The sequence below is a fragment of the Pteronotus mesoamericanus genome, unplaced genomic scaffold (genome assembly GCF_021234165.1).
Source record: "Pteronotus mesoamericanus isolate MK-2021 breed Mesoamerican mustached bat unplaced genomic scaffold, CSHL_Meso_final contig_27, whole genome shotgun sequence".
Classification (NCBI taxonomy): domain Eukaryota; kingdom Metazoa; phylum Chordata; class Mammalia; order Chiroptera; family Mormoopidae; genus Pteronotus; species Pteronotus mesoamericanus.
Genome location: NW_026555115.1, coordinates 23,418,835 through 24,448,410, shown reverse-complemented (window position 1 = coordinate 24,448,410; position 1,029,576 = coordinate 23,418,835). Strand labels below are relative to the sequence as shown.

General features: G+C 41.3%; 4 protein-coding genes and 1 pseudogene across 14 annotated transcripts; 2 read left to right on the top strand and 3 right to left on the bottom strand.

Moving 5' to 3' along the window:
• Positions 1-141,606: 141,606 nt before the first annotated feature.
• Positions 141,607-194,702, bottom strand: CCDC14 (coiled-coil domain containing 14). The gene is made up of 13 exons (XM_054575199.1): positions 194,607-194,702; positions 188,854-188,909; positions 188,462-188,534; positions 188,141-188,210; positions 187,930-188,052; positions 180,612-180,848; positions 180,404-180,498; positions 179,014-179,512; positions 176,880-177,021; positions 155,802-155,884; positions 150,993-151,211; positions 150,784-150,916; positions 141,607-142,540 (listed from the first exon to the last, which is right to left on the bottom strand). Exons 1-13 carry the CDS (start codon positions 194,634-194,636, stop codon positions 141,607-141,609), a joined length of 2,694 nt encoding a protein of 897 aa, XP_054431174.1. The 5' UTR covers positions 194,637-194,702.
• A 6,004-nt stretch (positions 194,703-200,706) lies between these two features.
• On the bottom strand, positions 200,707-210,552 carry ROPN1 (rhophilin associated tail protein 1). The gene is made up of 5 exons (XM_054574965.1): positions 210,437-210,552; positions 207,907-208,024; positions 206,511-206,672; positions 201,290-201,465; positions 200,707-200,773 (listed from the first exon to the last, which is right to left on the bottom strand). The coding sequence occupies exons 1-5, from the start codon at positions 210,550-210,552 to the stop codon at positions 200,707-200,709; spliced, it is 639 nt and encodes a 212-aa protein (XP_054430940.1).
• Positions 210,553-253,135: 42,583 nt separating this feature from the next.
• LOC129071703 (heterogeneous nuclear ribonucleoprotein A1-like) lies at positions 253,136-254,092 on the bottom strand (annotated as a pseudogene).
• A 16,553-nt stretch (positions 254,093-270,645) lies between these two features.
• KALRN (kalirin RhoGEF kinase) lies at positions 270,646-991,978 on the top strand. 9 transcript variants are annotated; one of them, XM_054575198.1, is made up of 60 exons: positions 338,668-338,881; positions 482,320-482,394; positions 492,664-492,778; positions 528,907-529,099; positions 531,464-531,976; positions 558,958-559,080; positions 594,566-594,757; positions 597,246-597,377; positions 600,393-600,623; positions 612,608-612,730; positions 658,106-658,297; positions 669,352-669,560; positions 672,881-673,055; positions 692,473-692,668; positions 700,844-701,010; positions 707,580-707,699; positions 713,816-714,034; positions 717,026-717,175; positions 720,033-720,147; positions 726,266-726,381; positions 726,861-726,983; positions 734,335-734,517; positions 735,748-735,866; positions 738,684-738,750; positions 739,287-739,396; positions 757,868-757,937; positions 760,385-760,474; positions 764,499-764,591; positions 769,478-769,589; positions 771,396-771,586; positions 772,021-772,122; positions 773,422-773,564; positions 776,508-776,610; positions 851,362-851,608; positions 918,139-918,422; positions 919,641-919,745; positions 923,176-923,271; positions 932,686-932,816; positions 934,541-934,607; positions 936,234-936,337; positions 936,527-936,596; positions 936,904-936,990; positions 937,878-937,970; positions 938,958-939,008; positions 939,849-939,926; positions 943,071-943,256; positions 943,620-943,791; positions 946,832-947,070; positions 948,939-949,195; positions 953,038-953,161; positions 954,282-954,341; positions 967,188-967,215; positions 967,531-967,702; positions 969,344-969,465; positions 970,207-970,338; positions 971,877-972,041; positions 973,979-974,057; positions 986,636-986,836; positions 990,573-990,711; positions 991,433-991,978. In XM_054575198.1, the coding sequence occupies exons 1-60, from the start codon at positions 338,815-338,817 to the stop codon at positions 991,976-991,978; spliced, it is 8,964 nt and encodes a 2,987-aa protein (XP_054431173.1). In that variant the 5' UTR covers positions 338,668-338,814. The 9 variants fall into 9 exon arrangements, with proteins under 9 accessions (XP_054431165.1, XP_054431164.1, XP_054431173.1 ...); XM_054575190.1 differs by lacking the exons at positions 338,668-338,881; positions 851,362-851,608; positions 918,139-918,422; ... (23 more) ...; positions 990,573-990,711; positions 991,433-991,978 and adding exons at positions 270,646-271,013; positions 800,852-801,883 and having other exon boundaries at positions 713,843-714,034; XM_054575189.1 differs by lacking the exons at positions 338,668-338,881; positions 851,362-851,608; positions 918,139-918,422; ... (23 more) ...; positions 990,573-990,711; positions 991,433-991,978 and adding exons at positions 270,646-271,013; positions 800,852-801,883.
• A 7,748-nt stretch (positions 991,979-999,726) lies between these two features.
• UMPS (uridine monophosphate synthetase) lies at positions 999,727-1,026,722 on the top strand. 3 transcript variants are annotated; one of them, XM_054575186.1, is made up of 6 exons: positions 999,727-999,917; positions 1,012,529-1,012,682; positions 1,014,406-1,015,077; positions 1,016,655-1,016,830; positions 1,018,368-1,018,482; positions 1,026,199-1,026,722. In XM_054575186.1, the coding sequence occupies exons 1-6, from the start codon at positions 999,762-999,764 to the stop codon at positions 1,026,366-1,026,368; spliced, it is 1,443 nt and encodes a 480-aa protein (XP_054431161.1). In that variant the 5' UTR covers positions 999,727-999,761; the 3' UTR covers positions 1,026,369-1,026,722. The 3 variants fall into 3 exon arrangements, with proteins under 3 accessions (XP_054431161.1, XP_054431163.1, XP_054431162.1); XM_054575188.1 differs by lacking the exon at positions 999,727-999,917 and adding an exon at positions 1,002,840-1,002,907; XM_054575187.1 differs by lacking the exons at positions 999,727-999,917; positions 1,012,529-1,012,682 and adding an exon at positions 1,013,021-1,013,094.
• Positions 1,026,723-1,029,576: the final 2,854 nt, after the last annotated feature.

Here is a 1,029,576-nt window from a genome sequence, read left to right as displayed (position 1 = left end):
TGTTTTTCACCTGACTTGTGAGAACTCATAGGCTAAAGAGAAATGGGATCCATACTCTAATAAAGAAAGTAGTTTGGGATTAATATGACAAAGATCCTGCATGAGGTGGGCATGAGTGGTTGAATGAAGGGAAGGAGGGAAGGCTAGGGAAGACATCTTATGCTGGGGACTAAATTGTGAAAAATTCTCAAAGGTCACAAAACATCAGTGTGTTCTGTGTTTTAAGATTATCTAGGTGAACTCCTTCATTTATAACTGAGGTCCAGAAGGGTAAAAGTCACTTGCCCAAAGAGACAAAGCAAAACAATGGTATCATGGGCCATAATACCTCAGGTTCCCGACTCCTGGTCCAGGGCCTAGTTGGGGTAGACAAGATGTGTATAGACAGGGACTGGCACAGATAGCTAGAATGAAGAAACAGGATTGATTCCAGGAGCGGAATTAGTAACAGGTATGAATCTGAGTTATTGATTGCAAACTACAGAAACTGACCCTGGCTCTCATAAACAGAGAAGGGATCTGTTAGAAAGGTGGAGTTTGGTGGGGAGCTCCCTAAGTTTATAGGAAAAGTAGTAGAACTAGGCTGGGCAAACAGACAACAATCACAGAAGCTGAGTGGTGAGATCCCAGCCAAGGTCACTGGACATCGCAACCACCAGTTAGAATACATCCTAAGTATCCCTGCTCCAGGTTCCAAGTCCACATGGAAGCCTCACCAGGCTGGAATGGCTCCAGGTTGGGGACCATGTCTTATTCTCTACAGAATCCATGGCTCCTTGCCTGTTGCAGGCATATGACAAACATCTGGTAAACTGAAGAGAAACAATGTTCCTAGCTTTTATTTTCTGTTCATTTTCTTGGGATCTTTAGTCACACATTTAAATCCCATGCTGTGAGGTGGATGAGCATGTAATTAGTTTGTTTAAATTTAATAACATCTAACAAAAATAAAATGGAGATAATATTTTGACTTTAAAGTTGAAATAACAAGCTCTGGCTGTTATTTTAGGTCAGTAGGTTGGAACGTTGCCCTGATATGCCAAGGCTACAGGTTCAATCTCCAGTTAGGGAACATACAAGCAGCAACCAATGAATGCATAAGTTGAATAACACAAATTGATGTTTCTTTTTCCCCTTCCCCCTTTCTTGCTCTCTCTAAAAATCTATAAATAAAATTTTTTTTTACAGTTAAAATAACAACCTAGGTTTGATTATTAACAGAGCACATCTCTGCTTGACAAATCCAGCTTTCTCATTCACTAATAAGATTATAGCTTTGCAAACAAACTTCCTTCCAAATGATAAGACTCACAGGTTCACTGCAGTAGGTAATAATGAAAGCAAACCTTATGTAGCACTTACTGTACACCAGGGACTATTCTAAGCACTTTATAAATAATAGCTCATTTGCTCCTCACAACAATACTATGACGCAGATGATTCCATCATCCTCATTTTATGGATCTGAACCCAAGGTGCAGAGAGATTAAGAAATTTGCCTAAGGTCAAATTAGTCGGTGGCAGAACTGGCATTGGAACCCAGGTGTCTGGCATCAGAGCCTCTAGGCTTAACCAGTGGGACCTCTCACCTCTTGTAAGCAGTTAGAGTTGGCTGGTGGGAAGGGGGCATGATGTAGGAGTAACAAGAGAGAAAGTTAAAAGCTGCTACCACATACATAAAAATTAAGATTTTCTGTATGTCAAAACATACTATCGACAACATTAAAAGGTGGATGATGATCAGGAATAAAATGTTTTCAACAAAAACAAAGGACTAGGACACTTCATGTATAAGAGCCTGACAAATAAATGGAAAGAGGCTATGCCTTGGACAGTTCATGGAAGACAGACAAATGACCACTATGAGCAGACACTGCCTAGTCACAATAAGAACCCAAGAGTGTAGGCTCAAATTAAGGACCAGCTAATTATCTTAAAAAAACTAACCAAATTGATATTTAAAAGAGAAGATAAAATGCCAGTGAGACAGTGGTGAGTTGGCTGAAAGGAATATAACCCACCCAGAGGAATATAAATTGGTGTGATCTTTCTGAAAAGCAGTTAGGCAACAAGATTCTGAATTAAGTATCCATCCCTCTCCCCAGTAATCCTACATTTAGAAATGTGTAATTGGGAAATAAGCAGAGATGCAGCCCAAAATTTATATATGAAAGTGCTAATCACATTATTTATAGCAAAAGAAACAATAATAATCTAGTTAAATAGAAATAGAAAAAATACTTAGTTTAATAGATAGCAATGAGAATGGGTTAAACACAGTGGAATATCAAGCAGTTATATGACTGTATACTTATAAGGAAAATAATGATAGAAATTTAATATAGAAATTTTAAACTAAAAATAAGTTTTACTACAGAAAATTTCAAAGATACAGAAAAATAGAAGGATAAAATGAGCACCTCAAATACCCATCTCCTATATTCACCAATTAGTATATTGTCATATTTATTTCATTATGTTTGTAAATGTGTTTGCAGAACCATTTCAGAGTAACTGTGATATAATTGTAATGAGAGGAATCATGATATATTCATTCACTCAATTAAAACATATTTATTGATTCCCAGACAAGAAAAAAGCTAAAGAAGTTCATCACAATGAAACCAGTATTATAAGAAATGATAAAGGAACTTCTTTAAGAAGGAGAAAGAGATAAAAAATATGAATAATAAAATGGCAAAAACTATACACCTATCAATAATGACTTTAAATGTAAATGGATTAAATGCTCCAATCAAAAGACATATAGTGGCTGAATGAAGAAAACAAGACCCATACATGGGCTGCTGCCTACAAAAGACGCACTTCAGATCGAAAGACACACACAGACTGAAAGTAAAGGAATGAAAAAAGATATTTCAGGCAAATGGAAATGGGGAAAAAGAAAGCCAGGGTAGCAATACTTGTATCAGACAAAATAGACTTTAAAGCAAAGTCTATAACAAGAGACAAAGAGGACATTTCCTACACAGTAGCCAAGATATGGAAGCAACCTAAAGTGTCCATTGACAGAGGACTGGATAAAGAAGATATGGTACATATATACAGCAGAGTATTACTTGGCCATGAAAAAGATTGAAATCATACCATTTGCAACAACACAAATGGACCTAGAGGGTATTATGCTAAATGAAATGAGTCAGACACAAAAACACAAATACCACATGATTTCACTTACTTGTGGAATCTTAAGAACAAAATAAACAATGAAAACAGAAATAAACTCATAGTTACAGAGAATAAAACTGATAGTTACCAGACCAGAAGGGTATTGGGGAACTGGGTGAAAAAGGCAAAGGGATTAAGAAGTAGTTAAAAAATAGTCATGGGAATTAAAGTACAGTATAGGGAATATAGTCAATAATATTGTAATAAATATGTATGGTGCCAGGTGGGTACTAGACTTATAGGAGGATCACTGTAAGTTATATAAATGTCTACCCACTATACTATACACCTGAAATAATGTTGAATGTCAACTGTAATTGAAAAATTTTTTAAAATATTAAAGACCTATTTGTTGAACGCCTACCACATGTCATACCAAGTGCCAGGGATATAGAGTGAACAATTACACATGTGTGTGGTGAATGGGGTAACATGGATAGGGAAGGAATGGGGTTCTCATATCTTGCAGAGCTACCTAGGACTATATCCCAGAAGAGACACTACTCCCCTCGTCCTCCTCCACTGCCACCTCCTCCACTAAGGGGAGGTGACAGATATACTCTGTGCTGTCCGCACAGGTGGCTGGGAGTGTGGGGTGGAGGTGGGGATCGGTATCCTGAGGGCCACACCTGACATAAATCCAGGAGCATGGCTAGTTTCTAACTGTGAGCTGGGCACGGTACTTCAACTCTCTTGGCATCAGTTTCCTTTTCCTTAAAATGGGAATGATAATATCAACCTCACAAGGTTCAAGGGAGGATTTCAATATAGTGTATATAAAACACATATTATAGCATAAAAGGGATTCAATAAGTAGGAGCTGTCAACATCATCATCCAGCTCCCAAAGGAAACCCAGATTCCCCAGCTTACAGAACACAGACCCTTTTCACCAAGGAGAGCAAGATGCCCAGGCCAGCCCAATTATTATCTTCAGGCAGCTGAGTGGGATTGCTATACAACAGTAGGAGGACGCAGATGGCAGAGCCCTGTGAAAAGATTGGGAAGAAGGATTGTCGTGTCTGCTCTAGCAGCAACGTTTAATGGGTAGAGTTTATGCCTCTGACATTGTTCTGGGCACCAATCTTAGTCTCCACAGTCCTGCAAAGCATTCTGACTATGCTTTTACAAATGAGGACACAGGGGCTCAGAGAGCCAACCCTACTTGTCCAAGGCCACATAGCTAAGAAGTAGAAACCGAGCCAAAATCTGACAGCAGTCATACCCTAGGCCCCATGACCCAGATGAGGCATTTCCTGATATTTTCAGCAAAGGGAGATGTAATAGGCAGAGGCTATTGCAGAGAGGAAGGGAGCAGGCAATGTGCCTTCCCTTCTGCTCTCAGGCCTAGCTTTGGAAGTCACAAGACTCTTCTGCCTCTGCTCTCAGAGGAGCTGGAAACCAGGAATGGAGACATTAAGCTCAGGACCCTCTCTACAAATCCTCTTGATCCAAGACCTTCTGAGGTCCACCTAAATCTCCCGAAAGCCCTGGATACTATCATCAGAAGGAACATGCTCGGTCTCAAGAACGCAGAAGAAAGAAGTCATCCAGCCTTAGGAAAGGTCTGGCTTCATGGTTAGAAACAGAACAGGTAGGTCAATACAACCAGAGAGCATCCAGTCCCCTGAAAGGCAGTTGTGGGGGGGCAGTTACTGAACTAGGACCAGAGCCTAATCCCAGGGTGGCCAGATACACCAAACAGCTCCACTCAGCCCATCGCCCCACCCACTGCCATCAACAGCATAAACAGATTCTGTCCACACTGTCAAATAATGGCTACTGACATTTTTGGAATGCTCTATCAGAAAAATAAATAAATAAAACCCAACCAACCATTCTTGTTCCCTTCTAATCCCTCACCCAGCCTGGTGACCACATTCCCATAGAGAATACCACCATTAACTTCTCTACTGGCATAGCAGTGCTCAGTGGTTGGAATTAAACATACCAACTAGAGGGTTTTATTCAATAATAATCAAAGGATGGAGAAGTAAGAAGAGAAAAAATGGGGTGAGAGGAGTACAAAAAAAAAACAAAACAGTGGTGCCCTGGTCGGGTAGCTCAGTTGGTGAGAGCATCATCCTGATGCACCAAGGATGCAAGTTCTATACCCAGTCAGGGCACATACAAAAAGCAACTGATGAATGCATAAATAAGTGGAACAACGAATCGATCTCTCTCTCTCTCTCTCTCTCTACCTCCCCCCACTCCCCATCCTTTCCTCTCTCTCTCTCTAAAAAGTAAAAGCAAAAAAATCAATTAAAAAAACAGCAGGGGCGTGAGAGCTGAAATCAACCCCCTATACTCCTCCAACACACACACATACTCTCTCTCTCTCTCTCTCTCTCTCTCTCTCTCTGCCTGGGCCAAAGCTTATGTCCAAATAAGGTTTTCACAAGTAACAGAATGTATTAATCATTCAAAGCAACACTAAGTTAACTTGACTTTAATTTGATCAAAAGCCCCATAAATTGTCTCTTGAATTCAGAAAGGAATACTTTCAACTATGGCCAAAACAGAGTGCAACTTTGAGGCAAAAAGATTTAGAATAAAAGTTAAAAATCGGGGATCAAGTTATACAGTAGAACAGGTTTAGAGAAAACTGCTGTGCCCTTCCTTAGTGAAAGTGCATGCATTTTAAATGATTGTTGTCTTTAAGCACCTGATCAGTCAGCAGGGCATCCTGGAAATACCGTGCTTTTCCTACAGAGAAGGGCTGCCAGCAGGCTCTGCACTGGAAGCCTGGCTGTCAGAGGTGAATCCAACCACAAGCCACAGCACAGGTCAGAGGCAGCAAACCACCCAGGTGCAAATGCCCCAGGCAATAACAGCTCCACTCTCCCCACCTTAATCTTCTCTCTGCAGGACTCAAATCCTGACAAATTTCCTAATTGCTCCTAATCCTTGAGTGGGTTGCTGCTCTGCTATGGGCTGTGCCAAAATGACTTGCTGTGACCCCTGGGAGCAAATAATGGAGCAGGGCCACACACCAAAGAACGGACACGCCTTACCATGGCCTCTTCCCTGGGCAGCTCTCACATGAGCTGGGACGTGTGGGCAGCCATGCTGTACCACTGTACCGCAGAGATTCCTGTCCAAGGTCTGTCTGAGAAGGAAGAGAGGACGGAGAGCCAGGGACACCGCAGAGCCCAAGGCCAGGTTGAAAAAGTTAAGTGGGGGTTGACTTTGCTCACAGATGTTGCAACTTGCCTTCTGCTGGGCAGCCAGCTTAACCCAGTCAGGGAGATCTGTTGTTCTAATACACCCCGCTGGGGTGACCTTTGAAACCTCTGGCTGTCAGCTGCAGAGGCTCTCAGTTGAGTCCTGGAGAAACCAGGGGTGGAACTCATGGGTTTTTACAGAGCTGCAGATTCCAGTCTGAGCGTGGAGCAAAGGCAGGATGCTGTCAAACAGAGCTGAGCCCTTGGAGGGGCTGGGCATGCCCCAACTCTACATCTGGCCTGGAATACCAGTCACCCCTTGGCACATCTGGCCTAGAATTACCACCCAAAACTCGTCAGACATTGCCTCCTGAGACCCAGCTCCTTCCTCCTTAAATTGAGAAAGCCCCGTTTATGGTCCCCTGAGTAGAAGGCAAGCCCAGAGAGCAGGTGGATGGGGAAACTCCAGGCTGTAATTGTCTTAGGGAATCTGGGCTGGGATTTCAACCAGGCTGTTCACATTGTGCAGAGGACCCAACAGCACTGGTCTGACCCTTGGGGAGCTTCGGGAGCAGTCCCTGAAGCACACCTCTAAAATGGCAGCAACGTGATGCTTAGACCAGTACTTCTCCTCCAGGGGCCAGAAGGATTTCCACAATTCCAGAGCAATCTCATCCTATGCAACTCACACCTTGGGACAGACTGTGAACATCTGAATTGGCAATGACATGAATTTGAGCTTTTTGGGGGGAAGGCAGAGACAAATGCATTTGGAAAAATTAATTAATTAATAAAATAAATAAATATGGAGTGGGAAATTTGAGCTTTTCTATTGGCTCATGTCTGATTCTTAAGTAACTGGTATTCTTGTAACACCTGGGTGACCCCTTACCCTCTAGCTCAGTGGTTCTCAAACTTCTTGATCCCAGGGCCCTTCATGCTCCTAGAAAGTATTGAGGATCCCAAAGAGCTTTTGTTTGTGAGTTACTGCTATCAACATTTACTGTATTAGAAATTAAAAGTAAATAATACTAGTTCATTTAAAAGCATCAATAACCCCATTATATGTTAACATAACATTTTTAGAAGAAATATATATTTTCTGAAACAAAAAAAAGTAAGAAGAGATGTAGATTTTTGCAAACTTTTTAACGTCTGGCTTAATAGAAGACAGCTACATTTTCACATCTGTTTCTGTATCTAGTCTGTTGTGACATCACAGTATTTGTAGCTGCTGGAAAACTCCACTGTACACTGAAGAGAGAAGGTGAGTGAAAAAGCCAAACATTATATTATGAAAATGATTTCGATCTCATGGCCTCTGAAAAAGTCTCAAGAACCCCAAGGGTCCTTAGGGAACACTGTAAGAACTGTTGCTTTAGTCTAGCACTCTGCTCTCCTTGTCACTATCTGCTCTCACTTCTGCCCCTCCTTAAAATACACAAATGGGCCCTGGCCACTTTTGGCTAAGGTGGTTGGAGCATTGTCCCATAGACTAAAAAGGTCGTGGATTCAATTCCTGGTCCAGGCATATACCCAGGTTCGATCCCTAGTTGGGGTGCATATGAGAAGACACCAATATGATTTTCTCTCACATTGATGTTTCTCTCTCTCCCACCCCTTTTCTCCCTCCCTCCCTCCCTCAAAGCAATACAAACATGTCCTCAAATAAGGATTAAATAAATAAAATATAAGTAGTAGTGTGCAGCTTTGAGGGACAGGTTGGGAAGAGGGTAAATCAATATCTAATTTGCTCCCATCATTTCTTCCACACACCGAAAAACCCCTGAATAAATGCGGACCAGAGCTATGTGAAGCATGAAACAGACACTGATGAAGAGAATACCTTTAAGTCAATTAAGTTCTTGGCCAAGAACTAAATATACCCAGCTTCTAAAAGACCTTGAATATAGTAGATATTTGAATATTTTATGGCTAATAAAGGAGATATGAATACAAAAAACAATGCTGTTCACCACTGAGGAGTGGAGGTAAATCAGTTCTAAGTCTTAGACAGAGGTCTCTGGTATGGGCAACAGCACTAGGAAAGTCATCTGATTTGGGCAGAAACAAGGACAATGATTTGGACAAAATCATGGAAAGTATGTTTATCAAATATGTGGGTTACACTAAGCAAGTAGGAACAGCTGCCATACTGGATGTTAAATACACCCCTGAAAGATCAGCAAAAGGGACCAGCGCTTGAGGGATGTAAAAGAACAATTTTTAAGTTCTTACACTTAAGCTCAGAAACAAAAACTAAACAACTGGCAAGTATGAAATGTCTGACTGGAAATACTCAACTCAGACTCTGATCCAACTGAGGTTAGGTCAGGTCCCATGCTAGGGGAGTGCATCAAGTTCCACACATCACATTTGGTGGCCATGTAGTCGTGTGGTTATATGATTAGCCTGTCTCCCCCACTGGAACACAAGCTTCATCAGGTTATAGGTCCTGTTGTTTTGCTCACTGCTGTATCCCCAACAACCAGAATATTGATAAGCAAAATTACTGATGAGTAAGTTTTCAACACACACTTGTAGAATACATGAATGAATAGAAACTTGTGCTAAAAAAATTTAAAAATCACCTCCAAACTATGACCCCACTTAATTTTATTGTATCAGGAATCCTGTGAATGTTTGAGAGAGGACATACGGAAAGCAGTGGGTGACCAGGTCACAACAATATATCTACCCTTCTAGGGCCTACAGGTATTTGGTTCTAGTCACATGCCAGTCTAGGCCTAAACCTGGCATGTAACTCATGCATTCTTTCTATTCTTTGCTTCTCAGTCTTCCTGTGTGTAAAATGGGCATAATGGCACTCTGCCTGGCACACACTCTGGGTTTCCTGCTTGCATCCCCAAGCAACTCAGGTCCACATCCCTGAGTTCCCAAGTGAAATCACACAAAGCCAGCCTGCTCTGTCCCCCATGGCTGAGTTCTTCTCTGAGCATCAGGCAGTCTCTTCCTCCCCTCCCCCAGCTTTCTTGGCCTTCCCTCTTGGAAAAGACATTAAAGGAGGGGCTGGGCTTCTACAGGCAGATGAGCTGCCCACGTCAGCCCGGCCACATCAGCAGAGCAGCAGACCACGGGTGGGAGGAGGGTGTCTGCTCAGCAGCACAACGCTGAGTGCCCACGTCTTCGGCAGAAAGTTATTTTTAACTTTTCTCAAAAGCGGACACACATACACACACACACAGATCAAATCAAACAAACACACTCAACTGCATACACAGTGTGAATGAGAAAGGCCTGGTCTCCTGGAGCTGCTCTCTTCCTGTGAGGGTTCTTGTTAATTGGGGATTTAATGAGAACAGGCTGAGAGAAGCTTTCTGCAATAAAAGTCACATGCAAAAGAAATCAAAGCCAGAAACGCTGCTTATAACTAAATTAGCAAAATGCACATTCCTATCACAATCTAGCAACAATCCTAAAGTTCACGCATGTTATTATCAGGTATCATCCTTGCAGAGGGAAGTTTGGGGTCACAAGTGTGTTTATCCACCTATACCCTTCTCAGATGTCAGACCTCCTCCCTCCAGTCTGCTCATTCATAGGGAATGCGCCCAGTTTTTAAATGCTATGAAATGAGCACTGTGAGTGCTCAGGTAGGGGCAGCCCCATCACCTCAGTCTGTGGGAGCATGGAAATCAACTCAGGGAACAGGAACAGAGCTCCTGGCTTCCACCCCCATGATGCTCCATAGCAGGGAGCAGACTGCTCTGCTGTCAGAATGTGTTCTGCACTGCTTAACTGTGGCCTGAGGCAAGTGACAATCTTTGAAAGCCTTAGTTTACTCATCTGTAAAATGGGGCTGCTACTAATAACCCCCACCTGCAGGGTTGCGATGAGGGTCAACAGTGTGTATAAAAAGTATCCCTAGGCCAGTCCCTGGCACAAAATAAGTGCTCAGTCTGTGGTGGCTACTATTGTTAACATCGTCATTGTTTTCAGATTTCTGTCAAAAGCTCATAGGATAGCCCTGACCAGTGTGGCTCAGTTTTTTGAGTGTCATCCACAAAGCAAAAAGTCGTCAGTTTGATTCTCAGTCAGGGCACATGCCTGGATTGCATGCCTGGTCCCCGGTTGTAGTGCGTGTGAGAGGCAACCAATTGATGCTTCTCTCACACATCAATGGTTCTCTCCCTCTCTTTCTCCCTCCCTTCCCCCTCTCTAAAAATAAAATCTTTTTTTTATTTAAATCAGAGGACAGAAGAGGCTTGGTCAAGGAGGGAGCCAGCACAGGAGAAAACAGGACAGCGTGGGAGGGTAAGCAGCACAGAAGGGAGTCAGTGACTCCAGTGCTTACTATGGCTGCATCCCAAACAGCTGTGTGGCCTTAAGAGAGTCGATTTCCTCCTTCAGTCTTCTCTATATGGCCTGAAGGGCCTCTCTGGACCCTTTCTGCCCTAGGGCATCTGTGTCTCCAGGATTGGGACCAGCTATCCATAGGACACCTGGGCAGGGAGGAAAAGTTTCAGCAGAGGAAGCCAAGCCCTGACCTGAAACAAGATGCTGTGGGTCACCAGGAAGGAGGCAAAGCCTTCCCTACCAGAGGCTTCTGTTTGGAGTCCACCATGCAAGGCTTCCCAGGCCCAGAATCCAAATCAGACAGGCGCACCTGGTCTCAAGGCACACCTGTGAGATACCAGCATGAAGACTCTGAAGACTGGGTCGGTGCTAGTAACAGGCATCTATGCAGTTATTCCAGCTTCTCTGGCAAGCTCCCAGGTCTGTCCAGGGAGTGGCTGGGGGTAAAAGAGCTGAGTGGAAACCCCAGGGAAAAGAATGAAAAGAGAGATAACCAGTAATAACTACTGCTTAGTGAGCACTATGTGCCAAGCTTTGGAGTAAGTACTTAAGGTGACTTACCTCATTTCATCCCTTAGCAGAGTGGCAAATATTAACAGCAAAATTAATGGGCGAGTATTATTTAGTAAATGGAAGATATTCCTTTTCTTTCTACTACTTCATTCTTCCTCTCCCTCCCCCAATTCAGCGAACATTTAGTAATTTGAGTTATTTAGAAACATGAGTCTTGAGCAGGGGGAGTAGGTAGGAGGGCTAGTGGGTGGGCTTAGGCAGCCCACAGTCATATGGCTGCTCTGTTGGTACTGGAATTTTACAGGGTTGAGGAGAGATCTAGAAAGAGGAGGGAGGGGGAGTGGAGAGAAGGGTCACCAGTCTATGCCATGAGTCTGCCCTGCCCCTCCTCTCCTAGTCTCTGGAGAAGCCTAGGAAAGCTTTGGAAAAGAAGGTCAAGTGAGCCTCGCGATTCCACTGATCACACCCCACCCTGAAGGGGGCTCTGAGCAGCTTCTCCAGCTCCAGACTGGAATGCCCCATCCTTCTTTCTGAGCCTCCTGAAGCACGCACAGCCCCTCACTTTTGGTGGGGGTTGGGGGGGATGGGGTCCTATGTTGATGATCTGAAGGGACAGGCCCAGAGGCTCCTGTGTTAGGAGGGCCCTTGGACTCTGAGAACATGGACGAAGGTGAACTGCTGGCAGAGCCCATGTGGCCCTTGCTTCTTTCCACACGGTTTAGAGGAGATGCCAGCTTCCCCTGGTCTGCTTCTCCTGGGAAAACATTAGCACTGTGGCTGGACTAACTCCTGGATGAGTTGAGGAGAGAGAATGAGGAAGACGCTTCTGTGGGAGTCCTGCCTTTCCACATGAGAGCCGCAGGCATCAGGCTGGAAGAGTGTCTTTCAAGAAGGGGAGCAGGAAGCAGTGCTGACAGGAAGGACTGCAGAGATGAGGAACGCTGATAAGAACCAAGGCTGAGTTTGAAGACTATCTCCAGCCACAAGCATCCACAGCTGCTGCTCGACCTCCTCGGGCCCCCAGCAGTTGCCAGTACGCGCCTGGCTCTGGCATGCTCATGGCTCACTTGAGCTTCCCTTTTTAAGAGACCTGGAGATACCTTCCCCACTGTGTCACTGCACAAGAAAACACACACAGCCAACCTGAGGTACCAACTCCTACATGCTCCCCAATTTGAAAATTGAGTTTGCAGTTGTTTTCTAATTACTCCCACCAACACAATCTGCCTCCTCTGGCTGAAGCCAAAGGCCTGCAAACAGTGCAACGGATTTCTAGTTTTCTTTCCCCTCTTGCTTAGCACTGGGATGAGAGGGTAGGTGCACAGGGAAGGTGAATGAGGAGGCAGCTGAGAATGAGTGTCTCTGACATGCTGGAGGAGGGGGGATCCTAAATACAGGTGGGTTTTTATAATGTAATTTTCCCAGGTGAGTTTTTCCCATACAATTTTTAGGTTGGCCACCTCAATTAGAGAGAGAACCAATCACTACTTTAGGGTCAAGCCCGGACTTGTATCAAGAACAAGAACTAGGTGGGGTCACCACTAGTTCTAGCACACTAGTGACAATAACTGACAATCTAAGGGTAAGCTAGGTGGTAGCAGTCAGCCAGTGGATTTCAGTGAATGATCTCATCACAGGCTTTGTACATGCCTGGATGTGAACCTGCTTCTGCCACTTAGTAGCCAGATGACCCTGGATGATTTACGTAACCTCTCTAAACCTCAATTTTCTCACCTGTAAATCTACCTTGTAGGGCTCTGTGGAAATTAGAGGTAACTTCAAGTATCTAACACAAAGAAGATACTCAAAATACCCAATACATTGTAATACGCAATTTCTAACAATGTCTGGCATGTAACAAGCACTCAACAAATGGTAACTCTCTAATAATAGTCAATTATGATGAAGAATCAGAGGTATCATCTTTCACTTAGATGTTCTAGTCCATTTAAATATTGCTGCAGATATAGCCCTATCTATCTCTAAGAGATTACTAATTCATGCTCTTAAGGTGACTTCTTTTCATCAGTTACTTACTCATCGAGGGCTAGACAATAAGCATTGCTCTTACCCTCCCAAATTGTGATTGACTGTTAGCACAGTGGGATATGGGTGGATCATAGAGTGTGAGGGCTGGAAGGAGACCAGTATCATCTAATCCAACCCCCTTAATGTACAGATGAGGAAATGGGCTCAGAGCAAGTCTACATATCCTCAAAGATGGGAACAGGGACCTCTAAAGTTTGCAAGACACAGAAAAATGGCCAGTTCCATCTAAGAGGTGCTGACCTGGGGTGTGCAGATAGTGCTGCATGTCTAAGAGCAAAGGAGCTAATATGGGGAAGAGTGGGGCCAAGAGGAGTTTCGAGAGGTATAGTCATCAAATTGATTGAAGTTAGGCTGTGGAGGACCTAGAGGATAGCAACGCTCTCAGATAATGCTGCCAAAAGGGCTTCTATTTAACATAGAGCTATTGACAATGTATGAAATGCTTTCCCAATCAAGATCTCACTTCAACTAGACTACATACTGAGATTTGTTATAACCACATTTTATTGATAGGAAATCGGAGGCTCAAAGACCAAGTGACTTGCCTAAAGTCACCTAGCTAATAAAGCAGAACTAGAATCTAGTCTTTCTTACTCCAAATCCTGGCTTAATTTGGTAACATGCTCAGGAAAGATTTAGCAAGATATGTTAAATCTTATTATAATAAATACCATGCCCAACAGGAAATTCGCAGCATAACAACTGTGTTTATAGTCTCTTAGATTTTACTGGAATGAAATCTAATGGGTACAAATTTGACTAATGTAGTAAATCCCTAGCCCAGGGAAAGTCCCTTATATTTGTTGTAAACAAATAGATGACTTAGTTTCAATCCCTCAGGCCTGAGGGGGAGACCAGGCATAGTGGCTAATCTCCAGGAAATTTATGTACCACCATCAGTAGACATTCCTCTCTCCCCACACAGAGATGCTTTCTCTTCCCATTCACAGGACAGAAATCCCTGTGTTCTCCCCCTTGTTGCTCTTCTCTAGGCTCCCTTCAGCTCTCCTCCCACTGGCTGGGCATAACTTCAACCTTGGCCTTGGGTGCTATATCAGAACTGCCAGCAGACGTCTTGGCCATGTGACAAGCCTTGTGTTTCCACATGCAGTTCACCCCTTGCCCTTATCTACCCTCCCATGATATGAGGGTCTGTTCCCAGGGCAACTTGCAGCTATGGATGAGAAACAATGGCTTAGTGTTTTCTGGAATTTACCTGGGGTGGTGGAGAGCTGCCAACCCATCCCAGCCAGATTTATCAGCCCAACGGCCAAAAGTCAGGCTCAGACACAGCCCTACTCCCCCTCCAGACTTCTTCATTGTTTACTCCAAGGGATGTGTCATCTCCCTCACCTCTCCCTTTCACTTTCCAGTCCCACTAGGGGCAAGAGCACAGGGGTTCCTGGGTACCAACCTCAGGTCCTGTGCAGAGGAGACTCACTCACCCTAGGAAGTTGGAATGTCAGGGCTGGGAGGGACCTTAGAAATAGTGGGACCCCACCTGCAACCTCAGAGGGGTGCATCTATGTGCACTTTGGCGATAGTTGTAGCCACCTTATCCTGGAGGATCAATTATACTCAAAGGTTTGGGGGAAGCATTTTTATATTAAAACCAATGCATTCACATTACTGTATAGAATGACAATGATAAGTAGATTTCACAAATAACTACAGGACTTCAAAGGAATGCAATGCTTTCTGTAAGCTGCTTCAGGCTATATCTCAAGCTCCTACCCCCATAATACATGTTCTTTCTCCACTTCCCTTGGGGATGAAAAAGTCAGAGAAGCCCTGCTCCCATCAAGCCCTCCTGTTTCACAGAAAGGAAACCTCAGATCCAGAGGAATGAAGGTGCTACGAACCAGAATATCTACTGTTAGTAATAAAAATAACCCATTTATTGAATGCTTACTAGGAGTCAGGTACTGTACTGAGGGTTTTACCTAAGTTACCGTAACATTTCTTTTCAAAGTAACTCTATAAGATGGGTATTATTTTCATTTTAAAAATGAAGAGAAGACTCAGAAATTGAGAAATACATCCAAGTCACAGAGTTAACAATAACAGCTACTTCTTAATAGCTAGATTTGAACCCAGGTCTCTGACTCCAACATTCAGATGGTGAAGAGCTGGGAGTGGGTCAGAATCCAAGGTCCTGCTATCTCATCTTGGCTCTGTCACTAGATTACACATAGCCACAGAACCCAAGGAGAGTTTAGCTCAACTTCTTTGTCTACAGATAAGAAAAACAAGGCCCAGAGAGAAGTCTTAGAGCCAGAGCCACCGAATTTTGGGAACAGAATCTGCCTACAGTGGGTCCTGGGGAAATGTCCTAACCTCTCTGGGGTTAGAAAACCTCTAACATCCCTCTTGGATGTATCAATTTGTAATCTGACGTGCATACCTGGTCAGTCTCTGTGAGCCTGAACACCTGTGGGGGGCCTCACGCATTTTGGTCTGCAGACAGCAGCTCAAAGAAGCTACCTTTACCTTCTTGCCAAGTAGCTGGACAAGTGTACTAAGAAAACTCATCTGATAATTGTCAGTCACTTCTGTTTCTGAAATGATTAGCTGGTCTGCTATTAATTAGCTAAGCCTTGCACACCAGGAAGCAAACCGTTTACAATAGTAGCCAAAAACCACTGCCACAAGGATGCACACCCTCCCAACTAGGAAATTCCCGAAGTTCATTCATCCTTTGGTTCCCATCTATAAGAAGCTTCTTCTATACCCCAACTTCTTAGGCCATTGATGTTTGTCTAAAAAGCTTACTCCATGGCTGAAAGAAAGGGAGGAAACATCAATTGGTTGCCTCTTGTTTGCCTCCAAATGGTGATCCAGCCTGCAACCCAGGCATGCTCCCTGACAAGGAATCGAACCCGCAACCTTCAGTTTGCAGGTCAGCACTCAATGCACTGAGCCAGGTCAACATTAGGGAATCTTAAGCCAGAAGCTCTTAAGTGCTGGAGGCAACTAGCAGAGAACTGTCCTCAACCTAGAATGTCTTCCTCCTTCCTTTCCAACAACTAAAGTGACCACATGATGTATTATCCAAACTAGGACTCTTCTGAGAGTGAAGAGGGGCACTATTAATATTTATGCTGGGACTGCCCAGGGAAACCAGAATGTATGTATGGCCATCCTAATCACTTCCTAAGTCTAGACGTGAAGGTGACTTCAAAGACGTCTTTCCCAGACACATTCACCCTATTATGGCCAAGCTCATGCTTCACATGCCCTCAGTCCAGGAAACTGTTATATTATTTCACACAGGGTTATATTTGGAGATGTTCTCATATGTGTCATTTCTCCTTTTCTAAACAGTGTCTTGGTTGCTGATTTTTTTTGCATGAACTTTAAATTCACTCCAGTTCCCCTTGTTCCATCTTCTTTTGTCATTGTTCATAAACAATATTTGCTGAAAGTCTGGTCATGAGTAGAATTACAAGTGACTTTTTTTCCCCTAAAAAATACTATTACACACGCGCGCGCGCGCACACACACACCACACGAGGTCTGTCTGGAAAAAGTCCAGCCATTGTTACTATAGCGAGAAGAATTTACACAACATCGATGTAACCTGGCAGCCAAGGAGAGTGGACTGGAATGCACATGTATGAACAATGACGACTTGACTGTACTAGTCATGGGGGTGGTAGATGCCTCTGGGTGAGCATGTGTACTTTATGGCCATCATATTCAAAATGACTGAGTAGAGCAATGAATCTGCATCAAATTTTGCATTAAGCTTGAACATTCCCCTGCAGAAACGATTTGGTTGATTAAGAATGTTTTTGGGGATGAGTCAATGAGTACAGTGCACATAAAAGTGTGGCACAAACACTTGAAAAATAGTCGAGAATCTGTTGAAAGTGACCCATGTTCTGGAAGGCCTGCAACAAGCAGAACATCTGAGAATGTTGAACGTGTACAGGCAACAATTAACAAAGTTTGGCGACTGACAGTGTGAGAACTAAAAGCTGATCTGGGGATTCCAAAGACTACTGTGTCCAAGATTTTGACACAGGATCTTAACATGAATCGTGTTGTGGCAAAATTTGTTCTGCAGCTTCTGCTACCAGAACAGAAGGAACGTCATGCTACAGTTGAGAGAATGTGTGAGGTCTCAAGGTGCCTACATTGAAGGGGACTGAGACATCATTGTCCTATGTACAATGTTTCTTGCATCTTCTATCTTCTTCAGTAAATGCCTCTATTTTTCATAGTACATGCAGGATACTTTCTGGACAAATCTCATATTTCTAGTCTTTTTTCTAAATATGTACCTTTTAAAACAAAATTAGATATACACATTATCATTGCTTTTATTTTAATACTTTTCTTCAAGCAAAACCACAGACTTTTTCCTGGTTATGGCATACTCTTCATAATCTCATTTTTAATGATTCTATAATATTCCATCAAATGGATGCACCATAATTTACTCAATTGTGCCTTCTTATTTACTGTTTAGGTTGCTTTCAATTGTATCAAAACAACATCACAAGTTACAATTTCATGAACATAATTTCTCCTTCATTCTAGATTATTTCTCCAAAATATATTTCAAGGATACCGATTGCTGAGTCAAAGTACATGAAATTTTTATGGCTCTTAAATTTGGGTCCTCTTGATTTCTGTCAACCTACTGCCTAGGGCCAACTCATGGCTCCCCAAATATTTTACTTTTTCCTCAGCCCCAGTTTGAGCTTCAACTTGATGATCTAGGGCCTGGTCTCACACAAGGGCCAGGTTTAGGATTCCTGCCCAGTTTGAAGAGATGTGCACTTAAATATCAAATAGGTTAGGCAAGGTTTGGGAAGTAAGGCAAGTACTGAGCAAGACAGGAAAGGATCCAACTCCAAGGAGGAGTGAAGTTCAAAACAACTGTTATCCTCAAGGAAAATACAAGGCCTCTGTCCTCTCCTATATAATCCTGCCAGTGGGGCAACTCTGGAATGCCTTTGGTAGTCTTTTCCACCCAGCTGAGTCCTGCCCTAACCGAACTCAGCATCCCCTCTTCTCTAAGGCCTTTCCATTGGATCTATAAAATGGGCTCATGAGAGCCCATCCAGTACAAAGTTCCAATCAACCCACAATAAAATACAAAAAATTGAGGATGATGCGTGAAGTTTTCCATACAGTTCAATATATATACTTTAAGAGGTTTTCCTTTAATCTCAGTTTGTGTTCTTCATATTTTTTTTGGAATTAATGTATTTTTTCACTTATTTGTAAAAATTTCATGGTTTTATTTAATGACTTGTTTGTTCACTTATCACGTATTTTTTGAGAGCTCACTACCAGCCAGGTGCTATGCTAGACCCTGGGAGACACAGCAGTGAACACAACAAAGTTACCCATAGTGTAAACCCTGACAATGAGCTTTTTTATTGTAACTTAAGTGCCTGATGTTAAGCTTTTGATTGTCAAGGCACCCACTTCAAAGACAATCATCTGGAATAAATACATTGTCAGTCTCAGGAAAAGCTAAAGACTAGATGACGTCCTCTTGTCTTTAGAGAGCTCGGTTGACTTAGATACTGACCAGTTGACAGCATGCTTTTCCCTTCCTGTAGTATAATTCCTGCTCTTATGTTTTAAATTCATCAATAAAGAGTGAACCTGTGAAACCCTATGCACCCCACCCTCGATCCCAGTAAAAACAGAACCCCAGATCCATGCTTGAAATAGTTTTCTCTCTCTCTCCTTCCTCTTCTCCCCACCTCTCCACCCAAGACCTCTTGCTACGTGGCCCGTGGTGTGCAATGAACCCTCCAGGACTTGTGAGTAATAAACCTTGTATTTTCTAAGTTCCCTGAGGGTGGTTGCTTAGATGGATGGTTGGTGATGGATGGTGCAATCTTAATAAGAAACTAAAGGGCCAGGCCAGCCACAACAGTGGCTCAAATCGGGGAAATGTCTCTGAGGGCTCACCAGAAGGAGTACCAGTGGGCCCAGGTGAGTGTCCCCATACATTTCTAGCCAATAGCACCACTATCAATAGGCTGACACAAACAGGAAACAGTGCCCCTGCCCCGAGCTTGAGCCCTGACTATGGTGGCTTTGTCTTCGCACTGGTAGTGCCCTCCAGGGGGGCTAGGGTTTGTACATTTTCATATCACCATGGCAGAGTGTCCAGAACAGTCAGTTCTCATTGCATATTTTCTGAAGACAGGCTTTCATAAAGACACCAATACTTGTCAGAGAAATCAGTGGCAGCATTTGCTGCATGCACAGCAGAGGCCAGTGGACAGTATGGAGGGGCATGAAGTTAGCCATGCTGCCGGGCTTCCAATTCTGGCTCTGTTGTGAAGCCTTCAGCAAATTCTTTCATCTCTCTTAGACTGATCCTCATTTTTCAAATGGGGAGGATGGTAACAGTACTTGCCTCAAGAGGCTCTGAGGACTGAAGGCCTCAGCGCAATGCTTGGCACATCAGAAGCCTCCAATAAATGAACCCAGTTGTAGCAATGACAACAGTATCAATTGGGTGCTAAATAAATCAGCTAAGAGGTGACTGTGTCTACATTAAACCAGGTGAAAGGTCACAGTCCAGAGAACCCAACTGAAATTAAAGATTCATTTGACTGGCCAGAAAGACTAAGGCTATATAACTGGCAAATTTAAATCTGTATAGAAAGGAAGAAAAAAAAACCTAGCAAGTCTTTCTCTTCCTTCTCCACTGATATCAATGATAGAAACTAATAGGATTTCATTTATGTCAATTATGAAAATATGGCAAAATGCTCCTGCCAAGCCCAGGATACTGCAATGCTGGGCACATGCCAGAATTCAACCGTAAATGGTCAAATGAGTTAAGAGGAACAGAACTGGGGATAAACACAGTTCAGGGACTTCTCTGAAGTATGAATATTCCACTGACAGGTACCTTTGGGTGTCATAGAGAGCTGTGGAATTGAAGAAGTCTGAGGGAGGGTGGGGCAGGGTAGAAAACAGAGCACTGGCTACAATCAGGAGGACAAAGGTCAAATTTAGAAGGGTTGCTCCTAGCTCTATGATTGAAGCGGAATGATGTAGAGGTTTAATATCAGTGGTGTAGATAAAATAATGTCAGCAGACTGGATAATTAAAGATTTTTGGCTCAATTATTCACTCTTTCACTTTCTGGAGGGAGGTTGAGAGAAAAAGGAGATGGGTCCAATAAACCAAGAATTCCTCAGAGTTTTAAGTGTATTTTTAGTACTCCTGACATCTGGGATAGCAGAGACATTATTTCAGGATCAGATCCTAATCATGCCCTTTACTTTGGGCTAAACATCTCTCTCTAAAACCCTTTGAGAAGAATGTAATTACTTTAAAGATATGCACAGGCTAATTGAGACCACATTTAGGGAGTCTTTAGCGTCCAACAGAAGATGTTTCTGGTGAAGTGGAACAGATGTCATTAAACCAGTTTCCACCATCTCCTGTTCCTAACCATCTCCCCAAATTCTTTTCCCCACCTGCTCAGAGTTCCTTCCTGGACCTGGACTTGAACCAGACCTGCTCTGCTCAGGACTGGAGCTGCCAAAGACAGGGGAATGATCATGGGTCCATAGCCAGGTCTTACAGAGCAGTGCTGGACCCAGCCACCTGTTCCCTGTTGCTTTGTAAAGTGTGGGCTATTGACAAAGAAACAGTGAACCACAGAACCACAGATACAATAAGAAGCCTCGGAGATCTAATTCAACCTTCTGCCCAGTAGAGGAGTTCTGTTCGGTCCCACAATAGGCAAAAGAGGACCTGGTATATGTGTGTACACAACTGCCACGGCCTTGCAAGCCATGAAGCTGGTGATTACAGGCTGGCAGCAGGGAGGAACCCAGCCCATCAGGGTTAGAGGCAGGACTTAGCCATGGTCTTAGTGGGTCCCTTCATGAAACGGAGCAGACCTGCACACGCCAGGAGCTGCAGGCCTCGGGATGCAGCTGAGGTGAATTCCTGCAGCCCACTTAGGGTGGGCTGGGATGCCCCAGAGTTAAGACATCCTCATCACTCATGTGGGAATACTCTCTGGGGATGTCTGACAGTAAAGAATTCTCAAAAAGGGGACAGGAAGGAATGGCAGGGGAGGGAGTTAGGGTAACGGTGTTCCACAGAGTCTGCTCTCTTAGGAAAAGTCTATGGTACTTCATTAGGGTCATCCTTTTCCATCATATGGCTTCTGTAGAGTAAAAACAGAGGGTTTTTTTTTGTTTTGTTTTTTTTGTTTTTTTGTTTTTTTTTTTGTGAGGCCCTTGACAGATCCCAGTCAGGGCATCCCAAAAGGTGGTCACCCAGAAAATCCTGCAGAAGATAGCTCCCCTCCTCACAAGCAGCCCATTCTGCCATGAGCTGAGCCACGATATACCTCCCCATCTCTGGACCCAATTCTGCTCCCTGGGATCACATAGATTAAACTCCATTTTCCTACAAGACATGCCTACAAATATTTGAAGGCAGTCATCCTTTATCCTTTATCTTTCTACAGACAAAACACACTTGGTGCTTTCAACTATTTCTACTTGGCACATTTCCAAACCCTTCCACAGGTTCTAGTCACACACTGATTTCACCATGACCCCCTTAGTATGACCCTGAGGACTGAAGAAAGAAAACAGGAGCACAGTGGTTAAATGCACAGGTTTGGATCCCAGCCTTATCACTTACTGTGCCTCAGTTTCCTCCACAGCACCTGATAATCTTAGTTATGAGAATTACGTAAGTCAACTCATTAACAACTCTTAGATCTGGCATCTGATAAGGATCTAATTAAGTTTTAACTATGTTTTTAGCACAATGCTTAGCACATAAGAGGTATGTAATACCTACACAGATCCTGCATCTGGGTATTCCAGTGTCATTACTCACCAGCTTCCTTTCTGATAAAACAATACCACCTCTGAACTTTGATGAGGTAAGGCTTATCCTGGTCAGTCGCTGGTGCATAACAAGGAGGTGATAAACATTAGCTTCGTTGATCTTTGTATTGATGCTGCAGCTGGGAGCCATTCTCCCTGGGTCTCACAGTCTGCACATCTTGCAGGTAGAAGGACTGACTGCTTTTTTTCCAACCTATCTTTTCAAGATTCTCTGTATCATAAACAACTATGGAAGAGAGAGGTCGTGTCAATCTTTGGAGCAAAGTGCAGGCACATTTACTATTCATTAGAAAAGATTTGAGTTCCCCAAGCTCAGTATTTCTCTCCACTGTGTGTTCAGGTAGCACCTGGTCTTCTTCATCACCCTATGGGGACTGGAGCTCATAGAACCAAGGCAAGAAAATGCTGACACCTGGTCACTGTTGTTGTGAATCAAAGTCCTTTGTCCCCAACCCATGGATCTCATCTTCCATGAGTAGTCATGAAACTGTAGCAGGATAATTTGTGAGCTTTCAAGTAGGTGAAATCTCAGATCTTCTGTAGTTATTAACAACAACCTAGAGACGAGACAGTAGCAAAATAAACTCCCCCAACCCTCTGTAGTCTTTATTTTAAGCTACCGTCAACCCCATTATATTCTTTCTATGGCAAACTGATTTTTTTAAATTGTAAGTGAAGGATTTCTCCTTATTTACTTATTTATTCATGTTGATTTTTCATCATCTTGATTTTAATCAGAAGTTTCCTTCATTTGAGGTCTTTCTAAAGCTTTTATTTTATTTTTTATTTTTATTTTTTAGTGGGGGAAGACATCTTTTGAACTAAACTTGATGTTCCCCCTTTCAAGTTCCCTTGTCTGAAGCACACAGACCTGGGTCTCTCCTCCCATTCCACTCACTTTTGCCATACCAGGTAGACTGTCTGTATAAATCTAGATTCTCATCCATAGTATCAGACACAGACACTGGGTTTGTACAGGGGTGGGCAAAAGTAGGTTTATAGTCATGATTACACAAAACAGAGTTTATTCTTGTATTATTCTTTATTAATTATTATAATATTTACTTGTATTATGACTGTAAACTTACTTTTGCCAATGAAACTGATGACCAGCTTTTATCTTCATTGGATTTGTTGGTAAAAGAATTATAAGTTCTGCCATCATCCTAGAACACTCTTCATTCTCTCTTCACCCTTTACTGAGAGCACTAAGCACACCTTTCATACTAACTACTCCCACTCCCCAAAAGGTAGGAATGTGCGACCTCATAGATATGACATGGCTGAAGGCAGGCCTCCAGCTGGGGTAGTTAGGAAAAAGAGATAAGTACACCATCATCCTTCTGGGAAATCTGGCCTAGAACTGCTAAAGTTGTAACCCAGGGCAAGCTGAGATCTGAATGGGGACAGAAAAGCGTAAATACTGCCATGTACGTGCTCTGGACTCACTCAGGCATTAAGAAAGGAAGGAACACAGTTAGGGAAAACGTTACAAAATACAGTTTCAACTTATCCAGTACAATTTCAGTTCACACCAGGCAGCTTAGTGGGAGGCTGTTAGATATGGAAGCTGCTAGTGGTTCTAAACCTTCCATGAGTTATTGGGATGTAGCCTTTTTTTTTATCCTCATCTGAAGACATTTTTTTTCCATTCCTTTTATTTTTTTAAAGCATATTTTATTGACTATGTTATTACAGTTGTCCCATTTTTTCCCTCCCCTTTATCCCTCCTTTGCTGTTTTTCATTGCTTTTAGAGAGAGAGGGAGGGTGACAGAAAGAGATACATCGATGTGAGAGAGAAACATTGATTGGTTGCCTTCTCATACATTCCCCAACCAGGGATCAAACCTGCAGCCTGGGTGTTGAACCTGACTGGAAATTGAACCCATGAACTTTCGGTCTATAAAATGATGCTCCAACAAACTGAGCCACACTGGCCATGGCAGAAATGCAGTCTTTACCACTGCCCCCTGCTATAGCCACTACTACCTTCACTCATTTTCAGATCAAGGATTCATGTGCATGACAAACTCTAGCTTGTAGATGCTCAGTGACTATACAACTAAGCTATGAGTGATTTTCATAGTTTTCTCCCTTGCGTTTTATAATTATTCTCCCTTTCCACTATAAAACTGGGTAAATCTAGGTCTCAACATCTGGTATTAAGTTATAACTTATGATTCTTTTCAAAAAGAAATAAAAATAAATAAGCCAATAATTCTCTTGAACTACAATGCTTTTCTGTTATTCATCTTTTTAATTTGGGGGTTTTATTTTTAGAGTTATTTAAAATAAATCTTACTGTCTAAAGATTTCTTAAAATATTTTTAAGAATGACAGGGTATCCCAAGACCTCAACATCTGGTCATAAGTTACTTGCAGAACTGTGGCACAGTTTTCTTTCTTTTGAAAAATAATTAATCTGTGATGGTTTTAATGAATATAAAGTGAATAAAAACAGCTTTTATCTTAACATAGTTTATGCAGTAAGCTTGAGCTTTATGATCAGGGATCACCTGGCAAAGTTTAGTAATAAGGTTTCCAGGATAACTCCAGGGCATGGACCCTTGGCTTGCAGGCTTATTACCAGGTTAAACTCTTCAGGGACAGGACTCCAACCATGCCCCACACCCAGTACCTCCTTTGCATTGTATAGGGCTCTCAGCTTCTGGTCCTGCCTCCTCAAGGTGACCTCTCATCTTTTCAAGGCTCTCACAGTGCCCCAACCAGAGACTATTCCTATAATCCTATGGGTCCTCTTGTTTCAACATGTCTATGTAAGAGCAAGGACAAGATCCAAACCCTATACTAGACTCCCAATTGCCAGGAAGCTCATCTCTTTCCCAATATGGATTAACGCCCAGTATACCCAGCCCTGAATGGTCTTCTAAGCTGTTCCTTCACAGATACGTTCTCCAGTCAGAGTTGGCCAGACCTTCAAGGCCAGGTCCCCTCCCTGACTAGATACAGATCAGTGGGGGCACTTGTCAAGTACCCAGTCAAGGTAAGAGGCCGTGACTGTCCTGAAGCACTGCCCATAGACATCCTCCACAGACATGGATCCCATGGCTCTTTGTCAGGACCTGACCTGGTGTTTATGAGTCAGATACCTCCAAGGAAAGTTGTGAGGGGCTCCCCGATCCTTCTTCAGCCTGGCAGGAATCATATTACACTTGGCAGAGGTGGAAGGTAGAGAATCCAAATGGTGCATCAACAATGACCATTCAAAGAGCTCATACTGCCTGTCAGTGCCCCGTTCCTCAGGTTGACACTGTATTACTGGCTATACTCAAGGGGCTAGTAGTTCCCTAAATCTAGAATCTAATACTTCTGTGTTTCCTTTCTGCTCCTTCCATGTCTTCTCTGCCACCCGATCCTTTCTACTCAGAGTTGGGATATCACTAACCTCTTTGCCAAGAGCGGGACTGGTCCTACTCCTTCCTCATCAACACTGTTCCCACAGTCCCAAAGATCACAGCTCCTGAAGTAGCCCATACAAGGAAGTGTCCACTTGCACCTCAACCTCCACATAGCACAACTTGGCCAGTAGGCAGGTAAGTCACAGCTCTGAATGGCTTCAAGTGCCCCCAGAACACTGACATAATCCCTGGCTTCAGTGAGTCTCTGGACAAATGGGAGAATACAAGCCCCATGAGTACATGAGAAACCAGGAAATCATCAAGAGGGCAGTACTCCCAGCTTGATGATGCACTTCAATGCTATTGGCGGCACTGGCACAGTTAATCACCTCCTCTTTATGGAAAGACTGTCTTCTCTTGGTTTCTGGGATGCTGTACTCTACTCTTTTTCTTTCTACTCCCTCTTCCTGGTCTCTAAATGATGGGTGTGCTTACTCCCAAGGTGATCAAATCCAGGTTGAAAACTCCCAAACACATTTCTTCTCCCAACCTCTCTGCCACCCTCCAGGATATCACATCCAACTGCCCACTCCACATCAGGGATGTATTTAACAAGGTATCTTAGTATTCTCCAGCTGAATGTACTTCTCCTACAGCATTTCCCAGCCAGGCAAAAGGCTCCATCACCCATCTAAATGCTCAGGGCTATGAGCCACCCCTTGCCCACTTGTTGCCCACTTGCTCTGTCACTTCACTCCAATCTATCAGCAACTTCTGCTGGCTCTACCTTTAATATGATCACTCCTCACTACCTCCATGCCAGCAGCCATCCAAGCCACCAGCATCTTGCTCTTAAACTAGGCAACAATCTGCAAACTGCCTCCCTTTTTCCACATTTGTTTCCCTATAGTCAGTTCTCTACACAGCAGTCATATCACGACACTCCCTGACAAAACACCCTCCAATGAATGCCTACCCGACATAAAATAAAATCCAAACTCTTTACCATAGCCTATAAGGCCCTACCTCACCCAGCCATGCCTATTTCTCCAAACTCACCTGCTATCATGCTGTGCCTCACCGCCCACTTTAGTGCTTGCTGTTCCAACCATGCCAAGTGTACTCCTGCCTCAGAGCTTTTGTGGTGGCCAGTTTTTCTGCCTTGAATAGAATTCTTCCTCCAGACCTTCTCAAGACTCACTCTGTTACTTCCTTCTGTTCTCTGCTCACATCTCATGTCCACAGAGGCCTCCCTTGACTCTTTGATGATCCTATATAAATAACCCTCTACCTCAATCCTTACATCCCCTTCCCCCGCTCTATTTTATTTCTGCACATTAAAACCAATGCCAGACTGTTGGGAACTGTTCTACCTGGTTTCAGAGACTGTAGCCTTGCCAACAGGTGAGAGGGCCCCAAAGCTGGAGCTGAACAAGGAGGCCTTAGGAAAATAGGCCCCTGAAGAGACAAAACTTGTCCCCCTGGCACGGGCTGTGCCCCTGCCTCCCTCACATCACCCTGCTTGGCCCCAGAGGAGGGCTGGCTAGTCAATGATGGGTAAGACCCCTCAATGGTAGGGGCAACATAAGACAGACACAGTCACATAGGGGCCATCAGGGAAGGACTTGGGGACACGGAGAATGGGCAAAAGACCCTCACCCCTCAGGTGTGTCATGGCCAGAGTCCTCATTCTATCCGAAAGAAGTCTCATCTCTTGGCTGCTCTGCTCCACCCGCCTGACTCAGGCTTGAGATAATACTAGAGGCAGGTACAGTCCTGATCTGGATCAGGCAGTTCCACGGGGCAATTAGGCCTAGAAAAGGAATGCATTAAATCCTACAAAACCTGCTTTGCTAAGAATGCCCTCGAGTTAATGAGTACTGGTGTTTGGGGTCCAAGCATAGGATGAGTTTATTTTCCCAGGTTTTAGGGCTGAATGGGTGTCACTCTGTTTACCTGACCCTGACTCAGAAAGACTCTTGTAATCCCTTTACTGTTATCCTTGAACCACATCTCCTTCCTTTAATCACTATTGTTTAACGTTGATTGATAAGCTTTGCATTCCTGTATGCTGTGTACCCCTATGCATATCACGTATCATTCTAAATAAAAGCCATTTCAAGAGAAGGGATCAGGCATTCTTCACTGGAGGGAATACCACCCCCTCTCCTGACAGGCAAATTGTGTCTGGTACGGTTTACATCTTCATCCGCAGTGGCGGCAGTGGATGACAGAGCCTCCCTCACCAGACATTACTGTCTTCCTTTCTCATAAGAAGGGAAATTACACAAGAGTGAAGAGTATATGGTGAACCTCTGATACATTAATCAGATCAATGTTAACTACATTGACACGGATTACATTCTTTTCTTGGAAAGGCGATTGAATTTCTCATAGAAACAGTAATATAAGGGATGGTCACAATGTTGATCAAGGCTCTAATCCCAACTTTTAAAGAAATATAGTAATGCCCCCTTACCCAAGGGGTATCTGTTCCAAGACCCCCATTATGAAACCACAGATAGTACTGAACCCCATTTATAGTGTTTTTTCCTACACATGCATACATTTTCACTTAAAGGAAGCACTTTACAGCTTCTCATGGGCATATCTGAATGGCCAACATCAAGACTCTTGAGCTTTGGGTCATTATTAAGTAAAATAGGGTTACTTGAACACAAGAACTGCAATACCACAGCAGTGGATCTGATAAACCAGACAGCTACTAACTGACTAACGGGCAGAGAGCATATACAGTGTGGAGATGCTGGACAAAGGGATGATTCATGTTGCAGGCCAGATGGGGTGGGATGGCGTGAGATTTCATCAGAATGATGCACAATTTAAAACTCATGTATTGTTTATTTCTGGAATTCTCCATTTAATATTTTCAGACTACAGCTGACCATCAGTAACTGAAACCACAGAAAGCAAAACTGTGGATAAGCAGGGGACTACTGTATGATTAAACCCCATATTTAATTATAAGTTACATATGAAGCAACATAAAGCTCTTAAAATACATGTGTTTTTATTAGAAAAGAAGAATCATAATGAAGCCTATGTGAATATAATCTAATGTGATACAGTATCACACTTCACCATCCAAAGTTATTTTATCAAAAGCAGAATGAACATCTTCACTGAAGTCATGGAATTCCGATAAGGGATTTTCCACAGGCATCCTGAAAAAATGTGTGGAGGAAACAAAAGATTACTTGCCCTTTTGAGAAGTCTATCAAGAAATGTGTCCTGTTAAAGGTTCCTGCATCATCTGTGGGTGGCCCATCAGCTTTTAACGGACTCCAGAGAAGGGCACCAAGCTCTACACCACCTCCACACTGACAGGTGTGTTGCTACAGCTTTACTCAAGAGGTCTGGTTTCCTCATCAAGCAGGGAAAGAAGCACTGGGTGATTTCTGCAGACCTATCAGCAAGTCTGACTATCTTCTCTTTCTCATTGCAAATTTCCCTGTCATTAGTATACAGTTGGTAACTACACAGAAAGAGCTTCTTGCACAGCCTACTCCTCAGCACCAGAGGTTCTGCCTTCATCCTGATTTCAGCCATGGCAAACCTGCCTTTTAAAAAATGGACTTACATTAATGTTTCCATCCTTCGATCTGCTTCTGTTGCTTCACAATGTGTCATAAGGCTTTGCCTTTCGAGGGAGCCGTGCTCACATGTACATGTGCTCACCTTGATCCAGCCTCCCTTGGATCCTAAAATAATGTCTCTCATGTTAGCCACAGGTTTGGTATTTTCTTTCAGGCACCATTTGACAACTGCTTTTTCCCTTTATCAGCCACTTTAGAGTCCAACCTTATAGTCACTTTTTAAAAATTCTTTTAAAGTTACAGGATTTATTTTCTTAACAAAAGAGTAGAACCCACATACTCACTTTTGTTTTTCCAAGTAGTCCAAGGAGCTATTCTCTCACTTCAGTGATGGAGCTATAGTTCAAAGCAGCTTTATAACCATGTGAGAAATAACCAGTGTTATAAAATCTCAGGCCATGCTTCCTTTCACAAATTTCTCTTTCCCCTCCTCTTCTTCACTTTCTTTATTTAGAACTGGGTGCAACCTTGTTAGCCTCCTTTGCCAGGAGACTGAGCATGGTGGCCCCCTGCTGATGCTGGCTGCTGACCCCTGAAGTGCTGTAACTGTGAGACCACAAGGACACAGGTGATGGTTGAGGATGGCACAGGGAAACCTTGCTCATGAGCCTAAGCTTCAGAAAGCAATGGACCCCTGCCCTCAAATTAGACATAGGAAGTCCCAAAAGATCACTCATAGTTTTGAAATATTCCTGAGAATATTTACCATTACAGAGCAGCCCAAAGAAGCCACCCTCTTTGTTAAAAACACTCAATGAATGTTAGATTCAGATGGGACTTCTCACCGAACAAAGTGAAGATGACCACATTTGTGGAGCAGGTCTTGGGAAATCTTGGTCTGGGTCTGTAATAGCTCTGTCCCACAATGAACACAGAATTCTACCTGTGCTCCAACCACAATGATGTCTGTTTGCTAAAGAACCACACAGTCAAAAGAAAATCAAAACCAAACACAGTTCATCAGGGCAGCCTCCTAGAGCAGCAGGAGGAGGAAGTTTTTGGTAATTTGGAGGGATGGAGTGCCAGAGTTTGGCAGCGTGAACTGTTTCCAACAGGGGCCAGGACACCCAGCAGGCACTTTATCAACCTGGTTTCCTGGCGGGCTCCAATGGCAGTTCCCACTGCCACCCATTCCGGAATTCTGCAGCTAAGCCAAGGTCAACAGGTAATGCTAAAGTGCGCTGATTTCACCCCCACCTGTCTGGGCACCTGGCCAGGTGTCATCTCACCTTAGTGGCACCATTCTCTCCTAGCCCAGAAAGATACACAGTACCCCTCCCTGCAGCCTCCTCAGGGTGAACTGAGGAGGAATGTTCGACAGCATAGTTTAAACTGCTCACTCACCGTCCCCCCTGTTGTTTGTTGTAGCAACTGGGAGAGGAGGACAAGGAAAGAGGTCTGTTTCCCCCTGGGCTCAGGAAGCCCTCAGCCGAGTACCTCCTGAAGTTGTTCTGAACTGCAGCAGAGGCAGGAGATTTGGGAGCCTGGTGGAAAGGGGAACAGGAGAGCCAAGTCAGGGACAGACGTGCAAAAGGGAGTGGGAACAGCTGGGAGGAGCACATCACTCAGAGAGGCTGCGTGGAAATGTGGAAACATCCCAGAGACAACAGATGCTTCTATTGCTGAGTGTAAGGGGTTGTGGGTTTAGAGTTTAGAACAATAGTTACAAGGAGAACAAGAAACAAGTGCTTTCTTCCTCCACAGAGGACAGATGTGGGAGAACTGAGGAGGGTGGAGCGGGGATGAGATGCAGGGTCTCTGGAAAGTCCCTGGCAGGGGTGAGGGAGGAAGGTCGATGGCCATTGGAGCCTCTGGAGGGTGCTGGCTCCTGGGCAATCTGAGCCCCAGCTCAGTGACGGGGCCAGGGGAAGGAGGGTCTGACAGGACAGTAGGAAAATACCCACATCTGGGAGAGGACTGTCCATAGAAGTGGGTAACCGGTCCTCACTGTCCCAGGGCCCCGGCCACACCCCCTGCTCCCCCAGAATCCCACTCAGGTAGCCCACAGTGCCCAGCTCTCTGCCTGGCCTGGGCTCCTGGAATTTACCCCTTCTCCTCCTTCAGAAACTTCCACAGCAGATTTTACATACTTCTTCAGAGGGAAACACATGTTTATAGAAAGTAGTAAGTTCATTTTCTCAAAGGTGCAAATAACTTGTCTCTGAGCCATTTATGTGCTATCCTTCCAGGAGATCTATTATGGTGATTTGTAAAGGTTAGTATAAAAACGTGGAATAAATCAAGCTATCGTGGTGGAATTTGAGCAGAGACATTCATACCAAAAGGTCTTTACATTGCTACATCCCCCAAATTACATAGGAGACCCTAGGACTAAGGTGGTGGTTCCCCAACACCTTGAGGCATACTTTGAAGAGGAAATAGAAGTGGCTGGGCCATCAAAGGAAGGGTGGAATCCCCACCCTTTTGAAGTCCCCCAGCTAGGTGTTCTTTTCCATCTGGATCTTCAGCAGATAGCTGATCCCAAGAGTGCCAGCCTATCTGCACCTGGTTGCTTCTGGGAATCTGTGCTGTCACAGGACCAGGCAGATGGAGTTTCTGTAAGTAATGGTTTCTGTATCCCTCATGGGCTAAGCCAGTCAGTCCCAGCAGAATTTCTCTCAGCCCAGCAAGCCTGACCCATGTGCTGCTTGGGATTCTCCGCCCTTGGTAAGGGCTCAGGCATACCAGTGGATATTAGTTCCTTGAACTCAACTCTCCACCCAGCTTGAGCACACCTGGCACCTTATTTTCACCAGCCTTCCTTCCACTTCCCACCAGCATGAGGCACCTCCTTGCCTACTGCTACCCCTGTGCCTCAGGCCCACCACCTGTCCTGTGCCCACACGAGAGGCCCTGGTTGCTCCACCACATCCATTTTTTTTTTTTTTTTTTTTTTTGCCTGGCTGATTAGGCCACTCCTGACTATAATCCTTTCATAAGTCAACCTGTACCAAAGACTGCTTCTCTAAAGACTTGAAGTTACAAGAAAAATGCAAAAGTAAGCTACTGGTTATTTAAAAATAAAAACTGAAAAAAGGTTGATAATATATGCCAAATGGTTTTCTAAGCTAATTTTGCAACCCTATCAAGCATTACATCTATCCCCCAAAATACAAAGCCACTACATCCAGAAACAAGGCCCTCCAGCAGTGCTAATCTCTATCGTGAAGAAGCTAAACATCACAATGGACAATTCCACCCTAGAGTTTTCACAAAGAAGTATTCACCATTAGGTCACTTTTTAATACCAACATTTGACGAAAGCAAAAGAAATACAGTGGTACCTTGGTACTCGAGAATTCATTCCAACCAGTGGTGAGCAAGTGATGATTGACAAAGTATTTTCTCTTGCAGGGCTGCATCGTGACTCATAGAAGTTCTAGCAAGTGCAACAAGTGGAGAGCAAGTGCCAGGTGCTGAAACATTTTTCTTGTCAAAATATGACGAGTACCAGAGTTCTGAAGCTGATGAGTACCGAGTACCAAGGTATCACTGTATTAAGATATGACTGGGAACATCAACACCCTAGGGGCATGTGCATCTTCCTTACAGAGAAGGAGCATCTTCTAGGCGATCATGTAATTCTTGTGGATTTCTTACTAAATCCCCTAGAGGGAAATGGTCCTGAAATTCTCAGTTTGGAGAATTCTCCATAGGCCCTACATGAATGTTGTTTTATAATAAAAAGAGATTCTGAAGTCATTAAAGTCTAACAGTAACACAACTAGATAGCACCAGCACCTAGTGGGTCAGGCATTCTAGGCAGTATAAACAGTAGAGGAGAATGAACACTGGAGAGAATTCAAAGCAACAAGAGGACTTGAGATGTTTTTATCTATAAGATGAATAATCATAAACCACATCTGATTTATAGGAATTAACAAAATACATACATCCTTTTACATAAAGGATGATGACAGGAACTAGTTAAAAACACTTAGTAGAGGTCAGTTTTCAACACTTAGAATCAGATACAGAACACAGAATACAATAATACATATAATCATTCTATCAGCTTCAGTTATAGTAGCATTTCCTTCAGAGTTACATCTTATTCTGTCTATCCCTCAGCACAGTTAGTAAGATGTTCTGTCTGTCAGTGGTACCTGACAAATTTTTACCAATGTAGCCTATGAACCTAAAAGCATGAGGGTTTCTTTTAAATAACAGCTTTATTGTGATATAATTCAGATACTATATAATTTACCTTCTTAAACCGTTTGTTTTTTTAGTATAGTCACAAAGTTGTACAACCATCACCTCAATGCATTTTAGAACATTTTCAGCACCCCTCACATAAAACGTTGTACTTATTCACAGTCACTGCCCATAACTTCCTAAGTCCCCTAGCCGTAGGCAACCACTAATCTACTTTCTGTTTCCATGGATAAAAGATGCTTCAACAGACTCATCAGCAGACTCAACATAACTGAGAAAACAAAATCAGTGATCTTGAATATATGTCAACAGAATTGATCCACATTAAGATACAAATAAAAGAGTGTGAGGAGTGAGAGGAACAAAGAATCTAAGAGCTATGGAATAATATCAAATGGTGTAGCATATGTGTAACTGGAACTCTAGAAAAAGGAGAAATAGGAATTGGAGAAAAAGAAATAATGGCCAAGAATTTTCCAGAACTTATATTAAACTACAGGTCTAAGAAGCTCAGAGCATTCCAAGCAATATAAGTTTAAAACAAACAATCACAGTCAAACCCTCTTAGACACATCATATTCAAAATGCTAAAAATAAAAGATAAGAGAAAATCTTAAAGGCAGTAAGAGACAGAGGGGGAAACGTTACATACAGAGGAAGAAAACTAAGTATTCAAGCACATTTCTCATCTAAAATCATGCAAATCAGAAAATATCAAAATGACACCTTAAAAATACTTTGAGAAAAAAACTGTCAACCAAGAATTCCACACCTACAAATCTCTCTTGAAAATAAAGGAGAAATAAAAACTTTTAAAAATAAACAAGGAGACTCAAGATGACAGCAGAGTAGGTGGGAAGTACATTCACCTTCTCCCAGGACCAAACTGGAATTACAACTGAATTATAGAATAATCAACCTGAATAACCAACTGAAAATTAGCTTAACAGAAGTCTTATAAGCAAATATTTACAGAAGAAGCCATATAGAGACTGGTAGGAAGGGTGGAGACATGAAAGGGGTAGTCCTGTACCCATGTGTGATGGTTGAATATTGGAAAAAATCTATCAGCTGCAAAGGTCCACCCTGAAGAACAAGATGTCTCAACTCCATGCCAGGCTCCCCAGCCCAAAGCATCAGTACTGGGAAGAGGTGCCCACATAACATCTGGCTGTGAAAAAGCAATAGGAATTGTATCTAACAGGGAGAGGCAGGAGTCTCCCAGAGACCCAGGCACCCTCTTAAAGGGTCAGTGTACAAAGTCTTGTTCAAGGACACTCACCCTGGGCTCTGGTAGTGGGATGATGGCTCAGAGCATACTGGAGTCATACAGAAAGAAGTTGGGTTGTCCAATTTTGAGGAGAGAGTTATATGAGCTGCTGCCATTCTCCCTGTGCTGAGTCCTCCTCCCACACTTCCCACAGATACCATTTTTCCTGGGTAAAGCACTCCACACATCATGCTTCATTAGCTTGACAGGGGATGTGAGGATGCACTAGCTTCAACTACCCAATTCCCTGTGGCTCTGCCTTGCTGAGCTCACACCCTGCAAAGAAGTCTGCTGGCTCTGGCCAGCCTGGACCTGCCATGCAGACTTTCTCAGAAGCCTCTCAAAGAGGTCCATTTCCCACCCCCACCCCCTGCATGCCTCAATGGGTGTCACTATTTCTGTGCAGAGACCTCCCTCCACACAGCCAAATCTTAATCTGTTTTAATTTGATGAACTCTACTGTCCTCACCCTGACAACTCCATGAGACCCTCCCCCATCACAAAGGCCCCAGGGAGGTAGTGGCTGGTTTTAGTGTGCCATGAGAGTTTGGTGAGCAATCTGAGATCCAACACTGGCACTAACTTTGAATCTCTATCAGCCTGGTGAACACCACTTGCACCTACCTGGTGACTCACTGAGAACTTAACACATGTAACTCATGTACAATTAGAGGCTCTTTAAGTGACTGAGCCTAACAGGCAACTGGCAAGTGAAGGCAGATCTCAGGGTATCTTGGTCCTATTGATGACAAGCCTCCTAGGTTCAGTGCTGATGGAAGCAAGCCTTATGCAACTTTGTCCCTCTCATGTACACCCAGGCCGAGCTGCAAATTGTGGATCACTTTGTAGCTCCTAAAAGGTAATCCAGGGCAGCATCTAACATTGACTTGTACCAAAATCCCTCCCAAAAAGTCCCAGAAGTGACACACCTGGTGGACAGCTTCAGACAACATTAGAGCATGACCCACTTAGTTCCACAAGTGGCATGCCCAATGGGAGTTCTTGGCAAATACCATACCCTGCTGGGGTGAATTCCACTTTGTGGGGTCAGCCCTCACACAGCAGCTCATACACTGTCGGTGTCAATCCTTCTATTCAGCCAGCCTGAAAGTCAACGTCACCCATACATGGGCCAGTAGCAATCAAGACACAACTGCAACAGGAGAGCTCACATAACTCACACAAGGAACATTGTAGAGGCACCTAACTCGGGTGATGAGGAGACTATGCATTTAGCCACATAAGACACCTATTACATAAGGTTACCCTACCAAGACTGGGAGACCTACTATACAGAAACTAAAATAGGGGTACGGCCAAAGTGAGAAGACAAGGAAATATGCCCCAAATAAAAGAACAGGAGAAATTCCCAGAGAAAAACACTAAATAAAATGAAAGCAAGAAATTTATGAAAAACGTTCAAAACCAGGTTATAAGGATGTTCAAGGAACATAAGAGAAGAATGGATAAACTCAGAGATAACTTAGACAAAGAGATACTAAGCATATAAAAGAACATAGAAAACATTAAGAAAAACAGTGAGAAATATCTGAAATGAAGAATATACTACAAGGAATAAAGAACAGGTTAGATGAAGTAGAGGATCAAATCAGTGATTTGGAAGTCAAGGTAATAGAGAATACCAAATCAGAACAGCAAAAATATAAAAAAAAAAAATTAAACATAAGGATAGTTTAAGGGACCTCTGTGACAAGATAAAACATAACAACATCACACCATGGTATCAAAAGGAGAAGAGGAATAGAGAAAGAAATTGAAAATCTATTTGAAGAAATTGGACTAAAAACTTCCCTACCTTGGAGAAGGAAAAAGGCACACAAGCCCAGGAAGTGCAAAGAATCCCAAACAAGATAAATCCATAGAGGCCCACACCAAGACACATCATAATTAAAATAGCAAAAGTTAATAAAGTTCTGATTTGCGTGATTTTAGATGAGAAATGTGCTTGAATACTTAGTTTTCTTCCTCTGTATGTAACAGACAATCTTAAAAGCAGCAAAAAACAGTTACCTATAAGGGGGCTCACATGAGACTGTCAGCAGATTTCTCAACAGGAATACTTCAGGCCACAAAAGACTGACACAAAATATTCAAAGTATTGAAGGGCAAGGACTTAAAACCAAGATTATTTTACCCAGCAAATTTATCATTTAAAATTGAAGGAGAGAGTCAGGAAAGAGATAAGATGATGGAGGAGTCAATGGAAGTCACACTGACCTTCTCCCATGACCAATCTGGAATTATAACTAAATTGTGGAGAAATCACCAGGAACAAACAAATGAACAACAGTGCGAGAGGAGCTTTATAACCTTGGACAGGCAGAAGAATCAGCTTTAGCACAATGTGACCGGTAAGAAGTGCAGTAGAGACTCGAGAAGGCTGGCTAGGCACCCATGGGCAGCAGCACCAAAGGGATATTTAAACGGCCAGTTACATCCCCCTGAGAACAGTGGGGACTAAACCATAAGCAGGGACCTCTAGCCTACAGCACCAGAGCGCAAAAACTACACAGATAACAGCCAGCTGTGAAAAGTGGCAGGGATGCTCTCTGCCAGAGATGGGGGGCTGGAGACACAAAAGGCCGTTTAAAGAGCCAACGCATAAATTTTTATTTTCAGCCACTTACCCTGGTCTCTGGCAAAGGCAGGGACAGAGTGGGACAGAGACTCCTGAGGAGAGACTGGGGAAGGAGTCCTTGGGGACAGAACTGATGGAAGAGCCAGCAGGATCCTGGTGCTGACTCCTCCCCCATACAGCAGCAGCCATCTCGCTCAGGCAGATCACTCCCCTGAGCATGAGAGGATACAATAGCCACACCCTCTGAAGGGACTCCACCCCACCCTCTGGTACCTAAGCCTGACTGTTAAGTGCAGAGTGACTAGATTAACAACTGAAGCAGACAGGTGCAGACAGTAGATTTCTGGAAGTCTTGAAGAGACTGCCTAAGGTCAGACAGAGTCAACATCTGACATCATCAGATGCAGATCCAGAAAGAAAAAAACAGCAGGTAAATACTAGAGGCTACTGAGGAAATCCACTGTGGTCTTCTCCATGATTTGCAACATTTTCTTGACTACACAGTGTTTTAACATTCATTTCCGGTACATCAAGTTTGTGCATATTAAGTCATTAGATTTTATACTAATAGTTTATTTCTCTCCTTTCTTATAAGAGTTTTAATCTCTTTATAGCCTTATTGATACTGGTTCATTTGCTGTTGATACTGGTATTACGGGGGGGGAGTTATTTTTTGGGATGTGGTTTTCCTCAGCTTTGTAATTTTGTTCTGGCAGTGCCTGCAAAAAAACACGCAAGATGTGATGGGCAGAGTGACCCTCAGTCAACCAACTGGAGGTTACAACCCACGAAAGAGTGACCAAACAACAATCAACCCAATTATTTCCATAGAGTCAACATAAATGGCATAAAAAGAATACATGGAACAGAAAGTACAGGAGACCAAGAAGACTGAACCACTGAATCTCAGTTCTTCTATCATAAAAGTTCACACCACAAAGTAAGGAAATCAAGGCAGATCAATTTAAGAAGGAAGCCAAAAAGAAGAGTCTCACAAATAATGGGAAGACAAAGAAATATGCCCCCACTCGAAGGGAAAGGGGGAATCCCTGCAAAGAGAACTAAATGAAATAGGGACAAATAACTATCAGATTCTGATTTCAAAACAATGGTTCTAAGGAAGTTCAGTGAGCTCAATGAACTCAAAGAGAATTACCAAACACTACAAGGAAACTATGAGGAAATTATTGCAAACTATATCAGCATGAAAAAAAAAAAAAGACATAGAAACTGTCAATAAGAGGCAAGAGGAAATGAAGAATACAATTTCTGAATTGAAGAACACAGTAGAAGGAATCAAAAGCAGGCTAGATGAAGCAGAGGATCGAATCAGCAAGCTGGAGGACAAGATAGAAAAAGCTCCCATAAAGAGGAAGAAAATGAAAAAAGACTCAAAAAGAATGAAGATGCAGTAGGGGAATGCAGGACAACCTGAAATGTAGTAATATCCATATAATAGGATTACCAGAAGGAGAAGAGGAGGAGGAAGGGATAGAGAACCTGTTTGAAAAAGTAGTGATGGAAAACTTCCCTAATTTCAGGAAAGAAAAAGTCACAGAAATCCAGGAAGCACAGAGGGTCCCATTCCAGAGGAACCCAAAGAATCCCACTCCAAGACACATCATCATTAAAATGGCAAATATCAAACACAAAGAAAGAATCCTAAAGGTAGCAGGGAGAAAGAGATAGTAACATATAAGGGAGCCCCGATATGGCTAGCAGCTGACTTCTCAACAGAAACACTGCAAGCCAGAAAGGAATGGCAAGAAATACTCCAAGTAATGAAAAGCAAAGGCCTGCAACCAAGACTACTCTACCCAACATGTTCTCAATTAACATGGAAGGTGAAAAAAGGAGTTTCTGAGAAAAAAGAAAGCTAAAAGAATACACCTCTGCCACACCAGCATTGCAAGATATGCTAAAGGGACTGCTTTAAGAAGATGAAGGAAAAGAGTGAGAAAGAGAGGAGCACAGGTACAAAGGGAAAACACGAATAAGTACCTATCAATAATAACTTTAAAAGTAAATGGACTAAATGCTCCAATCAAAAGACATAGAGTAGTTGAATGGATAAGAAAACATGACCCACACATATGCTGCCTACAAGAGACTCACCTCAGAACAAAGGACCTACACAGACTGAAAGTAAGGGGTTGGAAGAAAATATTCAAAGTAAATGGATAGGAAGAAAATGCAGGGGTAGCAATATTTATATCAGACAAAATAGATTTCAAAACAAAGACCATAAAAAGAGGCCCAGAAGGACGCTTCATAATACTCAAAGGAAGAATCCATCAAGGAGAGATAAACGTTGTAAACTAATATGCACCCAACATAGGAGCACCCAAATATATAAGGAAAATCTTGGAGGGCTTCAAGAAAGATATAGACAGCAACACACTTATAATAGGAGATTCTAACAACCCACTGTCAACAATGGACAGATCTTCCCAACAAATCATAAACAAGGATATTGTGGCACCAAACGGCACACTAGATCAAATACACTGAATTAATATATACAGAACCTTTCACTCCAAAAAAGCCCAATACACATTATTTTCAATGCACATAGAACATTTTCAAAGATAGGCCACATGCTAGGACATGAAACAAGCCTCAATAAAATCAAGAAAATTGAAATCATAACAAGCATTTTCTTGGACCACAAGGGCTTGAAACTAGAAACCAACCTCAAGAAAAAACTCAATAAACATTCAAACTCATGTAGACTGAATAGCATGCTAATAAACAATGAGTGGGTCCATAATGAGATCAAAGAAGACATCAAAAATTTTCTGGAAACAAATGAAAATGAACACACAACAGTCCAAAACCTATGGGACACAGCAAATACAGTCCTGAGAGAGAAGTTCATAGCAATATAGAATAGCATAGCAAAAAACATAGACACATTTCAAATAAATAACCTAACCCTACAGCTTCAAGAACTGGAGAAACAACAACAAACAAAGCTCAGAGCCAGTAGGAGGAAGGAAATAATCAAGTTCAGAGCAGAACTGAATGACATAGAGACAAAAAGAACAATTCAAAGGATCAACAAATCTAGGAGCTGGTTCTCTGAAAAGATAAAAAAACCAAAAAGCCTGTAAGCAGACTCATCAAGTAAGAAAGGGAGAGGACCCAAATAATAATATCGGAAATGAAAGAGGAGAAATCGCAACCGATACCATAGAAACACAAAGGATTGTAAGAAATTACTATGAACAATTATATGTCAAGAAATTTGAAAACCTCGATGAAATAGACAGATTTTGAGAAAAATATAACCTTCGCACACTGAATGAAGAAGCAGCAGAAAGACTGAACAGACCAATAACAGCTGGGGAAATTGAAGTAGTAATTAAAAAACTCCTGGCACACAAAAGCCCTGGACAGGATGGTTTCACAGGAGAATTTTACAAAACATTTCAGGAAGACCTAACCTCTGTCCTTCTCAGACCATTCCAAAAAGTTGAAGAAGAGGGAAGACTCCCAAACTCTTTTTATGAGGTCAGCATCATCCTAATCCCAAAATCAGATAAAGACACAACAAAGAAGGAAAACTATAGACCAATTTTGCCGATGAACATAGATGCTAAAATCCTCAACAAAATATTGGCAAACTGCATCCAGCAATACATTGAAAAGATCATCCACCATGATCAAGTGGGATTCATCACAAGGATGCAAGGGTGGTTCAGTATTTTCAAATCAATAAACATGATACATCACATAAACAAAAGGAAAGACATAAATGACATAATCACTTCAATAGATGAGTAGAAAACATTTGATAAGATATAGCATCCATTTATGATAAAAGCACTCAGCAAAGTGGAAGTAGAGGGAGTATACCTCAACATAATAAAGACCATATATGGAAAACCTACAGCCAATATCTTAGTCAATGAGAAAAACTAAAATCTTTCCCACTAAAATCGGTAACAAGACAACGCTATTTTCTTTCACCACTTCTATTTGATATCATATTGGAAGTCCTAGCCACAGCAATCAGAGAAGAAAAAATAAATAAAAGGCATCCAAATTGGAAAGGAGGAAGTAAAACTGTCATTGTTTGAAGATGACATAATGGCGTACATAGAATACCCCATAGACTCCACCAAAAAACTACTCAACCTAATAAGTATATTTGGCAAAACAGCAGGATACAAAATCAATATTCAGAAATCTAAGGCATTTTTGTACACCAGCAATGAAATATCAGAAACAGAAATCAGGGGGGAGAGTCCCATTTAGTATAGCAAATACTAATATTAGAATCAGAAATCAAGAAAAAAAATCCCATTTGCTAAAGCAACAAGAAAAAGTACCTAGGAATAAACTTAACCAAGGAGGTAAAGACCTGTATGCAGAAAACTACACAACAGTGAAGAAAGAAATTAAAGAAGACACAAATAAAAGGAAGCATATACCATGTTCTGTTCATGGATTGGAAGAATTAGCATCATCAAAATGTCCATACTACCCAGAGCAATTTATAGATTCAACACAATTCCTATTAAGATACCAATGACGCATTTCATGGACATAGAACAAACGTTTCAAAAATTTATATGGAACCTAAACGACCCCAAATAGCTGCAGCAATTTTGAGAAAGAAGAACAAAGTAAGAGGGATTACAATACCTGACCTCAAACTATATTACAAAGCCACTGTAGTCAAAACAGTCTGGTACTGGCAGAATAAGAGACACAGATCAATGGAACAGAATACAGAGCCCAGAAATAAACCCATGTCTCCATGGTCAATAATATTCAACAAAGCGGGCAGAAGCATAAGATGGAGTAAAAATAGACTCCTCGACAAATGATGTTGGGAGAGCTGGACAACTACATGCAAAAAAATTGAAATTCAACCACCAACTTACACCATACACGAAAATGAACTCAAGATGGATAAAAGACTTAAATATAAGTTGCAACACCATAAAAGTCCTAGATGAGAACATAGGTAGGAAACTCTCAGATATCCCATGCAGCAATATTTTCACTGATATGTCCTCTAGAGCAAGGAACATAAAGGAAAAAATAAACAATTGGGAGTTCATCAAAATAAGAAGCCTCTGCACAGCTAAAGAAAACTTCAGCAAAGCGAAAAGGGAAACAACTGTATGAGAAAATATATTTGCTGATGATATCTTAGACAGTGGTTTGATCTCCAAAATATATAAAGAACTCACATGACCCTACTCCAGAAAGACTAACAATCCAATTAAAAAATGGGCAAAGGACCTGAACAGACACTTCTCCAAGGAGGACATATACAGGGCCCAGAGACATGAAAAAATGCTCAACATCACTAGCCATCAGAGAAATGCAAATTAAAACCACAATAACATACACTTCACACTGGTCAGAATGGTCTTCATAAACAAATCAACAAACAAGTGTTGGAGAGGTTGTGGAGAAAAGGGGACCCTAGTACATTGTTGCTGGAAATGCAGACTGGTGCAGCCACTGTGGAAAACTGTGGAATTTACTCAAAAAGCTAAAAATGGAACTGCTTTTTGACCCAGTGACTCTACTGCTGGGATTATACCCTAAGAATCCCAAAACACCAATTCAAAAGAACCTATGTACCTCAACGTTCATAGCAGCACAATTTGCAGTAGCCAAGTGCTAGAAGCAACCTAAACACCAATCAGTAAATGAGTGGATAAAAAAACTATGGTACATTTACATAATGAAATACTACACAGCAGAAAGAACGAAAGAGCTACTACTCTTAACAACAGCATAGATGGAACTGGAGAGGATTATGCTAAGTGAAATAAGCCAGGAGGTGAAAGACAAATACCATATGATCTCACCTATAAGTGGAACCTAATCCACAAAACAAACAAGCAATAATAATATAACCAGCAACACTGAAAGAAAAAATAACTGACAGTAACGAGAGGAAGGGGGGATAAGGGTAACAGGGAAAAGAAGGGGAACATTCAAATCAAGGAACATGTATAAAGGACCCATGAACAAAGCCAAAGTGGGGAAGGACTGAGGGAGGGATGTAGGGGTGGATGGGGCAGGGAAAAGCGGTGGCAGAAAAATGGAGACTAATGTATTTGAATAATAAAAAAATAATAAATTAAATAAAATTAAAGGATAAATAAAGACCCCCCAGACAAGAAAAAGCTAAAGTAGTTCATTACCACCCAACAAATAAATGTTCAAGTAACTGTGAGGAATAACAAGAAGAAAAAGAAAAGAGGAACATAATTATAAAGAATAAAATTGCATAAATACATACCTATCAATAAACATTTTAAATATAAATGGCTTAACTGTACCAATCAATACAAAGGGTAGCTGAATAGATTAATAAAAGAAACAGTAAGATCCATATTTATGCTTTCTACAAGGGATGTATTTCAGATCAAAAGACACACACAGACTGAAAATAAATACATGGAATAACATATTTCATGCAAATGAGAAAAAAAAGCTGGGGTAGCAATACTTATTATGTCAGTCAATAGAGACTTTAAAACAACAAAAAAAGCCCAAGTGAATACAAGGTATAAAATAATAAAGATCAGAGTGGAAATAAAATAGACCTTTAACCAGACTCATCAAGAACAAAAGAGGACCAAATAAATAATATCAGAAATTAAAGAGAAGTAACAAGTGGCATCACAAATTACAAAGAATTGTAAAAAAAAAATTATGAACAAACTATCATATTTTGCTGTGTATAATGCATGCTTTCTCTCCAAATTTTTGAGGGAAAAAATAAGGATGTGCATTATACATAAGTAGTATTAATTCTGTACCTATATAAATGTTTTTATTTCTTTTTTTAAGAGTCTTTCTCTTTTTTGTTAGTTTATTTTTTATTTATACATCATGTTTATTCTATTACAATTGTCTCAATTTTTACCCCTTTACCCCCCTGCACTCATCCCAGCCCCACCCCCACTCCCACAGTCAATTTCCACCCTGCTGTCCAGGTCCATGGGTCATTCATACATGTTCTTTGTCTAGTCCCTTCCCCTTCTTTCCACCATTGTCCTCTTTCCCCCTCCCCTCTGGTCGCTTTTAGTCTCCTCCATGTTTCCATGCCTGTGGTTTATTTTGTTCATTAGTGTATTTTGTTGAATAGAGTCCACTAATAGGTGAGATCATATGGTATTTGTCTTTCATCAACTGGCTTATTTCACTTAGCATAATATTCTCCAGTTCCACCCATGTTGTCGCAAAAGGTAGGAGTTCCATATCTCTCTATTTCTTTCTTCCTTCCTTCCTTCCTTCCTTCCTTCCTTCCTTTTCTTTCTTTCTTTCTTTCTTTCTTTCTTTCTTTCTTTCTTTCTTTCTTTCTTTCTTTCTTTCTCTCTCTCTTTCTTTCTTTCTTTCAGATTGATTTTATTTATTTTTTAAATGTGAAAGTTAATTATAAAATATTAAAAAAATTAAAACCTTTATAAAGTCTCAGCAATTAAACCAATATGTCACCTGCACAGAGGTAATCAAGTAGATCAATGAAATATAATGAGCATTCTAGAGACAAATGTAAATATCTAACAATGTAATATATGATTAAGTTGATATTTCAAATCAATGGGGAAAATAAGGCTTATTCCACAAATAAGATGCATGGACCATTATTACTTGAAATAAAACAAATATAGAGCCTTATTTCATGCATTATACAAGAAATATTCAGGTGAGTTAAAAATCAATATGTAGAATCAAAGGAGTTTTAGAAGAAAATAGAATTAATATTTTTCATGACCTGAAGTAAAATATTCAACCCCAGAAGCTATAAAGTAAATATTGACAATATGACTATATTAAACATTTAATACATAGTAATATACATATAAAAAAGTTAAAGGACAAGGAATAGAATAGAAAAGTATTTGCAACACATCTAAAACATGGTTAATAGGTGTTTTTTGTATTTTGGGTTTTTTTAGGGAAAAAAGTTCTACAAACCTTTAATCAATAAATGGATAAAACAAAAAAGTCATTTAAAGCTCTTTTTTTTAAATAATAGAAACAGGCAAGAAATATACTAAAACAGGTTTAGTTTCAACAAATAGTAAAGGAACAATTAGCATAACATCATTGTCACAATCAGATTAATGAGTATTAAAAATATTGGTAATATCAAGTATTGGCAATTCTGAAAGAAACTGGGTATTAATAGAAACTTTTCCTTCATCTTAAAGCAGTCCCTTTAGCATATTTTGCAGTGCTGGTTTGGTTGAGGTACATTTTTTTAGCCTTCTTTTGTCTGGGAAACTCCTTATTTCTCCTTCCATTTTAATTGAGAACCTTGCTGGGTAGAGCAGTCTTGGTTGCAGGCCTTTGCTTTTCACGACTTGGAATATTTCTTGCCATTCCCTTCTGGCTTGCAGGGTTTCTGTTGAGAAGTCAGCTGCTAGCCTGACATATTGGGGCTCCCTTATATGTTACTACCTCTTTCTCCCTTGCTTGCTTTCGGATTCTCTGTTTGTCTTTAATATTTGCCATTTTAATGATGATGTGTCTTGGAGTGGGCCTCCTTGAGTTCCTCTGGAATGGGACCCTCTGTGCATCCTGGACTTCTGTGACTTTTTCTCTCCTCCAATTAGGGAAGTTTTCCATCACTACTTTTTCAAACAGGTTCTCTATCCCTTCCTCATGCTCTTCTCCTTCTCGTGTCCTTATTATACGGATATTATTACGTTTCAGGTTGTCCTGCATTTCTCTCAATGCCTTTTCATTCTTTTTGAGTCTTTTTTCATTTTCTTTCTCTTTCTAGGAGCTTTTTTCTACAGTGTCCTCCAGCTCACTGATTCAGTCTTCAGCTTTATTGAGCCTGCTTTTGATTCCTTCCACTGTGTTCTTCAATTCAGAAATGGTATTGTTCATTTCCTCTTGTCTCTTATTGATAGTATCTATGTCCTTTTTCATGCTGATATAGTTTGCAGTAAGTTCCTCATAGTTTCCCTGTTGTTTTTGGTAATTCTCTCTGAGCTCACTGAGCTCATTGACCCTCCTTAGAACTGTTGTTCGGAGCTCAATATCTGATAGTATACTTGCCTCTATTTCATTTAGTTTTCTTTCTGGGGATTCCTCCTTTCCCTTCGAGTGGGGGTATATTTCTTTGTCTTCCCATTATTTGTGAGACTCTTCTCTTTTGCTTCTGAGTCTTAAATTGATCTGTCTTGATCTCCTGACTTTGTGGTGTGGACTTCTATGGTTGGAGATGCTGTTTTTACTTTCTGGATCTGCTTCTGATGATGTCAGATGTTGACCCTGTCTGACCTTAGACAGTCTGTTTGAGACTTCCAGGAATCTACTGTTTGTGGCTGTCTCCTTCAGCTGTTAATCTATTCACTCTGCACTCAGCAGGCAGCTTAGACAGCACACAGCGGGGTGCAATCCCACCTGGGGGCAGGGCTATTGGGTCCTTTGATGCTGGTGCCACTCAGGGGGAGTGGTCCCTGCCTGAGCAAGGTGGCGGCTGCCACATGGGGAATGAGTCAGCACTGAGATCCCACCGGCTACTCTCTCAGTTCTCTTCCCATAGCCTCCTTCCCCAGTCTCTCCTCAGGTGTCTCCAGCCCACTCTCCCCCACCTTTGCCAGAGACCAGGGTAAGTGGCTGCAATTAAAAATTTATGCGTTGGCCCTTTAAACAGTTCTTTGCGTCTCCAGCCGCCTTTCTCTGGCAGAGAGCAATCCTGCCGCTTTTCTCAGCTGGCTGTTTTCTGTGTATCTTTTGGGCTCTGGTGCTGTGGGCTAGAGATCCCCACTTTTGGTTTAGAACCCGCTCTTCTCGGAGGAGATCCAACTGGCCGTTTCAATATCCTTCTGGTGCTGCCGCCTGTGGGCGCCCCACCCGCCTTCTCAGGTCTGTACCGCACTCCTTACCAGTTAGATTGCGCTAAAGCCAATTCTTCTGCTTCCGAGGTTACAAGGCTCCTCTCTCGCCATTGTTCAGTTGTTTGTTCCAGGTGATTTCTCCACAATTTAGTTGTAATTCCAGGTTGGTCCTGGGAGGAGGTCAGTGCGACTTCCACTCACTCCTCCCTGTTTTTATTTCTTTTATTTATGCTTATGCGTTAAAAGTGTAACACAAGAAAGCAATAATGATATCCATATCCAAAATAATATACTGAAATATGATAACCAGTTTTGTTTCTGAATATAAATAAATAAATAATTTAATTTAAAAATTTGAAAAAGATTTTTTTTTCTTGAAAGTTTGGGCTAAAATGTGGGTGTACATTATACACAGGAGCACATTATACATGGCAAAATACAGTATATGTCAAAAACTAGACAATCTGGATGAAATGAAAAAATCCCTAGAAACACACAATCTCCCAAAACTGAATCAGGAGGAATCAGAAAATCTGAATACACAGATTACAACAAATGAAATTGAAGTATTAATCAAAAAACTTTCAACAAACAAAAGTCCTGAACTGAATGGCTTCACAGGTGAATCTTACCAAACATTCAAAGAAGAATACCTATACTTCTCAAACTATTCTAAAAAAATTCAAGAGGAGGGAGGATTCCCAAGTCATTTGACAAGATCAGCATTATTCTAATTCCAAAAACAGATAAAGACACTCTGAAGAAAGAAAATTATAGGCCAATATCCCCGATGGACATAGATACTAAAATCCTCAACAAAATACTAGCAAGCTGAATCTAGCAATATATTAAAATGATCATACACCATGATCAAGTGGGAATTATTCCAGGGATGCAAGGTTGGTATAATATCCAGAAATCGATAAACATGATATACCACATAAACAAAATGAAGAATGAAAATCACATGATCATATCAATAAATGCAAAGAATATTTGATAAAAATCCAGCACCCATGTATGATAAAAACTCTCAGCAAAGTGGGAGCAGAAGGAACATACCTCTATGTAATAAAGGGCATATATGACAAATGCACAGCCAAAATCATATACAACAAGCGTTTCTCTTAAGATCAGGAACAAGACAGGTATGTCTGCTTTTACTACTCTTATTGAACACAGTACTGGAAGTCTTAGCTAGAGCATTCAGGCAAAAAGAAGAAATAAAAGGCATTCATATTGGAAAGGGAGAAGTAAAACTGCCATTAGTATTTGCACATGACATGAAACTTTATTTAGAAGACCCTAAAGATTTACCAAAAACTATTACAGCTGATAAATGAATTCAGTAAAGTATCAGAATACAAAATAAATATCCAAAAATCAGTTGCATTTTCATACACGAATAATAAATTATCAGAAATGTAAAGTAGGAAAGCAATTCCATTTGCAAGTGCTTCAAAAAATACATAGAAATAGAGCTGGGTCAATATGGGGAGGCACAGGTAGATAACTTTGCCTCCTCGCACAACTAAAACAAGGATGTCAGCAAATTTAAAAACAAAAATAACCAGAACTGCCAGAAATTTGAACTGTATGGAAGTCTAACAACCAAGGAGTTAAAGAAGAAACATTCATCCAGACCAGTAGGAGGGGTACAGATGGACAGCCAGGGTGGAGAGGATGCGTGGCAAGGCAGCAGGGGTCCCACATTTGTGTGTGGATAAACCAAGAGGAACAGCGGGGGAGCAAGGCAGATCACACAAACCAGGGTTCCAGTGGGGGAAAAGAAAACTTCAAAACCTCTTGCTGTAAAAACCTGTAGGGGATACGGCAGCAGGAAAAACTCCCAGCCTTGCAGGAGAGTTTGTTGGAGAGACCCACAGGGTCCTAGAATGTACACAAATCCACCCACCCAGGAATCAGCACCAGAAGGGCCCAATTTGCTTGTGGGTACCCAGGGAAGTTGACTGAAAGCTGGCCGAGAGCCAAGCAAGCAGCATTGTTTCTCTCAGACCACTCCCCAACATACAGCGCCACCATGCCCCTGGTGAATATCTAAGGCTCCACCCCTTACAATGTAGAACAGATCAGAGCTCCAAAAATAGAACTAAGTGATGAAGAGGCAGCCAACCTGTCAGATGCAGAGTTCAAAACACTGGTATCAGGATGCTCACAGAACTGATTGAGTGTGGTCGCAAAATAGAGGAAAAAGTGGAGGCTATGCAAAATGAAATAAAGAAAAATATACAGGGAACCCACACTAAAGGGAAGGAAACCAGGACTCAAATCAATAATTGGGAGCAGAAGGAAGAGATGAACATTCAACTGGAACAGAATGAAGAAACATGAATTCAAAAAAATGTGGAGATGCTTAGGAACCTCTGGGACAACTTTAAACATTCCAACATCTGAATCATAGGGGTGCCAGAAGGAGAAGAGGAAGAGCAAGAAATTGAAACCTTATTTAAAAAAAAAATAATGAAGGAGAACTTCCCCAATTTGGGAAAGGAAATAGACTTCCAGATGTCCAGAAAGCTCAGAGTCCCAAGAAGTTGGACCCAAGGAAGCACATATCAAGGCACATTATAATTAAGCTAGTAAACATTAAAGGTAAGGAGAGAATCTTAAAAGCAGCAAGAGAAAAGGAGACAGTTACCTACAAAGGAGTTCCTATAAGACTATCAGCTGATTTCTCAAAAGAAACTTTGCAGGCAAGAAGGGAAAGTATTCAAAGTTATGAAAGGCAAAGACCTACATTCAGGATTACTCTATCCAGCAAAGCTATCATGTAGAATGGAAGGCAGATGAAGTGCTTCCCAGATAAGGCCAAGTTAAAGCAGTTCATCATCACCAAGCCCTTCTTATATGAAATGTTACAGGGACTTATCTAAGAAAAAAGAAGACAATCAAAAACTATGAACAGTAAATTCAAAACAAACAACTATCAACAACTGAACATAAAAAGACAAAAAAAAAAACTAAGCAAACAACTAGAACAAGAACAGAATCACAGAAATGAAGATCAAAGGGGAGGGGGAGGGGGGATGAAGGGGAGAAAGGTACAGGGATAAGAAGCATAAACAATAGGTACAAAATAGACAGGAGGAGGTTAAGAATAGTATAGGAAATGGAGAAGCCAAAGAACTTATATGTACTCCCCATGGACATGAACTAAAGGGGGCAGGGAATGCTGGTGTAAGGGGGGCTGCAGGCTAGAGGGGAATAAAGGGGAGAAAAAAATGGGACAACTGTAATAGTATAATTAATAAAATATATATAAAAATAAATTAAAAATAACTTTTTACAAAAAGCATAACTGGTAGATATAAAATAGACAGGTGGATGTTAAGAATAGTAGAAGAAATGGAGAGGCCAAAGAACTTATATGCATGACCCATGGACATGAACTAAGCGGAGAGATTGTTGGAGGGAAGAGGGGTACCAGGTGGAGGGGGAAAAGGGGAAAAATTTGTAATAGCATAATCAATAAAATATACTTAAAAATACATAGGAATAAATTTAACCAAGGATGTAAAAAAAACTGCACTTGAAAAATTATAAGACACTGAAGAAAGAAATTGAGAAATATACAAGTGGAAGTATATGCCATGTTCACAGATTGTAAGAATTAACATCATTTTTTTTATATAAATCAAAATCATAACTTTTTAATTCACTTGTCTCTTTTTTTTTAGAGTAGAACAGTTTTTTTTACTGTTATTCAATTACAGTTGTCCCCATTTTCCCCCCATTACTCTCCCCTGCCCTACCCACCCAACTACTCTCACATTCAACCCTCCCCCCAGTTGTCTTTGTCCATGGGTCCCTTATACGTTCCTTGACTTCCCGTCTCCCTTTATGCCCCATGATCCCCCTCTCCCCTCCCCTCTGGTCACTGTCAGTTTGTTCTTTTTTTTTTTTTAATTTATTTATTTTTTAAATACATTTGTCTCTGCCTCCCCGCCCCCACCTCTTTCCCTTGCCCCCTCCCACCTTCCCTCCCTCAGCTCTTCCCCTTTGGTTTTGTCCATGAGTCCTTGCTATATGTTCCTTGACTTTCCCCTTCCCTTCCCTTTCCCTGCCCCCCCCCCTTCCCTCTTGTCTCTGTTGATTTCTTTTCCTTTCAGTGTTGCTGGTCTTATTTTCCTTGCATCTTTGCATTGTTGGTTAGGTTCCACTTATAGGTGAGATCACATGGTATTTGTCTTTCGCCCCCTGGCTTATTTCGCTTAGCATGATGCTCTCCAGTTCCATCCATGCTGTCGCAAAGTTTAGTACTTCTTTTTTTCTTTCTGCTGCGTAGTATTCCACTGTGTATATGTACCATAGTTTTTTGATCCAATCATCTACTGATGGGCATTTAGGTTGCTTCCAAGACTTGGCTATTGTAAATTGTGCTGCTATGAACATTGGGGTGCATAGGTTCTTTTGTATTGGCGTTTTGGTGTTCTCAGGGTATAGTCCCAGCAGAGGAATCGCTGAATCAAAAGGCAGTTCCATTTTCAGCTTTTTGAGGAAATTCCACACTGCTTTCCACAATGGCTGCACCAGTCTGCATTCCCACCAACAGTGTACTAGGGTTCCCTTTTCTCCACAGCCTCGCCAGCACCTGTTGTTTGTGGATCTGTTTATGATGGCCATTCTGACCGGTGTGAGGTGGTACCTCATGGTGGTTTTGATCTGCATTTCTCTGATGGCTAGTGATGCCGAGCATCCTTTCAAATGTCTCTGGGCCCTCTGTATCTCCTCCTTGGAAAAGCGTCTGCCCAGGTCCTTTGCCCATTTTTTGATTGGGTCGTTTGTCTTCTTGGAGTGGAGTTGAGTGAGTTCTTTATATATCTTGGAGATCGAACCTCTAGCTGATGTATCATTAGCAAATATATTTTCCCATACGGTTGGCTCCCTTTTCATTTTGCTGATGTTTTCTTTCGCCATGCAGAACCTTCTTATTTTTATGAGGTCCCACTTGTTTATTCTTTCCTTTATGTCCCTTGCTTTAGGAGACATATCAGTGAAAAAATTGCTGCGTGGGATATCTGAGAATTTCCTGCCAATGTTCTCCTCGAGGACTTTGATGGTGTTGCGACTTATATTTAAGTCTTTGATCCATCTTGAGTTTATTTTGGTGTATGGTGTCAGCTGATGACCCAATTTCAATTTTTTGCATGTAGCCGTCCAGCTCTCCCAACACCATTTGTTGAAGAGGCTGTTATTGCTCCATTTTATGCTTCTGCCCCCTTTGTCGAATATTAGATGTCCATAGAGACCTGGGCTTATTTCTGGGCTTTCTATTCTGTTCCACTGGTCTATGGGTCTGTTCTTGTGCCAGTACCAGATTGTTTTGAGTATAGTGGCTTTGTAGTAGAGTTTGATGTCCGGTATTGTGATCCCTCCTACTTTGTTTTTCTTTCTCAAAATTGCTGCAGCTATCCAGGGTCATTTATGGTTCGATATAAATTTTTGAAATGTCTGTTCTATTTCTGTGAAATATGTCATTGGTATCTTAATAGGGATTGCGTTGAATCTATAAATCGCTTTGGGTGGTATGGACATTTTGATGATATTAATTCTTCCAATCCATGAGCACGGTATATGACCATTTATTTGTGTCTTCCTTAATTTCTTTCTTCAATGTTGTATAGTTTTCTGCATACAGGTCTTTTACCTCTTTGGTTAAATTTATGCCTAGGTACTTTATTTTTCTTCTTGCTATATCAAATGGTATTTTTTTTTCTGATTTCTTCTTCTATTTCATTGCTGGTGTACAAAAATGCCTTTGATTTCTGAATGTTGACTTTGTATCCTGCTCTTTTGCCAAATTCACTTGTTAGGTTGAGGAGTTTTTTTGTAGAGTCTACAGGGTTTTCTATGTACACTATCATGTCATCTGCAAACAATGATGGCTTTACTTCCTCCTTTCCTATTTGGATGCCTTTTATCTCTTTTTCTTGTCTGACCGCTGTGGCTAGGACTTCCAATACCATGTTGAAAAGAAGTGGTGAAAGCAGACATCCTTGTCTTGTTCCCGATCTTAGTGGGAAAGCTTTCAGTTTTTGCCCGTTGAGTGTGATGTTGTCTGTAGGTTTTTCATATATGGCCTTTATTATGTTGAGGAATGCCCCATTTATTCCCATTTTGCTGAGTGTTTTGATCATAAGTGGGTGCTGTACATTATCGAATGCTTTTTCTGCATCTATCGAGATGATCATGTGGTTTTTGTCTTTTCTTTTATTGATGTGATGTATCACGTTTACTGATTTGCGTATATTGAACCATTGCTGCATCCCTGGGATGAATCCCACTTGATCGTGGTGGATAATCTTTTTAATGTATTGCTGGATGCGGTTTGCCAATATTTTGTTGAGGATTTTAGCATCTATGTTCATCAGCGAAATTCGCCTGTAGTTTTCTTTCTTTGTAGGGTCTTTATCTGGTTTTGGGATCAGGGTGATGCTGGCCTCATAGAAGGAGTCTGGGAGTCTTCCCTCCTCTTGGATTTTTTGGAATAGTCTGAGAAGGACAGGGGTTAGCTCTTCCTTAAATGTTTTGTAAAATTCTCCTGAGAAACCGTCTGGCCCTGGGCTTTTGTGTGCTGGGAGTTTCTTGATTACTGCTTCAATTTCCCCAACTGTTATCGGTCTGTTCAAGCTTTCTGTTTCTTCCTCCTTCAGTGTTGGAAGATTATACTTTTCTAAAAATTGTCTATTTCATCAAGATTTTCAAATTTCTTGGCACATAATTGTTCATAATAGTTTCTGATGATCCTTTGTATTTCTGTGGTATCAGTTGTTATTTCTCCTCTTTCATTTCTGATATTATTAATTTGGGTCCTCTCCCTTTTATTCTTGATGAGTCTGCTTAATGGCTTGTCAATTTTATCAATCTTTCAAAGAACCAGCTTCTGGATTGGTTGACCCTCTGAATTGTTCTTTTTGTCTCTATGTCATTCAGTTCTGCTCTAATCTTGACTATTTCCTTCCTTCTACTTGCTCTGGGATTTATTTGTTGTTGTTTCTCCAGTTCTTGAAGTTGTAGTGTTAAGTCTTTTATTTGAAATGTTTCTGTATTTTTTAGGTAAGCCTGTATTGCTATGAACTTCCCTCTCAGGACCACTTTTGCTGTGTCCCATAGGTTTTGGACAGTTGTCTGTTCATTTTCATTTGTTTCCAGAAATTTTTTGATTTCTTCTCTTATCTCATTATTGACCCATTCATTGTTTAATAGTGTACTGTTCAGTCTCCATGAGTTTCCAAGTTTTTGAAGTTTCTCTTTGAGTTTGATTTCGAGTTTCAAGGCCTTGTGGTCTGAGAAAAAGTTTGGTATTATTTCAATTGTCCTGAATTTGCTGAGGCTTGCTTTGTGTCCTATCATGTGGTCTATCTTTGAAAAACTGCCATGAGCATTTGAAAAGAATGTGTATTTTTCTTCTTTGGGATGTAAGGTTCTATATATGTCAGTTAAGTCTCTTTGATTCAGTGTTTCATTCAGCGCCACGATATGTTTATTAATGTTTTGTTTGGAAGATCTGTCCATTTTTGACAGTGGGGTGTTGAAATCCCCTACTATCAGTGTGTTGCTGTCTATATCTTTTTTGAAGTCATCCAACAATTTCCTTATAAACTTGGGGGCTCCTATATTGGGAGCATATAAGTTTACAATGTTGATGTCTTCTTGATAGATTCTTCCTTTCAGTATGATAAAGTGCCCCTCTGGGTCTCTCTTTATGGCCTTTGCTTTGAAATCTACTTTGTCTGATACAAGTATGGCAACGCCAGCCTTTTTCTCATGTCCATTTGCTTAGAATATTATTTTCCATCCCTTTACTTTCAATCTGTGTAGGTTTTGCTCTGAGGTGGGTCTCTTGTGGGCAGCATATGTGTGGGTCATGTTTTCTTATCCATTCAGCTACCCTGTGTCTTTTTATTGGGGCATTTAGTCCATTCACATTGAGAGATATTACTGATAGAAACTTACTCATCTTTTCTCTTTGTACTTGTGTTCCTCTCTGTCTCATTCTTTTCCTTCATTTGCTTAAATCAGTCCCCTTAGCATATCTTGGAGTGCTGGTTTGGTAGAGATGTATTCTTTTAGCTTTCTTTTGTCTGGGAAACTCCGTATTTCTCCTTCTATTTTAATGGAGAGCCTAGCTGGGTAGAGCAGCCTTGGCTGTAGGCCCTTGCTTTTCATGGCTTGGAATATTTGTTGCCATTCCCTTCTGGCTTGTAGTGAGAATTAACATCATTAAAATGACCATAATAACCTAGCAATCTATAGATTCAATGAAATTTCTACCAAGATACCAAAGGAGTATTTTAGAGAACTAAAACAAATTTTCCAAAAGTTTATATGGAACCACAAAACACCCAAATAGCCACAGCGATCTTGAGAAGAAGAGTGAGGTTGGAGGAATCATACCACATGATATCAAACCCTACAAGGCCTTGATATACTACAAGGCCATAGTAATCAAAACAGCATGGTACTGGCACAAAAACATACATATACATCAATGGAACAGAATAGAGAACCCAGAAATAAACCCATGCCTTTATGGTCAATTAATATTTGTCAAAGGAGGCAAGAACATACAATGGGGTAAAGACAACCTATTCATTAAATAGTGTTGGAAAATGGACAGATACATGCAAAAAAAAAAACCCCAAAACTGGACCACCTACTCACACCATACACAAGAATAAACTCAAAACAGATTGAAGACTTAAATGTAAGACTCAAACCCATAACAATACTAGAAGAAAACAGAGGCAATAATATCTCAGACATTTCTCAGCACTATTTTTTTCTGATATATCTCCTCAGGCAAGGGAAACAAAAGAATAAAATAAACAAATGGAATTACATCAAACTAAAAAGTCTTTGCAGAGCAAAGAACACCATCTACAAAATGAGAAGACAACCCACTGAATGGGAGAACATATTCTCCATTGATACATTGGATAGAGGGTTAATATCCAAAATTGACAAAGAATATATACAACTCAACACCAGAAAAAGAAGACCCAAATAATCCAATTAAAAATGAGCAAAGGACCTGAATTGACACTTCACAAAAAGAACATACAGATGGCCAATAGACATATGAAAAGACGTTGAATGTCACTAATCATCACAAAAACTCAAATTAAAACCACAATGAAATATCAACTCATGTCTGTCAGTATGGCTATCATCAGTTAATAAACAGGGGGTGGTGGAAGATGGAAGAGGGTATGGCGGGATAAATGGTGTCAGAAGAAGACTTCTGACTTGGGATGGTGAATACACAATAGGGTACAAATGATGTGTTGTGAACTGTGCACCTGAAACCTGTGTACTTGTTAACAGTGTCATCCCAATAAATTCAATTTTAAAAATTTAAGTGAACTCAGTGTACTGCATTAAAAAAATTAAGCAAAAAAGCAAAGTCAACAAACAACAACATGGAGATGTAGAGAAATGGGAACCCTTGTGCACTGTTGGTAAGAACGCAGACTAGTGCAGCCAAAATGAAAAACAGTATGGAGTTTCCTCAAAAAATTAAAAGTGGAACTGCCGTATGAGTCAGAGATTCCAATTCTGGGAATATATCCAAAGAAACCCAAAAAACTAATTTGGAAGAATATATTCACCCTATGTTCACTGCAGTGTTATATATAATAGCCAAGGTTTGGAAGCAGCCCAAGTGCCCATCAGTAGATGATGGGATAAAAAAGCTGCAGTACATTTACACAATGGAATACTGCTTGACTGTAAAAAACAATGAAATATTACCTTCTGTGACAGCATGGATGTACCTGGAGAGTATTATGCTAAGTGAAATAAGCCAGAGAAAAGACAAATACCATATAATTTCATTTATATGTGGAATCTAATGAAAAGATTAACTAATAAACAAAATAGAAACAGACTCTTAGGTACAGAAAACAGATTGACAATGTCAGAGGGGAGGGATGTGGGGGGCTGGGTGAAAAGGTGAGGGAATTAAGGGAAAAAAAAAAAAGAGCCTCACAGACACAAACAACAGTATGGTGATTACCAGAGGAAAAGAGGGCTGGAGAAGTTAGGAGAGAGTAAAAGGGGAATAAATGGTGATGGAGAGAGACTTGGCTTTGGATGGTGCACACACAATGCAATGTATAGATGATGTATTTATAGGGCTGTCCACTTGAAACCAATATACTTGTATTAATCAATGTCACTCAAATAAATTTAATTTAAAAATCTCCATAATGAACAAAAACAAGATAATTTAAAAAGCTAATCATCTCGGCCCTGGCTGTGCAGCTCAGTTGGTTAGAGGACTGTCCCAATGTGCCAAGGTTGTGGGTTCAACCTTTGGTCAGGGAACATACAGGAAACAAGCAATTAATGCATAAATAAGTGGAACAACAATTGATTTTTTTCCCTTCTTTCTCATCTCTCTCTCTCTCCCCCACTTTCTGTTTCTTTAAAATCAATTTTTTAAGAAAAGCTGGTTATTTTACTATATCGAAAAAAAAATGATAAATCCTATAATCACTTATGATTTTTAAAAAGCCCTCTTGGTAAACTCAAAATAAAAACTTTATTAATCTGACAAAATATTTAGAAAAAGTAGAGTCAAGATAGAGGTATAGGCAGACATATAGGAAATGGGAGAGCAGGCCCGGTCCCACACCAGGCCCCCCAGCACAGGGTTCCAATGCCAGGAAGATAAGTTGCCAAAATTTCTGCATGCAAAAACCAGTGGGGATTGAGTTGGTGGAAGAAACTTCTGGACCCCCAAGCAGTTCCTCTTAAAAAAAAACCACACACACACACACACTCACCTACCCAGACTCACTCCCTCTGAGCTCCTGCACTAGGGTAGCAGCTTGAAAGGCACCAGTGGCATACAGGGAGGAACTGAAGTATCTGGCATCAAAGCGAGCAGAGGCCATTGTCCCTTTTCAAAACCATCCTACCACAGAGCTGGCAAGCTGATGCCATATCGGAGATACCATCAACCTGGCTAATACTGTTTCACCAACCTTGGAGATCCCCAGAGACTCCACTCCACCCAATTTATGGGCCCACCCAAGATGCTTTCCCATATGAATGGTTAGCCTTGGCTCATGCTGCACAACTTCCTAAACCCTATAAACAAGGAACAGCTGGCCTCAGTGAGCCCCAGGCCTGATACTAGCAGCAGTCAGCCAAGGTTCATGCCTTAGCTTTGCCTAGGAATCTCCAACCCCGGCACAAGTAGCAGCCATCTCAGATTGCTTTATAGCTCAGTAAGGATGGCCCTGAGCAAAACACAGGTTGGGGCTGACCTTGACCTGAACCACATGGGAAACCCCAAGACCACTGTACCCAGTGGGCAGCTACAAGCCATGTCAGAACACCGCCACCCTGCCCCTGCACAGCTGATCGTCCATGTACGGTGGAGGTTGGTGGTCAGTGGTCACAACCAACCCTTGAAGCTGACTGGCCTGGGTAAACTGATATGCCAACAGCAACCAAGTCTCAACTACAAGAGGAGGGTGTACTCAGCCCACACAAAGGGCCCACCTTGAGACCCAGCTTGGTGATAGAAGAGGCTGTGCCATGGAACCCTACAGACACTACTACATTAGGTCATACTACCAAGATAAGGAGTCAAAGCAGCTCTACCTAATATATAGAAACAAACACAATGAGGCTGCCAAAATGAAGAGAGAAGGACACATAGCCCAAATGAAAGAACAGAACAAAACTCCAGAAAAAGAAGTAAACAAAATAAGCAATCTGTCAGATGCAGTTAAAAACACTGGTTATAAGGATGCTCAAGGAACTTGGTGAGGACCTTATCATCATAAAAAAGACCCAATCAGAAACAAAGGATACACTAATTGAAATAAAGAACAATTTACAGGGAAAGAGGATGGATGAAGCTGAGAATCAAATAAATGAAATGGAACATAAAGAAGCAAAAACAACCAATAGAACAACAAGAAGAAAAATGAATCCAAAGAAGGTAGTATAAGCAGCCTCTGGGACAACTTCAACATACCAATATTTGCATCATAGGGGTGCCAGAAGGAGTAGAAAAAGAGCAAGACACTGGAAATCTATTTGAAATAATAATGAAAGAAAACTTCCCTAATTTGATGAAGAGATAGACATGCAAGTCCAAGAAGCACAGAGAGTCCCAAACAAGATGGATGCAAAGAGGCCCACTCCGACACACATCATAATTGAAATGCCAAAGGTTAAAGATAAAGAAAGAATCTTAAAAGCAGCAAGAGCAAAGAAGTTAGTTACCTATTGGGGAGTTCCCATGATAAGAGAATGTCAGCTGATTTCTCAAAAGAAACTTTGCAGGCAAGAAGGGACTGGCAAGAAACATTCAAAACATTCAAAAGTCACGAAAAGCAGGGACCCAGAGCCACGACTGTTCTACCCAGCAAAGCTATCATTTAGAACTAAGGGCTGATAAGGAGCTTCCCAGACAAAACTAAAGCACTTCATCATCACCAAACCATTATTACATAAAATGTTAAAGGGACTTATCTAAGAAAAAGATCAAAACTATGTACAACAAAATGTCAAAAAATACAAACCTATCAACAATTTAATCTAAAAAACAAAGTAAGCAAACAAGAAGAACAGAGACAGAATCATGAATACGGAGAGTATTTTGATGGATGCTAGATGGAAGGGGGGTGTCAAGGAATGGGTGAAGAAGTGAGGGTATTACGAAGCACAAATAGGTAGTTACAGAATAACCATGGGGATGTAAAGTACAGTATAGGAATTGGAGTAACCAAAGAATTTATACACATGCCATGGACATGAACAATGTTGGGGAGATTGCCTGAAGGAGTGGGGTTTGCTGGGTGGAGGGGTGGCAATGGGGGGAAATTAGGACAACTGTAATAGCATGATAAATAAAATATAACTTAAAAAACAAAATAAAAAATAAAAATAAAAGTATCTAAGATAGCATTACACTTAATGTTATAATACTAAAAGTTTCACCATGAAATTGGAAATAAGTTCATCACTGTTCAACATTGTACTGGAGGCCCTAGCAATACAATAAAGAAAAATAAATAGAAAATTAAAAAAAGAAGTAAAATACAAATTAAAATTGTGAGGATTAAAAGAGGAGATATTACTAATGTCCTACAGACATTAAAATGATAAGTAAATATTATTGCATGTGTATTTGCATTTGTATGCCAGTAAATTTGGTTGCTTTATGGTTATTGTAATTTCTGATACAGTTGGAGTTGAGTGACATGAGTACAGCAATGGAAGAATTGTTGATGGCCATCATGGAAGACAATGTACCATAACAGTGTACTTTGTAAATGTCAGTTCTAACAAGTGTGAGGTAATATCTCATTGTAGTTTTAATTTGCATTTACTTGATTATTAGTGACATTGAGCACCTTTTCATATACCCATTTGCCATTTAAATGTCTTCTTTGAGAAAATGTTTATTCAGATCCTTTGCTCATTTTTCAATCACATTATTTTTTTTAAATACTAAGTTGTATGAGTTCCTTATATATCTTTGATATTAATCCCTTATTAGATATATGGTTTAGAAATATTTTCTCTAATTCTGTAGGTTTCCTTTTAATTTTGTTGATGTACTTTGCCTCACTTTGTTTCACTTTGCTTCACTTTGTTTGCTTCACTTTGCTTGCTTCACTTTGCTGTGCAAAAGCTTTTTAGTTTGATGTAATCCCACTTGTTTATTTTCGCTTTTGTTGCTTGAGTTTTTGGTGTCCTATCCAAAAAAATCATTGCCAAGACATATCAAGAAGCTTTTTTCCTCTGTTCCCTTTTAGTAGTTTTACAGTTTCAGGTCTTATTTTAAGTCTTTAATACATTTTGATTATTAAATGTAAAAATACATTTAATACATTTTTGTGTGTGGTGTAAGAGTCCAATTTCATTCTTTTGCATGTGGATATCTTGTTTTCCCAAGACTATTTATCAAAGAGACTCTCTTTTGCCCCATTGTGTATTCTTGGACCCCTGGCCAAAGACTACTTGACTGTATATGTGTAGGTGTATTTCTAGGCTCTCTATTCTGTTCCACTTACCCGTTGGTACCATACTGTTTTGATTACTGTAGCTTTGTAGTATAGTTTGAAATCAGGAATTGTGATGACTCCACCTTCTCTCTTCTTTCTCATGATTACTTTGGCTATCACAGGTGTTTTGTGATTCCATATGAATTTTAGGATTGTTCTTCCTATTTCTGTGAAAAATGCCATTAGAATTTTGATAGGAATTGTACTGAATCTGTAGAACACTTTGGATAATATAAACATTTAAACAATATTAATTTTTCTAATCCACAAACACTATATATCTTTTCATGTATCTGTGTCTTCTTTAATTTCTTCCATTAATGTCTTACAGATTTCAGGGTACAGGTCTGATACTGGTTAAATTTATTCCTAAGGACTATATTCTCTTTGATGCTATTATAAATGGATTTGTTTTCTTAATTTCTTTTTTTTGGATAATTCATTGTTAGTGCCTCCAACTCCTGACACAGGTTTTAATGAAGACTAGTTCCTTCTACAGAGAGGTACCGCTTTCCAAAAGCCACATCAATCCGAGAGAGAAAAACCCAAACAAAAGCCCCACAGCAAGACACAGGAAGGAAGAGAAACTATTCAAATTCCCTGCCTGCTCTCCTCCATAGCACACAATAGCTGTGTCCTTTATTGGAGAATTGGAACTCCAAAGGAATCCCTCTGACCTGGCATTTTCTGATTTTTAAGCCTCTGTTTGAGCACAGTCACTATGGTGACAAGTCTGGGATGCTCTGCTCTAAGTGAGGGGGCTTATCCCTTCAAATATGCTTCTTGAGTTACCAACAAAGGAATTCATTGAACCTCAACTAATCTCATATTCTCCTGGGAGACCTCTCTCACGGGGCACTTTCCCCCTTTGCCCCCACAAACCTCCCAGGTTTACACTCTGTTCAGTCAACAACCACGTTTATATAGTGATTTACAGTTTACTTTTACTAACATCACTTCAATTAAGCCCTGAGGAGTCCCCTTCAGTCACATGAGCCTCTTCCACACCAACTAAACAGAGACAAAATGAGGACCTTGGTTTTAAGGAGGCCTCCCCTGGAAGGGTAGCTGGCATGGTTCCGATAGCAGGATTGGGACAGAGAAATGAGGGGTGGGAGGAGCAGAGAGCCAGCCTATATAACTTTTTCCAGAAGGAAGAATCCACAATGGCTCTTAGCCCTGTCAGGCCTGCCCCTGACCCTGCCCCCACCACTCAAGCTCTTCTCAGCCTATTCTAGGCTGCTGTTCTATCTGGGCTCATGCAGGGGTGTCCAACCTTTTGGTTTCTCTGAGCCACACTGGAAGAAGAGTTGTCTTGGGCCACACATTAAATACATTGTGACATGTAATCACAAAAATTCTCATAATGTTTTAAGTAAATTTACGATTCTGTACTGTATTGAGAGCAGCAGTCAACTCTGGGGAATTTCTCCTCATGCCTTCAGAAGGGTCTTCCTTAATCATAAGTTCTTAGAGTCAGCTTCCTATAAAATAGTTGAAAAGGGAAAAACTCTCCATTTTTCTTCTCTGCTCTGCTTCTATGCTACTCTGGTTGCCAAACTGTGTAGGCTTTCCTCACACCAAGCAATTCTCAAACACCAGCTAGGTGTTCTGCAATTCAACTGAATTCTTATACTTTCCACTTGGAGATGGCGTCAGATCCAGCAAGACTGTCTGACCTCAGATGCCATTTATAAGTTCAGGTTGCCACTTGTGTTTCTAAGTAACCAGCTGTAAATCAGAGGTTCCCATGACCCACTTGTTGAGTTTACTTACTTGCTATGACAGCTCACAGAACTCAGGAATATAGTTTATTTACTAGATTGGCAGTTTATTACAAAGGATACCAAAGAACACAAAGGAACATCAGATGAAGCGATACATAAGATGAGGTCCAGAAAACTCTCAGTCACAGAAGCTTGGGGTGCACCACCCTCCAAGCACGTGGATACATTCTTGTTTACTGGCCCAGAAGCTCTCCAAATTCTGTCCTTCTGGGTTTTTATTGAGGCTTCATTACATAGGCATTACTGAATACATCATTGGACATTGGTGATTACATGAATCTCTAGCCCCTGTCCATTCCCAGGAGGTAAAGAGGTGACACTGAAAGTTCCAACTCTCTAATCACCTGGTTGGTTCCCCTGGCAATCAGCCTTTATTCCGTAGTTATCTAAGGGCTTTCCAAAAATCACCTAACTCTTATAAACTCAGATGTGGTTGAAAGTGGTAAAAACAAAACAAAACAAAACCTTACCCATTTCATCTTTATACTCTAGAGCTCAGAATGAAAGATGCCTTGTAGTTGTTATCACATAAGAAATTACAAAGGATTTAGGCACTACTGCTAGGAACCGTGGACAAATTTATTTTATCACAAAATCACAATAGGCCTAGCCCTTGTTAGTTTCATGGCCTTGGGGAAGTCATTTAATCTTTCTAAGCCCATGACCTGATCTGTACGTTGGGAGCAATTGTATCTATCCAGAGGGTTGTGGTAAGGATTGAGGGACAAGACACATTTTTACAACTCTGATTCTCTTCCCACACCAGCCCACTCTGCTGTTAGCAGTAGGCAGTCTCTAATCCTAAGAAGATTCATAACAAAGAAACAAAAAATGCACCAGCCCCACCTTGACCTCTTCAGCTCCAGTGCCTCTGTCACCTAAGCCATTCCTAGGTAATATATAACTCTTCTGCTCAAACAAATAAGGTAGGCTATTCAACATCACCTGTCTTTATTATGAGAGGCAATGAAGTGAGAACAAAGATCATCCTAGGAGATAAAACTTCTGGGGTCCAGTCCTCACTGAGTTTCTTAGCCCCTCTGGCCTGCAGGTGTTTCTTTTGAAATAACTCCTCTGCCTTACCTCCCAGTGGAAGGGGGTTGGACAGGGTACTCTGTTAAGGTCTTTTCCCACTCTAAGATCTCTGAGTACTAAACAACCCATAAAGTTAGGATAAAAAAATCAGGTTTTGCAGAGACCAATCTTGTCCTCTAGGAGTGTTCTGAAGCAGGGCAGAGAGGTGTGCAGGACATAAGCAGACCAGAAGCATTAAATCCAAGAAGTACTGACCACAAGTACCTGTCAGAAGTGAATCCACACAGGGACAGAGCTTAGGTTAGACAGTGGGGAGGATGGGGATCAGGGAAAACAGCTCTGAGGGCCATTTAAAAAAATTAATTCCAATCCCCCACTTTTTAAAATAAACATTTTATTTGGGAATAACTAGATTTTTAGAAAAGTTGCTAAGATGATATAGAGATCTCCTTTATCCAGTTTCCCCTAATGTTAACATCTTACATTACCACAGTACATTTGTCAAAACTAAGAAACCAACATCAGCAGATTACTATTTACTAAATTCCAGGCTTTTATTTGGATTTCACCAGTTTTTCCACTATGTCCTTTTTGTGTTCCAGGATCAAATCCAGAACACCTCATTACATTTAGGATAAAACATCTTTTAATGGTGAAAAATTTCTAAACTAGAGACAAACAGGTCTTTATTAAAAAGAATAGCAGATATAGTTGAAGCTCTTTGTGAACCCCCTCTTCCCATTTTCATGCCCTTTCCTTTCTCCCTAGAGATAACCACAATCATAAACTCATTGCTTATCACTCCCAGGCATGTTTACATGGGTTCCTTAAAGGACAATCTAAGCATAAACACTATATACAGGGTGGGGCAAAGTAGGTGTACAGTTTTTCCATACATATGTATGGAAAATAGTACAATAATTAATACATAATAATACAAGAATAAACTCTGTGTTTCACATACTCACAACTTTAAGCCTATTGTTGCCTCACCCTATAGTATTATTTTCAAGGCTTTAAAATTTATATACATACTATTCCTTTTATATCCTTCCATAAATTGCTTCTTTCATTCAACATGGTTTCTGAGATTAATCTGTTAAGAAATATAGTTTTTTTAATGCAATACATAATATGTATAGTATTTCTTTTTATGAGTACATCACTATTATCCATTCTCCTACTAATGGATATTTAGACTGTTTCCTATATTTTGCTGCAATAAACATTTTAATGCATGTTTGCTGATGTATACAAGAAAGGTTCTTCATCTAGGTCTTGAATTTCTGGGTTAAAAGGTGTAACCACATTGTTTCCTAAAGCTATGGTGCTGATTGACACTTCTTTCAGTAGTAAATGATTCTGTTGCCCCACATCCTCATCTACACTTGGAAGTCTATTTATTTTACAAGTTAATTGGAGAGAATAGGTATCTTTATAATGAGTCTTCCAGTTCAATAACACAGCCTTTTTTTCCCACTTATTTAGGGTTTCTTTCAATAATTTTAATTTTCTCCAAAAATATTTATACATGTTTTAGTGAAAAGTACTCCTAGGTATCTTTAGGCTTTTATCACTATTAAAAATAGATTCCTTATTAATTTTTCTAATAGGTTATTATTGGTAAACAGGATTTTTATTTAGTTTCTAGGGAAATTTGCAAGCTCTTACTTTATGTTCTCCACTAAAAAACTCCAAGAAAACCATACTGTATGCAAATAAGGACATTTTCATCTTTCTTTCCAATATTCACATAATTTTTCTCTTATTGCATTGTCTAGAACCTCCCGTACAATACTGAATATAAATCATGAGAGAGTACATCATTATCTTTTTCATGACGTCACTGAAAGGGAGTCTAGAATCTTAGTGTTAAGAATAGTTTTTGTTGTAATATTTTGATAGATACTCTTTAGGAAGTTAAGGAAATTCCCTTTTGTTCTCAGTTTCCTAAGAAGTTTGTTTCAATCATGAATGAGTACTAAATTCTGACAAATGTTTCTTCTATATATTGTAGGCTATAGGTATTATTAATCTGTTAAAATGGCTTGTTACATTAATATATTTCCTGTGTTGTATTATCCTTAATTCCTTGCATACACTCTGATTCAGAATGTAAATTTTTCAAATATATTTGCAAACATTTCATAAGCACGTATTTTATACATGAGGCTGACCTATAATTTACTGTCTCGTATTTTTCTCATCTGATTGGGGTATTTAGGTTATATTATCATTATAAAAGTAGACAGCATTTCATCATTTTCTATTCTCTTCAATAGTTTGTGATATATTATCTAATTCTTAGAAGTTAAACGAACTATAGGTATAAATCATCTAAGCCTGATACTTTTGGGGGGAGAAAGTCTTTTGGCTATCAGTTTAATTCCTTTAATGATTGTTAATGATTGATGTTTTTATTGAAGTTTTATGTTGATTTTGAAGTAGTTATGGCAAATTATATTTGCCTAGAAAACTCCATGTCTTTTCCCAATCCAAATTTTAGCATAAACTTTTTTAGAGTATGGTTTTATGGTTTTTATTATCTATTTCATATGTTTAGTTATATTTCCTTTTTAAAATATTTGTGGCTTTTTGAGAAAAAGGTATTACTAGAAATTTACCTATTTTATAACATTTTAGTCTTCCAAATTGTTTCCTATTTCATTTCATTCGCCTCCTTATTTTTGTTTCCTTCCTACTACTTCTCTAAAAGCTTTTGTTCTTTTTCTAGTTTATTTTTTCTCTTTTTTTTTTCCTTTTTTAATTTTTGCCTTCTGTTCTTTTTTTAGCTTCTCTACAGGGACGTGTATAGCGGACAATAATAGCTGCGTACATAATATTTATTCTCCCTTTGTTCCTTACTAATATAACCCCTATTCGATTTGGGAAGGCAATGTGCCAAGCTAAGAAACAAACTACCCTTTCCAGACTCTCTTGCAGCTAGGAACTACCATACAATACAGTTCTTAACAATGACATGTAAGTGGAAGTTACTGGGCAGGGCTTCAGGAAAGTCCTTTACATAAAAATAGCTGACTTAGCTAGTACATGCCTCTTTTATCATCTGTCCTCTTCTCCATCATGCTTGGAATATGGATACAAAGCTGGAGGTAAAGCAGTCACCTTGAGGCAGCAAGCACATGTTTGAGAGCTAAGTGTAAGTGACTGGAAACTAGAAGAGCCTGGGATCTTGATGGCAAAATGGAGTCTCCCCATCTGGCTTGGGCTGTTTACCTCTACATTTCTGGTTATATGGCAAATGTTAAACCTCTAGCTCATTTAGATTCTCTTTTACACATATCCAAATACAACTTAACATAATACAACATTTAACATGTTTTTTTCATATTTTAAATTTTTAATTAATACATTTAAGGACATAAATTTTCCTCAAAGAACAGCTTTATTGACTCTACCAAGAGGTCAACTGTGCTGGCCCAGATCAGAAAGACCACCAGGGTAACCCAAAGAATTGCAATGTAAGTAAAAATGGCTACGATTTATGTCTCTAAATTTGAGGTGCTTTTTAATGCAGAAAAAGCTAATTAATACAGATATTGGTTCAGCCATAACAAAAATCCAAAATATGTCATGGTGGCTTTAGATTTGGAGGACAGTGGCTAGAAAAAGCATTAAGGAAACAGGTTGGAAAGACTGAAAAAATGGAATGAAAACTGCTATGGTGCCCTAGAAAATTATGACTTGTGTTATGTAGGGATAGAACAATTGGCAGAACTGAAGCCTGCAGTTAACTTGAAGAAAAAAATGAACCTAATGAACTTCCAGTTACAGCTAAGTAGGTCTCCAGACAGAATATGGAAAGAGTTAGTTGGGTGTTCTTAATTAATACCAAACTTGTAAAACTTGCAAGACAAAGTTGCATGTGATAAAGTACAGCAAGGCAAAGATGAGCTAAAAAAAGTAAATGTTCCATTTGCAACCAGAATTTAGATTAAACGCATAAGGCCCAGGACCTGCTGTGTTGGAAAGTAAAACTGTCTCTCATTCCTAGTCTCACCATATTTGATAATCTTTGAGTATAAGATTCTCAAAGTAATAGAGAACTTTTGGACAAAGGCAAATCAAGGGTATGGCCATTTGTTAAGACCTCTGAAAGATTTAAGGAAGTGCCTAGTATATCTTAGCTAGACAAGAAAGAATCTTAAGAGCATGAGAGAAGCCTAATCCCAAATCACTGTGAATAAATCTAGAGAGGAAAAAAAACCAACAAACCAGTGGCTTTTGTCGAATCAGGTGGACAACAACCTGTTACATAGAAATTGCAAAATGTTTTAAAGAAAATTGTACTAGCAGAAGCACCATCAACTTGGACTAGATTGATTAAACTGCAGAAAGGTCTCTGAGTTCTCAACTATCATTGAGCAGGGGACTAGAGGAGAAAGGTACTAGACTGTTAATGTGGGCCATTTCTTATGGAAATAAAGGAAAGACGTCTTTGGGTGGTGAGGCCAAGAGACTAGAGAATGGAATAAAGAGTCCTGAAGGACAATAGACTGGGAGGACACTCCTAAGTAGAACTGAACCCTGATGAAGGGCTATTCTTTGCTCTGGAGTAGGATGATGTAGCTATATTAACCCACAGGGAATTTAAGACCTGTAATTGCTATGAATCTCTTGTTCTGCTCTTTTTTGAAGTGAAGGATCTATTCATATAAACTGTCCCTGTCTCACCATTGTCTTCAATATGTCGGATGTAAAAGGAACAGGTATCATTTTTAATTAACAAGTCTCTTAAAAGGAGCCTTACCCAAAGAACTACATCTGAGGAGCCTCATTCACATCCTGATCATGCAAAAGGCTTCTAACCTGTTGCTATATGAAGAATGAAACAGATAGCCTGGGAGGAGAATTAGCAAATTTTGCATGTGGGAGAAGAAATGCAGATCAAAACCACCATGAGGTACCACCTCACGCCGGTCAGAATGGCCATCATAAACAGATCCACAAACAACAGGTGCTGGCAAGGCTGTGGAGAAAAGGGAACCCTAGTCCACTGTTGGTGGGAATGCAGACTGGTGCAGCCACTGTGGAAAGCAGTGTGGAATTTCCTCAAAAAGCTGAAAATGGAACTGCCTTTTGATCCAGCGATTCCCCTGCTGGGACTATACCCTAAGAATCCCCAAACACCAATTCAAAAGAACCTATGCACCCCAATGTTCATAGCAGCACAATTTACAATAGCCCAGTGTTGGAAGCAACCTAAATGCCCATCAGTAGATGATTGGATCAAAAAACTATGGTACATATACACAATGGAATACTACACAGCAGAAAGAAAAAAAGAACTACTACACTTCGCGACATCATGGATGGAACTGGAGAGCATTATGCTAAGCAAAATAAGCCAGGGGGTGAAAGACAAATACCATATGATCTCACCTATAAGTGGAACCTAACCAACAATACAAAGATGCAAGGAAAATAAGACCAGCAACACTGAAAGGAAAAGAAATCAACAGAGACAAGAGGGAAGGGGGCGGGCAGGGAAAAGGAAGGGAAGGGGAAAGTCAAGGAACATATAGCAAGAACTCATGGAGAAAACCAAAGGGGTAGAGTTGAGGGAAAATGGGAGGGAGGGAGGGACAAGGGAAAGTGGTGGGGGGTAGGCAGAGACAAATGTATTTGAAAAAATAAATTAAAATAAATAAATTTTAAAAAAAAGAAACAGGAATAATTTGTGGCCAAGGAGCAGACTGTAGTAGATTCTAAAAAACAGTCCCAAATTCTCTTCCTCTAACCTAGGGATGGAGTCTATTTCTCCACTCCTTGAATATGGTCTTGATCATGGGACTTGCTTTGGCTACAGGACATTAGTAAATGTAACACAATCAGAAGTTTGAAAAGTATTTGTACAGCAAGACTTGTTCTGTGGCTGCATTTGGAAACCTGGACTACCATGTGAACAGCCCCAGCAGACAATTTGGAAGATGAGAGGCAATTTGGAAAAGAACTACGGCAACCCAGCAGGCAGGCAATCAACTTCCTGACATATGAGTGAAACTAACCTAGATCATCTAACCAGCCACCAGCCAATTGCAGATGCATGACAGAGTCTTGTCAAGACCAGCTGAGCTGGCCCAGATTTTAAAAACTGCCTGGTTAACCCAAAGACTTGAGCGCTAAATAAGATAATGTTTGTTTTAAGCCATTAAGCTTGTAGTGGTTTGTTATGCAGCAAAATTCAACTGATAAAATTATAATTTTTTCTTACAAAATCAATAATGATAATTTTTCTGACCATGAGTATGGTTTTAACATTTTTCCCCCTAAAGAGCCTGCCCCATCTTTCTATTGTTGCCTAGTTTTCATTTTAATCATGTTTTCTAAACCGCACACTTAATATTTTTTCAAAGCTAACAATAAAAGGAATTAAACATAAATATATTTTATCATTTTCTGTGTTCACTCTTGTTTCTTATATTGTGCATCTTTTCTTAGTTTAATATTTTATTTCTAAAGTGTATCTTTTAATAGTTCTTTTAGTGAGAGTCTGTGCATTTATACTGTTGGTCTTTGTTTTGTTCTCATTCTTGTGGGATAGCTTTCCAGCTACAGTATTCTAAATCCTACACTTAGAAGTTGTTACTCCTCCATCTTCCTACCGCTCCTGCTGCTGCTGTACCATCTATCAGTCTGTCATTTCCCTATACATAATGTATTTTTAACTCTGATTTTTAGTTGGTTGCTATGGACAGAATGTTTATGTCCCCCCAAAATTCTTCTGTTGGAGCCTCAACCACCAATGTGACTGTATTTGGAGTTTGGGCCTTTACGGAGGTAATTAGGGGTAAATGAAGTTATAAGAGTGTGGCCATGATCATATAGGGTTAGTGTCCTTTTAAGAAGAGACAGGAGAGAGTATGTGTAGACACATACATATATCTTTTCTCTTTCATTCCCTGTTTCCTCTGTAACTTTTATTAAAGAATGATGAAGTCTATCAATTCACCTTTCATATTCCTAACTCTTCCTTTATATTTTTTTATTGATGATGTCTATTCTGACAAGTGTGAAGTGGTATCTCATAGTGGTTTTAATTTGTACCTCTCTGATGACTAGTGATGTTGAGCATCTTTTCATGTCTAGGGGCCATCTGTATGTCCTCCATAGAGAAGTGTCTATTCAGGTCCTTTGCCCATTTGTAATTGGATTACTTGTTTTCCTGGTGTTGAGTCATATAAATTCTTCATATTTTAGAGTCCAAACTCTTCTTGGAGGTACCTTTGGCAAATATGTCCTCCCATATGGTCAGTTCCCTTTTCATTTTGATGATAGTTTCTTTAGTCATGCAGAAGCTTTTTAATTTGATATAGTCCCATTTGTTCTTTTCCTTTATTTCCCTTGTTCTAGGAGATATATCAGTAAAAATATTCCTGCAATGGGAAATATGAAATTTCGCTGCCTATGTTTTCCTCTAGACTTTTATGGTGTCATGACTTATAATTAAGTCTTTTATCCATTTTGAATTTATTTTGGTGTATGGTGTAAGTTGATGGTCTAGGTTCACTTTTTTGCATATACCAGTCCAGTCTTCCCAAAACCATTTATTGAAGAGGTTATTTTTACTCCACTGTATGCTCCTGCCCCCTTTGTCAAATATTAATTGATCAGAGAGACCTGGCTTTATTTCTGGGTTCTCTATTCTATTCCTTTGATCTATGTGTGTGTGTTCTTATGCCAGTACCAGACTGTTTTGATTACAGTGGCCTTGTAGTAGAGTTTGATGTCAGGTCTGTGATCCCTCCTACTTTTATCTTCTTTCTCAAGATTGCTGAGGCTATTCAGGTCTTTTTTGGTTCCATATAAATTTTTCAAATATTTGTTCTAGATCTGCAAAATATGTCATCAGTATTTTAATAGGGATTACATTGAATATTTTACTTATTTTTTTACAATTATTTTTTTAATGAAAGTTATTTCTTCCTTTTTCTTTAGGATAGAGGCACTCCTCTACCTACTTATTATGAAGCCTTTTTAGACTATTATATAAAATAAACTTTATTGGGGATAATTTCTTATTCTTACAGTTAATGCTTACCTGTATTTTGTGATTTATTTACAATTTTAGATTTTCAAGCTCCTGCTGAGTCTGTTCTTCTCATTTTTCCTATTTTGTTCCTCTGTCCTCACTTCATTTCTCCTTGACTCTCCAAGCCTCCAATGCAAAAGCTGGTTGGGTATTACAGCCCCACAGAACATGGATTGTTCCTGGTAGAAAGGCTATGTGCTTGTCCTTGCTTCTCTTGGCTCACAATTCTGTCACAATCAGCAGGCTAACAGTCCTCCTTCCCTCTTGCATGAGGCTTCTTTCATGACTAAGTGAGCTCTCCTTCAGCCTCTGGCTTCAAGCCTTACCCTGGTTTCTCAACTTCTGCAAAGCATTTTTGGTTCCATTATTTCACAGGAGCCAAACTCCTTGCAGCCACTGCCTCCTTCCACTCAGAGAACAACAAGCCTTCAGTTCTTGATCACCTTTTAGCAATTCTCTTCTTTTATGATCCACAGAGATGGTTACTTCATGTCTGAGGTTGCTTATGTCTATTTTTTGTTTTCTCTTTCTTTTTGTTTATCAGAGGTGAGATGGGAGCAGAGGCAGTTTTAAAAATGTGAACGAAATATAAATTAACAATCTGATCCTCCTTCCCAAAGTTGTATATACCCCCAAAATGAAACTTAAAAAACAAAGAAGGGAATCATTTGTGAATGGCAGTATTTCTCTCTGGAACCAGAGAAGCATTGCCACCTGACTAAAGCCTTTCTGTCAAAAAACAAGTAGGTGATGAAGGCAAATAGATCCACTAGTCTCTGCTACCACCCACCCTGGAGATTTGGGAACTTGTCCTTTTACATCTAAGCTATTCACTGATCAAACCAACTAGAACAGAGGATTTTGGCAAGAACTTAAAAGATTAACACAATCTCATCCATTCATTCAAGGCTAAAACCTTCAGACAGAAAGAATTATTTTGTCTTTTAAGACAAAAAATGAAAGAGTAAATATTTTGATGTGGCATATCTCAAAATGACAAGCCAAATCATTTCAAAACAGAATTTGATACATTGGGGCATCATTACCTGAGTCTCCAGTGTTCATGATGTCCTTACACAGTTAACTAGACAAATAAAGGGACATGATCTAGTCTAAAACAAATAACTGAAAAACCACAATACTAAAGTAGCTTTCATTCCCCATGACCTGGAAAAAGACTCTTACTTGCCTATAAACACACAGGAAGAAATTTAGCTTTCAATTGGAATAATTCAATTTAGTTTTCCTCTGTAGCATGGCACTATATCTCTGTCGCTTGAGAAAAGAGGAAGAAACAAAACGAAGTTACTAACAAAAATCAGAATAGGCTGAAATGTGAGGAAAACAATTTATTTAACTAGGCTGGGAACTTTAACTTTTAAACTTTTCAGTTGTGCCAATGCCTGGAGATATGTACACCCTATAGGTAACCCTCTGAAAAACTTAGGAAAGAATGTTCATGTGTCCAAATCACTGGACACCTAGGAGATCACCATACAAACTCTCAACCTTTGTTTTTCTTTGGAACACTTTGTGTATTGCCTGGTAGTGTTTCCAGAATTACAATGCACTTACTTACGACCCTCGAATAAAACTTCATCATTTAATTCTAGTGATGCCTCCTGATTCATTTATGTTGGGTTGGCATATCTGTGTATCTGCTGAGACCTTCCCAGAACTGGTCTAAGCACCAAGTGAGACAAGAAAAGGCACAACCATCTTGGCATTAACCACCAGGAGGTTACTTTATATGTGTGTTTATTTTTGTTTTGCTTTTGCCAAGCCTATCCTAACAGAGCCAGTTTTCCATTTAGCCACACTACCCACTGAAATATTTATTGATAGTGATAATGACAATAACAGCTCCTTTTTAATGGGGACTATTGATAGGTACAATGCATTTTACATACCCACTTAATCTTCACAACAGCTAGTCATCCAAAATAGGCAATGTTATCCTCATTGTTCAATAAAAGAAACAAATTTAGAGAAATTCAGTGCTTTCTCAAAGTCACACAGGCTGGAGTTGCATTTGGATATGACTCTAAAACCCACACTGTTTTTGTTTTGTAATCTGAGGATACCTATTTTTTGGTATAAAGAAATTGGGTGTGAACAGGCTAAGTTTTCAAACTGAGGCAATGCCAGCATAAAACAACCCATGCTAGAGTTGTCACTTGGCTTGTATGTATTAATTTCCCCCTCCACCATAATTTTTCCATTTGTGCTTCTGGGGCCTAAGGCCAAACCACTTTCAGCCACAGGCAGAATGCAGAGGTTCCAAGTACCTTTGGGTCCCTACCGTTATTAGATTCTGGGCCCTTCTCAGTTGTGCCTTGAAGTTTGGTAGTTTTCTTGCTGCTGCTGCTGAAGCTCTGGGGATCTGTCTGATTGTCAAGCTTATTTTTATCACTTGTTATGGTGCCCAGATCCTGTGGTATTGGCCTTGGCCCTGAAGATGGTATAATAGGCAGAAAAATGCAGAGTGGAACTTGAAAGGACCGAGAGGTTCCAGAGTAGGAAAGGCCTCAAACTACTAAGGAAAGGAAAATTGGTTCCCCAGAAATGTGAACAGGCTTTAACCTTTCACTCACTCCTTTGGCCCCTTTGGTCATTCCCTGGATAGCCTGAAATAACCATAGGCATCAGCTCACCAAAATGCTTCTCCCCATCCCATACTGAAACCAAATGTCCCAAGTGCTTGGTGTGCACTGTTTCATTTAATTCTTACAACATCCTATGAGGTGTAGGTACTAGTACCTCCATTTTACAGAGGAGAAAAATGAGGAAAAGAAAGTTTTGTAATTTCAAAAATCACGTGACTTATAGATGGCAGAGCAAGGATTTGAAACTAAGCAGTTTGATACAGAGGCTGTACTCTACACTACTACAGAAATAGCCTCACAGCATAGACCAGAAAGGACGGATATAAAATCTGTGCGTGTGCAGAGTTAGTTATAAGAATTTGGGGGGATTGGGTTATGAAAACCCCTATTTTTGACTGGTGAAAGGGCTGTACTCTTTGACCTTTCCATACACTATCTTCTAACGGATGCCTGCTCAATTGGAGGGGACAGAAGGGTCCTTGGCACACAGTACATTTTACTCATAAGACTCATTTAGTAAGTGTTAGCTGGTGTAGAAGCCCTTTTAAATAACCTCCACTTGCTAGAATCACCCTTTTAGCCAACACTTCCTGTTCCTTCTATACATGATACTGACTGATGCCACATCATGCTGAATGTTCAGCACTAGTAAGTTTTTCTCAAGTTTCCTAGTCCACCTGCACCCTTCTACTCCCTCCATATAAGCTATTGGCTAGCCTGTCCCCAAAACCACTTGTGCCTGTTGGACTCATTAAATTATATAACCAACTTTACATATAATTCAGCCTGACTCAATCATGCCACATGTTAGCCATTTCCAAAAATCTAATCCACATTCAAAAGATGAAGCTGTATTGTAACACAAGATATTAAAAAGACTGCCCAAATATCACTATCATATAAAGAGCTTCTGTAACTCAAGAAGAAAAAGACAAATAGTTTCATAGAAAATTCAGCCAAGAAGTAAAACAGACAATTCACAAAAAGCCAAAAAACAAGGAAACATGCCCAATATTACTAGAGGTAAGTAAAAATTAAATTAACAATGAGTTAGCATTTATGACCCATTAGACTGACAAACATTTAAATGACTGATGTCATTTCTGGTTTAAGTAAGGTGTAGGTATCAAATTGTTACCAGTAATTTCTTATAGGTAGTAGAAACAAAAAGTTCATATACAGAAATAAATTTTCAAAGGATGGGATTATTAATGTTTTCAGATTCATCTTAATAAAAAGAGAAAGTCTCCCTCAGAAGGAAGGACGAACTATACCAAGCCTTAAACACTATTGTAGACTTAAAATTTCAAAAACATTTTGAGCAATGGCAGCATCACCGGAATAAGAGGTGGTATTACATACTCTCTGAAGAGGACTATTTTGAAGGACATCAATGATACAGATAATGACTTCTGGTATGTTGATTAGAAAACCCTTCTTCCACCCTGCCTGGTGTGTTTCAGTGGATTGAGCATTGGCCTGCAAACCAAAAGGTTGCCACTTTGATTCCCAGTCAGGGCATTCCTGAGTTGCAGGCCAGGTCCCCAGTTGGGGTGTGCGAGAGGCAAATAATTGTATCTCTTGCACATTGATGTTTCTCTCCCCCTCTTTTTCCCTCCCTTCCCCCCTAAAAACAAATCAATAAGTCCTTTAAAAAAAAACACACCTCCTTCCAACTCCACAGTCCCATCTTAGACAGCACGGCAGAGCTCATGCACAGGGCTCCTGATCAGAGACTTGGTGGAAGCCACACTGCCGAGCTGCAGCTCTGCTGTCTTATCAACTGTATTGAATGTGGCTCTTCCTCTCATGCTTGGGCTGCACTGGGGTGGACAATTTGCCTCTCACATTCTTGATCAGAGCCCTGATCTGCTCTGTCTCCCACCTTTCATGCTTGAAACAGGCTTGCTGGGATTTGAGGCCATAAAACACCCAGTGCCTGCAGTGAAAGAGAGACCCAGCTTCTCTTGGAGACCCACTGAGCCAAGGACATATCGTTCTATCTATACAATGAAATGGAAATTTCCCAATAACAAGCAAAATTCTTGACTTCGGGAGGTTGAATAGGATGGAAAAGAATCCAGCTGGTTAAATTTATGGCACTGGAAAAAGCCCTGTCTGAGAATAATTCTTGTGTTTGAGCCCAAGATGCTGTCATCTTGCCATGGATTGTTAAAATACTCCCATCATGTTCTGATTCTCAAAGCAGTACCCTGAAACTGTCTGAATTGGTCAGCAAACACGGTGGTTCAGTCTTGCTCCCTCCTCTTCTGAAATTAAGAATATTTTAGCTGAACTAGTGGCAAAGCAAAATGTACAAGAGGTCATATTTAGTTAAAAACTGGTTGGACTCTTTGTGATTACATGTTAAGTTCATGAAAGAAATGTCAATAATCCTCTTTCCTGCTCTATATTTGAAAGAGGACAGCCATAAAATACTAGCCAGCCTGGCCCTGTGGGCCTAATGGGGTACGCTCTGGAGCAAGCCTGCTGCTTTACACCCTGGTACTGTCGCCTCCAGCTATGGTTGTGTGTAAGTCTCCTGGAGTCTCTGTCCCTCTCTTTCCTCAGCTGAAATACAAGGATACTTAGGAACTCACCTCATAGGCCCATCATAAGGGGCAAATGAGTTAATCCAATTAAAGTGCTGCCCTCCCAGTAAGCATTTGAATGTTAGTTATCACCTCTCAAAGGGAGGAGGTGGTGGGGTTGGAGGCAATGCTAAAGGGCTTGAATGTCTGTTATTGGTTTGACAACACAGGTAGAAGGCATGTATTCATACGCTCTGCCCAAGCCATCTTCTGGTCATCACATGTGTTTGGCCATCTACATCTGGCACTTACCACATGCTTCTTTGTGTCTGTGTCATCTCCCTGATAGATCATGAGCTCCTAGAGGGCAGGAAGTACCCTAATCTAGCACAGAGTCTGGTCCCCAGTAAACAGTCACCAAATGGTTACTTGACTGACTCTGTGGGCTGTTCATATGTGGAGCGGACTGGACTCAAAAATATTAACAATACAGACTCCATTTAAACAGGTTTTTCTAGAAGTGCAGTTAGATATTGCCAGGCAAACTAATCAAAACCAGAGAGAGATACCGATGTCTGTGAGTCATTGGACAACAACACACTAGAAGGTACCATCCCATCCACAGGCAGGGGTGCTCTCCTACTGTCTGGGAGCTCTCTGTTGCCCTCCACAGGAGCAGCCTCCCTGCTTGCTGCAGAGCAACAGGCCTGTGGGGACCCCATGCAGAATCTGGGCCAGCAGTTTGTGTCCTTCCCAAGGAAGTCTTTAGGGCCAGGTTGGCTCAGCACCAGCCATCTGGACTGCCTCCTGTGCCACCTTGGGTATTTAGAGACCAGCTCCTGTTCAGGATCCTAGCCTCCTACCCTGACTTCCTGGCTATATGCTCTAAAACTGCCCAGCCATGCAATTTAAGTTGGAGAACTCTGTGTCTTTGGAGGTCATTTGTTCATTCAGCAAGCTTCCTTGAGGGCCTCCTCTGTTCCAGCTACTAACCAAATTCTTAAAATACTGAATATTAATAAAAATGTCTTAAGCTGCCATTTTCTGCTTCTTTAGTGTGTGTCAGATACCATGCTGACTTAAATTCATTGTCTAATTTAATTCAGTAAGTTTGGTGTTATCTTCATTTTACAGATGATGAAAATGAGGCAGAGAAATGAACTGACTTGCTTGAGCTCACATAGTTAGTGAACTGCAAGGCTGGAATTAAGGCTTACAGTCAAGTTTCTCTGGCACAGAGTAGGCACTGTAATCACAATGCTGCTAACTCTCTCTGCCCCAGTTATAGTCTATCTCCCTTTTGTAGCTTCATGACTCATGTCACCCTTACCAACTCAATTCCAAAGATCTAGACAAACTATATCTTGCCTATTCTACAGGCTCTTCTTAGCCAGGGTTTATGTGACATGGTACAAATCCCCTGACACTAAACAAAAAAGGTAAAGCTCCCCACTCTCTACTTGTTCTCCATTCTTTTTCTCTCTTCTTAGGAGCACAGCATATGACCAGTGCTTTACACTGAGTGGGGTGTAGTTCAGAAAACATCACCCTTGATAGATACATTTCAAGATAGACACTTAGCAGTGCTAGGTCAACACATAAAGCACCAACAGCTTTGTTCATTTGTTCATTCATTCGTTCACTCTAGCTTACTTGCTAAGCACTTACTATGTGCCAGATTATCTGCTAGGAGCTGCAAAAAAAATGACAGGGCCCTGCCTTGAAGAAACTCAATTAGTAAAAGAAGAATAGCCATAACCATGGTAAGTCCTGATCTGAAGGTGGCAATGCAAGAAATTTCACTCAAGTTTCATTCCAGATTGAGGCTGGTGAGTGCATAGTAGGATCCTTGCAGCATTTTTCAAACATGGCCCCAAAGTCTTTGACTCTCCTTCGCTCAAAGTACAGGGGACTCTATGCTCCTTCCCCATTGAATCTGGCCTGCTTTTGACAGCCTTTCACACTGAAAGTGACACTCTGTGACTTCTGAGGTCAGGTAATAAAAGACAAGACAGGTTCCACCTCGCTCTAATGGAATACTCATTCTCCAATTGCTCCTTCCGGGGACACTCTGTCTTTGCCTAAATCAAATGATGTCATTTTCCTTCTTGATACCATCCAATGGCTCTCTATCACCAAGTCTAAAGGCCTAATATGGTCCCAAGTTACCTGCCTCTCCAGATGTATCCCCACCCCACATTCACTCACTCTGCTCTGGCCCTGACAACTCTCTTGCTGTTTCTCGTTCCTAACTATGGCTACAAAAAAAAAAAAAAAAAAAACTCACAACTTTTTGTGTGGGGCTTTATTTCTGGTCTTAGAAGAAGACTTGGGTCATAGTCAGGGCCAGCCAGAGGGATGGAGAGTTAATGTCTCAGGAAGAAGCAAGCCCTCAAGTAATGACACTGAGATATGATGGATAAACATCTCAGCTCCCTTGCCCCAACTAACCCTAAATTCCTAGGCTTACCCTTCTCCCTTAAATCCCACAACATGGGGTAGCTCTATTTTCTGGTGTCACATTCTAGGTGGACTGTCACATGGCCCTCTCTCTCATGCATGGTCAGGGAGCACTTAAGCCTACTAAAAATGTTGTATTTGTTACTTATTTATAGTGTCTCTTTCTCAGTAGAAAGTCAACTCCAAGAATGCAGGGACCCTGTCTGAACTGCTCTACCTCCCATGCCCAAGACAGAGAGGAATGGAGCAGTGAAGAGAGCCATGGAGGGAAGGAGTCACTCTCTACTCCCAGGAGACACTCTAGGAAGAGGGAACCTGTCTTTGTTTTTTGGCAGGAACAAAAGTGGGCAGCCAAAACCTGTCACCTAGGGGGTGGAAGCTAGGGAAAGAACTCCACTGGCATAGAGACAGAGGAGGAAGAATTTGCATGAAGGATAGGGTGCCTAATAGAGAGAGAAGCAGCAGTAACGGCCAAGGCTAGATCCAGAAAAAGGGAAGGAAACAGGTTTTGCCCATCCTATTTATTTATTTCAAAGAAAATTCCCCAAGAGGAGGAAGCTCCTAGCCACATCTACTCCCCAGCAAATATATATTCATCATTGTTAAAGTTTTTCTTTTAAAATATTATTTAATCTAAAATTAAAATATTATTTATTCATATGCAGAGCAGTTAATGCCTCGGAATTTATTTTTCAGAAATGAAAATAAACTTTACTTACTTCCTCTGAAACGACAGCTCTTCCTACTCCTCTTCCCCTAGAATAATCCTTTCCTTCTCAGCACCACCTTTAAAGCTTCACTGACTGCTTGGTGCACCAGACATGTCAATCATGGCTAGGGTAACCATGTACTAATTTGTATCCAAACGGGGACTCTTTAATTTTAATTTTTTTTATTTAAAAAATATTTTATTGTTCTTCAGTTACAATTGTTCCCCTTTCTCCTCCTTTGCTCTCCTCTGCCCTGCCTACCCGCCCTCTCCCACATTCAATCCTACCCCACCCCACCATGGTCCTTATCCATGGGTCCTTTATATACATGTTCCCTGACTTGACCCTTCTGCTCTTCCCTCATTATCCTCCTCTCCCCTCCCCTCTGGCCACTATCAGTTTGTTCTTTATTTCCATGTCTCTGGTTCCATTTTGCTTGCTGTTTGTTCTGTTGATTAAGTTCCATTTATAGGTGAGATCACATGGTATTTGTCTTTCACATCCTCGCTTATTTCACTTAGCATAATACTGTCGAGTTCCACCCATGTTGTTGCAAACGATGGGACTTCTTCCTTTCTTTTTGCTGTGTAGTATTCCACTGTGTAAATGTACCATTGTTTTTTAATCCACTCATTTACTGATGGGCATTTAGGCTGTTTCAAGCACTTGACTATTGTAAATAACGCTGCTATGAGCATTGGGGTGCATAGGTTCTTTTGAATTGGTGTTTTGGGATTCTTAGAGTATAAACCCCAGCAGTGTGATCACTAGATGAAAAGGCAGTTCCATCTTTAGTTGTTTTTTTTTTTCAGGAAATTTCATATTGTTTTCCACAGTGGCTGCACGAGTCTGCATTCCCACCAAAAGTGTGCCAGGATTCCCTTCTCACCACAATCTCGCCAACACATGTTTGTTGATTTGTTTATGATGGCCATTTTGACCGGTGTAAGCTGTTATCTTATTGAAGTTTTAATGTGCATCTCTTTGATGGATAGTGATGTTGAACATCCTTTCATATGCCTATGGGCCCTCTGTATGTCCTCCTTGGAGAAGTGTCTGTTCAGGTCCTTTACCCATTTTTTAATTGGATTGTCTGTCTTCCTGGTGTGGAGTTGTGTGAGTTCTTTGTATATTTTGCAGATCAAACCCTTGTCCGAGGTACCATTGGCAAATATATTTTCTCATATGGTTGGCTCCCTTTTAATTTTGCTGATGTTTTCTTTAGCTGTGCAGAAGCTTTTTAACTTGATGTAGTCCCATTTGTTTATTCTTTCCTTTTTATCCCTTGCTCTAGACGACATATCAGTGAAAATATTGCTGTGTGGAATATCTGAGATTTTTCTGCCTATGTTCTCCTCTGGGCCTTTTATGGTGTCATGACTTATATTTAAGTCTGGTATCCATCTTGAGTTTATTCCAGTGTATAGTATAAGTTGGTGGTCTAGTTCATTTTTTGCATGTACCTGTCCAGATCGCCCAACACCATTTGTTGGAGAGGCTATTTTTCTTCCATTTTATGCTCCTGCCCCCTTTGTAGAATATTAATTAACCAAAGAAACATAGGTTTATTTCTGGGCTTTTATTCTGTTCCATTGATCTATATGTCTGTTCTTATGCCAGCACCAGACTGTTTTGATTACAGTGGCCTTGTAACATAGTTCGATGCCAGGCAGTGTTGTCTCCTCCTTTGTTCTTCTTTCTCAAAATTGCTGAGGCTATTCATGGTCATTTATGGTTCCATATAAATTTTTGAATTATTTGTTGTACATCTGTGAAATATGTCATTGGTATTTTAATAGAGATTGCATTTAATCTATAAATTGCTTTGGGTAGTAAGGTCATTTTAATGATGTTAATTCTTCCAATCCATGAACATGGTATATGCTTCCATTTATTTCTGTCTTCTTTAATTTCTTTCTTTAGTGTTCTGTAGTTTTCTGAGAGCAGGTCTTTTACCTCCACGGTTAGGTGTATTCCTTGGTACTTTATTTTTCTTGTTGCTATACTGAATGGGACTTTCCCCCCTAATTTCTGTTTCTGATATTTCATTATTGATGTGCAAAAATGCCTTCAATTTCTGAATATTGTCTTTGTAACAGGCTCTTTTGCCAAATTCACTTATTAGGCCAAGTAGTTTTTTGGTGGAGTCTATAGGGTTTTTTATGTACACTATCATGTCATCTGCATACAATGGCAGTTTTACTTCCTCCTTTCCAATCTGGATGCCTTTCATTTCTTTTTCTTGTCTGATTATTGTGGCTAGAACTTCCAATACTATGTTAAATAGAAGTGGTGAAAGCAGACAACCTTTTCTTGTGCCTGATCTTAGGGGGAAAGCTTTCAGTTCTTGCCTTTTGAGTATGATGTTGGCTGTAGGTTTCTCACATAGGGCCTTTATTATGTTGAGATATGCTCCCTCTACTTCCACTCTGCTGAGCGTGGTTTTTTTTTTAAATCATAAGTGGGTGCTATACTTTATCAAATGCTTTCTTAGCATCTATTGATATGATTGTATAATTTCTGTCTTTCCTTTTATGTGATGTATTACGTTTATTGATTTGTGAATATCGAACCATCCTTGCATCCGTGGGATGAATCCCACTTGTTCATGGTGGATGATCTTTTTAATGTATTGCTGGATGTGATTTGCCAATATTTTGTTGAGGACTTTAACATTTATGTTTATCAGTGATATTGGTCTGCAGTTTTATTTCTTTGTTGTGTGTTAACTGGTTTGGGGATTAGGACTATGCTGGCCTCATAAAAAGAGTTTGGGAGTCTTCCTTCATCTTGGATTTTTTGGAATAGTTTGAGAAAGATAGGGGTCAGCTCTTCCTTAAATGTTTTGTAAAATTCTCCTGTGAAACCATGTGGTCCAGGGCTTTTGTGTGCTGGGAGGTTTTTGATTACTGCTTCAATTTCACTAGCTTTTATCAGTCTATTTAGGGTTTCTGCTTCTTACTGTTTCAGTTTTGTAGGTTTATGTTTCTAGAAATTTGTCCATTTCACCCAGGTTTTCAAATTTCTGGCATGTAGTTGTTCATAGAAATTTCTTACAACCCTCTCTATTTCTGTGGTGTGGGTTGTGATTTCACCTCTTTTGTTTCTGATTTTATTTGAGTATTCTCCCTTTTTTTTCTTGATGAGTCTGCTTAAAGGTTTATTAATTTTGTTTATCTTTTCAAAGACCAGCTCCTGGATTTGTTGATCCTTTGAATTGTTCTTTTAATCTCTGTCATTCAATTCTGCTCTGATCTTGATTATTTCCTTTCTTCTACTCACTCTGGGCTTTCTTTGTTGTTGTTTCTCCAGATCTTGAAGCTGGAGAGTTAGGTCATTTATTTGAAATGTTTCTATCTTTTTTAGGTAGGCCTGTATTGCTATGAACTTCCCTCTCAGGACTGCCTTCGCTGTGTCCCATAGGTTTTGGACTATTGTGTGTTCATTTTCATTTGCTTCCAGAAACTTTTTGATTTCTTCTTTGATCTCATTATTGACCCATTCATTGTTTAACAGTGTAGTATTCACTCTCCATGAGTTTGAATGTTTTTGAGTTCTTTCCTTGAGGTTGGTTTCTAGTTTCAAGCCCTTGTGGTCCGAGAAAATGCTTGTTATGATTTCGATTTTCCTGAATTTGTTGAGGCGTGTTTTGTGGTCTATCATGTGATCTATCTTTGAAAATGTTCCACGTGCATTTGAAAAGAATGTGTATTTTGCTTCTTTGGGACGAAAGGTTCTATGTATGCCAGTCAAGTACATTTGATCTAATGCATCGTTCAGTTCCACAATATCCTTGTGCATGATTTGTTTGGAAGATCTATCCATTATTGACAGTGGGGTGTTAAAATCCCCTACTATCAGTGTGTTACTGTTTAGATCTTTCTTGAAGTCCTCCAAGATTTTCCTTATATATTGGGGTGCTCCTATGTTGGTTTACAATGTTTATGTCTTCCTGATGGATTCTTCCTTTGAGTATTATAAAGTGTTCTTCTGGGTCTCTTTTTTGACCTTTGTTTTGAAATCTCTTTTGTCTGATATAAGTATTGCTACCCCTCTTTTTTCCCTGTCCATTTGCTTGTAATATTTTTTCCATCCATTTACTTTCAGCCTGCATAGGTCCTATATTCTGAGGTGGGTCTCTTGTTGGCAGTACATGGGTAGGTCATGTTTTCTTATCCATTCAGCTACATGATATCTTTTGATAGGGGCATTTTACCCATTTACTTTTAGAGTTATTATTGATAGGTACTTATTCATTTTTTCATTTCATATCTTTGTTCCTCTCTTTCTTACTCTTTTCCTTCATCTTCTTAAAGCAGTCCCTTTAGCATATCTCGCAATGCTGATGTGGCAGAGGTATATTCTTTTAGCCTTCTTTTGTCTGGGAAACTCCTTACTTCGCCTTCCATGTTAATTGTGAAGCTTGCTGGGTAGAGTAGTCTTGGTTGCAGGCCTTTGCTTTTCATTACTTGGAGTATTTCTTGCCATTCCCTTCTGGCTTGCAGTGCTTCTGTTACGGAGTTAGCTGCTAGCTGTTATGGGGCTCCCTTATATGTTATTACCTGTTTCTCCCTTGCTGCCTTTAGGATTCTTTGTCTTTAATATTTGCCATTTTAATGATGATGTGTCTTGGAGTGGGATTCTTTGGGTTCCTCTGGAATGGGACCCTCTGTGCTTCCTGGATTTCTGTGACTTTTTCTTTCCTGAAATTAGGGAAGTTTTCCATCACTACTTTTTCAAACAGGTTCTCTATCCCTTCCTCCTCCTCTTCTCCTTCTGGTAATCCTATTATATGGATATTACTACATTTCAGGTTGTCCCGCATTCCCCTACTGCATCTTCATTCTTTTTGAGTCTTTTTTCATTTTCTTCCTCTTTATGGGAGCTTTTTCTATCTTGTCCTCCAGCTTGCTGATTCGATCCTCTGCTTCATCTAGCCTGCTTTTGATTCCTTCTACTGTGTTCTTCAATTCAGAAATTGTATTCTTCATTTCCTCTTGCCTCTTATTGACAGTTTCTATGTCTTTTTTTTTTTTCATGCTGATATAGTTTGCAATAATTTCCTCATAGTTTCCTTGAAGTGTTTGGTAATTCTCTTTGAGTTCATTGAGCTCACTGAACTTCCTTAGAACAATCAGTATCTGATAGTTATTTGTCCCTATTTCATTTAGTTCTCTTTGCAGGGATTCCCCCTTTCCCTTCGAGTGGGGGCATATTTCTTTGTCTTCCCATTATTTGTGAGACTCTTCTTTTTGGCTTCCTTCTTAAATTTATCTGTCTTGACTTCCTTACTTTGTGGTGTGAACTTTTATGGTAGGAGACCACTTTTTTTCCTCCTGGATCTGCCTCTGATGATGTCAGCTGTTGACCCTTCTGACCGTAGGCAGTCTTTAAGAGACCTCCCGGAATCTACTGTCTGTGCCTGTCTCTTGAGTTGTTAAACTAGTCACAGCTGGGCAGAGTCCCTCCTGTGGATGGGGCTATTGTGTCCTTTCACAATGCTGCCACCCAGGAGAGTGGTCTGCCTGAGCAAGATGGCTGCTGTTCTAAGGGAAAGGAGTCAGCACCTGAATCTCCCTGGTTACTCCCTGAGTTCTCTCCCCAATTCCTCTGTCTCCAGACTTTCCTCAAGCATCTCTAGACTACTCTGCATCCCCTTTATCCAGGGATCTATTATCTGTGACTGCTGCTCTGTACTCAGTACCTGGGCCTGTGCAACACTGGGCCAGGGCTGAGCCTCCTGGGAGCGTGGTTATTGTGTCCTGTCATGCTGCTGCTGCTCAGGGGAGTGGTCTGCCTGATCAAGATGGCTGGTGCCATATGGGGGGCTGAGTCAGCACCGGGACCCTGCTGGCCACTTTCTCAGTCCTCTCCCCAATACCTCCCTCCCCAGTCCCTTCTCAGGCGGCTCCAGCCCACTCTGCTCCTGCCTCTACTGGAGCCCAGGTAAGTGGCTGCCACTACAAATTTTTGCTTTGGCCCTTTAAATGGCTCCTTGTGTCTCCAGCCTCCCACCTCTGACAGACAGCACCGCAAAGCTTTTCACAGCTGGCTGTTGTCCTTGTGCTTTTGGGGCTCTAGTGCTGTAGGCTGGAGATCCCCATTTATGGTTTAGACCCTGCTCTTCTCAGAGGGGTCCAACTGGCCATTTTGATATCCTTCTGGCCCTGCCACCTGTGGGTGCCTAGTCCACCTTCTCGAGCCTCTACTGCACTCCTTACAAATTAGGTTCTGCTAAAGCTGATTCTTCTGTCTCTGAGGTTTTAAGACTCTTCTTTCACATTGTTCAGTTGTTTTCCAGGTGGTTTCTCCACAATTTAATTGTAATTCCAGATTGGTCCTGGGAGGAGGTCAGTGTGACTTCCACTCACTCCTCCACCATCTTGAATCTCTATTTGTTTTGTTTTAAGCAACCCAGTTTGTGCTACTTTTGTTACAGCCACCCTACGAAATTAGAACACCCTCACACATAAAGTCTGGAGCCACCCATGGTCCCCATATGCAGTCTTTCTCCCTGCAGTCCCAGTTCTCAGAAGCAGTTGCTGCCTCCCCCAATATCGCTGCTTATTATCTACCTACAGTGCACATGCAAAGACCTCCCCACCCCCACAGAGCCCTGCAGAAAGCAGTCTTCTGTCCAGCTATGACTTGCTGTAGGCTCAACAGATTTTATAAGGTTTGGCTCCAACCAGCCTAGGATCTGTTCATCTTTTTACCTTCATTAAGAATAACTGATGGACCCACTGACAGGCTGAGAGGTCACATGGAAGTACTGCCTACAGATCACTCTCATGGGTCCAGCAGTGGCCTGCTAAATGGGAATCAGCACACTAAAAAGCTACTTGGCAATATGGAACAAAATCAAGAAAAGAGAATCATACTTTTCAACCTGGTAATGCTGTTCTTAGAATATAATTCAAGGAAATGACACAACAGAAAAAGTAAACCATTTGGACAAAGATAATACAGCAGTGTTACTCATTATAGTGGAATTAAATCTGGAAACATTAATTATGGAACCTTTAAAAGAGAGCATCATAATAATACCTACCACTTCCTGAGCCCTTACTATATGGCAGGCACTACACCAAGTGCTTTGTTTGGATTACTCTCTTTAACCCTCACCAAAACCAATGGCATAGCTGTATTATCCCAGTTTTAGAGATAAAGAAACCTGTTCAAGGTCACAAAGAGGCAAATGACCTCTATTCTATGCCCTCTGCTTAGAGTAGTGACTCTACTGTGGCCATGTTAAGTTGGGCAAGTTTTTCTTAACTTCCCTAAGCCTTAGGCCATCGACTATAAAAGAACAAGAATAACATCATAAGACTGACAAAGATTAAATGAAAAATGTGTGAAAACACTAAGTAAACTATAAAGCATTAATTAAATGAAAAGTACAGCCACTTACTGATAACTCTGACTACTTTATGTGGCAGGATTCTGACTGTAGTCTATTTTGCATGCCAAGTTGAACAGCTAGAATTTTACCTTTTATGTATAGAGGATTGAGATTGTGTTACAAGCATATCTGTGTTATAATGTTTATTTTTTATTGTTGTTCTATTACAGTTGTCCTAATTTTCCCTCATTGCTCTCCCTTGCCCTCTCCTCCCCACCACTCCCACAGTCAATCCCCACCCTGTTGTCCATGTCCATGGGTCATTCATACATGTTCCTTGCTTAGTCCCCTCCCCTTCTTTCCACCCTTATCCCCCTCCCCCACTTCCTTCTGGTCACTGTCCGCCTGTTCCTTGTTTCCATGCCTTTGGTTCTATTTTGCTCATTTGTTTGTTTTGTTCATTAGGTTCCTTTTATAGGTGAGATCATATGGTATTTGTCTTTTGCTGCCTGGCTTATTTCACTTAGCAAAATGCTTTCCAGTTCCATCCATGCTGTCACAAAAGGTAGGGGTTCCTTCTTTCTTTCTGCTGCATAGTACTCCATTGTGTAAATGTACCACAGCTTTTTGAGCCACTTGTTTAGTGATGTTTTAAGGTACAATACTTTTGTCTCAGGGTGACAAAATTAGAATTATATCTAATTCTTGATCCTCACCAAGTTTTATGAGCTCTCTAGTAAAACCTGTTTCAGTTTCTTCAGAGGGTGTACAGGGTGGGCCTGGAAGCAGCACTTTCCTTAACTCACTGACTTTCAACAAGAAAGGCAGAGGCTTCATCCCGTAAAAGCTGTACCCAGGGGTCGTGAACCTCGGCAAGAGGAAAGCAGAGGCCCTAGAGTACACCAAGAAGTGGGGGCATTCTGATGGCATATGAAGGGACTCTCTGAACACTTCCCTCACTGGAGAGTTGTAAGGATTGTGTACACATATTCTGCCAGCAGTGAAGGCCAGTACACATATAAAGGAGGGTCACTATGGTCACCAGTTCCTAAGAACTGGACACCATCAAATCCCAGCAATTATGCAATTAGTTCCACTAACCAGGGTCTGGCACAGGCCCCCATTTTCATCCCAGTGAACCACACTGAATAACAAAAGACAAAAGAGCCAAACAATCCAAGGCATCACCCAGACCTGTCAGTCAGCCCTTCCTTCCAGAGCAAAATCAGAGACTCACCCTGAGATTCTGCTCACTCTTCAGTCCAGAATTATCTGAGGAAGGAGAAGGTGATCAATGCCATCTCTCCACACCCTTGTCTTCCAGTAGATTTTCCGATCACGTTATTGCTATTTGTTTTGCATTTCTCTATAGACTTACCCACTTCTCCTTGCTTTATATCCTTCAAAGTCCCTTTTCTCCCCTTGCCAGGAGAGAGAGTATGGACTTAACATAACCATCACATGTTGGGATGTTGTACACACCTCTGTTTTAGAAATGAGTTGAGAGTAGTTAAATAATTTCCCAGGACCACCCGTCTAAGTAAGTTGCTGAGCCGCAATTCAAATCCAAGTCTGTTAGCAGCAAAGACCTGATACTTCCCATCAACTACGTATCCAGCTCTCCCAATCAACAAGGAAAAGTAGCTGAGATGGACTCTGCAACCTTCCTGTACAAAATGTCTCTGGCGTACCATGTCACCATAGCATTATGTGGTCAGCAATTGGCTGACCACAGACATGAAGGTCAAGAGTGCTCACACACTGGCTGGCGTGGCTCAGCTGGTTGAAGCATTGTCTCCTAACCCAAAGGTTGTAGGTTCAATTCCTAGTCAGAGCACATACCTAGGTTGAGGGTTCAGTCCCCGGCCCAGGCATATAGGAGGCAACCAATAGACACTTCTCTCTCGCATCTCTGTTTCTCTCTCTTCCTTCCTCTCTCCCTTCCTCTCTCTCTAAAACACAATGAAAATATGTCCTTGGGCGAGGATTGAAAAATAAAAATAAAAAACTTTAAAAAAGAGTGCTCACATTCAGGAGCCAGCTGGGCTGGCCCCTCCTGCTGCACCTCTTCCACACACAGTCACATGCCTCTGTAAAAGGAAACCATGGCCCTGGAAAGCCATCAGTCAAGTCCTTTCAGAACACCAGCACTGGGCTGGCATCTGGATGCCTAAGTTCCTGGGTCTGGCTGCCACTGTGCCAACCACAACCCTCAGGAAAAGTACAAAGTAATTAGAAAGCAGTGCCTCACAGACCAAATGTAAGTCATGTTTCCAAAATGGTCTCCAAAATGAAAGATCAGCCTGTGTCTGCAGTTGACAGCACTTGGGCCCAACTTTTCCACACAACCCCCACTTCCTCTGGGCCCCAAAGGGGACCATGAAGGCAATTCAGCAGAGGCACCATGGACACGCACAGTTGTTTCCATACAGTACTAATGTTTCCTAGCCATCAACTACATGCTTGCTTGGAGAAAAGAGGTGGTACTGTTGTGGTCCTGCTCCTGAGAAGCTCACAGCTTGGTGTCAACACAAGCTGGGAAACAAAGACAGGGCCAGGTATAGAACAGATGCTCTAAAACTAAATGGAGTTTATACAGGGATTGCAAGGCTGGTTCAGCATTTGAAAGCCAATCAATATAAGTCCCACATTAGCAGATTAAAGTAGGAGTGGGAAAACTATGTTCAAATCCAGCCTATTGTGTATTTTGTAAATAAAATTTTACTGAAACAGCCATATCCATTCATTTACATATTATTTATGGCTGCTTTATGCTACAATGGCAGAGTTGAATACTTTTAACATAGATAGTATAGCTTGCAAAGTTGAAAATAATTTACTATGGCTCTTTTCATAAAAAATTTGCCCACCCTTGCTCTAAACTATTGGGAGAGAGCACTTTCACCCATAAACTGCAGCAATTCCAACTCCCTCTACTCTTTGTTCTACATTCCAGAATGGGAAGCAGATGAGCATTAGGGTACCAGGCTATTATAGCTGGAAGACCAGGCCACTGACTTCAATGAGAAAAGCAGTCCAAGGTATGACTTCTGCTCTTCCCTCCCACTGGTCCCATTCCCAGGTAGAAGCTTCAGGGATCTCTGGAAGAATCTGGCACAAGCTTTTACTAGAGCTTTCATAATAAATGCTGGGCAGTGGAAATACTGGTTCTATACCTCTATGTACCCCTTCCCAATCCAAATGTCCCAGAAAAGGAGGTCTTGAATCAATGATCTAAGCTGCTCCCATCCAAGTACTAACCAGGAGGGGTCAAGGGAAAGAGGTGGGGGGAAGGCAGAGACAAATGTATTTAAAAAGTAAATAAATTAATTTAAAAAAAATGATCTAAGCTGCTACTTTAGCAAACTAGGCAAAGGAAGAGAAACTAAAGCAAGAAAGCATAAGAAAAATAATAAAGAAAAATTAAGAAACCAATGAAATTGAAAACAGAAAAATAGCAGAGAAAAATCAACGAAACCAAAAGTTGGTCCTTTGAAAAAAATCAGTGAAATTGACAAACCTCTAGACTGACCTCCAGACCTCTAGAGAACAAAAAAGATGCAAACTGTACATCAGGAATAAAAAAAGAGACATCACTACACTCTCTAAAGACATTTAAAGGTTAATCAGTAAATATTATAAATAATATTTTCCCATTAATTCCACATGTTAGATGAAATAGACAAATTACCCAAAAAATACAAACTATAAAAAATCAAGAAGAAACAGTCTGACTAACCCTAAATTTATTAAAGAGTTTAATTTCTAGCTAAAACCCATACTATTAAAAAAAAAAAAGAAGAAGAAGAACAACTCTGTGTTCAAATGACTTCACTGGCAAATTCTACCAAAAATACAAGGAATAAATAACAATCTTATATAAACTGTTCCAGAAAATAGAGGAGAAGGGAACACTTCCCAACTCGTTTTATGAGGCAACTTATATCTTAACACCAAAATAAAACGAAGGCGTTACAGGAAAAAAGATCAATATCATTCATGAGCATAAAAACAAAAACCTCAACAAAATGTTAGCAAATTGAATCCAGCAATATATAAAAAGATTAATAATATCATCCAATTGGAGTTTATTCCTGGGACATAAGGCTTGTTAAACATTTGAAAATCAATTACTGTAATTCAGCATATCAATAGGCTAAAGCAGAGTTTGGCAAACTATGCAGCTTATTTTTGTAAATAATAATTAACTGGAACACAGCAATGTCCATTCATTTACGTATTGTCTGTGGGTGCTTTCATGGTACAATGGCAGAGTTGAGTCAGAGCAGAGACTGTATGAGAGTTTAGAGAGTTGAAGAGTGGCATCTAGGCCATAAAGCTTAAAATATTTACTATCTGGCTGCTATGTTTTAAATGTTTGTGTCCTTCCAAAATTCACATGTTGAAATCCTAATCCCCAAAGATAATGGTATTAGGAGAGACCTTTGAGAAGGGCTTAAGTCATGAGGACAGAGCCCTCATGAATGAAAATACTGCCTTATAACAGAGGCTCCAGAGAGATCCCTAACCACCGTCCACCATGTGAGGACACAATGAGAAGATGCTGGCTACGAACAGAAAGAGGGCTTTCATCAAACTGCAAGCATGTTAGTGCCTTGATCTTGGACTTCCCAGCCTTCAGAACTGTAGCAATAAACTTCTGTTGTTTATAAGCTACCCAGTCTATGGTATTTTATTATAGTGGCCTGAACAGACTAAGAAACTTAGTCTTTAAGAAGAAGTTTGCTGCCCTGGGCAGGTGGCTCAGTTGGTTGGAGCATCTCCCCATACATCAAAAGGCTGAGGGTTAGATTTCCAATCAGGGTACATACCTAGGTTGCAGGTCCAATACTTGGTCACAGCATGTATGGGAAGCACCTGATTGATGTTTCTCTCTCTCTCCCCCTTTCTCTCTCTCTAAAATCAAACACATATCCTCAAGTGAAAATTTTTTTAAAAAGTTTGCCAACCCGCAAACAGAAGAAAAAAATATGATCATATCTATACATCAAGAAAAAATCCCTTGAAAACATCATTATCTGTTCATGACAGAAAAAAAACTCAGCAAACCAAGGGTAGAAGGGAATTTCTTCAACCTGATAAGGGACAACTACAAAAACTTCACAGCTAACATCAATCATAATTGTATGAGGCTGACTACTTGCCTCCTAAGATTAAAAATAAGTCAATGATGTCTATTTTCACCACTGCTATTTAACATCATACTGAAGATCCTAACCAGCACAATAAGACAAGAAACATAAAAATCAAATAAATTTGATTGAAAGAAAAACTGTCTTTATTCACAGATGACATGATTACTGATGTAAAAAATTCCAAAGAATCCACAAAGAAGTTGCTAGAACCAATAAGTGAGTTTAGGAAGCTCACAAGATATAAGAACAATATATAAAAATCAATTTTTAGATAAGAAAAACTCAGGGAAATAGTTAAGAGGTAGACAAGGGCTGAAAATGAGTTCTATATCCCAGCCTCCTAAATTTTAAAAATTATACATTTTTATTTGTTGGTTAACTACCAATAATTATATATTATTTTTATATTATATATTGTTATATTAATTTACAAATTCTGTAGTACATATTTTGCTTTACTTTATTCTAATTTCAAAAATATTTAATCCATTAAAATAACAAATAAATTATATTGACACATACTGGCAATGAATGATTAGCTGAAAAACAGAATTTGAATAATGGTATCATTTACAATTGTACCAAAAATATGAAATACATAGCTATATGTCTAGCAAAATATGTTCAATATTTATATGCTAAAAAACATAAAACATTAATGAGGAAATCAAAGAAGACATAAGTGAACAGACATAGTTTATTATATATTAGAAGACCCAGAATTGTTAAGAGTCAATTATCCCCAAATGGATCTATAGATTCAATACAGCGCCAATCGAACTTCCAGGAGGATTTAACAAAGAAACCGATAAGATGATTCTTAAATATATGTAAAAGGCAAAGATCTAGAATAGCTAAAACAATTTTGAAAAGGAAGAACTAAGTTGAAGGACTCATACCAACTGATTTTGAAATTTACAATAAAGTTTTAATAAACAACCTTAGCTAGGTAGTTCAGTTGGTTAGAGCATCATTCCAATACACCAAGCTCACAGGTTTGACCCCACAGTCAGGGCATAAGATAAGAATCAACCAAAGAATGCATAAATAACAAATTGATGTCTCTCTCTACCTCTCTCAAATCAATTAAAAAAAAGTTACAAGAATCAAGATGGCATGGTATTGCTGAAAGGATAAACACAAACTAGTGGAACAAAATATTCAGAAATAGACCCACATATACATGCTCAATTGATTTTCAATAAAGATACAAAAGCAATTCCATAAAGGAAGGATATGCAAAAAAGAACTTCTATCTATACCTTGTACCATGTACAAAAAACAAAACAAAACAAAAAAACCTCAAAATGGATCAGATCTAAATACAAAGCCTAAAACTATAAAACATTGCAAAGAAAGTACTGGAGCAAAACTTAATGACATCATATTAAGTAAATATTTCTTAGAAACAAAACCAAAAAAATAAATTTTTTAAATGTGATAAACAGCACTTCATTAAAATTGAAAACTTCTCTGCAATAATTGACATTTTAAGAGCATGAAAAGATAAGAACTAGACAATGAGAAAATATTTGCCAACAAATATATTTTGTAACCAATAAAGGACTAATGTCCAGAATATAAAAAGAATTGTATCTCAAATCCCAATCGTTAGGACCAATAAAACTTAGGCAAAAGACTTAAAGATACTTCACCAAAGACAACACACAGATTGCAAATAAGCCAAATAACAAAGATGCTCAGCATTATTAGTCACTATTGAAATGCAAATTAAAATCACAATGACAAAACTATACCTATTAGAATATCTAAAATTTAAAAATCTGATAAACAGTAAATGCCAACAAGGATGTGAAAACTATAATCCTCATGTATTGCTAGTGAGAATGCATAATAGTACAGCCACTTTGGAAACCAGTTTGGTATTTTATTATAATATACTTAACCATAACACCCAGCAATCCCACTCCTAGGTATTTACCCAAGTGAAATGAAAATATATGTCCACATTAAAACATGTACACTAAATTCTTATAATCAATTATTCAGTATCACCCTAAATTGGAAACAACCCAAATGTCCTTCAGTTGGTGAATAAACCCATTGTGGTACTCCCACATGGTGAAATAATACTCAGCAACAAAAGGGAACAACCTACTGATACACCCAATTACATTGATGAACCTCAAGAACACTGTTCTAAATGAAAGAAGGAAAACTAAAAAGACTGAATAAGACTCCATTTTACATGGCATTCTGAAAAAGGCAGAATCATAGGGTGGTTCCCACAGTCTTTAATTGGTAAAGAGTTAACTACATAAATGTGCAAGACAATTTCTGTGGGTGATGGAACTGTTTTGTAACTTGAACAGTGGTGGTGCTTGTTTGACTATATATGAATGTCAGAACTCAGAACTGTGTACTAAAATGGGGAATTTTTTGTATGTCAATTACACCTTAATTTTTTTTTTTTTAATGAGAAAGAAAAATGTCTTCAAAAAGATTCCATTGTGCCCTAGCTGGTGTGGCTCAGTGGACTGAGCACCAGCCTAGAAATCAAAGGGTCGTGGGTTTGATTCCTAGTGTAGGGCACATGCCTGGGTTGCAGGCCAGGTCCCCAGCAGGGGGCATGTGAAATGCAACCACACATTGGTGTTTCTCTCCCTCTCTTTCTCCCTCCCTTCCCCTCTCTAAAAAGAAATACATAAAACCTTAAATTAAAAAAAAAAAAGACTCCATTGTAACACAGCATTGAAAACAAAACTTACTATGAACCTAAAACAATGCCTGCCACTCAACAAGCAATGGAATCAAAAGGTGGCAGAAACTACCAAATTTATCAGAATAAAGCACAAACTCTTCAGCTAGAAAAAATTGGTGTGCTTGATTCACGTGCAACAGATCATCACTAGGTACCGAACAATAGTTTTTTCAAAGCCTGCAGTTAACTTTCAGGAGAAGATATTTAACTTTTAGCAATATTATGATATTTACTTATAAGGAAAAAAAGAACTCTTAAGTTTAACCTAAAGGTAATGTAGATAAAATCCGGGTATACTTTAACATTCTTCTGAATTATTCTGTCAATCCTAAAGATGATAAAGGTAGCAATCAAAATCGTGGGCACATACAAAATTGGCCAAGGAAGGCAAAGATAGTTAGTAGTTCAACCTCACTGATGACCATTAATTAAAAAAATCCAATAAACTATTAGAAAATCAAAGCCAATGGGGTATTTTTCTAAAAACTACATGTCATGACCAAATATTTATCCCAGAAAGTCAAGGATGAATTCAAGGAATTAAAAAATCATGAACAGAGCCCTAACTGATGTGGCTCAGTTGGCTGGGTGTCATCCCACAATATGAAAGGTCACCCATTGACTCCCAGTCAGGGCACACGCCTGGCTTGCAGGCCAGGTCCCCAGTTGGGTGCATGAGAGAGGTAACTGATTGATGTATCTCTTGCACATTGATGTTTCTCTCCCACTCTTTCTCCCTCCCTTCTTCTCTTTTTCTAAAATTAAATAAATAAAATCTTTTTTTTTAATTGTGAATGCCGATTATGAAAACCAGCATTTCATCTTGAAATCTTGTATAACTCTGATAGACAACTGCAGTTCAGAAGGATCTAAAATTTTGACTTTGATAATAATAAAGTGGTACACAATTTTGTGAATAAAATTATAATTTAGAAATTTTTCCTAAGTTTGTATATTTAAAAGAATTGCTTCTTCCTTGAAAAACAATAAAGTGATATGAATCTTACAGTCTATGGTAACTTGGAATCAAGAAAATGCTGAATATCATCTCCTACCTTTCTTTTCCTCTTCAGCTAGCCTGAGTTGACTCCTGTTAATTTTGAATAATCCTTCCTAATACACAAATAAAAGAGATAATTACATAGTGAAAAAGCAACCAAGATTGATTCCCAAATCTGATTGACATTGGAAACACCTGCAGAGCTTTGCAAAAACAGAAATTCCCTGAGTCCACTCAGGTGCTGGGATAGGGACTAGGAAGGCATGGATTATTTTATAAATGAGGCTCCGAGAAGGATCTTATTATCATCCAGCTCTGGAGCCACTGCTATGAGGAAATAGAGGCATTAGGCATGTCCTTCCCATGAAGTTTTTCTCAATATGGTTATAGATATAAAAATTTTAGCATGAAAAGAACTAAATAAAAGATATAAACATTTGATAGTAATACATGACTTATCACATTAAAAATAATTTTATAGGGAATAATTGTTACAAACACTCAAATAAGGAAGAGAACTTGAAGCTGAAGAAGTTAGAGATCCATTTAGAGAGCAGTGCCTGACAGGTATTAGGAACATAATTCATCCCCTGAACAAATACAGGACTGTCAGTCAAAGAAGCAAGTGATGAACATTCCAGGAAAGGATAAACTAACAGTCAAAGACTGAGAGACAGGAACGTGGAATTTGGGTACAGGGACAATAAGTTAACAAGTCTTGTTGGTTTGGAGGTCAAATTATGGAGGCCTTTGAACTTCAGGTTAAAGTTGCCGTCTGAGAAGTTGGGAGCCACTGAAGGTTTCTGAAGATGGAGCAACACTGTTAGCCCATGTTTTAAGATTAACAAAGCAATCAAGTGTAAAATGTGTTTGTGCCAGAGAAGTCATAGTTAAGAGTCCAAGTGTGAGCCAGTGAAGGCCTGGTCAGGAGCCATAGCAATATGAAAGTAAAACCAAGGCTTTCTCTGACTGGAATAACCACGCTGTCCACAGGAGGAATGGCTGAGCCCCTGTGGTCATCTACTACCAGCCAGTGCCCTAGGTGACTGCTCAATCACTAAAAAAGGCCTGGAACTCCCTAAAATACCACTGGTTAAAACGCAAAAGGGTAAAATCAGCAGCCATTGCATTAATTGGACCATGCCCACCATGAGGCTCCACTATGAAGACAGAGGCTTTTGGAAGTAACAAGAGGCAAATTACCGGGTAAGGACTGTGTTCCTACAGGTATACTCTGAAACAACTGGTGGCCTCCTCATTAATATACTGATTTCCACAAGGTTGGAAACCAAGGGGTTATGAAAATGATCGCTAACACCAAAATATCAAATGGGAACTTAACGTGGAGAACGGGAAAAGGAAGAATAAGTTCATTTTAGGCATGATCTATGAACAGGCTTAGTACTTAGCAGGAAAAATACATAAAGTTCAGGAGAAACATTAGAATGGTTATATTTAAGCACAAAGAAGACATTGGAGAAGTGAGATAGATGAGTATAAGTGCCTTCTTATGCAGCAGTAGAGGGCAAATCCTTTAAAATCTTTTTGTGAGCTCTTCCATCCACCTCATTAGCCAATCCTTCAACCCAGATGTCCAAGCACCTGTGGTGTGTAAGGCACTGAGTTAAGTGTAGGACACAAAGATAAACCATGACCTTTGCACTCAGGAGCTCGTAGCCTAGTGGGACACCAAGCCTTATAGCTATATCACAAGAAGAGGTAACTAAGCACCTGTTTATCTTCTCCCAGCCTCCTCAGGTAAGCAAAGAAGGTGTTCTTCTCTCCATTTATAGATGCACACAGAGACCTGGACAGCACTGGAGCTAACCTGAAACTGTGTCCTCTTCCTGGTCTTTCACACAGCCTTGGAGAACACTCCATCTAGTCTAGCCCTAGAAAAGGAGAAGGGCACTCCTGCCAGAGTCAGTGGAGATGGCCCGAGCCTTGAACTGCTCATAAGAGTGAAAATCCCTATGAAGGATGGTACATTCCAGAGTCAAGGCAGACCCAGAACACAGTGCCAGCAACAGGTTTGTTGGCTGATATATAGGGCATACCGTATTGAGTCTGAATCTTAGGCGGGATCAGAGCTAGGACTTTAGAGTAGGGACAATTTGTGTGGACAGATAGATACAAGGCACCTGGAGGCAAACAGATGGCAGTAATCACAGAGTCGGGCCAGATAAAGTAACATTCACCCCTGCTCCCCAGACACCCTCAGACTAACGAGAAGAAACTTCAAGGACTCTGGAGAGCCAGGCAGAGCACATGTTGGAACAAATTAGTATCCATTCCTCTGGCCTAGGTGAGGCCTTCCCACTTCCATGACCATCCTCCATCAGGATGGGTGATAACATCCTTGCTATTTCCAGTTTTACCCCCACCCCCAACCATTAGGCCTCTTGGGCCAGGGTTTCCACCTTGGTATAATGGACGCGTCAAGTTTACTGGTCCCCCTACGGCCCTCATGCCTGCCATTTCAGAACCAGGAAATGAGCTACAATAAATGAAGCATAAGGAAAGAACACAAAGCCCTAGAAACCTGAAAGTCTTCCATTGGACTGGGCTTTTATTCTGGCTGTAGATTTGCTTCTCATTATTTCTGATCCAGTACAAAATTAAAACAAAATTGTTCCAGGAATATTCTGGGCAGCAGAGGAAAAACAAGCCTGGAATGAAAACCACCCCCAAAATAAATCTCAGGACAAGCAGGTCTGCATGGTTGAGAGCTCACCGCAGGGTCAAAGGTGTGGCACTAGGTTCCAACAAAGGAGGAGCTAAGAGCTCTGAACACTGGGACCAAGAGTTCAAGCCTTCCTTTCTCCTGGCCAATGCCTGTCCTCCCTTCTGCTCATGACCACCTCCTTCCTCCTCATCTTGGAGGCCTTTCCTGACCACTCCAGCTCCTGAATTTCTTACCACTCAAAAGTTCTTTAATTGAGTGTGTACCACAGAACCTTATCCCTGTTTCTTTATTTTTCATATGCATTAGCTATTTCCCCACATAAATACAAAGTCTCTTGAGCTTATTGCCTTTGTTTCATAGTCCTCCACAAGGCCAGATGTAGAGTAAGTCCATAATTAATGTTTGTTGGCTAATATATAGGGTATACCGTAGGCATAAGGAAGGCATCAGTATGCAGGGTAATAGCTATTCCTTCTTTTGTGCCTCTTTATAGTCACATATTCATTTAATTTTTATAACCATCCTCATTATCAGATGAGGAAACTGAAGTCATTCACTGAGGTTAAATACAATGCCCATGGACATCCAGCTAGTCAGTGAATGATGGCTCTGAACCCAAGTTTAGCACCTAAGATCACATTCTCCCCTTGTGCTGCTTCCTCCTGTCATAAATCTAAAGGAGAGCTAGTCTCACTAGAAATCTCAATCTCTGAAAACAAAAAAGATAAACAGCAGTTTCAACTATGAAAGTTCAAAACTGTAGTGTTTTGTTCCCAAGAGATTGTGAGAAATCTCCCAGGTTCTACATTAACAAATTAGCATCAGATCTGGGGGGCCCAGGGTAGGGAGGGGGAAAGGAGGAGGGAATCAAGAAGTAGATCTGAAAGAAAAGAAAATCCTCTCCTCATCCCATTTCTTTTGTCCCCAGAGGGCTCTGCACTCAGGATCCAAGAGAAAAGGGAAGAAGAGAAAGTGGGACAGAAGTACCAACAGTGGTGGGGTGTGGACAATGGGAAATTCGAGAAGCTGGATCTACAATAAAATTCCCACAGCTTCCTAGTAGGGTGCCCATTGTGAGCATTCACCCTCACATACCAAGAGACAGTGAGCAGAAGGGCAATGAAAAGAAGGTGGTGTGAGCATCTGGAAATCCAGCCTCATTCCCTGCCCACCAACTATAAATGAGGAGCAATTCTTACTGGCTCCCCTCCCACCCCAGCCCCACTGGGTGGGCTGTCACTGTCCATTCAACAACAGATGCAGCCCTGGCACACAAGGTACATGCAGCAAGACAGGAGGGATGCATCTGTTGGTCTGTAGTGACAAACACCAAGGTCCACTCACCTTAAGATTATAAGGAAAACTACATTTATTTGCTCAACATATTGGCTCAAAACAAGCAAAAGCATGAAGCCAAAATTAAACAAAGATACAGAAAATTCATCTGTGGAATGGCACAGGTAGGAGAGGTGGGTGGCTCACACAGCAGACCCCAGCCCAGCACATTCACCTTTTCGTGCTTGTGGGGAAGGAGAGTAGAGGAGTGAAGCGATGGGGCAGAGGTCACATGGTATGGAGGCTATTTCAGCAACATCTGCCATGTCCTCATCTGGATTGCTGGCTGATGGTTCCTTGATTCTGAGCCCACCTGCCACCCATGTCCACTTGTACATTTTCCATGCAAATGGTCCTACCTCAGGTCCTCTGGTTGTACCTTCTATTGGTCAGAAGAAAATGACTCAATAGTCATATTGGGAGAGGACAATGTCTTCTGTTGGGAAAGTTTACTTTCTAAGGGTTGTTTTCTGAATGTCATTCCATGTACAAAAAGGACAGAACAAGAAACTTTTAAGAATGAACAATTTCCATTCAGTGTGTGTTGGTTTGAACTGGAAGAAGAGCATTTAGGCTTTCAAGTGGCCTTAGTGTATATTTCCAGAATACCAAAAAATATTCTTAGAAAGATAGAAAATAAAACTCTGTATATCCATGGGATCTCCCATGAACCCCAACCCCCAGGCTGGGCTACATTCTCAAATTGACCCTCTTAATAGATAAAAAGCCAATAAACCAACTAGTTCTGTTTCAGACTCTAGACTCATATTTTGGGGAAAAAAGCAAGGGGTCATTCTTGTAGCCACTGAGTACATGGTGACTCCAGAGGTTCACAATCTATTCCTCTGAAACTAGAGAACACCTTCGCAGCCGGGATCAAGGCCCCTCTCTCACCTTTGGCACTGCATGGGTCCCTCGCCCCTCAGCATCTCCTTGGGCCAGCTTCCTTTCCTGATGAGCCTTCCCAGCGGACTCCCCTGCAATTGCCAGCTGGTCCTCCTCCCCGACCCTGCCCCATACTGTAGTGATTGCCCCTGCCTAAGGTCCCTCCTCCTGACATACCAAATAAGCCAGGGGCTTCCTAAGAGCCTAGTCTTCTCTGTACATATGCCCCAAAATCTGGCCCCTGGGGAAACAGTCTCCTGATATGAGGTCAGTAAACCTCATACAAAAAAATATTACTCCACGGCTGCAGCTAGAGAGTTACTGCCCATTAGAAACAAAACACATTAATCCTTCACCACTGTGGGGTGGTTCTCCAAGCTCATGCCTAGTGGTGTGTGAGGACCAACATCCTTTTGTATGCTCAGTCAGTGAGGGGGCAGACACACACATACTGGTGAAAAACCTCTTATGCAAACCCCTGGAGTGCCCACTACCTAATTCAGCACCCAGCGTCCAGCCACTCCCCACCTACGGCCAACTGCCCAGGCTCCTACCCTACATGCTCTGGCTGAAGGTTCTTGGCCCAATGTGGATGGGAGACAAAGGGCCAGCCTCATTCTGGGCACCAGGAGACAACATTCCATGATGGCCCAAGGAACTGTGGGGCCAGCTGCATCACCCTCTACAGTCCGGATCACAGAAAACAGAAGGAAAGGCCAAGAATTTAAGAGAAAAAAAGAAGGGCGAGGGGGAGAAAGAAAGTGAGAAAAACAAAAACTATTTTCCTAGAACCTGAAGTGCCTTTTAGGGACACAAGGTTACCAGAAGCACCTATACAAGCAATCCAAGACACTTGCATTGTGGATAGCTGATGCTTTGAAGTGTGAGGGATTCTCCAAATGATCCTCTAAAGCCCCTCACTTTGAAGTAATTTATTGACAGTTGTGCATTTTGACCAAAAGAACTGCATCAAGGAAGGAAAGAACCTACAGCCCCACTTGGAAGCAGGATGCAGCTCTACAGCAGGTTCCCTAAGACTGGGGAGAAGAGGACATTGCACATTCCCTGCTCTTTGACCTTGAGAAGAGGAGTGATGGTGAAAACCAGTGGCCAGGCACTGTGCCCCCTGCCCAGGTGTGTGTACCCACGTCTATCCAGCTTTGGAATCGCATCAGCTACTTACACCCCATCTAGGCCCCAAAGGGGCGATGTCTTTCTCCTTTAGATTATGATGTACGGGTTGCGCACCCCTCCAACAACAACAAAAAAATACTGGAAAACTCCCCACTAGCCCAACTTTGCATCTACTATACCACTCCTAAATTCAGTCTTTTGGCTCTTTAAGGATGATAGTGGCACAAGTTCCGGGGAGAACTACCTCAACCACTGACAGGTAACATCTGGGACTTAGTTTATCCAAAACTTTTGAACCGCAATTATCTGTCATGGGACCCCAGTTGAAGCGAAGGAGGCAGAGCGGGAGAAGGGTTTAAGTGGGAAGCAGGGAGTGAGGACAAGATGGCAACGCCCGATGCCGCAGTTTTCCCTGGGACCCTGAAGCTGCCTTCATTGCCCTACCTTCTCGGTCTCACATTTGGGCTAGGAGGACCTTAACAGGTCACCTCGGCCCCGAGGCTGCCGTCACAAAGTACTCCTGCCATGGGTTGGGGAGGTGGGAGAAGAGCCACTTCTCTTTCTTGGGGGCTAGCGGCGATTCTAACCCCTCAAATGAAAGGCACGTCCTTCAGATGACGCTAATAGAGACATCGGTATCACTGTCCCCAAGCACCTCTCTTCCCTGAAGAAAACCCAGGCTGCCTGGAGTCCTCTTGTTGTCCCCTTCCGCGCCCCCTGCCCCAATTCCTCGCCGCACGCAGAAACTTTTCTCCAACAGGCTTCCGAGGCAGGGTCCCTATCCCCGACCCTCGGAGAGTGACTCCCAAGGACCGCGCCTGGACAAAAGCGTGGAGCGGGCTCACTCACCCGTGCAGCGAAGGCAGTCCGGGAGCCCAGGTTCAGAGCTCGCTCCGCCGCCGGCTGTCGATCCCGGTGGTGGAGGGAACCTACGGACGCACGTCCCGGGCGGGACCGAGCAGGACTGGGATGAGTAGCCCGGCGAGACAGTGAGCAAATGGGAGAGTCCGGAGCGAATGCGCGCGAGACGGAGAGCAACTGAAGGCGCAACGCTGCGAGTCGGGACTGGAATTGCGGACCCAGGCTCACACGCGCTGATTTGCATTTCATTTGCATAGAGCTCAGGGAGTGGACCTGCCGTCCTTCCCGCCACGCCCACCACACTCCTCTTGGGAGTCCCCCTCAGAAAGTCCAGAGCGGAACCGGAGCTTGAAGCAGACCCACCGCGGTCTCCTCACACCCCCACCCCCACCCCGCACTGCCACAACCCCTTTCACACCGACTTAGTGGCTGGTCAAGGTGTTTTCTCATTGTCGTTTTTTTGTGTTTTCCCTGGATGGCCACTCGATACAGGACAACAGAGGACCACACGCGGGAAAAACTCTGCAGTTTTAAATTAATTTTCTTTTTCTTTGATGTGGCTATGAAACAACAATACAACAACACGAATAATCTATTAGATTCCCCAAAACGAATGTTTGCGGGGGCCTTTTGGACAAAGTATCATGAAAAGCCTAACTCGTTCTCTTTCTCTTATAGAAACAAGCTAACGTGCAATTTTGTTCAGTAAATGAAGAAAAATGAAATTGTATAGACAGGATAACTCATGGTCTTAAAATGCGGGTTCTGCAGTTGAGTACACTACCCCTTACTTTGTAATTGCAAAACTTTGGGCTAATTAATTATGATCTCTGTTACTCAGTTTTATTATCTCTAAAATGGGGAGATCTAAGTGTCTTACAGGACTGTGACATACGGCCGTGCGTAGCATACAGCTACTATTAATCGTTAATTGTATGATACCTCTACCTGGCAGAGAGGCAACCAGATCGTGGTTAGGCAAGAGGAAGGGACGGAGAAGGGCCAAACAGGCTTTAGAAAGCAAAGAGATAAACTCCTAAGATTGCAGACAGTATCTCCAAGGCTCAGGCTGGAGTTTTCCATTCCACTCTGTTTCAAGCTAACCATGCCCTGCTCTGAGAAATCATTACTGTACCTTCTATCTCCCCAGAAGATCCAACCTTGGATGCATTTTGAAACCTCTTCTTGGCAATGTTCTGGAGAAATATAAAATGTTCAACTCATCCACTTCGAAGGAGGAAAGAAGGAAGGAAGGAAGGAAGGAAGGAAGGAAGGAAGGAAGGAAGGAAGGAAGGAAGGAAGGAAGGAAGGATTAAACTGTAAAGCAGGGGTGTCTACCTCCTGGGCTGCATGCGGCCCAGGATGGCTATGAATACAGCCCAACACAAAATCCTAAATTTACTTAAAACATGAGATTTTTTTGTGATTATGTGTCGCAATGTATTTAATGTGTGGCCCAAAACAACTCCTCTTCTTCCATGGTGGCCAAGAGATGCCAACACTTTGGACACCCCTACAAAGAAAATGAAATCTGTTTTGTGGTGGGAAAAGTCCCAGATTGGGAAACCTGGGTGTTAGATCTGGTTCTGACACTAGCTTTGTGGAGCTTGCATGAGTCACTCTCTGGACCTCAGTTTTCTAATTTGTAAAATGAGGAAACTCCAAGAGATTTTTCTTTTTTTTCAGGCATCTTCCAGCTCTGAAACTATAGCCCCCAGATTCCTCTGACATCTTCCCTTGTGTTCTGTTAAGAACTTCTCATTGGTTTGGAGGGTACCTGCAAAGCCCTTTTAAAATTCTCCTCCTGCTCCTTCTTCTTCTTCGGCTTGCTTAATATTTAGTTTGCACCTGCTATGAAACATTTTTATAGGTTTCCTTATCTCTTCACTTAGACTCTCTTTCCTCCTCCTCCTCCTTCTTCTCCTTCTTCTTCCTCTTCTCCTTCCTCTTCTTCTCCTTCTCCTCCTCCTCCTGCTCCTTCTTTTTCTCCTTCTCCTTCTTCTCCTCCTTCTTATCCTCCTCCTCCTCCTCCTCCTCCTCCTCCTCCTTCTTCTCATACTGTTTATTCCAGGCAAAGGAGTACAGTCATGATTTTTATTGTAAAATGAAACACAGGTACAGAAAAACCACACAAAACAAATATATAGACTGTTGATTTATTACGAGGCAAACGTCCTTGCAGTCACCGCCCAGGTCAACAACTAGAACCCTGCCAGCCCGCCCAGAAGATTTTCCACATGCCCCATTCCAATCGCAGCCCCCTATCACCCTCCTCCCAAAAGGAACCATTAGCCTGTCTTTTGTACAATCACTATTGCTAGTTTATTTACATTTTATCTCCCTTGTGCATCTTACCCATTTTCTAAAAACTTGATGTGCATTTTAAGTCTTCTGTTGCAATTATCTGTTAAAGAACTTGGGCCTTCTGAGCTGGGGAGTTTCCCACACTCTTGGCATTGCATTTTCTTGGGCCAGGATCAACATATGTCCTCTTCATTTCCTGCAAATTGGCAGCTAATCCAGAGGCTTCATCAGGCTGAGGTTGGATCCCTTTTGCATGACCAGAGGTGGCGGTGAGCTCTGTCACCAAGAGGCATATGATGTCTGCTATTACATTTTTGAGGTTAGCAGCTGTTGATGCTTAGTTCCTAAATTCATGAATTCACTGAGGTTGCAAAATGATGATATTTTAAGTCTATCATTTTGCTTTTGTTTATTAGCTTAATAAGTTTACAAGATGTTTCTCTCATCTACTACTTAGTTACCATGAATAAGTTTATATAGGGAAGTCTAGATAAATACTTGCTTTGTTCTTTTAATTTACTCAGTTTTCAGGATAATAAATTGGTTTTCTGTCATCCTCAGAAGTTACTTATTCAGATTCTCAGTGCTATTATAAATTCATGGGTTTAAATATATTCGATACTATTGTACAAGTCTAATCTTCAGGAAAGCTCAAATAGTTCCACCTTTGGCCAATATGTAGCTTTCTTTGCTACCTGATATGACAAAATGTTCCAGCCTCATCTTGTACATTTGCTGCTTCAGACCTGGAATCTGCCATTTCTCCAAGAAGTTCTAGTTCCTTTCATTGAGATTTCAAGATGACAATATGGGGACTAGGGGGTTTCATTGCTACTAGATTGGTAACTGTTTCTAGCCCTTTTCAATAGATAGAGATAGAATTCTGCATGAGTTCATATTAATATTTCTAATTCAATTTCAGAACTGCATGTTTTTAATTAACCTCTTCTATATAACATCAGGATCTCTGAAGAAATTCCTCATGAATAATTTTGATCCTCAGGGATATAGGGGATGATGAAATTAGAATATCCCAATTTGCTAATTGGCTTTATTTTACATTAAACATACAATAATCTCAAAATAACAATATTAATACTACTACCAACAATTATGAATCTTTAACATTGTTTCCCATACATTTTTTTTATTGTATTATAGTTGTACTGTGCTAGTTGTCAGCTTCTATAGCCACTGCATACTATAATCTTTCTCATTTAACCCTCATTTAATTTTAGGTCTATAGGTAAATATATATTTAATGTTCACCATTAGTTCCTTATGTCTCTCTCTTTTAGTCATTTTGGTTGTCTGAGTACAATTCCATCGTTACTGATTTTCTGTCTGCTGATATGTCCATTTCTGAGAGAGGAGTAATAAAGTCTCCTGCTTTTGTAGTGGATTCATCTATTTCCCCTTGCAGTTCTATCAGTTCATGCCTCATGTATTTTGTTGCTTTGTTGTTAGGTACATACATGTTAAGGATTGTTATTATCTTCTTGGAGAATTGGCCCCTCTATTATTATGTAATGCCTCTCATTATACCTCATAACTTTGCTCTGAAGTCTACCCTGTCTGAAATTAATATAACTACTTTTTTTTAAAAAAAAAAATTAGTGTTAGCATAGTATATCTCTCTCCCACCGTTTACTTTGAATATGTGTCTTTATATTTAAAGTGGGTTTCTTGTAGAAAACATATGCTTGGGTCTCTTTTTAATCTACTCTGACAACCTCTGTCTTTTAATTTGATGTATTTAGACCACTGATGTTCAAAGTGGTTGTCGATGTAGTTGGATTAATAGCTATTGTACAATATTTGTTATTGTTTTCTATTTGTGGCCCTGGTTATTTTCACTGTAAGAACCAAGTTGGGCTACTGAAGGTAAAACTCACAAAAGTGTGGGCCCCTCTCTCTCCATGTCTGGGTCCCTCTAAATTTTTTAACTGTCAGACTTGTCCACACTGAGCCTCCATCAGTTTGTCAATTACAGTTCAGGTTTTCACCCAGGCACCGGTTCCTTGGGGGTTTTTCCTTGTGGTTTTCTGCTCTGGTAAATTGTGATTCTCTGTATTTATTTGTCTGTCTCTCCAATGTTGAAAGCAGCAGTTTGCCCTGTGAGATCACTTCTCTTATAGATCCAAGAGGAGTTGTTGATTTTTGTCTGTTCAGCTTTTACTTGTTAGGATGGAGATTTCCAAACTTCCTACACGCCAGAACAAAAACTGGAAGCATCTCATCAACATGTTAAAATCTCTTTAAAAAAAAAGTCATGTAGCAAATGTGAAGTATATCCCACTGTGGTTTTAATTTGCATTTCCCTGATGACTAAAGATGTTGAGCATCTTTTCATGGGCTTATTGATCATTTGTATATCTTCTTTGGAGGAATGTCTTTAAATTCTTTTGCCCACTTTTTTAATTGAATTAATGGGGATTTTCATCATTGATTTGCAGGGGTTCTTTATATATTCTGAATATTAATCCTTTGTCAGATATATGATTTGCAAATATTTTCTCCTATCCATGGATTGTTTCTCACTCTCTTGATTGTGTCTTTTTCTGCACACAATGTTAAAATTTTGACGAGCTTCAATTTATCTATTTTTTTCTTTTGGTGCCTGTGCTATTATTGCCATACTTAAACTATTGCCAAATCCAAAGTCATGAAGGTTTTCTTCTATGTATTCTCCTAAGGGTTTTGTTTGTTCATTTGTTTGTTTGTTAGTTTTAGCTCTTACTTTTAACTCTTCAATCCATTTTGAGTTCATTTTTGCACATGCTTGCTGCCTGGGATATCTGACATTTTACTGCCTATGTTCTCCTCTAGGACTTTCATGGTGTTACGACTTATATTTAAGTCTAGTATCCATCTTGAGTTTATTTTGGTGTGTCGTGTAAGTTGGTGGTCCAGTTTCATTTTTTTTGCATGTACCTGTCCAGATCTCCCAGCACCATTAATTGAAAAGGCTATTTTTACTCCACTGTATGCTCCTGCCCCCTTTGTCGAATATTAATTGACCATAGAGACATGGGTTTATTTCTGGGCTCTATTCTGTTCCATTGATCTCTGTGTCTGTTGTCATGCCAGCACCAGATGGTTTTGATTACAGGGGCCTTGTAATATAATTTGATATCAGGCATTGTGATCCCTCCTACTTTGTCCTTCTTTCTCAAAATTGCTGAGGGGATTCAGGGTATTTATGCTTCCGTACAAATTTTTGAAATATTTGTTCTGTATCTGTGAAATATGTCATTGTTATTTTGATAGGGATTGTGTTGAATCTATAAATTGCTTTGGGTAGTATGGACATTTTAATGATATTAATTCTTCCAATCCATGAACATGGTATATGCTTCCATTTATTTCTGTCTTCCTTAGTTTCTTCACTGTTCTATAGTTGTATGAGTACAGGTCTTTTACCTCCTTGGTTAGGGTTATTCCTAGGTACATTATTTTTCTTGTTGCCATAGTAAATGGGATTTCTTACCGAGTTTCTGTTTCTGATATTTCCTTGTTGGTGTACAAAAATGCCTTTGATTTCTGAATATTGACTTTGTATCCTCCTGTTTTGCCAAATTCATTTAGTACATCAAGTAGTTTTCTGGTGGAGCCTATGGGGTTTTCTATGTACACTATCATGTCATCTGCAAACAATGACAGTTTAACTTCCTCCTTTCCGATTTGGATGCCTTTTATTTCTTTTTCTTGTCTGACAACTGTGGCTAGAATCCAATACTATGTTGAATAGAAGTGGTGAAAGTGGACACCCTTCTCTTGTTCCTTGTCTTAGGGGGAAAGCTTTCAGTTTTTCCCATTGAGTATGATATTGGCTGTAGTTTTCTCATACATGGCCTTTATTATGTTGAGATATGCTCCCTCTCCTCCCACTTTGCTGAGTGTTTTTATCATAAATGGGTGCTGTACCTTATCAAATGCTTTTTCTACATCTATTGAGATGATCATGTGATTTTTGTCTTTCCTTTTGTTTGTGTGATGCATTAACATTTATTGATTTGCAAATATTGTACCATCCTTACGTCCCTGGGATGAATCCTATTTGATTATGGTGTATGATCTTTTTAATGTATTGCTAGATGCATTATTTTTTGTGCCAATATTTTTTGAGGATTTTAGCCTCTATGTACATCAGTGATATTGGCCTGTAGTTTTATTACTTTGTTGTGTCTTTACCTGGTTTTGGAATTAGGATCATACTGGCCTCATGAAAAGAGTTTCGGAGTCTTCCCTCTTCTTGAATTTTTGGAATAGTTTGAAAAGGATAGGGGTTAGCTCTTCCCTAAATGTTTGGTAAAACTCTCCTATGAAGCTATCTGGTCCAGGGCTTTTGTGTGCTGGGAGTTTTTGATTACTGCTTCAATTTCACTAGCTGTTTTCTGTCTGTTCAGGCTTTCTGCTTCTTCTGGATTCAGTTTTGTAAGATTATATGTTTCGAGAAATTTTTCCATTTCAAATTTCTTGGCATATAGTTGTTTGTTGTAATTGCTGACAATCCTCTGTATGTCTGCGGTATTGGTTGTAATTTCTTCTCTTTCTGATTTTACTTGTTTGGGTCCTTTCTCTTTTTTCCTTGATGAGTCTGGTTAATGGCCTGTCGATTTTATTTATGTTTTCAAAGAACCAGCTCCTGGACTTATTGATCCTTTGAATTGTTCTTTTAGTCTCTATGTCATTTAATTCTGCTCGGATGTTGATTATTTCCTTCCTTCTACTCTTCCTGGACTTTGTTGTTGCTCCTCCAGTTCTTGTAGATGGAGGGTTAGGTCGTTTATTTGAAATGTTTCTATCTTTTTTTAGGCAGGCCTGCATTGCTATGAACTTCTCTCTCAGGACTGCCTTCTCTGTGTCCCATAGGTTTTGGGCTCTTGTGTGTTCATTTTCATTTGCTTCCAGAAACTTTTTGATTTCTTCCTTGATCTTGTTGTTAACCCATTCATTGTTTAATAACATGTTATTCCGTCGCCATGAATTTGATTGTTTTTTTAATTTATTTTTTCAACTACATTTGTCTCTGCCTACCCCCCACCACTTTCCCTTGCCCCCTCCCTCCCTCCCTCCCTCAGCTCTTCCCCTTTGGTTTTCTCCATGAGTCCTTGCTATATGTTCCTTGACTTTCCCCTTCCCTTCCTTTTCCCCGCCCCCCCCCCTCCTTCCCTCTCCTCTCTGTTGGTTTCTTTTCCTTTCAGTGTTGCTGGTCTTATTTTCCTTGCATCTTTGTATTGTTGGTTAGGTTTCACTTATAGGTGAGATTATATGGTATTTGTCTTTCACCCCCTGGCTTATTTTGCTTAGCATAATGCTCTCCAGTTCCATCCATGCTGTCGCGAAGTGTAGTAGTTCTTTTTTCTTTCTGCTGCGTAGTATTCCACTGTGTATATGTACCATAGTTTTTTGATCCAATCATCTACTGATGGGCATTTAGGCTGCTTCCAACACTTGGCTATTGTCAATTGTGCTGCTATGAAGATTGGGGTGCATAGGTTCTTTTGAATTGGCGTTTGGGGATTCTTAGGGTATAGTCCCAGCAGGGGAATCACTGGATCAAAAGGCAGTTCCATTTTCAGCTTTTTGAGGAAATTCCACACTGCTTTCCACAATGGCTGCACCAGTCTGCATTCCCGCCGACAGTGGACTAGGGTTCCCTTTTCTCCACAGCCTTGCCAGCACCTGTTGTTTGTGGATCTGTTTATGATGGCCATTCTGACCGGCGTGAGGTGGTACCTCATGGTGGTTTTGATCTGCATTTCTCTGATGGCTAGTGATGCCGAGCATCCTTTCAAATGTCTCTGGGCCCTCTGTATCTCCTCCTTGGAAAAGCGTCTGCCCAGGTCCTTTGCCCATTTTTTGATTGGGTCGTTTGTCTTCTTGGAGTGGAGTTGAGTGAGTTCTTTATATATCTTGGAGATCGAACCTCTAGCTGATGAATCATTAGTGAATATATTTTCCCATACGGTTGGCTCCCTTTTCCTTTTGCTGATGTTTTCTTTCGCCGTGCAGAACCTTCTTATTTTGATGAGGTCCCACTTGTTTATTCTTTCCTTTACGTCCCTTGCTTTAGGAGACATATCAGTGAAAAAATTGCTGCGTGGGAAATCTGAGAGTTTCCTGCCAATGTTCTCCTCCAGGACTGTTATGGTGTTGCGACTTATATTTAAGTCTTTTATCCATCTTGAGTTTATTTTGGTGTATGGTGTCAGCTGATGACCCAATTTCAATTTTTTGCTTGTAGCCGTCCAGCTCTCCCAACACCATGTGTTGAAGAGGCTATTATTGCTCCATTTTATGCTTCTGCCCCTTTTGTCAAATATTAGATGCCCATAGAGACCTGAGCTTATTTCTGGGCTTTCTCTTCTGTTCCACTGGTCTATGGATCTGTTCTTGTGCCAGTACCAGATTGTTTTGAGTATAGTGGCTTTGTAGTAGAGTTTGATGTCCGGTATTGTGATCCCTCCTACTTTGTTTTTCCTTCTCAAAATTGCTGCAGCTATCCGGGGTCATTTATGGTTCCATATAAATTTTTGAAATGTCTGTTCTATTTCTGTGAAATATGTCATTGGTATCTTAATAGGGATTGCGTTGAATCTATAAATCGCTTTGGGTGGTATGGAAATTTTGATGATAGTAGTTCTTCCAATCCATGAGCACGGTATATGATCCCATTTATTTGTGTCTTCCTTAATTTCTTTCTTCAATGTTGTATAGTTTTCTGCATACAGGTCTTTTACCTCTTTGGTTAAATTTATGCCTAGGTACTTTATTTTTCTTCTTGCTATATCAAATGGTATTTTTTTTTCTGATTTCTTCTTCTTCTATTTCATTGCTGGTGTACAAAAATGCCTTTGATTTCTGAATGTTGACTTTGTATCCTGCTCTTTTGCCAAATTCACTTGTTAGGTTGAGGAGTTTTTTTGTAGAGTCTACAGGGTTTTCTATGTACACTATCATGTCATCTGCAAACAATGATGTCTTTACTTCCTCCTTTCCTATTTGGATGCCTTTTATCTCTTTTTCTTGTCTGACCGCTGTGGCTAGGACTTCCAATACCATGTTGAAAAGAAGTGGTGAAAGCAGAGATCCTTGTCTTGTTCCCGATCTTAGTGGGAAAGCTTTCAGTTTTTGCCCGTTGAGTGTGATGTTGGCTGTAGGTTTTTCATATATGGCCTTTATTACGTTGAGGAATGCCCCATTTATTCCCATTTTGCTGAGTGTTTTGGTCATAAATGGGTGCTGTACGTTATCGAATGCTTTTTCTGCATCTATCGAGATGATCATGTGGTTTTTGTCTCTTCTTTTATTTATGTGATGTATTACGTTTATTGACTGGTGTATATTGAACCATCACTGCATCCCTGGGATGAATCCCACTGGATCGTGGTGGATAATCTTTTTAATGTATTGCTGGATGCTGTCTGCCAATATTTTGTTGAGGATTAAGCTTTTCTTTCTTTCTTTTATCCCTTTTTTTCCCATCTCACCGATATTAATCTTAGCTTATTTATTTCTGATAGTGCTGTGGTGGATCTTTTTCTCCAATTTGGTGCCTATTGTTATTAGTTATTCATTTATTTTCCATTGATCTTTCCTCTCGCACTTTATTTTATTAAATTTTTGAATAACATGAAACTATATACTTCCCTTCTCTTACTCTATTCCATCTTCTTCATTCCCTATTTATTTATGATGTAAATTTTACTTTCTCTCTTTGCATAGTCTTGATTCCCTACTCTTATTAGTGCTCCTCCCTCTAGTCTCTGAAATCATCTTTCTTTCAGTAGGTCATCTCATATTCACTTCACCTTTATTATAATAGTCTTAATCTCTTTATGCTGTTATTCATACTGGTTCATTTGCTGTCGATAGGGGGATTGTGAGTGGGTGTTAGTTTTGAAGGTGTGGGTTTGTCTCCTGTGCTGTATGGATTTGTTCTGACAGCACTTGCATAACAGCATACAATATATTGTGGGTGTAGTAACCCTTAGTCAACCACCTAGATGGGAAGACCCAACAAAGAATAACCCAACTATGATCAAAACCCAATAACATCCAGAGAGACAACAAAAATTACATAAAGGGCATACAGAGTATCAAGTTGAAGAGCTCAAGGAGACTACACCACTGAATCCCAGAGTATGGGCATTTCTTTAAGAAATCATTCCTAGTCCAGCCTTGGGCCTGTGTCCTGGGCCTGTGCCCTGGGCCTGTGACAGCTAGCACAAGGCAGGGTGTTCAGAAGACAGTTCTGTGGCATGTGGCGTGGTGAGAGCACTTCTCGTCCAGGAACTACCACACTGGCCCTATTTTTGCAGCTGTATAAGGAGTAGCAATTCAGCAGTGGGGAGCTGGAGGACACAAGATGCGGCAGGAATTGTGACTTCCAGTCAACCAGCTGGAGGGGAGGACTCACCAAAGAATGAGCCACCAACAAGCAAAGCTCAAGTACACGAAGAGAGCCCACAAATACTGAATAAAGGACAACCCTAGAGAATCCAGATCAGGAGATCAAAGAGACTGCACCACTGGGTCCCACAGAACTCCTACCACAGAAGTCCACCCCATGAACACAGGCAGTCAAAGCAGAGCAACCTGAGATACAGAAACAAACAAGAAGAGTTACCTAAATGGGGAGACAAAGAAAGAAACCCCAATTGAAAGTAATGGAGGAATACCCAGAAAAAGAGCTACAAGAAACTGAGGGAAGCAATCTAGCGGATGTAGAATTTTTAAAAATGGTTAAAATTATGCCTGAGGAACTCAGTGACACTACAAGGAATGGAGTGGGAACTACAGCTCCATGAAAAAGGAAATAGAAACTATGAACAAGGACCAGGAGAAAAATGAAGAATACAACATATGAAATGAAAAATATACTAGAAGGAATTAAAAGCAGGCTAGATGAAGCAGAGGACAGAATCAGCAAGCTGGAAGACAAGGTAGAAAGAAATACACAGGCAGAGCAACAAAACGAAAAAGACTAAAAAAAACAATGTGATTACTTTAAAGGAACTTCTGGACAACATGAAACGTAACAACATTCACATCATAGGACTATCAGAAGGAGAAGAAAAAGAACAAGGGATAGAAAAACTGTTTGAAAAAGGAATGACAGAAAACTCCCCTAATTCGATGAGAGAAAAAGACACACAAGTCCAGGAAGCACAGAGAGTCCCGATAGAGATGAACCTAAAGAGGCCTACTGCAAGACACATCATAATTAAAATGTCCAATGTTAAAGACAGAGAATCTTAAAGGCAGCAAGGGAGAAACAGCAAGCAATATACAAGGAAGCTCCAACAAGATTATCAGTGGATTTCTCAACAGGAACACTACAAACCAGATGGGATTGGCATGAAATATTCTAGATAATGAAAAACAAGGATCTACAACCAAGACTACTCTATCCAGCAAGACATTCAGTTAATTAGATGGTGAAATAAAGAGTTTCCCAGACAAAAGAAGGCTAAATGAGTATGTCTCCACCAAGACACCACTGCAGGAGATGCTAAAGGGACCACTATTAAAAAAAAAAGGAAGAAGAAGGAGGAGGAGGAGGAGGAAGAGAGACAGAGAGAGAGGGAGGGAGAAAGACAGAGCAAGAGAGAGTGCTAAACACAGGTACAGAAAAAATGGCAGTGAATAAGTACCTATCAATAATAACCTTAAATGTAAATGGATTAACTGCTCCAACCAAAAGACACAGGGTAGCTGAATGGATGAGAAAACATGAACTGCACATATGCTGCCTACAAGAGACTCACCTCAGAAAAAAAAGAACTACACAGACTGAAAGTGAGGGTATGGGAAAAAAAAAATATTCCAAGCAAATGGACATGGGGAAAAAAGCAGGGTAGCAATCCTTATGTCAGACAAAACAGATTTCAAAACAAAGGCCATAAAAAGAGACACAGAAGGACACTTCCTAATACTCAAGGGTAGAACCCAGAAGAAGACGTAAACATTGTAAACATATATGCGCCAAACATAGGAGCACCCAGATATATAAGGAAAATCTTGGAGGACTTCAAGAAAGACATAGACAGCAACACACTTACAGTAAGGGATTCTAACACCCACTGTCAACAATGGATAGATCTTCCAAACAAAGAATCAACGAGGATATTGTGGCACTGAACAGCACACTAGATCAAATGTACTCAATTAATATACACAGAACCTTTCACCACCCGCCCCCCAAAAGCAAAATACACATTCTTTTCAAATGCACAGGGAACATTTTCAAAGATAGGCCACATGATAGGACACAAGACAAGCCTCAACAAATTCAAGAAAATTGAAATCATATCAAGCATTTTCTCGGATCGCAATGGCTTGAAACTAGAAATCAACCTCAAGGGAGAAACTCAAAAACAGTCAAATTCAGAGGAAAAGATGGCGGAGAAGTGAATGGGAGTCACACTGACCTCCTCCCCTAAGACCAAACTGGATTTGCGACTAAATAGTGGAGTAATCACCTGGAAAACAATGGAACGATAGTGGGAGAGGAGCCTTGGAGCTGCGGACAGACAGTGGATTCGACTCTCACACATCCCAACGGGTGAGAAGTGCGGTGGAGGCTCGAAAGGGTGGGCTGGGTGCCCATGGGCACTGGCACCAGAGGGACACTGAAACGGCCAGTTAGCTCCCCCCGAGAACAACGGGGTCTGAATCATAAACAGGGACCTCTAAACTACGGCAGCTAAAACCAGGAAAATACAGACAAAACGCAACCCCGAAAAGCTTAGGGGCACTCTCTGCCAGAGACAGGTGGCTGGGGATGCAAAGAGACATTTAAAGGGCAAACGCAAAAATTGCAGTGGCAGCCACCCTCCTTGATCTCCGGGTGGAGGCAGCAGCAGGGTGGACTGGTGCCTGGGACAAGACTGGTGAGGAAAACTTTGTGACGAGAACTGAGACAGCGGCCGGTGGAGCCCCGGTGATAACGCACCGCCCACTCTGCAGCTACCATCTCCCTCAGGCGTAAGGGAATCAATTAACCTGCCTTTTGTGCGCTCCGCACCCAGCTTGTATGCATGTGAGCTGGGGGGCTGAGTGCAGACTGGCTGGGAGAGCCTTGAGGAGAGACTAGAGACGGAGGCGTTGGGGAAAGAATGGGAGGAGAAACTGGGGAGTCCCGACTACCTCCCCATTCCGATCCTTAGTCTCCATTGTGGGCTGGAAAGGCGCGACCCCAAAGAGGCAGAAGTGGGGCGCGCATGGACCAGACTGCCTGCGATTGAAACGCAGTCCGCACACGTGGTGGATCCTTGGCCAAAGGGGTCACGGAACTGCCCCGAGACCCCTGAGGAGGGACTGGAAATGGAGGCGTTGGGGAAAGAACAGGAGGAGGAACCGGGGAGTCCCGACTCCTTCTCCTTTCCCTAGTCTCCATTGTGTGGGAAGAGGCCACACCCCCACAGAGCCAAAAGCCGAAAAGCGCACAATAGACACCCCAAAAACACCCAGTGCAGGCGAGCACACTTGCGCTGAGTGGCCGGAGAGGGTTGGCGAGCGTGTGGTGTGGACCCGCGCAGGCTGGCGAAGGCTGGCGTGGGCTGGCAAGGCTTCCCACAGGTTGGCACCTATATGGCCTGCGAGGGAGTGTGCAGAGCAGCTAGGGCAGGTGTAAATTGACCCGCGCGGCCCGCGATTGCGGAGCGGCTCACAAAATTAGTAGATCCCGGGCCCAAGTAGATCCCTGGAGGAGAGACCGGAGACAGGATTAACCGGAGCGTCCTGGAGCTGACTTCCTTCCATTTCCATAGTCTCCTTTTGGCGAGGACAAGCAACGCACCCTAAGAGCCAAAAGCGGGGAAAGCACACAATGGAAGACCCTAAACTGACCAGTGCCAGGGTGCACGCTGGCCTGGGGTCCAGAGGAGTACGCGAGGTCACAAATAATCCCCTTGGGCTGGGGCAAGCACGCGCGAGCCCAGGAGGGCAGGGGATCCTGCCCAGCCGGGGAGCGCGCTAAAGGAGCTGGTGTGAGAGTGCAAAGCGATCCACAGAAATAGTCCATCCCTGGCCCAAGGGGTCACAGAGCTGCCCAAGCAGGAGTCAGACACAGACAGTAGACTCCTGGAAGGCTCAAACAAACGACTCAAGGTAATATAGGGTCAACGACTGACATCATAGAGGCAGGCCCAGAAAGAAAAGTAAAGGGAAAAATAAAAAGACCCACCTACTACCACAGAAGTATAATCCACAAAGTCAGGAAATCTAGATGGCCCAATTGAAGCAGAAGCAAAAATAAATAACTAAATAAATAAATAAATAAATAACAGACTCTCACAAAAATGGGAAGAAAAAGAAGTTCCCTCCAAATGAGTGGAAAGGGGACTCCCCACAAAGAGAGCTAAATGAAATAGAGGTAAGGGAACTATCAGATATGGAATTCAAAACAATGGTTCTAAGGAAGCTCAATGAGCTCAGTCAGCTCAAAGATAACTATGAGAAACTGCAGAGAAACTATTAGGATCTTACAACAAACTATATCAACCTGGAAAAGGACATAGAAACTATCAAGAAGACACAAGAGGATATGAAGAATACCATTTCTGAATTGAAGAACACGGTAGAAGGAATCCAAAGCAGGCTGGATGAAGCCAAGGATCGAATCAGTGAGATGGAGGACAAGGTAGAAAGAAGCTCCCAGAAAGAACAGGAAATGGAAAAACGGCTCAAAAAGAATGAAGAGGCATTTAGGGAAATGCAGGACAACCTGAAACGCAATAATATCCGTATAATAGGGATACCAGAAGGAGAAGAAGAGGAGCAAGGGATAGAGAACCTCCTCGAAAAAGTAATGATGGAAAATTTCCCTACTTTGAGGAGAGAAAGGCTCTCATGGATCCAGGAGGCACAGAGGACCCCACTCAAGAGGGACCCAAGGAGGTCCACTCCAAGACACATCATCATTAAAATGGCAGCTATCAAAGACAAAGAGAGAATCCTCAAGGCAGCAAGGGAGGAGAAGAAGAAAGTAACATACAAGGGGGTCCCGATACGCCTAGGAGCTGACTTCTCAACAGAAACACTACAAGCCAGAAGGGAATGGCAACAAATATTCCAAGTCATGAAAAGCAAGGGCTTTTGTGGGTGTATCTAGTATTCTAGTATTCTTTTAGCCTTCTCTTGTCTGGGAAACTCCGTATTTCCCCTTCTATTTTAATTGAGAACCTTGCTGGGTAGAGCAGCCTTGGCTGTAGGCCCTTGCTTTTCATGGCTTGGAATATTTGTTGCCATTCCCTTCTGGCTTGTAGTGTTTCTGTTGAGAAGTCAGCTCCTAGGCGTATCGGGACCCCCTTGTATGTTACTTTCTTCTTCTCCTCCCTTGCTGCCTTGAGGATTCTCTCTTTGTCTTTGATAGCTGCCATTTTAATGATGATGTGTCTTGGAGTGGACCTCCTTGGGTCCCTCTTGAGTGGGGTCCTCTGTGCCTCCTGGATCCATGAGAGCCTTTCTCTCCTCAAAGTAGGGAAATTTTCCATCATTACTTTTTCGAGGAGGTTCTCTATCCCTTGCTCCTCTTCTTCTCCTTCTGGTATCCCTATTATACGGATATTATTGCGTTTCAGGTTGTCCTGCATTTCCCTAAATGCCTCTTCATTCTTTTTGAGCCGTTTTTCCATTTCCTGTTCTTTCTGGGAGCTTCTTTCTACCTTGTCCTCCATCTCACTGATTCGATCCTTGGCTTCATCCAGCCTGCTTTGGATTCCTTCTACCGTGTTCTTCAATTCAGAAATGGTATTCTTCATATCCTCTTGTGTCTTCTTGATAGTTTCTATGTCCTTTTCCAGGTTGATATAGTTTGTTGTAAGATCCTGATAGTTTCTCTGCAGTTTCTCATAGTTATCTTTGAGCTGACTGAGCTCATTGAGCTTCCTTAGAACCATTGTTTTGAATTCCATATCTGATAGTTCCCTTGCCTCTATTTCATTTAGCTCTCTTTGTGGGGAGTCCCCTTTCCACTCATTTGGAGGGAACTTCTTTTTCTTCCCATTTTTGTGAGAGTCTGTTATTTATTTATTTATTTATTTAGTTATTTATTTTTGCTTCTGCTTCAATTGGGCCATCTAGATTTCCTGACTTTGTGGATTATACTTCTGTGGTAGTAGGTGGGTCTTTTTATTTTTCCCTTTACTTTTCTTTCTGGGCCTGCCTCTATGATGTCAGTCGTTGACCCTATATTACCTTGAGTCGTTTGTTTGAGCCTTCCAGGAGTCTACTGTCTGTGTCTGACTCCTGCTTGGGCAGCTCTGTGACCCCTTGGGCCAGGGATGGACTATTTCTGTGGATCGCTTTGCACTCTCACACCAGCTCCTTTAGCGCGCTCCCCCGGCTGGGCAGGATCCCCTGCCCTCCTGGGCTCGCGCGTGCTTGCCCCAGCCCAAGGGGATTATTTGTGACCTCGCGTACTCCTCTGGACCCCAGGCCAGCGTGCACCCTGGCACTGGTCAGTTTAGGGTCTTCCATTGTGTGCTTTCCCCGCTTTTGGCTCTTAGGGTGCGTTGCTTGTCCTCGCCAAAAGGAGACTATGGAAATGGAAGGAAGTCAGCTCCAGGACGCTCCGGTTAATCCTGTCTCCGGTCTCTCCTCCAGGGATCTACTTGGGCCCGGGATCTACTAATTTTGTGAGCCGCTCCGCAATCGCGGGCCGCGCGGGTCAATTTACACCTGCCCTAGCTGCTCTGCACACTCCCTCGCAGGCCATATAGGTGCCAACCTGTGGGAAGCCTTGCCAGCCCACGCCAGCCTTCGCCAGCCTGCGCGGGTCCACACCACACGCTCGCCAACCCTCTCCGGCCACTCAGCGCAAGTGTGCTCGCCTGCACTGGGTGTTTTTGGGGTGTCTATTGTGCGCTTTTCGGCTTTTGGCTCTGTGGGGGTGTGGCCTCTTCCCACACAATGGAGACTAGGGAAAGGAGAAGGAGTCGGGACTCCCCGGTTCCTCCTCCTGTTCTTTCCCCAACGCCTCCATTTCCAGTCCCTCCTCAGGGGTCTCGGGGCAGTTCCGTGACCCCTTTGGCCAAGGATCCACCACGTGTGCGGACTGCGTTTCAATCGCAGGCAGTCTGGTCCATGCGCGCCCCACTTCTGCCTCTTTGGGGTCGCGCCTTTCCAGCCCACAATGGAGACTAAGGATCGGAATGGGGAGGTAGTCGGGACTCCCCAGTTTCTCCTCCCATTCTTTCCCCAACGCCTCCGTCTCTAGTCTCTCCTCAAGGCTCTCCCAGCCAGTCTGCACTCAGCCCCCCAGCTCACATGCATACAAGCTGGGTGCGGAGCGCACAAAAGGCAGGTTAATTGATTCCCTTACGCCTGAGGGAGATGGTAGCTGCAGAGTGGGCGGTGCGTTATCACCGGGGCTCCACCGGCCGCTGTCTCAGTTCTCGTCACAAAGTTTTCCTCACCAGTCTTGTCCCAGGCACCAGTCCACCCTGCTGCTGCCTCCACCCGGAGATCAAGGAGGGTGGCTGCCACTGCAATTTTTGCGTTTGCCCTTTAAATGTCTCTTTGCATCCCCAGCCACCTGTCTCTGGCAGAGAGTGCCCCTAAGCTTTTCGGGGTTGCGTTTTGTCTGTATTTTCCTGGTTTTAGCTGCCGTAGTTTAGAGGTCCCTGTTTATGATTCAGACCCCGTTGTTCTCGGGGGGAGCTAACTGGCCGTTTCAGTGTCCCTCTGGTGCCAGTGCCCATGGGCACCCAGCCCACCCTTTCGAGCCTCCACCGCACTTCTCACCCGTTGGGATGTGTGAGAGTCGAATCCACTGTCTGTCCGCAGCTCCAAGGCTCCTCTCCCACTATCGTTCCATTGTTTTCCAGGTGATTACTCCACTATTTAGTCGCAAATCCAGTTTGGTCTTAGGGGGAGGAGGTCAGTGTGACTCCCATTCACTTCTCCGCCATCTTTTCCTCTGAATTTGACTGTTTTTGAGTTTCTCCCTTGAGGTTGATTTCTAGTTTCAAGCCATTGCGATCCGAGAAAATGCTTGATATGATTTCAATTTTCTTGAATTTGTTGAGGCTTGTCTTGTGTCCTATCATGTGGCCTATCTTTGAAAATGTTCCCTGTGCATTTGAAAAGAATGTGTATTTTGCTTTTGGGGGGCGGGTGGTGAAAGGTTCTGTGTATATTAATTGAGTACATTTGATCTAGTGTGCTGTTCAGTGCCACAATATCCTCGTTGATTCTTTGTTTGGAAGATCTATCCATTGTTGACAGTGGGTGTTAGAATCCCTTACTGTAAGTGTGTTGCTGTCTATGTCTTTCTTGAAGTCCTCCAAGATTTTCCTTATATATCTGGGTGCTCCTATGTTTGGCGCATATATGTTTACAATGTTTACGTCTTCTTCTGGGTTCTACCCTTGAGTATTAGGAAGTGTCCTTCTGTGTCTCTTTTTATGGCCTTTGTTTTGAAATCTGTTTTGTCTGACATAAGGATTGCTACCCTGCTTTTTTCCCCATGTCCATTTGCTTGGAATATTTTTTTTTTCCCATACCCTCACTTTCAGTCTGTGTAGTTCTTTTTTTTCTGAGGTGAGTCTCTTGTAGGCAGCATATGTGCAGTTCATGTTTTCTCATCCATTCAGCTACCCTGTGTCTTTTGGTTGGAGCAGTTAATCCATTTACATTTAAGGTTATTATTGATAGGTACTTATTCACTGCCATTTTTTCTGTACCTGTGTTTAGCACTCTCTCTTGCTCTGTCTTTCTCCCTCCCTCTCTCTCTGTCTCTCTTCCTCCTCCTCCTCCTCCTTCTTCTTCCTTTTTTTTTTTAATAGTGGTCCCTTTAGCATCTCCTGCAGTGGTGTCTTGGTGGAGACATACTCATTTAGCCTTCTTTTGTCTGGGAAACTCTTTATTTCACCATCTAATTAACTGAATGTCTTGCTGGATAGAGTAGTCTTGGTTGTAGATCCTTGTTTTTCATTATCTAGAATATTTCATGCCAATCCCATCTGGTTTGTAGTGTTCCTGTTGAGAAATCCACTGATAATCTTGTTGGAGCTTCCTTGTATATTGCTTGCTGTTTCTCCCTTGCTGCCTTTAAGATTCTCTGTCTTTAACATTGGACATTTTAATTATGATGTGTCTTGCAGTAGGCCTCTTTAGGTTCATCTCTATCGGGACTCTCTGTGCTTCCTGGACTTGTGTGTCTTTTTCTCTCATCGAATTAGGGGAGTTTTCTGTCATTCCTTTTTCAAACAGTTTTTCTATCCCTTGTTCTTTTTCTTCTCCTTCTGATAGTCCTATGATGTGAATGTTGTTACGTTTCATGTTGTCCAGAAGTTCCTTTAAAGTAATCACATTGTTTTTTTAGTCTTTTTCGTTTTGTTGCTCTGCCTGTGTATTTCTTTCTACCTTGTCTTCCAGCTTGCTGATTCTGTCCTCTGCTTCATCTAGCCTGCTTTTAATTCCTTCTAGTATATTTTTCATTTCATATGTTGTATTCTTCATTTTTCTCCTGGTCCTTGTTCATAGTTTCTATTTCCTTTTTCATGGAGCTGTAGTTCCCACTCCATTCCTTGTAGTGTCACTGAGTTCCTCAGGCATAATTTTAACCATTTTTAAAAATTCTACATCCGCTAGATTGCTTCCCTCAGTTTCTTGTAGCTCTTTTTCTGGGTATTCCTCCATTACTTTCAATTGGGGTTTCTTTCTTTGTCTCCCCATTTAGGTAACTCTTCTTGTTTGTTTCTGTATCTCAGGTTGCTCTGCTTTGACTGCCTGTGTTCATGGGGTGGACTTCTGTGGTAGGAGTTCTGTGGGACCCAGTGGTGCAGTCTCTTTGATCTCCTGATCTGGATTCTCTAGGGTTGTCCTTTATTCAGTATTTGTGGGCTCTCTTCGTGTACTTGAGCTTTGCTTGTTGGTGGCTCATTCTTTGGTGAGTCCTCCCCTCCAGCTGGTTGACTGGAAGTCACAATTCCTGCCGCATCTTGTGTCCTCCAGCTCCCCACTGCTGAATTGCTACTCCTTATACAGCTGCAAAAATAGGGCCAGTGTGGTAGTTCCTGGACGAGAAGTGCTCTCACCACGCCACATGCCACAGAACTGTCTTCTGAACACCCTGCCTTGTGCTAGCTGTCACAGGCCCAGGGCACAGGCCCAGGACACAGGCCCAAGGCTGGACTAGGAATGATTTCTTAAAGAAATGCCCATACTCTGGGATTCAGTGGTGTAGTCTCCTTGAGCTCTTCAACTTGATACTCTGTATGCCCTTTATGTAATTTTTGTTGTCTCTCTGGATGTTATTGGGTTTTGATCATAGTTGGGTTATTCTTTGTTGGGTCTTCCCATCTAGGTGGTTGACTAAGGGTTACTACACCCACAATATATTGTATGCTGTTATGCAAGTGCTGTCAGAACAAATCCATACAGCACAGGAGACAAACCCACACCTTCAAAACTAACACCCACTCACAATCCCCCTATCGACAGCAAATGAACCAGTATGAATAACAGCATAAAGAGATTAAGACTATTATAATAAAGGTGAAGTGAATATGAGATGACCTACTGAAAGAAAGATGATTTCAGAGACTAGAGGGAGGAGCACTAATAAGAGTAGGGAATCAAGACTATGCAAAGAGAGAAAGTAAAATTTACATCATAAATAAATAGGGAATGAAGAAGATGGAATAGAGTAAGAGAAGGGAAGTATATAGTTTCATGTTATTCAAAAATTTAATAAAATAAAGTGCGAGAGGAAAGATCAATGGAAAATAAATGAATAACTAATAACAATAGGCACCAAATTGGAGAAAAAGATCCACCACAGCACTATCAGAAATAAATAAGCTAAGATTAATATCGGTGAGATGGGAAAAAAAGGGATAAAAGAAAGAAAGAAAAGCTTAATCCTCAACAAAATATTGGCAGACAGCATCCAGCAATACATTAAAAAGATTATCCACCACGATCCAGTGGGATTCATCCCAGGGATGCAGTGATGGTTCAATATACACCAGTCAATAAACGTAATACATCACATAAATAAAAGAAGAGACAAAAACCACATGATCATCTCGATAGATGCAGAAAAAGCATTCGATAACGTACAGCACCCATTTATGACCAAAACACTCAGCAAAATGGGAATAAATGGGGCATTCCTCAACGTAATAAAGGCCATATATGAAAAACCTACAGCCAACATCACACTCAACGGGCAAAAACTGAAAGCTTTCCCACTAAGATCGGGAACAAGACAAGGATCTCTGCTTTCACCACTTCTTTTCAACATGGTATTGGAAGTCCTAGCCACAGCGGTCAGACAAGAAAAAGAGATAAAAGGCATCCAAATAGGAAAGGAGGAAGTAAAGACATCATTGTTTGCAGATGACATGATAGTGTACATAGAAAACCCTGTAGACTCTACAAAAAAAACTCCTCAACCTAACAAGTGAATTTGGCAAAAGAGCAGGATACAAAGTCAACATTCAGAAATCAAAGGCATTTTTGTACACCAGCAATGAAATAGAAGAAGAAGAAATCAGAAAAAAAATACCATTTGATATAGCAAGAAGAAAAATAAAGTACCTAGGCATAAATTTAACCAAAGAGGTAAAAGACCTGTATGCAGAAAACTATACAACATTGAAGAAAGAAATTAAGGAAGACACAAATAAATGGGATCATATACCGTGCTCATGGATTGGAAGAACTACTATCATCAAAATTTCCATACCACCCAAAGCGATTTATAGATTCAACGCAATCCCTATTAAGATACCAATGACATATTTCACAGAAATAGAACAGACATTTCAAAAATTTATATGGAACCATAAATGACCCCGGATAGCTGCAGCAATTTTGAGAAGGAAAAACAAAGTAGGAGGGATCACAATACCGGACATCAAACTCTACTACAAAGCCACTATACTCAAAACAATCTGGTACTGGCACAAGAACAGATCCATAGACCAGTGGAACAGAAGAGAAAGCCCAGAAATAAGCTCAGGTCTCTATGGGCATCTAATATTTGACAAAGGGGGCAGAAGCATAAAATGGAGCAATAATAGCCTCTTCAACACATGGTGTTGGGAGAGCTGGACGGCTACAAGCAAAAAATTGAAATTGGGTCATCAGCTGACACCATACACCAAAATAAACTCAAGATGGATAAAAGACTTAAATATAAGTCGCAACACCATAACAGTCCTGGAGGAGAACATTGGCAGGAAACTCTCAGATTTCCCACGCAGCAATTTTTTCACTGATATGTCTCCTAAAGCAAGGGACGTAAAGGAAAGAATAAACAAGTGGGACCTCATCAAAATAAGAAGGTTCTGCACGGCGAAAGAAAACATCAGCAAAAGGAAAAGGGAGCCAACCGTATGGGAAAATATATTCACTAATGATTCATCAGCTAGAGGTTCGATCTCCAAGATATATAAAGAACTCACTCAACTCCACTCCAAGAAGACAAACGACCCAATCAAAAAATGGGCAAAGGACCTGGGCAGACGCTTTTCCAAGGAGGAGATACAGAGGGCCCAGAGACATTTGAAAGGATGCTCGGCATCACTAGCCATCAGAGAAATGCAGATCAAAACCACCATGAGGTACCACCTCACGCCGGTCAGAATGGCCATCATAAACAGATCCACAAACAACAGGTGCTGGCAAGGCTGTGGAGAAAAGGGAACCCTAGTCCACTGTCGGCGGGAATGCAGACTGGTGCAGCCATTGTGGAAAGCAGTGTGGAATTTCCTCAAAAAGCTGAAAATGGAACTGCCTTTTGATCCAGTGATTCCCCTGCTGGGACTATACCCTAAGAATCCCCAAACGCCAATTCAAAAGAACCTATGCACCCCAATCTTCATAGCAGCACAATTGACAATAGCCAAGTGTTGGAAGCAGCCTAAATGCCCATCAGTAGATGATTGGATCAAAAAACTATGGTACATATACACAGTGGAATACTACGCAGCAGAAAGAAAAAAAGAACTACTACACTTCGCGACAGCATGGATGGAACTGGAGAGCATTATGCTAAGCAAAATAAGCCAGGGGGTGAAAGACAAATACCATATAATCTCACCTATAAGTGAAACCTAACCAACAATACAAAGATGCAAGGAAAATAAGACCAGCAACACTGAAAGGAAAAGAAACCAACAGAGAGGAGAGGGAAGGAGGGGGGGGGGGCGGGGAAAAGGAAGGGAAGGGGAAAGTCAAGGAACATATAGCAAGGACTCATGGAGAAAACCAAAGGGGAAGAGCTGAGGGAGGGAGGGAGGGAGGGGGCAAGGGAAAGTGGTGGGGGGGTAGGCAGAGACAAATGTAGTTGAAAAAATAAATTAAAAAAACAATCAAATTCATGGCGACGGAATAACATGTTATTAAACAATGAATGGGTTAACAACAAGATCAAGGAAGAAATCAAAAAGTTTCTGGAAGCAAATGAAAATGAACACACAAGAGCCCAAAACCTATGGGACACAGAGAAGGCAGTCCTGAGAGAGAAGTTCATAGCAATGCAGGCCTGCCTAAAAAAAGATAGAAACATTTCAAATAAACGACCTAACCCTCCATCTACAAGAACTGGAGGAGCAACAACAAAGTCCAGGAAGAGTAGAAGGAAGGAAATAATCAACATCCGAGCAGAATTAAATGACATAGAGACTAAAAGAACAATTCAAAGGATCAATAAGTCCAGGAGCTGGTTCTTTGAAAACATAAATAAAATCGACAGGCCATTAACCAGACTCATCAAGGAAAAAAGAGAAAGGACCCAAACAAGTAAAATCAGAAAGAGAAGAAATTACAACCAATACCGCAGACATACAGAGGATTGTCAGCAATTACAACAAACAACTATATGCCAAGAAATTTGAAATGGAAAAATTTCTCGAAACATATAATCTTACAAAACTGAATCCAGAAGAAGCAGAAAGCCTGAACAGACAGAAAACAGCTAGTGAAATTGAAGCAGTAATCAAAAACTCCCAGCACACAAAAGCCCTGGACCAGATAGCTTCATAGGAGAGTTTTACCAAACATTTAGGGAAGAGCTAACCCCTATCCTTTTCAAACTATTCCAAAAATTCAAGAAGAGGGAAGACTCCGAAACTCTTTTCATGAGGCCAGTATGATCCTAATTCCAAAACCAGGTAAAGACACAACAAAGTAATAAAACTACAGGCCAATATCACTGATGTACATAGAGGCTAAAATCCTCAAAAAATATTGGCACAAAAAATAATGCATCTAGCAATACATTAAAAAGATCATACACCATAATCAAATAGGATTCATCCCAGGGACGTAAGGATGGTACAATATTTGCAAATCAATAAATGTTAATGCATCACACAAACAAAAGGAAAGACAAAAATCACATGATCATCTCAATAGATGTAGAAAAAGCATTTGATAAGGTACAGCACCCATTTATGATAAAAACACTCAGCAAAGTGGGAGGAGAGGGAGCATATCTCAACATAATAAAGGCCATGTATGAGAAAACTACAGCCAATATCATACTCAATGGGAAAAACTGAAAGCTTTCCCCCTAAGACAAGGAACAAGAGAAGGGTGTCCACTTTCACCACTTCTATTCAACATAGTATTGGATTCTAGCCACAGTTGTCAGACAAGAAAAAGAAATAAAAGGCATCCAAATCGGAAAGGAGGAAGTTAAACTGTCATTGTTTGCAGATGACATGATAGTGTACATAGAAAACCCCATAGGCTCCACCAGAAAACTACTTGATGTACTAAATGAATTTGGCAAAACAGGAGGATACAAAGTCAATATTCAGAAATCAAAGGCATTTTTGTACACCAACAAGGAAATATCAGAAACAGAAACTCGGTAAGAAATCCCATTTACTATGGCAACAAGAAAAATAATGTACCTAGGAATAACCCTAACCAAGGAGGTAAAAGACCTGTACTCATACAACTATAGAACAGTGAAGAAACTAAGGAAGACAGAAATAAATGGAAGCATATACCATGTTCATGGATTGGAAGAATTAATATCATTAAAATGTCCATACTACCCAAAGCAATTTATAGATTCAACACAATCCCTATCAAAATAACAATGACATATTTCACAGATACAGAACAAATATTTCAAAAATTTGTACGGAAGCATAAATACCCTGAATCCCCTCAGCAATTTTGAGAAAGAAGGACAAAGTAGGAGGGATCACAATGCCTGATATCAAATTATATTACAAGGCCCCTGTAATCAAAACCATCTGGTGCTGGCATGACAACAGACACAGAGATCAATGGAACAGAATAGAGCCCAGAAATAAACCCATGTCTCTATGGTCAATTAATATTCGACAAAGGGGGCAGGAGCATACAGTGGAGTAAAAATAGCCTTTTCAATTAATGGTGCTGGGAGATCTGGACAGGTACATGCAAAAAAAATGAAACTGGACCACCAACTTACACGACACACCAAAATAAACTCAAGATGGATACTAGACTTAAATATAAGTCGTAACACCATGAAAGTCCTAGAGGAGAACATAGGCAGTAAAATGTCAGATATCCCAGGCAGCAAGCATGTGCAAAAATGAACTCAAAATGGATTGAAGAGTTAAAAGTAAGAGCTAAAACTAACAAACAAACAAATGAACAAACAAAACCCTTAGGAGAATACATAGAAGAAAACCTTCATGACTTTGGATTTGGCAATAGTTTAAGTATGGCAATAATAGCACAGGCACCAAAAGAAAAAAATAGATAAATTGAAGCTCGTCAAAATTTTAACATTGTGTGCAGAAAAAGACACAATCAAGAGAGTGAGAAACAATCCATGGATAGGAGAAAATATTTGCAAATCATATATCTGACAAAGGATTAATATTCAGAATATATAAAGAACCCCTGCAAATCAATGATGAAAATCCCCATTAATTCAATTAAAAAAGTGGGCAAAAGAATTTAAAGACATTCCTCCAAAGAAGATATACAAATGATCAATAAGCCCATGAAAAGATGCTCAACATCTTTAGTCATCAGGGAAATGCAAATTAAAACCACAGTGGGATATACTTCACATTTGCTACATGACTTTTTTTTTAAAGAGATTTTAACATGTTGATGAGATGCTTCCAGTTTTTGTTCTGGCGTGTAGGAAGTTTGGAAATCTCCATCCTAACAAGTAAAAGCTGAACAGACAAAAATCAACAACTCCTCTTGGATCTATAAGAGAAGTGATCTCACAGGGCAAACTGCTGCTTTCAACATTGGAGAGACAGACAAATAAATACAGAGAATCACAATTTACCAGAGCAGAAAACCACAAGGAAAAACCCCCAAGGAACCGGTGCCTGGGTGAAAACCTGAACTGTAATTGACAAACTGATGGAGGCTCAGTGTGGACAAGTCTGACAGTTAAAAAATTTAGAGGGACCCAGACATGGAGAGAGAGGGGCCCACACTTTTGTGAGTTTTACCTTCAGTAGCCCAACTTGGTTCTTACAGTGAAAATAACCAGGGCCACAAATAGAAAACAATAACAAATATTGTACAATAGCTATTAATCCAACTACATCGACAACCACTTTGAACATCAGTGGTCTAAATACATCAAATTAAAAGACAGAGGTTGTCAGAGTAGATTAAAAAGAGACCCAAGCATATGTTTTCTACAAGAAACCCACTTTAAATATAAAGACACATATTCAAAGTAAACGGTGGGAGAGAGATATACTATGCTAACACTAATTTTTTTTTTAAAAAAAAGTAGTTATATTAATTTCAGACAGGGTAGACTTCAGAGCAAAGTTATGAGGTATAATGAGAGGCATTACATAATAATAGAGGGGCCAATTCTCCAAGAAGATAATAACAATCCTTAACATGTATGTACCTAACAACAAAGCAACAAAATACATGAGGCATGAACTGATAGAACTGCAAGGGGAAATAGATGAATCCACTACAAAAGCAGGAGACTTTATTACTCCTCTCTCAGAAATGGACATATCAGCAGACAGAAAATCAGTAACGATGGAATTGTACTCAGACAACCAAAATGACTAAAAGAGAGAGACATAAGGAACTAATGGTGAACATTAAATATATATTTACCTATAGACCTAAAATTAAATGAGGGTTAAATGAGAAAGATTATAGTATGCAGTGGCTATAGAAGCTGACAACTAGCACAGTACAACTATAATACAATAAAAAAAATGTATGGGAAACAATGTTAAAGATTCATAATTGTTGGTAGTAGTATTAATATTGTTATTTTGAGATTATTGTATGTTTAATGTAAAATAAAGCCAATTAGCAAATTGGGATATTCTAATTTCATCATCCCCTATATCCCTGAGGATCAAAATTATTCATGAGGAATTTCTTCAGAGATCCTGATGTTATATAGAAGAGGTTAATTAAAAACATGCAGTTCTGAAATTGAATTAGAAATATTAATATGAACTCATGCAGAATTCTATCTCTATCTATTGAAAAGGGCTAGAAACAGTTACCAATCTAGTAGCAATGAAACCCCCTAGTCCCCATATTGTCATCTTGAAATCTCAATGAAAGGAACTAGAACTTCTTGGAGAAATGGCAGATTCCAGGTCTGAAGCAGCAAATGTACAAGATGAGGCTGGAACATTTTGTCATATCAGGTAGCAAAGAAAGCTACATATTGGCCAAAGGTGGAACTATTTGAGCTTTCCTGAAGATTAGACTTGTACAATAGTATCGAATATATTTAAACCCATGAATTTATAATAGCACTGAGAATCTGAATAAGTAACTTCTGAGGATGACAGAAAACCAATTTATTATCCTGAAAACTGAGTAAATTAAAAGAACAAAGCAAGTATTTATCTAGACTTCCCTATATAAACTTATTCATGGTAACTAAGTAGTAGATGAGAGAAACATCTTGTAAACTTATTAAGCTAATAAACAAAAGCAAAATGATAGACTTAAAATATCATCATTTTGCAACCTCAGTGAATTCATGAATTTAGGAACTAAGCATCAACAGCTGCTAACCTCAAAAATGTAATAGCAGACATCATATGCCTCTTGGTGACAGAGCTCACCGCCACCTCTGGTCATGCAAAAGGGATCCAACCTCAGCCTGATGAAGCCTCTGGATTAGCTGCCAATTTGCAGGAAATGAAGAGGACATATGTTGATCCTGGCCCAAGAAAATGCAATGCCAAGAGTGTGGGAAACTCCCCAGCTCAGAAGGCCCAAGTTCTTTAACAGATAATTGCAACAGAAGACTTAAAATGCACATCAAGTTTTTAGAAAATGGGTAAGATGCACAAGGGAGATAAAATGTAAATAAACTAGCAATAGTGATTGTACAAAAGACAGGCTAATGGTTCCTTTTGGGAGGAGGGTGATAGGGGGGCTGCGATTGGAATGGGGCATGTGGAAAATCTTCTGGGCGGGCTGGCAGGGTTCTAGTTGTTGACCTGGGCGGTGACTGCAAGGACGTTTGCCTCGTAATAAATCAACAGTCTATATATTTGTTTTGTGTGGTTTTTCTGTACCTGTGTTTCATTTTACAATAAAAATCATGACTGTACTCCTTTGCCTGGAATAAACAGTATGAGAAGAAGGAGGAGGAGGAGGAGGAGGAGGAGGAGGAGGATAAGAAGGAGGAGAAGAAGGAGAAGGAGAAAAAGAAGGAGCAGGAGGAGGAGGAGAAGGAGAAGAAGAGGAAGGAGAAGAGGAAGAAGAAGGAGAAGAAGGAGGAGGAGGAGGAAAGAGAGTCTAAGTGAAGAGATAAGGAAACCTATAAAAATGTTTCATAGCAGGTGCAAACTAAATATTAAGCAAGCCGAAGAAGAAGAAGGAGCAGGAGGAGAATTTTAAAAGGGCTTTGCAGGTACCCTCCAAACCAATGAGAAGTTCTTAACAGAACACAAGGGAAGATGTCAGAGGAATCTGGGGGCTATAGTTTCAGAGCTGGAAGATGCCTGAAAAAAAGAAAAATCTCTTGGAGTTTCCTCATTTTACAAATTAGAAAACTGAGGTCCAGAGAGTGACTCATGCAAGCTCCACAAAGCTAGTGTCAGAACCAGATCTAACACCCAGGTTTCCCAATCTGGGACTTTTCCCACCACAAAACAGATTTCATTTTCTTTGTAGGGGTGTCCAAAGTGTTGGCATCTCTTGGCCACCATGGAAGAAGAGGAGTTGTTTTGGGCCACACATTAAATACATTGCGACACATAATCACAAAAAAATCTCATGTTTTAAGTAAATTTAGGATTTTGTGTTGGGCTGTATTCATAGCCATCCTGGGCCGCATGCAGCCCAGGAGGTAGACACCCCTGCTTTACAGTTTAATCCTTCCTTCCTTCCTTCCTTCCTTCCTTCCTTCCTTCCTTCCTTCCTTCCTTCCTTCTTTCCTCCTTCGAAGTGGATGAGTTGAACATTTTATATTTCTCCAGAACATTGCCAAGAAGAGGTTTCAAAATGCATCCAAGGTTGGATCTTCTGGGGAGAAAGAAGGTACAATAAGAAGGGAACCCTAGCACACTGTTGGTGGGAATGCAGACTGGTGCAGCCATTGTGGAAAAGAATATGAAATTTTCTCATAAAACTAAAGATGGAACTGCCTTTAGATCTGGTGATTCAACTGGTAGGATTATACCTTAAGAATCCCAAAACTCCAAGTCAAAAGAACCTATGTACCCCAATTTTCATAGAGGATTATTTACAATAGCCACATGCTGGAACAGCCTAAGTGCCCATCAGTAAATGAGTGGATCAGAAGACTGTAGTACACTTAACAATGGAATGCTATATGGCAGAAGGAAAGAAAGAACTATCCTTCCTGACATCATGGGTAGTACTGTAGAGTATAGCGCTAAGTGAAGTAAGCCAGGCAGTGAAAGTCAAATACCATACAATCTCACCTATAAGTGGAACCAAATTAAAAAAAAAAACAAAAAACGAGCAGGCAAAATAGAACCAGAGACATGGAAATAAAGAAGAAACTGAAGGGGACGGGGTTGGGGAGGGGGATAACAGGGAAAAGAAGGGGAACGGTCAAGTCAAGGAACATGTATAATGGACCCATGAACAAGGATGATGGAAGAGGATTGAATGTGGGAGAAGGGCTATGGGCAGGGCAGGGGAGGGCAATGGCGAAAATGTGGGACAACTGTAATTGTGTTCAATAAAAAAAATTTTAAATGATTATTAACTTTGTGGTGGGGGAAGAGTGGAGTCGTGGGATATAGGTTATGGTTCAAATACGAAAGGCCTATTTACTCAAATATTTATTTGTTGACTTTTTCTAGTTTCTGTCTTATCTTCCACCAATCTATTTCCATATCCTAAGACAGTAGAGTCTGATAGTATTGAATGACCTAAAAGGAAAAAAGATTATTTTTTTCTCTGAGGTTCTGGATTTCAAATTTTATTTTTTCCCTACTCATTTCATCTGTTCGAGAGGGTCTGCTCTGCTTGTTTTGGAGCTGCTTACTTTTAAAATACTTGATTCTGGTCTCCTACCCTATTCTGGGCCTAGAGCTCACAGCCAAGCACAGAATAATCTGGAAAGGATGATGGAGTGAAAATATGTACCTTGGCTGTGTGTTCCCTACTGATCAGTGGGCAACATTCCTTGTTATAGATTTCAGCAAATGTGTAAGTCTTCAGCTCCAAATGGGACCACGTTTTCCTTCTGGGTAGTGTGTGATAGCTCTGCACGTCTCCTGGAGATCTCCATGGAGAAATGAGCCATCTTACCCCTCAGGCTGAGCAGAAGATGGTGCTGCATTCCTGGAAATGTTAGAACTCACTCTGACTGCCAGCGTTAATAGGAGAAAAACTCATGTAATTTTATCTATCTACTTTAAAAAGAAATATAAATAGTGATTTAAATGGAATTGGCCAAATGGCAGGTGGGAAAATTGTTTTACTAGCATTATGTCACATGCTAAACAGATTTTAAGAACATTGTGTGCCTCCCATAAAGCAAAAGTAAAACCTTAAGTGTTTAGTACAGGGCACACATATATGCATGCAGACCTCCTATGTGTTATTAGTGATCATTAGCATCTATTTAATATTTCTTGTTCTCAAAGCATTTTCACTTATTTAATTCTCACAGATCCTAGAGGAAATCCCTTATTCTTAGACCACGCTAGCAGAGAGAAATGCATGCAACTAGATTCTGGTGACAGATTTGGGCCCCAGGGTTTTAAAGAATTATGAGATTTAGCTGATAGTGGGAAGGCAGTTCAGGGAAGAAAGCATGATAGACTGAGACTCAATATCTGGTTCAAGGTGTTAGCTATGTGGCTTTGAGCATGTGTATTTAATATTTTCTGGTTTGTTTCCATTTCTAAAAATGAGATTGAACTAGGTGATCCTAAGGTTCCTTTTAACTATAAAAGTCTATGTCTGTAAAATAAAAGGCAGATATTACCCATGATGTTTTTATACCAGGAGCATTTCCATCTTCTAAGTAGGGGATGCTAATAGAAATGGTGGTGTTCAAAAATTAGTCCTGAGATAGGTGGAATTGTTAAGAGAGACACCAGGAATGTCACAGCTTTTATTGAATCATTTGTGACAAATAATGACACCCCCTGTGACACTTGGTGTCTATCATACAGTAGGCAGTTAATAAATATTGTTGGACCTAACTAAATCCCTGCCAAATGGTTACCTAGGCTTCACTTGATTATCTCCTAGTGTTGGTATATTCATGCAACAACATCTTTTATAGTTTGATTACATCTAAACTTGCATTAGCCTCCCTGTAGCTTTTACTCTTTATTCCTATTACTTCTGAAACAAAATTCACCCTAGTTTAAATCATCTCTGGAGTTGGCAGAGCCATCCCAGTGATTGGAAGAACAGTGTGTCTACCTCATATAGAGTTCTAAGTACCCTGATCAGAACCCTCATGGTTGACTAATTGAATGAGATGTCCTGTCAAAATGCTAGAATACATAATTAAATATTGTTGAATCATGGAGCGATTATAGAGAACTTGTAGTAAATCCTCACATTTTATAACTGGAAAACAGGGTTCATACAGAAAAACAGCCACAGAACCTGTGTAAGGACCAGGCCTCCTGATTCCCAGTCATTTTGTTTGTTTTCTATTCTCATCCAAGGACATTTTTTCACCACTTGGAGAGAGAGAGGAAGGGAGAGAGGAAGAGAGAGAAAGGTCAATGTGAGAGAAAAACATCAATTGGTTGCATCCTGTATGCACCTGAACTGGGGATAGAACCCACAGCCTAGGTGTGTGCCCTGACTGGGAATCAAACCCACAACCATTTGGTATACAGGACAAAGCTCCAACCATCTGAGCCACATTGGCCAGGACCCAGTCTAGATCTTTTCATCCTTCTTTATGGCCTTTAAGACCTGGCTTCAAGAACACTTTGTAGTAAATGTGAGCTCTTCCTTTTGGGTTACTTGAGGCCATTTGTTTGGTCAGAACCTCAGTCTTAGAGAAACTTCCCATTTCTTGCTGGACAGGACCTGGGTCCCCCAAGCTGTCCTAACATGATGCCACTCAACACTGAGAATGACAATGTGAATATCTGAAAACTATAGCCCGAATATGATCTGCAGTAATATATGATAGCTAAAGATAGCCAATTCAATCTTTATTCATTTTTAAATGATCTAAAATTATAGGAAATGATAATCTAGCTGTATTCTGCTTGATCACATCTCATTTGGAGTTCATTGCTCATTGTTGGACTTAAATTTTAAGACACTGACAAACTGGAGGACATCAAATGATGGCAAGCAGGATGCTGAGGGCTCTTTAAAAGTTGTCTTGAGTCACAGATTGTTCAGTGCCCTCCAGTTTTCAAAGCTTTGCCTACATTCATCCCTCCCACAAATCAGTGAGATAAGCTGGTGACATAGTTAAAAACATTTGCCCTATCTCCTGTCCTAAATATTTAACAATCTGTTGCAGTAGTGTGCAAATGTTTGCTAAACAAGAGAGAATTTTGTTTCAGAAGTAATAGGAATAAAGAATAAAAGCTACAAGGAGGCTAATGCAAGTTTAGATGTAATCAAACTATAAAAGATGAATATACCAACACTAGGAGATAATCAAGTGAAGCCTAGGTGACCATTTGCCAGGGATTTAGTTAGGTCCAAAAATATTTATTAACTGCCTACTATATGATATACACCAAGTGTCACAGGGGGTGTCAAAGATGAATAAATACTGGCCCCTGCCCTTAAGAAGTATAAAAGGTAGGAAGGTTGACAAGTAGACTGATACCTGCATCAACAGAGGTATAAACAAGGTATAGTAGTACCAGGGGTTTGAAGAATGAGTAAGAATTTGTCAGGAGGAACCTGGGCAAGAGTGGTCCAGGCAAAAGGAATATGCATGATGCGCTTGGGATCTTACCAGTAGTAGATATCGCTGTAGAACAGACTCCTCCTTTGGGTATGATATAGATGACTTCTAAAGTCCTTTTGAAAACTCAACTCAGGAGTACCTAAGATCTTACTGTTTCTAATAATTCTCTGGGAGGTCCTACTTAGGCCAAATGCTTTAAATAAAATGGTGCCCAGTTCTCTGTAAGTGATATACTAAAACACTGAGGTGTGACAGTTGTAGAACTCATTTGTTTAAGCAATTCTAAGAAGAAAATTTAGAATTAACAGGTTTGAAAAATGATAGTTAGCTGGCAAATCAAATCTGTTTATCTAGTGGTATACTTAAATTCTAGATTTCTAAACATAATTATTCAGAGAGAGCCTTTTACCCTAATAATTATAATGTAAGCTGATTTTGTCATTGTTTGTCTTTTAAACCTGTTTTTCTTCACCATGCTTATTGCATGTTCCTTTTCTTATATTCCACTGTAATGCCAGCTCCTTGGGGGCAGAGAGTATCTGTCTTGCTCATTTTTTGTATTCTCTGAGCCCAGATTAGGACCTCGCACATATTTGAGCTTTCACTTCATTCATTCATTGACTCAATCTGTAGCTGAAGGGACGGCCCCCACAATGTGAGCACTAGATATATTTCACAAGATGTGATTTGGTGGCATGCCCTAACTGGGCCTTGCCGTTCTGCTCTATTTTCCACATAGTTTAAGCAGTCCTTCATAACTTTTAAAGCACTTGACATAAATGCCACCATTAGTGAAAAGTAAAGATTTCTGGGAAAATTTGCTAAAATCTAAGGGTGGTGGGAAGAAGGGAAAAATGTGTACTCAGTAAATTCTCTGGTTTCTTTGGCCCTGCCCCTAGTATCTCTCTACATTTGGTCAAATAGTCAGTTTCTTTCATTTTCAATGGTATTCACAATACTAAATCGATTGTGACATTTCTCTATTACCGCCACAGATCAGATCCAAGGACAGTACAATAGTGATAAAATGCTGGAAGATGGTTCTTTTCCATTCTACACCCAGTATCTATCAGGAGATACTGAATTCACCCTGGTAGAGGTTAGGGGATACTCCACTAGTATGCTTCTCTCACTCTGGGACAACAGAAAAGGACTGTGAGAGGGCTGTGATTTGGGACTAGACTGATCTTCTGAGGCTGAGGTGATTTATACTGATTCCTGGTGTGAAGATCTAGAGAGGAGTACTGAGAATGGGCACTCTTTCTCTCCTTAACCCACTCTCCATTTATAGTAGTTATCAAAACTAAACTTGGAATTTGTTAACTTGGAACTTGACTAAGAACTTGATTTTCCAGGTTTTTAAAATTTTTTTCACATACATTTGTCTCTGCCTTCCCCCACCACTTTCCCCTGCCCCCCCCCTTCTCCCTCCCTCAATCCTTCCCCACTTTGGCTTTATCCATGAGTCCTTGCTATATGTTCCTTGACTTGCCACTTCCCTTCCTTCTCCCCACCCACCCCTCTCCTCCTTCCCTCTTGTCTCTGTTGGTTTCTTTTTTCTTTCAGTGTTACTGGTCTTATTTTCCTTGCATCTTTGTTTTGTTGGTTAGGTTCCCCTTATAGGTGAGATCATATGGTATTTGTCTTTCGCCCCCTGGCTTATTTTGCTTAGAAGCTCTCTAGTTCCATCCATGCTGTCGCGAAGAGTAGAAGTTTTTTTTTTTTTTTTTTTCTGCTGCGTAGTATTCCATTGTGTATATGTACCATAGTTGTTTGACCCAATAATCCACTGATGGGCATTTAGGCTGCTTCCAACACTTGGCTATTGTAAATGGCGCTGCTATGAACATTGGGGTGCATAGGTTCTTTCGAATGGGCATTTTGGGATTCTTAGGGTATAGTCTCAGCAGGGGAATCACTGGATCAAAAGGCAGTTCCATTTTCAGCTTTTTGAGGAAATTCCACACTGCTTTCCACAATGGCTGCACCAGTCTGCATTCCCACCGACAGTGGACTAGGGTTCCCTTTTCTCCACAGCCTCGCCAGCACGGTTGTTTGTGGATCTGTTTATGATGGCCATTCTGACCGGCGTGAGGTGGTACCTCATGGTGGTTTTGATCTGCATTTCTCTGATGGCTAGTGATGCCGAGCATCCTTTCAAATGCCTCTGGGCCCTCTGTATCTCTTCCTTCAACTCATTTATGTCTGCCCAGATCCTTTGCCCATTTTTTTATTGGATCATTTGTCGTCTTGGATGATTTTTCACTTTAAATGTTTGCTCAGTGTGACTCAAAGAGACCAAATTGAAAACATTGGAATCAACTTTGATTTCCCCTTCTCTTTCATTTTCTAGTAAATCACCAAGCCTATGAAAATTTTTCAATTTGTCTCTTCTTTTTAAAAATTTTACTGCCAAAGGCTTATTAATTTATGTCTGGACTACTGTAACAGCTTTCTAAGTGGTCTCCATTTCTCTCTCTCTCTAATCCTCTTATTTACCATCACTATGCAATTTTAAGAACACCCAATTTCATCTGGTGGTACTCAATTTTTTTAAAAAAGCACCACCACCAAAGATACCTAGTGACATCATGTTTAATAATTATTTTTCAGCCTGAAACTTTTAACATTCTACAATTTGACTATTATCATCTATTATTATATAATCACTATCATATAATCTTGACCTCTCTATTTTAGTCAGGTTGGTGTACCTACCATACTGTTAATACACTACTCAACGAACCCACGTGTTTTGTGATACTGTTTATGGGGTAAACATTTCGACCACTTTCAAATCCTATACATTCTTTAAGATCCAAATGAAGTTTCTTCTCTTCTAGGTCTTCCCCCACCACTTTTTGGCTTTCTTCTTCTCTAAACTTCTAGGAAACCAAATATGTATTCCATTTTGTTAGGGTCATATTCCACCTTAAAATTTAACTGAACTCATTTATATCTCTATGCCATGTGTATCAAATAGTTCCTCAAGGGTTTTCCAGTTGCATTTGTTCTTCAAGTAAATTATTAACCCCTAATTAAATGAATTCATAAGCATTTACAAAGTTCCTTAGTACATAAGGATACTCATCTATATTAAGGGCAAAATAGGAGAAACTTTTTGTATTATCATATAATAATCTTAAGAATATACTTCTGCATGTGAATAACAATTGAATATGTGGGAGAAGACAGATGATACAATTTTCCTCCTTGCTTTACTATTTTGTATTCCGGAACTGCACTTCTGAATTTATATGTTGAAGAGTTGTGACCTGTTACTTCCAAATAAAAAGATGTATTAATTTATGAATACTGTAAGAAAAACTAAAATTATTAATGAAAAATTCTGTGAAAATAGCTTAGAATTCATCTAATATTTTTAAACTTAAATTTCTATCTAGGCCCTGGCCAAGTAGCTCAGCTGTTTACAGCATTGTCCTGATATACCAAGGCTGTGGACTTAATCCCTGATCAGAGCACAAACAAGCAACCAGTGAATGCATAAATAAATGGAACAACAAATTAGTATTTCTCTCTCTCTCCTAAATCAACAAATATTTTTTAAAATAAAATTTTATCTATATAATCTGAATATGTCAGTCTATAACTGGTACTTCAGAAGTTGTAGCATGAACATTAAAAAAAACAGCAGAAAGAGGATCAGGGACTAGGAGTTTTAAGATAAAAATTTTAGCCTGCTCAAGTGCTAAACACATGACACCAGGAAGGTGACTAGTATGGAGAATTAGTGATAGTACAATACTCAACTTCCTAACAGTTAAAATGTGCTGCTTACATGGAAGGAGGAGATACTGAGTAGTTAAGGGGTACTAGTATAGAGAAGCAGAGTCCAACCTAGTTTATATTATTTATAGAACAAAGTTCTCTATTCAAGTGATAAAAATAATTGGTTCAGAACGGCAGAATTAAAACCAGTGCAAGATTTACAAACTCCATCATGTTCAAATATAATAAGGACAAAAACAAGTAAGTCTTATTTATTCAAAAAACCAAACTGCCAAATCCGAAACTTTTCTATTAGCATTTATCAGTCTGACTTTATTTTTTAAAGACCTTAAATGTGCATTCAGGATAAAAATAAACAGAAGTGCCAAAGCTTTAAGAAACCATACGCTGACTTTGGCTGTCACCTATATTTTAATGGACCACTTAATATTTTTTAAGAAATGGAGTACTTTCTGTCTTAAATGTTTATACAGTTCACCCAAGATACTAGCCTATAGCACAGAGAATCCCATATAAAAAACACAATGCCATTAAAAAAACAAAAAGGAATCCTAAAAGGGAAACTCTAGTTTGAATACAGTAAATTGTACCCAGGAACTCCCTTCTAATTGTCCTTTAGAGAGTCCGTGCAAACTGCACTGTTCACCCAGCAGGGTAATAAAAGAACTCTAATTGCTGAGTACTAAAATAAAATATTATTTACATTTCTCTAGTTATCTACAACTTTCTTCTCTTAGCAAATGTAAATTTAAGATGACCTGTTTTTATAAACTCCACAATATTAATATATATTCCAATAATAATTTATTATTAAATTTATTTTTTCACAAATAATATAAAACATCATTTCTCTATAAAAAACTTAAAATATACATTCAACGTAATCAAGTTCTATTCTTAAAAAGAGATACTCAATCTTTTCTTCCGAGTTCACTTCTCTAGAAGGCCGGACCTTAAAGATTCCTGGAGCCTAGCAATGTTGGCATCCAGTGCTGCAAGGCCATTTCGGAAGTCTTGTTCATCACAAGAAGTGAATGTTGAAAAAGAAGAGATGCTCCAGTCAGACATCAAGTCAGAATTCAAAAAGCTACCGTTGGAGACAGTACTACTTTTCACTTGAAAGCTGCTGCTATGACAAGTAGAGGGGCCGTGACATGCAGCCAGTTCCTGTGGCCTCTCAGTGGCAGCAGGGATCTTGCAGATGGCTTCCTTTATTTTCTGGATGAGCTGCTTGTCCTCCATGTCAGCTGTTCTGGAGAGTTTCTCGGATGCATCCTCTGCTTCCTTTTTGGAAGAAACTCTAGGTGCACATGATTTATTTTCTTTTTCTGAGACAGTTCCACTGTTGCTGAGTGGCGGTGGTGAAGCTACACTGATTTGTGGCTCAGGGGATAATCTCTTAGATAGCGGTGATTTCCTTTGAGAAGTGCTTCTGGCAAACGGAATATAAACTGTATTATCCAGATTACACTCACCTTCTATGAAAGTTGAAATTTTGCTCTCCTCATCAGAATCCTGTTTTGAAAAGGTAGGAATGACTCCAGGGGTTGATACTTCCTCCTCCATGCTCCTAGTGTCATTATGGTGTGGGCCTTTGGAAGGCAGAACATTTTCATAGGGCCTATCTGGCACTATGCTTTCCTCATTGTTAACTGCAGAAACTGGCTCTGAAGGAGTGAAAGTGTGATCTATTTCCAACTTATTTAGGTAGCTCATTATGGAAACTTGAGCAGGGATTGGGTCATGTTGAGGCTGTTTTTCATAAATGTTCAGAAGTGATTTGGTAAGATTATTCCCAGGCTTGCAGCGAGCAGTGTCCATACTAAGATCTGAGAGAAGCTTTGCCATACTGCTCTGTAAAGTTCTGTTAAAAAAATTTAGTACACTAATTAGTATTTTTAATCAATTCTTTAATTTACTTATATATACCTTATCTTTAAAAAAAAGGATTTGAGGCAAGTGCCTGATTCTTAATATGGGGAAAAGCAACTAAAAGCACAGTATCATAGAATATACTAAGGAAAGGGTAAATCAAATAATCAATGAGAAAAGATCTCAGTATTTATTAAATCTAATATTATTATGTCTAAAACTAGAGGCTCAGAATTTTTTTCTCTTCTGGTATGAAGATGCTGTTTTCTTGAGAAACATTGCAAAATTGTAAACATACTACTCATTTGATAGTGGATTCTGTTAGTAATTAAGTTATTTATCTCCGTTTCAAATATATATTCAAAGGCCACTGGAGCATTACTGGAAAAAAAGAATGGTTAGAAAATTACCTGGCATAAATCAGTATATGTAACTAAGTACTAGGAAAAGTGTGATTTAAGGAAAACCACACAGGGTTTGAAGTCAGACTAAAATGGAATCCAACTCTGGCACTATCACTAGCTGTAATCTTGGACAAGTCACTCAACATTTCTGAATTGCAAGTTCCTCAATTGCAAAATGAAGATAACCTACTTCAGAATTACAGTGAACATTAAATAGATAAAATAATAAAATATAAGGATAATATGCTTAGCACAATTTCAGGCTAAATGGTTGTTCATTTAATGGCAGCTTTTATTAGTAGTCCTATTAAAGCCATTTTATAATAAGTCTTAGTCTGTTTGAATTCAATGACATTATGTTCATATTAATAAGAAACACACCAATTCAGGCTTCCAGTCAAGATGGTGGTGTAGGCAGACATGGCTCACCTCTTTCCACAACCACATCAAAATTACAACTAAAATATAAAACCACCATCATTCAGAACTGTAAGAAATTGAGCTGAATGGAAGCCTGACAACTACAGAATTAAAGAAATCACATCCTTCGAGACTTGTAGGAGGGGTGCAGACATGGAATGGGCTGATCTCTCACCCATGTGTGGTGAAGAAAAATTTGGGAGGGATATCTCAGGTGCAAGGAGTCCCAGCTCCACACCAAGACTCCAGCCCAGGGTTCCAGTGCCAGGGAGATTAGTCAACACAACTTCTGGCTGCATAAACCAGCAGGGATTGAGTAGGTGGAAGAAAATGCCAGAACCCCAAGCAGTTCCTCTTAAAGACCCCTCACACAGACTCACCTACTCAGACTCACTCCATCTGAGCTCTAGCACCCCAGGCAGCAGCTTGAAGGGCACCAGTGGCATACAGGGAGAGGCTGACGTGTCTTGCATCAGCGTGAACAGTGGTCATTGTTCCCTTTCTGGGCCCTCCCCCAACAGGGCCACTGAGCAGGCAGGCTGGTGCCATATTTGAGGCTCCATCGACCTGGCTAACACTGTTGACCTTGCCTTGGAGATGCTTAGAGACTGCCCCACACAACTTACTGACCGACCCAAAGTGCTTTTCCATATGAATGGCAGGTCTTGGCTCATGCTGCACAACTTCCTAAACCCTCTCAAACAAGGAACAGCTATTCTCAGTGAGATCCAGGCCTGTTACTAGCAGCAGCCAGCCTAGATTCAGAGTTGGCTTTGCCTAGGAATATCCAAGCCCAGCATAAGTAGCAACATTCTCAGATTGCTTTATAGCTCAGGAGGGGCAGCCCTGGGCAAAACACAGGTGGGGGCTGACCTGGTATGCACCACCTGAGAAACCCCAGGGGCAGTGCACCCAGTGGGCAGCTACAGACCACTGCAGAGCACTGCCACCCTACTCCAGTATAGCTGATCCTCCATGGAGGGTGAAGGTTGGTGGTCAGCGGTCATACTTAACCTTGTAGCTGACTGACCTGGGTGAATCCCTCCCATTGATCTTCCAACATCAACCAAGGCTCAACTACAATAGGAGGGTGTACTCAGCCCACATCAAGGGCACATCTCAAATAGGGGAGGCTGTGTCACTGGACCCTACAGGGCACCTACTACATTAGGCCACACTACCAAGACAGAGCCTAACACATAAAAACGAACACAGGGAGGCTGCCAAAATGAGGAGACAAAGAAACATGGCTCAAATGAAAGAACAGATCAAAACTCCAGAAAAAGAACTAAACGAAATGAAGACAAGCAATCTATCAGATGCGCAGTTCAAAACACTGGTTATAAGAATGCTCAAGGAACTTAGTGAGGACCTCATCAGCATAAAAAAGATCCAGTCAGAAACAAAAGATACACTAATTCAAATAAAGAATAATTTGCAGGGCAACAACTGTAGAGTGGATAAAGCCAAGAATCAAAACAATGATTTGGAACAGAAGGATGCAAAAAAAAAAAAAAAAAAGAACAACAGAAGAAAAGAATCCAAAAAAATTAGAATAGTATAAACAGCCTATGGGACAACTTCAAGATGGCCAACAGTCGCACCACAGAGGTGCCAGAGGAGAAGAAAAAAACAAGAAATTGGGTATCTACTTGAAAAAATAATTAACGAAAACTTGACTAATTTGGTGAAGGAAATAGACATGCAAGTCTGGGAAGCACAGAGTCCCAAATAAGAAGTTGGACCCAAAGAGGACCACACCAAGACACATCATAATTAAAATGCCAAAGGTTAAAGATAAAGAGAGAATCTTACAAGCAGCAAGAGAAAAGCTGAGAGTTACTTATAAAGGAGGTCTCATAAGACTATTACCTGATTTCTCAGAAGAAACTTTGTAGCCAGAAGGGACTGGCAAGAAGTGTTCCAAGTGAAGAAAAACAAGGACCTACAACCAAGATTACTCTATCGAGCAAAGCTATTATTTAGAATGGAAGGTCCAATAAAGCACTTCCCAGATAAGGTAAAGGTAAAGGTAAAGGTATTCATCATCACCAAGCCATTATTACATGAAATGTGAAAGGGACTTGTTTAAGAAAAAGAAGATAAAACTATAAACATTAAAATGACAACAAACTCACAACTATCAAAAACTGAATCTAATAAATAAAAAAAAAACTAAGCAAACAAAGGTGAGGGGATCATTTGGAGGGTTATCAGCTGGGAGGGGAAAGGGAGAGCAAAAAAGAAATGATGCAGGGATCAAAAAGCATAATTGGCAGGAACGAAATAGACAGGAGGATGTTAAGAATAGTATAGGAAAGGGAGAAACCAAAGAACTTACATGCATGACCCACAGACATGAACTAAGAGGGAGTAGTGCTGAAGGGAAAGGGGGTAATCAGGCAGTGGGGGGGGGGGAGGAAAAAAAACTGGGACAACTGTAACAGCATAATCGATAAAGTATACTTTAAAAACACACACGCTGATATTAAAAAAAAAAGATAAAAAGGACATCAACAGGTAATTTTAACTGATTACAACTAGCCAATAAGGATGTGTAAAAAGTTGAACTTTTGCCCCTGGCTGGGTAGCTCAGTTGGTTAAGAGCATCATCCCAGTACACCCAAGTTGTAGGTTCAATCCTGGATCAGGGCATGAATGCATAAATAAGGAACATATCAATGTTTCTCTCAAATCAATTTTTAAAAAGTTCAACTTTTACTCAGAGAAATTAAAATGTTTTAAATGTGTTTTTTTATCAAATTATCATAGTAAAATTTTTAAAAAACCCTTTGTCATAGAAAGTTGGAAAGGCAGGTACTACCAGTGTACACTGGTATAACTTTTCTGGAGAACACACTGGCAATACATCGGATTTGGATATTCCACACATTTTGACCTGTCAATTTGCATTTACGGGAATTAATCTACTGATAGAACTATATACAAGAGGCTGTACCCAAAGATATATTTACAAAGACATAATTTATAATAAAAGATAGATGGGCTTAACATCTTTATCTTCAAATACAGTGGACTGATTTAGGTAAATTACGGGATAACTGCGTCACAGACATTCATTCTTTACAACAATGAATATTGATAAAGAAATGTTCATGAAGTTAAATTAGAAAGAACAGGCTATAAGTAGCACGCATATAATACGATTTTTGTAGAAACGGTCACACGCACCTAAATAAAACATTACAGGGAAATCTCTATACTAAACAGTTAGCAATGATTGTATCTCTGGAAACAGAATGGGCAATATTTTTTTCCAACTTGGCTTACAGTGTCACCTTAAACATGCTCTATTTTGAGTTCTGATTGCTTTTCAAATGGCAATGGCTCCTGGAAGCTAGTGTTCTATTATTAAAAGAAAAAAAATGCTGTAGGAACATATCTTTAAAGGGATGCTAAAAAGAATAATGACCCACTAATTAATTTAATCAGAACAGCATACTGAAATTTTTATTTTTATTTATTTTTGGAAAAGGAATACATAATTATGGTGAGGTTTCTTTCCAGACTTAAATAAAAATGTTATCTTTGCTGTGGGACAAAATCAGAGATCAAGAAAGGAAGGAAGAGACAATGACATTAATAACAGCTTGGACTGTGGAAATTAATGTCAAGCATTAAGCTTCTGATGTATAAACAAAACGTGACTCATCACTGTCTCTGAAATTAAGAGAAAAATTTCTGAAATTAAAGAAATGAGAATATGTCAAAATTTTAAAACACCTAAATAGCTACAAAGTGAATATGGTCGTGTTTGTATTCCATGGGGGACAGCTGAACACACTGATTTTCAATGCTTAGGTAACTGGCACATTTCATAAGACATGCAAGGTTCTTCATTGGCTAGTTATAAAAATATGCTAATTTAAATAACTATTAGCTATTAGAAGACTTATGATTTATTTACTGAAAATATATTAATATTCCCCAGTTTAATAGTTTTATAATACGTGTTATAGTAAAATCTAAAAAAACGATAATGATATATTTCAAAATTACTGAAGGTTGGAGAAGGGAAGAGAGATGTATAGGAGGAGATTGTTTAGAACTTATTATCTACTAGTTCCATTATCGCTCCCTCATAGTGTGAGAAAGGCCTTCAGAAATTTTGTGAAATCTCTTTACTAAGAGATTTTTGAAAAATATACAGAACACATACACCTATCTGACTGAGGTATATTACTATAGGGAAGAGGAATGAGGTTGATGAATGCGAAGATTTATTCATCTTTACTATAGGATGTTGCTAATTTACCTTTTAATGTCAAAGTAAAATGAAGGTGGTCATAGTAGCCTCAATATAGTACTGGCAATGTTCCTAATTAATTGAATTATATAGGGTGTCACCAAACATATTATTATATAAATAACCAACATGGATAAACTTAGATACAATTAAGCTCAAAGACAGATTTTTTGGTTTTGTTTTGCTTTTTAATTTAAAGGACAAAATAAACATTGGCATCAATTGGTACATGTACTTGCATTTTGAAGCTGTCCCTCAATCTTCAGAAAATGTAGTAGTACTAACCCTTATAAGACATTGTGCTAAACCAGACCACAAATGACTCCATAATCATTTAAAGTTAACCTAATGCATAAGCTAGCATTCAGGAGGCAGGATTCACGGCCCAATAAAAATAAAGGGTCCTTGACAAGAATGGAAAAAAACTGACAGGAAAATTCTTGAGAGTCTTAAGGAAAACAAAACATCTAATACCTAATAGTTTAGATACTCTTTTCTAAGAACAGATAATATACAATAATTATAAGAGCAGATAATATACAATAATTAATGAGCTTTTCAGTTTCTATGTTTCTGTGTTAGGGTAAATGTTGAGAAATGGCTCTAGTTGCAAGTGAATCTTTCTTCATTCCTAACAGACACTGGGAAAGGCAGACTGCATATTTTAAAAGAATATGCAGGTACAAATGTATCTTTTACAAAGGCAGATAAACCTCTCAATAATGAGTCATCTTCTCTCAGAGACAATCTGTCTTCAAAGCAGTAAGAAAGGCTGAAGAGGGAATCCAAAATCTTGGCTCAGGTCCTAGCTTAGGCACCAACTAGCTATGAAAGTCAGGTAAGTTCCTTCATTTCTTCGGGCTTCCATTTATGCTAATTTCTGGAATAATTATACTATCATTTACTCTGAAACTGTTCTTACACTTTTGTTCATTTTCTTCACAAATGCACCACCCATGTTAAATAGTTTTTAGTCCAGTTTATCCTTTAAGAAAGATGTTGTCTCCCTACAAAGCACTAGAATATGTTTATTGCTTGGTGATATGGATATTTAGTAACTAAAGTAATTAAATATTTTTGTGTGTGCTTCACACATTTATATTTAGAACAGAATATACAGTAAATGTTGAATAAATGAATAAGCAAATAAATCCATCCATTTATTCCTCCATCTCCCAGGTTAAAAAAAAAAAAGCTAAGATTTAGGCATGGGGTTGTTTACGAGGGATAAACTATTTTATCTAAGGCCATGACATACAAGACTAAAAGAAATAATGGCTAGGAATTAAAAGATGTGAGTTCTAGTCCCAGCTCCTTACTAAATTCCTATTAATATTTAAGTTGCATGGTCCCAGTTTTCCCCATCTAAGAAAATGCAGATATTAAAACCTTACTTCCATACATGGAGACAAAACAATAAATATGGAAGAGAGAGGACTTTTTAAAAAAAATCAGCTTCTGATTTTATGCCCATAAAGACAACGGATTTTGTGGTATGAAGAAAAAATTGTGAGAAGAAAAGTAAACTCCCAGGGACTAGATCCTATGCTTCATTTTCTGCTTGGGGCTGAGAATGAAGCACCTAAGAAGGGCGGAGATGCTTCCAGTGATACCTGATGACCACAAATGGACCCTGACTATGTTGACTTGCTGTCCTGTTTTGCTTTCCCAAATTGACCATATACCATATATACTTTTTTCTAAGTTTAGTGAGATATAATTTATATACTATATATAATATACCTTTTAAAAGCATACAACTTAGTGGTTTTTAGTATTTCATAGAGTTGTACAACCATCACTTCTAATTTCAGAACATTTTCATCATCTTAGAAAGGAATCCTATACCCATTAGCAGTTGCTCCCTATTATTCCCCTCCTTCCTCATCCCCGGGCAACCACTAATCTACTTTCTATTTCCATGAATTTCCCTGCTCTGGACATTTCATACAAGTGGACTCATTCAATATGTTGCCTTTTGTAACTGGCTTCTTTTACCATAAATACTTGATAGCAACAGAATTTTCACTCAAAAAGTATTTTCAGAATAGATGTCTTTTTTTGGAAACCTTATAAAGACTTTTTTGAGAAAGGAAATTCTCTCAATCACTGTACTTTGAATGAGAGTGTTATAAGTCAACATTTTAGAAACACTAAGGCCTAATTAATTATAGCACTAATGTGGAAATAAGCAGTGTCTTCTGCTTTTCCCACTGTTAATAAAGTTTGAATGAAATTATTCTTTGTAATATAAATGTGGACCAAAAGCAGTATTTCTATGCTAACATAGCTTATATAAAGTAATTTCAAATGTTTACAAATCTAAATTAATGAATTATATATTACATATATATTACTATTTCATTTATTTTCTTTAAAGTTTATAATTCAAAATGAATCCTCTCATTTGAAATACAAAGGAGATTGTTTGATATTCAAGACTGCTTTATATTTGGAACTATGAACTTCCAGGATCATTCAAAGGCATGGTCAGATCTGAAGATATTCAGGCCTAAAATGAAAATCCAATTCTTAGCAAATGTTTAAAGAGAAAACGAAACTTTGTAAGTATATATCCTATGAAAATTGAGTGAGTTGATTTTATTTGAGTAGACTTGTTCAAGAACATAGGGATCTTAAGGGTAGCTGCCAACTCTTTCATTTTACTGATGAATGAGGTTCAAAGAGGCTCAATGACTTACCCAAGATCATATGGCATGAGGGCTTACCTGTGGTAAGGGCTTCTCCTGTTACTTTGTCCCCTTATCAATCCTATTCATATCTCCACTTTACAGCTGAAGTTTAGAGAGATTAATATAATCTCAAAATCATATAGCTAAAAGATGGTAGAGCTAGGATTCCAGTCAGGTCTCTCTAGCTTTAGAGCCAGAAAGGTCTTAACCTTTTTGCTAAATAAGTCTTCAGCTCCTCATCAGAGCTCTTTTCCTGGCATCATATGATTTAAAAAAGCATTTATCAGGTTCAAAATTTCTAAACTAACTTAAATTGGAACAGAATAAAAAATACATTAGAAATTAGCAAAACCACTAACAAAAATAAGGGAAGAGAGCAGGTCTAAAATTACTTTGAAGTATATAGGTACAACTATTAACAGGAATACAGTATTCAAATGTTCAAAATTACCTGGTTAAGCCTCTCAGTCGAGTCACCTCTGCATCACGCTGACGTAATGTTATTCCCAATATCTGATTTTCCTTTTCAGCAGCTTCTAACTTGAACCGGCAGCTCTTCACATTGACTAAGGCTTCCTCCAGTTCTGAAATGACAAACATGTTCCAGTTTCCTTATTCCTTTTAAAAAATGTGACCATTAACTACAGTTCAAATACGTACCAATTTTAATTCTAGTTGTTTCAATGTCAAATTGCTGTTTATTTTCAAGTATAATTTGATCTTTCTCTTTAAATATATCAGCAAATTTTTTGTTTTCATCTTTCTGATTTTCAATCACTTTTAAAAGCTCTTCATTTTTACTCTGCAATAATTCCTGGCTCTTTAGTGACTCCTGTAATTGATTCTGTAGTGACTTATTCAATGATTGTAGGGAAAATACTGTAAGACAAAACAGAGCAAGTAATTGTTTCCCCAATTTAAAAAAGTACAAACCTAGAAAAGAGCTGTTTTTAAAAAGGCTTAGAATTTATTGATTTTGCTTAACAAATATACACTTGAGCAGTTCTATGTTAATACTAAATGTATTTTTAAAAATTGTTGGGCAAAGTCATGCCTTTCTTATCCAATTGATACTTTAGGCATTAAAAAATATTTTAACCTGCTTTAATGAAAGAGTAATACACGCACAAATTTTAAAAAATTCAAACACCATGTAATACCAATGATTCTCTTTTTAAGTATATTTTATTGATTATGCTATTACAATTTTTCCATTGTTTTCTCCCTTTCATCCCCCTCCACCCTGCGCCCCTTCTCCCACCAGCATCCCCTCACCCTTAGTTGATGTCCATGGGTCGTACATATTAGTTCTCTGGCTTCTCCATTTCCTATACTGTTCTTAACCTCCCTCTATCTATTTTGTATCTATCATTCATAATTCTTATATCCTATACCTTTTCCAACATTCTCCCCCATCCACCTCCCCCTCCCTGCTGATAACCCCCCATGTGATCTCCATTTCTGTGATTCTGTTCCTGTTCTAGCTGTTTGCTTAGTTTGTTTTGTTTTTCTTAGTTTCAGTTGTTGGTAGTTGTGAGTTTGTTGTTATTTTACTGTTCATAGTTGTGATCTTCTTTTTCTTAGATAAGTCCCTGTAACATTTCATATAATAAGGGCTTGGTCATGAAGAACTCCTTCAACTTGACCTTATCTGGGAAGCACTTCATCTGCTCTTCCATTCTAAGTGATAGCTTTGCTGGATAGAGTCATCTTGGGTGTAGGTCCTTGCCTTTAATGACTTTGAATGCTTCTTGCCAGCCCCTTCTTGCCTGCAAGGTTTCTTTTGAGAAACCGGCTGATAGTCTTATGGGCACTCCTTGGTAGATAACTGTCTCCTTTTCTCTTGCTGCTTTTAAGATTCTCTCCTTATCTTTAATGTTGGGTAACTTAATTATGAGGTGCCTTGGCGTCTGCTTCCTTGGGTCCAACTTCCTTGAGACTCTCTGAGCTTCCTGGACTTCCTGGAAGTCTATTTCTTTGCCGGATTGGGGAATTTCTCCATTATTTTTTCAAAGAAATTTTCAATTTCTTGCTCTCCCTCTTCTCCTTTCTGGCACCCCTGATTCAGATGTTGGAAAGTTTAAAGTTGTCCCAGAGGTTTCTAAGCCTCTCCTCATTTTTTTTTGAATTCTTGTTTCTTCACTCTGTGCCTGCTGAATGTTTATTTCTTTCTTCCGCTCCAAATCGTTTATTTGCATCCCAGTTACCTTCCCTTTAGTGTTGGCTCCCCGTATATTTTTCTTTACTTCACTTGGCATAGCCTTCACTTTTTCCTCTATTTTGCAACCATAATCAACCAATGCAGTGAGCATCCTGATTGCCAGTGTTTTGAACTCTGCATTTGACAGGTTGGCTATCTCTTCATTGCTTAGTTGTATTTTTTCTGGAGTTTTGATCTGTTCTTTCATTTAGGCCATACTTCTTTGTCTTGGTGCTCCTGTTACGTTTTAAGGGGTGGAGCCTTAGGTATTCGCCAGGGCGCAGCAACCCATGTCTCTGCGTTGTGGTGCTATATGTAGGGGAGGGGTCAAAGAGGGAACAACCCCGCTTGATTGGCTCTCCGCTAGCTTCCAGTCACTTCTATCGCTACCCAGAGGCAAATTGGCCCTTTCTGGTACTGATTCCTGGGTAGGTCAGTTTGTGTACATTCTAGAACCAGCGGGGGTCTCTCCAATGGACTCTCCTATGAGGATGGGAGTTTCTCCCGCCGCAGCAACCCCCACAGGTTTTTACAGCCAGAGGTTTTGAGTCTTTTCCCACACTGGAACCCTGGGTTGATGGTCTGTCTCACTCTCCAGTTTCTCCTCCCAGTTTATCTGCACGCAAATGTAGGAACCCCTGGTCCACCAGCCGCCTGTCCTCTCTGCCCTGGCTGCTCATCTCTGCCCCCTCCTACCAGTCTGGATGAATGTTTCTTCTTTAACTCCATGGTTGTCCGACTTCCATACAGTTTGATTTTCTGGCAGTTCTGGTTGTTTTTTGTTTTTAAATTTGTTGTCCTTCTTTCAGCTGTGTAAGGACGCAAAGTTCTCTATCTATGCCTGCATCTTGGCTGGAAGTCTCAATACCAATGATTCTCAAATGAAGAGTCTCACTCCCACCCTACCTCCACTTTCCCCCTAGAGGCAATCTCATTATTAATTTTGGTTATCTTTCTGGAAAATACTTTTATATAAAATAAATGAATAAAATAAATCATACTACAGTATACCCATTGTTTCTAGCCTTGCCTTTTTTTCTCCCATAAGATTTTATATATTGGCATAGAGCTATTACATTTCTTTTAATGGCTATAAAATTATATGACATCATTCACTTAAAAAACACAGCCTTGAGTGAAGGCCTACTTTGTGTGAGGCACTGTAGCAAAATCTGAGCATACAATGGTAAACAACAGAGAAGTGGTCCATGTTCTCATGGAGTTGGTAACAAGCAGGTAATTCATTATAAGTAGCAATAAATGCTCTCAAGGAAACAATACATAAATGCATAAAGAATAAAAAGAGATAAACTAGTTAGAATGGGAACCACTGATCTCCTCACCTTCCATCTTGGCCTATCTCCCTCTCATCCTCCGTACACTCATCATTTATTCGAGTAGGATCAAAACAATCTTTTCCAAAATTACACAGGTGAAGTTGAACACTTTTATGAGAGATGTATTCTGTTGGGTGCTCATATTTTTCTTATTCCAAATATTAAGAAAATTAAGCCTTTGTCATATCATGTAATCCAAAAAAAAAATGTTCCCTACCTTGTTGACACATTTTGAAAATATTTATAATTTTGCTGTGCAAAAAATAAAAAACAAATTTTCTGGGGTATATTTTATCAATCTTTCCTATGAGGCATCTGATTTTTGTCAGGCTTAGGAAAAGTTTACAAAATACAAAATAATAATAGTAATAATAATAAGTTCTCATCTTTTCCTTTGGTACTATTAGTTTTTCCTTCTTTCATTTCAAGCTCTATGATCCATAAGAACAATATGGCAATACCTGTCAAAACTGCAACTGTATATCCAATGATTCTTCAGTTCTACTGCTATAATCTGTAAAAATGCTCACACATGTGCACATATGCACAAGATTTTCATTGTAGCACTGTTTGCATTGGGAAAATGGGGAAAGTATCTCAATATTTATCAGCAGAGAACCTTAAATACATTATGATATAACCACATAGGACCTTAAATACATTATGATATAACCACATAAGCAGAACATTCAAGTAGTTCTTAAAACAGAAAGAAACATTTTTATGTGTTTTGCCAGAGAAAAATGCCACAACATGTTAAGTGAATAATGCAAGCTGCAGAAGAGTATATACTGTACAAGTCTGATTTCTAAAAAAGAAAAGTACTCACATAGTTCAAATATTGCCTATTACATCTTAGGTACTCAGTAACTATTTGTGAAATAAATTAATTATATATTAACAGAGGATATATGAAAGGAAATACAGATCAAAACCACCATGAGGTATCACCTCACACCGGTCAGAATGGCCATCATAAACAGATCCACAAACAACAGGTGCTGGCGAGGCTGTGGAGAAAAGGGAACTCTAGTCCACTGTTGGTGGGAATGCAGACTGGTGCAGCCACTATGGAAAGCAGTGTGGAATTTCCTCAGAAAGCTGAAAATGGAACTGCCTTTTGATCCAGCGATTCCCCTGCTGGGACTATACCCTGAGAACACCAAAACGCCAATACAAAAGAACCTATGCACCCCAATGTTCATAGCAGCACAATTTACAATAGCCAAGTGTTGGAAGCAACCTAAATGCCCATCAGTAGATGACTGGATCAAAAAAATTATGGTACATATACACAATGGAATACTATGCAGCAGAAAGAAAAAAAGAAGTACTAAACTTTGCGACAGCATGGATGGAACTGGAGAGCATCATGCTAAGCGAAATAAGCCAGGGGGTGAAAGACAAATACCATATGATCTCACCTATAAGCGGAACCTAACCAACAATGCAAAGAAGCAAGGAAAATATGACCAGCAACACTGAAAGGAAAAGAAATCAACAGAGACAAGAGGGAAGGGGGCGGGCAGGGAAAGGGAAGGGAAGGGGAAAGTCAAGGAACATATAGCAAGGACTCACGGACAAAACCAAAGGGGAAGAGCTGAGGGAGGGAAGGTGGGAGGGGGCAAGGGAAAGAGGTGGGGGGAAGGCAGAGACAAATGTATTTAAAAAAGTAAATAAATTAATTTAAAAAAAAAAGAAAATAAAAAAAATAAAAAGAAATAGGGATATACTATTGGAAAGTGATGTCATAGATTTTTTATTTTTGTTTCTGCACTATTTTAAATTTTAATAAGTATTATTCCCATTTTTAAAATTTTTTATTAAAATGGAAGTCCACCTAAGACAAAGAATTAAGAAAGCTCAATTCATTATCAATATTTCCAAAACCAAAAAGAGTTTAACATCAGTTCTTAAACTTCTTTTACCTACATTCAAGGTTGCATTCCTGAGAACCAGATGCCTTTTTAGTTTTTCCTTGTTCTCTAAGTTGCTGGTTCAAAATTCTCAATTGCCTAAAGAAAAAATAATGAAGAAATATAAATACGAATGCAAGAAATCACAAGCTCATTTAACAGTGTACATCTGACAGTCTATTACAAGAGACAACACAAATGGTGGCACCCAGGCAGAGAGCAGAAGTCCATCTCATCCCTGAAATATGGAAAAAAAAACCCAAATAAACAAAACCACACTATCACTATTATTTATAGGCCTGAGATTAAAAGGTTAACTTCTCTGATTTTTGTTTTTCCTTTTATATTTTCTTCTCAGTGATTTCCTTGTTTTTCCGCTTTCATTTCCTATCTCCTCTTCTTCTGTCTTCTCTATATTTTCATTACTATAGTAATGATCTGGTTTTTAAAATATCTGTCAGAACTAAGAACTAGAATACCTACCAGGACTGACTGCTATCAGGCATCTATCTGCTTGGTTTGTCACATATTGAAAAAATTGGGAAACAAATCTACGCTTCTAATAATTTCTTTATTGAATAGAAAAGTTAATGGCCCATTTAAGTAAAGAGAATGCTAATAGGCAGCAACTTTCCCTACTAATGAACTTCACAATATATAGCTGCTTCACAAATATGAACATACAAAAGGAACTACACTTCTTTACTTTTAAGAAGTGATTTAACTAAAGGTTATCTCTAGTATCTATCCAGAATTATTTATTTTTGTTACTGAATCACATCATTTACATGTATTAATTCCAGGCAGATTAAAGAGCTAAACATAAAATATACAGAGAGAGAGAAGATGGCGGAGGAGTGAATGGGAGTCACGCTGACCTCCTCCCAAAACCAAACTGGAATTGCAACTAAATAATGGAGTAATCACCTGGAAACCAGTGGAGCGATAGTGGGAGAGGAGCCTTAGTGCCATGGACAGTGGATTCTACTCTCGCACAACCCAACGGGTGAGAAGTGCGGTGGAGGCTCGAAAGGGTGGGCTGGGTGCCCATGGGCACTGGCACCAGAGGGACATTGAAACGGCCAGTTAGCTTCCCCCGAGAACAACGGGGTCTGAATCATAAACAGGAACCCCTAAACTACAGCAGCTAAAGCCAAGAAAATACAGACAAAACGCAACCCCAAAAGCTTAGGGGCACTCTCTGCCAGAGACAGGTGGCTGGGGATGCAAAGAGACATTTAAAGGGCAAACGCAAAAGTTGCAGTGGCAGCCACCCTCCTTGATGTCTGGGGAGAGGCGGCAGCAGGGTGGGCTGGTGCCTGCGGAAAGACTGGTGAGGAAAACTTTGTGATGGGGGCTGGTGGAGCCCCAGTAATGGCACGCCTCCCACTCTGCAGCCTACCATCTCCCTCAGGCATAAGGGAATCAATTAACCTGCCTTTTGTGTGCTCCACACCCAGCTAGTACGCATGTGAGCTGGGGGGCTGAGTGCAGACTGGCTGGGAGAGCCTTGAGGAGAGACTGGAGATGGAGGCGTTGGGAAAAGAACGGGAGGAGGAACCGGGGAGTCCCGGCTCCCTCCCCGTTCTATAGTCTCCACTGTGGGCTGGAAAGGCGCGGCTCCAAAGAGGCAGAAGCGGGGTGCGCATGAACCAGACTGCCTGCAATTGAAACGCAGTCCGCACAGGCGGTGGATCCTTGGCCGAAATGGTCACAGAACTGCCCAGAGACCCCTGAGGAGAGACTAGAAACTGAGGCGTTGGGGAAAGAACGGGAGAAGGAAGCGGGGAGTCCTGACTACTTCTCCTTGCCCTAGTCTCCATTGCGCGGGAAAAGGCCACACCCCCAAAGAGCCAAAAGCCGAAGAGCACACATAGACACCCCCAAAACACCCAGTGCAGGTGCGCACACTTGCGCCGAGTGACCGGCGAGGGTTGGCGAGCGTGCGGCCTGGTGAATGCTTGCACCGGTGGGCAAGGCCTCCCACATGTTGGCAGCGATACGGTCTGCAAGGGAGTGCACAGAGCGGCAAGGGCAGGCGTAAATTTATCCGCCCGCCGGCGATTGCGGAGCGGCCCACAAAATTAGTAGAGTTGCCCAGAGTCCCTGGAGGAGAGACTAGAGACAGGATTAACCGGAGAGTCCTGAAGCTGACTTCCTCCCATTTCAGTACTCCCCATTTGGCGAGGGCAAGCAACGTACTCAAAGAGCTAAAAGCGGGGAAAATACACAATAGAACACCTTAAACGGACCAGTGCCACGGAGCTCGCCGGCCAGGCAGGCCAGATGACTACGCGAGGTCGTGAATAACCCACTGGTCTGGGGCAAGCACATGTGAGCCCAGGCAGGCGGGGGATCCTGCCGCGCTGGGAGCACGCTCAAGGAGCCCGCGTGAGAGTGCAGAGAGATCCCAAAAAATAGCCCAGCCCTGACCGAAGGGATCACAGAGCTGCTCCAAGCAGGAGTCAGACACAGACATTAGACTCCTGGAAGGCTCAAACAAACAACCCAAGGTCATATAGGCTCAACAAGTGACATCATCAGAGGCAGGCCCAGAAAGAAAAGGACAAAAATACTTAACAGACTCTCACAAAAATGGGAAGAAAAAGAAGTTCCCTCCAAATGAGTGGAAAAGGGGACTCCCCACAGAGACAGCCAAATGAAATAGAGGCAAGGGAACTATTCAGATATGGAATTCAAAACAATGGTTCTAAGGAAGCTCAATGAGCTCAGCCAGCTCAAAGAGAACTATGAAAAACTACAAAGAAACTATCAGGATCTTACAACAAACTATATCAACCTGGAAAAGGACATAGAAACTATCAAGAAGACACAAGAGGATATGAAGAATACCATTTCTGAATTGAAGAACACGGTAGAAGGAATCCAAAGCAGGCTGGATGAAGCCGAGGATCGAATCAGTGAGATGGAGGACAAGGTAGAAAGAAGCTCCCAGAAAGAACAAGAAATGGAAAAACAGCTCAAAAAGAATGAAGAGGCATTTAGGGAAATGCAGGACAACCTGAAACGCAATAATATCCGTATAATAGGGATACCAGAAGGAGAAGAAGAGGAGCAAGGGATAGAGAACCTCCTCGAAAAAGTAATGATGGAAAATTTCCCTACTTTGAGGAGAGAAAGGCTCTCATGGATCCAGGAGGCACAGAGGACCCCACTCAAGAGGGACCCAAGGAGGTCCACTCCAAGACACATCATCATTAAAATGGCAGCTATCAAAGACAAAGAGAGAATCCTCAAGGCAGCAAGGGAGGAGAAGAAGAAAGTAACATACAAGGGGGTCCCGATACGCCTAGGAGCTGACTTCTCAACAGAAACACTACAAGCCAGAAGGGAATGGCAACAAATATTCCAAGCCATGAAAAGCAAGGACCTACAGCCAAGGCTGCTCTACCCAGCTAGGCTCTCAATTAAAATAGAAGGAGAAACATGGAGTTTCCCAGACAAGAGAAGACTAAAAGAATACATCTCTCCCAAACTGCACTCTAAGATATGCTAAGGGGACTGGTTTAAGCAGATGAAGGAAAAGAATGAGAGAGAGAGGAACACAGGTACAAAGAGAAAAGATGCGTAAGTTTCTATCAGTAATATCTCTCAATGTGAATGGACTAAATGCCCCAATCAAAAGACACAGGGTAGCTGAATGGATAAGAAAATATGACCCACACATATGCTGCCTACAAGAGACCCACCTCAGAGCAAGAGACCTACACAGATCGAAAGTAAAGGGATGGAAAAAAATATTCCAAGCAAATGGGCATGAGAAAAAGGCCGGGGTTGCCATACGTGTACCAGACAAAATAGATTTCAAAACAAAGGTCATAAAGAGAGACCCAGAGGGGCACTTTATCATACTTAAAGGAAGAGCCTATCAAGAAGACATCAACATTGTAAACTTACATGCTCCCAAGATAGGAGCCCCCAAGTTTATAAGGAAATCGTTGGACGACTTCAAAAAGGATATAGACAGCAACACACTGATAGTAGGGGATTTCAACACCTCACTGTCAAAAATGGACAGTCTTCCAAACAAAACATTAATAAACATATTGTGGCGCTGAATGACACACTGAATCAAAGAGACTTAACTGACATATATAGAACCTTACATCCCAAAGAGGAAAAATACACATTCTTTTCAAATGCTCATGGCAGTTTTTCAAAGATAGACCACATGATAGGACACAAAGCAAGCCTCAACAAATTCAGGAAAATTGAAATAATACCAAACTTTTTCTTGGACCACAAGGGATTGAAACTGGAAATCAACCTCAAAGAGAAACTTCAAAGACTTGCAAACTCATGGAGACTGAACAGTAGACTATTAAACAATGAATGGGTCAATAAGGAGATAAGAGAAGAAATCAAAAAATTTCCGGAAATAAGTGAAAATGAACACACAACAGTCCAAAACCTATGGGACACAGCAAAGGCAGTCCTGAGAGGGAAGTTCATAGCAATACAGGCTTACCTAAAAAATATAGAAACATTTCAAATAAAAGACCTAACACTACAACTTCAAGAACTGGAGAAACAACAACAAATAAATCCTAGAGCAAGTAGAAGGAAGGAAACAGTCAAGATGAGAGCAGAACTGAATGACACAGAGACAAAAAGAACAATTCAGAGAGTCAACCAATCCAGAAGCTGGTTCTCTGAAAAGATAAATAAAATTGACAAGCCTTTAAGCAGACTCATCAAGAAAAAAAGGGAGAGGACCCAAATTAATATCAGAAACGAAAGAGGAGAAGTAACAACTGATACCAGAGAAATACAAATGATCATCAGAAACTATTATGAACAATTATATGCCAAGAAATTTGAAAATCTTGATGAAATGGACAAATTCCTAAAAAAGTATAATCTTCCAACACTGAAGGAGGAAGAAACAGAAAGCTTGAACAGACCGAAAACAGCTGGGGAAATTGAAGCAGTCATCAAGAAGCTCCCGGCACACAGAAGCCCAGGGCCGGACGGTTTCACAGGAGAATTTTACAAAACATTTAAGGAAGAGCTAACCCCTGTCCTTCTCAGACTATTCCAAAAAATCCAAGAGGAGGGAAGACTCCCAGACTCTTTCTATGAGGCCAGCATCACCCTGATCCCAACACCAGATAGAGACCCTACAAAGAAAGAAAACTACAGGCGAATTTCGCTGATGAACACAGATGCTAAAATCCTCAACAAAATATTGGCAAACCGCATCCAGCAATACATTAAAAGGATTATCCACCACGATCCAGTGGGATTCATCCCAGGGATGCAGCAATGGTTCAATATACACCAGTCAATAAACGTAATACATCACATAAATAAAAGAAAAGACAAAAACCACATGATCATCTCGATAGATGCAGAAAAAACATTCGATGAAGTACAACACCCATTTATGATCAAAACACTCAGCAAAATGGGAATAAATGGGGCATTCCTCAACGTAATAAAGGCCATATATGAAAAACCTACAGCCAATATCATACTCAACGGGCAAAAACTGAAAGCTTTCCCACTAAGATCGGGAACACGACAAGGATGTCCGCTCTCACTGCTTCTTTTCAACATCGTATTGGAAGTCCTAGCCACAGAGGTCAAACAAGAAAGAGATAAAAGGCATCCAAATAGGAAAGGAGGAAGTAAAGACATCATTGTTTGCAGATGACATCATAGTGTACATAGAGAACCCTATAGACTCTACCAAAAAACTCCTCAACCTAACAAGTGAATTTGGCAAAACAGCAGGATACAAAGTCAACATTCAGAAATCAAAGGCATTTTTGTACACCAGCAATGAAATAGAAGAAGAAATCAGAGAAAAAATACCATTTGATATAGCAAGAAGAAAAATAAAGTACCTAGGCATAAATTTAACCAAAGAGGTAAAAGACCTGTATGCAGAAAACTATACAACATTGAAGAAAGAAATTAAGGAAGACACAAATAAATGGGAGCATATACCGTGCTCATGGATTGGAAGAATTAATATCATCAAAATGTCCATACTAACCAAAGCAATTTGTAGATTCAACACAATCCCTATTAAGATACCAATGACGTATTTCACAAAATAGAACAGATATTTAAAAAATTTATATGGAACCATAAACGACCCCGAATAGCCGCAGCAATTTTGAGAAAGAAACACAAAGTAGGAGGGATCACAATACCGGACATCAAACTCTACGACAAAGCCATTATACTCAAAACAATCTGGTACTGGCACAAGAACAGATCCATAGACCAGTGGAACAGAAGAGAAAGCCCAGAAATAAGCCCAGGTCTCTATGGGCATCTAATATTTGACAAAAGGGGCAGAAGCATAAAATGGAGCAATAATAGCCTCTTCAACACATGGTGTTGGGAGAGCTGGATGGCTACATGCAAAAAATTGAAATTGGGTCATCAGCTGACACCATACACCAAAATAAACTCAAGATGGATAAAAGACTTAAATATAAGTCGCAACACCAAAACAGTCCTGGAGGAGAACATTGGCAGGAAACTCTCAGATTTCCCACGCAGCAATTTTTTCACTGATATGTCTCCTAAAGCAAGGGACGTAAAGGAAAGAATAAACAAGTGGGACCTCATCAAAATAAGAAGCTTCTGCACGGCGAAAGAAAACATCAGCAAAAGGAAAAGGGAGCCAACCGTATGGGAAAATATATTCACTAATGATTCATCAGCTAGAGGTTCGATCTCCAAGATATATAAAGAACTCACTCAACTCCACTCCAAGAAGACAAACGACCCAATCAAAAAATGGGCAAAGGACCTGGGCAGACGCTTTTCCAAGGAGGAGATACAGAGGGCCCAGAGACATTTGAAAGGATGCTCGGCATCACTAGCCATCAGAGAAATGCAGATCAAAACCACCATGAGGTACCACCTCACGCCGGTCAGAATGGCCATCATAAACAGATCCACAAACAACAGGTGCTGGCAAGGCTGTGGAGAAAAGGGAACCCTAGTCCACTGTCGGCGGGAATGCAGACTGGTGCAGCCATTGTGGAAAGCAGTGTGGAATTTCCTCAAAAAGCTGAAAATGGAACTGCCTTTTGATCCAGTGATTCCCCTGCTGGGACTATACCCTAAGAATCCCCAAACGCCAATTCAAAAGAACCTATGCACCCCAATCTTCATAGCAGCACAATTGACAATAGCCAAGTGTTGGAAGCAGCCTAAATGCCCATCAGTAGATGATTGGATCAAAAAACTATGGTACATATACACAGTGGAATACTACGCAGCAGAAAGAAAAAAAGAACTACTACACTTCGCGACAGCATGGATGGAACTGGAGAGCATTATGCTAAGCGAAATAAGCCAGGGGGCGAAAGACAAATACCATATGATCTCACCTATAAGCGCAACCTAACCAACAATACAAAGATGCAAGGAAAATAAGACCAGCAACACTGAAAGGAAAAGAAATCAACAGAGACAAGAGGGAAGGAGGGAGGGGGCAGGGAAAGGGAAGGGGAAAGTCAAGGAACATATAGCAAGGACTCATGGACAAAACCAAAGGGAAAGAGCTGAGGAGGGGAAGGAGAGAGGGGGCAAGGGAAAGAGGTGGGGGGGAGGCAGAGACAAATATGTTTAAAAAATAAATTAAAAAAAATAAAATAAAATATACAGAAAAAATCTCTACAAGTTTTAGGTGGAAATCTACATAATCTTGAAGTGGGGAAGGCATTCCAAAGCAAGGCTCAAAATCTAGCAACCACCAAGAGAAAGAATGAAGGATTTAATTATATCAAAATTTGAAACTTGTTCCAGAATTAACAGTCTGGAAGAAAATACCTTCCCCATATATAACAAACAAAAGGTCCATACATTTAAAGAACTCCTATGAATCAGTAAGAAAGGCAGTAAAAAGTGACCAAGGATAAGAATGGGCAATTCACATAAGATACAGAACAGCCTATAAGCATGTGAAAAATGCTCAGCCTCACTAATATGATGAAATGCTAGTATAAATCAAGAGATATTTTATGTCCCAAAGAATGGTAAAAACAAACAAAAATAACATTTTTTGGTGAGGAAAGTACGGTATGGAAACAAATTATTTCAATCAGCGGCAGTCTATTGGTATAATAACCATTTTAGATGGCAATTTGGCAGTATGTAACACAATGTAAAATGTTCCATAACCGTCAACAAAATAATTCTAACCAAACAGCTGTACATGTGCAAAACTTCTAAAATTTTGTAACATTCAATGATGTTCATAACAGCAATAATCAGCAGAGATTCTGTCTGCCAGGGAGAGACAATAGTCTGCTAGAGAGACACAGGATCCCACTTAAAGGTCCAACACACAAAATCTTGTTCATAGCCACTTACCCTAGGATCCAACACAGTAGGGTAGGGCGGAGCAGACTAGAGTTGCGTGAGAGACTGGCGTTTGTGGCTCTAGGGAGAGAGCTGAAGGGATAATCGCCAAGATTCCTGGGCTGAGTCATTTCCCATACAACAGACACCATCTTTCCTAGGGAGAACACTTCCTTCCATATGGCATCAGCCTGGGGGAATGCAGTAGCCCCACCCTTTGGACTCTCTGTCACCCCCCCGCCACACACACACACACACACACACACACACACACACACACACACACGTCTCGTACTCTGCTGTGTTAGCTGCCTGGACTCTCTGTCACCCCCCGACACACACACACACACACACACACACACACACACACACACACACACACACACGTCTCGTACTCTGCTGTGTTAGCTGCCTGGGCCAGGGTGTAGTGGTCTGGGCAAACTCAGGGGGTATCAGTGATTGGCTGGTGTGGCTTTGGGGCAAAAGCCGTTCTTCCACTTCCCTGAGAACCTGACTGGAACCGCCCCTTCATGGGAGATCTTTTAGCCTCATTCTCCAGGATCTAGAAAGCCCCACCCTTTTGACTACCAGTGGCTCCACACTACCAAGCTCTGGGCAGAATCTGGGACAGACTGAGCTGTCTGACTCTAACATGGGACCCACTCCCCCCACATTCCCGAAGTCCTGAGGGACCTCCCCCTCACAGGATATCTACTAGCTCTAGCCTCCCAACTCCCAGTAGCCCCACTCTGCTGAGATTGAGCTCCTGGCTGAATATGGGAGAGACTGAGTTGTATGGCTCTAGGACAGGGCCGTATTTCCCTAACATGCCCGACTGGTGCAGAGCCCTCCCTTCACACAGCCAAATCTTGGCCTCTGTTGGCTTCACCCTGACGATTCTCTGACCAAACACAAAGCTGTGCAAGCACCTAGTGTGTGAAGGCTAGACTTGGTATACTCTGGGTCATTTGTTGAGTGGTCTCAGGCCCAGCACTGGCACTAAGTTTGAACTTGTATCAACCTGGTGAACAGCACGCACCCCTCGCTGGTGACTCACTGAGAAACTACCTCATGCAACCAGAGGCTCTGTCAGGGCCTGAGCTTAACAGGCATCTGGAAGGCAGAGGTAAAGCACGGGCTACGCTGGGACTTTAGCTGACTTGTCAATGGGCCTGGTGTTGGTAAAAGCTGGTCTTGGTGTGTAGTGTGGTCCTTCCTGTCCAAACTCACGCCCAGCAGAGGCAGCCACTGTGGGTCACTTTGTAGCTCCAAACAGGTAGCCCAGGGCCAGTCACAGGAAGCACCTGACACTGGCCTACACCAGAGTCCCTCCCAAGATACCCTGGAACCAACACACAAAGAGGCCAGTTTCAGACACATCAGAGCAGGATCCAATTAGCTTCACAAGAGGCATATCCAAAGGCAGATCTCAGCAGGCACAAACACTGTTGAGGCAAATTCTACTTCGTGTGCACAGCAGCTTGAACATTGTGGTCGAGGTTGACCCTCACAGTCAACAAACCTGAGGGTCAACGCAATGCACAAACTGGCCAATAGCAATCAAGACTCAATTACAATAGGGGGGGCCCATATAACCACACAAGGGACATTCCTGGAGCACCCAAATCAGGTCATCAAGGAGACCATGCCACTGGATCTATATGAGACACCTGTTATAGAAGGTCACCCTACCAAGACTAGGAGTCATAGCAGGTCTACCTAATAAATAGAAACAACCTCAAAGAGGCAGCCAAAATGGAAAGACAAAGAAATATAATCCATATGGAAGGTGAAATCTCCAGCAAAAGAGCTAAATGAAACAGAGGCAAGCAATTTAACAGACAGACTTCAAGAGAATAGTTATAAGGATGCTCAAGGAACTTAGAAGTATAAGGAACTTAGTGACAACTAAAATAGCATGAAAAAGGACATAGCAACCATAAAAAAGAACCATTAAGAAATGAAAAATATGATATCTGAAATGAAGAACACTAGGAGGAATAAACAGTAGGTTAAATGAAGCAGATCGAATCACTGATTTGAAAGGCAAGGTAGCAGAAAACACCCAATTAGAGCAACAAAAAGAAAAAAACATTATAAAATGAGGATAGTTTAAGGGACCTTTGGGAGAACATGAAGCACCTCAACATCTGCATTATAGGGGTATTAGAAGGAGAGCAAGGGGAAGAAATCAAGAAGCTATCTGAAGTAATAATGACTGAAAACTTCCCTAACCTAGTGAAGGAAGACACAAAAGTCCAGGAAGTACAGAGTCCAAAACAAGAGGAATCTAAAGAGGCCCACACCAAGATACATCATAATTAAGATGCTAAAAGTTAAAGACAAAAAAAAAAAAAAAAAAAACAACCAATCTTAAAAACAGCAAGAGAAAGATAAGTTATCTACAAGGGCCCTCTCATAAAACTGTCAGCTGATTTTTCAACAGAAACATTTCAGGCCACAAGGAATTGGCATGAAATATAGAAAGCGTTGAAAAACAAGGACCTACAACCAAGACTACTTTACCCAGAAAGGCTATGTTTTAAAAGTGAAGGAGAAATAAAAACTTCCCACACAAGAAAAAGCTAGAAGAGTTGTTACCACCAAACTAGTATTACTAGAAAGGTGAAAGGGTCTTCCTGAAGAAGATGAAGCTGAAGAAAAAAAGAAAACAGAGGAACACAGTTAAAAGAATAAAATGAGGATAAATATGTACCTATCAATAATCACTATCATTGTAAATGTGTAAATGCTCCACACAAAAGACAGGGTTGATGAATGGACATAAAACCAAGACCCATATATATGCTGTCTACAAGAGACCCATCTCAAAACAAAAGATACACACATGCTAAAATTAAAGGTATGGAAAAAGACATTTCGCATAAATGTTAAAAAAAAAAGAAGGTGGGATAGTAATACATATGTCTGACAAAATAGGCTTTTAAAAAAAGGCTATAGTAAGAGACAAACAAGGACACTACATAATGATCAAGGGAGTAACCCGATAAAAGGATATAACTTGTGTAAACATATATGCACCCCAGATAGGAGCACCTAAATATATAAAGCCAATCTTGATGGACATTACGGGAGAGGTCGACAGAAATACATTCACAGTAGGGGTTTTAACATCCCATTGATATCAATGGATAGATCTTCCAGACAGAACATCAACAAGCGAAGAGCAGCCTTAAATGACACACTAGGTTGGATGGATTTAATTATATCTTCAGAGTATTTTACCTCAAAGCAGCAAAATATACATTTTTTTTCAAGTGCACATGAAACATTTTCTAAGATAGGCTACATGTTAGGACACAAAACAAGTCCCAATAAATTAAAGAAGACTGAAATCATATCAAACATCTCCAACCATAATGTATGAAACTAGAAATCAAAACACAAGAAAAAAGCAGAAAAACACATAAACACATAAAGTCTAAATAATAATATGTTACTAACCAATTAATGGGTTAACAAAGAGATCAAGGAAGAAATAAAAAAATACCTTGAAATATATGTAAACAAAAACACAAGAATCCCCAATCTATGGGACACAGCAAAAGAAGTCCTAAAAGGGAAATTCATAGCATTACAGGCCTACCACAACAAGTAAGAAAAATCTCAAATAAACAACTTAACTTTACACTTAAAAGAACCAGAAGAACAACAACAACCAAAGCTCAAAGTGAGCTGAAGAAAGGAAATAATAAAGATCAGAGCAGATATAAACAAAATACAATCTAAAAAAATACAAAAGATCAATAAAACAAAGAGCTGGTTCTTTTTAAAGATAAACAAGTCTGATAAACTTTTAACCAAACTCATCAAGAAGAAAAGAGAAATCCCACATAAACAAAATCAGGAATGAAAGAGAAGTAACAGCTGACACCACAGAAATACAAAGAACTGTAAGAAAATATTGTGAACAACTATATTCCAAAAAATTGGACAATCTGAATAAAATGGATAAATTCCTAGAAAGCATACAATATTCCAAAACTGAATCAGGAATAATCTGAAAATCTGAATAGACTAATTAGAATGAATGAAATTGACGCAGTAATGAAAAAATTCCCAGTAAACAAAAGCCCTGGACTAGATAGCTTCACAAGTGAATTTTACCATACATTCAAAGACATTTTATGAAGCCAGCATTATCCTAATTCTAAAACCAGATAAAAACACCACAAAGAAAGAAAACCTTAGGCTAATATCCCTGATAAATATAGATGCTAAAATCCTCAACAAAATATCAGCAAACTGGAGCAAGCAAAACTTTAAAAAGATCATATACCATGATCAAATAGGAATTTATCCCATGGATGCAAGGTTGGTACAATATCTGCAAATCAATAAACATGATACACTACACAAACAAAATGAAGAACAAAAATCACACAATCATATCAGTAGATACAGAAAAAGCATTCGATAAAATCCATTATCCACTTATGATTAAAACTCTCAGCTAAGTGAGAATAGAAGGAACATATCTCAACTAATAAAGGCCACATATCAGAAATCCACAGCCAATATTGTACTTAATGGGCAAAAACTAAAAGCATTTCCCTTAATATCGGGAACAAGACAGGGATTTCTGCTTTCACCACTCTTATTCAATATAGTACTGGAAGTCCTGGCCACAGCAACCGGAAAAGAAGAAGTAAAAGGCATCCAAATTGGAAAGGGAGAAGTAAAACTGTCATTATTTACAGATGACATGATCCTGCATATAAAGAACTGTCAGGATTCCACCAAAAAACTACTAGAACTAATAAATGAATTCAGTAAAGTAGCAGAATACAAAATAAATGTCCAGAACTATCAGAAAGGGAAACTAAGAAAACAATCCCATTTATAACTGTATCAAAAAAATTAAATACCTAGGAATAAATTTAACCAAGTCTGTAAAAGACTTATACTCAGGAAATGATGAGACACTGAAGAAAGAGATGGAAGAAAAAACAAATGGAAATATATACTATGTCATGGACAGAAAGAATTAACATCACTAAAATGTTCATACTACCCAAAGCCATCTACAGATTCAAAACAATTCCTATCAAGATACTAATGGTGTATTTCCCAGATCTAGAACAAATATTCCAAAAATTTCTATGGAACCACAAAAAGACCCCAGATAGCCACAGCAATCTTGAAAAAGAAGACCAAAGTTAGAGGAATCATGTTACCTTATATCAAACTCTACAAGGCCATAGTAATCAAAGCAGCATGGTACTGGCACTAAAACAGACATATATATCAAAGGAACAGAATAGAGAGCCCAGAAATAAACCCATGCCTTAATGCTCAATTAATATTTAACAAAGGAGGCAAGAACACACAATGGGGTAAAGAAAATCTATTCAATAAATAGTGTTGGAAAATAGGACTGATACATGCAAAAAAATGAAACTAGACCACCTTCTTACATCATATACAAGAATAAACTTAAAATGGATTAAAGACTTAAATGTAAGACTCAACACCATAAAAATCATAAAAGAAAGAAAAATCTTGAACATTTCTCATAGCAATATTTTTTCTGTGTTTCCTTGGGTAGAGGAAACAAAAGAAAAAATAAACAAATGGAACCACAGCAAACTAAAAAATTTTTGCACAGCAAAGGAAACCATCAATAAAATGAAGACAACCCACTGAACGGGAGATCATATTCACCAATGATACACCTGATAAGGTGTTAATATCCAAAATGTATAAATCATTTATAAAACTCAACACCAAAAACACAAACAATCCAACTGAAATATGGGCAAAGGACCTGAATAGACACTTCTTCAAGGAGGACATACAGATAGATGGCCCACAGACATATGAAAAATGCCCAATGTCACTAATCATCAGAGAAATGCAAATTAAATCAAAATGAGATATCATCTCACACCGGCCAGAATGGCTATCATCAATAAATCAACAAACAACAAGCACTGGCTAGGATGCGGAGAAAACAGAAGCCTAAGAGGATAGGAAACAGGATAGTGCCTCATGCTCTGTTGGTAGGAATGTGGATTGATGCAGCCACTGTGGAAAGCAGTATGGAGTTACCTCAAAAAATTAAAGGTGGAACTGCCTTATGACCCAGTGGTTCCATTCTGGGAATATAGCCAAAGAAACCCAAAACACTAATTTGAAAGAATATATGCAGCTCTTTGTTCATTACAGCATTATTTGCAACAGCCAAGAATTGTAAGCAGCCCTAGTGACTATCAATAGATGAGGAGACAAAAGAGTTGTGGTACATTTGCACAATGGAATACTACTCAGCCATAAAAAAAAGAAGGAAATCTTACTTTTCGCAACAGCATGAAGCAACCTGGAGGGTATTATGCTAAATGAAATAAGCCAGTCAGAGACAGGCATGTACCATAAACAGACTTATAGATACAGAAAACAGACTGACAGCTGTCAAAGAGGAAAGAGTTGGTGTGCTGGGTGAAAAAGATGAAGGAAGTAAGCAGAAAAAAAGAAAGAAAAAAAAACCCATCTCATGAACACAGACAACAGTATGGTGATTAACAGACATAAAGGTGGGTCGGGGGAGGCAGAAGTAGGTAAAGGGAGGATGAATGGTAATGGAATGAGACTTGACTTGTGGTAGTGAACACACAATACAATATACAGATAATGTATCATAAGATTTTATATCTGAAACCTATAAAATTTTATTATTATCACCCAAATAAGTTTAATAAAAATAAAATAATATGTCTCTCCAATTGTTCCAGCACTACTTATTATAAAAATTATTCTTTCCCCATTGAGTTTCCTTGGTACCTTTAAAGTCAATTAACTATGTGTGAGTTTTTCAATTATCTATTTGTTTGCATTATTGCCAACATCAAACTGTCTTGATTAATATAACTTTGTCTTGAAATAGGATAGTGCCAATTTTGTTCTCCTTTCCCAAAGCCGTTTTGCCAATTTTGTTCTCCTTTCCCAAAGCCGTTTTGGTTATTTTAGATTATTTGAATTTTCATACAAATTTTAGAATCACCTTTCTGCAAAAATACTTGCTTGGGTTTTCTCTGAAATCACAAAGAAGCTATAGATTGATTTTGGGAAAATGGATTTTAACAATAATAAGTGTTATTATCTATCGATGTGGTCTATCTCTTACATAGGTCTTCTATTTTTTTCAGCAATGTTTTGTAGTTTTCACTGTACAGGTCCTACACACCTTTTATCCAATTTATCCCTAAATTGTTAATTTTTTCATGTTAATATAGATTGTATTAATTTTAAATTTCATTTCAAATTGTTCATTTGCTAATACATACAAATATAATTGGTTTTGTATATTGATCTTATATCCACAACTTTGCTAAGCTCATTTTTTAATTCTAGTAGCTTTTTTGTATATCCCATAGGATTTTCTACAAAAACTATCATGTTGTATGTAAATAAGAGAGTTTTACTTCTTTCTTCCTAATGTGGCTGTACTCTTATTTCTTTTCTTGCCTTACATTATTACACTAACTAGATTCTCTAGCACAATGCTGAATAGAATATTTATCATTATTTGCTGGATATCATTCAAATAGTTTTCTAGTATAGATAGAAATTTAACTAAACAGAATTTTTAAATAATGGGATATTATTACAAACACATTTAAAAATAATATGTACTGAATTTAGTATTATGTGATCTTAACAGAAGGAAAAATAAAGAGTAAAACCAGAACTCATTAATAAACTTTAGGCAAATATTTCTCTACTGCAAAACAAACAAACAAGCAGAAACCCCCACAATAACCTAAAGTAAAAGAAATAAGATTTATATTGTCAAGATTACTAATACATTATATTCTGTAACCATATTCCCATAGTTGTCTTAGATTCAACGTTCATCTCTAATCCACTCCTTTATGAGAATCCATCTCTTCATTGACTGACTTTGCCATTAAATATTTTTTTTTTTTTAGAGTCCAAGAGTCCTCTATTTCCTAAGTTCTTGCATAATTAAGAATGCGACTGTTGTCTTTACACTGAAAGGCAGCTGGATTACCTATGAGATTCATGGGGCATATTTTCTTTCCTTTAGAACTCTGTAATTGATTTTCTATGATATTCAGGCAATGACTATCACTGTGAGGAGGCTAAAGCCAGCCTGATAATTTTCTCTTTACACATGATTAGCTTTTCTTTTTGATATTCAATTGTCCCTAAGGTACAGTAACTTCATCAGCATATTTCTTGGTTTTGGTCATTTTGATAGTTCTTCTGGGATCCTGTGTGTCTTATTGATCTGCTGACACATCTTTAATTAGTAAATTTCTTTTTATTTATATACAGTTTAATGTTGTCTTTAATATATTTGTTCTGTTCTCTTTTTCAGGAACACTAAGTATGCCAATTTTTCATTCTTAGCCTCTCTTCCATATGTATCATTTTCTTTATAATAATTTTTATATCATCCCTTTTCTATTTTGTTTTGTATTATTTCTTCAACTGTATCCACCATGCATTCAGTCATTTAACAAATATTTATTAGAGTAGGTGCTAGGCACAATTCTCAATACAGCAGCAAACAAAAGACAAAATTTCAGCCTTCTCAAATTCACAGAGACAGAAAGGAGAATGGAGATTATACTCGGGGGAAGGGATAAGGGAAACTACTGTTTAATAGGTAGAGAGGTTATGTTGGTGACGAATAGTTTTGGATATAGGTAGTAGTTGTAGGAACACAGCATTGTGAATATATTTAATACAATTGAAATGTATACTTATAAATGGTTAAAAAGATAAATATTATGTCACACATTTTACCACAATAAAAATAAATTAATAAATTATTTTTAAAAAGGGTTTGGGAAGAGAAGTAAGCTAATGCTATTAGAAGACATTAAATGTGAACTTAGTAGCAACTGAAGCAAATAGATTTATAGGAAGATAGCAAAAGCCAAAAACAACTACAAAAATGAGCCTTCATATTGCTTAGGTTTTTACAGAGTATAACATCCCTGACTTCATGTTTAATTTTTTTTGTTTGTTTGTTTCTCATGGGGAATTCATTTTTGTAATATTTTTTTGCTTCTCTTTTTTATTTTCCTAAGTGCATCTTCTCCTTTTAAAGTTTTATCTTCTAAGTGCATCTTCTCCTTTTAAAGTTTTACCTTCTTTAAGAATTCTCTCTCTCTCAATCTCTCTTTTTCTGCCACTGAAAAGGGTTCGATTAATTTCCTGGAGACTGTGTAATACTGTTTCAAGTTTTCCTGGGTTTTCTTTGGGCAATTCATCTTGTGATGTTTATTCTTGATCTATCTTTGCCCCCTTTGTCAGTTTACGAATGCAAAGATCTCCCCTTCTATAAATTGTTTCTTCCTACAGCTTTTGTGACATCATTCTCTCTAGTTTTCCTACTTCCTTATTACTTCCTTCTTGGGTTTCTTTTACAGACTCCTCTTCCTGTGTTAAATAGCTATTATGTTCCCTAAAAAGCTGTTGTTCTCCAGCAATACACCCTTGGCTGTGTTCACACTTTATACATTCTTGGTGAATTCAGCACTTCTACACTGATAAGAAATCACTTGCTTTTAATCATCATTGTTTCCAGTAATGAAAACAGAGCCAGGTATATAGTAAAAGTTCAATAAAAACATATTCAGTGGACAACTCCCAAACCTACATTTCTATCCTGGATCATATTCTTATGTTCCACTTGTACCATACATATGTCCACATGGACTCTAAGTGACACATTCAGCATATCTAAATCTTAACTCATTGGCTCTCTCCAGTTACATCTTTTAATTAAAAAATAAAGTGAAATTAAAAACAAATAATCTATTCTTTCTCTAGTAGCTTCCACCTAGAAGAATTGTGTTACCATCTTTCAAATGATCAAACCAAAAGATTTGACTTCCCATTTCACTTTTTTGTTCTGTATGGGTACATAATGGTCTTGCATTTGAGTCTAAAATCAGGAAGTGGTCATGAATTCTAACTTGCCTTATAAATATTAAAGCACTCTTTAGCTCAATGGTTCCTAAATGAAGTAGTGCCCCCTCCAACCCCCAACCAGGAAATTTGAGAATGTGTCATGGCTTTTGGAGGTCACAATGAATGAGTCACTACAGACACTTCGTGGGTAGGGACCAGGAAGGCTAAATGTTGTGCCCTGTGCCAGGAATTCCACATAAAATCTGTTCCGCTCCAAATGCGAAAAATGCCCACTTGCCAAAGAAACAATGCATCTAGCAATATATATTTTAACCCTTACCTGAGGCTATATTTATGGATTTCAGAGAAAGAGGAAAGAGGGAGGGGGACAGAGAGAGAGAGAGAGAGAGAAGCATTGATATGAGAGAGAAGCATCCATCAGTTGCCTTCCATAGGCGCCCCAATCAGGGATTGAACCGTAACCTACATATATGCCCTAACTGGGATTGAACTGGCAACCTTTTGATGTATGGACAATGCTCCAACCAACTGAGCCACACGGCCATGGCCACCTAGCAATATTTTTAAACCACAAGATGGCAATAAACTCCAGGGAAGTCCTGAAGGAGAACTTCCTGTCTAAAAAGAAACATGAAGTTTCTAAATGCCCAGGTAGAAAGCTTTTTTGTTTAAAAGTACTGAAAAACACTTCTGAATGAACCAAAGCATTCCAACTTTCATTTGTAATGGAGATTATAGATAATTCTTTCTAAATTAAGACTTCCAAAGAGGCACAAAGCTTCCTACATTTGTGCTAGAAACCTCATTCTGCTAATAAGAGCACATATTGGACAAAATCTTCATTTTTCAATAGTTTCATTTTTAGAAGGTCAAGTAAACAGAGGCAACATTATACTATATAATTTTGTCCTCTAAGGACACAGAGTCAAGACCTCTGGTGCAGAGTCTGAAGAATTAGTTCAAGACATCAAACTAATACCTTTTTTAAAAAATTAAAAACAAATAATCAATAAAATAGTGAGTATCACTTTCTTCAGGGGTTTACAAATTAGCTCCTAAAACAACTCTAAAGTGTTCTTAGGAATAAAAATAAGTAATAACCATCGATATATCCCATTGATCACAATATTAAGAGTATTCTGAGACTAAGTTCTGGTCGTTTATTTAAGAAAACAATCATTTGATAGTCGTATCTTTAGAAACATAATTATTTTAAACGGTTTTAGTATATTCTTTTGTTTCACAAAATACATCTAAATACTGAAGTATAAATAAGCAACTCTCTACTTCCTAGCCAAGGCAATGTAAGAGTATAGAAATTAAGATGACTATGCTCTAAAAAACCAAACTGCTAAGATTTGAGTCTTGTTTCTGTTACTTCTTAGGTATGTGACCTTAGGCAAGTTATCTAACTGCTCTGTGACTTAGTTTCCTCATCTGTAAATGAGAATAACAAAACACCTACCTTATAGAGCTGTTGTAAGAATTTAAAAAGATGACCCATATAAAGGTTATTAATACCCTGGTACATAGAAAACACCAATAAATGTTAGAAGTAGTATTGGCTATTAATATTATTATTTATACCTGGTTTTGATTTTGAAAAACTAATGCCATTATTATAGAGATCATTTAGTCCAGAAACAAAAATAATACTATTAGAATTTAAACCCTGCAACCCTATTATATATCATAGTATCTACAAACTAATGATTGTTAAATAATCCTAAGCAAGTAAATCTCATTGGGTGTCATGTCTTTGCAGCTCCAGATCCATGAATTTAACCTGTTTTACAACTAGGAATCCTATTTTATTGCTTTCTAGTTTTTTGACAAAGTTTGTGCAGGTTCCAGGTCCTATTTGGTACAATGTCTATAGCTCACGCAACTGTAATGCCCTCTCAGGGCACACCCAGACTGCAATGGGGCAGAAGCACCTGAAAACGTGCTCCAATTCTCTGCAAAGTACACTGATAAATAGATAATGGCATGGTGGCCTTAGTCATCACTGACACATTCAAATTTAAGATGATATTGATAATATAGAAAGTGATTTCTATGATTTGAGATTAGATCCCTGGTTTACATCTTTCCTAAACAAATTAAGACCATAATTCCAAAATAAGTTATGATGGTCAAAAGACATTGAAATTTTTTTCTATGCCTAAGTGTGATGGGCTACTGGTGCTCACCCTTGTTGGTTCTCCTTTCCTGTATGGGAAATATGGGAAAAATTTACATCCCAGATGTTTCTATTAGGCACGGCCATATGCCTCTTTTTTCACCTACAAAATATAAGAAGTGAGATTGTCACTTCTGGGCCAGGGCATGTAAAAGTCAGTGTGACAAATCCGTGTGTTCTCTTTTTCCTGGGAAACACTGAGACAACAGCCTTGTGATGAAGGGAAACTTAAGTGCTGAGTCATAGGATGAAAGAGATCCATGTTGGTCTTGATGTGAGAGAGAAATAAACTTTTGCTGTGTTATGAGACTGAGATTTTAGACTTTGTTACTGCAGAATAGCCTAGACTAGCCTGATAAATACCTCAGGGTATCAATACTTCATTTTCCTCTCTATACACTACCAACGAAATGATAACAGAGGTAAAAGAGGTAGTAGAAAATATGTGCCAGTGGGCAGCAATAATGGAAATGCGAGAGAATACTAGCAATGTATAGAAAATGGGGAAAACAAAGTAGAAACACAATAATACAGTAAACCTATTCTTCTTATGGAGCCCTAGATGTCTCATTTGGCACCTTTGTTCTGATCATGGAATCTCTGCATAGAGACAAAAATACAGTGAGCGATTCTTACCTGCGTAACTGAGCATTTTCACTTCTTAGAGGTTGCATGGCCAGTGCTATTTCAACTTGAATATTTGTGTTTCCACTTGCTGCTGGAAGCAGAGATACACATGCCTCCAATTCTGTAATCAATCTCTGAATTTCTGAATCCTCTACAAAAGGCAAAAGGAATGAGTAAAAACATATTATAAGTTGTTTTGGGATAAGATTATGGTTATTCATGTATATTACTAAAGAAGAAATTTTTTTAGATATGTACAAACTTGCTATAAATAAACTCAACTCAATTATTTCTACATTTAATACACAAACCCTATTTTCTTCTTTCCTGCTGCCTTATTCAAAAAATTCTAAAGACATTAAATTCAGACAACTAAAGGTTAATCTTAAATCACAGCATTATTATATTAGTGATTTTTCTCAGAGTCTAATAAAAGATAGCTTACACCTATCTCCTAGTTCACATCACCAAAGGACTACTAGACATCTAGCCTGTAATTGCTAACAGGTTTCCTATAATTGCTCACAATATTCATATTTACAACACAGTCTTTGATTCTGTTGCAAATAATTTATTTTAGGAGATTCAATTTGGTCAAATATTGAGGGAGGCTCTCTACTAAGATAAGGTTTTATTATTTAATGTTATAAAGGAGACTTAACACAACCAGCCACACCTCATTTGATGTAGCATCAAAAGCAGTAGACATTTTTCAATAATTGGGGGAAGTGGATGGTTTTGGAGGTGGCAAACTCGAATCTAGAATGTAGAATTTAGATCTTTTGTCCTTTTATTTTTCTCCTTTCATTTCCATTCACATATTTTATAGGCTGAAAACATTTAATAATTATAATATTAACTGATGCCCAAAAGAGGTAGGAAGTATATTCTAAATAACAAGAAATAACTCAAACTCATGCGTATTTTAACACCCCCATGAAAGTATATGCACACAGTAAACAACAATGTCTAATTACTAAGCAGTCCTCTACCAATCCTTTGTACAGTGGTTTCACTCCTAAGTGTTAGAGGAAGTGACCTGGGTTACCCCACTTTCTAGCAAAATAACTTTAGTCAAAGTACTTAACTTGTGCAGTCTAAATTTTTTCATGGTTAAATGGAAATAACAGTACCTCACAGGGCTGCTAAGAGGAGTAAATGAGAAACTGTTCTCCAGGCCTAGGTTTCCTCATCTGTAAAATGGGAGCAAGAACAGTACCTCATAGGGTTGCTGTGAGAATTAAATGAGATAATGCACATACAACACTTAGCACAGTGTCACGCATATGGTAAATATTCAATAAGTGAGAGCTAATGTTGTTACTATTATTATGGTTACTATGATTAAGTACTTGGTTGAGAGAATAGTGATAAGGTGAAGGTCTGACAACAGATTTTAATGTATCAAACCTTTGGAATAATAGTGCTATAGTCCTATAGATAAACTTAAGAATTGATATTTTGCATGTCAGTCTGCAAATTCAATCAGTGCTTCTCCAATCAATCCATTACTATGCTTTTTAAGATGACAAATTTCTAACTCACTTTAAGCAAAAGTCATTAATTAGGGTACACACACATAATGCATGCAAATGAATATAACCTGGCTCAAATATCTCATAACTCCACTTAAGACATTTTTCTTGATTTAATCAAGAGATCCCAACAGTAAAAAAGGACATAAAAAGGTTTGGGTTACTTCTCACAGTGAGATTTATTAAACATTAGGACAGTTGGTTATTAAAGAAATGATGTGAAGAAAATCTCTGCATTTTTTAAAAAATAAAATGAGTCTCTTCCAGGGAGTTAATCATCTTTAGGGATCCTCTAACATCTACAAATTTATCTCTACAAATTCTTTTTGGTTGAATCTTCTCAAGATCCCTTTTGATCAAATAGAATGAATACACACTTGCAACTAAGATTGTTTGATATTCCCTAGTACATTTCAAATCCACAGTAGAGGGATCCATACCTAAAAAAGAAAGTTGGTAGAACTCATTTCCTTATTAGCTGAAGGCATATTTCTATGGAAAATATCACAAACTCCCTGTTGATTATTCTAAATTTAAATTACTAAATAATATGCCATTGCTATGTAGCATTAACACGGGGCTACAAAAAATTATAAAGTACTCATTACCTTGCTCTGCTACCAAGGCCTTCAGCTCTCCCAACAAATACTTTACAGTTCTAACTTTTTCAGCACTCTGGTTCTCATTTTCTGCCTTCTGGGCGCCCTTTATTCTTGAATCTTGCACATGTATGTTTAAATCCTTTCCTTCACTTGTGATTTCTCCAATTTGTTCTTTGACACGTTTTTCTACCTTATTGGCCAAGAAAGCTGGCTGTAATAGAGTGGAACTTTGATGTGTCTGGCTGTCTGGATATGAATGCAACAGATTCATATATGTTTGGAAACACTGTAGTAGGTCTGGTTCCTTAGAAACTTCTCGTTGTGGTAGAATTCCATTAGCAAGATCCAGTTGCTGCAATGCTGGAATAGCTGCTTTGTCGGTTTTGGGCAGGCTACACTGAACTCCAAGACTAGTACTAAAGGTATTCCTTAAAATGTCAGTACAGTTCACAGAAATTGTTTTATGTTGTGATGCAAACTGGTTGTCACCATCAGTCTGAACTTCCTAAAGAAAGAAAAAAAACAAGCCTTCAAAAGTGTAAGCACTGGCATTAATTATTATATATTCAAATCAGAAATATTAGAAAATCACTTCTACAGGATAGAGCAATAGATCACCAGTGAGTAAGCTGGATTTCCCCCTAGCACAATATTATAGTTGTTAAAAAGTTAATTAGTTTACTCTGCAATATAGGAACATTATAAAGCCATGACTAAAATGGATTGTTTAGAAATATCACACATGGATTAAAGGTAAAGGCATCAAAAATTAGTCCACTTGGGGACTAAAACAAACTTACACTTTGGGAAATTTAATTGTAAGAAAATAAGCACAAACATACAAAAAGTTTTTATAAAAACTTTCAGAAATGATATGGTAGTAAAAAACTGACTGTTGCTTAAATGTCTGTCATAGGGGGGTAGTTATGCAGACAATTGTATATCTACTGAGTATAATCAACTCATTAAATATTTACAGAAAAATTTACAGAATGTATATAAATATAGAAACATGTTTATAATAAAATGTTAAGTGAAAAAAGCACAGTATAAAATTTAATTATGACTACATATTTTTTTAAAACTTAAATAAAAACCAGAAAACAAAATCTACACAGAGAATTAAATGATTGGAAAGCTCTCTATCAATGTTAACAGAAATTGTGTCTGGTTGGTTGGTATGAGTGATTTCTTTTTTCTATTGATCTCTTCTCCCTTTTTCCCCTCATTATTATCCTTAAGAAATAGGTCAAACAACTTGGGCTATAAAATAACTTGGAAAAATAATTGGTCTTTACACATTCTAAGACATTAAGATATAATTAATAACTTCAATTTTCTCTCTTAAGATGACAATTTCTAAAAGTTACTTGTATAGTATATAAATTGTACCTACAGAATGAACCACTGGAGGGTAGGGTGGCTGCTGAGGTAACTGGACTGGGGTGGAAGTAGATAAGCCATACCTAGAATGTGGAGTTGCCTGAGAGTCTAAAAGGGTAACAGAGATAAAAAAAATCATTCACATCTTATACTACTTATACTATAACAAATCAACTTAATTAGAATTTATATTCATGCTTAAAAATATCATTCATACTAACCAGAACCAGAGCCAGTGTGGCAAGGTACAGCAGGAATTCCATTAGGGTTGTTCTTTGAAGCTGAGTTATTCATCAGTGACATTTGAGTCTGCACATGCTCACAGAGGGCTTGGTATATTATGGGTGAATACATTCTATAATGATCTCGGAATGACCAATTTTGTGGTATATCTGAGGAGTCTCTTTTACTTCCAGCAGAAGTTTCATTAGGTATCTGTTTCTTATAATCTGAAGATACTAACGTGGAAGAAGGGAAAAAAAGCTGGAAAAATGATTCTTCATAAAGTTTTGTCATAAGACTTCAGGGGAAAAAAGGACTTTCATTGTATATTTTACAGAAGGGTTTTACATCTATCAATCACAAAGAAAATCACCTTAAAATCCTTTTGTTCAGTTTGTTATCAATTAAGTTCTCCAGTCAAAATTATCTATACTATGTCTTTAAAATCTCTTTTAAATGCTATTTGTAAAACCTCTCCTTCAATTAAAAGACCTCTCTTAAGGGTGTCATTTCTCTCTAAAAACCAATAAAACTCTTTCACCTTGCTCCTTATCCAGTTTCATTTTCTTGGAGGGCAATGAAATTTAAAAAGCAGAACACTTTGTGACAATTCTGATGCTTTGATGGTAAAGGGAAAAAAAAATCATTCAGAGCTTTGAGAACAACACTAAAAGTAGACAATCTACACACAGAACACTCAAAACAAAACCCTAACCTTGCATTTAAAGTCTCCAAAGCCTGACCATAACCTACTTTTCCCATCATCTTCCCATCACCCCCAACTCAAATTTTTCACTCCAGTCAGGCCCATTTAGACTGCCAAGAAGCCTTTCTCATCTTCCTATAACATTATTAATTTCTTCCAATGCAATTCTACCCACTCAACAAGGCTCATCTGAAGCCTTCCCTCTTCCATGAAGCCTTTTCCAGTCATTCCAGTTCAGTGACTGCTCTTCAACATGCCAGAGCACAGCTTGTCTATACAAATCATATATCACTTGCAGATTACACTACATTACTTATCTTTCATTCTCCTTCTATCTGGCTAAACTAAGCTTCTTCAAGCAAAACTGTATCTTACACTTCATTATTTTCTCCCATAGTCCCCTATTAGTCTATGCACAAAGAAGTACAAAGTAGAAACCTATTAGCATATTAATACATGAAAAACAATAAAGTTTTCTACATAGCACTACTTTATATATCAGTATCAAAATCTATTCCCCTGTTTAATAAGTTATGCTTCCCAAACGTTTTTTAAAGACCATTAACAGAAATGAGTGTGTCCTTGGTAGATCACAGGTTATTAGGATAAAAAAGATAAATTTAGAAAATATAAAGCTTTTGGCAGTACCTACCAAAGCTGAACATGTAATTTTCTATGACACAACAACTGTAGCCCAGGTATAAACCTAACAGAAATGAGTGTTCACATATACTAAATCATGTGCACAAGAATGTTCACAACAGCTTGATTTGCAGTAGCCAAAAACTGAAAACACTCAAGAGTCATGACTAGTAGAAATGGACAAACTGTACACAGCAATGGAAAAGAACAGATTACGGATGCACACAACTACTTATATGCATTTAACAGACATAATGTTTTATTAAAAATTTCAGACACAAGATTGCACAGTGTACAAATACATGTATATTAAGTTCAACAATAGGTAAAACTATCCAATGGAGATAGAAGTCAGAAAAATGGTTACTCAAGGATGAAGGGACAGTTGATGGTGAGGATACTGATGAGGAAAGAGCCTGACGGAATGATGAAAATGTTCTATATCTTCATCTGGGTGGTGACTATATGGGAGTATACCTACACAAAAACTTACCAAGATTTATACTTTATGAAAGTTATTCCTTAATTGTCTTAAAAGTGAAACAGTTAAATTTCTGGCATGGAATTCCACAAGCGTAGTATATTGAAAACAAAAAACACTTCTAAAAGTGTAAAACTTACATACAAAAGCACAAACTTAAAAGCAGATTAAATGTTGTAACATATGAAGATAGAAAAAAATTTTAAAGAAAAATACTAAATTAAAATTTGACTATGAAAATGGTTAGAGATATTAGATACTTCCATGTTGACTTGAAACATGCCTCCTTTTAAGATGACCTATTCCTGTGAGCCCACTTCCCAGGCCTGAATACAAGCTCTAACATGAATTAGCTGAGGAACTTATAGCAAATTCCTTAACCTTTCTTGACATCATTTTCCTCATCAGAAAAGTGATAATAAAAGTATTGCCTACTTTATAAGATTACTATGAGAAGTAAATGAGATAACACTTGTAAAGAAAGTCTAGCACATAGTAAGAACTCATTAAGTGTTATCTATATTACCAAATGGCTGCAAAATCTTAAGACAGACAAGTAAATATGTCATATTCACAAATTTCCCATCTGGTATCAATGAAAATCCTCAAAGTATGTCTCCCACCTCTAAGCAGTAATAGTTATTCTTTATTATCTGAATAAATGAGCTACAATAAAACTGGTTAATTAACATTTATGTAAAAAATATTTCTAATTAGAAATGTAATTTTACTATAAATCAAATGGAATGTATCCTCTAAAATATTTTAACTTTGAAATTTAAATGATGGAGGGTAAGATCATAGTCAGCCCATGGCTATGCAGCATATAGTTCTTTCTTTCCTCTTAATTCATGGGTCTCTCTTCTGCTCTTGGATTTCCTTTGGCCTCATACAAGACAAGAACTGTCTGGTTTGAGGAACTCTCCAGTTTCACACTCGCAAGTCCCAGGCACTGGCTTTCATTCACCACCTTTACAAGGGATGGTTTTCACAATCTCTGATAAAGCTGAGCTACAATATTATGCTTCTGCCAGCAGATGTCATCATTCAGCACAAATTACTGAACTTCAAACTTATTTCTTTAAAAACTCAAAGCTTTAAAATTAAAATGACGTACTTCTTTATTCAGTCCATATGAAACTCTAATGGTAATGGTGGACATTTGTATTTGAGAAAAAAATCAAATTATCCAAGGGAAGTTAAAAACAATAAATGGATATTAAAAAGGCATTTATATTACTATGCAATTTTAAAATAAACCAAAAAACCAACAAAGAAATGAGCCTGTCACTACAAATACAAATGAAGCATATTTTCTTGCTCTTGTTCATCACACCAAAGCACTCTACATGAACATTTTACTGAACAGATTAGGATGCCAATATGTTTAATTGGTGTCAGTTGATAACTAGAATCATGAAAGGGATGCATTCATTTATTCAGTCCACAAATTTCGGTTTTGAAATCTGGCTGCTGTATAGCATTGTTGCTTAGGTGTACACACATTGTCTGACAGGTAAGATAATTCCTGCCAGCCAAATATAGAACAAACATCTACTGTAGATAAGAACTGCTGGATGCCTATTATAATTTGAAATATGTAAAAGTACACCTGGCTTAGATGTGGGCAATCAATGCTGACCATACCCTGCCTGTAGTGGTTCATTTCCCTAAGGTAAGGTCAGCAATATACATACGATAACTGAAAGGAGAGTCACGTGCCCACAGCATTCAACAATTATCAAATATGAAATGCCACTTATTAAAAAAATGTTTTTTCTTTAACTATCAGGAGCACTCTAAACATAGCTCAATGCACTTCTTGAACTGCCTGCCTGCCTCCTTACTCCTACTGTGCATCAAGGTAGGCGGGCTTGACTCTACAGACACTAAGTGATCAGGCAGGTCCTAGGCAGAAAGTACACATAGGACCATGCCTCAGAAGATGGTTAACATAAAATAGTAAAACACTGTATGCTAAAATTAAAATTATATATAGATACTAGTTAACATAACAGATTCCTTATATTCTATTAATAATTTACCTCACTTGTGTAGAGATGGAAAAAAGAGCAAGTACTAAGCATGGTTTTTGTGTTTTACTGAGCACTGTGATAACACAGTATTAACAGCTGCCAACCACACACAAAAAAAGATATCCTTTCGACACAGTGCTACAGTTTGTAACCTAGAAAAAATAGTCATTGAACCAAAGGAAAGGATGCTTCTGCTTTTCGTAAGTCAACCTTCAGAGTAAGTAAGTACTCTTACTTAAGTAAGTAAGTAAGTCAATTAGAAATAATTTCAGAGTAAGTAAGTCAATTAGAAATAATTTCTAATACTGCAACCCTAAAGGAGGCTGTCCTATGGGAAGTCAGTCCTACCTTCTGATGACAAAAGTAGAAGGGAAAGGACAGTAAGAGTACTGTTATCTGATCAGAGGTCAGAACTGCTGATCTGACTCTAATCCAAATAACAATTTAATACTTGGGACCCAGAATGCCAGATATCTCTCCACTGCTCCTTCAAATCCACCCTCCACTCATCTCCAGCTTGCTCTCCCTAAGATGCTGATCTGCAATATACAGACTACATTGTTAAGAGACAGTCCTTCATGAGTCTCTTCTGCTCCTATGTTTCTTGCTGGGTATACCAAAAAAGTAAGACTTGACTTAAGGTCTCTACCAGGGCCATTTCTCAGGGTGAAACCTTGAGCTACCTTGACAGATAAAGTAATATTTCTCCTGAGACAAGTACAGGCTTGCTTACTGTTTACTACCCAAAGCAATGCAATCACCAACTCAGTGTTCCTCAGCTGAAACTTAAACCTCTACAGCATGCACAGCATCTGTGTCCATCACATGACCCCCATGGCAATTGGTGGCAAGGGGGAACCAAGACAAATATGTGGTATGAGTAATAAACTCCTTTGTTTCTGACCCAGAAGTCTTTTATCTCCTGCCAGTATCTGTGGTATAGTAAGGCAAACTTATTACCTTGTAAGAATAAAAATCAAGTTGGGTCTGATCCGATAGAATTCTTGGTATTATCAAGGAAAGAAAGCAACATGAAGTCAGGAGTACATAGGTTCTTTAAATGAAGTTCACCACTCTTCTCGAAGTGGCCCACTCTATACAACAATATCTCTTTCTGAGTCCCAGTGTTCTCTCTGTCACCCCATCCTTTAAGGCCTAGAAATGATAACAGCTCTGCTGCTGCTAGCACTGGGCTAGTACAATCCTTTGTGGTTTTCCTATGCCCCACTTACAACTTTATAATGGGTTTCTTTGTAAATAAATCCTCCTTGAATTATCTTAATTCGAGTCTTGCCATCTGTTTCCTTTTGGAACTCTGAACAGCAAGCAGTTATCGCAGGATGCAAGTTGCTACCAGGGCACCACTGTCAGCCATGTGTGTTGCAAATGAGAGTTCCTTGCGGGAGGGTGCCCTGGACAAGAAATAACCTACCTTGAGAAAAATGTAGGACACTGGAGGAATAGGCAGTTAGTAATACCAATCCTGTTTGTCCACTGGGTCCCAATACATAGGCTTCTGCTTTAAGAGTTTAGAACAGGGGTTGCCCTGGCCAGGTGGCTCAGTTGGTTGGAGCATCCATCGTCTGTGCACCAAGGTCACAGGTTCAATTCCGAGTCAGGGCACATATCTAGGTTGCAGGTTCAATCCCCAGTCAGGTAATGGACAGGAGGCAACTAATTGATGTCTCTTTCTCTCTCTCTCTCTCTCTTCCTCTCTCTCTCTCTCAAGGCAATAAAAAAATAAAAATATCCTCGGTGAAGATTAAACAGAGAGAGTTTAGGACGAGGGTTAACATACTTTTCCTTAAAAGGCTAGAGGATAAATATTTTAGGCTTAGCAGCCTAAATGGTCTCTGTCACAACTACTCAATTCTGCTGTTACAGCACAAAAGTAGTCATAGAAAATACACAAATGAATTAGCATGGTTATGCTGATAAAACTTTATTTACAAAATAAATAAAATAACTAAACATTATTTATAAAATAAAACTGGCTGTCATATGCTGATCATTGGTTTAGACCAATGCTGACCAATAAAAATATAATGTAAACCATGTATATAATCTAAAATTTAAATTGCATGTATGCAATATAAAATTTTCCAGTAGCTATATTAAAAAAGTAAAAATAGGCAGCATTAATTTTCATGTTTTATTCAAATCAGTATAGCCAAAATATTAACATTTCAACATGTAATTAACTTTAAATGTTATTTATTTTTTGCATTAAATCTTCTAAACCTAATATGCATTTTATCACATCTCAAAAAAGCACATCTCAATCTGAATGCTAAATTTTCATCAGAAATACCCGATCTGTATTTAGATTTAATAAAATTTACAGTTGAAAAAGTAGATTCAAGTACCTGTGTTACTCCAAACATACCTAAATGTTTTCTAATGACTGGATCAAGTAACCACTTCCAAGTTTAAATTAATTGAAATTAAACAACACTTTCAATTCAGCTCCTTGGTTGTACTAGCCATACTGCAAGTGCTCAATGGCTATATGTGGTTAGTGACTACCATCCTGAGGTCAAGATAATGTAAGGCTAACTGAAGCTGGCCTCTGCCTTAGTTCTCTAACTCAGGGACCACACAGAAAATCAATCTCTAGTCTTATGAATGCTCTACCCTCATTTTCTTAGCCTCTGTCTGGATCCTGATTTGATAATAACCAGGGCTACTGCCATAGATGATTTTCTAAACTTCATCGCTTGCTTCAGCTGAATCTCAACATGCACCAGCTAATGTTTTTGGCCCACCTAAGCTGTGGAAGAAGCTAGTCCTCATTCTTGTCCATCCAAGTTCCCATTGTGGAAATTTTCATCTCCATTTTGGACTATCTTGTTCTATAGGTCTCCAAAGGACAACATAAGCAAACCTTGCTTATTCTACCTGTGTGTAGAATTATTACAGTTAATTAAGTTGGCAAGTTAACTGTGAGGGTGTAAAATATCCTTGGCTACATTTACCATCAATCAGTAGTCAGTAGCAGGCCCTCTGTCCCTTTGTGTCTATCCAACTTGGAATTTTACCTTCTTACACACCATGTATTCTAATTGTGCAGCTCAACAAGTTGAGCTACCAAACTTACCAAGATATATACATACACAACAACTTAAAAATAATGACCCAACCAATTTGTAATTATCTATGGAAACAACTGGCAGGGAGAACAAAGACAACTCAACATACCTCCTGAATGTCATTCAAGGTTTTAACCTTTTCTCCTACAAAGCTCGGTCACTTTTCTACTGTTGTTCTTGGGAATGTGTTAGTCAACAAAGTAACAGCAATTAGAAGCTGATTAAATAAATAGAGGCATAAGTACACGCACACCTGAATAACCAATATATTATTAAAATGAAAGACCAATTGCATATTTCTGATAAATGTATCAAAATCCTCACATTTAAGTATTATATTTAAATAAGTCAAAAAATACTTACAAATTTCTTTCCGGACTAATGAAGGAACAGTATGTTTTTCACATCCTTTCTTTTTGGATCCATACTTTTTGCCTTCTAAAGGTCTAGGATTATATCTGTTTTCTGAATATGCTATTTCTGAACCTATTAAAAATTAAAACAAAAATTCATAAGCATTAAAAGAACTACTTAAGAAAAGGTGATCGGCAAAGAAGCATTTAAAAAATAAAACCTGAATCTTCATTTCTCAAAATGTTCTGCAGCAAAGAAGCACAACCATCAAGCCCCTGAACAGTTTCAGTCTGTAAGGAGAAAGTCATTTAGAAATGTGCACATAAAATTTCAATGCAGGGGAACAAAAAACTAAGTGCATAGGTTAAAAAAAATTTTTAGGAACAATTTAATATTGGTAGAAAACATTTTAAAGCAAAAGCATTCATACTTCCTTAGGGCAATGAAATATTTTACCCTTGAATTTTTATTTCCGCCTCTTGGCTTTTTCCTGAAGACCAATTAAAATAGTGTACATTATATTGATTCCATTTAATCTTACCTGACTTTCTGAATCAGAATGGATGTGATAACCAGAACCTGCATTAAAACGCGATATCTTTCTTAAATGAGTCCTAGAAAATAAATTGAACAGTTTTACAGTAATATACTTTTTCCAAAATATATTTTAAGTAGTCATTTTCTTTCTAGCAAATGTTAGATAAGAAAACTTGTCCAAACATGTATAACACAGATTTATATAGCACTTGAAGATTGTAAAGACTGTTGAATGCTAAAATGATCAACATGGGTAGATATAGAAAGTTCCTCCCCAGAGTTTTGTGAAGGTAGAGTCCCATCTAATTTTCTAGGGTTGGCTAAATTTAGTCCAGCCCAAAGACCTGAAAAATCTCTTGAGATTTCCTGAAATTGTAATCTTCTTTAAGTACTTACGACTTCTTTCCATTTGTTAATTTAGCAGGTGCAGTGTGCTTTCCTGAAGATAACACCTACAAAATAATGTATTATATTATAGTAGGTACACAAATATTTTCCTATTATACTTTTAGTATGCTGTCTTGACAAAACTTGAAATATTACTCATTGTTTCCTTTTTTACTGTGGTAAAACATAAAATTTACCATATTTGCCATTTCTTAGTGTATAGTTCTATGGCATTAAATACATTCACACTGTTGTGCAACCATTGCCTTCATTCATCTCCACAACTTGTTCATCTTCCCAACTGAAATTCTATACCCATTAAACATTAACTTCCCATCCCTTCCTCCCTTCAGCCCCTGGAAAATACTCTTCTACTTTCTGTCTCTATGCTTTTGGCTACTGTAGGAAGCTCATATAAGTGGAATCATACAGTATTTGTGTCCTTTTGTGACTGACTTATTTCATTTAGCCCATTTCAAGGTTCATCCATATTGTAGCACATAGCAAGGTTTCCTATCTTTTTAATGGTGAATACTATTCCATTTTATGAATGTGCCATGATACTAATTTTTAATAAATGTGACGTAGTCTAATAACTCACAATTACAACCGAACTCATGATTTGTTCTATATAATGTCAAGCAAGCAACATATATGTATTTGTTCCTTAAGTCTATTGGAGTTGAAAATGAAGTTGAGATACCATTTTAACCAGAAGTACTTACTACAGTAAATTGGACTATATTCAATCCCTGAACATGTCCTACATTCCCCAAATTCCTCAAAACACGTAATTCAAGATATAGGACAGAGTCCATAACTCTGACTCTATTTATCCACATTCTTTATAATACCTGACAAGACCAGCACACACCATTTCCTCTGTATCTATATCTCATTCTCTCAATTTTTCTTTTTTTAAAGTCGTATACTGTTTTTATTAAAATTTTATTTTAAAAGTAAAAAATTTATTGTAAAATTTATTTACATAAAAGTATGTAAGTGTGCTACTTTTGTGTAGAAAAAATATGCATTTGCTTTTACATGCATCCAGTCTCTTGAGAGTTTCACAGGAAACAACTGCAGTTGCCTAGGAGAGGGAAACTGAGAATCTGAGGGGGAGAGAGCAAGAAGGGAGATTTTCATGGTATAACTTTTTATAGCTTAATAACATCATACAAGATATATTATCTTTATTAAAATATAATTTTTAAAAGACATGGTTAAATTCCCTACTCACTCCCTCATTTCACCATTCAGGTGTAGTCACTGTTGGCAGTTACAGTTATGATTTTTCTTGACATGTTTACATATTTCATCCCAAGATAACTCTGAGCAGCAACTAAACTTTCTGGAGTTACATAATGTTCTATTATTTGTTTGAATATGTACTCCCTCCGAAGAATGGTACTGAGAATATATTGAAAAAGTTGAGTTGAGACATATCTTTCTTTCCTTGAGATAACAGAATTTGATGGAGTCAAGAAGCCAGCAGTGAGAACCAATGTTGCAGGAATAAGATTCCACTCTGCTGGTCCTGGCAGACACTTGAGGTCTTTCTCTTTTGTATATCGATGTTAGTGTCCCAGGCAGACCATAATAAAAATACTAACCATGGGGCTGCTAAGTCTAAAACAACTACCACAATTATCTTTCAAAATAATAAAAAAAAATGCACTGTGTGGCATAACTGTATTATACATGGTATTTCTCCAAACATACATGAGGTTATATTACAATCAGGCAAAGAAAATTACCCAGGATAAAAACACACTGCAACGTAATTACCATATTTACACATTGAGCATCCATTAATGATTCCTGCCTTAATTAATTGCTTGCCAAATAGAGATTTTCCTAAGTTATGTCATTCCTTCTACATTTATTGGCACTTGGCTTCAGTGAAAACACTTTTCGTCCTTCATTTACTTGTTACTATAGACTCATTGGTTCTTATTTTATTCAATTGGTATGTCCACTATTATTATTTATTTTGATGCCAAATTGTCCCAGATTCTATCACTATGAGTCTTTTCAAACTGGTTCCTGTATCTTTTAACCTATCCCCATTAGTTTCTGAGCTATCCTTTACTTTCTGCAAGAAGGGTCTCCAGCTTTTTCTTTTTTTAATTGTGGTAAAAACACTTAACATGAGATCTATCCTCTTTACAAATTTTTAAGTGAACAACACAGTACTGTTAACTATAAACATGATGTTGTATAGCATGATAGAAGATCTCTAGAACTTGTTTTACAAACTGAAACTTTACACTCACTGAATAACAACTTCCCATTTCCCACTCCCTCTCTGCTTCTATGAGCTTGACTATCTTAAATACCCTATATAAGCGGAATGATGTGACATTTGTCCCTTCTGTGACCGGCTTATTTCACTGAATGTAATATCCTTAAGATTCATCTATGTTGCATATGGCAGAATTTCCTACCTTTTAAAGGTTGAACAATATTTTATTGTGTGTATATAGCACATTTCCTTTATTCATCCATCAATGGACATTTAGTTGTTTCCACATCTTGGCTACTGTGAATAATGCTGTAGTGAACATGGGAATGCAAATCTCTCTCCAAGATTCTGTTTTTAATTCTTTTGGATAAATACCCAAAGTGGGATTAATATTTTGAGGAACTTTCATACAGTTTTTCATAGCAGCTATACCCTTTTACATTCCCACCAACAGCATCCAGTGTTCCAATTTCTCCACATTCTCACCAACACTTATTTCATTTTTGTTTTTAAGTAGCCATCCTAACTGGTTGAAAGTGATATCTCATTGTGGTTTTGATTTGCATTTCCCTGATGCCTAGTGATGCTGACCAGAATCTTTTCATATCACTTAGCCATTTGTATGTCTATAATTAATATTTACAAGTCCTTTGCCCATTTTTAAATCAGGTTATTATCGCCCTGGCTGGTGTGGCTCAGTGGATTGAGTCCTGGCCTGCTAACCAATGGGCCGCTGGTTCGGTTCCGTCAGGGCACATGCCAGGGTTGAGGGCCAGGTCCCCAGTAGGGGGTGTATGTGAAGTAGCCATACACTGATGTTTTTCTCCCTCTTTCTCCTTCCCTTTCCCCTCTCTAAAAATAAATAAAATATTTTAAAAAATAAATAAATCAGGTTATTATTTAGTTTGCTCTTGAGTTGTAGAAGTCCTTTACATATTGTGGGTATTAAACTTTTATAGATATATGGCTTCCAAATACATATTTTCCCATGCCAGAAGTTGCATTTTCACTCTGTTCATTATTCCCATTGCTGTGAAAAAGATTTTTATTGTGATGTATCCAGGCTCATCTTATGATTTCCCTGTCTCAGCCCTGGAGTTGACCATTTCACCAAGAACCTGTGGTTCCTTTTCATGGACAATGGTATTTAGAAACCAATATTTAGGTACTAGAAATGCTCTTTGCCTATCTGGGGCTTCCAATCTTTTTTTCATATGGATTACATACTTAGACATCATCACTTGATAGTTGTAATTTTAAATTTTGTGTTTTCACTTTTAAATCTTTCCACATTAACATAGTTTTCAAAAATTTAACGATTGCACAGTATTTGAGTGCAAGTAATATAATATGCCTTTGGTTTGCTTTATGCTTTTTGCAATTAAAAAACCTGAAATAAACTTTTCCATATACTAAAAATAGCCTTTTCATACTCAGGATTAATAGCTTAATTATTTGGTGAAATAGTATTTGTTGTTCAATGGCCCTAGTTACAAATTGTAAAACCACTTTCCAAACTGAATGCCCCAAAACACAGTGCTGTTAATCAGACTGTTGTCTGACTGTACCAGACAATCAGACTGTTGTACCTCATTTTCTTCCACATTTTTTACTTTGCTATTTGAGAAAAATATAAGCATTTTTTAGGAATCGGACCTCCTACTAACCTGTGCAAGATAAAATTACATTTGTGTAATGATTTCAAGTGTACTAAAAAGCCTTCCATTTCCACTTAATTCACACCCTGTGAACTGATATTGTTTCCTAAGAGGTGGAAATTTAAATTTCAGAAGGGTGATTTGTTCAACTGTACACTTTCTCAGTATATTCAAAAGAACGGACTCTAGCACCAGCTCTGTGGGTCTGAATCCTGTCTGCACTGCTAACCAGTTGTGTAACTGCAGGGAAGTTACCAGTATTTGAACACTTCATCCCTCAATTTCCTCATCTATAAAATGGTGTCGATAACAGTATCTACCTCCTAAGGCTATTGTGAAAATTAAATGAGAAATGAGATGTAATATATAAAAGCACTTAAGAGCACTACCTCCACATTGTTCTGAATGTTAGCTGATATTATCATCATTAAGATGGTAGTGAACTAAGTTTTGCAGGTGCCTAAATTTTGTTGCATTTAATGCCAAGTGTGAGATAGATGTTTCACCAGATTCTTTGATTTACTCTCCGCAATTTTTTTAGGCAAAATTTTATACCTATTTATACCTATTTTATAAAGGAAGCTCAGAAAAATAAAAAGAATTTTGCTTACTATCACTATAATAGTGGCAGAACAGGAATTTGAACCTGTAGGTGACTATGACTACAAAACCATGTTATTACCCCTTGCTGACTGGGCATATTCTGAGCTCGTTCGATATAAAATGAAGATCTATAAGGGTGAGGCTGGTCTGGAAGTACTCAGGATAAAGTCTTGAGCCAGGTCTTGAAAAAATGGTAAGATTTACATTAATGGGGAAGACAGCATTATAGGTAAGTTAATAAAGGACAGAAGACCAAAACTGAGGGGGAAGGCTGGATATATTCAAGGAGGAGTAAAATCACTCTAAGTAGCAGGTCTGTGTAACAGTTGATTTATTACCTGAAAATCTACTATATGTCAGGTGCTGTCCTTGAAGATGTAGACATAAATTGTGTAGTAAGGAAGGCAGATAGATTAGCGACTTCTCTAGCCTGAAAAGTGGTTTGAAAAAGGTTAGAACAGGGCACAAAAGGAAAGCTAAGGGGCACCCCAACAATGGGAATGGGCGACTGTTAGGCAGGCTTCTTCAAGTAGACCTTGAGCTGAGACAGGTCCTGAGAAGTGTAGCTACCAAAGATAGGAGTGCATTCTCGGTTGAACAGAGTGGAAAGTCATGTTAGCATGAGAGGACACGGGACTGCCAAGACACTGGAGAACATGTGAATGGTGCTGGGTAATACTGGATTAGGGGCGGCGGTTGGTAAGAGATACACAAGCCTGGATCAAAAACATTTCAAGCCAAAGAACTGAGATTTTATCTTGAAAGAGAAGTGCTCCAGTGTCGGATTTTTAGTAGAAAAGAGAGTCATTTAGTTACAACTAGGAGTGTGTATTTGAGACGAGTAAGCCTTTAAAGGCAGTGACACGAACTAGAACGCTTTATTTTTTAACTACTAGGAAAATACCAACAATTGTGACGGAGGATTAGCTAAGAGCGGCAGTTGAAAGAGCAGAGAACCTGGATTTGATGCAGCAATGCACTGAAGCCAGGGGATAAGTCACCCGACCCAGCGGCGGGGGTTGAACTCCAGTCCGGGTCCTACAAGGCCAGCGCTCTGGAGGACTACAACGATTAAAACAGAATGTACATCTATGGACAGAACGGCTGTGTTAGGATGTTAGGATTAGGTGTCTCCCCTACTCCTCTTTCCCAGCATTTCTAATGCTGCCGCACTTTTTTCCCCCAGTTTTGCACTTCTCCCGGCCGGAGAACCCCGTCCATTCCCACCGTGGATGCCTCAGATCCACGGCCCTCACCTGACCCGGTCGAGATCCGGACCTAACCATCTCTCGCAGTCTCAGAGAAGCCCAGACCGAAGGAAGGATCACCTCACGATAAAATTAACCGCCGTGAACTCCCAGCCATCCCCGGCCCGCCCCCCGGGCTTCCGCTTCCGGGAAGGAGCCCGCGGAGGGCCGCGCTTCTAGGTCTGTAGCCCGCCGCTGAGGCCTCTCCAGCCGTCCCATCCCGGCGCAATAAACTTGCGCAATAGCCCTCTCCCGGCTCCCGGCTCTTCTCACTCTGGCGGAAGGTTGGGGGGAAGGTTTGAAAGTGCAAATAGGGCGGGGCTAGGGCGGGGCCCAAGCGGCGCTCGGCGGGGCGGGGCGGGGCCGGGGCCGGGGCCGGGGCCGGGGCCGGGGCCGGGGCCGGGGCCGGGCAGGCACGGGCGTAACGAAGGATTCCGCTGCTGCTCTGAGGACTACCGGGTTGCGCAGTCCGTGGAGCCCCCGAGTTCGCGGTCCTGCTGCGAGGGCTTCTGGCGGAGGATCACCGGACTGCCTCAACTGTCGGAGGTGACCACAAGGACTCTCCAAGGCCAAAGGAAGGCGGTTAAAGGGCGGATAGGTTTGAGAAAGAATGGCGTTGGGCTTTTGGGTTTTGGCTCTTTTTCTTCGGTGTCTTGTGTGACATTTTGAATGATTTTCCAGTTGATAGTCAATAAAAATCAATCCTCGTTCTCTCTGTCCTTGCGTAATTCTGATGGCAATTTCAGAATTATTCACTGTGGTCCTTTAGCTCAGAACGTGCTTATTATCTGAAAGTTGAGATTCTGGTTTTACTTCCACGCATAGTTGTCTATTGTCCAGTCTAGGTAATTACCGTGAAAGAATGACACAGTATTCTTACCGTGGCACACTGCGCAAACTTTAATGGAAATTAGCCTTTGGTTTTTAAGGCATTGAATTTTGGGTTAATGTTTTAAATCAATTGATTTCATTTTTCTAAATAGGAAAAAACAACTTCTTGAAAGTCTCAACTGCAATTAAAACAAAAACTCAGAAACTAAACTCTGTCCACCAATATATTGCACACTCATACTGAGTGCTTTTGTGAAACTGGGTATTTGGTAAATTTAGTTTTGAATTAGATTAGACTGTGAAACCTCTCCCTTATTCATCCCTCTTCAATAATATGTTTTGAATATATTCCCCTGAGATTACAGATTTTTTTAGTTGAGTTAATTTTTAAAAACATACTGATTTTTAAAATACATGCTTATTTTAGAAAATATAGATGAGCAGGGAATAAAAATCCCTCATGTAATCCCACTACCTAGGGAATACCACTTAACAGTTTGGTGCATTCCCTTCTAGACTTTTCCCAACTGTGTATATTTGTATAAATATATTGCAGCAATACAATATGATACATTTAACTGTAACATGAGGGTTTTCTGTCATTATCTCATCAACATTGTTTCTCATTAATCTACAATTACAAAGTGGCTGCCTAGTGTTCCATTTCCCTACTGTTTGGAATTTTATGTCCCCAACTTACTTTGTTGGGTTTTTTCCTCTTTTGTTTTTAGGATAATAACTTCTGATTTTGTTTGTTTTGTTTTGTGCTCTGCTTTTCCCCCCTCCAACTTTTTTATTGTGGCAAAATACACAAAACATAAAATCTACCATCTTATCCATTTTTAAGTACAATTCCATGGTATTAAGTACATTCATAATGTTGTGCAACATCACCACTATCCATCTCCAGAACTCTTTAATTCTTGTAAAACGAACTCTACCCATTTAATAATAATTCCCATTCCACCCCACACCAACCCTCAGTGCCTGACAACCATGGTTCTACTTTCTGTCTCTATTATTTTAACTACTCTGAGTATCTCATATAAGTGGGAACTTACAGTATTTGTCCTTTTTTGACTGGCTTATTTCACTTGTCTTCAAGTTTCATCCATGTTGTAGCATGTAAATTTCCTTCCTTTTTAAGGCTAATATTCCATTGTATTTGTATGCCACGGTTTGTTTATCCATATATCTGTTGATGTACACTTGGGTTGCTTCCATATTTTAGCTATTGTGAATGTTATCACTGTTGGGAAATGCTCGGCCTGGTTTCAAGAGCAGGAGCTGTAACCCTGCCGACAGGCTGGAGGGCCCCAAGGCTGGAAATAATCAGGAGGCCCTGGGAAAGCAGGCTCCTGAGGAAACTTGGCCTGTCCCCGCCACCTCTCTGCTTTGCCATGGATGGCCAGTGGCCAGCGACGGGTAAGTTACCTCGTGCTGAGGTATACGACCTAAGATAGGTATTGGCCAATTTTGGCAGCAGACCAGAACACGGAGAAGGGGCAAAAAGCCCCCTGCACCGCTCAGCTTGGCTTAGACATGGCCAGTGTCCTCATTGCAGCCGAGAAGCAGTCTCCTTAACCCTTGGTGGCTCCCTCCCCTCACCTGGCTCAGGCTTGAAACAGTGCAGGAAAAAGAGCCCTAAATCAGATCTGCCGGTCCCGGGGTAATGAGACCTAAAAGTAAATTCTTTAGAGTGTGCTCTGTTCCTCCCTCAGATCTCTGGCCAGCTCATGCTACGAAGGACCTTTATTTACACCCCTTACCTTGTTAAGACATTTGCTTTATTTATACCCCTGACCTGGTATCGTTAAGACATTTACTTTATTTACACCTTTTACCCTATATCTTTAAGGCTCCTTTAATTCTACTTTCCCCTTATCTATAGTCTATTGTTGATTCTAGTCTCCTCTCGCACCCATATGAATCAGTGTACTCCTGTGACTTGTCTTGTTAAAAGCATCATATATTCACTGTGAAACTTGCCATACTGATGTAATGGGATAACATATGCATTGCTGTTGCACACCCCAATGGTAAGATTTTCAATAAAATCCTTGGAACAAAGGGCAACAGGGCCTTCCCCACCAGAGGGATGTGCCACAGCCTTCAGTAAGAGGGAAGTGCCCCCATCTGCTCTCCTGGCAAACAAGAGAAGTGTTTGCGACATTTTGTGTTTTATCCCCCTCATCCGTGACAAGCCCAAGATAGGCTCTGTGGGTTTCAGAGCCCTGCCCCCACCTTAGCTGGCCCCAACCGGTTTCCCTCAGGTTTTAGGGAGCGCTGCGCTCTCTGCGGCGCTCCCCTACAGCAGCGTGTCGCCTATAGCCACTACGCTGCCGTGCGACAATCACTATGAACAGGAACATACCAATCTCTTCCAGACCCTGCTTTCAATTTTCTTGAGTATGTAGCCAGAATTGCTAGATCATATGGCAATTCTATTTTTAATTTTTGAAGAACCATCATAATGCTTTTTCACAATGGCTGTACCAATTTACATTCCCATCAACAGTGCACAAGTGTTTCAATTTCTCCACATCCTCTTTAACACTTTTTATTTTCTGTTGTGTTTTTTTTTTATAGTAGCCTTCCTAATGGATGTGAGGTGGTATGTCTTTGTAATTTTGATTTCTGTTTCCCTGATAATTAGTGATGTTGAACATCTTTTCATGTGCTTATTGGCCACTTCTTTGAAGAAATGTCTATTCAAGTCCTTTTCCCATTTTTAATTGAGTTGTTTGTATTTTTGTTATTGAATTTTAGTTCTCTATATATTTTGGATATTAATCTCTGAGATACATGATTTGCAAATATTTTCTATTTTTTTGGTTACCCTTTTACTCTGTTGATACTGTCTTTCAATGTAGTTTTATTTTCATGAAGTTTCCAATTTATCCTTTTTTTATTGCCTGTATTTTTAGTGTCATATCCGAGTAATAATTGGAAAATTTAAAGTTATGAAACTTTGTCCTATTTTCCAATCCGTATTGGGTTCACAATAACCCAATCCTATGGCTTCCTACCTGAGCACTTTTTTTCTGGAGCAAAGGAAGCAAGGTCAGGCCATGAGCTGGGCAAGCTGGAAATGCCAAAGTTAATACCCCAGGAAACAGCCCTCAGTCAGTGACAGAAGGGAACTTGGTGAGGAAGCAGCCCATAGCAGATGATGAAGAGCTCCCTCATCCTTTAAGTTGGGATAATCCTAAGGTATGTTCACACTGTCTCCCAGAATCCTCCAGAAGAATTAGCAAGGATAGCTGGCTTGATAACACACCTGTGTTAGTTTTCTTCCCACCACTTACTATTCCTACTTCTTTTCCACTGTTCCTGGGGTTGCCTCCCAAATACTAAACTGCTCGCACTTACATCCTTGTTTCAGAGGCTGTTCCTGGGGGGAAGCTCCATATTAAGACAGGTATTGAGCATACAAGGTAACACAAGTTTGGAGTCAAGCAACCCTGAATTCAAATTCTTTTTCACCAGTAACAATGAACAGCTTAATTTCTTCTAAATGGGGATAACAATATTGACTTCATCACGTCAGTTTATTAAAAAATGTTGAGAATACATGTGAAGTATTGTGCCCTGGGGCTTGTACCTAGTGAGTGCTTAATAAATGTTGGCTATTATCAATTATGTATTTATAATATTGTTAATACAGCACAGTGCAGGTTGAGGGCAGAGCTGTTTTCTACCCTGGGGGTGACCGCTGCAGGAGGTTTGGAAGATGTTCTGTAGAGGCTGGGTGTCTGATGAGATTATGGGGTTTAAATGACAGAGGAAACATTGCCACAGAAACATTGCTTCTACTATGTTTATGAACTTAATTTGCTTTCTTTGGGTCTTTCGTATTGGGGTTGTTCCCTTTGCTCCCCTTCACTCCTCACTCCTAGGCAAGATCATATTTAAATTCTTTGATCACAGCGAAGAGAAATTGACAGACTGAGGCAGGCTACAGGATTTCACTCATTCTCTCATCCCAACTAATGACACTGCCAGGTTCACCTCCAGTGTTTCAGCCTTTTCAAACTGCCTAAAGTCCCAGAGTGGGATATAAATGATGGGTCACTTTGACTAAGGAGGCAGACAGCAGGGAAGATTAGTTGTTGCCATGCCCCTGCAGGTGTAGCCTGATGACCATGGTTATAGAATATGTTTTGGCTCTTTTTTATTGTTTTAATCTGGCTCAAAATCAAGGGTCTATGGTAACATCTTGTCACAATCTTCTTTTACTTCCTTAGACACTAATAGACAAATTTGTCCCCAAGTCAGTAGAGAGAGATATGTATAAAAATGCAAACTAACATGATTTTTATACAAAAAAAAAAAAACAAAACTTTTAAGAGAGGATAGTATTGTAGAGAGAAGGGACACAGCAACTTTGGCACACCTGGCCTTAAGAACAATAGCCACAGGGCCTGTTAATCTCATCTGTCTCATGGAAGAAAGAAAAACCTTTCTGTAATCTTGTCAGTGGTCTTAAGCTCCTGCGGGGGATTTTCCCAAGAAGGTCCCATTATATCTGTCCATGGCATCTGAAAAATCTTTTGATGTTGACACTTTAATGCTGCTCTCTGAGACATTTCAGTAGTACCTCTCAGGGCCATTTGCATTAAAGTGATTTAAATTTATGTCTCAGCGTTAAAAGTGTGAGCTCCTTGAGGACAGAATTCAGATATGATTTATTTGTATATGCCCAGAAGCCAGTATAGATCCTGCCTAGGGCTGCCAGGTTTGGGGTGGGAGGCAAGGAAATATTATCTGTTTATACAAAATTCAAATTTAACTGGCATCCTGTATTTTATCTAGCAATGCTATCGCTGGCATATATCCCACCTCACTAAGTATTGGTAAGTGAGGGAATGAATGAATGACTAGAATCATACGAACAAATGGAGAAATAAACTGGTGAAAACATGGATTGACCGTGTAAAAGATACTCATCTAAGTTATGTCTAACAATCACAAAACATCAAAACCGTGTCTGGTTAACATTCTACCTGTGAAGATCTTGAGATGCATTTTCTATCCATGCTTCCTCAGTCACTTTTATTTGCCGTCTTTGGGGGAAATACTAATCTTCTATTAATGTGTTTTGTTCCAATAATTTTACATCTTAATTCCACACATTTCTGATTTCATAGGTTTGCCTAATTGTTTATTAGTTTGTACCAGTTGTACAAGAAAATGGACATTGGATGGTGTATGGGGTTCGGTTATTCTGAAGCACAATCATCTCTGTATCTTCCTTTAAAATTCCAAAAATGTGCTTTCACTCCAGCCGAACCCTGGGGTTTTGGGTAAAGTCATTCACCTTGATTAAGCCATCAGGACCAATTCTGTTTGGGGAAGATATATATCTGGGGTTAGTTCCTTTAATAATTAGTCTTAAGAAAGAATATGTAAACTCCCTGAATGAATTCTGGGGCAGCTCCTGCCCTCATCACTCACTTTTTCTCTGAACTCTTGACTGCCGCTCCTCCTCCCCGACTCCTTCCCCACTGGTAAAACCTGAACACAAGCCAGCATCACCTGGAGGGCCTGCTAAGACGCAGTTGCTTGGGCCCTCGCCCCTGCCATTACTGATTAGGTAGGTTCAGGGTGTAGCCTAAGGAATTGCATCTCTGACAGGTTTCCCGGTGACACTGTGCTGCTGGTCTTGGCAACATGCAGAATCACTGTCCTATGACATCCCTCCCTTTCCTTTTCCCCTGCACTTTTGGATCCTTACCTCTCGTTCTCCATAATACTTCTCTGTTCCCAGAACAGTATAATACGGTAACCTCAGTTTACCTTGGCTTGCTAGATTTATTTTCCTCTTACTCTTTCCCCTCCAGTTGGTAAAGTTTACTTACACTTCCTGTTCAATGTAGGCCAGCATTCGGCTGACGTGTGATGCAGAGATCTCCCCATCCACTTCAGCAATATATGTGTAGAGAAACTGGAAGGTGCTGAAAGGGATCCGGGCAGGTCCACCATCATGGTCAGATGATAAAACTTCACATGCTATCTTGAGAGTTTTGGAAATGGTCTATAAAACCATAACACTAAATCAGGAGAAAGTCACTATTCCAGGCTAGATTCCTAAGACCATTTTAGATATGAGAAAGAAAACAAAAAATTTGCTCTTAAAATAAAGTGGGACTAGTATAATATTCTGTCAAGTTTTAATTTTTAATACCTAAATATTATTTAATCCAATCAGAAAATTTTGAGCTACTGGTATCTTTTTTTATTTTCCTTTTCTTTGTTGAAGGGATACTTTCAGGGAATTAACTGCTCAGGGAATTATAAACTGCTCAATACTTTAAAATAGTTATTTAATCAGAACAACCTTGCTCAAGGAGAGTTTGATTTGCATTTTACAAAATTAAAATGACTTGTTATTCTTATTCTCCAGTCTCAAGCAAATGCCATTGGGTACGGGCGAGGGTGGGCAAGGGAGTGGGGAAGAGTAATGCCCCTGGGGAGATAAGAGTCCCAGATGCCAGAAAAGTGATATTGAACATCACAGTGAACCTAATTCCCCAGTAAAACATGGGGATCTAAACAAAATAAAAATAAAAAAATAAAGCATGTGGAGCTCTATAATCAGAACCACCCAGTACTTTATATGACACTGATCTTGTTGTTGCTGGAATAAATTAGTAGATGATGAATGCTAGGAGTTTTAATGGAAGGGTTGCTATGGAAGCAAATATTCCTTACAGTGAAACTTGAACATTAAAGGGTCATGTTCAGAACTGAGGTTTTACTTATCTTTGTCTTTAAATAAGACTACCCTTTGAATAGTAAAAGAGTTGTGAAGTGATGGGATAAAGGAGAGAACTGATTCAGAGAAAGGATTGTTTAGCTCTGAAGTAGGAAAGACAGGTCAGCATATATACTTCCGTGTTTAAAGTGTAAAGCAGTGACATAGCTTCTCCTCACATACTCTGCAGGGATCAGTGAAAAGTTAGTTCTATGTGGGGAAATGGGAGAAAGCAGCAGCAGCTGCTAGAACTCCTCAAATGGCTGGCCAACGTTGTTCTTCATTTACAGTTTCTGTTTGCTATTCTGCTCCCTTCCTCTCCCTGAGTATTATGAATGTCTACATGGTGTTTCTTTAACTGTGGTGTGTGTTACCCAAGGATGTAAATCTGTATGTGAAGAATATGAAGATGCTGAATCAATTTGGCCCACCTTCTTGGAGACACAGTTTTACCTGGTGACAGGTAATTTAAACATTTTTGCATTAATTATAATTGATTTAATATTTACAATTTTTTGTATTTACAAACATTGCTACTTTATGAAACAGAATCTTCAATGTACATGAGGTTTAAAATGATATACTACTTGATGTCAAAGAAATTTTGGTTTTTCAGCAGGATGCTTTCATTTACTTTTCCTTGCCCTTGGGAGTCCTCTCCTAGAAACCACTGTGAAGCACTGACTGAGGCAGTGTGCTAGGTGTTACCACGAAGGAGGTTGAGAGGCCAGGCATGCAGGAAGCTGGGTAAGAGACTGTTGGTGAGGATGGAAAGCGTGCATGTAAGATGAGGTCAGCATGACAAGGATTGGGAGTAGATTTGCAAGCATGTGTGCACTGAACTTCTTAATTTTCATCCATAGTTCTTTCTCTCTGCTTCTCTTAAAACAACAACAAACCCTACTCCCAAACTGCCTTTGTCCTCTTGTCCTCTTCCTATAGTTTCATCCAAATTGAGGTGCTGTTAGGAGATGAATTGTGCCTGCCCAAAGTTCACATGTTGAAGCCCCAACTCATATTTGGAGACAGAGCCTTTAAACAGTAATTAGGCTAAAATGAAGTCATTAGAGTGGACCCTAATCCAATAGGTCTGGTGTCCTTATAAGAAGAGGAGATTAGGGGACAGAGAGAGAGAGAGAGAGAGAGAGAGGAGATACATAAGTGCACACAGGAAAAACCATGTGAATAAAGCAGGAGACATTGGCCATTTACAAGTCAAATGAGGCTATCCTCAGACACACCTTGATCTCAGATTTCCAACCTTCAGAACTATGAGAAAATAAATTTTCACTGCTTAAGCCTCCCAGTCTGCAGAACCTTGTCATGGCAGCCCTAGTGAACTAGTACAGATGTTTTCTACCCCAAACATCTTTTATTGATCATTCAAACAACCTTTAAATTCTATTGCCTTCATAAGATTTTAAAAGATTTAAGAAAGGGATGAATAGATAAAGAATTCTCTGTACTGAAGCTTTTTGGTAAATTTAAATAAATCTCAAGTAAACAGAAACCTGCATTCTGATGCACAAGATTCTTTGGTCAGACGGGCATTCACTTCATAGAGATGATAGCCTTTCAGCATCTTATGAGCCTCATTTTCAAAGTTGCAGGTAAAAGGCCTTGAAAGTGAATTATTTGCTAACAAAATATGTCATTCCTTCCAGCAAACACAATTATGATCTCTTTATGTACTTGGTCTCAGTGGCATAGGAGGTACTGTAGGCTATTCTAGAAGAAGGGCATTCTGAAAGGGAAGAGGAATACAGCCAGAGATCATGGCTGACTGGTGAGCTGGCAAAGAAAGGAGGGATTTCTGAGCTTGCCTCTCAGGATATAGGGATTGACTAGAATGCAAACCCTCCTCTAGTTGGCAACATCCTGACCACCCCCACATTTAAGTTCCCAGCAGTAACCTAATGTGAAACAATGGGTATAACATTATTGGTTCCTGAATTCACAGCACCATTTATTTACAGACTAGACCTTCAGGCTGACTTCCCCTCTGGGTGTTCTTTGACATAGAAATGATGAGGGGCAAAGTTGTCTACCTCAGGACCTCTCAGCATTGGAGGGGGTCCACTCTTATCCAGAGCCAGGCCTGAGGGTGTCTCAATGGAAGCAGAGAAGGGGGAATAGAATTACAGAATGTTAGAGATGAAAGAACTTTATGGAACATCGAATTTAACCTCATCATTTGAGCAGGGAGGTAGAAAAATACAATTCACTTTGTGGTTTCCCCTCCTCAATTTGGGAAGCAGCCACATCAAAGTAAACCTAGCAGCTGCACAGTGGGCCAAGCAGAAGGAGGGCTGGTGTGTGGCTTTCCAAAGTCAATCTTGGTTACTGTGAGGTATGTGGACAAGGAGAGGACACAGACATCTTACAAGGTGGTGAGGGGCTGTGAAGCAGACCACCGAAGCCAGGGAGCAGAGGAGGGAAATCTGGAAGAGACTCAAGGAGGCCCTGAGCACCAGCGACAACGCAGATGAGCCAATGAGGACTATTGTACAAGAAAGGAGAGACCAAAGACGTAAGTTGTAAACAGCTAGTGACCACAAAGATAAATATTTACTTCCAGGCAGATCAGAGGTTCTAGAGGACCAAGGGATGTGGGAAACCCTTCACTTGGGTGTTCTAAGGTCCTAGAGTCACTCCTTTCCTAATACACTCAAATGGCTTTTTTATTTTTTACAGTCAAGTGATTAAAAAATTTTTAAATTACAGTTGACATTAAATATTAGTTTCAGGTGTACAGCATAGTGGTTAGACATTTACATAACTTATGGAGTGATCCCCCGGATAAGTGTAGTACCCCACCCGGCACCATACATAGTTATAATATTCTTGACTATATTCCCTATGCTGAACTTTACATCCCTGGGACTATTAACTGCCCGTTTTTAACTGCCATCGTAAAGAGAGGAGCGGTGAGGAGAAACCTAAGAGGCTGGACAATTTACCTTAAGGCTGTTTCAGTAATTGCATCAGACAAAAATTTCAAGACTGGGTTGAATCTACTTATTACTGCACTCTTTGTAGGGGCGGGGGGGTAGATCAGGAAAATCAGAATTGACTACAGATAAAATAAATTCCCCTGACCTTCCTGACATCTCTGAATGTGGTATAAATTTTGACCCTATGAGACTTTGGTAAAACTGCTCATTTTTTATTTTCCCTTCTATGGTTTTCCCCAATCCTTGGGGCCATTTCCATAGAAGTGTGATGATGCTGAGTGGCAACTTACCTGCCCCTCTGCTGCACTTCCCTCTTCTCTCTGGAGGAGAGTATTCATTTGTTATATAATGTTGCCATAAAGAACAACGAAGACAAAAAAAAAAACAACATACAAATGGCCTCTCCTCTCCTCCTCTCTAAAGATATGAATATGATAAAAGTTTCAGGGGAAACCCATTTTCCCAGAAACAAAAAGGTCAAATATGCGTTCCAAGCATATTCAAGAAGAAAGAATAAGATAGGGATTAGATATGCTGAATGATTCGAACTATACCTTTTCATACCATTTAATTTTGGCAGAGGCAATAATTTTCCCATTAACTTTTAAACTGATATGTATTTCAGGGATTTGTTAAAAACTATGTTTCTGATAAATTCTCATTTAAGTTATAACAGTGTTTAACAAGAGTAACATATGATATCTAAAGCTTCTATATATATATATATATATATATATATATATATATATATATATGAACTGGCTGAATATCTTTTTCTTTAAAACAGGAAAATGACTTTTCCAATTGTAAACCAAGTCATATTTAGAAAAGGCATAAATTTGTATGAGCAGACTACACCCACAATGATGTCATGACTCTAAGTCTAGACACAGCCTCATCTCTCCTTTCTGGCTCTCTTATCTCTGATGTTTTATCCAATTATGCTTACTACTCAATAAGCTGCAACTGCTTTTTTTACAGTCTCCTATTGGTGTATCTTCTAGGTATCTGGAACTCAAGTATAAGCAAGTCTTATTCCACAGCTGGGTCTTGGTTACCTCTGGGAACATGAATGGAGGGAGTAAAGTGGTGATAGAAATAAATCTAAGTGCAATAATTGAAATTCATAAGTAATTCAAAAGCCACATTTTAGTCAACCTCTCTCCAGAGCCTGATGACGATTTTCTTCTCTCTTTCCCCCAACTCCAGCTTCTGGCTGGTGAGCTGAGAAATGACCCAATTCAGACGGGAGAAGGAGAAGATAAGAAGAGACACAGCCCTGGAAAGTTGACTGTGTACATAGATGTACTGACCTTCCAGGTCCAAAGAGAGATTTCCCCTTAAGGACAAAAAGCATCAAAGCTAACTTACAACACCAAGAGAGCTGCAAGCAAGGGCTAAAAACTTCAGCCACTCAATCTCCTCCGTGAAGCGGCCCACATTTATTACACTATTAAACAGCTCTGGTGGGAGACTCAGCACCTTCCACATCTGGGCCAGCTCATTGACATGGATAATCAGTCTGCCACCAACCTGCAGGGTAGTAGACAGACACAATACAGAGAATGAGGGACAGGATGAAAGCATGCCCTGAGCAATACCTGCCCGGGAAGGGCCCTGTGTTTTCCCAGTATCTAGAAAGAGATGGGGGTGTCAGGGGATAAAAGGGGACTCTGGCAGTTATCTTTGAAAGGGTAGAGAAATATTCAGCCAATGAAGAATATACTAAGATATAATTTAATCATTTTAACTTCAGATGTCAGAATCATGAGAAAAATGTACATTTATACTATATTTTTCTGATGCTTTTATTATCTGCCGCTTCATTCCTAGGTTGTCCCTATAAGGCAGATAGGACAGCCTGAAATGAAACCAAGGGGCAGAGGACTGTTTGAGACCAAAATTAGTGGCAAAACTAGAATTAGGTATCAAATCTCTTGCCTCTAGACTTCATTCAGTTCTTTGTGCTAGACCTCACATGCACCCCTCACCCTTTCCCAGGAATAACATGGGATCTATATGTCCCATGTTGCTTGGCCCTAGTTACCCCAGATGTCTGCCATGTCCACTGCGCAAGGTACTGGGTGGTTAAGAGGAAAAGGGAACAAATGGCCAGCTGTTGGTCAATAGTGTGATTAGGGTACAGATGCCCCAGTAAAGCATTGCTACATATTTCCAGGCCCTCTGATTCCGGTGAAATGCTAAGCTTCTGGCTAAATCAGTCCTGAATCACCCTGAACTTCTCTGTCCTAGATTCTAAAGCAGATTTTCATGGTGCTAAACTAGAGTTCCTCATCGACTCTAGGCAGCCCGCAGGATGATGTGTCAGTGAAGAGACCCAGAGTTATCCTGAAAGTTAGGCTATGTCCATCCACACCTGGAATAACTGGGGAACTATAATATGCTCCTCCCCAAACTATCATCCTCATCTTCTGACCTTGATCAGTAAGGGAGACACTGTCGGGGAATGTGGACCTACAGAAGCACTTTCTGGACAGAAGTGATTAGCATTTCATGGAGCGTCTGGACATTCTGCTCACTTCAGGGATAGCTGGGATGATCCCACCGACAACTCAGCTTACTGCCCATTTCAGTGTCATTCCTGTTTCCCTCAGGGAAGAATTATTTGCAGTGCATTGTTTAGTAAACTTTAGGATGATACTAAGTGGCCAGCTGACCTGTCAGAGGGCTGGTGGGCTCTTGTCTGTACCCACTGGCCTCAACATTGTACCCACTTGTCAACTGGATGCTATAGAACAGCCCTTACCCTAGAATGCAGGATCTTCAACAGCTCAGGTGTAAGCTCTGCAAAGTTAGATGAAGCAACTGGCTCAGACCGATCTCTCACTGGAGGAATGTCTCCACGGGTCATAGCCCCAAAATAACTACAAGAAAAAAGTTTTTTCATTGACAGCACATGTGCAGGGAAATTCTTGCTTGTGATGAATTAAATATACAAGTTCTGCCCAGAAAGTATCCAGCCATGTACTATGAAAAATAGAGACATTAATTGAAGAAGATACAATAATCACTGTGCATAGGACAATGAAACCTCAGTCCCCTTCTAAGTTTCAAAGTAGACACTTGGGACCTCCCAATTGCCATCTGCTTCCCTGTCATATTTTCCTGAATCTCATCGATGGCCTGAAATCTCTACTTTCAAAGGTGATTTTAGTTTTGGGAAAAGCCAGAAGTCACAGGGTGCCAAGTCAGGGCTGTAGGAGGGCTGAGTCACCTGGGTGATTTTATGTTTCACCAAAAAACTCTGCATGAGATGTGATGCATGCGCAAGTACGTTGTGATGAAGCTGCCAATCACCAGTTGCCCATAGCTGTGGCCTTCTGAATCAGCCAAGTAGTTTCCATGGAGGAATGTTCAAGCTTTATGCAAAATTTGATGCAAATTCATTGCTGTATTCATTCAGTCACTGTGAATGCGACAGCCATACAGTACACATGCTCACCCAATGACATCTACCGCCCCTACTGACTAGTATAGTGAAGCTTCATTGTTCACGCCTGCACATTCCAGTCCACTCTCCTTGGCTGCCAGGTTACATCAATGTTGTGTAAACAGTATCATTATATTAACAATGGCTGGATTTTTTCCAGACAGACTTCATGTAGTTTGTCTTGGAAATACTATGTGGAGCTCTATGCTCTAAAATGCTGCAGGTTTGTAAGTCACATGAAACCATTTGCTAAGAGCTTTTCGATGTCGGAATAGATGGAGAGTGCAGTTGGGCCATGCTTTCCTTTTTCACTGCAGTTGAACTACAAACTCTTCATGGATAGCTAAAAATTTATAGCACATGATACAATATGGGAGCAAGCCGGCTACAATAGTGGAGTGTTTTCTTACATACATGTCAGGAACAATACCAAGAAATGTCATTTTTCTTGCTATAAAATACTACAATAACAATAAAATGAGGTTTTAAACTATTGTATAGTATAAAACAGTCTGCCTGAGATGCCAAAAGAAATTAGTCTTCTGATGCTGAGGTTCACACTTAGAGGTAATACATAAAACTTAGAATGTAGAACTAAACAGGCCTCATTACTAGCAAAGCAACCCCATTTCTGTCTCTTTATGAACAATCTCCGGCTTATTTTCATTCCATTTATAAAAAGCTTCATCATGGCCCAGCCCAGGAGCATGAGTGCACTGGCCCAGAGCCTCTGGAAGGCTCCTCTGAGGTTCCATTATGTGCCTTCTCCAGGTGTCCACAGCTCTTTCCCACCACCTGCTCAGTCCACCTATACAACCTCACCTTCTCCCTTCTCCCAACCCACCAGTTCCGATCAACAGCCGCCCTTACTCCCCTCTCCCACTGAAAAGTTACTACAGAGGCCATCAAACAATAAAAACAGCCTGAAAATCATCTTGGAGGTCTGGTTAACTCCCAACTCCTGCCCCAAGTCCCATTTCCCGTTTCCAGGAGGCACTTTGTCTAAAAAGCAATTTCAAAGCTGAGGGGCTTTCTATACAAAGCTGTTTCAACCCATCCAGCAGCTATTGTGTAAGCTCCTTCCATTGAGCAGCCTCTGGGGGTCCCTCCTGACAGAGGGCACCTTGCATTTGAGGCGTGCTGTTTTCAGCCAGGTGAGGTGCTCTCCAGTCCTTATCACTGTGTTGTCTCATTTGCCCAGAATGTAATGTGTGCTGTGTGGACAAGTCAATTCAGAGAAATAGGAAAGAGAATAACAGTTTCCCCAATAACAAAATACAAAAGGTCATTGGCTGGGCAAGATCAAGTTTTAACAGCAAGGAAGGAAGGTGTCTCATGAAAGGAGTGAACCAGGTTGGACTAGTCCCACAATTAATTTACCTGGTTGGCTGATCACAACCCTCCCCTAGGTGCACTGCTGTCACCTAGTGGTGAGGCTGGAGACGGAGGCTCTGCTTCACACCGGGCAAAGGCCTGCCAAGCTCCAGGATTCTGAACTTTTCTTTCCTCTGGGACAAGGGGCTGGGGTGCAGGGATGGGTGGAGTGTGCGCATCCTGATGCGATGTGATACCCGGGACACCTTGCCTATTGCCCTGACGTCCTATCGCTCAATCTGGTTCGCTTAAGGGCATCTCATCTTCACCCAGTTTGATGGGTTTATGTGTGGAGTTTAAAACATCAAAGAAGTGTGAGAACTGAACATCACAAAGATTATGCTAATCAGTCCCAACTCCCAGGCTGCAGCCATGACAACCTCCTCACAGTCTTCAAAGACCTTCCCTCCTCCAGCCTACATCTCCACCTCCAATGGAAACCGGGGGCTGGAGGTGTGAAAGGGGTACATACTCAGCAGCCCACTGGATGAGATCCTGTGGCTGGGTCCGAATGGCAGCTTTGGTAAATTGCTTCAGCAATTCAGGCAGCTCCGGGGGAATGCATATTTGCTTATCCGTCTGAGGCATTGATTGGTTGGCCTATTGGGAGAGAAAAAAATAAAATGGGAAACTTTGAATCATAAAATGACAGGAATCCTGGACAGGAGGGCATCTAGACTGTTTGGCACTCTCAGTACTGGGGAAAGTGATACTCTCATTACCCCACCAGAGAGGTGCACTCTAATGTTACACAGCTCTGAAGTTAGAATGTGGTTTTACTAATTCCTGCTTTTTGTTGTAAATAATTCTATCCTTTAACATTAAAGAACACACAGAATGCTTATTCATTAAAAAATCAGAGATCATCAAGAAATAAGGAAAAAAATTTTCTAATGCTGTCACCCCAAATATTGGGCATCTCCTTCCAGAATATTATCAATGTAAATATATATTTGTATAAATAAAAATGGGGTCATACAAAACAGCTTCTTAACTCCACAGCATATCATGAACATCACCCATGCTATGCAACTCTTATTGGCCAAATAAGAGTGGAGCAAAATTTATTCTGTGAATACTCTATTATTTGGCATTCAGTTATTTACAAATAAAAGTAATCATTAAGCAGCCATTTGATGAACATCTCTCTTTACATTTGTACGTACTTATCTACTCTAATTGTAAAAGAGAAAACTTGTACATTTCATTCAAAAAGTTCCAGGACAAGTAGAAACAAAAATCCATACATGCTCTATGCACAAACAACAGATTAAAAAATTTCATCTGCTTTTAGTATAGAAAGAGTCTAGGCATTCTGAAAAGCCTTCCCTCAAAAAATGCCTAGATGTAGACAAATCCCAGCAAACTGTACCTTTCAAAGTGCTTTGTTAAGTTGCAAGAAAATGAGGGAAATCGTCAACTGCTCAAAGTGAGTAAAGCAGAAACAGAATGGTAAGCAAATGACAAAATTAGGGGCAAGTGTTGATGCCAGGAACTTGAAACTTTCAGACAAATGGCCAGGCAAGTTGGCAACAGATCAGGTCTGGGGCCCACAAAATGTAAACAACTGAACTGAAGGACTCTCATACACTGCCCCCTGCCTCAACTTGAGACCCTCCGAAGTTCACACACCCTTGGTGTGAAAGAGTGGGACTGAAAATATCTGTCTATTGATAGGGATAAGTGACACAGAAATCTGATTCCATTGTTGCTTCATTTTGGGGGTCTGATAGTCTCCCATGAATCTGTACCCACAAACTAGGTCTATGGTTTAAATCTATATTACCCACCAGCCAGGGTGGAAAATCCCAAGACAAAAAAATTAAAGTGGCCTCAGTTTAGTGGTACTCCATTATCTTTTACTTTATGTTCTCATATTTGGAGGAAGAGGAGTTTAAAGATATTAACTTCAGACTTTGTAAAAAGTCAAGTATGCAAGTACGCAAAGTAAAATTTCAAGGGTAATAACTAAAGGTAGTATCACCACCAAACTAGCAGATATAAGGAACTAGGAACAACAATAGCAAAACAAAATAACTTTATCAATCAAAAAGAAATAGGAAAGGAGATGGAAACACATAGGAAAAGTAGATAAATAACATGATAGAAAAGAATACACACACACACATATATATCAGTAATAACAAAAAGAAAAAGAAAAAGAAAAGAAACTGATACAGGAATTGCCAGAATGCATTTTTTAAAAAAATTCAGCTGAAGTTCAGATGTAGGCACATCTGAAATGACATAAGAACACAAAAAGACTATAGGTAAAAGATATATGATTAAATAGGCAAATAATAACCAAGAAAGGTAATATAGACATATTAATACCAGACAAAAGAGACTTTGAAGCAAAGTGCATTATTAGAAATAAAGACAGTCATTACATAATGATGAAAGCTTCATTCAGTTCATGGAGAGGACAGCTACAGACGTCACCATGGGTGAGTCTCATGATGCTAGCCGGAAAGGCAATATATTGTTTAGGAATACACAGATTTGTCATAATATTGTAATAAAGGACAATAAATGATTAAACACAAATTCAAAATGGCTTATGTCAGAGGAGGAGAGGGATGTCATCAGGAAGAGGCAACAGGGGTCCCAACACTATTAGTGATGTTCTATGTTTTAAGCTCAATGGTGATTGCCTAGATGTTTCATTACTTTTATGCCTATATTTGCATTATGCATTTTATTTTGTATGTATAAAATGTTTCATAATTTAAAAAGTTACTAATACAAGTTGATTGTCTCTGATAACTTTTCAGTACATTTTATTTAGCAAAGGACATTGCCTTATTTTACTCATATTGTCTGCAAATGTATCTGTTTTTAAATCATGGTAAAATATACGTAACTTAAAGTTGTCAGCTTTAACCATTTTTAAGCGTCCAGTTCAGTGGCATTAGGTGCATTCATATTGTTATGCAACCATCACCACCATCCATCTCCAGAAGTTTTTTCTCTTTCACAAACTGAAGCTCTTTATCCATCAAATAATAATTCTCCATTTTCTTCTCCCCTGAAATCCTGGCACCCACCATTCTGTTTTCTGTCTTTATGAACTTGACTACCCTAGGTACCTCATACAAGTGCAATCATAAAATATTTATCCTTTTGTATCTTGCTTATTTCATTTAGCATAATGTCCTCAAAGTTCGTCCATGCTGTAGCACGTGTCAGAATTCCCTTTCCTTTTAAAGTTGAATAATATCACATTGCATGTACCACATTAATCTGTTATACATTCATCTGTTTTTGAATACTTGGGTTGTTTCAATCTTTTTGCTATTGTGAATATTGCTGCTATGAACATAGGTATACAAATATCTCTTTGAGTTCTTGCTTTTAATTTTTTTGGGTTTATACTCAGAAGTGGGATCAGATGGTAGTTTTAATTTTAATTTTTTGAAGGCCTGTGATACTGTTTTTCACAAAGGCTGCACCCTTTAACTGTTCATATATATATATATATTTTTAAAGATTTTATTTATTTATTTTTAGAGACATGGGAAGGGAGGAAGAAAGAAAGGGAGAGAAACATCAATGTGTGGTTGCATCTCATGCACCCCCTACCAGGGACTTGGCCTGCAACCCAGGCTTGTGCCCTGAATGGGAACCAAACAAGCGACCCTTTGGTTTGCAGGCTGGCGCTCAATCCACTGAGCCACACCAGCCAGGGCATGTTCACATATGTTTCGACAGGGTCTTTTAGTTGTGCAGTCCTTTGGTTTCTATTCTGAAGGCTCAGATGTCCTCATGTAAATGGAAAAAAAAGGCCCAACCCTAAGGAAATAGGCTTCTATGACAACGCTAACAATGATTACCTTTGCTCAGCATAGACTAGACCTAAATAAAATCCTTACTTCCCCCCATTGCCTCTTCTAGAAACTGTTCTAGGATCTCTCATCATTTTTGACCAAAGAATCCCTTCCTGAGTAAATTCTCCATACCTATTTATTGTCCTTTCTCAATGTTTAGTTCTTCTTTAATCTCTTGTGATTTTTCCCTCCTCTCACCATTCTATTGTTTCCTTATAAGTCATCAGTTACATCTATTAACTCCTGATCTATGCCAGATACAGTGTTAAGTACTTTGTATACATATTCTCAATCCTTAAAATATCCTTATGAGGTAGATTATATTATCAGCATTTTACATATGATAAACTAAGAGAAAAGAACTTTAGAAATGACATGTAACTAATAAGTGACAGAGATAGGATTTGAAAACACAGTCTGAGGTGGGTAGTAGCCAGTTCAACATGACTGTCCTCTCTTGAGGCTCTCTCTTTCTTTGATGATAGACACCATTCTTGCTTTTCTATTTTCCTCACCTCGTCTGTCACCATAACTTTTCTTCCTCCTGTTAAACAAGAGTTCACAATCTTTCCAAAGTTGAGTCTTCAACATTCTGAGCATATGTCTTTCTGCTGCCCTTCTTGGAGAGCTCACATCCTCTCATGGCTTCATCTGTCACAAAACTGTGCGACCTCTCACTTGTGCTTCCATTTCACACTTCCTACTACCTCAAGGACACATCTCCACAAAAATTCACTCTCCCTCTCCCAACTAAGCCCCAAATTTGTTTTACAACACGCTGTCACCAATGGCTGTCACCATTTTCTCAGTCATTTGCCATCAAAGCTCTAGGGCCATCCATTCTCTTCAATCTGTTGTATCGGTCATTAAATCCCATTGATATTTCCTTTGAAATACCCTCCCTTCTTTAGTTCCACTCCTTTTACTTTGATTCAGCTCCTCACCACCTAATTGTGCAGCTTCTTAGCTGGTATCCTTGTCTCTGGTCATTCTCTGGTCTATTCTGATCAGTGTGTACAGACATATCTTCTTTACTGCTGTCAATAGGTTAGAGAACCCTCCTTTAAGGCAAGTATATCCTGACTTTCAAGGTTCTCCTTGATTTTATACACATAATTTTCAACTATAAATTTTCTGCTAGCGTTTACTAACACAAACTTCCAACACAAAGTTTACTCTGGCCACTTTCCAAGAAAGTATCCATTCAAAGGTTAACACTTTCTCTTCTATTGTTAACAATCATGTTTTTCTCTTTTCCTCAGGATGTTGCTAATTCTGGTTTCCTCTTCCTTCTCATCTATTCAAATCCTACACACCCCCAAGTTTCATCCTGAGTCCATACTGTGCCACAGGCCCTCCTAGAAGACTTGGGTATCATCAAATGTCACTTGTGATACATGCTTTTCTATTTCACCCCATTCCACCTTTTATAGATCTCTAAAGCTGAGCTTCCACAAGTGGTCATGGCAGAATGGGTTAGAAGTGTGTCCCAGAGATTGATGGCTGTAAACTTTTTTATAGTGATACTAAATTTACAACCATTCGCAAATTTAAAATAGTTGAAATTATACTTGAACACTGTTTGGATCAGTCAGTAAACTGCCAGATTTCAGTCATTATTGTTTGTGTCCTTAAGTTTTTATGCAAAGCACCTGCCATTAGAGATGCTTATAGAGAATCTTCCCCTTGAACCACCATGTTAAAACCATAATTCCAATTATTACTTTAATTGCAATGTATTATCAGTTATAATCTTTTGTGAATGTGCTTCTTTTTCTAAAAGATTTCATTTAGTTATTTTTAGAGAGACAGAAAGGGAGAAAGAAAGAGAGAGAGAGAAACCTCAATTGGCTGCCTCTCGCAGGCGCCCAACAGGGGACCTGGCCCACAACCCAGGCCTGTGCCCTGGACAGGAATCGAACCAACAACTTTTCGGTTTGTAGGCTGGCACTCAACCCACTGAGCCACCCCAGGCATGGCATGAATATATGTTTCTTTTATTAACTATGTAGTTCTTTTATTTAATTTGCTTTATTTAATAAATAAATAAAATTATTTAAATAAAATTAATTTATTTAATTTTCACATAATTTTCTCCCTACAAAGAAGGTATATGAGCTTTTATCATCATCACCACCACCATCATCACTTCCCTGTAATAAAACATAATTGATTTTGTTCATTTTAAAAATTATGACTTGAAAAATTATGACAGTGTGGCTCAGTTGGTTGGAGCACCATCTCATAAACCAAAGGGTTGTGGGTTTGATTCCCAGTCAGGGCACCTGCTTAGGTTGTGGGTTCAGCTCTGATTGTGGTTCTGATTCTCTGCCTAAATAACTTACTATCACTGAAAAGTTATCAAATTAAAAATAAAAAAGTGTCAGGTAAATTATGCCAGAGCCTTAATACAAAATATCTCTATTGTATAGAGAATCTCTTAAGATAGTAATTCTTAAAGTTTTTGGCCTCAGCACTGCTTTACATTCTTAAAAGCTATTTAGGCCCTGGCCAGTGTGGCTCAGTTGGTTTGGTGTCACATCCCACAAAGTGAGAGGTCACCAGTTCTATTCCCTGTGAAAGCACATACGTGGGTTGTGGGTTTGGGCCCAGCTTGGGGCACATAGGAGAGGGAACAAATTGATATTTTTCACATCAATGTTTCTTACCCTCTCTTTCTCCCTTCTTCCCCACTCTCTAAAAATAAAATCTTTTAAGAAAAGTTACTGAGGACCCTAAAGAACTTTTGTTGTTAATGTGCATTATATCTATCAATATTTATCATTTTAGAAATTTAAAAATATTTATTTATTTAAAATAAAAATAAATTATTTACTTGTTAATGTAAGTAATTTTATGAAAAACACTATGGTTTCCAGAAACAAAAAATCCTTAATGAGAACTGAGACATTGTATCATATTTTTGCAAATCTTTTAGTGTCTGGCTTTTAATAGAAAAAAGCTAGATTCTCATATCTGCTTTGCATTTAATCTGTTAGGATATCACATATCATGTAGCTTCTGGAAAACTTCATTGTACAGTCTTAAGAAAAAGAGAGTGAGAAAGACATATAATGTCTTCATATTACTACAAAAATAGTTTTAACTTCATGGACTCCTAACCCCTCAAAGTCTCAGGGATACTCAGAAGTCCCTGAAACCACACTTTGAAAACCAGTGTTTTGTGAAACTGTTTACAACTGTATTTACAACTACAACAGTAGTTGACATCAGATTGGGTTCAAGAAGCCAATTAAAAGGCCACATAATTAAGAACTAAAGTCAAAATGTCTTTTACAATTACAGAATCACTCATTTACTAACCTGTCTGGGAAATGACCACATTTTGAACTAAATTAAGTAAAGGAAATAAAAGAAGCACTACTCTGGAGTAACACTAAGAAAACGCATTGATGCCATTCTCTAGGAGACTAATTAATCAGAGCATTTCCTTGTAGAGTGATGAATCTGCAGGTATTAGTGACAGTGTTTGGTTTAATAGCACTAGTTAGAATTCTTTAAGAGGAATGCTTGGCAGAATATGCTTTGCCAAAATTACCAAAATAAACTACTCAGGGTGAAGTATTTGAAGCACTAAATATACTTTAAAACAAATCAGATTTTCTGGGTTATAGAAGTACAATGGTTTCTGTACTGGCGGGAAAGCTGTGATAACAAGAAGGTGGGAAGGATTACTTTATATCTGTTCTCCATGGTCTGAACACCTAAGATGCAATTAAAACATTGTTTTGTTCACGTAAAGCTCTCATCTATACGTTCGCCTGTAGATGTAAATTCCACATTAAAGAATGTTACTAATAAAATCTAAGCTGCTTTGTATGGTTCAGTCAGTCTATTTTCAGCTTCATGTGGAGAAAGTCTAATGTTCCTACCAAGGTACCAGCAAAAGAAAAGGTTTTCTAGAGGTTAGGAGCTAAAAGAGGGATTTTTAAAAAAATAATGATTCTTATTGCAGAGTTGGTGAGAACTTACTGTCTTTAGAAAATTGGTTTAACATTTTTTGAGCACCAGAATGAATTTAACCAAAATTGCAAGGAATATGTGAAAATATAATAAACTATACCAACAATGCTCATAAATTCAAAGGAAAGGTGAGGTTAGAATTAGTTCAGTGGAGAAGTTTAACTGATATTCTAACTTTGAACCTAAAGGAGACTAATAGCAAAACATCTGTTAAGTGTCACATTATTTGGAAATACATGACATGCAAAAATTAAAGCACGTTAGAAATCCATTCTTGTTGTCATAAGAATTTCAATGAAAGAAGAGATAAAATTATCCAACTCCTGTTAATAGTGAGAAATGAATTTCTGCTAATTGGGGAAAAATCAATAAACACCCTTCTACCATTTGCAAAGATCCATCTGTGAGGCTAGCTTTCTCACTGATGGTAACCACAATTGAAGAGAACAACATTGAAAATTTTTGATCAGGAACTGCATGTAGTCATCTTAACGCAAAACTTATTTTGGGGAAAGTTTCGTTTAAATCAAACATTAAATATCTTTACTCTTATTCTGTAATTTACTTTTTAGTGTGTCCACACACACACACAGAATTTTTCATAAGACCCTTAAAATATTTCTCATTTTGTCACTGGGCATAATGTTCAGCTTCCTCAGGAGAGGGTGCTGGAAGGATATTGGAAGAGGAAGGGGTTTCTCTGCGGGCTCCACAGATGTACTCCTTTTGCTGGGCCCAGGAGCACACAATTACTCCAGTGCTAGAATCCTGCAGTGCACAGTTTCTCCAGCATCTGCAGTATGTAATCTCTTCAGTGCCTGTAGTGTACAGTCGCCAGCAGTTCCCAGCTTCTCCAGGACCTCTCTTGGGAAGCTCTGTAGCAGAGTGAAGCCAGTGAGTCAGTCACCTTTCACAAATGGCATCTCTGGCTTCCCAGAGAGATTTTTGACCCCTTGGTAGCTCAGCAATTTCTCTGCCACCCAACGAGATGTGGTCACACCCTCTGTAGCAAGCTCTTGGAAAGTTATCTCCTTTTTGGGTGATCTATCTCAGTGGTGATTGCTCCTTGTGTCTATGTATGCTTTAAATCTCCTTATGCCTTACTAATCAATCTTCCATTACTCCAATCCCATTATACTTAAAAATTCTTTATATTGAAATGTCTGTGTTAAACTTGTTATATGATTTCCTTCTCTTTGTTGAACTCTGAAATAGGCATTGACTGAGAGTAAAAGGAATGGACTGAAGCTTCAGGCAGGGATTCCGGTTAGGAGAATATGGCAGCACTTTTGGTAACAACTCTCGAGCACTGTTGCCTTGAAAAGCAGTTGCAATGGGGAGAAATCAGAGAGACAGGAGCTACTGCACTTGGTAACCACTGAGGGAGGAGAATGAGGAGAGAGGAGTTTAGGGTGACTCTCCACTTTTCAAACTTGGGTGACTGGGCAGATGGTGGCACCACAGTAGAAGTGGAGAGCACTGAAGGAGCGGCAGGTCAAATTCTCCTCCTTTGTTCCCATGTACTCTCAGGAGTTCTATGCATTTTTGAGCCACACTTAGAATTATAGGCTCCTTAGGTTGGAGAAGCCCCAAAACCTTTGAGTAATATGAACCATTTGTTCATTTCAGATAAAACAAGTGGGGAAAGGTCCATTTTATCTTACCATTTCATGATTCCGATGTTTTTGTAAAGTTCTTTTCCATTCTTAAAGCTTTCAGTACGGTAAGCCCTCCTCAATTATCCATTCTAGTCCCTTCATTTCCAGCTCTTAAAATTCAACAGATTTCCTCTTTTTTAAAACTCACATCCCTCCCAAAGCAGAATCGTGGCCAACACATACATTCTGGGTGCTGAAGAGTATAGGTCTTATCACATATGGAATATAGATTTGTTTCTGGAATCCCTCATTTGGTTTTATTGGTGTGGGCTAAACAGGGCTTCAGTTATACAAATGAGAGGCTCCAGTTACATAAATGAAAGGCTCCAGATACCAGAATCCCAGTGGTAGTGTCTATGAACAGCTCTTGGAACCCAACACCAGGTAACTGTTTATGCTTGTTTGGGTTTGGAATAGAAGATGGTGGGTTTTGGACACATAGTTACCCTTGCTTGGAATACATTCACCATCTTTTCACAGGTTCTTCAGATCTCAGCTCAGCTTTCCCTGAGCTCTCTGTTAGTTTCATTATATCTTCTCAGAGCACCACTTACCGAACTCTCCTTGCCAGCATTTAGCTCTAATTTTACACTATATGCATGATTCTTTGATTCAGGTCAGGAACGATCAGTTTCTGTTCACTGTAGAATCCCCAGTGCCTAGTCTGGTGCCTGGAATATAGTCAGTACTCAATAAATGTAGGAAAATAAATCATAGGAAAATGAATCAATGATAGCTGTTTAAAAAGTGCTATCGTCATGCTCATTGGTCCTCATGACAATCTCTGTCCCCTCCCCCCCTCCCCAACTCCCCAGGTATTCTTATGTCCATGTTACAGAAGAAAAAGAACAGGTTTTACTAGTCAGCGAGGCTGGGGGACTCTGATACCAGATTCTGTTGTTTCCAAATCACTGTTCTCTGCATAAGAAATCATAAATAGTAGTTCTTGGTACAAAACTATAGATATGGTATAGGCAGAAAACAATAATCACCCATGGTCATATTCTCTTAAAGATCATAATCCCCAGCTCTTGCTCTGTGGACAAGGATTCAGAATCCAAGTGGGCCCATGAGCAAGACTCTTCCCTTAGACACACGTAGCCATCCATTGGGAAGCTTGCTGCTGTCCCCTCTCTCCACTTCCCCTTCGGGGTTGCTACCTGAGGTTCGCTCCCAAATAAGCTGCCTGGCACCAGCTGACACCTCGCGCCTGACCTCAGGCAGGTGGTGCGGTGAGAGATTCGGTGCCTGGTACCCTTGGCAGAGGGAAAGCAGCAGGACTTGGGCGGTCAAAGGAGGTACCGGCCTTGGCTTGGAGAGACAGGAGTGGTGGAGCGAGACCCGGCTTTGTTAGAGCTTTAGAGCTTAGCCTTCGCCTGGGAACCCCGACGCTGGCTGCGCTGCCTGGCAACCCCGGCAGAGCAGCGGAGGGGCAGGGTTGGACGTCACAAAGCTGTTCTCCCGCCCCGCCCTGCCCACCCGGATGGCTCTGTCCCTCCCCCTTGGGCCGCCTCCTCTTTCAGAGTCTGCGTTCCCAAAGTCCCGCTAGGGTGTCAGTAGGGGAGACTGAGAACAGCTGCGGGTGTTTGCTTGCGGTGGGAAGACCAGATAGCCTAGCGGTTTAAGGATGGGGCTGGGGGCGTTAAGAAACCTGGGAGGATGTCTGGTAATTTACAAAGGATTTTTGTACATTACAGAGCGGAAGTGGAGAAGCTTAAGATGATCTTTTGGCTTGTGGAAGGTGAGCAGGTGAGACATCCTTAGGGATAATAGTAGTAAGCATTTCTTGCAGTAGGGCCTGCGTGAGTGCGTGCGCGCGGGTACAGGCGCGCACCAGAATGATTCCTTCCTGAATGCATGATGCCTATTAACCCATTTAATCCTTACGACCACTCCTGAGGCAAGTACTATTATTCTCTTAATTGAGAGATGAGGAAATGGCACAGAGTAGTAAAATAACTTGCCCAAGGTCACAGCAAATGATAGAGTTAGGATTTGAACCCACATTAGGTAGTTAGAGATTCCCCACTCTTATTCTCTATAATGCTAAGAAAGGGGATGGGGTACTGTGGATAGGACTAGAACTCCAGATGCCTGAGGCAACAGTGGAAAAAAGGAAAATATCCACCATGTACAATGGCATCAAAGTCTCCCAGTAATTCTAGAGTTAGATACTTACCTTCATTTTAGAAATAAGAAACAGTCTCAAAACTTTGAGAAACTTGCCTATGGATGAATAGTAGGCAGTAGAGCCAAATAGGACTCCAGGTCTAATGATTTTAAGATTTTACTTTTTTAAGCTCTAAAGGATGCTCCCATCTTTCTCTGGTACATCCTTTGTCACTTAACACACATTCTTAAAAAAAAAAGAATCCTCACCTGAGGATATGTTCATTGATTTTTATAGAGGAGAGGGGAAAGAGAGAGAGAGAAACATCAGTGAGAGAAAGAAGCATCCATCGGTTGCCTCTCAAAAACACATGTTAACTGGGTATCCATCCCACAACCTAGGTATTGCGACCTGACCTGAGGATGGAACCTGAAACCTTTTTGGTGTATGGGACGACACTCCAACCAAATGAGCCACCCATCTAGGGCTACACCCATTTATTTGAAAGGTGCCCATTGTACCATCCAATCTTTCAATCCATTTACACAGTTTTGTGCACTAGTCTAAATCAATGAGTTCATCCAGGGCCATTAAAGATTTCTCTAGTTGCAAGATGAAAGCCATTGTTTCTCCTTGAAGCAATTTCAAGCATCAGTGAACAAGGGTCGGGGGTAAGCTGGGTTTTTGGTTTATGTATGCAGAGGGCTTTTCAGAGCCTGCTGTCATCTGTTTGTAAAGGGCTCAGTCAGTTGGCATTCATCAAACTCTTGCAGGTCATTGACATCTGGTGAATTCTAGATGATCGGGGTATGGCTAGTAGCCCACAGGTGCTTTGGGGATAAAAGAAGTCTAATCAGTTGCCTTCCAGAGCCTTCTCTGGAGGGGCCATCAAGCATTGGTTTAGGCAGCCATTCAGCAGGGTGTGCCTTAGGACTGGAGGGGGAGGCTAGAGGTTGGAGGGCTGCAGGTATATCTTCCAGGAGAAAAAGGCCACTGGGGACTATTCTGTGTATGCATGAGGGAGGAAGGTGTGCTGATCTCTTCCTGATTTCATGAAGAGTAAGTGATGCAGACAGGAATGGATAATAATGATCTTCATGTAGAAGAATGGGTATTTCCAGTAAACCAGTAGCCAGTTGGAGAAGGAAGATGAAAAATAGACTTTTAGTGATGCAGGTTAAATGTAAAAGGGGAATTCCATGACACTATCTGGCTGAAGTGGTCTAATGTCTATCTGCAGGAGGCCAAGTTGAGAGGCAAAGGTGAGGTTATCCCTATCTATCTGTCAATAAATGCAACAGAATATATTGAAGGGGATGATTTTACAAAAAAATGACAATCACAAAATTCTGAGAGGCAGGAAGTAGAAGAGGGAGAAGCAAATAAATAGATATAATTGGTAGTGGTCTAGCTTTTGGTGTGGATGCTGGTTTTGTGGGTGTCCATTATGTTTCAGAGCTTACATATACTCTTTTATATATTTTAGATATTACATAAAAATGTTTAAGTAAACTCATCAAATGGATCACTCTATTTCTTTCTATTTTCTTATGTAATTGAGCACTGACTGTATGTTTCATTTCATTTTCTCTCATTTTCATCAACATACAAACATGCTATAATTTCTCCATCATATTTTCTTCCAGATTTGTCTTCGTTCTGGCACTTCTCATTTCTCATCTTCTGGTTGCTATGTATTGAACATTTGTGTCCCCCACCCCCTACCCTAGTCATATGTCGGAGCTGCAATATCCAGTGTGTTGGTATTTGGAGGTAATTAAGTTTAGATGAGGTCATGAGGGGAGAGTCTTTATAATGGGATTAGTGCCCTTGTAAGAAGCAGGAGAGACTAGAATTTGCCCTCTATGTCATGTAAGGATACAGCAAGAGGTGGCAGTCTACAAACCTTTATGTAGGCCCCCTCAGGAACCCAGTCTGCCAGCACATTGATCTGGGATTTCCCAGCTTCCAGAACTGTAAAAAAAATAAATTTCTGTTGTCTAGCTACCCAGTCTAGTATATTTTGTTATAACTGCCTGAACTAAGACACTGGTTCTTCCTCTCTCTGTGATACCTTAATGTTGGAGTGTCCCAGGATTTATCCTTGGACTTCTCTATCCACACTCGTGTCCCCACCCACCTTTTTTTTTTTTAAAAAAAAAAAATCTTTTTATCTTCACCCAAGGACATTTTTATATTTGCTTTTTTTTTTTTTTTAAGAGAGAGAGAGGAAGGGAGAGAGGAAGTGAGAGAGAGAAAAACATCCATGTGAAAGAGAAGCATCAATTTGTTGCCTCTGTACTCACCCAGACCGAGGATCCACAGTGGACCAGGGATGGAACCTGCAACCTAGGTATGTGCCCCAACCAGGAATTGAACCAGCAACCTTTTGGTTATAGGACAATGCTCCAACCAAGTCACACCAGCCAGGGCTCCTCCACCACCTTTGTAATCTCATCTAGTCTCATGTTTTAGATAATCATATTTATATCTCCAGCCCCAATTCTTCCCTAAACTCCACACTACTATGTCCAGCTCTCCACTTGATAGCACTACATGGTGTCCAAGAGGCCTCTAAAACTTAACATGTCCCAAACCGCGCGCCTGGTTTGGGACCTTTCCAAATCAACTCCTCCAGTCTTCCCTGTATAAGGAAACGGCAACTCCAACCCTGCAGTTGCTCACACTAAATTCTTGGCATTTTCCCTGGCTGCTTTTACTCTCATACCTTAAATAAATCAGAGCAAAAACTGTTGGCTCTGTTTTCAATAGGTATCCAGAACCTGAGCACTTCTCTACCTCCACCACCATCACCCCAATTTATTAAACTTTATCTCTCACCTAGACCACTGCAATGGCTTCCTATCTCATTTCCTTGTTTCTACCCTTGCCCTCTAATAGCCTGTTCTGTACACAGCAACCAGAGTAATCCTTTGAAAACCTGACTGATCATGTCACTCCTCTGATTGGACTCCAGATGGCTTCCACTTTACTTGGAGTAAAAGACAAAGTAATCTACAAAGTCCTTAAATTCCCTGAACCCATCATTTTCTCATTTTCTCTTCCCTCATTTCCCTCCAGCCACACTGGCTATCTTGCTTTCCCTTAGAAAGTCTAGAGCTCCTCCTGCCTCAGGACATTTGCACTTGCGTTTTCATTGCCTGGAACATGATTTTCTCAGATATCAAAAAGGTTCACTCCTCAGCTCCTTTAGGTCTACCTTCAAATGCCACCTTTTGAGGGAGCCTTCACTGACCCCTCTATGAAAAATTGAAGAGCAGCATCCCTTCCAACTCTTCCTTTGCTTTACTATCACTACATAATATATATGAAAAAATGTTTTATTTGTCTGCAGATTTTTGTTATATTCACTGTGTATTGCTGGGGCCTGGAACAGGTCTGCACGTATAATGGGCACTATAAATATTTGTTTACTGAATAAAATTCTCCTTTCATTCCCCTCCTTCCACTTTTCTTCCTCCTCCAACCTGCTTCCAAGATGCCTCCTGAGAAGTGACTCTTCAGTGTTCATTCAGCTTTTTGCTACTTGTATCTGAGAGGCTAAAAGTTGTATTTGACCAAGTAAAGACAGGTCTGGCACCAGGAGTAGGAATCCTGACCAACCTTAGTGCCACCATGATCTCAGCTCAGAAAGTAAGTCCCATCTATCCTGAGTGGGCTTATGTCATGTTTTGCTTTTTCAGATTTAAGTTCATCATTTCACAGGAGGAAATGAGATGGGACTCCATCGTATGAGCTGCTTGAGTCATGGTGAGGTTGGGACCAGTGAGTGGCAACAGTTGCACCACAGTTGAAGGCCTGTCTAGGCCCCAAGTTGAAGGCCTGTTGAAGGCCTGTCTAGGCCCCATGCACTTCTGGGGTTCAGCAGTGCATGGAGCCAATCTACCCTGTGGACATAATTTCTCTTCATATATACATATTTAGTTTCATTGGCTGCATAACAAATCACCACAAACTTAGCAGCTAAAAACAACACAAATTTATGATCTCAGTGTCCACAGGGCAGGATTCTCTGCTAAGGGTCTTACTAGGCTAAAATCCAGGTATGGGCTGGGGCTGCAATCTTGTATGAGGCTCAGGGTCAGCAGAATTCAGTTTCTTGCTGTTATAGGACTGAAGTCTGTGTTTTCTTGTTGGTTGTTAGCCAGAGAGAGCTCTCAGCTCCTGGAAGCCACTGTCAGATCCTAGCTACATGGCCTGTCACAGCAACTCACAACATGGGTGTTTGTTTTCTCTCTGCCAGCAGAGGGTGTCTGCTCTTGTCTCTATTTTAGAGCCTCACCTGATTAGGTTAGGTCCACTCAGGACAATCTCCCTTTTCAGGAGCTCTAAGTCATCCAATTAGGGACCTTAATAACATCTGAAAATTCTTTTTCACATAATGTTAATTACGGGAGTGATAGACCATCATTTTCACAGGTTCCACCCACATGTACAGGGATGAGATTATACAGGACACATACATTAGGGTGCTGAAATCTTGGGGTCACCTTAAAATTCTGCCTATCACAAAATGCATCTTTGTGAGGGAAAACAATAAGAAAATGCACTATCTTTCTTCAGAGAGAACCACAGAGGCAGACAGAAGCACATCTTTTGTGGTTCTGGATTCCTTTCTCCTCCTGCTACCTCTGTGAGTAACCTTTTCTTTCTACCTGTAGGGGAGCATGCCTCCTATAATTCCTTACTTATAAAGAACAAACTGTTTATTCCACATAAGGGAAAACTGTCCACCTAATCAAAGTCTACTCCTTTAAGAATATGAGTGATTTTTGTCCTGGCCAGTGCGGCCCCGTTTGTCCAGCATCCTCCTGCAAACAGGAAAGTCACTGGTTCGGTTCCCAATCAGGGCACTTGCCTGGATTGCAGGTTTGGTCCTTGGTTGGGGTGCATATGGAAGGCAATCAGTCAATCGATGTTTCTTTCTCACATTGATGTCTCTCTCTCTGTCTTTCTCCCTCCCTTCCCCTCTCTCTGAAATTAAAAAAAAAAGTTTTTTTGAGTAACTTTAAAAAGAGAGGAACATTAACCATTGGGAGTGAGGTAGGGCAGATATGACTTCTCCCTCCTTGACACTTGTGGCTTTGACTCTCCTCAGGACAGCTTCCAGCCTACGTGGCACTTTTGTATACACTAGAAAAAGGTGGTCTCTTTGTGGCAGATATAGTCCCTGGGGCACATGGATTGGCAAGTGGGCCAGGAGCTGGACTTCAGGCCACTCTTCCTCTCAAAACTGTTTGCTTTTCTTGTCTCTGGGACCTTCTATTTTCATCCTACATTATTCTTCTTCTAAACATGCACACCATCTCCCTACCTTCCCAAAAATAAAACCAAAACCAAAAATGAAAAAGAAAACTTCAGTCCTTGGTTTTCTCCACCTTGCTTTCATGAGAACTTCTATCTAGAAGTCTGTCTCTCGGTGTGGATGACTCATCGAGATTTATAAATCACTAGATTTATACTGATAGTCCCAACCTCCCTCCTCAACTCAGTACCTTATCTAAATGTCCTGGGCTTCCTTCAGAAAGTTCCCCCGAAGATACATCATCTTTCCCCAAGGCCAGCCTCAGTCATTCCTGGCTCTGTCAGTAGAGACATCATTCTCCCTGTTATCCAATCTACCGACCTCAAAGTCGCCCTGACCATGCCCTCTTTCTCTCCACGCAGCCTGCCTGATCCTCACTGGCAGGATCTGTTTCATCCATTCCTTTCTTGTCAGTTTCACTGCCCCACACCAGTCTAAGTCCTTAGCATCTCTTGTCTGCACCATTTCAACAGATTTCTGCCCACAGTCTCCTTCCTTTTCTCTCCTGTAGTTTCTCAATTGGGGGCAATTTTATGCTCCCTAGAGGACATCTGGCAATGCCCGAGGACACTTTCAGTTATTACAACTGAGAAGAGGGTGCTTCTATCATCTTGTGAGTAGAGGCCAAGGATGCTGCTAAATGTTTAATAATGTGCAGGACAATCTCTTAAACAAAGAATTATCCAGCTCAAAATGCCAGTAGTGCTGAGATTAAGAACCCTCCTCTATGTCTAGTCCTCCAAGTTTCCTGAAAGTTGTAGTCTACCCCTTCTTAAGAAAATATACTGTACACATTACCTGGCTGAAAAACATGATCTCTCATTTCCTATGTATGCATGTCGTCTTCTGTCCAAGATGTCCTTCCCATCCATTTCTATGCCAAGACATCTCCCCTTTTTCTTAAAACCCACAGGAAGTTGTCCAGCCTCTGTGCTGTGCTAGTCTCCATTTGTCCCCCTATGCCCACTCTCCATTCTTCTCTCTCCTACTCTGTGTCCCCAAACTTCATCTTCTGGCTCTCTTGCCCTCCAGTTTCTGGTTGGATTTGGCCCTAGAAGGCATCAGCTGGTGAACAGGAGTTATGTATTTACTCCCCAGCTGCCATCCTGAGCATCCTGCTCTGCCTTTACAGCCTCAGCTCCTGTCTAGTATCCCGTCTTCCATGGCACCAGCTTCCTAGTGGGGCTTCAGTGACATCATTCCTTGTCCCTGCCCTGTCAGGCCCTAGGGTGGTAATGTAGTAACTGCTTCCCATTATTGAAAGTCTCTGAGTTCACCACTGCAATTAGCGGGCTTAACCCCCGCTCATACCTCAGTCAGTATTTTCTTAGTTGAACACTTATAGTTAAATCCTTTGAGTGTGCTATCTGCTTCCTATGGATCCTCAGTGATATATCAGTCACTTGAGGATTCACCTTTCGGCTCACATGCAGAGCTTATAGTCCAGACCCCTCCCAGGCCATTTGGCATGTACACCCCGATACCACTGTGATCCATGTTCATCTAGTATTTCCCGTGTTTCCCAACTACATTGCAAGCTTCTTGGGTTGGGACTATTTAACATATCATTTACATACTTTTTGCATAGTGATATGCTCAATAAAGGTTTATCAATAAAAATTATGAAAAAAAAATCACCTGGTTTTATAAACAAAGCATTCGGAATTTAAATTGTTTTCTTTTGTACCACAGGTATTTGGGGTGACTTGAACTCAGTAACTTTTCCACAACATTATAAAACTGACTGAGGCGTGGACTTTGGGACTTGTGGTTAGCTGCTCAGTTGCTCTGTTTTGCTTACTTCCTGGTTCCTAATGGTGTTCTGTGTATTTGTGGCTACTGGACAAGGGACTCAAAGTAAAATCGGGGGTTTCTGTATTGGCTTCCTCCCCTGAAACCAACATTCTCTTCCTTCAGAACTCTTTGCTGCACCGTTATTCTAATTCTAGTCTGCAGGGACCAAATGCTCTACTGCTCCCTAAGTTTAGAACTCGGTACTGCATTGTGCCCAAACATGTGCTTTGTAAATGTCTTTTTGTTTCACAATTCACCTCGAGATTTTATTTAAATATTTAATGATGCAAAAATTATTGTAAGTGCCTCCTTTGGGAATCTTGGGAAAGTACGGGGATGTAATCAAATGGTTTGCAAATTGTACTTACTTATTTATAATTCTGATTTGAAAAGAAAGACTAGAATTATTCGAGGGGATGTTTACATATTACAGAAACCTTATCCTAAGGAATGAGGGATAATCATTCTTAAAAAGGGAGGGGAAATGCCAAGTCATTTCCTGGAGTTATTGCTTCTTATCTTTCCTATGTTGTAATGGTTGTTTGTGAGGGCAAGTAAAAAACTATTTCTTCTGCTCTCTGCTAAATATGTCTATAGTTGTCTAGTCCTGCTATAGGGTCCTAGTTTGACCTCATGTCATGGTTCTGGTTATTTTCATGCCAAAAATCCATACCCAAGTTCCATTTCCTTTGTGTCAGAGGGATGAAGAAGATGAATAGAGAGGAGTGGTAGACATTCTGGTCCACAATCCACCTTGGTGATTTCATGGAAGGGCCTGGAAAAAATGAGGCTTACATAGGCTGAGCAGGGCCCCATTAGGACTTTCATGAACCCTAGACACCTTTGCTTTTGTTGGCCCCTTCTTTCATTAAAAATATGAACACTTACATTTTATAACTGTGTTGGTACATAGTAAAACAAAACACATTAATATTGTATATTAAAACACTTTTGTGGACCCCCCCCAAAGTATTTTGGTCCCTAGGCACTGTATCTCCTCTGCCTAATGAATAAGTCAGCCCTGTAAAGGAGCAAGGGCAAAATAAACTCCTTTTTTCAAAGTTTAAAGATACCTGGCTTCCAATCTGTTCTCAATGACATTTAAATTGGGAGGTTATGATCATAAATAAGGCAAATGAATAGTCTTCCTCTTTATGGGCTGCTTATCTCTGTACCTGCCCCATGCACCTTCTCTATGACACAGATGGAGTTGTAATCTCTACTCTGAGAAGGTGATGGTCCCATTTCACAGATGGAGAGCTTAAGGCAGCATGAGGTGAGCCTGGATGGCTTACTTCAGATTCTAATGACTTATTGCTGTCTTGGCAGCAGAAAGAAGAAACACTTAACTTTTTCTGACCATAAAGGTAAGAAATATTATATAAAATTTTGAAAATATAAGAAGTTGAGAAAAGATTATAGAAACAACAACAACCTTTTAAAGATCTTTATCTCCTAGAGCCAACCACTGCCCACTGCCCCATGGAGTTGTATATATATGGGTGGACTTACACCATGGGTGGGAAAGGACTAATCAAGCTCCCAAGAGCTGACCCAGGACTGCCAGTTGCTGCTGCCATTTCTGCCTGATGTCACCTTCAACTATAAAATGGCCGGATTTTACTATACCTCTTTCTCAAGGCTTATAAACTACATTGTTAACTGAAGAGGACAGATTGCAAAATTTACATGTAATATGACCTTAATTGTATAGAAACATACATAAAAATTTGAGGAGGGTAAGAGATAAGTATGTGGACAGCGGTTTTAGTCCAAAGAAGATTCTGTGTGGGAGAGGGACAGCTTTTGGTGGGCATGGTAACTTTTCAGCCTCCCATAAACCTTCCCCTGCAGGCAACTTCATATGCAATTTACAGGCTGTTTCATATGAATAAAACTGTTGCTGTTTATACTCCTAGAAGAGAACATGAGGGATGGTGATCCCTCCATGCTTAAACCCCAAACCTTTGGAGGTAGCTGTCTTTCCTCATCTCCTTTTCTCTGTGCCCATGAAGAAGAGTTTCTGAAGCCTATTTGTATTTGAGGCTGGCAGTGGGTTTTTCCAGCCATCCTCTTGGGAACACGATTCTATTCTCTATGTAAAAGCAAGGATACAATTAGAACTGCGCATTAGAGAACAATCAAGGGAACTAACAACTCCACATTCCTGTGAAGAGGATGCCATTGAACGAAGACAGTTTCTGCAGCAGCCTCTTCTGACTGTAGCCACAGATGCAAAAGAGCAGCTCCTGGTGTCTGCAGAACCACAGAAGCAGATTATTTCCATCAGGCATGAGTCTGGCTCATCCCAGAGAGATGGGGAGCTCCACACAAAAGATTTTGTCTTCCTCAGTGGCCTGGTCCAGTGTTTTACAATGTTTCCCTTAGTTCTAACATAAATCCTGCCTCCTAAGGTTTCATTCCATATCTCTTCCTTGGTGAAGACAGAGAACATTGGCTTGTGTGTCTCCACCTGATAACCTTCCAAAGCTTGATGCTGGGTTTCGTCTAAAGGGTCTATGCCAAGCCCTAAATATTAGAGTAATACCAGGTTAAGAAACTGAGTCTAAGTGGTATATTTAATAATTTAATTTAACAAATATTTGTTTGAGCACCAACTATGTGCCAAGCAGGAAAGAAATACGTAAGGGGACACAGGCTGAACTAGAGGTCATCACATGCTACTTAAATGGTGTATTCAAAGGCCCTAAGTACTCTTTCGGTTTTTAAAGTGAGCTTTGAAGACAAATGGACTTGGATTGAATCCACTTACTGTTTATGTTTCCTAGGGCAAGCTCCTCACCTATCTGAGTCTGTTTTGTTACCCACAAAATGGGTGTAATAATACCTGTTTCAGAGGTTGTGGAATAAGTGAAATCATTTAAGCAAAGCAGAATGCCTAATAGTGGAAGTTGCTCTGTAAATATTGCTCTGTCATTCAGGTTTTATGATTTGGTGATGGGGACATCAGAGATATTGGGTATAATGTAAAATTGGTTTTTATTTTTAAAATGGGAATTTTTATATATGTTGTTCACTATGTGAGTCAGCTGTCATTCCACGTTGGCTTCCTACAAACTCACTATGAACTGTTATTAATATGCCAACATTTATTTACCTAACAAATACTTCATAAGCATCTTTTATGGTGTAGTCAATGTATGGTAGGGGAATAAAGGCCACCATTAATATAAGTGTGGTCCACACATGACCAGGAAGGGAAGTCTGCTAGGAAGAAAATGCTGTATGGAAGGACGTTCCAGGACAGCAGAAGGTGGGCTCAGAGAAGCACAGCTGCCAGCAGACACTTCTCAAATGCTGGCAGAGAAACTCCTAACAAATGCCTGACTACAGGAGAATCCTGGGAGCCTGGACTTGCCTCTTATTCTTGAATTGCCTGTATTGTGGGAAGTAAGCAGTGTGCTGTGTCAATCTGCTAAGAGGGAGGCAGAGTTATAAATAGGACATGTGCTGGAAATAGGAAATAAGATAAAGGATGGCATTTGAGGGTTTCACAACTCTTCCCCCTTAAGCAGAGAAAGAAAAACTATCCAGTTTTGGTGGGGACAAGAAACCCAAGAGCCATCATTCCAAGAGAAGTGCCATCATTACAAGAGAAGTGGTAGGGAGAGAGGAAGTAGAAAGTATGAAAGTGGTGGAAAGTGGAGAGATGGGAAGAACTGAGTGAGAAGAACAGATGGATGGGAAGGTAAGCTGTGCTCTTCCCCCATCCCCCAGTGGGGCAGATGAGATGAAATCAAAGAGGAAAACCTAGTGCTGGAACCAAGAGTGAAACTTTACCTGGCTGGAGAGAAACTTGAAAGTAGTAATCACACATAGCCAGAAGAGAGATTGGGTAGGAAAAGAATTAAAAATCTTAAGCCACAAAAATGGCATTAGATGGAAGGCTGATATGACTATGAGATAAAAGACCAGGCCTGATCTGTAGCATTCCCAGCTAGCTCCATTTATCCTTCCCCCATAGATGACCTTGACTTTCAGCCCTCAAGGTGAGTATCTTCAAAGGCATTTAGTGAATCCATAATGAGGTATTCTTCTGTCAGAGGTGGGAAAGGATATTCTAACTATGGTTGAGGAAGGCTGTAGTGGGAAAAAAGTCCTGTAGTTGAAGCTGGTTTTTAGTTCCAGTGTTGTCATCAAGTAGACATATGATATTGAACAAGTCACCTGACTAACTTTTGTGAGCTGGGTTTGAACACAGACTACCATGAGTTGCCTGTGTGATCTTGATCTATTTACTTCCTTTATCTAGACTTCCTTCTCTTTATCCATATAGTGATGGATATTAGGTCTGTGTCTTAAAAGCTGCTGCCTGGTATACAATTCTAACATTTTTAATTGAAGTATAATTGACATACAACATTACATCATTTCCAAGTGTACAACCTGATGATTCAATATTTGTAATTCTACTTTTCACTACTTGGGTGAATGCTTCAGATGGGAGAGAATAGTCACCCCTCTTAACTTAATTTGTCCTACAATGGGAAACAGCTCTCATGGAAAACATCCAGTGTAGGTGCTGGAGGAATGGACAACCCTAAGTCCTGGTCTAGACAGAATACATTTCCTTTCTGTATTGCAGAGATTCATGGCTTCTACCATCTCTCTGCATTGTAGAGGTGCTGCTTGTATTGAATCTGTGCTGCCTGAGCCAGGGAGACCCAGCAGTTAGGCCATACAAGAGTTTTTAGCAACAACCCACCCAAGATAAAGTGGGAAGGAGGCCTATAGATGACAAAAGGCCAGGAACTATAGGTATGGTTCTGCTTCATTTACCAGGAATGACAGGTCTTTCTGAGACCAAAACAAAAATTTGGGGAAGTCATAGGGATACCAAAGTACATCAGCATTCAGAACTGTACTATGAGATAATATTGCCCACACTCATTAATTAGGAACAGTCACATGATATATATAAATAGAAACTTTCATACCTCTGCCTTAAAAAGTACATTATCTACCTTGAGGCAACAATGTGTCTTTCCATTGGTCTATGAGCATTGGCCAGAGGTCCCAATAACATTTATCTAAGTTACCTGGAGAGATTCTGTGACTTCTGTTCTGCCCTCCTGATCATCTCTCCCCAACTTCCTCAGCCCCCCACCCTGAAAGAGCTAGCATCCAAAACCCTACCCCATTAGAGAGATAAATTGAATGTTATCAGCCTTTATTACCTTGTCTATTAGGGGAATTCAGAAATGTCTCAAACCTTATAAATTTACAACAATAGGTAAAAATCCAGGTACTGGGTCACTGGGTCACCATCTGGGTGGGTATAAGCCTTGGATGTTGGGGGTCCTGGTCTAGAAGACAGGAGACTCATAATTATATCAAGGATTATAAAAACTATGCTCCATATCTCTGGGGATGAATGTGGATCTTGGTCAGACACTCTCCTTGTGGAAAACCAAGACCATTACCAGTGGACAGATTGTCCCCTCTGCTGTTGATGTATTGTTAGTGACACAGTGTGGTGTTTTGACGAATTGATTGACTACCATAACTTCTTAGAAGAAAACACCTTTTGTAAAGATGGGTTGATGGCAGGGTCAGACTGAGTACTGCTCAGGATTAGAGTTTTGTTTGAGTTAGGACTTGGCTCATCTAACTGGTATCCTAGAACGGTAGCTTCAGCATCATCTGGGAGCCTGTCAGGAATACAGAGTCTCATGCCCCACACCAGCCCTCCTGTATCAAAATTGCATTGACAAGATTCCCAGGTGACTTGTATGCACATTAAAGTTTTAATAGCACTGGGTTAGGGTGTTGTTTTTAAAAAGAATGTAAATGTCTCTTTTAGAAGGTTACCACAGGCCAGTCAGGACTACAGCCTAATCAGATGACTTTTCATTTATCCTTTAGCTAAAATAAGCGAGAATGGGAATTTTGTGTGAACGGGAGGGAAAAATCACCAAACCCTCAATCCCTGACTCCTACTATAACTTGAGCTCTTACCACAGAGATCTGGCACTTAGTAGGACTCAACACATTTGTTGTTGTGTTATTTGGCTGAATAACAACTGATTCACATGAATAAAGAATATTCAGTTTTTACTATTTACCATAAGCCCAGATGTTTGTAGGCAGAGTAATGGATGCCAAAACCCACTGGATGGCACCCAATGGATGCTAATCCTTGGAATTTATGAATATGTTACCTTATATGGCAAAGGAGAATTAGCTGATTTTAAGATAGGGACATTAGCCTGGTTTATCCAGGTGGACCCAATGTACTCACAGGGTTCTGAAAGTTGAAAAAGGGACACAGAAGAGGTCAGAATCAGAGAAGCAGATGTGAGAAGAATTATAGCTGTCCTTGCTGGCTTTGAAGATGGAGGAAGAGGGCCATGAGTCAAGGAATGTGGGTGACCTCTACAAGCTGGAAAAGGCAAGGAAACAGGCTTTCCCATAGAGCCTCCAGAAAGGAATGCAGCCTTGCTGACCCTTTTATTTTTGTCCAGTGAGAACTATATTGAACTTCTTATTTACAGAACTTTATGACAATAAATCTATGTTGTTTTAAGCCACTTAGTTTGTGGTATATTGTTATGGAAGCAATACAAAACTAATACATCATATCAACAAACAGTTCATTCATTTTGAACATGAAGAACAAACAAAAACTATCTATCTATTTATCTCTATTTAAAAAAAATGTGTATATCCTTTATATGTACTTGAGTTAATTGCATTTTTAGTTCATGGAATATCATCATCTCTCCATGAAAGAACCCCCTCTGTCTCTCTTTTAAAATTCTCCACCTGAGAATATATTTTAATTGATTTTAGAGAGAGACATTGGCGTGAGAGAGAAACATTGATATGAGAGAGAAACATCAATTTGTTGTCTCCTATATGTACCTCAACTGGGGATTGAACTAGCAATCTAGATATGTGCCCTGACCAGGAATCAAACCCACAATATTTTGGTGTATGGAATGCTGCTCCAACCTATTGAACCATTCAGCCAGGGCAGACCACTCTTTTTAAGAAAATCTTTTATTTTATTTTATTGGGGTCTTTTCTCTTCACTTCCTTTCTTCATCCACCACTCCCAATCCCACTGCCTTCCTCCCATAGGAATCCACTCAGATATATTAAGTATAGTCCTTTCGATCCATCTGATGAATGCTTATTTAAATATATGGGCACCTTTACAAAAACATACAAGGCTGTTTTATGTGGGTGTGTAATACATAAATGGAATTGTGCTATAAATCTCATTCTGTTTTTACTTTTATCCCTCAACTGTTTTTGAGATCAGTTCAGGTTGCTTATATAAAAATCCAGTTCATTATCCTGTTGTATGTATACTCCATGTTTTACTTGTATACTCCTTAGAGATGGACACCTAGGTTATCCTCAGCAGTGTGACAGTGAATTTCCTTATGTACATTTCCTTGTATTCCCTGGAAGAATTTCCCAGGTGTATACCCAGGGGTCAACTTGCTGGATTTTAAGGTACTTGATTGTCCTTCAGAATGGCTATACCAGCAGTGGATGAGGGTCTTATTTCCTCACTTCCTTTCCAACATTTGGTAATAATATCTGACCCAAAAAGCACTTATAGCTTTTGGCAACAACTAGCTTTGAAAGGAAGTATCGATGATTTAGTGGAAATCATGCTTTAAATGCAGAATAGGAAGAAATAAATTAGAAAATTCTTGGAGAAAGAGAGTCTTACAAGAAGTGACAGATGGGCTGGGAAGGTGAAAGTTTTCTAGGTGCAGGGCTCAAATGGGCCCAGAATTGATCATCTTTGGAATTGTCCTATGGACAGAGGAGCATTCTCTTCTTCTGACCATACCTATATCTGGCACTTGGTCCAGTCTGTTTCCATCCTCCCACTCACACTCCCACCCAAAGAAAGAAGTCTTTTCTAAACTTGTCTGGAAATGTGAGGGGGTCTCGGCTTCCAAACCCTTCTCTTCTTTAAGTCTCTTTGCCCCTTTGTAAATTTATAAAATTGACAAGTCTTGACAGATGCATCCCCTGGGAAATCACCACCGTAATCCACAAATAGAACACTTCCATCATCCCCCAAAATTTCCTTGTACATGTTTGCAGTCCATCTTTCCCTTTGCCCCTAGTGCCACAGAAAGACTGATCTAGTTTCTGCAACTATAGGGAGGTTTGCTTTTTTCAGAATTTTGCATAATAGAATTTTATAGTATATACTTTTTTGTGTGTCTGGCTTTTTTCACTCAACATCATTATTTCGAGATTCATTAATCTTATTGGCATATCAATAATTTATTCATTTTTATTGCTGAATGGTATTCCATTACATGACTATATCATGTTTTGTTTACCCACTTGTTAAGAGATGTTTGATTTGTTTTCTGTTTGGGCAATTCTGATTAAAGCTGAATATGAATATTTGTAAACAAACTTTAGTGTTTGTTTTAATTTTCTCTGGTAAGTAGGAGTTCAATGACTACACCAAATGACAGGTATATGTTTAATATTTTTAAAAACTGACACATTCCTTTTCCAAGTGACTGTACCACTTTACATTTCCAATAGCATTGCAGGAGAGTTTCAGTTGGTTCACATCCTTGCCAACAGATAATATAGTCAGTCTTTTTAAATTTTTTGCTATTCTAATGGATGTACAATGGCATTTCATTTTTTTTTAGATGTTTACATTTTAATTTCTTTTGAATGTAAGTCACCTTTTGCAAGCTAAGAAACAGAATCAAACCAAGGCAGTCTAGTCCCCTGAGGATCCAGGCCAAATCTTGCGATCTTCAGCAGAATGACATCATAATAAAAGGTGCTAACAATGGGGTTGTAAACTCTAAATAACAACCACTTATCTACATTTTTCCTTAGAAAACAGCCAAAGGTCTTGTCCCTAAAGACATAGTATACAGAACATCCTAATCTATAAAGGATAGAGTTACTCAAATACATTGTGCCCAACCTATTAGAGAACTAGTCCAAGAGCTGGCCAAGGACTGGTGAACAGAGAAACTTTACATTTTGGAAACTTGCTCTGAGCTTTAAAAATTCCTGATTGCTTATAATGTTACAGACACATCTAGACTAATATTTGGTTTTGCCAAGGTCTTCCACCAGAACATGAAGTTAGAGCATAGGTGATAACATACTTAGATATTTTCAAGATAAATTACTTAGTAGTAAGAAATTTGACATATTGCATTTTTCCATTTGCCACAAGAACTGACAATAAAGACTATTTAAAAGAAATGCTCAACTCCAAAAAGGGTGGTGGTAGTAACACCTTCTACTACAGAATAACCTCTCATTTTTTTTTCCATACAATTAACATGCTAATCTTCCATGATACAGGTTCATGTGGAAAAACTTGTCAGCCCTTTGTCAGGGCCAGGAGATGAAAAATAGAGCGTGCTGTGAATCAAGCTTGTGGACGAGTAAGTGGAAGTCACACTGACCTCCTCACAGGACCAACCTGGAATTACAACTAAATTGTGGAGAAATCACCTGGAACAAACAACTGAACAATAGCGAGAGGGGAGCCTTGTAACCTAAGAGACAGAAGAATCAGCTTTAGCACAATCTAACTGGTAAGGAGTGCGGTACAGACCTGAGAAGGCGGGTGGGACGCCCACAGGCACCAGAAGGATACTGAAACGACCAGTTGGATCCCCCTGAGAAGAGCGGGGTCTAAACCAAAAGCCAGGATCTTTAGCCCACAGCACCAGAGCCCAAAAAGTACACAGAAAACAGCCAGCTGCAAAAAACGGCAGGATTGCTCTCTGCCAGAGACAGGTGGCTGGAGATGCAAAGAACCCGTTTAAGGGCCCAAAGCAAAATTTTTATTTGCAGCCACTTACTCTGGTCTCCAGCAAAGGCAGGGCAGAGTGAGCTAGAGACACCTGAGGAGAGACTGGGGAAGGAGGCTTTGGGGAGAGAACTGAGGGAGTAGCCGGTGGGATCTCAGTGCTGGCTCATCCCGCAGCGGTGGCAGCCATTGCTCAGGCAGAGACCACGCCCCCCGAGTGGCACCAATGTCAAAGGACCCAATAGCCCCACCCCCAGGTGGGATTCCCCGCTGCCCTGTGCCATCTAAGCTGCCTGCTGCATGCAGACTGGCAGCCACAGACAGTGGATCTCTGGCTAAAGTGGGCTTAGAGAGGTCTGGCGACACTTGAGGAGAGACGGGGGACAGAGGCTTTGCGGAGAGAACAGAGAGAGTAGCCCGGTGGGATCCCAATGCGGACTCCTCCCCCAAATGCAGCAGTATGAGAGGACCCAATAACCCCGCCCCCAGGAGGGATTCAGCCCCACCCTGAGCTGTGTAAGGTGGCCTGCTGAATGCAGAGTGAATAGATTAACAGCTGAAGGAGACAGCCACAAACAGTAGATTACTGGAAGTATCGAAAAAACTGCCTAAGGTCAGATAGGGTAAACATCTGACATCATCAGAGGCAGATCCAGAAAGTGAAAACAGCGGTCTCCAACCATAGACATTCACACCACAAAGTCAGGAAATCAAGACCGATCAATTGAAGAAGCAGAAGCAAAAAAGAAGAGTCTCACAAATAATGGGAAGACAAAGAAACACCCCCTAGTCAAAGGGAAAGGAGGAATCCCCACAAAGAGAACTAAGTGAAATAGAGGCAAGTCAACTATCAGATATTGAATTTCAAACAATGGTTCTAAGGAAGCTCAATGAGCTCAGAGAGAATTACAAAAAACTACAGGGAAACTACAAGGAACTTACTGCAAACAATATCAGCATTAAAAAGGACATAGAAACTATCAATAAGAGACAAGAGGAAATGAAGAATACAATTTCTGAATTGAAGAACACAGTAGAAGGAATCAAAAGCAGGCTCAATGAAGCTGAGGACTGAATCAGCGAGCTGGAGGACAAGGTAGAAAAAAGCTCCCAGAAAGAGTAATAAAATGAAAAAGACTAAAAAAGAATGAAGAGGCATTGAGGGAAATGAAGGACAACCTGAAACCTAATAACATCTGTATAATAGGGATACCAGAAGGAGAAGAGGATGAGGAAGAGATAGAGAACCTGTTTGAAAAAGTAATGATGGAAAACTTCCCTCATTGGAGGAGAGAAAAAGTGCCACAAGTCCAGGAAGCAGAGAGGGTCCCATTCAAGAGGAACCCAATGAGGCCACTCCAAGACACACCATCATTAAAATGGCAAATATCAAAGACTAACAGAATCCTAAAGCAAGCAACGGAGAAAGAGGTAGTAACATATAAGCGAGCCCCAATATGTCAGGCTAGCAGCTGACTTCTCAACAGAAACACTAGAAGCCAGAAGGGAATGGCAAGAAATATTCTAAGTCATGAAAAGCAAAGGCCTGCAACCAAGACTGCTCTACCCAGCAAGACTCTCAATTAAAATGGAAGGTGAAATAAGGAGTTTCCCAGACAAAGAAGGCTAAAAGACTACACTTCCACCAAACCAGCACTGCAAAATATGCTAAAGGGACTGCTTTAAGATGAAGAAAAAGTTTGTATGAATACTCAGTTCTTTTAAGAGTTGCCAGTACTTGATATTACCAATATTTTTAATACTCATTAATCTGATTGTGACAATGATGTTATTTTAATTGTTCCTTTACTATTTGTTGAAACTAAACCTGTTTTTGTATATTTCTTGCCTATTTCTATTATTTTTTAAAAAAGCTTTGAATGACTTTTTGGTATTCTTTACCCATTTATCGATTAAATGTTTGTAGAACTTTTTTCCCTAAAAACCAACAAACAAAACTAAACCCCTATTAACCCTTTTTTAGATGTATTGCAAATACTTTCCTATTCTATTTCTTGTCCTTTAACTTTTTTTATATGTATATAAAAAATTTTTTTCAATTACAGCACACATATAATATTATATCAGTTTCAAGTGTACAACGTGGCGATTAGATATTTTTGATTACCCTGGTATGTCTAGTACCCATAGGGAAATATAGTCAACTTTAGTATAGTAACAGAAGTACCTCTTTGTATTTGTCATCAGAATAAAACTTAAGACCTAGCTGGAGTCTTTGGATGACACTATCAGCCATTTGGGCTTACAGCCACACAAACATATAGAAGAAAAATTAGAAATTTTACTAAGTGTTTATCCCTATTTAGGCACTGTAATGTAGGATATGACTAGGTGTCCCATCTGGAGACTAAATGAGATTCATACCCTTCTGGGAAAAAAATAAGCATTTCTCCTTCTGGAGAAAAGTAGGAGCTGATTTGGCTAAAGGAAGTGGGAAGGTATTTTTGCTCAGGCACCTGGGGAGAGAAGAGGGATCAGGAGGGAGCAAGGTGTCTCTACTGGGAATATATGATGGGCTAAGTTCCAGTGACTCAAACAGAAAGTGAGGGATATGATTTCACAACGGATTCTGTAAGGCAGAGGAGCACACACAGAGGTGCCACTTTGGCATTTGGGAAAAAGTGCCCTACAAAAGTCTCTTCCCCACTTCACGTGGACTCAGTGTGGCTTGAACCAGGGACATACAGGGCTTATTTGGCACTGTGTGAATTTATAGCTCTGGAAGCTCTAAGAGCCACCATCCTTGGCATAAATGTCAGTATGGTGGCAAAACAAAAGAAGTGGGGACTGAGATGAAAAACATGAGGGGAGTTTTTTAGTGCATAAGAAATGCCTTTTGGGAACTCTCAAAAATGCAGAAGTGGAGGGTTAGTGCCAGTAACGACATGGGAATGGGACCTGGATAGCTTTAGGTACAGTTACAATGGAAATGGCTGGTAAAATGGCTTACAGCCACTAGGAAGGACTACGAGGGAAAGGGCAGGCATGGCTTGTTTTCTGACTGTTGGAACCATGAAAAAATTGAGGGCTCTAAATTGCAAGGAGTTGTATGAACTGCCTCCCTTAAGAGGGTCAAGCATATAGGATGTGACTCATTAATTACAGCCTTAGTGTTGCTCTGTAGGTGTGGGTTTCACTGAGGGTTAACTGGTGTCAAGGTTTGATGATATTTAAAAAGATATTCCGCTGTCAAAGTTTTATCTCACAAATTATTTAGAAATTGCAAAGGAAAAAATATGTTATAATCTAGACATCTGGAAGTTACTAGTTTAACCAGATGATCAAACTTAGCATCATTTCTAGTGGGACAACCTGATACTACAAACCTGCTAGGATCCATTATGTAATATACAGCATTGCCTATGACGTATTCTTGCCAAAATTGAATTTAATCAAGCTTTCAGGCCAGCACTGTCCAACAGGAATATAATGTGAGCCAAATGTACTTTTAAATTTTCTAATAGCTACTAAAAGCACAGGCAACAAGAAGAAAATAATAGCTAAATTGGACTACATTTAAATGAAAAACTTCTGTGCACCAAAGGACACAATGAACAACAACAAAAATTACTAGATTAAAAATGGGGCAAAGGACTTGAATAGACATATCACCAAAGAAGATAGTCAAATGGTCAATAAGCACATGAAAAGATGTTCAGTCTCACTAACTATTAGGGAAATGCAAATCAAAACCACAATGAGATCACACCCATTAGAATAGCTAGTAGCCACAAGATAGAAAATAACAAGTGTTGGTGAGGATGCAGAGAAATTAGAAACACTGCTGATAAAAATGTTAAGATAGTTCAGCCTCTGTGGAAAACAGTATGGCAATTCCACAAAAAAATTAAATATAGGATTACCAGGTGATCCAGCAATCCCACTTCTGGATTTCTACCAAAAAGAATCAGAAGCAGGAATTTGAACAGGTATTTGTGTAACTGTTCAAGGCAACACATTTATACTAAGGTGTACATATTCATAGTGTGGATCCTGAGAAAGAAGATACCTACTAAAAAGTGTTCCTAGTGACTATTGGGCTCAAATTAAAAACAAAAATAAAAAACAGCTTAACCGCCATTTCTACGCAGGGGCCATTCATGCAAACTGCACTTCAGGGAGAAGTCTGCACTAAACTACTTGCCTCTGCACTGAACTGCCTGCCTGGACTGTTTCTGCCATCTGAGTCAGCTCTTATAAAGTAGTTCCTTTAATTGTATGTTAACCAATAGGACTGACACTTTCCTAATCCAGTTGGAAGTGCACAGCTATATCCCCCAACAGCTTCTTCACTGACCAATCAGAGCAGTTCCTTTTGGACCAATCCAAAGTATTGGATTGTTTTCATTTGAGAATTTGGAGTTTTCATTTGCATAAGGATGGACCAATCAGGGACTAAAGATGGGGATTTCTGTCTATATAAGTCAGCTCCTGCCCTGGTTGGGTGGCTCAGTTGGTTGGAGCATTTTCACATGCATCAAAAGTTTGCAGGTGCAACCCTGGTCAGGGCACATGACCTAGGTTGCGGGTTCAATCCACGGTATGGGTGCATATGGGAAGCAATCAATTGATGTTTCTCTTTCAAATCAATATTTCTCTCCCTCCCCTCCCCTGTCTCCCTTCATCTCTCTAAAATCAATAAGCATGTCCTCTGGTGAAGATTTAAAAAAAAGTCAGCTTCCCTCTGACTCTGGGAGCACACTTTCCCTTTCCTTGGAAGACTGTTTCCCTAGCTGGAGCTCAAATACCAAAGATGTCTGACACAGCAGAGCAGGGCAGAGCAGGTGAGCAAGGAGCAGAGCACAGCTATCTAGCTGGAGAGGGGCCTGGCCCCAGGGCCAACTCACAGCCATGCTGGCCATACTGACCATGCTGTATCACATTTGAACTGCTTTGCACTGAATAAAGTTTCTTTCTTCACTGCACCCCAAACTGGGGATTCCTGTTGGTTGAACTGGCACCAACAACTATTGGTTGCATTAGCAGCCTTATTCACAGTAGCCAACAAATAAATGGATGAACAGATAAACAAAATGTGGCTTGTACATATAACAGAATATTATTCAGCCCTAAAGGGAAGGAAATTCTGACTTATTCTACAAAATGGATGAACCTTGAAGACACGATGCTAAGTGAAATAAGCCAGACATCAAAGGGCAAATATTGTATGATTCCACTTATACGAGGTCCCTAGCATAGTCAAATTTGTAGAGACAAAAAGCAGAATGGTGGTTTTCAGGAGCTGGGGAGAGGACGGAATGGGAGATTAGTGTTTAATGGATATAGTGTTTCAGTGTAGGAAGATGAAAAAGTTCTGGAGATGGATGGTGATGGTGGTACAACAGTATGAGTGTACTTAATGCCATTAAACTATATACTTAATATGATTAAGATGATAAATTTTGCATTATGTATAGTTTAGTACAATAAAAAAGCTATAAATGGTATTTTTGCAACATTTGGAGATATTTGGTATTATGGAATTATTCATTTTCATAGGTGATATAACGGTATTGAGGTTATAGAAGACAATGTCCTTATTCTTAGGAGATGTATTATGAAATATTGGGGGATGAAGTATTATGTTATCTATGATTTATTTTCAAATGGTTCAAAACAACTTTAAAAAAACCCAAAATACACATGTATATACACCACACATGTAGATAATGCAAATATGGCAAAACATTAATAGTTGGTGAGTTAGGAGGAGCATATACAGGTATTCATTGTTTTGTTCTTATAATTTCTCTGTTTGTTTAAAATGTTTACAGTAAACACAGGGGCAGGAGGGAGTAGGTGGCCAGGAGATCCCAAGAAATGCCCAAAATCCAATCCCTAAACAAGGCACATAGTCTTCTCTCTCTTTCCCATAAAGTTTCTTAGGACAACATATGTAAAGGGAGCCATGACAAAGGAAAGTAGCTCTTCACCTGGGTTTGTGTTTGGAAGCTACTTGCCTCTTTCTTTGTTCAATGGCCCAGAGCACATGACCTAAGCCAGAGGTTCACCTGTGCCTCTCCTCTCTCTAAGCATAAACCCAAGTTTGGGGACCTTCTTCATGGAACAAGACTACAAAGAGGTAACTGTACAGTAGCAAGCACAAGAAAAGAAAACTGTGAGCTAGATGCCTTTTCAGCAATGCAAAGGGAAGAGGAAGAGAGAAAAGTGGCAGAGAGAGGGACACCATCCTTTACTAAGCAATGCCTACTCAATGTCTATGATCTTGTTATCACATTGATCTGATTTCTTATTGAGGTAAAGAGGTGAGGAGTCTGGGCAAAAGTGAACATGGCTTGAGTTCTTTCTCTTCCCAGAGGTAAAGGGCAGATGGATGGAGACTCTCAGGTAGTTAATATCTGAAGTCCAGACTTCAGCATTATAAATAGTATTTGTTTACACAGGAGTTGTGAAAAGGAGAAGTTCCAACTTGAGGAGGTCAGAATTGAACAAACCAGTATTGTTGCTGCCTTCCCTGAAGTTGTGTTCAGCTACAAAGATGTTAACCAGAAGAGAAGATACTTTGAGTTAATATATTTAGTAGCTTGGAGAGAAAATTATAAGCACCTATAAGGACTTTTATTAGGGGCCAAAGAATCATATGATGTAATGTTAGTAAAAGAAGCACAACTTACCTGGAGGAATCATCACTCCTGGCCCTTCCTAAAACGCTCTTTCCCTTTGACTTATTTTCCATAACTTGACAAAATAGAGGTAGTTTAGAATACTGTGGAGGCAAAGTAACTAGGTTCTCTTTGGTATAAACGATTGTCATTATTACTTCTAATTTAGCCACATCTGTAAACATTTTATTAATAAGGATGAACTCATGGAAAAGAGGAAGGCTAGTAGATGAGATATTAGGGAAAAGGGAATAGAAAGAAGTAATCCCTTGAAGCAAAACAGGGAACCTCTGACTTCCAATTTAACTGAATGCTGAATGATGGTCTCAAACTGAACCACAGTAAGTGGTTCATGACAATAACTTTGCTCACACTTTCCCCCAAACTCTAGTCTTCTGCCAACTTCCTGAAACACTCATACCATCCTTAGCTCAAAGTGAAAACTGCTTTCTTTGATGCCTCATTGTATCTTTTCTTACATGTTTAGGAAAAAAAAGGCAATAAATTCAGCTGAAATAGTTGCTTATTTCAGAGGCACATTGACTTACTTCATCTGATCAGGAATTAGTCCATCCTTATTGCTATTACCACTCTTCACAATGACCTAGGATCAAGGAAGTTCACATGGTGAGGGAGTCAGGCAGTTGTAAATAGATATTTTAAATACAGACCCTGTCATCCTTGAATTTTCATGCACAGTCTATGGGGGAATGTGGCATACCCTCACCTTCAGCTGTTGAGAACCACTGTTTGTAATGAGAAATATTACTCTTGTGGAGCCAGAAAAAAACTGCTACGACTGGGGGAAGAGGAGGAGTTGGGGTCACCTGTGTCCTTGGATAGTTATCTTCTTGGCTTGGGACTATGAACTCAAGGTCATGTTCAGCACAGCTTTGCACCTCAAAAAAGCCTGAAACAATTGCTTTGGGGGTACACTTAACTTCCTCCTTTCTACTTAGTTTTCTTATCGGGAAATGTGGACCCAGTATGAGAGACAATGATGTAGACCCATATCCTTCAGGCTTTACCACCTCAATGTGTTTCAGACACCTGACTGCCTATATCTGTGTCTTGATGCCTGAGGACTTTTACTTGGAACTCTAGAAAATTGCTAGGCCCAAGACACATGGAAGTTCAAGAAGTTCTGGAAAATTAGCTGCCCTGTTCCCTCCCAGTATCCTTGAACCAATGAATGATGGAAGATGATGTATAAATATCTTAGCAACCTCATCCCTTGGATGGAATAATTATGAGGTGTTTTACACTGTTTCCCAGCAGAATTAAGAGATAGTCGTCCACTGTGTAGTTGGCTTAATGATTCACTTTTTATTGGCTGTCTTCCCCCTGCTGACTCACTTCCTCATTCTCTTACTGGTATTTCCTTGGATTAAATCCCAAATAAACTACTTGCTTTTAAACCCTTGTTTCAAGGTCAGCTTCTGAAGGACCCAAACTAAGACAATTCTCTAGTATATATTAGATTCACTAAACACACATTGCTAGAGAGCTGCTGAATGAGACACCCTCCTCCTCCTCTCTAATTCCTCTCTCTTCTCATCCAAGTCAGGAAGGGCTGTACCCAGAGATTTGTAGGGTGTACTATATGTACTCTCCTCCATGAAGAGCCCAGTGTTGTAAAACACATGTTCATAGGCTTTGAGGAGTTTTCTCATTGAGATGAATTGTAAAATGAAAGAACATTTCATTTTGCAGGTCACAGTAGAGAAAGAGTGGATCAGATACTGTAGACGGTGGGTGAGAGGAGCTATTTTTATTGAGAGTAGCATTTCCTAATCTGTGTTCCTTAGTGTTCTGGAAGATTCTTACTAGAAGGAAACACCAAGATCAAGTTTCTATAGTCAACTGTTTAGAATTGCTGCATTAAGCAAAGACTATTTCACAGTAAGAATTCTCAAGACCTTCAGTAAGACAAAGTACATTGTGATTCTCTGAGTTAGGGGTTACATACACGGTGTTTTCCAAAGCTCTCTGACTATAGACCTTTTGAGGAAATATCTATTAATAATTACCCCATTGAAAACAGTTTGGGAAGTGATGGTAAAGAGACATCTATTTCCTTCTTTAATAATTAAGAGTCTCTATTGCAAAGCTGCATATATTTTAAAAATAAAATACAATAAGGAGAAAATAAAATATAAATGTACACTTGGAAAATTAATACATATACAGATACATTTCACAAAACAATGAGAAATGTAGTCTGATGAAGATTCAATTTGAATTTTCTCTTAAATACAGCATTTTTTTCATTACTGCTGCGAGAGAATCCAAACATACTGTGTCTATAGAGAAACCCCTGTTTCTTAGTGTGTTCCGGCAAATCTCATGCTCTTTACATTTGGAGAGATTGTCCATGCAGAAGCTGACTGCTGGGAGCAGCATGTGGAGGGGGAGGAACTCCAGCCCAGGAAGGGTTCTCCGGCATCCCCTGGCCTCAAGGATTGTCCAATGTAGGTGGAGGTGAAGGTGTAGGTGGAGGTGGGTGCACAGGTGACAGGAGTGGAGGCCTCAGTGGAACGAAGGGAATATTGCTGCTTTAAGACGCAGACCCACTCTTGGGGAAGGAACCACCAGGGCTTGCCTCTTGGCCTTCTGGTAGATTTGGAAAAGCAGCTTGTGAAGTGGAGATTTTCACGACCTCTTCCAGGGACTTGAACACATTTACCATTTTCACCCTCTCCTCCTCTTGCCTGGAGCGTTTGGATGGCTCTTCCTTCAGTTCATGAACCAAGGATGTAATTTCCTGCCTTAGCATCCAGTAGACCATAGCCACCTCTCTGTAGGTGTCGCTAAATTTGAATATACTTAATGACTCTTTCTCACACCTGGCATTGTCTGAGGATGACTTGATCCCATGCACTCCTTTTTTGCTGCACTGAACTTGTCATTGAGTTGGCATTTCTCCTCAAACTGTGCGGCCAGCGATTTTGCCAGCTGCGCTTCACATTTCACATAAAGTCAACTCAGATCAGACCAAACAAATCTGACTACAAATACAACACCCACTGAGAAACCAAAGGTTGACATGCCAATGTTTCCCACTGGAGGATGTGGACAGTGAGGCGTGGGCTCAAGCCATTGGGCAGCAGCTCCATTGCCACCTCATCAAGCTTCCCAAGGATGGGCTCAAAGCCCAGCTCCAAAGAGGACAGGAGCCCCTTCATGGACCATCTGCACAGAGACTGCCTTCTCACCTTGAAGCTTCCAGCCACAACAGAGGTCGTGATACCCCAACATTCTACTGGGGAACCTGGCCAGCAAGGATGGCCATGATATAGCTGGGATGGGGAAGATTTGAAAGTAACATATCCTTGTCTCCATGACTACAGAATGAGTGTTCTCCTTCATCTCTATCTTTATGTTTGTGTGAGTACATTAAAATATAGTGAAAATAGCAATCTTAAATGTATGATATGATACATTTTTAAAACTTTATACCTTCCTTTGATATCCAACAACCCTATCTAGGCAGGCATAGCTTGAAGATATTGTGGGTTTGGTTCCATATCACTTCAATAAAGCCAGTATCCCAATCAAGCGAGTTGTAGTCTTTTGCCTGTGGATGATCTTGCCTTCAATTGGTGAAAAACTCAACATCTTCAGAGCACAATAAAGTGCAGTTCAGTTAAATGAATCATGACTGTACATGGATCTTGTCTATCTAAAATTTTTTTTTGTTTTTCAATTACAGTTGACATTCATTATCTATATTGCCTAAGCTGTACTGTACAGCTCCATGATTATTTTGTAATTATCAAGTTTTACTTCTTTTTTAAAATTAAAAAATGTTTATTATTTTTCTTTTTCAGTTACAGTGTATATTCAATATTATTCTATATTAGTTTCAGGCATACAACATAAGGGTTAGGCAATCATGTACTTTACAGAGTGATCCTCTGGATATTGCTGCACTAAATGTGAGGGTGCATACTTTGTTTTGAATTAGTGTTTTGGGTTTCTTTGGATATATTCCCAGAAGTGGGATTGCTGTGTCTTAAGGCAGTTCCATTTTTAATATTTTTAGGAACCTCTGCACTGTTTTCCATAGTGGTTGCACTAATCTGCATTCCCACCAACAGTGTACTAAGGTTCCTTTTACTCTGCATCCTAACCACACTTGTTCTTAATTTGTTATTTTTTAAAGATATTATTTATTTATTTATTTTTAGAGAAAGGGGAAGGGAGGGAGAAAGAGAGGGAGAGAAACATGAATGTGTAGTTGCCCCTCACCTGCCCCCTACTGGGGACCTGACCCACAACCCAGGCATGTGCTTTGACTGGTGACCTTCCACTTTGTGAGTCGATGCCCAACCAACGGAGCCATACCAGTCAGGGTTGTTTGTTGATTTATTGATGATAACCAGTCTGACAGGTGTGACGTGGTACCTCATTGTGGATTTTATTTGCATTTGAGACATCTACTTTCATTCTCCCAAATGCATAGCTTTCAATCATCAAATCAGTGTTTTGAAATGAGTTTTGTCTTCCATCCTAGTGGCTGAAATGTCTCCTTCCTTCTCTCTTCTCTGTGAAGGTAGATTTTACTGGTGTTGTTATTCCTAACTATATTTAAGATACCATAATCATTATAGGGCCCAGTAACTGCCTAGTCTTTGCAGTCTCCACACTGTATTTCAACACATAATCTTCATAACAACCCCGAAGTTAGGTCTTATAGATTCTTGTTTAATAGGTAAGGAGACTAAAGTTCAGAGACTTTTCCAGGATCACTTCGTAGCACATCAGTGCAGGAAAATTGGGATTTGAAGTAAACAACACAATCAAGGGACTCATATTTTTTTTATGTAGTCTGGAATTAAAGATTCAGTTAACACAGTCAACTTTTTTAGGTCTTTGGGGTTTGAAAAGATTGGACCAGGTCAAAAAAGAGGAAGATGGAAATGCATTAGTTATCAGAGTGTGATATATGAGATTTATCCAGGTGGTCTAGGGACTGAGTCCATTGTACCACAGAATGTTGGTGGCATTCTGGATAACATTAGGGCTTCCAGAGCAAACTCTGGGTTTGAATTTTTGCTCCATAATTTACCAGTTTTGTGATTTGGGGCAAGTTACTTGCACAACCCAAACCTCAGTTTCCTCACCTGTAAGACAGAATAATATTTCTCATGAGGCTATTGTGAGGATGAAATTAGATGCTATATCTAAACCTCTTCATGCAGAAGATGCCTGGAATATAATAGGAATGAAAAAGGAAAGGTAGTCATTATCAGTAAAATAGTATTTATAACTTTTACTCTCTAGTACGAATTAATCGTTTTAAATAACCAGACTTCACTTCTGTTGGTGTCTTACTAGAACCAGTACTGCTTTCTAATAGCTTTTGGCAGTAGTTTTAAAAATTCTTGTTTGATTTTGGTTTTATTTTGTGTAAAAACAGAACTAAATAAGATAGATCTTTGCAAATTTTGCTCTCCAACTAAATAGCATGTTTGCATTCTCTCACATTCTACCCCACCCCTTGTAAAAAAAAAAAAAAAGAGAGAGAGATAAAAGAACGTATGGAACCACAACTCAGAAACCTGAGCATTTTCCATTTTGGCTTTTCTTGGAATGATTTGATGAAAAGCCTGTGCTATGGTTTTAAATGGCATTGGGATGTCCACCTCCTGTCCCTTCCCCTAAGCTCCTAAACATGATTGATGTTTCTTGATTTTAAGCTACTGCAAATTTATGAGACTCTAAGCACCGTAGTTGAAGTTATTGGAGGTTTAAAGGGATTATCCCTGGTTAATGTGGCTCAGTGGATTGAGGGCCAGCCTGAAAACCAAAGGGTCACCAGTTTGATTTCCAATCAGAGCACATGCCTGGGTTGTGGGCCAGGTCCCCAGTAGGGGGCATGTGAGAGGCAACCACACATTGATATTTCTCTCCCTCTCTTTCTCCCTTCTTTTCCTTCTGTCTAAAAATAACCTTTTCTTAAAAAAACAACAAAAAACATTATAGTTTAAAAAAAATAAAGGGATTAAGTAGGTCCAGCAGCACCTAGAGATATGTGGGGTTTTGGGCTGTTTTTTTTTTAAATCAGAATTTGCATGTTAAAAACAGCTTTTCAAGGATTCTCATAGTCTGGGTTTGAATCTACTTGTTTTGGGCAGAGAACTAAATTTTTAGAATTTCTCTTCAATGGAAAAAAATCTATCTGCCTATTGCTTCTGCTTTGTTTTTTGGGCTGTGCCTCTGGCCTCCACCTCAACTTTTTTGCTTAGCTTGCTGGGGTTTCCCTTCGCCTGTTCTTGTCCTCTCTCAAGCAGTGGATGTCTTGGTATTCCTCTGTTTTCATGTATTTACAAGCTCATCCTCTGGCCCATGAACCTAATGGCAGCTGGAGCAAGCCTGACATTTCCCTGCCCTTGGCTTCTTGATGAGGGGGGCCAAGGGGTCATGTTGGCAAGTGGAGGGCTGCAGTAGGTGATACCTGTGTGGGTGGGAATGCCTCATGTTACAGGGGTGACAGATCCCCATGTTTACACCAGAGGGTGCAATGACTCTGTGGCTGAGAGAAGCTGGTTAGTGTCAGGAGTTTCCAAGGAAAGTGCCCACTCAAGACAAAACACACAAAATTCCTAGGCAATTACATTTAGGGGAAGTTGTATTAAGTGACACTGAAAAATAAGTTCAAGGCACAAAGTGGGCACACACTCATTGCCATATTCTACCAATGCTGGGAAGAAACAATATTCTTCTCATTGCCACAAACTATTCTCATCAGCCTCCATACCTTGCCTCTCACGTTTCTTCCAAGTCCTAGCTCTGTCTACCCTGTCAAATCAATGTGGGTGTGGGGAACAGGAATTCATTTTAATATCAGCCTAAACCAGATATCACTGGGGAGGAACTCAGAGAAGTTATTCCAAAGTCAAATAAAAATAACTTTTGTGAGTGCATACCCTATCACTCCACTTACATGAAACCCTAGAATAGACAAATTTAATCTAGTGTGACAGAAAGCAGATTGGGAGCCATGATAGGGAAAGATTGATTAAGATGGGGCACAAGAGAACTTTTGGGGATGCTGGAAACAGGCCTTGTCTTAATTATGGTGATGATTGCATAGATATATAAAATTGTAAAAACAATAAAATGTACAATTAAAATGGGTGTAAATTATATATTGATTTTTAAAAATTTATCTGCTTTGCATCCACATTCCTCATCCTCTCTATTAGCATGGACAATGGACCCCTGAGTGTAAACTTTAGAATGCTCATGAATCAGTGGATGGTTATTCAACCAGCCTATACTGTGTATCCATACAGGGCATGGGGATCATCCAAAGCAGTAGATAAACACCAAATCAGGTATAGTGGACTTTTTAGAATGCCTTCTAGGTTTTTACATTCCCTGAGTTCTACCTCACTGACAGAGACAGGCAGGAACAGGCAGTCAGGAAATGTGGAAGGGAAGACAGATAAAACATTTACCAGGGAGAGACAGCAAAAAGGTGAATGACCACATAGACGATAAAGAATAGTTGACTCCTTAACGTGAACTGTGCATAGTATAAAAGTGTAAAGGGATTGGTGATATGGATTTTTGATGCTCATTAGAAATCAAACAAACCACGCCAAATGGTCACGGCATTTGGTTTTCACTAGCTCGATCTTTTCTAAATCTCTAATTAAATTTTTTTTTAAAAAGACACATTTATTCAGCATTATGATCAGACTATTACATTTATCAATCAACAGCATGGGTGCAAAATAAAAGAAGAAAAGAAAAAAGAAAAATTACATTAAAAACCCTTTGTTGGAATGCTTTACACTTTCTACAGAACAGAAACTAAAATAACCTGTTATACAATTAGTCACAAATACAGTCCTCAAGTCTTTTTGCCCATTCACATGAGTATTGTCTAAAACATGCCTTCTTTGTAGCAGCTAGGCCCTGCCACCACTGTACTTGGCTGAGTTCACAAATCTGTTGTAACCTGTAGCTTCCCTGTCACTTCTCTGACTCTCCTCTCCTGCTAAGCTTTGTTTCCTGGCAGCAATTAAAACCTTCTGCCCCGGCCATAGCTATTGTTGCTGCTGGAATAGCCACCTTGATTTCATGGTTTGACAAAGTATTGGCCTCCACAACTATAGGGACCAGAGCTTCTGCCTCCAAAGTTTCCTCTTTTCATGGGTCCAAAGTTTGAAGATTGATTGTTGTAATTGTCAAAATCATTGTAGCTCCCACCACCTCCAAAACTGCTTCCATCGTTACCAAATCCACTATAGCCATCCCCACCGCCACCATATCCACGACCACCACAGCTACCACCAAAGCCACCTTGACTGCTGAAGTTTCCTCCACGACCAAAATTATCATTCCCACCAAAACCACTTCCACAACCACCTCTGAAGTTTCCAGAACCACTTCAACCCCTTTGGGTGGATGAAGCACTAGCCACCTCTTGCTTAGATAGGGCTTTCCTTACTTCACAGTAGTGGCCATTTACAGTATGGTATTTCTGAATGACAATTTTGTCTAGAGAGTCATGGTCATCAAAGGTTACAAAAGCGAAGTGTCTCTTTTTGCCACTGCCTTGATCAGTCATGATTTCAATCACTTCAATTTTCCCATACTATTCAAAATAATCTCTTAGGTGATATTCTTTAGTGTCTTCTTTAATACCACTGACAAAAGTCTTTTTCACAGTTAAGCGGGCACCCAGTCTTTGAGAATCTTCTCGTCAGACAGCCCTCTGTGGTTCCACAACTCTTCCATCCACCTTGTGTGGCCTTGCATTCATGGCTGCATCCACCTCCTTGACAGTGGCATATGTGACAAACCCAAAGCCTCTGGAGCACTTAGTGTTTGGATCTCTCATCACCACACAGTTTGTGAACGTTCCCCATTGCTCAGAATGGCTCCTTAGATGCTCATCTGTTGTTTCAAAGCTCAAATCTCTGATAAAAAGCTTCCATAGCTGTTCCAGCTCCTTGCGAGACTTTGACTTAGACATGACGACTGCAGGAGAGGGGACTTCAATGATGCTTACTTGGAGGCTCCACCAGCAGAAAGGAGTAATCTCTAAATAAATTTTTAATATTGCTTTAGTCAGGTACAGTGCCCTATATATTCTGACTCAAATATACATTTTAAAGTTGGCTAGTCTATCCAGAGGATGATGTAAATAGACCAAGGAAGGAGTTCAGATTTAGGACATTGGATTTTTCCCCTGCTATGTGACCTTCTGAAAAAATCACTTACTTTGTTTATTTATTTGTTCAATTATTCATTTATTCATAAAATTCTCAAATACTTGCTATAAATCAGGCAGTTTTCAAGACGCTAGGGATATGACTCTAGGAAAGGCTTTGCTTTCCTCATTTGTAAATGCTCATTCTGGGATCCTTGTACAATCTTACCACTGTGTGGCACATGGGTAGCAGTATGGTCTGGCTCTGAGATCCTCAATGCTGCATCTCAAAGATGAAACTGCCTAGGTGATATATAAAAGATACGACTCCTATCTTCTCTGCTCTATATATTTCCAAAGGCCACTTACAACATTTTTGCCATAAACATTTCACTGAAAGTTAAATTAGACATTTTAATTTTATTTGTTGAAAAATGCTCATAAGAACTTCCAGTGCAGTTTGAAAATTAATTCCCTGTTGCTTCAAAGCACAAACTCACAAGCAGTTATACATTAACATTTGGCCTAGTACAGTGCAGTAGACCAAGGCTTTTGCCCAACTTTTCTTCTTGATTTGCAGTGTTCTCAGACCAACCCATCCCAACTTTAAGCAAAATCTAAACATCAGTAGACACAAAATTGCTTCTCTTCTTGAAGTCCTTATTTTTTTAAAGTATAAACTTTTTTTAAAAAAGATTTTTTATTTATTTTTAGATGGAGGGGAAGGGAGGGAGAAAGAGAGGGAGAGAAACATCAATGTATGGTAGCCTCTCATACATCTCCTTCTAGGAACCTTACCTGCAACCCAGGCATGTGCCCTGACTGGGAATCAAAATGGCAATCTTTTAGTTTGCAGTCTGGTGCTCAATTCACTGAGACACATAGGCCAGGGCTCTTGAAGTCCTTCTTATACTTATCTCTAAGCACACAAGATCTATTCCCTTTCAGATCATCAAAGCAACTCCCAAAAGAATCTGACAGAGTTGGATTCAAATTCTACTCTGTCCACTTACAATATGTGATCGAAGAAAGGTTCCCTAATCTTTCTGTGACTCAGTGTCTACATCTAGAAGTGAGAATAACAATAGCTATTGAGTTGTGATGTAGGTTAAATAAGAATGAATATAAAAATACATAGCACGGTGGTTGTTCTTAAAGCCTAGCAGAAATAAAGTCTGGGGATTGAAAAGAAAAAATCCACCATAGAGTAGAAAGTATCCTCTGATTCTTGGAATGGAGGAACCCAGATCTTCAGGCTTTGATGCATGAGTGGCTACTGTTGGGGGATAGCATGTTCAGATTATGTAGTTCAGAAGTATTTAGACTTCAACATGGTGGAGGAGTGAATGGAAGTCACACCAACCTCTTCCTAGGACATATCTGGAATTACAACTAAATTGTGGAGAAATCACCTGGAACAAACAACTGAACAATAGCAACAGAGGAGCCTTACAACCTCGGACAGACAGAAGAATCAGCTTTAGCACAACCTAACTGTCACTTACCCTGGTCTCCAGCAAAGGCAGGGGCAAAGTGGGCTAGAGATGCCAGAGGAGAGACTGGGGAAGGAGGTTTTGGGGAGAAAACTGAGAGAATAGCTAGTGGGATCCCAGTTCTGACTCCTTCTTTATGTGGCAGCAGCCATCTGGCTCAAGCAAACCAACCCCCTGAGTGGCAACAGCATGAAAGGACACAATAACCCCACCTCCAGGAGGGACTCTGCCCCACCCTGTGGTGCCTAAACCTGACTGCTGAGTGCAGTGTAACTAGATTAACAACCAAAAGAGACAGCCGCAGACAGTAGATTACTGGAAGCCTCTAACAGACTGTCTAAGATCAGACAGGGCCAACATCTGATATCATCAGAAGCAGATCCAGAAAGAAAAAACAGCAGTCTCCTACCATAGAAGCTCACACTACAAAGTCAGGAAGTCAAGACAGATCAATTGAAGAAGCAGAAGCAAAAAAGAAGAGTTTCACAAATAATGGGAAGACAAAGAAGCACCTCCCAGTTGAAGGGAAAGGGGGAATCCCCACAAAGAAAACTAAATGAGATAGAGGCAAGTCAACTATCAGATATTGAGTTCCAAACAAAGGTTCTAAGGAAGCTCAATGAGCTCAGTGAGCTCAGAGAAAATTACCAAAAACCACAGGGAAACTATGAGGAACTTAATGCAAACTATATGAGCATGAAAAAGGACATAGAAACTATCAATAAGAAGCAAGAGGAGATCATATGGTATTTGTCTTTTGCCCCCTGGCTTATTTCGCTTAGCATAATGCTCTCTAGTTCCGATCTCACTTATAAGTGGAACCTAACCAACAATACAAAGATGCAAGGAAAATACGATCAGCAACACTGAAAGGAAAAGAAACCAACAGAGACAAGAGTGAAGGAGGGAGCGGGGGCGGGGAAAAAGGAAGGGAAGGGGAAAGTCAAGGAACATATAGCAAGGACTCATGGACAAAACCGAAGGGGAAGAGTTGAGGGAGGGAGGGAGGGAGCAAGGGAAAGTGGTGGGGGGAAGGCAGAGACAAATGTATTTGAAAAAATAAATTAATTAATTAAAAAAATAAATATTAAAGAAAAAAAAATTTCGCAAACTAAAAAAAGAAGAAACTGGCAGAATCCACACATTGGCTCACTGACCTGTGGAGTGAGGAATATATTACGATTAGAAAGGCCAAGCAGAAGTCATTAGAACTCCCTCCATGTAGGAAAAAATAGTAAAATAAAAGCAATATTATATCTTTGGATATATTGTGGAGATTAGTACTATAATGAAAAACTTGAAAAATGCAGAATAATGATCCTCACCACACACACACACAAAAAGCAAGAGGAAATAGAGTTTCTGAATTGAAGAATGCAATAGAAAGAATCTAAAGCAGGCTAGATGAAGCAGAGGATCGAATCAGCAAGCTGGAGGATAAGGTAGAAAAAAGCTCCCAGAAAGAGCAAGAAACTGATTGTGTTAAAACACTTAGCTTCTATGTAGAGAGGGTGGGAAAGTTACCAAATGGGAAAAGAGACCTTAGAAATCCTAGTCATGTTTTGACCATGTTTTGGCAGTTCTGAAACTGCACAGCCTATTCTGATAGTGGCTGAGATGTATAAACCAAGGTTAGAAAAAGGGACAGAAATGAGGTGGTATTTTAAGCCAAAGACTGGGCCTCTATACTATTAAACTTGTATGCTGATCTCACCAAGCTCAGCCTTGAATCAGCATCTGCTTGAGATGTACCCCTATCCACAGCAGTTAATCCAACATATTGCATTATGATTCCCATTACATCTCTACTGCTTATTTATTGCTTTTGTTTGAGAAAAATTCATTGAGCACCTAATGTGTTCCAGGCCTAGGGTGACCAATTAGTCCAGTTTGCCTGTGACTGGGGGTTTCCCATAGACATAGGATTTTTCAGTGCTAAAATCAGGAGTGTCCTACACAAACTAAGAAGGTTGGTTACCCAAGACGCTCTGTGCTTGATACTGGATATAAATCAGTAAAAAAGACAGTTAGGGTCCCTGACCATGTTGAGCTCTACAATCTAGTGGGCTTTATTTGGGGCTCCTAGTAATTATAACTAGGCTTGCATCCCTTAACTATATTTTCAAGTCATTCACGTTAGATTTTATTACACAGGAATCAAGTCCACCCAACACTTCCAGGTGCGAACACCACAAATCTCTCAGCACAGCTGGCTGTCCATGTGGAAGAAAAATGAAGGAGTTTGGAATAGGAGAGTAAGCAGAAGTTCAGTTCGTGAATGCCATCATTGTTCTACTGGTTGTGAATTCTAACCAACTTTAATCACAGGCTGAGCCACTTGTCTGTTGTTCTTGGAACAGCAGGTACACTCTATCTTCAGATTCTCAGCCCTCTTTGTGACACTGATTAAGACCTGTTGGGTAGAATAAGGCCTACTTAAGAGGGGGCCATGAGATATCAAACTTTCCTAGGATAATGTAGAGGTAATCTGACTGTGGCGTCTGCTTATGTAGCCATCACAGCTAACTGGGGCGTGACTTTTTCTCTCTCATTGTTCCAGATGAATTCCTCCTATAGCTGGGAAAGTTGGGTTAAAGAGAAAACTCTCTCATGCTTGGGACAAGGGCATGTGGGTAGCTTAGTTCCCCCTTTAGAATGTCAACCTTTCTCCCCAATAGATAATAAATACTTCTTTTTTTTATGAGTTATTATTTTATTATTCTTAGAGAAATAATAACATCAGAAAAGCAAAATAAAAATGGAAAGATTTTAAATTTGTCACTGTGATTTAAGCTTCAATATTATTTAAAATTTTAAACCTTGTGTCTTGCATGTCAGATGAGCCTAGATAAAACTGGCTGCCTCAGGCCAGGTGATTCTTCCTCTGTTTACATCAGTTTTCTAATGTTTGGTCCCATCATTTGGTATGATGAGAAATTAGAAATTAAAAGTGAACAATCTAGTCAGAGAATGAAACAATCATGTCTTTATTATGCAGTTCCCTACTTCTCACTGTGTATTTCTTTTTTAAAAAATGTCAAAATCCATTATAAAATATTAAAAAATTTAAATCCATTATAAAGTCTCAGCAATTAAAACAACATGAAACCAGCACAGAAATAATCAAGGAGATCAATGAAATAAAATGAGCATTCTAGAACCAATGTATATATCTGTCTAACAATGTAATATATGTTTAAATTGATATTTCAAATCAATGGGGAAAAAAAGGCTTATTCAACAAATAAAGTGCATGGACCACTATTACTTGAAATAAAACACATATAAAGCCCTATTTCACACATTATACAAAAAATATTCAGATGAATTAAAAATCAATATTTAAAATCTAAGGAATTCTAGGAGAAAATACAAAATAATATTTTTTCTTACCCTGAAGTAACATATTCAAACCCAGAAGTTATAAAATAAAATGTTGACAATATTAAACATTTAAGACTATACAGTAATATACATATTAAAAAAGTTAAAGGACAAGTAATAGAATAGGAAAGTATTTGCAACAAACCTAAAAAAGAGTTAATAGTTTCTTTTAGGGAAAAAATTCTACAAACATTTAATCAAATAATGGACAAAGAATACCAAAGAGTCATTTAAAGCTTTAAAAAAATAATAGAAATAGGCAAGAAATATACAAAACGAGGTTTAGTTTCAACAAATAATAAAGTAAGAATTGAAATAACATATCATTGTCACAATCAGATTAATACGTATTAAAAATATCGGTAATATCAAGTATTGGTGACTGTGAAAGAAACTGGGTAGTCATAGACTCTTTTTCTTCATCTTCTCAAAGCAGTCCCTTTAGCATATCTTGCAATGCTCTTTTGGTGGAGGTGTATTCTTTTCGCCTTGTCTTGTCTGGGAAACTCCTTTTTCACCTTCCATTTTAATTGAGAGCCTTGCTGGGTAGAGTGGTCGTGGTTGTAGGCCTTTGCTTTTCATTCCTTGGAATATTTCTTGCCATTCCCTTCTGGCTTGTAGTGCTTCTGCTGAGAAGTCATCTGCTATCCGTATCGGGGCTCCCTTGTATGTTAATACCTCTTTCCCCCTTGCTTCCTTTAGGATTCTCTGTTTGCCTTTGATATTTGCCATTTTAATGATGATGTGTCTTGGAGTGGGCCTCCTTGGGTTCCTCTTGAATGGGACCCTCTGTGCTTCCTGGACTTGAGTGATTTTTTTCTCTCCTCAAATTAGGGAAGTTTTCCATCATTACTTTTCAAACAGGTTCTCTATCCCTTGCTCCTCTTCTTCTCCTTCTGGTATCCCTATTGTATGGATGTCATTACGTTTGAGGTTGTCCTGCATTTCCCTAAATGCCTCTTCATTCTTTTTTAGTCTTTCTTCATTTTCTTGCTCTTTCTGGGAGCTTTTTTCTACCTTATCCTCCAGCTTGCTGATTTGATCCTCTGCTTCATCTAGCCTGCTTTTGATTCTTTCTATTGCGTTCTCAATTCAGACACTCTATTTCCTCTTGCTTCTTATTGATAGTTTCTATGTCCTTTTTCATGCTGATATAGTTTGCATTAAGTTCCTCATAGTTTCCCTGTAGTTTTTGGTAATTTTCTCTGAGCTCACTGAGCTTCCTTAGAACCGTTGTTTGAAACTCAATATCTGATAGTTGACTTGCCTCTATTTCATTTAGTTTTCTTTGTGGGGATTCCTCCTTTCCCTTCAACTGGGGGGTGTTTCTTTGTCTTCCCCTTATTTGTGAGACTCTTCTTTTTTGCTTCTGCTTCTTCAATTGATCTGTCTTGACTTCCTGACTTGTGGTGTGAACTTCTGTTATAGCCATTATTTTGAGGGTCAGATTTAAAAAAAAAAAATATATTGGGCTGACGTTGGTTAATATAATTATATAGGTTTCAGATATACAATTCTACAATAAACATATCATCTGTAAATTGTATTGTGTTCACTACCCCAAGTCTAGTTTCTTTCCATCACCAGATATACCTCCTTTACTTCCTCCTACCTTCCCCGAGACTCAGATTTGTTTTTCAGCTTTATGATTTCTTTTGTATCTTGGTGCAGTTTTGCTTTGTTCACTCTCTAAGCTGCAGCTCTAATTTTTCCATTGTTAGGCCCTAGCCTTAGTTTCTTTCAGAATAATAGTTTCTGGAGATAACTTCAAGCATAACATAGAGCCGAATAAGCACAAAGAGCTTACTACTATTAGAGGACATTATGATGTTTTTACTCTTAAGTCAGCAAAACTTTTTTGTAAAAGGTCAGATAGTAAATATTTTTAACTTTGCAGTCATATGGTCTCTGTCATAACTACTCAGCTCTGCCACTGTAGCACAAAAGCAGCCATAGACACTAAATAAGTGAATGAGCAGTGTTCCAGTAAAACAGGAAGAGATTATTTCTCTTCCTTTGCATCTCTTTCCTTCTCCCTCTGCTTTCTGTCTCTCTCTTTCTCTCTCCTCATCACCATCTTTCTTACACTTTTGCCTTTATTCCTTTCTCACTTTAACCTCTCTGTTTCTCACTTTTTTCTCCTTGTTTTGATTCCTTTTTTTTGTCACCTGCTGCAAGCCAGATCCTCCTAGCCTCTTGAGGTGGCATTTGAGAGGAAACTTTACTCTTTCTTGAGGCTACTTGGTGACACAGAGAAGCTCTGGGCTGACTGGATTATGGGTCTGGTTACTTCTTAAGCACCTGAAACCCTTCTTGGGTAGATTAAGATGTGCTTTAGTTTCCTAGCCATGGAATTCCTTCTGCTTCTTCAGACCTGAATCTCTGAGATGACCAAAAAGGTATTTCTCTCACAACATCAGTGGAAACTGAGGTATATTTGAATGTTCTTTAGTCTTTTTGAGTGCCCCCACACCTCATGAGAGGCAAGGCGCACAGGCTAACAGGAGACATGAATGTAGAATCTATGAGAACCACTTCCTTAGGATCTGGAAGAAGTCCATATAACTTTACCTGCTGCAGATTTTCTCATCCAGCCAGGTTTGTGTGTGTGTGTGTGTGTGTTTGTTGTTGTTGCTGGTGTTTTGTTTTTTGTTTTTTTCCCCTAACACATGCTATCCCCAAAGACAGGATGAGAGGGAATGAGCTTCAACTGCAGCGGGAAAGATTAAGAGCAGAGGTCAGGAAGAACTTGCATTCTGTCACAGCTATATATCAAGTAAGGCCAAGACCTAGAGATGTTTTGGCATTCTCTTGGAATTGTTAAAAGAACAGGACAGATTACTTCCTATGCTCACTCTAAACAGAAAATAGTGTGACAAAGGAAACAGCTTTGTGTTAGAAATTTCCTGTGCAGCATGAGCTGAGGACTGGGAATCAAGATTTGAGGCCAGAATATCTTCCATCAGCTTCCTCTATGCAGACCAACCCTCAGGATACCGACTGATCATGGCAACAGGGAAGGCCACCCGACATTCCATTTTCTGCATGATGCTGATAGTTATTCAGCTTCAGAATTTTCTATCCTTTGTTTTTCTCTCGGCTGCGTTTTTCGACTTTGCATAGCAAGTTCCATTTTAAACAACAAAATGAAATAAACATTTGTAAAATCAACTGTCCTGTCTAGCCACTGTCTTTTCTTTCACTGTCAATACTTGTTGAGCAGGTGATTCAGGCCCACTGCTTCTCCTCTCTCACTACAGGCTCCTGTTCTGTCTCCAGTCTTTCCACCCTCTATTTTACTCCTTTACCACATTCTCTCTCCTACAATTGGGGTCCAACCTCTTTTTTCTCTTCCAGGTCTCTTGTAACCTACCACTTACCCAAATCCTGCCTCTATGTCCTGGTCCTTGTTGCCCTTTACTTCTCTGTGACACCTGACTTTTTTTTGGACCCATTTGCCTCCTGACTCCCTCTTGTCTCTTGTACCTCAATATCTCTCCATCCTCTGCTACCTCTTGCTCATCAATATGTATATTATATATATAATTATTGATTCTTGTACATCATGTGAAAAAGATTCCCTGTGATTTGTTTGTCTCGCTGGCCTATCTTTATTTTCAGGCATTGGCTTAACTTCTCTACCTTGCCTGGAGAAGCCAGTTGGCAAGCTGTTCTAGAAATTCAAGATTACAGAACTGAAGGCTTGACTACGATGGCATTAGAGGGAAAGGGGCAACGGATGTCTTTTCAAAGGAAAACTTTGGAATAATGACAGTATGTATGCAGGAAGTAGAGGAAGCTGATGAGCCAAGCACATCTCCCAAGGTCCTAGTTTGTTAAATGATTAATGAAGTCAGGAAAGTTGGGAAGAGGTGCTGGTTCTAAGGCAATTTGATTTGAGTACAAGGCAGGTCATACAAGTGGATAATATGTTGAAAGAGGAAAGTTAATGGAAATGGATAGAACACATTTTATCTCATTTGCTCTTGTTGCTTCAGCCAGCTCCTAGCTCCTTAATCAATAGTTCCAGCTTCCAAGCCCTCCCAGGCTCTGTGTTGACAGTTCTAATTGCTGATTGGACATTACCACCTGGATGCCCATCACCACTTCAGACTTCTCAGCCAAGGTGAAATGTGTTACAGGGAAGTAGCATGGGAAACTGGCTTAAGAATCATACATTCTAGGGTCTGCTGTGTGAACTTGAGCAAGTCACTTTACTCTTTAGTGTATAGACTTCTCATTAATGAATTGAGGGGTTAGACTAAGTAGTGTTTTACTTAATCACTTCCTCATCTTTCTTTAGATTGCTTTCTCTCCTAGATTTTTTTTTTCTGTTTGTCATGCCACCATTCTCTGAGCTACATAGTGCCCAGAGGTACCTTAAACTCCTGTTCACCACCCCTTCCTTTTTCCTGTCCATACCTTCTCCACTCCACATATAATTCACCAAAACATATTATTGCTTTTCCTTTCTTATTGACTTCCACAGCTTCCTATTTCAGTCCCACAGCAATAACCTCCTTGAGGAGCTTACCGTGCTTACCACTTTGCTCCTAGACTATTCCTATGGACTCTAAACTCCCCCAGTATTCGGGACACATCTACTTTCTTAAACACTTCATCCATCCTGCACCCTCCTCTGTAAATCTTCAAAGAGGGGTAGAGAGAAGAGGATGTCTGTCAAGATTATTTGAGAGTTTTTCTTTCTAATTACTTATACCTGAACATCTCTTCACCCTCCACCATCCTGACATTCTTGTGCCTCATGTGAAAAAGATTCTGCAGGTAATGATTCTCCTTCTCTCTTTCTGCTCATTGTAAAGAATTCATGTTATGAAATTTAAATACTTAAATATGGTATACTTTTTATAGACAATATATTCTCCTCAAGATAACTGTTATTTCCTTGTAAGCAAATAGAGATTTACCCCCATTCTTTTGAAGAAAAATTATTGATTTAGCCCAGTTGGTATGGCTTGGTTGGTAGGAGCATAAGCCTGTACACCTAAAGGTCACAGATTCAGTTCCTGGTCAGGGCACATACATAGGTTTGGTCCCCAGTTGGGGCGCATATGGGAGACAGCCAGTCAATGTTCCTGTCTTGCTCATCAATATGTATATTATATATATAATTATTGATTTAAAAAATAGCTTTGCTGAGGTATTATTGACATTTGATAAGTTGCATATATTTAAAGTACACATTTTGATGAGTTTCAACACTTATGAAACTATCACCACAATCAAGAACATATCCATCACCTCAGCATTTCATTTTTCCTTTTTGTCATCCCATCTTCTCATTCCTCCTCTCCTAGTCTCCCCCTCTGGTCATCTCTAGACAACCACTGAATGCTTTCTGTCAGCATAGATTGCTTTGAATTTCCTAGACTTTTGTATAAATGGAGTAATTTAGTATGTACTCTTCTTTTTGTCTGGCTTCTTTCACTCAGCATAATTATTTTAATTGCATCCATGTACTGTTGGTATATCAATAACTCATTCCTTTTTACTACTGAATGATATTCCATCACATGTGTATATCATAGTTTGTTTATTCTTTATATATTCTGGATACAGTCCCTCATAAGGTTTGTGTATCTCAAATATTTTCTCCCAGTGGCTTATCTTTTCATTATCTTAACAGTATCTTTTGAGGATCAGAACTTTTGAATTTTGAAGTCAGGTTTATCTTTTTTTTTTTTTTAAGACTTATGTTTTAGGTGTCATAGCTAAGAAATCTTTGCTTCCCTAAGGTCTCAAAGATTTTCTTCACTGTCTTCTAGAAATTTTATAGTTTTAGGTGTTACATTTTGGTCTATGATCCTTTCAAATTAATTTTTATATATGGTGTGAGATATTGATCTAAGTTCATTTTCTAGTTCTGTATGGACATTGATAGGCAGAATTATGTCCTTCCCCAAAGATGTCTATGTTCTGATCCCCAGATCCATATCCTATGGGTATGTTAGGCAAATGCGAATTAAAGTTTCAGATAAAATTGAAGTTGCTAATCAGATGCCCTTAAAATAGGGAGGTTATCCTAGATTTATCTGGGTGGGCCCAGTGTAATCACACAAGCTCTTAAAGGTGGTAGAGGGGAACTAAAGAGACAAACAGAGAGATGGCAGTATGAAATGGACTTGAACAACATTGTTGGTTTTGAAGATGGAGCAAGAGGACAGAAGCCATAAAATGCAGGTGGCTTCTAGAAGATGGAAAAAGCAGAGAAACAGATTCTCCCCCAGAATCTTTGAAAGATCGTGTATCCCTGCTAGCACCTGATTTTAGCCCAGTGAGACCCATTTCAACTCTTTGACTTCCACAATTGCAAGATAATAAAATTTGTGTTGTTTTAAGTCATTAAGTTTGTTGTAATTTGTTATTACAGCCATAGGAAACTAATATAGATTTTTAGTTGTTCAAGTACCATTGTAGAAACTATCTTTTTTACCCTGAATTCCTTTTGATCTTTGTTGAAAATCAATTGAACATAAATGTATAAGTCTGTTTTGGGACTCAATTCTATGCCATTGATCCATTTGTCCATCTTTAAACCAACATCACATTGTCTTGATTACTGTAACTTGAATAAGTCTTTTAATAAGTTTTAAAATTGGGTAGTATAAGTCCTCCAACTTTCTTCTTTCTTAGTTGTTGGCTTTTCTAGTTTCTTTGCATTGAATCAGCTTGTTGATATCTATTAAAAAAAAAAAACCTCCTGAAATTTCACTGAAATTTTATTGAATCCACAGATCACTTTGGAGAAAATTGATGTCTTCTGATAAATCACCTAGTATAGCTTTCCATTTACTTAAGTCTTTTTAAATTTCTTTAAACAATTGTAATTTACAACGTATAAGCCTTGCATACTGTTAATCAGATTTAGTTTTCACATTTCATACTTTTAAGCTTATATAAATAGTGATTTTTAAAATTTCACTTCCAAATCTTCATTGTTAGTGTATAGACATACAATTTTTTTTATATTTGTCTTATAGCTTGAAATGTCACTAAACATGATCTTAGTTCTAGTGGCATTTTGGTAAATGTCATGGAATTTTCTAAGTAGATAACTATGTTGTCTATGAATAAAGACAGTTTTACCTCTTTCTCTCTAATTTGAATGCCTTTAATTTCTTTTCTTCCCTTACTGTACTTGTTAAAACATCCAGTACAATGTTGAATAGGAGGGAGAGTAAACATCCTTGCTTTGTTCCAATCTTAAAGAAAAGGATTCAGTCTTTCACCCTTAAGCCTGATATTAGCTATAGGTTTTTTGGTAGAGGCCCTTTATTAAGTTGAGAAGGTTCTTCTATTTCTAGTTTTCTGGGAATTTTGATCAGAAATGGGTGATGTATTTTGTCAAATGCATTTCTTGTATCTACTGAGATGATCATATGGTTTTTCTTTTTCAGTATGGTATATACACGAATTTTCTAGGCCTGCTCTAACAAAGGACCACAAACTGGTGACTTAAAAGAACAGAAATATATTCTGTCATAGTTCTGGAGGCTAGAGGTCCAAATCAAATTGTCAGCAGGACCATACTCCCTCTAAGACTCTGGGTCGAATACTTCCTTGCTTCTCCTTAGCTTCTGGTGATGGCTCTCAAGCTTTGACATTCATTGGCTTGCAGATGCATCGCTCCAATGTCTGCCTCTGAGGCCACATGGTGTTTTCTCTCTGTGTCTCTATCTTGATATGAAGTTTTTCTCTTACAAGGACACCAGTCATATTGGATTAGGGACCACCCTAATGACATTAACCAAAATTGATTACATCTCCAAAGACCTTATTTCCAAATAAGATCATTTTCACAGGTGTTAGGACTTCAACATATCTTTTTTGGGGGTTGTGCAAAATTCAACTTAAAATATGTGGTGAATCACAGATTTTTCAAATGCCAAACCAACCCTGAATCTTTGGGATAAACCACTTGGACATGATGTATTATCCCTTTTATATGCAATTGGATTTGATTTGTTAAAATTTTATTAAGAATTTTGCACCTATGTTCATAAAAGATAGTGGTCTGTTTTTCGCCACATTAATTGGTCTTTGTTTAATTTTGGCATCAGAATAATGCTGGCCTTAAAGAAATAATTAGGAAACAATTCCCCCGTCTTCATGTCTCTGGAGTAGTGAGTGTGGGATTGCTTTTATTTCTTATTATTTTCTTAGAAGTTCCACAGAATTCACCAGTGAAGCCATGAGTTTTCTTTGTGGGAAGCTTTTAAGCTTCACATTTTATTTCTTTAATAAACATATGGCTATTTAAATTATCTATTTCCTCTTGAGTAAGCTTGAGTAGTTTGTACCTTTCAAGAAACTTGTTCATTTTATGTAAGTTGTCAAATTTACTGGCATAAAATTATTAATCAAATCCCCTTATTATTATTTTTTACATCTCTATAATCTATAGAGATGCCACTTCTCTTCTTCTTGCTAATTATAATTTGATTCTTCTCTCTTGTTCCCTTATTTCAGTCTGGATAGAGGTTTATACATTTTATAGATCTCACAGAAACCTCTTTTGGGTTTATTGATTTTTCTCATTCATTTTTCTGTTATCTATTTTATTGCTTTGGTACTGCTCTTTAAACATTTCTGTTTTTCTACTTTGGGTATCATTTGCTCTTAAGGTAGGATAGAAGATCCTTGATTTGAGACCTCTCTTTTCAAAATATTTTAGGAATTGAAATTTCCCTTTAAGTGCTTCTTTAGCTATATTCTACAGATATTTATATGATTTTTTTCATTTTTTATTCACTTTAAATTATTTCTATTATTCCCTTTGAGTTCTTAGTTGGCCATGGGTTATTTAGAAGTATATTATTTAGTTTTCAAATATTTGGGGGAATTTTCAGGAAATTTGTTATTGATTTATGATTTAGTTGTGTTATGCTCAGAGAACATACTCTGTAAGATTAAAAAAAAACAACTAAGGTATCATTTACATACCACTGTGCATGGTGCTAATTCTTTTAAATGTATTGAGACTTGTATTATGGCTTAGCATGTGGTTTATGTTGATACGTGTTACCTGTTCACTTGAAAAAAATGTGTTATGTGCTGCCATGGAGTATTCTATAAATGTCTGTTCAGTGAAGTTGGTTGATACCAATGTTAAAGTCTTGATCTCCTTATTCTGTCACTTATTTAGACATATATTAAAATCTCTGAGTGTAAGTATGAATTTGTCTATTTCTCCTTGTAGTCCTATCAGTTTTTCTTCATATATTTTGAAATTCTTGTTAAATGCAAAAACTTTGAGGATATGTCCAATTGATGAATTGAAATATCCCTCTTTATCCTTGGTAATATTACATGCTCTGAAATCTTTGATATTAATATAGCTAAGAACATACAAAATTTTAATAGAAATCACCAAATTTTCTCTCAAAAATCGATGTCATTGTATAAGGTTATCCCTCATATTGGTCCACACTTATTGAAATTTTGATATACACCTTCCTCTAAATGTAATGTCTCTTCTTTCTTTGCGATGAGATAATACTCTTGCCATGCCTCTGGTCCTCTATCTGCACAATGGTGGCAGTTAATAGCAGCTCTGCCATTGTGAATGTGTGTGTATGGGTGGTAGGGGTAGGGGGAAATACAGGCCAGGGTTTTGTCATGGGATTAAATGGAGGCAAAATCTAGAAAAGACAAATTAGAAGTACTTTCATTGTCAGAGGAGGTGGTAAGTAGGGGGCATTTGGCTGCTTTAAGGCAGTTCAAGATATCAGGGTCAGATGAATTAGATCTCGAGTTCTTGGCAGTTTACTTGTGATCTCAGAGTCACTCTTAATAATTTTTAAGAAATGGGGTCTGACAGATATCTAAGACTGAAGACCGGTAACTGTACAACAAATATTGTGACATTCAGTAAAGAAAATGATGAGTACACAGAGCCAGAAAGGGTTCATTAAAAACTTATTTAATTCATTCTATTTGCTGTTAGAGTTATCTAGTTGGTAGATCTGGAAAGGTCCCAGGTGCTTTGACTCAGAGAGATAGAACCAAGTAGGTTGCCAGAGACAACAGACTGAGAAGATTCTGGCTGGTGTATAGCATATCATTAACTTTAGACTAGGACCTGGTTTTCCTATTAGGTGTGTGTAGCACATTAGGTCAGGCCATAGCCTCTCCATTTGCCTGGGTGAGGCAGCAGCAACAGCCCCCCAACACACCACATTAAGTACTCAGGTTAAAGAGCCTCTGTTTTATAGGCTCTGCAGTCACTAGAACTAGAAACAGAACACTGGCTAATTATTGTTTAATTATTGCTTAAAACCAATTGGCACAATACAATCACTGCATTAATTACCCATACAGCATCTGCTTTCTTCCCCCCACCCCCCTCGTCATCCCCACTCCTCCCCAGCCCCTCTCCCCACTTTAATTGAAATTCAGCTTGCTGTAACACCTTCTTTCTCCTGGCCAACTGGATCTCTCCATTCACACGAGGAAGAAGAACAAAACACAGAAAGCCCCGGGGATTAGGGAGTTTTGACAGCTGTCCAAGAGAAGCGCTGAGATACGGGCCAAGTACTGAGGCAGGACAGAGACAAATGAGAGACAGAAGAATGACAGAGGAGGGGAGAGATAGGCAGGGGGACGCCGCAAGAGGAATGAACTGGACAAAGAGTCGCAGAGACGGGCAGAGGTGTTTAAAGGGGAAAGAGGAAGAGACAACTAAAAAAGGAAAGAACTACGGGGAGACCGTGCTGAAAATGCATGAGGCTCTGGAGGGGAAGAAGACAGGAGAGAGCTCATCTGCAAGGAGATGGGGGTGTGGGGGGGGGGGGAATCCAGCCCCTAAGGTCAGGTCAGTCCAGCTTGGGGACCGGAGGAAGGCAAGTAGCTTAGGGTTCCCACTCACACCTGGGAGCAGGGTGGGGCACGGAGCACAGACAGCCTGAGGGAAAAGGCTGAGCGCGCACGGCTGGGGCGGCGTAGCCGCGGGCGAGCAGGGCTAGTGCCCGGCGGCCCCGCCCCCTCCTCGGCGGTCTCCTTCGCGGGGCTTTTCCTGCTGGGCTCAGGAAGCCGGCCTAGTACCTCCCGGAACAATAGCTCTGGGCCGGCTGTCGGCTCCTGGAGAGGCCGGCGCCGGGCCGCGGGACACGGAGGCGACCGCGCCGCCGGGGGTCCGCGGCGAGTCCCCGGTCCGGGCCGAACCCTCAGCTGAGCTCGGCGCTGCCCGGGTCATTGTTGGCCGGGACTGAGGAGCGGGAGCCGGGGGAGGAGCTGGGGAGGCAGCGGCGGCGGCAAGAAGCCAGAGGGGGAGCCAGAGAGCGAGGGAGGGAGGGACGGAGGCAGCGAGCGAGCGGGCGAGCGAACGAGGGAGGGAGGAGGTAGAGAGACAGGGAGGGTGGGAGGGAGGAGGAAAAATAAAGAGGAGAGCCGAGCAGGGCTGAACAATAGAGAGAAGCGGACGGGTGAGGAGGAGAGGCCAGCTGCTGCTGTTGGGCAAGAGCGGGCGCCCAGGCAGCCCGGACCCCGGCCCCGGCCAGAAAGCAGGCGGCCAGCGCCCCCGGGGGAAGGGGTACCATGGGGGAGCCGGCGACAGTCGCCCCCAGCCCGCCTCGCGCCTCCGCTTGAGGGAGGCTTGGCGTCCTCTGCCCCAGCCAGCCGCCCCAGCCTCCAGCCCTCGAAGCCCGGAGTCCGCTGTGTCTGCGGCCGCAGCCGCAGCCGCTGCGCCCCGCGCCCTCCGCCCACCCGGCGCCGAGCAGTCCTCGGCCCCAGGCTTCGCCGGCCTGGGGCTGCTTGCGGGCGCCCTCCCCCAGTCATGAACCCCCCGGAGGGGGCTGCGGAGGAAGGAGGAGCAGCCGACTCGGACGTGGACGCCTTTTTCCGGACAGGTAGACTGAGCAGGGCGCGGGCAGCCGGGGGCAGGGCCGCTGCCTTGGACGCGGCGTCTCGGACAAGTTTGGGGAAGCAGGGCTGTTGCTGGGGTGTGTGTGTTGGGGAACCGTCCCCCTCGTCGTCTGAACTGGAGTTGCCGAGATTCTTGTTGTTATGGCAATGCTGGTCGCGTTTCGGGGATGGGTGGGGGCTGGGAGCTCAGCGCCCCTTGGTGTTCACCTCACTTGCGGGAGACTGTGGTGGGGAGGCGGGAGGCGGTTCCCTCGGCCGCCTTCTCCCGGAGCGCGGGGATGGGGCGATGTTGGATCACTTTGCGGTGTGCCGCTCCAGCTGCCGGCGTCCCTGGCCCCTCCCTCGATACCCTCCTCCCAGCGCCTGTCAGCCAGGCTCTGGCTGCCCTGGGCTGGAACCCCTTCTCGGCCCAGGGGCCCGGGGCCTTGATGTGCGAAGAGGAAGGCCGTGGGGACCCGGAGTCACGCAGGCTGCAGACTGACAGTCTGGAGCGGGGCGGACTCAGGACGGTCAAGCAGGGTGTGTGTGGGGAGCCAGCGTCTTAGACTTGAGAGGCTGACGGTGCTGGGAGGGCGGTGGGCGCCTCAGACGTCCTCCTAGTCCTCCTCTTCTCCAGTTCTGGGAACGGATGAGATTTTCATAAGAATCACTTATTCCTGGAAGTGTGAGTTAGCATCCCCCTCATACACACCCACTGAGTCTTTCCTTGCCTGTGGCTTGTGAAGCCCCCAGATTTGCCTTTCCAGCTGTTTGCAGCCTCGCCACCTCCCATCCCCCAGCTCTATAGCTTCTGTTCCCTGACTACAGAGCCCCTTCCTCAGAACAGACACCCACCACCTTCATCTCCCAACACCTGTGGCCCTGTTTCTCTGATGGTCCGGGATTACCCATCTCCCTTTTACCTGTGGCTTCCGCCACCTCGGTAGATAGAGCTCCTCATCCTCCCAAGTCTGGAACCATTTTGTCTGGAATCTTTGCCCCAAGGAGTCCAGTAAGTTATGAGACCCTGCGCTTCTGCCCTCTCCTTTGGTGAGCTGGATTAGAGGACGTGGGCTGGTGGAGCCAGATCAGGTTAGCTCTGAAGGCTCTCTGCACATCCATCTGTTTCCTAAACTCATTGTCTTGCCCTGGAGGTCATCTCTGGGAAGGGGGTGGAGTGCTTTGTTGGGGAGACTTGTGGCTTTAGATGTAAGACTTGATTGGCCCATATGTTCATTTTCTAGTGGGTCTGGAAAGGAAAACGCTTTAGTACAGGCTGATTCCAGGAACTGGAGAAAGCAGAGGGAGCCTCTCTTACCCTATCCTGCTCCTCAGGGCTCAGCCTTGCCTCCCTCCCTCCCTCCTTCCTTTTCCCCAGAGGTCATATTCATTCTCATTCTCTGTCTCTCTCTCTCTCTCTGTCTGTCTCTCTCTCTCTCTCTCTCACAGCCTAGGACCCAAGGTATGGATTCTCAAGTGTGTGTGGGGAGCCACCATCTCAGACTTGACCTGAGTTTATAGCCTGGCATCTAGGGTCAGATTTTTGGGAGCTAAGTGGTATCTGGAAACACTCACCAGGGGGTCTTCCTGACCCCTCTTGCCTCCCATCTGGGGCAAAAGCGTGCCTTTTCTTAGCTCTGAGGAAAACTCTTGAAGTGGGAGACTTCCCACTTTTTCTTTCTAGACCCCCTGCCTTTCTTTTTCTTTCTCTTCTTTCTTTTTGGTGTCCACTCCTCCTTCCCCTTTCTTACCATACAAACACTAGTTCCTGTCCATTCTCTGTCCCAGACCCTTGGAGCAGAGCTCAGTTTCTAGATGCTTGCTAATTTCTGACAAATGAATTCACACAGCATTAATGGTGTTAATGGCCTGTAATGGTTCAGTATGTTACTTTTCCTAGGGCCTTTCAAAACCCAACATGGGGCTTATATTGTTTAGCTCCAGCTCAAATCACAGAGTAAATAGCAGACTCCTGTGGGACTCTTGTTAGGGCTATTCCTTCTTGGGCAGGCTTGGTGAAGGGAGGCTAGGTCTGATGTGCACTTAGAATCAGAGAAATGTGAAACCCTCAATGCATATGGCTGGAAATGCTTTGTGACCTATAACAAGTTCCAAGAGGGAGTACAGGCTGCCAGTGGTCCTGTTTGGCCCTCTGTGCTCTTCTTCCTGATCTACTCCTTCCAATCTCTAGCCTGGGCTCTTGCTGGGGATTCTTAGGCCATATTTCCAAACTTTGTGGAAAAGGCCATGTTTCTTAGCTTTCTTCCTTCGGATTCCTCTTTCTATGGATCATAGCAACTGGCAGGCTGGACATTATGAATTTATTCAACTGAGCAATTGAGAGACCTTCAAACAAATTAAAGTCCCTAGTGCCAGGGTTACCCCCTCGTTTTTGGTGGAAAATTTTGCATGCACAAAGACCAGATTGGCAATTGTTTTGTCAAGACCGCAGTATGCTATGCCTCTAATTAGGCATGTTTCAAATAATACTGTCCTTACTTGTCATATTCTGATTATTTTGGTATTTCATTTCTCTTGACCAACTGATAAAGCTAGATTTATTACATCTTCCCTACATGCATGTGGACACAGGTAGATAGTGCCCCCCCAACCACTGTCTTCAGGATATGCCCTTGCTCAAAAACCTAAAATGACTCCCTACTGACCCTGAATCAATTTTAAACTCTTCTCGTGGGTTTCCAAGACTCTCCCTATCTGGCCTTGCCCTACTTACCCAATCCTGTTTCCTATTCCTCCCCAAACTACATCTTCCATTCGGTCAATCTGAAATCCTCAATGTCATGCCCCAACCCACTATTCTTATAGATTGGTGGACTCCACATCATCTTCCTGGAAATTCTCTATTCCAAGCATGTCTTATTAATTAATATGTCTTAGTAATTTTATTGATCATGTTTATGAGGTAGAGAAGGGGAAATATGGGGACTCAGATCTGGGAATAGGAACCACTTGGAATAAAAAACCAACAAGGACTTTTCAACTTCTACCAGAAGTGTTCTGCTGTCTAGGGTGCTGTGGAATACAAATGAAATACTGACCGTGGTCTCTGCCCTTGAAGAACTTTTAAAAGAAGATTGATAATTACTTCCAGAGATTAATTAATTGCTAAACATAATGTGCTATAAAGTAAAAAGTTGACAGAACTACAGAGGAGTGAAACTGAGGGTTGCCTTTGAGGGGGGATGAGGATGGGGAGTGGGAAGAGCAGCATGGGCAAAGGCACAGGGAGGTTGGGGCATGACATTGAGGATTTCAGATTGACCGAATGGAAGATGTAGTTTGGGGAGGAATAGGAAACAGGATTGGGTAAGTAGGGCAAGGCCAGATAGGGAGAGTCTTGGAAACCCACGAGAAGAGTTTAAAATTGATTCAGGGTCAGTAGGGAGTCATTTTAGGTTTTTGAGCAAGGGCGTATCCTGAAGAAAGTGGTTTTTGGAAAGGTTAATCTGGAGGTGATATGACTGATGAAGTAGAGAAGCGAGAGTAAAAAATCCAGGGAGATACAAAAGTGATCTAGACCTGAGATGGAGGGGACTTGGTCTGGATTGGTGGCAGAAAGGATGGGGATTCAGAGATAACACTTGAGAGACATTTTCAAAGGCAGAAATGTGGGGATTTCTTGACAAGCTAGTAATAGGAGGAAAAGAAAATTAAGCTCATGAGGAAACGGAAGTAGCTTGGTTGATAGCATAGAGGACTGATGGTCCCTGCTGATGTAGTCTGGATGAAGACAAGAGTCCTTTTCTCAGGTAGTGATGTTTGCTTCAGATGTGGATAATTGGAGGTGATTGAGGGATATCCAGGTGGAGTTTTGTGGGAAATGTGGGACTCAAGACAGGAGCATAGGGGTTAGTGTTGGTGATGTAGACTTAGAAGACTTCTGCACCATGAATGGATGCAGCTGAAGCTTTGTTGTGATTTGGCTCTTGGAGGGGGTGGAGGAAAGTGAGGGGGGCTCTCATTAGAAATCGGGGGAGAAACCCTTATTCAGGAAGTGGCAACAAAGGGGACTTGATCCTGGGGACCTTAGGGAGTCAGCATAGGTTTTGATGTGATGACAGGCTGCAGATAGGTTGAGCAGGAGGAGCACTGGCTAAGTGTCACTAGATGTGATAAAAAGAAGGCCACTGAGAACTCTTGGGAGCACAACATTAGAACAAGGATTCAGAATAGGGATTTGGGGTGGTGGGCTTGAAGTAGTTAATTGCAGAGTTTATCAGTGAAAGGAAAAAGAGATTGTGTGCTAGCCATAAGCAGTTTTCGTTTCATGTTCTTTTCTTTTTTTCTGTCAGTCAGAGCGGGTTTGGAGGTGGGAGGGAGAAAGCCCATGGACAGGAAAAACTGAAGATGCCAGCTTGATTGTTGAGTTAGATACGTGAAGAGGTGAGATAAGAATAGGTTTTTGAATAAATTCAAGAGCTTAGCTTTGGTGACAGAGGAGAAAGCTCTTTCTTTACTATTCAAAGGAAAAACCCTAAGAAGATAAGTGAAAATAGAATGATGTGGAAATATCTTCTTTTTCTGTCTTTGTGTTGAGCTTTGTCCTGTGATTCCAGACATTTTCAACTGGAATGTTTGCTGTTACTTAGACTTTGGCCAGACTTAAACTCAACTCTGTATGTCTTTCCAACTCCCCAAACTAGCTCCTGCTCTTGCCTGCATTAATTCTGCAAGTGGCATCCTCCCTCTCTCACTCATGATATTTAAAACCTTGGTATTGTCTGTGAGGGATCTCTCCTCTAACAAACCCTATTGAATTATCTTTCATAGTTAGCCCTTGCTGTTCATGCCACTAATGGACTCCTTGTAGTGGCTTTGATTCTTGTCCTTGGAACTTGCTCTTTCACCCCTACTGCAAATTGGCATCTGCAGGCAGATCGCGCTTCCCAGAGTAGATTGCACTACTTTCATCATGTCGCTACCTGGTTTGGTCTATGGACATACAATGACTCCCTAGGGCCTTCAGGGCCAAGCAAGTCCTTACTTTACAGCTCAGCTCCAGCCTGGCTGCTCTTCTCACTATCCAAGGTCACCTTGACTCACGTTCTCCTTGAATCATCTACCCTGGCACAGCCACTCTCTAAAGCTAACGTATTCTTAGAGACTTGAGCCCCACCTTCTTCTGGGAGCTTTTGCAACGCAGAAGATGAACTCTCTCTTCCAAGTTCCTCACTTGTCTATACTCATTTTCTTATTTCATCAGTGGTATTATATTGTGTGTTTACTCTTTCATACATGTAGGGTTGATCTCTACCATTGAAGGTATTATTAATTTTTTTTGGAGGTAAGGAGAAAGATCTTCTAAAGAGCTTGTGATTTATCAATAAAAAAACCACCAGTCCCAATATAGATAAAGCAGATGTGGAAATACATAAGCAAGTGTTGAATCTAGGTGGTAGTATGTTGGTATTTACTGTATGATTCTTTAAACTTTTCTCTCAGATGATAGCCCCATCCTGCCTAGACAGAGGAACTGGACATCATTGTGTTCAGATCATAGAGAAGGGAAATTTGGGAACAACACCTTATGCTGGTATGCAATTCTTTGAATAAATATCACCACCCTGACTGTGCATTGTCAGGTACCTAAAGGAGAGGAGGTCTGTCATGTCCTGAGCTCTCTTTTGTAGCAATGGAAAATACCTCTTTTTGACATGGTGCTCTGTGCTCCATAATGTAAACCTGATGCGTAATTCAGTGTTTATTGTTCTTCTTGATTCTCCTCCATTTCTACTCATCATGAATTGGGCTTTTGGTCACACCACTTCCCAGAAACTTCTGGGGAGTAGTGAGAGGACTTTGCTGTTCTGGAGAGGGTATGTTGTTAATATTTCTAATAGTGAATTTATATAACTTTTTCTATATTAATGTATTTTAGAACATATCAGTGACATCTAGGAGCTCTCCATAAGATTTGGGAGCCTTTGCTTCTTCCTTGTGCTTCCAATCATCAGTAACTCTATTACTGGCTCATTCTGTCTAATTGTATTTGGTAATCTTTTGTGGGATGAAAGAGGTAAGGATAAACTGAAGCTATTAGAATAAACTGAAGCTACAGAGAGAAATTTAGTTAGAAGTAAGAAAAATCTACTGACCGTAAATATCAATAAAGCACTAGCACAGGTGACCTAGAGGTTCTTTTAAGATGTTAGAGAATGAAAATTTTTAGTTTTCGAAGTTCTTTCTGGTTCTGGAACTTGGCAGTTTTACTTTTGGAGGGAGTCAGTATGGTATAGTCCAGTGGTTCTCAATTTTATCTCCCAGAGAACCATTGTCAATGTCTGGAGACATTTTTTGGGGTGTCACAATTTGGGATGGGAGGGAATGTTGCTACTGGCATCTCGTGGGTGGAGGTCTAGGGAACTGCTAATCATCTTATAATGCATAGGACTATAAGGAATTATCCAGCCCCAAAGTGTTAATAGTGCTGAGATTGAGAAACCCTGGTGTAGCCAGAGATCATGGGTTTTGTTGTATGAGATAGACTCAGCACTAACTAGGTGTAGAATCTTGGGCAAATTATTTAATTTCTTTCATCCTCAGTCTTCTGCAAAACTGGACTAATAATACTTGTTTTACAAGTTAGAAGGATTAAGTAGGAAAACAATGTGTAAAAAACAACTAGTGGTTTCTGATACAAGGTAGGAGCACAAGAAATCCTAGCCATCCTTGTTGTTCCTGCTATTTTAATATACAAATGGGATGGCACAAAGGCTGGGGATTCTCTGGAAGGGGTGTGTGCAGGCCTTTTGACATGGGGTGGAAGAGAATGCCAGAGAGGCAGCCTGACGGAGTGCCAGGAGCCTGTCTGTGGAATCAGAGGGCTAAGGTTTGGGCCTCAGTTTTTTCAATCAGTTATTTAACAATTTGTTTGACAAATATTTATTGAGTGCCTACTGCATCAATGTACTGTGCTATGGGAGTGTATAAAATCATTATAAGAAAAAATATGGGGCAGGAAGGGAAATAGATATAAATGTGTACCCCCTCAGGGAGCACTTGTATTTAAAGGGTAGGAAAATTAGAAAAAAGAAGCCCATGCAGGCGGCTTAGAAGGTCACGTAAGAGAACAGGAGGTGAATACTCCCCTTTGCTCTCTACTTATCTGGATGACTTGGGCAAGTGACTTCAACATCTGTGTAAGATTAGGGTAATACCGCCCTCCCCCACCCCCACATAGGGCTTTTGAGAGACTCAAATAAGATACTGTATGGGAAAGGCCTATATAAGGTGTACAATCCTATCCAAATATATGTAGATAGTTCCTTCCAAATTGAACATTTTATTACTCTGAGTGCCTCTTCTGACAAGTATTATCTTATTTAATCTGACTTCCATGGGACCTTTCCAGCCTAGGAAGAGAGCAGTCCTTCTCAATTTTGTTTTTGGGGCACTCCTATTCTCTCCTCCACAAAAGTATAAAAATGCCAGCACCCAGGCCCTGGCACATGGTCCCATGCCATCTGGAGGTGCCTAGCAAGAATGGAGTTCTTTCTTCTGTGAAGCCTCAGGTGGGTGCAGTGAATCAGTCCCTTCCTATTCCTTCTCTGGCTGCATGCAGTTCAGATTCCTCCTGCCACTCCTTTGTGTGTGAATGACTGGCAGCAAAATAACCAGGAAATGATTGACAGCCACAGGGCTGTTGGATCAATAGAGCTGCTTGAAATTGTGTCTACTGAGGAGTGAGGGAATGGAAATGATCAGCTGGTAGGACAGAGGAATAAATTCAGAGAAGTAAAGAACAAACTGTTGGAGAATTAGCTTCATCTCCTCCCCTTCTGCCCCATGGCATTATTAGAAGGGAGCTGAACATTAGCTAGAAAACATGGGCACGAGGGATAAACAGTAGGAGTGAAAAATGGTAAATGAGCTATGTTCTTAAGGAAGTGGTTAGTCCTCAAGCTGAGACTTGAAGGCTGAGTAGGATTTGGATGGGGAAGACAGAAAGTATTGTGTTTCCCGGTTTGACCAGCGTTAGGCATGTGGGAACATCCATGGCATATTTGGGACATTAAGAGGTCCAGTTCTAGTGACTCAGAGGATGCAGGTAGAAGATCAAAGGGAGAAAAAATTCAGAAGGGTGTGGGGACCAGATTGACTGATTGTTTCATTTATTAAACATTTACTGGGCTCCTAGATCATAAAGGGCCTTGAGTTACAAGCCAAGGAGTATGGTCTTCTCTGCAGTGTGCTTTTGAGAGACACTAAAAGTTTCTAAATGGGGCCATGACATGATCAGGAAGACAAATCTGGCAGCCCTATTGATTAGAGTGGGAGAGGCTGGCCAGGGCTGGATTGGGAGACCACTGTGATAGGTGAGGAGGGTCTGAACTTGATATATCACAGTGGAAATGGAGAGGAGGGGATGGATATAAGGGACTTCGTGGAGGTAGAGTTCATAGACCTTGCCACCTTGGATGTAGAAATGTTGAGGAAAAAGCAGGAATTAAAAATGACTCCAAAGCTTAGAGCCTGGTGACTGGGAGGATGTAGATACCCTAAATGAAAGTAAGGATTTAGAAAGAGGAAAAGCAGCTGTGGGGAGGCAGGAGGAGAGGGAGGATTTGGGGACTTACTTTGGGACATGTTGCATTTCAGGTGTCAGTGAAATAGCTAAGGGAGGTGTCAATTCTGTAGGCGGATAAGAGAGAGAGAGAGTCTGGAGCTTTGGAAGGAGGCCAGAGCCAGAAAAGTAGATTTGGGAGATATCCGTAAGAAGTTGTGGCTGGACTTATCAGAATAGATGAGATAATAAAAGAAAAGCATATATAGGCTTAATGGCAGAGGGCCAAGGGCAGATATGTAGACGCAAGTGAAAGGCTGGAGGAGAACCAGGAGAGAGCCCGAGAGCAGTGCTCTGGTTCTGGAAATTGGGAGATCATTGGTAACCTTTGGAATTACTTTTAGGGGGTGGAATCCAAATTGCAAGGGGAATGGGGAGTGAGTGGATGGGGAGGAAGTGGTGGGAGTGCATATAGATGACTCTGGAAAGGTTTGGCTGTGAAGGGAAGGTTAAAAATAGTAAGGTAGCTGGAGATGGGTAGCAGAGTTGAAGAAAGGCTTTTTTTAGGTGGGGAAGATATATGAATACCTAGGGGTGGGGAGGAGGAAGAGAAGAATGAATATTTAGGGAAGAGAGGAGGAATTATTGGACTAAAGTCCTGGATGAGCCTGGAGGGATGAATTTCAATGTCAGCTGCAGGGTGAGCTCTGGGCTAGAGGAGGAGACTGGGGGAAGGTAGATGTGAGTAAAGTAGCTGGCCAGCGAGGACCTCAGCTGAGGGCACAATGTGCCTGATCAACAGTCCCATTAGAGAGAGTATCAATCAGCTGGCTTGGAGGTTCAGGGGCCAGTGGTGCCATACTTGAGGAGAATGGTGTAAGCTGAGGGCAGCTATGAAATCAGTTAAGCTTTGGGTTGGTGTGTGACCCTAGATGGTCCTTGGAGAGGAAAGATGGAAAGAAGTCTAGGAGATCCCAAATTAGCAGTCCTTTTAGAAATGCTGGCAGTTTCCTTTTGCAGTCTGAGGCGGGATCTTCTCCAGGCTATATAGTAGGGTCTGCAGAATCACCTCTAACAGAGTGTGAGTCCAAAAGGCAAGTTAGTGGGTTGGAGGGTGGGTGGGAAGAGGAGAGAGGAGGGGGACTCAGGCAAGAAGGTGTTGGGGACAGTCTCCGGGCGAGGGGTGAATGTCTGGCTATCAGGTGCTATACCTGCCCTTGAACTTCTAGGGTTTCCTCAATGCCTCTAGAAGTCCTAGAAGAATGAGGAAGTATAGTGACTGAGCCTTTTTCCCATGCTTCTTCATTAAGAGAAACCCCCGCACACAAGAGGGAAGAGGTGAGCTCTACCATTCTGTTGGCTGAAAACACTCCCTCTGACTGGACTCCCAACTCTTCTTTTAGGGAAAAATCCAAGGACTGTCATTAAGGGAAAGGCCCCATTTCAATGAAGGTTTCTCAAGGATCTGACACAGCCCTCCAGAGGGGTGGGGAATCTGGGGGCTCCTATTCCAAAAGGTGGGCTGTGGGGTACTGGACTTATATCTGTTAGAGTAGAAGGAGGTGGGAGTTTCCTTACGTGTAGCTCAGTCCCAGAATCATAGTCTTAAAACAAGAACTTAATAGCTGTGTGACCTTGTGAAAATTACAACCTCTCCTACCTTCAATTTCCTCATCTGTGAAATGGGTAAAAAAATTCTTACCTCTCAGGGTTGCTGGTTGTTTGTAGATATACCATATATTGCTATAGTTATATTCATATTATAAATAGTAATGGGATTTTATTACTAGTAATATGATTATTTTACATACATAATTGTATTATTAGTTAAATTAATCTATTTTCTAAATCATGAAACTTATGATGCTTCAATAGCTTGCTTCCCCAATCCGCCCCCTCCCTTCACCCTCCCTCCCTCCCTCCCTTCTTCCTTTCTTTCCTTCTTTGTAATAGCACAGAGATAGGCCGAGGTATGATTTTAAGCTTATGTTATAGTTATTCCAGAGCATGGCAGGGCAGGGACTGGGAATGTGGCTAAAATCCCTGCCTTGTACACTCTTACTCTGCAGTCCAGGGACAATGGGCATCTATGGGTGGTGGGGGTAGGGGAACAATATTGGGTTGACAGCTGTAGGCCTAGAAGGGAGACCCTGGAGACTGGCAGATGGTTAATTGAATATGACAAAAGGGGGCTAGGAGGCAGGGTGTGGGGCTTCTGGGGGATTCTTGTCTGACTTCTTACTGCCCTGCAAAGGAGGCTGTGTGGAGAGGGAGGAATAGCTTCAGGAGCAGTTGGGGGAAATACTGGCAGGCCTCCACATTGGTATGCGGCCATGGAAGGACAGAACACCATTGGGAGTGATGTCACAGCTTTAATTTGGAGGGTAAGTGTGAGATATTAGCTTTCTTCTCTGTACTCCATTGCTTCGGCACATAGCAGGCTCAGATACTTGGATGTAAAGGGAATGCTCCACGATCCCAAACATTGAGTTTTAACAGCTATATATCATTATCACTTTTCATGAGAACTGGACAAGGAACAGATCAATTTCAGTGACTGGATTTCTTTGTCTAGTTTTGTACTCATTCATTCAAACACAAGTGTCAAACACAAGGTGTGTACCTACTAAGTGCCAGGCTGTGGGAGTACAAAACCAAGTTAAAAGTAATCTTTTTCACATAGAGGGTAACAGTCTAGTGGGATTGCCTGACACATAAGCAAATTATTGTAATGTAGTATAGTAAGTGCCATAGAGGATTACATGCTGTATACATTGAGGATATAGAGGAAGGATCAACAGCCTCACCTGGGTGGGTGTGGGGAAAATTCACTAAAGAGGGGTTGCTTAGGCTGAAATGGATGAGGGAGTGGTGAAAATGAAGACAGACCACTGTTCAAGAAGCTTGGTCATAAAAATAAGGAGATAAAAATGGTAATTGAAAGAACATTTTGAGAGTGCTAGTAGTATCTTGTTTATTTCCCATGGTTGAGTTCTATTTGTGAAGTATCAATGAGCTGTAGACTTATATATGCAATTTTATGCAAGCAAATTGTGCTTCAATAATAATTTTTTCAAAAGTTCTCAGGTCCAGTGAAAATTTTTTTGATTTTTTGTTTTCCAAAGAGAGAAAAATCTTTGAATGTGTGAAAAAAATCATTGGTGGAGAGAGTGGTAGAGATGGAAGGTGTAAGAATGTGTTATGTGTATGGGCAGGGTAGCAGGGTGAGCTCTAGCTCCTCAAAAGTCAGAAAAGGATGGGATTCCCAGGCAAAGAGGTTATTTCTGGCATGGAGGGACATCTTTTCTCTCTGGCTACTGGAAAAGATCAGGTAGTGTTCATGTCAGATGCTGCTAGAGCTTTGATTAAGCTGACTTCAGACTTCTCTGTGACTGGGAGCCAAGGTCATATGATGGACTGAGAGATGCTGTGAACCTTGAAAGAGAGAAGACAGACTGGATCCATTCTCTGGACAGCGTGTGAGAAATGCATGAAAGATCGATTTGTCCAATTGAGTTCAGATTGCACCAGGTATGCAGGCTTCTGCATCTTGCTCAGCCTTGAAGGCTCTGAGTGGACGTGAAAACGGTGGACTCTTGAGTTCTTGGGTGGTGACTTGGCCAAGATGTCCAGTGTGGAGAAGAGATGTGTACCAGGTTTGTTTGGATACCCGCCTCCCTAAAACTTTACTGAACATTGATGGCTCAAAGTCCTTTTAGAGGACTCACCTTGGAAAATGGTCACGTCTGGTTTCTCCAAGAAGGTAGGTCCATACCTTTGGTTTGGACTTGTCTGTATTCTTCTCAACACCCAAGTCAGTGCCTTGAAGATAACACTTGCTTGATTAGTATTTGTTGGCTAGATTTTTTAAAAGAGCTATTTATTGGTGTGTGGGACATTTGGGAATTTTATAATGAAACATTGTGCTAAGGAAATGAATCATTTTTGTAGACAGGCAATTTTACCTTAAACAAAAAGATCTTTGAAATCAATATTGACTGTGAAATATAGTGCACAACTCTTGTTGATTCTGGATTAATTAGAGGGGACCCCTTTTAACATTTGCTTACAAATATTCATATATTTCATAGGCAATGGAAAAGTAAAGATGTACTCTTCTTTAAGAAAAACTCATACGGGAAAGTTCAGACATACAAATAAACCGACTAACCAGTACTGAATGAGAGTGTCTGCCACGTACCTAGCATTATGCCAGATACTAAGAGGGCTGCTAAAGATTAGTAACAAATGTTTCTTGTCTCTTAAGAATGTAAGGCCTTGTTGCATTGGGAGGGGGGAATTTATATAGGAAAAAATGGCTAATTGGGGATCAATTAGAAAGGGAATTTAACACATTCATTGATTTATTTAATATATATTTGTTGCCTATAAGCGGAAAGATAATTTAAATAAATTGTAAACAAGGTTTTCTTTATTTTGTTTTTATTTTTATCCTCACTGGAGGACATTTTCATTTGCTTTTCTAGAGAGAGTGAGGAAGGGAGAGAGAAATATCCATGCTAGAGAAGCATTGATTTGTTGCCTTCGAGCGCACCCAGACCGGGGACCCATGCTGGGACCAGGGATCATATGTGTCCGGACTGGGGGTTGCGTGCTCCCATGACTGGACCGGGATGAACCTGAAACCTAGGCTTGTACCCCAACCATAAATCAAACCCGCAACCTTTGGTTATGGGAAGATGCTCCAACTACTGAACCACACCAGCTGGGGCTAAATAAGGTTTCATTTAGAGAGAATTATTTTCAGTATACTTTCATAGAACATTAATTTTTTTATCCTAAAATTTTTTTTATTATAAAATTAGTGCTGGCTCACTGTAGAGCATTTGAAAAATATGATAAAATGTAAAAGCTAGAAAAGTCACTGTGATCCCATCATCCAGAGATAACTCCTATTTATTTGAGATATTTCGTCCTGGTCATATTCTCTATGTGCATATTCTCCCTTGATCCATTGTGTATATTTTGATCGTTGAGTTACGTTGAAAGACAAATTGGGGGGAGTGTTTACTTTTTCCAGGAATGAAGCTGCTTTTCCTACTGAATTTAAATGTATGATACACCATTATACGCATTTCTCTTAAGCAAAGTGAGATATTCATAAGCCAAGTAAGCTTTATATGGAGATAATGTAGGAAGACAGAGGAGGGGTAAAGACATTGACACATTGTTGTACAAAATATTTACACAAAACACAAGTGCAGGATCAATGATCAAAAGTGAATGCACTGTCTCCCTTCTTCCTAATATTAAGATAAATTCAACAGATATGTGTACCTGTTGCATGCACATATTTGTACAAATGTGTTGCTTTCTTATTTACCAAAAAAAGAGTTATGCTATACCTGTTTTTCTGCAACTTGCTTATATCACTTTATAATCATGGACATTTTTCCATGTCAGTACATATAGCTCTACCTCATTTGATTTGAGTTGTGTTATATTCCGTTGTGTGGATATGCCATATTTTATTTAACTATTCTCCTAATGATGGATATTTATAACCGAGCTTTTCTGTGGCTTAGTGTTTGTTCTGGGACATTATTTGGTCCAAAGAGTAGCAAGAAGGGTCACCCATTATTTGATTCTTTTCAAAGGTGATGTAGGACACTAGGTTCAGGATGTTTCCTCTGCTTTTATCCTCAAGAGAGAGGAAGAACAGCCAGTCCCTGTTCTCTGGAGGATAACTTTTTTTGTGTAATGTTTAAGGACACTTTTGTTAGTGACATTTAAATAAATGGTAGAGGCCATTCTTGGCTTCTTTTGCCGTGTGTCTTTAAGTGACCTAAGGAGCTGGATTTGCAGTCACAATTAGCCAAAAAAAGCCACATGTGTTCTGTGGGCTTGAGTGAAAGTTAATTCCAATACCACAGGTATGGCAGTGCTTTAGGTTGTGTGTGCAAAAACCATAGCCTGTGTTTGGCTAGAGGAATCCAAGGATATGATTCAAGAGACCTGGTTTCCAGTTCCACCCACCACTAGTTAGCTCTGTGACTTGGCCAAGCCAGTTAACATTTCTGCTCTTACAGATGGGATCTCTCTTTCCTCATCTGAAGAAAGAGGTAAACAAAATTGCCCTGCCATACCTCATAGGAATAGTTTGAGATAAAGTGAGATAATAGAAGGAAAAAACCTTGGACAAACAAAATTGCTGACCAAATGAAAAGAGTTTTTGTTGGCTGCCTGTCTCTGGGGTCTCCCTCAGTTTTGAGTGTGGTCGAAAGCTGAGCTAGGGGACTCAGATGAGAGTGACAGCCTGGACTGTGTTTGAGGACTGTACATTTTTTCATGTCTGGTAGGAAATTGTCAGCACTAGCGATGGAGTGAAATGTTTCATGTTAAGTTCCATTTGCTTTTGGAAAAGAGATATGTGTATGAGAGTGGAAGAGTGGCTCTTCTAACTGCCCAGAATTGCTGAGGATTTCTCTCTGATGGGTGACAGTGTAGCTCAGTTGCCCACTTACTTCTTACTACCCAGATGTGCAAAGAAGATACCGTTTTTAAGATTTACTAATGTAGAGCTAATTTTTCTCATGAACCCTCACCACAACTTGGCTAGTTTTATGGTATTGTGTATCAGGGTGGTTTTTGGGTTTTTTTGCTTTTTTGGGATGACTGTTTCTGTAAGGTAAATTTCTCAGTCACTCAGATTTTCTCCTGTTCTCTAACTTCTTTTTAGAATGGAATATATGTAGAGATGGACGTATGAACTTGTGGTGGTAGTGATGGAGTGAGGGACCAAGGGTGTTTAAAACCATGGCATGTGTGATGGCTGGTTTCATCTGGTCTTTGCTTCATGGAGCCTGGTCTGATCTGATTCTTCTATTTTAATTATATTTTATTGTTTATTCTAGTATAGTTGTCCCAAATTTTCCTCCTTTGCCCTCCTTTAGTACAGCTCCCCGACTCCCTCAGGCAATCTTGTCCATGTCCATGGATCATGCATATATGTTCTTTGGCTTCTCTATTCCCTATGCTGTACTTTACATTTGTACTCATGACTGTTCTGTAACTACCAATTTGTACTTCTTAATCCCTTCACCTTTTTGTCCATCTCCCCACACCCTCCCATACAGAGAATGACCAAAATGTTCTTTGTATCTATGATTGTTTCTCTTCTGCTTGTTTGTTTATTTTGTTGTTTAGATTCAATTGTTGATAGATGTACATTTATTGCCCTTTCATTGTTCATATTTTTAATCTCCTTCTTAAAGCAGACCCTTTAACATTTCATATAATACTGGTTTGGTGATGATGAACTCCTTTAGCTTTTTCTTGTCTGGGAAATTTTATCTGTCCTTTGATTCTAAATGATAGCTGTGCTGGATGGAGTAATCCTGATTGTAGGTCCCTGCTCTTCATCACTTTGAATATTTCTTGCCAATCCCTTGCAGCCTGCAAAGTTTCTTTTGAGGAATCAGTTGACAGTCTTATGGGGGCTCCCTTGTAGGTAACTATAACTGCATTTTTCTTGCTGCTTTTAAGATTCCCTTATTGTCTTTAACATTTGGCATTTTAATTATGATGTGTCTTGGAGTGTGCCTTTTTTGGGTCCATCTTGTTTGGGACTCTCTGTGCTTCCTGGACTTGCATGTCTATTTCCTTCACCAGGTCAGGGAAGTTTCCTTTAATTATTTTCAAATATGTTTCCAATTTCTTATTCTTTCTCTTCTCTCGGCACCCCTATGATGTGATTGTTGGTACGCTTGAATTTGTCCCAGAGGCTCCTTACACTACCCTCATTTCCTTGAATTGTTTGTTTTTCTTGTTGTTCTGCTTGATTGTTTTTTTGCTTCCTTATGTTCCAAATTGCTGATTTGACTCTCAGCTTCATCCACTGTACTGTTGATTTCCTGTGAATTGTTCTTTCTTTCAATTAGTGTATCCTTTGTTTTTGATTATCTTTTTTATGCTCTTGAGGTCCTCACTAAGTTTCTTGAGCATCCTTATAACCAGTGTTTTGAACTCTGCATCTGGTAGATTGCTTCTCTCAACTTTGTTTAGTTCTTTTTCTGGAGTTTTGTTCTCTTCTTTCATTTGTCTCTTCATTTCAGCAGCCTCCCTGTGTTGTTTTTATGTATTAGATAGAACTACTACCTCTTCCAGGTTTGATATAGTGGCTTAATGTATTGGGTTGGCCAAAAAGTTCACTTAGCTTTTTCTTTATGGTGGCTGTATTAGTGGTTGGTTGTCTTTAACTTCAGTTGAAACAATTTTGTTAGATTGTGTTATGACAGCTGTTATATCAGCATGCGTTAAAAAAACTTATAAAAACTGGTGAATGTTTGTGCATCTATCTTAATATTGAAGATGGAAGATGATATGCAACATTTTCACCATATTATGCTCTATTCTTTCAAGGAGGGAAAAACCACAACTGAAACACCAAAGATTTATGTAGTATATGGAGAAGGTGCTGTGAACAATTGAAAGTATCAAAAGTGGTTTGTGAAATTTCTTGGTACTATTGACATTTTGGCCAAATAAATTTTTGCTGTAGGGCTGTCTTATGCATTGGAAGATGTTAAATGGTACCCCTGGTCTCTAACCACTGGAAACCAATAGCAGGAGATAGCCAACATACTCAAAATATCCAAATCAATAAAATTATTGGTGTAAGTGAAAGATGTGCCTTTTATTTTTTTGGAAAAAACTAAACAGACTTTTTGGCCAACCCAATAGTAGGTGTTCTGTAGGGGTCTAGTGGCACAGCTTTCCCTATTACCCAAGCTGGATGCTCAAGGTATGCCCGTTGTGTGGGCTGTGTGCACCCTCTTCTTGTAGTTGAGCCTTCATTGCTGTTGGTACATCCAACGTCAGCTACCAGGGTCTGTACAGGGTCACACAGCATTAGCTACAAAGAGATCTGCAAATGGCTGCTACTAGTACTGGGCTTGGCCAGGGGAGGCCCAAGGCCAACTGCTGCTAGTTCTGGGCCTGGGCAACTCAATGAGAGGTACATGTAGGGTGTTCACTGAGGCCAGATGCTGTTTGTTTGAGAGAATTTAGGCAAATCTGAGGGATGAGCCAAGACAAGCTATTTGTAAAGAAAAGCCACCAGAAACAGCCTGGATGGGACCAAAAGTTGAGTGGGGTGTTGCCTCAGGGAATCACCAGGTTGATGGAGTCTCAGATGTGATGCCCACCGGTTGACCCTGTGGATTTGTAGGGGAAGTGCTCAGAAAGGGAACAATGGCCTCTGCCAGCACTTTTGTCCAGGAGAAAGCTGCCCCCAGCTCTCGCTCTAATGCCAGACAATTCATTTTCTCCCTGTACGTCTCTGATACCTTTCAATCTGCTGCTCCGGCACTGGAGCTCAGAAGGAGTGAGTCCAAGTAAGTCTGTGCGCAGGACCTTTAAGAGGAACTGCCTGGGGTTCCAGCAGTTTCTGTCTTCCACAGCCTCAATCCCTGTTGGTTTTTACAACAGGAAGTTAATGGAGACCTATCTTCCTGGCACTGGAACCCTGGGCTGGGGTGGGGGGGCCTGGTGTGGAGTTCAGACTCCTGAGATATCCCTCCTGATTTTTACCTGCCACGTGTGGGTGTGGGACCAGCCCATTTTGCATCTCCTCCCCTCCTACCAGTCTTGATGTGGTTTCTTCTTTAATTCTGTAGCGGTAGGACTTCTACTCAGCTCAGTTTATAATGGTTCTGAATGATGGTTGTTCTATAGCTGTGTTGTAATTCTGATGTGATTGTGTGAGGAGGTGAACTGTCTTTACTAACCTACACTAGCATCTTGACTGGAAGTCTCTGGTTTGAATCTTGTACTGGTGATACAGAGGTGTCGCTAGACCTGCCTTGCTTTTTGGGAATATTGTGCTGATACCCAGCACTAATATTTATGTCCTGTCTATTTGCCTATGGGATCAAAGGTCCTGCACATTGTAACCTCTTAGTCCTGATCCTTGGCCTTTGACTGGTCACTGACTCTCTGAGCATCTCTGAGTACTGTCACCTGCTCACTCAGTAACAATTGTAAGAAGGCAAAAACTATGCATCTGGCTCACCCAATTAGATATCAACTTTGACCAGTGCTAGGTTTTCATTTCCACACCTTTAACCTGTGTGGAATATGGGATGTGATTGCGTTGTAGGCATTCTTCTAGAGTTGCAGCCTCCTCAGGAGTGGTCTTACGGTGTCAGGTTCCTTCACACCTATTGGCATATTCCAAAGTTGCCTCCCCCTATTCCCTAAAACCTGATTGGACCATGAGGTGGGTGTATAGGAGGAGCCTGAGACCCTGATATCTTATTTACTAGACTGAAAATTTTCTGTGTTCCCCTGATGCTTAAAGGACAGGGCTTTCTCCCTTCTCTCATGGCAAGGTTTTCTCTTTTGTCACATACTGAGTGTTATCTGCCTCTGGCTTAGAGTGATTTTAAAGCTATTTCAGTGGTCAAGTTCACCCGGTCTGGATCTTGATATGTTAATGGGAGCTTGAGAATTCAAGTTGTATACTAAAAACAATCCTATCCTGAATGTCAACAGCTAAACATTGACGCTTTCTCTTTGCCTGCTACAATTATCCTAAATGTCTCTGAGGCAAATAGATGCAAGATTAAATATATGTAAGGGCATGCAAAAGAGAAAAGTGCATTATGTTTTTAAAAGTATTACTCTAGTAAAGACAATAATTTTGGGGAAAAGAGGTTTAGAAATGGGGCTTCCAAGATTGCCTTCACTAAGATTCCATCTATATACCTGTATGCTTATGTGCATGTAAACATGCAAAAGTGTGGCATTGTTGATTCTTCCAGTGAGCATTTAGTGAGCACTTCTTGCATCCCATGCACTGTGGTAGAGAGGGAACTATGGCACAGCCTCTGTCTTCCAGGAGCGCTGAGTCCTGGGAGGGCCAAAATGTTTGAGTTAGGGGCCTTTTAATTTATTTTTTTATTGTTGACACTATTACAGATGTCCCCCATTCCCCTCTCCCCTTTGTTGACCTCCACCCAGCCCCCACCCTCCTTCTCCCCTGGCCTTCACCACACTATTGCCTGTGTCCTTGGGCTATGCATGTTATGTTCTTGACTAATCTCTTCACTTCCTTTTATCCAACCCCCCCCCAAATGCCCCAACCAAGACTCTTCTCATCTGAGATCTGTCGGTCTGTTCCATGTATCCATGCCTCTGGTTCTGTTTTGTTCTTCAGTTTATTTTGTTCATTAGATTTCACATATAAGAGAGATCATATGGTATTTGTCTTCCCCCTTATCTCGCTAAGTCTGCTTTTCAAGCCTCTTTAGCCTCCAAAAATGACCAGTTCCAGTGAGTTTTGCTTTTTTCAAATAAAACTAATTTCTTTAACATCAGTCTAGGTTTTTGTGAATACTTCTATGTATTCTATAGAAAGGGCATGGCAAATCAGATCAATTTAAAGCAATAATAAATAAATAGAAAAATGAAGTCCAGCTTAGTGCAGTTCTCTGCTTCTTCCGTGGTAGAGGTGTCTGTTTGCTATTGTTTTTAACTAAAATTCTTCATCTTTTTTTACATAGGAAAACTTTTGTGTATTATACACTTTCTTACTCCAGGGCTCAAATGGTCCTGGTAGCTATGGTTTCTAGTGTGACCAGGGCAAATGGGAACACTATTCCCTGTGAAGGTGGTGGAACCTGGGAGGCTGGTAAGCCAGACAGGTCAGGAAAATACAGCAAAAATAAAGAAGCAGGTAAATGATGGTGCCAGGTGGTTCAGTTGTAGTAGAAAGAGCAATGGGCTGGGTGTCAAGAGAATAGTGTTGTTATTGATAAGCTTGGTAAGATCCCTTTATCCCTCTGAGACCAATGAGAGATTTGAGCTAGGTGGTCTTGAATGCATCTTCTACCTATAACATTATGAGCTAACTGGACAACAGTAAAGCCAGTGGGGATAGAATACCAGGTGGTAAGTGGGCTGTGAAGACCATCCGTCATTCTGAGGACTTTTGTCTCTGCAGCCTGACACTGCTTGGTCAGCCCCCTGATGCCAGAGTTTATAGGTGACCCTGCATTCTTGCTTGGTAAAGACAGGCTCTAATAACCTTGAGAATTATCCTAATGGTCAGCAGTGGCTTCCAACTGTTTTGGCTCTTAGAATATTTTGAGAGAAGGGCCAAGTTTCTGGGATTTCTGGGCCTATGTTGAAAAGACTGCACTTCCTTGACTGTTCCTTTGGATTCTAAGTCTGCAATTAGTCATGCGCCTAAACACCCTAGACAATTCCTTCATCAGGGCTCCATCAGAACTGCTCTGCCAGCTCTCCCAAGGCATAGGGAGGACTAACTTATTGATCTTCCTGCCAGCTCATGTCCTTGATGTTACTTCTTTTGAGTTAGATAGAGAAGATGGTTAAAGGAATCCAAAATCTTCATTTCCTAGGGCGTGTACAAACCCAGCCCCACCACATCATCACAAAAGGAGACACTAGGTAATTAAGCTGCTCTCTTGGCTTTCTTGTACATTTCCTTCTATCCAGAACTCCAGCTCCTTTCCCTCAGATTTTTTAGATGTTCAGAGAAATAAAGGGAAACATTATTTATATATGTGTGTGTGTGTTTATTTATTTATTTAAAGGACATTAAAGCATTCCAGGTACATAATATAACTATACTAGTGGAATGCAGAGACATAAACAAGGAGGTGGTGGAGCCTATTTTGGCAAATCTGGTGGTATTCATAGAGTAGGAGATGCTTGAATTTGAATGGCTTTTGGAGGATGAACTAATTATCCAGAGTGATAGGTAGGGAGGGGCATCCCTATCAGAGGGAGAAGGGCAGGTGAGGGCAGGGAGCTGTGGGAGATCATGGTGAATTAGAGCTTGTAAGATGAGAGAGAATGGAGATGAATGCGTGATTTCAGATTTTCATTTTCCAGGGTTTGGATTTTATCCTGTAAGTATTAGGGAGTCATAAAGAATTGAAGTGATGGAATGAAAATTATAATTTAGAAAGGACAGTATAGTGTTAGAGGGGGCAAACTTGGAGATAAGAATTCTAGTTAAGAAACTACCAAAGACAGTTGATACAAGAAATGTGATGGCAGTGGAATCTACAGGATTTCACATCTAGTTGATTGTGGGGCCTTGAAGGAGAGGTGAACTCTCAGGTAATCTCCAGGATTTTGGTTTGTGTTGTGGGTAAAGGGTGCTTTTTATCAAGACTGGTACCATAAGAATTACATTGGAATCAGGAACATTTCACAAACTACTTGAGCTTTCTACGGTGGAGGGTTTTAGCACTGCTCTATTCTTCCATCTCTTTAAACTATTTTGAATATAAAACATAAACAGAATGACTGAAGGCTGGACAATTAAATACCCAGACATCTTTTCCCGTGAGGTTGGCAAGTCTGCATGTCTGCGTGTGCATATATGTGTGTGTGTGTATGTGTGTAATGTTGCTTATGCCTTAGATGCAAATGTGTGTGCTGCTTCTGTCATACTGGGTTCTTGACACAGTATCATTTTTCAGCATTAAAATCCCCATCACCTCCCAGAAGTACTCCCTTTAGGATCCATTTCTGCTTGGCTCGGTGTGTACAAACATTCCAGTGGGATTGATTGCTTATGTCAATTAATTTTTTCCCTTCCCAGTGAGAATGTCTGCCATGTAGAAAATGGGGAACTCTGCAGGCCACTAGCCAAATGAAAGCTCAGATAGACGAGTAAAGTGAGGCTTGGGTCAAGAGTTGCCCTACATAACCCACAGAGCTTGCACCTGGATACTTTAGGTACTATTTCAAGGATGCTTTGTTACTGTTCCTAGGTAACAGAAAAGCCTGAGGCTGGATGGAGATGGCTGCATGTAAGGCGTGGGTCCTTTCAGCATTGGCTGTGGCACCACTTTCACTTCTATGCCCCATCTTCCTGTTACTGCTTTATTTAAATGTTGCAAAGCCAATGGAAGCAAATGGAGAATGTGCTGACTATCCTTCTCCACCTGACTGCTATGAAGCTTCAGAAAGCTCTGGGGTTTTCCTTTCAGCCCCAGTCCTGATGGTTCCCTGAAGGCTTTGGTGGTCCCTTAGAATGGACCTCTCTGGCCTTTCCCTAACAGGAAGCCCCTAGCTTCATGATGCCTAGACAGCTAGCCTTACTACCTTGTGCCTAACGCCAGACACCAGACCAGGAACCCTCAGATTGTATTTCCCACAGTTGGAATGACTGGTCAGTTGACCTGTGTGCAGCAGGATGGTCTAGGCTATACTGTCCACTGATGAACTAATTTGTATCTCGGTAGCGGGAGCTTTGTGAGATATGTGATACAGTCTTCCTGAGAATGGCTATGTGTTGTTTTCCTATACTCGAATTCCAGAAGTCCTGATTAGCATTTATTAACTTTAATTTCAACTTTGTGGGTTAAGATTATCAGTAGTTCCAGCCAAAGTTTCTCTAGGAGCTTATTATCCATAGTTTAGTTGAATATAGATCTTTAATTAGTGGGCTTATGGCAAATATCTAAACTAACTACTAGCCTTCAGGACCTTTGGAACTTTCAATTCCTCCTCCTGAACGGTAAAATGCTAAACTTCCACATTACCTGACATAACAATTATTTCGGGTGTGGGGAGGAATTTGGATTCCATTGGCCAAAACCTTAATAAATCGATAAAAGAAATGATATTTAGCATTTCTCAACAGATTCCATAATGCATCACTTTTAGCAGAGGGCACACTTGCTTATATAATTTAATTCTCTGCAGTTCTCATAGAAGCTGATTGTAATATCTGTTTTTGGAGCCAGGATAAGTGGACTGCTAGAGGGGTTCAGGGTTCACAGAAATCTTCTGTTGTTAGAATGTTCCCTCTTCCCTGATGCCACCTATGTCTCTTGAATCCAAAAGGAGGTCATCTAATTTCTTCTTTCTACTCTGGCCCAGTTTCTAGGCTCTTGAAGCCTTTCAGTCTGTTCAGTGTGTTTTGAAGTATCTGTTTGATTTGTTAGACATTAGAGGTCATTTTCTGAGAGTTTTTTTTCAGGGACCACCCAATTATTCCATCTAGCATTCATTATGCTAGGTGTTAAATAAGCGTTTGTGATTTTCCCTTAGGTTTTAGTTTTCTCCATGAGAAAGACCAAGGCAGCTCCCCAGATGAGATCCTCTCTGACAGACCCATGGCTGAAATGTGTGAATACATACTGCCTTAGGTTTCCCAGAGGCCCTAGGGCCATAGAACCCTAGATTTGGCAGGGCCTGAGAATAGAGGCGCCATCACCAAATCCAACCCTAAGTTTCTTTAAAGTAGAACAGAAGGGCAATCTCTTTAGGACTCTGTCAAGCAGACCAGGGGGAGGAGGTCATGCCATTTTTTCCATGCTAAGACTTTTCAATTCCTATGCATTTAAATGGCTCTGCATGCAGGTACGTGTTTTATTCTTTCCTTCAGGGACCCTAAACATGTGCCCTTCTGAGGGTTTGTTCTCTGGGACTTTTCCATTTCTCTCCTGTTGGTTTCAGTTTGATCCCCTCATGCATTAGCTTAAACAGCTAGAGCCTTGCGAATTCCTGGACAGCTTTTGTGAAGGTTAAGAACAAAGGAGACAATTTATCTCTTCAAGTGTCAGGACTTTTAACCCTATGTTTTTCATCCTCTCCTTCTGGGTTGTTTGACTTTTGGCCACTCCTTGCCTTGCCTGTCATGTGTATGCTGTAGTCAGGGCTGGACTTTACAGGCATTGCTCAGCGCTTGGAAGGAAATTCGTATATGATTTTCTTTTTCTGGAGGGGAAAGACTCCCCGAAAATATGGCTGGTGGAAGTTTGCCCTGCTTTGGATGTCAGGAGAGACCTCAAGTCTGCTGGCTGGCTTGTGGCACAGCTATGGCTGCAGTGTGGTACAAAAGGGCATGTCCCCAGTCGAGTTGGGAGCCCTGTGTCCTGCTCTCAGCTCTGAACTGGCCTCCTCTGTGCTCTTGAGCAGACCGCTGCACCTCTCTGGGCCTGAGCTCCTTCAGTGTAAAGTGAAGATGCTGAAATGGATGATTGCCGAGGCTCTCTAACCCATTTGGAAAGTCGACAGCATCTCCTGGAGGCTGTACTTAGGAGAAGGTCCTCCTCTGCATATCTCAACTCTGAGAAAATGCTGGTCCTATAAAGATTGTCTTAGGTTGGGGGACAGTGTCCCTTTTTCTCTCACATGACACACAAAATTGGGTGTGAATTGCCACAGGTTGATAGCTGTCACTAGCCAGTAGAAATCCAACAGTGACAAACCCCCTAGCCTTCTGGGTAAGCTGTACAGGATAAATTCTGAGCCAGAGAGTGTATCCTTAGTTCTTACTTTTATAGGACCCACCAAATATTTACGGGCTTACCAAGAAAATGCAGTCAACAATTTTGGGGTAGCCATAATCTATATATAACAACTACTCTTAAACATGATTTGTTTCCTTTCTTGGTCTGTAAAGAGGATTTTCGAAAGGATAAAAGTTTTGTTTGAATTTTCTCAGAGCCTCCAACTCCTTTAAATTGGATATTTGGCATATTTTTTTCCCTAGGGATATCGTTTTGGCTGGCCCTGCCAGATCTTTTCCCTCCCCATTAGAAGGAGTTTTAACTTCCATTGATTTATCCTTTACCACATTTGGCTTGGTGAAGAGCTGGTGAGGAGGGTGATCCTCAGAGGGCTTCCTCCTGTGGCGATTAAGCCTCAGACCATCCCCGACCACACTCCCTCTTCTGCCACTTCTGTCTTCAGATGTGAGTATTATTTTGGAAGTGGGGTAGAGGATGAGAAACTGAGATAAAGGAAACACAAGCAAGGTTTAAAGGTCAGAAAGTTCTCAAAGTTTATAAAATGACAAAGAGTCAGAACCAAAGAGGGTAGCCAAGTCAGAATGCGCCCCAAAGCCAGATTCAGGACAGCAAGAGTCCAGCACAAGGAAGGTAGTAGATAAAGGCCAAGAAGGGAAAGTGGGGGAAGGTCAGTCAAGAAAAGCAGTGAAAGATCCACTGAGCACCCAGGTCATCCGCAGAAACTAAAGCGGCAGGAGGAGAGAGGGATAGGATGTGAGTTTTAGCTATAGCAGTCCTTATCTATTGAGGAATCTCCTGGCTTTGGCCCTGTCCCCAGCTTGTACAGGCACCAACTTCCAAGCAGGAGGAGCCTGGTGAGAGCACCTGCTTGAGACATAGTTCTTGACGTCATCAGCTGCTGTCCCCATACCTCTCTTTGGGTCAAGTCATCTCATGAGGCTCTGTCATTTCTGCAGCTCATGGGCCCTCTGTCCTCCCCCATTCAATATACCTGTCAGCAGAACATCCAGGCTTATTCCCTAAGCCTGGGGTTACAATTTGAAGGTTCAGACTCTCTGAGTATATTAAGAAAGCGGGACACTGGGCATCCAAATTTCCTTGAGAGTGTCTTCATAGATATAATTTCTGCCTTCAGACAGAGATACCTGTCTTTCCCTGTATCTTTGGCCAGTGCTAAGTCTTTGTGTTCCCAAGTCCATGGGTGGGGCTAACTAATTTTGGTAGGTGGGCCAGATGCTCTTTCTGACTATAAGTAAAACAGGTTGTAACCTGACAACCTTATTGTTTTTTGACGCAAACTCTCCTTTCAGTTATTTTTTTTCCTTCCCTCTCAAGCTTGAAAGTTTTGAAGTTACACATCTCCCTCTGGTGCCAAAGAACATCATCAGCCTTTGATCTGCCTTAGTACTGTAGGCTTCATAGCCCTGACCTGCAATTGGATTTTTCTGTGATTTCTTATTGGAATTAATCCAGCCCAATTAAATCAATGAGTTCCCCTCTAGTCTCTGTCTTTGCATCCTTTACCCATGGATTTAACATTTCCTTCAGCGGTCTTCACATTAGACCATTCATGCTTCAGGCTAAGGTGAAAGAGTCTACATTTGTTACTTTTATTTTTTAACATCCAAGGTAAGTGTTTGATATTTGGCAGTAGCTTCTTTAAATGTAATGTGAGAAACATTCTGTGTCAATTGTTGGTTTATACTTGGTTGAATCTAGCTGTGGTTCCACTGGATATATGCTCCTCACAATCCTTGTCTTCCCTTTCCAGAGACTTTCATAATATAAAGTAAAGGGATTGTGTAGTGCAGAGGTTCCCAAACTTTCTTGGCTCACGGTACCTTAACATCTTGCTAATTTTTCCATGGTACTCGTAGGCCAAACAAAATACTTAACAGATCTGCTCATTAAGTTCCTAGGTCCAAAAAACTTAGTAATTATGTCCTAATGATGTAGTAGCCATTTGAAAAAATAATACACATAAATTGAAAGAAAAGTATTTTTATTTTGTTCTTTTTTTAAAAATTTTATTTTAATTTATTTTTTTCAAATACATTTGTCTCTGCCTACCCCCCACCACTTTCCCTTGCCCCCTCCCTCCTTCCCTCCCTCAGCTCTTCCCCTTTGGTTTTGTTTATTTTGTTCTTAAATCACTATGGTTACTAAGACTTATGTGACTATTGGGCACTGCACAACTTCTTAGACCTTGGAATCAGATTGGGTATTGTTCCCTTCATTTCCTGTTCTATATTGACTTTTTCGTGTTATGCTTACTTTTCAATCATAGCAAGTGTTCTAGATCCTATTTTTAAAAGAAATGACGTCCATTGAAAGGAATGAAGTGTAATTTTCATGCTAAAATGAACTATCTTGTGCTAATAGGTCACATGGTATCTGACAGAGATCAAATGTTGATGTATTTCCTTCAAAAGTTTAAACATCCTGTGGATCCCTTACAAATTTGCTGTGGTGCCTTAGGTACAGAGTTTGGGAACCATGGGAACAGTGGCATAACTGTTGGGACATGTTTTCTGGGGGTGATTTTAGCGCTTTTTATCTCCTTATCCTCTAGGTTGCTAACATCTTCTGAGAATTCCTTAGCTTCCAGGCAGCCTTTATTCTCAAGGGACTCTTCTTTCCATTCTGTCTTGGCTTTACTAACCATTCTTGAGGCCAATTATCAGGGTTCCTTTCATGAGAAAGGGCCAGATAGTACTCCCCCAATATGAGATGAGGGAGAGATGAAAGTGGCAGCAAGTAGGGGATTTGGAGTGGGGCTGGGGGTAGGGTGGGGACTGGCTACATAATTTATAGGGCCCAGTGCTAAATGAACATGTAAGCTTTTTGTTCAAAAACACGAGGAAAGTGCTTGTTAAAGGTGTTAAAATATAAAGTTTTTTCTTTTTCTCACGCTCTCTCTTTTGACCTGTCATGGTGTTTTTTATATGCTATTTAATGATGTGCTCCCTTAGCAGAGGATACTGGGAGGGACCAAAGCAGACTCTCACAGGTGCCTGGCGCCTCCCCTCTTGTGATTTTGTGCATATGGCCTGTGGACTGCTGGGATCCCTTTTTGCCAGCCGCAGGACTGACCTCTGGCGGGGGGGGGGGGGGCGGCAAATAAGTTGAGCCAGGTGTTTCCCATTCCCATGGGCTCACTGCCTCAACCCAGAGTGGATGGGAAACCCCAAGGATATTGCAAACACAGGGACATGCTAGCAGCCTGGATTACAGGTGGGCAAGAGGCTTGTTCTTGCTGAGTTTCCCACTGAGCACACTGTGGTGTGGCCAGCCCAGGGAGCGGGGGATTGGCTGCCATCATCCCCTTCCTTGAGCTGTTGTGGTATGTGTGCGCCTGACCTTGACCACCCCACCTCCAGCCTTATTTGTGTCTAGGCCCCTGCCAGGGAACAGGAATAGAAAACTAGGCAAGGCCTGCTGCCCCAGGCGGTGGGAGAACAGGGTGCTGGAGGTGGACTTCGTGTAAGCCCAGGCCCCAACCCTCTGGCACTGCTCTATTTTCCTACCAAATTTCACTTATCAAAAAACAGTTTCAAAGATTCAATTATTAAGAATTTTCAGAGAGTGACTACAGGGCATTAAATTCCAAGCACAGGGCCTTCTCACTGTGGGACTCTGTGTGACTATGCATGCGTGAAGCTGGCCCTAGTGATATTGGGGTTGCTAAGGGGTGGGTAACAAGTACGCAGACATGGCTTCCTGACCACCCTTGCCCCTTCACAGGCCATGCTGGCTGCACTCAAGATTCCCCAAGATGAATGGAAAAGAGCGAGCCCGTAACTTTTGTGTATATCTCTTTTCTCCACAGGAGGCCTAAAAGCCTTGGGGAGGCAAGCACAGTAAATAATCCTACCTTGTGACTGATCAAGCTGAATTCCTTAGTGGTTGAGGAATTCACTAAACCATGGTTCATTGACTGCACTCACCTCTCTGGAAATATTTATAGCCATTTTGGATTGAATGCTCGCCTTGTATCAGGCATCATGCTACGTACTTTACCTGTAGTAGCTCATTTAATTTTCATGATAAGCCCATTTTACTGATGTGGAAACTGAGGTTAAATGACTTTTTCCAAATTCCACCACGATATGTAAATGATGGAGCCAAGTTTTGAAACCAGACAGTGTGGTTCCAGAGTCCACCTCCGAGCCAGCATGCCATTCTCTTTCTAATCCAGCTTTTGTTTATAATAGTGGTGCTTAAGTCATCTTTATTTCCTAATTCCAAACACAACTTTTTGTTTGATTCTACGTATTTTCCATCAAGGACATATATTTTTAATTTGAAAGTTTTCTTTAAAATGAAATAGTCCTCTAATTTTATAAATATGTTCAAGAAAAGTATGTGGCTCCATTTCCCAATTTTCACCATTTCATCACACATTTCTGCATGGATATTTCAGCAACAGGACTGAAGCTGGAGGTGTGGTAGTCCTTTGTTCTGGGCTCCACCCTGCTGGCTGTCAACAGGTGATTAGTGGCCCAAATCTAAGGCAGTGATGCAGTAAGTCCACTCTTCACACAATGCAGCCAAGGAAACCAGAGTACAATGCTCTCTGCAGCACAAGTGCTCATTGTAGAGAAATAGACCATTTATTTAGAACAAGAACAATTATTTTACTTTCTAAGACCTTGCTACTCAAAGGGTAGATCATGAACCAGCAGCATCAGCATCATCTGGAGCTTTTTAGAAATACAGGGTCTCAGGCTTGCTGAATCTGCATAGTAAAAAGGGCCTTATTGAATTTATTTGCACATTAAAATTTGTCAAGTACCATTTTAAGCCAGTCTGTATGCTTACTTTACTTACTTCTATTGAAAAAATATATCCTTTGTCACTTATGTTAAACACTCTGCCTTGGACTTGTGTGGCCTTGAGTAAACCTTCTCTGAGCTTCAGTTTTTCTTTGTCAAATGAAGTGAGACCACATAATCTCTGCAGTCTATCCTGGTTCTATGTTTTTAGTAGAAGTCCCCATACAACAGAGCACTGTAACAGTTTATTGCTTCTATTTAAAGCCACCTTTGGGCATCTACACATTTTTAGCCTGCTTTATCCTGTGCCCAACTGCTAAAACCCAGTCTTTCCCAGAATGCAATTTATGACTATTTGTATCAGAATCGCTGGGGACATTGTTAAAATGCAGAGTCCTTGGTCCCAATCTAGACTTCCTTAATTGGAGTTTCTGGGTTGGGCTCTAGAAATCCACATCTTTTATCTTTGGTACCAGTGTGTTAACACTTTCCTGCTACTTTCCAAGTACAAAAGTCTCTACTGGTTCTATTCTTTAGTTCTCTCTCTCTTTTAAAAACATTACGTACACTTCCTCGGTGCCTTAGAAAAATGGAGGCACAATGGAAGAAAGGAGGATGAGGGGAAAGAGAGCTAATTTGGAGACAGATGACATCGAATGTGTGGTGACAGCAGGTGACTAAATTGCAATTGTCTAGAAAATATTTGAGGCTGTGGGGCTTCAGTACATAGGAGAGAGGAGGATTGCACTTTGGATTTGGGAGTGCCTGATATAGATTTGGCAACCAGTTACCTGGGGGCATTGAGGGATGTAAAGGAAAAAGAATGCTGCACATTTAAGTGTGAGAAGTTGTTTCTGCACAAGGCAGCGGAGCCTCCCAAGAATGGGAGGGTGCGGGGAATGTGGGGAGAAAGCTCACGGATGGCTTCAGGGTTTGACTTTGAGGAAAGCTCAGAGTTAGAGGGTAGGCGGGAAATTGGAGTCCATGAAACATCCAAGCAGAGTTCGCAAGGAAGAAGGAGAGCCAGCATTGCTCAAGGTGAGGACACCAGGAAAGAAGAATGTGGAAGTGCTTACCAGTAAGACGCTGGAGGTCAACCAGTCTGTCTTCAGAAGGATTCATGCATTTGGAATGAGGGTTCGGTGTCTTCGGCAGCCAGACTATATGTGGCTTAAGAGGGCAATGAGAAGAGAAGCAGAAGATGGGAGACAATGGGGCTGGTGAGTGGGGTGACGGCACTGCTGGCTTTCTTGTAGGGGAGGGTAGCCACTAAGACATCTTGATGGTGGACTTGTTTAGGGTGCAGAGGTGGTGGCTTGGCCTCCTCAGTATGGGTGGGTATTTTGCCCTTGGTGCGCGCGTAGTGCTTATATGGTAATATTTGAAGTTGCCAGCTCTGGAAGGAAGGGATGTGGGTGCAATGGGGGATGATGGTTGGTAAAGACACAAATATTCTCGGCCAGTTGGCAAACATTGGGAGCAGCAAGCTGGAGGCAAACAGATGTCAGTATTTAGAACAAGATGTTTGGGCATTTTGGAAGCAAGAAAGCCTTTCACTCTGCTCACTTACAGGAGGGACCGGTAATTTTCTTTCTTGCTTGAACTTTGTCAGCTACTTACCATAATTCAAACACACTGTAGCTATATTTGGCAGATGGTCAACCTCTCTAGGGAACCCAGATCCATGGACACATCAGGTCAACGCATCAAGCATTTCTCAAGGGTGTGCCGTGTGTAAAGTACTGACTTTGGTGTAGTAACAATCGAAAAAGGCTGAGCCAGTCATTTAGGAGCCATGGTATAAGAAGATTGATGTACAAAGGTAATAATAAGCTGACTTACATTCTCCATATACATAGACACAAGTTATCTGGATGTGTATTGTTTTCCAGTTACTTTGATTATCGGGTGAGCTACTGAGAAGTAGTTGGGGATTTTTTTTTTTTTTAAGTAAGGAAAAAGTAAAGAAAGAAACACACTCTAATGCCATTAGCAAGACACAGAGGTGGTTTTGGGAGAAGTGCTAGAATTCAGTACATGCTGACCACTCCTTGTTAAATGGCTGATATACGACAGACCCTGTGTGAAGGATTGAAGGTACAGATATAAATAAGACATGGTTTTGGCCTCAGGAGCTTAGAGTCCAGTGGGGGAGACAACCAAGGAAATAGATAATTATAACTCATGCTGACACATCCTGCAATTGGGTCATCACTGGATGCTAAGGAAGCAGAGATGAGGGCACCAAACTCAGGAGATGATTTTAATTAAGTCTTAAAGAACAAGTAGGAGTTTAAACTGCTGAGAAATGGTAAGACACTTTTTCTTTGAGTCAGTAAATGAAATGATGAGATTTTTCTGGCAGCCCTTTTGGGGCAGAGAATATGGTTTTGGTATTTAGAGGTATGTTAGGGACTTCGAAGATACCTTCTTCTCTGTACTCTTCTTCCTCCATAGTTCTCTCTTCATCATCTTTCTCCTTCATCAAAGAGCAACAGTAACGATTCATTCTCTTTATCCACCCCCCCCCCGCCCCCGCCTCATGCTGCACATGATATCCACCCAGGGGGCAGGAAGACTATCTGAAGGTTTTTGAGAGCGTGCCCATAGATGATATCTGACTGGTGTATGAACTGATTAGTTGGGCACTGAGGAAAAGAGTGTGGTGTATATATTTAGGACTGCTTTTGGTTTGGGGTCTAGAATCTCAAAGGTGACTCTGTAACTGGGAATGACCCAGCCTTGCTTTTTCTTTCCATCTGACATTTGAGCTACACACACATTGTTTTCAGAACAAGTGTACCCAAAGCAAAAACATGGAGCAGAGTTGACAATTTCCTCCTCCTGGATGACACTGCTCTCTCCAAAGAGAGGCATATCCCTCTCTTCAGGAGCCTCCCCATCTTTTCCTTCTTTCTTGAGTTGCTCACAGAGGACAGAAGCAGTGGTACATCTTGTGCACATTGTCTGCTGTGTCTCTTACATGGTTGTGGCTGCAGTGGGACAGTAGCGAAATTGGCGAGGCTGTTCTTTTCCATCAGGAAAGACAGGCTGACACTAGATTTATATAAGAACTGAGTAGAAGGAGAACTGGAGTAAGAGAAGGTTTTTCACTTTAAGAAAAAGCAGAGCAAAGAGCAGATAGCATAGTGATGATGGAGGTAGGTATAGCATGTGAAGTAAAATGGGAAAAATTCAGGCAAGATGAGACCAGCCATGTGTGAGGGAGCCATGTAAACTCATGAAGAGTTTTGTGGGGACGGTTGGGGAAATTTGAATATGGATTGGTTATTAGATAACAAATATTAAATAATTATTATTAATTTTATTAGTTAAAAGTGGTATTGTGGATAAGAAAATACCCTGATATTTAAGAGATGCATGTTATAGTATTTATGGGTGAAATATCATATCTGTAGCTCACTTCAAAGTGATTCTGTTAAAATTATGAGATAAATATGGCAATGAGTTAATAATGATTAAATTTAGGTTGTGAGTGTATGGGGACTAATTATATTTTTCTACTTTTCTGAATGGTTAAAACATTTCATAATAAAACATTAAAAATAAAAAAGCATACAGGCTCTAGGGTCAGGCTTCATGGGCCTGAGTCCTAGCATGTGTCCTGGCCTCTCTGTGCCACTTTCTCTTCTCTGAATTTGGATGCTAAAGGCGCCTACTGCACAGGCTTGTGTGATGATTGAGTTGTATAACACATAAAATGGTTAGATTGGTGTCTGATACATAAATACTCAGTAACTATTTAAATTATCATTTTTATTATTAAAAAGAAACCATCTCAAGAAGTTGAGATGTTAAGCTTAGAGGAGGGCTGGGAGAGAACGTAATTTCTCTAGAGACCAAATGAATTCCTGCCATTTGTGACAACATGGATGGATTTTGAGGGCATTATGTTAAGTGAAATAAGCCAGACAGAGAAAGATAAATACTGCATCGTGTTACTTACATGTGGAATCTAAAAGAAAAGTCAAACTTATAGAAGGAGAGAGTAGAAAAGTGGTTGCCAGGGGCTTAAGGGGTTAGGGAAATAGGCAGAGGTTGGTAACAGGGTACAAACTTTCAGGTATAAGATAAATAAGGTCTGAAGATCTGATATATAACTTGGTAACTATAGTTGATAACAGTGTTGCTTTATGGTTGAAATATGCTAAAAGAGTGGAACTTAAATATTCTCACCCACCCCTCTTCCAAAAGATAAATATGTGACATGAGGGATGTATTAAATAGATGAGGGAATGCTTTCACAGTGCATATGAATATCAGATCACCATTATGTACACCTTAAATGTCTTACAATTTTATATGTCAGTTATATCGCAATAAAGCCAAAATTAAAAACAAAATTCTCCAGAGGCCAGACAAAGCATCCAAGTTGGATAAATTTGTGGTGAAGTCTAGGGAGCAGAGATGGAGCTGGGCTTGATGGGGATCCAGGATCCCTGAAAACCAGATTTTCCCTGGGAGAGTGGGCTGGGTGTTGTCAGGCACAGGCTTGTGAGTAGAAAGACATTGCTGAGAGGTCATCTACAAGGAGAGATATTAAGTGGCCAGGTTGGGTAGAGAGCATATTAGACGATGACATGAATGTTGTGCTGCTCATCCACACACAGAACTGAGATTTTTTAGCCAATGTGATGCTTTTTTCTTTTCAAGTGGAAGGGGGAATTTTGCAGGTAGGCATGAAGAGAGTTGGTGAGAACAGAGACAACTCAAACTTCTGTCTGGGAATTCAGTTGCACCAGAAAGTCTGGGATGCGAGTTGCATAGTGCAGAAATTTTTCAGAGTGACTAAGTTGCTGAAAGTTAGAACTGGGGCGAAAATGGGTTCATTAGATATTCCAGTCAGGGCTTCAGCAGGAACAGTTGAATTGGCCTTGTTGGGTAATCCAAGGAAGGTTAAGGACTTTTACATAGGTATGGGCTAGTAGTGGGGAGGTTTGTTTCCCTAGATCTAAAGGAATGAGGAAGGAGTGGTTACCAGAACTTGGAGACAGTCAGTGTTGAGGGCTACCTCAAAAGTGGCTATGACTTTAGGTCGAGATGTAGCCAGCCCACGTGGACCCCACAGGAAGGTTGTGGAGAGGTAGGATGTATCCCAGTCTCACTCTCCTTGCCTCTCCAGATTCCTGCCAGAGCTTTCCAATGGCTGAACTCAGCAGGGTGCCAAAAGGCAAGGGGGCCTTGGTGCAGTCTGAAAAGGTCAGCTCCAGGGCCCAGAGTAGGCAGAAGGAGGGTGGGTGTACTTAGAACAAGGTGAGGAGTGGATCTGAAGGGGCAAACAGGAGCTATTAGTCCACTAGGAGAATATGAGGTTTTAGGAAAAAACTTTTTTTTTCTAGCCTCACTCTTAGTTACTGCCCCACTGCTAATGCAGGCATGCCTCGGAGATATTACAGGTTCTGTTCCAGATCACAATAAAACAAGTACTGCAATAAAGCGAGTCATAATCTTTTTGGTGGTGGAGGGTCTTGCCTTCAATTTGTAAAAAAACACCACCTGTGGAGCACAATGAAGTGAAGCACAGTAAAGAGGTATGGCTGTATAGGCAATCCTTGAACTCTACATAGCGCCACTACCTTTGCACAGACACCACTCCCTAAGGGTGCAGTGTTAGCTGTGGTGAAAGTGGGAGATCCAGAAGGGGTATCAGAGATAATTTAGCCTAACTCCCTCCTTCCTACAGATAAGAAAGCTGAGGTCCTGAGAGACAAAGTGATTTGTCTATAGCTTCCTAGTGGCAGAGCCTGAATGAGGACACTCGTATCCTGGCTTTCAGTGAAAGGACCTTTCCTTGAGGTCCTAATTCTACTCTAGCCTCAGACATAAAACTGGCACCTTTTCCTTCTTTCTATATTATCTGACCTTTACTCTTCATGGTCACTACCCCACCCATTGTGATATGAAATACCTTGATTCAATGGAGGCCTCCAAGTGTGCTTTACACATAGTGGGCACCCTCTCCAGATATCATGGAGCTGAAAGCTCACAGCCAAAGACATGGGATAGGTTTATGTACTTAGGATAGGGTACAAGTGAGTGGAAAGACCATATCCCTGATTTCTGTGTTATACAGTCAAAAATACTGTCTGTCCCTCTCTCATTCAGCCTTCCCCACTGATGATGTGATTATGGAAGCCAGAATTGAGAGGTGAATGAGAGGGCAGAGCAGGCAGAAGGTGCTTGTGGCCAATGCATACTCTTCAGAGAGATACTGGGGCAGGTAAGCCTGGCTGGAGCAGTCCTGATAAATGGTTATGGATCTTTTGTGGGCAGAGGACACATGAGGCCTGGATGAGTATCACCAAAGAGCGGTTGATGTTCAGCATGAATGTTATGTGTCTACTTGGTTCTTTTCCTCCTAGCCTAGCTTCTCTTCAACACATGCTCTTATTTTATCTATGTATAACTAGTCCCGTGAGCTACTTGCTTACTTATTGCCTGTACTCAGGTGTATCTGTCTTTGCTTTGTTTGTTTCTATAGAGAAGAATTGAACATCCTTAAATTAGAGAGCAAACACATTACACCTCCTCCATGTATTCAGGCTGAATGTTCACAGTTTGTACCTTAGTTTCTAGGCTTTGGAGATAAAAAAAAAAATGAGGCATTTCTTTAATTTCCAAAGATAAGGAGAGCTAGAGCTCTCTTGAGTGACTTTTTCCTCAGTGAAATTACCTCTCATTTGCCCATCTTCTTGAATTTCAGAATTGGGTCATTACATATCTCCACCTAACTGTGAGATGTGAAGACACAGACAAGAGGCTCCTTACATGGTCTGCTGACTACCCACATGGCTCTTGACCTCCTGCATGTGCCTTCTCGGGATCTGTGCTGTTCGCCCAGTGGTTGGCAGTGGCCTGGCAGGGGCCATACCACAGGTCTGACGTGATAGTGTCCAGCTAGTGTTGCACAGGGGAAAGCATGGCTTCCACTCCACAGTTGGTGCCCCCTTTAGCCCTGGGCTCTTCTGACAATCCCTTCATCAAGGGGGCAGGATGATAAAGTTTGAATAACTCAGCCCAACCAGATCCTGGCTGTAGGATTGACTAGCAGTCAGGGAGGGGGCATGGTCTTCCTTCATTAAGGAAACCAACCCTCTCCATCTGTGGAACTCAAGAGCCTTTGTCAGCCTCTTCCTGGTGTAACCTGCGTTTCCCCAGGTAGCAGCCTCGGTGCAATTGTGCCAGGTTCAATTGTGCCAGGTATTCAGATTACTTTGTGAAATTGGGACTAAAACCTAAAAGGTTGGTTTTTCTCAGTGACACTGATGACAACCCCAAATTACACTTATATTCTGAGTCACTGGGAGGTTCCTTTATTGAGTGTGCTGTAGACTTAGATTTAACCTTTAGAGTCCTTCAAGTACTGCCCCTGTTTCCACACATACACTCAGTCTGTTTTTAGCCTAGAGACACAAATATGAGGCAACTGGAATGAAACTCGCTTCTCTGCTTGCCTCTATCACTCACTAATAGTTCATTTTTTAAAAAGATTCCTTATTTATTTATTTTTAGAGAAGGGGAGAGAGGGAGAAAGAGAGGGAGAGAAACATCAATGTGTGGTTGCATTTCACGTGCCTCCTGCTGGGGACCTGGCCTGCAACCCAGGCTTGTGCCCTACACTGGGAATCGAACTGGCGACCCTTGGATTTGCAGGCTGGCACTCAGTCCTCTGAGCCACACCAGCCAGGGCTAATAGTTCATTTTTTATTTGAACATCAAGACCCTATTCCCTCTGCCTTGCCACGTTTGGAGATGATAGAGAAGCTGGTAGATTTTAGATATTTATTGCTTTAGATCCTTTCCCCTAACAGTGGAATAATCTTTATTAACAGAAGCATTTGGGACATGTAATACAAAAGGGGAAAAATTGTGGAGCTTGGAGGAATTGGGGAAGGGTGAAGAGAAACCCCTACTGACTGATGGTTTGAGGAAGGAACAAAGGATCATTTTCCACTTCATGCTGAGGAAGCAATGTGATCTGTGATGTAGAAAGGGTCTCCAGGCCCTGAGCAGTGCCTGTGTTAGACTGGACACCAGGGCTGTAATGTCTGACTTACTGCTTTTGTTTTTCATGACATGGAAACATGAATAATAACAAGGACAATAATTATCAATAATCATGCCTAGTATTTATTGAGTACCTTCCATATGTTTGGGATAAGGCTAGGCATTTTCACACGTATCTCATTTAATCTTTAATCTTTGCGATCTCCGCTTTTAAGGTAAAGAAACAGAGATCCAGTGAGGGTAGGAACATCGCCAGAATTTCATAGTTATTAAATGGCAGAGCTAGGATTTGAACCAAGGAATGTCTACTTCCACAGTTCATATTATTTCTATTGTACTACCACAAAGGAGAATAAATTCATGGAGACCTAGTAGAAGGAGGAGGAAGAAATACTGAGGAAACAAAATTTAAATGTCTAAGAGTCTGAGGATCTCCCAGAGCTGAGTCTACATGTGTGTCTCTATCTAGTGTGCAGCTCAGGGACAGGATAGAAGCACAAAGAATCTGCTGCCCCCTTTTACTTGTAGCAGAGAAAAGGGCATGCTTGAGGAAGAGTAGGCAGTTCGGATTAGCAGGTGTGTAGGACAAACAGAGGAAATCAAATGAGAGGTAAACTGGTGGTAAAGTGAGAGTTTCCTCCATTGTGCAGTGTGCAGCCATTGAGTGTGTTTGGGTGAGCCAATGATGTGATGGAGCTGCTTTGCTTTAACGTTTTGTTTTGCTTTACTTGTGTTTAGAGTGGATTACAGTGGGATACAGTAAATGCTCTGAAGAGACAGAGACCACATACAGTTGAAGCTTAGCAGGGAGGGAGATGAGCTTTACCTGGGGAAGTTAGGGAATGATATATAGGAAGGTGACATTTGGCTTAGGCCTGGAAGGATGAATTTGGGGTGTCTGTGAGGAGAGGCAAGGTATCGCTGGAGGAGAGATGTGCTAGGCTGCTGTGCAAATGAGCTAGACTATCAGGCATGTATTTAGATACCACCTTGCTTGAAAAAGGAGTTACAGCAACTTATAAAAACTATGTACTAATAACAAGATAAAATGAGGTGATGAAATAGAGGCAGAAGAAGAATTAAGGTAGAAAAGTGAAAGAAAGGTAGCACTGAGGTTAGTACAGTTAACTGGATTTAATCCCTGTTTTCTAGGGATGTGCTCTCCAAAGCTTTTGGTCAGAGACTGCTGTAAAAGACAGAGACCATGTGCACCACAGCTAGCCTGACAAGCCTCTGTGGAGGAGACCAGGGATGAAGGCTGCTTCAGTGATGTACTGGTCAAACCCTGGTGGAGCCCATATGAGAAGAACTCCCTGGGGCCATGGAGCATGTAGGAAGAGAGAAATCTGAGCAGTTGACTCCATGACCAGGCTTCCTTATTTGAGAGGAAGGGAGCAGGGGAGAGAGAGAAAGAGAGAGAGAGAAAATAGCTCAGTAGCTCCCTACCATGGCAATTTCTGAGAAACACGGAATCCTCAAGTCTCTGCTCTGAGTGCCAAGCTCCACGATCTATGATAAAAAGGCCAGAAAGCAGCCAGGTATATAGTTATTCAGGCTTGCTCCAAGACTTTGCTCCTTCTGGAACCTTTGATTGAATGCCCCGTCCATCCTAGCCATGGTCTATTCATAGTCTATCCATTTTAAGAGGCTCCAACATTATCTCACTCCAGGTAGAGAAGTCTTCTGTGATATCACCCTGTTCCTATTAATCTCCTTGAATGCATTCCAAGACTTATCGCCACAAACCTCCTTTCAGTATTGCTGTCTCATATTCCAGGTATTTTTTCCCCTCTGCTAGATGTTAAGCTACTGGAGGACAGCTGGGAACTTTTGTAAGTCTTAGTGGCTATCCAGTGTTGTTTATACAGTAGAAAGTGAATAAATATGAGCTTGACATTCCCTTTATCCAGCATCTTACCTCATCTTTTGTATCAGTTTCAGTGCATCTGCGCAGTATGGGATAGTAAACATAAAACTCTCCACCCAGTGGGAATGTCTTGGGTTTAGTATCGATCTGTCAACTTGGATCTGCCTCTTCTCCTTTCTAGGTCTCAGTTTTCCCACCTGTAAAATGTGAGGGTTGCACTGAATGATTGCTAGGGTTCCTTCTACATATGTAATTGTGTGATTGAAGTTGCCTTAATTGGGAATTTCTTCCTTGTCATGCTTTCTTCACTACCATTTTCCCCCCATGTGTGCTGATGTCAGTCACTAAAGGATTTAAAACTCTGGACTCAGGAAGGTAGCATTCCCATGTGGAGAATGACCAGGAAAGGGATGTGCCTGGCTGGATGGTGTAGGGGCATGGTGTTCCTGCCTGTTTAGGTGTGCTGGGATGCTTGGTGAGTTGAGCCCAGTCAGGTGTCACCTGGTGGTGGCTTCGGGAATGGTGGTATCCCTGGCAGGTGCCAAAAATCTCCCATAATAAAAGCAACTATTGATTAAGCACTTTGCAAATGTCATCTCTAGCCTTCCCAACAACTCTGAAAGGTAGTAGTTACTCTCATTTATAGCCAAGAGAATAGGCTCAGAGAGATGTTTTGCCAGAAATTGTCAAAACAGGATGTCTTTTCGTCAACGTTGCCTTGCAGCTCCAACCCAGAAGAAGAGAGCCGAAGACATCCATGCCACAACCACACAGGAAGGCGAGAATTCCCCAACTGGCAAGGTGTCTCCCCTGCTCGAATTTTCCTCAGGCACATTAGTCCTTGGGCCACAGGGAGTCCTGAAAGACCTCTTGAAGATCTTTTCCAGCTTAAGGAGTATGTGATTTGAAACTCCCAGGCTTCAGGTTTCTTTCTTATAAGAGCTAAAACTGAATGTTCTTCCACAGGCTGTGAAGACACCAGGGAAGGAGAAAAGGATGTTGGCGAGGATGAATGTGGTGGAAGAGGAGCTGATCCTTTTCAAGTAGTGGGCATGAATTTTCCACATGCAACTCAGTGACATTTTACACTTCCTCCTGCAAGTGCTTGTAAATGTAGCAGAGGCAGCAGCTCAGAGCTCTGTTCTCCCTGGTCTTGTTTTGTCCTGATCTGCCCCCTGAATCTTCTCTCTCTTTCTCTTCCTCCCTTTCTCTCCCACCAATGGTTGAAAGGTGGTCTCTTCCTGTTAATGAAAGCAAATGTTTGCAGCTTCATTTCAATAAACTCCTGTTGTACTTGCTAAAGAATCATGAAACAAAATAGAAGATGAAGATGTTGGCCTGGGGGAGTTTTGCCCCGAAGGTTTCATGAAGGTAACAGTGAAATCTCCCAGGAACCTGGAAATAACATACATGAAGCTGCCTCTGAGGGTTAAATTAGGTCCGTACATATATCCTACATGGATGTGATCTACCATCTGCCACTGTGGACTAGAAGATGTTCTGAATATGTGCAAAGAAAGAGAAAAGACTTCACCAGTGTGACCTGGGAATAATCTCAGAGATGCTGGGCTGAATGAAATGTGACTGTAATTTAGTAATCTGAAACCTAATTAATTGAACTGAGTGCAGTCTGGAGGAAGACTGTGTGTAGAAGGTGCTGGTTAGCTGGAGCATTTCTGAAAAGAGTTAAAAAGGCAGAAGCTGGTAGTGCGCATTCAGTCTTTGCCACAGACAAGGGAGCTTTGGGTTCTGGCAGGTCTAACCCTAATCTTGGGGTATATATACATCATTTTGCTGTTGCCTGCCACCATTTAGCCATGAATTGTTCTGCAGACTCCCCTAGCCTTGCTTACTTGCTCACTGTATGAGGAGGGACCCTTTCCCCAAGAAATGGAATTTATTTATTAAAAATTGTGTATTTATTCTTACATGTTTAAATTTTAGCCACCTTCAAAGTAGTCTCCATTTGTTGCAATACACCTATCAAGACATTTTTTCCATTGCTCAAAACAGTTTTTGAACTCATCAGTTTTGATGCCTTTTATTGCTTCTGCTGTTTTTTGTTTTACCTCTTTCACATTGGCAAAATGTTTCCCTTTGAGGCCTTTTTTAATCTGGAGAAACAAAATGAAGTCTCTCTGGGCGAGATTGGGTGAATAGGGTGGGTAGGGTATGGGGGTCATGCCGTTTTTGGTCAAAAACTGCTGAACACTTATCACAGTGTGGGCAGGTGTGCTCATAAATCACTCATCATGAAATGGGCAAACGCATTGAAAGAGTCTTCAGAAAAATTAACTGAAGCCAAATGCAGGCTCTTATAACAACTCCAGCTGGTACACCGATACAGATGGGTTCCTAGAACACTCACCTAGTGGGAGAAGCCTGTTCTGCAAGGGGCTCGCCCTTCAGAAGATAATTCCTATTTTTTGGGGTCCCTCTTCCTACAACTTTTGGATGATGGCTTGGTTTTCCCAGTCCATTAGCCTACACTGACCATACTGATCCTAAGCACTCCAGGTCCTGTGACAGTTGTGTTTTGTTTTTGTTTTTGGCACCCAATAACTGGCGTTTCTGGCCTATACATCAGCTTTGTGAGCTTGGTTAATGCAATGAGTCTTCACCAATAATGGATCTGCTCTCAAAGTGCTGACAAAGTGTAGCTTCAGAGTGCATTCCCTTTACCTGGAAGGATACATTAAGGACAGTGTTATACACGAACCCTCTTGGAAGCAGTTAATGGCTTACTACTATTCAAACTGAGCTTGCTGCCTATTTCCATGCTAACTTTAACCCAAGAACAGGCAGCAATGCCATTGGCATATGGAGAAGACTTCACAAATTATAAAACAACATATAGGTTTAAGCAAATACTGCACAAGAAGATAATAAAGGGACAATTGAAAGCTGAGGGGTTGTGAAACAAAGGGAGCTATCATCAATCACCTTTTTAAAAGGCAGCTTTTTAAAAGCTACATTTAGATTGAGGAGAACATCAAGGAAGGAGATCTGTTTAGGAAGACAGTATTAGTTCTAGCTAACATTTATTGAGTTCTTATTATGTGCCAGCTACTTATACCAAGCTATTGATAAGCATGACCTCAATTGACCTGCAGAACAGCCCTTTGAAGGAGATAAACATTCCTATACCCATTTGAAAATGAGGGTATCGCACTCTAAGTTAACTCAACTAGTAATTAGAGCTAGGATTTGGACCTAGGCACATAACCACTATGTTAGAACAAGCTTTAGCAGGTGATACAACATTGAATTCTTTTGTTTCTGCCTCTCCAACAAGGCATTGGCTTCAATCTCAAAACAATAGAGTAGGTTTCAAGGTTCTGCGATGCTAGGGGATGACTAGGGGAGAAGTTGTTTTCCTAGTTTTGAGGGAACGAATGGATGCGGATAAGCAGACGTGGATGCTGAGAAAGTCTTACTATGTGGTAAATCACTCATGTTAGTGGCAGTAGGAGAAGCAGGATAGGCAGAAGGAATGGGTCACAGGGAACAGAGGGGTCTGTTGAAGGATACTGAGCTGATTGAGGTTTTCATTTCCATAGTCAGCTCCCTGCTATATGCTCAAGATAAAGATGCAACTAAAAAAAAAAATTAATTCAAAGGAATAGGTAAATGCAATCATACCCTCTTGTTTGTTCTTCACTCATAGTGTTGGATTGGCTTTTCTATGGATGTCTGTTTTGGGTTTATAAACCTGAAGTGCTATGTATTGAATGGGCACTGCAGATGAGGGAAGATCTGGCTCATGGCTGGCCCTGACTAGTCAGGATTTAATCAAATGTAGCGGACAATTTCCTTGTTAGTCTAGCCAAGAGCATTTTCTGTGAGTTAAATTTGTATTTGTTCCTATTTTCCAGGCATATGTAGGCTGTGGAACCCACAATCATAAGATCCAGGGAATGGAGCCCAGAATTCATCTTATCTGGGGAGAGAAGACTAAGGAGCTGTCATGGGGCAGATAGATCCCATCACACTGAAACTCAGTCTCCTGTTTTCATCAGCTCTTAGAATCTGAAAAGATCTTCCTATCATTTCTCTGGATCAGCAGTTCTTTTTCTCACCTGGAAGAGTGTAGACCTGTACAGTATCTCTCTGCTAATTTCCTCTGACAGATTATTTATAAGAATGTTATATAAGACCAGTTCTAGTGTTCATGCCTTAAGAAACCCACTTTTTTATTTCTTAATTTGGAGAACTGCTGGTGTATTCTTTCAGTTTGTCTGTGGTGTCCAAGTCAGTTCTCTGATGAAGTGTTTTCCCTATTATATCATTATTCAATTTAAAAAAGTGTTTACTGTAATGCCTTGCTCATAGTTTCTTGGAAATGTATGTAAATTACATCCACAGATTTTCTTTAATTCATATTCATGCTTACTCTTTCAAAAACTTTTACATACACACTTTGCTTTTATAAGAATCAGCCTGTCTTTCCCTCTGATAGGTCATGCTTGCTTACACACTCAGTAGTCCTGCTTTTTATATATACTCTGTTGACTTTCCTGGTATGAAAATGAGAATTCTCTGTGGATCCTTTCTTATGAATGGAGGCTACATGAGTACTTGGCATTTCTAGGGCATGAGTGACTTTGTAATTAAGAGGTTACAGATTTTGGCTAGCAGTGCCACGATTTCACCCTTGAATTCCTTTAGGACTCTCAGGTGAATGCCATATGGTCCTGGTGATTTATTTATACCTCATTTGTCATTCAGGTTCCTGAGCACTTACTGCAGTGTCAACCCTGACCTCACTCCTGTCCATGGAGGAGGGCAAGCTAGGAAGGACTTTCATTCTTGAGGATGTCTCTTGGACTAAGGCATTATCAGCTGGTCCCCCAATGCTCTACCTCATGGTCTCCCTTTGGTGGAACAAGATAACCTCTGTGATTGCCCTTAACATTGACATCCCTCAAATGTACTTTTGGCTTAAGTGCCTGGGTTATCGATTGCGTTTATGTGCAATTTCTTCTTCAGTGGCCTCTGTAAAATTTCTACCTGGTCATTCAGGGATACTTTCCTCATGAAGGGTCTGCCATTTTGGGCTCTGGTCCCGTCTATCCTGGAATTCTAAGACTGTATTTTAAAATAGCCTCCATGTCTCTGTGGACTTGTGACTTTATACTCTTCTTTTTAGTCTCCCTTTACCAATGTGTGCGTCCTTGAAATTTGGCATTTGGTGTTTGGCGTACAGCTTGAGAAAGGACTTGGGGGCAGGAGTAAGACGAGTTGGTCGAGGGAAGTATTTATTGTGCATTCTACTGAGAGGCCCCTGGGTGATGCACATGGGAGCCGAGCATTCTGTCCCTGTTAGGGCAAGCCTAGTTACTGAGACTTGTCCTCTGAGTCAGGATCTGTGGCCAGGACGCCCAATGCTGCCAGCCTTGTGAATTTACCTCCCTCTCTGCATGGAATGCGGCCTATGGACAATCTTCCCTTCTACACACTGATTCCCAAAGGACCAGAGAAGTGATTGACATGAGCACACTGGCCTGGCATGTTTCCTGTGATGAGGCCAGAATCTCTGCAGGACGGACTTAAGACATTGCATCAGGAGAAACTGATTTTGGATACAGAGGAGAATTTCCAAGGAGCCCAAGGGGGAGCTCAAGAAGAAGGTGGAACCTCCTTGGAGACATTTAAATATCCTTGTGTATGAGCGAGAGACTCAGCCCAGCTGAAGTGAGGGCAGTGGGGGAAAGGACTTCCTGAAGCTCCTAGGCTGAAGATGCTGCTGCTCATCAAGATCACTACTCTGCTCCAGCAGCAAGTGCCCAACCAGGGCTGTTAAGCTAATTGTTAAATTAGAGTGTCTGGGGAAACAAATTGCTTCATGATGGGGTTTCTCTGTGTCCAAGGCTGATGTCATCTGTCTTGTTCCTCCTTGGTGGGGTGGGAATCGGAGGATGATGCGCAGGCCTGACACACGTGTTAATGAACCTTGATCAACTGCAGCAAGCCCTGCTCCTCTGAGGAGCCCATGTCTGCCATTGTGAAGAGTTCACAGCCAGCTTCTCTGTGCTTCTGTTTACTGTTCCCGGTTCCTGAGCCTTATAATGGTGATATTTTTGATCATCTTTCTAGGGGTTGTGAACTCTGGTGCTTAGAGAAGCATGAAAGACAGAAATGGGCTGGGTATAGATGATGACTGGGGACTCTCAGGGAGCAGTAAGGGGTGGTGGGGACTGTGGCTGACTAGAGTTCTGCCTCATGAAAGGGGAATAGCAGCTTCTCAGCTCCAGCTGATTGATGCCATGTGGGAATGTGAGTTTTTGTTGCCAGACCTTATTTCAGAGAGGATTCAAATATGCACTTACTTTGTGAAATAGCCTGATTTTAAGTGTTGAAACTATTAAAAGACATTGTGTTGGTCAAGCGAAGTCTATTTACATGATGAATTTGGCCTGCCAGGCTCAGGTTTACAACTTCTGATTTTGGTCCATACTGCTTGTCTTACAGATGAGGAAACTGTGATCCAGAGAAGTTAAAGCTCTGGCCCAAGGTTACAGGGAATCAGAGTTACTGCCTGGGGCCTGTGGCTCCTGTCTGGCACTCTTCTGCTTCTCAGTGCTGACTTGGAACCAGACTTTTTCTGTGCTGGTGCGGGCCAGCTAGAGGAGAGTAGACCTGGGTGGATGGGATTGTGTGATGCCTCATACCACATTATTCCTACAGTTTTGGTATTTTTTGTTTGTTTGTTTAATCATTAAGGCTCAGCTTCCCCAAATGCATGGGAGGCTTTTGCAGGTAACAGCAATATACAGGCAGAGTTGGCGGGGGGAGGGTGTTGTTGGGAAGATTTAGGCTGGTCTCTGATTTGGAGTTCCTGAGAACTTAGAGCTGCCATACTCCCAGACCCATGCCTGCACTCATTCCTTACTCTTTCCCACAGGCACTTACTTCCCTTTTCTATACACATTGCACACACGTTCACATGTGCAGAGGCACTGGAAAAGCATGTATATGCCACCCCATCCTCTCAGTTTTGTAGGTGTACACCTGGAATCATTCTTAACTGTATTCTTCTTCTTCTACTTCCTCAGCTCTGCACTGCCTTTCCAGTCTGGCCACTGCTCTCCAGTTCAGGAGTTTCATGATACAATGTTGGATCACTGCAGTAGGTTTCAAGCCTGACTGCTCCCAATCCAGTCTCCCCATTACTACCTGATAAATCTTTCCAAGCACAAGCTTTGACCTTGGCCTGCTCCTGCTCAAAGTGGCTTCCCATCGCTCATTGGATAAAGTAGCAGCTCCTTAACATGGCATTTCAGGCTCCAGAGCACTATGGCATTGCTCCTGTGGTCATCAGGCTGGCCCGGGTGTGGATCCCTGCTTGACCACTTACTGGCTGTGCCAACTTGGGCAATTTTCTTGACTTCTCTGAAGGCTCAGGCTTTCCTTCTCTGTAACAGGAGGGCATTACATAGAATTGTTTCAAGAAATAAGTGAAATCGTGAATGTAAAGCACTTAGCCTCATACACACTGATTATTTAATTATTCAAGGACCTGCAGGCTCTGATCACAGTATTACCTGTCCCACAGTCTTAGGCTCCAGCCACTTTGAACTACTTGGTGATCCCTGTGCCTTGGCTTCTCTTTTCCCATTCTCTGGTACCCAGCCTTTCTGGTGTTGCTGTGTCTACTTTGCACTGTTGGAATTTGTGTCCTTGTCTTGGCTTCCTTCCTCCACGTGTACTCTTTGATGGCAGGGCCTGGGTTTGACTCGTCCTGTACCATTCTGGCACAAGAGGCACTCAGGAAATGGGTAGATATTATCCTCAGTGGAACAGTTCCCTGACTTTGGACTCCACATCAGTGAGTCAATTGATAAGGTGTATAGTTATCAATAGTTTCATGATTATTTATTGAATCTTGCTGTCTTTAGGGGTTTCAGTGATGAAAGAAACAGATACAGTCTAGGCCTTCATGGATCCTGCAATGAAATGGGGAAATGGACTGGTACAGAGACCAGTGAGGTATGTGGGTAAGGACGGTGGCAGGGCAGGACTATGGTGGGCCAGGTGCAGGGCTGTGGCAGGGCAGGTGCAGGGCTAGGATAGGCCTGTGACTGAACAGATACAGGGTGATATTGGTGTATATCACAGGGACAACTATTATAGTGATAGGCTCCCAAGGGCTTCCTGGAAGAAGTATTTCACCTGAGACCAGAAAGATGAGTAGGACCTTGACTCAGGCTCATGGTTTATTGTGATGAAATTGCTTTAAGTCTTCATTACAAAGAAATTCTTGCTACATTTTTCTTTACTCACAAGCTGGGACAGAAATATTTTCTAAGGGCCAGGTTTTTGTGAAGTGATATGTAACCAAGGCAATGTCAACAGTTTTAGGTTGCTAGGGACTGGGACAAAGGTTGTTGATTGAATTCAAATTTTAAGGCATTCCCCACCCCCTACATCCCCCCCCACCCCACCACATACAGCTGTGGCTAGAAAAGCAAAGTTTCTCTTTACAAGCTGGGTAGGAGATTATTCTCTTATAATTACTAAAGGATAATCATATACTTTCATTCTGTTAGGGTGTGGGGGATTCAGCTACTTCGCGGATTCTGCTTTTGTTTGTTGTTTGCTTGTTTTGTGGCTTCAGCTGTGTGAATAAAAGAACAGGAAAGCTAAAAGCAGGAAATGGCTGGTGTGTTTCTCTGACCCTCCTGCTGGTTCTTCTCCTTGGGTTGGGAAGAGAGATGTGCTAGTGGCAGACATGGTCTGCAGCTGCAGAGGAAGCAGGGGGGCATTTTTTGCATTAAGAGGAGCTAGAGGGATCTGGAACTGTGTGCAAGTCAGGAAACTTGACACCAGAGAGGAGGCCACAGAAGAAGATAAGGGTCTCTTTGTAGACCCTGTACAAAAGAAATGTCTAAAGGAAAGCAAGTGATTAAGAATCATTGTGATGGAATAATCAGAAAAATTATGAAGTATACTTATATGTTGCTTTGAAAGGGGCTACTTTTAGGTCCAATGACTGTGTTTGTTCTTTCATCATTATTTGTTTTAATTTAAAAAATATTGGAAAACTGCAAATTTCTTTTTACCACACATAACGTTTAGGACCCAGAGTCCAAGGCAACTACTGCCATCTGGTGGAAGAGTACACCACCTGTGGGATTTGGAGTTGATGGGGGTACACAAGGGTTGAAAATTGATTCTACAGCCAAAATATGGATTTATAGACTATCAGAGTTGTAGGAGATCTAAAAGTTTAAACAATTTGCCTCTGATGAAATGCAACACTTTTTCTATATAATCTCTTATTTGAATACCTCCAGTGACAGGGGACTCGCGATCTCGCCTGATAGATTATTCTGTTGTCATTCATTCTTAGTTAGAATATTTCTTCTTCTACCAGTGGAACAGAATAGAAAGCCCAGAAATAAGCCCAGGTCTCTATGGGCATCTAATATTTGACAAAGGGGGCAGAAGCATAAAATGGAGCAATAATAGACTCTTCAACACATGGTGTTGGGAGAGCTGGACGGCTACATGCAAAAAATTGAAATTGACACCATACACCAAAATAAACTCAAGATGGATAAAAGACTTAAATATAAGTCGCAACACCATAACAGTCCTGGAGGAGAACATTGGCAGGAAACTCTCAGATTTCCCACGCAGCAATTTTTTCACTGATATGTCTCCTAAAGCAAGGGACGTAAAGGAAAGAATAAACAAGTGGGACCTCATCAAAATAAGAAGCTTCTGCATGGCGAAAGAAAACATCAGCAAAATGAAAAGGGAGCCTACCCTATGGGAAAATATATTTGCTAATGATACATCAGATAGAGGTTTGATCTCCAAGATATATAAAGAACTCACTCGACTCCACTCCAAGAAGACAAACGATCCAATCAAAAAATGGGCAAAGGACCTGGGCAGACGCTTTTCCAAGGAGGAGATACAGAGGGCCCAGAGATATTTGAAAGGATGCTCGGCCTCACTAACCATCAGAGAAATGCAGATCAAAACCACAATGAGATATCACCTCACACCGGTCAGAATGACCATCATAAACAGATCCACAAACAACAGGTGCTGGCGAGGCTGTGGAGAAAAGGGAACCCTAGTCCACTGTTGGCGGGAATGCAGACTGGTGCAGCCATTGTGGAAAGCAGTGTGGAATTTCCTCAAAAAGCTGAAAATGGAACTGCCTTTTGATCCAGTGATTTCCCTGCTGGGACTATACCGTAAGAATCCCCAAATGCCAATACAAAAGAACCTGTGCACCCCAATGTTCATAGCAGCACAATTGACAATAGCCCAGTGTTGGAAGCAACCTAAATGCCCATCAGTAGATGATTGGATCAAAAAACTATGGTACATATACACAGTGGAATACTACGCAGCAGAAAGAAAAAAAGAACTACTACACTTCGCGACAGCATGGATGGAACTGGAGAGCATTATGCTAAGTGAAACAAGCCAGGGGGCGAAAGACAAATACCATGTGATCTCACCTATAAGGGGAACCTAACCAACAATACAAAGATGCAAGGAAAATAAGACCAGCAACACTGAAAGGAAAAGAAATCAACAGAGACAAGAGGGAAGGAGGCGGGGGGGCTGGGGAAAAGGAAGGGAAGGGGAAAGTCAAGGAACATATAGGAAGGACTCACGGACAAAACCAAAGGGGAAGAGCTGAGGGAGGGAGGGAGGGAGAGGGCAAGGGAAAGTGGTGGGGGGTAGGAAGAGACAAATGTATTTGAAAAAATAAATAAATTAAAAAAAAGAATCTGAAAAAACATATATAAAAGAAAAAAAAAGAATATTTCTTCTTCTTATTTTTAATTAAAATCACTTGTATTTATTAATCCTGGTATTAACCCCCTAGAAAAACCCCAAATAAGCTTGCTGTACCCTCTGCATAATAACCCTTCAAATATTATAAGGAATCTGCCTGTCTCCCCATAATCTTCTTGTCTTAAGGCTAAGCAGTTGCAGTTCCATCACTCATTATTCTTAAGTCATGCTTTTCAGATTCCTCACAAGCATTTCTTTCCACTAGTTGCATTCTGCTTTGCCAAGGTCTCTGCCTAACTGTGCTGTCAGGATTGGATCCAACATAATGTTGCAGCCATGATCGACCAGCTTAGTGATACAGTACTTGCAGGTTATCTAGACACCAAACTTAATACCTCTGTGTAGAATGAAGTAGCTTTTGTAGTATTTCCACAATGCTCACCCCTGTTAAGTTTGTGGTAACAGCAAGCCCAAGAATATGTGCCCTTCCCTATAGTTTTGAACGTTTTATAAAAGCTAAAAGCAAGATTTTACTTTAAAAAGAAAGCGGAATTATACAAGCTTAACACAATACATTCTGAATTTCAAATGTAACAGGTAAAGTCTTGATTTCATACCAGCTTAGTTTCTTCCTGCAGGTAAATCGTGGTATCACTTATTGGGAACGCTTCCAAACAATTTGGTGCATTTACATGTGTAGATGTGTATCTGTATATGTATATATATTTGTGTGTGTATATGTCAGAGGTTAGTATATCATTTTTCATATCATTTTGCAATTTTTATTTATATGGTGACATGTCTTAAAAATCGTTCGTATAGTATTTCTCATTGTGGATATTCTATAACTGTTTTAGCAATTCTTCTATTGTTTCTGTTTTTTACTTTTATTTTTTATCATTATAAACTGTGCTACAGTGAACATTTGTGAACAAGCATGTGTATACACAGGTATTTCTCTAGAGTAGATACAAAGCAGTACAATTGCTATGAGAGTGATATGTACATTTTTAATTTTTTTAATTTTCTTTAAGTTAATAATAGTTTATTAAAAATATTAAGAGTATTGATACATTTTAAGCAGGCAAAGAAGATGCTTTCTCTTTTTTTTTTTTCCCAAATACATTTGTTTCTGCTCCCCCCCCCCCACTTTCCATTTTTAATTTTAAAATGTAGGTTTCAGAGCTAAAATAATTAATTTTGACCTAGTGTTGAAATCTGCTGAGATAAATTCACATACTGGTTTTGGTCATCTATTATAATATTAAGCCCACAATACCAGTTTTGTATCATCTGTCCATAATATAAGCTTATCTTTTATTTTGTCATCTTAGGAAATAATTTTTTTAAAGTCAAACTCAACAGTCATGGAGAGAGCTTTCTGGCCACCACCAGACACCCACCTCCCAACTGAACCTCACTATATTCTCCTAATAAACACTGTTTAGGTCCTGCAGTTTATCTCCAGTAATTCCACCCCACTATACTCTTATCCTGTTTTTTTTCACTATCTTATCTACAAGACTATTATGGAGGACATTTGTCAAAAGTTTAGCAGAAATTCAGACACACACTCTATGCTGTTCTTCTTCCCACCCACTCCAGCCTGTCATGGATGGCACATATTGCCCCAGGGCAAGTGTCCTTTAAAATAGGTCCTGCAATAACACTTTAATGAACAGTATTTTTATGTACCTCCAAGTAAAAATGCATCTAATCTCAAAGAGATCAGGGAGAAATAAGCTATCTATTCCTAAATTAAACCAGCTGGTCTCTAGGGAGACTGTGATGGTAGAGACACAGCTGCCTTAATGACAAGCTCAGTGCTGAGGGCTATACTTGCACGGTTATTCAGGTTAATTTGTCCACCGTTGATAAAATATAAATAGAGGTATGTTCATGTAGATGCACTCATAGGCCTGTGTGCATGTACAATAGATACGCCTCCACACACAGCTTTCCGCACTAGTTTTCTGTATCTGGTACTCATGTAAAAGGACATTCCCCAAGTCACAGGCCTTACAAGCTTACTCTGCATTATCCACAAGAAGGATGGAAATTATTGGGCAGGTAATTTCCAACTCACCTTTATCTGGCTTTGAAATTTGTTATGTGATATACCACAGATGGTCCTCAAAATGGTAGTGGCAGTGAGACCAGGGTCCTGGGGTCCGTGATGGCGGATGGAGGCAGTGTGACTCTTAGCAGATCCTTCTTCACATTGCTGCAATGGCGTAGGTTAGCAGTGCTCCTTGATCCTTCCTGCTCCCTGGGCTAGGGTTTGGGAGCATCACTGCCCTTCTGGAAGTGGCTGGGCTCAGACTTTTCATTGAGGAAAAGATCATGTGTTACCTCATTTTTAGGGTAACCAGGATGGAAAACATAGCCTCAAGCATCTGTGATGTAATCTCTAAGGGAAAAGTTGCTTCAACTTTTTCTTACCAGAAGTAGAAATTCTGTTTTCTTTCTTTTTCCTTCAATGAGGCTGATGTATCAAAAGCTTCTGGCAAAGTTACAGCCAAGTAGACCTCTAAAATCCTACAGCCGTCTTTATTTGGTGGGTGGGGTAGTGGTGGTGCTGGTTCTGCTTCAGAGAAGGAGGAATGACAGATATTCCCTGAACTACTAATGTTTCTTCCCACCCCCTTCTTTCCCTTAAGCTAATAAATAAAACAAACATAAACATAGTGAGAAATGCATAAAGGAAGAAACGATACAAAATGAGTAAAGCTATTTATTGTTCCTGTTTGCATCCCCCAACATTTCCTTACTCTGGGCCAGGTGCTGTGCTAGGGGCTTGATGCCAATGGCGGGAGGGAGTAGGGTAGGATATAAAAATGTGCGAACTATGATTTCTGTCCATAGGAGTTTACAGTCTGGTAAAGTCAGTCTCTAGACAGGATGGATGCAATGAACTGACTAGTGTTTCTCTTAAGTATTAGACCATCCTTATAAAGAAGAATCCATGTTTTCTTTTTTTAATGTTATATTTTTTGAGGTAGTACGAAATCTCCTTTTTTTAATTGATTATGCTATTACAGTTGTCCCATTTCCCCTCTTCCCTCCCTCCACCCAGTACCCCTATTCCCTCCAGCAGCCTCCTCCACCCCTTAGTTAATGCCTGTGGGTCATGCATATAAGTTCTTTGGCCTTTCCATTTCCTATACTGTTCTTAACATTCCCCTGTCTATTTTGTACCTACCAATTTGTGCTTCTTAATCCCTGTACTTCCCTCCCCATTCTCTCCCTCCCCCCTCCCAACTGATAACCCTCCAGATGATCTTCATATCCATGATTCTGTTCCTGTTCTGCTTGTTTGCTTAGTTATTTAAATTCAATTATTGGTAGTTGAATTTGTTGCCATTTTAATGTTCATTGTTTTTAATCTTCAGCATTTCATATAATAATGGCTTGGTCATGATGAACTCCTTTAGTTTTACCTTATCTGGGAAGCACTTTATCTGCCCTTCAATTCTAAACAATAGCTTTGCTGGATAGAGTAATCTAGGTTATTGGTTTTTTCTTTTCATGATTTTGAATGCTTCTTGACAGTCCCTTTTGGCCTGCAAAGGTTCTTTTGAGGAATCAGCTGACAGTCTTATGGGAACTCCTTTGTAGGTAACTATCTACTCTTCTTTTGCTGCTTTTAAGATTCTCTTCATCTTTAACTTGTGGCATTTTAATTATGATGTGTCTGGTGTGGTCCTCTTTGGGTCCATCTTGTTTGAAACTGTCTGTGCTTCCTGGGCTTGTATGTCTATTTCCTTTCACATTATCTTTTTTTCCATAGCTCATGCAAAATTGTATTTATTTTTTACATGCTTGGTTTACATTTAGAGACTCACTCTAGGGAAGTATGCATTTCTCTCTGAGAGCCACCCCTTCCTCTGGTACCTGGTGACCTCTTGCCTTGGGCAGGGCTATACCCACTGCATCTTATTTCTTGAGTTACTGCTAGAAGGCAAAAACTTTGCTGCTCAGACTGTGTGTTGTTGGAGAGCAGCCTGGGTGTTCTGCTCCTGCATGTATTTCAAGGCATTGTCCAGGGTGTGACACAGAGTAGGCACCTAGTATATGCTGTTGAATGAGTGAAGGCTTCCCTTTATCTATTCTTCATTTATTCATTCAACACATATTTACTGGGTGCCTTCTCTCTGCCCGACACAAGGTGTATAGCCATGGACAGGACCTGGTTGAGGACATAGATGTTTAGACCGTTGGGATTAATATGATACCAAGGAAGTACAGGCTGTGTTGGATGTGAATGCAGAGACATTCAGCTCAGCTAGGTGGGTCAGGGAAGGCTTCCTAGAGACTTGGAGAATTAGCACAGATAGCCAGATGAAGGCAGGGCAGGAAACAATGTTCCAAAGCATGGGAAGAGCATATGCAGTAGTCCAAAGGAAAGAGCTGGCTTAGCAGGGGGAGTGATGGCTGAACATATAATAATAATGGTAATCAAAGATACATATGTAGTACTTAATGTGTGTCAGGTACTGTCCTAAGCCCTTTACATTTATTAACCTAAGTACTGTTATCATCATCCTGATTTTACAGATAAGAAAATAGAGGCACAAGAAGTTAAATAACTTGATCATTTTCACACTAGTAAGTGGTAGAAATTCGCATATGAAGTCTTGGTGGTGCTAAGGCATTTAAGCCTACATGCGGAGGGCACTGATTGCCTGTGGGAATCCCTGGCGCACTGTTGGATGTGGATAGGCCCTAATGGTAGCAATCTGCTTGGAGTATGTCTAATAAAAACTGACAGGGCTTCTGATATGTCCTAATTGTTGAGTTTGCCTTCATCAGGCAGAAGGTTAGACTTTTTCATGCCTCAGTGGATCGTTTTGTTGTGCCTTGTACCTCTGCGAACAGACTGCAGAGGAGGGAGTCCCCAACCTCCTAAGGAGAGTGGACTTGGGCCAACAAAGAAGAGTTAAACTGTAGATGATCAGACTGTATTCTCTACTGTGGGCTTTCATCCCTGAAAGGGGAGAAGAAGGGAAAATGGTTTAAAGACCCCCTACCCAGACATTAGACAACCTCTCTTGCTGCTATGATGCTGAGTGTGGTTGTCAGGCTACAGCTTGTGAAGGATGGGTGAGGCAGGTCTTGGTTGATTGTCCCCTAGAAAATGGGCCCGAAAAGGGGTGAGTGTACTGGTTCAGCTTTATTTCTTATCAGTTGAGAAAGGAGTCATCCACACCAAGTCGCCAGTGCCCTCAAAGGCTTGTGCAGCCATTCCTAATAACAGGTCATGGTCTCTGGGCTTTGTGCCCTGCCTTCCGAATTCCCCTCCTTCCCACAATGCTTCACCAAGATCACTTCTCCACAGGCAGACGCTGCACGAAGTGGTGTCTTCGGCAGCTTCCTCACTGTCTGCTGTTACTCGCTCAGGAAAAGCACAGGAACTGCACATTTGTGTTTGGAAAAATTAATGTTTTCAAGATGAGCTCTGCACAGTCTTAGAGCGCCTGTGTCTATCTCTCTCAGCAGCTGAAAGAAAAGAAGCATTTTTAGACAATTACTCCCTCAGGGAGCCCAAGGACTGGCTTTGTTTATTGAGTGTTTTTAGTTACAACACAGGAAGTTCTGAGAATTTTTTTGACTTGGGGATTTTTTTTTTCTTTCTGTTTTTTGTTGTGGGGTTAGGGAAGATGAGTAAATTCCCAGTTAAGAGGGCAACTGGACATTTCAAAATTGTGAAAAGCATGTTTTTGGTGGGCACAATTGCTGAATCTTTGGGATAAGGAACTCAGTAAGACCTGGCAGAGGGGACCCAGGCTCAGGGTTTAGTTCAGGCCTGCATTGTACCCTGGTGTTCAGTCTTCCATCTGCAGCTGTTCGAGGCCACATCGCCACCTATTGGAGGTTCCTTCCCCTCCTCAGGCTTCATCTTCTGATAGACACAGTGATAGTCACAATTGGCTGTCACTGCCCTTCACCTCAGCCATCTCTCACCACCTTTAGCTTCCTCTAACCAAAGCACAACACTTTAAGTAGAGATGGTGGATTTGAAAGGACCAGTGTGAGTGAGCCAGAGTCCACTGCACCAGGGCAGAGATGGCAGACTTCATAGTCTGTGTGTTATGGTTCTTTTTGCTGTGTCCTGGCAGATGTTTTTAATTGACAGTGCCACTCTGTCCTGCCTGTGGCCTCAAAATGCATTCCCCACCCCCATTATCTCAAAGACATTTATATATAATGCAAAGAGAAAGAGAATAACTCTGTTTAACACAAAGCTCTGGACAATCACTTCCCCTTGGTTAGAATTGGAACTTGAGATGAAAGAGTGACCACCTCTTAACAAAGTCCTGCGGGTGTCTAAGTGGCCCATAAGGGAATAAATGGTCTAAGAAGAGTGGGTTTTACTGAATGCTTGTTAAGTTCATGGAGCATTGTGGAGCAGAGTAGGGGGATGAGCTGCATCTCCTGGCCAGTAGACAGGTGTCTAAGTCCTGGGAATTGGTTATTATGACCCGGGAGACTGTCTCACATTCTAGATCCTGTGAGTGGGAGGAGGAGAGGGAACCTGCTCTCCTGGACCTGAGGGAGCATCCATTTTTCAGAGAAGGTCTGCGCTGCTACTTCAGTCAGCTTGAATACTGAAATGATTTAAAAATTACCAAAGTAATGAATGGTTATGGTAAAAAGAAGTATAACATAACATTTATAAAATAAATTCTCTGATAACCTTCCCCCATCCTCCAGAGAAAATCACTGTTAGCACTTTGATGTATATCCTGCGAGAACTCCTTCTCTGTACATGTTGCAATACATATTTATAGTGTACATAAGTATGTTTATATATCTGTATTTCCACAAAAAAGTGGGATAATACAAGTTATTTCAAATTATTTTGCAAATTGTTTTCTTCTACCTAACAATGTATCATGGATATCCTTTTATGTCACTACATATAAAACTGATGGTCTTTTTAAATGGAAAGTATAACATACATTGTATTATAACTCTACCATAATTTATCTTACTAGTCTCGTTGTTGAACACTTAGCTTGTCTCTAGTTTTTGCTGTTACAGAATACACAGAAATGTGTGTATAAGTGTAGCAGGCAAGAGTCTTAGAAGTAGAATTGCTGGAATGAAGGCTACACACTTTAGGAATGTTGATATGTACTGCCAAATTGATTTCTAAAAATGTTATATCAATTTGCTCTCCTATCAGATTATATATTCTTTTTTGTCCCTCAATCTGACAGGTAAAAATGTGTCATGCTATTATTGCTTTAATTTGCATTTTCCTGATCATTAATAAAGGTTAGCATCTTTTTATTTTTATCAGTCTTTTGTATTTCCTCTTCTGTAAATTACCTGTCCATATTCTTGGCTTATTTTTATACAGGTTGTTTAACTATTTCTTAATTTTTTTTTAGGAGCTCTTCATAACTTAGAGATAGTAAACCGTGGTGTGATACATCATTGCAATGTGGCAAATATTTGTCTCCTCAATTATCTAATGTTATTCATGTTTTTGCAATTTTACCTATTCTTTTTTCTGTGGAGACTTAGAAACCCCACAATAACATGCATTTACATTTTTCAAAAATTAATACAACATAAAAAGATTTTTATAAGACTGTAATGTTCTATCTATTGGGGTAACCATTGGGGTTAGTTTATTGTCAGTTTTTCCAGTGTTTTTTTGCAAATGTAAGAAAACCTGAATCCATACTTATTGTACCCTTCTTATCAAAAGCAAATGAATACTAACTATATTGTTCAGTGTCTTGCATTTTCAACCCAACAGTATGTCTGGAATATTTTTTCTTATCAATTTACAGAAAGCTGCCTCATTCTTTTTTTTAAAACAGCTGCATAGTGTTCCATTGTTGGGGTACACCATGCATATAGTTTAGTGAGCTTCAGACTTTTTGACTTATATGTGGCCTAAATATTGAAAACTATATACCCCCCTCACACATTTAACTTGACACTTAATGTTTCTTTTACTGTAAGTTTAAATGGTTGCAAATAATATATCTTCTAGCATGTATTGTATACAGGCTTTAATTGCGTTGGCCAAAAAGTCCATTATGTTTTTTCTGTATAATGGCTCTGTTAGTGCTTAGTTGTCTTTAACTGCATTAGAAACAATTTTGTTAGATTGTATTGTGATAGCTGTCACATCAGCATACATTTAAAAAAAACTTATCAAAATTGGTGAATTTTTGTGTAGCCATTTAAATTTTGAAGATAGAAGAAAATATGCAACATTTTTGGCTTATTATTCTTTATTATTTCAAGAAAGGTAAAACCACAACTGAAATGCAAGAAAAGATTTGTGCAGTATATGGAGAAGGTGCTGTGACTGATCAAATGTGTCAAAAGTGGTTTGCGAAGTTTCCTGGTGCTATTGACATTTTGTCCAAATAATTCTTTGCTGGGAGCTGTCTTATGCACTGGAAGATGTTTAGCAGCACCCCTGGCCTCTACCCACTAGAAGCCAATAGCAGGAGATGGCTAATATACTCAAAATATCCAAATCAATAAAGTCATTGGTGAAAATGAAAAATATGTCTTTTATTTTACAGAAAAAAACTAAACAGACTTTTTGGCAAACCCAGTATATTTTCTTTAAAATCATGGAGCTATAACTTTAATGAATTGGAAAAGACAGTTTTCAATTGTCAAAGCAAGCAGCCAAATTATACATATTTACTTCCTGTCAGAGAAAGTCTGATTTCTTTTTAATTCATGTTAGACAGCCCCCCCATACCTATGACAACCTTGTCTTCAGAAGTGTAGTTCTAAGATAGGTATGCTTGTAGATCAGCATATATGGTCCTGATACTAGCTGTGCTTTTGTCTTTTTGATAAGATAAGGTATAATCCTTTGAACGCTTCCTTGGTGACCTTACCCAATCTTGTGGCTCTTACTGCTTTCCATTCACCAATGACTCCCTGCTTCATTTCTCTATTATGCTCTGACAAACCACCCCAATCTTAGTTGCTTAGAACAACAATTTATTATTTCTGATGATTATGAGGATTGAGCAGGCAGTTTTTCTGTTTCATGTGGTGACTGCCAGGGGCTAAGATAGCTGGAAGCCCCAAAGTGGACTCCCTCTCATGGCTGGCAGTTGGTGTGAGTGTGTATGGAACTTGGGGTTCTGAACCTAGGTTCTTGGTTCCCCTTTATGTGGTCTTTCCATGTGACCTTTATGTGTGGCTTGGGCTTCTCACAGCATGGCAGCTAGATGTGAAGGACAGTTTTATTTAGTCTTGACTCCATCATCTTAAACTGTCCTTTAAAAAGTTAGGTAATATAGTCCAAAGGTCAAAGTTCAAAAGGCGTAAAAAAAGATATACTGTGAAAACTATTCCTTTCACTGCTGTTTTTTAGCCTCTGTTCTCCTTAGATGATTTGTATATTCTTCCAGAAAGTTAAAAAAAAAAAAAAAGCATATGCAAGACAACATGTTAAACTTTTGTGTCTTGCTTAGGAAAACCTTTCCACCCCAAAACTACAAGAGTTTTTCTTCTTGAAGTCTTATGGCTTATTTTTTTACATGGATATCATTAGGCTTTCCTGTGTGTATGCTGTGAGGCCAGAAATGATGGGCTTTTAGGGAAGCTAAATCATTGGAGTTTCCCCTCTCCTCAGGGCTGAGAGTCATTTACATGGTTCACATGGGCATAGTCAAAGGATTTTTAATAACTGAATCTCTCTTAGAACTTCCCAACCAGTGTAAGGGCAGAGGGAGGAAGCCAGATGAGTTGGACAAGCAAGGTCAAGGACTCTGCCCTTGCCTGAAGTCAGGCGGAGAAGCTGGGGGATTTGGAGTCATGACTTGTCCCTAACTTGGGTCTTCCTAAGGAACACTTGGCTTAGAGCTGTTCTCTGTGACAGAGCTGATGCTGTATTTTTTGGTTTGTCTGTCTACTTAGGTCCAATGTGTTGAGAATTTCAACCTGATAATGAGATTATTTTTTATTGTGAGAGAATGCACTAATTTTATTAAGCACCTTTTCTGTATCAGGTACAAAGTTTAATATTTTATATATGTTTTGTTTTTGCCTTATGAATGTTGGTCAGGTTTTATAAGATCAGCTTTATCTTCATCCAAAAGGTGAAGAAACTGAGACTTAGGGAAGTCAAGTGGTTTGTCTCAAATTACTCAGTTAGCTAGGAAAAGATATAGTATTTGAGCCTAGTAGGTCTAATTCCAATCTCACACCCTTTCCCAATAGCTAGAAGGCTTCCATTTAACAGTATTAAGACATTATAAAGAGGTTCTTTATAGCATTTGTGGGAGTCAGTTGTTTTTAAGAACCATAAACAGAATTCATTTGCTGCAAAGTAAAGTAATCATGGCAACTGACTGTCTACTTTTTTAATATAAGAGCCAAGGAAGAGAAAATTAAGTTGGCTCATCGAGAGCCTGTTGTGTTTGTGTGTGGGTGAGGAGAGTCAGGGCACTCAGGTGAGTCAAATATTCTGATGCCATGATGGTTACCTTATATATCACACAGATTATAGATTTTCCAAAAAAGAAAGAAACTCCAACAGAGTATAAGAAAAATAATGTTTAGTTCTAAATATATGCTAACTAAAATGTAGCATTTCTTTGATGGTACTGATACAAGAATCTGATCAGATCACGGGGAGGAGTAGGAAGGGGCATAGGAGGAGGTTGCCCAAGACAATAGTAAACAGTCTAGGACTGACTGGCTGAGAAGCTGAATGCCTCCAGTGCATGGAATTATGGTCTAGAAGATTTAAAATAAAAAGAGGGCAGAGACTGGCTCTCTGGCTCCGTTCCTTGAGGATGCCTGCGTAATAGTGTAGCAATTGCCTGCGTTTCCCAAATGATGGTATTTTGGATGGATTTTGGGTGAGAGAAGAAACTCCAGGTGCAGCCTAGGACCAGGCTGGCCTGGCCGAGGGTGGCAGAGTTAGATTCTTCTTTGAGTGTTCTGGAGGGGAGGGGCTCTGAGGCAGAAGCCATTCTTCCATTCTTGCCATTCTTCCAAGATTGTGTAGCTTTGGTATCTTACGTTGTTTTAGTTTGTAAATTAACCCTATAGAAATAATATATTTGAAAACTAACAGGGAGAATGATAGAGGAACTCAGGAGTTAAAGAGTTTAACCTTAATTGATAGACTTACCATAAGTGACTGAAGCATATGGAAAGCTGTTTTTCCAGAATTGCGTAGTTTTTTAATAAAGACTCCTTTCCTTTATCACCAAACCTTTGCCTCCAGAATGTTGCCTAGAGGGTGGTGGTGGGCAGCAGGACTCAACTTGCTATTCAGTAACAGTACAGCGGGCTCTTTTTGATCTTGTTGAACTTCACATTTACAATATTATCAACCTCAGTCATCACTGTCATATCTGGTTTCACAGGGCAAATGTACTGTGGGGGTTTATTTGGAAAAGTTCTTGGAGGAGATGGAGAGGGCATGAAAAGAAGAGAGAAGGGAGAGAATTCTCCGCAGTAGGAATCCCATGTGCGTGGTGAAGTAAAAGCTTTCATTTGTTGTGACTGACAACTTCAGTTTTCCCGATTCTGTGTTGATGAACTATGGGAACTGAGATGAGAGAAACAGTTAAGAAAAACCACACCTTAGAGGAGTGAAGTCCTGAGGCTTGAGGGGGCCTGTGTCATCAAGTCACATCACCTCCTTTAATGGCTGTACGTACTACTCCTAGAGCAGATAAGATGAAGACCCCACCTTCCTGATTGTGAGGGAAGCATAGGCGGCAATAATGAACTCTCTGAATTACCTAGGCCTCTTGGGTCAAGTTCTGAGGTATTCTCGCCAACTGCTTATTAGCCCTTTTCTTCAAGAAGAACTGAAACTGGAAAAGCCAGCATTCGTGCTGCCTGTCACCTGCCAGACCCAATAAGCAGAGGCGGGAATTGAATCTGTATGGGCACTTTATTCAGATGGCCAGAGGTCTGAGAAGACAGCGGGTTTGTACCCTAACAGACCGTCTAAAATTCCATTTGCAACTGGCCCTTTTTACAAGGAGAAGAAAAGTGTAGGTAAGGGGTTTGGAATTCAGGGAAAAGTTAATCAGATGAAAGCTGCGGCATCTCTTCATCTATGTCCTGGACCGTGAAGGTAGTCTTTATCTGTGTCCTGGGCAGTGGGAGACTCACTGTGGAGCACAATGGCTCAGATACCATCTTGATTGCTTGAGACCTTCCGAGGCACAAAGGTGGAACTGCTTATTGTCTCCTGGAGTCAAGGTGGGTCCTACCTTCAGTTCCTGAAACAATAACTTTTTATATACATTCATTACTAAGCTTATTAGCTATTACCTGAAACTAAAATTTTTCCAACATTTGAGCCCCCACATCAGAACTACTTCATAATTTAGGTGCTTTGGAGAAGGCAGCCTACCAGGTAGTCATGTACTGAGCAGGCAATGGGTGATCAAGAGAGTGAGTTAGGGAGGGTAGAAGAGGCACCAGCTCCCGTGAGCTGCCCTCACCAGGATGGCCTGAGAGGCAAATGCCTCTGAAAGCTTAGGGAAGAGAGTCTTGGTCCCTCCTTTTTGCTCCCAATATCTACCCCAACCACTGCTTGTATCTAAGGCCTGGACTTCCACTGGCTCCTTCCTTTGACCTATGACAATCTCTCTTGCCAAAATGTAAATGTTCCCTGAGGGCCTAAATACTAAGCTCTCATCGTGAAAACTTTAGAGGGGATGAGATTATTATAATACTTTTCATGGGCCCAGGATGGGTGAGCTTTGAAAAGGCAGAGAAAGAAGGAAGAGTCTGACTCTTATTGGGAGGGATGTTGGGTGGCATGCTGTGGCTGAAGGTTCAGAGCAACAGGGGACTTCTGTTGACTGGTGGGGAAACTGTAAATGCTCAGGAAGGGGCCTGAGAGGGATTGTGTTTCCCATTTAACAGTTTGGTTTAGAACGCCATGCAGACCATGAGTGTGAGAGGTCCGCGTGGGCTGGGGGTCCCTCAAACAATGGAGAGTTCAAGATCTCAGCAGAGGTCAGAGGAGAGCAAGAATGAAAGTGACAAAAGCTGGGGCAGGACAGGCTAATTAGCTTTCCCCTTTTCCTTCTGCCATTTGACCTGATATTTGAGGTGACATTTAAAGCCATTGTACAGATGTGTGGTGAGCCATGGTGGAATGAACACTTTCTGGAGCCTGTGGAGAGATGAGGCTGATTTCTCAGCCGTTTGGCTGGCAGCTTCTCAGCCCCTCCCTGTGGGACCCTCTCCTAAGCCTAGAGGGGAGGCGGGGCATGCCTTTACTACCTAGGAAACTCTAGTCGGATTTATGACTGAGAATCCCCCTCCCTCCTTGACTGTTAGAATGTGTTGGTAAGGTGGGTACACTCTGGAATTCAACCAAGATAGTTCAGTGATTTAAGTCAGTGCTGTGTTTAACAGAAAGGAGCAGGGACAGAAGCTGGTAGAGTTCACCATTTCAGAATCATATAAGGAGTTTGTTAAAAATGCAGGTTTCTGGGGGTGAGGCCTAGTTATCTGCATGGAAAACCAACCCTCTAAGGTGACTCTTCTGCCCATTAAACTTTGAGAACCCCTGAGATAGTGAATGAATGAGGTTAGCTTGGAAAAGGCCTCTTGGGAGAGGTGGACTTGAGTTTCACTATGATAGGTAATACTTGTCTTAGGTGCTGTCCTCAGGTATGGACTTAAGGAGCCTGTTTACCTCAGGATATCAGGCTCTCATAGGAGAAACTGGCAGGTATCCATCCCCTCTCAACCCATGGATGGTGTGGCTGTGAATGTGTTGCCATAGGCTTCACTTCACCACTTGGGTGCTAATCACCAAGGGGACAGAAGTGGTGTGGGAGGTGGCTGAGGATGGTGTCTGCTGGAGTGTTTGTTTCGTGTTGCAACTGAAGCACAGCTTGCAGGGCAAAATGGCAGCCTGGTGGTGCCTACTTCCTAAGGTGGGGTGGGGGGAAAACATCATGTTGGCAGACAGTTCTCGCTCTGGCATGCAGACACTAGCAACTGTGCCACCTTCTGTGTTGCTTTTACTCATTAAATAGCCCCATGTGCCTGGGGAGCCGGCCAGTGCTGCCACAGGAACAGTGGTCATTGCTGTCCAGGGAGATGAGTGGGAAAGATCTGGGATGTGATTGGTTCTCTCCTCCCTCCGTGCTGCTTGCCTTCTGCTCCATACATTTGTGCTGGGTTTATCTGATCAGGAACACAGTGTTTCCGTGTTGGGGTGGGTAGAGACAGGGAGAAAAAACAGTGCCAAATTGAGAAGAAGGAACAGCAAAGAGAAGGGGATACATCTATGTTGTGACATTGAGTAACCAGCGATCATCAAGATGGGTGATAGACGGAATGGATGGGCTGCTGCTGGCCTGGAGGTGCTTCTTGTCCCTGGAGAACGTGTCTCTGTAGCCAGCTGAGTGGGCTGGAGGAACCATGCCAATGGCCATGCTTGCTTTGACCACAATGAAGGAAGGAGCTACTGCAGAGCATTAAGGCAATCAACAGCAACAACATAAACCTAATAAAGCTCTTTCTTGGCCAATATCCTAGCCTTTCTAATTGCACTGCAGCTAAATTGCAACTCTTACAGTCTCTTGGAACATTTTATTCAGCTTCTGGAGGGGCTGTATTTAAAGTAAGGCTTATGAGGCTCTACAGGAGGTGGAGAAAGAGCAGTGAAGGGCTGGGGAGCTCCAAGGAACCCAGCTTGATGGTTTGAAGCCAATCTTTAGTAAAATTCCTGGTTGAATGAGTTCATCCTGAGCCTGACCCCAACAGATATGCTTGAGGCTCGCAGTTTGTGAGGGAAGTGCTTGTACCCATATTTTTCTTATATGTTTATTCTCTGTCATTGAAAAAGAGGCTGTATGGAATACTTTGCCTTTGACTACCAGAAGGAAGGGAACAGGGCCAACTTCTTTCTCTGGGCCCAAGAATGGGGTGTGGAACAGTAGTATTGGCACTATCAGAGTGGTTTACACACTGTCCACATTCACTAGGACTTTCTGTCTCAGAGTCAGGCACTCTTCTCCCAGGCCACCCTGTCTGTGTCTCCTGCACTGTGGAACCCCTGGGTGTGCCCCTCTCATGTCAGGTTTCTCCCGAGTTGTGTTAGCGAAATCCACTGTGGGCATTCTTATTTAGAGATGCTTTCCCTCAGGGTATCTGCAAGCCAGGAGCCAAAGAAAAATATGAAAGGCTATTAGTAAGTGGCCACATATGCCTGCTCTGTACTCAGTCTGTGCCCATGGCATGTCAGCACTGCCCTGGAGATCCTGCCTTACGGTGAGGATGTCCATCACTCTGTGAAAGATGTCACAGTTCCTCAGAGAACAGTTCAGAGCCCCAGAAACTCTCTTTGGGGGGAGACAGATGGCACATACTTTTTTCTCAGCCCTGCCACCTACTAGAAAAGCAAGTTATTTAACCTCTGGGAACATGAGTTTTCTGTTCTGTAGCCTGGAGAAAGTGATTCCTATTCTATAGACCTTGCCAAGCTGTTAAGAGGCCCAAAGTTGATGAGGGATGTGAAAGTACTTTGTGAGCTAAAAAAGTCCTGGCCACACCTGAATGATGGATTTTGTTAATCATAGAAGAAGGGGGACGCTATGGGTTAGTGCACTTCTCTCTGGAGGGAGAGGAAGAGGGGTTTGCATTCTTGTGTTAACTAAACTCTGAAGTCTTGTCCATTTAAGGTTATTAAGTCTTGTCCATTTAACAAAATAATCCTCACAAAGTCTGCGAGGTGGCTTTTGGGCAGTGGTGTCTGCTCAGTCCCAATGCTGCCCTTTAAGGAGCCAGGATTCAGTCAATGGTGGTTCTGGGTCAGAGCAGTGGAGACTGTGGCTCTGCTCACTTCTTCCCTCTCCCTCCTTGCTCCTGACCCTGACATGCCTCCTCCCCAGTCTGAGTTCTGTCAGAATCTGCAGCCTGTCTTGTCTTGGAGGCCTAGGCCCCCAGGAGGAGCTGACGCGGAGAAGGGTCTGCTTCTGTCAGCTGCCGGAAGGAAATCAGAAGACCTGGGATGCAAACATTTCTATTAGGACAGTGAGAAGATATTGCTGGCATGGTCTAGGTTGAAATAAAAGCTGTGATGAATGTGTACATGCTGCTGGGAAGTTGTTAGGCCTGGGGTACAAGGTTGTCCCAGACCTAGGGTCCCCTTTGGTTTCACTTCTGTGAGGGCTCCTAGCCACTGGGGAATAGCCTCACCATGTGGGTGGGCAATCACTGTGAAATGGGTCCCCCACATGGCAAGGACATGATGCCCTGTCATCCTCTAGGCCTTAGGCAGTGCCTAGGGACTGAGGCCCCCATAGTCCATTCCTTTCCCTGACAGAAAAGCAAAATCATGTTTTTATGGGTATTCAGACACATTTGCCTATTTATTCATTCTACTACTAAATACTTGAGCACTTGCAAAGTCCAGGGCACTATATGAAGCACTTTCAGGGATGCAGAGATGATTATACAGTAGACTATATTATCTTCATGGAGTTTATGGTCAAGTAAGGGAGCAGAGCCATATATGAAGGAGAAAGTGAAATGCAATATACGGTTGGGGAGACCAGGGAAGACCTCCTGGATTCTGTTGCATCTGAGTTAGACATTAGGAAAATCCAGGAGGATTTGACCACGATGAAGTGGGGGAGTGGGGAGGACATGCTATTGGGAGGAAGAGCAGGGCAAAGGCATGGAGATAGAAAACCATGGGATGTATGGATGTGGGGGAACTATAAACTGCCAAGAGGGGAAGGTGGAACACTTGAGTACTGTTACCTACTGAGAGCTATTCCAGAAAGGCTAAATTCTTCCTTTTCTTGGAGCCTCACAAGAGCTCTGGGAGGCAAATGCTTTTCTCTCCAGTTCATAGAGGAGGAAGCTGGGGCTTAGGGAGTCGATGTAACTTGATTGAAGCCTGACAACTATGAAGTGGTTGGAGGCTCTGAACCCATGACTGTGCGACTCTAGAGCCTATGCCGTGTCCACTATAACAGAGGATCCATGAAGGACTTAGGGAGAATGGGTCTGTGGCCTTTTTCTGGTCACATAGGTCTAGCAGTCTTGAAGGGGGAGTGCCTGTGGTTTTCACAGAGCAAGGCCATGGGGAGGTGTTGGGTCCTCTGAGCTGACTTTGGAGTCCAGGATGGCTAAGCTCCTGACTTCCCACTCCTGTCCTATTAGGGGAGCCACTGGCCTCTGGCCTCTGGCATGGGAGGCAGAGGGAGCCAGGATGACAGGAGATCTGGGAATGAAATTCAAAGCTTGGTCATGACTGTGGATTCATTCTTAAAACCACCTCTAACGTAAAGCCTTTGTGAAAGTTCCCCCACCTCCCCTCCCCATCTCTGATCTCCCCTTGGGCCCATGCAAGATTCGGTCTGCACAAGGTGGCCGTGTTCTGCTCTTGTTCCTTTGTTGCTGTGAAACAGGCTCCCTGCACAGTCAGCCTCTGTGTGGGAGGACTGGTGGTTGTCTTTGCAGGCAGGCATTTGCTTAGAGCAGGCTGCGTGTGAGCCCCACGTCAAGAAATTCCGGCCTCCTCAGTCAGCGTCAGTGGAACTAGACTCTGCTGAGGGGACTGGCTGTGAAGGATGAGTTCAGGGTGGGATGACGGACCGCTTCTGGGACCAGTGGTATCTTTGGTATCTCCGCTTGCTCCGGCTGCTGGATCGAGGTATTGCTCTGTGTGTGTGTGTGTGTGTGTGTGTGTGTGTAAGAGAGAGAGGAAGATATATACACACAGAGATGGAAGCAGAGACAACACAGAGAGAGACACAGCAGGGGTGGGGTGGTGGTGGTATGGGGAGCAAGAAGGGAGTGAAAAGGGAATGACAGAGGTGAGTAGCCAACCCACGGAAAGTAAAGAAAGGCTCTTTTTCTGGGGACATTTGTGACCCAGCTGGCAATCAGGAGCAGGGCGCCATTTGGAGAACGTCTGTGTATCAGGACTTCATTTCTTGCTCAGTACTATAGTCAAAGAGAAGTCTGGCCCTGTCTTGCAGGGCTCTTGATAGAACACTGAGAAGCAGTGCAGCAAGGAGAATGGTCCCTGCAGCAAGAAGCTGGTGGAGGGAGGGGGGGGCCCAAACGGACACAGGCTCCCATCTCAGCTCTGCGACCCCTTGCTGATTTATGTGACCTTTCTGAGCTTGTTTTCCCTTCCGTAAATGGGCATGGTAAAACCTATCTGCTTAATTTGTTGTGGAATTACTATTTAATCCATACCTGTAAAACAGATAGCATGATATCTGGTGCACAGTAGGTGCTTTATAAGTGTTCATTTCCTCCTATGCCTCTCAGCATCATGGAGTTTATTGTGCCTGTCCTGAGCACAGCTCCTGTTGTGGATTATGTGTAGGTAGGGCTAGCCAGTACAGAATTTGCAGTTAGTGGAAAGGGAAGGGAAGGTTTGTGTTATTACTCGGATTAATCTGACCTTAATAACATTCCCTCATCAAATACTGATGCAATTTAAATCTCCTGGCCATGCGACACAAGTCCAGACATTGCATTGTAAAGAAAAGCCACTGTGAGCTGAGATGAGTAATGGATTTTTAAAACATGTTTAGTGTTATTTTTAAAAAGCTCCGACTCCTTTAAGAGGTTTTGACTAGAAGGAGATCAAACCCCTGACAGAAAAGGTGGTGCTGGGGAAGCCCTGCTACATGCCCCACTGTATCCTCATCCCCACTGGGAAGTCTTAGGTGTGCCAGGAGGTCAGTGCCAGGTGGAAGCGGAGAACTGCACAGAGCAGGGCTCTTATCGGTCGGAAATCAAAGATGGAGGAAACCAGACCAGCACTTGTGAAAAGCAGTCTCTCACTAGCATTGAGAAACAGGCCAGTGGGAGCTTGGACTAGAGATTAGATGAGAATGTTAGGAAGAGAGCCAGAACTTCTAACCAGCTGAAACCATAGCCTGGGGGAAGGAGAAGGAGACCACAGGCGTGAACCCTCCTTATCTATGTGACCTCAGGCAAGTGACTTTACCTCTCTGTGCTTCCTTTTTTCATTTTGAAAGGGGGTGGCAATGATAGCAGCACCAACTCAGAGGTTGCTACAGTGCTTATTCCAGTGCCTGGTATGAAGAAAATGCCCTTTAAATGTTAGTTTTCATTACCAACACAGTTAATCTTCACTCTCCTCAAACGTCTTAGGAAGGGCAGGAACAGGTGGTATATAATCACCAGGAGCTGAGAAAAGTCCAATTAAGAATTGTTAGAGGTTTAGAGACGATTTATACTTTCACGAATTAAAACAAGATTCCAAATCACCTATGATACTTATTATAAGAAGAAACTTGATGTTAATGTATAACCTATACTGCCAATAAAAATAAGTTTTATTTTTTTAGAAAATGCTCAGATTCATAAGTTGCAAACCAAGGTTGAGATTTTGGCTCTATTACTAAGTACCCTTGAATAAATAATTTACCCTCAAACTGACCCTGTTTGTTTAACTGAAAAATGGGAATATTAATAACAATACCTATGTTACAGAATTTTGGGGAAATTGTGTTAGTGCTTGTAAAATTGTCGGGCATTCTTAGAAATGTCAGGTTAGTGAATTTGTGGATTGAAGGATTAACCTGTCTCCTTGACAGCAAAAGTTGGTTGCCAGAATTGTGTGTTCTCTCGTGCATGTTTTGTCATCATGTGTGTCTGTAATGGGAAAGCTTCTGGTCTTTCATAAACAGTGTCTCTGTGGTTTTCTTTAATGTCAGGCTTTAGACTAGCAGCTTCTGATTGTGTAGGGCAACTAATTTCCAGGCTTTTGAGGGGTTGGGTATTGATTATGTTGCCCAGTTCCATTTAATGGGTATCACAGTATTACACATGTACACATGTACATGTGTGCACACCCACATCCATGTTCAAGCAGAATTTTTGGATATGCAACTTCCCTCTACTAAGTAATGTTAGCTAGCATTCTATAGACAATGGCATGCTTTAACATGACATGATAGATTGAGCTAACCCGTGGGAGATGCTCAATAAATATTTGTTGAATGAGTGGATGAATGATGAACCTGTCCTTTTGGGCAGTGAACAGAATTCTCTTAGATCTCTTTTTAGTTTGACAGAATTTAGCTCCCTTGGTCTGTTTTTGGATTTTGTATTATTTCACCCTAACATTGTCATGCCTCTTGTCATCTTGAAAGTAACAGGCTTCAAGAAAGTGAGGAGGGAATAAGAAATGGGAAGAAGTGGGAAATGATGAGCTTAGCCCAGGAAACTGAAATAATTGACAGGCTGTGTGCCAGCCTGAGTCATTCTCTTGGCTGTGACTGGGGGATAAATGAATCTGAGATTTGCCACACCTAGGGAAAGGGAGGAAGCATTAGAACACATCATAGAGCAGAAATAAACTTCACGTAGAGAAGACAGTGTATCCTTGGTGATTGCAGACCAATCTTTCATCTCCCCCATCATTATTCTTTATGTGTAAGGATTTAAAACAAATCAAAGGAATTGTTTTCTTGCACTGTACTTAACTATATGTAAGGATTTATATGATAATGAACTGCCAGCTTCTTCATTATCATGATTATTTTGAGGGTTTATTTCATTAATAGTAGATGCTGTTTTACAGTATTTGTTACTGGACGTTTGTCACTCTGCTGATTGTGTTTGGTGCTTACAGATGATGACTAAGGAGATGGTTCCTATGGTGAGGATTGTCCACCCAAAGAAAGGGACTCATACAGATATGAAACCTGAGTGGTATATGAGAGAAGAGAAGTAACATTGCTTTTCATTGTTGAATTTTGGTATATCCATGGGGACTTGATGAGTGAGGTGGAGGTTTACATTCCTTTGTTTACATGCTTTTTGGTAGTGAAAGGGGAAGAATGAAAATACTGATGTTTTTTATTCATAAAGTATCAGAATGTGTTTCCCAGGGTGTGGGAACGTCCACCACCAGTAGTGCATAAGATGATGTGTAGGCACTTCACAGGTGTTGCTGGAGGTTCTCTTGTTCATCACTGCCTGGCACTGCCCAGAGGACAATCTGTTCTGCTCGAAGGACAATCTTACCTGCCTGCTGTCTGTTTCTGCTGAGCTCTCTACCCGCTTTCCCCCATTCCATCCAGCGTAGGTCCCCCTTAGCCCCACGCATCCTTCAGATCTCTCCCTGTTCCCATCTCTTCACCTCTCTCTTACTTTTCCACCAGCCCTACCTGGGCCTCACTCTGCCCTGCCTTCATCTCTGGTCCTAGATGGCTGCCGTCTCTAGCCTCCCTGTTCCTCCAGCCCATTCTTTCCTTCTGCCCTTAGGATAAAGCCACAACCCCATACCAACTGTAACCCAGTTCCCTGGCATTCCTCTGTTACTCTCTAACCCATTGCCAAGCCTCCAGCCCTTCTCACCCTTATGCCTGGGCCAACTTTGCCATGTGGATCCTGGATTTCCTGCCGTGGGCCTGTCCTTTCCTGACTTCTAACTGAGTACTTTTTCCTCCTAGGAGCTGCTGTCTTCTTTTGCTTCTGCCTTTTTATGTGACATTGCCATTATCCCCAGTCCACAAGTTTATTTTAAAAATAAATTTAAGTAAAAAATGGAGTTGATTTAAAACATTATCAAGGAAGTACTTGCAGGAGGTATGTGGATATGGTGAAGTGGGGACAGAAGTACAAAAGTGATTGTGGAAAACTAAGTGATATGTTGAATTTACAACACAGACTTTAGGCTGCTAATTTCTTCTTGATCTTCTGTCTCCATCCCCGTAGCTACCACAAAGTTCTTTGGTTTCTGGATCAGAAACCAACTGGTTCTACCCCTGGATGTACATTATAATCATTCGGGAGCTCTTAGCACAATATTCAGTTCTTCCCTTCCCACATCCCCCAGGCAATTACGGCAGAATTGCTGGAAAGCGAGCTGGACACTGGCAAGTTAAAAGAGCTCTGCAGGTGAAGAACTCTTTTGGCAGCCATGGTTGGGAACTGCTCAGTGCCACCATTTAATATGGATGCCAAGAGTAGAGGCAAAAATGACCCTTCAGCAAAATAATAAAATAAATGAGAAAATCAGTCATTGTATGAGAATAGTGAACACAGAAGTAAACATAGGAATGTACTAAGGAACAAAATTTAAAAGAGCATAATCCTTTGGCTATAATACATGTAACTTTCTTCAGAAATTTCAACTACAACCATTTTCTGCCACTACCCAACTTTCCTTCATAGTATCAGGAAAAAATTTACCTGTGTCCCAGGATGTTGTCTGGTGCCACCTTGTTTTTGGGTTTGTTGCTCTCTCTTCTGGCTACCTAGGGCTCTGGAGATTGAGGTGGTTGTTCATCACCCCAGATGTCAAAAAAAAAAAAATCCCAAAAAACAAAAACCCTAAAACATAACAATTTCCTACTTGCTTAGTGTAGCTCTAATAGGTGGTCACTGCCTGTACTCAGCTACAATTAGAGAAGGAAAAATCCCTTCTCCCTGCTGGATAAATGGGTGGTAAGGACAGTAACTTTTCTGAAGCTTCCACAGGGTTGGGCCTCTTCTTCAATCAGGAATCTACTTGTGTTTCTCACTGAAGTTTTCCTCTTCCTGCCTGGACATTCTCTGTGCCTGAACCTTCAAATCTCTTAAATGTTCTAATCTAAGGGTTGACTCTGCCCAGGTGTAGTGCAAGGTCAAGAGGCAACTGACCCTCAGGCGCAGCTCTCAGAGCACCTTATATTTGGTCTCTTCCTTCCCATGCCTTCAGCTCTTTTCTTGGCCCTTGGTTTCCTGTCACTGTCAGATGCCCTGCGTCTAGCTTGCTTGCTGCTCAGCTCTGGCCCCTCACTGGGTCGGATTTAGTATCTCTGCTTAGTCCATTTTAGGCCAGTTCCTACCATGCTGCAAGCTGCATACCCACCTTGGTTTGGCTTGTCCTGCTCTTGTTAGCCGTTGCATATATGTGCACAGGAGGACGTATGGCTTCTTTGTGCCAGCCTTTATGTCTTGCTCCTTGCCTCCTATGGTCAGTAGGAAAAAGTAAAGAAAAGCATGCAGCTTGGTATGAAAAGTGGTTTGGGTGGCTCTCCTGTGCTAAGAATTTAGTAATTAGAGGAGGTTAGGTTGTAATCACCTTCCCATTTGAACTGCATATTCATATAATACATAAAGAAGTTACTTTAACTTAGCTTTATAAGTTGCAGGTAGATATATAGTTATTTAACTGACTTTTGGCACAAGACTACCTTCTTAAAGGAACCAGGCCTCTTGTGCAATAAACAGTTTGAACACAGTTTGGAACACTGTCCCAGAGCAATTCCCTGTCGCTCTACACCAGAGCCTTCCCAGCAACGTTTGTATTTTCTGTGCTTCCACTTGAAATGCCCAAAGTCTCCCCTTCCTATGGTTAATTCACATCCTTCTTCTTCTAAACTTCAAAACCCTAGTTCAAGGTTGGATTCTAATAGGAAACCCAACAAATAACTTTGGCTAAAAGAGTGTTTGAACTCTCCAGGGAATGAAGAAAGGTACTAATTATCATTGACTTGTTAAGGAGGAAAAATAAAAAGATAACTGTAATGATTTGACATTTCCAATATCTTAGCCCTTCGGTCATCATTATGTCTCTTTAGAATGGGTTACTTTATTTCTCATTTCACAGAAAATGGATTTGTAAAGGTTAAATACTGTACTAAAGTGACAGAGCTGCGAGGAGAAGAGTCAGTCCAGGCCCCTGACTTCATCTGGGATGAGTTCTCTCCCATACCTGCCATCATACAGGTATATGATGTCCCCATCCTTCTCTCTCTTCAGTGTGCATGTCAAACTGGGGCATCTGCCCATCTCCCCTGTCAGCAGAGAGTAGAATATATCACTGGATGTCTTGTCTGTGGTGTGAGATCACTAGGCAAGATATATCTAGGCCAAGCCCTGGGGAAAGGACACTGATAGCTGCTCTGTGAGGTCCTGGTGTGGTGTTTCCATCCAGTGTGGTGGAGGTTACTGTGATGAGAGACCAGTAAAGCAGCATTTCCCGGGGTGTGGCGTGGCTCCCAGGTCCTGGTCTTCTGTTGCAGTGCATTCAGTGATTGCTTAGAGCCAAGGGGGCAATGGGGCAGCTGTGTCCCTGGATGGTCTGAAAGCCAACCAGATTCCAGTGTAACTGATGGATTTGCTCTTCACCTTATGGATGGAGGTAGCTTGTTATCAAAGAAATTGTCAAGGCGATAAGTAGTGTTATTAGTGGCAGTAGTAATAGTATCCGCTAAGGGACCAGGCAGAGCAGGGAGTGGCTAGGGGTAGGAAGTAGGGTTACTTTCTTCAGGGAGCTCATAATTCAAACTTCTAAAATAAAATATCAAGAACTAGAAGTAACTTCTGAGTCTCTGTTGGTCCCTCTACCAGATGGTGGATTACTTGTACGGATTCCTTCTAGTTCCATGGTTCTATGTAGATGATACCTACAAAATAATACACCTACAATACCTACAGTATATCTATGTGACACCACAAGGTGTTATTTCATGTTGCATTGCCAAATTAGTGCCATGAATTCACAAGAGGGATAAATATTTGGGTCTGAATGAAGGAGGGAATGCTCACTCATTCAATAAATATCTTCTAAGGACCTACTATATGCTGTGCCTTATTCAAGGCTCTGGGAATACAGTGCTGAAGAAGACAGTATTCTTGTCTTCATGGAGCTTTAGAGTCTAGTGGAGGAAATAGACAATGACAAATAGCACAGTAAATAATACAGTGGCAGGTGGAATAAAATGGAGAGAACTGAATTAAGCTTTAGTAGTGCTCACTGATGAGGATGGAAGTTGGAAGGTACAGAATGTCCAGTGCACCTGTATGGTTAGAGTTAAGTTTGGCAAGGTAAGTTTGGGCCACCTTGTGAAGAGTCTTGCTTGCATGTCAGGCTAAAGGCAAATGATGGCAGGGTAGTAGCATTCACTTTTTAAAATGTATTGAGCAATTTCCACATATCAGGCAGTAGACTAGGTACTGGGACTACAAAGAAGTATAATGTGGTACCACGTGGTAGAACCAAATGCCCAATTCCCTCATACAAGTGAAGTATGTCCGTGTTTCTAGAGAGCAGTTAGGGTAGGGGATGCATGATTTTGAGTCTTCTGCCTAAAAGTGATAGTGAAATTAATGTTAGTTCAGGAAAGACAATATAGGGGAAAATGTGACTAGCGGAGACTGATCTTAGAAAGTATGGACACAGGGAGACAGAACCAAAGGAGTGGGAAGAATATTCCCAAAGGTAGGAAGAGAGCCAGGATACAATAAATTCGTGACCGTAGAGATGAAGGGACAGTTAGGGGTGCCATCTGCAGGGAAATGGGGCAATGTTGAGTGTTTGGTGACAGATGGCATTATGACTACTCACAACCTTGTTTCAGCATCCTTGATGAGGAGAAACCAGACTGGGGTGGTAGGAGGTAATGGGGATGAGGCAGCAGCAAGCACATACTGTTTGTTTGAGAAATATGTCAGAAAATACAAGGTAAAGGGGGAAAAGGAAGGGAAGGGAAAAGTCAAGGAACATATAGCAATGACTCATGGACAAAACCAAAGGGGAAGAATTGAAGGAGGGAGGGAGGGAGGGGGCAAGGGAAAGTGGTGGGAGGTAGGCAGAGACAAGTGTATTTGAAAAAATAAATTAATTAATTAAAAAAAAAGAAAATACAAGGTAAAATAGAATGGTCATTGGTGAGACATTAGGGACAAGTGATTGGTTAAAAAAGGGAAGCCTGAATGTGTTTGAGGCTGGGGGAGGGGACCAACGACAGAGAGAACTTTGAAAATGATGAGCAAAAATGGATTTGTTAATCCATTCAATAAATATTCATTGAACACCAACAGGGTTTCAGGCACTGTGCTATTTGGTGGGGATACAGCATGAGTAAGGCATGAAGTCTTCATGAAGTTTGCCTTCTAGAATGAGGCAGACAATGCACATGTCATATAATAAGAGCTTGTGATAAGTGCTGTATAGTTTAGCAATGACCTGGAGGAGGTAGGGGTGGGTTGAATAAAGAGTGCAGATGGAAGTGATAGACTGGAGGAGGGACAGTGCTTCCTCTGCTGGAAGGAAGGAAGAAGGGGTGCTTAGAGAGCTATTTTTAAGTAGAAGAAAGGAAAAAAGTGAGGAAATGCAATTCAGATGGCTTTTATATTCTTAAGCAAAGGAGTAGGCATTGTCATGGGGTGAGACCTGAGAGGTGGGATAGGTATTCAAGACATTGTATAGGTCCTTACCTGCTTCATTTAAGCCTGCAGCAACTCTGTGAATGAGGAGCTGTTCTCATTAAATAGGTGAGATAACTGAGGGGACTCAGAGAGGACCCCATAGACTCATATCTAGGGGGCAGGGGGGGGGTGGTCTATCACTTGGACAGTCTGCCATTCAGTGGCTCAGAGGGGACTGTTAATGTGTGAGGAATCAGGAGCCTGTCAGTGCAATCAAGAGATCAGTTCCTCCTCCTTTGTTATACAAAACCCTATGCTGGACCCTGTGGGCAACCCTTGGAGAGAAGACATCTGTGCCTGGACCACATTAAAAACTGGTAAATCAAGCCATCAGCACATATTTTCTATTAAGCACACTGTCCTTGTGAGTAAGTATTTGGATTTTTAAGGATTTGAATAGAGCAAGGGAAAAGGATATTCAGGGTGAGAGAAAATGCAATGCAAACACTGTAGTGATTCAGAGGGTAGGTGTAATCAGAGAAGGCTGGGACTTTATCAGATAAAAAGTGAATTTACTGGTTGGAGCTGGTATTGGGTCAAACAAGATCAGTTGTAAGAGGAGGTTTTTATTTGTCACTTTCTTTGCCTCTATAACTGTACCCCAGCAAAAGAAGGACACAGAACTGGAAGAGACCTCTCATTTAACAGATAAGTAAACAGCTCAAAGAAATGATTTCATTTTCTAAAGGCCTAGCAGGTTATTGGCTGAGCCTACATATGAAGCCAGGGCACAAAAACTTCTATTTGAGGTATCTATCCATTACATTCCCCTGCGGTTTCAACTCAGTTGTACCCCTTTAACATGCTCAGCAGCCCTGATCTATCATTGTATGTGGAAGAATGGGCAGACGAGAATTCATGGGTTGAAGAATGTCTAGTTTAGATTTGATGTTTTAAGGCTCCAGGAAAAATTTCTTAGAAGCTCCAGAAGCAGGATTGTATTTCTTTCTCCATCCTCCTTTGTTATTATCATAAAAAAAAATAAGCTGAATAGAGTTGGAAGTGGCACCTCCTGGCTCTCCCAGTCTATTGCAGAATTGCCCTCTAAAGAACCCAGCCCGGGGCAAACGCAGAGGAATGTCTTCCTTATGAACCCAGTCGAGGAGGGAGAATTGGCATGGGGCTTTTAATCTGTTCATGCCAAATTAAATATGTTAGATGGGGTAATGAGCTCCATATTTTATAGACTATTTTAAGCCTGCCTTAAAATACAGTACAGGGCCAGGGGTGCAGGAAGGAAGATAAGTCTTGGAGACAAAAATGCCATGGCTTACTCATCAGTGTTTCATTTCAATGATCCCAATCCCAGTACAAGTCCCTCAGTGACACTGTAATGGAAACCACGTTTTTTGCTGTTGTTTTTTTTTTTTCCTGCTGGAAGTTTCTGGGTGAACACAGCCAAATGTTTTGAGGTGTAATTAAGGTTACAAACTCCCATCCCAATCTTTCACCCCAGGAGGGCTCAACTAGAAACGATGTGGTCGGAAAGCAGTTGAAATTATGGAGACACTTCTTTCACCAATCTCTGACCCACTACAGTTTCTTTTCTGGACTTTCCCTCCCCTTCCCCTTAACCATTGGCCCATCCCTTGGAAGAAATAAACCAACACATAAATGAATAAATAACCGTGGTATTGATTCCTTCCTTGCCACAGGGATAGAATCTCAGTTAGATGCTGTCGTGTCTGCCGAGGGCTGGACAGGGCTGGGCAGAGGCAGGCATGTGTATCATGAAGGGCAACCAAAGGAGCCTGGCAATAGATGTAGGGTACTGTAAGGCAGAGGGCATGTGTCATCAGCAAGTATGGGAGGAGATGGAGAATGTGCTGCACATTAGAGGCTGGAAAATCCACCTCATAGGAATGTCTTGAGGACCTAAAAGAACAATGTGTCTCTTTCTGGTGTTTGGACATGATGGGCTGAGTTCTCTCTCAGTTCGTATCTCCTTTGCCTAGACAAGCTTTCTGAATCTGGAAAGATCAAAGTTAAGACACTTGGCATGGACAACAGGATTATGTGGGCTTATTTTTTCCCTGTTGACCACATCTTGAACACCTGGGAGATATAAGATAGTGGGAACCCTTAGCGCCTGTATACAAACTCACTCTCTGGCCAGTTTCAGTCCAGTCTTTACCATGGAAGGTTCTAGTTAGCACAAAGAGCAATGGAAGGACTAGGATATTTGCCCTGACTGCTTTGGTCCTATACACTGCCTCTAAGGGTAGTGATTCTGGGATAGAATAAGATGAGATACAGCTAGGTACTTGGCTTGGCACTGAACAGAGGTCATATAACAGCTTCATTTCTCTTCTCACTACCCCCATCACCAAAGAGAGTCATGTTATCACCTTCAGGAAGATGTAATGATGAGTACATTTTTGAAGCATTTATCTAACAAATATTAAATACCTCTCTGAGCCTCAGCTTTCTCATTTGAAGGATTAGGGTAATATCTATCTGGGGTAATCAGAAGAGACATTCATTAAATATTTTTAGCTTTCTGCCTTCCAGTCACATGGTAAGATTGTAGTTCCTTATACCTTTGACCATGTGCCTTGCTTTGACCAATGAAATGAGAACAGAGTTGTGTTTCATTTCTAAATAGAAGCTTTAAAAGACAATATACAATTTACTTCATTGTCCCACTGTTTCATGGATTGTAGAAGTTATGTTGGCATAAAACCTCCATCAATATGAGCTTAACCTTCTGCTGAACCATATTGAATATCTAGGATAAACAAGAAATAATCATCTTTTCTGTTAAGCTGTTGACATTTTGAAGTAGTCTGTAGACATAGTCTACCAAGCCTATATTGACTGATATGTTACCTTATAAGGCTTTGTGGGGCATTACACAAAATTGAAGTCTTTGTGCAGTGATCTACTCTCATCACTACTCAAGAGTATATATGACTGACAAATAGTAGATGTTCAATAAATGGTAGATACTTTATTTTTGCTATGAATATCCTTTATGATGCTTTTGACTTCAGGTGACTGACCCCATACTCAAAATGGCTTAAAAAATAAGTACTTTTCCTTCTCTTTTTCTGCTTCTTCTCTTGCTACTGTTAACAAGAAGTTCAGAAGCTGGGTTGATAAAACAGAAGCTCAGTATTCTCACCAGATTCTCTCTTATGTAGTCTGCTTGGGTACATCAGATTTCTTACATCTATAGATTGTTGCCTTTCACCAGTTTTGGAATATTTTCAGCCATTTTCTCTGTTCTTTTTCATCTCTTTTGGAATACCAATTAATTGAAAAGAAAGTTTCTTGAATTTGATTCAGTTTTCAAATTGATTGAAGTTAAAATTTCTCACTGTATCATCTATGTTTCTTATTATTTCTACATTTTTCATAAGTTTATCTGTCCATGGTGCATCGTAGATGGTTTCTTCTGACTTTTCTTCCAGTTTATTCTCTATTCAGCTATGTCTAGTAATTATTAAATTTGTTCATTGACTTCTTAATTTCAAGTATTTTTCAGTTCTAGAATCCCCACTTAATTATTTTTAAAATCACTTTTAAAAGAGGTTAAATAAAAATTTCTCTTACTTCTTTATTGCATTATTACCCCTATAATTCCAATATCTGAAGTCCTTGTGGGTGTGTTTCTGTAGTCTGCTCTTTCTGATGGTTCTTGTTCATGGTGTTTTGTTCCCCTTGTGTTATCTTTGATTGTGGCCAGGTCATTATTTTCTCTTTTTATTTAAAAAAAATTAATTGATTTATTCATGTTTTTCTATGTTATGTTGGGTCAGTTATTAAATAATATATATGATTTACTGATTATACTGTTACAGTTGTCCCATTTTTTTCTCCCGTTTATTCCCTTCCACCCTGCAACGACCCCCCACCAGCATTCCCTGCCCTCCTTAGTGCATGTCCATGGGTCGTACATATAAGTTCTTTGACTTCTCCATTTTCTATGCTATACTTAACCTCCCCCTGTCTGTTTTGTACCTACTATTTATGTTTCTTATTCCCTTATACCTTTTTCCCCACTCTCCCCACTCCCCCTCCTCTCTGATCTCCATTTCAGTGATTCTCTTCCTGTTCTAGTTGTTTGCTTAGTTTGTTTTTATTTTGTTTTCTTTAGGTTCAGTTTTGATAGTTATGAGTTTCTTGTCATTTTACTGTCCATAGTTTTTGATCTTCTTCTTTTTCTTAGATAAGTCCCTTTAACATTTCATATAATAAGGGCTTGGTGATGATGAACTCCTTTAACTTGACCTTATCTGGGAAGCACTTTATCTGCCCTTCCATTCTAAATGATAGCTTTGCTGGATAGAGTGACCTTGGATGTAGGTCCTTGTCTTTCATGACTTTGAATACTTCTTGGCAGCCCCTTCTTGCCTGCAAGGTTTCTTTTGAGAAATCAGCTGATAGCCTTATGGGAACTCCCTTGTAGGTAACTGTCTCCTTTTCTCTTGCTGCTTTTAAGATTCTCTCCATATCTTTAATCTTGAGTAGCTTAATTATGATGTGCCTTGGTGTGTGCTTCCTTGGGTCCAACTTATTTGGGACTCTCTGAGCTTCCTGGATTTCCTGGAAGTCTATTTCCTTGGCCAGACTGGGGAAGTTCTCCATTATTTTTTCAAATAAATTTTCAATTTCTTGCTCTTCCTCTTCTCCTTCTGGCATCCCTATGATTTGGATGTCAGAACATTTAAAGTTGTCCCAGAGGTTCCTAAGTATCTCCTCATTTTTTTGATTTCTTGTTTCTTCATTCTGTTCTGGTTGAGTATCTCTTTCTTCTGCTCTCAATTGTTGATTTGAGTCCTGGTTTCCTTCCCTTTACTGTTGGTTCCCTATATATTTTTTGTTATTTCACTTTGCATAGCCTTCACTTTTTCCTTCATTTTGTGACCATATTCAAACAATTCTGTAAGTATCCAGATTACCAGCATTTTGAACTAGGCATCTAATAGGTTGACTATCTGTTCATTGCTTAGTTCTATTTTTGGAGCTTTGATCTGTCCTTTCACTTGGGCCACATTACTTTGTCTCAGTGCACCTGCTACGTTCGGAGGGGCAGGCCTTAGTTATTTGCCAGGGTGGGGCAACCCAGGTCACTGAGTTGTGATGCTGTATATGGGAGAGGGGTCTGAGAGAAAACAATACCTTTTGCTCAGCTCCCAGCTTGCTTTCAGTCGCTTTCCCCATTACCCAAAAGCAAATTGGGCCCTTCTGGTGCTGACTCCCAGGTGGGTGGGTTTGTGTATGTTCTAGGACTGTGTGGGTCTCTCCAACGGACTGTCCCATGAAGCTGGGAGTTTCTCCTGCTGCCACAACCCCGACAGGTTTTTGCCTCCAGGGGTTTTGAGGCTTTCTTTTCCAGCACTGCAACCCTGGATTGCATGGTGTGTCTCACTCCTCATCTCTTCCTCCCAGTTTATCCTCAGGCAAATGTGGGACCACCCGGACTGCCAGCTACTGCCTTGCCCACTTGGTCCTCCAGCCAACACCTTCCTATGTATCCTGTCTGCCCCAGTGCCCATGTCTGTCCTTCCTGCCAGTCTGGATGAGTGTTTCTTCTTTACCTCCCTGGTTGTCAGACTGCCACAGTTTGATATTCTGGCAGTTCTAGTTATATTTTGTTTTTAAATTTTTTGTTGTTCTTCTTTTGTTTGTGCAAGGAAGTAATGTGTATCTACCTATGCCTTCATCGTGGCCAGAACTCTTCCAGGTAATTATTTTATAAAAAGATTTTATGAGGATAATTTGAAGCCTGGAATGGTAACTTTTTCCTGCATTGATCATTTTCTTTTGCCAGAGCCCTAGGGATACTACCATCCAGTTCTACTTTAACCAAAGTAGAATGCTTGATGTTCCTTGGACCCAGATTATAGCCAGATGTGTTTCAAGTTTCCATGTAGGGTGGTTTCTTTCTAGGTTCATTTCTTTATCTATTTATTTAAAATTGTATTTTGTTGATTACACTATTACAATTGTCCCAATTTTTCCCCCTTTGCCCCCCTCCATCCAGCACCCCCTACTCTCTCAGGCAATCCCCACACCATTGTTCCTGTCCTGGGTCATGTGTGTAAGTTTTTTGGCTACTCCATTTCCTATACTATACTTTACATCCCCATGGATATTCCATAACTACCAATTTGCACTTAATCCCCTCACCTCTTCACCCATTCCCCAAGACCCACCTCCCATCTGGCAACCATCAAAATACTCTCAGTATCCATGATTCTGTCTCTGTTCTTCTCGTTTGCTTTGTTTGTTTTTTTAGATCCAGTTGTTAATAGGTACATATTTATTGCCACTTTGTTGTTTATAGTTTTGATCTTCTTCTTTTTCTTAAATAAGCCCCTTTAACATTTCATCTAATAATGGTGTGGTGGTGATGATGAACGCTGTTAGTTTTTTTCTTGTCTGGGAAGCTCTTTATTTGCCCTTTGATTCTAAGTGATAGTTTTGCTGGGTAGAGTAATCTTGGCTGTAGGCCCCTGCTTTTCATGACTTTAAATATTTCTTGCCATTCCTTCTAGCCTGCATACTTTCTTTTGAGGAATCAGCTGACAGTCTTACGGGAACTCTCCTGTAGGTAACTAACGGCTTTTCTCTGGCTGCTTTTAAGATACTCTCTTTATCTTTAACCTTTGGCATTTTAATTATGATGTACCTTGGAGCGGGCTTCTCTTCATCCATCTTGTTTGGGACTCTCTGTGCTTCCTGGACTTGCATGTCTGTTTCCTTCACGAAATTAGGGAAGTTTTTTTCCATCATTTTTTCAACTAGATTTCCAATGTCTTGCTCTTTCTCTACTCCTTCTGACAAACCTATGATGTGAATGTTGGAATGCTTGAAGTTGTCCCAGAGGCTGCTTCCACTATCCTTGTCTTTTTTTTTTTTTTATTCTATTTTCTACTTGCTGTTCTGATTGGTTGGTTGTTTTTTCCTCCCTTGTGTCCCAAATCATTGATTTGATTCTCGGCTTCATCCACTCTACTGTTGTTTCCCTGTAAATTGTTCCTTATTTCTATTAGTGCATCCTTCGTTCCTGACTGGATCTTTTTTACGCTGTTGCTGTCCTCACTAAGTTCCATGAGCATCCTTACAACGAGTGTTTTGAACTCTGCATCTGATAGATTGCTTCTCTCGATTTTGTTTAGTTCTTTTTATGGAATTTTTATCTGTTCTTTGATTTGGGTGATGTTTCTTTGCTCATTTTGGCAGCCTCCCTGTGTTTGTTTCTATGTACTAGGTCCAGCTGCTGTGACTCCCTGTCTTGGTAGTGTGGCCTAATGTAGGAGGTGTCCTGTAGGGGCCAGTGGCTCAGCCTCTCCTATCACCCAAGCTGGGTACTCGAGGTGCAGCCTTTGTGTGGGCTGAGTACACCCTCCTCTTGTTGTTGAGCCTTTGCAGGTCAATGGGAGGGATTTGCCCAGGCCATTCAGTTGCAAGGACTGGCTGTGACCGCTGACCACCAGCGTCCACCCTCCGTGCAGGATCAGCTCTGTAGGGGCAGCGTGGTGGTGCTTTGAAGCGGTCAGTAGCTGTTGACTGGGTGCACAGGCCCTGGGGTTTCCCAGGTGGTGCAGGCCAAGGTCAGCCCCATCTGTGTTCTGCCCGAGGCCACCCTGCCTGAGCTATAAAGCAACCTGAGATGGCTGCTACTTGTGGTGGGCTTGGAGATTCCCAGGCGAAGCCAAGCTGTGCATCTGGGCTGGTTGCTGCTAGTGCTGGGCCTGGAACCACGCAGCAAGACGTACAGGGGGCTGGGGATTCGCTGAGGAAGGCTGTTGTTTGCTTGAGAGGATTTAGGGAGTAGTGAAGCATGAGCCAAGACCAGCCATTCATATGGAAAAGCAGCTTGGGTGGGCCCATAAGTTAGGTGGAACGGAGTCTCTGGGGATCTCCAGTGTGGGGCAAACAGTGTTAGTCAGGTTGATGGAGTCTCAGATATGGCACCAGCCTGTCGGCTCTGTGGCTCTGTTGGGGGAGGGCTCAGAAAAGAGACAAAGGCCTCTGCCTGCCTTTCTGTTTGGGAGAAAGCTGACCCCCAGCTCTCACCTTGGTGCCAGAAACTTCCGTTCCTCCCTGTGTACCTTTCAAGGTGCCTTTCAAGCTGCTACCCCAGTGGTGGAGCTCAGAGGGAGTTAGTCTGTGTAAGTCCGTGCATACGTTCTTTAAGAGGAACTGCTTGGGACTCCAGAAGTTTCTTCTGCTGACTCAGTCCCCGCTGGTTTTTGCAGCCAGAAGTTATGAGGACTTATGTTCCTGTCACTGGAACTCTGGGCTGGGGTTCCTGGCGTGGGGCTGGGACTCCTCGCTCCCGAGATATCCCTCCCAAATTTTTATCCACCACATGTGGATGTGCGACCATCCCGTTCTGCATTTCCGCCCCTCCTACCAGTCTGGATGGATGTGGTTTCTTCAGTTCCTTCGCTGTCAAACTTCCATTCAACTCAGTTTCCGACAGTTTTGAGTTATGGTTGTTCTATAGTTTAGTTGTAATTTTTTGATGTGGTTGTGCGAGGAGGGGAGCCATGTTTACCTACACCTCCCTCTTGACCAGAAGTCCCTTTGGTGCCTTTATTTTGAGGCTGAAGCTCTCCCTGTATGAGGAAACCTAACTTAAATTGGGGTAGTATTTATCACACTCTTTTCCTTGAGCATGGCTTGAACTTGGTTTTTGCTTCCCTTGTCCATACTGGCTGCCAAAAGCACAGTTTCGTTTTGCCACTATATGTGGCAGATTGGCAAATGCTCTCTGGGCCAAAGCTGCTGTATGTTTCAGGCCAACCTCTTTGGATTCTCACCTTCTCTTATGTTTTGGCCTAATAATCTTTATCTTTTTAGCTCTTTTATGCTTTTAGGAAGATTTTAAAAATTGTATTCAGTGAGAATGTTGGTCCAAATTGTCCAGGCTGCCACTACAAGAAACAAAGATCACAGGACCCTAATTCTTTGCATCTTCCATTCCTTATAGTCCCCCAAGATGCTGCCACATCTCCATGTGGACTCTAGGTGCCACAGGGAGAACTGACAACTGAAAAAGTCTGTTTTCATGCATGTATTTATGTTAGTATTTTTAAGAGTTAGAAAACCTTTTCTGATGTCCCTTGGGAGACTTTTCCTCATGTCTCAAAGGGCGTAATTTTATCACCAATTTTTTTAAACAAGTCACCAGAAAGGCGACTTAATTTTTCTGATTGGTGTAATATAATTAACACCCTGTGGGGTTGGAAGGGCCTACACTTCCACTGAACATGCTGATGGTTGATTCTCAAATGAAATCGATTAGGTTCTATAAGCAAGAACAAAGGGAAAAAATGGCTCCTGGGCAGGCAACTGACTGTATCTATCATACTCTGTGCTCCACTAGAGTTAAGGGTTAAGTAGTGTAGGCATGACCCTGGCTGGGTGGCTCAGTTAGTTGTTTGGAACGTTAAATCCAAAAGGGTTGTGGGTTCAATACCCAGTCAGGGCACACACCTAGGTTGCAAGTTTGATCCCTGGTTTGGGTGTGTATAGGAGGCAGCTAGTCGATGTTTCTCTCTCACATTGATGTTTCTCCTTCCTCTCTCTAAAATCAATAAACATATCCTCAGGTAAGAATAAAAAAAAGAAGAAGTGTAGGCATGTTTCTTGTCCTACTTGGGACCAAGACAAACATGCTCTGAATGATGTATAAAAATGTAGAGCCAAACCTTAGTGGAAAAGATTCAGAAGTATCAGGGCCATGTTCTTTGGAAACACACTTTGTAACTTAAAAAGTGTAAAAATTTGAAGTAGTGTGTGATCAAAATTAATAAATTTATTTAATCAAAACTACTCAAAAATAAAATTATATAGTAGAAAGAATGGCCTTATTGGAAGCTTATTCACAAAATTTAATTATACTACAAATTACTTCTGTAAATGCATATTGCAAAAATCCTAATGCACCTGATGGAGTCATATGGCTTCACTGGGTTAGATGGGTCCTCCCAGCTCTTTCTGGCAGAGGTAGGCTGCATGTTGCAGAGGAAGGATCTTGCTATAGATTTAAGAATCCTCACAGACATCAGGAACAAGGGCTTAACCCCTATGGGGTTATTGTATAGGTTAAGTCCTGTTACTCATGTTAAAGGCTTAGTAAATGTCAGCTATTAATTCTTAATCCATATTGCCTAAAATTAGCATTTGGATGCAAAGTGGGTGGTGGAACGGCCAAGAGAAGATCAGAGACCTGGAAGCTTAGGCAGGTTTTAAAGGGGTGAGGGAGAGAGAATGTGCTGTGAGTGCTGTGTACTGAGGCTCTGAGAGGGGGCGATTGAGAATTGGGTATGTGGGAGGAAATCAAAGACCAGCCTGCACTTGGCTTCAAGTTTGGCCCAAGACCGTGGTGGGAAATTTTAGCCCCAGGCTGCCCTCTGCACCTCTCTGTGACTGGGATATGTTTTCTGCTGGAGTAGAGTCATCCATCAGTAGCTCCTTATTTTAAGGCCCTGCCTCCTCACCTTGAGACTACCTTCCTGGTGGCTGAGCTGGACTGCCTCTGAGGGGTCAGTTCCTCTGCTGTCTCCTGTTCATTCAACCCCCCTGCTCAATGTGCTCCCTGCCTCCCTGGAGTTCTTTCTCCATTAAATAGATTAAGGGCTTGGATGTCCCAGTCCAGAATAATGGACGTACTAATTGGCAAACATTAGAAGGCTTCAACACTGATAAATCTTCAGGGTCTGGGAAGTATCTGCTGAAATTCATTCTTATCAACCACTTTGAAAGAGAAGGATCCAAGAGCAATGGTGAATGCCTGGCTAAGGAAGTGAGACCGTCTGAGGCAGTGGGTCCTCAGAAGTGCTGAAAGGGTGGAGCGCTGCCTGGGTGGAAGCGTTAAAAGAAGAGGCAGGCAGAAGAAGGTTTTTTTCCTTTAAATAGGAAAGGTGGTTATAGTCAGCTCTTTGGCACCTCAAGTATCAATAGAAGGATGAGTGATGAGACCTGAAACAGCAGGTTGGGAGAGAGGTTATGTCAGAGGCAAAGGAGTATAGTAGCTTTAGTTTACACTGTGGGCATTTGGATGTCTTCTGGCCATTTCATCAGACAGACAAGCAGTCCATTGGTTCCTGTTTGTGTAATGAGTTTGAATGGGAGGAAAGGGAAAACAGGTTTTGGAGAGACCACGTGCTCTCTTTTCCAGATGTTTATTTCCGGTCATCTTCATGGGCTCATGTCTGAGCCTTGACGAGAGCAGTGCTGTGGCAGAAGTTGAAGGAGCTGTTCTCATAGGCTCTGTGTGACATATGAGGACAGATGATGCTGATTGTGAACAGAGAGTGGGGAGAGGGATGACGCTTCCATCAGGGCTTGATGTGGGGGCAGTGAGAACTCCAGGGAACTCAGGCTGTTTGGCACTTGGAGTGTTGGGGTTTTGGGAGCCCTGAAACCAGCACTTGGAGTCAGATACTGCTGTCCTCACAGAGGCACCTCCCAGCAGCATTGCGAAGCCAGAGCAGGGGAGGAAGGACACGGCAGTTGTGGCTGATGAAATGTGAGCTCAGGGGAACCCAGGGAAGATGTGGGTGAGGTTCTTGGACATAATAGGATAAAACTTTTCAGGGGCTGAGATAGCACATGAGAAGGGAAATTAGTCCAAAGCTAGTGAATTTGAGTTGCCTCTGTTAATAAGATTTCTTGTCTGGTGATGACTCCAAAACTTAAGTTATAGAAGAAACACTTTGGCACTGAGGTGCTCCTTAAATTGACAGATATTTATTGCATACCTACTTTGAAAAGGTACTCTAATGAGAGTGAGCAAGACAGGCAAAGTTTTGTCTTCATGGAAATGGCAGTGAAAGGAAAGGATTACTTAGTTAGAAAGTGCCATGAGAGCACAGAAGAGAAATTAAAGGATCCCAGCTATGGATTTGACCTTGAAAGGCCTTGAAGGATGGGTGGAAGCGGGACTTGTGGAGGTGGAGGAGGGCGACAGAAAAAAGGTGCTGAGTAGGAAAGTTTGAAGAGTTTGGAGGTGGTGCAGGTATGCTCATTGCAAGTATTTGTGCAGGGGACTTGGGATAATGAGAGAGAGAGAGCCAGCACTGGAAAGGCTGGCTGAGTGGGCTTTATGTTATAGAGACTCCAGATTTCATTTAGTAGCTTTTGGGTATCTTTTAGGAGACTTTGAGCAAGGAAAGTAATTTATCAATCCTTTCCTATCTGTAGCTGAGGTCACTTGGTAGCATTGGTGTTAAGCACAGCTTCGGGCCATGATTGTTTCAATGTGTTCTCTTCCTGACATTCTCATGGGAGCAGTCTTAGTTTTATTTTTACCCACATATCTGTTTTAGGTGTGCATCAGATTAGCAGCTCTTTGCCTGCAGTTGGAAGAGAGCTTCTGTTAAAAGTATTGTGTGGGTGGAGTCCTTTGGCCACTGTCCAAACCCTGCTGCCCTTCCTGGGTGTTAACTTTGGCTGTTGAGGGTGTGGCCCTTGATTAATGCTGTTTGCTTTCCCTGCTTTCTCAGCTCTCCTTCCCGGTGCTTTTGAATGACCCAGGGTTCTTTCTAGGAGGTTGAGCAAGGGGCAGCTTGTGGTTTGGGTGTTAGCTAGGAGCAGCAACTACCAGTAATAAATGAATGGTCAGTTATCTTGGGAACGTAGGTCTTTGCTTCAGTCAGACTTACTTCCATTTTATCATAAATACAAGCAGCTTCATAAGTTAAAGTTGGTTTCCAGAAACAGACCCTGGTTCCAGGAACATTCTCAGTGTGGAAGACAGGATTTTCAACAAAAATAGGGAAACATTTTTAAAGATAAGATACATTTACCAAGACACAGTGTACCAAGAAGCAAATTGGTTAAAACTCCTCTTCTATATTCAAGTGCAGAGTATGGTACAGATTTATCTTCCAGTGACAGTGATGTTTTTAAATATCCTTATGGTGCTGTTAGCTCAGTTTGCATGGACACTACATTCATGAGGGCAAGGCTGTGGCAATGATCAGCTCTGGAATTATCTCTCTGTTGGATAACTTCTCTCTGGTTATTGCTAGAGACCACACCTTCTGTCCCAGCTGGTAGTCTCTCAGTAGCTTTTTATTAGTTGTACAAGGACAGCAAAAACAGTAAACTCAGAAAGCAAAAATCTAGTCCTTTTACTGAAAAAAGAAGCCAGAGACTATAGCCTGTTGATAACAGTTGTGTTGTAATTTCATGATTTTGGACAGGAAGTACTTCTTGTGTGACAGGAGCTGTCCTAGGTGCTTATCTCAAAGATCACAATAGTAGTGTCATTGTTTTACAGATGAGGAAACAGAGGCTCAAAGAAGCTATGTGACTTGCTGAAGTCATTCAGCTTGTATAATGGTGAGTTAGGAGTCCAACCTAGGTTTTCTTTCTCTAAGCCTCATGTTCTTTTCACTCCTCCATATGGAAATTGTGATGAGAATACATATACCCAAGTCACCTGGAGGCAGAGTCAGGTGTTTTACTGTTCAGTGACAACTTGGGGTATCCTCTGGCCACCAAAGTTTATTTGGCTATGAATTTAGGCCTCTCCTTTATTGGAAGCAGTTACCTCTGTCCCATTTGGTGTTCAAGTTAACATCTGCTCATTGCCGAATGGACCCCTGGAGACCTTTCTTGCTCTATCTTCCAGCCCCTAGCCTCCTGCTGAATTGGCGAAGGGACAGATGGAAGATCAAGTGACAGATGGAAGGTCAGATTTCAGATATTGAAGACTTCATTCTGATCTGCAACAGCTCAGAGGGAGAGGAGGGGGTACAAATCAGTGTATGGCCAAATAAATCCTGTGGACCAGCTACCCTGAGCTGGAGGTTTATACTGGGAATTTCTTTTATGAAAAAGAAAAACAGTGGTGATTTTTCTTTGAGCATGTTGGGACAAAGTCAGAAAATTATTTGATATTTAAATAACTAAAATATCAAATTTTATTAAGAGTGTCTACAGTGAATGGGATGACTCAGACATGGTGAGAGATATTCTGGGATGTCTTCCTGGAGAGAGAAGTGTACTTAATATGGTGTGATGGCAAAGAGGATTGGTTTTTTTTTTGAGGAGCTGTGGATGGGAGCATTCCCGAAGTTACTGAACATCAGCATTTAGTTTCTCAGATAACAGTAAAAGGCAAAAGATTTATGTGATCTGAAGAGAAACCAGAGTATAGTTTCTCAGATAATAGAATTAGCTCTAATAGTACAAGGTACAAAGCCATTATTAACTTACAAGTCTTTACTTTTTGAAAGCCCCTTTTGCTTTGGCCTAGTAGATCTTTCTCAAAGTGCCAAGAATTTAGAAATTTTAGAAATGGCATGTAATTAATAAAAAAGGTAAAATCCCTTTGGGTTTCAAGCTCCCTTGAGAATCTACTCATTCTACCCCCATCAGACCCTTCCTGCCCCATCTCAGTATCATGCAGGAAGCCTCCCTGAGGGTGGACAGGCATGGAGGGAGGCAGAAGAGAGTGCCTTCCCCGAGGGTGACTGCTGCACTTTCTGGGCCCAAGGAGCATTCTGTGGGGATGCAACAGATGCTTCCCTCTGCGCCAGCAACCAGATTTCAGGGAGGCTGAGTGGTGAGTGCTCAGCTGGGGTCAGGACAGAGGGACCACAGGTGGCAGACATCTCTGGCTACCACTTGATAGGTGCTGTTTTGGGAGTCCAAGGGGTGGGAGTGGCTAAGACTACTCCCTGGAAAGAAAACAAGGAATGCTTTTCTTAGGATATAGGGAAGCTTTAACAACTGAGTGAGGATGACACCATCTCTGTGTGAGAGTTTCTTGAGACTATGAAGATGTGTGTACATATGAACAGTTTAAAAAATGTAACACATACATATATACATGCAGAAACTCTCTGCCCCTGGCATAGGACCTGGATGTGACTAAGTTCTGTGCATTTATATATGACAGTAACAGAAACATTCATTTAGGCAACATGTGAAAACGTTAGGCAGTGAGGCCTAAATAGTCATGAGCTCTAATAAAAGAAAACAAGTTTCTTTATTTTTATTTTAATTAATTTATTTTTATTGAACTTACTGTGGTGACATTGGCTATCCGAACCATACAGCTTTCAAGTGTACAGCTCAAAACATCAGAACACTGCCTCATGCGCCCACTGCCCCAAACGAAGTCTCATTCCATCCCCATTTTCCACCCTTTGTCCACCTCCACCCATCCTACACATCCCTTTCCCTCTGGCTGTCACCGCACTGTTGTCTGTGTCTATGTGTTATGTATACATATTTTTTGGTTAATCCCTTCACCTTCTTTCATCCAGTCCCCCAAGCCCCCTCTCCTCTGACAGCTGTCAGTCTGTCCCATGTATCCATGTCTCTGTAAAAGTAAACAAATTTCATTTTTCATGTTTTTATAGTAATATGTCTTATTTGAGAATTTATTATATATCAGGTTTGTCCCAAACACTGGAAATATATCTTTTCATTGAATTGTCACAACAACTTTGGGAGGTAGCTCTAATTCTTTAGAGTTTACAAAGCACCTCCATCATCTCATTGATTCTTCCAACAAATATATTTCCTTATTTTCTGAATGGGAAACAGTCAGAAGTAGTGACATTGGAACTTGAACTCAGAGCTCTTTATTGCAATTCCAAGTCTCCTTTTCACCATACCACAGTGCCTGGCACTCTTTCCTCCCTTTTCTCTTCTATGGAGAATTTCTTGGGATTCTGTGCCTGGGAGAGGCTTCTGAGCAGGGTGAGATTCTAAGACTGTATACAAGGTTGAGAGATGCAAGGTGAGAAGGAACAGGATTTGAGACTGACTGGAAGGGCCTCGGGGGATGTGTCAGAGACAGTGCAAGCCTGGCACAGGCTCCCCACGAAGAGGGAGCGAGAGAGGAAAACCTCCCACTTTAGAGAAGAATGAGGCTATTCCCAACATCTTCACAATTGTGAGGGGACCGATGATGCTAAGGCTCACTGATGAATGGGCAGACATTTTCAGATCCAAGAAAATATTCAAATAAATATTTAATTGGAGCAAATTATGCTGCAAATCATTAAGACAAACATAAATCTCATGAATAAGGTTTCCTTTATTTTTCTGAATCTCAATGAAATATTTATTGAGGAAAATGAAACCAGCTCACTGCTTTGCATGACTAAATGCCATTGCTAGCTTCCAAGAGCAGCTTCTTCGGGATCCATCTGGGCCACAAGGATAGGGAAGGAGACAGGAATACTTTCAGGTTGACCCAACATGAGCAGGGGGTAGACTGCTCAGATCTGGTATGACTGAAGCAAAGTCTTGCAGTGTGACTGGAATAAAAAAGGGAATTTATAAGTTCTTTGTCATTTAGTGTTGATTTTGAAGGTCCTGGATTGCTTCCTAATTTGGGGGATAGAGAGGATGGGCTTCAGGGTAAGTGCCTTTAATTTTCAGATTGTAAATCTGGAGATGTTATATGAGGATGTCTAGAACATAACTCTCTGATTTGGGTTAAGGCACTTGTAGGTGGCACACAGATGTCCTGATGCCGTTTCCAGTCTCCTGGCTGGGTGTGCCCTGCCAATGCTAATGATGTGCTCATTGGTGGTACAGGTGGAAGGGCTCACAGATGCCTGTGGCGATTGGGAGAGCACCATCAACTCATCGGATCTCACCTGCTAGGGTAGTAAAGGATATTGGACCATCTCCTCACAGAGGTCAACTCTAGCTACCGATTCCTTCACTGTGCCATCCCCTAATGGCAATCAGAGCAGAGCTAGCTATTTCAGGAAATGGGTTTCAAGAGATAAGCTAGTATGAGTACTTGGGGCAATGAGGATATTCAAGGTCTCTGGGCTCCCTGGACTGGTTTTGGCTGCAGCTGTACCCTTGCCAGAGTGGGTGGCCCTGACTTGTGGATTCATGATCTTTCGACAGACAGGTCCTGTGTGGGCCAAATGATGGATTTTTTCCATGGGTGACCTTCTGGTCCAAAGTAAGCCTTGCTGCTCCAATTTTATTTTGGTTTTCTTCTTATAATACATGGGTGCCTTATGCCAGTACTTATGGATAAAATATAACTTTATTCCTCCCTCACACACAGTACTCTGGTCCACGAGAAAGCTTAGCCCGTATGTTGGGTGAGTGTAGTTTACTTAAGACTGACTATATTGTTTTCCTTGGCCTAAGGCTTCCCATTATCTAAATCCAGGTTGCGATTTACATGATTGGTGAGGAACAGGAACCCTCACTGTAAGCAGAATTACTGAATTCAACTAAGTATGTACAGACAATTCCCAACGTAAAGATTGTTTGACTTTAGGTTTTTAGACTTTATGTTGCTGAGAAGCATTGTGAGTTCAGTAGAAACTGCACTTCAAAGTTTGAATTTTGATCTTTTTCTGGGCAAGACATATATGGTACGATACTCTCTCATGAGGCAGAGTAGCAGTAGCAAGCTGCAGCTTCCAGTCAGCCATCTGACCATACTCTAACGTGCACTATATTGCCAGCATTTTTTGAATATTGTGTTTTGTACTTTTGTATCCCATCATATCTACAAAATGCCAATGTATGTCTCCTGTTTCTACCGATAAGGGGAAGGCCAATACTCTTGAGATGAAACTCAAGATAATTGCCCAACTATAGATTAGTGTAAGTGTTCTGAGCATTTGCATTAAGGTAGGCTAGGCTAAGTTATGATGTTCAGTGGGTTGGGTGTATTGAGTGCATTTTTGATGTATAGTATTTTCAACTTTGGGTTTATCAAGATGTAATAACCCCATCATAGGTCAAGAAACATCTGTACTAAGAATGAACCATGTACCCAGCACAGGGTTGGGTGTTCTCGAAGATGCAGAAATGTTAATAGAAATTCTCATCTTTGAAGAAACTTACAAGCTAGACAGTAAAGTTAAATACTTATTTACATAAATACATACATTTATATATTTCATATAACTAGCTAACTATTCATTCAGCATATATTTACTCAGCACCTTCTCTTAGCAGACTACAAATGAAATAAGAAATGCTTTTACTCTCAAGCTGCTTAAAAAGACATATTCATACTTATATTGTAAATTGGAAAGTAATATGAGTTCCAGGAAAATGCTTTCTGTGAAAGACCGTATTTGATACAGGGATAGAAACACTACCTACTTCTGTTAGTAGGTCATAGGATGGAGCCACCAGACAGAGGTTTTGACTGTTTATATTGTTCTACCCCCAGAACCTAGCACAGTGATGGGTACATGTAGATGCTCAATAAATAAATGTTGAATGAATGAATTTTGCTAGGCTGGAATGGTGAGAGAAAACTTGATGGAAGAAGTCCAGCTTGAGTCAGATATTTAAAACATAATTGAATTTGGGTAGCATTGAGGAGGGCATTTCAGGTTTTTCAGGGGAAATCACTGCCACTTTTGTAGCATTCTGATATTGATTTCCCTTTCATTCTTATAAAATATTGCTTAAGTCACTCATGAGCACTCAGCCACTTCTTACCTCCTTTATCACGCTGTTAGTTAGGGAAGGGTTGCCTCTGGTTCCTGTGGTACCTGGTTGTATGATAAGTGCAAGAAGGTGATTTATTTCTACTTGAAACATTTTTATAGTTTGGGGATGCCTTTGGAGCCCCACTAAAAGAGGCTGTGGATTGGAATTCTCCATAATACCATTAATTACTGAATTTGCTTTGTTGTAAAACAAAGGGGCTGCTGATAGGTGTCAGCTGTTGAGCATGCAGAGCAAGTTAGTATCACTATAAGTGCTCATAATCACAGGCAGACCTGTTAGCAGGCACTCAGGGAAGAAGACAGGACACTATCAGCACAATGCTGCAGGGAAGATGGGCAATTAGTGGCTTCAGATGTCACACAGCATCCTTCTCCCTTTACTCTCCTGGGTGCAATCAGAGATTTTAGTTATAACTCTAAAAACAAGTCCCAGTGAGAAAATTCTGGGTTATTAGCTTGCCAATAGGATGAGGTGAGTGGTGTCAGGGAGTTTGGCTGCAGTGGTTGTAATGGAAGTTCTGCAAGTGGTGATGCTAAAGAGAAAAAGAAAAAATTCCTAGGTGTCATGGGGATGATTTGTCTTCTGGGCTGTGGGGTTGGATATATCAGTGTGGCTTGTGGTGGTGGAATGAGCACCACCTCTGCTTGCTGCTACTTGTCCATCAGCAGGCTCAGTGAGCTGGATCTGCCCTCCCCTCTCCTGTCTTGGAGGGCGTGAGGACAGGCTGCAGGTTCCTTCACAGTGGATGTTTTCACAATGAAGTGTATGTAAGCTTGACTTCTGAGCAAACATGGTGAACCTGGGGAGAGAGTCTGTGTTTAGCACTGTAGGGAAAAGGGGACCATTCAGTGACATCTAAACCAAATCTGTGTTTAGCCCGCAGAAGGGGCACAACCCTAATTCAGATGCTGGAGTATAAGTTTGTTGGTGGTCTCTGCACCACCACCAATAGAAACAGGTTGCTTTATGCTTCTCAAAAAGCTTTCACATGATTTATTTCATTTGAAATACACAATAGCCTTCTGAGATAGGTAGGGCCAGGGATCATAATCACCCTTTTCCATCTGAGGGAACAAGCTCAAACAGGTGAAGAGATTTGCCTAAGTTGCCCAGCTAGGAAGGAGAAGCTAAGCCTTGAATCCAGGGCCTTGGATTGCATTGCCTCTTGCTTCGTTCTGTTATTTCATGTTAGGTCCTAATTGTGAGGACAGACAAATACACTCACGATATGTCTCAAAGAAGCTAATGTTGGAAAGAGGGAGACAAAGTTAGAGATGGTGTAGTGAGTAAGGAAGGGTTTAAGGAACAATAGGCTGCGTGTGGTGTTCCTGGAAATGCTGGCAGACATTATTCAGGCCCAATCTTCATTATTCCTGGATGTACAAAGGAGCCTGGGGGGTAGTTAAGGGCACTGAGGGCCCAAATATTGAAATCAGGAAGGATAAACATCTCTTTTTAACTTACAACATAATCCTTCTTTCCTAGAAATGCTTTCAACACACTGTCCACAAACAGTAAAATGCCTTGGAGTAAATTTCTTCCACTTCTGTCCTTGATTCCCCTGTGATCAGGGAAGAACTTAGGAAGAGGAGATGTCAAGAACCTGGATTTCCCAGATTAGGCTACCGGTCTCTCTGGTTGATTTGATCTGGGCTGTACTGATCAGATTTTCCCATTTTGAGCAAAAGTGGCTCCACAAGTTAGAGGACTCATCCTGGTTTGGGTCCTGACTCTGTAAGGCAGATGTGGAGGAAAAGGAGCTGACTCTACCAGCTTGTACCCCAAAACTCAGCAGCTCAACTACTAATACTCCTCACTCTGGAGTGCCCTTTAGCAATATTTCTTCTGTCTTGTTGGTTTACCCTGGTGTTCACTGTAGAAATGTTGAATAAAAGGGGATCATGGTTTGCGGAATTCTGGCTAAGAATTAGAAGAGATATCCTTGCTTTTGCCAGGCCTCAAATTAATGGTTCTGTTCTTTCTCCCTCTCTTTTTAAAAATTAAGTTATGAGTGAAAATTTGCAAACTTGGAAAAATAGACATCACAAGGATTTTCCAGCAAGGTCCCTTTATTTATTTTTTACTCAAAATTATGTTTAAAAATAATCTGCTGTTATCGAAACTCACTGATTAAGGTTTGTCTTTTTCAACCATTGAACTGTTTCAAAGTCTGAGCAAATATTTGAGAACCCTTCCTGCTCCCCCAGCACTGCCCCATCTTAGGAGAGGTGGACAACGGAGGTTTGTCTCTGGACATCGCCTGGCCACTCCCCTCCTTTGAGGTGTTTATCTCCCTGTTTCAGTCTCAAGGATCTCAAGGTGGTAGCCAGAGATGCCACACAATCACAACTTTTGCTTTCTAATCGAGGACACAAAGACAGATTCTTCTAAGAGAGATACACAAGGTTGCACGCCTGCAAGAATTTCTCACGGTGTAACACAGAATGTAAAGGCAATTCCCTTGCTATAACATGGGTAAATTTTCTTGTGGAAATGAAGTGGCCCAAGTCCTGCTTTACCATGCTTTCCAAGTGACAGTTTCATCAAGTCCATATGTTCACAGATGAAGGAAGTGTTGTCACATGGCAAATGGCCAGGAAAGCCCCTGACCCACGTGTGCAGGATTGTCCAAGAGTGCCTGGCACATTCCTCCTTTTAGTTACTTCCATTGATTGTGAACAGATGGGCACATACTCTTTACGTCATAGTAAAGTACCCTGTAGCTGGCCATTTTTCAAGAAAAATGAAAGAAGGTACTGTTTCTCTATGTGGCTCAGTTACATTATAAGATTCATAAAATAATGACCCCTAGTTTGGTAATAACAAAAGTCTAAAGCTGCCAGGATGGGCACTTTTATGGCGGCAGCTCAGAGATCACCATTCACAAGTTTCAATTGGTTACAGATTGGTGGGCCAGACTTGCCTTGTTTTTGTTTTCTTTTCATTTCCAACTCTATGACCTCTGTATATTGCATCAACTCACTCAATATCTGATGAGATTTTCAGTTTGATCCAGGTTAGGATTATCTGCCAATTTAGAAAGGTCTCAATTTACTCTAAGTAGATGGTTCTGAGAATAATAGATAAGAATCCTAAAGTGTCTCTGATACAATTATACAGGGTGATTTTTGTAACCCCCTCCACACTTAATGAGTTTCTGGGTGCCTATATTCTAAAACTCTTGTAGTAATAGGTTAACTTGCCATTCTATGTCATCTCCTTCACAGTCTATTTCAAATTCTCCCCTTCAAGGAAGTCTGCTTGGGTTGACCATATCTATTGTTTACCACAGAGTTCGAGATTAGTAGAATCTCACTTATGGATGAAATCCTAGAGTCCATTGAGTCTAACGTCCTATTGAGGCAGAAATTGCTTCTGGTGACTTCTGATTGATGGTGATCAATAATTTTAGTGATAAAGTGCTCAAGATTCCACAAGACAATTTACTTGACTGTTGGACAGAGCTGTTAGTAAATTGTTTTACGTATTTGAAACCTGACTTTGTCTAATTTAGGCATGTTGATCTTGGTTCAGCCCTCTGGAGTAATGTAGAGCTATATAATTTAATTTTCACTTGAAATCCTTTAGATAATTGAGGGTAGCTGTTTTATCACATTATTTATTTGGCAATGGATTGTACTTTTTGGTTGATCCTTGTATCTCCTTAATTTTTTCTTTCTCTTATGTATGCTTCATTTCATTTACTTTATTATTCTTATTCCACAGTTTTATAGGCTAATCCTCTCCATGGTTTTGTGTCCCTTAAGAATTTATGCCTTTGATGTATACAATAGGTTTTTAAATCACTCAATTATTTTCTTTATATTCTCCCTCAATTGATATTTATTAAGTATTTTCGTGTGTGTTTAGGTCTATGGTAAGTGCTAGAAAGACAGCAATGACTAAGACTAACCAACTCCCCCTTCCTCAAGAAGTGCTTACTGATGTGTCACACTCTGACTTACTCCAAGTTGTTCATTATACCTATAGTCCAACTTCTCAATGGAATAAGATGGGCTAATGAACAGAGAAAACCAGAACACTGGAATGCTAAGAACATAGATGCTTTCAATCACTGTTACATTTGTTTAATGTTGGTTGTTCCTCACCCCTCTCCTTTTGTTCCTTTCTATATATTAAGAGACATTTTTACTTAAAAAAGATGTGTTTGTCACAGAGGTTACTTAAACAGACACTGAAGATAGAAGACTGAGGTGAAAAAACTTTTGGGTTGATAATGGAAGTGTCAGTCCAATTCCACTTTTCTGATTCAAAAGTGGTAGTTTTGCTTCTGTCCCATCCAGAGAGGAGGTATTTCCTCTAAGTTGACAATATGGGGAAGCAGGAAAACCAAATGAAATTTTTACCAAGTGACAGGAAATAGATAGTCCCTCACAATGAAATGAGACTACAGATTCCTGAAAAATAACTTGATCTAGGCCCCCCCAAAATATTTTGAGAAGAAGTGAGCTTTATGTGGGGGAGTGTTGTGCTTCAAGAACTGTGTCTTCATGTATGTGACTCTGTATGATGTTGAGGTGTTTCCATGTATCCCTGCTCAGGTGCTGTATTTGCCCTTTTCAACTGTTTCTGAAGAGCTCTGGGATCTAGAGTCACCTCATGGGTCTGACCCTTCTGTGCCTAGTTCCTGTCCCTTCCTCAGCTCCCCAGGATTTGCTCAATTTCGTTACAGCTCTGCACAGGGACAGAAACATGTTTCCAGTCAAGAAAAGCCATGAAGTTGTTATCAGCCATTCACATCTGACATCTAGGGGGCCAAGCCAGAAACTATGAATTGAGAAATTGAGGCTGTAGAATCCTGGTGAGCAAAATTGTGCACAGCCTTATCTACTTGCTTATGTGATGATATTTCTAAGAAAGTCTATAACATTCTCAGTCATTGTGCTTAAGCAGCTTTTGATTGAGTGAAGAAGTCAGACTATCCTCAGGAGCAGCTGCTGAATCACATCTCAGCACCATAGTGGCATGGAAAACTTATCCTGTCTATTCACAGACTCTAAGGGTCCCGTGTTTCTTTCCACTCTTGTCTTTCACTAAAGAGCAGAGCCCTCTCCATCACTGCTCCACTGCTCTGTCTTAAGTCTCACCTGCTTTTAGGACCAGTTCAAGGGTGGTCTACTTTTTGCCTGAACATGGCAGTCTGCAGTGACCCCTTTAGACTCAACCCTGCATTTGACAATAACCATAGGTATGTTCTTTAAGGTTCGTAGATTCTGTAAGGTCAGGGAACATGTCTTGTCTCAGCCACTGTACTTGATGGTGAAGTGTGGGGTGGGCAGCACATTCTGCTTCAGTCATTTGAAAAACAACAACAAGAGAGAGTCACTGGGAAGAAAGAAGATGGTGGTGGGTGGAGGCCAGAGGAAGAAGGGATAAGGTGGAACTTGACTTTGTCCTTAGACAGTATTATAGATTGATATATCACCTTCTACTATCCATTCACTCTATCACCATGGCACTATGGGCAGGGCTGTTCACCTTTTTCATATTCGTTCCTTAAAACTTGTTTTCCCCTTCAAGGCCAAGGCCGCCATCGATTTTTATTTTAAACCTCAGGTCATCTATGAAAGATGGGTAGGGTGTGTTAGTGAGAAAAGGAAGGCAGATGACAACATTCCATGTGATTTTCCCTAGTGCCCTGGCCTCAAGGGGAAGCCTTGTTGATTTTCTTTGTGACTTCTGGAATGTAATACCTGCTTTATAAATATGTGTTGATTGTTTGATAACTGAGTAACATTTGCCAAGCCACATGAAAACAAATGAAATGACTAATAACTCACTTACCTATTAATGGGTTAACATTTACCATTCAGGATGTAGAAATAGCCTTACAGCAGCAAAGAAGCCTATATACAATAAATGAGACCAGAACTTCTAGACTTATGATTGTGTGTAGTGTTCCTGATTGGGTCATCTTCAGTATTTCCTGGAACCATGATTAGGAGGACATGCTATGGCTGCTGATATTTCCTGATGTCTACCCATGAAGGAAGAGACAGTGTAATTCCTAGATGTTTAACACAGAGGCAGTTATCTCGGTGCACATTTTAGTATGGTCTTCAAGGCTTAAGTGGTTTATTCTGTTTAAGAAGTAAAATTGTTAAATTTTTTTTAAAGCTCCTTAAAGACTAAAATCAATGATCTGAAACCTACCTGGGGAACCTTGTTTCCCAGTGATACTTTATTTTGATTGTTTGTTTTAATATTTATTTTATTGATTATGCTACTACAGTTGTCCTATTTTTTTCTCCCCTTTATTCCCCTCCACCCTGCACGCCTCTCCCCTCAGATTTCACCTCCTCTTAGTTCATGTCCATGGCTTGTACATATAAGTTCTTTGCCTTCTCCATTTCCTATACTATTCTTAACCTCCCCCTGCCTATTGTGCATGTACTATTTATGTGACTCATTCCCTGTACATTTTCCCCCATTCTTCCCACTCCCTCTCCCCTCTGATCTCTATTTCTGTGATTCTGTTCCTGTTCTAGTTGTTTGCTTAGTTTGTTTTTGTTTTTTCAGGTTCAGTTGTTGATAGTTGTGAGTTTCTTGTCATTTCACTGTCCATAGTTTTTGATCTTCTTCTTTTTCTTAGATAAGTCCCTTTAACATTTCATATAATAAGGGCTTGGTGATGATGAACTCCTTTAACTTAACCTTATCTGGGAAGCACTTTATCTGCCCCTCCATTCTAAATGTTAGCTTTGCTCGATAGAGTAATCTTGGATGTAGGTCTTTGCCTCTCTTGACTTTGAATGTTTCTTGCCATCCCCTTCTTGCCTGAAAGGTTTCTTTGAAGAAATCAGCTGATGGTCTTATGGGAACTCCCTTGTAGGTAACTGTCTCCTTTTTTCTTGCTGCTTTTAAGATTCGCTCCTTATCTTTAATCTTGAGTAGCTTAATTATGATGTGCCTTGGTGTGTGCTTCCTTGGGTCCAACTTATTTGGGACTCTCTGAGCTTCCTGGATTTCCTGGAAGTCTATTTCCTTGGCCAGATTGGGGAAGTTCTCCATTATTTTTTCAAATAAATTTTCAATTTCTTGCTCTTCCTCTTCTCCTTCTGGCACCCCTATGATTCAGATGTTGGAATGTTTAAAATTGTCCCAGAGATTCCTAAGCCTCTCCTCGTTTTTTTTGAATTCTTCTCTCTTTATTCTGTTCTGGTTGAATGTTCATCTCTTCCTTCTGCTCCCAATCGTTGGTTTGCATCCCAGTTTCCTTCCCTTTACAGTTGGTACCCTGTATATTTTTCTTTATTTCACTTTGCGTAGCCTTCACTTTTTCCTCCATTTTACAACCATACTTAACCAATTCTGTGAGTATCCAGATTACCAGTGTTTTGAACTGTGCATCTGATAGGCTGGCTGCCTCTTCATCATTTAGTTCTATTTTTAGAGCTTTGATCTGTTCTTTCATGTGGGCCATATTTCTTTGCTTCAGTGCGCCTGCTACATTGGGAGGGGCAGAGCCTTAGTTATTTGCCAGGGCAGGGCAACCTAGGTCACTGAGTTGTGACTCTGCTTCTGTTGGGGAGGGGTCTGAGAGTGAACAATGCCGCTTGCTTGGCTCTCAGCTTTCAGTCACTTTCCCCACTACCCACAAACAAATTGGGTCCCTCTCGTGCTGACTCCCAGGTGGGTGGGTTTGTATACGCTCTAGAATCCCATGGGTCTCTCCAATGGACTGCCTGTGAGGCTGGGAGTTTCTCCTGCTGCTGCAACCACCACAGGTTTTTACCTGCAGGGGTTTTGAGGCTTTCTTTGCCTGTACTCGAATGCTGGATTGGGCAGTCAGCCTTGCTCCCCATCTGTTCCTCCCAGTTTATCCACATGCACATGTGGCACTGCCTGGTCTGCCAGCTGCCATCTCACCGGCCGGGTCCTCCAGCCACCACCTTGCCCCACGTCCCCTCTGCCTGGCTGCCCATCTCCATCCCTCCTACTGGTCTGGATCAATGTTTCTTCTTTAGTTCTTTGGTTGTTGGACTTGCCTACAGTTTTACTTTATGGCAATTCTGGTTATTTTCTGTTTTTAAATTTGTTGTTGTCCTTCTTTTAGTTGTGAGAGGAGGCAAAGTATGTCTACCTATGCTTCCATCTTGGCCTGAAGTCTCCTAGTGATACTTTACAAAAAAGTCTTTACCATTAATATCAAGTGTTGGGGACGATGTGGAGCTCCTGTAACTCTCTTTGCTGGTGGGAGTGTGTACTGGCACAGTCACTTTAAAAAGTTTTTGGTGGCCTTCATTGTATATACACTTGTGACCCTACAATTCTTCACCTGGATATATGCAACAGACATGAGTATTTATCTTCATCAAAACATGTACACAAATGTTTATATCAGCTTTATTCATAAGAGCTCCAAACTGGAAACAACCAAAATGTTTCTATCAACAGTAGAATGGTTAAATACATTGGTGTATATTGATGCAACAAAATTTTATACAGCATTGAGAAAGAGCACACTGTAGGCATACTAGCAGCTTAGAGCAGCGATTTTCAACCTGTGTGCTACAAGAATTTTTATAATATACAATACCTGACTATTTGTCAGGGGCACTGACCTCTTTTCCCTTAGATAGTTACATAAAGTAATGACAACAACTAACACAAAAGTAACTCTTCAGTGTGAATTAATCAAAATTATACCTATTATTTTTGTTAGTATAACAAAAAAAATATATTTATTGGTAAGCCACAGAATTTTAGCAATTTGTCTCTGTGTGCCATGAGATGACAAGGGTTGAAAATTGCTGGCATGGAGGAAACTTAGAAACAGGATGTTGAGCAAAAGAAGTCATATATGAAAGAATACATATTCTCTCATTTATATGAAGTTCAAGAACAGGCAAACCTATTGTATATGGTAGAGGTCAGACAATGGCTATTTTTTTTTTTTCAGCACTTAAAAATTTTTTAATTATATTTTGTTGATTACGCTATTACAATTGTCCCAATTTTTCCCCCTTTGCCCCCCTCCATCCAGCACCCCCTACTCTCTCAGGCAATCCCCACACCATTGTTCCTGTCCTGGGTCATGTGTGTAAGTTTTTTGGCTACTCCATTTCCTATACTATACTTTACATCCCCATGGATATTCCATAACTACCAATTTGCACTTAATCCCCTCACCTCTTCACCCATTCCCCAAGACCCACCTCCCATCTGGCAACCATCAAAATACTCTCAGTATCCATGATTCTGTCTCTGTTCTTCTCGTTTGCTTTGTTTGTTTTTTTAGATCCAGTTGTTAATAGGTACATATTTATTGCCACTTTGTTGTTTATAGTTTTGATCTTCTTCTTTTTCTTAAATAAGCCCCTTTAACATTTCATCTAATAATGGTGTGGTGGTGATGATGAACGCTGTTAGTTTTTTTCTTGTCTGGGAAGCTCTTTATTTGCCCTTTGATTCTAAGTGATAGTTTTGCTGGGTAGAGTAATCTTGGCTGTAGGCCCCTGCTTTTCATGACTTTAAATATTTCTTGCCATTCCTTCTAGCCTGCATACTTTCTTTTGAGGAATCAGCTGACAGTCTTACGGGAACTCTCCTGTAGGTAACTAACGGCTTTTCTCTGGCTGCTTTTAAGATACTCTCTTTATCTTTAACCTTTGGCATTTTAATTATGATGTACCTTGGAGCGGGCTTCTCTTCATCCATCTTGTTTGGGACTCTCTGTGCTTCCTGGACTTGCATGTCTGTTTCCTTCACGAAATTAGGGAAGTTTTTTTCCATCATTTTTTCAACTAGATTTCCAATGTCTTGCTCTTTCTCTACTCCTTCTGACAAACCTATGATGTGAATGTTGGAATGCTTGAAGTTGTCCCAGAGGCTGCTTCCACTATCCTTGTCTTTTTTTTTTTTTATTCTATTTTCTACTTGTTGTTCTGATTGGTTGGTTGTTTTTTCCTCCCTTGTGTCCCAAATCATTGATTTGATTCTCGGCTTCATCCACTCTACTGTTGTTTCCCTGTAAATTGTTCCTTATTTCTATTAGTGCATCCTTCGTTCCTGACTGGATCTTTTTTACGCTGTTGCTGTCCTCACTAAGTTCCATGAGCATCCTTACAACGAGTGTTTTGAACTCTGCATCTGATAGATTGCTTCTCTCGATTTTGTTTAGTTCTTTTTATGGAATTTTTATCTGTTCTTTGATTTGGGTGATGTTTCTTTGCTCATTTTGGCAGCCTCCCTGTGTTTGTTTCTATGTACTAGGTCCAGCTGCTGTGACTCCCTGTCTTGGTAGTGTGGCCTAATGTAGGAGGTGTCCTGTAGGGGCCAGTGGCTCAGCCTCTCCTATCACCCAAGCTGGGTACTCGAGGTGCAGCCTTTGTGTGGGCTGAGTACACCCTCCTCTTGTTGTTGAGCCTTTGCAGGTCAATGGGAGGGATTTGCCCAGGCCATTCAGTTGCAAGGACTGGCTGTGACCGCTGACCACCAGCGTCCACCCTCCGTGCAGGATCAGCTCTGTAGGGGCAGCGTGGTGGTGCTTTGAAGCGGTCAGTAGCTGTTGACTGGGTGCACAGGCCCTGGGGTTTCCCAGGTGGTGCAGGCCAAGGTCAGCCCCATCTGTGTTCTGCCCGAGGCCACCCTGCCTGAGCTATAAAGCAACCTGAGATGGCTGCTACTTGTGGTGGGCTTGGAGATTCCCAGGCGAAGCCAAGCTGTGCATCTGGGCTGGTTGCTGCTAGTGCTGGGCCTGGAACCACGCAGCAAGACGTACAGGGGGCTGGGGATTCGCTGAGGAAGGCTGTTGTTTGCTTGAGAGGATTTAGGGAGTAGTGAAGCATGAGCCAAGACCAGCCATTCATATGGAAAAGCAGCTTGGGTGGGCCCATAAGTTAGGTGGAACGGAGTCTCTGGGGATCTCCAGTGTGGGGCAAACAGTGTTAGTCAGGTTGATGGAGTCTCAGATATGGCACCAGCCTGTCGGCTCTGTGGCTCTGTTGGGGGAGGGCTCAGAAAAGAGACAAAGGCCTCTGCCTGCCTTTCTGTTTGGGAGAAAGCTGACCCCCAGCTCTCACCTTGGTGCCAGAAACTTCCGTTCCTCCCTGTGTACCTTTCAAGGTGCCTTTCAAGCTGCTACCCCAGTGGTGGAGCTCAGAGGGAGTTAGTCTGTGTAAGTCCGTGCATACGTTCTTTAAGAGGAACTGCTTGGGACTCCAGAAGTTTCTTCTGCTGACTCAGTCCCCGCTGGTTTTTGCAGCCAGAAGTTATGAGGACTTATGTTCCTGTCACTGGAACTCTGGGCTGGGGTTCCTGGCGTGGGGCTGGGACTCCTCGCTCCCGAGATATCCCTCCCAAATTTTTATCCACCACATGTGGATGTGCGACCATCCCGTTCTGCATTTCCGCCCCTCCTACCGGTCTGGATGGATGTGGTTTCTTCAGTTCCTTCGCTGTCAAACTTCCATTCAACTCAGTTTCCGACAGTTTTGAGTTATGGTTGTTCTATAGTTTAGTTGTAATTTTTTGATGTGATTGTGTGAGGAGCTGAGCCATGTTTATCTATGCAGCCAGCTTGACAGGATGTTTCTGGCTATTCTTTATTGAGAGGTAGATGAGAGAATGTTTTGGGAAGCTGAAAATATTTTGTGTGGTTTTGAGGGTGGTTTACATCAGTGTATATATATGCAAAAATTTACCGCACTGTTCCCTTAAGTGTTGTATGCTTTATTGTATGTAAGTTACAGTTTTTTAAAAGTAAAAAAAAAAGTAAATAAAAATGAGGTGTAGTTGAAGTATGAGGCTAAGTAGTTTGCCTGAGACTCCTATAACTTTCTATTTGCCTGCACATTAACAGACAGTATTCTTATGGCTTCTGCTGTTGATGCTTCTGGTGAATTTTAGTTTATTTCTCCTGTTCCCCACTTGCTCTGGGAAGAGTTCTAGTTCATGAGTCAGGAGTCCTCTGCCATTGCCTGTCAGCTCCACCTGCCAGCTCTTCACTTATGGACTAGTTTAGAGAAGTCTATGAAATAGGCATCTCAATCCCTCCTCCAAGTTTACCCAAAGGGGTTTGCTGAACATCATGTTAGGTACAACATGTCAAAAAGTTTTAGAAAAAAATCAAAAGAGCCACCCACATACCAAGAATATTTATATCCTTGGACTACATGACATTGATAGCAGCTACTGATTTGAATCATATAAGGTGCTGCTATCAAAGACCATGCTGTGATTTCAAACAATTGGAAAGTGATTTTTGAATCATTTTGCTACTTGTCCTGGAACAGCCAAGTTGCATGTGAGGGTGACTTGTGTGCAGGGAAATAGAATGATTAGAGAAGCAGCCACTGTCAGGGAGCCTGCTGGGTCCAGGCCACACACTGGTCAGCATCAGGGGTTCAAGATGATGGTTCTTTTCAAGGTGAAGCCCATGGACTAATATGGCCAAGTGAACAATGCTCTGCCTAGACAGTACAGTTCTAGTTCTGGCTCTTCTGCCATATGGCTGTGTGATATGAGTGATCACTTTACTTCCCTGGGCCTTAGTGTTCTAGTCTATTAAATGGGGGTCTAGATGATATCTTAGGTCCCACTCAGCTCTTTTTTAACGTCTCTTCCCCATATAGCCAATTATTAATTATATCTGTTTGTGTGATATATGGTCAATTTTAAATCCTGGACTGGCTTCCTCTTTTCATGTGACTGTTTTCTGTCCTTCCTGGTCTTTGTGTTCAAGAAATGCAAATTCATTTTTGAACAAATACATCCTTTGCAACTCTACTGCAAAAAATCACATTGGCTCCTAAGAAACAATGTTATAAATTCTGGATTATCAATTATCCATCATTTTGTTTACCCAGCATTTCTTTCCACCATTAGTGCAGATGACTGAGCATCGCCCAATGATACAACCATTTCCCTGTCCTCCTGCTTCACTTTCCTCATTGGATCCCCAGCTCAACATGCCTTGTTGAGCAGAGCTGAGCATTGGTAATGTTTTGTTTTAGGCTACGTTTCCCTAAGGGTTGTGAGGGCAGCTTGAGCAGTGCTTCCAGAGCTCAGGGTCTGTAACTTAAGCCAGCGAGAATGCTTGTGTGAGGAGCAGGAACCCAGTGAAGACAGGGCCGCCAGCACTGAGGAGGTGAGCACCAAGGCGCAGGATGATACACTGCAGGCTTCTTGCCTGGACAGAGCACTTTAAGGCTGAAGGAAAAGAAATGCAGAGCCAAGAAGAAAATACCTTATTCTCCTTTGGCCAGCCCGGGCAGAGGTCTTATTTTGCATGTGGCAGGACTCAGGGAAAGAGGAGAGGAGGGTTGATGGGGCCAGGAGAGGGCAACTCTGTCTGGGAAGGATTTAGGCCCTAGTATTGCTGCTCAGAGAATTGGGGGAAGCTCTGTGGCACCTTTCATTCTTACTATTCTTCTAATGACGGTTTCTGCAGGGAGTTTTGTTTCTATCTCATGTTCCATATTCTTCTGTGGGGGTTCTGTGGGTCAGGGGTTGGAAACTAGGCCCTGCATCAGCCTCTGAAGACACTCTTTCTCCCCTGGTACTGCCACCTCTTTGGACACTAGTCCTGGTTCCTGCTTCTGGGGTGTCTAAACCCTTTTCTCTGAAGTCAAACCCCTTCTCTCTCTGTCCCCTCTGCCACTCCCTTATGTGATGTGGGAATTTGGTTTCTGAATCTCCTCATAGATGAAGGTGTGACTGACCACTTCACTAACCAACTGAAGTGGTACTCCTTTCAAAGCAGGACCCTGAGGGGAGCAAATGCTGGGTGTGCCACCATGTCCAAACCGGATGGGATCTGCATTCTAGGAGCCCGGTTTCCAATCTGGTGGTGCAGGCTGTTGTTCTATTTGTTTTTCCTCAACTGCCCTTAATGGTAACAACACTTTGTTCTTTGAATGCTGATTTGATTCTTGGAAACAGCCCAACTTCATTTGGGGTAATCTAGGGAAGAAGGAGCCAAATCTGGGCAGGCTGAGTGATGGTGTTTTAGTATTAAAAAAAAAAAAAAAAAAAAGAGCAACGTTTAGCTATGAAGTAATGACATCATTTGCTTGTTTTTATTTAAAATGTCAGTGAAGGCTATTCCCAAGAGGAGACAAAAAAGTGTTTTTAGCATCTGCTGGGCTAAGCATAGAGCCCAAGGGAGCAGCTACAAGGACAGTCCACATTTTTCTGTCCAGTAGGGGAGGTCATGGGGGTTGCTTGTGGGTCTGCAGCATTGCGGGAGGCCCAGGGCACTCTCTGCGACAGCAGACCTTCTCCTGTGTCTTGTAGGGAGAGAGGGACAGACAAATTTGGGGCTATTGCCAAGTCCCCTATAGACCTGTATTCAGATGTTGGGGGGAGAGATTGAATAATGAAAGATTCTGCATGAGGGGGGACTGCCTAATCCCGAGAGAGCTCAGTGGACCTGCCTAGACCCACAGGAAGAAAGTTTGAGAGGGACAGGAACAGGACAGTATGTTCCTACTACAATTCAAGAGGCCCTTTCCAAGTTGTTTTTAAAGAGCTGTTTTTTTCCTAAAGAGTTGGGGGAGGGGTGTTAGAACTGAGGTCTGGGCTGTGAGCAGCACCCTAGGGACAGTCTTGTTCCCAGGGACCCAGACTGTCTTTCAGGACAGTGGCTGAAGACACTGGGAATGTCAAGATGGCTGATGAAGAGAGCTCTTGCGCAAAGCTGTGAACAGTCAGGAGGTTTTTCCTTGGAAGGGTAGGGTTCTTGATGATGAGCAATGTAGGGACATTTTAAACAGGTTAGTCCAGTTGCTGAGCTCAGAATCAGTGAGGGAGGGAACTGATGCAGAGTGAGCATCAACTGTATACCAGAGATTCACATACAGTATGGCATCCTGTGTAAGATGGACATTACAATCCCCATTTTACAGATGAGAGAGTGAAGGCGCAGATAGCAAAGCCACTTGCCTTGATCTCCTCACTGCCTTCTCCCTTCTCAATTGCCAACACACTCGTTCAATCTTTACACTCAGCACATTGCATTACGATTATTTGCTCACTCCTAGAGATTTTAATGGAATTGGTCTGGGATGGGGCCAGGTTTTCATGTTATTTTAAAAGCTCCCCAGGTGATTTTAATGTGCAGCCAGCGCTGAGATCTGCTGGTCTAGATCGTAGGCTTTTTGTTTTTGTGTATCCTCAGGGTCTAGATCAGTGGTCCTCAAATTTCAATGTGCATCAGAATCACTTGGAGAGTTTGTCAAAACACTCATTGCTGATTCTACCCTCAGAGTTTCTGATTCAGCAGGTTTTGAGGTGGCTTAAGAATTTGTATTTCTAACAAGTTCCCTTGTGCTGATGCTGCTGGAGTGAGGACTGCACTTAGAGAGGCCCCGATCCTTTCAAACAAGAGTAGGCTCTCAGGAAATGCTGATTTAACTGGGCACATCACCAGATTTCCCAAGAATTTAAACCCTAGCCTGTCTGGTAGCAAAGCTGTGACACTAGGCCGACTCTTCAGGAGTCTGGGTAGACCAGTGATGTTTACTTCGCTTTGGGGAGGAAGGTAGAGTTTGTTGGTTTTTATAGTTTCCTCAAAGGAGAGATAATACTAATTTCCTGTCAGGAAACCTAGTGGCTTCTGGAGCTCAGAAATTCTGGGTAGTGGTTCAAGGCAGCTGCGAGATCCTGGAGCTATAACTCAGGACACACTCCTGGTGCAGGGTATGACTTGGGAAAGGGTGGTCACAGGCTTGCACATCCCAGAGTGTTTGTTATAAATATGGTGACACTGCTTTAAAGTTACACTTTGTTTGTGCTCCAAATAAACAAGGAAAGTCGGAAGAGTTTAAGGAAACATGGCTTAGTGATGTCAGCGGTGGGGGAGTGGGGTCCTCAACCATCCTGGATGAGTAGGGGAAGGGTCCGTGGGGCAGAGCAGCTATGAGAGTTTGGGTAACTAGAAAGGTTGTTTCACGCCAGAGCAGGGATAGGGTGGAAGAGAGCTATGATAGTGAATACCGCAGAGGATTTGAAGAGGTTCCATTCTCCTTCTGGAGGTACATGCTTGAACACCTGAAATATTCGAGTCACCTAGTTTTGCTGCACAATGAATAATCTTTAAAAATCAACTTAAGCCTTCACAGAAGTGCCTATGATGTGCACAACACTTTTATAGATGTGTGGGGCATCAGAATACTTAATGATAAAATGCCATGTGATGTGTCAAATGGTTGGTGAAGGTGACGGGTCTTTAATTTGGGGGTGGGACGAGTCCTGTTGGCTGTGTAGTTGGGGAAAGCTTTGGGGAGGGTGGGTCTGCTGGTCCTGGCAGGAGGTCTGTGAGATGTGCAGTGATAATGGAGTGAGGGAAGGTATGGGGTATGGCTTCTGAGGTGTGAATAGCTCAGTCTGGGTACAATTGTTGTTTGTGGGAAGCAATAGCAAGGATGTGGGTGGGTAGGGGAAATGAATGTAAGAAAACTTGTTCTGGATTGTTGTCCTTTTTCTCCCTCAAAGCATGAGAACTGGGATTCTTGGGGACCGCCCCAAGGTTCCCTGCCTCTTGGCAGTTGGCACTGATTACTTCTTTTTTTAAATCCTCATATGAGGATATGCTTATTGATTTTTAGAGAGAGAGAAATATTGATGTGAGAGAGAAACGTTGATCTGTCCCTTACCATATGCACCCCAACTGGGAATCAAACTCACAAGCTAGGCATGTGCCCTGACCAGGAACAGACCTGCAGCCTTTTAGTGCATGTGACAATGCTCCAACCTGTTACCAAACTCAAACAGTAGAGGGGGTCCTACCACTTGCTGCCTACCAGGCAAATTTCCATAGATGGAGTTCAGTGGGAAAGAAAGAAATCTTTTAGTTAATGGCAAGTGTCTGCCTAAAATATCTGGGTAACAAAAGTAAGGGGAAAGGAAAAGTCAGAGTATTATATCAAAAATAGCTATTTAAATATTTGTCGTTACAACTACTATGTAGTTCAAGAACTGAAAATAACACAGGAACAAAAACCCGTTCACAGTACTGACTGTTATCTCCATGGTCTTTGGAAATAAGGGCAAGTTTCTGCCTCAAAGCCTATACCCTCTAAGGCACCCAAAGAAAAATCACCAGTTTTTCTGCCAGTTCAGTTCAAGGTTGCACCAGGAGCCTCTTTTCCCACCCCAAAGTAGCATAAATGTAAGTGGCTTAGCTGATCTTCAGTTCAGTCTAGCTTCAGGCATCTTTCGGAGCTTGCGCCCTTCGGCCTCCGCTCACAGAACCGCACTGGCTGCTGTTGGCGGGCCTGCTGGTGACCATTGACAAGCCCCACCAGGGGAGGGGAAAGAACCAACTGTGTTTTCACTTCCCACTCTGCTCCGTTTCAAAATCCTCTCCCAGAATCTCATGCATGCTGAAAACCAGTGGGGGTATCCAACCTTCCAACCATCGAGGGTCAGCGTTGACCATGCTTGCCTTTGCCCTTCTTCCAGCCACCATGCTTAGCAAGGAGGCAAAGTCCCCAGTCATGCCTGCGCAGTGCAAACCCTTCTCCCACTTCCTGGGGGTGGGGCATGTGAACCCCCTTTACAAACCAACTGAGCCACCCAGTTAGGACTTGATTACTTCTTAAAAGAGTGTCTCCAAGGAGTCCTCAAGGCAAAATTTCATCTTATTCTAAACTTTCCCAGAAATATTGGAGGTTGGAAGGAGAAGAAGAAAGTTCTTCCCTTTTTGGGATGGGAAGATGGAGGTCTAGGAAAGGGAAAGAGCTAAACAGGGTGCTGCGAGTGTGGGTTGGATGCAGGGCATGGCTGAGATGGCTATCTGAATAGAATGGTGTCTGCTGAGGGTAGGGGTGAAGGGCAGTTTTCTGTGCAGTTGGTGTCTTTATGGGTCTGGGTAGGAATTATGAAGAACAAGATCAGAACAGCCCTAGTCAGGACATAAGGCCCTGGACATCTCCCAGTGGCCCCAGCAGGTTGGTATCTCAAGGGCCTGTCCTAGGTGTTGTGTCCTGGAGCTGTGGTTTCAGGAGTCCCCTTCCACAATTCATCCTACTTTCCCCCTCTGACTGCTTTCTCTCTGTCCTCTCCCCACCTCTGGGCCCTAATCAGAACTGCAAAGCCCTCTCTCCCTGCTGGGTTGCCCATTAGACCATGACTTAGCTGGTCTTTGGAGCAGCCCACTGTTTCCCACCACCCCTTTCAGAACCATTCATGCCTCCCCTGACTTAGAAATCAGCCCTATGTAACTGAAGGAGGGGGAAGGGAGGGTGTCTGCTCTCTACTCCATGAGTGTCATCATCCACAAGTATTTATACCAAAGAGGAGTGTTCTATTGTGTTGGCAACTTTCTTGCATGGGTTCTGGCACTCGGGATATCTGACAAACCTCCGTGTTTCATGTTCCGTGGGCAAAGATGGAGTTGCAGGCCACAGGGTAAATATTGATGATCAGGGCCAGGACCAAAGCTTAAAAGGGTGACTGGGACAACATATAAGAAACTGCTAGGGTCACAAAGGATTCACTCCAGTTCTTTCCCTCTCCTTTCTCCCTTCCTTCCACCTTTCCTTGTGTAGTCACATCTCCCCCTTCTGTGAAGTTCCTGGGACCTCTTGGTTATCTTTGGGGATCGCTCAGCCAGCAACACAAATTGGGGTGCTCCTATGGGCAGTGTTCTGCTGGTTGCTGAAGAGAAGTGGCAGGTACAAGGGAGGAAGACTCAAGGACCAATGTGTGACTCTTATCATGGCTTTGGTCTTCAGAGAGCTCCCTGCTTGCTGTGGGAGAGTGAGGGCCTCACCACCTCCAGAGCACTTCTTCTAGGAGGAAAGGAAGTACATTGCTGTGAGAGAGCCCAAAGACTGGGAGTGTGGTGTTGTCTGATGTTGTTAACTCTGTGTCTATGATGGTACACAAATACAGATGTGAGGTGATGGAAAGACTGCATAGCAAAGAAAATTGGTACAGGTTAGGCAAAGGCATCTCAGGGAGGATGCTGGAGAGCCTGCAGTGGGAGGAGCTGATAAAGCTGGTTCAGAGTAAAGAAGTCCCTGTGTGGCAGAGAAGCGCTTCTCCTCTCAGGGTTCTGTCCATGGAAATTTTTCCTGTGGTGACGTGGTCCTCTGTGAGAATGTCTCCTTGGATATGGGAGACCACAGTGATGAGGAAGAAAAGGGCCCTGAGGTTGATGGCACTCTCTTTAAGTTGGTCGCTGGAGCTGGTCGCTTAAGAAAGTTTGTGTGTCAAAGTCAGGGCTTATATATTGAGTAAAAGCTTCCTTGGAAACACAACAAAGTGCTGTGCCTTCTGTAGCTTCCTATGATGTGACCCTCCTGAGCCGCACTTTGGGCAGCATTTTAACACGTTAGCTTTCTTTATTATGTCTGCAGTTTATTATGCACTGGCTATGCACTAGCCCTGTGTGGTAGGGGCTCTTCAGAATCACTCCTCCCTGCTTACTGGTGGGACAGTGGTCCCTCTGTTTTGTTAGGGACAGGATGAGTGCAGAGAAGAGAAAGGCAGAGCTTTAGGGCACAGAGAAAAGGGATATGGGAGTGGTCCTACCAGGGCACCTGGGGTTCTGTCACACAGGGATTTCAAGGGAGGTATAGTCGTTGGCCTTTAATGCACTGAGGAGTGAGGTAGAACCCTGGGGTTTGGATGTTAGTAGGTCTTGGGACATAACTTTGAAGGAACAGTTTCAGGAGAGTCTGGGAGCACAAGGAAAGCATAGCTGGGCAAAAAGGGGAAATTTCTACATCATCTGGAAGTGCTTTCTGGCTTTGACCTTGGTCTTTCCTGGTGCACCTTGATGCTTTTCATTTTGTTCCCATGGGAGGTAGGGAAGGCTTTTCTATGTTGTTTGTGATGCCCTCAGGAGATGTACTGCCCCTGACCCTCATTGCACTCCCAAGGCCCCACGTTATCACTTGCAATTCCAGCCAACAGGGTTACCTCTTCTTGACTGCCCCTTCCGTTCAATGATCAGGGCTGATCTCTGGTGAAGTTACAAAACTCACCCTTCTAGGTCCTTTTGCACTCTGGCTTCTAGCTCATTTCAACCAGTGATCCTAACTCAGAAACTCTCCCCTCCTTCTCTCCAACACATAAAACTCTTGCTCCTCCAGACAACTCATAAAATAATGCACATTTTGTTGCATATGATTGGTAATAACTCAGTGGGTTATTCCTCATGGGATATTTGTTTTTTAAAAGAAGCTTGTTAAGCCAAAGAAATCAGTCTCTAATGGTAGAATTTTACTTGCTACTGAAAGTCAGGTGGAGGTGTTATTTTGGGAGCCCTGGGGTCTACTTGTAGAAGAGCATCTATAGCCCCTCTCTGCAGTATAGCGGTCAGACCTTATCATGAGGATAGGATTCAGTTCAAGGTGCCCAAACCCAGCTTCAAGGGAAACATGATCAACATTTGGCAGACAGAAGGAGAAACTGACTTATTATTTGTGCTATCCCAGAGAGTATAGCTAGACCTTCTGAGTAGTAATGAAAAAACTATCAGTGAGAACTGAACATAACAGAAAGGCCTGCTTAGGGTCGGGGTGGAAGGAGCTAACATTTAACTGATGCTGTATGTATGCTCGGCACTATGCCAGCCACTTGACACTTGTCTTATTTACTCTTCAGAGAGGTTAAGTAACTTGCCCATGCTCACTGAGATGGAAAATTGTGATTCTTACCCAGATCTTTCTGACTTCAAAGTCTGATGCCTTCTTTCTATACCAAGATGATGGTCAAGTTTCCCTGTGATTCCCCGTCCCTGGCAAAGACTGGTGATCCTCTACTAGAGCAGAGACGGGATTCCTGCTTGGAGAGGGAAGTGACCCTCCATCCTTTTAGGCTTGACCTTGTTTGAGAGCCTCACTGGCTCTATTTATGGGAATAATTAAGAGTTCGCCCAGGGATTTCATTTCCATTCTTGTGACTCCTCTCATTAGGACACACAGTTCCTAAGTTCCAGAGCAGCTGTCCTGCCTTCTCCAGGGACTTAAGGAACAGGGTAGGGCAGCTCATCTCATCCTGGGTGATGGGTGAACCCACCTCTCCTCCCTAAGCCTCAGGTTTCCTTTTCCTGAGTTTGATTCCTGAGTTTTTCATTTGGATATCCTAGAGGAGCTTTGCAGAATGTCTAAAATGAAACTGATCAACCACATCACCACTCTACCTCAAAGTTTTATTTTTTGCTGGGATTCTTTAGTTCTGAATATGGCACTGTCATTCTCCTGTTTTGAAGTTTGGTTTAACTTTGATTCACACTTCTGCTAATTCCCAGCCACTAAGACTTTTCTGTTCATCATGAAATACCTGGGAAACTAGTCCTTCTTTGCTATCCTAAGGGTCACTCCGTGGTTCTGACCCTCATCATTCCACACCTGTTAGTCCCTTCCCTGGCCCTTTGAGCACTGCTGGTTTTCTTTACTTACAGCCCTCTGTTTAAAAGATCAGACTTTATCACCCTAGGCTCTCCAGTTGTGTCCAACCCAGCTGGTCTATACTGTTTCCCAGCAGCTATCTTCTAACACAGCGTATTTCCTGCTTTTCTCCCATGGCTGAGATTTTTTTCCTTTCCCAAATGTTCTTACCTCTCTTCCCCTCTCCCCACCAGTTCCCCCTTTGAATTTTTAAAGGCCCACACCTACTCCCCTACCTCCACACAATCTCCTGTTGCCCCTATAATTGGAAGCAACAGTTCCTCCATTTAAACTGTACTATGATTTATTTTTGTATGCCTTCTTTGGTACTTTTTATAGTATTTTGCTAATTGTTAATTTTCACATTTTATCTCCCTGTTCGCAAATTAATTCAAGGCAAGGGCTGTTTTATATGTGATTTTCTTCCCCACAGCATTTAGCACAGTGCAGAGTATAGGTTGGGGGATTGCCTGGTGCTCTTTCTTTCTGCTTACGACACTCTCCAGCCTCCCACAGCCCCATCCTTCCCCCCAGGAATCTTCCCTTGATAATCCTGGTGATTTTTCAGGCTATCATTGTCTTTGCCCAGACTGCTTCCCCCAGGCCTGCCCAGAACCCCATTCCCATCCAAGTCTTACCATCTTAGAAAGCAGTGGAATCCAGTGGAAAGTACACAGGTCTGGAGCCAGGTGGGTATGGGTTTGAGTCTTGGATCTGCTCCTTACCAGCTATGTGGCTTTGAACAAGTTACTTGACCTCCCTGAGCGCAGGCTTTTTCAATTCTGAAAATTCCTCATTAGATAACAGGCCCACAATAAACATTAGTCTCCCCCTACCAACTCCATCTTCGAATCTTCCCTCTTCCATTCAGCCTTTCCTGACTATTCCTTTTGATATTCAACTCTGCTCCCACTGACATCTGGTAGCATTTATAATGTCAAAGACTTGGACTTTCAAACCTCGAAGAATTGCTTAATTGAAGACTCTCATTTTAGAGATCAGAAAACTGAGGCCCAGAGATCCCCAGTGACTTGCTGCAGGCTGCCCAGAGCCGATGGGCTTCCGAACCAGGTCTAGCACTGAGACCTGAGTCCCAGCAGGTATCTGTCAGCACACAACACATGCCCTCCCTTAGCCCCAGGGCTGTCTCTACCTCCACAACATCCTGCACTGTGCACAGTGAATGTGGAGGATGTGCTTAATAAATGCTTGTTGAAGGACTGCTGATATGTGTGTGTGTGTCTTACTGCCCTGGTAGGCTGTATGTTCCCCCAGGTGAGAACATGTCAGTTTTTATGGTGTTGTTTATCCTTTTTGGTGTTGAGTACAGACCTGGTTACAATAGCTGAAGTTTAATTTCAGGCCAAAGAACAAGGGTTTTGCATCCAGGTGGGAGGTCTTCTCTGTGGTTCCTAGGGTTGTCCCCACAATATTCTGACTACCTCTGGTGAGCATGATTCTGTGCAGTGTCCCATCTGTGAGCAGCTCCAGGTGAGAGACCTATGTGTGTATCTGTGGTGCTCTCTGTGCATCATTTAGCCTCCTACTCTGTACTACTCTGTCCACCTCCTGCTCCCATCTCCTCCCCCCACCTACTTCGCTGCTTAGTACTGCTGCTCTGCTGGCTCAGGCTAGAATAAATCATCATGGTTGCATAGCAACAAGTTTGGTTTCCTTTAATCCTCCTCCCACAAAAGTCCCTCGGCACTAAATTTAAGGTAGTGTGTCAGAAGATGCCATTATCCCACAGATGTCTCTGAACGCTAGCATTGTCCCTGGTATAGCTATTAGATTTAAATGGCAGAAACTGCTTTGTTTACTTTTCTATTCCTAGCGCCTAGTACAGTTCTTGGCACATAGTAGGTACTCAATAAATATCTACTGGATAATGAATAAACGAATCATTTTCTTAGATTCCCTACAATTGAGAGGTGCTTCTGGGACTGAAAAATGTTATTATGGACTCTGACATGTCCGTAATTCACCTCTCTCTGCTGAACACCTCCCTCCTTCCTTTCTCCAACTACCTAAGAAGCTGGCGTAGCAAGGGGGATTACATTTTTCTTCATGTTTCACTGGCCTGTGGATGGCAAATATGTTTTCCTCTTTTCTGGAAGCTGGTGGTTTAGTCAACCTTCATGGTTTACTGAGCCCAATATAGGTACCAATCTAATGGGGCTTCATGATTCTTGCCTTAGGAAGTTCATAGTATAAAGGGCTGGGGGAAGATTACTCTTTTTTTGGTGATGGGGCATGAGGCTTGCTTTTAGAACATGTGATTCTCTGCAATCTTTGAAGTCACAAAGTACTACGTTTGAATCCTAGCTCTGCTAATTATAAGCTGTGTGGGTTTCACCTGGGTGGGTTTCTGAGCTAAGATCTTGGATTGTAGGGTTTGAGTGAGAAAATTCACAAATACACTCTAGCGGAGTGCCAGGAAATAGAGGTGTTCAAATAGTGTCAGTTTCCTTTTCCTCTTTCAGTGGGTGAGACAGAAACATACCACAAAATGTCTGTTAATGCTAATGATGTGATGCTATCAATATGCAGTTGGGCAGGGAAGGAGAGACCCAGGGAGTGTCTTTTTTTGGGGGGCTAAAGGGAGTGTGGCCCTCTAGACCTAATGTATTATTTTTCCTGGCTCAATAAATAAGTATTGGATTTCATAACATACTGTCCAGATACCCTGTGTTCATCTCCTTCCAAACATCCTCATGTAACATCCTAATTGACTCAGTGTAAGCCTCAATGAGGAGTGGGAGGTTCAGGGTCCAGAGGGAGAATGAAAGCTCAGCTGCTTCTCTGGGGTTATAGAAATAAGTTTGAAGAGAAGGCTGGGGAGGGGCCTCTCTTCAGCTAAAAATAACAACTGCGGCAGCAGTTGAGGGAGCAGCCAGAGGTCAGAAGCTTGGGCAGCCCCAGGCATACATTCTCAGCAGAGAACATTCTCAGCTAAGCTGTTCCTTGTCCCTTGAGATGGGGCAGTGGACACTGCCTAATCCTGTGTGTCACCTGTACTTGCCTACAGTGGGCAGCCAGCATCTCCTTTACTCTTCCAGCCTTGCATATCACTTCACTCCCTCCCCCTCCTCCTCCTATTGTCCTTACACACTGTCATCCTACCTGTCATCTTGCTCTTCTTTAGCCACACAGGAGCATTCATATAGTACCTGTTTCACAAACCAGTTATGTTGTACTCAGTGTTCTCAGGGCTCTGTCTTCTGGAAGTCTGTAGTCTGAGATAGCTTCCTGGACCCATGGAAAGGCAGAAAACAATCAAAGGACAACCATTAAATAAACACAGAATAGATGAGATAACATGTTCCTATTCTGTATGAGTTGAAGCCAGGGGTATTTGTGGAACCTTCTGGGTGTGTATTCAAGAAAGCCCAGGAGCTTCCTGCTTAAAAAAGGTGAGAATGAGCTAAGCTAGTAATTTCCTAGGGCCAGTGCTCCAGGGGAGAATTAAGCCCTTCTCTCACCATCAAGAGGCTGTAAGCCAGATGCTTTCTGGCTGGAACTTAGGGCTGGACCATGGGAGAAGATGCACACTGGAGTTATCAGAGGAGACTGGAATCAAAACCATCTCCACATTTGCCACATACTCATCCTCAGCTATTGATTAATTAATTGATCAATGAAATGAACCATTGATCCAGGCTTTTATCCACTCAACAAAAATTTAAGGAACATCTACTAAGTACAAGAGTGGATGGGAGGATATTCCAAATTAGTGTTTTTTAACTCTAGCTATACATTGGAATTACCTGTGGAACCTGAAAAATACTTATGCTCAGGTTTCATCCCAGAAATATTATATTAAAAAATATCTAGGTCTAGGAGTCAGGGTAGAAAAACACTAGTCTTTATGACCCCAAGTCTCCTTCCTATAACACTACCACTCATTGCCTCTTTTTGGTTATGGCTGCTCTTGCCTTCTGAGTGATGTGACTGAAGATATGACTCAGAGGTCGCTTAGATATAGCCAACACTCTATAGGCAGTTCACAGAAATGATTATTGAGAAGCTATTATGGGGCCTAGCATTAGAGAGACATAAAGGTGTGGATAACAGTATCCCCTGGAAGTAACTTAGTATATGTACTCCATTTCCTTGAATGTTTATCTGGTCATGGAGAGCCAGTTCTTCTAATGAACAGGACTTTTCTGTGATTTGTCCTGTTTTGTCCATGGTGCATTTTGGTTAAATGGAGATGAAGAAGGTGGTTAAAAAAAAAAAAGACACAGAAACAGGGGGAAGACAGGCAAATAGGGGGTGATGCTAAGGGGATGGAATCATCAGGCAGGTTTCACAAATGCACTATCAAGTTGTCTAAATTGTGAAAAGATAAAAATAAATAATGTGCCTATTTTCTCTTTGGATTTTCAACAAGGATTTGAGCCCCAGTGAGACCTGTCCAGTGCTGGGTACAGTGGACATGACCCTGGCATGCAAAGAACAGGAAATCTAGCTGGGGAATTGAGGTTAATATAAAAAGAAAAAGATACACTTAACCTCCTCGCACAACCAAAAGAAGGATAACAACAAATTTAAAAACAAAAAATAACCAGAACTGCCAGAAAATCGAACTGTATGGAAGTCCAACAACCAAGGAGTTAAAGAAGAGACATTCATCCAGATCAGTAGGAGGGGCTGAGACATGCAGCCAGCGTGGAGAGGACATGTGGCAAGGCAGTGGCTGGAGTACCAGGCAGTGCCACATTTGCGTGTGGGCAAACCTGAGGAATAGCTGGTGAGTGAGACAGACCGTGCAATTCAGGGTTCTGGTGAGGGAAAAGAAAGCCTCAAATCCCCTGCAGGTAAAAACCTGTGGGGGTTGTGTCAGCAGGAGAAACTCCCAGCCTCATGGGACAGTCCATTGGAGAGACCCACAGCATCCTAGAACATACACAAACCCATCCACCTGGGAGTCAGCACCAGAAGGGCCCAATTTGCTTGTGGGTAGTGAGGGAAGTGACTGAAAGCCAGCCAGGAGCTGAGCAAGTGGCACTGTTTACTCTCAGACCCCTCTCCCATATACAGTGTCACAACTCAGTGACCTGGGTTGCCTCGCCCTGGCAAATAACTAAGGCTCTGCCCCTCCCAACATAGCAGACACCCTGAGGCAAAGAAATGTGGCCCAAGTGAAAGGACAGATCAAAGCTCCAAAAATAGAATTAAGCGATGAACAGATAGTCAACCTATCAGATGCCTAGTTCAAAACACTGGTAATCTGGATACTCACAGAATTGGTTGAGTATGGTTGCAAAATGGAGGAAAAAGTGAAGGCTACATGAAGTGAAATGAAGAGAAATATAGAGGGAATCATGAGTAAAGGGAAGGAAACCAGGACTCAAATCAACAAATTGGAGCAGAAGAGATAAACATTTAACCAGAACAAAATGAAGCAACAAGAATTCAAAAAAAAAAAAAAATGAGGAGGGGCTTAGGAATCTCTGGGACAACTTTACACATTCCAATGTCCAAATCATAGGGGTGTCAGAAAGAGAAGAGGAAGAACAAGAAATTGAAAATTTATTTGAAAAAATAATGGAGAACTTCCCCAATCTGGCCGAGGAAATAGATTTCCAGGAAGTGCAGGAAGCTCAGAGAGTCCAATAGAAGTTGGACCCAAGGAAGCACACACCAAGGCACATCATAATTAAGCTACTCAAGATTAAAGATAAGGAGCGAATCTTAAAAGCAGCAAGAAAAAAGGAGACAGTTACCAACAAGGGAGTTCCCATAAGACTATCAACTGATTTCTTCAGAGGAACCTTGCAGGCAAGAAGGGGATGGCAAGAAGCATTCAAAGTCAAGAGAGGCAAGGACCTACATCCAATATTACTCTATCAAGCAAAGCTATCGTTTAGAATGGAAGGGCAGATAAAGTGCTTCCCAGATAAGGTTAAGTTAAAGGAGCGCATCATCACCAAGCCCTTATTATATGAAATGTTAAAGGGACTTATTTAAGAAAAAGAAGATAAAAACTATGGACAGTAAAACAGAGGTGAGGGGAGAGGGAATAATGGGGAAAAGGTACAGGGAATAAACAGCATAAATAGTACGTACAAAATAGGCACAGGGAGGTTAAAAGTAGTATAGGAAATGGAGGAGCCAAAGAACTTACATGTACAACCCATGGACATGAACTAAGGTGGAGGGGAATGCTGGGAGGAGAGGTGTGCAGGGTGGAAAGGAATCAAGGGGAGAAAAAAAATGGGACAACTGTAATAGCATAATCAATTATACACACACACACACACACACACACACACACACATATATAAAGGATTAATAGAAAGAAATAGAGATATTAATAGTGAAAGGACAGATCAAAGCTCAGTTGTGTTTTATGTCTATAAGGTTATTAGGAGTTTGAAGAAAGGAAGTGTAAACAATATAATACTTACTGTATGGTCCATGGCACAACTACCAAATGTTTGTTATCAGCCAGTAAATACCAGTACAGATATTTGAAAGGAAACATTTAGAAACTTTTATAGCAATTTGCCAGACCAATTTTGTCTGTTGAATCTAAAAATTTTAAAAATGGGCCTTATATTTTGTTTTGAAAATTGCCTTTCTTTAGTAATTCATTTTCATTATATTTTTACAGAAGTACTAGTCTATGGCAGACTGAAATAAAAAAAAATGAACAAAAAACCAAATCAAATGGGCCCTTGACCACAGATGGTTTGGGAACTAGACTGAAGTAACTGGCAATCTCAGATGTCATGGAATACTGGAGAGGTATCAGCAGGTGGGAAAAGGGCATATGTTCTATTGAGTATTATAACAGTGTGTCCTGACAACCAAGATCTTACTCATGGAGGTCTAAGACCATGAATATTCATTGAATTTTGGGGGGGATACTGGAACTTTATTTGCTTTTTATATGGTTGATATTAAATATGTCATTGACTCCTTTGACAACCCTATGTGATAATAGTGCTTGTTATCATTTCTGTTTTGCAGAGGCCTGGAGAGGGCAAATAATACCCAGGCTACCACAGCTGATGAGTGGCAAACCTGTATTTTAAAGCCAGGTGTGTTGGGCTCCAGAGCCTGATGGTTCATGACCCCTCACACCAGTTGTCACACCTGGTGACAAGAAACATTGGTCACAGACTCTGCCCATCCAGACATTACAGAATAGGAGTGAGAGATGGTCCTACAGATTTAGCTCAGGGAGCCCAGGGTTCTCCTTCTAGAACTTACTACCACTTAAGAAGGAGCAGGGTATGGACCTTTACAGTTCTGCTCTTTCTCCTTCTGGGTACTTATTTCCAGAGGTAGATGGGCCCACTCTAGTTTGGGCCTTTCATTAGACTCTACACTAATCTGTCAGAATCTTTTGCCAGTGGTATCTCATTCATCCATTTATTTTTAAACTTTTATTATTATTTTTTAATTTATAAATCATGTTTATTCTATTACAGTTGTCTCAATTTTTCCCCCTTTACCCCCCTCCACTCATCCCACCCCCACCCCCATTCCCACAGTCAATTCCCACTCTGTTACAGAAGTACTAGTCTATGGCAGACTGAAATAAAAAAAAAATTCCGTGGGTCATGTCCGTGGGTCATGTCCGTGGGTCATTCATACATATTCTTTGTCTAGTCCCTTCCTCTTCTTTCCACCATTGTCCTCTTTCCCCCTCCCCTCTGGTCATTTTCATTCCGCTCCATGTTTCCGTGATTGTGGTTTATTTTGTTCATTAGTTTATTTTGTTGAATAGAGTCCACTTATAGGTGAGATCATATGGCATTTGTCTTTCATCAACTGGCTTATTTCACTTAGCTTAATATTCTCCAGTTTCATCCATGTTGTCACAAAAGGTAGCAGTTCCATCTCTCTTTCTTTCTTTCTTTCTTAAATGTAGATTGATTTTATTTATTTTTTTAAATGTCAAAGTAAATTATATTAAAAAAATTTAAAACCCTTATAAAGTCTCAGCAATTAAACCAACATGACACCAGCACAGAAGTAATCAAGTAGATCAATGAAATATAATGAACATTCTAGAGACAAAAGTATATATCGTCTAACAATATATGATTAAGTTGATATTTCAAGTCAATAAGGCTTATTCAACAAATAAGGCTTATTCAACAAGTAAGGTACATGGACCACTATTACTTGAAATACAACCAATATAGAGCCCTATTTCACACATTATGCAAGAAATATTCCGGTGAGTTAAAAATCAATATGTAGAATCTAAGGAGTTTTAAAAGAAAATAGAACTAATATTTTTCATGACCTGAAATAAAATATTCAAACCCAGAAGCTATAAATATTGACAATATGACTATATTAAACATTTAACTATATAGTAATATACATATAAAAAAAGTTAAAGGAAAAGTAATAGAATAGGAAAGTATTTACAACACATCTAAAAAAGGTTTAATAGTGTTTTCTTTTTTTAGGGAAAAAATTCAACAAACCTTTAATCAATAAATGGATAAAGAACACCAAAAAGTGATTTAAAGCTTTATTAAAAAAATAATAGAAATAGGCTAGAAATATACTAAAACAGGTTTAGTTTCAACAAATAATAAAGGAACAATTAAAATAACATCATTGTCACAATCAGATTAATGAGAATGAAAAATATTGGTACTATCAAGTATTGGCAACTCTGAAAGGAACTGGGTATTCATAGAAACTTTTGCTTTATCTTAAAGCAGTCCTTTTAGCATATTTTGCAATGCTGGTTTGGTGGAGGTACATTCTTTTAGCCTTCTTTTGTCTGGGAAACTCCTTATTTCCCCTTCCATTTTAATCGAGAGCCGTGCTGGGTAGAGCAGTCTTGGTTGCAAGCCTTTACTTTTTATGACTTGCAATATTTCTTGCCATTCCCTTCTGGCTTGTAGTGTTTCTGTTGAGAAGTCAGCTGCTAGCCGTACCAGGGCTCCCTTATATGTTACTGCCTCTTTCCCCCTGCTTCCTTTAGGATTCTCTGTTTATCTTTGATATTTGCCATTTTGATGATGATGTGTCTTGGAGTGGGCCTCATTGGGTTTCTCTTGAATGGGACCCTCTGTGCTTCCTGGACTTGTATGACTTTTTCTCTTCTCCAATTGGGGAAGTTTCCCATCATGACTTTTTCAAACAGGTTCTCTATCCCTTCCTCATCCTCTTCTCCTTCTGGTATCCCTATTATACAGATATTATTGCGTTTCAGTTTGTCCTGCATTTCCCTTAATGCCTCCTCATTCTTTTTGAGTCTTTTTTCATTTTCTTTCTCTTTCTGGGAGCTTTTTCTACCTTGTCCTCCAGCTTGCTGGTTCAGTCCTCAGCTTCATCTAGCCTGCTTTTGATTCCTTCAGCTGTGTTCTTCAATTCAGAAATGGTATTCCTCATATCGTTTTTCTGTCTTCTTGATAGTTTCTATGTCCTTTTTCATGCTGATATAGTTTGCAGTAAGTTCCTCATAGTTTCCCTGTAGTTTTTGGTAATTCTCTCTGAGCTTATTGGGCTTCCTTAGAACTGTTGTTTGGAACTCAATATCTGATAGTTGACTTGCCTCTATTTCACTTAGTTCTCTTTGTGGGGATTCCTCCTTTCCCTTTGACTAGGGGGTGTTTCTTTGTCTTCCCATTATTTGTGAGACTCTTCTTTTTTACTTCTGCTTCTTCAATTGATCGGTCTTGATTTCCTGACTTTGTGGTGTGAATGTCTATGGTTGGAGACCGCTGTTTTCACTTTCTGGATCTGCCTCTGATGATGTCAGATGTTTACCCTGTCTGACCTTAGGCAGTTTTTTCGATACTTCCAGTAATCTACTGTTGTTTGTGGCTGTCTCCTTCAGCTGTTAATCTATTCACTCTGCATTCAGCAGGCCACCTTACACAGCTCAGGGTGGGGCTGAATCTCTCCTGGGGGCGGGGTTATTGGGTCCTTTCATGCAGCTGCCAGATGTGGGAGGAGTCCGCCCTGGGATCTTGCCAGCTACTCTCTTGGTTGTCTCCCCAAAGCTTCCTTCCCCAGTCTCTCCTCAGGGATCTCTAGCCCACTCTGTCCCTGCCTTTGCTGGAGACCAGGGTAAGTAGCTGCAAATAAAAATTTTGCAGACCCTTTAAACGGTTCTTTGGGTCTCCAGCCGCTTGTCTCTGGCAGAGAGCAACCCTGCCGCTTTTTGCAACTGGCTGTTTTCTGGGTACTTTTTGGGCTCTCGTGCTGTGGATCCCCACTTTTGGTTTAGACCCTGCTCTTCTCAGGGGGATCCAACTGGCTGTTTCAATATCCTTCTGGTGCTGCCGCCTGTCAGCACCCCACCTGCCTTCTTAAGTTTGTACCGCACTCCTTACCAGTTAGATTGTGCTAAAGCCGATTCTTATGTCTCCGAGGTTACAAGGCTCCTCTCTTGCTCTTGTTCAGTTGTTTGTTCCAGGTGATTTCTCCACAATTTAGTTGTAATTCCAGGTTGGTCCTGGGAGGAGATCAGTGTGACTTCCATTCACTTCTCTACCATCCTGATTCTTCTATTTTTAAACTTTTAATTTTAAGCTTTTAATTTTGAAACAACAGTAAGTTGCTAAGAAACATACAGGGAGGTCCCATGTACTCTTCATCCAGCATGCCCACTGTTAACATTTTGTACAACTATAGTACAATATCAAAACCAGGAAATCAACATTGGTATGATCCACAGACTCACCCATCTACTTTTTTCTATTAAATTTTAAAAATACTTTTTTAAAAAGAGTAGTTATAGATTCACAGAAAAATTGAGAGGAAGGCACAGAGATTTCCCATTAACAAATGCAGTCTCCCTCATTGTCAGCACCCCCCACCAGAGTGGTACATCTGTGACAATTGATGAACCAACATTAACATATCATAATCACCCAAGGTCAATAGTTTACATTAGTGTTTATTCCTAATGTACACTATGTGTTTTTATAGAAGTATAATGACAGAAGTATCCAATATTATAGTGTAATGCATAATAGTTTCACCACTCTAAAAATCCTCTGTGCTTCACCAGTTCTTCCACCCCTCCTTGCTAACTCTTGGCAACCACTGATATTTTTACTGTCTCATAGTTCTGCTTTTTCCAGAATGTCATATAATCAGAATCATATAGTATAAAGCCTTTTCAGATTGGCTTCTTTTACTTAGTAATATGCATTTAAGTTTCCTCCATGCCTTTTCATGGCTTGACAGCTCATTTCTTTTTAATACTGGATGATATTCCATTGTCTGAATGTACCACAGTTTATTTATCCACTCATCTACTGAAAGATAATTTGGTTGCTTCCAAGTTTTGGCATATATGAATAAAATTACTATATGTATTGGTGTGCAGGTTCTTGTTTGGACATAAGTTTTCAATTCCTTTAGGTAAATACAAGAAGCACAATGTAGCGTCCATTTTTTTCTTTCATATTCTGGGTACCGTGCTTTAAGAGAAGCATCAACAAGTCATAATATATCTGGAGGAGGGAGAGGATGAGTAGCCTGGAATCCAGAACATATCTAGATTGTTCTAAGGGATGAGAGTGAGCTGCTTGTGTGTAGATGTCATGTGTTATTTAGCTCTCCTATCTTAGCACCTAAAGTAGTGTGAGGCTCTTAGTTGACCATCAACAGTTTTTTAAAAAATTGAATGTTTGATTCAGAGCAAAAAACATGTGTATAAGCATACTGGCTGCCTTCCATACTGCTGGGCCTCCATTGTAGAGGAAGGGTGAGATTTATGCCACCTATTGCTCTTGAGGGCAGAGCTAGGATTAGTTAATTGGGAAAAGACAGATGGAGAAACAGCCAGCTGGATTTATGGAAGAACTTGATGGAGCATGGGAAGTAATCAGCTCCCCTATTCTGGAAGTATTTAGTCAGTAGCAGACCATCAGGAAAGCAATGGAAATTATTCCAGCATTTTATTGATATTGGGCCAAATGGTTTTAATGCAATTCTTACCAGTTTCTTGTTTATGAAATTCTAAGAACATGCAGACAAGGACAGAAATAAGGCAGTTGGGAAGGGGTACAAGTTTATTGGTGGGCATTCATGGAGTATGAGATGACATCAATATATTTCCATGGAAGAATGTCTGTATATTTGGTAAAGATTGTATTTGCTTTTTAAAAGGAAAAATCATAGGCAGCCATATGTAAAACCCTTTAATGAAGCTTGTCTGTGTAACCTGTGGAATTTGCCCAAGGTGACATCTGGAGTTAACCTGGTAATCAGACACTTATCCTTTTGGGTAGCATTTGGTGTCATCAGTCCTAGAGAAAGTTGTAGGAGTTGGAGTCTGACTACAGCTGACATGTTTTTGTCATGGTAATCACTTATTGAAATTAAGAAGGTATTTGCAATTTCTATTCCAGGAAATGAATTAGGCACTGAGTTAATCAGATAACTTCCAGGTGAGAAAGAAAAAGAAAGTGTTCTTAAATTAGGCTGAGAAGGTTATTATATATTCATACATGATTATCCTATGAGCAATGAATTTAGATGATTTATGTTTTAATTTCATTTTAGCTGCCAAGGGAGACACACAAACTGTTCATGTTACATGTTTTTAAAAACTCACAAAAAGAAAACTTACCCCCTTTTTATAATGTAGGGAGTAGGGAAAAGAACTAACATTTATTGCCTACTATGTGCTGGGAACTTTACATATATTATTTCATTAATTTTCACAGTGATTCTGATAGTAGGTGTTATCATTGCTATTTTATGGCCAAGGAAACTAAAGCTCAGAGCAGATAAGTAACTTGTTCTGGGACATACATCTAGAGAAAAGTAGGGTTGAGATTCAAAGCCAGATCTGTTGGGCTTCAAAGCCAGTGCTCTTTTTGCTTTTTAGTATTGTGAAATCCCGTCTCTTAGCAGAATCCAAACCTACTGTGTTCATCAGTAGATTTCAGAACTATATCTTATTTTCAAACCCATAGGAGTCAGTTTCCTGTGTGCAGGAAAGCGTGCTCAGATACCACATTTACAACGTTGCTGATGACCTTTTTGTAGTAGTCAGACTGAGCCATCTGACTGTTGCTACACTCAATAACTAGCTAATTGCCCCTGGTCCTGGCTTCTACCCTGCCTCCTCTCTCCTCCCAGTGCTTCTATGATGCATGATCCTGAAGGTGTAAACACTGTCCTTGGGCTGGAGCACAGTTTCCAGGTGACCTGCTGCCCATCGCCTAACAGCCCTAGCCTAAGTTTTTTCAAGTCTAGGGATTGTGTTATTCTCATAAGCACGTTAGGAGAGAAGCCAGGAGGCCTTGTGGTACAGGAGACAGAGCACTGTGCCTGAATGTGCTTTATCCTTGCTGTGCAATTTACCAGTCCTGTGGCTTTAGAGAGTCCCCTAGCAGGCTGAACCTGTTTTTTCACCAGCTGAAAGGAGATAGTAATAATGTCTTCTTTTTTTTTTTTTTTTTTTTTTTTATGGTGAGCATGAGATTCAGATGCTATTAGAATCTAGGAGACTTTGTAAACCATAGACATTGTACAAATATGTCCAGTACATGAAAGAGAATGATCCCGTCACCTGGAAAAGCTTTCCTCTGGAAGAGCCAGAAGCCAGCACACACATCAGGGTAGGAAAACATGAGCTCCTTCTGGCCAGCTATGATGTTTCACTAGAGCAGGTTTGTCTCTGTGGCCCCCTGTTTTTCCTTAATAGCATAGCTGTGTTTCTTGGCTTGGATTATTGAGATAATTGCTCCCAATCTTCCCTTTTCAATGAGTGTGAGGCTATTAGACCTGAACGATAACCACTGGCTGAAAGCCTTCCAAAGATTCTGATTGGGTAGACCATGTTCTGCTCAGCGTAATTTGCTTGCTGGTTATGTAAATATTAGGGTTGTTAATCTTCATTAGTGGGTGTTAGCCAAGAGAAATTGTATTTTTTAAAAATCCATATTAACATGGGAAAGAAAATAAAAGTAAACCAAACAAAATTTAACAATTTTAATGTCCTAAAAGCTTTCAATGAAGACTAAAAAGCCTCTAATGTGTATTTGTTCAATAAATAAGACTGTGGCTTCCAATTCTTTTTGAAAGTGGAGTATATATCTTAAATTAAAAGGAAAGTTTTTTAATGTGAACAATTAGAAACTATAAATTTTGCTGTCATTTAAGAGGTTTGGACTTGCAGTTTTCATGAATTTTTCCCCCCTCACGTAGACTTCAAGTCTTAAATTTATTTTGTGTTTATAGTTTCTTATCATAAACTTTTTACTGAAGGATTCACATACATACTGAAAACTGTACAAATCTTAAGTGTACAGCTCAGTGAACCTTTACCCATTGAACCAGCATACAGATCAAGAAACCACATTACCAGCACCTCCAATCACTTGTCCCCCAGCATCCCCTTCCATTAGATAGTCTTTCCTCTCAAGGTAATCTCTAGGGTGACTTCTAGCACCATAAGCTTAGTTTGTCTGTTTTAAAGCTTTATGTAAATGGAATCTTAAATTATATATTATCTGTCCTCTTGTGCAATATTATATGTGACAGATTATTCCATGTTGTGTTAGCAATTATATGTCACTTTCATTGTTATGTAATCTATTTTATATACAGTTGACCCTTGAGTATCACTGGGATTAGGGGTGCCAAATTTTCCTTCAGTTGAAAATTTGAATATCACTTTTGACTCCTCCCAAACTTCACTTCTAATAGCCCACTGTAGACTAGGAACCTTACGAATAACAAACTGTCAACACATATTCTGTATATTATATGTATTATATACTGTATTCTTACAATAAAGTAAGCTAGAGAAATGAAAATGTTATTGAGACAATGATGTACATGTGTTTATTGAAAAAAATTCACATGTAAATGGGCTTGTGCAGTTCAGAACCATGTTGTTCAAGAGATAACTGTTTATATCACACTTTATTTATCCATTTTACTGTAAAAGGAATATGAGTTTCTGGTTTGGGGCTATTTTGACTAAAGCTTAATGAACACTTTTGCATGAGTCTATTGATGAATGTACATGTTCAGTTTTGTGGTGTATATACGTAAGAGTAATTACTAAGCTATAGAGTATGTGTATGTGTAGCTTTATTTTTTTTTAAGATTTTATTTATCTTAAAGATAAAAGAGAGAGAAACATCAATGTGTGGTTGCCTCCTGTGCACCCCCTACTGGGAATCTGGCCTGCAACCTATGCATGTGCTCTGACTGGGAATCAAACCAGTGACCCTTTGGTTCACAATCCATTGAGCCATACCAGCCAGGGCAATATGTGTAGCTTTAGTAAATGCTGCTAAATAGCTTTCCAAACTGGTTGTAACAATTTACATTTCCACCAGCAGATAGGAGATTTCCAGTTGTTCCACATCTTTGCCAGTACTTGGTATTATTTGTCTTTCTCATTTTAGAGAAAGTAGGTATGGTAGGTATGCAGTGGTGCCACATTTTTGTTTTGTTTTGTTTTTGTTTTTGTTTTTGCATTTTCCTGATTCTGAAAGGAGTCAAGACTGTTTTCATATGTTTATTGGCCATTTGGATACCCTCTTTGGTAAAGTGAATCTTTAGTTGTTTTGCCCAGTCTTTGCTATTGAATTATCTGCCTTTATCTTATTGAATTGTAGGAGTTCTTTATATGTTATTTTGTTTTTTCACTTTTTTAAAATTTATTTTTTCAAATATATTTGCTCTGCCTACCCCCTACCACTTGCCCTTGCCCCCTCCCTCCCTCCCTCCCTCAGCTCTTTCCCTTTGGTTTTGTCCATGAGTCCTTGCTATATGTTCCTTGAATTTCCCCTTCCCTTCCTTTTCCCCACCCCCCTCGCTCCTTCGCTCTTGTCTCTATTGGTTTCTTTTCCTTTCAGTGTTGCTGGTCTTATTTTCCTTGCATCTTTGTATTGTTGGTTAGGTTCCACTTATAGGTGAGATCACATGGTATTTGTCTTTCGCCCCCTGGCTCGTTTCACTTAGCATAATGCTCTCCAGTTCCATCCATGCTGTCGCGAAGTGTAGTAGTTCTTTTTTCTTTCTGCTGCGTAGTATTCCACTGTGTATATGTACCATAGTTTTTTGATCCAATCATCTACTGATGGGCATTTAGGCTGCTTCCAACACTTGGCTATTGTCAATTGTGCTGCTATGAAGATTGGGGTGCATAGGTTCTTTTGAATTGGCGTTTGGGGATTCTTAGGGTATAGTCCCAGCAGGGGAATCACTGGATCAAAAGGCAGTTCCATTTTCAGCTTTTTGAGGAAATTCCACACTGCTTTTCACAATGGCTGCACCAGTCTGCATTCCCACTGACAGTGGACTAGGGTTCCCTTTTCTCCACAGCCTCGCCAGCACCTGTTGTTTGTGGATCTGTTTATGATGGCCATTCTGACTGGTGTGAGGTGATATCTCATTGTGGTTTTGATCTGCATTTCTCTGATGGCTAGTGATGCCGAGCATCCTTTCAAATGTCTCTGGGCCCTCTGTATCTCTTCCTTGGAAAAGCGTCTGCCTAGGTCCTTTGCCCATTTTTTGATTGGATCATTCATCTTCTTGGAGTGGAGTCATGTGAGTTCTTTATATGTATCTTGGAGATCAAACCTCTATCTGATGTATCATTAGCGAATATATTTTCCCATAGGGTAGGCTCCCTTTTCATTTTGCTGATGTTTTCTTTTGCCATGCAGAACCTTCTTATTTTGATGAGGTCCTACTTGCTTATTCTTTCCTTTATGTCCCTTGCTTCAGGAGACATGTTGGTGAAAAAATTGTTGCGTGGGATATCTGAGAGTTTCCTGCCAATGTTCTCCTCTAGGACTTTGATGGTGTTGCGACTTATATTTAAATCTTTTATCCATCTTGAGTTTATTTTTGAGTATGGTGTCAGCTGATGATCATATTTCAATTTTTTGCATGTAGCTGTCCAGCTCTCCCAGTAGCATTTGTTGAAGAGGCTATTATTACTTCCTTTTATGCTTCTGACCCCTTTGTCAAATATTAGATGCCCATAGAGACCTGGGCTTATTTCTGGGCTTTCTATTCTGTTACACTGGTCTATGGATCTGTTCTTGTGCCAGTACCAGATTGTTTTGAGTATAGTGGCTTTGTAATATAGTTTGATGTCCGGTATTGTGATCCTTCCTACTTTGTGTTTCTTTCTCAAAATTGCTGCGGCTATTTGGGGTTGTTTATGGTTCCCTATAAATTTTTGAAGTGTCTGTTCTGTGAAATACGTCATTGGTATTTTAATAGGGATTGCGCTGAATCTATAAATTGCTTTGGGTAGTATGGACTTTTTGATGATATTAATTCTTCCAATCCATGAGCACGGTATATGCTTCCATTTATTTGTGTCTTCCTTAATTTCTTTCTTCAATGTTGTATAGTTTTCTGAATACAGGTCTCTCACCTCCTTGGTTAAATTTATTCCCAAGTACTTTATTTTTCTTCTTGCTATATCGAATGGTATTTTTTTTCTGATTTCTTCTTCTCTTTTTTGCTGGTGTACAAAAATGCCTTTGATTTATGAATATTGACTTTGTATCCCGCTGTTTTGCCAAATTCACTTACTAGATTGAGTAGTTTTTTGGTGGAGTCTACAGGGTTTTCTATGCACACTGTCATGTCATCTGCAAACAATGATAGTTATACTTCTTCCTTTCCAATTTGGATGCCTTTTATTTCTTTTTCTTGTCTGGCCGCTGTGGCTAGGACTACCAATACTCTGTTGAAGAGAAGTGATGAAAGCGGACATCCTTGTCATGTTCCCGATCTTAGTGGGAAAGCTTTTAGTTTTTGCCCATTGAGTATGATGTTGGCAGTACTTTTTTCATAGATGACCTTTATTACATTGAGGAATGCCCCATTTATCCCTCTTTTGCTGAGTGTTTTGATAATGAATGGGTGCCGTACCTTATCGAATGCTTTTTCTGCGTCTATCGAGATCATCATGTGGTTTTTGTCTTTCCTTTTGCTTATGTGATGTATTATGTTCATTGATTTGTGTATATTGAAGCATCCCTGTATCCCTGGGATGAATCCCACTTGATCATGGTGGATAATCTTTTTAATGTATTGCTGGAGACGGTTTGCCAATATTTTGTTGAGGATTTTAGCATCTATGTTCATCAGTGAAATTGGCAGTTTTCTTTCTTTGTAGGGTCTTTATCTGGGTTTAGGATTAAGGTGATTCTTTCCTCATGAAAAGAGTCTGGGAGTCTTCCCTCCTCTTGGATATTTTGGAATGGTCTGAGAAGGACAAAGGTTAGCTCTTCCTTAAATGTTTTGTAAAATTCTCCTGTGAAACCATCCGGCCCTGGGCTTTTGTGTGCTGGGAGTTTCTTGATTACTGCTTCAGTTTCCCCAGCTGTTATTGGTCTGTTCAAGCTTTCTGATTCTTCCTTCTTCAGTGTTGGAAGATTATACTTTTCTAGAAATTTGTCCATTTCATTGAGGTTTTCAAATTTCTTGGCATATAATTGTTCATAGTAGTTTCTTACAATCCTTTGTATTTCTGTGGTATCAGTTGTTATTTCTCCTCTTTCATTTCTGATATTATTAATTTGGGTCCTCTCCCTTTTTTTCTTGATGAGTCTGCTTAAAGGCTTGTTGATTTAATTTATCTTTTCAGAGAACCAGCTCCTGGATTGGTTGATCCTTTGCATTGTTCTTTTCATCTCTGCGATTCAGTGCTGCTCTGATCTTGACTATTTCCTTCCTTCTACTTGCTCTGGGCTTTGTTTGTTGTTGTTTCTCCAGTTCTTGAAGTTGTAGTGTTAGGTCTTTTATTTGAAATGTTTCTATATTTTTTAGGTAAGCCTGTATTGCTATGAACTTCCCTCTCAGGTCTGCCTTTGCTGTGTCCCATAGGTTTTGGACTGTTGTCTGTTCATTTTCATTTGTTTCCAGAAATTTCTTGATATCTTTGACCCATTCACTGTTTATTAGTGTACTGTTCAGTCTCCATGAGTTTGCAAGTTTCTGAAGTTTCTCTTTGAGGTTAATTTCTAGCTTCAAGCCCGTGTGGTCCGGGAAAAAGCTTGGTATTATTTCAATTTTCCTGAATTTGCAGAGGCTTGTTTTGTGTTCCATCATGTGGTCTATCTTTGAAAAAGTTCCATGTGCTTTTGAAAAGAATGTGTATTTTGCTTCTTTGGGATGTAAGGTTCTATATATGTCAGTTAAGTCCATTTGATTCAGTGTGTCATTCAGTTCCACAATATCCTTGTTGCTGTTTGTTTGGAACATGTTTTGAAAAATAGAAATGTATCCATTTTTGACAATGGGTGTTAAAATCCCCTACTATCAGTGTGTTGCTCTCTATATCTTTTTTGAAGTTGTCCAAGATTTTCCTTATATATTTGGGTGCTCCTATGTTGGGAGCATATAAGTTTACAATGTTGATGTCTTCTTGATGGATTCTTCCTTTAAGTATTATAAAGTGTCCCTCTGGGTCTCTTTTTATGGCCCTTGATTTGAAATCTACTTTGTCTGATACAAGTATGGCAACCCCGGCCTTTTTCTCTTGTCCATTTGCTTGGAATATTTTTTTCCCTCAATGTGTGTAGGTCTCTTGCTCTGAGGTGGGTCTCCTGTAGGCAGCATATATGAGGGTCATGTTTTCTTATCCATTCAGCTATCCTGTGTCTTTTGATTGGGGCATTTAGTCCATTGACATTGAGAGTTATTAATGATAGAAACTTATTCATTTTTTCCCTTTGTACCTTTGTTTTTCTCTTTCTCACTTTTTTGCTTCATCTTCTTAAACTAATCCCTTTAGCATATGTTGCAGTGCTGGTTTGGTGGAGACGTAATATTTTAGCCTTCTTTTGTCTGGGAAACTTCTTATTTCCCCTTTTATTTTAATTGAGAGCCTTGCTGGGTAGAACAACCTTGGTTGTAGGCCCTTACTTTTCATTCCTTGGAATATTTCTTGCCATTCCCTTCGGGCCTGTAGTGTTTCTCTTGAGAAGTCAGCTGCTAGCTGTATTCGGGCTCCCTTGTATGTTACTCCCTGTTTCTCCCTTGCTGCCTTTAGGATTCTCTTTGTCTTTGATATTTGCCAGTTTCATGATGATGTATCTTGGAGTGGGCCTCTTTGGGTCCCTCTCGAATGGGACCCTCTGTGCTTCCTGGATCCATGAGACCTTTTCTCTCCTCAAATTGGGGAAATTTTCCATCATTAATCTTTCAAACAGGGTCTCTGTCCCTTGTTCTTCTTCTTCTACTTCTGGTATGCCTATTATGTGGATATTATTGTGTTTCAGGTTGTCCTGCATTTCCCTAAATGCCTCTTCATTCTTTTTGAGTCTTTTTTTCCATTTCTTGTTCTTTCTGCGAGCTTTTTTCTACCTTGTCCTCTAGCTCGCTGATTCGATCCTCTGCTTCATCTAGTCTGTTTTTGATTCCTTCTACTGTGTTCTTCAATTCAGAAGTTGCATTCTTCATTTCTTCTTGTGTCTTCTTGATAGTTTCTATGTCCTTTTCCAGGTTTATATAGTTTGCTATAAGTTCTTGATAGTTTCTCTGCAATTTCTCATAGTTATCTTTGAGCTGGCTGAGCTCATTGAACTTCCTTAGAGCCATTGTTTTGAATTCAATATCTGATAATTCCCTTGCCTCTATTTCATTTAGCTCTCTCTGTGGGGATTCATTCTTTCCCCTCATTTGTGGGTAACTTCTTTTTCTTCCCATTTTTGTGAGTCATTTTTTTTTTTCTGCTTCAATTGATTTGTGTAGGTTTCCTGACTTTGTGGTTTACATTTCTAAGGTAGTAGGCAGGTCTTTTTATTTATTTTTTCTTTTGTTTTCTTTCTGGGTCTGCCTCTGATGATGTCAGTTGTTGACCCTAGTGACCTTGGGTCATTCGTTTGAGCCTTCCAGGAATCTACTGTCTGTGTCTGTCTCTTGTAATTGTCAGTCTGGTCACTCTGTCCTCATCTGTCAGGCTTAGAGTGGAGCAGTGCCTTCTGATGGTGGGCCTTTTGTGTCCTCATAGGCTGCTGTCACTGAGGGGAGTAATCCGCCTGAGCAATATGGAGAACATGGACTGGGGGAGGATTCTCCACTGGGACTTCCTGGGTACACTTCCAGTTCTCTCCCCAACACCTCTGTCTCTAGTCTCTACTCCAGGGTCTCTGGGCAGCTCTGTGACCCCTTTTGCCAGGTATTTACTATTTCTGCAGACCGCTCTGCACTCACACGCCAGCCCACTCAAGCCCGCCCTGGCTCCGGCCTGTGCTGGCACACCTGCCGGCCGCTGGCGAGCGCCCCTGTCTCTGGGCTGTTTAGGGCCGTCTATTGTATGCTTTCCTGCTTTTGGCTCTTTGGGTGCATGGCCTGCCTGCGCAGAATGGAGACTACGGAATGGGGAGGGAGTCAGCTCCGGGAATCCTGGCTAATCCTCCAGTTCTTTCCCCAACATCTCCATCTCCAGTCTCTCCTTAAGGGTCTCTAGACAGCTGTGTATCCCATTTGGTGAGGGATCCTCTATTTTTTCCAGCCAGTCTGCACTCAGCCCCCAGCCCACATGCGCACAAGCTGTGTGGGGAGCGCATAAAAGGCAGGTTTATTAATTCACTTATGCCTGAGCGAGATGGTACCTGCAGAGTGGGAGGTGAGTTATGACCGGGGCTCCACTGGCCACTGTCTCTGTTCTTTTCACAAAGTTTTCCTCATCAGTCTTTTCTTAGGCACCAACCTACTCAGCTGCCGCCTCTACCCGGAGATCAAGGAAGGTGGCTGCCACTGCAAATTTTTGCGTTGACCCTTTAAATGTCTCTTTGCATCTCCACCTGCCTGTCTCTGGCAGAGAATACCCCTAAGCTTTTTGGGTTGTGTTTTGTCTGTGCATTTTCCTGGTTTCAGCTGCTGTATTCTAGGGGTCCCTGTTTATGTTCAGACCCTGTTCTTCTAAGGGGGATCCAACTGGCTGTTTCAATGTCCCTCTGATGCTGGTGCCCGTGGGCACCCAGCCCACCCTCTCGAGGCTCCACCGCCCTTCTCACCTGTTCGGATGTGTGAAAGTTGATTCCACTGTGTGTCCACAGCTCCAAGGCTCCTGTCCCTCTATCATTCCATTGTTTTCCAGGTGATTTCTCCACTATTTAGCTACAATTCCAGTTTGGTCTTGGGAGGAGGTCCGCCCTCCATCTCTCATTTTAAATGAGAGCCTTGCTGGATAGAATAGTCTTGGTTGCAGGTCTTTGTTTTTCATTATATATATTCTTGATATAAGTCCTTTGTTGAATATATATATTATGGATATTTTCTTCCAGTCTACATCTTGGCTCTTCATGCTTTTTATTATGTATTTTGATGTTATTAATTTTAATGTAGTACAAGCTATCAAGTTTTTTTTTTTTACAGTTAGTGCTTTTTGTGGCTAGTAGAAATCTTTGCCTACTTTATATTTTTTCTTTTTTCTTTCTTTTCTTTTCTCTTCTTTTTTACTGAAAGCTTTCTTGTTTTACTTTTCACATTTACATAGGCAGTCAATTTAGAAGTGCTTTTTGTGTATGGTGAGGAAATGATTCTTTTTTTTCCCTTTCTGTTTTATCATCTAATTGATTTAGAATCATTGTTGAAAAGACCATACTTTTCCCACAGCACTTTAGTGTCACCTTCATCATAAATCAAGTGACCATATACGTGTAGGTCTGTTTCCAAGCATTGGAATTTGGAGGTGTCACTAACGAATAGGCACTGTCTTGAGTTTGATTGTATTGAATAAGTGACTAGCTAGACTCTTGGCATTGGTAAGGGTGACTAGGAGAAGGCAGGGAAAAATCAGAGGTATCAGAAAAGTTTCCAGATATAAAATCCATTGACTCAAAGACTGTATGCTTCTCCAAATAAAGTAACTTTCATAGAACCATAGTATGTGCGAATTAACTATCCTCTCTATTTGAAGCAGGATATACCATAAGAAATGGGATTTAAAGGAATATAATACCTAGTTTCAAATTAAATACAGTTAGTCACAAGAGTCAACTGGAAATGATTGTTACCTTATTGGATGCTAGTTCTCCTCACAATCAGGGAATGCTTTCTTTGAGAATAGGCTTGGCTAGTGCCTATTCTTTGGGTTTATTACATCTGCGTGACCTGTGTACTCAGGTATTAGACACCCAGAGCCTTTAATTGCTTGCTTATTTTGATTACTCTGTGAAGGTCCTTTTGTTTGTGCCCATCAACTTCCAGCAGCCTGAAATCTTTCAGGTTTTCTAAGATCCTAAGAGAGTTGGATATAGGGTGCTGCTAAGGGGTGGTTCCTCAGATGGATGAGCACCCCTCTTCCAAGAGTCCCACCTAGCATAAACTATGGAGGATATAGGCTCTCTGGTACATCCCCCGCTCATCTAGGTAATAAAGCTCCTTTCCATCAGTGATACCCAGGTTTGCAATGAAATGGAATCCCCTTTCTAGGGATATGGACCTGGTTCCAGCTCCTTTAAGCTTGGAGAGCTATCCCTCACCCCTCTTCCCCACTCTTGGGGCTGACTTAGAAGTGTGAGCTGCTGTGAATGGGAAACATTGTTCAACAAACAATGGAGCAATAGCTTCTTTATATTTCCGTTTGGTCAACAAATATAGTTGAGCAGTATTCAAAATCTATTCCTAGCCCTTGAGTGGCTTAGCGTACTTCTGGCTGTGTCAAATAACCATCTCTACTTAAACTTGAGGCTGACAAAAAACCTAACTGATGCCTGATCACTGGCCCTTAACTCTTGCTCATCCCTCTTCCCTGCCATGGCTAGACCTAGCTGAGTATTTGGTGATAAATCTCATCTGCCTGTCCCTATATTGTACCCCACTTTTTACCTCCATTGTGACTTGAGCTAATCTATGGTCTGTTAACAGGATGACTCCAAATTTTTTTTTACTAAGTATTTTATTGTTTATGTTATTACAGTTGTCCCAATTCTTCTCCTTTGGCCTCCATCCACCCAACCCAACTCCCATTCCCATAGTCAATCCTATACTGTTGTCGATGTCCTGGGTCATTTATATATGTTCTTTGATTAATCCCTTCACCTTCTTTTAATCAGTCCCTTCCTCCCCCATTCCCTCTGACAGCTGTCAGGCAGTTCCATATTTCTATGCCTCTGGGCTTATTTTGCTCATTAGTTTATTTTGTTCATTGGATTCCACTTATAAGTGAGATCATAAGGTATTTATGTCTTTTCACTATCTGGCTTACATCACTTAGCGTAGGAATCTCCAGTTCTATCTGTAAAGACACAAAAGTACATTTTCACAATGGAATACTACATAGCGGTGAAAAAGAAGAAATGCTTACCTTTTACAACAGCATGGATGACTCCAAATATGATGGCAGGTTTTGCATGGTAACACCTAGTCTAAGCACATGCTGAAGCCCTGGTTGCCCTTCCCAATTTCTTAAGTTTCTTGAGATGCTGCTTTGCTACCCCAGGGTCTGCCACTGAGCTGGGGACAGAGTGCTTCCCTTTTCAAGAGAGACTTAATTTTTTTCACTTAATGCCATCCATGTATTGGGATCTTGGATTTCCCCTGTGCCTAATGACAAATGGTATATAACAATGATATGGAGTTAGGACTAGGTATAATGTTCCCATAATTGTCATGTCTTATTTCAATCAGCAAAGAGCCCTAGTCACCACAAGTCTTTGCTGCCTTAGATGTTGTATAGCTTTGATCTCATCTACCCATTTTCTCTGTGTGTATAAAGGATGGCTAGAGACTTTTTAGCTTTTCAAATCCCTGTTCTTTTAATATGAGCATTTAAAAAAGAATGTTCTGTTGTGTTTGTTTAAAAATTTTAAAATTAATCTTTGCACATTTAAAAACCATTGTATATAAAGAATAACAGACTTTCAGAACCCAGAGATATTAGATATCATTAGTCCAATCTTCTCATGACTAAATAATATTGTGAGATTTTTCTCCCTGGAGATATTTTTAAATCTTTTACAATCACAGAAAGTCAGAGCTGAAAGAGAACTGGGAACTGTATGAGGCCAGCAATCTCATTTTACAAGTGAGGAACCTAAGACCCTGAGGAGGCAAGTAACTGGATCACACAGATAGTGATGTGATAAGATCCCAGGTATCCAGAGCTCCCAATCTGGGGGTTTTTGCTTGTGTAGCAAAGGCTGCTTTTTACTTCCGATTTCACTTCATAATTGTTATGCAAAGACAGCCGGGAATTTCTCATGCAATTCATGAACCTGCTTGTCAAGCAACATTAATCCATGCCAGGATTTAACATACCATACAAATAGCCAAAATGTACCTTGGGCAAGTGCCATGAATCCCAGTGAGGGTGGGCTGGGATAAGTAGTAATGTTAATAAAACCTTTTCACATCAAAAGTGGGAGTCAGATTCAACATATGAATACCGCTAAGAAGTTAAACACAGAGGAACTTTAATTTTAGTTCAAACAGATCACCTGTTTGTGTCTCCCTTCAGAAATAAAGGAGGTGGAAGTTGTTGCATCTTTCCAATTAGATTGACTATTAAAAATGGGAAAACAATCTGGAGGAGGGTCATTTTTCCTTGTGGACTACTGTCCTGTGTACCATCTATTTCTAGCAAAGCTTGGACTTTCAGTTCTATAGACGTGGAAATGGAGAGTGTGCCTTTTCTACCCCTTGCCTTAGCTGCATTCAGGAAATTCCATACAGGGCACTTAACCCTACAGGTGCCCCTGCCTCAGGCTCTTTCCTGAGGCCTGTTGCTCTGGGCTGGTCTATAACTAGGCAAGGGTGGCTGTGTTTGTGGAGCTAGTGGGAGCTTCTTGTGATCGTGTACAAAGCTTTTCTTAAGGAGAAGGGAAATCAAAGAAGTCAGCTGACCTACTGCTCCTTGGAGATCCCCTTATTCTGCTCATGTTTCCCTAGGAAGGCCTAAGGCAAGAAAAGAGGCTCAAAGATGGGCCTGTGGATTTCAGAAATTATTTTTCCCACCACACTCTCACCTTGCACCTGCCCCCAATGTATCACCTCCATCTTTCACTCTGCTCCTTAAGATCCCAAGCAAGGTGAATGAGGAGGATGGAGAAAGTGCTGTGTTTCACCCCTGGGCTTTATGCCCGGTGACTGGAAGGTCCCTGATGGAGGCTTTTAGGGGAGACAGCCTGCCCTTCCTGGGAAGGTCCCAGTCTAATTGGAAGATAATAATCACCTGTCTCATGGCCTCCAGTGCAAAGCAGTGCCTGAGCTGGGGTCACTTTCTTGCCTCTTAGATGCCACTGCCCACTCTTAGGGAAGTACAGCAGTGGAAAGAAGCTGGATCTGAGCTAAGATGGTGATTCTGTCATCTTAGAACAGGCCATTGCCCATAAGAAGCATTCATGTGTTGATTCGCAAAGCACTTATGAGCTCCTCTTTGGGGATTTTTTTGCCTGAAGGGGATGTCCCTTCCTGGAATTCACTGAAAGCTCTCCCTGACATGCCCTCTGTAACCCATCACGTTAGTGGGAAGGGAGGGCTGGAGGCCCAGCCATGTCGGATGACGGTATTGATTGCAGTGTCTGGAGGAAGGTTATGGCAATGGATGGGGATTCACTGATACTGGAGGAATAAAGCTCTGGCCCTGGAGCCTGCCTTTTTAACTGGGCTCCTAGCCAGGGCTTCCTTGCCAACTCCCTACTCCCCTCAGTCCATCATGCACACCCAACTAGATCTGGCTTCCCTGAACACCACTTAGTCAAATTTCCCAATTGCTTAGAAACCCTTAATGGATCCTTTCGCCTGGACTCAAGGCCTGCAGGATTAGGTTCACATCCACAAACAGTTGCCTTTACAGCCTTATCACTGATCAAGCCTACCCTTTGCAGCAAAGCCTGTTGTCTAGTCAGGTAAAGTCTGTTCATAGTCCTCTGAAGATTCCAGGCTTATTTAAACCTCCACGCCTTTTTTTCCAGGTTGTTCCTGTGTCTTCTGCTCTGCTACCTGCTCAAATCCATTCCCAAATCAGTACCTGGCTCTTTGGCCTTCTCTTCTCATCTAGCTATGCAATAGCCCATTTATCTAATACACACTGAGCTCCTGGAGATAATGAACTCCTAGAATCTCCAGTGCAAGGCTGAATGTGAGATACACACACATCACTTCTTGGGCAAATGGGCAGAGATGGACACTTGCAATAATGAACCCTCTCTGGACAACTTAGTATTATTTCTTTCTTGGCCTGGTGTTCATGCACCCATTTTATAAGGTCTGGAGATGTTTAATGGGGTGGGGGAGGAATGAAGACAGATGCTTCAGAAAGGTTTCCAGTAAGGCAGTGGTCAAGAGCAGAACTGAAGTGGAGCAGATGCTAGAGGTCAACAAACAAACAAAGAAAATAAGAAATTGGCTATAAACAAAACTTAGAGATGGAAGGTGGGTGTATGGGTAGATTAAGTGTCCTCTGAAAGTTCATGTGTGTCTGAAACCTCAGAATGTGACCTATTTGGAAATAGTGTCTTTGTAGTGATAATCAGTGAAGGTATGGTGAGGTCATAGTCGATTAGGATGGGCCCTAAGCCCAATGAATGGTATCCTTATGAGAAGAGCAGAGGACACATAAGGAAGAAGGCCATATGGAGCTGGAAGTAGAGGTGAGAGATGTAGCTACAAGTTCAGGAATGCCAAGGGTTGCTGGGAGCTACCAGAAGCTGGGAAGAGGCAAGGGAGCATTCGTCCTTTGAGCCTTTAGATGCTGACATCTTGATTTTGGACTTCTGGCCTGAACTGTGAAAGAATAAATTTCTGTTGCTTTAAAGCCATCCAGTTTGTGGTAATTCGTTGTGGCAGCCTAAAAAAATGAATACAATGTATTTAAGAGATATCATTCAGAAATGCAGGAGACCTAATGCTTTGATGACACTGTATCTTTATATTTTCAGTACTGCTATCCCACTGTGGTTCTAATTGTGGTAAGAAGTTTGCAGTTGTTATTTGTGATCCAATTTTGCCAAGAACTACCCACAGGCAAATTGACTCTTGGAAGCTCCTGGTTTTCTGGATGGAGGGGACTGGCCTATGAAGCATGTGGGGCATAATAGGAAGATGTGGGTAGAGCCATTCTATGAGGCACAGAAAAGAGAAGTCACACCAGGCAGGGTCTCCAGGTTTTTCCCATTTTTATGCAGAAGAAATATGGCTAAAATGATAATCAGAAACAGAGGAGGTGTGTTCTTGGGAAGAGGGCAGGGGGAAGAGGGGTGGGGGAATGTGTTGCAATGATCTCATGAAAAAAGAGATGGATGTGGGCTTGCTTTGCTACAGTGAAGGAGGAGAGGAGTGACAGTGCTGAACTACCCAAGTTAGCTTTTATAGTGTGTGCTGTGTAAGAATTGTCTTCTTTTTCTGGGCCACCAGGCAGCTCTGGCTGTTTGTCCCCAAAGCATTGAGAATCCCACAAAATGGAGGGTGGGACAAGAGATAGCTCTGCCCTTCAAGGATGTTCTTCCTCCTTCTCAGTGTTAAAGGTGGTGAGTTGCAAATGGATGCACACAGGAAGCCTCCCCGAGTTGTACCCATTTTCACTGTTCTGGTTGAGGAAGTTTGTTCTCCTCTCTGAGCCTTGGTGTTCTTCCTTTTACAGGAGGCATATGAGGTTTATGTGAGCATTGAGGAAGAATGCTTTGTGAACCTTAAAATACTATATACTATTATATTTTAGGGTCTTTCCCAGAAGTGAACAGAAGGATAGGTGGAGTCTTCTTTGGATTGGAGTTCTGAGGTGGCTCATAGACTGTGTGAAAAGTAATGCAGGTTTCAGTTTGGGACGATGAAAAAGTTCTGAAGATGGATGGATGCACAAACATGTGAGTGTGCTTAATGCCTCTGAAGTGTACAGTTAAAACTATTAAAAATGCTGCTCTGGCTGGGTGGCTCAGTTGGTTGGAGTATTGTCCTGTACACCAAGAGACTGTGGGTTTGATTTGCAGTAAGGACACATACCTAGGTTGTGAGTGATCCCCAGTCTAGGCATGTATGGGAAGCAACCGATTGATGTTTCTCTCTCACATTGATGTTTCTCTCCCTCTCTGTCTTTCCTTTCTCTCCCTCCCTCTCTCTCTCAGATCAATGAAAACATATCCTTGGGTGAGGATATTTTAAAAACTTGTTAAAATGCTAAATATTATGCTATTTTACCCCCCCCACAACCCCACAAGCTCCTCCCACAACAAACAAAGTTGCAGATACTGGACAAAGATGAAATTCAAGTAAATTTGACACCCAGTGTTACAGGGTGGTTATTGAACTTTGTGGTGAATGATCATATTTACAATCATTGTGAGAAATTAGCCCTGTTTATTAAGACTCAACAAACACCATGTATTATTGTTACTTTTGCGTGGCTCTAGAAATTCCCTTGGGAGGGGGTAAATAGCTCACAATAATTGGAATTGAAATGCGTACTTAATAACATATGATCTGAGACCACTTCACCAGCTCTACCTATGCCCTCAAGGTTATGCTTCCTCCTCAGCACTGTTCTTTCTTCCTTCCCTTTGGTTCTCAATTTACTCTTTATCCCAAGTCAGTGTAAAAGCAGATTTGCACCTATAGCACAGAAACACGGTCATGAGTCTCATGCAGACTCATGTACTTCATGTAAAAGATCCATGCTATCACAGACCCTGGTCCTCTGGCCCAGATTTTGCTCCCAGAAGTGAGAGCTATTTGCACATCTCCAAGAGCATTTCATCCTTCAGGCCTGTGAGCATCTACATCAAAGCCTTACAGTTTCACCTCCCTTAAAACTTCACCTAAATCTCTCCTTTCTCTAGTTCTGAACTGCTTCTGAAGATCAGAACCATAGGCATAAATACTGCCTGATGATCTCTCTGCTTCTGAGGAGTCCCCATGGGCTGAAGGCCCAGAAAATAACTCCAAAAGGGGCTAAGGGTTGGATTATCTTTTAGATTGAGACATTGTTTCATTTGAGGACAAAATAAACTGTTTAGGGTTTCATGTTCAAATACTGGAACCTGTATTGCACCTATTCTAAATCATCTCTGAAAGTAATGCATAACACTTTTATGTAGAACTAATTGTCCATTGTGATTGTGCCAGGTGATTGGGAATCACACACAGAGCCAGGCACAGTGCTGAGATGTAATGGCTACCTGTGTTTGTGACTTCAGGGCAGGTAGCCAGTTACTAAGAGGGGATTGGGGATGGGAAAAATCAGTGCGTTCTTTGTGGGCTGCTTCTTGAATTTTGCTCCACAAGTTGGAGGATAAATTTCCTGTAGTCCTCCTAACTAGGCCTTAAAAGTCTGGGTAGAGTGGATGCTCGCTGGAACCTATGGAGATATAAAGCAAGGAGCTTGCTGCCTTACATGGTTAGGAGAGGCAGGAGTAAAAGCCAATGTGAAGGTATAGGAGTTGGAAGGAAGTTGGAAACCAGCACCTTGTGGCCCTTCCCTTTGAGATTCACAAAGGAAACTGAGATTTCTCCTTGTTGAAAGGTAAGACTTTAAATTTATCTAAACTCTGAATACTATAGTCTATTTTAGCTCCAAAGGCTTAGGACCATAATGTATGTAAATTATATTTGAATGATTGTGAATCCATGCTCTAAGGCAAAGCTAAACACCCCGTATTACTCCTGAGGTAGGGCCTTCTGAGCTGGGACACTTCTTAGTGCCCTCTGAAGGGGCTGTTATCAGAGTTAACAGAGTTATACCATGGAGAAAAAACTCTAGAAACTAGACATTCACTAACCATACTTTTATCCTTTTCATCCTTAGCAAAATGGAACCTCCTTTCTGCACATAAAGCCCTTCCTCTCATAGCAGGTTATTCCCAAGGAGAAGAAGTATGACTTCCAAATGCCATCAAAAGAAATAGGCATGTCTAAAGGAGATGAGGATGACTGAGTGTGTTTTTCATGTGTGGAACATGTCTGCTGCACTGAACAATTCTTTCTTAGTGAGAGAAGGGACATGTACCAATACCTTCTTTTAGCATTCCAGTTCCCTAGTTCCTGCTACTGCTGTCTGAAACTATAGATCCTCATCAGGACCACACCAGGAACAAATGCAAACTGCCTACAATCCTCTTAGATGTATTCAAAACACATCGTAGAGAAGATGACACTTGAAGATGAGAAGGGTAAAAAAAAGGCACTGTTCTCCTGGAACGCTAATATGAGAGAGCCTGAAAGTGGATGTCGGTCAGATATCATGAGCACAATCGGCCCCAAGTCCAGAAGACTCTCTTGGAAAACCTGTTTAGGGTGAGGAAGTGACCAAGCAATGGAAGCATCCATGAGGAGCAAGGACCTTTTGCAGGACTTGCTGACGGATAACTGATCGCTCACACAGAGGGAAGAAACCATGGACTCCATGATAATGACTCTTGAACCAGCTTTTGTGTTTCTAGAGCATTGAAAATAGAAGAGAACCACCATGTAAGGAATATAGGAAGTCAAACAGAAAAAAGGTGGTAAAGTATTTGTTTTGACAAGTCACCTTGCAAATGATGTGAAAGCAATTTGGAGAAAAATATCCTCATCTAATGCTGCATTAGGTTGTGCATCCTGTTGTCTAAATCTGTTGATGACATTAAAACATATTTTTAGTTGATGTTTTTTATAGATTTTTATAAGTTGGATACACTCCAAAAAATAGATGAGCAAAATAGGATCTAAAGCATATAATAGGTGCCAAAATTAGAGGTGCATAGGAAGTAAAAAAGAAATGATATAAAGTTAGAAGACATGTATAAATAGTACAATAGGACACTGAACTATTTTAGGACCTTTACTCAAGGATTGAAAATATTGGATATATCTATAAAAGACACTGAGAGGCTATAGAAAAAACTAGCTAATGTAGAGTAGTGATGTCCTTTTGGGAGTTTAAAAGAAAATGAAGAAGTTATTCAAGAGAGTAATACTGAGGGATCTCAAAGAAGTATAAAGTGTAATATTCACAGCTTAAAAAGATAACCTGGGAGCCCTTATCTCTATTGCAGACATTGGTAAAGATCTAGATTGATTTTGAGAAGATCCCAAGGCAATTTCAGAAGATTTTGGCCAAAGAGCATACCAATTACTGTATAAGTTTGGTCCCTTTAAGTCAGAAGTGATAACCCGTGCTTTGGGTGGCCCTTTACCACAGGCCTCTCATTTTTCACCTACAGGCCTGCTCTGGGCTCCTCCTTCCAAGCTTCCCCTTACATAGTCTTGTTCCTAGGTCACCTGACTGATTTTGAATGCCTGAGGATTTGCTTTCGTCTCTGCACGACAGAGCCTTGACCAAGCTACTATTTTTGTTGACTTAGTTGCAATATCTACCCTGCTGGGAACGGTCAGAGCTTTCATAGCTGACACACAGTCCAGCTTGAATCTAATCTGTTCTGTGCTTTTTCTGAGCAGCAGGAAGCACTGTCTTTTGGATTCACTGCAGAACTCATACACTTAAATGTATAGTCAGTTTCTATATCTGTTGCTGCATCCAGATTGGACAATGACCCTGGATGAGACATCCCTTACTTCTGTTTCAAATAAACTCAGCTGACATTTAAAATCTCAGTGTACTTCCCCTGTCTTGTCCAGAAGAATACAGAGTGGAACACTTCACCAAGAAATGGAGAAGAAACACATGGTTGGCTATTGCTGTTGAGTGAATCTTGGCCCTCAAGCTCAAAGGTGATGGTATAAATGCAGATGGCACTGCTGCTACATTTGCCTGGCACACCTGTAGATTATGCAACATATTTCAGCCTTCAGTGTTGGAATGGTATTTCCAAATATAGACTCAAAAGATCCTCAAGTGTCTGATTCTAACACAGAGCCAGGGGTTCTGTCCTGCAAGTGCAGCCTGCAACATGGGGAAAGGACAAAGTCTTCTGTGTCTCTTGCTTTAAATTCTTCTACCTTCTGGAGGCTAGAGAAAGATAGAGGTCTACATCTTGAAATATGTGCCTTGAACAAGAATTACTAACTTGTAAAAAACTTGTCTTACTTTGAACAAATTCTCAGTTTACAGAAGCCCATGGAAATATCAAAATAAAGCATTAGAAGAATCAGTAACATTAGATGTCATTAACTAAGGGGATAACCAGAAAAATAAAATCCTATTTGCCAGAAACTGTCTTGAGTAGTTTTGTAGTCGTCTACAAAATAAATTTTTGATCCTTCTTCTCTTTTATATTTCTCATCTAAAGTTAGTTGCTCTTTTGTAATCTACTTAATATTGTGAAAAATGCCAAGTCCAGAAATTAGGCTTTTCTTTTTTGAGTAATAAACAAGCAGCAGCCTAGTGTGGCAAAAAGAGCTTGGGTTCCAGCCTGTCTTTGCTGCTAACTCTGGGTATCCTTGGCCTTGTCATAGCACCTCTGTGGGCCTCTTTTTAAAAAATACTTATAAAATAAGGTGGGGGTTCTCCAGAATACCCTTCTTGCTCTAAAACTCATCAACTCTGTATTGCTGATTGTTTCTTCTGTTTGGAAGTTTCCCTATTTCTCATAAACTATCAAAAGAGCCAGAGTTCAGGAGGAATGGAGACTTGTAACTGTATTTGCAACAATGTTCAAAACTTTTAAATGCAAATGTAGATGACTAATTTGCCATCATTGCCTGAATATTATGTTATATAAAAATACTGTATTCTAAAATATTTTTAGAAAAACAAATTTGTTATGGAAAATAAATAACTGTTACTGCTTGTCTCTGAGCTCCTCAGTCGTCATCTACAGTGGTGGTTCTTAACCCTGGTCATGTATTTTAAATATACTAGTGTCTACCCTGCCACTTCAGAAGTTCTGACCTGATTGGTCTGGCATAGATCTGGGTACCAGTACTTTTAAGAGCCAAGTTAAGAACCAGTCGTCTACAAAATAAATTCAGTTCCCAAGGCTGGTATATAAGGCCCTCCCCTGCATGGCTTGATCCTACTGTCCTCCATGCTGACCACTTATGGTCTCTTCAGTGTGCTATCATATTTCATGTGTGTTGTTTCACACTTCCAGAGCTTTGTATCTGCTGTTATACCAGAATGCCATTGCCCCAAGAGGCCTAGTCTTTTTTGACCCACTTCCTGCAGTGCAGGTTTATTAGCATAGTTCCTATAATACTTCGTAGTCTTGCCTTGTAGTCATCTTCCTGTATTGTAAATATTTTGTCCATAATTGTATGTTTTTATATTCATAAATCCGATCATATCTCTCTCATGCTTAAAACTCCCTGTGCTTTCTCATTATACCAGGAATAGCATCTACACCTCTTACCTTGGCCCTTAAGGTCATACATAATCTGAACCTGCCTTTCTCAGACCTCTTCTCCTACTATTTTCTCCTTGTTCACTTCATTCCAACTTTACCAGCTTTCTGTTCCTAAAAACAGGTCAAGCTCATTCTCATCTCAGGGCCTTTGCACATGTTGTTCCCTCCACCTGGGGCATCTTTTCTCATTCTTCCACTTCCTTCCCAACATTCAGACCTCAGCTCAAATGTCATTTCTTTAAAGTGGCTTTTTCTGAGCAGCCTACCCAAAAATGCACATCCCCCACACTACCACCATCCTCCATCCTACTGCTTTAGTTCTTTTAGGACTATATGAAATGATATTTTCATTTTTTAGATAAAGTTATTGAAAGCTTCGCATTCATGGTAGGTAAGTTCTTTAAAAAATTTATTTATTTTATATACATATTTTTATTTTTAGAGAGATGGAAAGTGGGGAGAAGGAGGATGAGAAACAGAGATACGTGAGAGAAACATTAATCAGTTGCCTCTCGCACACTCCCAATCAGGAAATGGCCCACAGTGCAGGTGTGTGCCCTGACTAGGAATCAAACTCTCTTGACTTTTTGCTGATGAACTCTTGACAACGACCAACCAACTGAGCCACACTGGTCAGGGTTGGAATGTAAGTTCTATACAGATAGGAACTTTCTCTGCCTAGTAGGGAACTCAATAAATATAGAAGGGATCTATATATCCCTAAATATAGGGAATGTTGTCTCCCGTATAAGATAATGCTATGCCTAGCATAGTGACTGGGAAGAAGGTGTTCAATAAATTTTTAATGAATTAATGGTTACATGTCAAAGACGTTTCTCCTCAACAAAGAGTATGCACAAAAATCTCTAAACAACACTAATAAAAATTAGGCTGACATGCATTAAGCATTTTCATTCTTCATTTCCAGTTTAAATAAACAGAGACTATATTGGGCAGAGCAGATTATATGCACTTATATCATCACAGAAACTTCTGTTGGACAGTGCTGGTTTAGAGGGCACCCCTGCTAAGGATGAGAGATGTCTAGTTAGAGATTTGCTGAGGCCCCATCCATCTCTTAGGATAAGTGAGTCTGTGGCTTTGTATTGAAAAGGTCATCTCCGAACTTCTGCTGCTGAAAGTGTTTTGGTTTCCAAATGTGCCAAGGCTAGTAAAGAGGGACAAAACAACTGCAAGGAGTTCCTGTCAGACTGAGGACATTGTCATTCACCTCAAGAATTGCAGTGAGATTAAGAGATGATGACATCATACTGGAAAGCCCTTTGGAAAGTTGAGTTACATGAGTATAAGGCAGGATGATTGTTAAGTGAACACATTAGATAGAAAGGCAACTTGGTCCTGGCTCCTTCTTGACTCCAAGCCAATCAAAATGAAGTTGGATGTGAAGCAGTGGTGTTTAGTTGCTATTGGTAACTCATTCACTGCCTCATGAAAGCTCTGGGAACTTTAGTTAGGATGTGGGAGAGTTCGGGGAAGGGCATGGAGAGCTGGCTTCTGCTACGGAGAATTGTGTTTGCCTCAACTTTAAGGGAACTCCCAAAGTGGTGGTGAGAATCATGAGGTTCACCAGGATCAGGGACTAAGATAGGGTTGAAAATTAGGGGCTTAGTGGTATAATTTTTTTCCCAGGTGGAGAATGAGGTCATAGAAAAGGTGACTTTTTGCCTACCCTCTCTACATGTCTTCTTGTCTGGCTTCTCTTCTATTTCCTTTCATGTCTTTTCATCATGATATTAATTCCTGTTGTGACAATGTGATATGTTAAATACTGTAGAAAACACACCACTTTTGGTGAACATGTTAACTACATTCACATGCCCTCTGGTTTGAGTTATGTCACAGTGGGACCCTGATGGAAAAGAACTATGGCAATAATTTGAAAAGCAACCCCATCTGTCACCATTGTCAACACTATGTCCAAACGTGACACTGTTCTGGGAGCTGTAGGAAACCACTTACAAAGGCACAAACTCTGTCCTTGGTTACACGAACACCCCCATACAAGCAGTTATCTTTAGAATATATAGTAAGAGAGTATAACTCTAAATGTCAGCTCTTGGGTAGAAAGTGATGGGCCTTGATTCAAGTCCTATTCATTTGCTGAGTTATCTTGGGCTCTGTTAGCCTCAGTTTACTTATGTGTAAAATATAAATAATAATGCCTTACTCACAGGAATGTTATAGGAATGAATGATGAACATGTGTGTAAAGAATCAAACAGAAGGCTTCGCACCCTGAGTCACTTAAATTATTTCCACTGCTTTTATGAGGGGTCAGTGCTGTGACTTGGGTGGGAGTGATGGAGCAACTATAGGGAGTTCATGCTTGGAAATTGGGAACCACCCCATTTTGCATATGGGCTCTTTTGGGCTGTTTGATATGGTGGAGATAGAGGTAGATTTAGCTTACTGGGTCAGCGTGGCCCTCTTAACAGGATAAGGGCTCACAGGTATGAAGGTGCCTACTTCTCTTCAACCCTGAGCCAGTGGTTAACATTTTAGCAGCTGTAGCTTCTCCCCAGCTGTTAGCTCTAGTTGGACAGGGGTTGATACTTGTGGGCAATCTACAACTACCCATGCATGGAGCAGAATGCCAGGAATTGATGGAGGAACAGTATGTGTGCTTTTAGGGGGAGGAGGGAGGGAGGATCTCTAAGGCTGCCTGGAGCCTTGCCTTCAATGAAATGCTGTTCCAATCAATGGTATTGATTGACTTCTGATCGATATTTAGTTCTGTTAGTTTGGTTTCCCACTTTACTACAGAATATGAGTGTATGTTTGTGTGAGAGATACAGAAAGGAGTTATGATCAACAGTGAACTGACTTTCCTGTCAATAGGGGAACATTTAGAGGAAGAGGTGGGGGTCAGTTCTCTCTGGGACTCAGTTGGCTTGGATGTGGGGGTGATGCCTTGTTGGAGTGGAACTAAGGAAACTAGGATTAAAGAGTTTTCCTCACTTAAGAAACTGAGAGGAATTGTCCTAATGTGGGACCAGTGTTCTTAGAACAAGAGGTGAATGACCATCAATGGATATGAAGTGTAAGGCTTAGATGAGGGTTGGCTTGGTTAAACCTCAGTCAAGAACATCTCAGAGTTCCTTTCTCAATAGATACCTTGGTAGCCGTGGGTAGCTGCCTGATTGCTGTGTACATGTACTTGGGATATGCAGTAAAAAACAAAAACAAGCAAATGACACAGAGATTTAGTCATCACTCTGGTTCCTTACAGACCACATCCGTCTTCAGGATATTCCTTTATCCCAACAAATCTTTACCTCCTCCCTGGTGTCTTACAGTGTCTTACACACTGTTCTCTGAAGGGATCTCTCTTCTCCAAATATGATGGAGGATGTTGAATCATTTAGTCAACATTTACTGTACACCAGGAACAATACTGCATGCTTTGTTATGTCCTTTTACTTTTCATAACATCCCCATGATCTATCCATGTAAAAATCCCAGTTTTACAGATTAAGAAACAGACTAAAAAATGTGAAGTGTTCTGCTCAGGGTGAATATGTGGCAGTGCTGGGATTAGAATCCCAGATCTGACTTTAGCACCAGATCATACATAGCCCTTGAATGTCAGGTTAAGGAGTTTGGAATTCTTTTAGGAGGCAACAGGGAGTTGTTTACTGTGACCAACAGCTTGATATAGGAGAGAAGACATTTTCCTCAAGTATACACAGAGAAGTTGTGTATCAATAAAAGTCTTTAAACCTCTTCCACTTTTATGAGTCCTTGTGAAACCCTTGGACGTGGTTCTTTTTTATGTAGTCAGAACTGTATGTGCATTCTGGCTCCAGTCTTGGGGCTTCTTGGAGCCTGTAGAGTCTCTCAGTTCATGAGCCACATCAGCTGCCTCATCTGAAATACACTTTTCAATCTTCTCCAGTTCCCACATTCTTTATTCTACCCCTGCTCTTATAAGTGATGGATTTTGTGCATTAGAATAATCCTCTGGAAGTTTACTTGGGGAATTGGGCCCTAAACTACTTTTCTCTATGTTGTCAATTTATTCACACTTCTGCCCACCAGGTATATGTGCTGTGGTACCCAACTCAACTGTGCCTCACATCCCACTTTATGTCGCTCCTGTTTTGGGGCTTGGCTTATTGATACCTGTAATGCTGTGAGTTCATTGCAAGAAGAGTCCTCAACTTATCTATGAATACCCTATGCTTGCCAGCACAGTGCTGGGCTTGTGGGATACACTGCATAAATATATACAGAATGAAAGTGATTATCAAGAAGAAACTTCTGAGAGAAGTCCTGCACAGGGGTTGTTTAGAACCAAAGGAGATTCCTCACTGGATAGGTGGGTGGGTATTTCTGAGAGCAGGAGGTGAGGGTAATCTTCCTGGAGGCAAAGGAAAGATATATCAGTTATCTATTGTTGTGTAACAAATACCCAAATCTTAGTGGCTTCAAACAACTGTTTATTTGCTTACAATTCTATGATTCCATCATCTGGAATGGGATCAGCTGGGTGGTTCTTCTGCTCATTCACCTGGGGTCTCTCATGTAACTATCATCAGTTGACAGCTTGACTGGTGCTGAGTGGTCTAAGATGGCTTCATTTGCATGTCTGACAGTTGGTGCTGGCTGCTAGCTGGACAACTCTCTCTGCTCATCTTGTAGCATCTCATCAACCAGAAGATCAGACTGGGTATCTTTACCTGGTGGCAGAAGTGTTCCAAGAGGATGAGAGTAGAAGCTGCAAGACCTCTTGAAGTCAAGGCCAAATGTCACACAGTATCCCTTCTGCTGTATTCTTTTGGTTAAGCAAGTCTCAGTCTAGCCCAGATTCAGGGGGTAGGAAGATAGACTCTATCTCTTGATGGAAGGAGAAGCGAAGTCGCATTGCAAAGGAGCACACATATATGGATGGACAGTCTCAATTGGGCCAGCTTTGTAAATACAGTAGTATCTTAGTACTTGTTAATTTGTTCTGGAACTTGTGATGAGTGCCAGAACTGATTAATACCAAATGATGAACCATTTGCTCTTGTGGGGCAGTGTTGTGACTCATACAAGTTCTAGCAAGTGCAATGAGTCCTGAGCAAATGCCCACTGCTAAAACATTTTTTTCTCATCAAAATGCAATGAATACAGGGTTTGATGAGTTCTGAAGCTGACGAGTACCAAGGTATGACTGTAATCTATCATAGATCGACTTTTGTTTTTCTGAACCCTCTGTTAAGTTTGAACTACATGTTCCCTGAGGATTCCTGCCTGTGGAGATCAATTAGAATTGGGATTCTCAGGAAGATAGTTTAATAACTGCAAGCAGTTGCCATCAGGGTCCCTGAATAAAATCATCTTTCTGGGATTTCTGGCAAAGATTCTGGTGGATGTTCTAAGCATCCTCTCCCCAAAACCTTGCGCTACTTCTATACATTTTTGGACACTAGGAGGGAAGGCAATGTGGAGGAGAGGAAAAGCATGGGTTTGGGAGTTGTAAAGACCTGGGTTTAGCCAATTCAGCTTTAACACTGACTGACTATATGGCTTTGAGTGAGTTACTTGACTTCTCAGAATCTTCTATTAACATGGGTGTTTCAATTTTGTGCGATTGATGTGAGGTGATGGTGATGGGTGATGATGTTCCAGGAATAATACAGTCCATTTCAAGGGCAGAATGAGTTCGAGCTTCTCATTCAGATCTCCTGAATCAAGCTGGTCTCGCCCCCATTCTGATCCCCCTTCACTTTACCGTGGCACGCTGGCCATAAGGTGTTGAATTCCCACAGATCTTCCTGTTTTCTTTTGCCATGACTGCTGTGAGCAGGGACGGTCAGGATACATCCACCTAGCTAATCCTGGTCCCCTGCAGAAAAGCCAGAGGAGGAAGTTTGAGATAAACAGCCAGAAAGTATGCTCTAGACAAGAAATTCTGCTTGAGTACTGAATGGAGCCACCAGAAATGTTGCACAGAGAATCAGCTCACTGCCTAGGAAATTGTTGCAGAACACCTGGACCCTAGGCGTTATGGATATGAGATCTTAGGCAAACGTTTTAAACTAGCTTCTTTATCTGTAGAATAGGGATCAGAATTTTGTTTTGCAAGTTTGTTGAGAATAGTAGAAAAAAATTGCCAAGAGCGCCTAGCAGAGTTCCTAGAACATAGTATCTCAACACTATGCATCACTGCTCCCTGTGTGCAGGTACTATTGTCATCCACAGAAAGTGATGGAGTAAGACTTTTTCACAGTTTGAATGACCTACTCCTGGGATATGATAACCACATTTCAGAAAAGTTTCATGTCATGTGAATTTTTATAAATTGAATCCTATTTCCTGATTAACTGATCTGGTCATTGTTTCCAGTGAAAGAGTTTATTGGAAAGCAGGTGTAATAGGAATGAGCAGAGCCGCCATGATCAGCTTCCCTCTGTCATCCTTCTAGCCAGGAGATTGGGCTTTGGGAGATTAAATAACTTGCCCAAGGTCATACAACTAGTAAGTGACATAACTGGGGAACAAGGCAGTTTGATCTAGATGGGGGCAGGGACGGGGGAGAAAAAATGCACAGTGAGTAGACTAGTAGAAGGAAATGCATTAAAAATATCATAGTTAATATATGGGGTTGAGACATTGTCATTTTATTTCCTATGTCTACTTTATTGTTCAAAATTCCTAGGCTGAACATGTGTTTTTTTTTACAATGGCTAAAATAAATTTTATAAAGAATAAAAATTTAGAAAGAGAAAGATTGGGAGAGCAGGACCTAAGTGCTGGGCTATGCTTAGATTACAGACATGGGTTTCCCAGACTAGAAGGAAATGTAGTGGACAAAGAGCAAATAGAATTGGGAGTGGACACAAAACATCTCTTGGGCTTTGAGGATAAAACTACCTTGTGGAAGTGGTACTTTGGTTGATTTGAAGTTTTGGAGGGTGAGAAGAATGTTGCCAGCAAACCATTGCACTGAAGCTTCCTCTACTTCATTTATCCTTGCTGTGGCCTCCTGGCCTAGTGATAACTGGGGGGAGGGGCAGTAAGATGGAAAGGGTCAAGGTTTCCTGTTGATTTGAATGGCCAAGTCTCAGGGCCAACCGGAGGTACCAGGCCAATGCCTTGGAAACCCCCAGCCAGTCAGAGATAAAGTTTCTCCAGGAATTTTGGAGGAAAATAAATAGAGCTTGTTATTGATACTGTGAAGTGCAAAATGGCCCACCATTCATCATTGCCAAGGAGTTCCTGGTGTTGCAGCCGACTTTCTATAACAGTGAGGCAGAAACTTTTAAAAGTACAGCATTTGTCCTTTTTAGGCACAAGGCTTACTTGCTTGTCATTCCCTCTCAATCTCCCCGCAAGTTTGGGTTGTCTCTCCTGGGCCCCTTTACCAGAAAATCCCACATCAGCCTCCTTACTTGGAGCCAGTTGGGCCCCTCCTCCTCCCCCAGGATGTCAGACCATTGGGCAAAGTGCCCAGAAGTCCAGAATCACAGCTGACTCTCTGAGGAGGAACCCCAGGTAAAGGGCCTGGTGCTGGGTCTCTGCCATTCCCCTTCCTCCTACAGAGCAGACCTGACCTACCCAGGCTTCTGGTCAGAGGAGCACATCAAGAGGGGAAATTTCCCACAGAGGGAGGAAAGGGGCAGCACACAGGTGTGCTGGAGTGTTCCAGCATGTGTCGTCTGGGGGCAGAGTCCCAGGTGTGAATGGAGGACGTGGTTGCTGAGGTCAATTCCAGAGCAGGGGCTCTTGGCTTTTGCTCTCTGATCACAAGAAGGAGTGGGATGAACCACACCAGTACCCTTATCTCACCTGATGATTTGGAGTTTTATGGTACCATTTGGGGAGTAGAGGCTTGTACTTTTCTTTGTCATTCTCCACTCCTCACCATCTTTGCTGGCTCCCGCCTCAGACAAAAGGGAAAGAGATAGACGTTACCTTGAATATGTTCCTCTATGACAGTAACCCTCTATAAGTTGAATGTTTCAGCATCTAGGTGTCAGCTTGTCTGCTTAGCCCTTACCAGGTGCCTTGAAAGAGATATACAACAGTGCTGTTCTCATTGCAGGGATAGGAATGCAAAAGCTGATAGTGGGACTTCACACCAGGATCCAGGAGGGGGGGGGGATAGGAAGACTATGTGGTTGGGAACTAGCAGTGGGCATTGGCACAGAAGGGGCCTGTATGTGTGGCCTCAGCTGCAGGTAGAGGGTTTTTGGCCGGACTCACCCACAAGGCCTGGAACCTGGAGATTTGTGGCTCCCCTGGTCAGTCAGAATTCTTCCTTTCTTGATTTCAACTCATGTAATTGGCAGGGAAGATATTCAGAGGATGGCTTGGGTCCTTTGAGCTAGTCACCACCTTCAGAATTGAGAAAACAGTGGCGGGACCTAATTTACAGAGGAGCTTCCTTTTCTGCCTGGTCAGCCTATGTGGGGACCTGTGTTGTGCTCCCAAGAGACGGAAGCAGCTGGCAGGACCAATGCCCCATGGTCCTAGACCATATTGACTTCTGTAATCATGAAAACTAATGTGGCAGGTAAGACAGTGTGTAGGGCACAGTCCAGCCTGTGTGTACAGCCAGAGGAGGCTTCAGTTATGTGCTTCCCTGTGCATGTGCTATGTACAGTGAAGCATGTGGATTAACAACATGCCAAACTCTCTGCCCTCAAGATGCTTACAAAATATTAGGACCGTAATACACGTACATGCACACACAGAGGCACCGAGCACGGTGTGTGCACTGCTGAGTGTCCAGGCCTGCCCTCCAGGGCCACTGTGGGTGTGTCTGCCCTGCTCACATCTTTTTAGATTTCAGATTCTCTTCTCTACTCTCTGGTCTGTGACCCTATGTGAATATTTTGTTCAACAAGTCTAAAATTACACTCAGCCTCTCCTCCCAAGATATTTTGTCTCTCTTTCTTAAGACTGAAAACCTTGAGTTTCTTTATGATTTTCTCTCTTCCATGGCTGCCTTATCTTAGTCTTCAGACCCAGTTGCCATACAACCTCTCTTTTCCATTCCTCCCACCCTTTACTTCATACCCAGGTGCTTCAGAAGGGAGGTGACTGTATTCTGTAACTGTATTCTGTCAATTATTTTCTTGTATCATGCCAAAAAGGCACCCTCAGGGCTTGGCTAAAAGGAATTATAGAGTGTTGGCTTTAGGAGGGACCTTGGAGATCACCTAATTCAAACTTCTACCTGATGGGGATCCATAGTATTTAGTAAGCAAAGGAGACAGCTGATTGATTTTCTGTCAGACTTCTGAGGCAGAGAAGCCTCCTGGGCCCCCAGGGCTCAGGGCACTTCGTAAAGCTTGCCTGACCATCCCTGAGAAGAGGCGGAGGCAGTCTCTTTCTTGTTAGAGGTGAGCAGAATGCCTGGGTGGACACCACTGTGGGGGCAGATACACTGACTGGCTTCCTTTGTTCTCTCTCCATTCCTTTCCATGACATCTGGGAGTCTGGGGCTTTGCTCTGTGCAGATGGAGACCTTTGTATGTGTGTTCACGAGGCAAAAGCCAGCCACCTCCCCATGCACTCAGGATAAAGCAGTTGCCTGGCAAGTGTGGATTCAGACAAAGCCCTTGTTGCCTGGCTGCAGCATTTTAAATTTAATGAATATCCTGGTAACCTTGACAATAACCTGTAGTCTAGTAAAAATATCTGGAATAGCAGTTAATTGGGAATAATACAGGAATGGCAAAAGTAGGTTAATAATAATAACTAATAAAATAATAAATAAATAATACAAGAATAAACTGTGTTTTGCATACTCACAACTGTAAACCTACTTTTGTCCATCCCTGTGTTAGGGAGGTGAGGGTTCCAAATGAGTCAGAAGCTTGGGTAGCAGTTGTAAGGAGTCAGAAGATGCTTGTAAAGTGCTGGTGACTAGTACGTTTGAAGTATGTTGGAGGTAATTTCATTTTAGTGGCCAGTTGCCCAAGAATTTCTTCTAACTTTTGCAGTTTTCCCACAGTTCCCTAAGCCCCATTTTTGGCAAGCAGTCCCAATCTATTTCATATATTGCTTTATAATAGGTCGACTTTTCCATGGCCACTTGGTTCAAGGCAGCATTTCCTAAAGTGTGGTTTAGACCACTTGTATCGCCACCACCTGGGGGGCTCTTTCACCTGGATATGTAGGTCTGAGCAGTGGGGTCCAAGTACTTTCCTGAGACAAAAGAAGAGCATGGTTTTTATAGCCCTCTGGATCCACAATATACATCTTTATTAAGAGGGTGATATTTCAACAACACTCAGAAAACAGTAAAAGGAAGATAATTATTTCAAGAACAAATTTTTAAAGAAAAAAATGCCCTAGATAAGTAGCTATATCTTTGTCATTAAGCCACAGCTTCCCCTTCCTCAGTATTCCCTTAACTATAATCATATACACAAATGTTGATCAGGAGGATGCACAGTCCTACCCTGGGGGAACTGGTAGGAGTGAGGGTATTCAGCTTTTCTTGGTGTCATGGCTGTGGCTCTTCTCCGCTGCTGACCTTCCCTTTGCCCTTCTCCGCCAGGGCTGCTACCTCCTTACCTGCTGAGGGAGGCTTTGGTGGCTTTTGGAAGGAGTGCCCTGACTTTCTCTTTCTAGTGCTTCTGGCAGTTCCAGACCCAGCATCACTGGCCCTTCAGTTTCTACCTTGACGGCTATAGAGTTTCCCATGATTTGGGAAATGTAAGTTCTCTGGTCCCCAGACTTTTTCTGCCAGTTTACTCTGTGCTTCGGCATTTTCTTCCCCTAACTTTCATCAAGGAAAATGGAACAAACCACGCCCTCTTTTTGCTTAACCCAGAAAAAGAAGGGAGTGGGTACAAGGGGAAGTAACAAGAAAGTCCTTTCTGGATCTTCATAAAGAACCTAGTTGGAATCTTGGTCCCACCACTTACAAGCTGTGCAACCTTTAGTAGTTCATGCCAATGCTAAGAATAGTTTCCTCATCTGAAAAGTGGAAGATGACCTACCTCATAGGACTGCTGTGAGATTTCCATACAGGAAAAAGTGGTGGCTCAGTGCTCCTCACATATTAGTTACTGAGTGAGTATCATTCTTCCCCTTCCTTCCCCTGGTTCTCTCTCCCATAGAGCTCACTTCATTCTCTGTTCTCCTTCCTCTCAGTTCTGCTTGGCTCCCTTGCCCGTGTTTGCACATTCCCCTAACTCTCTCACCTTCTTTCCTATAACAAGCAACACCCTCCTCATTTGTATCTATGACCCCAACTTACAAATGGGTGTCAGAACTAGCTGTGTGCTTTACTTAAAAAAACCCCACATTTATGCATAATGGTTAAACATTCCCAGGCAAGACCCAAAATAACTCACCACATAGCATACATTTACAATGATTAAAAAATTGAGAACAAAATTGTTTTAATAGTAAGCTTAACAAAAACCTCAGCAAAGAGAAGTCCTTTTTTTTTTTTTCTTAAAAGCTGCTTATTTTCAAAAAGAGGTTAAATCAAATTAGGTGATGAGGAGGTAGGTGGTTGAAGCTTTTGTAGAGGCTATGATGTTGAATTTGGGGTGCTTTCAAGGGCTTTGCTGTCTTTGGTAACTTATTAGCCCTAATTTACTTCAGAATTCATGGCTCTGCTTTCTTCCTGATGAAGGTGTAAATCTCTGGCACTGGTCTTGAACTTAGCCATCATTAGGATTATTTTTGGCTCAAAAATGGAACAAAGTGGGGAGGAAAAAGTAGAGGGGAGGGAGAAAGAAATCTTTTCCTGAGTTAGTTTGGAAAGAATTGGAAATAAAGAAGAGAGACAGATGTATGTGTGTTGTAAAAATGCTTTTTTATGGTAGGAAATGATTTCTTTAATGGATAGAGAAGCATAACTTCTTTCCTGTGATGGGGGAGAAAGGAAGAAGTAGAAAAGAGAAACCAAATCATGTGGGAGACTACCTTCAAGTATTTTAGAAACAGGGTCCAGTGACCTTGTAGCAGATCAGAGATAAGAATCTTGTTATCAATTTAAGTTTGGATATTTTTACATTGGCAATTAGTATCCTGGGAGTGCCTTCATAGTGACTGCAGTCTTTTGCAATAGGGAAAATCTACTTGATGGAAATTATATACACAATAAAATTATCCTAAGGGAATTAAACATAGATATAGATACTGGAAGATATTGATTGGTCAGAAGTCAAAACAATAGGGTAGCAAATATTTGGGGACTAGAGAAAGGATTTGGGGGCAGTGTTATCTCTTGCTGTGTAACAAATTACTCCACAACTTAATGTCTTAAAATACACACATTTATTTTTTTAAAGATTTTATTTATTTATTTATTTTAGAGTGAGGGTAAGGGAGAGAGAAAGAGAAGGAGAGAAACATCAGTCATTTGCCTCTCACACCCCCAGCTGGGGACCTGGCTCTCAATCCTGACCAGAAATTGAACTGGCAACCTTTTGGATCACAGGCTGGTGCTCAACCCACTGATCCACACCAACTAGGGCCACACATTTATTATTTTACAGTTTCTGTGGGCCAGGAGTCCATATATGGCTTATTGAGTCTTCTGCCTCATGGTCTGTCAAGAGGCTGCAATCATGGTGCACCTAGGGCTGGGGTCTCATGTGAAGACTTGACTAAAGAAAGAATGGTTGTTGGGAGTTCCTCAAGGGTTGATGGACTTTGGACCTTATTTCTAGTTGGCTGTTGGCTGGAGGCTGATCTCAGTTCATTGCCATTTAGATTCCTTTGACATGGTTTTGTTTCATCAAAATGAGAGAGGGTGGGAGAGAGAGGTCTTTAGCAAGATGGAAATCACAGAAGTGACCTCTCTTCACCTTTGCCATATTCTGTTGGTTAAGAAGTCAGTCACTAGGTCAGTGTACATTCAGGGAGAGGGGATCTCATGAAGGGAGGAAAACTAGGAGCTGTAGATCATTTGGTACAGCCTTAGGGTCTGCTTGCTATAGGCAGGAAGCATTAACCAAAAAAAGGACCCAGGAGATTGAGGGATCTGGTGGTCCAATACATCTGGTTCCATCTAGTGAATTTTTAGCCCTCTCACTATTGGCCTGTAACCCTGAAAAGATAATGCTTTCTACCTGGGTTCCTAGTGCTATTCTGCCATGCTGACAAAAAGAACATCTTCAAAGCTCTTTTTCCTTATTAAATATTTTTTTATTGTTGTTCAAGTACACTTGTCTCCATTTTCCTACCACTACTTCCCCTGCCTAGGAGAGTCAGGCAAATGCCTTGATGGGGAAAAGGGGCAGAAAAGTTCAAAATAGTAAATATTTGTATGCACACAGGATGTTATCGGCTGAATTGTTTTCCCCCACATTCATATATTGAAGTCCTAACCTTTAGAGTGTGGCTGTATTTGGATATAAGGCCTTTAAAGAACTGATTAAGTTTAAATGAGACAAAAACTGGTGTCCTTATGAGAAGAGGAGAGTAGAAAAAACTGGTGTCATATGGAGAGACACCAGAGGTGCACGTGCACAGGGGAGCAACCATGTTTAGAGGCAGCAAGAGGATGGCCATCTGTGAGCAAGTGAGAGGCCTCAGAGGAAACTGACCCAGCCAGCACTTTGCCTCATGTTTAATGCAAAAGCTTTTCATAGGGATCCCTGTTTACTCTTGAATTTCTCTCCCTTCTCTGTCAGAAGAGACCCACTTGGGCTTCAGTCCTTCCCTACCACTTCCATATTTCTCTCAAAGTTCTCATCGTGGGACTTCCGCATTCTGTCCTAATCACTGTGATCCTCCCAGCTGAGTCTCTGTCCTTGGAAGATCTGTCTGGTGCTGACCCCTTAGTGACTGAGTGTTGCTCCAGTGTTTGTTCCTTCCTGTTCCTCTGATCATGGTCTCAACATGGGATGCCGATGGCCCAGGCAGACCTGGTATACAGAGTGCCAGCTGTCCTCTGCCTCACTCTGAAGACCTGTCTCATAAACCCACAAGGCATCCAGGGGAGGGGGAGAAGAGCATCCGAGGAAGATGCAAGGCAACCTGAAGGTCATGTACCAGCCCAGAACACCTCATCTCAGCCCCAGCACTCAGGTAGTAGTAGTGTCCTTCCCCTGCTGTCAGCTGCCCCTCTGCCTCTCATTTTCAAGGCCACTTGCTATTTGTTTTGACCTGGTTTATAAGCATGTTCAGCAGAGAGTTGGGGACAGATTTGTGGGGGCTGAGCCGGATTAGGAGAGCAGAGGCAAAGTCTCATTGTTAGAGTCACGCTTCAGTATGGACTTGAGTGGAGCTACCTGGCTTCAGGGCCTAGCTTATTTATTGTGGTTGCCTCATCAGCTTGTCCTAGGGACCACTGCTTACTCTTGAGTTTCTCTCCTCTGTCAGAAAATAGACCCACTGTGAGAGGGTGTTCACAAGACCCTGAGAACCATTCCTACAGAGAAGATGCAGAACTCCTTTGAGCAAAAGCAGTACGGTTAGAATAATGCTGCCACCCACAGGGTTGCCCTTGGTTTCTTGAAGATGTTCACCACAATGGTTAGGTTCTTAGATTCTGGAGCCAGACTTCCTGCATTCAAATCCTGGTTCTATTACTTCCCTTCTCTATACCTAAGTGTTCCCAGTTGTAAAGTAGAGGCAATTGCAGGGGCAAATGCCACAGATTGTACTGAGAATTAAATGAGTTAATATAGTAAAGGTGATTAGAAGCATACCTAGTAAACATGTAATAGATAATATTTTAAAAGGCGCTTTCTTTTCATTTTTTATGTGGTTAAGTGCACATAATGAAATTTACCATCTTAACCATTTTTAAGTGTACAGTTTTGTGGAATTCAATACACTTATAATGTTGTGGAGCCATTGCTACCAACCATCTCTGTAAACTCTTTTCATCTTATACAACTGAAACTCTCTACCCCTTATACAATAACTCCCCATTCTTTCCTCTCAGTTGCCAGGGACTTTGAAACCCAGTTACCATTCTTCTCTCTTTCTCTATGATTTTTTCCTACTATCAGTACCTCATGTAAGTGGAGTCATAGTATTTTGTCTTGTTGTGACTGGATTATTTCACTTAGCATAATGTCCTCAAGGGTCATCCATGTTGTATCATGTGTCATAAATTTCTTCCTTTTTAGGACTGAATAATATACTAGTATGTATATATCACACTTTGCATGTCTGTCTATTGATGGACACTTGGGTTTCTTCTACATTTTACCTATTGTGAATAATGCTGTTATGAACATGGATGTCCCATTATTTCTTTGAGACCCTGCTTTAAATTCTTTGGTGTATACACCCAGAAGTGGAATTACTAGATCATATGATAATTCTATTTTTAATTTTTTGAAGCATCACTGTGTCCTTTTCCATGGTGGCTGCACTATTTATCATTCCCACCAACAGTGTCCAGGAGTTTCAAGTTTCTATATCCTTGCCAACATTTGTTATTTTCTTCCTCCCCTCCCCTCTCCTCCCCTCCCCTCCCCTCCCCTCCCCTCCCCTCCCCTTCCCTTCCCTTCTGACAGTAGCCATCCTAATGAATGTGAGGTGGTATCTCATTGCAGTTTAGGTTGGCATTTCTCTAATGATATTAAGCATTTTTTGTGTGCTTATCTGATCACTCATACATGTTCCAAAAGTCTTCTTAATTTGTGATTACCTTTTGTGGTAGGCTCAAGAGAGACAGTATATCTTAGACATCACTGAATCAACACAGTACCCAACCAGAGCCGGCTGCAAGCAGGTGCCTGGTTATTTACAGAATGAAATGCTGCGATCTCTAATTTCCCATGGCTTATATCTTCACTAGGCAAGGGCTAAGTATAATAAAGTTGTTCTTTTTTCCTAGGAACAAAAATCCTGTCACCACCCCATTAGATAAATCTCTCCTTCCAGCTCAACACAGCCCACATTCAACCATTAAAGTAACTCATTAATTTGATATAAGATGTTTCCCCCACAATACCTTAGTGCTCCAAGCCTGATCATACTAGATCCCTTCTCAGTGAGAGTTTTGAGAGAGGTGACGATGGGCAGAGAGTGGGAACATTCTCCTGGAAGGGGAGCATGACAGAAGAGGAGAATGATGCTGGAGGAAACAGTTCACAATTTATTAAAAACATAGATGAACCTCGATGACTTGGCAATGCTGCCCAAAGCTCATCTTGGTGAAGGTGGTGAGTATCTTTCTGAAAGTCACAGCAATTAGGACATGGAACATGTGGAGCCATCTTTAAAGACAGATTCCTACTTCCAAGATGTGAAATAGAGGCTCTGTGTATACTCAAATATAAGAAGTAAATGTCATATACTTAGAAATGCCCAAGTAACCCTCATGTTAAATGGTACCCTCAAAAGCAGAGCGAGAGGGAGGTGGCCTTCCATATCAAACCTGCTGAATTTAGTATCTAGAGGCTTCTGTAGCACCCTGTGCACCCATCCTGGTACATGGCATGTGTGGGGAAGGAGAGACAAGGATTTGTACAGTAGCTGTTCAGGCTCCATTTTATTAGCAAAAGTCCCTAAGCTTCTGACTTTTGTTCCCCTGCAGATTTGGGTGCTGAGAGATGGGAGCAGAGAGGAGAGAAGCATGAAGAATTGACCATGAATGGCAGTGTAATAAGCCACGAAAAACCAAGCTGTTTCTAAAGATATCTTTAACATGGCACACAGGGATTGATGGATAGATAACTATAAATGGGTTAATTGGAGTGCCAAGGTGGAGTAAAAGAAAGGGAATGGGCCAATTAAGTCTATTATCTAGATTTCTATTCTAAGTGATTATTAGAGAATTACCAGATGGAGCGTGTCTTTAAGATTTATATTTGAAGTGAGAAGAATTAAATGAGTTTATTGAAAGGTAATTAGGATATTATAACAGAGCAATATGGGGAAAAAACTCCCCAATATAAGCATTTTTACCTGGTTCTTGCTTCCATTAGGGTAGATAGACTAGAGGTTTTGAACCCTGACTGCAAATGTAATCTCCTAGGAAACCATTTATAAACCCCATGTTTAGGCCTCACTCTAGAGAAATTAATGAGAATGTCTAGCCTGGAGCCCTGGGGTCATGTTTTCACCTGTAGCCAGGATTGAGCCCACTGTGTTTAATGTAAATCAGATTTTACAGTAGTATAGATAAAGGATTTGGGGTGGGGTGTGTGGACATTTAAGACAGTAAAGAGACAGCTATGAGAGGTCAAGGGTTGTGGAAGAGAAAATCTCTGTATGGAAAAGAACATTTCTGAAAAGATTTTCATTCAGAGCAAAAGCTGCTTTAGTATCATTGCTAACTAAATGATCCCCTCAGTATGGGTTCTCACAGAAATTAGTGTCTAGCACTTGAATTAGTCACTTAATTACATTTACCTTCAGCTTCTCATGTCTTGTGCCGGCACAGGCAGTGAGTTTTGTAATCATGGGTCTGGCAGAGGGAAATACTCTGGACAAGAAGAATGAGAGAGGCTGGAGTAAGTGTTTTGGAGGAGAGGAGAGTGACTCTATTACGGAATGTCAAGAACTGTGAAGGGCTTGAGATGTTACCTACTTGCAAGCTAACAAGTTAGCCTGCCATAATTTCACGGATGCTGGCAAAAGATATGAGACTCCTGGGTCAGAGACAAAAAATTTAATTACTCAAGGCAAAACAGATAGCATGAGCTTTACCATGTGTTTGTTGGAACCCCGATCCCCATGTCCCACAGGGGCAATGCAGAAGGGCCCCTGTGGAACCTGCCCATGCAGTGGGTTTGCATCACAACTTGGGAATTCCAACCTTAGGAAACCCCAGACTTTTAAATGGGCTGCAAGTGAATCTGCCCAACATTTGTCCCAGAGGAAGATGTCATCATATACTGGACAGCAAATAAAGCTGCTCCCCTCAGAAGGAGCCTGTGTATCTTCCACGGCTTTTCACTATATGAACATACTTGCAAAGGTAGTCTGAAACAAAAACTCTCAGGGCCTCTGCTCATAAGATGTAAAGAATGCAAGAGACTGTGGAGAATTGTATAGCATCTAACACATAAGGTCTTCCAGCAAGTAGGTATTGCAATGAGACTATCCTAGTCTTCTCAATATATATCACATGTTCCAGGGGAGGTGGAGCTTCCAGTTCCCCTTGGTGTGGTGTGGAGAGTCTTCTGAGGCAGTAATCCAAGTACCTGGAGTGTTCAAGTCCGAAAATGTTGATGGTATGTGTGATATCAGCTTATATCCTTGGAGTATGCCAGGAATTCCAGGAGTTTTGAAAGAGTCACAGGAAGCAGGAGGTAGAAATGTTTCTCTGTGTAACCACTCAGTTCTTGACTCTGGAAAAGTCTTACATGCAAGATTGTATGAAAAGCAGCATACAGAAAAAAAATACCTATACTTTCGATAGTGCTTTACAGTATACAAGTAATTTCCTAGGATAACCTCATTTTAGTCTACAATTATTTTCCCCATTTTCTGTGCGTGGACACTGAGAAAATGTAGGAAATGATACTAATTAGGCCAGGTCAGATCCCACTTACTCCAGGAAGCAACTTTTAAACAGATTTGGAAGGTGATAAAGGGGTGAGATGAAGAAGAGAAGGGATGGGAAGAACAGAGGACATTTGGCTAGGCAAAGAGTTTGTGTGCAAGTGAATGAACAGGGACCTTGGGGTGGTTGGTTCTGCCTACTTTCCTTCTGAAACCTTTCAGGGCCTTTGACTTTCTCCCTTAGTGGTTATATGTCTGAATATTGTCATTTCTCTTCAAGATTTTACCTATTCCCTTTCCAACCATCACCAACCCTGATACTCATCTGTGGGCAGGTTACTTGGAGCACAGTCCTGCTTGAGGAGGCTGAGGGCAAACCAGATCGCCACCATAGACTGCCAAATCACTGGTCAGGTGTCCCATTTATCTCCAGGACATACTGGCATGAAACAACAAACTCCAGGACATAATGGTATGAAACAACAAACAACAACCATTTTGCTATGCTCATGTTTTTGTGGATCAAGAATTACGGCAGAGCACAGTGCCGGTAGCTTCTCTTTACTTCACAATGCTTGGGGCTTCAGGGGTGGCTCTAATAGTTAGAGATGGCTGGGACAGGTGCATTAGGGCCATATGTTTGGGTCCTTGATTTTGCTTATAGCTAGATTCTCCTACCCCTGCCGCACACTGATACACACATTGTGTCTGCTGGGCCTGGAATGTCTAAGGGCTTCATCCATGTCTGATGCCTGGGAGAACAACTGGGCTGGCCAGCATTTTTATCTCTTCATATGGTCTCTCCACATGGTAGCCTGGGCTTCCAACAGCATGGTGGTCTCAGGGTAATTATCTTTCCTAGGTTGTGGTTGGCTTTCTCAGTGTGACTGTTTCAAGGACCCTGGGCAGATGCTACACAGCCTTAGAAGTCCCAGAATGTCCTTTCCACTGCATTCTATCGGTCAAGCAAGTAACTAAGTCCAGCCGGGATTCAAAAGAAGGGGGATTAGACTCTGTCCTTTAATGGGAACACTAGCTAACAATTTGTTGTCATCTTTAATTCACCACACCCAGTCTCCATAGATCACACCCATATGTCCAGGTGAGGGACCTGGGAACCTGTCTATTTGACAAGTGACTCCAGGGAACTCCAATCATGAGGAAAGTTTAGAAAGTGCTGGTATTGAGAGTTGGTTTAAACTAGAAAGTGTGTTTGCTTTGAATTAATTGTATGGATTTGAAACTTAATGTTCTCCAGAAAATTGTCACTATGTGTACTTTTATTCTTTATTAACCTGCCTGGAATCTATTTGATTTCCTATCTAATTTTTACCCCCTGCATGTTGGTCCTGGAGCAGTGTTCAGGTCCCTTCCTTTCCCCAACTACCTCTGCTCTGCCCCATTTTACAGGGCACCACCCCATATAGACTGTCATTTCCCAGGCCTCATGAGAGTTGGCTCATGACTGAGTTTGGTTAGTGGAAAGCAATGACAGGAGATTGAAAGATGGAACAAAAGAGGAAACAGAAGTATCTCAGCCTCCATCTCTGTTAACACATTTCCTGCATGAGGGAAATGAGGCTTAGCGCTTCAGGTTGCAGTTTCCATGGGGATCCTGGCTCCTGGTCATCTCTGGGTTTCCATTCCATCCTGTTGGACTTCTTAGTTCTTCTATAACTTGGGTAACCAATTTCCTGCATTGAATTCCTTGCTTTTAATTCTTAGAGTGATTTTTATTTATCCGGTTGAAATCTACATGATATATTTTTTAATATTTTTGTCTGATTTAACTAACTGCGTACACCTTTCCACTCCTAAGCTCCTTTACAAATAGAATCCAATTTAACATTCAATCTGGAATTCCTTTAAAGTGAAAATTCTGGCATTTCCAAAAGAAAGATAGAAAACTAAATGGAAAAATAACAGTCTTTCATAGTCTCACAAGAAATAACCCCTCTTTAAACTTGCCTTTCAGTCTTTATTTTCCTTTTAATATATTTCCCCCAATATTTTTATGCATTTTTATACAGTTGAATTCACTCAGTATATCTGTTTTTGAAAACCATCTCTTGCCTAGCTTGACATTTTATCATAAGCATCTTCCCATTTCTTTAGAATTCTTTGTAAGTACTACTTTTAACTTGTGAAAGGAATCACAAAAGTAGAATTAGGGAGAATCCTGAATTAGGGAGTATTCCGAAAAGAGGGTGCCAACTAGGGTTTACATCTGTATCTCTCAAACTGGTCATTCAACAGGCATTCACTGAGTGCTTACAGTGCCCATGGAGTAGTGGGAGAAGTGAGAGAAGAAATTATCTAAGGGACTAGTTAGGAAGCCAAGAGGACACATATAAAGCAATTAGAGAGCAAAAGGAGATTTTAAAAAATCAGTTGCTAGGTGGAGTACTTCAGACTGTGAGTGTCATAAAAAAGTAGAGGAGGGAGAGATCAATATGCACCAGACTGCTCTTCAAAAGTCTCTGCCTGTAATGCCAACATGGGCAGGACTTAGTCAGGTCTGGAAGAGATGGAAGGAGTTCTGAGGGAAGCAGGGTGCAGATTAGGGGCTCTAGTCAGGCAGGTCTGGGTCTAGTCCTGGCTCAGTCTTATCTCTACCAGCTCTGTGATCATAAGCAAGTTAGGAACTTCCCTAGGTCCCAGTTTCTTGGTCGTAATGACAGTACTACCTACTTCTTGGAATGAAATGCAATATTCGAAAAAATAACAACGTTATTTCTTCCCAATAGGATTCAAACTTTCTTCCAGGTGAGCACAGACATGAATAATCTTCAAGTAAGCACTTGCTATGGGTAGTTACCTATAGTTAAAACTGCACTGATGTTACTGAAAGCATGAATGACCTGCCCTACAAGAACAGAAGAGTTAGAGTCTGAGTTGAGTTAGGAGCTGTATGTCCTGGTGCAGCTGAACCCACAGGGCTCTGAGCCCTCCCCTAGTGTCTCTTATGCACTAGGTACTGCCAGAGCCCATGGGTCAGTGTGACTTCTCAGATTTCACCCTGTCCCTGTTCCATTCTGGGTGGACCTTTATCGGCAGCTACATGGGAGGAGGGTTGTGTTTCTGGAAGTGTACATTAGCTAAGGAAATGCATTTGAAGACCCTGAGCTAGCAAACCTGAATATCAGGAAGAAAAGGTAGTAATGGGAGGTTTGGGGTATTGACAAGCATAAGAACATGTGTGTAGTTGTTGCAAATACTATAGACTAATGCAGATGCCTGTGAACCCAAAATACCTTTAGAATCTATTTGCCAAATTGACTTGTTATTAATACTAGACGACACTTGGGGAGAAGAATTAGTGAGCTGGTTAAGACTTAGGGAGAAACCACATACACAAGCTCAGAAAGTGTGAAAGAACTTGTACTGTAGCCCCACATTAATTTACTTGTCTTCTGGAGCTTAGCCAAGACCATGAGAACTTACCAGACTTCACAGGCCACTCACCTTACTCAAGACTCTCTGTGTGACATGGTCCTTGGGGTGCTGCCTGCTGTAAACTGATAGCTGCCCAGTTCCCTTGTAAGGATCAAACTGATGGCACATGTAGAAGTGTTTTGTCAGTGGTGGGGATGGTGCTCCTGGGGACCGAGCCCTGACTTTTTATGGGCCATAATGGACAATGTTGACACTTTCAGTACCTCCTTTTGAGGCTCCCCCTTGGGGGTAGGGTGGAAGGATGGAAGAAATCTCTTCCTTCTCCTCTTCAAGGGGCTTATGAGTCACCTGTCTTGAACTACTGCCATGAAAGGGAAAGGTCTTAAAATAGAGAGCCTCAATGAGTCACTGTCCCCCAGTACTTATTCCTAAGCGCAGAATTGGCTCCACGAGAGCCCGTGTCTTTGCCTCCACTCTCATCTACCTCTTGACTTCATTGTTTGGATAACAATGAGGTACCGAGTTTAGCAGTGAGTATGGGGTGCTTTGTCCACTCTTCTGCACAGAAGGACAGCTCCTGAAGCCTGCAAAGGCCTGCCAACCTGCCAGAAATCTAATGTCAGCACTTGCACCAAACTCATCTGCACTGGAGTAGACTCCCGTAATTGTTTTGGATCTTGTCAAAAGTGTTCTTTTTGCCTTGGAAAGGAGGCAGAGCTCCACAGAGCCAAGGGGAAGGGGAATAGGGACCTTTCTTTCATCACCAGCTTTGTCTTCAGAGCCTGAGACTCTGTCCCCAACTATCCACACTGAATAATGGTAATAAGTGGGAAAAGGTGAGAGTGTTTTCCATGAATCTACTAATCTTAACCAAGAACCCCTAGAATTGCCCCTCAGTGATAGCTGCACAATGTACATGGTGGTCTTCTTCCTGATTTGTGTGGCCTGAGTGAATTTCCTCATTTCCTTAATTCCTGGTTAATATGGGACTCAAGTCTGACAAACTGCAGGTGGGGTCCTTCTCAGGGACAATACTCAGGTAATGTTTGTTTTAAAGACCAGTTGGGCATGTGAAGGGCTCTGAAAAAAAGTGAGTTACTCTTCCCATGAGAAGTATTGATAATACTGATAATCATGGAGACTGCTACAAATGCCTGTTTTTGAGATTGGAGAGGCCTACATCCCAGTTCATGGACTAGAGACAAGAGAGAAGAAGGGCAGGGTGGAGGCTGGGGATGGATGCAGTGACAGACAGGAATCTTCTGTAAGCTCACATCAAAGAAATTCCTCAGGAGCATATTCTCTTAGAGCTTTTTTTGGCTTTATTGAAGTTTGCCTTTTCCCCAACCCCCTTCATTTCTGAGAGCAAAAATATTTTCCTGTTCTTAGCTGTTTATTTCTGAATCTTTATCTCATTTTCTTAATCATTTAAATATATACACATGTAATAAAAATATATAAACAATATAAATATATGTATAATAAAAATAAAGCATACATACTATTATCTGCTTTTTTGAAACCTAAAACACATTGTTTAGTATCATTTGATTAAAAACATCTTTCAATATCTTATATTTATAAATTATTTTTAATGGCTTGGTAATATTCTGCCTTATCAATGCATCTTGAAAGTGACAACAGTACTACTGGCTAATATTTATTGAATGATTTCTTGCTAATCAGATATCTAGAAAGATATCAAGAATTGTGCTAAGTTGAAATACCAAGAGGTGGGTACTATAATTATGACCATTTAGAGGTGAGGAAATGGAGGCTTAAGGAATTTAACCACTTTCAAAAAGTTAACGCAGTTCTTGAATAACAGAGTTAGGATTTAATTTAGGCTGTCTGATTTCAGGCCCTGTACACCTAACAATTACGCCATAGTACCACAATTTATTGAACTGCTCTCTTATTGTGGGACATTTTGGATTTTTAATTTTTTAATTTTTTTGAATATTAGAAACATTTGAATATGGGGAAGGGAAGGAGAAAGGGAAGGATGTTGATCTGTTGCCTCTTGCACACCCCAACCAGGTAACTGGCCTACAACCTAGGCATGTGCCCTGGCTGAGAATTGAACCAGCAACCTCCAGATTTGCAGGCTGATGCTTAATCCACTGAATCACACCAGCCAGGGCATTTAGGGATTTTTAAATTAAAAAAAAAAATACAAACCAGTGTTTAATCTTTACATACTTATATATCCTTGACTGGATTTGGCTTATATCATTCTATCTTTGAAGAACATGGAATTCTGCGGAGTTGTAACACGTTGAGCTTTTTATTTTCTTTCTATGTAATAATTTTTCTTTTAGTTTCCTGAACACCCATAATGCTGGGTAATGGTGCCCACATTCTCCAGGTGCTTTAACCAAGACCAGCCTTCTTGCTTACCAAGCCCTTGCCTCTGGCCTCTAAAATCAAGCCCTGGGTGGTGGTTGTAAATAGATATCGAGAGTACAATCTTCTCTTGCTCCCTCATTTGCTCCCATCCTGTTTCACTTGATCTTGTTTCCTGGATTCCAGACTCTGCCAAACCATAGCTTGACTTTGTCCACATGCCTGACCCATCCAGCTGTGGTACTTCTCCAGCTGTGGGTGACATCTTTCCTGGATGTTCTCCCCATGGCTCACTCTCCTGCCCAGCCTCAGTATTTCTCATGGGCTGGAGACAGCACGTGAAGACAGTCCATTCTAAGTGTCATAAGTGTCAATATGAACTTCACAAGTTTATTGTAAAGATTAGATTTCCAGAAAAATGTGAAGTCCTTTGGCTTCCCACAGCTGGCCACACAGTAACGGCTCAGTGTTGTTGTTTTTTTTTCACTAAAGGCTTCTGAGGTGGGAGGGATCAAAGAGACATTTTGTGTTCTCACTGTTCTAAATACTTCCCTATAGGGAGGGCAAGCTGAAAGTTGCCTGACTGAGCTGCTGGGAACTTCTCAAAGGGAAGGCAACAGCCCTAAAACAAAAGTGGTACATGACCTTCTCTAGGCCAGCAGTTCTTATTCTAGGTCCACGAATGGGCTTTTTGGGAGGCCTATGCAGCTTGTATAATTGTAGCTCCTAAAACTTTGTGTTATATGTATGTGTGCAATTGACTAGGACAAAAGTCTGTGGATTTTATCATTGACTCCAAAGAGGCTAGGAACAATTTCCTTTGCAGGGCTATCCAATCTTTTGGCATCTCTGGGCCACACTGGAAGAAGAATAGTTGCCGTGGGCCACATAATCACAAAGAGTCTCATAATGTTTTAAGTAAATTTACAATTTTGTGTTGGGCCACATTCACAGCCATTCTGAGCCACATGTGGCCCATGGGCCTCAGGTTGGACACCCCTGCTATAGGCTCCATTGTCTTCTATATCCTCTTTCTCCATCGACAGTAGTTATGGGCTGCAGAGGCCAGAGCCTGGGCATGGATTGTAAGGCCTCAGGCAGATTCAGGAAGTTTATGGAAGTGATGAATCACTGCTAGAAGAGAGTCAGGAGCAAGGTGCCAGAGATACCAGAGGTCTAGGCAAGGCAGTAGGGCAAACTTAAGGAAGCTAAGGAAAGGCCTGAAAGGCCAGAGATAGGGGGAACTTTGAAGTCGAGTGAGGGCTGCCCATGTAACTGTGGCACTGATTCCTGAATAGGGCTCAGGTGGAGTGTTGGCATTGCAATACATGCCTGACATTCACTCTCGCTGCTCATAGGTTGGGTTTCTTCCTATTTCATTTCTTTGCTTTCCTTGCACTGAGAGTTCTGTCTGTTAGAAGTTCAGAGCCCATTTCCCTCTTCTTACATACCCCATCTACCCCAGAAATGCAGAAAAATCACCCCCAGTGCCATAGACCTCAGCCTCCCTAGGCTCTTGAATTCTAAGAGGTTTCTGGATTTCTAAGAGGTTTGCTGAATGTACCAAATTCAACCCTCCCTGGGATCTGTGGAGTCCTAATTGTGCACCCATAGGAGCAGCCAGCTGTTTTCCACTCTGGGGAAGGTAAAAACAAGTGTACGGACACTGTAATAAGAAGGGTTGATGCTTTGCCTTCATTTATTTGAATATTTTTTATTAAGAACTTACCATGTATGAGCACCATGCTAGATGCTGAGAAACAATATGGAGTTAAGATATAATTCTTTTTCTTAAGGAGTGAAGGGTCTCATGTAGAAGTCAAAAGAGTGTCCAGGAAATGCCCATGCAGTGAGCAAAGTGCTTTACTGGAGGAGTATGTGCCTGGCCTGAGCCATGAAGAGTCTGTGCAGCAACATTCAAGGGGTGGAGGGGACTGGTTGGAGACATGCCAGAGAACTTCAAGGTCTGTTCTTGCTGTTCGAGGTGGGTGGACTGAGAGAGATGGAGAGGATGACCCCTGAAGGCATCTTCTTTTCTTGGGTTTGGTTTTTCAGAACATCTCTTGGGTGAGCTTTGAGACAACATCCTATGAAGATTCACATTCTGTTGGCAATAGGTTCCTGATCTTTTTAAACCTTTTATGGTATTTGTCAGATTCCCCATGACCTATCTTCTTCATTAACATAATTTTTTAAATGGGAAAGGCTCATCATAAATAGGAAGGGTATAAGGTTGCAGCAGTAGTAGCTAAAGTGCAGCATGATGAGAATGACCAGTGGTATAGTGAAAAAAGCACTGGCTTGAGACTAGAAATCTGGGTTCAGAACCTGATTCTACCACTTACAAAGCATGGGACATTTGGCAAATAACTTAACCTCTCTGAGCCTATCTCTTTATCTGTAAAAGTGGGATAGTTTATCCCTGCCTTAGAGAATTGTGATGAGGAATGCATGAGAAAATACATATAAAAATGATTCAGCATATTAAATGGGATGGGACAGTTTGGGAAAAATACACCCTGAGAGACTCTTCTGAGTCTGGGAATATTTTTCTACAGCCCCTCACATTTGAGAAAGCAAGCAGTGAAGACTCATCACACACCATCCCTCTTGGGAGGTATGGATGCTCTTTTGATTTGTGAATCTGTGTATATGATACTGCAGGTTGGTGTACTTAACATCCATTCCAAAGACCTTCTCTCTTATTCCTTTATTATACAGGGTAGAGAGTGAAATACTTAAATTTCCAGCTTCTCTTGCCATTACGGAAGACCATGTGAGACAATCCTGACTATTGATATGTAAGCACAAGTCAATAGGAAGATCTCTTCTTAATAGAGATAAAGCCATCCAAATAGAAAGCTGTTTGCTCTTCATCCTTCTTCCTTCCTGGAATGGAGACACGATGCCAGGATGTGTTGCATTTATCTTGTGGCCAAGAGACAAAAGCCATGTGCAGAGATGGTGAATCACAATGACAGCCACCGTTGAAGCAGCTCAGAACTGCCAGCTCCAAACTTCTAGTAGCTTGAGACAGATAAGCACCTGACTTGTTTAAGCCATTATAGTTGGGCTTTTTGCTACTCTCAGCCAAATGTAATCCTAACCAATGCAGGACTGTGAGGTCTGGAAATTTTCAGTTGAATTTGGGCTCAGGGGATGGTAGAGACACTGTGCAGTGTGGGCATCCTTTGTAGCATGAAGAGCAGTGACTTTCCTTGACTCTCACTGGCTGAACTCCTGGTCACTCCAGCATCTTGGCATTTCCCATGGAAGACTGGAGCCTTGTGTGTTTTCTGTTTTAACAGACATTGCTAGTTTTCAGAACTTTCCTCTTCCTGGAGCAGAATCCTTGGGGAAAACAGGGATTTAAAATGCCATCCTCACCAAAAGGGATTGACGAAGTCCTGGTGTATGGAGGGTCTGGTAGGGTCTGCACAGGCTGACGGGTATGATTTCCATTTTTCCCAAGCTCCTGGTGGGAGGGAGATGTGCAGAGCTGCCCTTGGGGCTCCAGATCTGATAGAGGCCATCAAACATAAACAAATGATAGAATTAGGAATGTTCACTTTTTTAAGAATGCTTAATTTTTAAGGACATGTAAATTAATTTGATATGAATTAAATCCATAAATGCAGCCAAGGGAGTTGTTCCAATTATGTGGCTCCCATCTGGGGGAGAAGGCTTTTTTTTACTAGGGTTATAGCCTCTTCTCTAATTAATCTTGGGTCTTGGAGCTGTGAGCAGGAGCTGCTGGAAAAGAAGATCATTCAATCAACAGGCCGGGGCCACATCAACAGTTTTTTGTCACATCATATCACTCCCACCCCCTCCCATCTCCTATCTCCCTTCACTTGCAAGAGAAAACACAGGGGCTTCAGCTAGCTCAAGCTGGAAGTATGAAATCTCATGTGTTTGATGTATTTCACTTTCATGGAAGTGATTTAAAGAATTTAAATTAGGAAAAAGTCAGCATGAAGGCCTAGAATTTTTTCTCTGTGTGTGGAGAAGTGGCAGCCACTCCACCCCATTCCTTTAAAGAAAGTTTGGGTAACCTAATTTTCTTTGACGTCCTCCTACCCTTCTCTCTTATTTTTCTTTCAGGCTACATTTTCGCACACTCATTTACCCTTCCCCTCTTCACAAGACTGCCTCCTCTACTTGTGGCATGTGTTTGTCCCTCCTGTGATGATCTCTTGCAGCAACCCATAATTTTGCATGATCACCTTTTCTTCAAAGACACACTTCTTTTCCTCTCTAGTAGAGAGCGAAGTGTCACTCCCTCAGTTCTGGAGACTCTTTCGCAGTCTCTAGATCCCTCGGTGCTACTGCAGTCCTCTGCGGCTGTCCTGCTGCTTGGCTTGCTGGCGGTGTCTTGTTTCCAGTATGTTGTGCCAGCTGGCAGACTGGACTAGGAGCATTCTCCACCCTCAGCTTTGCTTATTTCCTTTACTCCCTGACATGTTCTGGTGGTCGCTCAAGTTCCATTAATGTTTTATACGCTGCCCCTGGGAACCCTGGTTGCATTACCCGGGGGGAGTTTCCCATTCTTTCTCCTCCTCAGTGTAGAGCTCTGGGGCTAGAGAGATTTGTTTCTCAGAAACCTGGTATCATCTGTCCTCAAGCCTCCAATTAGCAAAAGTTCAGTACAGCAGTTTGGGGTGCCAGCAATCTCCCTGACTGAAGAGGGAAGGCTTCTGGGGACAGCGACAGACTGGGTCATTATCCCTGAGCTGTGTCAGCCTTCACACTAACTCATTCTTCCAGGCTCTTCATTAGAGCTTCTGGGTGAAACAGTTTCTATTTGATTATGCCCATTTAGCAGGGCTAGAAATTAAGACCAAGGAAAGGAAGCAGAAGGCTTGTTCAAGGTCATGTAGCTAGTTAAGGGCAGAGCCAAGTGAAAGCTGTTACCTTGCTTGACCAATGATGCAGTGATGTGCCTCCTCTGCATCCTCAGAGGACATGAGGCTATGAGCCTGCTGTCCAGATGCTGAGGGAGAGGGAGGTTGGGGGTACCCAGGCAACAGCTTCTGTAATGCATTGTATTTTAGCTTAGGATAATGTTCCCAAAGCAAGGTGAGAAAGAAAATAATAATAGGGCAATAACTAGCAGTGACTCTTCTGTGCCAGGAACTGTGGTAGGTCCTTTCTATTCTCCAACAAGGTGAATTGTTAGGTGCGAGTTTCCCCATTTTATAGATGAGTATTCTGAAGCTCAAGTATGTTGAGCCTCCAAACAGTTAAGTGGCAATTAGTCTTCCCCTCTTACACTTAGAGTCCTCCTAGATATGATTCCTCTTCATAAAACCAGAATCCTTTCCAGACTGTTCTAGGCTTTTTCTCTTCCCTGGCTGTATTTGGGTCTACTGGTCAACTTAGGGTTCTTCTTAGGGTCTTTTAATAGTCATAGTTACTGTTTTGCTGTTAGATTTTCGTGAGTCTTTCAGTTCTGGCAAACACACAATCTCTTAGACTCACTGAATCTAAGTGTAAACATTGTCCCCAGGGTCTATATTTTTAAAAAATTTCTCAAACAAATCTGATGATCAGCCAGGTTTGGGAACAATTGCTCTAGGCCACAAATAAAAACACCAATTTCTTTATTTTTCACATGGGGATTTTTTTCCACACGTGGCATGTGTACTTAAAAATAGAAATGTGAATGCAGGCTGACTGCCCCTAACTACTCCATAAGCCTCTTACACTCCTTGTCCCAACTGCACGCTCATCTAATTAAGATACACTTTGATTCCAGAAGGTGAATCATGTGCAGTTGATCAAAGAAGATATTCTAGTAGTCATTTATCTTTGGCTTTGAAATGCATCATGTGATTTCATCTTCTGCTTTGGATTATCTGTGGCACTGCCTTAATGTGCTAACTGCACATTCTTTTTTTGTTGTTGTTCTTTAAAAAAAAATAATCCGTGTTTCAGAATTTATCTCAAGGGTATCATGATGCCTCCTTTATCCCTTATAAAACTAAATCTCTAAGATCTTACTTTTCATAGCAGTTCTTCACATTGCCCAGAATTTACCTGCCTCCCCACTTAAAACTAGTGGTTTTCTCCTAATTGTTTCTTACCAGCTTGTTAGGAGAACTCTTTATGGAGATCAGAAGCTTGAGCTAAGGGAGGCAGTTTTTCCTCATTCCTTTGTGGCTTTGTAACATTTGCATTTACTTTGGTAAGTTTTTGTTTGAAGTCTGCATCTCAGCCCTCTTTCCTTCTACTTCTTTTTCCTGAAATTTAAACAAAACACAATGGTGCCTTGTCACATATGTCCGCATAGAAAGGTGTAGCTGGTGTTGTGCCTGTAAATGTTTCCAAGGAAAATTAAAGGGTCTGATTTGTAGCATTTGCTGATTTCCATTGTGTAAATACTCCTATCTGTGGCAGATTTCAAACTACCAACCTGTTCAACAACCAGCTGGCAAACTCCTGAAAATTACAATTGTCTCTCGGGAGCCAGAATAAACAGGCTCTCGCACATCACTCGTTATAGTTGGCTGTTTATGGGAGAATTCATCAGTTATGGTGTTCTACACAATTGAAAATCATTCTTACAGCCCTATTTACCAGTTGTCTCACTTTCGGCAAATCATTTGACTTCTCTAAGACTCAGTTTCTGCATCTGTGAAGTGCAGATAATTTCTATCTCAAGAAAGAATATAAGAGGATTTAATGAGGTAATTACTATAATGGGCCTGACATATGTTAGGTGTGAAGTGACTGATGATTCCCCACTCTGACCTGATAGAGACACAAAGCTGCGAGCAGTGGAAGATTTTGAACTTTGAGGGCCTTCTAAATGGAAAGAAACACCTGCTGATGGTTAGAAATGCAGCTGGAATTAGGCTGTGTAAAAGACAAGGCCAAGGATTTAGACCTGGGAATCACAACAGAAGTGGTACCTTGTATTCATATTGCTCTCTAAAATTTATCTAGTACTTTCATATGTTTGTCAGAAGCATGGAAATGGGTGAACTCTTTTACAGAGAAGAATGGAGAGCCTAGCTCACTACTGGTAGCTAGTATCTAAGTCCTTTCCTCTCCCCGTGTTTATTGTTCTCCTTCTCTTTGAAGTCCTCTGGCAGGTTTTGTACATAGGTCACTTACATATTCCTTATTGCTTTTATTTTTTTATTGTATTTTTTTCATTACCATTTAGTCCTCTTATTCCTTATTGCTTTTAAAAAAAGACCATGTTTACCCTTTACAGAATACATTAACATTCTGTTAGAATGTTAATAGGATTAAGATTTCGGAATGGAGATGGAATTTCTTCAGTCTCTACAGTTTGCCACACTGATATTTCACCAAAAATTACATCAACAGTGGCACTGTTCCCTGCTTATTGGTCATCATAGGCTGACTGCTATAATCACCTGCAAATGTCAGGGGTAACACAATAGAAGCTTCTTTCTTGCTCATGTCACAGGTGACAACCAAAGAGCCAAGCTCCTTCCATTCAGTGACTCAGCTCTCCCTTAGGATCTTGGAGTCCTCTCCTGGAACCTCTGCATTCAGTCTTTGAGGAGGGGAGAGGGAAAGTGTGGAGGACACACGTGTGGGACGATTTCATGGGCCAGTCCTGGAAGTGACATATCACACTCCTGTCCACTGGCTAGAGCCCAGTCACATGGGTGCTCCTAATTGCACAGGAGGCTGGGAAATGTAAGAGTTGTGTCCTTCTGAGGAAGAGAGAATGTTTTGGTGAGCATCTGACCAGTCTCTGGCCCATTCTCACATGACTTGGGAGAAACAATCGCTATCATGGATATAGGTCAATCCATGTGACCACAGACTTCCTGTGCTTAACCCTAGGGTTTTCTGGATAGTGTGGCGCATTAAGAAGTGCAATCCCATTCCCACAGTCAGACAGAGATTTCATCTAAGTTGGATGTCCCCTTGTTGAATTTACTGTGTTACATACAGTTCTCCAAACTTTTCCAGAACTGGAGGGTTTTGCTGACTATACTAGCTGGTTTCAAGTTAACACTTGAAGTTGGTAATAATATTTGCTATTGTGTTTATAATTACCATGTCATTTACAGTCAGTGTGCTGAGGAGTTTCATGGGACTTTTTATTTTAACTTAGCTACTTGTTTTCTAAAATGCTTCAGGCAGTTTTTTATGGGCCGTTTTAGTCACTTTCCTCCATCAAGAAAATTGACTTCCTACCTCAAAACAAGATTTGCATTGGCACAATGTCGGGCTGAGAGCTCAGGGACTGCTTAGATGGCCTGGAAGAGGTGAATGGACAGTCAGCTGTGAAATCCATGGATCCAATGGAGCATCACAAAAGCAAGTTGCCTTCAGGCCATCATCACCACCCAAGGGGCAGGGAGGGAGATTTGGGCAGTCATGGAAGGGAGTCTGCAAGAGGTGGGAGACACTGGGTCAGGAGAGTCAGAGGGCCATGAATCCATTGCTGGTAGGCACCCCTGGCAGTGTCTTAGGAGCACAGGGACTAAGACACATTTCCCTCTAGTCCCTGCCAGGAGAGGGGCAAGGCAAGGGATGAGAAAGACCCTAAATACTCAGGTGGCATTTCAGATCACAATGCTAGCTGCCGGGTACAAACTGTAGTGCTCAGCTGGAAACTGAGGCAGGAGCTCAGCAGGTTACTGTCCTGTGACTCCACTGAAGCTCAGGGGCTGGGTGCTCATCCCAGGCACATTAAATATTGTGTCAGGGCTGCACCAAACACAGCTAAATCTCCACCAAAAGCTCCAATGTGCCTCTACCCAGGTGACTTGGGAACTTAATGAGACAGCTCCATGTGGCAGGAGGGTTTGTGAACAGGCTTTGGAATGGGGTAGACCTGAGGTCAAATCTTGACTTCATTTCCTAGCTCTGTGGCCTTGGGCAAATGATTTGATTTTTCTGATCTTTAGTTTTTCACCCATAAAATGTGGAAAATAATATGTACCTCATAGGGGTAATTGTGAGAATTAAACAACATGAAATATATAAGGCACTTAGGGAGGCTACATCTAGGTAGGAATCTTTAATCTGTGGGAGAAAACACCTACTGAAAAGTCCACAAAAGCAGCAAGAACAACAGCCAGGCAGCCTTGCAAAGACAGGAGCTGAAATTTGGGCTCTTATGATGCTTGATTTACAAAGCCTGGCTTTTGTGAGGTAAGCTTTCATCTGTGGTGCCTCAGTTATGCTGGCTGATTTCACCAGCTGGATTGTCCATAGTTTGGTTAAACTGTGGGGCTGGGCACGTGCTGCACCACCCCGCTACCCCCCACCCCTGCCCTTTGGTGTCTTTCAAATGGAAAGTAGAACTGTTCAGTCTGTCCACACCCTGGCTACTCAGCTTCTTTGGCACTTTTACTTTCCAGCTTGAGGTCCCACCCTTTCTCCTAGAAGCCTGCAATGTGATTGTCACACATTGTCTTCTAATTGGTAACTAGAAGCACAAAAAGATCCCTAAAAGGGTAGAAAGGGGCTTTTACTGTACTGACACTCAACCTCTAATGGTTGGAACATTGAACATAAATTGCTTTGACCTTGAGCTTCAAGTGACTGTGAAGTCTTGAGGGCTTCCTATGCCTTAGAAAGGGGTTGGACTTCACTTTAAGAAAAGCAGGATGGATTATGAAAGAAAAGGGACTTCTTCAAGAAGCTTGATTTTTTAAAGGCCTTACAGAAAAATTTAAAGGAAGGGCAGGTGACTGGATTAAAACCAGCAGGAAGCCAGCTAGTGAACAATAATGATAGAGAAGGTCTTGGTTTTCTACTTGGCGAAGCCCGGTCTATTGTAAAGGGAGCTGGAGAAGCTGAGGATACAGGCCTGTAATTCTGCTTACACTGTCTACAGCCAAGAGAATGTACTTCAAATTGTAAAATGCTAAATAGATTATTCACTTAAGAACTGATGGCCAAGAAACTGAGACGATAGTAAAAGAACCAAGCTACTTCAACAGTCACAGCTGTAACTCCATGGATCATCGTCCACCTGCTGTGTGCCATAGGGACTTTATTATGTTGTCTCTGTATGAGGTTGGTGTTATTGGTCTCATTTTATATATGAATCCACAAGACCCAGAGAAATGAAGCATACACGGTTTCTAGAGGCAGGAGAATTAGAACTGTTCTCTCATCCTCCCCCAACTGCTTTGAGAATGGCTCTGTATCTCGGGCCTGAAAGAATTGTATCCTCAGATGCTGAAGGAACTTGCCTACATAATCACAGGGAAATAAATTACTAAGAAATCATTGTGTAAAGGTGGGAAAATGCCTAGTACTTGAGGAGACAGGAATTGGCAGATTCAGAAAACTATAAACTTATGATCTTGATCTTACTATCTGTCAAAATTCTGGAATTCTAGCTTTTGTATTGTCTGCGTAACCAATTACGGGTATATAATATGAGGGTATATGCAAATGACATAATCTATTTGGGCTTTAGTTTCTTCATCTGTAAAATATATGCTTCTATTACCCTTACCTCTAAGGTCCCTTCTAGCTCAAAGTATTTCATCCTAATATGTTCCTTTAAAGTATTCTGACAGTTGTAGTGTTTCAGCCCTGTCTCCATCAGAGAACTCATTTTCAGTTGGGGGTAGGCGGAGACAAATGTATTTGAAAAAATAAATAAATAAATAAAAATTTTAAAAAATTGGAAAGAAAAAAAAGAAGAAGATGGAGTTTGGAGTGAAATAGTGGTAGGTTCAAATCTCACCACTTTTACCTACTAGTTAAATGACATTAAGCATGTTCTGTAAACCCTCTCTACCTCAATTTTCTTCCCTGTAAAATGCTGATATTTTACATATTTCTATTTATTTCACAAGGTTGTTTTAGAAATAAATGAAATAACATGTTACACATAAAACACTAGCCTCGGTGCCTAGAATATAGCAAGTACCCATATTCATTGATTCCAAGAGTTCCCTTTCCATCCGCATTTTGCCATCTCTGAAATCGGGATGCATTTTATAGTTTCTGGTGTGTAGTAGTTTAATTGTAACATTTTTTCTCTCAATGTACATAAACTAATGATTCATTTTACCATTAATTATGGTATTTGCCCAGCATTATTCTCACCCCAGAGGTCCTCATTTTTTTCTCTGAGATGGGCCCCTTCTCTAATTTCTTGCCAGCGATTATCTCTTCTACAGCAAAACATAATTAGGGAATGAAACAGCTGGGGAGGGGACAGCCCCAGTTATCATTTTGTCTGGCTTGTTCATTTTATTAGTGTTGAAAACTAAGGCCAGACATGGGAAGGGAGTATGAAAAAGTCACAAGAGGAACTCAGGTCTTCCAGTTTCTAGACTAGTGTTGTCTCCCACATCAGGAACATTATGAACCTGGAACAATATCCCAATTATATGCCTGGCCTGCAGTCTGATGGTGAACATGTCCAAATTTAAATATAGATTTTGATGGAACGATTTTAATCCTAGGGCCCCAGAGCTGGAATGTTGACTACTCTTCCCATTTGCACAAACACAGAATCACAAAATTTTAGAGTTGAAGGGAAGATTTTTTTCCACAGGAAGTATAATGTCCTCACTTTTGTAGTAGTCCAAATTTGCAAGGCATGCTCTCTGGAGGCAGCTTATTTTTTCCCAGCTATTGTGTCTTCACTCCAGGAGCCGACAGTGTGTGAATGATTGTGTCTTAAATTGAACAATAGGTTCTACAACTTGGCTGCTTCCAAGTTTGTACATCTGAGTCTGGTGACAAATCAATCACATAGTCCAGACACTTCATTAATTCATTCATTCACTCCATCACTTAGCACTTATTGGACACCCACTATCTACCAGTCTCAGTTAATTCTCACAATAGCCTTGTAACACAAAAGATCAAGCCCAAGGATCGCAGCTGTTTGTTTGGATAAGCCGAAAAATCCACAAGGAGGACTGGGTGGAATAGACATTGACTCTATTATTCATGCTACAGGGAGCTCCAACAGCGGTGGACTGGCAAGCAGTACCACACCTCACTTAGTCTGAGACCTGTTTTAAGGGGCCCCAGACAAAGGAGGAGTGTGTCCTACACATGACTACCTCAGCGTGTACCGCCAGAAAGAGAAGGTCAAGAAGCAGTCACAGGACAGGAAGCCACTCCTAAAAGAGCATAAGGAGAGAATTACAATCCATTTTCAAAACAATACACATTCCTCCTAGTCAAGAGCCCTCTGGCCAACCTTCTATCACGGGTAGTGGAAGGAGCCACGTCTTGAGCTACCCCGCAGACCTCATGAGATTGGTGTTATGTTTGCAATTGGGAAAACTGAGGTAGGGTTATGCTCAGTAACATCTTTTTGACATGAAAATTGATGAATCCTCCATTTCAAAGACAGGTTAAGGCATTTCAGAAACAAGAGAGAACTTCACTGTTATAAGAAAAATGTCTTAAAATTAAAATAGCAATATGAATTATTTCACTATAAGATGTGAAAGATATGAAAATATACCCATAGCTTATAGAAAAGAAACCAAATATTCATTGAGAGGCTTATTAGCTCCGAACATTAATTGCATCTGTCCCTCTTAATTCAACCAGTAGATCTCAAAGTAATTCTTTTCCTTGTCTTATGTACTTCAGACGTTGAAGATATCCAAAGGATCTTGTCTCTTTCTGGCCTGTGTAAGCAGCTGAGTTTTTGCCTCTCGTCTCATTTTAATGAAGGATATTTTATATTGAAAAGGATGTCCTTACTGGAGTCTTTATCTCCAGAAATTTCTAAAACTTATTTTTTTATTGGCAGGAATTTTCTTAATCAGGCTGTACTTAAAATTTTGAATAAAGTAGAACAAGTCAAACATATTTGCTATAAGGGGCTTTTTTTTTTTTTTTTTTTTTTTTTTTTGGTGACAGAATGTATACCCAGTCTTTTGAGTGACTTCTCGCCTTGCCATGTGTTAGACCCATTCGGTAGATTGGCTTCTTGCTGTAGCAAGGCAGCCTGATTTGTAGTATGACCACCCAGCTTTTCATTGCTTTAGTAGAGAGTGATTGGACACATGCAAGTTTTCAAATTGCCTCCTAAAAACATTGAGTCTCCAGTCTCCAGTCTCCTAGCATTGGGAAGATATTTTCCCATTAGGGGATCAGAGGATTTCCCTTTTCATTTAGGCTTCTTGGCCTCCTGGCACAGCTGCCTCCCAGAATGGCAGAGGCTCAAAGGCATCTACATGAGGTTTGGCAACTAGTAACGGAAGGCTTTTCTTTCTATTGGAAAATTTGATCAGATTTCCAAAATTAATAGTCACACTTTTTGAACAGAGAGGCGAGGAGACAAAAATCACTTTTTTCTTCCCTAGGCTCATGTACCTAGACCAAGGATGGCCATCTCTGTGACTCCTTTGGACAGCAGATCTCTGTCTCATGAACTCTGGGTCCTTGCTGGCTGGGGTCCTTGCTGGCTAAGCCCCTTGTTGGTTGTATCATGGACTGTTCTTTTATTCATTCAGTATTACTTATGGGGTATGGAGAACATTCTCTGTACATTCCAAGTTAGCACTTGACATAGACCCTGCCTTCAAGGAACTTAACCATTTGCAGCGTATCTGCCCATCTGAATGATTAGCACTGTCAATAGAACTTGTGCAATGATGGAAATTTTCTCTATCTGTGTCTCCAATATGATACCCATTAGCTACTTCAAGTGTTACTAATGTGACTGAGGAACTGAAATCTTGATTTTATTGAATTAATCAAAATTTAAATAGCGTCATGTGTTTTAGTGGATACTGTGTTGATAGCAAATCTCTAAACTGTCATCTGCCCATCGTTGCATTTTAATATGAATGCATGTGCAGTCAGGGTCCCCTTCAGACCATGTGGTGAGTGCAGAGAATGCTTGACTAAGATTGGGTTTCTAGACCCATGATGATAAGACCTTCAGTCCCTTCTCAGTGGATCTCATTTTTCCTTCCTGTACATGAAAGAGTAGCAGCTCTGTAAGCACTTTCTTGCTATGGCATTCCATTTGGTTCTGCTTGATTCGGGCCCCTGATGGGTCCTCTAGAAAGCGGAACATTTTGTCCAGTGATCTGAGGAGAAGAAAGGTTGTTGTCTTTGCTCAACCCACTGGCATAGTCTGTGAGCACATGGGCACACTAAGAAATTAGTGGCCCTGGCCTTGTGACTCAGTTGGTTGGAGTGTCATCTTGTACATTAAAAGTCTGCAGGTTTGATTCCAGGTCAGGGCACATACCTAGGTTGTGGGTTCCATCCCTGGTCACAGTGTGTACAGGAAGCAAACGATCAATGTTTGTCTCTCACATGGATGTTTCTCTCTCTCTCTCTCTCTCTCTCTCTCAAATCAATAAGCATACCCCTTGGGGGAGGATTTAAAAAAAAAGAAATTCTTTCTGGATGAGCATAGTGGGAGAAGGAGGTGAGTGAAAATAATGCTTTACTTGGGGAGCTGGTAAAAATGTGGAAGGTACAGGCCCTAAGCCTCATACCTGGGATGGCCATCCATCTCATTATGCATTATAGTAGTTGCAAGGATACATTTGGTCCTCAGAAAAGAAAGAGGTTAGAAGAGGTGTCAGGACTCTACTGGGGCTGGCATTTCATGAAGAACTGAGAGTGTCTTTCTAGGTTTTGTTTGTCTGAGTGTCCTAGTAATTATGACAATTACACATGTTAGAATTGAGGGAAGTACCTTTGGTTATTTTGACACAGTCCTCATCCCATGCTGGGAACCATGTTCTCTGTGTTCTCTGAATGGGAATGGGAACATAGCTATGCAGTTCCTCAACATCTAGCCCCATACTTGTCCTTCAGATCAATGCCTGCCAAGAGTTCAGGGTTACAACTAGCACATTTATGTCCTCAGACCTGAGACACCAGAGCAATACAAGTAGGCATGGAATGACCCAGGCTTCTCCTGATCATGGTCACCAGTATAGGGGCTGCCTCTTTCCTGAGGTTGGTGGTGGTGATAGGAGGGCTTTAGCATGAGCCTAAAAGCACAGGCATGCTTCAAGAACAGAAAGGCATAAAATTTGTAATTGCTTCCACAAAAAGTGCAATGGAGACATGATAGTTAATACCTTACTCTTGTATAGGGCTTTGCAGTTTGGAAACTGCTTAACCTTGAATTTATTTAATCCTTACTGGGGTAGTATTAACATATCAACTTGAGGAAATTGAGGGCAGAGAGGGCGAAGAGGCTCCTCAAAGTAGCTAAGTTAATATTAGTTGAATGCATGTCATCTGACCCCAAGTCTGGTGTTCTTTCTGCCACACTGGGGCCCAGAAGCTCCCTGAATGGCAAAGTTAAGAAGTGCTGAGAGAGGACATATCACCAACAGCTATGAGTCCTCATCATGTTTGAGGACTCCAACAGACATTCAGCAAGATATCAGGCCAGGTGACTGCGATTAATTCTCACCACCATGCTGGTGTAGGCAAGCTGCTGGGTGGTCTCTTCCAAGCCTGTGGACCTTTACCTTTTACCTGTAAGCCTACAGGACAAAGACAGGAACCTCACTCCCAGCTTTAAAGGAGTGGTAGTGACATGAGTGGGGAGGATTCCTGACGAAGAGGCTGCTTATCCTCCTCTTCTGTGGTACTTGTACTGACTATGGCTCTTCTCCTGGCCACTTCTGGGCAATACACATCTCATGACTTTTGCCTGGTCTAAGAAGGCTTACTGGAGGAAGGAGGACTAATAGCCCAGGTCAGATGTTCCCTAGGGCCCTGCTTCTTATTCTGGTAGTTAACCTCAAAAGCAAATTATAGAACATGCAAATAAATTGAAGGAAAGAAAGATAAATGAACATGGAGAATAAGAGATCAAGAGGCAGAGGACTGTAGAATCCAGACAAGAGAAAACAGAATGGTTTAATATAGATTTGAGATTTGGGTGTTTTTTCATATGGTCTTCATGTAATTGTACAACTTTAAATTTTTAATACATATTCATTGTAGAAAGTTTGAAAACAAACTATATAAGATTATAAGAAGAAAATGAAATATCTCCAAAATACATTATATTCATATTTGAGATCATACCAAATGGCTATTTCTGAAGGTAAGAAACCACTTGAGCCTCAGCAATTTCATATGATTTCAACCTTAACATGTGTATAGGACATGTATCATTAGTATTCTAATTTTTACCTTACATATTTTGAGCATTCTTCCATGAAATTATAAGGCCGATTGGTGTTTCATTTATAGCTATCTCAAGTTTATCTAACTTGTCCCCTTCTGCTGGACGTTTAAGTTGTTTGCAGTTTGGGACCACAATAAAAAGTACTGCTCAAAACCTCTTGTCCTCAAATCTTTGTCCTCATTTTTCCTTAGTTTCTTAGGATAGACATCCAGAAGGGGAATCACGAGGTCACTGGTTATGCATAGTATTATTATTCATGATTCATATTACCAGGTTATTTTCTGGAAAGGTTGTAGCAATTTTACTTCCACTAGCTGGGATGTGGGCAGGCAGGGCTAACCTGAACTCTTGTCAGCATAGAGGATTATTGCTTTTTCAGCATCTCTGCAAATTTAATAGATTTTAAAAACATCTCATTGTTTAGTTTGCATTTTCTAGATTACTGATTAGGTAGATTACTTTTTTATGTTTATTATCCATTTCTCCTTTTTTGAAGTGTATATTTATATGCTTTGCCTGTTTCTCTGTCAGATTTGTTATAAATATGTTTCCCATCTTATCATTTATATTCTAAGTTTCGTTTATACTCTGATTTATAGCTTACAATATTTTACAAACAAAACCATCAGTATTTTTCTTCTCAATTTCTTTCTATGCTTCAGAGCTCTTTCTCATTTGGGGATCAGTTAAATACTCACCCATATTTTTTTCTCAAGGTGTTTGTGTGTGTGTGTGTGTGTGTGTGTGTGTGTGTATCATTTTTAAGATTAGGTTTCTAATCTAGCTCAAATTTATTTTGGTGTATGGTGTGAGGTTGTGAGGATTAACTTGATTATTCTGTTCTAAATAGTCAATTTTTCCAGTACCATTTATTGAATAGTCTTTTTCCCATTGCTTTAGACAGGTCTATAAATCAGGATTCATTCATTTGTATGTTAATTCTTGTGTATGTTCTACCTTTTAATAATTGTAGTTAATTTTTTTCTTTTAATATCTAGTAGGGCAAGCCCAACCCATTATTCACCTTTTTTCCCCAAAAAGATGTTTAATTATTTTCATTCATTAATTCCTCCAAATGGAAGTCTAGTTTAAAATCCCTTTGGCACATAACAGGTACTTAGAGATGAATTCAACAGATATCTGTAATAATATTTAGCTTTAAAATACTATAACATGTTGATTTTATTGGAATTTTTATTTTACTTGAGTCTTCTTTAATGTCTTGCATTCCTGAGGTAAACCCTATTTGCATACATGACAAATCTTTAAATGACATTTAATGAAAAATTAATTTTCTGTTTCTGGCTCCTTTGGACTTCACCTTTAGCTGTAAGACATTTTATGTGTGATGAATGGTAGCCATTTCAGTCTGCCATGGAATCACATCACAGAGTGAATAGCTGCATAACACAGTCATCCTAAATTTTAAATGTTTGCTTTTAAAATGCTGTTTGCAGATGCTATCATAACAACCACCTAATTATTAAACTTTTTAAGTATATAAATATTATGTAATGATCCTGTTTATGGAAGATTATTATACAAAGGGGGGAATTTGCTCTTCTCCAATTTATCAAGAATAAATAAGAAAAATTGGACAGTGAAAAGCATTAAAGAGATATTAACACCATCAACCATATTCCCATTTTCCAGAGATAACCACTGTGTATATGTATATATGTGGTTTTTATACACACACACATTCACACACCAGTATATATAAAAAAGAATAGGTTGTACATGCTATTGTATAGTCTCTTTTTCTTACTTAACAATATACCATGAAATTTCCCATGGCATTAATTATTCTTGTATAGTGTCATATTTAATGGCTGTTTAGAGTGGATATACCATGGATTATTTTATCAGTCCCCTGTGGTTAAGTATTTAGGTTTGGTGTGATTTTTCAATAGTTACAAAGCCATAATAAACATCTTTACTCTCTGCCTTAACGTTATTCTAGTCTTGAGCATATAAGCTGCGCTGTGAATATATGTGCACATTCATCCATGGACAAGGCAACCTGATCACGGCAAGGGCTTCTCATCTACAAGGAGCTGAAAGAGAGCAAAGAGGGCCAGGTGTTTTGGTTTCCTGGAAGTGTTCTGCTTAGATTACTGGAGGAAGTTCAAAGTATTGGAGAATTAACAAGAAAATAGTTCCAGAGAGCATGGAATGGAGATTTTTAGCAGCTTGAGGCCACTTATTTTTTGGAGCAGGTGGATCGAAGGGTCCGTCTTGACTCACCCAAGTTTGTATTCTTTGCTACTCCCCAGTGCCTCCACGCCCAGTTCTGCAACCTCTTTAGCCTTTCTTGCTCTGTGAACTCCCCATTCATAATGGCCTGACAGCTCAAGACCAACCAAAGAAAAGATCCACAGACTCTCTTTAGGCCTCTTGTTCTTTCTTCCTACAGGCCACTGGGACTCCTGATGGGGTTCTGATGGGGTTGTGTACAGGTAGATGCTGGGGCTGCTTCATCTAAGATGGTGGAGCTGCTGTTGGGATACACTTTCAGTAGGGGTGCTTCTCAGAAATGCCATCAGGACTTGTACACCTTGGTTTGAGACCCAGCCTCATAAGAGCAGAGGGGAGAGAAGCCAGGGAAGGAAGAATGAGGCACATACTAGCTACAGGCACCAGCACAGAGAGATTAGTGTGGGAAGGGTGCCCATGATCATAGCCCTCTGGACGCAGGAGGAGGGTGCTAGTGCTCAGTCATCTCAGTCAGTAGCTGGTCTCCCTTTGGGGACAGGAGGCTTTCCTTTGTAGCTGGGAAACATGGCTAAGGGTACAGGAGTGCTTGCCAAAAAACCCAGGTTGGGTAGGGGAGAGAATCAATAAAAATTCAGAGGAACCACCCAGATGAGTGTGCACAGGCTTACTGGTGTGTAGTGGGAAGGGGAGGAAGCAGTTTTTAACTTTTGTTTTCTGAATTTACTCCATTCACTTACTCATCTACTCACTCATTTGTTCATTCACATAATCAACACATTATTAAGCATCTATATACTATGCCCCATGGTAAGTCTACCAAGGTGAACAGGGAAGAGGAAAGGGGTGTTATGTTAATGTAACATCAGCTATGTGTCTGGTACCTTCAAATAGATTTTCTTCTTTAATCATCACCTCTGAAGTAGGTGTTGTTATTTCCTACGAGGAAACAGATTCAGAGCAGTTAAGTTGTCCAAGGGCACACAGCTAAGTGCTTTGCTCAGGGTTGTGCTTTACTCAGGGCTGTCTCTCAGGATGTGCTTGCCATCTCATGCAGAAAATGGCTTCTTGAGAAAATAGTGGCCAGGCATGCCCAGCTATGGCTGCCTTATTAGGAACACTTGAGAACCTCTTTCTTAACCTGCCATAAACCAGCCTCCAAGGGATCTTGTTAAATTCATTTGCAGACCTATTTTGCTGGCTCCAACCCTGATCATAAGCTCTCGTGGATCCAAAAGAGTCAGGTTGTCATTCCTCTGCTAGCAGGGGTTTAGAGGGCAAGGGAACCTTCAGTTTGGAAGACTTCCAGGTATTAATACTTCCAGTATTAAACTCATTGCACTTCTAATCTCAGTTCTCCTGGCACTCTGTAACTCCATAATGAGAGAGAACAGAACTACATCTGATTAAATGTATCCTTAGAGCATAGGAACCTGTACACAGCCTTCACCTTCCACTGTCTGCCTCAGCTTTCTTTAGCCAAGCTAAGGAATCTAAGTAATTTCTCTCTTCTAGTTACTTTCTCTGCCAGCCCAGACACAATTTTGGGTTCCAAGTAAATCATGAGTGTTAGAAACTGGGCCATGAGTGAGGAAGATGCTGGGTGATAGGATTTAGTGATTAGTACTCAAGATAAATTATGAGGTCTCATTTTGACTTTGCCTTAGACCAGTGGTTACTAACCATTCATGCTTTGAAAATCTGATGAAAACTAGAATTACACAGATTCTCTTCTCAGAAAAATAATGATGCATGGACATATATGCAGTTTTATGAGGTTCGTGGCCCTCCCCAAACACACACATTTTTGAGACAGGGTTAGGAAGCCTGCTCAGTTTACCAGGTGCTCCTGGAGCATGTCCTATGGTGAACAGAGCTGAGGGTCAACTAGGCAACCCTTTGCAAGGTATCTCCCAGCTCCTTATTTATTGAGGTTTTCAAATCTCTTGGTATATAATTGTTCGTAGTAATTTCTTACAATCCTTTGTATTTTTGTGTTATCAGTTGTTATTTCTCCTCTTTCATTTCTGATATTATTAATTTGGGTCCTCTCCCTTTTTTTCTTGATGAGTCTGCTGAAAGGCTTGTCAATTTTTTTTATCTTTTCAAAGAACCAGCTCCCAGATTTGTTGGTCCTTTGAATTGTTCTTTTAGTGTCTATGTCATTCAGTTCTGCTCTGATTGATTATTTCCTTCCTTCTACCCATTCTGGGCTTTGTTTGTTATTGTTTCTCCAGCTCTTGAAGCTGGAGGGTTAGGTCTTTTATTTGAAATGTTTCTATCTTTTTTAGGTAGGCCTGTATTGCTATGAACTTCCCTCTCAGGACTGCCTTTGCTGTGTCCCATAGGTTTTGGACTATTGTGTGTTCATTTTCATTTGTTTCCACAAACTCTTTGATTTCTTCTTTAATCTCATTATTGACCCATTCATTGTTTAACAGTACTATTCAGTCTCCATGAGTTTGAATGTTTTTAAATTTTTTTTCTTGAGGTTGGTTTCTAGTTTCAAGCCCTTGTGGTTCAAGAAAATGCTTGTTATGATTTTGCTTTTCCTGAACTTGTTGAGGCTTGATTTGTGTCCTGTCATGTTGTCTGTCTTTGAAAATGTTCTGTGTGCATTTGAAAAGAATGTGTATTTTTCTTTTTTGGGATGAAAGCTTCTATATATGTCAGGTAAGTCCATTTGACCTATTGCATCGTTCATTTCCGCAATATCCTTGTTGATGTTGTGTTTGGAGAATCTATCCATTGTTGACAGTGGGGTGTTAAAATCCCCTACTATCAGTGTGTCGCTGTCTATATCTTTCTTGAAGTGCTCCAAGATTTTTCTTATATATTGGGGTGCTCCTACGTTGGGTGCATATAAGTTTACAATGTTTATGTCTTCTTGATGGATTCTTCCTCTGAGTATTCTGAAGTGTCCTTCTGGGTCTCTTTTTATGGCCTTTGTTCTGAAATCTATTTTGTCTGATATCAGTATTTCTACCCCTGCTTTTTAACTCTGTCCATGTGCTTGGAATATTTTTTTCCATCCCTTTACTTTCAGCCTGTGTAGGTCCTTTGTTCTGAGGTGGGTTTCCTGTAGGCAGCATATGTGTGGGTCATGTTTTCTTATCCATTCAGCTATCCTATGTCTTTGGATTGGAGCATTTATTCCATTTACAGTTAAAGTTATTATTGATAGGTACTTATTAATTTTTTCCCTTTGTTCCTGTGATCCTCTTTCTCACTCTTTTTCTTCATCCTCTTAAAGCAGTCCCTTTAGCATATCTTATAGTACTGGTTTGGCGGAGGTGTATTCTTTTAGCTTTCCTTTTCTGGGAAACTCGTTACTTTGCTTTTTATTTTAATTGAGAGCCTTGCTGTGTCATATAGTCTTGGCTACAGGCCCTAGCCTTTCATGACTTGGAATATTTCTTGCCATTCCCTTCTGGCTTGTAGTGTTTCTGTGGAGAAGTTAGCTGCTAACCTTACTGGGGCTCCCTTGTATGGTACTACCAGTTTCTCCCTTGCTGCCTTTAGGATTCTCTGTTTGTCTTTGATATTTGCCATTTTAAATATGATGTGTCTTGTAGTTGGCCCCCTTGGGTTCCTCTTGAATGGGACCCTCAGTGCTTCCTGGACTTTTGTAACTTTTTCTCTCCTAAAATTAGAGTAGTTTTCTGTCATTAGTTTTTCAAACAGATTCTCTGTCCCTTGTTCCTCTTTTCCTTCTGGTATCCGTATTATACAGACATTATTAAGTTTCAGGTTGTCCTCCATTTCCCTAATGGATCTCAAAATAAGTCTTTTTGAGTCTTATTTCATTTTCTTGCTCTTTCTGGGAGCTCTTTTCTACCTTGTCCTCCAGCTCACTGATTTGTTCCTCAGTTTCATCGAACCTGCTTTTGATTCCTTCTACTGTGTTCTTTAATTCAGACATTATATTTTTCTTTTCCTCTTGCCTCTTATTGATAGTTTCTATGTCTTTTTTCATTCTGATATAGTTTGCAATATGTTCCTCATAGTTTCCCTGTAGTTTGGTAATTTTCTTTGAGCTCACTGAGCTTCCTTAGAATTGTTGTTCTGAACTCAATATCTGACAGTTGACTTGCTTCTATTTCATTTAGTTCTCTTTGTGGGGATTCCTCCTTTCCCTTCAATTTCAGGGTGTTTCTTTGTCTTATTTTTTGTGAGACTCTTTTGCTTCTGCTTCTTAAATTGATCTGTCTTGACTTTCTGACTTTGTGGTGTGAACTTCTATGGTAGGAGACTGCTTTTTTTTCTTTCTTTTTGGATCTGCCTTTGATGATGTTAGCTATAGACATTGTTTGACCAGAGGCAGTCTTTAAGAGACTTCCAGGAATCTACTGTCTGTGTCTGTCTCCTCCAGTTGTGAATCTAGTCACTCTGCCCTCATCAGTCAGGGCGGGACAGAGTCCCTCCTGTGGGCAGGGTAATTGGGTACTTTCCCTGCTACTGCCACTCAGGGGAGTAGTCTGCCTTAGCACGATGCCTGCTGCTGTACTGGGGAGGAGTCAGTCCCAGGGTCCCCCTGGCTACTCCCTGAGTTCTCTCCCCAATGCCTCCATCTCCAGACTTTCCTCAAGCATCTCTAAAACACTCTGCATCCACTTTTGCCAGGGATCCACTATCTGTGACTGCTGCTCTGTACTCAGCACCTGGGCCTGTGCAATGCCTGGCCAGGGAAGAGCCTCCTGGCGGCAGGGCTATTGTGTCCACCTTAGCAAGATGGCAGCAGTGGAACAGGAGGGTGAGTTTGCACCAGGATTGCGCCAGCCACTTTCTCAGTCCTCTCCCCAAAGCCTCTTTCCCCAGTCTGTCCTCAGGCAGCTCCAGCCCACTCTGCTCCCAACTCCACCAGAGCCCAGGGAAAGTGGCTGCCACTACAAATTTTTGTGCTGGCCCTTTAAACGGCTCCTTGTGTCTCCAGCCACCTGTCTGTGGCAGAGGGCAGCCCTATGCTCTTCACAGCTGGCTATTGTCTGTATGCTTTTTGGGCTCTGGTGCTGTAGGCTGGAGATCCCCACTTATGGTTTAGACCCCATTCTTCTCAGGGGAGTCTAACTGGCTATTTCAATATCCCTCTGGCACGTCTGCACATGGGCACCTAGCCCACCTTCTTGAGCATCTACTGAACTCCTTACCTAAGCTGATTCCTCTGTCTGAGGTTTTAAGGCTCCTCTTTCACTATTGTTCAGTTGTTTTCCAGGTGATTTCTCCACCATTTAGTTGTAATTCCAGATTGGTCCTGGGAGGAGGTCAGTGTGACTTCCACTCACTCCTCAGCCATCTTGAATCTCTCCCTGAGATATCTTAATGTCTCTTTTTATTTCATTCCAAGTAGTGACTACACAATCAACTCAGGACCAAGGACAGCAGCACACATGTCTTTGGACGGGGAGAAGGTGCTTTAGTAAAATTTGTTCAATAATATGACCTTTGGATGTGGCCCTTCTCATCTGCCAGATTACAGTTCTGCAGCCCTGGTAATTACTTTGGCTCTCATATTTCCATATCTGTGGTGTGCCTGTGTCTAGTCTGTGCCTAGTATGTTGCTTTGACATCGCTCCCACTGATGGGCATGGTGGTGAGCATAGGGCATAAGTCGGACAGCTGTGGAATCAGAAAGCATGGAGGTGGAGCAGGGATAGTTCCGAGCAGGGGTGAGGAGGCTGCTCCAGGAGCTGCTGATGAGGGTCTCCTGCTCTGAGCTCTGCCGTCGGCCACTGCTGCTGTATGCCACCTACATTTGAATTCCAGGCCATGGGAAACAGGAGTAGAGGAGAGAGGGATTAGGAGGTGCTGAGCCATTTCATGTTTGGATACCTACCAGAGGGCCTTTCATAATGACTGAGACCAAAGCTGGCTTTTCAAATCAACAATTGCATCTTTAACTAAAGCCATTATGCCCCGGTTAAATTATAATTAATTAAAATTAAAATACTGTAGATAGGCACACTGGGCAGGAGGGCAGGGGAATGAGAGTGAAAGTCCCAAGGAGTGAGACTTTTGTATATCTGAACTTCCACAGCATGTATCTTCTGCCTCCAAGCACCCCTTAATGCTCTCTAATGTATTATAAAAGCAAATATACCAGTCCAGTTCTCCCAGCACCATTTACTGAAGAGGCTTTCTTTACTTCATTGTATGCTTATGCCCCCTTTGTCAAATATGAATTGATCATAGAGGCTTGGGTTTATTTCTGGGTTCTCTATTCTGTTCCATTGATCTATGTATCTATTCTTTTTTTGTTGTTGTTATTATTTGATCATTATTTTAATGCTCTGTTTAGTAATCAATTTTTAAAAAATTAACATGTAACAGTTTTTCTCTGATTATAAAAGTAATATCATGTTCACTGTTAAAATTCTGGATATGTATCTATTCTTATGCCAATACCAGACTGTTTTGATTACAGTGGCCTTCTATTATAGTTTGAGGTCAGGTATTGTGATCCCTCCTATATTGTTCTTCTTCCTTAAGATTGATGAGGCTATTTGGTGTCTTTTTTTGGCTCCATATAAATTTTCGGAGTATTTGTTCTATATTCATGAAATATGTCATTGGTATTTTAATAGGAAATGCACTGAATCTATAGATTGCCTTGGATACAATGGACATATTAATGATGTTAATTCTTACAATCCATGAATACAGTATATGCTTCCATTTATTTGTATCTTCCTTAATTTCTTTCTTAAGGGTTTTATAGTTTTCCAAGTACAGGTCTTTTACCTTCTTGGTTAAATTTACTCCTAGGTACTTTATTTTTCTTGTTGCTATAGTAAATGATATTTTTTCCTAGTTTCTCTCTTAGGTTTCTCATTGTTGGTGTACAAAAAATGCCATCGACTTCTGAATATGGACTTTGTATCCTGCTATTTTGCCAAATTCATTAATAGGTCAAGTAGTTTTTTTGGTGAAGACGATAGGGTTTCCTGTGTACACTATCATGTTGTCTGTGAATAATGTCAGTTTTACTTCCTCCTTTCCAATTTGGATGCCTTTAATTTCTTTTTCTTGTCTGATGGCTGTGACTAGAACTTCCAGCACTATGTTGAATAAGAGTGGTGAAAGCAGACACCCTTGTCTTGTTCCCGATCCTAGGGGGAAAGCTTTTGATTTTTGCCTGGTGAATTTGATGTTGGCTGTATGTTTCTCATATGTGGCTTTTATTATGTTAAAATATGCTCTCTTTATTCCCACTTTGCTGAGTGTTTTCATAAATGGGTGCTGGATTTTATGAAATGCTTTTTCAGCATTATTGATATGATCATATGATTTTTGTCCTTCTTTTGTTTATGTGGTGAATTACGTTTATTGATTTGTGAATATTGTACCATCCTTGCATCCCTGGGATGAATCCCACTTGATCATGGTGTATGATCTTTTTAATGTATTTCTGAATCTGGATTGTCAGTATTTTCGTGAGGATTTTAGCATCTATGTTCATCAGCAATATTGGCCTGTAGTTTTCTTTCTTTGTTGTGTCTTTACCTAATTTTGGAATTAGTATGATACTGGCCTTGTGAAAAGAGTTTGGGAGTATTCCTTCTTCTTGAATTTTTTTTAATAGTTTGAAAAGGATAGTAGTTAGCTCTTCCTTAAATGTTTGGTGAAATTCACCTGTGAAGCCATCCAAACAATGAAACTAGAACACAAACTTATACCATATAACAAAATAAACTCAAAATGGATAAAAGACTTAAATAGGAGTCATGACACCATGAAAGTCCTAGAGGAAAACGTAGGCAGGAAAGTTTCAGGTATCCCATGTAGCAATATTTTTGCCCATATATCTCCTAGGGCAAGGGAAATAAAAGAAAAAATAAACAAATGGAACTACATCCAACTGAAAAGCTTGTGTATGGCTAAAGGAACAATCATCAAAATGAAAAGGGAACTCACTGTACGGGAGAACATATTTGCCAGTGATACTTCGGACTAGGGTTTGAGCTCCAAAATATATAAAGAACTCATATAACTCAACACCAGGAAGACAAACAGTCCAATTAAAAAAGTGAGCAAAGGGCACACAGATGACCCAGAGACATATGAAAAGATGCTCAACATCACTAGCCATCAGAGAGAGGCAAATTAAAACCACAACGACACATCACCTCACACCTGTCAGAATGGACATCATTAATAAATCAACAAACAACAAGTGCTGGTGAGGATGCAGAGAAAAGGGAACCCTAGTTGCACTGTTGGTGGGAATGCAGACTGGTGCAGCCACTGTGGAAAACAGTACAGAATTTCCTTTAAAAACTAAAAATGGAACTGCCTTTTGACCCAGCCATTCTGCTGCTGGGAATATACCCTAAGAATCCTGAAGCACCAGTTCAGAAGAACTTATGCACCCGTGTTCATAGTGGTGCTATTTACAATAGCCAAGTGCTGGAAACAGCCTAAGTGCCCATCAATAAATAAGTGGATCAAAAAACTGTATTTCATTTATGCAGTAGGATACTACATGGAAGAAAGAAGGAATGCCTACCTTTTGCAGCAGCATGGGTGAAACTGGAAAATTTTATGTTAAGTGAAATAAGCCAGTTGGTGAAAGACAGGTACCATATGATCTCACCTATAAGTGGAATCTAATGAACAAAATAAACTACCTAACAAAATAGAGCCACAGACATAGAAACATGGAAAAGACTGACAGTGACCAGAAGGGAGGGGAAGAGGAGATAATAGTGGAAAGAAAGGGAAGGGACTAGATAAAGAACATATATAAATGACCCATGGACATGGACAACAGGACAGAAATTGACTGCGGGAGTGTGTCGGGGGGAGTTGGGTGGAGGAGGGCAAAGCATGTAAAATTGGGACAACTGCAATAGAATAACAAAAAATGATTAAAAAAATAAAAAAACAAATATAATGTTAATGTTCAACAGTTGAATCATATTCATCACTGACTAATTTGTTACTTGCTAATGTTCTATTTTGAGGACCCATCTAAGAATAATGTTGAGTGTAACAAAAGACAATAAAACTTCCATCATTACCACCATCCATGAGCACTTTAAATAACTGGGTTAGTTAGCAAAGAATCAGTTAAAAGAAGTGATGGGTAGATATAATAATTTCTGAAGTGGCCATTTTCTTGTGTCTAGAGACATTGAATGTTGTCAGCTTCTCTGGGGAGGGAGAGAGGGAGGTAGGGAGAATGAGTGAGCCTGTGTGTATTGCAGCTGAGATCTCAACTGGGGCTAGTGTTAAATCTTGTGAAGGATAAACACAGAAACTGTTTGCTCATTAGCTGGGCTTAAAGAGGTGTTACCCACATGTTAAAGTGCTAATTATTAGTGATCTTTAATGGAGCTAATTTAACAATGGCAAGTGTTGCAAATTTCTGCTCTTCAAAAGTAGTCCATTAACCAGACCTGTATATCTAATATTGACCTTAGAAAATTAATATTGAAATTGGCCACAATTAGAGTTCACTTGGGAATGTGAGAGAAAGATGGAGATGCAGTTAGAAATAGGCACAAAGAAGGACCAAACGAAGAGGCACAGCAACTTTGAAGCACCATTTTTTGTGGAAGGCACCATTGCACTGCCGATGAGTAAGAGTCAGTCCTTGGGTTACTTGTTAATCACCACCTTTCTGCAGGCACTGGAGATATGGAGATAAGTGCCCAATCCCTGCCCTCAGGAGCTTAGAGTCTAGAGAGGTGTTCAGATGCAAAGTAGAGATGGTACAGCAGTGATACACAGAGTGATTACCTGCCATGTGATACACAGAGAAGGAGGAACCATCCTGACCTGGGGTGGGAAAGGGATTAGGGAAGGCTCCACAGCTCAGTATAGCACAGGGCAGGAAACAGTCATTGTAAAGGGTGATGTTCAAACGCATGTCAAAATTGAGCGAAGATTGACATGGCTTCTCCCTAGTGTAAAGACTGTCCAATCTGGCTACTGCCTCATTTTGCATGAGATCTAGTCAGTTTGATTACAAAAGATTAGTATTTAGCACTTGTCTTGTTTGTTTTCCCCTTCCCCTTTTGCATTGAAATCAGGCTAACTGAGTCTCATGAATGTCTTTCTTTTAGAAGATCCATGGCCCAGTGCCAGGAGGGAGAACTCTACTATACTCTCTCTCCTCCATGGCTGCTGCTCACTCAAGGAAGGAGGATGCTGCCAGGGCTAGTTTGACATTTGTAGTGCCAGTAGTGAGGGGCAGATGTGGGAGGTGGCCTCAGAGTGGGCAAATGGATTCCCCAGGTTGCGGAGAGGCAGGTGGATCTCGTACTGTGTGATGTGTTCTCTTGCTGACACAAAGCTGTCCAGTCTTTCTCTGCTGGATTTATTCCTTCCTCTTAGCACATACCTCCTGCCTCAGTGGTAGTTGCTATAACAAGAGTTCCAAGGGACGTCACAATGGTCGGTTTTCTCAATAGCTCATTGGTGTCTGTAAACAAGAGGCAAGACATTAACCATCTGTGTGTGTGTGTGTGTGTGTGTGTGTGTGTGTGAGAGAGAGAGAGAGAGAGAGTGAGAGAGAGAGAGTCTTTTTCTCCAGCCCCTTCTCTCCTGCTGTTACCCTTTTTCCTCTCATTGTTGACACCTCTCTCTCTCCTTCTCGCATCATTGTAGGAAAGGTGGAAGAAGAGAAGGGACAGTGAGGGGAATGAAGATCATCACCTCTACCCATAGAAAGGTTTCCCCCATCCCCAGTTGCACTGACAGTGTCTTCTCCCAAGGGCTTTGCCCACCCAATCCCTATACAGAAGGGACCTTAAGCCTCTTCCCTTTATTATTTAGTTCCACATTGTATCTTCATGGGGTCTTGCATAAACTGCATGCCTGCTACTGGCCTGGCAGGCCCCCAAGAGGCACTTCACAGACAAACCTTCTTCCTGACTTAGGGAAAAGATAAAAAGAAGATCAAGTTCCAGTACCTCCTATCCCCACATTCTACCACCCACCTCAGCAGGAGCCATGTGCCACGACCCACATGGAGTGGTGGCCCCTGAGTGGTAGCAGTGGGAGATTGAGAAAGGACAACACAACACAAAGACACAGCACAAGACAATTTAGAGAAAAGCAGGGGCCACGTGGGACATTGTCCTCTGATGGAGAGACAATGACAATGACCACAGTCTCCGCATTTATTTTATAGGGGTTGGTCAGATAAAGCTCAAGGGAGTTTTGCAGACTTAGCGGAATGCTGTGGGCATGGATTGTTCCATTCCCAGGCTGCCTACATGATAAAACTTTCTTCTGCACAGGTTGCAGTCGTCTTCAGCGGAGCTTGTGGGTATCTACTCCCTTCTCAACCCCGCCCAGGCTCAGGCTGTTGTCATTTGCCAGCTTGCTCTGCTTTGCAGATAACAAGCAGTTGAGCATGGCGCCAAGTGCTTAACCTGGCTTTTGACATCAGCCTTCACCGTCTTCCACAGCCATGTGTCCCATCCTCCTCTGTCTCCTTGAAGATAGAGCAGAATGTGATGTGGAGGTTGGGGTCAGAGCCTGCTGGGTTCAGCCCTGGCCTGGAGTCACAGCCTTCCTCTGGGGCCAGTTAGATTCCACCCAGCTCTGGCCCTTGCTCCTGGCTCTCTGAGCTTCCAAAGCCCTTGTAACCACATCTTTGTTCTCACCTTCCTAGGAGCCCACCCTATGGAGAGATCAGGTTCAGAGTGAGATCACCTTCATGCTCTCCTTTCCATCATTCCCTAAATCTGCTTCTCTGTTCAGCCAGTAAGCTCTCTCCATCTCTGGCACCCAGCTTGCTTGGCCCTTCCTCTCTGCTTTGGCATGCACTGCTCCCCACCAGAGCACCAGTCTGGCCCTTCCTTTATTCAAAATCTAGTTCAAAGATCACCAGTTTCGGGGAGCTGATGATTCACTTCCAACTCACCCTCTCCACCGCCTTAAGACCTGTGAGTGCTCGTGTTCAGTTCAGTGTTTCTTGAGCCCATTTCATGTGACAGGCACTGCACTAGGTGCTAGGGTAGAACCATGGGTAAGACATGGTCCTATACTCAAGGTGTCAGGGTCAAGCTAATGGGGAGTAGAATGAAAACACAAATGCCTTTCAGGAATGATGGAGTACAAGGAACAACCAGGGACATCTCAGCTTGACTTGGAGGTCAGGGAAACTACAGAGGAAATGAGGGGTTAGACAGAGATTTAAGGGGTAGTATGAACAGAACTGAGCGACTCAATTGATATTTGGGATGTAGGAGTGGAGGAGTCTAGGATGCCGTCCCAGTTTCTGTTTTGGTAACTCAGTGGATGAGGACACCAACAATCAGGGGATGGAAGATACAGGGCAGCCAGGTTGAGAGCAGGATGGGAGTATCTTTAATAAAATCTTAGAATCTTGTTTTTTATACAGAGTCTGGTAACTTACGGATGTTATGGAAAACAGGTGCTAGGTATTTTATTATGTTGAAAGCTCTCAGAGGGCAGAAATTGGGTCTCCCCTCCAAGGGATAAAATTGCCTGAGATACGCACTGTGTTCTCATTAAATTCAGAGTTCCCTGAGGTGGGGACTCCCCTCCTTCCTCTGTTTCCCTTTCAGTATTACCCAGCAGGGTCTTGTCCCTGTAGGCGAGAGTGCAGGTGTGATAGAGGCATAAACCTACTGACGCATCTGTCCTCCAGGGCTAGCTCAGAGATGGCTCCTTGCCGTAAAAATGACCAGTGACAGTATTTATGTTACTGAGAGCAGTGAGGAAGACAGGGGTCTGAGGGTTGGAGTAGTGGGAAAGATTTATTGTGAAATTGAAATATTTAACCTACAAAAGAATGGTTGAAGCTACCAAAATTCCCCATGGTTCGGACAGGTGTTATTTGTAAATACTTCTACTGACAAAAAAAAAGACATGTTCCAGTCTCAATGCCTTGGAAGGGGAAGTTATCTATCTCTTGGATAGCCTTTTTATTCCAGAGCTGAACTTGAATGATGGTTACAGAGTAATCGCTGAATCTCTGGAATTCCCATAGTGGAGATGGGAGGCATGATGGGAGGGTGTTTTCTTGTATCTCTCTCTGCTTCGGAGGGAACTCTGGAATAGAAACCTATGCTTTAGTGTATAGCATTTCCCCAAAGGTAATGTGCATGTGAATCACCTGGGTTTCTTATTAAAGTGCACGTCCTGATTCTACATTTCTTGGGTGGGGCCTGAGATTCTGCATTCTAGCAAGGTTCTATCTGGTAGGTGATGCTTATTACTTTGAGTTGCACAGCTTTAAGACTCAGCTTTAGGAAGTCTTTCTTTTGAGCCTCTTTGCATTCAGTACAGGTGGTGTTCCATCTCTGATAACAGCCCATTATCCTTTCTACGTACCTGTCTATCTCTGCCTGGAAGTCCCCTGGAGAGCAGGATCTAACCCTTATTTATCTTAGTATCACCAAAGACTATCATAAGGCCTAGTACATAATAGGTGCTCAATAAAGAATTTATGAAAGAATGACTCTGTGAATTGAAGACTGTCCATAATTTACCCAAACCAAGATTTGTCCTATCAAGCTCTTGTACCTCTCTGTTGTAAGACAAGTTTCTCTGTGCAGCAGATCTGTCAGCATTCCAGTGTCAGTTCGATGGAAGCTCCACACTGACCACCACCAGGACAGAGTGGAAAAAGGAGGCAGAGAGTTGAGCATGGGGGATTGCCATCTCAGTGGTGAAACATTAGAATATTTACTCAGTTACTTCTAAATAAGTTCAGATTAAGGGAGTGTGACTGAAAACTAAAGGAAGTAAAGAGCAATCCATGGGTGCCCTGGCAGCTTGCACTTCCAAATGATGCACAAGGCAGATTGCACAACCTTTAGTTGCTTGATTCTTCACTTGTTGAAATAAAGATTGCTTTCTGAAGGAAGTTGACATGGAGCACAAGGCACCCAGCTGCCCTGGGGGACTCACTGCCATCCCAGAGCCACAGAACCATGGACAGGGACTGTGTGATACACAAGCTTGTCCTGCTGTTACACATGGGGCCACAAAGAGGCTTGGAGCCAGAGTGAGAATGGTCAGCATTTCCCAGCATGGAGAATGGTGACAGGAAAATGTGAAGAGGAGCAGGTAGCTGCCATGTAAGCACAGTGCATTTGGAACGGGGAGTAGGCAAAAGTGGGGCTTAGAGAAGACCCACACTGGAGATCCTGGGGAGATGGCAGTGGTAATTTTTACTTCCCTAATAGACACAGAGCATTTCAACTTTGCTAATTAATGGGAACAGCAGGTTTGTAATTCTGCCAGCAGCAGGACTTGGTTTGGGACTGGTGCTGAATGTCAGCAGAGCACGCCTTTGTCCTTCAGAGAAAACACAGCACTCGCACGGGTCAGATCCACAAGGGTGTCCTCTGTTTCTTTTCTTTCTTTTCCCTACAGTAACTCCCAGTGTTTAGGCACTTTTATTTCTTCTTGGGAATAAGTAAAATTCCCAGGAGGAAGTAAGGGGCCTACTATTACGGTAGGTTTTTCTTTTAGAAGGGGAAGTTGGTATATGGTTGATCTAGAGTTTATAATCTATAATATCAAATATACCTTATACTAGAGATTGCAATTGCAGTTCAGGTCTGCCTCACAGAAGGTCTTCCATCATTAGTCTCCCATTTTGGTAACTGGGGCTTCCTGCAAAATTGGGTGACATGCCTTGAGCATCACAATTCTTAACCTAATTTCTGGGGAAGAATGGGCTGGAAGGCCAGGGAAGAGTTGCTTTAGCTTCCTGAAGTACACTGAGCCTCATTACGGAATTTGTTCCCAGTACTTCCTTTCAAAGCATATTGATCTGATAATCTGAGGATCTTAAAAGCTAATGAATGTGAAGAAAAGATTTGAAAAGTCTCAGAGCTAAGTGGTGCTCTGGAGATCATCTACTCAGATCACCTGCATCTGGTATGACAGATGAAGCCATTGACCTTGCGCAAGTCACTATAGGAAGGGTTAACAGTTCACTCATTTATTTATTATTTCATCAAATGTTTATTGACTATATACTAAAAGTCAGTCCACATATATACCTGATAGCGAAAACATGTTGCTCTTTTCTTGGTCCTATTTGAGTTAGCATTCAATGGACTTCCCTTTTATTGTAGGTTCTGAGAGCTGGTTTTACAAGGGCCCTTGGGGAATTGATACATAAGATTGTCAGCCAGTGCAAATAGGTTTTCAATGTGGGGTCACCAATTTATAAGCTGCTAGGCTAGTTAATTTAGCTTTATTTGGCTTTACCTAATATATATACAAAGTCTGTATGGAAAAAGTCCAGCCATTGTGAATATAATGAGAACAGTTTGTGCGACATCTATGTTCCATGTAACCTGGCAGCAAAGGACAGTGGACTGGAATGTGCATGTTTGAAAAATGATGACTTCACTGTACTAGTTAGCGGGTGCAGTAGACATCACTGAGTGAGCATGTGTCCTGTGTGGCTGTCTCATTCATAATGACTGAGTGAATAGAGCAACGAATCTTCATCACATTTTGCGTTAAGCTTGAATATTCCTACGCAGAAACTATTCAGATGATTCAGAAGGCCGCAGCTCTGGGCAACTGGTGATTGGCAGCTTCATCGTGACAATACATCTGCTCATGCATCATGTCTGGTGCAGAGTTTTTTGGCAAAACATTAAATCACCTGGGTGACTCTTCTCCCGTACAGCACATATTTGGTATCCTGCGACTTCTGGCTTTTCCCAAAACTAAAAGCACCTTTGAAAGTGAAGAGATTTTAGACTGTTGATGAGATTCAGGAAAATACAACAGGAGAGCTGATGGCAACTGAGAGAACTGTGTGAGGTCCAAAGGTGCCTACTTTCAAGGGGACTGAGGTGGCATTGTCCTATGTACAGTATTTCTTGTATCTTGTATCTTCTTCAGTAAATGTCTCTATTTTTCATATTACATACCTGGATACCTTCTGGGCAGACCTCATATTGTTGAAGCTATTTGTACTTAAATTTTTGGCAAATGAAAAACTAATTCAAACCACTAAGACAGCTTTTATTTAGACAGATGCCGGAGCAACTCCTTTTGTAATGTGAAAAATCTTGTTGGAAATGATTATCCCCTAGTTAAGGATCTTGTAAATCTGGACACTTTAGGGTTTCTTTTACTGGGCCCAACCCAGCAGGTAACTCAGTGGTGGTGTGAACTGGATAGGGGAAGACTCTGGCATGGAAGGAGGAAGCCCTAAGAACCTTAGAACAGCCCATACCAAGATATTGACATTTACTGTAGCCTGTGATTGCAAGCTGTATGGACAAACTGCTCCCTTCTCTAGGGCCTGAAGCCTGAAGGGGAGAAGGAAGTGGTGGGCATGATGAGTGGGATTCCATGGGTGGGATCAAGGAGGGAGTAGGATAGGGAAACTTTTGCTTCTGTTACAGCAAATTGGAGACTCTTCCTTAAGATCCGGAGACTATGTGGAATTAGAGCTCTCTTGTATATTTTAACAGAAATAGGGAGGAGAGGAAGAGCTGTGGAAAAGTAGGACAGGAGTTTTGGAGAGAAGAGGGTTGTGTGGATTTTTGTTACACAGTAAAATCTCATTAGTTGGGGCTTTGCTATTTTTGAACTTGTGTATAATCTGAAGGAAGACAAGGCTGGAGTTTAGATTTTCATATTAAAATGTTTTCTATAGAAATGTATAGCATGCACAGTAATGTAAAAGAGAAATGTTTTAAAAGTGACATATAGAAAGGTATTACATATGTGAAAGTAAGCTATTTTGATGCAGAAGCATAATTTTACACAAGCGATTCATGTATTAAGTAAAGATGATCCTTGTCTAGCTGGTAAGGCCTGATAGGACTTTTTTTTTTTTAAACCAAGGAGAACTGATACTTATTACATGAGAGTAAAAAAAAAAAAAACACCCCAAAACCTATATATTTGTTATTTCTGTAATAATTTATTTTGATCCAAATTAGTTTCTACTAGTGAGGTTTAACAGCTCTTCTATGTTAGAAGATAAAGTCAGTGCATAAAGACCTATGGGAACTAAGGACAGAAAGTACAAAACAACGCTTGTAATGAAAATTTGCTTTTTATGGTGTGATTTTTTTCCCCCTTCAATTGCCTACGGTTTTCTCAAAGTGAGTCTTATAGTGGGTTATTCCAGCATCAGGTACTATGGGCCAACTTGCCAAGTTGCAAAGAGAAGCAACTGATGAATAAAAAGGCTCACTGTCCTCATTTAGTGAAAAATTGTCAGAGACACTTAGGAAATTTGTTTTAGGTTAGGGTATGACATCTGACCATGGCAACCGGCATTCTGGGAACACATCATTGCTGTTCTTTTGCTGAGTGTGCAACCGCCTCATTTCCCTTCCCTGGGCCAGTCATCTTAATCTTAGGTTGTTGTCAAAATTTCCACCAATTGTGGCTCTCTTGAAATAGTCAATGTTTAGAGATTGAAACAGCCCTGAGTGGGATTGTCCTGCCCGGCACGTTTCTCCTCTAGATTAGCACATTCGTATGGAAGAGAGGAAGCCACATACAGAGAGGCACTAGAGGGGGTGTCCATGGTCTCTGGTTTTGTCTCACTGAGCTCACACAGTGTTGCCTCTCTCCCAGGGTCCATCTGTGCCATATCCCCTGTGCTGATCTAAGCGTGGGCTGGCTTTCCTGGAGAGTCATACAGGGGTACTCAGGTTAAATGATAGGGGCACAGTGCTAGACTGGGGTTTTGTGTGTGTGTGGAGGCTGGCACCTCCCTTCCCACGCATCTCACCCCTAGTTGGGTTGTCCTTTCCCTCCTGAGGCTATTGTTTCTCCAGGCACATAGTTATCTTCCATTCTGCGTGGGCCCCCTGCTTCTGCCTACAGCCTTCTGATAGGAACTCTACTAGACCCCAGAAAGGACTTCAGCAGAGGAGCAAGATGTAAGCAGAGAACGAGTTGCTGAAGAAGGGAATATACTTTCTTTTCGGGAGATTTGTGTCTCCTACCTTCTAGCTGTTATGGACTGATGATGGTGACTTTGAAGAGGAGGGAGACAAAAGTGAGGAAGGGTATTACATTCAATTTTGCTTTCCAGTCAGAGGTTTTCTGTTTTCCTTTTCCCATTGGTAAGTGAAAGCAAACAGTTGCTGTGCCACACAGAGGAAAGGCAAATAGAATTAGGTGGGGCATTGTGATCCATCTTGATATCAATTAACCTGTTCAGCAAATATTTACTGAGTGTTTACCATGTGCCAGACACTGTGCTAGCACTAGAAGTACAAAAATTACTTTTTAAAAAGCCCTTATCTTTTAAGGGTCACAGTAACAGGGCTATAGTTGTTGCCTCCAGGGCATGGTCCTTTGTATATGTGGAGGGGATGACTTGGGCTGTCTTTTCTTGGTCCCCCCTGTGGCCTGGCAACATGTGGAGGTGTTCTTTCTGTTGTGAACCCCTTCCTGTTCCACTGGGCTGGGCTGTAGGGCCTGAACAAGATGTGATGGGGTTGGGAGGCTGAGGGTGGGACCCAGGGATTCAGCCACCTGGCCTCTTTCACCCTGATTCCTTCTGTTTTGGTGTCACACAGGTTCTTTTCGGAATGATGGTTTGAAAGCTTCTGATGTTCTTCCCATCCTAAAGGAAAAAGTGGCCTTCGTTTCTGGTGAGTGTCTGTGGAACTTTCCTCCATAACATACCTAGAGAAGTTGTGTGAGTGTGCACATGTATGGGCGCTCCCTTCTCTGTGGGTTAGTGAGAGGGAAGTGGGAGTGGAATTCACACTCAGAGCGGCTACTTCGTCTCTGCAGAGGAAGGCAGAAAGAGAAGGGTGAGTTCTGGTCCCAGCTAGGTATTCCGGAGGATGTTTACTACCCTAGGTGGGTATCCCCTCCAAAACAAACCTTACACCCCACACACATATACAGCTCACCTGCCCACCCTCCCAGGCCCCACTGAGAGATGCTCCAGCTGGCAAAGTCTGTACACTTTACAATTCCCAGAGGTTTTATTTGGGTTCTGCTTAGAGTCAGTCATTGACAGGATATTAAAATTTTTTTCTGGCTACTTCCTTTGTCTCCTTCCAGGCAAGGGAACTCAAGTGAGTGTTTCTATCTATTTATTCTTCTGAATAATGACTTCCAAATATTTATTTCTCTCTTCAACCCATCTTGTGCACCTGGACCTTTTAAAGTGTAATTCAGGGGTCAGCAAACTATAGTCTGTATTTTGCTACAAGTCACCTACCTGCTTTATGTGAATAAAGTTTGAGTAGAATATAGCCATGTGAATGTGTTTAGGTAGTGTATTAGTTTCCTATTGCCACTGTAACAAGTTGTCCAAACTTGGTGGCTTACAACAACAGATATTTATTCTCTTACAGTTATGGAGGCCAGAAGTCCAAGATAAGTTTACTGGGCTGAATAAGTGTATCAGCAGGGCTGTGCTACATCCAAAGCTCTAGGACAGAATTTGTTTCTTGCCTTTTCCAGCTCTAGTGGCTGTCAGCATTCCGTAGCTTGTGGCTGCATCATTCCCATCTCCGCCTCCATGGTCACATTGCCTTCTACAATTCTGTCTGTGTCAAATTTCCCTCTGTCTCCAGTAAGGATACCTGTGACTGCAATTAGGCCCCCTGTGATAATCCAGGATAATCTTCCTATCGCAAGATTCTTAATTGTATCTGCAAAGCTTCTTTTTCCAAATAAGGTAACATTTATAGGTTGCAGGGATCAGGTATGCTTAGGGGACATTTTTCAGCCTACTACAAGTTTTGTCACTGGTTTCTTTGTCACTACAATAGTGGAGTTGAGTAGTTTCAGTAGAGATAGATGGCCACAAGCCTAAAATATTTACTAAATGGCCCTTCAAGAAAGAGCTTGGTAACTCCTGAGGTGAAGGAAGCTGAACTATAAGGTGCACCTGCATCACTCTGGGTGCCAGTTCTAGGGCTTCATTCAGGACTCCTGGGTCAGAATCTCTGGCAGGGGCTGGGGGAATGGCAATGTGAATAGCCAAGGACCATATTTAAAGAAAAATGCTCAAGTGCTTAAGCTTCATGGACTGAGCTATTGTTTCTAGATGATTCTGATCATCTATAAGGAATGGCAGTGAAATCACAGGGAAAGAGCCAGTACAGTCCCACAGTGCAGGGGTTTACTCCACAGGCAGTGCTGGCCTGGCAGATGGGCAACTGCCAAAATGGAGAAAAAGGAGGGAGGGGAGGAGAAACCATGCAGCAGATATCTCCCGCCTGACCAGAGGAAAGAAGCAAGTCCAGTGATGCAGACTGTTGGCATGGGAGGTGAGGGCAGAGTATGAGATGAGAGTATGTAAGCCTTTGTAAGGTACTATGTGCATTCCATGTTAGTATGATTAGTAGTAGTAATAATAATACTACTTGTATTTTATTATTATTGTTGCTGTTAGAGGAAATAGACCTGGAAGCTTCCTGTTCCCCTTAGTGTTAGGTGTGTGTATGTCTATTAGGTAGTAAGCCACTGTCACTGAAGATGTTGAAGCACAAACTGATCCCTTGGCAGAATCACATGGCAGTGATTTTAATGTGAGTGGGGGCAAAGGTAAGGCAGCCTCCCAAGCCTTTGTAAACTTGGATCTGAGTGCTGAGCATGAGGGAATATCTTGAGTAGAAGCCTGGAGGACACTGGGCAGCACTGGGCTTCTGACTTCTGCTGCTGCCCATAATCTGGGCTCCCAGGAAATGGCCCATAGCCTCTGGAGGGCTGATTGGATCTTTTTCTCTTTTGAATGGCCCTGAGCCTATTCAATCTGACATCCTTCTTGTCCCTGGGTGTCCTCCTAATTAATCCTCCCATTCTCTCATGTCTGGTGCTTCCTTTACCTGCAGTGTCTTCCCCATACCTTCTTCCAGTCTGAGTCTCTCATCTCGTTTCCAAGTCAGCTCCCACTTTACTTCCTCCAGGAGGCCCTCCTGGCTTCAATAGATAGTCTTTGAGCATCATCTTATTTCCTATCAGTTCGGGGTATGAGAATGCAGACATGGTACACTTAGATGTGGTGATGACTGCTTGATCATGATTTATTTTTTTCCCATGTGAGTTCAGTCGGACCTCTGGGGCAGGGCCCAGCCAGCCCTAAAAAAGAGCTTCCCAAGCGTAGGGAGTCATCCAAATGGAGCACCCAGAAGCAAGGTGCCAGGAAGGCAGTTAGTCGGGCATGAAGCAGGTAAATGCTTCCCAGAGCAGGACCAAGGGGGTTGGCAGTGTGCAGCTCATGCCCATGTACCCATGCTGGCCAAGCAGCCTGGGGTAAGTCTTATTCATCTGCACGTGGGCTTAACGAACATTGTCCTTCCGTGCCTGGGAAGGATGCTGAGGGCACCAGGGAGATGACTGCCTGCATTTAAAAAAACAAAAACAAAAAGCAAATCAAAAAAGCACCTTCTATCCTGAGCTTTTAGAAGACAAAACACAGAAGTAAGGCAAAATAAAGAAACCCAGAATTAAATGACGCAGTATAGCAGTTGCATTCCTTTCTGAGAAAAAAGGCTCTGCAGGAAGGTGGTGAGCAGAGAAACAAACTATTGGCTGTGCCCGCCCTCCTTGTGCTGGTGCCCCTTGTGTGATCAGGGTACAGGGATGCTGCGCTGCCATGGGAACGCATGTTTGGTATAATCCGGTGCAGCCCAGCAGCTTCTGCAGGTGGGTGTGTGCACGTCTGTGTGATGGGATCTGTGACTGTGTCACATGGAGCCTTTGTCGTTCCAGCCAGGCCCCATCCTGCTTTGTCATTCACAACCTCCCACTTTGCCTCTCTCTGGCTTCCTTTGTGTGTTATGTCTCCCACTCACAGTACCCATTGTCCCTTTTATCCAACCTTCTTGCGCAGGGCTCACTGCACCACTGTTATCTTCATGTGCACTCACACCCTGCTTTTGGCCACCCCCTGATGTCCCTTTCTGCCACCTTATCTACCACCAACATTGTTGTGGGAGATAACAACAACATTGTTCCCAGGGAAACTCCATGTTGCTATGGCACAGTCTTTTGTACTCTAGACCTGTGTCTCTCAATGTGTGTTCCATGGAACAATAGTCCCATAAGATGATCCTCAAAAAAGAAAAAGGCCATGGACAATAATGTGGTGATTGCTGGGGGGTGGGGTATAAGGGGACTAAATGGCAATGGAAAAAAAAATACAATAAAGGTTACATTTTAAAAAAAGAAAAAGGAACCCTGGCTGGTGTGACTCAGTTGTCCTATAGCCAAAGGGTTGGGTGTTCTATTTCTAGTCAGGGTACATGCCTGGTTTGCAGATTCAATCCCCCAGTCCTGCCCAGTCTGGGCACATACAGGTGGCAACCAACTGATGCTTCTCTCTCTCCCTTACTTTCTCTCTAAAAAGTGTCCCTCAGGTGAGAATTAAATGAAAAAAAAAAAAAGTGAAAAAAAGTCCTCAGGTTAGAATGAAAGGAAGAGGGGTTTTACCTGCAGAGAGGTTTGGGAAATAGTGCATAATATAGCCCCCCTCCTGGAGATCTGTTCATTAAAGTGCCTATCCATCAAGCACATGAGAACATTTCCCAAACTACAGAATAACCTCATCCCCTTAAAAATATCACATTATCCATTAACATCTTGTGGAACTAAAGTTACTTGGACTGAATTTTGGTGTGATTCTTTAGATGTATTTTTCTTGTTTGCCCCCTGCCCTGAAACTACCCTAATCTGCTCGCCCTAACTGGAGCCCGACTCCCCCTGAAAAATATCCAGTTTTCCATTCTCCTCTACCTCAATCAGGGAAGCCTTAACTTTCCCTGCTTTTGGCCTTGCCACAGCCCCGATTTGCCCTGTGTCTATGGAAGGGGATCAGTGCCATTTCTAGAACATCAAGCCATCCCCTTCCTCTTTCTTCTCTACATCCCTATCCTATAGCTTCTCTCACCAAAGTCTTACGTGAGTAAGGTGTACAAATACAAAAAACAGCATGTATTTGATGATCAAGGTAATGGTGCTTTTGAAGATCCTCCCACTGTTTCTGTCACCTTTTCACAACTTACCCACTTTTGTATCTTACCCTCTGGGACCCTCTTCCATAAGGCACACTGACTTCAGCAGGGGGTTCTCATTTTTCATCTCTGCTTATCCCCCTCTGTAACTTCAGCACCCATGCCAGTTATCAATCAAATTCTATAGATTTGTTCTTCTCACCCTTCTTGGCAGCAAAGTCCTCCACCTCCCTACTGTGACCCTGTGCATCCAGGACCTTGACTCTTAATATGTCTGTCTGTGGCTTTAGGCTCTTACCTTTGATGCTTTCTGATAATCCCCTATCAGTCGGGAGAATGTGGACATCAGATGAACAAAACATATGCCTTCCTGCTTCTCTGGGAACTCCTAATCCAGCAGGATATTTCCCACCCTCAGTGGGCCTGCTCCACTTACTCCAGGCATTAGCTCTATTCTGCCTTCACTCAGGTTAGAGCCTGGCATGGACACCACAGCCAGACCTTTCAACTATGCCCCAACACCCTGCTGCCTTCCCTCATGTCCATATCATGCACAGTCCTGTCCTTCATTCTCTGGGACACTTGCCAATGGTGGTCCACTCGCCAGTGGTGACCCACTCCACCTCTCTCCCAGCACCTCAAGCCTACTCTGGTACTTGGCAGGTGACCTCATCTCATATTTCACCTAAAGAGCTGTGTTCCGCATGCAGGCTGACCTCCCACTTCTTCATAATTTATCTGTTTCCCCTCCTTCTTTGAGTTATATTAGACTACCATGGAGAAAGTGGCAGGACCCCTCCCCTTGTACCTGCTCTGAGGCCTTGCTCCATTCATTGCCCCACTCTTTCCCAGCATAATGAATCTCTTCCTCCATGCTTATTCCTCCTCTTCTTCCTACAATCTTGTGAGGTTTGCTCCTTTCTGAAAAATATCTGGCCTAATCCCACTGCTCTCTCTTGCCTCCTTATCCATACTTCCTGAAGGGAGGGGACTATACTGCCTCAGGCTTTCTCCCCTCACTCCCCCTCCTCTGCCATCTGCTGCCTTCCCCAGCCATGATTTTGTGAAACTTTTATCACCAGGGACAGAACTGGCTCTGGCTCAGGAAGAACACTGCCAACAGTTCTCTAAACTCCTTAGTTAGCCTTTGCCAACCAGATAAGCCCTGGCTCCCCTTGTTTCCATGGCTCTGCTCTTAATGTGTCCATGGAAAGTCAGCAAGAAAGACAGCAGCTGTGGTTAAAAGCACCTGAGTGAAAATCCTTACAGTGAGGTAAGGCTGGAGGGAAAGGTCAAGGGTGTGGGAGAACCTCCCAGACCTCAGGAAGCCTTCCATTCAATCCTTCTGCTTCCTTTTCTATAAGTGGAAGGCAGTTGGACTATGGGGACAATTTCCAAAGCAGATGATTTGAGAATGGTTATGTGTACAAAGAACAAGCGTCCATGGTATGGAAAGTCTGTAGCTGGGGGCCTTGGACTCAACTCTGTGGTGTATCTACACAAGTCTGCCCTGGTGTGGGGCTGGAGGGGAAGGTGGGGGAGTGTGGTAGTGCTGAAACATTTTTTTTCATTAGAGCAAGTCTCTCAGTGGCGCTGATCTTGTTTAATCCTTTTCTCCTTGCAGCCTCCTTATTTCCTCTACAAGCGGTATTCTGGAAATGATTTGGGTTTTATTTGTTGAGCCTCCGCTCTGTCTGTGTGACTTCAGGACCCCACAATCACAAGAAACATTATTGACAAACTCACACGTGGGTGGGGTCCTTTGGAGGCTCTATCTACCTTTCTTTGGATGAGATCCTTTTTCTAAGGGCTAAGCTTTAAGCTTCTTTTCCAGCATTGAGGATGGCCATGCCAACCTTCCCTCCCTCTTGCTTTAGATTTCCTTGTAGTCCCCACTCTGGAGGATATGAGATGGCTGCCCAGTAAGCATGTAGGGTATGGAGAGTCTGTGATTATGACATGGGTTTTCTTTGTATCATAGTCAGTGCCTGTAACGTCATGGCTACTATACCTCAGCTTCATCCTCAACTAATTCTCCTGGGAAATTTGGCCCTGCTTTCTAATCATAGCACCCATTAATGAATAAGAAGTTTAGGAAAAAGAGGAAAGAAAAAGCAATCACATCAAATCCCAGACTTCTATTAATAGCGGTGCTCATTATTTTACTGTACTCCTTCCAGCTTTTTTAAATGTGATATTTAGAAAACATTTGTAATCATAGTGTGTACAATGCATTCGTAGTGATTAAGACCTTGAGTATCCTTATTGCTAATAAAGATTCATGTGCTCCTCCTGCAGGAGTTACAATACAGGTGGCACCTCAGGCAGGCAGGCAGAGGTAGGTCCTTGGCTGTGTGAAAAACACTTAATGTGGAGTGGCATTAACTGGAGGCAAGTTTCTGAAGGCCTATGGGGCAAGGAAGGATGAACACCCTGTTTTATTTCATCCAGTCTTTGGAGAATTGCCCTCCATTATTTTGGAGGCTGATGTTTCTCAAAGTTTGATCTACAGACCACCTGGAGTGCTGATTCCTAGGCTCTAATCCATATCTAACCCTCAAAGGCTGACCCCAGCAATCTACAGGTTAAACCAGCAGTCCCCAATCTTTTTGACACCAGGGACCAGTTTCATGGAAGATGATTTTTCCATGGACAGGGAGGGTCAGGGTAGGGCGTAGTACAGGAGGTGGAGCTCAGATGGTAATGCCATGATGTGGAGCAGCTGTAAATACAGATCAAACTTCCCTTGCTCACCTCCTGCTATGTAGCCTGCTTCCTAACAGGCCATGGACCTGTCATGGTCCATGGCCTGGGGGTTACGGACTCCTGCATTAAGCAACTGACTTAAGACTTTCAGTCAAGATGGTGGCATAGGTAAACATGGCTGGCCTCCTTACACAATCTCATCAAAATCAGAATTACACCTAAACTATAGAACAACCATTATCCACAACTGTCAGAAATCGAGCTGAATGAAAGTCCTACACCTGCAGAATTAAAGAAGAAACCACATCAAGACTGGTAGGAAGGGTGGAAATGTGGCAAGGGCTGGTTCCACACCCATGTGTGACAGATAAAAATTGGGAGGGATATTTTGGGAGTGAGGGGTCCCAGCCCCATATCAGACCCATAACCTAGAGTTCCAGTGCCAGGAAGAGAAGTTGCCATAACTTCTGGCTATAAAAACCAGCATGGATTGAGGCTGTGGAATACAAAAACTGCTGGACTTCCTAGCAATTCCTCTTAAAGGGCTACTCATAAACTTACTCAGAATCACTCTCTGAGCTCCAGCGTAGGGGCAGCAGATTGAAAGGCACTAAAGACATATGGGGGAGGGGGCAAACTGAATTGTATAGCATCAGGACAAAAGCTGGTGGTCAGCTTTCTCCCAGACAGACATGCTGGCAGAGGCCACTGTTCCTTGTCTGAGCCCTCCCCCAACAGAGCCACAGGTAGGTGCCATATCTGAGATTCTACCAACCTGAGTCACACTGTTGTGTCCCACACCGATGATCCCCTGAGGCCCGGCTTTTGGGCCCATCCAACCTGTTTCCAGTGGCTTTTCCACATGAATGGCTTATCTTGGCCCATGCTTTAGATTTTCTTAAATTCTCTCAAACAAGCAGCATCTGGCTTTTCAGCAAGCTCATACCTCTTTCTAAGTTGCCCAGGCCTAACACTAGCACCAGTTGTCCTTGTTTCACAGCTTGGCCTTGCCTGGGCACCTCCAATCCCAGAACAAGTAGCAGCCATCTGCAGATCACTTTGTAGCTTATGCTGTGTGACCCCAGACAGAACACAGGTGGTGGCTGACCTCAGACATGCCAACAGCAGTCAAGGCTCAACTACAACAGAAGGATGCACACAGCCCACATGGTGGGCATACCTCAAGTACCAAGCTTGGGTAATGGGGGAGGCTGTTTCACTGAACCCTACAGGACATCTACTACATTAGTCCACTCTATCAAGCCTGGGAGATGTAGCAGCTCTATGTAATACAGTGAGGAGACAAAGAAACATGGCCCAAATGAAAGAACAGAACAAAACTCCAGAAAAAGAACTAAACAAAATGGAGACAAGTAAGCTACTAGATGCTGAGTTCAAAACGCTGGTTATAAGGATGCTCAAGGAACTTAGTGAGAACTTCAGCAGCATAAAACAGATCTAGTCACAAATGAAGGGTACACTAATTAAAACAAATAACAAGGTACAGGGAATCAAATCAGCAATTTGAAATATAAGAAAGCAAAAAACAACCAATCAGAACAGCAAGAAGAAAAATGAATCCAAAAAAATGAGGATAGTGTAAAGAGCCTCTGAGACAACTTCAAGCATACCAACATTTGCATCATGGGGTTGCTGGAAGGAGAAGAGAAAGAGTGAGAAGTTGGAAACCTATTTGAAAGAATAATGAAAGGAAACTTCCCTAACTTGGTGAAGGAGACAGACATACAAGCCCAGGAAGCACAGAGAGTGCCAAACAAGATGAGCCCAAAGAGGCCCACACCAAGACACATCACAATTAAAATGCCAAAGTTAAAGACAAAGTGAGACTCTCAAAAGGAGTAAGAAAAAAGCAACTAGTTACCTATAAGGGATCCCCCATAAGGCTGTCAGCTGATTTCTCAAAAGAAACTTTGCAGGCTATAAGGGATTGGCAAGAAATATTCAAAGTAACAAAAAGTAAGGAACTGCAACCAAGATTACCCCACAAAGCTATCATTTAGAATCAAAGGACAGATAAAGAGCTTCCCAGATAAGAAAAAGCTAAAGGAGTTCATCACCACGAAACCAGTATTATATGAAATATTAAAAGGTCTTCTTTAAGAAGAAGAGGACAATCAAAAATATGAACAATAAAATGACAATAAATACATATCTATCAACAACTGAATCTAAAAAACAAAATAAACAAGCAGAACAAAAACAGAATCATAGATAGAGAGAATGTTTTAATGGTTGCCAGACGGGAGGGGGGTCAGGAAGATAGGCAAAAAAGATGAGAGGATTAAGAAGTACAAATTGGTAGGTACAGAATAGTCATAGGTATGTAAAGTACAGCATAGGAAGTGGAGTAGCCAAAGAACATACATGCATGACTCATGGACATGGACAAAGGTATGGGGATTGCCTGAGGGAGTGGGGGTGCAGGGTGGAGAGAGGCAAAGGGGGGAAATTGGGGCAACTGTAATAGCATAATCAATAAAATATAATATTTAAAAAAGGAAACACACCTCTTTTCTATGAATCTAAAAACCTCCCAGCAATGATGCTCTTAAGACTTCTCACCATGGTAGTCAGTTACTCCTGAGCACTACATGACACAGAGCCCTGCAAAGAGAAATGAATAGAGGGTTAAATTTCCAAAGACCATAGCACTTACAGTGGCTTGTTTTCTCATTAAGAATACTTATATCATCCCTGGCTGGGTGGGTCAGTTGGTTGGAGTGTTGTCTCATACACCAAAATGTTGTGGGTTCGATCCTTGGTTGGGGCACATACAGGAGGCAACTGATTGATGTCTCTCTCTCTCTTTCTCTCTCTCTCTCTCTCTCCCTTCTTCTCTCTCTAAAGTCAATAAACATATCCTTGGGTGAAGATTAAAGAAAAATACTACCTTCATTATCATTTTACATTTGTAAAGGGCTTTACTTTTCAAAGTGTTTCCCCATGAGTCATTATCCATCTTTGCAGCAACCCATTAATGTGATCATTTTTATTTTCTTCTGCATTTTGCAGATGAGGTATCAGAGAAGTCAAAAGTCTTGCCCAACGTCACCCACGTTACCTGCATCCAAATTCCCTGTCCCTGTCTTAAGCAGTGACCAGATTTCTCTGGGAACCATATTCCTGCCTGATTCATCCAGCACGCAGATGAAACTCTTTCTCCTCTGCAACACACTTTCTGGCTGGTGTTCTCATACTCACATCTCTCCCTCTCTGCAGGGGGCCGTGATAAACGAGGTGGACCCATCCTGACCTTCCCTGCTCGCAGCAATCATGACAGAATAAGACAGGAAGACCTACGGAAACTCGTGACCTATTTGGCCAGCGTGCCAAGGTAAGATCTTCTCTCCCCCTCTGCAGGAGATGGGGGAGGCGATCTGGGCTGATGAAGGGAGTTGGAATGAGTCTCCATCCCTGTCAGAGGCCAGCATTGTTTCTGCCCTTGTAGTGGATTCTGATTATTCCTGGAATGTGATCAACCATTGTCCGTCTCATTTCCATTGTTATTTCTGGTATTCATATGAATGGAGTGGGAACTGGAAGTGGGAACTGTGGGCAGAGGTGAAGGTCCCAGGCTGAGAGGAGCAGGACAGGGCCTGGAACTGATGCGTGTGGCCTGGGGAGGAAGACTGGGAAGCTGCTCTTTATTTTGGGGAAATGGGGAGTGTAATCTGACTGATTACGCTCTGGCTTGTGTAATGGATTATTTTTTAAACCTGTGGCTGGTGAATATGTTTGTGGCTTTTGGAGTTTGGGTCAAATAACTCTACTTTTATCATTCATGAGGCAGCCTGCAGCTCAGTCTAGGTTATTTTCAATGAAGATAACAGTGCCAGCAAAAGGGATGAAAACTGGTTCTTGGGGAAAACAAACAAACAAACAAAAACAAAACAAAAAACCCAAACCACCCAACTTGTTCTTTTATGCACTAATCAGAGCTCTACATACAGTATATAAACAGATACATAGGATATTTGTAGTATTAAAATTTCAGTGGGTAGATGATTAAGGAAAAAAAGTATAGAAAAGTCTTTTGTGGTTAAGAAGTGAAGATAAAAAGGTTGAGAAACACTGGTTTCTGAATGTTTCTAGGTATTGCTGGCCATGGAGTTTGGTGGAGGGAGACATGCCAAGGACATGAAATATGTATATCATCTTTTGAGGAGGGAAAGAAAAAATATTTGCTTAATCAGAGAATCATAGAATGTAGGAGCCCTGAAAAGTAATCTAGGCAAATACGTGTTGTGGTCTGCTTAGAAAACAGGTCGGTATGGGAAGAGAGTTGCTTATGGGGTGTCAGTGGCAGAGTTTGGCTCAGAACTCAGCCCACAAGACTCATGCCCCAAGGCTCTCCCCATCCTTGTAGAGGCAAGAACTCTGTTCTCTGTCTCCGAATGGGGCTGGAGCCTGGCACGTGTTTGTTGTGGCAAGTTAAAAGTGGTGCCTGGGGCTTTCAGAATCTTCATCTTCATGTCTGTGCATTTTATTGGAGAACTAGTAAATTACAGAGAGCAGCTATATATTCAGCACTGTCTTTGCTGGACAACCTCGATAATCCTTGAATGTGTTGATTAAGTTCTTGAAGCCAGTGTCAGGTGAGGCAAGCACTGCATTCAAAAGAGCTACAGGGGAGAGAGATGTATAAGGACTGGAGAACGGTGGTGGGCAGGTGATAAAAGGGATTTAAGAGCAGTCATCAAATGCTTGGAAGGATGTTAAATAGAATGAGAAGTCCTGTGAAGTTCCAAGCAGAAGACTGTGAACAAATAGACATTGAATGTCTTTTTTTTTTTTTTTTTATGATGTCCACTGGGGACTAGAAAAAAGACAAAGGGTCTTAAGACCCAACAAAAGGAATTTGGGTAATAGTCAAAGAAGAACTTCTAAACTTTATACATAAGACTTTTGAAATGAAAATACAATACAAGACTTTTTTGTATAGGTCTTTATTCAGAAGAAATATTCCTGTCTGTCTTGGACATAAGGAGACGGACTAAATAACCCATGATTGATCTAGATAATTGAGCAATTTAGCCATCTAGGGACTAAGCAGTTTTAAAAGCACCTTTCCCTAGTACACTAACAGGCATAAAAAACAGGCATTTTCTAAATCAATTTACAAGAAAAGTTTTCATGGGGACCCGTAATGGATTCTCAGCTCTTTTAGAGCCAGAAGAAATTGGGATCCCTGGGGATCTGAAAGGTACATTTTTTTCTTTCTAGTATGTTTATCACCCCTCTGCAGCTAATGCATGCTCATCTTTTCTTTAGAATGGAAGGTAAAAGAATTGGAAGAACATTTTTCTTTATTCTGACTTGTTAAGCAGAGATGGGATAAAGCAGATTGGAAACAATTAAAGATTAGGAAAAGACTTCTGTTGGGTAAAGGGGAATGAAACCCAAGAGGGACTGAGAGGAAGGTCATGAAAAAGGAGAAACAGCACATTCTCACTGAAGGAATATACTAGATGCAGGCTCTCTGCTTCTCAGAGGGCAGTCACAAGTGTTGTATCTTGTGCTTCTGAGCACAGAGAAGGGTCTTCACAGGTTCTGGCAAGTGGGAGGCAAGAGTCTTGTTGTCACTTTCAGTGGGAAGAACTATTCAGAGATGCTTGCTGCCTCCCTCCTGAAGGGGCTTATGTTTACCAGGAATGTGAGTACCTGGCAGGCGCACCTTGTAGCTTCCTAATTCTGCTGGCTTCAAGTTCACCCATGACGACTGTTGGAAACAGAACCTGAAATAGAATTGTAGAGACAGGGAAGTCTGGGGAAGGAAACTGAAGAACTGAGCGAGTCAGATAGTGTTTGCAACTTTTCTCTTTACCCGTAGCTTTGGGAAAGAAAGGAAACTATGAAAATGAATAGCTAGATTAGGTGGATGATACTTATGGGAAGAAATTATCTATTTTGAGTCATGGCCCAGGAAGCTAAAAACAACAGGCCCCTTTGATGGTGGAGTGTGCTCTACAGACTGGTGTATTGATTAGCAGGCAACATTTGACCTTCATTTATTCATGTATTTATTCATTTTTAATTTAGAGTCTCTATATGCCAGTCAGATTGAGGGTTCATGGTAAGACGGAAGAGATCTTTTGAGAAAGTTAGGGAAAACCATAGGTATTTCCCTACCTGGTGCCGGATGAGTAACTGTAAAGGGCAATATAATATATGACTATTCTGGTAGCATAGGAGATGAACCAGCCAGCAGAAGACAAGCAAATAAGGACCAGTAAGTAATGAAAGAGGATCCTGAACTCTAAGGAACCAGTTATTTTGATGGCCATTGTGGGGCACCATTCTAGAATAGATTATTAAACAGATGGTAGAGATAATATAAAAATAAATGGGAAGAAAATAGTCCCACTATCCTCTGTGAAAACCAGGCCATGTCTGGACCACTGCATTCAACTCTGCAGCACTGAGCTCTGCAGTTGAAGGATTGAAGGATGTTTTCTGGAAGGAGTGAAAAATGGAAGAGGCAGGGGAGCTGCCCCAAAGAGCAGAGAATAGGCACAGTCTCTGTTGCATCAATGGGTAGAAGTTAGAGATCAGGGCACTGAAGTGAAGAAAGAAACTGCCCATGTGGGAGCTGTCCAGCAGTAATGCTTCTGCCTCTGGAGAAAGTGAGCTTCCTGTCACTAGAGACTGGATGACCTTCTGTTGGGGATGCTGTAGGAAGAATTCCTCCACTGGGCTGGAGGTTGGATTAGATCATTTCTAAGAAGTTTTCCTGCTCTGCTTTGTATGTTTATGTAATACTAGAAAAAACATACATCATAAAACCTAGGACCTCAAAACAAAATATAACTATTCTACTAACATACACTCCCTTTCTCGTGATCTAAATAAGTTAAGGCCTAGAATTTCACTTCAAATTTGTCTACATCTTAAATGCTAAGAAAATTGCTTTCTAGTCCCCTTGGACTAGATATATTTATTAACTATAATTTAACTATATATTTAATTAATTTATTTTTCCAAATACATTTGTCTCTCCTTTCCCCCCACCACTTCCTCCTGCTCCCTCCCCCCGCTCCCTCCCTCAATCCTTCTCCACTTTGGCTTTGTCCATGAGTCCTTGCTATATGTTCCTTGACTTTCCCCTTCCCTTCCTTTTCCTCCACCCACCCCTCCCTCCTTCCCTCTTGTCTCTGTTGGTTTTTTTTCCTTTCAGTGTTGCTGGTCTTATTTTCCTTGCATCTTTGTTTGTTGGTTAGGTTCCGCTTATAGGTGAGATCATATGGTATTTGTCTTTCGCCACCTGGCTTACTTCACTTAGCATAATGCTCTCTAGTTCCATCCATGCTGTCGCGAAGTGTAGTAGTTCTTTTTTTCTTTCTGTTGTGTAGTAGTACATTGTGTAAATGTACCATAATTTTTTGATCCAATCATCTACTGATGGGTATTTAGGTTGCTTCCAACACTGGACTATTGTAAATTGTGCTGCTATGAACATTGAGGTGCATAGGTTCTTTTGAATTGACATTTTGGAATTCTTAGGGTATAGTCCCAGCAGGGGAATCACTGGATCAGAAGGCAGTTCCATTTTCAGCTTTTTGAGGAAGTTCCTCAGTGCTTTCCACAATGGCTGCACCAGTCTGCATTCGCACCAACAGTGTACTAGGGTTCCCTCTTCTCCACAGCCTCGCCAGCACCTGTTGTTTGTTGATCTGTTTATGATGGCCATTCTGACCAGCATGAGGTGGTACCTCATGGTGGTTTTGATCTGCATTTCTCTGATGGCTAGTGATGCTGAGCATCCTTTCAAATGTCTCTGGGTCCTCTGTATCTCTTCCTTGGAAAAGCGTCTGCTCAGGTCCCTTGCCCATTTTTTGATTGGATCATTTATCTTCTTGGAGTAGAGTCATGGGTGTTCTTTATATGTATTTTGGAGATCGAACGTCTATCTGATGTATCATTAGCGAATATATTTTCCCATATGGTTGGCTCCCTTTTCATTTTGATGATGTTTTCTTTAGCCGTTCAGAAGCTTCTTATTTTGATGAGGTCCCACTTGTTTATTCTTTCCTTTATGTCCCTTGCTTTAGGAGACATGTCGGTGAAAAAATTGCTGCATGGGATATCTGAGAGTTTCCTGCCAGTGTTCTCCTCTAGGACTTTTATGGTGTTGCGACTTATATTTAAGTCTTTTATCCATCTTGAGTTTATTTTTGAGTATGGTGTCAGCTGATGATCATATTTCAATTTTTTGCATGTAGCTGTCCAGCTCTCCCAGTAGCATATGTTGAAGAGACTATTATTACTCCCTCCTATACTTCTGCCCCCTTTGTCAAATATTAGTTGCCCATATGGACTTGCACTTACTTCTGGGCTTTCTATTCTGTTCCACTGGTCTATGGGTCTGTTCTTGTGCCAGTACCAGATTGTTTTGAGTATAGTGGCTTTGTAGTATAGTTTGATGTCCGGTATTGTGATCCCTCCTACTTTGTTTTTCTTTCTCAAAATTGCTGCAGCTCTTTGGAGTCGTTTATGGTTCCATATAAATTTTTGAAATCTCTGTTCTGTTTCTGTGATATTAATACATCATTATGGGTAGCTTAATAGAGATTGCATTGAATCTATAAATTGCTTTGGGTAGTATGGACATTTTGATGATATTAATTCTTCCAATCCATGAGCACGGTATATGCTTCCATTTATTTGTGTCTTCCTTAATTTCTTTCTTCAATGTTGTATAGTTTTCTGCATACAGGTCTTTCACCTCCTTGGTTAAATTTATTCCCAAGTACTTTATTTTTCTTGTTGCTATATCGAATGGTATTATTTTTTCTGATTTCTTCTTCTATTTCATTGCTGGTGTACAAAAATGCCTTTGATTTCTGAATATTGACTTTGATCCTGCTCTTTTGCCAAATTCACTTATTAGATTGAGTAGTTTTTTGGTGGAGTCTACAGGGTTTTCTATGTACACTATCATGTCATCTGCAAACAATGATAGTTTTACTTCCTCCTTTCCAATTTAGATGCCTTTAATTTCTTTTTCTTGCCTGACCGCTGTGGCTAGGACTTCCAATACCATGTTGAAAAGAAGTGGTGAAAGTGGACATCCTTGTCATGTTCCCAATCTTAGTGGGAAAGCTTTTAGTTTTTGCCCTTTGAGTATGATGCTGGCTCTAGGTTTTTCATATATGGCCTTTATTACGTTGAGGAACGCCCCATTTATTCCCATTTTGCTGAGCGTTTTGATCATAAATGGGTACTGTACGTTATCGAATGCTTTTTCTGCATCTATCGAGATGATCATGTGGTTTCTGTCTTTCCTTTTGTTTATGTGATGTATTATGTTTATTGATTTGCGTATATTGAACCATCCCTGCATCCCTGAGATGAATCCCACTTGATCATGGTGGATGATATTTTCAATATATTGCTGGATGTGGTTTGCCAATATTTTGTTGAGGATTTTAGCATCTATGTTCATCAGCGAAATTGGCCTGTAGTTTTCTTTCTTTGTAGGGTCTTTATCTGGTTTTGGGATTAGGACGATGCTGGATTCATAAAAAGAATCTGAGAGTCTTACCTCCTCTTGGACTTTTTGGAATAGTCTGAGGACAGGGGTTTGTAAAATTCTCCTGTGAAACCGTCCGGCCCTGGGCTTTTGTGTGCCAGGAGTTTCTTGATTACTGCTTCAATTTCCCCAGCTGTTATCGGTCTGTTCAAGCTTTCTGTTTCTTCCTCACAGTGTTGGAAGATTATACTTTTCTAGAAATTTGTCCATTTCATTGAGGTTTTCAAATTTCTTGGCATATAATTGTTCATAGTAGTTTCTTACAATCCTTTGTATTTCTGTGGTATCAGTTGTTATTTCTCCTCTTTCATTTCTGATATTATTAATTTGGGTCTTCTCCCTTTTTTTCTTGATGAATCTGCTTAAAGACTTGTCAATTTAATTTATCTTTTCAGAGAACCAGCTCTTGGATTGGTCGATCTTTTGAATTGTTCTTTTCATCTCTATGTGATTCAGTTCTGCTCTGATCTTGATTATTTCCATCCTTCTACTTGCTCTGAGATTTATTTGTTGTTGTTTCTCCAGTTCTTGAAGTTGTAGTGTTAGGTCTTTTATTTGAAATGTTTCTATATTTTTTAGGTAAGCCTGTATTGCTATGAGCTTCCCTCTCAGGACTGCCTTTGCTGTGTCCCATAGGTTTTGGACTGTTGTCTGTTGATTTTCATTTGTTTCCAGAAATTTTTTGATTTCTTCTCTTATCTCCTTATTGGCCCATTCATTGTTTAATAGTCTACTGTTCAGTCTCCATGAGTTCGCAAGTTTTTGAAATTTCTCTTTGAGGATAATTTCCAGCTTCAAGCCCTTGTGGTCTGAGAAAAAGCTTGGCATTATTTCAGTTTTCCTAAATTTGCTGAGGCTTGCTTTGTTTCCTATCATATGGTCTATCTTTGAAAAAGTTCCATGTGCATTTGAAAAGTATGTGTATTATTCTTCTTTGGGATGTAAGGTTCTATATATGTCAGTTAAGTCCATTTGATTCAGTGTGTCATTCAGCTCCACAATATCCTTGTTGATGTTTTGGTTGGAAGATCTGTCCATTTTTGACAGTGGGGTGTTAAAATGCCCTACTATCAGTGTGCTGCTGTCTATATCTTTTTTGAAGTCATCCAAGATTTTCGTTATATATTTGGGTGCTCCTATATTGGGTGCATATAAGTTTACAATGTTGATGTCTTCTTGATGGATTCTTCCTTTAAGTATTATAAAGTGTCCTTCTGGGTCTCTTCTTATGGCCTTTGTTTTGAAATGTATTTTGTCTGATATAAGTATTGCTACCCATGCTTTCTTTTCTTTCCCATTTGTTTGGAATATTTTTTTCCATCCCTTTCCTTTTAATCTGTGTAGGTCTCTTGTTCTGAGGTGGGTCTCTTGTAGGCAGCATATGCGTGTGTCTTGTTTTCTTATCCATTCAGCTATCCTGTGTCTTTTGATTGGGGCATTTAGTCCATTTACATTGATAGTTATTACTGATAGACACCAATTCATTTCCTCTCTTTGTTCCTGTGTTGTTCTTCTTCTCGCTCTTTTTCTTCATCTTCTTAAACCAGTCCCTTTAGCATATGTTGTAGTGCTGGTTTGGTGGAGACATACTCTTTTAGCCTTCTTTTGTCTGGGAAACTCCTTATTTCACCTTCTATTTTAATTGAGAGCCTTGCTCGGTAGAGCAGCCTTGGATATAGGCCCTTACTTTCCATTCCTTGGAATATTTCTTGCCATTCCCTTCTGGCTTGTAGTGTTTCTGTTGAGAAGTCAGCTGCTAGTTGTATCGGGACTCCCTTGTATGTTACTCCTTACTTCTCCCTTGCTGCCTTTAGGATTCTCTCTTTGTCTTTGATATTTGCCGTTTTCATGATGATGTGTCTTGGAGTGGGCCTCCTTGGGTCCCTCTCTAATGGGGCCCTCTGTGCTTCCTGGATCCATGAGACCTTTTCTCTCCTCAAATTGGAAAAATTTTCCATCATTAATTTTTCAAACGGGTTCTCTATCCCTTGCTCCTTTTCTTCTCCTTCTGGTATCCCTATTATGTGGATATTATTGTATTTCAGTTGTCCTGCATTTCCCTAAACACCTCTTCATTATTTTTGAGTCTTTTTTTCCATTTCTTGCTCTTTCTTCCCAGAAGAAAGACAGTTTTTTCTGCCTTATCCTCCATCTCGCTGATTTGATCCTCGGCGTCATCTAGCCTGTTTTTTATTCTTTCTACTGTGTTCTTCAATTCAGAAATGGTATTCTTCATATCCTCTTGAGTCTCCTTGATAGTTTCTATGTCCTTTTCCAGGTTAATATAGTTTGCCATAAGTTCCTGATAGTTCCTCTGCAGTTTCTTATAGTCACCTTTGAGCTGGCTGAGCTCATTGAGCTTCCTTAGAGCCATTGTTTTGAATTCAATATCTGATAGTTCCCTTGCCTCTATTTCATTTAGCTCTCTCTGTGGGGATTCCTCCTTTCCCCTCATTTGGGGGGTAACTTCTTTTTCTTCCCATTTTTGTGAGTCTTTTTTTTTCTTCTGCTTCAATTGATATGTCTAGATTTCCTTTGTGGTTTAAATTTCTAAGGTAGTAGGCAGGTCATTTTATTTATTTATTTATTCTTTTGTTTTCTTTATGGGTCTGCCTCTGATGATGTCAGTTATTGACCCTATCTGACCTTGGGTCATTCGTTTGAGCCTTCCAGGAATCTACTGTGTGTGTCTGTCTCTTGTAATTGTCAGTCTGGCCACTCTGTCTTTATCTGTCAGGCTTAGGGTGGAGCAGTGCCTTCTGATGGCGGGTCGATCGTGTCCTCATAGGCTGCTGTCACTCATGGGAGTAATGTGCCTGAGCAATATGGAGAACGTGGACTGGGGGAGGATTCTCCACTGGGACTTCCTGGTTACACTTCCAGTTCTCTCCCCAACGCCTCTGTCCCCAGTCACTCCTCCAGGGTCTCTGGCAGCTCTGTGACCCCTTTGGCCAGGGATTTACTATTTCTGCAGACCACTCTGCACTCGCACGCCAGCCCACTCAAGCCTAGCTGGCCTGTTCAGGCACCTGCTGGCCCGCCCTGGCTCTGGCCTGCTCTCGCACACCTGCCAGCCACTGGTGAGCGCCCCTGGCTCTGGGCTGTTTAGGGCCATCTATTGTGTGCTTTCCCGCTTTGGGCACTTTGGGGGCGTGGCCTGCCTATGCAGAATGGAGACTATGGAATGGGGAGGGTGTCAGCTCCTCTGGGAATCCTGGCTAATCCTCCAGTTTTTTCCCCAACACCTACATCTCCAGTCTCCTCAAGGGTCCTCAAGGCTCCTCAAGGGTCTCTAGACAGCTATGTATCCCCTTTGGCCAGGGATCCTCTATTTTTTTCCAGCCAGTCTGCACTCAGTACCCAGCCCACACGCACACAAGCTGTGTGTGGAGTGCGCAAAAGGCAGGTTTATTGATTCACTTATGCCTGAGCCAGATGGTAGCTACAGAGTGGGAGGTGCGTTATCACCGGGGCTCCGCTGGGCCCCATCTCTATTCTCTTCACAAAGTTTTCCTCACCAATCTTTCCTCAGGCACCAGGCCACTCAGCTGCCACCTCTACCCAGAGATTAAGGAAGGCGGCTGCTACTGCAAATTTTTGCATTGGCCCTTTAAATGTCTCTTTGCATCTCCAGCTGCCTGTCTCTGGCAGAGAGCACCCCTGAGCTTTTCGGGGTTGTGTTTTTGTCTGTGCATTTTACTAGTTTCAGCTGCTGTATTCTACGGGTCCCTGTTTATGGTTCAGACCCTGTTCCCTCAGGGGGATCCAACTGGCCGTTTCAATATCCTTCTGGTGCTGGTGCACGTGGGTGCCCAACCCATTCTCTCGAGCCTCCACCGCACTTCTCACCCATTAGGATATATGAAAGTTGATTCCACTGTGTGTCCACAGCTCCAAGGCTCCTCTCCCTCTATCGTTCCATTGTTTTCCAGGTGATTTTTCCACTATTTAGTCGGAATTCCATTTTGTTCTTGGGTAGAGGTTCGCGTGACTCCCATTCACTCCTCCGCCATCTTTTTCCCTTCCTGAATTACTCTTTTGTGAGCCATCTTAGCCTGAGATGAGTCCTTTCCAACTTCCCTTTCTCATTCCTGATAAATTTGAGCATATACCTCCTGGGTCTTCTTCAAACTTTCTATCATTTTGTACTGTGGAATTATAGAATACTGGGGTAGAAAGATGCCCTAAATGTCTTCTAATTCAATTTCCTAAGAACTCTTCACTCAATTCAACAATTATTTATCAAATGCCTATGATGAGCTGGGGCATGGATAGGGATCTTGGTGAATTTTCATGTTATCTTTTCTCTCATCAGTTCTATACTTACGTAGCTTTTTTTGCTTTTCTGACTTGCTATCTGCTTGCAGTTAATTGTACATGAAATGAGTGGAAGGAAAATACTCAAATATAAGCAGCTGATGAATGTCCCTAGAAACTAAGAGACTGGACAGAAAATTGAGCCCAAGAGTAAACAATTGCCCAGTCAGAGCTCACATGTGGATAACCTACCCACAGCGATTATTGGGAGTTGACCATATACTTGAAGTAGAAATTTCTAAGTATCTACTAAGGAAATGCTGGGTTTTTTTTTTTTTTTCATTTTTTGCATTAAATTCCTCCTTTTCATCATCACTGTTATCCTGCTTTCTTATGATCATCTTTCTGCTGCGTCTAAGGGCACCTTTACCTCCTTTATGTATCTTTCATTTAACTCTGCTCTTAGCAGCGCAGCTTACATACTAAGTGTTCCAGCAAGGATTGCAGGTGTCTTATTGGTGAGACAAGATGACAGTAAATTAAGATGGGATGTTCTGCACAGCCAATCAAACCAAGGTGCCGATATTCAGTTTATTATTTAATAACATTTACTTTTTCTACTTTTAGCCAAAGATAAATTGGGCTTAGAGCCAGCACTATCTTTGTGCAGTATCACCAGAAAAATAGAAATAAGCAGAGAGAGCCAGAAAGTCAGTTAAAGGATGAGGAAATACCAACTGCAAGGATTTCCTCCACTATATTCAGCATGACAGAGCCGAAGCTATCCAACCTGTCACTGCTGAATGTGTTGTTTGTAAGGGTCTGTTGAGATGTGGTGTTGGCGTCCTCACCTTTGCTCCAGGATCATCAGTTAAAGGAGGATGCAGGAAATAGCGATGGGAAATTCAGAAAACGGTATCAATAAGAACATTGGCCTAAAACTTATACTGTTTTAATATGTATTTTTAATTTATTTTCCTGCTTATGTATAGAGAGTCTATCATTTCTATTACAGTTCCCACATTCTGTACAAATTTCTAAGCAATGTCAGTTAAGTGTCCCTACTGTTAGCTGTGCAGAACACAAACCCTAAAGAGCAAATAGTGTTCTACTGCACTGCTCAGGAACATAAATCACAACAGGAACTACTGTTGTTAGTGATCATCTTCCTTGGAGCCATGCACACCCTCACAGCAAAGGTAGAAGAAGAATGTTAAGATGGACTAAAAACATGGGGGTTCAGATCACAGCTCCACCCCTTCTCAGTCAGGAAACTCATGCCCCTTCAAACTGAGTCATCTCAGAAGAATTTAATGAAAGGACAGTTTACAGTGATGCAGGCAGGGAACAGGGAAATCAGCAAAATCTGAATTACCAAGTTATCCCAAGTCTAGAAACAGCAGAGAGGGGAGATGAAGTACTGGTCCTGAAGGAGCAATGTGAGGAGCAGTGCCTAGAAGCCAGAGGGAGGGAGCTGACAGGAGCTGTGGCCTTTGGTAGAGAGGTGCAGCCACTTGTGGCAATTCCATGATGAGGACAAGGGAAATTGATACTCTTATTTCACTGTCCTCCTATTCTCTGGCCTCCTATCACTGTCTGTCATTGTCTAAATGCAACTGAATCCAAGTGATGGGGTCCATGAGGGTCAGCCTCCCAGGGCATCAGGTAAAGGGGAGAAGACAGAGAATGGATTTGGAGGGGCAAATAGAAGATATTTGGCACAGGGTGAGACCTTGGGCATATTACTCAACAATTTTAGTCCAGTGTTCTGACTTTTAATTTGGGAGAAGAATATCCATATCACAAGTGTGTTGTGAAGAACTCATCTAGCCATCTCTCTGTAGCACCCAGGCACTCAATTCTTGTTTGTCTGCCTCCTCAAGCCTGCTTAATAATAATAATAACTATTATTATGAAGTATAAAAATAAAATGAACACCTGAGACCCCACCCCCAACTTCAGGAGCAGAATATTACCTCTGCTCTTCAAGCTACCTGTGACTCCTTCCCACCTGAATCCCCTTTCCATTCCCCTGAAATATCCTCTATTCTGAGTTTTATATTTACCTTTCTGTTACTTTTTTGGTATAGTTAACCACATGTTTTCATAAACAACATATTGTTTAGTTTTGCTTGATTTTGAGCTTTATAAAAATTGTATTATGTCAATTATGTCATATGTAGTTTTCAGTGATTTTTTTGAACTGTTATGGTATGCAACAACATGGAGGAATCTTCAAAGAGATTTACTTTTGAGAGGGGGAAAAAAGCACTTAATGATTCCTACTTCTGGAACTGATCTAGTAAGTCATTATTATTTTCCTTAACTTATATTGCTGCACTGTGGTAAGTTCTTTGCATGCGTTAACTTAATTCTCACAGCACTTGGAGATGGATATTATTATTCCCATTTTACATATGAGGAAACTAGGCTTAGAAAAGTTAAGCAACTTATCAGTGGACACATGCCCAGAAATTTGGAACCAGAATCTGAGCTTTTATCCACTGACACGATGAGGAGGCCAGAGCAAAGGAGCTGGTAGTAATGGAGTGCAGGGGACGGTGGGAAGGTAGACTCTGAAGGATGGACTAAGGACTGGATTATAAGAGGATAATGAAGGAAGCTGATAAGGAGATGAGGGATCAGACAGATGTAATGATGGTGGGCAGTGGCCACCTGTGCATCAAACCTGCTTTCTCTATCTCAACATTCTAAGTGTGAAGGCTGATGCAGGTGGGAAGTGCAAGAGGCAGTTGCCTCAAATCTGGGCTTTTGCTGGCCAAAGCAGCAATGGGGACTGCAGATATGCAAGATAGTGGAGGTGCTGTGGGAATCCTGGACTTCCTCCCTCAAGCATATGAGCTCAGTTTCGTAAGAGTCAACACTGCTCATTTATGTTTATCTGAGGATGATAGTCAAGTATGCTTTAGTGACCAAATTACACCAAGAGATGTGGTGAAAAAACAGAAGCACTTAAGACCATGGAAACTATTTAAAGAGATGAGTAAAAGGCTGTCAGTACCAGGGACACTGAATTCAAAACCTGGATTGGTGGTAGTGGTGGAGTCTCTATTATATTCCAGGGATGGTCGTCCTCTTCAGTTCCTTCAGTCTGGGTGTTTCTTTCCCTCAGACACCTGCCTGGTTCTATTATCTGCACAGCTCTCACATCAGAAGCATAATTCTGGCATTAGTTAGCCATCAGCTGATCCACATTTTGAAGTTGGTTCACTTCCTTGAACCATGCCACTGCTGACCAGACAGGTGTATGCCAGCACAGTTTTGATGGGGCTGAGGGGCTAGAGGGGCTCCTGGAAATCCTATGAAAAGCAACTGTGTGGAGGGTTCAGGGAAAGCCAGCTGTAACGTTTCAAATGCAGAGCTAGGCATTTGTGATTCTCTGGAGAACAATAACCTAGACAATCAAAGGCGGAAACCATGTAGTCATGAAGTAACTGCGAGAAGCAGCCCTGGTAATTCCAGGAACCAGCAAATGACTTAGGTGATAAATCAAGGCCCAGCATTGTACAAACGGATTCTGGATGGAGAACGGTTATTGTTTCTCCTTCACACACATCTTCAATGTGACCCTTAGGAGGGAGAGGAAATGTGGGAATGGATCTGTGGGCTGGTAGAGAAGGAAAGACAGGGCTTGAGAAGAAATACCGACCCTTGGAAATTAAGCAGGGGACTTCACCCCAGAAAAAATGAACCCCAGAATTCCCTCTAGGAGGAGAGCTGTGCGTTCTTGCTGACAAACTTCCATGAACCTCTTAACAAACACAATGGTGATGAAGATTACATGACAACACATGTACAACACATCTAGCTCTGGACTTGGCCTACAGAATGGTCCTTGGCAAATGGCAGTTTCTTTCCCTTGCTTTGCTTGAAACTCGGGGCCTTGTTTTGTCACTCGTTCCTCATTGTCCCTAGTACTGCTTCATCAAAGTCAGGGTTAGTGTGATGGTTAAGGTTAGGATTACAGTCAGTAAGGTCATTGACACCTAGCAGACTCGTAACAAGTACTGAATTAATGAATATTTGAGGGGAGACCCCCCAAAACTGAATTTATTTATAAAAAATTGTGTATTCTTACATGTTTAAACTTCAGCCACTTTCAAAGTACTCTCCATTTGATATAACACACCTATTGAATTTTCCATTGTTCAAAACAGTTTTTGTGCTCATCAATTTTGATGCTTTTTAGTGCTTCTGCCATTTTTTGTTTCAACTCTTCCACATTGGCAAAATGTTTCCTTTTGAGGATTTTTTTCATCCAGAGAAACAAGAGTCTTATGGGGCAAGATCGGGTGAATGGGAGGGGTGGGGCACCATGGTCTTCCTGTTTTTGGTCAAAAACTGCTGAACACTTAGCGTGGTGTGGGCAGGCATGCTCGTAAATAACTCATCACAAATTGGGCAAAGGCATTGAAAGAGTCTTCAAAAAAATTTACTGAAGCCTAGTGCAGCCTCTCACAACAACTCCAGCTGGTACATTCATACAGATGGGTTACTAGGTCATTTAGGTAGTGGGGAACTCTGTGCTACAAGGGGTCCACCTTTCCAGAAGAGAATTCTGGGTTTTTTGGGGGTGGGTCCCCCATGCTATATGCCTAATGATGTGATAAAGTTTGTATTTCTTTTAGTAATTAGAAAAGTATTTCTTTATTATGGAAAATAAGTACAGGAGAACATGAAGTTTTAGAATGCTTGTAACTGTATCATCTAGAAACAGTTACAGTATATTGACATATTTCTTTCATCTTTTTTCCTTACTCATTATTTTATTGAAAACCTCTAAAAAGGTAGGAAGTGATTCTTACCAACAGTTAAGTCTTGCTCAACAGTTAAATTAATCACTATGACCTCTGTCAAGCCAAATACATTAATGAGGAGCTAGCCCTATTTATTTGAAGGCAGTTTGATATCTGGGATTCTGAATTTTTTTTAATGCTAAAATTTAAAAGTGTTGAATGTCTTTCTCTTTCCAATGCAATATATAGTATATCTGAGTTGTGGAAACATTAAATAATACACCCACAGCGTTTAATCACATGTATACACATATAATTACTTTCATTATTGAACATTTATTCTGTATTCTTGTATTATTTTTAAAAATTCTTACAGCAGTTCTGTGAGGCAGGTATTGCTGTAAGTCCCATTTTCAAAAAAGGAGAACAAGATTCGGAGAGAATATAAATTTTCCCAAAGCAAGTAGAAACTGGTGAAGCCACGATTTGACCTGAGGTTCTCTGACACCAAGCCTCATTTGTTGAATCACTACTCTCTCAATGACACAGAGGCAACTTTGTTCGCATTCTGATGTCCTTGTTATCCTTGATATCTTTAAAACTTATTTAAAATAAAATTTTATTTTGTATTCTACCTTTTTCCTAGCATTGGAAACATTTCTTTTGCAAGTCAGTGAAAGCTCTTTATATCTCTTTAATTGCTACATAATTGTTATTTATTCTCATATTAATGGACTTTTAAGGTCTTTCCAATTTCTTGTATTATAAGTAACATCTGAAGGAGCATCTTTAAGTATGAATATTTGTGTGGTCTGGTTTTGAAAATCAGTTTGTGGTTCTGAGTTCTTTCTTTCTTTCCTTTTCCCTTTTTTGATAAATCAGGAAAGTGACCATATTTCTCAGGTCAAGATGTCTTTGAATTTAACCATATCACTATTCTGAATGAACTTCTTAAAGTTGGATTCTTAAAGACACATGACTCACCCTCTTTTCCATGCCTAAGTGTGTTTCAATTTAATTTTCAACACTCAAGTAATATTTTTAAAACATTTGTAGTGTGGACAATCTCATACCATCTATATGTGTTGAAAACAGATGACCAGATCATCCTAGGAAGCAAAAGTCTGAACATATTTGATGATTGGCATGGGGATCTGTTCTGCAAATTAAAATAGCAGTTTTACTTTGTAAATTGGTTTTAGCTAATTATGAAATGATTTTGCATTCTTCAAGTACTTGCTAGGTGATCCTTGTAGGATACTGGGTGAGGATCAGAAAGCAAAAACAAATCCATATATAAGTTTGTCTCCCATCACATAGTTTGTTACAGTACATGATAGTTCCCTGTAGACTTGTCTTTATATATATAAAATTGATTATACTGTTACAATTGTCCCATTTTTTCTCCCCTTTATTTTCCTCCACCCTGCACCCCCCTTCCCACCAGCATCTCCCCTTTCCCTTAGTTGATGTCGATCAGTCTTTGATGATAAAAGTCCTTTGGATTCTCCATTTCCTATACTACTCTTAACCTCCCCCTGTCTATTTTGCACCTACTATTTATGCTTCTTATTCGTTGTACCTTTTCCCACATTCTCCCTCCTCCCCCTCCCCTCTGGTCTCCATTGATTCTGTTCCTGTTCTAGTTGCTTGCTTAGTTGGTTTTTGTTTGTTTTTAGCTTCAATTGTTCATAGTTCTTTGCTGTCATTTTACTGTTCATAGTTTTTGATCTTTATCTTTTTTGTAGATAAGTCCCTGTAACATTTCATATAATATGGGCTTGGTGATGATGAACTCCTTTAACTTGACCTTATCTGGGAAGCACTTTATCTGCCCTTCCATTCTAAATGATAGCTTTGCTAGATAGAGTAATCTTAGATGTAGGTCCTTGCCTCTTATGACTTTGAATGCTTCTTGCCAGCCCCTTCTTGTCTGCAAGGTTTCTTTTGAGAGATCAGCTGATAGTCTTATAGGAACTCCTTTGTAGGTAACTGTCTCCTTTTCTCTTGCTGCTTTTAAGATTCTCTCCTTATCTTTAATGTTGGGTGACTTAATTATGAGGTGCCTTGGTATGTGCTTCCTTGGGTCCAACTTCTGTTGGACTCTCTGAGCTTCTTGCACTTCCTGGAAATCTATTTCCTTGGCCAGATTGGGGAAGTTCTCCATTATTTTTTCAAATAAATTTTCAATTTCTTGTTCTTCCTTTTCTCTTTCTGACACCCCTATGATTTGGACATTGGAATGTATAAAGTTGTCCCAGAGATTCCTAAGCCCCTCCTCATTTCTTTTTTTTTTTTTTGAATTCTTGTTGCTTCATTCTGTTCTGGTTAAATGTTTATCTCTTCTGCTCCAATTTGTTGATTTGAGTCCTGGTTTCCTTCCCTTTTCTCGTGGTTCCTTGTATATTTTTCTTTATTTCAGTTTGCATCACCTTCACTTTTTCCTCCATTTTGCAACCATACTCAACCATTTCTGTGAGCATCCTGATTACCAATGTTTTGAACTGTGCATCTGATAGGTTCATCGCTTAATTCTGTTTTTGGAGCTTTGATCTGTTCTTTCATTTGGGCCCTATTTCTTTGTCTTGGAGCTCCTGTTACATTGGAAGGGGCAGAGCCTTATGTATTCACCAGGGTGGGGCAGCCCAGGTCCATGCATTGTGGCACTTTATGTAGTGGAGGGGTCCAAGAGGGAACAATGCTGCTTGCTCAGCTCTTGGCCAGCTTTTAGTCAATTCCCCCGCTACCCACAAGCAAATTAGGCCTTTCTGGTTCTGATTCCTGGGTGGGTGGGTTTGTTTGTGTATGTTCTAGGACCCTGTGGGTCTCTCCAATGGACTCTCATGTGAGGCTGGGTGTTTCTCCTGCTACTGCATCCCCCACAGATTTTTACAGCCAGAGGCTTTGGGCTTTCTTTTCCCATACTGCAACCCTGGATTGCATGGTCTGTTTTGCTCTCCAGCTCTTTCTCCTGGTTTATCCACAAACAAGGGTGGGACTGCCCAGTCCTCTAGCTGCCACCTTGCTGCACGTCCTCTCTGCCTTGGCTTCCTGTCTCCACCCCTCCTAGTGGTCTGGATGAATGTTTCTTCTTTAACTCCTTGGTGTTGGACTTCCATACAGTTCAATTTTCTGGCAGTTCTTGTTATATTTTGTTTTTAAATTTATTGTTGTCCTTCTTTTGGTTGTGTGAGGAGGCAAAGCGTATCTACCTATGCCTCCATCTTGGCTGGAAGTCCTGTAGACTTAACTGTATCTTCTACTACATCAGGAATTTTGGGAAGCCGTGAATATACGAGGTCTGTCCAGAAGGTATCCAGCCATGTAACATGAAAAATAGAGACATTTATTGAAGAAGATACCAAATACAAGAAACATTGTACATAGGACATTGATGCCCCTGTCCCCTTCAAAGTAGACACCTTGGGACCTCCTAGAGTTCCAGTCGTCATCAGCTGCCCCATCGTATTTTCCTGAATCTAATCAATGGTCTGAAATCTCTTCCCTTTCAAAGGTGATTTAAGTTTTCAGAAATGCCAGAAGTCACAGAGTGCCAAATCTGGGCTGTAGGGGGGCTGAGTCACCTGATGATTTGCTGTTTTGCCAAAAAACTCTTCATAAGACATGATATATGAGCGGAGCACATTGTCATGATGTAGCTGCCAATCACCAGTTGCCCATAGCTGCAGGCTTCTGAATCATCCGAATAGTTTCTGTGGAGAATGTTCAAGCTTAATGCAAAATTTGAGGCAGATTCATTGTTCTACTCGCTTAGTCATTGTGAATGAAACAGCCACAGGGTACACATGCTCACTCAATGGTGTCTACCACCCCCACTGACTAGTACAGGGAAGTTGTAGTTGTTCACGCATGCGCATCCCAGTCCACTCTGCTTGGCTGCCATGTTACATTGATGGTGCACAAACCATTCTTCTTATATGAACAATGGCTGGACTTTTATGGGCAGACCTTGTACATCTGAGACACTAGTATCCCCAGGGCCTTGCAATAATATTTGGCATTTGGCATTTGGTGGGCATTCAGAAAATTGTATTAAAAGGAGCCAAACAAGTGTGAAAATTAGCCATAGATAGTCAAATATTTGGAAAATGACACTACTCTTTTGGAATTATTGTAGACTGGAAGACGTTTGAACCCATTTTCCAAATATCATAAGGGAGGACTTTTTAGAACAACAAGTGGGAAATGGCTCTTACTGAGGTGACTCCTGAGGTCAGAATCACAACCTTTGACTGATAAGGCTAAAATGAGTTTAGTCACACTTTTTAGGTCACTCTATTCTGTACACAAATACTAGGTGCACTCTGGGAGGGTGCATTTCAGTCTGATTTGGGGGAAATCATCACCTTGAAAAAATGAAAGCCATCTACTTCTCATCAGCTGTAAGGCAATTGTGCAAATCCATGCAGAATAGGTCATGAAATCCTTCACCTGCTAGGAGGGGAAAGTCTGGCAACCTCTTGCTACCCTGATAGAATCACTCTGCTGTGACTGTGAAGTTGTTGGCCTTTCTTCACTTTCCCCACTTTGCTCTTTATCTCTGCGCTCATGGCAGGGATGAGTTTCAGAATCCAAGCTTGGTATAGAGGGTATGGTAGAAGAATATTAGATAGAAAAGCTGCCCTTATGAAGCTATGTCTGGATAAATGATTCCTTTCGTCCGCAGTTCACAAGGTAGATCCCAGGAAGTGGCTTGAGAAAATAAACCCAGATCCGTGGTTCTGTGAATGGCACTACCCAATGCCAGAAGTGGCAAGCCCGCTCATGAGAAACACGTCTTAGTGGGCACCATTTTCTCTAGAGTCCAGTACAGTACTGGGTGCATTCAGTGAAGAGCTTAGAACTAAGTACTGGCACTAAAACCCCAAAGTTCCAGAACCTTCATCTCAGGCAGTGCTGTCAGGTGAAGGCTTTTGAAAGGCCACGTGGGATTATCAGAGGAGAGGTTAATCCTTATTGCTCTCAGGTCATCTCTCCTTAGGTCTTCTTATGATTCATAACATACCTGGCTCCTGAGGACATGTCAAAGAGGGTGTGGCGCCTGTCCCCAGGCCTCCTGGCTCTTGCTCGGGAGATTAGCATACTCTTTTTAGTATTAATAATTGACTTATATAGCACCTTTTACAAGCCTGCAAGTGCACTCCACAGTTGGCCCTTGTGTGGACACATGCATTACTTTGCTTCAGCCTCAGATGATAAGCTGCCACCTCATGGGGTGGGAGGTCATGGTGGGCACCAGTTACCTCAGTGGCCTCTGGAGCTTTTTAAAAACAGAATTGGATCATATTCTTTATTTAATTTTGCTTCTTATTTTATTCCACTTTGCATTATACTTTAAGAATATTTTCTTAACATTAAACACTTTTTATGCATAATAGTGTATCTTGATATGTACCATATTTTAATAAGATGTCTAAATTATTTCCAAAACTTCATTGCTATAAATAACTCTCAGTAAACATCTTTGTGTATAAACCTTTATCTACATTTTAGATGGTTTCTTTCGGATAGATTTGTGGCAATCATGGACATTTTTTTTAACACTGGTGATACACATTGCCAAATTGTTTTCCGAATTTCCCAATTAATTTTTTCAGTGTGTCTTTACATTTCTCCAAATTTAAGTTTACTTGCTCATCATTGCCAATACCCTACTGTACAAGCAGTGCTGTTATGATCATCAAGAAACCTTGACTAAGGACCCCTATGTACTGCACCTAAACCTGATTCTGGATTTGAAAAGAGAAATTGGTCATAAGACCTGCCCTTTGATGTCTGCCAGGTTAGGATTCTTTTTACTTTCCCTAACTAACTGGCCTCTAAATGGGGACCATACATTGAAGTTTGGATATAACGTGAAATCTAGAAAGACTTAATTGTTTTTTACCTTGTGGAATTTTTAATTTTGCCTCTAGGTGTGTTTCAGCTTCTGGCTTGGTCCAAGGTTGTTTTAACCTCCTCTGTGCTCACCTGAACTGAGGTCCTTATCTGCCTCCACCAAGAAAGTTAGGTGTCCTTGGAGTTTGTCTTCTGGGCAGCAATGCTGAATGAGCCTCTAAAGCTTAAGTGTAGTCATTTTAATTTCTTGAAGTCTGTGGCTCTCCAATGGCAAGTTTATTAGGAAGCTGATGTTTCTGCTTCCACTTAGATCAGGTAAACTTTAGCATGTCAGGTGAAATAATTGTCAGTACATTCAAGTTTTTTCTGGAATTCATGCTAGGGTGATTTAAACTTAGTTCAGATTCATTTTTGCTGGGATGTTGGAAATAAGGTATGATGCCTTATTGAATATAGATGCCAGAGAGACAGCCAATGATGAGGAAAGAATGAAGTGTTTTTCACGTGGTGGGTTCCAGACTTGGGGCTGTTACTCCCTTCCCCATTATATGATCATTTTCAGTATGTTTTATATTTCTGTGTTCACCTGTTATTGGTTATGTCTTCTCAGGTGTCCTTCACTGGTGTTTGTAGGTTTTTAGCACGTATTAGATACTGACATTTTATGTTATGACACTGATTTTGTAGAGAGACTGCCTTTATTATACATACTCCTGGCAAGTTAGGTATGCTGCCACCAAGTGGTGGAGTGCCTTAGCTCAGCTGCCCAAGAAGACAGATTTTTGTCAGAAACTTCAAATGGTCATGGTCTGTTCTTTCCTCATTAGACCTTGGATTTTCCAGGCTTTACTTTTTAAAATTTTACTGAAACACTGAAACTTAAGTAACCACTAAGCAACAATTATTTTTTCTAAACCACAAAATTGGTTTAATATCATCTTTCTCTGAGAATTGTAGTAAATATCCAATAAAATAACATTTGTGAAAATAGCTTGGGTATGTAATAATTTCCAGTTGAGACTGGAAATTTTATAATGATGCTATTTTGGGGGAAAAACAAATGCCTAAATCAAGTCTAAACTTTCTTTTATAAAATCATCTATTTTTTTTTTTTTTTTTTTTAGTTAAATTGTTTCTGTTGGTTTGTCTTCAGTCTTGGTAGATTTGAAGTCACAGTGCTTCAAGAATACTTATCTCTTGGAATATCTACTATCTCCTTCACTATTATCACTAGCCACAAACATTGAAAATAAAAGTCTTTGTCTTTTCAAACCTTCCCTTCCAGATAGTCTTCTTTCTTTGAACATGGAAGGACATGAAATGCGTTACTACCAGGACTTTTTGTTGCTGAGGGTATAACCTTGGTGAATACACTCACTTGTTGCTGATCACTTCTGTGCCAGTTTGCCACTGTAGCTTTGACTAAAAGAACATCCTCCCAGCCCCCATCTGTTCCACTCCATCTCACGTCTTCTTAGATAAAAAGACTTCTTAAGAATGTCCTTCTTAAAAGTCTAGCATCAGCTAAGTAGAACAAAACAATTTGAAGAAAATTTGGAAAAGACTTTTGAATCTAGAAAATCATTGTAGAGCAGTGATGGGCCCAGTCTCTCCTACAAATTCTGATTGCCTACAAGGCTCTTTCCTGGATAGCTAGTGAATTTCTTGAGGGCAGAAATTCTGATGAGATGCGGGTATTTTTTCACGGTGAGTTTGCAGAGAAGCACCTTGCAGCCTGGATGAATTCAACGAGATGGGGAGCTCCCCAAGGGGGAAAGGCAGTGTCTAACCCCAGGACCCCTGGGGGCCAATGCCAGGCTTTTTCCAGACATGAAGTCACTAAGACCAGACCCAGGTCTCCTTCCCGATGTCCTTTGTCCTCTGTAAGGTGCTCTCCCTACAGGGAGTGCCCATCCCGGATGGGGGGACTGGCTGTGCGGCAGAGAACTTGGAAGAGCATACCATGGAGCCAGGAGTGGACTCTGTGTCACTGAGGAGGAGGAGCGTTACCGTTTCTAAATTGAGTGGGTATAGCAGCCAGCCCCATGTCTCCCAGAATGCAGACAGGAGCACTTTGTCAGAGCTGTGGTGACTCAGCTAGGACAAATGTTTTTCTGGATAATTTACTGACGTAATCCAAGAATGTGTCCTAATGGCCCTGCTCCAATTTTCCTTTTCTCTCAGAGCCTCCCTCTCCCCGACCACCCCCCACCCCCCATTCTAGGTCAGGAGAGGACCAACCTGGGTTTTGAGAGCAACCCAAAAACCCTAAAACTGATGTGTTTTTCTCCCTCTCATCTCTCAGACTGTTTTGTGCTGTCCTGAGCTGGAATTTCATGTTCCCATCACTAGTAATTCATGTGCCAGATTTTGCACAACAACTCCTCTTGACCTGATTCCTGAGGCTAGGTCAGAACCTTGTGCTGCGATGTACTCCACTCTTATTTCCTGCCGAGGAAGAGAATGTGTTCTCATCTCTAGACCATAGGCTGTTTTCCTTTACAGGATGCTCAGGCTTCAAACTCATTTGCTGAAGAGAAACTCCCTCTTTTGGATGTAGAGGAGGGGAAGAACCTCTCCCCACCCTCCCCCAGGCCTGATCATGATGGAGCAGTCCATTAGGATGCCTGCAAATGAGTTCAGATTTAATTCTGTGCATACACAGAGCACTTGTGTAGTTCTTAGATTGCACCAAATTAGAATGATCAAGTGATCCTCCATTTTTTGCAGGCTGCCCATGAACTTGCAGGCTAATGAGGAGGATCCCTTACAGCCCTGTCTGTTTAGTTTCAAGTTACAAACATGTCCCCTCCCTCGAGTGTCCTCTGTCAGGCTCTCCATGACCTCTTTTGCTGCTCTCAGGTTTGCACTAGTGCTTGAGCCATCACATGATTTTTTCCTCCATGTAAATCACTGGTACCTCGTCAGTGCCCATGGCCATGACAACCCTGCCACGTATCAGAAGGAAGGAAGGCTGGCTCCAGGGGAAGGGCCTCTTACCCTGTGTGAAGCAGAGCTCCTGCATTGGCAGAGCCCAGGGGGTGTGCCTCAAGGGTGACTGTGGGTTTGTTGGCCATGTTTCTGTGTTCCTGTGCAAAGAGCATTGGGCTTTCAGGAAAGCAACTGTTACTTCAGGGTAAGGAGGAAGAGGGGTGGGATGAAGGTTTGCTCAAGTGAATTTTAACCAGAGACTATTTCCTGGAGGAAGCACCTGGTTTTTTAAATGAGGATTCCACCTCTCCTGATAGGAAACAGGAGTCCAGCTGGAGAGTAGGGGGTCCTGTGAAAGGGTGGGGAGAGGTTGAGGTGCGGTGAGAGGAGGAGAAAAGTGATGATCACAGCAACAGTGGTTGGAGCGGGCAAAGAAGAGTAACCCCTCTACCTCCAGGCCAGCTGCAGCTCCAGGCCAAGCAGGGGGCAGCACTCGGCCACACCATTGCAGCCTCCCTTGGGTCAGCAGCCCTCTCTTCTCCGTGGTCCATTTTGGAAAAGCCCCTGCCTCCTGTAGTTGTGGTGACTGAGGCATTGTGGTTAGACATATCTTCAGGATATGGACTCAGTCTTTGGTTTGCTGCTCACAGATATATCAGCAGTGATTATAACGACTTTTTTTAAAGTGAAAAGATGACTTATTTTCCACCCAGCCTAACTGGGGTGGGGCGGGGAACGAAGGAGGGACGAAGGGGCTGTGGAAAAGGCCAGAGGAGCGTGGCCCTGGAAGTTTGTCTGGGAGAGCAAAGGAAGGGCTATGTGGGGAGGTTGTGGTTTCGGTTTCTAGTTTGTTCTCTCTTTCCTTCTGCTGCTTTGGTTTCTATTTCATTTCTGCTTCATGTTCTGAATGTCCCAGAAGGAAGGATGAACAGTTCTGTGAAGGAGGGTGGGAAATAAGGCAGGAAGCTGCTGTCCAGAAATGGATGTGTCAATTTCCATCCTATCTTCCCTGAACCCGCCCCTCTGCCACCTTCCCTCTCTGGCCAGCCAGCCCCAGACTTCTAGGAGCAATGGTCTGGTTCTTCGCCAGGAGTTTTCCAAGCTCTCTTTCTCTCACCTTAGAGTAGCTCCTTCCAAATGCCCTGCCCCAGGCCAGTCTGATTTAGAAAGTGGGTCTCTTCCTTTGGTGAATGGCAGTTGTGTTTGAGAACTTCTGAGACTGTAAGATAACCTGGCTGATTAACAAATACACCAGGGTTTATGCAGTTTACCCAGGCTGGCCCCTCTGAGACAGCCATCTTTGGAAGGCTGCATACTTTCTCCTTGCTTGTCATCCATACCATTTCTGGAACTCATTTTGGGAACCTCCTCAACTGTCCAGTGGCCTTGATTTAGAATAAAGCTTCACCTTTGGCCTTTGCCCCAGTCCTGGCATCACCAGGGAGTGGTGCAGAGGCAAAAGGTGTGTTGTTAAACGGGTGGAACAGACACAAATTCTTTGAAATAATCATGACCTGGGAAAGTGGACAGAGAAGTCTTCCTGTAAAAACAAAACAGAACAAAAGCAATGAACAAACGGACAAACAAAATACCTCTGGATGGATGAACATGGATCCTGAGGAGACTTTGATGGTAGCCGAATCACATAGTAAGAGAAAGCCAGCTAATGGTGGACGGTGCTGAGAGATGTACAGTCTGGGGAGCCTGCCACCTCTCTGAGCTCCTCTCTCCTGCCTTTTACATCCAGCCATCTAGGAGCCCTCGCATTGTGAAGGATGATTTTGAGAACTGTCTGTGTCAGCAGATACTCATTCAGGACAGAGCGTTCCTTAGAGTGGCTCATTTCTCTATAAGAGATGCTTACAGAGAAATGCTCCCTCCTACTTCTGATTATACCAATTAGAAAGGCTAAAGTGGGTGCCAAAGTGTCTGTAACACTTCTTTAACACCTGCTGGTTTCTGGTTGTTTAAGGAAGTGGGTGTGGTGTAGTGTGGGGTATTCAGCAGAGAGCTGTTATTAGAATAGCAATAAAGGAGCAGAAAACAGATTAGCACAGATCAGAGTGATGGGCCAACAGTGGAAACAAAATCTAGATCCTATAGTTGGAGACTCTCCACCGCCTGAGAATGGGTCCAACACAAATGGATCAAGGGAATCATTTTCTCCTCAGAACTCCAAGACCTTTCTTTCTCCTTAAATTGTGAACAGAGAATTTGGCTTCTGAATGTATTTCAGGAAGACAGGGGTACAGCATAGTTCTGGGGAAAAGCATGAAGTGAGTGTTCTGTTCTGCTCTGTGAACTGTCTCCAGGTATTAAAGGCTGTCACTGCCTCCTGGGTAAAACTTCAGTCATCTCTCCAAATCCCCCTGCATTGATAGTCCTGCTTGCACGTGCAGGGCCAGTGCTATGTGATGCCCTCATTAAACAGGAAGTCCTTCCCTTACCTGTCCTTCTGCTCTGTCACCTACTCCTCAGTTGAACCCTCTACCCCAGTGTTTAATTCGTCACCTTGCCTGGGCAACTTACTGGAAGGTCTGATTTGAAGGTTACTTCTGCTTCATTACAACTCAAGCACTGGCCATTCCTGCCCCACCCCACCCCCTGCCACTATGATTCTGACACCCTGCATGGCTGATACCACATACTCCACAACTAACAGCACTGAACAACTGCCCCCAGCAGTCCACACTAAGCAAACTTGCCTCCTCACCTGGTCTGCTGGGATGTTGCTCACTACAGATCTCTACTCCCCAACCTGCCATCATGATGGAGCAATGTTATACCTATTTTTTTTCCAACAGCTGTTTCAAGTGAGGATCTTCCAGATATTCATAGATGCAGGGTAAATTTCCAGTGGCACCATCGGAGCGGGGGCAGATGGGTTCAGGCCAGAGCACAGTGGAAACCAGAAGCAGGATTGTCCTCATTCCTGAGGAAGAGGTTTTGGTACTTAATGCAGGATACACTGGGCTTCCAAACCAGATTACTTGATGTGTAGGAGGATTTTTCTTCCTCTCAGTTTCAAAATTCTTGTGGCTTAATAGAAAACCCAAAGCAGAGACATTGACACCTGGATATCTGGCCCAAATGGCCAAAACATCCAGCCAACTGTGTGACCCTGAGCAAGTCATTTCTTTTCCTCTGGAACTTGCTGCCCTCAGCAGTAAAATGAGGGATTACCAAGAGTAAGCACTAAAGTTTCTTCAAGTTCAAGCATTCTGTGTCTCTCTGAGTCAGGGCAGCATGACAGGTAGTGGAATAAAACAGATCAGATTCAAATACTGATTTTACCTCTTCCTGGTGGCTATAAGCAAGTTACGCAACCTCTTTGAGCCCTAGTTTCCTTACTATAGGGTGTGATAATAATAGCAGCTACTTGTGAGTTTCACATGTGGAGTAAATAAGATATTGCATATAAAACACTTAGCAAAAATAGATTCACATGTGCTCAATAAAATTAGATTTTGTCATAATATATGTGTATGTCATGTTTTTATCAAAAACAGATGCTCTCAGTTTCAGTAGTTTGACTCTCATTTTATATTTCTCTCCAGCGTGAGTTTTTCAGCTCCTCAAGATGTAGAGCTCCAGCTCAGATCTGGCTGCTGGACTCCTGCTTCCTTACTGAACTTCACCCTCTTGGCTTCCTCCCTGAGGAAGCCGAGATGGAAGAGAAGCCAGCGCACAGGCTCTTTTCTACCTCAAGGCCTTTGCACAAGCTTTCCCCTCTGCCTGCATTATTCTTTTTTGTTCCCTTAGCTAGCTCCTTCTCATAGTTTTTATCTCTGCTTAAATTGTCAGCTCCTCACAGCAGCCTGTTCTGATGATCTGATAAGTCCTTAAGACAACACAATTTGCTTTTGTTCCATTTATCTAGCTACTGTCTTATAGCCATCTCTCCCACTAGAATATAACCTTCCCTTTTCTGTCTTGTTCACATTTCTATCCCTAGTACCTAGCAGTGGGCCAGGCACAAAGTAATTACTCAGTAAATATTTGTTGAATGAATGAATTAATGGGTAATATGGTATATTTATATGGCACAATATTATTTGTGCAGCACCTTCATAACTAGGTTCTCATTTTTAAGTCATATAAACCTCTATAAGGAATACAAAAATTCATCAGCCAGAGCCTGGTTGTAATCACCCACATGGACAACTGCCATGCAGAAGAAGCCCAAGGTGATGACAGTGCATGGGAAGAGCCCTTATCTCATTGGGGAGTGAACAGGATGGAGAGGGAAACTATCAGTAGGAGAAGGCTTCTTGGAGGAAGAAGCCTGTGAGTTGATCTTTGAAATGTGACAAGTGATCTTGGCAAAAATGGGTTCGGGGTGTAAAAGCATAAAGGTGTAGAGGGATGAGAGGGCCAACTCTAAGACAAAATTGAAACTAATAAAAAATTAAAAGAGGTGTGGACAATATGTTGTGTGTTTTAGTGAGGGGAGAACACTCTGACTGGAGACCAGGGAAGACCCTGGGGAGAAGGTCACAGTTATATCCAACCCTTTGGACAGACAATAGTGGGAGGTATCCTGAGTGATTCACTGATGTGGCTGGTTGGAATCTCCAGGGACAGTCTGAGCTTCACTTGGTCAGGGACCTGGGGAGGAACTGAAAGAGTAGGTATTGGAATGAAGTAGCATTTAGCTCCCTGAGGCCAGGCCTATAACCCAGGTTGAAGTCCTGGCCTGGTGTTGTCACTGGTTGGTGCTCTGTGCTGCTGTCCAGGCCCTAGAGCTCCACTTGGCTTGAGGCTTGAGGCACTGGCATCTTAATCCTTACTCACTAAACTAATTGGGAATTCTAATGTGTGAAACAGGGATGGGGCAATAATATCAGCTAAAACAGGAGGCAAATTCAAAGGCCAAGAAGCAAACCAGTCGTGTGAATGTGTGAGAGGTTGAAAGAATGGAGAGTTTAAACCTCCTCCAAAGACACTTGAAAGCATTGCAAACCACAACCATGTCTAATGAAACTACTTTGGGTTTGACAGTCAGCTGCTAAATTGTGATCTCCGCTAGGCATGAGGGGCCACCAGGAGTACAGAGGGTCAGTGGTGACACCTATTCATTGGTCTCTCACCACCCACTGTGGAGGCCCCAAACCTGGACCAATCAGACCTGAGGCAGCCCTCAGAGAGTCCCCAGCTCAGTGGAAGCATCAGATGTGGGTTGGACCACAAGGCACCCAGAGAGACATCATGACTTATCCAGAGGTTTTTGATGAGGCTGCCAAGTCAGGTGTTTGATAAGAAGCATAAACTCCACAGTAATTTCCTAGCAAATCAGAAGTAGTGAGGGAAGCCTAGGAAAGCAGCTCTCCAGCAGGCATCTGGCTGAGCACAGACCGTTGTGACTGGGAGGGCAGCCACCAGGCCTGAAGGGAAAAAGCCTCCTGAGGCCAAGAGAAGAGGAGCTCCTTTGCAAAAAGAACAAGAGAAATGCACTGTAAGGTTCGAAACCCTCCCAAGCCTGTGTTTTCAATAAATGACTCCATTAGAGAGAGCATAAGGCTGTGGGGAAAGAAATTTAACATCTTTGACAGGCTCTTGTAAAGCACAGCTGTTGGTTCTCCTTGCAAATGTTTTTCTGACTATATTTTGTTGTTCTGTCTGATGTGTTTGTGTTACCTGCTATTTATTAATGTTTATTCTAATCTGATTTAGACAGAGTGAGTCTTCATCATTAAACGCTCACAAACCACACGTTAGAGGGTCTAGGTGTTGTCCTTGGATCGCCTGAGGAGACTCCTGGGCCTCATCGCAGACTGATTTTCATTAGAATATCTGAAAGGGAATCCTCAAATCATCATTTTAAATGTGTCCTACATGAGAAGTGAAAGTCACTAAAATTTTAAAAACATTGGCATAAAGTCATGACAATTCTTTTTTGAGACAGCACAGGCCCTCTGAGTGCAAACAGCCCCACTGACATGTCATGAACAAAAAAGCAAATGGTCTAGAACTGAGTACAAGAAATATATGATCAATCATCCCGTCATTCAGTATGTTTACTTTCTGGGCTGAGAGCCCCAGAGGGTCTATGAAACAGTTCACAGCTTATTTTGAAGGGACTGGAATTTATCACAAAGGATGAGAAGGGAGCAGGGGACCCAGGTCTCAAGCCCCAGATGGGAAATAGTGGGGCAGGGCAACGGATCAGTGACAGCCTTCTCCCTCTAAAGGAGGGGGCAGGAGATGGGAAGAAGGGTCACTCACTCTCCTTTACTCTTCTCAGTGGATTTAAAGGCCTTCTCCAAGCTTCCCTTTTTTATGTTCCCATTCTCACAATACACAATGCAAACATTTAGCTCCTGAAAATTTGATTTAGGCTAATAAACATCTTTAAAAAGGTAAATATTCTAAAGCGACGAGGGCTACCTATTATTTATATTCCAGTGTAAATTGCTTTGCTCAAACTGCCCTGCGTGTGAGTGCACCGAGTGAGAAAAGATTTCTGGTGGCTTGGGAAAGAGGCAGGCTGGGGAGCCCCTGTGAGACTTGGGGTCACCAAAGAATAGTGGGCAGACCTTGGTCACTTCTGGAGTCAGGGAGACAGGGCCAGGGGATGGGAGTGCACCAAAAACCCTCTGACGACACTTCCTCCAGTCATCCCAGAGATCAACGAGGAGGACTGCTTCCCGGCTCCCACCCAGTGCCTGCTCCAGCGCCCCACTGAAACCGCCCTGATCAATGGGACCAAGGCCTCTTAGTCACTAAATGTAGTAATAGTTCTGATCTCAGTTAATGACCTACCTCTCTGTAGTATTTGACACCTGTTCCTCCTTGAAGCCCCCTCCTCCCTGATTTCTTTAACTGTGCTCCGCTCCTGGTTTTGTCTAACGACTCTGCATTCCCCCCACCACCCTCTGGCTCATCTATTTTCTTCTCCCATATCCTAAACATTGATGTTCCATCAATGTTCTGTTCTTGACTCAGAAGATCATTCTCTTCATCTTACTCGTTTTCAAAGGGTGATCTCTCCCTCCTCTGTATACATCTACTACTACCATTCATGGGGTTTATTTATTTGGTAAATGATACTGAACACCTACTAGGTGCTAGGCACAGTATGACTCTCAGGTCAAGATTTACAACCCAGATTTCTTTTTAGATCTCCAAATGGTACATCAAATTGCCTTCAGAATTTCATATATGTATGAAATGTTATTTATATTTACATTATTACTCATAATACAATAATGAAAATAACTGTCGTAGGCTGTGATTTTTGAGACAGGGCTTCAGGTGCAAATGACTTAGTAAGGGAATGAGTCTTCAGGAAAAGCTTGTAAAGTAGTAGGGAGCTGGAGGAACAGGGTAGGAAAAGGGAAGCACCGGGCAAGGAGGTGATCTCAGTCTAGTCAGAGACTAACTGGGAGAATGGAGAGGCTCTGGAGCTTAAATCACACATCAGAGTTACTCTGCACTAAGGTGAAGATTCCGGGCTTTGGCGCTGCTATATCAGAGAGGCACTGTCCTCCCTGGGGTGCATTATAACCTCCGGTTCCTCTTGGAAAAATGGAACCCATCAGCCAATGGCAAGTATCCAAAGATGGTCGCAGGTGTTAGCTGATAGCTGCAACACTGTTGGATCTGAGGGCTGGGCACAGTGGTCCATGGAGGAGCCCTGGGTGGGACACCAACAGGATCTCCTCTAGCTGCTAAGACTTAGTCTAGACTATGTATCTGGCACCATCATAAGTGCTTTATGTGTATTAACAAACTTAACCTTTAAAATAACCCTATAATGTAGTTACTGTTACATTTTACAGTGCAGGAACTGAGGCATAGAGTTTAAAAGTGACTTGCTTAAGTTTTCTCAATAAGTCAATAATGGAGCTAGGTTTAGACCAAGGAAGGGTGGTTCTAGATTCCATACCTTTAACTGCTACCTTGAATACCTCAGTGTATTTTGAGTTTTAGCATGTACCAGGCACTGTGTTAGCCACTGGGAATTCAGCAGTGAATGAACACAAAAATCCCTGCCCACATTGAGTTTATTTTCTAGTGAGGAAAGATGGACAATAAATAAATAAATAAATAAAAACACATGATCCGGATGGTAATAAATGCTAAGAAAAAAATAAATCAGGGAAGGGAAGTGGGTAGTGCTGTGTAACAGCTGTAGCTTCACTTACGAAGCATTTTAACAAAGATCCAAAGGAGGTGGCTATTGCCACTCCCTCTGGCTGACCCCAGTATACTCTCCCTCTGCACAGCTAGGAGTAATCTATCCAAATCACCTGATCGTGTTCCTTCCCTGAATGGCACCCTTCAGTGGTTCCCATTGTTCTCAGGACAAATCCAGCACTCTTGCCATCCTGACATGACACCTGCTTCCATTTCTGCCTCTTCTCTGGTGTTCAGGGCAAAGGTACAAATGGAAACCCCCATACCCTGTGTCTAAATATTGAAAATTAATATATCAAGCTAACAAACTGTTAAGTAAAACACGTTCTATCCTTCTACCTTGACAAATGTATCTTCACTGTGGCAGAGGGGAGCAACTTCTTATTTAGACCTGTTGGACTCCTCTGAGTTCCATGCCAGAGCTTAGCAGCACAAGGAGACCAGTGCCCAGGCCATGCTCTACCTCCTTTCTCTACCCACTGCTGCCCATCTCTGTCTTCCACTTCCAGGGTGGGGGGACCTCATGCATGCACATGCACTCCCCAGCTCACATACCTATGTTCTAGCCATACCTTTGCAAATAGTGGCCCTTTGCCATTCTGGTGCTCATACTGGTAGTGTTACTTGCCTTAGAGGACTAAACCTGGGGAACAGGTACACATGGGCCCAGGGAGTAGGCTAAGGGCCCTTTGGGTAGAGAATTTTGGGGTTTCAGGTACTAGAAGCTTGGTCTACAAGAGAGGTCAAGGTACAGCACAGACTCTATCTGGGCAAGTCTCCTTGGCCCCAGGGAGGGATGGGAGTGGGAGGGTCTACAAGAAGAGGGTTAGAGCCCAGAATAGGGCTGTCTATGTATCACTGTCATCAGTCTCTTCCTTACCGACGTGTGTAAATCAAAGGGAATTGCTTGAACTTTCTCAATATGCCATGCTCCTTTGCATTTATGATTCTGTAATTTTGCAGACTGCAGAATAGGGGTCATTCACTTGGACTCTTTGCCATGATTTCTCTTATCTCCTATGAGCTCCCTAACCTAATCCCCTCATTGCTGACTTTTAATGCCCATTACCAATGACCAAGATACCGCTCATAGTGGCAATGGTGGTGGGATGTAAAATCATAGAGTGACCTGAGTGTGGGCTTTCGAGTGAACAGTCCCGGTTTTGATTATTTGCCTAGCCTCCTGCTAGTTATGTGGCCTTCAGCAAATTCTGTGCCTCAATTTCACTATCTCTTACATGGAGATTACAATACTATGTTTATAAGGTATTGGGAGGATAAAAAGAAATACCACATGTCAAGTGCTAGCTACAGTCCCTGGCATAGAATAAGCACATGTAAGAAGTTCTTTTCCCTCCTCCAGCTATGCTGCTTATTTGAAACCAAATGCACAAAGCACCTTGAGAGATTAGGCTGTTTCACAGAAAGATGCCATTCAGATTAGCTCCCAGCCCCCGGGCTTCTTTCCCCATCCCCTGTGTTAGTAAGAACTTACTAGAGAATATTAGTACCCGATTTCTAATGTACTTGTGTACTGACCACCACATTTAGATGGTGGGATAGTCCAACTCCAGCTCTTGGTAGCAACACTGACTATTTGTTGCTAGGGATGGAGATTTCTCATGTTAGCACAATCATGGTAACAGGGATAGAGCCTGAGAAGCAGGTACACAAGGAAGTTGGTCATATCAAAGGAAAGGTAAAACCTACAGTTACCTTGCAGTGCCTGACTTAAGTGGGCATGCAACAATTATGAGTCAGGCTGAACAAAACTAAGCTCAAAGAGAAAAGCCATTAAATCCCAGTAGAAAAGTGGATAAAAGAACTGCTTAGGTAAGTCACAGAAGAAATACTCCTGGGCCAATAAACTACAACTAATAATCAGCGAAATACAAATTTAAATGTAATGCACTATTTTGCCTAGAAAATGGACAAAGATTTCAGTGCTGATGAGAATACAATAAGTTGATATGTCCTGCAAAGCAGTAATGAGAACTGTTGAATAATTTATGGTGTACATATAAGATGGGTGGACTATGTGTCATTAAATGTAACAGTTTCAAAGAAATTTTAGACATGAGAGAAAACTCTGTGTTACAGTGAGAAGTAGAACACCGTATGGTATGAAAATTACATGCACAAAAAATATTGGAAGGAAATAGGACAGAGTATCATAAATACCTACCATTAGCACATCTTTCATGGATCTTTTGAACTTTTCTATAATTAGCAGGTGTCTCTTTTATAATGTGAAAGAAATTCCATAATTTAAGAAAATGAGCCCTCAGTGGATTGAACACGGGCCTGTGAACCAAAAGGTTGCCAGTTCAATTCCGATTCAGGGCACATGCCTGGCTTGTGGGCCAGGTCCCCAGTGGGGGGCACGTGACAGGCAACCACACATTGATGTTTCTCTTCCTCTCCCCCTCCCTTCCCCTGTCTCTCTAAAAATAAATAAATAAAAAGAAAAAAAGAACAAAAAAAATGACACATTGCTTTCATACAATAGGTCAGACAAAAATTATTTATGGATGACTCTGGCCACTTGATGACTCAGATTTGGGAGAAACAAAGATTCAGCCTTCTTCCTACGCTGAATCTAGTCCTTTGTTTCAACAAGAAGAAATGGAAAGAGTTTTTGCCTGCGCAGTTTCCCTGTCTATCTGGGAGTCCTGCATCAGCTGCCTTATGCTTGAGACAATCACGCAATCGCAGGAACTGTGGTCTCCTCACCAGGCTGTGACATTTTCCTCACTGTTGAGATCTGAGAATGAAGCCTGGAAAGAGATTTTATTTCCATTTGTGGCTTAATCCTTCCAACTGTGGCCTTCCCTCCGGTAGCTGTAAGAGATTGTTATGTGGTGGTGCACATCTGTGGGCCATGTAGCAGGCACAATGGTTTAGGCAAGTATAATCTGGGGAATGGGAAATTAGTGAAAGATCCTAAGAAAATACTGCACTGGTGTTTATATAAAAATGTGAATTAACCACAGTATATTTTGAGTTATAAAATAAATGAATATGTTAAATAAGCCAAGAAGAAGAGAAGGCCCCCTAACTACCAAAACAAACTTTCTTCCAAACTGAGATGCTGTAACTATTTTGACCTTCATTTTTTTCTTTTGAATCTTATGAGTTACAGTTAAAGTCAAAGTGTTTGAATAAACTTTGCTACTTAATAAGTTACATAGCAACATTTTGATTCACTTAGCCTGCCCCTCTCTTAACTTACTGAAATATGCCTTTTTTATACCCTCTCATAATGGAAGTACATTAGACAACAGACTGTATCCACCTTTCTAATCTGCTCCACCTGGCTATGAGTAATCAGCATGACTCAACCACCTGATTTTTTTATAAGTTGACAAACATTTCAAACTATAAGTAATACATCTTAAATACAGTAGTGGCAAATATGTATTATTAATACTTTGTGTGTCATCTCTTATAAATTGAGAGATCAGCATAGAACTTTTTATTAAAAAAGCTTCTTTGGCCCAGTGAGTGGCAAAGTGTACCAGTGACTGCCATTGTTATGGGAATGGGGAAGCACAGCACTCATGCCAACCACTTTCCATCTCAGATTTAAGGGCGACAGAGTCCCTGTCTTTAGAGAGCTTGATTCAAATGGGGGAAACATGATTCCTCACAGCAGCAAGAGAGACAAAAACTAAATGTAAAATCAAACATAATTGTGAATACCCAAACAGTAAACACCCCAACATACGCAAATAACTATAGGGAAGGCTGAATTATTTGCTAGGTGCTAGAAAAAGGCAGAATGCCCTCAGACAGATGGAGTTAGTCTAGAAAGGTTTTCTGAAGCAGTGCATTTTAGAGTTGGATTGGAAGACAGCCAGGAGACCTGGTGTGAAGTTGGTAGGGTGGTCCAGATTAAAAGGAATGTAGATTTCCTGATGCTTTTTCACTTTGTACTTTAAAGTCCCAGCTGCCCAGAGTAACCATGCCTGACCTCTGACCTCCCCACAGTGAGGACGTGTGCAAACGTGGCTTCACCGTCATCATCGACATGCGGGGCTCAAAGTGGGACCTCATCAAGCCCCTCCTCAAGACGCTACAGGAAGCTTTTCCAGCCGAGATCCATGTGGCCCTCATCATTAAACCCGACAACTTCTGGCAGAAACAGAAGACCAACTTTGGCAGCTCCAAATTCATCTTTGAGGTGAGCCAAACTGCTCTCTTAGCACCCCCTTTCCTTCCACCACCCACACATTTCTTACTTGTGCTTCTCCATCTGCCTGACTGTGTGCATGCTGGTGGCTAGTACCTCAGGATTCCTTGGCTACTGTGGTCTTACCATTTAGTACCTGGGGAGGAATAAGAGGATCAAGAAGTTGTCCCGAATGCTCAGTGTTAGTAGGCAATTCTGTGAATGCATAAATTAGGACAATTGTTTCTTGGGGAAACTTTGTAATTTGGGTCAAATGCCTTAAAAAGAGTTTATAACCATTGATCTAGTAATTCTTCTTGGAAAAAAGTTTTAATATAAAAACAAAAGAAAACCTTTTTAAAGTCTAATTATAATCATAAACAAATAAAGGTCTACATACAAGGATGTTCATTCGTCATAGTGTTATTTGCAGTAATATACATATACATATATACATATACACGCAGACATATATAGTTTGTATTCTATCCATTAATTTTAGTGACATTAATACACAAATTCTACAGTCATTAAAATCATATTTAGTTAATATGTTAATTATATCTCAATAAAAATCATATTTAGAAAAATAGTGTCTGAAAAGTGTTTATGAAATATTATTTTAAAATGGCAGGTTATAAGATAGTATGGGCATATAATCTAAAGGTTTTTTTTAAGTGTATATATGAGGAAGACTGAGAGACATGTGAAAACGTTAGTAGATCATTAGAAGTGGCTGTATAATAGGTGATTTTTATTTTCTTCATATTTTCTATATTCTTTTATACTCAGGGAGCATATTTTTTTAAAACTAATTATCCCACACAGCAATGTGTCCCCTGAGAATTTTTAATGATAACATATCAGATTAAATCAATGATTTAGGAAACTTTCTTCCAGCTAAATTTGAGCTTTTCCCTTTTCTCAGAACTCTAGTCCTCATCTGCAAGGGGATGACTCTTGTATATGTGTGCATGTTGGAAAGGCAGAGATGCTCTTAAACTTGTAGCAACTTCCCATTCCAGCCCCTTTCCCCGCAGGGCCAGGAGCCCCTCTTGCGCTGCGGTGGCCCCAGGGGTCTGGGGCTAAGCATAACCACCTGACCACCTGAGCAAAGCAATTCTCATTCTGTTTAAATAGCACAAAAAATTGACTTGGTATAAAAACAGTTATACCCCTACCCAACATTAGGAGTCCTGTATTTTTGTAGTTTTGGTTTATTTGTACAGAGGCACTGATTACAAGCCTATATATTTATAACATGAAAAGATCAAAAGTAATCTTTCTAACAAGTCCTGAAACTTTTCTTCAGTGTAGCTGCTTAGCCCTTCCCATCTCCCTTCACCCCAAGTTGAGCCTCCTAAACAAGAAGTATAGGAGAGAGAGCTGGGGCCTCCCACTCAGAAGAGTATTTATAAAGCAGTGCCTTACAAACAACCAATGAAATACCACATGCAGCCTGAGAGTATGGATAGTTAATGAATAATTGGTGAATATAATCATGGGAGACTCCCAGGACGTGGTAAACTTGGAGCCAGACTTTAAGGGAAAAGTGCCCTGGAACAGGGCTGCTCCAAGTTTAATGCACAGAGTCCCCTGGGGATCTCATTAAATGTAGATTCTGATTCAGCATATTTGGGAGAGTTCTGAGGTGCTGCAGTTCTAACAAGCTCCCAGGTGCTTTTAATGCTGCTGGCCCTAGGGCCACACTTTGAGTGGCAAGGATCTAGACGAGCAGAGGTTTGTAGCATTGGCTGCACATTAGAATCACCTGGGGAGCTTTTAAACCTATGCGCGCCTATGCTCCAATCCAGGCCAACTAAATCAGAGAAGGGTATCTGCTACCAGGGAGAGCCTTGGTGTGGCAGGACTGCCCAGCCTGAGGCAGGAATAGACTCAGATCCTTGCAGCACAAGTATTGACACACATCGCTTAATGCAACTGTGATGATGTCCTGGGTCATGGACCTGCATGGGTTCTTAAGCTGCGGATAACTAGATCTCCACGCACTGGGTCTGTTTTTCTTCCAGCTTCTCCTGCTTCTAGCATCTGAAGCCCCATTGCAGTGGACTGGGGAGTGGGGAGGAGGAAGGTGAAGGCAGCAGAGACTTAAAGGCAGCCCTTCCTGAAATGACAAATGGGCAGGTGGAGAGGCTTTTTGAGCCAGCCAGCCAATCTACTGAAACTGCTTACCCTGGCAGATCTGTGGCTAATGCCCAGTGGGTCACGTGCCCCCCCAGGCAGGCTCTGATCATTATTATGTGGACTTCTCTTGTCCTTTCCCCTTGACTTTCTCTCCTCTCATCTACTGCTGCCCTGGTCTTCTGCTCACTCCCTCCACCTCACTGAGTCCCCCTCTCTGTGTTTGCCCTCCAGACGAGCATGGTGTCTGTGGAGGGCCTCACAAAGCTGGTGGACCCCTCCCAGCTGACCGAGGAGTTCGATGGCTCATTGGACTACAATCACGAGGAATGGATTGAGCTGCGGCTCTCCCTGGAGGAGTTCTTCAACAGCGCTGTGCACCTGCTCTCACGCCTGGAGGACCTGCAGGAGATGCTGGCCAGGAAGGAGTTCCCTGTGGATGTGGAGGGCTCTCGGCGGCTCATCGATGAGCACACACAGCTCAAGAAGAAGGTGCTGAAGGCCCCCGTGGAGGAGCTGGACCGGGAGGGGCAGCGGCTACTGCAGTGCATCCGCTGCAGTGATGGCTTCTCAGGGCGCAATTGCATCCCTGGCAGTGCTGACTTCCAGAGCCTGGTGCCCAAGATCACAAGCCTGCTAGACAAGCTGCATTCCACCCGGCAGCACCTGCACCAGATGTGGCATGTGCGCAAGCTCAAGCTGGATCAGTGCTTCCAGCTGCGGCTTTTTGAGCAGGATGCGGAGAAGGTAGGAGGGGAGCACACCCACCTGGGACTGGGGTTCAGGGAAGAGGGCACGGCTTTTTAGAGAAACTGATTGAGGCTGCTAGTCCAGCTTTCTGATTAATGACAATACTTTTGTCATAATACTTATGTGGAAAGCTTTTTTTGTTTGTTTTTTAAATGCTTACTGGTGTTAGCTGGTATGCATTTATTTCAATCTTATATCTGGTCATTGATCACTGACTTCTTAAAGCTCTCTTTATGTAGTGTTCATTGTGCCCCCGGTACTGTTCTAAGGATCAAGTGTAAATTAGCTCATTTTCATCCTCTCTAGTCCTATAAGGTAGGTGTATTATCATTATCCTATTTCACCGATGAAGAAACTGAAAGGCTAAATAACTTGGCCTAACAGGAAAGTTCAATGCAGCCCCAGAGTCCATGCTTTTCCCCAGTGCTGGACGCTGCCCGTCTCAGGACATGTAGTGAATGATTCAAACTGGCTGACCAACAAAAATAACAACTCTGTTACCAGCCACAGTAACATGACTTTGTGATTATGGCTATGCAGTGTACTTGATGGCTGAGAAGCATTTCACATGCAGAGCCTTATTTAATCTGCATGGCTTTTCCACCCTTTGAGGTGCATGGCGGCGACTCTGCTGAAGTGCAGGGAAATGGGGAACTTCTTGATCTTGGGGCTCCAGCGGCAGACTTGATGTATGAATCCCGTTGCTTTTTTTTTTTTTTTATTTTGAAGTGCAGGACTCTTTTTGGCATCCCACTTCTTTTTGAAGGTTTTTCCTCAGAGTATCAGCACTTTAGGAAGGCCCCATTTTTCCAGCAGTGAATTTTCATAGCCTTCCCCTCATCAGGGGAGATATGAGAAAGTGAAAAAGAAAAAGGTACCATATAGTGCCTCTTTGCCAAGGACACAAATGTATCTTCTCTAGGTTCTTTTCAAGCTAAAGAAGAGACTTTACTACTATATGTGCTTTAGGGTGAATGAAATGCCTCTCTTCCTAACGCTTTTCTGGAAATAATTTTAACTCGAATGCACAATACTACTCTACATCTCTCAGTGACCTGTGAATTTTACAGACAGTGTCTAATATAATGGTTTTGTGTCTTTTCAGAGCTCATGTTGAAAATGCCTCCAGATATTTTTAAGTGATAAAATCAGGATATAAAATTCCATATAATGATGATCCTAATTTATGTGAAAGTGCCAGCATAGGTATAGTTGGAAGAAAATTCACCACAATGTTAATAGTTTTGATTTCTAGGAACCAAGCTTATGGTTAATTTTAATTTCTCTGTGTAAATTTTATGTATTTTCCAATTTTTTATAACTTATAATCAGAAGAAAATCAATATATGCACTTTTAATAGAATGCATAACCGCTTTCTACAATAGGACTTTAGAACGTCATTTAAGCCAGACTTTGTAAGGGACTTGTAAAGGGGTTTCTTGCATAACCTTAGGAGTTGCAGGGTTTTCCCTGACCTTCCTGCGGGCTCCTTGAGCAGTGACCTGGCAGCCTGGGTCTGACCCCAGCCTGCTCTGGGGAGGGCCACTTGGAATACAGAATCCTGTCACTATTCACCAAGTGATGAGAAACCAGGTCAGGAACATGTTAAATAATAAAATCTACTTAAAGTCTCACAACTACCATAATTTCAAAGTAGCGATGAGCAAAAAAAAAAAAAATGATATTTTAAGGCGACAACCCTGATGTGATATGAAAATGTGTATATTTCTACTGATGTCAGAGACACAAGTGTTGCTAACAGTAATGTAGTTTGTTGCTTGCTTTCGTAATTGAAGTGAATGCTGTATGTTAGTTAGAGGGTAGTGAAAATAAAGGCATATTTTTTTCCCCATCCAAGTACATGATCTTAGAATCCAATACTCTTAAGTTTAGGTTCCGTGTACTATGATGTGCTCATACCTTAAAAAGTGTGTGCGTGCGCATGCACGTACTTGTGTATGTGTATGTGTGGTATACAGAGGGGTAGGTGAGGAGAGGGGAGAGAATATCAAAAACAAAGCAGAGAGAGTGAAAACATGCTAGGAAGAGAGCAGCCCAGGAATATTTTGATATTGAGCCAGTGGTGAAAATGCCACTCAAGCTTGACCCAGCTTCCACAGAAAATATGCTGGGTGTGGGGAAGAGGAGAAAAACAGTCCTTTTAAGTTGCTTCGAGATTAATTTATGTGTGCAGAACTAAGTGCCTCAGCTCTTGACATATTTGGTGTTTTTGAAAGGGGGTGAGGAGGGTGGTGGTTTGGGTGAGCGTTGTGTATGTGGATCCACATCTAAACAAGGCATGAGGAAATAGTTACTGCATGAGCCATGTCTGAGCCTCCTTTCTGGTGGGAGGCTTGTCGCAGGTCTCTAATTTCAGATCTGTCAAGTTCTTGGCAGTCAGAGGAGTCTAGTGATCACCCAGCTTCTATTTTTGTTAGGGGGTGTGTGCAGAGTCCCCCTTTGGCCCTGTGGGGTGACAGCCTGTTTCCCAGGGCTTGAATAATAGGCAGCGCTCCCCATTTGCCATCTGGCCCTGGAGAGCAAAGCCACCACTTACCACCTTCCCTGACCTCTGTGATGACTCCCTACATTCTTCATCTTGGGGGTGGTGGAGAGGGAGCTATTATCTCTCCCAATTAAGCATTTAGGGAGGAGGGGCTCTGTTCCACAGATAACTCATAAAGCAGGGCACCCATTCATTTAATAAACTTCTGTTGAGCATCTGTCATCAGCCCAAAACAAGGCATTTGGATAAAGACAAGTAGGCCAGAATTTTTGCCTTGGAGCAGCAAGCTGTCATAAACTGCTGTTTATTATTATTTATGTCTGCTGTATGCATCCTGCTATCCTAGACACAGCCTCTGTGATCGGGGAGTTTTTAGAGAATGGAGTATATTGCAGCTCAGAAATGACAGGAGAACCTTACTGAACAACTTGTGAGAGAGCTGGGTAATACAGAGGTAATGCAAGTAATACACAATACATCTTGCTGGAAGATGGACACCACTGCCTTAGCACTGTGCCCTCTGGTCTATAACTAATGGGCCTGTCCTCCACTGTGTTCACAGAACACAGGCCAGGTTGCTCCTCATTAGCCAGGCACAGATTATGGCTCTCTTTGCAGCCCTATTTCACAGCCAGCTGCCCCCTTAGCTGCAGTGGAACTTGTGTGATGACAGTGTCTGCTCTGTAATCACATCCCATTCCCAAAGAGAAGAGAGGCCTCTTTCTCATTAGGGGGCAGTTTGTGGTATTTAGGATCATTAAGTAGACTCATTGTAGATGTCTCCTTGGAAAAGGGAAGGCTGGGTGCTAGTCAGTTGAGGATCCTCCCTTGTCTCCTCCCCTTTCCTGGGTACCTAAGACACCTTAGACTGGTACAACTGGAAGAGACCCTGACATAGAAAACTGTCTACCTCCCCATGCATTGTAGGAAACGCAGCCTTGCCTTCCTGGTCACAGCCATGTGACCTTATTATGCCCATCTATGTGCTGATGTCAATGATAAGTATCAGAAAATACCGAATCTACCGTACCACCTGCCGTCCAATCCGGGGAAGGCCTACAATCTTCCAGTCTTTGTTGAGGAGGAGAAGTGCTAACTAGACTTAACTGATGGAGAAGCCTTTGTCTACTTTGATTCTGAAAAAAAGAAGCTATACTGATGTCTACCCAGGATACCCATACCCTAGTCTTCTCCAAAGCCATTCTAGGAAGGAGTATATTCCCACTTCCTATGGGAGAATCCCCAAGAGTGGACAAAGCTACCCAGTGGGGCTTCCAGTATTAGAATTGTGCTTATTATTAGTTTATGCATCATGTTGTGTTTGTTTCCTGTGGAAACCTGTTCTTGGGACATGCCCACACAAGATCTTTATCACAATGCTGGGGAGGATATTTAGGTACCCACCTCCTCTATGACCAAGCCACCTACCCAGAGGAGGACCTCTCATTTGCCTGTGGGACGTTGGCCTCACCATACCACCTGTGGGAAAGCTCCCTTTAAGAACCTAATTTTAAATGCCTTCCTTCATATTCATTCTTGCATGAAAAATCCTTTTCACCCATGGGTGCCATGTTCGTGCCGAAATGGAGCTGTGTGAGTGGCGGTTCAGGTTTGTCCTGGGGTGTCACCAGTGGGAGACCTTGCGTACATCTTTGACTTCTGTCACCCAATTATATTCCCAATAAAACAAAGATGAAGAATTTGGGTTAGCTTCAGTGACTTTTGACTTTTCTTCTGCTTCCACTTGCACTATTCTCATGCACAATACTCCCTCTTTGTGAAAGTGTCTTTCAATGGGAGAAGTGGGATGGCAGGGCGTATGTGTGCTCATGATAGTGGTGGTAGAGAATACGCTTGCAGGGGTCATGTCAGCATTTCCAGGGTAGTTCGATAAAGGCCTCCACCCACCCCAACCAAATGTGCCTGCTATTCTTCCTCCTTTGAAACGCTGCATTAAATGATACTTAAGCCCCTTTATAGCTCAACAATTGCATAACAATTTTTGCTTTTTTGCAATTCATTCTCCCTGTATGTTTATAGGAGGCTCTTTTCTCTTCAGGATTGTCACCTTGGGTGATGATAGAAAATAAGAAACTTTTCTCAGCAAATAGAATCATAATCTGTTGAGTTCTTTTCCTGCTTAAAAAAAAAATAGCCCAAGCTGCTGCCCAGGGTTGTTATGAGAGTCGGATGGGATAATGTATATGGTAATGCCTGGCACCATGCCCAGCCCAGCATAGCTGCTCCCTAGGCATTGGCTTCCCTGCCTTCTCCCTGCACTATTTCAGTCATGATTTACTCTTCAGTCATGTGGCACCTACTGAGACCATGCAGAGTGTCATTGATGCTACCTTCCACATGAACTTGCCCCGAATAATTTTCAATGATTCCTAATGGAAAAAAAAATCAAGAATTGAGCTTTGAAGAGAAGTCTGAAGCCACAGAGGGAAGCTATTCTCCCCAGGGGTGTGTGATAACCCCTCCCCCTGCACCAGGCACTGCCTCTGCTGCTTCACTGTTGTGAATCACTGCTCTGTCCTCAGGTTCAGGGAAGCTCAATGATTACTAGCCAGCCAAATGAAATGGAGCAAATTTTCCCTTGGTTCTCTCCTGAGTGACTATGTTTCACTGTGGCTGCAGGCTGAGCCCTGGGCTGAAAGAATGAGAGGATATGTGGTTGGTGATGACCTAGAGATGACCATAACTTTGACTTTCCAGTTACATTTTCCAGTTACATTCCTTTACATTTTGAACTTTGCTCAGGTGGTTATTTTGCTGTCTATTTGCATGTGTGTGTGTGTGTGTGTGTGTGTGTGTGTGTTGTTGGTTGCACATTCAGGCTATATGAAAAGATATGACCAAATGGTGCAGGATAGGATGGATCATAGCCCACCTCCTCTGTGCCTTTAGGGATATAAAGTAAGAGTGGGTAGTAGGGGAATAAGTTCTTGGAAGATTCTGAGACACTTGTCACCTGTTGCTTTACTTTATAGTTAAGGGTATATTTGTCTTTTTCTCCTGCCAACTTGGGGCCAGAAATACTTCTTACAGTCCATCTAAGAAAAACATCCATGCATTTTGATATTGTTGAAGGTCTATAGCAAATAAAATGTTACTTTCATGCTACTTGCCATCAGAAAATATTTATGGGGCGCACTGGGTGAAGGGCATCGCAGTAGGCAGCAGGGCTCAGCACTGAGGGTTACAGTGCCTACCGTTCTGCTGTTTGTATGTCTTGTTAACCACATTAGCAATTCAGGGCATCCCCAGGTGCCCTGTCACTGAGCAAAGTATCCACTGCTGGTTCCTACCCTCTCCCTCAAAGGCATAAACAGTTCTGATCACTCCCTAGGGCCCAAGGTAGGACCCTAAGCCTGCCTTGGGTAACGAGAACCAGCGGGGCCAGTTGTGGAAAAACTGCATTGCCTGTCCTTCCTGCTGGACCCCGGCCCACTGCCTCTTCTCTTCACCACAGCTCCAGTCCCCACGCCTCTCAAGCCAGCAGAGAGCATGACTCCATAGTCATTTGTCAAACTGAAGTGCCATTGTAGTAATTATAGTACACAGTATTTTTTGAATGTCGGTTTTTAAAGTGTTCTCACACCCCTGACCTTAAGAGCTTTTCTGGTCCAGCCCTTCCTTTTACGTAGAAAATTTTGACCCAGAAGCAGAGAGACCCACCCAGAGTTATCCATCATGGTGGGTCATCGTTTGGTCTTCCATCTACTTTGCGTGGCAGGTGTGAATGTGAGTTATCATTTTGCAGACAGGGAAATCTGAGACTTGGTGAGTTTAGGAGGTATGCCTGGGATAGAGACAAGTGGGCAGCATGGTAAGCCCTCTGCTCTGAGGCTGCCCCCCAATCTCCAGCACACATACACACCACAGCTTATCCTGCAGGAGAAAGAATGCACATGCCAGCAACCTAGGAGGTGGCTGGAGGGACTGAGGAGAAATGAGCTGTAGGAGTTATTTGACCTATGTCTTGCCTATTGCTGTGGTAAAAGGGCAAGCACCAAACAGGTCCCCAGGGGGTGTGCCAAAAAGTCTCTGTGATTCATTGCCTGAGCCCTTGGTGTTCGGAGGGAGGCTGCAAAGAGCTGTGACCTTTGGGAGCAGCCAGAAGGGCAAGGTCTTTATGGTTGATTTGTAATTTCCTGCTTTTTTTTTTGGAGAAACTCTCTGGTGCCCTCTCAATCCTGCTCTCCCTCCTCCTGGGACCAAAACCACCACCCTTTCTACCCCCTGTTGACTGGGCTCAGGGTAAGGAAGTGTGTCTGTGTTCCAGCCCAACACAGGACACAGCGTCCTGTATTATTTCCAGCTAGCTGATCCTGGGAATCTCTGCTTACTTTTTCTCATTTCCTCCCCTTGAACATTAGAAGCATTAGATTCCAAAAATAATCCAAGTCACAATGTTCTGTAAGCTGCATGTGTGAGTGTTTTCTCACAAAGCTGTTTTTCTCCTCCTTACAAACCTTTCTCCCTCGCCTTCATATTCAGCCCCACTGCATGCTCTGATCACCAGGCCTGCACCGAGAGTGGGGGTGTGGGAGCAAGCAGAGGAAGGAACGTTAGGCATGGGAGGCTTGGCTTTCTCCCAGCCCTGTCACGAGGGCTGGAAGGGGCCAAGACCTGAATTGTTGTATGTGAATAGCCTCATATGTCGCCTCTACTAATGAATGGACCCCACAGAACTGCATATATACCCCATAGTTAGCCCTTGGAACTGAGAACGTGGACACTGTATTAACAGTCCATTCCAGAATTCAGGTTGTCACACACGGATTCTGTCCACAGTAGTGTAGGTGAGCGAGGAAAAGTAGATTCTGATCAGTATAGAAGTTGTTTGAGGCACAGGAAGTAACTGAGGAACATTTGTTTGTCAACAGACATTGAGCATCTACCATGTGTCAGATCCTCAGCTAGGTGCTGGGGACCATGACTCTCCACCCCCAGCACTGGACACGGGAATAGTGTAGGGAAAATCAAGTTCAGCATTGATGTGATTCTGATACCTTGTAAGAAAAAATGGCTTAGAAATAGTAAGCACTCCAGGGATTAGACCCCTGATAGATACCGAGGTCTCTGTTCCTTACTGGGCAGAATTAGGTTTGAGGGAACTTGTGTATATGGGGGAAGGAGTGGGTAGTTTGTCCAAGATAAAAGAAAACCTTTCAGCTCTGCCCCAGTAGGGAAAGTAAAGGAAATGTTTTAAGTCCCATTTTGAAAAATGAAAGACTGAAAAAAACAAATTGAATCTGTAGGGGAGGGAACTTTTATAAGATTCCTTTCCAGGCATTTTACTTTGAAGAACCCACTTACTTTCCTTCCCTTCACCTTCTCTCCCACTCCACTGAACCCTTTCTCCTTCTTTTGCCATTGTGACCTCTCTTCTCCTTCACCTTGCATCCTATAGCCCATACTTACCCACCCTTTATGTGCCTCCATTCTCTCTGAACTTGTTGCTTAGCTTCCCTGTTGCAGCTCTGCTTCCTTCCTTGGGTGGGGCTAAGGAAGAGCTCCATGTGTGGTTCAGGCCCCTCGTGGAGGGTGGAGAGAACATAGACCAGAAGAGCTGGCAAGGGCCACTAGAAAGAGCACTGGCTTTGCAATCACAGAGACCTGGGTTTGAATCTCAGCTTAGCCACTCCTTAGCTGATAGGCTACCTGTGGCCAGTTCACTTTCTCTGAGCAGCTTCTTTATAAAATGTAGGTTTCAACACATGCCTTAGGATCATTGTATGGATTTTTAAAAAAAATGTATATAAAGGATCTAGTATGCCTAGAATCCAATAGGTGCTCAATAGACGGTAGGTTTATGGAGACAGACTTGAGCTGGGTCACATAGATGAGATCAGGAGTGGAAGAGAGGCATGGGGAGGCTTTCTTGTATGGCTTGGGTAGGGAGGGTGGAGAGTACACCCTCGTTCACAACAAGGATTCTGAGCAGACGGTAGGCAGCATATGGCAGCAGACCATGGAGGTGAGGTAGGGACCTGGTACCAGGAGAAACCAGGAAGGGACCTTGAGAAGGACCCAGTCAGTGAGTGTTAGATACAAGATCTGCTGCTAGCAGAAGGAAAGGGAAATGGAAGCATGTGATCAGGTTGGCAAGATTTTAGAACACTGTTGCTGAAGATAAGAGTCAGGCCTTTCCATGTGGGTGCACAGGGTACTGGCAAACAAATAACTGCAACATAGGGAAAGTTCACCGAGGTACCTGTCACTACTGTAGAAACAACAGAGATGGGGAAACATTCAGCCAAAGCTGGGGTTCAGGAAAAGGGAAGAGCATGAGCAAAAGCATGGCAGCCTTAAAGTACAGGGTGGCCTCTGGGAATACCCACTGTCCAGTGTGACTAGAGCTCACGCTCTATGGGGAGGAGTGCAGGAGGATGAAGTCGATTACCAGGAGTCACAACAGAGGGTTAGAAATCTAGCCACAACATTCCCAAGGGCCATGATGAGAACTGGATTCTGATTAATGGTTCAGGTCCTGCCAGGAGCATCTTAGAATATTGGAATCTCTGAATCAAACATAGGGTCTAATCCTTAACCCAGGTCAAAACTAACTCCCTTTCAGCCTTCCTTACTGCCCTGCATTCTTCTAGACTCTGATGAGCGTTACTGGGGTGGAGAAGGCCACAGCTTTGTGAGGCAGCCTGTTACACAGCACCATTTGATAGAGAGTCCTCCTCCCAGCAGGCCCGGATCTGCCTTCCTGGAGCTTTCACCGTGTGGTCCCAGCTCTGCCCTCTGAGGTCCCCCAGAACTAGTCTCTTTCTTCTCCCACAGGACAGCCCTCCAGTGACTTGGAGACAATTCTCATTGATCTTCCTGGTTTTTTCTGCTCCAGATGAACTCCCATCAGCTCTCTGGTCTATTTCCATTCGATAGGGGCTCAACTTTTCAGTGGGGCCTAACTGCCGCACTTTCAAATACTAGAAGGAATGGGGAAGGGTCTGCATTTCTTGATCCCTCCTTCACAAGTATGAAAATTATTTTGTGTATAGGTGCACTTGTTTCTTGTAGCTTAAGTTAATAAGTCTGAAACACCAAGATATTTCCACCCAGAGAATTATGTTCTGTTATTGAAATAGATTTGCTGTCTCATATGTGAATACAAGAGGATGTCTTGTCACATGACACATCAAGAAACTTTTCCAGTGTGAAAGTGTTGAGTTGACAGGTTTCTGGTATCCTGAGTTACGTGTGCCCAGGTCAGTAGTAGTCATTGTTCTTCAGGGGAAAGCCTCGTTCCAGGGTATCGACTGTTCCAATCCCATCACTGTGTTCCATGACTGTCCCAAGCAGAGCTGAAGTTCATGGTCCTATCTTGAGGAGAGTTGGAAAACCCATGGTAAAACATGCAAAAAAACATTAATTTCCTTGGAGGAAATCTGTCTCTACTTGACTCTCAGAAGGGTTCCTTTCTCCCATGACCCCACCCCCATTTCCATGTCCACCAAGAAACCTCACTTTCTTGACCTTTGGCTTACTCCCAGGCCCTCCTTAGAGATCCTTTTCTAGGATAAGAAAGGCCCTGCTCTGTGGACAAGTTGCTGATGTGGTGAGAAAAGACATCTCCTTTCTTGGCATAGAGAAACAAGGGATATTTGATTTTCTCCATGCAGATCAGGTGAGGTGACTGGTCCTACCTCATAGTGGCACTTGTCCTGCCTTAGGAAATTTCCCTGAGAGGCTGACCCTTGTCATGTGGTGTCAAGAGGACGTGCAACAAGAAGGACCTAAGACGGAGAGTGAGGCTGGGCTTGGGCATGCAGCCCCCATCATCAGGACATCCTCTTCTGTGCTCTGCACCCTCTGCCTTCTCATGCCTTTGTTTACACTACCCTCCCTCCCACTCTGCTTACTGAAACCCTACCCGAGCTGACTGTCCCGCTCAGATGCTACTCTACCTCCTCCTCCTGTTTGGAGGTTGTCTTTCTCTCCACTGGGAGCCCTTATTCAGCCCACTCAAACTGGCCCTGTTCCAACCCATCTCGTATGATAGCTTTATGCCAAATGATGCTTAATTTATGCTCAAAGGCCTCATTCCCTCAATTATATTGCAGATTCTTGGAGACCAGAGTCAGTGTCTTAGACAAGTCTGGGTTCCTGCAGACATATAGTCAGCGCCAAATAAAACAATGGACCATGGCACAGCCTGTGCTCACTAGGCTGCCTGATGGAGCAAAACTTTTGTGAGCGCTCAGAGCTGGCACCAGAGCACCACCTACTGCTGAGTGGTGGTTTCAAGGGACGCTGCTCTGACGGGTGTTAGCAAGTTTCATCTTACAACGGTGCAATTTGGAGGCAGGGAATCTAGTCCTGGGCCTTTTATACTAATCCAAGTGTAAGCAGATGAGGTGACAGTGGGAGTGGAAGGGAGAAGAGCGAACCCTGGAGACACTGAGGGAAAGAAAATGAATCAGGTGACTGACCGGCTGGATGTCAGGGAGAAAGGAGAGCTCAGATAACCACAGGCCTTCATATTAGGATGGTGACAGTAGGATGGGAGTAGAAGAAAATCCAGAAAACATTTTGGAAGAAGGATGGATAACTAAATTAAACTCAAATTTTAATTTATTTTAAGACACAGGAAAGCGAGGGATGTTATCTGGTTATTGCATATCTGTCCTAGACTTAGGACGAGGAAGGAAGGGAAAATGGCACTATCTAAACACAGAAATTCACCCTAGTCCGCTGAATAAGATTGTTAAGGGAATGGAGGGTTTTGAGTATTGATCGAGCTCTTTATTCCAGAAGTCCTTCTTGAGCTCCTGCAGGGTATGCTCTGCTGGCTGGGGTCTGGCAGCTGGGAACAAGACCAGCACCTCCTCCTGACAGTGCCTAAGCCTGGCTCCTGTGTGGGCCCTCACCTGCCTGAGCCTGTTGCTGAAGCTGCTGCTGGAAGGGGGGTGAAGGGGGAAAGAGGAGCTCTAGCTGTCTTCCTCAGCTCAAGCAAGGTCAAGACCACCTAGCACAGACCTCTTCCAGCATAGCACCTGCCCCCTTCTCTCAAGAGAATGACTCCTGAAGGAGAGCTATCTCCTGCTTAGCCTTTGTGAATTTTTCCGCCAGATGTGCAAGTCATTGGCACAGCTGATTTTAGTATGCATGGGAGGATGGATGTGATATCCAGCAGACACTCCATTTTTGCAGTTAACAGTAATAACAGTTACCGATTACCGAGTGCATCCTGTATGCCAGAAACAAACATTAGCTCAACTAAATGAACTTGCCAAGGGCCAGATCTCAGTTCATGCCTAAATTTAGCTATGGGATAAAGTTGGGCACTATTTTCTTAGCTTGAATTTAGTAGGATTTGACCTCTGGAGTTCTACATTTTGGGAAGTGAGTGAAGCACATTCCCTCATTCTGTTCCTGAAAATATTTTATCAGCATCTGTGGTTCAGATGGAAGGAATTTGGCCCCTAGGAGTCAATATCCCGGGGCTGCCTGTGCTGACTCCTGGCTTGGTTGTTCCTGTTTCTCGTCTGCTTGATTTACTGCCTCCTGAATAACCATTTGTTCCCCATAGGGAGGATACTATGTGTATTGCCAGTGCTGCAGGGGATTCAGTCCCTCCAGCAAACAGACTGGAAATGCAAAAAACAAAAACAAAAACAAAACCCTTATTTAAGGTCTGAAAATATTTACATTAATAATGGACTTGGTGAGACTTTTCATTACATCACTTAGCATGAGGAAGGCAAGAGCAAAGAGAGAGGCCTTTTAAGGCCTAACATAACCATGTGCTTTCCCAGGCAGAGCTACATTGTGGCTCATTTTTAAGGACAGTGTGGGATTTTTAGTATGAAGTTTTACAGCCTGGGTTTCTCAAATCAAAAAGCTACTCCTTTTTGCGACTGCCAGCCTATCCTGTTTGAACCCAGAGGAAATAGAAAGGAATTAACATGCATTCAGTATCTACTATGTGTCATACACTGTGCTGGACACCTTTCATATGTTATCTTTACCTCCTCCTTTATATTTATCTTCTTTGACCAAGACATTGAAGGGTTTGTGAGAGAAGGGAGTGGAGAGGGGAAAGAGGGAGTAGAGGGAGGTGAAGAACCCTTAAATGGTGAGAAATCTATGTGTTTGTCATTTTTGCTTGTGAGATCAGGCCTGGCTTGGACTCCCCTTTGCAATGGGATAAATGTCTGTCTGCGGTCTGGGTAGACATCCAGTTCAGGGTTAAAAGTGAAATTGACTATATCACTGCCCTTCAGTGCCTGCCCACTGTGGCTGACTAAAGGCCCAGTTCCTCTGCCTTTCAACCTTTGCCCCTTTTCTACCTAATCTCTCCCTGTCTCTTACCACCCCTTCTCCCTATTCACTTCATGCCCTAGGGTTCTTTGTACTTCTCTCTTCCAAGTTGTTATAAGCCTCCAAGCCTTTGCTCAAGCTATTTTCTCATTAAGATTCCCTTCTCATTTATACCTTCTTCACCCAGATCCTGTTCTCTTTCAAGTGTTGTTCATCTGTTGCTACTTTCTGGAAGCCATCCATCCTCTTCCCTACCTGTACCTCTACCATGTTGTACCAAGTGTTCCTCTACAATCAGCCCATAGTATACACTTTCATAGTACCTTCAACACTTAAAATTGACAGAATATTGAATACATTTGTACCCCGCACTAGACTTTGATCTTAATCACTTATAATCCGTTTCTAATTCAATGTCTGGAGTACAGTGGGTACTCAATAAGTGAATAAAATATGCTAAGCATCATGAACATGACACTATACATATGAGGATACTTTTGGCTATAAGAAGCAGGAAATTAGACTTCATTGCAGTGTTCTATATTTTAATCCATTTTGTCCCTTTCCCTCCTATTTTTTTTAAATATGTTAATCATGGTGATTTTGAAAGTCTTATCTGCTAATTCATAGCCTGATCATCTCTGGGTCTTTTTATTGACTATTTTCCTTTTTAAATTATATTTTATTGATTATGCTATTACAGTTGTCCTGACTCTCCCCTCTTTGTCCTATTCCACCCAGCACCCTACACCGCCTCAGGCAATCCCCCTACCATTGTTCATGCCATGGGTCATGCATATAAATTCTTTGGTTACGCCATGTCCTGCACTGTACTTTACATCCCCGTGGCTATTCTGTAACTACCTATTTGTACTTCTTAATCCCCTCACCTCTTCACCCATTCCGCATACACCCTCCTCCCATCTGGCAACCATTAAAACGCTCTCCACATCCATCCTTCTGTCTCTGAAAGTCTCGTCTGCTTAGTTTGTTTTTTAGATTCAATTGTTGATAGATAAGTATTCATTGCCATTTTATTGTTCATAGTTTTGATCTCTTTTTCTTAAATAAGTCCCTTTAATATTTCATATAATAATAGTTTGGTGACGATGTAGTCCTTTACTTTTTTCTTGTCTGGGAAGCTCTTTATCTGCCCTTTGATTCTAAACGAGATCTTTGCTGGGAAGAGCAGTCTTAGCTATAGTTCTCTGCTTTTCATGACTTTGAATATTTCTTGCCAATCTCTTTCAGTCTGCAAAATTTCTTTTGAGAAATCAGCCAACAGTCTTATGGGAACTCCCCTTCAGGTAACTAACTGCTTTTTCTCTTGCTGCTTTTAAGATTCTCTCTTTATCTTTAACCTTTGGCATTTTAATTATGATGTGTTTTGGAGTGGACCTCTTTGCATCCATCTTGTTTGAGACTCTCTGTGCTTCCTGGACTTGCATGTCAATTTCCTTCACCAAATTAGGGAGGTTTTCTTTCATTACTTTTAAAACACATTTCCCATCTCTTGCTCTTTCTCTCCTCCTTCTGGCACCCCTATGATGAAAATGTTGGATCTCTTGAAGTTGTCCCAGAGGCTTCTTATACTACCCTCATATTTTCAGATTCTTTTTTCTTCTTATTGTTCCGGTTGGTTGTTTCTTGCTCCCTTATGTTCCAAATCATTGACTTGATTCTTGGCTTCACCTACTCTACTGTTGTCTCCCTGCAAATTGTTCTTCATTTCAATTAGTGTATCCTTTGCTTCTGACTAGATTTTTTTTATGCTGCTGAGGTCCTCACTAAGTTCCTTGAGCGTCCATATAACCAGTGTTTTGAACTTTGCATCTGATGGATTGCTTGTCTCCATTTTGGTTAGCTCTTTTTCTGGAATTTTGATCTGTTCTTTCATTTGGGCAATGTTTCTTTGTCTCCTTGTTTTGGTAGCCTTCCTATATTTGTTTCTATATATTACGTAGAGCTGCTTTGACTCCATGTTTGGATAGTGTGGCCTAATGTAGTAGATGTCCTATAGGATCCAGCAGCACAGCCTCCCCTATCACCCCAGCTGGGTACTTGAGGTGTGCCCTTCATGTGTGTAGAGTAACCCTCCTCTTATAGTTGAGCCTTGGTTGTTGTTGGCAGATCAATGTGAGAGATTTACCCAGGCCAGTCAGCTGCAAGGATTGGCTGTGACCACTTACCACCAACCTCTGTCCTCTTTGGAGGATCAGCTGTGCAGGGGCAGTGCGGTGGTGCTCCAATATGGTCTATAGCTGGTCACTGGGTGTGCTGGCCTTGGGGTTTCCCAGGTGGTGCAGACCAAGCTCAGCCCCCACCTGTGTTTTGCCCAGGGCCACCCTGCCTGAGATGGCTGCTACTTGTGCTGGGCTTGGAGATTCCCAGTCAAAGCCAAGCTGTGAATCTAGGCTAGCTGTTGCTAGTGCTGGGCCTGGGGCTCACTGAGGCCAGCTGTTGCTTCTTTGAGAAGGTTTAGAAAGTTGTGAAGCGTGAGCCAAGACTAACCGTTCATATGGAAAAGCATCTGGGGTGGACCCATAATTTGAGTGCACCGGCCTCTGGGGATCTCCAAGGCAGGTCAACAATGTTAGCCAGGTTGATGGAGTCTCAGATATGGCACCAGCTTGCCAGCTCTGTAGCTCTGTGGGGAAAGGGCTTAGAAAAGGGACAATGGCCTCTGCGCATCTTGATGCATGACACTTCATTTTCTCCCAGTATGACACTGGTGCCTTTCAAGCTGCTACCTGGGTGCTGGAACTCAGAGGGAGTGAGTCTGAGTAGGTGAGTCCATGTGTGGGTTCTTTAGCAGGAACTGCTTGGGGATCCCGAAGTTTCTAGCACTGACTCAATCCCCACCAGCTTTTGCAGCCAGAAGTTGTGGGTACTGAGCTTCCTGGCATCGGAACACTGGGACGGAGGCCTTCATGTGGGTCTAGGACTCCTCATTCCCAAGATACACTTCCCAAATTTCCATCCACCGTGTATGAGTGGATGTACCTTCCTCACCTGTGCCCCTCCTACCAGTATGGATGGATGTGGTTTCTTTAATTTCATAGTTGTCAGACTTCCATTCAGCTCGATTTCTGATTGTTCTGAGTAATGGTTGTTCTATATTTTTATTTGTAATTTTGATGTGGTTGTGCAAAAAGGCAAGCCAAGCCTGCCTATGCTGCCATCTGACTATTTTATTTTTTGGTTAACAATCACTTTTCTCTGCTTCTTCGTATATCTAGCAATTTATATTGTATACTGGATATTATAAATGATACTTTTTTTAGACCCTCGATTAGGCTGTCTTTCTCTACATACTCTTTAGTATTGTTCTGGATGCAGTTACATTACTGGCAGATCGTGATCAGGTTGAGCCTTGGTTTAGTCTTTGCTGTGGCAGACCTACTTCCATCTCCTCATTAATCATAGGGTATAGCCCTTATCCTTTGGATATGGTTTTTAATCATACAGCCTGGTCTTTCTGGGGTCCCAATTCAAAGCCCAGAGTGCTCACAAAAGTCTCTTCACATTAAGAACTCCCAACATTTCCCCATCTCTGAGTAACCTCTATCACTTCTGTTTACTTCTCAATATCCTCCATCTCCCACAGCTGTTCTCTGCCACATATTCGGGATTCTTGCCTTGCATAGGCACAGTTTACGACGTGGGCAAGGGCCTGAAGGAAATTTTAATGAAGAATTTTTTAGGGCTCCTTTTCTTATCTTCCTCCTATCCTATCACTGAAATTTCAACCATTTTACCAGCTCTGAACTCTAATCTCTGTTTTCTTACACCCATCAAGACTGCTGATTTCTTCTCAACTCTATTTTCCTGCTCCACAGTTTGGAAAATACCCTCAAGGAGAAATCCAGGATGGATATGGGGCTTAATGTATGCTTATCTTCCTTCAAGAACCATTGGTCATTTACCATTGATTTCAACAAGTTTATAAGTGGGTTAAATCTGATACCAGCTACCCAATGTTGGACAGACCATAAATCTTCTCATGCACTGTTTAAATAAAAATACAAGTGCATCCGAATCACCTGGAGTGCACCTACTGAGTCAGAATCTCAAAGGTAGGGCCTAGGAAGCCAAGTCATTTTTTTTTTAAGAAACCACTTCCAATAATGCTGAATGAAGGTTTGTGAACTACTGTGAGTAGTGAGTTTGGAGGAAAGAGAAATCAGTATGGGCTCAATTGATCAAAGAAGGCATCAGGAGGAGGTGAGACTTCAGTTGTATTTCAAAGGATGGGCATAATTTGCATATTTGGGTGAGGAGCATTTCAGGAGGGGAAAGACATGAACATTAAAATGGAGGTGGCAATGAGTATGGTATATGTGTTTGTATGACGATGAATAGATTAAGGCTGGAAAAGATGCGTAGTGTCGGACAGTGGTGTAAAATAATAGGGAAAGGCAGATTTGGACCAGTCGGGGAGGAAGGAGGCAGCTTGAATGTCAGAATAAAGAGATTGAATTTTGCATTGTAGATGACAAATAGCAGCAATAATATTTATTTATTATGTATGTGTGTATGTATTTATTTATTTGCCAAGGGAATGACATGGTAAAAGCAGTATGCTAGAGCAGTGGACCTGTTGGGGTTAGATGGCTTGGTACAAGGGAGAAAACACAGTTAGGGAGACCAGTAAGAAGCTGATTGCAACAATCTAGGCAGGGGGTTTAGGGGTAAGTGGCAGCAGCAATGGAAAGGAAAGGGTATATTTCAGAGTTATTTGAGGAAAGAAAGAACAAATGGAGTGAAGATGTGGGAACTCAGTAGATGGTAATATTTTCAAGGAAAAGACATTAGTTGGAGAAGATGCTGTAGAATATTCATATTGAGTCCACAGACACCATGTGACCAGGAATAGTCTGAAATTTAGGTAGATATTAGGGAGACAATTTGATAGGGATTTGAAAGCATGGACTTTGGAGTTTTACAGACCTAGATATGAGTTTTCAATATGCCAATTGAGTTGTCAGTATGTGACGTTGGCCAAGTTATTTAATCTCTTTGAATCTGTTTCTTTAACTAGAAAAAGGTGGTGCTGATGGTATCTACTACCTAATAAGGCTGATCAGAGGATTGAGATAATGTGTGTGAAGCTCATTGTACAGAGCCTGGCACATATTCTTGTCAGTTATCTGGAAGTTCAGGTTAGCGGGCATGCTGGAACAGAGGAAGTTGTATGGGATTAAGTTTCAGATGGACACTAAATTCTAAATTTACCTTCATCACTTACAAGCTGTGTGATCTATGGCAATTTACTTCCCCTCTTTGTATTGAGTTTTCAGCATGTTTAAAATGCAATTAACAATACCTTCTTTGTAGCATTATAAGGACTACATGTGATAATCTATGGAGGTACTTGGCACAAGGCCTGGCACATGAAACAGGAAATACTTAATTCATGTTGTTGAAGTTGTGAGCCTGGATGGATTTTCAAATGGGCAAGCTTGATGAATAAAGGGCAGAGGACTGATGGCCAAATCTCGAGACTCTCACAGTAAGGGTTTAGGGAACAGGAAAAGAAGCCATGAAGTGGCAGCCGGAGAAATGGAAGTATGTTTGGATAAATTAGTGTAGGATCGGAGGATTGGTGAACTTTTAAAATCAGAGTGTTTCTATTGTTTTTGTCTTGCTGACACTAGACATTGTGTGTCAAGGAAGAGAGTGTGGGTGTGTAAAAAGGCTGGTTCTCCTGAGAGAATTTAGCGTTGGATAGACCTGAGAAAGCAGGAGGGAAAAGTGCATCATGTTTGCAGCCAATGGCCTACCCCTGAAAATGACCTCATTCAAGGGCCAGAGAGAGTAGAACATCAGAAAGGGCTGCATCAGATCAAAGGGAAGGAGAAGTGGCTGCATGAAGAACTCAAAAAGGACTGATTTTCACTGTGGTTGCAGACTTAAGAACATAGTAAAGGCAGGACATGTTACAGGTTAAGGAGAAAGTGGTTGGAGAAAAAACAAAGGCAGCAAGGGCAGAGCACACTTCTGAAAATTTGGTGATGACTGGAAGGATAGATGGAATGAAGCTCTGAGCATAATGGAAGGTGGAGCAACTGGGTTAAGAGCATCAGCACTGGGACTAAGCATGTTGGGTTTGAATCTCGGCTCTGCCACTTATTAGCTGTGTGGCATTGGGCAAGTTAATTGACCTCTCTGTTCCTTAGTTTCCCAGTCTGTAAAATGAAGATGATAATGTCGGGGGCTCATATTAGGGAGATAATTATGAGGTTATTAAGAGGATTAATGTATGTAAAGTGCTAGAACAATGGCTGCAACAAAGTGAGCATCCAAAAATCATTTGTTGTTGTTACCATTATCATAAATGCTGTTATTAAGAGAAATCTGAAATGGAAAAGGAGGATGGAGGAAGGGAAGACGAGGAGAGGCACATTACTGTTGTACATACATATAGTTTGGCTCTGGAATATGGATACATCACCTACCAAGAAGTCTTCCTAGACTCCTGTAAGTGTTCTGACTTAGCAGACTACTATGGGCCACCTTTGGCATGGATCAACTCAGGATGACATAAGATGGGAACTATGGCTTACCAGCAGGACAATCCTTGTGCAGTCCAGCTCAGGTGCAAGCAGACAAGATCCATAAAGGGCAGCTCAGAAACTGCCATAGTTTAAAAACTCTGTGTCACACAGGAGCCAATAGCTCTTGTAACAACTCCATTGGCATAGCTTCCAGGTTGCCCACAATGGACATGTCAGCTACAAGAGTCACTCCACTCAGGGAAGCCCAAGATATGGGGTCCCCATCAAATATCTGTAGTTCATTGTTAACTCTTCAGTTAGGCACAGTTTACTAACTGGGCGGTTGTTTAGTAATGTGTTAACACATACTATCTTCATCTGTTTTCAGGAAAAGAGAACTAGAGTGTTAACTGAACATCAGATTATCATGCAGAAGGATAAAGGGTTTTGTTAACCCATTGCTCACAGTGGGACATTTACCCGTTTTATAGAGAAACTGGGGCAGTTCTAGATGTGAGCATCATGCTAGTATATTAGATCTGAGATTTGGGAATTTGGGTGTAGAGGGACCAAGAAATGTGGTGGGGGATCTGTAGCATATTTGCAGGTCAGAGACACAGCCTGGTCTGTGAAATGGTTTGGTATCTGGCTGATTCCTGAGGTTACAGTGATGAGGTTTCCCAGGTAACCAGGCCAAGTCATCTTCCCGGAGCAGCTGGAGTTATGGTGAAAGATACAAAATGGCTTCTCTTTTATACAACATATTAAAGTGTTCCTGTTGGCATGCCAAAACCCTAAAGGAAAGCAGGCAGAGCCCAGAGAATCTTCCCTCTCTCAATAGATATTTGTTGACAACTACAGTCTATCGGGTACTAATCCCAAACGCCTTTCCTATCTCCATAGATACCAGTGGAAAGATGGTCTCTTAGAACCTTGAATTCCTTTGGCTCTCAAGCCTTGAAAAACACAGGAGACACAAGGTGTCAAATTCCCTTCAGTCAAGAATTCTGGGAACCTAGAAACTAGGTTCACATTTTGGGGTCCTTCATTTTTTCCTCTTTATTTGCCCCACTTCAGAAAAGCAGGAAAGCTCAATCTTAGGAGAGTAGATAATTGAAAACCAGGTTGAAGGGGCTTAAGGGTACTGGGCCAGAACACATGCACACAGTCTGTGTGTGGCCCTATTTGCACAAGAACATGCAACCCCAGGGCTAGTCAGAGTTCACGTGAAAGCACAATTGTAAAGTGGGGAAATTTGCTTTTGGTTCCCGCCCACTTCTCATTTTAGGGCTTCTCTCCTTCTGTCCAGGGCTCCACCACATTTTAGGATCTCATCCCTTAATTGTTTTCACAAAGGGCCTTGCTTTCTTACTTGAGCTATTTTTTTATTAGGATAAACTAATTCCAGGAAGGGTTGCAGGTATAATGCATTTTAATGAGAATCTCTTCTGAGTGAAAAACTGTTGAGAGCCAAAGAGATTGAGTGTCTAATAGTGACTTGCTAGGCTGCACAGGGAGGGCAGGAGGACAAGAAAGAGTACCCCCAGGCAAAGCCCTGAGAGTGCGTATGGGTCTCTGAGTCCTGTGTGAGCAAGGGTGCCCACACGGCCCCTGAGTGTATGTCAAGGTGGAGGCAGTGGGAGGATGCATGGGTGTTCATGGTCCGTGTAGCACCCTGTGGTTGTTCTGGGGGTGCATCTCCAAGAGTGTTGGGCTGTGGATGTGTTCATGTACGAGCTGCAGGTGTGATTCTCATTAACCCATGGTGATTTCTCAGTGAGGTGAACCTACTGCAACTCTAAATCCACCTTTTCAACTATGTTGTGGTCTAATGAAAACATTGGGGAAATATGTGCAATGGAATATGCTCTGCTTACTCCGTGGGTTTTAAAATCAAATGTGGCACTTAGCAAAGCTTGAAGCCATTGTCTTTTTTTTTTCAGTATTATCATTTTGTTTTATTTTAAATGTATTTCTTTTTAATTTTTCAAATACATTTGTCTCGATTTGAAGCCATTGTCTTGTTTGTATCTCACTACTACTCCGCTAAATTTGAAATAATGTAAATTGTCACCCCCCATTTTACAGGTATGGAAACTGAGGTTCAGACCAATATCCTAACCTGTCACAGTTTATACAGCAGAATCTGCACCAGAACCCAGGTCTCCTGTAATACTTTATTTTTTAAGGTAAAATAAAAGGCTGCTTTTTGACAGTGTTAAAGTAATTTTGAATATTACTCTGTTCTTTGCACCCTAAAACACATCAAAGTTTATTGTGGAATTGATTGCACATCAGTCAATTCCAGACATAGCAAGGTTTGCCTGCTCAGAGGTTGTTAGTACTCTTTAGAGCACAGGCTCTTATGGATGTGTCATAGGGTACAGGGGACACGGGTGATACTAGGATGTCCATATTTAGGCGAAGAAAGTCCATTGGTTGTCTTCTGTCCTTTTAACTCATCAGAGCTGAATATGAGCAACTTAAAAACCAATATAATCTATAATTACAAACAGTAGGTGGTAACATGTTTTGAAAGTTAAAGATCTAAATCAGACACCATTGCCAAATTTGGCAAATGAAGAAAATAAGCCCAAGATTCTTAACTAATATCTTTGTTCTATGAAATAGTTTATATTTCACTAAAACAGAATAGAACAATAATAACCTTTTAGCCGTCTCATCTTCAAAAGAAGAGGAAAAGGTTCCTTGGTATTTCCCTTATTTGCATTTAAATAGATCCTTGTATCATTTGCTATATATTAAGAATCAAATTTTATATTTTTATTGAATTTTAGCCAGCATAAAAAAATTACTTCATTAAAAGCAACCCATGAAAAAAAGAAAAAGAAAAAAACCCATAGTACCTAATCATGAATTCACATGGCCAGAGTTTGCTACATTCTCCTGATTTGTGGCAATTATTTTGAGAAATAAAAAAAATTTACATTTGAGTATATTAAAATGAAACAGAAGAACAGAAGTTATAACATTGAACATACTTAATATTCAAAATTACTTTAACACTGTCAAAAAGCAGCCTTTTATTTTACCTTAAAAAATAAAGTATTACGAAAACAATAATTAAAAAAAACCCAAGTAGTGTATATGTAACATCTGTCTTCTTAATTAGATAAAATTACGTTGGTTTCCAAACAAGAGATAAAATTTTCATTATTTAGACATGAATTTTCCTTTCAGAGGAATGTTATTGTTATATTACATTTTGTTGAACCTACCATTTGCAGATTATCCAAAAAAAAAAAAAAGATTCAAAATGTTAGAATCCAGGTTTCCTTACCTATAAAATGGGGATGGGTTAGGGCTGAGGAGAGAGGAGGAGGCTGGGTGTTGGAGAGTGATTTACTCCAGGATAGGGATAGCACCTTACTTCATCTGGGACCCTGAAATGTCCTGGTGGCTGCATATTGAGGGGTAGCTACCCTGTGGAGCCCATACAAAGTGGAGGAGGTAGGGCAGTATTCCAAGAGCCTGGTTCAACAGGCACTCAGTGAATGTGCATTGATTGGGTAGAACGAATGAATTCTAGACACTGGGCTTTACTTCTCTGTCCTGTTTTTCATCTGTAAAGTGGGCCCAATGGATGCAGTGAGATGAAGTGAACAAGTGAACGTTTTAAACTCACACACCTGACAAACATCAGGGCTGAGATGAAGAAGCAGCCTTTCTCTGGCTGTCAACTAATGTCAGTTTTCTCATTGACATGCTTTTATTCAAAACCTTAAAATGTAAGCTTCAGTGATGAATATGCCTTCTGATCCAGGAGACTCAATAAAAACTATTTTTTCCAAATTGAGCTGATTGTCAACCAGGATGCTTCCTTCCTTCCTGAGAACCAATTATCTCTTGCAAATGAGAAGTCCAAAAATGAAGAGACCTGCCCATAGTTTCGTGAGTAATTAGTGACAGAGCCAGGCTTGGAACCAGCCTAGTGTTCATCCAACTTGACTGCACATAGCACGTAAGTGCACACATGCACACATACATAATTCTCTCTGTAGCCAGTTTCACTGAATGCAACAGAAGTGAAAATGACCCTTCTATCCAGCCAAGCTTGCAAGGGTGAGGATTATATACCATTAGGCAACAGATTCAGGCCCAGAGTAGATGGGACAGTTCCTTAGCAAACAGCCACGTTGGAGCACGGTCCTGATATCACATAGTACCAGTTGGTCCCCAGAGCAGGTCTTTTTCTTTCTGCCCAAGACATGTGCCACCTCTTTGCAATGCTGCCTCCAGCACAGCTAAACTTACCCAGAATGCCCAGCCACCAGAAACAGCTTGTGGGCTCCAACATGGAATGCAGAATTGGGTGGAATGGCATGGCCTCAGATCCCATTCTGTGAGAAGCCCATTCAGTGTGGTGCACAGTTACTCTAGTACTCTCCACTCTGGCATGGCTTTTAACTCAAGTGTCTTACTGCTTTCTACTCTAACTGGCCTGTGTTGAGCTTTCCTTGCTCTGTAGTCCAGCAGAGACCTGGTGCTGCACCATCTAATATTCTGAAGCTAGCACATTACTCCACTGCTTATTTGCATATCTAAATGGCACCTCAGAGAAAATACAGGGAAGGTCACTTCTCAGCCACTGGGATAACCAAAAATATGTGGAGTGATCTTTTTTCATCACAGATTCCAAGGACTTGAGGCACTTCACATGTCCATTTACTTTATTGATTCTTTTGTCAATAAGGAAAAAAGATGAGAGATTATTTTAAAATAGATTTGAGAAGCAGAAATTTAAAGATCAAAAATTATAGAATGAGATTCCTCTAAACTCCTGGGTACTTGTCTTCTTTCCCCCCTGGTGCTTAATAACAATTTTAAAGAAGCAAAAGCCCTGCCCTAGTGCCTGCAATGTGGGGCTGGCCATAGCTCGCAGACCCAGTGCACACAACAGACATGGACCCAGCCTCTACAGGAGCCCCCAGCCTGAAACATCCACTGACACTTGCAAGTAAAGATGGTACTTCTGCTCTTTATTATTTGTATAGGCAGCCAAAAGTGATCCAGGTAATTTAAAAGGGAGAATCATCTCTTAAATCATGCATGTTTGCCTTCAGACGGTGATGTTTTTATACTTAAGTGAGTTGTCACAGTCTCAACGCCTCTTTTTTGACCACCAGACATGTAAATCTAACTGCCTATAGGGCACCTACAGTTGAAGCTCTCATAAGCTTCTCAGACTCGGCACATTGAAAACTGAGCCCACTGTTTCCCCACCTCAGCTTCATATCCTTCTATTTAAATAGGTAGTACCTATGGTGGCAAGTTTTTTTACAAGGACGCAGGTTGCCATACCAGACACCTGGCTCTTCTTCCAAGCTCTTTCTTGCCCTCTCTCCTAGAACCATAATGAGTCCCCAGTCTGGTTCCTAGTAGACCTCAAGCCAGCCCACTTTTCTGGCTCTACTGCTACTCCCCTAAGCCAGGCTTCCAGGTTCTCACCCTCTCTCACTAGAGTTGCTGTAACAAAAGCCTCCTAACCATTCTATCTGCCCCATCTCACCCCTCCAATCCACATCCCACACTGTTATCAAAGCTCACACCATTCTTCACTGCTCAGCGTAAAACCCTCCTCTGACATCTTGCTGCCCACAGTCTATAGTCCAGATTTTTTGAAGACTGTGTCCAGGGCTCTCCATGGTCAGCCATCCTGTCCACCTCCCCAGCCACATCTTCTCACATTAGGCTCCAGAAGCACAGCTCGGGCGTTTTCAGATCCCTAGGTACACTGGCCTGCCCCACAGTTCTGTCCCCTTCATTGCTCCTTTGCTTGGAGCTTGCATCCCACTCATCTTCACCTGGCTAATTCCAAACTGAGTGAAGGCTCAACTCACGTGTCACCTGCTCTGGGAAGCCTTCTGGGTTCTCCCCTGTCCCCACACCATGAAGGGGGAAGAGTGCTACCTTGATAGACCATATTGGCCTTTATCTTGATAGAGTGCTTTTTTCCGTGTTGTGATTTTAAACAAGCCGTATGCCAAGCTGTACTAGCATTGTATCCGAGTCCCTGTCTGCTTTCCACACTGGCCTTCAAGCCACTTAAACTCAAGAACCACATATTTGTCATTTTTGCCTTTTATTGCCTTGGACAGTGCTTGGCACACAGAGAGTCTCCCTTAAATGTTGGTTGAATGTAGTTAAAAAAGTGCATTCACTTTTCTGTTTAGAAGATAATAATGAATAAGGCTGCAGCTGTACTTCCAGGAAAGCTGTATGATCTTTGCAGCTTCTCAGCCTGCACCTGTGCTCAGCTTCTGTACCTGAGCTGCAGCCATTGGCCCATCCCAAATTACAGAGCATCAGTTCCAAGTATAGCTGTGCTTTTCTCCAAAGGTTTCATACACTTCCTGGTTGTTTTACTTGATCTGACCGATCTGGGCAGGAAACTACAGAAAATTCAACTTAAATTGGCTTGAATAAGGGGAAGAGTTGAGGAAGGGAGGGAGGGAGGGGGCAAGGGAAAGTGGTGGGGGGTAGGCAAAGACAAATGTATTTGAAAAAATTAATTAATTAATTAAAAATAAAAAAATAAACAGGCTTGAATGATAAAGAGGATTTCTTGACTAAGGTACTAAGGGAATCCACAAACAAGCTGGAGATCAGGGAGGCTCAATCAGGGCTCTGCCTGTGTTTCCTGCCATTATTTTTGCTACACCCTTTCTTTGCCCATAGGCTTCACCCCCCAGATGCCTACAGAATGGCTCAGGGTCTGCATGGCTCAGCAATTTGAGGCTCAGGTTCACAATGACAGTATCAGAGGAAGAGAGGTTGTATCTAAAGAACTAGGGTTCTGTCTTCCCAGAACATTCCAGCAAATATCCCCTCATGTTTTATTGTACTAAGTTGAATAACATTCCTATTTCTGAGAAAATCCCGTTGACCAGGAACTGTTATACACTGATTGGCTTAGATCTGATGTCCTGAGGAGGGATAACCTTTAGAGTGATCCGGCTCTCTCTAGAGTTGGGGTTCTGGTCAGCGACCTTTAAAGCATGCGGGGTGCCTGGGAGAAACCTACATGACAACCAAGGTACAGAGCTACAGGGAAGAAAATGGCTCTGTGCCTCTGTGCCAAGTAGTACTTACTATACTCTACCCTTAAAATCTTCTTCTAGTTCCTGATGGGTTATAGCAGAAATCCTGGACTTAGGAGTCTGTGGAACTACAAGAAGGTTGATTCAGTTCAAAGTCAATTCAACAAAAGCATGTCGTTGGTTACCATGTACATGGCATGTTAGTGAGCTCTGTTGCTTTCAGCAATGTGTTCTCTCCTCAGCTGGGGCAGTAGGGGATAGATTAAGCCTCCCAGCTTGTCCCCTCATCACCTGTCCCAAAAACATGCATGGGGACCTCTTGAGGCTTTCTAAAAGTTTTTATGAAGGGCAAGTACCTAGGGGTAGTAAATAGCTTTCACCCTCATCTCCCTGATTCTCTTACTCTTTTTCTGTTAGGCTCTGTGGAGAAACACAGAGACAAAATGGTGGGTCCCTATGCTAAACGTGAGGGCTCTGCTGGGAAACCAATCTGTGGACTACACTGCTCTGAGAGTGATGACTTGTTCTCACTGGGAAACAGCAGGAGGGCTTTTTTTCTTCCAGTAGCTCTGAAAGTGTTGCACTGTTGGTTCCATGACCCTTCTGATTACTCTGTATGATCTTGTCCCATCTAGATGTTCGACTGGATAAGCCACAACAAGGAATTATTTCTCCAGAGCCATACAGAGATCGGAGTCAGCTACCAGCATGCTCTAGACCTCCAGACACAGCACAATCACTTCGCCATGAACTCCATGGTGAGTGGAACACCTGCTATCAGCACTGCCTCTGGGGGCAGGAGAGTGGTGAGGGAAGGGAACAGAGGAAGGATGAGAAGAGGCACAACCTGAGTAAGAATAAGGAACTCTGGATGTGTGGATCCTTGAGCACACCTCTTTCCAAAATAGGGACATATGCCACCCAGCTGTTCTGCAGCAGATTATGACCCCATTTCTGCCTCCAGATCTTGTTTTACAAGGTGAAGGGAATTTGCTGGGGTTGTAGAAGGCATTAGCTCAGGGCAAGACTAGAAGGGAGAATCAACAGTTCCACTCTACTGACTTAACCAACTAACATGTGTGTTACTGAGCTGATGAGGGACCACAGGCTATGACACACTGGGATTGAGTGAATAGGGGCTGTTTAGACTGGGTAAGAGGAGCATAAAGGAGCACACAAATGCTGCCCTCATATATGTGAGGGACTACCTTGGAAAGAAGAGGGTAGAACTGCTTTGCATTGGTCTTAGAGGCACAACTGTCTGAGGGACAGCAGTTGGAGGGGGAGGCAGGACATGACTCCCAGGGGTTGGATATGTTGGGAGTTAGAGAGCTCCCCTTGATGGGGAGTTTGCAAGAAGGCCCTGAATTCAGAGAGGGATATTTGCTTGCCGTGTGGCCATAGCAATCAGTTTACCTCTCTGTTGGGCAATTTCTTCATCTCTAAAATGGAAATAATAATAGCTACCTTAATACAGTTGTAAGGATCCAAATAATTAAATTGTAAGTTGATGGGAGCTGTGCCTGATACATAGTAAGTTATTAGTAAATATTGGTTTGATGATGATGATGATGATGATGATGATGGTGGTGGTGGTGGTGGTGGTGTAGGAGTCTAGTTCAGATAACACCTGTGATCCCTCAAAAAACATTTTGGGATACTATTTTTTCCATATGGTCACTCTAAGACTTCATTTCAAAATCTTGTCTGCCCCATGACCATGTATTGTATTTGAAATTCCTGCAACCTAAGTATGCCTCTTTCTTCTCTCTGCCAGCTCTTCTCCTTGTACTACTGATCCATGTATCTGAACACCAAAGATTCCTTATCATTTTAGCCAGTGATACTGATAGGGGAGCAAGTGTTTGAAAAACATACACGTGGAGGATCACAGAGGCCGGGAAGGAAGAGAATTTTGTTTTCTACTAGGTTGTTTTAAATAGGCTACACACTGTACTTAATATACTGAAGGAGAAATAGATCTGGCCTCAAGTTGTTCAGTGTCTAGTTGGGGAGATAACTCAGATAATCATGGTGCACCTTGATGTGTGCCATGATAGAGATATGCTGATTTAACCAAGAATCTTAAAATCTCTGTGGTTTAAGACAATAGGGATTTATCTCTTTTTTTTTTTCTCTCTCTCTTCTTTCTTTTTCTTTCCCTCCCTCCCTCCCTCCCTTCCTTTCCTTTCCTTCTTTTCTTTCTTCTCCTCACCCAAGGATGTGTTTTTTTATTGATTTTAGAGAGAGAGGAAGGGGGAGAGAGTGAGAGACAAATATCAATGTGAGTAACATTTACTGCTTCCCTCCCATGAACACCCCAACTAGGGACCAAACCTGCAACCTAGGTATGTGCCCTGACCAGGGATTGAATCTGTAACCTTTTGGTGCATAGAACAACACTCCAACCTACTGAGCCACCTGGCCAGGACAGGGGATGTTATTTCTTGTACCTACCATGTGCCCATCACTGGCCGATGGGAGCTCTGCTCATCACAGTCACTCGGGGACCCGGGCTGATGAAGCAGCCACAGTCTCAGATGCTGCCAGTTGCCTCACCAAGCAAAGCATGTAGCCATGCACATACTGACTCTGGAACCATCCACTGAGAAGTGACACATGCCACTTTCACTCATATTTCATTAGCCAATGCCAGCCCCACAGCCATATCTCACTTTTGGGTGGAAGTGTATGGTCCTAACACATGACGGGGAGGAGAGAGTCAGATTTTGTGAATGTCCCTAACATCTAGCACAGGGAGCCATTGCAGGATATAATGGAGAGATGAACATCATGAGATTTGCATAAAGATAACTCGCTGCAGAATAGAAGGTTGTTGGCCCAGGCAGGGAAAACATCAACATTGATTTCATTATCAATTTTAGCCACAAAAAATCTTGTGTCTTCATCTAAATGTAAAGACTCATTGCCTGACAACTAGTCTCCTATAATTATGTCCCCTCCCTGACTCACTTTAGTCACAGAAGAACGGAGCAATTGACCACAGGTGATTAAGAATGTGAACTCAATGCTGTCAAGTTTGATTATCTGTGCTCCTTATGGATTTCCCCTGGTGAATTTTACAAGTTCTCTGCCAGAGTCTTCATGTCGCCCAACTGCCTGGTCCTAAGGCAGACAACTCATTTTTATAAGAAGCAAAGACAAACATAATTAGGGAGATAAGTCTGCCCACCAAGCCCCTCAAAACAATGAACTACAAAGCTATGCAGAAAGAACCTTTTGCTTTGAATTATTTGCACCACTGCTTGTCTCTGTTAATATGGATAACTGAGAGTTAGTGGCACATCAAAAACCTTTTCTCTGACAAATTTACTTTTGAAATCTCCATATTCAGGAGAAAAATGAGGGGGAAAAGTTACTGAGGGAAGCATCTTCTGCAGCTGGGAGAGAAAGAAAAAAAGTTTAATATACAACAGCCAATTAGCCTATTCCAGCCCATCTCAAAGTCTTTCACCCCCTGAATAGGTGCAGCTCTCTGTAGCGTGGTTAGGCTGGATCTCCTCTCTGCCTGCAGGACAAGGAATCAAATTGCTTGGAGTGTGTGCTTTATAAACAGAGCCCAGCTTTGCTTTTGTTAACTGGGAGGTTTACAGGTTTATTAAAAGGAACTTCCAAAAGAGGTATGTCAGCATCCCTAACAGGTGAAAGGAGGGAATTACAGACTCCTTTTCTCTAGCCTGAGTGATGGAAGTTGCTGCCAAGAAACAGATAAATACAAGCAGCTACTCTTGGAGCCCAGTGACTATAGCAATGATCAGTTACTTGGGGGAAGTTAGAATGTGGATTGTTCTGTAAATTCACTGAGGTGTTTCTGTTCTTGGAAGTTGTACACACACCTATACACACAGTCACACATCTTTCCATGTAAAGGTACATACATGTAGCATACTTTATTTTAGGCTACAGCGGAGCTCTTTGGTATTTACTCCTGTTTTATAACTGAAATAAGCCAGTGATTTCTTACTTTTGGGGAGATCACAGACCCCTCTGAAATCTAATGGAGGTGGTGGGTCTTCTCCCCGAGAAATGTGTATATAAACAAATTGTTTTAGATAATTGCAGGGAATTCAAAAGAATTCTAAAGCCTATCAGTTAACTTCCCCAATTTAAGATCCCAAGAACCTAATGACTTCATTTACATATTCCACAAATAATTAAGGATCAGATACTGTACTGGATATTGGGCATGTAGTGGTGAACAAAATAGATGGTCTTTTCCATGGAGGTTCTGTGTTAAATATACAATCTAATATAAAAAATATACTTAAAACCAATAAGTTTTATGTTGGAAGAGTAAAGGATGCTGTGATAGAGTATAACAAAATAAGCTCAATTTAAGTAAGGGGAGGTCGGGTGTATTTTCCAATCAACAATCAGTACCAATTTGCTCATTGTTCATTCATTGATAGTAATTGATAATCTGTGAATTAAACATATAATGTTTAATGTGCCAAAGAACATAATTAAATGAAAATAATAAATTTATAATTTACCTGTTTTCATGTGTTTAGTGTCATATACTGCTTAAATACCCAACTCCAGCTAAGGTGACTCTTACTGAGAAATAATTGTGTATCATTAAATCATGAAGAAAAAAATCAGAAATTTCCTAAATGTTATCTATGAATTGGTACCAATAAAGGGTACCAATTACTAACATGCTGGGAGGGTGGGAGGGATACCCTACTGAGTATTATATGTGAGCATCTCTAAAAGAAAAAGGTTAAAATTGTTGATTTTTTGGCTTTTTGTCTAACGTGTTTTTTGCAGTTCCCACTAGGGAATTCTATTCTTTTGATCTTTAAAAAATAAATAATAATAATAATAAAAATAACCCACCTACTAAACCCAGTAGGAAAATATTATCTGGGTTCTCATAGTGCCTCAGAAAGCCAGGTTTCTTGAGTTCCATGGAGCTCTCCTCTTTTTAAGTTAAGCCTCCTGTTGTGGAAGCCTTTATCATAAATTCTCCTTCTCCTGAGTGTGGTCTTCTCTTCTGATGGGAGTGTGGGCAGATAGAAGTAGGGTTGGGTTATATTATGCAACAGAACAATCATTTAGCTATTCAGTTCTAGTACTTCATGAAAAAGACACAGGAGTAGATAAAAGCGCAACACAGCCTTATTTACATTGTCATTAGCCAGTTCTTTAGGAAAAATTAATTGCTAATGGTTTCTGCCTAGAATTTTAAAATATGAAATAATACTCATTTTCTATTATTATAACCATGTACAATTAGGCAGTAGGAATCCTTTCTGCTGTGGCCTGTTTGATAGCCGTTTGAATCCTATTAATTATATCACCAGAGGTATATATTGCCACTTGATGGCGTACAGATCAGGCCCATTGCCGCAAAACCTGTGGTGCTCTCTCTTTGTTTTGAGGGATGATTACAAATGGTAGCACCAAAGAAAAATCAGATCTGGAGCAAGAGAAGTAAAGATTCTGAGGCAGGTTTCCTGACCCCATTCTGAGAATACTTGCCCTGGTGTCCTCTGTTTTCTTAGATTCTGTTGTCAAAGGTAGACCTAAACCATGATTCGGAAAAACTTCCCCACCCCCAAAAAAGCAGCACTTCCTATTATGACACTATTTCTAAATTTTGGTGTGTAAACACACACACACACACACACACACACACACACACACACACACAATTGTGATGTTTAAATAGCCAGTATTTGACTCTGCCATAGTTGTAAAGCCCCATTATAAACACAAAACCCAATAAAAAAAGAGGACATCAATCTTATCTGGTATGTGTTAGTCTTTTTAGTATATTTTTTTCAAAGAATCATGTAGTGAGCTTGCTAAAAATGCAGATTTTCTTTTGGCTTCCATCCAAGTTCTAGAAAATTGTAATTTCTGGGGGATGGGGGCTGTAGGAACCTAAACTTTTAACAATTCACCAGGTGATTTATATGTACGTTAAGGTTAGAGAACTGTTGTTCTCTATACATATAAAATAGCTACTCACTAAAATAAAACATCTCAAGTTCTGAAAGAGAGTCTACTTCCAGCATGATAGCATAAGGAGTTCCACAGACCTGTTTGTCAGTGAAAATTATTGTTTCATTATTATTATTTGTAATCCTCACCCAAGGATATGTTTGTTGTTTTTAGTGAGGGAAGAAGGTATATGGGGGAAGAGAGAGAGAGAAACATCAATGTGAGAGAGAAACAGCAATCAGTTGTCTTCCATACGTCCCCCAGCCAGGGATCAAACTTGCAACCTAGGTATGTGCCCTGACTGGGACTTGAACCCACACCCTTTTGGTGTACAAGGCAACACTCCAAGTAACTGAGCCTCTTGGCCAGGGCTAAAAGCATTTAAAGTCTCTGGAAATGGTTTTAAGTGTGTACATCAAATGAAGGAACAGTTATTCAGCAAAATCCACTAAACCTCAATAAGAACAACGAATCTGTGCTATTTGAACCAAGATCCTCTCTCACCCTCTCCCATCCCAGTTTGATAATGTGAAAACTTCACTCCAGACTGTCACATCCAAGGATACAGGGCTCCCTTTCTCCCCAAGCTCCCAGATGGAGCATTTCTTATCCTGCCCTAAACTACCTGTTACTACAGTTAAGTTCTGGTTGAGTGTGGCCAAGAACTGGAAACTCCGTCTGCTTAGCCACCGCTTATGGAACAGAGGCTCTGCCATGGGTGCAACACTGCTGAGAATTGTAGGTCCTCGATTGCCCTTGCCCCAACTTGTAATGTATAGCCATGCTGGGAGAGGCAAGCCAAGAAGATCCGAGGCTACTCACCCACTTCCACTGAGTGTTCAGCTCTTAAAGTACGGATGTCACTCAGGGAAGCACACCATTTTCCCTAATGCCAGCTCCAGAACCCTGACTCAGAGATTTTTGCCTGGGCATAGAAAGAAACTGTAGCACAAAGAGTGCCAGATCTTTTTCCAAAGCCGCTGACTTCATTTGCAACAGAGAGTGGAGAAGTTCAAACCAACAGCACTCTCAAAAATGCCTTTACAGAGGCTCTGGTGAAAGGCAATTGGGAAAAGATTGGTAGTCGTTGGACATACAGGATTAATGGTAGGCATGCTAGTTTTCTGAAGAGAACTGGGAAAAGAGACCTTCTAGGACCAGAACAAATCTCAAGCACTGACCACAGAAACTATCCCTTCAAAGGAGCCCAAATATGATTGGGTAAGTCTATGGAGTGATTTATGTCTGAGGACAGTGTTGAAAACAATAATTCGTGGAATTTACAACTGGATGTGGTCAGGAAAAGAGAAAGTTAAAGAGAGCACTTCATCCCAGGGTGACTGTGCCACCCTAAGACTGCATCCCCTAAAGAGCAGCATCAGAGGTTTCTGCTGTACGGGCGGAGGTGAGGTGGAAATAGACCTCACTAAAGTCTGGCCAGTTACTAAACAAACAAGCAAGGAAATAACAATGGTAGAAGTCAGAGGATCAGTAACTGGAGTTGCTACAATGTAATATCTAAAATGTCTAGTTTCCAACAACAATTATAAGACATGCAAAGAAAACAAAAGTATAACCAGGAAAAAAATAAAAAGCATACACTGGAAAAAGCAGGCAACAGAAACTTTCTGAGAGCCACTGGATGCCAGACTTAACAAAGATGTCAAAGTAACCATTATAAATTTTTTAAAACAAACCTAAAGGAATTCATGATTGAAACAGTAAAGGAAGGTATGATAAAATATGTTATCAAACAGTACACATCAGTAAAAAAGATAGAAATTATAAAAAGAACTAAAAGGAAAAAATGCAATCACTGAAATGAAAAATACACTAGAGGAGCTCAGCCGTGGGCTTCAACTGGCAGAAGAAAGAATTAGCAACCTTTAAAATAGATCAATAGAAGTTACTCAATGTGAAGAGCAGAGAGAAAACAGAATGGCAAAAATGAACAGAGCCTCAGAAAAATATGGGACACCATTTAAGATATTATCATAGGTATAATAAGAGTACCAGAAGGAGAGGAGAGAGAAAGAGAAAAAAATATTAAAATAAATAATATATATTATTAATTATTTAACATTAATTAATGCAGCTGGAAACTGAAGGAATTTCAAGTGGGATAAATTCAAAGGATCCATAAACAGACATGTCATAGTAAAAACACTGAAAGCGAAAGACAGGGAGAAATTTTTATTTATTTTATTTATTTTTTTTCTTTCTTTCTTTCTTTCTTTCTTTCTTTCTTTCTTTTTAAATACATTTGTTTCTGCCTCCCCCCCCCCACCACTTTCCCTTGCCCCCTTCCTCCTTCCCTCCCTCAGCTCTTCCCCTTTGGTTTTGTCCATGAGTTCTTGCTATATGTTCCTTGACTTTCCCCTTCCCTTCCCTTTCCCTGCCCGCCCCTCCCTCCTATAAGCGGAACCTAACCAACAATACAAAGATGCAAGGAAAATATGACCAGCAACACTGAAAGGAAAAGAAATCAACAGAGATAAGAGGGAAGGAGGGAGAAATTTTTGACAGCAGAAAGAGATTTGTCACAGGGAATCCCAATAAAATTAATAGCTGATTTGTCATCAGAAACATTGAGCCCAGAAGGAAGTGGGATAATATATTCAAAATGCTCAAACAAACAAACAAACAAACAAACAAAAAACCTGTCAACCAAGACTCCTATAATACAGGAAAGCTTCTTTCAAAAATGAAGTGAAATAAAGATATTCCCAGGTAACAAAAATAATCTGAAAATTTGTTGCTAGCAGACACACCTTATAAGAAATAATAAAGGAACTTCTTTAGGGTGAAAACAAGTGACCCCAGACAGTAATTTGAATGTACACAAAAAGACAAAGAACATGAATAAAGTAATTATTTAACTATAAAAGGCAACATAAATGCATATTTCTTTTTTCTTTCCTTACCAGATTTAAAAATTCATTGTATAAAATATCCTATTAGACCTATAACATACAGAAATATAATACGTTTATTAGTAACAGCACAAAGGAGGTGATTGAGAGCAAAGCTGTATTGGACTATGGAAATTAGTCAGTATGGTAACTTTAAGTCCACAGGAACAAATGAAAGATCCAGAGATGATACAAAAGGACAATGTAACAAAAGCTGTAAACATTTCTTTGCTTTCTTGTCTCAGCTTCTTTAAGAGACATAAAATTACAAAAAGCAATAACTGCAATGATCTCATGTTGAGTTTATAGCATTCGTAGATATAATATATAATAACAATGTTACAAAAAATGGGGGAAAAGAATGCTATATAGAAGTAATATTTTTATATCCCACTAGAATTGTTAGTATAAATCTGAAACTGATTCTGATAAGATGTTCATAGTAAGCCCTAGAGCAACAGCTAAGAAAATAACTAAAAAGCACAATGTAAAAATTCAGTAAAAATATTAAAATGCTACATTATAAAATATTTGTTTAATGAAAAAAAGCAGTATAGGAGGAATAGAAGTATTAAAAAAGACATGTAACATACAGAGAAAATTTAATTTTTAAGCATATTTTATTGATTATGCTATTATAGTTGTCTCATTTTTCTCTCCCCCTTTTCCACCTCTGCTCTGCATCCCTCCAGCATCCCCAACTTAGTTCACGTTCATGGGTTGTACGTTTAAGTTTTTTGGCTTCTCCATTTCCTGTACTAATCTTAACCTCTCCCTGTCTATTTTGTACCTGTCTATTCTCTGTACATTTTCCTCCATTCTTCCCCTTCCCCCTCCCCACTGATAACCCTCCATGTGATCTCCATTTCTGGGATTCTGTTCCTGTTCTATCTGTTTGCTTAGTTTGTTTTCGTGTTTTAGGTTCAGTGAGTTGATGTGAGTTTGTTGTCATTACACTGTTCCTAGTTTTGATCTTCTTTTTCTTAGATAATTCCCTTTAACATTTCATATAATAAGGGCTTGATGATAATAAACTCCTTTAACTTGACCTTATCTGGGAAGCACTTCATCTGCCCTTCCATTTTATTCTCTGCCCTTCCATTCTAAATGATAGCTTTGTTGGATAGAGTAATCTTGGATGTAGACCCTTGCCTTTCATGACTTCAAATACTTCTTTCCAGCCCCATCTTGCCTGTAAGCTTTCTTTGGAGAAATCAGCTGATAGTCTTACAGGAACTCCTTTGTAGGTAACTGTCTCCTTTTCTCTCGCTTGTTTTAAGACTCTCTCCTTATCTTTAATCTTGGGGAATGTAATTATGATGTATCTTGGTGTGTTTCTTCTTGGATCCAACTTCTTTGGGACTCTGAGCATCCTGGACTTGCATGTCTAGTTCCTTTGCCAGACTGGGGAAGTTTTCCTTCATTAGTTTTTCAAATAAGTTTTCAGTTTCTTTCTCTTCCTCTTCTCCTTCTGGCACCCCTATAATTTGGATGTTGGATCATTTAAAGTTGTCCCAGAATTTTCTAAGCCCCTCCTCATTTTTTTGAATTCTAGTTTCTTCATTCTGTTCTGGTTGAATGTTTATTTCTTCCGTCTGTTCCAAATCATTGATTTGAGTCTCAGTTTTCTTCCCTTCACTGTTGGTCGACTGTGTATTTTTCTTTACTTCACTTTGCATAGCCTTCACTTCTTCCTTTATTTTGTGCCTATACTCAATCATTTCTGTAACCAACCTGATTACCAGCGTTTTGAACTCTGCATCTGATAAGTTGACTATCTCCTCATCATTTAGTTCTTTTTCTGGAGTTTTGATCTGTTCTTTCATTTGAGCCATATTTCTTTGTCTCGGTGCACCTGTTATGTTTAAAGAGCAGAGCCTAGGTATTCACCAGGGCGGGAAACCCACTTCATTGCGTTTTGGCTCTGCATATGGGGGAGGGGTCAGAGAGGGAACAATGCCATTTGCTTGGCTCTTACCCTACTTTCAGTCTCACTTCCCCTGCTACCCACAAGCCAGAGTTTTGAGGCTTTCTTTTCCCACACTGGAACCCTGAGTTGTGTGGTCTGTCTCATTCCCTAGTCGTTCCTCCTGGTTTATCTGCATTCAAATGTGGGACCACCTGGTCTGCCAGCTGCCGTCTTGCCATGCATTCTCTCTGCCCCAACTGGCTGTCTCCGGCCCTCCTACCAGTCTGGATGAATGTTTCTTCTTTAACTCCTTGGTTGTCAGACTTCCGTACAGTTAGATTTTTCTGGAAGTTCTGGTTGTTTTTTATTTTTAAATTGGTTGTTATCCTTCTTTTGGTTGTGTGAAGAAACAAAGCATACCTGCCTACACATCCATTTTGGCTGGAAGTACACACAGAAAAAATTTAAATGGCTGGTAGAAATGCAACTATCATCAATAATAAAATTATATGTGAAAGGATTAAGCAATCATCTAGTCAAAGGTAGAGATTTTTAGACTGGATAAAAGGATAAGACCCAATTACATATTGTCTATAGGTAAAATAATTTAGATCCAAAAATTATAATAGATTGAAAATAAAAGGATAGAAAAATATGTATAATTCAAACCGCAAACAATTCAAAAAGAAGGCCAGATTGGCTACATTTATAATAGACTTTTAGGTAGGCTTTGAAACCAAAATGGTCACTAGAGAAAGGAAAGGACATTTTGTAATAATCAAAGTGTCCATTTATCAGGACTAGATAACTATTATAAAATATACATACCTCAAAACAGAAACACCAAAATACATGAAGCAAAAACTGAGAGAACTGAAGGGAGAAATACAATTCAACAATAATAAAAAAGATAGACTCCAATAGCCAACATTCTTTTTATGACAAAATGCTCATCTTTATTTTTTTCAGAATTAAATGTTTATTTAACTATAGTGTTATTGTCTTTTTTATTCTTTTTTTCATTTAATTTATTTTCTTTATTTTTTTAAAATACATTGGTCTCTGCCTTCCCTCCACCACCTTCCCCTGCCCCCACTCCCTCCCTCAACCCTTCCCCTTTGGTTTTGTCCATGAGACCTTGCTACACATTCCCCAACCCTCCCATTCCCTTCCTTTTCCCCCGTCTCCCCCCTCCATCCCTCTTGTCTCCATTCATTTCTTTTCCTTTCAGTGTTGCTGATTTTATTTTCCTTGCATCTTTGCATTGTTGGTTAGGTTCCACTTATAGGTGAGATGATATGGTATTTGTCTTCCGTCACCTGGCTTACTTCACTTAGCATAATGCTCTCTAGTTCCATGCATGCTGTCGTGAAGGGTAGTAGTTCTTTTTTTCCTTCTGCTACATAGTATTCCATTGTGTAAATGTACCATAGTTTTTTGATCCAATCATCTACTGATGGGCATTTAGGCTGCTTCCAACACTTGGCTACTGTAAATTGTGCTGCTATGAAGATTGGGGTGCATAGGTTCTTTTGAATTGGCATTTTGGGATTCTTAGGGTATAGTCCCAGCAGGGGAATCACTGGATCAAAAGGCAGTTCCATTTTCAGCTTTCTGAGGAAATTCCACACTGCTTTCCACAGTGGCTGCACCAGTCTGCATTCCTACCAACAGTGTACTAGTGTTCCCTTTTCTCCACAGCCTCACTCACACCTGTTGTTTGTTGATCTGTTTATGATGGCCATTCTGACCGGCGTGAGGTGGTACCTCATGGTGGTTTTGATCTGCATTTCTCTGATGGCTAGTGATGCTGAGCATCCTTTCAAATGTCTCTGGGCTCTCGGTATCTCTTCCTTGGAAAAGCGTCTGCCCAGGTCCTTTGCTCATTTTTTGACTGGATCGTTTGTCTTCTTGGAGTGGAGTCGAGTGAGTTCTTTATATATCTTGGAGATCAAACCTCTATCTGAGGTATCATTAGCAAATATATTTTCCCATACGGTTGGCTCCCTTTTCATTTTGCTGATGTTTTCTTTAGCCGTGCAGAAGCTTCTTATTTTGATGAGGTCCCACTTGTTTATTCTCTCCTTTATGTCCCTTGCTTTAGCAGACACGTCAGTGAAAAAATTGCTGTGTGGGATATCTGAGAGTTTCCTGCCAATGTTCTCCTCTAGGACTTTTATGGTGTTGTGACTTATATTTAAGTCTTTTATCCATCTTGAGTTTATTTTTTAGTATGGTGTCAACTGATGATCATACTTCAATTTTTTGCATGTAGCTGTCCAGCTCTCCCAGTAGCATATGTTGAAGAGACTATTATTACTCCCTTTTATACTTCTGCCCCCTTTGTCAAATATTAGTTGCTCATATAGACCTGGGCTTATTTCTGGGTCCAATACCCAACTTTTAATAATGGATAGAACCACTAAGCAGAACAAGAAAACAGGAGACTTAAACAAAGGGATAGAAAACTATATACCAAATACTTTTATTAAAAAAGAAAAAAATCTCAGTTAAGTACCCTTCCACTTGAAAGGCATTGGGAACAGAAGAGTAAACTAAACCTAAAGCAAGGAGAATAAAGGAAATGATAAAGATTAGAGTGTGAATTAATGAATTAGAAAAAAAGAAAAACAATATACAAAATTAATAAACCAAAAGCTGATTCTTTGAAAAGATCAACAAAACTTATAAACCTTTAGCTAGAATGACCAAGAAAAAAATTACTAGAATCAGAATATCAATACAAGAGGAGACATTATAATAAGCCTTACAGAAATAAAAAATGGTTATAAAGTAATACTATAAACAGTTGTATGACATTAAATTAGGTAACAGATGAAATGGACAAAAAACCAGGGTCAGATGGCTTCATCACTGAATTCTATTAAACATTTAAAGAAGAATTAATACTAATTCTTCAGAGGCTTTTTCAAATACTAGAAGAGGAGGAAACACTTCCCAATTCATTTTATGAGGCCAGTGTTACCGTAATAACAAAACCAAATAAACATTGTCATTTAGAAGTATGGATGCAAGCATTCCCAACAAAATATTAGCAAACTGAATCCATCAACATATAGAAAAATTGTACACTATAACCAATTGGGAGTTATCTGAGGATTGTTAGGTTGTTTTAACATCAATAGAATGAAAAAACAAAAACAACAGAAAAGCACATGATTATCTCAATAGACCCAGAAAAAGCATTTTAAAAACACCTAACATCTTTTCATAATTAAAACACTCAGCAAAATAAGAATAGAACTTCTTCAACTGGATAAAGGTCATCTATGAAAAACCCACAGCTAACTTCATATTTAATGGTGAATGATTGGACACTTTCCCCCTGAGATCAAGAGCAAGACAGGGACGTTTGGTATTGCCACACCTAATCAATACTGGACGTTCTAGCCAGTGCAATTACTCAGGAAAAAGAAAAGTTATCCAGATTATAAAGGAAGACGTAAAACTACCTCTATTCTCAAATGGCATGATCTCATACATGGAAAATCCTAAGGAATCTACTAAAAAATTATTAAAACTAGTAAATGAATTCAGCAAGCTTGCAGGCTACATGATTAGTACACCAAAAAAATTTGTATTTCTACAGAGTTTCAATTAACAATCTGAAAATGAAACTAAGAAAACCTTCCATTTACAGTAGCATCAAAAACGATAAAATAATTGGGACAAATTTAACAAAAGAAGTGCAAAACTTGTATTCTGAAAAACACAAAACATTGTTGAAATAAATTAAAGACATAAGTAAAGGGGGAAACATTTCATATTCATGGAATAGAAGACTTAATATTGTTAAGATGGCCTCAAATTTAACATATCTCTATCAGAATCCCAGCTAGCTTCTTTGTAGAAGTTGACAAGCTGGTTCTAAAATTTATATGAAACTGCACAGGACCCAGAATAGCCAAAGCAATCTTTAAAAAGAGCGAAGTTGGAGGACTCATATTTCCTGATTTCAAAACTTAACCACAAAGCAACAATAATCTAGACAGTGTGGTACTGGCACAAGTATATAGATCAACAGAATAGAATTGAGAGTCCATAAATAAACCCATATGTCTATAGTCAACTGATTTTGACAAGGGTACCAAGAACATTAAATATAGAAAGACTAGTCTTTATAACATAGAGTGCCGGGACAACTGGACAGCCACATATAAAAGGATGAAGTTGGACCCTTATATCACACTAAATTAAACATAGATAAATTGAACTTTATAAAAATTAAGAACTTCTGTGCTTCAAAAGATATAATCAAGATTGTGGAGACATCAAGATGGCAGAGAAGTGAATGGAAGTCACACTGACCTTCTCCCAGGACCAATCTGGAATTACAACTAAATTGTAGAGAAATCACCTGGAATAAACAACTGAGCAATAGTGAGAGAGGAGCCGTATAACTCAGACAGACAGAAGAATCAGCACAACCTAACTGGTAAAGAGGAGGGTAGAGACTCAAGAAGGCAGGCAGAGAACCCACAGGTGGCAGTGCCAGAGGGATATTGAAATGGCCAGTTGGATCCCCGTGAGAAGAGTGGGGTCTAAAACAATAAGCTGGGATCTCCAAGCTACAAAATCAGAGCCCAAAAAGCATACAGATAACAGCCAGCAACGAAAAGCAGCAGGGTGGTTCTGTGCCAGAAACAGGTGGCTGGAGACGCAAAGAGCCTTTTAAAAAGCCAACACATAAATTTTTATTTGCAGCCACTTACCCTGGGCTCCAGCAAAGGCAGGGGCAGAGTGAGCTAAAGATGCTGGAAGAGAGACTGGGAAAGGAGGCTTTGAGGAGAGAACTGAGAGAGTAGCCGGTGGGATCCTGGTGCTGACTCATCCCCATACAGCAGCAGCCATGTTGCTCAGGGGACTGATCTGCCTGAGCCAGTCCCCAGACCAGTCCCCTGAGCAGCAGCAATGAAAGGAACCCAATAACCCCACCCCCAGGAGGGACTCCACCCCCCCAACCCCCGCCGTGGTGTCTAAGTTTGACTGCTGAGTACAGAGTGACTAGATTAACAACTGGAGGAGACAAACACAGACAGTAGATTCCTGAAAGTCTCAAACAGACTGCCTAAGGTCAGATGGGGTCAACATCTGACATCATCAGAGGCAGATCCACAAAGAAAAAATGGTGGTCTCCTAACATAGAAGTTCATACCACAAGTCAGAAAATCAAATCAGATCAATTTAAGAAGCAGAAGCAAAAGAGAAGAGTCTCACAAATAATGGGAAGATAAAGAAACAACCCCCAATAAAATGGAAAGGAGGAATCCCCAGAAAGAGAACTAAATGAAGTAGAGGCAAGTAACTCTCAGATACTGAGTTCCAAACAATGGTTCTAAGAAAGCTGAATGAGCTCAGTGAGCTCAGGGAGAATTACAAAAAACTACAGGGAAGCTATGAGGAACTTACTGCGAACTATATCGGCATGAAAAAGGACATAGAAACTATCAATAAGAGACACGAAGAAATGAAGAATATCATTTCTGGATTGAAGAACACAGTAGAAGGAATCAAAAGCAAACTGGATGAAGCAGAGAAACAAATCAGTGAGCTGAAGGATAAGGTAGAAAAAAGCTCTCAAAAAGAGCAAGAAAATGAAAAAAGACTCAAAAAGAATGAAGAGGTGTAAGGGAAATGCAGGACATCCTGAAATGTAACAATATCCATATAATAGGGATACCAGAAGGAGAAGAGGATGAGGAAGGGATAGAGAACCTGTCTGAAAAAGTCATGATGGAAAATTTCCTTAATTGGAGGAGAGAAAAAGTCACACAAGTGCGGGACGCACAGAGGGTCCCATTCAAGAGGAACCCAAGGAGGCCCACTCTAAGACACATTATGATGAAAATGGCAAATATCAAAGACAAAGAGAGAATCTTAAAGGAAGCAAGGGAGAAAGAGGTAGTAACATATAAGGGAGCCCAAATATGGCTCGCAGCTGACTTCTCAGCAGAAACACTGCAAGCCAGAAGGGAAGGCAAAAAATATTCCAAGTCTTGAAAAGGCCTGCAACCAAGACTGCTCTACCCAGCAAGGCTCTCAATTAAAATGGAAGGCAAAATAAGGAATTTCCCAGACAAAAGAAGGCTAATAGAATACACCTCCACCAAACCAATACTGCAAATTATGCTAAAGGACTGCTTTAAGATGAAGAAAAAGTTTCTATGAATACCCAGTTCCTTTCACAATCACCAATACTTGATATTACCAATATTTTTAATATGTATTAATCTGATTGTGACAATGATGTGGTATTTTAATTGTTACATTATTATTTGTTGAAACTAAACCTGTTTTTGTATATTTCTTGCCTATTTCTATTTTTTAAAAAAGCTTTAAATAACTTTTTGGTATTCTTTATTCATTTTTTTAAATTAAATGTTTGTAGAATTTTTTCCCTAGAAGAAAAAAATGAACTATTAACCCTTTTTAAAATATGTTGCAAATACTTTCCTATTCTATTACTTGCCCTTTAACTTTTTTTATGTGTATATTACTGTATAGTCTTAAATGTTTAATATAGTCATATTGTCAATATTTTACTTTATAGCTTCTGGGTTTGAATATTTTACTTCATGGTAAGAAAAATTTTATTCTGTGTGTTCTCCTAAAACTCCTTAGATTTTACACATTGATTTTTAACACACCTGAATATTTTTTGTATAATGTGTGAAATAAGGCTCTATATGTGTTTTACTTCACATAATAGTGGTCCATGAACCTTATTGGTTGAATAAGCCTTATTTTGCCTATTGATTTGAAATATCAATTTAATCATATATTACGCTGTTAGATATATACGTTTGTTTCTAGAGTACTCATTTTATTTCATTGATTTCCTTGATTATTTTTTTTGCTGGTGTCATGTTGATTTAATTGCTGAGACTTCATAATGGATTTAAATTTTTTAATATTTTATAATGGATCTTGACATTTAAAAAAATAAATAAACTCAATCTGCATTAAGAAAGAAAGAAAGAAAGGAAGGAAGGAAGAAAAAGAAAGGAAGGAAAGAAGGAAGAAAGGAAGAAGGAAAGAAAGAAAGGAAGAAAGGAAGAAAGAAAGAAAGAAAGGAAGAAAGGAAGAAAGAAAGAAAGAAAAGAAAGAAAAGAAAGAAGGAAGGAAAGAAAAAGAACTTCTACCTTCTGCAACAACATGGAAGGAAATGGAGAATATTACTCTAAGTCAAGTAAGCCAGTTGGTGAAAGACAAATACCATATGACCTCGCCTAGAAGTGGAATCTATTTAACAAAATAAACTAACAGACAAAATAAACCACAAGTATGGAAACATGGAGCAGACTGAAAGTGACCAGAGAGGATGGGGAAGGACGATAGTGGTGGAAAGAAGAAGGGACTAGACAAAGAACATGTATGAATGACCCATGGACATGGACAACAGAGTGGGAATTGGCTGTGGGAGTGGGAAGTGGGGGTGGGATGGGTTGGGGGGTAAAGGGGGAAAAATTGAGACAACTGTAATAGAATAAACATGATTTATAAATTTAAAAAATAAAATAAAAATAAAAATGTAAAAAAAAATGGACAGAAGATCTGAATAGGCTCTTCAAAGAAGATAAACCATGATCAATAAGTGAATGAAAAGACTCTTGGAAGTGCACAAAAAGATGTTAATTATCTGGAAAATGCAAATTAAAACCACAGTATGATACCATTTTACACTAATTGGGATGGCTGTAATAAAAATGACAGATAATAATATATGTTGGTGGGGATGCTGAAAATTGAAACCCTTGTATACAGCTTGAGGGAGCATACCATGGTGTGGCTACCTTGGAATAGTCTGATATTTATGTTAACAGTTAAATATTGAGTTACCCTGTGACCCAGTGATTCAACTCTGGTACATAGCCCAGAGAAAGGAAAAGCTATGTCTACCCAAAATATCCACACATTGTACACAAACGTTTATAGCAACAGTATTCATAATAACTAAAAGGTAGAAATAACCCACTTGTATATCAGCTGATGAATGGCTAAACAAAAGGTGGTGTTTCCATATAATGGCATATTATTTGGCCATAGAAAGAAATGAAATGCTGACATATGCCATAACACAGATGAACTTTGACAACATTTTACTAAGGGAAAAAAATCCAGTCACCAAAGACCACATATTTATATGATTTCATTCATATGAAAGTCCAGACTAAGCAAACTTATAGAGACAAAAAGTAGATTAGTTGTTGCCTAGGTTTGGGATGGATGGGAGATAGGGGGACAATAGCAAAAGGGTACATAAAGGTTTCTTTTTGAGATGAGGAAAATGTTCTAAAATTGACTGTGGTTTTGGTTGTACATATTTATATACGAAATACTAGTATACTAGTATTGAGTTTGTATACTTTAAATGGGTGAATCGTATGGTATGTGAATTATATCTCAATGAAACTGTTAAAAATAAGAAGAAAAGGACAACCAGAGAGTGAATATTTTTAAGTGGGTTCCCACTAGGTTTAAGATACCACTTTGTTAATGGTTAAAGGGACTGCAACACAGCAGACACCAACCCTGGTGGTGTTAGCGAAGCTGAGGTGGGAGGATCAGGTGTACCACTTGGCATTCACTCACTGGTGTATTCAACAGACTTTTCTTGTCTGTATTCTCTGTGTCCTTTGCTAAACTCTGAGAACAACAAGATTCATAAGACACAAAGCTGTCTTCAAGTACGTTGCAGTCCTGAAATTCATGTACCTAATGCAAAGAGAATTTTGCCCACTAGGATGTAAGTTCCTGAGAGCAGAGCCTTGTTTCATTCACACCTGCATCACCAGGACCTATAGCAATGCACCTAGTAGGTTTCTAATAAATGCTTATGGAATGAACAAGGATATTAAACATGCCACAGTGTCTGTCACCAACCTGGAGCAGAGTTTGGGCAGCAAGGACACAGAGCTGGTAATGAAGAGCCTCCACTTCTGAGGGAGCCCTATAGGATGTGATTCCAGCAGAAGCTGAACAAGACAATGAATGAGAGCAGTCCCCAGGCGATATACATTAAAGTCCAGGAGCTATGGAACTAGGTGATCTTTCAAGTTCCACCTGACTCAGCCTCTTTGTTTCTGAGCTTCTAATCCTTAAGATGGAAGTAAGGCCTCAAACATGTGTCCTCTCTGACAAGAATGAATGGGATCCAGTGTTTGCTGTTAACACTGGGATTCCTAAGGCAGGCCTTCTAGGGAAACCTGCGCTTCCCAAAGTACTGCATGTACCACCAGCTGGACCTTTCCTTGCTCATCAAGTTGAACAGGATGCAGTGTTTATATCTTTACAGCCTTATGGGTGGAATCTCCCTTTTCTTCCAACTCAGTGAGCAGGTTAGATTTTATTTTCTGATCTGCTCAGGGTCCATTTATGATCCCTGTTCTTGGCACCAGTGTCAGCATTAAACTTATCCTCAGGAAAGAAGAATGTGCCTTGAACTAACCTGGTGAAGCTGGTACACATGTCTTAGGCAGCAGTCCTCCACCCTGGCTGCCCACTAGAATCACCTGCAGAGCTTTGAAAAAATACCACATGTGGGCCCCACTGCCTATTCTGGAGTGAAGCCCAGGAAATCTGTACAAGGTTGAGAACCAGACTGAGAATTACTGGTCCAGGATGAAGAAAATTAGCCAAGGGACAATTGCCCTGGGGTCAAGCTTTAAAGCCACTGGACAGTTAACCTATGGAAATGGAGGTGAGGACTTCCCTTCAAGGTCAGGAGTATCCAGGGAGAAAGAGTATCTGTGTTTATTCCCTATTCCTTGTTCCCCACCCCAACCTCTCTAGGTGCTCCATTAACCTTTACCCAATGGTCTCTATTCAGCCATGTTTTGGGGATTGGCTCCTATACAAACAAAAAACATAGGAAAACCCCTTGGTGTAGGCAGAGGCTTTTTCGGCATCAGTCTGGTACATAATACTGGCTTCTCTCGCCTGCTGCCCAGTCACTTGGCTTGGTTCCCTTCTGAAAGGCTTCTCTGAGCTGACCAGCAGGACTTGACTGACCACTCAGTATTCTGATTCATGGCTGGCACTGGTCTGCTTCAGCTTCCTCTCTTGATCATGCATTGCCCCCATCGCCTGGACCCAGATTCCCACCCCCACTTCTCCATCACTCGTAGTTCTCTGCCCACACTACTGGTACCTCTTTTTTGGCTTCAAACCACTGCTTTCTGGGGCCTTGTGTTAGCATGTTCTTTGCCCTCAGGTTGTTGATTGTGCCCTTTGAGCATGTACATCCAGTCACCCTGAATACAAGGCAAGATGTTGATTAAAGGGGCAATAAGGCATGATATTGATTAAAGGGGCAAAGTGTTACCTTAATTCTCAGCTTTCCTGTGGTTCCCTGGAGTCAGGGACCTGTTTGTTCCCCAGGGTGACTGGCCTTGGGTTTATAGGGGGGAATTATTGCTCCAAGGAGGGAGAAGACAAGAGAAGCCACTTGCCAGGTTCCTGCCCACTCTGGAGCTGGGCTCTTCTGGGAATTCCAAGGGCAAGTCAAGGGCCCCAATGGCGAGGCCTTATAGATGTAGAAATTTTTATTGAATTCTCTCTCCCAGGGCACTGTTTCTCTCAGACAGGGTTTTTTTAAATCTTTGGGAGAAATGTTTCATTGTCTCTCTTCTCCCTTGAGGAATGTCTTTAACCAGCCCAATTTCTTCCACATTTGTGGCAAAGTAAAATAGCAAGATGGGAAAGAGCATGGGCATGAGGAGCTAATTGTGGCTCTCTGGTTCCTTCCTAGCTGTGTGATCAGAGGCAAGTTATTTTGGTTTTTCAGAGCCTCACTATTGCATCTGCATAAATGGGGAATAATGATTGTGCCTTTGCCAGGGATGTTGTAAGGATGAGATGTGATCATGCATTTTAGGCACAACATTTGGCATGGTGTTATACTTGGCAGATTTTCAGCTATTATCGTCAGGGTTGGAAGTGCTAAAAGAAGTAGTTCTCCTTGTCCAGAGAAAGCTCCTCAGAATTCCTGTCTACAGAGCTTCTCAAACTTCAATGTACATATGTATTATGGGAACAATTTGTTAAAATTCAGCTTCAGATTCAGGATGTTGGGAAGGGGCCTGAGATTCTGCATTTCTAAACAGCTCCCATCTACTGATGCCACAGAACAAGATCTGAATAGCAAGTCCCTACAAAGAGAAAGAGCCAAGGGAATAAAATACTGGTGGACACATTTTCTTGAAGTCTTATAGCCTTTGATTTCAACCATAAAGGCAGCCTGATATTACTATTTCATAATCCAGAAGAGCCGCATGGTTCCCAATCACTCTCTCTTTTGGTATCCCTGAATCTGATTCTGCTGTCCCCATTCCACCCTACCATGTCAATCCTGATTATATCCATGCAAAGATACTCACCCCTCCATGGAAGTTTCACTCAAAACTGAAAGAAAAAAAAGAGAGAAAGAAGGACTGGCTTCTTTTTTAACTTAAATCTGCTCCTGGGTCTCCTTGACCCTCATACATATGGCCAAGCAGGTATTTTCATGGCTGCTTAATGGTTTGTAAAGCAATTGCTTGAGAAAACATTGCTACAGCAAGCCAGGTTAAAGGGACAGAGGGATTCGTGGGCCAACGTTACCTTTGCAGAGCACCAGGGGCTGCTCCAGCTCCTTTCCTCCCTCCACCCAGCAGTGACAGATGGCTTCCACATGGTTTGACCTACTGTTTGGCCAGATTTGACCAGATAATCATCCATCAACTGCCCCGTTTGGCCCCCTAGAGGGCACCCAGTGGTTTGTTGAAAGCAGAAGTTGGTGCTTTCATTTAGAGTTCATCGCATCTCAGCTATTGGCAGAAGAGTTTCAAGCACGGACAGTTCTTATTCCAGATGTTACTATCCCAGTGTCCATATGTTTCAAGGTGGGATCAGGAGGTTTATATGGTAATGTTAAACATGTTAAACTAATTAATCATAAGCTGATGCTTTAGCAGCTTCAGTACCCAAAGTGAGTTTGGTACTAGCAAAGATGTAAGCAATACATATGGCATTATTAAACTGGAGAAAGGAAATGAGGTTCAGCTTTTTCCATTGTCTTCACACAGTCTTTTTATTTTCTACTGATGTTGAATGTTACTCACGGAGCCACTGAAAGCAGTACTGGAAAATCTCCAAACACTTCTCTTAAGACTTTCTTTGAGTGTGACAAAATGAAAACATCAATGAATATAAGTTCCAAGGCATGAGAAAAGGTAGCTATAAGCAGAGGGGTCATTGTAGACTAGGAATCAAGTGGCCTGGCTGTAGTCCAATTTGCCTCTCTCTTTGTGTCTTTGAATACACCACTCGATTGACTTAACAAATTTTTAAGTACCTACTAGGTGTACTCAAGAAATGTCTGGGTTGTTTTTTTTTTCCCTAACTGTAAAATGAGATTGTTACATGAACTTGGCTTCTAAAAACTTTAGAGAGAATTGAGATGAGGCAAACACAGTAAAAAAAAGTTCCCATTTCCATGTATGTCTGATACAAAATAAGTAGTCAATAATGGAAAATCTTTGTGTGTACTTTTTTGGTATGCATGACATTTTTCTGCTGAGGCCATATTGTTTTTATATATAGTTTATCTTTCACATTTTGATTTAACATTTGGTTTTTATTTGACCTGAATAATTTTTATATTCCTTTTCTTATAAAAGCAATATTTGCTCACTAAAACTTGCCTCTTTCACTTATATGTAAATTGTACTTTACTTTAAAAAAAAAGTTCTACCAAAGTAAAAAGAGGTGGAGAAATTTGAGTAATTATAGCTTTCAAGGAATGCAACCTGACCAAATCATTAAAATTAAATATACATCAAAATAATTTTTAAAACTGAAAATATTAAAAATACTAGATGTATTGTACAATCTTGCAACAGAGACCAGCCACATAAGATATATATCTAGACTCTCTTGTATTATAGAATTTTTCTTGTTCTGAATATTCTTGACATTACAGCTGACAAACAAAAACCAGTATTTCAGGATCTGTTTTCTGAAATCTTTTAAGCTAAAATCACATACAAGAATTGACTTTGCAGCTACTAATTTTGATACCTTTTAGCTCTGTATGAAAGTGTATTGTATTGAAGCAGCAAACGAATGAGTGCTGCATTTTGGATATTTAGTTTTATCTTTAGTTAAATACCACCTGGTGTATTCATTTATACCATCTAATATATGACACACTGTTGTAGTATGTATAATTTTATGATCTTTATTTCCCTTTGTATTCATTTTAAGCATCTAAATAAATTGCCGTATTGTGCTTAATGTAAAAAATTAAAAACATTTTCACAACCCCTGGCATTATTTTCAGAGGAAACAAAAAACCCAAAAACTAGAAATAACTTTTATATCTCAATAAAAGGAAGGCGTTTGACAAAAGCAAAAAGTTAAACATAAATTCCCCATTAACTCCATCACCCATAGGCATTTAATGTTTTTGATATTTCAGTAGGGATGAAAAAGAAAGGCTGGAGGATAAAATACTATATACTTCTGTATAATTTTAAGAAATTATTTTTTAAATATATATGCATATATATCATTTTTAAAACTCTTTTCTACATGGAATTAAGATGAGAAAAACACACTAAAGAAAAGTTCCCGTTACCATGTATGTCTGATACAAAATAAGCAGTCAATAACTGAAAATCTTTGTTTGTGCTTCTTTGGTATGCATTGTTTTCTTCTGCTGAGGCCATACTATTTATATATATTTTTTATCTTTCACATTTTGACTTAACATTTGTTTTTTATTTGACCTGGATGATTTTTGCTGAGTACTTTGGCTTTTGACAGTTATTGCCTGGCCTCTTTCCCTTGACTTTTGGATTTGGGGAGGCCAGGTCTCCAGAGCTTGTCTGTAGGACTGAATCCCTTTTAGGAATGTGACCACTACATGGTTGCTGTACCTCACCTTCTCTGACTCTCCTCTGCCTTTCTAGAGGTGAAGATGAGAAACATAGCCCCTGGACAACAAAATGAAGGGCCCCATGCCCAGCCTGGAGAAGAGGCTTCTGCTGCCCTTTGCAAAATGGTCAATAATAAGGAAAAAGATGTTATCTTGCATGAAGACAAGACATCCCTCCTTCTGGGTGCTTTGGGCATGGCTAACACATGCCAAGGGAGTGGAGATGCCTTAAGAAGGTTATCCCAAGAGACAAACAATCCTATTTTCCAACTTAAAGTATGGAAGAACACAGTGTTGAAAGGGCATTGCTCACAGAGCAAGTCACTGTCTGATTCTGAATTCTCTGATGGACCATTCAGGGCCCGAGACCCTCGAATTCTAGGGGAAGGGCAGCTGCCACCACAGGGAGTGCGTTGTGCAGGGCAGTGGCTTGACAAACAGCCAAGGCAGCGCCGCCTGCTGCAGAGACATTTCCCAGCAATAGTAGGGCACATTGTGGCAAGCTCTCTGTGAAATACAATGCTACTTAAGACTGTAAGTGGAACCTAACCAACAATACAAAGATGCAAGGAAAATAAGACCAGCAACACTGAAAGGAAAAGATATCAACAGAGACAAGAGGGAAGGAGGGAGGGGGGGCGGGGAAAAGGAAGGGAAGGGGAAAGTCAAGGAATATATAGCAAGGACTCATGGACAAAACCAAAGTGGAAGAGCTGAGGGAGGGAAGGGGGGAGGGCGCAAGGGAAAGTGGTGGGGGGTTGGCAGAGACAAATGTATTTGAAAATAATGAATTAAAGTTAAATAAAAAAATAAAAATAAAACATCAAAAAAAAAAGGCTCTTGTTGGAATTTTTGCCTCTAGTTGGAATAGATATGTTTTTCTTTTGTTATGCTTTTAACTAATACTTTGAGTTGGTTTGCATTTAATTTGGAGAGTTAACACCAATCTGCTGGAACTGGATGAGAGAAAAAATATGACATTTTTTGAGTTATTGGTTATATGCCAGGCAATGGACTGGATACTTTATGTGTCATGTAACCCACAGGAGAGGATTTCTGATTCAGAGTGGAAACCTTTGACCACACAAGTATAAAATTCACCCCTTTTTATAGGAGTAAAGTGAATGGGATTCAAATAATATACATGTTCAGAAATGATCTATCCTTACAATCAGCCTCTGACACAGAGCTTAGGGTTACCAAAATGATAGCTTGCATCAAATGATTATTTCTAGAAGAACCAGTATCTCTTTCAGAGTATACCACATGAAAATTTCATTTAAAGAAAAAAGTTATCTGAGTTTTTAAGTGGAAAATTATTATCTATAAGCACTTTTGCATGTTTTTGTAGCCAGTCAGGGCAGCCTGGAGCCAGGTTCAAAATGAAAACCTTTGGCAGGCTTGATGCTGAAAACCTGCATCAAGATTCTAGCAAGAAGTTCTTTCAGGAGAATGACTCTGGTCCACTAATTTCAGTTAATCACAACAGGAGACAAGTCCTCAGGAGAAGACGGCCCTCCATTCTGTGATCTCCAGTTAATGAATGCAGGAATGAAATGAGAAAACAAATAATTTTGTAGGCAACAAAAGTGGGAGCAGGTTATAAATGTAGAGGGTTTTTGAGTTGGTGAGATTTTGCTGGAGGTTAGTTATTTTTCTCATTTGTGATAAAAATGTTGGAAGGAGAACCTTTCATGGGAGTAGGATCAAGTGAATGAAGCAACAGACGGTGCTGTGGGTGCCTTGCATTCTGCAGGGTAGTGCTTATATCTTGGACTATGCAATACTTTGAATAACAGTAATAATAATAGCACTACATGTATGGGGGAGTTAAATTAACAATGCAACTGTAATAGCATAAACAATAAAATATGATTTTTTAAAAAAGTAAATTAACAAAACAGTTTTAAAGTGAGGGATTCAGATGATACTCAACTAAGAATTACTAGCTATATTATTAGTGTCTGGCGAGGGAAGCAGGTTAGTCTACGTGGCTCTGCTCAGGTGATAGAGCTGAAGAGGACAAGGGGAGGGGAGCTGCCCTCCTTTTAAGTCATTTGAGACATTCTCTGCTGTTCCTTTTTTCATTTGGTTTGTGGCTGAAGTTTAGAACCTATCTGCCCACTTGTCTCAGGTTCCAGGCTGAAGGAAAATGAGGAGGATGATGATGAACTTGGGCAATGTCACTTGCCTGCAGTGTTTTGCTATCCTGAAAAGGACTGTAGAGGGAAAAAAGTCAGCAAATTCATGAGTCAACATTATATTTATCCCTCTTGTATGAGGAATACTGCTTCCACTTCTTTTATGGGGCATAACCATTTGGTAGTTTTGCTAAGACATTTTTCTACCCAGTGATAAGGAAACAAAAAAAAGGCATTTACTATGCTAGTTTCTAGAATGTGAAGTGTAAACCGTGGTCTTTTGTTTGTTTGTTTGCTTTTAGCTTTCATTTATGATCACAGGCTTTAGGATTGACGGGGTCTTGGAGGACTGCCAACCTCACCACCACTTCCTGTGCAAGAAGCCCCTTCCCGAAATCCTGGCCAGCAGTTTAGATCCCTCCCCTCTGCATCCCCACAGCCAGTTGCCTCTACCTCTGTCAAAACACTTAGTTCATTTTGCTTTAAATTACAGTTACTTGAGGACTTTTCTTAAGTCTCAGCTGTAATCCCCTGAGGGCAGGAATCCTGTCTCATTCTTCTTTGATCTCCTGCAACTCCCAACAGAGCCTGGCTCATTCTCCATAAATATTTGAATGAGTGACAAGGTGTTAACAGCATCAAGAAGGCAGCCACAGTTAGACATTTCTAATAGCTGGAAACTTCTTCCTGAAAGTGAGGAGAAATATTCCTCACTATGTTCCTTGTGGGGGAGAATGAAAACAGGCAGTGATGACAGAGGACCAGGCATCCACAAGATGTACATGAGGGGCCCCGAAAGACAGTCTAGTTGCCTGTTCTTAATGACTTTCTTGTTTCCCATTTGGCCAAAGAGCAAAAGGTCTTTCCCAGGACAGAAAAACCCAACAACCCTAGATAGATGCAGAGAAATGCATGTGACGGGGAGAGTTCCAAGGTTTGAATCCAGCTTAGAAGGACAGCTATATCCGATACTATCATTGCCCTAGCCATATCCACTCTGCCCACCCTGACACTCATCCGCAGATGGTTCCCCCGCACACGGAGCTTCCTGTGTTTCTCTGTGCATGGTCACTCTGATTTGGGGAGTGTGCTTGGCCTTGGCCAGGCTGGAAATGCCAGGGAATTACTCCAGTAGAGACCTTTAACAATGAGCAATGGCACTTGGTGCGTAAATACCCCAGACTCCTCACATCCCAGTGGAACAGCTCAGAAATGTGTTCTACACAGTGTTCTAGAGAGTTTCGGGAGGGATGGCCCCCAATTGCTCATAGGAGCAGCCCACTCATGAACACATGTCCCATATTCATTTTTCTCCCTGATCTCTTTGAATTCCTACTTCCTCACTGTTCTTCCTGGGATCACACCTGAACACACCATCTGCCCCAAATCCTTGTCTCAGGGTTTGCTTCAGGGTAACCCAAACTAAGAGAAAGACACAAGCAGGAAATTTGGGGAAACCCAAATGTTATTCCCTTAGGAGACAGAACTTTTAAAATCAGTGCATGCCTTTTTTTTCCCTTTTTTCCCCCTTTAGGTGCAGAGTTGGTTTTTCTGTCAGTTCTATAAATAGAGTTTAATTTTTAGTAGAATCTGTGTCCTAACTCAGAAAACAGGGCTGTTAATGATTCCTAAATCTCTAAAGGATCATTATTTCAAATAACAAGTCTCAGTAATATTCTAGTCTATTAAAGGAAGTGGACTATGTTAGAAAGATCACAGGCCAGGCTAAAGAAAGAGCTTATGTATGGGGGTCATTAGACATCAGGATGGATTTGTGTTCAAGTGTGCTACTTGACCTCTTGAATTTCCACAGAGACCTTTTAAATGAAGAGAGACCTTACCCACCTGGCTTAGGTTTGGGATGGAGTGCTTAAGGGAAAGCTAAGATGAATGAGGACCATGAAGGAAGGGGGAAAGGAGACTAAAGAACCTTCATTATTAATTACCCAGTATTAATGAGCTACCCCTGAGCTAATCGAACTGAGAGAAAATGCAGTTGCTGAAGAATATTTATTATCATTTGAGTAGATTTGAAACAAAAAAGAAAGGTGTGTACAAACCACCTGTCACCCTCACCCTTCTTCAGACAGATGTTGTGTGAGTCAGAAAAGCTCTCTGTGGATCCCACAAAATTGATTGTTTTTAAACCTCAGACAATTAATAGGCAATAGTTAAAAATAACCATGCTCATTAGTCTTATGTTTGTGGGGATTTTCTTTGGTCTTCTTCCTTCCTAGAAAGTTTTCTTTTAGCCCAGTAGGAAACAGTGTACATAGCCGTCACGACTTTTATTTATTTATTTATTTTTAATTTATTATTTTATTGTTCAAATAGAGTTGTCTCCATTTTCCCGCCACTGCCTTCCCCTGCCCCACCCACCCCCCACCTCCCACCCTCAAATCTTCCCCTCTTGGCTTTGTCCATGGGTCCTTTATACATGTTCCTTGACTTGACCCTCCCCTTCTTTTCCCCATTACCCTACTCCCTCTTCCCCTCTGGTTACTGATGGTTTGTTTTTTCTTTCAATGTTGTTGGCTATATTATTCTTCCTCATTTGTCTTGTTGATTAGATTCCACTTATAAGTGAGATCATATGGTATTTGTCTTTCACTGCCTGGCTTATTTTGCTTAGCATAATGTTTTTAAGGTATCATCTCAACAGTGGAATTGCTGGGTTAGAAGACAATTCCATTTTTAGCTTTTTGAGGACATTCCAAACTGTTTTCCACAGTGGCTGTACCAGTCCGCATTCCCACCAACAGTGTCCTAGGGTTCCCTTTTCTCCACAACAGCACTTGTTGTTTGTTGATTTGTTTTATGATGGCCATTCTGACCAGTGTGCAGTGGTATGTCATTGTGGTTTTAATTTGCATCTCTCTGATGGCTAGTGATGCTGAGCATCCTTTCATATGTGTCTGGGCCCTGTGTATGTCCTTCTTGGAAGAGTACCTGTTCAGATCCTTTGCCCATTTTTAAATTGGATTGTTTGTCTTCCTGGAGTAGAGTTGGGTGAGGTCTTTATATATTTTGGAGATCAGACCCTTGTCCGAGGTAACATTGGCAAATATATTTTCCCATGCGGTTAGTTCCCTTTTCATTTTGCTGATGTATTTGTCTGTGCAGAGCAGCTTCTTATTTTGATGAAATCCCATTTGTTTTTTCTTTCCTTTATGTTCCTTGCTCTAGGTGGCATATCAGTGAAAATATTTCTGGGTGGAATATATGAGAGTTCCCTGCCTATGTTCTCCTCTAGGACTTTTATGGGGCTGTAACTTACATTTAAGTCTTTTATCCATCTTCAGTTTATTTTTGTGTGTGGTGTAAGTTGGTGGTCAAATTTCATTTTATTGCATGTAGCTGTCCAGATCTCCCAACACCATTTGTTGAAGAGGTTATTTTTACTCCATTTTTATGCTTCTGCCCCCTTTGTTGAACATTAATTGACCATAGAGTCATGGGCTCTATTTCTGGGCTCTCTATTCTGTTCCATTGACCTATGTGTCTGTTCTTATGCCAGTACCAGACTGTTTTGATTACAGTGGCCTTGTAACATAGTTTGATGTTTGTTACTGTGATCCCTCCTACTTTGTTCTTCTTTCTTAAAATTGCTGCAGCTATTTGGGGTCGTTTATGTTTCCATATAAATTTTTGAAATGTTTATTCTATATCTGTGAATTACATCATTGGTATTTTAATAGGGATTGCATTAAATATGTAAATTGCTTTGGGTAGTATGGACATTTTGATGATGTTAATTCTTCCAACCCATGAACACCATATATGTTTCCATTTATTTGTTTCTTTCTTAATTTCTTTCTTCAGTGTTGTGTAGTTTTCTGAGTACAGGACTTTTACCTCCTTGGTTAAGTTTGTTCCCAGGTACTTTATTTTTCTTGTTGCTATCTTGTTGCTATACCAAATGGGATTTTCTTCCTGATTTCTGAGTCTGTTATTTCATTGTTGGTGTACAAAAATGCCTTCGATTTCTGAATATTGACTTTGTATCTTGCTGCTTTGCCAATTCACTTGTTAGGTCGAGTAGTTTTTTGGTGGAGTTTATAGAGTTTTCAATGTACACTGTGACATAGCTGCAAACAATGACAGTTGTACTTCCTCCTTACCAATTTGAATGCCTTTTATTTTATTTATTTTCTTGTCTGATCGCTGTGGCTAGGATTTCCAATACTATGTTGAATAGAAGTGGTGAGAGCGGACACTCTTGTCTTGTTCCCCATCTTAGTGAGAAAGCTGTTAGTTTTTTCCCATTGAGTATGATACTGGCTGCGGGTTTCTCATACATGGCCTTTATATGTTGAGGTATATCCCCTTTATTCCCCCGCTCTGCTGCGTGTTTTTATCATAAATGGGTGCTGTACCTTATCAAGTGCTTATTCCCCATCTATTGATATGATCATGTGATTTTTGTCTTTCCTTTTGTTTATGTGATATATTACGTTTATTGATTTGTGAATATTGAGCCATCCTGCATCCCTGGGATGAATCCCACTTGATCTTGGTGAATTATCTTTTTAATGTATTGCTGGATGCAGTTTGAAAACATTTTCTTTGAGGATTTTAGCATCTATGTTCATCAGCAATATTGGCCTGTAGTTTTCTTTCTTGGTTGTGTCTTTATCTCATTTTAGGATTAGGATGATGATGGCCCCATAAAAAGAGTTTGGGAGCCTTCTCTATTCTTGGATCTTTGGAATAGTCTGAAAGGACAGGGATTAGCTTTTCCTTAAATGTTTTGTAAAATTCTCCTGTAAAACTGCTCGATGCAGGGCTTTTGTGTGCTGGGTGTTTTTTGATGGCTGATTCGATTTCACCAGTTGTTATTGGTCTGTTCAGGCTTTCTGCTTCTTCTTCATTCAGTGTTGGAAGGTCATATTCTTCTAGAAATTTGTCCATTTCATCGAGGTTTCAAATTTCTTGGCATATAGTTCATCGTAATTTCTTACAATCCTTTGTATTTCTGTGGTATCAGTCGCTATTTCTCCTCTTTCATTTCTGATATTATTTATTTGGGTCCTCTCCCTTTCTTTCTTGACGAGTCTGCTTAAAGGCTTGTTGATTTTGTTTACCTTTTCAAATAACTAGCTCCTGGAATTGCTGACCCTTTGAACTGTTCTTTTAGTATCTATGTCATTCAATTCTGCTCTGATCTTGATTATTTCCTTTCTTGTGCTCACTCTGGGCTTTGTTTATTGTTGTTTCTCCAGTTCTTGAAGATGTATGGTTAGGTTGTTTATTTGAAATGTTTTTTTCTTTTCTAGATAGGCCTGTGTTGCTATGAACTTCCCTCTCAGGACTGCCTTTGCTGTGTCCCATACGTTTTGGACTGCTGTGTGTTCATTTTCATTTGCTTCCAGAAAGTTCTTTGATCTCATGATTGACCCACTCATTGTTTGATAGCATGTTATTCACTCTCCATGAGTTTGAATGTTTTTGAGTTTTTTTCCTTGAGATTGGTTTCTAGTTTCAAGCCCTTGTGGTCCAAGAAAATGCTTGTTATGATTTCAATTTTCTTGAGTTTGTTGAGGCTAGTTTTGTGTCCTATCATGTGATCTATCTTTGAAAGTGTCCCATGTTCATTTGAAAAGACTGTGTATTTTTCTTCTTTGGGATGAAAGGTTCCATATATGTCAGTCAAATCCATTTGATCTAATGCGTCATTCAGTTCCACAATCTCCTTGTTGATGTTTTATTTGGAAAATCTATCCATTTTTGACAGTGGGGTGTTACAATCCCCTGCAATCAGTGTGTTGCAGTCTATATCTTTCCTGAAGTCCTCCAAGAGTTTTCTTATATATTGGAGTGCTCCTCTCTTGGATGCACATAGGTTTAAAATGTTTATGCCTTTTTAATGGATTCTTCCTTTGAGTATTATGAAGTACCTTTCTGGGTCTCTTTTTATGGCCTTCGTTTTGAAATCTATTTTGTCTGATACCAGTATTGCTACCCCTGCTTTTTTCCCCCCATCCATTTGCTTGGAATATTTTTTTCCATCCCTTTACTTTCAGCCTGTGTATGTCCTTTGTTCTGAGGTGGGTCTCCTGTAGGCAACGTTGTGCGGGTCATGTTTTCTTATCCATTCAGCTATCCTATGTCTTTTGGTTGGAGCATTTAGTCCATTTACATTTAAAGTTATTATTGATAGGTACTTATTAATATTTGTTCTTGTATGTTGTCTCTCTGTCACTCTTTTTCTTTGTCTTCTTAAAGCTGTCCCTTTAGCTTATCTTGCAGTGCTGGTTTGGTGGGGGTGTATTCTTTTAGCCTTCTTTTGTTTGGGAAACTCCTTATTTTGCCTTCCATTTTAATTGAGAACATTGCTGGGTAGAGCAGTCTTGTTTGGAGGCCTTTGCTTTTCATTCCTTGGAATATTTCTTGCCATTCCCTTCTGGCCTGTAGTGTTTCTGTGGAGAATTCAGATGCTAGCCTTATCGGGGCTCCCTTGTATGTTACTACCAGTTTCTCCCTTGCTGCCTTTAGGATTCTCTGTTTGTCTTTGCCATTTGCCATTTTAATGATCATGTGTCTTGGAGTGGACCTCCTTGGGTTTCTCTTGAATGGGACCCTCTGTGCTTCCTGTACTTGTGTGTCTTTTTCTCTCCTCCAATGAGGTAAGTTTTCCGTCATTACTTTTTCAAATAGATTTTCTGTCCCTTTCTCCTCTTCTTTTCCTTCTGATATCCCTATTATATCAATATTATTACATTTCAGGTTGTCCTGCATTTCCCTGAATGCCTCTTCATTCTTTTTTAGTCTTTTTTCATTTTCTTGCTATTTCTAGGAGGGTTTTGCCTACCTTGTCCTCCAGCTCACTGATTTGATCCCCTTATCTAGCCTGCTTGTGATTCCTTCTACTGTGTTCTTCAATTCAGAAAATGTATTCTTCATTTCCTCTTGTCTCTTATTTATAGTTTCTATGTCCTTTTTTCATGCTGATATAGTTTGCAGTAAGTTCCTTGTAGTTTCCCTGTAGTTTTTTGTAATTCTCTCTGAGTACATTGAGTTCATTGAGCTCCCTTATAACCATTGTTTTGATCTCAATATCTGATAGTGTACTTCCCTCTATTTGATTTCGTTCCCTTGCTGGAGATTTCTCCTTTTCTTTCGATAGGGGGTTGTATTTGTCTCTCCATTATTTGTGAGAGTTTTCTTTTTTGCTTCTGCTTCTTAAATTGATCTGTTTTTATTTCTTGACTGTATAGTATAAACTTCTATGATAGCAGACCTGTGAGATTCAGTGGTGCAGTCTCCTTGATCTCCTGAAGTTCATGCTGTTTGGATGCCTTTTATGCCATTTATGTTGGCTCTCTGGAAGTAATTGAGTTTTGATTGTTGTTTGGTCATTCTTTGGTAGGTCCTTCCCTTGAGCTGGTTGACTGTCACTCTGCAACCATGTCTTGTGTGTTTTTGTGCAGATGCTGCCAGAACAAAACTACAAAGCCCAGGAAACAAACCCACATCTGCAAAAACAACTCCCTCTTGCCATCCCGCTATCAACAGGAAATGAACCTGTATTAATAAGGCTGTAAAGAGATTAAGACTATTATAAGAAAGGAGAGAAATAAACTCTTAGTATAAAATCTAATTACTTAACATGCACAAACTTGATGGACCCAAAATGAATGTTAAAAAGCTATATAGTACAGAAAATATTGCAAATCATGGAGAAGACCATAATGGATTTTGTCTCGGTAACCTCCAGTATTTACCGCTGTTCTTTCTTTCTGGTTCCACCTCTGGATGTCAGTAGTTGTCCCTGTCTGACCTTGGCCAGTCTCTTCAAGACTTCCAGGAATCTACTGTCTGTGGCTGCCTCCTTCAGTTGTTAATCTTGTCACTCTGCACTCAGCAGTGAGGCTTAGACACCACAGGGTGGGGCAGAGTCCCTCCTGGGGGCGGGATTATTGGGTCCTCTCATGCTGCTTCCACTCAAGGAAGTGGTCTGCCTGAGCCAGATGGCAGCTGCCTTGCAGAGGAGGAGTCAGCACTGGGATCCTGGTGGCTACGCTCTTAGTTCTCTCCCCAAAGCCTCCATCCCCAGTCTCTCCTCAGGGGTTTCCAGGCCACTCTGCTGCCACCATTGCCAGAGCCCAGGGGTAGTGGCTGCAAATAAAAATTTATAGGTTGGCCCTTTAAAGGGCTCTTTGCGTCTCCAGCCACCCATCTCTGGCAGAGAGCAATCCTGCTGTTTTTCACAGCTGTTTTATGTGTATTTTTTGGGCTCTGCTGCTGTAGGCTGGAGATGCCCACTTATGGTTTAGACGCCACTCTTCTCAGGGGGATCCAACTGACCGCTTATGTATCCCTCTGGCGTTGCTGCCTGTGGGCACCCAGCCAGCCTTCTCGTATCTCCACCGCACTCCTTACCAGTCAAGTTGTGCCAAAGCTGATTCTTCTGTCTGTTTGAGGTTATTAAGCTTTTCTCTTGCTATTGTTCAGATGTTCATTCTTGGCGATTTCTCCACAATTTAGTTGTAATTCCAGTTTGGTCTTGTGAGAAGGTCACTGTGACTTCCAGACACTCCTCTTCCATCTTACCCCTCTTTGGTCATGAATTTTAATTGGCAATCAATGATGGGAATGAGTGTGAACTTATCACAAGATGAAAAGAGTCAGCAGCACCAGGAGAACCCCACAGATGCCTTTTGGGGTAAGGTAGGGAAATGTTCCTAAGTTAAGTAGAGATAAGAAAATGTCCCATTGATCTTATTTTTTGCATGGAAAGCCATTGTAGCTTCAAATATTCTCTTTATTTAAACCCTGACTGATGACCAGTGCCCCAGCTATTCTGGTGGAGGGAGTGTCATGGGGGCAGCAAAGTCTGTCCTTGGTGATAGGAAGATTGGAATTATCATGTAACATGTATCCTTTACCCTCTGTGGTGTACATTGCAGCCCTGTTGTAGGTGGTAGTAATACCTTGTGTAAAGCTCTCTCCTGAGCGAGAGAGGTGCTTTGGCCTCCTCCAGATTTTTCCCTAGTCTGAGCCATTACTTCTAGAAAGTAACTCGTAGAAGTACCATGCTGTCCCCCTTGCCATGACCTCAAAGATGATAGTGAGGTTTGCTAAGGTAGACCATGCAAAGTGTCTGCATATATGTGCATTAATAGTTGGCACAAAAACTATGCTGGTGCCCAGAATGAAAAGCATCAGTTACCTTACCTGCTGTCTGTTGAAATTTTATCATAGACAAAGACTTCCCTTGGGCCAAAAATGGATATGCTAGTGTGATCTATACCATCCTATCTCATAATTCTTACTTGGGGTAGCTTGTTTCCCCAAATACCCACCCCAAAAGTGCTCAGTGGATGCCTTTCAGCCTGCCCCACTATGCACACACACTGTTTTGCTTTCCAGAATGCCTATGTCAACATCAACCGCATCATGTCCGTGGCTTCCCGCCTCTCTGAGGCTGGTCATTATGCATCACAGCAAATCAAGCAGATTTCCACACAGCTGGACCAGGAGTGGAAGAGCTTTGCAGCCGCCCTGGATGAACGTAGCACCATTCTTGCCATGTCTGCAGTATTCCACCAGAAGGCTGAGCAGGTGAGGCCAAGGTAGCTGCTGAGGTTGCTGTTGGTGGGAAGGGTGGAAGAATATACACTTTGCAGAGAGCTCCTCTCTCTGAAACACTAAAGACCCTGCTGAGTAACTGCAACAATAACCCATGTCTCCCACTTTCATGGCCCCTGTGTACATAAAGAAACATTGGTGGCTTTGCTTATCATCCAAAGAAGAAGGAACCCAGAGCCTGTTTACATGTCACTGGACAATTTATTGTTGTGTGTACTTGTGTGTGTTGACTGTCTGCCTAGTTTGCGTTCCCTGAGCTTGGGCCAAAGGGGTAAAACTGAACTGATCATACAGTACTGAGAGCAGGGGGAAACTAATTTTACATGAAGCATTTGCTATGGATAATAATAATAATGTAACAATAACACAGTAGCTAGAAATAACAATTATTTGTTCTCATTTACTTGCTGGTGACATCACTAACTCATTTTATGAAGAGGAGCACTGAAAAAATAACCTGCCTAAGATCCAAGGGTGTGTTGGAGCTCAATCTACCCAGATCATAGAGGTCCAATTTTTAAAATTTCAGGAATTTTGTAAACTGATTGTTAAATATAGCATTACTTAAACTAAATTTACATTAACTATGTCATATTAAAAACAAAGCCAGTAACTACTCAAAGCTCATTATTTCCCAATTATTTTGCTACATTTCATTATCTAGGGTTTTGACATTATTTATATCTACTTGGAAATTTGTATCTATGGTGGAAGTACTATGTATTGCGTGCTCCCAGTCATCTCTTCCTATCTCCACATTTGGTGGTATCATATTGGGAGCTTGAAGTAGACCAAGGTAGGAGTTTTACACCATGGAAATCACCAAATGCTACAAACCAAGGCTTGATTTATTGTTTTATTGATTATCTAGAGTTTTAAAAAATGAGGAAGAAAAAATTTTAAAGTGCAGACTGAACTTAAAAATGTGTCTTGTCTATAGTTCTTACATTATGAATGGCACACAGAATTGAGGAAATATTCTTCTGATATCCAGAAACTATCATTACATTCTGCACAGAAGTCACTCACATCATGGATGAACAAGTAATGTTCTGACCTAAGTCTTGAGGTATTTTTACTTTTGTCTTACTCCATCATAAGTGAAACTATCAGCCAGCTTTCATGTCAAAACTATACAGGTGTGTCACATACAAAATCATCCTGTGAGAATCAATTGGCTACTTGGAATTTACAATAAAGAGCATTGTGCATGTTATTATTTTGTGTAAATTATGTGCTATATATCTCTTGTGTTAGTAAAGTTTATGATATATGTGTGTGTTTGTGTGTGTGTATGTGTACAGAAAATGCAGTGCCAGAACTGAGAGTAGCTGGGAGAGTCAGCTTCTCACTGATGTTTCCGGACTTAGTTTGGATCAGGAGCAATTTTTTTTTGTATCTGTTTTTAATGCAGTTTTCTCAGGTATTACCAGTACTTTAGGGAAACTTATAAACTATGAGTTTCTATCTAGCTAGAAGGAAAAAAAAACACACACCAAACAACAGATTCAAGCCTATTTTTTCACTGCATTTATTTAAGCAGCTCTTTATTGTCCTCATGTGGGCTGTTCTAGACAATGAGATAAAAAGGTATCTAGGCAATTAATTTGAATGGAGCTGTGTACTCAGGCAAGAGGAATCACAGACAAAACCATTTCAGACTGTTGGGTGAAAAATTATTTGCATTTTAAAGGTGTATTTTTCCACCTAATAAATCTGAGTGATTTCAGTTGGCTCACCATTTTTGCACAGAAACCTATAATCTTCTGCAGTTGTTAATTTTCATTTTTAAATAATTTGATATCTGTCAAGATCTATATCTATATATCACATTCCAGGAGCTACTGCCATGATAGGCCCAGTACAGCCTGTCCCCCTAAGTTGCCCCTCCCCTCTTCCTCCACTCACCCAACAGTAGGGACCTCCTTGAGGGTTAATTTCTATTCCTTGTGGGAATGGTCCCTGCAAGTTCCCCGAGGGGCCCAAGAGGCCTGTGTGATATGTTTTTTCTCCTCTTCACAACTGAATATATATACTATAAAGTACCTGTATGGAAACATTCCATTCCATTAAATGTAACCCCCCACATGTGCCTGTGAGTGTGCACATGACAAGCAGCCCTAATGTATACATGTAACATAATGAGCTGTTTGCATACCTGTATTTTATAGTTAACGTGTGGATATAATCTGTTGAACATGCAGATGGCTCTCACCCCAGCAGTTTCATAATAGTCATCTTTGTTTGTGGAAATCACACTTCTTAAACAGGTACTGGGTCTGATTTCTAACATGGAGTTAACATTTGTACAATTCAAGAAAAACCTCCACCCTCTGCAGTGGCCTCTCTAGGCTTCCAGAGGTCTTGATGCTTCTTCCCAAGGTATCTGACCGTCTCTGCATGATTTGCCCATTGCCCACCCCCAGTGCCCCACACTGACCCAGCTGGCATTTCCTTCCAGTTTCTGTCAGGAGTGGACGCCTGGTGCAAAATGTGCAGTGAAGGTGGCCTACCATCCGAGATGCAGGACCTGGAGCTGGCAATCCACCACCACCAGTCTTTGTATGAGCAGATGACTCAGGCCTACACAGAGGTGAGAACCAAGCAGGACACCCAAGGGTCCAGAGTGTGTATGTATATGGGTGGGTGGTGAGAACACTGGCCTGTGTACTATAGAAAAGCCTAGTTTGGACTAAGAAGAACAGATGCTATTTTTCTCTCTTTGGAGGCTTTTTAAGATCTTTGATGTATGAATGATGCTGTCTGCAGCCAGGAACCAGAATAAATGGGGCCATCAGCAGTTACCACCTTGGACATGTGTGAAGACTGGACTCTCTTCCCTGGGGAAGGACTATATGAAAGCAACACTGCTCCTCTGGAGTTTGCTTTCTGGATGGTATACAGCAGCCTGCAACCTCTTTTGTGAATCAGCTCACAACCAGAAGGTCCAGAGGAAAACTCACCATAGGGTTCACATAAGTGTTTGCAGGAGAAGTTGCCATGGAAGTGAAAAACAAACTAAAAGACTCTTCCACTGAAAAATCCAAGGCTGGGGACATTATTCAAAGTTAAGAAGGGGAAAAAACTTCTTGGTCTTTGTTTCTTTCAAAATAAAAGGAAAAAGGATTATAGGTGCATCTGTGTGGATGTACGCAAGTTAAGTAGGTTTGCTAACTGGCATGAATTCTGAAGGAAGGGACTGAGGGATGTAAAGAAATGGACTGATTAAGGAAACTGAATGAGGAGGGGAAAGTGAATTCATATCTGGCCCATGGATTCCTTTCAGGGCAAGGTCACTTAGAACACTATTCTCAAAGTAGGTTCTTGGACCACAGGCATCAGACTCACCTGAGGTCTTGGTAGGGGTCCAGATTCCTGGGTTCCACCCCAGACTGAATCAGAAAGTCAAGTGGAACATGGAACTTGCATTTTACTAAATATTATCCAAGATAAGTTTGATGCATGTGTTTTGCCACTGTCAAAACTGGGTTTGAATCTTGGCTTCCTTACCAGCTGTATGACCTCAGGTTAAGTTTCTTAACCACTCTAAGCGTCAGTTTCCTCTTCTGTGAAATAAAGGTGATAATACCTGCCTCACCGGAGCTTTACGAGTTATAAAGATAATGCATGTAATGCACCTGGTGCAGTGTGCCTGGCAATAATAAATGCTAAAAATGGTAACAGGTTTTGTCATTACAGGAGGCAGAGAGGAAGGCTCGTGAGCCAATTTTCATTTCATCAGTTTTGACCCAAATGGCACAAGGCTTTCTCTTTTAACAGAATTGTGTCTCTGCCCAGGGGTCAAGAATCTCTAAATTTACTACTATAAAATATACAAAAATAGAGCACACAAATGATATTAATATTGTACTTTCATGTGCCACATCTATAAGGTGTGAGTGTAAATATAAATGTAGATGTAATATTTCACCCCATTTATTCTCAGACCCTAGAATTGTGGGATGTAGACAGTCCCTTCAAGCCCACTTTAGAGGTCAGTGGGCCACCTCTCCCTCCCACAAATGTGGGCTGAGACCAAGGACAGAACTCATGTAGACTTGGTTTCAGGACTTGACCCTCCACCTCTGACCACCCTGGACATATCACAGTGCCAAGAGACAACACTGGCTTAGAATTCCCTGAAGACACCTCTACTGGGTTTAGCCACAGGATATTTTTCTTGTTCATGTCTCTGGAAGAATGTTATAAGAGGCAGGCATGGTGGACTGGGGTGGGTAGTGGTAGTCACCTAAATGGGCCATATTCCTACAGCCAGGTTTCCTCTCTTACCTCAGCTGTGCCCTCTCCTAGCCCTCCTCTTAATCACACTCCAGCCCCACAGGCTTTTCTGTGGCCCCATGAGCAGGAGGAGGAGATAGTTGCCTCTTTGTTCCTGAACCCCTACCCAAGCTCTTACCAGGATATGGAGGTGGGGTGAGAGGAGGCTGTGAGCCAGCCAAGAGCTTCCCATTTGTTGTCATAAGGCTGGAGGTGGGAGCACATCTGCTTCCACATCTTGCTGGCAGGAAAAGACCATTTCACTGCAAACCAACTTTGATTTTATTGTTAACCAAATTAATTTAGGGTTTTAAAATTCCTATCAATCCTCTCGTCACCATTGTATTAAATTTGAAAGACACATCTCAAGCACTGGAGACCCACAGGTGTCAATCGTGTGGTGCCAACTTCCAGAATTCCTGGTGACCATAATTATGCCAGGATTCCAATGAGGAATGACAGGGAATGTCTCCCCCACTGGTCTCAGCACTGAGAGTGAGTGTTAGGGAACCCAGGAGCTTGGATGGTGTGCCCTCAACCTTAGGGCCCTTCCTTCGCTCTGCATATTCTGAAAAGATGGGGATAGCACCACTTTCAGGATGAAAAAAAGGGAGTTGTCTAGAAGGAGAGCACAAGAAGAATCAATATAGAAGAAAATGACAAGGAAATAAAGAAGACAGGAAAGAGAAATGGTGATGATGATAATGATTATGATGATGATGTTGAAGATAGAATTGGTAGCCAATCCAATGTGCTGGGCCCTAGTTTAAGTTCCCTGCGTGTATTAACTCATTTAATCCTCACCACAACTCAGAGGTATGTACCATTACTACCTGTACAAGTTCCTCACGCAAGGAAACTGAGGCCCTAAGCTGTTAGGCAACTTGTCTCTGATCACACATCTAGAAATTTGGAGCCATGTAGAGGAAGGTGAAGAAGAGAAGTTCTGCTGCCTGACCTGTCAGTGAGTCAATCAAAATATCTATCAAGTACTATGTGCCAGGCACTGTTCCAGATGTTGAGGAGACAGGCAGTCCCTGCCCTCATGGAGCTAAAATTCAAGGGGAGAGAGACTGACTCAAGAGTGTCAGAGACACCTGGGCGCTACCCCTGAGCTCCTCTGCCCCAGGATTCCGGGGTCCTCTTGCTTCCCGTGGGCTATAGGCTGGGTATCATGGCAGCTCTGGCTGGCCCATTCCTTGGTTGTCATGGGTCTGGTTAGGACCGAGATCCTTAGTCTTAGTGTAGGGCCCCAAGCAGACGATCCTATCCTTTCTGTGCCCTGTCTGCCACTCCACTCCCTTGGCGTGACCCTCTTCCCTTCCTGCAGGTCAGCCAGGATGGCAAAGCCCTGCTGGATGTGCTTCAGCGTCCCCTGAGTCCTGGGAACTCTGAGTCCCTCACGGCCACAGCCAACTACTCCAAGGCAGTGCACCAGGTACTGGATGTGGTGCATGAGGTGCTGCACCATCAGCGGCGACTTGAGAGCATCTGGCAGCACCGCAAGGTGCGGCTCCACCAGCGGCTGCAGCTCTGCGTTTTCCAGCAGGACGTTCAGCAGGTAACAAGCCCCTCCACCTAGCATCCATCCCAGCCAGGCAGATGGCTGAGTCTCTGATCTGGCTGATCAGGCCTGGGATCACCTGATTTATGAGGAGAAGAGGGCAATTCAGCCCCACATCTCCGTCCTCCCCGCCGAGTAAAACCATCTGGACTTGTTAATTGCATCCTTCTTACCCAAGCAGCTTTATAGAAGGGGCCTTCTCGCCCTGTGGCTTTGAGAAGGGAGACTCAGCCTGAAAAATAGCAATGCCTTGCGGTCATATGATACAGTTTCCTTTAAGGAGAGCTTGACCCTCACTCATGAGCTTTCTGGACAATTCACCGGCCTAGGAGTTATCTGGGCACTGTCTAGGTTGGACCCCATATAAAACAACTTTATTTCTTTATCATGGATGCAGGTGGCCTGTTAAAGTAGGGGTTTGGGGTGAGATATAGGGCCTTTAGAGGATTCTTTGGTGAGACTGGACTTGGGAAACCTGATCTAAAACATTGGTTGTTAATGACTGTATGTCCCGTAATTCGAGGTTATTTCAGGCTTAATCTGTCTTTTTTGCATTATTATACCAGTGGTGGCTTTTTTTAAACCACAAATAATAAAGATATGGTTGTGTTTTTTTAATTTTAAAGGGCAGTCTTGCCACAAATGCCCTACTGGATGAAATAACCCATTCTTTTTCTCTCATACTTTATCTGTCTCCCTGGGGATTTTCGGGGGCTTTGCTCTGAGGACTGCTATATTAGAGGAGGGCGAGCTGGTTGGGAGCTGAGGACTGAGGTGGAGGCTTTGCATCACCTCCCTGCTAGTTCACTGTGAGAGACAGGGGTAAGGGCACTCATGTTATTACACTTTTCTGTAACCACCACATAATTTCAAAATTATACATATATAATGATGTTTCACTCTCCTTCCATCCCTTCTGTGATATTGACCAGGTGTAATCCAAAAGTGCATCAAAATATACAGGGTGGGGCACAAGTCTACCTTTGTGAGTCCACAAAATACAGAGTTTATTCTTGTATTATTATTATTTACTAATTATTTTAGTATTTTCCTTATTATTTTCCATATGAGCAACTGTAAACTTACTTTTTCCCCACCCTGTACATGGAAAATTGAGAGCCAGCTGAACATGTCTTCGGAGTGCTGATTCTTTTCACAGCTGTTTTTGGGAGGGGCCCTGGTGGTGGGAAAGAGGCAGGATGGGAAGAGAGCAAGGCTTCCTATCACTGGCTGTGACACCCTCTGGGCACAGGGTTGCTGTGCAGCGAGTCCCAGGAGTAAACAGGCTTCCCGGAGTGTCCCCTGTCCCTGGGCTACCCTAACTTCCTTGCAGTCCCCCTTCTTTAACTGGGGCATTGATTGAGTCATTAGAGGCAATGCCTCAGCCTCAGGACAGATGGCACTGCTGAAGTGCATCCCCAACTTGGAAACTCTTGCGGGGCCTGCTGGGAATGGAGAAGCAAGTGAGTCTGTTGCCTGCTTCTGCCATCTGGAGCTGTCCAGAGAAATACATCATCCCTGAGCACAGGAGGGCATGTAGTCTGTCTGTGAATGAGGCAGAGGGAAGTGCCGGCCTCCAAAGGCACACAGAGTGGGCGATACTATTCTGTGAACTCTGAGTGGCTCTTGGAAATTATCAGGTCTATGGATTGTGCAACTTTCTTGATGTGCTCATTGCCCTCCTTCTGTTTTCATGGCTGTTGTATTAGGATGGGTGCTGGAAGGGGCAGAAGAACTGCAAGGAGGGCAAGCAAAAGGCCTCCCCAATGGGAGGGAAACATCCAGACTTGGACTATCTGGGAATTGTTAGTCTATCCCGTAGCCACTATGACATCTACACTAAAGCTAGGAAGAAGTGTAATAAAATTACATCTGTGGCTATTCTATATCATACTCTTAAAAATGGGAGGATTTCTGGAAATGAAACCCCATTAATTTATCTCTGCTGTACAAATTAAATTGTTGGCACTGAGGAAAAGCAAGCAGAAAATTATGAGGTGGATGTGATGGGGGTTTGGATTCCCATGAGACTGAATTCTCCAGGATGGTTAATTCCATTGTCTTTTTCAGGTTATGTGAATATGACTTCATTCACCCATTGTCCCACCCACTCTCTGTTGCACCACATATCTGACAATGGGACAGATTCACAAAAAAAAAAAAAAAAAAAAAAAGTGAAAAAGAAGGGTTACAAAACCTGGTGATAATTTCAAATGCTTACATGACATCCAGACAACCATTAGTGCCCAACTGGTGTCTGAGCTGGTGTTTCGGATGGGTGCTGGACATATGCACTCAATGGTTAAAATGGTTAAAGCGAAGGACTTGGACTTTCATTTCCTTACTCCCCAAAAATTATATATATTTATCCTTTTTAGTATATTTTATATTCTTGTTTATATTCTTATTTTTTATACTTATTGATTCTGCATGTTTTATCTCTTCTATTCCAGTATTTTCTTAAGAGTAGGAACCATGGCTTCTTATTTCCTATGCCCTTACAGCTCTTAGCTGTGTCTGGTATGAAGCTGGGATTCTCTTTACTTTTGCTTACATTAGCCAAAATTATCATTGGAGTACCCCAGCTCCTGCTTCTGTGAAATGAACATCATTTAACCCTCCCTTCAAACACATTCAGTAGTTGCCAGTGAGTAACTGGAGTCTGCCTGCAGGAATTGTGATGTGAAAACTTTGAGGATTCTAGATATTTACAGCCCAGAGACAGAGGACACAGAAACATATTCTTAGTGTTCACATGGTGTCCCGGTGCTCATCAGTTACTCAGCAAGCTTGAGTCTCTGCAGTTGGCCCAGTACTTCTCTAGCTTCTGGCACGATGCCTGGGTAGTTAGAATGGCATAGGACATACACATTTGCAAATGTAAAGAAAAGTTCTACGAAAGCATGCCAGTCAATGTGCAGGGCAATAGAGTATTGATGGAATAGTTTAGGCAGAGACATGAAAAGTCAGAGTTGGTGTCTTGAGAGAATTGACTGAACCAGTATAGTCTGGATCTAAAACTCCTGAGCACATTTGGGTTCCAGAGATGTTATCCCAGCAGCCTACATGGGAAGCTTGTGAGCAAGAATCAGAGGCTGGGGCCATACAGAATCACAGATTATTAGTTATTCAGCAAGAACGGGCTCAGGAGGCAGACAGCCTGGGTTTCAATCCCGCTCTGACAGATCTTGGCTGTGTGATCTTGAGCAAGTTGATTTACCCTTGGTGCTTCAATTTCTTCACCTCTAAAGTAGGAACAATCATAGTATCTATCTCATCAGACTGAATGACATGCAAGTACAGTGCTGAGCGCAGTGCCTTCCTAGCCTGTAGTAAATCATCCATTAGTGTCATTTAGGTTGTTGGTCACATCCTCTTTGAGTGGTGCTTGGGCGCCCCCTGGTGCCTGTGCTGTTGGGACACTCAGCATGATTCTCCTCTTCTCTACAACAGCAACTGTTTCATGGGTCTGCTGAGTTCCATTTCATTTAGTGCTAATATCTCAGAGCTGTCAGGACCCGGAAGAGCATCCAGTCTAACCTCTTCTATGGTTGAGGAAATTGAGGCCCAGAGATGTAAAGTAACTTGGCCATAACCACACAGCCAGTTAATGATAGTGCTAGGACCAGAAGCTAGGTCTCCTAGCTCCCAGTCTAGGTGTACTACCGAAAAGCCACATGAGAAAGGAGCAAGGGAGACAGAGAAGGCAAACTGGAAGAAAGACAGGAAGCACACATGCATAACATAGAGGGAAGAATGACTGACAGACAGACACATACACCCTGAAACAAGGAGGGAGAAGGAGAGAGAGAGACAGACAGACAACAGGCGAAGAGAAAGAAAGGGAGAGAGAAATTTAAAGAAAGCAGAGAAACAGACACACATGAGATAGGAGGAGAGAGAGAAGAGGGAGGTGAGGGGGGAAACAGAAGGAAAAGAGACAGTGCCTGTCTGACTCCTTGCCCTATTGCCATTTCAGGGTGTGGGTGGTCTTTGCTCAAGCAGAAACCATTTGCCCTTTAAGGGACCAAAGCAGAGTAAAAGCAGCGAAATGAAAACCAAAGATGGAGGCCAGTGAAAATGAGATTTCATTTAAGCAAACATTGGCAGGCAGAATTGGCCTAACACATCGTTTCTGTGGTAGTGCTCCCTTGAGTACCAACAGGTGTACTTAGCTTTCCCTTCCCTGCTGGGCTTGGGGACAGTGGAAATAAATCTCTAAGGATCACTCTGGCACTTGGGTTCATTAAGCTGCAGAAAGGCAGGAATAGGGCACACCTGCCATAGTACTACTAGTGGAATAATTTTCAATACTGTTGTTTTCCTGGTTTTAAATGGGACAGTACTGAGCAATAGCTGTAATTGCTGAAAAGATCCTGGTGGATTACTTGATCCCAAAAGACGGTACTTGCCCAAGGTTGTATAGCCTCTGACATCTGAGATTCAGGCTCTAACTGCCTGGCCAGTTAGACCTACACAGTCATATTTATGTCCAAACACTCTTTTCCATCCGTTTTGTCATTAAAAATGCCCTCTGCGGTTATTTATCTTACACAAACTTTCCTAAAACAGAGACTACCCATTCTCATTTGTTTTTCACAATCATTAATTATGTTAACTCAGCATAGTTGACACTTTGTAGCATATATTTTGAATAATATCCTTTTTTTATTTGAGGAAGGGAAAGGAAGAAGAGGATTAGATAGATGGTAAAGTTGAGCTACAGTATCATCTCAAGGGAATTCTCAGCCATCTATTGATCATTTTGAAGACTGAGTGACTAGTCAGAGCTGTCCCAGGATAGGGAAAGACAGCTAGGCTTTTCTGTACGGGAATTCATCAAGAGACACAAGCCAACCATGGAAGAGTTGTAGCTTTCGGAGAAGCTGCTGTCTTTAGCCAAAGGTAATAATCCGCAAAGGGGATTGACAACTGAGGTCTCTCTGTCTGCTGGTGGCACTCCCAACAGTTGTTAAATGTCCTTTGTGTCATATCTCAGAATCTACCACCTACATGGTCTCAAAGTACCTTTCCCAAATACTTCTTAATGACAGAGGGAATTAGAATGACTTTTGCAATGAAGAAGGCTGGAAGACAGCAACTTAATCAAATGATCAAAGTTAATATCACAGGTAATGGGACAAATTGAAAATGTATCCCATCTGATAGAATGCAGTAGGAGGAACAAGAATCATTTCTGTGATATTCTTGATTCTAATCATGGGAAAGCATCAGACAAGCCCAAACTGAGGGACATTATATAAAATAATGGCCCTGTAACTGTTGAAAGTGTCAAAGGCAGGAAAGTCAAGGGAAGCCTAAAGAACTACTCTAGGTTAAAGGGACAACTAAACACAACATGTGCTTCTGGATGGCATTCTTTTGCTCTGAAAATCACTGTTGGGACAGATGGCAAAACTTGAGTGGGGTCTGAGTATTATATTGTAGCATTGCTGCCAGAACCACTTGGGTTTGAATCCTGACCCCACTGTTTGAGAGCTGTGTAAGCTAAAGCAAGTTAACTAACCTCTCTGAAACTCATTTTCTTTGACAAAGAACAAACCCTCCATAGTCTCTTCTTCCAAAGAGGGGAGGTGCTGTACCCACAATACAATAAAATCATGAAACACTTGAGTTGGAAAGAGATTAAGGGAGATGCTCTGATACAGCATCCTCATTCGAGGCAGTGAGGTCCAGAGAGGAAAAGGCACACACCCAGCTGGGTCATAACTGGGTCACAAATGAGTAGGGGCAGGGCTGGAATGAGACCCCAAGGATAGTGTCTTTAAGTTAGGATGATCATGATAATGTCACATTTTCATGATGCTTTAGGAACCTAAGATGCTTTTATATGTAAGTAGAGCTTAGATACCAAGGAAAACTTCGTTTTAAAGGTTGGTTGTCTCTAAGTGCAGGGACCCCCTGCTGTGGGCTAGTTGATGCTTGGATCTCCTCTAAAACTAAGATTCTGTCAAGTCAGAAAAATTTTTTAAAAACTCAGAGTCCTGGGATAGAAGGCAGCTAGATCCCTTGATTTTTCTCCCATTAACTCAGTTGCATTCATGGTCACTGTTCAGGAAATAATCAATAGTCCTCTTCAAAAGAACTTTTTCTCTTCTCCTTAGTAGCTAGAAAGAGCTGTCTCTTCCCCTGAAAAGCATTGTCTTGATTGTGTGCTGGTTGAAATAAACACAGTTAGATGATGAAGAAAGGGGAAGATTAGGGAATTGTTAAATTGGCTCCCAAATCAAGTTTAGGAGGAGTATCTCTCTTGGAAAAAGGATGTTCTGGGAAAGGAGTAATTTCTGGGTAAAAGATATGGCACAAGAAAGGAGGCAGAGCTTTACAAGTTGTTTACAAGACTGTCTGTGTGCTGTAGTGGCCAGGAGTCCTAGGCTTACCTGGGCTGGTGTCCCTGGTGACGGTGTGAAGGTCAGACCTCTTGCTGAATAGGGTGGCACTTCTCCCAAAACAGTGGGGCAGGAACTTCAGCCGTATTTGCACTTGACAATTCATGGCTATAAATGGACTGTAAGTGTCTCCTGCATGTGTGATGCTGGCAGGACTGCTGGAGTGGGGCGAGGACAGGATGAAAGGGCAGTATACAATGTGAGAACCCCATACACCAGCAGTCCCCAGCCTTTTTGGCACAAGGGACTGGTTTCATGGAAGACAGTTTTTTTCACAGATATGGTGGGGGCATGGTTTGGGGATGATTCAAGTACATTACATTCAAGCTGACCTCCTGCTTGCAGCCCGGTTCCTAAAAGACCCAGACTGGTACCTGTCTGTGGCCTGAAGGTTGGGAACCCTTGCCACACACCATCAGGAACTAACTACCTGCCAAGTGGGACAGTGGAGAAGGCAGAGATATACAGAAAGAACTCTGTAGACTGGGAGAGATGTTAAGATAGAGTTATAATAGGAGTGTGACAATGGAGACATTCACCCCGAAGATGTGTGTTGGGGCAACAAATTTGAGTTGAGTGGAGTTCAACATGTTTTAAGCAAAGCCCTCTGTGTCTAGAACCATGTTGTGCCTGGAAGTCACAAGGAGGTTGGAGCCTAGGGGGAGAGACAGGTCCATGGGCAATAACTGTGGTTTGAACAGAATCAGAGAAGAGTGATACCACCCCAGTCTGGGCAGGTTATTAAAGAGAAAAAGGCTTCCCAAACTAGTGATTGTGAGATGGTGCTTAAAAGATGAGTAGGAAAGGGCCTGGAATGGGGAGGAAAAAAAGATATGGACATTTCAAGTAAAGTTAAACATAGTGACAGCAAAACTTAGGAGATGTGATGCAGCTTTTGGGGTGTTTAGAGGTGAGGCAGAAACTTACTGGAAGTGGGGAGAAAAGCAGGGTGGGGCCAGCCACAGAGGACTCTGCATGTCGGGTTAAGAAGCTCCTCAAAAACTATATCCCAGTGAAATGCCCTTTCAAGAATGCATGGGTTAGTTCATTTAAGCCTAAGTTTGTGTTCCTCAAGTAGATTTGTTGTCTCTAATTTTTGAATTATTAGGATCTAGCTATATTAACAATATATAATTTATTTTTAAACCATAGTGTATAGAAATATTTATTTTAAACCAAAGGCACATTTTGCCAGAAGCAGATGGACAATTATCATTGGGTGCTACTTTCCCCTCAAGCTCAGAGGCACAGCTGTCATTTTTGAAAACCGGAGCATGAATATGAAAATTGAAAGAAAACTTAAGAAAAGTCTGTCATCTCTGCGCTGTCCCTTGTGACTTACATGCTTCTGCAGTGACCAGGTCCTCCTTCCATGCAGTTATTCGAGCCATGCCCCTGGGGCCAACCTTCCACCTGCCTCTCTACCACCTTCATAACCAATCACCATATCCTGGCCATCTTTCCCCTAAACATTACTCAAACCTGTTTCTCCACAGATACTCCCATTGGCCTTAAGCCAACATTGTCTCTTGTCAGGATTTCTGCAGTAACCTCCTGTTTTCCCATCTCTATGCTTTCTGTCCTCCAACTAATTCTCCACAAAGCAGTCAGGACCACAATTTTTAAATGCAGACCATATGCTATCTTTCTTCTCCTTGCAACCCTTTAGTGATTCTTAGGATGAACATTGGACTCTGACTCAGCACACCAGGGCTTAGCAGCATCTGGTTCCTGCCTTCTCTGGTCCCATTTCCTCCTCACCTCCTACTCAGCCATGCTGATGTTTCTAATTCCTAACTTAAGTCTTATTCCCTCTCACACCTCATCTAAACCTTACTTCTTCAGAAAGGCCTTCCCTGACCCATTAACTAGGAGCACTTGACTGTTGACACTTTTCACCATTGCAATTAATGATGAATTGTGTGATTTTGGGTCTAGAGCTTATTACTCATATAACCCAAGTTTCCAGAGTCAGGGCCAATACCTGCTTTGTTTCAATAATGTATCGGCTGTCCTTGTGCCCAGCACTTTGGCACAATAAGACTAATAAATATCTGTTTGAGTATGTGAACATTCATACCCCACATGTGTTTCTCTGCTTCCTGAAGATCCTTCACACACGCCAACAAAAAGATAAAACCTTCTATGTTGAGAACACTTAAATACCAATTCAAAGCCATTAATAGGTATAATGAACTGTCATTGTGTACTATCCTGACTATAATTGATAATTGAATATTTTTAAAATATTGTAGATGAGAGAAATTAAGCAAGGGTACCTAATAAGAGGCACCTTCATAGGTACATACACTTTGGTAGGGTCTAGGGTTTGGCTAGAAATGCAATTTATTCTTTAACCAGTGATGTTCAGAGTGTGGGACTCACCAGAAACTGAGGGATATCCAGGCTTCCAATGCTGCACATTAATTTATGGCATGTACTGTAATTGTCAGGCACTGCTGGTGTCTGCTCAGAGGCACATTCCTCTGCTGGCTACTCTATGTGGGAAGCTGGATTGTATTCCCAGGCTTGAGAGACATAGAATCAGTGTTAAGAGAGCATGGGGTCTAAATGTATGGACCAAGCCATGCAGGCTCTAAATGAACTATATGATACAAAGTAGTCAGAAATCAGCATTTTAAATAATAGCTCATTGATTATGTGTATTTAGCCTCAGGTACTTTTTTGGTCTCTCTGTATTACTAAGGTAATTTTGTTCTCTTCCTACATCATTTGCTTTTTCATCTATTAGATTGCTTTCCATGCAGTCCCTGAATCCTCTTTGAGGTTGCACAGGTTTCTCCCACAGCTTCAGTTCTAGGCAGAAGTTTGACTAAATGGAGGCAATGTAACGTCACAGAGGAATCAAAGTTATGTTTAAACTTAGTAAAAGCACCTCAGATGTGAAGTAAATAGATTTTTAAGTGGTTAAGGTAGAGCTAATTAACTGTCACTAACTAAAAATAAATCAACATTTTAAAGCAAGCAAAAGAACTTAAACAGGAAACAGCTTGCTTTTTTTAAATTATTTTTTTACTTCTTTTTTACTGTATTTTTTCCCATTACCATTTATCCTTCTTATATCTCCCGTTCCCCTGCATCACCACACTGCTGCCCATGTCCATGAGTCCTTTTTCCTTTTTGCTCGATCCTTCCACACCCTAAACCTACCCTCCAGAGCTGTCAGCCTGCTCTTTATCTATGAGTCTGTCTCTATTTTGTTGTTAGTTCAGTTTGTTCATTAGATTCCACATATAAGTGAAATCATATGGTATTTGTCTTTCTCTGACTGGCTTGTTTCACTTAAAAGTTTAAAAGTTGTGAAATTATCCCCAGGGAATATAAAAGCTAACCATTTGTAAACTATGATTAGTTTACAAGTCATAGTGGATGAAAAGCGTTTTTCTTTAACCAATTTGCTTTTAAAATAACCAATTTTATTAGACCTAGAGATAAAAAATGAAATGAATTAAATAAAATTTCTGAAAACAATGCTAGATAAGCAGATCACACTTAACTGTTCAAAACTAAATTTAAAAAAAAATTGTAATCTGAAAATTTGACATAAATTCGAAAGCATTCATAAAAGGCTGCAAGACAGCTCTTTTGTATATAAAAATTACCCCCAAGCTTCAATTCATTCTCACAAGGGGATTAATAAAAATTTAAATATGCATAAAAATTATAAAGCTGCGCTACCCATGTTATACAATATATGGGAAACTTTGTGGCTAGAACTATTTATCTTTGATCTTGCATGCTTGATAGTCATCATCCCATTTATAATAAAGAATTGTGGGATCGAATTGTGGCAAGTCAAGTAAAAATGCACTCTCCTGATGTTGTTGTTGTGGTTGAAATTTCACCATGCATACTTCTAAGGAAACATAGGCTCTTCTTTATTCTAAGAAAGGAACATTTAGAGGTCCTTTCAATGCTGCCTTTCAGTGTTTGCAAAAGAAATACAGTTCATTTACTACTTCAATTTCTTTTTATCGACATGCTTCCAAACTTAAAAAATATGCATATATATTGCCAGAACTGGTTATATAAACTGTTTAAAATCTTTACACTCAATATTTAGATAGTCTTTTCTTTAAAAAGTCATTTTAACGGACAATTGCCTGACCTCTTGGCTTTGTTAAGTGGCTGTTTGTTAAACCATGTTAATATAGTCATATGTACATTTTTCTGACTAATACCATCTTGTTGTGGGCTTTATAACACTGTCACTGAAGACTTTGAAGGCTTCTATCCTGTGCACCATTACAGACACTTTAATTAATTTATCTCAAATGTCAGAGGAATTGAAGCCAAAGGCTGGATTCTGTAAAGCTAGAACTCCCTTGCTTGCCGACCATGGTATGATTTTTATCTATCTGCTTGCCACAGGGCAGTCTTTAGAAGAAACAGATAAATGGATTAAAGCACCCTTTTAAACAGGACCTAGTTCAGTTAAATCATTTTCCCAAGAGTCCTTCTAAGACCTGAGAAGGCATCATTAATCAAATTTTCAGTTAAAGTTTAGTATAGTAGTGGTAGAATGGAGTCAGTTGTCTTGGCAGGATTTGTAACAGGTGTGTCTGCACTATTCTGATTCAGTCGTGGCCACCTGATTTGTTGAGCACCAACTCCTCTCAGGCCAGAAAATTAACAACTTCCTTTCTCCCACATTTCTGTTAGGCTACCTGAGCAAATGTAAAAAGGATGTTAAAGACTTTGGTTCTCCCTACATTTCAAGGTTTTTACTAAGACTCTCCACTCCTTCTGTCAAATGCCCTTCAAGACAACATATTTTCTCACTATCTCAGTATCCCCTCACTCATGTCTCTACTGCTCCAGCAACCTCTATTTCAGCTTCCCTAAACACCAGTGAGGCCAAATCACCAGGTTTTAAGCCTGGAAGAACATGGAGTTGCCACTTCTTCCCAAGAGAATCAGATACTAAAGGCCTTAAAGATGCAAAGACCTTACTTTATTTGGTTGGTTGGTAGGTGTTGATTGGGGAAGAGAGGTGGAGAGAAGGCAGAGAGGGAAGTTGGCCTGGTGATCAGCTATCTTAAGCATAGCTCCAGCTGCAGACTGACTACGCTGGACTTGATGTCCAAGATTATAGTCCCAGGAGCACAATGAGGCAGTATGCCCATAACTGGCTGCCACTGCTGTGATCATTTTTACAGTAGAGTGAGGGCCAAGGAACTGCTCTGACCTGATAGTGCCTCATTTATGTGGTTGGAATAAAGGTAGTAAGGGGGTTAAACTGGGCCTGATGGTCTGCATAGCTTGGTTTAAAAAAATGGACTAATTAAATGATTGTGAAAACTGAAAACATACTAAGGGGGTTTTCTGGAGACGAAAAAGGATGAGCAAAATTTAGTTAATGATGAGACTGTTTTGTTGCCAGGTGGCAGTAATGAAACCCTCTGTATCCAGTGAGTGAACATTTCCACCTGGACTACTTCCTGCTTTCTGATTGGGATGGGGACTCTAGGACTTGAGTGGTCACATATGTTGTCACATAGCATTCCCTCTGCCAAAAAGTCATTGTTTCTGTCTTCCTCCTCTGACCAGGTGTTGGATTGGATTGAAAACCATGGTGAGGCCTTTCTTAGCAAACACACAGGGGTTGGGAAGTCCCTGCACCGAGCCCGAGCCCTGCAGAAGAGACATGATGACTTTGAAGAGGTGGCTCAGGTGAGGTGCTGTGTGTGGTTGTATGTGTGTGTGCATGTGTGTATGGAGCCGGGTGAGAGAACAAGGGCTATAGCTTGGTGTCTGATGGGGCATATTGTGTTGATAGCCCATGGCTCCTGGGCTGCCTGTCTGCCTAATACAAGGAGACATTTGTCTGTTCTTGTATCAATAAGTGAATGGTAAGTAGACCCTCATTTTATGGTCTTCAGAAAAAATCATTCTGCCGGCACGGTCTGTAAATGCCTCGTCTACAAGGTGGTGATTACAGGAAGGAATGACATGAGAACCATCAACAGCCCAAAGCCACCCCAGTGGTTTTCACTGCAGTTGAGTGGGAGCTAAAAATAGTGGCCTCTCTGCTCACAAAGCTGTGTGCCTTCCAGGATCTGGAGGAAGAGATGGCACCTGGTCACCAAGCCATGCACCAGCAAGGCTGAATGTTCCCAGAGAAAGTGCCTTTGCATCATTGGCACAATATTTAGTCTCTAATTTGCACAATATGTAGCCTTTTAGCTGAGGTGCATACCTGTGCCAACAAAGGCACTGTTTTCTAATTTGTATGAAGAGCCTGTCAGAGAGGCCTTAACCATGTATCTTAATGGTGGAGTGATATAAGAGAGTTTCTGTACTGAGCTTCCACCCCCAAAATTTTATTTTAATGTCCTTGGGAGTATTCCAAATGGATCCTCAAAATCTTCACCTTCAAGATGAAATACTGCTGTCCAGTTATGTTGTCAAATGTGATCAGTTGCAGGGGAAAAATAAGACTCCTATGAATAAGGGAGCGAAGGGACAACTGGGAAGAGAATCAGTGTGGCACAGAGGGTTGGGTACTGCTGGAGTAGTGAGGATGACAAAGCTGGGTTTCCACATCACAGCTTTAACCAGGGCTGGCTCTGATCCTACATGTGGGTACTCAATGTGGGTGTCATGCTTAGCATTGTGCAAAGCCCCATCCCTCACCCAAAGAGAACACCAGCCCCAGGCACATTATGCACCCTGTGGGTGCAAAAGGTGAGGGGCTGCCAAGAACCAAAGGAAACTGCTGGAGGACTGGAAAGTAGTGGGAGCATACCACATCTCTAGGGGAGCTGCAAATGTATGCTGAAATCGAGAGGCCTGGCAGGGGCCAGAAAGATTGGGTCAGCAGTGACAGGAACCTGGTGAATGCAGGCAGGTTAAACTCAGCCTGTGGGATAAAGCCTCGCATGATCTTTGTGCACTATTGGTGAGAATATAAAATGGTACAGCCACTGTGGAAAACAGTGTAGTGGTTCTTAAAAAACTAAACATAGAATCACCATATGATTCAATAATCCCACTTCTGGGTATATATCCGAAAAGAATTAAAAGGTGGGATGTGAAAAGGTATTCCTATACCCATGTTCACAGCAGCATTATTCATAATAGCCAAAAGGTGGAAGCAACCCTAGTGTCCACTGATGGATGAATGGACAAAAAAATGTGATGTATACCTACATACAATGGAATATTATTCAGCTTTAAAGGATACTACAACATAGATGAACCTTGAAGACAGTGCGCTATGTGAAATGAGTCAGTCACAAAAGGACAAATATTATATGAGTTCACTTATGGGAGGTAGTCAAATTCATTGAAACAAAGAGTAGAATGGTGGTTGCCTTCTGGTTGCCTCTCCAAGCTGTTAGGGCACAAAAGATGGGAGAGGGCCATTTGGACTCCCTGTCTGCTGAGAGTTGGAGTTATGGTAAGGGAGGCTCCATCCCACAGAGTCTCCCTGGTCACTGCAGGTGAAGAAATAAACTGTACCAGACATGATTTGCCTGTCAGGAGAGAGGGTGGCGATTCTCTCTGGTGGAGAATGCCCCAAGCTGTTCTCTTGAATTGGCTTTTATTGAGTTTAGCTCATATAGGGATATATAGTATATGCATAAAACTCATCAGTCAAGGTTAAACAGTAATGATTAAAGGAAGGAGATATGGTTCAAGGATAACAGTAGAGGGATTACAAGAGTCTTTCTGAGTCAGGGTCAGGTAAACAGAGTGGCACCGATTTGGCCCTGAAACCTGGGAAGATAAACTCATCCTTTGCTCAGACCCCAGACACCAGTACTCATTAACTCGAGGGCATTCTTAGCAAAGCAGGTGTCATAGGATTTACTGCATTCCTTTTCCAGGCCTAATTGTCCCTGGGAACCACCTGATCCAGTTTAGGGCTATACCTGCCTCTAGCATTGTTTCAAGCCTGAGTCAGGTGGGGGGCGGGGAGATCATCCAAAAGATAAGGAAACTTCTTTCAGATAGAATGAGAAAGGAGTGAGGGTCTTTTGCCCCTTCTCTGTGACCCCCAAGTCCTTCCCTGGTGGTCCCCATGCGACTATGCCTGTCTTAGGTTGCCCCTGCCATCGAGGGGTCTTATCCGTCATTGACTAACCAGCCATCCTCCGGGGCCGAGCAGAGTGATGTGAGAGAGGCAATGAGGATGCCAGGGGGACAGGTTTTGTCTCCACAGAGGCCTATTTTCCCAAGCCCTCCTTGCTCAGCTCCAGCCTTGGGGCCCTCTCTCCTGTCAGCGAGGCTACAGTCCCTGAAACCAGATGGGACGGTTCCCAATATTATGGTACCTGGGATAATGTGTTAGACCAGAGCCATCCATCACTTTGATGCTCTTGCCTTTTGGCTGTCCTGTGGCTCAGCACCTCCTCACTTAGGGAGGACATCCTAGAGCCACCCACAGCCCTAACCCAGCCCATCCCTCCTGCTGTCTCTCTGCTACAGCCTCACAGGCAATGCCAGCCCTGGTTGCAGGCTCATGAGGGGGGCTGTTGTTTTGTGTGTTTTTGCAATGAAGCAGGCATGGCAGCCACCTCAACTTTAACCCCATTTTTCCCAATTGCTCCTTTACTTTCTCACTGATGCCTGATAAGCCTTCACGTGAGACAGTGCCTTTCATTTAGTACCAGACACATAATGATTGACACTAAAGAAAGAATGGACACATTTTTTTTTAACTTTATAAACTTTATTTTTTAAATTTATTTTTAGAGAAAGGGGAAGGGTGGGAGAAATAAAGGGAGAGAAACATCAATGTGTGGCTGCCTCTCATGTGCCCCCTACTGGGGACCTGGCCCACAACTCAGGCATGTGCCCTGACTGGGAATCGAACCAGCAACTCTTTGGTTCTCAGACCGGCACTCAGTCCACTGAGCCACACCAGCCAGAATGGAATGAACACATTTGTTAAGGCTTATGTTTCCATTATGTATTTTATATCCCACCAATCCTGAATGATAGTTGGTATTAGTCTTGTTTTATAAGAGAACACACTAAGGCTCAGGAAGTTATTCAATGTGTACAAGTCATCTGGCTTGGTGGTGGTTCTGCTGGGATTCAAACCCAAGTCTATCTGACTTGAGTCATGTTCTTACCTAACTTCATACTCTCCCTCCTTTTTGAGGCATAAAACTCATTTCTGAGTGCCAGTTTGCTCATGGAAAGTGCAGACAAAGAACAAGGATGGGAGTGGGGATGCTGGTGTGGCTATCCCGTTTGACATACATCACAGTCTCTCGATATGATCCACTTCTCCCTGCCTTTGCTTTCTGATAAAACTTACCTTTGTGAGAAAGAAGAGAGAGTCCTACCTTCCAAAAGGCTCTGCTTTTAGGAGGAATGTTTCCTCTGGGAAGAGGAACAACAGATGTGAAATACCTAACCACAAAGGGAGCACCTAAGTAAGGGGCCATGAGGTCCCTCGAGGTAGGTGGGTCATGTAATCTAGAAATCAATCCTGTTTTGTTCCCTCATCCCCACTCTGGGGCAGGGAGCGGGCATTGGAGCTGCTTAGCATCCTGGAATTCGTAGTCCACTTATGAAAACTAACTCTGACCATGGCAAAGGCAGATGACTGTAGCTGCCTACCTCAGCCCTGCCTTGTTCTGTACAATGTGATCTTTACACTCAGGTGGTGAGAAATGGGGAGATCCTGTCAAGAAAGGGCACTCTCTTTCTCTCTTGCTTCGGTTCTCAATCAGGTGAGGGCCACTGCAAGGAGAGGAATGGATTTAATCAGGAATTGTATAATTTTTGAGCTCGAGATCAGTGGCATTAAGTGAAAGTGTACAGCTCTTGTTGTTTTGGGGTGCTGGTTATGAGCTATGGTCAGGAAAGATATCACACATGATGTGAAGTAGGAGGCTGGGGCAGCCCTTTGTCAGCAGTACTGTAGTCATGACTTAGTGAGGAGGAAAAAAACACTTTCAATTTTATGATTTCATGATTATTTGGCCTGAGGATGATATGAGAAGAGAATTCTGAGCTCCCATTCTCTATACCCAGGTTTAAAAAATTGACTTGAATCAAAACTGGAAGAGAGCTTTCGGCTCGTTTTTTGGCTCCTGGAAATTTGCCCTCTGCAGGGCCAGCCCTCAAGATTACTACACACAGGGAGTGGGCAAGGGGCAGTGTAAAGCCCCCAACAAAACATCTCCACTCTTGGCATAGTAGGGGTGCCTGTGGTTCTGATCAAAGACAGTTATGGCAGTTATTAAAATAATATAAATGATAGCTGTGAAGAAATAATGTATCAATCCATTATCTCTTATTGAACTTTAAATTAGTGTTTACCAGCCCTTGGACACATTTTTTTAATTTTTTTATTTTTTCTTTCTTTCTTTTTTTAATTTGTCTGCATTTTCCACCACTGCTTTCCCCTGTCCCACCTACCCCCACCTCCCACCCTTAATCCTTCCTCACTTTGGCTTTGTCCATGGGTCCATTATAAATGTTCCTTGATTTGACCCTTCCCCTTCTCTTCCCTGTTACCTGCCTCACTCTTCCCATCTGGTTACTGTCAGTTTGTTTTTTTCTTTCACTGTTGTTAGTTATATTTTTCTTACTTGTTTGTTTTGTTGATTAGGTTCCACTTAGAGGTGAGATCATATGGTATTTGCTTTTCACCACCTGACTTATTTCACTTAGCCTAATGCTCTCCAGTTCCATCCATGCTGCCGCAAAGGGTAGGAGTTCCTTCTTTTCTTTCTGTTGTGTAGTATCCCATTGTGTAAATGTACCATACTTTGTTTGGTCCTTTCACTTATTGATGGGCACTTAGGTTGCTTCTAGTACTTGATTATTGTAAATTGTGAAGTTATGAACACTGGGGTACATTTTTGGATTGGTGTTTCAGTGTTTGTTTTTTTTTCCTAAAGAATTACTTCTTATTTATTAAGGCCGTTAGTGGTATCACCTGTGTGATCTTGTTTTTAAGGTATAATCTCAGCAGTGGAATTGCTGGGTTAAAAGGCAGTTCCATTCTTAGCTTTTTGAGGAAATTCCAAACTGTTTTCCACAGTGGCTGCACCAGTCTGCATTCCCACCAACAGTGTACTAGGGTTCCCTTTCCTCCACAACCTTGCCAGCACTTGTTTGTTGATTTATTTATGATGGCCATTCTGACCAGTGTGAAGTGGTATGTCATTGTGGTTTTAATTTGCATCTCTCTGATGGCTAGTGATGCTGAGCATCCTTTCATATGTGTCTGGGCCCTGTGTATGTCCTCCTTGGAGAAGTGTCTGTTCAGGTCCTTTTCCCATTTTTTAATTGGATTGTTTGTCTTCCTGGAGTGGAATTGGGTGAGGTCCTTATATATTTTGGAGATCAGACCCTTGTCCGAGGTATCATTGGCAAATACATTTTCCCATGCAGATTGTTCCCCTTTCATTTTGTTGATGTATTCTTTATCTGGGCAGAGAAGCTTCTTTGCTTCATTTTGATGTAGTCCCATGTGTTTATTTTTCCCTCTATGTCCCTTGCTCTAGGGGACATATTGGTGAAAACATTGCTGCATGAAATATCTGAGGGTTTCCTGCCTATGTTCTCATCTTGGGCTTTTATGGTGTCGCAACTTATATTTAAGTCCTTTATCCATCTTGAGTTTATTTTTGTGTATGGTGTAAGTTGGTGGTCAAATTTCATTTTATTGCATGTAGCTGTCCAGATCTCCCAACACCATTTGTTGAAGTTGCTATTTTTATTCCATTTTATGCTTCTGCCCGCTTTGTCAAATATTAATTAACCATAGAGTCATAGTTTTATTTCTGGGCTCTCTATTCTGTTCCATTGACCTATGTGGCTGTTCTTGTGCCAGTACCAGACTGTTTTGATTTCAGTGGCCTGGTAATATAGTTTGATCAGGTATTGTGATCCCTCCTACTTTATTCTTCTTTCTCAAAATTGCTGCAGCTATTTGGGGTCGTTTATGGTTCCATGTCAATTTTTGAAATGTTTGTTCTATATCTGTGAGATACATCATTGGTATTTTAATAGGGATTGCATTAAATCTATAAATTGCTTTGGGTAGTATGGACATTTTAATGATGTTAATTCTTCCAATCCATGAACACGATATACACTTCCATTTATTTGTGTCTTCCTTAATTTCTTTTCTTCCACGTTGTGTAGTTTTCTGCTTACAGGTCTTTTACCTCCTTGGTTAAGTTTATTCCTAGATATTTAATTTTTCTTGTTGCTATAGCAAATGAGATTTTTTTCCTCGGATTTCTGATTCTGATATTTCATTGTTGGTGTACAAAAATGCCTTCGATTTCTGAATATTGACTTTGTATCCTGCTGTTTTGCCAAATTCACTCATTAGGTTGAGTAGTTTTTTTGTGTAGTATGGGGTTTTTTTTCATACACTGTCATGTCATCTGCTAACAATGACAGTTTTACTTCCTTCTTTCCAATTTGGATGTCTTTTCTTTTTTTTTTTTTTTTTTTTTTTTTTTTTTTTTTTGCCGGATCACTGTGGCTAGGACTTCCAATACTATATTGAATAGAAGTGGTAAGAGTGGACACTCTTGTCTTATTCCCAATCTTAGTGGGAAAGCTTTTAGTTTTTGCCCATTGAGTATGATGGTGGCTTAGGTTTTCCATATATAGCCTCTATTATGTTGAGGTATGCCTACTTTACTCCCATTTTGCTGAGTGTTTTTATCAAACAGATACTGTACCTTATCAAGTGCTTTTTCCCCCTCTATTGATATGATCATGTGATTTTTGTCTTTCCTTTTGTTTATGGGATGTGTCACGTTTATTGATTTTTGAATATTGAACCATCCTGGCATCCCTGGGATGAATCCTACTTCATCGTGGTGGGTGATCTTTGTATTGTATTGCTGGATGAGGTTTGTCAATATTTTGTTGAGGATTTGAGTGTCTATGCTCATCAGTGATATTGGCCTGTTGTTTTCTTTTTTGGTTGTGTCTTTATCTGGTTTTGGGATTAGGATGATGCTGGCCTCATAAAAAGAGTTTGGAAGATTTCTCTTTTCTTGGATTTTTGGAATAGTCTGAGAAGCACAGGGGTTAGCTGTTCTTTAATGTTTTGTAAAATTCTTCTGTGAAACTGCTTGATGCAGGGCTTTTGTGTGCTGGGTGTTTTTTGATTACTGCTTCAATTTCACCAACTGTTATCGGTCTTTTCAGGCTTTCTGCTTCTTCTTCATTCAGTGTTGGAAGGTCATATTTTTCTAGAAATTTGTCCATTTCATAGAGGTTTTCAAATTTCTTGGCATATAATTGTCCATATAATTTCTTACAATCCTTTGTATTTCTGTGGTATCAGTTGCAATTTCTCCTCTTTCATTTCTGATATTTATTTCAGTCCTCTCCCTTTCTTTCTTGATGAGTCTGCTTAAAGGCTTGTTGATTTTGTTTACCTTTTCAAAGAACCTGATCCTGGATTTCTTGATCCTTTTGAATTGTTCTTTTAGTCTCTGTGTCATTCAGTTCTGTTCTGATCCTGATTATTTCCTTCCTTCTACTCACTCTGGGTTTTGTTCTTGTTTCTCCAGTTCTTGAAGATGTAGGGTTAGGTTTTATTTATTTTATCTTTTTTAGGTAGGCCTATTTTGCTATGAGCTTCCCTCTCAGGACTGCCTTTGCTGTGTCCCATATGTTTTGGACTGTTGTGTGTTCATTTTCATTTGCTTCCAGAAACTTCTTTGATCTTATGATTGACCCACTCATTGTTTAATAGCATGCTATTCAGTCTCCATGAGTTTGAATGTTTCTGAGTTTTTTCCTTGAGATTGGTTTTCCTTGAGATTGGTTTCAAGCCCTTGTGGTCCAAGAAAATGCTTGTTATGATTTAAATTTTCTTGAGTTTGTTGAGGCTAGTTTTGTGTCCTATCATGTGGTCTGTCTTTGAAAGTGTCCCATGTGCATTTGAAAAGAATGTGTATTTTTCTTTTTTGGGATGAAAGGTTCTATATATGTCAGATAAGTCCATTTGATCGAATGCGTCGTTCAGTTCCGTAGCATCCTTGTTTTAATTGATGGAATATTTTTTCCATCCCTTCACTTTCAGTCTGTGTAGGTCCTTTGTTCTGAAGTGGGTCTCCTGTAGGCAGCATATGTGTGGGTCATATTTTATTATCCATTCAGCTACCCTATGTCTTTTGGTTGGAGCATTTAGTCCATTTACATTTAAAGTTATTATTGATAGGTACTTATTCATATTTCCCCTTTGTGTCTTGTTTCTCTGTCTCTGACTTTTTTTCTTCGTCTTCTTAAAGCCGACCCTTTAGTATATCTTGCAGTGCTGGTTTGGTGGGGGTATATTCTTTTAGTTTTTTTTTTTTTTTTTTTGTCTGGGAAACTTCTTATTTTGCCTTCCATTTTAATTGAGAACCTTGCTGGGCAGAGCAGTCTTGATTGCAGGCCTTTGCTTTTCATTCCTTGGAATATTTCTTGCCATTCCCTTCTGGCCTGTAGTGTTTCTGTTGAGAAGTCAGCTGCTAGCCATGCTGGGGCTCCCTTGTATATTACTACCTGTTTCTCCCTTGCTGCCTTTAGGATTCTTCCTTTGTCTTTGATATTTGCCATTTTAATGATGATGTGTCTTGGAGTGAGCCTCTTTCGGTTCCTCTTGAATGGGACCCTCTGTGCTTCCTGGACTTGTGTGACTTTTCTCTCCTCCAATGAAGGAAGTTTTCCATCACTACTGTTTCAAACAGGTTCTCTATCCCTTCCTCCTCCTCTTCTCCTTCTGGTATCCCTATTATATGGATATTATTACATTTTAGATTGTCCTGCATTTCCCTAAACACCTCTTCATTCTTTTTGAATCTTTTCATTTTCTTGTTCTTTCTGGGAGATTTTGTCTACTTTATCATCCGGCTCGCTAATTCAATCCTCTGCTTCATCTATCCTGTTTTTGTTTTCTACTACTGTGCTCTTCAATTCAGAAACTGTGTTCTTCATTTCCTCTTGTCTCTTGATAGTTTCTATGCCCTTTTTCATGCTGATTTCGTTTGCAGTAAGTTCCTTGTAGTTTCCCTGTAGTTTTTGGTTACTCTCCCTGAGCTCATTGAGCTTCCTTATATATCCATTGTTTTGAACTCAATATCTGGTAGTATAGTAGCCTCTCTTTCATTTAGTTCTCCTTCTGGGGATTCCTCTTTTCCCTTTGATTGTGAGGTGGTTTTTGTTTTTTTTTTGTTTTTTTTTTTTTGTATTCCCATTACTTGTGAGACTATTTTTTATTTTTATTTTTTGCTTTTGCTTCTTAAATTGACTTGTTTTGATTTCCTCACTTTGAGGTGTGAAATTCTATAGTAGGAGACCTGTGAGATTTAGTGGTGCAGTGTCCTTAATCTCCTGAACTTGCTGGTCTTTGGGTCCCTTTTATGCTACTAATGTTGAATCTCACTGTTTTGGGGTTTTTTCTGGATCTGCCTCTGGTGATGTCAGATGGTGACCCATCCGACCTTAGGCAGTCTGTCTTAAATACATTTTAACAGACTCTTCAACTATCATTTGAAGGAAATGAATTAAATTCTAATATTTAATATTAGAATTCTAATAGAATATTAAATTATGATATTTATGAGTCCTCAGTTCATCCTGCAGATGGCACTCTTTGAAAAACCCACATGGAAGGTGAGGGGAAATAGTGAAGGAGCTGATCCTAATAGCTTGATTGAGGAAGGTCCTGACAGAAAGGTGGTAAGGGTCCAGGGCCAGAGGATGCACTGGGGGTCTGTTCCTACAGGTCTTTCTTAGTCCAAGCTACTGAGATTGTGCTCAAATAGAAGACCTGGTCTCTAGCAGGAACCCCTCCTGGTTCTGGAAGATACTTGATTCAAATCACCTGTAAACTCATCAAATGGTGTAAGCCATAGAGTAAGTGAGATTTTAAAAGATATTCACTATATTTTTATATTTATGTATTTTTGACATTTTAGGTATCATTGGGAGTATGAACAAGTATAAGGTGAAGTTGCTGCCTGTAATAACATAGCTGTTAGCGGACAGGTATGTCTATATCTGTACAGGAGGTAGAATGGGATATAGTACTGTTACTTTTTTCCCCCAGTGATTTGGGGTGTTTTATTAGGATGTCAGTTAAACATTTAATAACTCACAGTAGAAAAATAACCTGAGTTTTACTATAGGAGTCAAACTGGAAATCTTACTCATGCTGAGTAAACTCTCTCAAAGATTGGCATAGTGTTTGAAAAAGAATTTATTTTAAATGTGTGCTAATTGTTAGCTTCTTTTTTTTTAATTGTTCAAGTGTATTTGTCTCCATTTTCCCACCACCACTTTCCCCTGCCCTACTCACCCCCGCCTCCCACCCTCAATCCTTCTCTACTTTGACTTTGTCCATACTATATCCTGAAATGTTTGCTATTTCTTAGTAAGCAAGTACTCAAGTGCCTATCATTTAGGTAGCAGCTGTGCACTCTCTGTTAGTGGTCTGATTTATAATCTCAATATCTGAAATGCCAGACTTTTTGTAAACTAGCTTAGTCAAAAATTATCAGGAATTTACATTCTAATATTTAAAATCTAATGTCTCAAAGCACCACATCACATTTAAGCAGTTAAACATATTAAGTAGCAATAGTGTAATATTTTGAAAAAGCAGACCATTTAAAGAAAGATGTTTAAGAAATATAAAAACAGAGGCACAAGTACTTCATTCAATAATCTTTGGTTAGTTATTTCTCTCTGTGACCTTTGTTTTTTTTCTCCCACTTGAATAGGATACACTTAAAAAATTCTTTCATTCTGACTCTTGTGGTAAAAGTAGTCAAAAATGGAAGAGAAACATTTGGCAATCCAATGAATACACCTGCCTAGGGGGTGGTGTAGTGACCTTTGGAATAAGTTATGTCTTTCTTTTCATGCCTGAGACCAATTATAGCAGCTGCAAATCCAAGCAGAAGGGAAAGCCTAAATAGAAGCTTTTTCACACTCCAGCTTCTTAAGCAAGATGGAAGAAAATAGTTAGGAAGAAAACCAGGAAAATGCAGAGAATTTAATGTCATAAAGTGGGCAAGTGGAAGAATGTGAAAGCACAGAGAAGTGAAGGATAACCTTAACCTTCACATCCTGCACAGCACTCTTCCTGTCAGGGTGGATTCAAGACATTTGCTCCACTGACACTAGGGAAAAGTTGCTGGTGTGAGCTACTGGGTTGGGGGCGGGGGGGGAGGGTCTTGTGACACTCTCAGGAAGAAGAAAGATGTTTCATGTCATGGATAACTCTGAACCAAAGGTTCTGAAGGTCACTCTCTATATACTTGATGTGGAAAATTAAGAGGGGGTCAGAGCCAATATCCAAGATATTATAGAGAGCCTGCCAAGAACCTCTTATCAAGACCATGAATTGTCCCCTCACTTTTGCTGCTTCCAGTGTAAAACAAATGGCACACTCAGAAGAATCTGGGACTGCATTCCCAGTGATTTTAAAGTTCTGGTTAGTGAACTAAAAGATTTGAAGGCACAGGTGGTATTTTTATCTCTTGCATCACATGATGGCAATGATGCAGGAAGGCTTTCAGAAGCAGGTGAGTGGCTGCCTGTGGAGATAGCGTTTTAAAAAGTTTTCCGGACTGTATCCTATAGAACCAGAATGATGGACTTCTGACAAGGGACAGAATTCATCTTGTAAAGATAGGGAAGATATGCTTTAGTAGAAAGCCTTGTTGATCTACCTAGAAGGATTTAAGAGAATTTTGAAGTGGAATTAGGAAATTATTCCAGTAAAGCCAAAACCAGCTATGTAATGCCCCACATAGTTGACTTAGAAAGAAGCACTGTGTGAAGTAAATTCCCTTAGATCATCACCTTAGGTTTAAAAAAAATACCAAGAATATAGATTGCAAACAATAGTTATAGACTCTCTTATCTATATACCAATAAAAAGCATGTGTAACAAAGTACTTGAACACAAGAAGATAAATACTCCTGAGACTTAAGGGTATTGAGCTCATAAACAGAAAATGGCAATAGAAGAGTATGTTTTGCATGTTTTTTTTTAGAGGAGGGGTGAGGGTCTATCAGAAAGGCTCACATCTCTGTGAAATCTACAAACCTGAGTGTAGTAAACAATATGGAGAAATAACAGAGATTAAAGGAGAGCAAAAAGGAAGCCATGGTTGTTATTGGAGAGGATGACAGTCTGCTCTATCAGATGGAAGACATGGAAGTTGCTGTCGTTTGAGTTCAGTTCTGGCTCAGGGAAAACTATGGTGGTGATGAGAGTCCTCAAATTTTCTGCCGTCTCCTGTAAATTTTGTGACACTGTAAATAAACATCAATAAGTTGATGAGAGCAAGGGGCACTACATGGCAGAGAACAAATCATTGTAGAAAAGCTTGAAAGAGTATAGGTTGTCTAAACTCTCAGTAACTTTGACCTTTAGATCAAAGGGTTTAGACTTTACTCTCAGAGCAAAAAGAAATATTAAAGTCTTCTGAGTGATGAGATAAATTAAAATATAATCTCTAAAGCAGAAGGATAACAGTTTCTCTATTCACTGACTGTTTAGATCACATATGAAATATTGTGCCTAATTCTAGAACATATATTTTCAAAAGGATATTGACAAACTATGCTGTGATTCTTAAGTTGCCAAGATAGAGAAGATGAAGTAACTGGATGTGTTCAGTTTTGAGTAAGTGTGTGTGTATATACATATATATTTTATGGAAGGCAGGGGAGTGGGTTTGATAGTTGAAGTCTTCCTATAGAAGAGGTAAGGGTGGAAGATATAGTGAGGCCAATTTTAGCCTATTTTAGGTATCACTCTAACCCACAGTTGATTTTTTATCATCTGTCCGAAACTATGTCTTGTGATTTAGTGTGCTTCTTATCACAGAGGGCTTTCCAGTAGAGGCAACCCTTTTTCCTTAGAATATAAATATTCACAAGACTTTTCCATCTTAAGAACAAATAAATGAAAAGAAACCAAAACTAACTGTTTGGGGTCCCACTTCCTCATTCCTCCTTCCCTCCATAGGCCAAATTCTTGAGAAAAGAGTCTGTATTAGCACTTGTCCTTCCTCACTTCCTAGATGCCCTTGACCCCTGCTACTGGGCCTCTGTTTCCTCTGGCTACCTGAGGTTAATCTTACCAAAGTCTCCACTTGAACGTTTTTGTTGCTAAATCCAAAGGACTCTTTTCAGATATGAATCAATCTTTCTGAAGCAGTTGACCCTGTTGACCACTTTCTCTCTCTCTCTCTCTCTCTCTCTCTCTCTCTCTCTCTCTCTCTCTCTTTTAAAGTTCTCTTCTACCAAGACTTCTGTGATACCATGCATGATACCATGCTCTCATGATTTTCATATGTCTTTCTGGCTGGTCCTTCTTAGACTCTTCTCCCTTTCCCCAGGATTTGTTCCTCAGGTCTTCTTTTCTCACTTTACACTCTCTACATGATTTTATATTCTCTCCCAGGCCCAAGGGCTGCCCATGCTCTGATGGCTCCCAGATTCATGTTTCATCTCTGACTTTACCCCTGAGCTCCCTGTTCATAAACTGATTCGCTTTCTGGATACCTCCACTTAGAGTTCTCGGAAGATTCTCAAATCCACTGTGTCCAAAATGTATTTTATTACCTTCCACCCCTTCCCAGTGTGCTCTTCCTCTTGTATTCCACATGCCAGTGAAGGACACCAACCACCCAGTTGCTCAAGCCAGAAACTTGGAAGACATTCTTAACTACCCTCCCGCTCTCACCCCTCGTGAGTTCATCACAAAGTCCTACTGATTCTACCTCTTCAATATGTTCTTTTCCTTCCATCTCCATTATTACAGCCTTAGATCAGAGTTTGATTTACTTATTGCTTGGATTATCACAGTAGCCTCCTGTTTTCCCTGACTCCAGTCATGGTATCCTTAAATTCATCGCACATTGCTCCAAGTGTGGTTTTCCCAAAATGCACTTCTTATCATGCTGCTCTGTTATGGAACCCACGGATAGCTCCCCATCTGGACAAAGTTCAAACTCTTGATATTATATACCTTTTATGGTCTGGAAATTGCCTTCCTTGGTTTTACCTTTTACTTCTCCTGGTTCCCTTTAACCCGCTGATAGTCCTGCTGTCCCAGAGTTACCTGAGCATCCATGCTCTCCAGGGTCAGTGCTGTCTCCTCTTTCATCCTTCCTACCTGTTTAATTCAGACCACTCTTGACCAATTTCTATTCATCTGTAAACATTCACCTCAAGTATCACCTCTTCCAGGAAGCCTTCAGTGGCTTGCATGGTTTGTACTGAATGTCAGTTTTCTAGGATATATCCCTGTCGAGATAGTAATTATCACACAGTGTCATCAGTTTTATGCTAGCCTCACTATCCAGCTGGACTGTGACCTTCTTTAGAGAAATAACTTACTTTCATTATTCTTTTTTATCCCAATGCCTAGCATGATGAGTCTAACATGTAATTGGTGTTTGAAAAATAAAGGTATAGCGGAGATTCCTTTGTTGGGAGTATATCCGACCAGATGATCTCTACAGTCCCTTCCAGCTCTAAAAACAATAAATGGAAGAGAGATGGATGTTCATAAGAACACAAGCCCCAGAATCATATAACCCGGGGCCTGATTGAGAGCCATCCTACTAGGCAGAATTAGTGAGACTGCACTGCACTGGGCAGCCTGGACAGCCTACGATCCAGCACTTGGGAAGAAGCACCTTTGAGTCAAATTTTGAGTGAGTTCTCAAATTTTGGACTCATTTGTATTTTTTAATAAAAAAAACCTAAGTAATCATTTCAGATGAAGCCATAGGAAACGAATTTCAACAAAAAGATGTCGTATTTCTTACTCTGTCCACTTTCCCAGCCCCATGAAGTTTCCATGTTTTTTTCAAGCTGGGATAGTTACCATTGTACTACTCCACACCTGACTCTCAGGAGAGGTTTAATCCTCTCCCTCTGTTAGCTGAAATGGGGTGAAGTCCTTTTTCCCTTTCAAAAATTCTCCTTTGTTAAGGTGAATAAGATTGGCCCTTTTAAAAGAGATCTTAATGGCAACAACAAAACAAAAAAAGTAAATTACACAAAAGAAGCATGTTGATTTTTATGTTCACTATATTGACTCGAAGTCCAAGACAACTCATTTAGTCACACATTTTATTCAAATATGTCATGTTCATTGATAGACTTTTTTCCTTCTCCCTGTTGAGGAAACCTTAATAACAATAGCAGTAATGATAATAACAATAAAAATAATACTCAGTACTTTCTGTTCTTAGGTTAATTCAATTCTCGTAACAGCCCATGAGTTAGCTATTTCCAGTTCTCATTTACAGATGAGGAATCTGAGGCAAAAAGGTTAAATAACTATTAAATAACTCGAGTTGGCAGAGTAGTAAATGCTGGATCTGGGATTCAAACCCTGATAGCCTGGCTCCAGAGCCTAGGTGCTCAGCCACCTTGCCATAGAGTCTCTTGATTCACAAGAACGCTGGATGTCACTGTGACCAGGCCTGGTAGGGTCTTCAGTTACACCCAGAACAACTTTCTTGTCCTCCTTCTATGTGTGGATCTGGGTATTCCCTCAGACAGCTACATGTTACCACTAAGTGACGCTTTCCCTCCTTCTGTTTTAGATTTCCTTTGGTGGACTCAAGCGTCACCTTCATGATCCTTTATGACAGCTTTTTAATCCAAAAGATCTATGTGACTCCAGGATGGCTGCTCTTTATCTTTCTCTACCTATCCTCTGGCTTAATCTGAAGTATACATTCAGATACAACCCACTCACCCATATACAACCCATATGAAGTATACAACCCATAGTTGGTGACACCTGGCTCTGTTCTCTGCTGGAGCTTGGCCTATTTAACAATTAACTTACCAATATCTTGTCTGAGTCTTCATTTCCATTTTCTAGCATAAAATGGTAGGCGATACTTGGTCCAGCCCAAAACGTTATTTTTGTCTCTTTCCTTCTATATTTTGCTGAAGTCAGACTTCCATTAAGTAAACCTCCTAATTTCAAAAATACATCCCCCTTAATAGCTCCCCAAATCTATTTGAGACATTCCTCTCAGTTCTGATTTCCCATCCATTGGGACATATGGTCTAGTGAAGAAAAGCGTAGCATTTACAGTCAATCTCTTCTTTCCTTTTATTGGCCTTGGGCCTTGTGACAATCACTTAATTTCCCTGAGCTTCAATGTCCACTCCAAAATGGAGATAGTGAAACTATTCTTAAGAGTGATATGAGGATTAGAAATAACATATGGAAACTGCCTAACAGAGCTCTTGGTTCACAGGAGGTGCTTGATGAGTGGCGGGCTCTGCAACAGCAGTGGCGTCCACGGTGGTGGTGGCGATAGAACACACCTAAGCCTCACTCCCTTCCAGACTAGGTTATCTGTGCCATGCTCTCATCTCTCAAGAGCCAGCGTGGTGTGGTCTGTTTATATGTTGGCAAGAGTAGGCCTGTCCTTTGAGGTGGGTCATGTGCCAAGGGGACAGATCAGCAACAGGCACTGGCAAGCTTGGCCCTAAGGTTAAGCACTATGGAAGAGGTAGCCATTCGGTCTGACCAGTCAGAACCAAACAAAGGCAGTAGAGCAGTGGTTTGTCCTACCTGGGCGTGAGTGGGTCAGGGGGTGAGTGGGTAGGGGGAACCCAGCCCTGGGGGGGTGAGTGGGCATCCAGGAGCCAATGTGTTCAGAGACTCAAGGGAGAGGGTAGGCAGTTTGCATTGGGAAGGGTCTTAACAGATAACAGGGCTCCAGTTGCTGGGCTGCAAATCAGAGGCTGGGTTGCTGGAGTAACAGGTAAGGAAGGGCTGGCTCTTAGGGACAGGACAAAAGTCTAGTAATCAAACCTGGGCACCAGGGCAGGGCTGGATTGGATGCCCATGGGACCCAATATGGAGGAACCAGTCTGTTAGTAAGTTGTGTGATTCCATTTGATTTCTGTAATTGAACTGGAGCTGAGCCTGCTATGGGGCCCCAGGAAAGGGAGTAGGAAAGAGAGAGTGTGGGCACCAAGTGAGAGCACTCCCTTCTAAAGGATTCTCTGACTCAGTGGGCTTCCATAGTAAGGTACCAACTGCCTAACCACTAGTTTCCCAAGCTCACCACATACTTACCTTGCACAGTAAGAATAACATATAGATGGGAAGGATAAAGTTACTCCCAGAGAGCACTGACATGGTTTAGAAAATAAATAGGGAAAGTTGTTCTGCAGGAAAGCTTTCTCATTCACCCAGTATTGATTCTGAAAGCAAACCATCTACTACCACGTCTTCCAATAATTAGTTTCAACACAGGTCAATATGCCCAGATTAAGAAAAACCAAATCGGCTTCCTATCTCTTCCCTCTTTCGTTTCTGTGACACACTGGAAGCAAAATGACCTCAGGAGTGTGCTTGCTGCTGTGGAAGCCAACACTATCTGAGCTGAAAGTAAGAGAGAACATATGATAGATTTGCAGATGGGGGAACATATGCAAATTCTACGATGAGAATACTTGTGGATAAAAATATTTTGAAAAGTATTTGCATGGTTTTAAACTGGTGCTGCAAAAAAACACATAAGAATAAGTAATATAATTGCCATTTATTTATACATATCTTTATAAGAAATATCTCATTTAATCCTTGAAATAACTCTTAGAATAGGTTTTAATATTATCCTCATTTCTCAGATGAAACTTCAGGCCTACAGAAGATCATTAAATGAAGAAAGCAAGATTTGAACCTAGGCAATCTGACCGCAGAGCCCACACTTACATTCTAGAGTAATGGGAAAAGACGGAGCTTATTCCCCCCCACATTTTGATTTTTTCCATGTGAAATTTTATCTTTATTTTTAAATTAATTATAGAACTACACATTTCAATATAGAAGTTCAGATGAGCAAAATAGACCAAAAATAATCCACTCACTCAGTTGTGTGTATAATAGTTGCCAATACTTTGGTGCTTGTTTCTCCAAATATGTATGTGTATATTGTTTACCAGCTTTTTAAGGATGTATTTATGGTAATAGAGTTACATCTACAATGTTATTTTTCTTTGCTTGTGAAGTCTTTAATATTAAGACTTCTTACTCTTTTCCAGATTCTAGTAACTTATAATTATAGGCTATTAAAGGAAGGTACAACTATAAGTGGATAAGAAGAAGCAAAATAAGCATTGAAAACAGAGGGCTGTATATAAGCCAAGCATTCAGGATCTTTTCCCAAGAGAAACCTTCAGAAAATGGCAGTTTATAAGTGTCCTCCCAAGCCTTTTCAGTTCCCCACGGTAGGTGCATGTGAATTAGAGGACTGTGAGGACCTTCTGGGCCCCTAAAACTGGCTCGGGTGGGGTTCAGTGATGGTGGCAGTGGCAGTGGTGAGTGCTTCAAGACACTGACTTTTCTTTTTCACATATGGTATGATTTTATTTAAATAATATTATTGAGCTAACAGAATTAGAAATGGAGAACAGATTAGTGATGGCTAGGGGTAAGGTTAGGGATGAAGGAGGATGGCTGTGGCTATAAATGGGTACCATGAGGGGACTCTAACAAAAGTTCTGTACCTTGACTATGGTGGTGGTCATGCAAATGTACATATGTGATAAAGCTGCATAGGACTATGCACGCACATACATGCATATGTACATGCATACACAAAAGAGTACATGAAAGCAGGTAAAATCAGTAATCTCTGTGGATTGTACCATTATCAATTTCTTGGTTTGATATTATATTATAGTTATTTGGATGATACCTCTGGGAGAAATGGTAAAGTACACAGGACCTCCTTATATATGTTTTTACAACTCTCTGCAACAAAGTATCATTATTCCAAAATAAAATATCTTAAAAATATTAAAGAGATTTTTTTCATTTAATTTATTGTCTTTATTTTTTCAAATACATTTGTCTCTGCCTAACCCCCACCACCTTCCCCTGCCCCCTCCCCCCTCCCTCCCTCAACCCTTCCCCTTTGGTTTTGTCCATGAGACCTTGCTACATGTTCCCTGACCCTCCCATTCCCTTCTTTTTCCCCCGTCCCCCCGCCCATCCCTCTTGTTTCTGTTCATTTCTTTTCCTTTCAGTGTTGCTGGTCTTATTTTCCTTGCATCTTTGTATTGTTGGTTAGGTTCCGCTTATAGGTGAGATCATATGGTATTTGTCTTTCGCCACTTGGCTTATTTCACTTAGCATAATGCTCTCTAGTTTCATCCACGCTGTTGTGAAGTGTAGTAGTTCTTTTTTCTTTCTGCTGCGTAGTATTCCATTGTGTAAATGTACCATAGTTTTTTTGATCCAATCATCTACTGATGGGCATTTAGGCTGCTTCCAACACTTGGCTATTGTATATTGTACTGCTATGCACATTGGGGTGCATAGGTTCTTTTGAATCGGCATTTTGGGATTCTTAGGGTATAGTCCCAGCAGGGGAATCACTGGATCAAAAGACAGTTCCATTCTCAGCTTTTTGAGGAAATTCCACACTGCTTTCCACAGTGGCTGCACCAGTCTGCATTCCCACCAACAGTGTACTAGGGTTCCCTTTTCTCCACAGCCTCGCCCACACCTGTTGTTTGTTGATCCGTTTATGATGGCCATTCTGACCAGTGTGAGATGGTACCTCATGGTGGTTTTGATCTGCATTTCTCTGATGGCTAGTGATGCCGAGCATCCTTTCAAATGTCTCTGGGCCCTCTGTATCTCTTCCTTGGAAAAGCGTCTGCCCTGGTCCTTTGCTCATTTTTTGATTGGATCGTTTGTCTTCTTGGAGTGGAGTTGAGTGAGTTCTTTATATATCTTGGAGATCAAACCTCTATCTGAGGTATCATTGGCAAATATATTTTCCCATACGGTTGGCTCCCTTTTCATTTTGCTGATGTTTTCTTTCGCCATGCAGAAGCTTCTTATTTTGATGAGGTCCCACTTGCTTATTCTTTCCTTTATGTCCCTTGCTTTAGGAGACATTTTGGTGAAAAAATTGCTGCATGGGATATCTGAGAGTTTCCTGCCAATGTTCTCCTCTAGGACTTTTATGGTGTTGCGACTTATATTTAAGTCTTTTATCCATCTTGAGTTTATTTTTGTGTATGGTGTCAGCTGATGATCAAATTTCAATTTTTTGCATGTAGCCATCCAGCTCTCCCAATAGCATTTGTTGAAGAGGCTATTATTGCTCCATTTTATGCTTCTGCCCCCTTTGTCAAATATTAGTTGCCGATAGAGACCTGGGCTTTTTTCTGGGCTTTCTATTCTGTTCCACTGGTCCATGAGTTTGTTCTTGTGCCAGTACCAGATTGTTTTGAGTATAGTGGCTTTGTAGTAGAGTTTGATGTCAGCTATTGTGATCCCTTCTACTTTGTGTTTCTTTCTCAAAATTGCTGCAGCTATTCGGGGTTGTTTATGGTTCCATATAAATTTTTGAAATGTCTGTTCTATTTCTGTGAAATATGTCATTGGTATCTTAATAGGGATTGTGTTGAATCTATAAATTGCTTTGGGTAGTATGGACATTTTGATGATATTAATTCTTCCAATCCATGAGCACGGTATATGCTCCCATTTATTTGTGTCTTCCTTAATTTCTTTCTTCAATGTTGTATAGTTTTCTGCATACAGGTCTTTTACCTCTTTGGTTAAATTTATTCCTAGGTACTTTATTTTTCTTCTTCCTATATTGAATGGTATTTTTTTTCTGATTTCTTCTTCTTTTATTTCATTTCTGGTGTACAAAAATGCCTTTGATTTCTGAATATTGACTTTGTATCCTGCTGTTTTGCCAAATTCACTTATTAGGTTGAAGAGTTTTTTGGTAGAGTCTACAGAGTTTTCTATGTACACTATCATGTCATCTGCAAACAATGATAGTTTTACTTCCTCCTTTCCTATTTGGATGCCTTTTATTTCTTTTTCTTGTCAAGACACTAACTTTTGAAGGACTAACTTTTGATGAAGCCAAGGTGGGAAAGGATTGATGGGGGGAGATGGGGATGGAGCAGGGGAAAGTGGTGGCAGGTAAATGGAGACAAATGCATTTGAAAAATTAAAAAATAAATACATTTTTTTTTAAAAAAAACACCAGCTTTTGTAGCCTCTTTCCTCCTCTTTCTTCCTTCTCCTTTCCCTCCTCCTCCTCCTCTTCCTCTTTTTCCTTCATCTCTGTCCTATCTTCTCCTGGAAGAACCTTTCCAGAAATAGGAGCTATAGTCAGGTTCCAGGATACAGCACTTAGCTGTGGTCCAAGTGTGGTTTTCCAGGTGGTCAGTGTTTTGCAGGATCCCTAAGAGCTCCTTGAGGCAAGCATTCCCTTGCTGTGGAGCTCAGGGTGATGGAACAAATCAGGCACCTAAGCTGAAGGCTAAGGGCTTTTGAGAATTTGTGGTGTAGATGAGACAGCTGGGACAGGTGATGCATACCAGGAACTAGCACCTAAGAGCTCTGAGCAAGAGGGCTTTAGGCTGTAGATTATGCAAACTGAAAAACAAACACCCATCACCAACAAGGGCAACCCACCAAGCAGATCATGTGTCTTTTTTTTTTTTTTCTCTGCCAATGAGCAACTGGAGGCATTTTCATGAACCAGTTTTGTTTGGAATATTTTTTTCTTTACGGAAACTTTTTTTTTACTTGTCCCTTCTCTTCCTTTTCCTCCACCCACCCTTCCCACCTTCCCTCTTGTCTCTGTTGGTTTCTTTTTCTTTCAGTGGTGCTGGTCTTATTTTCCTTGCATCTTTGTTTTGTTGGTTAAGTTCTGCTTATAGGTGAGATCATGTGGTATTTGTCTTTTGCCTCCTGGCTTATTTCACTTAGCTCTCTAGTTCCATCCATGCTGTTGCAAAGTGTAGTAGTTCTTTTTTTCTTTCTGCTGCGTAGTATTCCATTGTGTAAATGTACCATAATCTTTTGACCCGCTCATCTACCGATGGGCATTTAGGTTGCTTCCAACATGTTTGGAATACATTTTTAACAGGAGAAAAACCCACTGCCAAGTTGTAACAGGAACAAAGCATTGCTTCTGCTTTATTCCACCTGAAAAGGAAGCTAGGCTCGGGGCAGAGGGACCTGAGTTCTTGTGGCGTCCTGCAGTACCAGACAACATCCAAGATTCATCAGGATGTATATCTTTATTCACCTTGGGATACAGAAGGCAAATGCCCAGCATCCCAACGCACTGTCCTTTGGGTTTCAGTGGAGACTAGTGCTGCTCTTCTATAACATTATAGGAGCTGACAACTCTAAGTACTGGCAATTTCAGTTGTAATTACATATCTCCATAGTGTTTCACATTGTGAGTTTAATACAATATATTTAATACAGTAATTTAATACAATATATCCAAGCCTCAGTGATGCCAAGTGTGGATTGAAATATCTCTGGTGGACTTGAGTCTATCACATGCCTAGAATTTGAAAATATCAGCAAGAGATGGGGGCATTGAGTAAAGCTAAAAAGGGAACTCCAAATCCATGTGATTGACATGTTTCAGTTTTTTTCTTCATGGTACTTGGACTCTGCCTAAAACTATTGACTCTTTAGTGTCTCAGAATTCACAAGGTCAGTCTCATTTGTTTTAAAAAAGGGTAGCTAAATAAGAAAGGGTTATGTCAATCCAAACCTTGGCTCTGACCCACCTGTCATAGCTGTCACTCTGGCATGAGTTTTACAAGTTTATCAAGTTAGAAAGGCTTGAGGTTTATGCCAAGAAATCATATTCCATCATGGCTCTGGTGGCCAGATGACTTGGTACCAGATGATCTTGACACAGGGTAATATTCTAGATTGTCTCTTTTTTTACCCTATGCCTCACATGAAGGCCACCTCAACAATTAATGCCATAATCTCCCCATCACCGAAACAGGAGTTGCAGATTCTTCCTCCCTTCTTCTTTATGAGAGGTAGCAAAATCCAGTGAGAAGGCTACGGGGATTGGAACGCCTGCACAGGAGGCCCAGAGCTACTCTGGCTGTTTGCACAGATCACCTGACCCTGCCAAACATTGTTTCATTTGTAAAATGGGAAAAATATTTATTTCATCATAGCTGAAGTAGGCATCCGATAAGATAATGTACTTAAAAGTACTTTAAGTCTAGAGCACAGAGCAAATGTAAATTATCATCATTATTATTTGGGGGATATAGTGACAGTGTGTTAGATCATGTCTGGAACATGCTCAGAAAAGAGCAACTAAAGATTTAGAGAAGACTGATGATATTGCCCCATACAGGGTACTTCCCAAGAGAGAGAATGTGCTGACCAGTCTCAGTTTAACTGAACTCTTCATACCCTGGACTTTTTATGCTGTGTGAGGGCCAGATTCCCATGCATAGCAGGATTAGCTGGGGAAACTTTCCACATTCTAAAGCAAAAGCTAAACCTAGTGATTTCATGAGCCTTGTTCTGATGTTTATATAAGAATAGATTAATGAGGCTTTGGGGTCAAAAGTAGACTTTGGAAATGGAAGTGGAAAGAACATGATGCTTTGTACATAGACCACTCTGACCACTTATCTTACATGCCCTTCTAACTGGAAAGGACAGCGGAGCCCTGCTTGCAGTGACCTGCTCAGCAGCAAGTATTGCCAGTTATGCCCAACCCTTCCAGAGAGTCCTGGGGCTCTCTGTGAAATTATTCAGGCCCACACTTTAGCAAATTTGTTCTTTTTCATTGTGTCACCATTCACATAACCTCATTGCTTAATTTTGTCTTTGTAGTGTTGAGGGTGGATTTGTACTGAATTACTCAGGGTTCTTGCTAAGGCTTTCATGACTGAGGATTATGGGTACAGTCTGTGGTCATGGAAGATAGCTCTTGGCCTGTGAAAGTCAGGAACATTCAAGAGCTCCAGATAATGAGGTGAATGATAGAATATGATCCTGAACCTTATGGCCCTTCCCAGTCTCATGGTCCAATCTCTAGCTACTCAGATTCTCCCCTTTCCTTTGAGGGCCTTATGTGGGGGACTTTGATCTTCCACAGCTTCTCTGCTCTGAGGAAATGCTCCAATGGGTGAGTCTCTTCACACAGTCTTGTAGGGAGAGAAAATGGGAAGAACATGTTGTTTCCTTATTGAAAGTAGAGATCCTGAGGACTCAGAGGGCCCTGAGTGTTGGCCAGCAGTCTGTGGTGAACCATCCTTGGTGGCTATATGGTATCTTTTCTGTCCTAGAGTAAATCCCTGAATCCCACCCTGTTTGCAGAGTGTGCAGGTGGCCTCATTCTTAGTGTAGGTCTCCTTCATGTGTGTCTCCTACCTCTCTCGCACACTTCCCCATCACTCTCCCCCACCACACAACCGCTGCATGGGGCTTGTTCCATGGTGAGGGCCAGAGCTGGGCTCTCTGACTCCCAAACTGTGTTTTTCCTCCTGAAGGGCCATTAGCCACTTCTGCTATATTCCCCCAACAAGCTTTCCATCATCAATCGTGGCTTGAAGAAGAAACCCCCAAGACTGCACCTCTTAGGTCATTGCCAAGGTCCCTTACATCTTCCTGATTTCCCAATCTGGACCTTTGTGCAAGCCATTCTTTGGCCTAGCAGTTTCCTTCCCTTTTTTTTCCATTTTAGATTCTTTAAAGTTGGCTCAAAAATTTGCCTCCTGAAAACTTCTTCAGGCTTATCCATCATGCCTGACCTCTCCGTGACCTGCTGTGCCCTCAGCATTACATCACCACTTTGTACTACTGCCACACCTCATTTCTTTCTAATCCTTGGAGAATGAACTATTAGGCATAATTCAATTTCATACAGAACCAAGGCTTAACCCTAAGCATTTTGTGCTGAAACTTTTCAAATTTCATTTTTATTGATGATAAACTTTCTGAAATACCATTTAAATTTCCCCTGCCTTGCATACAGAGTAGTCTGAACACAAGTCACCATTTTTTCTGATGCCTCAGGGTGCATGGCAGTGTTCACTAATTCCAGTCATGAGTAGAGATACCTCCAGGGCCACTGCAGAGGCAAAGCCTTTCCTTTTCTCTTCACTGAGGGTCCCTCCCTACACAACAGTGTCTTTTTAGGGCTTGTCTGCATTCAGGGGTCACCTGATCAGGGAACACAGCCTCTAGAGCAGTATGTGTCACTCTCTGCAGGTCCTGGAGCAGTTCTGTGGCTAAGAGCCATACTTCTCTTGGATCATGATGATGATGATGAAGATGAACTTAATGGTATACCTAGGGAAGGTGAGATCGAAGTAACCTAGACTTTCTAAAGCCACTGAAACCTCAGTCCTAGAGTGGACCAGTAAGATTGAAAGAGGGAGGCCGATTCTTCTAGAACTAGACATTTCCTATTATCCCTTTTATTTGGGTATCAATCCACCTTGATTTTGTTGATTTTTATTTAAAGGGTCCTTACCATTTCAATCCACATGAGCTTGTCAGTTTCATCCACAGAAGCACCCAAAAGACTGGCCCCTGCCTGTTACTCTGCTGCTGTCAGCTCCCTGATATGGGCATTAGGGCTTTGATATTTATGTGATGCTGATAGGGAAAGCTTTCAAGCAAATCATATCGCCTATTCTAGGCAGAGGGTCTTGGGTGTTGTCCAAGAACCTGCCTCACTTTTAAGTATTTTCAAATTTAACATGTCTGTTACTTCCGACTGCTGCACAAAACAACTAAGGGTCATGGTTGATGGCATTGTGCCCAGGGAGAGTAATTTTTAGGATTTCATAGGTAATTATTTTTAACTGGATTTTTTTTGCGTTTATGTGTCACACCAAAATCATATTTCTTCTAAGCTATGCTAAGCAAGTCATAAAGCTCAAACTGAGAAAGGTGAAATATCTGAATTGGATGACAGAAATTTTACATTTTTTTTATTGTATGTTTCACTATGGTTGGTCAAGGATTAGTGTCTTCAAGATCCCACAACTGGAAAGTGTCCATCTCTAAGCTAAATATTGATACATTTGTAATGACATTTATTTGTATCTTTTAAAAAAAATTTATTGTTGTTCAAATACAGCGGTCTCCATTTTTCCCCCACCACTTCAACCCACCCCACCCGTCACCACCTACCACCCTTGATCCTAACCCCCTTTGGCTTTGTCCCTGTGTCCTTTATACATGTTCCTTGACAATCCTTCCCCTTCTTTTCCCATTTTCCCCCTCTCCCCTCCCTTCTGGTTATTGTCAATTTGTTCTTTATTTCAGTGTCTCTGGTTATATTTTGCTTGTTTTGTTTTGTTGATTATTTCTAAATGCACTCAATTGACAAAAATATATTGGATTTTTTTCCTTTAAAATTTCTTTTATTGGGTATTTTTTACATTTCGAAAGAGATCCCTGTTAGTTGTAATAACAAGTGAAACACTGCAAAGATATGTAAATAAAAATGCTAATTATCCCTGCATTCCCACTTCCCAATTTCTCTCTCTCTAATTAGTTATCCTGCCCATCTTTCTTCTTACTAATATAAAAATAAGCAAACATATGTAAATATAAAATTTATTTATTTTTCTAAATAAATTCTAAACAGTTCCCTGAATGTAATTTTTATGCTTTAAACGTGTTTTTCATTTTTTTCTGATTATAAAATTAATACATGTTTACCATAGAACATTTGGAAAATAAGAAAATAGTGGAAAAGAAAAATCATCCCTAATATCACTCAGAGATCATTTTACAGGGTCTGGCAGAAGTAACACCTGCTCAAGTGTGGCTGGTAGGCTAATAATATGGGTATAAAATTTTATAGTTTTAATTTGAACATTTCATCTGAAATGTCATATGGTGTGCTTGAGTGTGATATTGTTATGTTCCAGAATTCCATGCTTATGATTTTGTAATAAAAAGCAGCATTATTTGTGCCAGACTCTGTATATAAACTATTAATATTTACTAGCAAGTTTCCATTTAGCACAACAGAATGCAAAGACTTTTTTGCTTGGGGTCAAATAAATGTGAATTCCAGATTGGCATCCACCATTCACCAGCTCTGTGAGCTTTCTCACATTCTTTTGCCTTTTCAAGCCTCAGTTTCCTTATCTATAAGATGATAGAGTAGCATAATTTAAGGTATGTTGTAATATTTATAAGTGGTCCAAAACCGACAGCTGTAATTATCATTAGTAGTTTTTTTGATCTGTCGAGTGATAGATAATAGGATCAGAACCATAGTTTGGTTTGTCCTACAGGAAGGCCTGGGCATCACTTTTTTCCCCTCAAGCTTCTTTATCTTCCCTCTCATCTTGTCCTATGAGAACCACAGATTAGATGATTCCTTAAGGCTTATGCAGCCTAAGGATTATCAGAAATGTAGTGTAGCTGAGGAAGTTGAACAGGCTCCCTCACTGGGCTTCCTCTGTAGTGTTATGGTCTAAAGCAGTGGAAGGCAGTTTTGCCCCCAGGATGCATATGGCAATGTCTGGGGACATTTTAGGTTATAACATCTGGGGAAGGGGTTGCTATTGACATCCTGTGGGTAAAGGCCATGGATGCTGCTAAACATCCTACAGTACACAGGACAGCCCCTGTGTTAGTTTCCTAGGACTACTATGACAAAGTATCACACACTGGGTGGCTGGAAGCAACAGAAATGTATTATCTCATAGTGCTGGATACTACAAATCTGAAATCTAGGTGTCAGCAATTAGTTGCTTCTAAGGGCTGTGAGGAAGAATCTGTTCCAGGCCTCTCTCCTGACTTTTGGTTGTTTGCTGGCAATCTTTGGCATCCCTTTATACTACTCTAATCTCAGCCTTTATATTACATAGTGTTCTCTCTCCGTGTATATCCTCATATAGCTGTCTTTTCATAAAGCCCTCAGTCATGTTGGATTAAAGCCCACTCAGCCTCAGTATGACCTCATCTTAACTTATACCTGCAATGATGCTATTTCCAAAACAGGGCACATTTGCGGGTGCTAGGGGTTAAAGCTTCAACATACCTTTTTGGAGAATCAGAACTCAGCCCATAATAGCCCCTAAACAAAGAATTATCCAGCCCAAAATCTTAAACACTGTTCCACAAAATTCTGTGGATCAAACCAAGGGCAGTTAGCTAAGATAAGAATAGGGCAGGTAGGAGGAATCCAGGACCTTGAGCAGGGACACCCACAAGGAGGGTCAGTGACCTCTGTTCTTAGGTCAGCAGTGGCAGGCTCCCTACAGATCTATCTAGATATGGGCAGCCCTGGACCTACAGAGCTGTATATGACTCAAAAAGTTAAAAGGACTTGAGGAGCGCTACGTTGACAGGGGCAGAAGGAAAAGTCTGAGCCAGACCTCTGTTCATCTCATTATCTGACCCACCATTTCTCTGTCCCCATTCAGGAGTGAAACAGAGAAAAAAATAAATTTACAAGCCCCGAGGTTTTCACCAGTATTCTCAAGCCAACTGTCATGTCTCTCTAAAGCCCTGCCTGTCCCTCTCTCACCCACTGCCTCCCACTGACAGCCAAACATAGAATATAGAAAACAGGAAAAACTGCAACACCACAAAGTTACATCTTTGGGGAGATAACATTCCTTTGGGTACATTTCCCCCCATATATCTTGAATTGCCAAACCCTGCAGCAGGTGTCCTTCTTCTTCTTGGTTCCATGCGGATTTTGTCTCACCAACTGCTTTTTTCTTTGGCTTTAAGAGTTCCACAAGAGAATGAACCTCTGCAGGGCCAGGGAAACTGGGCAATCCATGTGTCCTTGTCTGAACACTTAGGTCTACTTTCTTCACTTTGAAAATATTTTTGTCCACATACTTCTGTTGTGGTTACATGTTCATTATTTTGTCAATTTGAGCAAAATAAGGGGAAGGAGGGAGGGGGAAGGGTGGTCGGGGTGGTGATTGTGTTATCAGATTCCTGGAGTGGTAAGTTGCTTCCCAGCAGCAATATGGATGCCAGTTGGCTACATCTGGGGCCTTGCTCAATGGGAAGAGGGTTAAAAGCTTCCCTCCGCAGGCCTCAGAAGTTTTGTCTGCATGGCACTCTCCTGGTTATCTTGGAAATAAATGACACAGCTTTGGTCAGCCTCTGGCTTCTAGCCTGCCTCCTGTCTGCATCATCTTCTAATTTGCATTAGAGTCTAAGCATCAGTCCTGGCTCTCCCAGACCTGACTTACAGTCCTGGCTCTGCCTTCAGCTCCTCTTCATGCCCTGGAGGACTAGGTGGAGGGGGTCAGGGAGATGGTCCTTCCTTGTTTTGTGTTTCAGTCCGCTAGGGGTGGCCACATTTTCTGGAATCTGGCCAGTCCTTTCTTACAAGCTGGACCTTGTGTCTTCTGTCAAATCATACCTTGTAACCTATGTTGTCAACCTCTAGAGCTGACCCTGCTTTTTGGTCCAGAAACAAGGTGTTCCTATGTTGTCATTGTTATTGTATTAAATAGATAATATACTGACAGTTGATTCTCATTATTTATTTTGCTCTCTTGCCTGCAAGTGACTAGGTATTCAGCTTCCAACCTGTAGCTGACAGGAAGTACATTGACCTTCCTTTAATGAAGAGGTGTAGGTAGTGTGGATTAGAAAGAAAGGAAAGGAATCAGTAAAAGAGAGAACACCCTAGCAAAGAATAACTGCTCTTCTCAGAATCCCTAGGTCTGGGTACATACTTAAACACATAGAAGTTAGGCTGTAGGAAAATAAAACTTAAAATTATGGAGTTCTGAGAATATACCATTTATTATTAATAGAGAAAGGTGCTGAAACATTTTAGATATAAAAAGGGAGATGCTCTCCAGCAAGTAGAGATGTGTATGAGAATGGGACAGAGTGATGACTACATGTACAAATGTGATAAAGCCGGCTTTTGGGTTCCCAGAGATAAGCTGAGCACCAAAACTACTTGTATTGGGAGGTATCAGCATCTGTGGTAATTATTTTTGGTAACAGTCTGAATTAGTAGACTGAAGATTCTCAGTCTCCAATTTAAGGAGCATCTGATTAGGACTACTCTGTGGACACTGCTTGCCTGGACATACAAATTGCCCTACAAGAGGCAAATATTTGTTTGTTTTTTAAATTTTTAAATCATGTTTATTCTATTATAGTTGTTACAATTTTTCCCCTTTGCTCCCCTCCACCCATCCCACCCCCCCACAGTCAATTCCCACTCTGTTGTCCATGTCCATGGGTAATTCATACATGTTCTTTGTCTAGTCCCTTCCCGTTCTTTCCAAGAGACAAATGTTTGTTCCCTTTTTCAGGAAACCTAAGAAGATGTCCTTCCAGTGTATGTAATGTGGTGGGTTAACCCATCACTGGTACCAAGCACTGTCCTCCTTTTCTTCCTACTGCTTCTCGCCAAAGACCACTCTGCCATTGCCAGAGTCTGCCCCCATCCTCCCTTGCAAGAACCAGCAGACAGGGGAGATATGTGTGCCTGGTGCTCCTGGATGAAAATTGAAAGACATTTTCCTATATCACCCTATTTATAAATTTGTTTGATTGCACATGATGTACTATATTGGTATTATATTTTAAAGATATTACGTGTTCAACTGAATTTCTTTTTTTTATCCTGGGACTTTAACTCCCATTTACATGGAAAATACATTCCCAGCACTAACTAAGAGGCTTACAAAGGAACTTTTGGGTCACTACTCATTCTTGAACTGGTAACTGCCTAATTTGGAGATAAGGTAAAGATCTGTTTTCAAGCCTTACTGCTGACAAGATGCTGGACTGTAGAGTTTTTTTGGTTGAGTGCCAATTGAAAGGAGGGCACTTTGCGTACTAGGTACATTGATGAATAGTTGAGATAGAGAAGGTGAGTAAGATAGGACTCTTCCCTTTAAGGAGAATACAGTTCCCTCTCTAAATAAGGTCAACACATACTCATTGGAAGTATGTTACAAAACAAAAAATATAGCAGTAGTGAATGAACAATTACAATGTCATAATTGCAAAATCAAAGGCATAAGAAAGAATATAATGCAGCATAACAGGGAAGTGGAGGAGATGGAAATTTTACATTGAGTTTTAGGCAATTACTTGGTCTACAATGCAAAGTGCCTAGAGTTTACAGAGATACGGTCTGCCTTTTCAAACTATGTAACATTCTTTGAACATGTTACTTTACCTCCCTGAGCCTCAATTTTCTCATTTGTAAAATGAAATTAATAATGCCTATTTTATGATTATCCCCAAGCTTAGAGGTACTATACTTAAAGAGCCTAGTACAAAGCCTAGCACACTGTGGACACCTGGTAAATAGATACTGCCTTCTTTGACCCTTGAATTACTTAGAAGTGTGTTCCTTAGTTTCCAACTCTTTGGAGATTTTTCATAGAAATTTCTATTAGTGCTTTATAATTTAATTACATTATGATCAGAGAAAATATTTTGGACTCTTTGGAAAAGGACTCATATCCTTTTAAATTTGTTAAGACTTGTTTTATGGCCCAGAATATGATTTATTTCACTAACTGTTCTATGAGCACTTGAAAATAATGAGCATTCTGCTTTTGTGGGTGTACTGTTCTGTAAATGTCAATTAGGTTACACTGATTGAGAGGATTTTTTAAAACTTTATTTATTTATAGAGAGAGGGTAAGAGAGAGAGAAAGGGAGGAAGGGAAACATCAATGTGAAAAAGAAACATTGATCAGTTGCCTCTTACATGCACCTTGACCAGGACCAAGCCCTCAGCCTAGGTATGTGCTGTGACCAGGAATCAAACAGGCAACCTTTTGCTTTGTGGTATGATGCCCAACCAACTGAGCCACACTGGTCACACTGATTGAGAGTTTTTAAATCTCCCATATTTTTACTAATGTCTTGTGAACTTGTCCAATTAATGATTGAGAGAGGGCATTAAATCTCTGACTGAAATATGGATTTATCATTTTTCCCTGCAAGTTTATGAGTTTTTGCTTAATGTATTTTGAAGTTTTGTCATTTAGGTTCATAAATATTTAGGATTACTATATCCTATTAATGAATTGACCCCTTCATTATTATGAAATGATCTTATTTTTCCCTGGTAGTATTTTCTTTTCTGAAATCTACTATATTTAACATTATTATAGCTACCCCTGCTTTATTTTAGTGTTATCATACTATATTTTGTCTGCCATTTTACTTTTAGCCTATTTGTGTCTTTACATTTGAAGTGCATTCCTTGTAGACAGCATAGTTGGGATTTGCCTTTTTCTTACAATCTTACAATTTCTTTTCTTTAATTAATTTATTTCTTAAAATTTTTCAAATACATTTGTCTCCATTTACAGACCACAACTTTACCCTGCCCAGCCCACCCCTATCTCCTGCCTTGGCTTCATCCATGTGTCCTTCACACCTGTTCCTTGATGTGACCCTTCCTCTTCCCCTCCCCACCACCCCGCTTCCTTCCTCCCTCCCTTCCCTGTCGGTTTCTTCTTTCTTCCAATGTTGCTGGTCATATTTTCCTTGCCTGCTTGCTTTGCTGATTAGGTTCCATTTATAGGTGAGATCATAGTATTTGTCTTTCACTGCCTGGTTTATTTCACTTAGCATAATGCCCTCTAGTTCCATCCATGCTGTCGCGAAGGATAATGGCTCTTTCTTTCTGCTGCATGGTATTCCATTGTGTAAGTGTACCATAGCTTTTTGATCTACTGATTTACTGATGGGCACTTAGGTTGCTTCCAATACTTGATTATTGTAAATTTGTGCTGCTATGAACATTGAGGTGCATAGGTTCTTTTGAATTAGTGTTTTGGGATTCTTAGGGTATAATTCCAACAGTGGAATCACTGGGTCAACAGGCAGTTCCATTTTTAGCTTTTTGAGGAAATCCCTAACTGTTTTCCACAGTGGCTGCAGCAGTCTGCATTTCCATCAACAGTGTACTAGGGTTCCCTTTTCTCCACAACCTCACCAGCACTTGTTGTTTGTTGATTTGTTTATGATGACCATTTTGACTGGTGTGAGGTGGTATGTCATTGTGATTTTAATTTACATTTTTCTGATGGCTAGTGATGCTGAGCATCCTTTCATATGTGTCTGGGCCCGGTGTATGTCCTCCTTGGAGAAGTGTCTGTTCAGGTCCTTTACCCATTTTTTTATTGGATTGTTTGTCTTCCTGGAGTGGAGTCATGTGACTTCTGTATGTATTTTAGAGATCAAACCCCTGTCTGAGGTATCATTGGAAAATATATTTTCCCATATGGTTGGTACCCTTTTCATTTTGCTGATGTTTTCTTTAGCCATACAGAAGCTTCTTATTTTGATGAAGTCCCATTTGTTTATTTTTTCCTTTATGTCCCTTGCTCTAGGGGACATATCGGTGAAAATATTGCTGCATGGGATATCTGAGAGTTCCCTGCCTATGTTCTCCTCTAAGACTTTTATGGTGTCATGACTTATATTTATGTCTTTTGTCCATCTCGAGTTTATTTTTGTGTATGGTGTCAGTTGGTGGTCGAATTTCAATTTTTTACATGTAGCTGTCCAGCCCTCCCAACACGGTTTGTTGAAGACGCTATTTTTACTCCATTTTATGCTTCTCCCCCTTTGTCGAATATTAATTAACCATAGAGTCATGGATTTATTTCTGGGCTCTCTATTCTCTTCCTTTGTTCTGTCTGTTCTTATGCCAGCACCAGACTGTTTTGATTACAGTGGCCTGGTAATATAGTTTGATGTCAGGTATTGTGATCCCTCCTGCTTGGTTTTTCTTTCTCAAAATTGCTGCGGCTATTTGGGGTCATTTATGATTGCGTCTAAATTTTTGAAATGTTTGTTCTGTGAAATACATCACTGGTATTTTAATAGGGATTTCACTGAATCTATAAATTGCTTTGAGTAGTATGGACATTTTGATATTAATTCTTCTAATCCATGAACACAGTATATGCTTCCATTTATTTGTGTCTTCCTTAATTTCGTTCTTCAGTGTTGTGTAGTTTTCTGCATACAAGTCTTTTACCTCCTTGGTTAAGTTTATTCTTAGGTACTTTCTTTTCTCTTTTTCTTTTTTCTTTTTTCTTTCTTTCTTTCTTTCTTTTTTTTTTTTTTTTTTTTTTGCTGCTATAACAAAGGATTCTTTTCCTGATTTCTGATTCTAATATTTCAATTTTGGTATACAAAAATGCCTTCAATTTCTGAATATTGATTCTGTATCCAGCTGTTTTGCCAAATTCACTTGTTAATTTGGGTAGTTTTTTGGTGGAGTCTATGGAGTTTTCTATGTACACTATCATGTCATCTGCAAACAATGATAGTTTACTTCCTCCTTTCCAATTTGCATGCCTTTTATTCTTTTTCTTGCCTGATAGCTGTGGCTAGGACTTCCAATGCTATGTTGAATAGAAGTGGTGAAAGGAGACATCCTTGAATTGTGCCTGATCTTAGGGGAAAAGCTTTTAGTTTTTGCTCATTGAATATGATGTTGGCTGTAGGGTTTTCATATGTGGCCTTTATTATGTTGAGGTATGCCCGCTTTATTTTCACTTTGTTGAGTGTTTTTATCATAAATAGGTGCTGTACCATATCAAATCCTTTTTCCACATCTATTGATATGATTATGTGATTTTTGTCTTCACTTTTGTTTATGGGATATATTACGTTTATTGGTTTGTGAATATTGAGCCACCCTTGCATTCCTGGGATGAATCCTACTTGATCATGGTGGATGATGTTTTTAATGTATTGCTGGATGCGGTTTTCCAATATTTTGTTGAGGATTTTAGTGTCTATGTTCATCAGCGATATTGGTTTTCTTTCCTTGTTGTGTCTTTATTTGGTTTTGGAATTAGGATGTTGCTGGCCTCATAAAAAGAGTTTGAGAGTCTTCCCTCTTCTTGGATTTTTTGGAATAGTCTGGGGTTGGAATAGAGGGGTTAGCTCTTCCCTAAATGTTTTGTAATATTCTCCTGTGAAACTGGTCCAGGGCTTTTGTGTGCTGAGAATTTTTTGATGATTATTTCAATTTCCCCAGCTGTTAACGGTCTTTTCAGGCTTTCTGCTTCTTCGTCATTCAGTGTTGGAAGGTTATATATTTCTAGAAATTTGTCCATTTCATTGAGGTTTTCAAGTTTCTTGGCATATAATTGTTCATAGTAATTTATTACAAACCTTTGTATTTCTGTGGTATCAGTTACAATTTCTCCTCTTTCATTTCTGATATTATTTATTTGGGCCCTCTCCCGTTTTTTCTTGATGAGTCTGCTTACAAGCTTGTCAATTTTGTTTATCATTTGAAAGAACCAGCTCCCAGATTTGTTGATCCTTTGAATTGTTCTTTTAGTCTCTATGTCATTCAGTTCTGCTCTGATCTTGATTATTTCCTTTTCTACTTGTTCTGGGCTTTGTTTGTTCTTGTTTCTCCAGTTCTTGAAGCTGGAGGGTTAGGTCGTTTATTTGGAATGTTTCTGTCCTTTTTAGGTAGGTTTTTATTGCTATGAGCTTCCTTCTCAGGACTGCCTTCGCTGTGGTTTTGGACTCTTCTGTGTTCATTTTCATTTGTTTCCGGAAACTTTTTAAAAGATTTTTTTTTTTCAGACAGAGGGGGAGCAAAAGAGGAAGACAAGGAGAGAAACATTAATGTGTGCTTGCCTCTCGCATACCCCCAACTGGGGACCTGGCCCACAACCTAGACATGTGCCCTGACTGGGAATAAAACTGGCAACCCTTTGGTTCACAGGCCAGTGCCCAATCCACTGAGTCTCACCAGCTGGGGCTGTTTCCAGAAACTTTTTGATTTCTTCTTTGATCTCATTATTGATCCATTCATTTTTTTAATAGTATACTATTCAGTCTCTATGAGTTTGAATGTTCTTGAAATTTTTCCTTGAAGTTGGGGTCTAGTTTCAAGCCCTTGTGGTTCAAGAAAATACTTGTTATGATTTTGATTTTGCTGAATTCGTTGAGGCATGTTTTGTGTCCTATCATGTGGTCTATCTTTGAAAGTGTCCCATGTGCATTTGAAAAGAATGCGTATTTTTCTTTTTTGGGATGAAAGATTCTATATATGTCAGTTAAATCCATTTGATCGAATGTGTCGTTCAGTTCCACAACATCCTTGTGGATGTTTTGTTTGGAAGATCTATCCATTTTTGACAGTGGGGTGTTACAATCCCCTACTCTCAGTGTGTTACCTGTCTATATCTTTCTTGAGGTCCTCCAAGATTTTCCTTATATATTGGGGTGCTCCTCTGTTGGGTCCATATAGGTTTATAATGTTTATGCTTTTTTGATGGATTCTTCCTTTGAGTTTTATAAAGTGTCCTTCTGGGTCTCTTTTTATGGCCGTTGTTTTGAAATCTATTTTGTCTGATATCAGTATTGCTACCCCTGCTTTTTTTCCCTGTCCATTTGCTTGGAATATTTTTTTTCCATCTCTTTACTTTCAGTCTGTGTAGGTCCTTTGTTATGAGGTGGGTCTCCTGTAGGTAGTATATGTGTGGGTCATGTTTTCTTATCCATTCAGCTACCCTATGTCTTTTGATTGGGGCATTTAATCAATTTACATTTAAAGTTATTATTGATAGATACTTTATGATAGGTATTCATTTTTTCCCTTTGTACTTGTGATCCTGTCTCTCTCATTCTTTTTCTTCGTCTCCTTAAAACCATCCCTTTAGCGTATCTTGCAGTGCTGGTTTGGTGGAGGTGTATTCTTTTAGCTTTCTTTTGTCTGGAGAACTCCTTACTTCGCCTTCCATTTTAATTGAGAGCCTTGCTGGGTAGAGTAGTCTTGGCCACAGGGCCTTACTTTTTATTCTTTGGAATTTCTTGCCATTCCTTTTTGGCTTGTAGTGTTTCTGTGGAGAAGTCATCTGCTATCCTTATCAGGGCTCCCTTGTATGTTACTACTAGTTTCTCCCTCACTGCCTTTAGGATTCTTTCTTTGTCTTTGATATTTGCCATTTTAATGATGATGTGTCTTGGAGTGGACCTCCTTGGATTCCTCTTGAATGGGACCCTCTGTTCTTCCTCGACTTGAGTGACTTTCTCTCCTCCAATGAGGTAAGTTTTCCATCATTACTTTTTCAAACAGGTTCTCTATCCCTTGTTCCTCTCTCTTCTGCTATCTGTATTATATGGATATTATTACGTTTCAGATTCTCCTGCACTTGCCTCAACACCTCTTCATTCTTTCTGAGTCTTTTTTCATTTTCTTGCTTTTTCTGGGAGAGTTTTTCTACTGTATACTCCAGCTCACTGATTCAATCCTCTGCTTCATCTAGCCTGTTTTTGATTCCTTCTACTGTGTTCTTTAGTTCAGAAATTGTATTCTTCATTTCCTCTTGCCTCTTTTTGATAGTTTCCGTGTCTTTTTTCATGCTAATATAATTTGCAATAAGTTCCTCATTGTTTCCCTGTAGTTTTTAGTAATTCTCTTTGAGCTCACTGAGCTCATTGAGCTTCCTTATAACCGTTGTTTTGAACGCAATATCTGATAGTTGACCTGCCTCTATTTCATTCCTCTATTTCCATCCCCCTTTGTGGGGATTCCACCTTTCCCTTTGATTGGAGGGTGTTTCTTTTCCTTCCCATTATTTGTGAGACTCTTTTGCTTCTGCTTCTTAAATTGATCTGTCTTGATTTCCTGATTTTGTGGTGTGAACTTCTATGGTAGGAGATCGCTTTTTTTTCCTTTCTTACTTTCTGGATCTGCCTCTGATGTTATCAGCTGTTGACCCCGTCTGACCTTAGGCAATCTTTAAGAAACTTCCAGGAATCTACTGTCTGTGTCGGTATCCTCCAGTTGTTAATCTAGTCACTTTGCCCTCAACAGTCAGGGTGGAGCCGAGTCCCTCCTTTGCTCAGGGCTATTGTGTCCTTTAGTGCTGCTGCCGCTCAGGTGAGTGGTCTCTGCCTCAGCAGATGGCTGCTGGCATATGGGGGATGAGCTAGCACCGGGATCCCACCATCCACTTTCTCAGTTCTTTCCCCAAAGCCTCCCATTTCAGTCTTTCCTCAGGCAGCTCCAGCCCATTCTGCCCCCACCTTTGCCAGACACCAGGGAAAGTGGCTACCACTACAGATTTTTGCATTGGCCCTTTAAATGGCTCTTGCATCTCAAGCCTCCTGTCTCTTGCAGAGGGCAACCCTGCCGCTTTTCACAGCTGGCTGTTATCTGTGTGGTTTTTGGGCTCTGGTGCTGTAGGCTGGAGATCCCCACTTATTGTTTAAACCCTGCTCTTCTCAGGGGGATCCAACTGGCCATTTCAATATCCTTCTGGCACTGCCGCCTATGGGTGCCTATTCCAACTTCTTGAGTCTCTACACACTCCTTACCAGTTAGGTTGTGCCAAAGCTGATTCCTCTGTCTCTCAGTTTTTAAAGGTTCCCTCTCGCAATTGTTCAGTTGTTTGTTCCGGGTGGTTTCTCCACAGTTTAGTTGTAATTCCATATTGGTCCTGGGAGGAGGTCAGTGTGACTTACACTCACTCCACCATCTTGAAGTCCTTCCCAATCTGACAATTTCTTTTATTGTGTGATATTTAGACAATTTACATTTAATTAGCTTATTGATACTTTTAGATTTAAATCTATTCTCTTGGGGTTTTTTTCTATGTGTTTCATCTATTTGTACTTTTTTCTTTTGTTCTTCCTTTTTTGGATGAATTTAATATTTTTATGATATCATTTTTTTCTCCTTTCTTGGTTTATTAGCTGTAATTCTTTGTTTTTTTAATGGTTGCTTTAAGGTTTATAGAATGTGTCTTTAATTGATCACAGTTTACCAAGCAATATCACCCTACTTTCCATGTAGCATAAGAACTTTACAATAGTGTACTTCTATTTCTCTCTTCCTGGCTTTTGTGCTGTTGTTGTCCTTTGTTTTATTGACATATGCTATAAACCCCACAGTATGTTTTTATTTTTGTTTAAACATTCAACTGTCTTTTAAATATATTTAAATAATAAGAAAAAGTCTTATAAATTTACCCATATAATTAGAATGTTTGGTGATTTTCATTTCTGTATGTGGATCCATATTTCCATTTGTAACATTTTTCTTTTTCTTGATGGACTTTCTTGTGACATTTCTTGTCATTCAAGTCTGCCAGTGAAGAATTCTTTTAGCTTTTATATGCCTTGACATGTCTGTATTTCATGTTTGTTTTTTAATAATTTTTTTCCAGGCATAGAATTCTAGGATGAGTTTTTGTTGTTGTTTTTCTTTAAAGATGTTGCTCCCCCCTCTGTTGCTTGCATTGTTTCTGATGAGAAGTCTGCTACCACCTTTTTCTTGGTTCTTTAGTGTATAACATTCCATTTTTCCTTTGGTCACTTTTAAGATCCCCTTTTCTTTCTTTTTCACTTGATTTAGTTAGATTTTTATGTGCCTTGGTGTTTCTTGTGTTGAGGGTTTGCTGACTTTCTTGAATCTGTGGATTTATAATTTCATTTGGTTTAGAAGCTTTTTTGTAATTTTTTTCAACTCTCTTTTCCACTTCCCTTCCCCTCCTTTAGGGATTTTAATTAATGTATATTAGCTTGTTTAAAGTTGTCACACAGTTCACTGATGCTTCACTTTGTAAAAATTTTCTCTGAGAATTTTATTTGAATAGTTTCTACTGCTGTGTTCTTAAGTTCAATAATTTTTTCTTCTGTAATATCTAACCGGCTGTTAATACCATCCATTGTATTTTTCATCTCTTGAAGTTCAAAGTCTTTTTTTATGTCCTTTATTTCTCCACTTTTTGAACATATAGAATTGTTATAATAACCATTTAAATTCCTTCCTGTTAAAGTTAACATCTATGTCAGTTCTGGGTCAGTTTTGGTTTTTCTCCTCATTATAGTGCGTGTGCATGTGCGTGTGTGTGTGCGTGTGTGTGTGTGTGTTTTGCTTCTTTGTATGTCTGGTAATTTTTTAAATTTTTACTAGATAGTAGACACTGAATTTTATCTTGTCGGTTTTTGCATGTACATATATCTTAAGCTTTGTTCTGTGACACAGTTAAGTTACTTGAGAAAAAAGTTTGATTCCTTGAAGTCTTTTAAAATTTGTTAGGCAAGACCAGAGCAGTGCTCATTCTAGGGCTATATTTACCCTTGATGAGGCAAGACTCTTCTGAGCTCTAACCGATAGCCAGTGAATCATGAGTTTTTACAGTCTGACTGGTGGGAACAGGCACTCTTCCTAGTTCTGTGTGAGTACTGGGCGCTCTTACCTCTAATCTTTTCAGGTATTTTTTCCCCAGCCTCAGGTTATCTCCTCACCCACAGATGGATCCTCTGGGGGTCTGCCCCTATTAGATAAGGAAGGGAGGTGAAAGAGATGTATTTGTCACCTGTAAATTACTATTCAAATATAAGATTTGAAGTATTACCTTGATTTGCCTGCCATTCACTAATGTCAAAATCCAGAGACAAATCTGCACCCTCCACAATACCTGTGCTTTCATGTCCTTTTTCATTAACGCTTGTGTACTTTTGCTTCTCTCCTCTCATTGCCCATTGGTTCCAGCCATGCCAGCCTGGAAAAATAATCATTAGGAAGGGAGTTCCTTCCTGGTCCTCTGGTAGTCACATTCTCCAGTCCACACTTCCTCTTTTGAATAGTCAGAGGGTCTGCTCAACCTCCTCCTTCTTCATCCCCAGAGTATAGAGCCAAGAGTACTAACTCCATATTATCAAGGAAGTTATCTCTTGACACTAGAAGTGTTTTCATTCACTGACACTTTTACCCCTTGCCTTTAAAAATCCCTGCCCTCTGCTTCAGCCCAGGGAGTCTGAAAGCATACCTGTATTGTTGGGGTACCTGTATTTTTAGAGACAAGTTATTCTAGTGTATTATGTTTCTTTCATGAGGAGAAAGCAAAAAACTAATGAGCCAAGGCTGCACCAGGGGGAATGAAATGTAGACTCGGGCATTTTACCTGGTTGGCACAGGGAAGAGGTCTGGGGAGGGAAGAGCAGGAACTGCAGCCCAAATCTCTGACTCAGGGCTCTGGCTCCCATAGGCCCTGCCTGAAAGTCTCAAGGGCAGAGGCTGATATCCCAGCACTCATAACCCATTGCTGGCACATCAGTTGGGAAATATTAATAAGGAGTCAAGTCTGAAGCAGAAGCTAAGAGGCTGGGTAACCAAAGAATGCCTAGAAACTATATTCATAATTGAGATTGAACTCTGGCCCTGAAGCAGAAACTATTTATAATTTGGTCAGAAGGTGAATCGAAGCCTGTTGTGATCTTTATCCCAATTTTGGGCGATGACAAGCATCAATGTAGTTCTTTGATAATACTCTAGTTAATAATCTCTAAGCATGTTCCTATTTCAAGACTGTGCCTGGAGGTAGGATAATCCAAATGGGATTGAACTTGAACATGATTTCAAGCACATAAGGTCTTGTGCCAAATATATGATGAAAGTCACAAATTGAATATCAGGATTGATTGGGATTGATAGAGTCTATAATATTCATAGAGCACTTACTTGGTGCCGGGCACTAAGGGGAAGAGATAAAGGACAATTGCTGCCCCAAAGCAGAAAAGACAGGCAAACTTTTGCTTTAGAATATGACAGGTACCATGGACAGGGTCAGAACAGCTCACTCTGGGAGCTTAGAGGAACACACCTAAGCCAGCCTTGGGAAGAAGATAGATATAAGGGTGGACTTCCTGGAGGAAGTGATGCCTGGGTTGAGTCTTAAAAGGTTGGTAAGAGTTGGTAAAGTAGAAAAGTAGGAGAAGGACATCACAAATAGAAACACAGAGGCAAGATTCAGTGCAATGAGTTTCTGGGAGTATAAGCAATTTATTACACAGGCCATTTGTAGGGGAGTGATGTGAGTTGAAGGTGAAAAAAGAAAATGGGTGTCAGATGAAGAAGGGCCTTGCATGCCACACTGAGGTATTTTACCCCAAAGGCAGTGAGAAGCTGCTGGACAGTTTTAAAGAAAATAGAGAGGTATGACTGGATCTGAATTTTAGAATCTCTTTCCAGTTGTGACGGGGAGGAGGACTGGACAGTGGGCAGAGCAGGAAGCCCAGGTTTTAGTGCAAATCCCATTGCCCTCCCAACCTGTCTGTAGTGTCCCTTTCTTTCTATGAAATCCATTATCTAGGTTTTCCCTTGCTTATCCAATGGAATTTATTGCCAGTCTCCAATTTTAGTCATATTAATTCAACTTATTCAAACATGCCATGCTCATTCCCATCTCTGGAAGCACATTGTTACTGTGAGCATCATAGTAGTGGCTGTGGTACAGGATAAACTGAGTACCATGAGCAAAAAGAGAGCAAGTCTTGTTTATGAAAAGCCCTCCTCCTCTGCTAAATCCTGCCCAGTCTCAGGCTTCTGCCTTCACTCTGTACAGGCAGGGTAGTGTCTCTATGTACTACATCCCTCTTCTCCTCAAAACTGTTTAGTGGCTTCCCATGACTTTGGATTGGAACACCTGAGCATGGCATTCAAGGCCCTTCTTCATCTGACGCAATAGTGTAATGGTTTGGAGCTTAGTCCCTGAAGCTAGACAATGAGATTTTAATCCCTTTGTTCAACCACTTACAAGACATGTGACTTTGGTCAAAATTCTTGGTGCCTCGGCTTCTTCATCTGTAAAGTGGGACTGGTGGCTGTATCAACTTCATATTGTTATTGCAAAGGCTAAATAAGTTCATATGTATATAAATCTTTAGAATGGTCCTTGGAATTTGAAAAAATGTTTAATAGTTATTAGCTATTATTATTCTCAGTTTTTACTCATTTTTTTCTTAGCACCTATATTGTGTTGAGAAATTTTAATCCCTAATTATCTATTATTGTGTTGCATGCCCCGTTTATGTGTTTTCATATTATTTCTCTCAATAATGATTTTATTGCCCACTGAGGCAACATACATTATATGTATCTGTACTCCTGAGATGTGTACAGTGCTGGGTGTGTGTTAGGGTGACCAGTCATCCCAATTTGCCCAGGAGTAACAGGCTTTCCAGGATGCTAAAACCAGAAAAGTCCTGGGCAAACTGGGACAAAGTTGTCCACCTAGCAAGCAGTGGGCACTTCAGTTTTGCTTTTTATTTCTCTCTTTTGCTCCCATACTTAACTTGAAAGCAAGCTTCCTTTGGCTTTGCTACAAATTTTGATTTATTGGCTAGAAAATACAAAGTTATAACCTCTGTTTTTCTTTGGGGTTTCCTGAGATCCCTGAAGTTTAAAGTGGAATATCTGAGGAATTCCTGGGGGGAAAGCAAAAACTCTCTTCCATCAGCTCTGGATATATTTCCTAGAAATTGTGGGCAGCTCCATTAGAGCCTTCCTTAATGTGACCCACAGCCCCAAAGGTCTTCTACTGCTTGTCATTTCCCATCTCTCCAGGAATTCCCATCATAGCTATGAGTACAGCCTTTATTTGCTTTCAGAATAGACATATCCTTATTTAAGAGTGACAAAGCCTCTTTCTTCACACAAGGATCATCTATTTTCCCATGAATTCCTCAAGTGCAGCCAAAGGGTTTTTCTTCCTTCTCAGTCCCAGCCCCACTCCCATCTCACCTGCTTTGGGACAGTGCTTGCTGTGGATGGTTCCTTTTTAGACAGTGTCTTAAGGGTCCCCTGAGGCCGCTCTTGGTGGTATTCCTTAAAGCCATGACAAACAAGTGTTTCAGCAGCCTTTGAAAGTTTGCACCCCACTATATTAGTTTGCTAGGGCTACATTAACAAAGTCCCACAAACTGAGTAGCTTATACAACAGAATTTTATTGTCTCATAGTTCTGGAAAGCTGTATGTCCAAGATTAAGGTGTCAGAAAGGTTGGTTCTTTCTGAGGAATATGAGGGAGAACCTGTTCCATGTCTCTTGCTTAACTTATGGTGGGTTTTTGTTTGTTTGTTTGGCAATCTTTGTCATTCCCTGACTTGTAGACACAGCCCCAGGTCTCTGCCTTCAACGTGATTCAGCATTCTGCCTCTGTGGGTGTGTCTAACCCTTCACATGGTGTTTTTTGTAATAACACCAATCATATTGAGTTAGAGGCCCACTGTACTAATTGATCTTAACTAATTACATCTCCAATGACTCTATTTCCAAATAAGGTCACATTCTGAGGTACTGGGGGTTAGAAATTTAACATGTAAATTTAGAGAAGACGCCATTCAACCCTTAACACCCAGGTGTCTTTGGGTGAAACCAAAAATAGACATAGAGTCTGGAGGCCCCTTTTCCATTAGCAGAGCAAAGCACCATACAGTCAGTTGTTGCTCAGAAATCCATTTCAGTTCTTCATTCACTTTGTGTTTGATACTGACTGTTTCTGTTGCCAGATTCACATCGTCACCCGTAACCACTTGTTCACCACACTCTACGGCATTTTGTGACTGTAGGGATAATTAAGAAATATAATGTACAACTGATTCATTACCTCTAAATTGGCGAATATCAAATCTTTTTAAAAGTGAAGCCTGCTAAGGAAAAGTTGTATGCATGGCATACATGTAATAGCTATTACACCCTGATGAGTAAGAACTATAGATTGGCTGACTTTTAAAATGCTCTGGAGAATACCATGCTAGGTACAGACAGGGACTGGAGGAGTGTGTGTGTGAATGTGCTGTGCATGCAGTAGCTTATGATAAACAAAAATCACCAGACTCCTCCACAACCTTCCTGCAAGGATTAAGCCATCCCTTGGGCACTCAGGGAGTAGTAGCCTGCATGTCCTCATTCCGGCTATGGCTGCTTCCTTCTGTCAGCTCCCTGAGTTGCTGACCTCCTCCCCTCCTAAGAGATAGCTCGGTTTCAAAAGATAAACCCTAGTAGTTACAAGGAACTTGGGAGGAAAAAGTCGAGCAAATCTCCCAGTTATTGTTTCCCAGACGATCTTTGTGGATGAGGTATTTCCAGCTCTGGCAGTTACAGCCTGAGATGTGAGGGCAGTGATGGATCTTCATAGCAGTCAGGGGTGGGTCAAGGAGCTGATGAGGAATGGGGACTCTCACATGTCTCCTCGCTTCTTTCCAGGGCACCCCACCTCTGAGAAATCCCAGGGACTCAGGAGGCACCCAGCTAGTGCCTGCTATTTGCCAAGCTCCCAGGCAGGATGCTAGCTTGCTGTGAGGCAGCAGGCGGGCTCAGCGCTCAGCTCTTCTGTGCCAGATCAAGGAGCTGTCAGCTCAGCGCCCACGCCTTGCGCTCCAGCTCTGGGCAGCCCCGGGTGGGCTGGGGAAAGATGAGAAGCTCGACTCGTGACTGCAAGTTGACTTTCTCTCACTGTTGTTGCCGGCAGAATACATACACCAATGCGGACAAGCTCCTAGAAGCAGCAGAACAGCTGGCGCAGACTGGGGAATGTGACCCTGAGGAGATCTACAAGGCAGCTCGACACCTGGAGGTGCGCATCCAAGACTTTGTGCGCAGGGTGGAACAGCGGAAGCTTCTCCTGGACATGTCTGTCTCCTTCCACACACACACCAAAGAGGTAAGAGCAGCTGGTGAAGGGGCATTGGTTGGATCGAGTTGTTTGGCAAGGGTCAGGTTAGCTTCCTATCATAATTATCCTCAAGGTATGCCCAGGGTCCTGGGTGGGCTAGGGGTTACTAGCTGCCTAAGGTTGATGATATTAGCAATTTGCTCCTGATAGTCTGCATTTAGATCTCAAACAACGTGAGGCAAAATTTCCTCCTCATCTCTAGTGAGGAGGGTGCCACAGAGGCAGGTGGTTTCTGAAGTCTCCTAGAGCACTCAGTGTTCAGCTGGAGAAATTTGGGGATCCCTGGTATAGAAATAGTCACTATAAGAAGAAATAAAAGAGGATTAGAGACTCCCATTCCACTACACACCCAGTTGCTCTTAGTTGCTGTTTCCTGTCAGAAATCAGAGTCCTGCACAACTTGGATAATCTTTGTTGCCAACGAAAAACATACAGAGTTTGCAAATGTGTTCTGTGCTATTTTATTAAAAAAAAACAAGATTAAATCTTCATAATGAGCCCTGTTACAGGGTGATATTATTATGAGTTAGTCCTCACCTTGCCTAATTGTGGAGTGACAGCCAGTGAAGGAAGGGGGACTGAAGTGCCCTCCACAGAGAAGGAAGTTAGTTGGGCTTAAGTCTGACCCAGTTATTCAAGAAGTGGAGAGAGGAGAGGAGAGGATGGTTTATGTTATGTTGCTGGCAGGGCAGGGATGCCCACAGAGAGGAGGGTTGCAAACCTGCAATTGCTTTTCATTTTTGATTAACGTGGGGCATTCTGAAATTGAGTAAGTGGCCAGTGAGGAGGCACATTTAGTATCTTCTCCAACAACACCCTTGGCAGATAAACTCATTAGGTACATGCATGCTTGTGTTCCCCCAGGAATTCATTTTAATGGAGTATTAATTAAACTTTGATTGCTGCTCAGGAAAAAAATTAACCCTACTTAATTAAGTTGATTTTTGAAATTGGAAATGCATTAAGAAGTCTGGATGTTACTACTTCACAGGCTTTCTGACACTTTGTGGGAGTGAATGCAAATCATTGAACTGCCTATCAGAAAGAAAACATGAAAAGATAATGTTTTCTAAACTGAGATTCCCCAGGCAGATGAAGGGCTGGTGAGCTCCCCTAAGCTCGCTCCGCTTCCTCTCCATGGAACCCATGGCTATTCTCTGATGAGTGTCTGTGAAGCAAGAGAATTAGCTTTAATCCAGGTTTTCCTGCCTGGTTGTCTGCTTGCTTGTGGCTCACCCGATTCTTAATAATGGTCTCAGAAACCAAAGGCATGTATATTCTTCATTAATTATGAGCCTGCAAATGATGGACTGGAGCATGAATGAACAGTAGCCATGTTCCTTGTGAGGGCTGTGGGGGTGCTAGCCATGCAGGGGTTTGGGGGTGTGGACTAGGTCAGTCTCCATGGAAGTGCCACTCCTGAAAGGGTGACCATGGCTTCCAGGAGCCCTTTCTAGCTACATGTTCCATGGATTCTGTACATGGATCTAGGAGTCTCAGCTTCTAGTTCATATTCTGCTGCTCTGGAACTATGTGAGCTTGGTCAGATCACTATGTCTCTGGCCCTGGGTAGCCATATCTCTAAAATCATGTAGTGGGACTCGGTGGCCTAAAACCCCTGTGGTTCTAATGTCAATTCAAAATTTCTTGGGTGGGGATGGGTGGAAGTGGGGAAAGTAAAAAAAAGCAGGAATAATTGTAACAGCATAAACAATAAAAATGTTTTAAATATTTTTTCTTCTTTTTTTCTTTATTTGATATTTACAATACGATAATTAATAATAGTAGTAATTAGCCAGAAGTATTACGGGTAATCTGCTTAGCCTAGGATTTGGTTCATTGCAAGCACTCAGTGTGCATTAGCTGGTGTGTTTTTAATTGGGTGCCTCATGCTTGCCAGGCACATTGTCACGCGCAGTCCCATGGTAATCTTATGATACAGAGTTTAATTATTAAATGCATTTTCAAGTAGGGAAACTAAGGCTCAGAAAAAACTTATGTAAGTTTACAGAGCTCCTCAGTAGTGCAGAGGTTTTACCTGTCTTTCTAACTACTGTGCCCTTGTTCTGAACCGCTACCACACACCCTGCTATTCTCCTTTTTGCCTCTTGTATCTCCTCCTCTCCTCTGCTCTCCTTTCTTCGCCTTACTCTTTCCCCCCGCCCCTTACATTTTCAAACCCCAAAGCAGGAGCTTGATGGGGAGGATAGACCTTAGCTGGGAAAGTGTTGCCAAGGCTGTGGTATGGGAGATAGGAATATTCATTAACCGTTGTTTTCCCAAATGTCTCTCAAACTTTGTTAAGGTTGGTCCTACGTGAACCTGAGACTTGTTTTCACACTGAGGCTTAGCTTATGAAATCACATTTCATATGAAATAGTGCTAAAGGGGGCAGCATAATACTGGGGGCAGGTGAAGAAAAAGAGCAGGAACTAAAGCATATTTAAAACCTGTGTGCTATATTATCTAATCAATAGCCATAAGAATTATCATTTTTATTCCAATTTTACAGATCAGAGAAATTCATAATCTTCCCAAGGTCTTGTAGCTAGGATGTGGTAAATTGTAGGAACTGACCTCAAATCTTTCTGACTACAGGCTCATGCTTTTTCTCCTTTCCTACACAGACTTTTACATAAAGGCCAGAAAATAGAGACTGGGAGGAGTTTTCTCCACAGGACAAAACAGAAGTCTGTCAGGAAATAACACAGTCTCTTTACTCAGGATCCCAAAATAGGAGAGAAATTAGGAGCAATCCAGCCTGGATACAAAGGGGTGTGTGATTATGAGGATCCTTCTACTCAAAAGATCTGTAACTATGATCAACAGATTGTGACTTTTTTGCCCCAGTATGGAAAGAAAAGCATCATTTTGAATGCCTGTCAGGGAAGAGCTGTTTTTAGGGGCCAAGCAGGACTTCATATCCATATGCTCCCTCCCAGTCACCTTCCCTCCCCCAAACTAGTCTGTCTGAGGCCCCCTTTAGGCAGAGAGCAAGACTTGTATGTATGTATGTGCACACCTATGCATTCTCTACACATATACATGCTTATGCATATGTATATGTGCACACATGCACCATATAGGTTTTCCCACACGTTAAGTACAGCAAGATCTTAGATGTCAGGGAGATCCGATTTCCAGATCTAGATCTTAACTGGGCATGTTTTGTGCATTTGGGAAAATTACTTAATCTCTGTTACTTTGTGATAATTGTCATAATGATTGTTACAAAATTGAGTAGCACAATACTAACACTAATTTTTTCCCTGATAGAAAACTCCCTCCCAAATTTATCCTTAGAGCATCTCTGAAGCAGGCCTAATAAGGAACTTGAGGACTCAACTCAGGCATCATTTTTCCTTGAAATTCTTCCCTGGTGCTTCTAAATTCTTACCCAGACTGGACCAGAATTCCATGTACATACCTCCTTTGATGGTGCTGGGATCACACTGAGCTCTTATTCATTAAATTTGAAGTACTCATATGTGGGGTACACATGTAGGTTTAGATGTGTAGATATAGGTTCTACTAGTACATTTCTGCGACTATGTCTGATACACAAAGATGCTAAATAAATACTGAATATGTTTTCTTGACAATGGAAAACTGTCATTTCATTAAAAGAAAAGAAAAAAGAAAAAATAGGGGAAAAAATAAGAAAAAGCCCATTCAATTATATGTTTTATCTCTTCCAGTTCTTTGCTTTGACCTCTATAGACAATGTAGATAAAAGGGAATCTGAATTAACTATACGAGGTTTTTTTTTCTAGGACCTGTGTAGCCACCAGAAATGGATTATTAGGTAGGCAGAAGTGAGCATTCTTGGGTAGTCTAATGAAGAAGGAACCCCTGTGGTTTAATCTTTCCATACTCTATTTAGTACCTCTCAAGATGCACCACCTCTCAAACCCTAGCAAGTGTGAGTCCTAGTTGATCCTGGGCCTAATGACTTTTGGTTCCTTCCTCTTGACTCTGTGCAGGGTGTCCAGCCTTTTAGCATCTCTGCACCACACTGGAAGAAGAGTTGTCTTGGGCCACACATTAAATACATTGTGACACATAATCACAAAAATATCTCAATGTTTTAAGTAAATTTATGATTTTGTGTTGGGCCGCACCGACAGCCATCCTGGGCTTGCATGCCGCCCACAGGCCACAGGTTGGACACCCCTGCATCTATAGGCAAACTTCTGGCTTTTTATTCAAGACAAGATTAGTAGCCTAATCTGCAAGTCTGTTAGGGAATTTTAAGTTGCTATGGTTGTTTTTTCTCTTACAATAAATAGAATGAATGGATGGTCTTCTCAGTTTTCCTAAAGTGGCCATGGGTGGTATTGGGTTGCTGGTAAATATTGTCATATACCCTTCCTGCCTAGATATGGTTAACCCTTTCCTCCTTTCTTCCTTTCTTTTCTTCCTTCCTTCCTACCTACCTACAATTATTTGCTGAGTTTTCACATGAGTGCCAATGTGTAATAGAGTACCATTGTAGGATTTTGTACATTTGTAATTTTGAAGAATTAGAGCCTCCTTAATAGGAGCTTTCTGAGCAAGAACTGAATATCCATCCACCTTCATAAATGATTTAACCTAGACTTCCTACGACTCCCTGGACTGAAGTCCATAATTTTACTTTTTCCCACTTCGTACATCAAAAGATTTACTCTACTTAGGAGTAAGAAGACAGAGAGAAGGCAAAAGAAAGATACAAAAAAGATATCCTGCAGGCCCATTTCTTCTGCAGATTGAAGAGTCTGCTTAATCCTGCTGGCCCTGCTCTGTGAATTCTTGATAACCATAGGAGCGTGGATGGAGGGTTAAAACCTTTTAACCATTTCATTGCAGTGTTCATAGTCTTGAGTAATTAGGAACCATCTTAATTTTCCATCTTGGGTGATTCATTAAGCAAATCATAGTGCATCTATATAGTGAAATATTATATAGTCATTATAAATCACCTTGTCAGAGATCATAATGCATATAAAAAAACCTGTGTTTCCAGCATGACCACAATTTTGATCATACATATAGAATAAAGATTAGAAAGAAATGTACAAAGAAGTTAGGAATGTTCTGGGTGATTTTATTTTTCTTTGCATTTTTTTTGTTTTATACATTACTTCAATGATATTTTCAATTGAAAATCGGAAACAATCCCAGTTAAGTATTATTTTTACAAAAATAAAACTGCATCTATAATTAGAAGAGTAATGTGATTTTTTTTTTAAATGGCAAATATGTGCTTGGGCTTTTCTTATGTGTCCAGAGCCTCAGCTGTTAGTACATATTGTGCTGAACTTTCAAATATCTTCTTTTTGTCTGGAGACAAGAGGGCAGCTGGTGGTTGGCTGGTCTGGAGAGCTAAGAGGACATGGGAGAAGCATTTACCCAAGTCCCCCTCCTTTTTTTTTGTCCAGTGAAAAAACATTTGTAAGCAAGTATCATCTGCACTTCAGAGATTTCCCAGTCAGAATCTCCTTTCCTTGCTCTGTGTCCATGGAAATGCTATAATTGCTGGGCTTCCAAAATATCCATTTTTAGATATTTTTGTAGTAATAATATGAAAGTCAAATTAACAAAGGAATGTGGCCAAGATAATCATTAGCTCTTCATTAGACAGCTTACGTAAATGCCCATTTCCATTTGTTCCTAACCTTGTTAAATCATTCTTTCACATTATTTCCTGTTCCAATAGGCACACACACATACAGGCACACAGGCACTCACACATACACATGTTCCCCTAACCACCCAGTCTGGAACCAAAATTAGATCAGTCTTCAAAAGGGAATGATGGCCTCAGACAGCTTCATTCACAATTTCAGTTTTCAAACTGTCATGGTGTTTATTTAAGAAATAAAAGTTGGTAGTCAATGCCAAAGAAAAACAATCTCTTCAAATTGAAGGAGGGGTGGTTCACCCTGTGGAGTGGGTGCTCCTATTGACATCTCTAGGAATCAGTCAAGTGTATCAGCGCAATGGCTGCCTGAGCTGTGCAAATGCAACAGGCAATCACCAGAGACCTTATGATTTCCATCAACCTCCTAGTTTCTCCCTCCTTTGTGCCCTGCTTCCTGCCTTTCCAGTTGCCCTTTACTCAGGCTGTCTCACTGTGCAAGCGAAATAGGGTCCATGGGCTAGCCCCTCCTGAACTCACTGGCTTCACTATTAGAGCTAACCTTATATAGGGCATTGAAATGCTCCCTTAACTCTACCCCTGCCAAGGTTCTGGAAATTCTCAAATTAGGCCCATTCTTTTGGATGTAGGATTTCTGGCCACAACCATATTTTCTCTGAGAATAATAACATATCAAGCCATCTAAGTGTATATGTCAGCATGAACCAAGTAACCATTGCCAAGCAGAGAGCAGAACCTTGTGCAAATGGGTCACCATACAGGTGCATTTCATCGAGAAGAGAGGTCTGGAAGTGGCTGAAACATGAGATTCTTTCTGGAGAGCAGGTGAGTTGATGGAGAAGGTGCAGTGCTAACATGCTGGACCAGTGATTTTCAACCAGTGTGTCCACAAGAATTTTTAAAACATGTTATACCTTACTTTAGTCAGGGACACTGACCTCTTTTCCTCTTAGATTGTCAAATAAAAAATGACAACAGCCAATACAACAATAGCCATCTGGTGTGATTGAATCAAAATTATACCTATTTTTTTATCATATTGGAAAATATAATATATTTTTTGGTGTGCCACAGACTTTTAGTAATTAGTTTATATGTGCCATGAGAAGAAAATGGTTGAAAACTGCTGTGTTAGACTATAGATAATCAGATGGTAAAGGGGAACCAAAATGGAGAACAGAAGGAAAAACCATGTGGTTGCTTCTATCAAGCCCCCTCACCCCATAATTTTACCTAGTTCTGGCAATTATTGGCTTGTGATGGCTTGAAGTGAGACTGGGTTTCATTGGCTGTCTGATAATTAGTAAATTATTAACAAAGTGGCTCTCTAATTTGGATATTTTTCAAAGCAATGTTCTTCAGGGATAAGTCAGATGAACACCTACACAGAAGGAGTCCTACAGGACATTCAGGTACTAGAAAAATTACAGCCTAAGAAACAGAGCATTGACCCTTGGTCATAGTTTAGTGACAATGATATTTGTTCTGTCCACTTTATGCCTTAGAGTCTGCAATTTAAGTGTGCTGCAACCAGAGGGTGACTGTGTGCATGTGGTTTTGTGGAATTTCAAGTAGCCTTCTACTTTCTACTCAAGCTTTCCAGGTTGTAATAGTACCTTAACATCGTATCACAATTATCCTGAGACTAGTGCTACACTGTCAGAACTTCGGATGTCTTTTTTTTTTTTTTTTTTTATTAATTTATTTACTTTTTAAATACATTTGTCTCTGCCTTCCCCCCCCCTTTCCCTTGCCCCCTCCCACCTTCCCTCCCTCAGCTCTTCCCCTTTGGTTGATGTCTTGATGTCAAAGCTGTGACTGCAGTGTTTCAATTTAAAGTGGCATTTCTATTACTGCCTTCTTTGTTATCAGTTTTGAAGAGAAACCACAGCATGCTAGAACTAGAAGAGATTTTAGAGACAAGCTAGAGAAACCACACACACATGTACACATACATACACACTTCATTTTACATATGAAGTAATTGAAGTAAAGTAGTTTTCCCCTGGTCACAGAACTAGCCAGACAAGGGCAGAATCAAGAATTTTCTTCAGTAAATATCAATTCTATTTGAGAATTTTTTTCCCTCCAAGCTTTTTGGTTGTTTGTTTTGTTTTGTTTTGTTTACAAAAGGGAAAATAGAGAAAGATGTCACTGACCTTTTTGTCTCTAGTGCAGCAATCTCCTTCCCTATTTCTGAATCAAATTCTCTTCTATAACCAACAGTTTTGACATTTTGTTCTCTTGAAGGTTGACCTTCCTTTCCTTACCAGTATGCTAACCACTGGGCTGAGCTGCATCTAGTTTTGTACTGGATTGTTTATTTCTTGGCTAGTTTTCCTCAGCAGTAGGTTTTAACTCTACCTTAGACAAGGGGTTCTTTATAATATTGTACAATATAGGAACTCTGAGAAGTCAGTTTCAATTCACTAATCAAAGAACATTTGGAAGGAGGACTCATATTTCTAATGATATTGACTTCAGAGGTTAGTGTGTATTCTCAGATGTCCCTAGTCTTTTTGTTGATAACTGTGCTATCTCATATATATGTGTGTGTGTGTATGTATGTGTGTATATACACACACATTTTTATCTGTGACTTTCCCTATAATTTAGCTGCATGACTTCTAGGAGTGAGTGTCATGAGGCACAGTGGATTTCCTCAGAAAGGAATGATGCTTTTATCCCCTAGACCTGCACCAGAGGTGTTCAATTTTTTTTTAAGGGGTGGCGGGGAGAACCTCCAATTGATGAAGCCATTAATATACCCTAAGGGTGGTACTGAGAACCAAATTATCTTAAATAAAACAAAATCCTCAGGATACCTATAAACCTCTTTTCTATCTCATTCCTGTATCAGTGAGTGCCAGACTTATCCCAATTAGTCTTCAGACTGATTGCCTGTGCTCCATTGAGATACATGTTTATTTTTCTTCTCTTAAATTATCTGCTCCATATCCACAATTTTCATCTCTCTTCACATTTCTCTCACTCCGTCTTCTTTCTTTCCTTCCTTCCTCCCTTCCCTCCCTCCCTCCCTTCCTTCCTTCTTTCCGTCTGTAGAAATATCTGAACTTTCCAGCCTCTAGGCCTTCCTTAGACGTCCTAGGAGAAAGCAGCAAAAACTGAAGAGAGGGGTCCAGCTCAACCTAGCATATCGAAGGACCAAATACATTGTTGATCTTTTACCAAATTCAGATTTTCCCTCTGCCTGCTAGTGGGAACTAGGGATGGCTTGCATCAAAAATATCTTTTAAACATAATGATATCTAGCACTTACTATATGCCAGGCACTGTTTCTAAGTGATAAACAGGTAGAGATATCTCACTTATTTGTGAGTGCATAAACACAGACATGTAACACACATACTTGTATATATCCACTCAGTAATCTTTACTGCTTTGTGAGGTTAAGCACTATTATTATCCCCATTTTACTGATAAGGAAAACTGAGGTACAGAGGTTATATAGCTAATATTTAGTAGAACTGGGGTTTGAATTTTTAACCACTATGCTATATTGCTTCTCTATACAGTATTTTTTTTTTTCAGAAAATTCATTAGCTCTTACCCAAGGACTTCAGCACAATGAGGAAATGGTTTTGCTTGCTAGGTAAAATGACAGCCAGAAAGTATGAAGTAGCATTAAGCTACAATGACCAATATCCTGAACTTCCTGATTTCATACTGATTTGAAATAAGTACGTTCATACTTGTAGGAATATATATCCCAGCTTATGTGGTCTGGAAAACTTGTTTTGTGCTTTTATAACAAAAAGTTTATTTGTAGAGAAAATAAACAATTACAACCAACTTGCCATCTACTAAATGACAGAAATACTGAGTAATAATTTGGTTATAGGTCCCATCACAATGCTATAGACTTATTAATAAGGCTGTATATTTATTTAAAGCATTACTAGTAAGTAAGTCATTCAGTCTTCATAGTCTTTGAAGTAAGTGGAATGCTTCTTAGTCTTCCTATTTGGTAGATTAGGAAGCTGAGGCTTAGAGAGGTTCTCATCTGTCTAAGAAGGACATTCTTTTTACCCCCTTATTCTCTACCTCCAGGGCTTATTAATCCTGTTAACTCAACCTCTTCTGCCACATCTAGGGCCTCTCCTGACTAAAGGACAAATAATAACTTGTCTAAAATATGCAGACTATTTTTTCTCTTTATTATTTCTTTTTTCACCCCTCATTACAAAGGCCATACCGTGATTTACCATATTAAACTAAATAGATGAAATAATATTCTCAAGGTGGATATTTATTCATGTTTTTAACATATAGAATGTCATAATCAGAAAGTAACTAACAAATATGCTTTTTCCAGCCTATTTTACACATGAAACCACGGTGATAAAAGGGTACAGTGATTTTACTCAAAGGCACCACAAGTTATGGGAAGAATAGAGCCAAAATCCATGTCTTCTGACTCCATCTATTAGTTTTCTCTCTCTACTGTTTTTTTTTTTTTTCTGTTAAAGCCCTGAATTTATCTTCCTTGCTAGACAGGTAAAGATTCCTTGTTTTTAGGCAAACATCAGACTCATCTTTCCTTCCATCACTTACAAAAGTGCTCAGTAAGAGTAGTTAGAAGTGAAGCACTGTGACAGGCTACTGAAGACCTAGTTTTATCAATAGCATGAGGAAGAGCTATAAATAAATGAGTTTTCAGTAATTCAGTTAACTCTTCATCATTTTTGGTGCTTATTCTGTTCAAAACAGTATACTTACCTATTTCAAAGTCATCTGACTAGTAATGTCGTCCTGACTGCATTCATCAGTTCAAATATCATGGGGGAAATGTACTCATACTGAAGTTGATATAAACTATATACTTAGCATTCAAATTTCTAACCAACCTAGCAATCCTGCAAAGAACAAAATGATTTAACACAGCATATATTTCCTTAGTTAATCTTCATTTGATTCTTATTGAACATCACATTCTTTTTTTACTTATTTGCAAAATGATGCTAAGTTTCTAAGAATTTGACATCTAGCTGCCTGGGGGAAATATGCAGAGCCCTCCCACTCCTCCTTTCTGAAAGGTGAAATGATATTTGTTCATCTTAGTCTCCTGTTCTTCCCAGTCTCTCAAAGATGAGTGATCTCCCTGCTCTAAGATTACAAGTTTCTCTGAACCTCAAGGAAACTATCCTTAGGGAATGCAACCCTAATGGAATAAAATTAGCAAAGATGGATAATGAATATAAACGTAGAAACACAAACTGTTTCTACGTGACCCATTAGTGTGCTGATGAGAAGGCTAATCTGACATTGCACAGACTGGTTGAAGGTAGGTTGTATGAACCCTAGCCCATCTTTCTTGCCCTTGCCCCAGCACTGGTCTCACTTGTCTGCCCTGAGTGGAGTCTCTGCTCTCTCCCCACAGTTGTGGACATGGATGGAAGACCTTCAGAAGGAGATGCTGGAAGATGTCTGTGCAGACTCAGTGGATGCGGTCCAGGAACTAATCAAGCAGTTCCAGCAGCAGCAGACTGCCACTCTGGACGCCACGCTCAACGTCATCAAGGAAGGCGAAGACCTTATCCAGCAGCTCAGGTCAGCGCCTCCCTCCCTGGGGGAGCCCAGCGAGGCCAGGTCAGCATGGGCAGTGCTTTCCAGTGTGAAATGCCTCGGACTGGACGCGAGATAAGTCATGTCCTGGTCTTGGCTCAGCCACAGCCAGTTTTGTGGTCTTGTGTGATCTTCAGTTTCTCCATCTGTCGGTTATAAAAATGCCTGCACCATATTCAGCTTGAGTTTAACATGTAAAAGTAAATAGAAAAGTTCCAATGTTCCAAAGCATTATTTATCCTTCATGATGTTATTCAGCAGTTAATAAATAACATAATTATAACAAAAATGAACAATGAACAGAAAAATAAATAACATCTTCATTAAGAATTATGGCATATTTAGTCATATGGAGAAAGGCCATTGTGGAGTATAGTGTTCTTTGGCATCTGATCTCAGGCTGAACTCCAAAGTCCATCACCCCAGTTGGCAAATGTGACCAAAAATGGTTGGCTATGGCCCATGAGAATGTAAAATGTGTGATGTTGTCCCACTGTGTTCTTCATTACCCACTTATGACCTTTCTACCATTCCTTGCTGCCCAGAAAATGAAAATCCTTCTGCACCACCATAAACAAACAACGAGTGAGGGAATTCGTGTCTAAAACCTTATATTCATCTAGAATCATCCACACCATTGCCTCCTTTCTGTTGGCATTAATACCCAGTTTTCTGTTCCTGTCAAGGGTACTGACTCCTCAGATAAAGTCTCACGAGGTCTTGAGCAAGCTCCCAGCAGCCAGCCCTGTGCCCAGGTGCTGTCTAAATAGGATTTGATGGTGCTAATGATGCCTGCACACAGGGACTTGTTCCTATCCCAAAATCACTGTGTTGGGACCTCTGCCAGCTCTGGACAGAAATAATCTCATCAGCAAGTCCCCGGCCAGCCCTGGGGCCTGAGGGAATTACTTCAATTGAGAAGGCTTCTTCCCCCATATCAGTTCTAATTAAATAAACAATGAGAACTTACCTTTCAATGGCCCAGGCATGTTCTTTGGTTGAAAATTAATTATTTCTATTCTAAATATGCACATGAGATGTTCTGAATCTTCCTGTTGCATACTAACAAGACAACCCCTTTCCTGTGGTCCCCTGATTCATCTTCATAAATAAATAACACATGACAATTTTGTCTGCCTACCTAGAAAACTCCACTATTATTTTTTTACTAAATGAAATTCCATATAGTAGGTAGTCGCTTAACCTCTCTGGGTCTCAGCTGCTTCACCTGTGTAATTTACTAGGGACTCACTTTAAGAGATGGGTCAGCTCTGGTATTTTGTGATGGCTGTGTGTTTTCTCTCCAGATACTTTTCACAAGTCTGTGGGTCGGGGTCTATGGAGAGGCCTCTTGCCCTTAACAACTGCCAGCCTTGCACAATGCTCAAAGGCAGAAGGCTGCTCAGAGATGGTGAATGCAGTGATGTGGCTGATGCCAGTTCCACAAGTTTAAGTTCCATGGATTTCAGAGAGGACCATAAGTCTGTGACCAAGACCCACTGATGACCATTTGTCTCCCCACTAGCCTGACTCTAGCCTGTGCTCTCCTCCCTGATATCAAGACCAGTCAAAGATAAAAAGAAGTAAATGCTCCCAGGGGGCCTTGGCAGGGTGCCTCACACACACTGGGGCGCACGTCTTCTCTAGGTCTGGCTTCCCATCATCTCTGTGACTCCTAGTGAGTGTGACACTGATATTGGTGCTGTGAAAAATGGCCTGAAATTATTCTCTTCCTTCTGGAAGATGCGTGATGGAGAAAGATTGAGAGAAGCTGTCAGAAAAACAATTATATCCTCCCAAAAGCAAAGTCCTCAACAAATGCGTAATGCATAGTATTGACTACATCTTTTGCATGCCTTCATGATCGGGGTGTCCATGCGATGGTGGGGTTTCATGCCCAAATAGGCCAGGGTTATGAGGCAGAATTGAGAGCTGTCTGAATGATAGAAGGAGATGCTCTTGACAAACTGACCTTATACTCTCTTCAGAAACTGTTCAAGCTCAGATACCATTGCTTCTGAGATAAATACAGGCTATAAGGACTGGTTTTCTGAAAGCTTGCTGATGTGAGGATTCAAAACTAATGATTCCCACCTTGCCCTCTGACATCTTAAATTGTAAAAGAAAGCAAGATGTCACAAGATAGTGAGTGTGCCCATTTAATTCAAGTTTTAGGGCTCTAGCTTATTGAAGACCCTGTAGAATGTTAACTCTTAATCTCCAGTTTTCCTATTATAATGATCTCTTTGTAAGTCTCACCACCACCTCACTTCTGAACAGGTCAATATGTTTATCTCTTGGTTCCCTCTACAGTGTGTCACCTCCCCCTGGGACTTTGGTATAGACTCTCACCGCTCAGAAAGCATACTCTCCCCCACTGCCCCTCCTGCTATCTTCCTGGCTGGATTCATCCTTTTCTTCTAATGCCCAAATCAGAAATTGTCTTCTCTGAAACCTTGTTGCTTTCCCAGACTCTTGTGCCCTACCCTCTACTCTCCACAATTGGGCCTATGCCCCAATCAGCACTTGATATTTTTCTTGTGTCCTTTCAAGATTAATAATCATTCATGTGTCACATTCCTGGTCACAGAGCACATTCACACATACTGTCTTATTTAACAGCAAACTGAAGTGATCAGGGCAGGGATTCTTAAGTCCACTTTACAGGAGGCAACTGGGGCTCAGAGAGGTCATTTCACAGGGCTATTAACCCATGTGCATCAGAGTGGGGACTTAATCCAGGCTTGTAGCCTCCAGGTCCCATGATTTTCTAACTACAGCTTGAAGCCTGTGTAATCTCACTAGCCTATAACTTCAGCATAGCATTATAAAGTGGATGAATAATTTTGGTACCATGACCTTACATTATTTTAACAACAATCCTGTGAAGTAAAACTAGGAAGAGTTTCTTATTATATGTCTTTAATTTGTTTATTCTTACACATTGTGTTTAATGTGTCTACTTTTATGCATGTGTATGTGTGTATTAAAACTCTACATATTAGACTACATATCTGCATGGAATCATTCCAAATATTTTATGCTTTGTAGAGCCCTTTCTTATACATTATTTCATTTGATCCTTTTCACAATTCTATCTAAGGAACAGGAGAGCAGCTAGTCTTGGAGCTACTGTACTGTGAACCCCAAAGAGAATACATATATCTCTGGTTCACCCACTAAGCAGATAGTGCCTGGCTCACAGTAGGACTTTGATAAATGTCTGTCAATTGAGTGACTCAACTAATTCACATTCACCTTGTTCAGAAGAGGAAGGCCCCCTGCTCCTCTATCACTTTTAACATGGCAAGGCCCCTCCCTTCTTTTCTCCCACTCTGCCACAGGGACTCAGCTGTGTCCAACAACAAGACACCCCACAGTAGCTCCATTAGCCACATTGAGTCAGTCCTGCAGCAGCTGGACGACGCCCAGGTGCAGATGGAAGAGCTCTTCCATGAGCGGAAGATCAAGCTGGACATCTTTCTGCAGCTGCGCATCTTTGAGCAGTACACCATTGAGGTAGAGATGGTGGAGGGGAGTGCTGGGAAGGGGACAGTCATGGAGAGTGCTGGGGGGCCCGTGGAAAGGGCTGCTCCCTGGCCAGGGGGCTGCTCCAGGGTCTGGGAAGGTGGAGTTGACAGTAGCTTAAGGGTACATTTAAAGACCCACAAATTCACAATCTGCCTTGTTTATTCCTTCATCCCTCTTACTTCCAGTGCCAAGTAGAGGTTCTCTGTTTTACTCTCTGTCTGGGGATAACTTCATTGAGAAGGTTTTTGTTGGTGTGCTTTGGACCCTTGGTATTTTGGTTCCTGAAAGACCATGGAGTTGGCTCTTAGCGGACTGAGGTAGAGTCCTTGAATTCTGAGTCTTCAAGAGTAGGTAGGTTTTAAAAATGGGCTCCTCAGATGACTATAGATCAGAGATTAGATGACATCACACATCAGCCAGGAAGTCAGGAGCCACAGGAAGGAAGACCTGTATGTATCCTGAGTTTGCTTTCTGCTTATTAAGAAAGTAAGTCTGTGCCCTAGCCAGTGTGTCTCACTTGCTGTGGCTAATGTCATCCTGTAAACAGAAAGATGATGTGTTCAGTTCCAGTCAGGGCACATGTCTGGGTCACGGGTTCAGTCCCTGGCCAGAACATGTGTGAGAGGTAACCAATCAATGCTTCTCTCTCCCATCAATGTTTCTCTTCCTCTTTCTTCCAAAATCAATAAGCATGTCCTCTGAGAGGAAAAAGAAAGAAAGAAAGAAAGAAAGAAAGAAAGAAAGAAAGAAAGAAAGAAAGAAAGAAAGGAAGGAAGGAGGGAGGGAGGGAGGGAGGGAGGAAGGAAGGAAGAAAGAAAGAAAGAAAAGAAAGAAAGAAAGAAAGAAAGAAAGAAAGAAAGAAAGAAAGAAAGAAAGAAAGAAAGAAAGAAAGAAAGAAAGAAAGAAAGAAAGAAAGAAAGAAAGAGAGAGAAAGGAAGAGAGAAGGGAAGGAGGGAGGGAGGGCAGGAATGAGGAAAGAAGGAAGGAAGGAAGGAAGGAAGGAAGGAAGAAATACTGTGATAAGGCCATTTGGTGGTCATCTCATAGCTTCCTCAGGTCATTCTGAAATGCTCAGAATTGGGTGTTCTGGTATCGTTATATCCCCTTTGTGACACCTATTAATAATGTCCGTCCCAAATAATAGCCTCCTTTTTGTTTTTTGCTTTGAAACAGTAACTAAAGCCAGTAGGGTTTCTGGGGTGTGAGGAGTATTGGACACTTAGGTGCTTTGTCCTTTTCAGGGATTGCAAAGGGTTAAATTAAAAGCACTGGCCCCTCTTTGCTCCCAGCTGGTGTGGTATAAGGGAAATCCAGTTCTCTATCCATCATTTTTTTAAATTTTGTTTTGCATTTCAACCTTCTTCTGTGAGTTGGGATTTCTGGGTGTCTGGAACTTATCTTTCCAACAGTAACCATGGAAGCTTTTTTGGAACTGGCTTGGAAGGAAAAGGTCTTTTTTTAATGTTGAAAGCTCTAATATCCCAATCCCACACAGGACTAGAAAACTGTCCTGGCAACAGCTACCCCTTTTTTCAGTCCTGAGACCAAAAATGTTTATATTTAGAATCAAAACTGTGAAAAAAAAAGCAATCCTAAAACAGTCTTTCCTGTCCCTTTCTCTCAGGCGATCTTTCTCTTCTCATATTCTCACCTCTACCCCTGCCTCTCAGGAAGCCACTGCAGTTTCTTGCTTAAAGATTTCATATTTTAAAAGGTTCTTTCTGGATTGTTTGTGGGACAAAGGAAAAGATTAGTCTAGATTTGACTATCCTTTTAACCTATTCCATAACTTTAGGTGAATTGATTTATACTTTGTATTTTTAGTTTATTTTGAATCTGTATTGACAGGATTTCAGGTGTCAAGTAGTAATAAACATATATTGAAGGAACACTTTAAATGCCAGTGGAAAATTAGAGATATTGGCATGCAGCAAAGAGTGAACATGTTAGGCTTCATAAAGGCAGGTCTATAAGGGCAATAAAGAAAGGATAGAGGGGGTGTGAGTTATTATTCTTTGATAACTAGGTGTAGAACTCACAGAAATAAATAGTGGTTACATTCAACGGCAGTGGGGCAGATCCCAGGCTCTCCCACCATCCTTCCTCAGCTCCATTTCACCGACAGGGCATGAATATATCCAGGAGAAAATTATGTTAGCAGGTGTGGTGATTTTGCCATTGTATTCTTTATTTACTCTTCTGTCATTCTGGGTCCACACAAAAGAATGTTTAAGGGGAAGGAAACAATCTGAGAGTTGAATGTTTAAGAGTATTTCATTAGGTGGCTGTGGTTTTGAGGTCAGGATTTCTGGTTTATTTCTGGAATGCATCTGTTAGCTTCACTTTGCCACGGACCGAACACCTGACAGCAGCAGGGGGCATCACCAGCGTGTACATGCTTGCACTGATTCTGGGAAATCCATTTTCAGTCCAGAACAAGAATCCAAAATATATGTTCAAAACAAAATCCTTTAAAAAAAAAAGCTGACTGTAAATTGAATGGATCTTATTTAAATGTTGCAGTGTAGAAGCTTGATATTTAAATTGTGAATTTGTATTTCTCAGCTTTTGTCTATACAAAAATTCCCCCTCCCACCCTGAATCCTGGACAATAACTTGGGCAGCTGATTATGGATGCAATAGAGAAAAAGTAGGGGGAAACTATGAGAGTCTAATAAAATGAGTAAGATTAAAATAGTGATTTGCCTGTGCACCCTCTGGTTTAGGCCATGCAGGGGTCTTGTCCCTTGTTTTGGTTGTGTCCAAACCTTGAGGAAATGCTGCATTTATCTTATATTAAAATGGAAATCCTGCCAGACATCCGGCCAAGAGGTATAGGTAGATACATTTTGCCTCCCCACACAACCAAAGGACAACAACAAATTTAAAAACAAAAACAACACCAGAACTTCCAGAAAACTGAACTGTATGGAAGTCTAACAACCAAGGAGTTAAAGAAAAAGCATTCATCCAGACCAGTAGGAGGGGCGGAGACAGCCAAGGGGATAGAACACGTAATAAGCCGGGACCTGGAGGACTGGGCAGGCGAGTTGGCAGCTGGTGGTCCCACAATTGCATGTGGACAGACCGGGAGAACAAGAAAGTGATTCAGACTGTGCAACCCAGGGTTCCAGCATGGGAAAAGAAAGCCTCAAAACCTCTGGCTGTAAAAACCTGTGGGGGTTGCAGTGGTGGGAGAAACTCCCAGCCTCACAGGAGAGCTTGCTGGAGAGAACCACAGGGTCCTAGAATGTACACAAACCCACCCTCCCAGGAATTAGCACCAGAAGGACCCATTTTACTTGTAGGAAGCGGGGGAAGTGACTGAAAGCTGGCCAAGAGCTGAGCAAGCAGCATCGTTCCCTCTCTGACCCCTCCCCCACATAGAGCACCATAATGCAGCAACATGAGTTGCCCCACCCTGGTGAATACCTAAGCCTCCACCCCTTACAACATAACAGGAGCGCTGAGACAAAGAAATATGACCCAAATGAAAGAACAGAGCATAACTCCAAAAATAGAACTAAGAAATGAAGAGGTAGCCAACCTATCAGATGCACAGTTCAAAACACTGGTAATCAGGATGCTCACAGAAATGGTTGAATATGGTAGCAAAATACAGGAAAAAGTGAAGACTATGCAAAGTGAATTAAAGAAAAATATACACGGAACAAACAGTGAATAGAAGGAAACCTGGACTCAAATCAATAATTTGGAGCAGAAGGAAGAAATAAACATTCAACCAGAACAGAATGAAGAAACAAGAATTCAAAAAAAATGAAGAGAGGATTAGGAACCTCTAGGACACCTTTAAAAGTTCCAACGTCTGAATCATAGGGGTGCCAGAAGGAGAAGAGGAAGAGCAAGAAACTGAAAACATATTTGAAAAAATAATGAAGAAGAACTTCCCCAATCTGGCAAAGGGAATAGACTTCCAGCAAGTCCAGGAAGCTCAGAGAGTCCCAAAGAAGTCAGATCCAAGGAAGTGCATACCAAGGTACATCATAATTACATTCCCCAAGATTAAAGATAAGGAAAGAATCTTAAAAGCAGCAAGAGAAAAGGAGATGGTTACCCACAAAGGAGTTCCCATAAGACTATCAGCTGATTTTTCAAAAGAAACCTTACAGGCAAGAAGGGGTTGTAAAGGAGTATTCAAAGTCATGAAAGGCAAGGACCTACATCCAAGATTGCTCTATCCAGCAAAGCTATCATTTAGAATGGAAAGGCAGATATAGTGCTTCCCAGATAAGGTAAACTTCAAGGAGTTCATCATCACTAATCCCTTATTATATGAAATGTTAAAGAGACTTATCTAAGATAAAGAAGATCAAAACTCTGAACAGAAAAATGACAACAAACTCACAACTATCAACAACTGAACCTAAACACATACAAAAACCAACTAAGCAAACAACTAGAACAGGAACAGAATCACAGAAATGGAGATCACATGGAGGGTTATCAGTGGGGAGGGAGAGGGGGAGAAAATGGGGGAAAAGGTACAGGGAATAAGAAGCATAAATGGCATGTACAAAATAGACAGGGGGAGGCTAAGAATAGTATAGGAAATAGAGAAGCGAAAGAACTTATATATACAACCCTTGGACATGAACTAAAGGGTGGAGACTGCTAGTGGGGGGAGTTGCAGGGAGGAGGGGAATAAAGGGGAGAAAAAAATGGGACAACTGTAATAGCATAATCAATAAAATATACTTTACAAAAAAATGGAAATCCTGCCAAACCTATGGAAAAGTTCTGCTTCAAGTGAGATTTTCAGAAGTTATTTTTGAGAGTGATGAGATTATTTCAAACACCAGCCAGTGTTTCACTGTGGGATGAAGAGCAGACATCTAGAGAAGTTTTAGAATGTGAATCTGAGGGTGGTTTTTGTAATAAGAAACATGTCAGAGCTGACATAAGGCAGGGCAGGGGCTGTCACTGCAGGACCTGGAGCATGGATTTCTTCCCTAAAGGAAGGAATCTGGGGGACATATTTGGAATTCCTGGGGATTACCAAAAACCAGGACAGGCCTGCTCCCATGATATCTGGAGATCTAAGCATGGCTCCTTAACTGTATCACTGATGACCGAAATGGGCTAATTAACTTAAGAATTAAGATAATATAGGAGTTACTGCTGCAATTTCCTCCTACTGAGTACGAATGGTGTATAGGACTCCCACAGTGAAACCTGGGATGAGGTCATAGGCCACCCCCAATAAGAGTGAAATTTATCCCAAATGGATTAGGGAAATGTTCAAAAACGAGGATTACAGCTGCATCCCTGACATACCTTTTCAGATGCCGTGGAGAGTAGAAAAGTGACCTGTAGATGTTCTATGAAATGTTTTCCTGTAAGGTCAGCCTCCTCTATGAAAAACATTTCATATAAAATGGTTATGATAGCCCCAACTGGTGTGGCTCAAGTGGTTGGGTGTCCTTCCACAAAGCAGAAGGACACCGGTTCAATTCCCAGTCAGGGCACATGCCTAGGTTGCAGGTTCAGTCCATAGTAGGGGCACGTAAGAGAGGCAACCTATTGACGTTTCTCTCTCACATCAGTATTTCTCTCCTTCTTTTTCTCTTTCCCTCCCCCTCTAAAAATAAATAAAATATTTAAGAATTGGTTATGATAAAAGATATATTTCACCAAATGCAAATGTTTATTTTGTAACGGTAGGAATATGGGTATTTTTTTCTTGTTTTTGATGCTTCCATGCATTATTTTCTAGAATTAATCAGAGTGATTATAAAAAAATAAAATAGTATTTTTAGAAGAAAGAACATTCCAGTGGCCTCCCAACTCTTCTGATTATGCACCTTCTCAAAAAAATAATTGTGAACTTGCAGCTTCCTATATTTACATATATATTAGTGTATCAATTATACATGTTTTACCATCACTGACTACTAGTCTCAAAACTCAGCATGCCCTTAAGGTGAAGTTTTGCTTTTTTATTATAAGCTGTGGTTCCATACTTCAAAGAATCTTATGGATCATTTCCAGTTTTGGTTGGTTTTGGTTTTTTTTGGCCTGTTTTCTTGACAGATCTGATTATATTGTCTTTTTTGTTGTTGTTGTTTCTTTGCCCCATAATGTGGCTGACAAGAGCTCAAAGTTCTTTTGTGCCTTCATGATTAGTATTATCTTCGAGCTGCAGTCTTTGAGGAAATTTGTTAAGCCATGTGTCTTTTTAAGGTTTAGTTAAAACTAGATAATAGGTAAACCTATTGAACTGGACACATGAAAAGAGCAATAATTTGAAATATGATGGAAACAACTGAACAAATGAGCCACAATCAGCCCCTCCGCATTGGGGTGCTCCCATCATCCCTGCTGAGCCCTCTCAGACCGTACCATCTGCTCTGCTGTCTGACAGTGAAAGTTTAGGGAAACTTCCTATCTTTTTCATTGGTTTGATCTAATATGTATGCATGTAATATAATATATGCACATATGTATGCATATTTATATACAGAGAATTTTTCTCTCTGTTATCAATGGGTAATCTTGAGCATCCCCTGGATGGGCATACCCATGTTGGAGAATACTAGAAATGACACCAAGGAAGATACTCTAAACAAGGGACTTTATGAAAAATGGATCATAGTTATGATCTTTCTTTTAAATCTCTGACTCTATAATCGCAAAGTTTGCTGAATGCACCTGAAGGTTAATCTGTGTAATTAACCTGAGTAAGGAATGAAATAGCCAACTGTAAATTTATGGGATCCACTTTAGGATAGGTTGGGGCCAGACAGAACCTAGGACAAAATGGCCTTCAAGAAAGAAAATTCCAGAGAAAACTGATTGTGATTTACTGGTGGTTTCAACGCTTTAATTGGTTGTATGCAGAAGTCCTTAGAATTTTATATTTGAAAGAGATCACTCAGTCAGCCTCTTACCTGATAGAAATTCAACTCAATAAACATTGAGTGAGTGCCTACTATGTACCAAAAACTATTTTTGGCATTGACAATACAGTCCCTGGCATTAGGGGGCTAGCTGGGAAGAAACACAGAAACAGAACCGTCATGCTATGGTTTGATGAGAACACGGAGGCAGGAATGCCTAGCCTTGTCAGGCTGTCCACGGAAGGCTTCCCCATGAAAGCACACCTTAGCCTCCCTGGAAGATGCCACCCAGCCTCTACCAGAATATTTCCAGAGCCCAGAAGAAGGGGGCAGGGAGGAGGGGAGAGACAAGAGGGAGCTCAAGGTTTCTTTACCTTTCTACACTTTGGTTCTGGATCTGCTCTCTGGAAAAGCAGGACAAATCTGCTCCCTCTTTTATTTGGAAGCCTGAAAAATGTTTCAAAATGGTCATCACAGGCCTCTCTCCCTTTGCCTGAAAAATGTTGAGATTGTGGTAAGTTATTTCTGCAGTCCTCTCTCTCCAACCCTTAAAATTGAATGAGTCTTTCTCTTCATTGTCAGCCCTTCGCTGTGCTACATATTTCCAATTTAATCACCTCTTTCTGGATGTGACATGGTTTCCAGACAACTGACTCTCTTGGTCCCTTGTTGCTGAGGGGAACCTAGTTAGTCGTGCCTTAGTAGACACACACCTGGATGGGGCGTGTTCAGGACACTGGTGCTCTCCCAGTGCAGCCCAGAAGTTAGCAGTCTTTTCAGTGACATCATCACCTGTCTTGTCTAGGCTTGTACTCTCTTAAAAGCCCCTGGTTGCTCTTTCAAGGTAATTGCTTCACATATGCTTTTCTAAAATTGAATTTATTGGGGTGACATTGGTTTCAGGTGTACAGTTCTATAAGGCACCTGTATATTGTATTGTGTGTTCGGCACCCCAAGTCAAGTGTCCTTCCATCACCATTTATCCTCCCTTTACCCTCTTCTACCTCCACTCACCCTCCTTTCCTTCTGGTAATCACCATGCTGTTCATGCTGACTTTTTAATTAACCTAAATAAAAGCTTTTTATGTATTTTCCCTCTCAAATTTTACATTTTTTGTTGGCCAGGTTCTTCAGCCTATCAAAATATATTTGATTTATTATTGCTGTGGCATGTGGCCATTTGAAATCTCACCCAGGTCAGGCAGGGCTTCACTCTTCTCCCCCAGTGACACAGAGCCACGGGGCTGCACAGTCATTCTGTTGACGATGGATCATTGAAGGGCCACATCATCTCAGTTCGGCTTCATAGCTTTTTCTTCCATAGATGCGATGTGAGAATCTGCAAAGCCTGCTGTTCTCTGTGTTTGTAATGTACCTCAAATCCACCAACATAGTAACTGTATCAAAGAAGAAAATGAGATCTGTTTGAGCCAGTCTTTGTGGATTCTTCCTAGGGCTCACTTTAGCATTTTCTAAATGTGCCCAGATCTTTGAGAAGGAAATGCAGGATAAATACAATAAAGGAAACCAAAGTCTTCACAGAACATTTATTTGATAGTCTCTTCTAGACTTTTATCAAATTGGTTTTTCAGAATCATTGGGAGATTATTCTTCCATCTTTTTTTTTTTAAGGATTATTCACACAGCTTAACTATTCTGGCAAGTCACATTTTTCTTCTCTTTATTGTATTTTTTCCCATTACCATTTACTTCCCCCCTTATTACTCCCCTCCCCATACAACCACTACACTGTTGTCCATGTCCCTGAGTCCTTTATCCTTATTACTAGATCTCTCCACCTCCTGATCCCCCCATAGATGTCAACCTGCTTTCTATGAGTCTATCTCTATTTTGCTTGTTAATTCAGTTTGTTTGTTAGATTCCACATATGAATGAAATCATGGTATTTGTCTTCTCTGACTGGCTTATTTCACTTAGTATAATGATCTCCAGGCCCATCCATGCTGTTGCAAAGGGTAACATTTTATTCTTTTTTACTGCCGCAAGTTACATGTTTTTAGTAATTTATTAAAGATCCTTGAGGAAAACTTTCGTATCACTCTGTAATAGGGTAGGTCTGGGGCTAGAGACCTGAAATCAGGTTACATTATCAAGGTTCAAATGCTGTATGGTTCTTTTCTCTGATAGGGGTGCAGGGGATTCAGCAGAAGGAAAAGAATGTAAGCTCCAGTACAAGATATTTAACTTAGAGGGAAGAAAAAGATTCTGACATTAAAGCATTGATAAGTACCAGAATGAGTAAACAATAGATACTGTAGGAGCTCTTCAAAAAAGAGAGATGTTTGGAAAACAGAATAGATTCCCTCAAGTCTCAAATTGACTAAGAAACAAAGATAAGGATAAAATAGCCACTCACAATCTTCTTAAGTCAGTCATGATTATATCAAAGATCTTAGTTTTAAGCATGATAATAATGAAGAAAAGTACATGAAATTGGTCCTGAAAATTATTCAGTTATCTAAATTATCCAATTGGAATAGAAATTAGGGACCTGGACATTGAACTCATCAATTATAACATGTTGCAATATGTTCTTACACTTATGTTGCCAAAAGTTAACAACTGAATGGATTTCTTTACTGCCAAGTCCTTTTGCTTTTTCAGAAAATTCTTGTTATATTCCCCAAAGGTCTTTATATAGCTACATAAAGAGATATTTTGGGAGCATGTGAGAAGCAACTGATCAATGTTTCTCTCATACATTGATGTTTCTCTCCCTCCCTTCCCCTCTCTCTAAAAATAAATAAATAAAAATTTTTTAAAAAGAAATACTTTAACTCTTTAGGCAAATTGTGTATATTTCTAAAATAGGGAAATGCTATATCTTTAAAATAATCTGTATTAAAACTCACTAATTTTATCATTTTGTAAATTGATTAACAGAAAAGAATTTTACATTATATTCTTAGACAAGAAGAATAAATAACTATGACAACTTAGTTTATTTCAGTTTTACAGTGGTAACCTACCTTGATATACAAACCCATTATAGATAAAATAGTTCTTCCCAAGCAACTGGACTGTCTCTCTCGCTGTAGTATGTTTTTCTCTATTATCCACAACTTGTAGGTCAGTGAAGAATATTTAGCTTTCACTTTTCTCATCTTAGTAAAAATAATGACATCATAAAATAGCAATATGCTCATTTTGCAATTGATAGCCTGTATATTTCATAGCAATCTCGCCACTGTGAAATGCCTTGGACGCTTCCCTCCACTCTTAGTTGGAGTGGGCTTAGACCTTAATGTGTGTAACATATGTGATATAAGAGGTCTATCCAGAAGGTATCCAGCCATGTAATATGAAAAATAGAGACATTTATTGAAGAAGATACAAGAAACATTGTACATAGGACAATGATACCTCAGTTCCCTTCAAAGTAAACACCTTGGGACCTCACACAGTTCTCCCAGTTGCCATCAGCTGCCCCATCGTATTTTCCTGAATCTCATCAATGGCCTGAAATCTCTTGCATTTCAAAGGTGATTTTAGTTTTGGGAAAACCAGAAGTCACAGGGCACCAAATCTGGGCTGTAGGGGGTGCTGAGTCATATGGGTGATTTATGTTTCACCAAAAAACTCTGCACGAGACATGATGCATGAATGGGTGCATTGTCGTGATAAAGCTGCCTGTCCATAACTGTGGCCTTCTGAATCACTTGAATAGTTTCCATGGAGGAATGTTGAAGCTTAACAAAAAATTTGATGCAGATTCATTGCTCTACTTGCTTAGTCATTGTAAATGCGACAGCCACACATTACCCATGCTCACTCAGTGGCGTCTACCACCCCCATTGACTAGTACAATGAAGTCATCATTGTTTCCGCATTGGAAATCCAGTCCACTCTCCTTGGCTGCCAGCTTACACTGACGTCGCGCAAACCATTCTTGTTATATTAACAATGGCTGGACTTCTTCTGGACAGACCTTGTATATACACATACACATATATTACATATTCATACATATATACATCTATATCCATACATATATGTATATGGGAAACCAAAAAAATGGAATTATCTTCTGGAGGGTGGGCCCTTTGTAGTACAGGCCCCCCCCCTGCCCCGCTAGGTGAGTGTTCTGGGAGCCCATCTGTATCAGTGCACCAGCTGGCATTGTTGTGAGAGGCTGCATTCTGCTTCAGTGAATTTTTTTGAAGGTTCTTTCAGTGCTTTTCCCCATTTCATGATGGGTGATTTATGAGTGCACCTGCCCACACCATGCTGAGTGTTTGGCAGTTTTTAACCAAAAATGACATGATCCCCATGCCCCACCCTCCCTATTTACCCAATATCACCCTCAGCAATTTTTTTTTTTGTTTACCTGGATGAAAAAAGTCTTCAAAAGGAAATGCTTTGCCAATGTGAAAGATGTGAAACAAAAAATGGCAGAAGCACTAAAAGGCATCAAAATTGATGAGTTCAAAAACTGTTTTGAGCAGTGGAGAAAATGTCTCAATGAGTGTATTACATCAAATGGAAGTTACTTTGAAAGTGACTGAAGTTTAAACACGTAAGAATAAATGCACAATTTCTTAAAAGTAAATTCCATTTTTGGGGGATATATACAGGGTCTGGCACAAATAATGCCCCTTTTTTATTAAAAACTTTTATTACAAAATCATAAGCATGTAATTCTGTAACATAATAATATCACACTCAAGCACACCACATGACATTTTAGGTGAAATGTTCAAATTGCTGTCCACCTCATGTGAGACATTCACATACGCTATTAACCACACTCAAGCAAGCTTTACTTCTGCCAGTTCTGCCAGACCCTACACACACACACACACACACACACACACACACACACACACACACACACACCCCATTTCCAAAAAACCAGTATGGCACAGTCATCACTATAGTATTTTGAGTTGACTGCCTGGTCTTGAAATCTGTTTCACTAACTTTACTAATTGTGTGGCCTTAGAGGCAAGTTACTTTCTCATTTTCCTCATATGAGAAATGGGGACAAGAATAACAATTCTTGACCCATAGGGTTATTAAGGGTTAATGAGTTAACACATAGAACATGTTTAGCAAAGTTCCTGGAACTTAATAAACACTTAATATATTGTAATTGGCATTAGTATTATTACTAACAATGTATTTTCATATATATTTGTCTCCATATTTTAAGCAGTTAAATATCCTATCTTATTCTTCCCCATTGCTTCTCTCTAAACTTGTTACTGAATCATCTTAGGCAGCCCCTGAGTGTTCATGAAGCTGGTGTGAGAAGCAAAGGCATCGTTCTTGCTACACAGAGGGCAGGCTACGTGGTTCTCTGCTGAAGCTCTCATATCACTGTTCACACCCTAACATCGTATTGCAGGTGTGTCTCCAGTTCATGACAAAGGGTCCTAGGGGATCAGAAAATCCTAGATAGGTTAACATCACCTTTCTACTAAGTAATTTGCCAGAGTCAGCTTTAAAAAAATTACCAAACCCTTAAACAAAAATATCCTATTGGGGGAAGGCTGTGTGTTTTTTTACAAGGGTAAATCATTCCTGGCATTTATATACGGTAACAAACACACCATTAATTTATTGATCTATTCAAGGTACACATTAATTTAAAAGGTTCACGTAAACTAAAGAAAATGGGGTTATCATGGAGGTGTTTTTAGAGGAAAAAAACAGGAGAAAGGTTAAATGGGTACTTCTCTGAAGTGAGAATAAAAAAAAAAGATAGCCCCATAATCAGTTCTTGTGTTAATGGGAGAGATCTGGTTCTTCTTGCCAATGCTATAAAGAATTACAAATCAGCCAATCTATTAGCATGCAAACAGGGTTTATTGGTGGGCCTTGCCAAGGCTGGGTGGGGTGGTAAAAGGCATCAGTTCAGGGCAAAGCTGGTTAAGGGTGGCAAGCGTGTGCCAGGTCTTTGTTCTGAGGACTAATATAGTTGGTGGGATGGCGGTGAAGAAGTTACATATTGATTGACAAGTAAAGGTGATGCCAGTTTTCCCAGGGGGATCTGACTACCAGACTTAGGCGTGTGCAGAGGTTTATTAGCCTGAATCCTTATCTTGCTCCAGACCCCATTTGTTCATCTTGTTGTAAAACAGATAGGTGACAGGGGGCAGTTAATTGAAGTTGGGGCAGTCACCCAAAGTTATTTTGGGGCTCTTTCTGTAAACACTAGGGACTTCCTCATAAAACAGATAGTGACCAGAGGCTAGCAGTTAGCCAAAGTTGTTTTATGGGCTTCTTCTTTGGACACTGTGGACCCCCTCATGCTCCCCCTTCCAGGCCTTGGGATGAATACACAGTTTCGAGGCTTTCCTTCACAGATAGTGGAAATGACACATAGAATTTCAAGAACTGCCCTCCTCCCATGTCAGTGTGGTGTTTCCTGTGGTGCTGGAACATCTGGCAATATTACCGGACCGGGCTCAGGACTGCTGAGTTAGTGGGTGAGATACATCTCCTTCTTCCTCCCTACCTTGGTTTACTATCTATTCTACCTAAGTGCTAAAAGGCATCACCTTGTAACCAGGATGCTAGATGCTGGTCAGCAACAGCAGCACAGTCTCAAAGTTCTTCCTGTGCTATCTCCTGCCTCACTTGGACCGGCTTTATTGATATACCACCATGGTTAAGAACACTGGACTTTGTAGTTGAATGCTCAGCTCTGCCACTGCCAGCCCTGTGACCATGGCGAAAATGATCTGACTTCTCTGTGCCTTAGTTTCCTGCCAGAGTTGCTATGAGAATTAAATAAAAGAAGGTTAGTCAAATGCTTAACACACTGTCTACTCGGTAATACATACAGAAGGTGAAATATCTTCCTCAATCATGATCATTATCTTTGCCATGATCAACCAGCATCTAAAAATAATCTAAAGAAAAAGACTAGAGAGAGATTTCCAACTATACCAAGAGCTAAGAGGTGATAACAAAGAGCTAAGTTAATAGAAATAGATTACAGGAATGGGAAGAGTGGGGGCAGGTGAGTTTTGATTCAGGCAGGTATGGAATAAAACATTGGCAGGGGAGAGGCTAAAGTGTTCTCTACAGATAAATACTGGGAAAGGCCCAGAAAATGGTAGAAACCAATAGAGAGGGCTCCCTGACACTAGAGCACTAGGCAGCTGCTAAACCAAGTCCCCAGGGTCAATTTTTGGCAGCAGAATACTGGATTCAGTGATCTCATCTGGCAGGAAACCCTTAGGCTTCATTTTGAAGTGAGCCTTCCCATTTCCCCCTGCCTCTTATCCTTTATAAATTTCTGTTTAGCTCCTTCTCTGATTTATCTCTAGGCTGTGGCTCTAGAGTAGACAATTGTTAGAATAGAAATGTTGCCAACTTATCTCTCAAAGAGGTTCTTGTACCCTGACACTCCAATTAATTCAGGAGAACAAGGGAAATAGAGGCCACTGGAGCCAAGCAGGAGTGGGCCAGGAGCTGAGATGGAGTTAATTGAGTGGAAGGAGAAAGCAAATTAGGTTGATTAAAAGCTGAATTTCCTGTGGGCACCTTGTGTTCTTTCATTTATTTGGTTCAGGCCCTAGTTTCTGCCCTAAACAAAGTCTTCCAGATTTCTTTTCCAAATGGAATTAAATCACCAAATTAATTCCCTAGTGCAAGTTTTGTTTGTTTGTTTCTGTTTTTTGTGGTTTTTTAGAGTCTTGTCTCTGTATTAGCAAACTAGCCCATGCCCCCATGTTATGAGATAAGCCAGAGATAATAAACATCTGGGTCTGGGGGTTGTTTCATGCTAGAGGATTTACTTTGAAGGTGGTGAGAACTTGAATAGACTGGGAGGATGGACAGGGGCCTTTCAAGGCTACTGGACCAGGGAAGGAGGCTGGAGAGGGCAGAGCTATTTCTCAGGGTCTATGAATAAAGTAGCAGACTGGTTCATGTAACAGAAGCGCATGAGATGAGGCTGGAGAGCTAGGTTTGTTCCCGAGCATGTAGCTAAGCTTCAGATTTGAAAACAAAGTTTTTTCTTTAAAAAAAAAATGAGTACCTGCTGTATGACAGCTTTGTGCCCCAGAAAGATGGTAAAGAGGAGAACCCCAATGAAAGAACATTTCGTGGGGAAATAGAAAAGAGATTAATTTAAATTCCAGCAAACATTAGAAATATGCAAATCAATCAGAAAAAAAAATACATAAATCAGACTATTACAAGGCTCTGTGCATGAGTAGAATGGGAAGAGAGTCAGAGTGAAGAGCATTTAAATACAGTGAGGGCAGCCTTAGGAGTCAGGCTTTTCTGCTGAGTAACTCCTTGAAATTCACATTCCTCAGGCTTCATAACGGATTTGGGCCCTATAACCTAATTGTGTCAGATAGTGAGTGTGTGAGGGGAGGACTGAGAAAGCATATAGAAACACTGGATATGGACTCCTGGACACAGTTCACAATAGGTTTAGTATCAAATTCCCAAGACATCAGCTTCTGAGCCTCTGTCTTAACTTAAGCACTTCAACTTTGCTCTTTCTCACCAGAACCCTCAACACTTTCCTCTCCACAGTTCCTTGCAAACAGACCCTTCATAGACTTAGTTTTCTGAAAACAAAACAAAAACCTAAACTGAAGGGAAGTTCAGCTCTTCCTTTCATGCTTGTTGTCTTAGTTTTATTTCTATTTCCTTTAGTTTGTAGGCAAGGAAATGAACTAAAAATTTTGTTTGGGTTATTTTCAATGTATTATCTGATAAAAGGCTTATATCCAGCATTTATTAAGAACTCTCACAAATCTATAATCAACCTAGTTTTTGAAAAATGGGCAAAGACTTTAAAGAGTAAACACAAATGGCCAATAGCATATGAAAATGTGCTCACCATCATTAGTCATCATAAAACCATGAGATATCACTTCACACCCACTAGGATGACTAAATTTAAATAGACTCATAATACCAAATGATGGTGAGGATGTAGAGCAACTGGAACTTTCATATTGGATTGGCCAAAAAGTTCATTTGGTTTTTTCTGTGAGATGGCTCTGGTATGCTTAGTTGTCTTTAACTTCATTCAAAACAATTTTGTTAGACTATTTTGTGACAGCTTTCATATCAGTGTGCATTTTTTAAAAAAACTTACCAAAATTGGTGAATTTTTGTGTTGCCATCTTAATATTGAAGAAAATATACATTTTCAGCATGGTATGCTTTATTATTTCAAGAAAGGTAAAAATGTAACTGAAACGCAAAAAAAGATTCATGCAGTTTATGGAGAAGGTGTTGTGAATGATCAAACATGTCAAAAGTGGCTTGCAAAGTTTCATGCTAGAGATTTCTCTCTGGACAATGCTCCACGGTAAGGTAGACCAGTTGAAATTGATAGAGATCAAATCAAGACATTAATTGAGAACAATCAACAATATACCAAGAGGGAGATAGATGACATATCCAAATCAATGAAGTTGTTGGTGGAAATGAAAATGTGTCTTATGTTTTACAGGAAAAGCTAAATGAACTTTTTGGCGAACCCAATACATGCCTATTGGGAATGTAAGATTCCTGTTGGAAATGTTCAACATATACCTACCCTATGACTCTACAATTACACTCCTAGGAAGAGAAATGAAAATCTATGTCCACAGAAGGACTTGTTTGAGAACTTTCACATTAGCCTTATTCATAATAGCCAAATGCTGGAAACAATCCCAAAATTCACCAGGCAGAGAATCAGTAAACAAATTGTGGCATATCTGTACAATAGGTAGCAGTTGCAAAGAATGAACTGCTGATACACACAACATGGGTGAATCTTAAATACAGTGTGTTGAACACAAAAAGCCAGACCTAAAAGAGTACATTCTGTGTACTCTTTTAAAAGAACAAGAACAGGCTAAACTACATCTTTGATGATGGAAATCAGAAAGTGGTACCTGAGTGGGGGTGGGGTGGGGGGACAGGAAGGGGGCACATGTAGACTCCCTAGGGTGATGGAAAAGTTCATATTTTGTTTTTGGTGATGGCTACATGGGTGTAAAAATTGTCAAAACTCATAGAACTAATGCACAATGGGGCAAAAGTAGGTTTACAGTTGTGAGTATGCAAAACACAGAGGTTATTCTTGTATTACTATTTATTAAGTATTGTATTATTTTCCATATGAACAACTGTAAACTTACTTTTGCCCTACTCTGTATATGTATCTTATTGTATATATTATACTTTAATCTTTTGTAAGACAAGAAGGAAAACATATTTATAAGCCTAGTCTGTGTAGACCTATTCATCCTATAAGTTGTAAGTCATTTATCTCTCTTGTCAGTTTAACTCCTTCTTTTGTTAGAGAATGAAGTACTTTTCAAAGATGGATACAACAAAAACCTGTTTTGCCTGCCAACCTGACCCCCATGGCCTCCCCACAATAAGTACTGTAGATACTAGGTTTTCCTAGTATCTACCTAGTAACTAGGTTTGACTCCACTGGATTCCTTAGTTGACCTAAAAAGATGTGTGGTCATGAGGTGGGGAGCCAGGACAGTGAAGATGGTATTTCTGCAGTTCCCCCATCTCTGCGTCAATGACAGTATCTACACTTTCAATGAAGGAAGAACAAAAACATGGAATCATGTTCCAGGCAGTAGGCCCTCATTTCTTGCTGTTTGCCTTTCCCCTCACAGTCTGTATGGCCCAGCACAGGAGATAAAGTGCCACTTCCCAGCTGCCTCCAGCTGGTCTTCTCCTTCCCTTTGTTCCCTGGTGTTCCTAGAGTGGCAGCTCTTGGTAACTGAGAAGGTTATGCCACATGTCAGCTGCCATGAAGCCCAGCAATGAAAATCACTAAGCTGGGACCCTGGGAAATATGCTTAGGCTGCCTGGGCCATGTTGTGACTGTTTGATCTGGGGTGAGGCTTTCATTTTCTCAGAAAAGAGTGTCCCTGTGCCATTGCCTTTACAGAGCTGCTGTGGGGGTAGCATGAGATAACAGACCTGAAGACCATATTAGAAAAGTTTTTATCTGATTCATATATCAGGTAAAATTATTACTCAGTTCAGTACTTCTGCGTCCCTATTCTGTGAAGGATTGCAGCATTTGTAGAGTGTAGGATTCAAACTCTCTGGGCAGTCACATATTTGAGAGTAGATGCGGGCAAGCCACATGAGCAAAGGTGTAAAGCAGTAACAAATTAGCAAATTCATATCAAGACAAAGTTTTCATCTATTACATGCTTCAGTCTTTATTAGAATCATTAATGCCTTTCAGTACAGCATAATCTGCTTGGATTTCTATGGCTATACTGAAACCAGAGGGCAACGAAGTTCAGGGCTAATGTTGCCTGTCACCACTTAGCCAAAAAGCAGAGACGGCGATTGGATTATAGTTGCGCTTCTAATATCAAAGGTCAGCAGCCTGAGAAGGTGGTAGGTAAAAACCCTAACATCCACCTTACACTGAGTTTTCAGAAGAAAGTTTAGAAAGGGGAAATTTGGGAATTTGGGAGGGAGGATTTCTAAGGGGAGTGCAAAGATGCTGTTTCTCTTGGGAGGGGGCTGAAAAGGGAGTCAGGGGAGGGGGGCAGCTTCATCTCAAGCTGGCTGTCTTTGCTCCAGTGTTATTTCTCCTGTTTGCATTAGCATTCCTTTCTTCCCCAGACACTTGTGGTTTATGGCCAGGGAGGTTCTGTATTCTCTGGTTAAGGAGGAGAAGTATAAACCATTTGCTCTCTAGTGTCCTTGGTTAGGGGAGATAAGATCATGTGATTCACCAGCTGGCTGTAAATTGCTCAAACTCTTTGGTCTTGTGTATTTTCTTGCCTCAGTTTCCCCATTCCACTTGCCCAGGAATTTCCCTAGCTTCTTACTCTCCTGTCTCAATACTATACATTCAACCCTTGTTTAGTGATCAACTCCAGGTATCAGCCTTTGTAATACAGGAAGAGAACCTATGCGATAGGACATGGGAAGCAGACTGAGATCCAGGATTTGATGTACCCCATCTCTCACAGATTGTGTAACCTCAGGCCATTTACTGGGCTTCTGCAGCCCTCATTTTCTGTTTCTTGAAAAGAGTTAGACTCAGTACTTAAGTTCTGAGGACCTCTCCAATTATGAGATTTTTCTAGAGTAACAATTGCAGTGTAGTGGACAAAGTCTTCATAGTCAGTAGGAGACCTGAGCTATGGCCTCAGGTCTACCCCTTGCAAAAAGAGTTATCTTTGGGCAAAGCATTCCATCTGTCTGAGTGAGCAGCAGCTTCTTCTTCTGCAAGATAGACCTGGAGATGTCCACCCTGCCTGCCTCTCTGGAGCATTGTAAGAGTCGAACTGAATGGAGTCTGCAAAAACTTTATAAGCCATAATTTGTCATATTAACGTTTCCTGCTATTCCACTGCTGTTGCTATAAACATTAAAACGCACACGAAACACTTTCAAAGGCATGCATACCTGAATGTGTGGCAATGTAGCTTAAATGTAGTCCAAGAGTTAAAGAGATGCAAAGCAGAGACTGACCTGAGTCAGATGAGTTAAGAAGGCTTGGGATTCATGAGTTTAGCAGTCTCTCATGGGCGAGCAAACCTGGACTGATGTTTGTTCCCTCACAGGTGACAGCAGAGCTAGATGCCTGGAACGAGGACTTGCTCCGGCAAATGAACGACTTCAACACGGAGGATCTGACACTGGCAGAGCAGCGGCTCCAGCGCCACACGGAGCGGAAGCTAGCCATGAACAACATGACCTTCGAGGTCATTCAGCAGGGCCAGGATTTGCACCAGTACATCATGGAGGTCCAGGCCTCAGGTAGGCAACCTGACCCATCCTTGTTCTCGTGGCAGGAGGTGATGAAAACAAGAACACCAGCTTGACTCCAACTAGCAATTCCACTCTGTTTGTTCATTTTATTCTTACAGCTATAAGGAACAGATTTTTGGCCTCATTTTAAAGAAGAAGAAACTGAATCATGACAGCTGAAATTACCTGTGTGAGGCTGGCCAGTTAGGCTGTGGTAAAGATAGAAATAGGGCTGGGCTCTCCTGGCACTGTGGAGAGAATGGGGAAAAACTAAGGGTGGAAATTAGCAGATTCCAAAAAAAAGAAAAAAGGGGGTGGCCTGGAAAACAAACCAGGTTGGCTCCTAAAGCAGTTGGCCATCTGTGAGAATTGTATTCAAATGTGTGGACATCCTCTATTCCACCCCCTTCCACACCACCCACACACACACTCTCCTGCCCTGTCCTCCACCCCCAGGGATGGCTTCTTATCCCCACATCATGACTTTCAGAGCCCTGTTTTTTATCACCAGCCTGTGCATGAGTGTTAAGAAGTGCTGATAAAAATTTATGGCAAGGCTGTATAATTTTAGAACTTCTGGAAAAAACATGGTTGCTTTACCCATATTTTACTCTTTTTCCTGTTCAGGATTTATTCACTATTTATCTTACAACTACATGAAACCTTAGCTCTGGCTGGGTGGCTTAGCTGGTTGGAATATCATCCTGTACACCAAAAGATTGTAGGACTGATTCCTGGTCAGGTACATACCTAGGTTGTGGGTTTGATCCCCAGTCGGGACACATATGGGAAGAGGCAACCTATTGATACTTCTCACATTGATGTTCTCTGTCTCTCTCTCTCTCCCCCACCCCCATGTCAAGCCTCCCTCTCTCTCCCCTCCTCCCTCCCTGCGCCCTACTCAACCTCCCTCCCTCTCCCTTCTCTTTCTCTAAAAAAATCAATAAACATATCCTTTGGTGAGGATTTAGAAAATGAAACCTTGCTGTTATGCCTCTAAATTGGCCTTTGTTATCAGAACTGGAGCATGTCATCATGGTCCCTAGTCCACCTAACCCAGAAAAAAGAAACCACTCATGAGCACATGCCATTGGAGTGATAGAACCCAGACCTATACACCCAAACCCATCCATTGCCCTCCTCCCCTTCATCTGCCTCACCCTTGTTGGCTCAGGTTCCTCACCAGCCATCGACTCTTTAAAGCACTCTTGGTCCATGTCCCTGTTGATCATGAAGGATATTTAGAATCATGAGATTTTTTAGGCAAGCCTTAGCAATCAAACTTAACTTTAGAGTACTAAGCTTCTTTTAGTGTATTTGTAGTATAAATAGTGAATAAATCCTGAGCATTCAAAGGAACTTCACTTCTAACCAGAGGAGAGACAACCTAGGAAATTGTAGTCACGTTGGTCAGCATAGTATTTCTTTGAACTTTCATTTGTGTCGTGAATAGGCCCGTGCCCAGAACAGCCCCAGGAAGGGCCATTCACACTGTAGTCTATCTGATGACTGTTTTATGACAATGCCCAGGCCCCACTCCAAGGTACCCTGATTTAACAACCTCTGAATGGGCCTTGGACATCAGCGAAACTCCTCAGGTGAGTCCACTGTGAAGCCAGCGCTGAGTCCTCTGCTTTTCATCCCAATGGTTAAATCACAACAGCTAATATCTATGAAATGCATGCCCCAGGACAGTGACTCCCAAATGTGGTTCCCAGATCAGCAGCATCAATGTCACCACTAGAGAGCTTGTTAGAAATGCAAGTTTAAGGGTGCATCCTTAGAACCTATCACATCAGAATGTCTTGGGGTCAGCCCCAATAATCTGCGTTTCGAAGCCCTCCAGATAATTCTGATGTAACACTGATGATCTATGACCTTGCTTCTCAAAGGGTGGGCCCTAGACCAGCACTGTCAGCATCAGTGAATACTAATTAGAAATGCAGGATTCCAGGCCTTTCCCCTCAGTTTTGATGTGTCTGGCAAGAGGGAAGTTTGTCCACCTGAAAACCTGTGGCATTTAGGTCCAGGGTTCTGGCATGACCTGGGGAAAGCCCACCTCTCTTCCAAGAGCCAGGTATCCATAGTAACGGGAAGACTGCTGGGAGCTTGCATTTGCTGAAGACTGCTTAAGACTGGGGGTTAGTTGTACTTGGCAGCCACCCTAACCATGAGGGCTGAGTGGGTGAAAACACCCCAGGCAGATGGGCTGCCCACCCCCACAGTATCCTGTTCTAGAAATGGGCTTTTTCAAAAGAGGCTGGATTGGCTTCCTCAGCCCTCTCTGCTGGGACTGGTTGTTCCCCTACTCCTACCACATTTAGCTGCTCAGTCTGGCATAGCTCTGAGGCTTCAAAGGGAATGAATCCAGGGGTTTCAGGGATGCTCACTCTGCTGCTGAGTCCTTGGTCCTGAAGTGGAGGCATCTGTCTCATCTCTGGCTTGGAGGAGGGGAGGGCAGAGTCCTGGCAGAGCTGGGGAGTGAGGGTGGAGGTTGGGAGTCCTAGCTGGAACTTATACGCTGGTGGCCAAAGAATGCAAGACTTCAGAGACACAGGGCTGAGGCAATAAATGACTTGATCATTTATTATATACATCTAATGAACTATATTTGAACTAAGGCTAAAATAAACTGTTGTGTTAGAAAAGGACAATAAGCAAAATTAAGGATTTGGTTTGCATTTAGCTCTGCACGCTAACTAAATTAATTAAGGGCTTATATTTTGATTTTGTAGGAGTAAATGGAAGTAGAAAATTTCCATATACTTACTTTCAGGTATGAAGTTTATAACATTGAGTCAGGTTCTACCAAAATCCCTCTGGGTGCTAACAACTCCAACCAGAGCAAAAACCTTTGCTTAAATCAACATCAGCCTTAGGATTAGAAGGCAGAACGCAAATAATTTCTTCACTTATTCATTGTTCTTTCCTCACTGTAGCATTATCTATTTAAGCCTCAAGTTGGGAGGTGTTTGCCGGTAAGAGTCAAGTTGGAGAAAGCATGCTTGCTGAATTCAGGGTCCAATTCTTCCATCAAAAGTTGGAAATGCCTTTTCTTTCTCTTTAGACCTTGCTTTCTTCTGTCTAATGTGGCAGGTGGACATTGATTCCTAAAGTCCTCTCCACTTCTTACTTTCCATGATTCAGCCTCACTACCTCCATTAATTATGTCACAGGTTTTCTTTTTAATGTAATCTGACCGTGAGACTTATACTTGACCTTAGGAATAAGACAAGAGCCATATATCCTATGGCTATATTCCTTTTGTGGTTTAGTCAAAGGTTCAAGTTCTCCCTGTATACAAAGCCTTGAAGTGAAAAAAATCTTTGGAGTCTGTGGCAGTGATGTTTCAAATACACTATGCCAGGGAAGATTCCAGACGCAGTATATGAAAATAAATAAATTTTTATTTTTTAAAGATTTTATTTTTTTTTTAGACAGAGGGGAGGGAGAAAGAGAGGGAGAGAAACGTCAGTGTGTGATTGCCTCTCACGCACCCCTAACTGGGGGCCTGGCCCACAGCCCTAGCATGTGCACTGACTGGGAACTGAACTGACGACCCTTTGGTTCGCAGGCTGGCACTCAGTCCACTGAGCCACACCAGCCAGGGCTGAAAATAAATAAATTTTTTAAAATAAGTTAAGTTTTGGGGGGGCCACTCTTCTTTTTGAGCACAGAGGTTAAGAGTACAGCTAGGAGAGGAAGATTGCTTGGCTTGGCATTCCACCACATCTATTACTACCTGGGTTTCCTTGAGCATGTGACTCACACTCTGAGCCTTGCCTTCCTCTGGAAAATGGCAATCATGAGAATGACAACCAAAGTGAGTTATTGTGAAGATGCAATGGGGTAATACACAAGCATGATAAGGGCTCCATAAAGCTTGATGATGATTATGTATTACACTAGTATTCTAGCACATAGGGTATTTTGTTGGGGTACTTGTGTTCCTTAGCATCTCCAGCAACATGAGGACAAGACTCTCTTCCTTCTCTTTATATACCCATCATCTAACAGAGTGGTTATGTCTTGTATATATATAGCAAGTTCTCAATAATAATATATGCTGAGTCATCAAGACTGAACATAGTGTGGGTAAAACAAATGTAGGTAAAAATAATGGGCCATAAATCATCTTACTTTTGTCACAGAAGGAAGGAAAGACCTGTGTTTTTCCAAAATGGAAGCTACTCTGGGGTTGATGGGAATGTGGATCTGGTGGGGGCCGAGAGGAGGGTAGAAGAGAACCTACTGTAAAACAATGGTTCTCAAGACCTGGCTCCATATTTAGAAATACATGGCAAATTTCTTAAAATACCAAAGTTGGGGGCCTCTGAGGGATTCTTAGTTAATTGGTCTGGATTGGATCCAGATTCTTTTAACTTCCCCAGGATATTTTAAAGCAGGGCCAAGATTGAGAATACTGATCTAAAAACCTGATTAAAGGACTTTGTAATTTCTGAACCATTGTTATACTGAGGCAGTGATGCAGAAATAAGAGTAGGGAGGGTAGGAGAAGGGAGAAAAGATGTTCTCTCTCTGAAGCAGATATATATTTAAAAAACACAGTCAAGAAACACATTACAAATTTGGGCAGTATAGCCAGGAATACCTCTTATTCCTAGACCATAGTCACCTGTCCTTGAGGAAATTAAAGTGGTTCCCTCAACCTGACAGCAAAGGAAAGCAAAGCAAGATTTTATTTTTAGCTGTGGCCTTGAGCTCCAAATAAACACAGTGCTGAACATTCTAGTAACTGAACTAGGAGGAATATCTCTGCCCCCTGGATCGTTGGCAGTTGTACCATCTTATCCAGTGGTTCCCAGTTTTGTTTTCATGTTGTAATCACCCTGGGAGATTTAAGACTTACTGATATCTGGGACCCACCCCCACAGATTCTGGTGTTCTTGGTCTGGGTTGTGGCCAGGACACGGGAATTGTTTAAAGTTCTCCAGATTAATCTAATGTGAGCCAAGGTTGAGAGCACTGGTCTAATAGCATCCAAACCACCATAGCTTCTAATGATACACATTGAGCAAGGATTGGGTTTGCCAAAAAGTTCATTTAGTTTTTCCCATAAGATGGCTCTAGTAGTGCTTGGCTGTCTTTAACTTCATTTGAAACAATTTTGTTAGATTATATTGTGACAGCTGTCAATCAGTGTGCAAAGTCAAAATTGGTGAATTTTTGTGCAGCCATTTTAATATTGAAGATAGAAGAAAATAAGAAACATTCTTGGCATATTATGCTTTATTATTTCAAGAAAGGTGAAAAAACACAACTGTAACTCAAAAAAAAAAAAGATTCATGCAGTGTATGGAGAAGGTGCTATGGCTGATTGAATTTGTCAAAAGTGGTTTGCAAAGTTTCATGCTGGAGATTTCTCACTGGATGATGCTCCATGGTCTGGTAGATAGCGATCAAATCGAGACATTAATTGAGAACAGTCAACATTATATTAAGCAGGAGATAACTGACATACTCAAAATATCCAAATCAATAAAGTTATTGGTGAAAATGAAAAACATGCCTTTTATTTTATGGAAAAAACTAAACGGACTTTTTAGTCAACTCAATATATAAACACCTGACAATAAGATTTTATATTTACATTTTACACATGGTGTTCAACAATCCCATCAGTCAGTAATCAATAGTGAATATATTATTTCCCCAAGGGAAAGGAAAAGGAAAAAGGATATATTTTTAGCCAACAAAAATGCCAGGTACTATATATACTTTATCTCTTAGTCTTAACAACACGCCCAAAAGTCTTCCTGGGATTCCCATTTTACCCAGTCTCTGAGAGGATATTGAGCCCAGAAACTCACCATTAATAGGTTGCAGACCACAGATTCTAAGTTACATCTGTCCTTCCCTAAAGTTCTCAGGTACTTTCCACCACAGCACATAACCTGAACTCCTCCCTAAAGTGGCCCATGTGTTCATTATACAGGTATTTATTGGGTGTTATGAGTCAAGCACTGTGCTGGATCCTAAAGATGCAGAGAGGCATAAGACAGACATGAACCTAATGTCCATATGCAACGTCCCTGAGATAACATGGACAAGTTATAAGGAACCAACCTAATAGAAGTGCCCTGATGGAGGGATGGGTATAGGACATTTTGGGAGAACATCAGAAAGAAACTTCAATACGACATTTTATAAGGAGACTGACAAACTATTTTATTGCAAATATATTTCGCTGCTTGACGGAAAGAGCATTCTTTTTTTAAAAAAAATGTTTATTGATTTTAGAGAGAGAGACATGGATGTGAGAGAGAAGCATCGATTGGTCGCCTCCCATATACATCCCAACTGGGGATTGAACCCACAACCTAGACATGTGCCCCGACTGGCAATCGAACCCCCAGCCTTCTGGTGTTGGCGATGATACTCCAACCAACTGAGCCATACCAGTCAGGGTTGAACAAATATTCTTGTTGCATTTCTGAGATCCCCTAAGGATAATAGTTAAGCCTATGATTGGATCAAGAGGGGTAATGTCAACACAAGAAAATTCTATTTGGTATTGACTGATGGACATGTATCAACTGATGGGTTTTAACAGGTCAATGTGTTGGGAACAGTGGGAGAGAGGGGTGAGTTTCTATTCTTCTAGGTGCAGCTGGAGTAAGTCTTCATGTTTTTCCCATTCTCCATCCACAACATGATATGCTGTTGAGGCCTGCAGAAGTATCATAGGCGTCGTCTTCACCCATTCTGTTTTCTGTGTTCAGCTCTCATAAAACAATCACAAGCCAGGTAGATGAAAATGTAGGGCTTGCCTCAGGGCATGCTGTGAACTTCTTCTGGATGATGTCCTAAGCAGGTGGATGGCCTCTTTGAAGAGTTACTAGGCTTAGAGAAACTATTTACATGCAGTGTGGCAGGGGTGAGTCCTGAGCTTTCCATAGGAAGACACTTTGCCCAAGCCCAGCATACTAAACACCAGACACACACACAGAATGCAAATGAGCTGAGAAAACATCCGCATTGTGGTTGGAAGCAGGGAAGAACATCTACTTCTGCAGATGGATTTTTTTTTTAAATACTTACCCAAGGATATGTTTATTGATTTCATGGAGAGAGGAAGAGGAAGGAGGAAGAAAGAAACATTGATCTGTTGCCTCCAGTATGCCCCCTGACTGGGGATTGATCTTGCAACCTAGGTATGTGCTCAGTCAGGGATCAAACCCTCAAGCTTTTGGTGCACAGGTGATGCTCCAACAAATTGAGCCACCCAGCCAGGGCTGCAGATAGATTTTAATTGATTTTTAGAAAGTAAAAGTAAACATGAGGGTCAAGGGTCATCCCACTTTGCTGAGCAGTGCAGAGGTAGGAATTTTTATATTCCTTCTTATTTTTTATTTCAGCCAAGGAGATGTTCTACCTCATCCTCTTGGTAACCGAAAATAGTAAGTGGAAGGCGTTGACTGCCAAAAGAACAAGCCGTTCTTTTCTGTTTCCCACAGATATTTCAGCTAGGACTTGGAATTATGAAAATGACAAAAATAAAAATAAACATGAAAAGATACTGAAATTATTACCATGTAACACCAGAAAATTTTTTTTCCTACTCTCCCATATTGTCCTTAGGTAAAACACTATTTTTGCCTCTGTAGAAATGAATTTCCTTTATCGTGTACAACATCCCAACTGTATTCTGCAGGTGTATGGGTGGTGGCAGTGATGAATTTCTAATGGCGCAAGTAAGAGAAGTGGGGAAGTCTCCCAAAGAGGATTTCTTTTTCAAGTGGCCATACTTTGAGATTGGTGGGTTCCCCATCCGATCAGCTAATGACAGGGTCGTTTTTGGCCTTGTTTTGTATTTTCCAATATGATCCAGAGGCTGGGTGTTGGCGAATGCCCTATCAGAGACTGCTGGGTGCTGTCTTGTCTGGGAATGGGCTTTCAGAGAGTGCCTCTCCCTAAATCCAGTTGATAATAAGGAGCTGATCATCCGTTGGAAAATTATCCCCAGTTAAAAGAGATGGCATGTTTGAGCATCTCTAAAAAAGGCAGTTAAGACAATCTGTCCAATTTCACAGAGAGATATTGTAGAGGTTGGGAGAGTACCGATAATGGCTATTTCTAAATTCCCGTTTTCATATGCATAGTGAACAAAATGTAGTCTTAACAGTACTACCTGGTTTTTAATTGTTTATTTTTCTAAATCAGGAATTGAGTTAATCTGTGAGAAAGACATTGATCTGGCAGCCCAGGTGCAAGAGCTGCTGGAGTTTCTCCATGAGAAGCAGCACGAATTGGAGCTCAACGCAGAGCAGACACATAAGCGGCTCGAGCAGTGCCTCCAACTGCGGCACCTCCAGGCCGAGGTCAAACAGGTGAGCCTGGCTCTTCCACCTTCAACCTAAGCTTCCCACTTGGGCTGGGTCCGCCACAGGTGTACACAGACCTTAGAAAATAGATAACTTAAGGAATGATTGTATTTGTTTCTGAAAGCTAGCTGCCATCTTTTGGATCTAACAAATAGACCTAATGGTACAATGGCTCAAACAACAAGTACTAAATTTCTCTTTCATAACAGTCTAAGGAGAACATTCCCAAGTTATCCTCAGTTTTTTATTTTCCTTTTTATCTTCAATCCTGGCATACAGTTCATGGGAAATACAAATCCTTTATTAATAAATATATTAAGGCTTTGGAGCTAGGTTGATTAATTTGGGGCACCTGCATGTCTAGTACAGTACCTGACACATAGCTGATAGTCAATAAGTAGTAGCACTTGCTATCATTCTTTTCAGTGTGTGTGTAGTTCTAATAAATTTTAAAGTTATCTTTAAAAAGGAAAAAGAGTTCTTATCTACATGAGACATTATACTAGCCATTTTTCTAAGGGCATATCCAGGCCTCTAGGAATCCCTAGGGATATACAATGACCGATGGTACAATAAAAAGATATTATAGCACTGGCCAGGTGGCTCATTGGTTAGAGTGTCGTCCTGTGCACCAAAAGGTTGTGGGTTCAATTCCCAGTCAGGGCACATGCCCAGGTTGCGAGTTCCATCCCCAGTCAGAGTATGTATGGGAGGCAACCGAGCAATGTGTTTCTCACATCATTGTTTCTCTCTCTCTCTGTGTCTGTCTCTGTCTCTCTCTTTGTCTCCCTCTCCACCCTGCCCCCTGCCTTTCTAAAATCAATATGCCTGGGTGAGGATTTTTTTTAAACTACATATTTTTTTTTCTCATGTGCTGTGACTGCTAGATCATTTAGATTTAAGTCTATTAATTTACCCCAGGGAACAAAAACATTGTATTTTATTTAATTATTGCTTGGTCTCTTATAGTCAAGGTATTTCTTGCTAATGCCTCATTCAGTTATTACATTTCAGTTATTTATTATAATGGACAAAAAAATCTTATCTGCTCTACTTCTCATCCAATCATTGTTCGGCCAGAGCCCAAACATGCTGTGCTAAAGATTCATCACTGAGCCCCAAGAAAGACCAGACCATAGCACTGCTGTCCAAGTTGTTTTCTGTTCATTACACTGGGATCACATCTGAATCTCTAGAGAGAAATATTCTCCATGGGGACATGCTAGAAACCCTGTCAGGCCCAGAGCAGTGAAGAATGTACAGATCTGAAACTCTTGGCAGGAATGGTAATACCTTCTTTCCATATGAGAAGTACTTCCTCATTTGTGATCTCATTTTAGAACAAGCCATGGGGGAAAAGTGGTGTATGTTTACTTTACAAATGAGGAAACTGAGGTACCAGAGGATTAGTGCTTGCAGGGCCTCTTGACTAACTCAAGCTGAAACTTAAGCCCATGCCTCTCAAATTCAAGATCTTAGAATGTGCCTCTTCAAAGCCCCAGTCCAACCCTGGGGTTTTGGGAGAAAGAAAAAGAAGCCTTCCAGCACAACTCATTCTGGGATTTTCTTGGCCTCTGCAACATGACATCTGAATAGATGGGCCAGCGTAGTTTACACCTGGCAGCAAGGGTGGCACCTGCCCAGTCATCAGCGGGCTCCAGCATGTCATGGGTGTTCTCCTCCACTCTTCATCTCAGCTATTTCTGTCCATGGACAGCAGCAGGGATGATCATCTGAACAAAACAGATACCATGAAAATTATTCCTATTTGACTTTGAAATGAATATATACTTTTGCTTTTGTTCCTGGTTTCTAGTTTTATTTATTCTTTTGTTCCAGCATTAATAATAGAACCAACACACTAATTATGTTTTTTGACTGGTATGAAAATGGAAATGAATGGTCATCCTCCAAGTACACATTCTGTATAGAATAGGGAGCTGGGATGATGACACATAGTTTGTCAGATGGGAAAGTAAAACATCTCTCTATGAATAATTCAGGCTTGACTAATACCTGTACACATTTCCATTCAGCATTTTATGAGTTGGAGAACAAAAAAAAGAACTCTTCTACGGGGGTAAGAAAATTCTTTCTCTCCACCACACAGTGGGATTTTAGTTCAAAATGGTACTGGATTGCTAGTCAGACTTTAGGAAAACTGTGAAGGCCTTTGCAAAGGACAGTGGCCTTTGGAGAGAGAAACAAGGGACTGTTGCTTGGTTAAGCCATCATGCCTCATTAGACAGACTTGTTTTCCTTGTTAATGTAAGACTCTTTCTTTAGGGAGTCATGTAATCCAGTTTCAGAGAAGGCATTTGTGTTTGATGGAAGTTGGTAGAGCGGGAAATATTGACTTGAAAGCTGTTGACACTTGGAACGAGGGAGTTAATTTAGATGTCAGTATTGATCAGTGGGGCTTAATTTAGACACTAGCTTGAGAGTTTCTCTTTTGAATATACTCTCAAAAAAGAAAAGAATAAATAAAAAGGACATTTAATTGAAATACCATTAATGGAGACAGAAAGCGAGAGGTCAACAGTGTGTTATACATACAGCTCTATCTTTAGATCTCTCATAGATTAAAGGTTTACATTTGGCCATCATAACCATAACTCTTGTTACATCACAGTTATGTGAAACTGAAGCTTTGGGGAGTGACAACGCCACAGACATTAGACTGAAAATTATTTTCAAGTGTTAAGGACAAAGGAAATTGATTGATGCAACTGATTTTTTCCCCCTGGGAGATTACCTAGGGCTTTCTATCTAAGATAAATGGCCCAAGCACATCCAGGAAAATGTTGAATCTTGAAGGGAAATCACTCTCCTGATTATAGTCCATGGTCCAGGACCACCCAGATGTCCCCTTTCTTCTAGAAAAATAGTTCAGATTATTCTCCAGACCCCACAGAATGCTCTGATCGCTTTGCAGGGAAATTGCTACTCTGCAAAGGATGACTTCACATTTATTAGGGAATTCAGAAAGATTTGAAAAACCTATTTAATGGACATAAAACTAAATGAATTTCCATATGTATTCCTGCAGAGCAGTGCATTTAGCAGAAAATAGGCCAAAATAGATTTATAAGATTTTGGGGCTCTCAGCTATGGGGAAATAAATCATACATATTTTTTTTACTAAAGATGAGGACAAAATTAGCCCTGTGGACCAAATACTGGCCAAAATTTGCATGTGATCAAGAAGGACATTCAAAACAAAGGAGAAAACATTATCCTATCCTCATATTCCTGTCAAAAATACTGTGTTCAGTTAGGTTCACTGTACGTAAAACTTAGAAAGGAGTTGGAATAGATCCAAAAGAGAGGCAACCAAAGGGACAAGTACTATCCATTCATTTTAAAATGGAGATAATTAAGAAAGCACATGGTCACAATTTATAAAACCATGATAGATGCACCCAGACAGTCTCCAAAATCTTGAATTTTTAAAACCAGAAGATATTGAAAACATGAGAGGCTCCCAGTTACCATCTGAGGGACCAGTGGATTTTCCTGTGGCTGGGGCGGCAAAAATGGCTGTGCCTTGTAATGTTGCCTGCAATAGCAAATCTTGGAGTCCATGGCTTTGAGTACAATGTTACACATTTGTTGCTGGTATGACCTAGAGAACACAGCTATTACAAGCAGCTTCCTCAGCCTCCATGGTGGCAGGATCCAGTCTGCTTAGATGGCAATATCATTTGTGGACATCCACATCCAATTAACTAAGTCCAGTCTTGTCCTTACCTAGGGTTATCTGAGCTTCCTTGGCCTAAGGAAGCAATATATCTCCGTTTCCCTTTCCCCCTCTCAGTTCTGACTGAGTTGAATTTGTGGCCTAGCTCTAAGTGTCCAAGCAGCAATTCTACATTTCTACAAAGTTAAGTTTCTCTGGTATCCTGTGTCTCTGAATTTTGAAAGAAGTATAGAACTTTAGGGCTCAAAGTGACCTTCAAAGATCATCTAACCTACAGATAAACTGTTGTCTCAATGATTGATCAATGTAAAATGTTAATTTGTCATATTATATCTTACTGTTTGGAAAATATCTTTACATATATTATTTCATTTCATCTTTACCCTGTGACTTAGGCAAGCAAAGTCTTACTGTTTTACAGAAAAGAAAACTGAGCCCTCAGAGATATGAAATGTTTCCAAAGTCAAATAGCTCAAGATTAGTAGGTCCAACATTTTCTCATTTTTATTAGAATATTCATTCTACTTTGCATGCACTTGGATGCCTACACAGCATAAATAACCAACTTTCTCAACCAGGAAGACAAAGGACTACAGTAATAGAAAATACCAACAGAGCTCTTATTAATAAGAGTACAAAAAATGATGTACCTACATAACATCAGGAGGCCCAGAATACAAATACTGGGGCAAAAATTAATATTCCTAGACTTTTTCTCTTCTCATTGTGGAAGGTACAAATGAAGAATCATAGCATTACCTACCTTTGGCTGCAAAACTAAAAATCATCACCGTGACTATCATCTTGCTATTCATATTACAATATGTTGCATCAAGGCTGATACTGAAAGTGAAGGTACTGTTATCCTAAGTTTACAGATGAGAAAACTGAGGCTCAGAGGGGCTAAGTGGTTTTGCCTGGCAGTAACAAAGCCAGGTGTTCTGACTTAAGATTTTATGCTCTTCCTACACTACCCCAGTTCTACTTCTAGGATTAATGCAATCACAGGAATCAGTCCCACTGCTGAACCCAAGGCATGGATATAAACTGCTGTGCATTCTTTATCTTCCTAAAATCAAATCTCTCACTTTAAAGTCCTGCAGTGCATTTGGAAAATAAAAATGAACAAGGTGTCAAGGACATGGCATGATTTAATGAAAGGTAGAGGCTGAAGCAAAATGCAATCAATTATGGCAGAAGGACCTACCTAGTTCAAAATATACACTGTGAGCTCCATTTTGCAGAGGTAAAGCATTTTAAGCATGTGATCCATGTATGTACGTACCCAAAATTACAGGCAGCTTTTGGAAATCATTAGCACCTCTACCCAGCCAGGCACAGTACACCCGTGGCATCAGAGATTTCACACATACACTCTGAACAGTTATTTCCTGCAACTAATCACTGTACAAATAGGCGTCTCATCTGCAATCTGCTAGACTGGCCATGAATTAGCATCTCAATCCAGACAGCCCAGCTTCAGTGGGATTTCTGCCCCAGTGTTGTTATCCATGTACAACATGGCACCACTCATTTTCTTCCCACAGAATAAATTTGCAAAATGTCTATGAGGGTTATGGCATAAGAGACCAGGATTAGTATTTTTCTAATTGTTTAATGTGAAGTTGAGAGGAGGAAAAAAAAATTCTGAAACAGATTGTAGTGACTTCTGTTTATGCTGAAGTGACAGATGCATGGTATTTACTGATCTGGAAACTTCAAAAACATTTTTTCTCCAATAAAACTCTCAAATTTACTAATAAAAAAATATTTGGCAATTTTTTGGTGACTAGGCACAAGGTAATTTTTCAAGACCTAATTCTTCTAGCTTGACTCTGCACTAACTCTATGAGTTGGATCATTACCACATGTCCACTTCATCTAGGACTTTCTAGACAGTGTCAGCTGTTTCTCCTTCTATTCTAGTACTCCTCAGCTGAGTACTAACTAAGGTCACCTAGAAATTTTACTCAGACTAGTCACGACCTCTAAATAATTTAAATAATTTATAACTTACCCTCCCTTTTTCTGATGATCCAGTGTGTAGATTATCTAATTAGCTATTTTGCTTATTTTCTTCCTCCTTCCTCCTGCCTTTGCCCTGCTTGCCTACGAAAGTTCAAGTTTGTCTTCTCTTAGCTATTTGCAAGGCATGGGCAGTTGGAACCACTGCTTAGATGTGACTAAGTGTTTGTCATAGATAATCACTCACTCTCTCAAAACCATTACTGCATACCCATCATACGCAAGGTACTATGCTAGGCATTTTATGAGATGAAAATGTGACTAACGCTCTGTTTTTCTGGAAGTTTATATTCTAAGGGAGGAAGTGAAACATAGGTCAAAATAACTGACCAAAGGCAGTTGTGGTGAGTGCCAAAAAAGTGGTAAATACAAAATTATGAGGTTGTGCTAGATGACAAAGACATTGTTTCTAATGGGAATGATTAGGTATAGTAGATTTCAAGAAGATATTGGTATTTAAAATATGCCTTTAAAAAAAGGATATAACAGAGGGAATTTACTTATTTGTACTACTCTGTGTTCCAGAAGGAACTTCAGAAATGTACATACAATGCAATCAGATTAATTAATGTTTAAATTAAGTGGGTAAGGACATTGGGACAGAGGGATGATAAAGGTAGGGAAAGAATATTTGAGGCTAGGAATGGGGTTGGTCCTTAAAATAAGTCCCTCATGCCACAGGGTGCCAGGTAAGATTAGGAAGATGACCTCTTTAATTCCTGGACCTGTCCTCTCTCCAACGATGGGCAGAAGATAGCAAGCTCTCTGACTGAAGGGCCCATCATAGAAGGCAACAGCTCTGAGGAAGCTGTAAAGGCCATTCATCTGTGTTCTTGTCCCAATTCCCTAGGTCCTGGGATGGATCCGCAATGGGGAGTCAATGCTCAATGCCAGCCTGGTCAATGCCAGCTCTTTGTCTGAAGCAGAGCAACTGCAGCGGGAGCACGAGCAGTTCCAACTGGCCATCGAGGTAACACCCAAATCTGCCTACATTGTCCTCCCTTCCTCTTTCTGCTCTGTGGTTCACACAGGATGATTCTTCAAGATGTGGGTGTTCCTTACTCTTTCTAGTGAAATGGTCCAGGTAGCCTCCCTACTGCCCAGGAAATGATGGAGAAGTAAGTGCAAGGTTCATCACCCCATGGAGGCCTGGTATTAGAAGACAGGTGTTCACACCAAAAATGTGGATTTTCTTTCTTACTCATTGGTACCCTTAACCTTCAAGGCCCCTGGTACACTGAGTTTGTTATTCATTATGAACTAGGCACCACGTTAGAAATGTAAAGATCATGCAGAATTGAGGATAAACAAGTGCAAAAGTCATCAGTAAATTAGGATTTCATTTTTAAATATTCAGTTTACAAGTAAGATTTAGATTCCACTGTCAGATTCTGCCTTATAACAAGAACAATAATCACAGGAGCAGGTTGCAGTAGGTAGTTTGCTTCAATGAGAATAATTGTTCAATAATGCTGTTTTAAAGGCTCTTTAAAATAAAACTCCACTTATGATAACCTAACATAAATTTTATCTTGCTTTAAATAATACCTTTAATTATCTTTTCTGCCAGGACATTATCCTTCCCAAAGAGACTTGAGCTGATTGCTTTAGAATGGTGTAGGGAAAAAGAGTAGGAAATGGGACATGGGGATGGTATTAAAAATAAAACAAGTTCAGTAGCAATGGGAAAAGAGGTAAAGAGTGGCAAGTTCATAAACTTTCATTACTTGTGGTTCAGTACAAAACCCAACCTACTCCTGAGTATGTAAGAAATATAAGGTGTTATCTTCTACTAAAAAAATTAATGAGAATTTTCTACAACAATGATAAATTGTAACTGTCTACACCAATAAGTATATGTTTAACACAGTAATCCAAATGATTGCTAGTCATTTTTAAACTAGCATTGATAAATTTGAACCATTTAATTTTCCAGAAAGCATCCTGTATGTGTAAGCATATCAGGAACGTGAATGACATGTTTCTGCAAGATTTCTAATATCCTCTTAGGACCCACTGCTAGTACTAGGATATTGTCTGGGATTTAAGATTTTAAAATAATCTGTATATTAGCCACACAGTATAAATAATTTTCTAAGAAAGAACTGACCAGAGGGGAGAAGTTTTGTTATCACTAGCTGTCCCTGTTGCATTTTACTGGCATACTCAAACATGGAAGTGTTGGGTTCTGTTCACTGTAAAGGAAAAATCAGGATTGGGGTTACAATCAAGAGTCAGGCACACAGTGGACAAGGCCCCATAGAGAGGCAGCAGTGAAGAGAACTAAGGTTTGTCAGTCAGGCCCGAGGAGTGCCGTGAAGCTGTGAGGGGTGCTGGGCAGAGAGAGCAGACAGCTCTTGGCCACACCACCTCCTTGTTTGTCTTGAATGTGAAGGTTTACATGCCTTGTGGGTAATTAAATTTTCAGTCCCTTAATCAGATGTTAGGAAAGTAACGTTAAGTGTCATGATATACTTGAGCATCTCAGTGAGCGAGTGGAAAATAGCGGGTAAATGCTTTTGCAGTGCAATCAAAATGACTAAATTTCACATGACTTGTATATGCAGCATGTATTAATTTGTGTTAGGTGCTGTGGCATCCTTAAATAATAGAGGCTCACTAAGCATAGATGTCTCTTAATTGCCTGAGTGCAACTTGATCAAATATTCTTGGAATTCATATTGAGACAGAGGTCCCTACAGAGTTTAGGTCTATGGTTTCAAGAAGACATGGCAGAGAGATACGATTTCTGGAAGATCTTGGGAATGCAAGGTAGGCAGGGTCTGCTAGAGTAATGAAGAGAACAGAACCAAAATTTCAACATATGCTCCTCCTTCAGGTGGCCTTGTGCTTCTCCCTAAATGCGTAAGTTTACACCTGGTTCTGCACTGGAGGAAAATATTCCAGGAATAATTTAAGCTATTTTGAAAGCAGATCTAACTAGTCTGGTGTGGCTCAACCCATTCAGATGATGGTACTGTAGGTCTTTACAATGATTGCTGACAGGGAATATAATTTGACTTCTTGGGCCCTAACAAAGAGCCCTCGGTTCCAGAAGGGAAAATAAAATAGCTTTAGGTAGGGTGATCATATAATTTGTTACTAAAATAGAGAAACTTTTATCAGTGAATAAGGAAATTATTAATAACTAAGCCAAAAAAAATAAGCATATACTAGAACTGTGATGGGCAAAGCAGGATTTGCTCACCCTAGCTTGGGTAGCCTAACCAGTTTGAAGGTTTGAGTCTCAGAAATGAAGGTCAGAATTTTTATCTGAAGTAGCCTTGGTTTCAGGAAAATTCCCCAGAGCCTTTCACAATGGAGAGTAATAATATACAGCACCCAAAAGCATAGTTTTATCACCAAACCCAGATTCTGATTTGTTGGCATCCAAGATATTGTCACTGATGTGTATTTAAGAACTGTGAACATCACAGAGACAAGCTCAATTTTAAATTCCATATTTATTTGAAATCCTCCTATGTATTTTAAACTTGAACATTAAGGCAGAAATAGTTAAGTAATAGTTATCCAGTAGCTATAACTGGATAATAAAGTGAGTCGATTTGGTTTAATCTTCTTCCGTGTTTTGCTACTAAATATTAACATCTTTGATCCATGTCTTAAAGATATAGCATTCAACAGGATTAGAAAAAGAGCAGAAATAAATGCAAAATAATGATTCAAACCTAACAATGCAAAGATTATGTCATATATCATATGCATAAGAGCTTATCATTTTGGAAATTAAAGGAGGAAGAGGTTCCCAGGACTGTTTTAGAATAAAGAAGGAGATTTATTACATAGCATAAATTATAGGAAAATTAAAATTACTTCTCTACTGTCAGAGAAAAAGACATTAAAATGGGTTTATGATGACAATTATATGCTGGTTTTATATACTGAGGAGAAGCCGTATAATTTTCATAATCACTAAATGTTCATTGGTGAACTCTTCCTCTAAATGAGACACTGTAGATCCTGTTCTAATTGCTAGACATAAAACGATGTGATGTGATATAGTGGAAAAGACACAGGTTTGGGAGTCGATCAAACCTGAATCTTGTTCTTGGTTTTATCACTTCCTTGGTTATATGTTTTTGGGCAAGTCACTTCACCAACCTGAGCCTCAGTTTCTTAATCTGTGAAGTGGGAATAGTAATATTTACCTTGTAGTAGTGTCATGAGAAGTAGAAAAAAATATGCATAAGCACAGTGCCTAGCACTGAGTATACACTTGGTTAAATGACAGCTATTCAAGTGATTTTTTTAAAGTAGCCCTTGCCCAAGAGTTTCACAGTCTGAGTAAGGAGAATCAACCAAGTGTAGATAAGTGTTACAGTTCTGAAAAGGGTAGTTTTTAATGAGGCTCAAGCTGTCTGAAAATGCTTCTTTGAAAGAGGTTGGACTTGAGCTGAGTTTCAAAGGGTGACTGAACATAGATGGGGAGAAGCTAAGGGGTGTTCATTAAAGGCAGGGAGAATGAAGGCAGCAAAAACAGAAAGTGCCTAGTGTGTTTTCAAAGTGTATTTTATATAAGTAGGAAGTGATAATGGTATGGAAATAGGGGCACATTATGAGAGGCTTTTAATGACATCCTCTAAAGTTTGGGCTTAATTTCATAGCAGTGCAGGAACTACTGAAGGCTTTTGGATTGAAATGGGGGGAGATGTTTATAGCATAAAACCAGAGTTTAGGAGCTGGAAAGGACGTTAGAAGCTATGTAATCCAAGCACTTCATATTACAGAATATTAATCTCTCATCAATGGAAGGGATAGGTTAAATGGAGTAGAAATGGAAGGCAAGATGACTAGGTAGGTGTCCAGCACAGCCGTCAAGTACGAAGTGCTGAGGACTGGACTGAGAATCAGGGTGAGGAACAGCAGACAAGGATGATGATGAGATTCTACCATCAGGGGAATGGTAAACTGCCATGGGAAGACTGTTTTAGAGGGAGGAGGTGTTTAGTTTTAGATGTGGAACTTGTGGAGACGCCTGGCTGACTGACATGGGCAGACGGATGGAACTGAACCAGTGCTGTTGACCTGGGTGAGAGATGTGACAGGCAGCTCACCCTTACACCGAACACAATTAAAGACGAGGGTCAGGTGTTGGAGTGAGAGATGTGGACTGGGGAATAGTTTACAAAGAGGAGATAATAGAAGTCAAGGAAATAAATGAGGGCTCTGCAGAAGTTAAAAAAAAGAGAAACATCCAAGAACGGGTCTTGGGGTACCTCTGCATTTTGGAGACAGGAAAAGAAAATGCTGCCAGTAAGAATAAGAGAGGAAAAAAAACAGGATTTATAGTGGATCCTTTCCACCCATTAGTTTACTTTTTCCAGCTGTGTTCAGCAGTTAGGAAGCCTGCTGCTGATGCAGTCATCAGGATTGAGGGCTGACTCAGTGGCAAAGCAAGGGAATTAAAGGAGTCTAGGTTGCTAGAGGAGGTGGTGATAACATAGCTACCACTGGGTACAGATTTAGGAGATGGAAGGGAAGCCAAGAGGCGGTTGAGAGACTGAGAAAAATAATTAGGACTATGTGGACTGCCCTCTGGGATGAGGGAGAAGGGGGAATTAGAGGGGAAAATGAGGGAGGTGTCCTCACACACAGGAAGTGAAGAATGGATGTGCTCTTGGGAACTGCTGCCCAAGAAGAAGGGTCGAAATAATTCTAGAGTAAATTACTAGGTTTCTAGCTGCTCATTTTCACTGCCAGCTGAGCTATCCTTTCCTAAGAGCGCAAAGGCCGAATTTGTGCGGTGCCATTGCGTTGAAATCCCAGCAGCTGAGGTTGGGATGATATTAGCTCTTTAAAATCCTATGGCTCATCTACATCAGTCTTTCACTTTAATACATTTTAATCCCAATTGGCACTCTCTCTGCCACCCAGTCCTCTGGCCTGGTCTCCCCATCTTCTGCAGTTAATGTAAACTCAGAGGCTGCAAACCACATCAAGCCTGAATAAGAAAATAAGCCTTTAAAAAAAAAAAGAAAAAAGAAAAGCCTTCTAATATACAGGATCTGGCACAAATAATGCCCCTTTCTTATTACAAAATCATTTATTACAAAATCATAAAGATGTAATTCTTTTTTTTCCAATACACAACAAAATTCCTTTCAATGCTGGGTCATAAAATGTCTCAATAAAAATCAAAGGCTTGAAATCACAAAAAGTATATTCTCTGATCACAACACATTAAACTAAAAATCAGTAATAATAACTTAACTAAAAAATGCCCAAATATTTGAAAAATTAAACATACTTATTTGGTAACATCACACTCAAGCACATCATATGATATTTTAGGTGAAATGTTCAAATTGCAGTCCCTCTCATTCGAGACATTCATGTACCCTAGGAACCACACTCAAGCAGGTGTTACTTCTGCCAGACTCTGTGTATGTATTCCTAAAGGCAAACACAAATAATGCAGTAATGTGGGAATTATGTGTTGAGCCGAACTGTCTACTGTACTGCTCTGTTCCCTTGGTGAGGTTATTAAGGGATGGTGTGAGATGCTACTCCTCTGCTATATTAACCTGTCAAATTTATTTCTTCTACAGGAGCTATTTTCAACTGATTGTTAATGTTTAAAATGATTGCGTTATTGACTCCGAATTGTGTTACATGGGGATTTTTTTATGTGCTATTTAATTGATCTGTAAAATGGGACCACAGCAGTAACCTCCTTTGAAAATGCATTATGATGAACAATTGTATTATATTTGAAAAGGAAATTTAACTAATGTATGAGCCAGTCAGAGAACAGATTATACACAGTTGTTTTTCTGCCACAGACACTAAAATGTCTTTAAGACCCAGGGTGATACAAGTAGAAGACAAAGGGGTGGGGAACAGAAGTTAAGAACCTGAGTGATTAGTTAATGAAAATGTATGATATTCTTTTTTTAAAATATGCTTTAAAAATAATGATGTGTTTAGTCATCATGACAAAATGTTTGAATCAGTCATTTAAAACTCTTTAACTTTTCTGCATCTTCCCACACGCCTCACTCCACCCCTTCCCATACCACGCCTGGGTTGTTCCCATGGACCTTTCTCTCCTCCCCTTGTGCCCAGTCCCTCTTTCATGCCACTTCCTTGCAGAAGACGCACCAGAGTGCCCTGCAGGTACAGCAGAAAGCTGAGGCACTGCTCCAGGCCGGCCATTATGATGCAGATGCCATCCGGGAGTGTGCTGAGAAGGTTGCCCTCCACTGGCAGCAGCTCATGCTGAAGATGGAAGACCGGCTAAAACTGGTCAATGCCTCTGTGGCCTTTTACAAAACTTCTGAACAGGTGAGAGACAGGGCTGTGGGATATGTGAAGCTGAGGTTGATGGAGAATTATTTTCTGCCTCACGCTACAAATCTGCAGTATCTACCACACCAAGAAGCCAATCTTCCTACTAACCTTTGAGAGTAGGAGAATGATTTGTGGAAACATCATGGCTGGCTTCCTTATAACGCTTCCCGTTAGAGAAATGGACCATGTGACTTGTTTCTTATATACTTCTCGAACTTATTGGATCTAGCTGTTGAAATAGAAATTGTGTGGGTGTATACTGAGTGGTAAATTGGAGTGCTATTGTCCCAATAAAGCTGTGTAACAAATCACCGAAAAACTCAGTGGTATACAACAATAAGCATTCACATGTTTTGCCTAAGTATCCAGAGCTCGCCTGGTCTTGGCTGAGCTCAGTAGAAAAGGCTCCGAGCTGCAGGTGGGATTTGATCTGTTGCCATGTCTTTCATCCTCCTTGACCAGCAGCTACTTGAGGCACATTTAGGGTGAAAGGCAAGGATGCAAGAGCCCAAAATCTACTGTGAAAGTGCATTTCAAGACTCTGCTTATGTCACATGCTGTAACATCCTTTTGGCCAAAACAAGTCATTTCACCAAGCTTCCTATGGAAGCTGGGAGAGAAGAGTGACAATCTGCTGAACATAATCTAATCTGCCACAACCAGACACTATGCATTGCTTGAAAAGCATACAGTTCTTTTACTCATAGGGCTCCCAGTCTAATGGAGGAAACACAGCTCTCTGTCATTGAAGAACTGTGAGCCTAACTTGTAAGATGGTGTCATTGTGGGAGAAAAGGCAGGAAATATATACAGCAGGGCCATAAAGATGCAGACCCATAACCATTACATCTGTACAGCAATATGCACAAGAACTAAGAGGGTTTTTAAGTGATTTGGGTTTTTTAATGTTAGCGAATGCTTTCCATAAAATAGAGGCTTAAAACAGAAGTAATCGTATTCTGTGTAAAACACTTTTCCTCGTTCCAATTGCTCCCTAGTAGAAATAGATCACTTCTGGGTGGCTTATTGGAACCATGAGAAAGCGTCTAGGAGCAAATACAGCATGTCTGTCAGAGGGCCCTGCAGCCAGTGCTCTTCTCTCCACACCTTCTCTCAGCCTTTCTCTGTTGTTGCAGAGAGATGATGTCTTCAATCGCCACAGAAGTGGGAGCAGCAGACAAAGATGATAAAGAGCTCCCCAGCTGATCTATAGAATTCAACACAATCCCAATCAGACCCCAACAAGCATTTTTATAAAAATTGACATGCTGATTCTCTAAGGTTTATATGGAAATGCAAAAAAAACAAAAAAAACAAAAAACAATTTTGAAAAGGAAGAGCAAAGTTGAAGGAGTTATACTACCTGATTTTGAGGCTTACCTTAACGCTGCCATGATCAAGACAGAAGAGTACTGGATGTAACAATAGACTCAATGGAACTGAATAGAGGTCCCAGAAGACCCACATACATACAATCAGTTAATTTTTGACAAAGCAATTTAATAAGTGAAGTATTTTCAACAGATGATTCTGGACAACTGAGTATTCATATAAAAATGAAGCTTAATCCCTTACTATCACATACAAATTTTAATTTGAGATGGCTCAAGCTACTGAAGAGGACAGAGCACTAGATTAAGAGTCAGGAAATCTGACCCTGAGCAAACTTTGCCAAAGGTCAATTTACAACTCAAGATTTCTGTTTCTCTGCCTATTATATTAAAGAATGTGTGCTTGATAATCTTCAGCTTCCAAATTGATTGATTTGAAATCCACTACTGTCATGGGACAAGTATGAAGTACTTTTTTTCTTAAAAGTTTTTGAATGTCTATAGCGTTTTCTCTTAAGATATGAGCTGTCCTGAATGTTCCCATGCCTTGTCTAAGAGGAAATGTGTGGTGCTAGAGAAGTCATCTGGAGTTCAAGGACAGGCGTCTCATACATGAGAAGCCTGTTATATGAGGGTTTTCTGCCTAGGGCATCTTTCAGCTCAGTTTATAACTTAATAAATATGCTATCCAATGCCACACTCATCATCAAAAAGGATAATTTCTCAGTGAGAGGAGGCCAAGGATACTCATAGATGCTCTTGCTTGCTGCCATAGTTGAACAAGTAATCAAAGCCTATTGAAAGAAAGTCTAGGAACATGAGTTTCTGTTTGCCGCATCCTTCCCTTGGCTCTGACACGGGGCTGCCCCAGGTGTCCTATGGTTACATCCAACCTAACTTTCCCTCCAAGCCCCATTCAAAATGCTTTTGCTCTCTTGTGAGTTTATTTAAAAGGTCATTTAGAGCGTGGCCTCTCATAATTTTTTAAACTAAAAAGGCTCCTTAACTCTTTTTTAGGTTACCCAAATTTGTTGTCCCCCTGAAAGAAATGTACATTTTGCAAATGAAGGCCTAAAGATGTAATTGCCATATGGTAGTATCTTGAGACATTTTTGCTGGGATATTTTTTTCACAGGGAGAGGAAAGATTACATCCATTTATGACCCATAGTTGCACAATATATAGGCAACTTCCTTCTTTATCTCTGCTTGAAACTACTTCCTGTAGAGCAATTACAGATGGTTGGGCAACCTAAGTATCTTCTCCAAACCTCATTTTCCTCAACTACCTAATTCACAGAATTAACATGAACTTATATCAATAAAAACCCTCAAAAGTTACTTGTCTGTCTTCTACACAGTATCCCTGGGTGACATCATCAGTCCCCTAGCTTCAGCCTTTACCCATTGACTCAGAAGATGATTCCAAAACCCATATTTCAGTCTCAGTCTGCCTCCCAAGGTCTAGACACTGGATCTCACTGCCTTCTGGACTTCTCAAGTGTCCCAGGGGCACTGCATACCCTAAATCTACAAACTGAACTTCAAATGAAAAATTGTGCATCTGTACAGTGTTCTCTCTACTAAAGGTCCTCATAAAACACTTCCCAAATGATTGATTTACTGATTCTTTTTTTCCCCCCACAATCCATTAGGTTTGTAGTGTCCTGGAGAGCTTAGAGCAAGAATACCGGAGAGATGAGGACTGGTGTGGTGGTCGAGATAAACTGGGGCCGGCAGCAGAGATCGACCACGTCATTCCACTCATTAGTAAACATCTAGAACAAAAGGAGGCCTTTCTTAAGGTCAGAGCACATTGTCATCCAAGGTCTGGGACTTTTGCCTGTTCTTTCATCTACCTTCTTTCTCACCTTCCTCCTCCTTTCTCTGCCACCCCACCCCCACTCACATACACTGCATCATAAGGGCTTTCCATACCCCTGCTTTTTCTAGCTTCTTATCTAAAAGAAGGAATTTGTAGAGAGGATATTGGCTGGCTAACTTGAAAGGCTGAAAGGTCACACCTCAAATATTTACCTTATTTTTCCATGTATAATGAGCACTTTTTTGCCCAAACTTTTGAGGGAAAAATAAGGATGTACGTTATACATGGATAGTAGCTAAAATACCTTCTATCTGTTCTTGTGTCTTGTAATTATTTGTTACATAGAATTTCTTGTGCCATAATATGTTCAAAAGTAAATGCTAAAATTCCTTTATAATACAAAAAGAAGTATCTAAACATAAATAAAATATTGGATTATTAAATTAAAAAATTTTTTAAAAAAGATTTTTTTCCTGAAAGTTTGGGCCAAAAAAGTACGTGTGCATTATACATGGCAAAACACGATATTTCTCTCAGCACTTTTTGTATAATTGGGTAGTTAGGGTATATTATTACTACTGGTGCTTATGTTCAAATATCCCGATGTCCCATTGATGTTAATTGAGAAAAATACATGATTTCACTGTTATGTTTGGTTTATTAAAATATTTTTATTGAAATATATAAACCTAGATATAAAACAATATTAAAGTAAATCTTTATAAAGGAGTAATGCAATATTTAGGGCAAGAATTAAAAGCAATAAATGTAGGCATCTTATAAATTTAATAATTTTCAATTACTGATCAATTAACATTGTTTATTCTGCTATATGAAGAGAGCAATACCTTATATGATTTCCTTTACTTTTAGTAGAGCTCTAGCTTGCCAGGGAGGAGGCACAGGAGCTACTCCAAACAGGTTTTCAGCACATGTGGGAAGTCCTCCTAACCCTCCTTCCTCCAGGCTTTGATCTTCTCTCTGACAGAGTCTTCTGTGTTAAAACTTATCTGAAGGCTCCATTTACTCTCAAATTTCTTGCTTTCATGTTCTGCTTCCTCTCAGGTTTCTGAAGTACAAAAGAAAATTTTTATACCCTGACATGTTGCCACTAATTTTCTACAATTCTGTAATTAACTGCCTTTTTTGTATTAGGGATTTTCTCGACTGGACCACCTTATTGAGTTGTATTTTTTATTCTTTTTTTTTAAGATGGCCTCCCCAAGCCTTCCTCCCATGTATCCGTTTTTTGTACCTGCAGTCAATAAGAACCCTTAGTAATCAACTCTAACTAATGAGAGTAAATAGAAATTCTTCTGTACAGGGCATAAAATGATTTTAAAAGTCTTTCCTGTTATAAAACAAAATTTAAAACAAAACGACTTAGAGCATATCAAAGATTTTAAATAGAGGTATAAAGGTATTTCTTTATAAGAGCAAATGCTGCTTTTGAAGAAGGAAAAAAGAAAATGTTCTGATTAGATGTTTTCCACATGTGCCTAAAACCGTAGTCCAGAAACTCCCTGTTGTTATGGGAAGTATATACCCAATGGATGAGACATCAAGCTCTCCAATTGTGTGCATTAGTTGCCCTATTTTGGATTTCTTAGCTTTGAACCGCCATCTAGCTCTTAAATTCATGGGCCTCTAGATGGACCCACCAGCGGTCTTTTCCCAGAACTCTTAGAAGCCATTGTTGTTAATGCATCATTTAAACTATTTTCTACTATATAAATTGTAGAATCAGTTGCTAAGTGTAAAAGGTTTTAAAATTTGACAGTTTGGGCCCTGGCCAGGTCGCTCCATTGGTTAGTGTGTCATCCCAATACACCAGCGTTGCAGGTTCTGTCTCCAGTCAGGGCACATACAAGAAGGAACCAGTGAATTCATAAATAAATGAAATAACAAATCTCTCCCTTTCCTTCTCTCCCTTCCCTCCTCTCTCCTTCCCTTTCTTCTCTCTCTCTCTCTCTCTCTCTCTCTCTCTCAAATTAAAAAATAAAAAAATTTTAAATTTGACAGTTTTGTCTACAGATAATTTAATTCTGAAAACCGTGGATTAAAAATTTGTGGACTACCATATATTGTTTGTATAATCATGGAGAAAACCTGCTTCTTAAAGAAATTCACATCATCTGTGATCTTGAGAGAAACTAGAAATGCTCTCAGTAGGCCTAGATTCTAGCCCTGACTTGTTTCATGACTCCCGCCCTTTCAGGGCCTCCGTTTCCGCCATGGGTACAACAACGTGGGACAAAGCTGTCCTCTCTGCCACCCCTGCTATTGTTAGTCTTAAAAGAGCTAGTATAAGAGCTCTTCCTCCTTTAGGAAGAGTGATATTTCCCAGCAATAGGGTATTTATTATTGTTACTGAGATGGGGGTTAATTTGATGGACAAATAAAATTTTAAATGTGGGTAATAGCCATTTAGATTTGGAATGTATGGTAAAAAGGTTTGTTTCCCAAATTTACTTTCTCAGGTCTAAATTAAATTAATGTTAAAGTGACTTACACCAGTGGTCATATAAGAGGCATTCTAGTGGCACAGAAACACCAACCTGAGTGAGAGTGAATAGCAGTAATACTGACTCAGCTTATGCTAGTCAAGGGATCGCTGATTTCTGACTTTTATCTGAAATGGAAAGAGGAGAGACACACGAGGCAATTCTTTACTCAATAAAAGGGTGAACCTCTAGCACTGAGTGTCTATGAAGCAGAATGGCCTCTTGGTCTCTGGTTACCCAGAGCTTCAGAAGCCCCTCCTAGGTGTCTTGGATCCCATTTATCTGCTAGATCAGGACTTACGTTTGAGAGCTTCACACCTCTGTCTCCCTCAGGCCTGTACCCTGGCACGGCGGAATGCTGAGGTGTTTCTCAAGTACATCCACAGGAACAACGTCAGCATGCCCAGTGCCGCCAGCCATACTCGGGGACCTGAGCAGCAAGTGAAAGGTTAGTGTGAGACCTGCTGGCCACGATCCACTTAAGCATCACAAACCAGAGGCCATATACCTGGTCTGCATGCACTCTCAGGTTTCTTGGTTTTTCTCCTTGAATAAGAAAAAGTTAGATGTGGTTTGGCATGGACAGTGGTGATTCTTGGGAAACATTTTAAATATGCATCAAGATTTGGAATGGAAAAATGGTGATAAAATTCACCAAAGCTTTTTCATTTATTCATCTTAGAGTCTAGAGCAGTGCTAATAGAATTTTCTGAAATAACAAAAATGGCCAGTATCTATGCTACATGGTCTAGTAGCCATTAATCACATATAGCTATTCAGCACTTGTAATGTGCCTAGTACAACTGAAGAACTGAATTTTTACTTCTATTAAATATTAATCAATTTACTTTATTTTTTTTATTGTTCAAATATGTTTGTCTCCATTTTCCCACCACCACATTCCCCTGCCCCACCCAAACCCACCTCCCACCCTTAATCCTTCCCCACTTCGGCTTTGTCCATGGGTCTTTCATACATGGTCCTTGACTTGACTCTTCCCCTTCTTTTCCTCATTACCTCTCCCCTCTCCTCCCCTCTGAATACTGTCAGTTTGTTTTTTCTTTCAGTGTTGCTGGTTGTATTTTGCTTGCTTGTTTGTTTTGTTGATTGGTTCCACTTATAGATGAGATCATATGGTATTTGTCTTTTACCACCTGCCTTATTTCACTTAGCATAATGCTCTCCAGTTCCATCCATGCTGTTGCAAAGGGTAGGAGTTCCTTCTTTTCTTTCTGCTGTGTAGTATTCCATTGTGTAAATGTACCATAGTGTTTCTGATCCACTCATTTATTGATGGGCACTTAGGTTGCTTCTAGCACTTGGCTTTTGTAAATTGTGCTGCTATCAACATTGGAGTGCATAGGTTCTTTTGAATTGGTGTTTCAGGACTCTTAGGGTATAGTCCCAGAAGTGGAATCACTGGATCAAAAGGCAGTTCCATTTTTAGCTTTTTGAGGAAATTCCAAACTGTTTTCCACAGTGGCTGCACCAGTCTGCATTCCCACCAACAGTGTACTAGGGTTCCCTTTCCTCCACAACCTGGCCAGCACTTGTTGTTTGTTGATTTATTTATGATGGCCATTCTGACCAGTGTGAAGTGGTATGTCATTGTGGTTTTAATTTGCATCTCTCTGATGGCTAGTGATCCTGAGCATACTTTCATATGCGTTTGGGCCCTACGTATGTCCTCCTTGGAGAAGTGTCTGTGCAGGTCCATTTTTTAAATTGGATTGTTTGTCTTCCTGGAGTGGAGTCATGTGAGGTTTTTATATATTTTGGAGATCAAACCCTTGTCCAAGGTATCATTGGCAAATATATTTTCCCATACAGTTATTTCCCTTTTCATTTTGCTGATGTATTCTTTAGCTGTGCAGAGATCTTATTTTGATGAAGTTTCACTTGTTTATTCTTTCCTTTATATCCCTTGTTCTGGGGGACATACGGTGAAAATAGTACTGCATGGAATATCTGAAAGTGTCTTCTTTATCTTCTCCTCTAGGACTTTTATGGTGTCGCAACTTATATTTAAGTCTTTTATCCATCTTGAATTTATTTTTGTATATGGTGTAAGTTGGTGGTCAATCTTCATTTTATTGCATGTAGCTGTCCAGGTCTCCCAACACCATTTGTTGAAAAGGCTATTTTTACCCCATTTTATGCTTCTGCCCCATTTGTCAAATATTAATTGACTATAGGGACATGGGTTTATTTCTGGGCTCTCTATTCTGTTCCATTGATCTATGTGTCTCTTCCTATGCCAGTACCAGACTGTTTTGATTACAGTGGCCTGGTAATATAGTTTGATGTCAGGTATTGTGATCCATCCTACTTTGTTCTTCTTTCTCAAAATTGCTGCAGCTATTTGGAGTCATTTATGGTTCCATATAAATTTTTGAAATGTTCATCCTGTATCTGTGAAATATGTCATTGGTATTTTAATTGGGATGGCATTAAATCTATAAATTGCTTTGGGTAGTATGGACATTTTGATGATGTTAACTATTCCAATCCATAAACATGGTATATGCTTCCATTTATTTGTGTCTTCCTTAATTTCTTTCTTCAGTGTTGTATAGTTTTCAGAGTATTAGGTCTTTTACTTCCTTAGTTAAGTTTATTCCTAAGTACTTTATTTTTTTTGTTGCTAGAGCAAATGGGATTTTCTTCCTGATTTCTGATTCTGATATTTCATTGTTGGTGTACAAAAAAGCCTTCGATTTCTGAATATTGACTTTGTATCCCGTTGCTTCAGCCAAATTCATTTATTAGGTTGAGTAGTTTTTTGTGTAGTCTATGGGGTTTTCTACATACACTGTCATGTCATCTGCAAACAATGAGAGTTTTACTTCTTCCTTTCCGATTTGGATGCCTTTTATTTCTTTCTCTTGTCTGACTGCTGTGGCTAGGACTTCCAATATTATGTTTAATAGAAGTGATGAGAGTGGGCACCCTTGTCTTGTTCCCGATCTTAGTGGGAAAGCTTTTAGTTTTTACCTATTGAGTATGATGTTGGCTGTAGGTTTTTCATGTATAGCATTTATTATTTTGAGGTATGTCCCCTTTATTCCCACTTTGCTGAGTGTTTTTATCATAAACGGATGCTACACCTTATCAAGTGCTTTTTCCACATCTATTGATATAACCATGTGATTTTTGTCTTTCCTTTTGTTTATGGGATGTATTACATTTATTGACTTGCAAATATTGAACCATCCTTGCATGTCTGGGATGAATGCTGCTTGATCATGGTGGGTGGTCTTTTTAATGTATTGCTGGATGCGGTTTGCCAATACTTTGTGAGGATTTTAGTGTCTATCTTCATCAGTGATATTGGCCTGTAGTTTTCTTTCTTTGTTGTGTCTTTAAAATATTAATCAATTTAATTGTAAATAGCCAAATGTGGGTAACAGACAATGCTAGGGTATCTTAGAGCCTGGACATGAGACAAGTTCTAATCCTGGCTTTATTACTTCTTGCTTAAGCTTTTAAAAGTTTGGTTTCCTTATTTAAAAATAGAGAAAGATATCTAGATTCTTGCTGCTTAAAATGTAGTCCCCAGACCAGCAGCATTGACAGCACTTGGGAGCTGTGAGAAACACGGAATCTCAGGCCCCACCTATGCCAACTGAGACAACCTGAATTTTAGTAAGAGCTCCCCATGCCACACTAACCAGGTGATTTGTGCGTACATAAACTTTAGGTACTTTAGGTAAACTTTAGCCTAGATAATCTTTAATATCTCTCTGAATTCTATAAAATTTTTGCCTGTATAAAAAAATCAGGAACCTTTAAAAACTACTCATTAGCTGATCACATTAAGCTTAAATTATTGGAATCACTTACTCTGGATCACACAAAAATTCACCTTTGAGTGGGTATAGAATTTAACAACTGTTGTCCTGGCATGCAGAGAAATGAGACCCTGGAGACTGAGGCTAGGAAGGGAACTGAGACTGAATTGGAGTCAGGGGTTGGCGGGGACAGGCCTGAAGAGCTGTAGAGTGGACCGCAGGAGGTGCTGATCTGCTTGAGGAAGAGCCTCCCTCCTGCTCAGAAAGCTCCCCTGGTGAGAAGATCAGAGGCCAATAGGAAGAATTAATTTTGGGAATCAAAGTCCCCTACAGAGAAGAGGGAAGCAGAGTTCATTTTCCAGGTCTGCTACCGTTTGTGTTCGTGCAACCCTGTGTCTGACTGGCATTATGTCAGCCTCCCCTTCCTGTACATTTCAGAGCACATGTTCTGACTTCCAAATGCAGGTGGCAGCCTGGGTGAGACCAACCACCTGCTGAGAACAGACACTCCACCTATACCTTAGTATGCTAAGAGTGACAGGCACACAGAGAGAATGTTACAACTTTGTGGGGCTGCGGGCAAGTTGTTGCCCAAAGAGAAGCTTTTTAAAAAGGAGATAAAAGGACTCATGGACAAAACCAAAGGGGAAGAGCTGAGGGAGGGAAAGAAGGAGGGGGCAAGGGAAAGTGGTGCGGGGGAGGCAGAGACAAATATATTTGAAAAAATAAATTAAAATAAAATTTAAAGAAAAAAAAAATGAATCCTGAAACCATTTAGGATTTTTGCCTGATGTGGGTTGATTCTGGCAACTACCATAGGGGGAGCTGCAATGAGCAGAGCTCTGACCAGGAGACCAAAAGATTAAAGGAAACATAGGTTCTCACTCATCTGCCCAATTGAAGCTTCTGCCCGAGCAGGGATGTACATTCTTCCCTATATCCATTTCCTTTCCACTTGCCGCCTGGACCCAAAGCAGTGCCACTTACTTTAATTTTTTGTACAGGAGCAATGATTGCTACAAAAACAACCAAAAAATTCAGTGGTATACTGTTGTAAGCATTAATTGTTCAAGTGTGTGTGCAGTAGCTGGGGATCAGCTATCTTGGCGGGGCTCGGTAAGGCAGTTCTGCTTCAGGCTGCAAATCTGGCTAGCACAGCTCCTTCAGTGCAAGTTAGGATCTTATCTGCTCCACATGTGTAAATTCTGGGACCTCAGTGGAAGGGACAGCAGTTACCCAGGATAACTTCTTACAGTGCTGATGGCAGAGACAAGAGGCAAGGTCAGTCCACAGCACATTTCAAGCCCCTCCTTATGTGGACTCTGTTAATCTATTTGCCAAAGTAAGTCACAGGGCTGAGCCTGAGGTCAGGAGTGAGAAAATACATTTTGTCTCTTTAGTGAGAAACTAAAAAGTTACATGGCAAAGGCATAGATATAGAGAGAAGTGAATAATTGGGGCCTATAAAGGCTCTCAGGCTGAGAGAGGAAAGACAGATTCTGTCCTTAGAGAACCAGACTTCCATGGAGCATTAAAAATGCACAAAATCAACAAAAACTTTTAAGTATAAGTATAAGCACTGCGATTTGGCTTGTCCTTTTTTTTGTAGAGTGCAATAACTTGTGCTTTACAGCCCCAATTAACCTGGAGACCAAGATGCTTAAGGACTTAGGGTCTAAAGTCAAACAGCTGTACCCCCTCCTATCTGAATGACCATGAGCAAGTTACCTTTGCTCTCTAAACCTCAATTTCTTCATCATAGAATGGAGATATTAATTGTGCATGCATCATGAGATATTGTGAAAATATGTGCCTGCCACATAGTGAGGGCTTAACAAATATTAATTTTTTATATAATCCTATTGTGTATTTTATTGACATCTAATATGGTTAGCTGCAAGCAGGAGGCAGACATAATACAAAATAAAGTTGATTGTTTCAAGCATAAAACATTCTATTAAAACACCTAGGAAATCTATCCATGTAGCCAGTTGCTCCTGAAACAAAAAAAGAAGGGAGGGAAATAGCATGCACAAACACCTCCCACGGCCCACTGTGGTGCTATATGCCTTGTTCATATCGTCACGCTTAACATCACTGGAGGTAACGTGAGACCAGCTTTCAGTTTTTCTTATGATCGGATCCCAAACAACATGGAAGTTTAGCCCTAGAGATACGATTCCCTGTGGACATGATTCCAATACAACTTCCCTTGGCCTACAATTTGGAAGTTCTAAAATTGAGGGTCTACCATTACAGTGCTGTTTGCACAGCCTTGTGAGCAAAGCAGAGAGTGTGGCTCATGCCTCAGGTTACCCATGCAGTTCCACCATCCATTATGTCACGGTTCCCTCTCACCCTATCCTAGAACTCCTCAAGAATGGACTCCTCGGGTCCACTCACTCTTATAGGCTCCAGGGGCCAACTGAGTTGTTAATTTAGGGACTGGCACTCCTTATGGCCTCTTACTCTCAAGGACAAGCTTTGGTGTGAAAAGAATCAGGGTCACTTTTAAGTCATCCTAGGGACATACTCTTCCCTCATTAATTGATAGAACCTCATGAGCAGTTTCTCACCCCAGTCACTTCCATCTTGTTCCCCTCTGGGAAATTTTCTCTGGACCATGCTTTTGCTCCCTTGCTTCTGATATCTGGGTTAGTCCTATGGGGAGGCATGAAAGGCCCCAATTATCTCACACCTGGGATGTGGGGCTGAAGCGGCTGGTCAGATTTGTTCAGGGTGTTCCTGTGACCAGTGTTCATCTCTACCCTGCAGCCATCCTGAATGAGCTTTTACAGAGGGAGAATCGCGTCCTGCACTTCTGGACCTTGAAGAAGCGGCGGTTAGACCAGTGTCAGCAATACGTGGTGTTTGAGCGCAGCGCTAAGCAGGTATGTTCAGAGCTTTCCCTGGCTTTACCTCAGTTCAAGGGGCTAGAGAGTGGCCAAGATGGCCTACACTTGGAATATCCAGAAGAGGGTCATAGCAGGTAGGGTGAAGAAGATGGGAGGCGAGGATGAGAAGAAGGAAACAGGCTGCCACTTCCCGGGCACTCAGCCTTTACCAAGCGCTCTATTTAGAGTTTGGCACCAGGAGTTGGGAAGACATTCTCGGAAGGATTACCCCTAATTCATGGTAATATTGGGCCAGTCTAATGGACAAGACACTCTCTTTGTCTGTGGGACGATCCAAGTCTAACGGAGGAGGGCTCATTTATAAAACCAACTTCTAAGCTACGTACTGATCAAATCATGTCAGCATTTCCTGGGTCCATCACGCTGTCCCAAACCACAACTTTCATGGTAGCATGGCATGTTTTCTTCCTGACAGCTGGCTTTTGGTGGACTGGGTGTGTTGTTTGCTCCCACAGGCGCTTGACTGGATCCAAGAAACAGGTGAATATTACCTCTCAACACATACCTCCACGGGAGAGACCACAGAGGAGACTCAGGAACTACTGAAAGAATATGGGGAATTCAGGGTGCCTGCCAAGGTAGGAAGCATCCCGGGCCTTCCTCAAACCTACCCCAGCATTCTCCAATCTGTCCAATTTCACATGTGGAAGGGAGAACAGCCTCTTGCACAAAAATGCTTAACCACAGTGGCAAGGAGGGGAAGAACAGGTAAGGTTATCTCCTGTGAAACCCGAGTACCCAATGAATTGCAACTGCTAGGTACAGCATCTGTATGCAGAAAGTCAACTTCTATACGCTGTACTTCCAAACGCTCTCTTCCTGCTCCAGGTTCTAGAATCTGCTATATTTTTTCAGGCCAAATAAGGCAAAGGGATATATTCATGAGAAATGCACATTGCATGTGTGAACCTCTACACCTAGCCACATGTTCTTGAAATCTGAATGGCTCAGAAAATCCACCTTATGGGAAGGGCCAGTGGCTATGGGTGGGTTCACAAAACAGGTGAGTTTATTTCCAGTTTAAACCCATGATGTTCAAGCATCAACTGTACTTCTGTTTGGCCTCAGACCTGCAGATGAGCCAGGCTGGGGTCTCTGGGGACCGAATGTGCACTGGTGCACATACCACACACCCTCACACTCGCATTCACACTGAGGCAGAGAAGGCTATGATAGGAGGAAATCTCACTTTCATCATTTGTTCACAGCCAGGATTTGATCTGAGGACCCTTGGGCTTGAATGAAAATCTGATCTGTGAGTTCCCTCTCTGTAGGGTCCTTGTTCCTCACCCTGGCTCCCTGTCATGGAGGAACCTTTCTTGGCATCATTTCCATGCAAAGCAAATGCTCTTCCCAGGTTGAGAACTGATTCTGTGGGAGTCAATGTGGGCACATTAATGCCCTCCCCTCCCCAGAGGTCCCTCTGACAGTATGGGAAATGTTCCTCTCGTTTGCTGTGACAAAGTTAAGCCCTCAGCTTCATTTCTGAGCTGATGTTTCAGAAGTGGCCACCCACTTTATGGAGCCTCCACTATGAATTCTTGATAGCGGTAGGCCTTCCCCTGCATTCTTGTGAGCCTTTGGGCCTTTTCACCCAATGTGAAAAGCTCTCATTTTGGGTAAAAGACTCATTTCAATACCAGCTAGAACAAACAGCACTAGGAAGGTGGCAGGTACACCGAACTCTTTTCAAATCCAAATGAAAATGGCTTTGAATTAGCCACTTTGCATTATCTGCCCTTCTCTAAATAGTGTCAATAATGAATTGTTAATAAGCCAAACTGTATGAGCTCCACCAGTGTTCCTACTCACATAAGGATGGATCACAGCAGATACCCAGAACTTCCTAGAATCAGAATATGTCCGTAACCAAAGCGGAAATGTGGAGAATCAGTCAGTCAATTTAATCCATTCTTCCTTTACCATCATCTTCCTACCTTTCCTCTTTTCTACTCACATTGTTACCAGCCCAACTGGGTTTCATGCTTTTGGCCTTTCCTTCCTTTCAGTCTATCCTGCTCTTCATTGCTGTTCATCTGTAAAGGACTACTGTGGTTACATTACTACCCAGTTCGGGAACTTAAATGATTCGCCAGTGCTTGAGGCTAACACTCCACAACTTCTATAACTGATACCTTGCCACCCCCACTTTATCTTTAATTATTCTTTTATGCAAATTCCAGCTGAAAGGATGTACTTTCTTACTCTCTGAGAGATACCTGATATACTTTCTTGCCTCTGTACCTTTTCCGTACCATTTCTTTGCTTACAACATCCTTTCTTCCCTCTAGTACAAACTTTTTAAAAGAGCCCACCTTTCTACTTCAGTGCCCCCTCCCCTGTGATCCTGCCCAGCCCTTGTCTGTATAGCCCTTGAGGCCCCTGGTATGGACTCTCCTGTTCTCCAGTGATCTGTGTGCAATGTTATCCCCTGTATGAGCCAGCAACTTCCTGAAGGACAAGAATCACTCTTTATTCACTTACCTGACTTATCTTTTGCATTGAAAGGAAGGGCCATTGGATTAAAAGCATTTGTGAACATAAGGGAAAAAGGAAATTTGGAAAAAAGGAATCATTAAATATATCGATACTGTATTTAATATGATTCCTTTACTTTGATGCTCTCAGTTGTTTCTCCTTCTTAACTTAGCTGTTTCTCTTAATGGGGTTTCGTTCTCTCATCTGTCATGTTCCAAGTCTCAGGACTATTTGGTATTGGTATAACTACAGAATAACAAATCCAGTTGAGGAGCTTCTGATGAAAGGCAGCAGCCTCTTGCTCACCCCAGTCCCATTTCCCTGAGGAAAACCTTTCTTAAACAGACAGCTTTGGTTTTAATCTTTATAACCAATAAAAGAAATTTGAAATAAAAACCCAATTGACATTAAACAACAGAGAATAAATACAGTGGACCTTATGACTGAACAGGGCCATAGAGTATATTGAATTACTATACTCTGCTCTAAAGAAACAGATCAAGTAAAAGAAACACTGAATATAAAAATGTACTTTCTAATAGCAATCCGCAAATGCATGCCATCAACAATCCAGTTAGAGGAATACAAATGATATTTTCCTATGGTTTTAAATTTGTAAGGGGTCAAGGCACACAGTGATAAGAAAGCTTAATTGACATCCGGAAGAACTCCTTTCTTCTAAAAGCACAGCTTCTTAAAAATGTTTTTTGTTTTTAACTTCTTAAAATTTATTCCTTCTTAGTATAGTCACAGGGTGTGCAATCACTGCCGCTATCTAGTTCCAGAATGTTTTGATCATCCCCAAAACAAACTCCATACCCAGTAACTGTCACTCCTCATTGTCCCTCCCCTCAGGTGCTGGCAATCCCTAATCTATCTCTGTGGGTATGCCTGTTCCAGACACTTGGTAGAAATAAAATACTAAAATCATAGTAGTCTTTTATTTGTAGTCTTTTATTGTAGTCTTTTATTTGTAGTCATAGTATTTTATTTGTAGTCTTTTGTGTTTGGCTTCTTTCATGTGGCATAGTGTTTTCAAGATTCATCCATGTTGTTGCATATATCCATATTGCATTTTTTGTTATGACTAAATAATATTCCCTTATGTGGAAATACCCCATTTTGTTTATCCATTCATCAGTTGATGGGCATTTGGGTTGTTTCCACTTTTCGGCTATTATGAATAATGTTGCTGGGAACGTTCGTGTACAAGTTTTGATGTGAATATATGTTTTCCATTCTCTTATGTATATACCTGGTAGTGGAATGACAGGGTCATATGTTTAACTTTTTGAAAAACTGTGAACTGTTTCCCAAAGTGGCTACATGATTTTACATTTCCACCAAAAATGTGTAAAAGTTCAGACTTCTCCACATCCTCTGTAACACTTGTTACAGAAACTTTTTTATATAGTCATCCTATATAAAGTATAAAGTGGTCTCTCACTGTGGTTTTTACTTACATTTCCCAATGAGTAATGATATTGAAAAGACACTTTTTTAAACTGGCAATTTTATCTCTGAAAGAAGCTATGATATAAACTGGGCTTAATTATTATTAACAAAAGAGAAGTAAGGGATAATGAAAGTTACTGGAGCCTTAACTGAACTAAGTTATGTCCTGGAATTGAGATTGTGAGAAAAGAGAACTGTGGGCATGCCAGGTAGACCCTTCAGAATGAGAAAAATGGAATCTAAACAGTTCGGATAAAAAATGGGCATAATTATGTTTTTGACACTCTTCAGAGAAATACAGCTCACACATTATGTATATTATTGAAAGGGTTAGTTGTTTATATGTAATGACAAACTCTCCTATGGAATGAATATGAAGATATATAACAACAGAACTGTTTACCCACACAGGGCGCTCAATAGGTTCATATATGCAAAGAATGTATGAATAACTAAATAAAAAGACTAAAAGCCATGAAATGCAAATTAGAAGTTTATACTGAAATTATAAGAATAATACCAAAAAGCTAAATCTTAAAGGCTTATGAAATGTGCTAAAGATACCAAGAGGGTTTTTGAACAACTATATTCAGTATAAAGCTCGCTGATTAGGAGAAGATAGTATAATGTTAAGTGGTCAAAGGAAAGAAGAAAAATTTTAAAAAGAACGACTGAATCCTTCATTTTTTACTAGCAGATAATATAGAATTCAAAGTGGTAATGGCAGAACATATATTAGTGGACACATGAAGCAAAGATAAGGGAGATATCAGTTCCAAATTTCTGGGCCCAAATGAATTATATTCCCCCAAAGTTTCCCTTTTTGTCCACAAGATCATGTGCATACTTATGAAACTAACATTCAAGAACTGCACAACCTGAGTTTCAAACTGGCTGAGGTTATGAAAGGGAAAAGATATTGTATGGCCACATGTGGAAAGTAAAGAAGATAGAAATTATGTTGTTGGACCTCCAGGAGCCTAGGAAATGCTGAATGACTCAGCCTTATGGGAAAAACAGGAAATACATCACAGTCTCACCTCTACAGGTATACTCAAGACTAAGGGCAGTTCCAGCAGCCCTATTATCTGGTCATCTCATCACAGGGCATCAGGAATATATTACCACCATTCAGCTTCCTTTCACTTCTGCTCTCTGCATTTTCACTTTTTCTCTGCAACTGACTACCCAGTGAAGTCTTTGCACTTCATATACCCAGAGAAACCAGCTCAATTGACCCAGTATATTGCCACTGTCCCTGTTTAGACAGAGCTTTTAGGACAGGACAACTCAGAAGTGACTGGCTGCATATAGATGGGCTGCCCTTGTGGGACAAGCTTTTACCTTGGACCTCATCAGCTGTGGCCAGGCATGTGGCAGGTCACATGATACCACCAGAGTCACTAACATATGACAAATCATTTCCGACTGCTCTCAGCAAAGACTGTGGGCATGGTTGGTGTCCAGTTCATTGGCTAAGTTTATCATCTAATTCTTCCCAGTAAAAACCCTCAACTCTTACTGGTCTAGTTTTATACACCTCTAAACAAGATTTACTCAGTCATTTGCTCATTTACTTATTCTACATTTATGGTATGCCTGCTATTTTCTAGACATTGAAGATAATTGAATAAGATATAATACATCTTTTAGGAATTCATGGCCTAAAGAAGGAAGCACATACATGATTCAATGTGATACATGCTAAAGTAGAGACATATATGCGCTGGGGGAACACTGGAAAGGGCATCACCTGCTCAGATTGTGGGGAGGAGAGGAGATGAAGAAGGGCCATTGGATTAAAAGCAAGGAGAAGTAGGACCACTGATCACAGCAGGAGGGACATGTGAGTTTCAACATGGCTGCAGGCTGGGGGCCATGGAGGGCAGTTGGGACAGTCACGGATGCAGGTGAGTTCTCATTGGGGAAGGGTTTGTCTATACTGCACATTTTATTGTCTATTTGCTCTCTCAGATTCCACACTTACTTGGAATACTCTTGGCCACAAGCTATCCTTTTTGTTGACTCTGAATCACAGTTTTGATGTTTCAGGATAAAATTCCCTCTGGTAGGGCTACTGCCACCAGCTTTCCCATAAAACCCCATCTCATGCTGAAGTCTCCTTACAAAGAGAAGAGAATAAACATGTATTTCCAAGACTTTTCACATAGGTGGATTTCTTGTTTAGAGCTGCAAAAATTAGTCTCTGTTTTAAGTAAATAACAAATCTAAAAAACGGTGTTTTTTCGGTGGTTGGGGCGTGGGGAGGCTAAATGCAATAAGATCAAAGTCCTTAGGATACCGGGTGTCTTAACCAGTTCCCAATACCACTATTCTTAGTCTTTTCATGGCTAAGGAGATGTTTCTCCTGTCCTCATACCCACTTTCTCTTCTTCACACCTAAGCTCTTCAGGCTCCTTGTCTCCCAGCCCTGGGGGCCGGACCACAGTCCTGAGACAGGAGAGACTCAGATGTGTTGAGTGAGTTGCCACAGAGTTAAAGCCTGCTTCTCCCTGGCCACATGGCAGGCCAAGTCCTCTCTGCTTGCCTCACTGGCATTTCTTGGGTGGGTCAGTGACATGGGAAGGGCTTTAATGAGCCTGGAAAGGAAAAGGGAGGGTGAGAAAGACTCTTCTGTCTTTTCTACTATTCCTCCAGTAATTTCCTGCCTATTTCCCTCAGCAGTCTAGACTCTAGCATGATCCAAACTTTGGACCTATGTTCCTCCAGTCCAAAAGATAAGTTTACCTCCAGAGTATTATTTCTGTATTCTTTCCTTTCCCTTAAAATCTATTAGGCTTCCCTGATTGATTTTAGAGTTTCAAAGTTGAAACCTAAGATAAAAGATGAGCAAGTGTTACTTGTTTGAACATTCCTTCCATTTCCTTATCTTACCCAACATGAAGCCCCACCTATGAGACCTTTTATGCCCATGCCAGCCGACCTTTATTTTCTCCTGTTCTAAAATTCCTGCAGTATTAACTACACACACTTCTCATTTTGGCGTTCAATTTCATAATGCCCTGAGTTGTTTAACCACCCTCTATGAAAATCTTGTCCCCTCTAGAGATATAGACTGTTTGGGGAAAATGAGTGTCCTTTCTCTTCTTTTGTTTATCCCCCTAGATTCTCCCCACAGCCCTCTACACAGTCGTGTGGACAGAGTAGGTGTTGAGCAAACTCCTGCTAGAATGAAATTAACCCAATACACCTTACTTAGCTCTGTAATAGATACCAGCTTTATTAATTCTTCTCTCTCTTTCTCTGTGGAAACTAAAGACAGACCTGGGAGTGAAAGGGACATGGTTTACTCTTAAATCTGCTAACTGGATTTCTTTATATCCTGGCATGTGCCACCTTACCTGATGCTTGGAAAGCCTACTTCAGGCCAGTACAGTGAAGGGAGAGAGCTAGCAACTATGGAACAGCAGCAGACAGGCTCTGTTATTCACAGGTGCTATGAACTTGGACAAGTCCTAAGTTTCTCAGCCCCAGTTTTTGTTTTTGTTTTTTCATCTATGGTTTTAAAGAGACCCGCACCACTTTCCTCCACCTAGCTCCTAGGGATGCTTTAAAACTCAGATGAGTTTCAGATGTGACATTAACATACTCTGTAAGCTGGTAAAGGACTATATGAGTGTAAGAGGTTCTTACATTAATAGTCACAATGACTAACATGTATTGCTTACTGAGTTCTTACTGTGAGCCCTGTGTTTCAGGCACCGCTCTAAGCATTCTACATTGCAACTTATGTAATGCTCACAACACCTTTATGGCTTAGGTACTGTTATAATCCCTATTTTGCAAATGAATGAATTGAGGCACAGAGGGTTTAAGTAATTTGCTCATGACCCCCCAGCTAATAAGTGACAGAGCTAGGATGTAAACCCAGTCCATGAGCTATCTATGGCTGCTGTAAAGAAGAATAAAGGAGATGGGGGTGAGGGCTTTGAGAGTAAATGTAACCTAATAACTTAAAACCATCTTTTGGGGCAGCAAACAAAGGAGAAGGTGAAGCTTCTAATTCAGCTGGCCGATAGCTTTGTGGAAAAAGGCCACATTCATGCCACAGAGATCAGGAAATGGGTGACCACGGTGGACAAGCATTACAGAGACTTCTCTCTGAGGATGGGAAAGTACCAGTACTCCCTGGAGAAAGCCCTAGGAGTCAACACAGAGGTGGGTATGGGGGCTGCCCAGCGGGGACATCCTCCTTTCTTGTATCCCTCAGTGCTACTGCTGGCATTGCCATGGAAGGAAGCATGGTTTCCAGAGCAGTCTTTCTGAGCTGTGAACCCTACAGCATTTGCCTTGGGTCATTTTCTAGTGAAGGGATGGATCTTCCTGATCCATCTTCCTGGGCCGTTGGCCCCTAGCCTTGCATAATTAGTGATATATATTCAATATATGTAGAAAAATTGGCTGGTTGCAGTTGGGGCCTGTGGCTACAGAACAAGAGTTTTGCTGTGTGAAGTTAATTGTTGGCTTTGAGGACTAAACCCTTTATCTGGGCTTCATCATACCATCTTCTACCCAGTTATGTTAATCAGCAAATTATTAGAGTCATCAGTATGTATAACAGTGCTCTTTCAAGAATAAAGGATATAATCTGTACAAAGGTTATTTGACATTTCACGTGAAAAGAGGAGCTATTTACCATGAAGCTGGGGAAGACAGACTTTTAATCTTTTCTTTATAATAGGGGTCAGTGGCCTGTGAATTAAGAGCTAAACACAGGCTGGCAATTCAGTGCTAGGATTTCTAATTCTTAAATCTTTAAATAGGCTCATGCTCTGAAGGAGAGCAGACTAGACAGCAAAGCAGTCAAACCAGTGAAATTAGGCTTTAACCTGTGAGATTTTTTTCCTAGAAGTTTCCATCTTATATAAGTACCAGTGTTGAAGTAAGCGGGGGTGGGCTATTAAAAAATCCAGTAATTGTTTTCTATTTCCAAAGAATTTGCTTGTTTAAACAAAAATATTTGCTTTTATTATTTTCCCTTGACAAATGATAGTAGATTCTTATGTCTTTATGTGTTTCTTTTTCACATATATTTTAATGGGTAATCATCAATCTTGGACTAATATTGTGTGTGCGCACATGTGCCTGTATTTAGATTTAATCAGAACCGAAGTCCTTGAGAAAATATGACACTAATTATCAAATATGCTCATTGTTTTTCCTTGCCATGGATGTTAGCCCTAAACATTTGAACTGAACATTTCATATGTTCCTTATTTGAAAAAAATATCACATGAAGAAGAGTGCTTGTGAGTAGCAGTCTGTGGGATTCCCCATCTTCTCATCCTCCATTATATCTTTCTGTTTTTTGCCTCTTCCACCCTCCACAACTCTGCTTAGTTGCTTTCCCAAAGCATCTCTAAGGTGACCTCTGTGATCTCTCTGTAGGATAACAAGGACCTGGAGCTGGACATCATCCCAGCAAGCCTTTCTGATCGTGAGGTCAAGCTGCGGGACGCCAATCACGAAGTCAATGAAGAGAAGCGAAAGTCTGCCCGGAAGAAAGAGTATGTTTTGGTGGGAGGACTTCCATCCAACCAGCAGCCTCCTCATGACTATGTTTGGTTTTCTTTGTGTCCCTTTACAGCTTGATGTGTGCTCATGACTATCTCCAGAGGTTAGAATGGACATACCTGATGCTTCCACCCACATTTCACACTAACCAAGAATGATAGGGCATTGGATAGTGGAAACAGTGAATCATGTCAACTTCACAAAGCATTGCCTGATTACTCTGCTTTCTTTATGTTGGTGTTGCACAGTTACACATATCCAGAGATCTCCAAAAGGATTTATAAGCCTATTTTTCCAGATTCCTTTTGGGTAATGCTGGGGGAAAAAAAGTGTTTGCTAAGATTAAGAATCCCTAGGTGGCTGACTTTATAAAAATGAAGTAGGACAACAGGTCCTTTGGAACTGAAGAAGCTGAAGCTGGTCTGCTAAGTAGATTTTTTGTTTCACCTAGGGAGTATACTAGTTTGCCTAGGCTGCTATAAGAAAGTATGAAAAATTAGGTGATTTAAACAACATAAATGCATTATCTTACCATTCTGGAGGCTAGAAGTCTGAAATCAAGGTATTGACAGGGTTGATTGCTTCTAAAACCTAAGAAGGAAGAATCTTTTCCAGGCATTTCTCCTTGCCTTAGAGATGGCTGTCTTCTTGTTCACATGGCGTTCTCCCTAAATATATGCATTTATCTAGATTTCCCCCTTTTTTAAGGATACTAGTCATTTTGTAATAGAGGCTCACCCTATTCCAATATAACTTCATCTTAACTAACTAATCTGCAATGACTATTTCTAAATAAGATCACATTCTGAGGTACTGAGAGTTTGGACTTCAACGTATGAAATTTGGGGGATGGGACATAATTCAACCCATAAAAGGGAGAATAGACCACACTTGACCAAATCTTGCTGCTGGGCTCTCTCTGGGGCACCAAGTAGCCAGAGGATGGTAAAGGTAGTGGAGCTAAATTATGAAGAAAGACACAAAACTGCAGGAAGCAGATGGAGAAAAAGAAGGAAGAAGGCAGAAGAATGCCAGAAACTCAATGCAGTAAAATCAAAGACAACTTTCCTGAACATGTCAAATTCTATTCCTTCTGGCCTTCTTTCTCTCCGTGTTTACTAAGTACCTACAATGTACTAGAAACTTTGCTCACATAATACTGTTTAATTAATTCTTGCAGCAATCCTGTGTGACCAACTGTTTTATAAGGAAGGAGTCTGAGGCTGGGAGAAGCAAGTGCTCCCTCTAGTAAATAACAGTCATAATTCAATTCCTATTTGTCTGACTTCAAAGCTCATGCACTTTCCACTTTGCCAATAGAGTAAGAATAATAAGAGAGTGGCTAATTAACTCCTGCAAAAGGGAATTTCTTTAATCAATACTTTAATTGTAATAGGAAAGCCACTTCTAGTACAATGTATTGCTTTAAGCAAAACCACAATAAAGGTCCAGAAAAATATGCTGCTTGTTTTAATATTTCTTGTAATTTCCGACAGGTCACACGTTAGGGGCAAGGTTTCTCACAATTTTCATGTGGTGGAACACCTGGAAATGCTACCATGAAAACTAACATGGAAAATCTAAAATAAACATAAATACATACTTAGTGCCAAATTATATATTATTGTGTATCACAAGATAGCTGGGAAGCACCATTTCTAATAAAAATTTGCAAAAGAAGAAAATTAAGTTGGTACACTACAGTGAAGCCATGCATCCATCATAAGCTTACCAGCTGCCCAAGCACATTGTGTTATTAGGGAACCTTGCCTTGCAGATGTGCTGCACAAGCTTCTATTTGTGGGAGACTGAAGAGCAGTCATTTAACATTGTCCACTTGTGCTGTGCTTCTCATCACACACTCAATTTCATGCTCATCAGTCTGTGATGTAAATGAGCCCCATTACAAATGACATTGAAGTGCACAGGCCAAAGGTCAGCAAACAATGGCCCACAGGCCAAATTTGACCCACCATTTTTTTAAATTAAACTTATTGGGGTGATGCTGGTTAACAACCAACTGTTTTTATATAGTCTGTAAGCTAAAGGTTCTTTTTTATATTTTTAAATGACTGAAAAATATGAAAAGAATAATATTAGTGATGTGAAAATTAAAATTCTTTCATGTCCAAAAGTTTTATTGGGACACAGTCACACTTGTTTATTTATTTATTCACTTACTTACTTATTTATTACATATTGTCTATGGCTTCTTTCACACTACAACAGCAAAGCAGAGTGGGTATAACAGAGACTGAATGGCTCTTCGCAGACAAAAGTCACTAACCCCCCAGCCTCAGTGGTAGTATCTTAGCATTTGTTATTTTTAGCTCTGAAACCTGGTTTAATTTAAGGTACTATGAATTGTTTTGGTATAAGTCAACAACTCCACTAAACAGAAATCATTGTTCTTGGAGCTGTAAGAGAAATGTAGGAAGCTATCTAGTTGGTAAGAATGAATATGAATGGTGCAGCATGCTGGTGCACACATGTAAACACATGTGCAGTTGAAAACACATATCTGCACAGAATCACAAAGTAGAAGAACTGGGATGGAAAAGGGAGAGAGGGTGTGGAACTAGCTGAGCACAAACATGCCAAAGGGATACAAAGCAAATGATCAGAATGAGGGGGACTCAGACTTAATACTCAGAGGCAACGAGTTTTGAAGAAAGGAAGAGATATATTTTGGTAAAGTAGAAAAAGAGGACATTCAATAATGTCATACATGCCAAGGTGGGAAAGTGAAGTGTGAAGGAGGGGAGATATTATATCTCTAACCAACTAAATGCCATTGTGTTTCCTTCCAGATTCATTATGGCTGAACTGCTCCAGACAGAGAAGGCTTATGTAAGGGACTTGCATGAGTGCTTAGAGGTAAGTCTTGTGGTAATCAGTTTACAGCTATATTAGAAAAATGACATCCTTGACAGTGTCAGGTCCTTGAGAGGAGCTCAGTGCACTTTGCCTTCTCCCAGAGTTTAACTATCAGAGTCAGTAGTAATTACATGGGTACTTTTGAAAAGAAACTGTTTTCATACCCAAGTTATACCTAGCAAAAAAGTGTGTAAGACCCTTGAGTTCCAAATAAAAACCATGACACAATGAACTTGGTCTGAAAATCTGCATCCTCCACTCAACACACACTTGAACATGCACACATTAAAAAATAAATAAGAATAGTGTGAATTTTGTGCTCTGACTAAAGGTCAGGATGTGTTTCCCTAGCACCAGTTCAAGATAATGGGACTTGGATTTTCTTTCTTTCTGTCTTGCTTGTTTACCGTCTCACTTTTTACACTCTGCACTCATTGCCAGTCTGAGTCTTACTCCACAAGTTTGGAGGCCTGTTTATTTCTTCTATATTTCATGTGGCAGTTCTTTCCACTGATGAAACTGTTGCTGTCTTACAGACCTACCTGTGGGAAATGACCAGTGGTGTGGAGGAGATCCCCACTGGGATCCTTAATAAAGAACATATCATCTTTGGCAACATCCAGGAGATCTACGATTTTCATAACAAGTAGGTTGGTGGAGGGTTTCAGAGGAACACACTTAGGGCCATACATACTGAACAATAGGGCGTCCCAACATGTGTGTCAAAGCAGGTTGGAAAATCTCGCCAAGTAAATTGTTACTTGTTAAATTTTCTAAGTCAGTTGCTGTCAGACTTCTTTGTCATTCACCCATATTTCTCCAAAATTGTTCAAAATTCCTAGTGGAAAGTGAAGTATTCAGCAGCATACTCCTTGGGGACCTAACTGACAATATCTTCATACCCAATCAGAATGATAACCAGGCTTTAAGGAAATAAAAGTAGCTTTTCCTCATTAAAACTGTGGAGAATCCTGACATTAGAATTCACCTAAGGCTAACAGTTCTACCTTGTGGGCCTTAGGTTTCAAAAATCCATTGAAGTTTCTGTTCAGCCTAAATATTTCCTCCCAACTCCCCCATCATCTCAACCAAAACAACAATGTAGAAAAGATAGATAGATAGATAGATAGATAGATAGATAGATAGATAGATAGATAGAGTACATAATGGAATGCATTTCTTGACAGCCTATAGGAGAGAACATCAATTGACCCTCTCTGTTGTGTTGAAATAAATAGAATCATAAAGCCCTTAAACCTCACAGCTCATTCTGTTCAACCCCCAACTTGATTTGAGAATCTTTTCCACAACATACTAAACAACATGTTCTATTTTTTAACATAGCATCAGCAAGAACATTGGTTAATTGGTTATATAACCCACTAATGGAAATAACTCAGTTTGCAAAATACAAATAGAGACTCTTAAGACACAAGGATTATGATGGTATAAAGTCCTAGAGCTCACTCAGGACCCTGTTCTGGAGAAGGGATAAGAGGTAGAGGTTCAATGTTGTAAGATAAAATTCAGAGGAAGTCCTAAGATCAGGCAAGTCAAGGCTCTTACTGAGCTAACTCATCATGCTGGAGCTAAAACCACCAGCTCCACGAGTTCCTAAGGAGGCCCTGAGTATAGGGGTAGCAGCCACCCTGAGGCAAGGAAGGCTCTGGAACAGCACTGCCCAGTAGAGCTTTCTGCAGTGATGGGAATGTTCCATGTCTGTGCTGTCCATTATGGTAGCCACTAGGCGTGTGTAGATATTGAACACTTGGAATATGATTAGTACTACTAAGAACTTAATTTTTAACTTTATTTAATTTAACAAATTTAGATGGCAGGTAGATACCATATTGAACAGCTCAGCTCTAGAAAATGAGACCTCAGTACGGCCCTTTGCTAAGAATGACTAGGAGGCAAAATTTGGTATAAAAGGACCACCCTGAGTTCTTAAAGGTCTAAATAAGGGGTGGAAAGTCACTCCTTTCTTGTCAACTCCTAATGATTAATCCCCTGTTATGTTATCAATTGGCATCATTTTAAAGGAAACATAAAATATGTAGCTCCCAAGACATGTTAACCTTGTCAGATTACATCAACAGTAAGCTCTAGGGGGGAAAGAACCATCTGACTTCCTGAAGAACTTAGTAAGAGTTCCAGTCTTTTATTTTTTTAATAACAATTTTAATACCGTCCATGTGGTTTGTTGGGAAATCTTCATACACAGAAATAATCTCTCTTCACACCTATTTAATAAGACCCCTGTAAAGCCATTTTGAATATTGATTCCAAATTCTATCATTTGAGCCCAGCTCAGCATTAGCCCATCTTCCCCAGGATATTTGAGAAGACATGGGACCAGAAAGTAGTAAGTCATGTTACTTTACTTTTATGATTTATAATCTCTGTGATACAGTGAAGAAGTCTCACTTTCCTCATATTCTTACCAACTGACTAAGTATCAAAGTAAAGAAGTCTAGAGATCACAATGTACACTTCCTATGAACCCTGCTTTTGCAAAATCAGTATATGACAGGGAGGGATATTTATTTCAAAATTGATTAAGTATAACAAAATATCTAACACAACCATGTCTCTTATCTGGTTTCACAATATTACTCTACTAAATCATGGTCAGCAATTTGGTTGTTTTTGAAATCTCTGAAAGTCTACCTACCAGTTACAAAGTATAGTTTAGTCTAAGAAATCCTTTTTAAAAATCAAGTTAAACTATATAGCATGCTGCAGACTGTAGAGAAATAAATTTAATGATTTAGCTACCAAGCAAATTTTACCTATTTACAACATTACAAAGAAACAAGGAGAAAATAAAAACCAGCCTCTGAGCAACCAAGAGAGCTATCACAAAGATAAAGTTCTTACCTTTTCATAGAATCACCTTTCTATTCTCTCTGTAAGTCACTTTACCTCTTGGTTAGATGGTTTCAAAGCTCAAGAAATTTATAAGCAGCAAATAAGAAGCAAGAAATTGAGCAAGTCGTTTCATACCAGCAGCATAAAGTAAAACTTGACAGGAAAGAAGACAAACTGCAGTAAAAGTAGGCAAAAGAATCCCAAAAACTCAGAGTGGCCAAAGACTATGTAGTATTGGTATAAATGGTTCTATATCCCATTATAGGGCCTAGCACAGCCACAGTCTGACAGGATAGCATATTAATTGATATTAGTAATAACCTTGAATAATTAGTGTATTCTACATTAAAAAGCAAGGAACTCTGTAATACATATGGTAAGCTATTCACCAAAGGAAAGAAATGTTTTAAGCTATCTACAATTTAAAGGAACATCCAAGAAAATCAAGCTGTATATTAATTTCTTAAAGGATCTAGAGGGCTAAGGCTTTACTCATAATGTATGCTCTCTACTTATGCCATACACATTTTGATTATTTGAGAAAGCATAACACTTCTATAATCTCTAATGAATAAGAGATATGGTAATTAAGCCAACTTTGAAAATGCAAGATCTATGAGCTCCATAGGAGACGATGCCTTTCACTTCATAACCTCAATACCTGGCACAAAGGAAACTTTAAGTAAATATTTGCTGGATGGATGGGCAGTTGGACTAAAAATAGAATTACAATTTGCAGACTTATGCCATTCGAGTCATAATTCAGTCTTTTGTTTGTGTAAATCTTGGGGTACAGAAAACCATTAGGTATGATTTTTCCCCATCACTACCAGAACCTTATAGATCAGCAAAATAAATATATATATGAATGAAAGAGATTCTTGGGAGCTTCTTAATGAGAGGACTCTTCAGGAGCCATTGTCTGAAATGGTCACTTTTTAACCTGAAAATTTCCAAGGTTTCTTTTTAACTCCAATTGTATTCATCTTTGCAAAGTTGCAATTAAGTGCCATCTAACAGAGAAACATACTCCTCACACCTCTAGTGTGTAGCTCAGGTTATCAGCTTATACTCCAGGGAGGGAGGGAGGGAGGAGATGGGGAGACAGGGAGACGTGGAGACGTGGAGACGGGAGACGGGGAGATGAGAGGTGGAGAGGCAAGGGACTGAGGTTGACACTTCCTGGATAACCCAATGAGCTGAGCCACTAGAAAAGTAGTACTTAGACCAAGGGTGATATTGTGTTGATTCTTTTAAATGGTGTCGCTTTGAAAAATGACAACCAAGATGGGGGGTGTATATTTCTTAAGGACCTTTATCTATATAAATATTTAATGGAGAAATTCCCAAGCACCGAAACTTCTATAAAGAAGAACAATTCAATATGTTTAACACAAATTGGAGGTTCAAATGGAATGACACTTCGTTTTTACCCTCCATTCTTTTATCCTATATCTCTTTCTACAGAGCTAAATATAAAGACCATGAAACTTATCTGCATAAGAATGAAATTGCATTTTATTGTATATTGCTAAGCATTCCACGAACACTCAGATATGGTAGTACAATATATCCCATAACTAGATCCCCAAACAGTTATGGTTGCATTCATGCAGTCTCCCTACTTTGACTACTTACAACTTGTAATTCAGGAAGATCATTTATTTTGTTTGCCTTGATTACTAGATTTTCAGCTGTTTGTTCAAAATATTCATCACTGTCATTTTAATCTGAACTTTAATTTTTCCTTTTCAGTTATTTGGAGATACAGTCTTATATATGTCTGAGCAATAACATTTTTATAAAATCTCTGCTGTCAGACTCAGAGGATCTTCTTCACTATTAAGTAAAACCATCTCCATTTACAAATATAGACAGTAAGATCCAGAGAGGATGCAGTGACTTGCCCAATGTGTGACCCGCCCCCACCCTTAAAGATTAGGCATAGATTGCAGGTGTGTGGCCTCCCACATCCGTGCTCTCTCCCCATCCCCGACTCCACTGACCACCGCTGGGACTACCAAATCTGATTGGTTTGATTCATCAGCTTACATGTGGATCCCCACATTTGAAGAACGCTTCAACTCCTGTCTTCCATAGATATGTCCTCCAGGTCCCACACCTTCCCATTAACTATCTGCAATAAGTCAATTTCAGCAACCCTTACCAGGGCTAGATATTTCTCCCGCACACTCCCTCCAGGCCTAGCACTCCTGGCCTGGTGGTCGCAGGCCCATGGCTGAGGGAGCAGAGCCAGAGCTCTGTGGGACTGAGCTGGGAGCTCTAGCCAGGCCAGGGTCAGCCTGCTAGGGTAGCAGGTGGCCAGGGTCAGCCAGGAGCAGAAGGTCGTGTGCAGCAGGGGCAGAAGACAAGGTGGAGGAAGTGCTGGGAAAGGCCAGGCCCACATTTTTGTCTTCTCAGAGTTCCTTCTTGGGCCAGCCCTGTACCATTTTGGAGAGGAAGCTGGTAGCTGGCAATGAGTCAAATCCAGCCTCTGCCCTCTGAGTTCCAGGAATTAGGTATCTGCGATAAGGATAGAGGCGAGAACGAATGCAGTTCAAAAGAGCAAAGAAAATAGCCTCAGTTGGACTAATAGGAAGGGCTTCATAGAGGAGATGGCATTTAAGATGGAACTTAAATAAGAGGATATTTTTAGGCAGAGATGGCTCCCTTAATAGAGGAGAAAAGTTTGAACAAAGGCCCTCCAAAGGAGGAGAGCGCTGAAGACTAGCAGGGAAGCTGAAAGAGGTAATGGGAGGAGTTCATGGGTGAGTCTCAACCCTGGGTCAGTGTGGGGAGAGGTCCAGCTGTCTCACTCCCTGTTAGACTGTGTCTTGTCACATCTGTATCTGTGAGATTGAGGCAGAGGAAAGGAGAGGTTGTAGGTAGAGGCAGTAAGAGTCAGAAATGGTGATGTGTATGGGGTCACAAAGGAAGGGAGGAGAGAGACAGAGTGAGGTGGGAAAGTGGGATAAAACACCTAGATAAGGAGAAGGAAGAGAAGTGGGTGGGTGATAAGGGGAAAGGAGAGATGGGGAGAGAGAAGAGGGAGAGGGAGGCAGGAATGGTGGGGGAGATAGACAGATGGAAGAAAGGAAAGGGGAGAGAGTGAAAGAGGGAGGGAGGGAGACAGGAAGTTGCTTAGGGAGTATTTAGGGGAGAAGGCAGGGAGAGAAATCCCTCCCTGGGCTGCCATCCTGTTGCAGTTAGGAGAACCAGCAAGGTGTTTTCAAACATTTTTTGATATGAACCAAAGGAAAAAAATCTACATTATGTCTTGATATACTATATATTATGGGAAATTAAGTTTTTCAAAATAACACCCTCACTCTGTGTTCCACATGCTGATGAGGAAGGTTCTGTTTTTCCTTCCTCCTCCTTTTTTTAATGCTGATTTACACCCGATGTATTGATTTTACAGCCCCTTGAAACACTGTGGTTCAATCTGCAGCTACAAGACAAGCTGCTGGCTCCACCAGGTGCTGAGACAAAGGATGTGCGGCCCACAGCAAGTCAGCAGGGTCACACTGCTGGCCGCTGCTACTCCAGAATAGGAGGACAGAAGAGGTGGGGGGTGGGGCGCGGGGGAGTCCTTTAAAGACCACCTAGTTCTCCTCTATTCCCTTGTTTTAGAGAAACTAGAGCTTATAAAGGTTTGTGACCTTCCCGAACTAATTAGTAGCACAACCAAAGAATTCAGGTCTTTTCAACTCCCTATTACATCATGCTGTCATTTTCCTCATATTCAAATGTCAGGGACAGAGGAAAGGGAAAACCTGTTATGATTTTTTGTGGACCCCAAACCCACACTTGAGGAATAACCGCAGGCCTTACACAACCCATCAGGAAGGCTGTATAAAAATTTAGCTCTGGTTTTGTTGTTTGATTTTTTCTGTATGCTGTCAAATTTGGCACTGGTTACAGATATGAGGAAAATCCTAAGGCAAGACAAAGTCTAAACATTTTTTGGATGTGTCAAAGTAATGTTAATATTAATTGTATACACTAACTGCTTAGTATCCATTCCTAGTTGCTAGTAGCTCATTAATGGATGTGTATAACATTAAATGTGAGGTTAATTTTTATATTTTATTTTGACATTAAACTTGTGATATATCTTCTCACCGCCTCCAGCATTCCAACAAGTGCACATGTGCAAGAGCAGGTACACACATGCACACACACACAAGGTCATGCAGACTGCGTTCTTGATGGAAAGCTCTGACTGCTGGACTAGGTTGTAAGTCCCTCAGAGAGGGATGTTGTTCTCCAGAGCACCGAGACAATAGGCCAAATTTATCCTGGGAGACAACAAAATCAAAATGAATCAGGGTACCTTTGAAATGGTGCTGTTTCCATAGTACTTAATGATAAAATTCAGAGAGATTTTCTGTTAGTTAGTGTTATAAATTTCATTTTCCAGGATTCTGTACAAAGCCAGAGGGAAGCATCTTCCTCATGGAACAACTTTATAATATATTGCATTATAATAATTTAATAGAGTAATGACATTGCTTAGATCTTGACATGTCTTTAGAAGTTTTATTTATTTCTCAAAGAACCACAGACATTCACACAAACACTTAAACTACTTGTTTTTCTCATTCTCTCATGATTTATTACACATAATAATTGAAATGGTGAGGACCAAGATATTGCTATAAAACAGCTGAGGTGGAATAGTCCATCATTTATAAAAGAAGTCTGACCTCTTGTGCTTTAATTTAAACTTATCATGTCTATTTGAAGTAGATGGAATGATATTGATCAGACTTACATAATCTATCATCTTCATAAACTTCAAATTAAAAAGCAAAATAGAGTTTAATATTGCCTTCAACAATTACCTTAAGATTGTAGTATCTTACTCAAAGTTGTGAATTCATATGCCCAGCACAAGATAGTTTTTCTAATTCTTAACTTTTTTATTTAAAAATTCAATCATAGTCCTTGCCAGTGTTGCTCAGTTGGTTGGAACATCATCCTGTAAACTGAAAGGTCTCCGGTTCAATCCCCGGTCAGGGCACATACCTAGGTCGCAGGTCCGATCCCTGGTCGGGTCACGTACATGCGAGAGGCTACCAATTGATGTTTTTCTGTCATATTGATGTTTCTCTCTTGTGCATTCCCTTCCTCTCACTTTAAAAGCAATGAAAGAAAATGTCCTCAGGTGAGGATAAACAAATTCAATCATAGAGAGTTAATGCAGGATCTGCCAACTGAAAACCCACTGGAACCTAGGGCAGTCACCTTCAAAGGCTGATCTGTGGGCTGAATGCATTAGAATTACTCAGGGAGCTTCTCTAAACAACTCAGATACTCAGCTCTTATCCCCAGGTAGCATAACACAGCCAGATGTGGGGACCGGTTACTAGGGTTTTCCCAGAGTGTCCTGTGAGAAAAACTGATACTCCCTCCAAAAGTGTTCCTCTCTCAAATTAGTTTGGGAAGCACTGCATACTATATCACTTCAGAGATTTATAATGTACCTGATCATATTGAGTTGGCCCAAAAGTCTGTATGTTTTTTTCTGTAAAATTAAAGACACGTTTTTCACTTTCACCAATAACTTTATTGATTTGGATATTTTGAGTGTGTCAGCTCTCTCCTGCATGGTAGAACATTGATTGTTCTCAATTAATGTCTCAATTTGATCTCTACCTACTTCAGCTGGTCCACCCAATCATGGAGCATCATCCAGAAACAAATCTCGAGCATGAAACTCCACAAAACACTTTTGACGTGTTCAATCAGTTGCAGCAGCTTCTCCATGCACTGCACACATCTTTTTTTGCATTTCAGTTGCATTTTTACCTTTCCTGAAATAGTAAAGCATAATACAAGTATGCCAAAAATGTTCCATATTTTCCATCTTCAATATTAAAATGGATACACAAAAATTCATCAATTTTGATAAGTATTTCTAAATGCATGCTGATATGACATCTGCCACAATACAATCTAACAAAACTGTTTTGAATGAAGTTAAAGACAACTAAGTGCTACTAGAGCTATCTTATAGAAAAACCCTTTGAAATTTTTGACCAACCCAGCATTACGGGATTTTGGAAGTCCTGCAGTAAAGAGGCGAGGCCAGTTTACCCCAAGATTTCCAAAATTTAAATGATATGTGACTTTGCAATCCAATTTTTGCATTAACACCCAATCAAGATTTTCCTAGGATATGATTGCAGGGGTGCCCAACCTTTTGGCATCTCTTGGCCACACTGGAAGAAGAGTTGTCTTGGGCCACACATTGTATACACAAACACTAACAAAAACTGGTGAGCAAAAAAAAAGTTTTTAAGTAAATTTACAATTTTGGGTTGGCCTGTATTCATAGCCTTCCTGCGCTGCATGCAGCCTGCAGGCTGCAGGTTGGACACCCCTGTTAGGGGAAGGTAATCTACTACAGATTTTTTTTAACAGGGGCGTAATAGGGGAGAATTCCCTAACTTTGTCTCTATGAGTGGGGGAGAGTGTAAGATACATATTTTTATCAAAGTATGGTTTCATTAAGATTGGGAAGTACTGATTCTGAAGAACCAATGTTTATTTAGTGCCTACCGAATGCCAGGAATTAGGTTGGGTTCTTTAACTGTGTGGACTTATTAAATTCTCACAATTCCAAGAGAGAATTATTTAAAGATAAGAAAATGAAGCCTTGGAAGACCCCCCTCACAACTGTGACTAACTGTGAAGTCTGGTTCTTTAACTTGTGCTTGGTTGCAAGAGGAAAGGCAGGTGAGACGGGATCAGTAGAAGGGTGGACTAGTGGTGGTTGCTGTTAAAACCTTTATTTTCCAGAAAGGCATTAATTGTAGAAATAATATTCTATGCACTTAATTGATTTTATAGTGCTTTCATTTTTGAGGATTTTCAAACTGAGCATTCTCCCATAGGTTTTTAATAGCTGCTACTGCAAAAAGCCAGAGTATTGCTCTATTTAAAGTTCCAGGATTTTAAGTAAAATTGCTAGCACTGTTTTCAGCATATGGATCAATTCAGTGGTTATAATTACCACTGTTTGTTTAAAATAAACCTTAAATGACCACGCCACGGACCATGGGTCATAAATCAAGGAAAGAGGAAAAGTTTCCAAGTTTATTATGGGTATCCTTGCCACTTCTAAAACAAAACTATATACAGATGATGTACTATAGAATTGTATGATCTTATTAACGAATGTCACCACAATAAATTTTTTAAAAATAGGAAAAAATCAACAACAAAACAAGAGCCAAGAAAATACATTCAATTCATAAACTACACCTTAAATAAGTAACTATATTTGCTACTCAGGAGGGGCCAGGAAGACAGATGGTTTGGCTTTTTTATCGTGTACATCCGTGACTTACAAAAAATTAAATACTATAAAATATAAAAATACCACAAAAATTTAACTTTTTATTCTGAGTGGAATGCCATGACCCAGGTTGTTTTACCATTTAGTTGCTCACTCTTGGAGGAGAATAGCCTATATACCATGAGAATCAGAGTTTAGGGGACTGGGTTATCCTAAAGCCTAGGGCCTCCAGATTCTCCTCTTTCTCCTCTTTCTCTCTTCTTCCAAGTTCTTCCTTCCTCCTATGTTCTCCTTTCTCTAAAGCAGTTCATTTTCTGTTACCCGTCCTTGTCCTAAAATAGTTCCTCAGTTTTTTTTTGTCCCCACTTGCCAAGCCATTTCAATCCCCCCACCCTCAGGCTCTGTTCAGTCCACCATGGCTCAGAGCTGGATTTCCATTCATTATCTTCCCTGAGACTAATATTGAAGGCCAATATGAGACATGACCATGTAAAGAACCTCTCAACACCTTCTGAAAAACTGTTTGTGAAGCAATTGTACATTATATTGTTTAGTGTTCCTCATGGAAAAGAGCCACATAATGAAAGTCTGTTAGAATTCAGTTTCAGATATAAAAATATATATTAAAAAAGATTAATGTTATATGAATATTAACCTACTGTTATGGAAATTTTCCAGAATTAACATGTTATATATATACAGTAATGAGGCAGATTTCTTCTCTTTGCAACAAAAAATGGTGTTCCCTTTTTAGTCCTGAAAAAGGTTTAATCCTCAGTTATATTTTTCCTATTTCTATTCTGGAAGTTGTATTAAATACATGTGTGTCACCTGCAGTTTTTCTAAAAGTGGTAGTAAATATGATTTTTGGAAATTTTCCAGGATTATTTATTTTTGAGTTCTTCATATTTGCATTTCAAAAGTTCAGATTACATTATAATTACTCCTATTCTATGATTCAGATCAGGATACTCTAGGGAAAGATGATTATTATCAAATGGGTACTGCTAGGAGTCCCCAAAATTTTTAAGTCACTTTTCTTATTGCTAAATACCAATTTGTTGTAGAAAATTTAAATTGCAGATAGATAAAAATACCATCTATGATCCCATCAATCATTATTAGCATTTTGGTTTTCCAAATATGACTTGCCAAATATTTTTAAATCACACCTTTTTTTTTTTTATGGCCCTGATAGTGAGTCAGAGGGAGGAGGCTTTCTCCACCTTCCTATAAACAGAAGCTGCAGAAGTGAAAATGGGCTAAGAAGGGCAGCCCACCTAAGCAAGCTGTGGAGGGAAAGTGTTTTCCCTGATTCTGGTCCAAGCTTCTTTTTTTAATTTTTAATTTTTTAAATAATTTTATTTTATATTGTTTAAATACATTTGTATCCACCTTCTCGCCACCACTTTCCCCTGAACCCTTCCCCACCTCCATCCCTCAATCCTTTCCCACTCTGGCTTTGTCTGTGGGTCCTTTATACATGTTCCTTGGCTTGACTCTTCCCTTCCCTTTCCCCACCACCTCCCTTCCCTCTTGATTCTATTGGTTTCTTTTTTCTTTCAATGTTGCTGGTTATATTTTCTTGTTTGTTTGGTTGATTAGGTCCCACTTATAGGTGAGATCATATGGTATTTGTCTTTCACCCACTGGCTTATTTCACTTAGCATAATGCTCTCTAGTTCCATCCATGCCATTGCGAAGGGTAGTAGCTCATTCTTTCTGCTGCATAGTATTCCATTGTGTGAATGTACCACTGTTTTTTGATCCACTCCTCTACTGGTGGGCATTTAGGTTGCTTCCAACACTTGGCTATTGCAAATTGTGCTGCTGTGAACATTTGGGTGCATAGTTCTTTTGAATTGGTGTTTTGGGATTCTTAGGGTATAATCCCAGCAGTGGAATCACTGGGTCAAAAGGCATTTATAGCTTTTTGAGGAAATTCCAAACTGTTTTCCACAGTGGCTGCACCAGTCTGCATTCCCACCAACAGTGTACTAGGGTTCCCTTTTCTCCACAGCCTTGCCAGCACCCATTGTTTGTTGATCTGTTTATGATGGCCATTCTGACCTGTTTGAAGTGGTATGTCATTGTGGTTTTAATTTGCATTTCTCTGATGGCTGGTGATGCAGAGCGTCCTTTCATATGTGTCTGGGTCCTATGTATCTCTTCCTTGAAGAAGTGTCTGTCCAGGTCCTTTGCCCATTTTTAATTGGATTGTTTGTCTTCCTGGAGTGGAGTCATGTGTGTTCTTTATATATTGTGAAGATCAAACCCCTGTCTGATGTATCATTGGCAAATATATTTTCCCATATGTTTGGTTCTCTTTTCATTTTACTGATGTTTTCTTTAGCTATGCAGAAGCTTCTTATTTTGATGAGGTCCCACTTGTTTATTCTTTCTTTGCTTTAGGGACATATCAGTGAAAATATTGCTGCATGGGATATCTGAGAGTTTCCTGACTATGTTCTCTAGGACTTTTATGGTGTTGCAACTTATATTTAAGTCTTTTATCCATCTTGAGTTTATTTTTGTGTATGGTGTCAGTTGGTGATCAAATTTCAATTTTTGACATGTAGCTGTCCAGCTTTCCCAACACCATTTGTTGGAGAGGCTATTTTTACTCCAATTATGCTTCTGCCCCCTTTGTCGAATATTAATTGACCATAGAGTCATGGGTTTATTTCTGGGCTTTCTGTTCTGTTCCACTGATCTATGTGTCTGTTCTCGTGCCAGTACCAGACTGTTTTAATTACAGTGACCTTGTACTATACTTTTATGTCCAGTATTGTGATCCCTCCTGCTTTATTTTTCTTTCTCAAAATTGCTGCAGCTATTTGGGGTCATTTATGGTTCCATATAAATTTTTGAAATGTCTGTTCTATGTCTGTGAACTACATCATTGGTATTTTAATAGGGATTGCATTGAATCTATAAGTTGCTTAGGGTAGTATGGACATTTTGATGACGTTAATTTTTCCAATCCATGAACATGGTATATGCTTCCATTTATTTGTGTCTTCCTTAATTTCTTTCTTCAGTGTTGTATAGCTTTCTGTGTGCCGGTCTTTTACCTCCTTGGTTAAATTTTTTTGTAGGTACTTCATTTTTCTTGATGCTATAGCAAATGGTATTTTTTTCCAATTTCTGATTCTGATATTTCATTGTTGGTGTACAAAAATGCCTTTGATTTCTGAATATTGACTTTATATCCTGTTGTTTTGCCAAATTCACTTACTAGGTAGAGTAGTTTTTTGATGGAATCTATAGAGTTTTCTATGTACACTCTCATGTCATCTGCAAACAATGAGAACTTTACTTTCTCCTTTCCAATTTGTATGCCTTTTATTTCTATTTCTTGTATGACCACTGTGGCTAGGACTTCCAATACTATGTTGAATAGAAGTGGTGAGAGTGGACACCCTTGTCTTGTTCCCGATCTTAGTGGGAAAGCTCTTAGTTTTTGCCCATTGAGTATGATGTTGGCTGTAGGTTTTTCATAGATGGCCTTTATTATGTTGAGGTATGATCCCTTTATTCCCATTTTGCTGAGAGGTTTTATCATAAATGGTTGCTGTACCTTATCAAATGCTTTTTCTACATATATTGGATAATAATGTGGTTTTTGTCTTTACTTTTGTTTATGTGATTTATTACATTTATTGAATTGCATACGTTGAACCATCCTTGCATCCCTGGGATGAATCCAATTTGATCATGGTGGATGATCTTTTTAATGTATTGCTGGATGCGGTTTGCCAATATTTTGTTGAGAACTTCAGCATCTACGTTCATCAGCCATATTGGCCTTGAGTTTTCGTTCTTGGTTGTGTCTTTATCTGGTTTCGGGATTAGGATGATGCTGACCTCATAAAAAGAGTTTGGGAGTCTTCCCTCTTCTTGGATTTTTTGGAATAGTCTGAGAAGGACAGGGGTCAGCTCTTAAATGTTTCATAAAATTCTCCTCTGAAACCGTCCAGTCCAGGGCTTTTGTGTGCTGGCAGTTTTTTGATTACTGCTTCCATTTCCCCAGCTGTTATCAGTCTGTTCAGACTTTCTGCTTCTTCTTCATTCAGTGTTGGAAGGTTATACTTTTCTAGAATGTTGTCCATTTCATCAAGGTTTTCAAATTTCTTGGCATATTATTGCTCATAGTAATTTCTTAACAATCCTTTGTATTTCTGTGGTATCAGTTATTTCTTCTCCTCTTTCATTTCTGATATTATTCATTTGGGCCCTTTCTCTTTTTTTCTTGATGAGTCTGCTTAAAGGCTTGTCAATTTTGTTTATCTTTTCAAAGAACCAGCTCCTGGATTGGTTGATCCTTTGAATTGTTCTTTTAGTCTCTATGTCATTCAATTCTGCTCTGATCTTGATTATTTCCTTCCTTCAACTTGCTGTGGGGTTTGTTAGTTGTTTCTGCAGTTCTTGAAGTTGTAGGGTTAGGTCATTTATTTGAAATGTTTCATTCTTTTTTAGATAGACCTGTGGTGCTATGAACTTCCCTCTCAGGACTGCCTTTGCTGTGTCCCATAGATTTTGTGTGTTCATTTTCATTTGTTTCCAGAAATTTTTTATTTCTTCTCTTACCTCATTATTGACCCATTCATTTTTTAATACTGTGCTATTCAGTCTCCATGAGTTTGAATGCTTTTGAGATTTTTTCCTTGATGTTGGTTTCCAGTTTCAAGCCCTTGTGGTCTGAGAAAATGCTTCTTATGATTTCGATTTTCCTGAATTTGTTGAGGCTTGTCTTGTGTCCTATCATGTGATCTATCTTTGAAAATGTTCCACATGCATTTGAAAAAATTGTATTTTTCTTCTTTGGGATGAAAGGTTATATATATGTCAGGTAAGTCCATTTGATCTAATGCATCATTCGGTTCCACAATATCTGTGTTGATGTTTTGATTGGAAGATCTATTTATTTTTTACAGTGGGGTATTAAAATCCCCTGCTACCAGTGTGTTGCTGTCTATATCTTTCTTGAAGTCCTCCAAGATTTTCTTGAAGTCCTCCAAGAGCAACGTGGGTGCTACTACATTGGGTGCATATAGGTTTATGATGTTTATGTCTTCTCAATGGATTCTTCCTTTAAGTATTATAAAGTGTCCCTCTGGGTCTCTTTTTATGGCCTTTGTTTTGAAATCTATTTTGTCTGATAGAAGTATTGCTACCCCTGCTTTTTTTTTTTTCCTGTCCATTTGCTTGTAATATTTTTTTTCCCATCCCTTTACTTTCAGTCTGTGTAGGTCCTTTGAAGCGGGTCTCTTATAGGCAGCATATGTGTGGGTCATGTTTTTTATCCATTCAGTTATCCTTTGTCTTTGATTGGGGCGTTTAGTCCATTTTACATTTAAAGTAATTATTGATAGGTACTTTGTACCTGTGTTCTTCTCTTTCTCACTCTTTTTATTCATCTTCTTAAACCAGTCCCTTTAGCATATATCATAGTGCTGGTTTGGTGGAGATATATTCTTTTTGCCTTCTTTTCCCTGAGAAACTCCTTCTTGTACCTTCCATTTTAATTGAGAGCCTTGCCAGGTACAGCAGTCTTGGTTGTAGGCCTTTGCTTTTCATTCCTTGGAATATTTCTTGCCATTCCCTTCTAGTTTGCAGTGTTTCTGTGAAGCGGTCTGCTGCTAGCCGTATCGGGTCCCCCTTGTATGTTACTACCTGTTTCTCCCTTGCTGCCTTTAGGATTCTTTCTTTGTTTTTGATATTTGCCATTTTAATGATGATGTGTCTTGGAGTGGGTCTCCTTGGGTTCCTCTTGAATGACACCCTCTGTGCTTCCTGGACTTGAGTGACTTTTTCTCTCCTCCAATTAGGGAAGATTTCCATCATTAGTTTTTCAAACAGGTTCTCTATTCCTTGCTCTTCTCCTTCTCCTTCTGGTGTCCCTATTTCCTTCAGGTTGTCCTGCATTTCCCTAAATGCCTCTTCATTCTTTTTGAGCCTTTTTTCCATTTCTTGCTCTTTCTTGGAGCTTTTTTCTACCTTGTCCTCCGGTCCACTGATTGGATCCTCAACTTCATCTAGCCTGCATTTGATTCCTTCTACTGTGTTCTTCAATTCAGAAATTGTATTCTTCATTTCCTCTTGTCTCTTATTGATAGTTACTATGTCCTTCTTCATGTTGATATAGTTTGCAGTAAGTTCCTCATAGTTTCCCTGTAGTTTCTCATAATTCCCTTTGAGCTCATTGAGCTCGTTGAGCTTCCTTAGAACCATTGTTTTGAATTCAATATCTGAGAATTTACTTGCCTCTATTTCATTTAGTTCTCTCTGTGGGGATTCCTCCTTTCCCCATGTTTGGCGGGTGTTTCTTTTCCTTCCCGTTATTTGTGAGACTCTTTCTCTTTTTTTTGGCTTCTACTTCTTAAATTGATCTGTCTTGATTTCCTGACTTTGTGGTGTGAACTTCTATGGTAGTAGGTGGGTCTTCTTTTAGTTTTCTTTTCTTTCCGGGTCTGCCTCTGATGATATCAGATGTTGTCCCTGTCTGACTTTAGGCGGTCTGTTTGAGACTTCCAGGAATCTACTGTCTGTGCCTGCCCCCTGCAATTGTTGATCTCCACACATATTTTTTAAATTTATTTTTAATATATAAATCACGTTTACTCTATTACAGTTGTCTCAATTTTTACCCCTTTACCCTCCTCCACCATCCCATCCCCACCCCCCACTCCCACAGCAATTCCCACTCTGTTGTCCATGTCCATGGGTCATCCATTCATGTTTTTCGTATAATCCCTTCCCCTTCTTTTCACCATTGTCCTCTTTCCCCATCCCCTCTGGTCACTTCCAGTCTGCTCCATGTTTCCGTGCCTGTGGTTTATTTTGTTCCTTAGTTTATTTTGTTGAATAGAGTCCACTTCTAGGTGAGATCATATGGTATTTGTCTTTCAACAACTGGCTTATTTCACTTAGCTTAATATTCTCCAGTTCCATCCATGTTGTTGTAAATGGTAGGAGTTCCATCTCTCTCTCTCTCTTTCTTTCTTAAATGCAGATTGATTTTATTTATTTTTTAGATGTCAAAGTTAATTATAAAATATTAAAAAAATGTAAAACCATTATAAAGTCTCAGCAATTAAACCAACATGACATCTCCACACATTTCTTTTTAAACCAAAACAAGCACTTTTATGTGTCATCAGAAAGAGAACACAGTGACAAACACACAGAACCCATAACCAATCGTAATTGTGAGAGACTGCCAGAATGGTTGGAAAATAGGAGTCCGTTAGAATAAATCTAATCAATAAAATTAATTTTTCCAATGTTAGAGGTAAGTTGTGAAATAACTCAGAACTACTTTATATCATTTCATTTAATTTTTAAAATCAAAATTAAATATAAAGTATAGATTGAGAAGTCCTACCCACCACTATCTTACCCTACTCCTTCACCTGCTTTCCTATGTTAAAAAGTTTTTTTCTTTGAACCACTTTATTAAAGTATGATTGACATCTAGAAAGCTGTATACATTTCACATATACAACTTGACGAGTTTGGGATAAGTATACACCCATGAAACCATCACCACCATCAAGGCAATAGACATATCTATCACCTCCCAAAGCTTTCTCCTGTTGTTATTATTATTGTTGTTGTTGTTATTATTAGGCAAGAAAATTTAACATAATATCTATATCTTAGCAAACTTTAAGTATACAATATAGTATTGTTAGCTGTAGGCACTATGCTATATAGTAGATCTCCAGAACTTCCCTTGCATAACTGAAATTATACCCTTTGACCATTAGTTTCTTGGGTTAGAAATAAGAATATATATTTCCTTCTTAGACAAAAGGAAACATACTATATACATTCTACCATATCTTTCTTTTTTCCCTTAATAGCCTGCCCTGGAGACCTTCCATATGAAAACAGAATGCTTTGTCTTTTTTTTTTAATAACTATGTGCTATTCAGTTCTGTGGATATACCATAGTTTACTTTGTCATCTACAGACCATCTTTTGCTATTGTAAACAGTGCCACAGTGAATACACATATATATACATCACCTTATACATGTGTGAATACAACTTTAATTTTCCAGGATTAAATTGCAGAGAAAAAAGTTTGACAGAAATTGTCAAATTGCCTTTTGTAAAGATTATACCATTATTCATTTCCATCAGTAAGTATCACCACAGCCTCATAATTATTTTAAAAACTATGTGATTTTTAAAAAGCTAACCCCACTTCAATGATGCCAGCTTATTAGAGCTCATGTGTTCTGAGCTCAAATTGTTTAATATATTAATTTGAAGTCAATATAATCAACTCTTTATTATTTATTAACACAGAAAGGAGCCATGGCATAGATAGCCACAATAGCAGAGAGTTCCATTGTAATTCAGTTCAACTTTGAAATGTATTGTAACTTTTTCTCCATTAAATTATTTTTTCTAATGATGTCTGCATTAGGAAACATTGACCCATAATTTTTAGCACAAACTGGTTATAGTGGAAGAAGAAGGCCAAGAATTAGAAAGGGGTTTTGGAGGATTAAATATTTTTCCACCTTATCCCTGGGATTATAGATGATATTAATTTGTTCTTTTTGATATTTATATATATATTTTTTAAATGTTACAATGCATTCAGATTACTTGTGTAAAAAATAGGTTTGTAGTTGCTATTAAAAGGCCCAAAACAAGTATAATAATTATTTTCAGCCTGAGAAGTATAAACCCCTAAGGGAAACTATATTATTTTAAGTAGCACTAATTAATCAATTAATATACATTTTAATGAAATTAGTTCCAATATATTTAAAATGGCTCTTTACCATGTTATCACTTAGTGGAGAAGCCACATGTAAACAATGGAGAGTTTACGAGGTTGTGTTGGCCTCCGCATAGTCCTCTGAGGGGAGGGGGTCAGCCATACAGAGATGTCTGATTCAGCCTTTCTCTCCCTTGCAGCATCTTCCTCAAAGAGCTGGAGAAGTATGAGCAGCTGCCTGAGGACGTGGGACACTGCTTTGTTACCTGGGTAACCAACCCGAAATCCTGTTTCTCCCATTGTCCCAATGCTTTCCCGAAGTGCAGATGGTACTAGATGGCATCATTTTTCAGTGCCTGACCTGAGAATTGGTGCCACTGACATTCTAACAAAGGACCAGAGACTGTAGAAAAGGCCATGAGTGGAGCTGAGAGAAGCAGTCCCTCCCTGAGGAGCAGTGCCCTCTTTGGGAAAAGTCTTAGCCATTGTGTGCAAGTGCCATGTTAAGTTTTCTAAGCAATTTCTAAGTATCAGGAAATTGGAACACAACCACCACCGTTGACAGAGAACTACTCTAGTTCCATCCACTATTTTTGTTGTTTTTGATTAGATTTTTTTGTTTGTTTTTTGACTGGATAAGGATTAAGGAATTAGAACTTTAGAAATACATCAAATCACCAAACCATCAACTACATTTTCTTCCTTAGTAGAGAACACACTCTTTGTGTTCTAACCATCCTAATTCTAACCTACAATATGACTGTCTAGTCATTCTTTTTCTAGGTGCTATTGTCATGGGCCAAGTAAATGGGCTGAATGTACCAGGTTCTAATTATGTAAGTGGAAATATTAGTCTCCATTAGAATCTACACATCACATTATTCTGATCTAAGGTTTTTGATATGAGTACAAAGGTCTCCAGAGAAGGTCACATAAAATCCTAGGTGCAACTAAAACATAGAAATTCTTCTCTAGGGTCAGGAGATCTAATATTTAATAACTATTTTCTAATTATAATGTCTGCTCAAAATGGGTGAATTACTTTTCAAAATGTCTTCATAGATTCAAGAGTTAATGCTCTCAAGAGCCTTGTGGAATAGGCAGAGCTATGGTTATGTTTTATATTTTATAGATGGAAACATTTCAGATGAGCTGGGAGATCAATTAGTCTACTGACATAATATCACAGTCAGTTCAACAATTCAACACTTGAGTTGCTTCTTCATGAAACCTTCACATTTGCTTCCTTGCATTTTCCCATTTCTTAAGGAAGCCTCAGACTGCTATCTTATCTTGTGCTAATACATTTTTTATCTCTAAATACAGAGTATGTGCACACTTCACATTAATGCTGATAAACAATGTGATTCCTTACACTTCTCTAATGTAGAGAAAAAAAGATCAACCATTAAGTGAAGGGATTTTTAAAAATCTTGTTTCATACAATTGGTGGATTTGCCTTGCAGTCAACCATAAGTATGATTTAGCAACATCTCTTAGGGATGATGAATGCCTCCCAGGTAGTATATAAACCCAGAAATTGGTTTCAGAAAAATCGTGGTGATTACATAAAATATGCACATTTTGCCAAGAATTATCCCAAGATGACTTTAAGTCTTATAATCTTAACCTATGAGTGCAGTGCAGGAATAAATGGTAGAAAGACTATGACCAAGAAGCCTGAAGTCAGGCTTTAGAATTTATTGAAAGGCTATGTATTTGTAAAGTATTGAAAGCCAATGACCAAGAAGCCTGAAGTCAGCTTCCCCGGACTCTACCATTGTTTAACAGTTTTCACATCTGTAAAATGGAGATGATGGTAATGGAACTCACTACATGGGGCTCTTGTGAGGATCCAATGAGTTATTATATGTAAAGCACCTAGAAAAGTGCTGGCATAAATGAAACCTGCCACATATATAATGCATATCTAGGCTGCTTTCTCAGAAGAAGACATCCCAAATGTTCTATAGAAACCAAGATGGGCAGTATTTTACAAATGGGAAAAGTATTTGGTGCACAAAATACACATATCTTTCCCCATGGAAAGGATGTGTAGCACCAATTCTGAGGGTCTTGAGAGAAATGAGAAATGAATTTTCACCAAGCCATAAGGTTCTTGACTTAAAGCAACAATTTGGTTAGGACTCATTGCTCAGACCTTGCCCCAAAGGGTCACCCTGCTTTCCTGTCCTCCCTTCATTTCTTCTGAGAAGTTGGGGATGATGGCATATTCACTTCACACACCCTACAAACTGCCCCCAATGAAGACATTTGGAGTATAAGCAGATCTAGCTCTGAGATCATACTTCATTTTCATTCCTTGATTTTTGCTTTCAGAGCAAATGCTGTTCACTTTTCAAGATGGGATGCACAATAGTAGGTAATCCAAACAAGAGGATAATCTCTAAATAAATTCTGTCCAACTTCAGAATACGTTATTATATGTGAATTGGTTTTGCTAATTCTTTCGAGCACAGACTAGTTTTAAAGTGAGCTTATTTTCAGGAAGCTCTCTGGTGCTGTTAGGAGAAAAGCATTCCGAAGTTTGTCTGGGAGCACGCACCAGATAAACCCAGAACATTTGCCACAGGTAATCCTGTGGCACACCGTATCTGAGGGTTCAACTGCACAGCCCTTGCTGGACCCTGTAGGCACAGTCAACAGAAGGGAGCCACTAATGAATGCTTATCTATTGTTGTCTTTGTTCTTTTTAGGCAGATAAATTTCAGATGTATGTCACCTACTGTAAAAACAAACCTGATTCCAACCAGCTGATTCTGGAGCATGCAGGCACCTTCTTTGATGTAAGCTGTGATTTTCCATTCATGAGCCATTGAAGCACTTAGAAATGATTCCCTGCTTTGGGATAATGGGTTGCTATCCTTTAGTAAGAGTAAGTAATGGGTTCCTTACTTTTGTTTACTGGCCATCCCAAACCTCTATCTCATGGATAAAGCATGGAGGAAAACCAAAGCAAGTGTTTTTGTCATCTGTTTTACCCCATCCCATCTCAAGTGCTGTGATTTTGGACGAAGCATCTTTGCCTCCATGCCTCAACCCCGCACCAAGCTAGTCATAAATCTCATGTGTATAGGAGCCTACTGTGGTGCAGATGTTAAGATGTTTCACTTCTACTTCACATACAGTGCTCTCAAATGTAGGGGTTCTCAAAGTGTGGTCCACAGACCAGCCATATCTTCTTCACCTGAGAACTTGTTAGACATGCATATTTTGTTGGGTTTTTTTTTGGTTTGTTTTCTTTTTTTAATTAATTAATTTATTTTTTTCAAATACATTTGTCTCTGCCTACCCCCCACCACTTTCCCTTGCCCTCTCCCTCCCTCCCTCAACTCTTCCCCTTTGGTTTTGTCCATGAGTCCTTGCTATATGTTCCTTGACTTTCACCTTCCCTTCCTTTTCCCCCGCCCCGCCTCCCTCCTTCCCTCTTGTCTCTGTTGGTTTCTTTTCCTTTCAGTGTTGCTGGTCTTATTTTCCTTGAGACATGCATATTTTGGATGCTACTGAATCAGAATCTCCAGGGCCAGAGCCTGAGATTGTGAGTCTTAAGGAGCCCTCTAGGTGACTCTGAGGCCTACTCAAGTTTGAGAACCACTACTCTAATGCAGTTCTTTCAACCTTGGCTACCCATTGGAATCACCTGGGGAGATTTGACAACTACTGATTCTCGGCCCCACCTCTGAGATTCTGTTTTGATTGGCCTGAGTTTGGGCTGGGCATTGAGAGTTTTAAAAGTCTCCAGGCTGAGCAGTTGCACAGTAATGGAAGCCAGGAGGAGAGTCAGAGCTGATGGGCATCGTCAGATCCTTTGTTTTTTAATGAGGATCCAATCCTGTCAGTGAATGATGGTACAAGTCTGTGTGAGTTCTGGTCCCCAGAGAGTCACCTGCAGTGAACAGAATCAAATGGGTCACTGCAGGATCCAAGAGAATAACAGAGGTAGAGAAGAAATGAGGGGGGCAGGAAGGAAGTTCAGTGAAAAGGAGACTGTAACTGATGGCCATTCTGGTAGACATGCCTGAAGTGACAAAAAGTTGAAGTTTAGAACATCTAGCAGTCTGTCTTTCTGCCTACTTGCTTTCATTCCTTCCCTAAATATTGGAATGTCTACTGTACATAAGATAGTATGCTGGGCTCTCTGGGGAATACAGACATTTATTTACAGTTCCCATACTCAAGTTTACAAAATAAACCTTCTCTGAGGCTCTTTCTAGCCTGACACTGCCATAACAGAAATAATTCCTCAAGGATCCTATTGCTCAGCGAAGGAATGACACTTGAATGGGAGAAAACCAGACAAGAAAAAGCATATGACTTGTTAATGGAGCATTAATATGGAAATGGTTATAAGATCCCAAACTGGAATTTCTGAGGTTAGATTTGGTAAAACAGAAAACCCAAGTAAAGGGCTTCCTTACCTTGCTTTCAGAGTTTATGGAATGGTTCATGCCATTATCTTTGCTTAATAATGTTTCCCTTAAGATGTTTCTGGATGACTATTCATCAGCAGTATCCAGGAGGGTCTTATTGAAGTTTTAAATGCACTGTGTTCTGTCTTCAACTTTGTATTTTTCTGAAAGTACGTGCCCTGTGCTCTGAGCATGCCTTAGACCAGCGGTCCCCAACCTTTTTGGCACCAGGGACTGGTTTCACAGAAACCAGTTTTATCCACAGATTGGGGATGGGGAGTGGGAATGGATATATTTATATTTATATTTATATTTATATTCACAGACATGTGCAACTAACCCCACAGTCAGTGTTAGAATATGTTTATCACCTCATAAGGCAATCCTGTCCCCTTTAGCTATCACCCCCCACAACGTTATTCTCCCACCCACTCCCCCAGCCTTAAGCAACCAATGATCTGTTTTCTTGCTCTGTAAATTGGCTTATTCTGGACATTTCGTAAAAGTGAAATCATGTAATATGTGTTCTGTTGTGACTGATTTTTCACATAGCATGATTTCACGGTTCATCTGTATTGTAGCATGTTTCAGTACTTCATTCCTTCCTATGGCCAAATAGCATTTTATTGTACAGATATATCACATTCTGTTTTTCTGTTCATCAGTTGATGGACATTTGGGTTGTGTCCACCTTTTCCATATTATTATTAATAATACTGCTATAAACATTGTATACAAGTTTTTGTATGGACATATGTTTTCATTTTTCTTGGGTACATAGGGTGGGGCAAAAGTAGTAGGTTTACAGTTGTTCACATTGAAAAATAATACAACAATAAATAAATAACAATAGAAGGATAAACTCTGTTTCAAGTACTCACAACTGTAAACCTACTTTTGCCCCACTCTGTATTCCTAGGAATTGCTGGATCATATGGTAACTCTATGTTTACATTTACACTTTTGCAACAACCTCATAATCAGCCTTCGTCTCTATTTTCCAACCCACTATGTTGCTATCAGACTTAAGTCACTCTTCCTGAAACATTGCTTTCATCGTGTTTTCCTTTCACTAAATATCTACAATACTTTACATTAAGAAGTTCACCAACAAATCCTAATTCTTTATTCTAGCTCAACCTTACCAATAACCTAAAAATACCTTGCTTATCCAACTGTATTTTCACTTTTTTTAGAATCTAGATGTATATCCTCTGTATCTTTCAGACATGGTCCTCATTATCATCTAAATATATAATGATTATTTCCTGTGTATTTTGCTTTATGTATTTTCCCTTTATAGGGAACCATTCTTCCAACTTTCCACCTCACCGCCCCACCCAATCCTCTAATCCCCAGCTGAAGGCTTTATCTCTGTAAAACCACTCAGGGGCCCAGTGACTCTTCTTTAGTCTCCCTGGCTATAACCAATAAGAATACTTTTTGTTATCATTTGTTGCTTTTTATTTCCTGTGTGAGTATTATCAGCAAGCTAGAATGTAATGTTCTTGAGGGAAGGGACTAAAAATTCGCTCTCCCCTGACTGTCATTACACCTAGACCTTGGGGAATGGAAGGTCACTTTGGAAGTAGGATAGAGAGTGGTCTAAAATGAGAGGCTAGAGGCACGAACAGCAGTTGGAGGCTATGGTCATAGCCTGGGCATGAATGGTATGGGCGGTGGTGGTGCAAGTGGCCAGACAAGACTTGCCTTCCCCAGTTGTCAGGGATAACAGAAGGAAAACAACTGAAAATGACTGCATGGTCATTTTCAACAGACCTGCAGAATGAAAGAGGTACCATTGATCACAATGAAAAAGTTGTAAGGAGGAAGTGGTGATTCTGAGTTGGGATGCATTAAATTTAAAGAGAGGAGGAATGGGAAATGAGATGTATCCTTGTGCAGTTTTAAGGAGAAGGCAGGTGGCTAATACACAGGAGCCATCAGTAGAAATCAGAGCCTCACTCTCTGCCTTCTCTTTATTCTCACCTTCCCTTTTATCCCCCTTTCATTTCTTCCATTCTGGGTTTATTTCCTTTCACTTCTACTTCTTTGCCTCTCCTGCACCCTCCTGTCCATTATTTACCTTATCACTTTCTTTTTCTACCTTTGTCTTTCTCTATTTCTTCTTACATTCCATTTCTGTTTCACAAAGCTGCTTTGTTTCCCTAAAGCTCCTCCCTTTCATGATCTTTCCTTTTTCTTTCTATTGATTGTTTATGTATGCACGTTTGTCTTTCATAAGTCTCTTTCTACTTCCCTCTCCCCATCCAAGAACAGTCTCTCATAAGCATCTACCCTCTTTTATCTTTTCTCCTCTTCTTACCCCACCTGCCGCCTCCCAGAACACATGCACATGCGTGCTCCTCTGTGTCTAATGGTGCTCGTTTTCACCCTGTAGGAGATACAGCAGCGGCATAGTCTGGCCAACTCCATCTCCTCCTACCTAATTAAGCCTGTCCAGAGGATCACCAAGTACCAGCTGCTCCTGAAGGTACCTCCCCTTCCCTCTGTGTCACCCCCTGCCACGCGTGAGTGCCCAGGCCCAGAGAATCCCAGCTTTGTCTGAGGATGGAAAACCTTCCACCTAAAGACATTTCCTCTACCTAGAGCATTACTTCAGAGATGAGCCCATTCCTGCATTGCTGGCTCCAGACTGCATGTCCTATCCCCTGAAATTCTAGGTGCTTATTCATTGGGAGCGGGAACAGGTTGTGACTATTTTCACACCCACCCACCTCTGTACAACTTTTAGCAATTGCTACCCCAGGCACTAGCTGGTGCGTAGAGCCTCTCCTGTCCTTCCCTCCTAGGGAAGATTCCCCCTGGTGGCCCCTGCTTCTGATAGGATCAAAGAGCAAGGTCTCAGGGGCAGTGCTAGTCTGCATGGGCACTGAAGGCCAGGGCAGTACTTGCCATTGTCTTAATCTCTATGTTTGTCAAGCCTATGAGGTTTTTGAGAGGGAATAGTCCAAGATTGCATATTAAAACACAATGACACTTAAGTCTGTAGGATCTCATATATTAGAGGTCCTTCTGGAACCAACCAAGAGATTTGGATTTTTCTAGAATCTTTTCTTTAAAAGTTAAATAATGAAATTATGTAAAATAATTTTTTAGAGTAATCTAGGCTGATTCTTCTCAGAGGAGAATATACAGACAGTCTGAAAATAGGACATTTCCCCACAGAAAGCCCAGGAAATTGATATTATAGGCAATTATATAACCCCTGTCTATCTTAATTCTTAAGGTGTAAAAGTGGAGTTTTCCCTAAGTTTGAATATTTTGCTGGGTGCCCTTCACATGCAAAGGATAGCAAGAGGCATGTTATATGTAGTATAGCGCCAAAGAAAATCTTATCAAATTCAGCTCATGTTTAGAGAGGCTTGCAGAATCTCACATATTTTAGCTTCACTAAACCTGAAAACCAGTCTAGTTTCATATCTAGGTTTCCAGTCATGTTAGGGAGTGTGCCCATGGCTAGGTCCATGGGGTCTCTGGCTTAGCACTTGTGGTTCAGTGATTAGCAAGAGGGGGCAGCAGTGAGCCTGTGCCCTGAGCCTCTTACACATCTGAGTCAGACCAGGGCCCTGCACCATCCTTTCCCTTCAGCCTCCTTCTTCAAACCTCCTTCCTGTCTCCAAGAAGAGACTATGGGCTCTTGCTCCCAGGCACTCAAATCATCCAACTCTGCAGAAATGACTTAGAGAATTACAATGCAGCATCATGCCCATAACCTTTACTGAGGACTAGTGTGAGAAATAACGTGCTGGACATCTTGGCTGTTTTGGCAGAAGCACTTTTGAAAATGTCCTCTCTGTTACGGAGTTTCTTATATAAAGACTGAGAATTTCTCACAAGATCTTTGTGTGGGGCATTGGGGGTGGACGGGAACATCCCTCCTGAAAAATCGGTGTGCTTTCTACCTTTAAATCACAAGAGCTTTAGGTCTTTCCTTACCTTTGACTATCAGATAGTTAGCATTGAGTTCAACTACTTACAGTAGTTTCTCCTTAGCCCAGATCTGTGTCTAATTATCCTCCCCTTTCCTTATCCCACATAATGCTTGACCCTTCCAAATGATTTTTCTAATGCCAAACAATTTTTTAATTTATTTTTGTGTTTTTTTAAAATTTAAGTTACCTGAAGCCTTTTCAGGAACTAGGGGGCAGGTAGGTACCAGCTCACCCATCTACACTGACAGTGTATTAAATTAATTAAAATGCAGTTATAAGAGAAAGACAGCTTTTCACCTCTCCCTTTTAAGCTCATATGGCTGAGGTTCCTCGGATTAATTCTGTGACACACACACAAGGGAGGAAAGTGGAGAATGGATAGGCTGTCCTCAGTTTTGCTTTAGGCAGATGGAGGAATGGGCTCTAGCATTGAATGTTTTAGGAAGATATAACTGTGGAGAACTGAGAAAGGAAAAAATAAAGTAGTGGGAACTTGATTGCAGAGAAAAAGTAGAGTTATTGGAAAAAACACTTTAGGTCATTTTGGCCTCCTTTAAATGAGCTGATAGCAGAGTGCCTGCTGAGTAACAGAAAAATAGTTTGCTGAGCTTTAACTATAAATAAATAATATGGGATTTATTTTCTCATTAAAGTCAGTTTTATTCCAAATAAATTGATATTTAATTATGAGTATTCTCTGGGGTTCCTCACTGTAGGTGTTAAATGAAAGTAAAAACTATATATCAGCTAGAATGTTCAATATTCTCCATGTAAATCTGCTACAGCTGTCTTTTTGCAGTGTAAACTAAACGTGGAGCCTTCTCTTTATCATAAACTATTGCCAGAATCTGGGTAGAACTTACTGGCTTTGCTGACTGATTAGCAGACTTGCCAAATTGCTTTGGGGGTTAAACTAATTGGTGTATTCTGTTGTAAACTGAAGCATATTTCTTATTTCTCTCTTATGTTTCTGCCTAAAGTTCTTTTGATGATATATGAAAACAAGGGTTGAGAGGGTTAAAATTAGGAAAGCAGTGAGGAGAATCAGAGAAGTTCAGGTTGGCAGAAGGAAATGCAACTTTCTCAACAATGATACCATTATACCAACTGATACCAAGGACAAAGCTGAGAGCTGATCACTTTTACCTCACAAACATGTGCTCTGGGCAGTTCACTTCTTCTATGGACATTCATAGCTCCCTTCTTCATATGGAATGTATCCAAGATAATACAAAGGATTATATTTTCATACAAGATGCTCACTAATCAGATACCTTACCAAGTATAAAGCTTGGGTAATATAATCATGTATGGCCTAATGATATTTTGACCAGCTATAGACTGCAATATGACAGTGATCCCATAAGATTACAATGGAGCTGAACAAATTCCTATTGCCTAGTGATGTTGTAACCACCATAATGTTGCAGCATAACGTATTACTCACATGTTGTAGTGATGCTGGTATAAACAAACCTACTGTGCTACGAGTCATATAAAAAGTATAGCACACACAACTGAGAGCAGTACATAATACTTGATAATGATAACAATGAGTATTACTGGTTTATATATTTACTATACTTTTATTGTTTTAGAGTATACTCTTTCTATTTATAAAAAAATGTTTGCTATAAAACAGCATGCCATGTTACACTGGCAGCATCCTCATATACTTCGTGTTACCTCCTCTCTTGATTGCAGCATTTTTCCCTTGTGCTTGATTTAATCTCATGTTGTTTTATATAGTAACATGCTATGCAGGCTTGTAGCCCAGGAACAGTAGATTATACCAGATAGCCTGATATATAATAGGCTATTCCATCTAGGTTTCTGTAAGTATATTCTATGATGTTTGCACAATGACAAAAATCACCTAATAACACATTTCTCAGGGCGTATCCCCATTGTTAAATGGCGCACTGCTGTAATTTCCAGGATGCAAATAACCTTAAGGCAAAGGTAAAACATAAGTCCAGGACTGCCAACAGCCTCAAGTCCTTTCTTGAGGCATCAAGATGTGCTGTGGGCCCAATTAACATGCAAGATTTCTCATTGATATCTGTTGCATCATATCACCTACCTAAACAGAGCCATTGTGGTCATGAAGTCACTTTTTTCTTAAATGGTTCCATAGCTTATGTGACACTTTCCAAGGAGGCATGCCCAAAAAGTCCCAGATTTTAGGTATGTTTACCATAAGAAGTCCTGGATAGATAGGCTAGCTAGATATATTCCACCAAAATCATTCCATAGCAAGGTTCATTAGTTTAGTTGCTAGAAGGTCTGTCATTGACTTGTTTACAAGCCTTGAACTTCTTTTTTCCTCGAAGTGCCCCCTCACCCGTCCACCATTCCCTGCCTTCCCTCCCCACTAACCCAACTCCCCAATGAGACATTATGGATTGCAGATCTGTTGCTTAACTGTTTCCTTCTCGGTGTCAAAGTGAGTAAGATACGATAACCCTAATTAGAAAAATAAAAGCCAGCATTTTTCTGATATGGCCAAAGTCATTCTGAATGGTCTTTATGATTCCTAAGATAGTTGGAAATTATCTTTTCTCCATCAACCAGATACTGTATGTCTTTTATGGTGGTGGTAATGACCTAGTTTGCAATGAGGAAGTAAAAGAGAGGGCATGACCCAGAAGTCTCAGTATGGTAGAGGACATGGGGGAGACAGGCTTGGTGTGGTGGGTGGATTACTGGATTTGCATTTAAGAGACCTGGATTCAAGCCCCTGCATTACTTCCAATAAATTCCATAACCCAGGAAAAATCTTTATCCCTCTTAATAATAGTTTTCCTCATTTGACAATGAAAGAACTAGTCCAGGATCCTATCTGTTGGCCCCAGGTTAGGAATTCCTGATCCATATGATCTAAACATCTTTCATAAGTCTGAAATGCTATAAACCTATAAAGTCTGTAACCCCAGATTGTTCCCAGTATGGTGGAAGCCGGCATTTAGGCAGTGGAGGTGTGTAAATACAAGTTGTGCTAGCAGTAGGTGTAAAATGATAAATGAATGCTGAGCATTGCTTGCACACCTTTGTCTTCTCTTTGTGATTCTACAGCATTGTACCTCTGTCCATGTATTTTACGAGGGGTAGGTATCCCCCTCTCCAGGAGGGCAGTCAAATGACAGAGAACACCCTAGTTGCTGGCTTATAGTGTCAGCCATTTGGGAGTTGGGTTGAATTGAGTTAGTTTGGATGAGCTGAGCTGAGAAAGCTAAGTTGGGGGAAAAATTGCAGTTGACTTCTTTTGAGATAATCCCATCCCACCCCACCCCACTTTCCTTGTAGTTTAGAGGGAACCATTATAGAGAATGAAGCTGGTGTGTAATTGCCCGATGGGTTAGGTGGTGGGAGGGTAGGGAAGCTGGGGGAAATGGCTCTAATTGTGTCTGGACTTTTTTCCCAGGAACTTTTAACATGCTGTGAAGAAGGGAAGGGGGAGCTCAAGGATGGCCTGGAGGTGATGCTCAGTGTCCCAAAGAAAGCCAATGATGCCATGCATGTCAGCATGCTGGAAGGTAGCTGTCCTCTCAGCCTCGCTGGGGGAGCCTCCTCCTTTCTTAAGACCAGAGAGCTTGTATCATGGAGGGAAGTAGCATGAAGTCAGGCAAGGGGCAAGGCTGGAAGAGAGGAGACATGGCAAGTTGTTACATTGGTCTTTGGGCGATGTGAAAGGAGGTGCATAAGGTCTGGCTCAGCTAACACCACCTCCAGGTATGACCTGGCTTAACCCATTTCAGTATGTGGACATCTTGCTGCCTGTGAGGTGGTCTAGGAAAGGCCATCATCTTTACTACAAGTATACTGCAACCCTGACCCGCAGCAGTCCTGTTCATCTGCAAAGCACTTGCATTGCATTTGTCAGCAGAATAAGTCGAAATCCTGCGCGTGAGAGCGCGCACACACACACACACACACACACACACACACACACCATCTTCAGCCTTAGTCCCTTCTTTTCTATTGTAATAAAATAAAAATACCCTGCAGTTTACCATTATAACCATTTTTAAGTATACAGTTCAGTGGCATTAAGTATATTCACATTGGTGTACAGTTGTCCTTATGCCATTCCTAGCAGGTAAGATAAGTCCAACCAGGTAAACCTGATAGGACTTCACCAAAGTACATTCAGTTCACTGGAATCATGTCTTGTCTTGGGACCCAGAAACCTGGTACAGTGAGACTCCAATCAAGTGTTTTTAACACTGCAAAAAGAAATGAGCAGAGCAAACATATTGGGGTGGAAGTTCTTAATGAGTTTACTTATCCCAGTCAGGGCTTGCAAACGGGTGTTGTGGGAGATAAGTGTACTTTGTTGTAAATATGTAAATCTGTGAGCTGTTATTTCTCATATGATAGCTGGTGCTCTTTCTCCCCCACCACTCCACCCCCCATCTAAAAAACTTTAATCTGGTCTCAATACTTCTAGGTCACCTTTAGCAAGAAAGCCCTAATTCTACATGCAAAGGAGCCCTGCTTACCTTCTCCAGGCTAAGCACTAACCATTTGAATATTTTCCTTTGTCACAATTTCCCCACCCCTTTCTGTTCTGTTTGCACCTACACCCATCCCTGGGTGTACCCTTCTCCTCTGGCCTTACCCTGACCTTATTCAGGATCTGGCTACTCTAGGTATGGTCTGTGGACCAGCAGCAGAAATACTTATGAGCTTATCAGAAGTGCAAATTCATGGGCTGCACCCCACATCTACTGAATCCCACTCTCTTGGGAGGTGAGTGGTGGTCAGCAATCTGTGATCTCACAAGCCCTCTGGGTGATTCATATGCACAGTAAAGTTTCAGAACCTCTGCTAAAGATTTAAAGGGGTATAAATATAAACTCTTAAAGGTTTATGCATCACACAATATAAGAACAATCAAAGGCAATAGTCCTAGGAATGGAATATGAGAAATAGAGCCACAACAAATAAAGTGGAGTCAAGGGCATTCAATCCATTAGTGTTTGTCCTCAGACCCATGCTGAGCTTGGAGTCAGGGGTGCTAGGGAACTGTGGGGTTCGCCCTTGAAGAAGGTCCCAGGCTGACAGTGGAGCTGTGGGGAGGTTGCCTAGCACCTTTGCAGGAGATTCTAATAGTACTGGTTATGGGTGGGAGAGCTGGTGCCGGTAGATGGATCTGATTGTAGCTCTGAAAAGCTGTTTGCTCAAGTGCTCGGGAGTCTCAGGAGCCAGCTGAGAGAGAACACACTGTGGGAGCCGAGGGCCCACAGTTAGGGAAGCCTTTCTCCAAGAGGGGAGTGGAACATGGCCCCCTGAATGTGGCCCTAGAGAAACTCCACAGGGTGGAAATGGGTGTTTTTCAGGGTTCGACGAGAACCTGGATGTGCAGGGGGAGCTGATTCTCCAGGATGCCTTTCAAGTATGGGACCCGAAGTCGCTGATCCGAAAGGGGCGGGAGCGGCACTTATTCCTCTTTGAGATCTCCTTGGTTTTTAGCAAGGAGATCAAAGATTCTTCAGGACACACGAAATATGTTTACAAGAACAAGCTACTGGTAGGTGGGATAGGTGGGGTAAGACAAGACTCCCTATTTTCATAGAGCCCTTGGGCAGAAAGGGACCTTGAACACTCAGCTCATCTCTCCCCCTTCACCCCACCAAAGCCATCTTGGAGAAATGAAAATGCCTTCTATTTGGAAAGCTCCCCACTCAACTCCCACTTCTGCATTTTAGAGTTCACAGTTTTTCTTCCTCTTTGCTTTTAGCACCACCTTCTTCACCTTCCCTCCCTGCTATCTGCTAATCAGGCACCAGCCTATAGGTCCTTTCATCCTGGGTAGATGAACAAACTATCCAGTCTATTTGTTTGATTGACAGAAGCCCCTTCCTCGGTCCTCTCCTCTTTGTTGCCTTTCCCTTCCCACCCCAGCCCTAAGTTTCCCCACTGCCCTCCCCTTCCCCGCCTCTCACAGGCATTTCCTGTCTACAGACCTCAGAGCTGGGTGTGACCGAGCACGTAGAGGGGGATCCCTGCAAATTTGCCTTGTGGTCTGGGCGCACCCCATCCTCAGACAATAAAACCGTGCTGAAAGTAAGTACTGCTGTCTGCTGGGCACAAGACCAGGGTTGGGGGTAGAGGGATGTGGTCACCTTACACCTAAAAGCTGGGGCCAGGAGACTCCACAGAGCCACTGAACCTGTTTTGGGAAGGGCAGCATCACATGGGCATTGAGAAGCAAATTCTGTCATGAAAGTAGACTCAACATCTCAAAGAGAAGTGGTCTTCTAAGTCCATGCACTTGTGTGAGCATAGAGTGAAGAAGGCAGGACATGGCCTACTGGGCTTCCTCAACAAGGCCTACTCAAAGATGTTCTGTCCCTATGTCCCCTTCAAGTGCCAAGGACAACAGTTGACCCTTTGACAAAAAGTACCTTGATTTGCTCCATATTAATTCAACATTTTTTCCTGAACACTTTGTACATATAAGGTATTCTGTTCAGTGCTATGGAGGACAGTTTTGTGTAAGTTATGGACCCCACCTTCTGAGAACTTAAATTCTAGAAGCTCTGGTAAGTTATACTAGCATGGGAACTATGCTGACTGAGAGGGATGTAAAGAAAGGGCCTTTCACCAGGTGATGGCCTTAAGAAGTCCTTTCAGCTCTGCAGGGCACATGCAGCCTGGGAACTGAGTCTGTGCTTGCTGTAATGTTAGTCTCACTGAGAAGGGATCCTGCCGATGCAGCACCTGCCAGTTATTTGCTTATCAGGGAAGTGCCCATCGCTGAATTGCCAGCATAGCTGTTACCTGTCGTGAGACAGAATTACCTGAAAAAAGTTCCACAAAGACAAATGATATTTATGGAATGGGAGTGATGCCTCCAATAAGGGGGTTTATCAAGCCAAACCTGGTCAGCACAGCCTATGCAGCCATACTGGGTGGTGAACATCCTGAGCTTTATCCATGCCAGTTGGTTATTAGCTGCTGCCTTCAAATGCCCCTTTGCTTTGCTGCCCCTCCCAGTGCTCCCCAGTCGACCCCAGAATCTAGTAACTGAAGCATTTATCCCTGACCTCAGGGGGACCTCCAGATACTGCTCCAACCCCAGGGCAGAGATCAGTATTGGTCAATACCTTACAGGTTATTAAATACTTTTAAATCACCCCTGTACAAGTCTACATTGCATTTGAGGTCATAGCCCTGCTCTAGGAGTTAGAGAAGTGTGTCCTTGCAATTGGAGAGTCCTAAGCACATAGACTAAGAAATGAGCTCCTCAGATATGTGATATCTTAAAAATAATGGGCGAAGCCTGTGAGAGGAGGGTTGAGAACTGTTTTGGCAGGATGAAGGGAGATGGGGTCCTGACTCTTCCTCCCTATGGCACTCCAGGCCTCCAACATAGAAACCAAGCAGGAGTGGATCAAGAATATACGTGAGGTGATTCAAGAAAGGATCATTCACCTGAAAGGAGCTTTAAAGGAGCCAATTCAGCTCCCCAAAACACCAGCCAAACAGAGGAACAATAGTAAGAGGTAACCAGCGTCTCCTCCCAGTACTGCCTCACATGCTTCTGGGAACGGGAGAGGGGTGAACCTTTGCTTCCACAGGGGCGGTGTGCTCTGCAGGCGGTACCCCTCTCCATGAAGCCCTACTGAGTGCTGCTAAGATGAATTATCTCCTCTTTAAGTATCTTACCAGTTACTGTCAATTCAATCCAACAGGGCTTTATTGAGCACCTCTTATTTGACACACACTCTACAAGGTGCTACAAGAAGATACAAAGGAAGTGTAAGATGAGTCCATTCCCTCAAGAACCACCTAAGAGTCATGTTTCACATATAAAATAGAGAGACAAAGAAACCAGTACCCGTAGAGCAGTGGGGAAGTCTTTAAGAAGGAGGAGGGCAATGGGTGGGGAGCTCTCTGGGCTTGTCCTGTCACCCATGGGGGCTGGTCTGATGGGGGCGGGGGGCGGTTTATGATTGCAGCGCTTACTGTCACAGCCCCAGAGTCCTCCGAGAAAAGCAATGTGATCGGGCAGCAGAGGGCTTATATTTTGTATCTTCATTTATCTGGGCCATTCTGAATCCCAGTTTCCCTTAGGCCAATGGATGACTTCTTAATCTTAAATATCTCTTTCTCAAATCTCCATGTGACAGTCACATACAATGACTCTTGGAGGGCCCTTCAAAAGAAGGCATACAAAAATTTCATGTCAATTTTGAAAAAAAAACAAAGCAAAAACCAGAGATCTGGTGGTGATGGTTATTTGTGGTAACAGGCTCCCCTCTCCTCTCCTATTCATGAATGGAATAAACCCAGAAGATTTATTGGACCTTGTGGCCCTCCAACCTGAATGTCCTGGTTGAAGCACCACTGCAGGGCCTGGGGAGTAGTGGCACTGGTCCAGAGGGAGATGGTAGCCAAAAGGAGGGTGTGACTAAGCTAGAGAGAGATACCTCCACAGGACAAAAACTCCAAGACCTGCATGGCCAGGATATGGTCACCTCTCTGTGCTGAAAGGACAAATTATGGCTGTATTGGGGAAAGGGTTATTTTGATTTCAGTTACCTATGTCCAGAGTCCAGGTAAGAGTTAGACTTAAACACTAGAGACAGACCCGATTGCAGGAAAGCCCTACTTTAATAAGAAGATAGAATGGAAATGGTCATAAAAAGCTGAATGTCCAGGATGATGGTGGGAATGGATATTTAGGTAAGGTTAGCTAGGGTTACTTTGAAAAAGAGCCCCTTTCTCCTAGAATAGGAGAGTTTGAGCATCTCTAGAACATGGAGTGAGCATATTTTGGAAATGCCTCCCACGTCATTGTTCCGTGATGAGACAATGAGAAACCTCAGCACACTCTGCAGAGAATCACCAGGCAATCTGTAATTTCATTTGCTTGGCCTCCTGCATATTGGGACAGAGTTTATGGAGGATTGAATTGGCTTGGGGAATACTACCCACGCCGCTGGATGGGCTCCCTACCTCCCCCAGACGGGTTTTATCTGGAGGGCCCAGAAGGTCCTGCAATGGGCCAGAATCGTGGGAAGCAGAAAGTACAGCCAATTATCTGCAAGAGGGGGAACAGAGACCCAGATACCTACAACAACAGATGATCTGAAAGTTCTTTATTTTTGGTTTTGAAATGCATCACATGATTTTTTACAGCAGGTTTTCCTTCCTACAAATGTATGGCTTATGTTATTAAAATAAGTTGGCATTTTCCAAGCCCTCAATGCAGGGTAAAAGAGCAGTAGACTTAGAAATATTCTGGGTGGAAGAAAACACTTTTTTGACTAGTAGACACTTCATATATACACATGTGCATCACATGTGTGCCCACATGCACACACATGTCCACATACACTCACAATTGTCATTGTTCAGACTCTGTGACACAGCTTCAGTATATGGGTGTTTTGCCCATGTGGTAACATTTTCAGACAGCGAGTTCTCCTTCCCCTTAATGCCCTAACTTCTCTGTAAGCATCATCAGGGGTGTGACTCTCGTAAAAGCCTCATGGAAAGAGCTGTCCTTCCCTCTGCTAATTTATCCAACCTCTGGCCCACATCTCCTCCAGTTTTTTCCTGACACAAACCATTTAGCCTTCACCAGTTCCCAGGCACTTAAACCCCCTTGACCCTGGCTGTGAGTTCAGTGCAGGATTGGGACACATTTCTAAAGTTGGAGAGATAAAACAGCATGTGGGACATGTGGGACTATATGGTCCAGGGGCTAGGAAGGGGTCCAAAGGTCAGGGTGCACTTGGGAGACTGTCTTATCAGACACCAAGGAGCACAGCTACGGTGGGATCTGTCACTGTTCTCCTATCTTTGAGAAGATGCCTTAGCCTTCTGTGTTCAAGAGAAGTCATCACAAATAAGCACAAAGTCAATGACACCCTTCAAAATGAAGGCAGTGAACAACTCCTCCATGCTCAGGAGTTGAGGGTCCAATATCAGGAACTTCGCAAAAATAGTCTTCCCTGGAGAAAATATCCCACTCCAGCTTCTGCAGCAGACAAAACCCGGGTCAAAAAAAAATTGGTTCTGTTTTCTTTATAGGCCAGCTATAAATCAAACCATGTCCTGTTACAGGATGCAGAAAAACTGACCCAGTCAGATGGTTAGAAACATAGGTCTAAGTGGGATAGACCTCTTCCTACTGCCTATTATGGTCCCATTCCCAGTAAAAAAAATGCACCTTCTGCACCATGGGCCAGAGGAGTATGGAGAAAGATTCATTTTGTGTTCCATTATCAACAGCGTGATTATGTGTTTAGTAAGTACAAGAGGTTACATCATTGAAAAGCACACAGGGCAGCTCCGTTAGTGGGATAATTTTAGACAAATCCCTGCTAGAAATTTCTGAGGCTCTGCTCTGCCAGCCCAGCTGGAAATCCTGTGTGCTCTAAACCCACAGTGGTTCCCCCTACCCCCACCCCTGTTCTTCTTTTCTCTTCATCCTGCAGGGACGGAGTGGAGGATGTTGACAGCCAGGGGGATGGGAGCAGCCAGCCAGATACCATCTCCATCGCCTCTAGGACCTCTCAGAACACAGTGGACAGTGACAAGGTAGGACCATGCCCCAACCTTCCTTCCTGTAAGACTTCTTGTTGGCTTAGCCACCCCTGAAGGGTAACCCCAAAGAAATCTCTCCGATTATGGAGCCTGACCTCAGGAGCCGGATGTCTCTTTGTAGGGCTGAAGGAGGTATGTCACATGTGGAGATCTTGTCTGAGGGGACAGAGATTGGGGTGGTCAGCCAGATCTCTCAGGTTGTGAGAGTTCAACAGAAGGGGCGAGGGTAAAAAGTGAGTCTCTAAACCTCCTCCACTGCTGAGATGCCCCACCTTTGCTGCTTGGGCTGCTCTGCCTTCTGAGAGGCTGGAACTCAGGGAGCTGAGGCTGGGATAGTTTCCTGAGACCTTAGTGGCTGTGACTGGCTCATATTTAGATTGATTTGAATGGACTCATCTGAAAGTTAGACAGACCAAAACCAATAATTTGGGAAATGGCCACAGAGATGCGGGGCGGTGGGAGCCTCCTATCCAAAGGGGGTCCCATGGGAATGATGCCACCTTCCCCGGGCCACATGCTGGGGCTCAGTTCCTGAGAGGCAGAGGACCAGGAGGTGGTGTGTGAAGCAGGACGTAGGGATGTAGTAGTCTTGTGAGAAAGCCTGGTCACTTACTCTCTTACATTTTGGAGGAAATAAACAAAAGTAGGTAGCTCTCATGGGAAGTGGACGAAAGGAGACTGTAGCCAAGACTCAGTGCATTTGCTCAAGCAAGGGCAAGAATTCAGCTGTCTGAATCTGCAGCAGGGACACGCAAGGTTTTTCTCCGACCCTACTCTCCTTTGCCTCCTTCAGGGTCGGAGGAGTATGAGATGAACTTTTGCTGCATATTAGTGATTCTATTAAGGAAGGTATGGATTTGCAAAGACTGGCTGGCCCTAGTTTGTCTAGACCTAGTATTTTTGGTTAGTCCTTCAGCCTTAGGAGGCAGGCTATGTCCCTGCTTCATTTTAGTGTTGTGTTTTTTAAAGATGATCTGCATTCATTAGGAATTTTCCTAATTTTTTTTCTTAGTGAGGAAAAAATAAAAGACTATGTCCCCAATCCTCCTAAGATCATGGTGCTAAACCACACTCTATACTAGTGTTGAAGGACATTCAAGGTCATCCTATCTGACACCCTGTCTTCAAGTTAGGAAGCCATTTTGACTATCAGAGTGAATGGAAAATTGTTTTTTACCACTTATAAACACATACAAAGAAAACTATTTCTGTACTTTCCTTTCTCCTCTGATGTATTGTTTAGAAATACAGCCTAGAATATCCTGTGAGTGAAAGTGTTTCTTTTTAAAATAGTCAGTGGGTGGTGAGTGAAGTGCAGTATTTCCCATGTTCAGACATTGCCTGTTAGTTTCACAGTCCAGGGAATTCATCCCTTCCCGCTGCTGCTCTCTCCTCCCCACAGCCCAGACTTACACAGACCCCTTGGTAGAGCTATTTGTCTTAGGAAGCTGTTGGCTTCAGCCATGCCTTGTCTTCTGGCGAGGTAAGTGAGGCTAAATGAGAATACCTCTGACAGCAGGCACTCCATTGTTTATGAAGAAATCTGGCGCCTACACATTTTTCTGTTAAGTCAGGAAACTGAGGCCCAGAAAAATGGAGTGACTTGCCCAAGAAAATTCTGTTAGTGAAAAAGCAGAAACTAGAACCCAGATCTTCCTGATTCACTGTTTTTTCCCCTCACTCTAAAAGTCAAAGCATTCCCCATGCTAAGATTATCTCAGCTGTTCAATCTTGCTGCACATCCTACAAAACCAATGGTCACATATTCGTGAAAAAGCACCCACCATGTGCCAAGCTCTGTGCTGGATTTTGTAAAGAGATGTGGACTATTTGTTGAGTGTGAATCCTTATTTGTGCAATTTTCGTGTTATGTGTGTCTCTCTAGACAGGCTGTTAGGCCCTGATGAGAGCATCATTTATGTCTGTCTGTTTCACTGCTGTACCCCTGGCACAGGGCACACACAGTTGATCTGGAAATACAGAAGTGATTAACAGAGGGGACATAGTCCCTGATCTCAGGGAACTCCAGCATTAAAAGGCAGCTTAAGCAGGTGTTGTATTTTTAAATATGCTAAAGTAGCCTAGAAATTTCTTTACCTACAAACAGAAAGCTTTAGTCAGCTGGAGAACCTGGCCTGTTAAGAACATCACCCCCAAGTACCTTCTCAAACCTTGGGAAATATGGGCAGCAGGTTGGGAGATGAGAGATTCTGTGCTCTGTGCACGAAACCTGGAAAACTGTTTAGAAAGTCACACTTTCATAATAAAATAGACTGCCTGTCTGTGACCATGCACTGCAATTTAGAATGTTCTTACTTTTCTAACACAGAAGAGTGATAACAAAACAGCCACATGTCCTTGATCTGCACTCCCCTGCATCAGCGACACCATTAATTGGTATCTTTAAATTCTCCCCTAGCTAGACCAGAAGACCAGGAAACTGGTCTCCATTGGTTTCCAAGCGGTCTGGTAAACAGACCCTGAAGAAGAGAAAGATAACAAAGTGGACTGATCTGGGTAAACTGAACCATATTCAACAGAAGGGCAAACTAGGATGGCTGTGGGAAGGGGACGGGGCAGAGGCACCTCTCAGGGGTCAGGGTCCTTTCACGGTGGGTTTCTAGGAAAGGCCCCAGTCTTTCTCTTCTAACCCAGAAGAATGAGAATAGCAGCACTACTGGGCTGGTTAGATGAGGAAAACGTAATCGTTACAAGGGCCATGGCAGGCCAGTTTGAGTGGCTGTGGGGCCGTGGGGCACCTCTCTAATCACCCTGCATGTACTGTGTGCTGTGGTGGGGAGCAAGGACATTGGACACACCTGGGTTCAAACCCCGCTCTGGCACTTACTATCTGTGTCATGTTGCGTGAATTACTGCACCTTAATTTCCCTCTCTGCAAAACAAAGATAATGCCCATCTCACTGAGGCACTGGGAAGATTAGGTAAAATACATTTACTTGGCACCTGTTAGACATTCAGTAAAGGTTTATTTCCCACCCTTACTAAAGGAGAAATGAAAGTTTAGATACCACGAATAACGGTGCCCAATTATTTAGCAGACTGTGAGGACCTTTGAAAGTTCTTGAGTAGAGTTCTGTCTTCTGGGTTCATCCTAACCAATTAATTGTCAGCAGGTTCTTTTCCATCTTAGACCTAAAGAGATGTAGCTTCAATTTACCTGTCTAAAAACGGAGTAGCCCTTACTCCTCTTTTCATTTGCTAGCCTTTAGAATCTAAGGCTTAGATATTTGTGCTTGCATGGGCTCATGGGTTAATTTTTTTTATTATTTAATGGGTTAAATCTATTACTTTCAGATATTCATTTTAATCCTCAAATTGTACCTACCACTTTTGGCCAATGGTAACATGTAAAGCTTTATATATGTGAAGACAGTTGTCTTTAATCTTCTCCGTTTAGATTGGAAGTCCTCAGTTTCTCTAGTTGGTCCTTATATTAATTAATGTATTTTCAGAGCCTTCTATATTCTAGTTGCCTTCCTCTGGATTGGCTCCAATATGCAATGAATCTATATAAAATGGGGCATCCAGAAAAGTATGTATTACTACAGATGTGATCTAACTAATGCAAATTCATCTCCTCGTGCTGGGGCTACTCTGCCTAATCTTCCTGAAATGGTCCCCCATGTCTAGGAAGGGTGTACACCATTGCTAATAAAACCTCCACACCTGTTTTTACGGACCACCCTTAGTTGGGCAGGTGACTTAGTAAACTGAGTGTTGGACTACTTTATATCTATTAGATTTTTCTTATTGGATTACATACCAATATTCTGGCATGTTTTGAATATAAACTATTTGTACAGTATACCAGCTACATCTCTGAGCATTACTGGATAAATGTACCTTGTGTGGCTTTATCGAAATTCTTGCTAAAGAGACAAGAAGACCAATTCCCAACTCTCTCCTCATTTCTCACCCACGTTGTAGCAGTGTGAACCCTCCATGTCAGACTCTTTTTTCTAGAAAGGGAAACTCCCCCATTGTTCTCTGTAGCAGGAAAGCTGGGGTTGCTTATTTAAATTATAGATTTTCCCTTGATGAAGAATCAATCTAATATTCTTAATTTTGCATTAAACGCTGACTGAGCCAACATAGGTACCTCAGTAAATGACATTAATAACTTTCCCCAAAGTTTCTTCTATTCAATCCTCAAATGGTCTGCATAATTAGGCTTTACCTGACACCTGTCCCATGCAAAAGTGTTATCTCCCTGAAGGCAAATGGGTGTGTTTACGTTGTTTCATACTGATTTGAGCTCCATTCTACTATGGAGCTCAGTAATATGCTCATGGTACTCTGGCCATCCCGCTGTAAAGAGTCTTTTGCCTGTAGGTTTATTATTAGTTGATGGGGCTTTGCAACCACACTTCAAAGAAATCGAAAATTATGGAATTCTAGCCAAGCAAGGCTGAGTAATGAGGTGGCAGTGAAGAAAGTTCTTGTTTAACATGATGGATGTCTGCTGAATAATTTCCAGCTAATGGTACAGAAGCAGCCATCTGCACTGTGATGGTCCCTGTGCATTGTATTTACATGCAGTCTAGGCATGCTGGAGATGCTCAGTCAGTGCTTATTGAATTGCTCGTTACAAATGCATCCTAATAGGGATACTCTCCATCCAAAAATTACATGAATTTCTAGACATGTCCTGGCTGGTTGAAAACAGGAAATTGAAGTGAAAATGAGTTGAAGATGCTATTCCTTGCAAAACTTGTAAGAGACAGCGCATTGCTGGAACATGATTATTATTTGAATGAGGAATTTTAATGGCAAGCTAATGTGATCTAAGGGGCAAGATGGGCTGATAATGTCAGTGAGCTGAAGGGGGACAGGAGAGTGGCTGGAGAACCTGGAGATCTCAAGATCTAACTCAGTAATAGTTTTACAATTCTGGCCTGTCAAATTAATGTAGTGGGTCATGACCAAAATTTTGTTTTACTGATTGGGAGGAAAGGCTCCGTTTAGAGATGAGGGCTCAACTACTGACAAGTCAAACATTCCTACAATGTTACTTGCTGTAGCAACATGATGCATGTAACTAGAGGCGGAGCAGCCTGGGTGTTGAGGTCTTCTGGGAATAGATTTAGGTAGAGCCTCAACTGGCTTATTAGAACCTGGTCATCCTGAATCCTGCATTCTGGGAGCCTGTCGCAGGCCACTGGGTGCAAGCAAGGGCTGTGGTCAGAGAGGGTCTAGCCCATGCACTGGTGCATTGGCAAAGGCTGCTCCTCTATTGACCTAATCCAGCTCTCTTTATTCATGCACTGTGTTGAGGTCCTGCTTACTGCATAGCAGGTGCAGTTCTCCATGCTGGGAGTATAGCAATGAACAAACCAAAGCCAAGCCGTCTTCTAGATTCCTTTCTTGTAGGGAAAAAATGTAAACAGTCAAAAAGAGAAAGGATGGCATCCCTAGCCTTCTGCTAATAGCATCAGAGATAAAAGGTTACTTAGTTTTTCTTCTTAGAAAAAGTGGGCTGATGCTGCAATTGGAAGAACTTGAATTTGATGTAAGAAATTATTTTCCCTATAGAGATTAGTGCTGTTAGGGGAACAGATGACTTAGGAAAACACAATCTCTTCATTTAAATGGCTTATACGTGGCGGGGCGGTGAAGGGGGGTGCGGCGGTGGCAGAAGCCCCCAGAGGAACAGGGCTGGGGATAGGATAGGAGTTTCTGGTACTTGGGAGAGTGCAGGAAGGGAGGAAGGAAAATATCCTGGGTTCAATTGCCTAGAAACAGAGTCTGAGACTGAGATTACTGTGCATGTCATTTATTGGGGGGAGGTTACTCTCAAGCAAAGGAGCAGGGAAACAGCGTCCAGTGGAGGAGAGAAGGCAAACATGCACATGGTTTCAGCTGGAGTCTGGCTCAGTCTGACCCCTCCCAGAGCTTTGGGGCATAAATTGCACCCACAGTTTGCTCCACCTGGAGACAAGGCTTGTGGGGGCCAGCCTTTGGTATCAGCTGTGAGCTGTTAGTAGCCACCATGCACAAAAGCTCGGGCATGGGTGCCCTGGTGGGAAAGGGGATCCAGGCGGGGTGCAAGGCGCCTACTGTAGGAAGCAAAGGCGAACGTGGTAGGAAGGGGATGGGTTTTGAGACCATGCACAGATTCAATCCTTGATTGTTTACCTTGAGTGTATCATTTAACCATTGTGTGCCTCAGTCTCCTCATCTGTACTGTGAGGGTAATGATTTCTGCCTCCATGGATTTTGAAGAACTAGCTGAGATCCTGTATGAAAAACAGCCTAAAGCAGAGGGGGCATGAGGTAGGTCACTGTCCAAGTGACTGCAGGGCACTCCCATGCAAGAGAATGGACAATGTGCTCCCTGCAGTGTTAAGGACCCACAGATCACTGGGTTCTGCCACTGAAGAGAAAGCCAAGCATCTAGAAATGTGGAGACTCAGCAGTGTCAGGGCTAGTAAAAATCCTATCAGTTCACGCTAGATAATCATTTTCACTTGACAAATTCTTAAAAGCCATCAAGATCGTTTGCCCATGGTTGGGTCTCCAAACCATTATTGTGACATTGTGTTACATTTAGCAGGGGTGTCTGTGCAGGTGAACCACTCACTAGAGATCCAGATCTTTAAATGCATTATATTAAAAGCTGCAGAAAATGCGATGGGTCTGTCAGAGACGTTCCTCAGTACTTCATTCTTCTGCCCTTTGTCTCAGTAGAGACTGAGGGCCCATAAAATATTTCTTTATAGGGAGAGATATATGTTGCCTCCCATCTAGTAACAAAACACTTTCTAACTGTTAAATAAATACCTAAAAAGAGCATGTAGTTGTGCTTCCTATTACCAGGACTTGGAGTAGATATATCTGAAATCTAAACTTGGACTTTATAAGCTTATGTAATCTTGAGCCTCAGCCTGCACTCATGCCTAATGGTATAGTAGGCCAGAATTGCTGTACAAACCTGATTTTTCTCAATGATTTCTGATTTTAGTAGTCAGTCCAAAGTAGGAAAAATGCCATCTTCATTATAAAGTTTTAAGCCCCAATTGTGATTTTTTTTTTCAGTTTTCTGAACAACCCAAACTCAGAACAAGATTTGAAAATAGCTTTTTTTCCTAGTTTGATCTGTGGTGGCGGTGGTTGGGAGAAGGAGAAATGGCGTCAGTGGGCAAGAAAAAATGGGATCCCGCCCTGGCTGGTATGGCTTGGCTGGTTGGAGTGTTGTCCCATAACTGAAAGATTGCAAGTTCAATTCCCAGTCAGGGCACATACATAGGTTGTGGGTTCAATCCCTGGGCCAGGTATGTATGGGAGGCAACCACTCGATCTATCTCTCCACATCGATGTTTCTCTCTGTCTCCTCCTCTCTCTAAAAAAGCAATGGAAAAATGTCCTCAGGTGAAGCTAAAAACAAACAAACAAAAAAAAAAAAAACACAGAACAAAACATGGGATCCCTGGTCCTTGGGATGGCCAAGGCTCCCTTTCGGTGGCTGCTTTGTTGCCTCCCCAGAAGCACAACTTCATTCTCTCCCGAGCGACATTCAGCACAGTGAAGTGTGCTGGCTTTTCAGAACAAAATGATAAAGTGTGAAGAGTTGAGGTCAAATGCCTTCCTGTAAATGAAAACTTGCTCCAACAACTGGCTTCTAGAAGGTGCATACCACCAAAGGCTATGAAAGACACTTTAATGAAAAATACTATCCTCGGTTCACATGGCAAAATCTCCCACAACAGCATTACTTAACTAATATTTTAATTTATAATCCATAGCTTGAAAACCTTGCTTGAGAGACCCACCTTTAAAGTTGCCAATCATCCAAAAATGCAATTAAGTTTCATAAAATGAAGTAGCTAGTGAGTAGTTTACTGCACACAGGCAGATGGAGGAAAACTCAGAAGTGCTCTCATGATACTCAGAACATTGCCTTTGTGCAAAATCTTTTTGTTTCTAGTGGAAGCTTTGCATTAGCATCTGTTACAGAAACAGAGAAACTGCAAAAGGTGATTTGCCAGTAGATTAGATGTGTATGTGATAGCTGCCAAGTAGCCAGAGGCCAGATTTGAGTCAGGTGAGTTTGGAACTTGGAAAAGAAGCTTTGAGAAGAAAAGAGCCTTTAAGGTCACCTAGCCCTCAGTCTTCATCCTGTTTAAAAGAAACAAAGTAACTGCTCAGAGTCACAAAGCCAGTTAATGGCACACCTTAGACTCAAACCCAAGTCAATTTCCTGCCTATTAAATTGGATTAAAAACAGTACTTTTGAGGTAACCCTGATAGTTCAGCTTCTAGATCCTTGTAGCAAAATGCAACACCCCTCCCCTCCTTCGGCTGCCTCTGCACCACACTGTCCCAGCCCTCGTAAATCCTTAGAGACCCAACGAAGTCGAAGTAGGGTCTCTATAGCCCCATCTAGTGTCTCTAGGGCTGGCATATGGCAAAAAGGAAAGGTAATTTCTCAAATATTAATGCTTATCACAGACTCTTTCATACCAAGTACTTGTGACTCATAGTGGCCTTGGTGGGGGTGTGTTTCTGTTCCAGACAGTCTTCATGCCTCTCAAGGCAAATTCCTGGTTGGGCTCTGAGCGCTTGGCAATGAGCACTAAGATGTGGCAAGGCTGCTCCCTGCCTCCGAGCTGCCTGTGAGCAGTGAGTCTCCAGAACCAATGCAGCCCTGCCACAGACAAGCACAAATTTTAATTCTATTTTTTAAAATTTTGGTGGAAGGAGAAAACGAATCTCAGAGGGATCCAAGATGTCAAAGTGGATTAGCTGGTGACAGTCCAAGGCAAACAAGACCCAAGTGAGTAGTTCTCTTTCAGCTGGATGTTTTCTGCTGAGGAGAAAGAGGCATGCGAAGGGGAGACGGCTTAGACAGAGCAGAGGAGGGCAGAGCAAGGCTTGGAGGCTGTCGGTAGAAAGAGAAGCAGCAGTTCTCAGCTCAAGGATTTTACCAGAGTATTCTACACAGACCTCTTGACACATCACTTACCCTTTTTTCCTTCTGTGTCAATTAAAGAGAAAAAGTCCTTTTAGAGTAGGACAGAATGAACGAATCCCTTATTAAAGCTATGGTAAGGGGGAACAGGCTATGGGAAATAGTGTTCTGAAAATGCTGTGCTCCTGGATGACTAGAAGTAATACCAGGAGTATGGTATCTGGAGGTAAGCAATCTGGTGGATATGAAAATTAACTCTTTTAGAAACGTCAAGCAAAAGCATTGTTGAAAACGAATGTCTTCAGCCAAAGCAGTGAGGCTAGGAATGGGGAAGGAGAGGGTGGCTTTGACATAGTGCTTCTGCTGTAGACGGAACCACCTTCACCTATCCATGCTGTGCTGTCAAACGTAACATACATCCTATGACCTTAATGTAGGATTCTCAGGGAAAGCCTGTTGGATAGACAAGTGAGTATATATTACCCTGTTTATTGATCTCGAGCTTAGATTGAAAATGCTTGCCTGGGTTTTACCCGCCAGGCAGCTTAGTGCCACTTCCTCACTGCTGCTGGCTACTGCCCACCTGCCTTCCACCGCCAGGGTAGCGCAGCAGGTGGATGATGGGGATGGGTGGATCTAAGAATTTGTGTCATTCGGATGAGATGATGTGATCCCATTGCCAGAAAACAGGGTCTGTGTCAAGAGAAACAAGCCGAATGTTCTCTGTGGTGCCCACCCACTAGGAGCAACAGTGAGGACGTGACTTTGGCTCACGGCCTCTCCCTGGGCCACTAAATAGCAGATGCCCTCCGGGTTGCCTGATAGCTCTTCCTGTTGTGAGAAAACTGTTAGAAGAAGATGAAGAAGTGTCCGCTGCCTAGTCTCAACCAGCCCTAATCAGCTATAGCATTCTTTTCCCACCGTGTTCCATGTGGGTCTGGCCCAGGTTGTGTTAGAGCAGTCACTTCCTTGTATCTGAGCTGTAGTCAATTTTTGGCCTCCTCATATGTTAGGCCTTAAAGTTCAATCTTCCAAGTTCAGAACGTTCATGCACTATCTTTATTTAATGCTCTAATTGATTCTGTTTAGAATTGCTAATTGCTGAGAGATATTACATTGACTAGAAGTTCAGGAGAGCTCTTCCTCTAATCTGATGGCCCCTGACGAGGCTGGCTGTGGAATGCTTAGCGAAGGCTCCTGTGTACACATTGATCTCTGCCCTGTACCAACTGCAGGGCCTTTATCCTTCTCTCTGAACTTTACCATGTACTAAAGAAAAAAAGAGGCTCTATATTTTACTATGTCCATCTCCTGTTTCCCGCTGGCTGGTGTTTTTTCAGCTGCAGGAATGCTGTTAAAAGATCAGGATGTAGTCACATAATCCAAATATTATTAAGTTTTTTCTACCTCATAAAACAGGAATGTTAGAGAAAAACTAGTCATTAAAAAAAAGTTGTTCTATTTTTTTAAAGGATGTGAGGGAATGAGGAGTGGGGAATAGTTTTGTTAAAGGAAGGTGCTTCAAGTTGTGAAATATGAAATCTGTAGTACAGACTCTACTTTACCTCCCCAATCCACTTCACAACTTCCCAAAACAAGAATGGTCACAACTTTTATGCCTCTTTATACACAATCTATTTAAAACTTTTATTGCAATCATGAAAAACTTCTCAAAAAATTCCAAAAGAAAAAAGATTTTCAGGGTATGTTCTCTAATATTTATATATGTGTTATTTAGAGGACAAAAATGTAGCCACTACCATGAACACATGACCAAGCAGAAAAATCTGTTAACAGAGAAGAAAGAAATTAGTTAGAGGCACAACAGAAAATTATTTCAAATATATTGGTACACTGAATTCATTCTTTTATTAAACAATTTTACTGGGTGTTCATTGATGCTGGATACCATGAAGATTCAGGATATATAAGGATGATCTCTGCATTCATGCCATAGTCCCAAAGTGTCTCATATATGATACCAAACAGAGCAACTGTATACATATTCCATTTATTTATAAAAGGAGACAGTTGTACTTAGCATTTCCTTTATGCCAGTTGCTGTGCTGGCCATCTGAGAAATTACAAAGATGGATGTGTCAGATGAGGTGCATACTTACCACACAAAATGCTGCATTTTATGAGTATAACAGAAGTATACCCACTTGGAACAACAAGTTTAGCCTGTGAAGCAGGGAAGACTATTAATAACAAAAGTGAAATTTGAACTTCGCCTAGAAGTTCATCTTCCTTTCTGTTTCTCCTCCTTTACATCAGTTTTGATCTCAAAGTAAGTATTATAATCACAGACCGCTTGTAGAAGAACAGTGCTACTGATACATCTGTATCAAAGAAGTATTTTGTTTTGATGTAGAATTACACTTTTTTTTTAAATAGACTCTTAGCTTTGATGGAAACTATTCAAAACTGCCCTTAGAATCTTTACCAAAATCTTTCTTTACTTCCTCACAGCCATCTGAAGCTTAAACAAGTAGTAGCATACAATAAGTACTGTTTTACACATTTTCCCGTGTAACAAATCTGGATAATTTCATAACTGGATATGTAGAGCCGCTTTACTCTTTTTGATGGCTAGACAGTATTCAATAACTTGTGGTACCTTAATTATTTTACTAGTCCTCTATGGATGGGCGTATGGGATGTTTCCAGTCCTCTACCATCACAAACAAGGCTGTAATCCTTATACAAGTAGAGCTTCTTACACTTGTGTGTTGTGATTATATTACTATGCTAACATCCTAGAAGTAGAATTACTGCATCAAAGGGAATATGCATGTTAAATTTCAGTAGACATTGTCAAATCACCCTCTTACATGGTGGAGCGATTTACACTCCCTCCAGCTGTGTATGAGGGCCTGTTTCCCCACAGTCTTGCAGTCTAGTGTATCATTAATATTTTTTATCTTATCCAATCTGATATCAGATTCTTTAAAAATAATCCTTATTCATTATCATTCTTGTGTGTTTTGTTTAACTAATAATATTGCAACTATATTATTTTCTATTTTTATTGAAATGTACAGTATTTCATCTATACTATTACCTACTGAGAGTTATCGACTTGTCTGGTTAACTAGCTGTTATTTATACTCTTATTCCTATGAATAAAATACATTCCTGATTATAAACATCTGGTCTATATTAACTTTAAAAATATGTGTGTTGAAAATGCATAAAAATTTTCAACAAGTGAATGGATAATTATAAAGTGAGCACACATGCAATAGCCATGCAGGTCATGAAAGCAGGACATTGCCGGCTTTCTAGAGCCCCTTGTGTGCCCCTCCCTGGTCACAACCAGCCCTTCTCCGCTAGCGGCAATTATTCTCCTGACATTCATAACAATACTGCCCTTACTTTTCTTTATAATTTTACCTCTTATGTATGTATTCCTAAAACAATATAGTTTCAATGTGGCTGTTTTTAAATTTTATATGACTAGAATCATACTGTATGTTTGTGTGTGTGTGTCTTGTTTCTGTTGCTCAACACATTTTCATGAAATTCATCCATGCTGATGTATAGAGTTGATCGTTCATTTTTGTTGTTGTGTAGTATTCCATGGTATGAATATAGCAGTTTATTTATCCATTCTGTACATGGGATATTTGGGGCAATTGTGAGCTTCTGTGAATATTCTTGTATTGAGATGGCCAAAAGGTTTGTTTGTTTTTTTTCCTTAAAATGGCTCTAATAGTGCTTAGTTGTCTAACATCATTCACAACAATTTCATTAGATTATGTTGTGACAGCTGTCAAAACAGTGCATTTAAAAAAACTTATCAAAATTGGTGAATTTTTGTGTAGCCATTTTAATAGTGAAAATGGAAGGAAATATGCAACATTTTCGGCATATTATGCTTTATCATTTCAAGAAAGGTAAAAAAAACTCAACCGAAATGGGAAAAAAAGACTTGTGCAGTGTATGGAGAAGGCGCTGTGACTGATCAAACATGTCAAAAGTGGTTTGCAAAGTTTCATGCTGGAGATTTATCACTGGACAATGCTCCATGATCAGGTAGACCAGTTGAAGTTGATAGTGATCAAATCAAGATGTTGAGAACAATCAATGTTATACCATGTAGAAGATAGCCAACATACTCAGAATATCCAAATCAATAGTTATTGGTGAAAATGAAAAATGTGTCTTTTATGGAAAAAACTAAACAGACTTTTTGGCCAATCAAGTATATATAAATCTCTGTGCACACGTACCTGTGTTTATCTCAGGCATAAAGCTAGGAGTATAATTGCTAGGTGATAGGGTATGTCTTATATACAAGGTCTGTCCAGAAAGTATCCGGCCATATGCTATGAAAAAGAGAGGCATTTATAGAAGATACAATGTACAAGAAACACTGTACATAGGACAGTGATGTCTCAGTCCATTTCAAAGTAGGTACCTTGGGACCTCCACACAGTTCTCGCAGTCACCATCAGCTGCCCTGTTGTATTTTCTTGAATCACATCGATGGTTTAAAATCTCTTCCATTTCAAAGGTGATTTTAGTTTTGGGAAGAGCCAGAAGTCTCAGGGTGCTAATCTGGGCGGTAGTGGAGCTGAGTCACCCGGTTGTTTGGATGTTTCTCCAAGAAGGTTTGCATGAGATGTGATGCATGCGTGGACGTGTTGTCATAATGAAGCTGCCAATCACCAGTTGCCCATAGCTGCAATCTTCTGAATCATCCAAATTGTTTCCACGGAGGAATGTTCAAGTTTAACACAAAATTTGATGCAGATCCATTGCTCTACTCACTCAGTCATTTTGAATGCAACAGCCATGCAGTACACATGCTAACTCAAAGGTGTCTACCGCCTCTACTGACTAGTACAGTAGAGTCCATTTTTCATGCATACACATTCCAGCCCACTCTCCTTGGCTGCCAGGTTACATTGATGTTGTGCAAACGTGTTCTCACTTCATTAACAATGGTTTGACTTTTTCTGGACAGGCCTCATATATCTTCAACTTTATTAGATGATGTAAACTATCTTTTTTTAATGCTGGTACCAAGTTTACACCCTTACCAACATGTGTGAAATTTTCTGTTGCTCTATATGCTCGTGTCTGCTTGAAATTGTCAGATATCAAAATTTTGCAGGTCTAGTGGGGGTGTGGTAATACCTGCTTATGGTTTTAATTTGCAATTTCCTAATTACTAATGAGATTAGAATCTTATTGGGCCTTAGGATTTTCTCTTTTATGGTGTCCCTGTTCAAGACTTTTGCCCCTGTATCTAGTGAGTTGTCTGTTTTTTCTTTGTTTTTATGAGTTCTTCATATATTCTATGTTTCAGGAGTTCTTCATATGTTCTAGATATTAGCCATTTGTTGGATATATGTGTTTTAAATATCTGTTCTTACTCTGTGGCTAGTCTTTTTACTCTATTTTGTCTTGATAAACATATAATTTGCCATTTTAAAGACAATACATTTGTAAATTAGAGGCTCATATGATATGATGTATGAGACATTTTTTATATTTAGTATTTTAAAATACAGTTCACCATTTATTTCTCCTGAGAATAGTGTACAAACACAGAGACTTTATATATAATGCAGGCTTCTGTCAGTCCCTACGTACTCCTGTGTTTTAATGAAAGAATAAGAACTAAATCTTTGGAAATGAATTTATGTTGTATTTTATTCTATATATTATGTGACAGGTAATACAGCTACAGCAATGAAATGTGTTAGAAAAAAAGATGATAAATACATTAGAATTGGAACTCAGCTGTCTGACAAACAGATCCAACACCTAGGAAGACAGTGATTGACTCCAAAAGACTGACCCTCACCCCTTTGACATTTATTGAGCATCTGTATAACCCACTCTTCTCCAAGCCATTGTCCTATTACAGGTGACTTATGAAAGAAGCCTCCTAACTGGTCCCCAGACAGTCACTCTTACCTCCCTATAAATCTCCTCTCCACTCTGCAGCCATTGTGATCTTTTTAAAATTCAAGCTCTCCACATCACTGTATAACTCTAAGCCCTTCAATAGCATGCCTTTGCTCTTCTGATAAATATCAAAATCCTTAACATGACTTATGAGGGCTGCATGATCTGGACCTTGGCCTCCAGCCTCACTGAAGCCACTCCTCCTTTTGTTTATTGCCTGGTAACCTCCCTGGCCTTCCTTGACTGTGTCAGGTTTCTTCGCAGCCCAAGGCCTTCTTAAAGAGACTTTGTTTCCTCTACCTGGAAAATTCTTTCTCCTCCCATGCCACAGTCCACCCCTTTTTCCTTCTTTTCTTTTGGTCTCACCCTGTCCTACCACTCTGACAAAGTCTTCTCCCTGAATCACATCTCTTACCACACCCTGTACTGTTGTTTCTTGGTACCTAGAGCCATCAGTATAAACATTTGTGTGGCTATGTGACTGTGTCTTCTACCAGACTTTTAAGTCTGTGAATGAGGGCAGAGGTGTGTCTGTTTTATACCCCTACCACATCACTGAATCAAACTAAGTATTGATTTAAAGGAGGCACTTGGTAAATACTTGTTAAATGAATAGATGAGGAACAAATAAATACAGAGCATTATGGGTAAGAGAGATCTAGAAATTGAAACTGAGTATAATAAAGAAAAATCAAACTTCTAGTTTGATTAAGTTCAGAGAAGTTTCAGCATTAGACTTTACTAAGTGGGTAGAATTTATCCCAGCAGCATTGATATTGGCGGTAAAGATAGAAACAAAAACATAGGACAGTTTGCAGCATGCAGAATAGATATGCCTGGTTGAAGTTCAGGGTTTGTGAGGTAAGCTGTGGGAAATAAATCTGGAATGATTGTTTGGGTCACATCACGGCAGACCCTGGACGCTATTTAAAAGAATTTAGACTTTACTGTTAGGACCCAAGAAACACTGAGGGTTTGTTTTATTTTAGCATGGAGTTTACAGAATTACTTTAATCTTCACCTGTATGTATCACTGTCCTTTTATTCTCTTATTTTTTCCCTAGACTCAGAAAGAGTCTAAGGTTAACCTGTCTACAACACTCTGAATTTCATCTTTCTACCCACCTCCAGTGTATGTATTCAATACCTCGTCTCTTTGTCCTAATGTCAAACAACTCCTTTCCCTCTGCCACCTGACACATTTGTTACTTCATGCTCCCAGTGAGATCTGCACTTGAACTTCTATCCCTGGTTCTTCTTTCTCTAGATCCTCACCAACTTTCAACACCATGTTGCTTTAATCCTGATGTCCATGACAATTCCAAGATTATATCTTTGAAGCGACTTCACTCCTAAGGGTAGTTTCATATTAATTGATTCATTCACTCACCACATGTTTTGAGCACCTATTTGCCAGCACTCTTCCAGGATGGAGATGCACAGTGAAACAAAATAGGCCAGCCCCTACCCTTATGGACACTAACTTCTACTGAGGAACCGGAAAACCAACAAGCAAATGTAAAACCAACTGGCAACATAGTGCACACTGTCGCAGCTCAGTACAGCAATTATAATTGCTCGCCTCTGTTTTTCCAATTTGACATCCAGCTTTTCTTCAGCCTCAGCATCAGAAAATTATTTCCTTTTTCTCTCAAACCAGTAACATGGTTTGACTTCCCTTTTGGGGTCAGAGCAACATAGTGGTCCCAGATACCCCGGTTTTACCTGTGGATTCCTTTTCAGTATTTTCTCAGATAGCCAGTCTGTTGCCAAGTCCTGAGAACGACTCCCTCGGAATTTCTGTCACACCACCCCAGGCAGGCCGTGATTACTCTTTGTGTAAATTCTCTCGATAGCCTCCTAAGCGGCCTCCCTGCTTTCTGGGATTTTGCCCCTGCATTTTATTTTTCCTTCTGACACCAGATTCATCTTCCTAAACCACTTCTCTCAAATCTCACTTGTCTGTTAAAAGCCTTTAATAGCACATTTACTAGCGTAAAGTACAGGCCCATTTCCAAACGCATTTATATGGCTTTCCCTCCTACGTATGATCCTTTAGAGACCCTTATCTGTCATACACACTATAATGCATTTACGTTATATTGAATCATATGAAACTGCCATTTCTGTGTATCCAGCTGGTTGAATGTTGGCAATGTATGTTTCATCCTAATTGTATTTATTCGAATCATTGGTTGCCTGTATGTCTTTCTCCCATGTTATACAGTGAGTTCCTTGATGATCATGTCTTGGTCTCAATGAGGCTTATGTCTTCACTGCCTATGTCAGCAGCTGGCACATAGCAAGTACTGGGAATTGGATGCTCCCACCCATGCCATGCTTTTTTCGGCTGTCCCCATCTCCTCTAATATCCACTGACTTTGCCTAATCACATCTGGCCCACCCTCCACTGCCAACCTGACTCAAGTCTCCTTCACTTAAATGCTCACTATTTTTCCACATTAACTGCCCACCACCACCTCTGAGCTACCAGTATTGCCTACCCCCAAAATCAAATACATTTGACCCATGCACAACAAGAGGGTTGGGGCCCTGACCCCTTGTACAATGGAAAATCCACGTATAATTTTTGACTCTCCCCAAAACTTAACTACTAATGGCCTGCTGTTGACTGGAAGCTTTGCTAATAATGTAAACAGTCAACACATATTTTGTATGCTTTGTATATTATATAGTGTATTCTTACACTAAAGTCCTACAGAGAAAAGAAAATGTTATTAAGAAAATTTTAAGGAAGAGAAAATATACTTACAGTACTATTCATATTTATTTTTAAATTTTTGTGTATAAGTGGACCTGCACAGCTCAAACTGATATTGTTCGAGGGTCAACTGTATTATTTTATTAATTTCCATGGCATACATTATATATTTTACTTTGTATTTGCCATGTTACTTAGCATAAAATTATACTCTTAACAATGAACTGGAAGATCTCTGTTTCTAGCCCTTACGTTTCACCCCGGGATCAAGACCACATTTCCAATGGTCTATGGCAGTAACTGCACTCTACTCAACAGAACTTGAAGCTAAACTCATCATCCACCGTCTCCCAGATCTGCTCCTTTTCTAACACCCTCATCCACAGCTTGACCTCTAACCCTCCTTGGTATTTCTTCCTTCTTAATCCTTTTCCTAAAATAACATCACAGTGGATCTCACACCAATGACACATTCTTAGGCCTGGCTTTAGGTTTTCATATACTATATAAAGTCCATTCCTGGGAGCTCCAAGAGGTAAAGCATGTCTCCCAAATCACAGTAACATTCCCTAAGACCTAGAGCCTCCTGATTCACGGGCCTCTTCCCCCTGCTTCTGCCCCTCCTGTGGGTCCTTTGCTGTCTGCAGACCTGTTCTCTAGCATAAGTTTTCTGGTAGATATGTCATTATCTTTACTAAAATATAAAGATGTTTCAAATTATAATCACCTTTGTCTACCAATCTATATTGCATCACTGTGTCCCAAAAATTATTTCTCTGTCCTGATAGCTGTGTTTCGGACCTCACAAAGAGTGCTGTTGGAACACATCTTCATTATTAGAATGATTTATTGAGACCCTTCCCTTGGCACTTTGTGAGACAGCATCTCTGTCCAGTTTGCTATTGTCCGTGGGTTAGTTTTTGTCCCAGAAGCTGAATCCCAAGGTCCATGAGGACAAGGCTCTGTGTGATTCCGTGTGCTATCTGCAGTGCACTGAGGTAGAGTTAGGTGTTTCCAGAGAGTGCTCAGAAAATACTTGTTTGAATGGAATGTGTTATGTGTATGACTTCTTTCTGTGTATATGTATGAATTTGTGTGCGTCTCTAGACGTGTTTACAATATACGCTCTAAGAAGTAGTCATCTACATGGTCTGGGCATCCAGGATATCTTGGATATGTTCCCTGGCCACCAGACCCATGACATGATAAACCAGTAAGTCTCGTGCTCCAAAAGTCCATGGCTGCGGCTGGCACAGGTGATAGGCCTACCTGAGCTGCAGCCTGCAGTTACTTTTGTGTCCCACTGGTTTGGGATCTTCCTTTTGCCTCTAAATATTAATAACTAAGTTTTCTGTTAAACATAAATTTAAATGTGTATGTATATGTGTGTGTGTGTACTTGTGCTTATGTATGTATATACAGAGTGGTGCAAAAGTAGGTTTACAGTTATTCATATGGAAAATAATACAGTAATTAGTAAATAATAATATAAGAGTAAACTCTGTGTTTTGTGTACTCACAACTGTAAACCCACTTCTGCCCAACCTTATATACATAGATATGTATATACATATGTGAATGCATGTATGTATATATGAAGGAAATGCATGAAAATATAATAAATAGTGTTATTTCTGTATGGTGGCTTTTTCTAAATTCTCTCTGATAATGAAATTACTTCTATTGACAAAAAAATCCTTAATAGATATTATTTTTAAATGATAGGAAGGGACACAATCATTAGATGATTGCTGAGATCCACCCTATGGGTGATCCAAGGACAAGGAGACAAGCAGGTGCCTCATAGGGAGCGCGGGCTGATCAACTTCTCAGTATCTCAAGATGAGACGAAGTGACCAGAGAGTGAACAGCAGCCAAAGTGCCGGTTGGGCCAAGGTTGTGAGCAGAGGAACTGGTAACTTTGTGAAGGTCAGGAGCCTAGGTCAGTGGAAGGAACGAGAAGGAAAATTTGGTTGGTGGAGGGCTGAGGGTGATTAGGAGATGAGGAAAAGCTAGAAAAATACTTTCAAGTTTATGAAGAGATTTCCCGAAGATATATACATGGGAGAGAGAGAACGCAGACCTGTTTCAAGTTTGGTTTAGTGTCCTTTGGTTCCAGAGGGATGGGTTTCCAGAGTGAGCCAGTGTCAGACACTGGGCCCGGGTTAGGAGGACACAGAGGGCTTTCATTAAGGACATGGATGAGCCCTGCATGGGCAGCAAAGTTGCAGACAGGAGGTGCATGATTAGGTCAAGACCCATCTCTCCCCCACCTCCCACATCCCCTCTCGTTCCCCTCCCCCCCCACCCCCTCCACCCCCGGCCCAAGGGCAGAAGGAATGTTTTCTGGTAAGAATTCTAGATAAAGAAGCTGTTTCCAGCCTTTCTGAACTTGAAACAAAACAGTTATACATGAAACAAGTATTTTCAAGGACGTTTCTCCCACTCTGCTGGTTTCATTGTTCTCTCGGAGGGTCCCTGAGCAGAGGGAGAAACAGAAAGAGAGAAAAGAGGAGGTTGACTCGTCCTCTTTGTCTCTGTGGCTGGCTTCCCTGGGGTGGTGTGCTGGAGAAGGGGAGCTCCTCGCCTGTCACCCTGGAGGGAGCCCAGCAGAGTGTAGCCTGCCCCTGCTTGAGGGCCCCTCCTCATCACTAAGCTGCTCAGACAGTAACCTCCACACAGACTTCGGGATGAGGAGCCCTGGGATCAGCAGGAGCATCAAACACCCGTACCCAGCAGCCAAAAGGAAGCCCTTCAAGCAGGGTAGAAAGCATGAAAAAACAAATAAGGTCACAAGATCAATCCTTGAAAACAGCTAAACTGAAAACACATTTCATGTTTTTTATGCCTTTTACATATGCACAATTCAATATTTTTACTATTCTGCACCTCAGCTTTAATTCTGATGGCCACATCCCGGAAAATTTCCAGTCTGAGCTCTAGTTTGAAATTTGAGGTGGAGGAACACAAACAGCACATAAGTCCCCACCAAGGACACTGCCCTGCCACCCGGCTAGTGGGAGAGACAGTGTTTTCTGTCAGCAGTCCCTGCTTTAACTGGGCAAGTAAAGCACAGAGGCTGCCTGCAAGGAAAGTACCCATGGCATAAACAATTGACGGTAACAACTGCCTTCTGCCTTTTACTAACTCCTAATTCGAGCCTTGGCATTTTATGTGCAATCTCCCGTTTGATGCTTACAACAGTCCTTCAAGGTAAGTATCATTATCCTCATTTTGCAGAAAATGTCACTCAGAGAGGTTAAATAATGCCCAGGGTCACACAACCAGAAAGTGGAAGAGCTGAGACTTGAACCCAGGTCTTTCTTGGTGTCCACTATGCACACTGCCTTCCACTGGCCAAGTCCACTAAAGAAAACAATTGGACAATTCAGGCAAAAACACACAAAGTAACATTTAGGCTGAAATGGTGTAAGTCCTATTATTTCCCCCTTCCTGATCCACTGAATGAGACACGCCTGAATTAAAATTCCAAGAACATCCCGTGTTCCATGTGTTGTGTATGTCGATCACTCACTGCCTTCTGTGCCTAGCAAAGCAAGGCATGAGTCAGGAGTTTAGAGGAGGCTGTTTACTGTATCTTAGTGATTGGAGTAGTAATTCAGGCATATCCCTCCTCATTGATTTCCTAATCCATCAGACAGAAATAGGCGGAACATATAATCTACTGAAGATGCATTTAAAAGCATAGTACAAGATTGCCCCAAACTCTTTGTGGAACAAGAAAAAGTATAAATCTATAATACAATAAATATGTTCCCCATTTATGGCTATTTTTATTTCACTGGATGTCCAATGATGTCTCTTGTGCACCCAACATTGGCAGAACGTCTCTCTATACCTCAGAAAACTCATATTGTAAGTGTCTAGTATTAGAATGGGACCTATGGTATACTAAATAAATATGTAAAGTAGTTATATGAAGGGGGTCTCTGCCTGAATAGTGGGATATGGGGGAAATCTCAACATAGACCCCTCTCCCTCCAAATGAAGAATGATGGGAGGTCTGGTTAATAAAAACCACTGTCCTGTCAAAGTAGGTCTCACTGATTCCTGCTCTTTATGGAAAATGGCAAAGACAGGGGCTTTTGGACAACATGTGCTGGCAGATGTGAAAATGCAGCTGAAACTCTGCAAAACTTAGGTTTCCCAGTGATAGCATGGTTGGGACATAGAAAAGGCCTCTGTGGTAAGGTTTCCAAACCAGGGGAATATTTCAAAAACCTAGTACCAAGCCTACCTTGGCCAGCCAATCAGAATGCCAAATATATAGGGTTATTAGATATGGATAATATATGTGCATGCCAAGCTGAGAGTTATTTCCTAAGTAATAGAAAACATCAGTGTTTCCGAAAAATTAATGACCTTTTTTTCCCACTTCCACTTAAACTTTTCCCATTACCCCTTAAACTTTTCCCACTGCCCCTTTCCCTAGGCTAAATTTTTTCAAAAACATTATCTCAGTAAGATTCTGAATGGCTGTCATTGTATCTATGCATTGGTGCTAATTAGTCCTTCAGGGTTCCAACTGGGCTCTGCAAAATAATGGCTTCTTATGTAAAAGTGTCTACATTTCCTCAGGGTTTTGGAGAACAAGTGTTCAGTTTGCCTCGGTGGATTTATTTCTTAGATGTCCCACATATCAAGCCATCATCGGACAGATTTGCAGGTAGAGAAAATCACAACTCGAGGTTTAAGAGGGGATGCAATTTTTATGCAAAACCTAATGAATATACATAATGAAGTGACTCAAACCACTTCTAGCTTAGATCCTCAAGGATAAGATGGATCCTCAAAATACGTGAGGGATGCTTTCCAAGACCTTTAGCACCCACAAGCATACGAACATACAAATTCATTTAGCAGATAGACTCTCCTTTACAAGAGGCAGCATAACTCAGCGGGTAAGGATAGCTTTGAATCGAACCAGCTTCAAGTACAGGTCTCAGCCCCTCCCCTTGCCAGCTGTGTGATCCTGGGCAGGACCTCTCAGTGCTTCAGTCTGCAAAATAGGGGTAATGGTACTACCCACCCCATAAGGTGTGATGCAAATTATGTGAAATAATGCATGTCAAACACTCAGAACTGTGCTTGGCACATGCTAAACACTCAATAAAATTAGCTGTTAATAATAAGGATAATAAAGTAATGACATAAATTAGATATTAATAAAAGCAACAATAAAAATATTTTAAAAAACTGTTCTCCCCTTAAGAATTTTAGCAACTGTATAAAGAATGTCAAACTCAGTATCTCTAAAACTATTAAATTCTGCCACTAAAGTAAATTTCACAGCCTTTATAGCACACCTATAAACTAAACTGGAAATGACAGTGAATTATGATATGAATTATCACCCTCTCTCTAACCCCCCCATGAATGTAATGCAATATGAAATTAGACAGACCCTTGGTCCCTGGTAAGTGTGAGCTCAGTGGTTACCACTACCTTCACTGTGAGTTACTTCACAGACACATGTGTACAGATCCTGGCTTTCTTCCAAATCTCATCTCCATTCTGAATCCTAAGTACCCTCTGTCTTTCTTACAGCTCAGGGTAACCACCATTTGAATGTGATGCTGAAGTGCTTTCTCTCCCTTAATGAACAGTCTTTGCCCTGCTGGAGTTCTTACTAAGAGAATTTGAAACTGCTTTTCTTGTTTCTGTGTGGCAAGTATGATGGAGCCTTTGACACCATGAGCTGAGCCACAGTCAAATGTGAGATCATACTCTTTATCTTGAACTTTTCTCTTGGTTGGGAGCCACTCCTCCAATTCCACTAGAAGCTGACTTTCTTTGAGGGGCCACTGTTCTTAAAGAAACAATAACTCATGACTTCAGATGGCCCAGGAGAGAGGCTGTAATCACGTTGGGTAATGGAAGCGGGGCCTGTATCATGGCCCATCATTTGCTCACTCTCTCACTCAGTGACCCATTCCCTCAGCCTGCCTTGCAGCCTGCATGAACCAACCTCATGCCTCAGAAAAATTACAGATTACCATATGTCATGGACCCTAGGAACACTTGAAATAATAAATTTTAGGTCCCTTACTGATGAAGATCTACTACATAAATGGATAAACTTAGTTCTAAGTTTCTTCCCCCAGATGAATGTCATAGCAAGACTTGCTGGTTGAGCATGGGAACCCTAAAAGGGTTGAAACAAGGAAACAATAAAACAGGAAGGCATAAAATAAACACTAATGATCACTGCCACTAAGACCTCATATTTAATATACCTCTATTCATATTATTCCTGGTTCTACTCCTGCTTCTATGTCTGGGATGTTGGTAAGCCACAGCCGCTCTGTCCTACAGGGAACTAATGCGAGGAATGATGCATGGATCTGAGTCCTAACAAAATTAGCCAAAGTAGCCAGTCAGTGATCCTCATCTGGATCCTGGACCTGGTTGGCTGCTTCTGAATATTCACACCAAAGAACGTCCTACAGAGCACTGCCTACTCCATTACCTCTTCTAGAAAATGATTGTATATTTGCCACGTTGCACTCTGTGCACTGGGTTGCTAGAAATACAATAGGTTGCACTGATGATTTCTGTTTTCTATAAAGGGCTACGTGATCTCATGCAAATTTTTGCAAAGTCATATGCAAATCACAGAGCCCCGGCCCTTTTCTTAACAGGATGGCAACCTTGCTCCTCGGTGGCACCTGGGACCTGGAGATCCTTTCTCCACTTACGTTTAACGCGCAGCCTGGGACTTGTCCCTGCAGCTCTCCGGGTTAGCCGTGCCGCTGTTGAGACCTCCCACCTGGACTCCCATCACCCACCTCTCTTGAGACTGCTCTGGCAGGGCTGGTGTGGGGTGCAGCCTTTGCTCAGAGGGCAACATGTTCCAAGCAAAATCCGCCCACCCGGGCCATGGGCTCACCCCTCAGGGCTCCCTGCTTCTCTGTTGGGTGCAATTCAAGGTTGCCAGGCTTCTCTCCAAAGTCTAAAACGGTGGGACAGTAGGGAACTGTGAGAGACCTCATGACCCAAGGTATTTCCCCCAGCTCCCGATCTGAACACCAGGTACCCCAGGCCCTCACCGTCCTAGAGGTCTACAGTGTGAATGAACAGGTTCAACAGAGGGAAATACTTATCTCTGGAGTTTTTCTCCAGGTTGAACATTTCTATTGTCAGTCGCCCTCAATCTGGAAAGACCCATTGTTCCAATCTAGCTTGCCTGCCCCACATCATGAAAAAGAGGGAGGAGGAAGAATGGATGGTTTATGGTAGAGAAGAAGAGGGTTAACTCTAGCTGTTTCCAAACATTGGCAACAAATACTTCCCCGAAAAATGTTCTGTCTGCTTCAGCCTACCCAGGTTTTGTCAAGATTTTCTAGTTTTCTTCCTAACCTCACTCGCTCCTGAGCTCTGTGGTTCAAAGGCCACCCTCCCAGCCTTCCATCGCTTCCAAATTATCCTGTTAGGGGGTGAATGGGAAGTAGGAGAAAAAATAAATGAAACACTCCGGCAACATGTTGATCATTGTTGAGACTAGATGGTGTGTACGTGGGCATTCATTTTACCATTCTCTCCACTTTTGTATATGTTTGCAATTTTTCATAATAAAAAGTTAAAGAATAAAAAAAGTCCTTCAGCTTCCGAGGCACTTAAGAGAGAGCCCCAACCCCTAATACAGATTTCCTGGGAACCACACACTAAGGCAAGAGGCAAAGATGATTCCATTACATATATATATATACATATATATATATTCATTTTCTAATTTTTTAAGTCCCACTGCTTTATTTTCAATAGAATAAAACTTATTTCTAAGAGATCCAGAAGTTGGGCTTATTTCCCCCAACTGGGTTATGGGGGAGGGCTGGGTAAAGGGTTCCTTAAAACCCTGAAAGTTTACACTTCTATGTATCTCACAATCTTATTGTGAGGATGGGACTTGTTCAGTGTTCTGAACTTTGAGGAGGAAACGTGTGCTCAATTCAAAGTGTCATTCTCTGGAATTGCACCTGGCTCAGGAAAGGACTGTAACTGTACTTGAATTAAATCCAATGGAGAACCTTATCATGGGCATTTGCATGACTGAGAATTGCTGCTGTCTTTTTTCCGTATGTCACTTTCTTGAATGTGTTCTAATAAAATGATTCTAAAGCAGGCTGTTGATATACAGTGATTTATAAATACTTTCTGTTGAGTGCTGAGGCCCTTAATTTTCTACCGAGAATCTACCCCATCCCACTTTCTGGAAAGATCTATCTAGCTGGGGACAGATGCCATTGAGCATCCATCTGGCATGATGGCGGCACCACTGCAATTACAATCACTAATAAGAATTATGTCAACCACAGCAATTTTGTCTTCTGGTTACCTAGGAGCAGAACTTATTTTCCAGAATAAAGATGGCCATATGTAGTAGATGAGTGTGGTGGAGGGTTGGGGGAGTGAAAGAGGTAGGGCGGGAACAGGAGTATAAATCAATCTACCAGGGAACAGGGGAGGGAGCAAGGTGGAAGGAGAGACAAAGGCAGCAAAGTTCAAATTCCGTCTGTTCAGTGATACACCTCAGTATGTTAAAATGGTGATCGATGGTTAAGTTTTATTTACACAATTGCACCATAGCAAGTTACAGACCTCAAAATCTCATTAAGCAAACCGGAAGTGAAAGTAGAAAATATGTATTTCCAAACGTAGTTATTTTGAGAAACACTTTTTATCCCAATCTTTATCCCCCTTCAGCCAGACAGATTAGGGCACTGCCATGGGCTAGTAACAGACTTAGGCCAGTTCTTTGGGAAAGGAGGCATTGTTAGAACCCTTACAAAGGGTCAGGGAAGGCGGAACCAGACAAGGAGGCTTCACCTTTCTCAGAACAGAGGCTGGGAAAGCACTTGATATACGTTATCTCCTCTAACCGTCACAACTGTCCTGAGAGGCAGGCAGTTACTGTCTTCATTTTCCAGATGGAGAGCCTGAAGCTAAGGGAGGTAAATAACTTGTCCAAACTCAAAAAGCTAGAAAATAGCAGATCTGTGATTCAGATTCAGTCCCTATCCCCAAACCCATGCTTCCTTAAACCACAGAGCGGATGGCCCACTGCCCAGATTGGCTCTCCCTTGCATACTGTCAGGGTCCTCACTTTAATAAATTGTGCAACTTCTTTATGCCCTGGGGATTGGGAGAGAGGTAAAGCCAGCTCAGGCTCTTCTTTGTGTGGTTCAAGATCCCTTCCAGGCCAGGGTCTTTGCAACCCACATCCATGTCCCTGTGACTTCATTGTATAGGGCACAAGCTGATAAGGCTGAGATCACCAATTGTTTTTCATAGGGATGTGCTCACTCATCAAATATTTGAATGCCTGCAGTGCTAAGCATTATGAATTAGGGGGGCAAATATGTATAGACTTGGCCCCTGTTTTCATGGAGCTTACCAGCAGAAGGACAGACATTAATTAGGTAACCCATAAATGGATATGTAATTACAACTGGAAGAGACCTTGGAGATCATTGAGATCAACAGATGAAATGAGACCCAGAAATGCTAAGCAGTTTGCCCAAGACCATATAGCAAGTTAGGGGAAGAATGCGGACTGGAACTCAGAACTCATGATTTTTACTCATAGACAACTTTTTTCCCTGCCATGTCACACTGTAATCTGTTGCATACCAATAAACTATAGGCCCCCTAACCCCAGCCAGCCATATAAACATCTTGATCAATCAGTACCCTATCCCCATACCTAAAAAAAACCAGATGGCACATTTTGTAATGATAAACAGTACAGTGAATGAAGCCTCTGAGGATGGCATCTACCAAGCCTTGTTTGCAGAGTTATTTTGGAGCCCAAAGTAGGAACAGAGACGCAAGGCTCCCGTGCTGTAGCAGCACTGCCAAAGAAGAATGCTTGCAGGTGTTTTGGTCTGACCCCAATATTTTCTCATTCAGCTGTCATTTATTCACTCATTAATTCAACAAATATTTTTTGAGTGCTCACAAGGTGCCAGGAATAGTTCTCTGAGCTGGGGACACAGCAGTGAACAAAAAGGACTGCCCTTGTGCAGTGTACATGCTAACTGAGAGAGACAGACAATAAACAAATAAGTAATTAACACCCCATCTTAGAAGGCAATAAATGCTACAAAGAAAAATAAATCAATAAAGGCATGTAGGGAGTGCCCAGGTGTAGGGGAGCATTTTTAGATAGTGTGGTGGGTAAAAAGATCTCCCTGAGAAAATGATGTTCTTGGTCATCACTCTATATGCACACATACCACACACAGTCACATGTGCAGTGTGATTTGAAAAGTCCCATAAGTCTTCCTCTGCCTCCTTCAGAAAAGTAAAGGCTTCTCAGTAGCACATTCCAGAGCCCAATTGCAAGCCTTTCCTTTTCTCCTTTGAGCTAAAACAGTGGTCATCACACTTGGTATAGAGATCAGAATCACCCAGAGGACTTGTTAAAACACAGATTGCTGGGCCACTGTACCACTGTATGGGATTTAGTAGGTCTGGGGTGGATCCATGAATTTCCATTTCTAACAAATTTGCAGGTAATGCTGATGCTGTTCCTCCAAAGACCACACTTTGAGAGCCACTAGGTTAAGCAATTATAGCCGTTAGATCCCTGTAAAAATTAAACTATGATCTGAGAAAGGATGCATCCGTTCTTTAGGATCTGTGGATCTTATGAAAGTAGCTATCCCAAGAGCAGGCTCCTTAAGAAATGTGACTCTTTTTCTCACTGGGGTGAGTTTCAGAAGCCACAGCCCAAGACCCCCAAGTACCAACAAGTTACAGCAAAGAATGGATCCTGAAAATGTGGTGGCAACAATATTTCATTGATTGTCTATCAGTGCTCTGCATTTTCCTAACACTTAATACTTTTACAAGTCCTTTGTCCTCTATTCTCTTTTTACACAGTTAACCTGTTAGGTAGGCAGAACAGGTGTCATTACATTTTATAGATAAGAAAATTAAAACAAGTCCATTATATGGCCTCCCTTGAGCATCAAGGATGAGAACCCTAGTTGCCTTACAATTAGTTCAGTATTCTTTCTTCTTTAACACTCTTCATAACTGTAGCTTTCTCCTAGGACTTCTACCCTTGAGTCCTTAGAATCCAAGACATATAGTCAGTCTTGCCTGTTGCTCTGTTCAAAAATCCCACTTGTTGCAAGTAGACTCTTCATGCAGATGGTTAACTGTGGCAAACACTAGGCCCTTCATGAGTTCTCTTTGCAATAAACAAACACATTTCTACTCTTCTACTACCAGGTATTGTTCAGAGAAAATGCTAACTCATTTTAGCATTAGCCTAAGCTAGAACTAACCATTATGAAAGCAAACCTGCTGGAAGAAAAGCATACTGAATACCTTCCAAAGACAAATAGAAATGTAAACTTAATTATATGTACCATTGCTTCTATCCCATTAGTAGAGATAATTGGAAATTTTCTGTGTCACTAAAGCTCACAGCAAAATGAGAGTGGATTTTGTTAAATGTAATGGTGGGGGAATCACATTTTCAGGTATTTAAAAAGACAAAAAAAAAACCATGGACATGAAAAATATCTTCCAGGACTTGCCCTTCTGGTTATTTTCTTCAGTTCTGCAATGATTCTTCAGTGAGTGAGGTCTCCCACTAAATCTCACAGTGGCCCGTGTGTTAGAACGAGCTGTCTCTCTTTAGCATCCATCCTGTTTTTGACCATCCAGGAACTTAAGGTTGTAGCAATTTAATTTCTGAAACTGCTCTGATTGGTCTCTCAACCCACTGATATTCTCTCACTTTCTTCTGGCACTGCCTTTGGGATGACCCATTGACTCAGCAAGCATTTTTATCAAGCACTTAATGTGCACCAAGCCATGTAACAGCCACTGAACAGGCTACAAAAATGAATTAGATATAATCCTGTCCTCAAATAACATAGTAGATTCACTCTCTAAATTATGTAGGAATATCAACATTCAAGTATATTCCAGATGTAGATTATAAACCCATGTGAGCTTTTCCCCATTTTTATTCTCTGTACTCACCTTGTGCTAAAAGGAAGTTAAATGATACTTATGTTAGATTCACCACAAAGGAAAGGAAATATAACTCGGAAGAAAAGAATGGTGTGAGGCAGAAGCTCTACTCTGTAGTTCTGAGCACACATGGAGATCTGCATCAGCAGCCCAATGGGGCAGTGGGATCTAAAATCTGCTATAGATACTGCATATGTGGATTATAACAAATTAAATATGTAAGGGTCATAAAGCTTGGGTGATTAGAAATTCCATATTGATGAAAGATCCAGTGTGAATGTTATTGCTGAGTTTTAAAGTCCAAAGTGTACTGTAAAAAAAATGACTGTTTTTCCTCAAAAACAAATAGTTCATGTTCACTGCAACACAGGAACTGAGCATGTAAGAAAATAGGTTGGATTTGGGGGAGGGTGTGGAGTGGGATGTAGAAGATTCAGTTAATTCGGTCAGTGTGAAAGAATCTATGAGAAGAAGAGTTACAGACAATAATCCAACGATTTGTGTACGTGTGTGTGTATGCATATCTATACACATATACATATGCACAGAAAGGTATTGAATGCCAGTAAAAAGGATTTTATGAGGATGTGAGCCATTTAAATAAATTACGAATTCACAATCCCAAAATAAAGACAAGTTTAGAAAACCAAAAGCATGGTCAGAAAATAAGGATGAGATTATAGTTCTGGTGACCAAGCGGCTGAAGAAATACTCCTGTCCCACCTGCCTCCTAGGAATGCACATCAGCTTTCACCCCCTCAGCACCTGCAAGAAGCTGCTTGGGCTCTGACTCCACTCTGCTTTAGAATGGGCCTTGTGAATTGTGGAATTCCAAGACAGGGACTCAGGGCAGATATGCAACTGGATCTCATATCTGCCCTTTGGATCCTATTTCTGGCACCTCTGCAACCTGGAGAGAGTTTTCACAGCAGAGGTGCTGTATCCAGGCTTACCGCTGACCATCAAGGGTGCTAGTGGCATCACAATATAGCCAGGCCTACAAGGGGCGGCTGTGGTCATGGACAGTCGGAGTGACAGGGAGAATTTATAGAGGGTTTAAAAATAGCAGTGATGGGGAGAGGGTTTCTGTGTATCTGCCTTTGAGTTTTGGGGATGGTAGAGTAAGGATTGTTAATTATATTTGTAATAATGTCAAGGGACGCTGGTGCTTATTGATGGTGACCTTTTAATGGGCCTAACCCCCAAGCATAATGTGGAGTTTTTAGATGTGGCTGTGCTGAATTCTGCTGGGTGGTGGCTACGGCACACATCAAGGTGAAAGGAAGCACCAGGGTGTGGATGGAGACTGAAACCTCAGTGATGTAGAAGGAGGGTTTAGGTGTCATTGGTGTGGCATTCTCACTGAAAGTGACTCATGTGTATGGCACTCCAGGTGTTGCTGTAGTATCTTCTAGATTCACAAGGACTTACATGGGCATCTTGGCCCTGAAAGGAGCAAGTTGATGATAAAATTGATTTACACAGTTAAGTTCTTCAAGGCCGGCTGGAAGTTGGCATTGTAAATAGGAGGTTTCTTACTTCCCAGATTCTTCTTGCATTTTCATTTGGTATTGAAAATACTGACATATTGCTTTATTTGTTGGTATTTCTTAGACTATCCAGCAAACTCTTTGGAAAGTCATAGCTAAAGGCCTCAAGGCCAGGCTATCAAAAATGGTCAAAGTATGCCCTGTCCACCCTGCAAGCCCACACAGGCATGCTTAGTAATGGAATCGGTCATTAAAGAGGGAAGCCTTTGCAGGGTCTGATTGATTGGTCGGTGTTGCAGAAGGTAAGTGGGAACATTCCAGCTTTATGTCACAGCACAGAACTGCTTCTAGGGCCAGGAGGGTGCATAGCCTAGGAGAGGCCATCAACCCAGCATTTCTAGCTTCCAAGGAAGGAATTTTTCAGAAATTAAAGTGGTAAGATAATTGGCCCAATTAGTCTGATGGTCTTACAAAGATGATTGCTTAGACCATCACCACATGCCATTTTCCCATCATGCCCTAGACCTCAGATTTGACTATAATTGTTAGAAATCTGGCTAACTGATTTTACCTGGATTAAATGTCTTATAAAAGAATGCATATGCCAGCAGAGGTAGGGGTAGGTGGCAGAGGGTTGAGACAGGATAGTATCAATCGACATTGGGCACATTGGTCTCTAGGGGTGTCAAGGGTTATGCCCAAAATAATGTGATGATTTGGGTTCTAGAGGGTCCCCTCAGCTATCAGAGATTATGGAAAAGGCTAATACATCCTCAGGGATCAATCGGGTCATTCATCCAAAAAACAAGAGAATGGATATTGTTAATATTAGTGACTCTTAACACTAGATATCCATCATGCCATTTATTCATCAACAAATATTTATTGAATATATACTATGTACCAGGCACTATGCTAGATAAGAACAACTACAACAATAATAAAAAGACAAGAATTTCGACCCTCATGGAGCTAACGTCCTCATGGGAATATAGACAAGTAAAATATATAAAATGCCAGATGACAATACATGCAATAGAGAAAAATATAGCTTCAGGCATGTGGTGAGGGGAGGATCTGAGTTCCTGTAACTGACATAATCAGGGATACAGAGTGTAATGAAATGATTCCAAATGGTCTCAAGGCCAACAGCAGCAGTGAGGCTAAGAGTGTTGGAGGAGCACACTCCTCTGCTAGGAGCACATAAAAGGTTTTAGAAATCTTTCTTCATTACTTCTCAAAAATACCATGAAAGACTTGGGTGGGGTAGGGGGCGGGCGGGGAGAAGTGGTCTTATCTAGAAGCAAGCAGGAGCTCTCGGGTAAGATGGTCCCTCCCCCAAGCTTCATGTCTCCATTGGAGCCAACAAGGTGCCCAGGAATGTGCACCAGCAGTAAAGTGGGACCCCACACTATTCCCCTAGCCTCCACCAGGAGTGAAAGGGAGCCTTTCTGATATAGTATTAGCCTAGGTTAGAGGAATCTGGATTTCATTCAAAGTGATGAAGACCTCACCTATGGTGTGATCAAACATCCCTCAGAGTTCACATGGTGAAACTCTTGACACTAAATCCAGGTATGGTCCAATTATAAAATGAATCTAAGAACCAAGAGTTTAGGGAATATACTATTCATAAATGCCTGGAAGCTCAAATGGGGCACTGCAGATTCTGAGGAGTGTGATGAAGTATATGTTTTTTCCTCAAATGGTTTAAAATATGTATCCCCTTTGGTTACCTCCTTTAATTCTCAGCAGGCTGCAGAGCCCCTCTAGTCTAGCTTGATAAAGGTTCAGCAGCAGCAAGAAGACTAGTTTCCAGTCACACCTGGTTAGGGCAAGCCCCAATCACCAGTACAAGGGCACAGGGTTGTTTACCACAAAGAGCAGAGGGCCCCAGGCCCAGTGAAGAGGTGCAAGAATTCATGTCAAAGTCTTGGGCCCACGTAATAGATTTTTTCAACCCAGACAGCAGGAATTATGCTTAATTATAGTTGTAGTGTAAACGTAGCTTCCCCCATTTCCTCTTTCCAAACCTAACTCAGGAGCTGTTAAGCTTAGAAAGCAGACTTGGGAGTTAAGGAGAAGCTGGCTGTCTTCTCCCTCATCAGTATGCCCCCAAAAGACAAGCTTTTGAGATTGAAGCCAAATGAGAGAGGAGTTCAGAGTACCAACACACACACAGTCTTCCATTCATTGTGTAATTTGTTATGTTTCACCTAATGCTAAGCCTTATCTCTGGAGAGATACATTGCAACACTAAGTCCAGAGAGCTAAGCCATACTATATAAGTCAACACTAAGTCATAACTGCATAGAAAAATTAGTTTCAAATGGTGTTAGTAGCTCCTCCAGAAAAGAGCTACATGGGACATATTCATTCCAGCTCAGGTCTTGTTCCAGCAACCCAATGGTGTTACGACAAACAAAATCACATTCTCCATGTGGCTATGAGGAATCAAAGGTGGCATTTGGTTATTTTCTATTTTTTGGATCAACACATGTGCTCAGCAGGGGTGTTCTGACCATACTTGGTATAGGTCAATCATCTTTTGGCCTGTCCTGAGAAAAATTTGGTTTTCAACATGACTCAGACCTCATCTGTAGGATGTATAAACTTTAAGCTTGCATGTAGATGTAAGCAGGGTGAAGAACTAGTATAGCTCTATAGGATCCATGTCATATAATACTAGTAATTAAATTTGTCATTGCTACAGAGTAAGTTCCATGGGAACAGTGATTCTTGTCTACACTTTCACTGTTGTATCCCCACTGCCTATAGTAATGCCAGAAATGTAGTACATACTGCAAGTACAGTTGCACAATGTGTAGAGCAAGTGCCATCTCTTTCATACACAGAAACACAGAGAAATATTCTCCAGTTTTAGTGCAACCAGACTGGTAAGCAAGTGCCTTCATTGCACCACTGGGGAGTGGGAAGGAGCCCTACAGAACAGTGTCATATTTTGCAAAATCAAGGAGCATGCTGCTTGATTTCCAAATAATGCAAGGTAGAAGACAGGTTTGGTATATGATCTGATAGGCATTAAAATTTGGAATGGAGATTGATAAATGGAGAAAACAACTGAAAACTAAGCAAAGCTCCAAAGCTAATATTCAAAGAAGCAACTGGACAGTAGAAGCCCAGGTGCACAGCCAAGTGTGGGAAACTACTGTGTGTTTTGGTCACTAACAATTCAAAGAACTCTAATAAATAGCAACTTATCTCTCAAGACAGTTTTTTTTTTTTTTAATTCTCACCTGAGCATGTATTTATCAATTAGAGAGAGAAGAACATTGATATGAGAAAGAAACATCAGTTGATTGCCTCCCACATGTGTGCCAACTGGGGATCAAACCCGTAATCTAGTTATGTGCCCTGATTGGGAATCCATTGCTTAGAGAGGAAGGGAGAGAGAAACATTGATGTAAGAGAGAAATATTGATTGGTTGCCTCTGATACATGCCTCGACTAGGGATCAAACCTGCAACCTAGCTATGTTCCCTCATTGGGAACTGAACCCGCATCCTTTCAGTTTACAGGAGGATGCTCCAACTGACTGAGCCACACCAGCCAGGGCCCTGCACATGAGTTTTTAAAAGTACCACTTAATTTCTGTGGATCATTCCTAATTAAGAATGACAAATGGAAAGATTGAAAAAGGAAAAGCACCAACCCAACAGAGCACAACTCCCTAAAAAATGAAATAATTGCATGAGAAATCAAATTTTAAAGTCTTTCATTGGGTTTGCTTCAGTGAGTTGGTTGCCAATGAGAAGGACTAAAGTTTGAAAAATACTGTTATTGAAAGTGCACTTCTCCGCTCTGCCCTGGTCCATCCCCATGCTCATGATTCTCATTAAGCATTCCTAAAGCTCCAGGAAATGAAAATGTGAGAATTGATCCATTTGTTGTGAGTCAGCCCAAGAGATGTTGTCAATAATGGGTTCTGGTGCCAATTTCCTGATAGCAAGTGAAGCTGGCTTTCAGCTTGATTTTATTGAGCTTTGCAGCTGTTCCAAAAGTATGCAAAAGGAATATAAAATATGGTCCTTAACTAAAATAATTGTATAGTCCAGTTGGGAGAGAGAAAATGTAAATACTCAATGAAAGCTCATATTGTGTATGATAGGAATAGCTATTGCACTATTAGCCTGAGAGGTGCAAAAGCTATAATGATCTCTTCTCCTCCTGTATCTCTATCCAATACAAAGGACAAGTCATAGCATGTAATGGCAGTAATCTTCAGGGGGGTTAAAAATACTACTAAAAATAATCATGGTAATAATAGTAACAACAATAATAAAATCCAGTAGGTCTGCCCAAATTACATTTAATTTGTATATGTATATATTTGTCTTAGGATGACCCCATTGCATCTCTAGCCCTTTCTTGTGTTTATCTTTCCTACCATTCTCTCAGTGTTCCTGGACTCCTACCAATATTCATCCCTAAGACAATTTCATCCAGAGAAGAGAATAAAAGCAGATGTATCTGTCATAATAAGTTAGGTCATGCTGTAATTTAAAAAAAAATTCTAAAAATATTGGGAGCTTAAAACAACAAGGATTTATTTCTTGCTAACACTACATGTTCATTATGGATTGGCAGGGGAGCTCTGTTCATCATAGGGAATCAGGGACTCTGGGTGGTGAAATAGAGTCTAAAGTTGCCAATTACCATCTCAGACAGAAAGAGAATTTTGAAGGATCTTGACCCACAATTAAATAATCCAGCCTGGAAATGGCTCAGTGTCCATGGCCAGAGCTAGTTACATGGCCTACTCAAACAACAAGGGCCAGAAAAACAATTAAGCTACATGTCTAGAAGTGAGAGAGCTAGAAATATTTAGTAAATATCAGAATGACCATATTAGCAGTTAACCTTGTTATGCTTGCAAATAGGTTACAGTTTAGCTCTAATTCAGATTTTCAAATTTTGGATCTACTCAGCCAGGGTGTGTTTATGTATGTGAGGGAGGGGGAGAGAGAGAGAGAATTTCAAACAAACATTGAAGTAACATTATTCATGTTTAACTCTGTTTGCTTTTTGCTACTTCCACTGCCTATCTGCCACTAGACCCTGGCATGATATAATATTAGACCCTATATGTATTGGGTCAGTGCTAATGTCAATGTCTAATCAGAATATAAAGATGAGAAGCCTTCTTTTTCTTCTTGAAATTTTTTCAGACTTAGTGAACCAATTTTTGAGGGTGCAATGTCCTGCTGAGTCTATAGGGACATGTCTTAGAGCTTAATTTATTATATTACTTATATACTAACCTATAGAGTTCTCTCCTGGCATCTGGCATCACACTCTATGGAGTGGTGCTACATATGTGAACTTATTGAATAGCCTATGGCAAAATCACTGACTAATGTTATTGGAAAGGATGTTTTACCTAAGTGTATGAATGTGACCCATGTGCCACTTTGCTCCTGTTATAAGAAATGCAATATGAATGCATGACCTTGTCCTAGAAATCTGATGGTTACTCCATTGTTATTAAGTAGCTTATGGTATTTCTGGGAAGCCAGGGCAAGCCCTACTGTAAACCACATTCAAACTGTCTGCAAACAGAAGGTATTAGACACAAGAAGACCAGGCAAGAAAATATAGCACTGCAATGGGATGGAAAGAACCTGGGTTGTAGTCAGGAAATTTGGTTTTGGTCTTAATTCTATTGACTAGGTATTGGCTTTGAAAAATATTTTAGTGAAATCATCTATTTTCTTAAAACCTCAGTTTACTCCTCTTTAAAATTAGAAAGTAACAGGACTTATCTCTAAATTTTATTCATGCTTAAACATTATTTTTCTATTACTAGCTTAATTGAAACCCAGAAGTCTATGACTTTTGCTGGGAAAAAATCAATAAGCACACATTGTAAGTAATGTAGAATTGGGAAAATGATATTTATGAAAAGTGATAACAGTTCTCTGTATAATAATTATCTGCACTGATAAAAGAGTTATAGTACTGTATAGCAGTAATTTTTTAAATTATTCAGATTTAAAATATGGGCAAAGGTTGTCAGACATTAACATATATGCTCTATTTTCTCATTCATTTATTTAACCATTTCTTAAAAATGTATACTGAAACTTTACCATGTAATTAGCTGGGTTAAAATGAGCAGAGAGGGGCAAGGGAATTGAGGATGTTGGCAAGGATGTTTACTGAAATCAAAGTTTCATAAGAAGGAAAGTGATGAAGTGAGAATGTCAAAGGATTGGGAGAAAGGAGAAGGCTCCATGAATTAGGGGTCCCAATGGGGTTAAAGGAAGGCCATCCTAAGAGTAATTAAACAGGCAAGTTGGAAGAAAAATAAGATCTGAGACTTCTGCCTCTGACCAAGATAGAAAAGCGAGGACCAGATATACCCCTTGATTGAAACAACCAAAAACAAAAACAAAACAAAACAAAACAAAACCCTGACACAATATAATAAACGACCGTTTTCAAGGCACTGGACTGCAGACAACAAAGGACAATGTGACCCCTGAGAGACAGGAAACAAAGTGAGTTCTATTAATATGCTAGCTTACTGCCTTGAGTTTCCAGGTTTCCATGCAGGGACTGGTAACCCAGGGGACTCCCTGAGTTAAGAAGATGGATCTAAAAGCCACTGAGATCAAGGCAGCCAGACTTCATAGGACAGAATAGTGGAAGGAAGAAAGCTGCACAGAAAGAGAACTCAGGAGATTTTCAGAAGGTCTCCCTCAAGTATTCATCAAAGTATTGATCATAACATGTATATGAGGCAACTTACCCCAGGATGAGGAAGAATTACATGAAATAATTAGGAAAAAAGAGGTACCCAGGGCCTGTTTGTACTAGCCAGACTAGAAAAGCTTGAATTCCAGGGCATCAGGTAGAATATTCATAAGGGTCTTACCTTAGTAATGGGGAATAATAAGGCCCAGGGGCACTAGGCTCTGGTTCTGCCTAGCAAGTCTTAAAGGGACTTAACTGCATCCAATAAAGTAAAATCCACAATGTCTGGCATCCAATCAAAAATTACCCAGCATGCAAAAAAGCAGGAAAAGATGACCCACCCATAATGTGAGGGGAGAAAATCAATTGAAGCTTACCCAGAATTGTCACAGGTGTTAACATCAGCAGACATGGACATAAAAACAGTTATTATTAAGGGCATACCGTATATTCAAAAACTTAAGTAGAAACATGGAAAACATAAAGAAAAATTCATGTTGAACTAATAGAGGTGAATACTACAATGTCTGAGGTAAAAAAAAATACATGAATGGGATTAATAAATTAGACACTGCAGGAAAAAAACATAAGTGTACTTGAAAGTAATAGAAACTATAACAAAATGAAACAGAAAAAAATAATCATTTTTTTAAAAAGAACAAAGACTCAGTGGACTGTGTAACAACTTAAAGCAGACTAGTGTAATTGAGGTTCCCCAAGGGGAAGGAGTGAATAATTTTTTAAATATTTAAAACATTGAATATTAATGGATAAAAATATTCAAATTTGGTAAAGACTATAAACCCACAAATCCAAGAAACCCAATAAACCCCAAGCAGAGAACTATGAAGAAATTTACACCAAGTCATATCCTAGTCTTATTCCTCAAAACTAGTGGTAAAAAAAAATCCTGAAAGCAGCCCGAGTAAAACAGACAAGTTATATACAGAGGAATAAAGAAAAGAATTACAGCAACACATTTCTCACTGAAAACAAGGCAAGCAGGAAGAGGGTGGAGCCTCTGAGTGCAGTACTTAAAGTAAAAAGAAAACTGTCAACCTAGAATTCTATAACCAGTGAAGATACCTCTCCATAATGAAGGCAAAATGAAGATTTTTTTTTCCGACATACAAAAGCTGAAAAAAATTCTTTGCCAGCAGACCTACACTACAAGAAATGTTAGAGGTAGTCCCTTAGGTAGAAGGAAATAAAACCACCAGGAAATATGGATCTTCACAAAGAAATAAAGAGCATGAGAGCTAGCACGTACATAGGTAAATAAGCAAGATTTACAGATAAAGAGCAGCATGAAAGATACTTTAAACAGTATATTTAAAATTCTAAAAAGGTATAGGATAAATACTACATGTAAAACAGAAACAAATGACTATAAACCAGTTACACAAAGATGAAGAGACAATTACTGATTTGGAAAATAGAAGTGAGGAAATCTCATACCACACAGCCAGAGAGATAAGGTATTGATGAAAACAATTTTAATAAGAATTTTCAAATAAAGTGAGGAGGGTGGCAGAAATACATTTTGCCAACAGAAAATAACTAAGAAGTTTCCAGAAATCAAGAAATATAGAAACATTGCAGTGAAACTAGAGAAAATCGATAATATAAAACTCTTAAAGTCAAGAGAGAGGAAGAACTGGTTACTTAAAAAGGGACAGCAGCAATCTTGATAACACACTTCTCGTCAGCTACCACAGAGACTAAAAAAAGAACAGAGTAAGAGCATCAATGTTTTAACAAAAAATTTTGTGACCTAGAATTCTATGCCCAGCAAAATTTTAAGAGTGAGGGTGAGATAAGAAAAATGATTTCTTCAGACACATAAGAACTTAAAATTTTTACTAATCACAAGTCCTCCCTCTTTTGCAAAATAAAAATAAAAATAAAAAAATAAAAATGAACCCCAGAGTGGAGGAATTAGATGCAAAAAGACATTGTAAGTAAAAGGAACATTAAAATGCTGTAATAAATAAATAAATAAAATGCTCTGGATAAATAGAATTTAACATTGAGTACAAATGATAAAAATAATAATAACCATTTGAAACAAATACAATGTTCTGGGAAAGAATTAGGCAAACTCAGATCCTTGGCTGGCTTAAAAACAAGACAGAATTAGGAATTAATTTAGACTTTGTTAGAAAAATATAAACTTCTAAAGACAATGTAAGGATAGCTACCAAAAGAATAGAAAAAAGAATATATAATTTCGGTACTAGTAGAGAAAAGTGAAAAGAATAAAACAACCTTGATGAATCCAAGAGAGAAAAGAAAAAAAGAAGGAAAGGGAATTCATGGCAAATAAAAAATACTAACAAAAAAGTCAGAAAGAAACCTAAGTATGTTGTTAATCACAATAAATGCAAATGGATTTAATGCATTTATTAAAATACAAATACTCTCCTCCCTGGTTTGATGGCTCAGCTGACTGGAGCATCATTCTGTGCACCAAAAGTCTGTGGGTATGATTCCCAGTCAGGGCACTACCTAAGCTGTGGTTCCATCCCCTGTTGGGGTGCATACGGGAGGCAACCCATCGATGTTTCTCTCTCACATAGGTGTTTCTCTCTCTCTCTCTCCCTCCCCCTTCATCCCTCTGTCCTTTCTCTCTAAAATCAATAAATATATCCTCAGGTAAAAATTAAAAAATATTTAAAATACAAATACGTTTTATTTGGATTTTTAAATTAAAATTCAGGTACACACTGTGTAAGAGAGGTACAAGTTTAAAATAATGATAAAGAAAATAGTGATGGAAAAAGATATACCAAATAAATATTAACCCATAAAAAGTTGATATAGAATTTTTAATGTCAGATAAACTGTAATTATCTTAAACTCTATTGTTCTTTAAACTTTTATTATGTGTGGTATATTTATTACTTTAGTAAAAGCTAATGTAGAAACTGCCACCTAAAATTGGGGTACTGCCATACAAATTTTTTTAAATGAAAGAAAAGAGCAACAAAAAAGAAAATGCATCGTATTGGCTTTGGAAGTAGGCTGAGGATGAAAGAAGGTGTTATTGGAGGCTGGGAAACTGGAAACCTACATCATGCAGTGGTGAAACATTTGGAACACTGTCATTTACAATGATTTCAAGGGGGGCCAATGTATCTAATGAAGTTGTAGATTAAAATGAAAGGGTCTGGGAATTTTTTAAGGAAGTAATTTAATGTTTAAACAAAAGCAATAACAATGATGTGTGTTGCTTATAACATTTGTAATTATAAACTGTATGTCAATAACAACATAAAGGCCAGGAAGGGAAAAGTAGAAATGTACTATTATAAGGCTTATATACTATCATGAAATGGTATACTATCACTTGAAGGTAGACTGTGATAGTTAAAAGTAAATATTTAATTGAGTGCACCATAAATCCTAACACAATCACTAAAATAACAGACCAAAGATTTATAGCCACTAAGCTATCTTATTCTGCCTGGGCTACCATAACAGAATACCACAGTCTGGAGGGCTTAAACAATACATTGATTTTCTCACAGTATTGGAGGCTAGAAGTCCATGATCACGCTGCTGGCAACTTCTATTTCTAGTGAGGGCTGTCTTCCTGGCTTGTAGATGCCACCTTCTTACTGTGTCCTAGCATGGCCTTTCCTCTGTGCTTGCAATGGAGAGACCTCTAATGTCCCTTCCACTTCTTATAAACAACAGTTCTACTAGATTAGAGCCCCACCCTTTTTAGCTCTTTCAGTCCTAGGTTATCTCCAAATACAGTCATAATGGGGTTTGGGGCTTCAACATATGAATTTGAGAGGGACACAATTCAGTCTATAACATAGGCCAACAAAGCAGATAAAATGGAATTATAAAACATCCTCAGATAACACAAAAGACAGCAGGAAAGGGGGGAAAAGAAGAAAAAGAACAGAAGAGAAAAATAGAAACAAATAGTAAAAAAATAGATTCAAACATAATCATATTCATAATCTCAGTAAAATGAAATGGGTTAAACATTCCGATTGAAAGTCAGTGAGTGACTGGATTTAAAAAAATAACAACCTATATGCTGCTTACAAGAAATACAATTTAAATATGAATATCCAGATAATTTTTTTTAAAAAATATACCATCCTAACACTAGTCAGAAAAACTCTTGATCAGCTACATTGATATCAGCCAAAGTAGATTTCAAAGCAAAGAATATACCAAGACTAGAGGTGTATATTTCATGATAATCAGGATGACCTACCAACCCTAAACTTTTATGCTTTTTATAAGAGAACTTCAAAATACATGAAGCAAAAACTAATAGAACTGCAAGAAGAAATAGACACATTAACAATTATGGATGAAGATTTTAATATTCCTCTTTCAATAATAGGATAAATAAAAAATCAGTAGGAATGTAGAAGACTTGAAGAATATAATCAACCAATTGACCTAATTGACAGTTATAAAACTCTCCACCCAACAAAAACAGGATACATTTGGTGCTCACAGAATAATTACCAAGAGAGACCATAATGTGGGCCATAAAATAAGTCCCGATATATTTAAAGGGGTTCAAATTATTAAAAAGTATGATCTCTGACCACAATGGAATTAAAAATTAAATTAGAAATAAATAGCAGAGTGATCTCTGGAAATTTTCCAAATATTTGGGAATTAAATAACATGCTTCTAAATAACCCATGGGTCAAAGTGGAAACCAAAGGGGAAATTAACTGAGCTAAATGAAAATAAAAATACAACATATCAAAATGTATAAATTGCCACTAAAGAAAGGAAGATGTCTAATTTAGTGATGTGGGAGTCAGCGCAGTCAAAAATGGTGACCATGAAGGCCAAAGCATGCCCTTCAAGGGCTGTCGCTGAAGGGGAGTGAAGGAGGAGCTCAGCGGAGATGAGGAGGTCTAAGAACCAAGAGGCCAGGATACAGGAGGGGTTGCCTATAGGAGGACAGTCACTCAAGGTGATGGCAGAACTTGGAGTAGAAAGGAAAACTATTAGCCTGGAGCCAAAGTCACCAATAAAGGAAGGGCTTCTGGTACCAACTCTGTTGTCTTTACAAATCATTTCATCTCTCTGAACCTCTGTTTCCTCGTGTATAAACAAGAGAGATATGAACTCCCCCTGCATGATTAGTTTTTAATAGACTCTTTGTATTTAAATGTCTTAATGTACATATGTTACATAAGCCACTGCGGATTCTCTTTTGGGAAATGGCAAGATATTAAATGATAAATGAGCACATAATTTCTAAGGTCCACTGAAACCCTAGTGTTCCCTGACTTATACCTGTGAGCTACATCAGCTCTAAAAGGGCAGGCAGAGATAGGCTGCAGGAGGGAAGTTATCGTCCAGTTACTGTGGACAGTCCAGAGAGGACTAACCTGTACAGACAAGTAATTGGCTATATGTTTATTCCCTAAAGAGCAGTCCTCCTGGATCTTCCCAGCATCAGGAGGCTGGCCCTGACTGCCCCAGTTGCAGCGCGGCCTGAGACGCAGTCTTCTCCCTTGTACCCAAGACAGAGAAGCCAGGAAACATATTTATTGGTGGAAAAATCAGGATTTGGAGCTCCACACAGTCGATCATTCAAGGAGGAACAGCTACTGACCCCTCCTGCTGCCCCCTTATCCCATCCTCATTCACCATGATTATAAGCCTTCAAGAATATTAAATGAAGCTTCTCCTGATGGAAGCTTAAGTAAGATAGAGGTTTATTTTTCTCTCACATAACAGACACCTGAAAATAAGCAGTCTAGGACTGGCGAAGAAGATCCACAAACTCACAAGGAATCCAGGCTTCTTCTAGCTTATTCCTCAACTACACATAGGTTTTGGTCTAACAGTCCAAGGTGTCAGGTGGTTCAAGGAGCAGATTGGGCAAAAAGGAAGGGGAGACATCCTCCACACATTTAGCGACTAGTTTTAACCAATACTCAGGCTTACCCTCGCTGGCCAGAGCTTGATAATATGGCTGCAAGGGAACCTGGGGAATAGAGTCTTCTATTGGGTGACAATATACCTCCTCCCCACAAAAGGCCTTTATTACTGAAAAATCAGGACAGAATGGACTTGGGAGGCACCTAGTCCATTACTCTCAATATCAGAAAAGTAATTAGCGACCATCCATCATACATCTCTCTCATTTCCTCCTCCACATTTTGTGCTTATTTTGCACAATATTAATAACAAAAGTATCCTTGAGACTGACAACCCCTAACTCTTCCCACATATCATAAAGGAGCAATGTGTCTTCCCCTCTTAATATTTAAAATATATATTTAAACAGATTAATTTTTAAAGTATTATGAGGCATTTCCTCAAAATTAATGATGGCCCAGTGAAAAGCCCAAAATTATAAGCCAGTAAAATGCATTTAAAATATATATGCTCTACATATTTCCACAGGTACTTGTGAGAGTTTAATTAAAACACTAAGAAAGATGTGAAATTTTAAAATTAAGCATAAGAGAGTCCATTTAAAGGAAGCGGGAGATGTAGAAATTTCTAAAATGTGAGGAAGGAGAGTACAGCACTTTCCATCTCCTTCAGCAAATTCAAATCAACAATAATTGAAAATCCTCTGTATATAAGAAAAATTTTAAAAAACACATGGGCTCTACTGTTAAGGCACTTTTAATCCAGTGAAAGACATGTAAATGTAAACAAACATCCAAGGCAAAAATGTCCTGCAGTAGAGATACAAATTGCATTCTGCTAGAAAGGCCTTTGGGACTGCGGGTGGTGATGGTACGGGTGGGAGCTGCCTTGGAGGGCTTCCTGGATGAAGCTGCTCAAAGGTGGGAGAGGATTTCCAGAAGATGAGTGGGGTATGGTTTGGGAGAGGAAGGCAGAACCTATTCCCAGCTGAGAATGCACCATAAAGAAAAGTCAGGGAGCTGGGGAAGTAATAGGTATGTTTGGGAATCAGTAAGCTTAGGTGTAACTTGGGACAGAGTCAGTCCTGGTAGCAGACAAGTTGGACAGATTGAGGAATGGGATCTGAGGGGCTTTAAGTTACATTCTCAGGAACTTAGACCTTGTTCTCTAGGCAGAAGAACAGCAGAATATGATCCCTATTTTCTCAGAAAGTCACGAGCAAGATTATTTACTATTGATGAGAAGTTTTTTTAGCTCTAAAGAGTATGAAGCATTTAGAAGAGCATAATATGATAAAGGATCAAAAAAAAAGAATGAACAAAATCCCCATTGAGGCTTTGCAAGTGGATTGGCATTTAGATTTTCTGACAGCAAGAGCAAAAAGGCAAACATACTAAGTTAAATAACATTTTGGTTCTTGACAAGTACAAACATACCATGGTGTTTTCCTTAAACTGCGGCAATTGATATTTCAATTGATTTTGATTGTCCATGATAATGTAGAAACCAAAGGACAATGGCACTGAATAGCTGAAGGATATGTGTGTGCACGTGCATGTGTGTGTGTGTGAGAAAGAGAAGAGAGAACAAAATAGAGACAGAGAGAGGGACAGTATTTATCACTGTTAGTTACATAGTTAAAGAGAAATGATCGCTGGGTAGTAGCTTGTGGGCAAAGGAATGAGATATATGTGTACACTATGGATAAGCTGTGTGACTTTTGGACTATGTCTTTAAGTGATGTTGGATATTCTGGGTACAGTGATGTGAAAAGCAGAGAATTTTCCTAAAGAAACTTTTAGCAAGAGAAATTTATTTTTTTTTCATGGTTTTAATGCCTTTAACAATGGAAATTAATAGAAGCAACCTAAATATTCAGTATAAGCAGGATTATTTGATTTTGACATGTACTACAGGATAATAATATTGTCACTAACCGCATGATACCAAAAAGACCATGTGGTAACATTCATCCACTTAACAAATATTTGTTGTATGCCCACTCTGTGGCACACATTGTTCTGGTTGTTACTGATGCAGCAGTTAACTGAACCCCCAAAAGACAATAAAACTTACTAATATACTGGGGATGTGTAGCAGCAGACAGATACCACACAAGAAGTAATATGGATGATGACACCAAATAAAGCTGAATAAGGGGATAGTGAAGGTTGTGGGGTTGCTATCTTTACATAAGAATCAAGGAATTCATCATTCATTAAGAGGGTAATATTTGAGTAAAGATCCCAAAGGAGAGGAGATAACAAACCATGCAGGTGTATGAGCAAAGAGTATCCAGGTGGAGAAGGTATATAGAAAAGTGAAGCAGGACTGTGCCTGGCATGTTTAGCAAGAGAAATTTAAATGGGAACTCAGAGATATTATCTCTGGAGCTTGAAGGAGACAGACTTTGTTTGTTTGTTTGTTTGTTTGTTTTGAGAGGCAATAGCATTTATTTGAGAGCAATAAGAAAGAGTAGCTATTGGAAAGCAGTGATTCTGGCAGAAGCGCAAATAATGGTCTGATTAGTAGACAAAGACCAGGGAATATTTTATGAAAAAGTGAAAAGGAACAACTGCATCCATAGAAGGAAGGCATTGATATTGGTGCAGGTGATATAACATAATGATGCTGATTCTAGACAATGCTTTCAATTGTCAGTCCAGTGGTCGTCAGTCCAGTGGTCATCAGTCCAGTGGCCATAATATCTGCTTTCTTGCTATCTTTGCAAACAGTTCATTGGGGCACGAAGTTGCCCTGGGCCCATACAAAGGTTATTTTGCCCTGTTTTAACATTCCAAGGTTTTAGGTATAGGACATGTGAGGCAGTTCCTCTGGGATGGCAGCTCCAGCTCCATTTTATATATATAGTCAATTATGTATAATTGATTATGCTATTACAGTTGACCCATTATTTTTCTCCCCTTTATTGCCCTCCTCCCTGCACCCCACCAACAGCATTCCCCCCCACCTTAACTCATGTCCATGAGTCATAAGTATAAGTTCTTTGGCTTCTCCATTTCCTATACTATTCTTAACCTCCCCCTGTCTATTTTGTACCTACTATTTATGCTTCTTATTCCCTGTACCTTTTCCTCCATTCTCCCCTCTCCCCTTCCCCTCTGATCTCCATTTCTGTGATTCTGTTCCTATTTTAGCTGTTTGCTTAGTTTCTTTGTTTTTTTTTTAGATTCAATCGCTGATAGTTGTAAGTTTGTCATCATTTTACTGTTCATAGTTTTTTATCTTCTTTTTCTTAAATAAGTCCCTTTAACATTTCATATAATAAGGGCTTGGTGATGATGAACTCCTTTAACTTGACCTTATCTGGGAAGCACTTTATCTGCCCTTCCATTCTAAACAATAGCTTTGCTGGATAGAGTAATCTTGGATGTAGGTCCTTGTCTTTCATGACTTTGAATACTTCTTTCCAGCCCCTTCTTGCCTGCAAGGTTTCTTTTGATAGTCCTATGAGAACTCCTTTGTAGGTAACCATCTCCTTTCTCTTGCTTCTTCTAAAAGCTTCTCCTTATCTTTAATCTTGGGTAATGTAATTATGGTGTGCCTTGGTGTGTGTTTCCTTGGATCTAACTTCTTTGGGACTCTCTGAGCGTCCTGGTTCTCCTGGAAGTCTATTTTCCTTTGCCAGTTTGGGGAAGTTCTCCTTCATTATTTTTTCAAAGAAGTTTTCAATTTCTTGCTCTTCCTCTTCTCTTTCTGGCACCCCTATAATTCGGATTTTGGAACATTTAATGTTGTCCCAAAGATTCCTAATCCTCTCCTCATTTATTTGAATTCTTATTTCTTCATTCTGTTCTAGTTTAATGTTTATCTCTTCCTTCTGCTCCAAATTGCTGGTTTGATACCTGGTTTCCTTCCCTTTACTGTTGGTTTCCTGTATATTTTTCTTCATTTCACTTTGCATAGCCTTCACTTTTTCCTCTATTTTGCATTTATACTCAACCATTTCTGTGAGCATCCTGATTACCAGTGTTTTGAATTCTGCATCTGATTGGTTGGCTATCTCTGCATCACTTATTCTGTTTTTGGAGGTTTGATCTGTTCTTTCATTTGGGCCATATTTGTTTGTCTTGGTACTCCTGTTACATTGGAAGGGGTAGAGCCTTAGGTATTCACCAGAGTGGGGCAACCCAGATCACTGTGTTGTGACACTGTCAATGGGGGAGGGGTCTGAGAAGGTACAATGCCATTTGATCGGCTCTTGGCAGGCTTTCAGTCACTTCACCCACTACCGGCAAGCAAATAAGGCCTTTCTAGTGCTGATTCCCAGACAGGTGGGTTTGTGTACATTCTAGGACCCTGTGGGTCTCCAACAAATTTTACTGTGAGGTTGGGAGTTTCTCCCACTGCCACATCCCCCACAGGTTTTTACAGCCAGAGGTGTTGAGGCTTCCTTTTCCTGCCCTGGAACCCTGGGTTATGCAGTCTGTCTTGCTCCCCTGCTGCTCCTCCTGGTTTACCCTCATGCAAATGTGGGACCACCCAGTCCACCAGCCACAGCCTTATCTTGCATCCTCTCTACCCTGGCTGCCCATCTCTGCCCCTCCTATTGGTCTGGATGAATGTTTCTTTTTTAACTCCTTAGTTGTTGGACTTCCAGACAGTTCAATTATCTGGCACTTCTGATTATTTTTTGTTTTTAAATTTGTTGTCCTTCTTTGGGTTGTGCACGGAGGCAAATTATATCTACTTATGTCTCCATCTTGGCCAGAAGTTCGGGAGACAGATTTTTCCTCCTTTCATTCAGAAGAGAATTGTAATGTCAAAATGCCAATGGTAAATACAGAGATTTAAGCAAAATACCTTTCAGAAGAAAACCCTGTAGCAGAGCTAATGGTGGAGCCTCAAAAGCCCTAAGGGGGACTGAAGCAGTTCACCAAACATGTTGGCTCTCTGAGTCCTTAGCATTCGCCAACACATGATCAGTGAAGGAAGGGCATGTTATAAATAGAAACACAAAGTTGGAGCTTAAAGATGCTTTTATGTATATTTTTTCATTTACCTAATACTCTCACTTATAGACAAGTAAATAGGCCCAGAGAGATCCAGCAGTTTTCTCAAGATCACCATCCAATCAAGGGCAAACCTGAAGACTGCCCCAACTCTTGACTCTTGGACCAGTGCTCCCCCACCATCTCTCCACTGTGCTGTCATTTAGTGTCCTGAGGGCCGGTGAAGAACACCCTGAGAGCCACACCCAAGCTCTCTGCCAACCCTCATGGCTGGGTGTTGGCTTCCAAAGAAAGAGGCAACTGTCGGGGTATAGCCTGTAGCCAGCCAATGATAAAGAGCTGGGGGAAGCAGGCAGGTGGGGATTTCGGGATATGCCCTAAATGACTTACCCCTAGTTTCACTGATATTAAAATTCAATGCAAACCGCCCTCCTGCATTTAGGCTTTCTGTACTTTCTGGGGACCAATAGGTTTTGTTTCTGACGTACATTGATCCTCTGAAGGAAACAGCCCACAAAGGTCCAAATCCTTTCCCAACTGGAAGCTTTAAAACACTGAATGCTGTTTTACTAGGAATGATGGGCTTGGCAATGGTTATATGAGTAACTTTTCCCCCAGCCCATCATCTATCTCATTGAGACCCAGAACCAGACGCACCCCTGCACACCCCCTGCCAGCAGCATGCATTAGGGCTTAGCACAAAGCAAAATTAGAGGGAAATGAAAGTACTTTGCCCAGGGGTTTAGTGAGGTGCTGCATAAAGAAGGGGCTGTGACCAATGGTGTTTTTCCAGGAAAATCTGAAAAAAAAGAAGACAGACAAGGCTTAGGTTTTCTTTTAATAGGAAGCAAGGGAGAAAAAAGGGCAAGAGGTCAGAGTTGTCAGATTTTAAAGAATCTGTCCTGTGGCCAGACCATGTGTCCTATTTTTTTCGTTTGTTTGTTTATTTGGAGTTTTATAGATGTACTGTGGTAATGTGGTCACCATATGAGTATGGTGAGTGGCTAGCTGTGTGTGAGTAGTTGAGAATCTTTGAATCGCACTATACAATTGTATAGCTAGAATGGACCTTGTTTTATAGATGGAGGAACTGTGGCATACTTAGAACGTTGAAATATCTTGTCGAGCCTCATAGCTACTGAGTAACAGAGCTGGGAGCCTTATCTAGAACCATCCATTTTTGGTCTAGAACTCTTTACATTGTATCTGTCTGTCCTGGTACTATGAAGGTCAATTTTTTTTGTCAAGTCAAGGGCTGTTCAGTAGACAGCAGGCAACCTTTTATGAGACATTGGTTTATGTCCATCACAAGTGACAATTAGAGGTTCATAAGCTTATGTCTTAATTACAAACCCCCACAGCAGAGCTTAGGACCCATGTATGTCATGTCTGGTCTTCTCATTACTCTGGACTGATTATCACCTCTTTTGAACAGTTAGATGCAGTCTTAAGAATTTAACACCTAGTTAGTTCCTGGTCACAGCTTATTCTGTGTGGCAGTAGAACTCACTTCCTGTGTCTCGGTGCCATGAACTAGTTTCTGGTGTCACAGATGTTTTAGTTGTTTAATTGTCAGAATCCATGGGGGTCTTTGTGTGTGAATTTTGTTTTAGAAAGAAGTTATGATTATTGGAGCTTTATAATCACACACTTTTGCTTTTTAAATTTCACATCAACCATGCCAGCTGTTGTCCGATTCATTTAGTTGCAAGGTAAGAGCCCTGTCAGGATAGCTCAAGAAAAGGGTTGCATATCCCCAGGAACCCAGAAAGGAGATGAAATCTCACAGGCATCAAAATACTGTCACCATAGTAGATCTGGACCATGTGGAGCGAGGATCTGTAGGGTGATCTTCGGTCCAGGGTGACGGTAGGCACCACACTTGCTGTTCTATTTTGAGATCCTCTCTGCAAGTCCCACATAATAGATACCTTTTCTTGACCTTGTCCCCTCTGTTTACTAGAGTTGCCATTCCCTCTTGATGTAGGCTTGCCTGTGGCCCTTTGTGGGCCCTCTGACTTTTCTTCCCTTCATAAAACCTGTACTGCCCTCTGGTAACTGTGCCATCATCTTGCTATTTCCTAGTTCACATTCTTGAAAGATGGACTCTAATTGGCCCCACTCATTTTATGCCCCAGGGCTGTCATTTCTTACTGGTGACCTTTAGGATAGCATTCCAGGGGCAGATGCCCACTCTGGTCCAATTACCTGTGCGTGCAGGACAAAATGGAGCTGTGTGATAGATGATGATGAGGTCTAAGGCCTGCTCTATCAGCAGCTATAAGCAGGGCAACTCTTTTTTTAACTATACTTTATTGAATATGCTTTAAAGTTGTCCCATTATTTTTCTCCCATTTATCCCCCTCCACCCTGCACCCCTCTTCCCACCAGCATTTCCCACCCCGCTTAGTTCATGTGCATGGGTCATACGTTTAAATTCCTTTGCTTCTCCATTTCCTATACTATTCTTTACCTCCCCCTGTCTATTTTGTACCTGCCAATTATGCTTCTTATTCCCTGTACCTTTCCCCCGCCTCTCCCCCCTCCCTCTCCTCACTGATAACCCTCTATGTGATCTCCATTTCTGTGATTCTGTTCCTGCTTTAATTGTTTGCCTAGTTTTCATTTTTGTTTTTTAGATTCAGTTGTTGATAGTTGTGAGTTTGTTGTCATTTTGCTGTTCATAGTTTTGATCAACTTCTTTTTCTTAGATAAGTCCCTTCAACATCTCCCATAATAAGGGCTTGGTGGTGATGAACTCCTTGAAGTTTACCTTATCTGGGAAGCACTTTATCTCCCATACCATTCTAAATGATAGCTTTGCTGGGTAGAGCAATCTTGGATATAGGTCCTTGCTTCTCATGACTTTGAATACTTCTTTCCAGCTCCTTCTTGCCTGCAATATTTCTTTTGAGAAATCAGCTTAAAGTCTTATGGGAACTCCTTTGTAGGTAACTGTCTCCTTTTCTCTTGCTGTTTTTAAGAGTCTCTTCTTATCTTTAATCTTGGGTAATGTAATTATGATGTGCCTTGGTGTGTGCTTCCTTCGGTCCAACTTCTCTGGGACTCTCTGAGCTTTCTAGGCTTCCTGAAAGTCTATTTCCTTTGCCAGATTGGGGAAGTTCTCCATTATTTTTTCAAAAAAGTTTTCAACTTCTTGCTCTTCTCTTCTCCTGCTGGCATCCCTATAATTCAGATGTTGGAACATTTAATGTTGTTCCAAAGGCTCCTAATCCTCTCCCCATTTTTTTGAATTCTTGCTTCTTCATTCTGTTCTGGTTGAATGTTTATTTCTTCCTTCTGTTCCATATCCTTGATTTGAGGCCCAGTTTCCTTCCCTTCACTGTTCGTTCTCTGTGTATTTTTCTTTATTTCACTTTGCATAGCCTTCACTTTTTCCTCTATTTTGCATTTGTACTCAACCATTTCTGTGAGCATCCTGATTACCAGTGTTTTGAACTCTGCATCTGATAGGTTGGCTACCTCTTCATCACTTAGTTCTATTTTGGAGTTTTGATCTGTTCTTTCATTTGGGCTATATTTCTTTGACTCTGCACACCAATCTGGATGAATGTTTCTTTTTTAACTCCTTGGTTGTTGGACTTCCACACAGTTCAATTTTCTGGCAGTCTGGTTCCTTTTTGTTTTTAAACTTGTCATCCTTCTTTTGGTTGTGTGAGGAAGCAAAGAGTATCCACCTACTCCTCCATCTTGGCCAGAAGTCAGCAGGACAGCTCTCATAGAAGGAGTCATGGCCAGGCCAGACAATATCTTTAACCTGCTTAATATAACACATGGTCAGATCAGCAGGGAGGCAGCCAAGAGTAAAGGAAAAATAGAATTTAGCATTGAAGAATTTGGGGAACTTAATGACTGTGTGACTTGGAACGAATTACCAAAACTCTCTGAGCCTCAACCTCCTATCAATAAAATGGACATTTGTGGGGTTTAAATGGAATAATATGCATGAAAACATGCTGTCAGCTATGTAGCACCACATCCATGGAAAGCATATTACCTCTTCTAGGCCCTTCCTGAGCATAAAATCTTCTGTTGTGAGACTACTGTGCATCCCTTTCTAAGTTGCCTGTTACCTCCCAGAATTCAGCTTGTACTTCTGGGTCAAGGTGATGACTGCCTTGCTATCTGAATCTGCAGAAATACCCCAGAGAGATCAAGGTTGCTACATTTTACACATGGCTGACCCACACAACATTACTCCTAGAGTGTTTTGTTCAGAGAACATAGGGTATGAGAGCAGGCACTCTGTAGAGTCCTCTGACCCAAACCCCTTTATTTATAGATGAAGAATTAAGGCTTAGATAGGTGAATTGATTTCTTCTATGTCAGTGATAGAACTAGAACAGAAGTCATTTCATTATCTATTGCTGTAAAACAAATTACCCCAAAGCTTAGTGACTTAAAACAACAAACATTTCCTATCTAACAGTTTCTTTGGGTCAGGAATCCAAACGTGGCTTAGCTGGGTGGTTTTAACTCAGGATGTCTCAGGAGGTTATGGTCAAAATGCCCACCAGAGATGCAATCTTTGAAGGTCTGACTGGGGCTAGAAGACCTGCCTCAAAGATGGCTCCCTCACTTGGCTATTGGCAGAAGGCCTTGTTCCTCACCATGTGGGCCTCTCCCTTACATGTCCTGATGACATGGCAGCTGGCATCCCCCAAAGCCAGTGATCCCATAGAGAGCAAGGAGGAAGCTGCAGAAGTCACACATTATCACTTCCACCATATCCCACTCATTAGAAGCAAGCCACACAAGTCCAGCCCACACTCACGTGGAAGAGAATTAAGCTCCACCAACAGCTGAAGGGTAGAATGTCAAAGAAGTTGTGGACATATTTTTAAATACCACAGAAGATCTCCTTTAATAAATTATTTTCCCTGCAAATGAATTTCCATAAGACATCAGTTTTTTCCCCAGGTACTTGATGAAAGGTTATTCTGATTGAGGTGTAATTAGTGGAAGGGAAATTAATTTATGAAGATACCTTTTCAGAAGAATCTTTGGAAAACCTGTGTTGCAAACAGGAAGGTTAAAAGACAGGAAAGAAACAGCATAGGAGAGACAGGTATAGGGAAAGAACTCCAAAGGGAAAAACAGAAGCAAGTGTGCTTTAGATTCTGACTTCTGTGGGCCAAGTTCTCTTTCAGTTCAGGAAACTATGTAAATAGGTGCTGTGTAAAGCATGTCTGCAGGTTGGAGTGTGAAGATACAAAGCTGCTAGGAATCCCAATTCTAGTTGCAGAGCTTGACCCATGAATATAAATAGCCTCTCTATAAATCCAAGCAAGTTGATGTTAAATGCTGTATTAGAGTTACCTATAATGTACACCGGGAACATGTAAGGAAGAAGCAATTCTGAGGTAGTGGGGTTTGGGAAATCCTTGCAGACGGTATGCAAACCAATAGATAAATGCCCCCCATCACCACCACCCACACACCAGACTTCCTACACCATTTCCTTGCTTGAGTTATCTCTTTAGCACTTATCACTATCTAATATTCGGATGTTCAGTTCATTTTACCTATTTATCTTGTTTACTGCCTGCATCCACTACAAGAATGCAAACTCCAAGCAGGTAAAAAGTTTATTCTGTTTAGTGCTGAACCCTAGCACTAAAGAAGTACTTGGCACATAGAAAGCACTTAACAAATATTTGTTGAATGAATAAATTAGGTAATTATTCAGTACATAAGGAAATTGAGCCCAGCCATCGAGGAGCAGGAGAACTTGGCAGATGAGGACTGGAGGGAAGGGTTCCAGGCAGACAGGACAGCTGACCAAAGGCACTAGGATATTCTGGGCCTGGCCATTTAATCTGTACCTGGGACTGTGCATTGATTATAGGCTGCAGTGGCCAAAGCTAAAACTGGCCCAGCAGGTGGTACAGTGTTGTGAAGAGGTTAGGATTTTATTATGCACAAAGGCTTAAGTTTTAAGGCCAGAGGTGGTCTTTGATTTTCCTCAATGGTCCGGCTTTATCTAAGAATATTTAATGCTACAATTTCTATAATTACGTAACATTTGATTTGCTGCTCACTGACCAATGATTCTGACTCTTTTACTGTAGCAAACAGCATTTCATTCTCATTTCCTCTTTCTGGCCTAGGAAGGGTAAAACGCTAGATATTGAGTGAGGTCTTTTACATTCTTCCCCTCAGCCAGTGAGCCTGAAGTCAACACTAGGCCCTGGGAAATTCGGTGGCATTCGTGGCACATGTGACATAGTAGCTTTATACCAATGAAATGAACCATGAATTTCTCGCTGTAATTTTCAGCCTCCCTAATGTATAGTGTGCCTTTCTTTTCTCAGACTTCATGTGCTGAGATTTTTTAAAACCCACCTCATAGCTGTTAGCAGCAGCTCTGTTGAATGAAGTATGGGAACCTCACATGAAGACACAGGGCTGTTTCTGGAAGCCCGGCAGGTGAGGGTCCTCTGCTTCCTGCGCCCTGCCAGAAGAGAAGCGGTGCCAGGGCTGGGTTCCCAGTGCCTTCTGCCCAGAAGAGGGGCAGGGAGTTGAGCCCCACCTGCTGTGTGAAGACCAGCTCACCCTAGCCGTGGATGTGTCATTTAATCTCTGGTCAGTGTTCACTACTAAGGCAGTTGTGGGGTCTGGGCTGTGACTTTATGCCATGCCCCACTCTGTTGGAGCATCTCTGAGGTCCTAGAGATTCTGACCCCTCTAAGGGAATATGATTTTAGGTAAAGATGGCAACTGTGTCTTAACTCTGTAAAATCTCCTCTCAGCCCAGGTTCAGAACACAGCCCTGCCTGCATCTGATTTTATGGTTAAGAAGGCAGAGACCAAGCACAGGAGAGTTTTTATCCTAAATTGTCTCCTTTGTCCCATTTTCCTTCATATAGGTGGGAGAAATAACCAGAAAGACCATAGAGTGCAATTTGTCATGGGAAAGGACAGGCAGCTCAGCCAAGGGCTCTCATCAGCTACTAATTCTATTTTTTAAAAAACATGTCCTGGGATATTTAAGATGTAATGCTATTTTCAAAAGAAAGAAACCATCACCCTCACTGCCTTTTTTGCTGACCACTCAATGTTAGCAGTTGCAAGGCAGTGGCAATTTTAAGCAGTGACTTCACCTGAACCCCAATATAAAAGACAGGTATGGGGGAGGGGGGTGACTGCTCAGGGCAAGTGCCTCTGGGAAAATGCAGAATCAGAATGTCTCCTTCACAGTGGAAACCTTGTATTCTCCTGATTCCATAGCACAGTCCTAGAACCAGAAGCTCCCAGTCTGGCTCCATCTTAGACAAGTTGAAAGAAGGTTGGAATGTCTGGCAAGGACCCCTTGGAGCTCTCAAACCCATGAAGCTTTTCCCAAGGAGATAGGAGGAGGAGTGTGGTGGAAATGCAGTTTAGGAAGGTCTTAGCAATATGGTGGAGCTGTGAGAATATGGAGTCATCTTTGTCCAAACATGTCTCTAGGATTGGGGCAGGCATCTGGAGATTGCACTCGTTCCTGACTGTGAATCCAAAGGCAGGAGTGCTCAAGATGTATTTGTCTAATGAATGAATGAATGAATGAATGAGTGAGTGAGTGAATGAGTGAGTGAATGAATGAGTAACTTGATGTCAGGCTTACAGGAGAATTTCTACCTATAAGTCTACCTTAGACTTCCTCAGCAGTCTCTAATCTTCAGAATCCAAGTTGGTTTGAAGTTGACCAAGATCTCCCAGGAGTGGCAAAAACACAGAGAGAGGAGTATCTTTTTGTACCTGGGGTGAGTCATGACTGTCTCTCAGTTGGAAACCAATGCATGGCTTATAGCTGAAGCCCCTGGAAAGGGGGTAGGAGGGCGTGTGGATGTTTAAGCTGGCTCCCCTATTGTGATGCATTGTGTGGGTGTGCTTTCCCACTTCTATTCCAAAGTTTGCAGCTCAAGCAGGGGACTCCCTTTTTCTGTCTGATATGCCCCAGCTATGTCCTGAGGTTGACACTTCTAACCATCTCTATAATTAAGAGTCATTCTTTTCTCGGGCATGCCAACAGTTGGGGCCCAGGAGCCCTCCCACAGGTGTAGTTCCCAACTTTTCTATAACTTGCCCAAGTGCAACACCAATTTCTGTCTTTTCCTAAGAATATATAAATACCTATTCTTTACAGTGCTGCCACCAGGAACTCTTAGTGAGATTTGTGTGTTCTTCTGGGGGGCCATCGATGTCCTTTACCATATCTTCTCCTCATTGCCTTTGCGATTCAGTCCAAGACATATTTCCAGTCGAGCTGGCCTTCTCTAGCTACCCAACTTCTAATCACAGGGAAAGGGGCATGAGGAAGAAAGAATGATAAAAATTTTGAAAGGTATCTAAGTAGGGATTTTTTTTTTTCGCTTTCTCTGAAACTGCCTGGATGGCAGCTCACAACCCATATTTGATATAGTTGATTTATATTCAAAGGATAATAAAATTCCCTGCCCTCCCCAGTTGTGGAAAGTCTGTGATCTTGACTTTGCGTCCTTCCATAGCTGTTAAAGCTTATTCTAATCCAGCGTTCCAACTGGAACTACAGTTTAATACTGTTTCTTAATATCTAGCACAGCCCCTGGAGCTGTCAGAAGGAATTCCAAAGTGTCCACTTCTGTGAGCCCTCACTGCTCAGAGCCACTGAGCCACTCCGCAGGACAGTGGGACAAGAGGTACAGAAGGTTCTACAGATCTGCCACACAATGTGCCTATAGTTAACAGTACTGTTTTGTGCACTTAAATTTTTGTTAAGAAGACAGATCTCATGTTAACTGTTCTCAGTATAATTTTTTTTTAATGCTGTGAATTATGGGCTTCAGGGAAATAGTGCCTGGAAGGGAGTATGAATGAGGGTTCTTTTCCATGTTCTGGGTGCTGATCACACCCTGCTCATGTGTTCAGTTTGAGAAAATTCACGGAGCTGATAGATATAGTCCTTGTATATGTATTATAAAAAGTTTAAAAATAAAATGAATAATTTCTCTGTCAAAGAAATTTACTTAGAATTTGAAAATAAGTTCTCTAATTCATATACACTCAATAACGCAACCAATCACAAAAAATAATAGTAGCAATGGTGACAACAGCAACAATAATAGTCATTAACTGGATATCAGGTGTTTGACATGCATTATTATCCCTAATCAAAACAGCAACTCTGTTATTGCCAGCACATCTATTTTTGATGAGGAACTAAAACTTAGACCTTGTATTTTTAACCTTTCCAAGGTAACTTAGCCAGTCAGTGGTGGCACTTGGATTCAAACTCAGGGTTTCTGAGTTCAAAATTCAGATTATAAACTACCATGCTGCCCTCCAATGAACCCCCAGCCTTAACAGTCCCCTCAGCCACCTCCTAACCCTTGCCACCAATATAAACTGAAACACAGGTTGTGGGTTAGAAATATTGATCTATTTTTGGTAGGAAAAAAAACTCCAAAACTAAAAGTTTTGCTATGATATGGAAAACACAAGTATTTCAAATGGGTACCACACACAGAGCTCTGGGATGCCCCATTTGGTGAAACAGTGCCATAGAATAGGTGAAAGCTGATAACTTAAAAGGGCACCTAAAAATGACTATTCAGTCACTAAGCCAAATAGCCAAGAAATATAATAAATTTAATACTATAGGCATGTACACACGCCGTCTGAAGTTAGGGATGTGTCCTGACTGCGTGAGTATCAGCTCACATAGGATGCAACATGTGAGTCCCAGGAAGGGGACCACCCACTGTGGAAGCCACTGCCAAAGAACGTGTGAGACACAAGATTGGAGGAATGGAGAGCTATACTTGACTTTCAATAGAAGGGAGGGCAGGGTCCAGAGAGGAAGAGGGAAACTTTCAGTTGGAACGTCATCCTTCCATAGAAGTCCAGAAGCAGAAAAGACTGGGGCCTATCCAGGGCACCAACAGGAGACCAAGCAGAGAAAATCTGTGGGCAAGTGGAATGAGGAGGAGTATGAAGGGCTTTGGATGCCCAGATGAGGCTGGTAGAATTTGAAGGGGCAGACACAGCAGAGCCGGTGTAAATTCTGAAATAGTGCTGCTGTGATGAGGGTGGAGCACGGAAGAGAGTAGACTCAGATGGGTGGGGGACCCAGTTTGGCCAGGGAGCCATCCAAAAGACAAGAGAAAGATTTTTAATAACCTGGCAGCGTTCGGTGACAGATGAGAAATAAAGGATGGAGAAAAGGGTCTCAAATAACTAGTTTATCCAAAATGTTTTGGAATTTGGATAGGCAGGTAGCTTATCTGGGTTGAACCACAGAAGAGAGCCCACAAAAATAGAAGGGGGAGGAAGAAGGCCAATGTACTTTGTGATGGAAAAGCACCCTGGCCTGAGAACTGGGAAGGCTCGGCCCTGACACTAATTTTGTGATCACATCCCTTAATGTGCTCTGGTCTCTGCTTTCTCAGTTCTAAAATTTTATCCAGGAAACATTTATTGCGTACTTACTGTGTGCCAAGCACTATGCAATTGTCTGTCCTCCTGTTTCCCACGTTGGTTGGTGGTGTGCCCCAGCTAGGGTAAGATTCCACCTTCCATTCAATTAACCTTCTGTTTCCTTTAGTAAATCCCGGCTTTAGCTGCCCTCTAGTGGCCACTTAGTGCCACTGGAACTGTGCTTTTGCCCTTTTGTTCCTGCATTGCTGATCTGAATTGAAAGTTAAGAGGGAGCTGGATCATGGACCATGCATATGGTCAAGGGAACAGGTAGTAACTGGGGTACAGAGGGCATGCCTTGATAGTTCGTAGCCAGCCAGGAAGGTGGTGGTAAGAAAGATACAAGGTCTTGAACCAAACATGAGACAGGAGGTGGCCGTCAGTCCCATGGCAAAACCAGCCAATGCCAGCAGATAGAAGCAGAAAGTCCCATTAAAGTTCATCCAATACGGTGAACCTGGACAAGTGAGGAGTGTGATGTCACCGGTGAAGGGCCATCATCACACTGAAGGGGCAAGGATAGGATCAGGAATACCAGAAAACCTGTAATTCAGTGAGGGCAAAAACTTGACAAATGTTAAAGAAGACACTCTTAAGACTGCAGGAACTCTTTCAGTTGCTGCTGCTCTTTTCTCCCTTGTTGGGCACATGTTATAGATCATTCCTCTGGAGAACTGGCATCTCCTTCAGCTCCCACCACCAGGGTGGTGCCAGCACAGTTGGAGACGGTGGTGATGGAGCCGAGCAGGCTGGCACAGCAAAGAGGCAGATGCTCCGGGGCCCCACTGCCTGGTGGGTGAGCCGGAGTGAAGTTGTATTGACTATTACAGCCAAAGGAGGTGCCAAAGCTAATAATATAAACAGCTCCAAGGAGACACACCCATAGCAGTATCTACGGGAGCAGCTGGGTGAGTGAGTAATGGGAAGAGGGACCCCATCCCTCAGCCCTGGGCCAGCACCCCGTGCTTCCCCTGCTGTCAAGCTCAAGATGCTTGCATGATGTATATTCCCCAACAGACAGTGAGCTTGGTAAGGGCAGGTTGGCATGGCCTACCACGCTGCTTTGTGCCCCGTGTCCAGAGCTGAGTCTGGCTGGTGAATTAAGCGAGTAAGTGCATGGATGAGACAACAGGATTCACAAGGCCTGGAATCCTGCCTTTGCATTTTGCTATTGTGTGATCTGAGCAAGTTATTTCACTTCTCTGAGCTTCACTTTCCTCATCTAGAAAATCAGATGATAATGCTAACTTTATGGGGTTCATGAGGATCAAATAATGTCTATGAAGAGTTTTATAAATTATAAAGGGCCATTCAAATATGAATGATTTTCTCATTCTGCTTGAAAATGAAAAATTAACAAGATGTCCACTGGTATCTCTTTTGGCCTGGGAGACTGTGACTATGCTTGTTTTCTGAGTCACAGCATCTGGAATGTGCTTCTCCTGAACATGAATTTGTAGTGCACTTCCAGCCTGCCAGCGGCCCCTCTCAGGCACTCAGCTGTGCACTGCTGAACTCTACCTGCACCCTCTTCCCAATTCCAGTTCTGGTCAACCATGGGGAAGCATGGCCTCTTTCCAGGGGTTCTTTTGCCGAGTTTCTCTGTGTAAGTGGATACCTCATCCTCCACCCTATCACTGCAGTGTAAGAGTGTTATCTACCAAATTTGGCAAATAGTTCCAAGAATCCCTTTTTGGCCTGCCTGTTGCTCTAGGAGACCTGGAGTTGTAGAAAGAAGAGAGAAGTTCACATCCATGGCCTAAATAGTACCCTAAACTTTTCAGACATGGAAATGTGTGGCTGCTTTTCTTTTTCTTTTTTTTTTTTTTTCCAAAATCTGCCAGTTTCCCTCAATATGTGTCATTAGAGATGTTTTGGAAATGGATATCTATTCCCTAGACCCATGGTATTAGTGTAGAAAACATGTGTCAGGTATGTGCTAAGTATCTTTACTATGTGTGCCAAGTAATATTTACTACTTATGTTAACTCCTGTAACCATTGCAATAACTATATCACAGGAATTTATATTATCCCTGTTTTACAGATAAGGAAAATTATCCAAAGAGAGGCTATTTAACTTACTTAAGATTATACAGATAATAACAACACAGACAGATTCAAACCGAGCAGTCTGACTCCAGACCCAATAAACCACAAAATGGGAAGTGGTGACTCACATATAAATAACTGAGATTTGATAACATTTTACACTTCTGGAAAATCCTCTCTGCCTTTGGCCAAATTTCCCCCGAAGTTCAACTTTCCAGTGTTATACAAACACAGTGGACAGTTCGCAGGACAGTCTAGGGGTGGGCCACGACCTTTCTCTCTGCCTGGAGATTTCTCATTCTAATCTCTAGCTTCTCACAGCCACCTCTCCCCACTCCACCGTAGGTGGCCTCGGGGTTTTCGGAGCCCATGCTATAGCCAGTGACGCAGGAAAGAGCCTTCCAGCCCAAGAACAGTCAGAACAGCGGTGTAGACAGCCTGGGGCAAGCACAAAGGAGCCGGGAGAGACCCCCTTCCTTTGTCAGAACACTTATCTCAGACTAAGGCTCCGTGTTGCAAAGGCCCGGTTCACTGCCAGATTGCTCATCCTCCTGACCCCATTTCTATGGACAGTTTGTGCCTAGTCTAGTTGGTCTCCAAAACCTGGGTAGGGAGTACAGAGATACAAAGCAGACAGAATTCTGTATAAGTTTGCATTTCCCTCCCACTTTATAGGAGAGCTCTAACCAGCACTTGATAATTCCTGTTAAATGAACAAATGAATAAACATTCAGTTAAGCCAAATTTGAAACCCTGTAACTTCCACCCCTGGTGTTAACTATACCCAGGAGCAAGTTTAGTTCCTCCTCTGGGAGAATCAAGACCATCTGTTAGGAGCTCTGTCCTTGTTCCTACCTTGGTCTCCATCTTTATCTCTCGCTTGGATGAACATATTGAAGCATAAGTTTCAGGTTTTCACATGGCACAAAGCTGGAAGGAATCACTGCTCTAATAGATGAGAATCAAGAATACTATATCTTAGCTAGGAAGTTGATAGAAGATTAATAGAAAATTCTCCAAGTTAAAAGCCTCAGAATCCCAAGTGGAGAAACGGGGGCGGGGTGGGGGGCGTGGTCTGGCTTGAGAAGGCCCTGTGAATCCGATTGGGTTCTTAGTTGGCTACATCCTCAATAGAAGCCCGCAGCAAGACTTAACTACTCGAACTGTGCACTGATGGGAGTATCGTGTCTAGACATGGGAAGTGAACGCTTGACTTGGTCTGTGCAGGGCAGGCCACATCTAAAGGACTGGGTTCAATTCTATGTATCCCTATTAGAAGGGACAGGGGCATAATAAAGTTCATCCAGAAGAATATGATAAAAATATTGGAAACCACACATTTGAGAATGATTTGAAGGAACATTTGGAAAAAAAGAACTTAAGGAATGCTTGATCTTGTCTTCACAAATGTGAAGCTCTATGGAAGAGAGATTACTTCTGTATTACACTAAAGGGCAGGCTAAGAACCCTGAATGGAAATTATAAAAACAAAGAAAATGTTAAAATCACCGTGCTGCACCAGGAGGGGACAGCTTTATAAGGCAGAGAGCCAGGCATCTTTCCAAGGTCCCTGCCTTGAGTAGAAATTTGAAGTAGATGCTCACTAAGGTCCTAGGTTTCTATGATCTGTAGTTTTAGCTGCTTCTCCCAGCTTTGTGTTCTCTGCAGCTTTGCCAAGCATGGACTTGGAAGTCCCCTTCCCACAGTTACACCAATCCATATATCATCAATACCTTAGGTACAAGCGTGAACCTAGAGCCTTGTGACATTCACAGATTGCTACAACCATTAACCTAGCCAGACTGAATGAAAAGAGTTCTGAGCCCAGAATTTGAAAAACTGAGTCTGGTCTTGTCTCTGCTACCAACTAGCTTGGGACCCTCAGTTTCACCAGTTATGAGTTAAAAGGGTTGGATGATCTCTGACTTAACTCACTTACTTACCAGTGCACTCATTCACTCAACCAATGTTTATTATCTACCATCTTCTAGAGACTGCCCTCCTTTGATAAGTCCCTTCTTCTTTAGGGGATTCATTTCCTTCCTCTGTAAAATAGGGGGATTAGATTAGGTGAACCCCAAAGTCCACTTCAGTCTAATAGTCTAATAGGCCATGTATGCACCTGACAATACCATTATCTCAGCCCACATGTCATTGTTTTGGCCAAAAGGTTGCCATATAAGGCTTGGTTGAATGCTTTGCTAAAATCAAAACCATTTTGTAGTACAGTCATTTCTCAAATCTGTCTACCTATTAACTCATATTTTAAAATGAACAAAAAGATTATTTTAATTTGTATATGTCAAAGGCTTATCACATTAAGAGGAACAAAAAAAATACACAGAATAAAATGAAAAATTGAGAGGACAAACAATGCTAATCGTAATAGTGAATAATTATTGAATGTTTATTGAGGCCACCTTTTGAGACTTTGAAAGTCTAAAAATGCCCTTAGCATACCCCCATGTTGACTGATGGTTTGTCTGGGCATAGAATTCTAGATTGGAAATATTTCTCACTTAGAATTTTGAAGGAATTATTCCATTTCCATTTCCATTCTAATGTTCTTACTGAAATCTGCTTGTCATTATGGTCCTTGATTTGTTGGATTTTTCCCTGATTTTTTTTCCTCCTCTCTGAAAACTTCTGGAATACAGTACTCTTTTTGCTGCCAATATGTCCTGATGCCATGTTTTAGAGTGGGTCTTTTTCAATTAATTGCAATGAGCACCTGGAGTATTGTATCAACTTGATGCATGTCCTTCAGCCCTGGGAATTTTCCCTTACAATTTATTCCTTTCCATTCTGTCTACCCAAAACTTGTTAGATTGATTCTCTAGTTTTCTTATATTTCTCTCATATTTTCATCTCTCAGTGTTCTTGTTCTACTTTCTGGAAAATTTCTTTGACTTCATCTTCCCACCCTTGTCTGAAGTCTTTTGTTTCAACTATGACTTTCATTTCTAAGAGCTCTTTTTCATTCTGTAATTTTCCCCCTTTCTTTAACACCTTAGTCTATTGTCACAGATGCAATACCTTTCTTATCCCGCTGAAGATATCTTAGTATTGGTTAAGTTTGATTGTCCTGCCTGTGTTTTGTTCCCTCTGAATTCCTGGTCCTTCTTGTTTGCTTAGTTTGGCCTCTGTTGAGGGGCTTTTCTGAAAAATCAGGTGATTCTTAGATGAATCATATATACTTTTATCAATGAGGCACCCAAAAAGCTGACTGACTGTTGTGTGTAACGGAAAGAAATTACTGAGGGGAGAGTTTCACTGTGCAGTGATCTGGCAGGGCAATGAAGGTTTGGGGAAGGGATCTCCAAATGTCAGTATGTGACCTCTTTTTGGTTTCTATTTGGTTTCACCAATGACAAACCTCTTTTTGGTTTCACCAATGACAAACCCTCAGATGTGCCTAAAATGTTTATATTTGACTGCCAGTGTTCTGGGAGCCAAGAGGGACAAGGATGGTGGCCCTCTCCTGTATGCCGACCCTCACCCACTTCAGATTTTCAGAAAAATATGCATTGGGTAGAGGAGACATCTCAGGGTCTGCTGCCTTTATAGATTTTCAGTCCACCTTTCCTCCTTATCTCCACCTATACCCCTACCCTCGGTGCAGCCTGGCACTTGCACTTCGCCTTTCCAAGGGCTGCGTGGGGCTAACTGCCAGAAATGCGCGACTCCCCTCCATTCTACTAAGCTGGATACCAGTCTTGAAGTTACTTTGTTATTTTAAAAAATGTTGACTTAAATATTATTACCTCTCATTCTCTGTTTTTATGAGCCTTCCCCTACTCTCTCTCATTTTTGTCAGGTTTAGGAATTAGTGGAGATAAAGTCGAATGATTAAAGAACCAGATTTTTTTTTTGATTTTTTTTTTTTTTTTTGGAAAGAGGCTCAAAACATTAACTGTGGGATCCGGAAGACACTGACAGGAATAGGTGGGCAGCCAGTGAGAGAGACCTCTCAGGCATTGTAGCTAGATACCTCAGCTGCATACAGGGCACTAACTCCTGGAATTTATTTACAGGTGTGTTCAACAGGTATTGGTTGATCCTGGCTATGTGCCAGGCATCACTCTAGGCTCAGGAGATATAGCTGTGAGCAAGATGGAGACTGTTTCTGGACCTTACATTCCTCCTTGGATCTTACATTCTGATGTGCAATATGACAAGAAATAAATTACCAAACAAGACAGCATGTTAATGATAAGTGCTCAAGAAAATTAAATAGGGTTGTATGTCAGAAAGTAAATATAGAAACTGCTCTGCTCACAGAATACTAGAACTGGACAGGGCCCTAAAGCCCATTTTCCTCCTCATAAACATGAGGAAACTCAGGTATGGAGAGGGGAAGGGAGTTTCCCAATGTCACACGTGGGTAAACCTGCACTGGCACCAAGGCCTCCAGATTTCTGCTCCTGCACTCCTCCCGCTATTAATTACTATGCAATTCATGATACCTACACTGACTACAGACCCTACTCTATGCCTCTCTGTGGCTCTGCCCTTCATTTCAGCAGCATGGGAAACAACAAAACCAATTAGCTCCTTCAGTTGCAGTCAGTAGCAGCCCAATCAGCAGCAGCCCACCTCCAAAGAACAAAGATAACGCAAATCATCAGCTTTAATTAGACTTGGCAGCTCCATAGGCTACCACAATGCGATCTGAAGACATCCCAGAGCTCCACAACAATGTTCCTCAGTGCCCAGACATTGCTTCACACCTCCGTTTCAAAAATTCAATTCAAGCCCTGGCTGGTGTGGCTCAGTGGGTTGAGCGCTGACCTGCCTGGGTTGTGGGCCAGGTCCCCAGCTGGGGACATTCAAGAGGTAACCACACATTGATGTTTCTCTCCCTCTCTTTCTCCCACCCTTCCTGTCTAAAAATAAATAAATAAAATCTTTTTAAAAAAGATTACCTTTTTTAAAAAAAAATTCTATTCAAGATAAAAACTGCACTAAATGTGTGTAAAGGCAGCTGGTTTCTGGAATCTGAGTTTTGCCATAGTGCGGGGACAGAGATGCATAGGGACAGATTTTGAAGCTGCTACCCTGAGGCATCATCAGCAACGTGGAGCTTTCCTGGAGCTCACAGAGTGGTCCTGGAGCAAAATGGGACACTAGCCATCCATCCACTGACCCCCTTTTTTCTCCAAAGTAGTGTATCTCCCTGGAATATTTTCAGGTCTTTTCCCCTGCATTGTTGACTTGTGTTACAGGATATTGTTGATGTTATTATTAATTTCATTATAAAATTACCCTTAAGTGACAAATGTTGGGTAATACTGGAAATTGGAAAGGGGGAGGAATTATCCAGCGTTTTGTTGGGATACCCAACAAAGCCAGTCTTAACATTTTGACGAATTTCTTTCCTGTTAGTTTCTCTTTAGTTGTTAAGTGTTCGATGATGTTCTTCACACAGTTATAGATGCAACTTTAACATCCTGACTTTTTTTTTCTTTTTCTACCTTACATACCTTGTAAGCCCTTATAAAGCTTTATCAATATCTGATTGCCTCATAGTTAAACATTCCAGTTAGTGGATATACCATAACCATTCCCTTCCTGTTAGATTTTTATGCCTTAGTTTTAAGGGGTTTTCTGTTATGGTTAAGTTTTTCTCATTAAAAAATACTGTTATGAACATCTTCATGTTTAAAGCCATTTAAGTACAGTTGCATGTCACCCCTGTGCTGCTTCTCATTTCTTTGCAATTGGAAGAGAATCATATACATCGTCTGCTTTGAGATGTTTCATGCTAAGAGATGCTGCCTAATAATATGCAGTCAGTCTCTGACGGGGGGATTCCAGGCATTGGCAGCAGGTGCCGAGGGAGAGAAGCACAGTGTGAACGGGAGTTGGCAGACTTTCTCAGCGCCCTTCAAACGGCACCAAGTAGAAACCCTGCAGCTTCACATTCTTCTAAGGCCAGGTCTGGCCTCCCACATTAACATTCATATGTAGATGTCAATTCAGAAAACTCTGAGCCTTGGACTGGCTAAGCAGCATAAAGGAATTAGAACCACAGAGTTAAGGGGCAGGCAGCCAGGAGAGGAGGAGAGGTCTGATTTATCTGATGGGCGATGCAGTGTCAGAAGCTGATGTTCAGTTATCATCGGGCTCGGCTGGCAGGCATTGTGGGTACTTATCAGACTCATGGGAAAGAGGGGCTTCTTCGGATGGAAGGTGTATGGAAAGCAACAGGGAATGGAAAAACAGGGGTGAATCTTCATCTTTCCTCAAGGGACCCGGGGTCACACATCCCCTTGCTTTTAATAGGAAAAGCATGTACTGATTTGGGAGACCTTTGAAGGTGCCCCCTTTCATAGACAGCTTTTGGGCCAGTTCTTTTAGCTGGCTTGTGTTAGGGCAAGATTCCATTAAGACTGTAAAAAAGGGCCTTGGCCAGGCGGCTCAGTTGGTTGCAGCACTGTCATGTGCACTGAAAAGGCTGTGGGTTTGATTGTGGGTTTGATACCTGGTCAGAGCACATACCTTGATTGCAGGTTCAATCCCCATTCAGGGTGTGTACAGGAGGCAACCGACCGATGTTTCTCCCTCTCCCTCTTTCTCTCTCTATCTTTCTCTCTCCTTGTCTCCCTACACCCAACCCTTCCTTCTCTCAAAAATCAGTAAACACCTTCAAGTGAGGATTTAAAAAAAGATTATAAAAAAAGAAGAAGCTCTGATTCATTTGCGTAATAATTTGTATGCCCATATGCGTCTGGTACACTTGTTCCCAGATAGTGTGCCATCAAAATTGATTATCTTTTTCATTTCTTCCCTACTCCTAATTCAAATTTAAATAATAATAACTAATACCTCTAGAATTTATTTCTTTTAAACATTTAGAGAGCTAACTCTGCCCAAGGCACTGTCCTAAGTGCTTTAACAGTAGTATCTCATGTAATCTTTGTAGCAACCTATGGGGCAGATGCTGTATGATTCTCATTCTACACATGAGGAAACTGGGACCAAAAAGTTAAGTAACTTGTCCCTGGTCACTCAGCCAGGGAGGGGCTCCAGAGTCCATGCTCGTAGTCACTAGGCCCTGCTGCCTCGGGAGGACAGGGTGGAGGCACAGAGGCAGAAGCGGGGCCCGCGAATGGACAGCAGTACACTGCTGGGTGGGGGACTGTCCCCTCCTCCCTGAATGTCACTGGAAAGCCCACAGGGAGTAATCTGGTTTGTTATGTTTTTTTCCTTGACATGGAAGTGCTTAGGGATAATCTAGCTCACACTGTTTATACAAGAATGAGGTTCAGTTAATCCCCAACTAGGAACCAAGAAAAATGGACCTAACTAAAAGCAGTAGTTTCTGGCAAACATAAGTAAGAACAGAGGGTGGATATGCAGTCTCCTCTTTGTAACTTTCATGTAGCTGGAAAGAAAACATTGCAGCTACACTGAGGAGCAGGAAGAAAGTGAGGACGTGAGGAGCAACTTCTGCCCTTAAGGAAGCACCGCAGAGGGTGGAAGACAGAGTCCACCCAGGGATCGGGCAGCAGGGGAACAGGCTCCCCTTGGAAAGGCCTGGACCCAGAAAGGAGAGAGACCAGGAAAGAATCAGATGATGACTCAGCAGCAGACAATTGGAGGAAATCGAAGTAACCCTCAGCATCCAAAAGGTTTCATCAGGGTCTCGTAGGGAGCTGAGCAAAGAAAAGGTCTGAGAAGCTCCCAGGAAGGGGTCAAATCAGAGGCTCAGCGAGAAAGACTAGGCTCTCTGCTGGGGTAGCAGGTACTGGCAAGGGCCTGAGATGAGAGATGATTACAGATCCCAGGGTCCAAGTCAGAGAGACCCACGCACACCTGACTTCATGCCAAGAGTCTGTGCTTCTCACTCCAGGCTCCCAGCATTTCCCTAGGAGAAGTAAGTTTGGTTTTAGACTCTGAAGCAAGATCAAATTGAGAGTTTGGAAGTTAAGAATCCATAGTAGATAGTTTTAAAATATACTTAGTAGACTGTATGTATCTACATATACATAGTAGATATCTTTTAAAAATAGTAAAACTGTGGTGTGCCCCCGGAGTTTTGAACAGCGAGGGACAGCCTCTGGCCTCTGCAGCGATCAGAGATGGGGCTGAGGATGCCCATCGAGGGGAACATCACTCATTGAAAGAATAGCTGAGGAGCTGATAGATGAGACCTACGCATAAATCATCAAAAGATTCTGTTTTTAAGCTACTTGGGGTATCACCTTAGAGAAGTCAGGGACCCTGCTAAAGGAGAGGAAAGTCATTTTTACATTTAGGTCAGTAAAATGGGTCTACTCAGCAGTGCCTGCTTTTTCTCTTGAGAAATATTTAGAGGAAGAGAGGCCCTCTTTTAGGTTTGTCTCTTTTGAGGACCAGCATAACCCACTGAAGAGTATGTCATTTAAAGTGCCGGGAAAGTAAGCAAGCTGGCCCTATGTCAGATCTACGTGGCATGACTTCCAAGTGAAACTTGCAGGTCAAAGAGGGGAGGTGGAGATAATACAATATTTATGGCCAGACCACTGGCAACAGGAGGAAGAGCAGGTGGTTAAAAGCTTGAGAAGAGGGGGCTAGGGGCACGGAGGAAGTTTTTAAAGTAATCCAAGTTTGGAGCCATGAAACGGGAGAATTAGGAACGGGGAAGGGAGAAAAGACGCATCAGAGAGGTAAGAGTGAGGAGTGGTTAGGGGGAAAGTGGTTAGGGGCATACACAGGAGGAGGTGGATGTTCAAGGAACTGACAATTAAAGATAAAGCCAATTTAAAATAAGTCAGAATATGGGATGGATAGAGAGAGAAGGAGAGAGAGTTAAGACAGAGGGGCCTCTGTGCTGCCTTCGCTGTGACTGGCTCTACCCAGGGAGAGATCAAGTGGCTGATCAGTTAGCCCAGGAGGGAGGCAAGGAGGATGAATAGCAGTGGTTTTCCAGATCCACGTCAGTGTCTCTATGATTAATTAAAGTCAAGCAGGAAACAAGTGAGAGGCAACACCAGCCTACACAGGGCGATTTGTGGGAAGGAAGGCTCAGCCAGAAGAAAAATTAGAACATAAAAGGGTCTCTCTGACAAGGTGTTGAAAGGCACACCAGCCCTGGCCAGTGTGGCTCAGTGGATTGAGAGCTGATCTGCAAACCAAAAGGTAGCCAATTAGATTCCCGGTCAGGATGCGTGCTTGGGTTGCAGGCCAGGTCCCCAGCTGGAGGCAGGGGTGCACACGCGAGAGGCAACTGATTGATGTTTCTCTCGCACATCGATATTTTTTCCCCTCTCTTTTTCCCTCCCTTCCTCTCTCTCTAAAAATAAATACAATACTTGAAAAAAGAAAAAGAAAGCCAAATGTGGAGAAGACTATGTGGGCCTAAGAGGGAAAATTAGAAAACAAATATGCCAAGAAATATAAAATCAAAATCTAAAGATGTGCAAAGGAGGGCATTAAAACAGTTCTTAAAAAGCTGAGAGGAAGAAATCAGACAAAATAGAGAAGTGGCTTACAATTTTCTACAACAGACCATTGGATAAAACCTATTTAAATTCCTGGGAGCAGAGATTCCGCTCAGGGAGAGAAGTGGGGGCTTCCTGAATGTGCCTCTGCCAAGGACTGAAGCATGATAAAGGGGAAGAAAGGAAGAGTGGGGACACGTTCACTGGTCATTTGGAAATGCAAAGAAGAGAAAGAGAAAATACTGACCCTGGGCTCTGTAGGACAGGAGACCAGCTGACACACACCAGAACTGGTCAGGATGAGAAAACACACGTGTACATTTCTAAGAAATTGACAATTTAGTATTTGTGAAGGAATGTGGATTTTATGGATTAATGAGGGAAGCACTCCATTTAACTATCGTTCAGTTGGTGGTGTGACTCATCACAGTCCAGAAGAAGGCTTCAAGCATGAACCATGAATGAATTGCATTTAAGGACTGCAAGTAAAAGTCTTTCAGGTATGCCAAGATTCCTCAGAGGTCTTTGGCCCCTCTGTCCTTGATCCCTCCCCTACTGACTGGAGCTCTTAGAACTTTCCAGTACTGATCCCAGTTACGCATTCTCCTAAGTGTGAACCCTGAGTTCCCTGGGCACACTGAGGCTTCCTTGCTACTCTGAAGAGAGGGTGAGGAGGGACTGTTTCAGGGGCAGCTCTGGCTGACCTCCAAGTTATATCTCTTAACCCCCCTCAGCCTCCCCACTTTGGAATTCCCTCATTGCCCTGGGCTGGGGACTTGGTGTAGTAAATCCCTATGATCAGTCACTGAGGTAAGGTGAACCAGACATTCATTCATAATGGTGTTTGACTAGATCTAAAGCTTGAACACCAGGGGCATTGTCCGTTGATCACCTTTCTTCCTTCCACTTTCTTCTTCATCTGTCCAGACTGAGCAGCCTGTGGGGAACAAACTCCACCATCTAGTGGTATTTCCAGGCTTCTCTCCAGGAACTGGATCATTGAATTGTCAAAGCACACAGCCTGGCTCTTTATCCTTCCCCACCCCCCAACTCCAGACCCCAACCTGCCAGTAAGTCTGGCTGTAATTTGACCTAGGGGACAGTGGGCCTTGTATCTGGGAGACACGCTGGGCTTTTTGCAACCAGAGCCTCTCTGCTCTGCCTCAGCAGTCTGCAAAGGGCTGCAAGTTGCATCTCAGATCGTGTGCACACTTTACCCCAAGGAAGAACACTGAGTACATGACAGTTGCCACAAAGGAACAACTGCACTGAGGCCTACGAGCTCAGTGACAGAAATTCTCAGGTGGAAGAATGTTCATGGCCATCTAGGCCAGCATTCTACAAATAACCCACTAGTGGAAAGTGGAATCAATTTTGTGAGAAGCTATCAGCAATTGAGACCAAAAAAAAAAAATAGAGTATCAGAGAGAAATGTGTGTTTCAATGATATCACTATTCATACATAGTATAGACTGGTCAAGATATAAAAAGTATTTCTTACAGAAGATTGCAATCCAAAAAGTTTGAGAGGCTGATGTAGGCCAAGCAAATGCTGAGAGGACCAGTAGTTCAGGCCACTGATGTATTCCTCTCTCATCTGTTTCCCAGCCCCTCCAATAACAAACATACCTAAAAATAGTGTATAACTTGCCCTGGTGTATGCTTTAAAGACCATGGGATTTGTAGTTGAGGTCTAGGTTCAAGTCCAGCTGGGTGACTATGAGAAACCACCTAGTCAGTGTTTCTCAGACAATATCCCAGACGAAACCCCTTTTTCAGAATCATGAGTTGGGCTTCTTGTTAAAAATATGCATTTTGGGCCATGACCGGTGTGGCTCAGTTGGTTGGGTGTCATCTCACAAAGTGAAAGGTTGCTGGTTCAATTCCCATGCCTGGGTTGTGGGTTCGGTCTGTAGTTGGGGAGTGTACAAGAGGCATCCAATTGATGTTTCTCTGTGACATCCATTTCTCTCCCTCTTTTTCTTCCTCCCTTCCCCTTTCTCTAAAAATAAATAAAATCTTTTTTAAAAAATATGCATTTGGGGGCCCTAATCCAGGCCTCCGGAATCAGGGAGCTGGGGGCAAGGGAGGGATTTTTATAAGCTCCCAGGTGATCTTCATGCACACTTAATGTTCCAACCACCAATCTTGACATTTCTGAGCTTAAATGTCTTGATGTATGAGAGATGGTAATATCACCTGGTTATTGTGAGGATTGAGTAGGTAATTAATGCGAAGGTACTTTGGACACTGTAAAAGCACTCTGCAGCGCTGAAGCATTCCCATCCCACAACATCCTTCCCTAAATGTTGCTTTAGGCAGAGAGTATTAGGAGAGTGGGAGAACAGGGACTGTGCATTTAATGGGACCGGGAAAGCTAAATGGGAAAAAAGAAATTAGCCAACAATCGTGTTTTTTCTTCTGTTGTTTCTTTCCATATCTCACCTTCTGTCCCACAGATTTTTCTTCCTGATCTTATCCCACCAGCAGAGCCCTGCCCACTGTGGGAATGTGTTTAGAGCTAACTCCCTGCTCTGTGATTGGTGGTGATGCATATGCAATCACCAGTCTGATGCACCATGTTAACCTTCTTAAGCCCACGTGCCATTCAAGTTCCGTTATTAGAAAACTCTCAAAGGCCTGAATGCAGAGCTCTTGGTACTGGTGGGGCTGTTGATTCCCAACTTAGTGTGATGTTTGGAGTTTACCATTCTTCAGGAGCTTCCCAAACATGTGTGACATAGCTACACAACATATTTGGACTCATGCATTAGTATAGGTACTAGTGCAGACAGCGCACGCCCCGAAGGTTTAGCTCAGGGGTGCACAGACTGAAGGCGAGGTCCTGGGAGGTGGTTCAGGAGGCTTCCCCCTGAACCACTTATCAGGGCTGAACCTTAGAGAACAGGCTACTGAGCTGGGCCCCTCAGCTTCTCATTCCTCCCCTGCCCTCCTGCTCACTCTGCCCCTAAGGACAACTGCTGTTCCAAGAGGGAGCCTTCATGCTTAGCTCTAGGAGATGAATTAATAACTAATGAGTTCTCATGGGGAAAATGAAAGTCTCAGTGTTTAGCTAGTCGAGGTTGTTCCTATCTCCAGGTTACTGGTTCTGCCCCGGGATCAGTGCAGTGAGAAGGGCCAGGCCTGGAGAGAGGACAGGATGGCACACTAAGGATAGTCCCTAAATAAGGCATGACCCCTGTTCCTCACTATCCTTCCCCTTGGTCACTGGTGGCTGAGCTCACATCATACAATTCTGTTTCCCTTTCAGGTATATAGAGTTCAGCTTCTGCCTTTGAATTGAAGCCTCATTTTTTTGTGTCACTGGCAGCCTCTGTTTTGTTTTATTTTAATTTTTTATTTATTGATTTGAGAGAGAGAGAGAGAGAGAGAGAGGAACAGAGGAGAGAGAGGAATGGGGGGGGGAGAGAGAGCATCAAATTGTTTTTCTATTTATTTATGCATTCATTGGTTGGTTGGTTTGCTTGTTTTTGTATGCACCCTGACCTGGGATAGAACCCAGAACCTTTGATGTTCGGGGCAATGCTCCAACCAACTGAGCTACTGGGCCAGGGCATGGCAGCCTTTTTTATGCTAATGGTTCATGAGAGGTGAGGAGGGGGAAGGTAGCAGGGGTTACAAGAAAGGCGAGTTTCTCTTCCATTATTTCCAAACATCAACTAGAATCAAGTGAGAGCGAGTGTCTTAAACATAGATGCTCCGTAAGAGTCTGAGGGGTCGTTGTGGGGCAGAAATGGGGCATGGGGTAGAGCCCTTGGACAAAGTAAAAGGGACATATTTGGGAAGGGGTTTAAAGACATAATTAGTTGGAAGCTTGGCGAAGAAATAATGAAAAGAACTCTAACCAAAGAAGGAATTAGAATCAAAGCCCTGGCTTCTGGGCAGGTACCAGACTGTTGCTGCAGTGAGAATGGCTGAGTGATTCATTGCCACCATTAATTACTTTTTTCCTTGTTTTCTTTCCTGTTCCCCACTCCCTTTTCCATCTTCCGCCTTCTCTCCTGAATCCCGTCTTTTCCCTTTTCCTTCCTCCCCTCCGTCCTCTCCGCTGCCCTCACACATCCTTTCTTGCCTTCCCTCTCACCCGCCAACCCGTCTCCTCCCTCCATGCCCTCGCGTTTTACTGCCATCCCACCATGACCTCCAAGCTCTCTGGCGGATGTGAGTTGACCGTGGTCCTCCAGGACTTCAACGCTGGCCACAGCAGCGAGCTGACCATCCAGGTGGGACAGACGGTGGAGCTACTGGAGCGGCCAACTGAGCGGCCAGGCTGGTGTCTAGTGCGCACCACGGAACGGAGTCCCCCACAGGAAGGCCTGGTCCCCAGCAGCGCCCTGTGCATCTCCCATTCCCGAAGCAGTGTGGAGATGGACTGCTTCTTCCCCTTGGTGAAAGGTAGGGACAGCAGAGGGGAAGGGGGATGTGCACTGGAATCCCGCTGGGGACTCTGGCCCCTCTAACTGAAGAACATCATGGAACTAACCTGTCTCATGAACCCATTTTGACCTTGTTGGATTTCCCTAGGACCTTCTTGTGAAGAGAGTGGGTTAGCAACTTAAGAAGAGAGAGAGCTGCTGAGTAGCTATGTGACTTTGGAAAAGTTATTTAAGCTTTCTGACTCAGTTTTACCTTAAAAATGAAGGTTGAATTAGGTGGTCTCTTCTAAGGTCTCTTCCAGCTCTCCCTTTGTATCACCCTAAGTTTTGAAAAAGTCCACTTCTACCTATGGCCAAAAGCCAACTAGGCTCCTCCTCTCTCCATTGATCCACTCTCCCTCTCTACAGCCCTCTCGGGGGGCTCACTGACCCCCACCCACCCAAGTGCTCTTGCTGACATAGAGGCACCAAGTAAACCCATGGATGAATCTACGCCAGGATTTGAGGCACTTATTTATGTACCTTTGACAGATAAATTATTGGAGCCTTGGCTTCTATTTTATATAGTTCTGTGTTCCTTCCACATGCCTGTTTATTCATTTTCTCACACCACGGAGACTAATCAACTAGAATAGTGATTCTTCAAGGTGGAGGGCATCTCTGGATTGGCAGCCCCAGCATCCCCTGGGAACTTGTTAGAAGTGTAAATTCTCAGACCCTTCTCGGGACCTGCTGGATCAGAAATGCTGAGATGGGGCTCGTCCAGGGCTCTCTGTTTTAACAAGCCCTCCCAGGGACTCTGATGCATCAAAGTCAAGGCTGGTCAGGGCCTTGAAGTCGTTAATTTTACACCAAGAAAACTGAAGTCCAGAGAGTAACTTAGTTCTGAGCTTCTTTTAATTAGTCAGATAATTTGCCTCCGTAGTGCCTTGTATACAGACCTGTGCTACGTATTCATGGGATAGGAATAGGGAAGGGACCTGATTCTGCCAGGAGTCAGGGATGAGGGTCAACTTGGATACCTGCTGCAGGCTTCCTAGTAGATACTACAGGCTAATAATGTTCATTGATTTTTTTTTTAGAAAAAGAGAGAGAAACATCAATTTCTTGTCCCACTTATTTATTCATTCATTGGTTGCTTCTTGTATGTCCCCTGACCAGGAAATGAACCTGCAGCCTTTGCATATGGTGATGATGCTCCAACCACCTGAGCTAACCAGGGCCAAGAATAATAACATTTATTATTCTTTCTTTCTTTCTTTTTGTATTGTTTCTATTGGTTTTATTTTTTTTTCTATTACCATTTAGTTCCCGTATATCCCCCTCCCCCCACCCCCCCACCCCCCCGCAGCAATCATCACACTGTTTTTCATGTCCATGAGTCCTTTTTCCTTTTAGCTCTATCCCTCCACCCTGTAACCTCCCCGTCCCCCTTGGCTGATATCCCACTCTTCACTATGAGTCTGTGTGCATTTTCCTTGTTAGTTTGGTTCATTCATTAGATTCCACATATAAATGAAATCATATGGTATTTGCCTTTCTCTGACTGGTGTTTAATGTTCCCATTTCAGCAATTTCATCTGGTTCATCTCCAAACCCTGATTTCCTCCTTTTGTCCACCAGATGGCGATAGCAGGAGGCATTATTAGCACTGCCCCACCTTTCATCCAGCCTCCCTGGGTTTTTTCCACCAGGAGAAAAATGTGAATAAAAAATGATTCTTCTCCCTACACATGCGCACACGCATGCGCACATGCACCTGTGCTCCCCTCCCCCAGTTTAGCCCTCTCCCTCTTTTCTCTGAAGACTAAGAAAGGACTGTATTAGGAAGTTGTGTGGAATTTGGAATTGCCCATGTAGCTCCTCAGTCCTTTGAAGGAGCCATGAGAGAAATTCATGGTAGCAGGGAAGAGAGAATCAGGAAAACAAAAATATGGTTTTGTTTGAAGTTTCAACAAGAGGGAAACTGGGACACAAAGAGGTTAGAATTTTGAAGGTGAAATGAGATAATATACACATATACAAAACACTTAGAACAGTGCCCAGCAATCAATACATTGAGTTATCATAATTATAGTTATTATATCATTTGTTATAGACTACTCAGCAAAATAACTACAAAATTCCACAAGTACAGTCTAGAGACCCCATCTCCAGAGACAAAACCAAGGACAGCAATTTTCTGGGAAAGGCTAATTCGTCATAGACGTCCAAGTGCAGGTGGCTTCATCAGGAAAGACTTAGCTTCAAGAGAAAACCTGACACTGCTTTTTAAAAGTAATTTTTTATTTTCCAATTACAGTTGACATACAATATTACATTCATTTCAGGTGTACAATATACTGATTAAACATTTCATAACTTAATAAGTGATCACGCCAATAAATCTAATGCCTATCTGACACCATACATAATTATTAACAATATTATTGGCTGTATTTCCTTATGCTGTACTTTATATCCCTGTAACTGTTTTTAATGACTGGCACCTTTTATACTCATCCCTCAAAACCCCTCCCAGCTGGCAACCATCAGTTTGTTCTCTGTATCTATTTTTTGTTTGTTTCTGTTTTGTTTATTTATTTTGTATTTTAGAGTCTACAGATAAGTGAAATCATATGGTATTTGTCTTTGTTTGACTTATTTCACTTAGCATAATACCCTCTAGGTTGATTTATGTAGTTGCAAATGGCAAGATTTCACTCTTTTTTTAAAAAAATATATTTTATTGATTATGCTATTACAATTGTCCCGTTTTTTTCCCCCTTTGTCCCCCTCTACCCAGCGCTCCCTACTCCCTCATGCAATCCCGCCACTATTGTCCATGTCCATGAGTCATGCATATAAGTTCTTTGGCTACGCCATTTCCTATACTATACATCCCCATGGTTATTCTGTACCTACTCATTTGTACTTCTTAATCCCCTCACATCTTCACCCATTCTTTCCCTCCCCCCACTCCCATCTGGCAGCCAACTAACTTCTTTTCTCTCAATACTTTTAAGAGTCTCTCTTTATATTTAACCTTTGGCCTTTTAATTATGACATCTCTTGGAGTAGGCCTCTTTGCAGCCATCATAATTGGGACTCTGTGCTTCCTGAACTTGCATGTCTATTTCCTTCACCAAATTAGGGAAGTTTTCTTTCATTATTTTTTCAGATAGAGTTCCAGTTTCTTGATCTTTCTCTTCTTCTGGCACCACTATGATGCAAATGTTGGACCTCTTGAAGTTGCCCAGGGGCTGTTTATACTGTCCTCACTTTTTTGGATTCTATTTTCTTCTTGTTCTCTGTGGTTGTTTTTTGTTTCCTTGTTTTCCAAATTATTGATTTGACTCTCGGCTTCATCTACTCTACTGTGGTTTCCCTGTAAATTGTTCTTTATTTTAATTAGCGTAGCCTTCATTTCTGACTAGGTATTTTTTTTATGCTGCTGAGGTCCTCACTAAGTTCCTTGAGCATCCTTATAACCAGTGTTTTGAATTCTGCACCTGATAGGTTGCTTAGCTCCATTTCACATATTTTTTTTCTGGAATTTTGATCTGTTCTTTCATTTGGAACATGTTTCTTTGTCTCCTTATTTTGGCAGCCTCCCTGTGTTTGTTTCTATGTATTAGATAGAGCTGCTTGGACTCTCTGTCTTGGCAGTGTGGCCTAATGTACTAGATGTTCTGTAGGGTCCAGTGGCACACCCTCACCTACCACCCAAGCTGGGTGTCAAGGTGTGCCCTTTATGTGGGCTGATTATATCCTCCTCTTGTAGTTGAACCTTGGTTTCTGTTGGCAGGTCAATGGGAGGGATTTAGCCAGGCCAGTTGGTTGGAAGGACTGGCTCTGACCACTGACCATCAATCGCTGCTGTCCGTGAAGGATCAGCTGTGCAGGTCAGGGCGGTGGTGCTCTGTGGTCTGTAGCTGTCCACTGGGTGTGCTGGCCCTAGGGATTTCCCGGGTGGTGCAGGCCAAGGTCAGCCCCCACCTGTGTTTTGCCCAGGACACCCTGCCTGAGCTGTAAAACAATTTGAGATGGCTGCTACTTGTGCTGGGCTTGGAGATTCCTTGGCAAAGCCAAGCTGGGAATCTAACCTGGCTGCAGCTAGGACTCACTGAGGCCAGCTGTTCGTTCTATATGATTTAGGAGCCAAGACCAGCCATTCTTTTGGAAAAGCAGCTTGGGTGGGCCCATAGGTTGGGTGGGGAAGAGCCTCTGGGGACCTCCAAGGTGGGTCAGTGTTAGCCAGGTTGATGGAATCTCAGATATGGCACCAGCTTACCAGCTCTGTGGGGGGAGGGTTTAGCAAAGAGACAATGGCCTCCACTTGCCTTGACGCCAGACCCTTCAGTTTCTCCCTGTATACCACTGATGCCTTTCAAGCTGTTACCTTCATGTGGGAGCTCAGAGGGAGTAAGTCTGAGTAGGTGAGTCCATGTGGGAGTTCTTTAAGAGGAACTGCTTGGGGCTCCAGAAGTTTCTTCCCCTGACTCAATCCCTGCTGGTTTTTGCAACCAGAAGTTGTGGGGACTTTTCTTCCTGGCACTGGAATCCTGGGCTGGGAGGGCCTTGGTGTGGGTCTGGGACTCCTTGCTCCTGAGATATCCCTCCCAAATTTTTATCTACCACACGTGTATGTGGGACAAGCCCCCTCCGCATCTGTGCCCCTCCTGCCAGTCTGGTTGGATGTAGTCTCTTTAATTCTGTAGTTGTCAGACTTCTATTCAGCTTGACTTCCAATGTTCCTGAGTGACAATTGTTCTATGTTTTTGTTGTAATTTTGATGTGGTTGTGAGAAGAAGCGAGCCATGTCTGCCTACACTGCCATCCTGACTGGAAGCTCTTCACTCTTTTTTTATAGCTGAGTAATAATATTCCATTGTATATATGCACCACATCTCCTTTATCCACTCATCTGCTGATGAGCACTTAGGTTGCTTCCATGTCTTGGCTATTGTAAATAATGTTGCAGTAAACATATGGATGCTTTTGTCTTTTTGAATTAGTGTTTTGAGTTTCTTTGGATAAATAACCAGAAATGGAATTGCTGAGTCCTTCTTTGTCTCTTATTATAGCCTTTGTTTTAAAGTCTATTTTGTCATATATAAATATTGCTACCCCAACTTTTTTTTTTCCATTTCCATTTGCAAGAAATATTTTTTCCATCCCTTTACTTTCAGTTTGTATGTCTTTTGATTTGAAGTGAGTTTCTACTAGATAGCACTTGTATGGGTCTTGTTTTCTTATCCATTCGGCCACCCTATACCTTTAGATTGGCATTTAATCCATTTAAATTTAAAGTAATTATCGATAAAGCCCTGACTGGTGTGGCTCAGTGGGTTGGGCATCATCCTGCAAAGCAAAAGGTTGCCAGTTTAATTCCCACTCAGGGAATATGCGTGGATTGAAGGCTCGGTCCTTCGTTTGGTCCCTGGTAAGGACACATACAAGAGGCAAGCTATCGATGTTTTCTCTCACATCAGTGTTTTCCTCTCTTTCTCCCTCCTTTTCCCTCTCTCTAAAAAATAAATAAAAAATTAACAGCTTACCTTAGTGTTCTAAAATAAATAAAAGTAAATAATAATCAGTAGATATGTAGTTATTGCCATTTTATTTTTCATATTCTTAATCTTTTCCTTCTTCTAATTCTTAAAGAAGTCCCTGTAACATTTCTTGTAATACTGGTTTGGTGATGATAAATTCCTTTAGCTTTTCCTTGTTTGAGCTCTTTATATGCTCTTTGATTCTAAATGATGGCCATGCTGGGTAAATAATCTTAGTGATCGGTCCTTGCTTTTCAACACTTTGAATATTTTTTGCAAAACCTATTCTGGCCTGCAAAGTCTCTGTTGAGAAATCAGCTGACATTCCTATGGGAACTCCCTTAGAGGTAACTAACTGCTTTTTTTGCTGTTTTTAAGATTATCTCTTTGTCTTTAATCTTTGACAATTTAATCATGATGTGTCTTGGTGTGGACCTCTTTGAGTTCATTTTGTTTTAGCTCCTCTGCATGTCCTGGACTTGTGTATCTATTTCCTTTGCCAGATTAGGAAAGTTTTTTGTCATTATTTCTTCAAAAAGGTTTTCAATCCCTTTCTTCTCCTTTTGGTAACTCTGATGTGAATGTTGGTATGCTTGATGCTGTCTCAGAGGTTTCTTAAAGTATTCTTTTTATTTTTTTCTTTTTGTTGTTGATTGGGTGTTTTCTGCTACCTTGTCTTCCAAATGGCTGATTCATTCTTCTCCTTCATCTACTCTATTGTTGATTTTCTTTTGTGTATTTTTCCCTTCCGTTATTGTATTCTTCATTTCTGTCTGGTTCTTCTTTATGTTTTCTGTCTTCACATTTGTTTTCTATCTCTTTGTTAAGTTCTCACTGAGTTCATCTATTCTTCCCCTAAGTTCACTGAGCATCCTTATGACCAGTGTTTTGAACTCTGCATCTGGTAGATTGTTTGTCTCCATTTTGTTTACTTCTTTTTCTGGAGTTTGGTTCTGTTCTCTCATTTAGGACATATTTCTTTGTCTCCTCATTTTGGCAGCCTCCCTGTGTTTGTTATATGTATTAGATAGAGCTGCTACATCTCCTGGTCATAGTATAATGACCCTGTGTAGTAGGTGTCCTGTGGGGCCTAGTGTCACAGTCCTCTTGGGTCTCCTGAGCCACTACTCCAGATGTGTCACTTGTGTGGGTTGTATGTGCCCCCTTGTTGTAGTTGAACCTTGATTGCAATGGCATGTCAATGGGAGGGATTGACCCTCAGGTTGATGAGGAATGTAAGGAATGGCTGTGGCTACAGAGAAGGAGCTGTTGTGCAGGGGCTGAACCACTGGACAGGAATCGCTTTATCTGGGCTCTGGTGCCGAATCTACCCTTTGGGTATGACCTGACACTTCTTGACCTAGGTCCACCCTCCCTGGCCTATGACTGACTAAAATGTTCATACCCTCCCTACTCCCAACCCTGCTGGGGCCCCTCTGTATGCAGCTTGGAAGGAGGAAACCCAAGGGGGAGGAGCAGAAAGCTGTCAGAGTGGGTCTGTGATCCAGAGGGGGGAAATAGAAACATTCCAGGTAAGAACCCTAGAGAGAAGGGAGGGAGTTGGTGGAGAGGTAACTGAAAATGGAGCTGAGGAGGAAGGATAGAAAATAGAGATTTGAGGGAAAGCAAAGAAGGAAGCGGTCCCAGAACTTTCCATTTAACTCTGCCAGCCATCATGGCTTCTTAAAGGCAGCAACTCCTACCTTCACCTCTTGCAGTGCCTGTCACCCATTTCCTTGGATCTTCTTTTTTGCAGGTCAATTCCTCTCTCTGCCAGCATAGACCTATTAGGCCGGGCCTTCAAATGGCAACCTGTGAGCTCTCACTCCCTTCTGAATGGATCATCTCTGAGGGCTGTAACAGGGATATTAGGTCTACTTATGCACCTGCCCGAGCTTGGAAAACCCCCTCTCCTCCCTCTCTATCCAGGGCCTGCCTTGAGTATTGGCCTCTTAGAAGAATTTCAATTAACTGTACCTTCTTCCATTTCAGCTAGCTGTCTACTGGCCACCTGGCCTTCTCTGAACAATGATTGGTCTCCAGCAGGCACTCCACATTATAAGTTATGCACAACTGGATTGAGAATGAAAGATTCTTCTGGGTGTTGTGGAATAGGAGGGTGTTGCCTCATCCATGTTGCTAAAAGTCAGAGTCTATTTCTTTTTCAATTATTAGAGGGAAACTAGTCCTCTTCATCTTTCCAGAGAGCACTGCAGAAACTCAGTGCTCCTGCGGGCTGAGAAGGAGGGCAGTATCTGTAGGATGTGCTAATTGCCACATGAGTGCTCAGGCCATGACTGTAAGCACCAGAAATGGAGGCAGAACCACAGTGTTAGCACCAAGGAGGGAACTTGGAGAACTGCCATATGTGGGTTCTCAACCCTGACTGCATAGAATCACGTGGAAGCTTCACCAAATGACAGCACCCTGGCCAACTGGAATCAGAATCTCTAGGATGGGGCCTGAGGGTCAGTGTTTTTATAAACGCTCATTAAGTGAATCTGAGGTACAGTCAGGGTTGAGAACCACTGTACCAGCCCAGTTTCAGGGGCACTTTGAGGCACAGGTGACTTCTCTGAAGCTGCAGGCACAGTTGGTGGCAGGGGTGGTGGCAGAGCTGTAGTAGAGCCAGGGCTCCCACCTGCTCCCAGGACCAGTGCTCCACACCCACACTCTGCTTGTTGGGACAGGCTCAAGGGCCCCTCCCCAGGCTTTCCCTCCTTTGCTTTCTCAGGACACAGTGGTTGGTTGTTTCCTCCTGATATGTCTGTGGCAGGACTGTCTTTGGAGGCTGTGTGACAAAGTTGGGGGGCAGGGGTTGCCTTTCCTATTACTTTACTGCCACCCAGTCATTGAAAGGCTTCTCACTGGGGTTGGGCCCTCTGGAACCTCATGGCCTCATATTCCTGATGCCCCCTCACTTTCTCAGCACTAAGTGGTGGAGGGCAGCACCTCCCAAGGGACAAAGACTTTGTAGTGGTGGTTTTCAACTCTGTATGCATCTTAGAACCACCTGAAGGAGACTTTTGAAAATACTGATGCCTCACACACCATCCCAGACCAATTAATTTAGAGCCACTAAGCCTGGGCATCAGTATATTTCAAGTTTCTTGGTGATTCTGACATTCCATGAGGGTTGAGAGTCACTGCTTTATGAGTTTGGGATCTCTGGAGTGTCAGGCTTAGGAAATACTTAAAGATGCGTTGGAAGAGTTATTATGCAGATTGTAATAAAAAATTCCTACAGCTCAACAATGAAAAAAAAATGATTAAAAAACAGGCAAAGGACTTGAATAGGCATTTCTCCAAAGATGTATAAATGGCCAATAACCCCATGAAAAGGTGCTCAACATTACTATTCATTAGTAAAATGCAAATCAAAAGCACAGTGAGATACTACTTGATACCTATTAGGATGACTATTATTAAATATACACACGTGAAGAAAACAACCAGTGTTGGTGAGGATGTAGAAAAGTTGGAACCCTTGTGCACTGCTGGTGGGAAAGTAAAGTGGTGAATTGCTGTGGAAAATAGTACAGGTTTTTTCAAATAATTAAAAACAGAATTACCTTATGATCCAGCAACTCTGCTTTTAGATATATACCCAAAATCATTGAAAGCAGGGACTCAGAGTTATTTGTACATTCATGTTCAGGGAGCATTTTACACAATAGTCAAAAAGTAGAAGCAACCCAAGTGTCCATCAATCAATGCATCAATAAACAAAATGTGGCATGTACACACAGCAGAATACTATTCAGCCTTAATGGACTATCTGGCATATGTTACAACATGGATGAACTTTGAAGACATTATGTTAAGAGTGAAAGAAGCCAGACACAAAAGGGCAGATACTGTATGATTCCACTTATGTGAGGTAACTACAGCAGTCACTTCATAGATAGAAAGTAGAATTGCAGTTACCCAGGAGTTAGGGGAGGGGAGGAATGGGGAGTGTTTGATGGGTACAGAGTTTTTCAAGATGAAAGAATTTCAGGAGATGGATGGTGGTGATGGTTGAACAATAATATGAATGTACTGAATGCCAGTGAACTGCACACTTACAAATGGTAAAACTCATAAAAATCCTGGGTATTTCTGCCTTAGGCTCCAAAAACCAATCTAGGTTCTTCTTCACCCAAATGTATAGGACATCTGTGTTCCTTTTCTTTTCCTGTGCAGTTTCTCCCCTGGCTGCAGCTGAGTGCCTGTGGAAGCAATAAGGAAATGCCTCTTTGATTAGCCAAACCCAAACCAGGGCCAGGTAAACTCTGGAAGCAAATTTTCTGGAGGAGAGGGGCAGTGGCCTGCGGTGGTCCTGGCTTGTTCATGGAGAGTCCTCTCCCATGGGGTCTCCTGATGATTTCTGCTGTTGTCACCTAGCTGGCCTCAGAAACAGCTGGCCCGGGTGGTGGTGGCGAAGGTGTAGAACTGGAAAAACGTAGGTTCTGGAGGCATATACCATTAGCAGCCTGAAGATGCTGAGTAACTCTGATACTGTTGACTTTCATTAAGTAGTCCACTCATAAAAATACTGATATTTATTTAGCATAGACCAGGTTCTGGATTATTGCCTTACTACTAATAATAGTAATACTTCCATCATTTTACACACAAGGAAACGGAGTCTTAGAAAGATAAAGTAACTTGCCCAAAGTCACATAACATGAAGTTGTGAACCTAGGTTTAAACACAAGTTTGCTTCCCAAGGTCTCACTCTTTACTGCTGTGCTGTATGACCTTCCAAGACTGAAGGCATTTGAAAGAGGAACTTGAGTTTATCATCATTCCATCTGATTAGATTCCCCTATATCTAGCCAGTCTGGCTAGATGAGGATTAGGAGAGCATGTGGCCCTACATAGTGCCCTCTCACCCTCTCACCCTCTCTCCCACCTCTGGCCTCATGTGCTCCCTTCTCAAGGAGCAATAGCAGCAATCAGACAGGTTTTGTCCTGTGGGTACTTTGCTCACTAGAAAGATTCTGGTGTCTCTGGCTGAAGCAGAACAACTTCAAGCAGCATTCTAGACAGCAGGCTGAACTGAGTCCAGCTCTGATTGGGGCCAGCCAGCCCCCGGAGCTGCTCTACTCTGTCCAACAGATTTCCTATAGGATGGGAATTTCCCAAATTTTCTGCTGCCAGGAGCCAAAATACACCTTTCCTATTCCCTCTGCTATCAAATCCAGAAACATACAGGCTCCTCCTGCCTGCCAACTCTGGAGAGTCCACCAAAAGTGTGTGTGTGTGTGTGTGTGTGTGTGTGTGTGTGTGTGTCCCTTTCACACACACACACGCGCAGACACACACACACAAACATGCATGCGCACACAGACAACTCACTCACTTTTCATTATAATTCTGCATTAAGAACAACTATTCTTAGATTTTTATTTTATTCCATAATGACTAACACAGGGCTTTACCACAGGAAGCTGAAAAATAATTGGAGGATGAATATTACCCAAACATATCCTTTTGGGTATGAAGTGACATGTTACCAACTACAGCTTACTGATCCATACCCCTATCCTGTTTGTACAGCCACATGTCTGTAACTGTCCAGCTGTGAAATACTCACTTTGACATTCAAAACTCACTTCCTCATAAACAAACTTACATAGGAGAGGGATGAGTGAGAATGGGAATAGGTTTCCATGCTAGCACACAAAATTTTATACAAGAAAACACAGCTATTCTTGACCAATGTCACCCCATTAAATTTAATAAAATTAAAAAATAAAAAGAGGAAAAAAGAATAACATAGCTAAATAAAGTATGTTTACAATGAAAATAGTGGTAAGGTTATTTTTAAAATTCACAATACTGTTGGATAAGAAAAACTGAATTTGAATAAGATAATGCGTTTGAATAAGAAATGTAATTAACTTGGGTGCTGAAACTTCTTGAAGATAGGTATGCTTAAAAATAGATGTATTGGTAGAGATTCTAAAGGAGCTCCTAGTCATTTTTCTGAATGTTAAAAAGTTAGAATTAAACTTTCTTTTATTACAATTGAGCCAAAGTGTCCCTTGATTAGATTTCATTTCTCTTCAGAACATTGGCTTTTAAAGCGTCTTGGAATCTTAGAATTGAAAAGCACCTTAGGGAGGTACACAAGACCTCTCTGTACTAAAATGGTGGTGTAGTTAAACACAGCTCACCTCCTTGCACAACCACACCAAAATTACAACTATACTACAGAACAACCATCATTCAGAACTGCCAGAAATCTAGTTGAATGGAAGTCTTACAACTAAGGAACTAAAGAAACTACATCGAGACTGGTAGGAGGGACAGGGATGCAGAATGGGCTGGTCCCACACCCACATGTGGCAGATAAAAATCTGGAGAGCTACCTCAGGAGCAAGAGGCCTGATCAGTCTTGAGAGGAAAGTTCATAGTGATACAGGCCTACCTAAAGAAGATAGAAAAATCTCAAATACAACCTAACCCTACATCTAAAAAAACCAGAGGAACAACAACAAACAAAGCCCAGTAAAAGTAGAAGAAAGGAAATAATCAAGATCAGAGCAGAATTAAAGGACATAGACACTAAAAAAATAATAAATAAATAAATAATTTTAAAATCAATGAATCCAGGAGCTTGTTCTTTGAAAAGATAAACAAAATATACAAACCTTTAACTAGCTCATAAAGAAAAAAAGAGAGAGGACCCAAATAAATAATATCAAAAATGAAAGGGGAGAAGTAACAACCGATGCCACAGAAATACAAAGGATTTTAGGAAATTACTATGAATGACTGTATGCCAAGAAATTGGACAACCTAGAAGAAATGGATACATTTCTGGAAACATACAGTTTTCCAAAACTGAATCGGAAAACCTGAATAGAATGGTAACAACCAGCAAAATTGAAGCAGTAATAAAAAAAAACTCTTGACACACAAAAGCCTTGGACCAGAAGGCTTCACAGGCAAATTTTACCAAACATTCAAAGAAGAACTAACACCTATCCTCCTCAAACTACTCCAAAAAATTCAAGAAGAGGGAAGATTCCCAAACTCTCTTTACAAGGCCAGTATTATCCTAATTACAAAACCAGGTAAAGATACAAGAAAGAAAACTACAGGCCAATATCTCTGATGAACATAGATGCTAAAATCCTCGACAAAATATTGGCAAATCATATCCAACAATACATTAAAAATATCATATGCCATGATCAAGTGGGATTTATTTCAGGGATGCAAGGATGGTACAATATTTGCAAATCAATAAACATCATAAACAAAAGGAAAGACAAAAATCACATTATCATATTAATAGATGCCAAAAAAGCACTTGATAAAATGCAGCACCCATTTAGGATAAAAACACTCAGCAAAATGGAAATAGAGGGAGCATACCTCAACATAATAGTGATCATGTAAAAAAACCTACAGCCAACATCATACTCAATAGGCAAAAACTAAAATTGTTTCCATTAAGATCAGGAACAAGGCAAGGGTGTTGGATTTTGCCACTCTTAACGTAGTGCTGGAAGTTCTAGCCACAGTGATCATACCAAAAGAAGAAATAAAAAGCATCCAACCAAATTGGACAGGAGGACATGAAACTGTCATTATTTGCAGAAAACATGATAGTGTACATAGAAAACCCTATAGATTTCACAAAAAAAACTACTCGACCTCATAAGTGAATTCAGCAAAGTAGCTGGATCCAAAGTCAATATTCAGAAATCAATGGCATTTTTGTACACCAACAACAAACTATCAGAAAGAAAAACTAAGAAAAAGATCCCATTTACTATAGCAACAAAAAAAATTACCTAGGAATAAATTTCACTAAGGATGCGAAAGATCTGCACTCGGAAAACTATAGAACACTGAAGAAAGAAACCAAGGAAGATACAAATAAATGGAAGCATGTACTGTTTTCACAGATCAGAAGAATTAACATCATTAAAATGCCCATACTACCCAAAACAATCTATAGAATTAATGCAATTCCTATTAAAATACCAATGGCATATTTCACAGATCTAGAACAAACACTATAAAAATTTATCTGGAACCAAGAGAAAAAAAGAAACCCCAAATAGCCTCAGCAATCTTGAGAAAGAAGAACAAAGTTGGAGGGATCACAATAACTGACATCAAACTATACTACAAGGCCACTATAACCACTATAATCAAAACAGTCTGGTACTGGCATAAGGACAGACACATAGATCAATGGAACAGAATAAAGATCCCAGAAATAAACCCATATCTCTATGGTTAATTAATGTTTGACAAGGGGGACATGAGCATATAATTGAATAAAAATAATCCCTCCAATAAATGATATTGGGAGAACTGGAATGGTAGGTGCGGAAGGAAGGAGGGAAGGAGGGAAGGAAGGAAGGAAGGAAGGAAGGAAGGAAGGAAGGAAGGAAGGAAGGAAGGAAGGAAGGAAGGAAGGAAGGAAGGAAGGAACTAGACCACCACCACCAGAATAAACTCAAAGTACATTAAAGACTTAAAAAAAAAAAAAATCATGATGCCATAAAACTCCTAGCGGAAAACATAGGCAGTAAATTTTCCAATATATCATTTACCAGTATTTTTGCTGATGTATCTTCTAAAGAAGGGAAATAAAGGGGAAAAAAATGGGACTACATCAAATAAAAAGTTTCTGCACAGCTAAAGAAACCATCGCCAAAATTGAAAGGGAACTGACAGTATGGGAGAACATATTTTTTAATGACTTATTGGACAAGGGTTTAATCTCCAAAATATATTAAGAAAACTCACATGACCCAACGCCAAGAAGACAAACAATCTAATTTAAAAATGGGCAAAAGGCCTGAATAGACAGTTCTCTAAGGAGGACATACAGATGGTCCATAGGTAAATGAAGAGATGCTCAACATCACTAGCCATCAGAGAGATGCAAATAAAACCACAATGAGATACCACTTCAGCCTGCCAAAAATGGCTATCATTAAAAGTCAACAAACAACAAACGCTGGCAAGGATGTGGAAAAAAGGGAATCCTAGTGCAATAATTGCTGGGAAAGCAGACTGGTGGAGCCACTGTGGAAAACAATATAAAATTTCCTCAAAAAATTAAAATGGAACTACCTTTTGGTCCAGTGATTCCACTACTTGAAATATACCCTAAGAATCCCAAAACACAAATTCAAAAGGACTTATGTAACCCTATGTTCATAGCAGCAACATTTATAATGGCCAAGGGTTGGGAAAAGCCTAAGTGCTCATCTGTAGATAAGTGGATTAAAAAAAGGTACATTTTAGCTTTGACTTCCAGCCAAGATGGATGCATAGGCAGATACACTTTGCCTCCTCGCACAACCAAAAGAAGGTCAACAACAAATTTAAAAACAAAAAACAACCAGAACTTCTAGAAAATCAAACTGTATGGAAGTCTAACAACCCAGGAGTTAAAGAAGAAACATCCAGACCGGTAGGAAGGACAGAGATGGGCAGCCAGGGTGGAGAGGACGTGTGTCAAGGCAGCAACTGGAGGACTGGGTGAGGCAGCGACAGACAGACTAGGTGGTCCCAGATTTGTTTGCAGGTAAACTGGGAAGAACAACTGGGGAGATAGACAGATCATGCAATCAAGGGTTCCAGCACAGGTAAAGAAAGCCTCAAAACCTCTGGCTGTAAAAACCAGTATGGGTTGCAGTGGCGGGAGAAACTCCTAGCTCACAGGAAAGTTCGTTGGAGAAACCCAAAGGGTCCTAGAATATACATAAACCCACCCACTCAGGAATCAGCACCAGAAGGGCCCAGTTTGCTTGTGGGTAGCAGGGGAAACGACTGAAAGCTGGCTGAGAGCTGAGCAGGCAGCATTGTTCCCTCTCATACTCCTCCCCCACATATAGCACCACAATGCAGCAACCCAGGTTCCCCCCGCGAAGTGAATACATAAGGCTCCGCCCCCCTCTATGTAACAGGAGCGCCGACACAAAGAAATATGGCCCAAATGAAAGAACACATCAAAACTCCAGAGGAAATACAACTAAGTGATGAAGAGATAGCCAACCTATCAGATGCAGAGTTCAAAACACTAAAAATCAGGGTGCTTACAGAAAGGGTTGAGTATGGTCACAAAATAGAGGAAAAAGTGAAGGCTATGCAAACTGAATTAAAGAAAAATATACAGGGAACCAACAGTGAAGGGAAGGAAACTATGACTCAGATCAATTATTTGGAGCAGAAGGAAGAAACAAACATTCAACCAGAACAGAATGAAGAAAGGAGAATTCGGAAAAAAAATGAGGAGAGGATTAGGAACCTCTGGGACAACTTTAAATGTTCCAACCTCCAAATCATAGGAGTGCCAGAAGGAGAAGAGAAAGAGCAAGAAATTGGAAACTTATTTGAAAAAAATAATTAAGGAGGACTTCCCCAATCTGGCAAAGGAAATAGACTTCCAGGAGTACCGGGAAGCTCAGAGAGTCCCAAAGAAGTTGGACCCAAGGAAGCACATACCAAGGCACATCATAATTACATTACCCAGGATTAAAGATAAGGAGAGAATCTTAAAAACAGCAAGAGAAAAAGAGATAGTTACCTATAAAGGAGTTCCCATAAGACTATCAGCTGATTTCCCAAAAGAAACCTTGCAGGCAAGAAGTGGCTGGAAAGAAGTATTCAAAGTCATGAGAGGCAAGGACCTACATCCAAGATTACTCTGTCCAGCAAAGCTATCATTTAGAATGGAAGGGCAGATAAAGTGCTTCCCAGATAAGCTCAAGTTAAAGAAGTTCATCGTCACCAAGCCCTTATTATATGAAATGGTAAAGGGACTTATCTAAGAAAAAGAAAAAATCAAAACTATGAAAAGTAGAATGACAAGAAACATAACTATCAACAACTGAACCTAAAACAAAAACCAATTAAGTAAACAACTAAAACAGGAGCAGAATCACAGAAATGGAGATCACATGGAGGGTTATCAGTGGGGAAAGAGAAGGGGGAGAAAATGGGAGGAAAGATACAGGGAATAAGAAGCATAAATGACAGGTACAAAATAGACAGGGGGATGTTAAGAATAGTATAGGAAATGGAGAAGCCAAAAAACTTATATGTATCACCTATGGGTGTGAACTAAGGGAGGGGAATGCTAGTGGGAGGGGCAGCACAGGGCAGAGGGGAAAAAGGGGAGAGAAAAAAAATGGGACAGCTGTAATGGCATAATCAATAAAATATACTTTAAGAGATGATTTGAACAACTCAAAAAAGAAAACTTACATTTACACAATGAAATACCGTGCAGCAAAAAGAAGGAATTCCTACCTTTTGTGTCAGCATGTATGGAAATGGAGAATATTATGCTAAGTGAAATAAGCCAGTCAGTGAAAGACAAATACCATATGATCTCACTTATAAGAGGAATGTAATGAACAAAATAAACTAATCAGTAATATAGAACCAGATGCATAGAATCACAGAATAGACTAACAGCAGTAAGAGGGGAAGTGGGAGGGGGGACTGTATGAAAGAATTAGCCAAGGAGCATATGAGGTCTGTCCAGAAGGTATCCATCCATGTAATATGAAAAATAGACATTTATTGAAGAAGACACAAGATACAAAAAAAACATTATGCATAGAACAATGACACCTCAGTCCCCTTCAAAGAAGGCACCTTTGGGACCTCACACAGTTCTTCCAAACACCATCAGCTGCCCTGCCATATTTTCCTAAATCTCATCAATGGTCTGAAATCTCTTCCCTTTCAAAGGTCATTTTAGTTTTGGAAAAGCAAGAATTCACAGGGTGCCATATCTGGGTTGTAAGGGGAGCTGAGTCATGTGGGTGATTTGATGTTTTGCCAAAAACTCTGCACAAGACGTAATATGTGAGTGGGTGCATTGTCATGATTAAGTTGCCAATCACCAGTTGCCCATAGCTGCAGCCTTCTGAATCACCCAAATAGTTTCCACAGAGGAATGTTCAAGCTTAACACAAAATTTGATTGTCCACTCAGTCATTTTGAATGCAACGGCCACACAGTACACATTTTTTGCTTCTGCATCTTCAATTGATCTGACTTAATTTCCTGACTTTGTAGTGAATTTCTATGGTAGGAGGCAGCTGTTTTTTCTTTCTGCATCTGCCTCTGATACAGGTTGACCCTGTCTGACCTTAAGCAGTCTGTTTGAGACTTCCAGGAACCTACTGTCTTTAGCTGTTTCCTTCAGCTGTTAATCTAGTCACGCTGCACTCAGCAGACCAGCTTAGACACCACAGGGTGGGGCAGGGTCCCTCCTGAGGGCAGGGCTATTGTGTCCTCTCATGCTGTTGCCGCTCAGAGGAGTGGTCTGCCTGAGCCAGATGGCTGCTGCCATATGGGGGAGGAGTGAGCACCAGGATCCTGCCAGCTACTCTCTCAGTTCTCTCCCCAAAGCCTCCTTCCCCAGTCTCTCCTCAGGCGTCTCTAGCCCACTCTGCCCTCGCCTTTGCTGGAGACCAGGATAAGTGGCTGCAAATAAAAATTTAAGCACTGGCTCTTTAAACGGTTCTTTGCCTCTCCAGCTGCCTGTCTCTGGCAGAGAGCAACCCTGCCACTTTTCTCAGCTGGCTGTTATCTGTGTATTTTTTTGGCTCTGGTGCTGTAGGCTGGAGATCCCCACTTATGGTTTAGACCCTGTTCATCCCAGGGGGATCCCACTGGCCTTTTCAATATCCCTCTGGCGCTGCCACCTGTGGGCGCCCCACCAGCCTTCTCAAGTCTCTACTGCACCCCTTACCAATTAGATTGCACTAAAGCTGATTCTTCTGTCTGTCCAAGATTATAAAGCTCCTCTCTCACTATTGTTCAGTTGTTTGTTCCAGGGGATTTCTCCAGGATTTAGGTGTAATTCCAGATTGGTCCTGGGTGGAGGTCAGTGACTTCTACTCACTCCTCCGCCATCTTGATTCTCCACTACCTTCCATTCAGAGCCTCTCTGTAGGCTTGTCTTTTTTTTCCTAGTCATTCTCAACTGTCATTCATATTGTGATTTGTTCTGAAATATCATTTTTATTACATTTCTTTCATATCCCCTTTTGGTAACCTCAAATGATTAACTTAAGTATGCTATGTTTAATTCATCCAAGCCTAACAAAAATATCTTCATGAGGCAATTTATTAAACCACATGAAATTGCCATTTTTGGAGTCAAAATGGTGAATATCAGCAATTTCTAAGGAGTTCCACCTAGTATGTTACAATCAGCCTATATTTTACTTAGAAGGACTTTTGTAAATCTTTGAGAAAACAGGGGAGGGTTTTCTTCTCAGGGAATCAGATAGGCTAGGAAGAGATCAGGGTGTGTAATGAATGGAAACTCACACAATCTTAGTTTCTACATCTATGCAATGAGAAGCTGATAAAATTACCTATCTCACAGAGTTGCTGGGAGGCTCAAAGGTAGTAATGTTAAGTAAAACTGCCTTTAAATTGTGAAGTTGGTCTTTTGGTTTCATGCACAGGCTAATATATAGAATAAAAAAGTGGCCTGGCTACCACAAGGCTTTACAATGTTATGTGTGTAGTAGGCTGTAAAGTGAGATGATGAGAGGTATGAAGTAACTAAGAGTCTTAGGGTGGAAGGCCTGAGTCTGAATACTGGCTCAGCCACTGACCAGCTGGTGAGCACCATACTTAAAATCTGTACAATAGGCCAATAATGCTTACTTCCCTTGACTTTGATTTCCCAGCCTACGTGTACCAGAGACAGTCTCTTAATGCTCATTTCCCTACTTGCCCCTTGTCCCAGTTCTGATACCTTTATCAGGGTGGGTCTAAGGTTCTTACAGTCTGAATCCATCTAGTTTTATCTATGGGTTTTGCAAAGGCCCTGACCGTGTGTCTAGTCTGCACCCTCCCCCTTCCCTCGGTTTTTTTTTTTTTCCTGGCCTATCCTGGACCCTGTCTCCAGCCTACCAACAGCAGGTCCATCTGGCTCTATGATGTCCCAAGAAATAATAGTTTATTCCTCTCTTCTAACTTTCTTTTGCCTTATACACAGAGTTGAGATTGTATCTGATTATTTAAGCTGAAAATTCAAGTTATTCCCTGGCTTGCACCTCAGGCACCTCTCAATGACCGATTTCCTTTCAGAAATTAGTTCTGCTCATGGAGGTAACATTTGGACCACATCAGGGTGATGAGCTGCCCTATGTGATGGAGGGGTGTGCAAGACTGAGTGCTGGAGTGGCTAGGAATGTGTCATTCTTCAATTCAAACAAGAGTTTTGAGTTTTGTAAGGAAGGAGTTTTATGAAAACTAGGCAGTTTCATTTTTAACTTCCTTATTTCATTTTTAACTGAATTTCTTCCACTTACTTGACTATGTTAGGATGGGCCAGAAATGGATTAATGGTTATTGAACGACAGTCTGCGAGCCCTCCCAGAACGTAGTTTCAGGAAGACAGGGGTGTGGAGGCGTCCAATTCATACTCTTCCCCCTCCCCCACCCCACCCCTTTTCTAAAGACTAGGATTAGCAAGAATGGTTTGAAAGTATGCCCCAGGCCTACTCTGTTCTAGGTGGGATGTCTTGCCTGTGGCTGGCTCCTATCCCTCTGATATTATTCAGGACATTTAAGGGCTTGGAACTAAAGCCTCAGATAGGAAGATGTCAGGCCAGAGCACCTCCTCTTCTAAATATGCCCCAGTGTGGTACTGCCTTCAAGTACAGCCAAAGCAGGAGGGGGACGTGTGCTGTCAGGGGAAAGAACTGATCTGTCTGGGGCCCTCCTCCTTTTTCCTTTTTGTAGCAGCCTGATGTGTCTTAGCTCATGCCAAATGCCCATTAAAATACCATATTTTCATGCATCCCAATATGCACTGTGAGTCTGTGAGATCTTTGTGAAGATGATGCTTATTATCATCCAAAGGGGAGGGAGGATAAAGCTTGACTAGTATCCCTGTTCCTTGGAGCCTTGTGAGCCAGCTGATGGAGCTCAGAGCTAAGAGAGTCAGCTTCGATCCCAGATGGGAAAGGCTGCCAGTGATTGTGCTTTCTCAGAAGGGGCTGGAGAAGACAGAGAGGATGTCACCCCAGCAAACCAAACATTCCCCCGAGAGAAGCCAATGTGATTTTCTTTTACTTAGAGCTAGCTAAGCTAAAACCACTTTCTCCTCAAGAGCACGAAGGGACCAGAAATGACATGCACCAAATATGGCTTGGGAAGCAGAGAAGGGAAGCGGTTGTCTGACTGCTGGGGCTGTGCCCACCGTCTGCTCAGGGAAGGTCATGGGATCAGAGGCGAATAGGTTAAAGGCCATAGCTTGAGAGGCTTTCAGCAGAGGCATTCTGATGCTCCTTGGTGAGACAGAGTAGTCAGGGTCCTCTTCTTATCACCTCACTGCCTTCCCCTGGGTCACTTGAACCTAGAGAACAACTCCCCCTCACCCAAGACCTGTGTAGAATTGAAACTGCTTCTTGAACCCAAACCCTGCAACATGTAGTTTTTTGGTTAACCATGCTTGTTACGCTTAATACCGGCTCCCTCCTCCGGGAGCAGAGGGGCCATTCACTCACTGAACAGCCTTCCCCTTTCTTTGTCCCTGCCATTGGGATATGGCTGGGCTGTCTAGTTTTCCCACCATCATCCACCTGCCCCACCCAGAGATATCATGCCCACTTGCCTCACTTTCCACAAGGCCCTTTGGGCCACAAGATGTATGGTTTCCTACCTTTGTACTCAGGTATGCAAATAGATAATTACCATCGCTGGCTCCCAGCTGCAGGGAAGAGGCCTGGGCTGCATATCCTGCTCAGGTCAAACCATTCCCGTGGCTCCTGTGTCACTTCGAGTAAAAAAGAAGTCCTTTCTGTTGTATGCAAGGAGGCTCCGACAAGACCTGCCCTAGAGCCTGTTCTCCAACTTCATCTCATATGTCTTAATGTCCTTTTACTGCTGTAACAAATTAACTACAAACCTAATGGCTTCAAACAACATATTCATTCTCCTGCAGTTCTATAGGTTTAGACATCCAGCAGTTGTGTCGTTGGGCTAAACTGAAGATGTCAACAGGGTGGTATTCCTGATGGAGGCTGTCAGTGAGAAGCTGTTTCCTCACCTTGTCCACCTTCTGGAGGGGCCTGCGTTCCTTAGCATGTGGCCCCTTCCTCCATCTTCAAAGCCGGCAGTGTTGCATCTCTCTGACCCATAGCCATGTCTGCCTCTGACCACAATGGGAAAGGTGCTCTGCTTTTAAGTAGTCTCATGATTGTATTGTGTTCACCTGGATAATCCAGGCTAACCTCCCCATCTCAAGGTCCTTAACATAATCACATCTGCAACGCCCCTTTTGCCATGTAAGGGAACAAATCTACAGGCTATGGGGATTAGGGTGTGGACATCTTCGGGGGCCACATTCTTCTCACTACATCCTACCAGTCTCCTGACCAGCCTGCCTGACTAAGCTGTTCTCTGGTAAAGCAATGCATACTGTCACCCAGGGTCTTGCATCTGTCGTTCCTTCTGGCTGGGGCACTGCAGATACTCCAGACTTCAGATACCTGGATGGCTCGCTGCCACACTTCCTTCAAACCTCTGCTCAGATATCACCTGATTAGAGTTCTTTTCTTATTCCCACCCTCTCCCATCACACTATGTAGGCCTTTCCCTGTTTCACTTTTCCTCATTGCATTGTTCACTACCTGACATATTTATTAATGTTTATTGTCTATTCCTGCCCTCCCCCAAATTCTCCCTACAAGTGCAGGAATTTTGTCTGTTTTGTTCATTTTTCTGTAGCCCCATCTAGAACAGTGGTGGGTGTATAAGAAGTTCTCAGTAAATATAGGAGGGAGGGAGAGAGGGAAGAAAGGAGGAAGGGAAGAAGAAAAGAGAAGGGAATGGAAGGAAGGGAGAGAGAGAGGGAAGAAGGGAGGAAGGGAAGAAGAAAAGAGAAGAAGGAAGGGAGGGAGGGGCCGCTGAGGAATTCATGTGTGAAGGGCCAGTGCATTCTCCATCCCCTAAGAAATATAGAGGAAACCAGCTTAAGCTTTAGCAGGAAGGAGTCTAAGGATGGAAACAGGAGATACTGTTCTGATGGTAGGAGTTTTGATTGAGGAAGTCTTTGAAATTCTATTTCCTGAAAAGTCTTCTCTGGGGAATTGTTGAAAAGTCAGAAATATAAGGATGGGCAGTACTTCCCACATCCCTCCTAGTATTGAAATCTTCAACAAACTGACCTGAGTTACATCATGGCAAAAGGCACTCGGCATTTAATGTATCAGAAACCTCTCCATCCCACTCTGTGCATCTAGATGCTACTGAGGCTGCGCCTTCTGCCTGTGGGAGGGAAGGCAGCATTGACAGCCAAAATTGAAACACCATCCTTTGTAGTGGACACTTAGCAATGGTAAGCCTTCCTAGATTGAAACTTGGTCAAAGTGATAGACTGGCACTTCTACTGCCCTACTTTGGGAACACTTTGACCTACTTAGAAGAAAACGTTTCTGGAAGTAGTTAAAACTTGGAGTGATTTGCTTTTTAGTAACTCCAGCTGCACTCATCTCTCACTTTGATAAGGAGCTTACCTCTTCCTGAGCACAGGCGGCTGCTCAGTGCAGACCTCCTGGAACCCATCCTGGCTGCCTGCAGCTCTGCCTGTCCGTCCCACAGAACACGGACATTGGCTGTTCTTGAGAGACATCTGGGTCTTCTGTGAAATCCCATAGTCTTCATCAATACCATCTGAACTACCCCCCCTAACCTGAGGCCTGCTACAGATGGGAGGATGACCAGTGAAAACAAAGAGGATGATTGACAGGATGAGCTGGAGCTTTAATTTTTTTGAGGATTAGAGAGACAGAAAGAGGCAGTCAGGTGTCCAATGGGCATGAACAGAAGAACCCATTTACACGCATAGGATGAGCTAAGTGATGGTTTAGTTATTGGAGTCTGTGAACTGTCACCAGGTGGATGGTAGTACCCACAGGGCCAGCAGTAGGACAGCGGCTAGACCACACTAAAGAGAGATACTTAGGAGAAGAGATTACTGTGCATAATGCTGGCAATCATGCTCATTCTGGAGACATTATTAAAAAATAGCACATGTTACTTTGGATTAGTTACCCACATGGGCATTATACAATTTTAAAAGATATATTTAGAATTCAAATTAAATATTGCATCGCCTTTCTCTAATCTTAAGTGTTTCTGGTCACTGATGATTATCTCAGTTCTTTTTTACATAAAGACAAAACCTCTACCTATGTCCGGTCCTGGTCTGTCTCCAGTTTCCCTTTACTGCCACAAAATAATTGAACCAGCTGCGTCGCCTAGAACTCACCCTGTTCTCTGTCTTTGTTTGGGAATGTGTTATCTTATTCACTTTATAATTGTCATACAAATTTCCTATATATATCAACATATATAGGTTGTTGCAGAGAGTAGATGTTCAGAACCCAACCATTTGTTGAATACACAGTCAGTATTTGGCAAGAATCTTAGAGTTTTAAGCCACAAAAATGAAAGCCAGGACAGGGTAATTTAGGGAAAATTGTCAACTACCCCAGCATCAGCAACCAGGCAGTTTACAGGCCAGAAATCCACAGAGGAAAGATGAGGATTAAGGAACGTGCAGTTAGCAAATGAAGAGCGTAACAGGCAGTGGAAAATAAGTCAAGTGACAAGTGAAAGCATTTGAGTCCACGTGCACCCCAAACTATACTATCAACATGCAGGAAGTAATCCCAGAGTGTGTGTAGGTGGCCTTGCGCCCCAAGGTCAGTGGTTCTCAACTCTGACTTCACGTTGAAATCATGTGCAGAGCTTTTTAAAACTGCAGATGAATCTGGATCAGAACCTGGGAGTGGGTGCTGGAAGTGAGATTCACTGCTGGAGGAAAAGGCGGGGCAATGATGGGTTGGAGCGGGTGGGATGAGGAAAACAAGGCCTGTCCTCTGTTCACCAGGATATACCCCACAGCCCACTCTGAGCCTATTCGAGCATATTCTGTAAGAGGTGTGCACTGCACTTGTCACAGTAAGAAGGTTCTCAGGAGTGTCCAAGCACAGTTCCTATTCCTTCTGTCCCAGGGATGCACTCTCACTAAGACATATGCAAAAGTGTGATTTTGAAAAACTCTGTTCCTAAGTCAGAATAGAACAACCCTAACGGAAAATGTTTCACCACATGTCTGTCAGTGCAAAGGGCAGATGCCTGTTGTCATGGTCCAGCGTTACTGAAGCCTGTGGCTAACTAGCAGGGAGAGGGCAGTCCTACTAGTCCCCAGTATTAGGCCCAGCATTGTGCTTTACCTGGCCCAGTACATCTGCAGACTGAGACTATCAGGAATTCTTTGGGCTTCACCGTTGTGGGGAATGGAGACAAGACATAAATAGACACATAGGTAGGTAGGACACCGTATTCATATGAAAATGGACTTTGACTGGAAGCATCACTAAAGGCAAACTCTGCCAAAGATAAGAATAAGATTCAGCCATCTGTTTATAAATTAAGAACACTCTAAAGATAGTGCTGTAGCCCCAAGTTTCTTAGCCTGAATTTTGGGAGTGGATGGCTAGGTACTTGAAAACCCTGACATTATAGACATTCAACTATCTTATGAAAAAAAAAAAAGATTATTGGGGCTCAAATTAAGTCCAGGGATCAATAATACTTTGGAGGGAAGTATATCTAGTTATTCAGAGGATATTATCAAAACTATCCTCTCACTCTTCCTCTCTTGCTCTCCCCTATCTATCTGTCTCATCTCTTTCGTCTATGTTGGCTTTATTCTCAGGCAGTTTCTTCCTATGTGATTATGGCACATTGGCCTCCAGCTGTGTTAGGCTAAGATAGTACCAACTCAGAAATCTTGTGGGAAGCTGCTTTCCCAGTAGTTATTGCTAAGGTATCACATGTTAGCTCATTGGCTGAAATTGGGTCATGTGTTGAAGCTGAGCCAATTCCTGTGACTGACTGGCCAAGCACAAATCATGGGCCCAAACTTGGAGCTGGGGAAGGGGGGTCAGCCATGACCCAAAACAAGTTCTGACAATAAAGGAGGGCTGGTTCCTTAAAGAAAAAGCAATGTACTATTATCAAAAACAAGTGAGCATAGATCACAAAAAGATGGGAGGAAATACTCTAATCTAGTGGTTCTCAAAGTGTGGTCTTATGGCAACAATATTAGCATCACCTGGGAACTTGTAACCGTGGAGATCCTCAGGTCCCACCCAGGCCCAGTGAATCAGAAACTCTGGGTGCGGGGCCCAGTCATCTGTGCTTTAACTCACCACCCAGGTGATTCTGATACACATTCAAGTTTGAGAACCACCACATTATACCAAGGGGTCTCAGCCTATGCTGCATATTACAAGCACCTAAGAGCTTAAAAAAAATATATTAATGCCCACCTGCACCCAAAGTGAATTAATCTGAACCTTGAGGCAGTGTTTGGGGTCGAAGCGGGTGGTGGTGGAAGACCCAAGTATTAACAGTTCCTAATCTTGGTTCAACCCTAGAATCACCTGGAGAGCTTTAAAAACGGGAAGAAAAAAAAAAGGCCTAATGACTAGTGTTTGTTAAAGTTCCCTGATGATTTTAATAAGCACCAGTGTTTAAAAACCATTGATCTACCTACCATATCTCCTCGAAATTGTCTTGAGGATATCACCTTAAAACATCTAGATGCAGGTTATAGGATTAAAGCACCTGTTTTCTTAAATCTCTCAGCTCAAAACTTGGTCAAATATCTGATGTTGATTCCCTTGTCTTTCATGTTCATCAAAAGTCTGTCCTCGTGGCTAGCTCTGCAAGGATTGAGATTGTTTTTGTTCACCAATGTAGACCTATGCCTAGAACATAGCCTGGCACATAGTATCCAAAGAGGTGGATTGGATGGGCAAACCAAATATCTATTCATTCTTGTATCCCCATGCAGTGAATCACAAGCAAATAAAGTTCAATTCTAGAAGGGTTGAAGGTGCTGGCCATTTTCTGCCCTGGGCTTACAAAGAACAGCAAAATGGGCGTTCTCTTTGGTTATATGGAAGAGAGAACTAGATAATAGTACTGGTTGCCACAGGTCAGAACTGAAACCCAGGATAACTATGATCCTGCAGTAATTCAAGCCTGCAAGATGAGACTGACCAATAGTTAGGATGATCAGTGAATCAGGAATCTAGGGTGCAAGCTGCATAAGCAATTTGAACTTTCATCTCTCTGTTTTGTATGTGGAGCACCAGAGGCATGTTTCTGGCTCAGCAGTGAGATTCTTACGTAATTCTTGCCAGGAGAGGCCGTCAGGGAGGTGACAGTGGTAGAAATGGAAGTTAGGTTTTGTTTTTCCCTATGAGGCAGAGCTTTTTAGAGTTCCTTTTCAGACTTAAACCATCAAAGCCTCATCATAGTCCATTCATTGAGTTCCCTAAGATGTAATAGAGGACGCTACCTTACAAGGTTGTGGGGTTTTTTTAATGTGGACAAATAGAAAGCAATTAGGAAACTTTTTGGCACAAATAAATGTGCAATACATGTTAGTGATTGTCACTCATTAAATTGTCTGCTATCATTCACTGAGCATCTGCTGTGTTCTAACCATGAAGCAGATGCTGCAACATACAGATAAATAAGCCCTGGCCAGGTGGCTCAGTTGGTTGGAGCATTGTCCCATGCACCAAAAAGGTTGTGGGTTCAATCCCTGGTCAGGGCACATGCCTAGGTTGCAGGATTCAATCCCCCTGTTGGGGTGCAAAAGAGAGGCACCTGCTCGATGTTTCTCTCACATATCTATGTTTCTGTGTCTCTGTCTCTCTGCCTCTCTCTCTGAAATCAAAGAGCATATCCTCAGGTGAGGATTTAAGATAAATAAGAGAAAGAAGGGGGGAAAAGGAACCAGAGGGGAAATAAGGCACAAATCTAAACAGAATTCAAACTGAGAAAGGAAGCCCAAAATACTGGTAACTCCTAGAAATCTTGTTCCTTCGCTGTCTTTCTTTCGGGTGGGAATTTGTTACCTGAGTGATCACGCTTCTGTTTTTTTATTCCTTTAACAAATTTCCCTGTTTTTCTGATGAATGAGCCCTCTGTACTTTATGAGTATTGTATGTTTCCAGCAATCCCTGTTTCTTACAGCTGGACACAAAGGAATAGGAGAGATGCCTTGTGAGTGATAAACACGGTGATTTTGGGGTAGGTCCAGTTGATGCGGTCCAGGTGGGCTTCATGAGATGAGGGGGGATATGAGCTTGGCCTTGAAATATGAAAAAGATTTAAAGGAGAAAACGATAGGGATATGATAAAGGAATGACAGTTCCCCTGGGTGTGTGTGGTGGTGGTGAATGGAAGTCTTCTATCATGTTTGGAGTTCCTCTGCAGGCATTCACTCAGCTGGAACTATTCAACATCTCTCTAACAGGTACTTCCATGGATAGGTCTTTTACAATTCTATTAGCAATCCTGTAATATAGGAATTCTTTGTCCTTCTTTTGTTTATTTTTTAAATGATTATAGTGAAGATCAAAAAAGTGAAGTGACTTGCCTAAGGGCAAACAGCTAGTAGGTGGCAAACAGCTTTGAACTTTGGTTTTATGACTTCAAATCCAGAGTACTTTCACCATGGGCTATAATGATATTATATGTGAAAGTGCATGTGCCCTGACCAGAAATTGAACCCACAACGTTTTTGGTGCATGGGATGATGCTCCAACCAACTGAGCCACCTGGCCTGGGCCACAAGCCAATTAAAAAAATGAGGTACAATGATCAGCATTAGCATCAAAAGGAGAGAAAGAAAAGGGATAGTGAAGGTATTTTCAATGCAGAGGAGGCTGTCCATGTTTGAAGGCTGAAGGGAAGGAGAAGGTGAACCTGTTAGAGAGAAAAAGCATTATTTAGTCTTGCACCTAAATCTGCCCCTATCCCACGAAGAGGTGTCCAACCTTTTGGCGTCTCTGGGCCACACTGGAAGAAGAGTTGTCTTGAGCCACCCATTAAATCCACAAACACTAACGAAAACTGATGAGCGAAACAAAAAAAAAGATTTTAAGAAAATTTACGATTCTGTGTTGGACCGCATTAATAGCCATCCTGTGGGCATGCAGCCCGCAGGTCGCAGGCTGAACACCCCTGCTAGTGGCCTTTGGGGAAAGGAAGCTGCACAGAAAGGAGACGCATCAGTTTTGTGCCAAGGGCTTGGTGTGCAACAGACGGCCCTCCCTCCCTACTTTGCCCTGTGACCACAGCCACAGGCGGTGGGCATTGCTTAAGGCTCCGGGCACGCGGCTGCCCCGACTCCATCAAACAGCTGGACTTTGGAACTCCGCCCCGCTTAGGCCCTCCTTCCCCGCCCGGGCCCCACCCCTCCTGGCTCGGGCTCCCAGAAAGTCAGACAGCCACCGCGGTGTCCGGAGAGGACAGCTCGGAACGAGGGAGCGAGGGCGGGAGCTGGTTCCCCGGCCGCGGCGCTGAAGTTTCCTGCCCGCTGCGCTCCCCCGCGCTGCTGGCGTCCCAGGCCATGCTGGAGCGCTGGGGCCTCGCGGCAGCATGAAGGGCGGCGAGCGGGCTTACCCCCGAGGTCCCACTTTGGGGTGGCTCTTTACTAGGTGCTGCTGTTGCTTCCCGTGCAGAGGTGAGTGGCTGTCGGCATTTGCGCCCCCTTTCAGCCAAAGACTGGGGCAGCTGAATGCGAGGGACGGGTGGAAGGAATAAGGGTGGGTAGTGGGAGGGCGGCAAAGGGAGACAGTTTGCTGTGAACCGCGTTTATTTCGGTTTCCCTGGCAGAACGCCCGCGGGCTCGCTCTCTCATCGCTAGGTTCTGACTTGGTTGAGGAGGTGCACTTTGGAAACTGCTACTTATCAGAGACTTTGCATGTCAGGGCGCCAGCCTGCAGGGGAGTGGGGTGTCGATGCAGCGGGTGGGGAGACGGCACTCCGAGCTGAGTGTGTGGCCCCACAGTGGCAGAGTCGCAGTTCCCCGCTCTCATTTACATATGGATCTCAGCTGCGGGGATTAACTGATGACTCCTAGCTATAGGAATGCGTTTGACACTTGTCTCTGCACCAGGAACTATTTTTGCCAAGTGACAATTTTCTTTAGGGACTGGAGCTGGCTTTGCTCTGCCTGGGTTTTCGCAGGCCTCAGTAGGTTTGCAGCTCGGGGCCAGAGTTTGGCTCATTAATTAACCAAAAACTCTTTATGTACCCAATTAGGACTGTATTTAATTATTCTGCTAATTTTAATGTTGTTGAGGAGACTTTCAGGAAGCAACTAATTACCCCCACCCCCAAATCAGCCTGCAAAACGGGATGGTGAGAAGTATGACAGAGGGAAAGTTATCAATTGGGTACCTTCTCCTGAAAAAAGAAATCCAATTTTCCTAGATAGAGTTAGCAGATGTTCCGAAAGCTGTCGTGTCTCTTTAACACTTCGGCTTTGAGAGTAGGGGAAGGAGAGATTCTGTTTCTGTGTGGTTAGAAGTGAGATTAAAGCCTCTCACTTGACATTTGCCCTTTTTTGAGTGTCATCTATTGGACCTGCCGCCTCCACCCCCATTTACAGTGCCTCTGTCTCTGTCTTCATTGTTGTCTAACAAAGTCCAAATGGAACTTTCTCTCTTAATTACTGATGAATAAACTTTATCCAGGTGACCCTTCACCATCTTCTATGCCACACACACCCTGATATATGCTCCATCCTGAGCAGATATAAGGCTACAAAAACTAATTAAATCTGAAGGACATTTCCCCAAATCAAAAATGTTCATAATCCCAGCATTGGAGTCTCTCAGCCTGCATTTAATTAGAACAGCCTAGAACTGTGTGGTAGCCAGCTCTAAAAGCCAGAATTCAGATGGAAAAGAAATCATAGAGGGCCAGTACCCTCACAAAAATCCAAGCCTAGTTCAGAGACATTTAAAACTAAGGTTGGGAGTTGAAGGAAGAAGACATTAAAAGAGCGAAAAAGCAGGAAGTAGCCAAAGGGAGTCTTGAGTGGGTGGGTTTGCTCAGCTTTCATGGTGAAGGGTTTCCAAGCAGGATTTCTTGGGAGTCCATTTCCTGTCCAAAGGCAGAATTCGGGGACTTGGGCGCTTTTCCAGATGCGTGGCAGTCCAGCTTCCCTACAGAGTAAATCTCTCGGGGTCTCTCCAGCCTTTGCTTTGTTTGTGAATTGGCCTAGCTGTCCCTGTGTGCTGAGGCCGAGGAGGCAGTGAGTAGCCCACTCAGGGCCCGCTGGGCTGCGTCCTGCCTGCAGGATCAGGAAATCGGAGGCTGCAGGCTCTTTGGCTTGGAGACAGGCACAGGAAGAAAGGTGGTATTAGACTAGCCAGAGAGAAGAAGACCACTGACCCTTAGCTGAACACTGAAGGACCAGAAAGGCCCAGCAATGAAAGCAGATTTAAAGGGAAAAGGAGGATAACAAAGGTAGGTGCTTCCTCTTTACTCCTTCCTCTTTCCTAGATCAGAAACATATGAAGATGGAAAACTGGGGCTCAAATCCGAGAAAGATGGTAAGGAAGGCGAGAAGAACTGTGGGCTTTGGCTAGGCAGGGTGATAGTATCTGAGGTGCTGGGGCACTCCCCTGGGGCTCCCGCAGTTTTCTCTAACTGAAAAGAGAGATGGGAGTCTCCACCCAGCATGTAGGCATCTATTCAGAAGCAGATTGAAAAGATCAGATCTTGTACTGAGCTTGAGTACATTTCCCAGAGCCCCAAATCTGTATGGGGAAAAGTTTGCCCAATTACATCACAGAGAAGGGCTCAGGGAAAGGCTGAATAGAGTGGGGGGGTTTGATGAAAGGTGATCTTACTTCCCTACCTTGACATTGGTGTTGAAGGTCTGCTTCCCTTTTCAGTTAAACCAGTTTCTCTGGTTGTTAGGACTTGTTTCAATTGAAAGGCAGCTTCCCCTTTTCAATAAAAGCAGGTGGTTATTGGGTCTCTATCTCTTCTCCTGAGAGAGGTTGACTCTTTCCTACTCCTCCAGTGGCTAAATAGGTTGGAACCCACCACAATGGATCCCAACTCAAAGGGGTCTTCACTAACTGGCTTCTAATCCCTCATGATTTAAAGGACACCTCCTTGTAAAGCCTAAGGAGAGGGAACCAAGAGGAAATGGAATGTTCTGGTTATTTTTGACTCAAAGCTAAGTGAGGCATCCTGAACTATCTCTGGTGAATCCTAAGTGGTTGTAATTGTTAGCACTAGAGTAAGACTCAAGGATTTAGTGATGTATTTGTATGGCCTTTTAAATATCATATTTGAGAAAAGGATGGAATGAGGTTAGTTGAGCTTGTCTTTTGATTCAGAAAAGTGGGAAAAGCAACTATTTGTTTTTCTCTTCCGGTTTTTGATTCTGTGGAATATGAGAATGGTAAGGGGACTTGATGAAAGGTGATCTTTATTCCCTACCTTGAAATTGGTGTTGAAGGGCAAGAAAACAGAAAAAACAAGGGTAGACTGGAAATAGAGATCAGGTGCGAAGGAAGAAGGACAACAAATAACATTTATTACTGTCTTTCTGGAAGTGAAAAATAGCCATGCGTGAGATAATGGCATGCATGTGTCTGAAGGGCAATTTGTCACTGATGTCACACTTCCGTGGGAAGTTCCAGGATTGCTCTGGCTTCTTATACTTTCCTTTAAGCCCAAAGAAGCGGGTCAGTTCTGGATTCTCTTTTAGGTATCTTAAAATTAAAAAAAAAACAAAAACAAAAAAAACAACGAAAAACTGGTTTCAGAGTGAAAAAAGGAATTTCAAACCCCCTGGAGGTTGCTAACCCATGGGTTGCAGACTGGAATTTGTGACTTCTTAGATCACGGATCCTAGAGACTTTTCTGAGCTTGCTAGGACGGAAGCCAGTTTTAGAACCTTTAATTTTCTGGTCAACCTGTAATTAACTTTGGATACATGGACCAAAGTCCCCTCTTAGAAACCTTTCCTGATTGCTTTCCTCCTCTGCTTCTCCACTGTGTGTGTGGGATTTATTTATAAGTGTTTATTGCTGTGTCATTGTCCTTGCATCTCAAGCCCATCGTGTGTCCGCATTTACACTGTGAGACAGTGACAGGAGTCAGAGCAGCTCAGAAGAGACGAAGGGGTGGTGACGTATGCAGGCTGAATCAGCTCGGGGGCAGAGATGTTGGGATCACGTTCCCAAGGCTCTTTTACCAGGAGGGCAGCTGGGTTCCAGCTTGATTCTGATGTCATGAAGTGTGGATGAGGATTATGGGGGTTCACAGGGCATCCCATGGCATTCTCTTCCATAATTTCTTCTTCTTCCCCTGCTTTTCCCCAGAATCACTAAGCAAGAACATTATGACTTGATGTGACTGTCTCTTCTTTGGCCTATAAATTAATACAGCTCATTTTATACACTGAATTTAATGTGTGAAACCATGACTCCAAGTTCTTTTAGAGAGGTACTGGCAACCTCAGAGAAGAGCCCTTGTGATATTCACCATCATTACTTTAATTTGCCACCCAAGGGAAAAAATCCTTGGGACCTTTTTTTTCTTCATTTTCCAGGAAGAACCTTTATCACGATGAAAATTGAATTGACCATTTAACATGTATGTTTTTCCAGTATGTCTCCTGGTTTTCTCTGCCTCACAGGGATATACTATAATCTGGGGAGAATTACCACACATGCATATGCTGACCCTAACCCTAACCCTAACCCTAACCCTACCCCTACCCAAATCCTACGCTTCTCTTCTCATACCCTATTCTCTGACTGAGGATAGTAACATGGATATCAGTTATTAACTGGAGAACAGTACTGACTGCCAGTCAGAATGGAGCCTAGTAGAAATGGGAGTGTGTGGGTCTGATGGGGTGAGGTGGAGACTGGAAACTGAAGCCGAATGCCCTTCTGGCAGAGCTGTAGATCCAACAATCACTGATAATGCTGTGGGCGTGTCACCCTAATGGTACCACATGATATAGGGTGGTAAGTCCTAACGTGAAATAAAACCATAACATTTCAACCTCTGTTTTTCTGCAAAATAGTTTAAAAGTTAAAAAAAAGATGAACACTGGGGATTCACTTCTGAGCCCAGACAATATTGCAGGCATACCTGACTCTGGAGTAGTATTGTAGGCATTCTACTTCCTGATGTTCCTTTTGAGAATCCTGATGTTCTTCTTTTCTGCCCTGAAAATATTCCCATATTTCTGAAGTGCTGCTCTTCTGTCAGCAAGTGAGAAGCTGCATGGCCTGCCTTCTCCTTCCAACAAAATCCCAGGCTTTTCCTGAAGGACGACCCCAGATAGTAAAAGCATGGAACTGAAACCTGAGGAGGGCTTTTCAAGCAGGAGGGACTAAATCATGAAAAGTCAGGAGGCACCTTAGAGATTATTTGATAGATCTTCTCCTTTATACAGGAGGGAACTGAGATCCAGCCACTTGTACACAGGCTCAGAACTAGGACCCTGTTCCTGTGCACTTTCCTCATCTCCATTACTGTCTTCCTGGGCACCCGGTTTCTCTTACTCTGGACAGAGGCAAGGCTGACCCATCTGGGAAGTGTAGAGGCGGACTCCGACCTGGAACTTGGGTGTTGTTGACTGGAATGATTTAAGGTTCTCGGGGATCCAGAAAGGGGTGGCTGCATTGCCTGCAGCCATTTGGAACTGGACCTGCCTGGTCTGCTTTGAGTGGCTGTTCTGTCCCAAGACCACAGAAGGCAAATCTCTGTCTCTTCTAGAGCATCTTGTGCACATGCTCTTAATAAATATGTCCTTATGTTTTCCCCTCTGGTTCCTTTCCCCCGCTTCTTTCTCATACCTTTTCTTGAAGTGGACCCTTACAGGTGGAAATGAATCAATAAATTGCATTCATATAATTCCATCTTTGAAGGGCATTGGTTTTTATGTAACATATCATGTTTTAATTCATTTGAGAAATGTTTATGTGCTCACTGCCTGCCAGCCCTGCACTAGGTACCGGGGAAGAGTAGATGAGGCATTATTACGGTGCTGACCTCTTTGGCCTGTTGTGAGGATTAGGTAAGATAAAGTATGTAAAGGACTTGGCATAGCACCAGGCATATAAAGGGCTTATAAAAGATTAGATGCTGATGGCAACAATAATTATAATACTAGACATGGAGCCTATCCTCAGGGGACTACCAATAGCTAAAATTTGTGTGGGTCCTCTGGGGGTAATCCTGTAAACCTAAGTTCCTAAGCATTTTAATGGTCTTGGTTCAAACCATTGTCAGTTGTGCATCAATGCTGTGAAGTTGTCACTGGAGGGCGAGGGAGGGGGGTGGAAAGCTTGTGATCTAGAAGTAGGGATTTTCTTCTTTTTTAAAAAAGTAAACCAATTTGGGGGGAAAAACACCCACAGAACACTTCTAATATTATAATCACTGTGTGGTACATAATACAGCATTCGAAAAAAGATACTGGCCAAAAAACAAACAAACAAAAAAAGATCCCTAAGAATCCCTAAGTTATTCTGCTCTGAGAGGAAACACAGAGTATAAGAATTGGAGAAAAGTTGCAGCAGTTTTGAAGTTTAGATCCTGAAACTGTATGTTATCTAAAGAAAAACATCAGTTATTCTTTGCCTGCCCCGAGACTTGGGCTATGTGTTTCTGTTCACTTCAGACAAGATTTATTGCACATTCCTTATGTGCAAAGCTTTGCTGGTTCTTCTTCAGGCTATTTTTGCCAGGATAAAAATTATAACCCGCTGCCCATAACAGCCCCCAAGATTTTAGACATATCTCTCAGGATTGGCAAATGTCTTCTGTGCTCCATGTGGGTTGAGGGACATGGATAGTTTGGCACCCCACTTAGTGAATAATGGAGTACATCTTTTGAGGTTGACAGAACCTTCTGTGTTGGACTTCCTGGAAGGAGGCAAGCCCTGGTTACACATTTGAGGTGGCTAGAAGACTGCCAGGTTGGTTTTAGCCAGATAAAAGAGCAAAGATCAAAGTTACAGAACAGGTTGCCCCACATTCTTGCTTTCCTGGTTACTACAGTGAGGAAACTGTCAACCGGAAAGGAAGGGACACGTTTTCTGTCTCTAGATTGAAACAGTACCTCCTAAAACTTGTTTCCAGGTTTATCTGCTTTCCCTTGGGGTGGGATTAATTGTAGGTGAGGGTTTACCCTCTCAAAGGACTTGGTGTGTAGCAGCCTCTCAGGACATTCCCATTTTCTGCCCTCCTGCCATTAGAATCCCTGCATTGCTTCCCTGGAGAAACAGATGTTATCTTTCCCCATCCAAAGAAGAACCAAGCCTCATTGTTAAAAAGAATTGCAAACACTCTGCTTCTTCACAGATTTCAGGTCTCAGTTTTATGCCTGAGCCGGGCCTCCTTCACTCCTGTACTTAGAGCAGAGGTTCCTGGAACTCAGCTCACTGGTCACCAAGAAGCTTGTTAGGGATGCAAATGCAGATTCTCAACCCCGTTGATACAGAAACTGTAAGATGGGACCCAACAGTCTGTGTTTTAACAAGCTCTCCATCTAGCTTTTTTTTCTTTGGCTTGTTCTATTCTCTTTCTTTGTTCTCTATACCCTTCTTTACCCTCCCTCCTCCCTCCCTCCAGCTCCAGCAAAAGAGCTCTATAACTGAAGACTTCCTGCTTCGGTGGAGAGTCTTGCTGTGAGAAGTGGTAGAGAGAGGCCTGTTCACTATTCACTTTCACTTGCCTTGTGGGTGAGGGTAGGGGTGGTGTAGGAATTAGGAATCTCCTGCAATTATCTTCACATCCATTGAGTAGTTCAGCCCCCAAGGGTCCAATAAGGGAAGTTGTTGCATCCTTCTTCCCATTTAAGATTCCTTTGCTTTTATTTTGTTTTTATTACTCTTAAAGCTAATTATGCTCACTATAGGAGAAAAATCAAATTAGGCAAACAAAAAGATCATAAAAGCATAATTTTTATAGCATAATCTTAAACTATCTAGAAACAACTACTACTCAACCACTTAATATGAATATATATCCTTTTCTGTATGTTTACCAACCTTTTTAAAATAAATGGGTCCATATTTTATGTACTGCTTTATAACTTGCTTTCACTTAATTTTCTGCACATCGTCCCATGTAGATGCATTTTCAGGATATTTTTAATGGCTGCAAAGTGTTTCATTACAAGACTTGAACTTAACAATTATTAGTATTGATTCAATATAACTGTTTAAGTTTGGTGGAAAGGGATGCTGAATGGCCCTGGGTTAAGAAATAGATTTTTCCAGAATCAGACTATATAGACAGACTTATTCTTGCCCTGGGGTTTATATATCAACTCCCAACTTCCCACCTTCACTTTCTACAGGATGTATGATTTATTCCTCAGGAAATTAACATGTACTGTGGCTAGAGCCACAGGTTTTACCCCCTCATCCTTTCTTTCTTAGGTGGTATTAGGAATTTTCTCAGGCCTGAGGTTTCCAATTGTGCAGTTGCTTTCACTGAATAGATCCAAGGATATATTCTCTCTCTCGCTCTCTTTTTGAGACATACCTCCAAAAAAATAGGTCATTTTAAAATTATTAGAACTGGGAAAGAGAGCCTCGATTAGCTTTTTTTTTTTTTCCTGCCTAGAAAAATCATACATAACATTGGGAAATCATTTGGAAATACAGATAAATGATGATAAAATTCCATTATCTAGAGAGAACCACATCAACATTCTGAATATATCCCTTTAGTCTTTTTTTTTCATATGTGTATTTTTTTCAGAAATATATGGCAGTGTTATAAACTTTTTTCACATCACATATTGAACAGTTTCTATGATGTTTTTATGCATGCATTCAGTAATATGCTGGAGCCAGCTCAGCTCTGGTTGGGATTGTTAAATAGTCAGGATTTTGATAGCAGACTATTAAGCCATTGGTGGCTGTGGAGACGGCCCATGGTGGCAGCATTATATTTGGAAAATCACCAGACACCACAAATAAAGTTTTTTGTTTTATTCAGAGAGCTGGTTTATCAGCATACCATTAGAGGCACATTTTACCATGTGTAGATATGGTTTGTTTTTCTTTTCAGTCTCCCTATTTTTGGTCGTTTCTAGTTTTTGCAATTATAAACAATATTGTAATGACCGTTGGTATAGTTAAGTCTTAGCATACCCCGATAATTACTTCCTTAGGATAAATCCTCAGGATAAATCCCCAGAAGTAGAGTTCCCGAATCAAAGGACACCCAGATTTTTAAGACTTTTTTTTTTTTTTTTTTGCCACTTACCTCCCAGTTTCATACCCTTTGAAAGAGAGAATGTACTGTTTTTTTTTTTTAAGAGGATTTATGAGCAACATCCTCTGGGACCAGGAATTCCATGTCTCTCTATTGTTTACTTCTGTTTACATTTTCTGAATTAATTCTTTTTATATACCCTGGCTGAGAGTATAATAAACTAATGTCTTTGATTCTTAGGTTACATACTGATATGCAGGGTATAAAAAAAATATTTTGTAGTTGTTCTGGATTGAGAGGTAATATATTGTGTTGGTTAAGAGGTTGGACTTTGGAGCCAGAATGAGTTTGAATCCTAGTTTTTCTACTTATATGTGTGACTTTGTGCAAGTTACATAAACTATTTGCCTCAGTTCCCACACCTGGAAAATGCATATGATCAGAGAATCAGTCATGGGGCTTTACAAGGCTTAGATGGGTTGGCATATGTAAATCATTTACTAATGGCACACGGTAAATTCTAGGTAAGAGTTGGATTAGTGTTAGCATTGAATATATAGAAGTCTCTGTGGACTGTACAATTCCATTTCCAAAACTGTCACATTCCATTGATTTAATTAGTCACTTAATCATATGAGAAATTGAGCTAAGCATTTTTTTAATCAATCCCCAAATATTTGAATACCATGTGGCAGATTTTTGGACTAACAGCCATGGAGAATTTAAGATGTTTCAATTCCCCTGAGGATATTGCTGTCTAACTTGAGAGCAACTCCATAAGTATGAAACAGTAAATAATAACCAAAAAAAAAAAAAAAAAGGAAAACAGTTGCTGAAGCCATTAAGAGGAAGGATGCTCCAAGGTCCTACCTGATTGCTGCCGAAGCTGGTAAGAGCACAGTGGCCTGGGGTCATCTGGGAGGACTTCTCAGGAAAAATAGGTTTCTCTTTGGGCCTAAAGGACAGGAAGGGCTTTCTAAATGACTGAGGAGATAGTGTGAGCAAAGCAGCAGATGTATGCAGGAGACACAGAGGAAAGCAGGTTAGAACCGAGCACTGCCTTCTAGAGCTGTGCTATCCAACTTAGTAGCCGTTAGCCATCCATGGCTACTGAGGACTTGAGATGAGGCTAATCCAAATTGAGAGGTGCTGTAAGTATAAATTACATACCAGATTTCTAAGACTTAGTACGAAAAAAAATGTAAGTATCTCAATAATTTTTATATTGATCACATGTTAAAATGCTAATGTTTTAGAGATATTAGGTTAAATGCAATATATGAAAATTAATTGCCCCTGTTTGCTTTTACTTTTTAAAATGACTACTAAAAAATTTTAAATTATATACATGGCTCACATTTGTGACTTGTATTATATTTCTATTGGACAAGCTATCCTAGAGTTTATAGTTCGTTATAGTCCGTGATACCTTGATGTGCCACAGTAGAAACTGTCTACTATCTATCTACTTATTCCAATCCAGGGCCAATCCGAGGCCATCCTTCCAGTTCTTTCTATAAATCTGGAAGAATGATCATGGTCTTGCTGATAATTAAAGATACCCACAGACCACCTCACTTGAAACTTGCAAGAAAAGCAATTATACGTTTTCCTTTCTAAGCAAAATACTTCATGAAGGAACAAATGGGGCTTAAATTGTAAATACTCCTCACAGAGTTCAGATTAGCCAGATTTCAGGAAACTAATGAAGGAAAATCCTGGAAAGAATAGTGAACAGGAAGAGAGTGACAAAGTGCTGCCATCTCCCAACTCTCTAACCCTTCAACTAACTGGTTCTTTCCAGTGCTGCTTCCTTATGTGACGTAAGCATCGCTGGCCTGCAGGCCTGGTGGGGGGAGAGAAGGGAAAAGATGGGGCTGTGTGGCAGGGCGAGGAGAGCCCACTGCCCTGGCTCCTGGCTGAGCTTGGGCAAATATCATTTTGTCATTTATCTGAATGATGTTTTGTGTGCTCGATTGTATCATTCTGGACAGCATTTTTCATCCCCATTTTTGTCCTCATGAAGCATCACTGAGTGCCTGGCCGAGCACAAGTGCCATACAGGCTATTGGGACCGTCTTCCTGTTTATCTAGGGAAAGCTGTACATACAGCTTATGTATCATAGAACACTAGAATTTTACAGCGTGCCAGATCATAAAGATCTATTTTATCCATGAGAAGAGTACTTGCAAGAGAAAATTAGTAAAATGTTATCATTCTGTTGATAGCATATTGCTTGTATCTTTATAAAGAAAACAGTGAAGTATACAATAATAGTCCTGCCCTTTTGTTTGGGGGGATGGAGAGGGTAGAGGTGCTGGATCAAGTCTGTGGGGAGACTCAGCTTTTTGGAAAGAATCTAGGGGACAAGGGACCTCAGTGAACTGGGAACCACTCTCAGCTTCCCGCAACTATGTCCTAGCCACCTGCTCTAGATTTGCTTTCATAGAAATCTGTCCCACGGTAACAATTTGCATCTGGTGTTTCTAAATGTCTGGAGGGATTCTGGGGAGACTTTATCACTCTGAAATCATGGCCAGATTCCCAGAACCCAGCACTGAGGGCTATGTCCTGCTGCTCCTGATGAAATCAGGTTTGCTCCACTGGCCTGGCATCTCCAAGCAAGGCCCGCCAATACACGGAACCTTCTTCTGACCTTCTAGGCCAGATAGGTCAATGTTAATCTGAAGGTAGGCCTGGATAGACAGTGTGCTCCAATCTAATCAGCATCCCATGAAGTCTCTGTAGAACCCAGGAAAGTTTGGCTGCACAGTATTCTGGGGGCCTTACCCCACAGTCTGCCGGACCAATCATCCCTGGCTCTTTCAGGACTTGAGGATAATCAGAAATCACAGCCAGTGAACAAAATGGACATGGCACAGCCCTTGTAAATTTGCAGTTCAGGGAGGACAGCAGGTCTCTCTTACACACACAGGCACACTTTTCTAAGTGTGCTATGGATACTATGAGAATATCTGTGAGTAAAACAGTAAAATGGAGGTGGGAAAGAGACGGAATTCTGTTTGGGATAATAGGGACCCTATCTGAGGAACTGACATAAATAACCAAAGTCTTGTTACTACCATTCTAATGGCCCCCAACTGGATACTGTTTGCATTCTGGACCAAGTTTAAAGAGTCTTTCCAAAAGGTTTTGCTAAATATTATGGAAGAACACAAGAGAAGTAGAATTTAAAAAGTATAAAGCCAGATAGCTTTATGGAATTCACATTTCTTTTTCTTTTTTAAAACCTTAAAGATACTTTGAAGTTTATCTTTTAAAATTTCTTATTGATTTTTGTTTTAATCCTCCCCCAAGCATATGTTCATTGATTTGAGAGAAAGAGAGACATCAATCTGCCACCTCCTGCACATGCCCTGACTTGGGATCAAACATGCAGCCTAGGTATGTGCTCTGACTGGGAACTGAGCCCACAACCTTTTGGTGTGTGGGACAACGCTCCAATCAACCAAGCCACCTGGCCAGAGTGATGAAATTCACATTTCTGGTACTTGCTTGAAGCTGACTGCTTCAGAGCTTACAGGCCATTCTTTGATCCATAATTACCTGAGGAGCCTGTACTCTGTCCACAAAGGACCATTGCTGAGATCCTTGCTTCCTAATTCATGACCTGAGTCCCAACTGAGCTGTCATATTCCCGCATATTTTGAAACTGGGATCCAGATTGAAAGGGCCAGATTCCCATTTACTATTCCCCACTGGGGCTTTCCTGCCTGGCTCTAGTTTTTGCTCTGAGGCACTGACATCCACAGCTGCTGCCTTCCGCAGTGATACACCACTAATTATGCATGATGACAGGTTTCAGCTGAGTCTAAATGACCTTCTTTTGGCAATGTTATGCACTTGACTCTGCAACATACAGGACATTGTACTCAATAGACTCTAAGATCTTTCCCAGTTCTCATTCCACAAAGAGATTTAAAAAACAGTGCCAGTCCTATTGGTTTACTTGGATTTTGTCTGAAAGCAGAAGACCTCAATAGCCTTTTGAGGGGTTTTTTTTTTCAGCTTTAGAAAATTTTTAAGACCCTGTTTCTTTGTGTTTTGGCTTGGAAATCATACCCCCTCCCCAATTTAACTTCCATCCTAACCACCAAATAGTGCCTTCATTTAGAGTATAAGGAGCCAACTCTACCAGAGTGTCTGTGGATCTCCTCAAACAGCCAGTTTCCCAGCGATGTGGTCAGATCTAAATTTAACCATGACCTTGCATACGCAAGCCAGGGCTGCAAGAGCCAAATCAGAGCGGGACTGTTCTCAGGGTGGCGTATGTGGCAGCGGCCGGGGGGTTAGTGGGGAAGGATTAGAAGAAAAGGTGGGCAAGGCTCCTCAAAAGGCCAGATCAGCCCCTGGGGGGAGAAGAAAAAGAGTTCAGGATAAGAAGTATAGTCATTTCAAATGACTGCTGGAGTTTATCCTGGCTTGGCTGGGTCCCTTGGAGAAAGGCAGCCAAATTCTCCACCCTCTCCGTTTCCTCCCACTGTACAGTATCCATGACATAACTCACCTGGATTTGTAATTACCATGGCTTCCTGCCAAGCATTATACCACAAGCTTGTGTTCATTCTTGTTCTTCACTCCAAAATCACCAATCTCAGATTTATGAGATGCAATCTGCACATTTTGTTATGTAGATTTCAACCTTTGTTTGGTCGTCTAGCTTGCATCTTTGTTTGGTTTGCAACCTTTTCTGTATTCATGGAACATATCTCAGAATCAGGACCAGGTCAGTATCTGTAATTCTGTTGTGAAATAACTGCAGATTTTTATACTAAAAATGTGCAAATGCAAAGCATTGAAACTGCTTTAGTTTGTGAAATTTATCTCATTATAATTTAGTCACACCTCCAATTTGTATTTATAGTCATTATTAGCACCCTACACAATACAATTCTTGTGTACATGAATGTGACATTTTTTAGAATGGGATCAGATTATGGATCAAACGGACTGTATTTTTCTGTGTGATCTCTAACAAACAGAGGCAGGGTGGAGAGGCTGCCTTGAGTATATGCCTCTTTCCGAAATGATTATATTTGAGAGGAGAACATCACAAAGAGTCTGGAGCTAGGATTGTAACTCTCTCTCTGAAAATGCCCAGGTTAGCATCACAAACAGGGATTTGCCTAAGAAGGGAACATGGGCCAGTTGGCGCTCTTGTGCTCATCTGTCATTTTCTGTAAATAAACCAGAGGGTGTTTTGGGGAAAATGTCTCTTTAGCACAGATCTCTATAGGAAGAGCATGAATTAAAGAGGGTCAGACTGAGTTTCCATCCTGGCACCAGCACTCACTAAGTTGCATTAGTCTAGTTACTCAAGTTATTCATGCTAATTTTTTCATTCGTATACTTGAGAAAATAGAGGTGTTTATCCCTATGGTATTTGTAAGGATTCAGATCAAAAAGATATGGAATGTGTGAGTATTAGTATAGTTTGAAGCCTCCTGGTACATAGAATATACGTAATAAATGCTGCCTTATGAATAACACTGTTCTTCCTAAATATCAGATATTTTTCTGATTTACAGGCCGGTAGTTTTAGTTGAAACTTTAAGTGGGATGGAGGATTAGTGAATATTCTTCAAAGCTGTCCAGAAAAACAGGCCTTTAATTACTGGCCTTTTGCCTAATTTTTGATCTTTGGGAATGTCCCTGCCCAAAACAAGCTGCTGATCTGGTGGGTCATGGAGTTGATTTAGGGTGACAGTTTAATTAAGAAAGAGATCAAAGGTCTCCTCCCTATACCCAGAGGCCAGTGTGTTGGGTTCTTAAGCAATTCGTGCAAGGCACTACTAAAGACCTTTGTATTTATTTATTCTAGGCCTCTGCTATTTAGGACATCAAAGTGTGTGCGCGTGCACACGAGCCAAGCAATGCTTATATTAAGAACTTTGGCGACACAGGGTTTATCCTGTGCCGTTATCCTGAATTCATGTCCAAAGTTGATCATCTTGGATATATTCCTTAATTACTGCAATTATCCGCTGTTCCAGTAAATATCTGACCTGCCATTTATGGCTCAAAAATTTCTATTCTGTCAGCAGCAGCCAATCAGAGGTTCTTGTATTTGGTAACCACATTTACCACTTTTACTTGAAAACAAAGAAACTTGACATTTTGCTTAAATGTATTATCAGTTATATTTAGATTACTTTGTCCAATAGTGAAACTCACTTCTAGACCTGCATGTTCAGTAGAAAGGAGGTGGTCAAGAGTCCCCAAAAGTGACTCTCTTTGAGCCTGTCTGTGCTGAGTCAGGTCATTCGATCATCCTTGAATTAATCCTCATGGCTCAGGGAATAAAATATTCCAGTTATGTTAGGACCCACTCCTGAGTGGGGGTGGAGGTTGAACTCATAAAGCTGAGACATCTGGGTGCTAGGGAGGAAATCAGCAGGCTCCCTCTCTGTTGACCTGTGGGCCCTTAGTCTAATGAGAAACTGCGCTGAGTTAAAGGACTGCAGTAATCCATCTGCCTCTTCTTTTGTATGTGCTCAAAGGACAGCATGACCACTCATGTGGAGGATAGAGGACGATGTGTGTAGGGGAGGTCTTGTGAAGCGGTAGCACTTGGACTGGGTCTTGAAGGGTCAAAAGAGATGTTCTTTGTCTAAGAAGTTAAATAAAGAAAATAGCATGAGAAAGGACATGGAGTCCTGCACTGGGATGGAGTGTCTGTGTAAATAATGAACAGATAGCAATTTACTATGTGATACTATAGTATCTCCTTTGGTCTTCAGCTTTGGGGAGTCAGCCTGGCCATTTCATGGATTGGAAGGCTGAGGCTCAGAGGGATTAAAAGATTTTCCCAAAAGCATATGGCTAATAAATTGAGTCCTGGTTTCCTCTCATTATTCTCCTCTCTCTTCCGCTTACCCTGCTGTCCAACTAGATTCTGATCATTGTATCAAGTTCTATTTTTTTTAAATTGCTGTTACAGAATCTGGTACAATTCCATATTGTGTTCCTGAAACTGTGGGATGGGTTAGCAGTTCCAGAAGCAGCTTTTTCTTGTGGGCTATTACTTTTGTTTGCATATATAAACCCTGGGTCGCCAAAGCTCTTAACAGAAGTATTGTCTGGCATACACACATGCTTTTATACCCTAAATAGCAGAGACCTAGAAATGTTTGTCTGCTTTTGCCAACATCTGACTGTGATTATCGTTAACCACAGTCACACTTGTTTGTCTCTTAAAATAGTATTGACTCTCCCAAGGAGGCTATTTCCAGTCATCACAGCCCTCCAAGAACACTGTCTCTTCTACCTGCCTTCTCGTATTCTTGGCAGTCGTGATTCACTGTCTTTCATTTCCCTTCTCCCTTGTGTTGACACTCCTGAGTCCTTCCTTAGGATTTGAAGACCTTTCCTAATGAGAATATTGGATTTCACCTCTCAAACCCCACCTGTTGACTCAGGCAATTGAAAGTAAAGCAGCCATTCCTCCTTGCTATCCTTGGCTCTGCCTATAGGCCATGCCGATATACAGGGGTTGACCTCCTCAAAGGAGGGTGGCCTAAAAGTCAAGCCGTGTCTGACCTATGGGATGGACCTAAATGGCGTTTACCCTTCCTGCCCCCCAGCATGAATATGAAAAATTTCTGTTCTTGCTTTGAGGTTCTGTCTCAGGGACAGTCAGTATTCCCCTGTGCTAGTCTATTGGGTTCCTTTGCTTTGAGGTAAAAGTTACCTCATTTTGACTTTGAACTCAATGAGGGTAAAAAAGGAAGGGAATGAAAAAGCTGTTTTCACCTTATGGTTTCTATCTATGCATTCCCCAGCTTCCCCCGCCTCCTAGGCTAATAATACATCATACCAAGCATGGAAAAACTGCTGCCAGATGGAGCCTGGTGGTCCTATTTGAGGAGGTCTTTCTCAGAGCCTCACTAGGATAAAGGAAATGAACAGCGTCAACTTAACACATGCAATTCTATGTTGTGAGCTCTAGACTTGGATCCTGTCACAAAGAGATCCCTTTTCACGTGGGTGGTAAACACTAAAACCCACAGAGTAAGCACTCTGAAAAAATATATTGCTTTCCCATTTTTCAAGCTTACCCTATGATTTGAACAGTGTGTTCTCCAGAGTGGGGGCGTGGAGGTCACCCACTGAGCTCTGGCGAGAGCCACTCTTGGTGCCAGTGTCGGACTATATTGTTCTTCCCAAACCACAGAGGTTGTTTCTGCATAACCTTGAGACAGTAGAAATGAAAGTTGAGGTGCTTAATGGTGGAAAATAGACTTGGGAGATGAAGGTTGCAGATGAGCTATGAAAGCCCTATAAATATTTTTATGACCGTTAAACTAAATTATCTCACTAAATAAAGAGAATAAGTACTGTGCAATTTTCATTCTGTTGGGTTAGAAATAGTTCAGACTTCTCTAACTGGAAATTTAAACTAGATATTTTTAAGTTCATACTTGTGTGTACAGATAATAGGTACATTAGACACTTTCACCTCTACCCCCGCTGTGGTCCTTCATCCAAACTGTGTGAGAGCATAGATTTCAGAGTCCAGCAGACCTGCCCTGAATACTAGCTCTATCATTTATCAGCTGTGCAACCGCTGTGTAAAGGGCATGGCTTCTCTGTGGTCATAATAATAGCACCCATGCATGGGACTGTTGCAAAATGTTACAGGACAGGGGCAGTGAAATGCTTAGCATGTCTGCCATGTTGTAAGTTCTCAGTAACGAGTAGCATATAAAATGCAAATGTAGATGATGACAATGATTGCACACTGTTGTACACTTAAAAGTGACCAAAATTATAAATTTTATTTTATATGTATTTTATCAGAATAAGAAGAATTTTTAAATTATACGCCCAAAAGGTAAATGTATGTGTGAGAGAGCAATTTATTAGTTAATAAAAGACTGGAAGGAGGTTCACCAAAACATGCCATATGGAAGGATTCTGGGTGGGTTTTTATTCTCTGTAAAATTTTTTGATTTTTAAAATTTTTTTTCTTTTTTTATATATTTTATTGATTATGCTGTTGCAGTTACGCTAATTTTCCCCCTTTGCACCCACCTCCAAGTTCCCCACCCAATTGATTTTTAAAAATTTCTACGCTAATATTTTCTTCTACAACTAGAACATGTTAAATTGTAACAAAAGGCTAAGTGGATCAAAGCATAGCTAAGTAAAATAATGACAGACCATCCACACTTTCAAGCAGATTCCAGGACCCTTTGTTCTCCACCTGTCCCAGCACTTCTTTGCGCGGATGGGAGTAGGGTCATAAGTGCTTCTCCCCCCTGTGCTGACTAGAGTAGAGGTCAGTGTGGGGCCTCTACTCCAGTCAGCCATCTGCCATCCCCACGGCCACAGCCACTGCCTCGAGGAGTCAGATGGGATGGTGCCGATGTTCCTTGTGGCCCAACCTCCTGAGCTATAGCATCTACAGGTGCCAGTCAGTTTTTGACTCCCCATTTTAGAGTTTCAGTTCCTTAGGGTTTTTTTGGTGACATGTATTTAAGAAAGATGCATGTGTATCCACAGGTGTTTTCATCCCCTGTGCTTCACCCAAGGCAATATGATGTGTCAGAACACCCACGAGCAGAGGGGCAATTGGCTCTACCTCAATATCCCTCCTTCCATTACACATGACTGAGGGCCCCACCCCCAAACACACACACACAGCAGAATGTTATTCTTACCACAGCCTCTATCATCTCTCCCCAGGCTTTTCTGGAAAAATCTACTTCTTGTTTACTTTACCCCTCTTTTCCATCTCAGTACCTGCCAACTCCTTCGATTATCTCCCTCACAAACAATTTAAAGATTAATTTAACATATTCACAAATTCATCCATCAATTTATTGAACCTAGTATACTGAAACTTAAAACACACAAAAATAAAGCCGTGTTTATTGAATTTTTTGCATGAGGGGAATTATTCTTTGGTATAATTACTGTATTGTCCTCATATGAGGCACTCCTAGGTTCTTGAACTTTGGCCTTAGGTGATAGTAAGACTGGTGTATCCTCTTAGATGGGGGCCCTCATTGGTGCCATGTGACTCGGAGCAGCAGCAGAAGTGCTGTGAGAGTCCTGTCTCTCCCACATCTGGCAAGCTCCATGCTCTGAGCTATGAGATGTGTAGCAAGGCTTCTTCTTCATCCTTTCTCATGGTCCTGTCTTCTCAAAATCAATAACTTTGATGTATAAAATTTGAGAAGCTTATAAGACAAATATAAAACAGAGGTTCTTTGAAGTTTCTACTTCAAATTTTTTTTTCTAACAATAAAGTAAGGTAAGTTATGTCCCCAATTAACCTTATACATAAAAATAATTTCCAGATGGGTTTTAGACAAATGTAACAGACAGTATAAAGGAAGTTAAGACAAATGATAGACTGAGAGAAAAGACTTGCAACCTACATAACTGATGAAAGACTACTATCCAGAATGTATGAAGAGTTATTATAAATCAATAAGAAAAAACGAGCACCCCAATAGGAAATTTTGGCACAGCTGGTTCAGTTCTTATACTTAGCATTGTATCCTGCTTCTTTTACTTCATGTCGTCTGAGCATTTCCCTACAGTTTTACAAATTCTTAGCCTCTCATGCTACCTTTAAATGTTTATTTTAAATTCACACACTTTGAGTCTCAAGAGTAGATGGCAGGATTTTCAAGGGCATTGGGGACCAGGTACCTGGAGACTGAGCCCTTACCTGGTCTGCTCAGCAGAAGTGGTAAGTGGAAGACAGCTAGGTCAGTTTCAGGACTGGAAGTGCGCGGAACTGTACAGTGTCCCCTCTCCCCTTTTGCCTTTTCTCCTGGTGATCAACAGACCTTATGTTTTTGCTTCTCCCCAGCTCAGGTTCTAACTGGCTTTTGGGAGCTGTCTTCTCTGCTGTAGGCCTGCTTGAGAATTGTGGCCAAAGGGCAGGATTGAAATGTTGGCCCTCCCTTGAAGCAATGGCATCTGAAAGTCAGCTCAGAGTACAAATTATAATCTTCTATATCTCTGACTTTTAAACGTGAAAGGGCTGGTAAAGATGACTTAGAGTTGTTCTTCCATTTGACAGGCTGGTGAATTAAAACCCTGCAAGATTGGGATTTGCCTAAAACCATGCTGCAAGTTAGCAGTAAAGCTAGAGTCCTCACCTGGGATTCTTGGTGTGGCCCAGGGCTCTTTTTAGTGTACCATGAAATGTACCCAAGCAGCATGCAACCCTGAGACTTAGTCAAAGACAGTGGGCTGAAGAAAGGTCATCTGGGCTTAAGCTTCAGTTCATTCATTCAACAAATATCCTGCTCTACACACACATAGATGAAGTAAATGTTCTGAAGTTTACAGGTATAATTATCACATGGTAGTAGGATTACAGAAACTTAATTGTCTTCTATTTTTTCCTGTAATGACTATGTATTATATTTGAAAGCTTGACTTTTTAAAAGTCTTCCTGTTTATCTAAGTACTTTTATTTGTTGAAGTCATGAAGTACTTCCTAACTTTGGAGTAAGAAATAAGTGGGAAATTTTATGAACCAGTTAAGTCCTCTCTTCTAATGTGAGTCTGATAGTTCTGGGGTCTTGAACCTGAGTACATGGAAGTTCTAAGTGTGTCATGTCCCTAACCCATTCACACTTATTATGTATGTTTATGGGTGTGTGTGTGTGAGTGTGTGTGTGTGTGTGTGTGTGTGTTTACACTTGCAGGGATCTGCTTCTGCATTTCCCTGATGACTGATGAGAAGCAGCAGGTTGTAGAAGAGAGGAAGGAGTAGTGCTCAGAAGAAGTAAGTGTACTCATCCTTTGTTGCTGTCTTGTGAAGGAAAGTGAGAGAGAACTCATTCATCCAGGTGACTCAAAGCACAGCAGTCTGATGGCTCAGGGTAAGGGCTGACTGACTCCCAGGCCTTAGGCCCCCTGGGCATTGCTGTATTACAACACAAGACTGACTATTTATTGTCATTCAACAGTCAATGTTGTCATTGCTGTTATTGTCATATAATAACGTTTCACTATTACATTAAGTAAATATTATCTCAGAGGTTGGTTATCTCCATTTTATAGATAAGGAAACCATGGTTCAGAAAGGTGAAGAGTTTGAGCTCTACACTGGAACTCAGATTCCAAGGTGTCATCTCACTCTACCATTGTCTCCTGTATTTGTCTATGCACACACACAGGCACCTTAGCTTCTTTCTCATTTATTTAATATTTAGAATAACATTTTTGTGCATTTTCTATAAAATCTTTTTCCAACAAATGTTTGAGTGTTTTAGTTCTGTATCAGATGAGTGGTAGAAACATGACAGTGAACAAAAGAAGACAAAAATTTCCTACCCTCATGCAGCTTATATTCTGTAATGAGAGGAGAGACAAATAATAAAGTAAATTCTAGAGTAGGTATTTTTTAATGTAGTATATTAATAGAAAATTTTGAGGTTCAGTGAGGCCAACAGGTCAGGAGATAACTGCCACTGAAGAGATATATCACTCACAGTCCCTAAGAGCAGAAAGCATCCCTCACAGAGCCACCGAAGAAAACATGGAGGTTGGCTTCAGGAAGAAAGAGATCAGGAATTAGGGGACTGAAGCCTTTAAGAGGCTTGTCAGGGTCATCAGGTTGAGGATTGGCTAGTTTGAATAATTTCTGCAGGCTCCGGAGTGTAGGGGCTATCCCTACTTATCTGGCACCAGGGGTGATTAGGGCTAGTGGATATTGGTCCAAAATGCAGATCCCACTAAAGAAAGGTGATTGTGAATATGGGTAGTGACTTTGCATGTAAAAGACACAATCTCAACTGAGTTGTGTGCTGTCTCTAGGAATGGGAAGGTCTGTCTCTGCAGAGTAAGCAAGGCTCCAGATATCAAAGCATCAAAAATACAGAAAATAAAAAGGCATGGATAATGCGATAGGCTATATGGCAGCTTAAGTGCTGTAGGGAAAATAGAAGAGGAAGGGGACACAGAGTGTCTTTGCAGAGGGGTGGGATGTTGCAGTTTTAAACAGAGTAGTCAGGGAAGACTATACTGGGAAGGTAGCATTTCAATAAAAACCTGAAGGCAGAGAGGAAATGAACCATATGGGATCTGAGGGAAGAACGTTCTAGGGAGAGAGATGAGCAAAATCAGAGGTGGAAACATATCTCATTGATAATGCCACCTAAAGCTGTGTCAGTGTGCCTTATAGACTATAGCAGGGAGAATATAGCTGAGAGATAAGGTAATGCGTAGGTGTTGGAAACACAAGCCTGTAGCAGGAAGGAATGGGTTGGCCTTATGTATGTGAGCTGAATAGAGAGTATTTTGTTCAGAGGCCAGATTTGGTAAAATGTTTCCCATTCATCCACATTTGGAAAGATGTTTCTCCCAAAATCCTTTAGAAGAAAATGTGGTTCTTGGTAGAAGGTTGATTCTAATTCAGGAGAAAGTTGTCTGGCTATGGACCAACATGGACCAATCAGAAACTGAAGATTGTCAACTAAAGTAAAACCGTATATCATCACCTATCCCTTACTCCAACGTCTCTGAAAACACTGCATTTAGGAGAACGTTTCACTCCCTGCCATGGCCTCCAAGGATCTGATCTTACCACTGGTTACCTTTCCAACTTCATTCCTTATCTTTCCACCCACCAACTGTGGTCCAACCACAGGCACTTCCTTTTGGTAACTTGAACATCCCAAACTCATTTCTGCCTTAGGATTTCTGAACGAGCTGTGCCCTTGGCACGAGGCCTTTTCCTCATCTTTACAGAGCTGGTTCTTTCTTATCATTCAGTTCTCAGCTTACTGGTAAGAGAGACTGCCCCAACCACTCACTCTGAAGAAATTATCCAGGCCGTCTCCAGCCCTTGAGCCAGATTTCCAGTATTGGAAATTTTTCTAACTCATTTATTAGTTTATTATCTGACCCCATCCCCACGCCAAGCAAAATGTCAACTTCTTAACATCAGGGACTTTGTCTTCTTCACTGCTATATCCCAGCCTCAGGATCAGCACCTGGTACATGGACTGCACCCAGTAAGCATTTGTTAAATGAATGAATAATAACACAATATCTTTAAATATAAATATTACATAAATTGAGCCTGCAGGACCCAGCGTTTAAGTAATAGAAGAGCCATCATAACAGGGCACGGTGTAAGCAGTTTTCTAGGAAAGAGGCACTCGTATGGAAATAGTCTAATTGTGTGTTTTTCCTGCAGAGGACGCCTCCAGGAATATCTATGGTGCTGAATGATATCCCATTCCAGTCATTGCTGGTCTTGAAGCTGGGGGTTCCAGCTCTAGTAGAAGAGATGGCCTTGTCACCATTGGGTAGCCATGGCAAAGTAGCAGCCCTTGAGCCCTTGGTCCCAGAGGTGTAGTATTTGGCAGCACAGCTGTTTGGGGTCTTTTTAGAAATATACATATGAATGTCTTTAGCCAACTTACACTCTTCACTTTGCCACAGTATGCCTCTCCTGAATGTCCTATATCCAAAGTTTTCTCATGTTTACTTTACTTATTGGTCCCTGAAGACATCTGACCTTTGACCCCTGCTCTAGGTGAGTAAGAGCCCTGTGTCCTAGCAGCCCAGTGGGCACCTTGGATGTTTTTCCTAATTAAATGGAAGTTGAAATACTGCTGTCTTGGGAACCAGCTCATGGCTAGAGGGCAAAGTGTCAGCTTGTCTTACCTGCTCCAAAGGCAAAGAATGCCTGCTAAAGGGAGTTTCTGGTCCCGATTATGCAAATAACGTACACAGTATAGTTAGGAAGTAACCTTTATAGGGTCCTGAGGTATGGTCTCAATTAGTCTCTCTACCCAGTTCTTCCTGTGCTTCAGGCTTATTATTTATTACAACAGTTGAGTAACGTCACTTAGTGCTTTCCATCCTAGAGGCCAGCTTTCCAAGTTTCTCACTCACCTATTCTCTCATCACCTACTTGCCATTTCTCCCACTGTAATGCTCTGAAACTTGAATTGTGATAAAGGACATGCCTCAGTGTCTACCAGCACCTTAGAAACATGTTTCCATTCTTCAATCCCTGGCCTTTCTAGTTTGTCAAGTGTCCATAGCAGCCAGTGTTCTTTGTCATGATGCTCTTTCTGTATTTATTTGTAAAATACTATAAGTAGTGAACAGAGCTAGCCAGAATGTTATCCTCCCTGAAAGACCTCCAACAGCGTGTTCAGTGACAATTTCAAGAGCTATAGAAGGGGCTCATGGGTTGAATACAAACCTGACTCCAGATTAGCTTTCAGAATCCCCGTTTAGGAATATGAGTTTCATGTGAAAACTTCAACTTGACTGATTTTTTTATAGTCCATGTCTACAATTAGCTTTAAATACAGCATTTCAAATAAAGTGCAACTTATAAAAGTTTAATAAAACTAGTTCTAGCCTTGAGCATAAGCACCATTTTCATTATACATTGTTCAGTCTGTTTTCAATGGAGTGGAAAATTATTCTTCTCTCATATTTGTGATCAGGAAATTGTTTCATGAATGGAATTGAGTCTTTTCTACAATTATATTCAAACATCATTTACAATTGATTTGTACCAGAATTTTAAAACACCTGGACTAAGCCTATATGCAAGGTGACTTGATGGATTAGAAAATTATGTCACTGACAGACATCACCTTAACCAGGGAATCAAAGTTAACACCACTAGAATTGGACTGTTTTGATATCACGTGTCTCCTCACATGGTACATTATTTTCAGTCATATTCCTGCCAAAAATGCATACTCTACATCTAATCATAAGGAAACACTCAGCAAACCCAAATTGAAAACTCAAAACAACTACCCTGGGCTCATCAATATGTCCAAGTAACGAAAGATACAACCTCTTTTCTGTGAAGGACATTATTTGAACAATTGGTAACTTTTGAGTAGAGTATCAATGTTAAATTCTGATTTTGCTAATTGCACTGTGGCTATGTAAGACAACACCCTTGTTTTTAGGAAAATTACACTGAAAAATTTAGGGATAAGAAGGAGTCTTCTCTGTAACTTATTCTCAGACAGTTCAGAAAGAATGAGAGCAAGTGAGTAAAAGAGAGAGAAAAGGAAAAACAAGTGGTGAAATGTTACCATTTGAGAGATGAGTGAACTCTTTGCACCAACCTTGAATTTTTTTTTCCTAAATCTGAAATTATGTCAAGATAGGAAGTCTTAACGGTGGGATCACACTTGTGAATCTCGTTCTCAGCAGGCTAAGGCGGTGGGTTTTCCTGGCCATGTGTACTCTTCATATGAATGAATCTGTGCTCTGAGTTTGGAAGCCGAGAAGGAGGGCCATGAGGGTGCTGTTGCATGAACACACAGAGAGTAGAGAAATGTAGAATGAAGCCTTGTGCTTGACCAGGAGGCTCAGACTCAACTCAACCTGTTCATCTGCTACTTTTTCCAAGCCAGGTAGCCGGGACCTAGAAGAAAATTCTCTTGGCACAGATGCTTGGGAGAAACAGGGCTATGTTATGACTGCAGGGTCTCAAACTGCCTTAAGTCCAGAAGACCCTAAACCTTAACACTTTCTTTCTCACCACCGCCCTACCCCCACTTTGTTTGCCAAAAAAGAATACTGGAAACAGATAGTACTGACCACCAGCCACCTGTTTCTACCTCCAGATAGACAGTTTCTTCCTCCTCCTTCTCCTTCCCTCAGGTTCCCTAGGAGACTTTCCATTGAAGCATTTTCAGTTAAGTAGTGCTTCATTACAGTCTTAAATTTTCCAGCATCACCCTGCTTCAGCCTTTCCCTCTGCCTCTGTAATTAAGACCGACTGCATGATCTTTGGTTAAGGTTACTACCGAAGGGCAGTTTGTAAGTGGAATCCAGGTCAGGCTTCCCGCTGGCATCTGGGTAGACTCTGAGGTGATAGTGCACAAGCAGAAAATAACTGGACCGACTGTAACTTATCTCCTACTTGGGCGTTCATGAGAGGTTTTGAGTTTGACTGGCAACGCTGTTGTCAGGATACCATCTTCAAGGATCTGACTCACCTTTTGTATTCCAGACCAATGCTAACCACACTGCTTTCTACAGCATATTAATAGAATTTGGTACTCATATGTCCTTGGAGAGTCATTATCTACATGAGCAAGTTAATTAACATATTAAAGTTTCCTAAAAGTCCTGAAGTAAGGAAACAGGTAACTTCATTCAATTACTCTTAATTGATTGGGCAACACTTAGAATGTCTTAAGGAGCAGGAAGTACTAGCCGATATTAATAGTCACATAGCTAAGCTAAGAGACCAGTACCTCACCAGCATTGACTTTTTCTTAGAGGCCTCTGAACCTAAAAATCATCAGACTCCAGTGAGTTCTCTTTCTTTTACCTTACTTATTCATCATCAACCATTTAATGAGCTCCTTTGTGACCAAAGAGTTTGTGCTGGGGTTGTAAATCCAGAGGACACCTCTGTCCTCAGGGACTCTATACTTAGGGAGGTTATGCACACAAGCATTTATCAGTGCCAAAAGAATGGTACAAGCGGTACTGTCAAAGAAATAGAAGAACATGATGGACTTAGTCATCTAAGAAGTCTTTAGACAAGTAGAGAGAGAGCAGCAGGATGGTATGAGCAATGAGGAATGCAACATGGGTGGTGCAGTTAGCTGAACAATTTGACTGCAAAGCAGGGTTCATTTCTAGTAGTTGATTCCAAACTTGAGCATACATTGAAATTTCTTGGAGGGTTTGTTAAAACACAGAGAGCTGGGCCACCCCCACAGTTTTTCATCTAGTGGCTCTGGAATGGAACCCAAGAATTTGCATTTCTAACAAGTTCCCAGATGGTGCTTACACTGCACGTCTGGGGACTAGAGTTTGAGGACCTTGGATAATCAAAAAATGGAAACACAGAACCGATAATCTGGAAAGGTAAATTCAGACCTGACCACGGAGTGTAAATGGCAGGCTGGCAACTTAGATTTTACTGATGCCACTTTGAGCAGTGATTTGCACAAAGCAATGTAATCGTTCTGGTAGCAGAGATAGGTTGAATGGATAAGAGAACAAGAAAAGATACAGAGAAGCCAGTTTAGAGGTTGTTACATGGTTAAAGCAAATGGATCTAAAAGGTCTGGATTGGGGCAGTGACAGTGGGAACAGAAAGAAAATATCGGTGTGGAAATCTCTGTGAGTGAAGGGTCTGCTGGGAGGAGAGAAAAGCTAGCTGAAAGGTAGCCTTGATTGTTTTCTGCAACATTTTTCTATTCTATACAGTAATTTATATACTGTTATTTTAGGCTTGGTCAATATTACTAGGGTTGAATTTATTTTACATTCACACAATTTGAAAAGAAAAGCAAAAAATGCTACTATGTAAATGAATCGGGTAAACTTTTTTAGGGAACTCATTTAACTTACCTGACAGTTTGTTTGAAGGCCTAGGGGGAAACTCAGGTGTGAATACATCCTAGACTCAGGAATGGCCCTGTTTTACCAGGGAAGCTTGGCTTACCTATCAGATATGATGGAGCTTGGGAGGGCTGCATGTGAAGAGATGCAGCTGGAAGAAGATACCTACCCCAGTCTCGCAACTTGGTGGGTGCCATGGGTCATGATTAGATGACCTCCTTGTGCTCATGGTCTCTTTATAGAGGAAAGTAGATCTCAGCTCTGGCCAGTGTGGCTCAGTGGGTTGGAGCACCACCCCATAAACAGAAAGGTCACAAGTTCAATTCTCGGTCAGGTCACATGCCTATGTTGTGGGTTCAGTCTCCAGTCAGGACACGTACGAGAGGCAACCAGTTGATGTTTCTCTCTCACATCAATGTTTCTCTCCCTCCCTTCCCCTCTCTCTAAAAATCAATGAGTTTGTCCTTGCATGAGGATCAAAAACAAGAAGAAAAAGAAAACAGATCTCAGGTTACCTCAGTTCCAGCTTATCCACTGATTCTTATTTCCCTGTCACAAGTAGAAACCATTTCTTAAAAAAAAAAAAAATTCTGTATTTAGATTTTATACTAATGTGGCATGTTTATTTCTCAGTCTGAATTTGTGATGCTTTACCATGTTCTTTGGGTTGGTTATGTTTTGAACAGTTTAGAAGCTTTTTTGGAGAATTCTCTACTCCACAGTTTGGAAGAAATGTGCATTCCCTCTCCAGAGGCTGTGGACTGGTCTGGGAGAATGAAATGGGTATGGAGATGGAGATAGTATCTAGAATACTCTTGAAAGAGCAGAAGAGCTGCTCTCACTGACTTTTGCTTGATCGATATGTCAAGCTTTGGAATCCACCCCTCGAATATAGAGAAAATGGTGGTGAAATTGAGAGGGGGGGAGGGGGGGGGGAGAGAGAGAGAGAGAGAGAATATTTTGGCCCTTAATTTCCCAATACAACCAGAGAGGCAGTGAATCAAGCAAGTCATCATGGCAACATGTCAGCGCAATGGCCTTGTATGTTTAGGATATGCTTATCTGGAAGTGAGGGCTTGGTGTCCTTTGAGGGCTCTCCTCCATCTGTCCCTGGGTCAGAGAGAAGAGTATACAGGGGAAACTGAGGTGAGAACATTATCATTTTAACCTGTGCATCCAGTGGCATCCTGGAGTCAGGGGCAAGGGTTGGGGTGGTGGGGAGAGGGGCAGGCACAGTAGACGCCTGCAGTGGTTCAGAGAGATCTGGACTGAGTTAGAACAGAATTATAAAGGGTTCATCTAGTTTGAAGCCAGAGGTGCAGACTTTTCAACCCTGTGAGGATTATTTTGTCTGCTGGAGAAGACACTGGTATTATGAGCTAATGTCCCAATGGGCTCTGAAGATGAAAAGGATTCCTGTCCTCTGAGGATGCCACTGGGTTTGGAATCACCCCTGAGTCTCATTTCTCTGTGCACATTCTATCAGGATAGAAACAGCAGTGTAGGGAAAAGAAGGGGACCAAGCAGTAGGAATGAACTAAGATATAGTCCAATACAATGTGCTTTAAGGCTCAGAGTGGTCCTTCATTTTGTACTCTTAGTTTAGTGGGGGGAAGTCAATCATGGATGTTCCAAATGATAAGGATTTGGATGTAAAAACAAATTATTTAAAAAAATACATAGAGCCTGAGTACAGTGGTGTGGTAATATGTGGTGGGTTGGCAAAGGACTCATTTGAGAAGAGATTCCTGAACTAAGTGCTATATAAAAGCTATGGTGCAATAAGCAGGAGACAGGGGCTTGCCCTGTGCATTTGAGACTTGAGTATGGCAAAGAGGTGGGAAAAGGAATATCCTGAGCCAAGCCATGTTTGCCAAGTACTGTCTGAAGTTCTGGTGGGAACAATATCAAGGACAGTGAGTTTCCTAGTGTTAAGAAACAGTATTTCTGGACCAGGCTGATTCTTCCTTCCCCGTTTCCAATTATTGTAACCATACAGCTTTCTTCATCCTCTGGTACCAAGTGGTCAGCCAAATGATTTTTGCAGGGAAATCAGCCATGCCAAGATCTGGTGGTCCATAGTCCCAAGACCTCAGCTATATGTGCAGCCAGGACATGTGCTTTCAGAAGCAGACCACTAGAAGTTCTGCCAGAGCCATTATCTTATGCCATGAAAGGTATATCAATACTTACTGTAGGTTTTCTGCTGTCCCTGCTTACAAGCATTGGATTTATGTATTTATTGCCCAAAGAATTTTCGCCCTTCACCTTCCCATTATATGCCCTTCTCTAGATGTGCAATTTCCAGTATATACATACTTTGATCATTGTTATTTTCTCTCTTAAAAAGTTTTTTTACTTTGATAATGATTTCACTCATATGTAGAATTGATCATTTTTATATTTAGCAAATTATTTATAGAACAGCAATGTTTAGGTATATAATCTCTGCAAACAGATGTATTGAAATACATATGCTTTATACAGTTAAAGCCATGGAAAGCAATAAGGATGAGTTTATGATTACTCTTATATCATTGGGCTAAAGCAAAACAAAAGAACAGGAGATTGAGGAGTCTTCTGTAAATATTTACTAAATACCTAGTGATTCCTTCTGATTTTGGTCATTGGAATCAAAGTATTCAATACAGTATTATGATTAATAGCAGGAGGATATTTATAGACTCACTGACTATTTAGATAAAACGTATATGTATAATATAGAACAAGAAGACCTCCCCACCTTGTTAGCAATTATACAATACAGTATGTGAAAGACATGCTTTTCAGGTGTGATTGAATACTATCACTGAACTCCAGAAGAATGGATTGAAAATGAGTTTTTCAGTCTTGAGTCATGCCTTTTGAAGTAGTGTAGAAAATGGTGGGTCAGCTTGGTGAGCTCCACATCCAGGTTGCTCAGGATCCACTGAAACCTGGGGTGGCACCTACACAAACATAGGCTCTCTGGGGGCCCAGCCTAGCCCTGTCAGGGACACTGTTCCTGGTCTTCAGGGATATTAAACCTAAAAAAACTAATAACGCTGTTTTCTCCTTTTGCCTAGGAGGTATAGTACTTCTTTACCTTCAGCTCACTTTGAGGTCAGTGGAAAGAAGGCTGAATCAACATTTTATGATTAGAAAAATCATGGATGACAATCCTATGGAAACAGCCATAAGGCAATGGCCTATCCTAAATTTGTAATCTTTAATGGTTTATATACACTGTATTTTGCTTCCAGAATAGTTTTGCAGAATTTACACTGGAAGAAAAAGGGTAGAAGCTTTTTTTAAGGTGCAACATAAACATGAAGTAAATATGAGTTGAAACTTTGTAAAAGGAAAATTGAGTTTATAAAGGAGCTATAGTTAGATATAACACATGTCTAGTATAGTCAGTTACTACCCGTGTTCTTTACAAGTATCCTCTTTTTCGTTTGCTAAGGAAGGACTACCTAAGTAAAAGAAGGACAATATTGCACATAGACAATGGACTTGTAATGATGTGTTCAATGCCCAGACTCTCATGGGCTTTATTCTAGTTTTCGTGCTCATGTCAAGCAGACAGCTCTCATCTCCTGTACTGCTTGGGAACCTGCTGCTGTTATTAAAAACCAAAAACAAGCAAGCATATCTGAGACCCTAATATCATCAGTTGTTCAATTGCCTGGTCCTAAAGTCCAACAGAAGCTCCCATTCTGTAGATACCACCAGTGATAAGGAGGCTGCTTACACTTCCAAATGATGGAAGAGGGGGACACCAATGGCCTGGTAGTCCAACGATGTAACTGCCTTATTCTCAGAGGAGATTTTAGGCATTGGTCATAGGAATGGTTACTTGAAGTGGGGAGAGAGAGTGACACAGAATGTCTACTGGCAGCATTAAGTTTTTCATTGCTTTCATAATGCATAAAACTTTGAAGGTAAAAATGGCCTTAAATTATCTAGTCTAGCCTTTGGAAGAACATACAGATGAAATGAAAGAACATACAGAATAAAATCAGTCATGGAATTAGGGAATACTTTTATGGTTTTATTGATTTTGATTTTGCTTAAATGGTGCTTCCCATGGGGCCAAAGTATTTTCAGCACTTTATAAATATTAACTCCTTAATCCTAATAACAACCCTATGGGGTAGGTAATAATATTATATTCATTTACCAATGAGGAAAACAAAATATAGAGAGGCTCAGTAACTGGCTGAGAGTCACACAGCTTGTAGGCATTGGGGCCAGGCTCTGAATGTATCCTGTCTAAACTTTCCATTTTGTTGATGAAGAAACAGAGGCCTGAGTGTCTCTCCATTGCCACCTAGCTAGTTAGTGGCTGAGCAGGTTTAGAACCCAGGTCACCTCTGTGTTGCAATCCACTGAACAGGCACCAGTAGACTGTTCTTGTATTAGATAAGCAAGGCAGGAAAATTATCAGACTAGTAGAGCCTCGCAAAATCAACTTCAACAAAATATCATTAAAAGATGAGTGTTGGTGTCAAGGAGTCTTTAGTTATTGGTTAAGCTTTGGAATATGTTGAGTTTTTGGTTTTTGGGTTTTGTTTTGTTTTGTTTTGTTTTTGTGACCATATAGCGTGTCTTTTTCCCTCATGTATTAAGGAAAATATTGGGTGGTTTAGAGAGGTAGCGGTAAGTGAAGAAAGTAGAGATGAAAAATAGTATAAAGTCTGCTGATGGGTTAAAGTTGTTTATTTTGTGGCTTATTTAGATTTCTTTGATTTCATTAGTATCATGATACCCCCATGGCCAAACACGTAAGCTTGTGCCACTCAGTCTATGAAGTGGACCTTCAACTTCATGGAGTACCCTGCCAAGTTTCTATTTTTCCAGTTGTGGCTGAGACAGCAACTATAAGATGGATTTCCTATTGATCTAGAGGCACAAGCTTTTATCCTTTCATTTCTTCGTGAAGCATTCTACATTTACCTTGGTTTACTTCCTTGAAGTATGTCTTTAGGGTTAGGGAGAACATATTTAATTTTTCCTGAGGAATGTTATGTGCAAATGTACATAAATAAACATCAAAGAGAAGGCAGGAAAATGAGATCATTTCCACACAGTTGGTGGGAGTAGCTCAGAGAGCAATGTGATGATACCTAGTGAAGTTTGGTGACATGCATTCCCTAAACCCAGAGCTCCACCTTGATATACAATGTCCATCCAGAAGATATCCAGTCTTGTACTATGAAAAAGAGGCATTTCTTGAAGAAGATACAAGATAAAAGAAACATCGTACATAAGACAATGATGCTTCAGCCCCCTTCAAAGTAGGCACCTTGGGATTTCACATGGTTCTCTCAATCACCATCAGCTGCCCTGTCATATTTTCCTGAATCTCATTAATGGTCTGGAATATTTTCCCTTTCAAAGGTGATTTTAGTTTTGGGAAAAGCCAGAAGTCTCAAGGTACCAGATCTGGGCCATAGGGAGAGCTGAGTCACCTGGGTGATTTGATGTTTTGCCAAAAAACTCTGTACCAGATGTGATGCATGAGCAGGTGCATTGTCATGATCAAGCTGCCAATCACCAGTTGCCCATAGCTACATCCTTCTGAATCATCTGAATAGTTTCATGGAGGAATGTTCAAGCTTAACACAAAATTTGATGCAGATTCGTTGCTGTACTTGCTCAGTCATTTTGAATGTGACAGCCACACAGTACACGTGCTCACTCAGTGGCATCTACTGCCCTCACTGACTAGTACAGTGAAGTTGTCATTGTTCACATGTGCACATTCCAGTCCACTCTTGTTGGCTGTCAGGTTACATTAATGTCACGCAAACCATTCTCATTATATTAACAATGGCTGGACTTTTTTCCAGACAGATCTTGTATGTGCTTTAAATACCGCAGAGTTGAGAGTCGTGCTACTCAGTGTGTGATCTGCAGATAGCAAAGATGAGCTATTTGTTTCCAATCCTCAGTGGGATAAGTAAAGGAAATGAAAGTAAGTATTTAGAAACTTTTATAATAATTTGACATTTCTATGACACTCAAGAATGTGACTTTATGTTATAAAAGTATTGGTCCAAAACAGACTAGAAATAAGAAAACTGGGACTCTGACCCGACAGTTTGGGAAGCCCTGTCCTAAAGGAATTCTTACATGTATGCCACGAGACCTCTACAGGATTGCTTAAAATCACTATACACCTGTGCGTCTTTGTGGGGGGAGATGGTGTTTGTAACAGCCTAAATGCCTGCTGTTATGAAAATGTATTCCAAACATCATATATCCTAAGAAAGAATATTATTCAACAATTAAAATGAACGAAGTATATAGATCTACATATATGAACACAGATAAATCAAATAACTTTGAATAAATGAGCAAGTTACAAAATAATGCCCACATTATGACAATTATATAAAACACAAAATAATAATATATTTGCATACACAACAAGTGGCTAACAACATCAATGGAAAAAATGCCCACTGACATCAGTAGAGAATTTAACTCTGGGAGGGTAAATTGGGTAATAGGATTGCAAATAGGCAAAAATAATAAAAAGGCTTTAACTATACAACATTTTATTTTGTTTCTTAAAAGCTGAAGCAAAAAATGGCAAAATATTTACATTTATTATATCTAAATGGCAGCTATATGGATATTAAACGTTTTCTGTATTTAAAAATATTTCATAGTTCAATTAACCTCAGAATATGATTTTTTTTCTGATCAAGAAAGCAAATGGGGAACATTCAGGGAACTTTATTACCTGCAGTGTCCAGGGACACATTTGTCTTCCCAGTGACGTAAAACCAGATGTCAGTCTAATGGGCTAATTCTATACCTCAGGGCTAAAGAGGAAGTCTTGTTTCAAAGCACCGGAGCAGATATAGAGATGACTGGATTCTGGTCCTAGCTTTATGATCAGCTTAACTGTGACAGTGGATTTCCCATTTCCAAACCTCCATTGCCTTCTCTGTAAAATCAGTGCTACTGAGACTATTTTCAATATTGAAATTTTACAACTTATATAAATTATATATTAATGTATATTTGAAATGCTACAAAGACTAGTTACTTCATGCTCCTTTTTACAATAATTATAGAGGCTAAAGGAATACATGGAATGAACACAGATGTAGGAATAATATTGGATATTTATGCAGTGGAGTCAGATCTGGATTGAGATCTTGCCTCACAGACACTTACTAACTATGAGCCTTGGGGGTCCTAAAATATTCTGATTATCTGTTTCTTAAAATGAGGATAAAATAGCACCTGCCTGAGCTTGGGAAGATTTGATGAGAGAATAGTATTATTGTTGAAGATGTTACAGATCAGTCCTTAACTGCTGCGCCTGGAAAGGTATTAAAATAAGTTCTCAAACAGCTAGCATAACACACCAATCATTTCTTGAAGTAGTAATAAACCAGGAACAAATTTTCTAAACTAAATGATGCCACATTCTTTTAAAACCATACATTTGAAGTGATTTAGTAAAAGTTCTCATCACAATAAAAAAAAAATTGTAACTATTGAGATGGATGCTAACTAAACTGAGTGTAGTAAACATTTCACAATACACATACATATATCAAATTGTGTTGTACACTTAGACAAATATAGTGTTACAAGTCTCAAAACTGAAACAATTATACATATTAAAGTTATATCTCAACACTGAAAGACAAAAATAAACAAGAAAAACAGCTATTTAGCAATGGCTCTGTCTCAGTTCTACCTTGATGATGAATCATAGACTGCTTCCATCTCTTGATTTCTCTTTTACGTGGACTGTGGTTGAATGGCCCTAATGGTTTATACAGGAAAAACGAAATTGAGAATAGTCTTGATTTGTAGTTTGTACTTTGTAATTTGTACTCTCGCCATTAGTTTGTACAGAATGCACCAAAGCAGAACCAGATGACAATGGGAGAAAAAGTAGGGTCAGTCAAACTTTGCATTCATGAATCTCAAAGCCAAGTTATGATTTGCCATGGAACAGAAAACTTGGACAGTCATCTGTCTTGCTAAGTCACACAAGGCACGATTAATGAGGCTGGGCTCATTAATCTGCTGACAGAGCATGTGCTGATAAATCTAAGTTATGAAGGCTTGGATTTAATAAAGCCATGCGGCATCAGAGGGGCCTGGTGAATGAAAAGCTTCTGCAGCTTATCAGTGAAAAGATAACAGAAAGGCCCTGGTTCCACTGCCAGTGCTGGGAGATGTTTATCACCGAGGCTTCTGAGAACAGGAGGTTGACCCATACCTACGCTTCAGAAGTAATGTCAACATACCCAAGACCACAGCCAGCAAGGAATTCTCTGAGATAAGATTACAACTTTGCCTTAAAGGGACGCCAGCCAAGTCAGTCGATCCCCAAATCTTCCCTCAGCAGGGCAGCCCTGTAAGTTATTCTTCATACCAGAGAACTGTAGGAGCTCATTTTTTTTTTATGCTTCTAGATGCAAATATTCTGCTGTTATTTTCTAAAATATATAAAAAACTGCTGCAATATCTAAGAAAGTCCCTGCAGGGTCAAGCTTGGTGCCCTCGAGATCAGCTAGTTGTAGAAGCTGGAGTTAAAACATTTGTTTGGCAAAAACATTTGTTCACCTTCTCTCAGGATTTTGTTTCTTCTTTGTCTAGGCCAGAGGGCCTCCAAGGCTAGATAAGACCTTTAGGCTAGGTCTAGGATAAAGTCATAATGGGAAAGGTGATTCAGTCTTTGAGATAAGTAGGTATAAAAAACCACTCCAATAATTTGTTTAAATACCTAGTCATGAGTTTAGTTTAACTATCAGTATGTGTACTGGCACTGAGGTGATGGTAGGAGGGCACTGGGGGTCAAGGTAAAGCTGGTCAGGTATTCCCCCAAGACCATTTCGGTAATGAGAAGCAGCAGCATACTGAGAGGTAACTCACCTTTGATTGCCATCCAGACACTAACGGTATCACTTCTTGCTTTGAAATGTCTCACATTCATTCCTTTACAGTCCCGGGGCACAGCCCTAGTGTGGCCTTCGGGATTCTAACTCCCTCTTCCCAGGGATATGCTACATATGAAGTTTGTCCAGAAGGTATCCAGCCACATACTATGAAAAGCAGATATATTTATTGAAGACACAAGATACAAGACACATTGTGCATAGGAAAATGATGCCTCCATCCTCTTCAAAGTAGGTGCCTTGGGACCTCACACAGTTCTCCCAGTCGCCATCAGCTGCCCTGTTGTATTTTTCTAAATCTCATCAGTGGCCTGAAATCTCTTCCGTTTCAAATGTGACTTTAGTTTTGGGAAAAGCCAGAAGTCACAGGGCACCAAATCTGGGCTGTAGTGAGGCTGAGTCACCTGAGTGTTTTGATGTTTCACCAAAAAACTGCACCAGACATGATGCATGAGCAGGTGCCTTGTTGTGATGAAGCTGCCAATCACCAGTTGCCCATAGCTGCAGCCTTCTGAATCATCTGAGTATTTTCTGCAGAGGAATGTTCAAGCTTAATGCAAAATTTGCTGCAGATTCATTGCTCTACTTGCTCAGTCATTTTGAATGTGAGAGCCACACAGTACATACATGCTCACTCAATGTCATCTACCGCCTTCACTGACTAGCACAGTTAAGTCATCATTGTTCACATGTGCATTCCAGTCCACTCTCTTTGGTTGCCAGTTTACATTAAAGTCATGCAAACTGTTTTCTTTATATTAACTATGGCTGGACAGACTTCATATAGTTGCCAGATTCATTAACAAAAAAACAAACCAAAAAACCTTTTTATCGTCATTCCAGAAAAATCTCGCAGTAAAGTTCAGACTCCTCTAGTTTATTATTAAGTGTCCTCACTAATCTTTCTACCCAGTTTCTTCTCTGTTAATCTTCATTTTATTCAAAAGATCTACTTATGGACTATGGTAACTTAACTTTCCAATTTTCCTGACTGTATGCTTTTGTCCCCACCCTCTTCCCCTTTTGGAGTTTCTTCTCCCTTCTCTCGTCAGACACATCTCTTTCTGCAAACCTTTGCAGACCAGTCCCACCAACACCAACCTGGCCCTCCTCTGAACTCTGGGCTTTACTGTTTAAAGTGCCTAGCAGCACTTTGGCAATTACTGACAAACTTCTGTGTGAATTTATGTTTACTTTGTATGCTCTGACTTGCTCTTTCACTCTTCTCCCCTTCTCCCTGCTTCTGTGTGAGTGGGTGAGTGAGTGAGTGAGTGAGTGTGTGTGTGTGTGGGGCTAGATAGAAGGTTTGTGAAAATAAACACTTGGACTTACATATCTTTAAAAAACACTAATAGGTGCTCTGTAACATTGTTGTTGGTTGGTAACTCTTGCTTACGACCTTGATTTTTCCATGAAGGCAGGCCTCTTTGTCTTCTCTGCTGGATCCACAGCACCTGGGCTGGTGCCTTATAGAGTAAAAGCCGAATGAGTGTCAACTATTACTGCTGTTCCTGAGAGTATGGCCTTGACTGGGGTCTGCAGCTGGCCTTGACATTCTGCCTGTGTTCTAGCTTCCTGAGGAAAGAGCTCTCTTACTCCCAGGCTGGCAGGTACCTTAACTGCCTCTGACATGTGATGTCTCTCTGTCCTTTTTCCTCAGATGCATACTCTCATTCCTCAAGTGAAAACGGAGGCAAGTCTGAGTCAGTGGCCAACCTGCAGTCTCAGCCCTCCCTGAACTCCATCCACAGCTCCCCAGGTCCCAAGCGCTCCACCAACACCCTTAAGAAGTGGCTGACGAGTCCTGTGCGCCGGCTCAACAGTGGGAAAACAGATGGAAACATCAAGAAGCAGAAGAAAGTACGCGATGGTCGGAAGAGCTTCGACCTGGGATCTCCCAAGCCTGGGGATGAGACGACCCCTCACGGAGACAGTGCTGATGAGGTATTTACACGTGGCCTCCAGGAAGGGGCTTCTGACATACACCCTTCCTGGAGCCCTGTGAGGCATCTTTCCACAGGTGTGGTGAACAAGGCAGTCTCTAGTCCCCAGTAGTGTTTCTTATTGAGCCTAAGTAACCCATGTTCTCTGTATTGTCAAGACCTTGCCAGTTTCATTTGTGACCAATTCAGACTGACCATCACCTAGGATATTCAGTACATAGACCCTGTTTTGCCAGAATTGGCACCAAGGGGAGCCGGTTACTCACCTAGTCCCCTTCCACTGCTAAGGACTGCATCAAGCCTTGCTAGGCCTGTTTAGAATAGGAATAAATGAATAGAGATCATTTCACTGGGACAACAGAAGACTGCTGGGAGATTACAGCTGTTTACAAGTATCTTGAGCAGTGCCACCTATAAAAGGGGGTGGACAAGTCCAGTTTGCTCCTGAGGGGAGAATTATGATTAATAGGTGAAAGTTGTAACAGGTAAGGTTTCAGCTCAAAGAGAGACTTTACAGGGGCAGGAGGCGGGTGTCAACTAGGAATGGAATGAACCTTCATGAAAATGAATGAACACCCATACTGGAAGGGTTTGGGTGGCTCTGTGATCTCACGTAACAGAAAATGTCTATGTTAGCCAAGAGGTCAGTCAGGATGACCTCTGAGCGTCCTTCCAAAGCTGAGATTCTGTGATCAAAATAGAGTGGGTATGTTTTGGTTGGTGGAAAGAGATAGCTGTTTGATCTGGCAAACTAACCTACTCTAGTTACTCATGTGGCTAAGAAACACTTCCTACTATGTAACCATACCCTCTTTGTAATTTTATGCTGTCTGCCACTTCTTCCTGTGAAAATGTCAGTGGAGCCTGGTGATAATCAGATTGTGGTTTTATAGTCCTTCAAACATGTAAGAAGTTAGGCTTTCTCTGATCACACTCAGCATTCTCTTTCATTGGCTAATCAATGAGGGGGTTGTTTCTCGTGTGTGTGTGTGTGTGTGTGTGTGTGTGTGTGTGTGTGTGTGTGTTCCCCCATTTGGTCCTCACTGTCCTTTGAGGTAAGCAAGTGTACCTGTTCTACAGAGGAGGACACTGAGGCTAAAAACAAAACAGGGGTCTGTTGAGAGAGGAGGTATCTTCTATGTTGCTTTTTTAAAAGTTGCAAGTCCATTGGCATCTTTAGCTGTATGAAACAGTGACTAATGCTGCTCTTTTGTTCTAGAAGAGCAAGAAAGGTTGGGGTGAAGATGAGCCAGATGAAGAATCACATACCCCGCTGCCTCCACCTATGAAGATCTTTGACAATGACCCTACGCAGGATGAGATGGTAGGGCTTCTTCACTCTCTCACTTGAAAGAGCAGCATGTAATCCATGTGATTTCATTTCTTGTTTACTGGGGTTGGGGGGTGGGGCTGTAATATTCTCACCCTTGTTATCTCTTACACCACATGAATCCATGGGGATGTACATTCTGACTGTGTCTGGTAAGGGTCTTCTCCCTGTCCCTGAGGTCTGACTTCATTCTGGGCAGTGTAGCCATGTGTGCAAAATGCTCAGAGTGAGAATCTGCCTGGCACCTTGTCCTGTTAATGAAGGGTAATGGCTCTCTGTCTTTGGAAGCAGACAAAGGCATTATTAGTCTCAAAAAGACTAAAGGCATTATTAGTCTCAAAAAGGAATCTGAGGTAGCTCTAGGCTGTGATCATTTTCTTGTACCTGAATGTATGACTTATGTTTTAGTTGATTGTTTTCCCTATGCTCAACTCTAAAACTGAAATAACGGTAACTTCCAGTCAAGCGAGTGGTGGTAAAATTCTGCAAACACAACATGAGGATAAAGATGGTGCTAAGGAGAGGTTGCTGTCCAAGGTGGGCAAACCTAACATGCCAGCTTGCTCAAGTTCTCTGTTTTGCAAAAATGCCCTGACTCCCTGGCAGAGGCTCACGGGTGTCTGAAGTGTGAGGTCCGTGCTGCGGCTCTAATCGCAGAGTGGTCATTCCGGTTGTTCTGGAGCAGAGGCTGAGGTTGGATGTGCTTTTAGGCTCTGACCCGAGCCTCGAGGCTGCTTTAATCATGTGCTTCATCGCTCACTTTCTTTGCAGACGCTTTCATTGCATTGTGCCTTTGCCTTCTCTTAGAGTTGCAGTTGTTTGGACTCTGGAGACGAAGAGTTGGTTTCAGTTTGTGATTGTACTTTGCGTTTGTTTTTCAGAATGTTGTTCAGTGGTGGGGCAGGGGCTGGGCCTGGGGCTGGGGGTGGCGGTGGCCGTGGCGGTGCCTTAGCCTCTGTCCAGGGTCCCCCTGTGCTCTCCAGTGCTCTGCCTTGCAGCAGGACAGCTTCCTCTGATGCTGTGGGCCTAGCATACAATACCGCCCAGGATACAACTCAAAAAGGATTATGCAGAATGCTTCAGCATTTCTGGTGACAGCCCAGTTCTTGTTTTAATTCTGCTTTAGATTTGGGTCATTAACCCAGAGACATTAATTGAGGGATTCCTCTGTGCCACAGAGACAGATTCTAGGGACAGGATGGTGACTAAGATGTGGTCGCCGGACTTCTCTATGAGTCATCCATGAGAAGCACGCAGTTGTGGCCCCTCCTAAGGTGATTTTGGTGACCCTGGTCACCAGGGCCAGCTCTGTCTCTTGACTATTGGGAAAAAAGGAGCAGGAAGCATAGCTTGGTGCCATCCTGGATTCCCAGAGGCAGAAGCGCCTGTGCTTCCCTTGAGATGAGAACAAGAGCCAACCTGCTGTTTTCCCAGAGGCCTCTCCTTGTGAAATGCTCTGAGAGCAATGATAGTGTATGTGGGGAGTAGGATGCTCATGTCACATTATTTGCCATCCCACACAGCCCTCCACACTGAGGTGCCAGCTTGAATAAGATAAATAAAGGTCACGAACCCTCCCCCTCTAACACCCTCAGATACAGCTTGTTTTGGGGAAAGGATGTGATGTTGTTTCTGGGTAAATTTTAACTGAAAATGTGGATTTACCCGCAGACGTTTACATAGACTTTTCTTAGCCAGCAATAAGGCAGATGGCAGCAGTCCCTCTTTAGGCTCATTAACCTCGGTCCCGCTTGCTGGACTCCTGTTCTTTTGCTTTTCTGGAATATGTGGTAATCTTCAGAATGTCTAGCAAATGGCATTGGATTTATAAAAATAATTTTTACAATAGTGTAAAAGGAATTTTTAAAAGCCCACCTATTGTTAATGTTGTGCAATTAGGTCTCCATGTTTCTTTCTAATATTTGTTCATGTGTGTTTTATTTAATATTTCCTAAAATCTTATTAATTTTACCTTTGTAACTATAATTTTACTAGCTTGGGCCTATTTCACATATTTGAGGTGCCATAATTAGCTTGACCAGCCTGTTTTCAGATACCCTAGGTTGTTTCTAATTTTTGCTGCTTTGGATAGTATTGCTGCAGGTCCCTTGTTACATACAGCATTTGTCCTTTTCACTTCCATCCCTGAAACAAGTTTCTGGGTAGAATTACTAGGTCAAAAAATTGATAACTTGGATTTCCAAACAGACTCAACTTTTATCCCGTATTCCCCAGGAGGGAGGAAAAAAAGAGTGTTTTTTATATCTCTCTTAACTACATTTATTTGTTTTGTTTTCTTTTTACCGCATCTCAGAAACAAAGACCTAAACTCACACTTTAGATTAGGCAAAAAGAAGCTTCCATTTTGAAACTCTTCACTCTAACTTCAGGGACAAACTGGAAACCAGAGCACAGTGAGCACATTCAACTCTCTGCTCCCGTAGTCATTAGTGTCAAAGGCTGAAGATGTGTGTGTCCTGGGCTCTGGGAACACCATTGCCCTCTTCTTTGATGTGCCAGGGGTAAAAGCTTGCACATGCACATAGGGTTAATCATTTCCCCCAATTTCTTCTCAAGCAGAAGCAGGAAGAAAATATACCACCACCCCTCAGTGAGCAGGAGTCCCCAAAACATTGTCCAAAGAGTCACATAGACTAATCCTCATTGTAGGTATGAGGGAAGAGGGACAGCCCCTGGCCTTGAGCCTCCCTTCTCTGTGAACAGGAGAGTCCTGCATTCTCCAGCACATGACACACAAGTCCTGCTAAAGCCTTTTGTTCTTCCTAGTGTCCCAGTTTGGAGGAGTGTGTATCTGAATGTGCAAGGGAGTAGGGGGTGCAAGGAGTAGGTGTCTACCTTTCTGGTCTCTAAGTGCCCTGCCCCCAGCATTTTTGATTTTTGCTTGGCACACAGTGAAGATCTATATCTCAGATCTACACCTAAATAAAGCAAGGACAGTTTCTTTTCTTTGGACACACGCGAGACTAGGCTTTTTGACTCCTTTTGTACCCTGAAATAGCAACGGGAAGCCCTATGGTGGCCAAAGTCTTACCTGCCCACCACCCCCGACCCCACTGCTGTCAGGAGGCACAGCCCTTACCTACTAGTCTCTCAGCGAACGAAGGCAGCAACCCCGCCCCCCCCCCCAGCTCCTTTGGTGGCCTCCCTAGGGAGAGCCTAGCCTCATTCCTGCTTCACTTCTGGCCAGAATTTCTGACAAAGGGTCTGGCAGGCCTGTCCCACAGCCCCCCGCTCCCCCCCCCGCCGCCGCCGCCGCCGTGTCCCTCTTGTCATCTCCTTCCTCAAATCATAGAGCTTTACTTGCCTTGCCTGCCTTGAGCTTTGGACTTGCTGTTTTGCTTGCTAATTGCTATTCCTCATTCCTTGCTAATCTGCTTTTCCTCTGCTGCTCAATGTCTTGCAGTCCTCCTCTTTGCTAGCAGCCCGGCAGGCTTCCGCCGAAGTACCTACTGCTGCAGACCTTGTCAGTGCAATAGAACAGTTGGTCAAAAGCAAGCTGGTAAGTGGGGGTCCTGCAGGCAACCCTGCCTGTATCTCACCCTCCATGTGGCTCTTAGGGCCTAGCATCTATCAGCAATGTCCTCTTTTGCACCTACCCTCATTCCTCCTACGGGATCGCTTCCAGCTAGTGGTGCTTTCTAAAAAAACTGTGCCCCAGAGTGCTTTTGGGATTTGTTTGGGAATGGGTGTGGGCAGTTACCAGACTTTTTGGGGACTGTGACATTGATGAGAGGTGAAAAGTATTCAAGACAAAATAGCTTCCCTATAAGCCTGGTCCACTGGCCTCCAGGGCAGTGACATTTTGACAGTGACTGATGTGTGTCTGGGTGGCCCTGAAGCTAACTTTGCTGTGGAGACACAGAACATGGATCGGATCTTTGAAAGCACTGAGTAATTTTATTTGGGGACCTCAGATAGTCTTCTGGCTCGCAAAGTCATACACAAGTCAATTGCTGATTATAAATGAGAATGGGCACGAGTACGCAGCTACCTCACCAAAAGACTTAAGGGAGTTGGTGCATATTCCGCTATGAACCCGAGCTGGTTCGGGGTTTTGGCACTAATGCTGGTGAAAGAGCTCCTTTCCAGGCAGCGCTGTTCCTTTACTCCCATATTTTTACATTTAAGTGTGCTATAATCAAATAAACAAGAATACTAATAATAAGTGTATCAGTACAGTATGACAATTTGAAGCCTTTTCCTTTCCTTTGCTCCCATTTATGTCACTCACCTTGTTTTTATTGCAACTCTCATTAGGATAAATGTCTGTGTTTCTGCCAGACTTCTGTTCGGCAGTCCTGTTAATCAGCGCCTTTTAAACACTTCTCTCTTTGGCTCAGGAATGAGAAGAAAAGGATGGATGCTCTCCGGGGAAAGCTGCCCAATAATAATTTTAATTACAGGAACTCCCTTTTTAAATAACCCAGCTCTTATGGAGTACCAATGAAATTAACGCGCATGACTTTCTCCTTTTTCTTCTAACTTTCCTTTCTAATTAAAAAAAAACTTAGCTGGTGTTTCCAGTACCTACTGTCAAATTCTGGGGACCTGTTCACTTTCCCGCCATCTCTCCCTGGCCCACGGGTGAGCGGTGAGCACTGCCATGGGCCTGCACTGACTTTGCAAAGCTCACCTCTCTGACCACTCCTCACTTGCTCCACTCTCCTCTCTACGCCAATCCATATAGCCTCTTCATTCTCCAAACACCATTATTTTTTTTTCCTTAAAAATCATCCTGCCCTGGCCAGTGTGTCTCAGTTTGTTGGAGCATCATCCTATAAACTGAAAGGTTGCAGGTTCAATTCCCAGTCAGGACACATACCTAGGTTGCGAGTTTGTTCCGAAGTTGGGGCACATGTGAGAGGCACCTGACTGATTTTTCTCTCCCTCTCTCCTCCTTCCTTCCGCTCTCTCTAAAAATATCAATGTGCATGTCCTCAGGTGAGCATAAAAAAAAAAATCATCCTTTTTTTGCATTTTCTTTTCTGCCACCGCAGCCTGGGCCCTGACCTCATGCCTGGACTATTCCAGCATCCATTGCTTGACCTTTCCCCACTCTGGCCTGCCTCCCAGCCTCACTCTCCGGTTGGGTCTTTCACAAGCACTGTTTGTTGCCTCCCTCCTTGGTAAAGGCTCACGACCTCCTTATCGGCTACACAAGTAGTTGTTTTCCACTGTGGGGTGCCTTCAGATACACAAGACAGTTCATTGAGATGCAGGAAGAAAATATTAGCATCTTTTTATCTCATTGAAAGTTTTGTGTATGTTTTAATGTGTACATATGGTAATATAGTAACAAAGATATATGTGTGTAATTTATAAGTAAGTTACAGGCTTTGGGAATGCATAACCAAAATTACGCTTACTGATAGAGGTATATAATCAAATTTGGAAATCACTGGCCCATAGATAAAGTTCACAGTTACCCAGAATTCTAATGTTTTGTAGCCTTCTTTCCAACCTATCTTTCTGGTGTCCCCTTACTGCTCTGGTTGATGAACTTGGAACTGTTTTCTTCACTATCCCCAAACACATATTTGGCTGTGCTCCCTCCAATTTTCTGTTTATACCACTCCACTTCTCTGGAATGGTCTCCCTCTTATTTTTGCTTATCTAAAGTATAATAGTTACTCACTCAAATCTCATCTCTCCACAAGGGCTCCCCTGACCAGCCCAGGGCAGGTGACTTCTGCAGTCCCACAGTAATCTCTGTGTAAACCACACACTGCCTGGCACAGCTGTTTGGTGGCCCTGTTATGTTATTTGTTAAAATAATTTTATCTTTTCACTTGCAGCTTACCTCTTCAGGTAGATTATTTGTCATCTAGGGCATTATTTTGTCCTCTACTAATGTATAGGAGCCTTTTATACTTATATCAGTAAACGTTTGTTTCCAAAAGTCTGTGTTTTTTCCTATCTTAGATTACCTTCTCTCTACTACTGCTGCTCACCTTAGCACTGTTGGGGGAGTCTCTGTTCACCTCCAGTTTGTGTGAGCAATGGGTTTGGTGTTAAACATGTTGAGTGCAGATATTGAAAAATCCCATAAGAGCAAATTTCCCAAAAGAGAGAGAGTATAGGATGGTGGTAGAGTTGATTGGCTCTGTAACAGGCTCTCAACAAATGTCTTTGGATGTATGGCCTTTTTGTGGTAAGCTTACCATAATAGAGGCTTTAACTTCTTCCACTAATAACCACTTCTTGAGAACCTGCAGTGAGCCTAGAATTATAGAGATTTCTTTGGCTGAACATACAAAACCAAGCTCATATCAGGGAAAGGAATGAGGGAGCAGTGGTTTGGTTTCTCAGAATCTTCTCACCAAAATTCAATCCTTTGTCCTTTCCTCTCCTTCCTCTTTCTTCCCATCCCCACATGTACCCACCATGGGGCAGCAGCAGAGCCAGCAGTAGCTGGTTGTTTCCTCAGCCACATTTGAAAACACTAAGTTGCATTTTCATTTCCAAGACTTGTATTCCTCTTCCCTATCAGCTCTTTAGCTTCGAAGAGGGTAAGACCTAGAGCCCATAAAAGTTCTGGTGCTTTTATTTGACTGTAAGTACAACAGTGTGACTGCTGCCAAAATAGCCAGTGTGGTCATAGGCTGGATTAGTGAAAGTACAATGTACAGATTAAGCAGAGTAGTAGCCCCATTGTACTCAAAGCTCTCAGACCACACCTGTCATGAGCTCTGTGTGTCATGTATTGGGCTCTGAACCTGGCATTTCAAAACGTTCTTGAACTCAATGGAAGTTGCCCCCAAAGAGGTAACCAGTACCATGTGGTCTATGTCATTTGAAAAAAAGCCAAAAAAACTGAGGTCAAGCCCTGACTGGTGTGGTTCAGTTGGTTGAGCATCATTCCACAAAGTGAAAGGTCACTGGTTCGATTCCCAGTCAGGGCACAGGCCTGGGTTTTGGGTTTGGTCCCCATTTGGGGTGTGTGTGTGAGGAATGCATGTGAGAGGCAACTGATCAATGTTTCTGTCTCTCATCGATGTTTCTCTCTCTCTCACATCCCCCATCCTCCCCTCTCTCTAAAAATAAATAAAATATTTTTTTAAAAAAACTCTAATTAAAAAAAAAGAAACTGAGATTAAGTATGGGCGGAAGTTAGGAGAGAGAGGACACAAGAGCTATCGTCTGATGATTGAGCACTGCCTTGGGAAAGAAAGGTTAGTCTCAACGCTTTTTTGCTCCAGAGGGTGGATCCTAGGCCTGTGGGTGGAAGTTATCTTATTTAGTATAAGAACTAATGAGGTCCTTTTCAATGTACAGAGTCTGAAAATTTTACAGGAGTGTCTAGTGTATTTGGACTTTTATATCTAAGGCTTAAATTCTGTTTTGGTTGCTCAAGAGATGGCCCCAAAGTCTGTACTCAGAATTCATTTGGCCCCTAGCTCTTCCCAAAAGCCATGATGAGATCCCTTGTGTCTGAGTTTCAGAGCTGCTTTGGGTGCTTATCTGTGCTTATGAGCACCCTGAGGCTCCCTCCCCCAGGGGTGGTGGTCTCTGCTACACGAGAGCTGCTGTTAGGGAATGAGGGCAGGCGTTCTCCTCTCACCGGCTGTGCAGATAAAACCCCTCAAATCCCCAGAACATCCTTTGCAAAGTCCCTCTGGACCTTGATGGGCACTTGTGAGCTCTCTCCAGCTAGCCTTGGTCTTTAACCAATGCTTTGGTTTACCAAAAGAGCATGCCCACCCACCTTCTCAAATAGAGCTAACATACTTTTTCTAGGTTTTGCACTAAGGTATTGTCTTTAATTCTGAGGCAAGACTAAAGACTCTCCCTGCTTTCCCTGTTTGATTTTTAATAAAGCTCTTTCTAGACATGTGGACTGGAGGTGGCAGTGAGTATATAAGGAATCAGAAGACCTAGGTTTTGGTTCTGCCTCTGCTACTTATTATGTAGCCCTGAGCAAGTTACTTAGGCTACTTGGGCTTCAGTTTTATCTTGTTTATCAACAATGCTGGTGCTGTCCACCTGAATCTAATCTCAAGAGAGTTATGATGAAGCTTGAGTAAGGTGTGAATTCACTTTGTAAACTGATATGCGAGAATCCTACAAACATTAGCTCTTAGCCAACTCTGTGAAAGGCAGGGAAAGGAAATTTGGTCATACTTTATCTTTTGCAGCCATGCCCTGGGTGCAGGGAAACAGTATTTGTCAACCAGGATATTGATGGTTGGGTGAATGTTGCTGGATAATAGCTTAACAATCCGTATGATTTGGTTTTATTCCTCCAAACAGCCCCAAGATTCCCCCACCTGCCTGAGAAGAAGGGCTGAGCCTCTAGAGAGAAAGCAACTTCCCTGAGCTCTCTGGTTCTCAGGTGGCATCACAGTAGTTCACTGGGCTCAGGATGGCACCAGTGGACCCATAGTTGATAATCCTTTTTTGAGTTCCTTCTGTGTAAAAACTACTGCAGTCTATGAAGGACACAAGGAAGAATTTGTAACATCCCAGTAATCAAGGAGTTTATGCTGTTTTGAGAAAGATTAGAATATCTATGTAAAACTCACAGTTTAAGGACACCTAGGGAGAGAAGACAAACAAATAAGAACAAACTCAAGATGATGGACAAAGGAGGGAAACTTCCCAGGTGAGGTAAGGGACTGGCCAGGACTGAGCCTTTGTTCAGTCTACCTGTGGCTGGCTTCTTGAGAATGTGTCACCTGCTTCAGCAAGACAGCCCACCCTCTGCAACTTCTGTTTTGATAGCATTCAGCACCCTCGGTCAGCCCTGGTCGGCCACGGTGGGCAACATTACCTGGGGAGGACCAGGCTGCATTCGTGTGTGTGCTTTGCTCCCCCCTCGCTTGCTTTGTCAGTGGCAAGACATCCTCTGACATCCCTCTGTGGAAAAGATTATTGAGCTTGTTGAAATAGAAAAGTTTAGATTTCCGTCAAAAAATGTTTAACCCGAAGTCACAAACCTAGGTGTCAGTTGCCTGGAAAAAACTGGACTTCAGTTTTTCTACTCTGTACTTGTTCTCCCTACCCTCACCCCCAACTCTCCTGGGAATGACTGAGATCTAATACCTTTCATCCAAAGAATATTATACACATTTGTATAAAAGGAAGGGGCAGACAAGAGGTTGGTGTGGTAGGCGGTGCTGGACTAGCACCTTACTTGTTTCATCAGATGAGCTTTGACCTCTGCAAGAGTACCACAGCATATTCAGTAAATTCTTGGGGTCCTGCTATGTGCCAGCTCTGAGATCAAGCACAAAACCTTCCTTAATGGGACTGGTAGTCTAGGGTCAATGCTCAAAATGCTCTCCTGTCTGGACTATTGCAACCATTTTCTCTTGGATTTCATTCTATCTCTTTACTTTACTGCCAGAGGGATCTTTATTTTCTTTCTTTAAAAAAAAAAAGAAGAAGAAGAAGCTTTTTAATTGTTCTTTTTGACTAATAAAAGCAATATATGCTCATTAAAGAAAAATTGGAAAAACAACAAGAGTACAAATTATATCACTCATCATCATCTAGCTATATTCAGTGTTGAAATTTAGATATCTTTTCTTCTAGACTTTTTTTAGATAATGCAATCATAGAGCATATAAAATTTAAGGCCTGTTTTCCTTTACTATCATATCAGAGACATTTTCCCAAGTCATGAAAAGAAACATCAAGACTGATCTTTCTAAAACTTAAATTCAATGACTTTGCCTCCTTGCATAAAATTCTATCATTGGTGTTAGAAGGTAAAGTCTCTACCTCTTAATGCTCCACACAAGGCTCCTTATGATCTGACCCCTGCATACTTCTCCGTGGTTATCTAGTTCATTCCTTACCTCTTTCCCTAGTACTGACTTACCCCCAGCTCACATAACACAGTTGTTTGTCACTTCTCCACCCCCACCTCCTACCTATACCAGACAGCTTGCAGCTTCCCAGGCTGCCCTGTGTAGTCTCACAACTTGATCCTTTACTCTCAGTGCTGTTCTGGTATGTCCTCCCATTGGTATATCCAATAAAACTGTGTTCATTTCTCAATCCTCAATTCAAGTTGCCTCTTCTATTAAGCTTTTTCCTTTCCTTGCTACCCCACTGTAGAGCTGCCAGCTCCTTTTTCCTCCTCCCTGGTACCTCTTCTGTCTGGAAGAACACTCATGGCAGCCTAGATTATGGAGGGCAGGGAGCCATATCCTCTTCATTGTTTCTCCAGCACATTGCAAATATTCAGCATGTAGATACCTATGTGCTTTACTACAGAACAAACAGTTGTTTATAATACTGTGCCATGAATGCTGTTCAGGGGGTGTGTTAAGGGTGGCCATCGGCGCCCAGAGGAAGGGCGTTTTATGGGTATGTGATCCAAGACCCAGTGGACAGGAAATGTGTTCATTTTTAACATGGGGACAGCCTTCCTCCACACTTTGTCAACTTTTTTGAATTCTATTTGCATTTCTATTCCCCGACCTTGGACCAACTCTATGAGCACCCATTGTGCAACTTTTGTTCCTCCCTCCTTTGTACACCTTTTCCTTTGTCTGCTGAGACTGTGGTGGCCTGAGCCCTGGCAGGCAGTTGTCCCTGTGGCGGTGCACAGCCCAGCACACATCAGCCAGCCTCCACTGGAGCAGCACCAACGACTGATGGTCGCCCCTAGTGGCCCTTGAGTGGGACCTAGTATCCCAACTCTGGCACAGGTAGCTAAGTCTTCAGTTGAATTATTTTAAGTATCTATAGCCAATGCCAGTATTCAAGGCAGATTACCCAGCATACCGCTGAGCCGAACCCTTTATTTCCCCCTTCTTCCTCTCAGCTGCATCCCAAAGATAACGGGCTTCTTGGCTCTTATAGCAGGTCAGGCAGGAGGAGATGGAACATATTTTTCTGCCTGACATTTTGGACTCCTCAGATGTCCTTCATTCTGCAGAAGAGCTGAGAATGGACCATGCCAAGCTGGATGTTCCACAAGAGAACCTCGCAGGCAGAGATATAAGCTTGTTTCCCAGGCCTTGCAGCCAGCATCCTGCCAACCAACAGGCTGCAGAACAGACTATAGCAGGACATTGGGGAGGACAGGAGGGAAGTAAAAGACATGTAATCAGATCACTCACTCACTGAGTGCATCTGCCTGGGGAGCTTGTCTCTGGTGATGGCACCTGGGGACATGTCACATGTCACTGAAAAGCCTGCCTGACTGGTGGCTTGTCAAGCCTCAGCACCAGACACTCATTTCCTTAATAACTGGTTAGAGATCCTGAACCTATAAATTTAGCTAAACTCTTCTTGACCTTTCTATATTTTTAGCCTCTGCTGCTTCTCTGGATAACAGCACCCATGGTTGATTACTTGTTCTATAAAACACCTTCCTGTCAAATTAAAAGAAATTCTCTTTCTCAAGCTGAAAAACTCTATCTTTTTAACTCTAGTTCCTACTGTTGGTCACAGATTCCTGTTTGGCCCTTAGCACATTCTGTTGATTTGAGGGTCGAGTGGAGGGGTGCCAGGGGGAAAGAAGGCTGACATCTCTTCTCAGCTTTAAGATTTTCAGCGTCAAGTCTTAATATACTCCACCTGTTCTCATGTAGCGGCCCATTGAGCCCATCTTTGCTTTTTGTTTCATTTTCCTGGACTTTTCCTACCTGTTTGGCCTATGTTGAAATACAGCAGCTTAGAGAGTTTATGACAGGTATTCCAAGTGCATGTTGTTTAAGACCATGCTGAAGCCTTTTGTTCCTATTACCTTTTAGGACAATTTTTTTTTTTTTTTGAAAGAGAGACATCAATTTGTTATTCCACGTATTTATGCATTCATTGGTTGCTTTTTGTGTGCCCTGACTGGGAACTGAATATGGCAACCCTGGCGTATAGGGATGATGCTCTAAGCAATTGAGCTATCCAGCCAGAGATTTTGGGGACCCCTTTTGATCTTTGTGACTTCAACCTTAAGACTGATGTTTTCAAAGATGAGTAAAGTGAAGTCTTTCTTTTTAGCCACAGTGGCTGTCTTAGACAGGCATCTTGTATGGAGAATTTGGATTAATATCCCATATTTGTTTTACAGTTGTACACATTGACTTGATCTTCAGTCTTATTGTGCATCCACACTGCTTCTGCCAATCTGCATAATGAAATGCTAAGTGTCACTGTGTGATCTTTCTTCCCTGGTACTTTTATTCCTTTGAAATCTGTAGAAAGGAGAGTTCTGATTTGCAAATTGAGGAATACTGAAGCATATAATAACTTTAGCTGTCTCACTTAAAATAATCCAGTCACTAGCAGATCTGGGGTTAGAATGCTTTACACTTAGCTCTTTCTAAGAACCATATTAATCCCTTTAAATGTTTCTCAGTCCCACAGCAACTTAATTAAAAGAAATGAAAGAGATTAATAAATGAAAGGAAGCCCTTGGTAAATAGCCTTAGCAAAGATCTTTTTAGAAAAAGGCTAAATCTATTGACCTCTTCAAAAAAACATTGTAGCTGATTAAACAAACAGGATTTTAAACAAACTAGTTTTCCTATCACTACCCTCCCCTATCATTTGCACTTGATGTTCCCACCTCTGATTTTTTTTTTTCTAACTGCTTGTTTGTTTAGAATTGCCATGATTAGCTTCACCTCTGGAGCCCTCACCCAGAGATAAATGACTTTGACAATTTTCAATCTGTCTGATGTTTGGGAAATTGGCAGGCAGCACATGCTGCCAAGCACATCCTGATTGCCTGGGAAGGCGGCAGCTCTGGTCACCCTGCTGAGGGAAGATGGGAATCTCTGGTCTCCTGGAGCTTTCACTGAGGTTCAGTGAGAACAGCTTTGGCCACAGATCTGCCCAGTTGCCTGTGGCTGGGGTGGGAGCGGGGAGGGCTGTGAGGGGCTGGGGCGGGAACACGGGGCCTTCCAGAGGACTTTTCAGTGCATACTTCTCTAAGGCTGTTTGTTCTTCTTTTTTTCAGAGCCTAGAAGGAGGCTCATACCGGGGGAGCTTGAAAGACCCACCAGGCTGCCTGAATGAGGGGATGACCCCACCCACACCTACTAGAAACCTGGAAGAAGAACAGAAAGCCAAGGCCCTGCGAGGCAGGATGTAAGTGGCATCCAGAGTCCACAGACCCTGGTGCACATGTGTGCAGGAGGCAAAGAGCAAGGGTTGCCACAAGTGTGGGGAAAATGAGAGAGGCCTTCAAGGGAAGAGATGCCAGATCCACTAGCAGCGCCTTGTCCAGTCCCATTCCCAAGACAGCCCTCAATGTCTCAGCAGACAGTTTAGGATAAAAATATCGCCTAGAAAAAGAGAGCTGGACTTCATCTTCAGAGCACCCTTCTAGCCCCAAATTCCCACTTTAACTTCCCTACTGGTTTTCCTTTACCACTTTCTTCCAAGCAGTAACTTGGGCTGTGCTAAAGATATATTTAAATGCTTTTATTTGGCCTTGCCAGTTCCTTCCTGTGGCCTACAACACATGATCGTGTGTCTTAGAGAGAGGGAGCCGGTTGGCAGTGCTGGGCATGCTGATAAAGAGGCATGTGTTCCCCTGCCTTCCTCCCCGCTGCCCCAAGGTCCCAGACCCGGGGATTTGGTGGCTTCTCTGTGCTGTATAGATCAAGAATTTCAAATGAATTGCTTCCGGGGTTCAACCCTTGTGGCTGGGGCCCCTTTTTGACATCTCAAAACTTTATCCCTTCTGCCACTTGGGCCAAAAATGCAGTTGCGTGGCTCCAGGCAAAACTCTTTCAAATTTAGATAATACCCTTCAGACCTCAGCGAGCCACACAGTACCTAGCTTGTGCTGGTGCACAGCCCTCAGTGTTTTGTGTCTAGCTCTTTACTGTCTGGACAGAAAGAGAAGTGTTTGGGTTTGATGCCTCAGGGACTGCAGAGAGCCTGTCTGAGTCATTTCCCAGGCAGTGGGTGACAGGGAGGGAGTAGACCCTTTGAGCTCTTGTACAACTGGGTCCAAATCTCAGCTCCGCTACTCACTTCATCCTCTTGGGCAATACCTCCTGAGTGTTTTCATCTACATACAATAGGGTTTAAAATCCCTACCTTGTTATAAGCATGAGAAAACCCAGATAAAGCAACTGGTGCAAAGTAAATGCTCTAAGAGGAAGAAATGATTAACAAGAAAGAAACCAAGAAAGCAAATGTCATTGAAGTTGTTAAATCCCACATCTGGTGGTGAGGAGAGAGGTTGTGCATTCAAAGTTGTGATTTCGGAATGTCTGCAGTCAATCTCGTTGGCCTTGACTGGGGATTTTGCAGGCCAGTTACCATGGATACCTAGAGAATTATAGTCTCTATATCTCAAAAGCTTCACTTGATGTCATATCTCTGAGGCCTCAGAGGTTTGCTATCAAGCAAATGTCTTTCTCCTCTTGTCAAGTGAAGAACAGAGCTGAAATGAAGGAAGAAAAGTCTCATGTTGATCCCTTGGCCTCAAGCTTTCATAACTCAGTTTTGCCAAAGTGTTGTCATTCTTTCTGCCCTGTGTCTCTACAATTGTTCAGCCACAGGTGAGGGAGGCAGAAGCATAAAGAATAGGATGAAGAGAGCTAGGTTGTGAGTGGCGTTCTTTGTCTGAATGTCGCGTGCCATCTGGGAAAGCCCCCTCTGCTGCGGTCCCTCAGCCATTCCATGCGGGCCTCTCATGGGGAGAGCACCAGGGAGCACCGTCCCCAGGGGTGCCAGGTGTGGGCTTCTGGGTGGTCTCGTCACAAAGGCACCAGGGTAACTTTCCTGGGAGCTTAAGTGTGAGGGTTTCTTGCTTCACAGTGAAGAGGAACCCTCATTGTTCTTCATCTCCTGCCCAGGTTTGTCCTGAATGAGCTGGTACAGACTGAGAAAGACTATGTCAAGGATCTGGGGATTGTGGTGGAGGTGAGTAGGTGGCTTGGGTTGGTTCTGTGGTCACCTGACCAGGGGCATATTGGACCCTAGCTGGGCCCAGGTGTTTTACCTTGAGAGTTTGTAGTTTACTCTCTCTGGGTATTTGCAAGAATGAAATTAAAAATGGGAATAGATTAGCTAGAATACATAGGTAATTGTTTTTTCTTTTTTTCTTTTCCCCTTGACTATTATAAGAGAGTTAGTGGGAGGTAGGGCCCCAAATGTTACAGCCTCTTAGTTAGGGCTGTGTACATTTGCCTTCTTTTAAGTGATACAGTTTTTGTCTGAGCTTTTCACTGGTGTTTAACCATATGGACATAATATTCTTCAGAGCTATGAGCCACCATGACCTGCACTAAGCAGGTAACTCTTAGTGAAAGCTTGGGGCTTATGTATTTCCTCAGATATTAAGGAGAATGTTATGAATACAAATACCAAGAAGACAGACAAAGGAAAAACCACTAATAAGGCAAGATTGATAGGTCCACAGTTCAGAGTCAACTTGGCAGTAAATAAAACAGCTCTTTCTCCATAAGGGTTTACTTTATGGGGATTTAGACACTTGGATAAAAAAGTCTAAGAAAGTAAATGGGTAATTTGGATAGCTTAAAGCCCTGTTACTAAACATCTTACATACAAAAAAATGTGAATTCTAAAAATTGAATGTCCGATATCTAAAGTGCCTCTGGTTCCTCACCTTGGACCTATTAAGTCCCCATCCTATGAAATAGGCTGACTTAGGGTTTGTATTTGCTTATCCTGAACTTGGGTAAATGAACTAACCTGGCATACGGAAGACTCGAATTCTAATTTATGGAAAGTTATTCTCTTCTCCAAGGAAGGAGGGGGCAGGCAGACATGCAGCAGCCTCCGTGTAGAGTCCAGCCCAGGAGTTAGAGGGCCGGGGACTCTGGAGGCTGCGCCCCAGGGCAGCCAGAGAGCAGCGGTGCGACTGTGAGGCAGATCACATGGCTCCCTGCGCCTTGGCTCTCTCATCTGTCAGGTGGGGATGCATGCAGCCTGGGCAACCTCAAAACTGGACCTGAAAGCTGAAATGAGATCATACATGATAACATTTACAGAGTCTAAAGTACTAACATATTAAGACATTTCTAGACCAGATGTGTCTAATTCTGAGTTGTTAAAGACATAACTTGGATTGGGAGAAAGGAGAAGGAAAGGCGTCTTGTTCTGCTCTCTTAATGGGACTGGAGAAAAAGAAAGGGACCCAGAAATTCACTTATTGATTTTTTTTGAGAGAGAGGAAGAGGGGGAGAGAGAAAAAGAAATATCAATTTGTTGTTCCTTCTATTTATGCGTTCATTGGTTGATTCTTATATGTGCCCTGAAGGGGGATCGAACCCACAGCTTTGGTGTATGGGGATGACACTCTAACCAGCTGACTACCCAGCCAGGTCCAAGATCCAGAAATTTACAGAAACGTTGTGCATCGCCCTGTACAAGGGTATAGTCCTGGTTGAATAGTGAGAAACCACAGAAGCACCTGCCCTCAAACTCATGCAGAGAGTGGGCGCCTACACGAGGCTGCAGTGTTATGCTCACCCCGGAAAGCTTTCTCGTGGAGATGCTCAACTCATCACTGCCTCTGCCCTCTAGGGCTTCATGAAGAGAATAGAAGAAAAGGGTGTCCCCGAGGACATGCGAGGAAAGGACAAAATCGTATTTGGAAATATTCACCAGATTTATGACTGGCATAAGGAGTAAGTACTACATCACTGAGAATTGGGGCGTCCTAGGAATCCAGGACTGTTCCGACCCCTCGCCCCTGCCTCTGACCTTAGGGCTAGGGTTTGGGGAGAGTCTTCCGTCATTTTTATCTCAGCTTTGAGAAATTATACAGTGCTGAAGAATGTGGCTTCCTTTTTTTTTAATCCCCTCCCTCCTTTTAGTTTCTTCCTGGCTGAACTGGAAAAATGTATCCAGGAGCAAGACAGATTGGCACAGCTTTTTATTAAACATGTGAGTGTTTCCTGAGCCTTCTTCCCTTCCCATGCCACCAGCCGTGCTTACTTGCATGTTTAAATTCCTCTCTCACCCCTGCTATTCATTTTCACCTTTCCCCGAGTTAACTTTCTTGGCAGTTTGGACAATGGGCTCTTGCTACTCCGTTTACTCTTCTATCCTTGATATGTAACTGCCTTGGTGCGTCCCCAAGGTGTGGACCGTATCTGTGTCCTGTCGCTGTGTAGACCAGCAGAGCACTCGTAGACCCTGAGGTTCAGCATGAGGCACGAGGGGTCTGAGCGCCTGCCCTCTGCCTTTGCAGGAGCGGAAGCTGCACATCTACGTGTGGTACTGCCAGAACAAGCCACGCTCAGAGTACATCGTTGCTGAGTACGATGCCTTCTTTGAAGTAAGCTGCTCTGGCTTTGCTGAACTGGGGTCCGGGGAGGCAATTCAGGCCAAGACAGTCACATTCAGAAACACTGACCATCACCCATCCGTTAGTGGCTCCTACACAGCACTGGTGACTGCTTCAGGACAGGGCTAGCTGCCTCGACACAGCCATTAGCTTCTTAGCTAAATTCTCACAAGCCGCTTTGCTGGAGAGGAGCAGAGGTGGCCTAGTGTGTGGACCACTTTTAGAAGCTCCCTTTTAGAAGCCCCCGTGTGCAGAATGATTGTGACACAGGGAATGCTTCAGAGGCTGGTGGTCCTCCTCACATGGCCCCAGGGCAGACTGTGCCCACATGTTCCTCACCAGCCCTGGAGACTGCTTGCTGAGGACCCTCCACCTTGTTGAGGTGCTTGCAGTCACCTCATAGCCTCTGCTTCTGTTCCCAGGGGTTCTGTCCAGTACCTCAGACCATTTGTTCTGCCGCAGCCTGCAAGTGTGCATGTGGCTGGAGAAGAGGCAACCCTCACTTGGCTGAGCCCCCAGTGGGGCGTTTATAGGTCTGAGTTGAGGGCACCCAGGTTGCCGTGTCCCCTGGGAAGCCCTTCATTGCTGACTTGGCCCTGGAGTGGTAGAGAGAACAAAATACCCATTCCCACTTGTCCCCCAGGACTGGGGTGAGGATACAGCATTTGAAAGTGATTCACGTACAGAAGGTGATGATGTGTATTCTATGTTATTAGTAACAAAATAGCAGTTGTGTAGGCAACTCTACCATTTGGGTGGTTTGAAGATTCTAAAACTTTATTGGCAAACATGAAGGCCTGTCGTCCTTGCCTTGAGCCCTGATCCAGAGCACCCCATTTGGTTCTTTTTTTTTCTAACCTAACTCCCTTGTGTTCCAGGAGGTGAAACAGGAGATAAATCAAAGGCTGACACTTAGCGACTTCCTCATCAAGCCCATTCAGAGAATAACAAAATATCAGTTGCTCCTCAAGGTAAGAGAGCTGTGAGCCTGGGTCAGGGCCAGGGGAGGCTCTGAGTTAGCAGAACACTTTAGCTGGAGGTTCTGTCTCCACCATACTCTTCCCATGGGCTCATGGGGGGGCACGTGAGGGCTTCTATCTTGTCTGTTGGTTGTGTCAGCTTTACCTCCCCCCTAAAATTGTATACCTATTGTTCCCACATTTTAGGTTGGTTCATTTATTTTCTTTTTTTCAATTTATTTTTTTTAAGATTTTATTTATTTTTTTAAATTTTATTTTAATTTATTTTTTCAAATACATTTGTCTCTGCCTACCCCCCACCACTTTCCCTTGCCTTCTCCCTCCCTCCCTCCCTCAGCTCTTCCCCTTTGGTTTTGTCCGTGAGTCCTTGCTATATGTTCCTTAACTTTCCCCTTCCCTTCCTTTTCCCCACCCCCCTCCCTCCTTCCCTTCTTGTACTTCCCTCTTGTACTGAGTTCCTTCACTAACTTGGTACAATACCTTTAAAAAATGAAAAATTATAAGCATAAAATCAGAGTGGAATCCAAGCAGAATGAAGAAGAAAGGCCCTAGAAACCTTACATGAGTAAAATCTAAAATTTGATTGTATTTTACTTTTTAATGGCTTAATTTGATTTGTCTTAACAGAAATAGGAGGTAAATGGAAGAGAGATTTAACTTTCCTTTCTCCCATCCCTTCTTCTCATAATCCCTTTTTCTTCTCTATTCATAACTCTCTCTCTCCCCTGTTTCCCTTCCTCCCTCCCTTTCCTCACAGTTTTGAATCTTTGACTATCCTGGGGGTTTTCTCTGTGATATATGTACATTATGACTTGTGACCTCATATCTCAGCTACTACAAAGCATTGCCACCCCTGTTGGGAAGGAAGGTCTTTTGGGTGTTATCATGGTTGACAGGATGCGAGGTTTTTTATAGTGCTCTATTTTCCCAACTGATTTCACCCTTCCCACACCCTTCCGTGCTTCCCTGACTTGCTAGGACTTCCTGAGATACAGCGAGAAGGCGGGTTTGGAGTGTTCAGATATCGAGGTGAGTATTTTCTGCTTGTAATGCTGTCTAGGGACATTTATTGGATGTCTGTCTCCAAAGGGGGAAGATTGCCTCTGGTTGACTGAGGGTCCAGGCTGACTCCTCTAGGACAGTAAGAGCCCCCTAGCAGGTGCTCAGCAGGATGAGGGAATAGCAAGTTCTAATGAATACAGTGAGTGTTTTTCTAGAACTTGAGAATTCTGTCCTGGGCCTGATCAGAGCTTCGCCCCACTGGTGTTCTCCTTGTGGCTCCTAGTGACCCGTGGTGGGAAAGTGTGATATCTGAGCCCCGTAACATCCTTCAGAGACTGGGTGTTTCAGTGGGCAACTGTATCCATAAATCCAGGTACCATTTGAATCTACCATATGAAGTATTCCATTTTCATTCCATCCCCGGCCCCCAAGGATTACTCCTTAAGTCCTTTGAAACAATGTCACCATGGGGATTGTTCTAAGCCAAAGAATCCTCTGGCCATTCTGGCAGGTTATTTTAGGTTAAAAACTCCAGTGGTTCACAAGCCCGGCTAAGCTGTCGGCTTGGGCAGCTAGGAAGCAACAGAGAGAAGAAAGAACATCCAAGAAGAAAAGGGACTTGGTAACCAAAAGTGGGAAGGTAGGAGAGGGGTGGGCTGGGTAGCGTTGTCCCCACGTGTGAAGCCCTGCACTGATGACCAACTCCCCCACCTAGAACAGACAGTCCCACAGTCCTCTGAGAGTGGGCAGCAGGGACCAGTGTCCTTTCCTAGAATCAGGAACTACCAGAGAGTCTCTGCCGTCCATCACAAAACTTCTTTGAGCTTCCTGTTCCCCCTCCTGAGCTGCTTTTGTTCTTTCCCTCAGAAAGCCGTGGAGTTAATGTGCCTTGTTCCAAAACGCTGCAATGACATGATGAATCTGGGACGCCTGCAGGGCTTTGAGGTGAGCCCTTAAGAATGCTCCTAAACTCTCTGTCCTCTGGGCAGCAGGGGCCCAGGCTGCGGGGGCTTCCCTTTGAAGTCCTGGGCCCGCCTCCTCTGCCTCTTCACTCACCATCTACTCCTTTGTGCCTGTCCCCTCTGGTTCACAGGCCTAGAAAACTCTTCTATTTAGGATATCAAGTGACAGGGCAGTCAGAGAAAGTTACAGAGCAGTCAGCCAAGCTGGAGTCAGCATTCAGAGGGTTGGAAAGACCCATAATTCTTTATGACTGCAGACCTGGCAATGACCTCTCCCCTCTTCTCGCTTGCCTGAGAAATGCCAGCTTTGTGAGGGAAAGTGGGACTGCGATGGAAATAGAACCAAAGGGAAACTGGGACACTTTCTTGAGAAGGTGGTTCTAATAAGCAGGTCTATACAGTGGCTGGCTTTCCAGGTAAATAAGCATTTTTTTTGTTCTTTGAAGAGGAGAATCAAATTTTAGGAGAAACAGCTAGATGCCCCAGGATTTTGGTTTCCGTCAATGGACTTGTTTGCTAGGGCTGCCATAATGAAATACCACGGACTGGGTGGCTTAAACAACAGACATGTATCATCTCACATTTGTAGAAGCTAGAAGTCCAGAATCAAGGTATAGGCATAGCGGTTCCTTCTGAGAGCTGTGAGCAAAGGGTCTATTCAGGTCTCTCTCCTGGGCTGATAAATGGCCATCTTCTGCGTACATGGCATTCTTCCTATATATTCACCTCACCTTTCCTCTGGATCCAAATTTCCCCCTTTTATAAGGACACCAGTCATACTCAAGTACAATCACCGCAGTGGCCTCGCTTTAATTCTGTGGGGACCCTGTCTCCCAAAAAGGTCACATTCTGAAGTACTGGTGTTGAGACTTCAACATACAACTTGCAGAGGAACACAATTCAACCCATAACAATGAACCTTTAAAGAACAAGTTGATTTTTCTAACTTAGACTTAGTAAGTGGCTAGTATTCGTTTATATCCAAACCTCATGTATTAACTAAACATAATCTGTTTGAATACCAGTATGATAAAATTGGAACTGACACAGTTATTGACTGGTACGTGGTTGTTGTTGAGCCCCTTAGAGAAAGATGCGCATCTTCCAGTCCTGTTTCCTGGTAATCCTGCTACCTAAGATTTTATTATTCCTTTTTGGAGAAAAGGGATTCCTGAAAGTTGGCATAATTAAGACAGTAATAGACCTTTTCTTCTGGCTAAATTAAAAGAGGTAGACTAGAATAGATATAAGACAGTCTGGTCCATAAGTAAATTTAGGAGATGCTATATTCAGGTTTGAGTTCTTGAGTTGGATTCATGGTTTTCTTGAGGCAAATTCTTTTTTCCTCCTGCTCTTCCAGCCCATCCTCTTGTCCCTGTCTGATTCCATTGCTTTATTGTGACCAGGAAGTAGGTAGAGGATCTTTTTTGCTGTTCTTTTTTCATAGGTTGCCAGTGTTACACCGTAGACCTGAGGCAGGAAAGTCAGGAGGGTTACACAGAGAAAACATATTCTGAGTTCTTACGCAGAGTTTTAGTCATACTAGGTGAAGGTTTATACTTTTTCTGTTAGACTTATGCTAGGTCTGAAATTATTCTGGACAACACAAGTAACTCCTTTTGCTCTTAAACTTTGAAGTCTCCATGTTTTCTGAGCAGGAGTGTGGCTTGACTCTTGGTCCCTGGAGAAACTGACCACTGACAAGAGAAACAGTATCTGATTTGCTGCCTAATTCGAGACAGATTCATAGGAACTGTATTGTGCATATGTGTGTGTCCACAAAAGGCCACATACCAGGGTGTTTAATTGTTTTCTCTTTTAAATCAAGTACCACTGGCTCCTTTTTCCCTCAAGCCCCAGAGAACCTCCTTTGCATTCCTTCACCTAATTGGGGAGGACCATGAACATATTTCCATTCCTTCTGGAGTCCATGGCTTTGGGCCAGGGAGAAGGTAACCCCTTCACTTCGATTCCCTCCCCAAATTTAAACCTCTAGCTTTCCCTTCAGCATTGGCAGGGCCATAACTCATGGGTCAGGCTCTTATGCAATATTAATAGAGCTTCTAGAGCTTTCCTGACTAGCTGGTCACTGGCTTAATATTAACTTTGGACCAGGGTAGAGACAAGCCTGTTTGCCTGCTGACATTGACAGTAAGGAGCATGATCCAAGGAGAGGTAAGGTGTTTCCCAGGAGCATGAAAGAAAAATGACCCATGTACTGGGCAGTGTTTGGCACCATGTGCAAAGGATGGCCCAAATTTGCATTAAAGGATAAAGTTGTCACCTGAGAGAGTATGATTCAGAGGAGGCCTTCTGGCCTGCTGTCTCAGATGTCAGCATCTTCTCTTTGCAGAATGGTAGAAAAAGCAAGGCTCTTTGATAGCATCTGCGAAGACTTGTAGGGTTGAGCCATATTTTCTTCAAAGATGTGACGACATCTCTGAAAATCTGGTCAGAAACTGGCAAATGAAATAGGCTTCACCTCCTAGGCTGCATGTCAAGTGGCCTGGTAGCTGGTGGCATTGTAAGACGGATCACAGGACTCCAAAAATATCTACTAGCTTATAAAATATGGGTACCTATCTACAGTAACCCAACTTTACCTGTAGATTTGTAGAAGGAGACAAAGACTTCACAAGAATTTCCTCCATTTTAAAATAATAAGAGTAAAGAGGGGCCCAATTTATCAGACTATTTGTGGTGCTGCCTACATCACTTCTGTTGGCCGTGGTTGGTTCTAAGTCCATGGCCACTCATGCTGCAAGGGAGCCAGGCAGGCACATTTCTCAGAGCTCCAAGCATCACTTACTTTATGTTCTTCTAATAAAAAACAAGAAGGGCTAGGGTAATTTCTGAACATCTTTTTAGCTAATAATTTTATCTTCCTTCAGGAATTTTCCTGGACCTGCTTCTTACCCTTTCCCTGCCTTCTTTCCCTTTCTCCACAGAGCCCTTGTGTGTGCCCTAGATGAATGGGTAGATCCAAATTTGGTCTTACTAGAGACCTGAGGATTTTGGTATCAGGTCTGCTGTCCATGTCCCCAGAGGGAAGAATCTTTAGACCCAGAGGGCTGCAGTCATCTCCCTGTTTCTCACTCACTTCAGCCCTAGCTCTTCTCTCCACCAGGGCACCCTGACCGCTCAGGGGAAGCTGCTGCAGCAGGACACATTCTATGTGATTGAGCTGGATGCAGGCATGCAGTCCCGGACCAAGGAGAGGCGTGTGTTCCTCTTTGAGCAAATTGTCATCTTCAGTGAACTGCTCAGGAAGGGATCTCTCACCCCGGGCTACATGTTCAAAAGGAGCATCAAGGTGAGGATCCAGTGGGGATGAGTAGGGACAAGGAAGAGCCAAATTTGGGAAAGCTGCTTCCTTCAGACAGGGGAGTAAGTAAGGATCCTGAGCACTGAAGATCTTCCAACCTAATAACCTTCAGGCATGAAGGCTGGATATCTGTGAGGAGTGGCAGGCTGAATGCCAGTCCCTAGCACGATCCTGCAGGTTCTCCAGGGTCAGGTCATTCTCTCAGACACAGAGACCAAAATACTTAGCTGTTAGATCCAGGGCAAAATTTTGGAAACGGCTCCTGAAAGAAAAACTGTGAGGAACTGTAATGTGTTGTTGATTTTTATTAAACCACTTAAATATGAAAAGGATTGACTTGATGTCTTCTAGATGAATTACTTGGTCCTGGAGGAGAACGTAGACAATGACCCCTGCAAGTTTGCGCTCATGAACAGGGAAACTTCAGAGAGGGTCATTCTGCAAGCTGCCAACCCTGACATCCAGCAGGCCTGGGTGCAGGACATCAATCAAGTCTTAGAAACACAGCGAGACTTCTTAAATGGTGGGTACTGGGCCTGACTTCTAGCAGGGCAATTTTATGGGACCCACACCTCTGATTTTCCTTGGGTCTGGGTTCATGATGTGTTGTGAGCCCAGATCATGTCTTATGTGAAGTTCAACTTTGTAGTTTTCAAAAACACATTGTTTGGAATTCTTCTGAACCTGAATACACAAGTGCAACAGATGAAGCATTACAAAGAAGCCCCATCTTTTCAAAAGAAGGGATATTCCCTCATAGCCTACACACAGGATACTTGTCTTGTGATCACCATTACCAGCTGGTAATAACTGAGGAAAAAGTCTGAGATGGGCACATCCTCTTTCCCTTAGGGGCCATCAATGACGTGTGTCTTCCCATTTGGTGGCAATGGCTGGTGCCCTCACAGGTTCCCTCAGGTTATCTAGAGACAACTGGGAATTTGGCAGATCAGTTCAAATGCCCCTTCCACTGACAGCAGTGTGAGAGCCTGGATAAGTCATCTCTTCCATGACAGGAGATTTAACACACTGTGTTTATCTTAAAACAAATAAAAAGAATTATATAGCAGAATGCCATGACTTTTTTAAGATAGGACATAAAACTTCAAAGCAGTTTCACACTGGTCCCCCAACTGTAGAATAGTTTGAGGAAAAAAATAAATTAACCCTGGTGGGTGTGGCTCAGTGGATTGAGCACCAGCCTGCGAACCAAAGGGTCGCCAGTTTGATTCCCAGTCAGGGCACATGCCTGGGTTGCTTGCAGGCCAGGTCCCCGGTGGGGGGTGTGTGAGAAGCAGCCACACATTGATGTTTCTCTCCCTTCCTCTCTCTCTAAAAATAAGTAAATAAAAGCTTCTTTAAAAAAATAAGTTATCTGTAGGGTTCTTTCTCATTCTAAAAAATTGAAAATTAAACACCAGCCCAGCCCCGAAGGATAGTAATGAAAGTTGTATAAAATTTACAGTGTCTGAATGTACAACTTTGAATCAACACTTACGTTAACAAAATAATTTTATGCAAAAATATGTGCATATGTAAAATACATTGATTAAATTTAACTCTATCAGTAATTTCTGATAGATTCTAAGCTGGAATAAGGTTTCTAAGTTCATCCATTCAGGGCAAAAGAAAAATAAGGTAGGACAATAAATTGAAACCAGTAATAATTGAAATAACAGCGATGGCTGCCATTCTTTCTCCGTGGCCAGGCATCATGCAAAGCATTTCACATGTATGGTCACATTTAATCCTCACATCAACATGGAAAGCTAAGTACTGTCATTGTATATTTTCGAGGTGAGGAAAAAGAAGCTCAGAGAGGTTAAGAAGCTTGTCCAAAGTCACAGAAGCAAGGACTTGAACCCAGAACTATGTAACTTAAGATTAGGCTCTTAACCATAAAACTGTAGTATAATTGCTAGTGGTAGAACACACATTTATCTATGAGCTCCCTAGCAAACAAAGCAAAGAAAGAAACAGGTTCAGGAATAAGACACCGCATTTATTAGCTGGAAGCAAACCCCGGCAGTCCATGCACAGCTTTCCTGACGCTGGCACCTAAGTTTTGCAAATTGAGGCTGGTGGAAGAACACAGGCTCAAATCCTTGCGCACAGTTATTGCGTGTAATCAGGTAACATCCCAATTCCATGAGAGAGGTATTGCCTCAGGAGGTTAATTTGACAAGGCTTGCTTCACAACTCTTTGCTATCTGCTTAAAACTTAGAGCTGCGTTTCTCTGAGCACAGTCAATGATTCAGACTTGTACATGGTTCCAAGAGACCTCTCTCCTAATCTTAGTGAACTGCGAAGCTATTACGGAACTGGATTACCAATACCTCAATATTGTATGCCTAGAGAACACTCTCCAGGGAGAAAGGCTGAGCCCTGACACACTCAAGAGACAAGGATGTGATGATGGGCCAGGGCCAGGCTTACCTGCAGACATGTGCAGGCATCTCAGAGCCCATCTTTCCCTCCTGAGACCTTAAATAGAAAGGAAGTGTGGCCTATGTTGAGTCCTATTGAAGTTCATACCTATCACTACAGAAATACCTTTATAATTGAAAGTTCTCTGGGCCCCAGATGTTAACCCACTTAAGTATTTGTTACAGTCAATATGATAAAACCAACATAATCGGGCCAGCCCTTGAAGTCATGATTTACAGAATTTAACCTGTATTGCTTTTGCCTTGCTGTTCAGGACTCAGACCTTGGGACTTTACTGTTTTCAACTCAGTAAAACAAAGCTCACATCTTTGCTCCTTGACCACCATTTTCCCAGTGTCCAAACCTGAATGACCCTCAATTCTTGCCTTATTTTCCCACCTAGGCTGGGTCAGAGTCTAGTCTGCCTCCCCGGCACTTGCCACACCACATCCGTTCACATTCCCACTAACTGTGCTCTGATTAGGCCTCTCGCTTGTTACTGTCTCATGGCCTCTGAATCAGCCTCTGCAGTCTCTCCTCCCAACTGCTACAGGTTAACGTTCTTCGAGTGTGGCTTTGTTGGTAGAATCTGAATTTGAAATGTTCAGGCTCATTGAATCCAATCACTTTTCATGATCTTCAGAATTAAATCTAGACTTGGCTTTCTAGATCTTTCACACCATGGCACCTCCAGCCTCTCCTACCCATCTCCTCTCTTTCTCCATGGACATACACTGTCATCCACGTGATCTGACTCCATCCTGTTCCCCAGACACTTGCTTCCTTCCTGCAGAGTCTGCGTGGCAGAGTCTGACAGCTGGCCCTCTTCTGAAGTTCTCTCTCGCCACCACCTATACATACACACACACATGCATATATACTATAGAGCCCTCTCTCCCTTCTTTTGCACAACACTTTGCACCTCACATATGACAACAATTTGGGCTTTGTATGCGTATTTTTATTATTCAGGTAGGTTTCTTATTCTCACAGTAGATTACAAATTCCTTAACAATAAGGGCATTGTCTTCCTCATGTGTCCTCATTATGCCTGGCATTGAGCATGTCCCTAAGAAGCCTCCAAATCCTATGCAATTCCCAAAGGTTGGAGTAACTGTCCACTGTCATCCTGCAGCGCTACAGTCACCGATTGAGTACCAGCGGAAGGAGAGGAGCACAGCTGTGATGAGGTCCCAGCCTGCTAGGGCTACCCAAGCCAGCCCCAGGCCCTATTCCTCCGTCCCCATGGGCTCTGAGAAGCCCCCAAAGGGCTCCAGCTATAACCCGCCTCTGCCACCCCTGAAGATATCTACCTCCAATGGCAATCCAGGGTTCGACTACCACCAGCCTGGGGACAAGTTTGAGGCCAGCAAGGTAAGTGACAGCGCATTATTCCCATCCTTACCACTCTGAGGGCACGACCTTAGGGTTCACTTTAGGAAGTAGCATTTTTTTTTAAAGATTTTATTTATCTATTTTTTAGAGAGAGGGGAAGGGAGGGAGAAAGATAGGGAGAGAATCATGACATGTGAGAAATACGTTGCCTCTTGCACGCCCCCAGCTGGGGACCTGGCCTGCAGTTCAGGCACGTGCCCTGACTGGGAATCAAACCAGCGACCTTTTGGTTCGCAGGCTGGTGCTCAGTCTGCCGAGCCACACCAGCCAGGGCAGAAGTAGCATTTTTTTATGGTGATCATTTTGGCAGGAACAGCCCACTGGATACAGACTATTCTCCGTTATTTCTCTTTCTTCCCTGCAAACTGAGTGTGTAAGACCAGTTCCCTCCAGATCAGACATTCTGTTCAAGGGCTATTGTCATCTACAGAAACTCTATACAAATATAACGTATTATTGTAGAAATTATGAAAACAGGTGATTTATACCAAATAGAATACTTATGGTGCAGATCATCGATAAGTCACAACTCTAGTGTTTGACATTTTAAAGAGATTGCCTTTTCTAATGATGAGCTGCCAAAATGAGCTCACAGTTCTTTACTACCCATTGGCTGATGTGGCAAGAAGTTACTCGTGTGTGCCATGGGTCAGCCAGTCTTGGATTAAACATTTATCATACATAATCCACCATTTAAACATCTCCTGAGGATAGCCACAGACTTAACTGTAGACCTAGTCTACACATTTGTTTTGATCCTACAAGGCAGTAGGAACCAGAGAACAAATGGGAAAAAGTGCTAGATTAGGAGTTAGGTAAATCCAGTTTCCATTCCAAATTCTCCAACTCACTTGCCCTAGAACCTCAGCAAGCTAGTTAATCAGATTAAGCCTCACTTTCCTCTGGAACTCAGTGGGTCTATGATAAGGAATGCTACATTTTGACCTATGTGTTCTGATTTTACACTTTTATTCTTTTTACCCAAATTATTCGATGATACCGATTTTAAAAAAATTAACGCTGTCTAAATTCAATTCTGCGTTACAGTAACTGTACTGACTTATTTCATCACATCACCTAGAAATGATTTTCCACCTTAAAAAACTTCCTGCTCTTGTGAATAAGTTGAAGTCACATTGGCATTTTGTGACAGCTTTCGAATAATTTCTGGCTCCCACTATGCTCTGTGAGGCAGCCAGGCCTCCCTGGGAGTTACAGGTCTGTCTAGAAGCAGCTTCCCTGGTGCAGAGCCACGTGAAAGGGCCACAGAGGCAAGGCCTCCATATAAACGGGTACAGGGGAAACTGGAGGAGTTCTGTTCCCATAGAAGTTGGGTCAGGGTAGGTCATGACCTTGCCTTTGAATTGGGCGAATGTCTCATTGTTACTCTTGTCTCAAGAAGGGTCAGAATGTAGAGTAAGACCAATGCTTTTTCAAAAGGAAGAAAAATGTATCAAAGCATCTGTGTTCTTCCCACTGGGCGCTATGACCCCTAACTTGTTTGCCCTATCTTCACTTTGCCCAGCCGCTTATATATCCCATTGCCAGTACCACGCTTCTCCGTCCATCCATCAGAGGACGCAGGCAGGAAGGTTGCATGCTAAGGAGGGGCTTCCGGGTGGAAGGTGTGGTTACACCTTTATCTAGGTCAGGCAGTATTTCTACCTATTCACCTTTGATTATATATTGGATGAAACAAGAATATAATGTCATTACTCAAGATAATATGCTGCTTGTTATTTACCCTGCTAGTGGGAGGTTTGGCTTTTCACCACACAGTAGGATGCAGAGCAAGCCCCTGTGAACCAGCCCTCTTGTATCTGGGTTCCTCTCACCCTGTCTCCCAGCAGAGTGACCTGGGAGGCTGCAATGGGACCTCATCCATGGCCGTGATCAAAGATTACTATGCACTGAAGGAGAATGAAATTTGTGTGAGCCAAGGTGAGGTGGTCCAGGTCCTCGCAGTCACCCAGCAGAACATGTGCCTGGTGTACCAGCCTGCCAGCGACCATTCACCTGCAGCCGAGGGCTGGGTCCCGGGCAGCATCCTGGCACCGCTCACCAAAGCCACGGCAGCAGCCGAAAATAGTGACGGGAGCATCAAGTAAGTGCCTCGTTGGCTTCCCTGGGAGAGGAGTATGTGGATTAAAAAAATTCCAAAACAAACAAAGAACACAAAAATGCAAACACACGGTAGGGAATTACTGCTGCTTAATCTCGACAGTGCCACCGGAACCGATGTTTGAGTGCTGGGACCACACGCAGCATGGGGCATCCAGGCTGGATTGTTCTGAATTTTTTTGCTTTTGTTGATGGTAGTGGTGGTAGTTTTTATTTTCTTTTTGTTTATAACTTTTTGTTCATTTTTTCCCCTCTCTTCCCCCCCCATTAAGAAAAGGACCCTACTGAGACCCTAGGTGACAAAAGCATGCCTTCCGTTGCTCCACTTGACCCACCACAGGATTCACTGGACTGGACTTCTATTTATATTGTACTAAGTTACGGATATATATATATTTTTTTGATTGACACCAAAAAATTACTTTAGCACAAATGCCAGACAGACCTGTACAGGTTAGAAGCCTGCTGCTTCTCCCAGGAGAGAGGGAACTTTTTGGTTGTCTATGGCAATTCCTCTGTACAGATTGTACTTTTTTTTTTTTATTTTCCCTCCCCTGTTCCTTTAATATATGTTCATGGTAATTTGTAAGATATTTCTTTTCCTTATTTTGGTTGCAAAGACCCTTCCGAACACATTCCTGTATAAAGTATTTTGCACTATTTAAAGAAACCCATATGGATGGAGTCAGGTTGTGCAATATAATGGAGAGTCACAATGTTCATCATTGTACCTGTAATGTAACTAATAATTTTAATGTACTATTTTAAATATGTAAAATAAATTTTCACCATGAGCATGTTTTAATGAGGTTAAAGACTAGTTGACCCTTTTTCCCCACTTCACTATTCTGGGACTTTTAAGTATGTGAATGATTCTCCCCCCACCCCCTTTCCTTTTCTTTCCTTTCCTATATTTTAGGAGTTGGTTGAATGCGTTAGCAGTATTTTCCTTCACAAACAGTTGCTAAAGCTCCAACCCCAGCCTTCCCTTCTAAATAGTGCCTATTGGTTTCCCTCTAACCTCTGAGATGAGGAATGATGCAGATTGGATGCTGTCCAACTGGGCGACCTTGAGGTCCTTATGTAAATCAATGACTAGAGGAGAAGGTAGTGTTTGGCTTGCACCCCCTACTGCTTTCCATGCTGTGCGGTCATTGATGTCAGGGGTGGAAGAAGCTCCCATAAGATGTCTGAGCAGGGTCACCAGCAGAACTGTGCTCCGTGGGCAAGGAAAATAAGAGCAGCAACACTGAAAGGAAAAGAAATCAACAGAGACAAGAGGGAAGGAAGGAGGGGAGGGGGGCAGGGAAAAGGGAGGGAAAGGGAAAGACAAGGAACATATAGCAAGGACTCATGGACAAAACCAAAGGGGAAGAGCTGAGGGAGGGAAGGAGGGAGGGGGCAAGGGAAAGTGGTGGGGGGTAGGCAGAGACGAATGTATTTGAAAAAATAAATTAAAAAAAAAAAGAGATGTCTGAGCAGGGTCACCAGCAGAACTGTGTTCCGTGGGCCTTTTCTGTAGCTCAGGTGTCAGAGTCTACTGACCTCACCCTGGCTTTTCTAGGTAACTACAGGCCCAGCTGCCAATCAGTAGCGACCCCTAAGGGACAAATAGGCCCAATTAACTTTATCCTAAAGGCACTTGGCTTTGGTGCCCTTTAAGAAGCCTTGGGAATAAAGGCTCTCAAGGCTTTGAAGTTTTTATTAATCAGTGGCCTTACAGAGCTAACTCGTAATGATTTGTGATCTAATTATCCAAGCACTGAGCTCATCCTCCTCCTCACCTTTGGGTCTTTTGGTCACTTTTTCACACCCTCTGTGGGAGGGAATGTAGGAGGGGTGTCAGGCTGAGTGAGAGAGAACAGACTCGATACAAATTGGTCATTTTGGTTCCTTGTCAACTGCTCTTGGTGACAAGGATTGGTGGGGGTGGAGAAGAGCAACAGACTAAGGGCGGTTGTCATTAATCAGTGAAGAACACTCACTGCACCCACCCCAGGGCCTGCTGTGACCACAGAGGTCAGAGTTAGTGGGATGCCTACAGGATCAGTGTCACTGAAGCCCGGCTTCCACATCAAGCTCTGGGCTTGTGGCCAAGAGATGGAAGCTCCCCACACCTTGATGATGAATTCTTCTAGGATGAAAAATATGAAATTGAGCCTGTCCTGCCATTCGTACTGCTCTGAGTCCTTCTGAACGTTGTTTATGAAGTCTCTAGTTTCTCACCAAGCATACTGAATGACCCACAGGGTTCTAATAAACATAGGAACACACCCCCACACTCACAAGCACACACTGTGCTGTCTGCCCTGGGAGTCTTCAGCGAGCATTTGCCTGGCTCAAGATGTTCTCAGAAAGAGCTAGAGGCATGGATTTTGGGGTAAAGGTATGAGATGAAAGTCTGAAGTTAGCAGAGTGATATCATCTAAGGTGAGCTTCCATGATTGGCCTCCATTCAGATACAGCAAGTGGGGCGAGCTGCTGGTGTGCATGGATCCCAGACAGCCTGCCTGCTTAGGAGCTGCAAGAGAAGGTCTGCCAAGAGATTCTTGCCTTTTAAAGGAGCCCACTTTTCCCAAAAACTTCAAGAATGTGACTATGATTGCTCTTCCCTGCTCAGAAGGTTGATTTTTAACCATATGTGTCAGAGAATAATATTTTGGGGGCAGCTTTCTCTCAGAACATGCTAATATTCCTAACATATGATAAACTTTCTGGAGGGGATGCTATACATTTTGGAGTGCCTTCCTTCCTCCTAAATTTCCTATGCCTCACTCCCTCCTGTCTCCCTCAATGAAAGCTCTTTTCATTGAGCTCTGGTCTACATAGGCCTAAAGCTGACAAGGAGACACTGAAAGGAAGCCAACCTCACTTGTTTCAGATGATATTAGAGCTTCATCCAAACTCCGTGGCCACGTCTGAAATTGATGATGCCTGCCCAGGGCCATTGATGGTGTGGGGTGACTTGGCTTTTGGTATCTTTGTCTTTGAGTCCTAACATGTCAAGAGCTCTGCTCTGAGCTTCTCTTTGCAGGTCTGTGAAGAAGTAGCTCCCAGCCCCCTCATGGGAAGAAAGAAGTTAGGACAGAGTGAAAGGGCATTGCCGCCCTCCCCTCCTTGGGGGTGTATTTTGGTTCTTCTCCCAACAGGAAAACCTCTTAGTGGTTTGACAGAGCCCTATATTCACAAACACCAAGTGATGTGGACAACCTAGGCCAAAACACCCTTTATCCTAAACTATTCGGATGAATGAGTGGCGCTTAACTGTTCATTAAGTTGAATGCCCCAGAAAATCCTATCTGTGCTACAGTGTTTGGGAGTGGTCACAGCTCAAGTACAAATGAGGTTATGGAAACCTCAAAGTCATCCATTTGGTGATCTATACCTGGTCCTGGGAAAGTGCCAGTAGCATATGCACTATAGAGTATACTTCTTTTACCTTTCCCGTTTTCTCCCACCCTCTCCCATTCTTCCCCTATCCACCATACCCTTCCGAAAGGGAATTCCTCAGTCCTGTAAGACCTCATCAGTATTTTTTAAAATGGCCCTCAGTAGAGGTTCATAACCTACTGCTCATGTTTTCCTAAAACGCTGCAGTCAACCTTGCACATCTGTCAGGAGTCAAAGTCCACCCTCGCTCGCCTCCCATGGGAGGTGAGGTCAGCGGCCCACCGCCACAGGGGCTGGCGCGCAGGCGTGGGCCCCTGAGGCCGGGGCATGACTGGAGCGCCGCGCCAACTGACTCACCCACGGGTGGCGAGCCCAGCCACCGCTTCACCCTGCCCTGACCTGCCATTTTGATTGGTGCATTTTTTGGTACAACAGGAAGTCATGTTCATGGCATACTCTACGCATGAGAAAGCGGGCGGAAGTGGAGAACACGGGTAAAAATGAAGCCACAGGGTCTCGTAAACCCAAGGATATTCTGGGCAACAAAGTCTCTGTTAAAGTGAGTAAGGTATTCCGGAGCTGTGTCCCACCTCTCATCTACTCCCACCCTGCAGCATCCTCACGAGGCAATCTGGGAGGATGGGGATTTTTGTTTTTTTCCCAGCGTGGGACCCAGAGGGGAGGTAGTTTAACAGGATTTTGCATGCAAGATCAATTTATTTTGTATTTTTTTATTTCTCCTGGCAACTTCGATTCAAATAAGTAAGTATCTCTTTTTTTCTTTTATGACTTTATACTGTGCAGATGTTTTACAGCAAAATTATCTGCAGCATTATTCTCTTAGAAATGCAAGGTGCTTGATTCATACTAAAGTTCTCCAAGTTGCCCATGCAGTCAGTATCCTAGGTTTGAAAATACATGCCGGATAAAGAGATGAGGGATGCTTTCCAAACCCTCAACCCTGTGACGTCTGAGGTTTGGAATTTAAGGGCCACTGTGTCCTTGGTAAAGTTTCGTTTCTTTTCCCCAGAATCCAGACATCGCTCTCAGGCCTGTGCATGGCAGGGAAGGGGGGCACATTGGTGAAGTGCAAGTTACTGCTTTATAATAATCCACCTATTACCCTGAACTCATTGATTATAGGCTTTGGCACACCTTTGCTGCCTCCCACCTCGACACATTGTAATCTGTTTTCTTTCCACTGTGCCCTCTGGAAAGTGCTGACTCTGGAAAATGGAAATTAGAAGGCTGAGGTTCAGTTGTGCTTTAATGTGTGATTATCTACCTGGCACTTTTTCCCCTTCCTGAGCAAAATAAGAACCAAAACCCGTTCTAACCTCCTTCTTGGGGAAAAGAAATTGTATTCTCTCCTCACCCTCATCTGGGAAGGCCGGCCGGCCTCTCACACAGAAGACCGCAGTTTAAATTTGACCGCACTCATGCTTCATTCGGTTGCTTCCATTGCTATTTCCTGTGAGATGACGGCTGTCCGTGGTCCCAGCCTCCACTCCTGAACAGAGCATGCTGCCGCCCTTGGTGATACGCACCCCCACCTGGTCTTTCTCTGCCCAGTTTCCCATTGCCCATGCTTCTCTGAAGTTCTCCTCGCTCTCTAGCAAAAGCTGCCTGTGTTCTAACTGTGTTCTCTTTCTTTCCCCTTCCTCATGCTGCCCACCAAGGAGACGAACAGTTCCGAGGAGTCAGAGTGTGATGATCTTGATCCTAATACTAGCATGGAGGTAGAAGCAGCTATTGTTGTCCCGTTTTCTGCAATGATTGTCTTTCTAAATATGTTCTGTGATAGTGGCCTTGCCAAAGTGACCAGCTAGTCAAGGATAAACTGTTACGTCAGAGCCTCTCTGGGTGTTCCATCCCAACTGGAAAAACAAACAAAACAAACAAACGTAATTCAGTTCAATTTTCATAGAAAACTCTCCCTAGATGCCTTTTTTAAAACATACACTTCTATTTCTCTTAAATGCTTGCTTGATATTTTCTTCTTTTGCGGGTTTGGCTTTATGTAGAAAATGTTTAACTTCATTATTGGAAACTTAGAACACATTTTTTTTTTTTTTGTTCATGGAAAATGGCATCATAAAGAGTGGCTAGTTTCCAGCTAAAAGAGAGGAACACATTAGTTTTAGTTATTCCCACTTTTGCCTCTCCCTCCTCCCTTTTTCCTCTTTTTCTATCCCCTTTCCCTCCTTATCTGGTTCCTCCAATGGACCCTAGTCCTCCTTCAAGATTCCAGCAAAATCATATTCTAATTATGATTTTGTGGAGACCTGGCACGCTGTGTACAGCTGGCTTGAGAGCAGATGAGGAGCAATGGCAGTGGCTTCATGGCAGTGGTTTCTGGGCAGTGGCTGTGCCCACCGCGAAGGAAGAGGCGCCCTGGAGTGGGCTGCCTCCCAGAGCCTGAGCAGAGGCCTCCTAGAGACAGAGGGACTGAGATGCTGCCCTGGGACCTTTCTCATGCTCTGTAGTGACGGGGATGTGGGAGTGGAACTAACACCTCCACCAGCAAGAACAATGAATCAGCTTCCAAACTCCTCCTAGGCTAGAAGCTGTGTGGGGAAACAGGCCTCTCACCTGGCTTACCAATGAATGACAACCATTGTACATTTAACCCCAGAGAATCTGAGCAAACTTGGAATTGGCATGCCCTGCCATTTTTTTCTTTCCAAGTTCATTGAAACGCTTTTCTCCAAATCTGTGCCTCCATCTCCAGTAATGGATAAAAGTATAGAGATTTCCTCTAAGTAGGAAGTAGAGAATTGTAGGGGAAAAAACTCTTCTTTGTAGCCCTAAGCTTTTCACTTAACTAGATGGGTTTTTAGTGTTTTTATTCTAATTTAACCTAATCTCAATGAAATCCATTACCCTATTGTGACAACGACCACAAAACCCAAGAATGGCCATGCTGCCCAAGACCTGGTAAGTTCTGTGGAAGAAGCCAATGAAGTTGAGTTGAGCCAGAGACAAGTGGTTGAAAGTAGGAGTTCTGCCAGGACGAAGTAGTCTCCTGAGGATGTGGGTAATGCCACAGAACTAAGTCTGGCAGGTGTGGGTCAGTGCAATGCTCCGCTGTGGGAGGAAGTGCACATCACATTCGTAGCCTAAGTGTATCTTAGGGAGTGAGGAAGCTGCGGGGAGGGTTTCTGGCTCTGCTTGTGTTTCATTTCATAGGATGGGCACCAGCTCCTGTGGAGCCCACCGCTCTCAGCTTATAGATGCCTGGTGGCTCCTGCATCTCCAGCCTGTGCTGCTGGCATGTATCGGAGATGTCATCTGCAAGCAGAGGGAGGGAAAGGCCAGGTATCTGTGTTCTAGAAGGCAATCTGGGAACTTTTTCAGCTCTGGAGACTTGGAAAGAAGAGTGAGTGACTTTGCTACTCTTCTCTTTAAAGGAAGCAGGGGGCACAGGGGAATGTGGTACCAGGTGAGGAACACATGCGGAGGTTAACTGATGTAACCGGATGCTCTGTTCTACATTTAGTGAAGCAAAAGTGCACGTGCACACACATCTTAGCCCTACTTTGTGAAATGCACACATTTCTGAGGTTCCTACTCATCCAAAGCTTGCAGCCTTTGCATGACCTGAGTGAGATAAGTCCTAGGGAGGTGGTATGAGGCACATAAGCAAAGGCTTTAAGGCATCAGTGCTGAACAAGGAAAGCCAAAACGTGTCTTGATGCAGGTCCAAAAAGTTTTCAAATTTCAATTAACTGGAACTCTCAAGGGATGCGTGGTTGGAAACTGCAAGTCTTCTGGTTAACCTAGCAGTGCTGTAGTAGGTGTGGCACACAGCCCTTGTATATTCCATGCCGGTCCTTCTAAACATCAATGAGCTCTTCTGAACTGTGTTGCCACCTTGAAATTAACTCTGAACACATAAGCAGGTGCTGAGGGAAAGCAGGCATCTTGGCACTACTAACTTAGTATTTTCAGACACAAATAACAAATAAGATATAGAAAGTCAAACTATTCAATGTGAGTTGAGAGCGTTCTCAAGGGGGAGGTAAGTAGAACCTTACCACAGCATCCATTGCAGAAGAAAATGGCCACAGGTGCATTTGAAGAGAGCTATGCATTAAAGACCTGGCTTAAGAAACAGGTGGGAGGACCACCTCCTGAAGGCCTCTTGCTGCTAAAGCGAGAGCTTTGGATATCATTACCAGGCCCGGCCTGGTCCCCAACCGTGCTCTTGTCTTCTGAACCTGATGACCGTAACAGGTGTTATCTTTTTGAGAGTGTGTCCCTGTGCTCTACTGAGCTGCACGACAACTCCCATGGCCTGCGCTGCAAGCCATATCTGGAGCCCTGAGGACACCCTCGACCTGGCGCCGGCTCATCAACTCCATTCCTAGCTGTGTACGTGTGCTTATTCGGCCTCCACGTGCCTATCATTTAGGCACGTGCTTGGGGTAGTGACCCAAGCATTTTTTGTTTTTTTTCCTCAGTTGGTGACTTGAAGTGTTCCCCTAAGGAGCCGTTTCCTGGGGTCCTTGCTTCCACACCAGCTGCTTGCTACCCCCAGAGCTGGCATATGTCCCACCATACTGTTTTAGGGAGATATGTAGGCACATCTTTGAAAGCTAAGAGAAAAATAAATCACTTTGAACCCTAGGAATCTGATTTACAAAGCTTTCCAAGAACACCCAGTTACCTAAAGGAGGAGATTCTGCTCTGAAGTTTACAGCCTGTTCCCCTGTAGAGACATCGTGTGAATATTCCCAAGTGCAACTCCAGTCCTCACTCCCAGCACCACCAGCCACACCGCTAGCTGCTGCATGATTGGCTCCAGGCCCATGCGATCCCCCTCATGGCCCATCAGCCCTTTCCTGCTGATCCGTGACAATGCCTCAGAACTGTTCCCAAAATGACAAGGACCTTCCCTGGTTCAGCTTACCTCTTTACCCTGCACAGATTACATTTTGGGAATAGGAGAGGAGAGGATATTACAGATGAGAGAAATGTTTCCGCGTGGAAGAAGAGTCAAATAGGGCTAAAAATCAAACACTAAGCTGTCTTAGGAACAAGTTAATATTAATTCAATTGTTCCAGGACAGCTTAGACCGCTGATCACCTTTTATTGAAAAGGAGTATAGGCGTGATGGTGGGCTGGGCACCACATGCCAACCCGACAGCTTCTCAATGCTGCCCCTGCCCGGTGCCTGCGCTGAAACCCAGGCTGGAACCGAGCTCGGGGCTTGAGGCTCAGCACCTGCCCTCTGAGCCAATGGCCCTCTCTGGGAAGTCTGAGCTGTGGTGGATTTCTCTTAGGACCCAGGCCTGGCAGGGCACCACACCCATGCCGCCTCTGAGAAGTTGCCTGAGGATGGCATGGATGCTTGGCTTTTGTGCCTGCCCTCCAACCCCAGCCCTGCAACTCGCCTGCATTGTACGCTGGGGTAGGGAGGCCGGAACCCACCTCCCAGCCTTCGTCTTCAGGGACAAGGATTCTTAGCCGGGCTTTTAGGTCAAGCCCAATTAATTAAATGCATCTTAATTTTTCTTAAATACCTAGTAGCACTTCTAGCAGAGAAGGTCAACCCGTCAGGGTAGGAGGTCGTCAGGATTCCAGAAAGAATGTCCCTCTGCCCCAGCCCTGTAACATGGGACATGAGTAAATGCGGACGTTCCCCATGGTCACAATGCCGCTGTCAGGTGTTTCACTCAGTGTCACTTTCTGCAGTAGGAGCAGGGTTGGAACCTTGTGGGAGAGGGTTCTGAGAGATGAGGGAGGGAAAACAGAAAGGTAAGGCTAATCTGGGAGAAAATTTCCAATTAGCATAAAAATCATAGACTTTCAGAGTCGACAAAAACTTTGAAAGCTTTACTTAGCCCCTCTTTGTGCATTTTTTAACTTGTGTAAAATATACATAACATAAAACGCACCGCCTCCACCATTGTAAGTGGCGTTAAATACCCTGACAAGTTGTGTAACCGTCACCACTATTCATCTCCAGATGTTCATCATCCCAAACTGAAACCACACCCACCAAAGGGTAACTCCCCACTCCCCTCCTCCCTCCAGCCCCTTGGGAGACTTTTAGAGAGGAAACGGAGGCAGGGGAAGTTGTAACTTTCTGTTGGACAATGAGAAGTTGCCCTGAATAGCCAGTCTGGTTGTCCTGGTCCCTGTTCCCCCACCGACACCACCCTGCGCCTCTTTGGCTGCTCCCCACCTCTGGGTTGCTTTTAACTAAAACACAGGTCCTGGCCAATGACAAGACCTGCCTTCTTGTGCCAGGTTTTCTGTATGAATTTGTTATTCAGTGTTCCAGCTCAACAAAGTGGAGTATCATTTCTGCCCATCCCTGCTTTCCAAGGCTGAAGTATAATTTAAGTAAAAATCACACAAAGGCAGTATCACACAGAAAGAACACTGGCACGGACATCAGAACACCTGAGCTCTGTACAGGTAGCCTTCTGAGCCCAGGTTTCTCCGGGAGGTTGCACAGCTACGAGGGGACAGATGTTTCCGTACGTGACATGGAGCCCAGTGAGCACCGTGCAGATCTAAGGTGTGTTACCAAAGGGCTTTGAGACCCTTTGCTCTCCTGAACTTCTGATTCTGAAAACAATGAGACTCCATCAGAAGAAGAAACAGAAGATTCTGCACCTTGCTCCCAAAACTTGCTTTGCAGGAGGTGTGGCAGGAATGGCCTCCTGAGACCTGACTGGATCGGCCACTCCCTGCGCTGGGAAGGGTTGGAATGGCCAGTGCTGACCCTTCTTTCCTTCCCCACCCCCGCATTCCCCAGCTCCAGCTTCCACATCTTCAAAGAGCCAACCTGGTGCTCCCACCTCAGGAGCTGTGGCTCCTTGTCACAGAAGCAGGGCTTCAAAGTAACCTGGCCAGCCAGATGGAAGGAAACTTGCACCCCTAGTCAGCTGACCTCCTGGCATCACCAGCATGTTTCCACTGATGCCTGTTTCTGCGTTTTAGTTGGGAAAAAAAAAAAAAGATTTATAAAAAGAACTCTTTGGAGAAAAGAGTGAAGAATCACATTCCTCTCGTTTTATTTTTACAAAATATTTTCTTTGTAATATATCTGATGGGGTTGGCCCGGAGACTCACTCTTCTTGCCCAGCTTCGTTCTGACTCTCCATGAATATTGATTTCTTTTCCGCCGCTAAGAGCAGGGCATTTAGCTCTGCTGGAGCGGGTGTTTCTCCTGGAGACCTTCCACTGCATATTCACAACTGTCATGCTTTGTGTTCCTTCCAAACACCCAGTGAAGCTGGGGTTTTCTTACTTCCAGAGAGGTCACGGCTATTCAACCAATAAAATAGCAGGTCTTGATTGCAGGGCTTTGAGCAGCCAAACTTGGTGAGTGACACACAGAAAAACTGTCACTGAGGCTCAGGCACTTTCTTAAGAAGGATCAGGTTCTGGCCCTCCCTTGTTGCACATCTTCTTGTTGGAAGAGAATTTCTTCCTCAACAACTTTTTAAAACTTGACAGTTGGGGTAATTAATTGTCCTCACCCACACCCTTTCCCAATGACTCAGGAGTCCATTCATGGAAGCCAAGAAAGGATGTTCAGTTGCACAGGCTAGAAACATCTAAATGGGCCTTCCAGACCCACGCAGCCAGTCGGCACACCTTCCGTCATGCGTGTCCTGCAGCAACCTTCCTTGGCTCCCTCCCCTGGAATGGGGCCTAGGCCCTTTCATTTTTATTGTACACTAATGAGATTGCAAAGTGCCATTGACCCAGGAGAAGTTCCTCTCAGAACATGCTAGTAGAGGAGCAAAGGCCACCCCCAGAGCCCCGCCCACCCTGTGCTTTCAAGGTTCACCTGCAGGCTCACTCACTGTGGTGTCCCGGTCAATTCAGTTTTTCAAAATCTAAATACACAGAGCATTACCACATTGCAGTAAGTACCATGAAGAATCAGGGAAGGGGCACAAGGCAGGGGCATTCCTATTTGGGGACCGACCCTCCAGGTCAACCTTGCACTTTCCCATGTCCTCAGAGCCAATTTTAACATGTTGTGGGTCCTTAGACTCTGGGAGGTTGTTTCACTCATTTAAAAAAAAAATGGGAAATGGGGATGAGAACTCAAAACATCCATCCATAAACACTATATCCAAAGCTAAGATCATGGCTTTCAGGTTGGCAGTGTGATTTATGAAAAAGAAATTACAACACTGCCACCGACTGTCCTCGGCCCCCACCCCCGTCCCTGCCTGACAGGCCTCTGGGCTACTGGGGGCATCGTGAGAGCAGCGCGTGCAGTAATCAACCACCTTCTTTTGTTCCTTTCCCCTCAACTATTTTGTGGGACAGATTATAGATTTCTCTTATTATCCTGTTAAAAGTCATATTTTCATCCTTTTAACTTTTGAGAACACACTAAATGTTCTACAACCAAAATACCAAACAAGATTTGGAGAGGGACGTGGACCAGAAAACCCCGTAAGACAATGTGACTAACCTGTGTCCATCCATAGAGACCTGTACCCTACAATCAGTGCTTGTACATCCTTCTAAAGAATGCTTGGAACTTTTTACAAAAAATTGATTTATGAAGCAAGGCTCATCAAAAAAAAATCAAGAAAACAGTATCATATAGACCAACTACTCCAACCATGATACAAATTAAGTTAGAAATCAGTAACAGAAAGATAATTTTTTTACAAATCTCATACATTTAGAAATTATAAAACATTTCTATTACAATTGGGTCAAAGAAGTAAATCAAAGTTGAAGAAAAAATACTTGTATCTAAATGATAACGAAAATAGTTGGGAAGTAAGGAACTAGTTCAGAGACAATTCTATTGCATTTGGGATTGAGTTGCATTTACATATTTTTAATTGCAGCTTGCTGTATGTCCATTTAGGAATGAGCAGAAGCAGGAAGATTTTCTAAAACTTCAGAAAAATATTTTCTGAAATTGCAGAAAATCATGCCTGGTTTGGCTAGATTAGAAACATGAAGGGTTAAAACTCCAGAAATCATACCCAAATTTTTAGAAATTGTTTTTCTTATACCCGTTCATTTAATTCCCAAATCTCATCATCTAAAATCATCTAAAATCCCTTTCCTTTCTCCTCTGAACACAGATTCCCATGAAACAAGCACAAAAGGAATAGAAGGAAAAGGGAGAGAATAGAAACATGGGTTCACTCAAGGTTTAGGACATTTATTTTGAGTTCCCTTTGACCACTTTTATTCTTTTAGCATTCCCGATACATGGTTTTGAACTGTGTTTTGTGGCTGGTGACGAGGGATTCAGAAAAGATGGGGTGGGGATATTTTTACTCTGGAGTTGGTTGTTACCTTCTTTTGTAGACATACGAGGATTTTGCCCTCACTGTCAGGATGTAGAGTCAAAATCTTGGACATGGACTGGCAAGAAAAATAGACTTTCAAGATTTCTTCAAAGATCAGCTTATTATTCAGTGCTAGTTGATCTTACCGGTGTCCTTTTCTGCTACCCACCGCCCTCCCGTTTTGAAGGAAAATGAAGGAAACGATTATGATTCTCTCCAGCAGGAGGAAGCACTGCCACCTGCCGCCCCCTGCTGTTCAAATAAAACCAGGTTCTTCAGCAGCTCTTTACCACACGGTCTTTGCCAGCCTCGTCCTTTCGGATCTGGGTCTCCCAGGGAGAGATCATGTGCATTTCATATGAAGAGAGCCATCTTTCCTCCACTACCATGTCCATTTCGGATTCCAGTTCCCTCCTCCTTCCCATCTACTACTCTCTCCGGACTTCCAAACTGTTCCTAAGGAAGGAAAACATTAGGCTTCAAGAAACACATGCAGCTCATGATTGACCCTTCAGGTCCCAGCCCGACACCCCAGGTCCCTTTACACAATGCACAATGATCATTAGACAAGGTGGTCAGGAGACCAATAGTCTCATCTACTAATTGCATGACCTCAGTTAAGTTGATTCAACAAATACTTGATCTCCTGCTATGAGCAAAATGCTCTGTTAAGCAGCATGACAGATGGTACATAAAACATGAAAAAGGGTTACTATCTTTAAAGGAGTCGTGAGACTAGTAGGGCAGTGACATCCAGGGCAGATGTTATGAGAGAGGGGCCACAGGAGGTCACTGCCAGCCGAGTCTCCGTGCGGGCTAACCCATGAAGTTCCAGGGCCGATCACATTCCCAGCTAATGGAAACAGGAAGGCACCCCAAGTGCATGGCAGGGCATTTTATCAACTCTCCTCCCCCAGATTAGGATCGCACCACTTTAAATTTTCTTTGATTTGACAAATATAAATGTAGTACTTGTGTGCTGGGTATTGTGCTAGGCTCTGAGGCAAGAGCACTCAGCGAAACGTGGGCCTTGCCTGCATGGGCCCTGTAGCCTGCAGGGAGCCATAGACAGATCCATAGGCTTAACACTACAGCGTGAGGAGGCCCTCATGGCCCTCCTGCAGTCCACATTCTGATTTGCTTCCAAGTGGAAAGAGGAAAAATGAGGCAGGAATCTTCTATGGACACAATCCAGAGTCAAAGTTAGAAAAAACATTAGCATGGATTTTTTTCCCAGGCTCTTGGTCCTTGCTAGAGGTGTTTAAAGAGGAGGCTTAGGAAGAGACGGGCTGAAGAGCAAGGTGGGAGAGCCAAGGTCAGCAGATGAGTCAGCCTTTGACACCGAGGACAAGGTTTCACAGCGCTTTCCCCAAACCCCTGCCTCCGCATGGAATGCTGTGCTGGAAAGAACGCCTGGGGCCGGTCCTCTGTCACTGTCTCTGCGATCTTACATGGCCTTCTTTATCTCATCTGGAAATGGAAGTAAGCAGCCCCTGCTCCACACTCCCCCACCCCCACCCCGGGGTTTCAGAGGAGCAATGGAGGAGTTTGTGGGTAGGTTCTGTCAACTATGCAATGCTACACCAGCCAGTGCTGTCATTGCCATTATCAGCAACACCTGGGCGAGCCAAGCGCCACACGATAAACCGGATGCCTCCCCCGGCCCTTCCAGATAGAGAACCTGCAAGAAAGCCTTACTGGTGACATCTGTCTCCAACTTCCCCATAAAGTTACTGGGGTGTCCAACTTTTTGGTGTCTCTGGGCCACACTGGAAGAAGAAGAGTTGTTTTGGGCCACACATTAAATACACAAACACTAACAAAAACTGATGAGCAAAAAAAAGGTTTCAAGTAAATTTATGATTTTGTGTTGCACTGCATTCACAGCCATCCTCGGCCACATGCGGCCGGCGGGCCACGGGCTGGACACCCCCCCGCCAAACTAGGAAGATTTGTTTTTTAAACAGTGTATTTAATAACGTACTCAATGCAGTTGGGGTGTGATGAGAAAGAGAAATAGGGCTTAGAGAAATCCTCTAAGCAGCAGTTTGGGGTGTTTGATTAGAGTCCTGCACCGTGCCGGTATATGAAACCCCACTTAACACTTTACAACATAGGGACCTGCCGCTCATCTGTCCCGTTGTCCTTTGTCCCCTCTCTGAGACTCCTGGCTTGGACGCGCTGCTCCCATCAGCAACGACACTGAACAAAGTAGCCCGCATTCCCAAGTCGTTTTTCCCCAGAGTCCTTGTCATTGAGTGGAGATGGGATGGGGCGAGGGCAGTGCTTCATGTTTGTTGGAGGCTGGCCATTAAGCTCAGCCAGGCGCCACCCTGAACACTGTCCAGATGCCACTTAATTCCACCCTCCCCACTAGACTGCTGGCCCAGCAAAGGTAGTGAGTACGCCTGCCTTCCTCCCTGCTGCACGTCACCCCCTAATCAAAGGTCAAAAAAATCTTCATCAGTTAAGAGTCCTTACATCAAGCAACCTTCCAGGTGGGCGTCGTCACCCCCAACTGATAGATAGAACTAGGGCCTGAGTGGCATTAGGAATGTGTTCAGGGCAGGAGGGCGTGTCCGGCTGCGGGTCTGTGGGCCCCGCATGCTCTGCCGGCGGCAGAGCTGATGTCCCCGCCTGCATGCACAGCGTGCTGCTCAGAGCCTCCCGTTCTCAGAGCCAATGGCTTTTACTGCTCTGTAATCATTTTCCAAAAAGTTTGTGTTTCAAACATCTGTGTTTGAAAATAGAATCTAGGCAACTAGTATTAGTCATTACCCAGAGGTGTTAAGGTGTATACATCTTTTGGTCCTATTTCCAAATTCCATTCATGATCCAGTCCTCAGTTCTTGGGAGAACTGAAATGAGGACAAAGATCAAATAGCCATTCAACCAGCATGTATTAAGTGCCCACCGTACAGGAGACCCCACGCTCAGGGCCCGAGGTACAAAGATGAATAACAAGGGGCTTGTGTCCTGGAAAAACCTGCAGTTTAATAGCTCTGGTTGCACCTTTTATTTTTTTCCTTTAAAGAAAAGTTGTTACAAAAGTAAAACATTCTGACTGCAGAGTATTTGGAAAGCCCAGGTAAGAAGAAAAAGAAAAGAATCACCCAAAGTCCAGACAACATTTTCTAAATCCTGAGGGCAGGGCCTACATCTTAGCATCTCTATAGCCACACAACCTTATCCTGGCCTAGTGGAGACCACAGTGAATGTTGTTTGAACAGGAGAGAGCCACCCTTTATCCTGCCACCCTGAGATAGCCACTGTTGACTCTAGACAATATTCCTGGTCTCTTTCTTTGACTGTGAAATGACTGGTTCAGATGTCATTCTTTCTGCCTCAACCTAAGGCAGGCGTAGCACCACCTATAAGTGATGGGGTGGTGCCCACCATGTGTAGGGTAGTCCCCTACCATGTCTCCTCACATGGAGGGGTCTCTTAGGTGTGGGAAAGGCAGAAGCTTTTACCAGGCGCCCCCACTCCGCCCCTACCCCACCTCGGAAAGGCCTCAGGGGCAGAAAGCTGGTTTATCTGAAATCAGTCCACTTGGATTGAGGGGGGCCTTCAGGAGCTTTCCTCAAACCAGGCTGCATGTTGATTCACCTGAGGCAGCTTTCAAAACTCCTGATGCCTGGATCGCCCTTATGCTAATTAAAACAGAATCTCTGGGCATGAGGCCCAGGCATTGGTCTTTTTGTGTTTTTAAAGCTATCCAGGTTAAAGACTGAGAACCACTGATTTAAAGGAAGGCAGCCAGTGCTGTGAGTGGCCTTTAGAGAGGAGCCCTGAGACGCCAGCCCCAGGGCGTGGCTCCGCAGGAGGGCTTGCAGCCTAAGGGAAGCACCTAGGAGGCGTACCTGGGCAGTCATCTGCAGAGGGGAACCCAAAGGAGGAAATAGCATCTTTGTCCCAAAGGGTTCCTATGGATCCCTGTATCAGCGAAGAGCATACAGAAACCGTGTTCACATATGAAGTAAATACAGGGAGCTAACCGTGAGTGCCCCAATGGGCTGTTTGAAAGACACATGAGCTTTCTGGCTTCATTATGAAGGAAAGAAGAATTTTGCAAAATAAATTATTAGATATAAGCCACTGTAACAATAGGTTGCCTAGCGTAAGGGAGAGGATTAGGATTAGATAATCTTTATTTAATTAGTCTTTGAAGATTGGTTGCTTGTCAAGAATAGTGCTAAGCACTTGACATACATTATTTCATTTAACCTTTGTGGTAACACTTTGCACCAAGTATTATTTATTTGCATTTTAGAGTAGAGGAAATCGATGCTAATAATTTTCAAGTAATCAGCCTGAAATCACATTAAGTGAAAGAGTTGAGCCCAGTCTCTCTGACTCCAAAGCCCATGGTTTGTTCACCCTGCCAGGTGCCATCCAGACTTACACGGTTGGAGATAACACAAAGATGGGAGGGGTGACTCGGCTTCCACCCCTTGAGGAGTGGGGACTTTTCAGCATGATCCATTGGCTGGAAGGTGTTTCCTTCTGTGAAGATCCGTGGTGTCACACGGTGGTCAGCACGCTAGGCAAAGAGCTCCAACTATGCCTCTGCCACCCAGCCTTGTGACCAGGCCTAGCTGGTCTACATCTCCGTTTTCTCACCTGAGCAGCCAAAAGGGCTGGAGCCCAGGGGTAGTTGTTTTCAAGTTGTCCTGTGGAGGCCTGGGATACAGGAGGCCGTGCCGGGGACTGGATGGATGGGCACGATCGTTCTCTTTCCCCTTCAACCAGGCAAGCTCTGCGTTTACGAGAAGCTTCCCTGCTAGAGGGGAGGGGGTGCATTTGGAAGGAAACCGCTAGGTTAGTGGTTAGTGATTAATGGCAATGACTCTTCTGATCTGATAAGCGTCGGGTCCTCTGCTTTTGAAAATTCATGGCACTGGGAAGAATCTGTGCCATCGTGACGTGGGTGAATGTTGAACAGGGTGGGAAGGAGAGTGGCCTTCCATGCGTGTGGCAGGGAGGAAGGGCCACGGAGGCGAGGAGGACAGAAAGGCCAGCCGTGGCCTGCCGAGCTCATGGTCAGAGGAAACCTGCCCGGGCGCCGGGCCCCAGGCCACCTGGAGGAGTGTGACCAACCAGAGTAGACAGGAGAGGAAACCAGGCGCCCTTTGTTGTCACTGTGATGGGGACAGGGTCACAAATAGCAGGGGCTGGGCTCTGGGCTTCATCCCTCTAATTTGCACTTCATTTTAGTCAATAGAATAAAAGTCTCCTATTCTCTTGTAGTCGTCTAGGATTTAAGCAATCTTCTGTTTCTTTGTGTTTTTCAGATCTTAAATCCAAATTTCATCCAAGAAGGTGAGTTTAAAAAGTGGTAGAATTGAGAACTTGGGGGCTGCCTAAATAGCTCATGGCAGAACCAGCACATTCACAATAGTTACTTCTGGATCATGGCATCACGAAGCTTTTTTTTCTCTTTGTTCATCTATATTTCCTAATTTGTCTACAGTGAACATGTATTACCTTAAAATACTTTTTCATGGGACACAGGTTAACCAATAGTGTTATTTGAATTGCTACACACCATGGGTGGGAAATGAGAGTAATATGTTATAAAATGGCTGTTTTATTCTAAGTTCTGAATGATGTGAATTTATGTCAATTTGACCACAGTGGCCCCAGAATTCCTTGTGCCCTTAGTGGACGTGACCTGCTTGCTTGGGGACACAGTGACACTGCAGTGCAAAGTCTGTGGGCGGCCGAAGCCCACCATCACCTGGAAGGGTCCAGACCAGAACATCCTTGACACGGACAGCAGCTCTGCCACCTACAACCTCTCTTCCTGGTAAGCGCCCCCGCCCTCAGCACCCCCAGCGAGCAGTGCAGCCCCAAGAGGCTAAGTCTGGGATGCAGCTCCGTTCCAGGGATTTAGCTTCCCCCAGAGAAGAGCTGCCCCGGAGCCTATTCTAGCACAAACACTTGGCCTTGATTAAGAGAGAGACTGAGTCAAAACCTCTGGGTGGCTCACAGCAGTGCACTCTGCTCACATGGCAGTGGACTGCGGACCCTGAGCTTCAGGTGCAGCCTCGGCCTGAGGCTGTCACCTGGGTCATGACCAGCACATATTCACCTGTTGCTCTGCATTAGGCAGGCATACCTGGGATCAGAAAGGACAGTTCAGAAAGGCTGCATTCTGGACTCACATCAAATAAAGACAAACATGAAACTTGACTCTCTCAGGTCAAGGCTGAACCAGACCTTGGAGAGTTTTGACAGTCACTGACTTCCCTTCAGCCTATTTAGTTGTCTTTCTCCTAAGGATTCCCAAGAGAATGTCTATGTCAGACATGAGGAGGCCCGCAGACCTGTGGTAGGAATGTGGTCCTCACGTCCAGATGTCCCAGTGTTCTCTGTGCCCTCTCAGCATCCTGGGAAGCAGTGATATAATCAATATTTAGCTCTCCCATTAACCTGAGAACAATTCTCTTACCAAAAGAGACAGTGACCCACTCCAAAATGTACAACAGAAAACAGAATATCCAGCCACAGCATGCTTCTGGGTAAAACAGGTGTTTAACAAAATTTGGTTGACTGCCTCCCAATCATCCTGTTAATATTTATTACTACTAATTATGAACTTTATTGTGGACTATGGCTCACAGTAGATAAGCAGTAACAAGCCCTAATCTTCTGTTCTGTTAAGAAACATCTGTGGAAGAAACACCCAAGATCAAGATAGTTTCATCTATTAACTTAATATTGGTGGATGTATAATAAAATGATGTCACAGCAGAGCCTCCCTGCCTGGGTCCTAAAACATCAGTGGACCCAAGGAGGTTAGCGGGAGTCCGCGCTGGGCGAGGAGCCTGAGGATCGCCCTTCTGTCACAATTGGTGGGGAAAGCATGGGGCTGCCTGTGACCTCTGCATTTAACCCTTTCAGAGCAGCTCTTCCAGTGCGATGCCCAGACCCCAGACTGGGACTACTGGGATAGTCACCATTTAGTGGAGGAATTTGCCCTTTATTTACTTTACTTAATGATTTGGAGGGTCCCACATGTAAAATTTGAAATACTTGAACATTTCCATTCCTTAGTCTTTCCATTTCCTGTACCATTCATTCTTGATCTGTGAGACAAACTATTCAGAATGAAATTGCTGGTGGTAATAACACAAGCAATACTGTGAACCAGTGCTTGTATAGAACTTTACATATCTCAAACCATGCTCCAATTCTTACCTCATTTCACTCTTTTTCTATCCGTATCCCTTATGTACAATACACTTGAGAGATAGGCATGGCAAGAATTTCCCCCCCATAATTAAGGAAATGAGAATGTAGGGAGGCAAGGTGACCACCTGAGGCATGTGACAGAACTGGGACTCGCCCTTGGCCCTAAGGACTCAGCTGACCGCACCAGATGCCAGACCCCACCAGTCAACCGTCTCATTACTAGAATCTGAAGGCATCCTTTCGGTGTCTCTAGCGATTCTGGTGAAATCACCCTGAAGATCTGTAATCTGATGCCCCAGGACAGCGGGATTTATACCTGCATAGCAACAAATGACCACGGGACCGCATCAACATCTGCTGCGGTTAAAGTGCAAGGTACAGACTCTTTTTAAAGCACTTTTTATACTTTTTAAAATATTCAATTTTACTGTCATAAGATACACATAACATAAAATTTACTATCTTAACCACTTTTAACCACTTTCACCTGTAAGTTTATTCACATTGTGGTGTTACCAATCTCTTCAACTTGCAAAACTGAAACTCTTTACCCTTTAAATAACTCCCCATCCTTCCCTCCCTGACCCCAGGCCCTGGCACTTACCATTCTCCTTTTCCTCTCTGTGAATGTGTGCTAGTCAAATATCTTCTGTGGACATGACAAGAGCTCCTTGAGACCTGGGCAGCGTTGGGGGGGAGCATTGTGGAAATTCCAAAGTAAAGTTTTAGCAGGTGGGAACAGAACGAATTTTCGCTAAGAGCTTTCAGTGTTCTACTCTCCATGTGCGGTATTCAACCCAGGGAAGAATTTCTTTTGTAAAAATAAAATGTTATTTATTGATTTTAGGGGGGAGGGGGAGAGAGAGATTTGTCATTCCACTTATTTATGCATTCATTGGTTGATTCTTGTATGTGCCCTGACTGGGGATTAAACCCACAGCCTTGGTGTATTGGGACGATGTTCTAACCAAGAAGAATTTCTGACAGCAGGGTGTATCTCCCACAGGAAAAATTTGAGATGCAGATTAGGTAACATTTCCTAGGTAACATTCAACCCTGCTGTAAAATACCAAGTTCTGCAGAAATAGCACTTGACCCTAATTTCTGCCCTTGAAGGTGTCCCAGCGGCCCCTAACCGCCCCATCGCCCAGGAGAGAAGCTGCACCTCTGTGATTCTCCGCTGGCTGCCCCCGTCCAGCACGGGAAACTGCACCATTTCCGGTTACACCGTGGAGTACAGAGAGGAAGGTGGGCCATCTGGTTCTGTCTCCTCTTCCTTATAAAAGGGGCCTTCAGAGTCATAAAACTATTGGTCTCCAAGCCCTTCATCAGCGGGTCCTTCTTGTGTCTTCCAACTCAGTACAAAGTCCTCAGCGCCAGACTACAGCGCCTGCTGGGATCTCAAACACCCAGTAGTGGTTTTGGACAAAATGAAGACTCATGGCAGATTTCAAAGTGCCCTCACGTGCACTTCCCTGCCTAACAAGCCCAGTCACGCAGACGGAGACGAGCAGGCCCATTTTGCAGATGAGGAGGCTCAGGTCTAAAGAAAGTTAAGAAGCAGGCGGCAAAAGTTAGAACCCAGGTCTCTAGTTTGCTAATTTGTGATCTTTCTCCAGGAGTAACAACTAGGAGATCAGGAACACAGCTTTACCCCACCCCGCACCTCCATCCCCAGATAAAATTTAGAGATCGCACCATATATATGTGTGTGTGTGTGTATATATTTACTATATATAGTAACTTTTTACTATATATAAATATATATAAATTTTTATAAATTTATATATATTTATATATAGTATCTTTTTATATATACTAACTTTTTAAAGAAATTGTTTTTAAATGTTACATTTACATGCTAAAAGTGCATACATTTCCTCAGTAGTTGTAAACAGCCAAGCCTGACATCTACTTATCAAGAAGAATTAGCTAAAATAAGAAGCTGTGAGATAGCTGATTGTTAATAACACATCCCTGAACCACATGCCGAATTACACAAGGGAATTGAAAGTGATGCTTGCACCTGGAACCAAAATCATGTGTTTTACTGTCCTTTCCATTCCTCTTATTATTTTAACTCTTCTTTCCCCTGGGAAAGTCCCAAAGCTGTTGACTTCAGCCCCTCTCTCATCCTGTTCCCTCCCGTGTCTCCCCAGGCAGCACAAAGATGTTAACGTGCAGCGACGGGCACAGTTCACCAAGTTCATGCTCGCCTCGGCACTATGCAAGCTGCCTTGCGAAAGCTGTCTAATCTCTCTGAGCTTTGGTATCCTCATCTGTAAACTGAGATTAGTGCTCCTGACCTCATAGGGTTTCTATGGATTTAAGTGAGAGAGTAAAACGAGAGATTTATGTGAAGACGCCTTCCACGGTGTTCTACAAGTATACACTGCTCAATATGCTCATTTTTATTTTGTTTCAATTTCCAAATGCAGTTTCTCAGTTTTGGTATTACTTTCTGCTTTCCTGGCCTTATTCAAAATGTGCCCCATGTTCCTCTATAACTTCTGTATGATCTACTTGACTTCCCATGCTCACATGTGCATATTTGAAATGAACTGCGGGCCAACTGCTTCTACATCCCTTGTGATATATTCAAGCATTTAGGAAATTAAACCCCAATCCTCCACAGTTTGCCCACAGGCTTTCAGAGCCCAACACAGTGACCGCAATTGTCCCTTGAATGGAATGTGTCAATTTTCCTTTCTTTGTTTGCTGAAGGTCTTTGAAACAATGTCCCTCTGGCTTTTTCTCTTTCTCTCTCCTCGGAAATTGTGCACTAGGTTCTCAGGCCTGGCAGCAGTCAGTAGCTTCGACCTTGGACACTTACCTCGTCATCGAAGACCTCAGCCCTGGGAGTCCTTATCAGTTCCGAGTCAGTGCCAGTAACCCCTGGGGCATCAGCCTTCCCAGCGAGCCCTCGGAGTTCGTGAGACTTCCAGAATACGGTGGGTCCCAGCCGCGCCCAGGACCCCCGTCAGTGGAGGCGAGGCGCCTGGCCAGAGGCCACACTTGCCGGGACTGTCTGTTCATTGGCGTGTCAGCTGCCATGCAGCAGGTGGCTTGGATTTGTTCAGTGGCTTCAGTCAAGTAACATTTCAGAGGCCTGGTGAAGATTGTTTCCATCAAGTGTGATTTCAAGTGTCTTGGAGCAAAAGTTAGATCTGCCGCCCATGTTTAGCTTGGGCCTGCCAGGTTCCCTGGGCTCCAGGTGTTTCCCCAGGAACAGAGGGGCAGGCAGACATCATGAGTCACATGGGTACTATCTGCCCCTCTTCTGAGACAGAAACACCACAACGCTCCTCTCCCCTGGGAGCCCCTGCCAGGCATAAGTGTACCTGAGAGTACTAGGGACACCCCGACTCACCAATTTAAAATCGGGAGAGGAAAAGGACCTCGTTAAAGGAGTTGATCATTTCCCCACTCTCTTACCCTCCCAGAACATCTTTTCTCAATGTGGATGCATTTTTAGGTGGATGTGCTGAATAATAAACGAAGATACACACACAACCAGCTACACATGAGTATTTTACAAGTGAGGCTCCTCATTCGCCCACCTCTTTGCCATCCCACCAAGCCGCGGTGGTCCCCAGGACATTTTGAGAGAGGAAACAAGGAGTGAGTTTTCTGGCCGTGCAGGGGAGTGGACCGAGTGTGTTGGAGTGGACAAAGGAGGTCACTACTTAAAAGGCAAAGAGGTTCTGTGCCTCTTCGGGTTAAAGGAATCCCAGAGCCTAAAGAGGGGCTCCGGAAACCTTACAGGGTCTCAGACTGCAGCCCCACCCACAGCTGAAGTCAGAAATGCTCCCCAGCTCTGTCCCCACTGGTTCAGCACTCTCCCAACGGCTTTGTCTCAGTGGACCTGTAATTCACTGGGAAACCTTGGCCTTGGGTCTCTGTTTCCTCCTATTGCAGTGCAGATGGGCACCTTCAGCCTCAGCTGGGCTGTGCTCTGGGCAGCCCCAGGTGACCGAGGTCAGAAGAGCTGTGCTACTGGCTTGGTCCTCTCCTCCCACGCCACTGACTCTGTCCCATTCAGAGGGGACCCTGCTCACGGCTTGCTTCTTGTCAGCCTTGGTCCCCGGAGACAACACACAGATAGGAGTGTGCGTGCTTGCACGTGTCTAAGTCATTGCCAGGGGATTAACACGTCGTGTACGGTAATGCTGCAGAGCTTCGACTCAGGCTTGTATTTTGAGTTAAGCTAAATAATTCCATATACGGGATAAGCTCATAAATGCCTGAGACCAGGAGGTGAGAAAGAATGGGTTTTAGACCCTCCTGAGCACATTCCTTTCCTTTTCTGGCTTTTCCCACGCCCTCTCTGCTGCGTCCTCCCGCAGCCCTGATTCTCACCAATGCCTTCAGCGTGGTTTCCTCTCTCCCTTTTAGTTTTTTTTATCCTCACCCAAGGACATTTTCTTTTCATTGCTTTTAGAGAGGGGGCGAAGGTGGAGAGGGAAGAGAACATCCATATAACAGAGAGCTTTCGATGACCGCCCGTAGGCTCCCCCACCAGGGACTGCACCCTTTCTGTGTCGGGGACAACACTCCAACCAGTTGAACCTCACAGGCCAGGGCTCCCTTTTAATTTTTTCTACCAAATATTCATCTGTAAAATATCCTGAAGTCACAACCCAGACTGTCCCCAAGTCCCTGTGTTGCTGTTGGTGACGCAGGGAGGGAGTCTGACTCTGTTATATCAGTTTCCCCTTGGATCATATTTTTAAAAAAAGAACAGCAGAAAATCGTGGCATTTCCCCCACTGAGTTAGACTCCATATTTAGTCCTGATTTGCAGTGATGCTGGAGCTTTTCTGCTAACCGTTTTGTTACTCTATATGACTTCCTCGATGTCAGAAATGGATTCTCTCTCTCTTCCAAAGATGCTGCTGCTGATGGTGCCACCATTTCCTGGAAGGAAAATTTTGATTCGGCTTATACGGAGCTGAATGAAATTGGAAGGTAATGATCCCATTTTCTAGTCCTTCATTCACGAGCACTTAACAACATCACATCAGAATAATGACTCGCTTTTATTGCTTGTTTCTTTTACTAAGTGCATTCTGTCTACAGTATGAAAGAGCAAGAACACTTCTCTGTATTTTCCATTGCCCTTTTTGTAACTCATGAAGTTGGAGGCTTCACTCATCAACTCTCAGCCTTTCTTCTTTTCTAATACGAGAACTGAAGGCTCAACCTTTTCTTCAAAGTACAACTTTTGCTACATCTCCTCAGTTGATAAATGGCATTTTCATTTTCATTCAGTCCTAAGTATTTTTCCTTCCCCTCTGATTTTTACTTTGATCAAATAGAAAAAATAGAAATGTTTTAAAATTCTAAATGGATGAGATTTTTTTTTTTAATTTATTTACTTTTTAAATACATTTGTCTCTGCCTTCCCCCCCCTCTTTCCCTTGCCCCCTCCCACCTTCCCTCCCTCAGCTCTTCCCCTTTGGTTTTGTCCATGAGTCCTTGCTATATGTTCCTTGACTTTCCCCTTCCCTTCCCTTTCCCTGCCCCCCCTTCCCTCTTGTCTCTGTTGATTTCTTTTCCTTTCAGTGTTGCTGGTCATATTTGCCTTGCTTCTTTGCATTGTTGGTTAGGTTCCGCTTATAGGTGAGATCATATGGTATTTGCTCTTTCGCCCCCTGGCTTATTTCGCTTAGCATGATGCTCTCCAGTTCCATCCATGCTGTTGCGAAGTTTAGTACTTCTTTTTTTCTTTCTGCTGCGTAGTATTCCATTGTGTATATGTACCATAATTTTTTGATCCAATCATCTACTGATGGGCATTTAGGTTGCTTCCAAGACTTGGCTATTGTAAATTGTGCTGCTATGAACATTGGGGTGCATAGGTTCTTTTGTATTGGCGTTTTGGTGTTCTCAGGGTATAGTCCCAGCAGGGGAATCGCTGGATCAAAAGGCAGTTCCATTTTCAGCTTTCTGAGGAAATTCCACACTGCTTTCCATAGTGGCTGCACCAGTCTGCATTCCCACCAACAGTGGACTAGAGTTCCCTTTTCTCCACAGCCTCGCCAGCACCTGTTGTTTGTGGATCTGTTTATGATGGCCATTCTGACCGGTGTGAGGTGGTACCTCATGGTGGTTTTGATCTGCATTTCTCTAATGGCTAGTGATGCAGAGCATCCTTTCAAATGCCTCTGGGCCCTCTGTATCTCCTCCTTAGAAAAGCGTCTGCCCAGGTCCTTTGCCCATTTTTTGATTGGATCGTTTGTCTTCTTGGAGTCAAGTCGAGTGTTCTTTGTATATCTTGGAGATCAAACCTCTATCTGATGTATCATTAGCAAATATATTTTCCCAAATGGTTGGCTCCCTTTTCATTTTGCTGATGTTTTCTTTAGCCGTGCAGAAGCTTCTTATTTTCATGAGGTCCCACTTGTTTATTCTTTCCTTTATGTCCCTTGCTTTAGGAGACATATCAGTGAAAAAATTGCTGCGTGGGATATCTGAGAGTTTCCTGCCAATGTTATCCTCTAGGACTTTGATGGTGTTGCGACTTATATTTAAGTCTTTTATCCATCTTGAGTTTATTTTTGTGTATGGTGTCAGCTGATGATCCAATTTCAATTTTTTGCATGTAGCCATCCAGCTCTCCCAACACCATTTGTTGAAGAGGCTGTTATTGCTCCATTTTATGCTTCTGCCCCCTTTGTCAAATATTAGATGCCCATAGAGACCTGGGCTTATTTCTGGGCTTTCTATTCTGTTCCACTGGTCTATGGGTCTGTTCTTGTGCCAGTACCAGATTGTTTTGAGTATAGTGGCTTTGTAGTAGAGTTTGATGTCCGGTATTGTGATCCCTCCTACTTTGTGTTTCTTTCTCAAAATTGCTGCAGCTATTCGAGGTCGTTTATGGTTCCATATAAATTTTTGAAATGTCTGTTCTATTTCTGTGAAATACGTCATTGGTATCTTAATAGGGATTGCGTTGAATCTATAAATTGCTTTTGGTAGTATGGACATTTTGAGGACATTAATTCTTCCAATCCATGTGCACGGTATATGCTTCCATGTATTTGTGTCTTCCTTAATTTCTTTTTTCAATGTTGTATAGTTTTCTGCATACAGGTCTTTTGTGTCTTTGGTTAAATTTATCCCTAGGTACTTTATCTTTTTTCGTGCTATATCGAATGGTATATTTTTCCTGATTTCTTCTTCTTCTATTGCATTGCTGGTGTACAAAAACACCTTTGATTTCTGAATGTTGACTTTGTATCCTGCTGTTTTGCCAAATTCACTTATTAGGTTGAGGAGTTTTTTGGTAGAGTCTACAGGGTTCTCTATGTACACTATCATGTCATCTGCAAACAATGATAGTTTTACTTCCTCCTTTCCTATTTGGATGCCTTTTATCTCTTTCTCTTGTCTGACCGCTGTGGCTAGGACTTCCAATACGATGTTGAAAAGAAGCGGTGAGAGCGGGCATCCTTGTCGTGTTCCCGATCTTAGTGGGAAAGCTTTTAGTTTTTGCCCGTTGAGTATGATATTGGCTGTAGGTTTTTCATATATGGCCTTTATTACGTTGAGGAATGCCCCATTGATTCCCATTTTGCTGAGTGTTTTGATCATAAATGGGTGCTGTACCTTGTCAAATGCTTTTTCTGCATCTATCGAGATGATCATGTGGTTTTTGTCTTGTCTTTGATTTATGTGGTGTATCACGTTTACTGATTTGCGTATATTGAACCATCCCTGCATCCCTGGGATGAATCCCACTTGATCGTGATGGATAATCTTTTGAATGTATTGCTGGATGCGGTTTGCCAATATTTTGTTGAGGATTTTAGCATCTATGTTCATCAGCGAAATTGGCCTGTAGTTTTCTTTCTTTGTAGGGTCTTTATCTGGTTTTGGGATCAGGGTGATGCTGGCCTCATAGAAGGAGTCTGGCAGTCTTCCCTCCTCTTGGATTTTTTGGAATAGTCTGAGAAGGACAGGGGTTAGCTCTTCCTTAAATGTTTTGTAAAATTCTCCTGGGAAACCGTCTGGCCCTGGGCTTTTGTGTGCTGGGAGTTTCTTGATTACTGCTTCAATTTCCCCAACTGTTATCGGTCTGTTCAAGCTTTCTGTTTCTTCCTCCTTCAGTGTTGGAAGATTATACTTTTCTAAAAACTTGTCCATTTCATCCAGATTTTCAAATTTCTTGGCATATAATTGTTCATAATAGTTTCTGATGATCATTTGTATTTCTGTGGTATCAGTTGTTATTTCTCCTCTTTCATTTCTGATATTATTAATTTGGGTCCTCTCCCTTTTTTTCTTGATGAGTCTGCTTAAAGGTTTGTCCACTTTATGAATCTTTTCAAAGAACCAGCTTCTGGATTGGTTGATCCTCTGAATTGTTCTTTTTGTCTCTATGTCATTCAGTTCTGCTCTAATCTTGACTATTTCCTTCCTTCTACTTGCTCTGGGATTTATTTGTTGTTGTTTCTCCAGTTCTTCAAGTTGTAGTGTTAGGTCTTTTATTTGAAATGTTTCTATCTTTTTAAGGTAAGCCTGTATTGCTATGAACTTCCCTCTCAGGACCGCCTTTGCTGTGTCCCATAGGTTTTGGACAGTTGTCTGTTCATTTTCATTTGTTTCCAGAAATTTTTTGATTTCTTCTCTTATCTCATTATTGACCCATTCATTGTTTAATAGTGTACTGTTCAGTCTCCATGAGTTTCCAAGTTTTTGAAGTTTCTCTTTGAGTTTGATTTCGAGTTTCAAGGCCTTGTGGTCTGAGAAAAAGTTTGGTATTATTTCAATTTTCCTGAATTTACTGAGGCTTGCTTTGTGTCCTATCATGTGGTCTATCTTTGAAAAACTGTCATGAGCATTTGAAAAGAATGTGTATTTTTCTTCTTTGGGATGTAAGATTCTATATATGTCAGTTAAGTCTCTTTGATTCAGTGTTTCATTCAGCGCCACGATATGTTTATTAATGTTTTGTTTGGAAGATCTGTCCATTTTGGACAGTGGGGTGTTGAAATCCCCTACTATCAGTGTGTTGCTATCTATATCTTTTTTGAAGTCATCCAACAATTTCCTTATAAACTTGGGGGCTCCTATATTGGGAGCATATAAGTTTACAATGTTGATGTCTTCTTGATAGAGTCTTCCTTTAAGTATGATAAAGTGCCCCTCTGGGTCTCTCTTTATGGCCTTTGTTTTGAGATCTACTTTGTCTGATACAAGTATGGCAACCCCAGCCTTTTTCTCATGCCCATTTGCTTGGAGTATTTTTTTCCATCCCTTTACTTTCAATCTGTGTAGGTCTTTTGCTCTGAGGTGGGTCTCTTGTAGGCAGCATATGTGTGGGTCATGTTTTCTTATCCATTCAGCTACCCTGTGTCTTTTGATTGGGGCATTTAGTCCATTCACATTGAGAGATATTACTGATAGAAACTTACTCATCTTTTCTCTTTGTACTTGTGTTCCTCTCTGTCTCATTCTTTTCCTTCATCTGCTTAAACCAGTCCCCTTAGCATATCTTGGAGTGCTGGTTTGGTAGAGATGTATTCTTTTAGCTTTCTTTTGTCCGGGAAACTCCGTATTTCTCCTTCTATTTTAATGGAGAGCCTAGCTGGGTAGAGCAGCCTTGGCTGTAGGCCCTTGCTTTTCATGGCTTGGAATATTTGTTGCCATTCCCTTCTGGCTTGGAGTGTTTCTGTTGAGAAGTCAGCTCCTAGGCGTATCGGGGCCCCCTTGTATGTTACTTTCTCCTTTTCCCTTGCTGCCTTCAGGATTCTCTCTTTGTCTTTGACATTTGCCATTTTAATGATGATGTGTCTTGGAGTGGACCTCCTTGGGTCCTTCTTGAGTGGGGTCCTCTGTGCCTCCTGGATCCATGAGAGCCTTTCTCTCCTCAAATTAGGGAAATTTTCCATCATTACTTTTTCGAGGAGGTTCTCTATTCCTTGCTCCTCTTCTTCTCCTTCTGGTATCCCTATTATACGGATATTATTGCGTTTCAGGTTGTCCTGCATTTCCCTAAATGCTTCTTCATTCTTTTTGAGCCGTTTTTCCATTTCTTGCTCTTTCTGGGAGCTTTTTTCTACCTTATCCTCCATCTCACTGATTCGATCCTCAGCTTCATCCAGCCTGCTTTGGATTCCTTCTACTGTGTTCTTCAATTCAGAAATGGTATTCTTCATATCCTCTTGTGTCTTCTTGATAGTTTCTATGTCCTTTTCCAGGCTGATATAGTTTGCTGTAAGATCCTGATAGTTTCTCTGCAGTTTCTCATAGTTCTCTTTGAGCTGGCTGAGCTCATTGAGCTTCCTTAGAACCATTGTTTTAAATTCCATATCTGATAGTTCCCTTGCCTCTATTTCATTGAGCTCTCTCTGTGGGGAGTCCCCTTTTCCACTCATTTGGGGAGAACTTCTTTTTCTTCCCATTTTTGTGAGAGTCTGTTAAGTATTTTTGTCCTTTACTTTTCTTTCTGGGCTTGCCTCTGATGATGTCAGTTGTTGACCCTATAGGGCCTTGGGTTGTTTGTTTGAGCCTTTCAGGAGTCTAATGCCTGTGTCTGACTCCTGCTTGGAGCTGCTCTGTGACCCCTTCGATCAGGGCTGGGCTATTTTTTGGGATCTCTCCTGCTCTCACGAGAGCTCCTTGAGCGCGTTCCCAGCGCGGCAGGGTCCCCCACCTGCCTGGGCTCGCATGTGTTTGCCCCAGACCAGGGGGCTTATTCGCGACCTCCCGTGCTCATCTGACCTCCCTGGCACGCGAGCTTCGCGGCACTGGTCAGTTTAGAGTCTTCTATTGTGTGTTTTCCCCGCTTTTGGCTCTTTGGGTGCGTTGCTTGCCCTCGCCAAATGGGGACTACGGAAATGGGAGGAAATCAGCTCTCCGGTTAATCCTGTTTCTGGTCTCTCCTCCAGGGACTCTGGGCAGCTCTACTTATTTTGTGGGCTGCTCGGCAATCGCGGCGGGTAGGTCAATTTATGCCTGCCCTTGCCCCTCTGTGCAATCCCTCGCAGGCCGTATGGGTGCCAGTCTGTGTGAGGCCTTGCCGGCAGGTGCAAGCGTTTGCCAGCCCGCGTGGGTCACACACACGCTCGCCAACCCTCGCCAGTCACTCGGCGCAAGTGTGCGCGCCTGCTCTGGGTGTTTTGGGGGTGTCTATGTTTGCTTTTCGGCTTTTGGCTCTTTGGGGGTGTGGCCTCTTCCCGCGCAATGGAGACTTCGGCAAGGAGAAGGAGTCAGGACTCCCCGGTTCCTCCTCCCGTTCTTTCCCCAATGCCTCCGTTTCTAGTCTCCCCTCAGGGGCCTCTGGGCAGTTCTGTGACCCCTTCGGCTGAGGATCCAACCCCTGTGCGGACTGCGTTTCAATCGCAGGCAGTCTGGTTCATGCGCGCCCCTCTTCTGCCTCTATGGGGACGCGCCTTTCCAGCCCACAATGGAGACTACCGAACGGGGAGGGAGTCGGGACTCCCCGGTTCCTCCTCCCGTTCTTTCCCGAACGCCACTGTCTCCAATCTCTCCTCAAGGCTCTCCCAGACAGTCTGCACTCAGCACTGCAGGTCACATGCGCACAAGCTGTGTGCGGAGCGCACAAAAGGCAGGTTAATTGATTCCCTTATGCCTGAGCGAGATGGTAGCTGCAGAGTGGGAAGTGCGTTATCGCCCGGGCTCCACCGGCCGCAGAGTCAGTTCTCTTCACAAAGTTTTCCTCACCAGTCTTTTCCCAGGCACCAGCCCACCCTGCTGCCGCCTGTACCCAGCGATCAAGGAGGGTGGCTGCCGCTGCAACTTTTGCGTTTGCCCTTTAAATGTCTTTTTGCATCCCCAGCCACTTGTCTCTGGCAGAGAGTGCCCCTAAGCTTTTTGGGGTTGTGTTTTGTCTGTATTTTCTCGGCTTTAGCGGCTGTAGTTTAGGGGTTCCTGTTTATGATTCAGACCCCGTTCTTCCCGGGGGACGCTAACTGGCCGTTTCAATGTCCCTCTGGTGCCAGTGCCCGTGCGCACCCAGCCCACCCTCTCGAGCCTCCACCGCAATTCTCACCCGTTGGGAGGTGTGAGAGTCGAATCCGCTGTCCGCGGCACCAAGGCTCCTCTCCCACTATCGCTCCACTGCTTTCCAGGTGATTACTCCATTATTTAGTTGCAATTCCAGTTTGGTTTTGGGAGGTCAGCGTGACTCCCTTTCACTCCTCCGCCATCTTTTTCTTCTCAAATGGATGAGATTTTTACAAATTATCTTCATGTTACTGATTCTACATTGCATTGTGGTTGAAGAAGTTGGTCTCTGTGATACTGATCCTTTGATTTTGGGGGGAATTTGCTTTATGAGTAGTATGTGGTTGATTTTTGTGAAAAGTTTCACATGTTTCTAGAAGAATTGTGTAATCACTAATTGTTGGGTACAGATCTTTGTGGGTGGATATGTCAAACCCAGTGTTTTGTGGACATTTCTAGCCCAAGCTCACTCACGCTCTCTCTCTCTCTCTCTCTCTCGCTCTCTCTCTATGTTGGTTATAAAAGTGTGTCCTCAAAAACAAAAAGGATGGAAGTATGACTTTTAAAAAAATAGTGAAAAAATATATCATCTGTCCCATAGAACAGTGGATGGAAAGGAACAAAAAAGGTGTTTGTCCTTGTGCATGCATTAGTCTGCAGGCGGTCCCAGTGAGAAAATGTGGGTCATGGGTCTTGGCAGTCACCCACCCGCCCTGCGTATGTAAATAAAAGAGCACCGCTAGCATCATCTTCATCTCTGACTGATGTCTCTCAATGAAACATAACATTTCCTAAGTGAGATTGTTGTGACAGAGGTGGAAAGAACCAAAATATTTGTTGGTCCCATTTTTTAGGCAGTAGTCACAATGTGAATCACTGCTTTTCATTATAGCACCTTTCACACACACATACAAACAACAACTTTAGCTCTTCTTTGCTATCTCCTTTGTGTAGACACAAGGCCAACAGACATTTATGTGGTGGTGTTGATGATGAGATGCTTGTTGAGTATCTATAGTGTTCCAGACATTGTGCAGATATTATACAAAAGTTACTGAATCCAATCCTGTGACATAGTGTTTGAGTAGATTTACAGTAAATGTAAACTCAGTTTCAAGGGGGTAAGTAAATTCCTCGAGGTCCAAGATTCAAACCCTGGGCTCCCTGACTCGAAGCCTGTGCTTGATTACTAGCAGATGTTGTTTTGCATCATAGCAATTTTTGTGATAAATAAGCAGTAGTCATTAAAATCTAGTTTGCTCCATGATACTGAAGTTTGTGAAGCTAGATATGATTCTAATCACGAGCCGGTTGGACTGATTTCATCACCTGGATGCCCCAGTTAATTCCTCTCCAAGACATAACTTTGCAGCCGATGGCCTTAGGCAAAGGCATATTTTAGCTAGAAGAGATGGGTGTTTTGATATTTTTCAAAGGGGAGATCAATTTTATGATCTATTCAAAGTAAGCAGTGGTTTTTCAAAAATTACATCTCCAACAACCTGAAATTTTTCCTCTCTCCTTATTATGGTCCTCATATTTTCAGAAGATCCTGGAAACACATTGTATGTTAATAGAATGGAAATAAAGCAGGTGGATATTTATGTGAGACACATGCAAAACCATCTGTGCCAGGGCCGTAGAAGTGACCCAGTTTTCTCCATCACACCTACACCCAGAATTCTAAGCATATATGACTATCTTATTAAAATGAGCTATCTGGTAACTGAATATTATAAAAATCCTGGTGCAAAAAGAAATATCTTCACTCCTATAGTCCAACCATGGAAGCGAAGAGCACCTGAGCACGGCATATTAACCAGAAATAAACTATATAGGCACCAGTGTAAAGAAGCCAGAGTTATCCCCAGGGAGTGCTGACTGGTCACCTGCACAGGATCCAGAAAGGTAGCAGCACCAGGCCTCCAGGTAGGGAGGCAGCTGACCCAGGCGTCTGTTTTCACTCCCTCCTCAGACTTTACTAAATCTTTTGTAAAAGAATTTTTTACAGCAGACACATAAGAATGAGGACATGAGAAGTGCAGGTTGAAAGAGTGGCAAATAACCTGGGAAACCTGAGAAAACTCGATCCAAGTCAGTTGTAGGGTCAAGTGAGAGTCATAATAAGTGACAGCAGAATCCTCCAGAGGCTCTGGTACTGGCAGCGCCCAGAGCCTCTGGAAATAGGTATAAAGAGGATGCTCTGGTTGGAAGGATCAGCTGAACTCTGTGCAAGGAAAATCTGTGGCTCGAATCTCCTCCCCAGCCTCAGGCAGCTGTATGATGTCTGTCCCCATCCAGTAAAAAGCCAGGGGTTTGAGCTGACAAAGCGCCTCTGGCCTCGGCCCACCAGCTCCCTGAGGGCAGCAGGACTCAGCCCAGACGTGGGACTGTGAGACTGGGCGCTGCCAGACATGGAGGCCCCCAGCCCTCACCCGCTCTCAGAGTTTTCAGGCAGCTTCTTAGTCCCCATTTTATAAAATGAGCCAACTTCCCCTCCCTGCCAAGGGGGAGTAAGCCTGCAGCAGCCTTCCCCCGCCCACGGAGCACAACCAGAATCCCTGGCACAACTAGAATCCCTGGAGAAAACACGAAAAGCAGCTATTCGAGAATTCTGAGGGAAAAAAAAAACAGGAACACTGGGGAAGGACGTCAAACTTGATGAAAGGCAAAAACAGTGCCTGTGAGTTTTCTCTTTGTTCTTTTCTCCTTTGACCTGAGAGTGGGACAAATCCAGAAACTGCAGGCTGCGCAGTGAGGAAACACCCCAAGACGGATCCACCTTTCTGGCCAAAAAACAGGACAAGGGGGTCCCTCGGAGCTGAAAAGAGCAGGGAACTTCCCCTAGTTCCCCTTTCTTTCTCCTACTGCTTTACCCCAAGGGCCTGCGTGCAAAACAAGCGGTCTCGTGACGTGGGAGCTAAAACTCCCAGGGAATCCTGTCTTTCTGGCCAGAAGAACCATAGGACAGGGCCCCCAGGAGACAGAGAATTGGGGGGGGGGGGATCTCAGTGAGGGACATATACAAAGGGTTAGGAATTATAATGCTTTGGACAGTGACAGTTAACATCCTCAATTACACTAGAAATCAGAAGGCAATGGAATAATTTCTTCAAAATCCTAAGTGAATTTTTCTACCTAGATTTATACTCAGCTAAACTAACAATCAAGTATACAGGTAGAATAAGCACATTTGAGATATGCAAGTCTCACACAACTTATTTCCTATGTACTCCTTGCCAGAAATTACTGAAGAATGCATCCTACCACAAAAATGAAGAATATTCATAGTTTACTAAAGCTTCAGTTGTGACTAGCACTGACATAGTTCCACGAATGTAAACACTAAATATGATTACACTATAATTCTGTTGGGAGATGGGGAATGGGAGAGTGGCTATGAGGTGGAGACAGAGGGAGAAAGGATACTAAAATCGCATCTTTCGTATTGGGATGTCAACAGATAACAATTAAAGTTGAAAAAAATCAAAATGTAGACACACAATAAATACCATATTTAAAGTCATAGAAGTAAATACCTAAATAATCAGCTAAAATATATTAAACTGGTATATTAAACTGTTCTACGGAAGAAAATGGGGATGGGTGGTATGATGGGATACTACAGTTTTTAATGACAAACGTTGTAAAGCTAAATGGCATTTTAAACCATGGGGGTGTGGAACTTCGATAGGCACAAATTAAAATTAAGGTAGCAGCACTTTGACAGGGCCACTAAGTTCAAGAGACCTATCCTCAGCATTCAAAGTCCTCTAAAAAACTGACTTATAATAATCAAACTCAGAGAGTGCTGTTAAAAATCAGAATGACAGTTCACTAATTCATGATGTAAAATAAAACTTCTGGTTTGGCCAAATACTTATTCACTATGCCAAGAATGATGTCTGGTATATGATAGGCATTTAATTAATATTTGCCTGATATTTGTTTTACTGATTAACACATTCTCTTTTTTGGAGAAAGTCTATAGCAAAAAAAAAACACAAAAAACAAAAAACAAAGTTATTTTCAGAAGGTTGCTCGGTGAGCACAGAGCTGAGCCAAGGAGTCAGCCCTGGCCATGGCGTCTAGTGCATCCTTGTCTTCCGAGATCAGATGACATCAGGCATGTTCAGGGTGGTATGGCGCATCCCTTTCTACCCTGGGAATAAACCGTTCCTCACACCGTTCACTCCTCTGTTCATGAGTTAGGGCACTTTAGGGACAGACCTTGGTGGCACAAGTTTGTTACCTTTTTGACCCTCCCTTTCTCTGCTTCCATTGCTGATCAGCGCCCCCCTCCTTCTATTACTCTCACTACTTTCCATAGGGGCCACAGCTGAGTCTGGGAACATTTTATTTATTTCAGGTGCAGTTAATTGTGTGAGGTGTAAAAATAGAACGGTTGTTATATACTTGTTAAATGTCCTTGTCAATTTAAGATGCAAACTGAAGTGTTAATAAATGAAATAACATGATAACTGGATTTTTCTTAAAACGCTTCAAAAGAAAGCAGAGGGCAGGAAAGGGAGAGATGAAATCAGGTTGGCAAAATGTTGGTAATTATTGAAGCTGGCTGTTAGGTGCATATAGCATCTATTACAGCATCCTCTCCATTGTTGCATATATTAGAAATTTTTCATAATAAAAAGATAATAAATATAAAATTAACTTAAAAATTGCCTCTTTAAAAATGTTTTTGAAATTATCATAAGTAGAATTCCTCCTTCTTTAACATTGCTGCTATTGTTATTATTGTGTTGTATAGAAATATACTCTGTTTCAAAAAGAAAACTGAACTTGTGGTTGATGTTCCACAGTGAGAGAAAAATACATCTCTCCCTTAGTTTTTTTGCATCTCAAAGAATCCTAAAATGCTAAGGAAGGAAAAATGGTGAATGATAACATTATGATTAAAAATACAGTAGTACCCCTTATCCATGGTTTTACTTTCCACAATTTCAGTTACTCATGGTCAACTGTGGTCTGAAAATATCAAATAGAAAATTCCAGAAATAAACAATTTGTAAGTTTTAAATTTTGCATTCTTTTGGTAGTTTGATGAGCTCTGGTACCATCCCACCCTGCCCCATCCAGGGCACAAATCACCCCTCTGTCCAGCACCTCCGTGCTGCATACGCTCCCTGCCCATTAGTCACTTACTGACCATCTCAGTTGTCAGATCGACTGGCAAGGTATCACAGTGCTAGTGTCTAAACCACCCTTGTTTGACTTTATAATGCCCTCAAAGCACAAGAGGAGTAATACTGGCAATTCAGGCATGCCAAAGAGAAGCCGTAAAGTGCTTCCTTTAAGTGAAAAGGTACTAAATACAGGGGAACAAAAACATAGTATATACAGGGTTCAGTACTTTCTTCAGTTTCAGCATCCACTGAGGGTCTTGGAACATATTCCTCTGGATGGGCAAGGGGCAGCTACTGTGTAGGAAAATAGAATTCCTAATAAAATGTTACTATATGACACTTCAGAGAAAACATTACACATCCTTGAATAAAATAATGGCTAGTTGACTAATGAATCTTGGCAAATGCTTTCTCCCTTTTGTTTTCCAGAGGCCGTTTCTCCATAGTAAAGAAGTGCATTCACAAAGCTACCCGCAAAGATGTTGCTGTGAAATTTGTTAGCAAAAAAATGAAGAAAAAAGAGCAGGCTGCCCATGAGGCCGCCCTACTTCAGCACCTGCAGCACCCACAGTACATCACCCTCCACGACACTTATGAGTCTCCCACGTCCTATATCCTGATTTTAGAACTGTAAGTACAGGTGTCATCCCTCTAAGGTGGTCCCCAGCTACTGGGGTTATTTACTGGCAGTTCTATTTAATGCAGTGTCTTCTAGTTTACAAAGTGCTTCATGTCACATGCACTCTGCCCTCCATTTTATAAAAATGTTATTCTTATTTTATAGATTAGAAAATCAAGGATAAGGAAGCTCCTTAAAACTAGGCATTGGAAAAGCTGGGACTTGAACCTGCATCTCCTTCAGTCAGTTTTCGTTTTCTTTCTATTATGATTCTTAAGCTGGGCAGTTTAGGAAAAACTTATTGACAACAGGCTTACTGACAGGGGTAGAGTTGAGGTGAAAGAGAGGGGTTTGTGCATCAACCCACTGTCATCTACCATCCCAGAAATTCCTTCTAGGGTGGAACCTTACTTTCAAAACATTCCACTCATTCCAGATTTTCTAGGGACTCAGGCAACCATACAGTTGGCCCTAGAACACATCAGATAAAGCAGTAAGTTCGCATTCTCCTCAGTACTACCGCAAGCTAAGAACAGAGAACATGCTCTGTGGTTTAGATAGACTTTACACGGACTATTTTCAGAAGTACTGAGCCCTCATAGAAAGGTTATCAGATTGATATGATGAGGTCCTGGGCCTGGAGAGGAGACAGATATTTGCACCCAACCCTAGTGCTGTGTAAGGCTCCACAAGGACCTCTATTTAGTAGAGAAGCACCTCCATTTACAGCTTTTCAATGTCATTCTAATCTTCCTCTTATGTGCTTGTTAGTCTAGCTCAGCAATTTTCAACCAGTGTGCTGCAAGAATTTCTAAAATGTGTAGTACCACTCTGGCTGGTGTGGCTCAGTTGGTTGAGTGTTGGCCCGCAAAGCAAAAGGTCTCCGGTTCAATCCCCAGTCAGGGCACATGCCTGGGTTGGGGCTGATTCCAGCTGGGGCGTGTGCAGAAGGCAGCCAAGTGATGTTTCTCCCCCTCTCTTTCTCCCTCCTTTCTTCTCTCTCTATAAATAAATTAAATAAATAAATAAAATCTTAAAAAAAAAACACAAAACATTCAATACCTGACTATTGAGCCGGAAGCACTGACCTCTTTTCCCTTAGACTGACAAACTTAAAAATGACAACAGCCAACACGATAGCTGTCCAGTGTGAATGAATCAAAATTATACCCATGTTTTTATCAGATCAGCAAAAAATACATTTTTGGTTGTGCCACAGATGTTTAGTAATTAGTTTGTGTGCCAAGAAATAAGAAAGGTTGAAAATCACTGATCTAGCTGTATATGTATGAGGGTTTTTGAGGAAGTAATTCATTATAAATTTATTTATGATAAAAAAAAGAAAACCAAAATGCAAACATCTTAGGCTAAAATTTTAAATTGGTTGAAAAGAAACAAGAGGAGACAAAACCAACCCTGTTAGTATTTGCAGTTCTTTTGTGATACTGTTACAGCTGTGTAGTAGATTGTCACTTTGGACTTAACAAATACACTTAAAAACAACCTTGAGAGCCTAACCTATTTGTTGGGAGCTTCCTAACTCAAAAAGGTGTTTTCTCTTAACAGTGAGCTATCTTTGTTTACAAGTGACAATATGTTACACTGGACTATACTTCCAGTAAAAGGTGTTGTCACTTGCATACCAAAGTGGTATAGCAACCCAGAACCAGCGCTCCCTCCCATCCGCAGGTCAGCATTGCAAGGGAAGGTACGGATGGCCAGGCTCTCAGTGCAATGGAGTAGAGAAATGGGGTGCTAACCCCAGTACTCTGAGTTGGAGCCAGTGTGCCTGACTTCCTCGACCACAGGGTCCTTATCGGTGAAGTCTGAAGAATTATTCCCACTTCTCAGAGATGTTGCAGGGATTAAATTAGATGACTCTTGGATTGAACTAGTTTATTAACATTTATTGCGCACTTGCTATTACCCGGGCCAGGGTGGGAGGAACAAAGATGAAAAAATAGTTCTTGACATTGAGAAGTTATTCATGGAATGAGGAAGACCAACAGCTAATTTCAGTATAACATGGTAAATGCATATTTTGGAGAGGGTTACTCTGAGAACACAGAAAGGGACTAGGCTGGGCTTGAAGTTTAGGTAGGAGTGGGGAGAGACAGCCCCTGTGCTAAGCCTTGGCCGTGCTGGGACTGGGGGGCGCCCTTTCTGTGGGCCATCCAATTGCTGGTCGAGCTTTTCTCTGCCAGGCAACGGACGCACACAACCAAGGTTCTGATCCTGTCGTCTATGGTGTGGCCCGTGCGTGTGCATTATCCAGGAGCTCTAAGGGTGAGCTTCATGGCTGAGGCTTTTGGATCTCACAGCAGGGCTATTGTTAATTCCTCTGTAAGTGCTCCAAGAAGCCCAGAGGGATGCATCAAACAAGCCCAATACTACTTCACCCCACGCCCACCACTCACACCCAGCCTTGGCAGAGACAGAGAAGGGAAGGCAACATAGGTCTTCATTGGTCCTAACATTTGCTCCCAACGTTTGCTCCCATCAAGGAAAACAGAATAGACCAGTGGGAAGGGACAAGCTAGGAAAGAGATGGGTGGGGAGTGGGGTGGTTCTGCTGTGCTTGAAAGTAGTTTCTGACTCTTGCTTAAGCTCCTCTGCCGGGGTATTTCCTGGGGGTGTGTTTTTCACAGCCTGGTGCACATTAAAGAATAACTGCCTGACATCTGGTCACTCCTTGCTAAAGAGGGGACAGGGTACCTGAAAGTAGTTGACATTTATTGAGCACTTACTATTGCTACCAACTATGCATAAATGCCTCTTCTTACTTGATCCTTGCACGTTCCTCACAATGAAGTAAGTATTATTGCTGTGGTTGTTACTATTATCCCCACTTTAAAGATGAAGTAACTGTAACGCAGAGAATTGAAATGACTTGCCCCAAGCTCCCAGCCTGTAAGTGGCAGAACCAGGATTCAAATCGGGTTCTGCCGGGCTCCCCCTACCTTATCTCAGTCACAGTTTGTAAGGTTGGAAAATTGCTAAAAAGTAAAGGATTCAAAAAGGGGTCAAGAATGCCAGCGATAAACTTTGCCTCCTTTTGGTTTTTCAGCAATGAAAACTTGACAAATAAAAGCAATTTGCAAGATATATTTAGGGCTGCTTGTAGCCACCAGGTTCCCGTTAATCAGAATGTTGCCCAGAGAGCCCTCCATGTCTCTTTCTCCTGTCCCTGTCTGAAGACTTTTTCTATTTTGCAACCTAACCTCTCAAAGGATCTTTGAGTTGGACCTTTTTCCCCATGAGCAATTTTAAAATTAACAAAACAGCTTGGCCAATGAGGCTCAGTTGGTGGAGCATCATCTCATAACCGAAAAGCTGAAGGTTTGGTTCGCTCCCTGGTCTGGGTGCATACAGGAGGCAACCAATTGATGCTTCTATCTCACATCGATGTTCTCCTCTCTCCTTTCCTCTCTCTTTAAAAGCCATGAAAAAATGTCCTCAGGTGAGAATAAAAAAAAAGTTAACAAAACAATGTGTCTTAAACAAGGTTATATAGATTTCCTCCCTGAAATATGCCATATTTGTAACATTCTTTATTTACTTGTTTGCTTATTTATTTATTTTAGGTCTGAACATTATACTAACTTAGGGCTCTAACTAAAATATGCCTGTATTACAACATTGATCTTTATCATAGGGAGTAGGGAAGACCTTACAGATTTGTGTGTGTTATTTTTCTGTTCTTTTACAAACCTATTCTCTTTGCCTTTCTTTCCTCCCTACTTTCAGGATGGATGATGGCCGGCTCTTAGACTACCTTATGAATCACGATGAGCTCATGGAAGAAAAGGTAGCTTTCTACATCCGAGACATCATGGAAGCTCTGCAGTACCTTCACAACTGCAGGGTTGCGCACTTGGACATCAAGGTAATGAGAAATAGCAACCCTTGCAGGGAAATGACACAATCCAACCTGCCAGTCATTGCCCTTGAGAGATGTAAATGCTAATTCATTTTTTTACTTAGATTAGACTCCTTATGAATATTAAACAGAAACTAGGTTATTGCACCATTTAAGAGTGTTATTCATGAGTTAATGAGAGCACAATGACACAACGACATTTGGAGTGAGAGAAGATAGGTCAGCTTTAACTGCTACATCTAATTTTGTAGAAGAAAGCAAGTAAATGTCAATTTTTCCATGATGCTCAAAAAAAAAAAAGCCTCTATTTTCCAAAATGAGTAATTTATTCTTCACTTGATTCACTGCAGAAGTAAGGGGTAGTTAAGAGACATGATTTTCAACAACAAACAACTTCTTTGACGTACCACCCAAATTCAGTTTAGCTTAGTTTGGAGCTGCCTGTACACTTTGCAGAGGGAATGTCACATAAACCAGGTGCCCCCATCCCCCGGGGCCTGTTAAGAACCGACCAGGAGCAAAGCTCACCTGAGCTCCACTGCCCCCCGACACCCCGCCATCCATTAAACTGGTCCCTGGCGTCGAAAAGGTTGGGGACCAATGCCATTCACTATAGGCTTTATCAGAGAGTAGCAGAACCGTGTGTGAACTAATGGAGGCCTGCTGAGAGTCCAAGCAGAGAGCTGAGTGTGCCTTCTCTTCTCCCTGCCTCCTTGGATCTCCTCAGCCCGAGAACCTGCTCATTGACCTGCGGATTCCAGTGCCTCGCGTGAAGCTCATCGACTTGGAGGATGCTGTCCAGATCTCAGGGCACTTCCACATCCACCACCTGCTGGGGAACCCTGAGTTTGCTGCCCCGGAAGTGATCCAGGGCATCCCCGTGTCCCTGGGCACCGACATCTGGAGCATAGGGGTGCTGACATACGTGATGCTGAGCGGGGTCTCCCCCTTCTTGGATGAGAGCAAAGAGGAGACGTGCATCAATGTATGCAGGGTGGACTTCAGCTTCCCCCACGAATACTTCTGTGGCGTGAGCAATGCTGCCAGAGATTTCATCAACGTGATCCTGCAGGAAGACTTCCGGCGGCGGCCCACAGCAGCCACCTGCCTGCAGCACCCGTGGCTGCAGCCCCACAATGGCAGCTACTCCAAGATCCCGCTGGACACCTCCCGCCTGGCCTGCTTCATAGAACGCCGCAAGCACCAGAACGATGTGCGGCCTATTCCCAACGTCAAGAGCTACATCGTCAGCCGGGTCAACCAAGGGACGTAGCCCTGTCCCAACCCTTGAGATTTCACATGGAAGTGCGGTGTGAGCCAAAGCAAGACTGAATGTGTCTGTAAATAATTCTGTTCATTATTTCACTCCATGCAGTTCTCTGGATTGAGAGATGGTACCTCTTAAACCTCCTCAGTGGTTATCCAGGGGCTGAGCAGCAGTAAAATCACCCTAAATCCAGGGGCTTTCCAGAAGGTCATTCAGAAGCGATAAAGGAGAATGTCACACAGAGTATTGCAAAGAGGGCCAAGGATAACAAGAATATTAGCTGTCACAAAATTTGAATTGTGCATTCCAAAATGAGTGGGTAAGTGGGCAAAACTTCAGCTCATTGTGGTGAGTATAAAAGGTTTCTGCCTTTGCTGAAATTTCAAGCAAAAAGTTCTATTTAACAGAGATGTCAGGTATGCCAACTATTCTGATTTAGATTACGTATAGTTTCTTAATAGGATACATATACACACACAGTAAAACATATCCCATTCAGATTTCAGAGTTTTATAATATATAGATATATATATGAAAACAATCATAAGTAACTTTTTAGTGCTCCAGTTAAGACATTTATTTGCCAAAGCATTGCATTGTTTTGACTAAGCACAATTAGATGACAAGTTTTTTAGAGCATTTTATAAATCCTGTATAGAAATCTTTACCAGAACCTGTGCATTAAGAGGAAGCAGTTACCCTTTTGAAACCTGTGAATGAGAAGATTTTTCTCTCAGTAACAGGCATCTGACTAACATAGGTTCTGCATATGAAATGCTACTCCCAAATTCACAGGCAGCTCAGAGTTAACCTGGCAGGAAAAACTGCCAGGAACTAAGTCCAAATACAGTAAGAGTTGTGGGCTATTTTTATGTCTACACTTGGTTTGAAATTGATAGCGAATATAACAGGTTTGTACAAAAGGGCAAACAAAAACCTTTCCTGCAGTTCCCCTGAACACCCTGACAACACTTCCTGCGGCCCTCTGCCGCTGTAGAATGCGGTCCTCAGAAAAGTTGGTCTACTTGATTCCTCAGCCCTGTGGAAGCTAAGGGGTGCTCACCAAAAGGAGGCAGCCATATAGGCCTTTTAAAGGCCTTGTTCCAAGTCCTTTTTAAAGCCATGGAATAAAATCTGCTACATCACCCTGACAGAGCATTGAATTTTAACTACAGTTGTAACATCTATCACCACTCGGCCGTCAATATTTCCTGGCACGAAAAGGACTAATTGCACTTTGAGGCCAATGCTGCTTTCTGGTGTATATTCTCCATAGTAGGTGGCTGTTAGCCGCCCTTTTTTCTGCTAGTGGAAGAACAGTTAAACCTGAGCATTTCATGTTTTTTCTTTCTTCATTTTGGAAAGCATTTTTGTTTTTGTGGTTGTATGTGATCCACTCTTTGTTTTCTAAGATATGTTTTGAAACTTGTGGTTATGCAAATAATATTTTAAAAACATTAACTCAAGTGTTTGTCCATGTCAGGTTGAATGGCATTGCTTCTCTCCTGTAACAGGATTAAGAAACTTGAAATCACGCAGCACGGAAGTACAGGCAGAGAGTTGATGAAGGGTAAATAGAACTACAAACCTATGTCAATTAAAAAGAATGGTGGAAACTAAGCCTGAACTTGAATATATAAAAACACTTATTTCCACAGTGGAAATGTAGAATTAAAAACACTCATCATTCTTTCCCACTGATTTCAAAGTCAGCTTCCTCATCTACCCTCCAATTCCTCTCATCCAAGATTATAGACTAGTAAGTTAGTAGAAAGTATAAGCAATAAGACTAGATAGCACTTCGTATTTTCAGGATTAACCAAATATGTGAAAACTGACTTTGACTGTATTTGTTTCCTAGTTTTTGAATGGCCCTGGGCCATCAAGGATCGCTTCCTCAGAGCGCTCTCTTGACTAACCCTCCATAGTCTTCATTTAAAAACAAATGTATATACAAATGCTATATGACATAATACTTTAAAATTTAAAACAATTTACTCAAAACTCTTTTAGAAAACATGTCTTCATTATGAGACATAGCATAAAAGAAGGAAGCCTGGTCCCCGGGCCCATAGGAAACAGAGTGCAGGCCCTGAGGATTCCAGAGATCCATGTAGTGGTACATGCTGCTTGGCTCGTTCCCTCCTGTCTGTGCAGAGGACTGCGACTGAAGAGCCCCCTGCTGAGCCATTTTGAGTGTTTATGGCCCTGCAGGAGACCAAGCTGAGCTTCTGCTTGGGAAGCGCAGGGCCCAGGACAGTGGTGCAGACTGCACAGGAGCGGGCTAACGGGATCGTGCTGTGGGAGGGCAGGTGACAGAATGTTAGAGCCAAAGCTTTTATATCAGCTTTTACAGCAGAGTAGGGATGGTCCGGATAGGAGGTTGCATGGAATCCCCCCACCCCCAGGGCACTTTGTTGGGGTAGTGAAGGGACAGGAGAAGAAGGACATAGACATGAAACGTAGCATGATTTTGTTAACTGGAGCCAAAGTACAATCATTAGAGTAGAATGATTTTAATAGAATCCTGAAGGGAAAGGGAGTATATTTTATATAGTTCGGTAACTGAAGGAAACTAACAGGGAAGCTCCCTGTCTGCAAAGCTTCTAGTTCCTCCCAAAAAGAATGAGATAGTGGTTCTGGTTCAAGAATTCTCCACAACAAGTTGGAGGTAACAAGGAATCCAGGAACAGGGCTGGAAAATGTACTTTAGGTTGTCCTGTGGGCAAATGTGGTGAGAGATGAAGGACCAGGGACCCCTTTCTTGTACCTGTTTTGGAAGAGATATCTATTCCTTTGTGTTAGAGAAGAGAAGAAAGAAGAGACAATAGCCCACTTCCCTAATTACAGTGGTCCTTGACATCAAAACATAACCAAGAATTAGTGAAAGTGAACCTCTAGTTGAACTGGGGAAAATAAGTGTTGGGTGAAGTCACAAGTTTCTTGCTTGGCTTATAGTCACTGCATAGGGTTTGGGGGTTTTTTTTTTTTTTGGTTTTCTTTTGTAAAGGTGGGATGGAGAAAGAAGGGAAAGATCAGGGACAACCCATAATAATTTTTAAAAGGTATAAGGATTTACTGCATCTTTTACAATTGTTTCAGATTAAATAGATTTGTATCCACTCACAGCTGAATGTGGGAACATTTTTAAGAAAAAAATTGTCGTGTCGGCAGTGTCCTTCCAGTCTCTCACAGCCATACACGCTCTTGGGGGAGCAGAGGAGGCAGAGGCAGAGCTGGCTTCACTGCTTTGTGGCTCACAAAGCTTTACAATAGTAGTGCCTTTCAGAGGGGAGGAGGGGAAAAAGAAGTTCATTGTGTTTGGACTGACTGATGTTGCGGCATATTTTCTTTATTTTATAATATAGTTTAAGTGAAAATATCTGAATATAGGGTGAGCCTAGGAATTCTTGAGTTTCAACCTCAGTTATTCCTGATTCAACCTTTCTTACAGAAAGTCTTTGTTTTTTTTTCTGCCCCAAATGTCCCCGTTATTAAAATGGGAGTTAGGGGGAAGGAGGGTGGACATTAATTTCACAGGCATGTTGGAAGAGTACCTTAGTTAGGAAGTCTAGAAAATACTTTGATTTTTTTAAAAAGTGCTACACACTGCCAGCGCTAAGAATTTTATTGACAGGAACTTTGAACATTCCAGGTTTTCAATAGTCATGTCTTTGGATACCATTTGCAAACTTATGACGTTAAATTCTACAAATTGATTTTAATTGGAAGTCCTAGGTGCTCTCTGTATAAATCTTATTTGGCCTTAGGCTGTAATTTTGATCATTTAAAAGCTTGTCTACAGAAAAAGGTTAGAAGAGCTGACTGAAGTCTTTATGTCAATAAACTGTTTATGCTGGTATTTCTTGTGGGAGACGCAAAGAGTAAGATGCCCTCCAAGCAACCACTGCTCTCTCTTCTCAAGCCTGGTGCCCTGGAAAGATTGGCAGAGAAGAATCCAAACAGCCACTTTCCTCACTGGGAGGGCAGAAGTGAGAATAAAATACTTTCTGATCTCACAACTCATTTCTTCGGAGTCTCACAGTCATCTGCTATAGAAGAGGGAAATGAATTGCCCAGGTGTAGAAATGAATAGAACTCTTGGTTTTTGGAGGGAAAAACCTTGGATATATTTTTTCTAGATAATTAGATTTTTCAGGAGTATAATATTTGCTTTCTCATAGTCTCCATGACTTAGCACCCATGAGTTAGTCATTACTTTTTTCTTGCCTCCGTGGAAGAGCATGAAAATTTGTGAGAGTATGAGGCAGCAAATGTATTATGCACTAGATAATGGTTATTTCTGTGTATTAACTAAAACTTTGTCCTGGTAATTTGATAGAGGAGGCAAGAATTCACACATAAGTGGTCTCTGAAGTAGGGCAAAAGTGCGAATACTGTTTCTTGCTCAGTTTTGAGGAATTTTGACACTTTCTCTGCTGTGTGGCATCTCTGTGGAGTCCAGGCTAGGCAGACACAGTATGTGAGCTTTCAGTGGATTTATTTGTATTATGGTTTTTCTTAATTATTCAAAATCTAGGGATCATTTGAAAATGAATGAGTAAACCTGGGGCAGGGTTAGGAAAGATAAGGTTTACACATACTCCTCTAAGAAAAGGGAAGCTAAGTATGTTAATGTTCATTTTCTAAAAACTCATAACATTGTTTCTTTAATTCTAGAGGGTTAAAAAGGGCTGAAATCTGTCCACAGCACTAGACATTTAGAAGATATTATTCATGTGAGAAATCTATATAGAAATAGTAGAACACAGAAATATCATAGGTCATATTTCCTTCCTCGTTTTAATATATGTAGAAGTTAGAGAAGAAATTACTCTGAGACAAATTTTCACCTTTAAGGGATATTTACAGATAAGCCTGAAATTAATACTCATAGGCTTTGTGTTCTCCTACCAGCCTGATTGCTGGGAGCATCGAAACTGTTGTCAGATTTAGCTTCTATACAAATGTTTGAGATTAACAGTGTATTCAGATAACTTATTTTGGATAGTGAGGATAGCTGAGAAAAGGGAGGATGGTGGGGAAATGTGCAAATAAAATTCCTGAAGTCCCCACTCTTGAGGCATAATTTAAGCCAACTAACCTGCTAGCCGAGGAGGAGCTAGCATAAGCGTTCCATCCATGACTGACTTCTGTCAAGAAATGTACCCACATCCAGGAGTGTTACATGAACTGTTATGACCTCAAAGACTGTGGTTATGAATTTGAAATTAACAAATATATATATCTTCTTTTACCAACTGAAGCCATATCTTGTCATCTCTGTTTGACTTTTTTTTTAACCCCGGTGCTTTTACCTCTGTTTCTGCCAAACTTCGGCCTACTCTATGGGGAAGAGGAGTAAAACCGTAGTTAGGATGAATGTGAAGACTGAAAAAACTAAACATCCTCTTCACAGATCCTAGTCAGAGAACAGTAGTGATCAAATTGCAAACTGTTAGAAAATATGGATATATGTACATCTGTACATGTATATAGTGTATAATATGTATGTATATGTTATTGCTCATATGCAGAAATCTATCCATTTGAATACAGCCCAGGTGGGTCAATTTTTCTATTGGAAAACCATCCAGGACCATTCAAAACCATTAGGGCACATGGGTAGAGTTAGATTCTACTGAACAAGGAATTATTTGCTGTCTTTTGAAGTCCACAAAACCAAACCAACAAAGCCTAAAACATAATGGGGCCACCATTTAAGTTTATATGTTTATATGGAGTCAGAAGTACTTTTTTATTTGAATCATTAACAGGTGGTTTGCAAACGGCATTGGCACCTTTTGGTTTTGAGTGACCCCTCCCCACCAAGTCTTTTGAGAGTTTGAGGTGGCTTCTCTGGCCACTCAGATAAAGGGCCTTGCCCATCAGTGGACAGGTTTCCCCATAGGGACCATTATACATATACATATAACTACATGCGTCCATCAGGCTTGTAACAATTGGTTTAAAATCACTCCACGGTATTGATAAATAGCTCTATATTTTCAAGGTGCAGAAGAATTCCACAGCCTTAATTATTTCAGTGTCTTGCTGGTCTGCCTTAAGTGTATCTTCTGGGTTTTGGTTGTCTGATTATTTTTAAAATTTTCTGCAGTTATTCATTTTGTATGCACACAATGTTGTTTTGTAAAGGTAGGTTGTATATATTTTATTTGTAAGTCAAATTCACTCATGTGTAATGTTGTAAAGTGATGACCTGCTGTCTTGTTACACTACAGTAAATGTTATAAGTTATGGATGAAACTTCAAAATGTACATCTCACAAGTTATGCATTCCTATAAATATACTGTACTAAAGATAATTATTTCTGGTGGTCTTTTTGTTTTCTTTCTAATTAAAACCTTTGTTCAAAAACTGTAATTTTTTTTCTCTCTTTCCCCATGTATATGAGAGTCTTTGACAAGATAAACAAAATCACATTATTATTACAGTACTTTTTTTCCAGGATTTGGCATAAAAAGTAACAATTTTGTAGCCTGGAGGAGTATTCTAAAGCACTTCTTTATTCAAAAATATTGGTGAATAAGCCTCACGTGTTAATTGTTAACTTCATTCTAGTGTTTCATGTAGCAACTTTGTGAGCAAATTGGCAGGCCCTGTGAACTGGATCTCAGGAGTTTATGCATCATGTTATGAACTCGAGGAATCTGAATTAGCCTCAGTGGACATGGTTTGGCTTTGAAAGCCTCTACATGTGCCACCGAAGTGCAAAAAAAGACTGATTCATAGTACAGTGCCAGTTGGTTAGAGTGTTAGGGATCGAAGTGTTTTGATTAGCCAATAAGAACTTAATGTTTTAATATCTGGCTTCTATTTCTTCAAGATTTTATGATTCATTTACAGTGAGAAACAAGTGTCAATACACAGGTTCTTCACACTGGCTGGTCAGCACAATCCCTTCAGAGAAAATACATTAAAATTATTGAAATAAAATCAGAATCAATTTGATGAGTAACAATCATTAACCCTATGGTTTTATGCATTATTTTCCTTAGAGCATTGCCTTCTGCACATGAGAATTTCCTTCATTTCAAGGGATTTATTTGCCAAGACCAAATTAAGTTATTATGTTTATACGGAGTTTTACATTAGCAGGTTACCCCCCAGATAACCTTGATACCAGTCAATTCAACCTCCTTTGCTCTCCTCCCTCTCTTCATCAGCTGGACACCTATTACGTGTTTTGTGTTTTCTAAAGGGAATAAGCATGCATCCTCCTCCAGGATACAAAAAGCCGACAAAAAGAAGTAATGAACCTGCTGAACACTTTAGAGTCCATGTGCAAGTTGCAGATATTGTCACGTGACATATGCCAGGCAGTTCCTGGGAGAATTAAGAAAAGATCCCTGCCTTTGAGAACTTACAGTCTATTTTTTTGAAACCAGGTCGGGGAGTGTGTGACTAATAAGAAACCAACAGCCACATATGTGGCCAAGTGGGAGAGAGAATTAAGGGGATACTAAGCTTTAAAAAGTGGGCAGGATTCACAGTCTCTTGAAAGGCTTGACTTCATGATCTTGTAAGCGATCTAACTAACTATTCGAGGCTTTACATTCCATCGATCGCAGTCAGAATAAGTAGATCCCAAGGTAAGTTTCACGACCGCCAACATAACGTCACTACCTAGGAAACAGAGGTGCGCGCACCAAGTCCCCCCGGCCGCCGGAAAAGAGGGCGGAAGGGGTGGGGCTTCTCGGTGACGTCATAGGAGCGCCGCAGTCGGGGCGCACTTTGGCGTTTGGAGCGAATGCGGACCACTGAACGATGGCGGCCACTGATGCAGATTTGGGGTCTTTGGTAACGGATCTGTACGACGTGCAGGCTTTCAAATTTGGGAACTTCGTGCTGAAGAGCGGGCTCTCTTCTCCCGTCTACGTAGATCTGCGGGGCATCGTCTCTCGACCACGTCTTCTGAGTCAGGTGTCAGCCCGGGAAAGGGAAGAAAGGGGGGGGGGGTGGCGGAAAGAGAGACCAGCAGATGAGAAGGGTGACGGGAGGTGGGCTGAGGGTGAGAGCAAAAGAGCCAAGCAGGAGGGTCGACCCTACTGTCGGCCTGGGTAGTCCGTCTGAGAAACCCAAGATCCAGGAACTGTTAATTTCTTGGGGACAAAGAAAGCAGCCTGCTTTTTGACTCACCGACTTGGACACGTGCTTTGCAAGAGTCGGGACTCCAGTTTCAGGCCTCGTCTCGCACAGAAGTGGTTGAAGGAATTCTATGTATTTAATCTCGAGAAAATGAGATGTGGGGCAGAGAGAAAAAGGTGGTTGATAGAGAATTTAGTAGCTGCTCAAATAATCGGAATGGCTGCTGCCTGGAAGGGGGTTTCGATTTTGCACTGTGTCTAGGAGTAGGAATTAAGGCCTGAGGTTGGACATTTCATGGAGGCAGGGTTTTTTTTGGTGGGGAGGGGGTATCAATGTTAGGAAAAACTCTCTACAAAGTAGAGGTTACTAACATAGTGCTTCTCAAACTTTCAGTATATATGAATCAACTGGGGGTTTTGTTAAAAGGCATAATATGATTGAGTAGCTCCGAGGCAGGGCCTGAGGTCAGGCACTTCTAGCCGAAGGTGCAGACCACACTTTGAGTAGAAGAGTCTAAATGTGCTGTTTATTAGAGTTGCCACTAGCCACATGTGAATATTGAGCATTATGAACTTTTAAACTTAATCACATGTGGCTACCATATTGGACAGTGCAGATACAGAACATTTCAACCACCACACAAGCTCTATCTAGAAGACACACATAAGTTTTTCCTGTCACCTAAGGGCTTTCATGTTCACCGTTTGGTTATGAAAATGACTGAAGTACGAGTTGAGATGGGTTGGACTATGCGCACTATCGAGATTATTGCTCTGGTGCATCTCAACAGTGCTGACAAAGGGAATGACTAGGGAGTCTTCTTATAAAAAAAAACTTGGTATACTTTTTAACAAGTTGTCAGTTGATAGAAGACTGAAAATTATTTTTTGATACTAGGTCTTGGCGTGGGTGTGATTTTTGGTAGTTAATTTGGAAGGAGTCAAATATTGAGAGACCTGGCTATAACAGAACTTCTTTCATGACTACTTCATTCTAATAGGGTTTCTCAATATTTACACCCAAAAAAAGCAATAAAATTTACACTAAAGTCTAACTTCCTAGTAGCAAGTAATATTGAACTACAGTATACACATAAACGAATGCAAGGCGGGGGGAGGTACATTCATCTCACTAGGAAATGCATTTCTGAAATACTCAGTTTTTATGCTACTGTCAGAATTAGCAAATGCTGAATTTTTTTTTTTTCAATACTTGATTTATTTTTAGATAGAGGGGAAGGGAGGAAGAGAGGGAGAGAAACATCAGTGTGGTTGCCTTTCATGCACCCCCTATTGGGGACCTGGGTCTGTAACCCAGGCCTGTCCCCTGACTGGGAATCAAACCAGCGCCTGGCACTCAATCCACTGAGCCACACCAGCCAGAACAAAAAATACTGTTTTAATTAATTTTATGCTTTTAACAATTGTAAATGATTACTCAATACAGAAGAATTTTTAACCCTTAAGAGACAGTCACAGGAAAATTTCAATTTAGTATTTTTGTTGTATAGAACTAGTATAGAATAAAAGTTTTTTTGACATAAGTATATATTGCATTAAACTAAAATTATTTGGAAACATCGGAATGAAAATATGAGTTCTCCCAAAATGTAAATTTTTCCAAGTATCATAGTCTAGCATTTTCATTTTTTTAAAAATGGACATACTGAATATCAGATCACTATAGCATTTAGATCCGATTGTATTCACTTAAAAGAGTGATGTAACCGTTCTAGGATAATATGTTAGTGTTTTCAGCACTCTAGAAGTTACGTCTTTTACAACTTAAAAATATTCATAGATTTTTTTCAGCTCTTTAGAAATACCTGAGCAAAAAATTTTGAAGACCTCTGGTCACTAAGTAGCTCTGCTTGTTTGCTTTTCCTTTTTTAAAACAAGGTTGAGTTGGAGGATACATTCTACCATTAAAATGTGATGATGTGCCCTGCCCGGTGTGGCTCAGTGGATTGAGTGCTGACCTGCGAAACAAAGGGTCACCGGTGCAATTTCCTGTCTAGGGCACATGCCTGGGTTGTGGGCCAGGTCCCCAGTAGATGGAGCACAAGAAGCAACCACACATTGATTTCTCTATCTCCCCCACCTACCCTCTCTAAAAATAAATAAATAAAATCTTTTTTAAAAACTTTAAAAAATGTGATGATCTATGTGGAAAGGATATTATAAAATAGTGTCTCACAATAGGTTCTGTATTTATGAAACTTTTTTTAACATTTTTGTATTCTCCCATTGATTTTTTAAGGTATAATTTACATACAATATTATATTAGTTTCAGGTGTACAACAAAATGATTTAGTAATTGTATATATTGTAAAGTGATTGTTGGAGTAAGTCTAGTTAATATCCCTCATCATACATACTTAAAGAATATTTTTTATGGTGGTAACTTTTATGACCTACTCTCTTAACAACTTTCAAATACGCAATACAGTGTTATTAGCTATGGTCACCATGCGTATATTACATCCCTAGGGCATTTATTTTATAACTGCAAGTTTGTACCTTTTGACTGCCTTTACCCATTTCAGTCCAGCCCACGCCCAGCCCTCACCTCTGAAAACTACCAATCTGTTCTCTGTAAGTTGGATTTTTTACCTTTTTTTTTTCTTTTTTGGTTTCTTTGTTTTAGATTCCACATATAAATGAGATCATATGGTATTAGTCTTTCTCTGTCTGACTTGTATCTTCATCTCTTTGTCTGTTGATGGATGTCTAGGCTGCTCCCATATTATGGCTGTTGTAAATAACCCTGCAGTGAACATAGGAGTGCATCTATCTTTTCGAATGAGTGTTTTTGATTTCTTCAGGTAAACACCCAGAAATGGAATTACTGAGTCAAATGGTAATTCTATTTTTAATTTTTTGAGGAACTTCCATACTGTTTTTCATAAGGGTTGCACCAGTTTACAATCCCACCAGCAGTGATCAAGGCTTCCCTTTTCTCCGCATGCTTGCCAACATATGTTAATATATTGATGATGGCCATTCTGAAGGTGCGAAGTGATACCTCATTGTGGTTTTTTCTCTGATGATTAGTGATGTTGAGCATTGTACGGCTGTTGGCCATTTGTATGTCCTCTTTGGAGAAATGTCTATTCAGGTCCTCTGCCCATATTTTAATCAGTTTGTTTTTTCAGTGTTGTATAAATTTATTATGTATTTTGAATATTAACCCCTTACCAGATGTATCATTGGCAAATATCTTCTCATTCATCAGGTTTTCATTTTGTTGATGATTTCATCACTGTCAAAACTTTTCAGTTTGATGTAATCCCATTTGTTCATCCTCATATATATATTTAAAAAAAAATGATTAAGAGCAGTGTCAAAGAGTTTATTGCCTGTGTTTTCTTCTAGGAATTTTATGGTCTTAGGTCTTACATTACTTCAAGTCTTTAATCCATTTTGAGTTTTGAGTAATCCATTTACCTGTATATGATGTAAGAAAGTGATTGTTTCATTCTTTAGTATGTATCTGTCCAGTTTTCCCAGCTGCATTTATTGAAGAGCTGTTGTTACGTCGTTGTATAATCTTGCCTCCTTTGTCATAAATTAATTGACCATGTAAATGCAAGTTTATTTCTGAGCTCTCTGTTCTGTTGTGTTAATCTGTGTATCTGTTTAGTGAGAGTACCAGATGTTTCGATTACTGTATCCTTGTATAATTTATTATCAGGTAGCTTATACCTCCTACCTTGTTCTTTATATTGCTTCAGCTATTTGGGGTCTTCTGCGGTTCTATATAAATTTTAGGATTATTTGGTCTAGTTTTGTGAAAAACGCCATTGGTGTTTTGATAAGGATTGCATCAAATATGTAGGTTGCTTTGGGTAATATGGACATTTTAACAGTGTTAATTTTCCCAGTCCATGAACACAGTATGTTCTTCCATTTATTTGTGTCTTCAGTTTTTCTCTGCACTGTCTTTTAGTTTTCAAAGTATGAGTCTTTGTACCTCCATTAAATTTATTCCTAGGTATTTTGTTCTTTTTGATGCAAACGTAAATGGGATTGTTTTCTTAATTTCTCTTCCTGACAGTTCATTGTTAGTATATAAAAACACAACTAATTTCTGAATATTAATTTTGTATCCTGCAAATTTACTGATTTCATTTGTTGTAATTATGTTTTGGTGGAGTCTTTACTGAATCTCTATGTAGTATCATGTTATCTGTAAATAGTGACAGCTTTATTTCTTTTCAGTTTGGATGCCTTTTATTTCTTTTTCTCTATTAATGGCTAAGACTAGGACTTCAGATACTATGTCAAATAAAAATGGTGACATAAACATCCTTGTCATGTTCCTGATCTGAGGGATAAAGCTTACAGCTTTTCACCTTTGAGTAGGATGTTAGCTGTGGGTTTCTCATACATGGCCTTTATTATGTTGAGGTATGCTCCCCTATACCCACTTTGCTGAGAGTTTTTATTATAAATGAGTGTTTGATTTTGTCAAATGCTTTTCTGCATCTGTTAATATGATCATATTATTTTTACCCATTTTATGTAGTGTGTCATGTTAATTGATATGTGGATGTTGAACCAGCCTTGCATCCTGGGAATAAATCTCACTTAATCATGGTGTTTGACCTTTATAGTGTATTGCTGAATTAGGTTTGCCAATAATTTGTTGAGGATTTTGCATCCAAGTTCATCAGGGATATTGGCCAATAATTTTATTTTTTGTAATGTCTTTGCCTAGTTTTGATGTCAGGGTAATGCTGGTCTTACAAAATGAGTTTGAGAGCCATGCTTCCTCTTTAATTTTTTGGAATAGTTTGAGAAGTGTAAATATTAATTTTTCGTTGAAAGTTTGGCAAAATTCACCTGAGAAGAGATCTGGTCCAGGGCCTTTGTTTGTAGGGAGTGGTTCTTTTTATACCTCTCTGTGTTTTGTTTTGTTTTGTTTTGTTTTAATTATATTTTATTGATTATGCTATTAGAGTTCTCCTGAATTTTCCCCCTTTGCCACCCTCCACCTCTCAGCCCCCAGTCCCTCAGGCAATCCCCACACCATTGTTCATGCCCATGGGTCCTGCATGTAAGTTCTTTGGCTACTCCATTTCCTATACTGTACTTTACATCCCTGTAGCTATTCTGGAACTACCTATTTGTACTTCTTAATCTTCTCTCCTCTTCACTGATTCTCACCCTCCCCGCTCCCATCTGGCAACCATCAAAATGCTCTTTGTATCCATGATTCTGTCTCTGTTCTTCTTGTTTGCTTAGTTTGTTTTTTAAAGATTCAATTGTTGATCGATATGTATTTATTGCCATTTTATTGTTCATATTTTTTATCTTTTTTTTAAATAAGTCCCTTTAACATTTCATATAATGGTTTCATGATGATAAACTCCCTTAGTTTTTTTCTTGTCTGAGAAACTCTTTATCTGCCCTTCAATTCTAAATGATATCTTTGCTGGGTAGAGAAATCATGGCTGTAGGTGCTTGCTTTTCATGACTTTGAATATTTTTTGCCAATCCCTTCTAACCTGCAAAGTTTCTTTTGAAAAATCAGCTGACAGTCTTACAGGAACTCCCCTGTAGATAACTTAACTTCTTTTCTCTTGCTGCTTTTAAGATTCTCTCTTTATCTTTAACCTTTGGCATTTTAATTATGGTGTGTCTTGGAGTGGGCCTCTTTGCATCCATCTTGTTTGGGATTGTGTGCTTCCTGGACTTGCATGTCTACTTCCTTCACCAAATTAGGGAAGTGGGGGTTTTCTTCATTATTTTTTCAAATAGATTTCCAATTTTTTGCTCTTCCTCTTTTCCTTCTGGCACCCCTATGTTGTGAATGTTGGAGTGCTTGAAGTTGTCCCAGAGGCTACTTATACTATCCTCATACTATTGGATTATTTTTTTCTTCTTGTTCTGATTGGTTGTTTTTGGTTTCCTTGTGTTCCAAATCATTGATTTGAGTCTAGTCTTCATCCACTGTACTGTTGTTTCTCTGTAAATTGTTCTTTATTTCAGTTAGTGTATCCTTCATTTCTTACTGGGTCTTTATGCTGCTGAGGTCCTCACTGAGGTCCTGGAACATCCTTATAACCAGTGTTTTGAACTCTACATCTGGTAGATTGCTTATTTCCATTTCATTTAGCTCTTTTTCTGGAGTTTTGGTCTGTTTCTTCATTGAGCCATGTTTCTTTGTCTCCTTATTTTGGCAGCCTCCCTGTGTTTGTTTCTGTGTATTAAGTAGAGCTTCTTTGACCCTGTGTCTTGGAAGTGTGGCCTAAGGTAGTAAGTGTCCTGTAGCAAAGCATCCAGTAGCACACCCTCCCCTATCACCTAAGCTGGGTTTTTGAGGTGTGCCCTTTTTGTGGGCTAAGTATACCCCGCTCTTGTAGTTGAGCCTTGATTGTTCTTTGCAGATCAATGGAAGGGAGTTAGCCAGGCCAGTCAGCTGCAAGGAATGGCTGTAACCACTGACCACCAACCTCTACTATCCATGGAGGATCAGCCATGCAGGGGCAGGGTGGTGGTGCTCTGATTTGGTCTGTAGCTGTCCACTGGGTATGCAGGCTCTGAGTTTTCCTGGGAAGTATAGGGCTGTGTTTTTCCCGGGTCACCCTGCCTGAGCTATAAAACAGTCTGAAATGACTGCTGTTTGTGCTGGGCTTGGAGATTCCTAGGTGAAGCCAAGCTGTGAATCTAATCTGGCTGCTGTTAGAGCCAGGCCTGGAGCTCACTGAGGCCAGCTGTTGATTGTGTGAGAGGATTTAGGAAGTTGTGCAGCATGAGCCAAGACCAGTCATTCGTATGGAAAAGCAGCTTGAGTGGGCCTGTAAGTTGGGTGCAACAGAGTCTCTGGGGCTCTCCAAGGCAGGTCAAAGAGCATTAGCCAGGTTGATGGAATCTCAGATATAGCACCAGCTTGCAGGCTCTGTGAGGGGAGGGTTCAGAAAAGGATCATTGGCCTCCGCTTGCGTTGATGCCAGGCACTTCAGTTCCTCCCTGTCTGCTGCTGGTGCCTTTTAAGCTGCTACCAAGTGCTACAGCTCAAAGGTAGTGAGTCTGAGTAGGTGAGTCCATGTGTGGGCTCTTTAAGGGGAACTGCTTGGGACTCCAGAAGTTTCTTCCACCAACTTAATTCCTGCCAATTTTTGCAGCCAGAAGTTGTGGGGACTTACCTTCCTGGCACTGGACTCCTGGGCTTGGAGGCCTGGTGTATGTTTGGGAGTCCTCGCTCCCAAGATGTGCCTCCCAAATTTTTATCCACCACACATGGGTGTGGGACCAGCATGTTCCACATCTGTGCCCCTCCAACCAGTCTTGATGGATATGATTTCTTTAATCCTGTAGTTGTCAGACTTCCGTTCATTTTGATTTCTGACAGTTCTGAGTGATGGTAGTTCTGTATTTTAGTTATAATTTTGATGTGGTTGTGCAAGAGGTGAGCCATGCCTGCCTGTGCAGCCATCTTGACTGGGAGTCTAGAGTGTTTTTGATTACTGATTTAATTTTATTAGTAGGTAACACTGTCTTCAGATTTTCTGTTTCTTCCTGGTTCAGCCTTGGAAAATTGTATGTTCTTGGAATTGAGCCATTTATTTCAGGTTGTTCAATTTGTTGGCATGCACTTGTTTGTAGTATTTCCTTACAATCCTTTATATTTCTTTGATGTCAGTTGTCACTTCTCACTTCTGATTTTATTTGGGCCCTCTCTGTTTCTTGATGAGTGTGGCTAAAGGGTTATCTTTTTTTTTTTTTTTCCTTTTTTCAAAGAAACAGCTCTCAGTTTTGTTGATCTTTTCAATTGTCTTTTTAATCTCTATTTTGTTTATTTCTGCTCTGATTTTTATTGTTTCCTTCCTTCTACTCACTGTGGGCTTTGTGGGGTTTTTTGTTTGTTTTTGTGTTTTGGTTAGATGAAGGTGTTTTTTTTTCTCATGGTAGATCTGTATCACTGTAAAATTGCCTTTTATAACTGCCTTGGCTGTGTCCAACAGATTTGGGGTCCCTATATCTTCATTTTCATTTGTCTCAGTGTATCTTTTGATTTCTTCTGTGATCTCATTGTTAACCCACTCATTGTGTAGGGGCATGTTGTTTAGCCACCACATGTTTGTGTTTTTCAGTTTTCTTTTTGTAATTGATTTCTAGTTTCACACCATTGCGATTGGGGAAGATAGGAGACTTGTTTAGTGGCCTAACGTGTGGCCTACATTTCAGCCAGTGTGACTTTTGAGCTATCCTGGAAAATGTTCCATGTGCACTTCACAACTGCACCTTCTGCTGCTTTTGTGTGAAGTATCCTAAAAGTATTAAGTCCATGTGGTCTAATGTGCCATTTAAGGCTTATATTTCCTTGCTGGTTTTCTATCTGGAAGATCTGTCCATTGATATCAAAGGGATATAAAAGTCCTCTACTGTGACTATATTACTGTCAATATTTCCCTTTATGTCTGCAATATTTGCTCTATATATTTAGGTGTTTCTAGGTTGGGTACGTAGATGTTTGTGAAGGTTGTATACTCTTGCTGAATTGATCCAGTTATCATTATGAATGCCCATTTTTGACTTGTTCTGGCCCTGTTTTTCAAGTCTGTTTTGTCTGATAAGAATATTGCTCTCCTGCTTTTTTCTTTTTTCATTTTCATTTGCGTGAAATATCTTTTTCTACCCCCCTTTCAGCCAATGTGACACTCGATCTGAAATGGGCCTCTTATAGGCAGCATTTGTATTGGGTTTATTGTTTTATTCTTTTAGCCATCCTGTGTCTTTTGATTAGGGCATTTGGTCTATTTAAATTTAAAGTAATTATTGTAGTTATTGCCATTTTATTCATTGTTTGCTGATTGTTTTTGTAGTTCTTCTCTGTTCCTGTCTTACTCTTTTGCTCTCTTCTCTTGTGTGTTGATTACTGTCTGTAGTTTTTTAAAAAATTTCTTTCTCTTTATTTCTAGTATATCTCTGGAAGATTTTTGGTTTGTGATTACCATGTGCTTTACATATACAAAACTATGTTTATAGCAGCTTATTTTAAGTTGATGGTCGCTTAAATTCAAACACATTCTAAAACCACTACAGCTTCTGCCCCCTCACATGTTTATGTTTTTGTTTTTATTTTTAACTTTTGTGTGTGTATTTGTGTATATCCCTTAATTTATTGTTGTACTTAGACATGATCTTTCTACATTTGTCTTTTAACTTTCATGCTAGCTTTATTGTTGGTTCATCCACTGCTTTCACTGTTTGTCTTTGTCAGTGAAAATTTTTTCCCTTTCCTATTTTTCTTATTCACATTTTATATCTTTTCTATTTAAAGAAGTCCCTGTAATTTCTGGTAATACTGGTTTGGTGGTGACGAACTCCTTTAGCTTTTTCTTGTCTGGGAAAACCTTTCTTCTTTAATTCTACCTTGCTGGGAAGAGTAATCTTGTTTTTGTGTGTCTTCACTTTTTGTCACTTTGAATATTTTGTGCCAGTCCCTTTTAACCTGCAAACTTTCTGCTGAGAAATGAGCTTACAGCCTTATGGGAACTCCCATGTATGTAATTATTTGCTTTTTTTGTTGGTACTCTTAAGATTTTCTCTTTTCTTTAACTTTTGGTGTTTAATTATGATGTGTCTTGGTGTGGGCCTCTTCAGGTTAATCATTTTGGGGGACTCTCCGTGCTTCCTGAACTATTATGTCTATTTCCTTCTGCAGGTTAGGGAAGTTTTCAGTCATTATTTCTTGAAATAGGTGTTGGGATTTTTAGTTGTTGTTGTGTGTGTGTGTGTGTGTGTTTCTCTCCTCCTGAGAACCCTGTGATACAAATTTGATGTGCTTAATGTTGTCCCAGAGGTCCCTTAAATTGTACTCATTTTTTAAAATTCTTTTCTCTTTTTGCTGTTTTAACTGGATATTTTTCACTACCTTGTCTTCCAGACCTGATTGAATCTTCTACATTATTTAATCTGTGGTTGAGTTCCTCTGGTGTATTCTTCATTTCTTATTGGTTCTTTTATATTCAAGATCTCTTTGTGGAAGTCTCACTGAGTTCATCTATTCTCCTGAGTTTACCGAGCATCTTTATTTACCAACATTTTGAACTGTTTACCTGTTAGATTGCTTCTCTCCATTTCCTTTAGTTCTTTTGGTGGAGTTTTGTTTGTTCTTATGCTTGGGGCATGTTTCTTTGTCTCTTCAGTTTTGCTGATCCTCTGTTTGTATTTGTATTAGGTAGATCTGCTGTTGTTTCCAGGTCTTGAAAGAGTGGCTTTATAAAAGTTGTCCTGTGGGGTCAGTGCACAGCGCCCCCTGGTCACCTGAGGCTGGTGCTCCAGGGGTGTTCTCTCTGTGGGAATGTGTGCCTTCTTGTTATACTTGAGCCCCAACTGTTGCTAGCACATCAGTGGGTGGGGTTGACCCTCAGGCTAACTGGATGGGAGGGCCTGCTCTGACCACAGGCAGCCAAGCTGTTTTGCAGGGGCACACCCCAGGGAGCACAAGGTGCTTTGGCAAGGCTCTGGTGCCAGGCAAGGCCATCCATCAGGTGTGCTCGTGAGAAGCTGCTTGGGAGGGGCTCTGGTACTTACACGTATCAGCAGTTTTTTAGTGCTGGGTTTGGAGGCACATGGGGGAGGCATATATACTAGCCAAGGCTGGCTGCCACTCTTTCCAGGCTTGGGACAGTTTGATGGAAGCTATGATGGGAGCAGTGGCCAGCTGCCACTTGTGCTAGGCATGGGGCAGCTTGACTGGAGCCATGTTGCAGGCCACTTGGCAGGAGCTACAGTGTAAGCTGAAGCTGATTGCTGCTCATGGGGTTTGTGGACCTTCAGGAAAGTCTGTAGCACAAGGCTAGGGAAGTTGCTTTGGAAGAGGCTCCAGCTAAACGAGCAGGTTGAGTGGGGCAGGGTCTCAGGGAGATGCCAGGGCAGGGCGATTGGTATTAGCCAGGTTAATGAAGAGCAGTGTATTTTGTACTCGTCCATGCCAGGCCAGCAGGGTGTGAGGACAGTTGAACAAAGGAACAGTGGTCCCTGCCAGCACTTGCATCCCCTCAGAGAATTCTCTCAATCCCTTGCTTCCCCATCGCTCACCCTAAAGTCAGTTGAATCCCTCCCCATTATGACCCAGGCCCTTCGCAAGCTGCTGCCTCTGTATTGGAGCTTGGAGCAAGTTTGTTTGTACTTCAGCTGTTTAAGATCAGCGTCTCAGGTCTCCCATAATGCTGGGACGTAATCCCCACTGGTTTCCAAAGCCAGATGTTATAGGTATTCCTTTTCCTGGCTCAGGTCCCCCGGAGCCAGGGGGACAGGTGTGGGGCTTGAACCCTGTGCTCCTCAGTGAGGACCTCCATAGCCCTGTTTATTAATCCCTACCACCTGGGTATGGGACCTGCTCAGTCTGCATCTCCACCCCTCCTACCAGTCTCTGTGTGGCTTCTTTATATCCTTAGTTTTAGAAATTCTGTTCAGGTACTTTTTAGGTGGTTCTCAGTGATGGTTGTTCTATAATCTAGTTGCAATTTTCTGTGTTCATGGCAGAAGGTGAGTTCAGCGTTTACCTACTCTGCGATCTTGACTCTGCCACTTCCCTTTGAAATTTCAGTAGGGATTACATTGAATTTGTAGGCTGTTTTGGTAGTATGAGCATTCTAACAATATTGGTTCTTCCAATCCATGAGCATGGGATATCTTTCCATTTATTTGTCTTCAATTTCTTTCACGATTGTCCTCTTTTTTCCTAAAATTTTACTTATTTCTGTAGAGAGGAGAAGGGAGGGAGAAAGAGAGAAACATCGATTGTGAGAGATACATCTATTGGTTTTCTCTCACACACACACCCCCTACCCGAACTGGGGACCTAGCCCACATCCCAGGCACATGCCCTGACTGGGAATTGATCCGCTGACCTTTGGGTTCTCAGGCAGGCACTCAAACCACTGAGCCACCCTGGCCAGGACTCATGATGGTCCTAAGAGTTTTCAGTGTACAAGTCTTTGACATCCTTGGTTAAATTTGTTCCTAGGTATATATTTTTATTTTTGATATCAGTTGTAAATGGGATTGTTTGCTGAATTTCTCTTATGAAACTTCATTAACAACTGAAAACTTTCAGGAGGAAAATATAACTAGTAAGTGATAAAAAGGTTTAGATACTGAAAGCGTAATGGATTACCAAGGGAAGCTGGGAACCCTAGGGACCATCTTAGTCTTTGGGGTCAATGTCATAGCCTTCCCTTACACATTCTGTGTTGCCCTGAGAGCAGACCTTCAGTCTAGGTGAGTAGTTTCATTGTTGTGTTTTTATATTTGTAAATGGGTTTATGCAGAGAGTGATTTAACAAAAAGCCATATGTAGTTTTCTAATCAGCTTTGAGACTATTTCCCTAATGGGTTATATTACTGTCTTTGATGTTATGTTGCCTTATTTATTCACAATTTATAATAGAATAATAATAGCTTGTGTGTTCCTTTTTTTTTCCCCACAGGTTGCAGAACTTTTATTTCGAACTGCCCGAAATGAGGGGATCAATTTTGACACTGTCTGTGGAGTACCTTACACAGCTTTACCATTGGCTACAGTTATCTCTTCAGTGAACCAAATTCCAATGCTGATTAGAAGAAAAGAAACAAAGGATTATGGTAAAATAAAAGTAGTATAAGGATTAAGTTGATATGTAACTTCATATTGCTAGAATTTTTTCTTTTAGGCACAGCTTTTACCAGTCACCTTGAATATTTTTCATAGGTCCTTTAAGTTGTTATGGCTGTGGAATTTGTTCACCGTTTCTATAAATTAATTATCTTCCTTTCATTTAGAGTCTAGAGGTGAAATGGCAATGAAAAAAGTGTTTTTGCATTGTATCTGTGAGACCCAACATTTTTAACCAGCCCTTCCCTTGCCAGCAGAATGTTCTAAGAGCACTTTGCCAGTATATTTATATTTAAATTACATGAAGAGAAATGCATGAATAAAATTACTCAAAGCAATATACATGTCACATGGGATTCTTAATTTTTTTTTTTTCCATGGGCCACAGCAATAGGTTATCAGGTGGGTGTTTTCAATTTGTGGGCTTGCTTTTCAACCAAATCAATCTAAAAATATTGACACTGACTTGATACTTGATATTGAGGAAGTAATGAGTTTTTTTGTTTGTTTTGTTTTGTGTTGGTGTGGTGTAGTATTTCTGTTATTTTTTTTAAAAGAATCCTTACCTCCTGTGACTGCATTTAAGAAATTTTTATGATGAAATAATGATTCTGAGAATTACTTCTAAAAACTGTGTGGGAAGGGAGGGAGTGGGGATATTGCTGAAATAAGATTGATCCCTAATTTTTAAGTGACGAAGTGCTGTATTACAGGGTGTTTGTTAAACTATTTTGTCTAGTTTTATTTGTTCGAAATTGTCTGCTATAAAAAATAGTAAAAATACTTTTGCTGCTTGAAGGCACAGTATTTCTCTCTAGGAGTTGCTGCCCTTAAGGAAACTATTACTTCTGTATTCTTACTGTGTTCCTTCAAATACTTCTTATGCCTGTAACTACTTGCAGTCTTGTGTTGATTCAGTTAAACTTGACAGTTCTTCAAGGGGGAGGAAAGAAGTTAAGAGGAAAGGAAGGGGAAAAGGCAAAGATGTACCTGTGGTAAAGCTCCAAGAGTAGCCAAAATATTCACCAGTTCTATTTCTGTTTCAAAATAAGGCAAATTTGGTAGTGGAAAATATAAAAATGAGTATCTAAAAATGAGTCTATAAAGTCTACAGCCTGAGTTAGTTATATCTTTAGATTATCAGAAAATAGTTTATCTTGGGGGTTGGAGTGGGAAGGTGTATTTAGTCACATTGCATTATGTAGTTCATAAATTTGTAGTGACTCGTCTAACTGGTTGCTGAGTATTTTCCCTCCTGAATTTATACATGTAAAGGCCAATTTTCTGCCTGATCTTGAGTAAATGAACTGGTTCATTGATGGAAAAAGGAATGATTTCCTTGAGGATATCGTGTTATTTGTTTCATCACTTTCCCTTGATCTAGGTGATCTTGCTTAAGAAATCCCGTGTTTGGAATTTTGATCATAAACATGTTAAGTGGTTTTTATTTGCGTTTCAAAATAATTTGCCAGTTTTACTGTAAATATTCTGTATATGTAACTGACAATTTTGGGATACAGAGACACTGAATAAAACAGTAATTATGGCATATTGAAGATTCATCAGAAATAAAGAAGCTCCAAAGTAGATTTTCAGAAAATAAGTTTTAGATCATCTACCTCTTCATAAATACATGCCAAACTTATTTTGTAAGCTACATCTTGAGTTGAATGAAATATTAAATTGGAATCAATATAATTCTTTCTTGTCCAGGTACTAAGCGTCTTGTAGAAGGGGCTATTAATCCAGGAGAAAACTGTTTGGTCATTGAAGATGTCATTACCAGTGGATCTAGTGTTTTGGAAACTGTTGAGATTCTCAAGAAGGAGGGCTTGAGGGTCACTGATGCCGTGGTGCTGCTGGACAGAGAGCAAGGAGGCAAGGGTAATTTGCAGGCACACGGGATTCATCTCCACTCAGTGTGTACATTGTCCAAAATGCTGGAGATTCTTGAGCAACAGGAAAAAATTGATGCTGAGATGGTTGAGAGAGTGAAGAGATTTATTCAGGAGAACGTTTTTGCAGCAGCTGATCATAATGGTTCTCTCCCGTCTATAAAGAAGGCACCGCAAGAACTCAGCTTTGGTGTCCGTGCAGAGCTGCCCAGGATCCACCCAGTTGCATCGAAACTTCTCAGGCTTATGCAAAAGAAGGAGACCAACCTGTGTCTGTCTGCTGACATCTCAGAGTCCAGTGAGCTCCTGCAGCTGGCAGATGCTTTAGGACCCAGCATCTGCATGCTCAAAACTCATGTAGATATTTTGAATGATTTTACTTTGGATGTAATGAAGGAGTTAACAACTCTGGCAAGACACCATGAGTTCTTAATATTTGAAGACCGGAAATTTGCGGATATAGGAAACACAGTAAAAAAGCAGTATGAAGGTAAGTATTATTCAGGAATCTGCACGAATCAGAAATCCAGCTTAAATTTGCTGAAGAGAAAAGGAAACATACTGGCTCATATCACTGAAAGTCCAGCCATAGAACAGGCTGTCAAGCATGGTTGGATCCAGGAGCTCAAGTGATGTCTTTTGGACTTGCTTTCTCTTCTATCAGCTCTGCTTTCTTCCTTCTTCTTTCTCAGGTAGGCACACTCCTTATGCCAACCCCAAGTAAGTCTTTTAAACCTTTAGGTATAAAATAAGTAAAGGTACAGCTAACACCTTTACTGGCTTGCCTGGATAATGGGCCCCGCCCCTGGTAATGTGAGGTTAACTCTGTGTAAACTTTCATAAGCTGAGATCTGGCCAAGCATAATTCCCCAAAAGAAAATGGATGTGCCAAGGCCAGGAGATGGGGCATGGGTTCTAGGCCTGCAAAAATGACAGAGGTTGGCCCTGGCAGAACACAGCAAGTTCTGATATTTGAAGACTAAAAATTGAAGATACAGGAAACAGTAAAAAGGTAGTATAAAGTTGTAGCATTTATTTTTATCAGAAAAAGATTTGTTGATATACATTCTTGTAAAAAATTATGTTAAATAGGAACTCAAAGTAGAGCATATCAAAGTAGAGCCTATGCTGGTTGAAAAAAACTGCTTAATTCTCTACCTGTTCTTTTTTGCAAATTCCCGCCATAATGTACATATCTAATGCTTTTTTTCCCCTTTTAACCTAATATTTTATTTTATCATGCTAACAACACTTATAGGCATTTTTCAAGATAATTTTTTTTAAGTAATGCATATTCTTAAGCTATTTCTTTAGAATCGTTTTGTCTATAAATGATTTTTTATGTGCTTAAGATGTCCTGCTTAGTTTATTGACCGATGTAAAAGTTACGCAAACTTTTTATAGCTTTACATATAGTCTTTTAAAAAATCGATTAGGGTTATTTCTATCAGCTTTTAAAACCAATTCAATTGCCTATTGAAATTTGAAGGACTAAAGAGACCTTAGGAACAGGTGGAAGATTTGATAAATGGTAAAGTTGCTGCAAGATCCCTGCAGAATGAAAATTTGTCATCTTCCTAGGACTTTCAACATGTTGATATCTTTGATGCATAAACACCCATCCTCACCGCAGTCCATTTCTTTGTTTTTAAAATTTTTTCCACATTTCTTTTTTAATTTAAATCTTTTTTGTATTTTTTTACATTACCTTTTAGTCCCCTATACCCTCCTTCACCGCCCCTCCTCCCCCATTTCTAACTGTGTAAGTTTTATTGGTGGTCACAAGCTTCAGCCTACAAGGAAAAATAATCTTAATGTTGCTTGTAAACGAAGTGCAGACCTTGCAGGATTTTTTTCTCATTGTGATCACTTAACTAACTACTAAGTAAGCAGATAAGTTTCACACTTAGAATCATAGGTCCACTGAAACATTAAAATTCTTGAAGTGTTTCACTTTCATTAATGCATTACTAGGAGATTATTTCATCTTGTAATTAGTTGGGAAAAAAGTTAAAAGGGTTTTGTGTGAAATTTAACAAATGTTTTCCCCACTGTCCTTCTTCCAAGGTGGTGTCTTTAAAATAGCTTCCTGGGCTGACATAGTAAATGCTCATGCGGTGCCAGGCTCAGGCGTTGTGAAAGGCCTGAAAGGAGTCGGCCTGCCTTTACACCGGGGGTGCCTGCTCGTTGCGGAAATGAGCTCTGCCGGCTCCTTGGCCACAGGGGATTACACTGCAGCGGCGGTATGTGACACAGGGCCTGGGCTGTTACACTGCCTGTTACAGAGGAAGAGAGTAGCTTAGTTTGGGGTCTGTGAAAACCTGCTGAAAAAAAGTCAGCTGTTGTTTGTGTGATGGTATATTAATACTAGTTGGCTAGAGTTCCCTGATAATTATTAGCATTTTATACTTTGTAGTGTACCTTGTAGTGGACACTTGGAAGATTTAAGTTGTATGTGCAGGGGAGAAACATTGAAACATAGATATTTGGTCAAATCAACATCTGCCCATAGCTTAACTGACCTTTAAGATAAAGTAGCTTTGTTTCATCTCACTGTGGGTTAAAATTGAAGAGCTTCTTCCCAGACATGCAACACCTCAGAATCTCCCAAGTCCCCAGAGACACATTCTCAGGGCAGCAGCCCACACGCACTGGCCTTTCCTTTTTCAGTCTTTGACATTGGTTGGTGTTGTATGGGAAAGCTCATAACTCGAGTCCAGACACCTTGTTTTCTCCAATAACTCCCCCATTACTAAAAGTTCTTAAGATACTGTACACATTAATATCCAGCACCCACCCGTGCATGCCAGAACAGAATGAGAGGCTAACTAATTAAAAAGATTCATAGTTGGATAGATCACCTTTATAGGTACTTTACTTTTAAAAGTAACAGAAAATTTTACTTTAATAATATTTTAATTTTTACATGGGAATTCATTTTTTCATATCCTTTCAAATACTGTCTGTGAAGATTTCATATGGCCCTAGGACCAGGTTTTAACCCCAGCCCTGAATTGTCCATAAATGTCTGTGATTTCCCAGCTGTCCTAGCAGAGGGTCTGGGAGTCATTCTGGGAGTCTGGGTCTGACTCTAGGACAAGATGTTGCCTTCTGGGAGGGAATAGTACTGGTGACAAGAAAACAGTGTAAGTCTCATGGAAGAACCAAATTAGGAAGCCAGACAAACCTTCTAAAGAAATTTCTGTGAATATAGGGTAATGGTATAGAAATTGTGGAGACCTATTATTAGCAAACATTGAAGAAGAGGGAAAGCAGTGGAGTCGAGATTTCTTTAGCTCTTGACCACATAGCTTTTTATGTGGCAGTTATCCTGGAATATGGAGTACCCTGTGTAGCTAGGCATTAATCTTCAATGTGGTTTTATGCCATTTAGAAATGTATTCTAGAGTACTTTCCTCATATCCTTTTTGTAATTAGGTGGATCCCCCAAGTATTATTACAAATAAGTAATTATGTAGCATCTAGATCCTGGACACATACTACTTGGTATGTATACTACTTGGTATAGGATTTTCAATGTTTTTAGGGTATAGTGAGATGGGAGAAGGGGAGAGATGGGGTCAATGGAGCAAGTATACAAATTCATATCTAAGATTACCCATTTTAGATATAATGAGTTTAATAGGAAATGAGAAAAGACATCTATAAAACAGCAGAGTTTCTCACTAGTTACTAGTGAGTTTTTTAATTTACTTATAGAACTATTATTCTTTGTGATTAACTACATTCTTGTAATTTGTCCTGTTACATTCCATTTAGGTTAGAATGGCTGAGGAGCATTCTGAATTTGTGATTGGTTTTATTTCTGGCTCCCGAGTAAGCATGAAACCAGAATTTCTTCACTTGACTCCAGGAGTTCAGTTAGAAGCAGGAGGTAAGTCTATCCCTTGGTCCTGATTCTTCCAAAATGTTTCTTTATCCAAGTCAGAGAAGGCAAAATGAAATTTTGTGTGTTGTCATAAAGTTGATAAAAGAGAAAACTTGTTTGTCCAGAACAGTAATAACTGAGCTCTTTGGCCTGGTGATACTGACCTAGGTACACAGAATATTGGCTTGGCCCAAAAGTTCATTTGGTTTCTTCCATAAGATGGCTCTAGTAGTCCTGGCTGGTGTGCCTCAGTGGATTGAGTGCTAGCCTGTGAACATAAAGGTCACTGGTTCGATTCCCAGTCAGGGCACATGGGTTGCAGGCCAGATCCCCAGTTGGGGGTTTGCAAGAAGCAACTAATCAATGTATCTCTTGAACATCAATGTTTCTCTCCCTTTCTTTCTCCCTTCCTTCCTCTCTCTCTATAAATAAATAAAATCTTAAAAAAAAAAAAATAGATGGCTCTAGTAGTGCTCAGCTGTCTTTAACTTCATTTGAAACAATTTTGTTAGATTGTATTGTGACAGCTGTCATATCAGCAGGCATTTAAAAAAATATCAATATTGGTGAGTTTTTGTGTAGCAATTTTAATATTGAAGATGGAAGAAAATACGCAACATTTTCAGCATATTATGCTTTATTATTTCAAGAAAGGTGGAAATGCAACTAAAACACACAAAAGAGATTTGTGCAGTGTATGGAGAAGGTGCTGTGACTGAGCAACGTGTCAAAAGTGGTTTGCGAAGTTTCGTGCTAGAGATTTATCACCGGACAATGCTCCATGGTTGGGTGGATCAGTTGATGTTGATAGAGATCAAATCAAGACATTAATTGAGAACAATCAGCATTATACCATGTGGGAGATAACACATACACAAAATATCCCAGTCAGTGAAGTTTTTGGTGAAAATGAAAAATGTGTCTTATTTTACAAAAAATCCCAAATGGTCTTTTTGGCCAACCCAATAGCTTACAGTCTAATTTTAGGATGAAAATTCAGAAAACTGCTTTTCATTGAAATGTACCCAGATATTTTAGTTGTGTTTCCCAACTGATGTTCTGAATATGCTGCCAAAGAAGGTGTTCCATGGCTCCAGGAAGAATGCACCAGGCTAAACAAAATCACATGTTTGCTGCTTTGTTAGACGACTTTGCAGAGCCTTTGATGTTCTGTTGTCTGTTATGACTCCAGTGTGGAGATATATGGTTTGTCATGTCTCCCAAGCTTATTTGAACATGTAACACTTTCAGCAATCTAAGAAACACAGTTGCAGTGGCTAAAAGCAGTCCAGATTTTCTCACTGATGTTCTCATCAGTAGAGGAGTAATCGAGGTTATAAAAATACACATATTTAAATATCCTTCGAGACTCAGCAAAGCTGCTTCTGTTTTGAATGTGGAAGAAATGAGACTTGGAAAACTTTTTTTTTCCCCCAGAAAAGGCTATTCAAGAAACATTGCTTATCATGGGTATGGGAATTTACTCTGTCCTGCTTTCCATCTCTTTCCTTCTTTATGGATTAGGCTTAAGAAGTTGGAGACTGGAACTCTGAGCAGTAGGGTTCTTAGCAAAACTAAAGTGAAAACATTTATGCTTATTATCCCTCAGAGTAGTTTGTCAGGTTGATACTCTGATGTGTTTACACTGAAAAGTTTAAAAGGTGACTTTAAAAATATGAAGAGAATTATACTAGTCATGCTTGTGTGACTCATACTCATCTCTCCTCCATACCAGTCTTTCCCCAGGCTACCTTGCTTTCCTCTCCAGAGATAATCATGTAACTGGTGTGACATGTATCCCTGCATACCTTTGGCTTTGTGTGTGCTTACACACACACACATAGAGTTTGGAGAATGTTTTGTATCTGCACCTCTATTACATTTCCACATCTAGAGTGACCTTGTACCAACTGCACAGTGTTTCCTAGTTAGGATTGGTCCATAATATGTTTAAGTATTCCCATGTTGATGCATTTGGACTGTTAACAAACAATGAACATCCTTGTATATATTTTTTTCTGGAGTAGTCTTCTAGGCTAGGAACCCCTAAGGAGGAGAGCTCTTTCTGAAGATTGCTTATCCTCCAGCACAGTGCCCTTTGCTACATAAATATTCTGTAAGTATTTATGCAAATGTTGAAGGAATGGACACTGCGCTTTTTAGGAACAAGTCAAAGAGTCGGTATTTCTGTAACTGGGATCACAACACACAACATCATGATTGAGGGCATGAGTTTGGTAAACCTTGGTTTTCTTTTTAAATTCAAATACTAGAACTAGAATACTAGAATAGTAGATACCCATTAATCTTGAAGGGGCCCATTATTTTATATAAATCATATAACCACACTTAAAGAAGGTACTGCCTTTTGGGGATTTTGTTTCTAATCAAGGACTTTAAACAAAAAACATTACAGAAGGTTAATCAGAGAGAAAACTAATGAGAATTCAGATAAATTAATGAATGATAGATGTACCCCAAGGTTATAGAACGTCAGAGGTCTCAGTTTCTCAAGCCTCATGTTACTGATTCTGTACCCTGTAGAGCAGACTTCAGTGGGGTGACTCGTCTCTGTAAGGCTTTCTAACAGTTGCCTCAGTACTCAGCTTTTGACTTTTTAAAAAACGCCACATTTGTGCTGAACGTTTTCTGGGTCAGCTTTGGATTTCTGGCCCTTCTGTTTAGTAACATATGTCTTTGGACAGGTCACTTTATTTCAGTCTCATTTTCTTGATCTTGTAAAATGGGGACAGTAGTGTTATTGAGAGGCTTAAGTGAGATAATGTGTTTAAAGCACTTAACCCAGGCCCTTGATACAAGGTAAGCATAAGCACGCTATGCTTGTCAGCTGTTAATGTTCATTGTAAGCCCCACAATACTTTGAATAGATAGTACAGTTAGGATCTAGGCTTTTAAGGATATTTAAAGCATTTTTAATTTGAGAGAAAATAAGGCATTTAACAGAAGGCTTCTAGAACAACAGAATTTTAAAAAGGAAAAGAATGAGTTTCTGGTTCAGAATGGCAATGTATGAAGTCCTGAACTTACCTCCTCTCACGGACGAAGTCTTATAGCTACATATGGAACAGTTTCCTCTGGGAAAAAAAACAAAACTAAAGGCTAACTAAGCAAGGACTACACATCTAGCAAATAAGAAAAAAGCCATCTAAGTTAGTAGGAGAGGCTGGAGCACAATCTCACCATAAACTTCACCCTTGACATGGCAGTCTACAACTGGGAGGGTTTGAACTGCACATGCAGACATCCCAGCTTTTAAGATCTACACCTGAGAGATGAGCCTCCAGAACATCTAGCTTTAACACTAAAGGGCTTGTGTCCACGAGACCCACAAGACTGTAGTGATGGGAGAAATGGCTTTTAAAGGGGTAGCCCAGTCAGACTCACCTGCCCCAGGGCCCGGCTTAGGCAGCTGAGGGTACCCAGGGATTAGGTAAAAGAGGCTCATTTACCGATATAAAAAGTGTCGACCTGCGGGGAAGGCATCTAATCTAACACACATTTAAGAGCTTGCCAGAATATTCTCCAGGGATGGAGACTAGTGGGCACCGTCTTTATGCTCTCCCTCTGCTTTGCTCTAGCTAGTGGGAACCATCTCTATTTTTTTTTAATACTAGGCCTTTAACTCCCCACTTACATCATGGATAGATCCACCTAGACAGAAAAATCAGTAAGGAAACATTGTTTTTACTTAAGGAACATGTTAGAACAGGTATATTTCAAACATTCCATCCAAAAGCAAGAATACACACATTCTTCTCAAGTGCACATAGAATACTTTCCAGGATAGATCACAAAACAAGGCCACAAAACAAAGGCTTAATAAATTTAAGAGGATTGAAATCATACCAAGCATCTTTTCCGACCATAGTGGTGTGAAATTAGAAATCAGTTATAAGAAGAAACTGAAAAATTCACAAATACGTGGTCACTAAACAACTTGCTACTGAACAACCTATGGGTCAAAGAAGAAACCAAAACAGAAAAGCCTTGAGACAAACAAAAATGGAAATACAACATATAATTTAGAAGATGCAGCAAAAACAGTTCTAAGAGGGGAAATTGAGAGTGATAAATTTCTACTTAAGAAACAAGAAAAATCTCAACATTGCACCTGAAGGAACTAGAAAAAGAACATACGAAGCTCAAAGTTAATGGAAGGAAATAAGGATCACAGAAAAAAATAGAGACTGAAAAGAGAATAGATAAAAATTGATAAGACTAAGCTGGTTTTTGAAAAGATTACAAATCTTTAGCTAGACTCACCAAGAAAAAAAGAGAGAGGACTCAAAATCAGAAATGAAAGAGATGTTTCAACAGATACCACAAAGGATCATAAGAGACCACTATGAACAATTATATGCCAACAGATTTGACAACCTCTAAGAAATGGATAAATTCCTAGAAACATAAACCAACCAAGACTGACTCATGAAGAAATAGAAAATCTGAACACTGATTACTGGTAAGGAGACTGAGTTGCTAATCAAAAAAACTCGTAGGACTAGACAGCTTTATTGGTGAATTCTAACATTCAAACCAGGATCAATACCAATTCTTCTTTCTCAAACTCTTCCAAAAAATAGAAAAAGATAGAATGCTTTCAAACTCATTTTACCAGGCCAGCATTACCCTGATAACAAAACCAGATAAGGACACCATGGAGAAAGAAATTTACAGTTCAATATCCTGATGAACATAGATGTAAAAATCCTTAACAAAAATATTACCAGACTGAATTCAAAAATTCATTAAAATGATCACATACCATGATCAAGCAAGGTTAATTCTACAGATTCAAGGGTGGTTTAAATATACAAATCAGTGTGATATACCACTTTAACACAGTGAAGGATAAAAATCACATGTTCAATAGATGCAGAAAAAAACTGATAAGATTCAACATCCATTCATGATAAAGACTCAACAAAGTGAGTAGAGGGGAACTCTCTCAACATAATACAGACACCATTAATGACAAGCTCACAACTAACGTCATACTCAGTGGCGAAAAGCTAGAGCTTTTTCTCTTAGGAACAAGATGAGAATGCCCACTCTCACCACTTTTATCCAATGTAGTTTTGGAAGTCCTAGCTATAGAAACTAGTCAAGAAAAAGAAACAAAAGGCATCCAAATTGTAAATGTAGAAGTAAAATTGTCACTGTTTGCAGAGGACATGTATTATATAGAGAGAATCCTAAAGACTCCACAAAAAAACTGTTGTAAATAATAATCAGTAAACTTGCTGGATACAGAGTCAATATACAAAAATATGCTGCAGTTCTATACACTAATAACAAAAGGGAAATTAAGAAAACAATCTTATATACAGTTGCATCAAAAATAATAAAATACCTAGCAAAAAATTTAACCCAGGAGGTGAAAGACCTGTACATTGAAAACTACAAGACACTGATGAAAGAAACTGAAGACACAAATATATGAAAAGATGTTGTGTGCTCATGGATTTGAAGAATTAATATTATTAAAATGCCCACACTACCCAAAGAGACCTACAGAGTCGATGCAATCCCTATCAAAATTCCCATGACATTTTTCATAGAAATAGAATAAACAATTCTAAAATGTATATGGAACCACAAGAGACCCTGAATAGCCAAAGCAATCTTGAGAAAGAAGAGCAAAGCTGGAGGCATCATACTTCCTGATTTTGTATTATATTAAAAGCTATAGTTATCAAAACATTATAGTACTGGCATAAAAACACACATAGATGAATGAAACAGAATGGTCAATTAACTTATGACAAAGCCCAGAATATGCAATGAGGAAAAGACAGTTTCTTCAATAAAATGTTGGGAAAACTGGATAGCTTCACTATCTTACACGATACACAAAAATTAACTCAAAATGGATAAAAGACTTGAATGTAAGACCTAAAACCATAAAACTCTTAGAAGAAGACATAGGTGGTAAGCTCCTTGACACTGGCCTTGGCAATATTTTTTTTTTTTAATTTGACATCAAAGGCAAAGGAAACAAAAGCAAAAATGAAGTAGGACCACATCAAACAAAAATGTTTTACACAGCAAAGGAAACCATCAACAAAATGAAAAGGCAGCCTACTCAATGGGAGAAAATATTTGCACATTGTTTATCTGATAAGGGGTTAATATCTAAAATATATACACTAAATAACAGGCAAACAATTGGATTTAAAAATGGACAGATCTGAAAAGACATTTTTCCAAAGAAGACATATAGTTGACAAGCACATGAAAAGATGCTTCAAGTCACTAATCATCAGGGAAATACAAATCAAAACCACAGTGAGATGTCATCTCACACCTGCTAGAATGGCTATTATCAAAGGTCAAGAAATTAAGTGTTGGTGAGGATGTGGAGAAAAGGGAACTCTTGTGCACTGTTGATGGAAATATATATTGGTGCAGCTACATATAGTTTATACTATACGGGACAGTATGAACAGGTTCCTCAAGAAATTAAAAAAGAACTACCATATGATCCAGCAATTCCACTTGTGGATATTTGTCTGAAGAAAGCAAAAATCTAACTTGAAAAGGTATATGCACCCCTGTTTATTGCAGCATTATTTATGATAGCCAAGATATGGAAACAACCTAAGTATCTGTTGATGGGTAAATGGATAAAGAAATTGTTTTATGGAATATTAGTCAACCATAAAAAAGAATGAAATCTTTCCATTTGCCAGAACATGGATGGACCTCAAGGGCTTTGTGCTAAATGAAGTAGGTCAGAGAACGACAAATACCATATATGCTCACTTACGTGTGAAATCTAATTAATGAGCTCATTGATACAGGGAACAGATCAGTGGTTGCCAGAGCTGGGGTTGAGGAGGGGGGCAAATGGGTAAAGGGGCTCAAAAGGTACAAACTTCTGATTATAAAGTAAGTCATGAGGATGCAATGTACAGCAAGGCAACTGCAGTCAGTAACACTGTATTGCATATTTGAAAGTTGCTAAGAGTAAATCTTAAATTCTCACACAAAAGAAATTTTTGTAATCATGCAAGGTGGTGGATGTTAAGTAGGTTTATTGTGGTGATCAGTTTGCAATGTATACAAATATTGAATCATTTTATTGTATACCTGAAGCTAATATCATATGTCAGTTATACCTCAATAAAAAAATACATAAAAAGAATGAAAACGCAAAAATTAAGGATTAGACTTTGTATACAGGGTGGGACAAAAGTAGGTTTATAGTTGTGAGTACACAAAACACAGTCTATTTGTGTATTATTATTTATTATTTTCCATACAAACAACTGTAAGCCTGCTTTTGACCCACCCCGTACAGTCAGAGTACTTGATGGGGTTGTGGTAGAAAGGTTCACGTATGTGGCCATGGTCCCAGTAAATGTCTTGTGAGGACTTAACCAATAGTGTCACTGATTCTGAGATGTGTACTAAAATTGTCTTCAACTGTAGGCTTTTTTTTTTTTTTAATACTGTTAAACTATAAGTGCTCTACAGTTGGACGTTGGGAAGGTGTTGGTTAGCTTCTTTCTGCACTGTGGAGGTCTCTGGCCCGTCTGGAGTCTGTCTCTCTACTTGCATTTGTTTCCTCACCGTGCAGAGGAGCATGGAAAGCAAGAACATAGTTTTGTTTAAAGCTGGTTAGGTACTTTTCCAGAAAAGTGATGGGTTTTCTCATGTTTTGTATTGTGTTAAATGGTAACTTTTGTGTTTTTGCAGGTGATAATCTTGGCCAACAGTACAATAGCCCACAAGAAGTTATTGGCAAACGGGGTTCTGATATCATCATTGTAGGCCGGGGCATACTAGCATCAGCTAATCGTCTGGAAGCTGCTGAGAGGTACAGAAAAGCTGCCTGGGAAGCCTACTTGAGTAGACTTGGCGTTTGAGTGTCTCAGAGCCCATCTTCTGGAGAAGGATTTGAAGACCCGTTGTCTCCTGAGATGTACTGCCTGGGAATAATAAGCAGCTTCGATACTGTTTGGATTCTTCTGTCAGAATGACTTCCAAAGTTACCAAAGTATTTAGGAAATATTGCATGGCTGGAATCCCTGCATTATTGCTGTAATAAGTTCATTTTTAAGCATTCTTTTAATGAGACTCATGTTGGCTAGGCAATTATAGTCCTATCTGTGTTAAAGTCTTCCACATTCGAGGATCCCCCACTACCTCTAGGTTAGATTTCTTGATTTCTTTTAATTGCCATGACACAAAAATTTTAGGACATACGGGGTACAACATTTCTTGCGTCCTTTATCCTGTGTTTAATGTGATACCTAAATAATAAAATAATAGCTGTTCTCCTCCTCCTAAAAGCGATAGTCCCGGTATCCAAATGGTGCTGGTTCCCAGAACTGCCATTGCCCCCTCACCAAGGGGAGCAAGGTGGGGCAGCGGGAAGGCGACGACAGCTGAGCCTCTGAAGCCTACGTCTGGCTTCCCTTTCAGCAGAGGGCCCTGCCGTGGGTCCTCCCCTGAGCAGCAGCGGCAGGCTTGTGCTGAAATCCTGCCACAGCTTCCTTTTGCCTTATTTGGATGACAGATGGACAAGCTGCTCCTTCATTTATTTAAAAAGAGAGCAACATCAAGGAGTCTAAGGTTCCACTTGGAGGTTTGCTTGAGGATCCTAATTGTCCCTACTGTCACTGACGGAGAGGGAAGTCATCCGTCACTAGCCCTGAGGAGAAAGGTCCTTGGCAGCAGAGGGGATGCTGTCCATGTCTCTGGGTTTCCACCACATCTCTGTAGTAGGGCCAAGGACACCCACCTGTCCTCCCATGCCCCACCTTCACATAGGTGGCAGGGCCAGAGAGGCAGCCCTCTCCTCATCAGGTCACAAATGTACTCTTTCCCAGAAGTGCCTCCCAGTTTCTGGAGAATCTTTGTTCTCCAATACTGATACTCCCCATTTTTGTATTTATTCAGGAAGCAGCTTGGAGGGAGGGAGAGTAAAGGATGTGGGTTCAGAGGACCTTTTTTTCCATCAGCATTTATTTCTATAACTCACTTTGACCTGCACCCTCTACGCCATATTTACCGCATTGTCTGTGTCCTTGAGTGCTCGCTCTCTGCCGTTATTGCTCAATCTCTCCACCTACTCCGTGCAGTCAAAGCCCTGGTTGAGCAGGTCCAGGGTGGCGGTTGCATTTGAAGGCTCAGTTCTGATCCATCAGCACACTCACAATTTGCCTTGCCTTCTTGTCTGGACCTGGCAGGTGTCGGACAGCATTTCCTCGTGATTACAGCTGTTCCCGTCCCTGACTGCCCCACTGCTCTGATGACTTGGGCGGAAGCCTGAGATTTCCTTTCGGGCTTTCATGGCATTGCCCTTTGGCGTCTGCTGCTGCTCTGAAGTCCCTGTGCTATATCTCTGCAGGCGTTCCTTTTGGAAAAGGCAAATTATCAAGGAATAAAAAGGCCAGAAGGAAAAGGGGTAACCCTTGGGGCTCCTCTGAAGTCACTGAATGTTAGGAAGAGGAGGAATATCTAATAAAACTGGCAGGAATCAGATGTCTTCAAAGTTTTGGTGACCCTGAGGCTGAGAGACCTTTGGAGTGATGTGCTGGGGTGTCAGTAGTCACTTGATGGATTGAGAGATCAGTGGTTCTCACCTTGAGAGCACGTATCAGAACAACCTGGAGTCTTAAGTCACGCTGGCTCCCACCCCAGCATTTCTGACTGGATAGGTCTAGGACAGGGCTTGAAATTGGGCATTCCTAACAAGTTATCTGGTGGTGCTAATGCTGCTGCTGGTGCAGGGACCGCACTTTGAGAACCACTGCATTGCTGAGTCACATAGCCACATAATCTGTAAGGAGATGCTCTTGGGGCCTGCCGCCTCTTGCGGAGTCATCTACCCCTGCCCTTCAGAAGTGTAAACTACCGCTCCAGGGCTGCCAGGGCCTGTTCTGTTACTGAAGTTCACCCATGGTCCCATCTAAGTAACTTGAAGGGAGATCAGAGAGGCATCAAAGAATCTCGGGGCTTTTGTGTATTTAAAACGCAGAATGCCTGAGCCTCACTGTCAGAGATTCTACTTTAGCAGATTTGGCCTGTGGCATAGAAATACGCTTTTCTTACAGCAGCCTAAGCCCAGTATTGTAAGTCTCTCTATATAAGTAAAGCCCAGACAGTCTGGGAGTCAAAACTTTGGAGCACAAATTGATTCAGACAAAGAACTTGAGCTGTCTTGGGACCGATGAAGGTGCTATTCAGCATAGAAGTACTCTGGAGGCATCAGATAATTTAGCCTTTCTCAGTCAAGGAATATGTATAAAGCATGAGCTCTGAGCATTGTAACACCAGGTCCTACTGAGGAAAACGGGGATGGTTCCCACAGGGTGCCCATAACATCTGTAAAACTAATGGAGTGGAGCATTACCTCCTGGCATCTCCCAGTGCCATAGGCATTCAGTAGAGCATAAACCAATAGATTTCCTAGTGCTGGGGGAAACCTAGGAAACCTCACAGGGCTCTGTTTACTTCTAAACTACGGAAGTATACACCCAGAATAGTACAGGGGGATCAGCCCACAGCCAGCCTGTGGCCAACACAGGCCTGTGTCTCAGTCCCAGCTGCCCCTCATTCTGATATGAGTCACCTCTAAGAAAAGTTCCCTAAAGTAGCCTCTCTAACATCTCAAAAGGGGCACGGGAGGGCAAAGGTGGCAGCCTAAGAACAGATACCTTTAATGTTTTTTTCAACTCCCATGTGCCCACTTCGAAACAAAATGGCTGCTGGCTCTGCGCAGGCAAGGCCTGGAAGCCTGGACCACAGACTCTGCCTAGAGCTCCAGAGAAGGGGCAGATGCAGGGTATTATCCCCACATAAGTGAGAGCAGGGAATAATAGATGGGAGGCTCAGGACTTGGGGGCAAGTGGCACCTGTGTGAGTGTGTGTGCCTGAGAGGCCCACCCAGATCCTCCTGGCTCAAGAGGAGCTGAGGTTCCTGACAGCGTCCTGCCGAGTGCGGTGCCGGCCCCTCAGTGCAGTCTGTGGGCCTCCTGTCAGCCATGGGTTCGCTGCTACATGAGGGGCCACCCCACTTCTCCAGGCACACGGAGCCAAGGGTACACAAAAGACAAAGTACCTGAGGAA

What these genes read in the sequence shown, in the direction of transcription:
- ROPN1 (XM_054574965.1), bottom strand. Translation starts at nt 210,552, where the DNA reads ATGCCTCAGACGGATAAGCAAATATGCATTCCCCCGGAGCTGCCTGAA. An exon ending in CTCATCCAGTGGGCTGCTGA is followed by an intron (nt 208,025 to 210,436) that starts GTATGTACCCCT and finishes TTTTTCTTGTAG; the next exon opens with TTATTTTGGGGCTATGACCC. An exon ending in CTTGCAGCTCTCTTGGTGTT is followed by an intron (nt 201,466 to 206,510) that starts GTAAGTTAGCTT and finishes ATGGTTTTATAG; the next exon opens with ACCATTTCCAAAACTCTCAA.
- UMPS (XM_054575186.1), top strand. Translation starts at nt 999,762, where the DNA reads ATGGCGGCCACTGATGCAGATTTGGGGTCTTTGGTAACGGATCTGTAC. An exon ending in GGGATTACACTGCAGCGGCG is followed by an intron (nt 1,016,831 to 1,018,367) that starts GTATGTGACACA and finishes CATTCCATTTAG; the next exon opens with GTTAGAATGGCTGAGGAGCA. An exon ending in AGTTCAGTTAGAAGCAGGAG is followed by an intron (nt 1,018,483 to 1,026,198) that starts GTAAGTCTATCC and finishes GTGTTTTTGCAG; the next exon opens with GTGATAATCTTGGCCAACAG.
- CCDC14 (XM_054575199.1), bottom strand. Translation starts at nt 194,636, where the DNA reads ATGGTTAGGTCCGGATCTCGACCGGGTCAG. An exon ending in TTAACAAATGGAAAGAAGTC is followed by an intron (nt 188,535 to 188,853) that starts GTAAGTACTTAA and finishes TTTATTTTCTAG; the next exon opens with GACTCATTTAAGAAAGATAT. An exon ending in CCACACTGGCTCTGGTTCTG is followed by an intron (nt 180,499 to 180,611) that starts GTTAGTATGAAT and finishes TTACCCTTTTAG; the next exon opens with ACTCTCAGGCAACTCCACAT.
- KALRN (XM_054575198.1), top strand. Translation starts at nt 338,815, where the DNA reads ATGACGGACCGCTTCTGGGACCAGTGGTATCTTTGGTATCTCCGCTTG. An exon ending in CAGAGGAACAATAGTAAGAG is followed by an intron (nt 773,565 to 776,507) that starts GTAACCAGCGTC and finishes TTCATCCTGCAG; the next exon opens with GGACGGAGTGGAGGATGTTG. An exon ending in TTGCGCACTTGGACATCAAG is followed by an intron (nt 990,712 to 991,432) that starts GTAATGAGAAAT and finishes GGATCTCCTCAG; the next exon opens with CCCGAGAACCTGCTCATTGA.